Raw genomic sequence first — 894,765 nt, forward strand, 5'->3', positions numbered from 1 at the left:
TCCTCATTGCATAGATTATCGAATTCATGTAGCGTAAATTGGGCATGTATTTACATTTTACATGCAATCGAAGATTTATCTCTTTTCTGCTAGATCATTTAGCATTCACTGAAAAAAGCTGAGTACACTTCAAATGGTGGTTTTCGAATGTAAGGTGAACACTCGAAAAAAAAAAAGCTGATGTCATACAATTATGCAAGACTTGCAAGCGTAATTATTACGCGCGTAGATGTATGTGTCAACAAGAATACAGTGTACCGAAAATCATGCGTTGCAATATTTCTGTCTTTCTTCTTTCTTCAGTGTTATATGGTTTTATTGTAAAGGAGTCATTCCAGAGTAGTGTGCCTGCGAGAATGACGTGACACTTCAGGATGGGGCCGATCGGTAAACATATGGAGCGCTTTTAAGAAAATGTTCCATGCAAAATGGTTTTTTTATTTTTCATTTTTATTTTTTACAGCACGCACGAGCATTCCGGCATTTCTAAAGAAATGGGAACGCATAACTTTTCTGGGAGCGAAACAGTTACGGAATCCAGTTTTGTTTTATGCTTCTGCTAATCAGCAGGAATACACCTATTTGTTCTGGAAAGTTGTGTTTTTTTCTTTATATTAACTTCAGGCATCGTCGTCAAGTTTGCCAATCAAGTTGCCGCAACAGTTTTTCAAAAAATAAACCGGCATATCCTATAAACGTACCTTCATAATTGACGTTTTGCGATGCATGCTTAGGGAAGGTGACCATTTTGCAATTTTGATATTGCGACACGTCATGAAATGACGCTATATATATGTACAAATCTTGCGGGCATAGACACACGGTGAAGATGTTTGTATATTCAGTTGTTTTTGCACTTTCGCGATGATGTCAACAGGAAACATGAGAATTAGCAACACCAGAAGCGATAAGCTGATATGAAGCGCTTGTGCTCGCGAGAATGGTGTCCCTGAACACTCCTACATAGATCGACTTCAGCGCATGACACCTAACTAGAACTGACGTTAACCCAACGTCACGACTGTACCATAGCAGGGTATGTTATCATAATATAATTGTATAGCCAGCACGGCAACCAAAATAACGTTTCAGGAACATTCCTGTCTACTTGAAAAATAGTTCTGAGACCTGGCGTGGCTTTGTGGTAGAACGCTTGATCGCGATATATAATGCTTGGGTTTGATTCCTGCTGAGACCTTGACATTTATCCTTTGAATTCGTGAGATCAACGTTGCCGACGTCAAGTTTTTTATAACGCTCAGGTGTTAAGACTGCTTTTATTTCTTCTCGTCGTTTCTGGGTAGATTCCAAGTGTCGATCACCTGTGGCACATACCCGCATACCAGTGGAACATACCCGCCTGCAGATTTGGGGCACTCTCTAGTGGGAGGTGCTTGACAGCGTGCGTAACAAGATAATGAAAGCATTCATGTCTTGACTATCGCGTCCTATTTATGAAAGTACCTTATCCTCCTATACTAATTTTGGTTAACTTGATCACGAGAGCACCCAGAGGTAAGCAGCTGATAGATAGATAGATAGATAGATAGATAGATAGATAGATAGATAGATAAAATATAAATACCTACTGTGATAGACGCCAAAAAGTGCTTGCAGTACGCAAAAAAGTGCTTTACATCGAAAATGTTCGTCAGTGCTACAGTATGTGTATCAGCACTATTTCTTAAATGTGGCCATTCTCATGGCCGTCAAAGTCAACTTATTCTTTGTTGACCATACAAGCTTACTCCGAAATTCTCGGCAATTACAAGATTTGGGAGCGTCCACTGAAAATGCGGATGTAGAAATACGATCTGTGTGACAGTATTTCTGCGAATCAGTGTACCAGTTTTTTGAAATGGTGAAGGGACAAGAGGATGTACCAGAGTAGACTGTGAGCACTGAACCATTGGTACAAATGCCACAGTATTGGCCAGTTGTCAGCTCAGAACTGACAGTTCTTCACTGTATTTTGTGGTACTTTTGTATTTTGTCATGTGTGTGAAATCTTTGCAGTCTTTATATGCAAGGCAATAAAGAAAAAAAACATTGCGCTCGTTTGAAGCAGCATTACATACATAACATTCGCGTGGCTGTCAGCGGCCTTCTTTTCACAATTTCAAACAACACAGACATGTAAAAACTCAAAGGAAGGCGCAAAACACGAGCAGATGAAGCACGAAGGGATGCACATTACTAAAGACGCTGCGGGGAACACTGCTTCTGCGAAAGCATCACGAAGTTGCAATTTTCCGGCGCACCCAAACCATCTGCGCTTTAGCACCACCTGCTGACGTGGCGCGAATGAAAAGGATTTATTACTCAGCCCTCCTCCTTTCACGGTTGGTGTTTGTTACGTACGGTGACTTGACTTACCTTGTGAGGCAAACTAATAATCTTGGAGATATAATCCATACCTGTTTTACCCGTTTCATTAGGTTTAATTGCACCACATTCGGCGAACGTGTAAACTCACGTAAAACAACTTGATTTTCCATTTAATGGATGAAGCTACCACCAAAAAAAAAACGCTTGTGAGGTTTAAGATTTATTGAAAATATTTATTTTGAAGCACTGAGTGACCAAGTTAGTGAGCACAAATAGATACAAGACTTAATGTACATCTATTAATGTGCAATACTCGTTGGTAGGTAGCGTATAAAAGAAAAAAAGTGAGTTCCTACGAAACTGGTCAGTGGTTAAATCAGCTATAATAAATGCTGTCTCTAGGTTCCCTAATAAAGATAAAAAAATTCTCTTCATACATTATTAGAAAGGGGCCTGATGTTTCATTATGTAGAAGCTCAGAGTATCAGCTAGTATAGTTTCGTCGTGTCATCGGTAATGCATGACCAAGCACAGTTATAAACTGCCCCAATGACACAACCATAATTCATTTAGTTTTCACCAAAGCGCTAAGCGAATTTGTATGGAAAATAAGTTCAATGTAGTCAATATAGCCCCTAAATAATATGGTTCTCCTACGTAAATAAAAAGAGATATTCCTACACAAACCTTGATTATTTTGCCCATTTTCATTGGAACACCAAAGTACTAATTAGTATATGTCTGATATCTGTTCATATAAACCTTCAATGGCACTTCGTCTAAAAGCACAGAAAATTCTGTTCTGTAACTTTGAACAGTTTCACCAAACTCGCAGTGTAATGAAGGCTTGTACAGCGAAAACGCTTTTGTTGCCAGCACTACTTTCATTGCTACCAGGTAACGTTTCTAGCAAGGCATTAAAATGAAATGAACTTAAGAGAGGGAATAAGAAGCTTTCTGAAGTAGCCCAATTCAGTTTTCTTTGTAAAGCGCAGCGAGCCCAGTGCATCCGCAAACAATGCGTAAAAGACGGAGTGATTGCGACCGGAGTGGGACCACCACCTTAAAGCAGCGCCCCCTCTTTATAAATGCATTGTATGGGTGCAGATTCTAGGTACTGTAGTATGGAACAGACTTCGTGCACCGATATTTCGGGGACAAGGGGGGGTGCGTCCACCGTGTCCCCCTCGTGTGCATGCCTATGCTGACAGATGTACCTGTACTCCGTTACATACATCAGGTGCAACGCTGTGAAAGCTATGCAAGACGTTCGGCCAAAAACGTATGTAACATTGCGCGTGTCGCGCTTAACTTCATCTTTGAAAACGCTCATGCGAGACGAACACAAACGCGTCTGCAGAGCGTCATGAAAGGCTATAAGTAAAACATAAAGAAATAAGAACCAAGACAAGCCGTATAACTGGGCGTTTTTATCTCCGACGCACAAACCAGAAAGAAGAAAATAAGTCATGTCTCAGATGCAAAAATTGGCAGATCTCACACTGGAAAAATTGTTTTCACCCATAAGGGTGCATTTTTTGTCCCATGCGCAACACCCTTTTGGGATGTTTAGGAACAACCTAAACAATAGGGTGTTTAGAAACATCCTGAAAACCTAGGGTGTAAAAAACGTTACACCCTACTTTTGTAGGTGTTTATGAAACCCCTAAACTATGCGTGTTGGATGAAGCTACACCCGTGCGAGTGGATTGTAACACTAAAGACATCCTTTGGAACGATGGCAGTTACATGGATAAGCATACTTGATCAAATGAAGCACAATTAACGGGACAACAAAAGGAGAGACAGAGGAGGTGACGCTTCGTCTTGTGTGTTGAGAAGAGCCATTCATAGCACTCATTCCATAAAATAGGCGTCACGAGCTGGCCCAAGTCTCAACTGTTCTCAGGGAGAAGCACTTATGAACCTTCTCTGCAGCTGCCAAGGAAGAAGGGATATACTGGTGTCACCCAGTGCACTTATACCTGCATATATGCAGCTGATAAAATAAGATGCTGTGGTCTTGAATGAGCTGCATAACACCAGTGTATATATGTGTAGGTAGACTGGGACAAAAACGACAAAGCACACACACACACACACACACACACACACACACACACACACACACACACACACACACACACACACACACACACACACACACACACACACACACACACACACACACACACGCACGCACGCACGCACGCACGCACGCATCACACCACAGTAGCGCAAGCAGTAAGCTGTAGCGTAATGCTCAACCGAGCATAACGCAGAAGCAAAAAAAAAACAATTAAGGCCATTTGTTCACATATGCCTTTATTTATAGAAAAGCTGCAAGAAGTCTGACACGCAGGCAAATAAAAAGGTGCAGCTCCAAGTTGATAATGTGCCATTAGCTGCATGCATCGACAAAAATAATTGAATGTCGCGTTACATGCTTAAGTATGCATCAACACAGCTAAATGTGCAATTCTGCAGATCTACCATGGTACTCATTCGATTAGTTTATTAAAAGGAATGCAGTAAAACGCGATCTTATTAACGTCTCAATCATGTAAACTTTTAGAACACATAATCCTTGAAGCTTATTATGGGATTTCTTGAAAATAATTGCATTTTAAGTAATGCCCAGCATGGTTTTCGCCAAGGTTTTAGTACAAGAGCCCAGCTTGTAAAATTTTCTCACGATATTTTGAACGCTCTAGATTCTGGTTACCAAATTGATGCAATTTTCATCGATTTTGCAAAAGCATTCGACACTCTTACACATTCTAATCTTCTGCACAAACTTCATGCTGTTCTTAATAATTATACCTTAGTTGACTGGGTTCTTAGCTCTTTAAACAACCGCTCTCAGTTTGTTTCTTTTGATTCCTCAAACTCGTCTGTTGTGAATGTTTCATCCGGAGTGCCCCAGGGTTCAGTCCTGGACCACTATTGTTCTTATTGTACATAAATGATTTGCCCAATTATGTGTCTGCGAAACTCCGCCTTTACGCTGATGACTGTGTCCTATATAAGTAAATAATACCAATGATGACCACAGTTTACTTAATGATTGTTTTGCACAATTTCGCAGATGGTTTGAGACGTGGCAAATGAACATAAACTTTAGTAAAACAGTTGTTCTTTCCTTCTGTAAACGCAGCTCCGTTTCGTTGTTCGATTACTCCTTCACTGGCTCCTCTCTGTCACGTGTGTCCGAATATAAGTACCTATAGGCCTCATCTTCACACCCAATATGTCTTGGTGTAAACATATCGAAAACTCTTCCAATAAAGCTTTAAAGAAACTGGGCTACCTAAATAGTACATTAAAAGATGATCCACCCGAAACAAAGTTGCTAACGTATAAATCGCTCGTTCATCCCATCCTCGAATATGCCTGCTCCGTTTGGAACCCTCATAAAAAATCGGACATCAGCACACTAGAATCCATTCAGAAGAAAGCCGTCCGTTTTAATTTCCGCCGTTACGACTGGAATTTCTCACCCTCCTCTCAACTTGCTACGCTAGGTCTGCAAACCCTGTCCGAGCGACGCGAGCTCGAATGCCTAAAGTTGATGCATATTCTTGTTAATACCCCACGCTACGCATTAACTAACGAATATCTGTCTCCTTATAAACTGAAACCCACAAGAAATAGCCACAAACTCAACCGGACACCATTCCATCCACGTACTAACCTATTTAAATTCAGCTTTTTTCAGCACACTATAGAAAAATGGAATGTATTGCCTGGGTTAACTAGATCATTGCCTTTAGAAGATTTCTTGCATGAATGTATTGATTCGCGTTTTGCTATTAAGCGTTGTTATTTCTTGCATGAAATTATTGATTTGGAATTTGTTAAGAGTTGTATTCTAGTGTGTGCCGATGTATGGCTAACCCACTCCTGCGATAGCCCGATTCGGGCTTCAGTATGTAAAAATAAATTCATAAATAAGTAAATATTTTATCTATATTGCACAAAAACACAATGCCACTGAACATACATGACGGTATGCACCATGAGAAGGTATTCAGTGCAGGTAACTTGTAAAATTAGGTAGCGTGTAGTTAGGTGTTAAAATGTGAATGATACTAGTGGTATTCAACTAGCTCACACTGACACGATTATATAATGGAAGAAATGCCTATGGGGTCATTCCACGTTAGATGTTCCAGGCATTTTGGTGACCATCTCAGATATATTCAAAAAAAGTGGCGCTAATTTATTGCTCTGAAAAAGTTAAATGCTGGAATATTTCGAAGACAAATAATTTCTTGGTCAGGTGGCTGCCTCCTGAGCTTCCCTGAATCTCGTCTGGGTGTTTGTGAAAAAAATTATTTTAAAAGCACCTCTTCTTCCTCCCTGATAAATTTGGTCTACAAGTTAAATAAAGGGCTTGCGTGAAGTGTTTGAAGCTCAGTATTGTTATCACCATTTTTCGACCACATACGGCTCAAATAATTTAGCTAAAATGTGTTATATCTGCATTTTTTATATCAATTCTGCACTTTGCATGAATATTTGAGAAGAGAATATTTAATCCACATATGGTGTATTTTGAGAAAAAATAATTTAGACCTGTCAAGATGTCAAATTTTGTGACTAAAAATCACGAATTTCACGAAATGTCCATAATGTGGTGGAACCATGTGGTGGTTCGATTAAAATAACCTCTGTACCTAAATCGAAAGCAATTAAACAGTTCTTTTCATGTGCCAAATCTTGTCATAGCAATTTATGTTTTGATAAAAAGATCACTGCATATTCACGGAGTGAATTATGATGAGAGGGGCGAAGCGTCCGTCCATCCGGACGCACAAACGGATGGACAGACAGTCTGACGCAAATATGGACGGACAGAAAGACGGACGAACTCACACACAGACCATCACATGGAAGCCCGAACGGAAAGATGCATGGACGGACGGACGAAAGCACAAATGTACGGACGAACTATTTGCCCCACTAATCATGATTCTGTCCATGTATATGCCGTGAAAACTACTAACACCATCTATTGCGCAACTCATAGAGTGGCTAAATACTACTAGTACGACTAAAGAGGAGAGAACGACCCACGGCCTCAAGAGCTTTGCCCCTAAAGGATTTTTGAAGTTCCCTATTCGCCATTTGGTCATACGGCAGCCGACGCATTGAAGTTCCCCATCGCCGTTGACGGGAAAATTCAAAAATTATTTTATTTCTTAAAATAGAAATTGTAATGATGAAACTTGTCACTTACAAAGAACTGTTTATTTGCTTTATATTTAGCAAAAGGGGATTTTTATTTGGACCACCAGATGATGAAAATTGCGTCTCAATATGGACAAAAATGACAATTCTTTGAAATGAGTGATCTTTCCTCGTAGAGTTTAACAGCTTGAGATGTCTGAAAATAATTTTTCATCAAATATCTTTTTTGTGAAGTAAGTAGTCACAGCTCACATATTCATACCAAGTGCCATGTCGCAATGAGAAAATGCCGGCATAACATATTTTGGCCAAATTCCTGGAGACGTAAGTGGCCGAAAGTTTGAATTACATTACTGATTTTCAAACACCTTACAAAGTCCCTTTACCTAATATGTACCAAACTTGGTATTGAAAGAAGGAGCAGTACTTGTAAATTTTTTTTTCACAAACAACACTCTGACAACATTATGGGATGTATAAAAGGCAACCACGTGAGAAAAAAAACTTTTTTGAACTACCAACATGCCCAAGCACTGGCCGATTCGCTCTTTCGCACTTCACTTCCTGACGGCAGGTGTCCCGCCACGTATGGCACAGGTTGCGTGCTTAGAGGCCGTGACCACGGTGGAACAATAGCTAGGTGTCTAAACGGCTGTGCCGTTCTATTCGGCGACCGCAGCGAACGCTTGCTCGTGGTTCGCCACCGTGCCGTGAGATGGCGGCAGCAGTCAGGGGGTCACGCTGCCGTCAGCAAGCGCAGTCCGCTCACCGGCGCCGTGTGTTTCACGTTGTGGTCATCGCGAAGTGATTGTTACGAATGATGGTTGTTAGTGCTAACCTGTGATGGGGAGAAGCTGTTTTGTTCCCCGCTGCCGTGCGGGGTGCAAATCCTGCCATGAGAAGTTCTCGCTTTTCTCTGCACTGAAAGACGAGCAGCGACTAAACCTGTGGCAACGTGCGATCCCACGAAAGGACCGCCTTCTTCGGGCGACTGACTACGCTTGTGAAAGGCACTTTGAGCCTGAACTAGGCTCCAAATCTTGGACGGCGGAGTACAAAAGGAATGTACTCGTCAGCACGCCACGACGTGCGTCTCTGGCGAGCAATGCAGTGCCCACGAGGTTCCCTGACTGTCCACCCTACCTCTCGAAAACACCGAAAAGTAGGAAGCGGCCCGCAGAGAGACACTTTGCGCCTCCAGAAAAGAAGAGCAGGGTATCGGGTGGCGAGCGTCCCAAAGCCATTTCTTGTGTGCCTTCACCGTCAGCGACCGATGACAGCGACAACGGGACGAGTGTTCACGAATCAACCGATCCGGGGCCACTTACGACCACTCCCCCTGGTTTATTTGAGAGTTTATTCACCGACCCGTCCCTCGCATGCTTGCCCTCAAAGTCATGGGGGTTTCATAGGGTGGAAGTGAGTAACATAAGGACTGTCGTCTTCTCGCAGCTGACGCGCTCAAAAGAATTGGACAAATGTTCCGCCGAGTATGTAAATGCTCCGCAAGCGCGCAGACCCGCGGAACCGGGCGCTTTTGAAACACTGGCGTGCACCAGCACTACTACTACTGCTGCTGCCGTCTCGCTAGTTGTCACAAGGTTTGTGGAAATCGACGACGCACTGTTTTGCTGGGAAAGCCAGTCTCTATGGAAGAGCTGCAGCAAACAAACAGCTTGGAAACAGTTGAAGGTGTTGAAGGTTTTCTAAAGCGTGTGCACGAGCTGAAGCTTTGTTCCGGTGGACCTAGCACAGTAGAATACCCGCTAGCCGAGCCGAGGAGTGCGTTCATCGACCTTAATCGCAGATGGCGTCACAACAAATGTGAGTTCGTACTCAGTGCAGATGCATCAGTTTGCCGAAAATGTCTCAGTCTGTCAGACACACTGCGCATTCGCCAAAAAAGAGCAGTGATAAGACAAAGGAGCTCGAAGCCAGGTGGTGCCATTTACCATTGAGCAAAACAACAAGCGACAAACTTGCAGCTCTGCGGCGGGCGAATTATGCCTTGAAACGGTCAAAGTATCGTCTACTTACTCGTTTCAAGCTGCTTTCAACTCAGCTTAAAGAAGCTCGTGAACGCGCACAGATTTCTGAAGAAGAGCTCGACAGCAAGCTGTGCAACCTTGATCTCCCGGGCGCTCAACTAACTGCGATAAAAGAGTGCATAGCTGCAGCCAGGCTGGCCAACAAAAAGAGTCGTCGATACACAGAAGACTGGTTTCTCATGTGCCTTTTGTTGCACATAAGGAGTCCATCGGCGTACTCGTTCTTGCGAGATAACAATGTGCTTCCTATACCGTGTGTTACGACCGCGCGGAAATATTTAGGCATGATCAGAGTGAAGTGTGACTTCGACAGCAGGTTTTTTGCAGCTTAAAAAAAAAGATGACCACAAAAGATGAATTGCAACGCCAAGGAATTTTGGTCTTCGACGAAATAGTGGTGAGAAAAAAAACGAGAGTACATTCGAAGTCAATGACGTACGTTGGCTTCAGTGATTTTGGTGACGCAGCAACAGCCAGTGACGACCTTGCAGATCATGGACTCGTCTTCACATTCCGAGCATTTGGGGACAACTACTCTCAACCGATAGCTGTGTTTTCCAGCAAAGGTCCCACGAAAGGAGCAGTGCTTGCACAGCTTGTTTTGAAAGCAATTTTCATACTTGAAGAAGCTGGCGCTTTAGTAGATGCAGTGGTGTGCGATGGAGCTGCTACCAATTGCATAACGTGGAAAGAGTTTGGAGTCAGTGGCGCTATTTATCACACGAAGCACTTCTTTACACACCCTGTTGATGACAAGCGCAATGTTTATGTTTTTTCAGATGCGCCTCACCTAATGAAATGTGTGCGCAACCGCTTGCATGCACAGAAAGTGTTGCTGTTTCATGGTGGCCATGTCCGATTGGCACACTATGACAAACTGTTTGTTGTAGACTCGGCACAGCCTGGAAACTTACGTGTCTGCCACAAGCTGTCATCTGCTCATGTGAATCCCTCTAACACTGAATAGATGCTCGTAAGGCTTGCCACACAGTTGTTTAGCCGGAGTGTGGCGAATGGTTTGCAGTTTTTTTCTAAAAGAGGTACTTTGGGACTGGAGAATGCCGCCGGTACAGTTGAGTTTACTCTCAAATTCAATGACCTCTTTGATGCACTGAATAGAAATAATCCCAAAGAGGGAATCACTGTAGGAAGCCGGGACTTACTAGTTCTTGCTTCATTTTTACACTGGTTGAACAAGTGGGAGAGAGACGTTATGGCTGAAAAGATATCCCGCGACAACTTCTTGACCCAGCAAACTGCTGCTGGCCTTCGGGTCACAATTTTGTCTGCCTTAGAACTCACTAGGTACCTGCTAAATAAGTGCGAATTTAAGTATGTGTTAACTGGAAATTTTAACCAAGTCGTTTTGGAGCGCTTTTTTGGAATAATCCACCAGGCAGCTGGACAAAATGACCATCCATCCTTACCCACGTTTTTGCAGCTGTACAATACGCTGTCAGTATACAGTTTGATCAAACCGCCGAAATTAGGCAACTGTGAGGTAGAGCCTGTTCAAAATACCCATGTGCTTACCTTAACAGACTTGAAACTTGCGTTTCAAAGGAGTAGCAGTGAAGAAACGAAGCTTCAGATGCTGAAGCAGAAACTGGACGGTTTGGTTGTTGCAGAAGTTGAGTGCACCGAGACTTTTGCCAATGTGCACATGTGTACGGTACCTGAGACAGCTGACTGCATCATAAATTATCTAGCAGGTTTCATTTGCAGAAAGCTCCTCAAGTGCTCCACCTGCTCAACTTGTCGACACAGCCTAATAGAGGAGTGGGAAATCCATTCTCAACCAGAAAGTGGTTTAGTGAACTGCAAGACAAGAGGCGGGCTTCTGCATCCAAAGCGCAATGTTTTTTGCTTGCTTCGGGAGGCGGAAACAGAGCTTCAAAAGCATTCTACAGAAAGCAATGTGTACGAACAGACGCTTGAAGAATTGTTGAAAGAACATGTGTTTTCATTTCCGTGTAATGAACACAAAGAGGAAATCATGGCCCAATTATTGCGCAACTATGATGCCATGAGAATGACCCAGGTGTGCAAACAAAAGAAACGGGAGCTGAAAACCAAGACACAACATCTTCGTAAGCTTGCGAAGCTGGTGTGAGATGGTTAAAGTGACCAAGAAATTGCTGCTTTCGTGAAATTGGTTTTGTGAAGTTGTGAACCATTAAATAGTGTTTTTGAAAAGTGCTGTTTTTGTGACATATGGACATGTGTGTGAAAGAATAAAAGTGCATTTTTTCCGATGCTGTTTAATGTAAAGTTTTGGGGGCTATACTAGCAGACATTCGCCTAGGCATGCCTGTCTTAGCAAGCTTTTGACCTTGCCAATAATATAAATGCATGAGGAAAACGAAAGCTGGACTGTATCTCCGACAGTCGACGGTGACTTCGGGACTAATCATTGAAAAGACCCGTATATCTAGGATGTTTATTTCGAAGGTAGGTAAAACATTTATAATTCGGAGGAACTCCTTTAGGACTGGGTGGCGTGGTACGCGTAGAATAAGGTAAAAATTTCAAGGAAATATATAACTGGAAGATATAACCCCAACTTGCGAGGAACACGCAGCGAGCGACAGAAACAAAACGGCACGGCGCGCCTGACGTGTGTCTTTTCGAGCACGCGAGTATTTCCTGAAACATTTCAGAAAAGTTTATTACATAAAAGCAGTACAAACATAGTAGTATATGTTTATACTACAGCACAAAACCATGGAAGCCTGACAAACGCGGAATCAAAGACCGGAACCGCAACCCTTCTTTTGGCAGGAGCATGTGTGTGTATATCCGTATATTCATGCAAGGTTTGACTACTAACTAGTGCACTACATGAACCCACACTAACAAATCTGTCAGTAAAATAACAGAGTTCACGCCGGCGGTTATGTGGAAGTTAACGAGTCGAATGGCGCTTTCAACAAGCAACGTTTTTTACGACTTGGTACGCTTGTTCCAACGGTAACAACATCATTTAGCTTTCTCTTAAGTGAAGGAAGCTTCCGTCCGTCATAATAATTCATAAAAAAGGTACAATATTGGTATTTATTTGGATGTGTATGTGTTCATTCGTACGCTTCGCCTGCTGTGCGCAAGCCAGTATGACGATGGATGGATGGATATGGCTGTACCCTTTAGATCGGGCGGTGGCTAGCGCCACCAAGCCGTAATACCTAGTGAACCAAAAACTATATTTATTTTTTTCCTTAAAAAAGAGTGAGGATTCGTACTTTGCAATGAAGAGTTTAATTTTCACTCGTGACCCTCCAATGCTCTAGCGCCATCTACCAGAAGAGACGCGAAGCGCGAGCGCTCGCTTTGCCGCCGCGGCTGCCTCGTTCAGACACCTAGCTATTCCTCCACCGTGGCCGTGACACAGAAGTGCACTCGACGACGACGACATGACATGGGCTCTCTAAAACTTAAGATTGGCACATTATCAGGAGGTTGTTCAGACGTTCTCAACAAAAGTAGATGAATGCACCCTATCTTTATGTTGACAGCATGTCAATTGACTGGGACGTGAAACTCAATCAGCAGAAACGGTGAAAAAAGTAAGACCTACAAAGCGCTACTTCCCGTTCGCCTTCTCAATTACGTAAGGAAAACCACTACACGAGTATTCGCCACCCACAAACAGTGTTATTGCGTGAGGAAGGTACTCTATTTGGGTAGCTGACCAGCCTCTCGAGGGGGCACCAAAACCCATCGAATAAAGTCACGGATTAATGGTTAGCACGTGTGCTAGACACCCTGTGTGCATGATTATGTTAAGCGTACGTATTGTCGCACATATATACATACCACAGGTACAGAATCGCTACTTAACTGTAGAGTTGAGGAGCTGAGAGTCGTCTCTTGTGAAAGTAATCTGCAGGTCGATCTGCAGTGGAAAACGGAGAATACTCTGTATTTCAATGTTAATGGAGCAGCCAGCGTTTTCTTGAGAATGCCTTGGGTCCATGCTTTTGATTCCATGGTCCCACTGTGTCAACTTGTAAGATTTACAAACAAATGCAAAACAGCCATCGCAGCTTGCACTCTACGGCTGCGGACAAAATATTGTTCAAGATATGTACCTGGGATTGAGCTCGCCACGGCTTCGAGCGAACGCTGCCGTGCCTCGTTCGTCATTCCAGCGTGTAAAATATGTGTCTCGCTGGCGGCGAGCTTTGACCCGAGGGTGTCACATGCTAACAAGGAGTGTGAGTTTCTGTGAAGTGCGACGTAAGCGACCTCAGCACATGATTCATCATTCGCTACCCATTGTTATATGCAGGCTTCCGACAAAGTAAAAACATACGAAAGTAAGGTGTCGCGGTTAAAACTATCTATTCCGCTGACTTGAACACCCTTTTAGGTCTGTACGCTACTGCAGCGGTGCAGATATAGGTTGCGCATCAAAGATACATCACTTACTAAAAGGACTAGGCTGCGCAGAAAACATGGAGAGAAATAGCATGTGCCGGAAGGGCGGCTCGTACAATGACGGCGTTACTAAATTCGCGAAGTTATGAAGTTTTTTTTTGCCAAACTGCAGCCACCATGAGTATCTATCTATCTATCTATCTATCTATCTATCTATCTATCTATCTATCTATCTATCTATCTATCTATCTATCTATCTATCTATCTATCTATCTATCTATCTATCTATCTATCTATCTATCTATCTATCTATCTATCTATCTATCTATCTATCTATCTATCTATCTATCTATCTATCTATCTATCTGTCTGTCTGTCTGTCTGTCTGTCTGTCTGTCTGTCTGTCTGTCCGTCCCTCCGTCCGTCCGTCCGTCCGTCCGTCCGTCCGTCTATCTATCTATCTATCTATCTATCTATCTATCTATCTATCTATCTATCTATCTATCTATCTATCTATCTATCTATCTATCTATCTATCTATCTATCTATTTATCTATCTATCTATCATCTATCCATCCATCCATCCATCCATCCATCCATCCATCCATCCATCCATCCATCCATCCATCCATCTATCTATCTATCTATCTATCTATCTATCTATCTATCTATCTATCTATCTATCTATCTATCTATCTATCTATCTATCTATCTATCTATCTATCTATCTATCTATCTATCTATCTATCTATCTATCTATCTATCTATCTATCTATCTATCTATCTATCTATCTATCTAAGAAATTATGCCAGGGTGCTCCCGTCATCGTTTCTTTAACTTGGTGTGGAACAAAAATTAGCAACAGAGTAAGATAGTTTCAGGAATATGACTTCTGGCCACGGCATGAATACCTTGAAAATTGCGTCGCTTACGTCGTCTATTCCTTTCCTCCGTGCATGTGTGACACGTACCCGTATACCACAGGAAGTGGCTCGCGGATATGCGCCACAAGTGATTGACAATTTATACCGATTAATAGACGCCTTGAAAGACAGTGCTAACTTCACTGCGAGGGCAGTTAGAAAAATTAAGGTAGGCAGCGTTGACCCCACGAATACAAAGGAAAAAAAAAAAACTAGGATGTGAGCGGGGCGCTATGCAGGATGGCCTGAGTTAAGCAAAACTCGAGCCATGCTACCGAGCTTTTGCGACACTCTTTTGAATGAGCTAGCAATGTGAAAAACGAAATCTATCCCTCAGCGTGCTGAGATGCATTGGCTACGATGAAACGTGGCGTTCGGTCAAGAGCGGTTGACAAAATTGGGTCGTGTCTTGAAACCAGTATACTGAGTCCGAAAGTGCACCCATGCAAGAAAAGTTTGAGAAACATTTACTTACTATACTTTTTAATCTTACAGACCGTTTAATTATGTTCATCTTCAAGCATTCAAGGTCTGCAATAAGAAACATTTTGAATAATTAGCACAGTAAATGCCTTCCAACTCCGCAACCAGAGTTGCTTGCCGAGGCCACATCTATAATCCTCGTGATGAGCGTTGTACATTGTAGCGTTTCACTCTGAAAAAAAAACCGAGTAAAAAAGATGTCCATTCGTCCTGCAACAATATACATCATCCAGCTTTTTTGATTGATTGATATGTGGGGTTTAACGTCCCAAAACCACTATATCATTATGAGAGACGCCGTAGTGGAGGGCTCCGGAAATTTAGACCACCTGGGGTTCTTTAACGTGCACCCAAATCTGAGCACACGGGCCTACGACATCTCCGCCTCCATCGGAAATGCAGCCGCCGCAGCCGGGATTCGAACCCGCGCCCTGCGGGTCAGCAGCCGAGTACCTTAGCCACTAGACCACCGCGGCGGGGTATCATCCGGCTTTTTTGCGATTCCATTCTTGATAACTCGGCGCTGCCGTCTTCCTATCGAAAACGCTATGTCACGCTTGTAAGGCACCTGTCATTCGTAGCCTGAAAGCACCGGGAGCCCGGCGATAACGCAAGGAAAGTAACGCAAGATAGATGAATACTATTGTTGTAGGACAAAAAAAAAACGCACGCCTTTTTACATGATCGTTTCTTGGAGTCTTTTTATATTGGATGCACGCTCAACAATCACGCGTGACGTGCTTATTAGTTGATTGGCTAGGCAGTATATCTGCCTAATTCAGTCCGATCATGCTGTAACATAGCTAATTATTCCTTGTCAGCATTGGCCAAGCTACTTAAGTCATACCTAATAAAGACCATACTAATGAAGCTTTGCAAAGCTGAGATCAAGCTATTTAAGACTATGGAAAGTAATCTGACAATAAATAATAGTGTCAGTTATAACCAAGGTAATGTGGACAATGTTTATTAAGAGATGGCTAATCAGGAATGCTAATTACTGACAATAGGATATTGATAATTAAATGTGAAGAATGAGCGCCTTCGCCGGTGCCTCTCGACAGATGGCAGCACCCACAGCCACGCCTGGCATTCCTCCTCGACTCTCCAGTCTGCAATTCAATAAGTATGTTATTACAATGCCCGCGTGTCTTCAGCCTTTCGCCCCGAGTCTCACATTTGGCGCAGTAGACAACGAGCCTCTGCCACGTCCCTCGTGCATTTTGGCGTCTCGGAAAGTCCGCCTTCACCCGAGAATGACCGACTAGTCCAATTCTTCAACGTCATTGGTGAGTAAGCAAAGCCCCTTTCAAGCCATTTGACAACATCATGAATCGTCTGTGAAGCCTTTACACCGTTGGCTACGCTCGTAAAAGCTAAGCTTAGCTGAAAGGCCGCCCGAACATTTGCAATGCTGCTAAGCTTACACAGCCTTCAACATCGTTTGAAATTATCCAACAACACTTAGCTTACTCCAGTGCTTGCCTCTAATTAGCCGTCACCACAAGATTTTGCAATGCCTGGAATTCACTGGTATGAATTGGACAAGGTCACAATATCCCACCTGAGTGTCGAGCTTCTCCGAGAACTCCAGAGAAGCAACTTACAAACAGCCGGCACGAAAGACGTTATTGTTCAGCGCCTGCGCAACGACATCTAAACAAAGTGCGAGTCGAGTCCGACACCGGACCAAACACCGTCGGCCACAAACGTTTCACTGGATTCCGCTACTATTCAAATGTTCGCGGCGTCGATGCAGCATTTGCCCCGACCTTCAACCGTTATAACTACATTGCGTGAACTTTGAGCGCCGATCCCGCACTTTGACGAATCACCGAAACAAAATGTGAACGAATGGCTTGATGAAGCGTGTCGAGTGCAACAACTCGCCCCTTGAAATGACGCTACTACTCGCCTGATCGAGTCCAGCAAATTGAAGGAACAGCTCACAATTGGCGCTTGGCAGGCATTTGGCCCCCAGAATTAGATATGGCAGGAGTGGAGGAACGCACTCAAGAGCACATTCTAATCGCAGATTCAGTTGATCGAGGGCCAGGAACGCGTCCTCAAAATTCAACAGCACGCTGATGAGAATCTTCGTCAATGAGCCTTTGCCAACTTGAAATTAGTTGAAGAGTCCTGTCAAGCTGTCTGAGGGACATAATATTTACCACCTTTTTTAGGCATTGTGTGACCAGCATGTTGTCGCCGCTATCGGTCCCAGTCAACCGCCTACAGTCAGTGCTTTTATGACGACGTGCGTTAACCTCGACAAATGCGCCCAGCACGTCCAAATACAACCCAATTCCAGACCATTGCTTGCCAGCCCCCACCATGCGCCGCAGAATTGGTCAAGACTTACAGCACCCAACATTTCAGACCAGCCACCCCTGAACTCCGGGCAACAGACAAAAACTCGTACGCTTTTAAGCCCGTGACAGCGCATATCAGACTTGCCCATGCATGATCAGGAAGCTAAGTACGCTGCGATTTCCACTCAGTATTGTGCACCGGCCTACCGTAGTGGCCAAGACTTGAGCAGAGCAACATGCTTCAATTGCCGACAGTTAAGTCACCTGGCTACCTGGTGCCCTGCACCTCGACATGCACGTCATGGATAGATGGAGTGATCTATCTGGCTGTGCCCTTTAGATCGGGTGGTGGCGCATGCTGACTAACCATAAAGTTAAGTACTATCACTCTTCGTTTATGGATTGAATTTCACTAGCACCTTGATTGTAGCCACCAATCAGTTAGCCTCCTCCTGATTATTTCTACCCGTTTAAAGTCTATTGTGCCTTCACCATACCTAAACCCCTATACTTTGAAAAATTCCGCGTCATTATCTTGAACTAAAGTGTGGAGCCCTTTACAAAACATCTTTAAACGTTCATCCGTTTCCTCCTCTCCACACGCATTACATACCGTATCAGTGCCTTCGTATTAGACTCGGTACGTCTTCGTCCGCAATACTTCCGTTCTGGTCTCGAACAGCAGAGAACTACCCCGGAAATAATTGTAGATATTTTCTTTCACGATTTTGTGCTTGAAAGTGTGGTAGGTCTCCAGTGATGATTTCGCAAGCGTTCCAATATTCCACATGTCCCTCATTGTTTCCTTCACCTTATTCTTAACGGATGTTTCCTTTTGTCATGGTTCTGCTGCTGTCTAAATACTTGCTTGACAATGTTCGAGTTCGATTCCTTCATTTGGTATGAAGATCCTTGGTGTACAAAGAGCTGAAAACTTTCCTGGCCCAACGCTCTCCTCCCATTTTTTTTTCAATCGCTCCACAAATTCTACCTTTGTGCTAGCTTCCCTGCACTCAAACTATGTCCATCCCATGTCACCCTGTGCCGCCTGATTTAGCGTATTCCCGTGTGCTCCCATAGGAAGTCTACCTATGCCATGTTTTTTAATTTTCAGTCTTGCTCAAACCTCTGATTTCATGCAAAAGGCCACATTACCGAACATCAAACCCGGGACCATGACACCTTCTCAAATCCATCTCACAACGTCATACCTATTAAAGGTACACAGCGCCGTACTAATCATCTTCCGTGCTCCCTTAGGTACTGAGCCCCGTTATTTATCCGTACGCCCAAATATTTCTAATTGCCCACTATTTCTAGTGCGACTTTTTGTGTCTTATGCTCACTGGCTTTGTTATCAATAAAAATCATGATTGTGGTCTTTTCCCTGCTGAACTTCAAGTTTCACCTTTCCGCTCATTACCACAGATGTCTATGAATCTCTGCATATCTGCCTTGTTGTAGCCTTTTAACACTATATTATCTACATACATCAATGCTGGTAAGGACTGTAGACTGTGTTTTTCTTGCTTGGCAGAAAAGTAGGCTGAGGCCGAGTCGAGTCCCCTCTAATTTTGCTTCTTGTCCCTGTAGATACAGTATAAATAGCAATCGTAACAAGGGACCTACCTTTCGAAGCCCGCGATGCATCTCTATAGGTTCCGATACCTGCTATTTATATATTATAAATACCTTGTTACTTTTGTAGATATCTTTTAGAAGATTAGTTATTTCATCTTCCTCATCTATTGTGTCCAGCAGTGTTTTCTTGGTGTTGAAATGTTTCTGTCATCAATGTTTTTATATATTCTATTGCCTCATCCCCTTCTAGCTTAACCCCTCGAACTGTCGTTATAAACCTCTGTTCCACGCTTGTCTCATTACTTAGAGAATCGAGAGGGTTTCAAAGCTTTGTAGCTGCCTTTCTATCCTTTTTGTTTTACTTCCGCCATCTATTCCGCTCCCATTTTTCAAATATATTCACTAATAAGAGCGGGCACTTCCTTTCTGCAGCTCAAGAACTTATAACATTTCCTTTTGACATCATCTTCCGGTTCGCCCATTTGTTTAGCATACCTGTGTTCCCTGGAGGCTTCCTGACGTCTTACTATGGATCTCTTAACTTCCTCAACCCGCCAGCTTTTGGGTTTGTGTTTCCCTTAACCGGTTGATTTTACTCGTAGCTCAGCAAGCTCAAACTCAAACAATCGAATTAGATTTGTGTACGCCCACTCTGTTTTAGTATCAATGGTGATTATTTTTTCAGTGTCTTTAGTTGCTATTTCTATTTGCCTTCCTGAATGAATATTACCGTGCCGTTGCTCATAATGCCTCCTTTCACTTTTCATTTCTCTTTCAAGGCGCAGCTTGATACGTTTGGCATTACTAAGCATATTCATATATTTTGATCACCCTTAGCCTATCATGCATCCTATGTGACATCATTGTATAATCTATTGTCGACAGCAGCCTTGCCTCCTCCCATGTTATCTGCCCTTCATATTTCTCGGTGCTGTTGCAAATGATTAAATCATGCCTTTCACACATATTCTTTAGCATTGTGCCTGTTGGATCAGTATATTCATTCATATCTTCTATGTGCGCGTTCATATATCCTAACATAATTGCCTCGCACTCTTCTCCAAGTTTGTTAATGTCATTTTCTTTGCACTGCAACATTTCTCAATTTTCCTCCCGGGCCTTTGCCCCTGTCCACAAGTATACTAAACCCAAAAGCGTCCTCTTCCCTGCCAGTTTACCTTTTATCCATAAATGTTCCCTGCAGTTTTGCTTGACCCTTTTCAGTCTGTACTTTTATCGCTTTTTGCTGCCTTGTTCTCTATTACAATACTCCCATGTGTGGTCCGGATTGATAGGTGGTTGTTACATGTCTCTAAGACGTGTTTCTACAAACTCATATACCATCAGCTTCTCCTCCCTTAGTTAGTGGCTTCTCGACAGTGCCCATCCCCATACTGCGGCCATGTCTTGCATCGAGGGATCACTTATCCGGTGCGCCGTCGTAGAAAATCATGTAGCAGGTGTTGAAACTGTCGACGCCTCCCCAGGCAGTGGCTTTAAGATAACCGTATTGACTGAAGCCCTTCTCGCGCCATCTCCCTTCTCACCTTGAACAAAGTCACCTATCTAAATGGTGTGGGGGGTGGGGGGGCTTATAGTGACGACCTCAGGTACCACGACGACCTCCATTTCAGCTGTGCTTGTGGTTGGGACAGTGCTTCCCCGTAAACCGCTGCCTTTGGTCCCAGGAGAAGACTGGTGTAAAGATTCTCAGTGAGAGCTCATCATGAAGCCATCGAAGCCCATAAAATTTCACCAGCGAAGCACAAGCCCAGTTTTGTTTTCTTGTGAAAAAGTCTTCCCTTAAACGTCTGGAGCCGTATTTCTCCGCAGCCAGCCTTTCTTGACTTCAGCTCACTTCGCCACAAAAAGCTCACAGCTGGAACCCATTTCCGATACCAACCAACCACCATGGCTGTCACTGGCATGCCATAAAAATCTCCTAGAGAACAACAGTGACAAAGACAAGACAGTGGTGTCACACTATTGTTCAAGCAGCTCAACAGATGACCCATGTTTTATCCTGCATAAACCGTCACTCTGTAGACAACTCCCCAAAGAGGCCAAGCAAAAAAATAGCAGCATATCTTCGGAGTAAATGATGATGAGTGGGGCGAAGCGTTCATCCTTTCATTCGTGTGTCCAATCAACCGTACGTCTTAGGGGCAAAGTAGAAATTTTAGTTGGGGATGGGGGGGGGGAGAGGGTGACGCCGACTTGACTGGAGGGTGGGGCAGAAGCATCTGCTTTCCATTGTGATGCGACCATAGGCTGTAGTGTGCGCAGATTGTGCACATAAATATCAGTTAAGAGAACCTCCTTCCCTCCATCCCCATGCGTGTATGCTTGTGAACAGAGTAAATAAAAGTGAAGTAATAGTGGTAAAATACTGTAAACGACAGTGCAGTGGCTGTTCGGAGCGATGGCCTCTTGCGGCACCATTGAAAGGACTAGTCTTCAAAAACACATCATTGCGACAACTTGACCGATTGGAGAAGACATCGTTAATCGTTAATCTATTAAACGTATATAGCGTAGTCCACATCAGTGTGAAGTGCGTTTCTCAAGTCATAGAAGGCTCCGCTTACAACGTGGAATGAAAGTGACTGCATGCACAGGGGAATGATTTCGACGTTGAGTTCCACAATGTTAACCAGCCCTGAAGCAGTGATTACTGTTCGTCAACATGTTTATTTAATTTACTGTGTGCATCGACGTGGATGCTGGATGTTCCCAGTAAACTAAATAACCAATAAGTAATTTTTTCTAAGCTATGCTGCACGTTGGCAACACGATTTCACACACGCTATTTTTGAGTCAGACTTTCTCGTAGCCATGGTTCATATTGCAGTTGCACTGTGACCTGGGATCAATAAATTACTCCAATCGCAGAGGTTTTATCGTGCAATCTGCGAGGGCAAAATAATCATTGTTCATAAATGATCACTAGGTCTCAATATAAAATGCACCTGGGACCACACTATACCTATATACATTGAAATAGCTTGTTTACTGCGTATATACGCTTGAAAACGTAAGTACGTGCAAAAACGCGCCTCACCTTTATTTTTTTCTTTTCGTAGATTTCGTCACTCAGCTCTCCTAAACAAGAGCATTGCGGCAGGATGTCTTCCGTTGTTTGCAAGCGTGCCGCCATCATTTTTTACGTCAACAAATCCATAACTGTACAGAATATTTCACCGCGTAGCATCGATATGCCATGTATACGCTTTTCTAACTAGTACGTGCATTCATGTTAGCAGCGCTTACGTTGGCGCGAACGGAAGCAGCCTCTTACCACACAAAATTTCGAGTGATAGGTTCTCTAGTGATGGAAAAATGAACCACAGTCTAATTCAAAGCATAGTGCATCATAATCGATTTCTCAGAACAAGCGAATTTCGACGAGTTTACCTTCACTGTACTGTGTACCATCCATGCCTGGCGGTTGTCTGTTTTAGGAATTTTGATGCGAGTCCCTGGTATTTCACTACTGGCATCAACTCCTTTGCCATTATTTATTTATTTATTTATTTATTTATTTATTTATTTATTTATTTGGATGGATGGATGGATGGATGGATGAATATGGCTGTACCCTTTAGATCGGGCGGTGGCTAGCGCCACCAAGCCGTAATACTTAATGAACAAAAAACAGGATTTATTTTTTTTCTTTAAAAAGTGAGTTTGAGGATTCGTACTTTGCACTGAAGGGTTTAATTTTCACTTGTGCCTTGACTTTAGCCACCAATCAGATAACCTCCTTCTAGTTAAGTCTACCCGCTTAAAGTCTATTTCGCCCTCCCGGTCCCTAAGCCCCAGTGCTTTGAAAAACTCTGCGCCATCATCCTGAACTATAGGGTGAAGCGCTTTACAGAACATTATCAAGTGTTCGGCAATTTCTTCTTCCTCTCCACACGCACTGCATACTGTGTCTACCCCTTCGTATTTGGCCCGATATGTCTTGGTTCGCAGTACTCCCGTACTGGCCTCAAACCGTAGATAACTACCCCGAGTATTATCATAGATCCTTTCCTTGGCAAATTCCTGCTTAAAAGTTCGATAGATCTCTAGTGCGGACTTCTTAATCATGCCCATTCTCCACATGTCAGTCTCCGTTTCCTTCACTTTCTTCTTAACAGATAGTTCTTTTTGGTTTGGCCACCTGCTGTTTTCTAAGTATTTACCAGGCAATTTCCTGGTTCGCCTCCTCTATTTTGTATCGACATTCTTCAGGTACAAGTAGCTGAAAACCTTCCTAGCCAAACGCTCCTCCCCCATTTCTCTCAATCGCTTCTCAAATTTTATCTTGCTGCTTGCTTCCCTGCCCTCAAATGATGTCCATCTCATATCACCTTGTACTGCCTGATTTCGTGTTTTCCCGTGAGCTCCTAAAGCTAGCCTACCTATTCCACGTTGCTTAATTTCTAATCTTGCTTGAACTTCTGATCTCATGCACAAGACCGAATTGCCGAACGTCAGCCCAGGAACCATGACCCCTTTCCACATTCCTCTCACAACATCATACCTATTGTAATTCCACAGTGCCCTAATTTTCATCACTGCTGCATTCCTGTTACCTTTAGTCGTCACGTATATTTCGTGTTCTCTCAGGTACTCGGTCCCATTGCTTATCCATACGCCCAGATATTTGTATTTATCTGTTATCTCTAGCGTGACATCCTGTATTCTAAGCTCACTACCTTCGTCGTTATTGAAAATCATGACTGCTGATTTTTCCTTACTGAATCTAAAATATAACCTATCTCCCTCATTACCGCAGATGTCCATCAATCTCTGCAAATCTTCCTTGTTGTTGGCCATTAGCCCTATATCATCTGCGTACTTTAATGCTGGTAGTGCCTGATCAATAAGTTTTCCTTGTTTGACTAAAGAGAGGTTGAAGCCTAGTCCACTTCCCTCTAATTTGGCCTCTGATCCTTGTAGGTACGTCATGAATAATAAGGGTGACACCCTGCCTAAGCCCCCGTTTTACCTCTGTAGGCTTGGATACCTGTTTTTCCCGCTTTATAACTACCTTGTTACCTTTATAGATATCCTTTAAAAGATTAGTGACTACATGTTCCAGGCCTAGGGTGTCCAGTATTCCCCACAATTCCTCTTGAACCACGCTATCGTACGCTCCCTTGATATCTAAAAGTGCTAGCCACAGGTGCCTGTGTTTTTTTTCTGCTATTTCGATGCACTGTGTCAGTGAGAACAGATTGTCTACCAACCTCCTGTGTTTCCGAAACCCATTCTGCAGTTCCCCCAGCACCACCTCATCCTCTATCCATGCCTGCAGTCTTTCCTTTATAATCTGCATCGCCAGCCTGTAGACCACTGACGTCACTGTTATAGGACAGTAGTTGTTTATGTCAGCTTTGTCCCCCTTTCCTTTATAGATCATGCTCATCCTGCAAACTTTTCATCCATCGGGAATTTCACCATCGATTATTATTTTGCTCACTGCCTCTCTCAAAGCCTGCTTAGATTTCGGACCTTATGTCTTTGTCAGCATAATTGGAATGCCATCTGGGCCTAATGATGTACTACTGGAACCCTTTTCTCAGCCCTTTCCCACTCTCGTTATGAAAATGGAGCCATTGCATCAGCTGATTCGTCCTTGTCTATTGTGGTGCATAAAGTACTTCTTTGTTGAACTTTTTCTGTCACCCTTGTTCTTATATATTCAATAGCTTCGTCCCCTTCTAGCCTAGCACTTTGGGCTGTAGTTATAAAACTCTGCTCTAGGCTTGTCTCATTTCTTAGGGAGTTTAGATGGTTCCAAAATTTCGCAGCTGCCTTTCTATCTTTTTTTATGTACTTCTGCCAGCCACTGAGCTCCTTTTCTTCTAATCTTTTCATTGATCAGAAGGAATGCATCCCTTCTACAGCTTAGAAAGGTTTCCCATTTTTGTTTCAACATCATGTGTCGGTTCACCCTGCTGCTTAGCATGTCTGTGTTCCCTAGAGGCTTCCTGACGTTTTGCTATGGCTCTTTTAACTTCCTCGTTCCACCAACTTTTGGGTTCGTGTCTTCTTCTCCGGGGTGACTTGTCACGTGTCTTAGCAAGCTCTAGCTCAAAGAGTCTAATTAGATTAGTGTATGTCCACATTGTCTTACTATCCTCCGTGATTACTTTCTCAATTTGTTTAGTGGCTATTTCACTTTGCCTTTCTGGATAAAAATTTTTCTGTAGTTGCTCATCTTGTCTCCTTCCCACTTTCAGTGCTGTTCGAAAACTTAGCTTGATACGTTTGTGATCACTACCCAGACTTCTGGAGCCACCTTCATCTATGTGCATTCCCCTGAGCTTATCATACATTCTATGTGACATCAGTGCATAATCTATCGTCGACTGCAGCCTTCCTACCTCCCATGTTATTTGCCCTTCACACTTCTCGGTACAGTTGCAAATGATCAAATCATGCCTTTCACACATATCCATGATCATTTTGTCTGTCGGGTCGGTATACCCATCTAAATCTTCTATGTGCGCATTCATGTCTTCTAGTATAATTATCTCGCACTCTCTTCCTAAGTCCTTAATGTCCTTTGATATACACTCTACCATTGCCTGGTTTTCCTCTCTGGCCTTTGCTTCCGTCCACAAGTACACGAAACCAAGGAGTGTTATTTAACCTGCCACTTTCCCTTTTAGCCATAAATGTTCCTTGCACTCCTGCTTGATCCTTTGCCAGTCTGTACTTTTATGAATGAATGCCCCAATACCACCCCCCTTTCTGCTGCCTTCTGTTCTATTACAATATTCCCACGCGTAGTCCGGATTGTTCGGAGGTGTTTCCACTTCCATGAGACGTGTTTCTACAAAACCGTATACCATCGGCCTCTCTTCCCACTTCAGCCTGTTCCTACCACCCTGCATGTTAATATACCCTATGTCTGAATTGGCTCGGCGCTCGTGGCTACGTCTATTTATGCCCCGGACTCTACCTATCTTAGATATTGGTGCCACTTTGGAATCGTCTCTGTCCATACCACCTGTCGAAGAGTCTCCCGGGTTGTTTTCCTCGTTACTAGCTATCCTGCACCCCGAAGGGCTCGCTTGCCCCCCAAAAAAGCTACTGCGCGTCCTGCAAGTCGCCAACCCACCTCATGACCTAGCCGCCCATCGAAGTGAATTCTGTCTCGTTGAAAACCCCCCCACCTATGCACCTCTCTGTTTATTTCCACCACCTCAAAGCCTTTCTCTCGACTCATCCGCCATATCTCTTGGTGTGCGTTGACCACCGCTCTTTGCAGGTTGCTATCACGCACCGGTACCTCCGGTATCGTGCATATCACTACCTGTACCTTAGGAGAAGTGGCGCGCATGTCATCGACGCCTTTCGCCAGTGTGGCTGCTAGTCCTGCTGCATCTCTATTTAGGACATCGTTTAAACCGCCTGAAATTATCACTAGGTTTTGTCTATCAGCTGTCGTTTTGAGCTTTGCGCTCGCTTGCCTCATGACTGCTTCCAGCTTGCGTCCGGGGAACGCCCCTACTGCAACCCTCTTGTCACCTCTTACCCTCTCTTTGATGGCTTCTGTGCATCGATTTAAATTCAAGTCCCCAGAGATTATCACATGCTGCGACTTTTCAGCTGGAGCGTTCTGCGCCTGGGGGCTACTTGCACCTGTGACGTCGGCTGCTTTGTTCCCTCCCTGCCCCACCACTACCTCGCTGAAGCTGGGCCTTGCGACAGTTGAACCAGCTAAACCTGTTTTTTCCAAACTTGCCTGCTTTTCCTTCTCCACCGTTCTGGTTGCCGGTTCCCTACTGTTCTCTCGGTAGGTCGCTTTTTTGTTCAGCTTCGCTAGCGCTTCCTCGGCGGACTTCAGTCTTTCTCCCATTGCCCTCGTTTTCTCTTGCTCGGTCGCCAACTCAGTCTCGAGCTTGGCGATTCTCACCAGCAGTTCACTCTGGACAACCATCATTTTCTCCATTTTTTCCTCGACCTCACATTGCCTACACTTCGCGTCAGCCTCTTTTCCATCCGCTTCTACGCTTGGGTCCACTTTCAAACCCACTCCACATCCTGAACACTTTACAGTCTTTTTAACCATGCCTTTCTGACACCAATTGTCCCTATACTCGATAATTACTAAACTCGAACCCTGCACTACGAGAAAAAACAAAAAAAAGTCTAAGCTCTACTACGAAAATGTGTGTGTTCAATGTACGCGCACCTCCCGCACGGGGTGGCAAAAGAAAAAAAAAACAACAACAAAGAAATTCAAACACACACACCCGCACTAACTTATAAATACCTGGTGACTGGCCCCCGAAAAAGCCGTACCATAAAATAAGTGCTACGAAGATTTCAACCGCTGCCTTATAATTACAAAGACAAGCTCAAAACATGCAAAAACACTTATCTGCGCAGTCGATCCGGAGCGCTCAAAAAACACGTCCATCCACCTTGACAGCCCGAACTGAAGTCATTCATTATACTTATACCTACAGCGCCCTCTGGGGGCATTGTTGTAGTGGGGTTTACAAATTCAAAGTACTGTAACGAGGGCAGAAAATATAGAAAAGGAAGAAGACTTGCTGTGATCGCAGGCTTGCGTTCAGTTTGCCCTTGCGCTCAATAAAGCTTTCGTTCGCCGAGTCAACTCCTGCTGGTTCAACACCCCGTTTCAAGTGGTGGAGGTGCTGCGTCCATCTGGCCCTCACCCTGGAAATTCATAGCCGCACACTCCAACCACCTTCTGCGATGACTGATCCGGGACCGTCTCAGGCCGCCACTCCAGGTCTCGCACCCATACCTGTCTTCTGCGCTGGCGCTCTCCGGCAGAGCGACCCCCCATATTTGGTGGCACAGAGGACCATGATGTGGACAACTGGATTGCCGAGTATGAACTGGCGAGCGCGTACAATAAGTGGAACGCAGACGATAAGCTCACAAATGTGAATTTTTACCTGACCGACGTGGCGAAACTATGGTACAGGAATCATCAAAGTGATTTCAGTACCTGGTCGGAATTGGCAAAAACCCCCTCGAAAGTCTTTGGACGTCCTGCTGTCCGCCGCCTTCGTGCTGAACAGCGCTTGCGTGGCAGAGTGCAGAGAACAGATGAGACTTTCACGAGCTACATCGAAGATGTGCTCTTCCTCTGCCAGCTCGTCAACCCGACTCTGGATGAGGCAGGCAAGATAAAAAACATAATGAAAGGAATCGACGACGGTGAGTTCCAAATGCTTGCTGCGAAGTGTCCCCAGACGGTCGCCGACGTGATTCAGATCTGCCAAAGTTATGATGAGCTGCGTAGGCAACGTGCTTCCACACGTTGCGCTGCTCAAGACACCGCGGACCTCTCATCCCTCGACTATCGCCATGACACTGCCGACCACTCTGCTTTAATGCCACTCATAAAGCAATTCATACGCGAGGAGGTCGCCCGGCAGCTATCTGTAATCACCAGAACTACCAAGCCGATGGCACTCTTATCGCCTTCGCTTCACCAGGTCATTGAATCGCAAGTTGCCGAAGCGTTGCCGCCAGCTTAGGCTCCACTTCTGTTACCGCACCACTAACATATGCAGCCGCTGTTGCTCGGCCACGCGTTCCATCGTCTCCGGCTATCTACGAAGCAACTCGCCACGTTTATTCGTCGACGCCACCTGCCCGCCCGTTGACTGTCCCGTCTCCGGCTGTATACGAAACAACTCGGAACATTTATATGAAGCCGCCGCCTGCACGACCGTTTCAGGTACCTTATTCAGCGACAAGTGCCCCTACCGTCAGCCAATGTCGCACTCCGGATAATCGGCCAATATATTTTTCATGTGGCATCCCAGGCTACACAGCTCATCACTGCCGCCGTCGCAGCTTCCCTTCTCATGACACTGCAGGGGCCTCCACTACATGCCCACTCAGCCGCGATATCCCGTTCCTGCCGATCCACCTCTAGACGTACGTACCGGTCGCCGCCCATCCGGCTCAAGCCGTTCGCCTTCTCCTCGTCGCAGATCTATTTCTCCAATGTTACGTCGCAACAACCCACCGCGAGGGGAAAACTGACGGGCGCAGTTCCGGAGGCAAGAACTGCGTTGGCAGCGAAAATTTCAAGACCTAACTGCTGTTCCCCGAACGAAATCAAACTCTATATTGATGGCATTAAGGTGCACGGACTTGTTGACACTGGAGCTGCCGTATCTGTAATTAGCGAGAAACTGTGCCGAAACTTGAAGAAAGTGACCACGCAACTTACCAACCTATTTTTGCAGAAAGCTACGTCCCATCATATTCAGCCTTCAGCTTTGTGCACTGCACGAGTCGTCATTCAAGGTGCGATGTACGTCGTCGCATCTGTAGTTTTATTCCGTTCTTCGCATGACGCTATCCTTGGATGGGACTTTCTTTCGTCAAATTCTGCTTTGGTCGACTGTGCTCGTTCCGAACTCGCATTATCCTGGCCATGCTACGACCCCGACGATGGCGCTTCGTGTAGAGTGTTTGCTGCTTCTGACGTCGACATTGCGCCTTTTTCAGCTGTTGTTGTCTCGGTGTCGTGTGCCGCTCCCCCGAAATCGCCTGTGTTGTTTATGCCATCGGTCCCATCTGCGTGCCGTCGAAATATCATGCTTCCGTTTGCCGTAGTCGTTTTTCGCAATGGTCACGCTGCCATTTATGTGTGCAATCTCTCGGACAGCCCGTCATCCCTACTACGTGGACAATGCCTGGGAAGCTACGAACATTACGAGTGCATTCTTCCGGCTACCATACCCGATTCTACGGTTTCGCTCCCAATTAGTGCAGTCACTCCTACCAACACGCCTAATGATGTTCTCGACGTATTCTCGGATGCCATCGACTCTGAGCTCGCACCAACTCAGCGCGAAGAGATTATAAGTCTTCTACTCCGCTTTCGCTCTTCATTCGATCGTGACCAGTCAGGCTTAGGCTGAACCTCTGCGGTCGTTCACTGTATTGACACCGGTCAACAAGCCCCGCTAAGACAGCGTCTGTCTTAGCGGGGCTTATAATAAATTATAGGCCCGTTTTACTTTACTGTTAATATTACTCACTGCGTTCATTTACTTGTGTATATATGTAATGTTTTCCCACCTCCCTCTGAAATGCCCTTGACCTTGAGGTGTAAAATAAGTAAATAAAAAGTTGGCCCCGCATCCGCACGTTCATCTGAAAATGTCGAAAGACGATGGTCCAGCGTCTGGAGAGATTGAGCAAATCGTTTATTTGATGTTCTGCGCAAGACAATCGACGAATGGTATTCTGGAGGAGTGCCTCGAGCGTGCAGCAGCGGCAAACGAGCGCACCAAGTCACGTCGCACGTGATACATGAGCGCTATCTGGCAGTTATTTTGTAAAACAAAAAATGTGGCTGTGATACGGGCGTGCGCGTCCGTATCAGGGGTGACAAGGTGTAGAACTCAAGGTGATGCGTACGTGCTACCACCGTGTCGTCTTAGCAAAGCGTTGGCAACACTTCTGTAATGAAAAATATTCTTTATCGGTGCCAAGGTTCGTTAACGCTTGTTTTGCGTGTCGTGCGAGGAGAAATGGACTTTGAGACGACGTAGTAACAACACACACGACGTTTATGACAGAACACGGACACTAAACATAAAAAACACTGATGCAGAAAAAATACATACAATGGGACAGAGAGAACTAAGCTTGATTAACAGATGACCAATTAAAGTTCAAGTAAAAGCTTTCTAAATCCTGAGGGCCAGGTCGGCGGTACGACCGACGCCGATGAGGTGCAGGGCAGGAGGCGGTGGAAAGACGCTATGGAATGCGCTCACTTGCCGATGGGCGACGCTCTGGTGACGACGGCGTTTGACGGCGTGGTTGCGACTACGGAGCAGTCAACCCGCATCGAAGACGCGATGCTCTATGCGTGTAATGGGCCAGACGGTCCAGCGAACAGCTTGCGTCGAGACACGATGCTCGGCGCAACGGGGACCATTAGCCAGGCCACGTACGTCACTGTGCCGAACGTCTGACCACGGAGACGCCTCGCCGAGATCCGCGATGCCCTCGGCAAGGAAGAGAACAGCAGACCAGGCCGCGCCCCGAGATGCAGTACTCGTGCCGGCAATGCCACCTCAGCTGGTCGTTGGACGGCAGCAGCGTGGACGGCCGCGTTCCCTGGCCAGAACCTGGATCGCCTGCGTCCGACGCTTCGGCCCGCTGTCTTCCGTCTGCCGCTGCTTCGGCTCAACCCCAGCCACAAAGTTTACCGCCACGTAATGGTCACACGTGGCCCGATTGTGGCACGCCACCTATATAGGCCACCACAGGTGATCAGCTGATTGGCTGACACTCACGCGCACAGTTAGCTCGAAATCACACGCGCCTTGCCCCGCACTTCCGTCGTTGTCGTCGTTTTCTTCACTCATCACAACTTCCTTTTTTGTGCAAGCGTCACATGGTCAGCGCCACGTGATAAACGCTACACTGTGAAAACGGGCCGTCATTTCGACAACCATCTCTTAATACATTTTGACGAGTCGTCGGCGTCAAACGCAAAAGACGGGGGCTCCAGCGTCATTTAGCGAGCGGAGAAAAGCAGGGATGAGAGACAGAAAGGGAGAAAAGCTTCCATTGCACTTCAGTTGGCTACCCCACGTCATGTGACACCTCATTCTCTCTGGCGCCTCTTTAAGGTCACCCCTTCACGAGACACTGGAAAAGAGGCCGCCGCTTCTGGGCCAAAGAGAGAGAGAGGGACAGCCGAAGGAGCCAGTGCATGCATTGTGAACCTGTTCCTTCGTGTTTCTTCGACCTTTGTGTGAGCGCCTACACCGTGCTGCCGACGACAGAACCCTCCTGGAGCGACTTCGCAGCCAGCCGACGTCACGGATGGGTGGTCTCTGTGCACTCTACCACCAGATGGTCCCGGACCCGCCAGTCCCGGTGGCCCCTCCACCACCCCACCACCAGCCGCCTGAGGTCTACCTGTACCTGGACGGGGTAACCAAGCGCCGAACACCTGCTGCAGCACTGCAACAGGCCGCCGTCTTCAAGCTCCAGCAGCAACTGGCTGGGCGGCTCCAGGTCTTCACTGACGAATCCGTCATGCCAGACGGTTCAGCGGCGGCCGCCTGTGTCATCCCATCCCGGGGGCCGTCAGCAGGCAGTACCAACTACCCTTCCCGGCGAGCTCGACGGCTGAGGAGCTGGCAGGGCTACATCTGGTGGTGGACCTGCTGGCTGAGAACGTTCCGGCTCAACCGGTCGCAGTCCTGTGTGACAGCAAGGCAGCCCTGCAGACGCTGGCCAACCATCGCTGTGCCGGGCTCACGGGGAGTCTCCTGGCAACCAAGTACCGGGCCCTAGCAGCAGCCGGGACGTCCGTCTCCTTCCACTGGCTGCCCTCTCACGTGGGCATAGCTGGCAACGAGGAGGCGGACACGCTGGCCAAGGCAGCGCATCAGCTGGGAACACCCATCACCCAAGCCGTGGCGGTGAGAGATTACTCGCAGGCCCATATCAAGAGGCTCCTCACCTCAGTCCACCCGGACCAGAGGGTGGCCAATGGGCGGGGACCCAGGCATCTCCCTGAGGCAGGCCTCACCAGGAGAGAACGAGCCAATCTGCTGCGGCTGCGGACCGGATGCGTGTGGACCGCGGCCCGCCTCTACCTCAAGGAATGCTGCGCCTCCCCAGCCTGCAGCCGCTGCGGCGACCCTGAGACCCTCGAGCACCTCCTCTGTGCCTGCCCTGCCTTGGCCCAGGTACGCTGGAGGGTCACCGCAGCCTACGGGAGACATGGCCTTCCTGCCACCACCCTAGAGCACCTACTGTTTCCATCTCGTCTCCATCTACTAGCGCTCTGGAGCCTGGTAGAGTTCCTGGACGAGACGGGAATCGTGTCGTACCGCTGAGGGTGGGCCCCTTGCCACCCTACCCTTGCTTCTGGACTGCTGCTTCTGTTGATGGCGACCGTTTCACTGCTCATATAATCTTTTCTCTTTTTTCCACTTTTCTCCCTTTTCCCTTCCCCGCAGGCACTGCGCCGTGCTCCCGACCGGGTTGCAGAAATTAGGTGCCTTTTCTCATCTTCTAATCACTATCACCACCAACTTTGTGTGTTTTTTTTCGCGTCGAGAAGAAGCCTGCAGCTTGGTGCGCCATTTGGTCTTATTTCTTGCGTGGTGTACTGGAAAGACCGAGGGCCCGTGTAACGCGCGTTCTGCTCGAATCTCCTTCCTAAACCCAAGTGCAAGGTGAGTGTGTCTTTAAACTTCTTTCGTCTGTTTACATCTTTGGCTGTCCATGGTTTTAACACGTCGCCTAGTTTGCGAGTAGCGAGGAAGCAAGCGCTTGTTTTCGCGAATTGTGGAGTTGACTTCCTTCGCGCGTCTGTGTGAATTCTCTACTTGCAGTATGTATTCTGGCGACGTGCATGTACTGTTGGAGTTAGCCTGGCACCGCCGCTTTGGGAGGTGCTTTGGCGCCGAGGCTGAACCACGTGCAGCGATTTTCAGGCGTCAGCTTGTCTAAAAATAAAAAAAGTCCTCTCTCTGTGAAAAAAGAACAAAAAGGAAACATGAGCGTGCGAGGAGCATTAGCGCGTGTTTATTGCACTTATCACGCACTTTTGATCACGATTGAAAGTGGTTAATGGTGCAAAGATCGGAATTGATTGGTCGAGCGCGTGACCATCTTATGTACCGCTGAATACATTGAGAGTACCTGATGAAGATGTTTCGTAAGCACTTTTTGTTCTTCCTTTTCATCTGTTCATTATAATGATTGGGCATGGCGGCATCGCAGCGAACATGCAAATAATACTTTCGTCTTGTTGATCCAGGTGCTCGGCCTCCTGATTTTTTTTCGACCGCTTCGCGGACGGAATTTGGACGCCCCAGCGGACCGTGTCGTCGTTGACTGCTCTACCATGTGCCGAGTGTTTCAATGCAGCGATCGACGAACTAGGCAGTAGCGCCTTTGACGGACTGATGGGCCGACTGGACTACGCCCCCTTCAGAGGCGTGTGAGCCACCGCAACGCTATCGACATCGTACATCTATAAACAGCGCTCCGTGCCTGGCAACGTCATTTGGCATGGCGGCATCGCAGTGAACATGTCGAATAATCCTTTCGTCTTCTTGATCCAGGTGAGAAAACATTTTGACACATGTTACAAAAGTAACAAAATATGTCTTGTGGTGCTGCCATGCCCTGGCCAAGTGTATGCAACTTTGTGCCAATGTATAATATCCTTGAAGTACTTATTGATGCTTTCTGGGGATGTAGAAAGTAGAAGGGTTGACAGGCGGGCTGTTAGATTGTGAAATCTCGTTTCTGGACGACACCTGATCTTGGTGGAACCTTCTCCCCAGTTTTTTCTCTTTCTCATCTTTCTGGTATATAAGTTCTCTGAATAAACTGAGTTTCAGTCTGCGCTTGTTTGTCTCTTCTCTTGTGTCCCGTTGGTTTGCGCTTCCAATTATTTCATTATGAATGTAGAAAGTAACCCGGGCCCTTGGAATCAGGAAGTGTTGACAGAAATCCACAAGTTGGCTGCTGACATAAGTGCTTTAAAAATGACAAGGCCGTAAATGAATCTTTGGAGGCTATTCATGTAAAGTTAGATACTATGGCGAACCGTGAGGGCAGAATGGCTGGTATTGAGGATAAAATAGCGACGTTTGAGAGTACCATTACTAGTCTTCAAGTCAAGGTTGATGACCTCGAAAATAGAAGCAGATGATGCAATCTAAATATTTATGGCATTCCGGAAGAAAAAAAAAACGAGAAAGCTTATGACCTAGATCTACAAATCTCTGAAAAAACTCACTAAAACTACTCTAAGTGTCACGATCTTGGAAATTGAGAGAATGCACCGACTAGGCACTAAAACAGAAAACAAAACAAGACCTGTAATCATCAAGTTATTCCGGCTGCGGCGGCTGCATTTCCGATGGAGACGGAAATGTTGTAGGCCCGTGTGCTCAGATTTGGGTGCACGTTAAAAAACCCCAGGTGGTCAAAATTTCCGGAGCCCTCCACTACGGCGTCTCTCATAATCGTATGGTGGTTTTGGGACGTTAAACCCCACATATCAATTAATAAATCATCAAGTTAGAACGCTTCGACGATAAGGTGAAAATAATGGAAAACTGCTGTAAGCTTAAAAATTCCAGTGTGTCTGTGGGCGAAGATTTTTCACTCCGTGTGCGTAACATCCGGAAAAAAAACTTTGGGACAGCACCAAGAAGGACCAAGATAAGGGTGAAAAAGTCCCACTTGTGTACGACAAGATAAAGATGAACGGTTAACTGTATATCTGGGACGAACATAAAGAAGCGAGGGCTGTCGTAGGAAAGAAATCTGTTGTCCGGAAGGCAAAAAAACTGAGTTAAAATGAAACGCTTCTCAGCCAAGTGATAGTGAACCTAAACGCCAGAAGTGTTGTTAACAACAGTACCGAACTTGAAGCATTCATACTAGAACATCAGCCCGAAATTGTGACAATAACAGAAACATGGCGTTCTCCTAACATTTCAAGTAACAATATATTCCCTTCGAGTCAGCCCCGCCGCGGTGGTCTAGTGGCTAAGGTACTCGGCTACTGACCCGCAGGTGGCGGGTTCGGATTCCGGCTGCGGCGGCAGCATTTCCGATGGAGGCGGAAATGTTGTAGGCCCATGTGCTCAGATTTGGGTGCACGGTAAAGAACCCCAGGTGGTCGAAATTTCCGGAGCCCTCCACTACGGCGTCTCTCATAATCATATGGTGGTTTTGGGACGTTAAACCTCACATATCTATCTATCCCTTCGGGTTATACTGTCATACGTAAAGATAGGTGCTCACGAGAGGGTGGTATAGCAATTTTGATAAAATAAAATATCTACGTCACACCTATGCCTGAAGTTGCTGGTGTTGAAGCACTTTGGCGCAAATTAACGACAGATAAATACTTCCTCTATTTAGGCGCAATGTACCAGCCACCAAATGCTTCGCATGATATATTACATGTACTAGCAAAATATATGGAAGCTAACTTCACGCAGTCTACAAAGATGATCCTTACGGGGGATTTGCACTTCGCTGGTACAACATGGGATTCCCTTGATGATACTGCCGACACTAATAATCCAGATGAGCTGCTTCATTTTTGTTTTAACATTAGTCTTAGACAGCGTATTCGGAAACCAAAACAACAAAAAGCAGAAATATTGTTATTGGGCACACCGCTGCCTAAGCTTAAAGGGAGTACACAAATTTTCGACTGGGTGAATGCCGATGATGTGAGCCTTCTTGACTATTTAGATGAATCCTATTCCACCTTTAGCTCGTTGCCGCAGGATGATACAGTTTCAGTAGATGAATTATGGACAACCTTTGAAAGAATCGTTCAGCACTGCTTATCAAGATATGTTCCCACAAAGATCAAACCAGTCCGCAAGACAAACCCTTGAATAACAAGAAAATTTATACAATTAAAACGAAAGCTTGCCTGGTTAAGGAAAATGAGAAATAAACTATTGTTACCAGGCTGCACGGCTAAAATAAGTGAGCATTCTTGTGCAATAAAGTCTGCTGTAAAAATGGCAAAGAATGAATTTATGAATGTAACCTTAAGTAAATTTATCAAAGAATCCCCTTCTAAGTTTTGGTGATACCTAACTTCGAAGCCACATCAGATCAGTAACCCATCCCCTGCTGAAGCTACCGAAAAGGCTACACAGTTTAATGACTACTTTGTTTCAGTATATGCACGTGACAACGGTAAGAACCCCGACCTCAGTTATCTTCCATGTAACACTGCCAAACTAGACAACTTAATCCTAACTGAATCGGGAATTTTTCGCCTATTACTCCAAAATAGACCCGAAAGAATTCTGTGGCGCTGACAACATACCAAACGTATTTCTGAAAGGCTACACAGAATGGATGTCAAAGTTCTTACTGATGATATCTAACAAAACATTAAAAACTTGTGTAATCCCGGAGAAATGCAAAATAGTCAAGGTTATTCTTATCCACAAATCCGGTGACCTTACGAACACATCAAACTACCGACCAATTTCGCTCACTTGTACGACCAGAAAAATTCTTGAACATCTAATCCGGAAACACATTGTATAATTCGTAAAAAAAACAACTTAATTGTCACGAATCAGCATGGCTTTCGCAAATGACTGTCTAGAACTACTCAACTGGTTGAAACAATCAACGACCTAGCACTTACAATGGACAAGTACTGCCAAACAATTATAATTTTGTTAGATCTATCCAAAGCATTTGACCGCATTTCCCATCCTAAGTTGCTTCAGAAACCTACGCATTACCTGGGAGATAACATCACCAAGTGGATAAAAAGTTATCTTACAGGAAGACGCCAGTATGTTCACTACAAAGACCACTCTTCGGCAGAGGAAATGCAACATCAAAGAGTATAAGACACTAAAGTCTGTCTCTGAGGCCAGTTGTCCGCAAAAAGCGCAGCAAAGCTTTTAAAGCCTTCTGGGCTGAAGATGGGCTCGGCCTATGACCCAGAATCCTTTGTTCCAACAAAGGCCGATCGTCTAGTCTATCCAGAGCTGCAGTGAGGTCTTGTCTTTGCGCGTGGAAATGGGTGCACTGACACAGAAGGTGCGCGATGGTTTCTTCGCAGCTGCAGTAAGTGCATGTAGGAGAGCTGGCCATTCCATTTTTTTTTGTAATTTCTCTCTCTCTTCGCAACATTTCCTTTTAATATCTTTCATTCCTTTCACTCCTTTCCCCAGCACAGAGTAGCCAGCTTGTCTAAGAACTGGCTAATCTCTTGCTTGCTTGCTTGTTCCTTTCTTTTGGGGCTCTCACCCACTAAGGGGGATTGACCAAGAAGCCGGTGGTTGATGAAAGTCATTACCTATAGATTTTCTAGACTAGGGGAATATGATTACTGTGTTTTGACTGTAAAATTAATTTGGCGCAACGTAAAAAAAGAAAAAAAGAAAAAAGGGGGCGAAGAGAAATAATACAATTTGTTGAATACCTGAGGTGGAATCGTTATATGAAATTCTCCTGAAAGTTGAATCATTGCAGTGTATCAGCTAAATAATAAGTGGTAGTGTGGCTAGTAAAATTCGAGAGCTGATCGCTGACTCAGCAAGGTAATTTTTTTGTGTTATATATAAATTCGCAGGGAGCCCCGCCTATGTTGCTGTCGCTGTGTCCCAATGAAGTGGCCCCAAAAGACAAAATATTGGGAGTAATAAGTGATATTCCTAATTTTCTGAATAAAATTTTGAAGCAGTTTTTTCTTTGATTTCTGAAGCGGTGACATGGGATAAGAAAATGGTCAATATGTTCAGGTTCGTTACAGCTTGAGCACAGAGGGGATGGCACCAGACCAGACCTGTTTAAGTAGAAATTAAGAGGTGGTACACGGCAACGTAATTTTGTTATCAAGACTTCCAATTTACGCGTGGGACACCATTTATTATTCCATGTGAAGTGCAGGTGCGAGAAATCTGGATTCGGAAACACGATTTTTGATGAGTCTTCAAGAAGGGAAAGTTTTCTAAACCTCACTGCTGGCTAATCTCCCTGTCTTTCCATTTAAACTTTCTTCCTCCTCCTCCTCCACTCTTCGGATTACACCTATGTGCTCTCTGGTGTTCCATAAGGTGCCGTTCTAGCTCCTATGCTTTTTCTTCTTTTTATTAACGATTTGCACATCAATTGTAACGCAACAGCGAGAATGTTTGCAGATGACTGCATAATCTATAAGCAAATCACTTGCCACGAAGATCAGATGATTCTAAACATAGCCCTTGAACATATAACACAGTGGTGTCAGACGTGGCAGATGAATCCTAACACAGAAAAAAAACAGTTTGTATCACAGTGACAAATAAAAGAACGCCCATGAACTTCCACTATTGTTTAGAAGGACAGATGTTAAGAAAAGTAGAAGAATATAAATATTTAGGCGTCATAATTTTGTCAGGTCTCAAATGAGACAATCGATCGATATGTGGGGTTTAACGTCCCAAAACCACCATTTGATTATGAGAGACGCCGTAGCGGAGGGCTCAGGAAATTTCGACCACCTGGGGTTCTTTAACGTGCACCCAAATCTGAGCACACGGGCCTACAACATTTCCGCCTCCATCGGAAATGCAGCCGCCGCAGCCGGGGTTTGATCCCGCGACCTGCGGGTCAGCAGCCGAGTACCTTAGCCACTAGACCACCGCGGTGTGGCTCAAATGGGACAAGCAAGTAACATACGTTGTTAACGAAGTACTGACCATTTTGTACTCATTGAAACGTTCGCTTAGATGCGCATCCGTAGATACTAAACGCCAAGCGTACTTGACACTCGTTCGATCAACACTGGAATATGCAATAATAATGCCACGACGTCAAAACAGAGGTCTTGCCGCAGAGATTGTACACCAGAAGCAGGTCGATCTTTTTTTTTTTAGAACGCGCAAGCGAGTTCTTTTTCTTCGTCCATTTCGTAGTCCTTTGTGGCACATGTACAACTGCCATCGTCTTTCTTGAGCAAGCACGTGACATTTGCCTCCCTCCGAAAGAAACATGAGAGGTTGCTCGACAGGTGAGCGGAAGAAGACTGCGTTCGTGCCTGCGCCTGCGCTGCTTGTTCCATCCTCAGGGTCGCGGTCAAGTAGCCGGTGGTTACTTTTATTTTATTAGATCTACCTCTTGTTCCGCTACTGTTTTAGTGCATTGATAAATGTAGCTTCTTCTTATTTCATGTCTGTTTCTTCTCCGGGCCAGAGGCCTGCCCTCTGGTCAGCCTCTGTTCCCCCTCAAGATCTTCCCCTGGAGTTGTTTCTCCACAATGGAACCCGTAGCATTCCTGTCGCTTTGGTGCCGACCATCGGTGGGTGCATTCGCATGAAAAACTCCAAGACAATCCAAACGGAACTTCGTGCGATCACTTTCCACTCTCTACTGGTAACAGAGGTTCGTCAGTTTGGACGCGGGGGGATGCTATGGTGCTCACGAGACAAGGCTTGCATCCAAGACCTTTTGATGTGCACTACTTTTGTCTCACATCCGGTGAGCTCTTTTTTTCCACCTGATCTAGCTTGCTGCAAAAGATTGGTTCGGGGGGTAGACGCAAGTCTAAGCCCAGCAGAAGTCTTGGACATCTTTTCCTCCGCAGGTGTTATTTCTGTTTACCGCTGTACCAAACAGGAAAACAAACAGAAAGTTCCCACTGAAACTGTAATTGCCACATTCGCTGAACAGATCGCCCTTCGGAGATCAAGGCGTGGCCGCTTATCTATAAGATCGAAGCTTTGGCTCCCCGTCCGCTGCAATGTGCTAAATGTTGGCGCTTTGGGCACAGTACTAAAAGTTGTCGATCGCAGGCTCGATGCCGCATATGCGGGGCCATATACGGGGCAGGTCATAGTACTGCTGAGTGTCAATCAGACAATAAGACATGCTGTTTGTGCAAGGCAAATCACGCTGCAGACGATCCTAACTGCCCTGCAAGATCAAAAGAACATCAGGTGATTGAAATCATTGAAAGGAGACGATGCTCTCGTAGAGAAGCAATTGCAGAAATTCAAAGCAGGAATCAGGGTTATGCCGGCATAGCAGCTCGTCCACCTCTTTCTATGGATGCATCACTTTCTCAGTTCATTTCTGCTATGGTAAAAAAGGCCGTAGAAAAAGTATTAGAAAAATTTTTACTCAATCTGTCCGACTCACTCAATAATATTATGGATTCACAGATGTCGGGCGCATCTGATCGAATAACTTAGCGTATCCAACCTCCTAGTGCCTCAATTAATAAACCTGCCGAACATCAGTCAGATGTCTCTATCGCTAATGAGGCAATGCCTTCCAGATCTAACACAACTGAGCAGGAAGGTATATCTGATTCAGAATCAATAAGTAATCGGGATGTAGATATAGATGCTCGCCTTTTCAAACGCACCAGATCACCCACTAGCAAACTTAATAATTCTTCTCATCCAAAAACAAAAAAAGAGTGTGAAGGAACCTAGGACTAAAGCGGACTTCTTAAAAGACAGTATTAGATCAAGCAGTCGCTACTGCTTGCTTATCATCATAGGGTGCCTTAGAGTACTTCAGTGGAACTGCCGTTAAATTCTCTCTGCAACTACAGACTTATACCTAATTTCTCAACAATCTCCAGACGTCATAATTTTACAGGAAACTTGGCTGTCTGCTGATGAAAACTTCTATCTAAAAACTATCAGTGCTTTCGACTGGACCGAGACTCACGTGGTGGAGGATTAATGTTTTTCATTTCAACCAAAACTTGTCATAAAGCACACTTAGTTTACCAACAAATATCACACGATTATGAAGTATTGGTTCTGGAAATTCACTTTCCCGGATGCGCGCCACTATCTATAGTCAAGAACTACTTTCCGGCTGGAATACAAGATGAAAGAGCCCTTGACGTGACTGTGAGTTTTTGCCAAAACAGTATACTATTTGCGGGAGACTTCAATTCCCATCACGTTTCATAAGAATTCCGCACTGATTCATCAGGAAAACGGTTGCGGGACTGGACTAATCGGAATAACCTTATTTGTGGGAACTCCAGAGTTCCGACATTCGTTCGATGTAATTCGAGGTCCGTCTTATATTTGACATTTGCTAGCTCAAGTGTGACAATATCGTCTTGGACTACTCTTGATACCGCTACAAGTAGTGATCACTGCCCCCTGGTATTTGAAGTCAGCATTTCTTTAGTGATGGTAGATCGCCAGGTGCAAAGTTTTGTAAACTACTCTAAATTTAAAAAGAACTTACAGTCAACACTGTCTTCCTTGCCCTATATGGAAGCAAATATGAAAGCTATGAGCCTTTGTTCCACCCTAAAGTGTACAATTAAAAAATCACAGTTCACTATATCTTCAAAAAAGGGAAAATTCATATCTTCCTGGTGGAATGTGGATTGTGCTAGAGATTATAGACGCCGCAACGCTGCATGGAAAAAACTCCTTGCCAACCAATGTCCGACTGATTGGAGAAATTGTTTGTTTGCTAAAGCTAGCTTTAAGAGAACAGTTTCATTAGCGAAAGACAATTATGAAGAAAAACGGTACAGCTATCTATCCAAGAGCGGCAACAAAAAAGCTTTATTCAGATTTCTCCGTAATCGTAAAGCTATTACAGCACACGTAAATATTGACTCAGTTATTTTTTATCCAACTGAGTTGGAAGATACATTAACTGAAATTGCATTACGATCGGAGAAGAGATTTACATTACAAATCAAAATAAGGTGTGCAAAACCGTCATTCGGAAATAATTTTATTGAAGTTAGTAGGGATGAACTTGCGCACGTCATTCGTATTCTGCCAAACACAGGTCCTGGATCAGATGGCGTCACTTCAGAAATGTTAAAAATATTATTCGACATCTCTCCTGAAGACCTCCTTAACGTTGTCAACTATTTACTTGAAAATAGTTGGCTGGATACTTGCAAAATTAATACCGCTTCTTAAAAAACAGGGACTAGGAATGCAGACAGATAACGCTAGGCCAATCGCTTTAAAATCACACGTAGTTAAGTTAATAGAAAAAATACTTTACATTAGAGTTACGAAGTTCATAACAGATAATGCGATACTCAGTGCGTGCCAGATTGGATTTAGACCAGGTTACTCTATATGGTAGGCGCATGTCGATTTAGAGGCTTGTATAAAGCTTGCTCGGCACAGACGACAATATGCGGCCCTAGTAACCCTTGATTTACCCAAGGCGTATGACAGTGTTGAACACCCTATTCTTATCAATGCCCTAAAAGAGCTTACGTTTCCGCAGTACATAACAAATTGGATATAGAAACTTTTAAACGACAGAAAATTTTATTTCTTCCAACGAGGTGTTTCCACGCCGAAGTATAGCCAAACGAGAGGTGTTCCTCAAGGCTCTGTTTTATCGCCTGTGCTATTTAACATTTTGTTAAGTTCAATACCACTGAGTGATAAGGTACAAGTATATGTATATGCAGATGATATCGCGTTCTTTGCATCTGACAGCGATATTTATTTAATACATTCGACTTTACAGTATTATTTGGCAACATTGAAAACCTGGTTTCAGAAAATTCATATGAACCTGAACGTAACTAAAAGTGCTATAATAGTTTTTCCATTGGACGCACCAGTTACTATTTTTCTTCAGTACCATCAAGAAATAATTCCCCAGGTTAACTGTATTAAATATCTGGGTGTACTGCATGATCAAAAACTGAGCTGGCGTGACCACATTTAATATATTAAAATTAAGGCTACACGCGCTGTTGGAATGATAGGTAGGCTTGGCCGCCTCCGTTCCGGTCTTCGCTGAGATACGCTGATCATGATTTATCGCATGTACGTTCGTGCGATTCTTTAATTCGGATGTGTACAATTCTCTGGTGGACCAGCATACCAAATAAACCCCCTGATTATCTTAGAGCGGGAAGCTCTACGTAGTTGTTTAGGTGTGCCAAAATTCACAGCTAACAATGTTTTGTATCAAGAAGCTCGAATACCCACCCTTGCTTGCAGATTTCGTATTTTAACAGTAAAAACCTATTTAAAATTCTCTGAATTTACTTTAAGAAGACGACAGTTTGTATGCTTTGCCGAGCCTGGTGTCATTTTCAATGAGCATTGGTCCCGTGTATATAAACCCCAAGTGCTATTTGTTCAAACACTTCTAGATGCTTTAAATGTTAATATAATCGAGATCATACCATCTGTCAAACCAATCAGCCAAGTGCAAATAAAATTTGATGATATCTTCCCCATGAACGCTAAACACTTGCCCTCTAAATATTTGATTGGTTTATTAGAACAACACCGGTCTTAATTAGGTACTAATAAAGTCATTGCAACGGATGCATCTATGAGTGGCGAGAAGGCAGGTGTGGGTATTTTTTCTCTCTAATTATTTTGGTCATTTTCATTACGCCTCCCAGATTATACACCAATATTTGAAGCGGAATTAATGGACGTTATACTAGCTATTCGTAAACTTCCTGCGACTCATTCGACAGCTGTGATAGTGTCTGACTAGTATTCCATGTGTTCATTTTTATCATTGTCTTTGACATCAGCAGTACTAGAAACTTTTAAATCATTAATCCTAACAAACATTCGTCTTGTGCGAATTATATGGGTGCCAGGCCATCGTAGTATATTTATAAACGAGATGGCTGACACACTTGCGTGAACATCTCTTAATCTTCTGATTGTGCCAATCATGCCTCCTACAGCTTATGTAACAGCAGCGAGGTTTAGAAAACTTTCCCTTCTTGAAGACTCATAAAAAATCATGATACTGAATCCAGATTTCTCGCACCTGCACCTCACATGGAATAATAAATGGTGTCCCACGCGTAAACTGGAAGTCTTGATAACAAAATTACGTTGCCGTGTACCACCTCCTAATTTCTACTTAAACAGGTCTGGCCTGTTGCCATCCCCTCTGTGCTCAAGCTGTAATGAACCTGAACATATCAACCTTTTTCTTATCACATGTCACCGTTTCAAAAATCGAAGAAAAAACTGCTTCAAAATTTTATTCAGGTAACTAGGAATATCACTTATTACTCCCAATATTTTGTCTTTTGGGGCCACTTCAATGGGACACAGTGACAGGAACATCTGCGGGGCTCTCTGCGAATTCATATAGAATACAAAAAGATTACCTTGCTGAGTCAGCGATCAGCTCTCGAATTTTACTAGCCACACTACCACTTATTATTTAGTTGATACACTGCAATGATTCAACTTTCAGGAGAATTTCATATAACGATTCCACCTCAGATATTCAACAAATTCTATTATTTCTCTTCCCCCCTTTTTCTTTTTTTCCTTTTTTTTACGTTGCGCCAAATTAATTTCACAGTCAAAACACAGTAATCATATTCCCCTTGTCTAGAAAACCTAAAGGTATTGACTCGCATTAACCACCGGCTTCTTGGCCAATCCCCCTTAGTGGGTGAGAGCTACAAAAGAAAGGAACAAGCAAGCAAGCAAGCAAGCAAGCAAGCAAAAAGCATCGTCCCGATGCGCAACTTTGGTGGTCTACCAGGCGTATGAAGTGGTAGTACAAAAACGGTAACCAGGAGCTAATTAACTCGATAAATACGGTGTTATACGCACGTCGTGCACGACTTCGGGCAAACGCTTTTGGCGCTTAGAACTACAACCAGTGTCGGGAACAATTTCGTAGTTCACGTCGTTCAAGCGTCGCGTGACGTTGTATGGACCAAAGTACCGTCTTAGCAGTTTCTCAAACAGTCCACGTCGACGTATCCGAATCCAGACCCACACTCTGTCGCCTGGTGAGTAGCTAATAAACTTGTGTCGGGTGTCGTAGCGTTTGTGCATCTCGATGCTGCTGATGACAGATGCGCACGCGCGTGAGCTGTCTGGCTTCTTTGGCACGCTGAGTGAATTCTTCGGCGTCTACATGGATGTCGTCACACTAATGCGGCAACATGACGTCCAAGGTTGTCATGACTTCGTGACCATAGATCAGACGTAACGGTGTCATTCCAGTGGTTTCTTGTAGAGCGGTGTTATAAGCAAAGGTCACGTACGGCAATATCTGATCCCAGTTTTTATGTTCCGTGTCAACGAACATGCTGATCATGTCTGTGAGGGTCCTATTGAGGCTCTCCGTCAGTCCGTTTGTCTGCGGATGGTATGCAGTTGTTCTCCGGCGAGCTGTACCGCTGAGTCTGAGAACCGACTCCAAAAGCTCTGCGGCGAAGGCAGGTCCTATGTCTGTGATCACTGTTGTCGGAGTGCCATACCGAAGGACGATGTTTTCGATGAAGAACTGAGCGGCCTCTGCTGCTGTGCCGCGCTGCATAGCTTTAGTCTCTGCATAACGGACAGGTAATCAGTGACCAGAATAATCCATCTGTTCCCTGTGGTGGAAGTTGGAAAGGGACCCAAGAAATCCATTCCAATCTGGGTGAACGGCTTTTCTGGTGCTTCGACTGGATGTAAAAGACCTGATGGCTTGCTGGGAGGCGCTTTGCATCTTTGGCAGTCGGTGCAAGTTCGCACGTGATGGTTAACAGCAGCAGGTAACTTTGGCCAGTAGTAGTTGCATCGTAGTCGGCACAATGTTCGGGTGTAGCCTAGATGACCAGAAGTTGCTTCATCATGGCACGCTTCCATAATTTCTTTTCGAAGAGGCAGGCACGACAAGCAAGTGTGGGTTACCGGTTGGTGAGAAGTTTTTTTTATAGAGAACATCGTTTCGCAAGCAAAAAGATGGCAGTCCTCTAGCAAATAACCGCGGCAGGTCTTTACGTCGTCCTTCTAAATATTCAATGAGTGGTAACAGCTCAGGGTCACTGCGCTGCTCTCGTGCAATAGTGGCCGTGTTGACAACTCCCAAGAATGCCGCGTCGATGTTTCCGTCATCAGGAGCGACAGTTTCCACTGGCGACCGTGAGAGACAGTCGGCGTCGGTGTGCCTATTTCCAGATATATAGACGACGGTCACGTCAAACTCTTGAAGTCTTAGGCTACAGCGCACCAAACGACCAGATGGATCTTTAAGTTGGTGAGCCAGCACAAAGAGTGATAGTCGCTAACAACCTTGAAGGAGCGGCCGTACAAATACGGACGAAATTTGATGACTGCCCACACCACGGCGAGACACTCCTTCTCAGTGGTCGAGTAGTTCTCCTCCATGCGAGAGAGAGTTCTGCTGGCGTAGGCTATTACTCTTTCACAGCCGTCTTGCCACTGCACCAGAACGGCACGTAGACTTACATTGCTGGCGTTACTGTGAAGTACTGTAAGTGCGTCCTGGTCGAAGCGCGCAAGGACTGGATGTGTTTGCAGGCGTTGTCGTAGTTCATTGAATGTCATTTGCTCCTGTTCACACCAACAGAAGGGGACGTTCTCACGTGTGAGTCGTGTCAATGGCGCCGCAATAGACGAAAAGTCCTCGATAAATCACCGGTAAAAGGCGCACAACCCTAAGAAGCGTCTCACAGCCTTTTTGTCACGGGGTGCAGGAAGTTGCGCTACAGCGTCTATTTTGGCCGGGTCAGGTCGAACACCCTCTTGACTGACGACGTGGCCTAGGAAGCTGAGTTCGTTGAAACCAAAATGTCATTTTTCTGGTTTTAAAGTCAGGCCGGCCGAGCGTATGGCTTGGAGTACGGTGAATAGACGGCTGAGATGTTCCTCGAATGGTGCTGAGAATACAACAACATCGTCCAGATAGACCAAGCATGTTTGCCACTCCAAGCACGCTGCAGCACTTACTGCCGTGTGGTTCGGCAGGCGGTCAAAGTTTCGGTATCGTTGTCGCAGTGCGCGCTCGATGACAGTCGCCTTTCTTATGAATTCATCTACTGTTGCAGGTGGATTTCGTACGAGGCCCGCAAACACTGGTTCTTTGACACCCTGCATTAGGTGACGCACCTTCTTCGCCTCGGGCATGTCAGGGTCAGCTCGTCGAAACAGACGGATCATACCCTCTGCGTACATGGCGGCTGTTTCGTTGGGTTTTTGTACGCGAGCCTCAATCAGTTGCTGTGCGCGATCCCGTCGGTCTATGTTCGAAAATGTGGCGAGGAGCTTCCGACGGAAATTTTCCCAAGATTGGAAAGTAGCCTTGTGGTTCTCGTACCACGTGCGAGCACTATCTTCCAGGGCGAAATATGCACGGGCAAGTTTGTGCTGTTCGTTCCAGTGATTAGATACAGCGACCCGTTTGAACTGTTCGAGCCAGTCCTCGACATGCTCGTACTATTCCCCATGGAAAACTTCAGGAACGCGAGGATGTTCAAGAGTCACCTGGGAGGGAAAAGTGGTCTGCGATGGAAGAGTAGCCGTAGATGTGGTAGGAGCTGCCATGCTGGTTAGAGGCGGAACAGGTGCGGACTCCGGACTTAGGCCTAGTAGGCGCCGACTGAATCGGTGCACCGGAGTCGTGACGAGGGGTTGGGTCTCTGGACTAGGTGAACGGGTCCGAGCAAGACTGTCCTGCATTTGGTGGTAGGCTCCAGCACCTCCACCAGTGTCACGACGTCAAAACAGAGGTCTTGTCGCAGAGATTGAGACACCAGAAGCAGGTCGATCTTTTTTTAGAACGCGCAAGCGCGTTCTTCTTCTTCGTCCATTTCGTAGTCCTTCGTGGAACATGCACAACTGCCATCGTCTATTTTGAGCAAGCACGTGACAATATGTTGGTTTCCCTTCCGCAAACATCACATAGAAAAGATGGAGGGTGTACAGAGAGATGCACTTCGGTTTATCTTTAAATAACTATCGTCGCCACGACTCTCCGACTGAACTATTAAAGGAAGCCGCATTACCCACTATACAAGATTGAGCCAGACTGCTTCGCCGTAAGTTTATTTTCCTTCTTCTTAATGGCAGCATGAAGATCAATGTGAACAACTATTTACTACACTCGGATACAACTAGTTCCCGAATTAAACATACCAAGCACTTAGCTGAATACAGGTTTTACAACAACAGTTTCAGGTATTCTTTTTTCCCGCAAGCAATTCGAGATTGGAATGGCCTAACAAACGATGCTATCAAGTGTACATTACTCGAAGCTTGTATCTGCAAGATATCAGGCGATGCTTTATAGTTATCATCCCCAAGCAAGGTTTCTGTGTTACGCAATAATAATATGTTTCCCTTCTCAGTATCTTTTTTACTGCCGGGAAATTGCGCTACTCATGAATTATGCTGTACTTGTCGGGCCTTACACGGAGTGTGTTGAATGTCATATTTACTCCCGTTTCTTGATCGTTTCTCATATTTTGTAGTGAATGTATAATTTGTTGCCTAGTGCATATGTACTGTCTAGTCGAACCTAACTTCAGCTGATTAATTGTCCCTCTTATACAACCTAAACACACCAAGTCTGCCAGTACGAGATTTTCTTCTTATTTATATTCCATTGGTTCTAATAACTTCCCCTGTACATTCCTTGGCATTACTGTCTGTTATATCTCATAATTATTGTGTTAAAACACGGAAAAACGAGCCATTAGGTATACACTTATTTCCCTTATATATATATATATATATATATATATTTATATATATATATATATATATATATATATATATATATATATATATAATATATAGATATATATAAATATATATATATATATATATATATATATATTATTCGAAGGTCGCAGGTTTGGATCCTGCCCACGGCAGGTTATTTTTTCATGCACTTTTCTTCCTTCTCATATACATTACAATTGGCCTAATAACTTCCCCTATATCTTCCCTGGAATTATTGTCAGTTAGATCTCATTAATATTGTGTAAAACACGAAAAACGAGCCCTTAAGTATACACTTGTTTCCCTTATTCATTAACGAAGGTCTCGTACTGGTAGACTTGGTGCCTCTAGGTTGTACACGGTTGTCACAGGTCCCGTTAATTAGGGAGGTGATCGCCGGGCTAATTCCAAGGGCCGAAGTATCGGCCCCCCGAACCGCACCACGAAAGCGTGGACAATTTAGAAGTGGTCCTATTTGGCACGCCAGCGGACGCCGGCTTTAGCCCAAAGAACAAGTCATAGCCGAGAGTTATTAAACAAAACAAAATTATATTCTCAATAATGGCAGATCAATACGATACACAAATATGCACACTCGGCAATAGTTAACTATGATATGTCAACAATCAAACAACGTACTACACAGTACAATCAGCCACACTCGAAACAACGGACACAAACAACAATACGCTCTACAATGCAGTCACATGCATCGAACAACCAAGGCACTTAAAGACTAAAGAACTCAAAAACTTATTGAGTCCAAATTCCTTGGAACATAAGACTGAATGATACTCTTCCTAGAATCACTCACTCAAAGTCCAGCGTTGTTGTCGTTCCGCTGCCCCCGAAGTTATTCTTCTAGAAAACCTCGCGTCTTCAATTGGCCGTTCTCCAGGCTCCAAACTTCTTCGCCGGAAACACGTCGGCTTTACACACGCAGCTGTTGCCACGCGTCTTCGCTCGATAGCGGTAGACACACACTCCTGCCTGTAGCTCAAGTCTTCACCCCTCAGGTGGAAATCCTCTTCTTCTCCTCCTTTGTCACGGAAGACAAAAGGCTTCGCCCACAAGGCGGAACACCCTACGCACTCTGGCGCATACTTTCTTCTTCTCCTGCTTTGTCACTAAGGACAAAACCTTCACCGATAGACGAGGTGGAATAACCCCACGCACACTGGTGCTAACTTTCTTCTTCTCCTGACCTTCCCTTCTCCTCTTTTGTCACGACAGACAAAAGGCTTCGCCCACAAGGCGGAACACCCTACGCACTCTGGCGCATACTTTCTTCTTCTCCTGCTTTGTCACTAAAGACAAAACCTTCACCGACAGACGCGGCGGAATAACCCCACGCACACTGGTGCTAACTTCCTTCTTCTTCTGACCTCCCATCTCTGCTGCTCGATTAAATACCTTCCACGCGAGATTACAGAAAGTTCTCATCATTTCGTCGGCGCGATACGCAGCGAAGGCTGGGGAAAGCGCGAGACGGTACGAGGGCCGTCCGCGAAAGATGACGCAACCCTGCATCACCACGCCCCTTTCCATCTAGAACTTTCTAGGGCTTGCTCGGCCGCCGATGTGAGGAGGTTCGTCAGCGAACCTACGCTTCCGAGGGGAGAGGGACGCGTGCCCGGCGAGTCTTTGGATGCTTGTTTTCTTTCTTTGTTGTTGACCTCGGGGCATCTCTCCGGCGCTTCGTCGCGAGAATTTGGCGGCACGCCCATTTTGAGCACTCGTTTTGTGACACTGCCCCCCACTTTAGGAATATTATCTCATAGTATTCAAAACCACACAAACGAGTGCAAACAGTCCCCACACACTCAGAGACTGTAACGTAGTCCGTCGCTCATGACACGTCACACCCACATTAGATCACTCAATACAATTCTACATTGCAGTTCAATCTCACAGCACATAGAATATAGCCACAGGGGCATGAATACAACACTCTATCACATACTTCAAGCAATACAACTGTACAAAGGTCTGTCATTACAATAATTGTACAATACTATACATCACATCACCATAACATTTTTATTTGCTCGACATATAGTTGTGACACAGGATAACAAAACACAACACATTGAGGCTCAACACAGCCAAACGCATTCCGATTTGACCTCAGCCCCTATCCTGAGTACTTCGAGCTGCGCTTGCGTTCTTTCTTGCGGTGCTCTCTCGATCTGTTCTTATTGTTCTTGTTTCTGTTCTGATGAGCCCTTTCCAACGACGGTATCTGAGGCGGCGTCTCAGCCATCGTTGTCCCTTTCGACACCGTTAACGGGTCATAACGTTCAACCGATCCTGTCACCCGCTTGTTCACGTCACGACATTGGGCCTAGCTGGCCGACTCCGTCACCTTTACACTGTCGGTCGGTTGAGGTCGTACCGACGTAAGTCCAGCTACCCAGCACGTGAACTCATTCAATACGATCATGTTCTCATTCCCTGTCTCTTGCACTCAGGCTTCACCTTGGGCTCGAGTGAAATCTTTCACGGGATTGTTCTCCGCTGTATCTCGCGGTCCCTGTGTCGGTGGGGGCTCCATCTTCGGGTCTTTCCCCCAAACATTCTGGATCATTCGGCCCTTGCGCCCCGTCAATGTTTCAGATGACGAGGTCGTACAGGGGGGTTGTCATGCATAGAGGAGTAACCTTCTCGCTGAAGTACGCGGTTTCATCCTCAATTTCTGCTTCGGGAAGCATCCGAACCGCACTGTCAATTAGGCAAACTGGTTTTGTTTTGCCTGTCAACTCACTTTCCCGTACCGAATTTTGCCGCACGATAACCGTGGAGCTACCGGTGTCTCTTAACACCATGATCTTCTTGCCCGCAACTTTTCCAGGCAGCGTTGGCAGTCCCTTCGTAACACCGGTTGGCTGTTTGGATATTACAGCACCCACAAAGGAAGTTTCTCCCCATTTTCAACTCTACCAATCCGTCGGTGACGGCATCACCATCGGACTTTGGCTCTACTAGCACACAGGATACATGGTGAGTTTGACTAGCTCCGTTACGACATGCGTCTGCTTTGTGCCCAGTCTGACCACACTTGAAACATTTTACAACCGTAGGGCTCGTAAAGTTAGTACGAGAGTTGTTCGCGCGATGACCCACTCGGTTACACAGAAAACATCGCGGAACACTCTCCGGTGCACGCTTGTTTTGTTCGGGTGCCGAATTTTTTGAATATTCTGGACACTCCTTCTTGACTTTGGCCAAATTTGTGCCACCTTGTGATTCCAAGAATTGGTCAGCCAATTCTAGCATGCCTTCAAGCGACTCAGCCTTCCTCTCTTTCAAGTACAGCGACAGGCTTGGGTGGCAACTAGTAAGAAATTGCTCTCTAATAAGGAGCTCTCTAAGCTCATCGAACTCCTGCGCTGTCCCTGAAAGTTCAATCCATCTGTCAAAATAATGGCAAAGTCGGGCGGCGTACAGCGTAGCTGTCTCACCATCAGCTGGCTTTCCTTTCCGAAATCTGTCCCGGAATCCTTCCCCAGTAAATCTAAATCGCTTCAGCAAAGCAGCTTTCACCTTTGCATAGTTGGCTGCATCGGTCGGCGTCAGCCTATGATACACATTGAGCGCTTCACCACTCAAGCAAGTACTCAAAGCAGTTGCCCATTGATGTTCCGGCCAATTCTGGCTCCTCGCATTCGTTTCAAATTTGTGAAGGTACGCGTCAAGGGCGTCCTTCCTTTCATCAAACGCTACGAGCAGCTTGCTTGGGTTCAAGCGGAAGCCATGATCTTCCCGTTCGCTGCTTTGAACTCTAGCTTGGACGGGAGTTTCACTTCGCTGTTGCAAACGGAGCCGCTCGAGTTCCATCTCGTGCTGCTGCTGCCGTTCCCTTTCCTCTCTTTCTTCTTTCAGCTGTCGATCCTTTGCCTCTCTTTCTTCTTTCGCCCTCTACGCGGCATGCTTTTCTCTCTCCAGCTCCAACTTCAATTGCTGCTCTCTTTCTTCTTTCAGCTGTCGCTCCTTTGCCTCTCTTGCTTCTTTCGCCATTTCAGCGGCTAGTCTTTCTCTCTCCAGCTCAGCTGCTTTTTCCGCTTTGGCTCTTTCGACCGCCAACCTTTCTTTTTCCAGCTCAGCTGCCTTTTCTTCTTTGGCCCTCTATTTTCTTCTTTTTCCTTCTAGGTGACCCACTTCCGTAGTTCAGTGCCAGAGAGACCCATCTTCTCACCAAGAGCTACTAACTTTTCGAGATCCATTGTGTCTCGCAAATGAAGTTTTGCCGCGTGTAAAAATTATCTGCCTAAATCAGTCTATCGGAACACTCTCCTGCACTCGTTAACGAGAACACGGAGCAACACACAAAATCGTTCCGATAGCACTATCAACAACTCGAGGCTCTTTCTCACTACTTTGGACACACTGTGCACTAAAAGGTCCTTGTCGCGAACGCCAGATTAATTGTCACAGGTCCCGTTAATTAGGGAGGCGATCGCCGGGCTAAATCCAAGGGCCGAAGTATCGGCCCCTAGAACCGCACCACGAAAGCGTAGACAATTTAGAAGTGGTCCAATTTGGCGCGCCAGCGGACGCTGGCTGCGGCCCAAAAAACAAGTCAAAGCCGAGAGTTGACAAACAAAACAAAATTATGTTCTCAATAATGGCAGATCAATACGATACACAAATATGCACACTCGACAATAGTTGAATATTGTCACCAATCTTGTCTCACTCAAGGAAACCTTCCGCAGAACTGCTCGTCAAGCTAGGACAAAAAGAAAAACTGCTCCAACCCAACCTCTTCGTCCTCTTCCACACGAAAACCACGCGAATTCATGCGGCATTAAAAAGCGGCTCAATCCCAACCTCTTCGTCCTCTTCCACACGAAAACCACGCGAATTCATGCGGCATTAGTCCCCCCTTTTAAAAAGCATCGACTCGATGCTTCTAAATAAAAAGAAGAAGAAAAAAAAACCCATAATTAGAACACGCGTTGACGCAGAGAATGACAAAGTGAGTGCCAGGGAAAACGAAGAGGGCGCACAAGCACTTGGACCATGCGCGAACACAACAGCACCAGTGGAAGAGTCAAGAAAAAAAAAAACACCACATGAGATCACTGTCACGTTTGCGAAGTAACTCGCAAGCACAGAGACTATTGTGTGTAGTACGGCTTGAGTCGTACGACATGCACAGTTTCGGGCCGATGTTGTCGACGTGACGACACTGTGCCGTCCGGAAGTACTTCGTATGTAAGGTCACTCACACGTCGGATAACCTTGTATGGTCCGAAATAACGGCTCAGAAGCTTTTCAGACAAGCCTGGTCGTCGGACAGGAGTCCACACCCACACTCGTTCACCCGGGTGGTATGCGACGTTTCGACGGCGAAGGTTGTAACGTCGTGCATCTGCGTCTTGTTGGTGACCGATGTTCACGCGAGCCAGTTGACGAGCCTCTTCGGCGTACTGCGTGTATTGCTCGGCTTCTGGAGAAAGAGCATCGCTATTATCGTACGGCAGCATAGCGTCAAGCATCGTTTGTACGTTGCGTCCATAAACAAGGTGGAAAGGTGAAAATCGGGTTGTTTCCTGCATTGCCGTATTGTATGCGAACGTGACGTATGGGAGGATATCGTCCCAGGTTTTGTGCTGCACGTCCACGTACATTGACAGCATGTCCGCTATGGTCTTGTTGAGCCTTTCCGTCAGTCCATTACTTTGTGGGTGGTAAGCCGTTGTTTTTCGGTGACTCGTGCAGCTCAGTCTGAAAATGTCCTCTAGCATTTGTGCCGTAAATGATGTTCCTCTATCCGTAATCACACATGACGGCGCGCCGTGCCGGAGGACGATGTGCTGCACGAAGAACTTCGCCACTTCAGACGCCGTGCCGCGGGGTAATGCCTTTGTCTCAGCATACCGGGTCAAGTAATCGGTTGCCACTATAATCCATTTGTTACCAGTGGCCGACAAAGGGAAGGGTCCTAGAAGGTCCATTCCCACGAGGTCGAAAGGTGTCCGTGGTGGTGTAATAGGGTGGAGAAGGCCCGCAGGTTTCACGGGTGGCGTCTTGCGACGCTGGCACTCGCGGCAGCCTTGCACGTAGCGGTGTACACTGGTCGAAAGTCGTGGCCAATAGTACTGCTGGCGCACTCTGGCGAGAGTCCGCGAGTAGCCCAAGTGTCCCGACGTGGGCTCGTCATGGCACGCGAGGAGGATGTCATCCCGCATGTCGGCTGGTACAACGAGGAGGAAGGCTTTGTTGCTACCTCGAGCATTTTTCTTGTAAAGAATGCCCCTCCTTAGACAAAAGGATGACAATTCGCGAGCGATGCGCCGAGGAGTGTGAGAATTTCGGCCTTCTAAGGAATCAATAATAGGGCGCAATTCCTGATCGGCTCTCTGTCTAGACATAAAGTCAGAATCACTGAGGGCTCCGAGAAAACCATCAGCATATTCCGAGTCCATATCAGGATGTCCCACGGGTGCTCGAGAAAGTGCGTCGGCATCTTCGTGCTTGCGCCCAGACCTATACACAATCATGATGTCAAACTCTTGCAAGCGCAAACTCCACCGAGCGAGACGACCAGACGGGTCACGGAGATTGGCCAGCCAACACAGCGAATGGTGATCGGTCACCACCTTGAAGGGACGGCCGTAGAGGTAAGGTCGAAACTTTGCCGTTGCCCACACGACTGCGAGGCATTCCTTCTCTGAAGTGGAGTAGTTGGCCTCGGCTCGAGAGAGAGTACGACTGGCGTAAGCTATGACATGTTCTACGCCGTTGTGCCGTTGTACAAGGACAGCGCCAAGTCCGACGTTGCTTGCATCCGTGTGAACTTCGGTATCAGCGTCCTCATCAAAATGCGCAAGAACAGGTGCCTCTTGCATTCGCTGCCGTAACTCTGTGAAAGCTGCTTCTTGCTCTGTAGTCCAGGCAAACGGTACATCATCTCGGGTGAGTCGCGTGAGCGGTTCGGCTATCGTCGAGAAGTTGGTAATGAATCGGCGATAATAAGCACACAAGCCGAGAAAACGCCGTACCGCTTTTTTGTCTGACGGCACAGGAAAGGTGGCGACTGCTGCAGTTTTTTCTGGGTCAGGCCGCACTCCATCCGCACTCACAACATGTCCCAGAAATTTCAGCTCATCGTAGCCGAAATGGCACTTCTGGGGTTTTAGCGTGAGTTCGGCCGAACGAATAGCTTCCAGAACCATTCTTAGACGCTTCAGATGTTCTTCGAAACTCTCGGCAAAGATGACCACATCATCAAGGTATACAAGGCAGCTTTGCCACTTCAAGCCAGCGAGGACGGTATCCATCATTCGCTGGAATGTTGCGGGAGCCGAACAGAGGCCGAAAGGAAGAACTCTGAATTCATAAAGCCCATCGGGAGTTACAAACGCTGTCTTCTCTCTGTCTCGCTCATCGACCTCTATCTGCCAATAGCCGCTCTTCAAATCTATCGATGAAAAATACTTCGCGTGTCGTAGCCTGTCGAGAGAATCATCAACCCGTGGAAGCGGGTAGACGTCTTTTTTGGTGACGCTATTGAGTTTCCTGTAGTCAACACAGAATCGCAGCGTTCCGTCTTTCTTCTTTACTAGAACGACTGGCGAGGACCACGGGCTGCTCGACGGTTGTATCACCCCGTCGTCAAGCATCTCCTTTACCTGCGTCTGTATAGTCTCGCGTTCTTTAGCCGAAACACGGTAAGGTTGCTGGCGGATTGGGCGAACATCATCGTCGGTAATAATTCGGTGCTTTATGAGGGGTGTTTGACCGACTCTAGATGAAGAGGCGAAGCAAGATTTAAATTCCTTCAGCAGGGTATGCAGTGCGGCCTTCTTCTCGTCCGAAAGCTTCGAACTGACGTCGATGTGGTCCAGAAACTTATCTCCATCAACCATTTCCTCGGATGCGAAGCACTCGGTGACATCCGCTACACGGTCTCCGAAGGCCATGGTGGTGCCGCGGAAAAGATGTCGGTGCTCGAAGTTAAAATTTGTGACGAGTATCTGCGACCGTCCGTCACGCACACGCAGAATGCTTCGCACTGCACACACACCTTGAAGCAGTAAAAGGGATACGTTGCTCTCGGCGACCACGTCACCGTCTTGGAGGTCTTCACAGGTGACTTCTACGAAAGCAGTCGCTCGGGGAGGCAACGTCACGCTTTCGTCGGCAACACGCAGCGCAGGTCTACGACAGCTATCAGCGCCTCGATCGGTTGCAAGTTGCGTCGAGAAAGTCACCATTCGCTCGCGGAGATTTATGATCGCGCCATTCTCTCGAAGGAAGTCCATTCCAAGGATGAGCTGACGAGAACAGTCGCGTAGTACGAGGCAGGTTACCACAAACGTTGACTCGCGTATTTCCACTCTTGCGGTACAGCGACCCAATGGAGTAATAACGTGGCCTCCAGCAGTGCGAATACGCGTCCCATTCCAAGGTGTCATCACTTTCTTAAGACTGGTTGCCAATTTTCCGCTCATAATAGAATAATCTGCACCTGTGTCCACCAATGCGCTGACCTGAAGACCGTCTATCAGCACGGGAATGTCGAGTGAGACTCGGCCACTGGGTTCAGACGCACAATCCGGCATTTCTCTCGCACTGCACTCAGACGTCAATTCAATGTCTGCAGCGTTTTGTGGAAGCGTCGATAGGAGGTCTTCCGCACTTTTAGTCCCAGCGACCTCGCCCCCGAAGGTCGCTGCCTTCAGTTTTCCCGACGAGGGCTTGGGGAACGTCCCCGTGCCATCGTACTGAGACGTGGTCCAATAGCTGCGGGTCGTCGTGGAGATGGAGACCGCGATTGACGCCGTGGGAAAGGCAGACGTTGCTGCGCGAGGTAGTCCTCAATTTCTCTTGGCCTCTGACCAACTAGGGGACGAGGCGAATGAATAGAGAAACCGCGCAGTCCAAGTTGTCGGTATGGACATTCCCGGTAGATGTGACCGGCTTCACCGCAATGGAAGCAGAGGGGTCTTCTATCCGACGTACGCCAAATATCGGACTTCCGCGGAGGGGCACGGCGACCGTCGATGTCCAAACCAGCATGCGCAGATTGAATTGAAACTGGCGGCATCGTCTGGATTGGGACTGCAGGGCTTGAGACCGGCATGGAAGTGCGCAGAGCTTCGGCATATGTGCGGTTCCCAACATCAGTGGGCGCAGGAGGTGGTTCTAGATTTGTAACCGTTGGTTGAGGGCGACGGCTGTGAAGCACCTGCTGGACCTCGTCCCGAATAATATTGGTGATGCTGCTTACCTCCGGCTGTCTCGCCCCGTGTAGTTTCGCGATTTCCTCGCGGACGACGGAGCGGACGATTTCGCGAATCCACTCAATGCTGTTGCTCCCGAAGCTGGCGGAAAATTCAGTAGGTGATGCAGAATTCACTTGCCGGTTGAGTAGGGCTGACCGCTGATGAAGTACCCTCTCCATCGTAGTGGCTTCGGTCAGGAATTCTGCTACACTCTTCGGAGGACTCCGCACTAGACCAGCAAAAAGCTGCTCCTTCACGCCTCGCATCAGATAGCGTAGCTTTTTTTCTTCTGGCATTGCCGGATCCGCTCGCCTGAAAAGCTGCGTCATGTCCTCCACGTACATGGTGACGGTCTCATTAGGCATCTGGATGCGTGAATGCAATGCACGTTCAGCACGATCGCGGCGGTCGGGGCTCCGGTAGGTCTCCAAGAGGCGATGCTGGAACTCGCGCCAGGATGTCAAGACATCACTTCTGTTCATGAACCACGTTCGGGCGCCGTCTTTCAAACACGCGTAGACGTTGCGGAGTTTGGCGGCTTCGTCCCAGTAGTTGATCGCTGCGACGTGTTCGAACTCGCTCAGCCAGTCGTCCACATCCTCAAACAGCTCTCCGTGAAAGGGACTAGGCATCAGCGGGTTCTGGACAGTGCAATAAATTGGTGCCGACGACGTAGGAGTTTCCATGACGCCTTGAGGCGAAGTCATAGTCGCTCTATGGATAAGCTGTGCCGGTGTCTCTGGTGGTAGGCCTCGTTGGCGGCGGCTTGTTCTGTGAACTGGCGTGTCCACGGGCACAGGGCTTGTGTTCCGGCTCCTGGATGGGCTCTTGTGCATGGGGTGCGTCGTCAGTTGTCGTACCCAGCACCTCCACCAATCTTGTCACCAATCTTGTCTCACTCAAGGAAACCTTCCGCAGAACTGCTCGTCAAGCTAGGACAAAAAGAAAAACTGCTCCAACCCAACCTCTTCGTCCTCTTCCACACGAAAACCACGCGAATTCATGCGGCATTAAAAAGCGGCTCAATCCCAACCTCTTCGTCCTCTTCCACACGAAAACCACGCGAATTCATGCGGCAATATGATATGTCATCAATCAAACAACGTACTACTTAGTACAATCAGCCGCACTCGAAACAACGGACACAAACAACAATACGCTCTACAATGCAGTCACATGCATCGAACAACCAAGGCACTTAAAGACTAAAGAGTTCGAAAACTTATTGAGTCAAAAGTCCTTGAAACATTAGACTGAATGATACTCTTCCGAGAATCACTCACTCAAAGTCCAGCGTTGTTGTCGTTCCGCTGCCCCCGAAGTTTCTCTTCCAGGAAACCTCGCGTCTTCAATTGGCCGCTCTCCATGCTCCAAACTTCTTCGCTGGAAACACGTCGGCTTCACACACGCAGCTGTTGCCAATCGTCTTCGCTCGATAGCGGTAGACACACACTCTTGCCTGTAGCTCGAGTCTTCACCCCTCAGGTGGAAATCATCTTCTTCTCCTCCTTCGTCACGGAAGACAAAAGGCTTCGCCCACAAGGCGAAACACCCTACGCACTTTGGCGCATACTTTCTTTTTCTCCTGATTTGTCACTAAGAACAAAACCTTCACCGACAGACGCGGCGAAATAACCCCACGCACACTGGCGCTAGCTTCCTTCATCTCCTGACCTCCCATCTCTGCTGCTCGAATAAGTACCTTCCGCGCGAGATTCCAGAATGTTCTCATCATTTCGTCGGCGCGATACGCAGTGAAGGCTGGGGAAAGCGCGAAACAGTATGAGGGCCGTCCGCGAAAGATGACGCAACCCTGCATCACCACGCCCCTTTCCATCGAGAACTTTCTGGGCTTGCTCGGCCGCAGATGTGGGGAGGTTCGTTGGCGAACCTACGCTTCCGAGGGGAGAGGGACGCGCGCCCGGGGAGTCTTTGGATGCTTGTTTTCTCTTTTATCGTTGACCTCGAGGCACCTCTCCGGCGCTTCGTCGCGAGAATTCAGCTGCGCGCCCTTTTTGAGCGCTCGTTTTGTGACAACGGGGGACAATTGGTCAGCTGCCAGTTAGTAATAAGTTAACATGCTACGTGACGCCAAACAGGCTCATAAAGAGTGTACCACACTCGCCGCCATGACTACAAGTGGCGCTGGCTGACACCCCCACGTTTAAATTGACATAGATACCCAATAAAGTGGCTGGGGGATAGCTGTCGTGGTAGCTCAGCGGTAGAGCATTAAACGCGTTATTCGAAGGTCACAGGTTTGGATCCTGCCCATGGCAAGTTATCTTTTCACCCACTTTTCTTTCTTCTCATTTATAATACAATTTGCCTAATAACTTCCCCTATACCTTCCTTGGCATTATTGTCTGTTAGATCTCAATAATTTTGTGTAAAACACGAAAAACGAGCCCTTAAGTATACACTTGTTTCCCTATATATATATATATATATATATATATATATATATATATATATACATATATATATATATATATATATTGTCCCGACGTCAAGAGAGAGGTCGTACTAGAAGACGCTGAGAAAACAGCAGCGGGTCGGTCTTTTTGTTAACCGCGTGAGAGAGAGTTCCTCATCTTTGTCGTTGTTGCATTCTGCATAAAAGCGTGCAGATGCGCGTATGCGCTGTCGCCTTCGTCTTTTTCGCGGGACGCACGTGACATTTGCCTCCCTCCAAAAATGGCATCGTCCCGATGCGTAGCCAAGGCACTCTACTTATAAAAACGCACATATGCACCGGCACGCACAGGACAAACGAGAGTTAGCTGGACAAGTAGGGTTTCATCCGGATGACATGCACGATTTCGGGTGCGCAGTTTCGGCGACTGGAACTGCAATTGCCGTCAGGAATAACTTCGTAGTTGATGTCGTTCAATCGTCGGGTGACTCGATATGGGCCAAAGTATCGTTGTAATAGCTTTTCTGAAAGTCCGCGTCGACGTATTGGGATCTAGACCCATACCTTGTCGCCTGGTTTGTAGGTTACCAATTTATGTCGTAGGTCGTACCGTTTCGCATCTTTGTGTTGCTGGTGACAAATACGCACGCGGGCTAGCTGTCGGGCTTCTTCGGCACGCTGACCAAATTCTTCGGCGTCAGCGTGAGTGTCGTCACACTCGTGCGGCAGCATAGCGTCCAACGTTGTAGTGACTTCGCGCCCGTGTATTAAACTAAACGGCGTCATTCCGGTAGTTTCCTGCCGGGCAGTATTATAGGCGAAGGTCACATAAGGCAAGATTTCGTCCCAGTTCTTGTGTTCTGTGTCGACATACATGCAGAGCATGTCTGCGAGGGTCTTATTAAGCCGCTCTGTTAGTCCGTTTGTTTGTGGGTGGTACGCCGTTGTTCTCCGGTGAGCTGTACCACTGAGCCTGAGAACCGACTCCAAAAGTTCTGCCACGAACGCAGTTCCTCTATCCGTGATGAGAACTGTTGGAGCACCATGCCGAAGGACGACGTTTTCTATGAAGAAATGAGCCGCTTCTGCTGCTGTGGCCCTCGGCATGGCTTTAGTTTCTGCGTAGCGAGACAAGTAATCAGTGGCGACAATGATCCATCTGTTTCCTGTGGTAGAAGTTGGGAATGGGCCCAGGAAATCCATTCCGATTTGGGCGAATGGCTTTGCTGGTACTTGAACGGAATGTAATAAGCCTGCCGGCCTGCCGGGTGGTGCTTTGCGTCTTTGACAGTCGGCACATGTTTGGACGTGATGTTTTACAGCAGCAGGTAGGTTAGGCCAGTAGTAACTGTTTTGCAGACGGGACAATGTTCGAGTGTAACCGACATGACCAGAGGTGACTTCATCATGGCAGGCTTCCAGAATTTCTTTTCGCAGTGATGCAGGGACGACGAGCAAGTATGGGCTGCCGGTGGGAGAAAAGTTTTTCTTGTATAGGACGTCGTTCCTTAAACAAAAAGATGGCACTCCTCTCGCAAAAATTCGCGGCACGTCTTCCCGTCGTCCTTCTAAGAAATCAATAAGTGAAAGCAGGTCAGGGTCACGGCGCTGCTCTTGTGAGATAGTGGCCGCGTTGATGACTCCCAAGAATGCGGCGTCCATAGACTCGTCATTAATAGCGGCAGGCTCAACGGGTGACTGCGAGAGACAGTCTGCGTCGGTGTGCTTCTTCCCTGATTTATAAATAATGGTCATATCAAACTCCTGAAGCCGAAGGCTCCAGCGTGCTAAACGGCCGGATGGGTCTTTCAAGTTAGTGAGCCAGCAAAGCGAGTGGTGATCACTGACGACCTTGAATGAGCGGCCGTACAGATATGGTCGAAATTTGAGAACCACCCAAACCACGGCGAGGCACTCTTTCTCGGTAGTCGAGTAGTTCTCTTCCGTGCGAGAGAGAGCTCTGCTGGCATAAGCTATCACTTTCTCGGAGTTATCTTGCCATTGTATCAGTACGGCGCCCAGGCCTACATTGCTTGCGTCGGTGTGAAGTGCTGTTGGCGCTTCCTGGTCAAAGTGTGCCAGAACCGGAGGTGTTTGGAGGCGTTGGCGTAATTCGTTGAACGCTGTTTGTTCCTTTTCGCTCCAAAGAAAGGGGACATCCTCTCGTGTGAGCCGCGTCAGAGGCGCCGCAATAGACGAAAAGTTGGCGATGAATCGTCGGTAATAAGCGCAGAGGCCTAAGAAGCGTCTCACTGCTCTTTTGTCATGCGGTGCGGGAAACTTTGCGACAGCGTCGATTTTGTCCGGGTCAGGTCGAACACCTTCGTGGCTGACCACGTGGCCTAAGAAGCAAAGTTCGTTGAAACCGAAATGGCACTTCTCTGGCTTCAAAGTCAGGCCAGCCGAACGTATAGCTTGTAGAACTGCGAATAATCGACTTAGGTGTTCCTCGAATGTAGCTGAGAAGACGACAACGTCGTCTAGATAAACCAAGCATGTCTGCCACTTAAGTCCTAATAGCACAGTGTCCATTAAACGCTGAAAAGTGGCTGGCGCTGAGCATAACCCAAATGGAAGCACTTTAAATTCATAAAGACCGTCGGGCGTCACGAAAGCAGTTTTCTCACGGTCTCTCTCGTCGAACCTCTATTTGCCAATAGCCACTTCGCAGGTCCATCGATGAGAAATAGCGTGCATGCCGCAGCCGATCAAGAGAGTCATCTATACGTGGCAGTGGGTAGACGTCTTTCTTCGTTACTTGGTTTAACTTGCGGTAATCTATACAGAAACGCAAGCTGCCGTCTTTCTTTTTAACCAATACCACGGGGGATGCCCAAGGACTCTTGGAAGGCTGTATTACGTCATCTTGGAGCATCTTCTGAACTTGCTTTTGGATCTCCTCACGTTCTTTCGGAGCCACACGGTATGGGTTTTGACGGATCGGTCTCGTATTTTCTTCAATGATGATTCGGTGCCGTGTCAGTGGTGTTTGCTTGACTTTCGACGTGCACGAAAAACAATTTTTGAACTGGTGTATCAGCTCTAGTAGGCGCTGTTTTTCCGAGGCTGACAGGGTTGAGCAAATGTTGACAGACAAAGGTGTCGAGGCTGGGATGGTCGCCTCGTCCGGTTGCAAAGCGAAGCAATCTCTGGCTTGGTCCACGTCGTCGTAGTAGGCAATCGCGGTGCCCTTCTGGATGTGACGACGCTCGTTGCTGAAGTTGGTGATGAGGACTTCTGCCCGCCCATCAATTAGTGCCAGAATGCCTCTCGCTATGGAAACACCTTGCGTAAGCAATAGCGTGTCTATTCGCTCCGCTATCACCTCCTTACGGCACGGCCATTCACACAACACCGACACAAGGCAGCAAGATCTCGGCAGGAGCATCACATCATCGGCTACACGTAAACGTTGCAGTTGTTCTTCAGTGGTGGCGTCGACGTAAGGATGGGAGGAAAAGGTGACGATACGTTCTGGGATGTTGATGATAGCACCGTACTCTCGCAGAAAATCCATACCCAAAATAACTCTTTACAACAGTCCGGTAAAATTACAAATGTGGCGACGAAGTTCGAATCATCGATTACGAGCCGAGCGGTGCATTTACCGGTTGGCGTCATTAGCTGCCCACCAGCACTCCTTATGCTCGGCCCACTCCACGGCGTCTTAACCTTCTTAAGGCGGTCGGCGAGCTCTTGTCGCATAATAGAGAAGTCAGCACCAGTGTCAACCAGTGCTGTTACGTGGTGTCCGTCTATAATAACGCTGAGGTCGGCACGTACAAATTCATTGGCAGTAGTACTCGTGGTTGTTGTCGTCTTCGTCATCACCGTCGTCACGTCGTCTTTGTGTAGAGGCAAGGGGGTCTTTTTGGCGTCTCGGCAATTGGCAACCTTGCCCCCGGAGGTCGCGGCAGTTAGTTTCCCTGGCACGGGCTTGGGGAGCGGTTTCTGATGGCGTCCGCGTATCTTTGGCGATTCGAGGAATTCTGACCTCGTGCAGGTGAGGGAGACCGCCAGCGACGACTTGGTGAAGACGCTTGGTTGGTCGGTAGGTGATCAGCACCATGGTCACGAGGGTCTTCAGAGTAAAAAGAAGCGGGCCGAGAAAAGTTTCCAAACCGGGTTTCTCGATGACGGCAGTAGCGCGAGATGTGGCCTGGTTCGCCGCAGTTGAAACAAAGGGGTCGACGGTCGGCAGTGCGCCACAAGTCGGTCCGACGTACTGGTGGTCGCCGCACAGGTTCACGCTGCCACCACGGCAAGGTAACGGGCCGCGGCTGAAAGGGTGGTTCTTCTGGGGCAGGCGGATGATGGCGCACGGCATCAGCATAGGACAGTGGACGTGGTTCGGGTGGTGGCGCCGGTGATGGAAAGGCTTGCCGTAGTTCCTGGCGCACGATTTCTGCAACAGAAGCAACTGGGGGATCGGTAGACGGAAGGCCGAGGGCCCGCAGCTCTTCCCGCAGGATTTGTCGAATCATTTGCCGTAAAGAGTTTTCGGAAACGGCAGCGTTTTGAGCGGCGGCACCAACAGGCGTTTGGTCGGGCAGGCGGTCAAAGTGGCGGCATCGTTGCCGGAGCGCCCGCTCAATGACAGTCGCCTCTTTGATGAATTCATCCACTGTTGTTGGCGGATTTCGTACAAGGCCGGCGAAAAGCGGTTCCTTAACTCCCCGCATCAGATGACGAACTTTCCTTGCCTCGGGCATGTCAGGGTCAGCGCGGCGAAATAGGCGGACCATATCCTCAGCGAACATGGCCACGCTTTCGTTCGGCTTTTGCATGCGGGCTTCGATCATCTGTTGTGCGAGATCCCGTCGGTCCGCACTCAGGAACGTCTCGAGAAGCTTTTGGCGGAAATCGTCCCAGGTTTGGAAAGTAGGCTCCCTGTTCTCGTACCATGTGCGAGCGCTATTTTCCATTGCGAAGTAGGCACGGCCAAGTTTTTCTTGCACGCTCCAACGATTCACCACAGCGGTCCGCTCGAACTGGTCGAGCCAGTCCTCGACATCTTCATACGGTTCTCCACGGAAGACTTCGGGAACACGAGGAGTCTCAAAAGTTACCTGGTAAGGGTGAGTCGTTTGGGCCGGGGCCGGGGGAAGATTCGCAGACGCTGAAGGGGCCGCCATGTTGGTAACAGGAGATGCCGTCAAGAGTTCTGGGCTTAGGCCTAATAGGCGCCGGCTGAATCGGTGTACTGGAGTCGCAACAAGACGTTGAGGCTCCGGACTGGGTGTACGGTCCCGAACAACGCTTTCTTGCATCAGGTTGCAGGCCCCAGCACCTCCACCAGTGTCCCGACGTCAAGAGAGAGGTCGTACTAGAAGACGCTGAGAAAACAGCAGCGGGTCGGTCTTTTTGTTAACCGCGTGAGAGAGAGTTCCTCATCTTTGTCGTTGTTGCATTCTGCATAAAAGCGTGCAGATGCGCGTATGCGCTGTCGCCTTCGTCTTTTTCGCGGGACGCACGTGACAATATATATATATATATATATATATATATATATATATATATATATATATATATATATATATATATATATATATATATATATATATATATATATATATGTTTTTATATATATATATATACGAAGGGACAAAGAGCTTTCGGGTCCGGTTCAATATTATACGAAAAAGTCAAAACAGATGCCTGTGCGAAGCAGTTTTATTGACGTTTTGCTTGGGGTCCAAGCTTCATCAGAATAAAGTGTGTAGCAACATTTCCGTTAATATATACACGTCCATATCACGCAGAGTGAAAAAGCGTTGACCACCACAAATAAATCTACGTCATCGATGAAAATGTGAATGAACAGCTCTGGAAAATCACTGATGCAAATGATACAATGATGATTCTAAAAGTAGTACACGTTCAAAAAAAGTAAAATCGGAAAGCTAAAAGCACTAAAATACAAAAACACAAAAACTTCACATTTCAACGAACGATGTAAGTACACTTACCATCACTAAGTTGATTACAAAGGCAAACAAGCGAATTTGCAAGCGCATTCATTTAAACCAGATGTGGTGGTATCGAACTTGTGAATTAGGAAGAATTCCCGGGCTTCCCTGTCATAATTAGAGCTAAAGCCAGATTCAAGTAACGTAACCTCGAGGTTATTAAAAGAGTGACTGGGGAGATGCACATGTTTGGATATGGGCAAGTGCGGCAACGTGTTAGTGTGAGGCTTATGATTGTTAAATCATATTCGGAAAGGGCCCCATGTTTGTGCAATATACTGTTTGCCTCCTATTCTATATTCAGGCATAAATATTACATTTTTGTTGTCACAGTCAAAGTCACCTTTAATTTTTAAACGGAATGTTGAATCAGAGTATATATATATATATATATATATATATATATATATATTGTTAAGGCGTTTATTAGCCGGCAACGAGCGAGAATATACAATGGCGACAGTCACAGCCAAGCACGGGCTCTCAGCGCGAGCGGCGTCCTTGTTGGGTAGCCCCACTAGAAGGTACTCAAGAGTTCGACCCATTTCAGAGTTCGGAGGCTTCGCTACAATTACCCCGGGGTCGAAGAGGGAGCCGCCTGGCGACCTAACATCTTGTTATTATGAGCGGGACATAATAAGCCTTCAGGCGCTCCACGCTGACGATGTCTCGCCCACGGCGGCGCGTGTCCGAAGATTGTTCAACGGGTTCGATCAGATAGTTGACGGGTGAGGTGCGCTCGATGACACGGTAGGGGCCTTCGTATTTGGGACGTAGTTTGGAAGAGAGGCCAGCTGCAGAGGTCGGGATCGAGAGCCATACAAGCGCACCAGGAAGGAACGTGGGCTCAGAAGTGGTGGAGCCATCGCGAATACTCTTCTGCCGCTCTTGCTCTTGCGTCGTAAAAGTCTTGGCAAGCTCGCGACACTCTTCAGCAAGCCTGGCTGTCTCGGAAATAGGTGCACACTCAGATGGATCCGGCGTGTACGGGAGGATCGTGTCCATGGTGTGCGACGGGTGCCTTCCGTACAGCAAGTAGAAAGGTGAAAAACCAGTCGTGCTCTGAGGGGCGGTGTTGTAGGCGTAGGTGACGAAGGGCAGTATATTATCCCAATTAGTGTGGTTGGCAGCAACGTACATAGAAAGCATGTCGCCGAGGGTGCGGTTAAAGCGTTCGGTGAGGCCATTCGTCTGTGGGTGGTAAGCAGTAGTTTTGCGGTGGACAGAATGGCACTCCGTCAGAATGGCTTCGACGACTTCCGACAAGAAGGCACGGCCTCGATCGCTGAGAAGCTCTTGGGTTGGTCCGTGGCGCAGTATAAATCGATGCAGCAGGAAGGACGCAACATCGCGCGCATCAGCCGCAGGGAGAGCGGCGGTTTCGGCGTATCGCGTTAAATGGTCAACGGCAACGATGGCCCAGCGGTTACCAGCCGACGTCAGAGGAAGTGGTCCATACAAATCGATACCTACGCGCCCAAAGGGACGGTCAGGGCAAGGTAACGGTTGTAGACTGGCGTGCGACATGTGGGCTGACGGTTTACGGCATTGGCAAGTGAGGCAAGAGCGAACGAACTGCTGCACATAGCGGTACATCCCGCGCCAGAAGTAGCGTTGTCGAATGCGATAATAGGTTTTGAATACCCCAGAATGAGCGCATTGCGGATCAGAATGGAAGGATTCCCATATCTCTGACCGCAGACTGCGGGGTATCACGAGTAACCACTGCCGGCTGTCGGCGTCGTAATTGCGTTGGTGTAGGAGGCCGTCACGAATGGCGAAATGGCGAGCTTGACGACGCAAGGCACGCGTGGATGGCGTTGCGGATGGATCAGAGAGCATGTCGATGAGCGGGCAGATCCAATTATTCTTTCGCTGTTCGGTAGCGATGATGTCAACATCAATGGCAGAAACAGCAGCCGAGGATACTGAGCAGAGCACATCACCTTCAGGCAGAGGGGAGCGCGAGAGGGCGTCGGCGTCAGCATGCTGGCGCCCGTTGTGGTACAGCACGCGGATATTGTAGTCTTGTAATCGAAGAGCCCAACGGGCGAGACGGCCTGAGGGATCCTTCAATGATGAAAGCTAGCATAGTGCATGATGGTCGGTAACGACATCGAATGGGCGACCATACAAATAAGGTCGAAACTTTGTAAGAGCCCAGACGATCGCCAGGCACTCTTTCTCCGTGACGGTGTAGTTTTTCTCGGCTCTCGTGAGCGTACGGCTTGCATATGCTACGACATATTCAGGGAATCTGGGTTTTCGCTGCGCCAGGACAGCGCCGAGGCCTACTCCGCTGGCGTCCGTGTGCACCTCCGTTGGGGCTGTAGGGTCGTAGTGGCGTAGAATGGGAGGCGACGTCAACAAATGGCGGAGCTTCGCGAACGCGTCGTCGCACTCGGATGACCACGAATTGAAGGGCCCGTTGCTTCCAAGGACCTTCGTCAGCGGTGATATGATCGTGGCGAAATTTCGTATGAAGCGTCGGAAGTATGAGCACAGGCCCACAAAACTACGCAGTTCTTTGACAGATGCAGGTTTGGGGAATTCGGCCACGGCCTGAAGCTTGGCAGGATCAGGAAGAATGCCGTCTTTGGACACGAAGTACCCCAGTATGGTGAGTTGCCGTGCTGCAAAGCGGCACTTTTTCAGATTTAGTTGTAAGCCGGAATTGCTCACACGTGCGAAAACTTCTTTCAGACGTTGGAGATGCGTGGAGAAATGCGGAGCAAAGACAATGACATCGTCGAGGTAACACAAGCACGTGTACCATTTCAAGTTGCGCAGAACGGTGTCCATCATGCACTCAAAGGTCGCAGGTGCATTACATAGACCAAACGGCATGACGTTGAACTCGTACAAGCCGTCTGGCGTGACGAAGGCGGTCTTTGGTCGAGCGTCGTCAGCCATCGGTACTTGCCAGTACCCCGAGCGCAGATCGAGAGAAGAAAAAAAATCGGCTCCATGAAGGCTGTCAATCGCGTCATCGATGCGTGGCAGTGGATAAACATCCTTGCGAGTGATCTTATTGAGCCGTCTGTAGTCCACACAGAACCGCACAGAACCGTCTTTCTTCGCAACAAGAACAACAGGAGACGCCCATGGACTGTCCGAGGGCCGAATAACGTCGCATCGGAGCATATCGTCAACCTGATCAATAATTACTCGACGTTCAGCAGGCGACACGCGATATGGACGTTGCCGTAAAGGTGGATGGGCACCAGTGTCGATGCGATGCGTAACAACGGACGTGCGATCGAGAGAACTTCGCCCGACATCGAAAGAAGAACGATATTCTTGTAACAGGTCCAGAAGTTGGGAACGCTGTGCGGCCGTAAGGTTGTCAGCGATGGAGGGGCCAAATACATCAGCAGACGACGAATCAGAAGTGGAAACAGCATTGATGGTACACGACCTGAGAGCGCGCGTGCCATCGGGTACGTCCAGGACTTGTGCGTCGTCGACTGGTTCCACTCTGCCGAGACATTTCCCTCGAAGCAAGGTAACAGCGTACGGGGATGGGTTGGTTACAAAAATAGCAGTGTTGCCCTGGTTGACCTGCACGGTCGCGAAAGGTACTAGCAACCCTTTCCTGCTGCAAGCGCGGTCAGATGGCGAAACAAGTGCAATGGTGTTGGAGAGACCAGCGCAGCAGACAGACACAGCCGTCGTCGAGTTTGGAGGCACTGCTGTATCGTCTTTCGTTAGAATCTTCCTCAGTGTCGGGGGACTGTCTTCTGGCGTCAAATGCGAGAAGGGTGAGAGCTCAATTTCGGTGGCGGCACAATAGATGACGGCATCATGGCGGGAGAGAAAGTCCCATCCCAGGATGACGTCATGAGAGCATGCCTGAATGATGATGAACTGGGCGACATACAGAACGTCCTGGATGACAACGCGAGCTGTGCACCCTGCTGTAGGATGAATCCGGTGCAAACTTGCAGTACGGAGGGATTACCCAGAAAGTGGCGTCGTCACTTTTCGAAGTAAGCGGCAGAGTTTTTCGTCCATAACTGATACGGCAGCTCCAGTGTCAATAAGAGCCGATGCACAAACACCGTTTACAAGCACGTCAATGACATTCGAGGGGCTGCTCTGAGGGCTTTCACATTGCGATAGCGTCGCAGTCCTTGCCTCAGGGACTGCGACGACTAGTTTTCCCGCTCATGAGCTGCCGCACTTGGCCGCATGGGAGACAGGGAACGGCGTCGTGGAGACGGTGATCTTCGAGATGGACCTGGGCGAGATCGAGGTGGCATAGACGGTGGTTCTTCGCGATAAGTACGGCTGAGTTGGCCAGCAACAGGTGAAGAAATTGGAGCCGGCTGTACGCGATGGCAATAACGGGCCACGTGACCGGCGTAACCACAGGCAAAGTAGATGGGCCGGTTGTCGGGTGTGTGCCATCTGTTCTCCGGGGTAGGTCTCACCCATGTCACAAGGGCTGATGAACGGAACGGTGGCTGCATGGTGGACTGAAGCTGAGGCTGAGGGGTTACGTCAACATACGTAGCGGGCACACCCGCTGCAAACGACGGAGGTCGAGTGGCAGCTTCGGTGTAAGTCAGAGGGGCGGTTGCTGGAACGACTTGGGGTGGCCTGGCGACCACTTGCGCGTAACTCGGGGGCGCAGGAGCCGGAGGCTGTGGAGGGTGGTACGCAGAAATTACCTCCGCTATTTCCTGTTCAATCGCTCGGCGGATGGGAGGGAGAACGGTAGTAGCCGATTGTTGAACAGCAGGTTGGTGGGCAAAGGGCAGGAGCGAGAACTGACGCGCGATTTCCTCGCGGATAAAGGACTTCAGGTCTGCCATCAACGCCACTTGGTCACAACTGGCCTCCAAGCCAGCAAGCGTTGCAGCTCGTGGTGGGGAGCGTCGGGTCATCGAACGCTGCCGGCGGAGCTCCTCGTAGCTCTGGCACAGTGTGATGACCTCAGCCACCGTGCCGGGGTTTTTGGCGAGCAGCATCATGAAGGCATCATCGTCAATGCCTTTCATAATGTTCCGGATCTTGTCAGACTCGCACATGGTGTGATTGGATTTGTTACATAGGTCCAGGACATCTTCAATATAGCTGGTGAATGACTCACCAGCCTCCTGAGCATGTTCACGCAAACGCTGCTCGGCTTGCAGCTTGTGAACAGCAGGGCAGCCGAAGACGTTGACGATTGCGGTCTTGAAATCGGACCAGGTGGCAAAATGGGACGCGTGGTTGTTGTACCACAAACTGGTGACACCGGCAAGGTAAAACACTAAGTTGGTCAGCTTGCCGTCCTTGTCCCATTTGTTGGGGACGCTCACGCGCTCGTAAATTGCGAGCCAGTCTTCCACGTCAGTGTAATCAGCGCCAGTGAAGATGGGTGGATCGCGGATTCTGGGGACACCGGGACAAGGGGGTGGCATTGGAGGAGGCGTTTGCTGAGAAGCGTCGTGGTACATAGGAGACGACAGGATACGTGATCGTAGCTCCAAAGGCATAGACAGGGATCGCAGCACTCTCCACCAAATTGTTAAGGCGTTTATTAGCCGGCAACGAGCAAGAATATACAATGGCGACAGTCACAGCCAAGCACGGGCTCTCAGCGCGAGCGGCGTCCTTGTTGGGTAGCCCCACTAGAAGGTACTCAAGAGTTCAACCCATTTCAGAGCTCGGAGGCTTCGCTACAATATATATATATATTGTAATGACGAAAACCGAAACTGGAACTCTCTCTGGCACAGACTCGCATGCTAGGAAGGAAGAGACGGAAGACGACGAAGAGGAAGCAGAATAAGAACAGCCGGCCTGCAGCAAAGGCGTTGTGTCTTATTTCTCGTCGTTACAATGGCGCAGTCGGCGAAGAAAACGGCTTACGTCTCGGTTTCGTCATCCAGAACGCCCGCCGACGTGCAGCCGCGGTAAGCGTCGCTTGAGGACGGCGTCAAGCCCTCCTCGGCAGCTGTTTACTGACACCACCGTTCGGGGACGGCGTCAAGGCCTCCTCGCCGTCACGCTTCTTCGCTGATGGGACCCGCAAGGCGTCCGTCGCGGCCAGCATCGATCCCAGCACCGACGGATGGCGTCCAGGCCTCCGTTGTGGCTCCGGGAAACTTGTCCTGGGACGCGACACGTCGCGGCAACCATGCGCACGGGCCTCTCTCACCTAGGGATGGCGTACATGCCTCCTCCATACCTGGCAACCTGTCGGCGCTTCAAGCACCCACCGTGTACGGCGTCGAGGCCTACCCGGCGGCGCAAGACCGCTTCATCTACGCCACAGTACCAGGTCACAACTCATCACACGGGTTCCGCTTGCCTGGGAACGTCGTTGACGCTTCCAGCGCCCTGGAACCCATGTCCACGAATCCGACCACAGCTGGATTTCCAAGGGACGCCGTCCACGCGTCCTTGGTCAAGAATTGTACCACCTCGAATACCGCAGTCACTGTATCCTCCGCAGAGGCGGGCCTTGGCTCTTCGTGCGGATCACACGACAGCGCAGCGGAGCTGCAGCATACCATCGCGCAACTCCGTGTCACGACCAACGCCCTCATAGCGTCGAGTTCCAAGCTATGTCCTGCCATCTTGCCAACATTGTGCGCACTCAATGCCATGTTGGCTGCGGCCGCCGCACAAAACTTCGAGGTAAGCTCGCCCGAGAACCGTCGCAATCTCCGGCGTTCTCTCGCGGAGGTATCGGAGCAAGTGAACTGCTTGGCGGGGGCACATTTCGGAGTTCTGCCCGCCGTCCCGCCATCGCCGATTTCCTTCGCGCTACCGGAATTTCGCGGCTTCCAGGACGACGCCGAGGAATGGGTGGCAACCGTCAACGCTCTCGGAACGACTGAAGAGCAGAAGTGGGACATGGCCATAGATCGCCTGCGGGATGCTGCCGCAGCATGGCACAGGTACGAAGGCGTCAGGCAGCAGTCCTGGGCAGAATGGAGTGCAGCCCTGATTGCCGCTTTCGGACGGATTTCCTGTGACTCCAGCAAGTCCAGCTCGATCTTTCCCGAGGCCGAGGATGGAGCCCAGGCAGCGCCCCACCTCGAGGCTGCAATCGTTCGTTGCAGCTCGTCAACGGAATGCTGCCAGGAGTTCCCTGCTGCTGACCCTGACCGAAGTGGCTGGAATCCTACACTACAGGTCCCGGACTCTGCATCGGTATTCGACCTGAAAATACCGCCACCAGACCTTCGTCCGGAGATACGGCCCTCGCGCTCGTCGTCTGAGGACATCGAGGCACTCAATCCTATTGTATTAGACACAACTGAACCCTACCAGACCACGATCATGCTCAGCCACGCAGACACTCGGCTACCAAGGAACGTTTCCTTCGAGAAAGCCCAGATACCTAGCTACGCTGAGGCCACTGCCATCGAGAACTTGCCGAGGACCAGCCCTCCTGCTGTTTCCTCCCAGCATACGATGTTTGCACATGACAGTTCGCCAGAAGCCACCGGCTCGACTACGTCTGGGAGTTCTGCTGTGGTATTTATGCCCAACCATGAGCTGCGTCCCATCTCATTTCAAGAAATGGCCCAAACGTCATCATGGCTGCCTCGCAGGGCATCCCGCTGCAGTTCAGTCCACCAGCGACGGTGGGACAAACACCAGCGTTTCCAGGTTACTCTGCGACCTTGCCGGAACAGTCAGGGCCGTCCACCTGAACTGCATTCTACGAGTTGTCAGGAAACGTTGCATCATGGACGAGTTCGACCACGGCGACAAAGTCAAGCCCACCCACCAAAAACTTTACCGCCAGCTCCGCGCGCGCACAGGACCCAGTCTCCATCACGACACGGTGAACGACCCAGACGACATAGCCAGTGTCGGCCGCCGGAGCCAATTTCGACAAACTTCCAGCGTGGTCGAGACCGACCACGACGATGTAGCCAACCTCGCCCACCTGAAGCACTGTCAACTGCTGCAGCTAGCCTTACCTACCAGAACATTGTCGTTTGGCCCAACGACAATGCTAGCAGTCATGGCCGAGTGTAATGACGAAAACCGAAACTGGAACTCTCTCTGGCACAGACTCGCATGCTAGGAAGGAAGAGACGGAAGACGACGAAGAGGAAGCAGAATAAGAACAGCCGGCCTGCAGCAAAGGCGTTGTGTCTTATTTCTCGTCGTTACAATATATATATATATATATATATATATATATATATATATATATATATATATATATATATATATATATATATATATATATATATATATATTTAGTGGGAGTAATAATTCAATGGGCCAGTTAGTCTTCGTGAAGGTATGGGATATGGCACAACGGGAGCGTTGTCAACAAGGATAAATATATTTATTTCCCAACAGTTTCGGGAGGGGACCTCCCTTCATCAGGGGATGAGTTATACTGACATGAGCTTCCAAACTTCCTTGCTGCCGCGTCCCTCCCGCCTTGAAAGACGTTTGCGAGAGTGAGAGGAAACTGGAAGAAGGAAAAAAAAGAGAAAAAGGACGAAAAAAGAAAGAAAAGAAAGAAAGTAAAAAAGAGGAAGAACCACTGTCAACACTGAGAACGAAGCCAACTGTCCGTCTACATCCACCTACGGTTCATATCACGTGCTGTTCAGTTCTTGGCGTGTGTCGGGCCACCCAAGATTGTCGCCGCGGTGCCGGGAGGGTCCGGGACGGCGTGCCTAAAAAAAGGGGTTTCCCCGTAATTGGTCGTTCGGCGGGCGGCGGGCGGTGTGTGTTAAGGAAAGGTTTCTTGTTAATGGGTCGGTCGGCTATTTACCTTTAATCTTCGTCCGTTTCCTTTCAACGGTCATGAAGTGGTAGGCGAACGTAAACACTTTGTATGTGCATGTGAAAAATAAAATAAAAAAAGGGGGACTGTGTACACGTACGAGTCAGTCAGAAAAAAGCATGGTCTCCAGCTATCAATCTTTGTCACCAATTTTCTCCTGGCTTACTTCTCGGAGGCAGTTGAGTTTTCCGGGGTCCTCGTTGATACCGGCTACTAATGTACGAAATTTCAAATAAAAATATGCCTCACGCTGTTCGCGCTCGCTTCTGTTTGAGAAAGCGGACTGCAAAAGAGGTACGCTGATATATTCAAAACTGTGGTTTGGCAGGCGCAGATGTCTAGATAAAGGTAACTTTGGCAGTGAAGTGGCGTGGTACCGGTGATTATTGAACCGCAGACGAAATGGCGTGTCTGTTTGGCCGATATATCCTTGTCCGCAGATGTTGCAATGTAGCATGTATATTACGTTACGGGAGTCACAATTAAGGCTTTCAGTTATGCAGAATTTGAAATCCGAGAAGTTCGCTTTGAATTCACGTGTTCTGTCCATCTGTGGGCATACCTTGCATCAAGCTTTTCCGCAGAGATGGCACCCTGATTGAAATTTGGGGGTGTTTGTTTTTGCTCTGACAAGACTGTCCTTCAGATTTTTATCCCGGCGGTACACCACGTGAGGTGGCTTCGCGAAAATAAAAGTTAGTCGTTTGCTTCGCCTGATTAAGTTGAAATGGCGGGAAAGTATGTTGTTGATTCGGGGCGCTGATGAGGAGTAAGTTAGTACAAGGTTCGTTTGGGAAGTCATTTTCGGTACTCTGTTTGGTCCCTTAATTATATCATTCCTGTTCACGTTGCGATTACGTAGCATGGCATCGTCAATAATGTCTTCCGGAAATTTTTTTTTTCAATAAGGAATGCTTTAGGTGTTCCGCGTGTCTGTCAAATTCCCGCATATCGGTGCATATTCTTCGGTACCGGTAGGCCTGAGAAAATGGAATACCCGTTTCACAATGCTTTGGGTGGCTGCTGTAAAATGTAGGTACATTTGATGGTCTGTAGGCTTTTTGTAAAAGTTTGTTGACAAGCGGTCATTTTCGACGGCGACAGTGACGTCCAAAAAGTTAATGCTAGTTTTTGAAATTTTGTGCGTGAATTTTATTGACGGGTGGCACTTGTTAAAATCGTCTATGAAGCGGAAAAGACTTCTCTCATCATGGTTCCATATCATAAAAATATCGTCTAAGTATCTTCTCTAGTAGAAAGGTTTCAAGGTGCGTTCCTCAATGAATGGAATTTCAAGTGAAGCCTTAAAGGTGCTCGCGAAGTTTGGGGCCATTTTCGTGCCCATTGCAGTGCCACTGACCTGAAGGAAATGCTTGCCATTGAATCCAAAATGGTTATAATTTAGTACAAGTTCAAGAAGTGTAAACAGTACCTCGCCACTTACACTAGTTGATGAGTGAGATTTTACATATTCAGAAACCATAGCCGCTATGCCGTCATGGTGGGGTATGTTGGTGTACAATGAGCAGACGTCCATGGTCACCAGAAAACTGCCGCCTGGGATGTCGAGACTTGAAGTTTCGCAGATGAAGTGGTTTGTGTCCTTTAGGTAATAGGGAAAATTTGGGGGGATGTTTTTTATTAAGAAATTGATGAATTCTGATATATTTTCTGTTGATGTGCTGTTACTGGATACTATCGAACGTCCCGGATTACCTGCCTTGTGTATTTTGGGGAGCAAATAGAATCGACCGGGAACAGAATGGGCCGGTAACATTGCTTTTAACATTTTGCCGGTAACTTTCTCGTCCCGGCGGAGATTGTTTAGGGTTACTTTTATCTCCCTTTCAAATTCGGGAGTCGGGTCCGTTGGAAGTTCTTTGTAGAATTTTGTGTGGGATAGCTGTCGTTCCCCTTTCTTTAAGTAGTCCGACGTGTTTAGAATTACTATGCAGCCCCCTTTATCAGCCGGTTTGATAGTAATTCCAGTGTTTTTTCGTATATAGTTCATCGAGTGCCCTTCGTTCTGACTTTGATATGTTGTTTCGAAATGGCCGATTTTTTCATACGCTTTGATGCTATCTTTTTGAACTGTTGATATATACATATCGAGGTGTTTGTCCCTCTGCTCACTCAGACACCAAGATTTGTCACCACCAATCACTCTATTCTCGTCCGCACAGTCCTTGCGATCATGAAAGTATTCACGGAGGCGGAGATTACGCGCAAAGTTATCGAGGTCTTGGTACAGTTCAAATTCATCGAACTGGACAAAAGGTTAAGCCTCTCGACAAAAGTTGAAGCTGAGCGGGTGTGAGCGTTGTGTTGGACAGATTGGAAACATTTTTCTCATAATTTTTAGGCTACTCTTGGCTATCACGTGGTACGGGAGTGTCAGCGTCATATTCGAGAGTAAGGATGTTTTGATTAGGATTGCACTGTAGTTTCGAGTTCCCATTTTTCTCCTCAAAGTTAGGTTGTGGTATGGGACGTCCCTGGCGTTCTTGTACGGCCTCATTCATATTTTCCTGTTGCAGAGCAGTGGAGCTACTGCAGTCCCGCTTGAATTTTCTATCTTTTACTACTGAAATTTCGCCTCTCTTCTTTAGTTCATATCTTTCCAGTTCTCTTGTTTCATGCTCTCCGAGATTAGATACCAATTCTTGCGTGGCCTCCGTGACACTGCATTCGGCGGCCTTACGCTGACTATGGTCCGCAATGACGCTTCTAGTAATATTTTTTCTCACTTCCCCCTTTCTGCTATATATATATATATATATATATATATATATATATATATATATATATATATATATATATATATATATATATATATATATATATATATATATATATATATATATATATATATATATATTTATGTATATATATATATATCTAAGTGTGTAACTTCATCAACGCGTTGATGTCTTTTATGCATTAGGTCCCAACTTTGGCATTATTGTAATTGACGCTCAGAAAGAATTTAGTTTTAATTGTGAAGCAATCCTTTGAGAACCAAAGGTATGTAGAGTGTTTCTATCCACTTATTTACCTGTACGGCCAGCTACGTAGTGGCCTCGTCATCTTATTATAGACAAAAATCGGCAAAGAGGGCACAAGGGTATGGCGACATGTATCTGGTCCTGTAAAAATAATGTATACCACGGGCTACGGTACGCGGGTATGCGCTTTAAAATTTGTATCTTCCTAGTAGAGGCGACAACAGATATGTGTAATTTAAACACGACAACTTCTAAGAAAAGTCCGTCATCGGTGGCATTTATCCAAAGAATGCCAAGAATAAAGGTCTGTATCCCAGCAGGAATCAAACCCAAGCATTTCGTGTGGCGGTCATGTACTCTACCGTAGAACCACGCAAGGTCTGAATTTAGCTTTGGAAAAGGTCCTGTGCTGACGTCAATTCGGCGCAAAGTGATTACTTTTGCAATTCTGGCTATATGAATTCTTAACAAGGAGATAAACTTTGCATATGTACTCCTACTATGCAGACGCACGTCATGCCTGGTTAACAACAATTGTAGCTTCAGTGCCTGTTGCGATTTATTAAGTCCCATAAACATTCATATTCTATCCCTCTTTGCTTCCTTTCCATAGGGTATAGCTGTCTATGATTGGTCTAAACAATCTGGGTGATGCACACAGTCCCAACTCGTTACGCGAGGCAACAGATACGCAAAAATGATCTCTCACGTAATAACCCATTATGCACGATCGCGTAAAAAATAGGAGAATGAACAATTTTGACTGTGGCGTATTCTTTGCCATTGGTTATTCAGCATTTAAAATTTTTTGTGCAGTATGTGAAATTGAATCTGGGAAATGACGTGGCGCTTATTACTGTGTATGCACAATGAACAGCGCATTCACGTGCTCAGGAATACCTAAAACTTCTGTGGAATAGGTGGAAACCGTCTCCTTTTAAATGAAGGTCAAGCAGGCTAGCCGCCGATCACATTAGCAGTGCCTACTTGTAGCAGCTAGTGAGATGGATAAATAAGAGTATAATAACATACTTCATCTCCACCGTAACAGCGTCTCGCTGTTTGCGCTCGTGTGCGCACAACGGTAAGCTCATCCTTGCTGAGAGAGACAGGAAGGGGGAAAAATAAGCAGCGTTGCACGTGTGTGCTTCTTTGATGTCCCATTTGTATTTTGAACTCAAAAGACAATTCCAATTTAATGAGAATCAATTAGCCTGACTCCTAAATAGGCCTAAATAATGCTAAAAACCTATAGACCATTTCCCTGAAGGGAACCATGATTTGATTGGAAGCAGCAGTGGTGCGCACGCCATTGGCCTGGCTGAAATGGGCGGCGACACGGATGATAGAAGACTGGTTTGAGGCAAAACTTGGTGTAGCCTTTGCTCTAGTGTACGCGTATTCGAAACGCAAATACACGTAAGGGGGTGGGTTGGGTTTCGTGTAAGTTTTATCGCAGATAAACGAGCCGAAATAACGTTTCGAGTCAACGTGTGGTCGAGCATTGCGAGCAGAGGAGAGTGTGGAGCGAGAGAGAAGTGTGTTGTGAGTGAACGGAGAAGCAACACCACCTAGCTGCGTTGGGAGGAGCCGGCAGCTGCTGCGGATGAGTGAGAATGTGACGTCAACGTGCAGCTGCGACTTCACCTACTTGACATCGTTCCAAAAACTGTGGCGGGGGGAACATAGTACGGTGCGTTCACACGGAGACACGTACGGACAGCTTTACAAAGAGTTGCCTCGCATCTAAAACCACAGTCTTTCAACTTCTCTTTGGTCCGGTTAGTTAAGTTGCAGTGCAAGTTAAAAGCTGAGTTTTACGCTGAGCTCGAGTCCACTGATTTATACGTCACCACTTTGCAAGCTACAAATTGCATCACTACAAATTATGATACGCAAGGCGTATCAGGTTGATCGGAGACTACAGCAAAACTAACACATTTGAAAATCTTCTTTGCAATCATTATCTCACAGCAGCTCCGACAGAGCAGCCATGACGCTATCCCTTTTTGATGAAAGAGAATGATTTTACTGAAACACCAAAGTGGTTTTAACTATCCATAAAAAGTTTATTTGTTCTCATTCGTAACTGCATTGACCAGTCACAGCAGAATAAAAGCATGAGCAAGTGATGTATTGTTAGAGGGCCCTGTTCAGCGCTAGCCTGCTCTCAATTCCAGAGCACAAGGCAGAAAAGCGTCGCATAGGCGGACCGCGCCGCAGAGAGCCTTCAAAAAATTGTATTACCAGAAATGTTGGGAAAATTTCAGTTACTGTTACATTCCCTCGTAGTTTTTTAATTTCCTCGTAACAACATAATTCATTGATTAGTGTAGTGAACAAAACTTCGCCTTAGTTGTTCCGTTTCCTCAGCGTGCAGCGAACAGCGGGCACTGTCGGAATTGAGCCCCCTCCCCAATATTTCTAATGTGGGGGGGGGGGGGGGGGCTGGCAACCTCCTGAAATACGCTGCTTATACACAAGTACTGCTGGGTAGCTCGTGTTTTGTGTTAGCGCCCTTCTAAGACTCGATAGGCACACCAAAATGCCGTAAGCTAACGCTTGATGATTATTTCTCAAAAAGCGATGCTGCTCGCAGAGCACACTCCACGACTGAAGGAAAAGCTACAGCAGCCGAAGAAACGGTTCCAAGCTGTAGTTCTGCACCGCCTGAACACGACTCGTGTGCCAAAAAAAACCCCCAAAACCAATCGCAGCAAGATGCATGTACGGAAACAACAATTCGTTACAACGACATTGGCATTTACTGGTTTAAAGGCCCAAGACACCGAGTTGCAGCATGAAGAGACTAGACGGCGTTTGCTAATGACGACGTGAAAACCAGGCGCTAACAATAGCTTTCCTTCCGCTCGTAAACGCAATGACGTTTGCTATTGGGCTAGTTGGTGTGTAGCTGTGTAAAACATCGTTAGTGCGAACATGAAATAAGACGAAAGAAAAAAAAAACACGGAAAATGGCACACTCGAAACTGACTTGTTAAACCGAAGCTCATCTTACGAAAGCCTCACGCATTGGTACAACCACATGAAAAGCCTAAACAACTACAATAACAGCCTATCGGATAAAAAAGTAAGCTCTTTATCATACAATGACAGGTACGAGACGCTGATACATTGTTCGCAAAATTGCTTAATACAAATCGCCTCTGCCGACTCACGTGCCAGTTTTCCTTTGCTTCTTTGCAAGATTCTCGTGCTGTTCAGTAGCGGTTCACACGAGTACTCCTTACAATTATATTGCAAATGCGAACTCGTGCCGTTTCTCAAATAGAGCGCATGCTCCCTCAAGCGATTATTTATACAACGGCCTAACTGGCCAATGTACATCTTGCCACAACTAAGTAGGATCATGCAGACAACACCTACCAAACAATTGAAAAACTTTCTTTTGTGCTTCTTTACACAATCAGCACTTGTGACACATGAACGAGCACAAATACGCGAATGCCTCTGGGGTGTTGAGAACACGACAGGGACCTCAAAACGAGAGGGGACGTTTTTCAACGAATGAACCACTCTGTGTAAATAAGGAATGACAACAGGGCGTGTTTTTTTTTCTTTGTTTCTGAATAACTGGTGGCGTCACGTTGAAGTTTTCTCAATAAAGAATCACCTACTTACGTCAACATCAGTGAAGGAAAACCCGCACGTATGAGCCTGCATATTTGCACCCTGAAACTTTTCTCAAGAATGTGGTGGCGACACCTGGTAAGAGCCAACTGTAAGCTCGTACTGGCAGTGACCGTTTTCCCTATTTTAGAATGCGAGGAATGATACGTCGAAAAAGCTGTCTGACCACGAGGGTGATAAATCTAACGCACATCCCCGCAGGGGCTTCTGCGCATGCAGGCGTGAGTTTGGTGTGTGGCAACACCACGGACCTTAGCCACCGGGGGGGGGAGGGGGGGGGGGGGTTCAACTGCCTCTTACGCCTAGCCGTGCGTGGCTTTGCCGTGTCCGGGAGAAAGGTTATTCTGGGAGTTGAGCCGATGCCGGGTGATTAGACTTTCAGCCCCCCCCCCCCTCCCCTGCAGGGGCAACACACCCCTTTGGCTTCGGCTTCACATCTACAGCACCCCTGGGCTGACCCACCCAGGGGAAATCGGCAGTCGCCTTTTCCTATCTCTCTCTACATCTTCGTCTTTATTTCTCACTTTTTATCTATCCTATCATCCTCTCTTTTCGGTTTAGTTCAGAATTTCCTGGCGGCAAGTGTTAGCCCTGTGTATAGTTGCCCAACCTTGGGTAGTTATATTCGGTTATAGCGGCAATGCATGGCTCGCGTCTCCAAGTGTTTACTACTCAACCTTGTAGCGTTCCTTGTTGGGCTCGTTCGTGAGGGGCCATCATCACGCCAAACTTTAAACAATCAGTATAACGAACTTTTAGGGGCGAAGCTTCTTTTAGCGGCACCTGTTCGTCCCTTGTAGCCATTGTAGTAGTGTGTAACAAGTATAACATTTGACCTCCAAGGTGGTGCCAGGGAGAGATTTCTTCTGTGCGTTGTTCAACAATAAAAGATAGTGCTCAATGTACATGCCAATGGCTGCTAAGGGGGAATGACAGACAGGAGAATTCGGCTTCTAGTTAATGCACCCGCTGCGAATTTTTGATTGTTGAACAACGCACAGAATACAAGAAAGGGTTGCTACGTTATACTCGCTGGGCGTAACCTCCCAGATTTTAGAAAGGTTTAGCGAGCGTTGGGCCGCAGTTCCATGAATACAGTGAACTAGCATATACCATGAACTCGAGGTGGTTAAAGGTGGGAAGTCGACACGAAGCGCAAGCCATAAGAAAGTGTGCGTGTGCCTCCTCTCGTTCAGTTCTTGGAGTGTCCGCTGGATGGTGGTGCTTCTATATGAGGAATATATGATGAAAAGATGCGAGATGGTGGTACTTGGAGCGTTGAATAGGTGGACGAACGGACACACAGACAGATGCATGGACGAACGCACGGGTGACTGCACGGACGGATGGACGCATGGATGGACGCAGGAGCAGATGCATGGACGAAAGCAGGGACGGACGCACAGAGGAACGTGTGGACGCAAGAACAGACGCCTGCACGGACGGGCGGATGGACGCACGGGCGGCCACACAGACTCACGCATGGATGGATGGACGGAAGCCAGAACGAATGGACGGACGTATGCTTTGCCCCACTATCCATCATTCACTCCGTGGATATGCTGCCAATTTTTTTCTTTCCTCTCCCTGATCACTGCCCGAAAATGTCGCGCCGAAGAACCATTCGTTTTTTTTTTCAAAACCAAAGCAGCCTCTCTGCAAGTTTCATGTCGTGCATAGTCAAAAAGTATGTGAGTATTTTCAGTGAGCATTTGTCAGTGAGTATTTTCTTGCCGAGAAAATACTCACTGAAGCAATCGACCTAGCGTATCGTGGAACCAAGTTGGGAAGCGGCGGATTCCTTTTGGAGATTTGCGACAAGCTCTAATACGACAACTTATCTAAACGGGTAGCGTTTAGAGATGTCATAGCTTCCATAGGCCCCCAGAGATCTTTGCACACAGTTCGTGGTGTCATTTCTGATGGCGACCTTCTTGGTTTATCAGAGACCAAACTATTGAAAGGCTGGCAAGACCAACATGTAGTGAAGGTCCAAAGAATTAAGATACGACGAAACGAAAAAGAAACACCAATGAAACATATAATTATCACCTTTGGCACCAGTAACTTACCTGATTAGACCCGCTACTGCAAGCTTCATGTCAGACCCTACATAGCAAACCCTTGTAGGTGTTTCGAATGTCAGCGCTTTGGACATAAGTCACAGGGCTGCATAGGAAGTGTAACTTGCGCAAACTGTAGCTCCAACGAACACCCATCGAACAATTGTACTGCTGCAGCCACTTTGCGAATTGTGAAGGAGACCATCGCGCCTAATTGCGATCAAGCCCATCCTGAAAAAAAAAACATTTTGAACTCAAGGTTAAACTCAATTTGTCTTTTCAAGAGGCGCACCACCGCTTCTCTTTCCATAATAAGCACTCTCCTTCCTTTGCAGATGCGACGCGCTAAAACACCGCGGGACCCCTTCCCACGGCTGCGAGTGTCACATTAATTGTGCCCACGGTCACACCATCTGAGCCAAAGGCTGGAGTAGCCTGTGCTGCTCCGCCTCCTGCTAAACATGTTCAGCATTCTTTAGAGTCTGCTGGACCCCAGACCACTGAACTCGCAGTTAGGTCCAAAACGTCTGTGACCGTGCCTGCTCATCAGGCACCATTCGCTACCTCGCAGGAGGTGATGGATACAAGTACCACTCCTCCGGTGCCTCAGGCGCCGAAAGATAGGCGCAACTCTTTGGGGTGCGCCAAAGAAAAAAAACCCCGAATGACAGGGCCCCCAAAAGGCCCTGCAACCTAAGTCAACACTTTTCCACACACAGCACGACACAACAATATAATGACACAAATACTACAACGGAATGTCAGGGGACTGCTGCGGAACCTCGATGACATTCAAGAACTTTTACATAAATATTGTTGCGACGCGCGCCTCCGACGACGTTACGAAGGGCGCCTCGAATCTCACCGCTGAAACCACTGTTTCAAAAGACGGCGACGCCAACACGGTCCCGAAGGCGCCACTGCTTCGAACTCCGCTGGGAAGGTCACCAGCCGTTTGGTAGCGTAGGCTTTTCAGCTCGCGACTGCTTCTGCGCAGAGCTGATAGACAAGCCGACTAGAAGACGGTGAGTTAAACAAGGTTTATGTACAGTATATATACAAAGGCGTTACAAATTTGGCACTGGGGCCGACAGAGACGCGAAGAGCCGAGCTCTTCTCTCTAACACATGGCTCTACTCTCAAATGGGTCTGCTCTCAAAGGGGTCTCTTCTCTACCACACAGCTCAACTCTCTATCACATAGCTCTCTTCTCTACCACACATGTTGGCTCTCCAACAGGACTGCTAACACATAGCTCAACTCTGACACACAGCTCAACTGCGACACACATGTCTTCTCTCACATAGGAATGCTGCCCCAACAGGTCGGCTCTGACACACATGTCTGCTCTCACATAGGACTGCTCTCACATAGGACTGCTGCGACACACATGTATGCTGCTAACACATAGCACAACTGCGACACACATGTCTGCTCTCACATAGGACTGCTGCGACACACATGTCTGCTCTCCAACAGATCTGCTACTCGCGACGCGCCGCAGGGCTTCTTTTATATGCACCGGGTCCAACCCAAAATGTTCAACCAGAAGCGCCGCTGGTCGGGTGGTCGGAACCTTCCAATGGGGTCGCCGCTGGGCCGCGTCAGTCTTTCTCATCGAATCTGGAGAGGCTGCGCTGCAGGTGGCTGCATTCAAGGACGAGTGACGTCGCAAGCATTGCGTCAGACGCCAGACAGAAAGACGCCGGTTGTTTAGTCGACGGGCTCGCGGCTGAGATGACTCACTGCACGTGCGCGCCAGAAAGGCGCCGTGGTGTGATGACGCCATTGAGTTGTTGATCGCGTCAGGTGGCTCGCGGGCTGGCCTTGAAACAGATTGCCTTTTTCAGAGGCATGGACGTTCGCTGTGGACTCGCAGGCATAACAGCACCCTCGCCTCCAGACAATGCACCGGAAAGACGAGCTGCTTCCACGTGGCTCGGATGTCAGGCGCGCTCGTTCGCCAGGTCCCTCCACGTTCGCCTCCAGGGCCATGTAGAGAATGCAGCTCCAGACACTGTCCCGGGAACGCATCCCATTCTTGAGGACGGATCCAAGCTCCACTGGCTTGTCGCCACAACTTGTCGACCAGCTTCGCTCGCCTCTTCTGACGATCTTTGGTTTCAGCACTTGTCCATGGTTCTGCAACTTGTCAAGAACGGTTCGACAACAGACAACACACGACACAAGCAAGGGCTCTCGGTCACCCGACAGAACACCAGAGAAAGTATAGTACAACATATACCTAGATACGTGTTTATCGGAATTTCGTTCCCTCTACATCAAGAGGCACATGTGGGACACAAGACTCTTAAAATAAGAGCTCAATTTTTTTACACGTAAAACAACGTAACGAATTAGAAGAGAACATAAAGTTGGCTCTTTGAGCTCACTCTTGACGAGAGTTCTCAGCAAAGGTCGTTATGAGGTCAAAATTTTTACCAAGTTTACGCTTTCCATTAGCGCTTTAATCGAGAGGTCCTCACGCTGCTCTCGAATGAGCGTTTCTCGATCAACCCTCGACAGCTCACTCCAACTTTCCGCTACAGGCGAGAGCATTGCAACCCTCTCGCTCTGACTCAATGGTGCCATGTCGTCTCCCCCTACGCATACCGCGCCGGTTGCTTCGGCGACGGGCCGCTCGAGTGACTGCTCAAACGACGCACATGGATAATTTCGTGTTTGAGGTTCCGTCGACTCGCCACTACGATCACACAGATATGCTGCTTTTGAACTTGTTTTATCACACAGAACAAGATGAAGCTCCCGCGAAAGCTTCCATCGACTCGCCACTAGGATCACACAGATATGCTGCTTTTGAACTTGTTTTATCACACAGAACAAGATCAAGCTCCCGCGAAAGCTTCCGCGCTTGCGATCGCGTGAGGGCCATGTACGCTAAGTTGGAGAAGAACGATTTACCCTGCTCTTTGAGAAGCTGCTCCGAGTTGTTAGAAAAAAGATAAGGAAAACTATCGGGAAGCCCGGCGTGCTTTGATATTCTCCCAGGCCTTATCGACTTCCTCAGCCGACACTCCTTCATCCTTCATGATCTCAAGGATCGCCTGCTTTTGTTTCGCACGGCCCAAAGTAATGCCGAGTTCCTCACAAATTTCGATGAGTTCCTTCACTTCAAGGTTCTCCATCGTTCACACTAGCCTCTTGCTGTTTGCCCCTGTTAACAATTTACTTGCCTTACCAACTATAACTCAACTAGCAAGACGCGCGAGCAATTTTTCACACTCCCGTGTTTACCCCCTCCACATTAACTTTAGTTTCAAAGCACTTCGACTTTGCTTGAAACGATCAAAGCTCACTTCAATGCTTCACACAGCCCTTCTCTGAACTACTATAACCTGAGCTAGAGTAGTCTGGTGAACTGAGGGGAAAACATCAGGCACTCACCGCATCGATGTCGCTGACGCCGGCCGATCCCACCGCTACCACCACTGTTGCGACGCGCGCCTCCGACGAGGTTACGAAGGGCGCCTCGAATCTCACCGCTGCAACCACTGTTTCGAAAGACGGCGACGCCAACACGGTCCCGAAGGCGCCACTGCTTCGAACTCCGCTGGGAAGGTCACCGGCCGTTTGCGTATGTTTTTCAGCTCGCGACTGCTTCTGCGCAGAGCTGATAGACGAGCCGACTAGATGACGGTGAGTTAAACAAGGTTTATTTACGGCATATATACAAATGCGTTACAAATTCGGCACTGGGGCCGACAGAGACGCGAAGAGCCGAGCTATTCTTCCTAACACATGGCTCTACTCTCAAATGGGTCTGCTGTCAAAGGGGTCTCTTCTCTACCACACAGCTCAACTCTCTATCACATAGCTCTCTTCTCTACCACACATGTTGGCTCTCCAACAGGACTGCTAACACATAGCTCAACTCTGATACACAGCTCAACTGCGACGTACATGTCTGCTCTCACATAGGACTGCTGCCCCAACAGGTCGGCTCTGACACACATGTCTGCTCTCACATAGGACTGCTGCGACACACATGCCTGCTGCTAACACATAGCACAACTGCGACACACATGTCTGCTCTCACATAGGACTGCTGCGACGCACATGTCTGCTCTCCAACAGGTCTGCTACTCGCGACGCGCCGCAGGGCTTCTTTTATATGCACCGGGTCCAACCCAAAATGTCCAACCAGAAGCGCCGCTGGTCGGGAGGTTAGAATCCTCCAATGGGGTCGCCGCTGGGCCACGTCATTCTTTCTCATCGAATCTGGAGAGGCTGTGCTGCAGGTGGCTGCAACCAAGGACGAGTGACGTCGCAAGCATTGCGTCAGACGCCAGACAGAAAGACGCCGGTTGTTTACTCGACGGGCTCGCGGCTCAGATGACTCACTGCACGTGCGCGCTAGAAAGGCACCGTGGTGCGATGACGCCATTGAGTTGTTGATCGCGTCAGGCGGCTCGCGGGCTGGCCTTGACACAGATTGCCTTTTTCAGAGGCATGGACGTTCGCTGTGGACTCGCAGGCATAACAATATACACCAGAAGTGCTTTGTGTAGAAGAAACACACCTACAATCCAAAATCACCAGATTTCTACGCAATTACACTATTTTTCGAAAGGACCCGGATGATGTCACGACATCCAGCGGTGTTGCCAGAATAGGTGATAAAAAATGGCAGCATATCCACGAAGTGAATGATGGAGAATGGGGCGAAGCATCCGTCCGTTCATTCATTCTTGCTTTCGTCCATCCATGCGTGCAACTATGTGGCCACCCGTGCGTGCATTTGTTCATGCGTCCGCACGTCCATCTGTGCGCCGTCCCTGCGTCCGTCCATGTGTCCATCCGTCCGTGCAGCCATCCATGCATCCGTCCACGCATCTGTCTGAGTGTCCGTTCATCCACCTATTCAACGCTCCAAGTACCACCATCTCGCATCTTTTCATCATATATTCCTCATATAGAAGCACCACCATCCAGCGGACACTCCAAGAACTGAATGAGAGGAGGCACACGCACACTTTCTTATGGCTTGCGCTTCGTGTCTACTTCCCACCTTTAACCACCTCGAGTTCATGGTATATACTTGTTCACTGTATTCATGGCAGTGTGGCCCAACGCTCGCTAAACCTTTCTAAAACCAAGGAGGTTACGCCCAGCGAGTATAACGTAGCAACCCTTTCTTGTCAGATAGTGCTCAGTGTACATGCCAATGGTTGCTAAGGGGGAATGAGAGACAGGAGAATTTGGCTTTTAGTTGACGCGCACGCTGCGAATTTTTTATTGTTCAACAACGCACAGAAAAAATATCCCACCGGCAATAGCTTGGAGATCAAAATGTAAGACTGGTTACACACAACTACTACGACTACGAGAGACAAACAGGTGCCGCTATAAGGTGCTTCGCCCCTAAAAACTTCCTGTACATATTTACCGCTTCAGACACCGCTTGAGGCGGTACAGGGTCGCTAAAAGGCCCTGCAACCTAAGTCAACACTTTTTTACACACATCGACAGAACAATACAGTGTCACAAATACTAAAATGGAACGTCAGAGGACTGCTGCGGAACCTCGACGATATTCAAGAACTTTTACACAAATATACACCAAAAGTGCTGTGTGTATAGAAACACACCAAAAATTCAAACACACCAGCTTTCTACGCAGTTAAACTATTTTTCGAAAGGATCGGGATGATGCTGTTCAGTTCTCCGGTGGTGTTGCCATCATAGTTGACCAAGAAACTGCCTGTAGATATTTACCGCTTCAGACAACACTTGAGGTGGTGGCCGTCAGAGCTTTTTTCTTGAATAAATTGGTCACAATTCGCTCTTTATACATACCTCCACATCACCAACTCAATTTAAAACAGGATTCCAGTCATTCATATATTAACTACCTGAACCCTATGCTGAAGACAACATGAACAACAAGGGGGCTTTAATGAGCATAATAGCTTATGGGGCTACACTCGCTGCGGTGCGCGAGGCTGCCTGATTGAACAGTTTGTTTTTCCTTCCGGCGCGTGCCTCCGTAATCACAAAAAGTCAACATATTGTCGCGCATGCTTAAGAAGAAAACGAAGATGGGCGAACATGCTGACTCCCCAAGCTGGAGGAAGAAGGAAGATGACGACACTGGGATCATCAACCGGTTCGCCACTCCGGCGCTTGTCTCCGCGACCAAAATAAACGGCCCCTTCAGCCGTATACGTCCTCGTCCTCTTTGTGCGTAACAATTTAGCAATATCGTTAACAATACCTACTCGTCAATAGACCCCAACATAACATCTCCATCACTACTACCTCTATTTAAATGGTAATTCATCAATACTCAATACGGTAGTGACTATTTTGCTATAGTTCTCAGCAAATCAATAACAAATGCATGTCCTCCACAGGTTCCCAAATGGATCTTAGATAAAACCGGTTGGAAAGTTTCAAAAAATGACTCTCTTAACTTGGACTGACATGGGGCTGCTAAAAATAGTAGTTGTTGTGAGCTACTTGACAGCTTTTTTGATTGATGTTGCTACGAAGTGTATACCACAAACCTGCAGACCGTCAGACAAACGACGAGTCCCATGGTGGAATAATGAGTGCCGTAATACGCATAAAAACAAAATAAAGCATGGAAGTTGCTTAGAGACTCGCCGAGAACGGAAAATTTATGATTTAATCAAAGAAGATAAGTCGCTAGGCAGGAGGGTGCACCCAAAGGCGAGAAGAGAAAGTTGGCACAAATTTCTATTGGGATTCAATCCATACAGAGATGAGGCGAGTCTGGAACATGGTTGGTAAGGTGGCAGGACGACAAATACACTCCCTTCCTATAGTGAACACACAAAGAGAGAGCTTGGAAGACCTGGCGAACACTCTCAGAGCGCATTTTGAACAAGTCTCAAGCTCATCACTCTATAGTGGAGCGGTCCAACGATACAAAACCAAAATAGAAAAACGAAGATTAGAATGCAAACCCACAACAAGGAGGCATACAATGAACCTTATTGCTTGGCTCAACTACAAGCCTCACTTACCTGCTGCAATAAATTTACCCCAGGCCCGGACCATGTGGCATGTGAAATTTTAAAACACCTACCCACTGAAATCCAAAAAGCTCTCCTCTCCCTGTATAATTCGATATGGTTTTCCGGCCAGCTACCCTTAGCCTGGAAGGAAGCTATCACTATCCCGATTGAAATACAAGGCAAGTACCCATCCCCAGTTTCCAGATACAGGCCAACAGCGTTAACCAGCTGTCTTTGAAAGGTCTTTGAGAAAATGATAAACAGGCACCTGGTGCACTTCCCTGAAAATAACGGCCTACTTGACCCATGCTAGTGTGGGTATCGAGAGCCTCGGTCCACCACTGATCAATGTGTCCGTATCGAGGCACTAATTCACGATGCTTTGGTTCCTAAGCAATTTTTTCTTTCTGACTTCTTCGATATGAAAGAGGCATACGGTACTATATGGCGCTTTGGAATATTGCAAGACTTGTCACGTTTAGATGTGCGGGGTAGAATGCTGACAATAATCAAAAGCTATTTGTCCAACCGGAAATTCTGTGTCCGAATTGGTAGTGTCTTAACTCAAATCTTTGTGCCCAAAACAGGAGTGCCACGAGAAGGCGTATTGAGTTGCACACTTTTCATAGTCAAAATGAATTCCTTGCACCTGTCTCGCCCACGCGATATTTGTTACTGCATATATGCCGATGAAGTACAGGTTGGTTACAAATCGTGCAACATCTCAATGTGCCAACATCACGTTTAATTATTTTTCACTGTTTAGAAGTACTGAATATACTGACTGAGTATTTAGCACACCCAAAGGAAAATGTTCATTAACCAGAGAAAATGTGAATACTCCTGAATGTGTTATTTCTACTTCCAGTATTTCACTTTCTGTGGACATCACCTGAAAGCACACCCTTGCTCTATGGCAGAATTTTTCTCGAAGAAAAGTAAGTAAATTACCTTTTCTCGATAGACGATCTAACCGAAACGGTCAGTAATTACGCAGACTAAAGAATTTTGTAGAAGATAACCAAGTTTCTTGTAATATAATAACGTACGGATGCATCTGAGAAATTAATACGTTAAAGTCTGTAGAAACAGGAAATACAGATGAACAGTTCCACTGCAGCACTCTAATTTACCTCTCATCGACCAAAGCACCGTAGACGCTACTGCCTCTTTTAAAATATTAGCAGTTGGCTTGAGCTGTGGCAGAACTTTCTTCGATTAATAGCGAAGAAAGGTACCCATCTTCAGTAAAAAAACCCCTTCGTTTCTGCGCGCGCCGATCAACATCTATGCTTGGACATTCCTGTTAATCTGCATGGTAGGTTTACGAGTCTCAAGAGCTACCACTCTTTGCAGATATGCGGGAACTAGAGCCCTCATGCGAGGGCATCGTCTGACCACCGTCTACTTCTGACAACATTGCCACCCTGAAAATAAATAGGTAGACTGAATATGTTTTAGCTGAAGAACTGAAAGAAGACCGTGAATGAGCTCGAAATGTTGATTCTTTGCCATCAATAGTGAGTAAGGAGCCAATCATACAGCTCATAAAATCTTCACAAATTTCATCTCTGCACTATTTAGGTTTCCTCACTGCTGTGTTTTTTCACAGCTGGATTGTCACATAGCTTTCTGTCAGTCCTGGCACAGCTTTCATAGGATGTTGCAGACAGATTTTGTCAGCCGATTCTCTGCATTTTCTAGAGAAGTGTTCCCATTGAATTATTTTGTTTGCTTTATAAGCTACTAGTATGGGTCTAATCACTTCCTCTTCATAATGCAGGCCCTAATTGCCAACCGATTGCCTCGCATCATGGCTTGTTCCACGGTTGTCACAGCCATCACCCTGCAATTGCTGTTTGCCGACATTGTCGACAGTGTACCCCTCTTGGACGTACCCTGCCCTGGCAACTTCAACATACTGCTCAGTTTGCATATGTAAACTCCACTGCGCATGTGAACTGTTGTGGCGGTATGGCTGTCAGTTGCTTCTCTGATGGTGATGCAGGTTGGTGTCTATTTGTCATTCTACTCAAAAAGATGGCATTTCCTGTGCCTGCTGCTGTTCCTGTGCCCAGTAGTATGTTTGTATGTGCACCCTTAGTTAACATTTATGGTGTTTTATTTTTGTGAGAAATAGGGTACTCGGTCGTAATACTCGTTCTGAATACCTTTGAAAAATCAACTACCTTCCCAATGACTTCCGCAAACAAGTGAGATTACTTTGCCACTTTTCCAAAGATGCGCATACTTACTCGCTGCAAAGTATCAACTTATAAGCTGCATTCACTGCAAATCCAAAAAAGTTGAAATGTTAAAATTGGTGGCACATACAACACAAGAAATGTATAAATGAAAAATACTAGACAGTTATGCAGACTAGTACATAACAATTTAAAGATAACTTGAGCTCACCTCTAGATACAACTTATTAAAATCTGGACTGAATGAACAAGAATAATTTTGTCAAGGCAGTTTAGTCATCAAATGGACAAAAGGACAACAACTTAGCAATGAACTGAACAGAAAATAGTTGCGTGCTTTTTGTACTTATGTCGTGATCAATATTTCTCGCTTGGCTGTGGCTAGGAGGTCACTGTTTTGCGCGAATTACACTGAGCAGTTGCTCCACTGATCGCGTTTCACTTTTTCTGACCGGGTGTCGGCTACCTTAACTTTCAAAGACATATTTTTATTTAATCAACCGGCCTCAATTTATGAGCCGCTTTTCACTGAATGCGTGTCAGGCAGTAATCATTAAGTTCAGTTGCTTTCAAACTGATAAGCTTCTTTCGATGTGCAACATGTTTTGCTACACAGATATCGGCAGGTTTTTTAATTTTGGTAAAAACAAGTTCTTGTTTTGAACCTTTTAAGCTCCGCCAAAACAAGGTGTACCTGAGTAGGATGAGCCAGTTTTTCAATGCTTCTATATTGCCTCTGTTCATGAAATCATGATATAGACAGTAAATAGCAGTGGCAACCATCATTGTATACAATGCATTCATCACTGTTGGAAAATCAGCGACAAGGCAACGGCTGTCTATGGTATTCGTGTCCTCCTATGTATTTAACACACAGCAGTTTCGCCAGTGACTTCTTCCTTGCCGATTAACTTTCCCCCTGATATTGTAAATACTATTGATAAAAGCTTTATTCGTCGAACTTTTCCTAAGATTGTGTAAAGAAGTTGTGTTTTCATTTTGCACCTGTATTTGTATTTTACGACCTAACAGTTGACACAGTATGAAAGAAACTTGCAACGTGCCGTGTTCATATTTATTACTAAATGCTTCAAACGTGTTTTGTAACAACCCCATTCATGTCTAGCTCTGTGTCAATGACAAATAAAAAGAAATAAGTAATCTTCGTCAATAAATGCCTTCTTTTTTTCTTTCATATGGCAGTCAGGCACTTCGGCATGTTCTTTCCTGCCTAGGCTGTGTGAATGCATGTCCTCATGGTTGCTGCAATTCTGTACATACAAATACTGCACCCTCAACACATGTTCACTTATTGTAGTCATTGCTTACACAGAGCAAAACCACATCTTTCAATGCTCTAAAAATGTAGCATGTATATCACATGTTTGTAAAGCTTTGGGATTTGAAAAGTGTGTTTTGGTCTTACGGACATGCACAAGTGTGTTTTTAAAGTTTTATAGCTTGGCTGTTCCAACACCATTTGTTTATGCATGTACTAATACGTTGATAAAGAGCTGTTAGGAGACAGTTTTTGTGCATGGACAATAATGCAATTTTTCACACCATACCAGAGCTTTTGTCCTAGCTAGAAGCTTCAGGGCGGTTCGCGTAACAAGTCAATATGCCTTTTATTAATAACGCACACAAAGTAGTTTATATTTTCTATGCACGTCGCATGAAAGTCGACACGTCACACAGCAATGTTGACATCACGTTGCTGGTATGCTACAATCACGTCGCGCTGTTCTGTTGACATCACATTGCTGGTATGTTGCAAAAACATTGCCGTAATGTTGAAAATGTGATCCTTGACGTTGCCATATCGTCCTCAATGTTACAAGCAACGTTATCATGTGATCAAAAAAGAGGACGTTAAGCGCTTTAATGCGACGTTGCTGACTGACATCTGGGCGCTTTCATTCAATGTTGGCATAACATTCTGCGTTACATGGGATCGTGGGCACGTGCGGTCTTGTTCAGATCTGATCACCTTATAACGTTTTTACGACTCACATAATCGTTTGTGTAATTTGGAAATGCTTGGAAGGCAACATCGGCTTGTGAGGTAAACAACTCAACAATCTGCTTGCTATGCTCAGTTTGAAAAGGGTTGTTCAGCTTGGAGGAATTTAGCATCTGCTGCAGAAAAAGAGGAACATATTTCTTGCTCAATCGCTGTCGTGCAATAGTTATTGTGAATTCAATTCCTCCTTTGTGCGTTATTGCGCCAAAATAAATGTCAAGGTTCCGCTTGTCATTTCCTTAGCCAAACTGGGTAGTTAAGAATAGTTTCACAAGTGTCGTGAAAATGGCACCTCTAATATATTCCAATTTCACTGTGGAGAATCGCAACGTGCCGTAATTCTATTTTTTTCAGTTCCTGAAAATGAAAAAAACCTTGCCCATTCCCACTCCGGGAATGTCCAGGCAGGTCAATGCCATTCCTGCCATTCCTAAATGTAGAAAAAGTACATCTTGATAGCTTTAATGAGCTATAAATGATTGTAACAACGCATAACTGATGTCATCAGATGTATAAGAACTGAAAGGGCAGTTTTTACGCTACATATAGTATTTTCATGGTCAGCACAAGTTTAACAAAAGTTACGAAACAGTTAGCAACGCATGTACTTACTTGTCGCGAACATATTTCACTACCTTCACGGCATCTCCTTACTATATGCATATCTATCAGCTGGTTTTTCAATCCCTTATTCCTCAATTGAAGTGCAGGGTAGCGTACCGGATCCTAGCATCTGGTTGACCTCTCTGCCTTCCTTTTTTTCTCGTTCTCTCTCTCTCTCGCTGTTACTAACCAGGAATGCTTGCTTGGTCTTTTTAATACGGTAACCACAAAGCCACATACGTTGTCAGATATGCCGTAAACACCACGGTATATCCCCCAAAGAACTGCCACGGTGGTTTAGTGGCTAAGGCGTGGCTAAGGCACTCGGATGCTGACCTGCAGGAGACGGGATCAAATCCCGGTCACGGCGGCCGCATTTTAAAACAGAGGTGAAAGGGCTTGAGGTCCGTTTGCTTAGATTTAGGTGCACGTTAAGACCCTCCAGGTGGTCGAATGTTCCGGAGCCTTCCACTACGGCGTCCCTCATAATCATAGGGTTGTTTTGGCACGTTAAGCTTCAATATTTGTTATTAGTAGGAAATCTTGCAGTAATTGTGACACCAGTAAAAACTTAGACAAATCTTGAGTTTGTTAATTACTTTGGACAAACTTTCATGCTGAGTGATAACACAGCTACATAGAAGAGCAGACGATGATGTGTGCAAAACGTCCACAATTTTTCTAAATTTTATGGCTGCTGAGAAGAACACAGTGTGCTGTTCTAAAGAAGGAGCATAAATAGCCTTCAAATGACCGCTACAGCATACGATAGCGGCGAGGTCTTGGTATTCTATATGCGCGGTAGCGTGTATGTACTCATCTGTGTTTCTTGCTGTGATGCACACTTGCCATTTTAAATATATGAAATAATTAGAAGCCACTTATTTTTCTACGCGAACAATTGCACTTCGCTTATTATCTATATACGAGTATGCTCCTGTTACAGCATTAACTTCATGTGGCAATGCACATGCACATATAAACAAACGCCCATTAACTAAAAATTCAGCATTGTATCAATTATTCGAGTAAGCGCTATTCACGAACAACTTAGCGAACTAGAAAACTTCGCTAATCAGCATTTTACTACCTTCACTTACCAAGTAGTTAGTGCTTTTTCTGACAAGTAAACGGTTAGTACTTAGTCAGTGAGCGAGCATGCCTTTTTTCTCTAAGAGTACATGCTCAAACAAAATGATATTTCAATATTGTTTAGGTTAAAATGCGTTAATTCTAGAGTAACGAACTTAGCGAATCGTCGTGTAGGGATTCGGGGAGGCATCACTTTGGTTGCATGGAATCACCTGCTTTGGCTGGCCACACAAACCAGGGCTTTCAACAGTCTACTCCATCTCTATTGCTATAATTATCTTGTACATATTGTCCACACAGCACCCAGTTTATCGCGTACGAATGTGCTGCGCTGGTCTACAGACCTTTACGATAAAGTGTCATGCAAAGTGTCATGCAAAGTATCATGACAGTATTGCAAAAAAGGGGGCTGTAAACAAAAGCATCGCACTAGTTTCAATTTGCTTCACAATTTAGACAAGCTCTGTTTAGAATATCGTCCGAGTCACTGACGGCGACAAAAGGAAAAAAAAACAAAGTGAAGGATCGGGAGACAGCAAGCGGCGGAGGCGCCTTGGAGGGGCAAGCAAATCAGGTGTTCGTACACCGCCACCTTATAGTTCCGCAAGACGGATGCCATGGCATAGAGCTGTTGTTACGCCAACAATAGCGAAAAACTTCGGTGCAACATAGCCTATAAAACGGAATTGTAGTAGGTTTGTTGCTTATATATATGCTTGTAATCAGACAAGCCCTTTTACATTACTACTTTATTGTACATTCGAGGGTCTGACTTACTAATGTTTGAAGTTTGAAAGAAACACTATTTGAACAAAAATGTGCTCTATAGAAAAAGTCGTAATTTCATTCCCATTCACTTCCGTGGAAAATTACCATCGCATTTCACCAAGCTTTGTCGTCATTCCATTACTATTCCATTTCGGGGTCACGAAAGTATGGGATTATTGCGAATTCCTTTCGATTCACAAGTGGCAACTCCAGAACATTGGTCCCAACAGCAGAAAGTGACCCTTACTGCTTCAAATTAAGCACAGAGTTTATTGCATCTCAAAATAGTACGCAAGTGCAATTTTTCTGTTTTTTTTTGCTCACTTTATAGTGCTAAGGCTAAAAAGAAAAATAGTCAGTCTTGACGAAATGGGAACAATATTGAAAAGAAAAATGTTTTGAGCGTCAGAGAATTGTGAAAGGAGTTGATTTCACCACGCATAATTCATCGGTGAGAATCGCCTACACTAGACCAGAATACTAGTTCAGAGCACCCGCACTTTAATGATCAGCTGCGCTTTTTTTCGTTCTAAGAACTCACGTCGTTTAACTAGTTCCAGCCCAGCAAAGCACGGCGCGAAACGAAAGGGTTGCTCTAGCGCGTTGGACGTCTGGCAGAAAAGTATTAAGAGCAACTAACACATTGATGTGGCACGAATAGACGAGGCCGTGAGGGCTGTCGGACAGACATTTCTCGCCAATTGAGGCGGCGCGTTGTGCACGTCGAAGCCGTCACGCCGGACGCCCAATCAATTCTTTATGGTTCACTACTTCGGCGGCTTTAGCGCTGTCGCAAGAGCGCGACGCTCCATGAGATAGAGAAAAGAAGCTTTTGCATACGGACGTAGCGGTAGGTCTCTATAGGTCAGTCAATGCTCGTTGCCCACTACAAAGTGCGAGGAGCTTCATGTGAAAAGAAGCTAAAACGTCCCATTCGCATCTTAGTGGTGAATAGCGCCTCGTGGGAGTAACAGCTTGTTTGCTTTCTCGGTCATTGTAATCGGTAGTGTGAATAATACGTTATGACACTGTGTCTTTTTCTGGGGCCATCGTCATGGCGGGAAACTAGCCTGGACTATCTGCTGTTTCTCACATCGATTTTGTGCTTTCAGGTGAGTGGCCGGATAAAAATATAATTGGTAATGGCTTAGGTCATTAGCTATGTAGTCATCTTAAGCATTATTATAAGCCTTACTTGGATTCACGTGTATGCTCACGTATACTCAAAGGTATTACAAAGCAGTGTCGTTCATACAACATTTCAATATTTATTAAATAGAGACGTGAATTGCCCGGGGAAGGGGTGCCTTGAACTTTCCCCTGCAACTATTACAGAACATTTCTTGATGAATATTGTTTATGCTGTCATCTCTTTCAAGAAAATTGACCTTACTGGTTTGAAAGCACTCATAACTCGTTTTTGAAGATGCTGCGTCAATTGGCACCAAGAAGAGCACTGATTGCCTGAAATATTGGTGATAAAAAGCACTGACACCACTGGTGAAGAAGCTAATTCTAGGCGTCCGGATTCGTGAGTCGACTTACTAGGACTCACTCAGACTTAGATCGTGTTGTGAGTCTGAGTGAATTCCAGTGAGTAATGTTTTGGTGAGTTTAGTCCGAATGAGCTCACCTGAAGAAAATTTAAAATTTTCGTGAGTGTGAGTCTAAGTGAGTCTGGCTCAGAAAACTTTTCATGAGTCAGAGCCCGAGTGAGTTCAGGGCTCGAAATATGTTTCTTGAATGAGTTTGAGTGAGCTCCACAAGTATTGCCGACTTTCGTTGGTCACTACGCCTGCCACAGAACAGAGCATAAAACGGAAGGCGAGCGGAAGCACAATGCTCGGAAATACTTTTCCGCGGTATTGGGTCTTCCTTTCTTCGTTCGAACTTTCTGCGGCTCACAAGGGCAATATGTGGATTTTCCACGCAGAAATTTTTTCTTTGTGTTTGCGTCCACATGGTAGCTGATACTAGACAAATTCAGAAATAGGTAGATTATCAAGTTAGGATATCTTAATAATGACACGGCACCGGCTATATTGAAGACATTCGAAACTGCGCAGAACCTTGCTGTTTGGGCTAAGAAGAGCCCAAGAGGCATGCTCATGACAGAGTGGGTCTTAATTCTTTCACATTGGCCGACAAGACAACTACATAACTACAGACCAGTGTCTTTAACTAGTATTACATGCAAAGTAATGGAACATGTTATATAGTTGTATTACGTCGCATCTTCCTAACATACCGTTTTGAATGCAAACCGACACGGTTTTAGGCAAGGTTTTTCTTGTAGTACGCAGCTTGTAGAATTTACTCGCAATTTGGCTTCAGCAATAAATAAAAGGCAGGAAATTGATTGCATGTTTTTTGAATTTCGTAAAGCGTTCGATGTTGTAGCTCATGACATTTTCATTAGCAGGCCGCACGCCTACAAACAGAACTAGAATGCAACTACATGGAAATGCGAATACCTGTCGCACAGAGAACAGTCTGTGGTTCTCAATGCCTTCTCCACTGAAGTCGTTGTGATTACCTGTGGAGTACCCCAAAGCTGTCTTTGCGCTTTTATTATTATAATTATAAATAAATATTATCACTAGACAAATCATCTTTCAGGATGTTTGCAGACGACTGTGTGGCGTATCAAGTTACTGATTATGATTGTGACTTTTAGGACCTTCGGAGTGATTTAGATAAAATTTAAGCGTGGTGCTCGAAATGAAAAATGTCTCTTAATGTTTTCAAATGTTAAATCATCACCTTTACAAGGAAACGATCACATTGTGCATATACGTACAAATTAAAGAACGTTACGTTACGCAGGGATTGATATATATTTACTTAGCAGTTTTTTACTTCGGACTTAAGGTGAAGGAGGAATGTACAGAAAATAAGAAGGAAGGCAGCACGCAAACTGGGCCTCCTACGTCTAAATATAGCAAAAAGTTTTAGTAACATGAAAGGAAGGTTCTATTTCACTCACGTACCTTTGGTACTTGAGTACGCTTGTGTAAGCTGGGATCCTCATACTTGTCGGTCAGTCGACTTACTAGAAAAAAAATCCGAATAGGGTTATTTGGTTTGTTTTTGGAAATTATGACATAAACCTCAGTTTTTTTTGAGAATACGCTTGCGCTTCTATGGCAGGAATCGAAGATCAAACAGAAAGCTCTGAGACTCAAATTTTTTCATGGCATTTATTATTTAAAAATAGGCGTTGACAGAAACAAACACATCGCATTACCAATATATATCTCATGAAGAAGGGACTATTCTTTGAATGTTCCGGAATTTTTTAAAGTGACACTTTACGTCATTCATTCTTTTGTAGGAATGGTCTTCCGTCAAACATTGCAAAATTTCAATGTAATCATAACTTTTATTACGCTTTATGTGTAAAAATGGATGTCAATTGAGCTAGTAGTGTATATATTCCCAGCGGCAGGTAGTAAGCCGCAAAATCCACAAAACGTCGAAATCGGAAAAGGTGGAGCAGTAGAAACAGAGACGATGGGCAGAGACGCGGCACTAACGACTGACGTTCATTTCGGAACAACCTCCCTCCCAAGTCCGTACAATGCATGCGCAGATAACACACTAAAAACATCTGGCGAGCTAATCTAAGTGAATTACCTTTGTGCTAATAACAAATATTCTTTTTTAAAACAAACATTGTCGGAAGGTCTTGACCAACTTCGGAGGTCTGAAGCGTCAAGTGGTTCATAGGATAAGCTCTTGCGACCATTGGTGCGGTATTTTGGGGGAAATGACCTTCGGTTATTGCAAGCTTACAAAGAAGGGGGATTTGTTGTTCTTCCTTATGATACCTTCCACCAAAAAGCAAGAAAAGCACTGAGCAAGAACTTCACAGGGGTTGCCCTAAACCCTGTAAAAATCAAGAACGATGCTCTCGCAATAGCGGTGAGAGACTATTTTTATTATCTTTCTTTTGTTTGTGGCTCAATATGAGTGCACGTTCAGTTTATCAATATCACTTTAAGACAACTGTGTTTATATATTTGTGAACTTATAATTTTCTTTATTCCTGTAAACATTCTGGATGATTATGTACCAGTGTATTCTGTACAAAAAATGCTCGTTGGTGTGTCTATGCCCTTGCTGCAGGGTGGCACGACCTAATAAGGCGTTTATTTAGCCTTTAGTTGTGTCCCCCGAAACAAAGTGTAACGATTTTGCCCTGAAGAATCGAAATGAAATGAAATAAAATAAACTCATGGAACAGCTTACCTTCGAGGCCGTAGGGAAGTCAGCGAAAAAGAGCATAGGTGATTTGCTCTCTGTGCTTTTAACGCTTGAGGCGCATAAGCCGGAGCTCCCTATGAGAGCCATTGTTACTGAGGAAGTTTCTTGGCTGAAACTTGTTGGTAGGTTTCTGCAAGGCTCCCTAAAAGCTCTTGTTTCCGCTGATTCGTGTAGCATTGACAGTTCGAGTGTGCTGGTGAGGCTCTGAGGACGGAAGAGATGGTAGCGTACACAGCTTTATCTTTCGACATTGAAGAGCTGTATTATTCTGTACCCCATAACAAACTGTTTTCAGTTCTCTGCGAGGTCATTGGGGTACATGGCAAGACCTCTTTTCAAAGGACGTGCTGCCTTGCAACTGAGAACTTTATTGAACTTTCAAACTTTTTATTTGTCGGCACATTTTTGGTAAATTGTGTTTACAAAAAATAAAAAAATGGTATATTCATAGGGTCTTGTGTTGCTCTGGTGCTTTGCAGCACTTTTTGGCCAATTTCGACAGACGCTTGTGCCAAAGCCTCGATGATCACCGGGTGGTCTATATTTTTAGATATGTTGATTATTTTAATGTTGTTCTTAGCGTTGGGGGAGTGATTGTGTTCTACGTGCCTTTGGTAACATCATTTCAGTATTTCAAGCATGCTGTTCACATTTTAGTTTCACGCATAAAGTTCCACAGGAAAATTTTATTAGGTGTTTAGGCCTCACACTTACGTTTTATTCTCATGTTCACGTGTGCTGTAAGTGTAGTCTAAGAACTAAAAGAGTATTTTGCCCTATAATTCCTCTCACTCCAAGCTGGTGAAAAGAGGTATGGTCAATCTTTGCTTGACAAATATTGTTACGAATAGCTGTACTCATAAAATGGAAAATAGCATTACTTAGCAGTAAAATAAGCTTTTGTTGGAAGGCAACCCAAAGTCGCTAATAGCCTCTGTTGCTGAACATGAATTTAAGCGCCTCAATGTAAAACACAGAACTGATGCTGGTGTTGGAGAACACAGAAATGATGATGGTGTTCGAGAACAGGAGAAGTTTGTGGTTATGCCATACGTCCATGGCATATCGCACAGGTTGAAGAAGGTTGAGGCCCGGATCAATGTCCCACTGGTCTGTTCTGCACCCAGCAAACTCGCGGGTCTTCGCAAGAGAATTGCGCAGCTCGGCACAATAAGCAGTTTGTGTGACATAAAACTTTCGATTGATTGATTTGATTGATTTGAGGGGTTTAACGTCCCAAAACCACCATATGATTATGAGAGACGCTGTAGTGGAGAGCTCCGGAAATTTCGACCACCTGGGGTTCTTTAACGTGCACCCAAATCTGAGCACACGGGCCTACATTTCCGCCTCCATCGGAAATGCAGCCGCCACAGCTGGGATTTGAGCCCGCAACCTGCGGGTCAGCAGCCGCGTATCTTAGCCACTAGACCACCGCGGCGGGACCACGTCTCTACTCTCTGTCTCTGTTTCTACTGCTCCGCCTTTTCCGATTTCGACGTTTTGTGGCTTTTGTAGTTTAGTAAGGATGTATCAAGTTTCCCAACAAGCAACTCTTCTAATTTCTGCGGTAGTGCACGAAGAGGCGATGCAGCTGCTCAATAAATAAAGAAATGAAGGAAAAAGAAAGGACACGAAGAGTTCTCTGTGAAGTAGCGGCAAAAACAGATGACCAACATGGCGGAAGCAATGTTGGCCACCTTGAGTTCACGATGGGTGAGAGCATCAGCCGAGCACTAAAAAATATCCCGGGTCCTAGTCAGTGGGGGTGGGCTTTGTCCCCTGTGAAACAGCCTGGAGGGTGCTGGAGCCAGTCCTGTACTGCCACCTATGTTATTAACTTCAGTTTAGTTGATCTCGCATACAGAAATGATACAATCATGCTTAGAAAGGGCGCAAGAACACGAGACACAAACGAAGAAAACAAGAGGATGGGCACCTCGTGTTTCGTGTTCTTGCATTGTTCGTAACCATGAACCCACACCAACTTGCCCAAGTATTAGCGCTATTGGATGAAAGAACTTGTGAAGTACGCCACTATTAAAATTTAGCGCCCGGCAGACACATAGATAAATAGGTTTAATACGCACCCAAAGAGAGTAGGGTGTTACCCTGACTCCCTGTGGACCACTTCGACGTTGGAACAGGCAGGGAGTACTTGCCAGTGGCATCCTAGGCCCCTTGGATTGCCCGAAGCTGACGGTGACGATATGGGTTTTTGTGACGGAAGCGACTTGAGTTCATTGGGCATGGGACGGCAGTCCCTCATCATGTGTTCAATTGCACACACACACACACACACACACACACACACACACACACACACACACACACACACACACACACACACACACACACACACACACACACACACACACACACACACACACGCACGCACGCACGCACGCAAACAATGTCGAGCCATTCATTTCAGGTGATATATCCGCATAAACTGAAGTTTTAGCGGGGCAGGTGTAAACGACTTTCTAGAAGACTAAGCGTGATTTATTGTCCTTAAATAAGATGCGAATGTGGCGAAGAACGCAAACCATAGTGTGAAGTGGCTTCATTGTACGTAGGGAGGACGTCCCATGGCCCACGATCAGCCCCACCCCATCCAGACGATTGGCCCCGGGTGGGGTGGAGCGGTTCAATGAGCCATGGTCGGGAAGCCCCGCGCGCAAGGATTGATATTCCTCACGCCCGGGCGTAGGCCAATTCGTTAGAGTTGGTGATCTCGCCTTACACAGAGTCGACCCCGAGACACCACCCACATGCTCCCTTTGCAACCGTGCCTCTTGCAATTTCGAACACATGCTTTGGCTGTGCCCTACCCACAACGCAGCAGAACTAAATGCCCAAGAGGTTTGGTAAGAAGCCCTTCAGAGCAACGAATACAAGCAGCAACTACAGGTGGTCCAGAGGGCCCGGGACACCGCTACAAGCCTTCGGCTGCCAGTGCCATCATAGGCGAAGCCTCCAGGCTAAATTAAAGGTCGGAATGGCCCCTTCTCAGCCTCCTCAGGATATGTTTAATAAAGTCAACCTCACTCACTCTCACTGATTGGGGAGCCCATATCATCCGGGACTCAGACAATATCGTGTGGAGTAATGACCCTACCACTGAGAATAACAAGTGGAGAGACTCTGCCAAAAGCAAAGAATCTAGCCGCCAAACGTGAGTCGGAATGAATTATAACGTGAGGAGTCCAGAAACCCCAGTGCGATGAATGGATACCCGTTTATCTATTGTCGAGGAGGTGGCCTTGACAGAGTTTGTCAACATTATTGTACCTAGCTCAGTGACCGCAACAGCCACGTAACGGTTGTTATCCACACGCTCAGTTATGAAGGTGGCTGAACACGACAATGAGTGTACCTGTTCCTAAATTATCTTGGCTCTAGCACTTCTCACTCTGGTGTTGAACTGAGGGTGCATATTTCTAGGATTATGAGTGATCATGAGTACCTGTACAACAGAACAGTCAAGCAAGATTACCTGCTCTTCCTAGAGAAAGGTAGAAATTCTGGCACGAGCCAAAATAACGCATTCTGCCCGAGTGACCGATATGCGAGGGATCGTTGATGTGTGCTTAGCCTCTATAATTTCTTCATTGTATACTGCAAAAAACTCTGAGTGATAGTTTGGATTGAAAGGGCCAGTGCTCTTTTAACTGCTGTACGGACCAGTATATTGGACGTTTTCCTTTCTTTAGCGAGTCAATTCTACATTCACGCAATATAATAGATGTGACTCTGAGAAAGACATGAAAGAGGCAAAGATTGTTTTCCTTCCTTCATGCCTGCATTTCTGTTAGATAATTTAGCAATGAGGTGAAACGTAGTCACAGTATCCACGTAGTTTTCATTTTAAAGCCATTCGCTGTGATGAGCATACTTAATATCCTGATGCAGCTAACAGAGAATTCTGCCGCCGTATATAAGGGCACTTACGTCTACGTACTACTCGGTACGGGAGAATGGCATCGAGGACAGAAAGACCAAAAATTAGGAGAGCAGGAAAAAAATTATAATCGCGATGTATGCCTGTTCTCATACAATGGCGATGATCTGAGTGATATTGGTCAGTGTGAATGAGGTCAATGTCCTCCAGGAAACTGAACAGAGATCTTGAAATGTGATGTTTCTGAAAGTGAGAAAATGAAAAGTGTGTGTATGATCTGCGTTGTCTCCTTTGATGCTGATTTAATTGACATTTACTGACTCATGGTGCAATACAAAAAAAAGGAAAAAAGAAAAAGAAACATTTACTATTCTTCAAGGGTTGAAAATTTTTATCCCCACGCCTAGTGCAAAAGTTCAACAGGGTGAAAACATTTGCTCCCGTGAGTTTACGCAAAATCTCCGTCTATAGCAGGAAAGTAATATTTGTAGTCCCTCTTTTTGAAGTACCGTTAAGTCTTAAGAAGGAATGCACTCGAGGGCAAGTTTTTTACTCTCATCTCGGCTAAATTTCTTATACAATGTGGAGTGTTGATTTAGCCTCCGTAGAGGCCCGGTGTATGCCCCGATCTTCTAATAGCCGAAAAAAAACGCTATCAGCAAGTGGTAGAGTTTATCTTTGGGCTGTTACAGGTGATGAAGCTTTAGAAGCTTGCACAATTGTTGAGCTAGTACCATAGCCTCCGGTGTACGGGAGCTGACCCCCGTGGGTCTCTGCTTGCAGTCGCCATCACTGAAACTGCCAAATCACTCATCCACTCTATGCAGAGGTCTTGTGCTTTGCCGCTTCATTTCGAGTTTTTATAAAGCAGGATTGGTGAAAACGTTGTGCGACCACATTGTTTTTTATGACTAAAACATGAAGGTTAGCCTTCGTAGAAGCCCCAAAGCTCCCCACCCTTGGTTTGGTAGTGCTTAATTTTATTGGTTCTCGACACCCTGTCAAAGTCAGGAACCTTATTACGAGGTCGACTCCATAGCAAAAGCTCACGCGAAGAATGTCCATTTTCTTGTGGCTCTCAGAGGTGTAGCGGCTAGGGCTGCCTCACCTGTTGGGTACTGTTCAGGACCCGTGTTACGAGCTGTACACCTTTTCAGCTGCGTAGTTGGACTGCGGATAATGAAAGCTAGATGTGACATGAATAATGTCGTATGTTTTAGTGAACTTTGAATATTGATGGCTTGATAAAAACAGGTATGTTATACGGGCTAGCTTCTAATGGTAGACACCTTTCTTCAATACGCAACCTCCGCCTAACATGAACTCGCGGAATATTTTAACGCGTAGCTTCAAATAGTTCGTTGCGACAAAATTCTGGCATCGGCGTCGACGTCAGCGCTTTTAGTGATGAGAGAAATAATATCCTGTTCTTGACGAAAAAAATTGGGATAGATGCAAAAAAAAAAGAAATGAAAAAAAAAATGCAAAAAAAAGAAACTTTCGAGTTAAAGAGCGGATCGCAACTAGGCCGTTGGTGTGGCTTGCAGGCGTTCTTCCACAGAGTCACAATATTATTTTTTGACTGCCCACTTTCGCACTTGAAGTCACTGGTTAAATGATTTTCTGGCCAAAGTGTGGCCTATATACGATATACGTGGAGCCAGAGCCACAATATTTTTGTAAGTGCTTTGAAAAAATTTACAATGACGATATTGTTCAAGGAAAACAGCCTCAATGCACCATATTTTGCGTGGAAGAAACGTAGAATCACGCCTATCTTCAAGAAATGTGAAATGAGAAAAGAGTGGGTTGTTTTAAGGTCCAGCCATTACAAAGAATTCTGGCATATTTAATGGTCAGCAGCAATATCAACAGAAGGAAACAGCAGCGTAGGTTCAAGTGTTTAGTTACGTACTGCCACGTAGTAGGCCCTTCGCTGATTCATAAAAATTGACAGCATATCCAAACGTGGGAGCCACCCACTACAGGTAAGGACACTGGCGCGACCTATTGGATATTGATAAAGGTCTTCCACCCATTCATATATCATATCCACGGAGTGAATAATCATGAGTGTGGCGGAGCATCAGTGCATCTGTCTGTCAACTATACGAAAACCATTAACACCATCTAGTGGTAGTATTTCAAAGTACATAAACACACAATGCAATCTATTGAGTAATTCATAAACTAGAGGGGGGTATACATACTGCTACTACTGCTACTACTACTACAGAAGAGGGAACGACCTACACCCTACGAAGCTTCACCCCTGAAAGAATAATTGTGACGTAGTGGGCATGTTTGAACCTCTTAACGTTAAATGAACACTTGACAACTCAACGTGCAGTAGGCACTCAATGGTGCTTCGAAACGGCTAATCTTAGGCGCACAGTCGTTCAGTTCCTCACGGCACGATCGAGGCATGCTCTGAGAATTGAAGAAAGTTGCTAGTTAAGCTTTGGTATGCAGGATGCTTATAAGTGAAGACCTCGTCAACACTGTCTTAATATTGATTATACTATATAGCTAGGGCCTGATGAACAATAGACTGAAAAGATTTGCTTTGATTGATACGACTTGTGGTGCAATTATCAATGTCGTTATTAGTACCTAGCTATATAACGCGTTCCTGATTCGCACGATGATAATAATTATTATAGAGTAAATCTAATCAGCAATAATTTTGAGCGTGCTCGCAATTAACGTCCAGTTATTGAGCATGATTTAGGCAGTACACCAACTAGCATGCTTTAGTTAGCACGATCCCAGCTTTACATGGCTTCATAAGCGGGGTCTGATTAGGATGGGGCGTAATCACCTAGGTCTTGGCTTAATTACCTTTGTCATAGAATGTCCTGGCATGACTAGCGAAGTATACCGCCAGTGGAATAGCTAATTAATCTACCGCACGTGCTTGGGTGCTAGCAAACGATGAAGACGATGAAGAGAGCTCGCACCAGCCTAGGTAAGCGCTAAAACATGTGCGACTCGTCCGACTAGTTTGGGTACCAGGTCATAGAGGTTTAGCTCTGAACGAGCATGCAGATGCACTAGCTGTATCTTCCCTTGATTGTGCTGTTTTACCTATTTTGCCTACCTCAGAATATATCACAGCAGCACGCTTTCAAAAACGCACAACGGCTAATAACTTTGAAAAATCTCCTTTGTTTGTATCAGACTACCAACAGCTTAAGTTCCCTTGTAAGAACAAGTGGTGTTCATCAAGAAAGGAAGAAATAGTGATTACCTGGCCGCGTTGTCGAGTCCCTTCATTGAACTTTTACCTTTACAGGTTGGGTCTAGCACAGTCGCCTTTGTACCTTTATTGTAAGGAGAGGGAATCTCTGGAGCACTTCTTTTTGTCATGCCGAAAATTCGAAACTCAAAGGAAAAATCTACTAGAAGAATCCCATCGAAAGTTGGGCTTAAACTTGACACTTCTGGTGATTCTTTCATTTAGTGCAGTCGCATTTGGATTCAGCCACAGGAGCGTTTTTATCGCTGTTACGAATTTCTTACGAGAATCTAAAAGAATGGAATGCTAAAAATAAGTAACTTCAGTTGTTGTATGTATATTTTTTTCTTTTTTGTGTGTTTGTTATGTTTTCTTTTCAAGGTTTTTTGTTTAGAAAATTAACACCTTTATATTGTTATCTATGTTACCTAATTAATCCAGCCCTCTCTTTCAAGATGTGAATTCATTTGAAAAGCAAGGCACCGTCCCATTCATGGCCTATACCCCTAGGTGGGTTGCGCCAAGGTGTTGAGGAACCGACCGACCGACCGACCGACCGACCGACCGACCGACCGACCGACCGACCGACCGACCGACCGACCGACCGATTGACCGACCGACTGACCGACCGACCGACCGACCAACCAACCAACCAACCAACCAACCAACCAACCAACCAACCAACAAAACACCCAGGCCGACCATGATGACTAACACGAGAGCTCGAGTTTAGTTTGGGTGCACTCCAAGTGGAATAGAACTATAGTGGGGTATGCCAGTGCTCAATTAGGGGACTAAATAGGCCACCAAATCTTTTCAACCAGTTTTGGACTAACTGCGGGAGCAACTGCAACGGTTCAACTCTTTGCCCCTAACATGCACTTAATCCATTTGGTTTAAATGGTTCTTGCAAAATGCCCTAGTGGGAAAAACAGTTGAACCTGCTGGACGAATGAAAAGAAAATGACGACCCTGACCTTGCGGAGCGTATTTTGTGCTTATTCTAACTTACTCAGCACTGAATAACTCAGTATGTATGATTTGTAAAGGATATTAATGACTGAAGCATCGCTGTTACTGAAGAAGACGATGATGATCCGAGGCTTTGGCAGTAGCTCATACACGCACTCACCGGTAGCCAGACCTGCGTCATAAAGCACCTTTCACCAAGCTGCGTGTGAACCTTTCTCCACGTACAACAGTCCGAGCACGTTACCCTCAGCACTTCGTCGTCGTCATCCTCAGGCATCTACTTAGCCCGTGACATTACCCGCCGGCGGCAGAAGCACCGTCCCGGTGCGATCAATTCTCGGGGTGTGAGTAGTATGGTTTACGCCGTGAGACGTGCACTATATCGGTCGGGACTGAAGCTGGGTCTGACATGGTATGGAGTGTAGCTATCTCATAGGTCACGCTGGTGACCTTGCGTATGATGCGGTAGGGGCCAACGTAACGGGACATCAGTTTTTAGCAGAGACCAACACAACGATATAGTAACCACAGCAAGACGAGCGACCCCGGGGAGTACTGTAAGTTGTGGTGCCGGGGATCGTAAGCACTCTTTTGGTTAAGCCGCGAGGCACATAAACGATCCCGGGCGACTTGGTGGGCGATGTCAGCTCGGGCCAGGGCATCATGAGCTTATGCTCATGATGCCCTCGCCCGAGCTGACAGTCGATGAGAGGGCTTCAGATTGGAGCATAGTGCGCATGGGCTAAGGCGGGTCATAACCAAACAGTAGGTAAAAAGGTGCAAATCCCGCTGTATCATGACATGAACTGTTGTATGTGAAGGTAACGAAAGGTAAGTGGATGTCCCAATCTTTGTGATTCTTGGAGACGTACATCGCTAACATATTCGTCAGGGAACAGTTGAGGAGTTCCGTGAGGCCGTTGGTTTGTGGGTGGTACGCTGTAGGGAACTTGTGGTGGCTAGAGCAAGATCGCAGGAGCTCGTCTACTACTTTAGATAGAAAACAGCGGCCGTGGTCGGTGATCAACTTACGAGCAGCACCATGACGCAGAATGATGTCATGAAGAAGGAAATCGGCTACATCAGTAGCACAGCTGGTGGGGAGGGTGCGTGTAACGGCATACCGCGTTGCGTAGTCGGTAGCAATAGCAATCCACTTATTACCGCTGGCCAACACGAGAAAAGGTCCTACAAGATCGAGGCTGACTCGGAAAAATGGCTCATCTGGTACTTCAATGGGCTGGGGGCACCAGCACGTCCCAGAGCAGGTGTCTTGCGGCGCTGGCAGAGGTCGCATGCCACAACGTACTGTCGCACAGAACGGTAGAGGCCAGGCCAAAAGAATCGGCGGCGAACGTGGTCATACGTGCGTGACACTCCTAGGTGTCCAGCGGAGGGGGCATCATGGATCTGGGCCAAAACGTCTGAGCGAAGATGCACAGGAACAACGAGTAAAAGTTCAGCACCATCTGGGCGGGCGTTGTAGCGGAGCAAGATGTCGTTGTGAAGAACGAACAGTTGTTAGGAGTGGTCAGGGTGGGGAGACTGCAGACCATTCATAATAGCACGCAAAGAGGGGTCGCAGCATTGTGCAGCAGCTACGTCGATGAAGTCGATAATTGAAAGAACGAGGGCCTCTTGTCCATCTTCCATCATGTCAGGGGGATCGACTGGGTAATGGGACAAGCAGTCGACATACTTGGGAAGTTGTCCGGATTTATAGGATACGGAAAATGTGTACTCCTGTAAGCGCGGTTCCCAGTGACCAAGGCGTCCCGTAGGGTCCTTGAGTGAGGAGAGCCAGCAAAGCGCATGGTGGTTCGTAATGACTGAAATGGTCGGCCATACAGGTACGGTCGGAATTTCGCAATGGCCCAGATGAGAGCTAAGCACTCACGTTCAGTGATCGAATAATTTTTTCCGAGCGCGACAACAGTCGTCTTGCGTACGCGATGACGCGGTGCATTCCTTGTTGCCGCTGCGCCAGCACTGCGCCTATGCCATGGCCACTGGCGTCAGTACGAAGCTCCGTGGCGGCAGATGGGCCGATGTGTGCTAGGACTGGTGGATTGGTTAGAATGTCATCGAGCGACGAGAAGGCGTTTGCTTGATGTTGGTCCCAGGTGAATGCGACATCCGTTTTGAGGAGGCAGGTTAGAGGACGGGCTACTTCAGCAAACGTTTTGACAAAACGACGGAAATAGGAGCACAGTTCCAAAAAACTTCGGACGTCCTTGGCTGAGAGGGGTGTGGGGAAGTCGCGAACTGCTCGGACTTTCGCAGGGTCTGGTTGAACGCCCGCAGCGTCAACAAGATGGCCGAGTACGCAGACTTGGCGTTGCCCAAAGCGACATTTGGACGAGTTAAGTTGCAAGTTGGCACGTCGGAAAGCATCAAGCACTGTGGACAGATGGGTAAGATGGTCGTCGAAAGTAGTCGAAAAAACAATAACGTCGTCAAGATAGCAGAGGCAGGTGGTCCACTTCATGCCTCGAAGGAGAGAGTCCATCATGCGCTCAAAAGTCGCGGGGGCATTGCGTAATCCAAAAGGCATCATCTTGAACTGATAAAGTCCATCAGGAGTCACGAAGGCTGTCTTCTCTCTGTCTTTGTCGTCCACAGCGACCTGCCAGTAGCGTGAGCGAAGGTATATTGAAGAGAAATATTTGGCACCGTGTAAGCAATCGAGTGCATCATCTATGCGCGGTAGGGGATAGACATCTTCCTTGGTATTATGGTTGAGATGGTGGTAATCAACACAGAATCTCCAGCTATTGTCCTTCTTTTTAACAAGTACAACGAGTGAGGACCAAGGACTAGATGAGGGTTCGATTATGGCCTTATGAAGCATTTTATCGACTTCTCGCTGTATAATAGCATGCTCCGGGGCCGACACACGGTAGGGCCGTCGGCGAATGGGGCGAGCGTTACCGGTGTCGATGTGATGGGTTACCACGGATGTCTGGCCCAAATCACGGTCGCCGAAGTCAAAGACGTCCTGACAAGAAGCACGCACACGGCAGAGAGCAGACACTTGTTCATAGGTGAGCTTGTCAGGTAGCATTGGCTCGAAAAGGTCGGAACAGGAACGTGACGAGAGCGACGCTGATGAAAAATCGGGTGGCGAATCGGTGGTTAGGGTGGAAACTGTGTGGTCGACCAGTGGTGTCAGATGTGCAAGTGACATGCCGCGAGGAATAACTTGCGCTGAGAAGCCAAAATTGAGGACGGGAAATGAAGTTCGGTTGTCCTTAACGGTAACCACCGTGCTGGGGAGTGCAACATTACGTGTCATGGCCACGTCAGAAATCGGGGCAGCAACATAATCACCATCGGGTACTGGAGGATATCGCGAGAGTGACTTGGACTGCGGCTTGCGGCGGAAGTCTGAGGAAATCGACAGAGCATAGACGAGGTGGGCTGGTAGAGATGGTCTCAGAGAAGGATGGTAGTTCTAGCCGAAGAAGACCTTTGGAACAGTCAATGAGCGCAGCGTGTGAAGCCAGAAAGTCGAGTCCAAGGATGAGGTCATGAGGGCAAATTTCTAGTATAGCAAACAGAACTGAAGTTTGATGCTCAGAAATCGTTAATCGCGCAGTGCACATTCCAAGCACAGCAGGAGTACTCCCATCCGCTGTACGAACGGTAGGTGCAATCGCAGACGTCAAAAGTTTTTGAAGGCGGCGGCGGAGGTCTGAGCTCATCACAGATATTTGCGCACCGGTATCAATAAGAGCAGTTACAGGTAAACCATGAATGAGAATGGTAAGAAGGTTGCACCGCTGGTCGGGAGTAATCAGAAGATTTGCAGTCCGAGTCGTGTATGCAGCGTCACCTCCGGGGGCTGTACCGGCTAGTTTTTCGAGCGACTGTCATAGGGAGACCGAGAACGGCGGGGTTGGGGCGAGCGGGACTGACGACGCACGGGTGATGGCGAGCGGCTAGTCAGACGTTCTAGATTATGCTCTGCACCTGTCTGAGCATGGTAGGACGGGGCATAATGTGCACGTTCGGAGTGAGGTCCCCAATCATAGAAGCTCGGTCGAGGTGATGAGGTCCAACGGCTGCGGCAATGGCGAGCGATGTGTCCTATCCGATGGCACGTGAAACATATGAGCCGATCATTATGAGATCGCCATTCAGCTGGGTTTCATCATGGCGCGAACGCGCGGTTCGGAGTGACAGCCGCTACGACTGGAGCCGAGCTGGAAGTAGTAGGAGCAGTTTGATGAGGTGGCGAAATGCCCATATTCGCGATCTCTTGGCGAACCACGGCCTGTATCATTGAAACAGCATTGAGGTTGTGTCCTGGTGTGCTGATGCTAGAAATAACGGGTGCCATAGCCTCGAGTTACCGACGGACTATTCTGTTGACGTTTTCCGGCGCTGGTGGTTGATGTAGTGTGGGCAAATCTTCGCAAGAGGACGTAGCCGCCTTGTTGGGAAGGCGGTCAAATCGGTGAACTATGCACCTACTTTTCACCTGTTCGAAGCAACGACATGCTTCGATGACCGACTCCACCGTCGAGCAGCCCTTGCACAGCATGAAATTGAAGGCGTCATCGGCAATTCCTTTCAGGATGTGTCCGACTTTGTCCTCGTCGAGCATGTCCTTGTCGACCTTGCGGCACAAAGCCAACACGTCCTGGACGTACGCGATGTACGGCTCTGTGGATGTCTGGGCACGAGTCGCAAGCCCTTTCTTTGCGGCCACTTGGTGTCCGATGGGTTTCCCAAATAGATAGCGCAATTCCTGCTTACAGACGTCCCAGCTGGTCAACTATTTTTGATGTGTCTCGTACCAGAGTTCTGCCATGCCATGCATGTAGAAGATGATGTTCGCCAACATAAGCGTCGGATGCTAATGGTTGCTACGGCTGACGCGCTCATATAGAACCAACCAGTCATCGACGTCTATGTTTGCCACTTGTGCCGTTGAATGGGCCTGTGTCACGAGGTTGCACCACAATGATCAGTTGTGGGACTGGCGGATCTTGTTGGCATTGAGTAGGCTGGTCAGTCATCGTGGTAGCTGCAATGCGCCGTCCGCTGCGAAAATCCAGCTCCTGGGGCTGCATAGCGAGGTGTACCCAACACCTTCCACCAATGATGTTACGGGGAATAAAGTATACGCGATGGATATACAGGTGAGCAAATGGATCCAACGCTGCTGCAGTCTGAGCACGTTCCCCTCAGCACTTCGTCCATTCTCAGGCATCTACTTAGCCCGTGACAATATATATATATATATATATATATATATATATATATATATATATATTGTCACGGTGGTCTTGATTTTGTTTCCAGCGGTTTCGACAAGTGGACCGGTCTTTGTCAGGGTTGGTGAATAACTGACTAAATTATTCACAAACCCTCACGAAGACCAGTTCACTGTTCGAAACCGTTGGAAATAATACTAAGATAACCTGTCTCTGTATATATATATATATATATATATATATATATATATATATATATATATATATATATATATATATATATATATATATATATATATATATATATATTCACGTGCTACGTGACGCCTAACAGGCTCATAAAGAGTGCGCCACACTCGCCGCCATGGCTAGTAGTGGCGCTGACTGACACTCCCACGTTTGAATTCACATAGATACCTAATAATGTGGCTGGGGGGATAGCTGTCGTGGTAGGTAAGTGGCAGAGCATCGAACGCGTTATTCGAAGGTCGCAGGTTCGAATGCTGCCCACGGCAAGTTATCTTTTCACCCAATTTTCTTTCTTCTCATTTACATTACAATTGGCTTAATAACTTCCCCTATACTTTCCTTGGCATTATTATCTGTTAGATCTGATGAATATTGTGTAAAACACGAAAAACGAGCCCTTAAGTATACACTTGTTTCTACTTTCACTACTTTCATACTTCTAACCTTGCGGCAACCGAAGTTATTCTTCTGCATATAAGCCGCATGGTTAAAAGCATGAAAGTAGATACGCTTTTACATAGCAACTGCTTATGCAGCCGACGTTTCGACGGGAGCCGCGTCTTTTTCAGGGCATAATAATATTCACACATTTTTAGTGTCCTTTTATAGCTTCTCGAGACAGGAGGGAAGGGGATAGAAGAATGTGAAAAAAATTGGGAAGGAGACAAGTTAAAAAATAAAAATAAAAATAAAAAAATCTAGAAGAAGCAAGACACACACGACTGGATTAGAAAAGGACCGCATATGAAGAGCGTATGGCGAACGTAAACGAGCAATGACATCATTGTCAACAATACCTCTCACGAACCCACCCTTCCCCTGGTAATTGTGGAGAAGAAGCAAGACAGACACGACGAGATTAGGAAAAGACAGCATCTCAAGAGAGTGAGGCGAACGTAAACGAGCAATGCGATCATTGTCAACAATACCTCTCACGCACCCACCCTCCCCCGGTAATTGTGGAGAAGAAGCAAGACATACACGACGGGATTGGGAAGGGACAACATCTCAAGAGAGTGAGGCGAACGAAAACGAGCAATGCGATCATTGTCAACAATACCTCTCACGCACCCACCCTTCCCCCGGTAATTGTGGAGAAGAAGCAAGACAGACACGACGGGATTAGGAAAAGACAGTATCTCAGGAGAGTGAGGCGAATTAAACGAGCAATGCGATCATTGTCAACAATACCTCTCACGCACCCACCCTTCCCCCGGTAATTGTGGGGAAGAAGCAAGACAGACACGACGGGATTAGGAAGGGACAACATCTCAAGAGAGTGAGGCGAACGTAAACGAGCAATGCGATCAATGTCAACAATACCTCTCACGCACCCACCCTTTGGTGAGCGAAACACCCGCAGTTCACGGGGAAGCACTAAAACGAAGCACGAACACACGTTAATCGTTCTTGCAGAACGGCGCACCACGAACCGAAGTCGGAGCTCAAAGAGGTCACCGCAGTTGTCTCGTGTTGATGAAGCCCTACAAACTATTTTTTGATCACATTCATGCTCAAACAAATGCATATGGCACAAAAATGTTCAAAGTTCCTCTGACGGTTTGCAAAAAAATTGCCCGCAGCTTCCCTCGGGGGAACACTGAGGAGGATGCGGAGCATATAATTGGTTAACGGGGTGTTAAAGTGCGACTTACTTGGGTCGATGGCTAAATTGGTTAACGTGGTTGTGAAATGGGGTGTTAAATCGCGACTTACTTGGGTCGATGGCTAAATTGGTTAACGTGGTTGTAGGAGGGGGTGTTAAATGAGTGAACACGTACACACGTATGCGAAAGGGCGGCGCTGGTCGAAGGGACGTCGATCATTGTGTTTGTGGATTCATTGGAATTCATTTCACCGCGACCTTGGACGTCGACGCGCCGTACAAACCAACCGACGAGCGGCAACTGAGCGAGCGAGCGCCGACCTTGAGTATATATACAGCACGACGGCGCATGCACTGTCAGCTGTTGAATGTTCTCGAAGCGCGACGCCACATGCGCGTCCACTGGAGAATCAGGAGAATTGTAGATGTCGAACGCGGTGTGTAGAGGAGGAAGGGTGCACAGATGGTGGAGGAGTGAAGCGCGCGCGGTGTGTAGAGGAGGAAGGGATGCACAGATGGTGGAAGAGTGGGCGACGGCGCGACGGCGCATGCGCGCGCGTCAGCTGTCGAATGTTCGAGAAGCGGTGCGGACGGCGCGGACGGCGCACTACAAGGCGCGAGTATAAGATGCTTCCGCATCTAAAAGTCACTTGGTAGATATATACCCCGCAAAAAGTCTCGCCTTCACGCGGGGGCGTTGTGGTGCAATGCACTCTTTTGTCGGCACGCACGCGCGTCGGACGCAAGGATCATGTGCTATGTAGGAGCGGCGTTTGCGCCACATACTCGCCGAGGTAACAGGATGACCAAAGACCAAGACACAGGATACGAGATTATTTTGCCATCACTGCCCAAGGGAAGCGTCGCGCAAAACACTGTGTTTATACAAGGTGATGTGTGTGGCAGACCGTATCGAGTAGAAGATTTCCGAGACGCGCTCGGCCCTACAGGACTGCTGCCGGAGGTGTTGGCACTGGGGGCCTACCAAATAAATTTTGTCTCGGCAGTCACCATGAACAACGCGGACGCTATGAAGCGCTTGCTGGACGTGAAGGAGCTGAAATTCAAGGGGGCACGCTGCATAAGCATAGACCCCCGGGTCAACAGGTGCGGCTGCGTCTTCATTGGCTGCTGTATGGCGTCAACGATGAAGACGTGTTAACGGCGTTGACGGCTTTCGGGAAGGTCGTACAAGTCACCTGGGAGCATTAGCGCGTTTAAGGAGTCAGTAACAAGAGCTCAACCACACGGTCTGTGCTTCTTAAGCTCAAGAGTTGCGTGAAGGTTGAAGATATCCCGCATCAAATCAGGGTTGCTGGCGAACTGGCACTTGTGGTTGCACCTGGTTGGCCAATGGAGTGTCTGTGCTTCCAAGGTACCGGCCATGTCAGAAGAGAGTGTAAGGTACCACGATGATCACGTTGTCGGCGGTTAGGCCACAGCGAAGATGAGTGCATGCGTACGTACGCATCGGCTATCAAATCAGCTGAAGGTGAAGACACAGCAGAGTTGGTGATAGATACGAACGAGGCTTAAGACGCGGCGAAAGGGGCAGGTGACGTGGTGAACCCAGATGCTTCAACAGGCACAGCCACAACGACTGGGGGTGATAGACCAACAGTACAAGCACACATAGCATCTGGGGGGTTACTCAAGAGCCAGCCAGCAAAACCGAGGAAGGCTACACAAGCACCCCATCGAAGGAGCCTGAGCCGGTGGAATTAACCGAACTTCCAGTGTCGACCGAGAGTACCAGTGGTGGGGCGCCAAGCAAAAGACTCGACGAACAGTCTGCATGACGGCGTGTGGTGTCCAGTGAAAAGCGTGAAGAGAAGCCACCTGTGAAGGTGACTTCGTTCCGACGCAGCAGCACAAAGCCGTGTCCCAACCTGATATCGGACAAACACTGGCCACCTTTGTCCTCTATTGGTACAGATTCACCTGGAGGCTCCAAGAATGTCTAGCTCTATGCTAGACGCTGAAGGTAAGCATCATGCCTCGGGCTAGCTTGTTCACTGTGTAGACATGGCTTTTGCACCGAAACTTAGAGTAGCAACGTTAAATGTTCGAGGTCTTGCCGCCAAGCGGAAACAGAGTCAAGTCTATAGGCTACTTGTGGATCTTGATTTGAATGTACTAGCTGTACAAGAAACAAAAATAGATGGTAAGGAAGAGACCCGGGGCATGATGCTGAGTTTTATGGCGGGTTACTACGCAGTTGTAAGTCAAGCAATAGGCACGTCTGCATGCTGTGTTTTGTTCATTAGGAAGTTACCGGGTGTGGTAGTGCAAGATACCTTTTTTTGCCTGCCTGGTAGATTGGTTTCCTGTGATTTTGTATTTAATGAATGCCAGTGGCGTATTGTGTGTATTTGTGCACCAACCATTTGTGAGGAGCGATCACTTTTTTTCAAGTCTAAAACAGCACTTCACTTTGTAAAAGAAATCCGTATTACTTGGTGATTTTAACTGCGCCCAGAACGGGCGAGATCGATCAAACGGACGTGCCAATTACGATAAAAGCAGTATAACGCTAGCGGACATAGTTACTGAATTCGTGTTAGAAGACGTGGGCACCTGTATGGAGGGAACGCGGAAAGCGCGTTTCAGACATCTTCAGGGGGATAGCCATGCACGTCTTGATCACATTTACGTGTCACTTGAATTGATAGCCCACTGCAAGACATATGCTGCCTACCCCATACACTTCTGTGATCATTGTTCAGTTAAATTTGATATGGGAGAGAAAACAAAAGGTGGAACTTTTTCATGTGAGCTGAGGAAAATGAATTACACTTTAATCGCTGACGAATATTTCTTAGATCAGGCAATGAACTGCATCAATGAAATAAAAATGAATGATGAAGATAAACTTGCCGAACAATGGTAAGAGTTCAAGCAGCGAATAAAAATGAAACCTATGGATCGTTCTTGCGCATTGAGTTACGAAAAGAAAAAGAAAGCAAAAGAACTTCAAATGACCTTGGAAAGACTAATTGATTTGGAGTGCAAACTACCGAGAGAATATATAACTGACATACGCAATATTAAGCTGAAACTTGCACTGCATGACGAGGAACGCTGCCGTGGTGCACTCGTCCATGCTAGGGCTGAGGCTTCAGCTGCTGAAGAGACGCCAACCAAAAGAGCGTTAGGGGTGGAAAAAACAAACGCTCGACGGAATCATATAGAAAAAATAGAGAAGGATGGTCACGAAGCAACCGACACCTGCAGCATTTTATCCGTATTTTCAAGTCATTTTGAAAACCTTTTTGCGTGTATACAAGTAAACCTAGAAAGATATAAAGAAGAATAATTAGGACGCATGTCACAAGTCAGTTAGGAAGTGAAAAGCGCTTTGGAATGATCTATATCTGCATCTGAAATTGAACGGATGATCAATAAGGTAAATCCCGGGAAATCTCTAGTACCAGATGGTCTTTGTACCAAGTGGTACAAATGTTTTAAAAGTGAATAGCCTCCAATACTTGCAGGCGTTTTTAACGAGGCATATTAGGAAGAGAAATTACCACCGCCCTTTGGTGAATCATGGACCGTTCTGATTCCGTATACACACGAGGTTGAAAAGCTCAGGCACCTCATAGCGTACAGGCCAATCGCACTGACAAACGTAGAATACAAAATAATAATGAAAAATTTGGTGGTTAGAAATCAGTCAATAATAAAAGATATCGTCGGTCCACATCAAACGTGTGGAATCAACGGTCAGTTCATAGTAACAAATGTTCTTAAAATGCGGTCCGTACTCGTATGTGCTGACATCAGTCAAGCTCGTGTGGCCATACTCCAGCTAGTTCTGGAGGAAGCGTGTGATTACGCTGCCCACGCTCTTTTGTTTGCAGTATTGGAGCAATGTTGGCAAGATAATCATTGACGGTGTAGCAATTGCATATCGAAATGGTAGTATGAAACTAGTTATTAACAAGACATTGCTCCCCCCCCCATTAGAATTGAGCACTCAGAGCGTCAAGGTTGCCCTGTTAGTCCACTGTTGTTTTGCATCGATATTGAAACATTATGGCGGTAGATATTGCAGAATGACATCAATAATGGGTTTAGAGTACAATCCTAAGAAATCAAACTACTCGGATACGCTGATGATGTTGCGATTTGTAGCACGTCCTATGAAGGCATTCAAAATCAATCAGAGTTTGTAAATCTTTCGCCAAAGTTACAGGAAGCCACATAAATTTAAGTAAATGCCTCAGCATTTGGCATGGATGTTGGCCTTCGACCCTAGTATTTTTCTAGGTCATTAAATGGACAAGAACGCCAGGTAAATATCTCGGGGTATCGCTCGAGTCATAAAATATTACTGATGAATATTGGACACAGCAAACGAAATAAATTAATAAAGAAAGCGAATAGGTGGAATGCGACTTATCTGTCCATGTTTGCTAGGGCTACTGCATGCAACTGGTTTTCTGTGTCTAAGCTATGGTATGTGATTCAAGTGCTGTACTGTTCCTCGGTCAATGTGCAAGAATTTTATCGGGTGCTTGCAATATTTGTGTGGGGGTCTAACTGGGAAAGGTGCAGTCACACAAATTTGTTTAGACGGGTAAAGCGTGGAGGCCTTGGCCTAGGACATCTGTTTATCAAGCAGTTAGTAAATAGGTTTTTCTTTTTTTGCGAGACAAGAGATCCTTTCCTACTAACAGTGTGTCAAACAAGACTAAGCAGACTGTTGACCGAGTCTGTTGTGAGCCCTCAAGTTACCACAGGGGCTGTGCAAGGATACACGAAGGAAGTTGTCGCCAGCGTGCGGTTTTTGTGTGCTTGTTTTTCAGCTGACTACCTGTGGTTTGGTGAAAAGCAAAAAAAAACTGCACAAAGATTTATGTGACACTATGCTCCCCTTCCCACTGTACAGAACGCTAAACACAGCACGCAAGGGTCACAATGTACTTAAACGAGTTTAAAAAAAATGCCTGCCGCTCCAAGTGCAAAAATGTCCTTTTTTTAAATTACACACCGGAAAACTTCCTGTAAGAACCTTTTTAGAGGAGCGTGGGTTTTATATGCCTTGGGGATCTCACTGTCGAATCTGCAAGAAACCGGCAACTATTGACCATGTTTTTCTGCACTGTTCGGAAGGAGTTTACTTTTGGGACGTATTACAAAGGACAATCAAGAAAGAGTTCCCGTTAGACCCTCATGGGATTAGGTATTTGGTAATTGAGAATGAGGATGGATTACCTTTCGATTTTATCATGACGACTGCCTCGCACAGTATATGGCGCTCTGGAATGGCTGGATTTCACTGGGACCCTGACAGGAGACCAGCAAGAGAGTATGTTAAAGAAATTATCTCAAGATTTCTCAAGTCAGTCAGAACTGACGAATGTGTACCCGTCTGGGTAGAAAGGGTAGAAGCCCTCTGACCATAAAGGAATTCTAGGACGTGATGTGTTATAGTAATGCTTGGCGGCCTTAATTATTTTTATTTTTTGTGTTGATTCCTGTGTATTGTAATATATTTATCTTAGTAACCCGCTTGTGAAGTTTAACCGGAAATAAAGGAAAAAAGAGAAAAGGCGTTGTGGTGCAATGGGTAAGACATCTGCTTCACATGCATGAGGTCCCGAGTTCGACTCCAGTGCTGCGGTGCTCGGCAGGTGTAGGTGATGGTAATACTAATAGTTTCTATTTACCTGTGGTCATTATATCCACCACATCAGTGGCGACAAAGCACTCTCGAGCGCGAAAAGTTATGACTTTTTTCCGCATTGATAAACCATTGACGGCTTTCAATTGAAAGTCGTGGGCCAATTTTCAATGCTTCTCAACCATTGCCTTTCTGATATTTCAATTGATCCGCAACGTATTTTCCATCACCATTTGATTTTCTCTCAATGTTAAGTGTATGTCGAGTTCACTGATGGCTTTCAATTGGAAGACATGGGCTAATTTTCAATACTGGTCAACAATTTCTTCAACAATATTTCAATGGAACCATCATGTATTTTCTACCTCATCTGTTGTAATTGCTCAATCACTTTTCTTTGTTTTTTCAATAAAGATTTCTGTGTGTGTTAAGTGCCCTTACACATCGTCATGAGAGATATTTGTGTAGAGTGAACTAAAATCCAATGTTACGAGGAATGCACCATCTGGAACGTTTACGTCCGATATTTCTGAAGGGAATGGTTAGTGTCATGCAAGAAGGACTCATGCGGGGTTGGTATGTCTTTGATTAAAAAGTCAGTATAACTAGAAATAGGTTTCGTTAACGTTCCCGTGCCTGATATTGTGGGTCTGTTAGGGTTTCTCTTGCTATGAATCTTCGGCAGCATGTAAAATGACCGGGCGCCGAATGTACCGCAATAAGTGCCTTTTGAAGCTTTGAATCAATAGCACATTCACGTGTGAGATCCTCTAGGGTTGTTACAAGATCTTTTTGTGCTCGGCGGTAGGGTCCCAGTTGAGTTGTTTGTAGAATCGTTTGTCATTTAGTTGTCTCCTGCTTTCCTCAATGTAGTCAGATCTCTTTGAAACAACAATCGCGCCTCTTTTGTGTGTAGGTTTAATGACGAGATGTTAACGCGAGTAGTACGTCTCTTTCTTTTTTGGCATGTTATTTATTTTTGGTTTGTGCACCTTGTACATATGTATGACATCTTTCTGAACCACGTCTATGTAGAGATCCAGATGTCGATCACTGTTGGCGTCTGGGGTTTATTGCGTCCAATCAGCCCACAAAAACCTGGATTATCTTTTTGGGGTTTATCAAAAAAATATTCCTCCAATCGTAAATTTCTTGTGAAGTCATCTAGGTCTTTTAGAAGCCTGAATTCATCGTATTTTTCATTGCCAGGACAGAATGTAGGTCCGCGTGATAGTACACTGAGTTGTTTTTTGCTAAGTTCTTCATCTGAAAGGTTAATGACGTTTGGGTCTTCGGGTGTAGTGGCAAATCTGTTTTGAACGTGAAGTGGCTTGGTATTTTTCATGTAAGCAGCAATGGATATAGCTTGTGGTGAAACATTGTCACATGCTAATATCTTTCTCTTAAGTTTTTCTATTTCCTCCGTTTTATTGTGCTCAAATACGTCGAGCTCTTCAGCCTCCCACCCCGAGAGAGAAAAGAATTACTTACCGCTCCTCGTCTGTCAATGCGTTTAGAGTCTTTCTACAGTGTTCAATATTGACCTTAGTTAGCTCTTGTGTGGTGTCATCGCGAATTTCGTTCCACTGTTTCGTTTCCCCTTCGGCAAAATTATGCGTCGATAGTGTTAGCGACAAGCGCAGCCCCTTTGGAGCCGTGCTTTCTACTACAATATTCTTCGAGACTACGCACATGAAGTTCGTTTCACATTCGTTTGTCAGCAACTTTTCTAAGTTTAAGGAAATTTGGACCTGTTCTGTTCCCTAATTCATCTTAAACGGACGGTGTTTGCCCATTCACACAGCCAGCTCCGTCCCGTTGTGCCTCCCGTGACGAGCTGGCCTGTAGACGACTGCTGTTGGCTGCTGCTGGTTGCTGGTTGCTCTTGGCTAATATTGGCTGCTGATTTTTGCTGCTTGGGGATGGTTGATCCTCGCCACTGGTTGCTGTTGGTTATGGTACAGCTGGCTGTCGTTGTTGGCACGGATTAACCTTCGTAGCCTTTTTTGGGGTGTGTCTTGTAGGCAGCGTCGACAGCTGTAGCACGCGTGATGGCGGTCGCGCACGACGGGATGGGGGTCCTGCCGGGATCTGCTGACCTGTAGAAGGGGCAGTAGCTGTTTCTGCGGCTGCTTGGCTCTCTTTCGCCCCTTCTCCGCCTCGACAGGTGTCACCAGGAACGTCACTCTGGAGTGCCTGGGAGTAGAATGGCGTTTACCGAAGCTCGCATGCCTCCAGCTGTGGTGCGTGGTGCAACCAGTTGTTGATTTAGGGCCGCAGTCTGCCGAGGAGCAGGTTGTAAATGTTCCACGCAAGGAGAGAAAATTTGGCGAAGCTCGGGTGTACACCAACGGCCACGAGCAAAGTCCATGGCGGGAGCTTATCAATCCAATGGTTCGCATAAAATACTCCCCCTCTCTCTCTCATGACACAAATTCACCAGTTGCAAGTTAAACTCCCGAGCCTGAAAGTTGAACCTCCTCACTGCACGCCACTTACTTCAGTGAAGTCGTTCGTTGGGGGCTCGTGGGAGCAGTAGGGTGCCAAACACCATAGTGATGTGGGGTCTCTCAAGCCGGATCCTGTCAAGAAGGGCCACGTAGCAGTCGAATGCTGTAAGTGCATCCGTAGCAGCCAGGTCATTTGTTCCGGTGTGCAGAATAAGGTGAGAAATACCTTTAAGGACGAAGTCCAAATAGCTCACCGATGTCGCCGATGTATGCACCAGGCTGACAGATGGAGACAGGGGAATAGGGGCTGGCCGGATTAATGTGCTGATGAACGTACTTTAGTTGCGAGTCACCGATTATTGCGGTCGAGGCTCCATAGATCGGAAACCTCCGTGTCAGTTGTTCGCGAAAACTGTGGGCAGCAACCATTTGTAATAAGGCTTATTTGCATAGGATTAACTTCCGTTGCCGCAAGGTTTTAAGTACGAAAGTAGATGTGCTTTCACAAGACAACTGCTTATTCAGCCGACGTTTCGATGGGAGCCCCGTATTTTTCAAGGCATAATGATATCTACACATTTTTTGTGTCTTCTTATAGCTTAATGAGACAGGAGAAAAAGAGGATATAAGATCATTATGAAAAAATAGGGGAGATAAACGTTAAAAATAAAAAAATAAGAATATCCAGGAAAGAAACAAAACAGACACGACGGGATTGGGAACAGACAGCATCTCAAGAGGATAAGGTGAACGTAAACGAGCAATGCCATCACTGTAAAAGATATCTCCGACGCACCCACCCTTTCCCGAAGGGGACTGTGTGACGCCCGTTTTCGTATTCCGCCTTCCAATGGGACTCACACTGTTTACGAGTTTAAACGAGTTTAGAACAGTTGTCTATAAAACTATGAATGCTCTCTTCAATAATGAAGAGATCAGCTAAAACACATTTAAATATTTTATTCCACTGAGCGCAGTAGCTGGCAGGTTCTAGATTCTTCCCAAAGTTCAGAAAAAAAGTCATTCCGATAGACCAATCTTTTCTAGAATTGGAAGCGTGACTAACAAGGCTTCCCGTTATGGAGACAGCCATATCTGCACCATTTCATCCACAATTTACTCTTACACCAAGAATACGAATCATTTCTTAACAGATATTCTGGATTGTTCAGTGAACTAGGAGCGTGGGAGGAACACAAACAAGAAGCGAAGGGGAGGCACACAGCACTTCTTGTGTGTGTTTCTCCTACTAGCCCATATATTTATCTTGTTGCGAAATATTCTTGACTTGCAGGTTCGTCAAAATTTGTTTCTCGTTACGTTAGATGTTGCGTCACTATATACTATTATCGCTTGTTCAGATGGCATCAAGGCAGTCCTCTGCGCGTACATTGATTACGAAGCCGACAAACCAGTTTCCCCATCCACCTTAGCTACATTGCTTAAGCTCATCCTGTAACCTAAATATTTCGAGTTTGATGAGACACATTAGTTCAGATTAGCTGTGCATCCATGGGCACAAGAATTGGACCAAACTATGACAATATATTTATGAGACTTATTAAAAGCCAATCTATACCAAAAAAATAGAAGCCATTTTACTACAAGCGGTTCATCGACGGCATTTTTATATTCTGGCTTCCTAGTAAATCGCAACTTTTCTCTTTTATAGCAGCTTTCAACGACGCTCATTCGAGAATTTTTTTCTCGTATTTGCATTTGCCTGTCAACATAAACTTCTTTGATGTCAAGGTCACTGTACGTGATGGGAAGCTCATAACTAATCTCTAAAAGAAACCCATCGATCTACAGCAGTATCTTAATTTGAGTAGTAATCATGTTCAACTGAATATTTGTAGTATTGCCTACAGCCAAGAAGTCCGTTTTAGAAGGATATGCTCTGATAGACGTGAATTTTCCCGCAACTGTGAGCAACTTCGAAGCGCGTTTGAAAAACAGTTATCCGTCCTGTATAATCACATATGCTATCAAATGCGCAGAAGAGCTCGATTATTCAGATCTTCTGGGTGCTGACAAAAGATGGAAAGAGAGTTCACTAATAACCTAATTTTGACACAAGCGGCCTCAGCTCCAAACGCCAACCATATTTCAAAGAAACATTTAGACATTTTATTGCAGAGCGAGCGGTTGAAAGAAATCTTCACGGAAGAACCCCGCGTGGTCTACGGACGATCGCGGAACCTCCATGATTTACTTACTTTATGTACAACCCCACGTTCATGTCATGAAGGCTGTCATAACCACAAAAAGCCTATTGCAACAGGTGTGCGCACATGACCATATACAAAACAGTATCAAGTATTTATGCAAATTTTCACTAACAATCAGCGGTGACTACACTTGTGACAGTGGCAATGTTGTATATCTCCGAGAGAGTATAACAATTCAAGCTCAATGCATACGTCAAACAAAAACTAGTTTCAGAATTCGTTTTGATAATCATCGTGCACACGCCGTAAGCCTGCCAGGTCAACTGTCGTGCCAGAATAACAGTATGCCTGGCCATGGTATCGATAAAATTAGGGCTACCATTATCCAGTCCGGCTTTAAAACGAACCATTATAGATATTGCTTGTGGTATCAATAAAAACGTGAAAAAAATTTACCTTTCTTGAAACAAAATAACATGGCTATTTATAATATTACTTTATTTGCTCGGGATGGTGGTTCTATTTGCAGCGGGATTTTTCTTTTTTTTTTGAACATGTCATGCAATCCGCACCGTGCACCACGTTGTTGATACGTAAGGAACATTTCAAACGTGTATATTCACGTACCTATCAAGCTTGTCACCTTAACAGTCTTTTTAAACCGATATCAATTGCTATTTTATTGCCAATGTACTAACTGCTGTACGTATTGTTCGAGACGTGAGCCTATAAAAGCGGCTACATTGTAACAGACCTATGTACTTCGTGGAAGGTAATTTTGTGTCACGCCCGCAGGTGTGTTACGCGAACAGAATGGACACGAGACACCATATGAAAATACTCAAATAATGTCACAATTGCCAATACATCATGAATATGAATGCTTCATACAAATATCAGAATGCAAGTGACACCTTAAACAAAATAGACAACTCAATTCACCGAACACAACAATCGTCTCAATTGAAAGTATAAGACAGTGCATACAGAACAATAGCTCACAGATTATTGTCCATTATCCAACGCTATGCAGTGATAACCAATGTTCGTTGCTCGGTGGCTTTCCAGTGGTGGTTTGCAGCTCCAAATCAATGTTGACGACGGTTGCGACCGACAGAGTTGGTGATATCAACGCTTGGCCTCGCGCGAAGATACGGGCCGCTTCCTCCGTGCGTGCCTGTTAGCACCTGCCTGATCCGAATTTCAGCTTAAATCTCCTCCAAATCACGCTCTCTGCCCTGGGGTCATCCGACACCGGCCCAGGACGCGGCCATTTCTGGTTTCTCCCATCAAAAGCCAGACGCCCAGTGCCGGAGCACTTTTGTATAAGTCTATTGTTTGAATTCCGAGTGCCTGGGGATGGTCTTTGAATTGTGTCTTGTTGGACGATTGCGTCTAGCTGCTGCCTTATGGGCAAGCATCTTGTGTCTTCCAGGAAAGCATTCCAATCACTACATGCTTACTCTGACGAAGGCCGTACCACGGCTGAAACTTTAGTAAAAGCATTTCTTGTTTTATAGTGTGCTACCTTCAACTTCACTCCAGTACAAGACCTTTACGTCAGCCGAGAAGGCTTCAAATCCTTTACCAGAGTTGGCTTCTATGAATGTGGAAACGTCCTTAGAATCTTTTGTCATGACGGGATCATTTATCTCTAGCAGGTCTAGCTTGTCTAAAAGATAACTTGCAATAGCCTTCTGCCACGTGACCTTTTCCGATACAATTACTCTAAATGTAACGCATTTTTTCTGCGTCTTGGCACTAAAAATTACATCAAGGCTGATATTTCTACTTTTTCCGATTCCTTTGAATACGCTACTTAGCTTCATGTCACGGCACAACACGACAGCTCGGCTGTTCACTTTCCGACGAAGTTCCTTTGTGTTCCCAGAGCACAGCATTTACAGTATCGCTTGCTTTCTTCTCGTAGCTACTACAAGAAAAAACTGCGAATCCCCCTTTCTTATCTGCTGGTACAGAGCATTTATAGCAAGGTAATTTCGAATAGTGAGGATCACATTTCCTAAGAATCTCACTCCCTCAGAGTTCGTTCTTATGCCTTCCTCTTGTGGTAGACGCCTGGAAATCTGCCACACCAGCGAGAGTAGCCCAGTTTAGTCCTATTTGTTTCAGTGGTGAACTTGGGTCCTCGTTCCAAGACCTGATGCACTTTATCCGGCAAGGAAAAACATTCGGGAACGTGCACCGTATACCTTTGTCGTTCAACGAGTTGTTACCTCGGAGCTGCCACAGCTGTTGTTGCCACAGGTACTCCGTTATTTGATCGGCAAGGTTCAGGTACCTCTGGATTTGTACACTCGCCGTTCTTTGTTCATACGCACAGTGCAGCTGCGTGCCGAGGTGAGTCTTTAGTCGAGGTGAGTCAGGCGTGTCGCTGCCACTCAGCACGTGAGAATTCACGTATCTGCGCAAGCCTTCAGATTATATTTGCATGTGTATATATATGTGTACACATGCATTTATATTTGTTTTTGCTTTATTCACCGTGCTCACATTAGTGTCACTCGTGAGACAAGTGCATAAATGTTCCTGGTTTCCGAGAAGAAATTATATGTTGGAAGTTAGCACTCCGTCTGTATAGATGTGCCTTTGTTTATTGTTGTCCTTTACGTGGGCTACAGATAAACTTACTGAAAATGCGTTACTTAGTAGCCCGCATCACCTCTTTCGTGAAAAAACACAGCAACGGTGGTTACGCAGGAAAGCCGGAAAAGCAGTAAGGCACCCCGTGAATCCTAGACCATGTCGGCATGCTGACGGCTTCCCTATGCTTACGGAGGACCACTGACAATCACAACATGCGTTTCGTGTGGAATTTTCATCGTCATATTTTGAGACACAAATGAACAATATGTTAGGTGTCCACTGTTCGTGGTGTATTACGGAGCGATGTCGATATGTGTATACTTACAGCGACGATACCGCTCGCAGGCCACTCGCTGTGCGCCGCCGGCCGCACGATGATTCATACCCGCGCATGCCTTCACGCTTGATAGTTGACAACGACGGTCACATGAAGAGAGAGACAAACCTTTATCTGTGCGCTAATGCAAGAGATGCGATTTTCACCGAAAAAAATTACATGTGACGTTTCCTTCGCGTGTACCAGCAATGCACTCACATCGCCGGCCAGCTTGACGCCGATGTCGTACAAAGCCCACTTTTGTGGCCAGTGACTGTGCGGGTGCAAGACCGCTGATGAACACCTTGCGATTGTTGGCGCAACCAGGGTTCTTCATGGTTTTAATTCAGCATATTGAAGCGAGTTATCCACAGTTTCTGTGCTCTGAGGCTTTCACTAGTTTTCAGCCCATCCATGCCAGCAGGCCGGAAACGTGAGGGCACTTACTGAATGCACTGACGTGTGTTGAGCATGTTTTCATAATAGCTTTTTATTCGTTTAATATTGCTTCGCTTTCACTGTGGCGTACAGCTGCTATAAATTGTTTTCGTGATAGCCGACCAGGCCGAGCATTAAAGTGTAGCATCGGCAGAACGCAATCGGCGCGCAGTTACACTTCCAGTTGGTCCCTTCGTTGTTGGGTGTTTGTGCACGACGCGCTCCCTCACTCATTTAGTGCCTGTTGTACAAACTATTTGTTCGTTGATTCAACTACTGCAGTTAGTCCAACTTTGCATAATTGTGGCTTGTGTGTGGCCGTGATGTTATTAGGCCGAAAATAACCTCATAGGACACCATGCTGATTATTCTAAGGCAGGCTTAGTGCTGGCATTAAAAGCTTCAAAATGAATTTAAACAGCCCGTGCCTTAAGGTATCACCAGAAAAAGTTTCTGACGCATTTATTGGATGCACGGGCGCACTTATGCTCTCATTAGAATGACAAACAATTCAAAAGATTCCTCTGGTTTGAAAACATCAGCCAACTTTGTCGACCATCCCTGACGCGTTGCCAGGTTTCATCGTATAACCATGCAGCAAAACGCAGCGAGCTGAGGGGTGTATCTGACTTTTTCGTAGTAGTCGGCTCGTTCTAGAAGGCGTGTCACGAAAGGTCGGGGAGAACCCACGATTCGCCGAATTCGGGCCACCCTGCATAGCGATCCAGAAGTGAAATAACAAATATGCTTGGTAATGCTTTCTGACACTGACACTGATGACGCAATCTCTATAAATGTGTCCATAAATGTGTATAAAGAAAGATCCCAATCATGCAAAAAATAAACTGAATTTATCACGATGTTTCCAAAACAAACTTTTATCGGTGGTTGACTGATAACAATGCTGATACCCTACAATTGCGTATTTGCAGCATTCTTCGTACAGTGCAAGTTGTCACCTACAGCTTCAGGTATGTATGAACGTCCGTAGCCCTCTTGGTAGTGAAGGACGGGAAATGATATGTGTTTCGTGAAGAACAGGCAAATGTGCGAGGCCTACAGGGTAAAGCGCTTAACCATGTTTTCTGGTTTGTAGTTGTCAGCTTTATATCCTACAATATTGTAAACCGTCTCGCCAACCAAGCCATTTCACTAAACACTGTTTTGCACAGCCAAAAACGGGGAGTATATAGTCGTTATAACTGGACAATTCTGTTGATTGGTGAAGATAACAAATAAATATTTATTTTTACTTAAGAGCACTGTTATGACTATCAAAGGCTCAGCTCCCCATATATGAAAGGTGGCTATTTTCTGGCCTGAAATGGCCAACAATAGTTTTTTTTTTCACAGGCGGTCGTAAGTACTATCTCGCTGCAATAAAAAGTACTGCAACAACAAATTAGTTTCTATATCTCTCATTCGTTGTCCTAGCAATAGTAGAAAGTGACTCCAACACATAAGCAGTATGGTTCGCGCTAGACTGCTACATAGAAACATGCATTATTCTGGGCTCACAGCCTATATGAACAAAGTAATCTACTTGCTTCTTGTGGAGCTCAAACCGCAATAGAAGATGAAAATGAAATTTCAGCAAAATTATTTTGACAGTGCAGGCGTGACTTCCCACTTGCTCGAAGGACATAATCTCGAAGCTTTCAGCAGGTTCCATGCAGTAAAAAGGCTTTTATAATTTAGTGGTTGTCGGCATCCGGGTGTTTCTAAAATAGCCTGTGATATTTGATCATCATTGTAAGCACATTTGGAAGCAAACTTTTTACGTTATATACACTTAGGAAAAGGTGTTTGTATTTCATATTTCGTTTTTGTATGCTATCTATATTGCGAGACCCACACGAAGCAATCATTTTTCCACAAACGTCACTTCCGTTTGCGTTATAAAAATACACGTCTCCGAAAATGGCGTACTGAGCTCGCCATAGCGTTATCACACAAGTGATCTTCTGTTCGCCTTGAGGCGATTTCGTCCGACATACCATAATATCCGTTTCACATAGCTAATGGTTGCCCGTTTCAACGAAGTTGCAATGCGATCTTGAATGCAAGTGAACACCAACCAGATTTAAAAGCGAACATTTTTTGAGTGTGAGATCGAGACGGCTGCGGCTATAGCTTAGCGGGAATATTGGCTGAGTGAGTGCCGAGAAAATCCGCTGCCCACGAATTTGGTTGGAAAAGGTTACTCTGGCCTCACGTGTCAGTGTATGCACGGTTTTTCAATAATTGATGCTCCCTCCTTCTTATCTTTCTTGAGGATCAGCCGCTTTTAAATGGCAAAGGGTGCATTTTTTTAGATCATTTTTTTGTAATTTCACGGTACCACGTTACATTGGTGCCTTTCGCTGTTGTATTTATTTATTTTATGCACGACCGGATTTGTCGCCTGTGGCGGCTTTGGAGGCTTGCTTTGCAGAGTGGGTGCGTTTTTGAGCCGTGTAGGAGGTACAGGGTAGTGAGAGAGCAGTGTGCAACGGGAAAGAAAGAAATGAAGAGAATGAATAATTCAATGCAAAACTTTCATATTAGGTACAGCTCAGTGATCATCGAATTTTCGTTCTAAAGTTTGTAACGTTGTCATTTGGTAAGTTGTTTTACTCAAAAAACAAATAATATTTTATAAGACCACTGAAATATTGGCCAATCGCCCCCCCCCCCCCCCCCCCCCCAGTAGGTATGAGCTACAAGTGAAGGCCAAGAACAAAAACAAGCACGCAAGCACCGAGCTTCCCTTTCACTCTAGGGTGTTATCATGGGCGTCGAAGCAGTCGCAAATAATAGAAAGACGGACAATAGTGAAGAAAGAAAGAGAACGAATGGAACATAATGGTAATAAAAGAAAAATACACACTTGAGCTTTGCCTGCAAGAGTGCAACGCCGTGGCGTATTCGGGAGGGCGGTGGCGTGCATATTTATTTATTTATTTATTGTACCCTCAGGGCCAGAGGCATTGAAGAGGGGAGTGGGTTTACAAAAAATGGATTCAGAAGGTGAGTAAAGGGGAGTACAGGATTCAATGTTTACTGAATAATCAATTTTAGCTGATAACAAAGTTAGGACACAAAAGTAGAACAAAAGAGATCTAGTGTACATATTTTAAATAATCCTAGTATACAATTCTAGCTACAAAACACATCAGAACACGCAAGAACATAAAAAAACGAAAAAGGCACACGTAATAAGTAACCTCAGTTTACAATGTTTGTTAGTGTAGCGCGAAACAGCTGATAATCAGTAATCGCAGCAGTCGCTCCAGGAAGCTGGTTCCAGTCTTTGCTGGTGCGTGGGACAAAAGATTCTGAACACGTTCTTGTTTGGCATATAGGTATACCAACTTTGTGCGCATGATCGATGCGAGAGGACACGTAGGACGGTGAAAGAAAAAGATTAGCACGAAGGTGGGGGCTGTTATGGAAGATTTTATGAAAAAGGCACAGGCGAAAAAACTTACGACGAGAAGAAAGGGAAGTAAGCTGCAACGAGTTTTTCATAGCTGTAACGCTTGCTGTTCGATCGTAATCGTGTAGGATAAACCGGGCAGAGTTATTTTGGACCAGTTCGAGGGCTTTGATCAGATAAACCATGCTGGGATCCCAAACTGAAGCAGCATATTCTAATTTACTTCTAACCAAGTTCTTATACATCAGTACTTTTAGAGAGGCAGGTGAAGAAGAAAAATTGCGACGAAGATAGCCTAACATACGGTTTGCATTGTTAATAATGTTGCTTATGTGAACGGACCAGGTCAGGCAAGAAGTAATGTGCACACATAAGTACCGGTAGGATGAAACACAATCGAGTAGAACATTACTAAGATGGTACGAGGCGGGAGTGGTTGAAGTTCGACATACGCGTAAAACTTTACACTTTTTAATATTAAGGTTCATTAGGCAAAGACTGCACCAGTTTGAAATAGCGTTAAGGTCGTTTTGTATAATACTAACATCGCTTGTGTCGTTAATTTCACGAAATATCACACAATCGTCAGCGAACAGGTGTATGTTTGATGAAACGCAATCAGTGAGGTCATTGATGTAAATTAAAAATAAGAGGGGGCCCAGGACTGAGCCTTGGGGTACGCCCGAATTAACAGAACATTCTGGGGAATTATATGAGTTGGCTGCAACAAACTGTGTACGGCCACTCAAAAAGTGTTCAAGCCATTTGAACACATCACGATCAAGGTTAAGTTTCAGGAGCAGGGTTTGCTAAGTTTCAGGAGCAGGAGATTATCGGACACTTTCTCAAAGGCTTTTGCAAAATCTAAAAAAAATACAGTCCGCTTTGGAGCGACGGTCAAGAATGCGGTGAAGCTGGTGTGTAAAAGACAGTAATTGGGTTTCACATGAAAATCCCTTTCGAAAACCATGTTGTGCATCCGTGAAAAATGAATTGGATTCGAGAAACGTTACGATGCTTGTGTACAAGACATGCTTCAAGACTTTACAAGGAATGCATTCGTAAGGGATATAGGGCGGTAATTTAAAGGAGATTCTTTGCTACCTGATTTGTGAACGGCGACCACCTTACCAATTTTCCACTGGATGGGTAGGAACCCGCTGTCAATGGATTGTTGAAAAAGTTTGGTAAGAAGAATTGAAGAATACGAGGCCGTACCTTGAAGAAATTTAGAAGTTATATGATCGACACCTGGGCTTGAAGCGGGCTTAAGTGACTATTATTTTAGAAATTCCCCGAGTGTCAATAATAATTGAATTCATGAGTGGATAATCGTGCAGCTTTGGGGAAGGAATAGATGTACTGGAAGAAACCACAAAATTACTACAAAAAAACCTGTTCAGGAAAACCGGACACTCATTGTCGGGAATGGATTCGTCATTATGGTCTAGCAGTTTAATTGACTCAGTCGTGCTTGGATTAATTACACGCCAAAAGCTTTGAGGATTGTTTAGAAGCAGGCAAGGTAAGGTACTTTGGAAAAAGTTGGATTTTGCATTTTTGACAGCGGATACATAGGAATTGTTGGCTACTTTGTATGCAACCCACCGAGCGTTCGTGGGCAGCAGTTTCGCTTTACGGTAAAGGCGCTTCTTGCGGTTTGATAGACGTTTTAAGTAGGCATTGTACCATGGAGCTCTGGCATGCGAAGAGATTTTGCGAAGCGGGATGTATTTGTTGGTTAGCTCGTCGACTTTTCGCAGGAATAAGTTCCAGTTAGCTTCAACTGTACGATTGTCGAAATTGTCTAGAAAAATGTCAAGAAAAGTGGACAGTTCAGTGTTAATGGCATCGAAATTTGCTTTCTTATAATCACGAATTTGCTTAGTTGTCTTACGTGTTTCTAGAGCTGGTACTGAGATGTCGAAAGAAAGGATTAAATGATCAGATAAACCGGGTAAATATGTCATGCACGAGACAGAGTCGGGGCGTGAGGTAAGTACGAGGTCTAGTACCGTTGCTGTGCTGTCTGTTATTCTCGTCGGCTGGGTAACTAGTTGGGTAAGGGTGAAGGTTGAGCAAAGGTTCAGAAAGTCGCTAACTTGTGAGGAACTTGAATTAAACATGGGCGATTCGGAGGACCACATAATTTGAGGGAAATTAAAGTCACCTAATAAGAAATCGGGGTGCTTGGCAGGCGAGTTACTACGGTATTAAGAACATCGTGTAAGGAGGCAGTAAAAGTTGGCGGGGCGTTAGGGGGGCGATAACATGCCGCAAAAATGAATTTCTGGTGCGCCACCTCAACACACGATAAGATAATTTCAATATCGGTTTCAACAGCAACCTGGTAAGAATCGTGTGCATTCAAAACAGCAAGCATAACGCCACCGCCTTGGCGAAGGGTACGGTCACAACGGTAAATTGTGATGCGGGACGCATCGTAAAAAATTTCCGTGTTCCGAATGTTATTATTCAGCCAAGTTTCGGTTAACGCGATAACATTAGGTCTGCACGTGTCTACGATAGAGTTAAAAGAATCAAGTTTATTAAGCACACTCCTGACGTTCGCAAGAAGTACAGATAAGCGTGACGGGGGCGGCAATCGCCCACATCCCCTCGCGTTTTCCTATCGTGTCTCTAGGTTTGCTGCTTGCGTAGCGTCTAGGCCGTTGTTTTGCGATGCTTTGCGTTGATGCGTTTCAGGGTGGGGAAAGTTACTCGTTTCTGTTACAGTATCGGTTAAAGAGTCATATACGTAGCATTGTTGGTTGACATACAGTTTCGTGTAGCGCAATTTGTATTTCGGGGATCCAGGTAGACCTTTAGCGAATTCAGACAGTTTCTTTCGTGCCTCACGAGTCGCAGGCGAAAAGTCTTCGGATACCCAAATACTGGATTCTTTAAGTTTAGCGCGCGCTGATAATTCATTATCTCAGGTTTTAAAGGAACAAATTTCATTATAATGGGGCGGGGTTTGGATGCAGATAGCGTCCCTATACGGTGAGCTCTTTCGACGTCTGAGGGGGGTATTTCGACGCCAAGTGCGGAGTGTAACGCGGCAAGTGCTTTCTCCTCCGTATCGTTCCACGTTTCTTTCGAATCTGATATACCATGAATAACGACGTTATTTCGTCTGGAGCGATCCTCTAAGTCATCCAACCGCGTCTGTAACATCTCTTGTTGGGACGTCAGATAGGCGGTGGAGCTCCTAATTGACACGATATCTTCCTGAAGTGCATTTAGGGTTTTCGATTCATGGTCCAAGGTTTCAAGGCGGGTGAATATATCTGAGAGACTAGTTTTTATAGTCTCCTGGTTATTTTTTATTGCTTTAACATCCGTGGTTAGATTGGCTTGGCTCTCAGTTAGGTGAATTGTTCGTTCGTTGATACCTTTGAGTATTTCAAGTATGGCGGCACTACGTACAGGAGTTTGTTATTCATCTATGTCTGTGCTGGAACTGCGAAGAGTAGGGGGGCCAGGGTTAGTTTCTACGTCGCCAGAACAAAGCAACAGCAAACTCACATCTAAGCATTCTTTCAAGATAACACACAGCTCACGTGGGCATGGGAGCACGACTAAGAAACGATTGTCACTTTTTTTAGCATGCAGTGGAGTATATGTACACACCTGTGGGGCGAAGAAGATCAACATGTTAGCCATGCTTTCGCAGTGGCTGCTCCCATGCCCACTGAAAGCGGGGAAGGATTTCCGGAGCCTTAAGTAGTCTTTGGGTCCAGGGGTCGCTGTGGAGTCTGTGCCCTTGTGCGCAGAAGTGAAGGGCAATGACGATGCCTCGATGATTGCGCGCGCAGAATTGTCCGGGAAGGCTGGTACCGTATCGGTGTCGGCACCGAGAAACAGACACGAGGCAGGGCAGGGTGTTGCAATCAGCAGAGAAGCTGACAAGGTCAAAACAACCTGTGGGGCGAAGAAGATCAACATGTTAGCCATGCTTTCGCAGTGGCTGCTCCCATGCCCACTGAAAGCGGGTGTAGCGGCCGGAAATGTCGGCTGCCGGAGGCAGCGAGAAAGGAGACGTGAAGCAGGTTTGGAGTTGCAGGGCAAGACTGTTTATTTCCACTCCGTGCGAGTGACGGGAGCTCCCCTCGACGAGGGAGAGAATGAGGCACCCCCGCGTTCTTCTACAAGAAAGAGGAAAAGGGGGGGCCACCGAGCGAGCAGACGTAGCATGCAGCCGGTCTAATCCCCAGAGCCGGCCCCGACAACACGTTGTTCCCCGAACACGGAGGAGGAGGAGCTGGCGCCGCGAGTGGGCGCGCTGTCGACGGCCGGCTGCAGACGGGATAGAAAAGAATGCGGTGGTGCTTAGCAGCTTCCGCTACAAAGGCTCCCCCCCTAGATTGCGGAGCTTTTAAAGAAGGACAGCAGTTACGGGCTGAATAGTGAAAGGTCACAGTCCAATGGTTAGCACTGAAATCGTACGTGAGAGGCTGCTTGAATGGAAACTTCAATATGAGCAGGCTTGGCGCGGTCAACGGCGACGACTTCTCGTTTCCCCCGCACGTCGATTGCGATGGTTTTGTTAGTACGTCCCAAAACTTTGAATGGGCCATCGTACGGCGGAGTAAGGGGCGGCTTCGTTGCGTCGTGTCGCACGAACACATGGGTAGCAGAGTCCATGTCAGGAAAAGTGAAAACTTTCCTGTTGCGGGCGATGCGAGGTGCTGTTGGCCTGAGTTGCGCGAGCCATGCGCGCAGCTTCTCGATGTGATCGGAGGCTGTTGGGGCGGAAGGTGTCTGGTCGGAGAAGAATTCTCCCGGGAGGCGCACTGTTGAGCCGTAGACCATTTCCGCTGCGCTGAAGCCGAGGTCTTCCTTCACCGTTGAGCGTAGGCCAAGAAGAACGAGCGGGAGCTTCTGCACCCAGTGCTGGCGGTCGAGTTTCGCTGCCAGTGCGGCTTTGAGTTGCCGGTGGAAGCGCTCAACCATTCCGTTGCTGGTGGGGTGGTAGGCGGTTGTATGCTGCAGCTTCGTGCCCAGGAGCGTTGAAAGTGCGGAAAAGAGGTTGCTCTGGAATTGCCGTCCCCGGTCAGTTGTTATGCGGGCGGGGCAGCCAAAGCGGGACACCCATGTTTGAATGAAGGCCTGCGCGACGGTCTCAGCTGATATGTCCGCAATTGGTATAGCTTCGGGCCACCGGCTGTACCTGTCGATGCATGTGAGCAGGTACCTAAATCCTTGGCAGGGCGGTAGTGGTCCCACGAGGTCAAGGTGAACGTGGTCAAACCGCGACTCAGGAGTCCGAAATTCCTGTAGTGCAGCCCGATTGTGGCGAGTCACTTTCACTTGCTGACACGTTTCACATGTCCGAGCCCATCGTCGCACGTCCGCGTTGACTCCGGGCCAAACGAAGCGTTGCGTTATCAGCCGCTGGGTGGCACGGACACCTGGGTGGCTGATGGAGTGGAAAGTGGTGAATACCACTCGGCGAAAGTTCAGTGGGACAAAAGGTCGGGGTGCTGCCTGGGAGGTATCGCAGGTTATCGTGCTCTGGACGTAGGGAAGTGCAACCTCCGAGAGCACGAGTGAAGATCCCCCTCCCTTCAGTCTTGTCAACTCGGGGTCGTCCCGCTGAGCTGCGGCCATAGCTTCGAAGTCCAGGACTTCTGTGCTGGAAGCATTGACGCGAGACAAGGCGTCAGCTGCTTCGTTTTCGACCCCGGGAACGTGGCGGATGTCTGTAGAAAACTCGGAGATGAATGAGAGCTGACGGATCTCTCGTTCTGAGTAGGAGGAACTGTTGTTTTTGAATACGTAGGTGAGGGGCTTGTGGTCTGTCAAGATGTAGAACTCACGGCCTTCGAGGAAGTAGCGGAAATGCTTAATGGAACAATATATTGCGAGCATCTCCCTTCCAAAAGTGCTGTACCGTGCTTCTGCAGGCTTCAGACGTTTCGAAAAGAAGCCCAGTGGCTTCCACTGGGCGCCCTCCTGTTGCTGCAGCACTGCTCCGACCGATGTGGAGGAAGCGTCCACCATGAGGCGTGTAGGAGCTTCAGGCCGTGGATGAATGAGAAGGGTAGCCGCGGCTAGCTCGTCCTTAGCTTTCTGGAAAGCGTTCTGGTGTTCGTCAGACCAACAAAATTCTGGTGCCTTTTGGTCGTCTCGGCGCAGCAGGTCGGTCAATGGCTGGAGCACTCGAGCACAAGACGGAATGAAGCGCCGGTGGAAGTTTAAGAGCCCGAGGAACTCCCTCAGCTTGCGAAAAGATGTTGGAGCTGGAAACTTCTTGACGGATTCCACCCTCGATTCCAATGGCATAATGCCTTCAGCAGTGATGTGGTGGCCGAGGAAGTTGAGCGCCTCTACTCCAAACACGCACTTTTGAGGTTTCAACACCAGACCGTGCTCATCCAAACGCTGAAAGAGCTGGCGGAGGTGCTCTTCGTGCTCCGCAGGCGTTCTGCTGGCCACCAAAATGTCATCCAGGTAGACAAAGATGAAAGGAAGACCCCGGGTGACCTCATCCATGAACCTTTGAAAGGTCTGTGCGGCATTTTTCAAGCCGTAGGGCATGCGGACAAACTCAAACAGGCCGAACGGAGTTGTTATGGCTGTTTTTGGTATGTCCTGCGGTTCGACGGGGATTTGGTGGTATGCCGCTACAAGGTCGATCTTGCTGTATATTTTCGTACCTGCCAGCCGCGCGCTGAAATCGTGAATGTGTGGCAGAGGATACTGGTCCGGCGTTGTCGATGCGTTCAAGGCTCTGTAATCACCACACGGGCGCCAATCGTCGTCCTTAGGCACCATGTGTAGCGGCGATGAATGGTTGCTAGACGAAGGGCGAACAATTCCCAGCTGCAGCATATGCTCGAACTCCCTGCGTGCAGCTTGAAGCCTTTTGCTGGACAGCCGTCGTGGCCGGGCGGTGACTGGCGGCCCGGTGGTGACGATGTGGTGAGTCACGTTATGTTTCACCGGCTGTTCCGTGTTGCGGGGCTTGGTGAGCGAGGGGAATTCGGCCAGGACGTGGTGGTAGGCTGATACTGGCTGGAAGGCGCAGATGCCAGATGAGCAGATGTTTGACTCCAAACCACGTACTTTGAGGGATGTGTTGTTATCCTTGAGGCAACGGTCACGTACGCTCACATCCAGGTTGAAGTGGCTGAGAAAATCTGCTCCGAGTATGGAGAAATTAACATCCGCCACCACGAAGACCCAGCGAAACAGGCGCCTGAGTCCGACGTCTATTGTCAGCGAGCGGAAGCCGTACGTAGCGATGGCAGTGTTGTTCACTGCCTGCAGCGACGATGTGTTCTTGCTACGTCGGCGATCCTCGGGGGTTGCCGGGACAATAGAGATTTCGGCTCCCGTGTCGACTAGCAGGCGCGAGTTGCTTACGCGGTCGACTACGAAAAACAGGCGGCTGGGTGGAGGGCCGATGTCGTAAGCCGCCGTTAACGACTGGCCGGAGCGTTTCCCGGAAACGAGCAAGGTTGAGTGCAGCGGCTAGCACCCGTGCCGAAACGACGGTGGTACCAGCAAACTCCGTCCTGTGTATCTCGTGCATGGCTTCTCTGGGAAGAGCTTGGGTGTCTTGAAGGAGATCGGTTGCGTCGTTGCTCGTCCTGTTGGGGAGCGCCAGATAGCACAAGTTTCTGCATGGTCTCGGTAAGGTGTTGCAGTTTCTCCTCAAGGCGCGACAGTCGATCTGGTTGCTCATGTGTTCTTGCAGCAGCTATGGGCGCAAAGGTTGGAGTTGAGTATTCCGTGATGCGATCGGCAAGTTGCGCTAGTCGATCAAGGGACGTCTCATTTGAACCCGCGAGAACCACGCGCACCGACTGGGGGAGCCGTTGCAGGAAAAGTTCACGAAGAATTGGGAGCTGGCCGTCCTGACGCGCGTGCACACCGAGTAGTTGCCGCATACGGTGCAGCAGTTGGGAAGGTCGTTGGTCGCCCAGCTCTTCGCGACACAAGAGCTGCTGCAGTCTGCTTTCTTCAGGCGCCTCGAGGCGGTCCAGCACCGTCTTTTTGAGGGTGTCATATTCTTCTTGCGCGGGGGGTGAAACCAAAATGTCGTCGATAGCGTCGGCGATTTCGGGGGGCAGGGCTGCGACGACGTGAAGGTATTTTGTCGACTGCGAGGTGATGTGCCGGAGTTGAAAACGGGCCTCCACTTGGCTGAACCAAACTCTTGGATTTTTCGGCCAAAAATTTGGTAGCTGCAGTTCTGTGGCGATGACCGCAGGCGTGGAGGCAGCAGCGTTGTCGTCGGAGCTCATCGCGGCGTGTTCGTTGAAGCGTTCGGGTCACCAATTTTGTAGCGGCCGGAAATGTCGGCTGCCGGAGGCAGCGAGAAAGGAGACGTGAAGCAGGTTTGGAGTTGCAGGGCAAGACTGTTTATTTCCACTCCGTGCGAGTGACGGGAGCTCCCCTCGACGAGGGAGAGAATGAGGCACCCCCGCGTTCTTCTACAAGAAAGAGGAAAAGGGGGGGCCACCGAGCGAGCAGACGTAGCATGCAGCCGGTCTAATCCCCAGAGCCGGCCCCGACAACACGTTGTTCCCCGAACACGGAGGAGGAGGAGCTGGCGCCGCGAGTAGGCGCGCTGTCGACGGCCGGCTGCAGACGGGATAGAAAAGAATGCGGTGGTGCTTAGCAGCTTCCGCTACACGGGGAAGGATTTCCGGAGCCTTAAGTAGTCTTTGGGTCCAGGGGTTGCTGTGGAGTCTGTGCCCTTGTGCGCAGAAGTGAAGGGCAATGACGATGCCTCGATGATTGCGCGCGCAGAATTGTCCGGGAAGGCTGGTACCGTATCGGTGTCGGCACCGAGAAACAGACACGAGGCAGGGCAGGGTGTTGCAATCAGCAGAGAAGCTGACAAGGTCAAAACAACCTGTGGGGCGAAGAAGATCAACATGTTAGCCATGCTTTCGCAGTGGCTGCTCCCATGCCCACTGAAAGCGAAGAGTAGTCGCATATGACCCCCTCGTATCCCGGTCACACTGGCAAGCTTAGTTTCATTATGACTGAGAGAACTTACGCACGCAGTAGGTCACTTAGACGGCACGCTGCTACACAATAAAGAGTAGTGCATTTCGGAAGTGATGGTAATGGCAGTAGGTACTCAAAGGACCCCTGACAGTTAATGTTTTGTTTGCAACTTTTTAACGGCAGTTTCTAGTTTTTGTATGATAACCCTTGATGTCTGGGGAGGAGTACGCCAGCCACTGTTCTAGGGTCGCAGATATTAGGTTTGTAGGTCTTAAGTTTGTCGACCACCCACCGTGGTTGTCTAGTGGCTAAGGCGCTCGGCTGCTGACCCGTAGGTCGCAGGACTGAATCCCAGCTGTGGCGGCTGCATTTTAGATGGAGGCGAAAATTCTGTACACCAGAGCGCTCAGATTTGAGTGTACGTTAAAGAACCCCAGGTGGTCGGAATTTTCGGGGCTGTCCTTTACGGCGTCCCTCATATTCACATGACTTTAGGACGCTAACCACGAAAATAATTATTATAGGTTTGTAGGAATGTGCTTGAGGTTCTAGCCAATGGCTACACAACCAACCACACAGTCCGACAAAACGTGTGCGTCATCTAGCAAGTCACAGCAGGCCACGCAAGCAGAAGACCCGTCCTGGCCTTGTATGTAGTGCTGAATGTGGAGTGTCGTTAAAGAGAGAGTTTGGCCACTCCACACCAGGGCAGCCTCGCATCTCGTCATGGAGTGTGGAGGATCGGGACAAACCCTGCGATTGTTGCGCGTTTCATGTAATTGTTCGCGCGAGTCTAAACGTAAAAGTAGTTCCTTGCGCTTAAGTGAATCCGCCCTTCACGGGTGGAGGAGGCCCCGCGGGAAAGTTACGCGGGACATGGTGTGTGGCGCTTCATGCCCCTGATTCCCGAGTGACCAAATAAGTACACGTAACAAAAAATTGAATCGTGAATTCTCGAACGCATCATGTGATAATTTCTAGTGCCATTACCTAATTCAAGACGATTTTGTGTTAGTGCGAAAAGCCCTCCTAAACACCATAAGAAAGTAGCGTCCCACAGCGCAGGAGCGCCCGAGACTACGCGCGCTCAAGCTTCGGTGACGCTGAACGCATCGTTTTCAAATCAAGGACTCACGGGCGGTGAAGAATAAAACGATTAAACTTTGTATTGTGGCTCAACACAACAATAAAAAGCAAAGCCTACACAGATGTTTCGCTACTTATGCGGGTGGCACCCTCACTATGTGCTCGTACCAAACGAGGAAAGGTCACCTAGTTCACCTTCACTAATTTCTTGCGAGTGTATTATGCGAAGATCGGGACGAACGCGCCCCCACAGTCATCCCGTTGACGCCGCAGCGCCACTTTTTCATCGCAGGCAATGCGCGTGTCACCTAGAGGTATTAAGAAATTAGGCGCATCTTAGGGGCGAAACTCCTTATGGTCTATGGCAATCCCTCGTCCCTCCGACGTACCCAGTAGCGCCTCCATTTTATACAGTGAATGGCCCTGTCCCAGACAGACAGACAGACAGACAGACAGACAGACAGACAGACAGACAGACAGACAGACAGACAGACAGACAGACAGACAGACAGACAGACAGACAGACAGACAGACAGACAGACAGACAGACAGACAGACAGACAAACGAATGGACGGACGCATCGGCCCCTCATCACCATGCACTCTGTGACACGCTGTGATTATTCCCTTTTTCAAGAATCAAGCGTTCATCGTTCGGCGTATTGTTGTTGCAAGCGTTTGACAGCACGAGCTTACTCGGTGGTGTGGTTTGCAAGATCCATCCGCCACCGGCGCTTCCATTACTGTTCCCGATTTTGCGGGGCTTGGAAGGCTGCTGCATCATCGGTACGCAGTTGCTGCCAGCTCTCCGCCTCCCTTGCCTGTCTTTATGCCAGTACTGTATCATCGACCTGGCAAATGAGACCTCTTTTACCTTTCCACTGTTGGCGCTCTTCTGGAGTTGTCCGAAGCATACCCATGTGAAAGGTTTCCGGAGATATTGATGAGCGCGTGCTTGGCACCATGACTGTGACTATAGATGGACAACATTACAACGCAGCCAATGGCACGCGTGCTTGTGTACGACGTAACCGATAGGACAGCCAATGCAGACCGCTCGTGACACCGCTTCTGGGCAGTTTTTCATTTCTCCTATAGCGATATACAGCTCTACCTGTAAAAAAAAGCGTTCCTGGGGTAAACAGTCAAAACCATGCACCTCGAGAGCAGCCCGCCAAAAGAGCGAGAGGGGTGACGAACAATAGTCCTCGTCGTTTGGCAGCCATTATATTGTGTGCACTTCGTAAATGTTCGCTGACGTCTAGAAGGGCTACTATTAGTAGACTTACTAGCGGGAAGTTACACGACATTACTGTCTACGCCAAACCAGAGATGTCAATTGATGCTTATAACTCAGATCAGTACACACCTTTACTTCAAAACAAATTAACATATTTCCCAGACAACGCTCGTCACTAACAATTAGTCAGAAGTGCCCCCGGATGCAGGACTCTCTAGCAACAAAAGCATCTTGAAGTTCCAAATTTGCCGCCAGCGTCCTTTGTGTACCATATTATTTATTTTTTTGTGGTATGCTATTTAGGTATTATAGTGTTACTTTCATCGGCAGCCCTAAAAAACATCACGCACAAACACGGTGGCTGGGCTGCGGCCGTTACAGGTCATATGCTGGACTTGTTCGCTGTAGTGGTAGATGTAAAGTTCCCGAAAGACAAAATAGCAGAGTAGTTTTGGTGGTTCAGTTTGCCTAATTGTATTGGAATATTTCTACTAATAACATTGATTGCTTAAGATGTAACCTCCACTTTTAATGATACATCTATCAGTCTCGATCGAAATTATTGCTTTGTGTTTTCAAAAGTATTTGTTGTTTTTTGACTTCTTCAATTCTGGTGTATTATTTTATTTTGGTCATGTGAATGGCATTCACGTTTGGTTATGTTTTTCAAACTGCCTTTCATTTGTAACCCACAGAAACTACTAACATGTAATTGCCGAGAGAAATACGGTCACATTTTCGTCTTTTTATGAACGTGTGACTTGCATGTAGCAATATTCTCTTACATGCTTATGTCCTTGTTAAATGTTAACTTTACACTGAAGATTTTTTTCATTTTGGCGGGATTTCCAATTTATGGATGGCAGGCGCCTCGTCAGGCTTTTGTGCTTTTTGCCCATCCACTTGGCAAATTCCACTTTCTTATTTTATGCTCAAGTAACTTTCAATTCAAGTCAATTACTACCGAGGGGCAGACATTCCGCCCAGGCGAAAAGACTTTGTAGCGAGTGTCACTGCACGTTCCCGCATGACAGAGTGCGAATGACACTAGCGGCGCAATGCACACACTTTAATTGCACTTGAGTTACCCTTTGAGACCGCGGTATCGATTGTCAGCTTCACTTCAGCACATGTCTCGGCAAGGTTCTATTGGCGCTAAAGCCCCTAGAACTTCATAAACTAGTGACAATCTTCTCCTTCACTCGCGTTTATCCTCGGCCTCCTCTCCTTCGCACTCGCATTTCGAACGTGGCGCAACCTGCATTGCTCTTGCGTAGCAAACGCCCTCTTGCAAAGAGAGTGCTCGCTCGGCAGGCAGTGCGCTGAAAGCATTCGCGCCAGTCGTCTCAACTCATCCTAAAATTATCTTAACGAGTGTAGCGTGAGCTCATGTCAGCTCTATTTAGTGCCACGTGCAACGCGTACTTGTGATAAGACCTTGATCGAGTCACTCGGAATCAAAGTGACCGGATGTTAACTTCGTGCGCATAACCCTTTAGCAGGCTCTTAAACAAAAAAAAATGTGGTCGGTAGTGAGAACACCCGTTTTTTCTTGACCCATCGTTAAGCGCGTCTCTGAATAAGCTTTACACTGTAAATACCACCACTAGAACGTTCATTTGCGGCTGCTATGGCTAACCTTTCTGATACCTGGGGCAATAGCACCTGCACGGACAATGTGACTGTCTTTCTTTGCTCAGCGCATTGGTGGTGCAAGCTACACCGTATATGGGGTACACAATATGTGCAGAGAGCATTCACAGTGACTGTCATCCAACGAAACAACTCGAGTTGACGCTGCGACACGGGATGGCGATGTTGGCGATGGCCAATTTTAGTGCTTGATCAGGCATCTAAAACCCTAATAATGTGTGAGAAGGCGCACAGCTGATATATTCGAACAGCTGTGGTTGTTTTGTGAAGTGGTTAGACGCACCAATCATACTTAAGAACTGCGCCTTGTGGACGTATCTCACATATGGACTATATCGCCTAACGAATGAGCTAGCGTATCAATGAACTAGTGTGCCACCATACGCGCTCACTTTGCTAGAGCTCCACTCGCGGATATAAACCTTCACACGAAATAGCTAATAAACTATCACGCGAAATGACACGTATGTGTGAGGTCCCTAAACGATGCACGCACCCAATGACTTGAAGCCATGCACGCTTTGCATATCTGCTTGCCCTCGCATCGCGAGTCCCCCGGCTGATTGGTCAGCGCAAAAGAGCCACAGAGAGCAATTTGCTCTGAAATATTCGAGCACGCAACAAAATCCAACGAAGAGTGCCAATCTTAATTTGAGTTGCTGCCCTCCAGTTTTGTTCATTCAGAACAGTAATGCGAAATCTCTCATGTTCCTTAATCACAAATTCGAGTGTCTTCCCGCGCCCATTCTAAGTGCACAAACCAGTACCACGAACTTAAACCAGTCGGCGCTTAATGGCAAGCGGAACACCTAAACATGTATTGTAGACAAAAAAACAGCCCCCGCTAAAGGGTTAGTGAAACCTGAGTGAGAGATCAGGATGTCCTGCACAGTGAACTGTGACTTATAGCCCAAAGTGCAACAACCACTCATGGAAACGAACCGCCACTTCATTCTTGGTTGAAAAGCATTTCACAACACAGCGCGCACGGAAGGACAACTTTGTATGCGTCAAAACAGATGCGCTGCGCCCCAAGGAGTCCGCGCTTCCAGAGCAAAGATGGCAGTTGCGAGCGATTGTAAACAAACGAATACTGCGAGAGATTCCACGTGACGGCAACTGGCCAATACCGACGTGGCTCGGCCACGGAGAGGTGGGAGGAGGGTGAAAAGAGAGGAAAGCGCTTGGATAACCACGTACGTCGCTACTTTACGAAGCTTCAGGGGCTTTATTAAGCGTTGCATACCTCAGTTGCCAGACTTTGGGGTGCTTGTTGCCAAGCTGCTGCAAGATTTGGCAGAGAAAAATTCCCTGTAGCAGTGATTTCTCTGTGAGGATTTGGTGTCGTCCGTGGCGCATTTCGCGAGTGCGTTAGCGACGTTGGCCGTTTTTAATAACGGAATGAACTGCGCGTTGCAGAAGTGTGGGTGCGTTCTGCTGGTGTGTGCACAGCTGTGAAATGAAGAGATTGTGTCTCAGAGTTTGGGACAACGGGAAAACTGAATAGAGTCGCAGCAGGCGGTGCGCTTGCGTTTTTTTTGTACAGCTGATCGTGCCGCGTTGACCACGTGCCACACCTAGCTGTGTTAGCACAAGACATACCGTTTGGACTCGTGTACATATAAAAAATAAACGTGCCAAGGCTGGCTTATTGGGGTACGTTGCTATAAATACAGCTTAAAAACAATAAACACTCGTTATTTGGAATTTAGGTCATTAGTGCTTATTGTCGGTGGAGCCCTCCAGGCGACGGCGGCTCGTCGGGTGGAGTTCCATTTAGAGGCAAGCGCGATTCACGCTTAATGCACTCCAATTGCAGTGATAAAGCAGCCTTCCATGCATATATAGCTGTAGCATATTCGACGTTCCACATTTAGCCAGTCTTGGAACGTTTATTCTTCACATGCACACGATATGTCTTGTGCTGACACAGCTAGGGGAAGCGTACTGTCTTCGTCGTGGCACGTAGTCGGCGCGGCACAATCAGCTGGGCAAAAAATAACAGAAGCGCACCACCTGCTGCTACTCTATTCAGTTTCAAGGTCACCCGTAATACAGTCACGCGATCTCTTAATTGCAGAACAGCGAACAGAGCAAGAGCACGCGTTCCGATTTCTGCAACGCGCGTTTCACGTTTATTCGGTTACTTAAAACAGCCAAAGTCACCTACGCACTCGCGAAATGGGCCGCGGACGACACCAAACTCTCACGGACAAGTCACAACGACAGGAGCAAACTTGTTCGTTAAATCTGATGGCATTTGGCAACAACTACCCTAATGTCTGGCTGTTAAGATACGCAACGCCAAACAGAACCTTGCCCATGTCTCAACCATTCCGTAAGGAAACGAGTGACTATGTGCGTAAAGTTAGGCGTTTAAAACTATCCAAGAATGGCTTCTGCAAGTACAATTGTTCTTTTTTGCGAATCAGCGAATGAGCCACTTTGCGTCCGCAAGGCAGCTGGAGGACATATGTCGGAGTGCTTTGTAATCGGTGGGCATTCAAGATCGTACGCCTTATCCAAGGGTCACACGTTCGGTCTTTGCTAGCGGCAAGTTATCTTTTCCTCCATATTTATTGCGATAAGAATTATATAAACACTTTCGGCTGAATTTTATAGCCATCGCCGGTGTCAAGAACCCCGTCATTCATCACACACACACACACACACACACACACACACACACACACGCACACACACACACACACACACACACACACATATATATATATATATATATATATATATATATATATATATATATATTGTGATGAGCGAGACAGAGAACAAGAGACAACACCCGATCCTGGGCCAGCTGTTTTTATTCTGTACTTCGTCTTCCTCTACCTTACCTATAGCTGCCCATGCTCCCGAGCCCCAGCGTCTTTCTTCGTCTTGACACTCGGCCATGACTGCACGCACGCGGAGCTGGCGGCAAAATTTTCTGCTGGGTGGGCTTGGCTGCATCGGGGTGGTCGTCCCGAACCACAATGCAACATGAAGTGGCGGTCTGGGGCAAGCGTCTCTGGTGGACGACACTGGCTGCCTCGAGCCGGCTGGTCAACGCCATGGGGCGCCTCTGCTTGAAGATCTGTCAGTGTGTACTCAGGTAGACGGAAATGGCTTTGTCGCTACGGTTGAATTCGTCCATGGTACAATGTTTTCTGACAACTCGTGGAATACCGCTCAGACGGACGGCCCTGAGTGTTCCGGCAAGGTCGCAGGGTAACCTGAAAATGCTGGTGTTTGTCCCACCACTTTTGGTGGACTGAACTGCAGTGGGACGCTCTGTGAGGCAGCCGTGTGGACGTTTGTGCTATTTCTCAAAATGAGGTGCAACGCTGCTCATGGTTAGACATCAATACCACAGCAGAACTCTCTGAAGTTGTCCAGCTGGTGGCTTCTGGCGAACTGTCGCGTGCAGACTTGGTGTGCTGGGAGGGAACAGCACGAGGGCTGGTCCTCGACAAGTTCTCAGTGGCAGTGGCCTCAGCCTGGCTAGGTGTCTGGATTTTCTCAAAGGAAACATCCCTTGGGAGCCAAGTGTCTGCGCGGTTGAGCGTATGTGTGTCTTCGAAAATAAACGTATGAGTCGTCTGCAAACATGGCTGTGTCAGGTTACGGCTGATCTTGTTCGCATCCTCGGAAAGGCCTGCTTTGTGAAGTGGTAAGGAGTGCATTTTGTTTCCGACGATCATGGTCTGGTGGGGTTCAGTTGTGTCTGGTACCATAGATGTGAGCACCTCCATGTCCTCAAACGACAACGAGCGCGAGGACAGTATCTCTTGAGGAAGGTCTGGTAGTGGTATTCCCGTGTCTAATACCGATGTAAATTTCACGACCTGCAGAGGAAGACTGTGGTCACTTTGGTCAGAGTTAGCAGCAGAAAACTCCTCGATATACTTCATTTCTCGAGAGGCGTCTTTTTGCAAGGCGGAAATGCTCTCATGTTCAGCTACTGAACCATGTAAAGCGTGCAGACCCGCTTCCGTCTGGTCAAGGATGAGCATGGTGAAATCCACAGGCACGTGCGTTTGATGATGCGGTAGAATGTCCAGTAAGATGGAGGCTGGCGCCTCAGCGTCTACCGAATGGTCTGACGACTCTGGATGGCGTTTGTTGGGGCGTGTCGCAGGGCATTCTGCAAACCTCGCCGTGAGAGACCTACTGGACACAGGTGCACCATTGGGACGCTGCTCCATGACAGCAGAAATGCCTGTGCAAGGCAGAGTTACACGATCGTGATTGTTCCCTACATGTTGGTCACAGAGAGATGACAATATGGTAGGGGCTCAAACTGCATCCTCTAGGTCGGGCTTTTCCCGAGTTCCGTCTTGAGAGAAGGTCAAGTTGCATGGACAGGTGGCACAGGGAATCGGACCGAAAGCAGCTATGAGCTTGAAGCTCCGCTCCGCCCATGACTGCTGCTTCCAACCTTCATACCGGTGCCACGCCGCTGCACCTTCCCGAAGACGGTCTATAGCCACATACCATTTCTGATTTTCTGTCCAGGCCTCGCGCATTGCTATCGCGTTGACGGTTGCCACCCGTGGAATTCCCGTAGTTCGCAGACGGCTGGTGATTGTGAGGTGGCAGGTGGCAACGGAGAGATCACCGACGCGAAGCAGTCGAGCTGGTGTAAGAGCTCGATAAGAGGAGACCGTAGCTCCCGGCGTTGCTCCGGTGTGTTTGCCTCAAGGTCGTACGAGGCAGCTACATCCAACACTGCGTTAATGTCACACAATGCTGGCAACATTGTAGAAGCTTGCTCGGTGATCAACGCTGTCAGTTTGTTAGTCTCGGTGCGGAGCAGTGCCATGGTATGCCGCAGCTCCACGGCACTGTCGCACGAGGCTTCTGAACCGCCTTGGTTCGCGTCCGTGAAAAACGTGGTTCTTGTAGTACTCACGGTGGGGACACGCACGTCCAAGGAAGCATGCACAGCGTTTCTTGGCGACTTATGTGTTGGAAGAGTACCGGACAGGGAATGCAGGCCGTGGGAAGCTTGAACAGCATGCCCAAAGGACGGGAGCCCGTGCGTATTACGGCCGCGAAGTGGTAGCATAGTGTCCAATGGGTGATGCCCTGGTACCACAGAGGAGGCATGGACAGCGTCCACTGATGGCCCGATGGGCAGCTGAAGTGGCGGCCGGGTTGTTGACTCTATCGCCAAAGAAGCGTGAACGGCGTTCCTGGATGGAGAAGCCCGCACTGCCGACGAACCACGAAGACACGTACCGGTGGCTTCCCGCAGAGGGTTCACTTGTCGGCTTGCGCTGACGGCAGAACCCATAGCCAAGGACGCGTGGACGGGGTCCCTTGTGAAATGGAACCGGTAACGTGTACTGCAGCCGCCGAGGAGGCCTTGACGCCGTCCCCGAACGGTGGTGGCAGTGGCGGCAGGTGGACAACTGCCGAGGAGGTCTTGACGCCGTCCTCAAGCGGCGCTTATCGCGGCTGTCTTGGATGACGAAGCCGGGACGTAAGACTTCTTCTTCCTCGACTGCGTCATTGTGATGAGCCAGACAGAGAACAAGAGACAACACCCGATCCTGGGCCAGCTGTTCTTATTCTGTACTTCGTCTTCCTCTACCTTACCAGCGTCTTTCTTCGTCTTGACAATATATATATATATATATATATATATATTGTAGGCATTTAGTATGTGCACTCAGGCCTAATAAAAGGTAATCCAAACCAAGACTTGATACGTGGTGGAGCGTGCTGTTAGATACCCCGCCATCCTCTCGACCACTCTACCGCCTGGAGCTACGTTCAGGTCGCCGCATAAGCCAGGTGTCACGAAATGTGTCACACCAAGATGAGGCCGCTGCTGCAGCCGTCCCCACTCCACCACCATGTGCCGTGCCTTCTCACGTCATCAACAGCCTCCAGCGTGAGCCCCATCCCTTCGCTGGTATGCGCGGGGAAGATGTGGAGGAATGGCTGGACGATTTCGAACGTGTTGGCGCTGCTAACCGGTGGGATAACACCTACAAACTCGCTCACGTGTCATTCTACCTCACGGGTGTCGCGAAGACGTGGTTCCTCCACTACTTCATCGACATCCCCGACTGGTCAACCTTCAAAGATCAGCTTCGCCATGTCTTTGGCACACCGGCTGTTCGTTCGGCTCTCGCAAAGAAAGCTCTCGCGACTCGGAAACAGCACATCGGGGAGTCGTGTACATCCTACATCGAGGATGTTCTTTCACTTTGCCGCCGGGTTGACACACCAATGACAGAATCAGACAAGGTGCACCAGCTTCTTAAGGGAATTACACGCGTCGTATTCAATGCCCTTGCAATCCAGAATCCGGCTACCATTGCTGACGTTGCGACAACCTGTCAGCGCCTAGAAGAACTTGAGTCTATGCGCCTACAATCAGACAGTGACGCGGCCCGTATTACGACTGATCCAAACCTGTGAGACACGATAAAGACGATTATACGCGAAGAATTAGAATCAATCGGATTCACACTTCCTTCAGTGTGTCCCATTCAGAAGTCTTCTTCAACGTCATTGCGGGATGTCATCAGGGAAGAGCTCACCTCCACGGCGCACATGGCCGACCTGCCGCCCACTGTCTCGTACTCTCCCATCGTTCCCGCACACCGCCGCCCCGCCACCAGGCACCATCAGCTCGACATCCCCGCCACGAACGTATGCGTCGGTTGCTGCCACACCTCCCACAAGCTTTCCCACGAGCTTTTCATCACCACCGCCTGAGCTGTCATCTGTCCCTCTGACTGCTCTCTCTCCCGGTGCACAAGCTACTACCCTCCTTATCGATCGACTCGGCCTACGTGCTATTATTGCGGCTATCGTGGTAACATTTCACGCTTTTGCCGCATGCGCCAGCAAGACGAGTGCCGAGGGTATGACATACGCGAACGGGACTATACCGCCGGAGCCTTGTGCCAGGGCCGCCGTTACTCGTCACCGCCGCGTCGGTCTCCAACTCCGCCGCCATCGGGTGAACTGCGCCGTAGTCACCGATCAACCCGACCCCGTTCCCCGTCGCCTTACCGTCGCTCGTCTTCTCTTATTCAGCCTGCTTCCCTTACTTCTGATCGGTGTCCGGAAAACTAAGTGATGCAGTTTTTGGAGGACAAACTGCATTCCAACACAGGACTCCTATTCCTCCAGCGCGCCCCTACAATACGATTGCGGTCACAGTTGAAGGAGTGGACGTTGGTGCTTTAGTGGACACTGGGAAAGCGTTTTCTGTTATTTGTGCTGATTTGTGTGCCAGTCTTCGAAAAGTCACGACGCCTTATGATGGACCGACACTTGTTACAACCCAGGGAACAATGACTCGCCCTTCCACTCTCTGTGCTGCCCGTGTACTAATCGACGAAATTCTTCATCATATAGAATTTGCTGTGCTATCCCCGTGCTCCCATGAACTCATTTTTGGCTGGGACTTTCTTTCCTCTGCTTCTGCGGCTATTGCTGTGCACAACGTGTCGTCCATCTTACTGACACGGACCACTTGCTCAACGACGAAACCTACAGGCCACTTCGACTCATCACTGCTGTAGACATCGAGTTACCACCAAACCAACATCAATTAGTTGCAGGTTTGTCCAACGACGTCGACTCTGGTGACATTTTGGTCATTCCGTCACCGCGTTGCGTCAATAAAGGCATAGCTCTCGCATCAAGTGTGGCTCGCTTCAACAATGGATCAACTGTCCTCGCTGCTACCAACACACAAGATAAAATTTTACTGCCACGGGGCACTACTGCCGCCTGCGTAGCCGATCTGCAGCCTGTGTGCGTTGTGCCTCTTACCCCTGTCTCCTCTAAAGGCCATCCTGCAGATCATGCTGCTTCCTCGGCCTTTACAGCAGCCATCAACAAAGACTTGCCAAACTCATAGAAGCAGCAGCTGCTTGATTTGTTGGAAAAGCATGCAAACTCCTTTGACGTTCATTCATCCACCCTGGACCAGACAACCGCTACAGCACATCGTATTCAGACCGACGGAACATCCATTGTGCACCGCCGTCCGTACCACGTCTCTCTAGCCGAACGAAAATTCATTGAAGAAAACGTAAACGATATGCTCCAACGCGAGATAATCCGACCCTCAACCAGTCCTTGGTCGTCGCCCATCGTTCTGGTGCGTAAAAAAGATGGTTCCGTACAATTTTGTGTCGAATACCGAGCACTCAATAAGTTCATAGGAAGGACGTATACCCCATGCCACGCATCGACGACGCCCTAGATTCCTCACAAGGTGCTGAATACTTTTCGAGCCTCGACTTGCGTTCCGGCTATTGGCAAATCTTCATGCACGAAGATGATAAAGAAAAAACTGCGTTTGCAACCCCGGACAGCCTATACGAATCCAATGTTATGCCGTTCGGTCTATGCAATGCGCCCGCAACTTTGAGCACATGATTGACACCGTGCTGCGTGGCCTGAAATGGAAGACTTGCCTTTGTTACCTCGATGACATTGTTGTCTTTTCATCGACGTTTCCTCAACATCTGCAACGCTTAGATGAGGTCCTGACTTGTCTTGTGGGCGCTGGTCTTCAAATAACACCAAAAAGTGCCATTTCGCCAGCAGATCTATCAAGGTACTCGGTCATGTTGTGAGCAAAGACGGAATTCGTCCAGAGCTTGATAAAACTGCTGCAGTGCTTCGCTTCTCTCGCCCTGACAAACTGAAAGATTTGCGAAGTTTCCTTGGTCTCGCCTCTTACTTTCGGTGATTCATACAAAACTTTGCTTCCATAGCCGCACCACTTCATAAGCTACTTGCTTCCGCTATGCCCCTTCAGTGGTCTCAGGAATGTGAATCGGCTTTCGACAGGTTGAAGAGTGCCCTGACGACCGACCCTGTACTTTCTCATTTTCACGATGATGCACCGACCTTCCTGCACACAGACGCTAGCGGCCGTGGTTCAGGAGCCGTGCTCCTGCAACTCGACAACGCTTCGCGAGAGCGAGTCGTTGCATACGCCAGCCGCGTCGTCTCCACAGCCCAAAGGAACTACACGATCATCGAGCAGGAGTGCCTCGCCATCGTTTGGTCAGTACAGAAATTTCGTCTATATCTGCATGGCCGCCATTTCAACATTGTGACCGACCACCACGCTTTATTTTGGCTTTCGACACTCAAGAACTTGTCGGGACGCCTCGGACGCTGAATTCTACACCTCCAAAAATATGATTTTGAGATTTTATACAAGTGTGGCAGGAAGCATAGTGACGCCGACGCTCTTTCTAGCTGCCCACTACCAGCGACTCCACTCGGGGTTTCCGCAATCAATTTGCACAACACGCCCTTGGAGTCCACGTCTACGGTGGTTTCCTCTCTCGCCTCCAAGGACCAGTTGCCTTCGGACGACCTCCATGATTTTCCTTCTCAATCCAGAAGGAAATCCAAACCAAGGAAATCCAAACTTGACGTCGACAGTTGGCTGACCCTTACTGTCGACGTATTATAGGCTAACTCACTGGCAGTTCCCGTCAACCTAATGCAAGGCTCCGTCGCCAACTCTCGCAATTCAAGCTGGACAACTTGGTGCTGTACCGCAAAATTTACCATCCTGACGGTCAGCGCTGGGTTACCGTTCTACCCTGATCGCTTCGGTTCGACGTCCTCAGAGCGCTTCATGACCATCCGACTGCTGGTCACCTTGGTTACCATAAAACCTACGATCGCCTTCGAAGTCAGTTTTATTGGCCAGACATTACAACTAGTGTAGCTCGGTACGTCGGGTCCTGCACTACCTGCCAATGTAGAAAACTACCAACATGTGCTCCCGCCGGTACACTACAGCGTCTTCCGTGCCAGCTACACCATTAGAAGTTGTAGGCGCCGATCTTTATGGCCCCCTCCTAGTCAGTGCTGCTGGAAACCGGTGGATAGTAACAGCCGTTGACGATTTGAAGCGTTACGCCTAGATGTCATCAGTTACTACTGGTTCAGCTTCTGATATTGCCTATTTAATCCTCAGAGCGAATATACTGCGTCATGGTGCTCCACGTGTGTTGCTCATTGACCGTGGAAGGGCCTTCCTTTCACAACTAGTGAACGAACTTCTTCACGCCTCCGGCAAAACTCACAAGACTGCCTCTAGTTATCATCCCCAGACTAACGGCCTCACTGAGCGATTCCACCGCACTCTTGCTGACATGATCGCCGCCTATATTCAACAAGACCACAAAAACTGGGACGTAGTTCTACCATTCGTCACTTTCGCCTACAATACGGCCATTCAGCGGACAACCGGCCACTCACCCTTTTACCTAGTTCATGGACGCTCCCCTACTTCTTTCCTGGACATCTCTTTCTTTACCTGCCAAGCGAATTCATCTCCATCCTCTTCAGAGGAATACGTTTCACGACTCGTACAGTCCCACCAACGTGCTAGTATAAACACTGAAGCCCGACAGCACGACAGAAAGCTAGATTATGATGATTCGCATCATGCTGTATTCTTCCAACCTGGAGACGAAGTGCTCCTTTTTACGCCTGTTCGCACACCTGGTTTGTGTGACAAATTTCAGCCTTGGTTTATTGGGCCGTACACAGTTCTTGAAGAGACTTCACCAGTGAATTATCGCGTGACGCCACTTGTAGCCCCAGCAGACACCCATTATCGAACTACAGAGGTAGTCCATGTCTCCCGTATGAAGCCCTTCATGCGACGTTCTTTGTCCCCTTGACTTGCCACGGCCAGGCTGGCCGCTTTCATGTGGGGGGAATTGGTGTGGGCATTTGGTATACGCATTCTCTTCACCGGTACATTATCATCATTATCATGTGTGGCTCATGCATCCTCATCATTGTCGCGTAGAATCATCATCTTGGCGCATTCATCGTAGCTGTCGGCTGCCGGTTCCTCGGGCCTAATAAAATGTAATCCTAACCAAGACTTTATAATATATATATATATATATATATATATATATATATATATATATATATATATATATATATATATTGTAGCGAAGCCTCCGAACTATGAAATGGGTCGAACTCTTGCGTACCTTCTAGTGGGGCTACCCAACAAGGACGCCGCTCGCGCTGAGAGCCCGTGCTTTGCTGTGACTGTCGCCATTGCATATTCTCGCTCGTTGCCGGCTAATAAATGCCTTAACAATTTGGTGGAGAGTGCTGCGATCCCTGTCTATGCCTTTGGAGCTACGATCACGTACCCTGCCATCTACTATGTACCAAGACGCTTCTCAGCGAACGCCTCCTCCAATGCCACCCCCTTGTCCCGGTGTCCCCAGAATCCGCGATCCACCCATCTTCACTGGCGCTGATGGCACTGACGTGGAGGACTGGCTCGCCATTTACGACCGCGTGAGCGTCCCCAACAAATGGGACGAGGACGGCAAGCTGACAAACTTGGTGTTTTACCTTGCCGGTGTCGCCAGTTTGTGGTACAACAACCACGCGTCCGATTTTGCCACCTGGTCCGATTTCAAGACCGCAATCGTCAACGTCTTCGGCCGCCCTGCTGTTCGCAAGCTGCAAGCCGAGCAGCGCTTGCGTGAACGTGCTCAGGAGGCTGGTGAGTCATTCACCAGCTATATTGAAGATGTCCTGGACCTATGCAACAAATCCAATCACACCATGTCCCAGTCTGACAAGATCCGAAACATCATGAAAAGCATCGACGATGATGCCTTCACGATGCTGCTCGCCAAAAACCCCGGCACGGTGGCTGAGGTCATCACACTGTGCCAGAGCTACGAGGAGCTCCGCCGGCAGCGTTCGATGACCCGACGCTCCCCACCACGAGCTGCAACGCTTGCTGGCTTGGAGGCCAGTTGTGACCAAGTGGCGTTGATGGCAGAACTGAAGTCCTTTATCCGTGAGGAAATCGCGCGTCAGTTCTCCCTCCTGCCCTTTTCCCACCAACCTGCTGTTCAACAATCGGCTACTACCCTTCTCCCTCCCATCCGCCGAGCGATTGAACAGGAAATAGCGGAGGTAATGCCTGCTTACCACCCCCAACAGCCTCCGGCTCCTGCGTCCCTGAGTTACGCGCAAGTGGTCGCCAGGCCACCCCAAGTCGTTCAAGCACCCGCCCCTCTGACCTACGCTGAAGCTGCTGCACGACCTCCGTCCGTTGCAGCGGGTATGCCCGCTACGTATGTTGACGTAACCCCTACCCCTCAGCTTCAGTCCACCATGCAGCCACCGTTCCGTCCATCAGCCCTTGCGACATGGGTGAGACCTACCCCGGTGAACAGATGGCGCACACCCGACAACCGGCCCATCTCCTTTGCCTGCGGTTACGCCGGTCACGTGGCCCGTTATTGCCATCGCGTACAGCCGGCTCAAATTTCTTCACCTGTTGCTGGCCAACTCAGCCATGGCCAAGTGCGGCATCTCATGAGCGGGAAAACTAGTCGTCGCAGTCCCTGAGGAGAGGACTGCGACGCTATCGCAATGTGAAAGCCCTCAGAGCAGCCCCTCGAATGTCATTGACGTGCTTGTGGACGGTGTTTGTGCATCGGCTCTTATTGACACTGGAGCTGCCGTATCAGTTATGGACGAAAAACTCTGCCGCTTACTTCGAAAAGTGACGACGCCACTTTCTGGGTTATCCCTCCGTACTGCGAGTTTGCACCGGATTCATCCTACAGCAGGGTGCACAGCTCGCGTTGTCATCCAGGACGTTCTGTATGTCGCCCAGTTCATCGTCATTCAGGCATGCTCTCATGACGTCATCCTGGGATGGGACTTTCTCTCCCGCCATGACGCCGTCATCCATTGTGCCGCTGCCGAAATTGAGCTCTCACCCTTCTCGCATTTGACGCCAGAAGACAGTCCCCCGACACTGAGCAAGATTCTAACGAGAGACGATACAACAGTGCCTCCAAACTCGACGACGGCTGTGTCTGTCTACTGCGCTGGTCTCTCCGACACCATTGGACTTGTTTCGCCATCTGACCGCGCTTGCAGCAGGAAAGGGTTGCTAGTACCTTTCGCGACCGTGCAGGTCAACCAGGGCAACACTGCTATTTTTGTAAGCAACCCGTTCCCGTACGCTGTTACCTTGCTTCGAGGGGAATGTCTCGGCAGAGTGGAACCAGTCGACGACGCACAAGTCCTGGACGTACCCGATGACACGCGCGCTCCCAGGTCGTGTACCATCAATGCTGTTTCCACTTCTGATTCGTCGTCTGCTGATGTATTTGGCCCCTCCATCGCTGACAACCTTACGGCCGTACAGCGTTCCCAACTTCTGGACCTGTTACAAGAATATCGTTCTTCTTTCGATGTCGGGCGAAGTTCTCTCGGTCGCACGTCCGTTGTTACGCATCGCATCGACACTGGTAACCATCCACCTTTACGGCAACGTCCATATCGCGTGTCGCCTGCTGAACGTCGAGTAATTAATGATCAGGTTGACGATATGCTCCGACGCGACGTTATTCGGCCCTCCGACAGTCCATGGGCGTCTCCTGTTGTTCTTGTTGTGAAGAAAGACGGTTCTGTGCGGTTCTGTGTAGACTACAGACGGCTCAATAAGATCACTCGCAAGGATGTTTATTCACTGCCACGCATCGATGACGCGATTGACAGCCTTCATGGAGCCGATTTTTTTTCTTCTCTCGATCTGCGCTCGGAGTACTGGCAAGTACCCATGGCTGACGACGCTCGACCAAAGACCGCCTTCGTCACGCCAGACGGCTTGTACGAGTTTAACGTCATGCCGTTTGGTCTATGTAATGCACCTGCGACCTTTGAGCGCATGATGGACACCATTCTGCGCAACTTGAAATGGTACACGTGCTTGTGTTACCTCGACGATGTCATTGTCTTTGCTCCGGATTGCTCCACGCATCTCCAACGTCTGAAAGAAGTTTTCGCATGTGTGAGCAATGCCGGCTTACAACTAAATCTGAAAAAGTGCCGCTTTGCAGCACGGCAACTCACCATACTGGGGTACGTCGTGTCCAAAGACGGCATTCTTCCTGATCCAGCCAAGCTTCAGGCCGTGGCCGAATTCCCCAAACCTGCATCTGTCAAAGAACTGCGTAGTTTCGTGGGCCTGTGCTCATACTTCCGACGCTTCATACGAAATTTCGCCACGATCATATCACCGCTGACGAAGCTCCTTGGAAGCAACGGGCCCTTCAATTCGTGGTCATCCGAGTGCGACGACGCGTTCGCGAAGCTCCGCCATTTGTTGACGTCGCCTCCCATTCTACGCCACTACGACCCTACAGCCCCAACGGAGGTGCACACGGACGCCAGCGGAGTAGGCCTCGGCGCTGTCCTGGCGCAGCGAAAACCCGGATTCCCTGAATATGTCGTAGCATATGCAAGCCGTACGCTCACGAGAGCCGAGAAAAACTACACCGTCACGGAGAAAGAGTGCCTGGCGATCGTCTGGGCTCTTACAAAGTTTCGACCTTATTTGTATGGTCGCCCATTCGATGTCGTCACCGACCATCATGCACTATGCTGGCTTTCATCATTGAAGGATCCCTCAGGCCGTCTCGCCCGTTGGGCTCTTCGCTTACAAGACTACGATATCCGCGTGCTGTACCGCAACGGACGCCAGCATGCTGACGCCGACGCCCTCTCACGCTCCCCTCTGCCTGAAGGTGATGTGCTCTGCTCAGTATCCTCGGCTGCTGTTTCTGCCATTGATGTTGACATCATCGCTACCGAACAGCGAAATGATAATTGGATTGGCCCGCTCATCGACATGCTTTCTGACCCATCCGCAACGCCATCCACGCGTGCATTGCGTCGTCAAGCTCGCCATTTCGCCATTCGTGACGGCCTCCTACACCGACGCAATTACGACGCCGACGGCCGGCAGTGGTTACTCGTGATACCCCGCAGTCTGCGGTCAGAGATATGTGAATCATTCCATTCTGATCCGCAATGCGCGCACTCTGGGGTATTCAAAACCTACCATCGCATTCGACAACGCTACTTCTGGCGCGGGATGTACCGCTATGTGCAGCAGTTCGTTCGCTCTTGCCTCACTTGCCAACGCCGTAAACCGTCAGCCCACATGTCGCACGCCAGTCTACAACCGTTACCTTGCCCTGACCGTCCCTTTGGGCGCGTAGGTATCGATTTGTATGGACCACTTCCTCTGACGTCGGCTGGTAACCGCTGGGCCATCGTTGCCGTTGACCATTTAACGCGATACACCGAAACCGCCGCTCTCCCTGCGGCTGCTGCGCGCGATGTTGCGTCCTTCCTGCTGCATCGATTTATACTGCGCCACGGACCACCCCAAGAGCTTCTCAGCGATCGAGGCCGTGTCTTCTTGTCGGAAGTCGTCGAAGCCATTCTGACGGAGTGCCATTTTGTCCACCGCAAAACTACTGCTTACCACCCACAGACGAATGGCCTCACCGAACGCTTTAACCGCACCCTCGGCGACATGCTTTCTATGTACGTCGCTGCCAACCACACTAATTGGGATAATATACTGCCCTTCGTCACCTACGCCTACAACACCGCCCCTCAGAGCTCGACTGGTTTTTCACCTTTCTACTTGCTGTACGGAAGGCACCCGTCGCACACCATGGACACGATACTCCCGTACACGCCGGATCCATCTTAGTGTACACCTATTTCCGAGACAGCCAGGCTTGCTGAAGAGTGTCGCGAGCTTGCCAAGACTTTTACGACGCAAGATCAAGAGCGGCAGAAGAGTATCCATGATGGCTCCACCACTTCTGAGCCCATGTTCCTTCCTGGTGCGCTTGTATGGCTCTCGACCCCAACCTCTGCCGCTGGCCCCTCTTCCAAACTACGTCCCAAATACGAAGGCCCCTACCGTGTCATCGAGCGCACCTCACCCGTCAACTATCTGATCGAACCCGTTGAACAATCTTCGGACATGCGCCGCCGTGGGCGAGACATCGTCAACGTGGAGCGCCTGAAGGCTTATTATGACCCGCTAATAATAACAAGCTGTTAGGTCGCCAGGCGGCTCCCTCTTCGACCCCGGGGTAATTGTAGCGAAGCCTCCGAACTATGAAATGGGTCGAACTCTTGCGTACCTTCTAGTGGGGCTACCCAACAAGGACGCCGCTCGCGCTGAGAGCCCGTGCTTTGCTGTGACTGTCGCCATTGCATATACTCGCTCGTTGCCGGCTAATAAACGCCTTAACAATATATATATATATATATATATTGTAGCGAAGCCTCCGAACTATGAAATGGGTCGAACTCTTGAGTACCTTCTAGTGGGGCTACCCAACAAGGACGCCGCTCGCGCTGAGACCCCGTGCTTGGCCGTTACTGTCGCCATTGTGCTTGCTCGCTGTGGACCGGCTAATAAACGCCTTAACATTTTGGTGGAGAGTGCTGTGCCCTTCAAACATCTTCGGTTCACATTCGATGCCCTTGGAGCTTAGATCCCGTACTGTGCCTTCAACCATGCAACAAGACGCCGCCCAGCAAACGCTTCCTCCTGCGCCGACGCCATGTTCCGGTGTCCCCCGCATCCGCGACCCACCTGTCTTCACCGGCGCGGATGGCACCGACGTCGAGGACTGGCTCGTCATGTACGAACGCGTCAGCGTCCCCAATCATTGGGACGAGGCAGGTAAACTCGGCAACCTGGTTTTCTACCTCGCGGGTGTGGCCGGCATGTGGTATAACAACCACGCGTCTGATTTCGCAACCTGGTCCGATTTTAAGACCGCTATCACCAACGTTTTTGGCCGCCCTGCCGTTCGTAAGCTGCAAGCCGAGCAGCGCTTACGCGAACGTGCTCAGCAGGCCGGTGAATCATTCACCAGCTACATTGAAGACGTCCTGGACCTATGCAAGAAATCCAACGACAGCATGTCCGAATCAGACAAGATCCGGAGCGTCATGAAGGGCATTGCCGATGATGCCTTCACGATGCTGCTGGCCAAAAACCCAGGCACAGTAGCTGAGGTCATCACGCTGTGCCAGAGCTACGAGGAGCTCCGCCGGCAGCGTTCGATGACCCGTCGCTCCACTCCACGAGATGCAGGGCTTGCAGGCTTGGAGGCGAGCTGTGACCAGGTGGCACTGCTGGCAGACCTCAAGTCCTTCATACGTGAGGAAATCGCACGGCAGTTCTCTCTCCTGCCCTTCGCCCACCCACCGGCTGCTCAACAATCGGCCACTACCATTTTCCCCCCCATCCGCCGAGCGATTGAGCAGGAAATAGCGGAGGTTATGCCTGCGTACCACCCACAACAGCTTCCGGCTCCTGTACCCCCAAGTTACGCCCAAGTGGTCGCCAGGCCGCCTCCAGTCGTTCAAGCGCCCGCCCCACTGACTTACGCCGAAGCTGCCGCACGACCTCCATCCTTTGCAGCGGGTATGCCGGCTACGTATGTTGACGTGACCTCTCAGACTCAGCTCCAGCACCCCCTGCAGCCTTTCCAGCCACCGTTCCGTCCATCGGCTCTTGCGTCATGGACAAGACCTAATCCGACGAACCGATGGCGCACATCTGACAACCGGCCCATTTGCTTTGCCTGCGGTTACGCCGGCCACGTAGCACGTTATTGCACTCGCGTACAGACGCCCCATATCTCGTCGCCTGTTGCTGGCCAGATTAGGCGTACCTATCACGAGGAAACGCCGTCTATGCCACCGCCAACTCGCCTAGCTTCATCTTCTCGTAGGTCACCGTCTCCACGACGTCGTTCCACGTCCCCCATGCGGCCAAGTTCAGCTGCTCACGAGCGGGAAAACTAGTCGTCGCAGTCCCCGAGGCAAGGAGTGCGATGCTATCGCATTGTGAAAGCCCTCAGAGCCGCCCATCTAATGTCATTGACGTGCTTGTGGACGGTGTTCACGCATCTGCTTTTATTGACACAGGAGCTGCAATATCCGTTATGGACGAAAAATTTTGCCGCTTGCTTCGTAAAGTGACGACGCCAATTTCTGGATTGTCCCTTCGTACCGCTGGTTTGCATCGTATCCATCCTAGAGCAGGGTGCACAGCTCGCGTTGTCGTTCAGGACGTTCTGTATGTCGCCCAATTCATCATCATTCCCGCATGCTCTCATGACGTCATCCTGGGGTGGGACTTTCTCTCCCGCAACGACGCCGTCATCCATTGTGCCGCCGCCGAAATTGAACTCTCCCCCTTCTCGCATTTGACGCCGGAAGACAGTTCTTCGAAAGTGAGCAAGATTCTCGTGAAAGACGATACCATAGTGCCTCCAAGCTCCACGATGGGTGTATCTGTCTACTGCGCTGGACTCTCCGACACAATTGCACTCGTTTCGCCATCCGACCGTGCTTGCCGAAGGAAAGGGTTGCTAGTACCTTTCGCGACCGTGCAAATCACCCAGGGCAACGCCTCTATTTTCGTGACCAACCCATCCCCGTACACTGTTACCTTGGTTCGAGGGGAATGTCTCGGCAGAGTGGAACCAGTGGATAACGCACAAGTCCTGGACGTACCTGATGACTCGCGTTGTCCCAATTTGCGTACCATCAGTGCTGTTTCCACTTCTGATTCGTCATCTCCTGATGTATTTGGCCCTTGCATTGATGACAACCTCACGTCGGTACAGCGTTCCCAGCTTCTGAACCTGTTGCGAGAATATAGTTCTTGTTTCGATGTCGGGCGAAGTTCTCTCGGTCGTGCGTCCGCTGTTACGCATCGTATCGACACTGGTGCCCATCCACCATTACGGCAACGTCCCTACCGCGTGTCGCCTGCTGAACGTCGGGAAATTAACGAGCAGGTTGATGATATGCTCAGACGCGACGTTATTCGGCCCTCGGACAGTCCATGGGCGTCTCCTGTTGTTCTTGTTGCGAAGAAAGATGGTTCTGCGCGGTTTTGTGTAGACTACAGACGGCTCAATAAGATCACTCGCAAGGATGTTTACCCACTGCCGCGCATCGATGACGCAATTGACAGCCTTCACGGAGCCGAATTTTTTGCTTCTCTCGATCTGCGCTCGGGGTACTGGCAAGTACCCATGGCTGATGACGCTCGACCGAAGACTGCGTTCATCACACCCGACGGCTTGTACGAATTCAACGTCATGCCGTTTGGTCTATGTAATGCACCTGCGACCTTCGAGCGCATGATGGACACCGTTCTGCGCAACTTGAAATGGCACACGTTTCGCTACAATATATATATATATATATATATATATATATATATATATATATATATATATATATATATATATATATATATATATATATATATATATATATATATATATATATATATATATATATTGCCGCGAACCATGCATTGGGTTTGTTTATTTGTGTTTTGTTTTTTTCGGCCTGGCTGCGCCGGCCTGTGCTATCGCTGTTTTCACAGCGTTTCGAACAAACGCTATCGAACAACGCTTCCAGCGTTGTTCGATAGAAACAACGCTTCAAGCGTTGTTTGTTGGAGGCGCTGTTCGAACGAACAGCGTTTCTAACAAACGCTATCACGGCGTTCTCGATACAATTCGACTATTCAAGAAACGCTCGCGCCGAGGGATATAAATTCCCGCACAGCCGATGCCGCGTCATTCGATCGCCGACAGTCACTACCGTGCCCGTCGTTTTGCTGGCCGCTGCTTCGCCGCCTGTGTATTTTTTCAGTTGTTAGGGGAGCACAGGTTCGCTCCAATAAACTTGTTTTCCTCATAGACAACTGCGTCGTCCTTTGCTGCGTGACATCTGGTGGAGGTGCGGGGTACATGAACCTTAAGCCATTGCCAAGCCGACAAGCACGCACAACTCGTGTCAGCCGCCGACAGCAAGGCCTTCAGCCAGAGTTTGGACTGCTCCCGCGACGTAATTCTCGGAATGGACTTTTTGACGGACAATGGCGCAATAATTGATCTGCAGACCAGGTCGATAACGTTTTCTTCCGATCACTCCACGACGCCGCAGCCGCACCTCGGACACCGTGCTGCTGTAAGGATCGCCGACAATCACGTCACCCTGCCACCCCGCGCAAGCTTGATGATCGCCGTCTATTGTGAAGGTGCTGCTCCTGACGTCGACGCTATCGTGTAAACTGACCAAAGGTTGCTTCTAGACCGCGGTGTGTCTGTCGCAAGAGGCATTGCGCGGTTTAAGCTACGCAGATCCCACGTTTTGGTCACCAATTTCACCGAGGAGTACCAGCATCTAAACAAGGGCGCTGCAATTGCGTTCCTCGAAGAAACGCAAGAAGCGAGTCAAGTGATCGCGGTCGCCACCTTTGAACGCGCACGCGCAGATGCTTCCAGGCTGCCACATCCTTTCGACGTGAACCCGGCGCTGTCACAAGAAAATCAGGACAGATTACTGGAGTTGCTCCGTCGCTACAGCGAGTGTTTTTCCTCGAACTCGAAGTTACGTCAGACACCTTTGGCGAAGCACCAGATAATAACCGAATATGGAGCCCGACCTACCAGACAGTTACCGTACCGCGTTTCTTCACACGAGCGCGAAGCCATCCGGACTCAAGTTGATGACATGCTCAGCGACGACGTAATACAGCCAACAAAAAGTGCGTGGGCTGCGCCGGTTGTACTCGTGAAGAAAAAAGATGGCATTTTTACATTCTGCGTTGCCTACCGGAGACTAAACAAAATCACCAAAAAGGACGTGTACCTCCTGCCACGAATCGACGATGCCCTCGACCTCCTCTGCCACGCCAAGTACTTCTCATCCATGGATCTGAAGACCAGCTACTGGCAAGTTGAAGTGGACGAGAGAGACCGAGAGAAGACTGCATTTATAACCCCGGACGGTCTATACGAGTTCAAGGTGATACCGTTTGGGCTGTGCACGGCGCCCGCAACGTTTCAGAGAGTCATGGACACTGTGATAGCAGGCCTGAAGTGGCACACTTGCCTCGTATACCTCGATGACGTTGTCGTATTCGCCCGGACTTTCGACGAACACCTCACAAGGTTGGAATCTGTACTCTAGGCCATTCGTACGTCGGTGTTAACGCTGAAGCCTGAGAAGTGCCGTTTCGCGTATGAGGAACTCAAGTTCTTGGGTCACGTCGTGAACGCCGCGGGAGTCCTACCTGACCCGGCAAAAACATCAGCCATTGCGAACTTCCCAAGGCTGAAAGATAAGAAGGGTGTGCGAAGTTTTCTCGGACTGTGCGCATACTACCGGCGCTTCGTCGCAAACTTCGCACGCATTGCAGAGCCACTCACGCGCCTGACGAAAGAAAGCACCCCTTTCAGCTGGGAAAACGACCAAGAAAAGGCATTCTGCGAGCTGCAACAACGCCTGCAAAACCCGCCCGTGCTCGCTCATTTCGACGAAAACGCCGAAACGAAAATGCACACGGACGCCAGTGATATCGGTGCCGTCCTCGTCCAAAAGCAAAGCGGCTACGAAAAGGTAATCGCCTATGCAAGCCGTGGTCTGTCGAAGGAGGAGAGAAACTACTCTGCCTCCGAGAAAGAGTGCTGGCTATCATATGGGCCATTTCAAAATTTCGCCCATACGTCTATGGTAGACCGTTTAAGGTTGTGACAGACCATCATGCGCTGTGTTGGCTCGCCAATTTGAAGAAGAGTTTGACGTTACAATATTCTACAAATCCGGCAAGAAACACTCCGACGCCGACTGCCTGTCCCGCGCCCCCGTCGACCCACCACCACAGGACTCCGATGAAGACAGCGCGTTCTTCGGAGTCGTGACAGAGAGCGACCTAGCCGCCCAGCCGCGTGCTGACCCTGACCTCCGCGACATGATCGACTACCTCGAAGGACGCAACGTCGCCGTGCCTAGGGCGTTCAAGCGCAACTTACCAGCATTCAGCCTCAAAAACTCCATCCTAGTGAAGAAGAATTTCAACCCCGGAACGAGAACGAATTATCTACTTGTCATCCCCGCAGACCTTCGTGACAAAATTTTGGAAGCGTGCCACGACGACCCGTCTTCCGGACATCTCGGAACAGCTCGCACGATTACAAAAATCAAGGCGAAATACTTCTGGCCCCGCCTTACATCCGATGTCACCCACTACGTCCGGAGCTGCCGTGACTGCCAGCGACGAAAAAGACCACCGACGAGACCAGCCGGACTTCTGCAGCCGATCGCCGTCCCAACGAGGCCCTTCCAACAGATCGGAATGGACCTTCTGGGCCCGTTCCCTACATCCCAATCCGCGAAAAAACGGATTGTCGTAGCGACAGAATACATGACGCGCTACGCAGAGACCACTGCTCTTCCTAGGGGAACTGCACAAGAAGTTGCAAAGTTCTTCATTAACCAAATTGTGCTGCGACATGGAGCCCCTGAGGTCCTCCTAATCATGGATTGCGGAACGACCTTCACTGCGGAGCTCATGCAAGGAATCTTACGCTACAGCAACACAGATCACCGAAGAACGACGGCGTACCACCCCCAAACGAAAGGACTAACAGAACGGCTCAATAAAACAATCGCGGATATGCTGTCTATGTACGTCGACGTTGAACATAAGACGTGGGACGAAGTCCTCATGTACGTCACGTTTGCGTACAACACGGCTATTCAAGAAACCACGCAGATGACACCGTTCGAGCTCGTCTACGGAAGACGGCCGACTACGATGCTCGACGCCATGCTTTCGCATGTAGAAGACGACGACCTCAACGCCGACGTCCAAGGATACCTCCAACGTGCGGAGGAGGCCCACCAGCTCGCTCGAGCTCGTATAACGGACCAGCAACTGGTGGATGCCGGACGCTACAATCTCCGACGCCGAGACGCCGAGTATCATCCTGGAGATCGTGTGTGGGTTTGGACTCCCATTCGACGACGTGGACTCAGTGAGAAACTTCTACGACGCTATTTCGGACCCTACCAGATTCTACGACGTGTTGGCGAACTAACGTACGAGGTGATCCCCGATGGGGACTCCCGTACATCACGACGACGCACGCGGCCCGAAGTCGTCCATGTGGTTCGCTTAAAACCTTTCTACGGACGATGACGAACTTTTATTTTAATTTGTGTGGACTGTCCCTTATGTTAGCATCGGGCCGATGCACTCTTAGAGGGGGGGAATGCCGCGAACCATGCATTGGGTTTGTTTATTTGTGTTTCGTTTTTTTCGGCCTGGTTGCGCCGGCCTGTGCTATCGCTGTTTTCACAGCGTTTCGAACAAACGCTACCACAGCGTTTCGAACAAACGCTATCGAACAACGCTTCAAGCGTTGTTCGATAGAAACAACGTTCAAGCGTTGTTTGTTGGAGGCGCTGTTCGAAGGAACAGCGTTTCTAACAAACGCTATCACGGCGTTCTCGATACAATTCGACTATTCGAGAAACTCTCGCGCCGAGGGATATAAATTCCCGCACAGCCGATGCCGTGTCATTCGATCGCCGACGCTCACTAGCGTGCCCGTCGTTTTGCTGGCCGCTGCTTCGCCGCCTGTGTATTTTTTCAGTTGTTAGGGGAGCACAGGTTCGCTCCAATAAACTTGTTTTCCTCTTAGACAACTGCGTCGTCCTTTGCTGCGTGACAATATATATATATATATATATATATATATATATATATGAAAACGCAAGAAAGAAAAGTAATCCAGAAACAGTCCGGTGCTTGTGAGTGCGTGTCGTTAGCCACTCAGCCACGAAAGAGGAAGAGGACCTCTTTCAATGTTGAAATGTCAAGCTATTTATATCTACTACTTAGTGTTGGTGATGCCCATGTTAAAGAATTGTTGCGTTTTCAGGATTACCAGCGAGTCTGGCGGAATTAGAGCGAATATCCAAATCTATAGAACGTGGTGACGCGTGCTCATGCGTTATCTTCCACGCGTACTTTGCCCCGCGGAGGGTAGAGGGGGGAGGCGTAGACACTTACACATACGCGCACTTATCTCGCGGTGTGAAGGATAATACTCCTTGGGCTTTTACCGGAATGATTCTGTTGTAATTACCGGGCGCCCAAAGGTTACTGCACTCGCTGCACAGTCTCCGTTTGCGAAAAAGGAACGCTTTTCACACACTGTGAAGTAAAAGCTAGGAAACTTATTCGCGATCATGTGTCCCTGTGCGTACGTTTCGTGCATCAAATGTGCGTGAGGAACGCGGTGCACGTTTCGAGCTGCTAGCCATTCTTCGTGTGACGTTCGAATTTGTTGCTATCGCATGCATTGCGTCACCTTTGTGGCAAAGCTGTGACTTTTCTTTCTTTATAGTTGAATAACATCAGCTATAGTTTTTCTTGAATTATCGTCTCGTAGTTCTCCTTCATGCCTCTAAAAACAAAAACAAGTCCTCGAATTTCGGCCTCTTTTCTTCAAATGGTGTCACACTTTCAATCGCGATCAGGACTTATCTTGATTGATATGATCCAGCTGAACTATTGCTACACAGTTCCTTTTATTTGCGAGGACCAGGATCTATAGAAAGCAAGACCATCAAAATTTGTCTGCAAGATTGAAACTTGACGAACGACTGCACCAAATGCGCAATGCAAAATAGTTTGGACCACGCCGCAGCGGCCATTGCTTATCGTGATCAATAAATTCGTTCAGGACTGGCACGGAAAGCAATCAGAAGCACCTATGTGAGGGCTGTGAAGCAATTAGTTGCCGCAATGTAATGAACAAAGTAATGTCGGCAACAGAAGTGGAGGCACGCGCAACTAGCTGTTGTGCAGCTACTTGCTCCTTAACGAAGCCGATTTGTCTGCAGCGTGCCTGCCAGTGCGCAGCATGAAAACTCTCGTTAATGTGTGGCACAAAACATCATTCTTCAATGAGCACTGAGGTTCACAACCACACCTATTAAGAACCACAAACGTGAACAAAGTGTTAGTCGTATGCAGCAGCCGGAGCAATGAAACAACCAGCTGCTTCTCACCAACTGCGAGGAAACATAATAACAGGGAGGTTAATTTCCCGCAGTCGGTATTTGGGCATCTCTAGTTCCTCAAACTTAGCAAAACAGCACATGAAAATGTGCCAGCTTGCCGTTCCTGTAGCCGCCACACGTTCCTGCGTTCACAAGCAGGGCATGATCAGCCTTCAACACTACGGACGTGCACCTGGTGGCTACAAGATAACACCAGATTTTACATAAACGAACTAAAACATAACACTAAGCGAACACTGTTGAAAGCCTTGTTAAAAGTGTTTACATGGCAGGCTAGTATTGGAGAGTTGGTGAAAACGTAAAATTAACCAAATCTATTGTCACGTTTCTCAAGACAAGCTTGGTATAATGGGTTCGTTGAGTCGACTAGCCAAGCAGCAGCTCAGATAGATCGTCTTTGTCTTCTTTCACTCCTGGATCTCACCCAAGCATATCATGTGGTAATAGTCCCCCCTTTGTATTCAAAGAAAAGCGGCGCACAAAAAAGACGGAGACAAAGAAGAGAACCACACACAGCGCTGCACTCACAACTGAAAGTTTAATCCGAGCAACAAGAATTTAAAAAGTAATAGCCGCGCATGACAAGTGAGGTACAACGAGATTAAGTGATACGCTCATCAATAAAAGTGAACTCTTTTTTGTGCAATGTAATGGTTTAAAAGGACGTGCAGCTAGGAAAATCAATGGGGAAAAAATGAAGTTCGCAGTAATTTCTTATATGCATAAACTGGCACATGGGTTAAAAAATGTTGGTTCCCGCTACGGAGCTGATGTGGTTTTTAGGGCACCCAATAAATTGGGAAAGATATGTGCTTTGGTGTCCACTCAGCTAGACAAGAAGGACAAGCCAGATGTAAAGAAATGTGCCGTAAACCATAGATATAAGTAGGTGCCTTGTGCTGTGGGGGTGGTGTACCGCATTCTTTTATCTTGTGGCCTTCATTATGTGGGACAGACGGGCCGCTGTATCAATAAAAGGTTGCGGGAGCACTATCTCTTTTTGCATAACGGCACGCCTTCCCATTTAGCTTCGCATTGTGCCACGTGTGGGTGCACACCTCTTCTGTCTAACACTGTTATTATTTTTAAGCACCACGATCAATTCACCCGTGAGGTGTCTGAAGCCTATCATATTAACAAGTCACGTGATGCTTGCGTAAGCCAGACCTCGGTTACATTGCACAAAAAAGAGTTCACTTTTATTGATGAGCGTATCACCTAATCTCGTTGTACCTCACTTGTCATGCGCGGCTATTACTTTTGAAATTCTTGTTTCTCGGATTAAACTTTCAGTTGTGAGTGCAGCGCTGTGTGTGGTTCTCTTCTTTGTCTCCGTCTTTTTTGTGCGCCGCTTTTCTTTGAATATGAATACGCACCAACTCGCCCAACTTTCTATTCTGTCCCCCCTTTGAAAGCATCGACTCGATGCTCGTAAAGAAAAAAAATTAAGGCATACACACGCAGATATAGAGAACCAAAAGAAGGAGAGTGCCAGTACTTGCAGCGCAAATGAGAAAGTTTTGCCAATGCTTCCGCCAAGCGCCGAAAGAAAAGGCATAAAAACACAGGAGAACACAAACAGCAGCAGCAGCGCAATGTCACGGCATGTCGCAACACTTGAACCACAAGGGCTACTGTGTGAAGTGGGGCTTCAGCCGGACGACATGCACGATTTCGGGCCGAAGCTGTCGACGAGAAGACGCCATGCCGTCCGCAAATACTTCGTAGGTAAGATCTGTGACACGTCTAAGAACCTAGTACGGTCTAAAATAACGGCTTAGGAGTTTTTCGGGTAAGCCTGGTTGCCGGACAGGAATCCACACCCACAGTCGGTCTCCAGGGTGGTAGGTGACGTTTCGATGGCGGAGGTTGTAACGTTGTGCGTCTGCATCTTGTTGGTGACTGGTGTTTATGCGAGCTAGCTGACCAGCTTCTTTGGCGTATTGAGTGTATTGCTCAGCGTCTGGAGCGAGTTCTTAGCTTTGGTCGCACGGAAGCATTGCAGTGAGCATGGTTCGCGCGTTGCGTCCGTAAACAAGTCGGAAAGGTGGAAATCGCGTTGTTTCTTGCGTTGCCGTATTGTATGCAAACGTGATGTATGGAAGAATCTCGTCCCAAGTTTTGTGTTGCACGTTCACGTACATTGACAGCATGTCCACTATGATTTTGTTAAGCCTCTCTGTCAGTTCATTAGATTGCGGGTGATAAGCCGTCGTTTTTCGATGACTTGTGCAGCTCAATTTAAAAATGTCCTCCATCATTCGTGCTGTAAATGAGATCCCTCTGTCCATAATCACGCATGACGGGGCACCATGCCATAGGACGAACTGGTGCACGAAGATCTGCGCGACTTCAGAGGACGTGCCATGCGGCAACGCTTTTGTTTCAGCATAACGAGTAAGATCATCTGTCGCAACTATGATTCATTTCTTTCCAGAGGACGACAAAGTGAAGTGTCCGAGAAGGTTCATTCCCACGAGGTCAAACGGTGTCTGTGGTGGTGCGATCGGCTGGAGCAGGCCCACGGGTCTGACAGGCGGAGTCTTGCGACACTGGCACTCACGGCATCCTTTCACGTATCGATGTACAGTGGTTGATAGTCGCGGCCAGTAATACTGTTGGCGTACCTTGGCGAGAGTTCGCGAGTAGCCCAAATGTCCTGACGTGGGCTCGTCGTGGCACGCAAGGAGGATCTCGTCATGCATTTCGGTAGGAACAACGAGTAGGAAGGCTTTGTCGCTACCACGGGCGTTTTTCTTGTAAAGAATGCCTCTTCTTAGACAAAAAGAGGACAGTTCTCGAGCAATGCGTTGAGGGACCTGAGAGTTCCGGCCTTCCAGGGAATCAATAGCTGGGCGCAATTCGACGTCTGCCCACTGTTTTGACACAAATTCAGAATCGCTGACTGCGCCGAGAAAAGCATCTTCATCCTCGGAGCCCCTGACAGTGTGCCCCGCAGGCGCTCGAGAAAGCGTGTCGGCATCTTCGTGTTTGCGCCCTGACCTGTACAAAATCGTAATATCGAACTCCTGCAAACACAAACTCCACCGAGCGAGACGGGCGGATGGATCTCTTGGATTTGCCAGCCAGCAGAGCGAGTGGTGGTCAGTCCCCAATTTGAAGGGACAACCGTAGAGGTAAGGCCGAAATTTGGTCGTCGCCCACACGACTGCGAAGCATTCTTTTTCCGATGTAGAATAGTTGGTCTCGGCTCGAGAAAGAGTACGACTGGCGTAAGCTATTACTTGTTCAACGCCACGTGTCGTTGTACAAGGACAGTGCCAAGTCCGACGTTGCTAGCATCTGTATGAATTTCTGTAGCAGCGTCCTCATCAAAATGGGCAAGAACAGAGGCTGTTTGCGTTCTCTGTCGTAGCTCTGTGAACGCTGCACCTTGTTCGGCGCTCCAAGTAAAAGGCACGTCATCTCGGGTGAGTCGCGTAAGAGGTTCAGCTATCTTTGAGAAGTTGGCGATAAATCGGCGATAATACGCGCACAAGCCGAGGAAACGGCGTACTGCTCATTTATATGATGGAACAAGGAAGGCGGCGACAGCAGCAGTTTTGTCTGGATCAGGTCGCACTCCATCCGCACTAATGATATGTCCCAGAAGTTTCAGCTCTTCATAGCCGAAATGGCATTTTTGGGGTTTCAGCGTGAGTTTATCTGTGCGAATGGCTTCCAGAACCTTTCTCAGACGCTTCAGATGTTCTTCGAAGCTCTCGGAAAAGATGACCACATCATCGAGGTAGACAAGACAACTTGACCACTTCAAGCCAGCGAGAACTGTGTCCACCATCCTGTGAAAAGTGGCTGGGCAGAACAGAGGCCGAAAAGAAGAACTCGGAATTCGTAAAGTCTGTTTGGAGTCACAAACGCGGTTTTTTCTTGGTCTCGTCCATCCACTTCAATTTGCCTATAGCCATTCTTTAGGTCGATGGACAAAAAATACTTCACGCGTCGTAACCTGTCGAGAGAGTCGTCGACCCGTGGAAGCGGGTAAACGTCTTTTCTCGTGACGATATTAAGCTTCTTGTAGTCAATACAAAATCGCAGTGTTCCGTCTTTTTTCTTCACTAGAACGACGAGCGAGGACCAAGGGCTGCTGGATGGTTGAATAATCCCGTCATCGAGCATCTCTTTTACTTCTGTCTGAATAGCCGCACGTTCTATGGAAGAAACGCGATAAGGCTGCTGCTGGATGAGGCAGACGTCATCGTCGGTAATAATTCGATGCTTGGCAAAGTGTGTTTGACGGACTTTGGAAGAAGAGGCGAAACAAGACCGAAACTCCCTTAAAAGGTCATGAAGTGCAGCCTTTCTCTCGTCTGACAGCGTCGAATTAATGTCGATGTGGTCTAGAAATTCCTCATCCTCATGCGTTTCCTCGGACGCGAAGCACTCCGTGACGTCGGCAACAGGGTCTCCATAGGCTACGGTGGTTCCGCGGAAAAGATGCCGATGCTCGTAGTTGAAGTTCCTAACTAGTATTTATGACTGTCCGTTACGGGCACGCACAACACTTTGGGCGGCGCATACACCTTGGAGTAGCAGAAGTGATAGGTTGCTTTCAGCCACCACGTCACCGTCCCGGAGGTCTTCACAGGTGACTTTGATGGGAACAGTCGCTCGAGGCGGCAGCGTCACACTGTCGTCAGCAACACGCAGCGCAGGTCTACGGCAGTTATCAGCGTCTCGATGTGTTGCGCCTTGAGTCGAGAAGGTCACGATGCACTCACGGAGATTTGTGATGGCACCGTATTCCCGAAGGAAGTCCATGCCGATAGTCAGCTGACGTGAACAGTCGCGAAGAACGAGGCAGCTGAGCACAAATGTTGACGCACGATTTTTCACTCTTGCCGTACAGCGACCCAGCGGTGTTACAACGTGTCCTCCAGCAGTGCGAATTCGCGTTTGGTTCCACGGCGTAATCACTTTCCTGAGATCTTTTGCTAGCCTCCCGCTGATAAACGAATAGTCTGCAGCAGTGTCTACCAATGCATTGACCTGAAAACCGTCAATCAGCATAGGTATGTCAAGTGACACGCGGTCACTGGGTTCAGATGTGGATTTCGGCGTTTCTTCGGTACTGTGATAATTCTCTGATGAAATGTCTTCCGCGTTGCGTGCAAGCGTCGATGGGAGGTCTTCCGCACTTTGAGTCCCAGCGACCTTGCCCCCGAAGGCCGCTGCCTTCAGTTTTCCCAACGACGGCTCAGAGAGCGTTCCCGTGCCGTCCCCTCGAAACGTGACCCAGTGGCTGCGGGTCTCCTCGGAGATGGTGACCGCGATTGCTGTCGTGCAAAGGATGCACGCTGTTGCGCGAGATACTCTTCGATATCACTCGGCCTTTGACCGATTTGGGGACGAGGTGAATTGACGGAAAATCCACGCAGGCCAAGTTGCCGGTATGGGAATTCGCGGTAAATATGACCAGCCTCACCGCAATGATAGCAGAGGGGTCATCTGTCCGGCATACGCCAGAGATCAGACTTGCGCGTTGGTGCACGGTGACCATCGATGTTCAAACCAGCGTGCGTTGACTGAATCGCGACTGACGGCGTCATTGTCTGGATCAGGACGTATGGCATTGTCTGGATCGGGACGTGCGGCACTGTCTAGATCGGGACGTGTGGCGCTGTCTGGGTCAGGACTCCTTGACCAGAAAGAGGCGTGGCAGATCGCAAGGCTTCCGCGTACGTCCGACGGCGACTGTCAGTAGAGACAGGAGCCGTTTCCGGATCAACCGACATTGGCGGAAAACGATTGGCGTGCAGCACCTGCTGGACCTCGTCACGGATGACACTTGTGATATAACCAACATCAATTTGCCTTGTCCCGTACATCTTTTCGATTTCTTCCCGGACGACAGATCGGATGATCTCGCGAATCCATTCGGGGCTCTTGCTCCCAGGGGTGGCGAAAATTTCGGGAGTTGAGGCAGCATTCACTTGACGGTCAAACAGGGCAGACCGTTGTTGCAGTACTTGCTCCATTGTTGCCGCTTCAGTGACTCCCGGTGAATTCAAGTAACTTCCGGGGAACGAAGCGACCGTTGATGCTTTCATCGAATGAACATCCGTTGCAAGCCCGAGCCGGTGAGTAGAAACAACTTCAGTTTTTTAAGGACGGTTGCTTGCGGATCTAGTTGGTTCATTTCAACATTAGTAGTTTTTTTTTCAAATGACTGCGTAGGCGTCACACAGTGGCAGCGCATTGCAATACTAAATTTTGAAACGTTTTAACGTCTCAATCCGTCCCCGAAAAAACGTGCGTTACTTGCGGCGTGGCTTCACGTGTGAAGCAGTCAATGACTCGATAGCTCATTCTGAAGTTCTATCAACTGGTAACACCAACCAGGCCGTTGCCATGAAAGAAGGCAAATAAATCACTGTCACCTCGCATGTCTTTTTGTAGCTGGCCCATATATTCGTGCAAAAAATCTACTTGTTCATAGTGTTACACAAGGCGAGGTAAATTAATGTTACACAAGGCGAGCTAAATTAATGGGGGTTTTTAATGGGCCCTCAGTCCGCGATCACAGTCTAATGATGATGATCACCGCCATGGCTCGTACCCACTCAGGGGGATCGTAGTGGAGGCAACGTCGTCTTCCTTCTCTGCCCACGCTTCCCTTGTTTTTCCTGGTAGTGATACTTTGTATCATTCCTCCTCTCTCAGACGAAGCCCTCTGGGCGAGTCATTCTTGCATCCTTCGTGCAAACGGCTTCAGGCGGGCAACATGCGTCACCTCCGTCTTGCGTGAACGTCGGCCACTAGTGGTGAGCCGTGCAATTTCATAGTTGACCTCGCTGACACGCCGGAGTATAACAAAAGGACCGGCATAGTGTGCCAGTAGCTTTTGGCTCAAGCCACGTCTGCGTATTGGGGTCCACACCCACACTAGATCACCGGGGGCATAGGTTACATGCCTGTGTTGACTGTCGTAGCGAGTTTTGGATGACTCTTGCGCTGCCAGTGTACGTAAGCAGGCAAGTTGACGGGTCTCTTCCGCACGGCACAAGGTTTCAGCAATTGTTAAATCGTCATGGATGACAAAAGGAAAGATAGTGTCCAGCGTATGTCGAGGTGAGCGAGCGTAGAGCAGATAGAAAGGGCTATAGCCTGTCGTTTCGTGTTTCGACGTGTTGAAGGCGTACGTGACGAACGGTAATACTTCATCCCAGTTTTTGTGGTCAGAGGCGACGTACATTGACAACATGTTGATCAACGTTCGGTTTGTGCGCTCGGTGAGACCGTTAGTTTGCGGATGATACGCAGTTGAGTGTCGGAACTTGGAGGCACACAAACGAAGTAATGATTCGACAATATCAGCGGTAAATTGTCGACCACGGTCACTTATTATCATGCGAGGAGGTCCGTGTCGGAGGATGACTGAGTTCAACAGGAACTCCGAAACCTGGACTGCCGTGGCGGAGCATAAGGCAGCCGTCTTGCAGTACCGCGTCAGGTAGTCGGCGCATACAATTATCCACCGGTTACCTTTTGATGAGCGTGGAAATTGTCCCATCAGATCAATGCCGACCTTTTCAAAAGGGGAACCGGGAGGCTTTACAGGTTGCAGGTGACCAACTGGACCCGAGGAGGGCCGCTTGTGGCTCTGGCACTGCATACAGCTGGCCACGTAGTTCTGAATTGTTTTGCTCATTTTCGGCCAATAGAACCGCTCTTTCGTGCGACTAAGTGTTAGTGCGGTGCCTAGATGGCCAGAGGTGGGGTCATCATGCGTGAGACGCAGAACAGACGTTTGGAGGGACGCAGGAACAACCAGCAGAAAGCGGGCGCCCGTCGTGGACAAGTTTCTAAAGAAGACCATTTCGGACGCAGAATCGGCCTTCGCCTAATGAATTTTTCGCTCCAGGGAAGAGAGCTTTCAAGCTTGGGTCATTACGCTGCTCAGCGGCGAAAGTCACGGCATCAGGAAAGCCAGATGACAGCGAAGCGATAAGGTGGTCAAAGTTATCGCCTTCACAATCTGTCGATGGTAGCGGCATTCTGGAGAGGCAATCCGCATCAGCGTGTAGACGGCCAGTCTTGTATGAGATGGTGAAGACATGTTCTTGCAAACGAATGGCCCATCGTGCGAGGCGGCCGGATGGGTCACGAAGGTTGATCAGCCAGCACAGGGAATGGTGATCTGTGACGATAGTGAACGAGCGACCATAGATGTATGAGCGAAACCGTTGCACGGCAAAGACTACCGCTAGGCATTCCTGTTCGGTCACTGTGTAGTTGCGTTCAGGCTTGCTTAGAGAACGACTTGCGTACGCCACAACGTGTTCCTTCTTGCCAGAACGCTGAACGAGAACGGCACCGATACCGATGCCACTTGCATCTGTGTGAATTTCCGTGGGCGACGAAGGATTGAAGTGCCGAAGTATTGGCTGCGAAGTTAACAAACACTTCAGCTTGTGAAAAGCGGCATCACACTTGGAGGTCCACTGAAACAGGCTGTTCTTGCGTAGAAGGCTCGTCAGGGGGTGAACGACATCCACAAACTTGGGTACAAACCGGCGGAAATACGAGCAGAGCCCGATGAAGCTACGCAGTTGTTTCACAGATTTAGGACGCTCGAACGATTCAACGGCCGCGGTCTTTTGTGGGTCAGGTCTAATGCCATCTTTGTCGACGAGATGTCCTAACACCAATGTCTGTCGCTCGCCGAAGTGGCACTTTTTTGAATTCAATACAAGGCCAGCTTTTTCAATGCAGCTGAGCACGAGGTCTAGGCGAGTGTTGTGCTCCTCAAACGTACGGCCAAAAATTACGACATCATCAAGGTAACACATACATATATGCCATTTTAAACCACGCAATATAGAGTCCATAAATCTTTCGAATGTCGCAGGAGCATTACATAATTCGAATGGCATAACGTTGAACTCATAAAGGCCGTCGGTCGTAACAAATGCCGTCTTTTCTTTGTCAGCTGCGTGCATCGGAATTTGCCAGTAACCTGATCTCAGGTCAACAGATGAAAAGTAGGACGCGGAATGCAGGCAGTCTAGAGCGTCATCGATGCGCGGCAATGGATAGACGTCTTTCTTGGTAACAGAATTCAGTCGGCGGTAATCAACGCAAAATCTCCACGTACCATCCTTCTTCCTCACTAGAATGACAAGAGCAGACCACGGACTCGCCGATTCCTGTATTATACCCTTTTCCAGCATCTCTTGAACTTGCTCGTTGATGATCTTGCGCTCCAATGGTGCCACTCGGTAAGGTTTCTGCCTAATGGGATGCGCTGATTCGGTGTGGATCTGTTGACGTATCCGGGACGCTGGGATTAAGGGCCTTTGGCTGTATTTAGAAAAATCGAACACTTTCGAGTGCTTAGACAGAACGTCGAGCAGGATATGACGTTTGCTTTGGTCAAGTGACTTGCTGACCATTTGTAGCAATTGGGCATCTTCTGAACCTTCTAAGCCTAGATGTTCATTTTGGCTTGTAGCATCAACAAGCGCAACCAGCGTCGTACATGACTCGAGTCTAAATACTGCAAGTTTCATGCCGCCTGGCAGAATTGCAGGCTCCATGGAACTGTTCATTGTCCACACACCTGCCCGTCCATCAACGACTGACACTATACAATGGGGAATGAGAATGTTCTTTTTCAGGCATGCTGAGGGAATCGGTTCGAGCGTGGCGTCAAACGTGCCACAGTTGTTACTGGAACATGTCACAGGAACACACACAGCAGAAAATGCAGGAACGACTGTGTCCACGGAGACGAAAAAGATGCGTTCCTCCGGACAGGAATTTCCCAAGAGCGCCATTGGAAAAGTACCGTGTATAGAAAGATGCCTACTTCTGCAGTATACAGTTGCCCCACACTCACACAAGAAGTCAATACCCAAGATAACGTCATGTGCAGGCCGCGGAATAACCACAAACTCTGTGCAAAACACCTTGCCACACAGCGACACGTCCACAGTACAATATCCCACCGGACACAACACGTCACCACTTACACCACGAAACGTCACCCCACGGTTCAGGCAAAACATCATTTTTGGTCCTAGCAGGTTCTTAAAATTTACACTCATCACCGAAACTGTCGCGCCTGTATCCACAAGTGCCATAGTAGCCACTCCATCGACAACTACACGAACTTTGTTCTTCAACATGGACGCTGACGGGTGTATATCTGTAGATAGCACCTGTGATCTTGGGGCTTCACCCCCACTGGCCGCACCGACTAGTTTTCCGGCGGCGGTGTACGTGCGCGTCGTCGTGGCGACGGCGATCGTGGAGCACGGGGAGCTGGAGGTGGCGTCAAACTTCGATCAGAGGCCGGCGAGGGGTAGCGTGACCCGGTAGGTGCGCGTGGTTTCCTTGACGTGGAGTGCGGATAGTCGAAATGTTGGTGATACAAAGGCCAAGACTGTCGCTGATATGGGCGGTGGTCACAAAAACGTGCGATATGACCCGGGACACCACAGTTGTAGCATACCGGACTTGGTCGAGGGGCACGTTGTTGCTCAGAGTAACGACTCCTCTCGGAAGGCATGGGATAGTGGTACCGTCCTTCGGGAGCCCTGTAGGGAGGCGATGTTGGGTAAACAGGTGGGCGAAAACTTCGTTCGTAGTTGGGAGGTGGTTGACGGGGGAATCCAGCCTGCCGTGTGCCTTGATATTCATAAGCGTCTGTTGCGTTTATCGATGGTTGCCATGGTGGAAGAGAAGCAAGAGTTCGCACACGTTCTGGTTCGCTTACGTACCCATCCTGAAAATCGCTGGGGCGATGATAGCTCTGCTGACATCGAAGCAGCTCTTCTCTAACGATCTGCCGTATTGTCAAAGCAAGGTCGTTAGGCGGCACTGTTTCAACACTAGCCACAGTGGGGACGTTGGACAGGCGGCCGAATTTCGGAGAAATTCGTCGCATCTTGAGGGATTCAAAGGTACGACAGTGCTTCATCACGTCGGACACGGAGTTCAAGCAGTCTTTCCCAATTAAGAAATTGTACACGTCTTCGGCTATACCCTTGAGAACGTGTCCAACCTTGTCTTCTTCAGACATCCTCCCATTCACGATCTTGCACAGCTTCATTATTTCTTCAATGTATGTCGTACATGTTTCCGCTGGAAGCTGTGCCCTCTGAGACAATGTCTGCTCCGCGCGTTTCTTCTTTACGTCCGAATCGCCGAAGAACTTCTGCACTTCTTCAACAAAACGTTCCCAAGTCGTTAACATGTCCTCGTGGTTCTCGTACCACATAAGGGTGGTGTCAGTTAACGAGAACACGACATGATTGAGCTGTTCGTTCGAGTCCCAGCCATTGCTTCTGCTCACCCGCTTGTAGTTCTTGAGCCACACGTCGACGTCTTCTCCTGAGGTCCCGCCGAAGTTTGGTGGCACTCTGTAGTACGGCACGGAACCCATCGGAGTTGGCCTCGAAGCGTTGGGTGGCTGCTCTTGGGCCATTACGATCGGTGAAGGTGGAAGTCCGGCGAGGCGGCGGCTGCGACGAAGTCCTGGTAGTGAAGCTCCCGTCTTTGGGTTCGTCCTACCCAGCACCTTCCACCAAATTGTTACACAAGGCGAGGTAAATTAATGTTACACAAGGCGAGGTAAATTAATGGGGGTTTTTAATGAGCCCTGAGTCCGCGATCACAGTCTAATGATGATGATCACCGCCATGGCTCGTACCCACTCAGGGGGATCGTAGTGGAGGCAACGTCGTCTTCCTTCTCTGCCCACGCTTCCCTTGTTTTTCCTGGTAGTGATACTTTGTATCAATAGTTTACCGTAGCCATGTTTGAGAACCATTACATAATTATTAGTCTGGCTTTGCTTTAGTGTGACAAAGAAAGCGTCACATTATTGAGAAATACTTATTTTACTGCCACAGCCTACTGGCCCACCTGACATGGAAGCAGCTGTGTACAATAGGCAAGGAACCTGCTACATGACCTGCCTTGTGAAAAAGCAGCCGCGAGTGATACACGTGTTATGAGGTACCATGGCACTATATATAAAATACTGCTGTTTACTAGTTAACTGAGTTTATTTGTCTACTATGAAAAATTTCATGCATTGATTATGCATTGATTTCATTCATTGATATATAAAGATGTTACTTGCTTTTCCAAACTGCCATGCAGCGACAGGATGACTACCTCCGAATGTCCACTCTGCAGGCATGTTGAAACATCTGAATGTCCACTACAACAGCTGATCTCAAACCCCACACATGTAATGCTGTAATAGTTAATGGTTTACCGCACATCGTGAAGGGATGCTTTAGATTGACCACAAGCATTGGCTGTCTACCGTCGCATGAAATATACACTTTAATAATGCTGAAACTGTGACACTATTAGTTAGATTGGGCGGCACTGCTGAGCTCAACACACTGTTTGATCCGAGCAACAGTAGCCATATTTCAATGGGGGTGAAACGTTAAGACACTTGTGTGCTTAAGGGTTTGTTCGATTTGCCTGCACCACTTGATCCGTTTTACAAAGTGCTGCACATCGCCATTCATTTCAGTGGCACAGCAATGGCATCTTGTAAATCGTGCCATTGATTTCAAAAAGCGCTGGACAGGTACAGCACCAAAACTAGTTCATGACTTTCCTGTACCTTTTGCTCTGACGGCGCTAGTTTGGTGCAGCCCCACGCACAGCTTAACAAACAACATAGCATTAGACGTAGGTACTGTACCCACCTCTCCAAATTTGGCGTGTTTTGCCGAGATGCTTGCACCTCATTAAAATAAGCGAACAAAAATTACGATTCTACCTTGTGGGCACCTTGTCATTCACTTCTGATGACGCACTGCTGAACTCGCGCTGCACAAGTTCGGAACTTCTCGTGCAAAGCTGTGAACCAGTCCTAATTTGTACGGGTGAACTAAACTTACCCTTAAATATGGAAGCTTAAAAATAAAAAATCTGTTAACATAAAGTCCCAAAGAAAATGTTTCCACAAACATTCTTGTCTCCTGTGAGGCTAAAATGTCATTTGTTTGAACCCCTGGAAGCCAGAATCAGTCCAAATTTGCCCACTACTATACGACTCACGATCACTTCAAAGTTGGAATGGGAATCGCCAGAAATTGTTAATTGCAAAGCAAACACCCCCGCAGTGAGGGGCATTAACAGGCTTTCCGACATTTAGCTGTGCCTTGTGACAGTTTACGAAAAACACCCAGAACTGTTTAGTCTTAATTACCTGTGTTAAGCTCATACAAGGTTACAAAAAGGCGCGCCAAAGCTCAAAAGGCTGCAATGGATTGCTTTAGCTTTGCAGATATGTTCAATGGGCTTCTAAAATAATAAATCGTAAAGGTGATGGGCATTTGTAGCACAGCTTCCTCAATGACGTGAATGCTGTCGTGAAGATTGTGTTCTGTCGTGAAGATGAATGATTGTGTTCTGTCGTGAAGATTGTGTTCTGTCGTGAAGATGAATGCTGTCGTGAAGATGCTGTCGTGAAGATTGTGTTCATTGCATGTGGTACTGTTTTTTTTTCATATAGCAGAGAAACGTCCCAAATTTCTTTGAGCACATCTGCTTCTGCCTAAATTAACTTCTCACAACTGTAGTGCCCACCACTACGAAATGAAATTCTGTACATTACGGTCATCAACAAAATCTAGGAAATCGCGCAGGTAGTTCAAACATACATTATCTTGACTTATCCACAGCCACACTGCAAGATAGTATGTATTTCAAGCCCGAACCTCTAAATGTAGCAGGGAGAAAACTACTTCAGCTTTCAAGCACAAGTATACTGAAAAAGTAAACACAATAACAAGTGTGTAATAAATGTGATCTTTATTAATCTAGTATTCGGACTGATTTACATCATGTACCACCATTTGGTTTCAGGAGTGCTTGCTTGCAAGGGAGTGCTCAAGTTCTATCGGTATGTGTATGCAAAAAAGGGATTGTGCTCAGCGCTGAGCAGATAGTGTGCTGTAAGAGCACCAACAAAGATGTACAAACACAAAATTGTACAATGCATGTCTAAGGCTTATTTTTCTAGAATTGGGCCTTTTCGATATGTAAGCACACGCCTCATAAGCGTTCATTTAGTATACATGTTCGCTGCATACTCAGCAGACTGGTATCCGCGACGAGAAATTTTAGCTGTAGTAACTGCGTAGCTTGACACTAACAATAAATGTAGCAAGCCTGAAATATTTTTAGACCCATCAGCTGAATACATAGTACTTATGATATAGGCTCACGGCTGAGAAATAAAACTAGTGCCTACCCTGTCGACACGACGCGACATTGCACAATTGTGAAGTACTCAATGTAGCATTGCAGGGCAAAAGAGTTCAGAAGTGCCCGCATCCGCGACTGTTTATTTAACAAAGTTAGCAAAACTACATTGCTCTCACTGCGCGAGCTATCTATCAGCAATGTGCAAGTTTCCTTCCCGATTCCATATCACGCATTCACTTCAAGATCAACACTACAGGGCAAGCGCCGCATCTGACGGCCGAATCGGACCCTTGTCCTGAAGCCACGCTATAAACTCGAACGCCGCAACACAGTGATAGCGATGCTCATTTAGCGATCTCAATGTTCAGTTATATGCATATGCTTGTTAGCTTTCAAGAGTTTTTACACATGGGTTGAAAGCTGTCGGTATGCATGAGTGGCTTGTTTTGTTCGTACCCGACTGCATACATTGGTTGTACCGGCTTGGACACTCGCAATAAACGATGCAAACTTGATTGACACTGTTTTTGCCAGTAGAGGCCAGCTAGGCCACTTGGCGATGATTACAGACGCGAAACGTGATGTTGCAACAACAAAAACAAAAAAAAAAAAAAAACAGAGGAAGCGAGCAGCGCGATCCAGCCGCCCCCTCCTCCACCTGCTGCAGAAAAATGCGTGTGTTTATTGATGATGATAGTACTAGCAACGCCATCTCGCCTCGCGGTATTGCAGTTCAGTACGCCGCTGCTACGCATATTCATGTTGTTTTGATACAACAGCCAAAAGGTACAGCTTCCGTTCTCTAAACTAATAGGCGTTCTGAGGGCAAACCTCGTACACGTAGGCCTACGACAAGTGTGGCTTGGTGTGGCGCGACCACTTCAAGCACTGGGCACCACTGTTGGCTTGGCGTACGATACCGAAGCTAACACTTAAGTAAACATGCCTGCTGGGATGCCAAGGCCCCCAGGCAGGCAACAGTCTGGCGATTCCCAAAGGGACGAGGACGAAGGAAACACGTGCTTTGCGGGCACCGACCAACGGAGGAGAGACTTTTCAGCGCGCACGTGACTCGGCCTCCCGATTCTCGCAGCCCCCGAGAACACGTGCCGCGCTCACGTGTAGCGCCATCTATCGCCACGCACCGTAATCAGAGCACGGAAATGGAAAGGGAGCGGCCGTACGGCGGAATGTCCGCGAAATGGTCGCGGGCGTGCCTCAGATCCCCACAGGCTGTATCAAAGGAGTACATACATATGTAATGTATGTAAAATTAGATATGTAGCACTGCAACCACTACTGACGTGTCACGAAGATTAGGGTCTATCTGGAAGTTCTTCTGAGACCGGGCGTAGCTCTGTGGTAAAATACTTCATTGCCACACAGAATGTTTGGGTTCGATTCCAGCTGGGACTCTGACATTCATTCTTTTGCATTCGTCGGGCAGACGCTACCAATGTCGGGTATTTCTTAACCGTGCGTTAAAATTGCCCATGTGTGCTCTCGTCGTTCATGGGTAGATACTAAGTGTCCATCACCTGTGGCACATATCCACATACCAGCGGCACATACCCACCGGTTGATATGTGCTACCGTCTGCCGGGAACTGTTTGGCGACGAACACGACGGAAGTGTGACATTATTCATGTCTTGACCAGTGCGTCATATTCTTCGAACCTTCTTATCCTTGCAAGCTAATTTTGGTTCGCGCCATGTTAAGGGGTTTACCACGAGAGCACCCGAACGTAAGCGGCTATCTAGCTATCTATCTATCTATCGGCTTACGTTTGAGTGCTCTCGTGATAACCCCCTTAACTTGGCGCGAACCAAAATTAGTATGGCGATAGAGTTGCTCAAAGTCACCGAAGTTCGCTGAGAAATGCTTTGCATTTAAAAAGTAAGGCAATGCAAACGCGAACACGCCGTAATTCTTGCGTGCGTATTTGCACGTGTTGTCTGTTTAGAATGAGACAATGCAGTTTGCGTTTAGGGGAAGAAATACATAGCAAAGAGCTTTGCTTTTAGCGAAGAGCTGAGACAAAGGCGTTCTTTTCCTCGCTGCTATTCAAGCTTTACATGGTGCGAAGGGAAAAGGAGCTAGAAGGCAGCAACATTGGCTTTAATATGTCGCACAAGCAAGGCGGCGTGATAAATGTGAAATAGCTTCCAGGTTTATTTTATGCCGGAGATATTGTTTTAACTCAACTTGTTATTCGGCGAAATTGTCCTGTCCTCTCGTATTGTGAATTTGTGTTTTCCTTCTGCGCCCGAAATTTCTTTCGGTATTGTCCTATAAGCGAACAGTTGAGAATATATGCAGTGACTGAAGGAATGGGAGGTGAAGCTCTAGGAAGAGGATGTAGTGAAACAAAATGCGGATTGATGGTATTCAATAATCTCAATGATCACGTGGTGCCCAGTCAGGACCAAGAAATACCGAGAGTGAACCAGTACAAGTACGCCGGCGCAAAGGTAAATGAAGCTACGTGGAGGTACAGGAAATAGCCTTGGAAGCAAAGAGAAAGTTCAATGCTCCAATAACTAAGCAGATAGCGTAGTGGGGATAAAACAGATACGAGGTGCTTCGAGATTTGTAGAAAAGTGTAATGGTTCCGTGTCTTACTATAGGCAACTTAGTGGTGTGCATTAGTCAGAGGTGCAATCTCGATTGTAAATCAAAGGATTGTGGAACGCCCTACATTGGGAGCTAACGGGAAGACGACAAATTGGGCTGTAATCGTAGTTCTTCTTGGTTGGGGCAAAATGTTGAAAATATAATAAACGCAGTCGGCCTGTGAAGTCAAAGAAGAGGTAGACGACGTGAGATCATGGTGATGAGCTAACAAGCTTTAAATCTCCATAGATTTGTACTTTTTGTGCCCATAAATGACAGCACTTACAAACCACCAAGGAGTACGCTGTAGGCGTGTAAATCTCCTACGGATATGAATAATTCAGTTCATTAGCACACGACAAGGCTTGAACCATGCCTGCGAATACCTCAATACACGGTGAACGCTTTGTCAAACCCATTGTTTAGATTTCCATCAAGTCATTGCAAATGAGGTGAGATACTTCAGCTTTGCCCTGCTCGTACTGTGGACCCTCTAACAGCTCCATTTCGCCACCCCACTCCTGTAGCAACTCAAACAATGGCTAACGACATTGTGGAAGCTAAAATGTTAACTGGCGCGGAAGAACTCAGCCAGAAGCCATCATCGCCATTGTCGCACGTCGTCTACCTCTTTTTTGCCTTCACTGGCTGGCTGCATTTATTATATTTTCAATATCCTGCCCCGTCCCAGAAGAAGTACGAAGCAAGTCTAGTTCATACAGCCTGTACGGGCCTCTTGACTACAGCGCCGTTTTGCGTTTTGGTGGAGCAAGACCTTTCTATTTCACCATGAACAGGATGGCCAGCTTTACTCGATGCAGCGACCAAGAGCATCGGTTCTGGCAGTCGTGTTACACTGTAACGTCACAATCTACCATTCGACTTCGGTTCGAAGTTTGAAGATACCCATGTGGGCGCTACGGTACTTCAACACTCCCTTTTCCATCTCACCGAAGGCCGATGCAGTAGCTTCTGACGGTAGCATAGCTTCCCGAGAGAATCATTTCTGGTAGCCTGTGGCGAAGTCGATGTGGCTTATAAGCATCGTTCCGAATTAAATAGGACTGAATTCAAGACAAAGACGCACACAGGGTGTAGCGGAGGCGAACGGGTGGTCATCGAGAGGCTTGTCTTTCGTTTCTTGAGGTCTGCTCTAGTGTTGCCCGCGTTTGAACTTGAGTTATATGGTTCAAATTTATTGTCAAAAGGGTGGGCTCCTGGCCACAAGCCGTCGATAATAAAACTCTGCTTTGATGTTCAGGCAGCTACTCTGTCTTCTACGCTTACGCTGTTGAAATCATGGTGTATTACCCTTGAAGAAGGGAAATCCTTGTTGTTTATACGAACGGCACGCGTGTCGCTCGCTGTTCGATGATGTCATTACCTCAATTGTGTTCGTCTGTCCATGGTAGTACTACGATTTGTCGTCCGGCAGACTGCTTGGTTGTCTGCTTGCACTGTCGAAGGTTTCGGTCAAAGAGACATTCGCTGGAGTCAGTTGTGCTCATGGAGTGATGCTTCGAGAAAGACTGTGGGATCTCTATTGGAGATTCTTCCTGTGCAGTATCTACCCGCAAGAGGCTGATAACATGAGTTGCACAGAATAAAAGGTTCTGTTGGCAGACTGGGTCATCAAACCTTGAACGTCTGGGCATCGGATGACTTCACCGGTATTTACTTGCCAAAGATAGTCAGATCCAATAAGCTAGCCAATCTCTAAGTCAGGTGTGTCCTACGCTAAATAACTGTTTTTCAGCCGCTTGCCTTATTTTCTCTGTCACCAAATGCATTCTTTCTGAATTGGTGACACAGCTGCATCAAGATAAATAAGAGCTGCACAACTAGTGCTTCTAATTCGATCATAACGCTGCAGTACCGATTTAGAAGCTGTAGTTTCACTGCGTTGCACTTTTCCGGTGCAGAGGTTGAGGTCCTTCCGAATGTGTTCAGAGTGAGACAAGTCTTGCGCTTCACTTTCAGGTACCCTCCGGCTGATTTCGACGAGCATAGCTGAATATGTCAGTATCGACACGTTGAGAGCTCTAAGGCACCGAATATTCAGATGCGTGTCATAACACGGACTTTGAAAACCGTCAATATCATTGGCTGATGTGACGTTCAGTAGATGTCTCAGTGCCATGAGATGGTGCCTAATAATCACGGTTGTGTCACCAAGCCTTTCCTTGAACAAAGCTATGGCGCCGGTGTAAGAAGCTTCGGTTGTGGAAAAACCCGCAACTCCTGCATCAACATACAGGGGCGCTATACAAGATCGGCTTAGTTTCGTCCGAGTTTAGCGAAACGTGCGATGCTCACGAGCTCTGGCGACACCCTCTTATGAATTAGCCGACAGTTCGCAAAAACTCAAATACACTTTTTAGTGCGCTGCGCTTCATTGGTTACGATGGAACAAGTCATCGCGTCAAGGTCAGTTGACTAAGTTGGCAGTGTTTTCGAACAAGATTCATTTTTTATTCGTCGTTCCACTGGGTGCAGAAGTGCACCCATGCAACAAAAGTGTCAGAAACAATTAGTGTTAATATTTTTTTAAAAGCGTTGGGTGTGTAATTTTGTTTTCAAGCTTTTATTGCCTGCACTGAATCTGTTTCAGAATAATCACCATGGTGGTCTCTTAGTTCAGTACCGGCCGAGCGTCTTACAACATAGCGACTGCAGCTAAACACAACCCAATTAGAAAAACGTTCACCACAGGGATGGTGGATTCCACCATCCACCACCATCATCCACCATTTCGATGGATTATGGTGCGGGAAGCATTCGTGGCACATGGTGGATAATGGAGTGCCGAAAATGCTGGAGCGCCAAGCGGCGTGAGAACCACCGTGACAAGCTGCCACTAAAAATGTAACAAAGATAATTGTATAAAAAGAGTACAAAAAAAGTAAAAAACGTGACCACGAGATTTCGATCGTGCAACCTTCGGACTTTAAACTGAACACGCTAATCTCTGTGTCATGCCAACTTTTTTATTTATTTAATCGATGAAAAGAATTCAATCAAATGTTGTGATATATAGATATACAATTAATCGTTTCAAATATACGTTCACGTCCACGCATGCACAAGACCCGATTTCCTACAGCACAACAAACCTTCAAATCTTTGGTAAACAAACATACATGTACAGAAGTCCAAGCTACTCCGGAGCAGGGTCTAAAGTCTCTAAAACACTATGCACAGTGACTACCTCTGCTCGAAAAACGACTTGGTCGAGTGGGGTGGCTGGTCATCTATGTCAATCATCCGGCTCTTCCATGATGAAAAGGCCCAATAACCTAATTAAGTCGTATGGAGCATTTTTGATAGAGTTTTTTTTTGAATGGTAGGAACCTAACACCATGAGCTGAGAGAGAAAATTCTTATTTGGTGGCTCTCTAAAGAACGTCCCAGAATCGACACGTATTACAGCTATGAATAAAACAATGCTCAATTGTTTCAGGCTCATTGCAGTCTGCGAATTAGAGACTAGGGCACGTATATACCATTTTCATGAAGTCACATCTTCGCAACAAATGTGAAGGTGAGTAGCTTCAAGAAAAACGTTTTCATGGCTAGCGAGATACACATTTTATGGACATGGTAAAACATTTCATGACCAGTTCGAGATAAATGTGGCTGTCCGTAAACACGTTCCGGAAAAATGGCGCTGACAAGTGCAGCAGTGAGTGTCGTTCTCTCTACGTTTGTCTTTTCTTTCCGTCCCTGCTTTCGTCGCGCTAATGTTTGTTTAAGATGGAAGTGCACCAACTCGTCCAATTGTCCTTTCTGATACAATGTAAACAGCTATTCTAAAGTGAATCTGGCTTCAAAAACTATAGGGCCTCGACAATCTCTTTCAAAAAATCCTACAACTGCGAGTTTCCAGCCACTGTTGTCGTCACAAAAAGAAAAAAAGGAGCTGATAAGCAAGACAATTCCAGATAACAGCCAAAAGGAATGGGTGACACACATCCTTAAGGTAAATAAAAATCGCATCACCAGTTGTCGTACAAACAAATGCACAAGACTACGCCCCCCCCCCTTTCATGCACAAGAAAAAGGATTTCTATTTGCATGGCTTCCCATGAAGAATTCGAAATGAAGCAGGCAAATATCCGGTAAAGCAGCTGTATATGTACGCGATAGCAATGCAATGCTTGTAGGATGTAGACAAGCTTTGACGCAAGAATAATGTTACATGTGTAAAGAGGGTTTATTGAAGGAGCTGAGCAAGCAGGTGGTAGCTCGAAAGGAACGCAGGCGAAACCAGATGACGGTGCTCCATCGCCGATCTCGTGGCTTTTTCTTGTGGTGATGATAGTTGAGCCGATGGTATCAACGTATTTCTTCTTCCCTATGATTACCCCCGGCGAAAAAGATGAAGCCATCCTGGCAATCTAACACGCGGGGACAAGTGGGTCGAAGTAGGACTTGAGACGGTTTGCGTGAACAATATCACGTCCACGCCGGCGGCGGTCACTCGGTGGCGTAAGGGTTTCAATGGCGTAGTTCACGGGCGAGGTGCGCTCAATCACGCGGTAGGGACCTTGATAATTAGAGAGTAGCTTTGGTTATACACTAGGGGTGCAGGGCGGTACATGCAGCCATACAAGTGCTCCAGGAACGAACGTTGGTGCAGAATGATGGTCGTCGTCACGGGTCTCCTTCTGGCACTGTTGGTCGGCTGTAGTAAGCTGCTTGAATAGCTTGTGGCACTCTTCTACGCAACGAGCGGTTTCCGAGACAGGCGTGCATTCAGAGGGATATGGCGAGTATGGCAGCAAAGTGTCGATGGTTTGCGACGGTTGGCGACCGTACAGGAGAAAAAAATGGGGAAAACCCGGTAGTGACTTGCGTAGCGGTGTTATACGCGTCTGTCACAAATGGAAGAACGAGATCCCAGTTCATGCGTCGCGAGCATGTCCCCCAGAGTACGATTAAACCACTCAGTCAAAGCGTTCGTCTGTGGGTGATAGGCTGTACTCTTCCGGTGTACAATATGGCACTGCTGAAGAAGTGCTTGGATTACATCAAAGAGAAAAATACGCCCACGGTCACTGAGGAGTTCGCGAGGAGAACCATGATGCCCAAAACGAGTGAGTATGAAAGTTGCGACGTGTTATACTGCTGCTCTGTAGAGAGCAGCAGTTTCAGCTTACAAGGTAGGATTATCAACAGCCACGGTAGCCCATCGGTTGCCTGCCGTTGTCAATGGTAGTGGTCTGTGGAGGTCAATTTCTACGCGGTCGAAATGGCAGTCTGGGCATGGAAGTGGCTGCTATGAACCTGTTGCAGGATGTGGCGAGTTTTTTCGCGGCTGACATTCGTGGCAACCGCGCATGAACTGGCGGACAAAGGTAACCATTCTACGCCAGTAATACCTTTCTTGTAGGTGCTCGTAGGTCTTGAAAACACCGGCGTGAGCACATTGCGGGTCGGAATGAAACGACGCGCAGATAGTAGAGCATAGAATTCTGTGAATGACTGGCAGCCATTTCCTACCATCTGCTGAATAGTTGCGCCGGTACAAAAGGCCCTCCCGAATATTGATATGCGGAGCCTGGTGGCGCAGGGTTCGAGTGGTTCGAAGTGTCGGTGGTTCGAATAACGCGCCAAGAAGTGAAGCGATCTATGGGTCATTGCGTTGTACAGAAGAGATGATGTATTCGTCAAGAGCTGACAACGTGTTGTACAGATGCGATATCTGGGGATAGGGGAGATCGCAGACAGTGCATCAGCATCGGTATGCTTGGGACCGGAACAATATAAAACGCGGATGTCGTTTTGTTGAAGCCGAAGAGCCCAAGGGGCAAGACGACCCGATGGATCCTTGAGCGAAGACAACCAGCATAATGCGTGGTGCATGGTACGGTACTACATCAAGAGTACGGCCATTAAGGTATGGGCGGAACTTGACAAGCGCCCAAACAATCGCCAAGCATTCCTTCTAAGTGACGCTGTATTTAGATTCAGCCTTGGTGAGAGTTCTGCTGGCATAGGCGACGACACACTCGGCGAATTCAGGCTTGCGTTGCGCGAGAACCGCACCGAGGCCGACAGCACTGGCGTCGGTGTGGACCTCAGTTGCCGTTTAGGATCGTAGTGATGCCGTATTGGTGGTGAAGTGAGGAAACGGCGAAGGGTACAGAAGGCTTGGTCACACTCAGAAGACCATGGCGAAATATCAGTAGTGCTGCCTATAAGTACGGTCAAAGGTGCAATGATAGAGGCGAAGTTGCGCACGAACCAACGAAAGTAGGAGCCTAACCCCACAAAGCTCCGTAACTGCTTCATAGTCGTTGGTTTGATTTGGGAAGTCGTCGACAGCATGTAATTTAGCCGGGTCATGAAGATTACTGCCCTTTGATATGACATGACCAAGAATCGTAAGTTGCCGCGCAACGAAGTGGCACTTCTTAAGGTTGAGTTGGATCTCACCATTCTTGAGCCACGTGAGGACGTGTTTCAGGCGCTCTAGATGTGTTGCAAAGTCTGGCGCAAAGACGACAATATCTCCGACACAGTAGACATATTTGCCACTTCAAACCTCGAACAGCCGAGTCTATCATGAACTCGAAGGTGGAATGTGCATTTCAGAGGCCGAAGGGCATGACAATAAACTCATATAGACCGTCGGGTGTAATGAAGGCTGTTTTTGGTTGATGGGCATCTCGATGGGGAACCTGCCAGTACCCTGAACGGAAATTCAATGATGAAAAAGCTCGGCAGCTTGTAAAGTATCAAGTTCATCGTCAATCATGGATAAAGCGTACACGTATTTTCGAGTGATCTTATTTAGGCGCTGGTAATTCACGCAGAAGCGAATGGAACCACCCTTGTTTTTTAAGAAGCACTACAGGTGAGGCTCATGGGCTTTGTGGAGGTTTAATGACGCCGCGTTGCAGCGTATAGCCCTCCTGTTCGGTAATAACTTGGCGCTCTGCCGCAGAAACACGGTATGGTTGTTGCCGTAGTGGTTGGTGCACGAGAGCCGTTGTCTATGTAATGTAGAGTGGTAGAAGTGCGGCCAAGTGAAGGTTGAACAACATCGAAAGATTCGCGGTACTGGTACAGCAGTCGGATTAGTACAGATCATTCAGATGGTGACAGTCCGTCTGCGATCGCCGAATCGAACACTTTGGAAGCCTGTAGATCAGAGGGGTTAAGAGCACTGACGGCGGTGAGGTCAATTCGGGATGATTTTTGCTGCACGGTAAAAAAAATTGTCGTTTATCAATAGGTTGTAGGCACCCAAGAGATTCCCCATTGAACAGTTTGATGGTATGCAAAAAGGGAGTGGTAAGGCAAAGAGCACTAGTTCTATTAGAAATTGAAAGGGCTGAATAAGGGAGCAGAAGTGGTTTCGGACTTTGAAACAGGATTGATGGCTCAAAGAGTGCTACTTCATCATACATGCCGTCGGAGACCACAGAAAGCAGAACCTCTGTCGTCGGCGAAACGTCAGTGTCTTCTTTGACAACTAGATTGTGTGCGGCTTGATTCGTGTTGTCGTAGAGATGGTAGAACAACGGAAGCAGTTCAAGTTCAGCATGAGCACAATCTATAATGGCGTTATTACGCCGTAGGAAATCCCAACCAAGTATGACATAATGAGAGCAGGAGAAAATGGCAATAAAATCAACATTGTAGTGGTCCTTCGCAATTGTGAGTCGGGCAGTGCAGGTGGCTTTAGCTCGAACAAGTGCTCCATTCGCTGCTCGTAAGGACATCATATCACGCAGCGTGGTCACCTTTCGGAGCATGCGGCAAAGTTTGGCGTCTATAACAGACACAGCGGCACAGGTATCTACAAGAGCGTATGCATGGGCGCCATCTACAAAAACTTTGACGATATTTCACGTCAAAGTGCGAGGACTAGAAAGTTTTGATAGCGCAGTCCTTGCCTCCTGAACTGCGACGACTAGTTTCCCTCATTTTGAGAGGCTGGGGGTGGACGAATGGGTGACAAGGAGTGACGATTGGGTAAGGTGAGCGACGAGATGAAGTCGCCGGATAGTCACAGGAAGACGTGCTTGACTGATGATACGAACTTTTGTAACCATAAGGGGGTCGGTCCATGTAGTGGCTCCGTGATCAGGCGTCTGTATAGCCGGGCACGCGACGACGGCAGTATTGGGAGATATGACTAGGGCCACCGCATGCAAAACAGATTTGCCGCTTATGGCGCGTTCGCCAGGCATTTATACCGAGAGGCGCCGCTCACGCGGAATACGGCTGATTCGAGGCTGTGGTAGCGAGGGGAGGAGCCCATGCGGCGGAAGACTGACGAGGAGCGGGGACATGCAGCGGTCCATTGAACGGCGAGGGCTGGTGTGGCTGCTGCCTCTTTACTGCATCAGCATAAGTAAGAGGCGCAGCGAAAACTTGCTGCTGAAAGGGCACTATCATAGCCTCAGCAATCTGGTCCTGAAGCGCATGTCGGAGCATGGGAGCTAACGGGGTCGGTGGTCGCACTTGCTGCTGCTGCGGGAGCTCTTGGCGCTGAAAAAATGGCAGGAGGGAAAGCTTACATGTGATATCCTCACGGAAGAAACCTTTCATTTGTGCTAGAAGGCGGGAGTGGTCAGGTACGACTTCCAGTGCAGTGAGTGGTGTGTTAGGCTGAAATGAACGACGGGTGAGAGCTCGTTGCCATCGCGATTCGTCGTAGCTCTAGCACAGAGTTACTACTTCAGACACCGTGACAGGAGACTTCGCAAGGAGCATTTGAAATACGTCGTCATCGACACCTTTCATAATATGCTGAATCTTGGCACTTTCGCTCTTTGCGGCATCGACGACCCTGCAGAGATCGAGTATGTCTTCGATATAGGTGGTAAACGTTTCGCCTGGTTCTTGTGTCCGTGCACTCAAGCGCTGTTCGGCGCGAAACTTCCGCATGGCAGGGCTACTGAGAACCGAGGATATTGCCTGCTTGAAAGCGGCCCAGTTTTCGAACCCAAATTCGTGGTTTGCGTACCACAGCTTCGCCACATTAGCCAAGTAAAAGTTGACGGTGCTCAACTAAGTAGCGTCTTCCCACATGCTGGGTCCACTTACTTTTTTGTAGGATGAAAGCAAGTCCTCGACGTCCTGGTCTTCGGCACCCGAAAAGATCGGGGGGTCTCGCCGGTGAACCAGGCTGGGACAAGTAATGGCCGCGAGAGGTGCTGTCTGCTGGGCAACGTCAACCTGCATGATTGACGGCAGGGTGCGGGATCGAAGTTCCGGGGCGTAGGTGATGCAGATACAAAGCACGATCCACCAAATGTAAAGGGGGTTTATTGAAGGAGCTGAGCAAGCGGGTGGTAGCTTGAAAGGAACGCCAGCGGACCCAGATGATGGTGCCCAAAGGCCGACTTCGTGCCTTTTTCTTGTGTTGATGATAGTTGAGGCGATGATATCAACGTCTTTCTTCTTCACTACACATGCTTTAGTTCTCGAAAAGACTGAAAGATCTCGCCCTTGCCAAGTTAAAACCTTTCGACGGATGGTGGTTATAGCGGACGTCCAATGAGGGCCACTATTGCTGTGGTTATCAAGAGGCATATCGAGATAACGAACTCGAGCTCCATTCCAACGAATATTTGCAAAAACAGGGAAAGTTAGTGCCCAAGTGCTCTGCAAAAATCATCTGGTTTTATCAAAATTTATATTAGCTCCGAAAATTTCACAAAAACGCATAGTAGTGTTTACTGCTTCCTGAACTCTATGTTTATCCTCGCGGAAGAAGGCAATGTTATCTGCGTAGGCTAGGACTTTATTTTCCTCGGCTTCATATATTTATCCCCTTATACCTGAATTATGCAGTACACCTAAACAAAGTGATTCCAAGTATACAGCAAAAAGTAAATGCGAAAGCGGACACCTCTGATGCACTTATGAGTTTAACTCTATTATACCTGAAAGCGTGTGATTCACAATTAATACTGTTGTGCACTTTTATTAACATAGTGATGTGCCATTCTACAGTACATTTTCTAACTATAGATGTCTGAGCTGTCTGAACAAGAAGTCACGTCGCACCTGATAAAAAGCCTTAGGAAGGACAATTCGAAAAAGAGGTACCTGAATCATGCTATGATCAATGCATTGAAGGACTGATCGCTCTACAGAGATAATTGTCTGTATAGGGCGACCTTTTATTCCGAATGTTACATGGGCGCCTACACATTTAAAAATCACCGTTTGCAAACTCTTTGTGAGAATTTTCCCAAATATCTCGTAATCAACGTTTCATAAAGAAATATGTCTATATCCAGTTACTCTTTTTAAAACTTCATTGTCGGTACTTTTCGGGATCCATGTCGCGTGGCTCTCAAAAAGGAAGGAGGAATTTCCCAAGTTTATAGGCTTCTTTAAAAAGTGCATTGAGAAAAGGAATGAGAAGTTCTTGATATGCTATGTAAAATTCCGCGCTAAAGACATCTGGGCCTGGAGTTTCGTATCTTTGCAAAATTCTGATTGCAATCTTAGTTTTTTTTCCTTAGTTATGGGTCCATCAGTAGTGAACCATCATCTTCCTGTAAACATGGCATTAAAGCAAAGAATCGTTCAGTTTTTTCTTCATAGTAATCCGTAACCTCAACAGGCTTTTGTAATGATCGTCAAATTGGGCTGCTATTTGCTCTGTGTCCGTGGAAATGGAGTCGTTTGACTCAATTTGCAGTATCTTCTTGAAGAGCGCGTATCGCTTTTTATCCCCAAGTGCTCTTGTTGTAGGCTCATTTTCAGTGAAACGAATAACACGAAAACGAATCATTGCTCCTCTGCATGCTTCTGTCTCATATTTCTGTATATGGGCTTGAACTATAATTATTTACTCCCCATAGAGCAACGGCTCTTGCCTTTCAAAAGAATGAAGCCTACTAAGTAAATCGTAATGATCACGTTTTTCATCTTTCTCTCTTTGTGCTAGCTGACATGAGACGCTAATCGCTTCGTTCGTAAGTTGTTTTTTTTTTGAACATGTCCCATTGAGCAGAAATTGGCAGCTGTCGACAATGGGTTAAGCCATGGAGCAATCGTTTGACTATTTTAGCAAAACATTCCCCTTGGAAGAACTGCACGTTTAGTCTCCATAATCACCTATTTGGCAGAATCTTGCAAAACTTTCTAGGACTACGTGTAACTGACACTGAACAATGATCTGTGAAAAATACAGGCGTTACATTCTAGCTGTGAACGTGCGATCATAGGCTTATAGAGACATAAACACGATCGCGCCGAGCATTAGAGACGCTCTGAATGTGCAGAAACATCAATGAGGCAGGCGCGTGCTTTCCCACATCTATCATACTACGGTCATTCATTAACTGTTTCAATAAAGTGGCACTGGCATCGTAACGACTTCTTAAATATGAGCGATCCGTAGAGTCATAAACACAGTTCAAATCCCCTATCACAATCAAATGGCTGTCGGTTTTTATCAACAAAGGTAAGGACAGGAAGAAAGTGTTGCTTTCGATCACTTTTGAGGGAGCATAAACACAAACAAATCTCCAATTTGCAGAATTAAAAGAGATGTCACAGCAAATAAAATGGACTTCCCCATCAATATGCAGCGACACCGAAGAGTTACCCAGCTGCTTTCTAACTAATAAAAAGCACCAAGCGGAAGCACCACGTGCGTAGCTACAGTACGGATCGTAATCTGAAAAAGTTTATAGTGCAGAGCTGACATCCCGATTTGACAAAATCTTTGTTTCTTGCACGGCAACAGAATCAACGTCATGTTGCCTAAGCACGTGGTCTAACGGCCGCTGACGCCTTACATTTCTTAAGCCACGTACGTTAAGTGTCGCTACACTTAGGGGGAAGGTAAGCGAAGTAGTCATTTTGCTTAAAGCTTTGTTGATCCCCTTCTGCCACAGGTAAACTAGTGGCTTTACTTCCCTTGCACTTTATAGTGGCACTTTCTTGAGTACGCTGACACATGCGGCGCGTTTCTCCACCACTTCTCAAACACACAACACGTTGTCCACATGAACACGCGTGTTTTGCTGCATCCGACGCCATCATTATTGCTTCGTGACTTTCCGGCGCAGAGTGTTTCTTTGCTTGGCAGCCAGTCATTGCCTCTTCTGAGCTTCTTCATCAGGGGGCTTCTCCTGGGGTTTTCCAAGCCACGTTGAATGACAGCGTCTTCTTCCCGGGTGTCGTCCCTTGTGCTTTTGGCAGTGTCATTGTAATTGCTTGGCATGTTCTTTACAGCAAAGTGGTCATTTTCTTCGATGCCACCCACTGCTTCTCCGGACGCATCGATGACCTCTGTGACGTCCATTAGATGTTCGAGAAAAGGCTATCTTGTGCTAGAGTGCCCTGAACGCAGCTTGCTTGCGTAGGTTGACACGCAAGCAATGCTTGCGTGTCATTATATTATCATATTGGTTCAGTAAGCATACGAATGGACAAGGTAGTGTTCTCTCATAAATGCCAGAGAAGTACCGGCGAGTGCGACCGCCGGCTGTCGGTGACTGGAGGCGTAAGTTTGAAGGAAGAGCTGGCACCGCGTCGCATCGCTGTTTGCCGCTTCTTGCGCGGACATTGTACACTAAAAAATGCTTCATTGAGGTTAAATGATGCCACTGATGTGTTGTATTGTGGTTCATACTCGCCCAAATTGTGTAATATTAAACCCAAAAGCGCCGATAACACTTGTATGTCCTTGGTCAGTAAGCCTTAAGGGGAAATCATCGTGGTAGAACAGGAGGGTGAAAGTAAAACTCACTGGGACTCGTATCAACTTATGTAGAAGGTAGAAGCCTATGCATTTTAGCGTCGCACGCACTTTGTTAACATGAAAATACTGCTCAAGTAATTGGGTCTGCAAGAACTGCCAGATTTGCGTTTCAAGCATGGCGGCATCAAATAACCCCTGTATTCTGGTCTACGCTACCGTTGAAATGGGTCATCGCGAGCTGGAGCTCATTTATTTCTCGACAACTGCCCGCTATTGTAACACATCTAATTTCGCTGTACACTGCGACACCTCTAGTCTTCTAAACACCACAACGAATCACCACATCGCGCATGTCAGACTGATAAATGCGTGCATGGAAGGTAAACATTCACGGCCACATTCTACGCTTCACAGGAACTGTAGCGTTGTTGACAACAAAGCGAAAAAAAAACGTACCAGAAGCGTAATGAGCGGCGTTGGTTTCTTTCGGCCGTCAACATATTTCTCTGTGCATTCCAGAGTGAAACGCTACGAATAATTAAATTATTTTACATACTGCCATCTGTTTTTTCATCATGCCACCGTCAACCATCAAGCTTCCATCATGCCACCGTCATCCAGCTTGTAACCAAGCCATCCACGAAATACGTTTTGAATTTCCACCATCAGCCGGCATTTTCCACTGTCACTACCTTTGGCTCGCCATCATCACCACTGTCTGCCACCGTTTGTTTTACATTCGTCGTCATCCACCATTACGACCACAGCAGCTTCCACCATATTCACTATGCTTTCCACCACACCTAGTATTATTTCCCTCATATCCACTAACGATACCAGCATCTATCAACCCAGGATTGTTAATAGGGAAGACCACAATTTACTCATCATAGTCAGCCTGTTCAATCTCCCTTGCTGTTAGACCGCTGCGTGTCATATTTGTTGTCGTCGCCCGGTAGCGACCAAGCATGCGCAGCCATAGCTATTTGGTTGGATGGTATACTTGGCTAGTTAGGCCAGGACATGGTATGGCCAAGCTAGTTACGCCAAGTCGTGGCAATGCCGACGTAATTACGCCACATCTTGAAAAGAAAAGACCTGGCTGATAAAGCCATGTATATCTATAACCGGGGTAACTGAAGCATGCGAGTTGATGAGCTAGACTTTTCTAATTATTGCGACTTTAATCGTAAGTGTGCAAGGTAAACTGTTCTAATTAGCACTTACTAATATATTGTTAATTAGTATCATGCTAATCAGGATCACGTTTATTAGCTCCATACTACTCATGGCCTTGCAAGTTGTGCCAAGGATAATTGGCTTTTAATTGAAGCCTTTTCAATGGAAACAACATAGCTCTGTGTAATTGTTCGTAAGCCTCACTCAATTAGTGCAATAAAATTAGGACAGATTTGATGTGGTCTTCACTTCGAAGCCGAACACGCACATGAGTAGACGGCCAACTTTAAAAGCTGCAAGAAGCTATAGGTTATCACAAGCTCCTCTATGGCTCCAGCATTGCACTAATAGTGTAAGCTCCCCAAATTATTTGTCATGCAAAGAAGCTCCCAATTAGCATCACTGCATCAAACGCTTGACAGCCCCACCGGCACCATCACGGTCACGAGTTGGACTGGGACATTTTCAGAATCAACGAGCTTGTATCTGAGTTCACGCGTCCATCAGTTTGACTGACGCCCGCGACGAAGAATGGGTATGCCGAGCACGTTTGATTTTTCCGACGAGCAGTACTCACGTCGAGCGGCACAATTAATCTATCAGCTTCATCGCGCAGACTATACACACACGCACGGTGAAGTAAAAGTGATATCACCACGCGGCTATGATGTCTCGCATTCAATTTCACCGCACTCACGACGTATCCAATCACAGCCGTGTTGCCGCCATGATGGGAGCGCCCTTGATGACCACCTATTCGTATTTATCTGCAGTATTGTATAAAAGCGAAACGAGCAGCACGAGAGTGCTGCGCGTGCATCCTTGTTGCCTTCGAGAGTGGAGGAAGGAAGGAAAATATGAGAAAAAGAATGGCAGGAAGGTTAACCAGACCATAGGCAGCATGTTTACTACCCTGAATATAGGAGGGGGATGGTGGAGATGAAAGATAGAGAGGAGAGAGGGAAGATAGATAAACACAGCTCTTTAAGCAGCACACGCGCGCACACTCAGTCATAGTAAGAGTGGAAATTTCTATGCTGCATGTGGAACCTGCACGAAAGAGGACGAACGTTCACGAACACGCCTGGGAGACGCTCGTTATGAGTCGGCAAAAAGATTGTGCGATAATTACGATGACATCGGTGCACTAGTGAAATGCTGATAGAGTGGCGACGCTGACGCACTCACACGTGATATTTTATGATGACCGACGCAAAAGCCCCAGATTCTTTCCTAAAGGCTGTTTCACATGACACAAAAAGTAGCGACTTTCAGTGCGGGAATTCTCTCGCAGCAAAAAAAAAAAGAAAAAAGGCCAGTTCGCTCACGCCGCACCAGTTCCCGGCGAGCTTCCAACGCGTTGGAAATTTTCGCTCTGGTCGCAATGGTGGGAGCAATTTTTGGTCGGGACCCATCGAAACAGGGCCGGGCCGCTTATGCCGTCGAAATAGCGTCGACTTGTTTGTTTTAGTAACGGCCTATGCTGTGCAATTTAAGATAATTTACATTAGGAAGTGTTCTTAAACGTCGAAACACGCGGGCCCTTCGTTACAGTTTATAGAAACTTAATGATACAATAACGCACAAATCATTACATTACGTTCGAAAAATTCTGCGGTGTCTGCCAAAAAAAAAAAAGGGCGGCAAGATCTCACCACTGCATTTGCAGAGAGAAAATCACGGACCGTTTGTGGTCCATGTGAAACGAAACCGCCATTAGCAGCGGTTACGATCAGCGCAAATAGAGCGAACAAAACGATTTTTTCGCTACATTCGGGGCACGTGAAACAGCCTTAATGCTACACGCGTTCTTGTAGCCATTTTTATCAACGCTGCTAGAATGCGCACCGCACTGTCTTCATGCCATAGCAGCCGCAGAGCGAGCTAGGAGCAAACTCGTCTGCACGACAAGCTCGGGCCATCCTGTATAGAGCCCCAGAAAACTCTGGAGGTAGTAGAATCTAGTGGATGACGTCAGATCGTTGTTCGGATGAATAAGCTGTTCAAATTGTTCCCAAAAGCTTGTCCACTTTGCGATGTCACCTTTCAATATTGGGATCTGCAGCTGCGGCTACCGGGATGCCATTAAGCTTACGTGAGCCTCGTTCCTGAAAGCCGTGCTTGTTGTGCTTTCATTGCTGACAGCAAGCGCATGGCTGTTCTACTCTCGTTCCAACTGACTGATTCAGCAACGAAGCCTGGCAAGCCTGCTGACAGCTTCATCTCGATACTCCACTATAGCAGCATACTCCTCCTCGATATGTTCTGTCGGGATAGAATGCTCGTATTGCTCGTTCATCTGGGAGAGTTCATCGTTACTGGAGGAGATTCGCTGATGTACAGCTGTGAGCTTAGCGATGTCAATGCTAGCGGTTCGTGTGAAGCGAGATACGCGCTTCCTAAACTATCTTCGTGTTCTGCGCGCGTCGTGCAGATCGCTTGTCTTCCAGTCTATCCATGGGCAGAACAGCACTGCCGGCTGACGTTGCCAACGCCGATCCTCGCTTCCATGATCCATCGAATCCTCACCGCTTGTGCCGCGAAGCTAGAGCAGAGTTCTGTTCGTCACGCGTAGAAGAAAGGCTTGTGTGCACGTGGGTTTTCGGCACCAAAATATGTGGACGCTAAAATAATAGCTCAACGCTGAAGAACTTGTGCAGAAGGAAGGAAGAAACAACATGGAAACTGTGGCACACACCCACGCTGGTGAATCGGTCAATAACCGAGAAGTTTTAACGAAATACTGTTAATTTGTTAGCTCGCGTTTTTTAAACTAATGGGAAGACATCAAGGGCGACAATATATAAAAGAAATAGACAATAATAAATAACGAATATGGAAAATGAAGCTTCATCAATAACATGATGAAGTTTTATCAATAACAATAAATAAACGATTGAATACAACAATTTGGAAAAAAATTGTTTAGGAGTAATAATAAGTTCTACACCCTAGATCTCTTTGAAGCTTTAATAAACTCCTGCAAGGCATTGGCAACGAAACAGGCCACGTTAGTCTTCCTGCAAGAGAAGCACAACGGACGCCTTCACATTTACATGGATAGCTTGGCATCTTCAGTAAGCTCAGCAGGGGCGGTGGTTATTCCGGCGAGGCACATCACAATTAAATTCATGACATCGCATTTGACGTCGTCGACAGCTGCAGAACTCGCCGCCATACGTGCAGCTCTGGAGCTTATATATAGTTGAAGAATCTTCGGGGACTTGGTCTATCTTCTCGGACTCGAAGGCAGCTCTTCAATGTCTTATGTCACCCTTTCACCATGGACCTAATGAACAGTTAGTAGCTGAAACAAGACTTCTTCATCACCAATCAATCGAAAAACAGCACAGCATAGTGTATCAGTGGATACCAGGTCATTGCGGAATATATGGCAATGACCGCGCAGATGGGGCCGCTAAATCTGCACACGACGGTACCCAATACAAAGCCATCCTGTTCTCAAGAACCGACGCAGCTACAAGACTTCGTTCACTTGCACGTCACCTCACACTGGTACAGTGGAACTCAACAGACTTAACAAACGCGCGCCTGCATAACTTGGATCCCGATCTGCAGCTTCGTCCTCCCTCAAGGATATCTCGAGCTGAGGAGACTCTTCCATGCCACCTGTGGCTCGGAGTGACCTTCACAAACGCATACTCTTATCTCATTAGAGTGGCCAGCTCTTCTACATGCATTTGGTGCAGCTGCGAAGAAACCATCGCACACCTTCTATGTGAGTACACCCATTTCAACGCGCAAAGACAAGAGCTGGCTGCAGCTCTGGATAGACTGGATGATCGGCCTTTGTCGGAACAAAAGATTCTGGGTCATTGGCCGAGCCCATCCTCAGCCCAGAAGGCTTTGAAAGCTTTGCTGTGCTTTTTGCGGACAACTGGCCTCAGAGACAGACTTCAGTGTCTTATACTGTTTGATGTTGCCTTTCCTTTATCGCATTTTTTGTAATTTCTCTGTCTCTCTTCGCAACATTTCTTCTTAACATCTTTTATTCCCCTCACCCCTTTCCCCAGCACAGGGTAGCCAGCTGGTCTAAGAACTGGCTAACCTCCCTGCCTTCCCGCTTAAACTTCCTTCCTTCCTTCCTTCCTTCCTTCCTTTCTTCCTTCCTTCCTTCCTTCCTTCCCATCACCGAATCCTAGGGATAAAGCCCCCAAGGAAAGTACCTTTGGAGTGCTTCACTCCAATTTTACGAGACGGAAGACGGCGTCTAATGTGATTTAGCGCAGTGCAGCGTAAATTTAAAATATATCAGATAATGGCCTGTTGTCTCAGGGACTCCACAATATCAACAATTAAGGGAAGCAGCCAGATCTGATTTGTGTAAACAAATCAAAGCGATGTTACATACTCTACGAACTACTGTGCTCATGTGTTTATGAAATATTCCTTTTTGTTTGTATACCTTGGCCTGTCATTTACTTTGTATTCTGCTTGTATTGTTTCCTGCTTTATAATATTTGTGTTTTTTCATTTTATTGTATTTCGTTTTCACCCTGTCATTGCTGACGTAGGGTGGACGGTGCTTAGTCAAGCTTCAATAACTGCAGCTTTTTTGCCGTCTCCCCATTTTCGCCATTGTATCTGTTTTGGTGCAAACTAATAAAAAATATTAAAATAATAATAAATATTAATAATAAAGTGAGATAGGAAGTTTGACACAGCAGTTTGACATAAGCAGTTTGGCCTTGTGATTGCGATTACAACTGCACACGTATCACATATGTCACGGTTTCAACAATGATTTAGGTGTAGCAGTTCCAATGTGTTTATACGGACGGTAAAGAAAACCATTTAAAATCGATTTCTTCCTAAATCTATAACCCCTTTAACCAATTTGGCTGCTGGTAATATGTGAATAACCGGCCCATTTAATAATGACTTCGCTAACGCATCCGCCATTTCATTAAGAAAGAGTCCCCTATGCCCTGGCACTGAAACCAATTTAACCAGCTGCATATACAGTGGAACTAATGATTTAAAAGTACTCAGCAAGTGGGAGTTCTCATTTGCAGTGGGAGAAAAACACACCGACAGCGAATCCTTGAAAATGATGGCCAAACTATTTGATGCTGGTACTTTTCGGAAAGCCAAAATTATCGCTAAAAACTCTGCTGCAAAAAAGGCACAAAATCCAGAATGTGTAAAGAAAATGACCAATCTAGAGTGGGGACGAACATCTTAATTTCACATTTCCCTTCATTGTGCAAAGGACCCGTCGCAATGCCTGTCTGTATTGGTGAATGGACCTAATAATCACTCAGAATTGAATTGAAAACGTGATGCGACATTAGTTTTGCTTGATTTGGAAAAATGTTGTCAAACTATTTTGATAGAGCGGTTGCTATCACTGATCGGACATCAGTGATAGCAATATGGACACTTAACCTTTTGTTGGACACAACGAGGGAACAAAAGTTATCATGTTTAAAACATTTTTAGTGAGCTATTAATCACTTCTTGATCCCAAGAAAACAAATCTGAAAGTCAAGAAGTGTTTTATTGCAAAGAAAAAAGTGGGACCTATATGTCCCACTGTCCACTTAGGTCACTTCGATAAAGTGGGACTCATATGTCCCGCTGTCCACTTGAGGCGGTTCACACTTTCTTGTGAAATGGTGCGAAGCAAGTTGCACACAGCGGAACATTGCACACTTTGCACATATACCTCGTGCGGACTTCTCTTTTGCTGGTTGAGCACCAGCGGCACCGCCGTCGCGTGCCTGTGAAGCTTGGGTGGTGAGTGTTTCCGGAGAACCGACTCTCATCCGGAACACCAGTCATCGCACGACCGTTGCTCTTGCCTCGCTTATACTTGAAGGCAGTGATGGTCCTCCGAGGCTTGCGGAAGCTCCTTTGTGCGATGAGTTGTCTGCCAAGCTTGAGGCGGAAGTGAAGGTATCCAATATTCTCGATGGAGTTGGCTTGTATAAATGCGTTGACAATCGCCGCATCAAGAATGAAGTAGAAAATTCTACTCCACCATCGCTTAGACCGCCGGTCTGCAGGGTAGGCATTCCTCTTTTGATCGAACTTGTCGACGCCACCCATCCATGAATTATAATCTTTGACCACCTGAGGGCACTCCACTGATATTTTTTTGCCATTCGGCAGCGTCCTTTGAACATCGACGCGACATTCTGGTTCGTGGTAATTGGACATCAGGTGGACATTCTTTGTGTCCCTCCACTGGTAGGCAATGACGTCCCGCTTTCTTCGCCACAAGTATGAACCCCTGTCCATCTTGTTGTCAGTTTTCACCTCAGGCGGAAGGTCTTTCTTGTTTGTACGGAAAGTTCCGCAGGCAAAAATGCCTATGTCCCGCAATTCTTGCAAAAGTTTTGTTGATGAAAAAAAATTATCGAAAAACAACTGAGAACCAGTGGGCACGACACCATCTGCTAGTGAGAGAACAATATGCTCACCTAATGTGCGGTCAAGTGGTTTTTGAGCGTTTTTCCCCTCGTAGAGTTGAAACTGGAGCAGGTAGCCCGTTTCGGAGTCTGCGAGGGACCATACCTTGTAGCCCCTCTTTATCTTGGGCTTCATAGGCATGTATTGCTTCAAGCTTGAGCGTCCTTTGAACAAAATCATGCTTTCATCAACTGCAACATGTGTCGATGGGTTGTACTCCGTCTGAAACTTTTTGTTCATCATGTTGATCAAAGGACGCACTTTATATGCGCGATCAAAATGTTTGTCACCATAGCCTGGCATTTTGTCGTTGTCGTTCAGATGAAAACAATTGCATATCATCTGAAACCGCTTGTATGTCATCACTTTGGCAATTTCATTCACGTAGAAAAAGCTATCGGAAGACCAGTACATTTGAAGTTGATGCATGCGGTTGACGCTCATAAGGATCAGCATCCCAATGTAAGCTTCAAGCTCATCGCGTGTCAGCGGCACCCATCCCTTTCGCTGTGTCTGTTCAGCATAGAGATTTGGCTGTTCTAGAATATGGTCCAACACCTCATTATCGAAATACAAGGAGAACGCGTCAAGGGCAGTGATTGTCGGACTGAGTCTTTGGGAGATCGTGAAGCTGTGATTCGTAGGCGTAGGCATACAAACAGTCGACGTATCCCACTGAGGTCCTTCTGAATCATTTTCAGTGTCGGCTTTCGAAACAGCACTTTTCCTTTTTTTCTTTCTTTTGCCTGCATATGGTGGACGCCGTCTTTTCTTCAGCATGCTCGACGAAGCGGGGGGAGCGTTTTCAACATCACTCTCGTTCTCGCTGGACTCATCGGGTGGTAGATCCCAAACTTCATCTTCACTGCTTTCGAACTCTTCATCATCACTGTTGTTAGAGTTCTCTGGCAAGCTCCAGAATAATTCAAGTGCTTCTTCAGCAGTCAGACGTTTCTTGTTATCTTAATAAAAAAAGAAAAGAAGCAATCAGTATGGACCGAGCTGCCCCCACGCTATTGCTGCGCAACGCTAAGCCTAACGTGGAACAGGTGATTCCCACTACTATTCGTAAAACAGGTTCCGTTTATCTATGCACGGCTAAACATCACAAAATATACCTGCTAGTTGTTTGTAAGTGGTTACTGAAGTGCAAGAAAGACAAGATTTACTCACCAGACATTTTTTTCTTGCTTGAAAGAACCTCACAAAAACACCGAAAAACTGCAACGCGCAAGTGAAAAAACAAAAACTGCTTCTTGCCTTGTTGCGTGCTTCCACCTAGTGGAAACGCCACGAAATTGCATACAGAATGTTCTAGCATACTCAATAGATGACGCTAGTGGCTTGTATGTGATTGCATGAGCTCTCTCAAAGAGCTAGGGCGCCGAGAGCGTGGAATAATAAGTGGGACGTATATGTCCCGCTGTCCAACAAAGGGACACTAATATGCACACTTAAGTTGTCAAGAAGCCTTTGTATATGGAGAACTTTGAGGCGTGTGAAATAGCGGCCAATGTGCTTCAAAAACCAACTCGAGCTGGGAGATAAAAACTGTTTCGGAACGCTTTACAGGGGATCCATAAAGCTTCGAAAATGATTGTGCCGCCAACAATTTGAAACGCTAATCAATTGATGGGAGTGTAGCTTCAACATACAAGACTTTAATGTCTACAAATTTAGGAAGACCTAAACACAGACGCAAGGCTTGCTTCTCAAAGATTACAAAAGGGTGAAGCTTATAAGCAGGACAGGAGCGCCAGCATATAATATGCATCTAAATTCAAACACTGGACAAACGTACATGCAGTTTATTGATAATAGCGTTTGGCTTCACATGCCGAATCGAGTATTACTAATCTTGCGTAGCAAACTGACCACCCGATTACCCTTTGATGGTATGTGTTCTATGTGTGCCTTCCAAGCAGTGGAGCAATGATAAAACACACCAAGGCATTTGGTACGCTCTATTTGCGGAATATGCTCTAGATGATGACCTTGCGTAATATGAATGAGGTCTTTCAAAGGAAATGGCAGTACGGAGCGTTCTCGGACATTCAGATGCAAGTGTAATATATACGAAGCATTTCTTAGCGAACTTTGATGAGTTTGAGCGTATCTATCTATCTATCTATCTATCTATCTATCTATCTATCTATCTATCTATCTATCTATCTATCTATCTATCTATCTATCTATCTATCTATCTATCTATCTATCTATCTATCTATCTATCTATCTATCTATCTATCTATCTATCTATCTATCTAGCCGCTTACGTCTTAGTGCTGTCAGGGTCACCCCCTTAAATTGACGTGAACCGAAATTAGAATGGGAGGGTAAGATGGTGTGAGAGATATCACGCGCTGGTCAATACATAAATATTGTCACAATTCCACCCTCAAACACTTCCCGCAAAACAGTGCCACATACCCATGGGGCGGGTATGTGGTGCTGGTGTGTAGGTATGTGCCACAGGTGATTGAGACTTAGTATCTACCCAGGAACGACGAGAACACACATGGGCAGTTGTAACGCGTGAGCGTTAAGCAATACTCTACATCACTAGCGTCGACCAATGAAGGCATAGAATAAATGTCGCTGTTGAAAAAAAAAAAACGTGACATAGGCAGTGTTCACCCCCCGAGGACTGCTAATAATCAATTTCAGGGTCCCAGCAGGAATCGAACTCAAGCATTCTGCGTAGCAGTCAAGCATTCTACCACAGAGCCACGCCAGGTCTCGGACCAACATTTCAGATAAACTTTAATCTTAGGGAGACGTCAATAGTGCTTGCAGTGCTGTCTACCCAACTTTATAAACATTACATGTGTACTTCTTTGATACAGCCGTCACGTCGGGTTAACGTTGATTGTGGTTAGGTGCCATGCGTTAAGGTTGATTTATGTAGCAGTGTACAGGGCCAGCATCTTCATGAGTATCAGCGCTTCATATCAGCTTCTGGTGTTGCTAATACGCATGTTCCAGTTGACACCATTGCGCAAGTGCAAACAACTTGTTATATAAACATCTGAAACTCTTCAACATATGTCTCTGCGCGCAATATTTCTGCATATATTTAGCGTAATTTCATGACGTATCGCTCAGTAAAAAAATTGCAGCATGGTCACCTTTCCTCCGCATGCTTCGCATAACGTCGACTCACAGGTACTTAGGATCTGCCAAAGTTTTTCATTAAGTCACTCTTCCAAAGCCGATAAGTGTGACTGTAGTACCTGGTATAGATTATGTAGTACCTGGTATAGTTATGAAATCGCATTTTTCGCTACGGCCTTCTCGGCCGTAGCGAAAAATGCGATTTCATTAACATAAACATGTGTGTGTACATCCTGATGTCGCGGTATAGGACTCATTAGCATATTAAATGAAACGGGAGAAAGGACTGCCCCTTGCGAAACACGTCTTGTTTGCTCGAACGTAGATGAAGAAATGCTGCCTTGGGAACAATAGAATGTCCGATTTCACAATGATTTCTCAATCCATGCCATAATGTATTTTGGGATATTTTTTTATTAATTGTATGTAAGGAGAGGTTGGTGCCAATGCATGGTGCCGGCTACTCCTCTTGCAGAAAAGTCAACATCGCACATTTTGTAGCAAACACAAGGCTATACATATGTACATAGCACAACACTTACACAATTAGTTCACGTTTTTTCACATTGAGTGCCCACACCACACAGAAATGAGCCCACACTGCGTAGAACTGTGTCCGCACCACACTGAGTTTGTAAAAAACAAAAACAAAAAACCACACAAGTAATCACGCCAATTTAAGTTTTCACACAAAAAACCTGAAAGTTCAATAAAATGTCTAAGGTGATCTTGTCGCTTAAATACTGACATGTTTTCAGAAAGGTTTTCCCAAAAATATCGCAGTGAAACAGGAATTACTGTTTTGAAACGTACCGCGGTCAACATTTGTTTTTTGTTTAGTACTTTTGAGCTATTTCTGATTCCTTCAGAAAGTGGACGACTGCACGTGATGCAGTGGCTTGTTGCTTTTTTTCGGCCATGGACCCAAGATTTTTGCAATTGACGGAGGTCGCTTATCCAAAGAATTGAGTTTTTGAAAAAGGTTCTTTCGAGGTACGTCATGATTTTTACAATGCAGAAGAATATGCTCCACGTCTTCTTGAGCTTCTCCACATAAGCAGGTAGGACTGGCCACTTTCCTTATTCTCTGCAGAAAAGCCTTCGTGTAGGCTGTACCAAGTCGAAGCCTATGGATGACTGTTTCTACTGATCGGCTAACTTTTAACGGAATATTCAATTCTATACCGAGATCAACGTTATACAACAGAGTTTTGCGCACCATTTTCGAAGCAGGTTTTGTTAGACATTTGACAACTCAGCTTATTTATTAGACACCATGCATCGCTCATCGATAGAGGTAGCAGTGATATATTATTTTCTTGATGTGCTGCACGTGCAATATGATCAGTGATGTCGTTTCCTGGGATTCCACAGTGGCTTGACACCCACTGGAACATTATGGTGTGGTTTAAATCATTTGCTATAGCGTACGTCCTCTGTATTTCATATGCGAGCTCACTAGCTTTGTTTCCCCAGCTCATTTTTTAAAAGAAACTAATGAGGACTGTGCGTCACTGATAACTACCCATCGAAGTGGACCTGGCTGTAGACATATGAAGCGTAAAGCACAGAGTATTGCATAGAGCTCTGCCGTTGTGGATGTTGTGAAATGGCTGAGTTTAAAAGCTTTTCTCGCTTGGTATGCAGGTACAAAGAATGCCGACGTTCAGACATGATCCGTCGATGTACACGTGAATATAGTCTTATATAGTACACGCGAATATAGTACACGCGATGTACACGTCGATGTACACGAATTCAGACATGATCCGTCGATGTACACGTGAATATAATCTTCATAGTTAGTATAAAGGTGTGTTAAAGTTAATTGCTTTATTGCGATTATGGGCAGATCGTTCTTACAATTTATTCCCGGAATCGAAGTTGTAATATCTTGGATAGAGAGTCGCCATGGTGGGTGGGATGCACATGGAGGCCAGTATTCATGTTGTGCAACTGATTAACTAAAACTATGTACTCAACGCTGTCATTCGCTATTGCGATGTCCAACCTAACTGATGCGGCATACTGTCTTTCATGCCAAGCTGACTGAATACGACTCTCATGATCTATATGTGCGTGCCATATCAAGAACCCTGATCTGAAGCCAATTTCAGACGAACTTAGAATACTATTCTCGTTAATGAACTTCATTATACGAATGTTTAACACTCGTTCAATCAAATTCACAAAATATGAGGTTATCGCACTGGGCCTAATGTTGTCAAGTTCATACCCTTAATGTGGATATTCAAGCAGTGGTATCACCATAGCTATTTTCCAAGCCGGATGGAGCCATTTTCACCATGACCGCACGTCGTCTACTTCTTCTTTGCATTCACTGGCTGGCTCCGTTTACATATTTTCGACAGAACTGTCTTCGCAGTGGTCTGCTGCTTAATGTGAGAGGCTACCGGATGTTCTCGGCAACCAGTTAGGAAAGATGCGACACACAGGCGCACCGAGGTGATTTGATAAGCATTCCACTGTGAGTAGATTTTACTTGCTACCACCGATCACAGCGGATCTTTCTCACTTCGTTCTTTCACTTTGTAGGAGAGCAATTCCTAAGACAGTGCTTACCCGAAAGCCCCAGCATACACTGCAGTGAAGAGCGGGCACAGCAACGTCGGAGTAAGGCGTAATATGTGCGTTTTCATTAAACATCTAAAATAAAATGTCATGCAACAGTATTTACCACATACTAGATTTATTACTTTAAAAGAAATATTTCCCGACTATTCCTAATTGACGATTCTGTAAAACTGGATAAAGCACTCCGCTACAGTTACGGTGAAATACGAAGTTAGGATGGCGACACGAAACGAAGTGAACACTATTGAGGTTGTAGTGCGAACTTCATTTCGTGTCCCTTCCCAGGCTTCGTATTTCGCAGTAACTGTACGGCCAGTTTTGGAAGCGAAACAGCTTTTTGACTAGCCTGTGTAACACTGTTCCTCCGTACACCCCAACTGTGCTTGCTCGCGTCTTGTACCGACTTAAGAAGACACGCGCCCAAGTGTCATTCCCCTCTCACTCTCTGGCCTCGCATGGCCGACGCAAGCAGCGTCTCCTAGTAAATAAATTGACTGCTGCGCGCTGAACAACCAATCACTAACCACTACGTTTATGTAGGCACTGCATCGTGCGTTCGAAATTCAGTCAAATGCGTCTTTTCTTGGCTTTCGCTTGATGAGCGTTAGCGTCAACGTCACCATCACTGTAAACTTTAGTGCCAGCTGCTTTGCATCTACACATGGTTTCCTTTAGCGGGAGATGGTCCAAGTTCTTTAATCATAAAAAACCGAGTGGCCTGATACCACACTTTGCTCATGCTGTAAAATGCAAGAGCAAGTTTCGTAAAAAAATAGGACGCTAATTTTTCAAGCATGGCTTACGTTGTGTTATCTCTGTAACGTTTACGACAGCTATTTCGCACCCAGACAATGTAGGTAAGTAGGTGCGATTCCTACTTTGAGAACATGAGATTTCTAAGAAAATAGAAAAAAATTCAAGAGTTTGTGCGTTTCTTCTTGTTTAATGAATGAATATGTTGAATAAAGTAGGCTTTGTGTGTTACAAAAGCTAATGGGGTCCGTCGGCACAAAACAGATTACTGATCTTGTGCTTCCATTGCACCAAAAAGTTCGAACCTTTTTCTACGCCCTGCCACATGTCAGTTGTCAAACGATAACGAACAAATGTGCCAAGACACCTTACAGAAGGCCTCGTCAGAACTTCTGCGCATTACTGTCAATCATTACCGCTCATATTCAAAATATCTGGTGAATAATTAGGAAAAAATGTGTATTAAAATCGTGCTTAGTTCCCTGGAGGCCAACTAGCTGCACACAATTAAGAAAAAAAACGCAATGAAATATGTGCTGTGAAATGTAAAAAGATACTCAAGAATGGCGTGATATCTGATTGCACACCCGCGCATCTCCTTAAGAATATGAAGTACGGCGCCAGCGCGTTCCGAAATTACATCTCATTCAAATAAAGTCTCAAACGTTGTCAACACATCGAACTGTAGCCTGTCTAAAGATTAAAAGTCTTCATTGTCACGTGGTTTGATTTTTTGCCCCACAACGGGCCATTGCAATGAATTCCAGCTACACAAGGACTTTGACAATTTCGCTCGCAACCTGAGGTTGAGGGAGTTCTTTCATAACAAATATTAGTAGTCATGATTCCTGAGCCCTGCGGTCATCTAAACGTTGGACACCACCATCGCAACATGATAAATGCCTTGATCAATAATGGATGCTGTTCAGCACCACGGCATTCAATCACACTGGCAGCGAACTTCGCTCGGTCGAAATCTGTGCGACGAAGTACTGAAGGCTGTCGAAATATTAAGGAATTGCGATGACATCACTTATAAACCAGCCATAAGGCTGTTGCCATTGTGATTATGAAAACAGCAGACTATAATAAGGAGGCTCTTCGGCACCTTAATGACTGTTCACTTTACAAACGACTTGGTGCAGACCCCACAATATACTTCAAATGAATTCTATAAAAAATATATATGCACTCTGGCGAGATAAAAAAATGTGATAAGGCAGCCACAACACTAGTCCCGCTAAGTCCATCTGCTGACCGATTTGACACGCTTCCAATAATTCATAAGCCGAACAACCCAGGACCCCATTTAAACCGAGTAACAGAGGACCTGTCTTGTTATGTAGACTCGTTGATTCGTCACATTCCCACCGCGTACCAGTCATTCTTGAGGGACACGAACCACTTTTTGTCGCTAGTTATCGACATTACCGTGCCTAATGGTTCCTTTCTGGTAACGCTGGACGTATCGTCCCTCTACACAAACATCCCTCTCACGAATGGCATCTTGGCGCTTGTAGAAGCCCATGACAAATTTCCCGGTGATAAGCCTACCATTGCGGCACTACTTGAAATGATTCTCCAGACTAACTATTTTGTACTCGTTGATATTATGGTGACCTCGCTATTCACCATAGCGGATGATCATCGCGTGTTCGCGCTTAGTGAGCCACAGAGCCACGACTCCGTCACCTAGTCGCGTGTAGTGCCCCGCTCCATGCACGCTCAACTAACAAGGCGTTTAGCGCGGCGCGGCAAAACAGACAATGTTCGAATAGCACAAATACACCAACACTTTATTGCCTTTGGCGGCACCCCGAGCAACAAAACAACGTCGGCTCCCGTGACATAGAGAACAAAGGCTCCCGGAGGCAGACGTCCACGATAAGGGGAAACCGCGAGCCCGTCGCAGCTGGCAATGGCGAGATTTCACACGCCGGTCGGGAAAAGGTCCCTCGCAGCTATGCTGCTCACGATGGCCACTGGGCCTGGTCGCGAGTGTTGGTGCAAACCCCGTACGCGTAGGCCTGCGGCAAGTGCGGCTCGGTGTGGTACGACCACTTCAAGCACTAGGCACCGCTGTGGGCTTAGCGTACGGTACCGAAGCTAGCACTCAAGTAAACACGCCTGCCGAGGTGCCACAGGCCACCCCAGGCAGGCTACAGTCCGGCGATTCCCAAAGGGGACGCGGACGAAGGAAAACACGTGCTTACCCGGCGCCCACCACGGAGGAGAGAGTCAGCTCCCTCGGTGCGCACGTAACTCGTGCCACCCGCACGTGGCGCCATCTATCGCTGCGTGCCGTTAGCAGAGCAGAAAAGCAAAAGGGTGTGGCGGAATGCCCGCGAAATGGTCACCGGCACGCCTCAGATCTCTACAATGTGCACTGTGTACAAGTTAGTGGCACCTCCATGGGGACTAAGACTGGGCCAAACTATGCCAACATTTTTATGGGAAAGCTTGAAGAGCAATTTTTACGCAGTCGCCAAATGAAACCGCTATGCTATAAAAAATTCATTGACGATATTTTCTTCATTTGGCCTCATGGTGAATCTCATCTTTCCTCATTTATATCAGATTTCCATAACATTCAACCATTTGTTTCTTTCACACACGTCTAGTCGGCGGAAACTATAAACTTTTTGGACGTCTCTATTGGTTTAATAAACGGCAACTTAATCACCAAGCCTTATCAAAAGCTTACTTACCGACAACAATACCTGCATGTACAAAGTATTCACGCTAAACATTGTAAATCCAGCATACCTACAGCCAAGGTGTCCGTTTTAAACGCATTTGCTCCAAGCAAGCAGACTACAGCACTGGATGTGATAAACCTCGGGTTTCTCTTCTAAAGCGGGAGTACCCGGCACAGAATAACGATGGCGCAGTGGCACGCGCATATATGCTCGACCGTAAAAGGTTTATCATTGCAGAAAGACGTTCCCAAAGCCTCAATTGTCCTAACCTTGTACTCACGCATAGTGCTTACGCACCTAATGTAGCAGCCATTATTAAGAAACATCACAACATATCGACGCAAAAAGCCGTAGCATTTAAACGAAGTTTTTCCAGAGCCACCCCACGCCGCGCATCGTCACTATAAGAATTTGCAGGACAATCTCACGTCATCTAAATTACGTAATACTAATTACAATTCACACGCTGGTTGCCATCTATGCCGCAAACCACGATGCAAGGTATGCAATCAGATGACGACTACCGCTGTAGCTACAAGTTATTTTAGTTTAGAAATACGTGGGAATTTACTCTGTGACACCGATAATGTAGTTTATCGGCTTGAGAGATCCATTTGCCGTTTGCAGTATCTTGGTCACACTGAAAATGTATTTAGCTACCACTTTAATAATCACAAGGCGTGGTGCACACCATGCCTCATCTGCCGATTTCTAGACATGTCGCCACTGCTGGCCATACCTTCGAATTATTTAGGGCAACTGTTTTGGAGGCGGGATTCACGTCACATTATAGGCGCGAGATACACGAATAATTTCTGATTCGCAAGTTCGGAACGGCTTCTACAACGTGTCGGCATTTACACTTTCGCTATCTAGTATTCCAGCGTTATCGCTAGCGGTGACGTAAGTTTCCAAGTAATCTTTAATGTTCACGAAGTGAACATAACAGATTATTTACTTTTGTAGATTACTCACCGTTGTTAAAATCGATGAACGAACAAATGATGCGTGACATCGACTTGCGATACTGAGCAATTCAAGACAAACTGCAGAAATTTAAAGATAAATCACCGGAAGTTACAACTCTTGAATCTACTGCAGCTTCGCTTAAAGCTATGCTGTCACGACGGAGCTCCAAACTTACTGATCTTGAAGAACGAAGCCGTCGGGCAAACCTAATCATTCATGGTGTTCTCGAAAATACGAATGAAAATGACACTTCCGAAAAAAATTGGAGTACATAATTGAAAGTCGATTGCCCGCATTCTCCGCCTCCGCCGCCAAGATAGCTGTACGCCTGTCATTACCTATTTTCAAGATTGTCAAGAGAACCAGGAAGTTCCAAATAATTCAAATAAACTGAAGGGATCCAGTATTTATGTACAAAATGATATAGCCAGTGCACGCTGCGCAAGCGCTGCCTGCTTTGGGAAAGTGCAACAGAGGAACGTGACCGTAAGAAACGGGTGACTGTTATTCATGACAAGATTAAAATTGACTGCAAACTTTTGGCTAGAATAAAGCAAATAATGAGCGTGTAGCTCTTCACCCACAAGCCACAGACTCTGATTGACCTCCTCGGCAGCCTGCTTCCAAAAATTTGGGAGTACTGAATGTAAACGCTCAAAGCTTGTCCAATAAAATACGCAAGCTCGAGTACCTTCTGCTCTCGTACGACCCTCACCTTACAATAATCACAGAAACCTGGCTGCACGAAGGTATAAAGGATTAAGTACTAATTCCTTCTACATATCAAATTTTCAGACGTGACCGGCCAACAAGAGGTGGTTCTGTAGCAATAGTTCTCAAAGATGTCATTAGTGCTCAGCCCCTTCAGCAAATTCATGAGCACGAAAATTTATTCCTTTAAATTTGCTGCCGAGGCTATTACTTCACTGTGTGTACCGTCTACAGGCCACCCTCCTCAACACACGATTCGCTGACTAAAACCCCGCCGTGGTGGTCTAGTAGCTAAGGTACTCGGCTGCTGACCCGCAGGTCGCTGGATTGAATCCCGCCTGCGGCGGCTGCACTTCCAGTGGAGGCGGAAATGCTGTAGGCCCGCGTGCTCAGATTTGGGTGCACGTTAAAGAACCCCAGGTGGTCAAAAGTTTCGTAGCCATGCACTACAATGTATCTTGTAATCAAATGGTTGGTTTTGGGATGTTCAACCCCCCATATCTTTCTATCTATTATCTGACCAAGCTGTATGACAACACGTGCGCTTTAAAAAATGATCGTTTAATTTTTGCAGGTGATTTTAACATGCCAAATGTAGACTGGCACTCTCTCGACTATGGCTCTGATGTAACAACGTCGAACCCTCTCACTGACATTGCCCTAATGTGTGATCTTGCACAGATTTAACTGTTAAGGAGTGCTCCAGAGAGGCAGGAAACACTCGTTCTATACTCGACATAAATTTTCTGAGTTCCCATGTTTACAAATGCACAATCTCTACTGAAATGGCATCTCCAACCGCAAAGCATTATTTTTATCTTTTCGTATTGGCGAAAAAAAAGTACACCGACAGGAGACCAGACATCTCATTCGGAATTACTCGAAGGTGGACGAGATGCTAATTCGCATTATCTCTGGTTCTTATACGATAATCTTTCGGATAATGTGTCGACCACTTGGGATCGATTAAAAACAGCCATACACTACCACATTAATAACTTTGTGCCAAGCAAACTTGTTAGAAAAAAAAAACAGAAATCACCCATGAATCACAAGAGACGTCATACACTGGCACCGCAAGGTAGAAATTGCTAAATGAGAGAATAAAAATCACTGCAGATTCATCTCGCTGAAAGCCCGGCTTGTAACTCGGCTAAGCGAAGCTAGGGTGAAGTACTTTCACTACTCGCATCCTATCTTTAAAAAAAAAAAAACTAACCCGCACAGTTTCTGGCGGTGCTTGAGTGGTAGAAGAAATGGCCAACCGAGATATCAGTCAACGAGTGTATTTTAATGATCCAATCAATAATGCAAGCCAACTCAAGCATTATTTTCGCTCTGTATTCACTCAGGGAGATCATGCAGACACGATCATTAGTTCTCTTTTTACCATATCTGCCGATTTCATAATGGTCGGAGGTGTCCTTTCACTGTTACCGTCAAGACAAGATCGTCTTTCTGATTATCCAGATGGTGTACCAAACGTATTTCTGCACCGTTACGCTGAGCCTATCGCGCATGTTTTTATCTATCTTCTTGGCCTTTCGTTCCGTGATTCCATTCTTCCTGATGACTTGCATACGGCGTGTGTTACTCTTGTTTTTAAGAAAGGCGTTCACCTGAATTTTGAAAACTGCCGCCCCTTATTATAACCTTCCGACCCATGCAAACTTCTTGAACACATCACCACCCGTTACTTAATGTCATTTCTTGAAGGAAACAATAATTTGACGCCTTTTCCGCATGGATTTAGGAAAGAGCTCTCGACTACCACTCAACTCGTCACCACTATCCATGACTTCGCAATATCTTGTGGTAAGCGCGACCAAATAGACACCATATTCTTAGATTTTAGAAAAGCTTTCGACTGTTTCTGTCACAGTAAACGACTCATGAAACTTTCAAACATTGGCCTACCTATTAACATAATTTAGTGGATTCGCTCTTACCTCACCAGCTGGAAGCAGTTTGTTCAGGTAGAAGGCTGCAGCTCTGGCGTTTCGCCTGTAACCTCGGGAGTTCCCAAGGGAAGCGTCCTAGGCCCTGCCTTGTTTCTCATTGTTATCAATATTATCTTTTCATCAGTTGATACCTCTGCCATTAGCCTAAAACTTTTTTGCAGATGACTGCATTTGTTACAAACCAACTAAAAGTGAAGGGGACCAACAGTGCTCGTAGTACAACCTAAATTCTCTCTCCGATTGGTGCATTACTTGGTCCATGAAGTTAAACACTAGTAAATTGGTCTTTATGTGAATTTCAAATGAAATTAGTACTGTTACGCCGCAGTACACCTTAAATATTAATCTCCTGATGGAAGTGAACAATTTTATATACTTAAAAGTGATGATCACCAATTGGCTGTCGTGGAGCAACCATATTGACGACGCTTGTTCCTCTGCCTTCAGAAAACTATGGTTTATAAGACACAAACTAAAGAACGCACCATCACAAATAAAACTTCTTGCATGCGACCCCAACTAGAGTATGCATGCATGGCCTGGGACCCATATTAAAAAAAAAGACATTATTAAAACTGAATTGGTCCAGAGAAGGGTGGTAAGATTCACCTATAATGTCTATCACACTCTTCATTTACCTTCATTACTTATGGCTACAAACAACGTTCCACTTTTGAAACAGCGTAACGCTATCATCAGAGTCAATTTTTTTCCGGCTTCGAAATCGTCAGTTTAATATCGATCCTCATGAATACCTATCTCCGTCTTCTTCCAGGCGAACGAGATATAATCATAATCATGATCTGACATCATGCCTTGCACGTAGAAACATTTCAAACACTCATTCTTTCCTCTCGGAGTCTGCATGTGGCCTATATGAGGGGGCACCTGACCGCTAGTTCCCAATTGTTCAAGTTCCTGGCAGGAAAGACGTGGGGGATGTCAGTAGAAACAATGATGGAACTCTACACAGCCTTGTTTTTGGTTTTCCTGAGATATAGCTTGCCCATGCTGAGCAATAATTGCAAGACCAATATTCGTGCTCTACAGGCAGTAAAAGCCCAAGCACTGAGAGCGTGCCTTGGTCTGCCAAGATTTACGTCAACAGAGGCAACAATGCCGATTGGTGGTGACTATTCAATACAAACTTGCATTGCCATAGAAGTCCTCAGAACGCACATCAGACATTTAGCACGTGCTCCCTGTCATCAACCAGCACTGTTGCCTTCAGAGGGGCGCCAGGCCTTGTTCGTTAAAATGATTGTAAAGTACAACGTCAAACTTCCCTCAGGCTTGGCTCCTGAATCTAAACCATCGATACCCTCTAGGAGTGTTATTCGATTTACAGTGCGTTTTAGTGTACCAGGGATCCGGAGGAAATCTTAGATTTCCTCGCCCATGCTGAAACAACTGTTTCTGTTTCTTTCGCACGAAAAATATTCAGACAGTGTAAATAAATATACCGATCGCTCCATGAACCGCCAGTGTTCGTCCGGTGCTGTAGTTGTCCCAGCAAGAGTTGTTACCATCAGCTTTAGGAATGACCACTCCGAGGCGTCTATAGCCGTGAAGCTGGCTGCTTTGCACGCTGCACTTTGTGTGGTCAATCGGGAACCACCGCAACAATGGTCAGTTTTCAGTGACTCAAGGACTGCACTACAATCGGTGCTCTCAGCACTGTGCCACGGGCCGTACGAACAGCCTGTTTTCGAAATTCGACGCTTTCTCCACACTTCACACGAGAAAGGGCCCCATGTGACGTTTCAGTGGCTGCTAAGTCACTGCGGCGTCATAGAGAACGAACATGCCAATACTGCCGCACGGGCACCTTTTGAAGGTACACGAGAAGAAGCCTACTACTTTCGCGGACAGATGATGCCAGTAATCTTCGACGGCTTGCGCGGGGATTCACGCTTTCACTATGGTGCCCACTAAGCAACCAAACCACCCAGACGAATCGTCAGCACCACCTGTCCTCTTTGATGGCTCTCCGCATGCCCACTGTGCTCGACCGAATAGAAGCCCCCTTTCTTCATCGCTTATGGCTAGGGATGGCATTTACAAAATCCTATTTTTTTATCATAGGAACGGCCACAACGCTCTCTGCAATGCCTGTTGTTATGAAGAGACGCTACACCACGTCATGTGTGACCGTCCGTTGTATGACATCCAGAGACAGTCACTGGCGTCCGTTCTTGCTGCGCATCGACAACAGCCAACAGTCTGTGGACACTATTTCAAATGCCCGAGAAAAGACATTGCAACAGAGGGCGACAAAAGCACTGTTGAAATTCCTACGCGACAAGGACTTGAACAAGCGGCTGTAACAGCATTGCCACACACCACAAAAGACAAGACTAGACTATGACTGAGTGTGCGCACGTGTGCTGCTTATTGTGCCATGTTTACCTCTCTTACATCCCTCCTCTCTATCTCTCATCTCCCAATACCCCTCCCATGCGCAGGGTAGCAAACCGGCTGCCTATAGACTGGTTAACCTCTCTGACATTTTTTTTACTCCTATTTTTATTTCCTTCCTTCTTTCCTCGAACCATTACCAAATGAAATACATTGCTATACGTATGCTTTTCCTGAACATGGCATTCCTGACATTAAAAAATTCATGCATCTTTTTGCTTATTCAACATTGTTGATACCATGCTTTATAACGTTGGCTCACGAGTTCAGTTGTGCTGCGTTGCTTCTTTGCTTAAGACTGTTTCAAGCACTTTGTGCACTTTTTTTTCTTTCTAGTAGTGTGTAATTAACTCTACTTACTATGCACTTGTTTTTCAGTTATTGCGTAGGATAGTTCGAAAATTTTCTTGTACTAACGCATTCCCTTTGTTTCCTTTGTGTTCCCTTTCTTCACCCCTCCTGCTTGGTCTACGGACTGCAGTATGTACTAAATAACAATAAAAAGTGAGCATAATCCTAAGAAAACGATCTACTACAACCTTGAAGCTTCTCGAACAACGTAGGCGTGGTTTACGCTGAACGTATGGCCACTGCCCTAATGAAAAAGCGTCCACCATAGGAATGATGGGTTCCACCATACACCATTTTGGTGGATTATGGTGCTAGAAATGTTGGTGGCACGTGGTGTATGGTGGCGTATGGTGGAGCGGATGGTGGATAGCGTGCTCCAGCCAGCAATTCTAAAGCGCGAAGCAGCGTCAGAACCGCAGTGATGAGCTGCCACTAAAGAAATAATAAAAATAAGTGTATAAAAACGATGTAGAAAGCACGGGCAAAAAACTACCACAGCGTGGAATCGATCCTGCTACCTTCGGGTTTCCAAATGAGCACACTCACCTCTGCGCCACGCGGACTTTTCTTTTCATGGTATTGAATAAAGTATTTGCGCAATAAAGACAAATCTAGTGAACAAAAGTACAATCAAATCGCGAAAATAAGCGCTCAAGCGTTACTCATAAACACCCAATGGCTAACACAGCGTGAGTTTCTCACATGGAAAGCTCTTCACATCGTGTTATGCAAAAAAAGGGGGGTGAGGTCAAACAGGTTTCTAAGATTGAGTACCAGTCTGGTCTAAAGTCTAGCTCATCGTAAATGTTTTTGAGGTGGGCAGTAACTTGAATGCTTGAAGAGGTGGTCGGCTCTGCATTGTGGTATTGCATTCGTGTCTTCCACAAGCTGTGCATACACATGAGGATTCTTCTTTCTATGGCACTTTCTTGACTAGAGGTCAAGTTAATCTGACATTTACACATCACACGTGTTTCATGTGTGTTAACGCATCAAACAAAGATATTACATCTTCAACACAGTCGGTAGTCTTATACATATCTCTTATACATATCTTTGATAACAGCTTCTACGAAACACTCATGAACGAATAGAACTCTTACATCACACTGTCTGTACAATAGCATGCTACGCCAAACAGAATGAAGACCAAGTAAGAAAATAACGTCCAAATGTTATACACAACTATCACAAGGCAAAAAACATATTCTATGTGAAGTAAGAGGTATATCTTTTTTCAAAGTCCCCTGTGAAATGTCCCAAAAGAAAATGGCATTCTTACAATCAATAAGTACATCCTAAATAGTCTCAGGTTTGTTAAACAGGAGACACCTGCTTCCGCATGGTACATACATTCCTGTCTCTTCAAGCCACGCTTTCAGTGGCAAGGTTCCCGTTGGAAGTTTGAAAAAGAAAGTTTTAACATTGGGTGGTGACCACATGTTTTTCACTCACTTAAGTACGTCTTGTCCACATGACTTTTCATACTTTGAATGGTAAAGCGCCACAGGAAAAACATTCTGTGTTAAGTCTTTTCCTTAAGAAACCATATGAGAATACAACTGTGCGTGTGAATGGTGACAAGGTGTGTCGTTCTCCCCTGTCTGAAGATACAAAAAAGTCAGGCATGTGGTGCAATACCGTTGTTTGAAAGAAAAAAAAAACGTAAAAAAGCGTCTCTCTGGTCTATTATTAGCAGGAAACGGGAAATTACTTGGTTAAGAAAAAGATGGCACAAAGATGGCCCTCCTTGCTTAACACACCCAGACAAGTTCGTTCTAAATGTTCGCTCTCATGTAGCACTCCAGAAGAACGTTTCAATTACCCTGAGGATTTTATGAATCTTTTACGCATACAACTAAGCATGATAATATTGTATAAAAACGATGTAGAAAGCACGCGCAAAAAAAGTGATTTTCACCTTTGGTGAAAATCATGGTGGTAGAACAGAAGAGTGAATGTCAAATTCACTGGGAGTCGTCTCCATGCATGTCGAAAATGAGAGTTTATGCATATTCGCACGCACTTTATTAACTTAAAAGTACGGCTCAAGCAATAGAGTGTGCAAGAGTTGCCAGAGTGGCGTTGTAAATAGTACATAATTTTAGCAGCCAGACACACGTTATATACAGCTCACCGAGAGAAAACTGATGTCACGACCGCCCCTTCCTCAGCCTTTTCAAGCCAAAACGCTTCACTTTCTTGATACCTGTCCAATGGTAACCCTTGGTAACGCGTAGGTGTCGTGAGCCATGAATATTTCCGAAAAAACTGGGCGTGAGGTCCCAATTACCGTGCCATTAACCAATGCTTTTTTTTCTTTGTTCATAAAGCTTCCACTCGTGTCACAAAAGCTTTCACTGATTTCCGATAACGAAGTGACACTCTCTCTATCAACAGCAAAAAGGCAATATCGTCGGCGTATGTCAAAACCCGCACTTTATATGACTACAACCTTAAAACACTGCGCCACGCCGACAGATGGCAACTGCGGTGTTGAAGTAGTTAACTTACAAACTCACTGTTTAACTTCAGCTCTGTTTGTCACTTGCTCGAGATGGACGGGATGTGCACCTGCTAGTAAAATTTGCACATTTGATAAACAAGAACATCTGCTGCCTGAAACGATTGCCACTGCGATAATGGCAACAGCGCTATGTTTTTGTTACAATTTACAACTGCAAGAAAAAAAAAACAACTCAGTGGACTGAGAAGAAGATAGAATTTATCGGCGGCTGCTGCCAAGTTTATTATTCATTCTCGCTCCTTACAAAGGGTGATATCTGTTCAGGCTTTATGACGCTTTTATGGTTATTTGATGGGTACGCCCACACAATCGATTGTGACGTTTTTCACGCAACGCACAGTGCAATCGTGCCAGCGCACCGCTGTTGCTCCGTCATTTCTGATGGAGGTGGAATTGTTGTAAGCCCGTGTGCTCAGATTTGGGTGCACGTTAAAGAACCCCAGGTGGTCGAAATTTCCGGAGCCCTCCACCACAGCGTCTCTCATAATCAAATGGTGGTTTTGGGATGTTAAACCCAACATATCGATCAATCAAATCAAGCTGTTGTTCCGTAGTTAGAAATAATTACACAACAGCTTGGCCAAAACGAATGCAGTACGCCAGAAACATTATATGCCATCATATTGGTTCAGAAAGCATACAAATAGACGAGTCTTTGTTCCCGCATAAGAGCCAGTGCAGTGCCGGCGAGTGTGATCGGCGGCAATTGGTGAGGGGAGAGGTTGCAACGCGCTTGCAACCTCTCCCCTCACCAATTCGATGCAATAACGTCTCAAGGTGCCTCAGACGCCCGATAACCGGGCGTCTGAGGCACCTTGAGACGTCCGCTTTAATAAATTTGTATTCGCTGCCGCTTTTAGGAAAGAGCGCGTGAGCGCCTTCGTGTTCCGATCTCAACCCCTATACGTCCTGTTTGTAGTAGGAATGCATTGTTCGCGCTCAGGGTGCATGGGGCACGTGTCACTAAAGGAGCATTCGTGGCTCGACTCGTGATACAAGGCGTGTCAGTATTCACTTTCTTCCCGTTTGTTAGTGTTGGAGCAGCAGGTTGGAACTAATGATGGACGCAGAATCGTTAAATGTCAACGATGGCACTTATTGCACATGATGCTGCACACACGCCGACAAAACCGTGACATGTGGTTGCTTCTACCGCAGCGGTAGCAGCATCGAGCACCAAGCAAGCGAGCCGACTTTTTGTCCGCTGAGAGCTGGATACTGCACTCCGCGATGCACGACAAAAGGTATAGCGTAAGGGGCAAGCTACTTTCGTAACTGCAAAAAACTTGGCAGCGAGTGCGGACATCACTAGCACGTGTCCTACTTGCTCTGGATGTTGAACGACGTCTTCAGGTAGGAAACGTGAAAAAGCTGACGCTGTTTGTCCTGACCAGCCTTCCTTTTTGATCATAATGTGGGTGCTCAGGAAAGTATTTTTGCAACCTAGCGAGCTCTCTCCTGAGGGGTCGTGGCAGCAGACGCATCCAACGACACTTCATTCACCTTATGGCGGTACAGTATGGCGAGGACGACAGGCAGGCACTTCCTTAGCATGTTGTTGGTGGAAACATTGTACTGGTCAGATGAGACGTTCAAGCCACTCAATGCAGAGGCTTGAAAGTATCTTGCAGTAGAGCAGACAAAGCGTCTCCGCATCTGCCGAAGACTTGACAGGCGCTAAGGAGAGGAGATGGTCAAAGTGCTCGTTAATCAACTAAACGCCAACCAAGACACTCTTCCAATGTGCTGACAGCGTTGTCGTAGTCATCTTCTGTCAGTCGGATGTCTTCGATGGCTCTCTTCACTGCACTGCTCAAGTAAGACTGCAGGTACTTGAACTTCTCGATCTGCACAAGGTCTTCAATGAGGTGTATGGTGGCACTGATATTATCTCAGAAGGATTGCCAATCGCTAAGTGCGCCGGAAAACGTCAGAACCTGTAGTTTCGACAGGACCACTGTGCAATGACGTGGCATAGTTCCTTTACTGGGTGTTACATCAGCTGATCACAGTGAACAGTCACTAACCTCGCTCTGTGCTGAGATGGTGTGCCACCGGCAATCGGCATTTGGTGAGGTAGCCTTCGGCCTCGCAGCACTCGTTTCTGTAGCCTTGTTTGCCGTCTCTCGGAGGATGAACCACGCTCGGGACACGGCATATGAGACCCTTCGGTCGTACTTTTTCCTTGTTCCTTCTTCAGGCTGGCAAGCTCGGTGTTTATCTGCAGCAGCTATATAGGCAACGTGACAGTCTGCTTGAGCGGCATCGGAGTGGAGCCTGCAGCTCGTCGGTCAGAAGCGTGGCAGATTGCGTTACGCTGGCCCTGGCAACGCCTAGGTTCTTGAGCGGCGGCTCGACTGATGCCACAGAAGCAAGAAGTCTTGGAAGGGCTTGACCAAGGGATTTCGGTGCGAGAAATAATTCCACGTAATAATGAAGCAGAACCCTACGCCAAGAACTACATGGTTTTTGATGATGATGATGATGATGATGATTTTGATGATTATACTTGTTATTCTGACACTCACAAACAAAGAGGGATCGGACAAGAACCGAGCGGCAGGATCTTTAAGTTAAAGGCTTATGGTTTTACAAACACACAGTAATTTTGGATTGAAAATACATATATGTATATAGAAATGAAAGCCAAAAATCCTAAAAGGAGTACATCTGAGCAGGGATCGATGCAGGCTATCAGATATGATTTGAGATAGAGGTAATGGTGGGTCTAAAATGAATAATATATATATATTTATATATATATATATATATATATTGGGATATATATATATGTACTGGGATCGATACCCAGCACTTCCACCAGTGTCGTGGTGCAGCGCGAACCAAAGGCAGATGAACGTTGACACAGCGACTCTCAGCAGCCGAACAGCAAGATCGCCTTCTTTATCTTCAATCAGCCAGAGCTCCACTACCTGGTGTCCGCCAAATCCCCTTATTGTCGTTTTGGTCCACCAGTACACACGCGTCAATATATATATATATATATATGTATATATATATATATATATATATATAATGATATATATATAATGTCACACTGACGAAGGCTGACCCACCAGCTGAAACGTATGTGAATATTAAAAGTGTTTCGTCGTACGTTCTCTACGGAGCCAGTGCGCTTCCTTCCTCGCTACGTTACGTGTATATATATATATATATATATATATATATATATATATATATATATATATATATATATATATATATATATATTGAACTTGTAGGGAAGGCACGACAGGTCCGGGTATTTTCTATGTTGAATGAACTTGAAGATAGCACATTTGAAAAGGAAAACGTATTTACTAACGTTTCGGCCGTGCCATGGCCGAAACGTTAGTAAATACGTTTTCCTTTTCAAATGTGCTATCTTCAAGTTCATTAAATATATATATATATATATATATATATATATATATATATTTATATATATATACAGGGCATTTTAATATGGTAACATGGCAATCGCTTTGTATCAATTCTGTAGTCAAATACCGCAGAGCAGACGTCCCTGTGGCTATAACCAAATTTAATGCTGCCAAGCGATAAAATTACTGCAGTATTTATTTCTAATCCTAATTTTTCAAGTGAAGCTACCAGGTATCTTTTCGTCTGATAAGAAAATCGGTGACAGAATAAAATGAAATGATCCATCATTTCCATTTCTTCGAAAACCTGACATAAAGGCGATGCCTTTAGACCAACTTTATGCAAATAATATTTTAGTTGCAGAATTCTACAACGCAATTAGGTATAAGTAACTTCCAATTTCTACCACTCGCGTCAAACTTCCTTTTTCTCTTCCACCACCCTTTCATGTTGCTATCCATCCGCGATCATCGGCAACATTTATTTCTTGCTTGTTTACTTTTTCCTTATTCTACACGTGGTTTCGCCTGCGTTACGCTAAGCGCAACGGCATACGACAGCGCGGGCCACTAAAGTTTTGCGCACGTAATATTACTGGAAGAGGAGAAGGAATATCTCAGCTCGCTCTCATCATTTTAGATTACGATGCGGAATTACACACCAGAATTATTACTTACATAAAGCTGGACTTACAGAATCTCCGTTATGTCTCTTTAGCAAGGAATTATAATCAATAGATGATTTCTTTTTATTCTGTCACTGATATTCTTATCAAAGAAAAAGATACCTGGTCGAACAAACTTAGAAGCTAGGTTTAAAAATAAACGTGGAAGCAATTTTCTACTTCGGAGAGATTACATTAGGTTATAGTCACAGGGAGGTTTGCTTTGCTGTGTGTGCGTACACAATGGTCACAAAAAGATTACCTTGTTAGTCTTTTGTCATTATTATTTTCGGCTACGAGACTACCTGAATGCCTTGCTCATAACTAACTTACGTGATGATCCTGCCACCCGGTTCTCAGCCGATCTCCCTTTGTGGGTGAGTGCCAGCGAAGCTAAACGCTCATAATCATCATCATCAATTCAAATTTCTGTTTCCCCATTATATTATTCACCGAATTAATGGTGAATCCACCGTAACGGGCACGAGCCCAAACAGAGGTTCAAGCAAGCAAGCAAGCTCTGGGATGAACCTGTCAGCGCTGCAACCACTATAGTGTACCCATATCGAGCAAATGGTATACAGACTACAGTATAGCTGCTCGTCATTCCCGTTATTATAATCAAGGCACTTGAAGAACAGAAGAAGAAACACTGTCCCTAGCGCGCTCACTATGCTACCGCTGGCGGTGCTACTCATGGTTTTTCCTGGGTTACGCCAAACGATGACCGCATACAACCACTCGGATCCTTAAAGCCCCCCACACCTAAAAGCGTGCTCAGGCGAACACTACATTACATAAACTGTATTCATGCTTCCATGCTATTACCTGTTTGTTTGCTAGTTGGTCATGCGTACTGTGGTAAGAGTGCATGCCATAAGGTACGCAGAGTGCTAACATTTCTGAAGGTATCTCAACACATTTTTCGTTTACCTGGTTTCTCTCAGGTAGTAATATACTGGAGCAGGCAGAGAAGCCCTGAAACATGTTCGTATATTTTTGCCAAATTGAACACCATGTACTGAAAAGTAATCGTTCCTGTATTTGCATAGATAGTTATGTCAACATCCAGTGTCTGGGCTTTTTCTAAAATATATTTTCACTATGAGCGTGATCGATTGCGAAAGTATATCTTGCTTGCTTTTGCATACGTTTCACACACAGAATTTCTTGTAGTGTTCTTATGCGTGAATGCGTACACCAGCCAAGTTTCATACGCCTAAATCACGGGTGGACGCAAAGGTGCTATACTAAAACATCGGTAGATTGTATTCACAAGACGGTGCTCCCGCTCCTACCTACGTACACTACTTAATTTAAGCGCACCAAATTTTACTCGCGTGCACATTTATATAAGTTTATGGTACTGAGACAAGAAAACAAAAAAAAACGCTTCATCATTCTCAACAGGATTCAAAAAATGAACGATAAACGTTATTCGAACATCCCTGACACATTCTTAGGGTGGAAACTGCTTGATGCTAGAGACTTTCAACAGTGTTTTTTTTGGTGCAGTCGAGCTCTTTCAGAAAGGCTAAATATGTTTTATTGAAATCTTTATGAACATTGTCTTGTGTCCAGTTTGTTGGATGTAAAATTAAAGACTGAATTGTAGCTGTTTATCTTCTGGGGCTGTCGAAAATTACTTACGAGATTCTCTTTTTCAGCGGAATTTCACACTCAACGAATCTCCACCACTGGTAAGTAGTTTATTATACAGCTTCGCAACAGTGCATTCAACGTGTGGCTCTTCAAAGTAGTTCATCCTGCCCTGCTATAGGGCCGACATAAACGTCACTTTGATATGAAAGAAAATCGGATGCTACTTTATGTGCTCTGCGATAGCATGCTGGCTTTTACAACACTCAATTGCTCAACCCATGTGCTAATTCTACAAAACTTCACTATTTATAGACCAACCATCAAACATATTCACTACCGGGTGAAAAACATTTTGAGCAGAGTTCATTCGCACCAAGTAAATGCACGTTTTCAGCTCTTTCCTCCTTCTCCCCCCCCCTAAAAAATCTGATCAGAAACCTCATGAAAGGAATGTCATGGCATGTGTAAAAATTAGCAAATTTTTTCACCACGAGGGTGCTTTACGCCGGTGTCCCCCAAGACAGCAGTGATGTATTTCAGTAACAAAAATAACACCTAGAAAACTGCACTATCAGAAAGCAAAGTAAAAGCTCCGTTAGTGGGAGTCGAACGCAAGACCTTTCCGTTCACGACAAAAAACGCCAGGCACACTACCGCCTGCGCCACGGCCACTTACAAACGTGCCTTTTATATTGAACGCTATGCTACCACAGGGATATTAGTAAAATAAAGTAATGCATCATGACCATAACATTCACAATTATTTCTTCAACGTGTCGTTTCTACGCGTTTGTCCTATTCGGCGTGTTTTGATAGGATAGACGGGTGGATGAAAACATCCGTATATGCAGTGATGAATGACTGGAGTTCCTAGTCCAGGACCCCTTTGGCTGCACACCGGTCTTTGCTCGGGTCACCAGGGCCTCTTGAACAACATGGTCCGGATTAGACAGTGGCGCTCCTCAGCCATCTCTACTGAAATTCTTCAAAGGGCCACTCACCACGTTTAACAATTTTGTGCTGACAAGCGCAATGCGTAGACGGGGCGTTCACGGTGACATCTGTCAAAATTTGCAACGCTACGCACCGCGGAAATGGGTCAAATTTCAGGATGAACGCTGCTCCCTTTCCTTTCGCGGGCGCGCGCCCAGAGATAGAAGGCATGGCGTGCACCTATAAATTGCCCTACGTACCCCGCAGTGCAGTGACGTTTGTCCTCTGCGTAGACGACTGCGCTTTGACGTTGCCAACAGTGACACGTCACATTGCAAAATTTATTTGCCACGACATGCGTAGTCCATGTAATTTGTTGCTTGAGAAGATTATTAAAACTTGAGATAAATATTGAGACGCAGTAAGAGAATGTTGGCGTCTTTTTTTTCAATTTTTTTGTGTGAATTGCAACAAGCTGCGTAGCTAATGTGCCAGCGTTTCACGCGCGCTCGTGTCCCCGTGGTCATTACATCGAGCAGGCGACAGCCGAAGCGAAAGTAACACTCCCTCGAGTTCACTCATTGTTCGTATCTATTCTACCGCGTCTAAGCCAGCGTTTCCAAACCATCCCGCAGAAACAGGCTGTAGAGCACAAAATAACGCTGGTAATCAAAACTATGCCGTTCGCCTGCTCGGAGTTCGGGCTTGTTCGGGCACGTAATGCGCAAGTGACCTTTTGGTCGAACGCCGGTGAGGGTATTCGCCGCGAGATCAGGCTATAGGTGACAGCACTGCCGCGCGAAAGTGTGGATAGGCGGTCGGTGGCGCGTATACAAATACACGCAGTTGCGCTTCGTTCCGGGTGGTCTGAGCCGACTGTCGGCTGATACAATGCGTTGACTACTGTTTATGGTTAATATCTACGCTCTTCTCAACTGAATCGGTGCATGACTTTAATGCAACTTTAACATTACCCGTGAGTTAAGTGCTTCTGCCTTTCAAAGGGATGCTCGCCCTGGGTGACTCTATTCACGCTCTCGCACTAAATCGTGCCTTCGTTGTGTTGTTTGTACGTGGTTAGCTTGTGTTCTGCCGGCTACGCAGTGCTGTAACGTGACTGAACTAATTTACAGCTTTATCATAACATACTACAAAAAAGGGAGAAAGGAAGATCGTAGAAAGCCCGTATATCTGTGCGATTTGTTCGGTACCACCATTCGCACCTTATGCGCATATGATTTTTGTTTTCTCAATCTGTTCACCATGAAATCTGGGATGGTCGATAAATCTAATCACGAAAGCTTAGTGGCTCACGGCGCTTTGAGCTACACTGCGTTTACCACATGTACGCACATGTTCTTGCACTATTAAGAGAGAGATAGAGACAGAATAAAATGAGGGAAAGGAAGAGAGGTTAACCAGAAAGAGACGGATCCGGTTCGTTACCCTTCACTAAAGGAAGGAAGAATGGGGAATAAAGATGGAAAAGAAATTGTGCAAAAATCTTATATGAGAGTTTGGTAGAAAGCTTTCGTCGATTGATTTTGTGCATGAGGGTGCTACAACGAAGGCCTGAATAATTAGACAAGCATGTTTTTTTTTCCGACAAAAATTACCACTGCCTTCCGTCGGTCAATAACAATGCCACACAAACGCTTAAAAAAAGATGAATTTTTCCGTGAAATTATATAACATTTTATATAGGGCATGCCATCTCAACTAATTTTCAACGGAGGGCTCTTTAAAACGTTCTTAAATCTAAGCACACGGTCGCGCATAGTTACTCTGTTTTAAGTACAGTGTGAGTACCAAATTCTCACAGTTTATGTGAGAGTAGGGTGCACGGTAAAGAACCCCAGGTGGTCGAAATTCCCGGAACCCTTCACTACGGCGTCTCTCATAATCATATGGTGGTTTTGGGACGTTAAACCGCACAAATCAATCAGTTTATGTGAGAGTAATATTTCTATGTAGTCGTACCACGACGAGAAAAACAAAACTAAGCTTCCACGCATTATCGATAAGCTACAGTGCCATAGTTGTACACCTACCAACAGCGCGTAAGTGCATGACCAAGAGCCTTTTATTTTTTACAACCGAGTCGCTATAAAACGCTGCATTCTCCCAGAATTTAACAGTCCTCGTATTTGTAAGGATGACAAGAGTATTTGCGATGCGCTAGAAACAGAAACCAGCCCCCACTCTGAAACAAGGCTGGCGAATGAAGGGCACGACGACAATAAACAGCACTTTAGAAAGTTGCACTCGCCGATTTGATTTATAAGCATTAGCAGCCGAGAAAGGCCAAATGCTTTCATACGTCGTTTCAGGCATATGTAAAAACAGTTACACTCACGCTGACATGACCGGACAAACCACACTTTGAGAAAGTGCATGACGTACGCGCACATAGAAACACGGCCCCACCGCGGTTGTCCAGTGGCTAAGGTACTCGGCTGCTGACCCGCAGGTCACGGGCTCGAACCCCGGCTGCGGCGGCCGCATTTCTGATGGAGGTGGAAATGTTTTAGACCCGTGTGCTCAGATTTGGGTGCACGTTAAAGAACACCAGGTTGTCAATATTTCCGGAGCCCTCCACTATGGCGTCTCTCATAATCATATGGTGGTTTGGGGTGTTGCATAGCCTTTATGTAGGTGAGGGGTACTTCTCAGGGTCAGACCTTATCGTTTGTGAGCGGTGCCAAGTTACATGTGTGGCATTAATGAGTTGAGGATGTGGTGTAAGCATATTTTCTGTACAAAATCTCTTGGGTTTGAGAAATTTCAGGGTATGTGGCCAAGTGCGCTATTTAATCTGGAAGGACAGGTTTACCTGAACTGATTGATTGATTGATTGGTTAATTGATTGATTGATATATGGGGTTTAACGTTCCAAAACCACCATATGATTATAAGAGACGCCATAGTGGAGGGCTCCAGAAATTTTTACCACCTGGGGTTCTTTAATGTGCACCCAAATCTGAGCACACGGACCTACAACATTTCCGCCTCCATCGGTAATGCAGCCGCCGAAGCCGGAATTCAATTTCGAGACCTGCAGGTCAGCAGCCGTGTACCTTAGCCACTAGACAACTGCGGCGGGGCCATTCCTGAACTGAAGCTAAAGCCCCGGGGTAAGAGAGCTCGGGCGGAAACATAAGCCAGCTCTTTGCTTCTGAATTCACAGTGAATAGTGTGGGGATCTGAGGCGCGCCTGCGACCATTTCGCGGGCATTCCGCCGCAAGGCCACACCCTTTTGCTTTCCTGCTCTGTTAACACCACGTGGCGATAGATGGTGCCACGTGCGGTCACGGCATGTGGTATGCGCGCGCCGAGGGAGTGCTCTCTTCTCCCTGGTCGGCGCCGGGTAAGCACGTGTTTTCCTTCGTCCGCGTTTCCTTTGGGACTCGCGGACTGTAGCCTGCCTGGGGTGGCCTTGGGCACCTCGGCAGGCGTGTTTACTTGAGTGCTGGCTTCGGTAGCGTACGCTAAGCCCAGAGCGGTGCCTAGTGCTTGAAGTGGTCGTACCACAACGAGCCGCACTTGCCGTAGGCCTACGCGTACGAGGTTTGCCCTAACACTCGCGACCAGGCCCATTGGCCATCGTGAGAGTGCGCAGCATAGCCGCGAGGGACCTTTTCCCGACCGGTGTGTCAAAGCTCGCCATTGCCAGCTGCGACGTGCTCGCGGTTTTCCCCTTATTGTGAACGTCCGTGTGCGGGTGCCTTTGCTGCCCGCGTCCCGGGAGCGGACGTTGTAGTGTTGTTCGGGGTGCTGCCAGAGGCAATAAAGTGTTGTGTGCTTTTGAATTAGAACACTGTCTATTTGCCGCGCCGCGCTAAACGCCTTATTAGTAGAGCGCGCGCGGAGCGGTGCGATACACGCGAGTAAACGGAGTAGCGGCGCTGTGGCTCGCTAAGCGTGAACCCGCGGTGATCGTCCGCTGCAGTTAGTAGCGGGGTCACCCACACTGGCGCCCAACGCGGTATCAAATTCTCATTAAGCCTTTGGTTAGTCTTAGCGAGTCAGTTCACCTGCGCGATTCGGGCTCGTCGCAACATGTCAGCTTCATGGCATGCCGCGTTGCACAAAGAGGCCACCGCCTCTATTTACGGGCGCCCTTCGGCGCTCGCCTGTGTCGTCACCCCTTTTTGTGGTGAATACACTCCTACGTGGTAGCTGACGCGCGATCTCATGCCCCCTGTGGTCTGCCGAGAACCTGGATTTTGGTGCGACAGCCGCTCACGGTGCCTTAGCACATGCAAGCGTCGGGGGCGAAACAGCGGCGGAAGGGGGAGTCCCCTTGAGGACGACCTTAGCTGCTATCCAGGTAAGCGGCGAACTGCGTAGCGGCCGAGCGGGGGAACTTTCCGAAGGCCACCGTGCCGAGAGCGAACCCGTGACGCCGTGCACGCGGCGGTTGCTGCGGTCCTGAGTGGGCGCGATACCAGACTCCCCCATTTGGGAGAATGGGAGTTGCTTTCGGCAGCGAAGAGCTACTGAGGGCTCAGCAGAGTGATCCGTTTCGAGTCTCGGAGGGACGGAGCGCCGTATACGCTGCTTGCTTTGCGGCGGGCGTCGTCAAACCGTCTTGAGAGGCGCGGAGCGCCGTTACGCTGCTTGTTCTGCGGCGGGCGCGATTAGGGGGCTGAAACAGCGTGTGTCACTGAGTGCCCGGCAGATTCATTTTGCTGGACCATGATGGGCGCCTGCTGAACTATATAGCCACTGACGACGAGTCCATTGACCCGTTAAGGTGGTTATGCCCAAAAGTCTGAAAGCCGCACTGTTGCGAGCCTCTCACGACGAGCCCATTACCGGTCACCTGAGTGGCTCTAAAGTTTTTGCGAAACTGAGCAAGGTTGTGGCTTGGCATGAAGCGTGACATTTTTCGCTATTGCCGATCCTGCCACGTCTGTCAAACGGTGAAATCAAGGGGTGGCAAGCCGCCCGGCTTGATGAAACCAATTGTCAGTGAGCGTCCGTGGCAAGTAGCCACGTGCGATCTAATGGGGCCGTTCCCCAGAGAGTAAGCACGGGTTCATACATCTGATGGTAGTTGTTGACCATTTTTCCAAATGAGTGGAGCTGTTTCCGCTGCGGAAAGTGACAGCGCAAGTGGTTCTAGAGAGGCTACAGGAAGTGTTTTGTCGGTTCGGCTTTCCGGAGAGATTGATCACGGACAATGCGCCATATTTCACCGCTCGGGTGTTTGGTGATACGTGCCGTTTCCTAGGAATAGATCACTGCACCACTTCGCCCTACCATCCTGAGTCCAATTAGACGGAGTGAACAAATCGTACGCTCAAACCGATGTTGGCGGCCTTCGCCGAAAGTCAAAGGGACTGGGCAGACCATTTGAGTGAACTCGCGTTAGCAATCCGAACCTCCGAGAGTCGCCCTACTGGTTTCTCTCCCGCCTTCCTTAATTTCGGAAGGGAGTTAGCAAATTCGGTGACCAGTGTCATGCAATGCCAGTTCGGAGACGAGGAAGAACCGGCAGACTGTTCTGCTTACGCTTCCACACTTCGGGACAGGCTTTGTCGAGCTCTCAGTAGAACGAGGCAAAGTTTGGCATCAGCCAGGGCTGAGCAAAAGGCCCAGTACGACCGAAAACGTCGCCACCTTTCATTTAAGGTGGGTGACCTCGTCCTGGAGTGCAACAACGCTCTTAGCGACGCGAGAAAGGGTTTCTCAACTTCACTCGCTCCAAAATGGCTTGGTCCGTACCGAGTGGAAAAAGCTTGGACTCCACTCGCGTACTTGCTGAAAGACCCGCTTTCGGGAAAACTCAGCCATGCCCATATCGCAGACCTGAAAGCCTTTGCGTCGAGGTCTGACGAGCCAGCGCCCAGTGGCTCTTCGCGCAAGCAACGGCGCACACCCGGCGCGGCGGACTGCATTCGGACCACGCACAGGTATAATCTGAGGAAGCGGTCACCTTAGTGATTTCGCACCAGACGGCGGGCTTATTTCCGCAACCGAAGGCCCTCATTTTCACTGTCTAGTCTCAGTTAGCTAACTTCTTTACCGCCAGTGCTTGCAAAGAAGTCGGTTCTGCCCAGTTACTGCTGCTGATTGTCATTTTAGTGCTGTTGTTTACTTGATGTTTTTTCCCGTGTTTCCTTTTTATTTCTTCTCGCTGGAGGAGGGGATTGTGATTGGTGCTTTAGCGGGGGGGAGAGGGACAAAGGATACTCTGCGCTTCCTTTGCGCTGCGCGTTTGGAGAGACCCGACCATCGGAAGTGTGTGTGCGTGCGTGTGGCAACAACTTAAGAAGTCACCGACCCCTACACCACCTTGCACTCTGGAGGTGTTCGGAGACCTGCGGTCGTTAGGCAGCCTAGCTGCGCCCTGCTCCCGACCGTCGCTGATAAGCTCTGCTGGCCTTTCTATCACGGCTCCTGCACGAGGCCAGCTGTCGCAGACGCTGTGCACGACTCGACCGACGCTGCAGGACGCCTCGCAGCCAGTGGATTTGGCGACCTTGATTCCAGCAGAAGGGCCGGCTGTCACAGCGAGGTCGATCCGAACCACCACCGAGGCGGCGTTCGTCGGACTCGCAGGGCTGTCGTCAACATCGACGAGACGAAGGTGACCCGTTCCTCGCATGAAGGCCTCAACCAGAACCCTCCCCTTGAACTCTCGGATCCACGCAGTCACCCAAGTCAGGCATTACGTGACGCTGCCCCTCCGAGCCGTGGACGCGCTCTTGCGTGAGCATCATGAACTCCCGTTACCCCTCTTCCGCGGAGCCATTGTATTTCTCAAGAGTATTCTTGTGTTGTTTTTTTTCTTCAGCAGCAGTTGCAAAGCGAGGCTGAGGCTAGCTGTTGCCCATTGCATGACGTCTTTGTATGTATGGGCGACGACCGGCTGCCTTTGCAGACCGGTATATAGGGTGAATTAAGGAGAGGAGGATGTGGGGATCTGAGGCGCGCCTGCGACCATTTTGCGGGCATTCCGCCGCAGGGCCACACCCTTTTGCTTTCCTGCTCTGTTAACACCACGTGGCGATAGATGGTGCCACGTGCGGTCACGGCATGTGGTATGCGCGCGCCGAGGGAGTGCTCTCTTCTCCGTGGTCGGCGCCGGGTAAGCACGTGTTTTCCTTCGTCCGCGTTTCCTTTGGGACTCGCGGACTGTAGCCTGCCTGGGGTGGCCTTGGGCACCTCGGCAGGCGTGTTTACTTGAGTGCTGGCTTCGGTAGCATACGCTAAGCCCAGAGCGGTGCCTAGTGCTTGAAGTGGTCGTACCACAACGAGCCGCACTTGTCGTAGGCCTACGCGTACGAGGTTTGCCCTAACACTCGCGACCAGGCCCATTGGCCATCGTGAGAGTGCGCAGCATAGCCGCGAGGGACCTTTTCCCGACCGGTGTGTCAAAGCTCGCCATTGCCAGCTGCGACGTGCTCGCGGTTTTCCCCTTATTGTGAACGTCCGTGTGCGGGTGCCTTTGCTGCCCGTGTCCCGGGAGCGGACGTTGTAGTGTTGTTCGGGGTGCTGCCAGAGGCAATAAAGTGTTGTGTGCTTTTGCATTAGAACACTGTCTATTTGCCGCGCCGCGCTAAACGCCTTATTAGTTGAGCGCGCGCGGAGCGGTGCGATACACGCGAGTAAACGGAGTAGCGGCCCTGTGGCTCGCTAAGCGTGAACCCGCGGTGATCGTCCGCTGCAGTTAGTAGCGGGGTCACCACATTAGGTATCCATGCAACTTGTTTCCAGTCTCTCTCAGGACGGCCGTCTGCTGCTTGTGAAAGTATTCTGCGTAATAGAGGACAGATTTTGCCTTTAAGGTAGTAGCGAGCTTACGACAGGCCACCAGTGAGTCCATAAGAACGAAGTTTGACGTTGTGTTTCTGAGAGCGAGGGCGATAATGGCCTTATATACATTCTTGTGACATTATCCTGTACGGCAGATACGCAGTCGTCACATAGCCCCGGTTTGACTACTGCCACCATGCACTGTCCTGTGTGACCAGGTGGCGTCCACGAAAAAGGCAATCTTATCATGTGAATATTTATTACGGACCTTGGCTGTGTCTGTGTCTGTCTGCGTGGAATGTAGGCTTCATATTTTGAGGAAGAGGCTTGATAATAATACCTTTTTGCGATGCCTCCAGGAGCCTGAGTTTGTTCCTAACATACGTTGGTGGTGATGTTCAGTTTAGCAAGCACTGCCATGGCAGTTCTGGAGAGGGATAGTTTAATTTTTTCATTGCCGAGGTGGGCTTTGAATAGCCCTGCTGCACTGTTGTGAATCCCACATTGTTACATTCGTTCTATAGATGTCCATAAGAAGGCTCAGTGCCTTTTTGACTGTAACACGCAGTTTGGTGCCGATTTTTCGTTCTTATGTCCTGGATATTTGTAAGTAGGGATAGCTGTACATCACAAGACTGACTACAAAAGCTTGAAAAAAAGGCGCAGAGCATCATGTTCCTTCAGCCCTCTTTGTGCCTAATGGTAATCTTGTTTATGATATGTAGAATTTGGAGGCACCTGCTTGTTAGGTTTCTACCCTGAGATCGCGTTGTTTCCTTTATTGTTAAAGTTTGCTCTTCGGATTATGATGGCTCCGACTTCCTGGATTTACTTGTCTTGTATCTTGATTTTCAGAGGTGTGATTTTCGAATATCTGTGCCGTAAAACGAGCAACTCTCACTGAGAGGGTGAGCAATTAAATCCCGCTGCGTTATTGATCGACTGGACTGTCAAGGCTGCTTTTTTGGAGGCTGCTCTCAGTTGTAGTGAGCCCTTAGAATATGGTGGTCATATCTGCGTACAGTGTACGGTGGATTCTAGATATCTGTTGTGAGGAATGTAGTAGTTTGAGGAGGGGATTATTAATTAAGAGTGGAGATAATACTACGTTTTGCAGTGTGCTGTGGTTACCCATGGTGATAGGCTGTGAAGATAGGTCACCTATATATATTGTGGCCGTTCATCTTTCTGAAAAGAGATTTCATGTATGGATGTATACTTGGTCGACAGCCAAGTTCTATCAAGTTAGTGTTGATGATATGGTGTCTTACGTAATCGAAGGCCTTCTTAAGCTCTTGACTGCTTTGGACGAGCAGAGCTCACCCTGCCCAAACTGCAACCGAACTGCTTGGGACGAGTATAACTTGTCCTAGTGGAATAGGTACTCGCTTCTAGCGTTCAGGTGCAAAAGCGCGCATTTAAGGGTTATATTGCGCGTCATCCACTTGATGGCGGCATTCGCTCTAAAATTTAGTTTTCTCCTGCGGCAGGAGCACACTTGTTGTTGTTGTTCTTGTTCTCTTATTGTTAGTGGTGCATACCCACTGTGGGGGATTGGCCAAGAATCGAGTGATTTTAAAATTGACTGTTCAGATTTGGAATGATGGAGGCATAACAGAAAGATTGCCGATAGCCTAGGAAAGTGTGGTGCTTAATGTAATGCATAGCAATATATACATAAACGAATTTTTTCTTAGAATAGAGCAATAATCTGATTTTATACGTATATAATCATGTGGACACGTTAGGACAATGACACTAGTTAATTAGTCAACCTAGTAGTTTCATCAATATAGTCCCGGACGGCCGCGCATACTGTCGCATTAGAGAAACCAGAACTGGAAGCTCCAAAAGAGAAAATGACAGGCAGAGATAAGTCCATACCAATACCACGTAAAGGTATTTCTAATAGGGTTTTTCGTAATGTGTTAAACTGCCTGCAGGTCAAAAAGAAATGGTCTATTGTTTCCAGTTCATCACAGAATGCGCACAGTGGCGAAGGTGCCTTAGCAGACCTGTGTTTATAGAAATTTATATGTGGTACCCGGCAACGCAGCCTTGTGATAGCTACTTCTTGTTTTCGAGTGTGGCAAAAGTCTCTTCGCCAGAGATATAATAAATGGCGATATTCTGTTGTGTTTGTTAGCGCTGAACCGTTAAAGACTTGCAGAAGCGTACGTCTGCGGAATCGAGCAGCAGTCACATAAGCGAATGATGGACTGAGCGATAGAATTGGTTCGCTGATTGACGACTTAGCTAAGGAATCGGCTATTTCATTTAGAAACAAACCTGTGTGTCCAGGCACCCAAACTAATCGTACTTTTCTCAATTGCGCAGGTACTAGTGCACGGAACGCCTTTGTTACGTGATTATCAGCACCAACAGAAAGTGCCGCACAGAGATATAGGAAATCTGTTATTATGACAGATGATGTAATTGCTGTATCTAACTTGCGTAAGGCGAGCACTTCTGCGAGAAACTCAGCCACAAAAACGGGTATGAAGTCGGGTAGTCGAAGGGAATAAATCCAATTTAAAATCGGGCTGAAAATACCAACCCTTGACTTTTCGTCGTATTGCGATGCGTGTGTAGCAATAATAACGTTCGTTGTAATACGGCGCAGGTGATCTCTTAGTAAACCATCCAAAATAACATCGGGAAGTAATTTGGCATTATTAGGAAAAATGTCGTCGAACTGAATTTCCACCGTGGCTGAATTATCATGGTTCGGCATGATGTCGCATTTACGTACGTTTAGAGGCTCCAGTAAATTTTGCACAAATATAATTTGCGGCATGTGAAATCGCAGCCATCTAGCAGCAAAAAATGATTCCGTGGTGGAAATAAAGGCTGTTTCTGAATGTCGTAGTCGTGATTCATAAATTCTTAAGAATGTCTGAACAGTCAGAAGGCGAACTCTACAAGAAAGCGGAGGGACCCTCGATTCGAGATGCAACACACTGTTGGCAACTGTTTTGGGAAGGCCAAGGTATCAGCGCAAAGCTTCTCTTTCCAGAAGAATTAGAGGCCGCAACTTGTCAGCTGGAACTCCAGAGAAAACTACGCAACCAAACTCCAAAATGGGACGAATGTACATGCGATATATCATTACCAATGTGTCTCTTCTCATACCTATGTGGTAGTTGCTCAGCCTACGTAATATGCCAATGGCCCACACAACTTCTCCGGCGATATATTCGATATGAGGCCGCCAGTTAAGTGATGTGTGATAAATTACTCCAAGGTATTTAACAGATTTCACCTGTGGTATATCCTCATGATGGTAAGACAGAGAGATGTTCACGGGGTATTGCAGCGGGAAAACAAGGAGGGCACATTTACTTGGATTAAGTAAAAAGCTGTTGCCATCGAGCCAGCTCTCCAATATATTAAGGTAAGTCTGCAGCCGTTCATATAAGGTCTGAATGTTATCTGCCATTGCAAAAAATGCGATATCGTCTGCATAAACATAAGTTGTTATCTCCTGTTTACGTGGAATGGTGCACATTAGTAAATTAAATAGCACCGGGGAAAGCACCAAGCCTTGCGGTACTCTACTCTTTTGGGTATGAGTAGATGATGAAAACCCATCTTTAAAACAATAACATTTCGTGTCTGCAAGAAAATTGTGAACCCACGCTACTATGTATGATGGAAAATCAAGGTATTCTAATCGATCTATCAACATACAGTGCTCCATGATATCATATGCTTTAGCGATGTCTAAGGTAACTAAAGCTACATATTTTTTATGTAGCCGAGTTAATTGAAGCCGACTTTCTAAATCAACGTGGGCATCCCAAATTGAACAACCAGCCCTGAACCCAATTTGACAGGAACTTAGAATTGACCTCATGGTAATAAGTTCATTAATTCGTATATTGATGATTCTCTCAACCAATTTCACTAAGTTTGATGTCAGTGCGATCAGCCTTATGTTATCCAATGTGTATGCATCATTTTCATTTTTTAGCAACAATACAATTTTGGCAAGTTTCCATTCCGGAGATATCCATGCGTTCCCTAACGAATAATTAACTAGTTCTAGCAAAAGATTAGGCGATTACTGGAGTAAACATTTTGACATATAGTTCGTAATCCCATCTGGTCCGGGAGCCGTCTTTGGTAAGCATAATACTGTCTGACTCAATTCAGCTAAAGAAGCTTCTGGAAATTCATGCAAGTTTACCAGAACGGACTGAATAGCCGAAAAATTAGCAGTGAAGCGGCGTTCTAAACCTTGCGCTATGTCTTCTAGAGAGGTGTTCATTTCTTCAGCGTCAAGACACATGACTGCAACGTTAAAGGTGGTGGCAGTACTTTTCTTGTCCGAAGATAGGCGAACAAAGCACGCTTATTTTTTTATTTAGAAACAGAATCAAAATGTCTATTGTCGTATTCTTCTTTCGCGTGGTTCACTGTACGCTTAAATACGCCAGCAAGGAATTGATAGTCCTTCCAGTTTGTAGGACTCTGATTAAGAAGAAGTTTTTTCCAAGCGGCTTTTCGTCTTGTATAATCGCGCGTACACTCATCGTTCCACCAACGAGAGGATGATCGTTTATTGGATGGATTAGAAAATTCGGAATTTTTCTAGATCCCTCCAGCGTTGAACCAATCTTAGATGCAATCTCCTTAGTACTGGCATTTCCAAGCTTGGAAATGGCAGAACGGAGGCAGGCTTGCAATTCGCTATGGTTGATGTATGTGCGTTTCGGCTGATCGAAAGTTATTGTTGGACAAGTAATGTCAAAAACTACAGGAAAATGGTCGCTGTTAGTTGCCGAATCTAGAACAGCCCATGACGAAACCTTGATTGCATTGGAGCAAAACGTTAAATCCAATACTGAGCTAGTTTGACCTCGGACAAATGATACATGACCTTTATTCAGACAGGAGAGGTTGTGATCAATAGTCCATTCCCACAGTCGCCTACCACAAAAATATGTCCTTATACCCCAAGACAAATGATGTGAATTAAAGTCTCCTGTGAGTACAATTTCTTTTCTACATGCTACTAAAACGCTGTCAAGATAACGCGTGCTTTGCACACCGGAGGGGAAGTAACAATTTACATTTGAAAAACGGTGGTATCCGGGGAGACACAAGCCTAATGCTAATATTCCACAATCCAAGTCTAACATTCTGAAAGAAATTTTCGCCCTATGGCATAAATTACTCGATACAAGGATCATTAAACCACCACCACGTGATGGGCGATCTAATCGAAAAGAACGAAAACCTGCAAGATGGAAATTTTTATCTGGTGTGAGCCAAGTTTGTTGGAGAATTATAACATCAAGATTAAAATTATTGCAAAGGTAATGAAAGTCGGTTGAGGCTGAGAGTATAGAATGGCAATTCCACTGTAGTACCTTCAACTGACCTATGGTGTTGAGCGCACCGCAGAGGCGCATGTCGCGCCCTTGTTAGCATCTTCACGCGAAATAGCTGATTCATTCCGTTTAGATTTGGACTTGAGATCGGTGAAGATAGGAGTTCTGGTACGTTTATTAGTTCGTATATTGAGTTCCATATCTGTAGCAGTACTTGTGCTCGGCTGAGGCGAATGTCGGTCCAAGTGCACCTGTGTGCCTGAGTGCTTAGCATTGCCTGCAGATGCAGAAAGTTCGTCCAACACTACACTGCGTAGCTGTGTGGCATCGTTTGTAATGTCTAATACTCCAGGTTCTGTACTAGTCTGTACTGTTTGTCCAATCTGAATTGAAAGAATTTGCACCAAACAGTCGGAAAGGTTTGATATGAGTTTATCGATTGCCTTACTCACTGCCTTTTCCACAGCAGTTTCAATAGCCTGCGATAGGTTTGAGTCCATACTGGAAGTGCAGCGTGCCGTAATACCAGAGTATCCAAAAGCCCTGTCTCTAACTGTGTCAATGGCTTCCCTTCGAATACAGCGGCGGTCAATAACTTCTAGGATTTGAACCTCCCGGCAACGAGCGGAACAGTCAGAGTTGTCGGCGCAGTGACTGCCCCCACAGAGACAACACTTTTCCGCTGTTGCAGTACACTTGCTTGAAGGATGGCTTTCTCCGCAGGTGCTACAAAGAACGTTAGATTTACATCCTCCCGACTGTGGCCGAATCTACAGCAGTTCTTGCACTGAATCGGACGAGAAGCGAGGGGTTCTACTCGGAAGATCAGTAGCCATAATTTTATTTCTGACGGGCTTTTTGTGCCCACAAATGTTGCGATGACAGATTCGGTTGGTACCCTCTCTTTGTCGACTAGGCGATTACACCGGTAAATTGAAATTACACCTGCTCCAGAGAGCCTGTCTAGGGTCTCAGCTGGATTCAGCTTCGAGTCGACTCCGCGAACGAGGCCTTTGGTATATGCAAAAGCACTCACCGGGGTAGCAGCAAAGGAGGTGCATTTGAGAAGATCCTGCATGCAGGTCTGATCCGGTGACCTACCCACGATACCTCCTCGTCCAAATGGGCGCACATCTGTGATGGTCTGGAAATGGTTTGAAGTTGTCTTAAGTTCCTTTTGAACCGCCTGAGGGTTTGTAAGTCTGATGAAGCCTCCATTTTTAGGTACCAGTGCCACGGGAATGCTGTCGATACCACTGCAGAAAAAGGAGTCTAGCGCTAATTCTTTAGATGGAAGGGACGCTGACCAGGCGGATCGCACCTGGCCAGTAGAAGTAGTCGACATGAGCACTAGAGATATGGTTAAACTTAGAAACAGATAAACTATAGAATCGAACTCTAAGACAGAAAGTTAAAACCACTCAATCATCAGCCAAGAACACCCCAGCAGGTTGAGCACACTTTTTGAATACAAAGGCGGCGTGCGGTGACGGTGACCTATGCATAGCTGGCACGTGAACACGAAATACAAGCTATTTGTTTAGTCATCTTCTTCAAGTGATGACGATTCGAGTACAGATATTTATCTTGTGTCTGGACATGAAGACAGCTATTAGGGTGAATAAGCAGTTACTCTGTTAATGATGGAGACAGCTCGGACGCGAACATTGCTAGTGCCCGCCAGTGAAGCCACTTTGCGTTATTCGGCGTTTTGAAATTTTCCACACAGCTCTGATTCTTCTAGACTGAAATACCTAAATAGTGCTTAGCCTACACAAATGAAGAGAGATGTGGCCTCTTTAACTATTTCGTTTTTATGGATTCTTATTTTATTAGTGGCAGATTGGCTTTCCAATCTATTCATCAGAAATAAACTTTATTCCTTTGATTTGACTAAGTATGTGGTTAAAATATAATTTGAGCATCGACTAGCTACTTTTTGGTACAATCAGAGTCGAAATGAGCAATAAAAATAGGCACTTTTTGACCAGAATTATTTTCAAAATGAGCAGTTAAAAGATTAAAATCAATCGCTATGATGGCTCTATCCTGCCGTCGGACACTTGGAGTGGGTAAGCCAATTATCTCATCTTTGAGCTGCAGAAAAAAATCATGAGCATCATGAGACGAAAGCCAAACTTTCGTAATGAGAAGAAAGCCAAGCTTGGTGCCAGAAAGATGAGACGTTCCTTTAAGTAGTCCGTTAAGAGAAGCTGTATGGCTTTCTCCATGGCTGCTCGTTGCATAATATAATGTGTGGTGTAAATTGTTTATGTCAACAGGATTGCCTGGCTTGGGTAAGAAGACCAGCTGTGCTTTTTCATTTTTCCGGTAGGGTGCCTGTTCTCAGTGCTTACCGATTTGATCTGTACAGCTGGGTCGTGTCATTACTGAGATTTGGTTTGGAAAAACTTTATTGTGAAAGTCCGAAGGCATGCGCCCCATAACACGGCGGGCTGCTCCCACGATGGGACAGCAAGGCCGAGACCTAGCGCCACATCGTGGGCCCACTGGACAGCCCAAAGTTTTGATCATATGTATGGACTCTGGAGAGTGGAGTCCCACTTTCTGAATGATGCTCTATCAGTGCCGTGTACCAAAGGGTACTCCCAGAGCATGTGATGCAAGGTGGCTAACCACCACATTTTGTACACAAGTTGGTTAAATAAACCTCCGTGTAAAGCTTGTAGAGAAAGGCAGGGTTAGGGTGCGTTTCTGTTTGAAGTAATCGCAATGTAAGTGCCTGCGCTCTATTTAGCTTCCTATGTGGAGGTGCAAAGTATCTCCTATCCATAGTGAAATGTTGGGCGATTTCATTATATGTAGTTGGCGGATGCCTGTTTACGAAATCTCCAGTTCGACCAAAGGTCCTCCATGGCCACGGACAGCTAACCCTTGTGCCCTGCTGTGGGCCAACTCAATGAGATTGATAATCCCTCTGTTGATGTTTCCCATATGAGCCATAAGAGCCGGGAACCATGTGAGGGTATAAGTTGTAAGCGACTTCTCACCGAGTATGTTTTTGGTCTCTTCGTTCACAGCTCCAACATTAAAGGCACGGATGACAGCTCTAGGACCGCTAATTGTATGTGTTATGACACTGATCTAAAATAGCCAAGACAAAGGCAACCTGCTCCGCTGCATTGGCAGTTTTGGCCCATACCGACGCCGCATTACTTGTAACCACTTTGTGGTTCATTTATACTACCGTGAATCGGTCTCTCGTGTGATCATATTGTGCCGCGTCTACGAAACAGACACCTCAGTCGAGATCCACAACTTGGCGGAAAAGGGCCCGAGCGCGTGCTCTCCTTCTTCCAACATTTCGTTGGTGGTGGCGGTAAAAAACATTTTTAACAAAACAAACAACAAAAGAAACCAGGAGGTATGCATCGACCGCCTCATAAGAAAACGGCACCCACAAAAAGAAGGTGGGAATCCCTAGTACGGGACCCCATTGGCGTCGGCTGCTGCCTGGGTTGGTCGAATCAAGGCCTTTGGGTCTGAAGGTTAGAGCAGCCAAGCAGGGTCACGTCCCACTCCTCCCGGGTAGGGTTGGGTATAGGGGGTACAGCAAGGATGCACGGGCAGGCCCACACCATGTTGTAGATGTCTGAAGACGCCTCCCCACAGTGTGAGCAGCTGCTCGAACATGCGAGATGAAAATGTTTGAGGGCTGCTGGGCACAGCATAGTGTTCTTGAAGAGTCGGAGTAAAAGACGCTCTTCTGCTTTATTTAGGCATTTGCATGAGCGTTGATAAAGGCTTTGATCAAATTGTTAGTAGTCCACATTTTCGCGGAACTAATATACCGTATTGAATCGAAGGTCGTCCTGATGGGGGAGGTAAGTGGGAGGGCCCGGTGAGGAAGCGCGTGGGCGGCGGCATCGACCACCTCATTCCCTTCGAGTCCGCGTGAGCAGGAGTCCAGACTATACAGTGGGGTGCAGGGATTCCCTGATAGTCCGAACGTTGCATTAAACGGTAGGCCAGGTATGCGACACGGCCGTGCACTATGCTTCGACAGGCCCCTTAAAAGCCGGAAATAGGGTGAAAATCAGCCAATGCAATGGCGACTTCCGCATGAATTATGCCGCGGGCTTGAAACGTGAGCCCGTTAGCCGTTTGGTTCTTGTGTACGACAGCGGCTGTGTACCAGCCCCCAGGGTGTGGGCCAGAGGCGTCCACGTTGAACAGGCCGTGTTTCGATCTATAATAGCGGGCCAGGGCTTCCACCCGCGCCAGGCGCCAGCCATTATGGTTTTCTTTTGCCATCGAATCCATATTCGATTATTTTGTTGCGAATGCATGCTTCGCGGGGCAGGCGAAACCATGATGTTCTCCTTCTGATTCCTCGTCAACTCTTGGTACAGAGCCTTAGGCTGAGCTGTTTGAATACCCATATCCGAGAGAATCATCCTCCCCGCTTTTGAGCCAAACAGCCTAATCACCTGTGTTCTTTCTTGTGCTTCCGCGATTTCTTTCGGTGAATTATGAATTCCCAACTGCAGGAGACGATCGTTGTGGGTGTAGTCAGGGAGTCCAAGGGCGTTCTTTACCGCCCTCCTTATCATTGCATTAAGCTTATCTTTTTCCAGTCTCCTTCAAACATGCATTGCTGCCACATGAGCAAAATGACACAGCAGAAAAGCGTATATAAGCCTGACCAAGTTGTCTTCCGATAGTACTGCCTTTCGATTACCCACCCGCCTCATGAGCCTAATAACACTATCTGTCTTTTGCTAAGCTTTGAATTGTGATGTCATTGGTGCCTGCTGCTTCTAGCGTCATATCTAAGATCCGAATAGAAGCAACTTTGTGGATTAATCGTCCACGTTTGGTACGTAGGTGGATGTCTGTCTATAGGGCCAGCACCCAGCCTCGCGGTTGATGACCCTTCCTGACAGGGTTATAACGGAGAATCCCAGACTTTTACGGACAGCAGGAAATGCCCGCGCTCTCCAAAAAACTCTCAGTAGTGTCGATGGCCTCTTGCAGGGAAGCCTCCACAAAGCCATCACTACTTTTTCCACACCAAATTGTGATATCATTGACATAAATTGTGTGAATATCATCTGAAATTGCAGAAGGCTGCCTCGAGAGACCAGCCATGACGATGTTAAAAAGCGAACGTGATAGAACAGATACCTGCGGGGTACACCTATTTTCCAGCAATTGCAAATCCGATTATAGATCTCCAACATTAAGTATGGCTTTTCGACTACTCAGGAAGGATCTGATAAACGCATGAAATGAGGCACCTAGGTTGAGACTAGAGATCGTATTCAAAATTGAGTCATGACGGACATTATCAAATGCTTTTTTTACATTCAAGCTTATGATCGCCCTGGTGTCTCTGGTATGGTAATCTAAAATATGAGTCTCAAGTATTTTCATTCCATCCAGCGTAGATAGGCCTTGCCTGAAGCCAATTAGGTAATGAAGAAAGAGATCATTGTGCTCTATGTATTCCGCCATTTGGTTCTGGATAACTTGATCAGCCACCTTTGCCACGCATGACGTGAGAGAGACGGGGGCGCAGATTATCCAAACTTGGTGCTTTACCGGGTTTGGGAATGAGGATCACATTGGCAACTTCCATTGCTCCGGGATGTCACGTCCCTTCCTAATCTTATTATTCTCATCAGTAAGAAATTCAGCAGTCTTCTTCCCAGTTCCGAAGCGCTTTGTTGGTGACCCTATCCGGACCCGGCGCCGATCGGCCACTGAGTTCGTGCAGGGCACGTCACACATTACTGATGGCGCAGGGTTCACCAAATGGGCACAAGGTGTTTCCATATACCCCGAAAGGCTTGCATGTGGGAATTGACTGCTAGTGGTAGATACATCTTACAAAGCTGCCCCAACAGCTCCGCACACGAAGAGGATTTTCGAGCAAGATGGAGTATTCAAGCGTGGAACCCCCTCTGATTATATTTAGTGCCCGGCTCGTCAAGCAGGTGTTATAAAAAATTCCTTTACCTCTGGTTCGCATTTTTCCATCGACTGAAGTACAAATTTCTTCCCAATGCTGCTTCGAGAAGTTTTGGCCAAGTTCTTAAATTGGTGTATTTAACTCCGCAATCTTTTCCGGAGCTTACGATTAAGCCTCTAGCCCTTCCATCTCGCCAATAGCAACTGCTTTGCCTCCAGTAAATGTGTGAGCGGACCGTCCATTTTTTCTGTCTATACCCCTGTTTCAACGGTCCTGGTAACCACACTAACATCCTGCAGCAGCATCTTCGTCCATTGCTCCGGAGAGTCCGTAGTTTTCCCCTGTTCTACTCTAGCCCTAGGTGACTCCCGAAACTTATCCCAATCCACGTAAGTAAGCTTACTTTTACATTTCGCCCCCGTCTGCAATTTATAAACTGTAATACAATGATCACTTCCTAAATCCGTCAGAATATTTTCTCAACCTAACAAGACAGCATTTTTCACGGAAACTAGGTTAGGGGTGGACTCCTAGGTGGTGGATGTGCCGTGTCCGGAGGAAACGCCGGGTCTGTCATTAACCAGAGATCAGCATCTCCCGTCTGCTGCCAGAAGCTCCTACCTTTAACAGAATCATACGGGTAGTTCCACGCCCGGAAAGGTGCGTTAAAATCTCACGCCAGAGCCAGAGGGGAGAGCCCAGCCAATGTGGTTGCCTTAGCTATGATTGTCTTAAAATGCTGTCTATGAATACTAGGACTACTATATATGTTCAGTGTAAAAATATTGTAAAGGTTGGAAACTCGCAATGACCTCAACCAAGGCGAGCTCGGTTTTTTAGGCCTTACCCCTAGATCATGTGTTACAAAGGTGAACTTGTTGCTGACTAACGTGGCAATTCTTCTGCCTTCCCCTTTAAATGTATGTGCCTTGTACCCCGGGAGGGTAACACTATTGGACGGTGTCTCCTGCGGTAGGGTCACTTGCGGCTTATCACTGCGAGAGCGCACAAAGTGCTGCAGGGATCCCCTTTTGCTGAGGATGCCCTGCAGTTCCATTGCAATATTTGTAATTCAGCGTACGAGACCATCTTGATTATTGGAAGTGCTCCCTGACCCTACTGTCAGGTTCTGTACAGAAGCAGCTCTACTATTCGAACTGGGTATACGCCTGGAAATGGGCGTCAATAAAGGCGTTCCCTCTGGAAAGAAATCCGGGTGAATCCCAGTTGCTCCGCTGATATTGGAACTCTGCACCATAAGGCCGCCATTCTGTAATTGAGTCGCCACACATCGAATTTTGACATGTTGAATATCTATTTTCTGTTCCATATCTGTTAGACGATGATCTACCACCGAGAAACGCTCATTAAGTCTTTGAATCATAAATCAAATTTAATTTAAAGTCTACTTAATTCCACATTTAGCTTTACCCTGCACATTCTCTGCCGAAGTCGCAGCCTTACGCATGGCTTGGTTGCCCAAGGGGCCCACTTCCACGACCACGGGAACTTCCATGAGTGGAGGAGAGGGAGAACCTGCCAGCTGAGCAGCAGATGCCCGAGTAGCTTCAGATGTACTGGCACGTCTAAGCTCAGCCATGTCGGCTCTTAGCGACTCAATGACGCTGCGAATTTCAGCACTCTCCGCTCTGACCTGATTTAGATCACCTAGACCATGCTCTGGTGCAGTGCCCCGTTACCTTTCCACCTCCTCCGCTGCGCACCCAGTCAGCCCACGGGCTTTGGAAACGGACTGTTCCGGTCGGGTCCATCGACCGGCTACTCGAGTGCGCCGACGACGATCTATGGACCAGGACTTGGCTCGGCCTTTAGACGACGTTTCGTTTAGCTGGCCTCGGGAACGATTTCTGGACCGAGATCTGGATCTAGACCGGCTGCTTGCCCGTTGCGATCAGTCCCGGCTGTCCACCCTAGTCGCAGCAGAACTACTGTTTGAACTGCGGTGCGCAGGCAGGCTCACACCGTCGTCGGCGTTGGCAGGTACCGTTTGCTGACTGCGACACTCAGATTCCACGCAGCGCTCTCTTCGCCTTCACAGAATAAAAGGAAGCTAAAGCTTTGCTGGCAACTTTTATCAGTCGTGGCGTGTGGGCCACCACTGAATTCACAGGTCGGTGAACATTGATGGTTCTCATCAGGGTTGTTGATTCCACACCTCTTGCACACAGCTTCGTCCGGAATCGGACAGACGTCTACCCTGTGCCCAAGCCTGCCACAGGCGTAGCAGCAGCCATGCTGCCGATGGTAAAGGAAGCATCTGACCAGCGCCATGCAGAAATAAATGAAGTTGGGAACTTTGCAGCCATCAAAGACAATAACCACCGTTTCATTTCTCTTAATTCGTCTCACTCTCAGAGCCGAGGAGTTTCTTTCAGTGAGGATGCTTCTCTCCAGCTCCAAATGGCTCTCCGATGCGTCAGTTTCACGGATGACCCCCTTGCACGTTTCATGCGGGGCAGCCTCGTAAGTACTGATATTAAACTTCTTCATTCCCAATGTAAAGCACCTCATCCTTAGGAAGAAGTCAGCGTTCGCTCGGGACGCCGTGCTAATAAATATAATATTTTGCGACGCATTCAGGCAGATGATATCCTGACTGATGAGCGTGGGTGTAATTCCAGCCGCCTCTCTGATTGCCCGGCCAAGTCTAGCTTAACCCGCCTTCTCAACATCCAAGCCACCTCTTGGATGAACGATAATCTTCCAGTGCTCGCTCGGCAGTCGAGGCATTCTCGATGATTTGATAAATTTATTCTTCAAGTTTAGAGATTTTCTTGTAGCACTGAAATGGACCCTGTCGTTCCCGCTGCACGCACTGGCACGTTCTGTAGCACTGGCGTTCGTGCGCTCTGAGCTTTTCATCACAGCAGCGGAGCGCCAGCCGTGTTCTTTTCCAAGCTCTTCCGGAGGGAGGTCATCACCACCCGTAATAACAGCCGCGCCGTCCAGCATATTGGCTCAGAAGGTGGAACGAAGGGCGCTTCCAAGAAAGCGTGCGTCCTTCCCGGCAGACGCCAACTCGGCATCGTGGTTGTTCCAAGCACGCGAAGCGTTGTCGGTGGCGTAAAAGTCCCAATAATGCTCGAAAATGGACCTACCGTTGAAAGTCCGCTACTGGCGTGAACCTTGGCAGCTTATGCATCGACTCGTAGCAAGATTTTGAGGCACAGCACACGAAAAACCACAAAAATCTATCACTGAGGTGGGCGAGCAGATTTGATGACACTTGGTCAGCACTTGACACCGTGCTTTTCCACGTAGAGTTGATGGCTCTCTTGATTTTTTGAGTGAGAACTGTTCATGCAGGCTTGGGTTATTGGGACTGTGGTTAGCTGGCGTCGGCGTGAATGCCACCATTACTTTAGCGTTTTTAGATGCAAGGCCCTCAAGGAGGTCCTCATTTCTGCTTTGGAAGCTGTGTAATTCTCTCTTTAGAGCTCGGTGAGTAGCACCCCTAGCCGATACCGAGTCTATGAGGCGACGCAAGAAAGCGGGAAATGAGAAAAGAGGAAGACAGGGAGGTTAACCTGATGCTAGTATTTTGTATGCTACACTACACTACGGTTTGGGAATAGGGGGTCGAAAGAGAAAGAGAGCTACAAAAAATAAATGAGAGCGAAACACGGACATACACGCACAAAGAAAATCAATCCACTCAGAAGCGTTTCGACAGGCCAGTAGTTCGCAAGAAGCCCAGTAGCGCTTGCACGGCCTCATTCTGTGAAGATGAGTCACGACGATGACGCAGTATACTTTCTTCTGACAGTGCCTGATAATCTCACTTGTTTAGTGTATTAGAAAGGTATTTTATTTTTAAATTATAATCCGGGCAGTCACACAGGACGTGTCGAATTGCCTCTTTGTTACCGCAGTGTGCACAGGCGGTGGTGTCGGCAATCTCTATTCAAAACCCGTACGCACGGGCAAACGTGACACCCAACCATAGTCTGCACAGAATAGCAGCGTCAGCTCGTCGAAGTTTTGTTGGAATCCGTAGGCTTAACTTAGGATCAAAGGATCGTAATCTTGCATGCGTTAAAAAGGCTCATTCGAAAGTGACGTGGAGCATTGGCGAGCAAGCATGCGGAGCTTCCTAGCAGCATCCGTCGTAGAGAGAGGGATTGACTGGTCATTGGCTTCTCTACGGGCTTAACGAGCAGCTTGATGAGCTCATTCATTACCGATTGTTGCACAGTGATTTGGCAACTACTGAAATATACTTTGGTGCCCTTTCTCTGTTATACGGTGTAGTACTTCGGCTGTCTCAAATGCCAACTGCTCGTGCGGACCACGGCGCAGATTTGACAGAAGGGACTGCAGTGCCACCTTGCAGTCGCAGAAGATCGTCCACCGTTGCGCACTTTGGTAGTTAATAAAACGCAGCGCAGCGCAAAGCGCGGCAAGCTGTGCTGCCGTCGATGTAGTTGCATGAGCTGTCCTGCATTTGATGGTTGTGGCGTGCGCTGGAATAACGACTGCCGCTGTTGAGCTGTTTGGCAGGACGGAGCCGATGGTGTAGACGTGGGTGCAGTCTTGGTACTTCTTGTGCAGTTCTTGTACAGTTCTTGTACAGGCTTCAGTTTTAAGTAAGACGAGTTGCTTGAGGGCTTATATTCACAAATCTCGTTTTTTTCGGAATGCCTGATATTGTCATCTTGATGACTGGCTGTTTGAGGCACCATGGAGGAACTGAAGGTTTCACCGCGGGCATAAAACCAGTTGATAGAGAGTCACCATGTGCAGTTACTACTCGAAAAAAGGAAGTATGATGCCTATTCGCTGGTAGATAGGCTGGGTGGTGGCGGAGAGTCCATGACACATGCCTTATGTGTGTCCTCAGATCTTCAATTTGAATATAGGCCTGTAAACGGTGGTCTTTGGTGACAGCTATAGTAGCCACTGTTGAGGCACCCTGAGGCAGGCCTGGACAGATTCGAAGCGTCTGTGTTTGAACGCTTTGTATCATGCGTCGATCTGTTTTGCTGGCGTTGAATAATGCGGGCAGACTTTATCGTAGAGAGCCAAGGTGAAGCACCCTGTACATTTGTGACGTAGCATTGTGTTGCATTTTCCAAGTTTTTCCAGCGAGAAACTTAAAGAGCTGGCATATGCCCGTCAATCGCTTCTTCAGATACTACACATGAGGACTCCAATATATGTCTCTGACGATTACGACACCCAAAAATTTGTGAGATTGATAATATGATATACTTTCACCATTAATTCACACCCTGTAATTTATCATGGGTTTGCGCGTAAATGCCAAAAGAGCGCACTTTCCGGAAGACATTTACAAGCCTCGATGGCGGGGGTACAAAGCAGTTGCAGTAGCAGCTCTCTGGATCCTCGCTGGTAACTGCAGGCCAGTTACCACATATGTCCAGATGCAGATATCCAGATGCGGATGTCATATGCGTATGTTGATAGACAAATGTTGCTAGGTAAGAGCGTATGGAGAGCGATCAGTGTCAGATTGAAAAGCATAGGGCTCAGTACACCACCCTGAGCGACGCCACGACAACTGAAATGGGCAGAGGTGTTCCCGGCCTCCGTACTCACGAAAAAAGATCACATTTGGAGGTAGCTGAGCATCCACTTAAACATTTTTGTCCACCCACTCCAATCTCTTCTCGTACGGCATGGACGGCTTCATGAGTAACGTTATCATAGGTTCCTTTGACGTCAAGGAACTAAGAGGCGCAAAGACACTTGTGGCCTTTCTTATGTTGAATGTATGTGATGACGTGGACGAAGCTATCGATTGATGATCGACCGCGTCGAAACCACCCATAGCATTTGTGTAGATCTCATGCTACTCCAAGTACCTCTCCAGGCGGCCTAGGATCATTCTCTTTATCACTTTACCCACGTAACTAGCCAATGTGGTCGGGCGATGGCAAGAGTGTTTCAATGTCGACTTGCCAGGTTTTAGTAGCGGTACTAGACGACTAGTTTTCCAACATAAAGGGCCCGTAAATCACCTCCGATATGTTGCGATAATTTCAAGTAAACACGTGCATGGTGTGCAGAATGCCGTCGCAATGAACGATTCTGCATGTGGCAGCGCTACGAGCCGCCGGCATACCGCAAATTCTTGGAAACCATCCTTTCTCCGTTCCGGGCCTTTCGAGCCTCCGCGTGGTGTGACGTGCCACATCTTTGGCACCCCGCGGCAAATATGCCAAGTATGCTGTGACTGGTCGAGCAGGAGCCTACGACCTCCGGTCATTCTGAAAGCAGCTGTCCTGTAGAGTAATATAAAAGGTTAAGAGAGGGCACTTCCATAGGCCCCTGCGGCTGATTCGGTTCGCAGCGCACCAAACGGGTGTGGGGAACTTTGCAGCCTGAGTGATGGCAGACGGTAGAAAAGACTGTCTCGAAGGCCATTTTGTAGTTACTAAGAATATTATACAGCCTTCGAGATCACCTCCACACGCATATTCGTCTCAAAGGTCATACTTTAATTTTTTAACGCGTCGTTTGAATGCATCGATGAGCTTAGTGTAAACTGTACTGCTAGAGTGGCAAGCACACCATGCACATGTGCGTCTATGCACACATTTTAATTAAAACAGGAGAATAATTGGAGAAGCAAAAAGTTTTAGTTTCAAGGCATATTCTTGGTAAGCGCATGCCCACTGAGTTAATGGTTGTTAAATGCAAGCAGAAAGAGATGTTTATTGCACTGTCAGACGCTGCCATATCAAGCCACTGCCATATCATGGTTATATATTACACACAAGAAATACACATATAGGCTACAATATAAAAAGAACCGCAGCAGAGTAAAACCTAAATAAACGCACGCAACTACATATGCAGTGCACAACGCGACAAGACAGTGCACTTCACTGCGGCACGAACCAAAAAAAGAAAGAAAAAACTGGCAGCATATCCGCGGGTTAAATGATGGACAGTGGGGGGAAGCATCCGTCCATCCATTTGTTCCTGCTTCCGTCCGTCCATGCCTCCGTCTGTGTGACGATTCATGCGTCCATCCGCCCGGCCGTGCGTGCGTCTGTTTGTGCGTCCGCACGTCCTTCCGTTCATCCGTCCCTGCGTTCGTCCGTGCATCTGCCCCTGTGTCCGTCCATGCGTTTTTCCGTTCATGCAGTCACCCGTGCGTCCGTCCATGCATCTGTCTGTGTGTCCGTTCGTCCGTCTAGTCAACACTCCAAGTACCACCATCTCGCATCTTTTCATCATATATTCCGCATATAGAAGCACCGTCATCCAGCGGACATTCCAAGGACTAAACGAGAGGTGGCACACGCACACTTTCTCACGGCTTTTGCTTTGTGTCTATTTCCCACCTTTCATCACCTCGACTTCATGGTATATACTTGTTCATTGTATTCATGGCACTGCGGCCCGACGCTCGCTAAACCTTTCTAAAACCAAGGATGTTACGACCAGCGGGTATAACGTAGCAACCCTTTATTGTCAGATAGTGGTCAATGTACATGCCAATGGCTGCTAATGAAGAATGAGAGACAGGAGAATTCGGCTTTTCGTTAACGCGCACGCTGCGATTTTTTTATTGTTCAATAACGCACAAGAGAAGTCTCCCACCGGCACCACCTTGTAGGTCAAAACGTAGGACTGGTTATGCACTATGACTACGATGAGGGACGAACGAGTGCCACTTTAACGAGCTTCTCTCCTTAAAGCGGCACCCGTTTACATCGCTGTTTTACATCGCTGTTTCGCACATTTTACAGCACTGTTTTGCGAAAAACAACCCCGAGCAATTACCACAGCAAAAAAAGGAATTTTAGGTGTCATGCAAGCCGTTAACGAGGTAGGAGTGTTTGCTCAAAGAATACGTCCTAAGTTTAGCTAGCAAACACTTTTCTAGATTCGCCACTTCTCTCTTATTAAGCTCGTTAGATCTTCAAGCAATTGGCGAACGGCACAAATTGCGATACTGAGCATTGATGCACTTTTCACGAATTCTCACTCATGCAGTGAACTCGATTACATGTAGCGGCACCGAGAGAACCTAAAAATGCGAGCGGCGACACAATTTCTCAAGCCAATAAAGAATTTTTTCGCAGACGTGCTGTTAAGCATTCTAAACTGCTTTCTTTCGTGTGAAGCGATCCACAAAAATAGAATGCAAAGAGAAGAGCACAAAAAAGATCTCTGCGCCAAACAACACAATGCCAGAAATGTTGGGGCAAGGCTTTTATGACAAATGCAATACGTACTCAACAAAGTATTGATGGCGTTTGTACCTAGCAGCAGCTAGGCTGAGAGGCAGACAAAACAACCGAAGATCACGACGCAAGCCGGGGACGTTATCGCGCGTCTTGTATGGCATCTCCCTTCCGCTGCCCGTACTTCTTCATTGCAGTAAATGCTCATGAACACAGAGCGTGACAACGTTGCCGTCACGTCGACGATATGTGCACTTCTCTCGCATCAGATTCATGCCTGATCCCAGCCTGACGATATCGCACCGTACAATCGCAGAGGATAAAGACGGATTCAGGCCACTATCAGTAGTGCATTAGAAATATTACTGTAGTAAATAACTAGTACGTGTGTTTCCTTGAAGCAGTGAGCGATGTTTTGCCAACTTACGGCTGAGGTGAAGCTGCGTAGCTCCGTCGCTTTTTGACCCGAGTAACCACTCTTGTAATTTTTATGTAAATCTATGGCGGTCCACGCTGCTTCTTGTTCGTTGCATTGCCCACGTGCTTGTAACACGCGCGCAGCATGGCGTGTCCACGTACAGGTCCGTCGCGTTGTCAATCCTTTGAAGGCGTGCATGCGGCACAAGTTCCATGCCGACACGATTATGGCAGCAGTACACTCAAGCTATAGTTCTCCAACAAGCACGCAACCAACGGAGTCGATGGCTCAAGTCACGGCAACCGGAAGTAGACGGTGTTTCAAGCAGCGCGTCAACGATGACGTATGCCACGCGAGATAGGAAGGGGCATGGAAGGGGCATGGAAGGGGCGTTCAGCAAGAGGGCAAAGTGGCGTGGGAAAGGATACCAGTCGAGGGGAGCGCAGGAGAAAGTGAAATGTGTGGTCGTCACGGTTTCGATAATAATACGCGTCTAATTCCGCTATCGCTGCGCCGTTTCGAAAAATTCGCTAGGCTCCACGTTTGTCGTTCACTCGTGCACAATATCCCCACAACAACTGAATTTCGACTTAGAAGTGTGGCAGCTTGGGCTAGTTGGTATGGCACTTGTGTCTTTCGTGTCCTTCTTGTCTCTGTGTCGTCGTTGGGTTCTAGCGCTATAACTATCGTCATGAATTTCGACCTCTGGGTGGTTTACGGGCCCTTTAAAGGGACAGTGCCCTTTAGCCAACAGTTATTTTATAGCTGAAGCAGAGCTAATATTTCACGCTCACTCGGGTTGCAAAGGGCTCTGTAGGAGATTCCGTCAGGTCCTGGTACTGAGGTACGTTGCAGGAAGCGAGTGCTGGGTTAAGCTCTTGAATAGTGAACGGGAGGTCCATACAGGAATCGTGTGGTGGCGGAAAACTGCTCGAAAGGGTTGAGCTTTTCAAATGACACTAAAGTCAAGTGATAATTTACATCGGAGCGAAATTACAATGTATGGCAACATTTAAAACAGCAACATTATCAACAACAGTAGTCTACTTACCGAGAAAGCAAGGTAAATGCACAAGAACACACGCGCCACAGTAGGACATTTTCAAAATGATTCCGATGACATCAGACGGAGCGCCTACAATAGATCAGTAGTAATCGATCTAGATGCAGTAATTAAAGAACCTTCTGTGCATTAAGAGGCGCAATAAAATTCTGTTTGTCCGTTTCTGTTTGGTTCATGAAAAAAGGACCACCGGAGAATGGTGCGAGTGATTTAAAAATTCAAATTCAACCTGGTTACACGGAATACGTGGTGCTCCAAGAAACGTCTGCAATCTCGAAGCCAATGAAGAGGAATTGATCAACGGCCATTGTTGCTCCTGCTACTAACGCAGTAAAGCCGGGCAACATTGTGCACGGTAACAGTGACGTAAGTCGGTTCGTTCAGTCCGCTTCTCGAGGCGGGTAATTTGTAGTGCGCTAACCCAATGCGCACGACTAAAACCTGACTTTATTTTAAATTATGCCCTTTATTAGCACAAAAGTAACACTACGGGGTTTCTGGACCACTATTTCAACAATCAACGTCGACATAATAGTTGTTTTTATTGTCGCTTCAAGTGCTGTAGTGTGCCCTGGTAATCCGGCACAGAACTCTCCAGCAACGTCAACATCTGGTCGATTTTCGTAAAGGGCTAATGCCATGAATGGTGAACTCTGAATGGGGGATTACCACAAACCTCGTGTCGTTCTCCATACCTGCGGTGAAATCTTACCAGGAACGAGTGGCCCGCAGAAAGTGATCCAACGTTTAAATTCTAGCTTTTCCAATCGTTGCTTCATCTTCGTCTGCATACGTGTACCAGTTATTAAATCTTTTATGTCCTTCGTGCGCTGGTACCTTCTTTCAGCACGTCGTCGTAAGGCTTGAAGCCGCTCCAGCTCTATGTCAATGTCCGTGTCTCTTGCAGAGCATGAGATCGTAGACGCAGTCTCTTGTATAGTGCTCTTGATGAGCTCTTGGAAGTCTGGTATGCGTTCTTGGCATTGGTCTTCCATAAGAGACACAAGAGACTGAATTTTTCGCCAGTCCACTCTTTTAAGCATGTTGCAAACTTCAAGATGCGACAATTTTTCTGATCTGGATGTATGTTGGAATATGATCATTCTCATGCGTTTTTATATCCATAAACCATTCAGTACACTTCACTAGGCTCCGCGAAACAAAAGCCAAGTCGAGAGAACTGCGCTATGTGGACCAGGTAACAATGTAGGACTGTCATCGTTCAGTAACTAAAGTTTGTTGTTGGAGGCAAAAGACACCACATTTTTGCCATTCATGTTGGTCTTCTGGCTTCGCCATAATGCGTGATGAGCGTTAAAATCCCCGATGATAGCCTACGAGCCAAGAGTCAATTTCTCGTCATCGGAGTTTTTTGAGATTGAAGGTGGTGCAAAATGCCTCATGTGGCCTTCGTATCAAGTGTGCCCATCAGAAAGTCACACTCACTGAACCTACTTTCCTTGGCCAAGGGTGCAGCATGCTGCTCTGTTGTGTTTCGTACACTGGCAATGCAATTCATGAACTTACGGCTCAATTTTTGCCGCTCCTAACGCATAATTAGTTGCGGTTATGCTTCCCACAAATAAAGTGAAGGCTTGTTCACACTGAATGCGGCGCCGCAAAGCGGGGAAGCGAGCTTTTCGAAGCGGTCAGGCGGCCAGTGCGTGCAACTGTTCAAACAGCCCGTTTCCTATGGATCGCCGCGCGGCAGAGGATCGATTGAGTGATTCTAGAAAGCGGAGAAGAAGGCACCTAATTTCTGGCTCCCTCTTGGACGATACGGCGCAGCGCGTTATAGCGGAAGGGGGAAAGTAAATCAAAGAGGATAGGGGTGATAGAGGTGTGTATATTGCTACGAAGCTCTGTACGAAGCTCTACGAAGCTCTACGAAGACAGCAAAGAGAAAGACAACGCTCGCTGATATCCGCGTGGACTTGGCTCTGCCTTGTATGTCTGGCGTTACCTGTTTAGACATATCTTGTAAACTCGACGACGCATTTTTTCCTGTAACATTTTAGTGGAGAGTGCGGGCTCTCCCTTTCACCATCCCGACGATACTGCGTAGCGGACGTTCCTATGCTGCCTTTGCAATGTCTGCTCAAGAGGAATACGAGCGTGCATCGGAAACGTTTCAACCATGCCTCGTCCAGCCGGGCCTGCCGCATTGGAACAAACCGCCACTGACCGCACCGTCGTCTTTACCCCACCACGTGACCCGGGCATATTTTCCGGCACTGACAACAAAGATGTCGAGGATTGGCTTCAGCTATATGAACGGGTGAGCGCACTGTACAACTGGGACCCGATGCTCATGTTGGCCAATGTTCCATTTTTACCTTGAAGGCTTGGTCAAAGTTCGGTTTTCCAACCACGAAAAAGAGATCACCGGTTGGGACATATGCAAACGCAAACTCATCGACCTCTTCTGCAAGACAATGGACGTCGTCGTCCGGGGCAAAAAGAACTCGCGTGTCGACTGCAGTCCCGTACCAAGTCATACGTAACTTACATTCAAGATGTGCTCACCATCTGCCGCACGGTTGACAAAAGGATGCCGGATTCCAAAAAGGTCGCGCACATTCCTAAAGGAATCGCGAATGATGCTTTCACTCTCCTCGTGTTCCGCAACTCGTCGACAGACGACGACGTTATTAGCGAATGTCAGCGCTATGAGGAAGCGAAAAGTTATCGCATTGCCCCTAATTTTTCACGCCTTCCCAACACAGCGGCGACGTCTACTTGCGAAGATATCCATCCGCCACCTGCTCCTGCTGCAGGCGAGAGCATTGTACGCCTCGTCCGCCGCTAAATGGAAGCTGCAGCTCCAGTCCCCATGCAAAGTCATGGCCACGACGATTCTCACTCGACTTCTTTCATACAGACCGCCGTACGCCAGGAGCTCGCTGACGTCGGACTCCAGACGCTCTGCCCCGTGAACAGACCAGACTACCGTCCACCCTATCCTCCTTGTCTGCCCCGAAACTCGTACGCCCATCCTCGGTACCGCAACCCGGCGGAATGGCGAACTCCTGATAATAGGCCAATTTGCTGTTGTGTATGCTTTGGCCACATTTCCCGCCACTGCCGTAGTCTCTGGAACTCGCATTTCTGGTCCAGCTATTCCAACAATCGGTGTTCTTCTGTTAGTTCCCGACTGCCCACCCACGAAGATGATGCTGCTACACCATCGACGCCTCCCCGACTGCACCGCTCTCATTCGCCGTCAAGTAACCAGTCTTGCTCTCAGCGTCTTCGTTATCCTTCCCCATTCTCCTCGTGCCGCTCCTCGTAAAACTAACGCGCGCAGCTCCTAGAGGTGAGCCTGCCGTGAAGACGCGACCCCAAATTCCTCTGGTTACACTATCTAGACACAACAGCACCATCAAAGTAGATGTCGGCAGTGCACCTGTCATAGCACTAGTCAACACCAGCACTCACGTGTCAGTTACGAACTCGAACCTCCGTGCAAGACTACGGAAGGTTCTCACTCCAGCTCCAATCACTGTACTCCGCGTAGCCGATTGTGCGACTCCAGTTATCAGTGGGATGTATACTACTCGGGTCACCGTTGCCGGACGCCATACCTCTCTTTAGTTTTATGTATTGGAGCAATGCCCACATGAACTGATCTTAGGACTTGATTTTCTATCTTTTCTTTCACCTCTCATTGACTGTGCTACGGGTGTCGTCCTACTTGCCCTACCATATGCCGTTGAGCCTAGTGATACTGAACCAAGCACGCTACGTTCCGCCGATTACGTTCACGTCCCCTCCCTATCCGTTAACTATATTGTGGACTCTTCTGATCCACCCATGTCTCATGGTAATTACGTCATGTCACCCAACCCTGCCATCCTCTGCTTGCAAAACATCATGCTCCCGCACACGGTAATCAGTATAGAAGACAATACCAAATGTCTGCCTCTCGTCAATTTCGGACTATGCTCACAAGTTCTACCCCATAGTATCTCCCTTTCGTCCCTTGCCCCGGCCTGCGACTACCTCCTTTCCACCTTAACAGTGGATAAGTCATCACCCAAGAGTCCTGATTTGGGTCAAACTGCTTTTGTAATGATCACAAAAATGATCGCATCAGGCCTTCCGGCTGAACATGTGCACGCTCATCGTGTCCTTCTCGCTTCATACCAGCACGTATTTGACCCTAATGACAAACCACTTGGCCAGACAACCATTGTGAAGCATCACATCAACACCGGCGATGCCAACCCGATACTTCGGTGACCCTATCGTGTTTCTTCAACTGAGCGTCAAGTGATACAAAAGTCGACAAAGTGCTTGCCCGAGACATCATAGAACATTCTTCAAGTCCTTCGGCTTCCCCTGTCCTCCTTGTCAGAAAGAAGGACAATAGCTGGCGCTTTTGTGTCGATTACCGAAACCTCTACGAGGTAACAAAAAAGACGTGTACTTCCTACCACGCATAGATGATGCCCCAGACTGTCTCAGTGGTGCGAAATATTTCTCTTCTATAAACCTTCGTTCGGGGTACTAGCAGAATGCACTTGATGGCGCGGGCCGTGAAATGACAACATTTATTAGACCTGTAGTGACAAATACAGGCTCTAAAAACGACGACGGAGACGTTTGTTGTGGCGGAGGCTCGTGCTGCTGCAGCTGCTGCTTAAACCACTGGTTGCTGTTTCGGTGCTGTTAGGCCCAATAAACGGTTGCTCTACCCCGGCGTGCATCTAGCGGTATTCTTACATTTGGTGGAGAGTGCTGGTTGTCTGAAACTGGAACTCCGTTCCTGGACTCTACCTCAGCCCCTCGCCTCACCAATGCCTGACAACATGACCCAGCCCCCTGCTGTGATAATCCCATCTGTCACCTGTTCCGGAATGCCACGACAGTGAGATCCAGTGATTTTCAACGCGACCGACGACCAAGACGCCGAAGACTGGCTGTCGCAGTATGAAGCGGTAAGCGCCCACAATAAGTGGGATGACACAGACAAGCTCGCTTACCTCAATTTCTATTTCGCGGGTGTGACAGAACTGTGGTTTAACAACCACAAAGCCAAGATTACAATATTTGTGTAAGTTATTGGTCAGGCTGCAAGCACTCGGACGCCGACGCTCTTTCCGCTCGCCACTTCCCCACGATTATATTGTAGCGTCTGTTTGCAACTGCGAATGTTCTTCAGTTGAGCAGGCTGACATGTCCGCTGAGCAATGCCAGGATCTATGGATAGCGTCTCTCTCAGAGTACCTGTCTCAGACGTCTCCATGTACCGACAACCGTTTACTTCGACGAACTGCTCGCCATTTTACCATCCGTGACGGTCTTCTGTACCGGTGAAACTACCTATCTGATGGCCGCAAATGGTTGCTGGTAATACCTCGCCACCTGCGTTCCGACGTCTGTGCCTCCTTCCACGTGGATCCACGATGCGCCCACGCAGGTGTAGTGAAGACGTATGTTCGCCTACGAATTCGATATTACTGGCGCGGAATGTACCGCTTTGTTAAGCAGTACGTCCGTTCATGTTCCTTGTGCCAACGCCAGAAGAGCTCCCCTCGCACAACCACAGGGCCACTTCAGCCACTGCTTTGTCCTTCTCGGCCTTTCAGCCGCATCGATTCGAATTGTACGGATCCCACCATACAAACCAAATGGAAACCGCTGGGTCATCGTAGCCGTGGACCACCTTACGCGCTACGCCGAAACTTCGGCGCTTCCCGAGGCCACTGCGCGTGAAGTCGGTCTGTTCATTCTGCACAACCTCGTCTTTCAGCATGGTGCACCCCGCCAGCTTCTCAGTGGTAGTGGGCGTTCCTTCTTGTCAGAAGCTGTAGAAGCTCTCCTACGTGAATGCAACATCGTGCACTGAACAACGATCGCATACCATCTTCAAACCGAGGGGATGACCGAGTGATTCAATCGCACGCGTTGGGTGACTTGCTCTACATGTAAGTTTTTAATGACCATACGAACTGGGACCGCATACTGCCATTTGTTACTTACACTTACAATAGCGCAATTCAATCCACAACTGGATTCTCCTCGTTCTTCCTTCTTTATGGTCGGGAACCTTCATCGTTCTTGGACACTATCTTTCTGTACCGCCCAGACCCTTCAGAATCGACACATTCGGCCGAAGCCGCCACATATGCCGAAGAATGTCGGCATCTAGCACGTTCGCTAACTATGCACGATCAGGCTCGCCAGAAGCACTCGCATGACCGACGCTCATCCCCTTCGTCATACGCGCCTGGGGCACTCGTGTGGCTCCGCGTGCCATCGTCTGCCCGGGTTTTTGCTCAAAGTTCATACCCAAGTATGACGGTCCGAACCGGATCCTGCGCCAGACTTCACCAGTCAACTACATAGTTGAACCTATTCAGCCACCTACAGATCAACGGCGCCGTGGGTGCGAGACTGTGCACGTCGAGCTTCTAAAACCTCACTACGACCCACCAGTCCTGTCCGTGCCATAGGTCGCTAGGATGGCTCCTTTCGTACCGGGGATTCAATGTAGTGACAAATACGGGCTCTAAAAACAACGAAGAAAACGTTTGTTGTGGCGGAGCCTCGTGCTGCTGCAGCTGCTGCTTAAACCGCTGGTCGGTGCCTCGGTACTGTTAGGCCCAATAAACGGTTGCTCTACCCCGGCGTGCGTCTAGCAGTATTCTTACACACCTAACGACCTTTATTAGTTTATAGGGATGCCATTCAGGTTATGCAACACCCCAGTTACGTTCTAACGAATGATGGACGCTCTACTACATTGTTTCTGGTGGTTAATATGCTTATGCTACCATGATGACGTCGTTTTCTTTTCGCCGACTTTTGTGGCACACCTCGAGGGCCTCTCGACAATTCTTTCCGTTGTCCATAAGGCAGGCCTTCAGCTCAACTCGTCTAAGTGTAACCAGTGACACTGATGAGGTGCGAGTCAAGAACACCGATCACGTTCGAGAATACAGACTGCGTGCGGGTAACGCTGACGAGACGCGAGCCAAGGAAGCCGACCGCAAGCGTCTTCAACGCGCCGCGCCTCACGTGTATTTGCGTTTCACACAAACATTCACTCGAGTAAATGCTGCAGCGAGTTTCGCTTCAAACCATTCTTCCAGTACCCACGTCGACATCTGTTTCAATCGGGTTGATGCCGTGCGCACCACTGCGGCTTCGCATCCCATCATGTTTGTCTTCGGGAGATTGTTCATAGTTTTTTAGGGGCGAAGCTCCTTAAGCCATGGGACGCGCGTCCGCGATGTATGTTATAGTAGTTGTAGTGCATTGTAGTAGTGCGTTGTATTGGTTTTACATTATTTTACTAAATGAGTGTCATATTAAAGAATTGCCATATTAAACTCGCTGGGTGTAACACCTTGGTTTTAGCAAGGTTTTTCCAGGGTTGTGCCGCAGTGCCATGAAATAGCGGCGGTGAAAGGTGGGAACTAGACGCGAAACGCAGACCGTAAAAAAGTGCACGTGTTCTGCTCCTTTTGTCCAGCCGTGCCACTTCTCGTTTAGTCTTTGCAATGTCCACTGGATGGCGGTACTTCTAAATAATGAATAGATCATGAAAAAATGCGAGATGGGGGTACTTGGAGTGTTCACTAGATGTACGGACAGACGCACAGATGGAGAGGCAGAAAGATGCACGAATAGACGGTAAGATGAATGGGTGCATGAAAGGACGGATAGATGCGTGGATGAACGGATGGACGAACAGACGGACGAACGCACGAACGGACGAACGAACGGACGGATGCATGGACGGTTGCTCAAATGGACGCACGGACGGACGAAAGCAAGAGCGCACGGATGGACGGAAGCGTGGACGGACTGATGGATGCTTCGCCTCACTCATCATCATGCACTACGTGGATATGCTGTGATTTTTTGTTTTGCTAGGTGACAAGTGAATTTCGGTTCGATAGCATGGATGCCACGTTTGTTCTTGGTTTGTGTGGATCGGTCACTTATTGTTGTGGTTGGTGCCCAGAGTCTGGGATTGATCTTGGCCGCTACATTAGCTAGGTGCTTTTCTTCTGTGGTCGTGTTCCTGCACGTGTTGACGTTTTCAATAAACCTAGTTGTGTATTGCTTAAAGGTTGTAGTGCTGAGGGTTTTGTGAAGGAAGTGAATGGGGTCCTGGTTATGGCTTTGCGTTGGAGAGCTAGTTTATGAGATGGACTGCTTGCTCAACGTTGATTTGAGGTCAGGGTATTGGCAAAGTCCAATGCACGAGGAAGACAAAGAGAAAATGACAATTGTTACACCAGATGGACTTTTTAACTTCAATGTGACGCCATTCGGACTATGCAATGCGCCTGCAACTTTTGAGCGCTTCATGGACCACATTCTGCGTGGTTTGAAGTGGGAAGTATGTGTCGGAGCTAACACGGGAAAGATCCAGCCCTGACAGCATTCAGTTTTCGAACCGATTTTTTTTAATTATCGCCTGCAACAACCGCGCGGCCCAAATGCCAACTTCTTCTTCCTTGACGAGCAGCGCATTGAGGTGCTACAGGGATTCCCCCCGTAGAGCGAGAGCCGTAGGAATCACCAGAGAAGTCGCCCTGTGGACATGCTTGGATGTTGGCATCCAGACTTTATATTGAAACCCCGCGGCCACGAGAGCGGCGATATACGCAGGTTTCAGTCGATCAGCCGCCACGATATCTTCACGGCCATTCATGTCCAGCGTGAACGTCTTAAGTGTACGATGGAGTACGCGGAATGGGCCATCATAGGCTGGTGTTAGTGGTGGCCGTACTTGGTCACGCCGAACGAAGACGTGACTGCAGTCATGCAGATCCTGACTGAGGAAGACAGACTGGGGGTGTCGGTCGGTAGGAATCAAAGGAGCAAGGTCCCGAAACGTGGTGCGCAGCTCTCGAATGTACGTGGAGGAATCGTGAGTGGAAGGTGGCGACAATGGCTCAAAGAATTCTCCTCGAAGATGCAGGGAAACGCCATAGACTAGTTCGCTGATGAGCAGCCGAGATCCACTTTCAATGCTGATCGGATGCCGAGAAGTACGAGGGGGAGGTGGTCGAGCCAACGTTCCCTTGGCTGGTGAGCAGTGAGGGCAGCTTTCAGTTGTCGATGAAGCCCTTCGACCATGCCATTGGCGGAAGGATGGTAGGCACTTGTGTGGATGTGTCGAATGCCCAGGATATTGGCAAGTGCGGTGAAAAGAGCCGATTAAAACTTACGAGCGCGATCAGTGGTGACAACAGAAGGGCATTCAAAGAGCGAAACCCAGCCGTTTGTGAAAGCCTTGACAACTGTTGGTGCTGTAATGTCGGAAATGGGAAACGCTTCCGGCCATCTGGTGAAGCGATCCACACATGTACTTCAAACCACATACTAAAACGATGTGCTGATCATATAGCTCCATTTCTAGCTGCTTTGTATGAAGTATCGACAAGGTGTGGAAAATTGCCACGAGAGTGGAAGTTAGCCAATATCACGCCTTTGCACAAATCCGGCGTCCGTTATAATGTATTTAACTATAGACCGGTATCGCTAACCCCCGTTTGTTGCAAGACACTGGAACACATAATTTATTCTTGCCTTACAAAACACCTTCAAGATAATAATTTTTTCACTCCGTCTCAACATGGATTTCGCGCAGGCCTTTCGTGTGTTACACAGCTAACCGAATTCGTACATGACATCGCTTCATCATTCGACCAGGGCATTCAATTGGAGGCTGTATTTTTAGACTTCAAAAAAGCTTTTGATGTCGTCCCCCACAGTCTTTTGCTTCATAAGTTGTCGTTTCTTGGTATTCCTAAAAGCCTCATAGCCTGGTTTAAGGATTATCTCAGCGGCCTCAAGCAATGTGTTGTGATAAATGGTGTGTCTTCATCAACAGCTGATGTACTGTCCGGGGTGCCACAGGGGTCGGTCCCGGGGCCGCTTCTGTTTTTGATTTTTATCAATGATTTTCCTCTGGGTTTGAAATCAACAGTGAGGCTTTATGCTGATGATTGTGTTTTGTATTGCCCAGTCAAGTGTTTTAATGACACCACAGTACTTCAGTCTGACCTCGATAAGATTGTGTCTTGGTGTGCTCAGTGGCAAATGAGTTTGAACCTAACTAAATGTTTTCATGTGCAATTTAATAACAAAAAAGGTAGTATCCAGGTCTTATTACTTAAATTCCTGCGCAGTACAAAAGGTAGACCAAGTTAAGCATCTTGGCGTAACATTCACGGCAAACTAGAATGGACGAGTCACGCAGATCTAATTACAGCCAAGGCTTTGCGCTTAATTCATTTTTTCCAAAGAAATTTCAGCGACGCGCTGCAAACACTCAAGGAAACCCTGTATATTACAAATGTGCGCCCAATTATAGAGTATGCTTGTGTTTCTTGGGACCATTTCACGAATGTACTGAAAGAAAAGTTGGAGAGGGTGCAAAAAAGGGCTGCTAGGTTTGTTACAGGAAACTACGATTTTAGAATAAGGTCTTCTGGAATTCTTGAGGCCTTGGGATGGGAACCCCTTTGTGGACGACGGAAAGTTCAAAGACTTGAATTTCTCTATAATATATATCACGGTAAGACTGGGCTAAATAAAGAGCGGAATTTAAAGACGTCTAGTTATATGTCCGAATGGAAAGATCACTTATATAAAATTAGATAATATACCTGTCGATTGAATTTCCTTAAATACTCTTTCTTTCTAAATTCAATTAGTGACTGGAATGCGCTAAAAATACCAATATTCTCTGATTCTAATTTCCTAACAGCCATTGAAACAGCATTTGAGCTGCTGAAATAACCCATATATTTAAAGTTGGCTTTGTACTTCTCTTGGTTGTTGATTTTTTATATGTATAATTACTGCTTTTGTTGTATAATTCTGTGTTTTGTACTTTTGTTCTAATGCTGTACTACAAGTGTTGATTTCTCCTGTATACTGTAATGCACAATTTATTTGCTTTTAATTTTGCTGTTTTGTATTCTATTTTCTACTGTAACCCCCCTACAACAATGCCCAATGGGCGATGTAGGTACTTGTAATAAATAAATAAATAAATAAATAAATAAATAATTAAATGTCAGCAGGTAACAGGCTCTTTCCGATGACGGAAGAGGACCGACGATGTCGAGATGAACGTGAGGAAACCTTGCGTCTGGAGGCCGAAACGGGGATGTTGCCGTGACAGTGTGACGGTGAACTTTAACGCGCTGGCACTCAAGGCAGGTTCGCGCCCAGCGTCAGACATCAGCATTGATGCTTGGCCAAAGGAAACGAGATGTGACTAGCTTCTGGGTCGCACGAATACCAGGATGGCTCATGCTGTGCAATTGATCAAAAATTGCACGACGAAAAGCTGAAGGCACGAAGGGCCGAGGGACACCAGTAGACGTTTCGCCCATTATTAATGCGGTAGAAAATGGAAGCGGGCACTCCGTGAACGATAGAGACATGGATGAAGAGCGAAGACGATGCAGCTCAGGATTGTTGCTTTGGGCAGCTGCTAGCTCTTCCATGTCTAGTGGTGGCTGGGTCGACAAGGCATCTATGCGGGATAGTGCATCAGCAGCAGCATTTTCCGGCCCATGTACGTGTCTTGAGATCCACAGTGAACTCGGGAATAAAGCATAGTTGACGGATCTCCCGTGCAGTATAATTGCTGTGATTGCGATGGAAGGCAAACGTCAGGGGCTTGTGGTCTGTAACGACGTAAAAGTCCCGGCCCTCCAATAAATTACGAAAATGTTTGATGGCGAGGTATACCGCGAGGCGTTCTTGGGCAAATGTACTGTATTTTGCCTCTGGTGGCTTCAGTTTTTGCGAGAAAAATCCAAGAGGCTGCCAACCGGATACGTGCTGCTCGAGAACGGCGCTAACTGCCACGCTTGATGCATCGATGATGAGACGAATTGGGGCATCAGGGACGGGATGCATAGGCATGGTAGCGTCTGCGAGAGCCTTCTTGGCAGTGTCGAAGGCAGATGCAGCGTCCTTGGGCCACTTCAGTGGCGCAGCCGGGTTTTTCTTTTTAGCCAATAGGTTGGTCAAAGGCTTCAGGAATGTGGCGCACTTTGGAAGAAAGCGGCGATGGAAGTTTAGTAGGTCCAGAAATTCTCGGAGTCTCTTCAGTGAAGTCGGGGGTGGAAAGTCTTGAATAGCCTTCACTTTGATGGCGAGTGGTTCGATACTTTTTGGAGTGACAAGGTGGCCTAGGAACTCTATTGTAGCGACGCCGAAGAGGCACTTATTGGGATTAATTACGAGGCCGTAATCATCCAGGCGTTGGAACAGGGTGCGCAGGCGGGCTTCATGCTCAGGGCCGGATGAGCTTGCTACAAGGAGGTCATTAAGGTAGGCAAATACGAAATCAAGACCTCGCGTGACCTCGTTGATAGTGCGCTGAAAGGTCTGTGCAGAGTTGCGCAATCCAAAAGGCATCGTCACATATTCAATCAGACCGAATGGGGTGGTGATGGCCATCTTCGGTATGTCGGCGGGTTCTACAGGAATCTGATGGTAAGCCTTCACTAAGTCAATCTTAGAGAAGATTGTGCACCCAGCCAAATTTGATGTGAAATCCTGTATGTGAGGAAGTGGATAGCGGTCTGGTAAGGTGTGGGCATTGAGAGCGCGGTAATCCCCACATGGTCTCCAGTCGCCAGGATATTTCTTCGGTACCATGTGGAGTGGCGACGCCCAGTTGCTGGAGGAAGGCCGCACAATGCCAAGTTCAAGCATGTGCTCAAACTCACGGCGGGCGATGGCGAGGCGTTCTCCAGATAGTCGACAGGGTCGTGTAAAAACGGGAGGTCCAGTGGTCACAATGTGGTGAGTGATGGAATGCTTCACCGGTGACTCTCTGGTGTGCGGCTTTGTGATGCTGTGAAAGTCGTCGAGTATTTTTGCATACGGCGAAGCAGGTGTGAGAGCTCGCAGGCCCGTTGGCGAGGAAGTACAGAGTTTACCGTTGATGGAGAGGCGGGTGTTGAGATCAATGACGCGATGAGCATGCATGTCCACAGCAAGGTTGTAAAAACTGAGGAAGTCAGCTCTAAGAACAGCTTGCGAGACGTCAGCGAGGATAAAAATCCAGCAGAACGTACGGCGTACTCCAAGGTCAAGTGTAAGAGAGCGTTGGCCGCATGTGCGAATGGCGGAATTGTTGATCGCTTGGAGTGGGCAGGTCTGTTCGTTGCGACCATGATCTGCACACGAGGCCGGGATGACGCTAACCTGGGCTCCTGTGTCGACTAGGAAGCAAGCGCCAGTGATCTTATCAGAAACATAGAAAAGGCGGCATGACTTTCGACCAGTACCACTTGCAGCCGTCAGTGGCCGGTCGTCGTATTTCCCGACCAGGAGCACGGGCGAGTGCACTTGCGAGCAGAGGCACCGAATCGGCGGTGGTATCAGCACACGGTTGAGGATGAAACATCCCAAGGCGCGTTGGGTGGCCGAAGTTCCGGAGAACGTAGGGGCGTCGAGGAGCGACTGTGTATGTGGAACCTGGATGACGGTTGACGATGCGCAAGTACAAAGTCATCGAGGCGCCTGACAAGGGCGTCCAAACGATTCTCGATGCTCGCGAGCACCGGGTCTGCAGCGGTGGCCGGTGGCGGTGTGGTAACGGCGTTGAGGCTATGTGCCCGCGAGTAGTCCGCCACTCGGTCAGCCATTTCAGCGAGTGTGTCTACTGGGACATCTCCTGCAGCTACGAGGACCGGGACCATGCTCCGCGGTAAGAGCTGGAGGAACAACTCGCGTGACAGCTTCTCCTCTTGAGGGGCGGAGGGGCCGCCAAGGAGCTGGCGCATGCGTCGCAGGAGCTGTGATGGGCAACGGTCACCGAGCTCAGTAGCCGTGATGAGCTGTTGGAGTCTGCTGTGTTCGGACTCAGACTTGCGGGAAATGATAGCTGCCTTCAACGTGTCGTAGGGATGGCTCGGGTGCGGCGACGCTAAAATATTAGCTAAGTCGTCGGCTACGTCCGCAGGTAAGCAGGATACCAGATGCCAGTGCCTGGTCAGTTGGCTGGTGATTTGCCGTAGACGGAAGTGCGCGTCGACCTGCAGAAACCATGTGCTGGGGCTGTTGGGCCAAAATGGTGGCAGGTTCACATGTTGAATCGCAGCGACTGCAGCACCGCTAGGTCTGGCGTCTTCTTGGACGTCAGGACCGGTAGGATTGGTGGCAGAGCCTGCGGGATCCATGCGGGATGATCGGGGCTGTGTGCTCTTTATCGGGTCACTATTAACTATCGAAACTAACACGGGAAAGATCCAGCCCTGACAGCGTTCAGTTTTCGAACCAATTTTTTTATTATCGCCTCACCCGCCGCACGGCCCAAATGCCAACTTCTTCTTCCTTGACGAGTGGCGCATTGAGGCGCTACATATGCGTGTGTTATCTGGACGATGTTTTGATTTTTGGGCGCACTTTCTGTGAGCACAACACACGCCTCGACCTCGTGCTGAGCTGCCTAAGCAAAGCACGCTTAGTGCTCAACTCCAAGAAATGTAGTTTCAGAGAACGCCAAACACCCGTTCTTGGACACTCGGTGAACAAAGAAGGCATACGGCCAGATCCCGCAAAACCGGCTGCAGTGGAGGCGTTCAAGCAACCTCGCTCAGCGAAAGAACTACGCAGCTTTTTGGGCTTCTGCTCATACTTCCGTCGATTCATCCCTGGAATTGCCAATATCGCGCACCCACTCACGTGCCTGCTTCAAAAAGGCGCGCCATTTGACGGGACTCCGGAATGTGCATCCGCTTTTTCTGAGTTGAAGTTCCTTTTGACATCCCATCCGATTCTTCGACACTTCGATCCTCTGGCTCCCACAGAACTTCACACGGACGCTAGTGGTGTCGGTGTTGGGGCCGTGCTGGCTCAACGCTTGGATACTAAAGAAGATGTCGTTGCGTATGCAAGTCGCTCGCTAAGCAAGTCTGAGCGTAACTACACCATCACAGAGGAAGAATGCCTCGAAATAGTCTTCGCAGTGCAGCGCATCCGGTTCTACCTGTACGAACGCCCCTTTACCATCATGACAGATCATCAATCGCTCTGCTGGTTGGTCAATCTGCGTGACCCATCTGGTCTACTGGCGCGTTGGGCACTCCGTCTGAACAAATACGACTTTACGGTTTCCTATAAAAGTGGTCGTCGTCACGCTGATGCAGATCGTCTTTCGCGACTACCACTCCCATCGACGGACTGCGACGCGGGCAACTTGGACACCTACATCGCGCCATTGGACCTGCCATTTCTTGATACCAATGCCTTTAAGATTGAGCAGCAAAGGGACCGCACCATACAGGAGCTCCTTCCTACCGAGTCAAGACCATCGGCAACTCGCTTTTGCATGCGCGACGGGCTTGTGTACAAAAAGAACTATGCTACGACCGGCTTACGATATCTTCAAGTGGTTCCGAAGAGCCTTCGCGTTTCCATCTTGCAGGCCATGCATGATGAACCGACGTCCGGCCATCTAGGCACAGCGAAAACTCTTTGCCGGCTTCAAGAAAGATTTTACTGGCCGAAAACGTGCCAGACGACGGAACAGTACGTCTCTAGTTGCAACGAGTGCCAACGCCGCAAGCGCCCTACCAGTGCTCATCCAGGGCGACTACATCCTATCCCACCACCTAGAACTCTATTCTAGCAAGTTAGGATTGACCTTCTAGGTCCCTTTTCGAGGTCTTCTAGTGGTAATCGCTGGATAGTCGTATGTACCGACCACTTATCACGGTACTGCGAGACAGCTGCTATGCCATCGGCAACTGCAGCTGACGTGTGTTTATTCATGCTGCGTTTTGTGGTTCTACGACATGGACCTCCTAAAATTGTTATCAGTGATCGTGGGCGACAATTCACTGCAGACGTGGTGGAAGAGATGCTTCGCCTATGCGCTTCAAGCTTTCGGCACTCTACGCCGTATCATTCCCAAACAAATGGCCTGACGGAACGAACTAACAGGACTCTCACGAACATGCTTTCTATGTATGTCGCAGCCGATCACAAGAACTGGGATGGCGTACTACCTTTCATCACTTACGCATTTAACACCACACAGCATGAGACTACCAGCTACAGTCCGTTCTTTCTTCTGTATGCTCGGTCACCTCGTCATACCTTAGATACCGTCTTCCCGTTTTTGGACCACCATGATTCAGGTATATCCAAGATCGTCTGCCGAGCAGAAAAAGACCAATGTCTTGCTTACCTGCGCACTTTCGCTTCGCAAGATCGCTCAAAGACACGTTTTGATCGTCGACATCGACACGTGACGTATAATCGCGGAGACCTCGTGTTGCTGTGGACGCTGAATAGGAAACGTGGGTTGTGTGAAAAACTGCTTGCACACTTTGCGGGACCGTATGTTGTTCTAGAACGTATCAGCGATTTAAGTTACCGCATAGCACGTCTTCATTCAAATGGCCGACGGTCTGCAAAGACTGAACTTGCCCATATAGCCCGTTTGAAGCGCTATATTCGCAGAGAGACTCTTTAACTCGCCCGGTGCGCTTCGTCTGCGCGGAGGGAAATCTTACTGCATATGTGATTTGGGTATGAGCCTCTGGGTAGCGGAGAACAGGCAGATTAGGGAAGAGGACGTTCGGCTAGCGAGATAGGCCTCCGGTGCACGACCCCTTCAAGCCTCCCAGTACGCCACAGCGTAATAAACCCATTTATAAACGTAACAATATCTACAGTTTAATTACAGAAAAGCTCTTGCTTATGCTGCGTATTTGTAAGGGGTCGCGGATCCAGTCAGGCATATTAGAGGCTTCTGACCACAGTCTCTAATAACTTCGCGCTTTTCATCTTCTATGCTGCGCCCAATAACATGTACCCAGCTGATTAGCTAATCAGCTAGGCATTAGACCTAGTACATAAGTCAGTACATGCGATGCCCATCCTAATTAAACAACCCATGATAATTCAAGTTTTTTAGCCACGTCATACTATTTTTTTTTTCAAATTAGGAGTACATAATTAGGAGTGCGCTAATGAAGCTGTGTCATACGAAGTCCATGCTTATCACGATTGTTAAAAAATAAAAAATAATAAAAAAAGACACGCCGGCTTCTCGGTACCTGCTGCGCCACCCAGCTAGGCCAAACGCCAAGTGTACATCCGCCATGAGAGTCACGATATTCAGTGGATTCTAAGGGGCAAAGCTCCTTATAGCGGAATCCGTTCATCCCTCGTAGCCGTTGTAGTGTGTAACAAGTAAAACATTCTGACCTCCAAGGTGGTGCTGGTGAGAGATTGCTTCTGTGCGTTGTTGAACAATAAATGATAGTGCTCAATGTACATGACAATGGCTGCTGAGGGGGAATGCAAGACAGGAGCAATCGGCTTTTAGGTAACGCGCACGCTACGATCTTCATTAGCAGCCATTGGGATGTACATTGAGCACTATCTGATAAGAAAGGCTTGATACGATGTACTCGCTGGGTGTAACCGTCTTAGTTTTTGAAAGGTTTAGCGAGCATTGAGTCGCAGTGCCATGAATACAATTAATTACTATGTACCATGAACTCAAGGTGGTTAGAGGTGGGAAGTAGATGCGAAGCACAAGCCGTAAGAAAGTAACAGCCGAATTCTCCTGTCTCTCATTTCCCATTAGCACCCATTGGCATCTACATTGAGCCCTATCTGACAGAAAAAGGTTGCTACGTTATACCCGCTGGTCATAACATCCTTGGTTTTAGAAAGGTTTAGCGAGCGTCGGGCCGCGGTGCCATGAATACAGTGAACAAGTATATACCATGAAGTCGAGGTGGTTAAAGGTGGGAAGTAGACCCGAAGCACAAGCCAAAAGAAGGTGTGTGTGTGCCACCTCTCGTTTAGTCCTTGGAATGTCCGCTGGATGGCGGTGCTTCTATATGGGGAATATATGATGAAAAGATGCAAGATGGTGGTACTTGAAGTGTTGAATAGATGAACGAACGAACACACAGACAGATGCATGGATGGACGCATGAATGGACGCAGGGGCGGATGCATGGAAGAACGCAGGGATGGACGCACGAACAGACGCACGCGCGGACGGGTGGATGGATGTGTGGACGGTGACACAGACGGACGCATAGGTGGACGGAAGCAAAAACGAATGTACGGATGAATGCTTCACCTCATTCTGCATCATTCACTCCGTGGATATGCTACCATATTTAGTGTATGGGAGTTTGCTACGAGCCCTGAGCTGGACAAATTTGATGGCTTTGGCAGGGGTCTAGTCCTCGCAGTTGTGGCGAAAGAGTTACTCGAAGACGGAGTGAGTGAACGAAACATGCGAGCGTTCTCGAGCTTGAGTTGCATTTGCTTTTCCTATTAGAAGCAGTGTCATTTTTGTTCATTCATTAAGGACGCCAAGTGGCGACATTACCACTTCACTCAAACTCTCTCATAGCATCCATCCATACCAAATATGACTTTGCGTCGTCTGGTTGTAACTCCATGTTCTCTTGCTCTGACCGCAAAAATAGCGGCACGTACACACAATAGATACGAAGCGCTTTGCCTTTCTCACTAGTCGGAAAGTGGTGCTCACTAGACCAACATGCCGCGAGTAGTTGACCTTAGCACAAATTCGGCATTCATTTAGTGACAAGCCTCTTGTCTGTCACACCACTTTCTTCGATTGTGCTGTTCACATTAACTACTAAAGCTACCAGGATCATCTAGGACGATAGGAGTTTGCTTAATAATTGATAACAGTCAGAGCTAAATGCCGAGAACACGTGTGTACTAATCATCATAATAGACCTGTACATTCTAGCACTCATGCCGCTCTATCTTCGTGCTCTTCATCTTCTACACTGCGCTCGATAACGTGTACGCGCCTCATTAGCTAATTAGCTTGGCGTTAGACCTAGTACATAAGTCAGTACATGCGACGACCAACCTAATGAAACAACTCATGCTACTTCAAATTTTCCAGCCACGTCTTCCTAAAAATGTTGTCACAGGGGTGAGAGAATAAATGAAATGAATATATTTATAAAATATGCAGGGAGAGTCAGAGGCAGTTGCATCTAATATGGCGGTCCAACGGCAACAACAACACGAGCACGGCCGCTTTCATTGTCTTCGTCGTCTATGATGCTCTTTCGTTGTTGATGTCGTGTAACATATAACCCACTGCCACTGGCAGCGCCGTCTCGGCGCCTAAAGGAGAGTACGATCATATGCGGACATGTATGGTTTGAGGCGGGTCACGTGGACGACGTCCGTAGCGGGTGCGGACGATGACGACTAACTGTCCAACGAAGCAATCTCGTATGTGACCTCGGTAAGCCGGCGTAAAACCTTGTAAGGCCCCGAGTAGTGAGACAGGAGCTTCGAAGAGAGGCCAACGTGGCGGCTTGGTGTCCAGAGGAGGACCAATGAACCTGGAGAGTAGGAAACTACTCGGTGATGGTTATCGTAGCGGGCCTTTTGAGAGAGCTGCGAGCCAAGAAGACGTTGCCGTGTGATTTGGCGGGCCACTTGAGCCCGAGCAGTGACATCCCGGGCATACTCTGTAACCGTTTGCGTAGTTGATAGGAGAAGAGTCTCGAAGGGTAACGCTGGATGGCGGCCGAACAATAAATAGAAGGGGGAGAAGCCAGCGGTGCTGTGGCGTGACGAATTGTACGCGAATGTCACATAAGGCAAAGTACCATCCTAATCAAGGTGATCTTTGGAAACGTACATGGAGAGCATTGTTGTCAATGTTAAATTTAGGCGCTCGGTAAGACTATTTGTTTGTGGGTGATTGGCCGTACTGAGCTTGTGATGCGTCGAACACGAGCGAAGGCTGTTACTACTTTTGAAAGAAATGAGTGAGCACGATCAGTTAGCAGCTGTCGAGGAGCGTCATGATGAAGAATTACGTCATGGCGAAGTCCGCGACGTGAGTGGCACAGCTTGTCGGTAGCGCTCGTGTGATAGTGTATGTTGTGGCGTAATCAGTGGCTACGGCTATCCACTTGTTTCCAGTGACAGAAGTAGAAAATGGTTGAACGAGATCAAGACCAACGCGGTAGAAGAGAACGGTGGGTATGTCTATTGGCTGGAGCGGACCAGCTGTTGGCCAGGTAGAATGTTTGGAGCACTGGCAGGACTCACATGCAGCAACGTATCGGCGCACAGAACGGTGAAGGCCTGGTCAGAGGAATCGACGCCACACGCGATCGTACGTGCGCATGACCCCGAGATGTCCCGCGGTTGGGGCGTCGTGAAGCTGTTCAAGTTCAGCGGAACGGAGTGTCGCAGGAACTATGAGTAGTATCCCTGGTCCTTTGGCACTGGTGTTGCGTCGGTAAAGAATGCCATCGCGTAGAACGAACAAGTGTAGCGGCGGGTGTACGGGGTCTAACGTAGACTGTGCATGATAGACCGCAAGTGGACATTGCTGAGCTGTTCCTTGCGTATGTCGGTGAAAGCCGACATGGTGAAGACACAAGGGTCAGAATCACATGCTAAAATGTCAGGTGGGTCCACAGGGTAACGGGATAGACAGTCGGAATCCTGGAGCATTAGGCCAGATTTGTATGCCACGTCGAAGTTGTGTTCTTGTAGTTTCAATGCCCAACGGCCACGTCGACCAGTTGGATCTTTAAGGAACGACAGCCAGCACAAGGCATGGTGATCTGTAACTACCAAAAAGGTGCGGCCAAACAAGTATTGTCGAAATTTTCCGACTGCCCAGATTAGTGCGAGCACTCACACTCTGTAATGAAAAACTTGCTCTCCGAAGGAGAAAGGAGGCGACTGGCATAAGCAATGACGCGATCCTGTCCTCGTTGCCGCTGGGCGAGAACAGCACCAATTCCATGTCCGCTGGCATCGGTGCAAACTTCAGTATGGGATGACGGGTCGAAATGGGCCAAGATGGGTGGCGAAGTAATCTTGTAAGAGTGCCGAAGGCAGTTGCTTGGTCAGTACCCCAATAAAAAGGCTTGTCCTTCTTCAGTAGCTACGTAAGTGGTCGGGTAGTGTCAGCAAAATTCTTCACGAAACGTCGAAAGTAAGAACGAAGGCCGATAAAACTCCGTACATCTTTTGCGGAACGTGGTATGGGAAAATCTTTGACAACTCGAATTTTGTAAGGATCAGGTTGTGCGCCTCGAGCACTGACAAGGTGGCCCAGCACAGTGACTTACCGACGGCCAAAGCGAAATTTGGAAGAGTTGAGCTGAAGTCCTGCTGTCCTGAAAACTTCAAGAACAGCCGTTAGGGGCCTAAGGTGGCTTTCAAATTTAGGTGAAAATACGATGACGTCATCGAGATAGCACAGGCCCTTGGTCCATTTGTATCCACGCAGGAGAGAGTCCGTCATCCTTTTAAATGTAGCTGGCGCATTACACAATCCGAATGGTATAACCTTTAACTGGAAAAGTCCATCCGGTGTGATAAATGCGCTTTTCTCAAGGTCTCGATGATCGACAGAAATCTGCCAGTATCCTCATCGCAAGTCGATTGATGAAAAGTAGGCAGACCCATGTAGGCAGTCGAGAGCATTGTCAAGCCGCGGCAGTGGATACACGTCCTTACGTGTTACTTTGTTTAAGTGACGGTAGTCTACGCACAAGCGCCAGCTGCCAACCTTCTTTTTGACTAGCACGACCAGCGATGCCGATGGACAGCAGGAAGGTTCGATGACGTCTTTTGTGAGCATTTCTTCATTTTCGTGCTGGATAACTTGTCGCTCCGCATTAGACACGTGATAAGTACGTAGTTGAATGCGGCTGGCGTCTCCAGTGTTAATCCTATGAGTTACAAAGGATGTCTGACCCAAAGGGCGGTCATCAAAATCAAAGATGTCGCGGTAGGATTTCAGCAGGTACCAGATGTCAGCTGTCTGTGCTGGAAGAAGGTCCGGAGCAATGATCTTATTAATGGTGGCATCCGCTGCGCTCTTCGAGGATGAGAACGGAGCAGACGACGAAGAATATTCAGCAACGAACGCCGAAACGGCAGCACCTATAGAAGAAACTTTTGCCAAAGTCATACCATCTGGGATAACTTGAGTGCGCCAGCTGAAGTTTAGGATCGGTAGAGATGCTGTATTTCCCGTGACTTTCAAAAGAGTGTGAGACACGGCAACATTTTCGGCCAGCAGAACGTCAGCAATAGGTGTCAACATGTAGTCACCATCGGGAACAAGAGGGACAGATCTCAGGTTCACGTAAGTAATGGCTTGAGGTGCTAGGCGAATGTGATCTGCAGAACACCGACGGGGTTGAGCTGGTGTTGGGTCGTCATGGTAACACGGTAAATCAAGTTGAGGCATGTCGGTTCCACAATCAATAAAGGTAGAGTAGGCGGATAAAAAGTCCATGCCGAGGTTATAAGTACACGGGAACATTTCTCGAGCACAGCAAATAGCACAGCACAGCACACCCCCACACCTCCACTAAATGTAGGGGGTGAGAGAATGAATGAAATAAATATGTTTACAAAATATGCAGGGAGAGTCAGAAGCAGCTGCAGCCAATATGGAGGTCCAACGGCAACAACAACACGAGCACGGTCGCTTTCATCGTCTTTCATCGCTTTCATCGTAATGAAGCTGTGTAATACAAAGTCCGTGCTAATCACGACATCGCATGAATGAATACTATTCTTGCAATCTTGAAAAGCCTACAGGAACGTATAACACAGTCTTGAGCTAGCTTCTGACACATGGTCACTTGAAAATTTCCAGAAAAACATCGACGAGAAGATGAGCCCCAATAATACGAGACTGGACGATCTGGAAGCAAAAACAAAATGGTCGACGAATTGCGGCAGTCTACGTGCAGCATTCAAAACTCACTCGTGGTTGATTCTCGACTCGATGATATCGAGGATCGATCACGACGCTGCAACCTGTTGATACATAGAATACCTGTCACTAGAGAAACATGAGAACAATCCGAGGCCATAGTTAAGCGACGTCTGAGCACGGTGCTGCACGAGCTGCCCGAAAACTCAATCGAACGCGCGCCCCACCTTGGTGCTTACGCCACACACAAATGCCACCCCAAACGGTCATGTTTTTTATCCTTTGTACTAAAAATACAGTTGCTTCACCTCGTCAAAAAGTAAAACAGCAAAAAATTACAGCCAGCGAGGATTTTTCGCTTGCCACGCGGCAGGCTCGTAGAAAGCTTACTATCCTTCCTAAAATAAACCCGCTGAACTAAGCTATCAGTTACAATACAAAAAAACTTGTAATCAACAGAAAAAACAGTACGTACATGACCCCGCAATGCCTCCAGAGCTTCCCGCAAGACCTATGACTAATGCTTAGCCACACCATGAACACACACTCGCGTCACTCGCAGCCAACGGTAAGCAGTCAACCTCTGCATCACAAACTGCTACAAAGGGAAATCGGCGAGGGGATTAGGGTCCGCACAATGAAAAGTGCCCTTTCTTTTTTGCAACATTCGTAACATTGTTAACAAAGGTGAACTTTTATCATCCGCAAGGCACACATGTAATGCTGATATTGTTGCGTAAACAGAAACACGACTGCACTCCGATACTGAAGATGACGAAACATTTTCCGCGGCACGATACTTTTCAAAATATTGTTACGGGGAAGATTTATTCACCGAGAGCTGGTATTGCTAACGGCTTAAAGAGCGCACAGTCATGCAGGCCAACGGGAAAAACCCGAGAGTCCAACCCACTACAACCACGTTGTCGTCTTCTTCATTTGGGTGCCAATTCAGCTGTGTCGGGGCGACAGTTCCATACACGTATCATCACCCCGGCCCGTAAGGCACCGTCTCGGTGCCTGTTAAATGAGCGAGTCGGCGTTGTAGGGCTTGAGACGAGAAACGTGGACTACGTCCGTTTTGGATGCAGCAGCTGATGAGTTTGTGGTAGCGGCAATCTCGTAGGCCACAGGTGTGACCTGACGAATGACTCGGTAGGGCCCAGCGTATCGCGATAGTAGTTTCTCGCAGAGACCAACACGTCGAGATGGGAGCCACAGGAGAACAAGAGATCCCGCAGAAAAAACGGCATCTCTATGTCGACGGTCATAAAGAGACTTCTGTGCTGTCTGCGAGGACGATAACCGAGCATGCGCTACTGCACGTGCCATGAGGGCACGGGTGATTGCATCCTGAGCGTACGGGGTGGAGGATGGGTGGTCTGATGAAAGCAGTGTGTCGAAGGGCAGTAAGGGATGACGTCCGAAGAGTAGATAAAAAGGGGAGTAGCCCGCTGTTTCATGACGCGACGAGTTGTAGGCGAAGGTTACGAACGGAAGAGCTATGTCCCAATCAGTGTGGTCGGTAGATACGTACATGAAAAGCATGTCCATCAATGTGCGGTTTAGTCGCTCCGTAAGGCCGTTAGTCTGAGGGTGGTAAGATGTAGTGAAGTTGTGACGGGTAGCACACGATCGGAGTAGATCATCAGCCGCACGAGATAGAAAGTAGTGACCACGGTGTGTGAGCAGGTGAGTCGGAGCGCCATGCTGGAGAATAATGTCGCACAGCAGGAAGTCGGCAACGTCAGTTGCGCAGCTGGCTGGTAGCGCTCGAGTGATTGCATACCGAGTGGCATAGTCTGTGGCCACTGCAATTCATTTAATTCCAGTTGTAGAAGTAGGAAAGGGGCCTAGCAAGTCCAACCCCACTCGATAAAATGGCTCGGCTGGAACTTCAATAGGTTGAAGTAGACCGGCAGGGGGAGTCGTAGGCTTCTTTCGGTGCTGGCAGAGGTCACAAGATGCGACGTAACGGCGAACAGAGCGGTACAGACCCTTCCAGAATAGTCGTCGTTGAATGCGGTCGTAAGTTCTAGATACTCCTAATGTCCAGAAGTTGGAGCGTCGTGGAATTGTCGCAGAACATCCTTTCACAGGTGATGCGGTACGACAAGTAAAAGTTCCGCGCCGTCGGGGTGTAAGTTGCGGCGGTACAAAACGTTGTCTTGAAGCAGGTATCTGCTAAGAGAAGGGTCAAGATAACGTGATTGAAGGCGGTCAATGATGGTGAGCAGCGATGGATCTCGGCGCTGTTCGTCAGCCACGTTCAGAAAGTCAGTGATGGCTAAAACGCAGGCATCGGATTCCAAATCAGTGGAATCCGATGCCTAGGTGGATCAACAGGGTGCCGGGATAAGCAGTCAGCATCGCTGTGCAGCTTTCCAGATTTGTAAACGACCGAGAACGTTTACTCCTGTAATCGAAGTGCCCATCGGCCGAGTCAACGTCAAGTTTACGATCGTAGTAAACGTCAAGGCGGTGGTATGTTATAAACATACGTAACGATCGACTTTCTCATGCTATCAATGTAGCAAGGACTTCAAAGACCATCCTGGTGACAACAAAATAGCCTATTAAAAGTTGTTTTTGGTATTTTCTATCGTTTTACTAACCAAACAGAGGTTTATCAGTTAACGACGCGATGTGCTATATCCTGTCACTTTGAACCACGCCCATCTTCCCATTTTATTGCTCAACGATTTCAACATACCAAACCTAAGGTGGTCCTACGATCCTACGCTTATTCATTCATCTTGGCTAAAGGCTTTCTAGACTTTGATCCTTTTTCTCATAAACCCAGCTTGTTAGGCAACTCGAATAACAGAGTGAGTATCGAACCTTCTGGACCTCGTCCTAACAACTTATGCCAACCTTGGTTCCGACATTACGCACTTGCCTGATATTAGTGACCTTGCCCTACTTTTGATAGAAATGAAAACAGTTCGATGTACGCTTTCTAAACAAAAGAAAAGTACAAGGATTACAAAAACTGCTAACTACGATGCTATAAACGATGGGCTTGCTGTATTTCTTGATAACTTCGTGGTCGTATTTGAGAGTCGTAATGTTTAAGCCATTTGAAGCAGGTTTGTAGAAAAAATTAATGAATCAACAGCTATATATTTACCTGTTATCGCCATCACTACGAATTAAGATGCTCCGTGGTACAGCAAGCACTACAGCGTTTATCGAACAAAAAAGGCGTCTTTTCAAGCCCGCTAAGAATTCACCGAGTACTCATCGCTGGACAAATTACACGACAGCAGCAAACGAATGCATAAACGCAGTGAAGGAAGCAAAAGATAACTTTCTAAGGAACATCCTGCCATTGATGCTTTTAGGTGAACCAAAAAATCTGGCATTTGTATAAACCAAGCTAAAATTATTGCATCATCTTGACTGATAGTTCAGGGTACAGTATCTCTGACAACTGATACTGTAAAATTCTTAACGAAGTATCTTCAATTATTTCTCTTCCAGAAAAAACCCAGCAGTGCCAACGTCGCATGCTTACAACTGCACAACCATGCTTTCGATATGAATAAACTTCGACAGTGTGATAAAACTTATCAAGTCATTAAACTCATTTTCTGCACTCGAATCCAACCAAATTGAAGCAAAGTTTTTAAGAGCACAATGACCCATTCATCTACCTTCCTAACAATAACATTCAGACAAACTCTTCTTAATGGTTCTTTTGCATCAAACTAGATAACAGGGAATGTTTTTGCGTTCTACAAATCGGGTAACAGACATTCCCCTATTAACTACGGGTCCATCTTCCTTACTAGCATACCATGCAAAATTCTTGAACATATCTTGTTCTCACATACCATAAATTTCTTTCAATCCATCATCACAACACGCTTTCGCAAAACCTACTTTTGCGAAACACAACTAACGTCTTTTATGCACAAAATACATATAATATTCTAGACAACCTTTCAATTCAGGTTGCACTTCCTTCAACTTTTCGAAAGCATTCGACAAAGTTTGCCTTAAATTACTTCTATACAAGCTTAGTCTACCCTAAACCCTTAGTCTACCCCCATTCACCCTAAACTTTAGACCTGAGAGTGAATGTTTTCTTCTTGACATGTGGGGTTTAACGTCCCAAAACCACCATATGATTATGAGAGGCGCGAGTGTTTTCTTTTTAACCGGTCCCAATTCGTTCAGCAAAAAACCCTAGCTCAGGACCTAGCTCTGTAAAATACAATGCTCCACAGGTTTCTACGCTTTGGCCTCTTCTTGTTCTAATCCACATAAACAATTTACCCTCCTGCGTTTCGTTCAATATTCACTTTTCTCAGGCGATTGCGTAATCTTTTAGAAAATAACTTGTGACAGTGATATATCTCTTCTTCAATCTGACCTAAACACAGTCTCTTTATGGTGCAATGAGTGGAAAATGAAATGAAACATAACTGAGTGTAAATTTATGCGAAGTAACCCGATCGAAAACAGTTCAACCTGTTTACAAACTCAAGAGTGAACCAGAAGAACCTGTTTCATCATACAAAGATCTTGGTGGGCATATATTGTCGAATTTAACCTGGAATTATCATATCACACGCATTATGAATAAAGAAAATAGCATGCTCAGTTGTATTATCGAAATTTTTCAAGAACACCCCCTTCCTTAAAGCTTCTCTTATACAAAACGCTAACCAGATTTGAACTTAAATGCGCTGCGTAAGTATGAAATCCTTTTCAAGAAAATCTTTCACACGTACCCAAAATGATTCAGAACAACTCTATTTGTTTTCTTTGCTCTCAGTACAGTCGCACTGCAACCATAACACCAATGAGAAATGATCTTAATTTACCGGCCTTCGCATTTCGACGTAAAACACATCGTCCAGTTTTTTTTTCTAAGTTTTCCTATACCATCATCCACACTTGCATAATGAACTAATCAGTCCTTCGAAGTTTCCAATAGACCAGACAATGTACATAAAGTCGGAATTCCACCATATAGCATTCACACATTTTGAATTCTTTTATACCACGTACATCAAAAGACTGCGATGACCTTCCCTCAGTAACGGTAGACATTAGAGACCTTTATTTATTGAAACGCATTTTACCACTTACATAACAGTTTCTTTTTCCTCACTTAGTCTACATGTTGCATACGCTATGCGTCATTTTACATGACGTACGGCCGTATTTCACTTTTCACTGCTTTTTTGCGTTACTATAATTTCTTTTCTTGAGTGGCCTTCACCAACTGCCATTTTATGTCATTTTTGGGTTATTATTGTGTTATCTATCCTAAAAATTATTACATGCTATGCAGATTTATCTTATTATTGTATAACTGTAACACATCTTTTTAAATGCAACCGCTTTCCTCTATAATGTCTATTGACTCTAAGAGTAAATAAATAAACAAATAAATAAACTGTTAATAAAGAACCTGGTAATTGAAGGCGTGATAACTATGGGTATGCAAATATCATCACTCTAATGAGGACGTCGCTCTTCAAAAAATTCAATTAAGAGACGTGTATAAATAATATGTTGATTAGTAACTTGCTAGTTAAACCAGCACAAATAACACTAATAAAATTGATACCAAGCTGATGCAGTCTTCACTTCAAAGCATAAAAGGCCAACCATAAACACTGAGTTGAGGTTGAGCCACGTAAAAAGCGGGAAGAAGCTCCAAGTGAGCATCTTATGCATGAAAAAATTTACGGTCGCAGTAACACTATGACAGTTCCTAGTTCTATTGGGGCTTTTTCAGACTCAACAAGTTGAAAGCTTAGCTCGGGTGTCTGATTGATAGGCACCCAAGGCAAGGCTTTAGCCCACGCACCGTGTTTGTTCCCCAGGCACTGTGCTCATGCCGAAAGTGTTGCGCGCGGCGCAATTCATGTCTTAGCCATGACGTTAGCTTATATTGGGTCATTCCACGCCAAAATTCCTAACCAGTGCGCTTGCCGAAAATTAATTTATATCAAATGGATTCTGAAGGTTACACACATATAGGCATTACCTGTATTTTTCCAAGATATTTGGAGCATCAAAATTATTTGTGCATGTGACCACAATTGAAATTCGAAAAACGGTGGAAAACCAGATGTGAAAAAAATAGCTATAAATCGACCATTCCGCTGATTTTTTTAATACTTACTTTTTTGCGTTTTAAGAAGAACACGATTTCATTACAAAACAGTTGCTCATGATAGCTTGAAAATTTTCACATTTTAGAGCGTAGACAAAACTAAGTAAATTGTAGTGTTTTCGAGAGGTTCTCAACATAAATTTTATTCGCATTGTTGAATCTCTAGCACTGTTTATTATAACCTAATTATGTATTATACAAAAGAAAGTGACAACAACAAGGACTTTGAAGCATGCGTTGTAATTGCGCTGTCACTCTTTTTATCCACCTTATTCAGTTGGCTTGTATTGGCCCCATAATAAAACAAAGCGATTGTGGGACTTAACTTCAAAAGTGTTTTTCCCCACTAAACAAGAATGTGTTCGATTGATCTTTCTGTGAACATAGTCGCTACAATTTTAAGTCGTATGAGTTTTTTCCTGATTTTTCCTGGACCACCTTATGGTGCTAGAGACGTCTCAACTTAAACCAAAGTGGCGTTTTTGCCAAGTTCCGGATTTTATTTTAGAGCTTATGCACCACGCACCGGTAAAACGATTATATTTTCAAATAGTAGGCGACAGTTTGATAGAAGTAATTTATGGGTTTTATCGATAGTTGTGTTTCGAAGGAAAATTCTCAAACACATAAGAATTTTTACTTGGTTTTTCTATGCTATAGAGAGGGGAAGTTTTCAAGCTATCATGAACAACTGTGTTGTAACAAAAGTACGTTGATCTAAAAACGCTAAAAAAGCAAGCATTGAAAGTATACGCGAGACGGTCAATTCAGAGGAAATTTTCTTTTGTACCTGTTTTCTTACATTTCAGTCATTTGTAATGGTGGTTATAGGCGCAAAAAACGTTTCACTGCTCAAAATATCTCAGGAGAATACTTTTCAACTACTGCCTATATTTTTGTAATTATCTGAAACTATTTGATTGAAATTTTTTGTGGCGAGCACCTTGGTTGTGATGGTTGGCATGGAGTGATCTTATTATGCCACGTATAACATATTCTTCTACGTAGTATTTCCTTGATGTGTCGTAAAGTATGAGAACACTTCGCGTGCAGTCTAGATGCTCCAGAGAGTGGAAATTTCTAAGCTCACACCATTAGGGTAGAAACGCTGAAGGAATAAGGCTAGACCCACACCACGGTTATCACTTGGCACCACCAACACAAGTATACGGGAATTCCCCAACTCCTTTTAGCGCGTTTCAAATTTATATTCAAAGCTTGTGAGTAGGCAAGGACTTCGCCGCATACCGACTCTCAATTTTCGTCAGTCGTGCGATGGTTCATTATAGGCTTCATTATAGCCCTTGGTTTATTATAGCACTTGAACGGCCTTCTTCTGCGAAGATGAGTCTCAACGATGGCGTAGTACACTTTCCTCGGGCACAGGTTGATAACCTCCTGAATACAGTTGAAACAGATTGCCTTTGTGTGCTATATTTCAGGCAGTCGTACAGAAAGTGTCAAATCATCTCTTGATCTCAGCAGTTTACGAAAGGTCTCATAGTACTTTTCTTTGTGTTTCAGGTTCAAATGCCAGTCGTCGAACTGAACAGTCCAGGTAGTATCTGTTTTGTATTGACCATGTCTCAGAGTGCCAATAATGGCCAGGCATTTGTTTCTCTATCGAATTGTGACCGGCTTACGTTGCCTAGTGCATCGCGCATCTCATGTCTGAATGCATTCGATTGTTCTTAATTATTACAGACGAAAGTACTGAACTGATACACGGCGCGAAGATCTTTGCATAAGCTGGAGCTTTCACGATCAGCAGCCTTAGGGCCCGCAGATGCGGTGAAGCATGCATAAAGATCAACGCGCTTCAGACGTTATCCGGACCGTCGATCAAACTTCCTGCCAGGCCTGTAGACGGGGAGAAAGGTAACCTAGGTTTGCTGCCCCCCCCCCCCCCTCCGTATTCGGAGTGTAGGAGAAGTTTTACCTAGGGCAAATAACAAATATAGGAGTTTTTCAGGGTCTTAGGAAGTCCCCCTTTGCTCTTAAAGAAGGTTCCTGGGTGCTGGCCTGCTTCCCGCAACCACCACCTTATGAATACTTACTTTTCCTGAAATATCACCAGTAAAAAGATCGGTCTTTTGTAAACGCCTCACTACCACGTCCCTCATATACATATGTTGGTTTTGGGATGTTAAACACCACATATCGGTAGATTGGTTGATGCCTCCGATTCCGATTGTTTTACACATCCCAACAACTTGAAAACTAACGGAGACGCAACGTCATTCGTGTAAAAGAAATCCCTGAGTTATGCGAAAGCCTAGCCACGAAAAAGACAGCAATGCCAATATCTTATAGTTGGGCTAGGTACAAGCAACAAGGATTGCAGCTTCTGCGTGGATTACAGCTGCTATCGCTAAATAAATAGGCGCGAATAGAGACAAACAAATATAAAGGAGCATATTTAGCGCTTAGTGTTTTAGTGATCATGAATAGCCAGTAGTAGCCCTACAGACTTATCTGCTTTCAGCCGCTAAGCACACAAAAAGATCGAAATTTCGTGAAGGGTGTCTTGGCTTTCGCTTGATGTTGAATGCAACGTTTCTTCTTCACTGGATAAATAAGAGTAATGAAGAGGGAATAACGATTGAACATTCCCAAACCATACCCAGTTAGGCAACATACACGCGATACTCCTATCACTATGCCACTTATTTACTCGAGTTGTCATCGTGGAAAGATGCGTATGGCACTTTCTTGAAATCTACCTCGATTTGGAACACTTTTTGTTGCCAGAGTTTGTCATGCAGTCCCTATGTCTAGAATGGCTGGCTGCGCGTGCCCGCGCTTAGGGTGACGCCCGTTTTTGCGAGGACATAGGCAGCGTCCACGGTCTTGGCGACAGCGTGGCCTCCATTTTAACTCCTCTGCCCGGTCACTTGGTTTAAGTTTATGGCGCTCACTACTGTCACCATGGTCGGGCGTCGCCTACAGAAATATGCCAGGAAGGCCTGCTGTCTAGTTTTCCAAGAGCCCCGCAAAGAAGTCGTCTTTCAAAAGTAAAAGTTAGATGTGACAAGCGGCATCCGACAAACACGTCATCCGTAAGCAGCTGGTTTTCGAATGGACATGCAAGCAAAACTTGTGGCAGCACCAACTTTGTGTAAAACATGGACCCAATTATATCATCTGTACGATCAAACGATTTTGGTTCATGTGTGCACAAATGCCACATTACAATTCGTAAATATTCTTTACTGCAGTTGGTTTGTACTATATCTGCCTTTGATTATCGCTTTCGCTTTTTTGTGATGTGGAATGTACCATGAAATGTGTAATGCGTGTTTGTCTGCAGAGAATACCCTCTTTTTTCCTAATAATAATTATTTCAGAAAATTTTCATCGAAAAACCATAAAATTCTCACAGGGTCTTGACGCGGACAACAGGAGCAGGTGGTAGACCCAAGATGACACTACTTATTTGGCCGAACTTTTGGCCTGTGAACACAAAAAGTCAGGTTACAGCGATACACACGGGCACTGCTAGTGCTGAAAAGAGCACCGGCCCTCAATCAACTCACAAGTGCTGAAGCTCGTCGGCATTTATACATGTGCTGTCGAACATTCCAACGTTATCGCTAGCACCAACATATGTTCCAGAAAATACTAAGGGTCTGAAAATGAGTCACTGCACTTAGACGTGCTAGTAATTATGCTGCCTAAAATGACAGCTCTATCTTTTCTTTACACTTGTAAAATACTTGCGATTAAGGCAACAGGTGCTTTATTTTTCTTTCTATATGTTCACATGCAAATAATAAAAAAGAAAATGCTTATCGCCATCGTATGGTCATCTTCTTGATCTCGCGCTATTGCTGCGTGCGAGTTGCTTAAAATAAAAATACAATGTTTTTCAATCACGTGTAAAATTATGTAAATATGCTCTAGCCTCCTGAAATACCAAACGAGATTGGAATACGTTCATTCAAGACAAGCCCGTTCTTTATATAAATTGCGTATTATACACTTTTAGTCGACAATTCCCAGCAGGTCTGCTAACACAGCCTACAAGCCATATTCAAAACGGCAAGCTGTGTCCGCATAACTGTAGCAGACCCAAACTGAAACTGTCTAATAACGCGCCACACCAGAACGACCACAGCGCTAAGCGCTCACAAGCACATGCAGGAACTACGGTGGTAGTGCCGGTGCCACTAGAGAAAGTCGCAGCATCACCTCCTGGATGTTTCTGCGTTAAATGACACGCCCAAACCATGGCCTCCGAGACGGCGGGCACGCGCAGTGTTTCTCTCCGACCGTCCTAATTGCCCCACTCTCCAGTAAAACCAGCGAGTATCATCTCGCGGCCCAGCTACCGCGAAATAGCGCATTCACTGTGGAATCCGGTGGTGGCGGAAACCTCGGCAGACAGCAGAGAGCATGAGACTCCAGCCGGCACATGGTTCTTTTAAGTGTGAATACACTTTATGAGCGACCCCAAACCATCCACCGCTGTCGCCGGCGTCCGCAGTCTTCTCTCTATCTTTAAAAGAAAGAGGACTTGGCGGGCCGCAGCGCGACGTTCTACCGAATAAGCCACGGACGCGACGCTGATATCGGTGTCGCTCCTCCGCTCTCCTCGCTCGCTGCAGCTGCGCGCGCACCCCTCTCTCTCGCGCACCCGCCTTCTCTCTGCGTCTCCTGTCGAGAGCGGGTCGTGCGATGGATGTCCCGGAGGCAATGCTACCATCTGGATATAAGGCGCGTTACTGACACCGATATATATATATATATATATATATATATATATATATATATATATATATATATATATATATATATATATATATATATATATATATATATATATAGTCTAGTAGATCCTCCGTGAGCGGTCACAACGTGGTTTATTTCGACGTTTCGGCCTAGAGTCTGGCCTTCATCAGGAATAAAGATACAGTTTGTCGGTGCTCAGCTTTATACAATCTCAAATCAGAGGGCAAGGTAAGAGGGAAAAAAAAGAAAAGAAAAAAAAGAAAAAAGAGAAAAATAATATACGGTGACCGCCCCTCGGGTGCCCCCCTTCCACTTTTCCCTCCACTCCCCCCATCTCTCTCCCCCCTCTCCCCTTCACCTTTCTGATGTCAGCGGTCTGTGTATGTTTCCGTTCACTAGCGCATTCCTCCCGATCAGACGGTCCCTCCTGGCACTGGCGGTTCGGTGTGGGGCAAAAAAGAGCTTTTCAGGAAGTCCTAAGCCTTTAACTGCTCGGGGTCCCGTAAACAATTCGTCGTAGAAGGACGCGCATTGTGGCAGAGGCTGGTCAGCGGGCATTTTAGGAAGTTCTAAGCCTTTAACTACTCCGCGCCCTGTCAACATTTCGTCGTAAAAATAGGGGTGCCCCGTATTGCGGTAGGCTGTGCAAGCGCGTGCAATGCGAATTCCTGGCCCGCTTCTAAATTACGCGTGTCGTGGGGGCCTCCCGGCTGTGCACATGGTTGCTGTTGGGCATGTCGTGCATGGCACAATTGATTGGGTAGTAAAATAAAACAGAAAACAGACGACAGCTGCACTTAGGAAGAGTAGTTACACTTGGAATTGTTTTAGGTTGTCCAGTGCCCTTCGCAGCTGCAGTGCCGTGAACTCAGTTACTATTTTCATCGTTGCCGTTATTGTTTTCTAATGCTTTAATTGCTGCAAGTGTACCAGGATTCTCATTTATTCCTCTATCGAGGGTGTTAAATCGGTGGATAAGGTATGACTCTCGTTGTTCACGTTCTCGATTTGATTTAAATCCCGTCTCTAAGAGCGTTACTGATAGTTTGTCGAATGCATGGTCGGGAAGATTGAGACATCTCAATCTTCCCGACCATGCATTCGACAAACTATCAGTAACGCTCTTAGAGACGGGATTTAAATCAAATCGAGAACGTGAACAACGAGAGTCATACCTTATCCACCGATTTAACACCCTCGATAGAGGAATAAATGAGAATCCTGGTACACTTGCAGCAATTAAAGCATTAGAAAACAATAACGGCAACGATGAAAATAGTAACTGAGTTCACGGCACTGCAGCTGCGAAGGGCACTGGACAACCTAAAACAATTTCAAGTGTAACTACTTTTCCTAGGTGCAGCTGTCGTCTGTTTTCTGTTTTATTTTACTACCCAATCAATTGTGCCATGCACGACATGCCCAACAGCAACCATGTGCACAGCCGGGAGGCCCCCACGACACGCGTAATTTAGAAGCGGGCCAGGAATTCGCATTGCACGCGCTTGCACAGCCTACCGCAATACGGGGCACCCCTATTTTTACGACGAAATGTTGACAGGGCGCGGAGTAGTTAAAGGCTTAGAACTTCCTAAAATGCCCGCTGACCAGCCTCTGCCACAATACGCGGCCCCCGTCCTTCTACGACGAATTGTTTACGGGACCCCGAGCAGTTAAAGGCTTAGGACTTCCTGAAAAGCTCTTTTTTGCCCCACACCGAACCGCCAGTGCCAGGAGGGACCGTCTGATCGGGAGGAATGCGCTAGTGAACGGAAACATACACAGACCGCTGACATCAGAAAGGTGAAGGGGAGAGGGGGGAGAGAGATGGGGGGAGTGGAGGGAAAAGTGGAAGGGGGGCACCCGAGGGGCGGTCACCGTATATTATTTTTCTCTTTTTTCTTTTTTTTCTTTCCTTTTCTTCTCTTTTTTTTCTTTTCTTTTTTTTTCCCTCTTACCTTGCCCTCTGATTTGAGATTGTATAAAGCTGAGCACCGACAAACTGTATCTTTATTCCTGATGAAGGCCAGACTCTAGGCCGAAACGTCGAAATAAACCACGTTGTGACCGCTCACGGAGGATCTACTAGACTATATGCAACGCTACGGCCACTCAACCACCATGACTGCCTACACAAGACCGGCCACAGGCGCACCTCCAGTCGAGCAGGTCTCACGGAATTTCCCTAAACATGCACCAACTACAGCCATCATCGGAAACTCGCAAACAAGGTATTTACATCGGCATTTCAACCCACATGAGAAGACGACACCTGCAATCATTTCCATCCGCGGAGCCTCTACATTCGACATCGAGAAAGAGCTTGCTGGCATACCACGATCTGTGACCACGCTCGTTTTTCACGTCGGTACGAGTGAGCTGGCGTCGTACGGACTAGACGAATCGCTACGCCGCCTTCGCCGCCTAGTGAACAACACGCTTCGGACACGCCAGGAACTCGAAAGGCTCGTTGTTTCATGCGTGTTGCCCCGGTACCTCAACCTACACCTGCAACGATCGAACGAACAATTCGTGCACCGCTTCAACCGGGACGCTCGTCAATTCAACGAGACAGTCAAGGCCTACTGCCGGAGACCCAGCAAGGTGTCATACATCGACTACCAATTCGAGCAGTTGCCACCAAGACGCTTTCTTGCTGCGGATGGGCTTCATCCAAGTTTTATGGGTGTCGCTTTGATTGCCGAAACCCTCAAGAAAGCACTCGGTCGTGGAGATCTTGAATCTACAACAGGGTGGTCGACTCAACCAGCAGCTCCCGTGAATATACGTTCAACACAACAAGACACCCACGAGAAGACTTCTGCATATCAACATACACCAGGAGCCCCACACCCACCCAACACCACAGATGAGTTCCCGACGATCAACGAAACTGTGACTCCCGCGAGCCTCAAGCACCCCCTCACCATCATCAACAGCGCACCACTACTAGGGGGGAAGTCTGCATAACAGCCAACACGCGTCCCTCCATTGCGGATGTCGAGACCAGAAGCACTACACGACAGCACCACTACACCACTCCTCAAAGGGAAGCCTGCCGAACTACGGAACCGCGTCCCCCTATTACGGACCCCGGAACTGCCAACGAACACGTTCGCCGGGAGCCCAACGCCGAAATTCTCCCCACAACGACGAAGGCCTGCCGGACATAACTACAACCTGCGCACCTCATCAGTGCCATCCCCGCACCCAAAAGAAGATTGACTTCTGAAATGTAAGTCCAGCTCATCACTTCCCAGTTGCAGTGCCACTTTCCTTAAAGTACGAAAACTTGCTGACAAACGAATTAGACATGAAATGCATAAATCAACATTGCAAGTGTACCTTCGTGCTAGAATAGCCCCCAAGGGTATGACACTCTCCCTCACACCAGCCGCTACAAATCTAGATAAACACGACCAAATAACATGGAAAAACGTCCTCCTTGAGGCATCCCTTAAATTAACAGAAATTGCTCTTAATCATAGTGACAAGCAGGTAAAGAAACTGGTCGCTATGACCAACACCATTCTCCGCCACAACACTTTATCGAACGAAGAAATCACGCGATTAACAGAATTTGAGCAGAATAAATACCAAGCCATCAGGGCCACAAAACTTCATAAACTCGAAAGAGACCATGTGCCCAAACCCGCGTTCCCTGATACAGTGCCTTATCATTACAACACCACCACCCAGGAAAACACTAATGGTACAAACGAGCACCCATCTAGGAACACACCGTGTGACACTGTGGTTGTAAACTTATCGGACACGAGCTTGTCACCTGACGAAGTAAAACTGCTATCTAAGGGACTAAGCTTCTGCCCGACCACAAAATTTTTCGATGAATTCCACTTACTCCGAGACCTCGACAACTTCGCTCGAAGCCTAAGGTTGCGCGAATATTTCTTAGATAGGCCTTCTAACCACAAAACAATTCACCGTCGTAAATCAAATGATTGGACACCGAACAGTAATCGAGACAAGTGCTTGGACCTTTATATCACCGCAGTACAGAAAGATATAGTACACGAATACAACAGACAGAAAGGAAACCGAGAAAACTTGACCAAATCTGAAAAAATAAGCATGAAAAATTTGGCATCTAGGACAGACATAACAATAAAACCCGCTGACAAAGGAGGAGCAATTGTAGTCCTTAATACAACCAACTACCTACAAGAAGCATACCGCCAACTAGACGACTCAAGATTTTACGAACGCCTCCCAGGTGATCCGACAGACGAATACAAACGTATCGTATCAACAGAACTAAAGAAACTGTTGGACGCAGAAAAGATAACCAACACTGACCACAAACTGATGCAAGCAGCATACCCTCGTCCAGGTCGCTTCTACATCCTCCCAAAAATTCATAAACCCGGTAACCCAGGTCGACCAATCATATCAGGCATCGGTACAATAACTGAACCCATATCAGGGTACGTGGACAAACTAATAAGCCACATTCCATGCACCCTCGCGTCATACATAAAAGACACCACACATTTTCTTCGAGACATTGCGGGTATCTGTGTGCCGAAAAACTCGTACTTGGTTACCCTTGATGTCTCTTCATTATATACAAATATTCCTCACGATGACGGCATAGCTGCACTAAGAAACATGTACACAAACCATAGACAATCTAACACCCCAGATTTCTCTGCCATTGCAACATTGACGAGGATGGTCCTCGAATTAAATTCATTCGAGTTTAACCAAGAGTATTTTCGACAAATCAGCGGGACCGCTATGGGCACCAAAATGGCACCTAATTATGCCAACATATTTATGGGAAAGCTAGAATCTGAATTTCTTGCACAAAGTTCCTTGAAACCAATGTTATACAGAAGATACATAGACGACATCTTTCTTATTTGGACCCACAGCGAGGACGAACTTCTCAGCTTTATAGACACTTACAATACTGTACACCCGAACATACACTTCACACACACATACTCGCAAGTTACCGTAAATTTTCTTGATGTCACCATAACGATAGAAGAAGAGAAGCTCTCTACAACCCTATATCGCAAACCAACGGATCGACAACAATACCTTCATTACCAAAGCGATCACCCACGCCACTGTAAAAACAGTATTCCATACAGCCAGGCTCACCGGTTTAAGCGAATCTGCTCTAGAGACGCTGACTTTGACACGAGCTCACAGAGGCTAAAACTTATGCTCGAGCAACAAAAATACCCCCCACATGTAATTAATGACGCTGTTCAAAAAGCGAGAAAACTAAAGCGTGAAGACTTACTTATGAAGCGACCACCACGAGAAGACCCACAACGAACAAACCTCTGCTTGACTTACAGCACAAACTTCCCCAATGTAAACAAAATCCTTAAACGACATTACAACATTCTGGAACAAAGTGAACGTCTGAAACGCGCATTCCCATCCGCTCCAGGCGTCGTTTACCGACGACCACGTAACCTCAAAGACACCCTTGTCCACTCCCAAATTAACACATCACCCCCCAATAATTCATGCCGCCCTTGCTTAAAGCCACGATGTCTTGTATGTAAGGCGATGCGAGAAACAGACAAAGCAACCAGCACGCAATCCAAGTTTTCGATTAACATACGAGGAAACCTAACATGCGATTCTTCTAATGTGGTGTACCTACTCGAATGCAACGTGTGTGGTATGCAGTACATCGGACAAACATAAACACCATTTAGGATTCGCTTCAATAATCACAGAGCCCATGCGAAATCAGCCCCAAGTCTACCTCTATCAAAACATCTCAATCTTCCCGACCATGCATTCGACAAACTATCAGTAACGCTCTTAGAGACGGGATTTAAATCAAATCGAGAACGTGAACAACGAGAGTCATACCTTATCCACCGATTTAACACCCTCGATAGAGGAATAAATGAGAATCCTGGTACACTTGCAGCAATTAAAGCATTAGAAAACAATAACGGCAACGATGAAAATAGTAACTGAGTTCACGGCACTGCAGCTGCGAAGGGCACTGGACAACCTAAAACAATTTCAAGTGTAACTACTTTTCCTAGGTGCAGCTGTCGTCTGTTTTCTGTTTTATTTTACTACCCAATCAATTGTGCCATGCACGACATGCCCAACAGCAACCATGTGCACAGCCGGGAGGCCCCCACGACACGCGTAATTTAGAAGCGGGCCAGGAATTCGCATTGCACGCGCTTGCACAGCCTACCGCAATACGGGGCACCCCTATTTTTACGACGAAATGTTGACAGGGCGCGGAGTAGTTAAAGGCTTAGAACTTCCTAAAATGCCCGCTGACCAGCCTCTGCCACAATACGCGTCCTTCTACGACGAATTGTTTACGGGACCCCGAGCAGTTAAAGGCTTAGGACTTCCTGAAAAGCTCTTTTTTGCCCCACACCGAACCGCCAGTGCCAGGAGGGACCGTCTGATCGGGAGGAATGCGCTAGTGAACGGAAACATACTCAGACCGCTGACATCAGAAAGGTGAAGGGGAGAGGGGGGAGAGAGATGAGGGGGGGAGTGGAGGGAAAAGTGGAAGGGGGGCACCCAGGGGCGGTCACCGTATATTATTTTTCTCTTTTTTCTTTTTTTTCTTTCCTTTTCTTTTCTTTTTTTTTCTTTTCTTTTTTTTCCCTCTTACCTTGCCCTCTGATTTGAGATTGTATAAAGCTGAGCACCGACAAACTGTATCTTTATTCCTGATGAAGGCCAGACTCTAGGACGAAACGTCGAAATAAACCACGTTGTGACCGCTCACGGAGGATCTACTAGACTATATGCAACGCTACGGCCACTCAACCACCATGCCTGCCTATATATATATTACAGTTGGTAATTTTTTCATCCACTTTTCTTTCTTCTTATTTATATTCCATTGATTTTAATAACTTCCCCTGTACATTCCTTGGCATTACTGTCTGTTATATCTCATTAATATTGTGTTAAAAACACGCAAAAACGAGCCCTTAGGTATACGCTTCTTTCCCTTATTTCATTTGAACGAGGGTCTCGTACTGGCAGACTTGGTGTGTTTAGGTTGTATAAGAGGGACAATTAATCAGCTGCCCGCTCATAATAAGTTCACGTGCTACGTGACGCCAAACATGCGCATAAGAGTGTTTTCACACTCGTTGTTTGGCTTATAGATGGCGCTGACTGTCGCTCCTACTTCTAAATTCACAGATAAACCCAAAAAAGTGGATGGAGGGAGGGCCGCTGTGATAGCTCAGTGGTTAGAGCATCGAACGCGTAATTGGAAGGTCGTAGGTTCGTTTCCTGCTCACAGTTGGTAATTTTTTCATCCACTTTTCTTTCTTCTAATTTATATTCCATTGATTTTAATAACTTCCCCTGTACATTCCTTGGCATTACTGTCTGTTATATCTCATTAATATTGTGTTAAAAACACGCAAAAACGAGCCCTTAGGTATACGCTTCTTTCCCTTATATATATATATATATATATATATATATATATATATATATATATATATATATATATATATATATACATATATATATATAAATATATATATATGTATATATATATATATATATATATATATATAGAGAGAGAGAGAGAGAGAGAGAAGACTGCGGACGCTGCCGACGGACGATATATATATATATATATATATATATATATATATATATATATATATATATATATACTGGTTTTTTTTCCTCTGTACGAGCAAGAATAACCGCCAGAATCTTGTCGCTGCACTGAAGACAAGTATTTTTCTTATTACAATTGTTTTGGTTGAATTTACGAAAGAAAAGCATAGCAACTGCTGAAATTTGCTGATATTTGTCTCTGTATCAATTCGTCTGCGGCAGTATAACACTTTTTTCAGTAGGATCCCTTTTGTGTCGGTGCCAAATACTTTTATTTGAATAATATAGATGCATTAAATCACTTTTATTTCTATACACATGTATAGGTAAAATACTGGCTAATTATTGTCGTTAAATCATATTTTCCTCCTATCGTGACACATTGTTTTCGTATTTTATCGCGTATAGATATGATATTTATGAGTTGTACAACTGAAGCGCACCTACACTGAGTGCACTGGTTGGTCACTGAAGTAAAATCATAATTTTGCCGGGTTATTGTAAAAGGCTTTGAGTAGGCGAACCACATTTATCCCCACGCCATTTACACAAAAAGTGCCTAAGTAGTGATCATGTCCTTCTTCGTCATGTGGTCATGTTTTGATAGTGCAATGGGAATTTCAGTATCGTGTGCTCTTGACTGCATCCAAATAAAAGGATCGCACGTGCAGCAGAATGGCGTGTTTTTGAAGAAAACTAAGTATTCATCGAGACTGACTACTCAAAAAAGAAAAATCGCGAATAGTGACTACTATGTAACGCGCAGGAATTCATACAAGGTGCACCAAACTTTGAACACTTCTTCTGGACAAGCAATAGATTTTGACGTTCGTTTTTACATCGCACAACGTATCCACGTAATGCCGTAAAACTCAGAGTGCGAAAGGGTGACCACATGTTACCAAAATGCGCAATAAACTTGTGGTCGTCGCATAACGGGGGACGTTCAGTCTGGATGTAGTCTAGACATGTGCCGATTCGCCTGGTGCGCGACCAAAGGCGGCACTGCGAACGGCGCTTGTATGACGTCCCTATGCGGATTTGTGTGGTTTTGTTGTGAGGCTTGGCCGTGGGCCTGGCACAGTATTGAAACTACCACGCGTTGTAAAGCTTGACAAAGAAACTGTTCTGTTGGTTACCTGGTGTGTGGTGGCTACCGAGGCTGTTATAAAACCGTGGGTGTCCGCTTTTATTTCATTTTGAAAGCACAGCGTTTCGTTTTATACAACTGCGTGCGGCCGCTTGTTTCCGCTGCGAGTTCTGCGCAATGATGAGGTACTACTCTGTGCCTCAGTGCACTTCGTGCGCTAGTGAACAGGGTGTTAGCCTTCACAGCTATTTGATGGACCCGAAGCTAAAGAACAAGTGGATATTGAAGCTCAGAAGAGGAAAATGCCCCACGCCTCCATCGACAGTGTGCAGCAAGCACTTCGCTGACAGTGACTTTTGCTACCCACCGTACGCCCCGCTCTTTGGTAAGCTTGTAACCTTGTTTGAGCGCCTCCCATAAGCCATTTATTGCACGCAGACTACAGGATTAGAGGACTTACACCAGATGTGGTGCTGTCACAAAATCTACCGAGGCGGCCCCTAGATAAGGACCCGAAGACACGGCCTTCGAATCGCCTCACAGGTAAGTGCGCCTCGTGAACGCAGCTGAGCGGCGTAGAATGTCTGAAACTATGACTGTATTTGGATGATGCACTTACTGTATATATGTTATTTAGAAAGGGAAGCGCACGCCTGCTTTCAAATTCATAAGCTAAACCGGCTGCCGCTGTTCAGTGCACGTTCTCTAAACATTTTCACGTGAGTGCAGTTTCAAAAAGCGGAGCTCCTTGAGTTTTTCGTTATGCCACGTGCGTGAACAGAAACCAGCTTGCCTTTGCCACAGTGGAGCCTGAGCGTGGTATAAAAAATCAATAATAACTTTTTATGTTATCAGGTACACAACGACAGCTGTGTGTGGTATAATTTATTATGAAGTATTTTGTGATATCGTTCTCATTGAACCAAAACATTACTAGTACAAACTGCAGAAACATCTCCTAGAAAAACTAGGAGGCGTTAACTGCCGTCATAATTTGCATCGGTCACGGGGTGCAACGAAGCGGCTTTTACCTCCTCCCCCGGCCACACCAGCCCCTGCCCCAACCCCCCGCCCCTCCTGCTGCGATACAACACGGGCTTGTGTCTCAAAGACGAAACCCATGACTGCAATGAGCACAAATATCTTAAACTTGGTAATTTCATGCGACCTTGCATTTCTAGATGCCATTTATTAGCAATCAAAGCAGTAATATACAGCTGCCAAAGCAGCACGCTGTGTTCGGAGAAACTGAATTATCATTATTGATTATGTCAAATCTTTTTCAGCCCTGTCAGCCAGTAACAGTGAAGCGATGTCTACGAAAATGCTAGAAGAGAGCGAACCATGCAGTAAGTATGCAGTATAATTTTTTATCCTTGGCATGGCGTTGCAACAAGCTGTAGCTGCTGAACGCATCGAGTGGAACGTTCACATTACTGTAGCTATGACTTGCCAGAGAAGCATTACCCAAATGCATTTTAGAATGCCACAGTAAATATAAAAGGATGCAGAGATAACCTTTTGCCCATTTGCTTGTTTTGGGAAACAACTCATTTCCCAAGCTCCAGGCGCTCTTTTTGCAGCAGAGTAGTGTTTAGTTTTCAGGTTGTTCCTGATTTGGTTGCTAGTAGAAAGCAATTCTTGGCATGTGCAGCCACGACGTGTGACAACTGAGCTTGCTTGCTTTGAAGTCTTATTTATTTTCATACTAGCCTCTACAAGTGAACATCAAGCAAGCATGCCATTTGAAGTTCCTGACACAACGCACAATAATGAATCTGTTGAAGCGGGTAAGTTTCGTGCTTTCAAATATGCTCTGTGCCTTCATATGCAATTATTGTTTAGAAAAGCACTGTGTCTGCTTTATTTGTGTTTCTTCACAGGTGTTTCTACGGAGCTGCAGCACTTGAATGACGTACCAGTCCAGGTGAACACACTGGATCTTTGTATCACCGACAGGCAACAGTTAATCACGATTAGCAAAGTAGAAAATGAGAAGGCTCTCGCAGTGATGAGTGGAATAGGTTGCTTTGAGCTATCCTGCAACATCTGTGAAGTATTTACTACTGAAGCTCGTCTGTCACGAAACGCTAGACACTTCTGCATTTCTAATGAGGATGCTGTTCTCTTGTGCTTCATGCAACTCTCCCATGACACATCATTCAGCCTGCTAGCAGCGCTTGTAGCAGTTCACCGAATGACAGCGGCAAATATATTTCAGGAAGCTATTATGATATTGGCCGGTATTTTCTAACATGAGATATTTCTGTCAAGCAAAGATGCTGTCACAGCATGCATGTTCGTGTATTTTGAAGAATACCCCGACACAGGTATGGTGCTTGATTGCACGGAGATGCCGTGTGAAAGACCAAAGGATCTGAAGTCCAGAATTCTAACATACAGCCATTACAAGCGCAGATACACATTGAAATTGCTGGTGAGACCCCAGGTTGTTTTATCAGTTATGTCAGTGCAACGTATGGTGTCAAAGCTTCATATTCATTTATAACCAATGACACAGTACTACTTAATACTTGCATTCCAGCTATTGATGCAGTTATGGTTGCTAAGGGATTCCTTATTCAAGAACTCTGCAAAGAGAAAAACATCAAACTTATCAGGCCACCATTTCTGAAAAATCCTCAGCTGACTACAGAAGAAACAGTCACGAACCAGGCATTTGCAAGGGCCAGGGTCCATGTAAAGCGAGCAATACAGCGCATGAAGCTCTTCGAATTTCTTCCAAAGACACCTAGATCTGGACTTGTTGCCATATATTGATGGCATCGTCACAGTTAATGTGGGCACAGTTAATTTGTCAAAACCTATATTCAGTAAAAAACGATTTCTTCGAAATGACACGAATGCTCTGCAGTAACACCCAGTGGCAGTTGCTCAACTCCTCCCTTCTTCTGTTTCATTACCGAGGTCAGTTGTTTACTAGCACGGGACCAGCACACGCATGATTTAGAGCGGCTAGTGCCTTAGGTTCATTGCACAGACATGCCAAAATTTGTAACCGCATCTAGTAATACGCCATATGTGTCAGTAATGAAGTTACAGTAATAGGATGGTTTCTGTTATTGTAATACAATAATAAATAACATTTCTGGGCTGGTAATTCAGTAATATAATGAATTACTTCACGCAAGTAATGTCAAGAAAGCTATTCATAACTATTCACATTACTTTTGAATAAAATATAGCAGCTTTGTTCCTCTCAAGACATAAAAAATTTACCAGGGATGGGAAGGGAGAACAACAAAGGCAAGTTCATCTGAGTGCCAAGCGAGAGGATAGGGAAGACTAGCCACATAGCTCCTTAATAATAATAAATGTTGGGGCTTTACGTCTCAAAATTATGATGTAATTATGAAGGACACCACAGTGGAAAGCTCCGGAAATTTCGATTAAGGGGCTTTTTTTCAACGTGCTCCTGAATCTAAGTACATGAGCCTCTAGCACGTTTGCCTCCATCGAAAATGAGGCTGCCGCAGTCAGATGTGGCTATCGCTTCCATTGAAATGCAGCCGCTGTGGCAGGGATTTCATAGCATGACCTACAGGCATGCACCATAACCACTACACATCACCACGGTGGGGGAAACATGCAACTTTATTGGCTCTGAACGATGCGTCATGGTAGATTGCTAAAAAATTTTGATGTCATTAGTGTCAGGCAACTGTATTTTACCTTGGAACCAATTTAATTTTTCAAAATAATTTGCCATCTTTGTTAATGGTTTGTAGTAGCAAGTTGTCAGTTGTGGTGTCCCCTTGACCTATTATTCACTGTTATTAGCAGCTGAGATTGAATTAATAGACAAGCAGGAGAACAGCAAACCGAAGTCACTGCACATATGCATATATGGCAACCAAAATAAATTCCGGGATTTTAACGTGGGAGCATTAAGGCACTCATTTTGCTTGATAAAATAATGATCGGCATGGCAGGCACATTGTAGTGGCAGATTGTGAAGTAGCTTGGTCATTTGAACTCTTTACTATGCTTCCAAGCAATAGCACACAAGTGCTTGTACATTCACTGCCACTGTTTGTAGATGCCTGCTGAAGCTGGGATGATCACATAAGCGAAGCAGCAACATATAAACACTAAGCACAGTCAAGTCAATGATAGATAACAAGGCAAAGTCTGTGTGAAAGTGGAGGCAAAGTCTACATGTATATAGACAACAACACATTCTGAAGCTAGGTGAAAGCAGAATTGAAGCTAGGTGAAAGCAGAATTGAAAAAATGCAGAAAAGATACATTTTATGTAGAGTGATAGTTTGTAAAGAACTACATGTAGCTGTTTGATGTTGCGACACTAGTTAGTGTAAATTGTTTAGAGAGTCGGCGCAATGTTTTTTGGGCAAGGCAACAGGCCCTCACTATCTGTGTTTGTGAAGCGAGAAGTGAACAAATTGCTGTTGTACAAACCAATGAACACACATGTAATTTTTATTCCAATGACCTCTCATACATCATATAAAATGGTACACTTCATTTCTCAATGTCTGGAAGTTTCTGGCTCAGGAATGGGAGCCAGAAGCAGTTGGCTGTGCATTACAGTAGGGGTCAAGCACTCACGTCTGATCATATTGTAACGCGGACTGAAAGAGCGAGGAAGCAGAAGAGATCGGACGCTCTCGAGCGATGGTGATTCGGCAGTGACGGTAGAGCGCTGACATTTTTCAGTGTAAATAAACCCATCACATCCGTAACAGATTTGGTGGAGCGGTGCTGGGTAACTTGCCATTCTGGACTCACAGCAGAAGTTCTTCGAAGAAGCAGACGCTTAGCTGGCCTACCCCCGGGCAACATCAGCATGAACGAAGACACAGCAATTCCATTGACGCACTACGCTGCTGCATCCAGCAGTGCCACCGACACAGCACAAGGTAGCCGTCGACTTCGACAACCGGACTACTGGGCACCTCAGCCACGAATATTGTCAGTTAAAACTGACGAAGTAGCGCAATTTTCACGGGGACGAAGAGCACAAGAACACATGACACTCGCTACACTCGCAACTAATTTTATTTCAGAAGCAGCACATCATATATAACCCATAACCCTAGCGACACAGAAAAGAACTACGAACATTGAATCATTGCCAACAGAAGCTTTTGCGCAGACTCAAGCGATAGTACACGGCAGTTACGCTTACACTTTAAGATGACTTAACTAAAAACAGCCCTGGGTAACATCAAATAAAAAAAACAAAAAAATTTGCGGGAATTCACACGTGTTTGAAACAAAATTTTGAAACGACAAAAAAGGAGAGTATGACACATGCAAACACTGATCTCAATTAAGTCCTTCGAGGTAGCTGGCTTCTCGGTCACTTAACGAAACTGATGACTGACTAATGCATCCTTCTTTTCTTTTTTTAATGTGGAAGGCTTCGACAATTTCTCTGGTTAGTTGGTTTCCATGACGGAAGACTACGGTCGTGTCACTGAACAGTGGTGAGCAGCCACACTGGGAACAGTGTCTCTTTATGTGAGAATGAATGTCAGTTCTTAATGATCGCTTGTGTTCTAAAAGTCGGGTGTTCAAACATCGACCCGTCTGGCCGATGTATACCTTTCCACACGTTAGCGGCAAGCAATACACGACTGATAGGCTACACTTAACAAACTTTGTTGTGTGATTTACCGTACAACTACCAGCATTAGTGTTTACTGCTATGGAAACTTTACGGTCTAGTTTGGAACACATTTTACTAAGCTTGTTGGGTGCCGAAAAAAGTAGTTCTAGGCCATAGCGATTACCTACGTTTTTTAAATTATGGGCAATCTTGTGCGCATATGGAACTGACACTATGTTCTTCTTGTTTTCAATTCTTGTCATTTTTTATGAAAGTTGTTGCGTACGTGACTAATCAGCTTGTTAGCCGATCTACACAACACGTGTTTTTCGTACCCAGCATTTTTTAGCCTGATAATTTGTTGGTTGAAGCTTTCGCTAATCTTTTCTGGACATGACTTTGTTAAGGCTGCTCTCAAACATGAAAAGGCTATGCCACTCTTTACAACTTTAGAATGTGCCGATCGGTAGCTAAGCCTGTTTCGCTAGGGTTATGGGTTATATATGATGTGCTGCTTCTGAAATAAAATTAGTTGCGAGTGTAGCGAGTGTCGTGTGTTCTTGTCCTCTTCGTCCCCGTGAAAATTGCGCTACTACACCATATGGCTAAATGATGTCTCACCAACTAGCCCAGCTCTCAACCCTACAAAACTGACGAAGATTTGGACGCTTTGCTAAAACACTTCGATAGAGTGAGCCGCTACTACGAATGGGGCGCGCCGGCGAAGCTCGTGAATGAAGTATTCTTCCTTGCCGGGACAGCCTTGCTTTAGTTTGAGAACCATGAACATGTCCTCCCCACTTGCGATATATTTGTTGAGGAACTGAAAGCCTGCTTTGGGGACACGAGTTCTATGAAAAATAAAGTTGAGGAAACGCTGTCACGTAGGGCTCAGTTGCCTGACGAAACGTGCACAACCTACATTTAAGAAATATTGAAGCTTTGCGGGATTGTCAACGCAAATATGTCTGGCGAAGACAAAGTCGGTCATTTGTTAAAAGGCATCGCCGAGGACGTGTACAATTTTTTGATAACGAAAGAAAACTTGAACACTACTTCTATTTTCAGGCAGTAGTGTCGCGCATTCGAGGCATTGAAGACTCGGAGAATTTTACCCAAGTTCGGGCGCTTGGCCAATGCTCCCACTGTTGCAAGTATGGACGTTGCCACCTGCGAAGGCATTCCCTTCTTCGTACGTCGGGTAGTTCAAGAAAAGCTCATACGACTTCAAGCAGGTGACGTTCACCACTAATGCTCGTTCGCCGCGTGCCCCGAACCACCTCCCTACTGGATACGAGAGCGCCACGTCGAAAACCGACCATGCACAGGAACTGCAGATTTTACCCCGCGGCTTCCATTTTCCCCGACAGGGTCACGGCCACCACCGAATGTCATCATCTCGACGTGCCGCTGTGGACCTCCGACCGTCGTCAACCAGGCTTTTACCAGACGATTACTATGCGTCATCGCAAAATGTTCCTGCAAGGCACGACCCGTCTCCGCGTACTTCTGCCACCTCTGCTCCTGCTTATCTAAGGCGACAAGTCCCCGTTTGCTACACATGCGGTCTCCCAGGGCATATTTCGCGCTTCTGTCCCAGACGACCACCTGCACCGCCACGGTTTTCGACGTATCCGGCTCGTATGTACGAAACGCCTGTGCCGCCTAGTTTTTTGACGTACCCGCCTCGTATGCACGAAACCTGGACCTCTCACCCGGCCAACTACCGTCCCTTACAGCAATGGCCTAACGAATTTCGCACCGAGTCCCCCGCCTCCGAGCGAAGCCTGACGCCGCCTCCGACACGGTCCCGCCGCTCGCCGTCTCCGCGTCGTCGGTCACCTTCCCCACATCAACTGGGAAACTAACTGGTGCGACCGATGGAGGTGCGATCCCGGGACGGTCTGTTTCGTCAATTCCTCCTTCTGCTGTGATGTTGATGAACAAAGTGCGTGTGTGTATAGACGGTGTAGTTACTCTTGCTCTTGTAGACACTGGTGCTGCTGTTTCGGTTATGAGTCTTCGTTTCAAACATCGTTTCTTGGGTCACAAAGTTATGTTCGCGTGGAATCGTAAAGAAACTTTTCGTGGAGTTGGAGGCGAAGCGTTATGGCCTGTTGGTATTTGTTCAGTTGTGCCCACGATTGGTGGACTAAATTTCCGAGTTGAATTCGCTGTACTGGCTCACGCAACTCATAACGTTATTTTAGGGATGGACCTTCTTCATGAATGCGGTGCTACGCTTGACTGTGGACCTGGAGAGATTTTTCTACAAAGTACGTTGCCCGCTGCAATAGTTGACGATTTTCGGACTCTGCCCATCGATGCGCTTTCGTTGTCTGAAGATGTGACGATCTCTGGTTGGACTGCAGTCTTTGTACCCGTATGCTGTTCTCATGTCCGCTCAGGACCCTGCACTGGACTTGTGGAGCCTGATCATGCAAACGCCATCAAGGAAAATGTGCTGGTCCCACGGTCTGTCCTTACAGCCATCGGCGGACATGCTTGTTTGTGGGCACTTAACGCAGCCTCAGATCCTGTTGTTCTACCAGATGGATTCAAACTGGGAACGTTCGAGGAGCAGGCCACAATTGACGTCAGAATGGTCCCAGAGTCTCCAGCCATTAGTCAGACTGCACCCAACTACTCAGCCGAGATGAAACGTATGATAATTAAGTCGTTGCCTTTTTCTGAACAGAATGTCCTCTAGGAGCTGCTTACACGCTACGCAGGAGTCTTTGATTTCGCTCAAAACAAGCGTTGTTCCATGTTGACCGAATCCCGTATGCACCACCGCATCAACACGGGAGGTGCTACACCGATACGCCAGAAACCATATCGCTTATCCCCGTCAGAGAGGCATGTGATCGGCGATCAGGACAACGAGATGCTGCAGAAAGGTGTTATTCAAGAGTCAAGCAGTGCCTGGGCAGCTCCTGTTATATCGGTAAAAAAGAAAGACAACTCTGCGATTTTGTGTAGACTACCGCTGTCTCAACGCCGTCACAAATAAAGACGTGTATCCGCTACCACGCATCGGCGATGCTGTTGATTGTCTGAACTCGGCCGCATACTTTTCGTCCATCGACCTAAGGTCTGGATACTGGCAAATACCAATGCATCCGTATGAGAAAGAGAAGACTGCTTTTGTCATGCCTGATGGGTTATTTGAATTCAACGTTATGCTGTTTGGCTTATGCAATACCCCAGCTACCTTCGAGCGATTCATGGACTCCATCTTTCGCGGTCTCAAATGGGAGATACGTATGTGTTATCTTGATGATGTAATTATTTTTGGCAAGACATTCCGCGAGCACAACCATCGGCTTAGCGTTGTTCTAGATTGCTTCAAACAAGCTGGTCTTGTTTTAAACGCAAAAAAGTGTCATTTCGGTGAGCGTCAAGCCCTTGTGCTTGGATATCTAGTTGACAGGGACGGTATACGGCCAGACCCGCAAAAAATCAGTGCTGTCCGAGATTTCAAGCAACCCACGTCTGTGAAGGATCTCCGTAGCTTCGTGGGCCTGTGTTCTTATTTTCGTTGGTTTATCAAAGACTTCGCCCGGCTTGCTCATCCCCTGACAGAGTTGCTCCGCAAAAACGCCCCATTCCGATGGACCGTTGAGTGTGAGGCTGCTTTCGAGCAGCTGAAGTATTTGCTTACTGCCGGGCCCCTTTTGCGCCATTTCGACCCGGAGGCCCTCACGGAACTGCATACAGATGCTAGTGGTGTCGGTGTTGGTGCCGTGCTGGTTCAGTATCACAACAGCCACCAGCACGTCGTGGCGTATGCAAGTCGTACTTGACTAAGGCGGAGAGGAATTATACGGTTACCGAACTGGACTGTCTTGCAGTTGTTTTCGCCGTCCAAAAGTTCAGACCTTATTTGTACGGCCGGCAGTTTAAGATTGTCACAGATTATAATTCTCTTTGTTGGCTTGTCGGACTACGCGACCCAACTGGTCGGTTGGCTTGTTGGGCCTTACGGCTTCAAGAATATAACTTTTCTGTGACCTACAAGAGCGGTCATGTTACGCAGATGCCGACTGCTTATCTCGTCTTCCATCTCCAACTTTGCATGCTGATGATGATGATTTTGACAACTACCTGGCCGCAATCTCATCCAACTTCCCAAATTTGGACGTCTTCCGTCCCGAGCAACAGCGTGACCCTTCGCTGAAACCAATGATTGATGTGGCTCGTAGCTCTAAACGCGCCACGCCATTCGTGATTCATGACGCCCTACTATATCGCAAGAATTACTCCAGCCATGGTTCTACACTACTCCTCGTCGTGCCAGAATGCCTGCGTCTTGCGGTATTCCAAGCCATGCACGATGACATCACGTCTGGGCACCTTGGCTTTGCCCGAACGCTTCACCGTATCCGACAACGTTTTTACTGGCCTCGACTCTGGAAGACCACCAAGCACTACGTCGCAAGTTGTGATGTCTGCCAACGCTACAAACAACCTACCACACCATTGGCCGGCACACTGCAGCCGGTTAAGCCACCGACATCACCATTCGAAAAAGTTGACATAGATTTACTGGGCCCTTTCCCCAAGTCTACCACCGGCCACCGCTAGGTTATTGTGTGCGTAGATTACTTGACGCGGTATACTGAAACGATGGCGGTTGCTGCAGCGACATCATCTGATGTGCCATGCTTTCTTCTGCACTCGATCATACTCCGTCACGGGGCCCCTCGTATGGTGATAAGTGATCGCGGCCAGCGGTTTACCGTTGACGTTGTCGAAGAGTTGCTACGGCTTTGTGGGTGTCAGTATCGCCATTCCACGCCATACCACCCTCAGACCAACGGCCTCACTGAGCGCACCAACCGTACCATCATTAACATGCTTTCAATGTACGCCGCAGCAGAATACAAAACTGGGATACCGCATTAACCTTTTGTTACATACCCCTTTAATACCGCGAAACAGGAAGTCACAGGTTATACGCCTTTTTTTCTTCTCTATGCTCGTCATCCCCAAACTTTCCTTGACACCATACTTCCTTTTTCGGTGAACGAAAGCGCCAGTGTCGCGCCGAAGAAGCTCGTCGACTTGCTCGGCTCCGAACTATTTCCGCCCACGCTCGCGCGAAAGACCGTTACGACGCAAAACACTCGCCCGTGACTTCCGCTACAGGTGATTTGGTCTGGCTGTGGACGCCTATTCGAAAGAAGGGACTTTGGCAGAAGTTTGTTTCTAAGTACACAGGACCATTCGTCATTACTCAGTGCCTAAGCGACCTCACTTAGGCTGTTGCGAAAGTGACAGCTCAGAACCGGCGTTCGCGCAAGACGCAAATTGTGTACATTGCCCGATTGAAGCCTACAACAGCCGATCGCTTCTATTCGCTCGGTGAGCTTCGTCTGGCCCGGAGGAAAATGTAACGCGGACTGAAAGAGCTAGGAAAAAGAAGAGATCGGACGCTCTCGAGCGATGGTGATTTGGCAGTGACGGTAGAGCGCTGACATTATTCAGTGTAAATAAACCCATCACATCCGAAACAATATTAAACAAGGGAAAAACCATAAATGGGCATTTTGACTAGTTTGCATGATCATCTTCAAGAACTTTCCTCAACACAATACTAACAGAGCAGAACACGTTTACTGCTGCGATGCCGGCATCAAACATGGTTGCAGGTATTTCTTTGATGCCCTTTGATTGACATTTTTGCAGCTTGCACCACATACCTTCCCATTAGAAACATTGAAGTTTGGAACACATAATATGAACAATAAACATATTCTGATATGCTAAAAGTTCTCAAATACCAGGTGTCTGCGAACATGCATTGCACAATCAAGGGTGTTCTTAGTACTAGATACAAGTTACAGTTCCAGCATGAATTTCTACAATCAGAGATCGGCAAAAAAGTAGAGCTCACTCGGACTCGCTCATAAAATATATTTTGTGCATTGGACTCGCTCAGACTCGCCGAAGCTTTCGTAAGTTGAACGCACTTGAACTCACATTTTTGAAAATTTTCTTCTACCGAACTCACTTGGACTCAAACTCACCTAAACATTACTTACCAAGACTCGCTCCAACTCGGACTCGCGGCTCGGTCAGAGTCTGAGTGTGTCCGGGTGAGTTGACTCGTTCATTCACAGACCTATGCCTGCAATGGAAGATGTCCCTTGCTACATTATTAGAAGACACTGCCTATTAACTTTCTCTGAGCCTTAGTACACCACAGGTAAATATCACAGGCTACGATCATTACGTCCCTAATTTTACCTTTAGCGAATTCTGCTCTTACAACCCATCTGCTGAACCCAGAAAAGTACAAGGTGTAGCTGAGCCAAGTTATGGTGGCAACACAACAAGTATGTCCTCAGTTTTTAAACACACAGCATAAACATTTTCACTAGCAGCACCGGCGTTTACATGAAAGGGCTTTGCAAAAGTAATCAGTTGTCAGCGTTTGTTTACCTTGCAGCTACTTAAACATCATGTTGCATCATACTGCATGCAGTGCAAAAATATAGGCTATGCACCTATGCCCAGAAAGCTTTTGCTATTTTTTGTGCCTCATTGCATCTTGACCAGCATACCTGCTAGTAAAAAAAATAGCTTCAGCTCTGGCTGCTAGTGCATGTTTTAGTTCTTATCACAACTTGTGCCTCTCCATTGTACAATACTCTTACTGTAACAAATGTAGAATAGGTGGGAGAACATATTGCCTGAAAAAAAAGTACATCGTTCAACTACATCTTAAAAGTACAGCTGCGAGAAAGGTACATTAAAAGTTATGTTCTCTGTGTCATTAACACAAACAAATATGTCAGTTGCATTGAAGCTTGTAGCTCCCATCTAAATCTATGCTTGACAGAAGTAGGGGCTTGTGTGCTTCATGTGCCTGGTGCCACCCTCACAGCACGTTTCATATTTAAAAAATTTCTCCATGCTTTTGAGGCATTTCACCGCCGGAAATCTCGGAGGGCAACAAGCACATGTTACAACACCATCAGGGCTTGCACCAATGAAAGGCTTGTGCTGGAGCACAAGAAGACCACAATTATGAATACGGAGACTATCGTGTTGGCGATTTTGTTCCAAATAGCAGGTCTTGGTGGTTGGCTCAAGGTAGATGCCTCTCTGCATGTCTGCTGTCATTACACATTTTTTCCGCAATAATTGTTTAAACAGCGGGCGAACATCATGAGGCCCCATTTTTGCCCGAATAGTCTGCACTCTTGTGTAAACATTGTAGGCCTTAGATGCTGTTATCATTCCAATGCGGTGCTCAAGCCAGAAATTGTTGGTGCTCTGCCCTCTCTTATCACGTTCTATTTTTTCAATCTCATCAGAGCTACGCAGTTGACAAAGGCTGCAGAAAACATCTTCTAGCGACACCTCTGTAGCTTAGTTCGCAAGCTCCTTAATAGCTGCCCTTAATGTCCTTGAGCCAGTTGCATCATGTCGTTGTTTTTCTTCTTGGAGGACCTTTTTAGCTGCCAAATAAGAAAATATAGTGCATGAAAAATAATTTTGAAAAAAGCAGGTGATTTCTTCACTTCTCATCAACAATGTGCTAATGAAGTGAAAATGCAAATAAAGGCTTCTTTGTAGCTGCTTGTAATATTATCGCTGAAAATACATTATCACATGAGTTGACTGATGGACAATTTGAGGCATGGTAAGCAAATTTCCAAAGCTCAGATAACAGGCATACTTAATATCACATCTGAAAGCATATTTTCAAGTGACTAGTGACTTACATACCACTATAAATGATACCGTCCAAGTCCAAATAATCTGTAGATAATTTAATTACTCAAGTCGTGTTGTCATAATATCAATGGTGAAAAGGATGTTTCACTGACACTGCTATACCGTGAATACTGCTACACTGGCTGACACTTTCTGAATGAGTTCTTAAGCGCATAAATCTGTAGGTTGACCTGCTACTGATGACTGAATGCAGGAACAGCGCACTCTAGAAGTAGTTACTTCGTAACTACAGAAGCAAAAAAAAAACACAAGGGCAGAAAAGAGCGCTGCTCACTGGGAGGAACAAATGAACGAGAAAAGGAGCCCATCATACTAGAAAGGAAGTTATCAAGCGTGGAAACTTGGGAAAGTTGGTAGGACATAACTGAATGCAGTTATGGCTCGTTTCATTTTTATACACGTTCATTTGAGTTTTCTTTTATCATCCCTACACTTCAATAAAAAAAGACAATAATTTTCATTATGTTTTTAAAGCTTCATTATCGGCTGGCTTCATAAAATTGTGACTAACCGAAAATGAGCTAAGTAGCTCTTTTTCTAATTCATGGCTTTATTTCGTGCTCTTTCTGGTTTCAGAAAGTTCTGGACTTACAAAGTGGTGCATAAAAATGTGGCATATAAGAGCTTCACAATTCGAAATAGTTCATATTTCATATGATATATACAGGCGTGAGGTGGCCTCCATGTTGAACACAAAGATTCACGAGATTTTGTTTCCCTTACATTTGTTATATAGACATGCAGGCAGACACACACACACACAAACACACACACACACAAACATACACGTGCATCAATTCATTCCTGAGAGAGATAAAAGCATATCCTCGTAAAACTTTTTATAGTCAGCCCTAGACTGTAACTAACAAGGATACCTTGCACGTTTCAGATAGTCTTTCAGCTATTTCCCACACCTAAGCAACCTGTCATCGCGTTTTCCTCTTCAGCACTCTACTAATAATGTAAATCAGTTGCAAATTCAATCTACGTATGTCATACTTCACTGATGCAACTCTCAAGAAAGACGTTCATATGACTGCGTATGCCTTTCTGAGCTTCATGCCAGCATCTTTCATAATTGCTTTCGACTGCTCATAGATGCGCCGACCTTCATGGAATGTCTCCGCACCCACCAATAAATCGTCGACATAAAATGCCTTCTTTAATGTTGAAGCAAGCTCTTTGTCTTCACATGCGTTATCTAAGTGGTAGTGAATAGTTGCCATGAGCAAAAAAGGGCTTGACGTTGATGCAAACAGTACCCGTGTCATGCGCCATTCGACGAGCTTACGGTGTTGGCTTACGGAAATAGAGTCAAATCAGAAAAACCGGAACGCATCTCGGTCAGTCTTCTGTATCTCAATTTGTAAGAATGCCTTTTTTATGTCGGAATTGATGGCGACAGGGTACCACCAAAAGCGAAGAAGGACTTGCAGCAATTCTGGATTGAGGTTCACTCCTTTATCCAAGCAGTCGTTAAGGGATGGTACACCTTGTGTGAGTGACGATGCATCGAACACTACATGCAGTTTGGTAGTTAACGATTTCTCTCTTATTACTTCTCAATTTGGCATATAACATATGGTGTGATCTCAATCCGGAGGAGTATACTTAGGCACCACTTCCGCGTGACCCAGCTCCAGATATTGCCGGATTACTCTGTCATATTGCTGCAACATTCCTTCTATCGTTGATAGCCTCCGTGTTAATCTTTGTAGACGTGATAGCACGATTTCCTGGTTTTTCCCTAGAAGCGATTTCTTATCTTCCTTCCGAGGCAACGCCACAGTGTATCTGTCGCTTTTCTTGCTAATGGTTTCATGTAATCGTGCAACAGACTCATGGGAGGAAGGTTCCCTTGAATCTACGATGCCCATCGCTTCTAGTTGCCAAAAAGATTGCAAGATCTACGATGTTGATTCCTCATCAACAATTGCTTGCACTTTCAGAATGCAGATCATTAGGCTAGAGCTCTAGTCAAGAAAGGCTTTTTGGTGACTGGGTCCTTGCAGCGTCCATCCAAAAGCTGTATCTATTGCTACCAGTCCTGGAACTTCTGCACTTTTGACGATGCGTCCCGACATGATTTGCCAAAGGTGGTCAGCACCGATCAACAAGCTGAGGCTATTTTCCGTTTTCGCATCAAACTTGTTTTCGTCCGCAATGACCTTGCCTTCAAGACGCAGGTTCTGAACGAAATGGCTGTCAGCTTTCGAGGAAGCATTATCGTGGCAGATAACTGGAACAATGATTGCGCGCAACTTGCAGGTGTCAGTAACGTGTTGGATACGCAGAGGAACTTCCACCACTTGCGGTCTTTCCAAGTACTTGGTGATGAACAGCCAAACGTATTCAGCGCAATTTGAATTTCTTCCAGCACCTGTAGGTGTAATGTCTTGGTGAGATCTTCCGTGACGAAGGATCGCTGGCTCCCTCCATCGAGAATCACTCGGACATACCTTGTTTTGCCGTTTTTTTATGACGAAGGAGCGAAACGTTTGTAGATATACTTCACTGTGATTTGTTGTGCCCACGCTCAGTGAATCCTTCTCACACAGCATAACTTATTGTGACGACACCATTCCAACTGTGCTGCCGGAGGAGTCAACTGGACGAGAAGGTGTCGTTGTTTGTTTCGATATGTAGTGCGGGTCGAACATACTTGATGCGTGCCTCCCGTGGCAACTCGAGCAGGTGAGTTTGACGCAGCACGAACGTGCCTGATGCCCTCGGGACGTGCATCGACAGCAGCGGCTGTCTTTCGCAAGCATTCCTTTCTTCGAATCGATGGCAAGGTTCGCTTCAGAAGCGCGGAAGCCATGTTTCTTCGACTTGCAGAAAAAACACTCAACCCAGCTGCTCGATGTGCTGTGTAGTACGGAACCGGTGCTGGTGCTGCCGCTTCGAGTCCTCTGTGCACGGTCATCCAGCAGTCGGTCATTAAAGGACTTACACTGCTCCCGACGTTCCAGCTCTATACGTGTATAGGTGAGCAGTTCTTTTAACTCCGCATCAGATGTAGCAGCTGCCACGCTTGGCTCAAAGACATTGGCAGCAGACCCGTTTTCTATTAGTGCCTGACTGCGCTTTGCACGTGTGTAGGCCAAAATGATGTCGTACGGTAGGGCTTCCTGTAAAGTGTCCATCAGCATAGCGGAAAAGCTAAGCGTAGGAACATTTAGTGCAGTTAGACAACGAATATTCAGCTGCACATCATCGTAATGTCGCCTAAGGCCGCGGACGTCGCTTCCCGACTTGATGTGAGGTAGATTGCGAAGCGCTGATAGGTGGTGTTGCTCGATCCGTTTTCGATCTCTAAACCGTTCCTTGAATAATTCGATGGCGTCTGCATAACAGGATTCGGATGTAGGAAAACGACATATCGCAGCTGCCGGTTCAACCGCAAGATAATGACGTAGATAGAAGAACTTCGTCGTTGTTGACAAAGCGTTGTTCAGGTTAACAGTTTGCTCAAACCGCTCCCAGAAAGGCGACCATTCGTGTATGTCACATCTAAATGTTGGCTTGCCAAGGTTCGGCAGCCATGGGCCAATTGCGGGCGGCACGTCAGCAGGTTATGGATTTGTGTTCTGAGGAGCAGCCGCTGCTGTACTGTCTCCATGTCGCAAACCGTCTATTTTGCAGTGAATCTCAGCGAGCATGCTTAGAACTTTGTCGTTATACTCTGCTGCCGCGACATACTCCGCTTCGAGCTCCTCGTCCACTAGGTGCTCCTCGAGCGCATCATTGATCTTCGCGAGCTCGTTGTTGCTCGCTGACAAACGGTCATAAATACCTGTGAGCTTGGACTTGTCCGTGGTAGTGTCACTTAGCAGTGACCTTGCTTCTTGCAGGAGCTTTGTGTTCTAGGCTCGTCGAGCGGAGTGCTTGGTCTTGAGGTGATCGATCGGATCCGGTGCTGGAGTATAGTTCGGTCTACGCCGATCAGGAACGATCCGTTGCAGTCTTCGCCACCCGCAAAACGAAGCAGTCGAGTAGAAGTTCCCCTCGAGTCGTGTGATGAAGGAGACTTGTTCGCACGAGGGGTTTCGGCACCACGATGTAAAGAAAAACTACCGATCGGCGAAGAAACCATACCGAACGCCGTTTCTTGTTTTCAACTTTTTCTTCTTCTTTTCTTGCAGCACTAGCCTGCCCACGTTTATTTCTTTTCTTTTCCAACAGCTTCCATTCGTTTTTGTTCCCATTCAAACTTTATATTTAGGCATCCTGTGTGTGTTCAAAGTATTGTATGCAAAAGATATTTCAGCAAACGACCAGTTGCAAGTGAGAATATCACTAATTGGAATAAAAGAACACAAGCTAAGTTGACTGAGAAGGCAACAAAAAGCAAATCCAAGAGTCAAAATCACTCATTCACTTCGTAATAGTCACCACTTCAAATAATAAATATCATACCGTGCGTACAACTGCCCCATCAGTGGGTCAGTGAAAGGGAAAACAATGGTGCTATTTAGAGGCTAGTGCAGTTTTTTTTCTTTGCGTGGACAAAATACTCACTGTTCCAATAAATGTTACACAAATTTATATATATCAAAGGCACCAACAGAGTTGGCACTATTTCTTTTATATTTGGCTGTATGTACATGCGCTTCATGTTGTTACACAATTGAATGAACATGATAATAAGCACCAAACAGTTCGAGCTTATTTCTCTACTACCTAACATGAGCCACTATGAGTGCTCTTTTACATGCCATCGACTTCATGAGTGCTTCGAAATGTCTGCAGACAGTGTAAGGTCAGTTCAGAGCAAAGAAATATGCTTATAATAAGGATGATGAGCTATCCTGCAGAGTAAAAAAGTGATACTTTTTTTCTGTAACACAGTAAAATGGCATCTGTGTCTATTCATAAGAGATACATGGCATTCTTTTGACAATTTGCAATCTACATTGTAATCCCAACCTTACTACAACTATAATGTCATTATAAGTACGGTAGATCTTATGTTCCTCCTTTGCATACAACCAGAACTGCAGTTACACGTGGTAGATTTTCCAAGGTGCATTTGAGCAGGTAAAACCTAAGAAGACCTTGAAGTAGCCTGTTTAGGAGGTCACCCTGGGTTTCCGGAGGCTGCTTCATTTTCATCTGCAAGAGAATACTACATCAGTGATACTGCATAAACTTCTCAAGCCATGCCTGCTGCAATATTTCATCCATTTCACATTGCTAAACTTACATGCAGGTGACCAAATTACATGCGGATTTATTCAAATAAAAACAGATTACTGTAGCAACAACATGCAGTTTTCATGATACAGCGCTCATGCCTTGGCATGTTGTAAAGACATACATTTTGCAGCAATATGTTTCAGAGTCTATGGATGGTGCTGCAGCACCACAAGCAAATACTTCTACAAAGATACCTTAAGAACAGTAGTATCAAGGTATTAGATTTTTGCATTTTTACATAACATCAGCAAAACCATAGTGTTTACAACAATTAGTAAACGGGGGTGGTCGAAGCAGGTCATTTTTGCCCAAAGGATTTAGAACTGCAGTTTTTAAAATACATGCTTTTGAAAAAGTTCACTGAAGTTTATTAGAAAGTGAAGGCACTTCAACGTTACAAAATGGTATCCTAATCCAAGTAGTGTGGTGAAATAGTCAACAATGAATAGACATTGTAACGCCTAATAATGTTTTAGTAAAAGACACCTCGCCAAGCCCTGAAGTGTCGCCCAAGGTAGATGATTCTCTTTGTTGCTAAATGGGGTCCTTGAGTATGAGCACACCAAACACCCTTGAAAAAACCTTTTACACCAGCTTGTATTGCTTTGTGATTCATATCTTTCTTGTGACTGTGTACCAAAGATTGTCTGGGCCATTCCTAGGACTATGTGCAACCAATGTGCACCAAATTATGAACTTCAGTCATATTCATGGATATGACCCATGGGCATATGCGCACGAGCCATTGGGTATGTGCAACTTTTCAATAAACCTCTTTGCTAACAACATGGGCACCCAGCTTCAAGCCATAAACACAGCAGAGGGTGTGGCTGGCAGGCACATTTTGGCAGACTACTTTCTCTTATAGATGACTCTAGGGGTCAATAAATGTTTTTTCTTTTTCTGTTTTGCTGATGTCGTTAATAAATGAGAAGCGCTGCTTAGCGAACTTTTGAAACTTGAGCATATTTCTATCTAGTTGCCTACAACTTTGCACTTTCATGGTTGTTCTGTTCACGGAATATATACCAAAATGAATGTGGTATGACGTGACTGCATGACAAACACAACTGACAGGTCATAACGTGGAAATCACGGTATGCTTATCATGAACGACATGATATACATGCCACCTATAGGTGCTCTCATGGCTGTTTCGTTAACCTAAGGTACACTGAAATTCGTATGGCCTGACAAGACTACATAGCGAATATATCTTACTGATCGTGATGTGCAAACTAGGATATAGTGCATGCCATGCGCAGCATGATTTACAAGACGTCATGTCGGGGTGCCTGCAAATAAATGATATAATATAGTATAAGTGGTGCACTATGTCCTTTCTGTTTGACAAATATAAGCAACAGGTAGTAATGTATTAATCATAGCATGCATTTCATCTACGGCATGACTCACATGCCACACTGATGGTGAGCTCGCAGCTGCTTTGCTAGGCTGACATGATAAAGACACTGGAATGGTGCGACATGGGTACACGATCAACATAAATGACAGGTCATACACTGTATATGCCTGAATAAATACAACAGTTCTAATTTGGGTCTGTTGGTACATGTTCAGAAAACTGAGAAACAACGCAAAATGTCGTGGTCCCGTTCGTTCCACTTCTTATTTCCTTCAATAGAGTATATACCATGCTAAGGAAATTTATACATAAGTTTTCTTAGCATAGTATATACCATTAATTCAGCCACACGTTATTCATTGTGTCACAGTCCCGGGAATATGTTATACCATACCACATAATACATGCATGTATGCATGTCAAACATGCGATAGCGAACTACGCATCATGGCACGAACGCCTTAATTTTCTTAAAAGACAAATAATGTGATACATTCAGCCACTTGCAAAACTGCTTTGTATTACACTGATTCCTAGAGTGCGTAGGATCTGCCTCATTTTTGCCACTCAGTATTGGGCACTCTTCACTGGATTCGTTTGATGTCACCAACAACAGCATGCACTGTACTCCTGATCACTGCAGAATCAATTGCAGAATAAATGAACATGCACTAAAGAACGGCTATGATTCATAAGAACTACTCTCTACAAACCATGAAATCTTTCCATTATGCAGACCTAAGGTCATATTTTTTTTTCTTTTCCATGCATGTAATTTCAACTCGTTAGATTGTTCATGCAAGTTTTAGTCAAATGTACCTACAAAAATGAGAAGAACTCGCTTGCTACGTGTGAACAGGAATGTCTATAATAAAATATTTAAGGTTTACTTTCCCACTTGAGAGGGTCACTGAAGAAGAAGGCTCAAATGGTAATGTATGGCTACCTGTTCGAAGCACGGAAGATTAAGTATCTTTCTTGGCTCGTACTCTTGCTTCATTTTTTTGATAACTTTACCTCATTGCTGAGGTTCGTCAGTTCATGAGAGTTGCACAAGGGATTTTCGCGTATGCACGTAGAGCAGTACAGCCACCACGTGCTTACATTTGTAGTTCCTGCAAAGTAGAATGCATATAACAAATTGTTGAAAGGCACGTATTTACAATTTTAACTACTATAATGTAATTTATTGGCCTTTGTAGACTCATGCATAAAATATGAATTTATACTCCACCTCTCCAACCTGCAATCTTCTGTTGTAATGGAAATATAAATTTTAAAGCTGTAAAATATTTATGCTCAATTTTCGTTAGCAAGGATAATAGAAATTTGTGGCTCGTGCTTTATTATTTCAGTATTAAGTTAGGAATGAATGCAACAATAAATATTGAAACTTATTCGGAGTTGTAACTAGGTTATTAATTTAGCAACACTAACACAATGCAAAATGGGATATGAGCTCGACAGCAACTACAGACCAGCAATGAACATAACTTCTATGTTTGGTTGCACGAAGAAATTGCCTCAACTTACTTCGCACATGTTACATTGCACACGTAGGCATTGCCTCATCCTGCTTTGCACGAACAGCGAGCATTCTCCACTTCGCTGCAGTTGATTACTATGGAGACGTTGTGAGGTGGGTTTGCAAATCCACTAGTTTGCAGAACGAGAGCCGCGACGTTGATGCGGTTTCTGTCGACAGCCGCGACTGCGCATTCCATAACATGGCCTGCGTCGTACACCACCTCACCCTCAATCAGACACCACGACGTTTCACAAGCTTTATCTACGTACTTGTAGATGCTTGAGAAAGGCACTGAGATGCTTGAGAAAGGTACTGAAACACAAAAAAACATGCCTGAACAAATTAGCATCGTACGGCGGAAAGTGTGAATAACGAGAAAAAACAAGCATACATAATTTCGCGTTCTTATCGGGAATATGGTCAGTGGCTTCGGCGCTCTCGTCGGTCATCCGGGGGATTTTCTGACCCTGTAAATTGGGCCGCAAATAATACAAGATTGTTAATACAAGACTGTTGGGGGGACGCAGTTTCCGTCTGAAGCAGATGATCCGCGCACAGGAGCAGTGGCCACGGCAGCGTGGTTGAAAGTGGACTCCTCAAAATGGCGTCACACGCGAGAGGGCGCCACTCCAAGATCTCGAGGCGAATACCGTCACTCTGTTCTCTGTTTCTTTCTTCTGCGTAGCAAACACAGGCAGCCTAATACGGAAACTGAGGAAGCTCCACAGGCGAGAGCAAAGCGTGGCACACTATGTGACGAGCGCGGATTTTGCGCCGGCTTTAATTACATCGGTGCGTTCGAGAATTCCGGAAACGTTGTTACAATGAAGATCAGCGCTACTTTCGTGAAAGGAAACCAAAACAAATCCATTTATTCGAATATAACTCATGAGCGTAGAAGCGGAACTCTTCGCTTGTGGATCAGGCTGTAGTTTTTCTTCGCCAGTACTCCCCATAATATGGAGCCCGCAAACATCAAAGTATGGTTGGTTTCCAGCTCATACTAATCTCATGCAGAGGCATTGCATTTACGAGTGCTCTAATGTAAGCGATGCAAATCTACAGGGAAAAAAAGCCCAATTGAGAATATATACTCCCGAACGATCACATTGCCTCTTGAACACCTTGAATGTACATTTCCGACTGAGCGCGAGGTTATAAAAAAACGTCAAAGCAGTTCTTGTCACCAAATACAATGTGTGCCAACAGCACAGCAGCCTTTTCAATAGATGAATGTATGTATTCTGCTGTGCCCTTTAGATCAGGTGAGGCTCAACTCACCTAGCCATTAAGTTAAATACTGTCACTATGTGTTAAATGATTTCATTTCACTCGCACCTAGATTGTAGCTACCAGTCAGCTTTTTCTGGTTATTTCTATCCGTTTAAGTTGTATTGTGCCTTCACTGTCTCTAAACCCCAATGCTTTGAAAAATTCCGCGCCTTCATCTTGGACTATAGGGTGGAGCTCTTTGCAGAACATTATCAAATGTTCAGCCTTTTCCTCCTCCTCTCCACACGCACTACATATACAGTATACTGGACTTCATACCATTTCGCTCGGCATTTGGCTCATTTGGCTCGGCACGTCACCGTCCGCAATACTGCGGTTCTGACCTCGAACAGCAGAGAACTACCCCGACAATTACCATAGATCTTGTTCTTTTCAATTTTCTGTTGTCTCCAGTGATGATTTCGTAAGCATTTAAATCTCCAACATGTTCGTTTTGGCTTGGTATATTTCTGTTTTCTAAATACTCTCTTGACGAGTTTCGAGTTTGCTTCCTTCATTTAGTATCAACATTCTTCATGTACAAGTAACTTAAACCTTTCATAGCCCAACACTCCTCTCTCATTTGTTCCTATCGCTCCTTAAATGATATGTTGCTGCTAGCTTCCCTGCTCTCGAACGATGTCCATCCCATGTCTCCCTGTACCCCCTGATTCGGGGTATTCCCCTGTGCTACGAAAGCAAGTCTACCTATGATACGTTGTTTATTTTCCAATCTCGCTTGAACCTATGACTTCATGCACAAGACCACTAACAACTTTGTGGGAGCCAACACCTAAATGGGAGTGCCGTGGTGCTCAGGAAACAGTGGGCCACGCCCGCCTCTGAAAAATTGCTCTCTCCGTGTGATTGGGTCCCGGGGAAGAACGCGTCACGCGCTCGCCATCTCCGAGGCTATGCCCAAAGCCTCTCGTTCACCCCACTACGTAGTGGTGCAAACGAGGGGGTTTAGGATAATGTTGGTTCTAGTACAGCATTCGCCATGCCCACGGGCTATAGGTGCCGCACCGTGCAATCGGAGAAGATGCGAGTTCACAGTGTCAAACCATGAACTCGCATAGAAAAAGACATGACGCATGGACGTACGCCTACTATCTCGCTGCATCGAGGCAGCGATGGCCACACCGAAATAATCGCTTTAAGTAGCAATTGACACAGTGGAAGAATATCTCGAGGTAACGAGACGACGATGCTCGCCGAAAAAGTCCAAACTCCTGCTCCACCGCCCCACTTAGAGGGGCAAACTACTAGGAGCCAGAGTAATTGTGGTGAGTACAAGACGAGAATGCGAAGAGATCAGGCTACGCACGAACAACGGAGCAACGATCCTGATAGTAAAAAAAATCCTTCGTATCTGCGTGTTACTGCGAATGTCGTCGAAAGACGATATTCTTGCGTCTGGAGAGGGTGACCCAAACGTTTATTTGATGTTCTGCGCAAGAAAATCGGTGAGTGGTGTTCTGCAGGCGCTGCGTTAGAAGGCATCGAACGTGCAGCGGAGGTGAACGAGCGCATCAAGTCACGTCATACGTGAGACATGAGCGCTATCTGGAAGTTATCCTGAAGAACGAAGCACGTGGCGTGCGCGCCTGTCTCGAGGTGGTAAAGTGTAGAACGCAAAGTGATGGGTAGGTGCCACGACAATGCCGTCTTGGCAAAGCGCTGGAAGCACATGCCTTTTCGGGTCAGCACAGCGTGAGAAACGCTACGGTCCTTATAACTACTTAGGTATGCCTTTTCTAGTAAAAAATACACACACAATATTGCCGTGTTTTTATGGTGCCTCTATTATGCGCTGCATTTTTTTTAATGAACAATCGCACAAGTATGAACGCTGAACCTTAAGCAAAATTGGTGGGCGCAACGGATGGGTTCGGCCGTTTGGAGTATAATGAGTGTTCACTTTGATGCCGTTTAGGGTACCGTTAAGGGCGGATAAACAGAGAGACAAATACACAGACAGACCAAATTTTTTGCGTGGAAGGTCCCCAAGAAAGACTATCTTCTTTAAAAAAATAAGGGTCCTCAGCATGATATCGAGGCAAACAGGGCTAATGGTGAAACGATCACTAAACCTAAGCAGAAGGCTATTTACATCATGAGACTTCTCAAGAGGGTCGCTAGAAGAAGAAGCGGAATGAGAGAAGATTGTTTCATATGACTTATATACTGTTCCGTCATGTGTGACATTGTGTTCGTTGCGGCATTTCATAACCCGTACAAGGCAGAAGCCAAGGACAACATCCTCATCCGCCGAGAGTACAAGATTGTACTGGGTCTACCAGAGTCTACCAGCACGCCCCTGCTGCTTCAACTTGGATTTCACAACACGCTCAGCAAAATAGCCGAGGTGCAGTGCACTGCACAACTCGAAAGACTATTGGGCATGACGGCGGGACGCCAAACCATGGAAAGTTTTGCCATCCGTTACCGTGTTGTTCCAAAAGCGATCTGATAAACGGTAAGGGTTGACTTGATTTCACAGAGCATTCACCCGGAACACAACCGAGGCAGAAGAGTGGCCCAGGCACGAGCTGTCCAGTGAACTGACGCCGATTAAATGGGAATGCGGTTCGTTTACGCCGCTGAATAGGCAGACCGCTTGCGTTTCGCAATCCTCGTTGTCGATTGGAAAGGCGAAACAAGAATATCGGCAAGTATTCGATGTGAGCACGCACAGGAAGCGGAAGAAGGATCGGTGGCGTTTGGGCTCAGGGATTTGTCATGCACTACTGTCCTCTGTGACTCGACCCAAGTGGTCAGAAGCTTTGCCAAAAGATGGATCTCACAACCAGTGACCAAAGTCCCATGCAACAGAAAATTCCGCCAGGAAGTTTACCTTCAAACCATACTCATGTGGTTCCCGGGTCACATGAGAGAGGTATCGGAGATACACCGCAACTTAAACGAGACGGCACGCGCCAAAGCGCATGAACTCCTAAACCACACCAGCGACCATTTGGGTGAACGCCGAAGGCCGTTTGACGACCTATATTAAAATTACCAAGGCCTTCTATTTTGTCCGCCCAACCTTTCCACCACACAGCGAGAAACTGAACAGGTAACAGCTAGGCAGTTGCCTTACGATAGCTGCAGGTGCATACGTATTCCAACCTCTTACGTTTTAATTAACTCTGCTCTAATATATATCCGACGAATATATGCAAGATATGCCGTATTGTGCTTGCCACATTAACTCATATGCTCTGGCATTGTACCGAAAACACACAATGTGCTAAATTCTTAACCCTTCCGCCACAGTGGGCCACTGCCTTGCACAGCCCCTGCCTCAGCGACGAAATCTGGGCCGCCCAGCAGGCCCACGAGGTGGTGGTCAGGCAAGGTCTTGACGTCCCCACGCGGGAGATCTAAGGCCTTGTCGGCGAAATCTATGAGACCAAACACTTTTCTAAATGGTAGGAGCTGCTAAATTACCGCTACCTCAATTATTGCCGCAGTGCGAAGGGTGCTGGTGTTAGTTGATCGATCGTGCATAAATGATGCCTTCCGTAATCCTCTGCGCACTACAGAAAACTCCACGAACTAGAATATACGTATGAACTGAACAGCACTCTGAGATAATTTGGGCTGAGCCTGCCGCCGAAGTAGGCAACTAGAAAAGAGCGTGCGTCGCGGCTTCACGGGACCGAATGTAAAACGTAGCGATGGTTTGCAAAAATACTACGCTGTCATTATTACTTGCACTGTACGTACCACGGAGTTCTTCCTTCAACGGAACACGAGAACTTATTTCCCATTAAGTAGTGTCTTTGTCACAGACATAATCAGACTCCAACAGTGCGCGATTCGCTGTACCTGAATGTTGCACGTGCCATTAGCACGATCGCAGCAAGGATATCGAAACGAATACATGCATACGCTTTTCGCCACGTCAAAATTGTGAAAATTCGTCAAAGAGCGCCATTCAGTTGCTACCTGTAAAGAGCAGAAAAATTCAGCAGGAAGGGGTGGATTGTATTCGTAACTGCACATTTGATTGCTTTACCAATTTTGCTTCATTGGTCGAGCTCGATCGTGTTGGCGGAATGTGGCCACCTGTTATACTTACTGCAGTTGGGCTATACGGTATACATAAAAAAACTATGCTTTTATTTTGAGCTCTTTGAAAAATATTGCACAATATATGCAATCAAAGTGCCTTGCAAGTGTGAAAAAACGTTACCGCACGACGGGGCGTGAAGTGCAACTCGCTGCTTGTGAGTTAGCAGCTGAGCGTTCATCATCGCTGTCACTTTCGATGCGTTTCACGTCCAGTGAGAAACCCTCGACGTCAAGATGGTTTCTTCGAACATGACTGCTGTAATCTGAGGAATACTCTTCCCTAACGACTTCTGTAGCACCAACAACGCGTCACTCACGCTCTTGAAAAAGGCAGTGCTACTTACTAACCTTGAGGTAGTAAATTGTTGTCACAACATTAATGAACTACCTAAGTAGTAACAGCAGGCAGTATACCACAGACATTTACTGCCTTAGAAGCAACCAGAGGTAGTAAATGTCTGTAGTCTACTACACGCAGTTACTACCTGTGTTGTGAATGTTGTGACAATTTACTACCTCAAAATTAGTAAGTAGCACTGACTTTTCTGCACAATGCACGACAATATAAGGCATAACTCACCACGTCTACCCACGTCTGTCTAGGCGCAGATAACATTTCGCTCTTAATCAGACAAGAAGTAAATCACGGGAACTATGCTACCATCTCTTAACGAACGTGAAAAACTAGCAGCGCAACGTTGGCTAAGGTTGGTCAAGTAGCGCGAGCCTGTGCTACTTTTCGCGTGCAATTATAGATATGGGACTCATGCTCTGCAAATGCACTGACGAATGCTATACGAATGTAAGGCGAGGTGAATTTGAACTGAAAAGGTCAAACAATAGCATTCAACTAACTAACATGACTGCAGAAAATCTTGCAGAGCTGGTGTGCATAATCCACGGGCTATAGTCGAAAGCACGAGTTGCCATGTATCTCTACGAAAGCTTCGTGTCTCGCAAGAACAAATCAGATTTTGTCACGAACCGTTTGCTATATTCACTGATTCAGGAAACATACAGAGTGGTCTATGTTCGTTTCTTGAACGCGTTAACACTGAGGCTAGCACCGCCGAGCAAGAGAGCGTCTGCCTACTGATTATCCTCGAGAGGACGCTCCTGAATTCCTGAGGACGGCTCGACAGTCTATGAACATTGCGAGTACACTCAGCGGAACACACAGCCATCAAGACACCCTGTACTCCATTTCATACAACAGGTGCAAAGCTGTGGAGGATAGCGAGACCTATTGCAATAGACGCATCCGCATTGAGAAATAGTACGATATTTTTTTTCTTCTGATGTAAGCTTCTATATTTTCTTTGGTCTGAATAATAAATAAACATGCTATGGTAGTCGGAGGTAAAGTTGAGCCAAAGGTGTGCCGGTATATAAAGAGAGCAATCGCTCTGATTCTTCAAGCTATCGGCCCATATCTGTGTTAAGCATTATAAACACCATATTTGAAAAGATTCTTGGAAAACGAATGCGCCTATTCTTAGAAAAATATAATGCTTTTTGCCCGGAGCAGCATGGGTTTAGATCACACCATTCCACATCAACAGCTGTGTTATCGTTATCACAGAAGATTAACAAAGCACTGCACAACAACCTTCTTGTGGCAGTTGTCTTCATTGATTTAAAAAAGGCATTCGATACCGTCGACCATAATATTCTGCTTATGAAATTAAAACACTATGGATTCCGCGGCAAAGTTTTTAGCCTCTTTTCTAGCTACATTGATGGACGTCATCAAATGGTCAACATGCAAGATCTTACGTCGTCATTATTAAACATAAAGACAGGAGTACCTCAGGGGTCCGTCCTGGGGCCTCTATTATTCTCACTATACGTAAATAATCTGCCATACATACTTAAATCGGCCGAGTTGCTAATGTACGCTGATGACACAGCTTTAATAGTTACCGCCGATAACATAGCCGATCTAGAATGTAGAGCTAACGAAGAACTAGAAAATATTTTTAAGTGGTTTACAGTGAACAAATTAACACTCAATGCAAAGAAAACCAAATACACCATTTTTCACTCCCGTTACCGAAATGTAAACTGTGAGTCATTTCGACTTACAATGAACAACTACCAACTTGAGCATGTAAATTAATTTAAATATCTCGGTGTAGTGTTCGACAGCCAATTACACTGGAAAAAACAAATTAATTCTGTTTGTACTAAGCTAGCATCTAGCTGCAGTATGCTACTGGCTGCTAGAAATAATTTTAGCAGAAATATTCTCAGAGTCCTTTATTTTTCGTTTGTTCATAGTCATCTATCATACTGCTTAGACTCATGGGGATGAACCTTTAAAACTTACCTTGATCCTATGCGGATATTACAAAAGCGTGCACTTAGAATTATAGATTACGCGGCATATAATGAACCCAGTGAGTCTTTGTTTCACAAGTTGGATATTCTACCTTTTGATTACATACGGCAGCATGAAACCGCAGTCACCATCAACAATGTTATTGCACACAGTGTACCTTTCGATACATCTATCTTTTCTTCCTCATCCCGCGTCACTAGATGCATGACATTGCGGAATTTTAATCTTGCACCCACAAAAACGTATGGTGAACGCTTACTACAGTTCGTAGGAGCTAAAGTGTGGAATAACATACCACTTCAGATTAAAGATTCTAGGGTTTTCTCGAGCGCACTCAAAAAATATTTGCTACATGTAGATTAATAGTAATGACCATGTACTAAGCCTTACACAGAGTTTGATGTTTTGTCTATACTTGATTATTTCATTAATTATGAACAAAGTGCAACAATGTGTATCTTTTTGTATTTTTGTTCGTTTGTTGAAAAATCAACGTTTTTTGATGTTTTGGTTTTTTTCTTATATACAAATTGTATTCTGCTTGTATACTTTCTCCCGTTAGAACCCTTACTAGCCTATGGCTATGGGTCTAATCAGTGCTGTGCATTTCTTGAATTGTGGTCATAGCAACCTTAATAAAATGTAAAAATGTAAATGTAAAGACGCCCCGTTATACGGCCGTCTATAAGTTGTTCCAGATCACTTAGCATCTCTTTGTTCTTGCCTGCTATGTTTCATTTGTCGCCTTTTTGAGAGTTCACTCTTGTCTCACAAGAGTACCTGCAACAATGATAGCCAAGCACGAGACTTACGTAGTCATACACCTTGCTGACGGAACTTCTCGCATAGCCTCCATAGCAATGCATCTGGCGTAGGAAACGGAGTATACCTCTGTCTATTGTGACTTGTTGCGGGCGCCCCCTTTCAGAGTAGTGAAATTCTTTGAAAGGTGTGGCTAGTAGCCAAGGAGGAAGGATAAGAAAGGAGAAGCATTAGGTCACAGGAGTGAAGCCCACAATGTCACCCGAACACGTGATCAAAACGTCAGAGCACGCATTAGGCTTTGTACTCTTGGTAATGTTCCGTCTTTGAACCACTTGCGTGACCCGACTGGTCTGCGCCGAACCAGCGCGTTTCAATTAAAAGCTACCGGGCGCCGTGCTCCGAAGAATCAGCAAGTCTGATAGCTGACGTGAAGGCGCGCAGAACGTCACGTGTTGGCTCGACAATGCTGGCTTCAAAACGGCGTGCATGGCTTGCAAACATGGAGGAAGGAAATACAGAGGAGAGGCTCTGTCGTATCCCAATGCTTTCAAGAAGTGTGGCGGAAGGACGTCAAATTATTGTGGCAAACAAACTGGGCAAAGAAAATAGCAGACGCCCTGCAGCGTGCTTTCCGCGCTCGCAACGCTTCTCCTTCAATCAACAAATGAAGTGGGAAGATGCAGGCGGCTTACTTTTAAATGCGAAGCATTTCTTAACGAACTTCAGCGACTTTCAGCGTATCTATCTATCTATCTATCTGTCTATCTATCTATCTATCTATCTATCTATCTATCTATCTATCTATCTATCTATCTATCTATCTATCTATCTATCTATCTATCTATCTATCTATCTATCTATCTATCTATCTATCTATCTATCTATCTATCTAGCAATTTCCGTTCGGGCTCTCGTAGTCACCCCTTTAGCTTAGCGTCAATAAAAATTAGCGTGGGAGGCTCGATGGTTTGACGATTATGATGCATTGGTGAAGACATGAATATTGTCACCATTCCGTCGCGTTCGTCACTAAACACTTCCTGTCAGAGATTGAGGCATACCCACGGGCGGGTCTGTGCCACTGGGATTCGGGTATGTGCCACAGGTGATTGATATTTAGTATCTACTCAGGAGCGTTGAGAACACGCATGGGCAACCCAACGAATGCAAAGGATAAATGTCAGGGTCCCAGCAGGAATCAAACTCGAGCATTCTGCAAGGCAATATAGCATTTTACCAGAGAGCTATGCCAGGTCTGAGGACTACTTTTCAAATAGACGCTAATATTCGTAAAACGTCAATAGTAGTTGCAGTGCTACCTACCCAATTTTATACACATTACATATGTACTCTTTTGATACAGCCGTCACGTCAGGTTAATGCCAGTTTGTGGTTAGTTGCCATGCGCTGAAAATGATGTATGTAGCAGTGTCAAGGGCCGAAATCCTCGCGAGCATCAGTGCTTCATATCAGCTTCCGGTGTTGCTAATGAACCTAATAGACCTAATGGACCTAATGAACAGTTAGTAGCTGAAATAAGGCTTCTTCATCACGAAGCAACCGAAAAACAGCACAGCATAGTGTATCAGTGTATACCAGGTCATTGCGGTATATATGGCAATGACCGCGCAGATGAGGCCGCTAGATCTGCACACGATGGTACCCAATACACAGCCATCCCGTTCTCAAGAACCGACGCAGCTACAAGACTTCGTTCGCTTGCACGTGACCTCACACTGGTACAGTGGAACTCGACAGACTTCACAAACGCGCGCCTGCATAACTTGGATCCCGATCTGCAGCTTCGTCTTCCCCCAAGGATATCTCGAGCTGAGGAGACTCTTCTATGCCGCCTGTGGCTTGAAGTGGCCTTCACGAACGCATACTCTTATCTCATTGGGATGGCCAGCTCTCCTACATGCACTTACTGCAGTTGCGAAGAAACCATCGCGCACTTTCTGTGTGAGTGCACCTATTTCAACGTGCAAAGACAAGAACTCACTGCAGCTCTGGATAGACTAGACAATCGGCCTTTGTCGGAACAAAGGATTCTGGGTCATTGGCCAAGCCCATCCTCAGCCCAAAAGGCTTTGAAAGCTTTGCTGCGCTTTTTGCGGACAACTGGCCTCAGAGACAGACTTTAGTGTCTTATACTCTTTGATGTTGCCTTTCCTCAGTCGCATTTTTTTTTTGTAATTTCTCCCTCTCTTCGCAACATTTCTTTTTAACATCTATCATTCCTCTCACCCCTTTCCCCAGCACAGGGTAGCCAGCCGGTCTAAGAACTGGCTAACCTCCCTGTCTTTCCGCTTAAACTTTCTTCCTCCTCCTCCTCCTGGTGTTGCTAATACGCATGTTCCAGTTGGCATCGTTGCGCAAGTGCAAACTGCTGGTTATATAAACATCTCCCACTCTTTAACATATGTCTGTGCGTCCAACATTTATACATATATTGAGCGTCATTTCCTGACGTGTCGCTCAATAAAAAAAAAATTGCAACACGTTCACTTCCCCTCCACATGCGTCGCATAACGTTGATTCCCAGGTACGTGGGATCTGCCGAATGTTTTTCTTTTGTCTTCTGATTGTGCCTAATTTTTCATCGTTACTTCCGTGACAGACATTAATCCATGAAGTCTTGGTGGACTCCGGGCTAAAACAACTTTGTGTTTAAAAGGAAATGCAGTAGAGTACAGGCCTTATAGTCTGTCAGCTATTCGTTTAGTGTATGGGCCAGCGTCAGCAAAGACACGTAAATTTATATTATTGTCGTCTAAGGCAGTTTTTTCTTCTTTATAGGCTGTGGTGGGCACGCTACATTCAGTGAAACGAAAAGTGGCTCTCGTGCGTCAACACAATATTTGCCATGGATGGTAAGTCTTCAGAACCACTTTGCTTGATGGTGCGTTTTTAATGGGGATATACGGCACACCTTCCATCAGTTGCCACCTTGCTTATAAACAAACGCACGAGTTTCTGTCCCCAGAGAGCTTCATGGAACTTCTCGACTTCCGTGTCGCACTGGTAAACTTCATAGAGCGTGAGCGAGTGAACTTTGTCTGCAGGTTAGAATGGTCACCTGCTGACGCGTATGTAGAGGGCTCGCACACGGTCGCGACAGTCCCATTTCGATATAGGCGTAATGGTAGAAGCTTACGTACTATATATATATATATATATATATATATATATATATATATATATATATATATATATATATATATATATATATATATATATATATATATATATATATATATATATATATATAGAAAGAAAGGTGGGTGAAAAAATAACCAGCCCTGAGCAGGAATCGAGCCTATGACCTACGAATAACACGTTCGATGCTCTAACCACTTAGCTATCACAGCGGCCTTCCCCCAACCCACTTTTTGGGGTTTATATGTGAATTTCAATGCAGGGGTGTCAGTCAGCGTCATCTGTAGCCAAGCGGCGTGTGTGGAACACCATTTTATAAGCCTGTGTGGCATCGCGTAGCACGTGAACGTATCACGAGCGGGCAGCTGACTAATAGTCCCTCGTATACAAAGTAATTACACCAAGTCTGCAAGTACGAGATCCGCGTTAATGAATAAGGGGAAGAGGTGTAGACCTCTTTATTCCTCTTAGTGCTGCTCAAACCTGTGGGGAGAAGATATGAACCGCAAAAAGTACATTCATCTTCTCCAGGTTTGTAGGGTAGACGTGCTTTCTCGTCAAATTCCTGGCAAGCTTGATTGTTATCTTCTTCTGTTACTCGTAAAGCTCTTGTACGAAGATACCACTGATTCCACCTGAGCCATCCGTAAGCTGTCGCTCCAGGAACTGGTTGCGCACATTCTTCAGGACGTGGCAAGGATCGAAGCCGAGCCGAATAATGCGGCTGTCATCGTGTGGGTGCCTCACGACTATTTGCAGAGAGCCATTCCCCAAGTGTTTAAACAAGGTGACGTTGGCTGAGTAATGCGGGTCACAGCGAAGCCACACAAGTCCATTGCAGCGATCACCTCTTTTGTCCACGAGAACAGGTCCCTCCCACTCAGCTGTTTTGTGAGGTAATACGAACAGGGAATTTTGTACTTGCTTGACACGCCTTGCATTACAACGCACAAAACTCTGTTCATGAGCACTTCCTTCGAGCTGCTGGGCGTATCACCGCCGGGCTTGTCTTTAAGGCCAAACACAGCTATGGCCTTCCAGTCATAGATGCACTTGGGTCTGATGCTTGCTTCATCGATTATCAAGGAGACCATATGCTGCTTGCTGCTCAGCATCGACGCCTCGGACGAGCCTTTCCTTCATCGGGGTGCTCATTCCGAATGTCGTCGGGGATGGACCCATGTACCACTATGCAGACAAGGTTGGAAGGCCCGACATGCGAGTGCAGTCATATCCTTTGGGAAAAATGAAACGCCATATGACACACTCCCAAATAAACTCTTCAGGGTTACTGTCATGCTTTTTCCGCTACCTTTCGATATGATGTAGAAGAAAAACGGCCTGTTTTCCCCTCGCTCAGCATCTGCCACAATTTTCTCAAGTCCAGCCAAGTGCCTGTTTGCACGGTACGCCTCGCTTGCCTTTTGTTCAGCTCTCAGCAGAGACAGAGACTTCTGACTTTGAGAACGGTGATAGGCAACTTGAGAATGCAGTCTTCCATAGAAAGGTACCGACTTGCTCGCTGTGCATCATTGTTAGTGGTCTGGGTGTAAACATTTGCAGACGGCTTGTCGAAACTCTCCGAAGCATCCAAATGCGCAGGTAGTTCCTCTAGCTCTGCCTTCCGCTTAGTTGGTTTGCAAGGGGGCAAATATTGTCTTATGACGGGTTTTTTGGGGGGCTTCTTCGCACTTGGCGCCAAGTATGCGGGATGATCTTCAAGGACAGTTGGCACGGCTCCGGGAAGCAGCTTTCTTATGCTGCAGTCAGGAGCGTAATCGATCTGACGGAAGTGCCTGCTGCATACAATAGTCGATGGCGACTTGTCGTTTATTACGAGGTGCTGCCTTGAAATGTTCCGCTGCCATCTTGAGCACAGTTCTTGATCCACAAGGAACTGGTGGAACGAAACCCCCGGCGTTTTCCAGGCACGCGATTTGTAGTACGAGACACAACAGTGCACCATCACGGCACCGGTCGAAGCATATACAATGAATTCACTTTACTATGTCTAACAACATGCAGCACACTGCGATGAATTTCTGAAAACTATACCTTCAGCCTCCCTCATACCGAAGAAAAGTAAGACGATGTGATTGCTGTTAAATTACAGAAGCACAGACTCTGCGAAAACAGCCCGCACACGCGTTGAAAGCAGCCTGCAAATGCAAGCGCGCAAGTGCCAGGCAAGGGTTGGCTCGCGTAGCTCCCGTGCGGAGAGTGGCGGAACTGTACGTCGATACTCCTCCCCTTTGTTTTCGCCGCCGCTGCGGAGGCCGTATGAAAGCGCGCGCCACTCCCTCTCTAGCCCGGCCGTGGTTAGTTTCCCAGTCTACAGCCTACAAGAACCATTTTTTCAAAGGTAGAGGGGCTCAGCCCCCTTAACTTATCTCCATAGATGGGGAGGGGGGGGGGGGTAGCGCTTCATTTGCCCCTCTCCAGTAGATACGTCTATGCTAATGGTTCCCGACTATATAGGACGCTGGTACAATTTTGCTTCAGAAAGATTTTTCAAGCACTGGATTGGCTCTATGAATTCGCCATGTGAGCTCTCAAGAGTTGGTTGTTTTTCCGCATGTGATGCGAACTGTACTGTGGTGCACGTGGAAAAATTTGCTTGAACGTGGGGATTCATCACATCGAGGAGGAAAATAGGGGCCACACGGTGTCAATCATTCGACGGAGTTGTGTGACTGGACGCGTGTGTCCAACTACAGCGTCATGGTGCCGAAGTTGAAGCTACGGCCTCCACTTGTTCGATAACTTCCTGCACCTTCCGCAGCTTCGCAATCGCAAGTTTTAAGCTCTCACACTTAATCTTCAGGTGCCAGTGCGAACTTATTCGGTGCTTCTCTCGCACACACTCATGTCCTCGCTTCCGCACCATGCTTTAGCACTTTGCTTTGCTCAGCTCGTTCGAATGTCCAGTTGGTGAGCCAGTGTCAACGTAGAGCTCATGACTTTGTCCTTGGAAGAGAAGCTCCTTAGGCGATCACACCGCGATCGCCATCGAAGCTCCCCGAAACATCACCGTTCTTAATAGAGGCTGGCTCTCCTGAGCGGCGGGACGGGCAACGCTAGAACTAGTTGCACTGCGATTTCATCTTGTATCATGCCTCACGCGTTTGCAAATCACTCACGAATTTCGGAGAAAGCGTGCACGGAAGAACGTGCAACGCGTCGCAAACGCGTACTATTCGCGCGTCTCAACTCGCCGCGGCATGTGCGTCGCGGACACGTTCACGCTTCAGCCGTGTTTCCTGACTGGCGAACAGAGCTGCGGAACTGTACTGGTTCATGCCCACTCTACCGGTTTCATGAAAACCAGCAGCGAGGTCAGGGGCGTAGTTCTTTGCATCCAATTTTTGATGACCTTGGGTCAAGGATACTTCTGTACCCAAAACAACTTTTATTTCTTCAATTAGGAACTCTAATTGGTTAGATCTCCCTGTTTTGGTATTTGCACAGCTTGTCATTGTGTGGGTGTGTCTCAACACCTTGAGTAGCGTTTCTGAATCTACAAGCACCCTCGTCGGTTAGGTGGAACCATCTGCGTTCATGATCATAATGTAAAAACCCCTACACTACCACAGGTGGCCAGCCAGATAGTTAATATGCTATGTATCACGATTTCAATTCGCGTCGAACAGTGCTTCTTTTTGGTGCATGATAGTTGCGACATGGGGCGGATAACAATGCAACCAAAAAAGATGGACTGTTGTGAGCTCATAACGTTTACGCTGTGAATGGTATTCTGGATTCTTTTATGCCACAAGCTACAGAGCCAGTTTTTTTGTCTACAAAGGTGCTGCTGGTCACCAGGACCTTGTCGGGTGTTTACCGATACTGCAGTGGCACTATTATCACCGAAAGACACGTGTTGACTGCTGGCCACTGCACATTTTATACGTAAGTGTTGACTCCTCTGCACGAACGTTTTTCGAGGTCAATGTCTAAAAAGTTTCCTACCATGTGGGGACAATATGAAAGTCACCCTACGGAAGGAAGTCTTCAACTTTAGAAATTGACTGTTAGGGTTGCCAGCAGTGGTGCACCAACGCATTCGTGAAGGGGGGGGGGGGGTAACATGAGAGAGAGAACTCTAACGTGCTCGCACTTCGATATGAATATGCATACACAGAGGCGACGCGAGTTTTGATCACACTTTAACAGGCCGAAGAATGGCGTCCTTTGCCCAATTTAGGCGTCGAATAAGCGACACTCATCTTGCTATTACGCTTTTTTCTCTGATTATGCTTTGGCGGTTAACATCTTCAGATACCACGATACTTTGATTCATTTATCATGGATGTTACTCGTCGGGATGAAGATGTACCAAGCGTCAACAATGATATATCCACGTTGAACAGGGCTATAGCTGTCAAACACCAGAACATACATTCTGTGAACCCTATGTTATCAATGTACAGTAAACATTTATTCGCCCCTGTAAAGGCGAGTTTTACTTTCGTGTTAATGCCAATTCATCTGACGCAGGCATGCCCCGTGTTCTTCAAGGAATGATTTCTGTTATATTTTTATTAACTATTATACTTTCTTGCATATATTCAGAATGTGTGTAATTTAATTTGCTAATAGCCTGAATATTGTATCTGAAGCACGCAAATATTAATAATATTGCTAATTTTATTTTACTATAAGTGACTTATCATGAACTTCTTGACCCTTTTCTTTAAAACTGTATAACTTGTGGTGTTAGGGGCGCAGTAAATTGTTTATATTTGTTTTATTTGTATCAAAATTTCTTAATGGGCCTCCAGGTGCCTGCATAAATACACCAATACAAATGGTGTAAACAAAACGTCCCTTTGAAACAACATAGTGTGGACGATTATAACGCTAAACGATCCCTCGTTGCTGCCTTTCAAAATGATCGTTATCTGTATTTTGAGTTGAATTGAGTTCATTGCGTAACAAGGTTGCGAGAAGACCAGGCGAAAAAGCTGCGCTTAGCAGCTTGAGGGGAACCTTGGGGGAATATTGGTGTAAACAATCTTTGTCATGCACACCGCACCAGCGTGTTACGTGAGGCAACAAGTGACGCAAAAATGACACATGGTGTAATGACCACTTATGCACGACCACGTAAAAAACTACGCGAATGAACTATTTTCGATACTGCGTATTGTTTGTCATTGGTTCTTTGGCATTTAAAATTTTCTGTGTGTCACAAAATCGCCTGCTTGTTATATGAAGTCACGAGCTGGAGAACATCACATTTCAAATGTTATTCAATAAGGGCAGCTGCCAATCACATAATCAGTGGGTACATATAGCAGCTAGCGCGATGAATTATGAGTTTAATAAAATATTTCCACTTGCAGCTGTTACGCTTCATTTTACGCGAACCCCTTTGGGCCCAAATGCAAGACCACGGACAGCGTGCGAACGCTCCCGGGCCTGTAAACGTATCGGGGGTAGAGGCGCAGAAGTGTATGCCCAGACGCCGAGGAACCTGAGACGCTGCTGCCGCGAAGGTCGTCGTGTGCTGTGCGCGAGACCGCGGTGAGCTCATGGCTCATTCGCACCTGGCTCTTGAGTGTGGGAACGCCGGTGGTGTGATCCGTGGCGCGATCAGTCGCGTGATCGGTGGCGTGACCAGTGGCGTGGTAGGTGGTGCGAACACAAGGTGATCCATATTTGGTCATGTCTGGAGGCGCCTGACGTCACACAAGCGTCTAGAAGCCTTTAAAAACGCGCAGGGAGAGACTGGGTGAAGCAGTCTGGATTGAGACTCTGCCGGAACTCTGCTCCTCGGCTTCTTACCTTTGTAAACTTGAATGTCCACTTTGGTCTAACTATGTAGTATTAAACTCTTTTGATTTGCTGTTCTGCGCCGTCTCGCCGGTACTTCCCTTCTCGTTGGTCCTGATGCAAGTTACGAGCACAACCTGGTGACGGCGATGGTCGAGAGACACCCTTAACAACTGGTGGCAGCGGTGGGATGCTGCAGTCATTTCGACGACTCGAGGGCTGAGCTGCGACACGGATCCACGAGCCGTCTCGTCTGCCAGGCCGCAACCAGATGCAGTGTTTGCGAGGGTCTACGCGGAATTCTTGGCTGTTGAGTGGTGAGTGCGGGGCTTTGTCTGCTGAGTTTTGCCAGGCTTTTTCAGTGGGGAAGCGTAACTGGTAATTCGAACTATTGTTGTCGCCAAAGTGGGCTGCGGCAAGATAGTTGTGTACAGTAGGAAAGGTCGCACTGAACACAGCCATGAATTTGAAGTTGCTGCGTAAAGCGGAGTTATTACAGCTTGCAAAGGAGTTGCGTTTGAATGTTTCTGACGCACTCCGGAAACCAGAATTGATCGAGGCTATTAGTGCTCTGGAGGCTGAGGAAGATGAGCTGACGGAGTGCCTTGAGATAACTCGAGAAAGGGAAGCCGCAAAAAGACAGGCAGAGGAGCGTAGAGAACAGCAAGAGAAAGAGCGTGAGGAAAGGGAGCTCGAATTAAAACGACTCGAGTTTCAACGTTCGATAGAGCGCGAGGAACGCGATCACGCGCTCGAGTTAAAGCGACTCGAGGTTGAAATAGAGCGCGTGCGAACGGCAGGGCAGAGAAGCGAGGCAAACAGTGCAGGGGTGCACATATCGCTCAAAATGACAGAACTATTTCGCCCTTATAAACTCGGAGAGGACATTGGGTTGTTCTTGGTGAACTTTGAGCGAACGTGTGAGAAGCAGGGGTTCTCCCGTGAGTCATGGCCACAGCGCTTGCTCACACTCTTACCTGGCGAGGCAGCAGAAGTAATTGCTCGTTTATCCACTGAGGAGGTCGATGATTACGATAAAGTAAAATCCAGTTTGCTTAGGAAGTACAGGCTGTCCGCGGAGGCATTCCGGCGGAAATTCCGCGAATCGGAGAAAGGAAGGAGTGATTCATACACTGAATTTGCCTATAAACTGAAGTCAAACATGGTGGAATGGCTAAAGGAGGAGAAGGCCTACGGTGACCACGCAAAGGTTATTGAGTGTTTTTTACTAGAGCAATTCTACAACCGGTTACCAGAGAACATTAGGCATTGGGTGCAAGACAGGCCAGATGTTTGCTCTGTAGCCAGAGCCGCAGAGCTAGCAGAGGAATTCGTCACACGTCGGGCTCGCGAAGGCAGTGACAGTGGTCGAAAAGGGGGTCCCGATTTTAGGTTCAAGCCAAAGAGAGGGCCTGTGAAAACGAAGGAAGAGCCTGAAATTGGGAATGCCCGAACCGTAAATACGTCGGAGTCGGAACGGAACACCGAACCTGCGTTAGAACAGCAAAGGAAGCTAGAAGCGAGGAAACCGTTCCTTTGCTATAACTGCCATAAACCCGGTCACATTGCGGCGCACTGTAAGAAACCAAAAGTTGTGTTTCTATCCATCAGTGGTAGGGACGAGAATATCGAGCTTCTCGAACCTTACATTCGCGACCTTGAAGTGAACGGGAAGCCATGCCGCGTACTGCGCGATTCTGTGGCTACGATGGACGTAGTTCACAGCTCGTACGTTGAACCGCAAATGTTCACGGGTGAGTGTGCTTGGATCAAGCAGGCTGTAGAGTCGTGTAGTGCATGCCTTTTCGTCGCAAAGGTAACTATCAAAGGTCCTTTCGGCACGCTCGAGACGGAAGATGCCGTGTCGCCGGCACTCCCTCCGCAATACCCTTACCTGTTTTCGAATAGATCTGACAAGATGCTGCGTGAGAGAGGGCAGCTGTTTGGGGAGGCAAATGTGATGGCGCTAACGTGTTCGAAAGCACGGTAACTCGCTGCGAAGGCAGTTGCCCAGTCCCCTTTAGCTGAAATCGGCCTGACGCAGGACTCCCCAGCAGAGGTCGAACTTGCGCCAGCGTTACAACAGCAGGGGGTCTCATCCGTGGAGGATGAAGCTATGGCACGGGCACCATCAGAAATATTGGAAGAGCATTCCAGAGATTTACTTGTAGCGCCTACGTCGGAAAGCTTACAGCGACTGTTAATGGTAGACAGCATGGCCTTGAGGAATCAACAAGATAAAGACCCGAGCTTGCGAAACATCCAGAGCAGGGTAAATGAAAAGATAGCCCCGAAAAACATAAGTTATTATGAGAAGGATGGCATACTGTACAGGAAGTATGTTGACAAAAGGGGTGTAATGTTTGATCAGCTGGTCGTGCCTCAAGCTTATCGAGAGGATTTACTGCGCTTGTCGCATGGAAGTTCTTGGGCAGGTCATTTAGGCGTCAAGAAAACGAAGGGACGGTTGTTGCAGGAGTATTATTGGCCAGGCTGTTTCCGTGACGCAGAGCGATTTGTAAGGACATGCGACACGTGTCAGCGTGTAGGTAAGCCGGGTGACAAGTCGAGGGCGCCGATGAAGCTGGTGCCTATCATCACAGAGCCGTTTCGGTGGCTCGTAGTGGACACTGTAGGCCCACTGCCGGCGACATCGTCGGGGTACCGCCACGTGCTGACCGCGATATGCCCAGCGACCAAGTTCCCCGAAGCGGTTCCACTTAAAGAACTTAGCTCTGTGGAAATAGTTAACGCGCTCCTTTCCATATTCGCACGAGTTGGCTATCCCGCCAAAATACAGCCGGATCAACGCTCTGTGTTTACTAGTACTCTTACCACTACGTTTTTGGAAAGGTGCGGAGTAAAACTAATTCATAGTTTAGTCTACCACCCTCAGTCTAACTCCGTGGAGAAGCTCCACTCCGTTCTGAAGCGAGTGTTGAGGGCGTTATGCTACGAAAGGAAGACGGACTGGGAGCTATGTTTGCCGGCTACGATGTTCGCGTTAAGGACTGCCCCGCATGAAGCAACGGGGTTTTCACCAGCCGAGCTCGTGTACGGCAGCTCATTGCGATCTCCTCTTCGCTTGCTTCGAGAATCGTGGGAAGGCCGAGCCGAAGACCCAGTAGTGGTCGAGTACGTTTTGAAGCTACTGGAACGTTTAAGAAGCGCTCAACGGCTATCAGAGCAAGCCATGGCTAAAGGGCAACATAGGTCAAAGGTGTACTATGACCGCACAGCCAGAACCCGTCGATTCGATGTCGGGGACAAAGTAATGATACTGCGACCGTCGCAGAAAAACAAGTTAGAAGTGCAGTGGGAAGGTCCCACCAACGTAGTTGAAAAGCTTTCTGACACAAACTACGTGATACGCCTGCCCGGAAAGCGAAAAATACAGCAAGTGTATCATTGCAATCTGCTCAAGCCATACCGAGAACGGGAAGCAGTGGTATGCATGATGGTGAACATCCCCGAGGAGATTCCAGTTGAACTTCCAGGGCTTACATCAGTCATAAACGGTGAGGATGGTGAACCACTAATCAAAGAATAATATCGAAAGCGCAGTTAGAGCCGGAGCAAAAGATCGAGCTCCAGGATCTTCTGACAGAATTTCAGGACTTATTTGTAGATAGGCCTGGAAGAACCTCAGTTGTTACTCATGACATCGAGCTGACATCCTCAGAACCCGTGCGTAGCAAAGCTTACCGAGTGTCACCGCGCCAACGAGAGATTACGGATTCCGAGGTGAAGAAGATGTTGGAATTAGGCGTGATCGAGCCTTGTGAGAGCGATTACACTTCGCCCTTAATCTTAGTTGAGGTGCCGGGAAAAGATCCACGCCCTTGCGTGGATTATCGCAAGCTAAACTCGATCACCAAAGATCAGATTTACCCTATACCAAACATTGAAGAGCGCATTGAGAGGGTTAGTGGAGCTCGATATATTTCCACGCTGGATCTCGTTCGAGTCTACTGGCAGGTTCCTCTCACCGAAAGGGCTAGCAGATATGCAGCGTTCATATCGCCGTTGGGAACGTTCCGCCCTAAGGTATTAAGCTTCGGTTTGAAAAATGCACCATACTGTTTTTCAAGCCTTATGGACAAGGTGTTACGAGGACTAGGGGAATTCGCTTTACCCTACTTAGACGATGTGGCGATATATTCGTCCTCTTGGTCGGAACACATGCAACATCTGCGAGTGGTTCTAACGCGTTTGCGTGAAGCGGGATTAACTGTGAAGGCACCTAAATGCCAACTCGCTCAAGCTGAGGTGATCTACCTAGGTCACATAATCGGACAAGGACGCCTCCGACCTTCTGAGCTCAAGGTGGCTGCCATACGCGATTTGCCGCAACCACGCTCAAAGACAGATATCCGCTCATTTCTGGGGGTTGCAGGTTACTATCAACGTTACATCCCGAGATATTCGGAATTAGCTAGCGCTTTAACTGACGCGCTCCGGAAAACTGAGCCACAAACTGTCATCTGGGATGACCGTAAAGAGGAGGCTTTCAAAGCATTAAAAGCCGCCTTAACAAGTCACCCTGTGCTGAAATCACGTTATTATTCGAAAGAGTTCATAGTTCAGTGTGATGCTAGTGAGCGAGGCATGGGAGTAGTGTTGTGCCAACGAGGAGAGGACGGTGAACACCCAGTTCTTTATGCCAGTCGTAAGCTGACTGTGCGAGAACAAGCGTATAGCGCAACCGAGAAAGAATGTGCCTGTCTCGTATGGGCAGTGCAAAAGTTGTCGTGCTACCTTGCAGGTTCGAGGTTCATAATAGAGACAGACCACTATCCTCTCAGATGGCTGCAGTCCACTTCTTCCCAAAAATGGTCGCCTCCTGCGCTGGAGCCTCGTTTTGCAGCAGTATTCATACGAAATACGGTACAAAAAGGGGAGTCTCAATGGCAATGCCGATGGCTTAAGCCGAAGCCCCTAGGTCATGAATTGGCCTCGATTGTTTTTCTTCCTGACATAGGTTTTTGTGTTATTATTTCTTCCGTAGTTTTGGAAGACCTGTGCGTCGTTAGGTGGGCAACGAAATTAGGGGTGTGTTTAGTACTTTGTACGAGTAATAAGATTGAGACTTTTGTGTTCAAGGTAAGCCTGGCGGGGCTCAGTAGATACGTGTCTCGCGCTTGCTTCTTCAGTGGCTTTGTTATCCTGTGTTTTCCCGTGGATTGTTTGTTCAGTCGACCGGCTCTACCATGGCGAGGATCTTGCCCTCCCAGAGAGAGGACTTCGTTGTCATCTGGCATCTCTTCGGACACCACGTCGGTTCCAAACTCTTGGCAGGAACGCCGGAAGAACCCGTGGTTTCCCTTCTTGCTGGTGAAAGACCTGAAGTGGTGGGGTGTGATGATCTCACCACCCGGAGCTGCCTGGCGACCAGCCCCACCGACGAGCCCCTGCGGGGTCGCCCCGGAAAGGAGCTCATACCATTGTCTTTGGCTATTTTTGACTGTCGCCATTTGCTGGATTCCATTGTATGGTTCGCCTTCAGCCTCCGGCAAACCTCGAAAACATCAGGGAAATCTGGCGGAACTACCTTACGAGACGGAACAGGGCCTAGAGCCAGGTATCACGTACCGTGCTCCAGGTTAAGAAGGCTACGAGCTTCGACGACTGATCCCTGTTGACAGTGGATGCTGTCCCCTGCCATTCAGGATCTCCATCCGCGAGGGGGCAGTCTGTTACGCTTCATTTTACGCGAACCCCTTTGGGCCCAAATGCAAGACCACGGACAGCGTGCGAACGCTCCCGGGCCTGTAAACGTATCGGGGGTAGAGGCGCAGAAGTGTATGCCCAGACGCCGAGGAACCTGAGACGCTGCTGCCACGAAGGTCGTCATGTGCTGTGCGTGAGAACGCGGTGAGCTCATGGCTCATTCGCACCTGGCTCTTGAGTGTGGAAACGCCGGTGGTGTGATCCGTGGCGCGATCAGTCGAGTGATCGGTGGCGTGACCAGTGGCGTGGTAGGTGGTGCGAACACAAGGTGATCCATATTTGGTCATGTCTGGAGGTGCCGGAACTCTGCTCCTCGGCTTCTTACCTTTGTTTGTAAACTTGAATGTCCACTTTCGTCTAACTATGTAGTATTAAACTCTTTTGATTTGCTGTTCTGCGCCGTCTCGCCGGTACTTCCCTTCTCGTCGGTCCTGATGCAAGTTACGAGCACAACCTGCTGACGGTGGCGGTCGAGAGACACCCTTAACACAGCATAACAGTGTTTAGTATTTTGTGCGCGTATTTATGTTGTTAGCTCACACTTGCAGAGACTTTTTTACTTGTATTTTGCTGCTCCACATTGTTATTATAAGCGGGTACAGTTTCTGACTTGCAAATGAAACGCCTCGTCGGGAAAGGGGCTCATGGACAGCCTTAATGTGACAGGACTTGGAAAACACCTCGTATGCGCGCTCGACACTCTTCCCTGTCGGATATTCTATTCGAAAACTCTTAGCCCCTCGGAAGGACGACGACGAAGTGTTTTTCTACCGAATGCTGCCTATTTCGTTTGGTGTTTTTTGTGTGAATTCACGTTTTATCCGAGGATCATCGCTCTCCTGCGGGCAGCGATGGATCCAGGCCCCACCGTACGCAATCCGGACTTGGCGTCACCTTCGACGTCAACCTCAAGGAAGCGCAATAGCCGGGAGGACGACAGCACCAGTGACAGCACTGAACTGTACACGGCGAGTAGTGAAGACAGCGACGAAGATTTCATCCCTGCAGTGAAGCGTAAAGCTAAAAGAAGAATGGTCAGCGCGTCTTCGCCAGCTAGCGTCTCTACCGTGAAGGCGGCGTGCAGTTCTGAACGCCATACCATACTTTTTGTTCCTGTCGACTCTTCGATCAACCTGAAGAACATGAACAGGCAAGTGATATCAGCGCGTCTCGAAGCTATCGTGCCTAAGGAGATAAAGGATATTAGACTCAACCCACGGAAGAATATCCTAGCCATAGACGTTGAGCACCCGGCTGCGCTCCATACCCTGCGAACTGTCACTGAGCTTGGAGGCATCTATCTCAGAACTTACATTCCGCAGGATAGTGACACGACGACAGGCGTCATTTATGACATTGATGTTTCCATACCGAACGCAGACCTTCCTGTTCTGATAAAGCCAGCTACTGGGGCAACGGACATATTGCAAGTATGCCGGCTTGGCAAATCCCGTTGCATCAAGGTGACCTTCAAAGGTCATTGCATCCCATCACATGTAAAGGTTGGTCATTTTCGTCACGTTGTCCGACCATACATCCCAAGACCACTACAGTGCCACAACTGTCTAAAACTGGGTCATGTTAGTGCTGTGTGCAACAACAAGCAAGCATGCCCACGTTGTGCCGGACCCAACAAAGCAGAGGCTTGCCAAGCAACTCTCCTAAAATGCAGCAACTGCAACGGCAACTATGAGACCTCGTCCAAAGACTGCCCAGTACTGAAGAAAGAGAGGAGCATTCTGAGACAAATGGTTAAAGACGGATCCTCACGAAAGGAAGCGGTAACGGTTGTTCAACGACGGCGTTCCCGTCGACGGCGGTGCTCGAAGAAAAGAAAAAGCAGTCCTGTGCCGAAGGTGCCTTCACTAACGCCGCCACCGCCACCACCACCGCCGCCACGACCACAGAGACCTCTCCCGCCCCCGCCACCAGGTGGGGTACGTCCAGAGGTACCGGAAGACACTGTGGCGCTACAGAGAACATGCGGCTCTGACTGGCCCACTTTACCGCGGGTACACGTGTCTACAGAACCGCAATATCGACAGTCAACAACGAATATGCCCCCAGCAGGTGGTCTGTCCGCCCAAGAGGTACAAGTATTTTCTGTACTGAGGTCGTTCATGAGTGTTATTCGCACTCTATTGGATAGTCTACAGATCCCTGCCGCTAAATGCGTGCTGCAAATCTTGGACGAACTAGAACCATTTCTTGACGGACTTCAGTAACAAGATGGCGCACCATAGACCGCATCAGCCTTTCCGAGAAAAAGTCAAGCGTGCTTCCATAATTCAGTGGAACGCAAGAGGTCTACAGTCAAGAATGCCTGAGTTCCGACAATTCATTTTTGAAAATAAGTTTCCCATCATCATCATTTGTGAACCGCATTTTTCAAAAATACCTCGTCTTTCGGGCTATGAATCGTTCGTTTCTTCAACGTGCATTGAGCGAAGTCAAGTTGCTGTGTGCATCCGTAAAGAACTCACTTACGTTCTCCAAAGAGTAGATTCTCACAATGAAAATCACTACGTGTGTCTATATGTTAAAAAGAAGAAGTTGTCGTTTACACTGATAGGCGCATGTATAGCGCCGTCAGGTCGACTAGATCAACAAATCTTGAATGGTATATTTGCGACGACTCCAGCGCCTTGGATATTGATGGGTGACTTCAACGCCCATCATACATTGTGGGGAAGCATCAGGACAAATCGAAAAGGCACGGACCTAGTTAATCTCGCATCAGAGCACGGGCTTCAGGTGCTGAACGACGGCAGCCCTACTTATCTCCGAGGAGTAACTTACAGCAGTTGCCTGGACTTGACATTAGTGTCGCATAGCGTTGTCACGAAAGTCCAATGGTTCACAGATATTGAAACACGTGGCAGCGACCATATCCCCACGTACGTGACAGTCAGAGGTTTGGACGATTCTCCTTCCCCTTGACATTCAAGACTTATTGACTGGGAAGAGTTTCAGATATCAGTGGAGAGCAAGTGCATGCACGGACCACTTGAATCCATTGAAGAAGTGATTAGTTGTGCAATGGAGACTTCCACGAAGATATGTTCGAAAGAATCGAGACGCACGGCACTCGACCAAGAGTTGGAACAACTTAGAGCGGTCCGCGGACGTGCCGAAAGACGATACAGACGCACGAAATCTATCTCTGACCTCAGAGAATCCAGACGCATTCAGAAAAAAATCCAGCGTCGAATGCACAAACTTAATGAACAACGGTGGAAGAATTTTTGTGACTCGCTAGACCCTCGAAAGCCCTTGTCTCCCGTATGGAGGATTCTTCGAGGTATTTACTCACATCCGCAACAACGTCACCCCTTCGCCGCTCTGGCGCTACATCAACGTCGCTCACAGCTTGATGTTTCTGGGGAATTTTGTGCAAAGATCGCCAGCGACATCTCTATACCGATCGATCTAATGCCACAGGATGTTCCAGTCGCACGAGATCAGCAAATGGAAGTTGCTTTCACCATGGAAGAACTTCATGCGGCATTGAACACATGCAGACGCTCATCGTCCCCAGGTCCGGATGGAGTGACCTATACTGCCCTACGTCACCTAGGCCGAAAGGCACAGCGCTGTCTCCTGGACATTTTCAATAAGTCTTGGCATGATGGAATGGAGCCTGATGAGTGGAAGTGTAGTCGCCAGGTGCCTTTGCTGAAGCCCGGAAAGTCTCCATTCGATTTGGCATCATACCGGCCTATAGCACTAGCAAGCTGCGTTGGCAAGGTCATGGAGAGGATGCTGCTTACACGCATGGAATGGTACCTGGAACATTATAACATCTATCCTAATGCTATGGCTGGTTTTTGACGAGGTCGGTCCTCAGTTGATAGCGTTATTGACTTAGTGACCTCTGTTCAGCATCAGAAATCTCAGAAGCGGCTGTCGGTAGCTCTGTTCTTAGACGTGAAGGGTGCCTATGACAACGTGACCCACGAGGCTGTTCTCAATGCTCTTTAAGCAGCTGAACTTGGAGGTCGTGTCTTTCGATGGGTAAGAAGCTACCTCACAAAGAGATCTATGTTCGTTTTAACTGAAGATGGGTCTACGAATAAGTATTTCACAAGTCGTGGGGTGCCACAAGGCGGTGTTTTGAGTCCTACACTTTTCAATCTGGTTCTAGTGGGGCTCACGGAAATGCTGCCACAGACGGCTTATGTATCTCTCTACGCTGATGATATCTGCATTTGTGCGTCCGGCGTGACACGACCTCAAGTGCGCGCAAGAATACAGAAAGCGGCAACAATGACATCGACATACCTTCGCCAGCAAGGTTTGACTATCGCCACAGAAAAATGCGCAGCGGTGGCGTTTACACGCAAACCGATGTTCTTCTACTCATTGTGCATCGATGGCAGATCAATCCCATATAAGAGCACTCATAGATTCTTAGGCGTCATCGTAGATCGTGACCTAACCTGGAGCCCGCATGTCACATACCTGAAGAAAAAGCTCATTGGCATTGAGAATGTATTCAAGTTCGTCGCCGGAAAATTATGGGGCCCATCCGTGCACTCCATGTTGCAGCTTTATACAGCCCTCTTTCTCGGAACTCTCCGGTACAGCCTTCCGGTCCTGTCCAACACGTGCAAGACTAACATCCGTGCACTGCAAAGCGTACAAGCCCAAGCACTTCGGACATGCCTTGGCCTTCCAAGATGCTCATCAACAGTGTCAACTATTGTTATTGCACAAGAACAACCGGTCACAACGCACATCATTGTCGAGACGCTGAGAGCGCACATTCGGCATTTATCACGACTACTGTCACATCATTTAGCGTGTTTGACAGCTCGGAGGCCCCATTCTTCGTACTGCGGTATCGTGACAAAACACCAGGACATACTACCGCCTGGCTTCGAACTTGCCATGCATCCAGCAACTGCGCCATGGAGTCTTCGTCAACCTGACGTGCGCTTATCAGTTCCTGGAATCTTTAAGAAGGCACGCATGTCAACGCTAGCCCTGAAGCAACTGACTTTGCGTCTGTTGGACGAAAGGTACTTCGACCGCATACATGTTTACACCGATAGCTCCACTAATTCCAACAGCTCCACAGGAGCAGTGGTTGTTCCATCTGAAAATGTGTTGCTTCAGTACAAGTTTTCTCACACCACGACGTCGACAGCAGCAGAGCTCGCAGCACTTCAAGGTGCAGTAAAGTACATTCTTCACCAGGAACCTAACCAATGGGCCATCTTTTGCGACTCCAGGTCAGCCTTACAGTCACTACGGTTTGTTCTGCAGCACGGGCTACATGAACAATCAGTATATCAGATAAGGCACGACTACCACGAAGCGCTCGCGGAAGGTCACGATATTGTATTTCAGTGGTTGCTGAGTCATTGCGGAATCGTTGGCAATGACCGCGCAGATGAAGCTGTTCGATCGGCTCATGACCAAGACCAGCGCACGCCCATACCACTCTTGAGAACGGACGCTGCAAGGCTACTACAATCACTTGCTCGCCGTATATCTCTCCTACAATGGAATACACAGGGTTTCTCCAACACGCACCTGTATTCGATCGACCCAAACTTGCAACTTCGTTTTCCATCCGGGTTCCCACGATGCGCTGAAACTTTACTGTGTCGTATGAGGTTGGGCGTGGCATTTACGAATTCGTACTCTCGTCTCCTTGGAATGGCGAGCACTTCGGCAAGCAACATCTGCGCCTGCGAGGAAACGCTTGAGCACATTCTATGTCATTGCCCAGCATACCAGACCGAACGACGTATTATGGAAGCCAAGCTCAGTCAGCTGGATTCACGGCCGCTTACAGAAGAGAAGATCCTGGGACCTTGGCCGACGGCTTCCCATACGCGCAAAGCCACGAAAGCCCTCTTGTACTTTTTAAGGAACACCAAACTTCACGACCGCTTGTGAAAGAACTGTGCGAGGCCGTGCTGTGTAGTTTCGAGCTGACTATTTATGCTTCTCTTTCTTACTCCTCTTCTTTTCTGTCTCTTTTCGTTCTATTATTCCCCTTTTCCCCCACCCCAAGTGTAGGGTAGCCAACCGAGCCAAGCTTGGTTAACCTCCCTGCCTTTCCTCTTTATTTATCTCTCTCTCTCTCTCATACTTGAAGAGAGAAAAATGAATAGAGAAAAATAAGCAGCGCTTCACGTGGGTGCTTCTTTGCAGTCCAAGATGCATTTTGATTTGTAACAGACCTTGAACTTGAGTGAAACCAACTAGCCCGACTCCTAAGACTCCATAGCAGTAAAAAACCATGGTATTTAACCTTCTGTCTAGTACGGTGGGTAAAATTGTCGGGCAAGCTTAAAAGCTGAGCTTTCTACTGAGCTCGAGTCCACTGCTTTATTTGTGACCACTTTAAAAGCTGCCGTTATGGCTCCAAGTTACAATAAGCAAGGCTGATCAGGTCTATCGTACACAAAATCGGAAGCGATTTTTGGCATTTTGATACCCAAAAACCTAAACATCCAAAACAATTCGTCACACTTATCGATTCGCAACAGCTTCGAAAGAGCAGCGGTGTGATAAATCTTTTTCGAAGAAAATTATTTTCTGGAAGCGGCAAATGCTCTGACCGCTCCATAAACAGTTTGCTCGTTCCCATGTGTAAGCACATCAACAAGTCACAGCCGAATAAAATCATGAACAAGTAAGGTGATATCACAGGGCCCCTGTTCAGTACTTTCCCTGCTCTGCAATACTACAGCACAAGCTGCGAAAGCACCACACAGGTGAACCGCACTACAAACAGCCTACAAGAAAAAATATCACAGTGGAAATCTTGGTGAAATGTCACTCTGTTGTAACAATGCCTGGCAACATTTTTCTTCTCCCATAAGAACAAATTGAGTGATTACTTTTGTGACCGCAAATTTCGCCTTACCTGTTAGGTTTCCCAGCGTGCAGCCAAGAGTGACCATGGTGCACTGTAGAAAGTGGGGGGGTGGGGGGTGCTCAGCCTCCCTAATTTTCTCAGTGTGGGGGGGGGGCTAGCACCTCTTTTGCCCTCCTCCAGCTGATATGCCTATAGTTGCCAGGTTATTGACACCACGTGAGAAACAGCTCTCGTGATGAGAGTGGCGAAAAGATATTCTGAAGTTCTTTTCCCGGCTATTCCAATGACTCTTGTGCTAACTAATGCCGTATCATGTGATCAGTTTGATTAAAAGCTTGAACCAGTTTCATGTTTCTATTGTAGAGGCGAGACTATATACAGTGTTCCATATAATTGAGTAGCGTCTATCGCAAGTGTCTAAGCAAGGAGCACAAATTTTATTTATTTATTATTTACCCTCTGAAAATGTTTACACCCATAAGGGCGTATTTATTTGTCCCATGGGCAACACCCTTTTAGGGTGTCTAGGAACACCCTAAACAATAAGGTGTTTACAAACACCCTGAAACCGTAGGGTGTAAAGAAACGTTACACCCTACTTTATTAAGTGTTTATGAACACCCCTAAATTATGGGTGTTGGATGAAGCTACACCTATGCAAGTGGGGTGTAACATTAAAAACCCCCTTGAAACGATGGCAGTTATATGGATAAGCATACCTGATCAAATGAAGCGCAATTGATGGGACAACAAAAGCAGAGACACAGGAGGTGACGCTTAGTCTTGTGTGTTGAGGAGAGCCGTTCATAGCACCTCATTTCATCAAACATGCATCACCAACTGGCCCAAGCCTCAATCGCTAACAGGGAGAAGCATATATGAATTGCAGAAGCGTACGCATTTGGGCTGGTTGGTTCTTTTCTTGTCCCGTCTTTTTAGCGCTGTTTTTTAACTTCTGTGAACATATATGAATCTTCTCTGCAGCTGACAGGGAAGAAGAAAGATACTGGTGTCACCCACTGCACTTATACCTGCATGCATGCAGCTGATAAAATAGGGTGCCGTGGTCTTGAATGAGCTGCATAAAACCAGTGTATAAATGTGTAAGTTGACTGCGCCAAAAACGACAAAGTAGGACGCGGCAGGCACTTACACATACACACGCACACACACACACACACGCACCACACCACAGTAGCGCTAGGAGTAACCTGTAGCGTAAGATTCAACCGAACATAACGCCAAAGCAAAAAACAATTAGGCCCATATGTTCACATCTGCCTTTATTATAGAAAAACTGCGAGTCTGACAAACAGGACTCTCATGACATTCTGCAAAATTTTGAAATATCTTATATGAGCAAGTTTTTTCTCTCTATACTAGAAACTCATTGTTTTCAATGCAATATCCCCACAACTTTCAAAAACATTTGCGCTAGTCGGGCAAATGACTGAGAGGTGTGGCGTTGATTAACAGCTATAAAATAGAAAAAACACGTACAAAGAGTAAGCGAGTTTCTAGAGTCACGTTTAGAACCTATTGTATCTTGCAGTAGAAATTTTGGCATTAAAAATGAGAACATTCGGCAAGGTAGTGTAATTGGGATTGTATTATTGTAATGGCAGTGTTGGTATATTTTAACTGCAAAAGCACACCTCTTCACGGCTGCTTGCACAATCATCTTCAGCTGCTGAGATGACTGGTGCCTTCGAGAGGAGTGGGGCGAAGCTGTTCTTTCTGAACAGGGAATTCAATCCCGGAAATCTAAAATATATACACAAGGAACAATGACCGAAATTTCACAAAGAGTGCAACATACAATATGCACCCTGCACAACTAACTGCTTTCATATGTGTAAGTATAAATTGAGTGCATAGCAAGCATATTCAGTGGCATCGGGCTCTACTGCAGTAAGAAATGCTAGAAAAGGTAGGCTGAGCAATAAACTTCATAAAAAGCGCGCTGTGGCAGAATCAATATACATTTAGGGCCGTGGATATGAACCTTACTTTACACTTCCAGCTTGCTCGCGCAGGCAAATAAAAAGGTGCTGCTCCAAGTTGATAATGTTGCATAAGCTGCATGCATCGACCAATCTAACCGAAGGTCAAGTTCCATGAAGCATGCATCAACACAGCTGCATGTGTAGTTCTGCAGATCTACCATGGTACTCATTTGATTAGTTCATTATAAGGAATGAAGTACGACGCGCAAAAATGTATACATATTTTATCTGTATTGCACAAAAGCACTATGACACTGAGGATACATGACGGTATGCGCATTGAGAATGTACTCAGTGCAGGTAACTTGTAAAATTAAGTACTGTATAGTTACGTATTTAATGCGAATGATATAGTGTTCGTGAACTGGCTCACATTGACAGGATTATATAATTGAAGAATTGGCTTATGGGGCATTCCACGTCAGACGTTCCAGCCATTTTGGCGACCATCTCAAATGTATTCGAAAAAAATCGCGCTGATTTTATTGCATTAAATAAGTTAACTGCTACAATATTTTGCAGACAAATAACTTTTTGGTCACGTGGCTGCCTTCTGAACTCCACGGAATCTCGTCTGGGTGTTTGTGAAAAAAATTATTTCATAAGTACCTCTTCTTCTTCCGAGCCAAGTTTGGTCTACAAGTTAAGTGAAGGGCTTGCGTAAAGTTTTTGAAACTCAGCAGTATATTACCATTTTCGGACCACATACGCCTCAAATAATTCAGCCGAAATGTGTTATACCTGCATTTTTCTATATCAATACCGCACTTTTAATGAATCTGAGGAGGAAATACTTGATCAACATAAGGTACATTTTGAGAAAAAAATATTTTAGACCTCTCAAGCTTTCACTCTTTACAAGACAAAATCGCGAATTTCACAAAATTGTCGTTTTTCTATAATGAGAGGCAACTTGCTTTATGTGGTGGTTGAATTAAAATAGACTTTGTACCTAAATCGAAAACAAATAAACAGTTCTTTTCATGTGCCAAATTTCGTCATAGCAATTTATGTTTTGAGAAAAAAATCACAGCATATCTACTGAGTGAATGATGATGAGTATGACGTAACGTCCATCCGTCCGGACGCACAAACAAATGTACAGACAGTCTGACGCCAGTAGGAACGGACAGAAAGACGGACGGACTCACGGACAGCGCGACACACGGAAGCCCGGACGGATGGCTGCACAAACGAACGGACGAAAGTATAAATGTACGGACGAATGATTCGCCCCACGAATCATCATTTTGTCGGTGTATATGCTGTGAAAACCACTAACGCTATATCTATTGTGCAACTCATAAAGTGGCTACATAATACTAGTACGACTTCAGAGGAGGGAACGACCCACGGCCTCAAGAGCTTTGCCCCTAAATGATTTTTGAAGTACTAAGTTCCCCATTTGCCACTTGGTAAAACGGCAGCCGACGCCTCGAAGTTCCCTATTGCCGTTGATGAGAAAATTCAAAAATTATTTGATTCCTTGAAATGAAACTTGTGATGATGAAACTTGTCAAATACAAAGAACTGTTTATTTGCTTTCAGTTTAGGTAAAAGGTGATTTTAATTGGACCACCACATAGTGTAAATTGCGCCTCAATAAGGGCAAAAATGACAATTACGTGAAATGAGTGATCTTTTCTCCTAGAGGTTAACAGCTAAATATGTGTAAAAATATATTTTAATCGAAATATCTTTTTTGTGAAGTAAGTAGTCACAGCTCTGACATTCATACAAAGTGCAGCATCGCAATGAGAAAGTCCAAACATAACACATTTTGGCTGAATTCTTGCAGACGTATGTGGCCGAAAAATTGTATTTTTATTACTGAGTTTCAAACACCCTAGATAAGTTCTTTACGTAAATTGTAACAAACTTGCTATAAAAAAAGAAGTGGTACTTGTAAAATATTTTTTTTCACAATAAACACTCAAACAAGTTTCTGGGAAGTTTAAAAGGCAACCACGTGACCAAAAAATTTTTTTCTTTCCGAAATGTTCAAGCAATTCACTGTTTTCAGTGCATTAGACTAGCACGATTTTTTTCAAATACATTTGCCATGGCTGCTAAATTAGCTGGGAAATTTGGAATAAAGTGACTCGGTTATTTCACTGAGTGACCACTGCATACTGCTAAATTAGGGCCATTTGTCTCAACCATGCTGACAGGCTGCGAAAGCATAACTCCTTACCGATGCAGCGTAGGCTGTTCAATGGCTGTGCGTGTTGTGTTCCCAGAAAATATGCTGCCCAGTCTTACATTTTGGCTGCAACACATGCTTAGATACCGTGCAGTATGTATAACATGAAAGTATTATTTGTACAACAAAAAAAACTAATATTACGCTTCACATAGCGAAAATACCCTTAACATCTGAAGTACTTTGCGAAGTTAAACGCCAAAGCGAGGCGATGGCAATAAAACTATGAATTACGAGAATACTTTGTAAGTTACACATGATGGAAACAATCTGAATAAAATATGCTCGAATGTTAGCAGTTATGGTCAAACAAGCGTTAGAACTTTTCGAATCGGCAATTATTCCACACACACAGACGAAAGGTCTGTTCAAACAGAAGTGCAGCTTCGGTGCTCTATCTACTACACAGGCATGGCTGTCGGCAGTGTCTCGCTACGTTTCAGGTGAACGAAAATACCGGTGGAAACGAATTTAACGAAATTGAACGTATTAGCAAGTAGGCAAACTTCGCGATGCCCGCATAACGCGAAGCAATACGCTGTTTATTGTCACCCGACGCATCAAACCGCGTTATCGCAGTAGTATTAGCGAACAAAACAAAAAAATACCGAAAAGAACGACATGGACACCATGCCCTCGTGTTCCGCTCTTGGTCTTTTTGTGCAATAAAAAAAAGAGAGAGTAAATGCCAACATGCCCAAGTATATGCGTCTTAGACACGATTGATGCTTAGAGCTAAAAGGCGCCGTCCCCACACATCTAATAATTAGCAAACTATAATTGATGTGCATCACGAGCGGGCCCCGTTAAACATGTCTGCCAACAAAGGGCACCGCAAAAATCTGTTCAATTTCTTCGCTGAACCTGAGCGGCACACGCTCACTCTGCTTTGTATTCTAAACAAACTAAACAAACAAACAAAAATTCTTGCGCACAATCACACTTTGCCATTATCCCCGTGAAACAGTTCGGACAGATATTCTCGCTAAGTAAACAAATGCAGATTTGTCATCAACTAGTTGAAAGCAAAATTGTTTGAAGGCGTTGTTCTCGTGCTCAGGCAGTTAACAAAGCGCTGAACGGAACAAAGTGAGAGAGGTACCCGCTATTTCACTTCGAGTGCTCCACAATATGAATCCGTTGGTCCAGTCTTCAGGATGGTGCACCTTCGCAATAATCAACATCAACAGAACACACAGGTCGAGCACAGAGTGCAGGCCCATTTCAAACTAAACACCGACTAATACACTCTACTGACCTAGAAGCCACACGCACCACACGCACACACACGGGAGGGTTTTTCGCCAGCGCACGCACTGACATATAAAGTACCAACCACTGTCACGCGTATGCACGCGCCTACGTGTCAAAAGGGTCTAGTCGCGCCTGTGGAGGAAAAGGGCGCGCAACCACTGGCACACGTCGACCGCGTTGACGCCCACGCGTCCAAGGCCGATGCACAATGTTGCTTGATATTTTGGCTTAGAACTGTTCAAGTTCAGCACAGAACGGCAAGTTGTCAACTGGAGCGGGTTGGTATGTTTTAGAGGATATGAAAACACGTTAAAAAGTTGAAAGTGCTTCACCCACCACAGTTTAGACTATTTTAGAACTAACTGACATCCCAGTGCCCAAAGTAACTACAGCGGTATCCACCAGAAATCAACATCGGTGCGCGCCGCTCCCGCGAATGATCATTCGCGTCTAGTATACTATACGTCTATCATAGGCTTGTGCAGGATTCTCCTAAAGAGGGGGGGGGGGGCAAAAGTTCGTCGCAGTGCCCCATCCTTCTTCTTATAAAAGGGAGGGGCTGACTTAGCGCTCCCTCCCTACAATGTTAATATATGGAGTGGACATGAAGCCCCCCCCCCTTCCGTCCTCTCTCCTGGGATTGAGGTGGCGGCTGCCCTCCTAATCAGGTTTATGAAATACCGGGTTTCTATACCTGCACTACCATATTTATTATTAATATCATGAATGTGCTGGTGCCTTCAGTACATTTACACTTTATATTTTATGGTGGGCACAGCGGCACTCAGGCAATGCGGACGCTTAACCCCTTCGTCTTCATCGTGCAGATGCTGCAGCTCTTCCCGGACTTGCTGTTCTCTGTCAGCGGTGGAAACGCCATCTTGACCACGGACACGTGGACTGCGCAGGCATTCAACGCACCGACACTACACGCACCAGATATCCTGCTCTTCGTGGCAGTTGAATCTGTGTTGCGTCACTACAAGGCAACCAGTGCAATCGACCTACAAGCAGCGCCACCACGGATAACCACGACTACAAAAGCGCCCGCACCAAACAACGCAGGCTGTGGGCACAGCGGCACTCAGGCAATGCGGACGCTTAACCCCTTCGTCTTCTTCGTGCAGATGCTGCAGCTCTTCCCGGACTTGCTGTTCTCTGTCAGCGGTGGAAACGCCATCTTGACCACGGACACGTGGACTGCGCAGGCATTCAACGCACCGACACTACACGCACCAGATATCCTGCTCTTCGTGGCAGTTGAATCTGTGTTGCGTCACTACAAGGCAACCAGTGCAATCGACCTACAAGCAGCGCCACCACGGATAACCACGACTACAAAAGCGCCCGCACCAAACAACGCAGGCTGTGGGCACAGCGGCACTCAGGCAATGCGGACGCTTAACCCCTTCGTCTTCATCGTGCAGGTGAGAAGGGAACATGGAATTTGTATTCGATCAGACAACCGTTTCTTGCTTGTGCTGCTGTGCCCGCGGCAGTTTTGTGGAATTGTGTCAATATGTATAGACCTAGCGAAGAAATTATTGCTCCTTGGGGGCGATATTGAAACAAACCCTGGGCCTGAGCTAACCCAAATCGCAAGACAGATAAAGGAAATTGCTTCCGACATAAAAGAGATAAAAGAGAAGCGTCTGACCGATATTGATAAAAAGCTTGACGCAATAACGGAACTAGAAAAGAAAGTCGAAGCTTCTCACGGTGAAATATTAAACATGAAACAGGTAATTGAAACACTGCAAAAAAGAATAGATGACCTTGAAAATCGAAGCCGCCGGTCAAACCTTATTGTGTACGGCTTAGCTGAACAGGAGGGAGAAACAAGTGAAAGCTTAGAACAAGCCGTAAACGAAGGTATTATTAAAGAAAAACTGGAACTTGAACCAGTTGCAATCGAACGTATACACCGATTAGGGAATGCACAGACAAATAAAGTCAGACCAGTGATTTTCAAACTGCTGGATTCTAGACAAAAAAATGGAATACTCAAAAATGGGTACAAACTGAAAAACTCTGGCTTGTCCATTGGTGAAGACTTCTCGCGTAAAATACGGGAAGTCAGAAAGAGGCTTTGGGAGAGTGCAAAAGAAAATCGACAGAAACACGAGAAGGTGTCACTAGCCTTCGACAAACTCTATATTAATGGCCAAGCCTTCGTTTGGAATAACGAAAAAAATGACAAAGTTCTGCTTCGTCAAAAAAAGGACGACACGAAGGGGCGGCCTTACACTCGTCAAGGCACAAAATTAAAGAAATAACTGTACTGAATATAAATGCTAGAAGTATTCTAAACAAAATCGAAGCTCTTGAAAATCTGTTGCTTGAATATGAACCTGATGTTGTGGCTATTACTGAAACATGGCTCACCCCTGACGTGTACGACTCTGAAATTGCTCCCCCAAGTTATTCTGTAATCCGCAAGGACCGTCTGACGCGAGGGGGTGGTGTTGCTCTGCTGATAAAGAATCGCTTTTCCTTCCACGTTTTGGCGCACAATTTAGAAGCTGAAGCAATCTTTTGTAAACTCACGTGTGACTCAGGGACTGTGTTCATTGGGTGTGTTTACCGGAGCCCGTCATCGGGTCATGAAAGTATATCGGCCATTCAAGAATTCATGCATCAAAATGTGAGAAATTCGAAAGTACTGCTGATGGGTGATTTCAATCTTGCTGACATAGAATGGAATACTATGCATCACTCGTCAGCAGCCTCTGAAGCTCTCCTTGATATTATGCTTGCCTTTAACCTTCAACAAATCGTAACTGAGCCTACGCGCACACAAGGTGCCGTTAAAAACATCCTGGATCTTATCCTTCTCAGCCAACACTTCCCGATAAGTGCCGTTAAATCGAGTATTATTGAAGGCATTTCGGACCACGATATACCGCTATGCATTCTACCTATTAGCAATACCCAAATCAATCGTGACGAAGTGTCTGTGATTGCTGACTTTCAAAGAGCAGACGACAACAGCATACTAACACACTTAGACTACGAGTTTGCCAACTTTTCACAACTCGCGTCGGACGCATCATGTGACATAGACGCTCTATGGATTAAGTTCAAATCAATTATATTTTTTTGTATCGATAAGTATGTTCCCCAAAAAACTAGAAAACAGCAGAGGTCAAACCCATGGATCACGCGTGAAGTTATTCACTCAAAACGTCGCGTGAATCGTCTTCGTAAAACAGCAAAAAATAACCAAAGCCAGTCGATAACTTTAAAACTGCAGAACGCTAAGACTGATCTACGAGATAAAACCAAAGCGGCAAAAGATCATTACTTTAACGTAACTCTGCCGAGTTTCCTTGCAAATAACCCTCGCAGGTTCTGGAAACATTTCAGTGTAAAGGGGGCAGTGACACAACTATCTGCAAAAGAAAAACAAGATAAAGCTGAGTCATTTAACAACTTTTTTCAATCTGTATTCACAGCTGAAAATAAAAATGTACCCTCTATTAGTTCGCGCATTACCACGACCATCGATGACCTAATCATTACAGATGCCGGTGTCATGAATCTTTTATTGAAAATTGATCCCAGGAAATCTAGTGGTCCCGATAACATTCCGAACGAATTTCTTAAAAGGTACGCGGAATGGAGTAGTAAATATCTCGGAATAATTTTTAGGAAATCCTTGCAGCTCGCTAAATTACCGTCTGACTGGAAATTAGCTAAAGTCATACCAATACATAAATCCGGAGATAAAGTCCTGGTATCGAACTATAGACCTATATCTCTTACAAGTACATCGTGCAAACTACTAGAACATGTTATTTTTAAACACATCACATCTTTCCTTGAACAAATACATTTTTTTTCTCCCAACCAGCATGGATTTCGAAACGGTTTATCAACTATTACACAATTGACCGAAGTTGTACATGACCTTGCACATAGCCTCAATCGCCGCAGTCAAACAGATATGGTCCTATTAGATTTTTCAAAAGCATTTGACAGTGTCTGCCATAACAAATTAATTGCGAAATTGGAAGCCATCTTAGGTAACACCTCATTCGCCAGTTGGATTAAGGACTTTTTGCTCAATCGAAAACAATTCGTATTCTTTGAACAAGCTACATCGAAAACCGTTTCTGTATCATCAGGCGTACCACAAGGATCAGTTCTTGGACCATTGTTATTTTTAATCTATATCAACGACATTGCAACAAACATCGACTCTAACATAAAACTTTTTGCTGACGATTGTGTTATATATCAGGAAATCAATAGCCATACAGACCACCTTGCGCTGAGTGCCTCCCTAAACACAATATCCGAATGGTGTAAACAATGGCAGATGTCAATAAACGTAAAAAAATCCGCTGTGATCACAATAACTAAAAGAAAACAGCCCTCAATATTCAACTATGCAGTCGACGGCACCATGCTACCTAAAGTAAACCAACATAAATATTTAGGGGTGACGCTTACTTCGGACCTTAACTGGACCCAGCACATAGATAACGTTTCCGCAGCAGCACTACGCAAGTTATTTTTTCTTAAAAGAAGCCTAAAACTAGCTCCCACCCCAATAAAGCTGCTTGCCTATAAGACATTTATAAGACCGATTTTAGAATATGCCAACGTGGTTTGGTTCCCGCATACAAAGACTAACATAAGGAAACTGGAAGCAGTGCAAAGAAAAGCGATAAGATTTATTCACAACAGGTACAGGCGCACTGACTCCCCAACTTACCTTTTAAACGCATCCAATCTAAAAACGCTGCTAGAAAGGGCGAAAGAAGCCCGCTTAAAATTCCTGTTTCAGATAATTCACAACAGTTTCAAGATAAACGTGTCGAAGTACATTTCGTTTTCCGAAACCCGACCTACACGCCAACAGCATCCCAATATACTAACAGAATATTCATATAGTAATGAAACCTTCAAGCATTCTTTTTTTCCACTTGCCATTAGGGAATGGAATCAAGTACATCCATCGATCACAAACACCAAATCATTCTCGGAATTTGTTAATAAAATTGAAGGCACAAGCAACTAATCCTCGACACAGAGAGGATATAACTACAGGCCTGTCTCAATAGTGTGATAAATGTATTCATTGTATATATTTTGGTAAACGCTATTTGTTCTTGCCTTATATTTATTGTAACCTCTTTTTTTACATTTATTAGATATTTCATTGTTCCTGAAATGTTTTATGTTTTATATATTGCACTTTTTGTATTGCCCTCCTGCTACGCTCTCAGATGAGAGCAGCAGTATTGGAAATAAATAAATAAATAAATAAATAGCCCTCAGCTTAATAATCACGCCTGAAACTTCATGATCTGACAGATTCAAGCCATACGACTACAATTGAGGCCAGAGTAACAGGCTTTCAGTTGATGTGTGTGTTAGAAATATCCTCTAATGCAACAAAGCACACCTGTTTCTTATTGGTACGACAGATATTGGTCATAAAATAGGAACCAAATACTGTGTAGAATGCCTTCGGGCATTTTCGATGGTCAAAATGTGCTCTAATGCGACTAACTGGGCCTGACACTTCATGTGGCAGATATCGGTCATATTATTGCAACTGAACCCTGTATTAAAGACTTCTGGACGTTGTCTTTAAACAAAGTATTCTCTAAAGTGACAAACCGCACCCAACTGTTGATGAAGTCACAGATATCGGTGATAATATTGGAACAGAACCCTGTATGAAAGAGAACCTTGTATGGAAGACTTCTGGACATTGTCTTTAGTCAAAGTATTCTCTAAAGCGACAAATCACACACAACTGTTCATGAAGTCACAGATATCGGTCATAATATTGGAACTGAACCCTGTATGGAATACTTCTGGACGTTGCTTTAATCAAAGTATTCTCTGAAGCAAAAACCACAACCAACTGCTCATGAAGTCACAGGAATTGGTCATCATATTGGAACTGAACCCTGTATGGAATACTTCTGGATGTTGTCTTTAATAAAAACATTCTCTAAAGCGACAAACCGCAACAAACTGTTCATGAAGTCACAGATATCGGTCATAATATTGGAACTGAACCTTGTATAGAAGACTTCTGGACGGTGTTTTTATTCAAAGCCTTCTCTAAAGTGACAAATCACACCCAACTGTTCATGAAGTCACAGATATTTGTCATAATATTGGAACTGAACCCTGTATGGAAGACGTCTGAATGTTGCCTTTACTCAAAATATTCTCTAAAGAAACAAACCGCACTCAACTGTTCATAAAGTCACAGATATCGGTCGTAATGTTGGAACTGAACCCTGTGTAGAAGGCTTTTGAACGTTGTCTGCAACCGAAATGTTCTCCAATGCAACAACCCACACCCTACCATTCATTATGTGACGAATTTAGGTCATGAGGCTGTAATTGTGCACTGTGCGGAGGCCTTTCAAATTAAAAGCGTATTAGAAATATGCTCGAATGCAAGAAACTGCACCTGGCTTTTAATGATAGAACAGGTACTGGTCATAAGAATGGATCCAAGCAGTACGTAGAATGCCTTTGGGCATTTTTTTGTAGTCAAAGTATGCTCTAACATGACTAACTGTACTTGAAACTTTCATGATAAGACAGATGTTGGTCATAGGACTGCAGCTGAACCCTGAATGGAAGACTTCTGGACGTTGTCTGTAGGTGAAGTATTCTCTAAAGCGACAAACTGCACCCAACTCTTCATGAAGTCACAGATATCGGTCATAATTCGGGAACTGAACCCTGAATGGAAGGCAGCCAAAATGTTCTTTAATGCAATAAAACACACCTGACACTTCATGATGCAACAAATATTAGTGATCAGATTGGAACCGAGCACAGCGTGGAACACTTTCGGATGGTATATTTATTTATTTTCAAATACGGCAGCCCAATGTGAGGCTGCTGCATGAGTGGTGCACATACATACAAACTGAAAGCATTTAAACAGTAATATCACAATAAATGTGCCAATGTAAAAAAAATAATATCACTACCCCCTGAGTGCACCCTGGTAAGAAATGAGAGAAATAGAACATTATTATTAACGAGTGCCTCCAAAGAGTCAAACACACTGGCATCACGAACCAAACTAAGTAGATCATTCCAGTGTTTGATAACTTTATTTGAACGTGTTAGAGAGCACTACAAATGGCTTCTAAGCTAGATTGTTATTGCAGATCAGTGCTCTGTTAAATATTTCTGCACTTTGTTGCTAGTTTAAATATCCTTTAGGATCTACAAAATGCATTTGACACTTGTTGATGAGACAGACATTGGTTTTGAAATTGCAGCCAAGCACTGTGTAGAAGGCTTTCACATGTCATCAATAGTCGGGATACCCTATAGTGCAATAAAGCATGGCCAAAATTTCGAAGGGACCGATTATGGTCTTAGGATTGCATCAGAGCACCGTACAGAAGATTTGGCAAGTTTTCTAACACAGCTAAACTGAATATTTTGATATTTTGAATATGCTTAAGTGCATGTAAGATATAGTCCAAGTTAATGCGTATACTAAAAAACTGAACAGAAATGAAGCAGTCCTTGAAAACACATACAAAGATTCAATGTTCAAAATTACCTAACAATATCTTCAGCTCATTAGAGTCTGGAGGAACAAATAAATACATGCACAGTTCTGAAAGGTCTCATATGTCACATGAGGTACTTTTTGCATTTCTTCTATACAAAGTGTAGTACAGTACTAGTGCACCTTCATTCATTCTGTGCATACATGTAGTGACCTTCTCTTCCTACTATCGTGTCATCGTGCAGCTGATTTCAAATCAGGTGCTTCTCACAAGGTTTTCAGTAATCAGTCCAGCTGTAAACGAAACGCGTGTTATACTATAGTAAACTGTAAAATGACGAAGAAGGGCCATTGTATGCCTATAGCTATGAATATCAGAATTAACTATAAACTAAGAATGGGTGTGTTAGAATGCCTCCAAACAACGTATGTGCTACTGAGCGTGGCAGAGAAGCAAAACAAGCGAGAAGTGAAATAGCAGGCAATAGCAGCAGCACTCAATCATGCAACTTTCCTTTTCGATCACCACAGCAACGCACGCTTTAGTTTCTATCTTCTACATGAATGGACATGAGACCGCTGACAGCTGAATGGGTCAGCGTCGCTGGTACCTGAGACGAAATCACATCACACTGCTACCAACCACGCAGCGCACGCTTGTTATTAGCTTGGCGACACACGAAAACAATTTGCACAGAAGCCAACGAATGTTCCAGCGGCATACAATTCGCGAATACACCTATATAAGTACGTACGATTTGACATCACCGAAATGTGCTGGCTAGTGCGAGGTTCATTCACTTTCAGCGATGATGAAATACCGATGTTGAAAACAAACACAGTGCAGATAAAAACTCCTTCGTATGCACTAAGCGATGTCTCGGGCGTCGTATATGGTGTCTTGTTGCGACGGAAACTACCGTAGATTTTTTCAGCCGATGTTCCTCGCATGTGCTGATTCATATGAACTAGACGGTAGAGGCCTACGCTGGATGCAGATGACACTGCTCTGAATTGCTTCCACGGTAGGCGAGGGCTCACGCTCAAAGCTTCGAACCTCTGAAGTCTGTTTACACTCGTTTTTAGCACAGAAAATCACAGATCAAAGCGCAAGAGCACCGACATGCTCCAGTAATCTGTGCGATGTTTTCTCTCGGCCGACGATCGCACTCGGGACCGGCTCAAGCATAGCCGGCCGGCATTCGCTGGATGTGTCGGCGTCGCTCGAACTCGGCACGAAACCGCGTCACGCTGGTAGCACTCGCAGTCGTTCGTCGTTTCGTTGTCGTTCTAGATTACGAAGCGGTCATTCAGGAATGTTTGAAGTAGTTTCCGTGCTTGCTTCCAGCACTCGGCCGTGTCTTCGATGCGGCGGCCATTAGGCATAACATTCGGAGGCATCGTGGCCTCTGGTTTGTCAGCGCACGGCCCCTGGTTGGTTGGCGCCGCAGTACGCGTGGCGACGTAGCGTACGCGTGGCAAAAATATCAAGCCCGGCTTGATCCCTCGCGCCTCCTCGCGTATGCCCCTCCGGCGCCGATGCCGTGAGGCGCATTTGACGCTTTTGACGCGTAGACGCGAGCATAAGCGCGCCAGTGGTTGGCACTTAAAACGACGCCGGTCCCTTTCCCGCGCTCTGCGCCCGCGAGCGTAGCAATCCCGGCAGCCAAGGTTGTCTAAAGGACGAGACTTCATGGCGTTGGTGCGCTCTCAGCAGGCTAGATGCGGTTTAACGCTAGCTCCGGCCCTCTACTGATAGCGCGGCGCTGCTTTTCTTTTTTTTTTTTTTTTGCGGCAGTGATCTGTTGCGTTATACTCGTTCTTTAGTTGTGCATCTGAATTGCAGTAAACATTGTGACGGTGCAGTGTGGCCAGCACGAGCTACTACTCAAAACGCACATTTGTAATATTCAGGAGCAATATTTAGCGCACCTTCACCGACCTAATGTAGTGATTACTGGTCAAAAAGCTAAGCTGATGCTTTTTACTCACCTCTATGGGTCTTTAGGGACTACACATTCAGGGTCATGCAGGCGACATTTTATCAGCACTTTCATTTTGGTAAAGACATTGCAACATTGCATGCATCGGCCCTCACACTATTCGATGAGAACATATTACCACGTGCGTACTGCTAGGAAGACGAAGACGACAGCGCATACGCACATCTGCACGCTTTTGTGCAACAAGCAATAACAAGAAAGAAGTAGAATGCTCTGGCGCGCAGTAAATAGAAAATACTGACCGGCTGCTACTTTCTCAACCTCTTAATTACTACTTCTGTTTTCACGTTGCGATAATACATCTGTACTTAGTTTGCAGTCCTCGGCACAGATTTTGTGCCTTTTTTGCCAGCCTAATTTTTAGTAAGTTCTAGCTCTCCGCAAACTACCAGTATCAACTAGTTCTGTCTTGATTTAAACTGCTTCACTATATGTACGTTGTTCCCACACGGCAAATGAAAACTCACAAGCGCTTAATGTTTTCAACTAATTAGTTCCACTGCACAATTATTTCACTAAATTGGTTTGGGTACCGGAACGTGAAGGACTTTTTTAAATGAAATGGCGGAAGCGTTAGCTAAGTCATCGTAGAGTGGCATGGTTATTAACTTATTACTGGTATCTATTTTCCTTAGAGGAGTTAGGAGCTGGGGTTCAAAAATAAGCATAACTACAACAATTTTCTTTACTACTCATGACGACGACATTAAAATTTCATCCCCTAAATGGTCGTTGTTACACGCGTGCAATTAATACGCAATCACTAGGCTGAGGTGTCAACCTCCATATCTCTATTTTTATTTCCACAGAGCTGGTCTGGCTGCTTCTCTTAATTTTTGGTTTTGTGGAGTCCATGAGACAAAATAACATTATCTAATCTCTAGTGAAAGGTACTTCGCTTTGCGCTAAACTACAGTAAGTGCCGTCTTTTATCCCTACGTTTACAGTTAAATACACCAAATATACTTTCTTGGAAGTTTTGTCGCTATGATACAATGAAGGAAAGACTGACGATGCGTTGCACGAGTTTGATAAAGGTTCAAAAAGATTCAGGGTGTACAATGAATCATAAGTCTTCAACGTCTGACTTCTAAATAGCTTCGTTTTTTGTTCTATTATTCGCTTGATTTTCTATATACTTACTTTCTGTTAAAACTTCCCAGTTCCTTGCGTGAGTGTGCCACTCATTCAAGGATATACGTCTGCTTTTACTTTGCATATGGCTGCATTCTGGGTGCCGGGTAGCACGTCTTAAACAACACGCATGTGCACGTGAAATATTTTCGAGCTTACTATGCGCCCGCTGCGTGGTCTTGAGGGAATATGCGCATTAAAATGTGTGTCTTTTGTACTGAGTGGCCGGCTCCAAACCACAAAGGAATGATAATCACATGTTCTGAAGCTCCATGACTGATTGCTTTCGTAACACTCCATATTACAGCAATATTACATCTTCTATTGTGAAGCCTGTGCACAAGACACGTTTGACTGTTCGCTCTAAGAAAAAAAAATAGGGGACCTTGCGTGCTGATTGCGTGCTGGTTGCTTAACCAGCACGCAATCCAAGTTTTCGATTAACATACGAGGAAACCTAACATGCGTATCCTCTAATGTGGTGTACCTACTCGAATGCAACGTGTGTGGTATGCAGTACATCGGAGAAACAGAAACACCATTTAGGATTCGCTTCAATAATCATAGAGCCCATGCGAAATCAGCCCCAAGTCTACCTCTATCAAAACATCTCAATCTTCCCGACCATGCATTCGACAAACTATCAGTAACGCTCTTAGAGACGGGATTTAAATCAAATCGAGAACGTGAACAACGAGAGTCATACCTTATCCACCGATTTAAGACCCTCGATAGAGGAATAAATGAGAATCCTGGTACACTTGCAGCAATTAAAGCATTAGAAAGCAATAACGGCAACAATGAAAATAGTAACTGAGTTCACGGCACTGCAGCTGCGAAGGGCACTGGACAACCTAAAACAATTCCAAGTGTAACCACTCTTCCTAAGTGCAGCTGTCGTCTGTTTTCTGTTTTATTTTACTACCCAATCAATTGTGCCATGCACGACATGCCCAACAGCAACCATGTGCACAGCCGGGAGGCCCCCACGACACGCGTAATTTAGAAGCGGGCCAGGAATTCGCATTGCACGCGCTTGCACAGCCTACCGCAATACGGGGCACCCCTATTTTTACGACGAAATGTTGACAGGGCGCGGAGTAGTTAAAGGCTTAGAACTTCCTAAAATGCCCGCTGACCAGCCTCTGCCACAATACGCGTCCTTCTACGACGAATTGTTTACGGGACCCCGAGTAGTTAAAGGCTTAGGACTTCCTGAAAAGCTCTTTTTTGCCCCACACCGAACCGCCAGTGCCAGAAGGGGCCGTCTGATCGGGAGGAATGCGCTAGTGAACGGAAACATACACAGACCGCTGACATCAGAAAGGTGAAGGGGAGAGGGGGGAGAGAGATGAGGGGGGAAGTGGAGGGAAAAGTGGAAGGGGGGCACCCGAGGGGCGTCAACCGTATATTATTTTTCTCTTTCTTCCTTTTTTTCTTTCCTTTTCTTTTCTTTTTTCTTTCCTTTCTTTCCCTCTTTCCTTGCCCTCTGATTTGAGATTGTATAAAGCTGAGCACCGACAAACTGTATCTTTACTCCTGATGAAGGCCAGACTCTAGGCCGAAACGTCGAAATAAACCACGTTGTGACCGCTCACGGAGGATCTACTAGACTATATGCAACGCTACGGCCACTCAACCACCATGCCTGCATATATATATATATATATATATATATATATATATATATATATATATATATACGCGCTACATCAGGTCGTCGATGGGCGTCGATGAAGTATATATAAACATCCTGGAAGAAATGTACAGGGGATATATATATATATATATATATATATATATATATATATATATATATATATATATATATATATATATATATATATATATATATATATATATATATATATATTGTCACGGGGTCGTGACGAGGCCAAAGACAGAAAACTTCGTGTTGGGATATAACTGTTTATTTGGGCGAACCTGTGCCCCGTAAAGGGAAAGTCTAATTGCAGCAGCAGTCTTGCACAGATAGCAGTCTAGGACTGATAGCGGCGAACGCAGCGTCGGCCTTCGATCAACAACTGACAAGCGGCGAAGCGCGTCGGCATTTATACTCTTGCCGTCGAATGTTCTAGCGTTATCGCTGGCGGTGGTAGGTTCCAGAACAATCTGTACCGTTCGCACAGTGGGCGTGATCTTATCGAAATGATCTACTACAGTCCGGAACCCTCTAGAAACCTGCAGGCGCGGCTTGCGCCGAGAATCGTGCGGTGCTTCGGAACGATAACAAAAACTTGTGAAATGGAACGTGGCATTGTCCCCCTCTGAAAAAAGGCATCGTCCCGATGCTTTAACTAAAGATGAAGGTACAATAATAATGCAAGAAAGTACAATGAATAAAAACAATACAACAATAATACAAAAAAAACACTGTTTCAGTTTGTTAACGTTCATGAAACGGCTTGAGGCGCGCGACATGCACGACTTCAGGTCGCGATCGGCGTCGTTGAGAGTTCGTGATGCCGTCGGGGACAACCTCGTAATCAAGTGGGCCGAGACGTCAAACCACCTTGTACGGTCCGAAGTACCGTCGCAGAAGCTTTTCACTTAGTCCACGTCGGCGTATCGGCGTCCACACCCAAACACGTTCACCGGGCTGGTATTCCACGAAGCGTCGTCGAAGGTTGTAACGGTGGCTGTCGGTCGTCTGTTGATTCTTGATACGAAGACGCGCAAGTTGTCGGGCTTCTTCGGCACGTTGAAGGTACTCGCTCACATCGAGGTTTTCTTCGTCGGTGACGTTGGGTAACATGGCATCGAGCGTCGTTGCCGGGCTCCTTCCGTAGACCAATTTGTATGGAGATATCTGCGTCGTCTCCTGCACTGCCGTGTTGTATGCGAAGGTCACATACGGAAGGATGGTGTCCCACAACTTGTGTTCGACATCGACGTACATTGACAGCATGTCGGCGATCGTCTTGTTAAGGCGCTCGGTGAGGCCGTTGGTCTGTGGGTGGTACGCTGTCGTCCGGCGGTGGTTTGTTTGGCTGTATGCCAAGATCGCTTGAGTTAAGTCGGCAGTGAATGCTGTTCCTCTGTCGGTGATAAGGACCTCCGGGGCGCCGTGACGTAGGACGATATTTTCGACGAAAAACTTAGCTACCTCGGATGCACTGCCTTTTGGCAGGGCTTTTGTCTCGGCGTAGCGGGTGAGGTAGTCGGTAGCTACCACGATCCACTTGTTTCCGAAAGCCGACGTCGGGAACGGCCCCAGTAGGTCCATACCAATCTGCTGGAAAGGTCGGCAAGGTGGATCAATTGGCTGCAGAAGTCCCACTGACCTTGTCGGCGGTGTCTTGCGTCGCTGACAGTCCCGGCATGTCTTCACATAACGAGTGACGTCGGTGGTTAGACGTGGCCAGTAGTACCTTTCTTGTATCCTCGCGAGCGTGCGGGAAACACCGAGGTGCCCTGCCGTCGGATTGTCGTGCAGGGCCTGCAGGAGTTCTGGTCGCAGAGCTGAAGGCACCACAAGGAGGTACTTAGCTCGAAGCGCTGAAAAGTTTTTCTTTTGTAGAAGACCGTTTCGTAGAAAGAACGACGTAAGTGCGCGCTTGAATACCTTCGGGAATTCGGCGGTCCTGCCTTCGAGGTATTCTATTAGGGCTTTAAGTTCTGGGTCGGCCCGCTGTCGCTCAGCGAAGTCGTTGGTAGTTATCGTTCCCAAGAAGTAGTCGTCATCCGAGTCGTCGGGTAGCGGTTGGTCGACAGGCGCACGAGAGAGACAGTCAGCGTCGGAGTGTTTTTTGCCGGACTTGTAAATGACAGTAATGTCATATTCTTGAAGTCTCAGGCTCCATCGTGCGAGGCGACCTGAAGGGTCCTTCAAGGTGGCTAGCCAACACAAGGCGTGGTGGTCGCTCACAACTTTGAAGGGCCTGCCGTAGAGGTAGGGGCGAAATTTCGACGTAGCCCAGATGATGGCGAGGCACTCCTTTTCTGTTGTGGAATAATTTGCTTCTGCTTTGGATAGCGATCGGCTGGCGTAACTAATAACCCTTTCAAGTCCGTCAGCCTTCTGCACAAGAACGGCGCCAAGACCTACGCTGCTTGCGTCAGTATGTATTTCTGTTTCGGCGAATTCGTCGAAATGGGCAAGTAACGGAGGCGTCTGGAGGCGATGTTTAAGCTCCTGGAAAGCGTGTCCCTGTGGCGTTTCCCACTTGAACTCCGAGTCGACCTTGGTAAGGTTAGTGAGAGGATCGGCGATGCGGGCGAAGTTTTTCACGAACTGCCTATAATAGGCGCACAGGCCCAGAAATCGGCGCACGGCCTTCTTGTCAGTGGGCGGCGGGAAATCGGCGATGGCGGCTGTTTTCCGTGGATCGGGACGAACTCCAGACTTGCTGACAACGTGCCCAAGAAACAAGAGCTCCTCATACGCAAATCTGCACTTTTCTGGCTTCAGTGTGAGTCCGGACGTCTTGATGGCTTGAAGTACAGCTTCAAGGCGCCGAAGATGCTCGTCGAAACTCGAGGAAAACACGACGACGTCGTCCAAGTACACAAGGCAAGTCTGCCACTTCAATCCAGCCAGTACTGTATCCATAACGCGTTGAAAAGTTGCAGGCGCTGAGCAAAGGCCGAAGGGCATCACCTTAAACTCGAAGAGGCCGTCCGGTGTTATAAACGCCGTCTTCTCTCGGTCTCGTTCGTCGACTTCGATTTGCCAATAGCCAGTCTTGAGGTCCATTGACGAGAAGTACTTGGCGTTGTGGAGCCGATCAAGGGCGTCGTCTATTCGTGGGAGAGGATACACGTCCTTTCTTGTGATTTTGTTCAGGCGGCGATAATCGACGCAGAAACGTAGGGTCCCATCCTTTTTCTTCACTAACACCACGGGGGATGCCCACGGACTCTTGGACGGCTGGATAATGTCATCTCGCAGCATTTCATCAACTTGTCTCTTCATTGCCTCACGTTCTCGCGTCGAAACCCTGTACGGACTCTGGCGGAGTGGTCTGACATTTTCTTCGGTTATGATTCGATGTTTCGTGATTGGGGTCTGCCGAATTTTCGATGTCGACGAAAAGCAATCTTGGTATTGCAGGAGCAGGGCCTTGAGCTGTTCTTGCTTATCGTTCGGAAGTCTGGGATTGACGTCGAAAGCTATGGGAGGGGCTTGGTTCCTCTGAGCAGGTTCCGCAGAATCGGCGAGGGCGAAAGCACTGGTGGCTTCGACAATTTCTTCGATGTATGCGACCGTTGTTCCTTTGTTCACATGTTTGTGCTCATTGCTGAAATTTGTGAGCATAACCGTTGCTTTGCCTCTCCGCAGCTCTGCAATTCCTCTTGCGATGCAAATATTTCGGGTGACCAACAGATGCTGACTGCCTTCAACGACGCTTTCGAAGTCAGGTGATTTAGGAGCGCCGACTGAAATAATGACGCTTGAGCGAGGCGGAATGGTGACTTGTTCTTCCAGCACATTCAAGGCATGGTGTACTGACGGCATGCGCGGTGGTAGTGCTTCTTCTGTGGATAACGTTATCGACCTTGTTTTTAGATTGATGACAGCACCATGGAGGCATAAGAAGTCCATGCCAAGGATGACATCTCTCGAGCAACGCTGTAGGACTACGAAGTCTGTAGGATAAATACGGCCGTTAATGGTGACTCTCGCTGTGCAGATTCCTGCAGGCGTTACGAGATGACCTCCGGCTGTGCGGATTTCAGGGCCTTTCCAAGCTGTCCTAACTTTCTTTAACTTCGCGGCGAACGACCCACTGATGACAGAATAGTCAGCTCCAGTATTGACGAGAGCGGTCACACTGTGGCCGTCGATAAGAACATCGAGGTCGCTAGTTCGCCGTCTTGCATTACAGTTAGGGCGTGGCGTCGGGTCACGGCTGCGTCGGCTTGTTCCGTTGCTTCCATGTTGCGTCGTCAGGCCACCTTCGGTAAGTGAGCTTTCGCCGTCAGCGCTTTGCCTGGTTGGCGTTGTGTTCGGAAAGCTCCGTCGCGGCGTCGTCGTCGTCGGAGGATCTTCGGTAGTTCGTCGCACAGCAACCGCACCTCCACCGGTTGCTGCCCTTAGTTTCCCGGATACGGGCTAGGAGACCGGCCCCGCGTTGGGCCAGATTACTGCCGGTGGTGCGGTGACGTGCGGCGGCTGGGCGATGGCGAACGCGAAGGGCTTCGTGGTGTCCACCGAGTTCCTGTCAGGTAGTCGGCGATGTCACGTGGCCGTTCCTCTGGCTGCGGACGCGGTGCATCCACGGCGAAGCCACGCAGTCCCATCTGTCGGTACCGGCAACGGCGGTATGTGTGCCCGGCCTCGCCGCAGTGGTAGCAGAGCGGGCGGTTGTCAGGTGCACGCCAAACGTCCGTTTTTCTCGGTGCACTGCGCTGGCCTGCTGGGGAACGGTAGGACGTCGGTTGGGGTGGTGGCGGCGGTGGCGTCTGGCGACGGAAGTGTGACGGGGCGGCGTTTTGGCGTGGACGGGGAGGAGCGCTGTGGCGCACGGCAGCGGCGTAGCTCATAGTTTCTGGCTCGGGCGGCGGTGTTTCGGGAATTCGAAGCGATTGCCGGACTTCTTCTCGCACAATGTCGGCGATTGAATCCACTTGAGGCTGCGCCGAAGGCAACAGTTTGCGCAGCTCTTCCCGCACGATCGCTCGGATCGTTTCACGCAGGTCGTCGGAGTCACTGGCTTGAGCAGCAGCGCATTCTGGAGTCAGGCGACGATTATACTGTCTGGTGCGCATGTCCAGCGTTTTTTCGATGGTGGTCGCCTCGGATACAAATTCTTGGACGGTGTTCGGTGGGTTCCTCATTAGTCCCGCGAAGAGCTCCTGTTTGACCCCTCGCATGAGGAAACGAACTTTCTTTTCCTCAGGCATGTCTGGGTCAGCGTGGCGGAATAGGCGGGTCATCTCCTCTGTGAAAATCCCAACCTTTTCGTTTGGTAGCTGAACCCGGGTCTCGAGTAGAGCAGCGGCCCTCTCTTTGCGAGCGACGCTTGCGAACGTTTGAAGAAATGCGCCGCAGAAGACATCCCACGTTCGGAGCGTGGACTCCCGATTCTCTATCCAGGTCCTTGCGGTGTCTTCCAGGTAGAAGTACACACGACGGAGCTTTTCTTCGTTGTCCCAGTGGTTGAGGGCGGCCAAACGGTCGTATGTTTCTAGCCAGGTTTCCGGGTCTTCAAACGATGAGCCATGGAACGTTGGTGGTTTCCTGGGTTGATGAATGACGATCGCGGGCTGGGACGCTCCGGTTGTCATTGTCGCTGCCGTCGAGGTCATGGTCTTGGTCTTCCGCGGCTTGTCTTGTAGCAGGCCGTACTCCGGTGGGAGACCTTGCTGTCGGCGGCTCGTTCGCTGCTCTTGGTTGGCGTAGGTGTCTTCTCCGCGAAGGGGGCTGGGTTCACGGCTTGACGGGGGCGTCCGGTACATGAACGAAGCAGCACCTCCACCAGATGTCACGGGGTCGTGACGAGGCCAAAGACAGAAAACTTCGTGTTGGGATATAACTGTTTATTTGGGCGAACCTGTGCCCGGTAAAGGGAAAGTCTAATTGCAGCAGCAGTCTTGCACAGATAGCAGTCTCGGACTGATAGCGGCGAACGCAGCGTCGGCCTTCGATCAACAACTGACAGGCGGCGAAGCGCGTCGGCATTTATACTCTTGCCGTCGAATGTTCTAGCGTTATCGCTGGCGGTGGTAGGTTCCAGAACAATCTGTACCGTTCGCACAGTGGGCGTGATCTTATCGAAATGATCTACTACAGTCCGGAACCCTCTAGAAACCTGCAGGCGCGGCTTGCACCGAGAATCGTGCGGTGCTTCGGAACGATAACAAAAACTTGTGAAATGGAACGTGGCATTATATATATATATATATATATATATATATATATATATATATATATATATATATATATATATATATATATATATATATATATATATATATATATATATATATATCAAATAACCTACGTCTGGGTGCCCTCACGATCACCTCTTTAACTTAGAGTAAACGAAAATTAGTGTGGTCGGGTAAGATGGTTTGATGAATATGACTCGCTGGTCCTGACATGAATAATTTCACAATCCTGTCACGTACGTCATCAAAACCTTCTCTCCACACCTCCTTTTTTGACGCGTGAGCGCTAAGCTGGCATTGGCAACGTTGACCCTACGAATGCAAATAATAAACGTCTATGTCCCAGCAGAGGAATCGAAGCCAAGCAATCTGCGTGGAAATCAAGTGTTCCAGTACAGAGCCATGCCAGTTATTCCAAACAGTTTGCAAGAAGAGCCTAATGTTCGTGAAACCCCAATTCTGGTTCCAGTGTTGGCTATCCGATTTCTTTCATATATTTAGCGCTACTTCGTGATGTTTCACGTAATAAATAATTACAACAGAGTCACCTTCCAACCACATGCTTTGCACAGACTTGATTTCCAAGTTACGTGGGATTTGCCATTTTTATTTGTTTTTGGTGGGCGGTAGCGAATGGCGAATTGTATGTCACAAAATGATCTTCATTTGGTATTGCAAACGGTCAATAATGTGAAAGCAATCGAGTTATTTTTATACAACAAAGCATTTTGTGAAAACACTCCGAAAATACAGATCAAATAAAGTTGGCCTCTTACGGCTCGGCTGAAAGCTTCGTTGCGGAGCGCAAGAGTTGTAAGCAAGTGCACCCACTCGCACAGCAGCACACCATGCGGGTGCCGCCAGCAGTCATCAGCTGCGGGGCCATCTCCTAGACCACGCTTAGTACACTAGTCAGCATATTTCTAGACACTGTACTTCAAACACTTATTTTGTTTGCTTGTCCCTTTTATTCTGGCGCAACCCACCATGGGGGATCAGCCATGAAACGAATGGTGTCTTGCTATTTAAAAGCAAGTGTTGATAATTTCAAAATGTTACGTCTTTAATGAACATGCTTGATTTCGATAATTTTTAACAATGAACTTAGCAATCTATTCTTCTCGTCTCCCGAAGGAAATCGCAAACGGATTTGCAAATGCTCTTGTGGCTAAAACCCAGCCCGGAAGTCCCAAACGAAAGAAGAACCGGAAGGGATAAACTTAATCTCAACCTTCGAAGCTGTTCGTCTAGAAGTCTTTTCCTCTGATTGGTGAATAATATGCAAGTTAGAAAAGAATGTTCAAGAGATTCACACTCATTGCAGTGGAGGCAAAATGGTGACTGTACCATACCAGACCTGTGTAGGTAAACATTCAGTGGGGGACTCGGCATTGTATTTTGGTAACTGCGATCTCCGTTCTTCCGAATGAACACCATAGATTCTTCCAAAGATAATTGAGGTGAGGGAACTCAGAAATTGATAACGCAGGCTTTGCGAAGTTGTCCGATACGGCAAATGTTTCAAAACGTGGCACAGTTACAAACGCCAACGTCGGCAAAATGGACATTATCGGATAATTACATGATATAAGTGCAAGAGCATCTGCTTGTTCATTTAGAGGTAAACCTTTGTAACAAGGTACCCATACCAAGCGAATAATACGTATATGTCTTGGAATGAGGAAATGAAAAATTTTTAAAGAAATTGAAAATTTTGATTCAGTTAAAGAAGAATAGATGGATAGGCTGTCTGTCAGAATGACGGCTTTTGATAATGATAGGGATATCTTCCGCAGAGGTAATATAATGGCAAGTAATTCCTCATGATAAATAAGAGTAAAGTCAGGTAATCAAATTGAAAAAGACCAATCTGAATACAATGATGCAATTCCCACCCCTGTCTTTCCTTCACAAACTGAAGTGTCAGTTGCTATCACTGCAGCCGTTTCTAATCTAGATAAACGGTCCTCTGAAATACAATTTAGGTATCTACTGGGTAAAGGTTTGCAATTATTTGGAAATATGTCATCAAATTATATTCGACTTGTTTGCACAGATCTGCTTATGATTAGTATCTCGCGGAGCTGCACTTGTAATGTTTAAAATTCTGTCTGTGCGAAAATGACTTGGGCACGCCGTAAGCTTGGGCACTGATGGCCGCGAAATTCCATCAGATGTTCAAGATAAATATATTGTGACCTCCTCAATGGCGATGCATAGATCTTTGGAAATGTACGCATGAAACTTTTTTAAACTAGCTATGCACCCACTATGTGGCCCTAAAAGAATAGGCGAAGTAGTGAGTGTAACTTTCGTTGTGGGAGACCGGCTTTGAACCTGGAAGCGTGTTCTTACACCAAACGGTGGTCTAGTGGCTAAGGTACTCGGCTGCTGACCCGCAGGTCGCGGGTTCAAATCCCGGCTGCGGCGGCTGCATTTCCGATGGAGGCGGAAATGTTGTAGACCCGTGTGCTCAGATTTGGGTGCACGTTAAAGGACCCTAGGTGGTCGAAATTTCCGGAGCCCTCCACTACGGCGTCTCTCATAATCATATGGTGGTTTTGGGACGTTAAACCCCACATATCAATCATATCAATCATCAATCTTACACCAAATGGCAATGGGTGCTTGTACCATGCATTATTACTGGAACATTTCATTCTGCACTGTGAAGCATGTGTACAGGACGCATTTTTGTGAAACATGAAGGCTATTTTCTCTGCATTCCCAAGGACAGGAAGTTCTTTTCAATGTATTCGGAAGCAGACGCGTGGTCGCGCGGAAGAGAGAGAGAAAGACTCTTTATAAGGGAAAACAGAGATTTTTGCCGGCGTGTATATATCGCTGGCAGGCTACTCTGTATAAGGATGGGGAAGGGAACTGAAAGATATTAGTAGAGAGCAACGAAAGGTATGAAAAAAAATTGTGACCAAATGAACTTCATGAAACTATTTACTTTGGGGTATCATGTGGATCAATGCTTTCGTATGCGAGATGCCGTGTTATTATAGCCTTCACACAAGGTCAATATTGGATAGGTAATTTATCAATGGCAGCATAATCCGACGATGTTTTGAAGGTCTGCGCACAGGGCCTAGTATGTTGTGCAACGTTAATTGTTCATGGCACATCATCTCCGTATCTTGTCAGAGGAGTTCATCATTGCGGTGCGCGGGGCATTCTACTGTGTAATGTGTGCTGCACTGTCACTATGTAGCCACAGTTATCACAACATGGACTTGTAGTACGCCTTATGCGGTACATGTAACTGTTCGTGTATGCCACGTTCAGTCGAAGACGATGATATAACGTCTCTAGGTGGTGAGGGATTGAGTGGGAGAGCTCCACGCTCAGTTTTGGGTCAAACAACGGAGAAAGCTATTGTTGTTAAGTGGCGAATACCAGATGTAGCCTTATTTCTGGTAGGCATTTCTTTTCTCAATGTACCAAGCGTTGGCTTTTGTAAAAATATCCTTCTGAAATTTCTGAACTGTTATTCATTTCGGGCAGCTACATCAGCTCTTTCGATTCCTAAAGTACCAGGGTGACCAGGTGTCAATTGAAACGTAATGCTGTGTTACACAGCCTTAGTCTTGTGTTGGAGATAAGCGATATCAGATGTTACAGGTTGTTGAATCTCACTCTTGTGTCTGTTCTACAAACTTTGAAGAGCTGCTTTAGAATCTGTAAATACAGTCCATATTTCTCGCAGCTTTTGTCGTAGGATAACCGTTAGAGCCTCCCTGATTCCATAAAACTCCGCCGTAATCGAAGATGTCACTTTCCCTAGGCTATACGCAAAGGACTTTCTCGTAGAAGGCACAAAGGCTCCATACGTAAACCGACATTTCGTTGTAGAGCCGTCTGTGAATATGTGAATTCAGCAGAATATTTTTGTACATATACTTCAACGCTGTCTGATGGGTTGTTGTTTAGGGTATTTTTTTCGCACTGATGCCGGGGATATAGGGAACAACCTTTAGTGATGGGAGTATCCTCAGAATAATCGGTAATGCTTGAGCAGATATCGATGAACTTGCGCATACGACGGCTTTCCCGAAGCGAAGTGTAGAATAGGCTTGAAAAATATTTTTAAACAAGTGAGTCTGGAAATTAATAACATGCCTGAGGTGAATCTGAAGCGTCTCCTGCATGCGAAGAGGTCACTTCTAGAAGCAGGCACCTGGCTTCTGCTACAGTGTCCACTTGAGACGACCCCTTTGGACGACTAAGACAAATTCGAAAACTGTTGTTGCGTCCTATCTCGAGTTTTCTCCTGCTTATACGCGATGTATTATGTTGGATGCGTAGGTAATGCCGCGATGTTTCATCGACGTAAGCTTTATGGAGGAGCATAATCAATCGGCAGCTGCTGCCCCACTGAGATCCGGCTAAAAATTGGAATATGTGCGACGCCGACTAAATCTTCTTCCTCAGTTTACTCACTTGAGGAGACCATCTATGATTCCTATCGATCGTCACTCCAAAGAACCATTGTGTAATGGCGTATTGAAGGGTGTCATCGCCCAGCACTAATCGTTTTTTTTTTTCATGCCCGAGAAAGCCGGGTCATGGCAACGCTTTTGTCAAAGGACAGCTTAACACCTCTTGAATTCAGAACTACCGATATATTTGCCAGTGCTCTCTGGAGACCCTGTTGGGTGTTCCTCCGAGAACTTGTCGCACTTCAAATACAGATATCGTTACAGTACAGTGTGATGTTGACGCTTCGTGGCAAGTTTCTGGTAAGACAGATAACCACGAGAATTAATAACACCGGGCTTAGTACAGCTCCTTGCGGCACTCCTTTCTCGATGGCATAGAACGCTGAAAGTCCTCGGGAGCACACATTAAAAGCTGGCATCCTCGAAGATAGCCCGAAATCTATGCGGCAAGCCGTGCTCCAGGACCAAGTGTTTCCTAGGCATCGAGTATCGCTTTTTGATAGAGTCACACGCTGCCCTAATGTCCAAAAATAACGCAGTAGGTGGACATTAAGCCACATGGTAGAATACCCGTATGTTACGCAAACAGTGCGTGTTCCATCCCCACTCGTACAAAAACGACCCTGGTTCGTTCCGCACTCTGACCTAGAATTCATTTTTCTTTTGTAATAATTGCATCGCGCTCGGTTTTTTGATAACATATGACACTATAATTTTTCGCTCAGAACCAACGACGCTGACGCCGGAATTTCAGCAAAACGAGCTCTTTAACGCTATTGCGTTTGTATAGTGCTCACGTTGAACGAAATTACAAAACATTTCTATCTGTCAAGAAAGCTATTCCCCTTCTCACACCCTGCCTTGTGCAGGGCACAGGCAGTTACCCTGCGGTTGTTGAAAGCCTGTGCGTATTCTAACCCTGTGGTTCTTCATGCCATGTACCCAGAGCTATATTCCAGTGTGGACTGCCCTGCCTGGGTGCTATTTGAAACATTCACCATGTGTTGCGGCAATGCGAAGCCATCGGCTCCGTCTCCACCGAGGACAGGTGGGCAGCGCTCTTACGCCTGTCGGAGCTAACACGGGAAAGATCCAGCCCTGACAGCGTTCAGTTTTCGAATTGATTTTTTTTTATTATCGCGCTGCTGCCGCCGCACGGCCCAAATGCCAACTTCTTCTTCTTTGACGAGCGGCGCATTGAGGCGCTACAGGGCTCCCCCCCCCCCCCCCCGTAGAGCGAGAGCCGCAGGAATCACTAGAGGAGTCGCCCAGTGGACATGCTTGGATGTTGGCATTTGGACTTTAGATTGAAACCACGCGGCCGCGAGAGCGGCGATATACGCAGGTTTCAGTCGGTCAGCAGCCACGATGTCTTCACGGCCATTCATGTCCAGCGTGAACGTCTTAGGTGTACGATGGAGTACGCGGAATGGGCCATCATAGGCTGGTGTTAGTGGTGGCCGTATTTGGTCACGCCGAACGAAGACGTGACTGCAGTCATACAGATCCTGACTGAGGAAGACAGACTGGGGGTGTCGGTCGGTAGGAATCAAAGGAGCAAGGTCCCGAAACGTGGTGCGCAGCTCTCGAATGTACGTGGAAGGTGGCGACGATGGCTCGAAGAATTCTCCTGGAAGACGCAGGGAAACACCATAGACTAGTTCGGCTGATGAGCAGCCGAGATCCACTTTCAATGCTGATCGGATGCCGAGAAGTACGAGGGGGAGGTGGTCGAGCCAACGTTCCCTTGGCTGGTGAGCAGTGAGGGCAGCTTTCAGTTGTCGATGAAGCCCTTCGACCATGCCATTGGCGGAAAGATGGTAGGCACTTGTGTGGATGTGTCGAATGCCCAGGATATTGGCAAGTGCGGTGAAAAGAGCCGATTAAAACTTACGAGCGCGATCAGTGGTGACGACAGAAGGGCATCCAAAGAGCGACACCCAGCCGTTTGTGAAAGCCTTGACAACTGTTGGTGCTGTAATGTCGGAAATGGGAAACGCTTCCGGCCATCTGGTGAAGCGATCCACACATGTACTTCAAACCACATACTAAAACGATGTGCTGATCATATAGCTCCATTTCTAGCTGCTTTGTATGAAGTATCGACAAGGTGTGGAAAATTGCCACGAGAGTGGAAGTTAGCCAATATCACGCCTTTGCACAAATCCGGCGTCCGTTATAATGTATTTAACTATAGACCGGTATCGCTAACCCCCGTTTGTTGCAAGACACTGGAACACATAATTTATTCTTGCCTTACAAAACACCTTCAAGATAATAATTTTTTCACTCCGTCTCAACATGGCTTTCGCGCAGGCCTTTCGTGTGTTACACAGCTAACCGAATTCGTACATGACATCGCTTCATCATTCGACCAGGGCATTTAATTGGAGGCTGTATTTTTAGACTTCAAAAAAGCATTTGATGACGTCCCCCACAGTCTTTTGCTTCATAAGTTGTCATTTCTTGGTATTCCTAAAAGCCTCATAGACTGGTTTAAGGATTATCTCAGCGGCCGCAAGCAATGTGTTGTGATAAATGGTGTGTCTTCATCAACAGCTGATGTACTGTCCGGGGTGCCACAGGGGTCGGTCCTGGGGCCGCTTCTGTTTTTGATTTTTATCAATAATTTTCCTCTGGGTTTGAAATCAACAGTGAGGCTTTATGCTGATGATTGTGTTTTGTATTGCCCAGTCAAGTGTTTTGATGACACCACAGTACTTCAGTCTGACCTCGATAAGATTGTGTCTTGGTGTGCTCAGTGGCAAATGAGTTTGAACCTAACTAAATGTTTTCATGTGCAATTTAATAACAAAAAAGGTAGTATCCAGGTCTTATTACTTAAATTCCTGCGCAGTACAAAAGGTAGACCAAGTTAAGCATCTTGGCATAACATTCACGGCAAACTAGATTGGACGAGTCACGCAGATCTAATTACAGCCAAGGCTTTGCGCTTAATTCATTTTTTCCAAAGAAATTTCAGCGACGCGCCGCAAACACTCAAGGAAACACTGTATATTACAAATGTGCGCCCAATTATAGAGTATGCTTGTGTTTCTTGGGACCATTTCACGAATGTACTGAAAGAAAAGTTGGAGAGGGTGCAAAAAAGGGCTGCTAGGTTTGTTACAGGAAACTACAATTTTAGAATAAGGTCTTCTGGAATTCTTGAGGCCTTGGGATGGGAACCCCTTTGTGGACGACGGAAAGTTCAAAGACTTGAATTTCTCTATAATATATATCACGGTAAGACTGGGCTAAATAAAGAGCGGAATTTAAAGACGTCTAGTTATATGTCCGAACGGAAAGATCACTCATATAAAATTAGATAATATACCTGTCGATTGAATGTCCTTAAATACTCTTTCTTTCCAAATTCTATTAGTGACTGGAATGTGCTAAAAATACCAATATTCTCTGATTCTAATTTCCTAACAGCCAATGAAACAGCATTTGAGCTGCTGAAATAACCCATATATTTAACGTTGGCTTTGTACTTCTCTTGGTTGTTGATTTTTTATATGTATAATTACTGCTTTCGTTGTATAAGTCTGTGTTTTGTACTTTTGTTCTAATGCTGTACTACAAGTGTTGATTTCTCCTGTATACTGTAATGCACGATTTATTTGCTTTTAATTTTGCTGTTTTGTATTCTATTTTCTACTGTAACCCCCCTACAACAATGCCCAATGGGCGATGTAGGTACTTGTAATAAATAAATAAATTAATTAATAAATAAATAAATAAATAAACAAATGTCAGCAGGTAACAGGCTCTTTCCGATGACGGAAGAGGACCGACGATGTCGAGATGAACGTGAGGAAACCTTGCGTCTGCAGGCCGAAACGGGGATGTTGCCGTGACAGTGTGACGGTGAACGTTAACGCGCTGGCACTCAAGGCAGGTTCGCGCCCAGCGTCAGACATCAGCATTGATGCTTGGCCAAAGGAAACGAGATGTGACTAGCTTCTGGGTCGCACGAATACCAGGATGGCTCATGCTGTGCAATTGATCAAAAATTGCACGACGAAAAGCTGAAGGCACGAAGGGCCGAGGGACACCAGTAGAGGTTTCGCCCGTTATTAATGCGGTAGAAAATGGAAGCGGGCACTCCGTGAACGATAAAGACATGGATGAAGAGCGAAGACGATGCAGCTCAGGATTGTTCCTTTGGGCAGCTGCTAGCTCTTCCATGTCTAGTGGTGGCTGGGTCGACAAGGCATCTATGCGGGATAGTGCATAAGCAGCAGCATTTTCCGGCCGATGTACGTGTCTGAGATCCACAGTGAACTCGGAAATAAAGCATAGTTGACGGATCTCCCGTGCAGTATAATTGCTGTGATTGCGATGGAAGGCAAACGTCAGGGGCTTGTGGTCTGTAACGACGTAAAAGTCCCGGCCCTCCAATAAATTACGAAAATGTTTGATGGCGAGGTATACCGCGAGGAATTCTGGGGCAAATGTTTTGTATTTTGTCTCTGGTGGCTTCCGTTTTTGCGAGAAAAACCTAAGAGGCTGCCAACCGGATACGTGCTGCTCGTGAACGGCGCCAACTGCCACGCTTGATGCATCGGTGATGAGACGAATCGGGGCATCAGGGACGGGAGGTATGAGCATGATAGCGTCTGCCAGAGCCTTCTTGGCAGTGCCGAAGGCAGATGCAGCGTCTTTGGGCCACTCCAGTGGCGCAGCCGGGTCTTTCTTTTTAGCCTATAGGTCGGTCAAGGGCTTTAGGAATGTGGCGCACATTGGAAGAAAGCGGCGATGGAAGTTTAGTAGGCCCAGAAATTCTCGCAGTCTCTTCAGTGAAGTCGGGGGTGGAAAGTCTTGAATAGCCTTCACTTTGCTGGCGAGTGGTTGGATACTTTTTGGAGTGACAAGGTGGCCTAGGAACTCTATTGTAGCGACGCCGAAGAGGCACTTATTGGGATTAATTATGAGGCCGTAATCATCCAGGCAGTGAAACAGGGTGCGCAGGTGGGCTTCATGCTCAGGGCCGGATGAGCTTACTACAAGGAGGTCATCAAGGTAGGCAAATACGAAATCGAGACCTCGCGTGACCTCATTGAGAGTGCGCTGAAAGGTCTGTGCAGCGTTTCGCAACCCAAAAGGCATCCTCACATATTCAAACAGACCGAATGGGGTGGTGATGGCCGTCTTCGGAATGTCGGCGGGTTTTACAGTAATCTGATGGTAAGCCTTCACTAAGTCAATCTTAGAGAAGATTGTGCACCCAGCCAAATTTGATGTGAAATCATGTATGTGAGGAAGTGGATAGTGGTCTGGTAAGGTGTGGGCATTGAGAGCGCGGTAATCCCCACATGGTCTCCAATCGCCAGGATCTTTCTTCGGCACCATGTGGAGTGGCGACGCCCAGTTGCTGGAGGAAGGCCGCACAATGCCGAGTTCAAGCATGTGTTCAAACCCACGGTGGGCGATGGCGAGGCGTTCTCCAGATAGTCGACAGGGTCATGTAAAAACGGGACGTCCAGTGGTCACAATGTGGTGAGTGATAGAATGCTTCACTGGTGACTCTTTGGTGTGCGGCTTCGTGATGCTGGGAAAGTCGACGAGTATTTTTGCATACGGCGAAGTAGGTGTGAGAGGTCGCAGTCCCGTTGGCGAGGAAGTACAGAGTTTACCGTTGATGAAGAGGCGGGTGTTGAGATCAATGAGGCGATGAGCATGCATGTTCACAACAAGGTTGAAAAAACTGAGGAAGTCAGCTCTCTAAGAACAGCTTGCGAGACGTCAGCGAGGATGAAAATCCAGCGGAACGTACGGCGTAGTCCAAGGTTAAGTGTAAGAGAGTATTGGCCACATGTGCGAATGACGGAATTGTTGATCGCTTGGAGTGGGCAGGTCTGTTCGTTGCGACGGCGATCTGCACACGAGGCCGGAATGACGCTAACCTGGGCTCCTGTGTCGACTAGGAAGCAAGCGCCAGTGATCTTATCAGAAACATAGAAAAGGCGGCATGACTTTCGACCAGTACCGCTTGCCGCTGTCAGTGGCCGGTCGTCGCATTTCCGGACCAGGAGCACGGGCGAGTGCACTTGCGAGCAGAGGCACCGAATCGGCGGTGGTATCAGCACACGGTTGAGGAACGTACCGCGGCGCGTCGGGTGGCCGAAGTTCCGGAGAACGTGGGGGCGTCGAGGAGCGACTGTGTATCTGGAACCTGGATGACGGTTGACGATGCGCAAGTACAAAGTCATCGAGGCGCCTGACAAGGGCGTCCAAACGGTTCTCGATGCTCGCGCGCGCCGGGTCTGCAGCGGTGGCCGGTGGTGGTGTGGTAACGGCGTTGAGGCTATGTGCCCGTGAGTAGTCCGCCACTCGGTCAGCCATTTCAGCGAGTGTGTCTACTGGGACATCTCCTGCAGCTACGAGGACCGGGGTCATGCTCTGCGGTAAGCGCTGGAGGAACAACTCACGTAACAGCTTCTCCTCTTGAGGGGCGGAGGGGCCGCCAAGGAGCTGGCGCATGCGTCGCAGGAGCTGTGATGGGTGACGGTCACCGAGCTCTGTAGCAGTGATGAGCTGTTGGAGTATGCTGTGTTCGCAGTCAGACTTGCTGGAAATGATAGCTTCCTTCAACGTGCCGTAGGGATGGCTCGGGTGCGGCGACGCTAAAATATCAGCTAAGTCGTCGGCTGCGTCCGGAGGTAAGCAGGATACCAGATGCCAGTGCCTGGCCTGTTGGCCGGTGATTTGCCGTACATGGAAGTGCGCCTCGACCTGCAGAAACCATGTGCTGGGGCTGTTGGGCCAAAATGGTGGCAGGTTGACATGTTGAATTGCAGCGACTGCAGCACCGCTAGGTCTGGCCTTCTTCTTGGGCGTCAGTACCGGTAGGATTGGTGGCAGAGCCGGCAGGATCCATGCGGGATGATCGGGTCTGTGTGTTCTTTATCGGGTCACCATTAACTGTCGGAGCTAACACGGGAAAGATCCAGCCCTGACAGCGTTCAGTTTTCGAACTGATTTTTTTATTATCGCGCTGCTCCCGCCGCGCGGCCCAAATGCCAACTTCTTCCTTAACGAGCGGCGCATTGATGCGCTACACGCCGCACCGAACTAAACGATAAAAGCCTGGTTGTTCGCAGTTCCTGTGAATAGGACGCCAAGGTCGGCTTGGTGGTTCCTACACTCTAAAAAAATTACACTAAAAGGTGTAAAATGGGTGTGCGCAATAAAAGCACCCATATGAAGACCCTTTTTACAACCCTTTTTTAAAATGTGTGGTGTTCATAAATAAAACACCCCCAAAACACCCCATTTACACCTTTACAATCGGGGTGTTATGAACAAGGCTACAAATGATTGATTGATATGTGGGGTTTAACGCCCCAAAACCACCATATGATTATGAGAGACGCGGTAGTGGAGGGCGCCGGAATTTTCGACCACCTGGGGTTCCTTAACGTGCACCCAAATCTGAGCACACGTGCATAAAACGCTACAAATGCACGACATTTTCGAACAGTTTTGGTTACACTGTTAGTCAACATTAACCATCTTGATACCAGCAAGGCTTCTACTACTAGCTGCTTGCGAGTCTAGTAATGGATAGAAGCAGGAAGTAATCTGACCAAAACGCAGTTTTCATTGATAAAGCATGCAAACTACTATATGACGGAAGATACAATAGGAGCGCCACTTGTCCAATAGAGCAAGGGCCAATTCAGCTGTATCTGTTTCTTACATCTGTGCCGATTGGGTGATTAGTCAACACTCCCAAAGTGCACTGATTTGCCTGAACAAGGTAATGTTGTGCACATTGGTGAAGCCATGCATAGAACACTCCACCCCTCCCCCCATGCACCGTAAGATGGAAGCTTTTAAAGCTGGAGATAAAACGTCCGACACCTTAAAAAAAAACAACAACAGCACAGTTGTTTAGCCATAACCACTACGTCAGCAGGCCATCAGGTTCCTTAAAAACGAACATTGGCGTCATGTACTTTTAGCAGGCACGTTTTAATTATTACTGTAGCGAATGTTGCTCTTCATTCTTCGCAAAAGTGCGTCATGGAAATTAGGAAGAGGACTCCGATCATAAAGAAAAGGGCAGACTAAGGACATTTCGGTGACCTTGACGCAGCCTTACTCACAATGACAAGAGCCTCATTTACTAAATTGCGAACAAAGCTATCCTCAGGGGAGCAGAAACGCATTCTCTAGTTCTCTCTCTCTCTCCGTTTTTGTGGATCCCCTTCTTTTATTTTATATAACTTCCCCAGCAGAGGTGCTTCGGTCATAGCCATGACTTTGTAGGTAGTGAGAAAACAACATTGATTAAATAGTTTCAGCCGTGGTCTTGTTCCAAAGACTGCAAGCTAAGTACAAATGTATTGTCGCAACGTGAAGACAGAAGTAGTAATTAACAGGTTGAAAAAGTAGCAGCCGGTCAGTATTTTCTATTTACTGCGCGCCAGAGCATTCCACTTCTTTCTTGTTATTGCTTGTTGCACAAAAGCGTGCAGATGTGCGTATGCGCTGTCGTCTTCGTCTTCCAAGCGGTACGCAGGTGGTGATATGTTCTCATCAAATAGTGTGACGGCCGATGCATGCAATGTTGCAATGTCTTTACCGAAATGAAAGTGCTAATGAAATATCGCCTGCGTGACCCTGAATGTACAATCCCCGAAGACCCGTAGTGCTAAGCAAAAAGTATCAGCTTAGCTTTTTTACCAGTATTCACTACATTAGGTCGGTAAATGTACGCTAAGTATTGCTCCTGAATATTACAAATGCACGTTCTGACTAGTAGCTCGTGCTGGCCGAACTGCATCGTCACTATGTTCACTGCGATTCAGACGCACTGTTAAAGAACGAGTATAACGCAACAGATCACTGCCGCAAAAAAGAAAAAAAAGAAAAAAAAACAGCGCTCGCGCTATCAGTAGATGGCCGGAGCCAGCGTTAAACCGCATTTAGCCGGTCTACCGACGCCTTGAAGTCTCGTCGCCTAGACAACTTTGGCTGCCCCGTATCGATGCGCGCTCGGACGCAGAGCACGGGAAAAGGACTTGCATCGTCTTACTGCGTGCGCTGGCGAAAAACCCTCCCGTGTGTGTACGAGTGGTGCGCGTGTGGTGCACGTGGTGATCGGTAGAGTTTTATAGTCGGTGTTTAGTTTGAAATTTGCCTGCGCTCTGTGCTCTACGTGTGTGTTCTGTCAGTGCTGATTATTGGGAAGGTGCACCATCCTGAAGACTGGACCTGTGGATTCATATTGTGGAGCACTCGAAGAGAAATGGTGAGTACCACTCTCACGTTATTCTGTTCAGCGCTTTGATAACTGCGTAAGCACGATAATAACGCCTTCAAACAAGTTTGTTTTCAACTAATTGATGACAAATGAGCATTTGTTTACTTAGCGAGAAATTTTGTCTGAACAGTTTCACGGGGATTAAGGAGAAGTGTGATTGGGGGCAAGTATTTTTGTTTGTTTGTTTGGATTGTTTGAAGTACAAAGCAGAGTGAGCGTGTGCGGCTGTGGTTCAGCGAAGAATTTGAACAGATTTTTGCGGTGCCCTTTCTGGGCAGCCGTTTTCAACGGGGCCCGCTCGTGATGCACATCAATTTTTTAGTTTACTAATTAATACATGTGTGGGTACGCCGCCTATCAGCTCTGAGCATCAACCGTATCTAAGACGCATATGTTTGGGCATGTTGGTAGTTCATTTACTCTTTTTTTCTTATTCCAGAAAAAGACCGAGAACGGAAAACAAAAGCGTGGTGTCCATGTCGTTCTTTTTGGTCCCATTTCGTTTTGTGCGGTAACACTGCCGTGATAACTTGGGTTGATGCATCGGGTAACAACACAGCATATTGCTTCGCGTTAGGTACGCCTCGCGAAGCTTGCATAATTGCTAATACATTCAATTTCGTTAAATTCGTTTTCACCGGTATTTTCGTTCACCCGCAACGTAGCGTGCCATTGCCGGCAGCCGTGCCTGTGTAGCGGATCGAGCACTCAAGCTGAACTTTTGGTTACACAGACCTTTCGTCTGTGTGTGTGGCCTAATTGCCTACTTGAACAGTGCAAACGCTTACTTGAACATAACTGCTAACGTTCCAGCACATTTTATTCAGATTGTTTCCATCATGTGTAACTTTCAAAATATTTTTGTTATTCAGAGTTTTATTCCCATCGTCTCGCTCTGGCGTTTAACTTCGCTAAGTACTTCAGATTTTAAAGGTATTTGCGCTATGTGAAGCGTATTGTAAGTTTTTTTTTTTTGTTGCACAAACAAAACATTTATGTTATACGTTCTTTACGGTATCTCAGCATGTGTCGCAGCCAAAATGTAAGACAGGGCAGCATATTTATCTGGGACCACAACACGCCCAACCACTGAACAGCCTGCCCTGCCGCGTTGGTCTAGTGGCTAAGGTACTCGGCTGCTCACCCGCAGGTGACGGGATCGAATCCCGGCGGCGGCGGCTGCATTCTCGATTGAGACGGAAATGTTGTAGACCCGTGTGCTCAGATTTGGGTGCACGCTAAAGAACCACAGGTGGTCGAAATTGCCGGAGCCCTCCACTACGGCGTGTCTCATAATCGTATGGTGGTTTTGGGACGTTAAAACTCCACAAATGAATGAAATCACTGAAAAGCCTTCGCTGCATCGGGAAGGAGTTATGCTTTCTCAGCCTGCCAGCATAATTAAGACAAATGGCCCTAATTTAGCAGTATGCAATGGTCATTGAGTGAAATAACAGAGTCACTTTATTCCAAATTTTCCAGCCAATTTAGCAGCCATGGCAAATGTGTTTGAAAAAAATTGTGCTGATTTAATGCACTGAAAACTGTCAACTGTTTGAATATTTCGGAGAGAAAAATTTTTTTTGGTCACTTGGTTGCCTTTTGAACTTCCCAGATTGTTGTCTGAGTGTTATTTGTGAAAAAAGATTTACAAGTGCCGCTCTTTTTTTATATACCAAGTTTGGTAGATGTTAAGTAAAGCGGATTATGTAAGGTGTTTGAAACTCAATAATATAAATACAATTTTTCGGCCACATACGTCTGCAAGAATTCAGCAAAATGTGTTATGTTTGGACTTTCTCATTGCGATGCTGCACTTTGTATGAATGTCTGAGCTGTGACTACTTACTTCACAAAAAAGATATTTCGATTAAAATATAATTTTACACATCTTAAGCTGTTAACCTATACGAGAAAAGATCACTCATTTCACAGAATTGTCATTGTTGTCCATATTGAGACGCAATTTGCACCATGTGGTGGTGCAATTAAAAACCACCTTTTACCTAAATTGAAAGCAAATAAACAGTTCTTTGTATGTGACAAGTTTCGTCATTACAGTTTCCATTTGAAGGAATAAAATAAATTTTGAATTTTCCCATCAACAGCAATGGGGAACTTCGAGGCGTCGGCTGCCGTATGACCAAAGGACAAATTGGGAACTTGGACCTTCAAAAATCACTTAGGTGCAAAGCTCTTGAGGCCATGGGTCGTTCCCTCCTCTGTAGTCGTACTAGTATTGTGTAGCCACTTTATGAGCTGCACAATAGATAGCGCTAGTGGTTTTCACAACGTATACACCGACAAAATGATTATTCGTGGGGCGAATCGTTCATCCGTACATTTTCTGCAACCCATTTAGGTGCCTAGCAGAAGCCAATTAGGTGCCTTGCAGAAATTGGGGGCAGAAATTAGATGTCACACATCTGTGCTTTCGTCTGTGCAGCGGTTCGTCCGGGCTGCTATGTGCCCTTCTGTCTGTGAGTCCGTCCGTCTTTCTGTCCGTCCATACTTGCGTCAGACTGTCTGTCCATTCGTTTGTGCGTCCGGACGGACGCTATGTCCAACTCATTATCATTTACTCCGTAGACATGCTGTGATCTTTTTCTCAAAACATAAATTGCTAAGAACAAAACTTGGCACATGAAAAGAACTGTTTATATGCTCTCGATTTAGGTGCAAAATCTATTTTAATTCAACTACAACATTGTGCAAGTTGCGTCTCATTATAGACAAAACAACTGTTTTGTGAAATTCGCGATTTTTTCTCGTAAAGTTTGACAGTTTGAAAGGTCTATAGTATTTTTTCCTCCAAATTTACCTTATGTGGATTAAGTATTCACTCCTGAGATGTTCATTCAATGTGCAGTATTGATATATAAAAGTGCAGGTATAACACATTTCGGCTAAATTATTTGAGGCGTATGTGGTCGAAAAATGGTAATAATATTACTGAGCTTCAAACGCTTTACAAAAGCCCTTCTCTTAACTTGTAGACCGAATTTGGCACGGAAAGAGAAGAGGTACTTAGGAAAAATTTTTTTTCACAAACACCCAGACAAGATTGCGGGAAGTTCACAAGGCACCCACGTGACCAAAAAAGTATTTCTCTGTGAAATATTCTAGCCGTTACATTTTTAATGCAATAAAATCAACGCGAATTTTTTCGAATACATTTGAGATGGTCGCCAAAATGGCTGGGATGTCTGACGTGGAATGACCATATAGCCAATTCTCCCATTATATAATCGTGTCAATGTGAGGCAGTTCAAGGACACTAGTATCATTCGCATTTTATTACGTAACTATACAGTACTCAATTTTACAAGTTACCTGCACTGAATACCTTCTCAATGCGCATACTGCATGTACGCTCAGTGGCATTGTGCTTTTGTGCAATACAGATTAATTATGTATATGTTGTTGCGCGTCGTACTGCACTCCTTTTATTAAACTAATCGAATGAGTACCTTGGTAGATCTGCAGAAATACACATGCAGCTGTATTGATGCATACTTAAGCATGAAACTTGACATTCACTTACATTGGTGTCACCCACTCATCTCTATGCAGCTAATGGAACATTATCGACTTGGAGCAGCACCTTCTTATTTGCCTGCGCGAGCAAGCTGAAAGGGTAAAATAACGTTCATATCTACGGCACCAAAGGTATGATTCTGCTACAGCGCGCTTTTTATGGCGTTTATTGCTCAGCATACCTTTTCTAGCATTTATCACTGCAGTTGAGCCCGATGCCACTGAATATGCTTGCTATGCACTCAATTTATACTTCCACATAGGAAAAAAGTTAGTTATGCAGGGTGCATACTGTATGTTGCACTCTGTAAAATTTCGGTCATTGTGCCTTGTGTCATCATTTTAGGTTTCCGGGATTAAACTTCTTGCACAGAAAGAACAGCTTCACCCCACTTCTCTCGAATGCACCAGTCATCTCAGCAGCTGAAGATGATTGTACAAGCAGCAGTGACGAGCTGTGGTTTTGCAGTTAGAAGTATACCAGTATGTATACTGACATTACATTAATACAACTCCAATTTCTCTACCTTGTCGAATGTTCTCATTTTTAATGTCGAAATTTATACTGCGAGATATAATAGGTTGTAAATATGACTCCAGGAACTCGCTGACATGTTTTTTTTTCTGTTGTATAGGTGTCAATCAACGCTATACCTCTCAGTCATTTTCCCGACAGCGCAAAGACTTTTGGAAGTTGTAGGGATTTATTGTATTGAAAACATTGAATGTCTGGTATAGAGAGAAAAAACTTGGTTACGTGAGATATTTCAAAATTTTGCAGAATGCCATCAGAGTCCTGCTTGTCAGACGTGCAGTTTTTCTATAATAAAGGCAGATGTGAACATATGGGTCTAATTGTGTGTTGCGTCGGTGTTATGTTCGGTTGAACCTTACGCTACAGGTTACTGCTTGCGCTACCATGGTGTGGTGCGTGTGTGTGTGTGTGTGTGTGTGTGTGTGTGTGTGTGTGTGTGTGTGTGTGTGTGTGTGTGTGTGTGTGTGTGTGTGTGTGTGTGTGTGTGTGTGTGTGTGTGTTTACATATGTGTAAGTGTCTGCCGCGTCCTATTTGGTCGTTTTTGGCCCAGTATACTTACACATATATACGCTAGGCTTATACAGTTCATTCAAGACTACGGCACCTTATTTTGTCAGTTGCATGCATGCAGGTATAAGTACAGTCAGTGACAACTGTATCTTCCTTCTTCCCTGTCAGCCGCAGAGAAGCTTTATATATGCTTCTCCCTGAGAACAATTGAGGCTTGGGCCAGTTGGTGATGGATATTGCCACCCACACGTAGTGGGTCGACTGCAAGAGCGGCTCTACCATCTGGAGGAAAGAAAGAAGATTTGCGTGTCTCTTCTCGGCTCGAGAGCCAGCCACGACTAACGCATCGTCCTAGAGATAGCTACCCGGTCGTTCAATATATCCCCCAGTACTTGTCACTCATCGTGACAAACTGGTGACAAACTGGTGATAATGGAATGAAGTGCGATGAACGGCTCTCTTCAGCACACAAGACTAAGTGTCACCTCCTGTGTTTCGGCTTTTGTTGTCCCGTTAATTGCACTTCATTGTATCAAGTATGCTTATCCATATAACTGCCATTGTTTCAAGGGGGTTTTTAGTGCTATACCCCACTCGTATAGGCGTAGCTTCATCTAACACCCATATTTTAGGGGTGTTCGCAAACACATAACAAGGTAGGGTGTAACGTTTCTTTACACCCTACGGTTTCAGGGTGTTTCTAAACAACTTATTGTTTAGGGTGTTCCTAGACACCCTAAAAAGGTGTTGCCATTGGAACAAAAAATACACTCTTATAGGTGTAAAAACTTTTAGAGTGCAAGTGAATGGAGCACCCCATACGACTTTTGAAACTTAGACGACTATTGAACGACGAAAGTGGAAAGAGTCCAAACGTGCACTCTCGTTCCCAGTGGGCTCGAATCCCTGATAAGAAGAACAAAGCTGCACAATTGTGTTTTAAAGATAGCATATGTGGGCGTTATGAATTATTCATTAAAATGTCTTGTCACATTCACAGTTACGAGCAGTTCATATTCTTGACTGCACCAAATGCTGGCTCACCGCGCTCGTACACTGCCACACCATTTGCTGCAGCATCGTTCGTGCTCCACACGGTTTACAGTAGTCGGATGTGTAAATATCAGGGACTCGTTTCTTTTTTCAGTGTAGTTGCTGCTTTTGAGCATTTTGTGCAAAATGAATCGCGCATCACCAACAAAAAAGAAGAAAATGGCAGCATATCCACGGAGTGAGTGGTGGAAAGTGGGGCGAAGCATTCGTCCGTCTATTCGTTCTTGCTTCCATCCATCCATGCGTCCGTCTGTGTGACCGTTCATGCGTCCATCCGCCTGTCCATGCGTGCGTCTGTTGGTGCGTCCGTGCGTCTGTCTGTTGGTGCATCCTTGCGTCTGTCTGTATGTCCGTTCGTCCATCTATTCAACACTCCAAGTACCGCCTTCTCGCATCTTTTTGATCATATATTCGGGTGGATGGATGGATGGATGGATGGATGGATGGATGGATGGACGGATGGATGGATGGATGGATGGATGGATGGATGGATGGATGGATGGATGGATGGATGGATGGATGGATGGATGGATGGATGGATGGATGGATGGATGGATGGATATGGCTGTACCTTTTAGATCAGGTGGTGCCTAGCGCCACCAAGCCGTATTACTTAAAAACCAATAACTAGATTTCTTTTTTTCCTTAAATAGTGAGGTTGGGGATTTGTGCTTTGCAGTGAAGGGTTTAATTTTCACTAGCGCCTTGACTTTAGCCACCAATCAGATAACCTCCTTCTAGTTAATTCTATCCGCTTAAAGTGTATTTTGCCCTCACTGTCCCTAAACCCCAGTGCTTTGAAAAACTCTGCGCCATCATCCTGAACTATTAATGAAGCCCTTAACAGAACATTATCAAGTGTTGGGCAGTTTCTTCTTCCTCTACACACACACTGCATACCGTGTCTACCCCTTCGTATTTGGCCCGATATGTCTTGGTTCGCAGTACTCCCGTACTGGCCTCAAACAGTAGAGAACTACCCCGAGTATTATCATAGATCCTTTCCTTGGCGATTTCCTGCTTAAAAGTTCAATAGATCTCTAGTGCGGACTTCTTAATCATGCCAATTATGCACATATCGGTCTCAGCTTCCTTCGCCTTCTTCTTAACCGATAATTTTTTTTGGTTTGGCCCCCTTCCTTTTTCCAAATAGTTACCAGTCATTTTTTTTTGGTTCGCTTCCACCATTTTGTATCGACATTCTTCATGTACAAGTAGCTGAATACCTTCCTAGCCCAACGCTCCTCCCCCATTTCTCTCAATCGCTTTTCAAATTTTATCTTGCTGCTAGCTTCCCCACCCTCAAATGATGTCCATCCCATACCACCTTGTACTCCCTGATTTGATGTATTCCCGTGAGCTCCTAAGGAAAGCCTACCTATTCCACGTTGCTTAATTTCTAATCTTGCTTGAACTTTTGATCTCATGCACAAGACCGCATTGCCGAACGTCCGATCAGGAACCATGGCCCCTTTCGATATTCCTCTCACAACATCATACCTATTGTAATTCCACAGTGCCCTGTTTTTCATTATCGCTGCATTCCTGCTACCTTTAGTGGACACGTATATTTCGTGTTCCCTTAGGTACTCGGCCCCATTGCTTATCCATACGCCCAGATATTTGTATTTATCTGTTATCTCTAGCCTGACCTGTATTCTAAGCTCACTACCTTCGTTATCATTGAAAATCATGACTGCTGATTTTTTGTTACTAAATCTGAAATCTAACCTATTTCCCTCATTACCGCAGATGTCCACCAATCTCTGCAAATCTTCCTTGTTGTCGGCCATTAGCACTATATCATCTGCGTACATCAATGCTGGTAGTGCCTGTTCAATGAGTTTTCTTTGTTTGACGAAAAAGACGTTGAAGCTCAGTCCACTTCCCTCTAATTTGGCCTCTAATCCTTGTAGGTACATCATGAATAATAAGAGTGACAGGGGACACCCCTGCCTAAGCCCCCGTTTTACCTCTGTCCATATAGAAGCAACGCCATCCCGCGGACATTCCAAGGACTAAACGAGAGGTGGAACACGCACACTTTCTTACGGCTTGCGCTTCTGGTGTACTTCCCTCCTTTACCCACCTCGAGTTCATGGTATATACTAGTTCACTGTATTTATGGCACTGCAGCCCAGCGCTCGCTAAACCTTTCTAAAACCAAGTAGATTACGCCCAGCGAGTATAACGTAGCAACCTTTTCCTGTCAGATAGTGCTCAATGTACATGCCAGAGGCTGTTAATGGGAAATGAGAGACAAGAGAACCCGGCTTTTACTTTCTTACGGCTTGCGCTTCGTATCTCCTTCCCGCCTTTAACCACCTCGAGTTCATCCAAGGTATATACTAGTTCATTTTATTCATGGCACGGCGACTCAACGCTCGCTAAACCTTTCTAAAACTAAGGAAGTTAAACCCACCGAGTATAACGTATAGCAACCCTTTCTTGTCAAATATTGCTCAATGTACGTTCCAATAGTTGTTAATGGAGATCGCAGCGTGCGCGTTAACTAAAGGCCAAATGCTCCTGTCTCTCATTCCCCGTTAGCAGCCATTGGCATGCACTTTGAGGACTATTTTATTGTTTAACAACGCACAGAAGAAATCTCTCACAGGCACCACCTTGGAGGTCAAAATTTTATACTTGTTACATGTTACAACGGCTACGAGGGCCGAACATGTTGCCGCTATAAGGAGCTTCGCCCCTTAAAAAAGCAGCGCCAGCACCAAACCAGTTCTGGGTTGAGCAAAATACAGCGTTCCTCGTATACTTGAGGGAGGACCGCCTGGTATACACGGAACGCTCATTTGAAAAAATCGGCAGATCTCACGTACAATGGGAATGAATTACATGCGAAGCACTAATGAGGAAGGTAGATATGTCACTTTAAAACCTGGACGACATTACGAGGTGGACGTAAATTATGCCGTGCTTCACTTCTATGTCATGAGTATCGTGTTTGCGTCTTACATTTGTGTTCTTCGTCCATTCACGTCATGTAGTACCAAATTCGCTATATGTGAAGCTAGCGAAAAGGCTGTGAGTGCGCTATAAGCGTAGCATGTAATAATACTTCACATGACACGCATTTCATGATTACCATGTTTGGACATGTCATGTACCTTTGTCGTCCATTTACGTCACGTAATACTAAATTTTATATATGTGAACCTAGCGAAATGACTGCGAGCGCATCATGAGCTGATATGTAGTCATGTTCTTATAAGACACGCATGTCGCGATTATCATGTTTGCAGCAATCATATACCTTCGTCCCCTATTCTGGTCACCTAATACCAAAATTGGTATATGTGAAGCTAGCGAAACGACTGCGAGTGCACCATGAGCGTGGCGTGTATTCAATATTTACATGACATGCATGTCAAGATTTCCACGTTAGGGCCTCTCACTTCATTTCGCCATGCAGTCATGTTAAACCATACAAGTTCTGCAATATTTCATGGCAACGAAACCACCAAAAGAGCAGCAAGACCATGTGTGCAATTCATGACATTCATGACATACATATCATTATTTTCATGATATGACCGATCATTATCGAAACTCCCCAGAGCGCTATACATTTCGTAGGCGGCTAGATAAATAGATGCTGTCAAAGTCGCCAAAGTTCACTCAGAAATTCATCGCATACAATAACAGACCCATGTGCGCTTTCAAGTGTATTTATGTTTTTTCAATTAAAATAACATGAAATTGAAAATAAAGATTTGCAGTTCCACCCAAATTTTGCGACATATACATTAACCACTCAATGGCCGTTGAAAATCGTCGTGTGGCAGCGTGACAACTCTATCGAGTCGATGGAGCTGCGACATTTCGACGGCCTATCACAAATGTCCGTGCGGCATCGGTGTTAGAAAGAGCGGAATGACTTAACCCTTTCAGCCCTGGATTTTTATTTTGGTCGGATACACTTTTTGTGCGCGTTTTTCTCGTAGTTAGGCTCTCAGAAGACCACAAACAAAAAATTTAGCCACTGGCGCAAGCATTTTTTGATTAATTGACGTGGCATCAAATTAAGTGATTAGGGCTCAGTGGCAGGAAAATCAAAGAAATTGCTTTTTTCCTGCCAATGAATAGTGTAAACAAAATGGAAAACAACGTTTTACTTTTCAGCCTAATACTCACTGAAACATCTTCGGTACGTCGTCCCAAAAATGGCACTTACCCTCCTCAACTTATGAGCCTCGTCCTCACGGAAGACCTTGGTCGCGCTTCTTTTTTGTGGCTGCTATCTCCACAAACGTGCAGAAATATTGGTGTCAATTGCAGTGGGGATCATTGAAGAACTATGCCCTCGAGAATGAGTAGTATTGGTTACGTTTCCGAGATGCTAGGGGAAATGTTGTGCGGTGGTGTCACTTGACACCGTTAGGGCCAAAAGGGTTAATTGTGAAAGATCACGCTGCCTGTTTTGAGGGAGCCTTGCCGGTGACACTCCAACGTTGGTAAAATGACACGCACACTAGGCTGTCAAGCGACTGCTTAGCTATTTCAAGTTACTCAATTGACCCATGCATGCACGAAGATTGCTAAAAAGAGTGAAGTATTGAACTCCAATAATATTTGCCATTGTGGCCAGCGACTGCGAAGACAATAGTTATATTTTAGCTATATTTTAATAAAACGCGTAGAATAAACACACCATTTCCCGTGGAGTAATACGGGTAGTGAGGAAAAATGGTCCGTGAATTCCAATAAGGGAAATGAGGTATTCCACATTGGCATGCGTGTATGAGGATTGTGAACCAAAATGCGTAACTGTGATGTACATAGTGTCATGTCCTGGAAAATAAACTGCATGTATTAGCATCCTAATTTCGCAATATTTGCTTATAGTTATGAATAAAAAATTCGTGAGGGTTGAAGGAATCAAACTTGGGACTTACTAAGCGGCCGTTTCAGTTCAGCATGAGGAGCCATCATAAACGAAACGGGAAAAGAAGAGCGTGATATTTATTTTTTTATTTATTTCAGGTACCCTCATGGCCCAGAGGGCATTGTTGAGGGGAGTGGTACAGGATCAGGATGTTGAAAGGTGTTCGAATTGTACAAACATTGCAGACATATGGGCAAATGTACAAAAGCACTGAACAAACAAGTATCCAGCGGTGCGTAGAAGTATACAAAAGTTTAACACAAATCTACACAGGTATTGCCTCTAACATGACAAGATAACAAAACTAACATTGACAACTGCATGCATATGACACATTATAAGGTAAATAAACACTGTGAAAAAAAAGTTCAAGCTACACAGAAGTGAAGTAATCAGACACTTTTTTTCTAAACTGGTCAATATTGTTAGTAAGCACTAGGGATGGTGGCAGGCGATTCCACTATGATGTAGTTCTAGAAATAAACGAATTTGAATATGATACAGTGCGACATTTCGGGATACCAACTTTGCAAGAATGATCTATGCGCAATGAAACATGAGCAGGGGGTAAGATAAGAGCAGTTTTAAGGGTGGCGTTCAATTTATTTAGTTGGCTGAGTTTGTGAAGAAGCAGGCTGTGGGGAACTTTATCGAATGCCTTACAAAAGTCTATGAATATGCAATCAGCCGCGGAACCCTTATCAAGTACAGAATGAAGGTCGTTTGTGAAGGCTACCAACTGCGTTTCACACGAAAATAATTTTCTAAAGCCATGTTGCTCAGGTGAAAAAAAAATGAGAATGATTCAAGAAATTTTGCCAAGTGGGAAGCGATGACGTGTTCAAATATTTTACAAGAAATACTCGTTAACGAAATGTGATAGTTCGAAGCAGAATGTTTGTCACCAGATTTATGGAGTGAAATCACTTTACCTAATTCCAGTCATCTGGAATCTCCCCTGACTGAAGAGACTGATTAAATATTTTGGACAATATTATAGCATAATAAACTGAGGTGTTTTCGAGCACTTTTGTATTAATGTCATCGGGACGACAACTAGAAGACAATTTTAGGCTCTCAATAATGCGTACAATGCCATCAAAATCAAAACGAACAAGGTTCATGGGGAAATCATAATGAGTGTGACAGGCAGGGAGTGACGAGTTAGTACAACTGCAAAATGCTTTTGCAAACGTGTCATTCAGAGCGGCGGCGCAATCAGCGTTGCTAATTTTTTTTACTGCAAATCAACAAGAGAAATTGTCGAATCATCTGTATCCTTAATCAGACTCCAGAATTTTTTAGGGTTTGCAGAAAGAAGTTCAGGTAATGTAACATTCATAAACTTATGTTTTGCTTGCTTTAAAGCTTTCTTATATGTACATACGACATCCTTAAGTGCTGACCAGTGCTCCGATTTTCGAGACCGCTTTGCTCCGATGAAGAAACGCCTTTTTTTGTTAGCAAGGCGTTTTAATGCACGGCTGAACCATGGAAACTGACGGTTGGTGGTAATGACCTTTTGGGGAATATGATGTTTCATTAAATTGTGAATTGTACTTTTAAACAGGTGCCAGTTTTCAGTGACCGATCTCTCGTCCAAACCAACAAGAAACTCATCCAGAAAAATCTTCAGCCCATCATTAATGGCCGAAAAGTTAGCCTTTCCGTAATTGTAAATAACCTTAGGGTTATTATGGGACAAACGAGTTGGGACATTCAACATTACGTGTATTACGGAGTGATCGCTAATTTTCGGTAAATAGCTGATGTCGGTGACAAGATCGGGAGCTGTTGTTAACAATAGGTCAAGTGTGTTAGACGTGGAATCAGTTATACTTGTTGGCTCAGTGATAACCTGAGTCAAAAAAAAAAAACGTTGAACAGAGTGCCACAAAATTTGATGATTCGCATGTTTCTTCACTTGAGATAGCGGGTGACTGCCAGTTAACATCGGGAAAATTGAAGTCACCGAAAAGAAATATCTGCTGATTAGAAAACTTTGTGTGAATGGTGTTAAGAGCGTCGTAAAGATCATTACAAAAGCCTAGTGGCGTAGACGGCGGACAATAAGATACACAGAGTAGAAGCTTCGTGAACTTAACAGATATTTGGACGCAAGGGAACTCGAGATTTGTAGTGACATTGACTTGTGAGCATTCAAAATTGTGGTTAACAGCAACTAAGACACCACCGCCACGCTTTGAGGAGTGGTCGCATCGGAAACATTCGCAACAATATTGTAGCACTTTTGAGCAGAAAAACTTTCACTCTCCCGTACAGATTCGTTCAACCAAGTCTCAGTTAATACAATAATGTCATCGGCAGTAGTGTCAGCAGCACAAGAAATAGAATCGTGGTTACGGACTACACTTCGTATATTAGTGAAAAGAACAAATGTTACTTGGCGCCCGCGGCACGTTATGTGGACGGACCGTGAGCTATTCTGTGGATGCATGTGGAAAGAGAGTTGAATGCGGAGCTTTAGAGGCGCTAGGGTTTCTGCATTTTTCCTTTACTTTACCGCTTACCTCGCAATACTCGTAACACTGATTGTTTAAAGTGAGATTGTTATAGCGGAGTTTAAATTTTTCATCTGGCGCTGAGCGTTTCGCAAAGTCTACTAGAATTTTACGGGCATGTCGGGTAGCTGGCGAGAAGTCTTCACTAATTGTGATGTCTGATCCTCTAAGTTTGGTTTTTGCGCTGAGTACTCTTTCTTTTGTTTGGTAATTTGCAAACTTTACTATTATTGGTCGAGCTTTGTCGCGATGCAGTGTGCCAACTCTATGCGCACGCGCGATATCGCTATCGACAAGATTAATTGACATTTGGTCAAGTACAATCTTCTTGACCTCCTTTTCCAAGTCCGCCCATGTTTCCGAGGGGTTATCAGGCACATTAAAAAATAAAAGGTTGTTCCTTCTCGCTCTATCTTCCAGGTCTGACAAACGTACTTTTAACAAAGTATTGTCGTTTTGAAGTGTGCCAATAGATTCTTTTACTGTAGTTATGTCTTCAGCATGCTCTTCCAAAGCTTCAAACCTGTTTTCCATGGAGCTTATCCTTTCAGATATGTTTGTGACCGTCGCGTTCAGTTCAGCGTGTTTTGACGTTAAGCTTCCGATGGAATCGAGTATGCGCGCCTGACCATCCTCGATCAGCTTTGAACGGGCTGTGAGGTCCCTCAGCATTCTTATAACAACATCGGTCGTAGGCTCCGGTGGTACTTCGGACACCTGCGTGTCACCCTGTCGAGGTTTAGTAGGCCCCGGGTTAAGCTCCACATCCCCCGACAGTAACAGTTTCAACACATCAAAGCACTCATTTACATGTTGTAAGAGCACTTGTGGGCATGGGATACAACAAGAAAAGCGTTATTGAAGCGCTTAAAAGGAGCTTCACTAACCTGTAAAAGGCAGAGACGAAAAATATTCGTGAGCCGCATCGTAGCGTTGCTCCCATGCGCACTAAAGTGGCACGGCTGGCCCGATGCGCTTATATCAGGCGGCGTTGCTGACGTAATCGAAGATGTCCAGGTTGATCCCTAGGGAGCCACAGGGACTTGCGTCAGGGTGGTCTCCCACGGCATGTCGGAGCGTGCGTCATGTAGCGCTGGTTCGGAGACGATCAGCGTTGAACTATACGCGTCACCGGGAAGCCACTCGGGCGAACCGACAGCGCATGCGTCGACAACGAATGGCAGCTGTAACAGGCAGAAACGAAAAATATTCGTGAGCCGCATCGTAGCGTTGCTCCCATGCCCACTAAAGTGGCATGGCTGGCCCGATGCGCTTATATCAGGCGGCGTTGCTGACGTAATCGAAGATGTCCAGGTTGATCCAGGGGGAGCCACAGGGACTTGCGTCAGGGTGGTCTCCCACGGCATGTCGGAGCGCGCGTCATGTAGCGCTGGTTCGGAGACGATCAGCGTTGAACGATAAGCGTCACCGGGAAGCCACAACGATAAGCGTCACCGGGAAGCCACTCGGGCGAACCGACAGCGCATGCGTCGACAACGAATGGCAGCTGTAACAGGCAGAGACGAAAAATATTCGTGAGCCGCATCGTAGCGTTGCTCCCATGCCCACTAAAGTGGCACGGCTGGCCCGATGCGCTTATATCAGGCGGCGTTGCTGACGTAATCGAAGATGTCCAGGTTGATCCAGGGGGAGCCACAGGGACTTGCGTCAGGGTGGTCTCCCACGGCATGTCGGAGCGTGCGTCATGTGGCGCTGGTTCGGAGACGATCAGCGTTGAACGATAAGCGTCACCGGGAAGCCACTCGGGCAAACCGACAGCGCATGCGTCGACAACGAACGGCAGCTGTAACAGGCAGAGACGAAAAATATTCGTGAGCCGCATCGTAGCAATGCTCCCATGCCCACTAAAGTGGCACGGCTGGCCCGATGCACTTATATCAGGCGGCGTTGCTGACGTAATCGAAGATGTCCAGGTTGATCCAGGGGGAGCCACAGGGACTTGCGTCAGGGTGGTCTCCCACGGCATGTCAGAGCGTGCGTCATGTAGCGCTGGTTCGGAGACGATCAGCGTTGAACGATAAGCGTCACCGGGAAGCCACTCGGGCAAACCGACAGCGCATGCGTCGACAACGAACGGCAGCTGTAACAGGCAGAGACGAAAAATATTCGTGAGCCGCATCGTAGCAATGCTCCCATGCCCACTAAAGTGGCACGGCTGGCACGATGCGCTTATATGAGGCGGCGTTGCTGACGTAATCGAAGATGTCCAGGTTGATCCAGGGGGAGCCACAGGGACTTGAGTCAGGGTGGTCTTCCACGGCATGTCGGAGCGTGCGTCATGTAGCGCTGGTTCGGAGACGATCAGCGTTGAACGATAAGCGTCACTGAGAAGCCACTCGGGCAAACCGACATCGCATGCGCCGACAATGAACGGCAGCTGTAACAGGCAGAGACGAAAAATATTCGTGAGCCGCATCGTAGCGTTGCTCCCATGCCCACTAATGTGGCACGGCTGGCCCAATGCGCTTATATCAGGCAGCGTTGCTGACGTAATCGAAGATGTCCAGGTTGATCCAGGAGGAGCCACAAGGACTTGAGTCAGGGTGGTCTCCCACGGCATGTCGGAGCGTGCGTCATGTAGCGCTGGTTCGGAGACGATCAGCGTTGAACGATAAGCGTCACCGGGAAGCCACTCGGGCAAACCGACAGCGCATGCGTCGACAACGAACGGCAGCTGTAACAGGCAGAGACGAAAAACAAATTGCCCGCAGCTTCCCTCGGGGGAACACTCAGGAGGATGCGGAGCATATAATTGGTTAACGGGGTTAACGGGATCGGCCTCTCGTCGCCGACGCTTGCACTCGGCTTCCCATTTTCGAAAGTCCGGGTCCTCTTGTCGACGCTTACGTTTCAAAGCGGCCGAATCCGGTGCTGCTGCTCGACGCTGACGTCTCTCAGCGGCTTCACGTTCTCTAAGTTGAGAATCTTCCGCTCGACGCCGACGTTTACGTTCGGCGTCGCGAGCTCTTCTCCGCGCTGCCTTGTCTTCGGACGACGACTTGGTTGCGGTTCCGCCAACACTTTGGCCGGCGCTGGTCGAAGGGACGTCGATCATTGCGACCTCGGACGTCGACGCGCCGTACAAACCAACCGACGAGCGGCAACTGAGCGAGTGAGCACCGACCTTGAGTATATATACAGCGCGACGGCGCGTGCACTGTCAGCTGTCGAATGTTCGAGAAGGGGGAGAAGCGCAACGGCGCATGCGCGCGCGTCAGCTGCCGATGTTCTCGAAGCGCGACGGTGCATGCGCGCGCGTCAGCTGCCGATGTTCTCGAAGTGTGACGGCGCATGCGCGCTACATTGTACAGCTAGCGAATGTTCGTGAAGAGGAGAAGCGCACGCGGTGTGTAGAGGAGGAAGGGTGCACAGATGGTGGAGGAGTGAAGCGCGCGCGGTGTGTAGAGGAGGAAGGGATGCACAGATGGTGGAAGAAGGAGGAGGAAGCTTGCGGACGGCGCCGCACTACAAGCCTCGAGTATTAGATGCTCCGCATCTAAAATATTTGTGAACCGCATCGTAGCGTTGCTCCCATGCCCACTAAAGTGGCACGGCTTGCCCAATGCGCTTATATCAGGCGGCGTTGCTAACGTAATCGAAGATGTCCAGGTTGATCCAGGGGGAGCCACAGGGACTTGCGTCAGGGTGGTCTCCCACGGCATGTCGGAGCGTGCGTCATGTAGCGCTGGTTCGGAGACGATCAGCGTTGAACGATAAGCGTCACCGGGAAGCCACTCAGGCAAACCGACAGCGCATGCGTCGACAACGAACGGCAGCTGTAACAGGCAGAGACGAAAAATATTCGTGAGCCGCATCGTAGCGTTGCTCCCATGCCCACTCTTATGAGGATTGATATGTGGGGTTTAACGTCCCAAAACCACTCTATGATTATGAGAGACGCCGTAGTGAAGGGCTCCGGAAATTTAGACCACCTGAGGTTCTTTAACGTGCACCCAAATCTGAGCACACGGGCCTACAACATTTCCACCTCCATACTCTTATGAGGAGAAAGCAAAATCATAAAAAAATGCTTGAAAAACCTGCACAGCAAGTGATTTACATGAACTTATTGAAATCTCCCAACAACTAAAAAGGCAAGCAGACACAGTAAGGAACCTTGTTACCATGCAAAACACAACTTCCAAATTTTAGCTTTTGTAACGTGTCACTAGGTGACAAGTTTGCAGCACAAAACTATGTGAGCTTCTATAACACAGCAAAGGAAATCGTTATAGGCTCTTTTGCGTAGGCTTCACTTACCTCTTTTCGTACATCGTCTTGTCTAACCAAGAACGTAGGACCGACTGCTTCATTGACAGAGTGAACACCGCTGTTAATTTTTCCATCACTATTGCTCAGGCGTCAACTGGATTGAAGAGGCTGGAGAATCGATCCGAAATTTTGAGAACACACAAGCACACAAACACAAATTATATTCATTTCAATCATCCTTCCTTTCACAAACCGTTACTGTATACACGCCTCTCATACGAGGGTTAAGCTTTAAAGAATTTCGCAAAAAAACAACAAAATTTTCGCGTAAAAAAAGGCGAGAACATCGTTTCGCAATAGGCTCAGGCTATGCATGATTGAAAAACTTCTTTTTCAGACAAATCACTTCGCAGTTTGATTTCAGAATAAGCTTCCAAAATATTCTGAAAACCAAGCCTGTCTTCTGGCAGTCAGGGGCACGCCGTAAGTGGTTATTGACCACCGATTTCACAAACGTAAGGCATATCTTTAAATATTCAGCTAAACACATGGGAGTGCGAACGCCCGGATGACACCAATGCGCCAAGATGCCGTTGTGTCAACATCAGAAATGGCGTATGCTAAAATTATCTAACATATCTTCTACCGTCGCATATGCTCTTTTGATTCTGTTATAACGCCGAATGTACGTCATCGCAGATGTAAGCAAGCCCCGCCGCTATGGTCCAGTGGCTAAGGTACTCGGCTGCTGACCCGCAGGTCGCGGGATCGAATACCAGCTACGGCGGCTGCATTTCCGATGAAGGCAGAAGTGTTGTAGGCCCGTGTGCTCAGATTTGGGTGCACGTTAAAGAACCGCAGTTGGTCGAAATTTCCGGAGCCCTCCACTATGGCGTCTCTCATAATCATATTCTGCTTTTTGGATGTTAAACCCCACATATCATCATCAGATGTAAGCAAAGCCAAAAAACAAGAAACAGAATAGAGCGAAAATAGCCCACGGTGGTGGCCGAAACAACGCCCGCCATCGATTCAAGAACTATTCCTGTTACCGGCGAGGGTTACATTTTAGGTAACTATCGCGTGCGTGCTAGCCGAATCACGCTATATTTGACCCTTGAAGTATACAGTGTCTAGAAATATACTGCCTAGTGTGCTGAGAGCGCGCATTCCGTGATTGGGTGGCCGCGCATGTGATGACTGCACTCAGATGCCACAAGCGGCGCTGTGTGTCGAGAGGGTGCACGAACGCGCAAAATTCTTCTCGTCCTGTTGCTGCCGGAGCCTCGCCACGTTTAAAATCAGTGTGTGACAGCTGCCATCTGATTTACTGTAAAGTTCGACGGCGCCATATGCACACTGCAACACCCTGGGATGGTAAATGTTAAAAGCTAAGCGCCAATGCAAAGAAAGAACGTATATTGTGCCGCTGTGTCAAAGAAGTTATCGGTCGAGAAAGGAAAATGTGTCTTGTTCCCCGCACTAACGAATCCAGCACGGTTTACTGAATGAAAAAGTAGGATCAAGAAAGCAGACAGAAGGTTAAATTCGAAGGCTGTCATGTGAGAAAAGCGTTCTGAGAGTGACTCCACCGAACTATCTTTTCTAATTAGGGTGAATGGTGTCGAGAATAATATCGCCATTTAGGCGAAATTTAAATTATTAATACTTATCTAAAAAATCGAAAATACCCTTTCGAGTTTTATTCACACAGCTTTTCTTCCTTGTCAACGTCGGAATCCCTTTCCAACAACGTTTGGAGTATCATATGCGGCGAGTGTCAGATTATTCATTGGCATGTTATCATTCTTTGTTTTCTCTCGAATCCTATTGGAACGCAGGCTAAGAGGTAAAGGCTTAACGGTCTTCTGTGATAATTCTTGCTCTTAAGAACAAAGCACATTTTAAAAAATAACTGTGATGGTTATACTGTCCATGGTTTTTAAAATTATTTCTTTGCGTACTGCAACCACTTTGAGCATCTATCTATCTATCTATCTATCTATCTATCTATCTATCTATCTATCTATCTATCTATCTATCTATCTATCTATCTATCTATCTATCTATCCATCTATCTATCTATCCATCTATCTATCTATCTATCTATCTATCTATCTATCTATCTATCTATCTATCTATCTGTCTGTCTGTCTGTCTGTCTGTCTGTCTGTCTATCTGTCCGTCCGTCTGCCTGTCCGTCCATCCGTCTGTCTGTCTGTCCATCCGTCCGTCTGTCTGTCTGTCCATCCGTTCGTCCATTCGTCTGTCCGTCCGTCTATCCGTCCATTCGTCCGTCCGTACGTCTGTCTGTCTGTCTGTCTGTCTGTCTGTCTGTCCGTCCGTCCGCCCTTAACGACACCTCAAACAGCTGACCCAATCCGCAGCGCCCACCAATATTGCTCAAGGTTAAGCGTTCCTACTTGTGCGATTGTCAATTAAAAAGCAACCATTGCGCATATCTGAGGTACCGCAACAACTCGTCGATGTTTTGTATGTGTGACTTTATACTAGAGAAGGCACACACAAATAATTCGAAGGACCGTAGCGTTTATCACGCTGAGCTAACACTGCAACGCGATGCTCAAAAAGGCAAATGTTAGCAACGCTTTGCTAAAATTACACGATGGTGGCACCTGCCCGTCGTTTTACGTTCTACAGCATATCGCCTCCTAGAATGACGCCTATCTTTCTCCGCAAGCGTGCATGCCTTCCTTCGTTTCCGAATATAACTGAAAGATGGCGCTCGTGTATAACGTGCCTCGATGAACTCGTTCGCCTCCGCTGCACGCTCGAGGCACTCTAACGCAGCACCTCCAGAAAAGCATTCACTGATTTGCTTGTGCCGAACATCAAATCAAAGTTTTTTTAGGAACGAAACTCCTTAAGGCGTGGGTCTATCTATCCTTTGTATGTATGTAGTGGTACGGTGCCACCGGTTGCACGTACCCGCTCTAGAGCGGGTATGTGCCACAGGGGATGCGGGATGAGAGAGGGTGGTACTTGGAGTGTTCACCAGATGGATGCACGAACGAACGGACAGATAGACTAGCAGACGGACGGAAGGATGGATAGACAGGCGGACGTTCGGACAGATAAACGCACGGAGAGACAGACAGACAGATGAATGGACGGATAGACTCATGGACGGACAAACGGACAGACACATGGATGGACGCGCGGATGGTCGCGTGGACGGACGAAAGCAAGAACGAATGGATGGATGGAAGCACGAACGTGCTGACGGATGCTTCGCCCCAGTCATTGAATTGACTTGAATTTTTTATTTTTTCGGCAGCAAAGGCCCTAGCGCTATGGCAAAAGGTAACATTTAAAGTCGCCGGACTAGGCCCCTAGCCCCAGGCAGCAAAATCACACAAGCAGCAGTTTAATACAAAACGCAAATAGCTTAGAAACTGTAATTCAAAACCTTATAGAATTCTTTAATCAACTATTCAACAATATCAGACAAACCATACACAATTTGTATTAATTTCTGGAGCCTGCAGTCAAACTTTGTAAGCATAAATAAAAAAGAGCTCTTGTTACACCCCAAAAAAAGTGTTTTACAGTGATTCAACACAAAAGCATATTTACAAAAAACACAAAAAACACACTCGCACGCAATAACAGAGCTACAAAAGAGGAGACAAAAGAACATGACAATATTGCTCGAGTAGAAGCTGTTTAAATTTTTTCCGGAAGGATAGCAAAGAAGAGTAGCTGTACATCACATCAAGTAGAGAAGGGTAGATATTTAAAAGTTGGTGTCTGCCATTGGAGCAGTTGTATGCCGTATCCTGTCCTAGTCTGATTTTTTTAAGGCAGTGTGTCTGAGACTTTAATGCAGATGAGCATTAGTATATTTCATAAAAATATTTCTGGGTCTGATTTAAAGTTCAGGAAGGCTGTTTCAGCTAGGCGTTTATTATATTGACGCAAGGTAGGCTGGCAACTATAGTAGCCAGCATCTGAAGAGGACAACGAAGTAGATCTGTGTGCGCGTGCTCTGGTGTTCGCGTTTCTGGCCCTTGGGTTGCGAAAGTAAACGCCCTATTTTGTACCTGCGTGCCTGTGTCTTTGTTACAATATATATCCTTAATAGTCAATATGTAGCTATATTTAAGATAGGAAGAAACGTGTTCACTTGATAAGTTGTGAATGAATCGCAAACCACAATTTTGAATTAGATAAAGAACATAAATGTTTGTTTTTGACGTAGCGCCCCAAACTAGTATACCATACTGCAGCCTTATGTGAACAGCACGATGCAAAAGTGGTCATTTTATGTTGTCGCGTAACGACATACAAAGTTTGTTTAGGGCGCCAATTGTTTGGGCTACACTACGTTTTACATAGTTCACATAATACGTCTACCGAAGGAATTCGTGTAAGTAGACACCAAGAAACTTACATTCTGAAGCTTGTTGTAACACTTTTGATTCAAGCGAAATGGCATTTTGACGATGGACTGGTTTATTTATAGCAGAAAAGATAATATACTTAGTTTTATGTGTAGTTAAATGTAGCTGATTTGCACTTAACCACTGCGATAAATTTTGGAGGTAAATATTACCATCACGTGCGATGACTGTTAGAACTTTTGAAGAATGAAACACATTTGTGTCGTCAGCATATAACACAATTTCAGGTGTCTCAGGAATGTTGACAATATTATAAAGAAAAGCTAGTACTGGTCCTAATATAGACCCTTGTGGGACACCAAAAGCGAGGTATGCAGCATCTGATAATACGTTATTATTTACAACAAACTGTACTATATTCAAGAAATAACTCTGCAAAAGCTTCTATACCGTGCCACGTATTCCGTAATATGGGAGCTTTCTGAAAATAATATGATACTTGATTGAATCAAATACTTTTATAAGATCAACAAAAATACCTATTGTACAGAGGAAACATTTTGGAAACATTTTTTCTTTAATGTTACCTAAAGCAGATTCTGTTGATTTCCCCTTTGGAAACCCACATTGTTTTGGAGATAACAAATGATCACTCACTACATGGATATGCTGTGATTTTTTTTCACTCTCTCCAGACGCAAGAGTATCGCCTTTTGACGACATTTGCAGTGTAATATGACGATCCGGGGCTAATTTTTTATTCTGTTTTCACTTTCTGAATGTAGTCGAGTGACTACCGAAAAGAAATCGTCTGGATATATGACCCAAATTTTCACTTTTCTTTGGGTTCAGAAAAAAGAACACTTTCTTAGGTGCATTTTCAAACAGAGGGAGGTATTTTACCGTACTTCGAAGTTGAATCAAGAAGAATTCAACAATGGCCGGACAAGTAGCGCGTAGGTAGGATAACCGCTGGTAATACAGGGTAACTGGCTGGATTCACAGAGAAGACAAGCGGGTGAGGGAGAGACAGAAAGTTAGGTGCGCAGAAGAGAATAGGGTGTGTTGGTATAAAGTGGCAGCAGAAATCACAGGTTCGGGTTGAATGGCGTAACATGAGAGAGGCATTCGTCATGCAGTGGGCGTAGTCAGGATGCAGAGGATGACTATATAATGACGGGAATAAATAAAATCACATGAAACTGTTTGCAAATGAAACTGTTTGCAGATGACTGCTTAGTTCATTCCCCAGTAACTTGTGAAAGCGAGCAAATATATCTGAACAGGCACTTGCAGGCATTAGATGACTGGTGCAAAAAGTTGGACATGGAAATAAACTACGGCAAGACAACATTCACATATGTTCACTCAGGTGGGCGGGAACTGTCTTTCATGTATCATATCGAAAATCAACCTTTATGTAATAAATATCTACGAGTTAGTGTAATGCACACATTGCAGTGGTACTCTCATCTAGATAACATCTTTTCTAAGGCAAATAAAAAACTTTATTTCCTCAACAAAACCTGGAACATGCCAAACCGGACATGAAGCTAACTGCGTACAGAACACTCATAATACCAGTCTTAGAGTATGCTAGTATTGTCTGGTCACCTCACCAGAAGGTTTTGAAGACAAAATTAAGAGAATACGAAAATTAGCGGTCCGTGTTGTTTGTGGTTATTACCGACGCATACACTCCGTCGCGGCCTTGTTACAGTCCTGTGAGCTTGAGTTTTTAGAATACCGCAGGCGAAAACAATGCCTCCAGTTTCTTTTTAAGATTGGGCAAAGTGAGTGGGCAAACAAAATAAACAACAATTAATATCGTCAGCCACCTCAAAGGCGATGTGATCGTCTTAGTAATAGCAGAGCTATTAAGCCCTATTTCGCACGCAAGAGCGCTTTCCGCCACTCCTATTTTTCCAGACGCAATAGAAATGTGGAATAGTTCACTTCATTTGTTTGTGCAACAAATGACCCCAGTAAACTTTAAGATGCGTTAGACAGTTTTCTCTGCACTGATAATTGCTAACTTCTGTTGCCAGCATTTGTTTCTCGATTTTTATTTGGCATAGTCACTGCTGTTTGTTTCTTTGTTTTTTCTTTTCCTGATAATGTATATACACATATTATTCCTATGTGATATTGAATACTGTTTTATTGTTTGAATACTCTGCATTATGTGAAACCCTCCCTGTAATAACCCGAGCACAGGGTTGACAGTATCAAATGAATAAATGAATAAAAATGGCATTATTTGAATCAAGTTGTTTTTTTAAAGTCCGCTGCAGGACGTCGCAGAAGATCATTGCGTCTTTAGAACTGATGAAATGATGTTCTAGTGTTTTTAATGAAATTATAGTCAACATGTTCTTTTTATACGCACGCAGAGTTTATGGCAAGCTCACATGCTGGCTAGGCATTCGGATCCAATGGTGTCTTCGCGGACAAATTTCGTTCAAATGACTGTGCATCTGAAATAACTTTATGAACGACAGTTTCAGACGGACCTGATGAAGAGCTGGTGAAGTGCACTGCTCAAGTACCGTTTTAAAACTCAGTGTATGGAATTTGTTTTGTAATGCTCTGCATATTTGTTGAGGTAGCCTTAAGTATTTGTACAGCGTGTATATACGTACAACTCATTTGTGTTAAAAGCTACATAAAAACAAAAAGAACATGTGGATCTGTCGGAGAGCACCTGTTTTCCAGGCAAACGGCCTAGCTATGCATTCTCACTTGAACCCGGAAATGTTTAGTATTTATTTTATTTCCATCTTTCCATATTTTTCACTCACGCTCAAGGTGATAATTTTTCGCTCACAACAAAGACACCCACAGGAACAGCGAAACGAACACCAACGCGAATACTGACACCGATGCCGGAATTTCTGCGAAGCAGGCTTTCTAACGCTGTCGCGTAAAAGGAGCGACCTTGTGCAAGAACTGTTGAATGCATTGCCGCGCATACTCTGGTTGGGCATCCTAAAAAGAAGCTGTTAGTGTCGCTTTCAGAATAAAACACACCTACGTGTGTTTTATTGACTTCATGTGAATGACAAACATTAGGTATATTTATTTCTAGTAGATTCTAGTATGAAATACACTTATCTTTAAAACGGAAAATACGTTGCTGTGCATATCAGCATGTCAGTCCTTTAACAACGCCCCCCCCCCCTACCCTTCCAAGAGTTCTTTCTCATTTCGTTCTTCTTTCCGTAGCATACAGGCATTTGCGCTGTTGTCTTTCTTGCCGCAAACAGGTGTCAATATTTTGTTCGTGTTACTGCCTGCTATCCGGGAAAAACTTGAAGAACTCCCAGTTGTGCTTTCATAGTTCTTGTTCTCTGTTATATTTCGTGCCGTGTGTTTGAAAAATTACACTTCAAACAAATTATGCAATTTGTCAGCTTATTTCACACTTCTGAGATACTGTTCCTACTGTTCATGTGCAGAAAAGAAGATCCCGTTTCCAGTATCAAGGTGTACTACGGAATGAAGGGCTTAAAAGGGCCCTACAAACAAGCTGCCCGTTTTTTGAGGCATCCTAGATTTGACATTTCAAGTCTACGCAACGACATTGCAATCCTAATGGTAATATATTCAAGTATTTTTCCTTGTTTCGAAATCAGAAATGTTGCAACAAAGAGCAATATGATGTGTGTGTTAACACAGTGGAAGAACTATCATCACCATCAGCCTGACAACGTCCACTGCTGGACAAAGACCTCTCTCATGTTCCACCCGTCAACTTGGTCCTGTGCTTGCTGCTGCCATTTTATACCCGCAAACTTCTTAATATCATTTGCCTGCCTAACATTCTTCTCCCTGTAACCTACTCGCCTTCTCTAGGAATCCATTCAGTTCCCCTAATGCCCAGTGGTTATCATGTCTACGCACTACATGCCCAGCCCACGTCCATTTCTTCCTCTTCATTTCAACTATGATATCCTTAACCCCGGTTGGTTCCCTGATCCACTCCGCTCTCTTCTTGTCTCTTAAGGTTACACCTATCATTTTGCTTTCCACCGCTCGCAGTGTCGTCCTCAATTTAAGCTGAACCGTTTTGTAAGTCTCCACGTTTATACTCCACAGCTATGCGCCAGCAAGATTCAGCTGTATTTTTCCTTCCGCCTATGGGATAGTGGCAATCTACCAGTCACGATTTCAGAGTGCTTGACAAATGTGCTCCACCCAATTCTTATTCTTTTAGTGACTTCAATTTCGTGGTTCAGCTCCGCAGTTATTACCTGTCCTAATTAGACGTAATACTTTTACAACTTCAAGTGCACTGTTACCATCTCTAAGCGCTATTCTTTTCCGAGGTTGTTGTGCGTTGCTTTCGTTTTATGCAGGTTAATTTTAAGACCTACCTTTCTGTTCTCCTTGTCTAACTCCGTAATCATGAGTTGCGATTCTTCCCCTGAGTTACTCAGCAAAGTATTGTCATCGGCAAAGTGCAGGTTACCAAGCTACACTCCATTAGTTTTTATTCCTAGCACTGCCCACTCTAGGCCTCTGAAAACCTTCTCCACGCACGCAGTAAATAGCATTGGCGAGATTGTATCCTTTGCCTTACACCCCTTTTTATTGGTATTTTGTTTCTTTCTTTATGGATAAATATGGTGGCAGTTGAACCCGTGTATGTTTCTTCCAGAATTTTTATATATGCTTCGTCGACGCCCTGATTCCGCAGTGTCTGCATGACTGCTGGTATTTCTACTGAATAAAACACCTCGTAATGTATGAAGGTTATTTATACTAGTTGGTCGTATTCTGAGCATTTTTCTCTTACCTGATTGATAGTATGAATGTGATCGATTGTTCAGTAGCCTGTTCGAAATCCTGCTTGTTCCTTTGGTTGATTGAATTCTAATGTTGATTTATTTCTGTTAGCAATTACGTAAATAGCTTGTATACGACAGAGAGCAAGCTTATTGGCCTGAAATTCTTCAAGTCCTTGTGATCTGCTTTCTTGTGTATTGAGATGGTGTTAGCATTCTTGCAAGATTCTGGTACCCTTCCGGTCAGGAGGCACCTCGTAAACAGGGTGGCTAGTCTTCCTAACAAAATCAGTCCTTCATTTTTCAGCAGATCTGATGTTACCTGATCACCACCAGCAGCTTTGCTTCTTTGCATCCCCTCCAAGGCTTTTTTGACTTCTTCTATCATTGCTGTTGGGAAGTCACCTAGGTTACTGCTAGTTCTTATATTAAGGTCGTGGTTGTCCCGGCTACTATACAGATCTCTGTAAAACTCCTCCGCTATTTTAACTATCCTATCCATATAACTAGTTACTTTGCATTCCTTGTCCCTCGGTGCATACATCTGCTTTTTGCCTATCCCAAGTTTCCTCTTCACTGCTTCGACGCTTCCTCTGTTCTTCAGAGCGTGTTCCAGTTTCTCCATGTTATACCTCTTACATCGGATACCTTACGCTTATTATTCAACTTCGTAAGCTGTCCCAATTCTCATTTGTTTATTGTATTTCAGGGTTTCATGCTTTCATGTTTCTTATATGAGGTTCTTCGTCTCCTTAGACAGCTTACCCGTGTCCTGTCTAAGACCTGTACATCTGACTTCCACTGCACACTCCGTAATGATACTCGTCAGACTGTCATTCATTGCGTCAACGCGAAGCGGCGCTCTCCTCTATAAGAGCTAAGAACAAGTTCTGATATTTCAACTGAATATCAGAAAACTATCAGCAGAATATTAGCAGTCATGCAGACACAGCAGAATCAGGGTGCCGACGAAGCATATATTGCCGCGTGCATAGCTGCATTTAGCGGCGAGATAGCGACGACAACGAAGAACGCGGAATTCCTCGAGAGGTGCAGCGCAGGCGAGTTAAGAAGACGACAATCTTAGCGGCCTTCTCTGAGAGCGTCTCGACAACTTTCACTGTCCGTGTTTTAAATAGACCACCTGCATTTTATAAATAGCGACACTGGTGGAGGAGCTGGGTACTACCACCTCATGATCAGCCTTCCTGTGAGAAGCCCCGAGTTCAGCCCTACGAGACAGCCACGCGTGGAGACGCCTGTGCACCGCTCAAGCCGTCGCCTTCAAGGTCTTGAACTAGAATTTGGCCTTTTAGAGGGAGCAACACTTCCGACAGCCACCCCTACTCAAGAAATGGCAAGGAGTCCTGCACAGGTGATGGTCCAGAATATGCGCATTCCTGAACAATTTCATGGCCGGCCGAACGAAGATGCGCAAGACTGGCTTGAGCAGTTTGAACGGGTAGCTAAATCGAACTACTGGAGTCCCAATGGAAAGCTCTTCCACGTATACTTCGCGCTTGAAGACGGCACGAAGACGTAGTTTATAAACTGGGAGGCAACATTGGCGACATAGGAGGAGTTTCGCTATCGGTTTTTTGACACCTGCGGTAACGCGGACCGAAGCGAAAACGCACAACGCCTTCTTGAAGGACGCACCCAATAGCTGCATGAAAGCGTCGCCATGTTTGCTGAGGATATGGTGCGTCTGTGCCACCGCGCGGACCTCAACATGCCCGAGGCTCAAAAGCTAAGCCATCTCATGATGGGCGTCAAAGAGCAGCTATTTGTTGGTCTTGTGCACATTCCGCCAACAACAGTGGACGAGTTCACCAGGGAGGCCACCGAAATAGAGCGTGCGTTGCAGAAACGGTACCGACAGTCTGATCGCCCGGCCACCGGCGCAGCTGCAGGCGCCGCCGCACTTACCGCAAACGACGAGTTTTCTCTACGCCACCTGATTAGACAGATCGTGCGTGAGGCGATCGCGAATGAGAACGCAAAATACACAATGCAGTCACAGGCGCCCCCGCAGCAGGAGTCGCTGAAGTCGTTCCGTCGCTGAAGTCGTTCGCTATGAACTTCGACAAGCGTTTGCCTCTCCTCAGCAATATTCCACTCCACCGCACCGTCCAAACTCGGTTACCTACGCAGACGCTGTGCGTCGTCCATTGGCTCCAGAAGTATCCTACCAGTCGAGCGGATACATCTATGCAGACACTGTTCGTCGACCCACGCCCATGCCAGCGCCGCAGTACCTCGAACGGTATCTTATGGCAGCATGGGCTCAGCAGGATTGTGTCAGGCGACCCTATATGCGAAAGACCAACATATGGTGCACTGCGGATCGCCGACCACTCTGCTACAACTGTGGAGTGCCAGGGCACATTTACTGTTTTCGCCCACATGGCCGAACTGAATACCACGGTAGTGCACCTACAGCTACGCGCCGACAGTTCGACGAAAGCCGTGCCCCCAACGACGACGACCAGGCTGGCAGGCGGGAAGGCTCTTCTACCTTCCGGACGCGCTCACCATCCCCGGCTTGTTTTGGTTCACCAAGCCCCGTAGTTTTGCTGACGCCATCAGAGGTCGGTCTCCCAGCACACGGCGGAAAATTGAAAGCAGCGACCTCTGGGGGGGAAGGTTGCAAGCCGTCGAATTGCCGAAAATTCCCCACTGCTGCCGAAACACGTGAGAGACGACGATGAAGACTCAGCCGAGAAAACTGTGGCTGCCAACCTTGCTGTGACGAGGAAACTTGGGATAGGCAAAAAGCAGCTGTATGCACCAAGGGACAAGGAAGGCAAAGTAACTAGCCATATGGATAGGATAGTTAAAATAGCGGAGGAGTTTTACAGAGATCTGTATAGTAGCCGGGACAACCACGACCATAATATAAGAACTAGCAGTAACCTAGATGACTTCCCAACAGCTTACGATAATCGATGCAGAAACGCAACCATGTTACAAAGAAAGGCGTTTATCCATTACCACGAATCGATGTCTCTTTGGACAGGCTACGGCATGTGCGTTACTTTTCGTCAATAGACCTTAAACGTGGATACTGGCAAATAGAAGTAGATGAGCGTGACCAAGAAAAGACCACCTTCGTGACGCCAGACGGGCTTTATGAATTCAAAGTCCTCCCTTTCGGTCTATGCTCAACCCCAGCCACGTTTCAGAGACTAATGAATACCATTCTGTACGGCCTGAAATGGAAAACATGCCTTGTGTACCTCGACGACGTGATCGTTTTTTCGGTCACGTTTGAAGAGCATCTAAAGTGGCTACTGTCAGTCCTTCAAGCCATACGGTCCGCTGAACTCACACTCAAACCGGAAAAATTCCACTTCGGCTTCGAAGAACTCCTGTTCCTGGGACACGTGATCAGCCGCGAAGGTGTGAAGCCTGACCCTTATAAAACGGCAGCCGTCGCAAAGTTCGCAAGGCCTTTTGATAAGAAAGCGGTCAGGCGTTTTCTGGGTCTCTGCGCCTACTACCGGCGATATATAGCAGGCTTTGCACACATCGCCTCTTCACTCACCCGCCTTACAAGGGAAGACATTGCATTTGTATGGGGTGAAGAGCAAGAAGCTTCGTTCAACGACTGCGACAGCGTCTACAAACTTCACCTGTCCTCGCTCACTTCCACGAGAATGCACCAACAGCCATCCATACAGACGCCAGAAATGTGGGCCTAGGTGCTGTTCTTGTCCAATACCAAGATGGTGTGGAGAGAGTGGTTGCCTACGGTAGCAGAACGTTGACACGCGCCGAGTCCAACTACTCAACAACGGAGAAGGAGTGTCTGGCCGTCGTTTGGGCAGTTGCGAAGTTCCGCCCATACTTATATGGCCGTGCTTTCCAAGTCGTAAGCGTCCATCACTCTCTTTCTTGGTTGACCAACATGAAAGACCCATCAGGACGTTTAGCACAATGGAGCTTACGGCTCCAAGAGTACGACATGGCCGTAGTTAACAAGTCCGGAAGGCAACACTTAGACGCTGACTGTTTTTCAAGGTCACCGATTGAATCACCAGCTATGGAGAATGATGAATTCCCAGGTTTTTCAGGAGTTGTTGATGCAGCTATCATTTCCCGGCAACAACAAGATGATCGGAAGCTCAACTCGCTTATATATTCTTGAACGGACGAGCCACAAAGGCACCAAGAGTGTTTTCAAAGAACTTATCGCCATTCTGTTTACGGGACGGAATTCTGTACACAAGGAACTTTTCATCAACAGGTAGAAGCTATCTGCTGGTAGTTCCTGGAGCTCTCCACAGCGAAATTTTACAAGCCTGCCATGACGAAACCACTGCGGGCCACCTCGCTTTCACAAGAACACTGACACGCCCCAAAGAAAAATATTACTGGCCAAGAATCGCAGCAGAGGTGAAACATTACGTCTGAACATGTATTGACTGTGAGCGGCGCAAGGTACCACCTGTCAAACCCGCTGGGCTATTACATCCTGTGCCCGTGCCAGAAACCCCGTTTTTTCAAATCGGAATGGATCTGCTGGGCCAATTCCCAACATCGGACAGCGGCAACAAATGGGTTATAGTGGCGACGGACTACCTTACCCGATACGCGGACGCCAAGGCAATCGTGAGTGGCACTGCAGCTTAAGCGACCCAGTTCTTCATTGAGAACATTGTCCTGAGACATGGTGCTCCAGCTGTCGTCATAACAGACAAAGGTACCGCGTTTACAGCCGAGCTTTTGCGCACTGTGCTTCCGCTCAGTGGCACAGTGCATAGGAAGACGACAGTTTACCACCCACAAACGAATGGGCTTACAGAGCGCCTTAACAAGACAATCGCTGACATGCTTTGCATGTGCGTCGACGTGTAACACAAGAATTGGGTCCGAATAATGCCATACATCACATTCGCGTGTAATACGGCGCGCCAGGAAACAACAAAAATGAAGCCGTTCGCACTACTTCATGGCAGAGAAATTACGACAATGCTTGACACCATGCTGCCTTACGATTGCAATGATTCAGAGACAGACGCCGCAGACTTCACTGAGCGCGCCGAGGAAGCAAGGCAGCTTGCCCGCGTCAGAATAATGAGCCAGCAGCAACTTGATGCCCAACGGTACAACCTTCGCCATCGATTCGTCATTTATCAACCAGGAGATAGAGTGTGGGTTTGGTTTCCTGCACGACGACGAGGCCTCTCAGAGAAACTCCTATGCCGATACTTCGGACCCTACAAGGTTTCGCGTCGTCTTAGCGACGTGTTGTACGAAGTCGTGCCCGACGCCTCCTCCTGTTCGAAACGTCGCCAGCATCGGCCTGAGATAGTGCACGTGGTTCGCATGAAACTTTAGCACTCCCAGTGATGTAAACAACCGCTGGCCGCATCTCTACCTGTTGAGCATCGGGACGACGCTCACTCTGGCGGGAGGGTAATGCCGCGTGCATAGCTGCATTTAGCGGCGAGACAGCGACGACAACGAAGAATGCAGATTTTCTCGAGAGGCGCAGTGCAGGCGAGACAACAAGATGACAATCTTAGCGGCCTTCTCTAAGAGCGTCTCTACAAGTTCCACTGTCCGTGTTTTTTAAATAAAAGCCCTGTAATTTATAACTCGCGACAATATAAATATCGCGGAAGAAATCTACAGGGAATCAACTGTGACCTTAGTGCTTCATAAAGAAAGAAACAGAATACTTATTAACAAGGGTATAAGGCAAGGGGATACAATCGCACCAATGCTATTTACCGTGTGCTTACAGGTTTTCATAGGCCTGTAATGGGAAAAGTTAGGGATAGGAGTCAGTGGAGGGTACCTCAGTAATTTGCGCTTCGCCGATGACATATAATTGCTGAGTAACTCAGGGGAGGGATTGCAACTCATGATTACGGTGTTAGACAAGGAGAGCAGAAAGGTAGGTCTTAAAATTACCCTGCAGAAAATGAAAGTAATGTACAACAATCTCGGAAGAGAATAGCGCTTCGAGATAGGTAACAGTGCACTTGTAGTTGTAAAAGGCTACGTCTAATTAGGAGAGGTAATCACTGTGGTACTGAACCACGAGAATGAAGTAACTAGAGGAGTAGGAATGGGGTGGAGCCCATTTGGCAAGCACTCTCAAATCATTACTGCTAGATTGCCACTATCCCTCAGGAGGAAGAAATATTACAGCTGCATCTTGCTGGTAGCTGTGGAGCACAAATATGGAGACTTACAAAAAGGTTCAGCATAAATTGAGAATGACGCAGCGAGCGGTAGAAGGCAAATTGATAGGTGTAACCTTAAGAGAGAAGAAGAGAGCAGAGTGGATCAGGTAAGCAACCATGCGGTGTTAAGGATATCATAGTTGAAATTAAGAAGAGGAAATGAAGATGGGCTGGGCATGTAGCGCGTAGGCAGCATAACCGCTGGTCATTAGGGAACTGACTGGATTCCCAGAGAAGGCAAGTGGGTTAGGGGGAGACAGAATGTTAAGTGGGCAAATGGTATTCAGTAGTTAGCGGGTATAAAATGACAGCATTAAGGACAGGTCCGAGTTGACTAGTGGTACATTGGAGAGGCCTTGGTCCTGCGGTGGACGTAGACAGGCTGATGATGATGATGACCTGTTCTGAAGCGAGACCCTGAATTCCTGGACGTTCCCTCTCAGGGCAATGTCATTATTTGGCTTCTTGCGTATCAATTTCTGCCGTTCCTTCTTCAAGGTTAGGTGAATTCGAAACCGTACCAATCTATGGTCACTGCACCGTACCTCTTCAAGCAGTTCCACATCCTTCACGATGACTGGGTGTGCACTCAGTATAAAATTTATTTCGTTCTTATTTTCACCATTAGGGCTCTTTCATGTCTACCTATGGTTCCCTCGTTTTCAATAGCAGGTATTCAAGATCCGTATATTATTGCGTTGTGCGAATGCCACTAATACCTCCTTTCTGGCATTCCTAGTACCGATGCCATTATCTCCTGCTGCCTGGTCTCCCGCTTACTTTTTCCTACCTTGGCACTGAAGTCGCCCATCAGTATGGAATACTGAGATTTTACCTTATTCATTGTCAATTCCACGTTTTCATACACTCTAAGGCAAAAGGGTGTTAAAAGGTGTGTGGTTGGTCCTTTTGGGGACTAATGGGGCTCCCACAACCATTAATTCCAGTGGAATTAATGGAACAGTGGAAGAATGGAACCTTCTAAAAAACTCTGTATAAAGATTCACTTTGGTTGATTTACTGTGTGTAAACTGTGTGTTGGGTGTGTAAACCTGTATTTGTATGTTGAATTCTTTCCTTTTTCCTTTTCTATGTGACTTGAGTGCCTAACATGTACTTACTACTTGTACCGTGCCCACCTGCTTGAACCTGTGAAGGTCTGCAGTATGCATAAATAAAATAAATAAATAAAAAATAAATAAAATACATCCTTTTAAGGACTAACGGCACCGAGCCTAACAGTTAGTCCCCTCAAGGGACTAACATTTAGTCCACACATTTACACCTTAGTGAGTAACTATTAGTCCCACAGCTCACCCCAAAGGACCAACATTTAGTCCTCACATTTGCACCTTATAGAGCAAGTGTTAATCCTCACATTTACACCTTACCGGGCAGCCGTTAGTCCTCACAATTGCACCTTGCCGTACAAACAATTGATTCATTCAAATACTCCAATCGGATGAACTTTTTATCCCAAGTTCAAACATTGTTTTTGTTTGTTTCCATCAGGCCTAATACATTTCGCCTGTTTTTCTGCGCAGTGAGCAACAAATTCCGTGAAAAGAACTCGCGAAAAAGTAGTTAGCCACCTAAGTGTAACTGCTTTCACAATCACGGCAACAACGAAAGACAAAAGTGAGACATCGAAATCTTTCATTTTTCTACATACAGATGAAGTTTCCCCATTCTTTCAAGTGAATTCATGGTGAAGTGTACAAGTCCAGTCTCGTTGTTAAATCTTGTTCCCTCCTTGGGGAGCGTCTTTAACGGAAGCGATAGATGACAGGCATTGCAGACGCCAGCGCACGCAGCCACCTGCCTGTTGTGTTCCCACAGCTGCACGTACAATAATATCGTAAAAATTGTTAGGCACACGTTACCGAAGATGAAGATGCACGCATATGACAAGTACGTGCACGTTATTATATAAAAACAAGCGTTAAAATTTGACACACAAAAAACTTTACCTTCACATATTGCACTGTCCTTCTGAAGCTGCTCTGACAAAAGAGATGGATGACGGGCATCGCAGACGCCAGCGCGCTGTTTTCAGCACGGTGTGTGCCCACGGCTGCACAAAAAGTATGTAAAATAGTGAGTCACACGTGACAGAGGATGAGTACAAATGAATATGAGAAATACGTGCAAGGTGAAAAGAAAACATATGTGAGATATGACATGCTAATAGTTTCCCCGTTATGTCACACATCGTCCAAGACTCATTCGATCCCCGTAGCGCAACAGCTTAGGAGCGGCGGCCACAGTCGCAACTTTGCGAATCACCGTGCCGCTAACAAGTCGGCGAGTCCTAAGCGAGCGACGTCATTCAGCTCGAGCAAGCGAACGCGAGACCAAACACGGCACTGAACGTGGATTGTCTGCCGCCAGCGAACTTCGAACAGGCGAGTGAGCTTGGCCGCCTCCACGAACAGCGCCGAGATGGTTTGGAGCTAGCGCCGAAGAAATCGACGGTAATGCGGCTCTTTTCCACAAACTCGAGCGAGTGCAGCGCGCAAACGCGAGTCCGCCACTGTGGCCAGCGGACGGCTCCGAGCTGCTTGCAACCGACTGGCGGAAAGCCAACTGTAATGGCGACCAATTTTCAGTGAGTTCCGACGCTAGCGAAAGCCCCGACAGCCCGTGCTGGTACTTACAGCGCGCGACACACTACCACCAAGCTCTTTGCGAGAACCCACAACGTGTTTTCGACGACCCCCAACAAAGCGACGAGGTCTCAGCCGAATATCGTCAGCACGGAGGTCATCGTGGCGGCGAAGACAGGCGAGCACTCAATGAGCGAGCATACGGGTAGCCGACGGCAATGGCGGCCAATTTTCAGGTCGCCGCAAAGCACAGACGAACTGCCGACGCCGAAGCTTGCCTTCGTGATGCATTTCGTGCGTGCGATATACAACACGACCGAGCCCGTTGCCGCAAGCGCGATCCGTATCGCCCACGCGACAAGTATTGCAGAATAAAGAATGATAACCTTCTTGCCTTATAATCCAGCGCTGTTTTCTGCCCTGAGTTGGACAGAAGTATATATCCGATAGGCCTGTTGTTTCACGGCCGCCATATTAGCCTTCCCAACTGATGCTGCCGTGTGTTGGTCGTGACTATCTTGAAGCCAGAGATATACAGCGCGGCGTGGTGACCTGTCGAGGCTTGCTCCAGGCTTCATGGGTGCAGCGAAACGCTAAAGCAGCAGCTTACGCTCCTCCAGGTGTACACACAAGCACCACGTCGCAATTCTTAGATCGTCGAAACCAGGCGGCCTTGGTCGAGCACTCCAAGCGCGAAGCTTATACGCGACCGCCGCCGGCAAAATACGAGGAAAGACTGAGCCAGCAGAGGAGGAGAAAAACGGGTTCTGTGGAGAAGGCGGGATGGTCACTTTGGCAACGCTTTTTGCGCTGCCTGCAAGGCCGGGGCGCGAGTTTACACAGGCGAGCGGATAGACGCGCCCCCAAAGCATTGCGCCAGGCGCTCTTACAAGGCTCTCGGAAGCTGCGCGCTCATTCATTCATGCGTGATGTCGCCAGCAAACATGGCTGCGCCCAGGACGATGCTGCAGGGGCGTCGTGTGTCGGGCGGGGTCACAGCTGATGAAGACGCCGCGACGAAAGAGAGAACAAAGTTGACGCTTGCACGCGTACTGGCAAACCGCCTACGATGAATGGGGAGATGGCGCTATCAAGTAGTTGGTTCTACCAAGGTGCTGCAGAAACACTGTGTGCATGCCTGTGTCGACGCTGTTGCAAGACTCATCGCACCGCTTGGAACGATCGCCGAAAGCATCGAAGTCGGCGCAGATATGCTGTGAAAAATGGATGATGATGGTTTGAAGAGTTCATGTGCGGACTATATAACAATAGTTGTAACTCGATAAGCATTTGTTGCAGCTCAAAGAAACGGTTTCGGAGCACTTGAGTGCCTACGTCGCGCACGTCACTCGATCGCTCAGCTTGCACTCCCCATGGTATATCTTAGGCTACTCGTAGTGAATGCAACCACTACTGATTATGATAGCGATGCCAAATGAGAAGCACGAATATCTGTAGCAGCTTCTCGATAGACCTGCAAACGAATGTCTTCGTAGTGTCACTCTGTCAACACGCCAAGCAATTCTGTTCACATGAGGAGCAAGAGACCATGCTATATTAGAAGAGAAGGACGCGGGTGACAGCGTGTTACCTTTAGGCGAAATACACTTCGAAATCTACTGTAAGTTGTGCATGTAAAGAACCCGCCTCAAGCCAGCGTTTTTTTTTTTTTGCTCACTTCACCGCGATGCAAGCATGTAGAACGGTGAAGCGTTGACAGCATGAACACTGTTGTACCACAGACACACGCAAGCAAGTGGTTTGCAAGTAGTAAATTTCAAAAGCGAATTCAATATGAATACAATAATGGTATAACCAAAAATAAAGCTTAGGTTAACCTAATACTCGTCTGATAGTTTTCAAATAGAAAGGAAACCTTTTTAAAAATAATCCTAGAACTCCAAAACCGTTTATTTGAAATAAATATTCACGAGCCGTCACCAAATATTACTACAATTATGAAAACTGTGATAAGCTTGTATAGAGCAGCGACCAGAGCCTTCAAAATACTTTTCAACTGTACGTCAAAATGCCTCAGCAACTCCATTATTCAAGTTAAAACTGTATTGCCAGCTTTCAAGTAAAATTTCAGCGTAAAATTTAAACAATTTTGAACCGAACACCATGGATTCAGCTAAAAATTTATTGGAACAGGCAAAATTATTACAACGTATACCCTGACACAGAGAGCATGTAAAAATCAAGTGTGGAAAGCTGTATCTGTAAGAACAATTTACGTGAACAAGAAGAGACTTACTGGCATGTGTTTTTATTCGTGAAGCTAAATGCACCCATAGTCCCTAACTTGAATGATGAAAACTGGAAACGATTAATGTGATGCAGTTCCACCACAGTAAAAACAGAGTGGAAGTGCAGTTTGCGGCAAAAATGCTTCATCTTGTAAAGGTTATAGAATCAATAGTGCTGCCGATACTAGGGCTGCATTTATTGAGGTAGTTGAGCGATTACAAACAGAAAATAAACCTTCAGCTGATCACATGTTTAGCTGCTTCAGGGTTGTCCCGTTGTGGCTAATTATTTTTCAAATATTGGGTATTTTGTGTATGTACAAGTAAATTTGACTAGCGAATGATATATGGTCTGTTATTCAAATATTTGCTCACCCCTAGTACTGTTGTGTCTACCAATCTTTTTGTGTGAATATGATTGGGCATCTGTAAACATCACAAGTGCTGTTTGTTTTTTGTGCTGTATCTCATCTCTCATTGAACATACCCGTGCACATGCCTCAAGGTATGTAAATGGAAAAAAGAAAACGCACCTGGCTACAAGTGATGCCTATTCGTGACATGCAATGCAAGTAAAAACATAAGTGTAGTTGGTGAAAGTTGCTCTTAATCTTGCCGTCCATTAGCAAGAAGGATCAGTTTATTGCTTATCTTTTTTACTCTAAGCTTACATCAGTAATTAAGCATAAGCCTGTTCATAAGAACTTACTTGTTTATTGCTTCATTATTTGTGCAATAATGATAAGAACAAAAGATCAGACAGCACAAATAACTCTGCTGAGATAAGAATAAAGTTAACTGAGCAAAATTCAAAAAAAGTACATTTTAGTATTCAGCACATGCCAGACAGAAAATGCAGTGAGTACCAATACAATGGCGAAATTCTTATCAAAACCACAAGTGGCAACCTGGATAAATTATAACTGTTAATATTGATAAAATGTATTTTTTGAGAAGATTTGGAAGCATCCATTTTCTGGCTGAAGTAGAGTCAAATGCTTACATACTCTGAGTGCTTTGTTACAAAACAATAATAAAAACAAATGTAAAACCTAACATCAACATTTCAATGTTGTCCTGAAATAAAAAAAGAAAGTGCCATATGTTAATTGTTTTTGCCAGAGAATCCTGGATTTGAGAAGATTAATTAAGGCTGTCATAAGATGTGTTGGAAATTAAAAAATCACTTGCCAGTGCAAACTGCTTGGGGAATGTGAAGTTCACGTAAATTGTTAATACAGGTATGTGAATCGCTTTATATATTTCTCACAGCAATAACACATGCAGCACAGCACGCCATATTCAGATGTTTTTTTTTTGGCGTTTCGAGATAAAAATATCTTTTTACTCATGATAAATTTAGCAAATAATTGACAAGCCTGACGACTAAGTACATGCGTATTGCCACATGTGTTTTATTTCGATAAAGTCGGCTTTCACCCACAAAGATTCTAAGCAACACTCGGCGCAGCAGTTTTTCAGGAGCTCAGTGATAACTTGAGATCACACTGTTAAATTAGCGGACATGACGCGAATAGTCTAGTGCTTACGTAGCCACCAGCAATAACTCCAGAATTTTCAATAGCACTTGTACAAATGCAGATGCACTGTACTGCTTCTCAGAATATTGGTGGCCGACGCACTGTTTACCGCCGTTAGGGCAGACTATGTATTGGTTGTAGTTTGGCTTTCCATACTTTAGGCTAAATTTCACTAAAATAAAAAGTTTGGTCTCAACCCCACCGACTAATGCAGTCATCAACATCATGGCCACGTGACAATATTAGTTTTTATGTCTCTCCAAGAGGTGTTTACATCTATAAATCCAGAAAGTTGAAATTTAATTTTTTAGAAATGTGCAGATGTACAACTGCAAAATTATGAAGCCTACTACTAACAGCTACCTTTTTTATTTTAATGTGAATTCATTTGGTGAAGAAGAGCAGTACACAAGTGCCACTATTGATGGAGACTATGTGACAAAGCCCATTGATCCATAAAGCAGCTTTCATGTCAAGCTGTCTAGCATGGTGAACGAGTGAAGGTTTCTAAACAAATTTCCAAATGAGGCAATTGTTGTGGATGATTGAGACCGCGTGACAAGAAGCAAGAGAACCAAAGAGAAAGAAAAATGGTAGGGCACGAGCGGTAGAAATAAACATGGACGTTCTTGGTGTAGGGCTCTGATCTTGAATACCCCACAGCAATGACGTGCTGGTCACAATGGCCTGCTTGTGGTCCCCCATTTTCTCAGATTAGCAATGTTATGTAAAGAGCTCTTTTAATTGCACAGCTGAAGTTCATCGACACCATTATTATTAAAGAACTGGTGCACAGCTAATGGTTTAACAACTCACACAAATAAAACATAGTTCATTATCTTCCATTTGAGTCATAATGCTCTTTCACCTACCCCGGCTATTACTATCAAAAGCCACAGACATCTTTGTTCCACTAAGTTCACATTCTTGGGATTACTCCTAGATGCTCATCTAAAGTACTATCATCACATTTCACCTATAAGATAGCTCATGGTATCAGAACATTATTAAAGAATGACCATGCTTCAACCTTGCTTAAGCTACACTACGCTATTATCCTTAGTCATACTACCTACTGCATCACGTCAGGGGCAAACACCTATTCATCTCATATCTTCCCACTTCAATGTCTCCAAAACGAAGCCATTCGCATTCTAACATTCAATACTCTATTCACCAGCGTGCCCCCGCTTCTTCAACAACATAGTGTACTTACAGTGTGTGATTTATTCAAACATACACTGAGGATTCTTGAATTTAGGTGTTTTAACGCTTCTATAACAGCCAATGTCTTGCAAAAATTTCACTTGTTAAATGCTAATCCCACCAGGTTCACCTCTAACAACAATTTTTTACTACCACATACACGCACTAACTACGGCAAACATACTACCACCTTTGCTGCCATACATTTTCGGAATTCAATACCACTATGCACTATACAATCGTCATTCAATACTTTTAAGCAGATTTGAGATGCCTGGTTTATCATTATTGAAGTCCCTTTTTTCAATATTCTACTGCCATCTTTTTCATAGCCATGTATAATTACTGAAGATTGCTTTACTACCACTTCAGCTGGAATTCACATTACAAGTTTGCCTTGTCTTTATTTCTATCATAATAACTTGCCACTTTTTGGTTGCCATTTTTCTATAGTCATCAACATGTATGTTTTTCACAGGAGCATTGAGCCTTTAAGCCTTGTGCTATGGGACCTCCTTATGTATGTACTAACTCATATTCGTTTACGTATTTTGGAACACATACACATTGTTGACCGACTGACCTACATAGCCATAACACAGCAGACAAATTGACAGGACAGACCAAATTGCTTACCCTAAGGAATTTTAATAGAATAAAATATCACCAGCAAAAAGCATTTCAATTCAAGAATTCTGAACGTGCAAGAAATTGAAGTCATTGCGCAGTGGAAAGTACACCCAGCTCTTGAAAAGTTGAGGTGGGTTCGACTTTGCTTTCACCTCTAATGACAGACAGTACTGTGGTGTAACTGTGCTTGCAGATGACCTAACAGACCAGATTTTGCTTGTTTTAGGTCAAGTGAAGGCGAGAACATCCAGCACTACAAACTGTATTTGCAATTTTTTTATTCAAAGTAAATATGAAGTCTTCATGAGAGCAGGCTTGCTCTGACAATTCATGGTTTCATTTTACATTTTCAAATGTTAGCAAAGGTTTTGTTGCACTAAAGTTTCTTGTCAAGCAGAATGAGAAATTATGTGTACTAAACGCCTTCAGAAAAAGTCCACAAAGGCAGATGCTGTTCTTATTGCAGTACTTGTCCACACTGAGCCGAGTAGCAGTACGCGGCAGCATCCCAGCTCCGGTCACTGATTCACATTGATCCACATTGATCCACATTGTCTAGAAGTAGCAGAGGATAAAACAAAATGGTTTTAAATTTTGAGTTCAGCAACCTGCTGTCTAGCGACATTTATAGTTCTTTTTTTAGGACAGTTGCATGCGAAGAAGTCTGCACATTTAGGTGTGTCAAGATCACAGAGCAAGTCACACAGATGGCATAGCATCGAGTACAAAACCGACAGCTGCACAAGTGGCTAAATCAAAGACTGAACACAAGGAATGGAGGCAGAGAGAGTTTAGCATTGTTAAAAAGTTATGGGACACAATCCCGTATTTAGTCTACTAGACTGCTTTACCATTCAAGCTGAATACACATGAATAACAATAGTGAATAGGAGCGATACTCTGATAGCGAGATGAAAGACTGCCAAGTAGTTTCTAACTTTGTGTGATTGATTGCCGCAGCTACACGTTTAACAAAGCGAGAGTGAATTGTACGACAACAAAGAAAGAAGCACTGGCCATTCTAAAGGCACCCAGAAGCTTCCACGAAAGACGGTGGTGCAGTATCTGTATTGAGGATCCCACTAGCTGATGTGTAAAACAGTAAATGCTGTCAGGCTTTGAGAAGAAACTGAAGCTCCAAAACTGACACAAGCAGGATTGCTCACAGTGTCATCCATACTAATTAAAAAACATTCAATCTCTATCATAACTGCTGTCATTTGGGTGGTTATGTCGGCATTCAGTGGACATACATGAAGCTAACCAAGCAGTTCACATGATCTGACATAAAAGAAGAAACAACAAGATAATCATATCATGAGTGCCAGATTATTAAAGTAAAGTTTAGGCAGCTGACTCAACATATGGTACAATTACAACACTTTTCTGCACCGTTGGAGGTCACTCATATGGACTTAGGAGAGTTTTGTAAAAAAAATCCAAAGGTTATGGCTTGTAAAAGGTTGGTGGCAGCAAAAGCAGAAAAGGCCATACCAACAGTCTGATTTCCTTTCTAAACTAAAAGATGTCTAACAAAAAATCTGTATTAGTGAGACAGTGAACCATATTCACTGAGTCATCAACCCAATAAACGGGCAAACCAAGAGCGAGTTGCGCTCAAGTTTACTGCTCTATGTCATTCATCAGTTAATGGGCTGGTGAATCCAGCTAATTAAGACATATCGTAATACTTGAGCATATGTCCAGACTTCCCAGAAGAATGAAAGAGCTGCCTTTAAATGACGTAGGTCATCGTGCACAACCCTAAAAAGCATCTCTTGGGTGCACACTTCTTATGCATTTTTACATACTGCAGCCTCAATGAAGCTATTGCAGGAGGGGGGAAAAACAGGAACAAAAATAAACATTCATAAACGGACTTTTGACTGCTCCTGCAAAGCAACATATTTACCAGCTAATGTGGCTGTGAGTTGAAAAGATGATCAGCCTGACAGAAGAGAGAACTAAAGAGGGTGGAGCTAAGTACAGAAAGAGAGTGAAAAGGAACTTCGACAAAAAACAGAATACAGCTGTACCAAGAATTGAGGTTCGGGACTTGGTGCTAGCGATGAAAGAATTGCGAAACTCAGCAGTGAGTCACAGAGGCCCCATACGTTGCCCCATACGTTGGCCTCAATAGCTCCTTCGAATTAACTCCACAGCCAACATTCTAAAGGAGTACGACACCACTTTTCAAAGGTGAGTTTACCCTGTCATGCGAATTTTATGGATACAAATATCACTCTCAACAAGTGAGAAGCAAATAAAGTCATGATAAACTATATTATTTCTTATATTAAAGTCAGGTTTCTCGTGGTACATCAGGCTATTCTAGGGACTTTATGCTGCAATCTGGCTAGTTGTGATGACATCAGCTACCAAAACGGCCACTCAGCGTCACAAAATTTATCAATATGACTGCTTGTGCGTTGGAAATTGAGCCGCAGTGCGTAGCAGCCGAGCTAGTTTCACGATTTCTCGCACAAGCACGTGATGAGGAGTTCAGATTGTGTTACGATGTCAGGGCACTGTAGGTATGGAAACTAACTTTTAAAATGATACTGTTATTACTTTTGCGGAGTGCACTCGCACTTTGCAGTACATTTTCTAGATCCTTGAAGGTCAAGCTTTTTATTTCACGCAAGAAAATTTTAAAAATTGCAGTTAGTACCTCTTTATCATCCGGGGAGGTTAGAAAACAAGTTCTGCAGAAGTGAAGCAATCTTAAGCAGTTGAAGAAGACAAATCATTTCTTGCATAGGCAACTAGGAGGACTGAGGTATTAAATTAAAAAAGTTAGAAATTATGACAAGAAGAGAATGTGTCTCTGTAATATGTGCAGTCTTTTTACATACCACCTGTTAGCAAGTTGTAAGATAGGCCAAGGTTAGTCTGTATTGAAAGAAATATGTGAACTAACCTTTGCAAGATCACCAAAATTTCAGTATGTTTCTTTAAACAATGCATAACAAATATGTGTCAATAGCAAAGCATTCAGCCATTTTGTCACTTACACTATTAGGTATAAATATGGTAATAATGTTAGCATTATCTGTACAAACCAAACATTACCTGCCAACCTGATAACAAAAGTCAAAAATCAAATCATTTTATTTTCCCAGAAAGAAACAGGTTCTGGAGAGGTTCACTGGCTAAAAGCTGTTTATGGACAGCTTGACGAGGCCAGTTGATGTAATGATGTTTTCTTCTTTTTCTCATGGAGCCAAAACTAGCAGTGTTCCAAAGAGCCCAAGGAATTTCTCAGCGAGGTGCTGCAAACAGATTATAAACTGTTCATAAACTGATCATTCACAGCCCCACAGCTAGTGTAGCACTCCTTGTCAGGTGCACTCAGCAAACAATCATAGTTAATTTGCCTAACGCTAACATGCTTTCTCTGTAAAAGGGAATGCCAAGGAGGGTGCATTTTTTAAAACTACGCGCAACTTAGATGTAGCTGGGTATTCTCTTCCTTCATCGGACATTTGTCAATTAATTTACGTGTAAAGAATGCAAACTCAAACCGCTATCGATTCCCGATAGCAGTTTTGATGCACACAGTGCACTCTTTCCCACACTAACTGCAGTGATTTGCAACATGATGCTAACTCTGGGCACGCGATCGTAAAGATTCCTACATGCCTTCCCCAAAATACATATCAGCTCTGCGGTTAAGCCTCAAGTAACGCGTGCGTACTTTTTTATTATTGTATAGCTTTCGACAAACACTCAAATCTGTGGATTGCAGCTTAATTTTCTTTTTGTTGTGGTTTAATTCATTCCGCTGAAGTCTATGAGCACTAAATGCACTGTGAAACAGCATCAATAGCTGTGCTCACGCTGGGTAGCGTAGTAACCGAAGCTGCGCCTGCCCGAGCATCGTTTGCTAACTTGAGTGCACCGACGGTCTCGTAAGCAAGCATTTTATGGCTCTGTTCAGAACTACAAAACAGAACTTACCGAGACCACCATCTCGATGCCTTCTTAATCTTTACTGGATAGGACGGTTCACTTCTTGGTGTCTCCTGCAGTGGTTGAAAGCAGACCATGACTGCCGGCGGCAGTGAAGTGCAGCTGCGGTAGAGGCACGCTCACATCGTTTCTCGGCACACTTGAAGTTTCCACGCGTCCCTCGAATGTTCAGAAGGCATTTTTCTCAATCAAGATCGCCTCAGCAAACACAGCGTGCGCGAAGTCTTGCCTGGCAGCTGCCTGCAGCATCGTCATGGGCGTAGCCACGTTTGCTGACGGCATCACGCACGAACCAATGAGCGCGCAGCTTCCGAGAGCCTTGTAAGAGCGCCTGGCGCAGTGCATTGTGGCTGGGTCTATCCGCTCGCCGTTGTAAACTCGCTGCCCGGGCGGTTCATCCCAGTGGAGACTAAGTGGTTTCGCACCGCACGCTTCCCTCTGTGGTTTCTCCTCAACGGTCTATCCGTTCATCACGCGCGCCTAATGGGCTCCGTTACTCCTTTTTCGGGTAATTTTGCCTTAGAGTGTAGAAGCCTCAAACTGACGCGTCATCGTGACTGGATGTAGGCGCGTAGGCCTGTACCATTTTCATCTTGTGTCTCTTAGTGAGCGTAATTACGATGCCTACCTCCTTTTCATTTATGGTATAGTATTCCTGTGTTTCCAGCTATACTTCCGTGGATAAGGGACCCCACGCCCAGTTCTCTTCCGTCTGCCAGCCCACAATAGCGAAAAATATGACAATTTTGTTGCACTGTATAGTCCTCATCTGTCTTCCTAACCTCACTGAGCGATACTAAATCCTATTTAACATCCTCTAGCTTCTCGAGCAGTACAACTAAACTTCCCTCACCAGATAAGGTTCTAGAGTCAAACGTTGCCAAGTTCAGGCTCCAATGGACGCCTGTCCGGAACCAGAGATTCTTAGCACCCTCTGCTAGACTGCCGATCTGACCACCACCGTTGTCAGTTGCTTCGCAGCCGCTGGGGACTGAGGGTTCTGAATTAATTGACGTATGCACGTGGGAGGTAGTGGCCAGATACTGCACCAGGGTGGCTAATCCTTGTCCAATGAGGGAGTGCGTTACCGGCTGTGGTCACCGGTGAGGCCACACTCCAGGCCTCTTAATGCAGTTCCATCAACACGCGGATTTTTTCATCCAGTTGGGAACGACGCGGCACAGGGATTCCAACTACGGACCTCTTGCACGCGAAGCGGATGATATCAGAAAAATGTAGAAAAGTAGTAGAAAAAGAAAAATGCTCACCCTCAAAGAAGTGCAGCGATATTTTTCGAAGAGCCAGACACAGGCTTAGGAGTTAATGAGAGCCAGAAAGTGTTATAATCAAACAACCATCTGAGACAAAAAGAAACAAATTTGACATTTATGGGCACGCTGACTGGCTGTCACCGATTATACGACAGCTCCGCGTTGAAGAGTATCCGCGTGAAGACCTTCACTAAGTCTAGAACGGAAAAAACTTGGCAGCCGTGAATGTGATGGGCGAAGTCCTTTATCTGGTGGAAGGGTACTTGTCCGGGATAGTCTGTGCGTTTCGAGCACAAAAGTCACCACAGAGTCTCCAGCCCGCGGTCTTCTTCGAGACAAGGTGAAGGGGCACACTCTTAAAAGGTAGTAGACCACAGACATTTAGTACCTCTGGTTGCTTCTTAGGTAGGACACGTCTGTGGTATTCTACCTGCAGTATGATGCAGCCCGCTCAGCCAATGAAGGAACCCGTGTAGTCCCGATTCCTCTATTAAGGAATGATGCAGCAAAACAACTTTACCTGCTGGCTCGAGATCTCACACGCACGTTCTGGTCGTCTACCAGCTTCCAAAGGTGTGAATTTTATGAACTGGATCCTTCGCTCAAGCTAAAGCTACCATCACAACTTTCCCGCTCTAATGCGACACTGTTATGCCGCCTTTGGTTGGGGGTTGCATTTACAAAGTTGTACTTCTTTTGCATGGGTACGGCAGACACTCCTACTTGCGACTACTGCGGAGCTGAAGAGACCATCGAAGACGTCCTGTGCAGCTGCGCTTGCTACGACACACAGCGATGCCAGCTCCGGATGGTTTTGAATCAACTTGACCCCGGACCATTGTGTGTGCAGAAGATACTAGGACCTTGGGCATCTGCCTCAGTTGCGCAGAAAGCGACTAAAGCACTGCTACTTTACTTAAAGTCAGCAAACCTGAGCGACCGCCTGTAGACTGTGTGTGCTCCCCGAGTGTGCTCGTGATTGTGTGTACCTTCTCATCTCTCTGCAACCTCTTTTCTCCTCTTCATCCCTTCCCCAGTGCAGGTTAGCAAACTAGATGTGCATCTGGTTAACCTCCCTACCTTTCTTTGCATCTTTATCTCTCTCTCTCTCTACCTGCAGTAACTATTTAGGTAGTGAATGTTGTGACAACACTTTACTACCTCAAAGTTAGTAAGTAGCACTGCCTTTTTTTAAGAGTGCAAGGCGCATGGACTGTCGTAGTGGCAGGAGAAGCCTACGTGAAGGAGGCCTCGAACTTACATCAACTATGCGCATGCAGCCATGGCAAGGCGTTGGGCATGGCCTAAAACCGGGGCTGGTAGTAATCGGGATATAGTGAACGGTGGCGTGCGTGGCAGCCTGCTGGGGCGTGTCCAACTGCGGAATTAGGTAAGGGTGTTGTGGTACGGGGAGTGATTCTTCCCAGTGGGTGCCTTGATGCTTGGCTGCTGAAAGGTCGTGCACTGGTGAGGCGAAAAATGTCTCCTCGTTGCATTAATGAGACTGCCGCCGGGGCAGTCCGGAAGAATGTTGTAGTGTGCCAAAAATCTGAGCTGATGATTGGTGCAGTGAAGGTGCCATTGATTAAATTCCAATGAAGTCCACAGCATGGGTTTCTACACTGCACGCACAGGCGGAGCGACCCACTGTTCTTAAATGCGGACTGGTTCGCTGCATGTAGGTTTCTTACTGCCGTTTTGGGCGGAGGTGTCCGAGGTAGCGTTCACCCACGTGGAGACAGTTTTCGCAGGCACACATTCCCGTAGGCTATATCAGCTGCATCTTACCAGTTCTTACCTATGGAGCAAGAACCTGGGGTTTAGAAAGAGGGTTCATCTTAAATTGAGGACGACTCACCGAGTGATGGAAAAAAGAAAGTCATATGTTTGCATTAATCTTGGGCTAAAGTTTGATGTAGGAACAGAAGCAGCCGTTAGGAGCGCTCTAGCTACTTGTACATGAAGAATGTCGATACAAAATGGAGGAAGCAACCAGAAAATTGACTGGTAAATACTTAGAAAACAGCAGGGGGCCAAACCAAAAAGAAATATCGGTTAAGAACAATGTGAAGAAAGCTGAGACTGATATGTAGAGAATTGGCATGATTAAGAAGTTCACACTAGAGATCTATCGTACTTTTAAGCAGGAAATTGCCAAGGGAAGTATCTGTGATAATACTCGGGGTAGTTCTCGACTGTTTGAGGCCAGGACGGGAGTATTGCGAACCAGGACATATCGGGCCAAATACGAAGGGGTAGACATGGTCTGCCGTGCGTGTGGAGAGGAAGAAGAAACCGCCGAACACTTGATAATGTTCTGTAAAGGGCTTCACCCTATAGTTCAGGATGATGGCGCAGAGTTTTTTCAGAGCACTTGGGTTTACGGACAGGGAGGACCAAATAGACTTTAAGCGGGTAGAATTAACTAGAAGGGGATTATCTGATTGGTGGCTAAAGTCAAGGCACGAGTGAAAATTATACCCTTAACTGCGAAGTACGAGTCCTCAACCTCACTATTGAAAGGAAAAAAATCTAATTTTTGGTTCATTAATTACTACAGCTTGGTGGCGTGAGCCACCGCCCAATCTAAAGGATACAGCCATATCAATCAAATCCAATTTAAACCAATCCAAGTATGGGAGCGGCCACGACACTGCAACTGTACAGCACATGCCAGAATTGTGAAACGTGATTAACTGTGTGCGTGAAGGTTGATTACGTCTTCAGAGTGATGTTACTTTCGAGAAAATTCGGTGAAGCTCTCACACAATAAACTTCAGTGTCGAATGGGGCCTTGAAGCTAGAAATTAATGATATGCTGATTCCACTGTAAGAGATGTTACCGCCATAAAATCATGCTTCTTTTTTTCTGAAGCACCGAGTGAAACTTTTGGGACAAATAAGTGCTTTACAATAACTCCAGTGGTTTTTAGGTCGTCGCGGAAGTGCACTGGTTGCAACTTTTGACAACGCATATACAAATTTTCAGGCAATATATGCATTCGGTGGTGGTATACGAAGATACATATCTTAAGATAAACCCATACTTATCGAACCAACTGCTAGTTTGAATAAATCAGTGCTGTAAATTTTGCAAGTGATGAGGATCAAGCTATACTTCATACGGCTTTTGCTTGGTTTTTATTTCATTTCATTTATTCAACCTTAAGGGCCCGAAGGCATTACATAAGGGGGGGGGGGGCGTACATCCAGGTTGTAAGTTCCTAAGCAATGTAACAATATGAGGGTACACACTGATTCCAATGAATGAGTGAATAAAGAACACAAGCGGAAATAACACGCATAACAAAACATAAATATATGATAGGCAATAAATAAATTCTGGGAGTACAGTAAAACAACTACAAACGCAAGCGTGAATGTGCTGTTAGGACATCGTATTTGGATTTTGGAAAAGAGTTAGTTTTTCGCGAAATGTTTAGCGGTCCCTGCAAGAAACAGTGTTATCTGGCAGTACATTCCAGAGTGTTACGGCATGGGGAAAAATGAGCCGCTTTGCGTTGATTTACCACTGTTCTGCCGCAGCATGTTCTAATTTCAGTTGGCTGTGCAAAGTAGTTCCTTAGTTATTTAATCTGCAGTGTAGCTTACACAACACCATGTGGACAGTTCGTTATCACGACATAGAAACTACAGTAAGTGGCACAACTAAAGAGGGCACACGAGAAGGAAAAGACGAGTACAGGCGAACCATGATTCCAAGTAAGTTGCGAAAATTTGAGACTGAAGTAAATGAGAATAGCTCGCGAAACGTTTAAAGCATTTTTTATTGGGAGAGCAGGTGAGGCGTGTGTGAGCGACCCTGCCATTGCGCTGTAAATTGCTGAAATTCAATTTCTTGCGTGCCTTGTTTGAATTTTTTATAACTTGGTTGTTGCCCCGCCGTGGTGGTCTAGTGGCTAAGGTACTCGGCTGCTGACCCGCAGGTTGCGGGATAGAATCTCAGTTGCGGTGGCTGCATTTCCGGTGGAGTCGAAAATGTTGTAGGTCCGTGTGCTCAGATTTGGGTGCACGGTAAAGAACTCCAGGTGGTCAAAATTTTTGGAGCCCTCCACTACGGCTCCGTAGGCAAGGGGTATGTCATACACCGCGTGTTTAGGGCACTCTGTGATCAGGTTTCTATGTTTAACATTACAGCCTTCATCATTATTTAGAGGACGTGTTCGCTTTCACTCGCATAACTTATTTGGCGCAACATTGTTCCGAATGAGGCTGTAATGCTATCTTTAGTGACACTACTGTAATAGTGAAATTATCATGTGGGAAAAAAGGTTGATTATAGAACCTGCAGCCATTGCAGTAACAAAGGAGATTAGCGAACCTTCTATAACGCTATCCACAAAGAGTCATCATTCTTGCGGGAGTGAATTCTCTTGCACGCTTTTTTATATTGAATAAATAAGTACGTTTCTGAGATGGATCACCTGGACACACCACCCCAGATGAGTTGAGAAGATTCTTGCACCTCTATACCATAGCACGGCTTTATCATCGCGACAGTGTACATCTCACCAGGAACCTTGCGGACTGACGTCATGGACGCTTTGCTCCACAACTTCTCTTTTGTATGCCTACAGGATGCGCCAGCGATAGCCACTGCAAACTTCACAGTAATGTACTTCGATGTGAAAGACCAGTGGCTTGTCGCGTTTCGCGGTGCTGTACTTGAACTTCGCCTCCTCTCGGACGTCATGCAGTGAACTATTCACAGCACCTCTTTGGATACAGTGGTTACTGCATTTCTGTCACTTCATGCACAATCGGTCGCCGTCACTACATTTCGCATCATACCTAAATCACCTAGCCTTACTTCGTATAACAGCCCGATGTGTTGCTATCGCATTCATTGCTTCGGACTTGAACCGAAACGGACTTTTTTTGACATTGGACACAAGCAGAAGCGAGGAGATTGACGCGAAAGGCCAGAAATCATACTTTTCTTTTAGACGGACAAGTTGTGCCCACAAAGGCTGCAATGAGAGATTCGGTTGGTAATCGGTCGTTATTATTCAGGCAATTGCAACAGTAAATGAAAATTACGCCTGCTCAGATTAGCGTGTTTAGGGTCTCTTCTGGACTCAGATTAAAATCGACGCTCCTTATGAGATCTTCAGTACACGCAAAATGAGGCGGAATAAATGCACTCACCGGGGTGGACGCGAACGAAGAACACTTGAGCAGGTCCTGCGCACAGTTTTGGTCTTGTGACCAACGTACTATGCCACCTCTTCCAAAATGGTGCACGTCGGTGAAAGTCTGGAGGTGGTTTAATGTGGCTTTCAGTTCAATTCAGACCAATTCATTGACCAGGTAGATTGCCTGGCCAGATGATTGGTGGACATCAGCACAACATATCGGGGTGAATATAAAAACAGATAATTCACTAGAGAATAAAAAACAAAACCTCAAAGCTAAGATTAGCCAATACTTAGTCAGCCACTCCACAGCGGTGAAGGAACACGCCAGGAACACGAAGGGACAAGCACGCGCCCACTCTCTTTGACTCAACACCACACCAACATCGTTAACTTTCCGTCTAAAGGCCTAATCGCAAATAAAAGAGAAAGAAGAACCGTGGTCACCAGCATGAGCCACAGGCGCTAGCTCGGGCAATGAATCATTTGATCTTGGATGTAGACAGACGGTCAGTTCAGAGTTTTCTTTTTCGTTTCTCACACTTTGTTTTAGTGCAAAAAACTACCCGGTTATCTAGTCCTCAATTCTCGCCCATGAATCAGCTCATCACCAAGCGCCACTCCGTCCGAAAAGCCATAACACAACCCATCTTATCGCTCAATGCCCTGCTGGAAGACTCGTCCACTTGTATTAAGAAGCTCGAAGAGGTACTTGCCCTCATCACCACGAAGAACGTCAAACTTATGGGCTGAAAAAATACATTTAGCCTGCTCTTCGTTACGAAGAGTTGGTAGCGAAGCTGATCCCCGTCAACAAATACGAAGATCAGGTCATCTGTACTCAAGCAAGGGTTCGCCGCGCAACCGCACCACTGCCGCTGACCCCACCCGAATCCATCGCCATAATCACCATTTCACGCAGTTACGCTCCCACATGCACATTCCAGCCAGCCGCGAACTTGCCTTCGCCCGGCCTTCAGACTCCAACGACGGCTTCTCGCATTGCAGTGGCCGAGCTGCACATCCCAAGCTTCATCCGAAAACGGCGCCACAAGCAAGAATTTTGGCACCAGCTTCAAGCCAAAATCCACTACAAAAACTCGAACCAGAAAATTGATAAGTTTAATTACTTTTTAACACCTGACTGAGGCGGCGAAAGCAGTCCTTCAAAGTGATCGCCTGGCCGAAAGAACTATGACGACGTCATTCAAATCCTATCGGACCACTTCTGTCATTACTCCATGCTAGTTGATGACTACCTTGACAGTTGGCTGTCAGTCACACCAGTCCGAAGTTCCACCGACGTGACCAAGGTTAGCAATCTATAAGATGAAGCCACCTTCAACACCAACACTTTAGAAGGTCTTAGAGTACCTCCAGGAGAACATTGCATAGTGCGGCGGCACGTCCTCTTGAAGGCATTACCTCCAGACTTTAGCATCCTGTACCGTTAACGGAAAAACGAATCCATGCTAGCTGAGAACTCCCCGGCATTTCAAGAATCCCAGTCACAAGTCAACGGCCTCATGAGCATCATCAAAGTACAAGTAGAAATATGGTAGGAACGCAGTATCTTAGAGCAGATGTCGTCTACAAGCCAGAGGCCTCCGCAGCGAGGCTTTTGAACACCTCAGCCACCCTTGCGCTCCACTGTGGCTCGATCAGCAGATTCAATCTTTGTATTCGCACCCCTGCGTCCTGTGCACCTCTCCAGAACACACCTGCCAGGATTCCTCTGAACTTCTTCCTCTGGAACAGGCTTCGCACAGAAAGGTTATGCTTTCGGTGCGCCAGATCCAACCATTTCGCCAGTGATTCCCATCCCACGAAAATCATGCATCGCCACCAATGTGCCGGACGGCGTTTAACTTCGCTGTGTGACATGAACAACGTAACGAACTGTTCACAGCATATCAACAGCGCTTGGGTACGATAAGATCATGTACCAGCATCCACCACCACCCCCTCTCAGGCTGTGATGTCTCCTCCAACCGCGCACACGAATTCTCTCGCCTCGAAATCGCAAAAGGCCCCAATGTCGCCTTCGATCAACCTCTAGACTCCTCTCGCGTTGATGTCGGAGTGGGCCTAAACTTCGCTGTCGACCGGCTTCTTAATCCCTATTGCCATGACGTCACAACAGGATGCATTCCACCTTCGACCAGCCTCGTGACTCATCTGATATCCACGTTACAGCTTGCCACAACTTGGCCTTCAACAGGCCTCCCGACTCCAACGCCAACTAAAATTCCAACGAGTTTTGCGTACACGCTGAAAGACATGTCGCTTTCCATGCGACCCTCGGCGCTTCGTTACAAGGGCTCATCCGCAGGGTAAGCCATAACTGGATTCATGGCCAAAGAAAACCTTCGGTACAATTTGCTCATCGACCACAAGGACCATGTTTTCCACGGCGTGAAGTGCTGCTGACCGAAGCAGTCATATTTTCCAGAACCAGAGAATGAACACATGTACTATTCGTCATGCGGCACCATGCCCCTGCAGGAATTTTCTAAAAAAATATTACGTGGAGCCTTACTACTTACTGTACGTGTCCCTCCAGCCCGACTTTGGCGAAAGGGTCTCCAGTCCATCTTCCCTCAAGTCCAAGCAATACGACGCTCGGGAGTGTGAATGCTACAAGTCACACTCAGCCGAGTACACAAACCCCTTGAACGTCTACGACGCCGTCGATCATCACAAAAAGATGGCGCCTGACGCAAGGAATCTGCGCTGGATCTACCACAACGCCATGCGCATCACGCAGGGATTCAGTGCAAACGAGGGCTTTCCCCAAGCGGGACGCACCGTGATCGGTAAGCTGTCGGGAGACTCTCGCAGCGATGTCTTCAAAAACACTATCATGGTGTTGAGACTGATGTACCTAAAAAGGTCAGCTCGATGTGCGCTATCGTTCACCATGCCGGGACGGATACTGACTATCTGCGAAGGAGCACGCAGACAGATTTCCACTGCTTTCGAACACGGCAGAGATTGCCGATCTTAGCGAGGTCACGGGCCCATGAAACCAGGATCCTTTGGCATCATCATCCACATCTAGAAAGGAAGATGAAGAATCATCATCGACTGCGGAGTCTTTATGTAGATCGGAGGCTCCTGCGAGCTCCAATCGGATGCACCTGCGCAGTGGCAATAGATCCAAGGGCACCACCATGGCTAAGAATCTTGTAAACGAAGGCATCAGATCAGCGGACGTAATCATTCGCGACTCCCAGGCAGACTCCGACACCCTACTGCCGACACCAGTTTACGCGGATGAGTATCCGACGCCTTCCAAAGCGGCCGAGACGCTTCTGCATGGCGAGATCAGTGTACAACTGAAGCAGGATTCAGTTGCATAGAGCGGGGCAGAATCATCCTCGACCTCGCAGGCTTACAAGCACACGTGAAGGATTACCTGAACCTCCAAGTGAACAAGCAGGAACTGATCACGAAGCTCCTACTGCAGCTTCAGATGCAACGCGAGGAGCAGCTGACGAACATGACTTTGAAGAAGTACGCAAGTTGTTGCGAAACCTCGTGAGTCTACAAAATCAGACTAAAGCAGACTATTCCTACTATAAGCGATGTAAGAAGTGCGAAACTCCCCAGCATGACATGAAGGGGGCCAACAACTTCAGTACAAAGTATTGTAGTTATCATAGCAAGATTGAACGACTTCTCCCACAAGGCAAGCCACCGCCTCCTCAAAATCCTTCATTATCGCCATGTGACAACCACATCCTTTCTTTGGTTCGCATCTTCCTCGCAAATGCCCGCCTTAACTTCCGCCGCTGTGCGCTGGAACATTACCGTGAGTTTGCCGTCCACGGGAGTGTGTCGCGAATAGAGGGAAAAGGGGCGCGTGCACGAGCATGAGCCACGGGCACTGGCTGGGGCAGTTGTTCCAATGATCTTGAATGTGGCCAGACGATTGGATCCGGGTCTGCTCCTTCGTTTCTCACAGGCCTATCGCACCGAACTTCAACGGTCAGCAACGTGCATTTGGCTGCGTGGTCATTGAATGTGTCGTCATATTTTAAACTGTGGTTAGAGATAGCTAAGGCATCATATATATAATAATCATTCCTACTACCGTCTTTTTGCCGCAACCCCAAGTCGGTGCTCTCGCCGTCAGAGGGTAATGTCTCAAAACGGGGCTGAGTGTATAGGAAGGAACGAAATATGCGTAATAGCTAAGGGTAGTAGGCATACAGCTGTATTGAAAAATAGGGTCCTGTGGAACTGCAATATGTATGGCGTTGTGAGAGGGATTCGGAAAGGGGTCATGGTACAGGGTGACAAGGAATGAACATCGTTCGAGTGCAGGGAAGCTAGCAGCAAAATAGAATTTGAGGAGCGATTGAGAAAATTGGAAGAGGATCGTAGGGTTCGGAAAATTTTCAGCTACTTGTTCACGGAGAGTGTAGATACTAAAAGGAGGAAGCGAACTCGAAAATCGTCAAGCAAGTATTTAGACAACAACAGAATACCAAGACAAAACGAAACATTGGTTAAGAAGAAGATGAAGGAAACAGCGAGGGACGTGTGGTAGATTGGAATGCTTACGAAATCATCACTGGAAACCTAGCGAACTTTTAAGCAGAAAATTGCAAAAGAAAAGATCTACGATAATTAATCGGGTAGTTCTCTGCTGTTTGAGGCCATAACGGGAGTATTGTGAACCAAGAAGTACCGAGCCAAATACGAAGGCACAAACACGTTATGTAGTGCGTGTGGAGGGGAGGATGGAACGGCTGAATATTCGATAATGTTCTGCAAAGTGCTCCACCCCATAGTCTACGATAATGGTGTGAAATTTTTCAAAGCGTAGGGGTTTAGGGACAGTGAGGGCAAAATAGGCTTTAAACGGGTAAAAGTAACCCGGAGGAGGACAACTGATTGGTGACTACAATGAAGACGCAATTGAAATTCAATCCTTGAACACATAGTGATAGCACTACACTGTATGGCTAGGTGGCGTGAGCTGCCGCTGGATCTAAAGGGCACAGCCGGTTACATCCATCTATTCATCCTTACCGGGAGCGCGAAGAGTGAAGGAATAAGTACAAACCATTTTGAATGTGTTTATCGTGATTACTGTGACTGTATAAAGATTGTAAATACAACATTGTGCTATCGTGTCTTCCTGACACCATTCGCAGTAAAAAATAGCGCGAAAGAACAAGGACGAGAAAGACCAAAAGGGTTACCGTCAGTGCTGTTTCTGAGTTTTCGTCCCTGTTGTTTTGCGATGTTTTTTTTTACTGAGAAACATTAGGCGTCGCATCTGGTGCGTTGAAGACAGTGTTTCAAAGAAGCAACTGCGGATGAGGGCAAAAGCTAAGATCATAGAGATCACGCCAGACTTCAGAGCTACTTGTCATATTGACCATGAATTTCGTGAAACATCATTATTTGTTACAGTGCTGGCTATCCACTTGTAAAAATGCTACATATGTACTCATATGATGCAGCTGTTACGTCAGGGTAAAGTCAATTGTAGGTGGACGTCATCCGCACAAGTGATAATATGTAGCAGCGTCCAGGACTACCGTCTCCACGAGTACCAGTGCATTCATATCAACTTAACACCTCTAGTGTTGATCATATCTATGCTGCTGTTGGCATCGTTAAGCAACAGTAAGCAACTGGATGTATAAAGTATATGCGCCTATCGAACGCATGTTTGTGCGTGTGTTTGTACATACCTCTAGTGCCACTTCGTAAATGTTGCTGTACAAAAAAATTACAATCCTCTCACGCTCTATTCACATGTACCGCGTAACATCGATTCCCAAAGTGCGTGAGATCTGCCAAATAGTTTCTTCTTGAATAATATTTATTACAAAAGAGGATCACGTGCATAGATGGTGTACAAATTCTTAAAAGAACCTTGACAAATGCGATATAGGTATTAAAAAACAACTTTTATTCAACACTGTAAAAAAGGGCATTTGAGCAGTGTGCTAAATTGAACTTTGGATAACAGTCCGACTAGAGCTGCAGTGTTCGCGAGAAGTTTAAGCTGCATGGTCATTTGTATGAAACGTGATTATGAAGACACTATTGGCTCCATATGCCTGTGTTACATGCGAGTTCGCTATAAACTGTGCATGCCATAGAGTTTAATACTGTTATACCTGGAGGGGAATTTTGCGCTAGTGCCTACGCGGACTCTTCTAGCAGCACTTGTGCTTCAATGGGAATCATGGGAAATACAGGCTTCGGATCCGCTTCAGAAGGATTACGTTCTTGAAATTCACAACGCTTCTTTTCCGAGTAGAGAACAAAGTGATAGGAACTTAGATTTATTTGAAATTTCCTTCAAATATTTGTACTCAAGCTTGCAAAAACTTTTTGTGACCAGGCGCCAAAAGGGAAACCTGGGCAAATTCAGTCATCAAGGTATTCATCACTCTGCTATTGTGTTCTAGATTTGGCATCAATATATGATGAATTATTTGATATGACAGATCAACATAAACATGCTTGTTTTTCTTTCGAAAATATGTATTATGTATTAATGAAAATAACAGTACAGTACTAAGTGCACTTATCGTTTCGTCTTCTGTGACGCTAGGTGCGTCTGCCCCAGTGGTTCCGGTGGTCTGCGTCCAACGAATCTCTGGTGTTGTTGTGAAGTCGAATCAGTGGAGCGCGACGGTGCATCTAGTAGTCTTCATCATCGCTTAGAAGTCATTTTAAAACGAGTTCAGGCAAGACGCACTTGTGAAGAACTTGAACTCGAGGCAATACCCTGCACTGGCATGAGACACTACGTCTATGAGCAGCGATGAGTGCATGAAGCTGTGTTTAAATTGTCAAACACGACTCGTGAAGCTCCAATGCCGCAGAAAATCAGGAGAGTAAGTGGTCGTCAGCTTCTTCGAACAACAAAGCCACTGCTTCAGTCTCTTTCACCGCACCCCACTACCCACGTTTCGCGAAGAACGAAACTGAAGCTGTAGAAAAAAGTTTGTAGACAGTTAACTAGCTAGCCCTATCCAATCCAAAGCTTGTAATTCCCATAATTTCCATGGAGGTACACTATCACAGCGCCAGATTCCTTTCTAAGTATTATATTGTCACGACGTCGAAACAGGGGTCTTGCGGCAGAAACTGAGACGCCAGAAGCAAGTAGGTTCTTTTAATAGAACGCGCAAGAGAGTTCTTTTTCATCCATTTCGTTGTACTTCATGGCACATGCACAACTGTCATTGTCTTTTTTTTTCGAAAAGCACGTGACATTTGCCTCCCTCCGAAAGAGGCATCGTCCCGATGCGCAACCTAGGCCCTCTACCAGGCGTATGAAGTGGTCGCGTCAACTGGATAAATACGGTTTCATACGCACGACGTGTACGACTTCGGGTAAATGATTTCGGCGCTTAGAACTACAGTCAGTGTCGGGAACAACTTCGTAGTTCACGTCGTTCAAGCGTCGCGTGACGCTGTATGGGCCAAAGTATCGTCTTAGCAGTTTTTCCGACAGTCCACGTCGACGTATCGGAATTCAGACCCAGACCTTGTCGCCTGGTGTGTAGCTAATAAACTTGTGTCGGGGGTCGTACCGTTGTGCATCTTGATGCTGTTGATGACAGATGCGCACACGCGCGAGCTGTCTGGCTTCCTCGGCGCGCTGAGTGAACTCTTCGGCGTCCACATGGATGTCGTCACACTCATGCGGCAACATGGCGTCCAACGTTGTCGTGACTTCGCGACCATAGATCAGACTGAACGGCATCATTGCAGTGGTTTCTTGTCGAGCGGTATTATAGGCAAAGGTCACGTACGGCAATATCTGATCCCAGTTTTTATGTTCCGTGTCAACGTACATGCTTATCATGTCTGTGAGGGTCCTATTGAGGCGCTCTGTCAGTCCGTTTGTCTGCGGATGGTAAGCAGTTGTTCTCCGGTGAGCTGTACCGCTGAGTCTGAGAACCGACTCCAAAAGTTCTGCGGTGAAGGCAGGTCCTCTGTCTGTGATCACTGCTGTCGGAGCGTCATGCCGAAGGACGATGTTTTCGATGAAGAACTGAGCGGCCTCTGCTGCTGTGCCGCGCTGCATAGCTTTAGTCTCCGCATAACGGGAGAGGTAATCGGTGGCCACGATTATCCATCTGTTACCTGTTGTGGAAGTTGGAAAGGGGGCCAGGAAATCCATTCCAATCTGGATGAACGGCTTCGCTGGTGCTAGGACTGGATGTAAAAGACCGGCTGGCTTGCTAGGAGGTGCTTTGCGTCTTTGGCAGTCGGTGCAAGTTCGCACGTGATGGTTAACATCAGCGGGTAACTTTGGCCAGTAGTACTTGCATCGCAGTCGGCACAATGTTCGGGAGTAGCCTAGATGACCAGAAGTTGCTTCATCATGGCACGCTTCCATAATTTCTTTTCGAAGAGAGGCAGGCACGACGAGCAAGTGCGGGTTGCTGGTTGGTGAGAAGTTTTTCTTATAGAGAACATCGTTTCGCAAGCAAAAAGATGGCAGTCCTCTGGCAAATAACCGCGGCACGTCCTTACGTCGTTTTTTTAAATATTCAATGAGTGGTAACAGCTCGGGGTCACTGCGCTGCTCCTGTGCAATAGTGGCCGTGTTGACGACTCCCAAGAATGCCGCGTCGATGTTTTCGTCATCACGAGCGACAGTCTCAACTGGCGACCGTGAGAGACAGTCGGCGTCGGTGTGCCGCTTCCCAGATTTATAGACGATGGTCATGTCGAACTCTTGAAGTCTTAGGCTCCAGCGCGCCAAACGGCCAGATGGATCTTTAAGGTTGGTGAGCCAGCACAAAGAGTGATGGTCGCTAACAACCTTGAAGGAGCGGCCGTACAAATATGGATGAAATTTGATGACCGCCCACACCACGGCGAGACACTCCTTCTCGGTAGTCGAGTAGTTCTCCTCCGTGCGAGAGAGAGTTCTGCTGGCGTAGGCTATTACTCTTTCACAGCCGTCTTGCCACTGCACCAGAACGGCACCCAGACCTACATTGCTGGCGTCAGTGTGAAGTGCTGTAGGGGCTTCCTGGTCGAAGTGCGCGAGGACTGGAGTTGTTTGCAGGCGTTGTCGTAGTTCATTGAACGCCATTTGTTGTTGTTCACCCCAAAAGAAGGGGACGTCCTCACGTGTGAGTCGTGTCAATGGCGCCGCAATAGACGAAAAGTCCTCAATAAATAGCCGGTAATAGGCACACAACACTAAAAAGCGTCTCACGGCCTTTTTGTCACATGGTACAGGAAATTGCGCTACGGCGTCTATTTTGACCGGGTCAGGTCGAACACCCTCATGACTGACGACGTGGCCTAGGAAGCTGAGTTCGCTAAAACCAAAATGAGATTTTTCCGGTTTTAAAGTAAGGCCGGCCGAACGTATGGCTTGGAGGACGGTGAATAAACGGCTGAGATGTTCCTCGAATGTTGCTGAGAATACAATAACATCGTCCAGATAGACCAAGCATGTTTGCCACTTCAGGCCTGATAGTGCGGTGTCCGTCAGACGCTGAAAAGTGGCTGGCGCCGAGCGCAACCCAAAAAGATGCACCTTAAATTCGTATAGACCATCGGGCGTCACAAAGGCCGTTTTTTCACGATCTCTCTCGTCGACTTCTATCTGCCAGTAGCCGCTTCGGAGGTCCATTGAAGAGAAATAGCGCGCATGACGCAGCCGATCGAGTGAATCGTCTATGCGGGGCAGTGGATAGACGTCTTTCTTCGTGACTTGGTTCAACTTTCAATAATCAATACAGAAGCGCAAGCTGCCGTCTTTTTTTCTTGACCAAAACCACGGGGGACGCCCAAGGACTTTTCGAAGGTTGTATGACGTCATCCGCGAGCATCTTGTGTACTTGCTTCTGAATCTCCTCGCGCTCTTTCGGAGACACACGGTAGGGGTTTTGCCGAATCGGTCGCGTGTTGTCTTCAGTAATGATGCGGTGCTTGGTCAATGATGTTTGCTGTACCTTTGACGTACGCGAAAAGCAGTCTTCGAATTGGTGTATAAGTTCAAGCAGGCGCTTCCTATCAAAGGGCGGTAGCGTAGAGCAGATGTCCATCGACAAAGTTGTCGAGGCGGGGACAGCTGCGTCATCTGGTTGCAAAGTAAAACAATCCCCGGCTTGGTCTACATCGCCGTAGTAGGCAATTGCGGTACCCTTCTGGATTTGACGGCGCTCGTTGCTGAAGTTTGTGAGGAGCACTTCTGCCTGTCCACCAGTAAGCGCCAGGACGCCCCTCGCGATGAAAATGCCTTGCGTGGACAAAAGAGTGACCATGTGCTCCGCTATCACATCTTTATAGCAAAGACACCCACTGGACACCGACACAAGGCAGCAGGATCTCGGTGGGAGTGTCACATCGTCGGCTATTCGCAAACAGCCGCGCGGTTCTTCACTGCTGTTGTCGGCATAAGGATGAGCGCAAAACGTCACCATACGTTGAGGGATGTTGATACCAGCGCCATGATCTTGAAGAAAATTCATGCCCAAAATTAACTCTTTACAGCAATCTGGCAACAGGACGAAAGTGGCCAAGAAGCTAGAATCTCCGAGGCGAAGTCAAGTGGGGCATTTACCCGTAGGTGTCATCAGCTGACCACCAGCACTCCTTATGTGCGGCCCTGTCCACGGTGTCTTGACCTTTCTGACGCGGTCGGCGAGCTCTTGTCGCATGATTGAGAAGTCGGCGCCAGTGTCGACCAGTGCTGTAACGTGAATTCCGTCAATGAGAACGCTCAGATCGGCACGTACAACTTCATCAGCATTATTATTCGTCGTCGTATTCATCGTCGTTGTCGTCATACCTTCTTGCGATGATTGGGGGAACTTTTCAGTGTGTCGACGATTGGCAACCTTGCCCCCCGAGGTCGCATCAGTTAGTTTCCCCGGCGCGGTCTAGGCGAACGGCCGCTGGTGACGTCCGCGTAGCTCTGAGGGAAGTCATGGTGACGCGCAGGTGATGGAAATCGCCAGTGACGCGGTGGGGTTGCTTGAGCAGGCGATAGTTGATCGGCATCGTGGGCACGACGGTCTTCGGAGCGGAAAGAAGCCGGACGAGAAAAGTTCCCAAACCCAGAATCGCCGTGACGGTAATAGCGGGCAATGTGACCAGGTTCTCCGCAGCGGTAGCAAATATGTCGACGTTCGGCCATGCGCCACAAGTCAGTTCGGCGAACTGGTGGTCGTCTCGTAGAATCTCGTTGCCACCAAGGTACGGCAGTGGGTCGTGGCTGGAAGGGCGTCGCCACAAATGTCGGTGGAGGACGACGGACCACATCAGCGTAGCTCGCTGGATGTGGCTCGGGATTTGGCGCGGGTGGTGTAATGGCTTGCCTCAACTCCTGGCGGACGATTTCGGCAACAGATGCGACTGGAGGTTGGGCAGGGGGAACGCAGAGGGCCCGAAGTTCCTCACGCAGTATTTCCCTAATCAATTGTCGCAGGGAACTTTCGCATACGGCAGTGTTCTGAGCTGCAGCACTTACTGCCGTGTGGTTCTGCAGGCGGTCAAAGTGTCGGCGTCGTTGTTGCAGTGGGCGCTCGATGACTGTCGCCTCTCTTATGAATTCATCTAAAGTTGTAGGTGGATTTCGTACGAGGCCCGCAAACACTTGTTCCTTAACACCCTGCATTAGGTGATGCACCTTCTTCGACTCGGGCATGTCAGGGTCAGCTCGTCGAAACAGACGGATCATACCCTCTGCGTACATGGCGGCTGTTTCATTGGGTTTTTGCACACGTGCCTCAATCACTTGCTGTGCGCGATCCCGTCGGTCCGAGTTCAAAAATGTAGCGAGGAGCTTTCGACGGAAGTCTTCCCAAGATTGGAATGTAGCCTCGCGGTTCTCATACCACGTGCGAGCGCTATCTTCCAGTGCGAAATATGCACGGCCAAGTTTGTGCTGTTCGCTCCAGTGGTTGGATACAGCGACCCGTTCAAACTGTTCGAGCCAGTCCTCGACATCCTCGTACTCTTCCCCACGGAAAACTTCAGGAACGCGAGGATGTTCAAGAGTTACCTGCGAGGGAAGAGTGGTCTGCGATGGCGGGATAACCGTGAATGTCGTAGGAGCTGCCATGCTGGAAAGAGGCGGAACAGGTGCGGACTCTGGACTTAGGCCTAGTAGGCGCCGACTGAATCGGTGCACTGGAGCCGTGACGAGGGGCTGAGTCTCTGGACTAGGTGAACGGGTCCGAGCAAGACTGTCCTGCCTCAGGTTGTAGGCTCCAGCACCTCCACCAGTGTCACGACGTCGAAACAGAGGTCTTGCGGCAGAAACTGAGACGCTAGAAGCAGGTAGGTTCTTTTATTAGAACGCGCAAGAGAGTTCTTTTTCATCCGTTTTGTTGTACTTCATGGCACATGCACAACTGTCATTGTCTTTCTTTACGAAAAGCACGTGACAATATTAGGAAACTCTATGGTGCATGCCCAATAACAAGAGCGTGTCAACTTACATAATATAGCGTTTGGGGGTAGAAGACAAATTATGCTATGACAATTTAAATAAAGTTTTTATTAAAAGCCACCTGAAAAACGTCCCAAACAGAGGATGGCGTTTTTACAAATAATGAAACAAGGTGCTATTTTGTCTGCAGCTTCACAGGGGTGGCAAATAATTGAAAAAACAAAGGAACCAATGGTGCCTAACTAGGTTTTGCGAGGTATTTCTTCTGAAAGAACTTTGTAGAAAAGTACTTTGGTTATTGGAGAAATGTGCAGTTTCATCTAACGTACTAGCACGTCGTAACTAGAGAATTCAATGTATAGTGAGTGGTGAAGTGGAGCTAGAAGTATCATATCCACTACATCACGGTAATCAGAATTTTTTTAGCTAAAGAACAAATATTGATTTGAGTATCTGGCAGTCGAAAACGGTCTGTTTATTATACTGCATGCATGAATTCTCACTAAAATGGAGGCTTGGCGACATTTGTAGATACCACTAAACTGGGCAAAACTTGGTCAATAATGCTCAATGCAGTGGCTGAGGATAGTTTCGCAAATGCAAAAAAAAATTGTGACAATAGTTGTGCAATAAAGAGGTGAAACAACCAAAGACCACCTGCGAAAATTGGGGGACCCTTAAAGTTCGCCTTTAAGAGTGTAACGCGATAGCAAAATCCGGCCCCTAGTGCGCCTTTCGGCCGCTGAGTGCATACTCAATAATATGTTGTGTTACATACACACATACGCACGCACACACACAAGCACACAGTAGATCTTACCAGCGCGCGCGCGCGAATGGTACATACAGGTTTTTGATCTAAAGCAAGAGTCGCATGGCCTCCAAAATACACGCTGCGTGATCGCCGTCTCAAAGGCCATAAACAGAGGGAGAGAGAATAGAATGAGGGAAAGGCGAGAAGGTTAACCAGAAAATGGATCATCCGGTTAGCTACCCTGCACTAGGGGAAGGGGGAATGGGGAAGAAAAATGGGAAATAAAGCGAAGAGGGAGATAGACACGCGAGAAAAAAAAGGGAGGCTAGGGCTCTATAATCTATAGAATAGGCCACTGCCACGCAAAAAGTTCAGTAAGCCTTCACTGATTTTCTGTGAGCACACAAACCATGTTGCCTTTCAAGCACTGATTGTTCAGACAAAGGTCTGTCGTCAAGGCGAGCTAACGCAGCAGCTAGTTGCCGTCTTTGCACGCTGCAACGAGGGCAGTGACAGAGAACGTGCTCTATAGTTTCATCGCTGCCGCAATGACCACAAGCAGCACTGTCTTCCATGCCGATTCGGAAGGCAAAAGCTTTGGTGAAGGCGACACCAAGCCATAGTCGGCAAAGCACCATTGTCTCGAGTCGAGAGAGTCTAGACGGAGCCCGGAGTCGACGAGACGTCTCTACTCTATGCAGTCGCGTGTGCCGTAAGCACTCGGCGTTCCACAGGGATTTTAATTCTGCATTAGCGATTTTTCGGATTGTCATTGCAGCATCAGTCCTTGAAAATGGTATAGATTCTTCTTACCCATCTTTGTGTGCTGATCGAGCTGCTGCATCGGCATGTTCGTTGCCCATTATGCCGCAGTGACTTGGAAGCCACTGAAACGTGATTCTGTGTCCCTCGTCGAAGAGGTGGTGAAGCAGCTCTCTAATTTCTAGCACTGGTTGTTCATAAGGTCCCCGGCGTAAGGCGAATATCAAACACTGTAGTGCTGCCTTAGAGTCCATGAACACGCTCCATTTCTTGGCTTCTAGGTGTTTAATGACTTTAACTGCACTACGCAGAGCAGCAAGATCCGCGGCTGTCGATGATGTCTGGTGGGATAACCGGAACTTCACCAAAACCGTCACTGTTGCTGGAAAGATCACCGACCCTGCAAACCCATCCACTTTAGTTGAAGCGTCAGTATATAGATGAGTATGCTCACTGTACTTCTCATATAACAAGAGAAGAGAAAGTTGCTTTAGCGCAGGAGACGAGAGCCGTGCTTTTGACCCTATGCCTGGAACCGTGAGTTCAACATGTCCATAAGTCATACTCTATGAATGAGTTGAAATTCTGGATGAAGTTGTATATCCCGTAGGAATGCGTGTGCGATGTGACAAGACTGTCTGGCGAAATGAGGCACGAGGTCGGTCTTCGGGCAGTGAAGCTATATGATGGGCATGGGTGCGAGTAAGATGCCTCACGTGAGCTCTGAGCACTTCCATTATGATATTTGTCTTGAGGGGGTAGTCATTAGCAATCTGGATTGTCTCAGCTGTTTATGAACATCGTGGTAGCTCCGGACAAACTCGCAGAGCCATAGCCTGGATGCTTTCAAGAGTCCGAATGCTGGTTCTACAGGTATTGGTCAACATAGGCAAACTGTAGCGCAAAGAGCCAAGAAAAAGTGTCTTGTGCAATTACATCATTGTATGTACTGAAGTCCCCCAGGTTTTTCCTCCAAGATACTTGAATAAGTCAGCAATTTTTGTGAGCCTCATCTTCAAGTGCACCACATATGGGCCCCAGCAGAGGTCTCTACTAATGAATACGCCTAGAAATTTGTGCGTTCTGACATATGATATGACTTGGCCATCGATATATATAGCGTATGGTCTCATTGGCTTTCGACTAAAAGCAATCAATGCGCATTTCGCTGGCGAGATTTTCAGGCCCTGTTCCTTGAGGTACACTCATACCAACGTCACAGCTTTCTGAAGTCTTGCGCGTACTTGAGGTCTTGTCACGCCAGATGCCCAGACGCAGATGTCATCAGCGTACATGTATAACTTGACCACACTTGGTAATCGTTCTACAAGACCAATGAGAACGAGGCTGAAGAGGGTTGGACTCAAGACCTTGTACCTTGTGGAACTCCACGATGCATTGGGTGTTGGGAGGTTGCACCATCTGCAGTGTTCACAAATAAGGTCCGCCCTAGTAAATAACTGCGTGTCCAACAATACAGTTGTCTGCCTAGGCCCACTGACTCAATGGCTTCGATGATGGCATCATAAAGAACGATGTCGTATGCTCCTTTTACGTCAAGGAACATGGCAGCATATAGTCATTTACATGCCTTTTGATGCTGGACATACGTGACGAGATCTATAACATTGTCGATCGAACATCGGTGACGGCGAAAACAAGCCTCGGCGTTCGGATATATATCATAGTATTCCAGGTACCATTCAAGCCTGGCTAAGATCTTTCTCTCCATTACCTTTCCTACGCAACTTGAAAGTGCGATCACTCGGTAAGAGGTAATGTCCAGGGGATATTTGCCAGGATTAAGAATCAGTACCAAGTGGCTAATCTTCCAATCTTGCGGAACGACGCCAGCTTGCCAGGAATCGTTGAAGATGTTAAGGAGTGCTTCTCGTGCCCGTTTACCAATGTTGCACAGCATCCTGTATGAAATATCATCCGGGCCAGTCGACGACGACTTGTTACATAAAATGAGTGCTGCATCGAGCTCCTGTGATGTAAACGGTAGATCGATGCGCGGGTACCGTGAGTGAGGAACATGATTCACGGTATGTAGGATTGTGTACGTTTTCTGGCCCACGGTCATAGCGCAGAAATCTTCTGCTACCTCAATTTTGTGCCGGTGATGAAAAAGTGCAAGCGCTTTGAAGGGAAAGCGCTGCTCTGAAACAGAATGTAGGCCTGGCGAAATTCTCCATATCTGAGATAGTGGTTTATGAGAATCTAGCCACGCACAAAATTTCCTCCATCGTTGGGTGCCTAATTTGTCGAGGCACCGTTGTATCTTCTTTTGGAGGTGCCGGGCTGTTCGTAGATCGTCTGTGGAATTAGTACGTCAGTATAGTCTTTCGACACGACGGCGGATCGCACGAAGTCGCTCCAGCACGAGGTCGAATTCAGAGTACTTCGAAGAGCATATTATTGTGCGCATAGCCACATGTGCAGTTTCTTTAACAGCTCGCTGAAGACCATTGGACAGGCCTTCTTCACAAGCACCCTCAAGTTGAGTTTTGAACACAGCCCAATCTATTCGTCGTGTTGTGGTAGAGGAGTACGTGTTCGAAATACCTTTAATCTTCAGGTAAGTGGGGATGTGGTCGCTTCCGTGTGTTTCAGTGTCCAAAAACCACTTTACCCGTGTAGAAAACTGGCGTGAAACAAAGGACAAATCAAGGCAGCTGCTATATGTAATGCCTCACAAAAACGTAGAACTGGCATCATTCAGAAGGACGAGACCATGGCTGGAAACCAATGATGCTAGACGTCATCCCATTGAATTAAGCCTTGAGCTTCCTCAGAGGCGATGATGCGCATTGAAGTCCCCGGTGATAACCCACGGACCCGGATGTGCCTTTAAAATGCCGTCTAGTTTGTTGGCGTCGAATTGACTTGATGGGGATATATACACAGCCAGAAGTACGAATGTCACCTTTCCTTTTTTAACAGACAAGCACACATACTGATTGCCGTCGTGAGGTTGCACTGCCTGGACGACGTAAGTAAGCTCCCGGCGAATGAATACAAGCTTGCTACTTTCAATGTCACTTGAGGAGAAAAATGACTCGTAGCCAGATAGTCTGATTGGGTGCGATAATTTCAGTTCACATATAATGATGATGGGAAATCGGTACAGATGAACGAACTGGCAAAAAACAGATATGCGAGATCCCAGACTTTTTGCGTTCTACTGAAAAATCGACGATTCTCTGACCTCCTGTCGGAACGACTTGTGATTGTCGGCCATGGCTTTACTGGAGGCTTGCAATGACCAGGCTCAACGCGTCAAGCACCTGTAGGCCGCTCCTAGCAGTTAGCGTATCGATGCTTGTCAGAAGACTTCTGATGACACTCAAAATAGATCGCAGCATAGGAATAATTTTGCGATCTCCTGTTGGAGCCTTGTCAACAGCAGCATTGGCTTTCACTGGGAGCAGAGAGCGGGAAGGCTGCTTGGAAGGCCGTGCGTTCGCAAGCACCGGCCAGTCTTGAGGGGACAGAGGCTTCGCCGGTGGAGGTATTTTTGTACTCTCTGGCTTTCTACTAGATGTTGATGGTGGTGTAGACTTAAGTGGTGCATGAATATCACCATGACTGGAGCGCTTCCGTCGGTGGCGACGTCGACGCCGGATTTTCTGTGATGCTTCTCTGTGGCTGGAGTTATCCCTGACCATTTTTTCAGGAATTTTGGGAATTCCTTAGACGTGGCTTCATGCGTACCTCGACAATTGCCGCACCTATAGGTTGTTGCACAACAGGTGTCTACCGTGTGCGACTCCACGCACCGGGGGCATACGGTAGAGTTCGCACAGACGCCCTTGACATGGCCGATCTTGAAACACTTGTGGCACTGAAGCGGCTTTGAGACAAAATGCGTAGCACATGCCGGAAATGTCCCACCTTGACGTGCATAGGGATTGAGTCGCCCTTAAAGACTATCTTAACGCAGCGGCTGTTCCCGAGGCGGCTTATATGCTTAATGACCACTCCTTCGTACGCCGATTTTTTTCAGAATGGGTAGATCCGTGTTTGGGATTGCCAAGTCAATGTCGTAAATTACACCTGCAGTGCAGGTCCCAGTCATCGGTACGACCGCTCGTACTTTCACATCTCCGAACTCTATCATCATTCGAAGCTTTTCCAGCGTGTCTGCCTGTGTTGTGTCATCAGCTAAAACGTCCTTGCACGTGTTTAGCCGGACCTCTTCGATTTCATTCTGTGCTAATCCCCCAAGAACAGTGGAGATAGCTTGCCTGTTCAATTTGCGAAGGCTGACGGAAGGATCCACGGGCATGAAGAGAATGGTATGCGGCCAGCGTTCACTCCTTGCCTTCGCGGTTGACGTGCTTGCTGGTGATGACGTCTTGATGACCCTTCTTTTGGCCTTCCGACTCCTCACTGACACGAAGCGGCCATATCTGATGAGTCGTCGCCGTCGACTGAGTAGATGTCTGTTTCGTCACTGGAGCTGCACCAAGAGCCTTGTTTCCTTGCAGAGCTTACGAGTGTTGAGCTGTAGCCAGACGGGCGAGCAGTTGGCTCTTCGTCCATGGACACGAGAGCAGGAGCATTTCTTGAGCCGTCGCTGGTGTTGGACCATGAGCCTTGAGCCACAGAAGAGCTTGAGGGCGCCGACATTTGATCACGTGGGCCTGTAGAAGTCGCCGCTGCCATTGCCACAAGGCGGGACGCAAAGATGGTCGGAGGTATTGTGGAAAATATAACGAAAAACAGCTAGTTAGGCCATAAAGAGTCTCACAATGCCTTACATATAGCAGCACATTATCTAGCGTTTGCTGTTTGCTAGATCAACGCTTCTGGAAAGGCATGATATGTTTCCCGCTAGAGGGACATAGTTGTCCATCTTTAGAGCTGTTAGGAAGTTCCTGTGTGTTTTTTAGTGGCGATGGCTGAATATCCCGGCCTTTTTCGACGTAGTTTGAGGCTTCCCCAATGCGCCTACAAATCTCCGAATGGACTCGTTTTTGTCGTGACACCCGTTTAACGAAATGCGCTAAAGGGGCCCTGAAACACTTTTTCAAGTAACCATGAAATTAATTCACTAGAAGAGCTTATTGCCTCACAGATTCAATGCCGCAAAACTTTCAGGCATCCGCCCAGTGTGAGGGGAGTTACAAAGGTTTGTCGCATGCTGCGATTGCATTATCTCTTCTCTCGTCCCGACGAAAGTGCTGGAAGCTAAGCAGGGGCGGGTGACACGGGCAAGGAAACTACCGCGCCTCGTGACCTTGAACACTTTTTTTTGTTCGAATGCGCAGCTTTCTAGTGTGATTGCGCGCGCGTGCGTGGACAAGTAGCGGCCTTCCGCGGCAATCTTGGTAACTTGATTCTTCGGTCACAGACGCACAGACGATTTTTCGCTCACAAATAATGGGGCCGACACCAACGGCGGGATTTCTGTGACACGAGCTCTCTAACGCTCTCGCGTTAAAACTGGTCTGAATACGTTATCTCGCCTTATTGATTCATAGGTTGATGACCAAATAAAGGAAGGAAATATGCGGTGAAGTTTCTGAATGTAAAAGCGGGAATAATCAACTATTTGCTGCACGCAAAATACTTTTTTTACCAGAAACAGGTTGCATGATTGAGCCCGAACAGTCCCAAGTTTTTAGCAAAGTTCATTCGTGCACCCGAAGTTTTTTTGGAATTCCCCGGTCATTGACAGTATAGTTTTTTTACTAAAAAAGTCTGCAGCGAGAGGCAGAGTGACCTGAGAAGACGTGAAGAATCTCACTACACACAGGGCCGAAGCGGAGTGGCAGCGGCTGCCAGTGTCCGAACCACCAGGGGCATGAACTAGTTCTGTTTTGGCACGCACCTCTAGCTGTCAGCACGAGCTGCGGAAGAAACACGGCCTTGTTTTAAAAGGGATCATCATGATGAATGGTGATGAAGATCACGCTGCAGATAGAAATTAACCCAGAATGAAAACTATGTACGCGTATATATAGTAGACTGTTGATGTGAAACGAAAGAGTCCGTGGGCAGTCCAACTCATCAACGGGAAGGGACCATCAGGAAGCAGCAGTTTCTGACAGGTTGCTCTCGGAACGGCGCAACGGGTGAGGGTTCGCATGAGGGGACGCTTATGTGGATAGCGAGTACAACCACGAAGGCGGAATTAGGTTGTGGGTAGAGAACACACGCGGGCTGTTGCGGCGCGGTTGGTTTTCGTGCACATTCGGCCACTGGTGTCGTGGTCTGAAAGTTTGATTACAGCGTAGGTGTAATATGGCCAGTCTATTGGGTTTAGACGCCTGTTGATCTCCCGCGTGGCGATAACGTCGGTGGTGAATGTGGTCGGCAACGCTGACAGTTAGACGCGGTGCTTGTACCATCGTTTGCAGCGACACATGACCAGCTACGACTGCTACGTAGCTGCCATGTAAGGTACAGGTGAGTACAAAATCAGGCCTTGTGAATAGACGTAATGTGACATGGCTTCCCGTGGTGACAAGCCGTCACAGAAGATGCCGATAGATGGCTTTCTCGGGAATTTGACAACGTGTGATGCGTCGATATGCACCAATCACTCCACGAAGTGGTCGAGTGAGAGCTGATGTCTTGCAACACGCGATCCAGCGGTGGGCCTGTGGTGTCGCAGTCGTCACGAGGGGGCGGTGGCGTTGAGATTTTCGAGCGCGTGTGTGAGGCGAGATGCGGTTGCTGTGCTTGTGTGTCCGGCAAGGTGTGTGCGGTCTGCTGTGCTCGTGGTGAGACAGTTCAGTAGTATTCGAGAGTTTTGGTCATAGTTTCAGCATCCCGCACGTTCGGACGTGCCTGATGAAGGGCACGAGCATCTGCTGCTGGATACACTGATTAGTGGCTGCTCGCAGAACTTACAGAGCGCTGAAGTCGATATAAAGTCACACTGGCACATCGTTGACGGCGACGCTCCTCCACGTTCGCTGTGTGTGTTGGGGGGGGGGGGGGGGGGTACTGCAGGTGTGACAATGACTGGGATCACAGCAGACTCCAGGGCGTGTGGCGATGCCGCCGTCGAGGAGCCTGGCATGTCAGGTAATGGGCTGTGGAGGTCAGAGAAGACGTACGGGTGGTCAGCATGCCTGAAAAATCATCAGCCCAGAACGTTGAAGAAATGCACCTCGTGGCGGAGTAGAGGAACTTCATGAACATCGTCGGGTGAGTTGTTGGGCACTAGAATCACTGTGCTAGTTGCAGGGTGAAAGGTGGAAGGAGACGTAGCCGGGAAGCAAAGTCTTGTTCGAAAGAGGGCTGCGGGCTAGTCGGAACCACTCGCTGCGACTGAGAGGAAGCTTGACTGCCGCATGTCTCACGAAGCCGGGGGTTGGTTTGGCCGTAGCAAGTGGGAACCACAGAACACAGTCATCGTAGGGCCGCGGGCTGGAGCTTGATGCGGTAGCGAGATGGCGCAGCTCTACAGGGAGGGCGATTGATAGAATGACGAGCATTTTCGGTTGTGCCGTAACGTCATTCAGCCCGAAACTTGCGTCGAGCTGCATGAAAAGTACCCGGGAGTCGGTAGGGGCTATAAGCTTCACTGGCGGCCACAGTCGCGAAAGCATGGTAGCGAATTCCTCGGCGAAGAGCGTGCTCTTGGGGTCACTGCTGTAGCGGGAGGCGGAGCGAGGTGAGAAGATGTGAAAGATCTAATCATTTTATCTCCAAGGCGGAAACAGAGGAGCAGCGACTTCAAGCGTCTGAAATGCCAGGCGCATGAGCTCGCTATTTCTAGCACGCGCCCTTCACCTCTCAACATGAGCTGCATTAGAGGCGCTGCGCTGGGGCTAAAAAGGGTCGATGATGATGAATAGTGATGAAGATGACGCTACATGTCCGGACAAAAGAACGCTAGGTTACTCATATGAGTCCTTACCTTTCTCGCATTCCCATAAATACTGAAGTGTGGGCGTTGCAAGATTGATCAGTGCGTCCTCTATTTTTATAAAATAGGGGAGATGCTGGATTGATATATTCTTAAGCGCATTGGCTCAAAGTAAAAAGCAAAAAAACTTGGGCTACATCAGTAGTCCTGTTTCACAAACGAGGTAAAGGACGCAAGTTTTGACAGGAAGCTATTAACAATTAAATGGGTGAACTATGAATGTAGCATAGATTTTTACTTTTACGTATAGTCACGCCAGCATTGGCATGTTTGAGGAGAGAAGAAAAAAAAGATTGACACACCCGATGAAAGGTCTTCATTAAATTCATTTATAGCGTTGCCAGTTGTCGATGCAGGTGTAATTAATGTTCCAATACTGTGCAAGTAACATTTATGTTAGACTGTATTGAGCGACCTTTGAAGCCACGAGGCTCATGAACACTAATCATCAATTTGCAAGTGACTTTGCAAATTTATGGCTACTTGAAAGCACTTTTGCAATAACTTCACTGTCGACGTTGCAGAATGCAATCGGTCTGTATTTGTCAATGTTATGAAGTTTTTTAACGCGATAGCGTTAGAGAGCTCGTGTGGCAGGAATTCGGCCGTCAGTGTCGGCATTGTTTGTTATGAGCGAAATATCGTCCGAAAGCGAAAAATTGAAAAATAAGCAAATAAATTGAAGAATAAACCTTACGGCGTCATTGAGAATCGAACCCGGGCCATTCGCGTGACAAGCAGGTGTCTAACCAGAAAGCTACCACCTTACTTACAGCGGCTTTAGAAAAAAAAACACTACATAAATGCCACGTAGAGGAAGGAGTCTCCTCAACGCATTTTGTTCTACAGGCATCACAACGAAAACAAGCCCTTTCGGCGATTTGCAGGCGCATTTCGGAGGCCATCAAACTACATCGACAAAGAACGGGATAGTGCAGCCATCGCCGCTAAAAACACACGGGAACTTTGAAACAGCTCAGAAAATGAACAACGATGTCCATATAGGGGAAAACAAATCATGCATTTCCAGAGGCGTTGATCAAGCCACGGCTTCCTGGATCGGGCGCGCGTGGCGGCTGTTCCGTTCGGTGTGCACCCCATTGAAAAAAATGTGATTGTAGAAATTCCGCCGCGCGCTGCGACGCGGCGCTCTTCTCCTACTCCCCTGCAGACAACGCCGTGGGTGCCCCGCCGTAGACAGCCTTGGAGAAATTTACCTTGAACGTCGTTCACGTGGTGACTGGAACAAAGGAACGCTAATATGTAATCTTAACCGGGCTTGGCACAGGGAGTGTTGATCTCTATAGCAAGCTATGATCGAGCCACAGCTAAGCAGCGTGAGGCGATTGCGTGTGGCGCAGCTTATTCGCAAATTTCGCCTCCATGAAGCATGTATAAAGCTGACTGACTACGCGATCTGCCGCGCTTTTCATTCTTTGTTTTAGTGATCATTTTTCCCACTGCCACCTGAATGGGTGCATGTAACATTAGGCGGCCTTGTTCTGCACGGAATGCATTTCGTCGTTTTCGCCCTGCATACCACTATGTTACGCAGTCCAGCTTTGTCGTCGCAGCATAACATTGCTGGAAAACTAAAACGTAGTGCTGGCAATGCTAAAGTCGTTTTGCCCTGCATGATAATCGACAAAATTTTGTTGTGGACACGACACTTAGAATCTATATGTTCCAACCATACGACAGTATTGCAAATTTCTCATCTAAACGCAGGCCGCATGTAGGTGACTATGAACGTTGAAATGGTGAGTGATACTAGTCACCTGCGAATTTTAGGGTGCCAGCGATCAGTCACCCCATTACCAAATTACTTTCGTTCGCTAGGTGAATCTTGTTGTTTTAAAGCGTAACATCGTTTGAAGAGCTTGTTTCGCAGATATTATCGCAGATATTATGTCGTCGGCATCAGTGTGTGAACGGAAAAGCTGCGTTGGCCATGAGTGAAAATTCGAGGTAGATGCAATGAAGATGGTCTCTGTATTTCGGCCTTCCGTAAGGTAAAGAGTAGTTGTCGGCCTAGAAGTGAGGGCTTCGTGCTAGTGAATGGGGAGGCGATTGTGTGTGTTCTTCCGTGCGTGAGTGCGTATATGTATGTGAGTGCGTGTGTGCACACGCGCTTCTGTGTGTGGTCTAGTGCGCGCGCGCCGAGTGTGTGCGCCGTGTGGGTGTGTTCTTCCATGCATGAGTGTGCGCGAATGTTTGTGTGTATGTGAGAGTACGCACTTGTCTGCCTGTGCAGGTGCACTTGTGTGTGTAGTCTAGTGTGCACGTGTGTGTGTGCGTGCGTGCGCGCGCGCGCGCGCGCGCGCGTGTGTGTGTGTGTGTGTGTGTGTGTGTGTGTGTGTGTGTGTGTGTGTGTGTGCGAATGTGCGTGGCTGTGCGTGCACGCTCGTATAGTCTGTGTGCGTGCGCTGGTGTGTGTGGGCGATTGCACGCGTTCGCAGGTGTGTGTTCTTTTGTGCGTGCGATTGTGTGTTTTTACGCACTCTTTCGTGAGTGAGTGTGTGAAAATGTGTGTGCATGTTATGCGTTCATCTGCCTGTGTGCATGTGTAATCGTTTGCGCGTGTTTTATGCGTTTTTTCATGCGTGAAAAAAAAACCGCCTTCTACGTGTACCTCAAACGCTAAGCGTCGTCTGTGTCTGTATGCAAATTAATGGTGGTTGCGCTCAGTCATCACTTTTCAGAGTTAATGTGCCAAACAGGACTGCTTCACGTAAGAGCACATTTGCAGGAAGCTTTACTCCCATAGCTTTCCCTTCATTGCCGAAAAATGTTGTCTGCGAGTAAAACAGGTAAGCTTGCACACTGAAGGCATTCAGTACCTCAAGGTATCTCTGCAACATCTACGATGCATTCTCCTCAGCTATCCTTCGGATCGTTTCCCTCTTCTTGAAGCAGTCAACAATAAATTTTTAATGAATCAGTCGGGTGGCTTCACTCTCCTGTGCACTTTCTAATCATGCGCTGCACATGTGGGCACCAAATCTTTCTTGAAAACTGGCTTACGGATGCGTTCGCTTCGCTCACTATCATCATGACAGCAGCTAGGGCACGAAGAAAAAATGGCCCTGTACTTACGTGTTATCTGCAAATGTCGTCGAAAGACAATAGTCTTGCGTGTGGAGAGAGTGAACAAAACACGTATTTGATGTTCTGCGCAAGAAATTCGGTGAATGGAATGCTGGAGGCGCTGCGTTAGAGTACCTCTAGCGTGCAGCGGAGGTGAACGAGTGCATCAATTCACGTAGCACGTGAGACATGAGTGCCATCTGGCAGTTTTTTTTTTTAAGAAACAAAGTGCGTGGCTCTGAGACGGGTGTGCGCTCCTGTCTCAGAAGTGATAAGGCGTAGAACGCAATGCGATGGGTAGGTGCCACCACTGTCTAGTCTTAGCAGAGCGTTGGAAACACTCGCCTTTTCGTGCAAGCGTGGCATGGTCAGCGCAGCGTGATGAGCGCTACGGTCCTTAAAATTACTTATGTATGCCTCTTCTAGTAAAACAGGCACATGCAAAATATATACGTGTTGTTATAATGCCCTAGACAAGCACAATATTGCCACGTTCCATTTCACAAGTTTTGTTATCGTTCCGAAACACCACACGATTCTCGGCGCAAACCGCGCCTGCAGGTTTCGAGAAGGTTCCGGACTGTAGTAGATCATTTCGATAAGATCACGCCCACTGTGCGAACGGTACAGATTGTTCTGGAACCTACGCTACCGCCAGCGATAACGCTAGAACATTCGACGGTAAGGGTATAAATGCCAACGCGCTTCGCCGCTTGTCAGTTGTTGATCAAAGGCCGACGCTGCGTTCGCCGCTATCAGTCCGAGACTGCTATCTGTGCAAGACTACTGCTGTAATTAGACTTTCACTTTACCGGGCACAGGTTCGCCCAAATAAACAGTTAAATCCCAACACGAAGTTTTCTGTCTTTGGCCACGTCACGACCCCGTGACATCTGGTGGAGGTGCTGCTTCGTTCATGTACCGGACGCCCCCGTCAAGCCGTGAACCCAGCCCCCTTCGCGGAGAAGACACCGACGCCAACCAAGAGCAGCGAACGAGCCGCCAACAGCAAGGTCTCCCACCGGAGTACGGCCTGCTACAAGACAAGGCGCGGAAGACCAAGACCATGACCTCGACTGCAGCGACAATGACAACCGGAGCGTCCCAGCCCGCGATCGTCATTCATCATCCCAGGGAACCACCAACGTTTCATGGGTCATCGTTTGAAGACCCGGAAACCTGGCTAGAAACATACGACCGTGTGGCCGCCCTCAACCACTGGGACAACGAAGAAAAGCTCCGTCGTGTGTACTTCTACCTGGAAGACACCGCAAGGACCTGGCTAGAGAATCGGGAGTCCGCGCTCCGAACGTGGGATGTCTTCTGCGGCGCATTCCTGCAAACGTTCGCGAGCGTCGCTCGCAAAGAGAGGGCCGCTGCTCAACTAGAGACCCGGGTTCAGCTACCAAATGAGAAAGTTGGAATTTTCACAGAGAAGATGACCCGCCTATTTTGTCACGCTGACCCAGACATGCCTGAGGAGAAGAAAGTTCGTTTCCTCATGCGAGGGGTCAAACAGGGGCTCTTCGCGGGACTAATGAGGAATCCACCGAACACCGTCCAAGAATTTGTATCCGAGGCGACCACCATCGAAAAAACGCTGGACATGCGCACCAGACAGTATAATCGTCGCCTGACTCCAGAATGCGCTGCTGCTCAAGCCAGTGACTTCGGCGACCTGCGTGAAACGATCCGAGCGATCGCGCGGGAAGAGCTGCGCAAACTGTTGCCTTCGGCGCAGCCTCAAGTGAATTCTATCACCGACATTGTGCGAGAAGAAGTCTGGCAATCGCTTCGAATTCCCGAAACACCGCCGCCCGAGCCAGAAACTATGAGCTACGCCGCTGCAGTGCGCCACAACGCTCCTCCCCGTCCACGCCAAAACGCCGCCCCGTCACACTTCCGTCGCCAGACGCCACCGCCGCCATTACCCCAACCGACGTCCTACCGTTGCCCAGCGGGCCAGCGCAATGCACCGAGGAAAATGGACGTTTGGCGTGCACCTGACAACCGCCCGCTCTGCTACCACTGCGGCGAGGCCGGGCACACATACCGCCGTTGCCAGTACCGACAGATGGGACTGCGTGGCTTCGCCGTCAATGCACCGCGTCCGCAGCCAGGAGATCGGCCACGTGACATCGCCGACTACCTGGCAGGAAATCAATGGACACCACGAAGTCCTTCCCGTTCGCCGTCGCCCAGCCGCCGCATGTCACCGCACCCCCGGCAGTACTCTGGCCCAACGCGGGGCTGGTCTCCTAGCCCGTATCCGGGAAACTAAGGGCAGCAACCGATGGAGGTGCGGTTGCTGTGCGACGAACTACCGAAGATCCTCCGACGACGACGCCGACGCGACGGAGCTTTCCGAACACAACGCCAACCAGGCAAAGCCCTGACGGCGAAAGCTCACTTACCGAAGGTGGCCTGACGACGCAACATGAAAGCAGCGGAACAAGCCGACGCAGCCGTGACCCGACGCCACGCCCTAACTGTAATGCGAGACGGCGAACTAGCGACCTCGACGTTCTTATCGACGGCCACAGTGTGACCGCTCTCGTCGATACTGGAGCCGACTATTCTGTCATCAGTGGGTCGTTCGCCGCGAAGTTAAAGAAAGTTTGGACAGCTTGGAAAGGCCCTGAAATCCGCACAGCCGGAGGTCATCTCGTAGCGCCTGCAGGAATCTGCACAGCGAGAGTCACCATTAACGGCCGTATTTATCCTACAGACTTCGTAGTCCTACAGCGTTGCTCAAGAGATGTCATCCTTGGCATGGACTTTTTATGCCTCCATGGTGCTGTCATAAACCTAAAAACAAAGTCTATAACGTTATCCACAGAAGCAGCCCTACCACCGCGCACGCCATCAGGACACCATGCCTTGAATGTGCTGGAAGAACAAGTCACCATCCCGCCTCGCTCAAGCGTCAGTATTTCAGTCGGTGCTCCTAAATCACCTGACTTCGAAAGCGTCGTTGAAGGCAGTCAGCATCTGTTGGTTACCCGAAATATTTGCGTCGCAAGAGGAATTGCAGAGCTGCGGGGAGGCAAAGCAACGGTTATGCTCCCGAATTTCAGCAATGAGTACAAACATGTGAACAAAGGAACAACGGTCAAATACATCAAAGAATTTGTCGAAGCCACCAGTGCTTTCGCCCTCGCCGATTCTGCGGAACCTGCTCAGAGGAACCAAGCCCCTCCCATAGCTTTCGACGTCAATCCCAGACTTCCGAACGATAAGCAAGAACAGCTAAAGGTCCTGCTCCTGCAATACGAAGATTGCTTTTCGTCGTCATCGAAAATTCGGCAGACCCCAATCACGAAACATGGAATCATAACCGAAGAAAATGCCAGACCACTCCGTCAGAGTCCGTACAGGGTTTCGACGCGAGAACGTGAGGCAATGAAAAGACAAGTTGATGAAATGCTGCGAGATGACATTATCCAGCCGTCCAAGAGTCCGTGGGCATCCCCCGTGGTGTTAGTGAAGAAAAAGGATGGGACCCTACGTTTCTGCGTCGATTATCGCCGCCTGAACAAAATCACAAGAAAGGACGTGTATCCTCTCCCACGAATAGACGACGCCCTTGATCGGCTTCATAACGCCAAGTACTTCTTGTCAATGGACCTCAAGACTGGATATTGGCAAATCGAAGTCGACGAAAGAGACCGAGAGAAGACGGCGTTTATAACACCGGACGGCCTCTTCGAGTTTAAGGTGATGCCCTTCGGCCTTTGCTCAGCGCCTGCAACTTTTCAACGCGTTATGGATACAGTACTGGCAGGATTGAAGTGGTAGACTTGCCTTGTGTACTTGGACAACGTCGTCGTGCCTTGACAACGTCGTCGTGCCTTCGGCGCCTTGAAGCTGTACTTCAAGCCATCAAGACGTCCGAACTCACACTGAAGCCAGAAAAGTGCAGATTTGCGTATGAGGAGCTCTTGTTTCTGGGGCACGTTATCAGCAAGTCTGGAGTTTGTCCTGATCCACGGAAAACAGCCGCCATCGCCGATTTCCCGCCGCCCACTGACAAGAAGGCCGTGCGCCGATTTATGGGCCTGTGCGCCTATTATAGGCGCTTCGTGAAAAACTTCGCCCGCATCGCCGATCCTCTCACTAACCTTACCAAGGCCGACTCGGAGTTCAAGTGGGAAACGCCACAGGAACACGCTTTCCAGGAGCCTAAACATCGCCTCCAGACGCCTCCGTTACTTGTCCATTTCGACGAGTTCGCCGAGACAGAAATACACACTGACGCAAGCAGCATAGGTCTTGGCACCGTTCGCGTGCAGAGGGCTGACGGACTTGAAAGGGTTATTAGTTACTCCAGCCGATCGCTATCCAAAGCACAAGCCAAATATTTCACAACAGAAAAAGAGTGCCTCGCCAGCACCTAGCCAACGTCGAAATTTCGCCCCTACCTCTACGGCAGGCCCTCCAAAGTTGTGAGCGACCACCACGGACTTGAAACACCGGACGGCCTCTTCGAGTTTAAGGTGATGCCCTTCGGCCTTTGCTCAGCGCCTGCAACTTTTCAACGCGTTATGGATACAGTACTGGCAGGACCACCACGCCTTGTGTTGGCTAGCCACCTTGAAGGACCCTTCAGGTCGCCTCGCACGATGGAGCCTGAGACTTCAAGAATATGACATTACTGTCATTTACAAGTCCGGCAAAAAACACTCCGACGCTGACTGTCTCTCTCGTGCGCCTGTCGACCAACCGCTACCCGACGACTCGGATGACGACTACTTCTTGGGAACGATAACTACCGACGACTTCGCTGAACGACAGCGGGCCGACCCGGAACTTAAAGCCCTAATAGAAAACCTCGAAGGCAGGACCGCCGAAGTCCCGAAGGTATTCAAGCGCGCACTTGCGTCGTTCTTTCTACGAAACGGTCTTCTACAAAAGAAAAACTTTTCACCGCTTCGAGCTAAGTACCTCCTTGTGGTGCCTTCAGCTCTGCGACCAGAACTCCTGCAGGCCCTGCACGACGATCCGACGGCAGGGCACCTCGGTGTTTCCCGCACGCTCGCGAGAAAACAAAAACGGTACTACTGACCACGTCTTACCACCGACGTCACTCGTTATGTGAGGACATGCCGAGACTGTCAGCGACGCAAGACACCGCCGACAAGGCCAGCGGGACTTCTGCAGCCAATTGATCCACCTTGCCGACCTTTCCAGCAGATTGGTATGGACCTAATGGGGCCATTCCCGACGTCGGCCTTCGGAAACAAGTGGATCGTGGTAGCTACCGACTACCTCACCCGCTACGCCGAGACAAAAGCCCTGCCAAAAGGCAGTGCATCCGAGGTAGCTAAGTTCTTCGTCGGAAATATCGTCCTACGTCACGGCGCCCCGGAGGTCCTTATCACCGACAGAGGAACGGCATTTACTGCCGACTTAACTCAAGCGATCTTGGCATACAGCCAAACAAACCACCGCCGGACGACAGCGTACCACCCACAGACCAACGGTCTCACCGAGCGGCTTAACAAGACGATCGCCGACATGCTGTCAATGTACGTCGATGTCGAACACAAGACGTGGGACGCCATTCTTCCGTATGTGACCTTCGCATACAACACGGCGGTGCAGGAGACGACGCAGATATCTCCATACAAATTGGTCTACGGAAGGAGCCCGGCAACGACGCTCGATGCCATGTTACCCAACGTCACCGACGAAGAAAACCTCTATGTGAGCGAGTACCTTCAACGCGCCAAAGAAGCCCGACAACTTGCGCGTCTTCGTATCAAGAATCAACAGACGACCGACAGCCACCGTTACAACCTTCGACGACGCTTCGTGGAATACCAGCCTGGTGAACGTGTTTGGGTGTGGACGCCGATACGCCGACGTGGACTAAGTGAAAAGCTTCTACGACGGTACTTCGGACCGTACAAGGTGGTTCGACGTTTCGGCCCACTTGATTACGAGGTTGTCTCCGACGGCATCACGAACTCTCAACGACGCCGAGCGCGACCTGAAGTCGTCCATGTCGCGCGCCTCAAGCCGTTTCATGCACGTTAACAAACTGGAACAGTGTTTTTTGTATTATTGTTGTATTGTAATTTATTCATTGTACTTTCTTGCATTATTATTGTACCTTCATCTTTAGTTAAAGCATCGGGACGATGCCTTTTTTCAGAGGGGGGCAATGCCACGTTCCATTTCACAAGTTTTGTTATCGTTCCGAAACACCACACGATTCTTGGCGCAAACCGCGCCTGCAGGTTTCGAGAAGGTTCCGGACTGTAGTAGATCATTTCGATAAGATCACGCCCACTGTGCGAACGGTACAGATTGTTCTGGAACCTACGCCACCGCCAGCGATAACGCTAGAACATTCGACGGCAAGGGTATAAATGCCAACGCGCTTCGCCGCTTGTCAGTTGTTGATCAAGGGCGACGCTGCGTTCGCCGCTATCAGTCCGAGACTGCTATCTGTGCAAGACTACTGCTGTAATTAGACTTTCACTTTACCGGGCACAGGTTCGCCCAAATAAACAGTTAAATCCCAACACGAAGTTTTCTGTCTTTGGCCACGTCACGACCCCGTGACAATATTTGCTTTTTAATTGAAAATTGCACAAGTATGAACGCTAAACCTTGAGCAACAATGATGGGCGCTGCGGATGGGGTCGGCCGTTTCAAGTACCCAGTGTTGGTTAGAGTGGACAAACAGACAAATGTAAAACCAGACAGACAGACCAAAACTTTTGCTTCGAAGGTCGCGAAGAAAGATTATCGTCTTTAAAAGAAAGATTATAGCGCCAGCCACCCTCAATTCTTCTGTTTGTTTTATTTCAAGTGGTTGGGGGGGGGGGCAAGGAAAAATAAGGTGCAGAGCTAACCCGCAGTCTGCGGTTTCTATAAAGCGAGATCTTCAAGCACCGCAAACCATCCCGCATAGACAGCAAAGGAAAGAAGGGGTAAGGGCCGTTACACGCGCTAGCCGCACACCCGCTTCGCACACCCGCGCCTCACAAATGGACGAGAGCGGTCTTCTCTGTGACGTCAAGTAGAGCGGCTCTCTACTTTTGCAAGCCGCAAGTCGGCTCGCATGGCTCGCCTCTCATTGGCTATTACGAAAAACGGCCTCGACGGCCGCCCCGTCGGCTCGCTTGGCAAACATGGCGCTTGCTGAAGCGGGCGCTCCAGCGACATGGAAAAAAGACAAAAGAACAGCTGATTTTAGCGTTGTGACCATCGTAAGCGCTGTGAGACTCCCAGGAAGATATCGTTAGCCAGTCATTGTTCACTCCCCCGTCGGCATGTATGATCGAAAGCGGAAACGAAGAAACGAGCACAGTGTAGAAAGTGTGTTTGCGGATGCGAGTGTCGCCGTTTCACGTGTTTCCTGGGTTGTACCGTCCATCTTTCAAGTGTAATCACAAGGAACTCCGAAGATTTCCGGGATATAATCATCCACCTTTCTAAAGCAGGGTATGCGTTTAGTGCGCGCCGAAGGGAAAAGTTTGTAATCATCGCAACAAGTGTTAGTGTCGGGTGAGTTCTGTGTGAGCCGTTCGTCGTAGTAAATAGTATGCGTAAATTGTTAACGCTTGCGAGCGTTAGCTTCTGCTACGGGATTGGCAAGTTTTATTGCCCGTCATTGTTGTCATTCGTAATACGCAACGCCGTACGAGTGCTGTTGTGTGTAGCGCTGTGGTGAAGTTCTGTGGACAGTGTCACATTTGAGCGATTCTGTCCAGTGTTGTGAAGTGTGTTCATGAAATGGAAACCATGAAATATTTAGCAGTGTACAGCTCAGTATCCGATTTGTGTAGTTGCGTGCACGTGCTTTGAAGAGGAGCTTGCATACAAGACATTTTTTTGTGCATGTAGCCCCCCTCTCCCATTATTTAAGGTACGCATTATGATCGATTGTCTATGAATGCGTGAAATAAGTTATTATAGACCAAGTTTAAAGCAAGTGTAAGTATTGTCAGATGTTTGACAGTAGCTGCTAATACAATATCAATAATTTTGTCCAGATTGCAGGCAGTCATGCTACATTACTTGAACATTATGACAACTGATATATTATGCGATGGTTATCTGCTTATATCAAGCATTTGAAGAATAGTTGAACAATATTTTCAATATCCTGCCGAAATGCCCATGTCTGTCTTTTTAAATATGCCTCTGTTATCATCGAGTGTGTAGCAAAATATTTCAAGCACATGTCAGATCAAGAAAACTTTAAACAACAAAAATACTTACTATCGTTAGCTCAGTGTTGGATGTCTGTTCCTTCGCAATAGTGCACAGAAACTGAAAAGCATATGCCTAGTCTCCAAAGAAGGATGCCGTCTCTAAGTAAGCTAAAATATTTTATCAATGAATTACAAGAATACGATGATAATTCATTATTCTTGTCGGTAGTAGTTATTTTGCAATTGGAACAAAGTAGCGAAGAAACTTGTCGGCAATCCTGTTCACTGATCACCTGTCATTGGCAGTTGTTGAGTCCTTTTGGGTAAATGAAATTCGCAAAATCTTTCAAATAGGCTCTCATGCCTAAAGCCAGACATATGTGAATGCTTTTGTGGGGGAATCGTTGCAAAGATTTCTCGAAAAAGCTGGAGCTATTCCTCTCTGTGAAGGTGGGTGACTAGCCAAGCTGTGTCACACAAATATTCTGTTTCCTTACTTTTTACATTTATACATTTGTTAAGACTTATTTATTGAAATTATAGCATATGCTTTTTAAAGCAGTTCCGCCTTCCTTTATTTGGCCTAGAAGTGCAACATGCAGCTTATATATTTATTTATGAATTTATTTCTTTGCTAATTATTTTTTCATTCACCTTTTTTCTGTCTAAATTTTTATGCGCCTTATTTTTCTGTCTAATTTTTTATTCTATGAGTGGTCATGTTTGCCCCATTTCTGTGGTGCATACCCACGAGGAGCTTTCTGTAGAGGTATGTGTTTGTGGATTCGCTGTACAGCCATACTTATTACTCTCTTGGTTGCACGGACGTCAGTCAATTTTCCTAGTGCGTAAGCTCCCATTTGAACTGAGTCTGGATGCACACTGTCTCTTGATTCCAAACTTCATTCTAGAGACAGTTGACGACCATAATTTTCCGTTGAATATGCAAGGTCGTGGAGTTGTGTAGACCTATACAGTAGAACCTCACTGATATATTCTCGCTTATTTCAATTTCCCAGCTAATGGATATGTGTGGTTTAACATCACAAAAACGCGATATGATTAAGAGAGACGCCGTAGAGGAGGGATCTTGAAATTTAGACCACCTACTGTTCTTAAACGTGCACGTATATCTGAGCACACGGGCCTGTAGCTTTTTCACCTCCGCTAAATATGCAGTCGCCGCAGCCCGGATTCGATCCCCTGACCTGCGGGTCAGCAGCCGAGTACGTTAGCCACTAGACCACTGTGACAGGGCAATGATTTCCAGGCTGCTATGCTCGCAATCATGAAAACAAAGTAAACCAATCAATTATTGTGGCTACAAATATACGCGCATCATTATAGACGTTTCGAAGATTGCACAGCATATCTTCTAGAGATCAAGCACAGTGACCTGTGACACTTGCTTTCGGCGGCGTCACTACAGACAGCGCCTAGGTACTACTAATTATAGTTAGTTCAGTAACCTTGGTACAAGCGAAACCAGGGGGAAAAATGACCACAGTTGTGAACTGTGGTACTCAGTGCCTAGGCTGTACTTGCTGGCTTCAGAGGCGGGAGCAGTCTTATAAATATTCTTCTTGTGATTTCTACAAGCCTTATTTAATATATAAAAAAATAGCCACTGAATGCAGCTCAAATAATCCCACACCTAGCAAGTGAGCTTTAAGTGTATTTATTGTCCTCTATGTATTGGTGCTTTGTATTGTCCATATTTTACGTGCAACCGCAAAACCGATTTTAATACCGTATTCAGACACCTGCAGAATATGCTTGGAGTGCACGTCAAAGTGAAATCACTCAATCGTTGGAACTATTGTATTGGCATTCGATGTGTTTTGCATGTGCTAGCCATTGTGTACAAGTGCAAATAGCGTGTAGATTTTGTTAACGCTATTCGATCCCAAGCTTCAGCAACAATATTACACATAAATTGAGGCTGAGGCAGAGGCTTGCACTTGTCGAGCTTGGGGCAGTGGGTCTGGGTATCTGCCTTGCACACGATAATGCAAGGTTATGACTTGGCTGTACCGGAATGAGCTCACACTGGGTCAACCCCTGGCCCAGACCAACTGCAAGGATCCACCTTTTTTTCACTAAAAAGGATATTTTGTATTCTTCACGTGTGCTTATCAACATACTTGTGCAATTGCACGAGATATGAAAGCTATTGTGCGATTGTTGACCTGCCTAATGTCCCAGGGGCCTGGTGGCAAGAACAGTGCAAATCAAGATTGTACATTCTTCTCTCCCTCATTGCCTGTTGCATGCTGCAACAATCACCCCTAAGGTGAAATGTACACCTTTAACTTCTCTCAGTTCTGAGCCCCTCCTTCGTCGCAATTGAAGTGTATTCTTCGTGGGCATTTATCTCCGCAGCCGGTTACAGAATTACTTGGGAAAATATGTTACAGCTGGTGCTAGGCACTGCTTCATTTAAACAGCTTCTCCGGACGGGTGTGATCGCTGCTTAAGGAACAGCAAAACAGTGTGTGAAGCTTGCGTGATACCACCTTCTTCTAGAAAGTGTATTCTGGGACATGGAACTGCTGTAGTTCTTGGTTGTGGCTCGCGTGATAACCTGCAAATAGGCATTGACTGTACACTTTAAACGTTCGTGGCTAACAGCCTTGACTGATCAGATGCCCAGCGCTGTCTGTAGCCTCTTATTACACTAAGGAAGGCTGTCAGCTGGCCTGCTCGTTAACAACTACAAACGATCCTTCGTCGTGACAGCAAAGTTTCCTACACACACTGGACAGACTTTTAGTCTGGCTGATGCACCACTGGCCTTCTTTTTAAACTCCTCACCAGATACTGCATTCCCCACCACATCAACGAGACACGTCTCCAGTCAACCAGGTCTTGGAAACTGTTACTTGACGGAAGATGTCGTAGATTTGACACTGCATGTCCGAAGCCTCTAACTTTGACAACCTAACGGTCCTCCTGTCCCCTTGCATTGTCAGAATGCATCCTCTTTCTCCAGGGACATTTGCATTTACATACAAATGCCTCAGCAGGGATACTCTATGGGCACATACCATTCTCATTTTCTCACTTGTGAAGACATGCCCACGTCATTAGATTGTGCCAGTCTTAGCAAATGCTCAGTTTAGACAGGCGAATTCTAGAATGAAAGTCGACCGAATTTCATTACAATTGTTTCAGGCATTTACTGAGAGAAATTTTTTGGGAGCGATGATTAGGGGTGTTAAAAATATTGACCACAGAATTTGATTGGAAAGCAATACAATAAGATAGTCTATTTTCTGATAGCAACAGGAGTGGACACCACATGTGACATGGCAGCAGCATTAGGTCAATCACACTGAAGTTAATTAAAAGAAAAAAGTACAGTGCTATATCAATGCATGTGCTTGCACGAAACAAAGTTCTTACTCAGTTTGTTTCAAACGAGTGAACGCATCCATGATGCACTGTTCCTTGAGTGCACACTGAGTTTAAGATATCCTGCACTTCTTTCGGGTAAAGCTACCTACCTCTGTAATGCGTCTTTGTCATTAGCAATTTTTCTTGCATAAGAACTAGACGCCTCACACTCTAATTCGGAGAAGCTTTTAATGTTTTGCATTAGCATATTTTGCTCCAATTTTCTGTAAAAGCCCCGGATGCGATTAGTAAGGTATCGCCCAAACTTATTGTTTGAAAATTGCCAAGAGGCCGACAAAACCGACAAATGCCTCCTCAGTGGTACAAGAGCGCGAGCAGTAAACGCTTGCTCGCTCACAATCAAGCAGTTAAGCTTCTTTAGTGGCCACTGTGATCTGAAAGGAGGTCAAATGCTGCGACCCATCTACCTACAAGAATGCAGAGGTCTGAGGGGGAAATAGGTCCTTTTTTGTATGGCACGCTACAAGAAACAAGAGGGGTGCTGAAGAGTAAATACGATTAAGCCGCTTATGCTTACTGCCGTGTGCATCTGTATACGAGATCATGCTATTTCATTTGTTTATATCAACTAGTCTCCGTATTTTCAAATATGAGTGAGAGCACGTCAGCATCCTTATTACTGCGGGTAAGCCCAGCACGATTAGATGAACTACACACACAGTTAAAATCGCCCATAAGCATAACATTGTGGTCACGATCTAACAAATTAGCCAGACTTTCACAGAAATCAGCGCGCCGAGCTAAATCACTGAAGACATACACATTCATTAGACACCCTGGCAAACCGTACAAAATAAAATCAGATTGTATCAGCCGACCCTATTCGTCAACACTCTATGCAAAACAAACATACGGTAAACTGTTCCTGAGTAAGCGAAGGCAGCCGCCGAAAGGCCTATATCGTGTGACACAAATACATCAAATACAAAAAGATTTTGCCTTCCACATCTGTATCTACCTCACTCTCGATCTTAGTTTCTTCAATGCGACGAAAACAAGATGTCGGCTGAAAACAATATGCGAGATGTGACTGTTAGAGCTGCAGGTTGGTTTTGCATGAATGGAAGCCTACATACGTTGACTTTTGCACAAGTGGCTTTCTGGGACAGTGCCTTGGCGCAAAAACCTTTTTCCAGAGTTGCATACTCCAGGTTGGTGGAGAAGGAGTGCTTTAGTGCTTCTCGTCACCAATGCCCCGCCTCCTTATCTTGAGCGTTCGTACTTTCATGCAGGCTTGATGCCTTGCAACAACGCGACTGGCTGGGCAGACTTAGCATACCACCGAGTCCACCAAGAAAAGCGAGAAAAGTGACGCAGCAGAGTGCCGAGTCGTTTTTCTCGCTCGTCTAGGGCTTTGATGATGCCGGGCGTTTATTCATGGAAGCGTCAGTAGATCTTCGAACATCGTTAGTAGTCATCTTAAAATGTGGTACGTGTACATCAGCACGACGTGCAGCGCTCTCTTTCCGAGTGTCTGCAGACCCAGCTGCAGCAACCACCTTCTTCTCACCGCCGTCTGTCACGCGAAAATTTCCTGATGCTTGTTCAGATTTCTTCGCAAGGCCACAGTCTACTGAGTCACTTTCCTCGCTTTTCTTGGCTGACTCAGTGGTATGCCAAGCCTGCCCAGCCAGTCGCGTCGTCGCAGGGCAGTAAGCCTTCCGGAAAGTGCGCAAGCTCAAGATAAGGAGGCCGAGAACTGGTGAGATGACCATGTCTTTCTGTCTTTCTTTCCTTGTGTCGTTGTGCTGCCCTTTTCGAAATAGTGGGGGACCCTTAAGCTTCACCTTTAAGAGTTGAATGCGATAGCGAAATCTACCCCTAGTGTGCCCTTCAACCGCTGAGAGTATACATATCATTATCTTTTGTTATACACGCACACGCACACGCACACGCATCATAGATTCTACCGGCGCGCATGCACGAATGGTACCTACAGGTTTCTTATCTAAACGAAGAGTAGCAAGGCCTCCTAGATTCTCATGCCTAACTGGCTTGTGCACTTTTTTCAGCATCTTGTTTATTTTTCATCGGTTCACGATATATATATATATATATATATATATATATATATATATATATATATATATATATATATATATATATATATATATATATATATATATATATATATATGTTTCTCTCGTCATGACAGGGTGACGTAACAAGACGACAGAAATATACAAGTAGTGGTTCTCTTATCCCTCTAAATATATGAAAATTTGACTCTAGAGGAATATTTAGGTGCCCATGAAGTGGCCGGCTATAAAACCCGCTGGCAACCGTCTTTTGACCGTCGCCTGTGTGATGTAATGTGCTGCATGAAGCGGAGCTGTCGTCTTCTGCCCAATACTTAGCTGTTGTGAATAGCTCAATTTCAGTGTGAAGCTGATGACGTCTACAAATGCAATGATTTCAATCACAGAAGGTCATGGAAGAATATCATTCACCGAAATGCAGACGCTAACACAGCAAGCTGCAAGTAAGCTCAAGGCCACTGGGTGCACCAGTGTTGCCTTACTCTCGTCAAATCAAATTGCATCAACCTTTATTATTTGTCATTATATTGTACAAGAAGGATATACAGAAAGAGGTCCTGTAGTATGCTTTCAATAAAACCTTCTATGTAAGGTCAACATAAGTATATCGTTGGCAACAACAGTGGCAAAAATAATAGATTACAGGGTTACAAAGACAGACAGATGCAATATATGACGATGCTAGCATCAATTATACGTCAATAAAAATGTAAGCTGCAATATATATATATATATATATATATATATATATATATATATATATATATATATATATATATATATATATATATATTATTTCGATAAATCTGTTTGCCTTCGAATTTCTAACAAGAAAAATCCCCTTCAGTTTTCCTATTCCTCCAAAAGCCAACCCTTAAAAGAAGCCAGTCAATACAAACACCTAGGTATAACGATAACGAATAAGTTGTCCTGGAATGCACACATTGCCGATGTTTCGTCATCGGCTTTCCGTAAACTGTGTATTTTAAGGCACAAGCTCAGAGACGCCCCGTCGCAAGTGAAACTATTAGCTTATAACACTTTAATACGTCCAAAGCTTGAATACGCTTGTATTGTAAGGGATTCGCATACTAAGTTTAACATATATTCCCTCGAAAAGATTAAAAGACGAGCAGTGCGTTTTATTTACTCGAAATATGGTCGTGGTACATCAGTTACTGAACTAATGCGAGATAACGAATTCCAGACGCTACAATCGCGGCGCCAGCTTGTCCGTCTAAAATTCTTGGACTCACTAACTAACAATAAACTTGGGCTAGACCCATCACGTTACGTTACCCCAGTTTCGACCAGGCAAACTCGTCATTCTCATGTCCGATCTTTAACTCCGTATTTTGCGCGGACAGATTTATTTAGGTTTTCCTTTTTTTCCGAGAACTCTAACAGAATGGAATAACTTGCCTTCTGATTTCCTCCAAACCTTCGATCTTGATGAACCCAATGTTTAATTCTGTTAATCTTGACCCCCCCGCCCCTCCCAATATCGCTTGATTTTTTTTGATGTTTCTCTTCTACTCGCTCTTCTCCTACACAGATGTATTTTAGTCAAGCTGTGTTACTCATGTACTGATCGCGTGCTTTCTTTGTTTTGATGTTTTTCTTCTACTCGCTCTCCTCTTACACAGATGTATTTTAGTGAAGCTGTGTCACTCATGTACTGATATTGTGGTTGTGTTTGTGCCTCTCCTGCTTGGGCCTTTTTGGCCTGCAGTATTCCACAAATAAGTAAAATAATATATATATATATATATATATATATATATATATATATATATATATATATATATATATATATATATATATATATATATATATATATATATATATATAAATATATACATATTCCATACCTACATATCACATACCTACATATATATATATATATAAGGCAAAGAAGTGTATACCTGAGGGCTCGTTTTTCTGTGCTTTGACACAATCTTAACGAGATCTAACAGACAATAATACCAAGAAATGAATTGGGGGAAGTTATTGGAACCATTATAATGTATATATAAGAAATAAAACTAGGTGAAAAAATTACTTACCGTGAGCACGAATCGAACCGGAGGTGGTAGGTTCGATTCCTGTTCACGGCAAGTGAACTTTTCACACACTTTTCTTTCTTCTTATTTATTATTTACATTACAATGGTTCTAATAACTTCCCATACACATTCCTTGGCATTATTATCTGTTAGATCTCATATATATATATATATATATATATATATATATATATATATATATATATATATATATATATATATATATATATTGCCGCTTACATTTCTCATTACGTATAATTGATGCTAGCATCGTCATATATTGCATCTGCCTCTCTTTGTAACCTTGTAATCTATTATTTTTGCCACTGTTGTTGCCAATGATATACTTATGTTGGCCTTGCATAGAACGTTTTATTGAAAGTATACTACGGGACCTCTTTCTGTATATCCTTCTTGTACAATGTAATAATAAATAATAAAGCTTGATGCAATTTTATTTGACGAGAGTAAGGCAACACTGGTGCGCCCACTGACCCAGACCTTACTTGCAGCTTGCTGTGTTAGCGTCTGCATTTCGGTGAATGATATTCTTTCATAACCATCTGTGGTTGAAATCATTGCATTTTTAGTCGCCATCAGCGTCACACTGAAATTGAGCTATTCACAACAGCTAAGTATTGGGCAGAAGACGACAGATCCGCTTCATGCAGCACATTACATCACACAGGCGACGGTCAAAAGATGGTTGCCAGCGGGTTTTATAGCCGGCCACTTCACGGGCACCTGAATATTCCTCCTGAGTCAACTTTTATTATATTTATAGACATAACAGAACCACTAGTATATTTCTCTCGACATGTTATGTCACCGTGGCATGACGTTTCTTAAGAACACCTCGAAGAAGCACAGAGGAGGAGGAATAACCTTTATTATAAGAAACCAGTGTGTTTAAATGGCCGGGCCTAGGTCTCCCATGAGCACACTTAAGCTACATAACTTTTTTCACGCAGGTAGACACTGTTCCCATTTTCGCCAAGGAAATTCAAATATCGCGATGTATTTTATATTGTCGAGAGCTTTACGAACATATACTAAAAGTGATCACAGGTATATTGCAGGCTGCATTGGGTATCCATGTTTTGCGAAACCCTGACATGCATGACCGAAAATTAATGAGAAATATTCTTCATCCTGGAAAATTTTCAGGCAAAACTCTTTCACGGTACCAACTATTAATCATATCTCCCTTTTTGAATGTTCTTACAGGTTGACAAGTGCTTTGCGCTTGAAAAGAATACGGCAAGCGTTTGCCTTCCAGTGAATCATGTGGATATGGAGCGAAAGCAGTTCTCAGAAGTCTACTGGCAAGTGGAAGAGAACGGTAGGAAATGATAGGTTGTACCACATTACATTGTCACCGTTTCTCAGCAGTATCGGCTCTTTCAGGGTTGATTTAAGGATAAATAACGTTCCCCATCTTAAAATACTTTTCTCACATGAAAACGCATAACTTAAGCTGAAGTTGTTCAACATGAATCCAAATTGTCATGTTTCCCTTAAACGTCCTGTTATGCTTCTGAAATGACGGATTTATTTATTTTTCTTTGGGAAAGTAAACAAGCACAAATTAAGTGATTCAGCCTGAATTCCGGCACACCGTTGTTCACACCTCCCCATCTAGCCACCTTATCCGAAGACTGCGGTTGCCACAGGAGTCATCGGATTCTCCTGGCCAACGCCAGGCGACAAGACCCGTGGGTTCGGCCAGCGTCAGACGCTTGAAGAATGTCGGGTTCACGGCAGGTGGGAGACTGCAGCGGCTAGTGGCTGCCACGTCCCGCGCCCTAGCGACCTTCTTCAGACCACCACGTCTGGACCGCGTCTGTCGTTCTTCAACCACGCTTATGGCTTCCCGTGGAGAATCCTCTTTGGATAAGCATCCACTTGCTCACATGTGCTGCTGCCGCGTGCCATCGTCGTCGCCTTCTTCGACTTGCGTTGCTTTATAGCGCACTCTTGAAACGTGCACTTCACTGATCACAGACGCCCCCGAACCTGTCAGTGCCAGGCAGATGAGACGCACTCCTGTTTCATACGTGCCTACAAATAAGAAAAACATCTTCACGTGCATTTCGTAGCTAAGACATTGAAGTCAGCCACGCGCTTTTGCGAAAGTTTAGGACATTCCTTGTGAGTGAAAAGGGCAACTACTGAACAAATGCTTTCCTAGTGTTGTGTATAAAATTCCTTGTGTGGATCGTGAAAACGTTTATATAGGAGATTCTGGTAACTTCAGACAGCGTGTGCGCCAACGTAAGAATGATGTCGAACAGAAAAAAATGGCACCTAATGCAAAGCCTGAGTTTGCAGGTATGACTACTAGCAGAATTGACTGGATAGGCGCGAATACTATCTAGTGAAATTTTAACGCCGGTGCCTGCACAAGCGTTAGGAGCACAACCAGCAAAATGACGAGCAGAGGAAATATCTGATGTAGAAATTAAATAAAAAATAGAGACCCCTAAAAATAAAGTCGAGAGTAGAGTCGAAAAACTATCCAAGGCAATCCAAAGTCAATTCGTGGAAATATAGTTGCAGCTTGGTGAATTAAAAAATAGATCGCACACAAAATCAACAAACGATGTTGGAAAACACGCAAAAAATTTGAGGTATGTAGAAGCTGGCCTGGTTACAATTCGATGTAGAGCAGCGCAAACACACAAATGAACTCAAAGGAAAAGTCAACTTCTCGTCTCTTCTTCGGTGTCTGTCTGTATGTTCGCACTGATTTTCCATCTAAGCATGAACCACCAACTGGCCCAACTTTCAATCCTTCCAGTTAGAACTTCTTTTCAACCCTACAAACGGCCGACTACGACCGAAGTATTCAAAATCAGACGAGAAGGGCTCGTTCCCAATCCCGGCTCTACGTAATCCGTATACAACGTGGCAGTGGAGCTGTCTTGGGTATACAGAATGTTCATAGACTGTCGCGCCGCCTAGCCGAATTCAGGAGCGTCCGCTTGAGGATGATCAGTAGGCAGACACTCCCTTGTTCGGTGGTGCTAGCCTCAGTATTATTGCGTTAACAAGAAACGAACACAAACCTCTTTGTATGCTTCGTGCATAATTGAATATACAGAAACACCCGTGACACAATAAATCTCTTTCCTTCTTTCGAGACGTGTAATTTTCGCGAAAATGCGTGGCAACTCTATAGGCGCATCAGCCGGTGGTGGGGGGCGAGGGGAGCGTGAGCCTCCCCCCTCTCAAAATGGTTAGAGGGCCTGAGCCCCCTTCCCCACTTTCGGCAGTGGTCATCAAGGCTGCACGTTGGAGAAATCACAACTAAGGCGTACTTTTTCATCACAAAAATTGTCGCGTATATTCCTACTACATGCATGACACGCATATATGTGTTGCTCCAGTAAAAGCTCCTTAAAACTGAGTGTTTCTTATTTATGCTATTATCAAGTGCTCTATCTAAAAAAATTCATATGAAATTGCGAGCACGCCGATAAACCTATCAATATATATATATATATATATATATATATATATATATATATATATATATATATATATATATATATATATATATATATATATATAATAAGATCTAACAGACAGTTGTGTTAATAATAACACAATAATATTCTCATTAATATTGTGTTAAAACACGGAAAAACGAGCCCTTAGGTATATATATATATATATATATTTATTTATTTATTTATTTATTTATTTATTTATTTATTTATTTATATATATATATATATATGTATATATATATATATATATTCATTATATAAAAAGTGTTTACTTAAGGGCTCATTTTTTCCGTGCTTTACACAATATTATTAAGATCTAACAGACAATATAGGCAAGGAAAGTATAGGGGAAGATATTAGACCACATTTTCGGTGGTCTAATATCTTCCTCTATACTTTCCTTGGCATTATTGTCTGATAGATCTCATATATATATATATATATATATATATATATATATATATATATATATATATATATATATATATATATATATATATTGCCACGTTTCATTTCCCAATTTGTGTTATCGTCCCAAAACACTACACAATTCTCAGCGCTAACCGCGTCTGCAGTTTTCGAGAAGCTTACGGACTGTAGTAGATAATTTCGATAAGATCACGCCCACTCTGTGAACGGTACAGATTATTTTAGAACCTTCGCCACCACCAGCGATAACGCTAGAACATTCGACGGCAAGAGTATAAATGTCGATGCACTTCGCCGCTTGTCAGCAGATGATCGACTACTGACGCTCCGTTCACCACTATCAGTCCAAGATTGCTACTGTAATCGGACTTTCCGTTTACCGGGCACAGGTTCGCTGAAATAAACAGTTAAATTCCAACGCAAAGCTTCCTGTCTTCGGCCACGTCCCGACCCCGTGACATCTGGTGGAGGTGCAGCTTTTTTGATGTTCCGGACGCCCCCTTCAAGCCGCGACCCCAGCCCAAGCGGCAAAGAAGACACGGACGCTAACCCTGAACAGCGAACAAGCCGCAGGCAGAGGGGTTTACAACCAGAGTACGGGCCCCTTCCTGAAGCAGCCAGGCAGACCCGGATCCCGACATCAACCACTGGAACCATGACCACCCCCGTGCAGCCTGCACCACGCCTGCTACGGCAACCCAAAGAACCGCCAACTTTCCGCGGTTCGCCACTGGAAGACCCGGAAAGCTGGATCGAAAGGTTCGACCGCGTCACCGCCTTCAATGACTGGACAGACGATGACAAGCTCCAGCATGCGTATTTCGCCTTAGAAGATGCTGCTCGAACCTGGTTCGAGAATCAAGAGCGAAGCCTTGCAACGTGGGACGTCTTTTGTGCCTGGTTCCTCACTACTTCCACAAGTGTGGTGCGCAAGAAGAAGGCCGCAGCTCTTCTCGAAACCCGCATGCAGATGCCAAACGAAAACGTGGCGCTATTCACGGAAGGTAAGATTAAACTTTTCCTACACGCTGACTCCGACATGTCCGATGAGAAGAAGGTCCGTCTGCTCATCCGAGGAGTAAAGCAGGAAGTCTTCGCCGGGCTGATCAGAAACCCGCCAAAATCGGTCGCCAAATTCATTTCAGAAGCACCTACGATAAAGAAGACACTCGAGGTGCGCACGTGGCAATATAACCGTAGCTTCTCGTCTACAAGCTACGCCAGCATTCAAGGGCTTGGAACCACTGACTTGCGTGAGACGATCCGAGTGGTCGTGCAAGAAGAGCTGCGCAAATTACTTCCTTTAGCGCAGCCTCACGTGGAATTCATCGCGGACGTCGTACGCCAGGAGATCCAGCAGTCGCTGGGCGTTCCTCAGCCTCAAGAGCCTCAGCTGCAAGCCATGAGGTATGCTGCTGCAGCCCGCCGCCACGCCCCTCCTTCACGCACACGCCATAACACTGCCCCATTGATGTTCCGTCGCCAGACGCCACCACCGCCACCACCCGCACCGACGTTCTACCGTTCGCCAGCGGCCCAGCGCAGTGCGCCGAGGAAGACTGACGTCTAGCGCACCCATGACCACCGCCCGCTCTGCTACCACTGCGGCGAGGCCGGACACACATACCGCCGTTGCCAGTACCGACAGATGGGACTGCGTGGCTTCGCCGTCAACGCACCACGTCCACAGCCAGGAGAACGGCCACGTGACATCACCGACTATTTGACAGGAACTCAGTTGACACTACGAAGCCCTTCACGTTCGCCGTCGCCCCGCCGCCACAAGTCACCGCCTCCCCGGCAGTACTCTGGCCCAACGCGGGGCCGGTCTCTTAGCCCGTATCCGGGAAACTAAGGGCAGCAACTGATGGAGGTGTGGCTGCTGTGCGACGAACTACCGAAGATTCTTCTCCGACGACGACGCCGCGACGGAGCTTTCCAAACACAATGCCAATTGAGCAAAGCCCTGACGGCGAAACCTCACTTACCGAAGGTGACCTGACGACGCAACATGGAAGCAGCGGAACAAGCTGATGCAGCCGTGACCCGACGCCACGCCCTAACTGTAATGCGAGACGGCGAACTAGCAACCTCGCCGTTCTTATCGACGGCCACAGTGTGACCACTTTCATCGATACTGAAGCCGACTACTCCGCCATCAGTGGGTCGTTCGCCGCGAAGTCGAAGAAGGTTAGGACAGCTTGCGAAGGCCCCTAGATCCGCACAGCCGGAGGTCATCTCGTAATGCCTGCAGAAATCTGCACAGTGAGAGTCACCAATAACGGCCGTATTTATCCTACAGACTTCGTAGTCCTACAGCGTAGCTCGAGAGATGTCATCCTTGGCATGGACTTACGCCTCCGTGGTGCTGTCATCAACCTAACAGCAAAGTCGATAACGTTATCCACAGAAGAAACACTACCGCCGTGCACGCCGTCAGGAAACCATGCCTTGAATGTTCTGGAAGAACAAGTCACCATTGCGCCTCGCTCAAGCGTCATTATTTCAGTCGCCGCTTCTAAATCACCTGACTTGGAAGGTGCGTTGAAGGCAGTCATTATCTGTTGGTCACCCGAAACATTTGCGTCGCAAGAGGAATTGCAGAGCTGCGGGGAGGCAAAGCAACGGTTATGCTCACGAATTTCAGCAATGAGTACAAACATGTGAACAAAGGAACAACGGTCGCATACATCGAAGAAATTGTCGAAGCCACCAGTGATTTTGCCCTTGCCGATTCTGCGGAACCTGCTCAGAGGAACACAGCCTCTCCGATAGTTTTCAATGTCAATCCCAGACTTCTGAACCATAAGCAAGAACAGCTCAAGGCCATGCTTCTGAAAATGCGAAGATTGCTTTTTGTCGTCATCGAAAATTCGGCAGACCCCAATCACGAAACATCGCATCATAACCAAAGAAAATGCCAGACCACTCCGTCAGAGTCCGTACAGGGTTTTGACGCGAGAACGTGAGGCTATGAAGAGACAAGTTGATGAAATGCTGAGGGATGACATTATCCAGCAGTCTAAGAGTTCATGGGCATAACCCGTGGTGTTAGTGAAGAAAAAGGGTGGGACCCTACGTTTCTGCATCGATTATCGCCGCCTGAACAAAATCACAAGAAAGGACATGTATCCTCTCCCACGAATGGACGACGCACTTGATTGGCTCCATAAAGCCAAGTACTTTTCGTCAATGAACCGCAAGACTGGCTATTGGCGAATCGAAGTCGAGGAAAGAGACCGAGAGAAGACGGCGTTTATAACACCGGATGGCCTCTTCGAGTTTAAGGTGATGCCCTTCGGTCCTTGCTCAGCGCCTGCAACTTTTCAACGCGTTATGGATACAGTACTGGCAGGATCGAAGTCGCAGACTTGCCTTGTGTACTTGGACCTTGTCGTCGTGTTTTCATCAAGTTTCGACGAGCATCTTCGGCGCCTTGAAGCTTTACTTCAAGCTATCAAGAGGTCCGGACTCGCACTGAAGCCTGAAAAGTGTAGATTAGCGTACGAGGACCTCTTGTTTCTGAGGCACGTGATTACCAATTCAGGACTTCGTCCCGATCCACGAAAAACAGACGCCATCACTGACTTCGCGACGCCCACTGACAAGAAGGCAGTGCGCCGATTTCTGGGCCGCTGCGCCTATTATATGCGGTTCGTGAAAAACTTCGCCCGCAGCGCCGATCCTCTCACTAACCTTAACAAGGCCGACGTGGAGTTCAAGTGGGAAACGCCACAGGAACACGCTTTCCAGGAGCCTAAACATCGCCTCCAGACGCCTCCGTTACTTGCCCATTTCGACGAGTTCGCCGAGACAGAAATACACACTGACGCAAGCAGAATAGGTCTTGGCGCCGTTCGCGTGCAGAGGGCTGACGGACTTGAAAGGGTTATTAGTTACTCCAGCCGATCGCTATCGGAAGCACAAGCCAAATATTTCACAACAGAAAAAGAGTACCTCGCCAACACCTAGGCTACGTCGAAATTTCGCCCCTACCTCTACGGCAGGCCCTCCAAAGTTGTGAGCGACCACCGCGCCTTGTGTTGGCTAGCCACCTTGAAGGACCCTGCAGGTCGCCTCGCAAGATGGAGCCTGAGACTTCAAGAATATGACGTTAATGTCATTTACAAGTCCGGCGAAAACTACTCCGACGCCGACTGTCTCTCTCGTGCGCTTGTCGACCAACCACCACCCGACTACCCGGATGACGACTTCTTGGTAACGATAACTACCGACGACTTTGCTGAACGACAGCGGGTAGACCCGGAAATTAACGCCCTAATAGAATACCTCGAAGGCAGGACAGCCGAAGTCCCGAAGGTATTCGAGCGCGCACTTGCGTCGTGCTTCTTGCGAAACGGTCTTCTACAAAAAAAAACTTTTCTCCGCTTCGAGCCAAGTACCTCCTTGTGGTGCCTTCAGCTCTGCGACCAGAACTCCTGCAGACCCTGCACGACGATCCGACGGCAGGGCACCTCGGTGTTTCTTGCACGCTCGCGAGGATACATGAAAGGTACTACTGGCCACGTCTTACCACCGACGTCATTCGTTATGTGAGGACATGCCGGGACTGTCATCGACGCAAGACACCGTTGACAAGGCCAGCGAGACTTCTTCAGCCAATTGAATCATTTTGCCGACCTTTCCAGCAGATTGGTATGGACCTACTGGGGCTGTTCCCGACGTCGGCTTTCGGAAACAAACGGATCTCGGCAGCTACCGACTACCTCACCCGCTACGCCGAGACAAAAGCCCTTCGCAAAGGCAGTGCATCCGAGGTAGCTAAGTTCTTCGTTGAAAATATCGTCCGACGTCATGGCGCCCCGGAAGTCCTTATCACCTACCGAGGAACGGCATTTACTGCCAACTTAACTCAAGCGATCTTGGCATACAAACCACCGCCGGACGACAGCTTACCACCCACAGACCAACGGCCTCACCGAGCGGCTTAACAAGACGATCGCCGACATGCTGGGAATGTACGTCGATGTCGAACACAAGACGTGGGAAGCCATTCTTTCGTACGGGACCTTCGCATACAACACGGCGTTGCAGGAGACGACGCAGATATTTCGATACAAATTGGTCTACGGAAGGAGTTCGGCAACGACGCTCGATGCCATGTTACCTAACTTCACCGACAAAGAAAACCTCGCTGTGAGTGAGTACCTACAACGCGCCGAAGAAGCCCGACAACTCGCGTGTCTCCGTATCAAGAATCAGCAGCAGACCGACAGCCGCCGTTACAATCTCCGATGACGCTTCGTGGAATACCAGCTCGGTGAACGTGTTTGGGTATGGACGCCGATACGCCGACGTGGACTAAGTGAATAGATTCTGTGACAGTACTTCGGACCGTACAGGGTGGTTCGACGTCTCGGCCCACTTGATTACGAGGTTGTCCCCGACGGCATTACGAACACTCAATGATGCCGATCGCAACCTGAAGTCGTCCAGGTTGCCTGCCTCAAGCCGTTTCATGCGCGTCATCGAAGTGAAGCAGTGTTTTAGATGCGGAAGCATCTTATACTCGCGCCTTGTAGTGCGCCGTCCGCACCGCTTCTCGAACATTCGACAGCTGACGCGCGCGCATGCGCCGTCGCGCCGTCGCTCACTCTTCCACCATCTGTGCATCCCTTCCTCCTCTACACACCGCGCGCGCTTCACTCCTCCACCATCGGTGCACCCTTCCTCCTCTACACACCGCGTTCGACATCTACAATTCTCCTGATTCTCCAGTGGACGCGCATGTGGCGTCGCGCTTCGAGAACATTCAACAGCTGACAGTGCATGCGCCGTCGTGCTGTATATATACTCAAGGTCGGCGCTCGCTCGCTTAGTTGCCGCTCGTCGGTTGGTTTGTACGGCGCGTCGACGTCCAAGGTCGCGGTGAAATGAATTACAACGAATCCACAAACACAATGATCGACGTCCCTTCGACCAGCGCCGCCCTTTCGCATACGTGTGTACGTGTTCACTCATTTAACACGCCCTCCTACAACCACGTTAACCAATTTAGCCATCGACCCAAGTAAGTCGCACTTTAACACCCCGTTAACCAATTATATGGTCCGCATCCTCCTCAGTGTTCCCCCGAGGGAAGCTGCGGGCAATTTTTTTTGTATTATTATCGTATTGCAATTTATTCATTGTGTACCTTCATCTTTAGTTAAAGCATCGAGATGATGCCTTTGCCCCGCCGTGGTGGTCTAGTGGCTAAGGTACTCGGCTACTGACCCGCTGGTCGCGGGTTCGAATCCCGGTGTGCGTGTGTGTGCGTGTGTGTGCGTGCGTGTGCGTGTGTGCGCGTGTGTGCGTGCGTGTGCGTGCGTGTGCGTGCGTGCGTGTGCGTGTGTGCGCGTGTGCGCGTGTGTGCGTGTGTGCGTGTGTGCGTGTGCGCGTGTGCGCGTGTGCGCGTGTGTGCGTGTGCGCGTGTGTGCGTGTGCGTGTGTGCGTGTGTGCGTGCGCGTGTGCGCGTGTGCGTGTGCGCGTGTGCGTGTGCGCGTGTGCGCGTGTGTGCGTGTGCGTGTGCGCGTGTGCGCGTGTGTGCGTGTGCGCGTGTGTGTGTGCGTGTGTGCGCGTGTGTGTGTGTGTGCGTGTGTGTGTGTGTGTGTTGGCATACCACGATTCAGCTCACGCTTTATTCAAACAACGGCAAGATGACACCGATGGCGAAGAGGCACGACGCGCAAACTGCTGATGGTTATTTACAGATGAGGACGATGAAGTCAAATGAAATCGGTTAGTTCCAGATCAGTATTTTCATTTAAACTTTACAGATCATTGCGCTTAGGTCGATTGTCAAGAGAGGTGGGTTACTTGCTTCAGTCTCTAGCAGATTTTGCCACAAGGCAAAAATAACACTTCAGCTTCTGTCGCTGTAGTACGAAATTTGAGTAATTTCTTTGAATCTTCTTTATGTAAAACATTTCACATAACAAATGTACATTATCCGTAAGGGGTTTATGACACAAACCCTTTGGATAGTGTAATTTCAATTAGCGGTAATAATGTTCTATTGGTGGGAGGCTTCAACTCCCATCACATAACTTGGGGCTCAAGGACAAAATCGCGCGGAATTCGATTATGGGATTGGTCTCAGTGTGACAGTTTCACTTGTCATAACTCAGGTATCCTCACTTTTATCAGAGGAATGTCATCCTTATCTTTAGACTTGACTTTTTCAAGATCAAGCCTTGGTATCTTATCTTGGTCGACTGTTGACACTGCGGCTAATAGCGATCAAATTCTAGTTACATTTGACATCGTATGCCCACAAATATGTGTTCCTTCTAGAATACTCACGTCCATAAGTTACAGTACTTTGAAAGGGAGCCTGTGAGGCTTCATGGAGTCTCTGTCTGAAGCAACGGTAAAGCAAAAAGCATTGAGCATTTGTTCATTTATACAATAGTAGCGTAGCAAAGCAGAATTGGAGGTTAAATCAGTTGAACGAAAACCTGTGTCGTGACGGTGGAATGATAACTGTAGTCAGGATTTCAGGCATAAAAATCTGACTGGAAGAAGTTATTACCCCCGAATGCAGAGATGTTACTTGACTCGTACTTGACTCGTTCTTGACTCAAGACAGTCTTGCCGGTCACCATAAATCGTTCTCGAACTTGCGGATGACTTGAAGGCGACTTGGCTCGGTCGAAGTCAGGACAAGTTTCAAGTCAGCTGCGGGGCTAGCTTGAAAGCGACTTCACGCGTTATTCCAACATGGCCACATCTCGAATGGACGTCGCGTGAAAGGTGGCCGCTTTTGAGTTTGCTTGCCTCGCCATAAGCGTAGCATTTTTTGAGGCGCACTGCCTGCCGAAGATTCTTGGAACCGCTTTACGTGACCAAGGAAATCCGATGGAGTTGTACGACGAGCAACAATTCCACGCTAGGTACAGATTCACGAAGAACGCCGTGGGGCAGCTGCTCGTTATGTTGCCGCTCCGTGAAAGTGGGGACAACTGAAGACAGCCCGTGCATTCAGTGTTACAGCTACTGATGGCTCTCAGGTTTTACAGCGCTGGCACATTCCAACCAGTCACCGGAAATTTTGTCCCCATTCCGTAGTCGACAGTGTGCCTTGCAGTCGGAAAAGTTACGCTACTCATCGCAAAGCACCTGTAGGCGATGCTGGTGCGCTTTCCGCAGCCGACGGACTGTTATGAAGTGGCTGAGTTCCCTTGCGTTACAGGTTTTGTCGACTACACACACGTGCGTATTAATACACACGTGCGTATTAATACACACGTGCGTATTATTACAACGCCGAAGTGTTCCGTAACTGCAAAGGCTATTTCTGTTTTTCTATAACACGACAACATTTTCCGTCTCTTCCGGTAAAAAAAAATTGACTCGGTGCTGTGTCCGTGTGCCTCGTCTATTCTTTCGTCCCGTCTAGGGCGCTGTTTCTCGCTCAGAAAGGCATCGCTTGTAGCACAACGCTACGTAAAATTACACACACATAAAAAAGAGGTGCCCCTATCACGGGTTTTTTTATCCGCGTCACCATCATGCAGCGATACATTGCTGCACCCCGCGAGACAGAATTCTGCTGAGGGCAATGTCCTGACGCCCCCTTTTTCTCTTGTTTACCAAGCTCAACAAAAGGATACGAATCACACTTGTTCGCAGAACTTTTTTTTTCATAATAACTGCGACCTAGCCCATTACAGGCATGCACACAGGCGAACAGAAAGGCAAATACCGTGAAAATCGCGTCACCTCGTGAGCCAGGTCAGCACAAATACATGCCATGGCGTTCGATTGAGAAAAAAAACGACAAAAGAACCCAACGCGATGCTTGTTTCGCCTTCAAACAAGCAACCGTGGAGAAACGCACCGCATTTGGGTGGCCACTAAAACCAGCGGGCAACGAACGCGTTACAGTAGCAACATGGCGCATCGCTTTGATGGCAGCCACTGGCAGGCACCACGTGCCGCTCGTTAGCCGTAAAATGGCAAGAATATGCTTATGGCCCTTCGTTTTTATAGTTATTTTAAAACGTACGGTCTTTTTTTGGTGTAACGCATGCCTTACGCGAACAACTTCATTATTACCCTCGTTAGCAGGCGAGCAGCGTGTTTCTGCTTTGAAGCTCGTTCTTGACTTGACCAAGCAAGACAGCCTGAGCATCTATGAAACGCGAAGGCTGACTTGGGCGTTTTGAAGTCCGCTGCTTGCTTCGCGCCGACTTGCTCAAGTTAAGTTGAAGTCGCAAGCCAAGTAACATCTCTGCATTCGGGGGTTACAGAATCAGTGTCCAAAAAACTGGTCAGATTATAAATTCAGTGCAGGTACTTTTAGAAGTATGGTAATTAAAGCAAAGGCAGAGCCTTATGGAAAGCATTTTGGATTTCTTTCGAAATCACATAACAAAAAACCTCTATTTGGATATCTGAGACATAAGAAACTAATTCCTAAAGCAGTAAATCCTGAATCTACAGTTTTATCGCCTCAAGAATTGAAACAAATTGGAAAGCATATCTCGAGGTTTGGAAAAGCGATTTTCAACTAATGTTATTCCCTCTTCAGTAATCTCACGATCAGGACCAAAATATCAATAGAGGAAGTGGCAGAGGTTATGAGAAAACTTCCGATGGCTGCAATGGGCCCGGATGAAGTCACTTCAGCAATGCCTAAACTTTTGTTCCATGAGTCACGGAAGGATGTACTTAATTTAATACATTATTTGATAAGAGAAGCCTATATTCCATCTTAATGGAAAATTGCGAAAATCATGCCTGTTCTAAAGCAACATGGTGAAGATACGTTTTAGACAATATCAGGCCAATTGCACTAACGTCGAGTTTTGTTAAAATAACAGAGAGTAGTGCATGTTCGCATGGTGAAATTTGTCAATAGAGAAAGGCTTCTTTGCCCATGTCAAAGTGGATTCAGGCAGAAATGTTCTATATGACAATTGAATATTGACCTGCAGAGTCGCATCCATCTGGCGCGGCGTCAAGGGCAGTACGAGGCTCTATAGTTACCCTGGACATAACAAAAGCATTTGATAGCGTTGAGCATTGTGTACTAGCCAGTCATTTGAGAGAAATGAATTTTCTGGATTATATTGAAGTGTGAATAACGAAACCATTAGTAAATACAACATTTACCTGTTCGCATGATGGTGTTTCGTCAAGTACTTACCAACAGAAAAAAGAAGTACCGCAGGGCGCTGTTCTATCTCCGGTACTATTCTATATTGTATTAAGCTCAACCCAATGCAATGAGAATGTTCAGACGTATGTATATGCTGATGCAATCGCGTTGTTTTCGTCAGCTTATGACATTCACGCTGTCTATCAAAACCTCCAAATGTGCTTCTCTGAAATAGAGCCCTGGCTCGACGTTATTCATCTATCTCTCAACGTGAACAAGTGTGCATTATTCGTATTTCTGATAAAAGACCCTGTACGCATATCTCTCTCATACAAAAGTCATACTATTCCACAAGTGCATATCATCACATATCCAGAAGTGATATGCGACAGCTCTCTAGTATGGCGAAACCACATCGAATATATTGCTGCAAACGTGTTCGGGCAGTCTGCTTATTACGTAGGATAAGCAACAGGAGATCAGGAGTGCGCAGAGTCACGTTATTATCCATATACCGCATGTATGTGAGGCCGGTTCTAGAATTTGAGTGCGTCTTATACTCCGGGGCACCTGCCTAGAGGCTACGTCCTCTTGTTCTTCTGGAGGAGCAGGCACTGCGCATGCAGTTATGCTCCTCCAGAAGAACAAGAGGACGTAGCCTCCTAAATTTATACCTAAATTTATAGCGAATAACTTTTTATATTTAAAAGCTAGATTTTCCTCATTCTTCACCAGATTCAGAATATTGGCTGTACAAACCCACCTAAGGGCATTTATATCCCCTTTGAGGCGTAAGGAAACAGTTTTAATTGCGCAACCTGGTTTGTTTTTTTCTATTGTCATTGGCCTATATTTCACACCCCTCAAGTAAAGTTGATTTTGCCAATTTGTAGCTCGGTAAGTTCTCTCCAAATATACTTTGATGACATTTTCTCTAATAATGCTAAACACCTGCCGAGTAATTTGTTAAAAGCTACTTTACAGGACTAACTGCTAGGAATGCAAGCACATGACATCATTGCGACAAACGCTTCACAGAGAGATGAAGCGTGGCATCGGTACATTCTGCCCTGTTCTAGACTGGTCCTTTTCCCTTGGAATTCCAGATTTTACTCCTATCTTTATTGCAGAATTTTTAGGCCCCTCGAAAACTGCCAACATCAATGAATTCCGTCGTAATAATAACATACCCCTTGTCGGTCTGCAGCGCGCTCACGGCATCCGGTTATTCGAAATCATTAGGCGAATTCAACTCCCTAGTAACGAATTACTTAACCCAGGTGCAATTATTATACGGGCCGGGGTGTATAGGCATAACTCTAAACGAAACAACTGATGCACTAACCAAAGCGGCGTTAGATGGACCAGCTATTAATAATACCCCTACAACAGCCTTTATAGTATACTATAGCTTCTAGATTTCGGAGGCAAATGATGATGCGAAAATTTTCTACACCTACTTTAAAGAATTCTCTGCATTTCAACCATCTAAGGACACCCTGGAAAACTTCATCATGTCATAACCGATGCCTCGAAGTTTTAATCACTCGATTGTGCTGTCGTATTCCTCCATTAAATGTTTATTTGTTTAGAGCAGGCTTGAATCCCATTCCACATAGTTCTTTTTGTGGAAAGGAGGAAACTGTGGAGCACTTGTTGATATCTTGTAGAAAGTTTTCAACATTAAGAAAGGTATTACTAGAAATACTATTACGAATCCTTGGCTTAGTTTTGGCAACTGGTGCAAACGAATGGTGAAGAGTTGACGGGGCCAGAAAAAAAGAAAAAGAAATGTTGAGTGGTGACGCGGGTTGGCGTCCTAGCTTATAATAGAACAAATGGAGAATAGACTATGGTTCGTTAAACTGACGTATTATATTGCCACGTTCCATTTCTCAAGTTTTGTTATCACCCCAAAACACAACACAATTCCCAGCGCAAGCCGCGCCTGCAGTTTTCGAGAAGCTTCCGGACTTTAGTAGATCATTTCGATAAGATCACGCCCACTCTGCGAACTGTACAGATTATTCTGAAACCTACGCCACCACCAGCGATAACGCTAGAACATTCGATGGCAAGAGTATAAATGCCGGCGCACTTCGCCGCTTGTCAGTAGTTGATCGACGGCCGACGCTACTTCGCCGCTTACCTGGTGCCGGGATTCCCGCGACCAGGCGCGCTGCCAGTCGTCGACCCTATCTCATCGAGCATTGAGTGAACCCCTGAACAACCCCCCAACTCTAACCAGGCCTTCATCGTGAGCCAACGCCCGGGCACCACAGGGCAAGCCGTGGGAGCCAGGGCCAGGACGGAAGTGTGATGGCTTTCGCAGCGCCACCGCCGAAAGCTCATTGTTTTAACTTCAGCGCTCCAGAGGAAAGCACCGTCGACGGCATCATAGATGCCCTCGAAGCAGTAACCGGCCCAGCAGGTATCAAGTCCCTCCAGCACATGGGAGGTGCATAGTTCGGTGCCGCAGCCACAAACGTCCATGCAGCCACCAAGCTGAAGAGCCGGGGCGCCATTCTCTTGAACGGCGAATCAGTTCCACTAGTCAGCGTAGGTCCGGAAGTAGTCCACGTCACAGTCTTCCAGGTACAGCTGTGGGTAGGCGACGCATCCCTTGCGACTGCCCTCTTCGCCTACGGCAACATGCAACATATCCACGAGCCAGTGTTCAAGGGCCGCCCTGGGGTTGGCACAGGTGTCCGTGTGGCGCGAGTGGAAATGAAAAGCCAAATACCGAACTTTCTGACAGTTCAAGGCTACAATGTCATGTGTGACTACCGGGGTGTCAAGAAAGTGTGCTCTAAGTGCAGGAATGCTGGCCACATCGCCAAAGATTGTGTCACGCCCCGTTGCACGCGCTGCAACGTGTTTGGACATGCCACAGAGGGTTGGGCACAACACTGCCGAAAGTGCTCGGGCAGCCATGCAACAGCTGACTGCGCCTGAAGTCTTTCGCAGCGGCTGCAGCAGCGGCAACGAAGAACAAGCGTGCACTGACCTCACGCCCTCATTGCAAGATGATTATTCGGCGCTCGAGCCTGCGAGCGACACTGACACAAGCGACACTGAGGCCCATGCTGAACCACAAGACGCAGGAGACCTGCCCCCCTGTCTGAGAAAGCCTCGTCAGCCCTTCACACCCCGTCCCAGACCAGCGACTTCTCACCGGACGCCTATGAACTTAACGCTGACCCTCCGAGAAAAGGCCAATATTGTAAAAACTGCCATGTGTGCCTTCGCGTTCTTCGCGAGTAGAGTGGCAGTGATGCCGGCGGCAACCGCAAGTAAGCTGAACAGCATCATCACAGGCTTGCTGTGGGGAGGAAAGCCGGCACCGGTAAAAAGAAGCCTCCTACAGTTGCCCGCGAAGGAAAGGGGCCTAGCACTGGCATTTATGCTAACTACCAGCAAAGTGGTCACCTTAAAAACGGCACGCTCGCTGCACCAGATGGGAGACTACATGGGGAAAAATCTCCTTCTGTACTGGTTCAGTACCAATAATGGCTTTCTAGGAGCCGACAGGCACCTAGGTCCGTTGGCGGAAAACCCCTCCCCCTTCTACAAGGCTGCGGCAAACACCAAGGGGATGCTCGACAAGGAGGTCGCGGAGTGCGACGTCGACAAAGAACCACCGGTTCGTATAGTGGAGGAGGTGACGAGATGCCAGATGTCGGAGGAGGAGAGAAGCAAAGTACGGAAATGGCGAAGAAAACAGGCGAAGCTTGGGGGCGGCCTACCAAAGATATCCAAGATTTTGTTTAGAAGAGGAATTGGGGAGTTTTCCCAACAAGGGACAGACTCCATCGGTTTGGGGTAGTCCCATCCGCACGCTGCCCTAACTGCCGTGCTGACGAGTCAGCGGAGCACACACTCCTCGAATGCCCTGCGGCCAGGCCTCTCTGGCAAAAGGTGACAAGGGATTTCCGCATACGGCCACCGCCAGCTCTTGACCGTAACAAAGGCGAATTCGCTAGGTTGGTGGTCGCTTGCACGCTTTACGTAATATGGCAAAGGCGATGCCTGGCGGAAGCCAAGCACAGGATTATTAGAGCGGCCTACCCAGCGGTATCCCGCATTATACTTTTCGTGTGGCAGCACCTCACAAGAGAGCTTGAGACCAGCGGTGAGGAGAAGTTCCTCCGCCGCTGGCATACCAGGTTTTTCTTTTTAAAGAACGGCAGACTGTTGAGCCCAGTCGCGCCTTATTAACCCCTTTCCACCCGGCTTTTCTTTTTCTTTCCTTTTTTTTTGGGGGGGGGGGGGCAAAGAGTTGCAAACCCACCTTTTACTATGTCTAAATGAGTTAGCCATAAGGTAGTGCATGAGTGTACTCTGCGGGGTGAACACTTACGGCTTAGCATGCTTGCATGCTAAGCCGTTATATGCATGTTCGCCATTGTATAATGACACACTCCAATATCTGGTATCAGTACGAATCGCCAGTACCCATCCGCTATATTGTACCATGTCCACAATCACAATACATGCCCTGTTCATTTTCGCAACAAAGTACGGTCACAACGCCCCTGTCAATATTCCTGATAAGCTTAAAAAAATCATTTATGTGCAATGTTATGAGAAGTGTATGTGTATATTTACTACATGTTATTCGTTGAATGAAAATTCCCTTTGTGCTATCTGTGCAAGACTGCTACTGTAATCGGACTTTCTTTCCATTTACCGGGCACAGGTTCGCCCAAATAAACAGTTAAATCTCAACACAAAGTATTCTGTCTTCAGCCACGTCACGACCCCGTCACAATATACTTACGTGACAAAGGGAAGAATAGCATCCCGTCAAACTTACCATCCCTAGGTGCACATACCCTAGGGCACAGCAACGAGAGAGTCTGCGCGGCCGAGCAAGATTTTATTATACAGTCTAAGAGATTGACCTAGTAACCTCAATACCAAAATGTTCTCAGTTAAACTAGGTAGGCTATGAAAAAATTTTCTTTCATATCAATCATTTATTGCTCATTCAGGAGAAACTACTTCATACATTTTTTCTCAAGAATAATCTACAAAGAATCAATATTTAAGTTAATTTTTTAACCAGTATTTAAATATTTGCATTCGCTTTTATTTGTTAAGCTACCAAATTCTTGGCCGATTCCCCACGCTGGGTGTAAGCCACAAGCTTAGGATATGCAACTACGTCTACAAATTGCCCCGTCGACGGAAGCGGCCAGCCTGGCCACGAATGACGCTGTGGAACGCATATGATAGGGCTTTAGAAATGAAATGTGCACAATCTCTGTGCCTCGCCAGCGTTGGTTAGGGGGGGCATGAACAGGTGTGACACGGTAGTTCATCGGTGAGGTCTGTTCGACAACTTTGTAGGGGCCAAGATAGCGTGAATCAAGATTCTCGCATTAGCCAGGAGTTCTTGCAGGAGTCCACAGAAGTACATCGTCACAAGGTCGGTAGAGAACGACGCGGTGAGTTGCATCGTAACGATGTAAACGATCTCCTTGGTTAGCTTCGGTGTTTACACAAGCAAGACGACGACATTGAGCAACACAGGACAGAAACTGGTGCAAACGAATGGTGAAGAGTTGACGGGGCCAGAAAAAAAGAAAAAGAAATGTTGAGTGGTGACGCGGGTTGGCGTCCTAGCTTATAATAGAACAAATGGAGAATAGACTATGGTTCGTTAAACTGATGTATTATATTGCCACGTTCCATTTCTCAAGTTTTGTTATCACCCCAAAACACAACACAATTCCCAGCGCAAGCCGCGCCTGCAGTTTTCGAGAAGCTTCCGGACTTTAGTAGATCATTTCGATAAGATCACGCCCACTCTGCGAACTGTACAGATTATTCTGAAACCTACGCCACCACCAGCGATAACGCTAGAACATTCGATGGCAAGAGTATAAATGCCGGCGCACTTCGCCGCTTGTCAGTAGTTGATCGACGGCCGACGCTACTTCGCCGCTTACCTGGTGCCGGGATTCCCGCGACCAGGCGCGCTGCCAGTCGTCGACCCTATCTCATCGAGCATTGAGTGAACCCCTGAACAACCCCCCAACTCTAACCAGGCCTTCATCGTGAGCCAACGCCCGGGCACCACAGGGCAAGCCGTGGGAGCCAGGGCCAGGACGGAAGTGTGATGGCTTTCGCAGCGCCACCGCCGAAAGCTCAATGTTTTAACTTCAGCGCTCCAGAGGAAAGCACCGTCGACGGCATCATAGATGCCCTCGAAGCAGTAACCGGCCCAGCAGGTATCAAGTCCCTCCAGCACATGGGAGGTGCATAGTTCGGTGCCGCAGCCACAAACGTCCATGCAGCCACCAAGCTGAAGAGCCGGGGCGCCATTCTCTTGAACGGCGAATCAGTTCCACTAGTCAGCGTAGGTCCGGAAGTAGTCCACGTCACAGTCTTCCAGGTACAGCTGTGGGTAGGCGACGCATCCCTTGCGACTGCCCTCTTCGCCTACGGCAACATGCAACATATCCACGAGCCAGTGTTCAAGGGCCGCCCTGGGGTTGGCACAGGTGTCCGTGTGGCGCGAGTGGAAATGAAAAGCCAAATACCGAACTTTCTGACAGTTCAAGGCTACAATGTCATGTGTGACTACCGGGGTGTCAAGAAAGTGTGCTCTAAGTGCAGGAATGCTGGCCACATCGCCAAAGATTGTGCCACGCCCCGTTGCACGCGCTGCAACGTGTTTGGACATGCCACAGAGGGTTGGGCACAACACTGCCGAAAGTGCTCGGGCAGCCATGCAACAGCTGACTGCGCCCGAAGTCTTTCGCAGCGGCTGCAGCAGCGGCAACGAAGAGCAAGCGTGCACTGACCTCACGCCCTCATTGCAAGATGATTATTCGGCGCTCGAGCCTGCGAGCGACACTGACACAAGCGACACTGAGGCCCATGCTGAACCACAAGACGCAGGAGACCTGCCTCCCCTGTCTGAGAAAGCCTCGTCAGCCCTTCACACCCCGTCCCAGACCAGCGACTTCTCACCGGACGCCTATGAAGAACACAGCTAATCAAAGGCGAAGCCCGAGTGCCCGTACTTTGCAGAGACCACGAGAGCTACAGCTCTGACACAGTTGGCACCACCAGTAGCTCCAAGGCGCTGAGAGCTTCGATGGGACGCGGAAACCGAACAACGGGACGTGCTGACGCTCCGGTCATCGGCCCAGACAAGACCACAACGGTGATTATGCCACTGACAACGACGAGCGCCAGCAAGTACTCGGCTCAGACCCACAAACTGAGCCTGTCAAACCCCATTCACCATCAGACTACAGGTGCGGCCGCTGGTGCGAGTGTCGCTGCCAGCGCTATGGAAATAGACCGTCCAGCCACCAAACGTGCCCACCCACCGACCACGGACTCTGAGGGCCCTACGGACAGTAGTAAGCCCCAAAAATTCGCTAACGCTCTGACGACGTCAGAGCATTTCTCTCTTTAGTCATGTTCACTCGTTGAGCGCTCGCCCCACCCTCTGCAAGGGGTTTTTTTGAAGTTTGCGCACACTCTTCCTTCTTCAAAATGGCTACGGTGCATTTTCTCTTCTTAAACGTCAGTGCTTTCCGACGCCAAGATAAGCAGAGAGAAGTCATTTCGCAAGGTTACGTCATGTCGACATCCTCTTCTTACCGGAATGTAATTTTAGAACCCCTTTTGATGTGCAATCCTTTTGTTCACATTTTGGAGTCGAAGCCTTTTTTTTCGCTGTCTGATTCAAAGATGTGCGGAGTCGGAGTTGTTTTCTTGACACCAGCGTTACGTCGAAGAGCACACTGTGTTTATGGTTCTGACGGCCGCACACTAGCAGTAGAGTTTGACCTCCACAACAGACGAGTAAGGGCGCTCGTAATATATGCCCCAGCTCAACGTGTGGGCACGCTCGATTTTTTCAATTCACTCGACTCATTTATGTTTGACAGCTACCCTACTTTCTTAGTAGGGGATTTCAACTGTGTTGAGGACACCGACAGAGGCGCGCGGACGCAGAGAAAGCAGACAATATAGCGGAGTTAGCGCAATGCGACAACTCATCCGCGATTTCAAGCTCAGGGATGCGTGGGTCGACACTCGCGGGAACGACTTCGTTGCAATCTGGCAACGGGCTCTCAACATGACCCGGCTAGACCGCTACTATTTTCCATAAGTGATAGCCACACATATCCTTAGTTGCGAGGTCCTACATTTCCCACCGGATGTTCCATGCATTACAGACCACTTTCCAGTGTCTGTAAAACTTTTCTTTGAACAATGCACTACATTTAGAAACCATTGGAAAATGAACACCACACTCATGCACGACCCGGAAAGCGTAGCATTATTGCGCAATGCACTAGAGCAAGCATGCAAAAGGCCACCTGAACCCCGTAACCGGGACGCATTGAAACACAGTTGGCGCGCCGAGCTTATCAAAGCGGGGCGCGAAAGGAAAGTGCACCTGACGACAGAGATAAACGACACGCTACGAAAAGTGCGCATTGTACGCAGAGGAGAGACGCTGACGTTCGCAATGCACGACTATCCCGATCAGTTAAAGGCGCGGTACGAACGTTTGCTACGTCTTAGTTCGCGCACGGCTGCGCAGTCTCTTATCAACGGACGACCGGTTTCAGATCCAGCCGTTCTTCGAAGTGTTCGCGACGGCTCCTTGGGTGAACAAATGCATGTCCCTTTCGTACAGTTGCCGAACGGCGAACAGTCTACACGAGCAGAAGACATAATGAGGGTCTTTGAAACACATTTTTCGAATTTTTTCAGGGTGGAGAACGCAAACGACGTGAACTGTACCACCATAGTTAATGAGGTTTGCGAGAGAATTTCCCGCGTACCGGAGGAGCTCTGCGATTGCCTGTGCAGCCCAGTGACGCTGGATGAATTACGCATCGTGCTTCAGTGCATGAACACAACCGCCGCCACTGGCCCTAACGGGATACTTTTGAGTTTCTACAAAACCTTCCTTGAAACAATACAAGACCACCTTTTGACAATGCTAAATTGGCTTCTTGCTGACAGAATCGGAGTACGTTTTATGAGAGCAGAGCTCCTCTTGCTTAAAAGCGAGGGAGTGCCGTCCGATCCAAGGGCGTGGAGGCCCATTTCCCTACTTAACTCGGATTACAAGATATTGACAGCCATCCTTGCAAACCGCATAACTACCATCCTACCGAAAATAGTAAGCGACATACAAACATGCTGTGTCCGAAATCGTACGATCTATTCCTTGCTTGCGCTGACCGGCGACTTGTTCACGTATGCTACAAGAACAAAAACATCATGAATTTTTGTTTCCTTGGATCAGGAAAAAGCTTTTGGTCGCGTAGAATGGAACTATCTCTTCGCTGTTACTGAGTGCTATGGTTTCCCAGCACATTTAACCGACGTCGTTAGGGATGAATGGATATACATCTGAACCTATTGAAGTCAGCAGGGGCATTCGACAAGGCTGTCCCTTCTCCACAATTCTTTTTGTATTATGCATAGATTCATTATTGAAACAAACTCAGAAATGCATTTGGACACACGGTTTTCCTCTCCCAGGCTTGGGCGAAGTGAAAGTATATAGCGGCATACGCCGATGACATCTCGTTGTTTATTCGGAACATAGATAGCTACAGAGCCTTCTTGCGAATATTTCACACGTATAGTTACCTGTCGGAAGCACGTCTTAATCCGAGAAAAAGCAAGGCATTGTTCTTCGGGATGCACATTGAAGTGTTCCCTGACGGTGTCAAAATCGTCCAAGGAGTTATATCTTAGGCGTAACTTTCCTTTCGACTAGCGAGGTAGCCCACATCACATGGAAAGAAATCCAACACAAAGTGGACAGATGCATTGAAGTCGCCAAAACCTTTCAACTTCATTTTATTGAAACGGCTTATCTAATTAAATTCAGCATAACAGCGCCACTGTTTATGTAGCCAGAATTGCCCGACCACCTCGTCGGATTGTGCTGAGAGTGGCTACTGCGTGCGGCTCCTTTTTTTGGGATGGCCACGCCGAAGCTGTTCCCAGAGCCTTGGTCCGCCTACCAGTAAAATGGGGAGGGCTCAGTGTACCCAACCTTGATGTAATGTGCCGCATGTTGGCTCTCAAAAACACCTGGGCACTTTTAGAGAACTCATTGTATCGAGGCAGGCAACTTGTAGTGTATCTGCTAGGAACCTCTAGAAGACTTTTTGGTTTAGCAAACGACACGGGGCCAGCTGCTGAGCAGCCAGCAGCGTATTACACACATGTTATAAAATATCTGCAACAATGGCGAAACGATTTTTCAGTTCAAGAACTTATGGAAATGTCCCCCACCGACATGAGCGAATTAATAGCATTTAAAAGCCTATCTGAAGAACAACGCCGGAAATGTCGGGCGAAAAGACGCTGGACTCTTACAAACACGTCTCTCCTCTCCGAGGTCCGTGACCTAAACTGGCTCAGGGAATGGGGGGCTTTACCAACGGCCGACCGCCTTGCGGCGTGGGGCGTGGCGGCGTGGCGCCCTCCGCCACATGCCCGCAATGCGGGCGCGTCGAAACACTGAACCATGTCTTCCATGAATGTATAGTAGCGCGCACCTTTGGTGCATGGTTACCAAGATGTTCCAAACAAGTATGCAGTGGAAGTCTAGTTACAGGGATAACTTAGTCGTACTTTTAATGGCTATCGGAGCCTTCGTCTTATGGAAACAAAGGGGACTGTCCTGTCTGAGGGGACGCCCCCAGAGAGCCATGTTTCCCCTGCTACATCGGCTAAGAAACATTATGCTTATGCATCTTAACACAGAACTACTCATGCTGGGAGAGGAGGCTTTCCTCCGACGGTGGTCTACACGATTTATTATCGTAAAAAACAACATAGTGTCCATGCCTTTCCTCCCCTATTGAGGAGGTGGGCTAGAGCTTGTACCACTGTGACATTAAAGTGTGTATTTTTCTTTTCTTCTTTAGAAACATGTCCTTTTGGGCAATATTGTTCTTGAGCGCTAGAGCAAATTGTCCTCACAGGTGAATGCAAAATATCACGCTACACTGTGAATGACCTCCCCTTATTTGTTCTTATAGCCTTACTGTTTATTTAGGTTAATCATCTCGATGTCATTATTGTCCTGTATTTGTCGTACAATTTTTGCATTGTACGTCACTGCATACGCTATAAGTTGTTTCGCTGTATATAACAGCTGGCATTGTACATACGCAATTTCACCCTTGTCCATTTTTATGTGTGCACATAAGCTGTGTAAGATATATCCGGAAATAAAATTCTCTTAAACGCTTACGCATCTTAACGGCTCCGAGCTAGCCTTTTTTCGTTCGGCCCGGGGGTCCCGTCACGCCGACGCTGACCTCCGGGAGCGTAATCAAGAGGAAGAAGAAGTGCCTGCTTCAGCGCATTCCCGCGCGAAGCGCCGAAGGAGGCGGTCCCCGATTATCCAGCCGGTGACCCTCCCCTCTACAGCAGCATGGAGCAGAGGATGAGTCTGGGAGTGACTCTCTCTCATGGATTCACCTCGCCGCTACCCCAGCTGCAGCTACCGGCCACGCCCACCTGATCAAGGCCAAGAGCCCTGTCCACGAGTGCGCAGCAACAGCTGCGCGTCACCAGTTCTACCAGACAAGCCCCCGGCGCTGCTGCCGGCGCGACGGAAAGATTACGCCCACCATAATGGCGTCTGTTTTTGCACCCCCAGTGAGGGAAAACTGTTTCTTATTCAACGCTCCGGATGGAGACGTTTCCGTAGATGAGCTTATAGATGCTATAGAATTCGCGGCAGGTGATGATAACGTGCTGGTCCTACAGCACATGGGAGGCTCCAGATTTTTTATTTGTACGCGGAACGCTAGCCAGGCAACCAGACTGATGGTAGCAGAGAGCTTCACCATTAATGGCACGAAGGTGCGAGGAGAAGCAGTAGGGCCACCTGTCACATACGTAAACGTCTACCGCTTGCCGGCGTATGTACCGGATGAAGCAATATCCTCGATTATGCAACAAGTTGGTAAAATTAAGAGCGTGACGTTCGCCACGGTACCGACCCGGCACACTAAACTGAATGGAGTTCAGGTGGTGAAGATAGAAATGAGCAAGCCGGCTCCTAACTTCACCTAGATTCAGTGCCATAAAGTAATGCTGGAATACTGCGGCATGCGACGCGTGTGCGCTACGTTGCCAGGGTGAGGGTCACATGGCCACCGCATGCACCGCTCCTAATTGTAAGCGGTGCGTCGCTCTTGGTCATAGCACGGAAGGGTGCGAAGAAGCGTGCAAGCGATGCGGCAGGCGACACGGCACGCGCGAGTGCTTTCGGTGCCGCTCGTACGTGGCTGCCGCGCGGTTTCCCCCAGTCCATGATGAACCAGCAAACGACGAGCAGAACGGTCACCCTGTGACCTCGCACAGCGCGGAACAGGCGATGGGACTCGAGGTCCTTAAACCCAGATCTCCGGCGCCTACCACCAGCAGAACACCCAACTACTAGGACAACGCCGCAGAACGCGAGCGGGTCGATGAGCACGCCACGCTACCAGAACCCGAGCCCCTGATGGATGCCAGGGAAAACGGCAGTCAGTCGAGCCATGATGGCACTGATACGAAGCAGGCGGCGAGCAGTAGCCCTGAAACCAGCTCTGCCGAGACCTCGAGGGGGTCATGGGGGGGTCTCGTTGTCGGATGGCGAAGAGCAAAAAGTACCAGACCACGCGAATGGTGAGGAGTTGGCGGAACTGCTCGTCGACGAGGCACACTTCCCGCCTTTGGACGCCGGCAACGGCCCACCGTGTGATACCGGCATTACGCCAAGAGTTGGTAGTGACCATGCCAGGACACCTAACCCGTTGCAGCCGGTAGTTAACCCCAGCCCGGCAGACACGACACCGCCAGCAGGCTCCGCTAACGAGGCCGACAAAGGCTTTCCTACGAACATGACGCAGCCCGCTCGCGGGCGCAGGGACCGCTCGCGCTCATGCTTGGGCGCGGAACAGGCCAGAGGATTCGGTACAGGTTATACCTCAGGGCTCCGACAATATACATCGCCGAAAGACCCCTATGGTATCGAGTAGCGACAGCGATGCCCCTCCCCGAGCAAAGTCCCAAAGACTAGCTAGAACCCCACATGGGAGAGGAAAATCGCCTGGCAGAGAGGCCGGCGATAGACCGTGACGCGTCACGAAGTCTAATGCGCACCTTAGCGCAAGCGCGCTTGAGGTGCCCCCTCCCCACCTTCCCTCGAAGCAGGGGCACGAGATTATTTTTGTGCGCAACTTAGCGCAGGTTAACCCTAGACGCACCCCCCCCTCTCCCCGAGGCACCGGTTTGAAACGAAGCGATATGACGCTCCGAGTTGCTACATGAAACGTCCGCGGGTTCCGTTATAAGATAAAGCAGCGCAAGCTTCTGGTGGTCTCCCAAGCACTTGAGATTGACATCCTCTTTATTCAGGAGACAAACTTCAGGTCCTCACTCGATGTCGCTGTCTTCAAAAAAGAATGCCGCGTCAAAGCTTTTTTTTTCCTGACGAGTGCCAGGTCATGTGGTGTTGGCGCCATCTTTATCTCGGGAAGATTCCGTTGCAAGGCCCACTGTATCTTTAGGGAGGATGGGCGCTCCCTGATGCTCGACGTCTACATCGACTGCAGGAGGGTCCGATTCATGTCTATTTACGCACCAGTCACGCGAACGGACACGAATGTCTTCTTCAGAGGGCTGCACGACAACCTGCTGGAACCACTACCCCACGTTCTGTTTGGCAATTTTAACTGCGTGGTGGACTCGACACGGGACATCAGAGGCCCGGGCAGTGGGAAGTCTACTTTCAATGCTAAGGAATTAGTCAGAATCCTGCGTCATCTCAGGCTCACGGATGCTTGGGTACATCTTCATGGCAATCTTTTTGTACCGACCCGTGTATCCAGGACCGCCGTGCGCAGGATCGACAGGATTTATGTTTCATACTTCCTGCTACCTTCAGTGGTGTCATGCGAAACAACAACCCTATCCTCCAGGGTAGAAAGAATGACGGATCATGCCCCGGTCGTGTTGACAGTCAAAGGGACAGCCGGACCTCGTCACGCTACTCAGCATGGCAACTTGACCCCACTCTGTTACAGGACAAAACCAGCCTGCAAAATATCAGGTCCTTCCTGGAAAAGTCAGCGCAGAAAGCCCCTACTATAACACCAGATGTCTGGGAGAGCTTGAAGAAAGAGTAAAAGGGGTTCCTGCTGAGCGAAGGAAGGAACAGAAAGCGCTGCCTGACGGCACAAATGGCCGAAGTGTTACGCAGAATGCGAATCGTTAAAGGCGCAGAGACCGTTACCTCCTGCACAAGGGACTACTTGACATCCCTGGAAGTCGAATACAAACGACTCCTACAAGAGAAGATGCGTAAGACGTCAGGAACGCATGGATCGTTGGGCGAAACGGACGTGATGGCTGACTTGCGCGAGGTTTGCGGTAACGGAAGCTCTAGAATAACACAGGCCATGCGTCCGGACGGGTCGACTACGGATGATCAAGCGGAAATTGCTGCCATTTTCCGAAGCTATTTCAAGTCCCTCTTTCAGGAAGTCGCCCCTGAAGATAGCTACTCACTCTCTCAACCAAATGCAGATCTCTGCCGGAACCTCCGCAGACTTGGCGAAGGCGCTCACGAGACCCTGTGCGGCGAAGCGTCAATTGAGGAGGTGCGATACGCAGTCGCCCACATGTCCCCGAACTCGGCCCCGGGAACGGATGGCATTACGGCCGGATTTTACCAGGCCTTTCTTGACCTCTCAGGGGAACCGCTTGTAGCACTTGTGAACGAGGTGCTAAAACAGCACCGGAAACCAGCCTCGTTCGGTGTAGGTCGAATTTCGCTGCTGCTGAAGAACGGGGCCCCCCGGGCCCTACCATCATCTTGGCGCCCCATAACCCTCCTCAATATCGACTACAAGGTCGTGGCTACAGTTATTAACAATCGTGTGAAATGGTTCCTACCAGAAATCATGTCTCCAAGCCAGACTTGCGCTGTCCCAGGAAGATCCATGTTCGCAAACCTGACAGTAACTACAGATGCCTTTGAGTATGCGGTCAGCAAGAGACTCTCGGGTGCCTTCCTGTCACTCGACCAGGTAAAGCCATTCGACAGAGTCGGGCACGAATACCTGTTTGAGGTCTTGCGAGAATTTTGCCTACCAGAGGACTTCATCCACGTTATCAAGTTGCTGTATAGTGACCTGACATGCTGCATGACCGTCAATAGCATAGCAGCGGCAAGCTTTGCCTACCGTTGTTGCTGACGAGCCTATAAGGTGATGCGCACTTCAGGGGACTACCACTGACTGGAAATGAGGAGTTGAAGGTATTGGCCTATGCCGACGATGTCTTCTTGTTTGTTAGGGACAAAAGCAGCCTTGAGCGGTTTCGACACACCTACAGCCGCTTTGGTGGTTTCGACACACCTACAGCGCAGAAAAAGCAAGGCTTTGACTTTCGGTTCGTTTCCATCGAATGCAATGGGTAACATGGAAGTGGTCGCTACAGTAAAGGTCCTAGGTGTCTATTTCTCAAGGGAAGGCGTAGCACCCACAACGTGGTAGAAAGCCCTGGAGAGAGCTCAAAGAGTTGCCGAAAGAGCCAACCACTTAACGCTGACCCTCCGAGAAAAGGCCAATATTGTAAAAACTGCCATGTGTGCCTTCGCGTTCTTCGCGAGTAGAGTGGCAGTGATGCCGGCGGCAACCGCAAGTAAGCTGAACAGCATCATCACAGGCTTGCTGTGGGGAGGAAAGCCGGCACCGGTAAAAAGAAGCCTCCTACAGTTGCCCGCGAAGGAAAGGGGCCTAGCACTGGCATTTATGCTAACTACCAGCAAAGTGGTCACCTTAAAAACGGCACGCTCGCTGCACCAGATGGGAGACTACATGGGGAAAAATCTCCTTCTGTACTGGTTCAGTACCAATAATGGCTTTCTAGGAGCCGACAGGCACCTAGGTCCGTTGGCGGAAAACCCCTCCCCCTTCTACAAGGCTGCGGCAAACACCAAGGGGATGCTCGACAAGGAGGTCGCGGAGTGCGACGTCGACAAAGAACCACCGGTTCGTATAGTGGAGGAGGTGACGAGATGCCAGATGTCGGAGGAGGAGAGAAGCAAAGTACGGAAATGGCGAAGAAAACAGGCGAAGCTTGGGGGCGGCCTACCAAAGATATCCAAGATTTTGTTTAGAAGAGGAATTGGGGAGTTTTCCCAACAAGGGACAGACTCCATCGGTTTGGGGTAGTCCCATCCGCACGCTGCCCTAACTGCCGTGCTGACGAGTCAGCGGAGCACACACTCCTCGAATGCCCTGCGGCCAGGCCTCTCTGGCAAAAGGTGACAAGGGATTTCCGCATACGGCCACCGCCAGCTCTTGACCGTAACAAAGGCGAATTCGCTAGGTTGGTGGTCGCTTGCACGCTTTACGTAATATGGCAAAGGCGATGCCTGGCGGAAGCCAAGCACAGGATTATTAGAGCGGCCTACCCAGCGGTATCCCGCATTATACTTTTCGTGTGGCAGCACCTCACAAGAGAGCTTGAGACCAGCGGTGAGGAGAAGTTCCTCCGCCGCTGGCATACCAGGTTTTTCTTTTTGAAGAACGGCAGACTGTTGAGCCCAGTCGCGCCTTATTAACCCCTTTCCACCCGGCTTTTCTTTTTCTTTCCTTTTTTTTGGGGGGGGGGCAAAGAGTTGCAAACCCACCTTTTACTATGTCTAAATGAGTTAGCCATAAGGTAGTGCATGAGTGTACTCTGCGGGGTGAACACTTACGGCTTAGCATGCTTGCATGCTAAGCCGTTATATGCATGTTCGCCATTGTATAATGACACACTCCAATATCTGGTATCAGTACGAATCGCCAGTACCCATCCGCTATATTGTACCATGTCCACAATCACAATACATGCCCTGTTCATTTTCGCAACAAAGTACGGTCACAACGCCCCTGTCAATATTCCTGATAAGCTTAAAAAAATCATTTATGTGCAATGTTATGAGAAGTGTATGTGTATATTTACTACGTTATTCGTTGAATGAAAATTCCCTTTGTGCTATCTGTGCAAGACTGCTACTGTAATCGGACTTTCTTTCCATTTACCGGGCACAGGTTCGCCCAAATAAACAGTTAAATCTCAACACAAAGTATTCTGTCTTCAGCCACGTCACGACCCCGTCACAATATACTTACGTGACAAAGGGAAGAATAGCATCCCAGTTGCTATGGTCAGGTCGGATATATATGGACAGTATGTCACACAGGGTGCAATAAAATCTGTCTAATAAGCCCTTGGTTTGTGGGTGATGGCTATACGTTGTTTTATGAACTGTTTTTGATGATTGAAGAACTTCACTGAACGTGCTTGAAAGAAATGGCTTGCCTCAGTCGTTCAAAAGAACACGAGCGGCCCCGTGACGTAGGTACATAGCATTTAAGAAGAAAGCTGCTACTTCAGAAGCAGTTGCTGAAGTGATCGAGGCCATCTCAGCGTTCCGGGTCAAGTGATAAACCACGGCGGCGATCTATTTCTGGCTGTCTCAGATAGTTGGGAGGAGCCCGCAGAGGTCAATTCCGACGACGGTGAACGGCTCTGCTGGGCAAGGAAGTGGTTGTAGGGTCCCAGCTGGAGCAGCAGTTCGCCGCTTGTGGTGTTGGCAAAAGGCGCACGAGGCAATATACTTAGCTACCGTCGTAAAAAGACCTGGCCAGAAGAATTGACTGCAGATGCGCTCGTAGGTTTTCGTATATATATATATATATATATATATATATATATATATATATATATATATATATATATATATATATATATATATATATATATATATATATATATATATATATATATATATGGAAAGAAGTGTATACTTAAGGGCTCGTTTTTCCGTGTTTTTACACACAATAATAATGAGATATAACAGACAATAATGCCAAGGAAAGTATAAGCGATGATATTAGACCAAATTGTCATGTAAATATGAAGAAATGGGGGTGAAAAGATAACTTGCCGTGGGCAGGATCCGAATCTACGATCTTCGAATGACGCGTTCGATGCTCTACCACTGAGCCACCACGACATCTATCCCCCCAGCCACTCTATAGGGTTTATATGTGAATTAAACGTGGGAGTGTCAGTCAGCGCCACTAGTAGCCATGGCGGCGAGTGTGGTACACTCTTTATGAGCCTGTTTGGCGTCACGCAGCACGTGAACTTATTGCTGACTGGCAGCTGACCAATAGTCCCTCGTATACATCCTAAAGGCTCCAAGTCTGCCCGTACGAGACCCTCGTTAATGAATAAGAGAAACAAGTGTATACTTAAGGGCTCATTTTTCATGTTTACAAAAGATTAATGAGATAAACAGACAATAATGCCAAGGAAGGTATAGGGGAAGTTATTGTATATATATATATATAATACCGAAAAAGTGATGCTGGGTCCAGAAAGACGCACGTGCGAAGTGATTTTATTGATGTTTCTGCCGCGGGTCCAGCTTTCATCAGCCTTCATGTCCACACCCAGGCATCGTGCCTGGGTGTGGACATGTGCTTGGCATGGGTGTGGAAGTGCTTGGCAAGGTACAATGCAGTGGCCATAAAATGATACGGTCTTGAATTCGAATGGAATCGAAGAAGGAAAGACAGAAACTGATACGCAAAAAGCCAATCAATAATTCATTGAGCTAGCGCTGACAGGGAAAGTACACGAATTCAGAATCTCACTTCAGAACAGGAACTCGGCTCTTATCAAGGAAACCAACCTTAGCGTTGACGCAATGATAACCTGACGGGTATCATTATGGAGTGTGCAGTGGACGTTGTAGGTACGGCACTTAGACAGGGCACTGGCAAGTGGGCCCAGTAAATGACGAACATCATTAGGAAGCGTCAAATCACGAAAGCCTCAAGTACAACAGACTAATTAGTGTTGGCTGGGCTATCGAAGTTGATTCATAAGCGTAAGGAATCCGATATAAGAAGGTATAACACGAAGGGAATAGAACGCACTTTGAAGAACGAAGGAATCGTGAAAGCAGTGAAGAGTAAGCTTGGGATAGGCAAAAATCAGATGTATCCACAAAGGGTCAACAAAGACAAAATAACTACCAATATGGATGGGATAGTTAAAATAGCGAAGGAGTTTCAAAGCGATCTATGTTGTAGCTGGGACAACCAAGACCTTACTATAAGAACCAGCAGTAACCCAGATGGCACACCACCAGTAATAACAAAAGAAGTCAGAAAAGCCTTAGAGAGCATGCAATGAGGGAAAGCTGCTGGTGGTGATCAGGTAACATCAGATCTGCTGAAAAATGGAGGACAGATTTTGTTAGGAAGACTAGCCACACTGTTTACGAGGTGCCTCCTGACGGGAAGGGTACCAGAATGGTACAAGAATGATAACACCATCTCAATACACAAGAAAGCAGATCATAAGGACTTGAAGAATTGCAGGCCAATCAGCTTGCTCTCTGTTGTACACAAGCTATTCACAAAGGTAATTGCTAACAGAATTAAATCAACATTAGAATTCAATCAACCAAAGGAACAAGCAGAATTTCTAACACGCTACTCAAAAATCGACCACATTCATACTATCAATCAGGTAATAGAAAAATACTCTGAATATAGCCAGCCATTATACATAGCCTTCATAAATTACGAGAGCGTGTTTGATTCAGTAGAAATATCAGCAGTCATACAGACACTGCGGAATCCGACCGTCGACGAAGCATATATAAACATCCTGGAAGAAATCTACAAGGGATCAATTGCTACTATAGTGCTTCACAAAGAAAATAACATAATAACAGTGAAGAAGGATGTAAGACAGGAGGATACAATCGCCCCACTGCTATTCAACGCGTGCTTACAGGAAGTTTTTAGAGGGCTACAATGGGAAGAGTTAGGAATAAGAGGTAATGGAGAGTACTTCAGTAGCCTGTGCTTCGCCGATGACATTGCATTACTGAGTAACTCAGGCGATGAATAACAACTCAAGATTACGGAGTTAGACAAGGAGAGCAGAAAGGTTAATCTTCAAATTATTCTGCATAAAACGAAAGTAACCTACAACAATGGCGGAAGAGAGCAGCGCTTCGAGATAGGTAATAGTCCGCTTCAAGTTGTAAAAGACTATGTCTAGTTAGAGCAGGTTATAACCGCGGAGCCGAACCACGAGATTGAAGTAACTAGAAGAATAAGAATGGGGTGGAGCACATTCGGCAAGCACTCTCAAATCATGACAGGTAGATTGCCACGATCCCTCAAGAGGAAGGTCTGTATCTTGCCGGTACTTAGCTACGGAGCAGAAAGCTGGAGACTTACAAAGAGGGTTCAGCTTAAATTGAGGACGACGCAGCGAGCAATGGAAAGAAAAATGGTAGGTGTACCTTTAAGAGACAAGAAGAGAGCAGAGTGGATTAGGGAACAAACTGGAGTTAAGGATATCATAGTTAAATCAAGAAAGGAAATGGGCATGGTGCCGGGCATGTAGCACGTAGACAAGATAACCGCTGGGCAATAAGAGTAACTAACTGCTGGATTCTCAAAGAAGGCAAATGGGTTAGGGGGCGACAGAAATTAAGGCGGGCAAATAAGATTAAGAAGTTTGCAGGTATGAAATGGCAGCAGCAAGCATTGGATCGAGTTGACTGGGGGAACATGGGAGAGGCCTATATATATATATATATATATATATATATATATATATATATATATATATATATATATATATATATATATATATATATATATATATATACATGACGCTAGGTGTAGGAGACGTGGCCTGGCTCATACGCCATGTTTATTCCAAAGCACTTCTTTCTCATCTACTTCTCCTAACCATCCTTCCCTTCTTATGTCACGGGATTACCCCTTCCCTTGAAAGAAGTCACATCAGACGAACAGAAACGAAAACTGGACATGCATGGCTTAGAAGTGAACACTGTCAAAAAAGGAAGATTGTTCCATGTCCCAGGAAGTTTCCGTAAACACACTATAGCTTCACAGGAGAGTGCAGCAGTCCGTTAAGTGCTGGAGTTCTGGTGGGTGAGGCTGACTGTTGCGTACTGGAAAACACAGGTAGACCATCAACGTGGAAACTGTAGATGATGAAACTGCTTGTATTCTTGCGAGAAATGAATGTGGTGTGAAAGCTTTGGAGCACCAGCAGCATGATTTGCATAGGCATCGTACTCTTTACCTTGATTGGTACACATGCAGTGCCACCCGTCGGCGTGTTTGTTGACCAAGACTGATGCGGTAATTTCTGCGTCCTTCCGGAATGCAGGGTGTGGTTTTCGTCACGTTGTGTCCTGTTGTCTCAAAAGCTTTGATTGTAGACGGAGTCTTGATCTCTTCTGAAGAAAACTTGTGCGATGTTTCTTTTTGTTTGTCTTAAGCGAGACATATTAACTTTGTTGTCGATTCACTTGACCCGCTTATAAACGCCTTTTTTTAATCCTTGAGTGTTCTTCCATAGATCTTTCCGTTCGTCGTCGTCCTTGTTTGTGTATTCCTTGGAGACTCTGTTGTTCTGGGCTTGATTTAACTGGCATTGATGGTGTTGCTGCAGAAAGAGCTGAGGTGAAAGCTGTTTTTGACCATGGCACTGATTTTCCGGGCAACTTAATGTAGTGTCCAGTAGGTGGATGGTAGTCTGTGGACTGTTATGCTGCATTTTAGGTAATGAAGGTTGTGCGCTAAAATTTACTGGAGGATCTTCATAGGCTTTTGTGACGCCGTTCCTAATGGACGCTTCTGGCTCTCGGCAACGTGTGCAATTTGATGCTTCTGAGCCTCCTGTGTTAATAAGACTCTCGGGTGTCCGTGCACTGAATGGTGACACCGCATCAGACGTGGTTTGGTCAGATTTCAGTAGGAAATGTTTGTTTTTTTTGTGTAACTAACGAGTTATGCTGTTCTGACTCATACATCCACACAGAAGGGCCAGAGTCTGGCTGAATATCTTCCTAGTCCCTCACCTCTATATCAACCGTAGTAAGCATGTGAGATGTGAGGTAAGCGTTGTGAGCAACTGACGAGCCAAGCGACGGAAACGCAGGAGGCGGTCGAAGTGCCCGAGACGGAGAGTACAGTGCACAGGGTGGCTTCTTAACGTGAGTGCTGCGGTGCAGGGTTGACGTAAAGGTTGGTTTTTGATCAGGTAGTTGCAAAACGCGGTGTGGTGGAGGGTACACCCTTCCTGCAAACAGATCTGGCTACCTTTCAGGGAGAAGGTGCTTTGATTGGTCTTGTTTCAAGGGCCAATTCATTCTTCGGGTCCCAATGCGTGAGCAGTGCTTTTGACTGTGGCGACCGAGTGAGATTGTTTCCTGATGGTTGTCAATAAGAAAGTCTTCATCATAGTTGCGAAAACGGGCGATCATCTCTTCTTTGATCTTTTGCCACGATTCCTCGTTTTCGAGTATATGGGTCAAGTAAAACTTGAAAGCCTCACCGCAGATTTAGTCAGTGAAATTGGCGATCATTTCCCATTCTGACTATGATGCAGGACTTCGGACATGTGGAACCAGTCCTGCACAGGCCCATCGCCCGCTGCTCCAGTGTACTTGGGAATGTCTAGGTCGGCCGATGGTTGTGTCATGGTGCTGGTCGTTGTTTCCTGTTCAAGATTATTCGGTAGTTAATGTATGGTGAGGGCGTCTTGTGGGGAACTGCGTCGATGGTGAGCGACTAATGAAGGAGCAGGCAGGTCTCCATCCTGTCGACTCATGCGACGCTAGATGTGGGAGACGTGGCCTTGCTCATATGTTGTGTTTAATCCAAAGCACTTCTTCCTCATCCACTTCTAGCTATCCCTGCCTTCTTTGGTCACACACACACGCACGCACACACACACACACAAATATATATATATATATATATATATATATATATATATATATATATATATATATATATATATATATATATATTGTAACAGCGAGCTGTGATAAGATGGTTTTATTTACAGGAGGTGAACGATGGTCGTTTGCGGCAGCACACTGCGATCGTACCAAGACTCTTCGTCTTCCTCTGCTTCTCTCCTCTACCCTTTTCTAGTATGTTACATTCCCCCGCAAGCAGACGAAGCCCGTAGGGCGAGTTATGATGCACAAGGAAGGTGGAAAAGTTTCAGGCGAGCCACGTGAGTGAGCTGCGTTTTGCTCGATCGTCGACCATTGGACAAAAGACGAGCTATTACGTAAGTGAGCTGGCTTAGACGCTCCAAAACTACAAATGGGCCTGAATATCGTGACAGAAGCTTTTGACACAATCCACGCTTGCGTTGCGGTGTCTAAAGTAACACCAAGTCACCTTTTTCGAATAAAACCGGTTCGTGACGGTTGTAGTATCAATCCTTCGAACGACGTTGAGAGGCCAGAGTACGAAGACGAGCGATTCGACGGGCTTCTTCCGCGAGGCACAGGGTGTTTGATACAGAGTCGTCATTGTGTAGAATGAAGGGTAAGAAAGTGTCTAGAGGGCTTAGTGGCAACCTTGCATACAACAGATAAAATGGGCTGAAGTTCGTTGTTTCATGTTTCGCCGTGTTGTACGCGTACGTGATAAAAGGCAACACTTCATCCCAGTTCTTATGATTGGATAAAACGTACATGGCAAGCATGTTGGTCAGCGTTCTGTTTGTCCGTTCAACGAGGCCATTCGTCTGTGGGTGATACGGTGTGGAATGACGGAAGTGTGTCGTGTACATGCGTAGTAATTCTTCAACGACATCGGCAGTGAACTGGCGGCCACGGTCGCTGATAATAACACGCGGTGGGCCATGGCGAAGGCCCACGGAGTGAAGCAAGAAGTCTGCCACGGATGCAGCGGTAGAAGAGGGAATAGCTGCGGTTTCGGCATACCGCGTAAGATGATCTACGCAGACGATTATCCAACGCTTCTTATTGTTAGGTAACGGAAATGGACTCATAATGTCAATTCCTACTTGTTCAAAAGGTGTGCTGGGTGGTGTTAATGGCTGAAGGGGACCTGGTGTAGCGGTGGCCGGGCGCTTGTGACGTTGGCACGTCTCGCAGCTAGCGACGTAACGCTTCGTCGTTTCGTACATCTTGGGCCAGTAAAAGCGTTCCTGAGTGCGGTTCAGCGTTCTAATGAAGCCGAAGTGACCGGACGTCGCATCGTCATGCATGGCACGTAGAACTTCGGAGCAAAAGCTCTCGGGGACAACTAGAAGAAAACGTGCTCCAGGTCTAGAGTAGTTAGTTTTATAGAGCAACTTGTCTCGGACCGTAAAGCGACCGCTGTGTTGGGAGGCACGTGCGGCGGCAAAAAGAGGATCCAAGTTGAGATCGTTGCGTTGTTCTCTCTGGAAATCAGCCGCGTTGGGGAACGTGCTTGTAACAGCAGCAAGGCAGTCGTCGAAATTCTCAGCATCGCAGTCAGTAGTCGCAAGAGGAATCCGGGAGAGGCAGTCTGCGTCAGCGTGACGACGGCCACTCTTGTACGACACCGTAAAGTCGTATTCCTGAAGTCGCAGCGCCCAACGTGTGAGACGGCCAGAGGGGTCACGCAAACCGACCAGCCAGCATAACGAATGGTGATCGGTAATTATCTTAAATGGCCTCCCGTAAAGATAACAACGAAACTTCTGTACAGCGAAAACAGCTGCCAGACATTCTTGTTCCGTAACTGTGTAATTGCGTTCTGATTTGCTCAGGCAACGGCTGGCATATGCCACGACATGCTCTGCGCCATTGTGACGTTGTACAAGCACCGCGCCTACACCGATACCCCTAGCGTCCGTGTGGACCTCAGTCGGGCAAGATGGATCGAAGTGACGCAACAGTGGTGCTGACGTTAGTACAAACTTAAGGTGTGAGAATGCGGCGTCACACTCTGGTGTCCAGTTGAAGGTTGCATCCTGTCGCAAGACGTTTGTCAGCGGATGCACGATCTCCGCAAATCGTGGAACAAAACGACGAAAATATGAGCATAGGCCGACGAATGAGCGAAGTTCTCGTGCGGACTGCGGTGATTTAAAAGAGCTCACTGCTTCTATCTTGCGAGGATCGGGTCTGACGCCACCATTGTCGACCAAGTGCCCCAGCACGAGAGTTTGACGTTCGCCAAAGCGACATTTTTTAGAATTCAGAACCAGCCCGGCTTTTTCAATGCTGTCGAGAACAAGACTGAGATTGTTGTTATGTTCCTCAAACGTACGGCCAAAGATCACAACATCGTCAAAGTAGCACATGCATATCTCCCATTTTAGACCACGTAATACTGTGTCCATAAATCTTTCAAAGGTGGCTGGAGCATTACAAAGGCCAAAAGGCATGACATTAAATTCAAATAAGCCATCTGGAGTTATCAAAGCAGTCTTTTCTTTGTCGCCGGGTTCCATAGGTATTTGCCAATAACCTGACCGCAAATCAAGCGTTGAAAAATAGGAAGCGGCATGCAAGCAATCTATGACGTCATCAATCCTTGGTAAGGGATATACATCTTTCTTCGTCACAGTGTTTAGACGCCTGTAATCTACGCAGAATCTCCAGGAACCATCCTTTTTCCTGACAAGAATTACTGGGGCTGCCCACGGGCTGGACGACTCTTGCACGACCCCTTTGTTCAGCATGTCCTTTACTTGTTCGGCGATAACTTTGCGCTCAGAGGATGACACTCGGTAGGGCTTTTGGCGGATGGGGTGTGCAGAGCCAGTGTCTATTCTGTGACGAGTGCGTGACGAGGGTAACTGAAGGGGTGCATCTCTATGTTTGAAGTCGAAAGCAGCAACATGCCGGGAAAGGACCTGCACCAGCGCTTGCCGTTCCGTCGTACTGAGAGTCTTGCTGATCATAGCAAGCATTAGATCTACATTATGGCGAATATCACAAGCAGAGGAAGAGGTGGAGAGGTCCGTAGCTATTGCTGCTATCGAGTTGCATGAGGCTTCATCAAAGAGAGCTATCTTCATCCCGCGAGGAAGCACAACCGGCGTGGCAGAACAGTTCAGCGCCCACAATGTTGCTACTCCTTTCGTCATGCACACAACAGAACAAGGCACAAGTATGTCCTTCTTAAAACAATTCTTGCGCAGAGACCCTACTACGAGGTCAACACAAGCATCATCAACCGCTGTGGAAGAGACTTGAACGGGTGTCAGGCACCAAGATGGTGCTATCACTTCATCAATCACACTAAGTGTGTTCCTGTCTTCGCCACGGTAGTCTTCTTCGGAAAGCGACGGTGGAAACAAATTGTTTAGTGATATTTCCCCGCTACCACAGTCAACGGAAGCACCGCATCGCTCTAGGAAATCGATACCAAGAATGACATCGTGCGAACAACGAGATAGAACCAGAAATTCCGATACAAATACTTTTCCAGCCAATGAAACACTGACAGCACATACACCAAGAGGATTAAGCCACTCGCCGCCTACACCACGAAAGGTGATTGTATCGTCCCATGAAAACATAACTTTGCGACCTAAGCGGTTTCTGAAGGCGAGGCTCATCACAGACACAGTCGCCCCAGTGTCAACTAACGCCATCGTCGGTATTCCATCAATCAACACATTCATTTTGTTTTTGATCATAACAATAGGCAGAGGTATATCTTGAAAAGACCGTCCAGCGACCTCACCTCCATTGGCCGCGGATGCTAGTTTCCCGGCGGCGGAGAAGAACAACGCAGAGGAGACGGCGAGCGACGAGAACGGTTGGATGGTGGTGTCAAACTCCGCTCGGATGCTGGCGAATCACTGCGTCTGGTCTCGCGCAAAAAACGGTCTCTTGGAAACAAGTCGGTTGTCCGCAGGTCATATGAAGCACAGGGTCTTGGTGGCGAAGACATGGCTGGTGTCCTTCGTGATTGGCGCCTTTGTTGGCGGCAATACCGAGCAATATGCCCAGTGAAACCACAGTTGTAGCACACGGGAGGGTCACGGTTTATACTATATTGAATGGAACGAATCCTGGGCCGCTGCTGTCGGTGAGGAAGTTCGTTATCACGCAAAGAACGGGTTTCTGCCACTCTCTGGAATTCATTGTATTTGTCGTAAGTCACATCTTGGTAGTAGGGTTGGTACTGTCCTTGCCGCAGCGGGACGTAGTCCGGCTGAGAACCCTGAGTATAAGAATGTGGCTGTGCTCGTCGTGATCGTGCGTCATAGGCAGGGCTTCTATCGTATAGACGTGGCTGATACTGAGGTGTGGCATCAGAATCCTCAAAGCCCTCCGCCACTCGGTGCGAGGAGAATGAAGCAACGTTTCGCTCGAACTCTGGTGGCTGATAGGGAGGATGAGTGCTTGGGCGGTTTGCCACTTGCGCGTACAGGCCGAGTTCTTCACGTACGATCTGCCGGATTGTTGTTGCAAGATCAAGTGCCTGGTTGCTGTCTATGCTCGCAATGGTCGTCACATTGGGCAGCCTGCCGAACCTTGGCGTGATGCGCCTCGTCTTTAGTTGCTCAAAATTGCGGCAATGACGAATGACATCGGTGACAGATGTCAAGGTGTCTTTCGCGATGAGGAAACTGTAAACATCCTCGGCCATTCCTTTTAGAATGTGCCGGACTTTGTCTTCCTCAGACATTCTGGAGTCAATGGTCTTACATAGCTTTATGACTTCCTCAATGTAGGTCGTGCAAGTTTCACTTGAGCGCGTTGCATTAGCGTCTGTTCTGCTTTTCTCTTTATCGTTGTTGGGTCGCCGAAACGCTCTTTGATTTCAGAAACAAATCTGTCCCACGTCGTTAGCGTTTCCTCCCGATTCTCGTACCACATTAATGCAGTATCGGTCAGAAAGAACACGACGTACAAAAGCTGAGAAACGTCATCCCATTTGTTAGCGGCGCTCACCCGTTTGTAATGGATGAGCCAAGCCTCGACGTCTTCATCTGGTCTGCCAGCAAAGGGACGAGCATCTCTCAGTTGTGGAGCCGAACTGGTCGGCGCAGAAGTCGAGAGGGGTCGGTGTTCATTTGCGTTGTGGGACATGTCCAGCCCAGATGGATTCGGTGGAAGTCCAGCAATGCGACGGCTCCGTCGAAGAACTTGCGGTTCACCTTCCGTCTTCGGGTGTCGATTACCCAGCACGTCCACCACAACTGTAACAGCGAGCTGTGATAAGATGGTTTTATTTACAGGAGGTGAACGATGGTCGTTTGCGGCAGCACACTGCGATCGTGTCAAGACTCTTCGTCTTCCTCTGCTTCTCTCCTCTACCCTTTTCTAGTCTGTTACAATATATATATATATATATATATATATATATATATATATATATATATATATATATAGGTATGGGATATGGCACAACGGGAGCGTTGTCAACAAGGATAAATATATTTATTTCCCAACAGTTTCGGGGGGGGACCTCCCTTCATCAGGGGATGAGTTATACTGACATGAACTTCCTTGCTGCCACGTCCCTCTCTCCTTGAAAGACGTTTGCGAGAGTGAGAGGGAACTGGAAGAAGGAAAAAAAAGAGAGAAAAAAGACGAAAAAAGAAAGAAAAGAAAGAAAGTAAAAAACAGGAAGAACCACTGTCAACACTGAAAACGAAGCCAACTGTCCGTCTACATCCACCTACGGTTCATATCACGTGCTGTTCAGTTCTTGGCGTGTGTCGGGCCACCCAAGATTGTCGCCGCGGTGCCGGGAGGGTCCGGGACGGCGTGCCTAAAGAAAGGGGTTTCCCCGTAATTGGTCGTTTGGTCGTTCGGCGGGCGGCGGGCGGTGTGTGTAAAGGAAAGGTTTCTCGTTAATGGGTCGGTCGGCTATTTACCTTTAATCTTCGTCCGTTTCCCTTCAACGGTCATGAAGTGGTAGGCGAACGTAAACACTTTGTATGTGCATGTGAAAAAAAAAAGAAGAGGACAGTGTACACGTACGAGTCAGTCAGCGATCGGCGGCAATCGCTTGCACGGACAACTCCAGTGCCAAGCCCCCTCAACAACAAGAAGCCGAGCGACACACAGAGCCATCCAGGGCACCAGCAGTGACGATGTCTCCACTACCACCAGCGAGGCCAGCGAGCCAGCGGGTCCCACCAGTGAGTCAGAGATCGGCGGCAACGGCTTGCACGGCAAACTCCAGTGCCAAACCCACTCAACAACAGGGAGCCGAGGGACACAAAGAGCCATCCAGGGTCCCAGCAGTGACGACGTCGCCACTCCCACCAGCGAGGCCTTACAACACCAGGCGGACGAATGCGGCGAAGACCAAGGCGGCGGCTTCCAAATGACACGGGGAAACAAAAGGTACGGGCAGTCTTAAACACGCATGGTCCCACTCATTTCTATCGATTAGGAAAATCATTGAAAAGCGGGTGCAATACGAAAAACACGCAGAACAACTAAACAAATATCTATCTCACGAAATTGCACCTAAGGGTCTCCGCCTAGCCTGCAACCCCTCAATGTCTACACTAAGTGAAGCAGAAAGGGGGAAGTGGGAAAAAATATTACTAGAAGCGTCCTTGCAACTGACTCGGGTCATTGCGGACCATTGTGAGCGTAAGGCCGCCGAACACAGTGTCACGGAGGCCACGCAGAAATTGGTATCTAATCTCGGAGAGCATGAGGCAAGAGAACTGGAAAGATATGAACTAAAGAAGAGAGGCGAAATTTCAGTAGTAAAAGATAGAAAATTCAAGCGGGATTGCAGTAGCTCCACTGCTCTGCAACAGGAAAATAGGAATGAGGCCGTACAAGAACACCAGGGATCACCCGTACCTCAACCTAACTTTGAGGAGAAAAATGGGAACTCAGAACCACAGTGCAATCCTAATCAAAACATCCTTACTCTCGAATATGACGCTGACACTCCCGTGCCACGTGATAGCCAAGAGCAGCCGAAAACTTATGAGGAAAATGTACTCAATCTGTCAAACACAACACTCACACCCGCTCAGCTTCAACTTTTGTCGAGAGGCTTGACCTTTTGTCCATCATCCGGTAAATTTAATGAATTTGAACTGTACCAAGACCTCGATAACTTTGCGCGTAATCTCCGCCTCCGTGAATACTTTCATGATCGCAAGGACTGTACGAACGAGAATAGAGTGATTGGTGGTGACGGATCATGGTGTCCGGGTGAGCAGAGGGACAAACACCTCGATATGTATATATCAGCAGTTCAAAAAGATATCATCAGAGCGTATGGAAAAAATCGGCCATTTCGAAACAACATATCAAAGTCAGAACGAAGGGCACTCGATGAACTACGAAAAAACACTGGAATTACTATCAAACCGGCTGATAAAGGAGGCTGCATAGTAATTCTAAATACGTCGGACTACTTAAAGGAAGGGGAACAACAGCCATCAGACACAAAATTCTACAAAGAACTTCCAACGGACCCGACTCCCGAATTTGAAAGGGAGATAAAAGTAACCCTAAACAATCTCCGCCGGGACGAGAAAATTACCGGCAAAATGTTAAAAGCAATGTTACCGGCCCACTCTGTTCCCGGTCGATTCTATTTACTCCCCAAAATACACAAGGCAGGTAATCCGGGACGTCCGATAGTATCCAGTAACAGCACATCAACAGAAAATATATCAGAATTCATCAATTCCTTAATAAAAAACATCCCCCCAAATTTTCCCTATTACCTAAAGGACACAAACCACTTCATCTGCGAAACTTCAAGTCTCGACATCCCAGGCGGCAGTTTTCTGGTGACCATGGACGTCTGCTCACTGTACACCAACATACCCCACCATGACAGAATAGCGGCTATGGTTTCTGAATATGTAAAATCTGACTCATCAACTAGTGTAAGTGGCGAGGTACTGTTTACACTTCTTGAACTTGTACTAAATTATAACCATTTTGAGTTCAACGGCAAGCATTTCCTTCAGGTCAGTGGCACTGCAATGGGCACGAAAATGGCCCCAAACTTCGCGAGCACCTTTATGGCTTCACTTGAAATCCCATTCATTGAGGGACGCACCTTGAAACCTTTCTACTACAGAAGATACTTAGACGATATTTTTATGATATGGAACCATGATGAGGGAAGTCTTTTCCGCTTCATAGAGGATTTTAACAAATGCCACCCGTCAATAAAATTCACGCACAAAATTTCCAAAACTAGCATTAACTTTTTGGACATTACTGTCACGGTCGAAAATGACCGCTTGTCAACAAACCTTTACAAAAAGCCTACAGACCGTCAAATGTACCTACATTTCAACAGCAGCCACCCAAAGCATTGCAAAACGGGTATTCCATATTCTCAGGCCTACCGGTACCGAAGAATATGCACCGATATGCGGGAATTTGACAGACACGCGGAACACCTAAAGCATTCCTTATTGAAACAAAATTATCCGGAAGACATTATTGACGATGCCATACTACGTGCTCGCAACGTGAACAGGAATGATATAATTAAGGGACCAAACAAAGTACCTAAAACGACTTCCCAAACGAACCTTGTACTAACTTACTCCTCATCAGCGCCACGAATCAACAACATACTTTCCCGCCATTTCAACATAATCAGGCAAAGCGAACGACTAACTTCTATTTTCGCGAAGCCACCTCACGTGGTGTACCGCCGGGATAAAAATCTGAAGGACATTCTTGTCAGGGCAAAAACAAACACCCCCAAAATTCAATCAGGGTGCCATCCCTGCGGAAAATCTCGATGCAAGGTATGCCCACAGATGCTCACAACACGTGAATCCAAAGCGAACTTCTCGGATTTCAAATTCTGCATAACTGAAAGCCTTAATTGTGACTCCAGTAACGTAATATACATGCTACATTGCAACATCTGCGGACAAGAATATATCGGCCAAACAGACACGCCATTTCGGCTGCGGTTCAATAATCACCGGTACCACGCCACTTCACTGCCGAAGCTACCTTTATCTAGACATCTGCGCCTGCCAAACCACAGTTTTAAAAATACTAGCGTAACTCTTTTGCAGTCCGGTTTTTCAAACAGACGCGAGCGCGAACAGCGTGAGGCATATTTTATTTTCAAATTTCGTACATTAGTAGCCGGTATCAATGAGGACCCCGGAAAACTCAACTGCCTCCGAGAAGTAAGCCAGGAGAAAATTGGTGACAAAGATTGATAGCTGGAGACCATGCTTTTTTCTGACTGACTCGTACGTGTACACTGTCCTCTTCTTTTTTTTTTTTTCACATGCACATACAAAGTGTTTACGTTCGCCTACCACTTCATGACCGTTGAAGGGAAACGGACGAAGATTAAAGGTAAATAGCCGACCGACCCATTAACGAGAAACCTTTCCTTTACACACACCGCCCGCCGCCCGCCGAACGACCAAACGACCAATTACGGGGAAACCCCTTTCTTTAGGCACGCCGTCCCGGACCCTCCCGGCACCGCGGCGACAATCTTGGGTGGCCCGACACACGCCAAGAACTGAACAGCACGTGATATGAACCGTAGGTGGATGTAGACGGACAGTTGGCTTCGTTTTCAGTGTTGACAGTGGTTCTTCCTGTTTTTTACTTTCTTTCTTTTCTTTCTTTTTTCGTCTTTTTTCTCTCTTTTTTTTCCTTCTTCCAGTTCCCTCTCACTCTCGCAAACGTCTTTCAAGGAGAGAGGGACGCGGCAGCAAGGAAGTTCATGTCAGTATAACTCATCCCCTGATGAAGGGAGGTCCCCTCCCGAAAGTGTTGGGAAATAAATATATTTATCCTTGTTGACAACGCTCCCGTTGTGCCATATCCCATACCTTCACGAAGACTAACTGGCCCATTGAATTATTACTCCCACTATATATATATATATATATATATATATATATATATATATATATATATATATATATATATATATATATATATATATATTTATATATATATATATATATATATATATATATATATATATATATATATATATATATATTTATTTATTTATTTATTTAAGGGAACATCATCAACGCGCTCGCATCGACGCTCTCGAGAGAAAACTTCATGGGGACGTAATAGCAAGATGAGCGTTGCATTATGTGAGAGTCACAATAAGCGCCTTTCATTTAGCTATTACGGCTCTTTCTGTGATCATGCGTTGGCGGTTGACATCTACAAATACCCGAATAGTTTGTTTTAATAACTTTATCATGGATGTCTGTCGTCGGGATGAAGATGTACCAAGCGTCAGCGAAGATACGTGTCGACGTTCCATGGCGCCAGAGCTGCCACACACCGAAATGTACATTCGGCCAGCCCACCTTTATCAATTTACAGTGAGCGTTTAATTACCCCTGTAAAGGCACGTTTTACTTTCATGTTATATGTGGGCTCCTATGAAGAAGGCATCAACCACTTTTTTTAAAAGAATGATTGCTGTTATATTGTTTCATATTAAGTATTTAGATTTCTTCCATATATTCAGGCTTGTGTGTATTATAGTTTGCCTTGTTTGCTAAAATTCTGAACACTGCTTCTGGAGCGTGCAAGTATTTATATTATTGATATTGTTATATAACTGTAAATAACTAATTAAAAACTTCTCAATTCTTTTCATTGAAGAATGTATAATTCGTTGTGTTAGGGGCGTAGTACATTCTTTACACTCATTGTACGCTTATTAACGTGTCTTTAGGGGCCCAAGGCACCTGCATCAATACGCCAATAAAACGGTGTAAACAAAATTTTTCTTTGAAAAAACAAGATGTGGGTGACTATATCGCTAAACTATCCCTCATTGCTTCCTTTCAAATTGATCATTAGTTGCATATGATTGGTATAAACAGTCTTTTTTCATGCACACAGCGCCACCTTGTTACGAGAGGCTACAAATTACGTTTAATTATCCACCGCATAATGACCACCTATGGAGAATCCAGGTAAAATAAGAGGATGCACTACTTTCAATAGAAAATATTGTTTGCCATTGGTTCTTAGGCATTTAAAATTTTTGGTGTGTCATAAAATCACCTGCTTATTGCATCATGTGACGAAGCCGGAGAGCACCTCCTTCTAAATGTAATAGATGACCAGTGAAAGAGCAAGGAATTGTGGGATGCTCTGAAGCCGGCTTCCAGTTCGAGCAGAGGAAACGACGGGGAACCACACCGCCATAAGCCTCAGATTGTTCGGGAGTCGTGAGCGTGGTCGCCAGTTTATCTTCATCCTGCTTAAACATGGTCGTTTGTTTAGCCATTGGCTGTTCAAACTGGAGCGTGAATAGCAAACGCATGTATCGATTCCTTGAAACGGATAAAGAAAAATTAGGTCTGCACATGTGTACTGATACCCTCTATTTGATATGATATGTGGGGTTTAACGTCCCAAAACCACTATATGATTATGAGAGACGCCGTAGTGGAGGGCTCCGGAAATTTAGACCACCTGGGGTTCTTTAACGTGCACCCAAATCTGAGTACACGGGCCTACAACATTTCCGCCTCCATCGGAAATGCAGCCGCCGCAGCCGGGATTCGAACCCGCGCCCTGCGGGTCAGCAGCCGAGTACCTTAGCCACTAGACCACCGCGGCGGGGCTACCCTCTATTTGCAGGAAGTACTTCGCATTATTTGCGTTGCTGTGAATACCTCGAATATAAAATGAATAATTCGATCAAAATTGAATAAAAGTTCAGGACTACCACTTCCATAGCAGCAGAAAAAAAAACACTTATTAGAGGCCAAAGAGAAAAAAAAACGAAAAGTAGCTTCGCCTTTAAGGAGCCGACATGATACTCTATGTAGTCTTTCAAGGCCAGTGTTGCCTTTGCGTCGTTTGACCAAACCTTCTGTTAGTACTTGCCTTCAGATATTATGGGAACGCGCGGGCGCAATCTACCTGGCATACGAGATGAGTGCCTTCCATTATACCAATATATATGACAAAATGCGTGAAAGCTTCACTTAAGAGTAAGATTACACGAAGCGCTGGACGAGTCAGTTTGAGTTTATCTTGATAGCATTGTGCGCCAGGAGGGCACACACAAGAAGAAGTGCGTTAAATAAGCGCAGTGTTTCGATTCTTCGGCGCCATCTATGTCTGACTGCTTTGTTTATGAGCCGCCGTGCCACGCAGCTTGACCAAGGTCAGCGTTCAGATGAGCACCTTGCTTTGACGAAGAAATGTATCTTATAGTGTGCTGAAAGCTAGAAAAATAAAATATATCTCAACGCACTCAGAAAGTGCTGCGCTTCATGCCAATCGACCGATGAAGTATAGGCTGAAGCAGCGATCCCGAAATAAACTATTAGCGCACTTCTCAAGTCCTCCCCATCTCCCGAGATCTTTAAAATGGTGAATTTGTATCTGCAGTTACGTATCATACAATGAAAACTCTCTTCTGTATCGACTGATCGGCTAGCCAAACTGGCAGTACCCCGAGCAACATAAAAGCACCGCAGATAATTTTGGTGCGAGAAAAAAAGTTGTCTTACCGTTCATGGCTTTCGTACCTTCTCATCGTCGCAGTCACGGTCAGCAGAAACAAAAAAAAACAACTTCTAAAGCACTGATATTGCACGGAGAGGTGCATGTTTTAAATGAGTGGTACAACAATCAATCGTGCCGCAGCAAACCTGCGTTGTGCGGTGAACCGGAGGCCATCGTATCCCACAGATCCCTGCGGTTGCCTATATTACCAGTCCCCTATTCAAGTACGCTAGCTGTGAATCGCACCAGGAGCGGCTTTTTATAAAAGCTGTTGAGATGAATTATAAGTACGATGAAATATTTCCCTTTGCAACATAACGCTGTTTTGTAGTTTGTGCGCGTATACATCTCTGTGAGCTCATACTTGCTGAAAGAAAAAAGGATCGAGAGAAGTAAGCAGCGTTGCACATTTGTGCACCTTGGGTGCTCGAGATGTATTTTGGGCTGTAAAAGACAATTCAGTTTGAGTTAAAACCAAGTAGCCTGACTCTTAACTAAGCCTTAATAGTGTTAAAAACCACGGTCTTTCAACTTCTCTTTAGTCCGGTGGGTCACGTTGTTGGGCAACCTTAAAAGCTGGGCTTCCCTCTGAGCTCGAGTTCACTGCTTTATTCGTGGCCACTTCGCAAGCTGCCGCTATGGCTCCAAGTTACCATAAGCAAGGCTGACCCGGTTTATCAGATACTAAAGCGTAAATAATTTTTGGTGCTTCAGCACGGAAAAACTTGACATCAAAAACAATTCGTCACACTCATCGGCTCACAACAGCTTCGACAAAGCAGGAGTGATGTTATATTTTTTTGAAAAAAAGAAAATTATTTGCCGGAACAAACGAATGTTTTGACCAGCCAATAATAAGTTCACTCACTCCCATCCATAACTGCATCAGCAATAAAATACAAGTATGTACAAGTGATGTAATGATATAAGGCCACTGTTCAGCGCTTGTCTTCTCTGCAATACCACAGCACAAGCCGCGAAAGCGCAAGGAGCCTACAATAAAAATCACCCAGCGGAAAAGTTGGCAAAATTTCACGGCGTCGCAGCATTGCCTCGTAACATTTTCATTCTCCCGCAAGAACGTAATTCAATGATGAGTTTCAAAGGCACTTTGACTTGGGCAAGTTGGTACATAATTGGATAGGCTTTAGCGCAATTTAGACGAAGACAAGTGGAGATACACAGAACACCGGCACTAAATTGAGCTGAAGCCTACCCAACTATTCAATGATAAGTGTTGTGACGGAAAACGTCGCCTTAGTTGTTCGTTTTCCCAACGTGCCGCCAATAGTGAGCACTGTCGAAAGCGGTGGGGGGGGGGGGGGGGGGCTTAGTTTTTTTAACATTTCTCATTGGGGAAGGGGGGGAGCTCGCGCCCTCTTTGCTTGATTGATTTGTGGGGTTTAACGTCCCAAAACCACCATATGATTATGAGAGACGCCGTAGTGGAGGGCTCCGGAAATTTTGACCACCTGGGGTTCTTTAACGTGCGCCCAAATCTGAGCACACGGGCCTACAACATTTCCGCCTCCACCGGAAATGCAGCCGCCGCAGCCGGGAATCGAACCCGCGACCTGCGGGTCAGCAGCCGAGTACCTTAGCCACTAGACCACCGCGGCGGGGCCGCCCTCTTTGCTCCCCTGGCTGATACGCCTATGGCAGCTGGCTAATTAGCCAATTTGCATGACGGCATACTTGGCTAATTAGGCCAAGTCTTGCTATGACCAAGCTTATTATCCAGAGTCATGGTAAGGCTGCGGCAGAGCCATAGCCAGGAGATAGAATACCGGGTCCACCGCCCCCCCCCCCGAATGTTTTTCGCCAAGGCATAGAGGGCGAACAAAGACCATTTCAAGGAGGTGCCCTCCCGAAATAAAGCAGGTGACCTCCCCCCCCCCCCTCGAAAAAGAAAACGCCAGGCCTGCCGGGAAGGTGCAGCACAGTCACAGCGAAAGCTAGAGGAGCAGCCTTTCAGAGCCTTTTCTAAACACTCATTGGGTAACTGCTGCAAGCACACTTGCTAGGTACCCACTACGGCAATAATAATAATAATAATAATAATAATAATAATAATAATAATAATAATAATAATAATAATAATAATAATATAATAATAATAATAATAATAATAATAATAATAATAATAATAATAATAATAATAATAATAATAATAATAATAATAATAATAATAATAATAATGATTTCTGGATAGTAGACCAGCATTCGTCATGCTATTATTTGTCATTCTTCTGAGAAACACTTGCAAGGAAGTTTGTGCCAATCGCTCATGCAGTGGCTCATGACGATGAGAGATTATGACTGAAGTGGGTATGCGCCACAGTTTAAAAGGGATCGAAAACAAGCTTTTGCCATGGCCCGGAGCATTGGACGACCCATTCGAGGCATTGAGTTACGCCTCGTTGTACGTTTGCTGTTCTAAAACGCTTTAATACTCATGTAACGCGATTCCTTTCCCGACATCAAGCCGGCCCTAGGCATGTTTGCGAACAAGTCCCAAGCCCTAGCATGATTCAGTGGTAGAATACTGGGCTGGCACGCAGCAGAACCTCATTCAAGTCCCATTGTGTCCTTGGGACTAATTTTTTTTTCTTATTTTGCGATAGTGGTTGTAACGGGCATGTGCTATTCATCATCAGCCGATACGGCTCGCTCATGCGCAGTGTACTTTAACAATTATATAGATACGACGCATCTAATAAAATGTTATCTTTTCTTTTTATGCATCCCGCTGCTACCTCCGTTATTTTTAAGCGCGATACATGGTGTCAGAAGTGGTGCCCGGGCCACCCGAGAAAAAGCAGTGATGGAACTGAGACCCCCCGAATTTCGGCAGCTGACCTGTAACGTGGCTTTAAACTGGAAGCGCTTTAGGCGAAAATTTGATTTGTTTCTTCATGCGACTGCGTCGAAAGAACATCCCAGGACTGAATCGTTGAAAACCGCCCTCCTGCGGAGCTTGGCTGGAGACGACACCTTTGACGCGTTCAACACCTTTCAGTACGTGGACGGAGAAAACCGGGAAGACTAAGGCACCGTCCTGCGGTAGTTTGATGCCTACTGCTCTGCGGTAGAAAATGAAGTTCATGAATGATACCTGTTTCGCTTGAGGAACCAGGCTGAGGAAAAGCAGTTCAAAAAATTCCTTCGTGACCTAAAAAAGCAGGTGCAGCAGTACAACTTAGCGATTCAAAAGAATGAATGGTGAAAGACCAGATAGTGTTCGGCACTAACGATATGAAATTACGTGAGAAACTGCGTCAGGAAATGAACCTAACGCTGCAGAAGGCAGTATAAATGTGCAAAGTTGCAGAAGTGTTTGCTCAAAGGAAAATGGTCTGGCGCGGAAGAAACCATACGGTAGACGCTATCTCAAAGCGGACAGCAACGACAGCAACAGACCAGCAGCGTCAAAGTCGCGATTATCGGTGGAAGAAGTGTAACCGCCAGCACAAACCACGCCAATGTTTTGCTTATGGCAAATGATGCAACTTTGGCAATAGGTTTCATCATTTTGCAGTTTGCTGCCTGACAAATATCGTCAAAGACGAAGTCAGGAAACTTGCATAGAAAGGGGTTGAGGCTACAGACGATACTTTCAAAATCCTCGAAGTTGGCAATGAATGCAGGAGAGAGAAGTATTGGAAAGTGACCGCGCATGTCGCGAATCTAGTAGTGCAGTTCAATGTTGACACTGGCTCCCAAGCTAACTTCCTACCTTTTGCAGTTCACCGAAAGATAGTGACAGGATGTCATTTGAAGCCCTCAAATGCAGTACTTCAAGCATACAACCAAGGAGTGATTAAAAATTTTGGCAGACGTCACAAACCATCTCTGTAAGAGGCACAACTAAAGATATCCCATTCTTCGTTGTCAAGCATGATCATGCCCTACTTGGCTTGGTTGCTAGTGAAAGCTTGGGTCTTTTTCAACGCACTGTCAGCCCAGTTAACGCTTCACATGGGCATGAGGTACTAAAGGACTCTAACCACGTCTTTCACGGTCGGGGATGCCTAAAGCAGCCTTACAGCATGGGGCTGAAACCAAGAACAGTGCCAGTTGTCCAGCCAGTACGCCGGGTGCCACTCACGTTACGTGAGCCACTTCGCGAGGAACCGGAATGAATGGAGCGTGCTAGGATTATCAAGAAGCAAACCGCCCAAACAGACTGGGTGAGTCCTTTAGTTTTAGAGCAGAATAAATACCGCAGTTTAAGGGTATGCGTCGATCCGAGGCGCATCAATAAACATATCAAGAGGAAACATTATCAGCTTCCAAAACGGGAAGGTATCAAACCGGAACTCGCTGGTGCTGCCTACTTTAGCAGATTGGACGTGGATTCCCGGTTCCACCAAATTCCGCTTGGCGAACGACCCTCAAAGAGATGTACTTTTGCCACCCCGCTTGGCAGATACCGATATCTTCGACGGTTTTGGGCATTTCGTCTGCACCGGAGGTGTTTCAACAGACACTGAGCCAGGTTTTTGGCGGCTTGTGAGGCGTTCGCATTTACATCAATGACATCCTAGTTTGGGACAAAATCAAAAGGAAGCACGATGACCGATTGACGGCAGTCTTGAAGGCGGCCGAAAAAGCAGGCTTGACGCTCAATGCACAAACATGAGAATTTGGGTTGACAGAAATAGAGTTCTTGGGTGATGGTGATCAGTCCGAAAAGCAGGTCACCTAAGCCGAAGTTTATTGAAAGTTTGATAGGTGTGCCACCACCAGAATCGAAGGCTGATGTTGAGCGCATGCTCGCGTACTAAACTATTTTGGAAAGTACGTGTCTCGCCTGTTTGAAAGGACCACGTTACTGCGTGATCATATGAAGTCTAAGAACGCTTTTAAGTGGGCTGAAAACCACGCAAATGAATGGAAAGCGGTAGGACACATCGTAACTTCAGTGCCAGTGCTCACCATCTTTAACCCTAGAAAAATAATCAAGGTGACATGTGATGCTCCGAAAAGTGGTGTAAGTGCGGCGCTTCTGCAATGTCAGGCTGACAACAGCTGGCGACCAGGTGCCCACGCTTCCCGCGTATAGACGGAAGCCAAACAACGCTATGCACAAATTGAGAAATAGGCGCTAGGTATTGTTTTCGGGTGCAAAAATGCTATCAATTTGTGTGTGGTCCAAACATTGTGACCGAAACTGATCACAAGCCACTAATTTCGATGGTATTCAAGGAAATTTTAGAAATACCACCGCGCTTGCTGAGATTTTTTTCTGAAGCTTATGAAAAACGATTATTTTTGCAGTTCGTCTAAGGAAAAAGGCTTGTCCTAGCTGATATGCTTTCGCGAGTGTCCATAAAGACTGGAAGTGACTACGCCGGGGCAACGCGAGACGTCAACGTTCATGCTGTACAACTCATGGGCGCACTGGTCACCGAAAAAACGTACCGGAAACCAGCCGACGCATCTGCGAATTACCACTAACTAAAGGCGGTGATGGGCAAGGTAACCGCTGGCGAAGAAGTACAAGGCGAGTTAAAACCATTTTCCACGGAGTTGACAGTCGTGAATGAAGTATTATTGAAGGGCAAGAGAGTCCTAGTACCGCGAAGCATGCGGCGTGAAATCTTTAATGGGGTTCACGCCAAAGATCTCGGCTTGCGCAAGTGTAAAGAAAGAGCCAGACGCCAAATTTTTTGTCCAGGACTTATGAGTAAAATAACTCGGCTTATTCAGAGCTGCCCCACTTGCGAGAAATACGCCTACAAGCAACCGCCAGAGCCTCTTCTTTTGCGCGAAACTCCAGCATGGCCATGGTATCGGGTTGGTACGCCGGACGATCGTATACGTTGTAGTGCTTGATGTCCTCTCAAATTGGCCAGAGGTAGAGCAACTGCGTTACACGACGCCAAGAACCACAGTGGAGGCTCTCAGTGCTATCTTCGCCCGCCAAAGAGTTGCCGTTGAAGTCTGCATGGACAACGGGCCACGATTCACCAGCCATGAGTTCACGCTCTTCGTGAAGTAGTACGATTTTGTACATGTCACATAAAGCCCTGGCTACCCCCAATCAAATCATCGCCCCTAGAAGACAGACGGTCACAGGCTGAGCTGCTGCAAGGCAAGCGTCTTAGAAGTAACACTCCTGATTTTAACAATGTTGCCAGAACGAAGGTGAGAAAGCATTCGCAACAGAATAAAAAACAATCAATGTCATCTCTAATGCGTGGGGCCGTAGTTAGAATACGTGACAATGTGTGGTGTAAGGGTAGGGTCGTTAACGCAGCTGGCCCAAGTTCTTACAGTCTGCAAACAGGGCCCCACCACGTGCTGAGCCGCAACCGACGTCACCTACTTTAAACAAGCGAGAAATACAGTCCCGAGTCAAGTGAAAACGAATATAGCACGCCTTCTACGCTCCCTCGTCCACATGCCTGCAGAGGAGATATTGACTCGTCAGACTGCAGTGATGAGGCAGCCTCCAGTGGCTCTTCAGGTTCGGCACAGCAGCCCTTCATGCTACTCCGCCCGGACCACTCTACAGTCATTCCGGCTGAAGTCCCAAATACTTCAATTGCAACACATGCTTGCGCATCGTACACACTTCCTAGAAGGTGTTAAACCCCACATATCAATCTTCCTAGAAGGTCAACATGCTCCGTCAAGCAACCTCAGTGCCTCGCGTACAATGCAAACTTTATAACAAGCTTGTGGCGTGAAAAAAGCACGAGAGAAGGACAAGCGCTGTTACGCAGGTGCATGGACAGAACGTGGTGTTGGTGAGAGAGCGAAGTAAACGTTCATTTTGAAACAGTGCCCTGAGCGATGCCCGGTGTCACCCTGAGGTGAGGGGGCTCTTTAGTCCAGGAACCCTCTGGCTTCTGCTGCCCTTTTGGCCCTGGCGACGAGTCGTTGTTGGTCTTCTAGGTTTTCGGGGGCGAGCTTCGCTCCCACGTTTCGGTTAGATCTTCATTCGTCCGTGCTGCTTCATTATCAGTCGTGTGTTGTTTCAAATTACGTCCGGCGATACACTGGCATGCAAGAAGCAAGTGTGCCAGGGTGTCCGGTACGTTGCAAAGCGGGCACATGGAGCTATATCTCGTTGGGTCGAGACGGTGCATTAGGGCCCCATGTGTGTATGTGCTGCTTTGCAGGCGTCTCAGTATTACGCTTTCCTCGTTTGTCGATTTTGGGTGTGGTGCAGGGTATACTCGTCGCTCCGGCCTGTAACGCTGGAGTAACGACGACTAGGTGTTTTGAACAGCTTCCGCCTCTTCAACAACGGGTCGAATGTCCTGTGGGCAGGGGGAAGCCCGGCTGACGTACTGGCGGGCAGCGGCGTGGGCCGCTTCTTTTCCCTGCAGACCCTCGTATCCTGGCACCCATAATATACAAGTGTATGGGAGTGGAGTGCTTCGCCGTTTCAAAATATTGATGGCATTGTCTGAGATACGGCCCTTAGCAAAATTCTTGCAGGCGGCTTGTGAGTCGGTGAAAGTTACCGCGGCGTCTTTACATGTTGTGGTTGCTAAAAACATTTACTTACAAAAGAGAGGGGTGGGGCCTCTTAGTGGTCCCCTGCAGACTAGGTGCAGTCGCTATATCTGTTTCAGTCACGAATTCAGATGCGCTGTCAGACCCGCGTTAAATTTGCGTGGCGTAATTCCAAGTCACTCAGTATTACATTTCAAGTAAGGACATGTGGAAAAACGATGTTTCGTGTCAGTTCTGGTAATGAAATTTAATGAGTGTGTAGCTAACTAATTATTCTGTCACCAGTCAGCTTCAGTTCTTGCATAAAACGACTCTGCTATTAGCCAAAAACGCACGAACAGTTTGTTTTTTGGTTGGATTTCTTTTAGGCGAGCAAAAAAGATACTTTTCACGTTAATTTTGAAATTCGTCAAGTCGTACATGGGAGTGCATCCAGCAAAGTGACCCACTTCAGCAACCCGCAGCATAATGAAATAAATAATCACCAGTTGTCCACTTAGGAGGCCTGCACAGATGTGCACATTCAGTGTCAAGCCATTTCATGAAACATGCAGTGCGTGACATGTCATTGAAGTTGGCGTCTCCACTTGTGCACACCATGACTGAAATGTATATTGGCACCCCACTGGTTAAAACTACTGCACTGGCTCTTCGGACCAAGGCCCGCTGGACGAGAAGCGTAGGTACGGTCAACGCCAGATGGTTGAAGAAGATCGGGTACGCGGCCAGGTGAGAGCCGTAGCGTCAGTGCGGTGCTCTGCCGGCCACCACTCCCGCACCCTGGACACTTTCTTTACACCGCCACATCCCGATAACGCTGGTCGTTCTCTCGTTCTGCAACCGCGTTAACGGCTTCGAAAAGCCCGCGAAGGATCTTCATTGTATAAGAATTCCCACGCTCACACGTGCTGCTGTCGTGTGCCATCGTCTTCACCATCTTCGACTTGTGTTGATTTAGTAGCGTACTTTAGAATGCGCACTTCCCTGATAACAGTCCCCTCTGAGCTTGCCACTGTTTGTTGCGCTACTTTTACGCCACTAAAGATCTATACATACTCACCCCTCTATCTGTTTTGCTTCCGCCAATGTCAGACAGAAGAACGCACTCCTGTGTCATACATCACCGAGATAAGGGAGACATTATCAGGGGAATTGGTTAGCTACGGTATGGACATCGCCCACGTGCTTGTAGGCAATTTAAGGCCATCACTTGTGAGTGGAAAGGACAAGCTACCGAACGAAGCCTTTCCTGGTGTTGTGTATAACATCCCTTGTGCAAATAGCAAAAACGTGTATATTGGGGACATCGGCGACTTTGGGCAGCGAATGCGTCAGCCTCTAAATGATGTCGAAAAGAAGAAAGTGGCGTTTATTGTACTGATCGAGCCCCGTAATAAAAAAATTGTCCCCGTATCTGCATGTCTCACTGCAAATGTCGGCGAAAGAAGATAGTCTTGCGTGTGGAGAGACAATACGTTTACTTGATCTTCTGCGCGGGAAAATTGGGGAATTGTATTCTGGAAGCGCTGCGTTAGAGAATCTCGATCTGTGCATTGAAGGCGAACGAGCGCATCGAGGCACGTTGGACACGAGCCTTAACTGGCAGTTATTTTCGATTTTTTATTTTTTATTTATTTATTCATACTGTCAGCCCAAGGGCCAAGACAGGAGTTGGGGTTACATATCTGGCATGTACAAAGAACATATGTGGAAATAAGTTTCACACTGTACGCTCAAGACGCACACTATATGGAAATAACAAAACAAAAACGCAAAACTATATCAGAATACATCCCGCATAGGTCACGGATGAAAGAAACATGTTCGAATACATCTTGTACACGTCACCAAAAAAAGAGAAAAGATTTGAAGTGAGATAGTACATGTTGAACATACTGATATAGTACATTGAACATGTTCAACCAACAAGGAACAAGCAATTTGGTTACAAATAATCTGGCAAAGGCTTTTCGAACCTTTGTAAATCACAATGTTCGACTATGTATTGAGGTAATTCATTCCAGTCATCGACACTCCGAACCCAAAAATGAATACTTGAATAAATTTGTTCTGTAGCTAAGTGGTGTGATATGTCTCGAGTGTTTTGTTCTGGATGTGGTAAATGGCTGTAGTGCGATGTGTTCCCTTAGGTGAATCTTGTAGTCTCCATTGAGTATGTGAAAAAAGAATATCAGTCGATTATGTTGCATTTTTCGTTTCACCGTCATTAAACCGGCTCTGTCTCTAAGCTCACTAATATACTGAGTTCTGGAATAGGAGTTTAAGATTAACCGTAAGGCTTTGTTTTGTATACGCTCACATTTTAGTGCATTTTTTTGTTGTATGGTTTCCATAGATGACTTTCGTAGGTCAGTACTGGAAGAATAGTCATATTATACGCCATTGTTTCAGCTTCCGGGGTGGCATCATTAAGTTTTCGTCGTAACGACCAAAGTTTACGCATGGCTTTATTGCAAACACTGTCAACATGCATGAACCAGTTCAAGTCATGTGTAAGATGGACACCTAGATACTTAACATTCTTTACTTCAATCAGCACTGTGCCTTTAATGCTGTAAAAAAAGGATAACGGGTCTTTTTTTACGTGTCACACGCATGAAGAGAGTTTTTGATGAATTAAGTTCCATTTGCCATTTGTCGCACCAAAGACTAATTCTTTGTAAATGGTTGTCAAGCTCTAGCTGATTGTCAGTGGAGCTTATCTTCGCATACACAATGGTGTCATCTGCATAATGCTTTATAGCTATTTGCTGAGAAAAATTGGCACCCATGTCACTGATATATATAGAGAAAAGTAAAGGGCCTATTACGGACCCTTGCGGCACGCCTGATCTGTCTGGTTTATTGGTGATGGAGACATTATTTAATTCAACACATTGTTGTCTATTTAACAAATATGCCTCTATCCATTTTAATAGCTGACTGTCCCCAGTCAAACAAGACAACTTTTCAAGCAACTTTCTGTGAGATATTTTATCGAATGCTTTTCAGAAATCAATAAATATGATATCTACTTGACCTCTTCCATCTAAACACTGGTCAATTTCATGCGTAACCTCAGTAAGAATTGAAATTGTGGAATACCCTTTGCGAAACCCATGCTGATTATTACCTAAAATACCATTTTTTCTACAAACATCATTAGGTGAGTAGTCAAAATGTGCTCTAGTGTTTTACAACAAGTACTTGTCAAGGAAATCGGTCGAAAATTCGTGACGTCATATTTGGAACCCTGTTTATGGATCGGTATTACCTTGGCACGCCTCCAATCTATCGGAACGTCACCGCATTGAAGCGATTTTGTGAAAATGTTCAGCAGAAAAAATGAACACCACTCGGCATAACGCCTAAAATGGCGTTGAAAATTTGATCAGGTCCAGGGCATTTTTTCACATCTACATTAAGTAAGAGACCCAGAATGCCTTCTTGTGTTATAGTTAGGTCAGGTAGACATTGCTCATTATAAATTCGCACTTGAGGAGTTGAACCATCGTTCCTAATGAAAACCGATTCAAAATATTCATTAAATTGGCAAGCCATTGTGTAATTATTCATGATAGTTACATTATCGTTCTTCAAAAATTGGATGCCAAGTTTTGGTCCTGAAAGGTACCTCCAAAATTTTCCCTGTGATGTTTTAATGAAATCCATAAGAGTTTCATTCATGTACCTGTGTTTCGCTTGAATAATTTTCATCTTGAGTTCTTGAGGAAGGAAACCGACGTAATTGATTTCATTGATTGATTTGTGGGGTTTAACGTCCCAAAACCACCATATGATTATGAGAGACGCCGTAATGGAGGGCTCCGGAAATTTCGACCACCTGGGGTTCTTTAACGTGCGCCCAAATCTGAGCACACGGGCCTACAACATTTGCGCCTCCATCGGAAATGCAGCCGCCGCAGCCGGAATTCGATCTCACGACCTGCGGGTCAGCAGCCGAGTACCTTAGCCACTAGACCACCGCGGCGGGGCGGGAACTGACGTAATGACGTGTTTTTGTTGACAATGGTTTTTTAGCCCCCGTTCTTTGCAATAGTCGTTTTTTCTTAATTATATTTTTTCGCGTAATCCATAGGTTTCTTCTGTTAACTTTCTTGGTGCTTTTTCCAACAAATAGTTCTATTCCTTTCAAAACAATGCATTTAAACATGTTCCATGCATCATTTACTGATGTAGTATTCAGAGAGATATATTGAGTGAAAGCATCATTTCCCTGCTCTGAATGATCTATTGCACCAGTATCATCTGCTTTAGAAAAATCGAGAGCTGTCGTAGTTTTATTCTTTTTTACCCGAGTGCGTGCGGTATTTATATGCGTGATCACCATTTTGTGATCAGATATCCCTTCTAATACTTCACATTGATATTTGGATTGCGTGGCAGATCTGCTCAAGAAGACCAAGTGGAGCAGTGATTTTCCTGATTCATGGATTCGCGTCGGTGAAGTTACAATTTGTGTTAGGTCAAGGGAGAAAGGCAGATCCAAAAGAACTCGAGACACAGCTTGTTCATTTTGACCTCCCTGATAATTCACCCAATCGATATGCGGTAAATTGAAGTCTCCAGCCAGTATGATCTTATGATTAGAATGGCTAAACTTATCAGTTAAGAAATTATTAAGAAGTATCATATATTCTTCAGGGGTACCAGGTGGGCGATACACTGCGATAACTACAAAATACTGCCCATTCATTTGTATCGTGCACGCAACGCATTCTAATTCCGGTAGGGTGAAAATTCCAGTGCAATGAATTGAAGTTTTGTGATCCATGGCAACACCTCCTCCCCTGGATTCTCGGTCTTTGCGACAGGCAGTATAATTGGGAGGCAGGAACTCAGTATTTTCAACTGATTCGCTTAACCAGGTTTCTGTAATGATTACAACATCCGGTTCTTGTTCAAAGAGCGCAGCCTCAAAGAGTGATGACTTGTTACAGATACTTTATGCATTAACATTCATAACTGTTAACTAGTCAGGAAAAATTTCCACTGCCGTCCAAGCTGGTTTCTTTCTCGTAATGGCGAGCGTTTCGGCACTCTTTACGCGAATCAGTGGAATCGTCCCAGTAATGCGCTTTGCCGTCTACGTAGAGCTTATCGTAAGCTAGGCGCACCCGCTTTCCACTCAACTTCTCGTCTTTAGCGCTTTCTCAAAGACACTTTTTGCTGTGTAGCACGCGTTTTGAAAAGTGATCACTGATTGAGACGTGCGAACCCTTTAGCTTGTAACAGTTACGCATGATTTCCTGCTTTTCCTTCAAGTCCTATAGTCGGAGGATAACAGGTCGCGCTTTTGTCTGTCTTTTTCCAATGCGGCTGATACGCTCCACGCTTTTAGGCGATAAACCGATGACAGATTTTATTTTGTCCTGTACCACTTTCGTCAGGTCTTCCTGTGTTTCCCTGTCCTGCTCATGCAGGCCGAAAATAACAAGATTATTGCAGCACTGGCGATTTTCAATGTCATCAACCATCCTAGATAACACTTCGACTACTTCGTTCAGTCGGGTTGCTGTTTGTTGTGCTTCATCCAGTTTAGACAGAGAGGACTCAAGTTTAGCTAGGCGGTCTTCAATGTTTTTTATGGCAGTACCATTTTCTTTTACATCCTTTTAGACTGCTCTCTGATCCCGTTTAATGTCGGCTAATGTTTTTGACTGCTCCTTCAATTTTGCGAAATCTGCTCAAGTTTGTCATCTGAGTTTGAGCTCGGGCCCAGATTCAACTCGACGTCACCACTTGTGACAAGCTTAAGAAATATAGACCAAAAATCGCACACTATCAACGCCAGTTTTCGGGGGCACGGCACGACTATTAGTGACAAATGATTGCTTTTCAATGATGAAGTGTCGTGCCTCACCTGCAAACAAGCAAATACGAACACGTTGGACACCATGCTTGCATTCGTGCCGTATCCGCAACTGAGTAGGTGGGCGTCCGGTGGGCTAGTTAAGTCGGCAGCAGTCCATGGCGTGAATGTCGTTGATTGGTAGATGCTTCCGATACAGGCGTCTTTGCTGCACGTGGATAGAAGCGGCATCGGTGACAAATCCAGATAGCTTGAGAACGGTGGCTCGTGCTCCGTCTTGGTGAATGCGGCAGTTGCACTTGAATTCGCAGCGGTGACGAAAAGCGGAACCTGCAAACTAGCAAATACGAACACTTTGAACACCATGCTCGCATTCGTGCCGTATCCGCAACTGAGTAGGTGGGCGTCCGGTGGGCTAGTTAAGTCGGCAGCAGTCCACGGCGTGAATGTCGTTGATTGGTAGATGCTTCCGATACAGGCGTCTTTGCTGCACGTGGATAGAAGCGGCATCGGTGAGAAATCCAGATAGCTTGAGAACGGTGGCTCGTGCTCCGTCTTGGTGAATGTGGCAGTTGCACTTGAATTCGCAGCGGTGATGAAAAGCGGAACCTGCAAACTAGCAAATACGAACACGTTGAACACCATGCTTGCATTCGTGCCGTGCCCGCAAAATGAAGGTGCGCGCCTGTCTCGCAGGCGATAAGGTGTAGAACGCAAAGCGACCGGCAGGTCCCACCACCATGTTGTCTTAGCAAAACGTTCGAAACACTTGCCTTTTTGAGCGTCGCGTTGCACTGTCAGTGCAGCATGATGAACGCTACAGTTCTTAAAATTACTTATGTGTGCCTTCTCTAGTGAAAGTCACATATTCAAAATATTATCGTGTTGTTATGGTGCCTCAGATATGCGCACTTATTTCTTTTTAATCCACAATCACACAAGTATGAATCCAGAAACTTGAGCAATATTGGTTGGCGCTGCGAATGGGGTTGACCGTTTGGGGTATCACTTCGTGTCGTTTGAAGAATGGTACGGCAGACAAACAGACAAGCGTACAGACAGACAGATCAAAATTTTTGCGTCGAAGTACCCTACGAAAGACTATGGTCTTTAAAAAACGAGCTTGCTGTGCTTGCTTTGTTCGTTTTGCGCATGCACGTGCTCGTTCACCAATGTTTTTATAAAGTGTCGTTCCTGTACCTGCAACAGCAACTATGACCGACCCCACACCCCTAAGTGACCAAACCCGAGTGTCAACGCAGAAGAAAAATAAGTCACGCCTGTGTCTAAATGTCTTGAGACAGAGGCGTCATAGAACCGTCGTCAGCGTCATGGCCCTGTGACAATGATAGCCAGACACCGAATCGCAATTATGGGAACCTTCTCTCGTCCTACGCATGGTGCGTGCGTCGGGTGCTGAAACCTACACTGTAAACAAAAATATACCCAGCTGCGAGGATTCGGGGGATGACGCTTCCGCTCTGTTCCGGTGACCCCACTCAAACCGGAATGTACCGGAGCACACGCATTGGTTTTCCACCACTTTCCCCCGGTGAGTGACGGAGAAAGGAAACGAGAAGAAAACGGGGCCAATTCCTTGACAATGCTATGGTGGTTAAAGCGCAACTGCTCCGGTGGATGTTTCGTAATTGCTCCAGCACATTGCTATGCGGCTTTCATTGCCTGTTGGAAGAGGGACGTAGGCAGCCTCGCCGGATGGCAGCCGTCATTCCCCACAAACAAACATGACGCAGACCAAGCCAGTGGAGTGAGGATTGTGCGAAGCGTTCGGCCACATTCGGGAAAAGGAAATCGTTCTGTGCACTTTCTGGATATCCCAGGCGACTAAAAGCGGCAACGAAGGTTGTCAACGACAGAAGGGTGTTCTGGGAACCTCAATCGTGTGGAAGTTCCGGGCAGCGAACGACACTTTGGTATCTCGCGACTGTTGAGCAGCCTGGACGTCTCTGGTGCGGTGCAAAACTGGTGAGTGACCTCTTTTTGAATTATCTGTGTTATTCTTGTCAGGTAGTGCTAGGATTGGGTATTTTCGGGTTGATAGATCAGACATGTGATAAAAATTAGGCTAGTTTTATAAGATGTCAGAAAAAAAAGTAAGCGGAATTCTAATAATGCGTTCTTTGGACTACATGTTTTTTTAATATAACTTGGGTAAATGAATCAAGTTACTGTAATATTTGAAATGCTGATTAGATATGCAACATTACAAATTATCATAGTTTTGGGTTGATTCTTTAGACCTTTATTAATTGCTATAGGTAAATCCAAATGATTGAAAGATCTTTTTGTTCTTGTATGTACACGTGTAACATTTTCCTCTTTCTATATCAATAAACGCCAGGTCAAGCTCTGCCACTGCGTAAGAATTATTTTGATATATTATGTAAGCCTAAATAATAAAAAATTACTAACTGTAATCATCGTTAATTCCTTATAAATGTAGTAAATTGAGGTAGGTCGTTGTGTTTAACACACGTTTTTGTAACGCATACACGCGCTGGTAACGGTGAAAAAGTTATTTTGATTGGATAAGTGGTATCTGAGATATTAAGCTATAGAAGCATACTGTACTCCTTGAGGAACGTGGCGCTTTCGGGACAAGAAAGAGAGGGGTGAAGGAAAAAAAGAAAGAGAGAAGTTGCTTGTCAGGGTGAGTTGTGAAGCACTCGACGTTTCTGTGAAAGGGGGAGTGTGGTAATGAAGCTAGCCCATAAGGTAGCCCGACTTAACTTTCAAAGATGGACGGGACCTGGTAGTGAAAAAAAAGAGAAAGGAGAAGGCGCTTTTTCGAGAAGCAAGGCGTGTTTTCTGTGTTGATAATGGGAGAGAGTACAATCCTGCTGCTGAATTTTTTTTCTCGTTTCAGTCCTGCTACGATGGCTGTGACTGCAGTTCTTTTGGCGGAAGAGGAAAGTACAAACAGTGCTGAGACGTAATTTTGATCTGAAAAAAGCAACAACGCGGGCCTTTGAACGGAACATGGCAAAAGAATATTTCTGGAATCCTGGTAGGCATGCCGTGACACCTCCACGCGCATCACCTTACGGTGGCCTCCGAACGTTTTCACGGACCTGTAAGTTGAGAAAAGTGGTCGGTCTTCCCTTATTTCTGTTAGTATGTGTAAAATGCAGTTGGATTAGAGAGCGTAATGTTTGTACCTTTTGTTTTGCTACATTGTTGTGAACGTTTCTTTATTTTGAGCTTGAGGTTGTTCGTCCTGAAGAAATATATGCTCACGCAAGAACTACTTTAAAAGTGTTCGCTAGAAGTATCAAAACAAAGCGGGCAGTGCAAAATTTAAAAAAAACAAAAACAATGGTAACCTCCCTGGAAAAGTATTTTGCAAAAAAGATAGAGCTATGCTTTTCCTAAATACAGGCGGCAACCATGCAAACTGTAAGGGCCTACTTTGCTAGAAGAATGAAGATGAGCGCGTAATAAAATGGGACTATATTATTTAGCATTATTATTTGATTAACTTAGGAAATCATCAGGAGGGGCATTCCTGATGCTGTCTGCCAGAGCATTGAAATTAAATTACTTTATTCGAAAAATTGCCTTTGATTGAAAATAGAACAATCGATTAAGAAATATATATAAAACTTTGACGAGTTTTGAACTTTGTTCGTCTAACTAAAGTGTGTTCTTACCATGTAGCGGCTCCCTGACACTGGAGTACAGAGGTTGTGCTTTTTGATATTGAACGTTCATCAAGCCTGTTTTTTTTTCGTCTGTGTGTGTGGTCCATTTTAGATATTGGTTCTTAGACTCACAGGCTGTATAGGCTTTATTGAGTGTCCGTGACTTCAGTGTTCTCTGTTTTTGTGCTTCCCACATGATTTGCAGTTCTCATGTAGAATCATTTTTAGGCAAAATATGCAGGAAGCAATGAGCTGAATTCTTGCATCATCGATAAATCTGATGAATGGTCTTCCGGGGATTGCGATGAGTTGTTCCTTGTGGCCACGATTTTATTTTTGTCGTGGATTCTTTCGCAGCATTATAGACTTTATTTTAAAGCAGTGCGCGTAAAATTTGTGTGCTGTTGATTTCATGTTATCTGTGTTGTGTTTCGTTTTTGTGGTTTTCTTGCATGTTTGTTGTCTTTCTTTTCCCACAGAATGGGTCATCAATAAGAAACTGCACCTTATTTCGAATAAATCAAGCAATAAGAACTCAAGTCTGTTTTTAATTTCATCTTCTAGAACTCTGTGAAAAAAACACAGTAACTCTGCAATACTTGCATGAAAATTGAGACTTCTTTCACCTAAACGATGCGTTAAACGATCAACATACAATAAATAAACAACTGCTTAAAAATACTGATCAACTTCACAGAAATTCTGTCCGGACGAAGTAAGTATACATTCGTAAAATACTTCGGAGGTGCCACACCAAAGCTTCGGATAGCCAAAGTGAAAACCCGCGAAATTTCTCCGGAGGCGTCACACAAAAGCTCCAGATAGACGGAGTGAAAACCCCGGAAAAAATGCTCCGGAGGTTTCACGTAATCACTCCGGTCAGCCGGAAGGAAAGGTAAAAAAAAGTACTCCTGCTGCGCCACGCAATTTCTCCTGTCGGTCGGAGTGAAATGTTTGTTAAAAGTACTACGGGTGCATCAAGCTATTCCTCTGGCCAGCCGAAGAAAAAGCTCTGCTCCGGAGGTCCGGAGAAAAATTTGCTCTGAATAGGGGGACGCTAGAGGGCGAGCGTTTTACTCTGACCTTAAAGTAATTTTACAGTGCATATAGGAGACATTATTATTTTTTGGTTCTCATTGTGAAGAAGTTTTCCGTGTGGAGGCTGAAACTTCAATTTTTTAAGCTTTTTTGTAGTGGGAATACTAGTTCTTGCACAACGATTTGCTTACGTCAGAGTGGAAGGCCTGGTGTAGTAGCCACAGCATCAAAGTCGCCGATTAATGGCGGTTACAGGTGCTCGTGCCACATGGGTTCAGCGCACGCTTTAGTCGGCAAACAAGCCATCAAAGAAGTGTGCGCATTCCATTCCCACAAACATTACTTTCTATGTTTTGTATTGGTTGCCCTGTGTATTTTGTATCTTCGAGTTGTGCTAAATAAGTAACCTCCTCCAATTAGAGCTCTCCAATATCACTGTGTTGACTCGTCATCACCTTCCTGTGGGGAGTTCTTCTAAGACTTTTTCATCCTCCTAGTCTTCCGAAGCGCTTAGCTTTGCACAACCATGACGTTTGGCTACAGAGTGGGTGAGGTTGTTAGATTCCGAAATTCATGCTCCTAAACTAGTATCCCAAAAAAAGTGCCACGAAACTTATTCAGAGTGCTCTAATATACCTAAACCATCTGTTTTATTCTTCGCTATGTTTAACAGCCAAGCAAGACCTTTCGCCTAGGTAATAGTCTTAAAAGTCACAGCTTTGCCATAAAGACGAAGCAATGAACGCGATAGCTACAAAGTGGAAGGTCACGTGCAGAATGGTAAGCATATCAAAACGTGCATTGCGTTTCTAACGCACAAATAACGCATGAAACGTACTCACGGGCATAGATAAACGCCAATAAGCGTCTAAGTTGTTACTTCGCTGTGTCTGAAAAGCACGCTCTTTTCGAAAAAGAGGCTGTGCAACAATTGCAGTGACCTTTGTGCGCCCGGTAACTACCACAGAATTGTACCAGTTAAAGCCACAGGCCAGCCAAGATGTACAATCTTACCCACCGTGAGATATGCGTGCGCGAGCAAGAGTCCACCTATTCCTCTGTGCGGAGCCAAGTATACGTGGTAGATGAAAGCACGTGCCGCCACGCGCTTTACGCGCCATCTTGCTGGTAATGCTGAAAACACGATAGTTCCCCCTCGAGATTCTCATCACCAGAAGCTAGAGGTGAGTGAATGAGTGTGAATTTTATTGTGGTTCTGAAAAGAAAGAAAGCGGTGCCGAAAGCCCCGCCTGTCAATCCGGCCGCTCCACCCAGGTCGAAACCGGTAGACAGAGTCTGTCGGTGACGGCCCGGGCACCCTTGACCGCCTTGAGCTGAGCGATGAGCTTTTTGTTTGGAGTGGCGGAGTCCCAGGAGGACTGGTCAGAAAATTTTGTACTCATGTTGGCAGGGCACAGCTAAAGCATGTGGTCGAAACTTTTATATTCGTTGCCACAGTGTGGATATACATTGTAGAAGTCAGGCTAAGGTCCGTAGGTTTCAGTTATGTACGAGTCTGCAACAGTCTGTGAGTGATTGATTCTGCTGTTTACAGATTTGTGTGAGGAGGAGGAAAAGTTCAATGTTTTGTTCTATGATGAGAGGTGAGTTTGCGATATGATACTAGCGGGTCTTTGTGATCAAGGTTCCTGCAGGCTCCATCGATGCGAGGGGGCGGACCACAGACGTGGAAAGTGAGTTTGCGCGCTGTTGGTATGCCCGCTTGCTTGGGTTGCATGGCGAAAGCTGCCAGACTTTGGGTTGCAGCCAGAAAAGCCGGGATTGTTTCCCATGTGAGCCGGGAACCATGTGATGTGTGAGGGCAGGAAATTTTCCTTCTTCGTTTCGTGGTTGAAAAGCCTGTTAACAACCGTAGCTGCCTTCGAAAAGACTAGGGCCGCCGAAAAAGTTCTCATAGCTGTTCTAGAGTCCGAGTAAATGACCGAGGCTCCCCGTGCAGCTTCGAAGGGCGATGGCGATTTCCCCTGCTTTGTGGGTGAAGTTGGTAGCAACTGTGGCTGCGTTGACGAGCGAGCCCTGGGCATCCACCACGAAGACTGCGTAGGCACATCAATTCCACTACTTTGCCGCATCAATGAAAAGGACCTGCGTATCATTGCGCATGATCTCAGCGAGTATGGCGTTGGCTCTTGCTTTTGTTTGTCCTTCATTGTGGATCGGGTGAACTGTTGTCGCTTTCATGGCATGTGTGCAAAGTTGAGACTTCTCTGGTGGCATGAAGAGGGGCTGAAGGCCGGCTTCTAACACGATCTCGTTGCCCATCCTTGAAAGTGAGAGCCGACTAGTCTGGGCATGCCGCTTGTGCCTCAAAGAGTTCAGTAGCTGTATTGTGCAGGCCCAATTGCAGGAGTCGTTCTGTACTGAAGTTGCGAAGAAGGCTCAGGACCCTTTTCAGTCCTGTTTTATTTACTGTATCCGTTTTGTTGAGCTCTGTCTTCTTCCATTTGAGGAAAGGGGTGGCATACGTCACGTGACTGACGCGAAAGGCGTGGAATTCTTTCATGAGGTTCCCCTGTTTCAGAGCAGCCCCTCTAATGGAGACGCTTGATAATGCCCTGGCGAAGTTGAGGACACTCTTCTCTGTACGTTTGAGGGCCTCCACGTTGTCACCGCTGTGAGCACCAACGACCATGCCCAGGACCTTGATTGTGTTACATCTTGGATTAATACATCCGTCCTTGGTGTGTAGGTGAGGGGGGAGGACCTAAGGAGCTGTGTCTTCCTGGGGCCGTGTTTACACAGAAGGAGCTCTGATTTCTTGGAAGATAGCTTCAGCCCCGTATTTTGAAGGAAAGCTTGTGTGGTGTCCAGCGCAGGTTGCAGGTTCTTCTCCAGGGTGCCTGATGGACCGCTTGCAAACCAGATGGTAACGTCATCCGCGTGAATCACGTGTCCTACCCCATGGACTTTCGAGAGTTGGTTCGACAGATCATGCATTGCGTTGTTGAAAAGTAATGGTGAAAGCACTGAACTTTGGGGGAGTGCCAATATGCTCTAGCTTCTTCTTTCGGCTTCTCTTGTATGCGATATCTATGGTGGACGTCCGGTCAGCTAAAAATAATCTCACATGGTTGTGGAATTTTACTCCGAGATTTGAAGTGAAGATTTCGTTGAGGATGTCCTCGTGCCTGACCGTGTCAAAGATCTTGGTTAGGTCAAGCGCTAGGATGCCTTTTACGTACCTTGATTTCTTGTCTATGACGGCGCTCCTCGGGACGAGCTTGGCGTCTTGTGTTGACAATGATGTTCGGAAGTCTATAAGTTTGTGGTGAAAAAGGCTGTTTTCTTCAATGTGCTCTATAATTTAATTAATATGGCATGTTCCGCAACCTTACCGAGGCAGGAAGTAAAACAATGTGTCTCAAGTTCTCGGCATGGAGCGGTTTTTCGGGCTCAAAGATGAGAATTATATTGGCAGTTCAATATTCATTCGGTACATGGCCAGCAGCCCAGACATCGTTCATTTGTTTGTTCTTAGTGATTTTGATGGCTTGGTTATCTAAATTTCTGAGCAGTTTGTCAGTCCATCTGGACCAGGCGCTGAGTGGCCGTTTGGGCTATGAAGGGCGTGCACAATCTCTGAGACCTCGAATGAACGATCCAGTGAGTGATCATTGAAGTGTCCTCTTGTACTCACGTGTCGAGTCATCCCAGGGGACTGATTTGCTTTCTGTCGGCAGGTATATGTCTGTGAGGGTGTCAGCAAAGTACTGGGACTAGTGACTTCATTCATGTGTAGATTGAAGAATCTATCGAGCATCATCTGGGTATTGCTTTTAGTCGGTGTGTTATTGTGGGCCTATAGGTTCTTGAAAAGACTCCACTTGCTTCCCCGTCTCATTTTATCATCCGCCTCATTACAAAACTCCTCCCATTGTTGTGCATTCAGCTTTTTGGAATGTTATTCGATCTTTTTTTTTATTTATTGTAATTCAGATGGCAGCCTTCTGTTTAGCTTCCGCTTTTCCACTATTCTCTCAGCGCATTCTTCTCCTCCAGCAGGAGTGCGAGTCTGGAGTCCATGGCTGGCACCTCCAGGTCCAAGGTTAATTTAAAGACGATAGTCTTTCTTGGGGACCTTCGACGGAAAAAATTTGGTCTGTCTGTCTGTCTGTCTGTCTGTCTGTCTGTCTGTCTGTCTGTCTGTCTGTCTGTCTGTCTGTCTGTCTGTCTGTTGGTCTGTCTGTCTGTAGATTTGTCTGTTTGTCCGCCCTATTGATACCTCAAACGGCACCAAACGGCCAACCCCATCCGCAGCGCCAACCAATATTGCTCAAGGTTTAGCGTTGATAGTTGTGCGATTGTCAATTAAAAAGCAATTATTGCGCATATCTGAGGCACCACAACAACGCTTCGATGTTTTCTATGTCTGCCTTTATACTAGAAGAGGCACACACAAGTAACTCTAAGGAATGTAGCGTTTAATCGCGCTAACAGTGCAACGCGACGCTCATAAAGGTGTTTCCAACGCTTTGCTACGACGCCACGATGGTCACCTGCCCGTCACCTGCCCGTTGCTTTGCGTTGTACACCTTGTCAACTCCGAGACTGGCGCACATCTTTCTCCGCGGGCTGCACGCCTTCGTTTTCGAAGATAACTGCCAGATGGCACTTGTGTCTAACGTGCCTAGATGCGCTTGTTTGCCTCTACCGCACACTCGAGGTACTCTAACGCGGCGCCTGCAGAATACTATTCCCCAATTTTATTGCGCAGAACATCAAATAAACGTTTTGTTCACTCTCTCCAGACGCAAAACTATAATCTTTCTACGACATTTACAGTGTAACATGTAGATTCGGGGGGGGGGGGGGCAATTTTTATAGTGGCTTTTGCCACCGTACTTTTCTCATTTTTCAGAAGCTCTTCGAAGGTTTCTCTTTGTCTGTCCTCGCTACACCCTATTATTTAGAAAAGGTCCCAGTCGACGTACTTGTACATCTTCGGTGGAGCTTGTGTGATGTGGACGTTGATTTCTAGGATGGAACAGTGACTGCCAAGGTCCTCGTGCAGATTGTCCCACAACCCTTCCGCGTTTCCCAGGAACGTCAGGTCGGGGGTGGTCTCGCTGAACAAAATTGCCTTTGCGTTTCGGGAACCTTGAGTTCGTGAATAACATAACCCCAGATGGTCAAAATTTCCGGAGCCCTCCACTACGGCGTCTCTCATAATCATATGGTGGTTTTGGGACGTTAAACACCACATATCAGTCAATCAATCGTGATTAACATCAAGCTGAGGTTGTCCACACAATCCCCAAATGCAATACCTCCTCTGTCGTTGGTAGCGTAGCCACAGACGTTGTTGTGCGCATTGAAGTCACCGGCAATGATCAACGGTCTGTCCTTGGCTTGCGACGTGGCCCATGTTAGGAGTTCGGTAAATTTCCCGAGTCAGTAGATATAAATAGCTTGCCGTTTGAACTTTCAAGGACGTGCTTTTTCGTGGCTCAGTCGTTAACGCTTCGTATTGACTACTCAGAGGTTCCACGTTCGATAAAGCGCGCTGGAGCCTTCTTGAGGGTTTTCTTCCTTCTTGCGATTTGATATACATAGACACGCATACATATACGGTGAGTGACGGTGATGCCCACATCGACGTCGATGACGACGATAGTGAAATCCGGCCGAGAGTGCCCATATAATTGCTACCACAATAAAACATCACTTACAATTCCGTCGCTTAGTCGACATCGCTCATTTGCAACTTCAGAAAACATCCCATTGCCGTCGAAAGCCGCCAAGCAGTAATGTGGGATATTTATGACAGAAAATAATCAGTAAGGCAACTTATAAGCACTTTGAGTTTGGATATTATGGATCAAATAATCATCGCCAACCCAGAGAACTGCCCTTTATTGTTCCAAACATTGCAGCTAATAAATTAGGGAGCTTTGATGAGCCGTGCAGGGTGGCCCGGCCGAGTGGCGCTAACAGTAATCAAGTGGTCTGCATTTGTGTATTCAAAATATATCACGCCTGGTGATGGAAAGACACCCACGCAGCAATACTACAGCCTCCACCTACCAGTGTCGCGACTTGCCCCGCAGCCGAAGCGTGCTGCCCACGGGAGGCTGCTGGCAGCGAGAGAGACTGCTGATCGCTTTGCTACTTGGCCAGATGAAAAGCACCAAATACGAAATGCGTCTCTTTCCAAAGCCTTGGCCAACGAGAACTTCTCGTGTTGAAGACCAGCATCACCGTTGCCAAAATTGCTGTGCATTGCTAGCATAGCTCAACAGCACTGGCAACGTTACTGAGTGGGCATAAACTGTCATGTGGATCCCCTTGACAATCAGAACAGGGAGCATAACCCTTCGTGAAACAAGAACGAGTTGGTGTACTGAGCAGGCCCAGCAGTGTCGAAAAGTCAGCTTCTCGCAGTTCCCTGCAAGATCCATGGCACATGTAACAAGACGTGAGTGATTATGCTTAGTAGTGTTAACTGAGAAATGAATGCTCTCGTCAAATAGGTAAATTGATGATGTACGGATGCATGAGTCGGTGGGCTTGCTGATGAAAAGCGCTTCTACAATCTTTCTTTTATTTTTCGTTTCCGCTTTCTTTGGAAACTTTGGCTCGTGTAATAGACAACTTCAATTGCATTCCTTGCAATGCGAAGCCATATGGCTAGCATGACCATACTTTATAATGTCTCACTCGGTCAGTAAAGCAATGCCCTGTTTGCCCTACATATATTTTTCCACAGGTCAAAGCTATTTTATTGGCATTCACTTGACATGGGCTCAAGACATTGTTACAAACTTTACTAGTCTTGCTGTTTAGGAGATAACTTTATCAACGTTTGTGGAGGTGGAAAGCAAAACATATCATAGCTGGTTGCTGTATTTCTGTAAAGTGTTACACACCTCGTGTTTTGAACCTGTGAGCGTGAGCATCGAGTGTACAGTCAATAAGCGGCGTTTAACAGCGGCTAAATTATTCAGAATACGTGCATACACGCCAGGAACAGTCTCGTGAAGCTATCTTCTGCTAGGCTGTTCCAGCAACCAAGCGCCAGGACAAACGAAACGGGTATTTTTAGTTTGGGTGGTGAAAGCTCCTTCATTCACGTTAACAAAAATGTGGTTTATCCCTTAGAAATAGCAATTGGTATAATGCACGAAAGTGAAGCACGTCTTTAAAGATGTATATCAATGTATAATACTCATTTATATGTATATTGTCCATTGGCGTTTAGTGGCTACAGCGCCCTTAGTTGTTAATGTACTCCCGTTGACATCTGGTGGCCTCCAACGTGACAACCACTGACTCGCAACCGGTAGACACCCTCAGGAGACACTGCATACACCGGAGTACCGCGAAAATCACGTTTGAACTACAAGCGATACTGAAAATGTTTTAACCTAATCGTTTTTCAACTTACTATCTGCTGCAGTGAAGGAGCGTGACTAGCAAATCAGCGACCATCCTATGAATATGCTCTTAGCATGCAGCGCACAACTGATAGACTGCTTTGGTGAAGATACTGAGGGCATTTATTTTACCCATCTTCTTCTTCTTCTGCACATTATCATAATCGCATCTTGATCATGGACGTCAGCTCCTCACTGATGACATCGCACAAGGCCGTTGCAGAAGGCTGATTGGGCTCACAGAAGGTAGTGAGTATTCTAGTGATTGTAATTCTTCGCGTATGATTGCTGTTACTACGCAACGTAGGTCTGCGTCCGCGGTAGAACGTGTTGCGTCATTGTCTGCAGGTAAACTGACGCGAGTTCGTGGAGGCGTTGACAGGTTGTGCAACGTCAGCAATGGGAGCCGTATTCTTCATGGCAGGATCATTGAATGCGATAGGTTCAATCTCCTTAAGAAGGTGGTGTACCTTGTCCTACTCTGGCGTTTGATGAATCTACCCGGTGGCAAACTTCAAGAACATCCTCGATGTAGGATGTATAGGACTCATCGATGTGCAGTTTCCGAGCTGCGAGACTTTTCTGTGCGAGAGCTGAACGAACAGTTGGTGTGCCAAACACTTGGCGAAGCTCGTCTTTGAAGGCAGCCCACTCGGGCATGCTGATCAGGTGGTTGAGGAACCACGTCTTTGCGAGAGCAGTAAGGTAAAACGAGACCTCGGCGAGTTTCTAGGTGTTATCTCACTGATTAGCAGAGCAGACACGTATGAAATCCTCCAGTCAGTCGTCCACTACTTCCCCGCGCATACCAGCGAAACGATGGGGCACAGGCTCGTGGCTGTTACCGACGTGAGGAGGCGTGGCATGTGGTAGGGGACTGGGAACAGCTGCAGCACCAACTTAACCTTGCTTTGACATATTTCCGGATACCTGGCCCAAGCGCCCACCTCAACGTAGCTCTGGGAAGTGTAGTTGTCGGGAGGATGACGGGGGATTGAAGAGCAATCTCCACCACGTATTAGGTTTTGGTTTGGATGACCTTTTATTAGGCCCGGAGACCCAGCAGCCGAAAGGAAGAAAAGTAGTCTAGAATCTGCTGCACACACCACGCTGGAAGATCGGCCAAGAACCGGATAGTTCTAATGAAATGCTGTTCGTAGCTCATCGTTTAAACTGATGAGAGAATCAAGACAAAAATAAATATTGCTAATTGATAGTTAGAAATAAGAGATATGAAAAATGATGCAAATAATTTCAGAAACAACAATAAGTACGTTAAGAAATGAAGCGATTTGGAAACAAGTAGTTTAGAAGTAATAACGTGTCATTTTGTCTGAATCGTTTTGAAGCTTCATTAAACTCCTGCCAGGCATCGCCAACTATCCCGTTACAGAATCTTAGGGACAAAGCCTCCACAGAAAGCACATTTGGAGTGCTTAACTCCAATCATACGAGACGAAAGACGGAATCTAAAGTAATTTTGTGCATTGTGTCGTATCTTTTAGAATATGTTAGACAAGGGTTCGCTGAATCAAAGACTCCACAAAACTAACAAATAGGGCAAGCTCTCTGTAAATAAAAATATTGCAAGGAGTTTGACACTGCATCCTTCTGATTGCGACTGCAACTGAACGCGTGTGACATATTTTACTATTCCAACGATAATTTAGGTGTTGAAAGTCCACTGTGTTCAAAATATAAAACAAAGAAAATTCTTCTGACATCATTTTCCTCCTAAATTTTGCCCCTCTAATAAATTTAGATGATGGTAATAAGCGAACAACCATGCCACTTAACTGACACTTAGCTAACGCATCCACCACTTCTCTGAGAAAAGGTTCTTTATGGCTCGCACCATGCCACCACCCCCATACTCCATGTACATAGGTACAATAAAGTTTTTCTCTCTCTCCCCGGTACCCACACAAATTTAATCCTCATATGGTGAAACTAATGGTTGGAAAGCACTCAGCATTTGAGAGTTCTCACTTGCAGTGAGAGAAAAACACACCGACAGTGAATTAGTTATTGTTACGGCCAAACTAGTGGATGCTGTTAATTTGTAGAGAGCTAACAGTATCGCGAAAATTCTGCTACGAAAATTGGTACAAAACCTGAAAGGCGCAGAAAAAATGAACAATTTAGATTAGGAGCAATGATCTCTATTCCACATTTTTTGTCGTTTTGAGAGGCATTTATCGCAATGACTGTCTATATGGGTGAATGAACGAGATATTCACTCAAACTGGATTTTAAAAGGTGGCGCGACCTTAGTTTTGCTTGTTTTGAAAAAAATTTCGTCAGACTGTATTTTGATAGAGCTGTTGCTTTCACTGATAGGAAATGCGTCACCAATATGGACAGTTGAGTTGTCAAGAAGGTTCTGTATATAGAGAACTTGAGGCGTGTGAAATCTTGGCCAGTTAGCTTCAAAGAACAACTCGACCTGGAGATAAAAAGTTAGCAGATTCCACGCACAGTGGGAATTGAAGATATGTGAAGCACGAATAAGGAAAGTTGATATGTCACTTTAAAATCAGCACAACGTTACGAGGTGTGGGTAAATTATGTCGTACATGACTTTCGTGTCTTAATTATCATGTTTGGATTTGTCGTTTGCCTTCGTCATCTATTCACAATACGTGATACCCAATTTAGTATATGGGAAGTTTGCGCAACGGCCGTGAGCATGCTATGAGCGTGGTATGCTGTAATGTTTTTACATGACATGCGTGTTTAGATTATCAAGCTTGCACCAGTCATATACCTTCGTCATTAATTGACATCACGTAACACTAAATTCGGTATATGTCGAGCTAGCGAAACGACTATGAGCGCGTCGTGAAGGGCTCACTGTACTCCAACGGAAGGTTGACGCACGCGCACGCTAGGCACAGCGACGGACGCCAGGCGTGACCGGAGGAGCCAGCGTCCGTCGGCGCGGCCCGTCGGCAACCGGCGCGAAATGCGACATGCTGAATTTCGAGCCGATGTGTTTGTTACCCAGACAACACTGCGTCTGCCTCTTTTCGTGACGGAGGGATGCCGGACGCGCTGAAACGCGCAGTTTATGGCAGGACCGGCGCCTGGCGTGGAAACGCTGGCGTGACGCGACGAGACGAATACCGGCGCGCACGTGCGCCGGGTCATGCCGAGATGTATTGGCGCTTTGACTTTGGCATGTAGTCATGTTCTCACATGACACGCATCTCATGATTAAAATGCTTGCACCAGTATCATGACTTCGTCAACCAATCACGCCCCATAATCACAAATTTAGTATAAGTGAAGCTAGCGAAAAGGCCGCCAGCGCATCATGAGCGTGGCATGTAGTCATGTTGTTACATGACACGCATCTCATGATTATCATGTTTGCACCAGTCACATACCTTCATCATCCATTAACGTACTGTAATTCTAAATTTGGTATAAGTGAAGCTAGCGAAACGGCCGCGAGCGCATCATGAGCGTCGAATGTAGTCATGTTGTTACATGACACGCATGTCATGATTTTCATGTTATGGTCTGTCCCTTGTGTTTGCCATGCAATCATGCCCCTTTTGCAACATGCTATGTGAACGAAACCACCAGAAAAGCCGGAAGACCATGAAATTTAAATCATGACATTCATGACATACATATCATGATTCTCATGTTATGACTAGTCAAATACGTTCTTTATGCAGTCATGTTATGCCATACAAAGTTTGTTATCGATACCATTATCGAAACGGCCAGGAGAGTTAAAAGCCGTAGGTGGCTAGATAGATAGATAGATAGATAGATAGATAGATAGATAGATAGATAGATAGATAGATAGATAGATAGATAGATAGATAGATAGATAGATAGATAGATAGATAGATAGATAGATAGATAGATAGATAGATAGATAGATAGATAGATAGATAGATAGATAGATAGATAGATAGATAGATAGATAGATAGATAGATAGATAGATAGATAGATAGATAGATAGATAGATAGATAGATAGATAGATAGATAGATAGATAGATAGATAGATAGATAGATATGCTCAATGTCGCGGAAATTCGCTATGAAATGCCTCGCATTTGAAACACCAATGACACAATAGGATTTGAATCCGGGTACGCTGCATGCCATCCCAGTATTCTACTACTGAGCCAGGCCAGTTAATTTTTTTAATGGAATTTTTTTCTAAACTGGCCTTAGGCAGGCTTCATGTTGGGTAAATAATTGCTGCAATATGAGTAATAAAGCGTTTTAGAACATCAAAGCCGTAGCCAGGCGTCACACAATGCGAATTGAGTAACTACTGCGTCGCCAATGCACAAAGTCATAAAAAAACGTGTTCTTTATCACCGTAAACTATGCCGCATACCCATTTCATGCATATTTCTTCATCAGCAGCAGCAACAGCACTAAAGAGTTGCACAAAATTTCGTGGCGGATACCGCATGCGCTTCTCCAAATAATGTCGAAAGATAGCATGATTTCTGGCCTACTGCACAAAATTGATCATTATTTATGGTGCTGTGGGTATCCAGCAGTGCGCTTGTAGCATCCCAAAGAATGTTTAGAAAAGGCTCTGAAAGGCCGCTCTTCTAGCCTTCGCTGCGGCTGTGCTGCGCGTTCCGCGCAGGCCTGGCGTTTTCTCAACGCGCTAAATTGTTAAGTTAAAAAAAAATTAAAGCATATGTGAATTAAAGTCCCTCCCACTTTCTCTTATTTTCTAAGAATAATAGACTAGTGCTTTATTAGCTCTAACAAAACGCACGGCTGCGAGCGCCCAGAGCAGTACGGCGCTACAAGGCAGGCGCCGCCTACTTTTCTATGAGCAATATGGCCGCCGCGGCTTCACTTCGATAGATGGGCTGGTATGCGGGACCGCGACTCCAGAAGTTTTAGTATAACCTCTTAGTTCCCAATTTCCGTGCTTCCCAGCAGAACCAATGAGTATCGCCTCGCGCGCCCGGCTACCACGAGAGGGCGCATTGAGTGAGGGTTCCAGCGGCTAAAGTTGCACGGCGGGCTTGTCGGTTATTCATGTTGTTCGAGGTATAGCGCATCTCGGACAGGACAGAGAAGAAGACACAGAACACATACATGGTGCGGCGGTTGAGAGCATGGCATGCAACAGAGTGCACGTGAATCCAACGTGCGCATGGTTTGTTTTTTCACCTACGAGCAAAATTCACCGCCAGGATCTTTTGGCTGAACTGAAGGAAAGTATTTTTTTCTCATTCTGCATTTATTTTGGTCCAATTTGTGAACAAAAGAATGCTGACTGTCGAATTTTTCTGATAGTTCATTTTAACGAGGTATCAATTCGTCTATGGCAGTATTATTTTTTTATTGTGGCTTGTTTTGTCTCAGTGCTGAACACCTTGATTTGAGAAATATAGAGACAGTCTATCATTCTTCTGTTTTTCTGGAGACTTGCATGGGGGAAAACTCAACTAATTATAGTCGTCGAATCATATTGCTCTCTTGCCCTGGCTCATAACTCTACTATTATATCGCTTACGGATATTTATGAGGTGGTCTACCAAAGTACAGTTACGTTCTAGATAACAGGATGTCCCAGTAACGTTATCAAAATAAGGTGCTTGTGAAGTAATTTTGCCGTACTATAGTATAGAGCTTCGATTAACCGACGTATACTTTCACTCCCCACGTCTTTCACAGTGAAAGTGCCCAAGTTGTCCTGGTTTCTTTCAACACCGTTTGAGTTTTGATTTGGTAGCACAATAGCAATGCCATTGTCATTACACTCTCGACTGCGTCCAAATAAAAGAATCGCACATGTGAAATAACGGCGTCTTTCTAGGGAAAACTGAGTATTAGCCGAGGTAGGCTACTAAAAACAAAGAAAAGTGCGCAAACTTTCACTGCTATATAATACGGCAGTGTTTTATACCAGATACACCTAACTCAGAGTGCGTGTTGCGTACTTGTTGAACAACCAAAACATTTTGAAGTTCGTTCTTACATTGGCCAACCTATCCACTTAACACCGTAAAAATCACAGTGGGAAAAAGCGACCACAAGTGACCAAAACGTGCCTCTAACCAGCCAGTGGTCGTCACACATTCAGCGACGTTCAGTCTAGACACAGCGTAGACGCTTGGCGACCACCTGCACCCTCCTCCCTGTATCCTGCTTCTGCGGCTCGACGGGAGGATTCTTGAAACAGCGTTACAATGAAAAGCAGCACTAGTTGCATCAAAGGAAAAAAGAAACAACGATTTCATTTGAGCGCGTTCCGTGAGCGTAGAACACGGCACTCCTCTGACTTTTCTTGTTGATCGGGCTGTTATTTTTTTTTCTTCGCCAGTGCCCTTCATGCTATACAGCCTGCAAACTTCGATGTACTGTAAGTTTCCAGCCCATGCGGATCTCTTGCAGAGGCATTGCAAATATAGGTGCTCAAAATATGGGCGGCGCAAATATACATAAAAAATCAGGGAGGCACAACACCGACTTCATTGGCGGAACATGGGAAAGGCATATCTCCTGCAGTTGGTGTACACAGGCTGATAGTAATGATGATACACCGACACGATCAATCTGCCATGCTCGCATTGTGGCTAAATAGCTATACTCTTTTGCACTTTCTCGGCCTGCAGGGAAGATTACCCCTCTTCTGACCTCTTGGCCAATCGCTCGCCGGAGGGGTGGGAGATGCTTTTGACCTCTACCAGTCTCGCACTTCAGCTCCAGGCCACGCGAACGGCAGAGGAGGTGGCCATCAAGTTCAGACTCGTGGATTGGCTACCTCTTTAAATCTAACGGCAATAAAGCTTCGTTCTCTCTCTCCTTCTCTAAATCATATCAAGCTTTTTTATTAGGCCTGTAACATAGCGTAGTCATTGTCATTATAATGCCTACGTGAGGTGGTCTTCCCGCAATAATGTATCTAAAAGATAAACATTGAAAACTTCTGTATATCTTGAAAACTACTATTTACGACATCAGAAAAGTTATATTCTATCTTTGAAAATTTGTCCACTTTTAGCTGTGAAATTTAAGCCTTTGTTGCTATTTTTTTGCTTTGATAATTACTTCATTTCTATCAATTGCGATACTGCTTATTCTATTATTTTAACTACCTTCCAAAATGAGTTGTCTGTACAAGAAGGCGAACTAAAAGTGCTGATGCCATTGGCGTATTGCCTTTTCTTCGTAATCGCATAATAAAACCATTTTGCCAAATCAGCTCCATTTCAGTTGGCAGTGAACGATGCGATGTGACAAATTAGGTTTAACCTTCACTTTATTTCTTCTGAAGCTGACACTCTACATGACCAATATTTTGACAGTGCAGGTGCGGCTACCATATTCGCAGACATCCTGAGCGTCTACAAAGCATCTTCCTGCCGGCTGCACCTTGGTGACACTACTTTCGAAAGCAGAGCCTCGTTCTGTGGCACAGGAGCGGCCACATGTAGGGAAAACCAACTCGTACGTTAAACCTCAGTACTTGCCTGCAAGAAAAACGATTGACGAAGAAAGTGACTACGCAGCCCAAAACTAAAAAAAAAACATTCCTGAAACAAAGAGTTTTGGCTCCCGCCCGACAGCTTTGTCCCGACACGTCACAGTATCAATTCAGAGGCGCTACATTTTCTCACATTTGTTGTTCGCTGACCAAAAAAGATGCCATCCAATTCATAAACTTAGTAAAGTTCCTAGGTTCTACAGCAAAAGCTCATTAGTTTAGAATACATGGGACCAAAAATATTCGAATTGACTGACTTCTTGATTACCAAAAGCATCTAGAAAGCATTTAACAAACTTCTATAACGTCCATACTGTTTAATTTTCTTGATGAATAATTAAATACTGTGCATGCTTTGCGTAAAAGCAGCCATTTTCGCCCCTCACATTTTTGTTCACAATGTTCCCAAGGCTCAAGACCTCCCTGTTGTAACTGATACTTATCGTCTCCACCCGCTACCTTGTTATCGGTGGCCGTACAGGTCGCGGTATTACAATGGAGATGCGGACTGCGCCGCGTTAGTTCACTTGTCAGCGTACACCATTTTTACTCTTTTGCGTTGTACATTTCTCTAAGGATTGTCCAAATTAGTCGGGTTTTGACCAACTATGGCAAAATTGACGAAAGTTTAACGTCATCGAACAGTGGGCATACTGCCTGGAGCCAGAGAAAGCGTTCGAATTATCCGCTTTCCTAAATTAACGGGTGTCGAATAAACAAAAAACTTGCTTTTCTTGGAACTGATTAGGTACTCAAGTAAGAACGTACTGCGCCAAATTGAAAGAAACATTACAGGCTTCAACAACCGCCTTTCTTTCTTTTTTTGTATTTTTGGCAAAAAAAGTTTCAGCAGAGAGTTGCCTCTGGTGGATTATTGCTTTATCGACAAAGCTTTTCGTAATCGATATTAGGATGAGCCGGTGAAACGTGTCTCTTCTTACCGCGCACCTTTTAAACTCTATCTGGTCGAAAATGTTTGCGCCGTTATTACTCTTGGGGAAAAAATCACCAGATCGCACGTGAGTTGACAATCAATGTTATGCGAATCAGGCAAACGAAAGGTGACTGTTGTAATTCCTATATGCCTGCAAACGTTCCGAAGTGCCGCTAATAAAACTGCTACGAAGCGTACTCACAAGTGGAAACCGGTAGAAGCTGAACCAGAAGAGTAGAATGACGACGCTGCTTCTGCAATGATTTCAGTATTTATGCCTTCGCTGTCATAAAAGTGCCCCTTCAAACCTTTCTTTTGAGTGTAACAGATTCATGGAAGGTGCGGGGTACGACAAACCTGGCGACGGAAGCACTACTAACCGGACTTCACCACAGCCGCCGCCTTGCCGTTCTCTCACCGTTGCCTATAGAGATGTCCCAGATCCAGCGCTCCGTTACTTCGAGGATGACACCGACGGGTTCCTTGCCATAATGCCAGGTTCCGTCAAACTTTTCCGGAATGCCTTGAGAGGAGCGTGGTGGTTTGGGCTAGTTGGTATGACATGATGATTGTTATAGCGCGAGATAAGAACGACGAAAAGGGGCAAGAAAAAAAACAAGTGCTCGTCTTCTTGTTCCTTTGTCGTCGTTCTGATCTCGTGCTATAACATTCGTCGTATCTTGAGAGGATGCGGGTGACTGGCTAAAGAAATATAAGAAGGTGAGCGAGAGAACCGCCCAGCAATGTTGTGTTTTCATTGAAACAGCTCTCGTGTGGTAAAATAATCCCGTATACATTTTTGAATTTTGAGATTGTTCTGTCAAACAAGTAAAAAAAAATGTGTTTCGGAGATTACAAGGCGAATAAGAGTGGTGCGGAGCAGATATTTCATGAAATGGCATATCTTTCAGGAGAAACGTGCATCTCTCGCATTTAGAAAATATGGAAGCTGTGTGACACTATGAATGCAGAAATGCCTGAAAAGGATGAAGTTAGAGGCATTTTGAACGACATGGCGGAATATGCGTACATTTTCGTGATTGGAAAAGAGAGCCTGGCCTCTGTGTCCTAAAGGGATGAAGCATTGCTACTCACGTGAAGCACTGATGAGGCGACGGCTGGCGTCACGATTTCGTCACCTCTTTAACATCTCGATGGTGGCTATAGTGTCAGCACCAGATTTCGGGGGAAGAATCCCTTCAATATTAGTGAATCCCCCACGTGTCTCGGGGCCCCAGCGACTTTCATGACGGCTACGTACGAGAGGCACAACCCGCATAAACTGCGGCTTCTCTATCTACATGGTAATCATCAATTCATTCAGCAGATCCCAACGAATTCTACAAAGGCACACGGCAACGCTGGAGAAGCACACGTGACGAAAGATGCTTTGATTGATTGATATGTGGGGTTTAACGTCCCAAAACCACTATATGATTATGAGAGACGCCGTAGTGGAGGGCTCCGGAAATTTAGACCACCTGGGGTTCTTTAACGTGCACCCAAATCTGAGCACACGGGCTTACAACATTTCCGCCTCCATCGGAAATGCAGCCGCCGCAGCCGGGATACGAACCCGCGCCCTGCGGGTCAGCAGCCGAGTACCTTAGCCACTAGACCACCGCGGCGGGGCACGAAAGATGCTTGCGTCCACATCATTTTCCTCAGCGACTGCCGGCTGGCTACGGCGCACGCGAAGAGTGCTACTACCATCCTAAGCCTACTCAGAGGAATGATTATTCTGAGTGCCACGAGCGCCGACCACTCCCCATGTGCTACAGCTGTGGGGCCGAGGGTTATATATCACGTTTCATAACTAACGTGTTTCATACGAGCGAGATCCTTTGCCCTTGGCTACGCAGTTTTTGACCAGAGGTACTCTATACCAGCACAATCACGCACACCTGTGGGTTAACGGTACCCGTTACTGGCCTCCGATAGAAGCTTCACTCTGCCACCAGCTCCACGTGTTCCTTAATCTTCATCGCCAAGGCATCGTATGCACTCACCACCGCCGAAAACTGGTCGGTGTGGCCAATGAGGGTGAGGCCGTAGGATCCCAGGCACTATTAACAAATATTCCTCCACCAGTGTGTGTATAAAAAAACCAAGTTCACGTGATTGTTGACGGCGTGCTTACCATACTTGTAGATACAGGGGCGACTACGTGTGTGATTAGTCTGAATTTCAAGAACACTCGGGCCTATGCTGATGTTTTGCTTGGGACATGGTGTGACATACCGTGGTGTGAGTGTTGACGCATTGTGTCTTGTGGGAGTTTCTACTGCCAATGTGTCAGTGTTTGGAGACGCGTCTACCACAAAATTTCCTGTCTTTGCGCAATCAACGCATGATGTTATTTTGGGAATCGACTTAATGTCACCTAATGTCGTTATAACTCGCTAGTCGCTCTTGCTCCACACTTAGTGTGGACCAACAGTTGACTGCAGAAGTGGACACCTATTCGTGCATTGCGCTCTTCGAGAATTCATCCCGTGATCACTGCGCGTTTCTTGTCTCCGTGGACATGGTCGTTCTGGTCTTCTCTGTCAAGCGCGTTTCACTCACTTGCTCTTGTAACGACCTTGCCATGTTCGACGCCCCGCTACAAGCAATTCATTCAGTCTATGTGAAAAAGAACATTTTAGTTTCTCATTGTGTGGTGAAGGTAGTTAAGTCTTTGGGCAATCAACATTTAAATAGAGCCTGCAGTGCTGCCTGGTAGCGTGAAACTTTGCAGGCAGCACATAGGGCCGATATTGCTTTTACGGCGGCTATGTGAGGCCCAGTCTCGGTACATTGTTGCCGGAAGTGAGCCACTATTCCCTGAGTCGATAACAGTGGCCGGCAATAATGGGCCGGTTTTAGCACTCTTCATCTGATATTTTACTCTAACCGACAACATTGAACCTCGTTTGCCGCTGTCTCGCCCACATCTGCTCAGCCGATGCACCCTATGTCGACTGAGCCGTTGACTTTCACCGGCTAATATGAGGCCACTTAAGCCACTTTTCAGCAGACGTTCTCGCTACCCCTGACATAAGGCGGCTAATATTGGTCTCTCGTGGCATCCTAGGGCCAGTGTTGAGCTTAGCGATATTTTGCGGCAGTATTCGCCCACAGCTTACCCGTTGTCTGTGCTCAACTGGATAATTAGGATACGTTCGATACGAGAAATTTTGAAGTTCTATTCTTATATATACGTGTACGTCCTAGGCCGAGAATCATACGTGAGGGTCTAATTGTCCGAACATTCGCGGGGGTGTTTCTTGTAGATTTCTCAGCCGTTATGACTGTTCATACGATATAGTGTTTGACCGTTGATAGGTACGCCATGGGATCAAATCGCCGCCATGGCAGCTGAACTGTCGATGTAGAAGAAAGTGTTTGAGGCCCATGTACTTTTAATTAGGAGCAAGTTAAAAAACCCCGCGTGGTAGAAATATCCGGCGCCCTCCCCTATACGTCGTGTGCAATGATGATATTGTTGTTTTGGGACGCTAAACTCAAATAATCGTTAGGAGAAGTTTGACCATGAACATTTTTTTATATTATAGCACTGGCGTACAGGAATATAGGATACACTCTATTAGCAACCAGATAAAGCGAGCATTGTGCACTTGAATGCTCGTCGGCTAAGCTTTCGAAACTGACTACACGGATTAGTGCACTCGTAAAAAGGAGGAATCGCACGTATTGCATTGTGCTACCAACGACGCGCGTAAAATTTGGGCCATGAAATGTCACCGACTTAATAGCTTGCAGTCTCTTGTTAGTTTCTACTATGAAAACGGCTAACCTTTTTCAATAGCACAGGACCAATTCTATCCAGAAAGCCAAATTTCAGGAGTATTACTGACTCTCATTCGATGATCACTTCGCTCATCAGCTTTTCAACGATATCAATATCTTGACACTTTATAATACATACCATTAACTTCACGAGCACAATTCTAAGTACCTCTGTTTCGTATATGTTTGGTCCATTGGTCAGTCACTTTCACTAATATTTCCCGCGTCTGCTCTCATGCCATTCTTCCCGTGCTAATATTTTAGTGCAAGAGGTTTTACGCAAATACTAACTCTAGTGCATAAACAAAACGTCCCATTAGATATATGGCGCTACATCCATTGCATCCTTTTCAAGGGCGGATTGTGTGACGCTAAAGCCGCTCGGTTTTTCACACAACGAAGCGAGAAATCTAAGGAAGTCATATGGTGCGAGTATCCCTCTATATATGTGCAAGCATTCACACATACGCTTGTTGTGATCATGCGTAAGGATTGCGTCTGCTTTGGGCACTTAGCATAACTTTACCCTATGAAAGTAGTAAAAAGGTCCGCATGATGTGCTGCTGAGATAGTTGGTTCATTACCTGAGAAAACTAGGTATGATGTAAAAAAGACCAAGACGAAGTCAGGACCCGCTTTTTTCTTAGAGTACTTCAATAATTGCTAGGCCACAAACAATGTTTAACGAAAATGGCCGTAGGTTCTTTAGCAACAAACACGTTTTCACCACGTTTCCACCAGCTCGGGTTATGACTTCGTCACCGTCCTTTTCCTCCCGAACGTATCTTGCTCAAGTGAAAATATCGTTTGTATTGTTTCGTGCGTTATGCGCGTGTTCGAAGCATTGACGAGACTGACATGCTGACAGGCGAATAGACCCCCGGGTCGTTTATTGCACTTGCTTATATATTCACACCAACGACAAAAAAGAAAGGACACGGCTCATGTCGAGTAGACATGCTGACGTAAGTTGTGCTATCACATCACGATACATCCCTCTTCATTTGAAGCAGCGTATATTAGAACAACGGCTAGTGTCATGCACGTATTAACAGCACTTATACAGTTCAAAGCAACTGTATGAAATCGCAGTCGTATTGTAGGCGTCGCGGTGGCCTGAACTGTCGGCTGGATCTTCGCACTGATGTAGTGGGGTCTGACGTCACGACTGGTGGTGCACTAAACAGGTCAGGCAGGTCCGCGTACCAAGTGTAGTTTGCTGAATTTTGTATTTCACTTGCTCTGAGCCCCAGTAGTACCCGTCTTCCTTTCTTGGAGACGTAGAAGATAAAATGCTGGCGTCTGTCACCGATTACTACTTCTTGGCTGATGACACCTAAGTCTCCGATGATGGTATCATCGTATGAACGCAGAGTGACGGTGCTGTGCTTCATAGGTGGGATTGGCCGAAGCTTCCTGTAGACGGAATACGTGACGAGATTTGCTTGGGAATCCGGGTCGACTTCCTTGCTGCCCAGGCTCGCTGTCACCATCCTATCTCGTTCATTCTGTGTGCTGCTGATGCACGCATATAGAATCTCGAAGTCGTCGCCATCGCCGTCATCCTGTAGCTCATCAACATGCGCCGCTTTTGGCAGCATACAACAAAGTGATTCCTTTTCCTGCAGATCCTGCACGTTTTGCCTTGAGCTGGACAGTCGCGATGCCTGCGTTCTTTACTGCAGCGAGAGCACTTGAAGGTTTTGGCATGTTTTGTTGTAGCCCGGGCTACATTGTCCTGTCCCACTTGTTTTCTGCTATCTGCCCATGCTCCGCATTGCTGAGCAGCTGCCTTTGCTGCTTTCCACATTTTTTTCGGCTTTGGCCACTGTGAGCTCATTGTCTCGCAAAAGTTTAGCTCGCAGGCCGTCACTGCTGATGCCGATAACAACTTGGTCACGTATCATAGAATCTTTCATTTGTCCGAATTGCAGGATGGGGCCTGCATCCTAACATCTCGAGGGAACTGTGCAAAACCTTTCCCCGCAGTCTGCATTCCCTTGCGAAACAGATACCGCTCGTATACTTCGTCTGTTTGAGCAGACCAGTACGCGTCAAACGTAGTAACGATGGCCTCGTAGTCTTTCTTACTTTCACCTTCGTTGAATGAGAAGTTGATAAAAACTTCCAGAACTTTGTCACCCGCTAAGCTCAAGAGTATTGCTGTTTTTGCTTCCTTGCTCAAAAGCTCGCCACCCGGCTTCGTTACCATGAAGTGTAGCTCTAGCTTTGCTTAAATCGTTGTTCATTCTTGCCCATATCACCTGTCATGACCAGTGGTCTGGGAGGCTGGAGCGCATCTATGTTTCTTTTCAGGTTTGTTTGAGGTTCTGCTCCTTCTTGAAGGTGTTGCACCGGGGGGCCACTTCAGACACCATGTATCGTTCCATGCGTTATGCGAGTGTGCGAAGCATTGACGAGACTGACATGCTGACAGGCAAAAGACCCCCGGGTCCTTATTGCGCTTCCTTACGTAGCCACACCAATGACAAAAGAGAAACGGAAGAGTAAGGACACGGCTTATGTCAAGTAGGCTTGATGACGTAAGTTGCGTTGTCACATCACGATACATTGTTCAACGGTGGCTTCCCAAGTGCTTGTATAAACAGTCGCATTTCAGAGTTTTACTATTGGACGGGAAACGCAATTAAAATGCGGTCCCAATGCTGTATACGCAAAACATTCACTGAAAATTGTACGAACGCTTTTCTAACGGCATGCCCGTAAACGACTTTTTCTGGGGGGGGGGGGGGGGGGAGAGGGGGCAGAGAGGCTGAGCCGTGCTGCCAAGAAGCGTGAGTTAGCAATTTTTTTCGTAAAAATAGCGTAGGGACAAAGTACAAGAAAGACAACAGGACTTGGCCATGCTGTCCTTTTTGTCCCGTGTGTCCGCCTTGTTTTTTACGATAAGGCCATGGCAACAAACTCTAGATTTTATCCTTTTGAACTAGCATTGTTTCGCGATCATTGAACTTTACGCACCCTACATCACTGCCCTCTCGTTCAGCTCCATTTTTGCGAAACTTAATACACAGGTATTAGTTTGAAGAACCGTAAGATTTGAGCTGACCATTGGTGAATACTTTGGCATTCATAACAATGGTTCGATGCGCACAGTCCACTCAGAAACATCCTCTTACCCTACAGAGCTTCAATCAATTGGTGCACTGATTCACAAAAAAGAAACACAGTAAATCAACGAGGTGTATAATGACGAGTGAAACAAAGCCCGGACAGATGGATGGATGCACGGATGCTGTGCCTCACACACCGTCATTCACTCCGTGGATATGTTGTGACACCGTTTTTATTGACATGAAATGCGATGCTCTTGGCACGGACGGGCGAACTGGTGGACGCATGAACGGATGGATAGACAGACGCACGGACGGGCATATGAATGGGCCCACGAAAGCACGGATGGACGTATGGACGATTTGCCTCACTCATCATTATTCACACCGTGCATTTGCTGTGACACTGTTTTTATTGAAATGCAATCCAATGCAACAGGCTACTACGACAGCTACGAGGACACGGGACATAGGACACACGGCGGGAGGAGCTTCGCCCCTAAAATATTGTTGCACACTATCGCACAGCTCAATCCGCATTTTCAAGGGAACATCGGGTTCGCCGTATACTGTACAGACCTTGACAAATAATTAGGTTATAATTTAGGTCATAAAGACCCCCGTCTTTAACACAAAGAAAGCGGATCCCGTGTAGACCTAAAAATAATTAGGTCTACACGGTCTACAAAATAAAAATAATAAGAAAAACACCCCGCTCCAGAAATCTATAAATACATATTCAATTGTTTCCACTTTATTGCTTTAAGTAATGAGGTGTGCCCCATAGTTCGAATAATGTGCTCTCCTCCAATCATGTTTTAACTGGTACGGCGCCAGTGTGTAGTGCGAAAAAAGAAGTATTGAACCCTGTCGCTAAAAGTGACGATTAGATTCACGACGCTAAATTTGCGTGGGCTTTCTAGCAATCGGCGGCAAAACCAGCTTTACCACCTGATTATAGTACAAGATTTAGACATCGTCGCTGTCATCATCATCATCATCATCATCATCATCATCATCAGCCCGACTACGTCCACTGCAGGACAAAGGCCTTTCCCATGTTCCGCCAGTTAACGCGCTCTTGTGCTCGCTGCTGCCAATTTATACCCACAAACTCTTTAATCTCATCTGCCCACCTAACCTTCTGTCTCCCACTAACCCACTTGGCTTCACTGGGAATCCAGTCAATTACCCTTAATGACCAGCGGTTATCCTGTGTATGCGCTACATGCCCAGCCCATGTTGATTTCCTCTTTTTGATTTCAGTTATGATATCCTTAACCCCCGTTTGTTCCCTAATCTACTCTGCTTTCTTCTTGTCTATTGAGGTTACACCTACCATTTTTCTTTCCATTGTTCGCTGTGTCGTCCTCAATTTAAGCTGAACCCTCTTTGTAAGTCTCTAGTTTTCTTCTCCGCAGCTAAGTAGCGGCAAGATACAGCTGTTTGTTGTATACCTCTATCTTGAGGGATAGTGGCAATCTGCCTGTCATAATTTGAGAGTGCTTGCCAAATGTGCTCCACCCCATTCTTATTCTTCTAGTTACTTCAATCTCGTGGTTCGGCTCCGCGGTTATTACCTGCCCTAAGTAGACATAGTCATTTACAACTTGAAGTGCAATATGACCTATCTCGAAGCGCTGCTCTTTTCTGAGGTTGTTGTACATTACTTTCGCTTTCTGCCGATTAATTTTAAGACCCACCTTTCTGCTCTCCTTGTCTAACTCCGTAATCATGAGTTGCAGTTCGTCTCCTGAGTTACTCAGCAATGCGATGTCATCAGCGAAGCGCGGGTTACTAAGGTACTCTCCATTAACTCTTATCCCTAACTGTTCCCATTCTAGGCTTCTGAAAACCTCCTGTAAGCACGTGGTAAATAGCATTGGGGAGATTGTGTCCCCCTGCCTTACACCCTTCTTGATTGGTATTCTGTTGCTTTCTTTATGAAGCACTATGGTAGCAGCTGATCCTCTGTAGATTTCTTCCAGGATGTTTATATATACTTCATCGACGCCCTGATTCCGCAGTGTCACCCTGACTGCTGATATTTCTACCGATATTGGTAAAAATATCGTCGCTGTACAGGGCATTAAAGTGAAGAGTGAAGAGCACGCAGAGCGAATGGCGTGGCCTTTTCACGTGGGCGGTGCGTCTGCAGGGTGCCTCTTGCTGAATCGGCAGAGCCTTGGTACGAAAGTGGAGTCTGCACCTACCTGCCAAGCGGGTCATTGTTTTGAATGCGATCTCTCCTTACTAAGAAAAAACTACAAAACTACGGTTGTCAGGTTGTCATCACTTGTACAACCATTCACGGCGCACCCTATATATATATACGTATATATATATATATATATATATATATATATATATATATATATATATATATATATATATATAATTATATATATATATATATATATATATATATATATATATATATATATATATATATATATATATATAAATATATATATATATATATATATTTGTTTATTGATGATTTATTTGTTTGTTTATGTATATATAATAAAAATTTGCAGCGTGCGCGTCAACTAAAAGCGGACTTCAGTTTGATCTCAGGCAGCGTCCGCTAGCAAGTGTTGGGGTTTTAATAACTGACTGCCCGCGCTAAACAACCATTTACTGGCCACCCAAAAGATATGGGCTGTGCATCTTGACCTCCAAGTTAGTGCCAGTGCGATATTTCTTCTGTGCCTTATTGAACGATAAATATTCTCAGCATGCCGGTTAACTGAAAGCAGACTGCGGGTCTTCACTCGGAGCCTTCTCTCTTTGCCCATTAGCAGCGATAGGCATGTTCTAATAGGAAACAACAATTCATCACTGTGGGCTTAACGCCTCTTCAGGTTTCTCTCCTTCCAAACGCCGCGATGCGCGCCCGCGTCAACGGCGCCGCCAGTGTAAGCGTTATCGGCCGCTGCTTCGCCTCTACACATGTTGCCCTTTAGCGGAAGATGGTGTATTTTTTAACGTTAAGAACGTTTGTTGCTAAAACAAGAGCTGTAATCCAAAACAGCTCATTTATTATCAGGCTCGAGTGAGTCAAAGCATTAGCCCACTGGTGACACATGACGCGAGGAGCTTCCAGGCTTTTACGAAGTTCCTTTAGGCGGTGTTGCCCTGAGTCTCAGCAGCCGTGAAAACCTCGACCGGCCGAACTGTGTTGTGAAACACGTTCACTGCATGTTCGCCGGACGTCGAGGTGCTGAATTGAACTACTCGACCTGGTCAGTAAGAATAATTAACTATTTAAATATGACCAGCACCCTAAGTTTATTTGTTTAAACGTTGAAGAACGACGTAATCATTTAAACAAACCGGGGCTACAGCGTAGTTCCCCCGGATCATTGCTTCTTTTTTTACAAGAAACAAATATTTTTAATATCGGCCACTCATGCATTCAAACGCGCATTCAACATGGACTGCAGTTTTTTGCCGGACACCTCCCTTCAGTGGGGTTGGAATCGTTATTTTTAATGAAGCTGCTCTTACGATTTTTATGACACCATGTTTTTTTACGATACGCTAGAGCCGGTATTTTCGACTGCTTCGTATGCAGGTTAGGCATTTTGTGTACTTATGCGAGAGCCCAAGCAGCCGATTCTAATAATTTTTTCCGAGACCTGGACGCGTATTTTCTTGGCAGTCCGCATGTTATACTCACCGGAGGTTTTAATTGTGTATTAGAAATGCAAGCTGGTGTGCAGGACTCGGAAGGCGTTGACCTGACTGAAACGCACGCTAGGTGCTTTGCCTTGTCCAGCAATTCTGTTTAATGTGTGCATAGAGACAAGTAGAATGATCACAATATGACTGGACTTGGCGGTGTGGCTCATCGTCAAAAAGGTTTCATTGCTTCTAGGTGCCCAGTGCTCCAGCTTCTTACGTGTCATGATGCTATTACGTGTTACCGTAACCATCTATCCCTGTTCATGTGTCCGGCCATCCCTCAGTTGCACTCAAATCTTGTTGTTCCATTTCTTGGTCAGTAAGACCATGGTATCTTGATATTCGCCCTCAGCATGACGCACGTTCGCGCTCCGCTTCATCTTGTGTCACGTGCGCCTTCCTTTTCCAATATAGTCCAGAATCGTGGGACGCGCTCAAGATACAATGGTGTTTACACAGCTCAGTTGAAGGACGTGCTTTGAGACGACGCATGTCAGAAGACAATTCGGCGCAACGCTACGCATTTCTCTTCGAGTCGATAGATTAACTCCGTTAATGCATGCATAGAAGCGAAATCTATGGAGGCGTTTCCAGCGCTTTATCGTGTTCATCATTGTTATCAGCGCCTGCTTGGCATTGCAGACGTGATACATATGCTCACCCAAACTTCTGCGCTTTGTAAGAAGCACACTTCTCAGACGGTCCAGTTCATTCGTGACCCAAGCCACCAGCGCCCTTTTCGTGGTGTCAACACATGCGCATGATCGGTCACTCTTGTTAACCCCTTACACAGACGTGATTCGTACGATTTCTTCAACGTATAATGGTACCATTGGGACATTCACAGTAATTAGCGGTCTGCCTTAGGCTCCACAAGAAATAGCGGCACAAATTTGCACAATACCAATTGCTGAGGAGGTGAAAGAGGTATTGTCTTTGCTGGCCCGCTGAGCTGGCCCGTTGAGTTTTGTATAACCATCCGGGGTGACGTTCGTCCAACTTTCACCTCTGTTATTTGTGATTGCTTTGAGAACTTTCATTTCCCGAATAGCTATCACGATGGTCGTGTTGTGTTAATGCCTGAGCCTGACACATAACCAGATCACCCAGAATAATGGAGATTAACTACGCTTCTCCGCATCAATTACAAAACCCTTGCAGAAGTTGTCACTTGATTCTTGAAAAGCCTGATGCCTCTTATTAGGGCATCAAATATTCCTGAAAATCAATTTATCACTTCTGCTTTGTTACTCGTGACATCACTGCGTACACGATAGTGAGATCAGCATGCGTGCTTTTAGTTATCCTTGATCTAGAAAAGGCATTCGATCGCTTTGAACACAGCTGCATATCTCACGCAATGGCGGCGTTTCGCCTTCCCCAAAACTTCGTTGGACTTCTCAAAAACGCATGCAGAAGTATACACAGGTCACTTTTTCTTGGTGGCTATAAAACTGCTCTATTTCCTGTTACCCGCGGAGTGCACCTAGGGTGCCCTCTAACTCTTACGCTTTGTGTGCTTAGTCTGGAACTGTTCCTGCGTGCACTACCTAATGATCCACACGTTCGAAGCGTCCCCTTTTTTTGAAATGGTACGCTGAAGGCGACGGCTTTAAGTGAAGACATCACAGTGTATTTGACGAACAAGCATAGCCTGTTCCGTAGCCCATGTTTTTTTGCTGACTATGGGAACATTTCAGGTGCTGCGTTAAAATTTCAAAATGTCAATATTTGCTCAATGAATTTGTTCCCCAGCCCACCAGCTTACGTTTTATCTTTCGTCTTCAAATAAAGCGACTTTATGCGCAATTTGGGGCATCAATACATTTACTATAGGATATGCAATACTTAAAGAAATAAAACGACGCGTCCAGAAATCGCTCGTTTACAATTTACCTCTGTTCAAAAAACAGCACTTGCACGGACTCTACTTTGTGACCGTATCTGACTCGTTTTTTTTTCTATGTCGTGCAGCCCCCATCGCGACTAACTAGGTTAATTTTATTTCTTCCTGGCCCGTTTTTGTTGTCGATTAGAACTGAGCTGCTTTGTCATGATGCGCTGGCTCAACCACGCAACATCGGCGGATTGTAGTTTCCATCCCTGTCTGTTCCCTGCCGGCTGCTTGCTTCACGATTCCTGCTCTGCTTGCTACGCGGGTGATCAATAGCCTGCGGGTGATATTGCCTGCTGCTTCTTTGACGCTAGGTTACGTTATTTTTTAGCGGAAGCACGACCTGATGCCGCGCCGCAAGTAACACACCTGCATTTTACTGCATGGCGGCACCCACGCACAGCAGGTTTTCCCGATGTAGACATAGTAGAAAAGCATTTTGCATACATACCAATGGCCCTGTAGTTCTCTCTGGTTCAACCGGATTATCTAGCACGTTCTAGCCGTGTCTCATAGAGTGCTATTCGCAGCGACATCGGGCTATTGGCCACGTGTTCGAGCAGAGTCACCGCCTGGCGGCAACTAGCCGAAACGGTCAAGTGTGGATTGTTCCTCGTGTCGTCTGCTAACCACGTCACGTATTAATGTGCGCGTATGTCATGCACGTTCTCCTAGTGCGGTTTGTTCGGTCATGTCAGCGCAAGTTTAACTGTTTCTACATATGCCTGAAACGACGTACGAAAGCATTTGGTCTTGCTCGGCTGCTAATGCATTGTAATAGGATCGGCGAGTGCAACTTTCTAGGGTGTTGTTTATTGTCATCGTATGCTTAATTCACCAGCATGATTTCAGAGTGGGTGCCGCTTTCTGTTTCAAGCACATCGCAAAATGCTCTTGGCATCCCCCAAACATGAACATTAATAAATACTGTGTGTATGTAACGTTTTATAGTGATTCGGTTGTAAAAAAAAAACAGGCTCTAGGCCATGCACTTGCGCGCTGTTGGTAGGTGTACAACTAAGGCACTCTTACTCGGCTGCTGACCCGCAGGTCGCGGGTTCAAATCCCTGCTGCAGCGGCTGCATTTCCGATGGAGGCGGAAATGTTGTAGGTCCATGCACTCAGATTTGGGTGCACGTTAAAGAACCCCAGGTGGTCGAAATTTTCGGAGCCCTCCACTATAGCGTCTCTCATAATCATATGGTGGTTTTGGGACGTTGAACCCCACAAATCAATCAAATCAATCAACCAATCAACTAAGGCACTCTAGCTTATCGGTCATGCGAGGAGCCTTAGTTTTGTTTATCTGGCCATGGTACCACTACATATAAATATTACCATCACATAAACTGTGAGACTTTGGTACTGAGCCACTTGTCGGCAATTAAAATGTGTTGACTACGGAATACTGTTAATATCGTGAGCACAGTCACTGACTCTTTGTGATTTGGACGTGTCACTATCATTTGTAGAATGCCATCATCTTTAGATACCGTCATCAGTATGTGCCAGCTCGAGCTCATCTCGAATAAAGCTTTTCCTCATAAGCGGTGGACGGTGCTTCTCGATCCCAGAGTCCCCTCGCACTTACCACTGGAGCTCTGCTCGGGTCGTCATCTACTACCACCTGCCCTAACAGTGCAAGACAATCCTGCTTCATCCAGCACCACCGGCCCAGTGCAGCATCCGCCGTCGACTCTGGCAATCCACAGCCACCAATGTGATCCACCAGTGTTCACGAGTCTCAAAGGCGATGATGTTGAAGAATGGCTATACACCTACGACCTCGTCAGCGAGTTGAACAGGTGGAATACTCTACACAAATTACATACGGTCCTTTTCTACAGGACCGATGTTGACAAATCCTGGTTTTGGAACCACCTCCAAGATCTTCCTGACTGGGACAGGTTCGCACGGCAGCTTCGTCAGATTTTTAGTGAACCCCGTGTTCGCGCTGAGGCAGCGACGAAGAAGTCTTTGTAACGCATTCAACTGGCAGGTAAATCACACACCTCGTACATTGAGAATGTTTTTTGTCTTGTACAAGCGTGTAAACTCATCTATGCCTCAAAGCTACCAAATACGCCATATTATCAAAGGCATAAATACCATCGCATTCAACGCCCTTGTGTCGCAAAATCCTACAATGACTCAAGCTGCCATCACCATTTGCCAGAGACTAGACGTACTTCAGTGTCTTCGTCTCTCCTACGATGCCTCGAACATTCGTCTTCCTGAGGGCCTCGACATCCGTGCCCTGGTCCGCGACATCGTTCGTGAGGAGCTTCATGGGCGCTGCTCTTCCTGCGCCCCACCGTCTACTTTAGCCTCAGCTCCAACCAACTTGCGGGACATCATCAGGCAAGAGATTGCGTCTGCGTTACATCTACCTTGTTCCGTCGAATCTAGACTTCGTCAGGTACGCTGAAGTTGCGGCGCTCTCAGCACCCACCGCTATCCCAGCGGCTACATCAGGTGGCCACGTACCTGTGGCGTCAGTGTCACCACCGATGCGTCCACAGCCTATTACAACCTGCCACTTTCTCCTCGCCCGATATATTATTATTGCAGCTATAGGGGTCACATATTTCGTTTTTGCCGAAGGCACCAACAGGACGAGCGACGTGGTTACGCTCCAGAGGAACGCAGACGCTTCAGTCCACTCATTAACTACCAGCGCACGCCTTACCGGTCTTCCTTTCAGCGTTCGCCTTCTCCCCCTTCCAGTATGGGCATGCCTGTGAACTCCCGTGAGTCTCGCCGCCACTCACTATCACGAATTTGCCGTTCCGCGTCGCCTCTGCGACCTGCGCCCAATGTTCTGAATGTCCACTCTAAAACTCCCCAACGCAGTTTAAGGAGGGGAAACTGCATCCACCGGACAGCCAGCAATTCCTCCAGACAGACCATCGAACTTTTTAATAGTGTTAGTAGAAGGTATACCCGTCGAAGCTCCAGTGGGTACTGGCGCTGCTATTTCAATGATTCGTTCTGACCTTTGCTCCCGTCTCCGCAAAGGGACCACACCTTACTCGAACCCGTCTCTCCGTGCTGCGATGAACGCGATTACCCGCCCCCTCGCCCAGTGTACAGTTCGTGTTTTCATAGATGATATTCATCATCATATTCCATTGCTGTTTTCCGTGAGTGCATCGACGAACTCATTTTGGGGTGGGATTTTCTGTCGTCTGCATGGGCTTCTATATCCTGTCGTCTGCGCCTCATCCACATTCATCTCACTGACTCTTCTTTATCGGAACACGAAGGGCGCGTTCGCCTCGTCACCATTTCAGATTATGTTCTTTGGCCATACCGAGAAGAAGTAATTAGTGTTATGTGTATCAACAATGTGAATGGCGATGTTCTTCTATTACCTTATGGCCACATGGTACATCGGAGCATTCTGATCATTCCAGGCCTTGTCTGTTGTTCTGGATGGTCCACTTTTATTACTGCTTTTAATCAGACAACAGAGCCATTATTGTTGCCCTGTGGATCAACAGTCACTTGCGCTATTGACCCGAATTCTGTCGCAGTTGTTGCCGTTTTGAGTCCAGAAGATCCACCAGAGCCAAGCTCGCCGCCACTCAACTCTCCCACTCCTTTATTGGGGATGATAAGCCTTGATCTGACAGCAGACCAGAATCAAGAATTGCTGAATTTATTAAACCGGCATCTCTCTTTTTTCGATGTTCATTCTGCTGTCTTTGATATGACAACTTCCACGACTCAACGAATTCAAGCTGACGGCACCCAAACTCTTCACCGGCGCCCATACCGTGTGTCCCTTGCACAACACAAGATAATTTAGGGAAAACCTCGCTGACATGCTTCGACGGAATATCATACTTCTTTCCTCAAGTCTATGGTCCTCTCCAGTTGTTTTTGCGCGAAAAAAAGACGGTACAGTGCGTTTTTGCGTTGATTAGCGGACACTGAACAAAGTAACGCGCAAAGATGTTTACCCTCTCCCATTGATCGACGACGCCCTAGATTCGTTGCATGGCGCAGAGTATTTTTCCACTCTTGATCTGTGATCGGGCTACTAGCAAATACCAGTGTTTGAATATGACAAAGATAACACCGCTTTTTTCCACCCCAGATGGGCTGTATGAATTTAAGGTAATGCCTTTCGGACTTTGCCACATGCCCACTAACTTCGAACGGATGATCGATAGCGTACTGCGTGGCCTGAAGTGGACAACCTTCTTATGCTACCTCGATGACATCTTAGTGTTTTTGTCTACCTTTTTGCAACATTTACAACGTCTCGAAGAAGTTCTAGGTTGCCTTGCAAAAGCTCGTTTACAGCTGAATACGAAAAAATGCACCTTCGCAAGCACGATGATCAAGCTTCTAGGGCACTTAGCCGGCAAAGACAGTATTCAACCGATTTCTCAAAAGCTTGCCGCCGTCCTCATGTTTTCCTATCAGTTGCGTAAAAAAGACCTGCGCAGTTTTCTCGGCTTGGCATCCTACTTTCGGCGCTTCATACGCGACTTCGCAAAGCTTTCATCTCCACTCCATCAACTGTTCGCAAGTAACATGGGATTCGTCTGATCCGAAGGCTGCGAAAGGCTTTCCTGGCGTTGAAGCACGCCCTGACATCCGACCCGGTACTCTGTCACTTCGATCCAGGCCCACCCATCATCCTTCACACGGATGCTTGTGGTCTTGGTCTCGTTGCCGTTCTACTACGGGGTGACAACACAGCACACGAACGTATCATCGCTTACGCCAGTCATGTTCTCACTGCTGCCGAAAAAATTACACAATAACCGAACAATAGTATCTCGCTGTTGTATGGGCGGTACGAAAAATTCGCCCATTCCTCCACAGCCACCACTTCACAGTCGTCACCAACCACACTGAATTGGGCTGGCTTTTGTCGCTAAAGAACTTACCGGGTCGCCTTGGTCGTGGGGTGCTTCGTTTACAAGAGCACAACTTTGATGTCGTCTACAGGTCTGGTAAGACGCACCAAGATGCTGATGCTCTCTCTCGCTGCCCTCTACACAACCGTGATTGCCCACCGTCACCGATTTCCAGCACGGCATTACCCATCGCGAGTATCAGTTGGCTAAGACCAGCCACCCATCTACCCTTGTGTCGCATCAACGCCTTGGCCCTTACTGCCGCTCCATGATATAGCACTCTTGGAAGGTGCATCCGCTCTTCCGAACGCGCGACTTTGTCGACAACTTCAACAATACAAACATCACAATGGTGTTTCGCTATATTTGCCACGTTGAAGGAAAGAAATGGGTCCCCGTTATATCACGTTGTCTACAACGTCAGGTTCTTGAGACATTTTACGATGAACCAGCTGCTTGGCATCTCGGCTATCACAAAACGTACGACGAAAAACGCAGTTGGTTCACCTGGCCTGGCCTCTCATCCGCCATTGCCAAATATGTTTCTTTGTGTGATTTATGTCAACGGCAGAAACGACCTAACACTGCTCTTTTTCGCTTTCTACCTCTTCCTTGTCCCGCTTTGCCATTTGAACTCATCGGGATAAACTTGTACGATCCCTTCGCGCGACCTACAATGAAAATTGTTGGATTGTGACGGGTATTGACCACCTCACTCGCTATGCGTAAACAGCCTCGCTGCACACTGAAACATCCGCTGAAGTAGCCAGTTTTTTCTGCGCATTATATTTTTATCATGGAGTTCCACATGTTCTGCTCAGCGACCATGGCAAGGCCTTTCTTTCCTCTGTTGTTCTGAGGTGCAACGTACCACCAACACTATCCACAAGACCACTTCTACTTATCATCCACAAACAAATGACTTGACAGAACGCTTTCATCGTGCCTTCTCGGACATGATTGCCGTGTACGTCATTCCTGACCACACGAACTTGGACGCCATTTCCCCATTCATAACGTTCACCCACAATACGTCTACGGAATGCACCACCGGCTTTTCTTCCTATTTTCTGGTCCACGGCCACTCTCCAAGTGTAACTCTGAACGTCTCTTTCCTTTCCGTTCCTGCTACCTCAGCAGGCTCTTTATCCACACGTTTTTTGGTTCGCCTCGAGCACTGCCGTCATCTGGCCCGAATTAACACCGGCATCTTCCAGGAAGCTCGCAAGTCTCGCTACGACTGAACTCAGTGTGCTGTCACCTTTCCTTCAAAAAAAGAAGTTCTCTGAACTCCCGTGCGTGTGCCCGGTTTATGAAAAAAAATTCCTCAGTCGTTTTATAGAACCTCATATGATCATTGAACAAACGTTCCTTGTTCATTACCGAATTTCGCCACTTAAGGCTGCCTCCGACCACCACTGCCGTAGGTCGACTGAAGCTGTATACCCTACTCAATTCTTAATTTTGTCTATCGCGCAGCCAGGAGGCCGCTTCCAGGGTGACGGGGAATCAGTGTGAGCACAGCCACTGACTCATCTTTATCAATTGGACGTGCCATCATCATTTGTATAATTTCCTCATCTGTATATTCCATCGTCAGCGGGGGCTATCTCGAACTCGTCTCGAAAAAGGTCTTCCTCATATTATCTACGCTCCTCTTTGCTGAATTTATGCTCCAAGCCTATTCAGCGTTACTATTAAGAGCAAGTAAAGCGCATGGTGCCGTTAAAGGGATGCTCTACCTGGCTGGCTGACGGCGTGCTTTCGCAATAAATCACGCTTTTTCTGTGTTTTAGATGCCAAGCACCTCTTTAACAGGCCTGTGTAACGACGCCCGTCCCTGTCTCCATGCCAACTTGCCGCTCCGTGTTCCCCTCACCGCAGTCATTGGAACGATGGCGAGTACGTCAAGTTGATTGATTGATTGATATGTGGGGTTTAGCGTCCCAAAACCACTATATGATTATGAGAGACGCCGTAGTGGAGGGCTCCGGAAATTTAGACCACCTGGGGTTCTTTAACGTGCACCCAAATCTGAGCACACGGGCCTACAACATTTCCGCCTCCATTGGAAATGCAGCCGCCGCAGCCGGGATTCGAACCCGCGCCCTGCGGGTCAGCAGCCGAGTACCTTAGCCACTAGACCACCGCGGCGGGGCGTACGTCAAGTCGCAGCTGCGCGTTGGCATCACATCTTTCTAACCAGCAGCAGCTGCTGGCTCCTCCTAACACACTTGGTGGTGTTGCTCCTCCAGCTGCTAGCAACACACTTCTCTCTCACTTTATTATCTCTTGTTTGTGTTCTGCCTGGCGCTCACACTCTCTACTACCCGCAATGCTCGACCACACGTCGAGTGCAAACACTCTTTCGGCTCGTTTATCTGCGTATAAACTTACACGAAGCCAAACTGGCCTCCCGTGTCTTTACATATGAAACAAACGTTTACTCGAGTGAATGCTACCCCAAGTTTCGCTTCAAACTGTTCCCATAACACCCACGTTGACGCCGGGTCAACAGCGTGCATACCGTTGCTCCTTCGCATTTCAACATGGTTCCCTCCGGGGAGTAGGTCCAGGTCAGAGTAGGATCTCTGACCTGGACAAGCACTTTCAAGAAGCGAATCAAACAAAAGGAGTAAAGGTCATTAGTCAAGCTTAGGATATGGGGCAGATGACGGAAGATGAGGATGCTCGAGTCACTGTGAAATCCATTTTTCGGGTCCTCCGTGATAATACCGTGTACGATGTATGCCTCGAGGTAAGTCTAATTCTGCTGACATGAAGTCACGCACTCTACAGATGTGCTGTGTTGACGTTTATGGAAACCATGTAATTGCTGTTCTAATGTGGTATCTAGCAGTAGCCGCCGTGTACTGTCATGTCCAAACGTTTGCGGCGTGCTAAAAAATAAATAAAAACTACTGTTATACGATCATGGCATTAAAATGTCCGAGATGTTTTGAAGTCATGTCCTCCGTGCCGTGCATGACCCGCTGACGTCGCTACGAAGCAGCAAGCAAAGTTTAACCGCAGCGAGTCAAGTTGAAGTGCTCGCCTTTTTTGACTCTCGTGTCATGCTTGCTCTATCTTTCGCAAACGCGGCTGTGTTCGCCGGCTGTGACTTAATGGGAAACTAATAGAGCTTTACATGTGGAGAGCTTTACACTTGGTGTTTTCTGCATTGTTGTGACAGCCCACAACACCATACTTCGGACCTCACCGGCGCTTCCGTGGGGCTGCTTCTTCCATCGTGGAAAGGCAACTTCGCGAGCGAGCGCCTCATTTTAGCGTGTCAAGCTGACGGCACGGTGCCGAAGTTCCCCGCACCGACTGCAGAACGCGTTGCGCGCTTGTCGCACGCACTCCCGTTTGAGCGAAACACACTCACTCGCCTGCGACCTCTCCCATGTCTCTCCTCAAGTGTTTGGGAGATCACTGCCAGGGCCAGGTGTGGCGTTGTCATCGCTCCGCAAACTCGAGCTTCGGTTCACTATATGCACACGTTCTTGCACCAGTAGAATTATGAATACCTTAAAAGCGTTCAGCTGAAAGCTTTCAGGGATATATTACGTGACTTACCGTGCTACAACAAAGGTCTGGTTATTTTATGAGACACGAATTTTTTTTCAGACAAAAAATTACCGCTGCCTTCCGCCCGTTAATAACACTGCCACACAAATGCTGAAGGCTGCAAAAAAAGATAAAATTTCCACTGAAATTGTGCAGCAATAAACGCAAGGCTTGTCGTCCGAATTATTTCGAACTTTTGGGCTTTTTAAGGCGCTCTAAATCTCAGCACACGGTTGTTCACGGCAACTTCAATTTAGGTACAATGTAAGTGCCGGAATGTCGCAGTTAATGTGATAGTAATATTTCCATGTAGTGATACCGAGTTCAGATAAACTTGACCAACGCTCCTCGCACAATCGATAAACTATGGTGCCGTGGTTGTACACCAACCAACTGCTTGCAAGGGCGTGGCTTACAGCCTCGGTTTCGTTTACAGCCGAGTCGCTAAAACGCTGCGTTCACGCACCATTTGATAGTCCTCGTGTTCGGAAGGATGCGAAGAGGCAGAAAGCACCCCATTCCAAATAAGTTTGGTGAATTCAAGTTATTGATTGATTGATTGGTTGATTGATTGATTGATTGATTGATTGATTGATATGTAGAGTTTAACGTCCCGAAACCGCCATACGATTATGAGAGACGCCGTAGAGGAGGGTTCCAGAAATTTCGGCCACCTGGGGTTCTTTAACGTGCAACCAAATATGAGCACACGGGCCTGCAGCATTTCCGCCTCTATAGGAAATGCAGCCACCGCAGCCGTGATTCAATCCCGCGACCTGCGGGTCAGCCGCCGAGTACCTTAGCCACTAGACCACCGTGGCGGGGTGAATTCAAGGTACGACGACAATAAACAGCTCTCTAAAAAGTTGCACTCGCTGATCTCATTACAATGCATTAACAGCCTAGCAAGACTAAATGCCTTCGTACGTCGTTTCAGGCATACGTACAAACAGTTATACTCGCGCTACTAAAACCGCACGAACCACCCTTTGAGAACGTCCATTGACGTACGCGCAAATATAAGCACGACGTGTCTAGCGGACGGCGCATGAAGCAATGCACACTTTCGCCGTTCTACCATTTGTCGCCAGGCGGTAGCTCCGCTGAATCTCGCGGTCAGTAACGGCATCTTTACTACCTGGTGATCTCTTCGGTTTTGTTTTGCGACTGATATGGCAAGTACTCCCAACCTGAGGCAGGCTGTAGAGGTGGGGTATGGTCCCGTCTTTTACCTGCCCTTATTTTCCACTAACAAATCAAACTAGCTTGTGCTACAGCGATGTATTATTGCAATTTTATTTAAGAGAACTGTGAACGGAGGTTTCCGTACCTAGAAGTCAACCGTTTCATCACTTCTGGTCATTGCTCTCGCAGTCATTTTGTGCGCCTTTTAATTGCAACGGGGACTTTCTGTTTGTGGCGTAGCAGATGTGAGACCACTGCACCGGGTTACCATCGCCGTGCTCTGTGTCCAATTCTACAACGATGGTACTCAGAACTTTTATCCTTCCAGCCGATAGAAGTCTTCTTCGGGGAAGAGGAATTTCTACGGCAGTAGTCATGCCGTTGCTTGTCCGTTGTCGATGGTCGGGTGTGGCTGGTTTTTCACCTGGCCTGGTTCTTGTAGCCAAGTCACCAGATAGTGGTTGCCACTTGTACACAATATAATGTATTTAATTTCCTGTTTGTGCATTTCCCGGTATTCGGGGGTTTTCGCATAAGAGCTATGAAACCATCACTATGCAATTCGGTAATAGCCTGCGCCATAACATGCGTGCTCATGAAGTTATATACACATAGCACATACCCCGTCGTGTACTTCAGTATAGTGTGATAGGTGTGTGTTTTTGTGTCTTAGTTCATACTATAGTACGTCTCACGGAGCTCTAAGGAATGGGTCATTTCCGTGTTAACGTTTCATGTACATTGCACATGGTACTTTGTGCGTGTTCATTAGTGTCCTTATTGTATGGTCACTATTTCCTATTATTCGCTGCGTACCACGATGAAATAAATTTATTCTAGACACAGATAAACGACATAGAAAAGAGGGATACAGAGAGAAAAATATAGAAAGGGAGTGAGAGCCTTGAAAAGCTCTATCATTACCACGCTGCTGATCGTCTCTGCAATCACAGAAACCGACAGACAACGTGGCAACTCTTACATGTAGGCAGCAGGGCCATCCCTTGTATCCTGTTTTCTTACTTTGAGCCGGGCAGGGTCCGCTCGCTGCCCTTCAAATAGCGTCGAGATGGGTGGCCTTTTCATGGAAGTGCGACCTCGCGTGTGCAGCGGCTTCCGGTGCGATCCGTGCACATGTTTTCTACCATGAAATTCAGATTACCTCCCTTCCCTATTAATTTCGTGTATGCACCTCACTTTTTGCACAATAGTCTGTCTTTGTTTACTGATATAAAGTACAGTAAAACGTCTTTAATTTCAACTCCGTTCATTCAAACTTTTAATCAATTCGAACTGACGCCCTGCTGGCCCCGGCACCTCCCTGTACATTTATGTGCGGGTGAACTACCGATAGCTCTTACGCGTAGGTATCCACAACGAATGATTGGAACGCATTGTGTTGTCGTGACTCTCATGTCCCTGTATGTTAGCGCTCAATATGTCGCAGACTACCGTTTACCAACACGCCCAAAAATGGCATTGCTAAGATTGTAATTAAGGGGCCCTAGTATCAGAAGTTGGAGCCCAGGGATCAAAAAGCTGCAAAACTAAACAAAACGAAGCTTGCTATACATCTTAAACAACTAAACAGCAAAATTTCACAACAGATTGAAATTTGGAGGCTTCCCTGGAGCTGGAAATGATGCTCATGGAGTCCCAGCACAAGAAACGCAAGCAAATGGAAATCAATAGTTACTCTTCATTACAACTGCGTTTTACGCCACTCTCTGAATGAACGCGTTTTCAAGCATAACAAGCGTAATAAATTTAGGCGATTACCCTCGCTACTCACATTATTGCATGTCGGAGCTTGCCTGTGGCGTATCAGTGCCTGAATAATTAAGGGTGTTCGCTGTTGGAGCTTCATGAACTTAATTTAGGGAATCACCCGCACAAACGTCTACATTAGCGCCTCATGACAATAACGAGTCTAGAGTTAAGTTTTTTTTTTAGCATCTCCCGCGCAGTTTTCTTTCGCGCGAGGTACGTTGGGCCCACGACTAATTCAAACTCGGTTTAAATTAAACAAACTTATGGTCTCCTTCATACTCTAAATAGGAAGGTTTTCCTGTATGAGGTAAAAATACTACATATGCAATAAGTTAATGCATAGTACGTCGTGTAATCTGGAGGGGGGGGCGGACCGCCGTTCCCCTATGGTCACCCGTTAGGTGCCAAATCTGTCACAAATTAAAGACTTCGTGGAGGGCAGGGTTCCTGCGATGAACCTCCCTTCCCCCTGACAGGGAAGCTTGCCCACGCCTATTGGTTAATGCGCTCGCGGCAGATCTGGAAGACAATCATGAAACCCTGGGGATGTTGATGAGCATTACCTTTTTATTCCGTCCAATACAAAAGTTTTTCGTCCATTGCAGCACTATGGCTGCAGTACTCTTAAAATCATTCACCAAGCAACCGTTCTCCTCTTGCAGGGAAACTAGCCTACCACAAACTAAGTAACAAACGTGTACGTTGTTGCAACTTACAGGATGACTCCGCCGGACCGGTGTTCACTCGAGGTACAAATGGCAGAACTCTACAAGTCGGCATCCTGTCCTATTCTGCAGATTGCGCCTCAAGATCGGCAACAAAAGTTTTTACACGTCTTGACGTCTACGTACCGTGGATCCAGCAGAATATAGCAATGCACGAAAAATATGAGCCACTTCTTCTGGCGGTCCTGTAATAATATTTACGAAATAAAACGAAAAAAGAACCTGACCTGCAACACCTGCAAATGTCTTTAACCAGATGTGGCGGCGGGGTTCAAAATGAAGTATCGTACAACACTGTATAACAACGCTTTAGGCTATATTGTTTATTCATCTTTTAGGTGATTGGCTTAAGCACGTATCGACAGCATATCGCAGCCCCAGCAACCACACGCCAATCTTAAAAACGTGGTGATTCGGGCTATTTCACATGACATGGCGATCATTATTGCGCTCGTTTTCGTCTTGTCCCTGTGCCGGCGTTCTGAGCTCGCGCTATAACAAACGTCATACCAATACTAGAACTCATCCCCTTCTACGTGGTGAGAATTCTTAAAGAAGATAGCAACCACCTACTTCGTGGCATAAGATTCTGAGGGAAATATAAAGATCACGGTGACGAATCAAACATTCGTTTTTTGTTTTCGGTAGCGTTCTTACTCTTCATTATGCTTCCATGTTGTATGTATCACGAGCATTCAATGTTACTGTTTTATAGCTCTCTGCAACTTGGGCATAGGTCAGTTATTTCTTAATAATAATATCTATGATTTTACGGGCCACAACAACAACATGTGTATGAGGCACGCCATGGTAGAGGTCTCTGGAAACTTCGACCACTTCAAGATCTGTACGGACCCCTAAACTTGCTTCATAATAATGGAATTTTAAATATTGGACAACTTACAAACATTGCTGTCTCTCTGGCAGCTCGGGAAGTGGCAAAAAGTGATTACTGCAAGAAAAATGTTATACATGGTGTTTTTGTTTTAAATCAAGGGTCTTTCACTACGTATAAAAATGCTGCGACTGTCAGGCACCTGTCGGATTTGCAAACGAAAACTACGCCAAGGCGGATAGTCAATTAGCCGAATTTAAAACTACATTCGAAGGAGAGATTGACAAAAAGTCGTGAACAAAACTCAGAACCACAATGCTGATATGAGGAAGTTGTATGAAGAGAGTACTTATGGCATGCTTATGTTTCATGAAAATACCGAAAAGCAGGCATCGTTCAAGATAGTCGTTAAGATTCAACACACGGTGGAATGTCGCCAACTGTCAAAAAGGCAGGTTGCAGCAAAAAGAAAAAACTTGTCATGAACAGCGGCAATACAATTCAGATTTTGTTTTTCCAGTTTATTCTATTGCATTAAAGCTACATAAGTAGTTTGACGAGACCTAACGACCAGACTACACAAACTATACAGAGTAGTAACGACAAACAGTTCCGTGCAATGCCGAGCAAACCAGCAAGTGAAGCATTCTATATAAGGTATCATAAGTACATATACATCGGGCTAAATATCTTTCCAGCACGACAACTGCTCGAGGAAAAAAAAGGAAAATAAATCATTACACCTGCGTAAAAAGGTGCAAAAATTTTACATACAATAAAATACCGCATGGCATAAGCAATAAACAGAAATGATAATAATAAACAATAAAAACACCGTATTACTGTAGCAATACTAGCTTAGAGCACCAACTAAACACCAGACATATAACGCATAACGTCACAAGAAATTCATTTAATCATAATAACTACGTTAAGAATAACATAATTGACACACAATTCAATTGCACCGAATATCACAGTATGTGATGTTATATGTGAACGAACTAAAAACGCGTCTTCTTTAGTAAGCATGTGAATATTTTCGTATTTATTTAAACTAAATGGCAGAGTATATACCAACGATTGGTGTTTTTAATGTGTCCTGAAATATGGAACTGACCATGTTTCAGGGTTCCTGGTGTTAACAATAATTGTACGACATTCTAAAGAGGCCAACTGTTTTATGTAATTCTTGAGAGGTTCAGAAGAATATCGCGGAGTGTGTAATAAACGGAAGGTTTAAAAGCTGTCGATGATAATAACATTGTATTTAGTAAACGCTTCTCCAGTGCAATAATATTAGTCTTTGATGCCAATATTGCGAGTACTCTTCTTCTGTAGCATCAGAACTCTACGTATGTTTGTCATAGTATTTGTGCTCCATACTGAAGCGCAATAATGCAATTGGGTATGAAATAAAGCATTGTAGACGTATAATTTGGCTTTTGTAGAGAGGAAACTACGGCATCGTGATGAGATACCTTTCGCCGAGGAGAGATTTTCACATAGGTAATTCATATGCCTGTCCCAAGTGAGCTGGGAAGAAAAGTGAACCCCAAGCATTTTGTGGCTGTCAAAAATTTTGATTTTTGGCCTTCAAAACCAATTGTACAACCCAATGGAAATAATTTATTTTGGGAGCGCAAAATATTTACCTTAGTTTTCTTCGCGTTGATCCTGGGTGTATTTAGCCACGACCAGATAGGTGAATTTCTTAGCAATTCATTATATTCAGTTGTCAAGATACGCACGTCGTTCCCAGATATTATGCCAGTACTGTCATTAACGTATATAATAAATTCTACCTCAGTGGTATCGATATTTACAATGTTAATAATGTTGATAATAAATAAAGCCATCTTTAAATCTCAACCCTAAGGAACGCCAAACTTGTTTATAAGAAAAGACAACATGTGACTGTTGACGTAGACACAGTGGCATCTGCCATTTAGGCCATAAGCCGCTACCACACACTCGATGGCATTCTAGTTTGTGTAATAAAACGTTATGACTTAGGCTGTAGAATGCCTTAATAAAATCCATGAATAACGCCAGAGTTAATGCTTTCCTTTCTGTGTTCCCTATTATCGTTTCATTGATTGACGGAAGGGCTGATTTTGTTGACCTGCGTTTCCTATATCCGCGTTGCGCGTAAGTTATGACATAATGTTTATCCAAAAACTTGACCATACGAGAGTGTATAATTTTTCTAGCTCCTTAGACAACACAGGTAACATCGATATTGGTCGGTATTTAGTTGGGATCATTAAGGCTACTTGATTTCCATATTGCCGAAACTCTAGCATATTTCATCTCTTATGCAAATACACCCGATTGAAATGGTAAATATGTGAGCAAGCGCAGGGGAAATACAAGCTATGCAACGCATAAAGGGACCAAGCTGTAGCTAGTCGATGTCTAACACTTTAGTATTTTTTCAAAATTGAAATGTAGCACGAACGTCGTACTCGTCGATAGGTGGTAAATAAATGGTACCCGCAATAGGACTGAAGTTTGCTTTTTCCGCGTTGCAGCGCAGGTGGAGTACACATAAGTAATGGTAGAGTTAATGAAATGTTGGTTAAAATCATTATCAAAGACCTCACCTTTTAGTTTAGTACCGTCATCAAGTATACTGTTTGTAAAGCTTTGTTTGGTACGATGACCAAGAACACCGTTTATTATTTTTCATGTCTTATCAGGGCATTACCGTAAGGTAGAAGGAAAAAGTTGCTCGTAGTAAGTTCGTCTGGCCCACCGTAGGTCTATATTTATTTGTTTCAAAAAGATTTCATTATTTAATTTCTTGCGATAATAGTTAAGTGTTCTTTCGTTACCCAAGCTTTTCTCGGTGTTTTCGGGGGTTTTACTTGTTTCATCGGCGAATAGATTATGTATAATTTTAAACTTTTTACGACAAACTCATTGTACGCCTCATTGGCGCACGTTAATGCCAACACAGTAGACCAGTCTTGGGCCATTATTTCAGTTGTAATGGCAGGCAGTCTACTTTCTGTTATTCTCCGAAAATTGAATGTTTTTACTTCACAATTTTAAAGTCCTCTTTGGTTTTCATACAGCACAATAACAGAGAGGTTAGCACTAACGTCTGAAACACCAGGGCCGGTAGTGTAAGTCTTTAGCTCTGCATTTATTATTAAAAGGTCAAGGCATGACAATGTGTGGTACGTAACGCGAGTTGGAGTAATGGTTACATTGTTTAACCACTCCAAGGCAGAAAAAAACCTCTAGAAGCGGTGCTGTCACCAAGCATACTAAAGTTGAAGCCACCACCACACGTAATGTGAAAGTTAATTTTGCAAATAAAATCTACAAAACTTACATAAAATTGTAGAAAAAGTCTAATATTTCCACTCGGTGAACAATAGCGAATATGTCATTTCTATCCCAGACGGTGAGTATTTAGTAATCTTCTGTAGACACACAGTATTCATGAACAAAAGGGCATTTTTTCTCTGCGGTCACACAAAGCGCAACAGCCCCTCCACGGTTATCTAATCGATTGCAAACGAAACTGTCATATCCAGGCAGTTTTAACTTGCTGCTGCTATTCGTATACCAGGTTTCAGAAAGCACAAGAACACCCACTTTGAAGTAGAGTTGCTCTACTTCCTCTTTAATCACTGCACAGCGAGTGTAATTATGCAAAACTCATTGGCAAGGCGGGTAACAAATTTAATAGCAAATGGTGACGCTAAGGTTACGTATGCGCAGTTGTTATCCAATTTTCGATGATTAGGTTCAGTGCTCAGTCTTGCCTGTCACCTGCGTCTGATATTACAATCCGGAGAAAACGTTATCAATATGCTCATTCGGAACTTGCGCGGTGGTTTATCATCAGATTGCTTCGTGTAGACTTTTCGTTAAATAACCACACGTCTTTTCTCTTTTATTCATACTTCTTCTTCACAGCTAGAGTTAGAAGTTTCGTCGCGGCTAGGCAAACATGCTCATTTACATAGAAGCTATTTTCAATGGTTGAACCAACACTTTTGTTCGTAATTAGAGCTCGTTTTGCTTTCTTTAGAACGCTCTTTCGGTTTGCAGGAGACTTATATTGAACGATGATGTTACTTCTGCCGCTTTTTCGAGTCGGCACCCGATGACAGACCTTATTATCACCTGCAGTTATTTGTTAATTTATAGCACTGACAATTTTAGAGACAATGTTATAGACAGATTGATTCTCTTGTTTCAGTACACTATGTATTTATAGGTTCCCTTTCATCGAGTACTGCTCTGAAAAAAACAAACATACCAGAAGGTAGCTACTAGCAAAATTCGCAAAACTCATTTTTTCCGGATATTGAATACCTTCTATTGAAAACGAAGGAACCGTTAGTGGACATGGAGGAGCCCTAATGGCAAAAATCAGAACGAAATAGACTTTATACTGAGTGAAAACCCAGGCATCGTGCAGGATGTGGAAGTGCTTGGCAAGGTACAATGCAGTGACCATAGAGTTGTACGGTCTTGAATTCGACTAGATTTGAAGAAGGAAAAACAAAAACTGATACGCAAAAAGCCAATCAAATATTCATTGAGCTAGCACTGAGAGGGAAAGTACGGGAATTAAGAGTCTCGCTTCTGAACAGGTACTCGGCTCTTATCGAGGAAACCAACCTTAGCGTTGACGCAACGAATAATAATCTGACGAGTATCATTACGGAGTGTGCAGTGGAAGTTAGAGGTGCAGCACTTGAACAGGACACTGGCAAGCTGTCTCAGGGAACGAAGTATCTCATTAAGAAGCGTCAAAGCATGCAAGCCTCAAGTACAACAGACAAAATATAGTTGGTAGAGTTTCGAAGTTCATTAATAGGCACAATTTATTCGATGTAAGAAGGTATAACTGAAAAGAATTGAACACGCTTGGAAGAACGGAAGAAGCGTCAAAGCAGTGAAGAATAAACTTGAGATAGATGAAAATCAGATGTCCCCACTAAGGAACAAGAAAGGCAAAATAACTACCAATATAGACAGGATAGTTAAAATAGCGGAGGAGTTTTACAGAGATCTGTACAGTAGCCAAGACAACCATGACCTTAATATAAGAACTAGCAGTAACCAAGATGACAGCCCACCAATAATGACAGAAAAGGTCAGAAAAGCCTAGAAGAGCATCGAAAAAGTCAAAGCTGCTGGTGAGGTTCAGGCAACATCAGACCTGCTGAAGGATGGAGAACAGATTGCGTTAGAAAAAGAAGCCATCATGTTTACGAGGTGTCTCCTGACGGGAAGAGTACTAGAATCTTGAAAGAATGCTAACATCATCTTAATACACAAGAAAGGAGATGACAAGAGCTTGAAGAATGACAGGCCGATCAGCTTGCTCTCCATAGTATACAAGCTATTTACAAAAGTAATTGCTAACAGAATTAAGACAACGTTACAATTCAATCAACCAAAAGAACGAGCAGGATTTCGAACAGGCTACAAAACAATCGGCCACATTCATACTATCAATCAGATAATAGAGCAATGCTCATAATATAATTTATTGATATGTGGGGTTTAACGTCCCAAAACCACCATACGATTATGAGAGACGCCGTAGTGGAGGGCTCTGAAAATTTCGACCCCCTGGGGTTTTTTAACGTGCATCCGAATCTGAGCTTACGGGCTTACAACATTTCCGCCTCCATCGGAAATGCAGCCGCCGCAGCAGGGATTCGATCCCGCGACCTGCGGGTCCGCAGCCGAGTACCTTAGCCACTAGACCACCGCGGCGTAGTCATGCTCATAATAAAGCCAACCACTATACATAGCCTTCATAGATTACGAGAAGGGGTTCGATGCAGTAAAAATATCAGCCGTCATGCAGACACTGCGGAGTCAGGGCGTCCATAAAGTATATGTAAACATCGTAGAATAAATCTACAAGGGATCAACTGCTACCATATTACTTCCTAAAGAAAGCAACAGAATACCAATCAAGAAGGGTGTAAGGCAAGGAAAACAATTTCTCCAATGCTATTTATCGCGTGCTTACAAGAGGTTTTCGGCGGCCTAAAATTTGAGCAGTTAGAAATAAGAGCTGATCTAGAGTACCTCAGTAACCTGCGCTTCGCCAACGACATTGCAGTTCTGTGTAACTCAGGCGACAAATTGCAACTCATCATTACTGAGTTAGACAAGGAGAGCGGAAAGTTTGACCTCAAAATTATTCAGCAGAAAACGAAAGTAATGTACAACAATCTCGGAAGAGAACAGCGCTTCGAGATAGGCAATATTGCACCAGAAGTTGTAAAAGACTATGTCTACTTCAGACAGGTAGTAACCGTGGAGCCGAACCGCGAGTGTGAAGTAGCTAGAATAATAGGAATGGGATGGAGCACATTTCGCAAGCACTCTCAAATCATGACAGGTAGATTGCCACTATCACTTCAAGAGGAAGGTATATAACAGATGCATCTTGCCGGTAATTAGTTACGGAGCAGAAACCTGCAGACTTACAAAGATGATTTAGCTTAAATTGAGGATGGCGCAGCAAACAATGGAACGAAAAATGGTAGGTGTAACCTTAAGAGACAAGAAGAGAACAGAGTGTATTAGGGAACAAATTCGGGTTAAGGATACCATTGTTGAAATCAAGAGGAAATGGACATGGCCGGGCATGTAGCGTGTAGACTGGTTAACTGCTGGTCATTAAAGGTAACTAACTGGATTCCCGGAGAAGGCAAGTGGGCTAGGGGGAGACAGAACGTTAGGTGGGCAGATGAGATCAAGACGTTTGCGGGCATAAATTTGCAGCCGCAAGCATAGGGCCGAGTTGACTGGCGGAGCATGGGAGATGCTATTGTCCTGCAGAGGACGTAGTCGGGCTGATGATCATGATGATGATGATGATTTTTCGCTCACAAATTTCATTCCATAAATTCCTTTCAAGTGAATCACGAAAAATCTCTGGTTTTCTGTTTCCTTTTATTTTAACTGCACTGCCTTCATTTCTTCCTTGAGTTCAGCAATGGTAAGTAGGTAGGTATTCCACTTTAATAAGAAACCAACAAGGAATTACTGGTCTGGCCTAGGGCTCCAGGAGCCATCGTCCGCAGAGCATTGTGCGATGTCCTCGGCGATAGCCCTGGCTCACTTGACAGCCCAGATTTTGTCTACTGCATGTGGCCTCAGAAGGGCGGCTCGCCAACGCTATGCCAGTCGTCCTGGGCTACACTCACGCTCGTCCGAGTAGTGGCGGCGAACACCACACTCGCACTCCCAAAGTATATGCGTGATGTCGGCTGTCTCATGCCCGCACTACGGGCAGCCGGGTGACGGGTGGAGCGAGGGACACACTCTATACAGGTGTCGAGGAATCTCAAATGTGTCGGTCTGTAGACGACTCAGATCACACGCGTGAGACCTCTCTAGGTGCATGTGGAGTGGTGGGTGACGTTGTCGCGTTTTTCTATATTGGTTGAGGATCTCGTGGAAAGTAACGATGATGTCCTTGCAGTCCTGTAAGGCCTCATGGTCTGCTATCGTCGTCGACGAGGTCTTGCAAGTCTGGCGCGATTGCTGCCAAGTCTCTCAAGTGGTTCCCCGCACACGTGTGAGAGCTTGGCAGCGGCCAAAGATCTGACCTACCGGCGAACCATAATGAGCGCGCACACTTCGTCTCAAGACTGCTAACGTGCCGTGACGCTCACGAAAGGGCTGCCGATGTGTGACTCATGGAGTTTAGCAATGTTTTTTTTGCCATTTTCCAACACCCACGCAAAAATACAAGACAACACAAGAACGAAAAATTCTCAATTCACTGTTTGCAGCTGTGACGAAGTGGATCCAAATACCCAGTTCGACATCTTATTCTTTGCATCATTAAAAAAAATCATTACACCCTAAAGCTTCACCGTCAGCAGTTCAACGCGATAGTGACAACCTGTTCCTTGTGCATAGTTCAGACACTTGGTGCATGAAACCTTTCGAAATTTGCTATGCACCCTCTACGTGGCTTTCAGCGAATGGGCCCGGTAGCGTGTGTGACTTTTTAGTGGGGTACCTGCTTTCAACCAGGGAGTCATTAAAATAAACATATACTCACGGCCGTTGTGAATGGACGCTTGTACCACGCATTATTACTGCAATATTTATTGTATCATTGTAAAGCATGTATACAGTACGCGTGTGTTTGAGAAGCATGAATCCTACTTTCTTAGAAGTTTCGAGGAGAGGAAGTTCTTTTCACTGTTTTCGCAAGCAGAGGCGTTGCCGTGTGGTAGAACATCTGCAAACTACGCCAATCACCCGCGTTCGATTCCCACTTGGACTCCAAAAACCTTGGTTTGATCCCCACGCTAGTCCAGGATTTTTTATCATTCATTTATTTTGTTTGCTTCGTTCTCAATTTTCGGTCAGGCATAAGATGATGATTTTTCGCTCACACCAACGACGCCGACACCAGCGCTGACATGAACTCTAACACCGAAACTTCTGCGAAACCAGCGCTTCGACGCTATCACGTGAAAAGGTGCTACACAAAGGAGACATGGAAAAGGATGTGAACGAGGGTGAGTACGACTGACTCCCCAACAACAAGCATTATTCTCATGGTTCACGGTTGGCGCTTATCTATTACATTGGCGGTGTATGCAAACAAACCACAATTGCCGCTCGTTCTTTCACTTTACAGTGTAAAACTTCATGGGAGCCACTGCGGCGCTTTCTATAGCTTACATGCGACGGCGTTCTTAGCACTTGTACAGAGTTCAGCAAATAATGATAAGCATTGCACACTGAACGCAAAGAATAAGTGGTCCAGTTGTGTATTTGAGATGACCATCTGTTTTTTCTTCACTATTATGGGCTGGGGCGCGCCTTCGGAGTGCTTTGAGGGGTGCCGCTTGCCATTCATTCATACATCTCATGTGGCGTGATTACACTCGCACTAAAGTGTTTGACACAGATGATAGCAACTCTAGGAGTGCTTCAAACCAGATTAAAACAAATAATCACGGTCTGGAATCATATAATTACAATACATACCCAAGAAAGATAAGCAAAAGATATCTGGAAATTGCTGAAAAGCTAATGTACTTCTCATTGTGGTGCTGCGTTCTCTGATGAGTCTAACAACTTGACAAAACTCGCTGCAGACAAGTTTCTCAAGTGGCCCAGCAAGCAGGAAGTCAATATAACTCAGCACATTGTGCACGCCCAGTTTGTGAAACCCTCCAAAGTGATTCCACTCGTACGGGGAAACCTTACATGCAAACGTCAAACATCGCTGTCACCAACACTTTGATAGAAGTAGCCGTGGTGATTGCGGGGTGCCTATGCTGCGCACTTCGTGAGGTTTCACACAATATGACCATCATAAGTTTTCTTCTCGAAAGTCGGTCACGTGTAGTTCTATCGTGATGTAAAGCAGTTGCCGCATGTCCTGTGCGCCTGAAGAACTCAGTTTTGATATTGGGGGGATCTAATACGCGCGTATCTTCGGATATTTTTACAAATGGTTATGTCGCAAGTTCACACGTCGTACCGGCTTCTAACTGAAAACTTCCTCAAATAATAGGTTACGTTGTTAATAAAGAAGTCACGTTAGTATACTAATTTGAACTATGTTGCTGTGCAGCATAGCTATTCCGCCTGTGCGTGCAGCTTGTTTGCGAGGGTGACAAGGGCCCTACTGTTACAGTATTTTGACAAATGAATCTGTACTTCTTTCAAAAAAGGAAGTGCGCAACAAGCGGGTCGTTGAATTCTCGCAAACCAATATAAAGAGCTCAGCCATAAATTTTTATCGTGATCAGCCACAGCCACGATGGAAGAATACTTAGGTGAGCGAACGACGCCGCCAGTTCTGCCATAGCAACGCTCTGCTTTCAAAATGCGCCACCGGTGGCGCGCCGAACTGTGGCCCTCAGCGCTGCGGCTGCTCCGGTGTCGCGCCTGAGCGCGGAAGGCGGGTGAACGAGTTTCCGCGCTGGCTCTTGTGCTGATATTTTTCGATATCTTTTTGCTGCGTTGCTATCACGCCGCGTCTAGTTGCGTGGCTAGAGGTAGCCAGAACACGGCAGACTCCTCATAACCTGACACATTTCAGGCGACTGGATTACTGATCGCTGGCTACCTTCAAAATTCTGAGCGCGATAGCTCGTAGCTACACTAAGCGCTTCCGTTTAATTTATGTTAACCGTGGTGTGGCGACGAATACCCTAAAATGCTTTGTAATATTTGTGTCCGTCCTAATGAAAACAATCGAAAGCATCCCCGAGTCTCCACCCATTTTAACAAGGCGTTTCCACCGCCCTTACTTTCACTATGCCCACCTAATGAAGTTCCTTGCGAGTATGGCGGCAAGCAGTTTAGTGACCACATGCCGAATGATAACGAAAATGATGCGCCAGCTGTTTTGCATAACCACCAAGACGGTATGCACAGTCTTGGGCAAAACATCTTCACTAGAAAGTTTTCCGCGTCTGAAGTTAAGTACAAGGCTGCAATTCTTTAATTGACCGTGCATTGTCCATCAACACGCTCAAAACATTCAATAGAAAGCGACTCATTTGACTCAATGAATTACAAAGCAGTCGTTCACACAAGTTTCCAGTAAAAATACAATGTGAATACAAGAAAAATACAATGCTAAAATTGTTCACAATTACTTCCAGAGGTACGAAATGAAACAAGCTTTGACAGTTTTCGCAAATCCTAGCTTTTCTTCTCGTTCTTGGCCCTTAACTGCTTGCAGTATTGGTGCATGTGCAAACAAACGTAGTAATGAAGAAACTTGGCCTATATATGTGCCTTGTGGAAATCGCAGGGGAAAATAAACTCAAAATGTCCTAGTACAGCATCTGTCGTCTTATTATACACATCCCTCTGGTCTGCACGTTTTGCAAACTCATCCTCAATCTTTCTAAAAAGCTGGAAAAGGTGTGCGTTGGGATGCGTCAGTCTTCCTCTTGTCTTTCAGTTCAGAAGTTCCACTTGAGCTGCTTTTGAGAAGCCTCGGTGTCTTTCGAGTGCTTCCTTACAAACGAAACATGATGTCTTATTGGCCAGCTTCCTCGTCACAAATCCGGTGACATAATAAATACTGCAGTCGACCACAGCTGCATCAGAATAATCGTGATCGAACACATCTTCACATTCCCAGTTTCCTTGGCTGATCAGGCCATTCAGATTATGTCTGAGCTCTTCAAATTGTTTATACCGTTCTGCAGCTGAACTCTTGTAAATGCCTCTCATGTCGGCCAAAGTCACAAAAGCAGACTGGCTGCTTTCAGCGGCTGTACAGTTACCAAACGGGGGGGGGGGGGGGGGTCTCAGCAAAGAATACAGAGACAGCATCCGATAGAGCTGCAAGAAAGTTGGAAATGTAGGATGCTTGTTCTAGCCTCCTACCTGCCTTATGATACCAAAAAAAGCATTATAAGAGGTCTTGGTTTATTTTAGAGGTAATGACATACATAAAATTGCAATCCGTCAACAGGTAACGGGACAGCTCTAGAACGGATTTCAATGTAACTCGCAGTCCCTCTGCAGTTGTAGGGGTCAGAAAAAAGTCCTTCGGAATGCCCCCATTAACAACTTCTTGATCCCACTCGTCGAGCCACTTGGAGGCCCTCTCGATGACTAAGAAGTCCTTGCATTAAAGAGTGATACCTTCTCGTGGGAAGCGGGGGTTGAGGGCATCAAATAGCTAATTAAGAAAAAGGGTAAACTCCACCGTTGCCTCTGCATTACAAAGCCGAGTTTCACCTCTGCGTGCATAGAACTGTATTCCTTTTGCGACAGAATGGTTGAAACGTTGGATGGCAAGCTTCACTCTCATTTTCAGCAGATTTGATGGGTTAACACGGTTGTACGTGAACTTTGCGCATACTCTGATGTCGGCGGCATGTTTCGTATCTGCCACATACAAGGCGTCGTATCATGATAACTTTATAAACCAGCCTTGTATCTTCAAATTTTTTTTTCTTGTAAATGCGATTCCGAATGCACTTAAACAGGTGAGGAACATCTGACAGGACATGCACTTTTCTAGACACGTCAAATGAATGCTCAAATGCATTAACAACATTCCCCAATGTACCACTTATCCCGAGCTGTTTCCACATAGCCCGGTTGGTTGAAGCACCGTCGCACATTATTCCATCAACAAAAATGCCTGCATGCTCTAAGTGCACAGAGCACTGAAGGCATAGCTGTGCAAAAAGAGTGCTTTTTGTTGGTCATTTCGAAGCAAAAACAGCTACTGGCTGTACGTAGCTCCCACCAAAAGGAGAAAAGGCAAGTACGAGACCATGATCAGCAAGCTCATTGCTTTGAACACCCTGCTCTTTGTTATCAACAAGGCCAGCATAGGTCGTCGTTTGAGACCAGACAGTCATCTCTTTTCTGGCAAGTATCGCGTCAAAAATGAGTTTTCCCCTATTTTGAAAAGACGTTTTCTTAGAGACTTTCTCCTTAAAAGCTTTTTAAAAAAATCTCATCAAATCCAAACTTTAGGCCAACCATACTAATGTACTTTCTAATTGTGGATACACAAGGAAGGGGTAATACGTTATTGCCTCGCAAGAAGGAATATGTAGCGGGGCTTCGTACATTTAGAAGAAGGCACAGTAGAAGCCAATCGTCTGTGTATGTTCTGTTTGTTTTTGCCGTGCACTTAGCAGCAGAACTACATTCCTTTAGAATAAGTAGCTGAGCTGGTGGCATATCAAGAGCTTGCAACTTCTCTGCGACATCTTCATATTGTATTTTCATCATTTCCTTCCTGCTCTCCTCAAGCTGTTTCGTCAAAAGCCTCGCTCGAGCGTTGCAGTGCAGCTCTGGAAAAGCGCAAGGCATCGAGTCTTTCATGCTGCGCAGGCAATGTAATTCTGCGGAGTGGTGGCAATCGTATGCGTTTCAAAGGGCGCTTATGTTTAATCCTCATAGCTTGTCGCTCAGCATGTATCTTTAGAATGTCTGAGAGACCACTGCATGGCCTGCATATACCACCTCCAGTTGTCACTAATAAGCACTTATTGTGCCTCCATTTTCCTGGAAATCGACAGAGGCACACTCCGGAAGCACGGTAGGAAAGCTGTCTAAACTAGGCTCTCTACAACGAACACTCACGTTATCAACAGCAGTTAACACTGCATCCATTTCAAAAACTGAACTGGCAAATCAATTGATCCCAACAGTGCAGCATTCAACTGGCTCACCCAAAACATATGCTTGAACATACATGTCATGTTTTACGTGCAGTGTCTTCTTGGTAAACACGGCCCTGGACGCACCACTGTGCCGAATGCAAGCGTCATTGAATAGAACGTCCTTGATTCCCTCGTTGTCGATTCGGTGAGCTGTCCACGATGGTCCAGAAAGGCACATGCTAGGAGCAGAGTTGAATAAAATCTCGAACGGGGTCTTGCTTGGGTCAGCGACCGTATTCTCCGCTTCACAGCCGCAACCGTCGACAACACTTGTTGCAGTGCGATCAGTCGTTGGTGCTCCGTCAGCACCGCCAGAACTCACTGATTCACCTTCGCAGGAGCTCCTAGGCTTCGAAACAGTACAACGGGGAGCAACAGCACGAGGCTGTCGCCGTACCAGCTTCCGAGGGCTCTTTACTTTTTTCGACAAGTAATTTGGCAACCCTTCAAAAATAGTTGGCACCACACCTTTCGCGAGACCCCCCCTTCTCGTACCCGACATGAGAACAAGGCCGTCATTTACAGCACTCCAAGTCCTGAGAAAGAAATGTCGTGCAAAATGTCGCTCGCACACTTGTCATTCTTCTGGAGCACTCTGTCTTTTCGCGGTATCACCCACCCCCACGCTTCCAGTCCTGCTTCATTATTCGGAGGTTTCAAAAGGGAATACTTCATGTCACACGACTTGTAGCCGCTGTTGGAGAGAGGCACAAAGCACTTCACCATCTAGCCATGGCATAAAGCTTTGGGCTGACCGCAATACACTTAAACAAAGCAAATATCAAGGCACTTCTCCACGAAAGAGTCAGCAGCTAAAACGCGCGCGCGGTGAACAGGCAGCGAAGGTTGGATGGATGGATGGATGGATGAATGGATGGATGGATGGATGGATGGATGGATGGATGGATGGATGGATGGATGGATGGATGGATGGATGGATGGATGGATGGATGGATGGATGGATGGATGGATGGATGGATGGATGGATGGATGGATGGATGGATGGATGGATGGATGGATGAGTGGATGGATGGATGGATGGATGGATGGATGGATGGATGGATGGATGGATGGATGGATGGATGGATGGATGGATGGATGGATGGATGGATGGATGGATGGATGGATGGATGGATGGATGGATGGATGGATGGATATGGCTGTACCCTTTAGATCAGGCGGTGGCTAGCGCCACCAAGCCGTAATACTTAATGAACCAAAAACTAGATTTTTTTTCCTTAAATAGTGAGGTTGAGGATTCGTACTTTGCAGAAAAGGGTTCAATTTTCACTCGTGCCTTGACTTTAGCCACCAATCAAATAACCTCCTTCTAGTTAATTCTACCCGCTTAAAGTCTATTTTGCCCTCACTGTCCCTACCGCAGTGCTTTGAAAAACTCTGCGCCATAAACCTGCACTACAGGGTGAAACCCTTTACAGAACATTATCAAGTGTTCGGCAGTTTCTTCTTCCTCCCCACACGCACATACCGTGTCAACCCCTTCGTATTTGGCCGATATGTCTTTGTTCGCAATACTCCCTTCCTGGCCTCAAACAGTAGAGAACTACCCCGAGTATTATCATAGATCCTTTCCTTGGCTATTTCCTGCTTAAAAGTTCAATAGATCTCTAGTGCGGACTTCTTAATCATGCCCATTCTCCACATGTCGTCCACAATCTCGCACGCCCTCTCTCGTCGCGCAAATTTACTAGAACGCTGTTCGTTCATCGAGTCAGAGTCCAGAAAGTGCGCCGTCCTGTCACCTAAGCAATATTCTTTCATCGTGGCCACAGCGCAAACAAGTGCGCATATTACTTTAAGCCTCTTCACACCGAAGGCGGCGCGGCGAGGCGGTGAAGGCAGATTTCCGAAGCGGCGAGGCGGCGAGTGCATGAACCTGCTCAGACCTCATGCCTCCTTCGTCTGGCCGCGCGGCAGAAGAGGCGGGCATCTCGCGATTTCGTGCACATGCCGCTATGACGTGTCAGTGCTACTCCCAAACGTACACCCACGCCACCACCGCGCCTCCACTGCGTGGTGTTCAGATTGGCGGCGGCAAAGCGGCGAGCCTCGGCAGGCGGCGAAAATTGCTCCGAGAGAAATCAGCCTTGCCGCCTGGTTTTTCTCCCACTTTCGCCACCTGGAGAGGAGGTTTTTCCCCCTTCCCACGTTGCCGCCTCACCGTTTTGGCCGCCCCGTCTTCGCTGTGAACGAGCCTTTACAGTTTTGTAGTGGCACGAAGCTTACACCACAAAACTACAATTATTTTAATGTGGAGCATTTCTTAGTGAACTTCAGTGACTTTGAGTGTATCTATCTAGCCGTTTACGTTCGGGTGCTCTCGTGGTCGCGCCTTAACCTGGCTTAAACCGAAGTTAGCATGGAAGGGTCGGATGATTTATTGATATGTGGGGTTTAACGTCCCAAAACCACCATATGAAAGACGCCATAGTGGAAGGCTACGGAAATTTCGACCACCTGGGGTTCTTTAACTTACACCCAAATCTGAGCAAACGGGCTTATAACATTTCCGCCTCCATCGGAAATGCAGCCGCCGCAGCCGGGATTTGATCCCGCGACCTGCGTGTCAGCAGCCGAGTACCTTAGCCACTAGACCACCACGGCGGGGCATTGAATGGTAAGAGGTTTTGACGAATATGACACTCTGGTCAAGGCATGAATAATGTCAGAATCCCGTCATGTAAATCTTCAAACACTTCCCGCCACACAGTGGCACATACCCACGGGCGGGTATGCGCCTCATGTGATTCACTGTTAGTGAAGCCCAGAAACGACGAGAACACACATGGGCAATTTAGCGCGTGAGCATTTTGCAATACCTGACATCGGTAGCGTCGACCCAACGAAGGCATAGAATGCATGTAAGTGTTATGAAAACCCTGACAGAGGCAGCGTTGACCCCCCGATGAATGCAAATTATAAACTTCATGGTCCCAGAAGTAATCGAACCCAAGCATTCAGCGTGGAAGTCAAGCATTCTACCCCCGATCTACGCCAGGTTTCAGAACTAATTTTCAAATAGACGCTAATCTTCGTGCAACGTAAAAAGTGGTTGCAGTGCTGCCTACCCAATTTTATAAACAATACATATGCACTCCTTTGATACAGCCGTCACGTCGGGCTAACGTAAATTGTGGTAAGGTGTCATGTGCTGAAGTATATTTATGTAGCGGTGTCCAGGGCCAGCATCAGCGCTTCATATCAGCTTCTGGTTTTGCTGATACGCTTGTTCCAGTTGGCATCTTTGCGCAAGTGCAAACAATTGGTTATATAAACATTTGCAATTCTTCAGCATATGTCTGTGCGTGAAACATTTCGTCGTTTTTTCATGACGTATCGCTCGGCAAAAAATGCAACATGGTTACCTTTCCTCCGCATGCTTCTAATAACGTTGATTCCCGGGTACGTTCAATCTGCCAAATGTTTTGCAATGGGAGTGCTTTGCTACCTTTTAAAAAGTAGAATAATTTATCGCTGCGCTCTTCGTCGTGTGGGCGGGTGTTACAAGCGAGTGTTCCAGAATGCGCGCACCTCGGAACTCTGACGACGGTGACAATAGCAGGCGTCGTTCGGACTCGCCAGAAACAAGCGCAAAAGAAGACAACAAGCATTAAAGGTCTTCTCGGGTGCGCCGCCTCAGCCCCCAGAAAAGCATCATCGCTACACTCACCAAGAGCGTTACGAAGACCTATCAGAACAGAAAAAACGCCATCTATGTTGATGCTCCTACATATATGAACGGGAAAGACGCTGTGGTGATGGTGATTGACGGTCGATGAAAGAGGAATGTCAGAGCATCGCTCAAGAATCACACCGTGTTAGACACTGAGGAGGCCGCCGTCACTGCCGGAGACAACAGATCAGAGAAGTCGCTCTCAGGCCACCTGCCAGGGATACACTAATGATAGGGTAGGCCGGAAAGCCGCCGGAATCCTAAGCACTGGTTACATGAGCAACTCTAAACACCAAATAATTTGGGACCCTGGGCATGAGGGTGTTTCCGGGAGTGTCCAGGCGAATTTCGTATCTCGAAGGCACACTAGCCGAGAGAGATCAGTGGCCGGGAGCGCCGTGGCTGTACCCTGAACTTACAGGGAAATCTGCAGTATTTCAAAGAAACAAGAAGGCGATTTCCCCCACCCCACAAAAAACTGGAGAGGGAGCAGTCGGCATCCTTGCGGAAGCTACAAACAAATTCATACCCATGCTTACACATTAACAATAAATTACACCCAACACAATACAGAGACACGGGTCCCTTGAAGTGACGACAAACCCACAGTATACCACACAACATGGGGATGCCAAAGTATAACTGCAGTACACGTCATACACAACACCACGCCGGAGCAGTGGGAGGCTGCGCTGTCCAGCCGGGAAGTGGACGACGAGATCTGGCTGGTTGAACAAGCCAGACGGACAGCAAAGACCGCAGGAGTCTTGAACTGAGGGTCCACCCACAAGTGTTCTGCAGAACAGCGCTCGGGAGAACAGCTACAGAGCCAAATGAAGTTTATTCTTTCTCTGTCTCGGGTGCAATCTTCGATAGAGTGGTCTGTCGTTCCACATTTAGGACAAATAAGCTGCCTTCGGCAGATCTGGTACGCGTGACCAAACCTCTGGCACTTAAAACCGTGCCACGGGCTTGAAATGCATGTCCTTACTGCTAGTTTCACGTAGCCAGTTCATATGGTTTCAGGTAGTGTGTTGCTAGATTGATTTTGTGGGGTTTAACGTCCCAAAACCACTATATTGCCGCGTTCCATTTCCCAAGTTTTTGTTATCGTCCCAAAACACCACACGATTCTCAGCGCAAACCGCGCCTGCAGTTTTCGAGAAGGTTCCGGACTGTAGTAGATCATTTCTATAAGATCACGCCCACTGTGCCAACGGTACAGATTGTTCTGGAACCTACGCCACCGCCAGCGATAACGCTAGAACATTCGACGGCAAGAGTATAAATGCCGACGCGCTTCGCCGCTTGTCAGTTGTTGATCAAAGGCCGACGCTTCATTCGCCGCTATCAGTCCGAGACTGATATATGTGCGAGACTGCTGCTGTAATTGGACTTTCCATTTACCGGGCACAGGTTCGCCCAAATAAACAGTTAAATCCCAACACGAAGTCTCCTGTCTTCGGCCACGTCACGACCCCGTGACATCTGGTGGAGGTGCTGCTTCGTTCATGTACCAGACGCCCACGTCAAGCCCTGAACCCAGCCCACGTCGCGGAGAAGACACCGACGCCAACAAAGAGCAGCGAACAAGCCGCCGACAGCAAGGTCTCCCACCGGAGTACGGGCTTCTACAAGACAAGGCGCGGAAGGCCAAGGCCATGACCTCTACTGCAGCGACAATGACAACCAGAGCGTCCCAGCCCGCGATCGTCATTCATCAACCCAGGGAACCACCAACGTTTCATGGGTCATCGTTTGAAGACCCGGAAACCTGGCTAGAAACATACGACCGTGTGGCCACCCTCAACCACTGGGACAACGAAGAAAAGCTCCGTCGTGTGTATTTCTATCTGTAAGACACCGCAAGGACCTGGCTAGAGAATCGTGAGTCCACGCTCCGAACGTGGGATGTCTTCTGCGGCGCATTCCTGCAAACGTTCGCGAGCGTCGCTCGCAAAGAGAGGGCCGCTGCTCAACTAGAGACCCGGGTTCAGCTACCAAATGAGAAAGTTGGAATTTTCACAGAGAAGATGACCCGCCTATTTTGTCACGCTGACCCAGACATGCCTGAGGAAAAGAAAGTTCATTTTTTCATGCGAGAGGTCAAACAGGAGCTCTTCGCGGGACTAATGAGGAATCCACCGAGCACCGTCCAAGAATTTGTATCCGAGGCGACCACCATCGAAAAAACCCTTGACATGCGCACCAGACAGTATAATCGTCGCCTGACTCCAGAATGCGCTGCTGCTCAAACCAGTGACTCCGAAAACCTGCGTGAAACGATCCGAGCGATCGTGCGGGAAGAGCTGCGCCAACTGTTGCCTTCGGCACACCCTCAAGTGGATTCGATCACCGACATTGTGCGAGAAGAAGTTCGGCAATCACTTCGAATTCCCCATACACCGCTGCCCGAGCCAGAAACTATGAGCTACGCCGCTGTAGTGCGCCACAACGCTCCTCCCCGTCCACGCCAAAACGCCGCCCCGTCGCACTTCCGTCGCCAGACACCACCGCCGCCACCACCCCCACCGACGACCTACCGTTCACCAGCGGGCCAGCGCAGTGCGCCGAGGAAAACCGACGTTTGGCGCACCCCTGACCACCACCCAATGTGCTACCACTGCGGTGAGGCCGGGCACACTTACCGCTGCTGCCAGTACCGACAGATGGGACTGCGTGGCTTCGCCGTCGATGCACCACGTCCGCAGCCAGAGGAACGGCCACGTGACATCGCCGACTACCTGACAGGAACTCGGTGGACACCACGAAGCCCTTCGCGTTCGCCATCGCCCAGCCGCCGCACGTCACCGCACCACCGGCAGTAATCTGGCCCAACGCGGGGCCGGTCTCCTAGCCCGTATCCGGGAAACTAAGGGCAGCAACCGGTGGAGGTGCGGTTGCTGTGCGACGAACTACCGAAGATCCTCCGACGACGACGACGCCGCGACGGAGCTTTCCGAACACAACGCCAACCAGGCAAAGCGCTGACGGCGAAAGCTCACTTACCGAAGGTGGCCTGACGACGCAACATGGAAGCAACGGAACAAGCCGACGCAGCCGTGACCCGACGCCACGCCCTAACTGTAATGCAAGACGGCGAACTAGCGACCTCGATGTTCTTATCGACGGCCACAGTGTGACCGCTCTCGTCAATACTGGAGCTGACTATTCTGTCATCAGTGGGTCGTTCGCCGCGAAGTTAAAGAAAGTTAGGACAGCTTGGAAAGGCCCTGAGATCCGCACAGATGGAGGTCATCTCGTAACGCCTGCAGGAATATGCACAGCGAGAGTCACCATTAACGGCTGTATTTATCCTACAGACTTCGTAGTCCTTACGCGTTGCTCGAGAGATGTCAGCCTTGGCATGGACTTCTTATGCCTCCATGGTGCTGTCATCAACCTAAAAACAAAGTCGATAACGTTATCCACAGAAGAAGCACTGCCGCCGCGCACGCCGTCAGGACACCATGCCTTGAATGTGTTGGAAGAACAAGTCACCATTCCGCCTCGCTCAAGCGCCATTATTTCAGTCGGCGCTCCTAAATCACCTGACTTGGAAGGCGTCGTTGAAGGCAGTCAGCATCTGTTGGTCACCCGAAATATTTGCGTCGCAAGAGGAATTGCAGAGCTGCGGGGAGGCAAAGCAACGGTTATGCTCATGAACTTCAGCAATGAGTACAAACATGTGAACAAAGGAACAACGGTCACATACATCGAAGAAATTGTCAAAGCCACCAGTGCTTTCGCCCTCGCCGATTCTGCGGCACCTGCTCAGAGGAACCAAGCCCCTCCCATAGCTTTCGACGTCAATCCCAGACTTCCGAACTATAAGCAAGAACAGCTCAAGGCCCTGCTCCTGCAATACGAAGATTGCTTTTCGTCGTCATCGAAAATTCGGCAGACCCTAATCACGAAACATCGCATCATAACCGAAGAAAATGCCAGACCACTCCGTCAGAGTCCGTACAGGGTTTCGACGCGAGAACGTGAGGCCATGAAGAGACAAGTTGGTGAAATGCTGCGGGATGACATTATCCAGCCGTCCAAGAGCCCATGGGCATCCCCCGTGGTGTTAGTGAAGAAAAAGGATGGGACCCTACGTTTCTGCGTCGATTATCGCCGCCTGTACAAAATCACAACAAAGGACGTGTATCCTCTCCCACGAATAGACGACGCACTTGATCGGCTCCATAACGCCGAGTACTTTTTGTCAATGGACCTCAAGACTGGCTATTGGCAAATCGAAGTAGACGAAAGAGACCGAGAGAAGACGGCGTTTATAACACCGGACGGCCTCTTCGAGTTTAGGGCCCTTCGGCCTTTGCTCAGCGCCTGCAACTTTTCAACGCGTTATGGATACAGTACTGGCAGGATTGAAGTGGCAGACTTGCCTTGTGTACTTGGACGACGTCGTCGTGTTTTCCTCGAGTTTCGACGAGCATCTTCGGCGCCTTGAAGCTGTACTTCAAGCCATCAAGACTTCCGGACTCACACTGAAGCCAGAGAAGTGCAGATTTGCGTATGAGGAGCTCTTGTTTCTGGGGCACGTTATCAGCAAGTCTGGAGTTCGTCCCGATCCACGGAAAACAGCCGCCATCGCCGACTTCCCTCCGCCCACTGAGAAGAAAGCCATGCGCCGATTTCTGGGCCTGTGCGCCTATTATAGGCGGTTCGTGAAAACCTTCGCCCGAATCGCCGATCCTCTCACTAACCTTACCAAGGCCGACGTGGAGTTCAAATGGGAAACACCACAGGAACACGCTTTCCAGGAGCTTAAACATCGCCTCCAGACGCCTCCATTACTTGCCCATTTCGACGAATTCGCCGAGACAGAAATACGCACTGACGCAAGCAGCGTAGGTCTTGGCACCGTTCTTGTGCAGCGGGCTGACGGACTTGAAAGGGTTATTGGCTACGCCAGCCGATCGCTATCCAAAGCAGAAGCAAATTATTCCACAACAGAAAAGGAGTGCCTCGCCATCATCTGGGCTACGTCGAAATTTCGCCCCTACCTCTACGGCAGGCCCTTCAAAGTTGTGAACGACCACCACGCCTTGTGTTGGCTAGCAACCTTGAAGGACCCTTCAGGTCGCCTCGCACGATGGAGCCTAAGACTTCAAGAATATGACATTACTGTCATTTACAAGTCCGGCAAAAAAACACTCCGATGCCGACTGTCTCTCTCGTGCGCCTGTCGACCAACCACTACCCGACGACCCGGATGACGACTACTTCTTGGGAACGATAACTACCGACGACTTCGCTGAACGACTGCGGGCCGACCCAGAAATTAGGGCCCTAATGGAATACCTCGAAGGCAGGACCGCCGAAATCCCGAAGGTATTCAAGCGCGCACTTGCGTCGTTCTTTCTACGAAGCGGTCTTCTACAAGAGAAAAACTTTTCACCGCTTCGAGCTAAGTACCTCCTTGTGGTGCCTTCAGCTCTGCGACCAGAATTCCTGCAGGCCCTGCACGACGATCCGACGGCAGGGCACCTCGGTGTTTTTCGCACGCTCGCGAAGATACAAGAAAGGTACTACTGGCCACGTCTTACCACCGACGTCACTCGTTATGTGAGGACATGCTGGGACTGTCAGCGACGCAAACCACCGCCGACAAGGCCAGTGGGACTTCTGCAGCCAATTGATCCACCTTGCCGACCTTTCCAGCAGATTGCTATGGACCTACTGGGGCCGTTCCCGACGTCGGCTTTCGGAAACAAGTGGATCGTGGTAGCTACCGACTACCTCACCCGCTACGCCGAGACAAAAGCCCAGCCAAAAGGCACTGCATCCGAGGTAGCTAAGTTCTTCGTCGAAAATATCGTCCTACGTCACGGCGCCCCGGAGGTCTTTATCACCGACAGAGGAACGGCATTCACTGCCGACTTAACTCAAGCGATCTCGGCACACAGCCAAACAAACCACCGCCGGACGACAGCGTACCACCCACAGACCAACGGCCTCACCGAGCGGCTTAACAAGACGATCGCCGACATGCTGTCAATGTACGTCGATGTCGAACACAAGACGTGGGACGCCATTCTTCCGTATGTGACCTTCGCATACAACACGGCGGTGCAGGAGACGACGCAGATATCTCCATACAAATTGGTCTACGGAAGGAGCCCGGCAACGACGCTCGATGCCATGTTACCCAACGTCACCGACGAAGAAAACCTCGATGTGAGCGAGTACCTTCAACGCGCCGAAAAAGCCCGACAACTTGCGCGTCTCCGTATCAAGAATCAACAGACTACCGACAGCCACCGTTACAACCTTCGACGACGCTTCGTGGAATACCAGCCCGGTGAACGTGTTTGGGTGTGGACGCCGATACGCCGACGTGGACTAAGCGAAAAGCTTCTGCGACGGTACTTCGGACCGTACAGGGTGGTTCGACGTTTCGGCCCACTTGATTACGAGATTGTCCCCGACGGCATTACGAACTCTCAACGACGCCGATCGCGACCTGAAGTCGTCCATGTCGCGCGCCTCAAGCCGTTTCATGCGCGTTAACAAACTGAAACAGTGTTTTTTGTATTATTGTTGTATCGTAATTTATTCATTGTACTTTCTTGCATTATTATTGTACCTTCATCTTTAGTTAAAGCATCGGGACGATGCCTTTTTTCAGAGGGGGGCAATGCCACGTTCCATTTCCCAAGTTTTTGTTATCGTCCCAAAACACCACATGAGTCTCAGCGCAAACCGCGCCTGCAGTTTTCGAGAAGGTTCCGGACTGTAGTAGATCATTTCGATAAGATCACGCCCACTGTGCTAACGGTAATGATTTTTCTGGAACCTATGCCACCTCCAGCGATAACGCTAGAACATTCGACGGCAAGAGTATAAATGCCGACGCGCTTCGCCGCTTGTCAGTTGTTGATCGAAGGCCGACGCTTCATTCGCCGCTATCAGTCCGAGACTGATATCTCTGTGAGACTGCTGCTGTAATTGGGCTTTCCATTTACCAGGCACAGGTTCGCCCAAATAAACAGTTAAATCCCAACACGAAGTCTCCTGTCTTCGGCCACGCCACGACCCCGTGACAATATGATTATGAGAGACGCCGTAGTGGAGGGCTCCGGAAATCTCGACCACCTGGGGTTCTTTAACGTGCACCCAAATCTGAGCACACGGGCCTACAACATTTCCGCCTCCATCGGAAATGCAGCCGCCGCAGCCGGGATTCGAACCCGTGACCTGCGGTTCAGCAGCCAAGTACCTTAGCCACTAGACCACCGTGGCGGGGCATGGGGTAGTGTGTTGCAGGTGAAGGTAAGTATTAGATGGTTAGTCGGTATTTCTTTGTTTTCAGGCCTCATCTTGATGTGCTGAATGCGAGTAACATTGAATTCTGCCCATCTTTCCAGCAGTTCGTCATCGCTGAGGCCTATGAGGTCCTCATTGGATACTGCGCCTTTGACGGTAATAATGCTATAGTATATTGCCACGCTCCTTTTGACAAATTTTGTTATCGCCCCAACACACTACACAAATCTCAGCGCAAACTGCGCCTGCAGTTTTTGAGAAACCTCAGGACTGTAGTTGATCATTTCGATAAGATCACGCCAACTCCGCAAACTGTACAGATTATTCTGGAACCTACGTCCCCGCTAGCGGAAACGCTAGAACACTCCATGGCAAGTGTACAAATGCAGACGTGCTACGCCGCTTGTCAGTATATCGACGGCTGACGCTGCATGCACCGCTATCAGTGCAAGTGTGCTACGGTAACACGACTTTCCATTTAGCGGGCACAGGTTCGCCCAAATAAACAGTTTGATCTAACCATTCCGCCTTCTGCCTTCAACCACATCACGACCCCGTGTCAATGTATATGGTGGGAAGTTACAGAGAAAAGGAAATTTTCTAAAGCTACCAGGTGGGCCTGTTTGTCGTATTCCTGTTTGTTTCGTACTTCTAGGAGTAAGCACCACTTGCCGGTTTTGTGACTTTGTATTCAGTTCCAACGGTATCTCTGAAGAGTTTCACTACGGGGAATGGTCACATCCCTCGCGCTGACTTAGCTTCATGCTCACTCAGTATGATGTGGTGTTTCGGGAAAGACTGTTTTTGTTGCGTAGAGAAAATATAGCTTTCTTCATGTCGCCTTTTCAAAGGACAATCATTGAGAGAGTAGGAAGGTTTTCCTACGTGGTAACGAAAGTTTTGGCGGCGATGGTGGCCACCCACTACAGAGCCCAACAAGAGCACACTACAAGGTTGAATAAAAGCTCTTAAAGTCACCATCCATTCATCGCCGCTATAACCAAATATAACTGCCATAGGTTGAGTAACTTTAAAAGGTTAACATTTGCCGCCAGAAAAATTATATGTAAATGAAAAGAGAAGAAGACAGGAAAATGTAAAAGAGAGTGAAGGACAAAGATGTAGAGATAGAACGACACAAAAGGGCGACTGCCAATTTCCTTTAGGTGTGTCAGCCCAGTGCTGCCGTCTACATGAAGCCGGGGTCAAAAGGGTGTGTTGCCTCTACCAGGGGGCCTTAAAGGTCCAAAACAACGTAATACAGAAATTTCACCTCTGGCAAAATAGGTAAAGTAACCAATAAATAATTGAGCTGATAGCCTGTTTACGTGAAAATCTAATGAATATTTAGTTTTAATTTTGCCGAACTTTGTTCATTCTTTTCAAATTTGGTCCACGAAAAATTCGAAGCATGAAATATCTTATGCAAATTCAAAACTGTACTGGAACCAGTATGGCGTGGCTTACCAACGATGCGTACTTACAGACCAGAAAAATTAAATTGAAGCAATTCTTTATTAACATGTATTGTCTGCGTACTTTAGTAACCTGCGCTTCACCGATGACATTGCATTGCTGAGTAACACAGGGGACGAATTGCAACTCATGATTACGCAGTTAGACAAGGAGAGCAGAAAGGCGTGTCTTAAAATAATCTGCAGCAAACGAAAGTAATGTACAACAAACTCGGAAGAGAGCAGCGCTTCGAGATAGGTAATAGTGCACTTCAAGTTGTAAAAAACTATGTCAACTTAGGGCAGGTAATAGCCGTGGAGCCGAACCACGAGATTGGAGTCACTAGAAGAATAAGAATGGTGTGGAGAACATTATGCAAGCACTCTCAATATATTACAAGTAGGTTGTCACTATCCCTCAAGAGGAAGGTATATTACAGCTGTATCTTGCCGGTACTTACCTATGGAGCAGAAACCTGGAGACTTACTAAGAGGCTTCAGCTTAAATTGGGAACGACGCACCGAGCAATGGAAAGAAAAATGGAAGGTGTAACCTTAAGAGGCGAGAACAGAGCAGAGTGTATTAGGGAACAAACGGGGGTTAAGGATATTATAGTTGAAACTAAGAAGAGGAAATGGACATGGGCCGGGCATGTAGCGCGCAGAAAGGATAACCACTGGTCATTAAGGGTAACTGACTGGATTCCCAGAGAAGGCAAGGAGGTTAGGGGGAGACAGAAGGTTAGGTGGGCAGATGAAATTAAGAAGTTTGCGGTTATAAATTGGCAGCAGCAAGCACAGGACCGAGTTAACTGGCGGAACATGGGAGAGGCTTTTGTCCTGCAGGAGACGTAGTCAGGCAGATGATGATGATGTTTATTGTCTGCGTAATACACAAGAATATACGCTTCATTAATTTAAGCAGCCTGAGGTTGGGTGAGGTGGCATGACAGAAAGGCAATAAATAACTTTACTGAAGTTTTTCGTGATAAAAGTCTATCTGTCATGCAGTTTTACTTCTGTGATGAGTGAAGAAAACGACAACGACGGAAGTGCGGGGCAAGGCGCGTGTAATGTGCGCGTGAGTGTCTGCGAATCAGCTGATGACCTGTGGTGGCCCATAGAGGTGGCGTGCCACGATTGGGCCACGGGCGACCATTACGTGGCAGTAGGCTGTGTGGCTGGGGACGAGCCGGAGCAGCGGCAGACGGAAGACAGCGGGCCGAAGCGTCAGACGCAGGCGATGCAGGTTCCGGCCAGGGAACGCGGCCGTCCACGCTGCTGCCGTCCAACCACCAGCTGGGACGGCACTGCCGGCATGAGTACTGCATCTCGGGGCGCGGCCTGGCCTGCTGTTCTCTTCCTTGCTGATGGCATCGCGGATCTCGGCGAGGCGTCTCCATGGTCAGCCGTTCGACACAGCGATGAACGTGGCCTGGCTAATGGTCACGGTTGCGTCGAGCATCGCGTCTCGGCGCACGCTCTTCGCTGGACGGGCTGGCCATTCCCCGCATGGATCATCGCGTCTCCGATGCGGGTTGACTGCTCAGTAGTCGCACCCATGCTATCAAGCGCCGGTGTCACCAGAGTGTCGCACATCGGCAAGGGACGAGCGAGACGTTCTGCCGGGCGAGACGCGGGCGTGTGTACGGAGGACGACGGAGCCGGGCGAGGTTCAGGGTGGCCGAGGATCCAGGTGCCAGGGAAGTTGCTGGCTGAATCTAGGATCGCCGAGCGGTGCCGAGTGATGCGCCAGACTCGACGTGGGCCACGAGCTCATGAGCTGCAGGGTGCACCCGAGGGTACCTGGCGGTGCCCTGGCCAAGAAGGAACGTGCGGAAAACAGAGCTCCAGGGTAGAGGCCACGAAGGCAGAGGAAGCGGTGCGCCGCTCGAGAGGACGAGTTCCTGGCAGCGTTCCTGAGCCGGACGTGAGATCCGTACGTGTCGGCCAGGTCGAGCTCCGGTGTGTCGGTTCGAGGTCGAGTCCGTCGGCCTCTACAAGGTCCAAGGACGGGGCCTGCTGAACGGCTCCTCCGTGGGTGCAGTGGCCGCGAGCAGGTTCGTGGGCGAGGCCCACCGGGTGTGGTCCTCGTGAGCCGTGGCCTGATCCTGGACCTCCGGAGTTGCGACCCTGACTGCTGGGTTGGCCGTGACGTCCGACTCAACGGCGCTGCACACGGTAGCGTATCCGTGCGCCGTCAGCCGTTCCACCCATGCCATGAAATGAAAAGTTCATGTTAATCCTTTCTCGTCCGCTATCAACAAACATAGTGACGAACGTCCGTTGACCATCACACTTCACAATGTCCATAATATTAAATAAAGGTAAACAACAAAATTATTCAGCTGACAATGAAGCCCATTTTTTTGTACAGTGGCTTACCACTGACTCCATGTTTGCCTTATCTGACAAATACTTGTCAAATGCTGTAGGTTCATCTAACGAGCTGAGAAGGAGGGCTGGTCAGTCTTTTGGCAGCTGCATCACGGCATTGTTCGCGCAGCAATTCTTGTGAATGCTTTTCACATTTGAAGTATGTCACTTCGGTCGGTTGGTCGGTTGGTCGGTCGGCCTGTCGGTCGGTCGGCCTGTCGGTCGGTCGGTCGGTCGGTCGGTCGGTCGGTCGGTCGGTCGGTCGGTCGGTCGGTCGGTCGGTCGATCGGTCGCCGAGGCTGAGGCTGCAGAGCGCAGTGCCGACCACGTTGGGAAGGGGGGGGGGTCCCAATTTGGCACCTTTCAAATTTGCGGCACCATCCCCGAGCATGTGATTTATATTGGCAACCTCAAAATGGCATATCTTGCAGTCTGAGGTGTCACAATGAATTTTTCATTTTCTGAACTTTCGGTTCGTTTTCTTTTGTCTGGATCAGATTTTCTAAAGTCTGATATACCGGCTTATTCGATCCGCCTATCTGAAACTTCCTTCAGAGTATCTTCGAAAAATAGCATGCAATGGAAAAACGTGTTTGTACGAGAAGATATAGTGAAGTAAAGCGAAATAGTTAAGTGAATTTAAATAGTAAAGGGAACATCGCAGTCTTCTTTCTTTATTTGGTATAGTGAACTAGAATAAAACTCTATAGCGAAGTAGAATACAGTTCTAGTTGACTATAGTTTCGGGCAAAAGGCCAAGATGGCTCCCCTACATCTCAGCCTCCACGCCGCGCGCAACATGACCCTCGACCACCTCGCGGGGGCTACGAAGCTGCCAAAAGGCTGCGTACGCGCCTTAGACTTAGGCCAGCAGCGAGCTCCGAGCTCTTTGAAACATTCTTCTGCACAGTCGCCGCCTGCCTTTTACTTCCGTTGTGAATCACCACTTGGCAAATTTCACTCAGTGTCGGGCTCGGAACTCAACTTCCCTCGTGTGCGGTAAACGTAGACATTATCGGGCTGTTTGCAACTCTGTTTTACTTCAAGATACAATCGCTTCGCTGACTTCGTGTAAAAGCCAAGCAAATACAGTCACTGTTTTAAATGTGGCTGGTCGCCACACAACGTCTGAGCCTACCGTTGTCGCTACAGTGGGCAACGTTCTCCTGACTTTTATGGCGGACACTGGTACATCCGTCTCGTAATTTGGTGCCTATGACTATTATAGAAATTTTTCAAAGATTAGGCTTTCTTCTTCGAACGTTGTTGTGCATACGTGTTCCAAAGAAACAGTTGATAAATTGGGATCTTTCACAGCACAAGTTAGGTGTTGCAGTCGTACTGCTTCTGTCACTTTCTACGTAACTGCAAACGGCAGCTCTTTACTGGGTCGTGACGCTGTACAGGCATTATCCATAAACATTCTCGGCGTTTCTATGAATTGTGCCCAAGTCGACGTGCAACCTCATATGATGTTAACTGTTTCACCTCAAAAGTCCTCTTCTCTTGGGAACGAAATGTCTGAACATGTAGGCCACATGCAATAATATAACGATTACTACGAAAGGGTGGAAGGGTGTTGGCCAGGAGTTTGAGGCGTTGCAGCCGAATCTGTATGAGAAATGACGATACAAGAGGAGTTCCATATGTTACCATCACTCAACCGAGAGGAAGTTGGGCTAACCTGTTTTAAGACTTAGTACCTGTCTGGTGAACGCCGAACATTGGTCAATGTACTTTCGAAGCACGTCTCTGCATTCGACTTTGCGCAGAAAGTCAAAGCGCCCCTAATCCCTGCTTCTCGGACATGTCACACTATCAACACGGGTTTGGCCAATCCGATTAGACAAAAGCCATACCGTGTTTCGCCATCCGAGCGGCGGATTATTAATGAGCAGGTGAACGAAATGATTGAAAACGGTATCATTAAAGAGTCGGTAAGTCCATGGGCAGCTCCAGTAATTCTCGTTAAAAAGAAAGACGGATCCTGGAGATTTTGCGCCGATTATCGCCGATTGAATGCTGTAACAAAAAAAAGACGTGTACCCACTTCCACGTATTGATGATGCCATAGACTGTCTGCATTCGGCCTCTTACTTTTCCTCTGTAGACTTAAGATCGGGCTACTGGCAAATTCCCATGCATCCTGAAGATAAAGAAAAGACAGCCTTTGTCACACCTGACGGCCTTTTTGAATTCAACGTGATGCCATTTGGACTGTGCAACGCGCCGGCGACGTTCGAGCAATTTATGGACACTGTTCTTCGTGGCTTGAAGTGGAGCATTTGCATGTGCTATCTCGACGACGTCGTCATCTTTGGCCGCACCTTCAGCGAACCCAATTCACGTCTGGATACTGTACTGACTTGCATAAAAAACGCTGGCCTTGTTCTTAACTCAAAGAAGTGACACTTCGGAGACCGACAAACCCTTGTTCTCGGGCACCTAGTCGATCAGGAGGGCATCCGTCCAGATCCCCAGAAGACAGCAGCCGTTGAAGCATTCAATGTGCCGCGCTCTGTGAAGGAGCTCCACAGTTTTTGGGGGCTTTGCTCCTATTTTCGCCGCTTTATACCTAAATTTGCCGATGTCGCGTATCCGCTGACATGTTTGCTACGGAAGAATACTCCCTTCGAGTGGACTCCGGAGTGCGACTCCTCTTTTCGCCAACTGAAGTTCCTCCTGACGTCGCGGCCTATTCTTCAACACTTCAACCCATCAGCTCCAACCGAACTGCATACAGATGCCAGCGGCATAGGAATTGGTGCCGTCCTAGTTCAACGCTATGGTAACCGCGAGCACGTGATTGCATACGCAAGTCGCTCCTTGAGTAGGCCCGAGCAGAATTACACTGTCACAGAACAAGAATGCCTCGCGGTAGTATTTGCGATTCAGCGGTTTCGGTCTTACTTATACGGACGCCCTTTTACAGTCGTCACCGACCACCACTCATTGTGTTGGCTCGTCAACCTTCGGGATCCTTGCGGCCGTCTAGCGCGCTGGGCATTTCGGCTCCAAGAGTATAACTTCATAGTCTCGTACAAAAGTGGTCGACGGCACGCCGACGCAGATTGCCTTTCGCGCATGCCAGTGAGCACTACAGAGTGTGACGCCGATGACCTCTATCACCTCGTAGCTTCTGTGTCACCAAAGTTTCCCGACCTCAGTACTTTCAAAGAAGAACAGCGAAAGGACACCAGACTATCATCGCCTTGCACAGCTCCTACGGCATGCCATTTCTGTGTACGCAACGGACTCCTATATAAGAAGAACTTTTCTAGCACTGGCACACGTTTCCTCCTGGTAGTGCCAGAAACCCTTCGGACAGCGATTTTAGGTGTGATGCACGACGATCCTACGTCCGGACATTTAGGTTCTGCGCGGACGCTTTACCGTGCTAAGGAACGCTTTTATTGGCCAGGAATGCGACAGTCAGTCGAGGCGTATGTGGCCAGCTGCACACAGTGTCAACGCCACAAACGCCCGTCTACTGCTCCGGCTGGTCTTCTACAGCCCTTGCCAGCTCCAAGCACACCTTTCCAACAGGTGGGAATTGACCTCATGGGCCCTTTTCGAAAGTCGGCTAAGGGCAATCGCTGGATAATTGTATGTGTCGGTTACCTCACGCGCTACTGCGAGACGGCGGCCATACCAACCGCAACTGCCAGCGACGTCTCTGTGTTCCTGCTGCAGCACGTTATCCTCCGACATGGCCTACCTCAGGTGATCATCAGTGATCGTGGGCGACAATTTACGGCAGACATAGAAGAAGAGCTGCTTCGATTGAGTGAGTCCCGCCTTCGTCACTCGTCGCCATACCATCCGCAAACAAATGGGCTCACGGAGCGCACCAACCGAACAATTGTGAACATGATCTCTATGTACGTGGCATCCGACCACAAGAACTGGGATGACGTGCTACCATTTATAACGTACGCGTTCAACACCGCTAAGCACGAGACAACAGGCTATAGCCCCTTTTTCTCTATGTACGCACGACCGCCACGGCACACACTCGACACAGTTTTGCCATTCTCGGCGCACGAGAACCTCTCAGTCACCGAAATCCTCTGCCTTGCAGAAGAAGCGCGTCGTATCGCTCGTCTACGCACTTTGGCATCACAGGAAAAATCGAAGGTACGCTATGACGTCCGCCACCGGCCTGTAACTTACCACCCAGGCGACTTAGTGTGGCTGTGGACTCCGGTACGAAGACGCGGGTTATGCCAAAAGTTCTTGGCCACATACGACGGACCGTTTGTCGTTCTCGACAAAATCACGGAAGTCACATACACAATATCTCGCCTCACGAGAAGTGGTAGAAGAGCCGCTAAAACCCAAGCAGTCCATGTCGCTCGACTAAAGTTGTACACACCAAGGTGAATCGGTTACCTCGCCCGGCAGGCTTCGTCTGCGAGGGGAGTAATGTTACGCATGCCTTGGAAGAAAACGAAGATGGGTGAACATGCTGGCTGCCCCAAGCTGGGGAAAGAAAGAAGACGACGAGACTGCGATCATCAACCTGTGGGCCGCTCCGGCGCTTCTCTTTGCGACCAAAATAAACGGCCCCCTTCAGCCGTTTACGTCCTGGTCCTCCTTGTGCGTAACAATATTTGGGACGCTTGCCTGGGACACGAACTTTGACTGAGGCACCTATTCAAACTTTTGGAGGCTTAGAAGCACGACGATTGGTCACATAAAGCTTTATTGCTCGTGGACAAGAAAAGACTCTGGTGCGAAGTTGCTGACTCGAAGGAAGTGAAGTGTTGCGGTGTAAAGAAACTGTCGAGATCAACTCGAGGCTGCCCACCATGAAGAAGTTGAGCAGGAGACACTCCTGTAGTGCCCTGCAGTGACAACCTATAAGAAGCCAAGCATTCAGTCAAGACTTGCTTGAGGGGTCGCTGTTTCAATTGTGCAATCTGAATGTGTTCCTTCAGAACGCAATTGATTCTATCGATTTGGTCATTTGACTGTGGGTAGAAGACAGATGCATTCAAATGCTCCTTGTCACGTTGCAAAAGAAAACTCTCGAACTCGAGAGACTCAAACTGAGGACCATTGTCTGTGACCATTGCATGAGGGAAACCTCCTTTGCTGAAAATGGAAGACAGAAACTCAATGATAACTTTAGAACATACATTGTGCATGTAACAGAATTCAGGCAACTTGGAGTGATATTCAATGAGAAAAATAATGAACAGAGCATCTTCCAGTCAACGCGCTCTCAGGATTCAGTGAGCTGAACTGAGTTGTGTGGGCGGCTTTGTGCATAAAGTGATGCGCCGACCTGATGTGTGTCCGGCTTGTGCGAAGCCTCAATGCCTTCCTCTTCTGCTCCTTGAGCAAGTTTATGCGGGACCGTCCCGTCTTCAAGCCAGTGAAATCATCGAGTCTGTGTCCGCTTTCGACTGGGCGTCTCCACGCATCATTGTAAAGAAAACATTGGCAGCATATCCACGGAGTGAATAATGAAGAGTGGCGCGAAGCATTCGTCCATCCATTCGTTCTTGCTTCCGTCCGTCCATGCGTCCGTCGGTGTGACCGTCCATGCGTCCATCCGCCCATCCGTGCGTGCGTCTGTTTATCCGTCCGTGCCTGCGTTCGTCCATGCATCCGCCCCTGCGTCCGTTCATGTGTCTATCCATGCATCTGTCTGTGTGTCCGTTCGTCCATCTATTCAAAACTCCAAGTACCACCATCTCGCATCTTTTCATCATATATTCCCCATATGGAAGCACCGCCATCCAGCGGACATTCTAAGGACTAAACGAGAGGTGGCACATGCACATTTTATTATGGCTTGCGCTACGGGCCGGCTTCCCACCTTTAAGCACCTCGAGTTCATGGTACATACAAGTTTACTGTATTCATGGCACTGCGGCCCAACGCTTGCTAAACTTTTCTAAAACCAAGGAGGTTATGCCCCGCGACTATAACGTAGCACCTTTTTCCTGTCAGATAGTGCTCAATGTACATGCTGTTTCAGAAGGACCAGAGAGACCGCAGAACCAACACGTCTTCCGTTTATTGTTGAGAGAACGAGAATAAAAAAATATGCAGAGCGTGCCCCTGGCCACTTCTTCGCCTCTGAGCTCCACCTTCAATGTGTTTTCTACATCTTCCCGCCGGCCAGATAAAACCGAAGCAACCTTTGAGCGAATACAACAGTTGAATCGGTCTCTTGACTAGTTTTCCTTCAGGTGTACGAAGCAAGCAAGAGTTCTGAAAAGTGACTATCTCTTGGTAAAGAAATAGGATGCTTCTCATCAAAGCTCAAATTACTCCTCTGAATTCTCCCTTTTACTCTTAGGACACCTTGATCATCTTCAAAGATGTTCGTGCCATACAGATTCCTAATGTCATATATTCGGGTCACTGCATTTTTTAACGTTTTCTGCTCCTGCTTTGTCAGAACAAACTCTGCCTTGTCCAATTCTTCTCCTGTGAGCGAACCTGTTTTTCTTTCTTTTCGTTGGTTTCCTATATAACGCATTACCCACGCGGTAATTCGTAACGCTTTCTTGATTAATTTGTAGGGTTTAACGTCCCAAAACCACATTATGATTATGAGAGACGCCGTAGTGGAGGACTCCGGAAACTTTGGCCACCTTGGGTTCTTTAACGTGCACCGAAATCTGAGTACACGGGCCTACAACATTTTCGCCTCCATCGGAAATGCCGCCGCGTAACGCTTTCTTGTATGATCCAAACCTGTTCACATCGATTATCTTTTCTTGACTTGTGGTGGTAGTTAAGCTTGCCACGGTCTTTTCGTCATCTTTGTTATCATCACTGTCGGCTTCTTGCGGAATGTCATAATCAGGCCTTTGTTTTTCATTCTTGATACACGTGAGGCCTTTTCACTATAATTCACTGCTCATCAAACGTTTCATCTTCATTCCCCTTGTCACACAATTCGCGGTATTTTTATCACCTTTAACATAGCCCCATTGACTCTCGTTGGACTTGCTCTTGATTTCTGCTGCGCGGTTGCGAACAAACAGATTTTTCGTCTTGTTTTAATTTATACAGCGTAATACAATATGAAAGTCAAACCAAAATTTCGCACTCCTTAGTTGTTGGATAAAAATCTCAGTTATTTGATTGGCCAATCTGACTCATATTGTGGCAGCCGTCAACTCTAATCTTGCTAGTGCAATCTTTTTAATTGGAGCGGCTCTACCTTTTGCAATGATTAAACTGGCTGCATTACTTCCATCGGAGTATTCTGTTACATTGTATGCTGCTGCTTCATACGTCATTGCACTTGCATCGGAGAACCCGTGTAGAGTCGATACTTTCACTTCAGCTTGCCTGTGTTCATAACATCTGTTAACGATGAAGTCGTCTAAGTGCTGAAGCTCCTCCGACCAGTCCTTCCAAGCTGATCGGTGCTGGATTGGTAACGGGTCGTCCCATTTCAGTTTTTCCATCCAAATTTTTTTGAGCAATATTTTTGCTCTAACTGAAGATGGTGTCAAAAAGCTAGAGATTCATATAGCCTTGCCGTGGCTTGCAAAACCTGTCTTTTTGAGTGTTGTCTCATGTCCTTGTCATTTCGCCATGTAGTGTCGGGAAAGCTCAACACGTCGTTTACGAAATTTCATTTGAGTCCCAAAATCTTGATTTGTCCCTCTTTTCTTATCCCTCAATCCAGGCCATCTCCTTCTTCATCAAACAGTTTTCTTAGTTCGGCATCATTTGAAGTCCATTTTCTTGAATTCATTCCCTCATTACGAAAAACGTCTGGTGCTTGTTTGTATATCTTTGTCGATGTCGAGTATACGTCGGCTCCTAGTAAAACGCCATCGACGTAGATTTCTTTCCGGAGTAGCGCCACAACTTCAGGATATTTCACTTCGAATTTATCCAAATCTACATGAATTGTGGCTGCTAGAAGGAAGCTACTCAGTGTAGTTCCGAAAGTAACCCTCGTCAGCCTCCACGTCTTCATCTTCGAGCTTGGCATATCTTCGCTGGGTATTCTTTCCCACCACATAAATCGCAGTGCATCTCAGTCATTTTCATGTATCTTGATCTGAAAAAATGTTTTTCCACGTCGGCTGACACAGCAATCTTGTGATGCCTAAAGTTCATCAGCAAGCTTGTGATGTGGTTTAGGTTTGGCCCATTTTTTAAGTTGTCATTCAAGGATTCGCCTGGATTCTGGCTTGACGATGCGTCAAAGACGACCCGTATTTTTGTCGTTGTTCGGTCCTTCCTAATTACTGCTTGATGTGGCATGTAGTATACAAATATGTTCTGTAAATTTGACCCGGCATCTTCTTCAACGTTTTCTGCTATTTCTTGCTCGAAGTACTCTCGCATAGCTTTGTCATAGGCTAGCAGCTCATCTTTATTCGTGTATAAATTTTTGTCACCTGAATAAGCCTCTTCCCTGCAATGATGTTGTTGTCGCCCAATGTTACGTTTTCCTTCCATAGTAGCCGCACTTGGTATCTTCCTGCCTTGAACTCCATCGTTTGTTAGACGTACTCTAGCACATGTTCATCGCTCATCTTTGTTGCTGGTTTCTCCTTGATGCCCATGTTTTCCAAGTCCCAGAATCGCTGCCGTTCGTCAACAGTCGTGTCCGACTTGGCACTGACCTTGAGTACCATAACAGTCGATGATTTCATTGGCACACAATGAAGTCTTACAGGATCTTGAACTGCTCATCCCAACATCGTTTTCATTGCCATTACTTTTTGGTGAATCTCGCGAATGCGACCAGTGACTACGGTCCAGTAATAATCTGCTCCAATTAATATCGAAGTTTCCATATGTTTTTTTTTCTTTCTTTGTCCGGCTTCCCTTGCATGTTTCGCAGCGTACGTTAGCGCGGCATATTTTCGCCATGTGGTGAGGTCTGGTGCATCTGAAGCATCTTCACTCCCGTTGCAAGGCTTCTGTCTTCTGTTGCATAGAAATGTTTCTTCTGCAATCTTCCGTGTAGTGTACAGTCCTCTCACAAAAGATGCATTCTTTAATGAAAGTGCTTTGAAGCGTAGATGTTCTAGTCCGCCTCATACTGTGCGATGAATGGGTCACGTCGTATTTTTCCTCTCGAGTTTCTTCTCTGCTGCGTATATATATCTTTAAAAACTTCATATTTTCTTTCAAACTGCTCGTGCTGTCTCTTGGCGCTGAGTCCGATTACATAGTTACTGGTCTGTTATCACCTTTCTCCATCTCCTTCATTTTCATCTCAATCTGCATATCCACTGGTAGCACAGATTTTACAACAGGAGCTATCAATGTGGCGTAACTATCCATTTCTATTCCTAACAGCAGTACTGCTCGTGGGTTCACTTGCAACTTTTGGAAGTGTTTATTTAACCCATTTACATCTTTAGGACTCTTCAGTGCTTCCAGGTTTACTAGTGTAGAGAGGAAGAGGATTATGTGCCGCAGTGGGTCACGCCTTTACCAAGAGGAGCCAAGTGCTAGCTGTTCCCCCGAGCATTGTGAGCATGCGCATCTTCAAGCGCACTGTAAAGCCTGCGGATGTGTGCCATTGTTTGAAAGGACGGTGATTCTTGGTAGGAACAAAAAACAAACAGCAAGAAAGTTCTTGGAAGCCTACTACAACAAAAAGTAAGGGCCCCATTGTATCAGTGATACATATATTGTGTTGTACGCAACAGAAATGCATTTTTTCGATAACTTAGTGCCTTGTTCATGACGCTGTGCGATGTTTGTTGGTTGTGCACGCATGCGCGGTTTTGTCCACTTTCCCTGCGTTTTCTAGATGGTCATTAAACAGTTGGTAGTTGGCGCTGTTCTGCCTTCTCTCCTGCTCTTCCTGCTTCAGGTTATGTTTTTTGTGCCTCAGTCTTCTGCACCAAGTATGCACCAACTAGCCCAAAAACAAGTCCTTTTGTAAGATTCAACACATCCTCAGAGCGATAAATGGCGGCACATTTCAGATGCTCCTGGCCCGTGATCCTGCCACCATTGCGGAACTTGTCACTTTACATCAAAGTTTTGACAAGTTGAGGAAGTAGCACCTCCTGACTCGGCCATTTTCCTCACACGCTGACTCGCTCTCCAGTCTTACTTCTGTTCCCGATCACTCACCGACCCTGCAAGAAATTAAACACTTAGTGCTTTAAGAAGTAGGTCGGCAACTGTCGTTGATTTCCTTCACGCAGCAGCAGCCACCGTCCTCTCGTCTGCCCTCATCGCTCCGTGACGTTATTGCCGAATAGGTAGCTCAGGCTGTTCCCGTCGCTGCCCACCAGCAGCCTGTGGTCATGCCTGATCCCCATAAACCAGCTATGCAGCCCGTAGCCGCGCCTCTTACCTATGCCCAGGTGGTACGCAGCAGACCCCGCGAGCCGCATTTGCCACCCATGTCTTCACTTGCTCCCCACTCCGCCCCTCCTTCGACACCTTGGGTCGCACCGCGAGTCAGCAATTCCTAGCGGACTCCTGACAATCGACCGATCTGCTATGCCTGCCGAACTCCAGGACACGTGGCACGATATCATCACCGTCGCTTCCAACCACTCCATGACGCTACTCGGTCGTTCCCATAATACCCACAGCCCATGCACCTACCTGCCGCTATCCCTCACCGCAGTATGATTACACTGACCTTCCCGAGTCTCAGTCACCCCAGCCTCCATCTCAGACTAACTCTCCCCGCTCCCCGTCTCCTCACAGGCGATCACTGTCCTCAATGCGTCCCCAACCCGCTTCCTCCAACCGGGAAAACTGAACGCCGCAGTTCCAGAGGCAAGAACTGTGCCGTCGTCGAAATGCTCAAGTCCGCGCACTTCACCTGCTAACGTCGTCGCCATATGTGTCGATGGTGTTTCTACCTTTGCCCTCGTCGACACAGGGGCTGCCGTTTCTGTTATAGCCGCCCAGCTCTGCCGCTCCCTACGCAAAGTGACCCCGCCGCTCTCTAGACTATCGCTCCGTACAGGTAGCGCACAACCAGTTCAACCTCTCGGCACCTGTACGGCTCGCATATTCATCCAAGGCTCTACGTACGTTGTCGAGTTCATCGTTCTTTTGGTGTGCTCGCATGACATTATCCTCGGGTGGGACTTTTTGTCACATCATCGTGCCGTCACCAACTGCGCACGCGCTGAAGTTCAATTTTCGCACCTGTGTGACGAACCTTTGCACGAAACTTTTGAGCAGTCGCCAAAACTCTTCGTGCGTGAGGACACTGAAATTCCACCAGCCTCTCTTGCCATTTTCCCTGTTTGCTGCCGTGACCTGAATGATGGTACGGTAATGATTACACCTTTCGGCATTTTCATGAACCGCACAGCCATTTCCTTGCCTTTCGCTACACTAGACGTCACTGCTGCCCAAAGCAATATTTTCGTTCCCAACCCCTTTCTGCACAGCTTACGCTACTTGCCAGCGAATGTCTCGGTCGAGTGGAGTACCTTGATTCTTCTCTCTTCCTTAACATGCCAGATGAATCGTGCAGTAACACCTCGACCAAACTTTATGCCCTTTCCCCAATCGAATGCTCATCGAGTGACATCTTTCGAGTTCCATCGCCGACACCCTAAATCGCCGACACACTTCTCAGCCGCAATTGGGTCACCCTCCCGCAGTGCACCACTACATTGACATCGCTTCGCACCAGCCATTGCGTCAAAGACCGTACCGTGTCTCTGCTGCAGAACGTCTCGTCATCAACGACTAGATGGAAAAGATGCTTTGCCGTCGCGTTATTCAACCATCGCACAGTCCTTATGCATCTCCTGCCGTTCTAGTTCAAAAGAAGGATGGATCGATTCGATTTTGCATCGACTACTGGCGATTAAACAAGGTGACGCGGAAAGACGTCTATCCACTACCGCGCATCGGCGACGCCCTTGACAGCCTCCAAAAAGACGAACTCTTCTCCTTAGACTTACGATCTGAATACTGGCAGGTTCCTATGGCAGAAGCTAATCGCCACAAAACTGCGTTCATTACACTAGATGGCCTGTACGAATTTAACGTAATGCCTTTCGGGCTTAGTGACGCTCCTGCCACGTTTGAACGACTCGTGGACAACACACTGCGTGGATTGAAGTGGTCTTTGTGTCTATGCTACCTCAACGACAATGCCTTTGTTTCTCCCGATTTTTTTACACATCTGCTTCGGCTGCAACTGGTTTTGACGTGTTTAACCAACGCTGGGCCACAGCTGAACCTTAAAAAGTGCCGCCTCACCGCATGTGAGATGTGCATCTTAGGGAACATCGTGTCCAAGCATGGTGTTCTACCCAACCCTGCAAAACTTCGAGCAGACGCCGAGTTCCCAAAACCTACTACACTGAAATATTTACGCAGTTCCGTCTGACTATGCTCGTGCTTTCGGCACTTCGTTCAAAATTTCGCGTCGATCATGTCACCACTGACGAACCCCCTACGCGGTGACGCAGATCTTTCATCTTGGTCTCATGACTGCGACGTCGCGTTTGCTACGTTCCGTAGTCTTGTAAACTCTCCTCCCCTTTTGTGGCATTTCGACCCAACAGCTGCAATGGAAGTTCGCACAGACGCTAGCGGTGTTGGTCTTTGCGCTGTCCTCGCCCAACGCAAGCCGGGCTACTCCGAATACGACGTTGCTTATGTGATTCGCACGCTCACTAAAGCTGAGGCCAATTACAGCGTCACTGAAAAGGACTGCTTAGAGCTAGTGAGGGCGCATCGCAAGTTCCGCCCTAATTGGTACGGTCGCCCATTTGACCTGGTAACGGACCACCATGCACTTTGTTGGCTCGCCACATTGAAAGATCCTTCTGGCTGTCTACTCGGTGGGCACTGCAAATCCAGGAGTACGACATTCACGTCATCTATCGCAGCGTACGCAAGCATTTTGACACCAGCGGGTGGGCTCGGTGACTGCACCAGGTGGGCTCGGTGACTGCACCACAATGCAGCCATCTAATCCACTTACCTTTGCAATGCAGACGACCATACTTGTGTTTGCCAGCCTGCAGCTGTCGAACATGATAGGCCTATCCTCGGGGGCGTCATCTATGTTGGTGCTGCCGGGCTCCGAAAGCGAGCCAGGCTCCTGCCGCCTACTACGCACCAACTGCTCGTCCCCACCGGATATTACGTCGGAGGAACTACTATCACCGGAAATCACCGTGCTATGGAAGGCCGCATCGTCATCAACCACAGCATCATCAAGTATAAAGGAACATCACCCGCTGACGCCACTTCATGGGCTCGGTGACTGCACCACAATGCAGCCATCTAATCCACTTACCTTTGCAATGCAGACGACCATACTTGTGTTTGCCAGCCTGCAGCTGTCGAACATGATAGGCCTATCCTCGGGGGCGTCATCTATGTTGGTGCTGCCGGGCTCCGAAAGCGAGCCAGGCTCCTGCCGCCTACTACGCACCAACTGCTCGTCCCCACCGGATATTACGTCGGAGGAACTACTATCACCGGAAATCACCGTGCTATGGAAGGCCGCATCGTCATCAACCACAGCATCATCAAGTATAAAGGAACATCACCCGCTGACGCCACTTCGTGGGCTCGGTGACTGCACCACAATGCAGCCATCTAATCCACTTACCTTTGCAATGCAGGTTAGTAAATCGTATGTCCTCTTCGCTAAAAAGTCGAGTAATTACTTCCTGGTGCAGTTCCCGAGCCCCCACTGCTGTATTGCTATTGCTGTTGAGTGTGCTCATATGATTCACTCGTTGCTGATCTTATCGGGTGACGTCGAAACTAATCCTGGCCCTAACGGAAACGCTGCTATTCTTACTGAGCTACAAAAGCTAAGTGCCGGCCAGGCCCAGCTGATTGCCGAAGTTCAGAGTTTGAAATCTCAACTAAGCACAACGGATAAAAGAATAACAGACTTAAACAAACGAATGGGCGATCTCGAAACACATTACCAAACTCTTCTTCCCCTCAGAAATGATATCGAAAAAACACAGGCTAACGTAATCAACATGACTAAAAAAATTCAAGAGCTAGAAACTTCCCTGGATGACGCTGAAAACAGGTCGCGCCGGAATAACCTTCTATTCTACGGCATCCCTGACCCCACTAGGAATGAAACGTGGGCTGAATCTGAAAAAATGATAATCGATATCTGCAACAATAACCTTGGACTAACAGTGCAGCCTAACGACATAGAACGCGCACATCGTCTCGGTATTCATTCACTAAACCGAAATCGTCCCATAATTGTGAAATTTTTATCATACAAAACCAGAGATGCACTTTTATCAAACGGCAGGAAACTGAAGAACACTAACTACAGCATCGGGGAGGACTTTTCCCGCCCCGTTCAATATGCGCGCAAGCAATTACTTGCATTTGCAAAAGCACGTTCGGACAAGTTCTCCTTGCGGTTCAAAACACTGCACGTCGGGTCGAAGCGCTATATATTTGACGCATCATCACACATGGTTAAGGAAATTGCATAGCGGTTACCCCGCCAACAAAGAGCAATAAAACGCCAAACGGCTTCCCCATGTCATGTTCTCTCGTTTTCCGTAATATTCACTAACATACGTAGCCTTCTTCCAAAACGTGAACTCATATCCAACATTATCTCGTCATCAAAAAGCAACATACTCGTATTAACAGAAACGTGGCTTACCAGCGATATAACGGATGCGGAAATATTAACTGACTTACAGGACTTCCACGTGTACCAAAATGACCGAAATGGCTCACGGGGGGGCGGAGAACTTATCGCAGTTCATCGGGGCATATCTTGCTCCGTTGTTAACGTCGATTCCGATACCGAATCCCTGTGGCTAATTTGTCGTACTAACACCGTAACTGTCCTACTTGGCGTCTGCTACAGGCCCCCGCAAACGGATCCAAATTTTCCATGTCATCTGAACAATTCCATTCAAAAACTTACTTCCGCTTACCCAAAGGCTCGCATTCTTCTGTTCGGTGATTTTAACTACCCTAATATTGACTGGCAAAACATAGTTACTTCTACATTATCATGTCACGCAGAGGCGAAAAACTTCCTCGATGTATGTCTCAACTTTAACCTTACACAATTAGTCGCCCAACCAACCCGTGTCACACGAGGATCAGCAAATATTCTCGACCTGATATTAACCAATAGCCCCGAGAACCTATTATCTATTACTTACCTTCCTGAGATCAGCGACCACAAGGTCATACATGCTTTATTTTCATTTACCTCGACCAAAAAACAGACGACTAATAAAACAATTGTTCTTTATGATAAGGGTAACTATAGTGCAATATCTGAAGATCTCAGTAACTCTTTTAATCAGTATGAATCTACATTTCACACGCGCTCAGTTCATGACAACTGGTTGATCTTTAAGGACAAAGTAAATCACCTCTCTGATATGTTTATCCCGAAGATTACTTTTCAAACTAACCGCAATAAACCATGGTTTTCTCGGCATTTAAAAAAACTTGAAAACAAAAAGAAACGACTTTTTCGTACCGCCAAACGCAACGGCAAGCCTACTGCATGGCAAAAATACATCGAAGCTGAAAAATCATATTTGCTATCTGTTCGTAAAGCTAAATACTCGTTTTACCATATAGACTTACCTAATCTCTTAATCAGGAACCCCAAGCAATTCTGGCAAGTTCTAAACCCCACACATCCTTCCGATATTAAACTAACGAATGATTCACACGAGACAGTGACTGACCATGATTGCGCAGAAATATTCAACGAAGCATTTGCATCTGTCTTCACTACTGAACTTGACATGCCCTCACAGTCGCCATCATTTAGCGTAGAAACTTTCATGCCTGCTGTCACCTTCTTCGAAGAAGGCATTTCATCTATAATCCACAAATTAAAACTTTCTTCATCAGCTGGTATGGATTCCATCAACTCGAAACTCCTCAAGAATGTGAAATCGACTTGCGCAGCATACTTATGTCTTATCTTCTCACAGTCACTCACCTCAGGAATCATGCCGGATGATTGGAAAACGGGCAAGGTCGTTCCAGTCTACAAATCAGGGAACAGAATCTCACCCTTGAACTACCGCCCCATTTCATTAACCAGCGTGCCTTGTAAGATCATGGAACACGTCATCTACTCACAAATCTTCAATTTTTTGGACTCCAACGAATTTTTTCATCCTTCACAGCACGGATTTCGAAAGGGCCTTTCTTGCGAAACCCAATTAGCACAATTCGTTCATGACCTACAGACTAATCTCGACTGTAATATCCAAACCGACTCGATATTCCTTGATTTTGCAAAAGCTTTCGACAAGGTTCCTCACCAGCGTCTGTTACTGAAACTTTCAAAACTAAACTTGCATCCTAACATCTTCAGGTGGCTTGAGGAGTTTCTAACTAACCGCTCGCAATCTGTCTATCTTAACGGCCACCTGTCTAAACCACTCCCAGTCACCTCAGGCGTCCCACAAGGGTCTGTTCTCGGTCCTCTCCTATTCCTAATATATATCAATGACTTATCATTGCATGTTTCCTGTAACATTCGCATGTTCGCTGACGATTGCGTAATCTATCATACTATTACTAATTGTCATGACCATCACATCCTTCAGAGCAACCTTAACAATATAATAAACTGGTGTAATATTTGGCTAATGACTCTCAACCCCACTAAATGCAAACTCTTGTCCTTCTCTCGTCGTCACAATCCCTCTCGCTTTCAGTATTCTATTTCTAAATCATGTATCGAATTAGTAGAATCGTATAAATATCTAGGAGTCACCCTTTGTTCTAATTTATCATGGCGCGCCCATATTACAAACATCATTTCAGCATCGAACAAAACACTGGGTTTTCTTAAACGCCACCTTCGCCTTTCCCCACCATATGTTAGATTACTCGCGTATAAATCGCTTATAAGACCAAAATTAGAATACGCATCTGCCATCTGGAGCCCCCATCAAGCATACCTAATCACTGCCTTGGAAGGTGTTCAAAATCGGGCCACCCGTTTCATCCATTCCTCATATTCATATGACATCAGCATTTCACCATTGAAACATGAATCTGGCCTATCACTCCTTTCTTATCGTCGCCGCATTGCTAGCCTAACTCTTTATCATAAGTTTTTTTATTCTTCACTCAATCAAGCTCCTTATATAACAGCCGCCTCACGCATTTCCCACCGCACCAGTCATTCACTTCAAGTTGCCCGCCCGCCATCACGCACCACTACGTTTGCTGCATCGTTTTTCCTCAGAGCAGCTTCAGACTGGAACGGCCTGCCCTACGACATTGTCACAATTGCCTCATCATCTACCTTCCTGGAACGCCTCACCGATCATCTGCCATGTTAATTCAATTTTTTGTTTGCAATGTTAATTGAATCTCCGCTGTTTTGAATTGTAATCCCACCCCTTATGTAACACCCCCTGAATGGGGGCCTTTAAGGAAATAAAACTGAACTGAACTGAACTGAACAGCGCCCTGTCCCGTTCGCCTTTACCTCCCGACTCAGCCTGTGGAACCACTGGTACCAACTCCGTCGCATTTCTTGACCTTGACTCCTTTGCCAGAGAACAACACAAGGACGCATGGATCACTTCCCTTTTTGACTTTCTCTCTGAATCGTCGACCACTGTGGTATCACTATCTCTTCGGTGTCAAGCAGCTCATTTGGCCATTCGTGGTCGGCTACTACACCAACGCAACTACGCCTCTGAAGGTCGTAAGTGGCTCTTGGTTGTCCCTCGCAGCTTGCGATCACAAATATGCGCCTCCTTTTACGACGATCCCCAATGTGGCCATGCCAAAGTATTCAAAACTTACGAACGCGTTCGCCATCGCTTCTACTGGCACGAAATGTATAATTTTGTTCGAAGATTTGTTATGGGCTGCCCTTCTGTCAGCGCCGCAAATCACCGCCTTTCCACTCGTCCGGTGCGCTTCAGCCGCGTCCATGCCCTGCCAAACCTTTCAATCGGATCGGAATTTATCTCTATGGCCCTCTAGCGATAACATCAGATGCAAATTGGCGCATCATAGTCGCTGTGGACCATTTAACACGCTACGCTGAGACCGCCGCCCTTCCAAGTGCCACTGCGCGGTACGTAGCGTCCTTCGTCCTCTATCGCTTCATACTACGACATGGTGCACCTCGAGAACTACTAAGTGACCGAGGTCGAGCCTTCCTGTCAGAAGTGGTCATGGCTCTGCTTTCGGAATAACGTGTTGTTCATCACAAGACCACTGCATACCACCCGCAGACTAACGGGCTCATGGAGAGATTTAGCCGCACACTCGGCGATATGCTCACGATGTATGTGGCATCTTATCATACTAACTGGGATCGCATTCTACCATTCATCACATTCGCATACAACACCACGGCACACTCTACCACTGGATTTTCACCTTTCTTTCTTTTTATGGACGCGAACCTTCCCACACCATCGACACTCCACTTCCATACCATCCTGACGCATCCGAAGGCCCATGTGCATCCGAAGCTGCCCGAAAAGCGGAAGAGTGCCGTGAACTCGCACGCACCTTTACCTCACAAGAAGAGCAGCGCCAGAAAGAAAACAACGCCGACTCTTCACGAAGCCACAGCTGTTCCCCGGGATCACTTGTATGGCTGGCTGTTCCTTACCATACAACTTGCCTTTCCTCAAAACCCGTCCCAAAGTACGAGGGCCCTTACCACGTTTTGGAGCAAACCTTGCCAGTGAATTTTCTCATTGAGCCACTTTCACCATCTTACGACATGCGCCGGCGTGGACGTGACATCGTTCACGTCGCCCGTCTTAAGCCATATCGTAGCCTTCTGCCTCCAGACTCTTAGGCCACCAGGATGGCTCTTTTCTGACGGGGTAAAATTGTGAAGAAGAAAACGCATTGTTGGCAAGCAACATCGCCCCTGCTTGGGTACTGGGTTCTGGGCTCTTCTCGCTCGCCTCGTGCTGATCGTCGCCGGCATCTGCTTTCTTAACCGTTTCTCTGTCCGAATAATGTTTTCATCGCAGAGCCACCGTCGCAACACACGCCAATAAACCCCTTTTCATCTATAATACTTAAAGGGCCATTCACCAGTCCCCCTAACAAATTCTAGTTCAACCGTGGAAGTTGTTGGGTGTCCTATGAGGAGTATTATGCCCCAAAATATTTTTCCATTGGTTCAGTACGAGCTGAACAAACTCTTTTAGGGGTGAAGCTCCGTAAAGCGGCACCCGTTCGTCCCTCGTCGTAGTACGTAACATGTCTAACGCTTTGACCTGCGAGGTGGTGCCGGTGGGAGATTTCTCCTGTGCGTTGTTGAACAATAAAAAATTCGTAGCGTGCGCTGTAACTAAAAGCCGACTTCTCCTGTCCCTCTTTCCCCCTTAGCAGCCATTGGCATGTATATGCCAACAAGAAAGGGTTGCTACGTTATACTCGCTGGGTGTAACCTCCTTGGTTTCAGAAAAGTTTGACGAGCGTTGGGCCACAGTGCCATGAAAACAGTGAACTAGTATATACCATGAAATTGAGGTTGTTAAAGGTGGGAAGTAGACACGAAGCGCAAACCGTGAGAAAGTGTGTGTGTGTGCCACCTCTCGTTTGGTCCTTGGAATGTCCGCTGGGTGGCGACGCTCCTATATATGAGTATATGATGAAAAAATATGAGGTTTTGGTACTTGGAGTGTTGACTAGATGGACGAACGGGCACATAGACATATGCACGGACGAACGCACGCATGGCTGCGTGAATGGATTGACGCATGAACAGGCGCAGAAGCGGAAGCATGGACGAACGCAGCGACGGACGCACGGATGAATGCACGGACACACGCATGGACGGGCGGATGCACGCACAGACGGTCACATGGACGGATGCATGGTCGGACCGAAGCAAAAACGAATGGATGAACGGATGCTTCGCCCCACTCTCCATCATTCACCCCGTGAATATGGTGCCATTTTTTAAGCGGCGGAAAACGAGGATTAGAGATGGCGAGCTCGAAACCTTTGCCGCTCGCCTGCGAAGCGTTTGCAATCCAAATTTCTTCTCTACCCTCTCCGGCATCCGACCAAGAAGTCACGTGCGCATGACTGGACCGAACAAGCCCGATCCCCAAGCATGCGAGTGGCGTTTTTTTTTCTTTTTTTTTTGACCAGCGGTATTTTGCGGTTTACTGCCTGTTTCTGCAGGATGGTTTGGAAACGCAGACTTAGACGCAGTAAAATAGATTAGCACAATGAGTGCGTGAGCATGTAGGAGCGTTACTTTCGCTTCCATGGCTGTCGTCTGCTCGCCGCGCTGACCGCGGGGACATGAGTGCATGCAAAACGCTGGCCCATCAGCCCCGCATTTCGCTGCAATTCACGGGAAAAAATGGGAAAAAAGACGCATACATTCCCTTATTGCGTCTCATTTTTTATTTCACGTTTAATTAGTCTTTTCAAGCAACTAAATACATAAACTACGCATGTCGTGTTATATAATTTTCGCCATGTCTCGTGCCACTGTTGGCAACTTCAGAGCACAGTCGTCGACGTGGAGGACCAACGTCGCTGCCATGCCGTGTACGTAGAGCCATTTATACGCGCACGTCATGTTTCCAAACTCTGGGCGCACGCCCGCGAACGGAAGTGGGAGCAGCGTTTCTCTTGACATTTGACTCATTTGCACGGCGCGTAGCGTTGAAAGTTTTGGCAGACGAGATCGCGAACACTCCGTCTACGCATTGCGCTTGTCAGCTCAGATTTGTCAAACTTGGTGAGTGGTCCTTTAAGGGTTGCAAAGGTGCCCTGTGCTACTTAGACGACATATTGGTATGGGGTCGAAATCACAAAGAACACGATGCAAACTTGCATGCAGTTCTTTCCCGCATCAGCGAATGAAGTATGAAACTTAACAAATGTAATTTGCCTGTAAGCGAGTTGCAATTTTTGGTCCAAAAGTTCCGTTTCCACGGCTCAACACTTGCTTATTCAAAAGTTCAAGCCAATGTGAATGCACCACGTTTTACTAATGCCGAATCATAGCAGTCATTTTTAGGGGCGAAGCTCCCAAAGATGCGAGTCTGTCTATCCCTTGTGTGTATGTGCGTTACCACCTATAGTTTCACCTTTGAAAACTGCCCACTACTTCGTCCTTGCAAACATTCCACTATAAGCTTCATAACTAATCCACCACTTTACCGACTATTAAGCAATTAGTGTTGAAAAGTAGCCAATATAAAATGCAAAATGGTCGTTTACTTGTATCCAGGTGCGCGTTAAAGAACCATAGATTGTCCCTCTGTGTCCGTCTCTTATTCGTACGTGACCGCCTATAGTTCCACATTTGCAAACTGCCCACTACTTCATCCTTGCAAGCAACCCACTACGCCCCATCACCGATCGTCCACTTCACTCACCATAAAGCCGTTATAATGAAGGGGGAACAGAGGCGACGTATAGCTGCTACTTACACATAATAAAATATATACAGTGTCACGTATTTGATGATTTAGTGGGCGATGTTCACGGATGCCTCACGGTTTAGCGATGAAATCCTCCAGCGATCCACCCTACTCATACTCCTTCACTCCGTGGATATGCAGTGATTTTTCTCTTGTTGGTTACTATGCGAAGTTTGGGTCACATTAGGCGAATGTGGTTGAATCACTGTGCATCCTACTTCGGCAGGGATAGCCTTTTACCTGGCCATCTGAAGCTGAACAGAGCTTCATTGGAATCAAGTCAATCCTGGACTCGAAGCCACTTGTCAGACTCTTCAAGAAGCTGCCTATTGTAATCACAACGAATGTGTCCGATGTTGGACTAGGAGCAGTGTTCAAAAAACAGTTAGGGGATCCGCTGATCACCATTGCGTTTGCTTCTCGCACATTGTGTCCTGCCGAGCGCTGGTATTGCACTGGAGAGCGTGAAGCTCTTCCATGTCTTTTTGCTGGTGAGAAATGGCATGTTTATCAGTGGCGTTGGCACTTCACTTTGCACTCGGATCATCAAGCTCTTGTCGCACTTCTTTCTCCCGGCTCCGAAGGCCGCCGCCTCCCTTAGCATTTCTAGGTGGTGGTCTAAACTCATGCACTACAACTTACGTGTGAAGTATTTTAAGGGTGCCAATAATGTAAATGCAGATGCCTTGTCACAGCTCTCTTTTGAGCTACAGGTTACTGAAGAGCGGGAGGAAGAAATTCTTTTCTTGGTTACTTTTTGTATAACCAAAGCTGAGTTTCAGGCTGCCACTGCTACTGATCCGACATTGTTTCGCGTTCTTGCATATGTGCATGATGAATGGCCCTCCAAAAGTGCTCTTTTAGGTGAGCTTTTCCCTTATTTCAGTGTGAGATAAGAATTGTCTTGTGTCGAGGACTTGCTTTTTGGTGATCAGCGGGTGATTTCCCCGAATTCTTTCCGGTACAAGCTTATTAGCTTGCTCACTAATCACATCTAGGCATTGTTCGCACCAAACAGAGCCTGTGCTGCAGGTAGTGGTGGCCCGCCTTAGACAAGCAGGTCGAACAGGCAGTCTACAACTGCCACATATATGTCAGGTGGCTGACAAGTCGTCCAAACCTTCATCGGAGTTCATGACTTCTAATGATACAGCCGATGTCACCAACACAGAACACCTATATACTAACACCGACACAAGAAAATAGAGAACGTTGATTTGACGTTCAGGACGGGGAGATCTGCGAGTGCGGCGTGACACGTGGCGCTATCTGACAGTAATGTGAAGAAAAGAAAGTTTTTAGAAAGGGGGGCTACTGGTAAGCAGCAGCACCATGTCGTTTTAGCGAATCGTAGGAAAAAAAATCCCCTTCTTTGTTCACAGCGTCGCATGGTCAGCTCAGTGTAATACACACTGCGTTGTTTATAGTTACGTATCTATGCATTTTCTAAATAAATAAAAACACTGCTTAATGTTTACGTATTATATTGGGTCTCAAATATGCGTGATATTTGCTTTTTTATTTAGATTGTTCACAAGTATGAACATATTCACCGGAACAAGATGAGCGGGATTTGAGCACCAGCTTAAACTTTCGCCAGGTCAGCTAGACCAACAGACAAAGACCCAAAAGTTTCTGCATTTATTTATTCTTAGAAAGACTGTAGTTTTTGAAAACGTTACGTATGCGCTTTGCTTTGACGCATGCGCCACAAACTATTCTTACACGCGAAATCCTCATGTCCACAGTATTGTGGTCATTATAAAAAAATTTTGCCGCCCCTCAAAATTCTCTGCAGTAATGCGAAGATTCCTATTTTCTCTATCGGCCAAAATGACCGTCGAAAATTCCCTGAAATAGGAGAAATTCCCTGTACGAAACATCACTGGGCATGAGAGGCATACCACAAGGAGCGGTCCTTTCACCGCTACTTTTTAACATCGCCTTTATGTACCTTCCGAGAGAGCTGGCTCGGATATCAGACATCCAACATGCGTTGTATGCCAATGATATTTCAATATAGAGCACACAGTGAAATTTGCGAAAAATTGAGGCCAGTCTCCCACAGGCTACCTCCGCTGTCGACTCATATGCGTCAGCATGCGGGCTCTAGTGCGCCCCAGCTAAGTCTGAATTCATCCATATTCAAGCCAACCTAAAAAACAACAACACGCATCTGCCTGTCCCTCTCAGGGGCACCCCTTCGTGAGGCAGCAGAAATTAGAATCCTCGGCTTGTACATTCACAGGCGCCTCAAAGTCGAGACAACCATCGCCAAACTCAAAGAGACCGGTGAACTAGTGGGGCGGATGATTCACCGCGTCTCAAATTAGCGCGGAGGACTGCGAGATGGAGATGCGCTTCGGCTCTCCTAGGCCTTCGTCACCAGCATAGTCCTGTACTCTATTCCCTATCTCCGGTTTACGAAACACGAAACCGAGTGCATAGACGCAATAATACGGATGGTCACCAAACGGGCTCTGGGTCTTCCAATCACCACATTGAGTGCGCGTTTCACCACACTTGGTGTGATCAAATCGGTACAGGAACTCATCAAAGCCCATCTAGTAAGCCAATACACTCTACTCGCGCAAACGCCTTCAGGGCGTCGTCTTCTCACTCGTCTTTACATACAACACGGCTTCAAACATAGGACACGCTCAGGTACCGGAGCTTTGGAGGCACAAACTTTTTGTACAGCCTCTGCCAAAAGAACATGGACTCGGAGCTACGCCAGTGAAGACGGGAAGCGCGCGTTCGGGCGCTGGAAACACGATATGGCAGTAACACAGGGGTTTACTACGTGGACGTTGCCGGACCTGGACTGAGGGGTTTATATACGGCAGCAGTATTCCACAGGAAACGCAGGTGGATGGCCTTTCTTTTAAGGCTTGCGGCTGAACGCAGGCGGAGGAGGTCACTATAGCATTCGGTGTCTCGCACCGCGCTTTTAACATAGTCGTTACCGATTCTCGAAAAGCTTGCATTCGCTTTTGGCAGGAGAAATTTTACACCTTGCCTACGAAATTGTGCGCGAGAGCACGAGTTTCACCAAACCAACCGCAAAACGCGTGGTATCGACCCCAGGTCATCAAGAACTTCAATACAAATAGGCCGCAGACGCGGCTGCCCCAGCGCTCATTCCCCGAGTACCTCAATCGAGCCTTAGGAACTGGACCCCCGCACCACCGCTGCTCACGTACGAGGAAATTTTGCAATACTATCGCTCCCAGCATCGCCGGTATCCACCCCCTTCCAAGGGTCTGGATAAGGCGGGAGAAAGAATTTTACACCCGCTCCAAACAAGCATGTTGCTATGCCCAGCTATATTACAATATTTTGACCCCACAGTCACTGTTAGGTGCAAGCACTGTGGGCCGACAGCCGATGTCTACCACATGGTGTGGGCCTGTCAGCTGAACACACACTATAGCAAAAATTCTGATAAAAAGACTGATAGGCTATCAGTTTGTTGACAGTTGTATCAGTTTATAGTTGTATCATTCTATAATGTGCCAGTCTATGAATGTATCAGTCTATGAGTGTACCAGTTTACGAATGTATCAGTCTATGAGTGTACCAGTATGGGTGTACCAGCTTTTAAGTGTAGCATTCTACTCTGTATCAGCCCACAAGCGAATTGGTGCTAAGCCGACTGGCAAGCGCATATCAAGGCAAGCAGGACACAAATATGAGCAAGAAAAATAAACAAAATATTTTATTTGATGTGCCATTTTCTCGTTCATCTTTCGATTTTATCAATGCATTAGCTTTATTTGCCAATGCTTTATCGGGGAGCTCATTCTTTTGCTCAACCTCTCCAATCAGAACGGTGTGCTTCAAAAAATGGTTGTAACAATCTGCGTGATCAAAAACAAAGCAAATTATGAGCACTTGTTTGGTGACAATTACATTCGCTCTAAGTACAGAAGGTAATATGAAGGAAAATAAATGGAGTGCTACCAGTTTGTCTTTCTCTTATTTTCTAAGTTAGTTTGTTGATTCTCGCATAAAACTGCCCAGCTTTAGCAGGCAAAAACTATACTTGAAGCTTTAGTAAGTAATTATAACACAAGTTGTCAGTGAAATCTCGGCTCATTATGTGCGAAAATGGAGTCAACCACTTCCATGAATTTTGGTCAGATTGGGAAATCTTACTTACCGGAAGGCATAGCATTTATTTTTTGTCCATGGGAGGTTTCGCTTCCCCTTTGTCTGATTAGAGGCTGCACCAGTAACACTTCGCCCGACTAGGCCTGCAGTAGAGAAAATGGCAACGCCCGTCCAAGGAATGAAACGGGTCTCACTTTTTAAGCCCATGAGGCGACTGTACAGCCCCCCAGCCCCCCCCCCCCCCCCCCAGGAACGGTGATTCTTTTGCCCAGATGTAACAGTGGTCAAAGATGGTGTGCATACATCAGTATGTCAATGCACAATTTCTCATTAAATCAAAACAATATACCTTTAAGACAAAGCATACTGAAGTTTTACAATACCGCTCCTTCAGCGGGGATGACGACGAAGTGATTCTCTCAAAGCCTACGTGAACAGGTACTCAAAAAAACAGGTGGAAAAGCAATTTTCAAATCTGGATAAATCCGTGACATAACAAATTAGTCGGGTTCGGCAAAACCAGCTGTCTTGTCGGCTTCCGAAATCAAGGTATAGCTATTAGTGTTTACTGTCTTGTTGATTTTTTTCCCACTATTTGAATCTTTGGTTTCTTTCTTTTTTTAATATACTGTCTTCACTCTACAACTCCCCCCCCCCTTTTTTTGTTGCAAGCAATACTGCAGTTATCGTTCAAATGAGACTATATGTTCTCTTGGCCAATCCCCCAGAGTGGGTATGAGCCATGGATTCTAGGCTACAAACAAACAAAACAAACAAACAGAACGCTTGTGCCCGTGTCTCAGTATTTTCAATTTGTTTTCCTGCAAATCCTGGGAGCTGTCGCTCCCTCCTTTGCGGTGATGCTTCAAGACACACCTGAGAATGTTCCAGGCGTGCCACAGTCACGCCGGGCTTCGTCGCCCAGCAAGCGTGGCGGCGCGTCGAGTGACACGGACAGCGAGGCAACCGATTTGTACTCGGATGGCTTTGAGTCATCGGATGATGACTTCATGGTCGTCATGAATCGAACTACAAAACGAAGACTGCTGCGGACAGCATCGTCGGCAAGTGTTTCAACCATTAAGACTGCAACACAGCGATGGCCGCACACCAGGCTGTTCATGCCCGAAGACCCTGCATCTAACTTGCGACTCCTCAACGGGCAAGTTCTATCTGTGCTTCTCGAGGAAACCGCGCCAAATGAGATCAAAGACGTGAGGATCAATTCACGGAAGAATGACCTTGCTGCAGACGTTATGCACCGTAGCGTGCTGCAAAGCCTTCGGCACATAACAGAAATCGGCAACGTGAAAGTTCGGCGCATGGTCGCTACAGGTTGTAATGGCACTGTGGGCGTAATTTATGATGTGACTCTTTCCATCCCAGCTAATGACCTGCCAATACTAATAAAGCCAGCGACAGAAGGCATCCGCATCACGCACATTAGCAGACTCGGCAACTCACGATGCTTGAGGCTTGTGTTCCAGGGAGACAGCTTTCCCTCGTAAGTCAAAGTTGGCCATGTCCACCACTCAGTGCGTCTATGCGTACCGAAGCCACTGCAATGCTACAAGTGTTTCAATATGGGACACGTAAAAAGTGTCTTTGAGAACAAAGTTGTGTGTCCGCGGTGCGCTGAATCTCACTCAAAAGACGCCTGCGGTGCCACCATGTTATGATGCCCAAACTGTCACGGCGCTCATGAGGTCTCATCCGAAGATTACCCGCGGGTGCATAATGAGCACGCGGTACTCGGGCGTATGTTGCGAGACAATTCAACGCACAGAGAAGCTGCCGCTACACTACGCCGACGACGGGGTCGTGGGTGAAGACCGTCACGGAAAGACTGCTTTACAAATAGAGAGATGCCATCTTCTATCAAAGTGGCTGACCCACAAACACCGAGCTCACAGAAGACGGATACTGCCAAACAGAAGATAGGGACAGCAGTCACACCTTCCGAACAGTGGCCCTCGCTTCCACGAAGTCAGCCTACTTCGGAGTTGCGTCAAATCCCGCCGCCCTCGACGACCCCTCAAACCAGTGATGCGATGAATGAAGAACAAGTGATAAGCTTTCTGCAATCGCTGATGAGTACCATGTGTGTCCTACTGAGTAATATGAAGACTTCAGCTGCGCAGACCACACTGCAAGTGCTGGACACCCTGGGCTCAGTGCTTGCAGCTCTAAGGTAAAACCATGGCCAGCGACGCACCGTCGTTTCGAGTGCAAGTCAAAAATGCATCTTCCTTTCAGTGGAACGCAAGAGCACTTCAGTCGCGCGTCTGTCTTTAGACAGTTTGTATTTGTGAACTGCTTCCCCATTATCGTGATTTGGGAACCCAACCTTTCTGCTCCAATCAAACTGTCAGGATATGAGTGCTTTGTGTCCTCCACTCACAGTTATTGTATTCATGCGCCAAGACTTCACTTACGTTCCACACAGAGTCTCGCCTGATGAGAGGAATCAATATGTGTGCCTCACTGTGAAGAAGGATTAAAATGCTTTCACAATTATCGGAGTTTACTTATCTCCATCAAGCCGCATTGACTGCGAACACTTACGTGGTATTCTGACATCGACTCGAAGGCCATGGGGGATCACTGGCGACTTTAATTCCAACCATTTCCTATGGGGAAGCTCCAGGGTCAACTTTAAAGGAAGAGAATTGGTGTCCTTAGCCTCGGAGTACAAACTCTGCATTTGTAATGATGGAAGCCCTACATATTTACACGGATCAGCCTATATATAGCAGCTGCCTGGAACTTACATTCGTTTCTCGCTCACTTACCTGCAAAGTGCACTGGTTTTCGGATCTGGAAATGCGGGGCAGTGACCATATGACAACTTACCCTTGGATAGAAGGTTTCACCAGCTCCAAGTCCTCAAGAGGCCTCAAATACACGGATTGGCCGAAATTCAAAATGTTAATGGAAAACTGCTATACCGATGGCCCATCATAAAACCTAGAGGACTCGTAAAGGATGTCCTGCAGAATACCACAGATTCACTTTTGACTAGTCACAAGCACACCGATTTCGACATCGAGCTTGAGAAACTTCGCGCAATACGCCATCGTGCAGAACGATGGTACCGACAGAGAAAGTGCATGGATGATTGGAGGCTGGCTATACGCATTCAAAAGAAAATGCAGTGGCACATGAATAAAGTGGCTTTCCGACGTTGGACATCCTTCTGCGACTCGTTGGATCCGCGAAAGCTCCTATCACTGATATGGCAAACTGTCCGGGGTCTAAGCACAACCTTGGGTCAGCGACACCTGTTTACATCTCTGGCCCTTCACCTACAATGCAGAGAGATTGACATCGCAGAATTCTTCTGTAAAATGATTGCCGGTGATTTCAATTGCATGGTGTAAAGAATGGGAACACTTAACCACCGCCCTCACGTGATCCCCGTATGGAATGCCAGGTTTCTATGGATGAGCTAGAGGTGGCACTGGCACTGTGCAGACGTTTTTCAGCACCCACACCTTACGGCATGACCTATTGTGCCCTTTGTAATCTTGGAGACAAAGCTCGGAAGCCACTCTTGCGCCTATACAACGACTCCTGGCAGACTGGTACGGTTCCCCAGGCATGGAAGTCAAGTCGCCTCATTCCACTTCTAAAGGCTCGAAAGTCCCCTTTGAATATTGCCTAACACCGTCCTATCGCGCTCGCCAGTTGTGTGGGAAAACAACAGAACAAATGATTCTAACACGAATGGAGTGGTCTTTAGAGCACTACAAAACCTATCCAGTATTCATGACCAGATTCAGGCACGGCCATTCGTCATTCGGCAACGTTGTTAATTTCCTGGCATTTGCTCAACACCGAAAGCCTGTGAGAGACTGCGCGCCCCTTTGCTTCTAGATTTTAAGGGGGCTTACGACAATGTCACCCATAAAGCCATCCTTAGTGCTTTAGAAACAGTAGGTCTTGGTGGCAAGATACATATATGAGTGTACAGCTACTTACAGCTGAAATTATTTTACGTGATGACAGCGAATGGCCCCACACCTGATTATTACAGCAGCCGAGGAGTTTCTCAGGGAGGAGTACTAAGCCCTATACTTTTCAATCTAACTCTCAACGGACTAGTCGAGCAGTTACCTAGCACTGTAGAACTTTCTGTCTACGCTGATAACATCTGCATTTGGTCATCAGGTGTGAGAAGGCCTAATCTTTGCGCCCGCCTTCAGAAGGCTGCTACAACGACGTCATGCTACCTTCGTAAACAAGACTTCCAGATGCCCTGCAGAAAATGTGCAGTGGTAGCGTTCACAAGGAAACCAATGTCTGCTTACAGCATATCGATTAATGAAGAATACATATCACTCAGCAGAAGCCACAGGTTCTTGGGAGTCATAATGGACAGAAACCTGTCATGGACTCCACACGTGAACTATGTGAAGAAGCGGCTGATCGCAACATGCCGCATGTTCAATTCCTTGCAGGAAAGACTTGGGGAGCGCCGATACCATCCATGCTACAACTGTACAGAGTGCTGTTTATTGGATTCTTTCGGTACAGCTTACTTGAAATATCTAACACCGGCAAGACCGACCTGTGCGCATTCAGAGCATTCAAGCCCAAGCACTTAAGATATGCCTTGGTTTACCCCGCAGTGCTTCAGGGGCTGAAACCATTGCCATCGCTCAAGATCACTCGATAAAGACGCATATTATTACCGAGACAATGCGCATGCACCTCAGGCATTATGCCAGGACCCCTTCTCACCACCTGGCGAGCTTAGCTGCTGAAAGGCCCCGCACGACATACGGTGCTACCGTCTACAAGCATCGTTCATGGTTTAATGAGGCGTACGCACCTACATCAAAGCCACTGCTTCCTCCTTGGAGCTTGAGCCGGCTACGAGTTCACTTAATGATTCCAGGAATGAGGAGAAAATCAGAATTACCGACACATGCCCTGAAACAACGGAGTCTATTCCTACTGGAACAAAACTACAGTAACCACGAGCACATTTACACGGATGGCTCGACTACACCATCTAGTTCAGGTGGAGCAGTGGTTATACCATCACAGGGGGTAACTCGGTGTTTTAAGACTTCGCATGTGACAAGGTGAACGACGGCAGAACTCGAGGCTCTGCGCAGTGCACTGGAACTCATCAATTCGGAAGAAATATCAGATAAATGGGCCGTGTTTTCTGACTCAAAACCAGCGTTACAGTGCCTGCTATCAGTTCTTTGACGCGGATGCTACGACAAGTTGGCCTACCAAACCGTGAATTTTTCCCACCTTTTAATACAAAAAGGCCACGACATCGTCTTTCAGTGGTTACCTGGGCATTGTGGTATAGGCAGCAATAATTCTGCAGATCATGCTGCTCGCACGTCACATGAAGAAGCGAACACTGTTCCGATTCCTCTTTCAAGAGCGGATGCGGCGAGGCAGATTCGTCAACTGGCCCGCAGTCTCACACTGACTGAGTGGAACACACCAAGCATATGACGTACAAGACTGCACGAGCTCGACCCTTCACTACAACTCCGGCCTCCACCCGGCCTACATCGACGTGAAGCTTCACTTCTCTGTCGCCTTTGCCTGGAAGTTGCTTTCACGAAAGCTTATACTACGTTAATTGGAATTACTGACAGTGCGGCGTGCGATGTTTGCGGCACCGACGAAAATATCGAACACCTGCTATGCCACCGTATTCAATTTGCCTCAGATAAACAAGTACTTGCTAACGCAATGCGGTGACTGAATGATCGGCCTCTTTCTGTGCAGGTGCTATTACAGCAACGTCCACATGTCTCGACAGCCCACAAGGCACTGAAAGCTCTGTTGTGTTTCCTGAGAAAGAATGGCTTGTGTGAAGGCCTCTGACATGCGGTAGAGTTCTACACGCTGCAGTGAAGTTACTGTCAGTCTCTCCCCTTTTTTCTTTTCCCTCTCTTCTCTCTTTCTCATCATTTGTCTTTCTGGTTAACCTCCCTGCTTTCTCCATTTTGTTGCTTCTTCCCCTTCCCCTTCTTCTTCCTCTCCGTCAGTGGGCACAATCAATAAGCGGTGCAGCCTTCCTCACACTTCAGCGGGCTACTTCAGGGCTGTCCGTCGTCGCTGTGGTAGTGCGTGGTGGCTCGACCATGACAGCACATGGTGATAGCAAAGGTGAAAGTCGTTTCTGTTCTTTAGGCTTGCGGCTGCAACACTCGCAAAGGACGAGGTTCTTTTCTGCAATAAAAAAACAGAGTACGCAGAAAGAGAGCATATTGCAACATTAGGTGTGAATGGCAAATTAACATATATGATAAACAGAGCATGCAGTTCAGATATGCATTGAAAGTATAACAAAATAGGTAGGGTGTCACGTTTCAAAAGCATGATGTGATGGGGGCGCCGTAGTGGAAGGCTCAAGAAATATTGACCGTCTGATGTTCTTCTTAATATTTTCTTCGTTTCCCAAGTTTTTGTTATCGTCCCAAAACACCACACGATTCTCAGTGCAAACCACGCCTGCAGTTTTCGAGAAGGTTCCGGACTGTAGTAGATCATTTCGATAAGATCACGCCCACTGTGCGAACGGTACAGCTTGTTCTGGAACCTACGCCACCGCCAGCGATAACGCTAGAACATTCGACGGCAAGAGTATAAATGCCGACGCGCTTCGCCGCTTGTCAGTAGTTGATCGAAGGCCGACGCTCCGTTCGCCGGTCTAGCTGTCTCTTCTCAAGTTCTCAAGCGAGACCTGAGGTCACGTCACGCGGACGTCGACCCCAGGGGTTCAAGTCGGCAAAAGAAGTCTACGCGGCACCGGCGTCTTGTACGCGCGACCGCCGCCCCTGGGTCTCGGGCCTTGCTGCCTGGAGCCCGCCTACCCCATGCCAGGAGGAGGTGCAAGGTCCCCGGTTCACGCCCGCCGTTCCGGAGTCCCCCTGCGGTCCACCTGGTACCACCAAGACCTGCGCGGCACCCGCCTCAGCTGAGCCGCTTCCTACCAGAGTGCAGCTCGACTGCACGTTACAAGTCACCCACGAGCCACGCCCAACCGGCGGCTTGCGGGGTCCACCCACCAGAATGGCCACGCCATTTGAACTCCCGGTGAGGGAGAATTGTTTCATGTTTTCCGCACCCGAGGGTGATATCTCCGTCGATGAGCTAATTGACGCAACTGAAGAGACAGCTGGTGACGACAGCATATTAGTATTGCAACATATGGGGGCGCAAAATTTCTTGTATGCACCCGCAATGCTGGCCAGGCGACGAAGCTAATGGTTGCGAAAGGATTTGAAGTGAACGGGGCGAGGGTGCCAGTAGAGGCCGTAGGGCCGACGGTTACATAAGTGACCGTTTACCGTTACCCCGCTTTTCTATCGGACGAGGCCCTTAGCAACGCCTTAGCCCAGTTTGGTAAAGTGAAGGGCATTTCGTTCGCCACCCTAGCCCCTCGCCAGACCAAGTTAAACGGGGTACGTGTGGTTAAAATTGAGATGTGCCGCCCAGTCCCCAACTTCATCACTATTGCGGGGCACAAAGTCATGTGCGAGTACAGAGGCATGCACCGGGTGTGCGCGCGTTGAGGTTAAGTCGGGCATATGGCGACTGCGTGCACCACGGCGTACTGTAAGCGGTGCGGCACCTTTGGCCACAATACTGAGGGCTGCTCGGCAGACTGTAAACGTTGTGGGGGTCACCACGGAACACGCGAGTGCTTTCGTAAGCGCTCATACGCTTCGGACGCGCGGGGCTTCGCCTCGCTATCTGAATCCGCTTTGTCGCACTCTCAGTCAAGCGGCCCCGCCTCTGTCCGAGCAACTAACTCGCCGCGTATGCAGGTCCTTACGTCCAGGTTCGCATCCCGCACAACCGAGAGGGGATCCTCTTCCAGGGACCGCGACTTAGACTCCGATCTGACTTCAGGCAGTGGCATGGGCGATACGTCCGCCAGTGAGGGGGAGATGCCCGGGAGTTTTGACGAGGCTACAACCAGGTTGACCGAAACAGAGTCGAGCGATATCGAGACGGGTTCAGCGCAATCGTCCCTCCCTAAGCCACCTCCACCCTCGGCGAGCCGGGATGACTGCGGGAATTCGCTGGCCGCGGCTGAAGCGACCCCCCGAGTCCAACGAGCAGGGAGAGGCCCTCCTCGCTTATCCCACACACCCGTCAATGTCCGGGCCCCAGTGACCAGCCTGGCCTTGGAGGCCGGCACCCAAGACCCAGCCGGTGACGACGCCCCCATAAAAAGTAAAGGGTATTACTTTCTACCCGGCGACAGCGAATGCGACCATGCTGCACCGACTTCCTCCCATTCGGCACGCCCAAGCCGGAAATCGGACGCGAAAACCGGACAGATGGCCACTGGGTACAGCAGAGAGCTTGCTCGCGCTCATGAAGACGCCCTGATGACATAAGCGGTATCTGGGTGAGAGGGCAGCCAGCAAGGAGGCCCGGAAGCGTAGACCCGGGCCAGCAGGCCAAAGCAGTGATAGTGACGCTCCACCACACGCGAAGGCTCAGAAGCTCGAGAAAGACGGTGTAGCCAAAGGGGAACCACCCCCCAAGCCCCGAGACGCAATTCACTGAAGCGGCGCGCCTGCCTTTTTCCCTTCCTCTCGTTTGCTCTGGCCGCACTATGTCCCACTTGCCTTCCCTTCTCCTTCTGGCGCAGCACCCTCCTCGCCCCTTTCTGCCGGCACGTGGCTGTCGCCTATCTTGCTCGGTGCATTCGCTCACCCTTCTTTCCTTCTCCCCTCCAGCGCTTGGCATCGCGCCCAATCGGCGGATGACGGCCACGCTGCTTGCTAACCTCGATGCTTCTCGCGTTTTGTTTTCTTATTTTTAAGGTTTTTGATGGCATTTTTGAAATTGGCTACGTAGAATATCCGAGGGTATAGAGATAGGGCGAAACAAGCAGCCATCCTAGGTTTCGCTAGGAACCAGGACATAGATCTCCTCTTTATTCAAGCGGCGAATTTATTCAAGAGGCGAATTTCAATCAAAATCCTATTGTATTTTCGGGGCGAATGGTCGGTACATAATGATTAACATTTTCATCGAAGGCAAAAAGATACGCATTGTGAACGTCTATGCCCCCGTAACAAGAAAAGATACGAATAAGTTCTTTCAAGAGATGCACCAACTCCTCCTAGAGCCCATTCCCCACGTACTGGTCGGTTATTTTAATTGCGTGGTAGATTCTAACCGGGACGTGAGGGGGCCAAGCCAAGGAAGATCAACCTACAATGCAAAAGAGTTGGTGAAAACCCTTCGGCACCTAAACCTCTCGGACATATGGGTACACCTTTATAAAGACTGCTTCGTAGCAACCCGTACCTCAGGATCAGCAGGAAGTAGAATAGACCGGATGTACTTTCCGGACCTCCTCCTCCCTTTGGTAGAAGGATGCGAAGTACTCGCACTCCCGGCCAACCTGAAAGAGAAGACGGATCATGCCCCACTCGTCACGATGGTAAAGGGATCCCCCGGCCCGCACTCTTATAACAATAGCGGGAGAATAGACGCTGATCTGCTGAGAGATGAGACTTGCGTAGAAAACTTGAAAGCTGCCATCAGCGCATCAGTAGAAAATGCCGGACATATTACCCCCCCTCTGTGGGATAAACTTGAGGAAGAATGGAAGGCCCTGTTACAAAAAGAAGGCAAAGACAGAAACAGACGTCATACACAAAAGATGAAAGAACTTCTTCGCCGGATGCAGATCATCAAGGCAGCCGACACGTTGACCTAATGTACAACAGAGTACCTGACCTCGCTCGAGGAGCAATACAACCAACTCCTCAGAGATACCATGAGGCGACCTAGACGTGAGCACGGACTGTTGGGCACGGCGACTGGAGTTGATGTGAGGGAAGTACGTGGAAATGGCTGTTTGTGAATTACGGAGGCAAAGTGCTTAGGCGGTTCTGTAACCGACAACCCAGAAGAAATTGGGAACATCTTGAGAGAGTACTTCAGCATACAGTTCCAAGACACCGAACCAATAGACATTAATCGAAGACCCGACCATGTCAAAGAACTTTGCAAAGATCTGCAGCGAATTAAGGAGGAGGAGGAGCCAGCAACCCTTAGCGCTGAAGTCTCCCCTGCAGAGCTTCGTGAAGCCATAAGAAGCATGACCCCCAATTCTGCCCCAGGCGCTGATGGTCTGACTGCAGCCTTCTATGTGACTTTTCTCGAAGTTCTCGAAGAATCCTTGCTCGCGATGGTGAATGCGATCTTCCGGTCCTTTAAGAAACCCGACTCCTTCGGTGTGGGTAAAATTGTCCTACTACAGAAAGAGGGTAGAAAGAGGGTGCACCACCAAACGAGCCCACGGCGTGGCGTCCAATGACGCTTTTCAACACCGATTACAAGCTGGTAGCCACTATACTGAACAACAGGCTCAAGCTCCTGTTACCGGACATCATTAGCCCGAACCAAACGTGCGCGATTCCAGGAAGGTTGCTTTTTGCGAACCTCACAGTGATCCGTGACTCTTTCGAATCCGCGACGACAAGAGGTTTCAATGGTGTTTTTATTTCCCTAGACCAAGCTGAAGCTTTTGACAGGGTACGACACCATTACCTCTTCGACGTGATGCAGGAGTTTGGCTTACCGGCAAGTTTTATAAAACTGGCAAAAACTTTGCACGAGGACCTAACCTGCACCGTTGTGATAAACGGAGTCACAACGCCGGCATTCAAGTATAGCAGAGGCATAAGGCAAGGGTGCCCATTGGGCCCGACCTATTTTGTCATGTCGTGCAAGCCGCTGATCACAAGTGTTATTGCGCATGAAGGCATTCGGGGCTTCCCACTGACGGGCCAGGAGCAGGTGAAAGTGCTGGCATACGCGGACGACGTTTCCCTGTTTGTTCGAGATGAAAGCAGCCTCCAAGCCTTCAGTGCGACGTTCACTATATACGCGCAGGCATCCGGAGCGGCGATAAATGCGGACAAGAGCAAGGCGATGCTATTTGGAACTTTCCCCAGAGAAGCCCTAGGAAACATCGAAGTGTCCATCGTTAAAGTACTGGGAGTCTACTTCTCCAGTGAAGGGGTGGCACCAGCCACGTGGCAGAGAGCCCTCGAGAGGGCAAAGCAGGCAGCCGACCGCATTCGCCTCCTAAACCTCACGGTACGTGAAAGAGCGCTGGCAGCAAGGACCACCGTTTGCGCGTTTGCGTTCTACGCCAGTAGGGTAGCGGTGATTCCTAGGAAAACCGCGAGCCAACTGAACCCCGTGATCGCCGATTTGCTATGGGAAGGGAAACTGGCACCAGTCAAGCGACACCTCCTTCAACTACCCGAGGACAAAGGTGGCCTCGGCCTCCCACACGTACAAATGACCAATCAGATGCTGGCCCTCAAGATTACCCGCACGCTTTATTACGCAGCGAGTTACGTAGGGAAGAACCTAATCAACTACTGGACAAGCACCATCACGCACTATCTGTAAAACCACAAACACACTGGCCCGCGCGCGAAAGCGCCCTCTCACTTTTACAGGATGGCGGCAACTACGACAAAGATCATAGGAAAAGAAGCCCCGAACTGCGACATTGACAAGGACCCACCCGCCCGAATCGTCGAAGCGATAACAGAAAACCAGTTGTCCGAAGAAGAAAAGGAGCAGATCAAAAGCCTAGGACTGTGCAAACAAAAAAGCAATAAGTACCGACCGCGCGAAGTACATGACTTCGAGTGGAAGCGCAAGTGGCGAATTTAGAAGTGTGGCAGCTTGGGCTAGTTGGTATGGCATGACGATAATTATAGCGCAAGAACAAAACGACGACACAGAGACAAGAAGGACACGAAAGACACGAGCGCTAACTTCCAACTGAGTTTATTGCGCAGAGCACGAAAATAATAGAGGAGACAGTGACCATATGATAAAAACCATATGGCACACGAGCAGAACACGAGTAAGAAAAACAAAAAACAAAAACAAAGGCACTGAAAAACAGCAAAGAAAAAAGAAAAACCTAGAAGAAAACGAAACAGAAAGGTAAAGATAAAATAACTACCTGCCCGCACCGAAACCTTCGAGGAACCTGCGTTCCTTCTCGGACAAAGCCACGGAGGGCTTGCTAATACAAGGCACCTGTTCGCGTGCCATCTGCACGGCCTCAACAATGACCCGTGTGCTTTCATCTCTGTGTTTGTACAGCGTCGCTGTGTCCTTGAAGAGGGGAACACAATTGCACTCAGTGCAGTGCTGGGCAAGAAAACCATCTTTCCCGTTTCTGACATTGTTCGCGTGCTCTCTCAGCCGATCGTTCAGACACCTTCCGGTCGTTCCGACATAACAAGCACCACATGAAAGGGGGGTCCTATAGACGACTTCCCGGGAGCAGGCCGCATACCTGTTTCGATGTGGAACTCTGCATTCTGTTGATGATTTCGTTTTCAGGGGGTTGGTAGATTTGGTGAGGCTGATTAATTTGAACGGTGCCGAGAACAGGACACGAACTCCAACACGTTTTCTTATTTTTTGAGCCTATGTGATACCTGGTGTATGTATGGAATCACGGCTATCCTTTCACGATCTGTATCCGTGTTGCTCAGATTCTGTCGCTTCCTCTGCTCTGCCTTATTAGTCCGCAGGACCGTCTCAGCAACAGACGCGATAAACGCCTCGGGAAAACCTGAAGCCTTAAGGCGGAAAACTTGAGCTTTGAAGCTCGCAGAGATATTGTGGGCGCAGGACCTATTTAAAGCATTCTCAAGGCAGGTTCGTGCTATGCCTCGCTTAACTATCTTACTGTGCGCAGAAGAAAAGGGAAGTAGAGGTTTCTGCGCACGTGGTTCATAACACCAACAGATGTGCTGTGAGCTAAAAACCAGATTTAAATCCAAAAAGCGTAATTTGTCATTATCGGGCATTTCATGTGTCAACACAAGAGGCTTCAAACAATTTTTGAACACACCTATAGTTTGAATGGCCAACTAGTGAAACTTAGATGAATTACAATTTAGAAGAACCAAGAAATCATCCACGTATCTCAATATTTTGACGACATGCGAGCCTACTATCTTTTTCTGCAGTTTTTTGCCCATTTATGCCAATAGAAGATCACTGAGTAGAGGTGCTATGCATGAACCAATTGAAACACCCTTTCTCTGCAGATAAATGCAATCATTCCATTGAACGAAAGTAGACGTAAGATACAGCAAAACCATGTCAAGAAAATCTCGCGAACTAATGCCAGTTTTTAATTGGAAGTTCAATTTCCCGAAAATTTCTATGTTATCCCTTATACATTCTAGTACCTCATCGTGAGGCAGAGAGTAGTATAGGTCTTTTATGTCAATTGAAAAACCGAAAAGATTAGATTGATTTGACTGTTTGAAAAATTCTATCAGAGCCTGCAAGTTTTTGATCACAAATGGGTCGTCAATTTTTAAACACTTAAGATGGGTCTGAATGAACAAGCCGAGTTGCTTTTGCCACGTACCACTTTCTGTCACAATGACATGGAAGGGCATGTCAACCTTATGTGTTTTGGCAGAAAAAAAAAACATGCTGAGCCCATTTTGTCACTTTTGCTAATGCGCTGCGCTAACTGTTTTAACTCTAGTTTACGACACATTTCCCTGGCCTGCGTTTTTATTCTATCCAGACGAATGTCGGTACAACATTTGAAAACAGATTCGATAGCTGTGACTGCCTTTTTCAGGTACAAGCAATCAGGAAGAACAGCGAAACCACCCTCCTTATCTGACGGCACCACACTAAGTTCATTGTCTCTAAGAAACTTGGTCGTCTTCCGCACCGGAAGGCTGTTGCTGGTAGGCTTACCCCGTAGGAGCACGTCGACGCCTTCTGAAATGCACCTGTCTGAATCCTCAGGTGAAGCACGGCCAGCCACAGAGCGCACTATTGAAAGAAGCTCGGGTGCGGACCTCCCTCGGTCAACGGCGAACTTCGGACCTAGAGCGAGGGTGTTGTGGACGTAGTCTGTGAGGATGACGTCACTGCATGAGTGGACGACACCTGATTGCCGAGGCTTAGTTGAGCGCTGCGCACGAAGGCTGGCGAGCTCACGTGACCACAGGCGGTTTCCAGTGTGCTCGATTCGGTCGCAGTACTCTCGCCATCTTCTTTTCTTCTCTCCCGGTGTTAGATCTCTCGGTTGAAGCTTGACATGCAGGGCGTCCCGATGCGTGCGCTCTTGTCGGTGCCATTCAGACCGAAGAATTTCGCACACCCGTATGCCATGGTCGATAGAGGGGTGGTAACCTCCAAACAAGGCTTTAACGTCCACATGGAGTTGCTTGGTGTGAATGCAAAAGGAAAAGGTGCGAGCACAGCAAATGGAGACTGCGATGAGGGTTACGAGGACTGAATGATGAAGAGACACACACAAAAAAGAGGCCGAATAACTAGAAATGTAACTTAGAAGTGTGGCAGCTTGGACTAGTTGGTATGGCATGACGATAGTTATAGCGCGAGAGTAAAACGACGACACAGAGACAAGAAGGACACGAAAGACACGAGCGCTAACTTCCAACTGAGTTTATTGCGCAGAGCACGAAAATATATAGAGGAGACAGTGACCATATGATAAAAACCATATGGCACACGAGCAGAACACGAGTTAGAAAAACAAAAAACAAAAACAAAGGCACTGAAAAACAGCAAAGAAAAAAGAAAAACCTAGAAGAAAACGAAACAGAAAGGTAAAGATAAAATAACTACCTGCCCGCACCGAAACCTTCGAGGAACCTGCGTTCCTTCTCGGACAAAGCCACGGAGGGCTTGCTAATACAAGGCACCTGTTCGCGTGCCATCGGCACGGCCTCAACAATGCCTCGCTTAACCATCTTACTCTACTTCCCTTTTCTTCTGCTCACAGTAAGATAGTTAAGCGAGGCATAGCACGAACCTGCCTTGAGAATGCTTTAAATAGGTCGTGCGCCCACAATATCTCTGCGAGCTTCAAAGCTCAAGTTTCCCGCCTTAAGGCTTCAAGTTTCCCCGAGGCATTTATCACGTCTGTTGCTGAGACGATCCTGTGGACTAATAAGGCAGAGCAGAGGAAGCGACAGAATCTGAGCAACACTGATACAGAACGTGAAAGGATAGCCGTGATTCCATACATACACCAGGTATCACATAGGCTAAAAAAAAATCGGAAAACGTGTTGGAGTTCGTGTCCTGTTCTCGGCACCATTCAAATTAATCAGCCTCGCCAAATCTACCAACCCCCTGAAAACGAAATCATCAACAGAATGCAGAGTTCAACATCGAAACAGGTATGCGGCTTGCTCCCGGGAAGTCGTATATAGGACCCCCCTTTCATGTGGTGCTTGTTATGTCGGAACGACCGGAAGGTGTCTGAACGATCGGCTGATAGAGCACGCGAACCATGTCGGAAACGGGAAAGATGGTTTTCTTGCCCAGCACTGCACTGAGTGCAATTGTGTTCCCCTCTTCAAGGACACAGCGACGCTGTACAAACACAGAGATGAAAGCACCCGGGTCATTGTCGAGGCCGCGCAGATGGCACGCGAACAGGTGCCTTGTATTAGCAAGCCCTCCGTGGCTTTGTCCGAGAAGGAACGCAGGTTCCTCGAAGGTTTCGGTGCGGGCAGGTAGTTATTTTATCTTTACCTTTCTGTTTCGTTTTCTTCTAGGTTTTTCTTTTTTCTTTGCTGTTTTTCAGTGCCTTTGTTTTTATTTTTTGTTTTTCTTACTCGCGTTCTGCTCGTGTGACATATGGTTTTTATCATATGGTCACTGTCTCCTCTATATATTTTCGTGCTCTGCGCAATAAACTCAGTTGGAAGTTAGCGCTCGTGTCTTTCGTGTCCTTCTTGTCTCTGTGTCGTCGTTTTGTTCTCGCGCTATAACTATCGTCACGCAAGTGGCAAGTTTTGCCCACGAGACATCGCTTGAGAGGTTCTTTAATGAGAAAAGTGAAGAGAAATGCGCGGAGCTGTTACTGTCTTTCAATACAAAGTCACCGACACGGCTCCGCGCGGAGGGAATGGGACGTAAAGATTGAGGAGGAAAGGCTAGGAGGAGAAGGACACAGAGGACTGTCTCGGACGCAGCCCGCGCTGCCCCCGGGTAAGGGAAAGCAGTCAGGCGAGCCAGGATGGGGAGGGCACAGGAGCACCACGCGGAGAAAGTGAGAGGAGGTGGGCGCGGCCCGCAGTGTAAACAAACACAGACACGTGGATGCGGGGCGCGCGATGAGAGCGAAGCCACAGAGGAGGTGAGCGTGGCCCGATACGTAAACAAACACGGTCACGTGCGTGCGGGCCGCGCTAGAGGCGCGCGATGAGAGCGGCGTCGCCGAAGAACTCGAGTAGGGCCTCGAAGGCCCGCATCAGCCTCGAGCGGTGGGCCTGGGGAAACCGGAGGTGGTCGAGGCTCACGTGTGGAAGTCCTAGACGACCGTAGGCGTCGAAGAGCCGCCGGCGTTGTTCAGTGTAGCCGGGGCAGTGAAGCAGGATGTGCTTGGTGGTCTCCTCTGCCGGGCATTCGGCACACGAAGGGCTCCCGCTGTTGGTGAAGCGAAACCGCCTTGCAGCGGTGCGGGAACAGTCGGTGCGAAGCCGAAGCCGGAAGGCCCGGGCACGCCTGCTGATACCGGTCCTCGGCAGCGGTCGTGGGGGGTATCATGTAGCCACACGTGAGTCCGGGTGTAAAGCGCGCACATGGCGCGCAATACGAAGGTGCGCAAGATCGCTCGCGCAGATGAACGACGAAATGGGTGTGCTGGGGTGGTGAGCTTCCTTGGCGAGTGCGTCCGCTGTCTCGTTTCCGAGTAGTCCAACATGAGACGGCACCCACTGGAACACAACATCACAACCATTCCGCACGATCACCGCCAACTTCCGCGCGAGGCGTTGCGCAACGGGGGCGCCGCGCTCTCCGCGAGCAAGTGTGAGGAGGGCGGCGCGAGAGTCACACACCACTGCTGCCGACTGGGGCAGGAAGTCAATGAGTTGATCTACCGCGAGATCAAGCGCGGCAAGTTCAGCAGCAGTGGAGGAGGCACTCAGGGGAAGGCGGCACTTCACGCGGATGCCGAGGGATGGGGCGGAACAAGCGGCTGCCGCCGAACCGTCCGCTGTGACAGCCGTCAGTGTACAGTAGAACTCGGCCGGCAAGCCGCTGCTCTATTGTCGCGACAGCCTCCTGGTGGAGGGCAGACCAGGGCGTGTGCTTTTCAGATCTGATGCCAGGGATGATGGTCTTGATCTCGAGACCGGGATCCTGGTGTGGCGGGATAGGGATGAAGCCGCAGTAAGGCGGGTCGGGCACGAGCGCAGCGTACTCCAAGGCGCGCTGACCCACGCACGAGCGGGGACGAACAAGGAGTCGTCCAGCCAGGCGTCGTCCCTCGGACGTGAGGTACATGCGGTGTATGTGGCGCAACGCACTGGCTCTCGCCCGAAGTGAGAGGGACGTCTCGCCAGCCTCCGCCAGGGTGGGACCGATCGGCGACGAGCGCGGCAGGCCATACAGGCGGCGTACACCACCACGGTGGAGAGTGTCCAGCGCGTGCGTCCCACTGTGCGGATCGTAGCGCGACAAGCGGCACGGCATAGAGAATTCTGGCCGACGCTACCGCGTTGAAGAAACGCAGCGCGATGTCCGGGGAGCAGCCCCTGCCTTTGGCAAGGATGCGGGAGGCCATGCCACCAATCCTCCGTGTGTCGCTGCAGATGGACGCCAGTGCGGGCCTCCCGCTAAGCTGGTGGTCGATTGTGAGACCAAGATAGCGCACTTTGCGCTCACGGCAGCCGGTGGCCGCGAAGGACGAGCTGCGCACCGACGAAGACCCCCGTGCGCTCCGGGTGGACGTGCATCGCCTTTGTCTTGGCGGCTGAGAGCTGGAGACCGATGCCTGTGACGAAGCCGTCCACTGCGTCAACGGCAGCTTGGAGTCCCTCGCGGACTTGTTGACCACAATGGGTGGGGCCACTGGAGAAGAGCGCGATGTCGTCAGCGTAAACCGCAGCGCGCACTTCGTAAGCAGTGGCTCGCGGGATGTGGTCGATGAGGCGTGCGAGAGCTGTATTGAACAGAAAAGGGCTCAACACACTGCCCTGCGGCACACCCGCTGACACCACCCGAGGACTGCTGAGTTCGCCGGCGACGCGTACACGAAAAGGCCGGCCACTGAGGAAAGCCTCGACGTATTGGAGCATGTTCCCGCATACACGCATCTCACGAAGGGCGTCGAGGATGGTGTTGTGTGGGAGTGAGTCAAACGCACTCTTGACATCGAAAATCACGAGGTATCCCGCCTTCCCACGGTGCTTGGCTTCCTCAAGAAGGCTCACGACGTCCGAGATCGAGTCCGCTGTCGCTCAATGTGCTCTGAAACCGGACTGTTCAGCCGCGAGGAAATCAAGAGCAGAAGCGATCCATTGAAGGCGCCGGAGCGCCATAGCTTCGAATGTTTTCCCCACGGCCGAAGTGAGCGAAACCGGTCGGTAGGAAGAAGGCTCGGACTCCGGCTTCCCCTTCTTGTGGATGGGAATTACTAAGGCCTCTCCCCACGAGGCCGGTAGCGCCCCCGTGCGCCAGATGACGTTGTAAGAATCAAGCAGATTCCAAATCTGGCTGGCATCCAAGTTTCGGAGCATCTGATACGTGACGCCATCACCCCCCGGCGCCAAGCGGCGCCCCCGAGAGTCGAGGACATCGCGAAGCTCCTGGATGCTGAAGTCGGCTGTGCACAGCTCGCCTATCGCTTCCACGATAGCTGGTGTCGGGAAGAAGCGAAAGGGCGCAAAGAGTTCGGGCCGTGCATGTGGCGGCAGCACGGGCACGGTAGCAGCTGCACTGGCAGTGGGCACACTCGCGAAAGTGTCAACCAGCAATTCGGCAAGTTGCGCGGTGCCGATTCCAAGTGTGACCACGATGGAGAGCTCCGGATGCCGAGGCACACGGAGGCGGAGGAGGGCTCGGAACACGCGCCAGGCACGCCGTTGGTAGCGCGGGTCGTCGAAAGTGCGGCAGAGGCTGGACCAGCTGCGATCCCGTTGTTTATGGGCGTGGCGTCGACAGACCGCGTCGATGCGGTTGTAAACAGTCCTGTCCTCTGCCTTGTCCGAACGTTCCGCTTTGCGCGCTGCGCCCGGCGGTGAGCTGCGCGTAGGTTGAGGAGCTTAATGTCGGGCACGGGCGTGCCCGTCGGCACTCGGCACACCGTCGTGGCGGCACTCGCGCACTGCACAATGTGTTGGAGAAAGTCGCCCGCGACTGGCACTTCAGCACACAGTTCGCGGAAACGGGGCCAGTTCACAACACTGTACACATTGGTGCGCGGGGCGCCGGTATAAAAGGGCTCCAAGAGGATCGGATAGTGATCCGAGCCCTCAGTGTCTGGCGCGTGACGCCACGAATAGTAGCAGCTGTCCGTGACGAGGGTGACGTCAAGCGCACTGCGCTTAGCACCGGGACGCTCGAATGTGTGGCTGCCATCGTTGAGGATGTGTAGGCCAGCGCGCAGGGCGGCATCCATTAAAGTGCGGCCACTGGCGTTTACACTCGCGTACCCCCACGCCGTGTGATGGAAGTTGAAATCCCCACACAACACAGCAGCACTTCCGAGGCGATCGGCGAGCCGAACAATGAAGTCGGCGTCCCACTCGGTCGACGAGTGAACATAGACGCTCGCGACACATGTGTCTGTCGTGCCAACACGCACCCTCACTGCCACACACTCGACGCCCGCACCGACGATGTCCGATACGTCGAGATGCACTTGGGGAAGGCGCGCGCGCACGTAGAGAGAAGCCCTTGCCAGGCCCTGTGGGTGCGCCGGGTTGTTGCAATGCGTGCATAGGCACGGGCTGTTCCTGCAGCTCGTGGCCCCGTGGTAAGCCACATACCCTGGTAGGTTGAGGGCCCCATCACGGACCCGCGTCTCTTGCAGTGCTAGGGCGTCGAGGTCGCGCTGGGGCAGTGAGCGGGCGAGCTCAGGGATACGGCGGCGGAGGGAACGAACGTTCCACTGGAAAATCCGCGGCCGCAGCTTCTTCGACGCACTATCCATGGTGTGTCAGATCGTGATGTGCGCGCAAAGCTGCGAGGCAATAGTCGCGCGTCGTCGTGCTGCACACCGTAGTCTCCAGGAGTGCGCGAAGAGCCGCGGCCAGTGCCATCATCACTGTATCCCTTGCGTCCTTTTGGGGAAGGGGGGGGACGTGTAGGCTGTGTGGCCGCTGGTGCCGGTGCTGTGGTGGCATTGCCCTTCAGGGCATCGCGGAAAGATCAGCCAGAGTGCGTGGCTGCCGTTGTTGTCGCTGAAGCCTCGCGTTGAAGCGAAGCTTTTGCTTGCTGGATGGCTTCGCGGCGCGTCAGTTTTCCGCCAGAGGAGGCGGAGAGAAAGGCGGCCTTTCGCTGCAGCTGCCATGACTCGCACCGAGGTTCGTTTGCGGGGTGGGATCCCTTGCAGTTTATGCAGCAGGGTCTTTCTGAGGAGCAGGGACCCTCTGCGTGGTTCCCGCCGCAGCGGAGGCAGCGCCTGTCGCGCGAGCACGTTGCTGTGGCGTGTCCAAACACACCGCAACGCACACACTGCAGTGGACGCGGGAGGCGCGCCCGAACCGGCCTCCGTTGTTTAAAGAGCGAGAGCTCAGCTGGCACCACAGTTCCCTCAAAAGTAATAACCAGCGTGGAGCCGCGCCACGCACACGAAAGGGTCTTTACCGCTGAGGAAGTGTTCGCGGCAATGATGTCCAGGGGAATGTTTTCATCCACGAGACATCGCCTGCACCCTTTTGGCATCACGCCGAATAGCCAGTGTCCTAATTGCCGCGCTGAGGAAATGATCTCCCACGCGTTGTTAGAATGCGGGGCGGCCAAGTCGGTATGGCGCCTGGTTGCGAGGTGCTTCAGCATCCGCCCTCCTCCGGCCCTCGAAAGGAATAGAGGCTGCTTCGCAAGGCTGGTGATTACCATCACACTCTTTGTGATTTGGAAACACCGCTGCCTTGCTGAGGTAAAGAACACCCCAGTGAGAGTGGCCTACCCAGCACTAGCCGTGATCAGGCAGAAAATAGTGCAGTACTTGGCCAAGCAACTGGAAGCTGGCGGGGAGGACCAGTTCCTTCGCCGCTGGCACACAAAGTTTTTTTTCGTCAGAGGTGCGAAACTCCGTACCCCCATAATCCCTTATTAACCCCTTCTCCCCAAAACATTGTGTTACAAGTGTATGTATAGCTCCAGTCGAAGTATTGTAATTATGCCTACCCATGTTCACAATCTGTTATAAATATATGTATATATGATTGTAAATATATATTTGTGATTTTCTTACGAAAGTATGTGTAGTTTAGCACAAACTTGTGTATATATGTATATATATATATATATATATATATATATATATATATAGAGAGAGAGAGAGAGAGAGAGAGAGAGGGAGTAATAATTCAATGGGCCAGTTAGTCTTCGTGAAGGTATGGAATATGGCACAACGGGAGCGTTGTCAACAAGGATAAATATATTTATTTCCCAACAGTTTCGGGAGGGGACCTCCCTTCATCAGGGGATGAGTTATATATATATATATGTGTGTGTGTGTGTGTGTGTGTGTGTGTGTGTGTGTGTGTGTGTGTGTGTGTGTGTGTGTGTGTGTGTGTGTGTGTGTGTGTGTGTGTGTGTGTGTGTGTGTGTGTGTGTGTGTGTGTGTGTGTGTGTGTGTGTGTGTGTGTGTGTGTGTGTGTGTGTGTGTGTGTGTGTGTGTGTGTGTGTGTGTGTGTGTGTGTGTGTGTGTGTATAGATATCTCTGTATGTGCCGCTAGTTTCCTCTTTGGATAATGGAGTTCGTATGCCCCATAGTGCACAAGCGGGGTGTCCAAACGAGCACTGTATGTATAAAATGATGTAAAGAGTTTCTTTTTTTGAAAGTTTGAAGTAAAGAGTTTGAAGTTAATAAACTTCTCTTTGTATTAGTCTGAGACTGCTATCTGTGCAAGACTGCTGCTGTAATTGGACTTTCCGTTTACCGGGCACAGGTTTGCCCAAATAAACAGTTAAATCCCAACACGAAGTCTCCTGTCTTCGGCCACGTCATGATTCCATGACAATATACATACATGCTGTGAAAGTTGGAAAAGCACACTTACAAGAGATTAGAAAAACATGCACGCATCACTGCCATATATGCCCTTACATTTAATTCTGCTTTTCAGCGTAATTGCTTGCTATGAAAATGGCCCAACTGGCTTATGTGTACAACCCTAGCAGCAGTGCTTTACAACGGCTTATAAGGAAATAATAATCAAACCTGTCTGGAAAATTTTTCTGCAAAGGGCATTTTCCAGTACAGGCTCATTCTTTCCAAGCACTATGTATTTTGAGCCCTCAGCATATTCGCTTCTTTCAGAAGCTCTTTCTGTTTCTTTTTTTTAGCATCGTCAAACAGCAGCTTGATGACGTGTTTCTTACAAGCGCATACAGTGGCGTACCAACTCTTTCGCGAGTGCGGGGGCTAATAACCTACCTCACTCGTCACGCGGGATATATATATATATATATATATATATATATATATATATATATATATATATATATATATATATATATATATATATATATATATATATATATATATATATATATATATATATATATATATATATATATAGGGAAGACGACGCACGTACGAAGTGATTTTATTGACGTTTCGGCCGTGGGTCCGGCCTTCATCGGAAATTTTGATGAAGGCCAGACCCACGGCCGAAACGTCAATAAAATCACTTCGTACGTGCGTCTTTTTTCCTATACGGATAATCTTTCCCGGACCCAGCATCATTTTTGTTTTTGGTATATATATATATATATATATATATATATATATATATATATATATATATATATATATATATATATATATATATATATATAGTGCCACAAGGCAGTAGTGGGATTGGGGCATAAAGCGGTAGAGGGTCCCTGGCTGAAAGAAAAGACTACGAAGTGGATAGAGACTGGTTCCAGCCCGCCAGTGCGCCAGGCATTGTCATCGCGTGTAATCGTTGTAAATATCTGTAAATATACGTTTTCTTGTAAGATTATTGGTGGAGGTGCTGGGTACGCCTGTCTGGCTTTTCCGGCAAACCAACACGGAACTTCGGAGTGGTCGCCACCTTCATTTTCCTGCAATGGCTCAACAGGCCCACCCACAAAAGCAACAACAGCCGCAGCTGCAGCAGCACCAGCACCAGCACCAGCACCAGCAGCACCAGCACCAGCAGCACCAGCAGCACCAGCACCAGCTGCCTCCCCTGATTCTCCTGCCTCCACGAGACCCCGGAACCTTCTCGGGCACAGGCAAGGACAAGGTGAATGTTGAAGATTGGGTCGCTTTGTACGAGCGCGTGAGCGAATACTATAGGTGGGACCCTACGTTGATGCTGGCCAACGTTGTATTTTACTTGCGGGATACGGCGCTCACCTGGTATGAGACGCATGAGTCGGTGTTGACCAGCTGGGACGTTTGCAAATTGAAGCTTCTCGAGTTATTCAGCAGGCCATTTGGGCGACAGCAGGCCGCGAGGAAAGACCTGGAATGTCGCGTGCAGACATCGACAGAATCATATGTATCCTACATACAGGACGTATTGGGCCTCTGTCGAAAGGTGGACGAGAACATGAGCGAAACTGACAAAATCGCTCACATATTGAAGGGAATTGCTGATGACGCATTCAATTTGTTGATTGTTAAAGATTGCGCCACCGTCGACGCGGTTGTGAAGGAGTGTCAGCGCTTCGAGCACGCCAAGAATCGTCGCATAACCCGCCAGTTTGCGCGTCTGCCTAATACTGCAGCCACTTCGACCTGTGAAGACAGCCCCAAGTTCACGCAAGCTACATCGTCCGAAAATGTCACCCGAATCGTTCGTCGTGAACTCGAAGCAATGGCTCCTGCAGCCATCGCCTCTGACGGTCCTCAAGACAACGCATCCACCGTCTCCCTCATCCAAGCCGTCGTTCGCCAAGAAATAGCAAATCTCGGCATCACACCTGTTTGCGCCGTTCGCACCACCGAGAGCTCGGCTTCTGTTAACCAGATTCCGGTGTACCCTTCACGCTACCCTTCACGCTACCGGAACCCTGCTGAATGGAGAACGTCGGATGATAGACCGATCTGCTTTCACTGCTCTCGCGCCGGCCACATTGCACGCTACTGTCGCAATCGTTGGTCATCCAATTCATCTTGGAACACTGGGACATGGCGTCGCTTTGAAGGCAGTTCTCGCCGCTTTTCTACTCCGTACGATCCACAGCCTGCTCCTACTAACGTTCAGGGCCGAAGGTTCAGCCGGTCACCATCACCCCAAGGCCGCCGATCTCTCTCGCCGATGATTTCTCGATCCAGGTCCCCTGCAAGACCTGGGCCCTCAACCTCGGGAAACTAGACCATGCAGCTCCCGGAGGTGACGCTGCATTAACGACCCATTCTGCAAATCCTCTGTTGACGATTCCTACACGCCGCAATATTTTGGACCTTTTGGTGGATGACGTTACCGTTACAGCCCTCATAGACACTGGTGCACAAATTTCAGTCATGAGCGCTGCTCTCTGTATTAAACTGCGAAAAGTGATCACGCCTCCTATTAAGTGTGCAGTAATGCTTGCCGATGGGAGCACATCTGCCGTTCTCGGCATGTGTACGTCTCGCGTGTGTATTGCTGGGCGCCAGACCGTCGTATTGTTCACTGTGCTTGAGCAGTGCCCACATGACGTGATTCTTGGCCTCGACTTTCTCTCTGCGCACTCCGCCCTTATCGACTGCTCGACGGGTCTTCTTCAGTTGGAACTGCCTTTTGACGCAGCTGTTGCCCATGACGCTCAAGACAAAATAAGACAAAAGCGCAACCTTTTTTTGGGGTGCTTCTGGTACGGCAGAACTAAATCATTCAAAAAGATTCATCACAATCATCAGCTCACAGCAGCTTCGACAAAGCAGTGATTACGCCATTCATTTTTGGTCAAAGAAAACTTCTTTGAAGCGGCATACGCTCCGACTGGTCCTTAAAACGATTGCTCGTTCCCATTAAGAACAAAGCAGGTACAAGACGCTTTCGCATCTTGTACTGTAACCCGCTTTGCAATGCTATAACAGCAGAAGGCGCGAAAGAGTCGCATAGGCGGCCCGCACCGAAAGGAACATTCAAGGACAATCGTCACAGCAGAAATTTAGGAAAAATTTACTGTATGAAAACAACTGCTGGTAACATTTTCGTTTCCTCGTAACAACATAATACAGTGACTACTGTGGCGATGAAAAACTTCGCTTTATATATTGTTTTTCCCGGCGTGCAGCTGACAGTGATCAATATCAAAAGGGGGGGGGGGGGACTCAGCACCCGCAACTTTTCTCAATGGGCGGCTCGCGCCCCCCTTGCCCCTCATGCCCCCCCAACTGGTACGCCTATGAGCGCGGATATCCCAGCACACAAATTTCACAGCTAGTTCGCAAGCACAAACAGGGTGTATATCCGCACAAGCAAAAATAATTCTAAACCAGTCAGTTGTTCAAAAAAGTTACTAAGCTGCACTCATACTACAATATAATAAAATAAAAATAGCTCTTCAGCGTACTGCAACTTTTTAAAGTTCCAGTATGCTGAAGAGCTCCTTGAATACGACCACACCGGCGCCTGTGCAGTATATGAGCCGCGACGCTCTTATATATTGATTATAGTGGGGGGGGGGGGGGGTATATCATAGTATTGGTGCTCCGTGTGTGACACGGCACCACGTGAAGAGCGAAACTGACTGTCGGTAATAATTACGCTGCAGTAGCACATCAAGCGCAGTGTCAACGACAGCCAAACTTGGCTGTCGGTAATAATTATGCTGCAAAGTAGCAAATCAGCTGCAGTGTGAACAATTGCAACTTACTTCTTCAAATGACCCATCGTCCACTTCATTTGAGCTGCAAATATCGGAGGAGTCACTATCAGGTCTCTGTGGTATGGATATTCGCTTTTCTGTTGCATTCCTTGCATCGTCCTAGGTACCTAAGAAAATATGACCAGTGGATAACTTCAAAATGACTGCTTCCCCCTTGTTTTGGTTTTTGTTTTGGGAAAACAGGAGGCGCGGACTTCCCGCAAAGCCTAATCACTTGAACATGCTAGTGGCCGCAGTGTGTGTTTTTCTTCCAGAACACCCGGCACCACTTGCGAGGATTCAAATTGCCTGTATCTTTCGGATTGAGGTGCCTACATGCACTTACCGGGATTATTCGTTTTTAATTATCATTGCGGCAACAAAACTGTCGGAGAAATGCGTGTAAACAGGCGCGATACTGAGTAATTAAGACACACAGCAAGAGTTCACATGCACCATACACGCACCAACGCTGTTATTAACATGCCGCTGATGACGATGTCAGAGCCATCAGTGGATCTCCCGAGTAGTTTACGCCACCCAAGGAGGTTCTAGAGAACCTCTGAACTAGCAGTCCCAGCAGCCACCAACGGGAGCAAGTGAAGCCGCCGGCGGTCATATTGCTAGAGGAAAAACAGAGTGGAACCACCATAATCCGCAATGGAATATGCGCGTTGTGCGCGTTGGTTTGCAGTTCTACGACAAAAAAAAAATGAGATGGAAACCACCTTTAGGTTACACGAACTAATAAATGCATCTTCTTGTTTATGAAACAAATTATTTCATGCACCCATTGTCAGCTGCACGCTTTCCGATCCATCTTTTGTCGAGGGATGATTCACATATCGAGCTTGCTGGCGCACTATTGCAGTACAAAAGGGTCGTAGTATATATAGGTGTTTTAGAAAATGTGCCTGCAGACACTCAAGATCGAAGGGAACGTGACATTTGCTCCCCTCTTTCTTATATGTGCTTGTGTGTGTGTGTGTTGGCAGATTACTAGTGAATATATATGAGGAAGTTGAAGTTATTAAAGCTAAAGTTAGAAAAGAGGGGTAATTAAATAAAGTGGGAGCCACCTGTAATTTTTCTAGAGTTATCAAATTCTAACGAATTTACAGGTGGAAGAAAAACCGAAGCACCGATGTCGCGTGCAACCGACAGACTCCAAGAGACGCACCCCGAATGAACCGTTTATGAGAACGATTGCGGTGGCGTTAGTTATGCATAATATTTATCAACTTCCGTTGGCAGCGGGGTTGTCAAGGCAAGCGTAGCCTTCATAGCTTATCAATGACGTAGCTCGGTGTTTGATATAACACCACTCGCGCATTTTGGCAACTTCGTCTATGGGTGTTTTGATTTCAGTTTCGTCGGCAAGATAGAACGAATTTCCAAGGTGTGTCATGTTGTTTGCTTATTTTCGCAATTGCTTATTTTCACGACTGAAATCTATTGAAGCTACGTCATGGTGGTAAAAACTAACAGGTTTTTGCAGATGCGCTCGGAAAGCAGGAAAAATCGGAGGTGCATTGCCAGGCTGCAGTCTGGTTGTCTGCTCCGTTCTGTCGAAGCAGCATTCTTCGAAGTGAATAGAACGGAAGGGGTCACCATCCATAGCCATCTACCATTTCTTCAAACAGCACGTTCCCGGGCAGAACGCAGCGCACTGTCTTTCGTAAACCTGTAACACGGATAATCACGGCACGGAATTGCCCTCTACATTTGCGAATTCATCAGAAAACATGCAGAGAATTCGATATTCACTCGCCAAAAAATTTGCATGCACGCCGTCAGTCTTGCCTTGTAAGACAACACGAGAAAATTGGAATTCAAAGGGAATTCAGACGTCCTACTCGTTCCAATGTTTTATACGTGCAGCCACAGACCGCAAGTCCTTCGTCCATAAACTTAGAGCTCAGAGACAACGTCGTGTCAACGAGCATTTAAAGCTTCAAGTTACCTTCCATACAGCAATACGCATTTAATACACGCATGCGCACCTTTGATATTGCTTCTAATTTAACAAAATACACGGGAAAACAGGCGATAATCAGCGAACAAAGCGAGAATACTTACCCGTGAAAAGCGACTCCAGGTGTCTTCTTGATGCAATTTGTGCAGCTATAACTGACGCACGAAGTCACCATGGCCTTGTAAAATTTTTAACTGCTTTACAAAAGCATGTCACTGTCTCCAAAGGCGACTGCGAGGGCGGAGCTACGAAGCGCACTTTGTCGTCTGCTTCCGAGTCTTTCCTTTTCTAATATGGCGGCGACAGGTGTCACTTATCAGTGCACGCCTCCACTCCAGAAGACATAGTATAGAACCTCCTTGATGCAGCCACGACCTCCTCCTCAACATAATGTAATTTAGTTTTTGAAAACAGAAATATTTTTGCAGAAAATTCACTTCATGTTTTTAATAGTTGATAGGGTAGTTGTTTAAAGCTCAAGGCAAATAATATATAAACATTTAACGCTGGTACTGTAATGTAGTGTCGCTCGGTCGCCATACTCACGTTGGTCACATCATCATCGCTACAATCATGTGGCAATAATCACGTAGGAAGGGAAAACTGAGCAGAGGCCTTATTCTATCCCATTGCAATGCGAGAAGTGTGGCGGAAGTGACATCAACTTTATGAGGCAAACAGACCGGTATGGGGCAAACAAAACAGCAGACGCTCCGCGGCGTGCTCTCAGCGCTGGTTCGCTTCTGCGCGGACTTATAGCCCCGGCGTAAACTTAACGCGTACTGTACTATTTGCAAGCAGTAAAATGTTGCGAGCGCACCTTTCCGAGACTGTTTGTGCGTGTCAGCCCCGAGTGCGGCGTGCTGAAGTACTTCGTAGAGTGTTTTTGTGCAACAGCACAGAAAGCACCAATACCTGTCATAATCAAAATCATTTAGCCCCTGCATCATCGTATTTGAACTCACCTGGCAGTGACTTAAGCGTTCTGCTCGCCGTAAGGCCTCTTTTTTTTCTTAGCCAGATTTCCCGATCTACGGGCCAATTAGCAGTTCTGTGCTCGTGCGACAATGCGCGATTATGAGAGCTTGCTTCGTAGCTAATCCGTGCAACGCCAGCCTAGCACTTGACGTACTTCACGTCGGTAAGAAGGTATCACTGTATTGTATACGCTATCGTGCCCGTAAAGTGAGTAATTCCAGTGCGCAAACAACTAACACGTAGCGAACGTACACCGAACAATACATACACATTTATTCCGATAACTAGAAAAATGTATTGTCCTTCCGTATGAACGACACAACTTTTAAAAACGGGACATGATGCCTACAACACTAAAAACGAGAGTTCGCGAGTGTTACTAGTTGACACAATAAGAACCAACGGAGCGTACAGCTGAGAGCTCCGCATGCAAATACCATGCATTATTGATCAACTGTGAACCGAACATACGTGAAAAGTGCCACCAGATACATCCGATGGTACACGCGATTTGCACCGGGTATTCACTACAGCTGGGCATCGCAAATCTATCCTAAAACACTCAAAAGAAGCAGCACTCGTGCATTGACTCGCTGCCGGCAGAAACACCTACCACACCGCCGGCGGCGCTTCGAAGGCCGCTGCAGCGGCTGCTCACCAGAAATCGCGAAGTGTTTATCTGCTTTTCCGCTAGGAGGTAGTGCGGTCGTTTGAGATGCGGGTGCTTCACGGATATGACGTCATGGCCTCTCCTATACAGAGTTATTCCATCATATGAGGGGTGAAGCTGCGTTTCGAAACCTGTACACGCCATTGGCCGACCTAGCGGGAGTGAGCAGATCATCGCGCCCTCTGGCAGCGACAATACAAAACACTGCATCGCCACTTGTGCGTACGCTTCTTTTTAGGCTGGTCAACGCCGCGTGCAACACAGGCATCGTAGTGTCAATAAATTACCTTCGCTTGCACGGCGCCCGCCGCAGCTGTCAGCTGTTTTCGCTCTGCAAAGGCGTAATCAAAGCCGGGTCAAATCGTCAAGTTTTATTTCGTCGACCTCGTTTGCTCGTTTGAAAATGTGCGATTGAGATCAATTGCTCATGGGAAGTTAGACGAATCCTTTTAAATGTGCCACTCTACGGTTCACGATGTGTCTCACTAACACGACGTGAGTGATGCTCGCACAAACAAGACACAATTACGGTAGAGTGCAAACCAAAGCACAACAGTACCATCAGTACTTACCGCGAATTGGCCGCTTTTTCTTGCAAGAAGCGATCAAATTTCACTAATAGTGAAATCAATGAGACACTGGATGGGATACCATATAATTATGAAAGCCCGATGACAAGAAACTAGGAACATTGAACATTGCTATTTACTTGCAACTAGCACTGCAAGAGCTCTTTTCAGGTGCGATGTTCATGGAGTCTTTCCAATGGCTACGGCGTTTGCTGCTCGCGCAACGTCGTCTGCTGCCGTTGACAGACTTCCAGGTTGGATCCACGTGGATCAACGCTGCATCCCGCTTGTATCACGCCTTACCGCTCACTATTTTGCCGAAATGTTAACATCGTGGGCTCTTCACAGGAATCTGATAAACTACCGATTTTGCTGCACCGTCCTTTTACGATGTGCTAGCTGTGTACCACACGAACACGCCGCTTATAGCCACGTTACCTCTAGCGCAATGCGGAAAACAAGAAAAAGGGCAGGGCATTAAGAGAACAAGCAGCTCCTTCGTTCTTTATGACGTCTCCACCACTGCGACAAAATATTGCATTTTCTAGTTAGCTTTGTTGTCTAGAGAAGGCTCTACAATCTACTCACTTCCACCATTTTGGCCGATGCCGTGTTCGGATTTTGATACATGGAGCCTATAGGGAGTTTCGCAACTCGTATGATTGAATAACTCTGCTCCTATATTTTTCCTTTCTCCATGGCAATCATGGCAGTCAGTGACCACAAAACACCATAAGCACGCGGGTCACTACCCAGCACCGTGGTTTCGCGCCACGTTTTATAGTATTCGGCACTTTGCTCGCCGCTCGCACAATCTCCAAGGCACGGCAAGAAGGTGGTGAACGTGAAACCTCGGTCAATGTAACTGATCTTTACCCGACCGCTTTTGTTCAGTCCCGCAGCTTCATTTTGCATGGACACCATGAAGCGCGCTATTTGAAGTTCACGTCACGTCCGACGAGGGATGGATTCAACTCAACGCCAGCCTCAGTCAAAAAAAAAAAAAAGAGGCAGCGCTATTTGGACCCTGGATCGCAATATGTAGTGCCTCGGACGGCGAGCCTATATCATAAAGTGGTGGAGGCACAGTCGGTCAACCAGCTACACTCGGCAGGAGCACTCCTGAGTCTTTAGCAGGTAATGAATGTCCTGGAGTAGCGGCGTTCGACACGCGAAGTCTGAGTGATGCACACAGTCGCACCTATGCAAATAGTGATCCCGATGACAGCTACGCTTCGAGGAGAGCTCGCTGTTGAGCGATTGCGATCAATTTGCTGATGCGGCTCGCAACAATGCAAGCACGAGCGACACTTTTTAAATAGAAGAATGGCATGTATTTTACACTGCTGCATGTCTATAAACTGCCAGACTCTGTGTGTGTGCTCATGTTTGAGAGGCTTACATTTCAGCTATACAAGAACACATCTCATATTTGTTTTTGCACAGAAACAGAGGAAAAAGTTGTTTTTCTATCGGAGGACGTAGACAATGTGGGCATGCACATGAAAGTTGGACGTGTTTGCTATACGTTGCTGATGTACAATACTTGTTAGAAAGAGACTGATTACAGGGTGTCAGTGACACATATGGCCAGTCTCATATGAGTTTAGCAAGGTAGAACAACGAAACCATGACTTTTCTTTATCTTTTTCATTGTTGTTCTCTTCGCAACTGAACTTTTTTCGTGGAAGGCAGTTTCTTGTGTTCTTTTTTTTTTGCAGTCAAATGCTCTGGTCTTCATTGGTACATGCTTTTTTATTTGTAAATGTTTTGTAGATTACAGGCAAGTATGTCTGTGCCACCGCTTGGGATTAGTGAAAAAGGCACTTGTGGATAACAGATGCTGCTATAAACATAACAGTCAAATATTGCAGCTGTGCACGGCAAGGAGAATTTAAAAGCAAAGTAAGAAGTTGCAAATTTCTCAAGCGACCTCTTCTATATAGACGACTGTGCCCACTTCAAATTTTCGGAAGCGTGTATGTAGTGTAAAACAGCTGAGAGCATGCTATTGCCCTATAACCAACATAAATCAAGAGCAGCGTTTCAATCGAATGTGCTTCTTGCCACAGAAGCTGCCACATCCTGGCACTTATGTCCAAAATCTAGTAACATTGCATAGTAACACTCACACAAAGCTACCATGTGTCTTCAGACACGCGCTAGCTCATAATGTGTCCTGACATAATGCATTTCTTTGGTGCCATTCCTCTCTATAGTTTTCAGCGCACATTGTTCGAACAAACTAGAAAAAAAAAGAAGGCGGTTGAAGTGCTCAATAAATCCCTCAACTCGCTTTGAAATTTTTGTGGCAGTGCATTTTCGAGGCAATGAATTTTGACGTTGAGGTCCTTTATAGATTTGTTGGAGAAGCGTTTCATTGCCCTTTTAAAGGATCTTATCCAGTATGGATTATGGCAATAATGTAGTGGTTCGTCATTCAAGGCAATACACTACGTGGTAGAAACAGCTGGGGATGCCTTGGGTTGTGAAAGAGAGAGATTGCAGCACCACGTGGACACTGAGGCTTTCCACTCCACGCCGTTTCAAAAAATAATTGTATCGGCATGCTTCTTTTACAGTAGTGCACTCATCATGAAACTCTATGTCTTGGAATGTTTATTGGCATTAAGCTAAAGATTTAGAAATTATGTTAGTATTCCTACGTGATGTATTGATGTATTTATTTGTATTGTTTCAGGTTGAGTTTGTACTGCCATCTGATAAGTTTTGTGTACTAGTATCTTGAAGTTTATAAATGTCGTCTATGATTTTCAGCATAAACTCTGTTGCTATCTGTCACCTGCAACCTCATTTGTACAAAAAGTGAGGCGTTCATCTACGCTGAAATCTGGTTTACACTATTAAAGCTCAGTTTGTCAATTATTCACCACCATGAAGCATTGTACATTTTAATCTACGCATCCAGATGCTGTCGGTCGCCCTTTTTGAGTGATCGTAATATTTCACATTTTGGTCGCCAAATTTTCAATAAAAACACTGATACACTATTATACATGCAGAAAGACCAATCATATACATGTGCAGAGCGTGTTAAAAATAACTGCCGTTAAAATGAGAGTAACGCGTTTTATGAAGATCTCATAAACAAAAAAAGACTAAAAACCTATAGACTAATCTGCACCATATAAATGACCAATTAAACTGATTCAAAAGCTAGTAGCACTCGTAAGACTGTGTATCAGTTTGAAACGAGACTGGTAGCTCTGTTAAGAAACTGTATCAGACAGATACGGATGTCTATAAGAATTGATAAGACTTTGTATCAGTCTGATGCAACAATGCTACAACTGATAATCAGACTGATTCAGACCGCTATAAGAATGTTTTGATAGGGCAGCCATTTTTGCCCTCCCCAACTTTATGTGAGAGGACTGGGAGGCGAGACTGCTCAGCTGCTCCGACCTTGGGGCCCAGCAGGCCCTTATTGCCAGAGCAAGAGCAGCGGTATTGTCCAATGACGTCCCGGACTGAGGAGGTCACCCTGTCTGTAAGGCCCTTTCGGGGCCTCATATGCTCTTTATTATAATAAAGTTCTTCACCACCACCACCTCAAACTTCTGGCCATCACCCTTCCCCCCTTTCGCAGTACTCGTTAGATTATTGCATGTGGCCTCCATGTTCACACATCTTGTTTTCAAGTGTGGAGGACCTTACAGGTGTAGCTCCAGGTGAAACAGTTCGCATTGAACCCTCACCACCATCAGAATTCGTCGAACCAGAAATTGCTTCAGAAAGTCTCGCAGAAGCAGCTATTTCACGTAAGTAGCCAAGGACCAAAAGGGATGAGTCCGGCCTAGCACCTTCTCCACCTCTTGACCGTGCAGTGCAATCACCAAGCCGGTCACAAAAGCGCCGCGTTCGTAGGAAGCGGACTAGACCACGCTACTTCGCAGACTATGTTCTAGACTGATGTGGAAGTTCTTGTTATCTTGTTCTTGTATAAAGTGTACTAAGTGTTCGTGTACTGAGTGCTTGTTCTTATATTTTCTGTGTATTTTTCGATGTTCTGCCTTCGGTATACTGTTCGGTTGGATTTTCTTAAGAGTGTTTGTTTTCAAGGGGAGGAGGGGGGTTGTTGTTCTGTTGTGTTGTTTTGTTTGGTTTCGTTTCCAGTTACGATTGTTATGTGGCGGCTCGTGCGGCGCTGATATGTACCATTGTACCATATGTATATATGTGTCAATAAATCAGTTGGTGACGATTTGTTGTGCGAGACGGACATATTCTCTCGGCACTCCGCGCCCAAGTCGTGGGTGGCTACGCCGGCAGCGTGGCTTTGCTGCGGTGCTTCGTTCTTCCTCGGCATAACGGCCAGCCAACCCCGACACAACACATTGGCCAATGACAACCCAAGCAACAATTTGTCCTCGGCAAGAGGTCGGCGAGAGATCTGTGACTCATTGCGAAGTAGTTGGCCCGACCTTGGCAAGCAACGTTGGGCTGGTCTTGGGGATTGACATTGGACTCACGCCGGCGGGCGTCGGCACACAACGTAGTCCCGACCGCGTTGGCCGACGAGCCAGAGTGCGTTCCGCACGCGGGTTGACCATGGTCTGTCCTTACATAAGCATCGATTTACCAACGGCTGCAGATTGGTTGTCCAACGTTCCTTGCTCTGCTTTTCTTTTTGAATGCGAAGCGTTTCTTAGCGAACTTCGATGACTTTGAGCGTATCTATCTATCATTCTATCTATCTATCTATCTATCTATCTATCTATCTATCTATCTATCTATCTATCTATCTATCCATCCATCCATCTATCTATCTATCTAGCCGGCTATGACTTTTAGCTGTCCTGGCCATTTCGATAATTCTATTGATACCAAACTTCGCATGGCATAACGTGACTGTATAAAGAACATATTTGACTTATCATAACATGAAAGTTATGACATGTATGTTATGAATGTCATGATTTGCATTTCATGGTCGTGCAGCTCTTGCGGTGGTTTCGTTCACATGTCATGTTGCAAAATCGCTTTGGTATGGCATGATTGCATGGCGAACGCTAGCGACCAACCCTAACACGAAAATCATGACATGCGTGTCATATAACAACATGACTACACGCCACGCTCATGATGCGCTCGCGGCCGTTTCGCTAGCGTCACATGTGCCAAATTTGTTATTACGTGACGCCAATGGATGACGAAGCTATGTGACTGGTGCAAACATGATAATCATGAGATGCGTGTCATGTGAGAACAAGATTACATGCTACAGTCAAGGCGCCAATACATTTAGACTTGACGCGGTGTGCGTGCTCACCGGCGTTCATTTTGTCGCGTCACGCCGGCATTGCCACACCATGCGCCGGTCCTACCATATACTCGCAGGCACGCGCCGCGATTCGTTGTTTTGACGCACGTTTCGGCGCGTCCAGTGTCCCTCTGTCACAAAAAGAGGGAGACGCAGTGTGGTGTGGGTAACACATGAGCGCAAAATGCAGCATGTGGCATCTCGCGCCAGTTGCCTTTGGGCCGCGTCGACAGACGCTGGTCGCGCCTGGCGTCATACTATAAAAGTGCTCGCGTTTCGCAAACGTAGCGTCGCTGTGCTCAGCGTGCGCGTGCGTCAACGCTACATTGAAGTATATTGGGTCTTTCGTGATGCGCTAGCGGCCGTATTGCTAGCTCCACATATACCAATTTTGGTGTCTTTAGACGTCAATGGAAGACGAAATATATGACTGGTGCAAGCATGATATTCCTGACAGCGCATCATGTAAGAACATGACAACATAACACACTCATGGTGCGGCCATTTCGCTAGCTCCACATATCCTAAATTTGGTACCACATGATGTGAATAGATGACGAAGATAAACTACACATCCAAACATGATGATGATGACATGGGAGATATGTACGGCATCACTTACCTCCGCCTCGTAACGTTGAGCTGATTTTAAAGTGACACATCAACATTTCTCATTCGTGCGTCACATATCATCGACTTCCACTGTATGTGGGATCTGCCAATTTTTTACCCGTAAACGATCAGCGACGACTGATACAGCATCCGTCCACCTGAACCTCTTTTATCTGTCAGCTAGAAGATACTGCCGGATCGACGCATCAGTTACGCAGATCAATGTGAATTTTTCTAAGAGACAAAACTGGCAATGTGTTAGGAAACATTGCCACTTAAGGGTACGCATGAAATCCTCGGCAGCGGGATGCGGCTGCCTCTAGGAACACAGGAAAGGAAATTCTGCTCAATACATGCGACTTTTTATGGTGGCGCTTCAGCAACTCGTTGGCGCTCCGAGCGTCGTCTCCTTCCCAATGCCGCGACCTAAAAAAAGTAGGGTAAAAAAGAGAAAGGCTTTCGTCTCTTTCGCGCCCCTTTGTCGTCGTTCTTCTCTCGCGCTACAACTGTCGCCCAAGGCACGCTTCGCCCCCATCGGCGCACAACCCCTATCCTTTCCTCCTTTCAGGTCTTCTTTGTCTGAGAGAGACGTGACGTGTGGTGTCACGGCAGCTGGAAAAAAACGCTTTTTCAAACAGCGGCGCTCTCTCCCCAAAGATGAACCGCAGGACCCCAACTCCTCACCTTTTTACCCACTTTGGAGAATCGGTAAGGCGCTTTAATCTTTTTCCAACCCCTGCCACCAGCACTTTGGCTTGTCTGTACTTTCCCGCACATTTAGCTTATGAATGGCATAAATGCATTGTTTGAGTCAAATTTGCCTAAACAGGCAATTTAATATTTACGTAATCAAATATTTCAGGCAGAAACGCATTTCTTCAGCCGCTTTTCTTATAAGAATACGCCATTGTATTGAAGAAAAACAACAGCGTAGTTACACGCACGAACGCACGCGCACACACACACACACACACACTCGCACACACGCACACACACACACACACACACACACACATTGTCACAGCGTCGTGACGTTGATGAATGGAGCAGACTTCAGGTCGAAAACGAAACTGTTTACTCGCGCTGAACTTGTGGCCACGCAAAAGGAAAGTCACATCACAGCAGGACACTGGCACTGATAGTGGCTAAAACAGCGTCGGCAGTAGATCAACTGACAAGCGGCGAAGGGTGTAGGCATTCATAACCTTGCCATCGAATATTCTAGCGTTATCGCTAGCGGCGACGTAGGTTCCAGAAAAATCTGTAATGTGCACAAAGTGGGCGTAACCTTAAAACGATCTACTACAGCCTCGAATCCTTTCGAACATTGTAGGCATGCGCTGAACTTACTGCAACGAGGTGATAACAAAGCTTGAGAAAGGTGCGTGGCAATATATATATATATATATATATATATATATATATATATATATATATATATATATATATATATATATATATATATATATATATATATGAGATATGGCACAACGGGAGCGTTGTCAACAAGGATAAATATATTTATTTCCCAACAGTTTCGGGAGGGGTCCTCCCTTCATCAGGGGATGAGTTATACTGACATGAGCTTCCAAACTCCGTTGCTGCCACGCCCCTCTCGCCTTTAAAGACGTTTGCGAGAGTGAGAGAGAACTAGAAAAAGCAAAAAAAAACAAAAAGGGGAGAAAAAAGCCGAAAAAGAAAAAGAAAGAAAAGAAAGAAAGTAAAAAAGAGGAAGAACCACTGTCAACACTGAGAACGAAGCCAACTGTCCGTCTACATCCACATACGGTTCATATCACGTGCTGTTCAGTTCTTGACGTGTGTCGGGCAACCCAAGATTGTCGCCGCGGTGCCGGGAGGGTCCGTGACGGCGTGCGTAAAGAAAGGGGTTTCCCCGTAATGGGTCGTTCGGCGGGCGGCGGGCGGCGTGCGCAAAGGAAAGGTTTCTCGTTAATGGGGCGGTCGGCTATTTACCTTTAATCTTCGTCCGTTTCCCTTCAATGGTCATGAAGTGGTAGGCGAACGTCAACACTTTGTATGTGCATGTTGAAAAAAAACACAAGAAAGGACAGTGTACACGTACTAGTCAGCCAGAAAAAAGCATGGTCTCCAGCTATCAATCTTTGTCACCAATTTTCTCCTGGCTTACTTCTCGGAGGCAGTTGAGTTTTCCAGGGTCGCCCCGCCGCGGTGGTCTAGTGGCTAAGGTACTCGGCTGCTGACTCGCAGGGCGCGGGTTCGAATCCCGGCTGCGGCGGCTGCATTTCCGATGGAGGCGGACATGTTGTAGGCCCGTGTGCTCAGATTTGGGTGCACGTTAAAGAACCCCAGGTGGTCGAAATTTCCGGAGCCCTCCACTACGGCGTCTCTCATAATCATATAGTGGTTTTGGGACGTTAAACCCCACATATCAATCAGTTTTCCAGGGTCCTCGTTGATGCCGGCTACTAATGTACGAAATTTGAAAATAAAATATGCCTCACGCTGTTCGCGCTCGTGTCTGTTTGAGAAAGCGGACGGCAAAGGAGTTACGCTGATATTTTCAAAACTGTGGTTTGGCAAGCGCAGATGTCTAGATAAAGGTAGCTTCGGCAGTGAAGTGGCGTGGTACCGGTGATTATTGAACCGCAGCCGAAATGGTATGCCCACAGATGGTCACAACACGTGAATCCAAAGCGAACTTCTCGGATTTCAAATTCTGCATAACTGAAAGCCTTAATTGTGACTCCAGTAACGTAATATACATGCTACATTGCAACATCCGCGGACAAGAATATATCGGCCAAACAGACACGCCATTTCGGCTGCGGTTCAATAATCACCGGTACCACGCCACTTCACTGCCGAAGCTACCTTTATCTAGACATCTGCGCCTGCCAAACCACAGTTTTGAAAATATCAGCGTAACTCTTTTGCAGTCCGGTTTCTCAAACAGACGCGAGCGCGAACAGCGTGAGGCATATTTTATTTCCAAATTTCGTACATTAGTAGCCGGCATCAACGAGGACCCCGGAAAACTCAACTGCCTCCGAGAAGTAAGCCAGGAGAAAATTGGTGACAAAGATTGATAGCTGGAGACCATGCTTTTTTCTGACTGACTAGTACGTGTACACTGTCCTTTCTTGTATTTTTTTTTCAACATGCACATACAAAGTGTTGACGTTCGCCTACCACTTCATGACCATTGAAGGGAAACGGACGAAGACTAAAGGTAAATAGCCGACCGACCCATTAACGAGAACCCTTTCCTATTATATATTTTAACTCTACTATATATTTTATGGCGGCATAAATAAATGCACGTTGTTTTACTACGCTCCCTCGGCAGTCAAGCCCAGATCGATGTGTTGCCGACTGCTCAGGCCAACGAGTGTTTGGCACGATCGGCGTTCACTCGGCCGCCGACGTAGGCCCGAACCACGCCACCGACCAAGTGCCAACGTAACCAGCAGCGCACCTCGGGCCGACCCTTTTCGAATGTCTGGGGCCAGTGAAGTCGGCTGCCAACTACATGCCAGCCATCCGCCAATGGTCTGCAGTCGGCCAAGGTTGCTTGGGAACAGAAGCCGATAGGAATCCAATGTGTGTCGAATCATAGGCCAGTGGCCCCTGCTTGTAGGGGTGTTGGCAGTATAGCCGGATTATAAGAAGGATTGGTGCTAGTACATAGACGATTTCTCGGCCGTGACGACGCAAGTCGTCAGATGGTGTCAAGCGCTCGACCTCGTAATTGACGGGACAAGTCTGAGCAAAAATGTGGTAGGGGCCGTGATAGTGGGCGAATAACTTGAACTCAAGACAAGAAGTATGCGGTGAGACCCAGATCCAAAAAAGGGCACCCTTTTGAAAAGTAGCATGAGGTTGGCCATCGTCAAGCATAAGCTGACTACCTTTGTCCTCACTCGTACAAAGGAAACGGGCCAACTGTCGATAATCTTCTGCGTACTTGGCAATATCGAAAATCGGACCGTACTCGCCGGCATCCAGTGTGTAAGGAGGCGTGGTGTCTCACATGCATGATGACTCATGTTCGTATAAAAAAAACTGTGAGAATCCCGTGGTCGCTTGCATCGCAGTGTTGTACGCATATGTGACGATAGGAAGGACGGCGTCCCAGTTTTCCTGGTTGGATGTGGTGTACATCGTCAGCATATCACCATGAGTGGGGTTTACTCGCTCGGTTAGGACTTTGGTTTGGAGGTGACATGCAGTCGCCTTGTGGTGAACGATGTTACACTGAACAAAAAGTGCTCCGACGGCTTCGGAGAAAAAAATAACTCCTAGGTCGCTTAAAAGTTCGTAGGGTGCGCCGTGGCACATGACGATGTTGCGTAGGATGAAAAACACAACTTTTCTGGTTGTTGCTGTGGCCAATGCTGCTGTTTCTGCATAACGTGTAAGGTGGTCTACGCCGACGATGATCCATCTATTCCCAGAAGTGGTCGAGAGAAGCGGGCCGTACAAATCAATGCCAACGTGGTCAAATGAACGCGCCGGACAAGGGAGAGGTTGAAGTGTACCGGCGGCTTGTTGATGAGAAGCCTTTCGTCGCTGACAGGCAGTACAAGCGCAGCTAGATTTACACACATATGGATACATTCATGTCCAATAGTACCTCTGACACTCCGCCGCGCTGGTCTAGCGGCTAAGGTACTCGGCTGCTAACCCGCATGTCGCGGGATTGAATAACGGCTGTGGCGGCTGCATTTTCAATGGAGGCGAAAATTTTGTAGGCCCGTGTGCTCAGATTTGGGTGCACGTCAAAGAACCCCAGGTGGTCAAAATTTCTGAAGCCCTCCACTATGGCATTTCTCATAATTATATGGTGGTTTTGGGACGTTATACCCCACATATCAATCAATAGTACCTCTGACGCAAGCAGTGCTGGTCTTGAGAACGCCAGCGTGAGTGCTTTGCGAGTCGGCGTGGAAATCACCATACATTTGCTTCGTATGTGGCCAGGTATCACTAGGAGCCACCTCCGGCCATCCGATGAGTTATTCCGCCGAGAGAGGAAACCACCTCGAGTGGCGAAAGGGGGCGTTTCACGACGTAGAGCTCTGGAAGCGGGGTATCCGGTGGATCCGCCAGAAAGTCAAGAAAGTGACAACACCACGTATCCTTGTGTTGCTCCACTGACATGTCGGTCACGTCGACTGGCTACAAGTGAACGGACGGTGAAGCCGTGGATGATGCTAGAGGTGAACGGGAAAGAGCGTCCGCGTCCGAGTGCCCTACGGCCTGAGAGGTACACAACACAAACGTAGTATTCTTTCAGCCTGAGCGTCAAGCGACCAAGTCGTGCCGACAGATCTTCAGCAACAAGAGCCAACACAGAGCGTGGTGATCCATGAAGATGTCGGAAGGGCAGCCATACTCGTACGGACAGAACTTAGCCAAAGTCCAAAATATGGTAAGGCATTCCTTTCCGTTGACAGTATAAATCCCCTCGGCTTCCTTCAGAGTTCAATTCGTGTAAGCGAAGACGTATTCTTGGCACGCCGGCTTTGTTTTAGCCAACACGGCACCAAAGCTGACACCGCTGGAATCAGTATAAATTTCCGTGGGCGCATCCGGGTCAAAGTGTCGGAGTATGAGAGGCGATGTTAGTAAGCGCTGTAGCGTCTCGAAAGATGTGTCGCACTCTTGTGACCAAGCATACAGGCCGTTAGGGGCTGTTCGAAGGTTGATATGGGGGTGATGATGGAAGTGAAGTCATGCACGAATCGGCGAAAGTAAGAACACGGCCAAATGAAACTTCAGAGTATTTTTATGCAAGTGAGCTCAGGCAATGCGGCCACGGCACGGGGTTTCACTGGGTCTGGCACAACTCCTTCTTTGCAAACGACGTAACTCAGTATCGTCAATTGGCGTGCCGCAAAATGGCACTACTTTATGTGGAGTTGGAGACCAGCTGAGCTGAGGCACGTAAAAATCTTCCGAAGGCGGACAAGGTGAGCTGGTAAATCCTAAGAGATGACTACGTTGTCGTCCAGGTAGCAAAAGCAGGTGTTCCACTAGTAGCCACAAAGGACGCTGTCCATCATCCATTCGAATGCACCTGGGGCATTGCACAATCTGCATAGAATGACGTTAAACTGGTAGAGTTAATCAGGTGTGACGAAAGTGGTCTACAAACGATCAGTGTCAGCCATCGGTACTTGCCAATACCCCGAGAGTAAATCTAGGGACGAGAAATATTTTGTTCATTGTAAGCAGCCGAGAGTATCATCGATGCGCGGGAGCGCGTACTCATCCTTCTGGGTTATCTTATTAAGGTGGCGATAGTCGACATAGAATCTTAGGGTTCCATTCTTCTTGCGCACAAGCATGACAGGAGAGGACTAGGGCCTGTGGGATGGCCGATTCATTTGGCGTCTACTTGTTCGTCAATAACCTTGCGCTCCGCCGCGGAAACTCGATAGGGTTGTTGGCGTAACAGAGCATGGGAACCGGTGTCGAGGTGGTGAGTGACGCTCTTTGTGCGGCACACAGTTGGCCGGGTGCAATCAGTCTGTAAGTCAGTTTATTTTCCTTTAAGGCCCCAGTGGGGGTAATACATAGGCGGGGGAATTAACACGTTCACATCACAAATAAAGTAAGTATAACGGGTTACAGTTTTGTACTATTCAACGTATTTTAACAAAACATAAATACAATTTGGAAACTTCATTGTAAACACAAATATACTCAGAGACTATTTGGTAAAAGTTGGTCAATTACGTGCTGTACAAATAAAGATGGACATGTTATGTCGACAATGGCAGGAGGGAGGTCGTTCCAGTCTTTCGCTGTGTGGAGAAAAATAATGCTGAAAATGTTGATGTTTGAGCACGCATTAGTGCAACGTGCATGTGTAGCTTGTTCTGAGTGATATGCGCGCTGCGGGTTTGATGTAACGTGTTTCATACAGATGGCGACTGAAATAATTTACAGTAAAGACTAAGTAAATAATTGTGCCGACGCACAGCGAGTGGAGATAAATTGGATGACGATTTCGGTGACGCAACACTCATTTCGTATGCATAAGAAAAATGAATGAATCGATCTTCACGGATCCTAACTGTTTAAATGGCGTTGAAGAGATATGCTCCGTGCGGATCCCAGATAGCAGACGCATATTCTAACTTAGGTCGTACAAGTGACGTGTAGGCAAGTAATCTTGATTGATATGTTAGGGTTTAACGTTCCAAAACCACCATATGATTATGACAGACGCCGTAGTGGAGTGCTTCGGATATTTCGACCACCTGGGCTTCTTGAAAGTGCACCCAAATCTGAGCACATGAACCTACAGTATTTCTACCTCCATCAGAAATGCAGCTGCCGCTGCTGGGATTCGATCCCGCGACCTGCGGGTCAACAGCCTAGTACATTAACCACTTAACCACCACGGCGGGGCGTAGGTAAGTAATTTTACGTGCTTCAGAGTGCTCTGGAGGTGACCTTTTAAAAAGTCTAAAGAGTTATTGAAAGACGAAATGGTGTTTTGAATATACGTACGCCAGAGCAAGTCGCTGGTTACAGAGACACCGAGGTATGTATAAGACTCAGTCGATTCCAGGTGCTGGATGTTAATTTTGTATGGAAACTGGAGCCGAATAATGCTGTGTGTCAATCATATAGTTTTGCATTCAGTTGCATTCAATGTCATCAACCTTGTACTACACTGTTCTTAAGTGTTTGCATGATCTTTCTGTAAAGCTATCTGGTCAGAATAGGTTAGTACACTCTAAGGCAAAATTACCTGAAAAGGGAGTAACGGAGCCCAATAGGCGCACGCTATGAACGGATAGACCATTGACGAGCAACCACAGAGGGAAGCGTGCCGGGTGCTTCGTTTGGTTTCTAAACCCGCTCCGAAGAGATCAACCGCCCGGGAATAGCGGGCAGTGCGAAAATCGTTACAGATGTCACTAGCCGTCCTCCTCCTCTCCAGGCTCAGTCTTCTCTTGTTTTTTGCTGGCGATGGTTCGCGTTGCGTCGCGATCACAGTGCTCGACCGCAGCCGCTTGGATTCGACGATCTAGGAATTATGACGTGATGCTTATGTGTACGCTTGGATGAGCGTGGGCTGCTGCTTTAGCGTTTCGCTGCACCCATGCAGTCTGGAGCAAGTCTCGACACGTCACAACGCCGCGCTGTATATCTCTGGCTTCAAGATAGTCACGACCAACACACGACAGCAACAGTTGGGAAGGCACATATGGTGGCCGTGAAACAACAGGCCTATTTATTTATTTACTTATTTATTTATTTACTCATACTGCAATCTCTATTATAGAGATTTTAGCAGGGTGGCTACACATATAATTTTCACAATGTTGGCATATAAGAATGCCCAAACCAAACAAACAAACAAAAAATAGAACGGCATGATGTGAACAATCAGGTCAAATTTGCTGCAAACAACTTTAAGGACGGCTTCATCACTTGGTTATTAGTTAGTCCATTCCACTGAGTTACTGTACGAGGGAAAAAGGAATATTTGAAGCAGTAATTTCGGGACCAAAAAGGGGTTATTGTAAGTTGATGCCTTTGGCGGGTGGCGTACCCAGAAGAAAAGGAAATGATATTGGAAACATCAAGCTTGTAATGCCCTTTAATTATTTGGTAAAGAAATTGTAGTCGTATTAAACGATTTCTTTCGGTAACTGAAGTCTCATGGGCACGATGTAGGAGTTCAGTTATAAAGGTGCGTCCAAAGCTATTGAAGATAAAGCGGACTGCCTTTTTTTGCACGTTTTCAAATTTAATTATGTTAGCTTTAGTGAAGGGGTCCCAAATAATCACTCCATATTCTAACACTGGGCGAATGATAGTCCTGTACGCTAGAGTACGCACCATGGAATTAGAATGTTTTAGAGCTCTTCGAAGGAAGAATAGTTCTCGGTTAGCGTTTGTAATTACGGAGTCGATATGTTTAGTCCAGCTAAGGTTATTGGTAATACAAAGGCCAAGATACTTAATGTTAGTTACCTCAGAAAGGGTGAAACTTGTGGTGGAATAATTAAATAGTAGGGGTTTTTTCTTGTTGGTTATTCGTATAAACACTGTTTAATCGAAGTTAATTGACATCTACCATAAATCACATCACTTCACAATGTTATAAAAGGCACTATTCAGAATGATTTAATCGGTTACATTGGATATTTCAGAATGTATGACAAAATCATCTGCATACAACTTGATTTTTACAGGAATTTCATTCACAATATTATTGATAAAAATTAAAAACAAAAGGGGTCCAAGAACCGTACCCTGTGGGACGCCAGAGTCAACGGTTGCCTCTTCTGAACACACTTCATTAAAAAACACCAAATTGTTTACGGTTTATAAGGTAGTCTGCTATCCATTTTATTAGGCGCGGCTTTTAAGTGTTTCCTCTAATTTGAAAAGTAATTTCTTGTGTGATATTTTGTCAAACGCTTTTGAAAAGTCCATAAAGATGGCGTCAGTTTGTGTCCCATTGTTAATTGAAGTTGCGGAATCGTGAATTGTTTCGACAAGTTGAGTACAGGTTGAATAGCCTTTTCTGAATCCGTGCTGGTGTTTTGTTAAGATGCTATGCTTACTAAGAAACTCTCAGATATGCGTATGTATTATGTGTTCTATAAGCTTAGAGGTAGTGGACGTTAATGAAATAGAACGGTAATTCGAGATAAGTTGCTTTTTACCCGACTTATAAAGAGGCTTGACTCTGGCGGCCCTCCAATCATCTAGTACTCGACCTTTGTGTAGCGATTTTGAAAATAAAACATGCAGATATTTGGCGATCCACTTGGCATAACGCTTTGAAAATGCGTTTGTAAAGCTATTCAGTCCGGGTGTCTTTTTAACATTGAATTTAAGTAGCATATTTAGAATGCCGTGCTCACTGATAACAACGTCAGGTATAGGTGGATAATCTGCATCAAATGAGGGAAGAACATTATTGTCAATGGTGAAAACTGATTTGAATTGTTGATTAAAGGCATTCGAAATAACCTTGCTATCATCCACATCAACTCCATCAACTACAAAAACATTACATTCAGTAGATGTAGGCTTAATGCTCCACCAAAATCTCTCAGGACACGTTTTAATGAAGTTTGGTAATGGTTCCCCATAATACAGCTGTTTGTCAATATGGATTTGGTGTTTTAGTTTAGTTGCAATTTCTGAAATCTCTTCGTTTATACCAGCGATATTCCCAAGACTACGACGCTTTTTTAATCGTTTTAACTTCCTTTTGAGATGCAACGTGTCCCGAGAAATCTTTTAAGAACACATAGAACGAAGCGATCAGAACATTCATTCACCGAATCTTTAAATGAGTCCCAGTGGCCTTGCACATCAGCAGTACTGTTTAAAAACGAGTCGAAGTTGAGGGAGAAGAGATCTATAATTGATGTATCGTCAGCTGGCAAAAAATTTCGAAAACATGACGTTTTTTTGTTTCCGTGCCATAGAGCCATTTGCCAGGGTCAACAGTACAGCACTGTGGTCAGAAATACCAGGAACCACTTCACAGGTGGCCGAAGACTTAATACATCCACTAACAAAAAAGAGATCAAGTACTGACTTCGAACTTCCCTGCACCCTAGTGAAATCGTGAACAACTTGTAACAAATCAAAAGTAAAAGCAACCTCGAGCATTGCTTCTCCTATGATATCGTTATGCTTAGTAGTTGAAAGAGAGGTCCAATCTATATCTGGTAGGTTGAAATCTCCTGATAAAATTAACCGAGCTCCTGACTTTGCATGAGTGCACAGATATTTTTTTAATTCATTGATGACTTCAATGGACGAGGTCGGGGGTCTGTGTATGGAAGCTACAATATATTGAATATTATTGTGGTACATTTTGCAGAATAAGCATTCCACTTCAGGAATATCTGGCATCCTAATTACTTTGAGACATTTCTTAAATACAACTGCAACGCCTCCTCCCTTACTTTCGCGATCTTTTCTTAGCATACTATAACCAGGTGGAATTATTTCACTATCAAATATTGTACTATGCAACCATGTTTCTGTAAGTGTTATTAAGTCTGGATCATGAGTAAGAAGCAATAATTCCAGTAATTCTAATTCAGTTGCTTTGTTTACCACACTTCGGCAATTTACATTTAGGATTGTTAATGGTTCAGATACAGGATCACGACGTCAGTTTCCCTTCTTCTTTTGAAGTTTAAAGCGCGATTTTTCGGTTTCATTCCAACCATACAGGGTGTCATCAATGCTCAATTTGTCGTATAGTAGTTTAACCTTTGCGCCATTTCTCTTTTCTTCAGCCGCGCTCTTCCACAAATTTCTTCGTACTTCCCGTACCCTGCTAGAGAAGTCCTCAGAAATAGACATCGTAGTTCCCTTTAGCTTAAATGCGTTCGTTAATACAGAAGTCTTTTCCCGATAATCTAGAAATTTCATGATTACTGGACGTGGCTTATTTCCAACCTTACGGCCAAGCCGAATTTTTCTGAAAAAATTCAGTTACTTCATTCAGTAGTTCCTCGTTAGATTCGCTAGCAGGTTCTTCTATTCCATATATAATTAAGTTATTTCTGCAGGATCTGTTTTCGAGATCGTCAGCTTTGAATTCAAGCATACAAATCTGTTCATCTCGTTTTGACATAGCAATCTCGATACCTTGTACTTTACTTGTCAGGGTAGCTAAATCAGATAACTGTGCTTCAACCCCTTCTATGTGCTGGGTTAAATCAGAAATTTTTTTATCGATTCCATGTTGAGAGCACTTTATGGCGTCAAGTGAGGCAGTAATTTGTGCCTGACCATTTAACAGTTTGGACATCTGCTCTGTAGGACCTGGGTTTGCCTCTACATCCCTGCATCTCAACAGATCTAGCGGCACAGAACAAACAGCAGAAATTAAACCGCTTAAACGTAGTGGGCAGGGCAGCAGCACCAGAAATGGGTCATCACTACGAAAACACTGAACGCATGAATAATTACAAACCTGCAGCACGAAGCGAAAAGGGTTGAGCGTCATGCCAGGAATGCTGCCACCAAGCCCTCTGGTGAAGTCCCGTTCTGCTGGCGCTCTTATAGCCGGCGATTCTCCCACGTGAGGTGACGTCACCGAAGATAGCAACCATGTTGAGTCATTGGAGTGCAGCAGACTCGATCCATCCAGGGCTAAGTTATCACCCTCCGAAGATGACACGCAGCCAAAGGCCACGAGTCTGTGCACATGCGTCGTCTGCGAAGCGTAGTAGTGCGGCCACGAAGAGGCTCCCAGCAGAACGGTGGCAGCCTGCAGCACGAAGCGAAAAGGGTTGAGCATCATGCCAGGAATGCTGCTGCCAAGCCCACTGGTGAAGTCCCGTCCCGCTGGCGCTCTTATAGGCGGCGATTCTCCCACGTGAGGTGACGTCACCGAAGATAGCAACCATGTTGAGTCATTGGAGTGCAGCAGACTCGATCCATCCAGGGCTAAGTTATCACCCTCCGAAGATGACACGCAGCCAAAGGCCACGAGTCTGTGCACATGCGTCGTCTGCGAAGCGTAGTAGTGCGGTCACGAAGAGGCTCCCAGCAGAACGGTGACAGCCTGCAGCACGAAGCGAAAAGGGTTGAGCATCATGCCAGGAATGCTGCCGCCAAGCCCACTCTCGGATATATACTTCACTCCACATCGGATATCGGATATATACTTCAAATCGGATATATACTTCACTCCGACTCAGGGCAGAAAACAGCGCTGGATTCTAAGGCAGGTAGGTTATCATTCTTTATTCTACTCTGCTTGTCGCGTGGGCGATACGGATCGAGCTTGCCGGCAACGGGCTTGGTCGTGTTGTACATCGCACGCACCAAATGCGCCGTGAAGGTCAGCTTGGGCGTCTGCAGTTCACCTGTGCTTTGCGACCGCCTGGAAATTGGCCGCCATTGCCGTCGGCCTCCCGTACGCTCGCTCATCGAGTGCTTGCCTGTCTTCGCCGCCGCAATGAGCTCCAGGCTGACGATATTAGGCTGAGACCTCGTCGCTCTGTTGGGAGTCGTCGAAAACACGTTGCGGGTTCTCGTAACGAACTTGGTTGTAGTATGTCTCGCGTTGAAAGTGCACCAGCACGAGCTGGCGGGGCTTTCGCTAGCGTCGGAACTCAGTTAAAGTTGGTCGCCATTACAGTTGGCTTCCCCGTCAATCGGTCGCAAGCAGCTCGGCGCCGTCCCTTGGCCGCCGCGGCGGACTCACGTTTGCGCGCTGCACTCGCTTGAGTTTGTGGAAAAGGGCCACATTGCCGTCAAATTCTTCCACGCTAGCTCCAAACCAGCTCAGCACTGTTCGTGGCGGCGGCCAAGCGTACGCTCGCTCTCCTGCGCGAAGTTCACTGGCGGCAGACAGTCCGCGTGCAACGCCGTGTTTGGTCTCGCGTTCGCTTGCTCGAGCTGAACAACGTCGCTCGCTTAGAACTCGCTGACATGTTGGCATCACGGTGGTTCGCGGAGTTATGGCTGCTGTCACCGCTCCTAAGCTGTTGCGCTACGGGGATCGAAATGAGTCTGACGATTTGTGACATCACAGTGAAAATATCAGCATGTCATATTGCATGTATGTTTTTATTTTACCTTGCACGTATTCCTCATATGCATTCGTATTCATCCTCTGTCACGAGTGACTCACTATTCAACATACTTATTGTGGAGCCGTGGACACACACCGTGCTGAAGGCTGTGTGCGCTGGACTCTGCAATGCCTGTCATCCATCTCTTGCGTCAGAGCAGCTTCAAAAGGACTGTGCGAGATGATAAGGTAAAGTTATTTGTGTGTCATATTTTACATGCTTGTTTTTATAATAACTTGCACGTACTTGTAATATGAGCGCATCTTCATCTTCTGTCACGTATGTCTATATACTTTTACTATCTCATTGTACGTACAGCCGTGGGAACACAACAGGCTTGCGCTGGCGTCTACAATGCCTGTCATCTATCACTTCCGTCGGAGGAGCTCCACAAGAAGTGAACAAGATTTGACAACGAGACTGGACCTGTACACTTCACCTTGAATTAATTTAAAAGAATGGAGAAACTTCTTGTGTATGTAGAAAATAGAAGATTTTGATGTCTCACTTTTGTGTTTCGTTGTTGTCGTGACTGCGAAAGCAGATACACATAGGTGGCTAACTACTTTTTAGCCTGTTCTTTTCTGCGCAATTTGTTGCTCACTGCACAGAAAAAGAGGTGAAAGAAGTACTAGACCTGGCAGAAAATAAACAAAAAAACGTTTGAACTGGGGACAAAAAGTTAATCCGATTGGAGTATTTGAGTAGATCAACCGTTCGTCCGGCAAGGGCAACTGTGAGGACTAATGGTTGCCCGGCAAGGTGTAAATGTGGGGATTAACAGTTGCTCTTTAAAGTGCAAATGTGAGGACTAAATCTTACTCCTTTGAGGTGAATTGTGGGACTTGAGGCGAGTTGTGGAACGGTTACTCACTAAAGTGTAAATGTGAGGACTAAATGTTAGCCCCTTAAGCTTGTCCGTGGGGACTAACTGTCACACCCGGTGCCATTAGTTCTTACAGAGATCAGTGGTTGTGGCAGCCCCATTAGTCCTCAAAAGGACGAACAACACACCCTTTTAACACTTTTTTGCCTCTTAATTTATTTATTTATTTATTCATTTATTTATTTATTTATTTATTTATTTATTTATTTAGGTACCCTAAGGGCCCAAATGGGCATTACATAGGAAGGGAATGGGTTGAAAGCCGACACAACGTACAATATTGTAAAAAGAAAGAATCAACACAACAAAAGTGACATTACTATATCATCAAGGCAGCAAAAGTACACAATTGCAAAGTACAGCGTGAAACATATAAAAAAGTGTAAAAGTGACAAAAAATCTGGTATTTGGAAGTCAGGAACACAAATTTACAGCCTAGAAAAGATGAGCATGATGAAGACCAGTTACAGGGTATTTTAAATAACTAGAAAAGCGAGGAGTGCGGTTTGAAAAGAAGAGGTGTCTGTTTGGTCCCCTGGGCTACTAGGTAAAGAATTCCATTCATTGATTGCCAGAACAAGGGGTGAGTTCTGATATTTGTTTGTTCGGGCAAAAATTGGGCCAACTTTGTGAGCGTGGTCAGCGCGTGCGGACGTATAGGGTGCCGAGAGTATAAATTTGCGAGCGAATGGTGTTGGATAATGGTACAGAGTGTGAAAAAAAGTTAATCTTGACAACTGCCTGCGTTGGGTGAGAGGGGGGAGATTAAGTTCGTCCTTCAAGGCAGATACACTCTGGTATCTTGAGTACGATGACAGAATGAAGCGCGCGGCCTTGTTCTGTACGGATTCAAGCGTGTTAGTCAAACACATCTGATGTGGATGCCAGATGGTTTGCGCGTATTCTAGTGAAGAGCGGATAAGAGCAATATACGCGTGAAGTCGTGTCTCTGAATTAGCTAAATAAAGGTGACACTTGAGCAGGCCGAGCTTTTTACACGCCTTCGATGTGATTTTTTTCTATATGGGGGGTCCAGCTTAAATCGGAGGTGAATGTAACTCCCAGATATTTGAAAGATGAAACTGATTCTATTTTGGCATTATCTATTAGGTAATTATAAGTTTCGGATCTTGTCGTAGAAGAAAATTGCACATGCTTAGTTTTTTCTACGTTGATTTTCATCAGCCATTTTTCGCACCATTAAGTTAGAGTAAATAAATCATGCTGGAGTGTAGAAACATCGTCGGAAGTTACTATTTTTCTATATATCACACAGTCGTCGGCAAAGAGATGAATTGACGAGGAGATGTTACATGCGAGGTCGTTTATATAAATCAGAAACAGTAAAGGGCCAAGTACTGACCCCTGGGGGACTCCTGATGAGACACCCACTGGGTCAGAAACGTGGTCACTTAATTTTACAGATTGCAAACGGTCTGTTAAAAAACTACGAATCCAGTGGGTTGTTTTGTCATCTAGATTAAGGTTACAAATTTTAGCCATTAGAGGCTGATGTGGAACCCGATCGAACGCCTTCGACAAATCGACAAAAATGGCATCGGTACAAAGCAACCTGTGCTGCGAAACGTGGAGGTCAGTGACCAGCTCAAAAATTTTTGTCTGACATGAGAAATGTTTCCTAAATCCGTGTTGATTGCTAATGAAGAAGTTATTCTGATTAAGGTGGGTTACAACATGCGTGAAAAGAATATGTTCCAGCAACTTGCAGCTGATTGAAGTAAGTGAAATAGGCCTATAGTTAAGGGGATCAGACCGGTCGCCAGATTTGAAAAATGGTAGGGTATGGGCAAATTTCCAATCGTCCGGCAAGCAACCTGAATCTAGGGATTGCTGAAATAACAACGAAAGCAGGTAAGCTGAGTAAGGAGAAGTTATTTTCAAGAGCTTCGATGTTATACCGTCAGGCCCGGGGCTAGTCTTGGAAGCTAGGTGGTCGATAGCGCATGCCACGCCATGGGCTGTAATTACAATGGGCGTAAAACTGGAATCTATGTTTGGTTGCGACGGATCAAAGGAGTCATTTAAAGGTAACTCGGTAGTGAAAACTTTGGCAAAGGTTTTGTTAAAATGTTCGGCACATTCTTGCAAGGATAACTTAACCCCGGTTGCATTGGTTAGGACGGGTACCGTGTTTTTGTTCTTGGGGTTTATAATACTCCAGAATTTGCTTGAGTCGGTTTTCATAATACTTGGGAGCGTAATATTAAAATACTTATGTTTTGCCTCACGTATTGTTTGTTCAGTTAAAGTAGTAATCTGTTTGTAGTTCTTCCAGTCATCAGTATCGTTGGTTCGAGTTGACTTTCTGTAGGCCCTTTTTTCCCTGTTTAAAAGCCGTTTGACGTCACGGGTAAACCATGGGTCGTTCGTCCTAGAGCTTATTGCCGTTTTTGGAATACAAGATGCCTGAATTTCTTTGAGCTTGTCGCGAAATAGACACCAGTTTTCATTCATTGTACGATCCTGCAACCCAGTTTCAAGATTAACAGTTAAGGTTTCCAGCATATCGTTCATTTTTTGTAAGTCAGTGCGTCCGTAGTTGAAGATTTGTTTTTCTGTTTCAGTTTTGATAGCGCGTGCCACTGATAGTGTGCAGTGTATGGCCTTATGGTCACTTATTTCGTCAATGACGTGTGTGTTAGTAATTTCGGGTTGATTTGTGAGAATGAGGTCAAGCAAATGGGCGCTCCGCGTTGGTTCGCATACTATTTGCGTAAGTTGGTGGTAATCAATACATTCAATGAAGCTAAGGCATTCGAGGCGATTATTTTGCGCAGTGACGGAGTTTGTTGGCCAGTTGATACCCGAGTAGTTAAAATCACCACCTATATCTAATAATCTACTTGGAAATTCGTGCAAGATGGTGCCAATTGTATCGTTTAAACTGTCGACGAAATCTGCGCGACCATCGGGGGGACGGTAACAAGCGCCTAAGACACAAGGTGTATGGCCAATGTGAACGCTGACCCAGATAATTTCTAATGGTGAATCGATGTCTATTTGTGATGGGCGATACTCTTCTTTAACTGCGATCATTACGCCGCCCCCGCGAGAGCCGCACCGGTCCTTGCGAAAAATTTCGAAGTTTGAAGGAAGGGTAAGATGTTTATTTGATATTTCGTCGGAAAGTCATGTTTCTGTGCCGATAATGATATCGTTCGGCCTTAAAGTGTATGGTTCGGTAGATAACGCAGTCATCTGCGAACATACCTATTTTACTAGTTACATGCAAGGGTAAATTGTTTATATAGATTAAAAATAGTAGCGAGCCCAGAACGGACCCTTGTTGTATGCCTATATTACTGGAACAGGAGTAGATATGTGGTTATTTACAACGATGCTTCGTGACCGATTAGTAAGGAACTCGGTTATTCATTTTAGGATGGTAGGATGTAAATTTTGTCGGGCAAGTTTTGCAAGCAATCGTTGGTGAGGCACCTTATGGAACGCTTTAGCGTAATCAAGAAAAAGAATATCAGTCTGCATGTTAGCACCGAGGTTTGTATGAATGTCACGTAAGAAATCTGCCTGCTGCGTTTCACACGACAACCTCATGCGGAAGCCGTGTTGTGAAGGACGCATGGAGTGATTGCTGTCAAATAAGAAATTAAATTTATTACGTGGAAGTAAACGACATGCTCTATTATTTCGCAGGGGACACTTGTTAGTGAGATGAGGCGGTGAGTTTTTATCACCTGATTTGTAGACCGGAATGACCTTCGCTATCTTCCAGCCACGTGGAATGTTTCACTAAGAAAATGACTGTGAAAATATTAAGGCAACAAAAAGTGAGGCGCTTTCTATTACTTTTTTTATATTTTGATTCATTTATGCCAGCAGAAGATTACAGTTTTGATCTTCTATTACGGCCATGATTTTTTTCGCAAAAAATTGATTGCTGGCATCTCATGATTATGATTAAAGTGAAGCGAAGGTGGGCGGGAATGTATGTTTGGTTCTTCAGTAAAAACAGTAGCAAAGGTAGTATTGAACACATTCGCACAATCCTTGTCAGTGACCGCTTAACCAGAATCATTGGTTAGTACAGGTCTACGCAGTGTGTCAGCACTGAGCCCTTTGCAAAACTGGGTTTGTTTGCAATAGCCTGGATAAATTTGTACTTTAAAATGAGTTTTTGCTTGATGCAGGCCTAATAAATAACCGCGGTCAGGCCCATAATACCTTTCCCATGCATCTGGTTGTCTTGTTGGTTTGGCAGATCGGAATACAAGTTTCTTTTCATTTTCAAGGCATTTTAAATTAATCGTAAACAATGGTTTATGGCAAGTGGTTGTGAAGCTAGCTTTTGGAATAAATTTATCGGTTATAGCTCTGTCAGCTTACTGTTAAAGCGTCTCCAATTTGAATCCACTATATGTTGATGCAAAGTTTCTTGAAATGTGGGGAACGATTCGGTGAGACCTTTGTTGACTGCGTCATAATCACCTTTGTCATACAGATCTTGCAGGTTTCTTGTTTGAGTGGTTGAAAACAAAAACTGGCATGAATTGTCTTCTGGCCACTGATTTCTTGTAAGTAGTGAATGTGTGACAGGCTTTTGGTATTGTTGGTTAGTACCAGATCCAGGACATTGGCTGTATCTTGCGAAACACGTGTTGGTTTCATAACAAGTTGGGTCATGTTGAAGTTTAAGCAGATATCAAGGAAAGCATTAGCTTCGCCTACACCTATCGATGAATGCGAATTGTTAGTACGCCAGTCTATTTGTGGGAAATTTAAGTCGCCCAATAAAAGTGTGCGCGGTTTTATGAGTGAACGTGAGCTGGCACATGACCTGATTAGGTTGGTTGCAAAACTACAAGTAGCGCAGGGTGGTCGGTAACAAACGCCTAGTAATAAGGACTGAGGACGTGCCTGAATAAGTACCCATAGCATTTCTTGTTGCGTCTTGGTACTTATGCCTGAGCAAGATAATTACTCGTGAATATCAATTAGTACACCACCACCGCGAGTGGATACGCGGTTATTTCGATACAAGCGAAGGTGTGGCAATTCTCGCAGACTTTCATCATCACTGATGTTATCAATCAGCCATGTTTCGGTTAGTATTAATACATTACTTTTAGAGGATAACATAGTAGTTGACATAGATTTCCGCTTGGAAAGAAAACTACGAATAAAAGTGTAAACAGTTGAAAGTAAAAGAGTGTTGCTAGAAATAACAGGTGTCGCGATTTCCCGCCACCGCCTTGACTGCTACGATAGTTCCTTGATAGTGTTTGATTTATCATCGAAGATAGCGTTTCTGGTTTATGGGCAGCCTATAAAGTAGGCAGAAAATGACCTGTTCTTGCTTATCACAAACGCAATTAGTTGTTTTCGAGCACTTTGGACAGAGCGCAAGAAGTCTTCACCTAAGCCGCAACCTGTCTCCTTGAGCTTGCAACCATTTGATTGTATTGCAGTTTACGTTTTATGCAGAGCAATCTTCGCGATTATAAGCTGGCCGCGGCCAACTGAATGCCAGCTGAGACAATGCGCGCGTTCAATGTCTTTTAGTTCCAGGTGTGCCTGTAAGTTGTCGCGGCAAATACTTACTACCAGGTGCTCCGACTCCGTGAATGTTTCAGATGCGAATGGGTCCGGAATGCCGTAGAAGATTAAGTTGTTTCACCTCGAAAGATATTCTGTGCCATCAATGCAGCCCTCTAACACAGCCATTCTGCAGGCCGTCTGATCCGTGCCAGTACGAATGGTCTCTACATCCTTTCGAAGTGGTACGAGAGATTAATAATGAGTTTCGAGATCAGTTGGTCTTTTGTTGAGCTTTCCAATTGTTTTATCAGTGTTACGGAGCTGAGCCTTCAAGCCCTGGACTTCTGCAATTAGTTGTGTTTGACCGGCTGAATGTTTATGTAACTCGGCGAAAACGCTCTCAGAAATACTTGAAGGACCAGGGTTAGTTTCAATATCTCAAGTCAGAATTAGTAATGCGCAGATTACGTGGACACACTCTGCAATAATCACCATACAGCACTGCGGACTGAGCAGCTGTACCAGAAAGTAGTCACCAGATCTTTACGAAAACTTAGTGTGGGGCTCACCAACCTGCATAGCGAGAATGAACAGATTTGTGATCCGGGCAGTGGCTGCAGTTACCAAGCCCACAGCGCTCCGCTGAAGTTGCTTCCTCTTTTATAAATGATGGGCTTGTTGTCGACGAGAAGAGAAGGAGGCGCCCGGCAGGAGCAGTCGCTCATCGCGTCGGCTCCGTGTTTTCTGTATGCTTTTCGGCAGAAATCACCATATCCAACAAATTTCTCTTTACGAATTGACGCCACAAGCCATCGCCACCATCCTGACAAAAAATCATGTGGGGGGACTTACATTTGATGCCTGTTTTGGTGTTCGCTGCGCCGGCAGAAGAGCCACCTGCATAGCGTTCCCCGTAGACACCACCACCACCACTGCGGCGCAGCTAGGCGTCGCAAGGAACCACGAAGAACACGGTGCCCGCTTGGTGTTGGCCCACTTGGCCTGCACGCTTGGCGTTTCCAGTTTTTTTACCACATGTAATTGACCATAGAGGGTGAAAGCATTTCGAAAGAACTTTTTGAGGATAATACCGGATGGTGACTGGTGGGGCAGCGAAAAATCAACGAGCAAATGTTAGACAAACCAAGCGAGCAGCATTCGACAGGGCAGAAGGACAAGAAACTGAGAAAACAACGACTTCGCCAAATCACTAGAGGTCGCAGAGTGCCGCCCCTTCCTAGAGAAGACTACAAGATAATTGTTCGACCTCATCGAGGACTTTATGTCAGCGACCACGGTGCCGCCCGCATTGGCAACTGCGTGTACGAAGCTGCCAATATACCAAGGGAAGTCCGAGAGCAAGACACAATTTGCCTCAACAACCAACAAAACGTCGTTGTGGTCAGCAGTCCTGTCGAAGAACATTCCAACAGATACCAGCGAATTGGCTGCATCAAAAGAGGCACGCAAGCTTTTGAAGCCAGCGCTCATGAAGCAGCCTTAGAAAACACCTCCAAAGGAGTAATTTGAAAAATACCGCTTGAAGACACTGCCCGAGATATAACTGAAAACGTCGTAAGCCCCAGAAACCCAGCTGTGCTCGTGGCGAAGCGAATGGGCAATACCACTAATGTGATTGTACCACTCGACCGCTACCATGTGCCAAGCTACGTGAACACGGCGGGACATTGCTACGATGTTGGTTGTACAGAAAACAACTGGACGTGTGCTAACACTGTGGACGCTTGGGGCATAGGGCGGATGCTTGCCCCAACCCTAAAGATAAGATCTGCCGAAGCTGCAGGATGCCAGATCCTCCCGAAAGCGACGAGCGCCTGGTCAGGTGCCAGCTGTGCGACGAAGACCACCCCACAGCAAACCGAACCTGCAAAGCAAGGTATAAGACACCATTCCTAGTGCGGAGACGCCACTGGGAAAGAGCCAGACAAGAACAAGAGAACGCACCCTTCACCGCATAAGACAGGTCATCTCACGCAAACGCAGCAAAGGACAACATATAGGATTCCTCCCCCAGTTTGCCGCATGAGAGGAAAAGCCGCTCAAGGTCAAAAAACCGTTCCAGGTCAATGTCACGCTCCCAGTCAAGGGCCAAGGAACCCAAAACCGCGGCGCCGATACATCGTTCAAGGTGAGCTGGGCAGACAAGGGTAAGGGCACGTGCGCGAAGGCAGAGGCGGCTTCTGACCAGAAATTCGCCGAACTAGAGGCGCAGTTAGCACAACTGAAACAAATAATTATGCAAAACAATCACATAATTTCCACCATGAGGGAGGAGAATAAAAATAAGCGATGAAATTCGTAACTACAGAACAGGCATGGTACAATGCAATGACACGATGATTATAACACAGGAAAGTGTTACCAGTATGGAGGAGAGCACTAATTCCCCTCTCCCAAAACGTAGGGTCTTAGAGAAAAGCGACGATGGTACTAGCAAGCACGAGAAAACTGAGACCGCGAACATGTTGCACACAGATCAAAAGGAATCTGAAGAATGCGCATATTTACGATTGAGCAAAGTTGAAGAAGCTGTGGATGTTCAAATTGAGGCAATAAATGACATTAAGGAAACAATGGGAGCGCAAATCAAAAAGTGGGGAACGACTATTATGCAGCAAATTAACACAGCCGTACAAAAATAGCAGGTTCACTAGCACCAACTAGATAGCTTATCTACTAGGGTAAGAGAACTTGAAAAATGCCCCTCTGTAACAGGCCTACAAGCCAGTGGAGTAGCGCCCATTAAAAAATCATCAAACCTCTACTACTAAAGCCGGCTATTATGAACCCTGCGCCTCCTCAGCAATAGTTGCCACCAAGGACAGACTCAACAAATGCTTATTATGGCAATGTAATTGTAGAAGTTACAGAAACAAGAAAATCATCCTACACCAGTACCTTAAGGATAAAGAAAAACCACATATTATCATCTTACAGGAGACGCATGGCCTCGCTAAGTTGTCTGGCTACCGCGATATCGGCAGTGCCGAGGGGGAGACTAAAGCCCTTACAATTTTAGTGGGGAGGGACCACACGGCAGTGCAACACAGCACACAGGTTACTGATAATGAAAATGTACTAATTGAAATCATACCCTTAAGAAAAGCACGTGACAGTGTGCTTATCCTAAACGTGTACAGTAGCCCGAAATTCACGCGGAACAAATTTTTAACTTTCTTTATGGTGCATTCAGGCGACGGACCGAATCCGGATTTGTCGTGGACGCGGACGGCTAATCCGCGGATGATCCGCCTGCAGGCGCATCCACACGACGGACGGTGTGCTAGGAGAAAACAGCCAAATCACCCTCGACAGCAGATTCGGCGCTCACCTGCTCCGGCTGGCAGCAGACCGGTTAGAGAGTATTCAACATGGATGCCCACAAGAAGCGACGCTTGGCTGCGATGTCTGTCGCATTGTGACAAATGAACGAGGAGTGTTATTCTTTCAGGAGAAAAGAGAGTTGCTGGCAGAATGTTCTTTCGGCTACATTGTTCCCCCTTGTAGAATTTCTGAACGTGTCTCGCATCCTTTTTTAGAAGCGGCACGTCGCTGGTTGCAGAAGTTAGAATATTTCACCATCATGACGGCTAAGAATCTCGTGTGTCAAACGATGGCGGCGACATTTCCCGAAACACCAAAAGTGATTTCTCCGTATTTAATCTCCTGCGAACAAAGCCCTCGGAAACTAAGAAAACCATGCTCAAGCGTAGATGATGCCGACCAGTCATGTAGCTGTCCAGGAGCCATGAAAAACATGCCGCGAGCAGACGAAAAGTGTACTGGTTGCCAGAAACCCCGCGCTAATCCGCTGAAGTATCGGCTTTCTCCCGCCAGAATCCCGATGTGAGAAACAGGTTGGGGTCATCCGTCCGCATGGCTTGCGGACGAGTCGCGGACGAGTCGCGGACAGGGGGAATCACTGATGTGAGGTCACGTGACGCGCCGTCCGTCCCACCACATCCGGATTCAGTCCGTCATCTGAATGCACCAGTAGGCGCACGCTTACCATAGCGATCGACCGAGTTGTAATAATCGGAGGGGGCTTTGATGCCCCTTATTCTACATGGCGTTATGAACACATCCACCCCAAAGGCAGGAATTTCTGACTGAACTCGCAGCAGGAAGACCTAGCACTCATCACTGTCCCTACAATACCCACAAAGCAAGGAAATAGTCTCTGTGCCGATACCGCGCCCAACCTTATTTTTATAAAGAACACGCAATCTGCGCGATGGCTGAATACACAGACAGACTTTGGAAGCGATCATTCTATCATTGAGATCCAGCTTATTGGTGGGCCCACCAAACACATGGGCAAACAGCTTAGGCTAGTTGATTGGTTTATTCAGGAATATACGAGAGAGTATCACAGAAAGCATTACAAACATTGACCAATGAACCGCTAATCTAAAGAAGAATATTTCAGATGCAATGAAAATAGTCCCACCGGAAGCTAAGCTTGAAATTCTGGACAGTAGGGTATTACGTATGTGGGAAGCTAAACAAGAACTCTTATTTATTTTTTAACTCTCCCTTTCTCTTTCAACCCCCTATTCCCCAACCCCAATGTAGGGTAGCATACCGGATAATAGCATCTGGTTAACCTCCCTGCCTTCCTTTTTTCTCGTTTCTCTCTCTAAACAAGAACTGCAAAAACGCTGGAAAACGCAGAAACATAACAGAACACTAAGAAAAAAATTGGCAGCATATCCATCGAGTGAATGATAGAGAGTGGGGCGAGGCATTCGTCCGTCCATGCGTCCGTGTGTGTGACCTTCCATGCGTCCATCCGCCCATCCGTGCGTGCGTCTGTTCGTGTGTCCGTCCCTGCGTCCGTTCAAGTGTCCATCCATGCATCTGTCTGTGTGTCCATTCGTCCATCTATTCAACACTCCAAGTACCACCATCTCGCATCTTTTCATCATATATTCCCCATATATAAGCACCGCCATCCAGCGGACATTCCAAGGGCTAAACGAGAGGTGGCACACGCACACTTTCTTTTCATGAATACAGTTTACTGTATTCATGACACTGCGGCCCAACGCTTCCTAAATCTTTCTAGAACCAAGGAGGGTACGCCCAGCGAGTATAACGTAGCAACCTTTTCCTGACAGATAGGGCTCAATGTAGATGCCAATGGCTCCTAGTGGGAAATGAAAGACAGGAGAATTCGGCTGTTACTTTCTTACGGCTTGTACATCGTATCTACTTCCCACCTCTAACCACCTTGAGTTCATGGTACATAGTAGTTAATTGTATTCATGGCACTGTGGCTCAACGCTCGCTAAACCTTTCTAAAACTACAAAGGTTACACCCAGCGAGTATAGCGTATCAACCCTTTTTTATCAGATAGTGCTCAATGTACATGCCAATGGCTGCTAATGTGGATCGCAGCGTGCGCGGTAACTAAAAGCCGAATGCTCCTGTCTCTCATTCCCCATTAGCAGCCATTGGCATGTACATCGACCAGTATTTTATGTTGTTCAACAACTCACAGAAGAAATCTCTCACAGGCACCACCTTGGAGGTCAAAATAATATACTTGTTACACACTACAACGGCTACGAGGAATGAACCGGTGCCGCTATAAAGAGCTTCGCCCCTAAATTAGCGGAGGGCGGCGGCCATCGGCAGCATGAAGCCAAAAGCGAAAACTTCCGGTAGGTGCACTGGTGCGCTCATCCCGAGAAGACCATGCCGGTTGCGAGCACCTGCCCCTTGCACTTCTGCGTGCTGTTATGATGGGTCAGCGTGTGTTTTGTTGTTGTTGTTGTTGTTGTTGTTGTTGTTGTTGTTGTTGTTGTTGTTGTTGTTGTTGTTGTTGTTGTTGTTGTTGTTGTTGTTGTTGTTGTTGTTGTTGTTGTTGTTGTTGTTGTTGTTGTTGTTGTTGTTGTTGTTGTTGTTGTTGTTGTTGTTGTTGTTGTTGTTGTTGTTGTTGTTGGTGGTGGTGGTGGTGGTGGTGGTGGTGGTGGTGGTGGTGGTGGTGGTGGTGGTGGTGGTAAATTCATGATTTTTTGTGGGTTATGTAATGTGCTAAGGTCGCTTTTAGGGTAATAGAAAAGAAGAAGAAAAAAACAGACACGCATTGCTATGCACCCGGATGCAAGAGCTGGTATCCTAGTTTTCGAGAATCAAATTGGGTGCACCACTGGAGGAAAACGGTGGAAAATGAGCGTATTCGCTTTGGTACAATCCGGTTTGAGTGAGTCCACAGGAGCAGAGCAGGCGCATTATTCCCCATTTCTTCCCAGCTGGACATAATTTCGTTTACAGTGGAGTGCCTAATGACAACGAACGGCAGACGCAATGGGACAGACCTCTTCACAGCAAGGATAAGACACTTTCCGATACTTCAGGTGTGTGCGATGGCACCTTGAGGAGAAGTTTTATATTGCGCAGCCATGTGCATGTCGTAAACGGTCAGGAAATAATGATTCCTTGGGGTAAGCCGGCGCTTACCAACGATGTGTTCCCTACTCTACTACCCAATTCGCCAGCCTGCCTCGCAAAGGAGACACGTCAGCGAAGACCCGAGAGAAAACGTGTTGCTGTGTGCCCAGCTACATGCACGAAGAAGCTGCGCTTGTCTCGGCGGGATGTTTCTGCTACATCCTCCCCATATGTGAGTGCGGTTGGCGACGGCAGCCAAGGGTGATACAATGCGCCCGCATAATCTTCGTTCGATTGTCAACACCGTGAGTGTTGCGCGCTTGTGGGCATGACTTGATGCTCCGGATTTTGATGGTATTGTATTCGCCACTATAAGTGTAAAAAAGAGCCATTTGCTCTTCTTAACGAAAGAGTGCTGATGTTAGCAAGGGACTTTACAGGCACAGTTACCGCCCACCTATTTAAAAAAGTATGTCGAATGTTATTGCATAATTTCTTCTGCGGAACTCTTCACCTGAAGTATGTTTCGTGAATATGGCTTTCTCTACCATTGATAATGTGATTTCAATAAATGTCTGCAGGAGGACCATGTTCTGAAATACTCGTTTATTGCAGCATTCATTAGGCAGATAAATATTTTTTTGTTTTCAACAGGACTTTATTTAGCACAGCAAAATCAACAAAGTGAAATTTTGATGCATTCTGCTGCAGCAGCACCAAGTGCATGCTTCTTGATCAAATATTGCTGCAGGTAAGCGCCCTGTTCCACCATCGCATGTAACAGATCGTATGGTTGCTTCCATAACGCCTTGCTGACGTATTTGGCACCATGAGAAATGATGATAAAGATTCTAAAGCTTTTTGACGATTCACTCACTCGTGGTGGCCAGCCAGGAGAAGGACAAATTGGAGAGCTTTCGAATAGGCCCCCTAAATAAATAGCCTCGACGCCACTGCGTATGCGAAAAACCCAAACCGCGCTTGTGTTTTGGGTCGGTGAATGTGTGGACTTGGTGAAGTGGGAGCCGCAAGGCCCGCCACAAAAGGTTTGAGTCAGGCAAATGTGACAGAACGCACTGAAGTGACGGCTCTGGGCCAAGATTATAGTGACTCAGAAAAGGGGGAGTGTCCAAAGTACGGCAGATCTTATTGGAAAGCTCCTGCTTGACCTAAAGCGTCCGTACCCAAAAGGCTTTGGGACCCCAAACTTTTGGGGCTCCCATTCGAAAACTCTCTGTTATCTATTAAAACACTCTCAGCTGAGTGCCGCTTACGCTTAGCTGAGCGCTATAGCTCCTCGAGACGGCGTGTAACGAGAAGGGTGGTTCGTCCCGTTTTCCCATGCGTGGTGAGCAAAATGAACGATACGAGATGACGCAGGAGTAGTTCTCCAAGAACATTTATAACAAGAAGTTACGCGATCAACTATCACGAAGACAACGACAGAAATACACGCTTAAACTACCTGAAGTCCAATCGGCTGCTGTTAAATCTACATGGCAACACGATCTCTAATGATTTGCTGAACCAGCGTCTCAAGGAGGCGAAAGTCCACGCACAGCGACGACCCCTGCCCGTAGCGAGCTCAGGCGCGCAGGGGACACGTCCCGCGTGCGGTCTTAGCAGAAACCAAAGCTTCCGTCAGGCCTCACGTTTGTAGACGTCTTTGAACCATCTCAGGTGGCGGCGGCGATGCGGAACCCGTCGTCCCTGTCGCGCACGCCGACATAGCAGGAGCCGCACCAGGTGTCAGCAGCCCCGGGCAGGTACATCTGCTTCCTGATCTCGATACCCAGAGAACGGGCAGGAGGAGCTCCACGGACAGCGCCCTGGTCCGGTGTGTCCCAGCTGGAGCCACCGTCGAGACAACCAGGCGATCACTAGGCCCTCTACTAGCACGGGTACGAAATTCTCCAAGGACAGCGTTCTGGTCAGGCGTGTCCTTCGGCTAGGTCTTGTTCGGCTCTCTGCACGCTCCCCACGCGCCTGTAGTCTTTCTCTTCTTTTTTGCCTCTTGTACTACCACTGTACGAGCCACGTGTTCCCACCTGTCGCCGGCTCAGCTTCTTGTCATCGTCGTTCTCTTCCTCAGACGCCCGCAAAAACATATTCAAATTCCATTAAAGTTCCCACGCGCACGCATTTACGCTACACAAAGTTCGTTCATGCATTACAATTATTCCCCCCCCCCTCAAAAAAGATATTTGGCACAACTTTTCCTCAGTCCTGAATACCAACAACACATAACACTAGTTACAATGTGTTCTTCACAAGTTAACGACTGATCAGAGCAAACGGAATAAACGTGCATTCTAAGAAACCCTATCAGTGACGTGATTCGGTTTCCGTCCTCTCATGTATTTTGAGGATGCTGGCATGGAACAACCTAACTCGCGAATTACTAGATAATTATTGTCATTCCCCTTTTCTATGATGCTGAAGGAGCCTTTCCAAGTGAGTATGGGCTTACTCTTGTCCGACGGACGGAGTTGCAACGCTTCGTCACCCGCTGACAGCTGTGTGTGTTTTCGTTTCCTGTCACAGCAGTGTTTCATCCCTAAAGCGCTTTCCTTCTTCAGCGTTTCGTGAGCTATCTTACAGGAGTTCTGTAATCTCGTTTTCATCTTGGCTACAATCACATGCATAGTGTTTATATCATCATCCAGCTAGTTCATTGATTGAAAACAAGCATCCAGTTTCGTATTTTTTCTCTGCGATTCCCGCGATTCTTTCATACTGATGTCCAACGGTTTGACTCTTTCTTCCTTTCTTTCTTCCTTTCTTTCTTTCTTTCTTTCTCTTTATTTCCTAGAATAAAACAAAAACATTACATTCTGGATGGTCGCCTAGGCTAAAAGCTATAATAAAAGAGCTTGACTAAAGCCTAGAAGACCAATTACATGGCAACGAGTGACAACTGAAAATTCTTGCACCAAAAATTTACAAGTCATAATCACACATGGCAGAAAAAATATTTACAAAAAGAAAGCATATAACAATACCTGTACAAACGTAACAGGGAATTGTTTTGAATGAACACATTTTTAATAACAAACAATCAATAACCTGACACTCAAGTTTATATACAGACAAAAAATGTAATACTGAAAGTGCAAGAAAAAATACAGCAATAGTACACTTGTAATTTTAGCAGTAAGGTACACGAAACAATATTATCCCCACAATATAAGAAAAAAAAGCATGGTAGCTAACCATACATAAAGGTATACGGTGTAATGTAGTACAGCCTGAATAAATAATTGAAGCGTATGAATGCATTAGTAATTCAAAGTTATTCACGTAATGTCGTTATCGAGGTTTATGTAACTGTTTATGCTTGTTAAGAATATAAGGGAGATTATATTTCAACGACTGAACTTTATAGTCGGTGCGAAAGCGCGGTATAAGCCAGTTTCCAACACTCCGGAGACTGATAGCGTGACTGTTACGTTGAAGTGCAGCTGTGGACTCGATAGATTGTTTACATGAAGAAGTACATTTGCGAAATGATCGCTGGATGCAGAACTCGTACATATATTGGATTTTAATTATACTGTACTAGCGAAAATATGTCGATGTTGGTGATAAAGAACCAGTGTTGGCAATGTGACGGATAGCTTTCTTCCGCAAAAGCAATATTCTATTGATGTTTCGTTGAGTTGTAGTAAGCCAAACCAGACTGCAATAATGCATGTTTGATTGAAAGGGTGCAGAATATATGCTGAGTTTTATTTGTGAAGGGTGAATTTCATGACATCGTGACAGAGTAAAAGTGACGACATCGTGACATTGTAAAAGAACGTTTCTTGCATAATTGACTTATTTGAGAGTCCCAACCTAATGAGATAAATATGTTACACCGAGAATTTTATGTTCTTCTACAATATCTATTTTTCGGTCTGCACAAATAATATCTTGTTTATTGTCCTGAATCTGAAGGTTGGTGCACACCGGAGACTAGCAGCGGTCCCGCGACCATTTGCGACTGGCGACCAAAAAGCGACTGATGTTCACACCGGCAGAGGCTGCATGCGAGCGACCGGAAGTCGCAATACCGGAGAGTCATGTCCGGATTTTGTTATCAGCGAAAACTCTGGAGACCGGCGCCAATCATCTGATCGCCGCCAGCTGAGTGAGCGAAGCAAACCGAGCGCGCCGCATTTCTTGTTTTTATTCGTTATCGTCAATGCAATTAAAAAAAAACAAAAAACAAAAATTGAGTATCGCTGATTGGTTTCAGCAGCTTTGCGACCACAGTCGCGCGACTGAAAAATCGGTCAGGAAGCGACTAGCCAAGGCAGTCGCTTTGCGACCGTTTGCCACCGTTTGCAACCGTTCGCGACTATTTGTGACCAGTCGCAAATGATGGCGCAACTCCTGCTAGTTGCCGGTGTGCACCAGCCTTTATTCCTAGCTCTAAATATTATTACCTTCGTTTTCTTCGGGTTAATTTAGGATTATTCGATAGTGACCACGATGTAAAAGTACAAAAAATGAGTACAACTTTCTACCAACGTATCTGTATCTGCATGGGAAAACAAGACCGTGGCATCATTAGCATATATTTTAAATTTTACCGACTTGTTGATATTTACAATAGCATTGATAAAAACATTAAAAAAGGGGCCCTAATACACTTCTTTGCGGGGCACCTCTACTAACAGACAATGAGTTGAGTGATGGTTAACTATTGATTGATTGATATGTGGGGTGTTACGTCCCAAAACCACCATATGATTATGAGAGACGCCGTAGTGGAGGGCTCCGGAAATTTCGACCACCTGGGGTTCTTTAACGTGCGCCCAAATCTGAGCACACGGGCCTACAACATTTCAGCCTCCATCGAAAATGCAGCCGCCGCAGCCAGGATTCAATCACGCGTCCTGCTGCTCAGCGGCCGAGTACCTTAGCCACTAGACCACCACGGAAGGGCAGTGATGGTTGCCTATACACACATATTATGATCGCTCTGCTAAGTATGATTTTAATAAAGCCAGGGGAGAGCCTCGAACGCCATAGATTTCTAACTTATAAGGTAGCGTGCTATGGTCATTGGAATCAAAAGCCTTAGGGAAATCAATGAACAAACCTAACGTATATAGCTTGTTCTCTATGTTCTCTAAAATAATTCTTTAGCCTTAACAAAGCTAACTCCGTAGACTTTTCTTTGCGGAAAGCAAACTGAGCGTGGCTTTTAATGCCATCTTTAGTTAAAAAAAAAGCTGGATAATCGGGTGTGTAGCATTTTTTCGAAACCCTTAGCAAACACCAGAGTAATCGATGTTGGGTGATAGTTTCCCAGCAAGTTTTGGTCGCCACCTTTAAACAGAACAGAAACACGAGAGCACGTCATATCACGGGGAAATTCGCCGGACTCTACCGCTATATTCAATAGATACACAAGAACTGAGACTAAATGCTCCAAAAGAAATTTTATGGGACCGATCTGAAAATTGCCAATATCTAATGCACTACTATCTTTAAGATTCATAAATGTTCTGAAAACTTCTGGTTCGTCTGCCGCGTTGAGAAATAGTCTTTCAACATTTCTAGTAATTGAGCTATTTATTTGCAAGGTCTTATTAATTGGTGGCATACCAGGAGTGAAATGCCTATTGAAAGAATCAGCGAGCATTGCACCAATTAATACATGAATGTTTAACGTGATTTCGTGCGGCATAAAGTCTACCTTGTGGCACCCTATAACACTATTTTTTTCCCATAATGCATCGGGGTGCCTTGTACAGATACCAGAAAACGATTTTTCATAATACGCTATCTTTGCCTTTCGAAGAGCTCTGTTTAGTTTATTTCTGAAAGCTTTATACTGCTGTAGTAATTCTTCCTCTCACAATTTCAGGAATGCATGAAAAAGTTTTTTTTTTCGGTTTATTAAAGGCCTAATAGCAAGTGTGACCCAAGGTTTTTTTTTTTGTTTCCTTTGATGGTTTCAATGTTTAAAAGAAAAATGAGTGAGGTTGATGTTTGCAAACGATTCTATAAATTTTAGGTACGCTTCATGAACATCTCTAATCATATAAACGAAAGACCAGTCATGCATGCTAACAGCATGCTTGAAAGACTGCAGTGATTCATCAGTGATATTTTGTATTTGGACAGTCTGATGTTGACGTTTCTTTACTGTTTTTAAGTAACTGAATTGCATGAACACTGGACAGTGATCACTTATGTCTGATGAAATGGTACCGGCGATAGAAACAAGTGTGTCAGCATTCGTAATCATCATGTCGAACAATGATGAAGCGGTTACTGTGATACGAGTTGGCGTTGATATTAGATTTTTAAATCCAGATGAATGAAGGCACGATGTGAACTCGCACGTGTTTTGAGTGTCTTCCAAAAGGTTTATATTGAAATCACCACCACACACAATTCAATATTTATTTGAGTTGATAAAGTCTAAGGAAGACTAAAAAAAATGAGAAAATTGACGATGTTGCCATTTGGCGGATGGTGAATAGCAGCAACAATTTCCGAGTCAGCTTTAACTGTTAAAAACTCAAAATCTTCCGTAATCACACAAAAATTGGAAACCAGCTTATGGGTCCGACAAAAATGCAAACGCCCCTCCTCGATGATGCAGGCGATCAATAGAAAAGCGAGAGTAACCGTCCAAGCTAAGCATATCACAGCCCTTGTAATGCAATGTCTCAGTCATCATGATTATGTCAAACTTACACGAGAACTGATTAATAAAGACTGCGATGTCGTCTTTTTTCGCAACTGCGGAACGTGCATTACAATGTAAAGCAGCGTTCTGCAATCGACAATGCAGCGAAATATATTGTGGTACACCAAGGTTACAGTACACTCTAAGACAAAAGGGTGTTAAAAATGTGTGGTTTGCCCTTTTGAGGACAAATGGAGTGGCCACAATCATTACTCTCTTTAAGGACTAACGGCACCGGGTGTAACAGTTAGTACCCGAAGACGAGCTCAAGAGACTAACACTTAGTCCTTACATTTACACCTTAGTGAGTAACCTTTCGTCCCACAATTCACCTCGAAGGAGTAACATTTAGTCCTCACATTTGCACTTTAAAGAGCAACTGTTAATCCCCACATTTACACCTTACCGGGCAACCGTTAGTCCTCACAGTTGCACCTTGCCGGACAAACAGGTAATCTGCTCAAATACTCCAATCAGATTACCTTTTTGTCCCCAGTTCAAACATTCTTTTTTGTTTATTTTCTGCCAGGTCTAGTACTTCTTTCACCTCTTTTTCTGTGCAGTGAGCAACAAATTGCGCAGAAAAGAACAGGCTAAAAAGTAGTTAGCCACCTATGTGTAACTGCTTTCGCAGTCACGGCAACAATGAAACACAAAAGTGAGACATCGAAATCTTTTATTTCGATGTCTCAACTGCAAACTCCGAAGCTGACCTTAGCGATGCATTTCATGCGTGCGATATACAACAGGACCGAGCCCATTGCCGGTAAGCGCGATCCGTATCGCACACGTGACAAGTAGGGTAGAATGAAGAATGATAACCTACTTACCTTAGAATCCACTGCAGTTTTCTGCCCTGAGTCGGACTGAAGTATATATCCGATAGGCCTGTTGTCTTGCCAGCCGCCATATTGGCTTTCCCAACTGTTGCTGTCGTGTTTTGGTCGTGACTATCTTGAAGCGAGAGGTATACAGCACGGCGTGGTGATGAGTCGAGACTTGCTCAAGACTTCATGGGTGCAGCGAAACGCAAAAGCAGGAGCCCACGCTCATCCAAGCGTACACACAAGCACCACGTCGTACTTCTTAGATCGTCGAATCCAGGCGGCCGTGGTCGAGAACTCCGAGCGCGACGCAGCCCAACCCGTCGCCGGCAAAATACGGGGAAAGACTGAGCCAGCAGAGGAGGGGAGAGAGGCCTGGTCACCTTCGCAACGCTTTTCGCGCTGCCTGCAATGCCCGGGCGGTTCGTCCCTTTGGAGCGTGTTTGGAGACTAAGTGGTTTCGCGCGGCACGCTTCCCTCTGTGGTGTCTCCTCAACGGTCTATCCGTTCATCGCGCGCGCCTACTGGGCTCTGTTACTCCTTTTTCGGGTAATTTTGCCTTAGAGTAGTTCATTCTGACTTTTTTTCTCTTTTGTAACTTTGCAAGACGTGATACTCCTAGTTTATTTTTTCAAGATAAGCTTCGCAAGATGTCTGTATGGCATCAGAATCATTAGAATTTCGCGCGAAAATTTTACCACTGAAAAACCAGGCAGACTTCCAGTGCTTTTCATGTCTGCGTTTTACTGCCATGCCAGAGCAGGACAGAGATGCTCGTTAATGTAGATCTGCGCAGAGTCTGAAATTGCGATGTCATTGTTGCGCATTTTCTTTCCTTTTCTTAGTACAAGATCTCGCTTTGTCTTAGACCTAAACTGAACTATAATGTTACTCCAGTCTGTATTTCAGGTAGGCACCCGATGACAGGTTTCTATGTCAGATTCCTGAACAGGCTCATCAATAGCCTCACCAATTTTTGAAAGGACACTCAGAATATCCTCATTTTTTTCTTTTCGCACACCCTCAATTTCCATGTTTGAGTTCCTGGAATGCTGCTCTAGGTGAATCAGCCGTCGCTCTATGTCCCCTGTATAGGTCTCAAAAGTCTGGCATTTCGCCTGCAATTCCTCGTTTCACGTGGTCAACTTAGCATTTTTTACTACTGCGGCAGCCAGCTGGCTTTTCAAATCCTCAATAGTTGAATGAGAAAACTCAATGCTCTGAGCATAGTTGCCTTGCTCAGTTTAAAATCACACATTTCATTTCTGAGTTCCCTCTCAAATGACTCCGGCGATATCTTCATTTCCTGTTTAAACTCATATCTTAGTTTCGAGAGATTGTTCTCGACCTCTTCCTTAATCTTTGCGATATCTTTCGACATGAACATGACAAAAAGGAAATAAAGGTAGCAGAATATCCCCAAAACAAACGAGAAAAATATAACAGAAATAACGCAGCTTGGCAGCACTAACAATGTCTCTTTAAAACTATAAACGGAAACAGTAAAAGTCTTTGTACCAACCTGCTGGAAGTAATGCAGAAAAATGCCTTAGATGATGTGAACGCAGTTTGCCACTGCTGCCAAATGAAGTCGTCGATACTTGAAACGTGCTTTTATAGCAGTCGCACTCGTGCATAAACTCTGATGCAGCCGCTGTCAATGCCCCCTTGTGCTCGTGATGCGCGCATTTTGCTTCGCTCTTTTTCTATCTTTCCTTTAACAGCCGTCTGTTTTGACTTCCTGCGCTTTCTCGCTGCTTTTTTTTCTCTTTCTCCTTTTTTAAGTCCGTTTGCTTGGCGTTGAGGTTGGCGATGAGAGCAGAACCTTCGATGTTGCCAGAGATAACACCTTACAGAGGGTTGTCCATGCAAACCATGACCGCAACTCCCTTGAAGAATCTGGTATCCATGAACACTTTGGCTTCTGGCAAACACTGTTCAAACCGATCTAGTAGGTGTACAAAACGGCGATTACCAGTAAGCTTTGTGTCGGGAACGAGGGGCCGTTTCGCTACAGCCGTATTGTAGCCGTAATCGCGGAAAACGGTCCGCATTTGTTGGTCCCCTCCACAGAACGTTGTACAGCTCTGGGCGACGTCGATCATACCATGCCCGTTACAGGCACTGTGATGGGCAGGCTTCGGCTTCTGGTCACTCTGTAGCTAGTCACGTCTAAGAAGAGTACATGAAGCTTTATGCCTGCCAGAGCTAGTAAGACACATGTCCGTACTGTGGCCACTGCGCTTACATATTCAGCATGGTGATTGATTGAGTGCTGTAAATTTGTTCCAACAGCCGGAAGCTTTATGTCCTGGCTTCCTGCGACAAAAGCATAGAGGTATTTCTTTGCTTCATGTCATCGCAGCGGCTTTATAACGGCCAGGCAGCCATCTCTTCTCTTCTTTTGCTTCCTTGCCTTTGGCTAGATTACGAATCCTTTGGGCATCCAAGTATTGGTCGGCTGCCATTACCGGTGTGTCTAAGTTATGACATTCTTTTTCCTTGAGAAAGATTGCCAGATTTTTCTCACAGCTACGTAGAAACTGCGCCAACACGATCTTGTCTCGCAGCGCTTCATAGGTCTTCGGTGTCTTAGCTAGTTCTTGCCAATGCTCAAAGTAGCCAAGAAGATGACCGGTAAACTGTCGTGCTGTTTCGGCGTTTTCAGGCTTGGCATCCCGAAACTTTACACGGTAGCTTTCCTCCGTGTAGCGGAACCACTGCAGCAGAGTCTGCTTTAGCTTAGTGTAGATGGTAGCGTCTTCCGCGGACACGCGACTTACTGCTGTCAGTGCTTCGCCCATGAAACAAAGACTCAATGACAAGGCCCGCTTGTCTTGTGGCCAACCTAGACTAGACGCTACTCTTTCAAACCTTTGAATGTAAGCATCTAGCTCGTCCCTATCCTCGTTAAACGGAGGAATCATCTTGTGGGGGTTGCGGAAACTCTGACCACCACCGGTCTCACTACATGTGTGTTTTTTTGGACTCCTATGTTCTGCCTATAACACACGACTTCGCGCTTCCAAGAGCACCCGCTCTGCCTTCATGCGTGCAAATTCTCTCGCGTGTTCCTCCTGTGCTGCTACCTTCTCTTCTTCGCGCTCTTTAGCTCACTGATCTCTCATGTCATTCTGCTCGGCGCTAACCCATGCTAGCAATGCCCCCGCAGGATTGCCTGCGCGAGTAGGCGTTTTTGTGTGTAGCGACACCACGGACCCGAGCTAACGGGAGAGTTTTTACTTTCTCCCACGCCTAGCCGTGCGTGGCTTTGCCGTGTCTGGGGAAAACAGGATCCTGGGGGTTGAGCCGACGCTGGGTGATTGGAGCTTTAACGCCCCCCGGCAGAAGCAACACAACCTTTCGCCCCGGCTTCACGTAGACGGCACCCCTGGGCTGACTCACCCAGGAGAATCGGCAGTCGTCTTTTCCTATCTCTCTCCCCAACAACTTCGTCTTTTTCTCTCAGTTTTAGTCTGTCCTGTCTACTTCTCTCTTCTGTTTACTTCCAATTTTCCTGGCGGCAAGGGTTAACACTGTACAAATAGCCTACCTTGGCCTAGGCGCATTGGATTATAGTTGCGTTGTACGGCTGGCGTCTGCATGTTTCATCATCCACAAACTTGTAGCGTCCCTTTATTGGGCTTCGTGGTGGTTGGCCGCCAACGCTTCTGAAGAGTATAAAACAGGCATGCATAGAGCTTTTCCTCTGTTAAATGGTCGTACCGCCTTAAAGCAAGTACGCACCGATGAAAAATTTTTTTCAACCAGCCAACAGAAAGATTTCCCCACTTCCACGTCATTCACTGTCAGAAAACTGGAAAGCAAGCCAGGACCGTATCTCCTTTCGTAGTTGCCAGGTGTCTTACCAAAACTCTCGGAACTGAATACAAGGTAACCAAAATGGCAAGCGGAGACCTCCTCCTTGAAATTCGGGACAAAGAACAATTTGAAAAGCTAGACGGCCTCTCATTTTCGGTGACGTACCGATCGCCATAATACCAAACAGATCAATGAACATAACTCGCGGAGTAGTATCTGATGCATACTTACTTGACCTGACTGAAACTGAACTTTTGGAGGGGTGGAAAAGCCAAAATGTGACTAATGTACAGAGAATTATCATCAGAAGTGATAACAAAGAACACCAACGAAACACCTCATACGTTTGCTTGCAGTAAACTCACGTTTGCTTCCAGGCTCTAAAAGCTGTCGTAGACGCCAGAATTGTGCACAATGTGGAGTCCTGGGCCATGTGTCTTTGATTAATTGATATGTGGGGTTTAACATCCGAAAACCACTATATGATTATGAGAGACGCCGTAGTGGAGGGCTCCGGAAATTTAGACCACATGGGGTTCTTTAACGTGCACCTAAATCTGAGCACACAAGCCTACAACATTTTCGCCTCCATCGGAAATGCGGCCGCCGCAGCCGGGATTCGAACCCGCGCCCTGCGGGTCAGCAGCCGAGTACCTTAGCCACTAGACCACCGCGGCGGGGCGTGGGCCACGTGTCTGAGAACTGCAAACAACCACCACACTGTGTAAACTGTGAAGAAAACCATGCGCAATATTCCTGCTCCTGCACATACTGGAAGAAAGAAAAAGAGATAATTACTTTGAAGGTGAAGGAGAACATTTTATTTAAGAAGCAATAAAAAGGGTCTCACCATTTTATGGCCCAACATATGCTGACGCGTCGCGTCAGGGGGCACCGCTGCACCAGCCCCCGTCACTCCTTCGGCCCGCGCATAGCGAGCCGGTGGTTGTGGCCCCTGCCCCCAAGGCGGTTGTAGTCCAGACTACACCACCTACTCTCGAACAGAGACCGGAGACCCCAGAGTCCTCAGGTCTCAAAGCCTCACCTCACCAGGCGAGGCCCAAAATTTGAACTACCAGCTCGCACGTGCGGGCATTCAGTGCCTCTGAGGAGGCAATGGATACATCGGTACCCTAGGTGCCGAAAGAGCGGCGCGGCTTCTTAGAGCGAGCCAAGAAAACAAAAAGCAGATAACAGCGCCTCACGACTGCCCTGTTATGTGAACTCAAACTTCCCGCTTATACAGCCACTCGCTTTTCGTACACATAGCTCTACTTTACATTCACCATGAGCACTCAAATTATACAAAGGAACGTCAGGGGTCTTATCAGAAACCTTGACGACATCCAAGAACTTTTACACGAACACTCACCAAGGGTGCTGTGTGTACAAAACACACCCTAATTGAAAACACGCCAACTTTATTCGTAAATACGTAATTTTCCGAAAGGACCATGATGATGTCATGACATCATCTGGAGGTGTTGCCATTATAGTGAATCAAGGGATTACATGCACACACAACTCCAAACATCCGTTGAGGCAGTGGCTGTTCGAGCTGTTCTTTTTGATAAACTGATCACAATTTACACTATTTACATTCTTCCTAGCTATCAGCTGGAAAAACGTGATTTACACTATTTAAGTGATGAACTTCCGGAGCCTTATGTTCTGCTTGGAGACTTTAATGCACATAGCAGGCTATGGGGTGACTCTCGTTGCGACCTCCGAGGTCGTCTGATTGAACAATTCCTTCTATCTTCCAGCGCGTGTCTCCTGAATCCAAAAGAACCAATGAACCTAATATAAGCTCGCCAACAATACCTATCCCTCCATAGACCTAGGCATAGTATCTCCAGCGCTTGTGCCTCCACTTCACTGGAAAGTCATCACTAATCGCTACAATAGTGACCATTTTCCCGCAGTTTTGAGCGCACCTACATAAACTGAATGCCCGCCACAGGTTCCCAAATGGCTATTAGGCAAAGCCAACTGGGAACAGTTTTATACCATCACTCATATAAGTTGGCGCGACATATGTACTTTAAGCATTGATGCTGCTGTCAACTACTTCACAGCGTTTTTGATTGATGCTGCAACAAAATGCATCCCACAAACAAATGGACACCCTGGAAAACGGCGTGTGCCATGGTGGAACTCTAAATGCCGAAATGCGCACAAACAGCAAAACAGAGCATGGAGGTTGCTTTGGAACTTACCAACAGCCGAAAATCTTGACACCTTCAAGAAACTAAAGAAGCAAGGCAGGAGAACACTTCGGCAGGCCAGAAGAGAAAGCTGGCAGAAGTTTTTATTCGGGATCAATTTATACACCCACTAGGCTAAAGTCTGGAACATGGTTGGTAGGATAAGATAGCAAGTACACGCACTTCCACTCGTAAACACACAGGGTTATACCTTGGAAAATCAGGTGAACTTCCTCGGTGCACACTTCGAATGGGTGTCCAGCTCGTCACACTATACTGACGCTTTGCAAAAATACAGAACAAGAATAGAAAAGCAGAAACTCGAACACAAATGCACTAGATACGAGGCATATAACCAAGCTTTCAGTTTAGCTGAGCTTCAAACACCTCTTAACTCCTGCAGTGCTTCGGCCCCAGGCTCTGACCATGTGGTGTATGAAATGTTGAAAAACCCACCAATCTAAACACAAAAAACTTTACTTTGTTTGTACACTGCTATCTGGTTTTCTGGCGCTATCCCTACTTCCTGAAAAGCGGCTATTACTATTCCCATTTTGAAAGAGGGCAAGGACCCTTCTTCAGCTTCGAGCTAAAGGCCTATTGCACTTACAAGCCACTTATGCAAAGTCTTCGAAAAGTGATAAACTGCCAACCTGTACATTTGCTTGAAACAAATAATTTACTCGACTCATTGCAGTTCGAGTTTTGATAGGGTAGATCCACCACAGACCACCTTGTTCGTATCGAGGCACAGATCAGAGACGCTTTCCTCCATAAACAATATTTTCTCTCTGTGTTCCTCAATATTGAAAAGGCTTACGATACAACATGGCGCTTTGGATTATTAAGACACCTGTCCCATCTTGGCGTGCGCGGAAAAATGTTTAACATAATCGAAAGTTACTTGTCAAATCAAACATTCCGAGTTCAAGTAGGCAGCATTCTTTCCCAAACATTTGTCACAGATACAGGCGTGCCGCAAGGTGGTGTACTTAGTTATACACTTTTTTATTATCAAAATGAATTCTTTGTGCTTGTATACCCCTCGAAACATCTTTTACTCCACATATGTATCTGACGTGCAGTTCGGTTTTAAGTCTTCTAATCTGGCCATGTGTGAGCGGCAGGTTCAGCTTGGTTTGAACAAAGTCTCCAATTGAGCTGAAGAAAACGGGTTCCGGTTGAATGCACAGAAAAGCACGTGTGTCTTGTTCTTCGGGTAGAGGTATTCATCCCTAACTTGATATTCAACTGCATGGGCAACGTCTTTCCGTTAATACCGAACATGAATTCTTAGGCCTAATCTTGGACACCAAGCTAACCTTCATACCACATATCAAATATTTAAAGAACAAGTGCATAAAAGCTATCAACGTTTAAAAGTGATGACTCTCACTACGTGTGGAAGCAACAAGAAGTGTTTAATGAATTTGTATAAAAGCCTCGTACGTACCCGCCTAAACTTAGGGGCAACAGCATATCAGTCTGCTACACCTACTTCCCTTAAAATGCTTGATACTGTTCATCATCTAAGCATTCGCCTTTCTACGGGTGCTTTTCGCACTAGCCCCGTGGAAAGCCTGTACGTGGAATCGAACGAATTGTTGCTCCACCTACAGAGATGTTACACGTCTTTTAAATATTATCTTAATGTAAACGCAGACAAGAATCACCCATCGCATTTCACAATCAATGACGTGTCAAGCCTTGCTGTGTTTAAAAACGGCCTTCTATGAGACAGCCCTACTCACTCCGTGTGAGGGGTCTAGCGAAGGAAACCGGTGTGCCACTCGAACACCGCTTGATGGCTCCCGCAGTATGCCTGCCATCATGGCAGTGGCAGGCGATAGATTGTGATGTCTCTTTCTTAGAAGTTACGAAGCACGCGCCAATTGCACATATTCATACATACTTCTTAGAACTACAACATAAATACACATGTCCGGAGTTCTTTACGTATGCTTCAAAGTCCGACGCTTCTGTCTCGTACGCAGCCGTCGGTCCATCTTTTCGTAAGCTGCCGTCCTGCACTCTCATACAAGCATTTTCACCGGCGAAGCTTTTGCGATACTTGCGGCTGTTAAACACATTAAACAAATAAAACTACAGAAGGCAATAATGTATACAGATTCCATAAGCGCAGTAAAATCTCTGCAAACACCTAAAAAGCACAAAAACCCTGTCCTTCTATCGCTTTATTCCCTCTTACGCACAGTGTACTCATCCAAGCAGCATGCTGGGTGCCTGGACACCGCGAAATACAGGGCAACGTTCTGGTGGGCCAGCTAGGTGGATCTGCCAACAAAACGGCTAGCAATACATCGATGCCAGTTCCTGCACTCGACTTGAAAGCCTTTCTAAAAGGAAAGCTCAGGCAGAGAACATGGGACAAAAACACAGGAAATAAATTGCATGTCATCAAGCCACAACTTGGTCATTGGACGCCAGTATCAAAATCACGCTACACAGAAGTAATACTCACAAGGTTAAGAACTGAACATGCATACACTACACATTCATTTCTTTTGTCTGGTGGTGATCAACCTTTGTGTGCAAGATGTGGAGAAGCGCTCACCATACTTCACATTCTTATCCAGTGCAAAAAATTAGACATGCTAAGAAGACAACACTTTCCATTTACCGACAGTAGATACCCCTTCACCCTGCAATGTTCGTCGGTAGGGAACCACTTTTTACACATGAATCATTGTTAGCGTTTTTAAGATAGGTTCACACTTTTCATATTGTATACCCGGGCATTCCGTAGCACTACCTCTCCCGAGAGGTCTCCCCTGCGGTGGCTACACTCAATAAAGCACTTACCTCACGGCCCTTGGACGCAAGGGTGTGAATTATGGAGGCACTTGTGCTAATGCCATACATGTCCGTCATCGTTTTTATTATCATAAACTTTTGTCATCCATTAACACCACACACTTTTCATGGCATCGTCATGTTTTATTACTTCTATGTTTTTACCCGCCTTAGAGCGAGGAATTTTATGGCCCATATACAGCCGCTTATCACAATAATTGTCCATATCTCTTGCAACATCAACTGGCGCTTTTTGGCCATGAATTGGTCCTTACGCCACAAAACATTTAACATCATTATCAGGCTAGCAATACCTCTCCACGGAGTCTCATCTCCTTTCCTAGCTCAACGAGCGTTCTCTTCTCTTTCATCGTCGTTCACCACACACAAGCAATGTGAGGCTTAAAGATGTATGGGAAAGCTTAGTCCTGTCTCGCAGATGCCAGAAAGTATAGTAACGACAGGGATGGTTTGTCACGTTTGCCCGTGCATGGTCAACGAAACGTACGATACGAGATGACGCACGAGTAGTTCTCGAACAACATTTATAAAAATAAGGAACTCGATCAACTATCATGAATACAACCACAGAAATACACACGTAAAATACCTAAAGTCCAAGCGGCTACTGTTCAATCTACATGGCTACACGATCACTAATGATTTGCTGAACCAGCGTCTCAAGGAGGCGAAAGTCCACGCACAGTGACGACCCTTGCCTGTAGTGAGCTCAGGCACGCAGGTGACACGTCCCGCTTGCGGTCTTAGCAGGGGCCAAGGCTCCCGTCAGGCCTAACGTTTGTAGACGGCTTTCAACCATCTCAGGTGACGGCGGCGACTCGGAACCCGTCGTTCCTATCGCGCACGCCGACGTAGCAGGAGCCGCACCAGGTGACAGTAGCCCCAGGCTGGTACATCTGCTCCCTGATCTCGATACCCAGGGAATAGGCAAAAGGAGCTCCACGGACAGTGCCCTGGTCGGGCGTGTCCCAGCTGGAGCCACCATTGGGACCACCATGCGAGCACCAGGCCCTCTGTTATCACGGCCACGAAAACCTCCAACGACAGCGCCCTAGTTGTTGTTGTTGTTGTTGCCCCTTCGCACTGGCACATACCCACTATGGGGGATTGGCCATGAAATCTAGAAGTATCCTAAATGATATATATTAAAAGGTTTATCCTTAATCAAAAAACTAATGATGTAATAGAAAATAATAATTAACTAAAAAGGAATATTAAACTAAACAAATAATTAAAGATTGAATCAAGAAGAGAAAAGGTGAGGTAATACTACAGTGGAAGACAGAAATTTTGAGTAGACCAGACAATCGAGCTTATCTCACCCGGTCACAATCAAATGAATATGCAAATTTCATTCAAAATTAGACAAGTGTCGTCAGAAATATATTTAAGCAGGCATTATTATGACATGCGCTTTGATTCTCGAATGAAATTGCATACAGCATCGAATACGCTCCTGTGGCAATGTCCCAAGCTAAAGGCACCGAAACTTAGAACATTATCTGCAGTTAAATTTAAACCTACTGCTTGAAAAGGAACAATTAAAAGTCTTTTCCTAATTAATGAATAGTTTTTACATGTTATAAAGTAATGCTCTATTGTTTCCGTTTCTTCACAGAATGGACACAGGGGGGATATCGCCAGACCAGCTCTGTGCAAGTAAAAGTTTAATGGAGGGACACGGCATCGAAATTTGGTTAAAATAACTTCTAACTTTTTAGATTGACTCCACTGAGGTTTCCAGGGGTATGTTAGGTGCTGATAGTCCGTATGTTTAGTAATATTTTCCATAATATCCGTATAAATAGCCCATTTTCTATATCTGATCGACACTATGTGTTCCGATTCTGGTAGTACCGAGATCACAGGGCCATCAAGTGTGGCTCGAGATAGTGAATCGGCTATTTCATTCAACCGTATGCCACAGTGTCCCGGGACCCAGACTAACTTCAGGAACTTCACATGAGGTGGAACTAATGTTTGTAATGTCGCTAGAGCTCTTGATTGTTCTGAAGCTGTGAGAGTAGTACACAGCGAAAGAGAATCAGTAATTATCATTGCACTCTCTTCGTTTGAAGGAAGTTTTCGTAGCGCTAAAATAATAGCCAGGAGCTCAGCTTCGAAAACCGGAGTGAAGTCTGGTAGTCTTACCGAGAATGACCAACCGAGGTAATCTGAGACGATTCCTACTGCTGCCTTTTCTTTATTCACAGAAGCGTCTGTGGCTATTATGTTCTTTATTTCCGCATGAGCTATGTAGTCTTCTAACCTGTCATTTAAGTAACTCGAAGATTGAAACTTAGATAGTGGGGGAAAAATTTCATCACATTCTATCGTAATATTGTGATTTAATGCTTTGGTTCCAATTACCGATCTGATATCCACCTTTATGCTTTCAAGTTTCTTTTGTACAAAAATAATCTGGGGAGTACGAAAGCGTGGCCAGTGAGCGAGGAAGAAGGCGTCGGGGTCACTAATAAAGGCATATGCAGACCGTCTCGCTGATAAGCCATAAAATTTCAAGTATGTTTGTACTGTTAAGATACGGAATCGGCAAAGAATAGTTGGTATGCGAGCTTCCTGATATAGTACATTAATAGCGACATACCTGGGGAGTCGCAAACACAACCGTAACGCTTCTCGCTCTAATAGAACTAACGGTTTAATTTTGTACGTAGGGCCACCCGAAAATAATATACACCCAAATTCGAGTATTGGGCGCATGTACATTTTATATATCATTAATAAGGTGTGTCTACGTAACCCATATTTTCTGTTGCTCAACCTTCGCAATAAACCTGAAGCTCGTTGTGCCTTTGCCACGATATAGTCTATGTGAGGGCTCCAGTTAAGTTTCTCGTTATAAATAATGCCCAAATATTTGATAGACTCTACTTGTGGAATCGGTTCCTGATTATAAAGTACTGAAATTTGAATAGAATCTGCTATAGGGAACACCAGGAGCGCACTTTTACTGATGTTTAGAGACAATGAAATTGAATGCAGCCAAATTTCAAGAGAATACATGTACTTTTGCAATTTTTGATGCAAAGAATAAATGTCACTGTCTGCAACGAAAAATGCAATGTCGTCTGCATAAATGTAGACAGTGATATCTCGTTCAATGGGAATTGAGCTCATCAACACATTGAATAACAGCGGAGATAGGACCGCCCCTTGAGGTACTCCACGTTGCTGTTTGAATCTAGATGAGTGACATCCATCCTTTGCACAATAAAATTCTCTCGATTTTAGAAACTCTGCTACCCAATCAACAATATATCGCGGAAAGTCACATTCGTGTAAAGAATTCAATAAAATCAATAAAATCAATAAAGTCTGGCGTGTTCTTCGTTTTTTTTTTGTTTTTGTTTTCCTGGGATGATGGCTCTTACCCACTTAGGGGGATTGGCCAAGAAAGTGTAGTGCAGTTTTTCTGTGATCATTTTAACTATGTTTAATGAATTGGTATTACAATAAGACTTATGTAAAAAAACATAAAAAGAGCAAACGAGAAAAAATCAAGTTGAGCAATTTTGAGATTTGAGGTCTTATGATTACCACTCAGCTGCGTTTACTTCACTCTGCCCTGGGGAGAAATAAATAATTTTTTTTATTGAAGATCACAAAGGTATACGCTTGGTTGCCTGAATATAATCGCAAACGGCATTGAAAGCATCCCTGTGGCAATGTCCCAAAACTGAGGCACCAAAGCTTAGCGCCGTTTCCGCCGTCAATCTAACGCCTATTTTCAGAAATGGCATAAATAGTAACCTTTTTCTAAGTATATCGTAGCGGCGACAATACAAAAAATAATGATCTAGTGATTCCATTTCTCCGCATAATGCGCAGAGGGGTGATGTCTGACCAGCTCTGTGTAGATACAGGTTTAGGGGGGGGGGGGGGGGACACGACATCGAATTTTAGTAATTAAGACTTCGAGCTTTCTGGACTGACTCTAGTGGGGTTGCCATGGAAAAATGAGGTGGTTATAGTCTGTCCATGTAGTTACTTTTTCTATCGTATCAGTTGAGATTGCTGACTTTCGATATCTTATTGCCGTGATATATTCAACATCTGGCAGTATGGACAAAACTGGCCCATCAAGTGCGGCTCGTACTAAGGAATCGGCCAATTCATTTAATCTTAATCCACAGTGTCCCGGAACCCATAGTAATCTCAGGAGTCTCAACTGTGGGGGTACTAATGTTTTGAATGTGCTTAGAATTCGAGAGTTCTCTGAAGCTGTCAAAGCTGCACAAACTGAAAGAGAATTCGTCATTACGACTGCGTTGTTTTGATTTGATTGAAGTTTTCGAAGAGCTAAAATAATCGCCAAGAGCTCCGCTTGAAAAACTGGAGTAAAATCAGGCAGTCTCACTGAAAAGGACCAGTCAAGCGAATCAGAGGCAATGCCTACACCTGCCTTTTGATTATTTACGGAAGCATCTGTGGCTATTATATTTTTAGTTTCTGCATGCTCCAAGTAATCTAATAATATGTTATTTAAAAATTTGAGAGATTGTAATTTGGCGTTTTGAGGGAATATATCATCATACTCAATAATAACATGACAATTCAAGTCATTAGTCTCAATTACATTTCTAATGTTCACATTTATACTTTGTAGATTTTTTTGTACAAACATTATCTGAGGTGTGTGAAACCGTGGCCAATGAGCAAGAAAGAAGGTGTCTGGGTTTGGGATAAAAACATATTGAGATCTTCTCGCCGGTAAGCTATAAGATTTTAAAAATGCTTGTATGGTCAAAATTCGAAATCGACAAAGTAGTGTAGGCAGGCGCGCTTCCTGGTACAGTACGTTGATAGCCACAAATCTAGGAAGTCCCAGACACATTCGCAGTGCTTCTCGTTCCAAGACAACTAGAGGTTTCGTTTTATAAGCAGGGCCACCCGAGAATAATATGCAGCCGAATTCCATGATGGGGCGCATATAAATCTTGTACAACGTTATCAAGGTGTGCCTCCGTAACCCATATTTGCGGTTACTTAGCTTGTGTAGTAAGCCTGAAGCCCGCTGTGCTTTGGTAGTTATATACTCTATGTGTGGACTCCAGTTAAGTTTGTCATTATAAATGATTTCCAAATATTTTATAGAGTCTACTTGCTGGATGGGTTCCAGTTTATATAGAATTGATATTGAAATTGGTTCTGCAAGCGGAAACGCCATGAGCGCACTTTTGTTGACATTTAACGATATCGAAATCGATTGCAACCAAATTTCTAACATGTTAATATATATTTGTAATTTAAGTCGTAGTGAGTAAATACCACAGTCAGCAGCGAAAAGTGCGATGTCATCAGCATAAATGTAGACAGTAACTTCTTGATCTGTTGGAATTGTGCTCATTAAAGCATTAAATAATATTGGAGATAAGACTGCTGCTTGGGAAACTCCACGCGTTTGTTTAAATCTAGATGAGGAACATCCATCCTTGACGAAGTAGAATTCTCTTGATTTTAAGAATTCTGCCACCCACTCAATAAAATATTGTGGGAAGTTCAATCTCTCTAGCGTATTTAACAATATGAAGTGCTCCACACTGTCATATGCCTTGGCTATGTCAAGCGTTACTAAAGCAGCGTATTGCCTTCTTTTACGCACGAGCTGTATTCGGCTCTCTAAATCAGCATGGGCACACCAAATAGAGAAATCACTACGAAAGCCGATTTGGTTCAGTTTTATTACTAAATTGTCTGCCATCCAGATACTTACTCGGCTATGTAGGACCCTCTCTACTGGTTTGACCATGTTAGATGTTAGAGAGATTGGCCTGATATTATCGACTGTTAATCCTACACCCGGATTTTTTAGTATAGGAATCACCTTTGCTATCCTCCAATCCTGCGGCACCCATGAGTATTTTAAGGAGTAGTTAATAACATTGGCGACGTCTCCAGGCGATAAATTGAACAGAATTTTAATCATGGGTACTGTGATTCTATCTGGGCCAGGAGATGCACAGGGTAAATGTCTAATCACGTTGGATACTTCAGTCTGTGTCACTTCTTCAAAGTCAGACTTTGTCGTAGACCTGTGCCAGTTGTTCGGCACTACTGAAGTGAATCTGCTTTCCAGACCTTTACCGATTGCCTCTAAGGTAGTGGTCATTTCTTGTGCCGACAGATTATCACAAGGTACATTAACTGGTGATGGCAAGATTTTCCGAGCTCTCATATATCGGAACAGTGCTTTCATATGTTTAGGCTTCGACAGGTATTCATAATGTCTTCTGTCATATTCTTGTTTAGCTTGAGCTACCGTTCTTTTAAAGCCGCAGCAATGAATTTATAATCGGCCCAGTTTTGTGGGGATTGATTATGTAAGAGCTGCTTCCAAGCTGCCTGACGTCGCCGGTGCTCTCTTGTACATTCATCATTCCACCAACGGCTATATACTCTTTTTGTGGATTCAACAGTAAATTCGGCTCTTTTGTAGGATCGTTTAATGACTGCGTTTATTATCAGTGCTTTTTTATCATCGCTCTCTTCCGAGTGAAAAGCCAGTGCTGACTTCAGGTCATTCCTAAATTTGGTGTAATTTACAAATACTCTTACATTTGAACAAGATGGAATTATCGGACAAGAAATTTCAAAACTTATCGGTAAGTGGTCACTGTTGGTGCCACAGTCCAGCGCTTTCCAAGAAGAAGTACTAATGGCTGAACTGACAAAACTTAAATCTAAGGCCGACCTGGAGTGATTACGAATAAATGTGGGGGTTCTGACGTTGAGGCACGTCAGGTCATTGGCCATTGTCCACTCCCACAAGCGTTTCCCACTCAGATTAGTTCTAAAACCCCAACTCGTGTGGTGGGAATTAAAGTCTCCAACTAAAACTTTGTCTTTGCACCACGATTTTGTAGCTAGATACAAACTTCGTGTGTCTTGAACTCCATCCGGAAAATACATATTAACTAAAGTGAAAGGAGTGCAGTTGGGCAGTGTAATGTCTACTGCCAAAATTTCGCATTCTGGCGACATATATTTGTATGAGCATTTGACTTTCATACTAATTCTATTATTAATAAAGAGAGCTAGACCCCCACCTCTCGACGGACGGTCTAGTCGAAAAGATCGGAAGTTATTTAAATGGAACAAATTATGTACAGATAGCCATGTCTCTTGTAATGCTATAATATCAGGAGCGAATTTAGAAGCCAAGTATACCAAATCCGTAGATGCAGAATGGATTGATCGGCGATTCCAATGGAGAATCTTAAGTGACCCTATGATTTTGAAAGAGCTGCTTCCGCTATAGCTTTCTCTAGAATGCTTTCTTTCAAGAAATCTCTCTTTGAAAGGCTCTCCTTTTCTTTCAGATACTTTTTGTTCTTTGTTTGTTTCGGTGAGTTAGTTTTCCTTGACACAGGAGATCTAGATCTCTTTAGGGACCTAGGGTCCAAATCCATGTCATCGGAATCTATTGTATATGCAGCTTTGTCCTCACTTACACTCTGTATATCTACTGCAGAGGGTGCTGTAGACGGAGAATACGATGGTGCGGTTTCAGATTCCTCATTTTGGCTGTGGACGCCTATTGCAGTGGCTCCTGCGGGCGGATAATACGATGGCGCAGTTTCAGATTCACCGTCAGCTATTGGTCGTGAACTCTCAACATGTTGGGATACCAGGCCTGACTCTCCCGTTGTACCAAATATGCGAGTCATCTGGTTAGCCAAAATTTGAGATAGAGAATCGCAAAGGTTAGAAGTCAGTCGTTCCACGGGTTTTTCTAGAGCCTTTTCTATGGCCTCCGCTATATTCAGGGAAATCGACCCATTTATTTCTGAGAGATGTCGTGCTGCAACACTGGCATACCCCTGAGTTCTAGTCTGTATTTCCGCTAGGGCTTCTCGTCGATAACAGCACCTACGCCCTATAATTTCAAGAATTTGCATTTCTCGAGCCTTTGCTGAGCAATCAGTATTATCTGCACAGTGTTGTTCGTTGCAGAGACAACATTTCTCTTCTTTAGCTTTGCAGTAACTTGTCTCGTGGTTGTCACCACACACTCGGCATCTAAGTTCTGACCTGCATCCTTTAATAGTGTGACCATATCGCCAGCACTTCGTACACTGGAGTGGTCGCGGTGATAGCGGTCCCACTCTGTATATTAGTGGCCATGCCTTGATTTCGCTTGGGAGATTCGCTCCAGCAAAGGTTACAATTACCGACTCAGTCGGCGTCTTCTGCTTCTCTACTAGTCGTGCACACCTATAAACGGAAATAGCACCAGTCACGGCAAAAATCTCTAATACCTCAGACGGGGTCAAGTTAACATCGACACCGCGAACAATACCTTTCACACATGCCAGATGCGGGGGAATAAAGGCGCTCACCGGATTGGTCGTGAAACTCGAGCACTTTAATAGGTCTTGGACACAGAGCTGATCAGATGAAAACCGTAGAATACCACCTCTGCCGAACTGGTGGACCTCTGTGACGCTGTGAAAGTGAGACGTCGCAACTCTGAGCTCCGCCTGGACGACTTTCGGATTCTTCATCCGAATGAAGCCGTCATTGCTAGGGACGAGGGCCACAGGAACTGCGGGAATGCCGTTGCGCAGAAACTGATCCACTGGTATTTCCTGTGGTAGAAGTGAAGCAGACCAGAGGCAAGCCCCTGGTCCAGGTGAAGAAAACGGCATCTAAGTGCTCTTTCTAGCGCTAAAAGCGCTTACTTAGCTGTAAAAGCACTATGGGAACACCTAATAAAGACATGTAATATGGTGGGGAAATTTAAGAAAAACGGAAAAGAAAAAGGCCCCAGCCCGTGCCACACCTAATAAAGACAAAGAAACCACAGCCAGTACACAAACTTAGGCCAAAACCCTAGAGCAAGCACGACCAGCTACTTGCGTGTTCGAGCGTTCCAGCCCGCCGTCCTCTTCCTCTTCTTCGTCTTCGTGTCTTCGTCTAGGTCTTCTTCTTCTTCTTCTTCTTCTTCTTCTTCTTCTTCTTCTTCTTCTTCTTCTTCTTCTTCTTCTTCTTCTTCTTCTTCTTCTTCTCCTCATCTCATGGGTCTTACCCATTGCAGTGATGGGCCAAGTGTTAGGTGAGTTTGTTTTTTTTGTGTCTTCGCAATACTACTCGTATATGTTAAGGATAGGTTTGAAAACAAATAAATACTGAATAATAATATTGTCACGAGGTTGTGATACACGCAGCACTTGAGAGGAAGCACGCAGGAGTCAGGGCGGTGTCAGGCGAACTGTTTATTGGGCGAACTTGTGCCCAGCAAAACAGGGCCAAACACAACTCACAGCAACAGCGGCGTGAACAGTCGTCGGCCGACGGAAAAAAAAAAAGACCCCCAGTGGCGCACTGCGCCGGCTTTTTATACACGCGTCGTAACGCGTTCTAAAGTGGCATACAAGATAAACGCGGCCTGCGTTGCGCTTAACAGAAAGTGATAGCGTCTTCCTTCGTAAACCAAAAGAACCGCACGTGTCAGTCTTTTATACACGCGCCATAACGCGTTCCAGAGTGGCATACAAGATAAACGTGGCCTGCGTTGCGCTTAACAGAAAGTGATAGCGTCTTCCTTCGCAAACGAAAAGAACCGCACGTGTCAGTTTTTTATACACGCGTCGTAACGCGTTCCAGAGTGGCATACAAGATAAACGCGGCCTGCGTTGCGCTTAACAGAAAGTGATAGCGTCTTCCTTCGTAAACCAAAAGAACCGCACGTGTCACTACCCCCCTCTGAAAAAGCATCGTCCCGATGCTAAAGACAGAACATAAGAGAGAGTACATGCAATAAATTACATTAACAATGCGTCACAGCTAATCCGCGCGCGTAATAAGGTTTAAGTCGCACCACGTGTACGACTTCGGGTCGTGCACGGCGTCGTTGGGATGACGTTAAGCCATCGGGCACGACCTCATAGTCCAGTTCACCACGACGTCGGACTACCTTGTAGGGTCCAAAGTAGCGTCGCAGGAGCTTCTCAGACAATCCCCGTCGTCGTATCGGCGTCCAGACCCAGACAAGGTCGCCGGGTTGGTATTCGGTGTGGTGTCGTCGAAGGTTGTAGTGGCGCCTGTCGACCGTCTGTTGGCTCTCGATACGCAGGCGGGCTAGCTGTCGAGCTTCTTCAGCGCGATCCAGGTAGCTGGCGACATCGAGGTCTTCTTCGTCGGTGCCGACCGGTAGCATGGCGTCAAGCGTCGTTGTTGGGCTCCGTCCGTAGACGAGCTTGTATGGAGCAAACTGCGTCGTTTCCTGCACGGCCGTGTTGTACGCGAAGGTTACATACGGGAGTATGGCGTCCCACGTCTTGTGCTCGACGTCCACGTACATGGCCAGCATGTCGGCGATGGTCTTATTTAGACGCTCAGTGAGGCCATTCGTCTGTGTGTGATACGCGGTGGTTCGGCGGTGGCTTGTCTGACTGTACCTCAAGATCGCTTGCGTTAGGTCAGCCGTAAAGGCCGTACCTCTGTCGGTGATGAGGACCTCGGGGGCTCCATGGCGGAGGACGATGTTCTCAATGAAGAACTTGGCGACCTCGGCGGCAGTGCCCTTGGGCAAGGCCCTTGTTTCGGCATAGTGGGTGAGGTAGTCAGTCGCTACGACAATCCATTTGTTGCCAGAAGTTGACGTCGAGAACGGCCCCAGTAAGTCCATGCCGATTTGTTGGAATAGCCGTTGAGGTGGTTCGACGGGTTGCAGAAGTCCGGCTGGCCTAGTTGTCGGCCAGCCACAGTCGCCTTTGTGCCTTTATTGTAATGAGAGGGAATCTTTGGAGCACTTCTTTTTGTCATGACGAAAATTCAGAACTCAAAGGAAAAATCTACTAGAAGAACCCCTACGAAAGTTGGGCTTGTATCTTGTATGCCACTCTGGAACGCGTTCCAGAGTGGCATACAAGATAAACGCGGCCTGCGTTGCGCTTAACAGAAAGTGATAGCGTCTTCCTTCGTAAACCAAAAGAACCGCACGTGTCAATATTTAAACGGTTAAAGAATGAAGAATTTAGCTTATATTCTTTTAGTCTGACTGATAAATTCCTCTATTACGTAGTAAACATCCCTGTGACTGTAGCCCAGAGTAGAGGCACCGAATGATAGAACAACTGATTCGGATATTTCCAGACCCAAGTTTCTAAGAGGTGGTACTATGAATTTTCTTCTCAATGACGTATAGCGGCGACAGAATAGAAAGTAATGACTGATTGTTTCCTCCTCCTTACAGAGGATACACAGAGGAGACAACGCTTGACATGCTCTATGCAGGTAAAATTGGTTAGTTGGTTCCTCAACACCTTGGCACAACCCACCTAGGGGGATAGGCCATGAATGGGACGGTGCCTTGCTTCTTAAAATAATTCACTTCTTGAAAGAGATAGTTGGATTAATTAGGTAATATAGGTAATAATAAAAAGTTGTTAAATTTCTAAACAAAAAAACCTTGAAAAGAAAACATAATAAACACAAAAAAGAAAGAAAACTATACATAAAACAACTGAAATTACTTATTTTTCGCATTCTATTCTTTTAGATTTTCGTAAGAAATTTGTAACAGCTCTTAAACGCTCCTGTGGCTGAATCCAAATGCGACTGCGCCAAATGAAAGAATCATTAGAAGGGTCAAGTTTAAGCCCAACTTTCGTAGGGGTTCTTCTAGTAGATTTTTCCTTTGAGTTCTGAATTTTCGTCATGACAAAAAGAAGTGCTCCAAAGATTCCCTATCATTACAATAAAGGCACAAAGGCGACTGTGGCCCCGCCGCGGTGGTCTAGTGGCTAAGGTACTCGGCTGCTGACCCGCAGGGCGCGGGTTCGTATCCCGGCTGCGGCGGCTGCATTTCCGATGGAGGCGGAAATGTTGTAGGCCTGTGTACTCAGATTTGGGTGCACGTTAAAGAACCCCAGGTGGTCTAAATTTCCGGTGCCCTCCACTACGGCGTCTCTCATAATCACATAGTGGTTTTGGGACGTTAAACCCCACATATCAATCAAAGGCGACTGTGCCAGACCCGACCTGTAAAGGTAAAATTTCTATGAGGGGACTCGACAATGAAGCCTCGTAATCACTATTTCTTCCTTACTTGATTAACACCACTTGTTCTTCCAAGGAAACTATAGCTGTGGGTAGTCTGATACAAAGGAGATTTTTCAAAGTTATTAGCCGTTGTGCGTTTTTCAAAGCGTGCTGCTGTGATATATTCCGAAGTAGGCAAAATAGGTAAAACAGAACAATCAAGGAAAGATGCAGCTAGTGCATCTGCAAGCTCATTCAGAGCTCAAACTCTATGGCCTGGTACCCAAACTAGTCGGACGAGTCGCACATGTGTAGGAATGAGCGAGTAGAAAGTTTCTAAGGTATGCGAAAAGTTGGTGAGCTTAAGGCAGTACAGACCAAGAGCTTAAGGCAGTACAGACCAACAATCACCGCTGATGGATCTTGCGGCACTTTACGCAATGCTAGGACTATAGCCAGTAGTTCAGCTTGGTAAATAGGTGTACAGTCGGGTAATCGAATTGAGAAAGCCCAATCTAAAGAGGATGATACGATTTCTACGCCAGCCTTCTCTTCATAAACAGAAGCGTCAGTCGCTATCACAATGGATGTTTCTAGATTGACCAAATGATCTTCCAAAATGCCATTTATATACTGATGTGGTAAACTTTTGGCATTCTAGGGATATATATTGTCAAATTCAATCCTAATTGCATCTACAGTGTTGAACACAAGTGTTTCCCAAAGGTTAACTCTTAAGGGCTCCAAAAGTTTCTGAATAAATATTACTTGAGGGCACCGTAATTTAGGCCATTGGTGGTTGAATAATGAGGTCTGCTGGTTAATGAACACATACAGTGACCTCCGATGAGGTGATGCATAGATTTTAAGGAATGTACGTACTGTTAGAATATGAAATCTTTTGATAAGAGAAGGCAGGCGGGATTCTTCGTATAGGATATTTTTGGCAACATATTTAGGTAGCCCTAGGCACAAGCGTAAAGATTCGCGTTCTAGCAGACCCAGTGGTCGAACTTTGTAGGCCGGAGGGCCAGAAAACAAAGCACAGCCGAATTCTAATATCGGTCGAATGTACATGCATTATATCATAACGAGCACGTCTCTACGGAAACCAGCACAATAATACTGAGCCTGCGCAGCATCCCTACGGCACGTGCTGCTTTAGCGCCATGTTTTCATTGTGGGGACTCCAGTTAAGTGTTTCGTTGTAGGTTACCCCCAAGTACCTAACTGACTTGACCTGGGGTATGGCGTTTTGTCGGCACATTAGTGAAATTCGCACTGGGGCATTTTGTGCGAAAACCATGATTGTACTTTTGTTTGTATTGAGGCATAGGTTGATATCCTCTAGCCACGTTTCCAGTCTATTCATGTATGTCTGCAGAATCAGGTACAGTGTGTGAATGTCCGCCGACGCAGCAAAAAATTCAATATCCTCGGCATACACATAGACCTGTACATCTTACTGTATGAGAATGGTACATAGTAGTGCATAAAATAATAAGGGCGATAGTACTGACCCGTGCGGTATACCTCTCGTTTGTCTGTATATTGAAGAGTTGACACCAGATTTCGAGCAGTAAAATTCTCTATCACCTAAGAAACCATGGAGCCAGGCCTCAAAGTATTGAGGCAGTCCTAAATCCTGAAGTGAATGTAGCAGTTTTACATGCCCCACGCTATCATGGGCTTTTGATATCTAAGGTTACCAAAGCGGAGTATTGTTTCTGATATCGAGCAAGTTGAATTCTGCTTTCTAGATCTACGTGCGCACACGAAATGGAGCAACCACGATTGAATCCAATTTGACATGGGCTCAGTGTCAGTTTTTCTGATATCCATCGATCTATACGTCTATAAAAAATTCTTTCAACGAGTTTTACTAGGTTCGATGTAAGTGCAACGGGCCTGATATTATCTAAGGTAAACCCAGCGCCTTGATTTTTTAATAATAGAATCACTTTTGTCATTCTCCAATCAGGTGGCATCCAAGAGCTCATAAGTGAGTGATTAAAAATTTCGAGTAGGCCAAGTCGGTATATTTTATGTAGTGATTTTATCAACGACGTCGTCATGTCATCAAAACCAGCAGCAAAATGGGGTAGTGTTCTGACTACGTTTGCTAATTCTGCAGGTGTAACATCTTCAAAATCCTCAGCTCTATGGGGGGACTGGGCTTGGTATGAGAGAAGTGTCGTAAAGCGACTTTCTAGGCTCTGAGCTATATCTTCTAGAAGGACCTTTAGTTCAACTGGTGATGATACTACAGATTCTATATTTCTTTGTACCGGAAGAACTTTCTTAATTATCAGAAAGCGAAAAAGTGCTTTTCTATTGACCGGCTTTGACAGGAACTCACATCCGTCGTTGTTAAATTTGTCGTTTGAATTAGCGATAGTTCTCTTAAAAATAGCGGCCGCATAATCACTCCAGTTCCTGGGACACTGGTTGAAAATTAATTTTTTCCATGCAGCTTTTTTTAGTCTATAAGCCCGCGAGTAGTCTGCATTCCACCAAGGGTTGGTAGACGGTTTAGAGCTTTCAATGGTGAATTTTGATTTATTTAGCGACTCTTTTAAAATGTCGCTGATTCTGATGGCGTCTACTTCTGCGTCATTCGTTTGGTTAGATAAAGTGCCTTGTAATGATTTCTCGAAAGTACAAAGTTTACATGTGTTACGGAAGATCTCTTCTTGGAGGTTATTGGACATACCACCTCGAACAAATTGGCATATGGTCACTACTTGTTCCCGAGTTAATCGCAGACCATGATAACATGGATAAGTTAGAGTTAAAAAAGTTAGATCGAGTATCGATGAGGACTGATTACACATAAAAGTAGGAGTTTTTGTGTTTATGCATATAAGGTTATTCTTGTTCACCCTATCCTATAAACGTTTGCCATTCAGATCAGTTTTAAAACCCCACGAAATATGGTGAGAATTGAAGTCACCTACTAATACAGTATCTTTTTGGCAATAGTGAACTGCAGTATCTATAACGCAAGATTTATAACACCCGCAGGAAAATAAGCATTAATAAATTAGAATGGGAGGGACCCAGGAATAGTAATGCTTAATGCTAAAATCTCGCTTTCTGAAGTATCATTTCCTAACCCAGTGCTCCTCTCTCATTTTTCTGAATCGTTCTTCAAATTCTATCTTCCTACTGGCTTTTCTGCACTCAAACGATGTCCTCCCATATCACCCTGTATGCCCTGATTTGGGGTATTCCCGTGTGCTCCCAAAGCAAGTCTGCCTCTACCACGTTGTTTAATTTTCAATCTTGCCTAAACCTCGGATTTCACGCACAAGACCGCATTGCCGAACGTCAAACCCGGGACCGGGACATCTTTCCGAATCCCTCTCACAACGTTATACCTATTGTAGTTCCACAAAACCCTATTTTTCATTACAGCTGCATTCCTGTAACCCTTATTCACTACGGATCTTTGATGCTCCCTTAGGTACTCAGCCCCGTTATTTATCCATATGTCCAAATATCTGTATTTATCCACTATTTCTAGCTTGACTTTCTGTATCTTGTGCTCACTACTTTGTTATCATTAAAACTCATGATTGCCGATTTTTCCCTGTGAACTTCAAACTTAACCCGTCTCCCTCATTACCACTGATGTCTATCAATCTCTGCAGATCTTCCTTGTTGTCGACTATTATTATTATGTTATCTGCATACATCAATGCTGGTATTGATTGTTCAATGTGTTTTCCCTTGGCAAAAGAAAGACTGAAGCCAACTCCCCACCAATTTAGTCCCTGTAGATACGGCATAAATAACAAAGCTGCCAAGGGACATCCCTGTTGAAGCCCGCGTTGTATCTTTATAGGTTCAGACACCTCTTCTTCCCATTTGATAACTACCTTGTTACTTTTATAGATATCCTTTAAAAGATTAGTTATTCCATCTTGCACATCTAGTGTTTCCCGTATTCCCCACAAGTCGTCTTGAATCTTACTATCGTAAACTCCCTTGATATCTAAAAGTGCCATCCACAGGGGCCTGTGTTCTTTTTCTGCTATTTCAATACATTGTATCAATGGAAACAGATTGTCCTCCAACCTCCTTCGTTTGCGGAACCCAATTTGTAGTTCTCCCAGCACCCTCTCTCTCCTCCTATGTCTGTAGTATTTTCTTTACTATCTGCATCACGAGCCTGTAAACTACTGATGTCACTGTTACAGGACGGTAGTTGTATATACTAGCTTTGTCCCTCTTTCCTTCATAAATCATGCTCATCCTGCTTAGTTTCCACCCATTTTGGGGGCTTTACATGCTCGAGAAACGGGCTTGCATGCCATCGGGCGACCTTCTATGCACGACGAATCGCGCATAGACCACCGCTCTGGCCACTTCCCAATACTTCTAGAACACTGTAGCGGCGCGGCAGAATTGGTGGTCGGTGTTGAGGGGGGGGGGGGGGGGTTGGCATCCTAGGGCTGGCATAGGGGTAAGGCTGCTGAGGGGGCCAAGCGGCGACGGAAGCAAAAGTGGCGCAGAAATGGGAAGGTTGCTGGGACATAGAAGGTGCTGCTTCCACGATTTGGTTGCGAATTACTTGGTCAATGCCAGTGGCCAAGGTCTTCGTGAGAGGGAGCAATAAGAGCTGACGCGCAACCTCCTCACAGATGAAGTCCTTGGTGGTGGGTATCAGTGGCTGCTGATCGGCATGTTGAGCTGTAAGGTGCAAGCTGAATATTGTGGCATTAGTTGTGAGCACTGCGCGTGCGATCGAGTGCTGCTGACGCAACTCGTCAAAACGTCCGGTAATAAAACGGAGACAGCTCTACCCCATACCTTTGCTACAGTGCTCTGCCCCTCTCCACCACAGCGCCCTTCAGCGTGAACAATGTGCAATAAACAAGGTTTAATTCATTCATTCATTCGTCAAAACTCTGACACAAGGTCATCAGTGTTTCGATGGTGGTGGAGTTCCTTGCAATGAACATCTGAAAAACGTCGTCCTCGATTCCCTTAAGAATTTCCTCCTCTTCGGTAATGGTCGAGTTAACATGGTGGCAGAGGTTTAGCACATATTCAATGCAGCCTGTGAAGTTCTCATCGGGGAGCTGCGCCCGTAGACGCAAGCTCTGCTCTGCCCGAAACTTGCAGGACGATGGCCGACCGAAGACGTCTGTAACAGAAGTCGTGAAGGCCGGCCAAGTAAGAAGGTCACTTTCGTGGTTGCTGCACCTCAAATGAGCGATGTCCATAAGATAAAACTGGGTGTAACCAGCTTTATTTGGTCGTCCTACTTGTTACTGGCACTGGTACACTCGTACTTCGATAGCCAATCAATCCACATCCCAGTCCCCGGAGCCGGTGAGGATGGGCGGCTCTCGCTGGCGATACATGGCTCCGCACGTGACGTGGACGGCTAAGGGTCCAGGCTTAAAAAGGGTCTTGTTGACCATGATGGTAATCGAGTCACGAAGCGAGGGGAGCTTCCGGGAGCGAAGGTCCAGGTTGGTACAGAGAATCCACACACCCTCAACTAATGCGACATGGTTTATTGACGCCAAACGTCTGGGAAGCTCGACAAACGTTCAACGTGGAGCGTCGAAAAGCAGCGGGCGTCAAGCAGCCAAAATCAGGGCAAGCGCGAGCGTTAATCTCGTGATGCTTGCTTGATCCTTACTTTTGTGGCTCTCCGCCACTAAGGGGGATTGGCCGAGAAGCCGGTGGTTAATGCAAGTCAATACCTTTAGGTTATCCAGGCTAGGGGAATAGGATTAGTTTTTTTTTGACTGTGCGATTAATTTGGCACAATGCGGCAAAAAGGGAATGAAGAATAATAATAGAAATTATTGCATATTTGAGGTGTAATCGTTATATGAAATTCTTCTGAAGGTTGTGGGAATTGAGGCTAGCCCGCTGCCTTTGCGCGGGCTTTGCCGCCTTTTCTGCCGTTCTCATGTCCCGACATGTCTGCCCTCCTTTGCTGTCTGCCGCGCTGAGAGAGCGGAGTGACATTTAACTCCCTCACCCGGAAGCGGATGTTGACTGTGGCGCCGCGCGCGGGGGCTCGCGAGAGGTTTTCGCGCGCTGCGTCGGGAGCAGTCAGATACTCTCCGAGACAGCAAACGGTGAGCCACGCAATGTTTTCCGTCCGTCGACTCCCGTCGCTCGGGGGCTCGTCGGACTTCACCGACGGCGCCTCGCGCCCGAGGCGAACGCTCACCTTTTGTTGCCCCGCTGCGTACGCACGGCCGAGGGGCGGTACGGTGTCCTAGTGCGTGGCCTAGCTACGCCGACCCGTCTCCCTCCGAAGCCAACGCGAGCGCCTTTGCCCTCGCTCGAGCAACCGGGCCTTTGTTCCGGTGTCTCCGTGGATCACCTTTACCGCGGAGACGTGCTCGTGGCACCCTGTGTAGTACTTTGTGCCCGTGGCGTGGATAAGCCTACTTGCTTTCCCGCCGCGCCTTTTTGCAACGGGCTGTACTGTGTTTGGTGTTGCCACAATAAAGGGTTGCGACTTGAGCAGTATCGTGTTTCCCGCCACGGCGACGGTTAACGCGTGCCCTGCGGCTCGCTAAGACCGGACCCACGCTGGTGGCCGTACTCCTTCGGGTTACGTGTACACCACACTGGCGCCCAACGTGGTATCAAAAGCTCTAGCTTTTGACTGCTCTTAGCGAGTCAGTTCGCCTGCGCGATTCGGGCTCGTCGCAACATGTCTGCTTCGTGGCATGCCGCGTTGCACCAAGAGGCCACCGCCTCTATCGACAGGTGCCCTTCGGCGCTCACCTGTGTCGTCACCCCTTTTTGTGGTGAATACACTCCTACGTGGTAGCTGACGCGCTATCTCGTGCCCCCTGTTGTCTGCCGAGAACCTGGATTTCGGTGCGACGGCCGCTCGCGGTGCCTTAGCACATGCAAGTGTCGGGGGCGAAACAGGGGCGGAAAGGGGGAGTCCCCATGAGGACGACCTTGGCTGCTATCCAGGTAAGCGGCGCACTGCGTAGCGGCCGAGCGGGGGAACTTTCCGAAGGCCACCATGCCGAGAGCGAACCCGTGACGCCGTGCACGCGGCGGTTGCTGCGGTCCTGAGTGGGCGCGATACCAGACTCCCCCATTTGGGAGAATGGGAATTGCTTTCGGCAGCGAAGAGCTACTGAAGGCTCAGCAGAGTCATCCGTTTCGAGTCTCGCAGGGACGGAGCGCCGTATACGCTGCTTGCTTTGCGGCGGGCGCCGTTAAACCGTCTTAAGAGGCGCGGAGCGCCGTTACGCTGCTTGTTCTGCGGCGGGCGCGATTAGGGGGCTGAAACAGCGTGTGTCGCTGAGTCCCCGGCGGATTCATTTTGCTGGACCATGACGGGCTCCTGCTGAACTATATAGCCACTGACGACGAGTCCAGCGACCCGTTTAAGGTGATTATGCCCAAAAGTCTGAGAGCCGCACTGTTGCGATCCTCTTACGACGAATCCATGGCCGGTCACCTGAGTGGCTCGAAAGTTTTTGCAAACTGAGCAATGTTGTGACCTGGCCCGGCACGAAGCGTGGCTTTTATCGCTATTCCGCGCCTGCCACGTCTGACAAACGGTTGAGCAAGGGTTGGAAAGCCACCCGGTCTTATGAACCGATTGTCAGTGAGCGTCCGTGGCACGTACTAGCTGAAAGATCCCCTTTGAGAAAACTCAGCCGTGCCCACATCGCAGACCTGAAGCCCTTTGTCACGGTCTGACGAGCTCGCGCCAGTGCCCTGCGGCACTTCGCGCAAGCAACGGGCACACCCGGAGCGACGGACCGCATTCGGACCCCGCACCGGTATGATCTGAGGAAGCGGTCACCTTTGTGATTTCGCGCCGGACGGCGGACTTCTCCGCAACCGAAGGCCCTCAGTTTACTGTCTAGCCTCAGTATAGGTTAGCTTCTTTACGGCCTTTTCTCGTAAAGAAGTTGACCCCGCCGTGTCTGCTGCCAGTGTTTCTTTTTTTTTTCAAGTGCTCATGTGTATTTTATGTTTCTTTTGTCTAATATTAAGTGTTATCTGTGTTTTGTGTTTTTTTTGCCAGATATTGAGTGTCATTTTGCTCTGTTTTTACTTTTTTCCCGTGTTCGTTTCGTCTACCGCGAAGGGAGCTGTGTGTGACCTTGAGTGTCGGTGCTTGCCGGGAGAGAGAGAGACGAAGGACGCTTTGCGCCTACGCTCGCGCAGCTGTCGGCGGTGTGCGTGCGTGCGTGCTGCGTGTGTAAGTGCGTGACGCTTCAGTGCGAGCCCGCGAAGTGCGTCGGCTTCCCCCCCATCGATGCGGACACTGGAGGTGCTGCGGGGGGGGGGGGGCATTGACCCATTTACATGAGACCGTCTGGCTGTGCTCTGCTCTCGGCCGCCGTCGAAGAAGCCCTGCTGCCGTTCCCACCATGGCTCCTGCGCGGGGCCAGCTGAAAGCAGCTATATGCTGCTGGCCAACGCCAGGGCGCCTCGCAGCCCATTCGGGTTCGGCCTCCCTGACCACTGGAGAGGCCCGGCTTCCGCAACGTCCAGCTCCGTCATCGAGACAGAAATGCGGGGCGGCCCCGAACAACCGAAGCGGCTTTCGTCGGACTCGCGGCTTATCAAGAGCAGGAACAACCCATCAGTCAGCCCCCTTTCCGTACCTCTGACCTCGCACTCGGGCATCGCACCCAGCGGATACTGTCACGCCTTTCCGCCCCTCCGCGCAGTGGACGCTATCCCCCTTCAGCACCACGAACACTAGTGCTACGTTGCTGTGCTCCCTTCCGCAGTTATTTGTATAGTGTCATGTGTTTATTTTGTTATTTATGTTTTTGTTCCTCATTTGTAATCTTTTTTTTAGCAGCAGTAACAGGGCTGGACTGAGGTTAGCTGTCGCTCATAGCAGTGTCATTTTAACTGCATGGGTGACGTCCGGCTGCCTTTTGCAGACCGGTAAAGGGCAAATTTAGGGGAGGGGGATGTGGGAATTGAGGCTAGCCCGCTGCCTTTGCGCGGGCTTTGCCGCCTTTTCTGCCGTTCTCATGTCCCGACATGTCTGCCCTCCTTTGCTGTCTGCCGCGCTGAGAGAGCGGAGTGACGTTTAACTCCCTCACCCGGAAGCGGATGTTGACTGTGGCGCCGCGCGCGAGGACTCGCGAGAGGTTTTCGCGCGCTGCGCCGGGAGCGGTCAGATACTCTCCGGGACAGCAAACGGTGAGCCACGCAATGTTTTCCGTCCGTCGACTCCCGTCGCTCGGGGGCTCGCCGGACTTCGCCGACGGCGCCTCGCGCCCGAGGCGAACGCTCACCTTTTGTTGCCCCGCTGCGTACGCACGGCCGAGGGGCGGTACGGTGTCCTAGTGCATGGCCTAGCTACGCCGACCCGTCTCCCTCCGAAGCCAACGCGAGCGCCTTTGCCCTCGCTCGAGCAACCGGGCCTTTGTTCCGGTGTCTCCGTGGATCACCTTTACCGCGGAGACGCGCTCGTGGCACCCTGTGTAGTACTTTGTGCCCGTGGCGTGGATAAGCCTACTTGCTTTCCCGCCGCGCCTTTTTGCAACGGGCTGTACTGCGTTTGGTGTTGCCACAATAAAGTGTTGCGACTTGAGCAGTATCGTGTTTCCCGCCACGGCGATGGTTAACGCGTGCCCTGCGGCTCGCTAAGACCGGACCCATGCTGGTGGCCGTACTCCTTCGGGTTACGTGTACACCACAAGGTTAAATCATTACAGTGTAGCATCTCGAATAAAGCTTAGCCAGCAATCTTTAGAACAGCAAAGACGGAACGGAATGTCGGATTATTGGCTCTGTTAGCGCGTGCAGTTGAATATTACCACGTGAGGTTAGGTTAGGTTAGGTTAGGCTAAATAATAAATGTTAGATTGGCTAGTAAAAATCGACAGCTGATCACTGGCTCAGCAAGGTAATCTTCTTGTGTTAGATAGAAATTCGCCGAGAGCCCGCAGATGTTCCTGTCGCTTCCTAGTGAAGCAGCCCCAAAAGACAAAATATCAGGAGTAGTAAGCGATATTCCTAGTTTTTTTAATAAAGTGCAAAACAATCTTTTTCTTTGATTTTTGAAACGGTGACATGTGAGAAGAAAATGGTCAACATGTTCGGGTTCATTACAGCTTGAGCCCAGAGGGGATGGCACCAGACCAGGCCTGTTCAAGTAGAAATTAAGAGGTGGTACACGGCAACGTAATTTTGTTATAAATACTTTCAATTTACGCCTGGGGCGTCATTTATTATTCCATGCGAAGAGCAGGTGCCAAAAATCTCGATTCGTTATCGTAATTTTTTATCAGTCTTCAAGAAGAGAAAGTTTTCTGAACCTCGCTGCTGATACAGAAGCTGTAATAGGCATGATTGACACAATCGAAAGATCAAGGAATGATCGCGCGAGTGTGTCAGCCATCTCGTTCATCAATATACTACGATGGCCTGGCACCCATATCATTCGCACTAGACGAATGTTTGCTGGGATTAATGATTTTAAAGTTTCTAGTACTGCTGGTGCCGACGACGATGATAAAAATGAACGCACGGAATACGAGGCAGTCACTATCACAGCTGTCGAATGAGTCGCAGGAACATTACGAAGAGCTAGTATAATGGTCATTAATTCCGCTTCCAATATTGGTGTATAATCTGGGAGGCGTAATGAAAATGACCAGAATAATGATAGCGATAAAATACCTACACCTGCCTTCTCACCACTTATAGATGCATTGGTTGCAATTACTATATTAGTACCTAATTTAGACAAGTGTTCTTCTATTAAGCCAATCAAATATTTATAGCGCAAGCGTTTAGCATTCATTGGGAATATATCGTCAATTTCTATTTGCGCTTGGCCGATCGGTTTGTCAGATGGTGTGATCTCGAATATATTAGCATTTAAACCATCTAGAAGTGTTTGAACAATTAGCACTTAGGGTTTATATACACGGGACCATTGCTCATTGAAAAAAATACCAGGCTCGGCAAAGAATACAAACTGTTGCCTTCTTAATGTGCATTAAGAAAATTTTAAATAGGTTTTATCTGTTGATATACGGAATCTGCAAGCAAGAGTGGGTATCCGAACTTCTTGATACTAAACATTGTTAGCTGTGAATTTTGGCACACCTAAACAACTTCGAAGAGCTTGCTGCTCTAAGATAATGCTTCTGACGCTGATGGTGATGATGATGATGATCATGATGATGATCCTTCTAATACTGGCGCACACCCACAAATGGGGTTCGGCCAAAAACGAGGCAGCAGGATCTTTACCCAAGTAACCATGGATATCCGCTGGCTGTTCTATATGAATACAAATGTCTGGCCACATGGATATCCAATTCGTATAACCAATGAACGTACTGTGAAAATCCATGTCCCGTGTGGCTGTTTTCTGGACGTCTGAACTGGATGTCCGATCGTACAATATGGTGGTGGTGGGGCAGCAGGCGGGGTTAGCCTGGCCTGCATGGCCGGCAATTGTTCCGCCTGAGCATCTCCTGAATTTGGAAAATGTCACCACGTGTCAGACAGCCTAGTGTCTCGCAGGAAGACCAAAAAAATTCGTTGCACGTTCCTCCTAGTTACCGCGGGTCCTTCAGGAAAGATGACGTCACCAACTGTCCGGTGCCTATGACAGCCTTTTTGCAAGGTGCGGATCATCGCTGCTCTTTGCACATCAAACTGTGGGCAAAGCCAAATGAAATGTTCAATATCCCCGATGTCACCACAGAAGGCACAGATCGGGGAAGCGTATGTCCCAGTCTTGAATGACCAGGCCGGGGTGTATGCGGAGCCGGTTCTTATGCGATACAACAGCGTCGCTTCTTCACGAGAAACTCCATGAATTGCACATGCCTGGTGTGGAAACTTGTAGATCACTTTGAAATGATTGCGTATCACATTTTTGTTGTTCTGGTAAGTCTTGGGAGTTCTTACTTTTGGAAACGATGTGCGTGCAAGGGCATCAGCCTTTTCATTGCCCTCAATGCCAACGTGTTATGAGATCTACTGGAACTTTATATTAAAACTCTTGCCATTTAGGTGTTTGATTAGTGCCAGAGATAGCCTGTTGAGCTTTTCTTGAGGTAGGCCGTGATGCAGTCTTTGTAGCGCCGATTTGGAGTCCGTCAGCACTACAACATCTCGTGCAGAAATGGATCGCAATTTTCGCAAAGCCGCCGTGATTGCAGCGCTTTCTACCGTTGTGGACGAAACCACGCGATCCAGGCGGCCCGACCATGACACGCCAAGGCAGGGTATGCAGAAAGCCGCTGCGCAGCTATCCATTTGTGTGCACACTGATCCGTCGGTGTACACTTGTAGGTGGCTGCAGTACATGGTGCTCAAGTGGTCCAGCGCAAGAAATTTTGCTTCCGCGGCTGGAGTGGTGCGCTTCGCTGGTAGATTGGGTACGCTGAAGTCACACGCAACATCCACAAAAGACTATGGCGGGTCCATAGTGCGCCGTTTAGGCAGTTTCAAGCCTAAATATCGAAATGTATTTAGTGCCGCGTTGAAATGTGAGCCAGTTCTTGCTCTTAGCCGCCGGAGAAGCACCATGCCTGCGAAGAACTCGCCCAGTCTTGACAGCTGCGTCATAAAGGCCTGAGACGCCAAAAGGCGGAGCGGAAGAGACTCGGCTTCATTGGTAACCTTCGTTGTTGAAGCCGCCTGAGGGACTGCCATTGCCAAGCGAAGACCCTTTCTGTGCACTGCCTCTAGGCGTTCGAACTGGCTTGGTGATGGTGATATCAGGAGCAGCTGATAAAGAATGCGGCTTGTTATAAGCGCATCATTCAGTTTAAGCATGGACATAGGATTCTTGCCCCAACGAACCCCTGCCATGCGACGAAGAGCGTTGATCCTTTGCACTGATGCAGTGACTATACCATCAACCGCACGTCTCCATAATAGCTTGTTGTCAATGGTAATGCCCAGGAAACGGACACTTGTTGCACAACAAATTGAGTGGCCTCGACTTTTCAGCGACAGACGTGTTGACTTCCGTCGCGCTCCCGGGAAGAGCATGAAGGCCAATTTTTCCGCTGATAAAGATAGGCCTAGTGTCAACAAGTGACGCTCAATGATTGAAATAGCGCTCTGTGCTATCCGGGCCAAACGTTTGTGCTGGTACCCTGAGATCCAAATACAGATGTCATCGGCGTAGATGGACATTTTAACTGCTTTCAGAGCTAAGTGGAGAGTGTCGGGAAGACTGGCCATGGCAGCGCTAAAAAGCAAGGGAGATAGAACACTTCTTTGTGGGACACCGAGGGAAATGCGTCTCTCTTCGCTCGTTACATTTCCAAGCTTAACACGGACACAGCGGTCTCTGAGAAATTAATGTACGAACCGAAGAGCATTTCCCGACACACCCATGGCTTGGAGCCCGTTCACGATGCCTGTCTGAAGCACACAATCATATGCCTTGGCAACGTCCATGAAGACGGCGAGTGTCGAGAGTCCGCTGACGTGATGGTGCTCTATGTGGCTTAATAGGTCCAAAACACTGTCCTGGGCACTCAGTCGCGGGCGAAATCCGGTCATACACGATGGCCATTGTCCTCCTTGTTCAAGGTACCAAGTTAATCTTGTACATATTAATCTTTCCATCAACTTAGATACGCATGATGTAAGAGATACCGGTCGATATGACGCGAGGCTCGCAGGATCCTTTCCGGACTTTAGGACTGGCACCACCCATGCTGTCTTCCAAACAAATGGGATCTCTCCTGTGCTCCAGACATGATTAAATATGTCCAAAGGCCTTTTTTTGCTCATATGGTAGATTTGTCAGCATTTGATTGCTGATCAAATCAGGACCCACGGCACATCGTCTACTTAGTTTGCCAAGTGCCATATCCAGCTCTCGAAAGGTGAATGGTGTATCCATCGTGTGAAAAAACTTCGGTGACAGAGGAATCGCCGCTCCTGCTGATCTACTAGATGTGTGCACGTCTGCGAAATCCTCTGCAAGGGTTTGCAAATCTATCCCTTGTTTCAAAGCGAGTGATTCGAATGGCCTGTGTGTTCGGATCTTCCCAGAAAGACTATTTATTACTGCCCACATCTTTGTCAAGGGCGTAAACGTTGATAAACTCTCACAGAAAGCGGCCCATTGATTTCATCCTAATTTTTTGTATGGCGACGAATCGCAGCGTTTACCCTGTTATATTCGGTTTTCGCAGACAGATTTCCTTTTGTTCTCATTATTTTCCGCTCCGCCCGTTTACGTGCTGCGCAGAGGTTCATCAGTTTTAGATCAGGAGCAGGAAAGTGTTCAGGCAGTTTTAGCAACGAAGTTGCTGCTCGCTAGTTTTGCAACATATCTGCGAACAGCTCACTAGTGGTTTTGTCCAACGCTTCTCTGTAGGTGTCCCAGCGTGTTACATTGCAAAATTGTCGACCTGCAGTTCGAAATCCCACGATATTGGTGAAGATGGGGAAATGGTCGCTGCCGATCTTGTCTGGAGCCGTGGTCGATGATACCAGAAGGTCCGTGGAGTGAAGTACAAGGTATACTGCACTCCATGAATCTGGTGACCTAAAAAATGTATGTTTGCCATCGTTCGCCACACATAGGTTGGCAGCATCCGCAGCTGCTAGAAGTTCCTTGCCTCGAAAATCTACACTCTTATCTCCCCAGAGTGAATGGTGCGCTTTAACATTACCACAGATTATTCGGGGAGCGGGACATCGAGTGCAAAAGTCCTTTAGGAAAGTCTCCATGGAGACCTTTTTTCGTGGGCTTATGTACACCGATACCACACTCAGTATTTGGTTTCCCAGGCACACTTGCACAGCAGCGACTTCCAGTGAGTTGGAACAGAGGTCTTGCACTGGTAAGGTGACGTGAGGCATTTCCCGCTTTATGTATATCATTGCGCTTCCATTTGAAAACGACGTTATGCTCGGCTTGCCGTGTCGGGTGTACCCTGGGAGCGTCCTTGCATTCGGTAGACCGGCTTCAGAGAGGGCTATATTCGGTATTGAAATGTCGCGCAGGAAAAGGTTGAGTTCACAGAGACGTTTTAGAAGACTGGCGCCGTTCCATTGCATTATTATGAGAACTTTTGAAGGACGAAATAGACCAGGTGGACGAGACATTGCTATTATTCTACTGTGTGTTTGTGGAAGCAGAGCAAAGTAACACTGACTCTAGAGCCAGGACTGCTTCCAACATATCCTTCGTTGAACTCGCAGGCATCTTAGCGACGTGTGAACGTAGTGCAGTGAACAGAGCGCGAATAACGTGCTCGAGGTTTTCTTGCTGTTTGCTTCCAGGTGGTACTTGAGGTGGGCTCAGTGCATCAGCGTAGGTGCGCTTGGCGGACTCTTTCGTGATACATTTCTCACCAGCGTTGAGCAATTGCGTAGACTCAGTACCAGCTCTTGTCGGATTTAGGCGCGGAAAATTTCCTGCGTACTCCTTATCCAAACCACCATGTTTTGGCGCGCCGGACGTCTTCTTTGTGAGCGATGGTTCGTTCACAGTTTTCGGGCCGAGGACAAACGTCTTATTTCTTCGCTGCGCAGCTGTTCGTGCTGGACATCGGCCGTAGCTAGCTGGGTGGTCGCCGCCACAGTTTGCACACACAAGTTTTTCTTTACTTGTACACGCCTTAAAGTCATGAGGCCCCCCACAGCGCTTACACCTTTGTTCCCCACGACAGTGCTTAGCAACATGTCCAAAACGTTGGCATTTAAAACAGCGTGGTGGCGTCTCCACGTAGTCTACCAGCTCGTGTCTGGTGAAGCCAAGGTTGATCTTTTCTGGACGTTCCGAATTGGGAGCGAATGTGAGAACCACAGAGTCAGTGCGCCTTGATTACCACTTGGAGGATGAGATTTGGACCCGTCGTATGATTCTTCTTGCGTGGTATACTCCCTGAGGTCTCAGGTAGGTTAACAGCTCTTCATCCGAGTACCATCTTGGGACCCCTTTTATAATGCATGTATTTTTTATGTAGCTGTGCGGTACACGGGCAGATATGGCAAGGCCGCAGATAGTGTTGGTCTCTAGAAGCATATTAGCTTGGTGTTCTGTCTGTATATCCAAGAGCAGGGCTCCCTGTGCTGTGAAATGGCTCTTAACTGGGGCTCCACCGAGAATCGTTTCAATTTCCGAGTAAAGGTGAATAGGATTCACTTCCCTCAAGTTAGCTCCTTCGGATGTTGGAGCAATTAACACAGGAATGCCCACCGTCCTTTCTTTGCGATGTCGCACAAGGCGGAAACCACCCTCGTCCATGTCTAGATCTGCGAGGTTCGCCCCGTTGTGGTCCCCGACGACACATGATTCGTCCTCTGATTCAACGCTGTGTTGTCGCTTGCAGTCAGATATGCTTGCGCAAACCAGCTGGTGCTTCTGACCTGGTGTCACACCTTGAGAGATCATGGCGGCGCTCTCCCTGATGCTTGTTTCGTTTCTTCTAGCACCTTTCGACACGGCGGGCTGCGCAGCACCCGTCGGTCGCCGATACGGCAGGTACGTTTTCGATCGTCCGACATCTTGAGCAGTGCTGAGCCGTAATATAAACAAAAATAAACTATAAATGCAGACAGAGCTACTTAGCCAAGCAGCAACAGCTTCGTCGTCTTCTTCCTCCGATCGTACATTAAGTTTTCCTCCGATCGTACATTAGGTTTTGAACGTTGACTGGCTTTTCATATAAACACACGCCAAGGATATGTGTATTTGCTCATCAATCATTGTAAAATTATAATGTAGTGAAAATAGATTTGCTGAATCCTGGGTGACAGTTTTGTTAAATTTATTTAAAATGTTTCTACAAAATTCATTCCAACTTCGGCACAGGCATTTGATCCTAGGATGCCAAATACCTTCACTTCTTGCGGCAAAACAATCTGGTTGATTCAATATGTGTATCGTAAGTCATAAGAAACAATGTAATTAGTGTTATTATATCACATGTGAACTGACGAAAATGCGGATCGAGCGCGTCACACCATTCATTATGTAGGCAATTCTTCATGCGCCAGCCTCAACACTTCTAAACTAGCGGGGCACCGCAGACCGCAGTTGCTCACATTCCTCGAACACACACGTAATGTTAGCCGTGCCCCACTGGATGTGTTGGGAGAAAACACGTGCCATTGTCCCTATTGTCTCAAAACCTGCTTGACCAGCGGCGCGTAGAGGGAGGAAGCACGGGAAAAGAGGGTGTTCGTGTCGCGTCACACGTATGTATGCTGAGCTGGTCTCCGAGCCTCCGAGCAGCACAAGGCAAGATTTTTAAATGCGAAGCATTTCTTAGCAAACTATCTAGCTATAATATATCTATCTATCTGTCTATCTATCTATCTATCCATCTATCTGTCTAGACGCTTACGTTTGAGTGCTCTCGTGGTCACCTCCTCTACTTGGCGTGAACCAAAATTAGTATGCGAGGGTAAGATGGTTTGACGATTACGAAGCGCTGGACAAGACATAAGTACTGTCGTAATCTACCGTCACGTACGTCGTCAAACACATCCCACCCGACAGTGGCCCATACCCAGGGGTGGATATGTGCCGCTGGTATGCGGGCATGTTCCGCAGGTGATTGACTCTTTGTATCTCCCCAGGGACGACGTGAACACACGTGGGCAAGTTTAATGCGCGAGCGTTAAGGAATACTTGACATCGGTAGCGTGGACCTAACGAACGCAAAGAATAAATGTCAGGGTCCCAGCTAGAATCGAACCCAAGCATTTTGCGTGGCAATGAAGTAATAAATGCGAAGCATTTTTAGCGAACTTCGGTAACTTTGAGCCTATCTATCTATCTAGCCGCTTACGCTTGGGGCTCTCGTGGTCACTCCCTTAAGTTGGCGTAAATTAAAGCCAGCATGGGAGGGTAAGGTGGTTTTACGAATATTACGCGATGCTCAAGACCTGAATATTATCACATTCCCGTCACGTACGTCGTCAAACACGTCCTACCAGACAGTGGCACGTACCCACGGGCGGGTATGTGCCGCTGGTATGTGGGTATGTGCCACAGGTGATCGACACTTAGTATCTATCCAGGAACGACGGGAACACACATGGGCAATTTTAACGTGCGAGCATTAAGGAAAAACCGAAATCGGTAGCGGCAACCCGTTGAATGCAAAGAATAAATGTCAGTGTCCCAGCTGCAATCGAACCCAAGCATTCCGCGTGGCAATGGAGCATTTTACCACGGAACTACGCCAGGTCTCGGAACTACTTCTCAAATAGGCGCTAATTTTCGTGAAACGTCAATAATGGTTGCAGTGCTGCCTAGTCAATTTTATAAACATTACATATGCACTTCTTTGATACAGCCGTCACATCAGGTTAACGTCAGTTGTGGTTAGTTTTCATGTGCTGAAGTTTATTTATGCACCAGTGTCCAGGGCCAGCATCCTCGCGAGCATCAGCGCTTCATATCAGCTTCTAAGGTTGCAAATACGCATGTTCCAGTTGGCATCGTTGTGCAAGTGCAAACAACTGGCTATACAAGCATCTGCAACTCTTCAACGTATGACTGTGCGTGCAGCATTTGTTCAGTAAAAAATTGGCAGATCCCACGTGCAGTGGGAATTGATGATATGCGAAGCCCGAATGAGGAAGGTTGATAAGTCACTTCAAAATCAGCTCAATGTTACAAGGTGAGGATAAATTACGTCGTACATGACTTCCATATCATGATTATCATGTTCGGACGTTTCGTTTACACTCGTCATCTATTCGCGTCACGTGATACTAAAATTGGTATATGTGGAGCTAGCGAAAGGGCCGTGCACGCATCGTGAGCATGGTATGTTGTCATGTTCTTACATGACACGCGTGTCATGGTTATCATGTTTGCACCAGTCATATACCGTGGTCATTCATTGACGTCTCGTAACACCAAAATTGGTATATGGGAAGCTAGCGAAACGGCGGCAAGCGCATCTTGAATGGCCAATATACGACGTAACGTTGACGCACGCGCATGCTGGGCGCAACGACGCCACGCTAATGAATGAATGAAACCATGTTTATTCCACTTTGTTCGCGCCGAAGGCGCTGCGGTGGACAGTCAGGGCACTATAGCAGGGGGGGGGGGGGTAGAGCTGCCTCCGTTTTATTACCGGACGTCATGGAGGCAGCTAAGTGGGGGCCGCTTGAATGGCTTGAATCTTGTGGCTGTCGCGGAGCCGGTCGCCAACCGGTGGCGCGGCCGGGTCCTGGAGGAACATGATGAGTGCTCGCCAGAACTCGATGGCGCGATCAGGGGGCGAAGGCTCCGGGCAGGCCCATGTCCGGAGAGAAGAAGGCCAGGGTCCCCGTTTTATGGTGGCCAGGGCACGGAGCCTAGGCGGGTTGTACACAGGGCACTCCCAGCACAAGTGGTTGAGATCAGCCCGGCAGTTGCACGTGGAGCAGAGACCTGTCACGGGTGGTGGCGTGTCACCCCTGTGGAAACGGTTCAGCAAGAAAGGGGTAAGGAGTGTTCCTGCCTGAATTCTCCGAAGCAGGACAGACTCTCTCCGTGTGAATACCTTCGAAGGAAGCAATGGTATCGAGAGTGGATTACCCACTGCTGTGAGGTAGGCGGCGCGACGTTGTTTGGTAATGTGCTTATCTGCTATCGGATCTGCTAGCTCGGGTGGGGTAGCCAGAAAAGTGGAAGGAGTATCGGAAGCTCTGGCTAGCGCGGTGAGGAGATGAGCGCGCGCTAATCTGTGAGCCTTCTCGTTTCCGGGGATACCGCAATGCCCGGGGACCCAGTGGATGGTAACGTCATGACCACATTCGCGGAGCAGGCGCGTCTGGTGTCGGATCTTCTGGAGTACAGGATCTGTGTAAAGAACATTAGCGCATGCCCGATGGGCAGCCTGGGAATCAGTGTACACACGATGGTGAACAGGGTCAGTTTGAGGTGACATTTCGAGGGCCCACTCCAAATAATCTAAGATGCCCACTAGCTCTGCTCGAGTGCTATACATCGCATCTGCTGAAGCATGATAACGTCGGCTCTGATTTCTGTTTGTCTGGTCGTACCACGCAGTGGCATAACAAGTGTTACTGGTACCGTCTGCAGGAAGTGCAGCGTCAGTGTATACGACGCGTTCAGTCATGGGGAGTGAACTCGTGGCCCTAGCATGTCTCTTGGCGTAGTTAAGGCGCCGTGCTCGCTGATTAGGGTCCATATTCAACGGAAGTGGCTTGCCGTCGGTGAGTACCGTGATTTCCCAAGGCGGCGTTTTGTTAGGCAGCATGGGCAGTGTGTTGATGTCATACCCGAGAAGCATAAGCGTGTATCGCCCGGCATTTGTTGCGCGAAGCCTCGTTTCCTGTGTGTGGATGTGCATGTCGATGAGCTCGGTCAGATTATTGAGCTTGCTGCAGCTCTTGAGCGCATCCAGGCGTGTGTACCTTGGTAGTCCGGTAACCATGCGTTTGGCCTCGTTAAGCAGCCGGTCGAGTTTGATTATCTGCGTACGGTTGACCGGATGATACGGCAGTCCATACATGATACGTGAGACGAGAAAAGCTTGAACAAACTGCCGCATTTCGCGTTCGTTTACTCCACGAGTGCGATTAGAGATTCTGCGTAAAGCATGAAGGATTTGTTTGCTAGTCTTCGTAACGCGTTGGAACCAAGTGCTCGCTGTGCAATTCTCGTCTAAGTGCATTCCTAATATTCGGATAGTGGATTTCCTCATTATAGGTTGATTGCCAATGTGAAGTTTATAACACTTCTTTTCTTCCTGCTTGGCAAACGTGGTTCGGCCACCATGAATGACGACAAACTCTGTTTTGTCTGGAGCGGTGTGTAAACCTGCTTCCATTGCGTAGTCGTGAATAATGTTGAGGGCTCGTTGTAAGACATCCTCCTGCTCACCGACGGATCCTTGATGCGTCCACACGGTTACATCATCTGCATACACCGCGTGTTTCAGGCCCGGTACGTTCGCAAGGCGTCTTGGTAGCTGGTACATGGCTATGTTAAAGAGGGTGGGTGAAATCACCGAGCCCTGGGGAACACCTACGTGGTTGGTTCGTACGGTACTGGCGTCTTGGCCGATTTCGACTTGGTAGCTTCGCCCTTCGAGGAAGCCCGCTATGAAGTTATACATTTTCCCTTTAATCCCAAGGGCACGTGCTTTCGTCATGATGGTACTGTGTGGTACGCCATCGAATGCTTTGCGTATGTCCACTGCTACAACAGCCCGTGGGTGCACCGAGTTAGAGTCGAGGACGTCTTCTTTTAGGCGAAGGAGTACATCTTGAGTTGATAGGCCCGCGCGGAATCCGTACATTGTAGGGGCCAAAAGGTCGCGATCTTCAAGGTACCACATCAAGCGTGTGTTAACCATGCTCTCCATGACTTTGCAGACACACGAGGTTAAAGAGATCGGGCGGAGGTTGGATAAGGTATGGGGTGGTTTACCAGGCTTCGGTATGGGCTTGACTACCGAAAACTTCCATGTGGAGGGCAGTATTCCGGTATCCCAGACTGTATTAAACTCTTTGAGGAGAGCGTGTTTGTACTCAAGAGGCATATTGCGTAAATGAGCAACGCATACTCCATCGGCTCCTGGAGCACTACGTGTGTTAGCATGTTGCAAGGCATACTCCAGCTCGAGCATGGTGAAAGGGCTATTAAATGGCTCAGTGTCTTCAGAGCTTGCATCCTTCCGGTACGTATTGGCTGTGGGGCGAGATGTCTGCGGGAAAAACACTTCAGCAGCTTGTTCGGCGAGCTCCTGTGTGCTGATGCCCTCCCGGAGGGCCACACGAGCCGCGCCATTGTAGGTCTTGCGTTGGCCGAGGAGAGAGCGCAGGATGGTCCAGACCTTTGACGTGTGGGTCTGCCCATTCATGGTTTCACAAATTGCCATCCAGCGGTCTGACGCTAACGTGGTCGTATATGTCTCAATAGAACGCTGTATTTTGCGCAACCGTGCTTTGTGATGCGCAGCGTGGCGAGACCGCCTGTACTGGGCCAGAATACGTAGCCTTCTATTCCACAGAGTGAGAAGATGCCTATCAGGTTCTGGGTGGTCAAAAGGAACCCGTAGGTTCTTGGTGGCTTGCCGTTTCGCTGCGCATAGCTGAGAAAGCAGATGGTCAATATTCTTGGCTGGAGGCTGTTGCTGTAGTAAATCGCGATATTTGTCCCAGTGTGTGATGTGGCTTAGCCGTGTGCTGGCGCGTGACTTCGTCTTCGTAATGGCGTCACCTGTGCGAAATCGTATAAGTATGGGGAAGTGGTCGCTTCCCATGCAATCATCCAGCACCTCCCACTGAAATAGCTGTGGGCGGGTGCTCCAGGTAAGGTCTGGGGATGTGTCTGCTTGGTGAACTGTCTGTCCCAGCCTCGTGTGTGTTTGGGGCGTATTGAGAAGCGTCAGCCCGTACGCCGAGGCATCCTGCATGATGCGCCTGCCACGCGGGCTGCATTTGTTGTATCCCCAGGCGACATGCTGAGAGTTGAAGTCTCCGCACAACAATATGACATCTTGTGGATAAATCTTCCTGAAGTGCGGTATGAAGCTGAGATCAACCGGCGCCTTATTGGCTTTGTTCCTGGTGCTTTCAGGAACCACGTAAACGCAGAAGACAAGAATTGTACGCTGAGGTGAGACTTCCAGCCGGCAACCGACAACACTAAGAGTAGTGCTGCACCACGGTTGCGTATCTAGCTGCACGTGCGTAATTCCTCGTCGCACGTATAATGCTGTCTTCGTGGATGAATCTTGTTCTTCAGTCGGGGCGTAGCCATCATAGCCCATTATTTTCAGCACAGGGCCGTTGACTTCTTGAAGGGCAATGACCAATGGACTGGTATCGTCTGTCTTGCTGGAGAGCCAAGTGGTCATTTCAGCCCTCTTGCGACGAAGCGAACGGCAATTCCACTGCAGGACAGTTGTCCATGGCGATGATTTTGATAAGCTAGCCATGGTAAGGCTTTGTTGCATGAGGAGCGATAGAGTTTGACGGTACCAGAGGTGTACGCATCACAAGTGCTCCTGCGGTTGTCGTCGAAGTTGTGCCAAGAGGGAGCATGCCGGAAAGCATGATGCGCTCCATGGTGGTCTGGACGCATTTTTCAATGGCCCGAGTGATAAGCTGTTCAACTCTTTCATGAATGGATTTCTCTATTTGAGCCATACGGTGTTCTAGTCGCCGCTCGAGTTCTTGGAAAGTCGTTGGGGCGGGAGGACGTGAATGGTCACTGGTAAGCGGAAGCCCCGTTGACTGAGCTACGCCCCTTCGAGGATGCTTCGTCCCTCCACCCGAGGCGGGCTGCGGCGCGCAGGACCCCAGTGTTGAGTTTGATGGATGTGGTATACCATTACTAGAAGCAGTTAGCGGCACGTTCGCTGGTCGAACTACATCCGCGAAGGTGGTGCCCCCGGCGCCTTCTGACTGTGCAGCAGGTGGTGCTGGCGGCCCGGTGTAAAAACCCTGGCGTGTTGGTTTGAGCATGGGTCTTTGTAGGCCTTGTGTCGCGGAAGGGCGGCGCTGTTGCTCCTGCGTATTCACTCGCTTGCGTTGCCTTTTGGCAGCCGGCTTGCGTTTTTGTTCAATTTTCTTCTTTACTTCTCGTCTTTTTGGACAGTTCGTGGCTGTGGCCAGGTGAGACCCACCACAGCTGCGGCACTTTTGTTCTGTGTTCGGGCATTGCGTACCCTCTTCGTGTTGCCGCAGACCGCATGTCGAGCATCTAGCTGCCGAAATATTGGGGCATTGCTCCTTGCGATGCCCTATCTTGTGGCATATGTCACAAACGGTCACTCGTGCACGATACGGAAAAACACGGATCGTAAATGACCGCAGGCCAACCTTATAGGGTAAGCTGTTACCTTCAAATGTGACCATGGCAGTGCCTTTGTCACCAAGTGGGCGTGCCTGCAGGATTTTGCACTTGCGGCAATGTAATGAGTTCATTAGTTCCTCAGAGGTCATGTCTCCAGCATTGCGAATGATGCCTCTGATTTGATCGCGATTAACCGCTTCATATGCTTGAAAAGGTACTTCCTTTCCTCCGATTGGCAGAGACGCTATCGCGAGAAGGGCGTTGCACACCTCCGGTTCAGCCGCGTCGACTGCGAGCTGGTTGCTATAGCCTAAATAGCGAACCCGGAACTCTGGAAGTGGGTCTTCCTCAGGGATGTTGAGATGAGCCGAAATGCGGCGAGTTATTACTCTATCTAGTCGTATGAATTGCTCATCCATGATGCGGCATGGTTGCTTAGGCCGAAGAATGACGGTGTGCTGATAAGCGCGCGGGGCACCTGAGCTCGGCGTCACCGCGACCGCCGCATGGTTCTGCTGCTTTCGGCGATAGCTGACTGGTATCCAACCATCCTCTTCGTTTTGGTAACTAGCGGAAGCAAGGAGCGTGTGACGTGCACTTCTCATGTGGGAGTGATCCCTGGGTATGCTAGTGTGCTGTCGTTCGGGCGTCGGTATGAGCGAGCCTCGCGCACGTTTCTCTCCATTCGGTGCGGTAGAAATTATGCGAGCTTGATGAAAAGTATTTTCAGACTTGCCTTCAATGCTGTTCTGTTCCTCGAGCTCCCGGAGTGGGGCGAATGGGTTGGTGTCCGGCAGGAGCAGCACCCGTGAAGGCATGGTATCGGCAGCCGAATTGTTCGTTGAAGTCGGCGATGTCACCGAGGCAGTCAGGTCGTCTGAAGTCTGTAGGTCCATATCCTCAGGCAGCGGCACGTCGGCTGGGAGCACGCAGGACTCTGGAGAGGCCATGAAAGCTCGAAACCCGGCGGGTGATACTAGCGGCAATGGCCGCCGGCAGCTAGCCGGGCGGCGGTGCCGCCGACGAGCTCAGAAGGCAGCCTCCCAGTATCAGCTGCAGCCGGTAGATAACGAGCGAGCAAGCAGCTAGCGCAGCAACAGCTGCGGCGATGGCTTGGCAGCGAAGCGCCGGCCAAGTGTCGATATCGTCGGAGCGCGCTCGAAACACGTCCGTTCACATCGGACGCTCCCGAAGCAATCCGACGCCACGCTAGCGAAATCTATGCGCGGCCACGCGACCAGCGTCTGTCGGCGCGGCCCGGTGGCAACCGGCACGAATGCGACATGTGGCATTTCGCGCCGACGACGTTACCCAGACAAAACCGCGTCTGCCTCTCTCCTGGACGGAGGCCCTTGAACAGAGGGACGCAGGACCTGCTCAAACACGCATGCGTCAAAGCAATGCAGCGTGGGTCTCGCCTTCGAGTCTATGGCAGGCCAGCGGCGCCTGGCGTCGCATTGACAGCGTGAAGCGACCAAACGAACGCCAGCGCGCACGTGTGCCGGGTCACGTCGAAGTGTATTGGCGCCTTAAGTGTGGCATGTAGTCATGTTTTTACATGACACGCAACTCATGATTATCATGCTTGCACCAGTCACATACTTTCGTCATCCATTCGCGTGACGTAATAGCGAATTTGCATATGTTAAAGTAGCGAAACGGCCGCGAGCGCATTATGAACGTAGCATGTAGTCATGTTCTTACATGACGCGCATCTCATGTTTATCATGTTTGCACGAATATAATACCTTCGTCATATATTCACGTACTGTTATACCAAATTTGGTATAAGTGAAGCTAGCGAAACGGCCACCAGCGCATCGTGACCGTGGCATGTAGTCAGGGTGTTACATGACACGCATGTCAGGATTCTCATATTAGGATCTGTCGCTTGTGTTCGCCATGCAATCATGCCATACCATTCCAGTTTTGAAACATGTCATGTGAACGAAACCACCGCAAGAGCATCAAGGTCCTGAAATATAAATCATAACATGCATGACACACATGACATGCTTTTCATGTTATGTCTAGTCACTTATGCTCGTCATACAGTCGTGTTATGCATACCAGCTTTGGTATTGATACCATTATCGATATGGCCAGGGCCAGGTGAGCTTAATAGATAGATAGATAGATAGATAGATAGATAGATAGATAGATAGATAGATAGATAGATAGATAGATAGATAGATAGATAGATAGATAGATAGATAGATAGATAGATAGATAGATAGATAGATAGATAGATAGATAGATAGATAGATAGATAGGTAGATAGATAGATAGATAGATAGATAGATAGATAGATAGATAGATAGATAGATAGATAGATAGATAGATAGATAGATAGATAGATAGATAGATAGATAGATAGATAGATAGATAGATAGATAGATAGATAGATAGATAGATAGATAGATACGCACAATGTCGCTGAAGTTCGCAAAGAAATGCTTCCCATTTAAAGATTATAACACGGTCCCCTTCTTTCGCATGCTTCGCATAATGTCGATTCTCATGTACGTGGGATCCGCCTTTTTTTTTTCAAGTGCGCCCTTTGAACATCAACAACAATATGGGAAGTCACGAAGGATTACTCTTCTACAAGAAACACCGAAACGTGGTACGAGCCCACCACTATTTTCGGCAGAGATTACCACGAGAAGCAGCAGCAACCCCGCTCACTCGCACTTGACAAATAAGGCCATGGGCTACATGAGTGAGTGAGTCAGTGAGAACAACTTTATTATGGTCATATCTTTTCTTTACGTCTCGTGATGATGATATTCGATGTTTTGTGACACAAGGGTCATTTCATGGCCAAAAAGTGCCAGTTCATCTTACTAGATATATGGACAATGATTGTGATAAGCAGCTGGATAAGGGCCATAAAATTCCTCGCGCTAAGGTGGGTAAAAACATAGAAGTAATAAAATCATGACCATGCCATGAAAAGTGTGTGGTGGTAATGGATGACAAAAGTTTATGATAATAAAAACGATGGTGTACATGTATGGCATTAGCACATGTGCCTCAATCGTTCACACCCTCGCGTCCAAGGGCCGTGAGGCAAGTGCTTCTTTTCAGTGTAGCCACCGAAGCGAAGACTCTTTACGTCCTATATCGGGCACTTATATATTCTTATCAGGCGTTAACTATCGCCCATAATTTGTATAAACACTGCTAATATGTGGCATGTTTTGAGTTCTTCATTTGCTCACATATTACTTGCTGTTAACTGATTTAGGACCAGCACATGGTCAGTGCCTTTGCACCTTCTTTAGAAACGTGTGCTACACCCAATAGTTTTTCTCCTGCGCTTGTCCGTATGTACAGTGGTGAGCACTATTAGGGTGAACACGCGAGCGCGTGGCCGACGGCACTATCAGCGCCATCGTTGGAAACATTGCACATGCGCATCATGTGCTTTGCGAAACACTCTTTCCACCGCGCGCATCACGTCATCGATACGCTTGTTCGTCGTCTGCTAGCCGCATTTTTCGTTCGCCGAGCTGATACCTTCTGCATTTCAAGGTCCATCTTGATTGAAGATTGGCGCGTGAAGGAAAAAAGAGAGTGTAAGAGGGATATTTATTAAACTTTTTATTCAAAAAGATTGCGCTTTTGCAATGCAAGTTAAACAAGTCCTTGAGAACAAATATAAAAAAATTAGCAAATCTAATAGCGAGTCATGTGACCACTTACAGCAACGACTGCAGCTATTCTGGACGGTAACGAGTCGTAAAGTGATCGAACATATTCCCGATCGGCTTTCAACCTTTCCCACTCGTTGCCGACTTGCGCCCACAACTGGTCCGAAGTCGCGGAATAAAGGGGCTTTCTTGCCAAAGAAGCTTTCAGATGGTCCCACACGTTTTCTATCCCGTTCAGGTCCGCCCCTTTCGGAGGCCATTCCAGTAGCTGCATGTGCTGCTCCGCCTGGAACTTCTTGGCAGCCCGCGCCGTGTGTAACGGTGACCGGTCCTGTTGGAACAGGTAATCACCGTCTGGGAATAAACTGCTCGCGTAAGGCAACAGCACATTGTTCAAAATGTTGCAGTATTGTTCCGACGATAAGTGTCCACGTATACGTTGCAGGGGCCCTAAACCATATCTTCAAACAGCACCCCACACGCTCACACTCGATCTTCCACTGGCAGAAACACCTTGCACGTTGTCTGGGTCGTTCCTGCGTGGCATTTTGACGTTAACTAAAACTATTGCTTTTCAAAGCAGGAAGTTTGCCTCACCGTGTGCTTGGTATAGTCTCCAAACACGCAATCTTTGGTCTTGTCTCGTCGAAAACGTCGACTCATCCGCAAAAATGACGCGACCTCACTCTTCGGATGTCCATGCTTCGTGAAACTCAGCGAACTGCCGTCGTGCTTCCTTGTGTGCCACCGTTAGTAGCGGCTTGTGCGCTGCGACGCGACTGCGAAGGCCCACAGTACGCAGGCGACGTCGAAACGTGTCTGAAACGTCCAAATCCAAGTTCTCGCGTATTGCTGGGGCTGGCAAGAAAGGGTTACGAACAGCAGCTGCAACTATGAGGGCGTCTTTATCGTCTGTGGTAACTTTAGGGCGAGGCGCGTGGGGTGCATCCTGGATGCGACCTTCATACTTGTAGGCTTGAATTATCCTGTTCACAGTCTTCAGGGGCCTATTAACTAAAGCGCCAATATACCTCAGGGAATAACCTTTCCGGGAAAGATCGACAATTGAACGCTGTTCATCACCAGGAACCCCAGCCATAATACAATCTGGCGACAGAATGAACGGCTGCAAAAGATGTTTGGTTGTTTTATATACGGCGTTGCATGCACAACAACTTTGAAGGGAACGAATAGACACGCCTCCATAGATATACAAGTTTTTTTGTCTTGTTCTGTTCAAGCACAGATGTTTAAAAAATCTTAAAATGCAGGATGCATGGGCTCAGAAAACAAAAATGCGGCTAGCAGACGACGAACAAGTGCATTCATGACGTAATGCGCCCGGTGGAACAATTATTTCGCGGAAGGCGTGATGCGCATGCGCAATCTTTCCAGAGATGACCGTAATGGGGCGCTGACAGTGCCGTCGTCCACGTGCTCGCGTGTTCACCCTAACAGTGCTCACCGCTGTACACATTGCGGTCACTAGAATAACATTGCCATAAACACACGCGAATAGGGTTTATTGATAATTTATTCAATCCGCAAAGAAGCAATTGCTGCTGCCTAAGAAGTCATCGCAAGTGAAGGTGGAAGGGCATTGAACCCTGAAATCTACGTACACACTTTCACAATCGCAGCTGTGGACTGTGAGTTATGTGCTCCTTAACCTTTATATATATTGATAATAGGTTATGTATCATGTGTGGGTGGCAGTAAGACGATACACGAGGTGACTGAGCCAAAGCACACAGCGCGCCGCTTTATTGGTCTTCATTATATAGCTGCATGTGAAGCCAAGGAAGGGAGAGAGTGTGACAATGGGGCTAGTTATCGGCTTGCGCACCGCGATAGCCCAGAACGATACATCTTTTTTTTTCGCCAAAACAAAGAAGCAAACGAAAAAATCACAAGGAAGTCAAGGCATCAGACGGAAACGTTTGTCGTGGCGCCGCCTTTTTGGTTCACTGCGGTGACGGGTTGACCTGCGGGGCTCTGTTAACTGCTACGCTTCCGTTGTGGTTCCAGGTGTTGCAGCGGTCGCCTGCATTTCATTTTGCAACTCAGGCACTCCAGGCTCCTTGGCTTGCAGGCTCCGAGTGGCGAGGCAGTGCTGATTCGGACCTTGCACTTGAGTGTCCTGGCTCATGACTTGTGCGTTGTCGCCCTCGGCGTCGTGGCTCTTCCTGTCGACAGGCATGGCGCAGAAGTCTTCCAGGGTTACAAGCAGGTGCTGTCTGTTGCGCCTCAGCAGCCATCTATCCTCAGTTTCAACGATGTGGGATCGAGGAGCAACTTCCTTGAGTACTCTCGCATTGCGTGACCAATCGTGGTCCCGTATGCGCACCGTGTCTCCTTGTTGCAGTAGTAGCAGTGGCTTGCATTTTTCCAGCTGCTTGTGCTTTGCTACTGGGCTTCCGAGTTCAGCTCTTCATTCCGGGACGTTGGTGCGCAGTTGCGTCCCTGTTATTGTTGTGCGGGTGAGTGGCCATCTTCTAACGCAGATATCCGATGCGACAACAGATCTAGCCAAAAATCATCATGCGACTCAGTAGTTTTCTTCATAATGCGCTTGACGGCCTGCACCCCTATTTCCCCTAATCCATTGGACCGAGGGAATCGCGGGCTTGAAGTGATGTGCTCAAAGTCATATCGCTTTCCAAAGTCGGCAAATTCTTTCTACACAAACTGAGGACCATTGTGTGTGTATACTTGCCAAAGACCCCATAGCGTGTGAAGGTAGCGGACGTTTTCTCTACTACATCACGTGCTGTCATGGTAGCTAGCTTTTCCTCCTCAGGAAAGTTTCAGTGCGCGTCGTACACTACCAAGTATGCGTCACCATCAAACGAAAAGATATCGATGCCTACTCTGTACCACGGCACGCTGGGTGTTGGCCGAAGAAGAAGTGGCTCGGTCTGCTGCTTGTACGCATATTTCTGGCATGCGCTGCATGAATGAATTATCGATTCTATTCTGCCATCAAGGCCAAGCCAGAAAACTAATCCACGCGCTCTTGCTTTGCACTTGTTCATTCCGAGATGCCCGGCGAGTATTTTCTTTAGAATTTCAGCTCTCGTGGGCAAGGGGGGGTATGACAACTTTGCATCCTTTAAGTAATATTCCTTCGATGACAGATAGCTCAGCAGCAAACGGGCGTAATTCCCCTTCAATGGGTGGACATTCAGTAAGCTGCTGTGTCACCAAACTGAGATAAGAATCTGCCATAGTTTCAACTTGAAGACGTCGCTTGGCTGGTGTGCTTACTATTCCGGAGACGACCTGGTTTGCGTGGACTTCGACGTTTTCGGTTGTTGTCGGGTCCGACGCGCAGGCAGGTGCGCGGGAGAGCATGTCAGCCAGGAGCAGGTCCTTGCCACGAACAAACCGCAAATCGTAGTTCTACTTGAGTAAGCGCACAAGGAAACGCTGTAGCCTTGGTGGCATCTCGCTGATATATATATATATTTTTTTGCAATCTCAAGCAATGACCGGTGGTCGGTCTCGATAAGAATCTTGCGGCCGTATGTAAACTGGTGGAATTTTTTGCACGTGGCATAGCTCTGGTGCTTTTCATAAAGTCGGGGCTGGGGAGCACACCATCTGCGTTGATCACGTCACCCTAACATGCTATTTCGTTTGCACCAAAGACACTTTTCTGGATTAGAGGTCAGCCCTGCTTTCTCTGCCCTTTTTAAAGCAGTGCGCAGACGTTCATCGTGTTGAGCTTTGTCAGCCCCCGACACCAGGACGTCATCGACGTACACACGTATTCCAGGTACACCTTCAAAGATTTCGGACAGCGTTTTCTGAAATACTTCGCTGGCAGACGAAATTCCGAACGGTAACCTTAAAAGGCGATAACGCCTGAACGGCGATGCAAACGTGCAGATCCGCGATGTAGCTTCATCAAGTGGTATTTGATGAAACCCGGAATTCGCATCTAGAGGCGAAAAGACTTGGGCCCGTGACAACTCACTTTCGATGTCTTCGCGGAATAAAGAAAGAAAAAAAGAAAAAAAACGAAAAGTAAAAAGAAAAAAGAAAAAAAGAAAGAAAGCAAAAAAGAGGAAGAACCACTGTCAACACTGAGAACGAAACCAAATGAACGCTGTAAACGAAACCAAATGTCCGGGGACGTACGCCGGCATTTGGTTTCGTTCTTAGTGTTGAGGGTGGTTCTTCCTCTTTTTTACTTTCTTCCTCTTTTCTTTTTTTTCTTTTCGTCTTTTTCCTCTCTTTTTTTTCTTTCTTTTTTTAGTTCTCTCTCACTCTCGCAAACATCTTTCAAGGCGAGAGGGACGCGGCAGCAACGAAGTTTGGAAGTTCATGTTGGTATAACTCATCCCCTGGTGAAGGGAGGACCCCTCCCGAAACTGTTGGGAAATAAATATATTTATCATTGTTGACAACGCTCCCGTTGTGCCGTATCCCATACCTTCACGAAGAATAACTGCCCCTTTGAATTATTACTTCCATGTATATATATATATATATATATATATATATATATATATATATATATATATATATATATATATATATATATATATATATATATATATATATATATATATATATATATACACGTTGGAAAAAGAGGTCGACAAACGTGCGAAAGAACACTAGTTTTACTAACGTTTCGGCATGTGGGCCTGCCTTCGTCGGAGTGACACTCCGACGAAGTCAGGCCCACCTGCCGAAACGTTAGTAAAACTAGTGTTTTTTCGCACGTTTTTCGACCTCCTTTTCTGCCGCATTTTTCACCGGATCCATTGAATTTCACCCCACCATATATATATATATATATATATATATATATATATATATATATATATATATATATATATATATATATATATATATATATATATATATTTATATATATATATATATATATATATATATATATATATATTCATATAAGTATATATATATCAGAAAGCTAGAATCTAGTTTCTTGCACAAAGGTCCTTGAAACCACTGCTGTACAGAAGATACATAGACGACATCTTTCTTATTTGGACCCACAGCGAGGATGAACTTCTCAGCTTTATCAACACTTACAATGCTGCACATCACACACACCTACTCACAAGCAACCGTAAATTTTCTTGGTGTTACCATAACGATAGAAGAAGACAAGCTTTCTACAACCCTATATCGCAAACCGACGAATCGACAACAATGCCTCTATTACCAAAGCGATCACCCGCGCCACTGTAAAAACAGTATTCCATACAGACAGGCTCACAGGTTTAAGCAAATCTGCTCAAGAGATGCTGATTTTGACACGAGCTCACAAAGGCTAAAACTTATCCTCGATAAACAAAAATACCCCCCCCCCCCCATGTAAATGATGACGCCGTTCAAAAAGCGAGAAAACTGAAGCGTGAAGACTTACTTATGAAGCGACCCCCGCAAGAAGACCCAGAACGAACAAACCTCTGTTTGACTTACAGCACAAACTTCCCCAATGTAAACAAAATTCTTAAACGACATTACAGCATTCTGGAACAAAGTGAACGTCTGAAACGCGCATTCCCATCCGCTCCAGGCGTCGTTTACCGACGACCACGCAACCTCAAAGACATACTTGTCCACTCTCAAATCAATACCTCACCCCCTAATGATTCATGCCGACGTTGTTCAAAATCAAGACGTCTTGTATGTAAAGCGATGCGAGAAACGCACAAAGCCTCCAGCACACAATCCAAGTTTTCGATTAACATACGAGGAAACCTAACATGGAATTCCTCTAATGTGGTATACCTACTCGACCTACTCGAATGCAACGTGTGCAGTATGCAGTACATCGGACAAACAGAAACACCATTTAGGATTCGCTTTAATAATCACAGAGCCCATGCAAAATCAGTCTTAAATCTACCCCTATCAAAACATCTCCATCTTCCTGACCATGCATTCGACGAACTATCAGTAACGCTCTTAGATACGGGATTTAAATCACACCGAGAACGTAAACAACGAGAGTCATACCTTATCCACCGATTTAACACCCTCGATAGAGGAATAAATGAGAATCCGGGTACACTTGCAGCAATTAAAACATTAGAAAACTATAACGGCAAGTATGAAAAAAATAACTGACTGCACGGCACTGCGGCTGCGAAGGGCACTGGACAACTCAAAACAATTCCAAGTGTAACTACTCTTCCTAAGTACAGCTGTCGTCTGTTTCTGTTTTTACCTCACTTGCCAATCAATTGTGGCAAACATGACATGCCCAACAGCAACCCTGTGCACAGTCGGGAGGCCCCTACTGCACGCGTAATACAAAAGCGGGCAAGAATTGTCATTGCACCCGCTTGTCAGTCTCTGCGGCAATACGCAGCTTCCCTCTTTCTACGACGAGATGTCAACGGGGCGCTGAGTAGTAAAGGGTTAAACTTTTATAATAAGCTCTTTTTCCCCCACACCAAACCGCCAGAGCCAGGAGGCGCTGTCTGGTCGGGAACAATGCGTTGGTGAAGAGAAGGATACACAGAGCGCAGACATCCTAAAGGTGAAAAGGAGAAAAGGGAGAGAGATGGAGGGGGAAGGGCAAAGAAGAGTGAAAGGGGGTGCCTGGGGGAGTTCACCTTATAATCTCCTTTTTTTCTTATTTTCTTTCTTTTTTTTTCTTTTCTTCCTTTTTCGTTAGTTTTGTCTCTTTCTCTCTCTTCCTATCTGGTTTAAGATTGTATGAAGCTGAGCACCAAACTGTACCCTCAATCCTGATGAAGGTCAAACCCTCACCATCAGAAACGTCGAAATAAACCACGTTGTGACCGCTCACGAAGGATCTACTTGACTCTCTCTCTCTCTCTCTCTCTCTCTCTCTATATATATATATATATATATATATATATATATATATATATATATATATATATATATATATATATATATATATATATATATATATATATATATATATATTCGATATGCTATCAATGTCCCTGTGTGATGTTTTAGCGGGTTGTAAAGCGAACTTACAAATTTGTTACCTTTATACACCTGATGTACGTCCATCGTACGTACAGTCTACATCCATGAACGTCTAATGAATGTCCGGAATATCCTAAATGTACGTACCGTCGTATGTGTGCCCCGCCGCGGTGGGCTAGTGGCTAAGGTACTCGGCTGCTGTCCCGCAGGTCGCAGGTTCGAATGCCAGCTGCGGCGGCTGCATTTCCGATGGAGGCGAAAATGTTGTAGGCCCGTGCACTCAGATTTGGGTGCACGTTAAAGAACCCCAGGTGGTCGAAATTTCCGGAATCCTCCACTACGGCGTCTCTCATAATCATCAGTGGTTTTGGGACGTTAAACCCCACATATCAATCAATCAATCGTACCGTCGTATGCCTACCGGATATCAGTGGGTACTTTAGTAAGTTAAATGCTTATGGCTTTACAAACACAAAGTAGCTTAGGACTGAATAATATATATATATATATATATATATATATATATATATATATATATATATATATATATATATATATATATATATATATATATACATGAAGGTATGGGATATGGCACAACGGGAGCGTTGTCAACAAGGATAAATATATTTATTTCCCAGCAGTTTCGGGAGGGGTCCTCCCTTCATCAGGGGATGAGTTATACTGACATGAATTTCCAAACTTCGTAGCTGCCGCGTCCCTCTCGCCTTGAAACATGTTTTCGAGACTGAGAGAGAACTGAAAAAAAGGGGGGGGGAGAAAAAAAGAAAAAGAAAGAAAAGAAAGAAAGTAAAAAAGAGGAAGAACCGCTGTCAACACTGAGAACGAAACCGTCCGTGTACGTACACATACGTTTCTTATCACGTGCTGTTCAGTTCTTGACGTGTGTCGGGCCACCCAAGATTGTCGCCGCGGTGCCGGGAGGGTCCGTGACGGCATGCGTAATGAAAGGGTTTCCCCGTAATGTGTCGGTCGGCATGGGGCGTGCGTAAAGGAAGGGTCTCCCGTTAATGGGTCGGTCGGCTCTTTTTACCTTTAATCTTCGTCTGTTTCCCTTCAATGGTCATCAAGTGGCAGGCGAACGAAAACACTTTGTATGTGCATGTGGAGAAAAGAAAAAAAGGAAGAAAAAAAATGAAGAAAAAAAGAAAAACAAAAAACAAGAAAGGACAGTGTACACGTACGAGTCAGTCAAAAAAAAGCATGGTCCTTAGCGATCAATCTTTGTCACCAATTTCCTCCTGGCTTACTTCCCGGAGGCAGTTGAGTTTTCCGGGGTCCTCGTTGATGCCGGCTACTAATGTTCGAAATTTGAAAATAAAATATGCCTCACGCTGTTGGCGCTCGCGTCTGCTTGAGAAACCGGACTGCAAAAGAGTTACGCTGATATTTTCAAAACTGTGGTTTGGCAGGGGCAGATGTCTAGATAAAGGTAGCTTCGGCAGTGAAGTGGCGTGGTACCGGTGATTATTGGACCGCAGGCGAAATGGCGTGTCTGTTTGGCCGATATATTCTTGTCCGCAGATGTTGCAATGTAGCATGTATATTACGTTACTGGAGTCACAATTAAGGCTTTCAGTTATGCAGAATTTGAAATTCGAGAAGTTCGCTTTGGATTCACGTGTTGTGAGCATCTGTGGGCATACCTTGCATCAAGATTTTCCGCAGGGATGGCACCCTGATTGAATATTGGGGGTGGTTGTTTTTGCTCTGACAAGAATGTCCTTCAGATCTGTATCCCGGCGGTACACCACGTGAGGTGGCTTCGCGAAGATAGAAGTTAGTCGTTTGCTTTGCCTGATTATGTTGAAATGGCGGGACAGTATGTTGTTGATTCGTGGCGCTGATGAGGAGTAGGTTAGTACAAGGTTCGTTTGGGAAGTTGTTTTAGATACTCTGTTTGGTCCCTTAATAATATCATTCCTGTTCACGTTGCGAGCACGTAGTATGGCATCGTCAATAATGTCTTCCGGATAATTTTGTTTCAATAAAGAATGCTTTAGGTGTTCCGCGTGTCTGTCAAATTCCCGCATATAGGTGCATATTCTTCGGTACCGGTAGGCCTGAGAATATGGAATACCCGTTGTGCGATGCTTTGGGTGGCTGCTGTTGAAATGTAGGTACATTTGACGGTCTGTAGGCTTTTTGTAAAGGTTTGTTGACAAGCGGTCATTTTCGACCGTGACAGTGACGTCCAGAAAGTTAATGCTAGTTTTGGAAATTTTGTGCGTGAATTTTATTGACGGGTGGCACTTGTTAAAATCCTCTATGAAGCGGAAAAGACTTTCCTCATCATGGTTCCATATCATAAAAATATCGTCTAAGTATCTCCTGTAGTAGAAAGGTTTCAAGGTGCGTTCCTCAATGAATGGGATTTCAAGTGAAGCCATAAAGGTGCTCGCGAAGTTTGGGGCCATTTTCGTGCCCATTGCAGTGCCACTGACCTGAAGGGAATGCTTGCCATTGAACTCAAAATGGTTATAATTTAGTACAAGTTCAAGAAGTGTAAACAGTACCTCGCCACTTACACTAGTAGATATATATATATATATATATATATATATATATATATATATATATATATATATATATATATATATATATATATATATATATATATATATATATATATTGTGGCAAAGCCTTAGAACAGTGGGTCGTCCTCTCGAGTGCCTTCTAGTGGGTCGCCCTTTTCATAAGAAGAAGAGCAGCTCGTGCAGAGAGTCGGTCCCCGCATTGACTGTCGCTGTCGTGATTCATCAACGAGTGTCCGCCAATAAACGCCTTAACAATTTGGTGGAGGTGCTGTCCCCTTCAAACATCTTTGGTTCGCATTCGATGCCCTTGGAGCTTCGATCCCGTACCGTGCCTTCTACCATGCACCAGGACGCCGCTCAGCAAACGCTCCCTCCTACACCGACGCCATGTCCCGGTGTCCCCCGCATCCGCGACCCTCCTGTCTTCACCGGCGCGGATGGCACCGACGTCGAGGACTGGCTTGCCATGTACGAACGTGTGAGCGTCCCCAATCATTGGGATGAGGCAGCTAAACTCGGTAACCTGTTCTTCTACCTTGCGGGTGTGGCCGGAATGTGGTACAATAACCACGCATCTGACTTCCCGACTTGGTCCGCTTTTAAAACCGCTGTCGTTGACGTGTTCGGCCGCCCTGCCGTTCGTAAACTGCAAGCCGAACAGCGTTTACGTGAACGAGCACAGCAGACTGGCTGCTGTGCTCGTTCACGTAAACACATATACACACACACATATATATATATACACACACACACACACATATATATATATATTCGTACACACACATATATATATATATATATATATATATATATATATGTGTGTGTGTGTGTGTGTGTGTGTGTGTGTGTGTGTGTGTGTGTGTGTGTGTGTGTGTGTGTGTGTGTGTGTGTGTGTGTTGTAACAATGTTGAAGGACTCGGAAATGTAATGTAATAAAACGTATTTCTTAAAGGGCGAACTTGTGCCCACAACTCAAAGGGACTATGGTCGTAGAACGTTACAGCCAAATACCAAGGATGTCCGCCTTTTTCTTCTTCTTCAAGAGAAGTTCAGAGCGCGTGGTGCACATCAACCGGGTCCAGCTAGGTGCTTGTGCTATCATCATTGTCTCTGCGCAACACTAGACGGCGCGCATGTATGTCCCTGTGTGCGCGGTGATGGGCGCGTTGTCTGAATGCAGGCAAGATGTCGCTGTATAATCCCCCTCTTCATACGCATTATCCCGATGCGTCCGGCAATGAGTAGATTCGTGGTAGGCGCCACTGGTTTTCCTATGATCTTTCATAGTAAGGCTTCATCTGGACTACATGTACAACCTCTGTAGGGTTGTGGTGTTTTGAGCTCCCGGGTATAGCGGATCTGACTGGGTACGTTACATCGCTTACACGATGAAGTACTTCGTAAGGTCCGAAGTATCGGCTAAGAAGTTTTTCAGAAAGTTCACGGCGACGCACTGGGGTTCATATCCATACTTTGTCACCTGGTTGAAAATGCGCTTCGGTACGACGCTGATTGTACCGGTAGGAGTCGATACGCTGTTCGCGGCGCATACTGCATCTCGCCATCTGTCGTGCTTCCTCGGCTCCTTGCAAGAAGTCATCTAGGTCAGGTGGATTGCTGCTTTCATCATTCAGTGGCATGGCATCCAGTGGAATAGTGACTGTTCAGCCGAATGCAAGTTCAAATGGTATCACTCGCGTTGTTTCTTGAACGGCTGTATTACATGCGAACGTGATGTAGGGCAATATTTCATCCCACAGTTTACGTTTGACGTCGCCATACATTGAAAGCATATTAGTCAGAGTTCTGTTTAGGCGCTCCGTTAGACCATTTCTTTGAGGATGGTATGCTGTAGTTCGTCTCTGGTCTGTATGGGTCATTCGCATCAGACATTTCATTCTGTCTGCAGTAAAAGCTGTGCTATGATCTGTAATTACGACGCTGGGTGCACCATGTCTGAGGACTAGGTTGTTCATAAAGAACTTGGCAACTTCAAGAGCTGTTGCACTGTACAGCGAGTCAGTCTCAGTGTAACAAGTGAGGTAGTCCGTGGCTACGACTATCCACTTCTTGCGTGCAGTCGATGTCGGAAATGGCCCTAGGAGATCCATACCGACTTGATGTAATAGGGCATGCGGTGGTTCTATTGGCTGGAGGAGGCCTGCAGGTTTCAAGGATGGAGTTTTGCGCGTTTGACACTCACGGCAAATTTTCACATAGTGCTGAACTGATGCTAACAGTTTTGGCCAGTAGTATTTTAGATGAATTCTGGTGAATGTACGGCTGACACCCATACGTCCAGGTGTTTGCTCATCCTGACATGCGTGCAGAACCTCGTTTCGTGAAGGTGCACGTACAACGAGTAAAAACTTGTCGCCATAGGGTTTCAAGTTCCTCTTTAAAAGACCCCTTCTCGAAGACTGAACGAAGGGAGGCCTCTGGATAAAGTGCATGGGACTTTAACGTTGAGTCCTTGGAGACGCTGTATAAGCGGCAGCAAATCAGGGTCATTTTGTTGTTGTTGAGCGATTTCTGATGCCTGGACGATGCCTAGAAACGGGAAGTCTTCTTACTCCGGCTCACTTGTCTCCACTGGTGCGCGTGACAGGCAGTCGGCACCGCTGTGCTTTTTCCCAGATTTGTATACCACAGTAATATCGTACTCTTGTAGCCTAAAGCTCCATGTTGCTAGTCGGCCAGAGGGATCCTTAAGATTCGCCAGCCAACCCAGACAATGGTAGTCAGTGACTGCTCGGAATGGTCTACCATAGAGGTATGGCCGAAGTTTACTTATGGCCCATATTACCACTAGACACTCTTTTTCGATTGCAGAGTAATTTGTCTCAGCTTTCGAAAGCTTGCGGCTGGCATACGCTAGCAATTTTTCTTGGCCGTTTCGCCGCTGGACTAGAATGGCTCAAGAGACAGTGGGATTGGGCGTGTTGGTATAACATCATAAAGGGTGCTTACCAGCGCAAACGACCGGGCAGGAGGGGACAGGAGAAGAGAGAATGGCTCCGAGGCCGATGTTACTCGCATCAATGTAAACTTCAGTTTCGGCAGTGTGGTCGAATTGGGCGAGGATCGGGGAGGCTTGCAGGCGTGTTCTTAACTCCTCAAATGCTTCCTGTTACTCACTTTCCCACATAAAGGGCACGTCGTGTTTTGTTAGATTAGTAAGTGGTTCAGCAATGTTCAAAAAATTTTCCACAAATCTTCGATAGTACGCGCATAAACCCAGGAAGCGACGTACTGACTTCTTGTCTTTGGGTGTAGGGAACATCGTGATGGCAGCTGTCTTTTCGGGATCTGGCCGAACGCCTTCGGAGCTGACGACGCGTCCGAGGAATCGAAGCTCTTCAAAACCGAAGTGGCATTTCTCTGGCTTGATGGTCAATTCTGCTGAACGAATGGCTTCTAATACTGTGCGGAGTCGCTCTAGATTTTGGTCAAATGTAGCGGAAAATACAACAACGTTATCCAAGTACACCAAGCAGGACTGCCATATCAGTCCCGCGAGGACAGCGTCCATCATTCTCTGAAACGCCACTGGCGCTGTGCACAGGCCCAATAGGAGCGCTTTCAATTCATAGAAGCCGTCTGGGGTTATGAATGCCGCCTTTTCACGGTCGCGCTCATCCACCTCAATTCGCCAATATCCGCTCTTGAGATCAAGGGAGAAGAAGTATATTGCACTCCGTAGTCAATCGAGTGTATCATCGATACGCGGCAGAGGGTATTACCCCGCTTCGTTACGCTGTTCAGTTTCCAATAGTCAAGGTAGAATCAAAAGCTGTTATCTTTCTTTCTAACAAGCATTACGGGAGACGCCCATGGACTGCTGGAAGGCTGGATCACCTCATCTGAAAGCATCTCCTCCACTTGTTTCTTGATGACGTCTCTTTTCTTTTGTGATACTCGATATTGGTGCTGGTAAATCGGTCTCGTGGCTTCTTCTGTTATAATTCTGTTTTTGCAATAGCCGTGCGTCGCACCTTAGAGGACGTTGAAAAGCAGTCTGAAAATTCTTTTATAAGGGCAAACAATCGTTTCTTTTGGTATTCTGGGAGCCTATGATTGACGTTAACTGATGCGTCGACGTTGTAGGTCTCTTGTGGAGTGGTTGGCATTGTCGCTAAACTGCGTAGTTTGGTTGCCATGCAGAACTCATGGAAATATATGATAGCCATACCTTGCGCGATGTGCTGACATTCATTCCCAAAATTCGTAAGGAGGACAACTGAGCGGCCATTTCATAAGTGAACAGCACACCTCGCAACGCAAATTCCTTTGTTTAAAAAGAGCCCTACATTTCCATCCGCTATTCCTTCGTGGTCACAAAATACCTTATTTTCGAAAAGCAACATTACACTACAGCGTGGTGGCACTATGACGTCATCATCAACAACGCGCAGAGTAGTAATAAGACTTCGCTTTTGCGACTCCTCCACCGACATAGCTTGTTCGGTCAAAAACGTTACACTGGATCTGCGCAGATTGATTATGGTTCCATTGGCTTGCAGAAAATCTAATCCTAGTATAAGCTCTTTTGAACAGTCCGGCAGTACGATGAAGTCGGCAACGTAGGTAAAGCCTCTTATTTCGAGCCTTGAGGTGCATCTGCCAAGTGGCGTAATAGTGTGGCCACCTTCCGTGCTTATCTGTGACCCAATCTATTTCGTCACAACCTTTTTCAGTTTCTTTGCCAATTTGCGACTCATTACCAAATAATAAGCTCCGGTTTCAACTAAAGCATTCAGCTCGTATCCGTCTTTTTTCAACCGCAAATCTAAAGTAATCTTCGCACTGCTGTGCTTATACTCTGTAAACATAGCATCATCACCTTGAAACCGGGATGGAGGATCTTCGCAACTGTAGTTATCAGCGGCCTCACCTCCACAGGTTGCTTGCTTCTGTTTTTCGGGTGTGAGCTTGTAGAACGGTGCCCAGGCCGTGCGGAAGAAGCACGTGGGCTGGGTGATCAGTAACGGTGATCTTGGCTGATGTTGGCGTGGAGTGAGTGGACTCTGGCACGTGGACAGGTACTCTTCGATCTCCGCTGGCCGTTCACCGTTTCGAGGGCATGGTGCGTACAACGGAAAGCCTCTTAATCCTGCCTGTCGGTAAGGGCATAACCTGTACAGGTGACCTGCTTCCTCGCAATGGAAACACAAAGGCCTGCGATCATGGTCACGCCAGATGTCACTTTTCCGGGGCCTTTGATCCACGCAGCGAGCTACACTACGGGCTCGTGGCAGGTAGGTAGCCATCGGTTCCAGTGGACGAGGTGCGCTGCGTACTGTCTGTGGGTAAGGAGCGGCCATCGCAACTGCTGCATTGGTGTGCTCCACGGGTTGTCTGAGTATTTTAGAGTATGTTGGGATGCGTTTGATCGGCTGTGGCTCACGCTCCGGCTCACGTATTATCTACCTCAGTTCATCTCGTACTACGTCGACGACAGACGGTGTTGCTGTAGCGTTAGGTGCTTGCAACTTGCTGAGCTCTTTCCTGATCACCGACCTGATGAGTTCTCGCAGGGCGTCCATGTCACTTCGCTGGCCTCCAGAGAAGACATTGGCAGGTACTAGTTTATGACCCGATTGTACTGTCGAGCCCGCTGTTCTAGCGTTTTCTCGATAGCTGTCGCTTCCGTATGAAACTCCGCAACTGTTCGTGGTGGGATGTGGACAAGAGCAGCGAATAGCTCTTGCTTCACCCCACGCATGAGGTGGCGTAGCTTCGTATCTTCAGTCATATGATAATCTGCGCGATTGAACAGGCAGATCATGTCCTCGATGTACATTGCAACACTTTCGTTGGTGAGTTGGTTTCTAAATTCAAGCGCAGCTTGCACCTATTTTCGTGATCTGTGCAGGCATAAGTAGCCAGAGCTTGTCGCCGAAGTTCATCCCAGGTAGTAAAGGAGGTTTCATGGTTCTCGTACCACGTCTTTGCGAAGTCCTTCAAAGCTAACTATACGCGGCGGGGTTTCCCTCTCTCGTCCCAACAATTCAAACTTGCCGCTCTCTCAAAGAGGTTCAGCCAATCTTCTACGTCTTCATACGAGTCGCCATGAAATACTGGTGGCTGGTGAGGCTTATTGATCAACACGTGTGCCGGTGTTACGTGGCTTGTCCTGGTGGTGGCGTCTATTGACTGAGTTCCCATCGGCGTGAAATGAAGTGGACTGAATTCTGGTGAATCCCCTCGAAGACGGTGACTAGTCCTCAGACTCCCAGGTGTCAGCGCCACAGGATCAACTCGCTGGTGGTCGGGGCTACGCTGTCCTGCGTTCGTAAGGTTTTGATTCATTACCCAGCACGTCCACCAGAAATTTAACGATGTTGAGGGACTCGGGGTGTAATAAAACGTAGTTATGAAAGGGCGAACCTGTGCCCACAACTCATAGGGACTATGGTCGTAGAACGGTACAGCCGAACACCAAAGATGTCTGCCTTGTTCTTCCTCTTCAAGAGAAGTGCCGAGCACGTGGCGCACAACAGCCGGGTCCTTTGCGCAACACTCGCGTTGTTTGAATACAGGCAAGACTTCACGGCAATATATATATATATGTATATATATATATATATATATATATATATATATATATATATTTATATATATATATATATATATATATATATATATATTCATATATATATATACATATATATATAGAGAGAGGGGGGGGAGAGAGGGGGAGAGATGGAGAGAGAGAAAGCCAATAACCGAAAATCTAAAATCTGAGCAAGGATACAGGCGGTCAAGTATGATTTGAGACAGAGGTAAGGATGGTCCAAAACGAGTGATATGAGTGGAGAAATTCACACTAACATGGCAATCGCTTTGTTTCAATTATGTAGCCAAATGCCACAGAGCAGACGTCTCTTTGACTAAAATCTAATTTATTGCTACCGAACGAGAAAATTACTGCCACATTTATTTCTAATCCTAATTTAACAAGTGAAGCTACCAGGTATCTTTTCCACTGATAAGAATATCGGTGACAGGATAAAAGGAAATACTCTATTGTTTTCATTGCTTCGCAAATCTTACATAACGGTGACGCCTTTAGACCAACTTCATGAAAATAATAATTTAGTTGTGGAATTCTACAACGCTATCTGGTATAAGTAACTTACGATTGTCGTGTTGCGCACCATTATCTATTCCAGCAGCATCTTAGACGTGTGAAATCTCGCAATTTATCCAATGAGAAAGAGTTCATTTCATTATGCAAACAAAGATTACTAAACCTTATTGCTGTCACGTGAGCTGTATCAGGCAAAATTAGGATGAAGTGACCGCTAAAAGATACCGTGACTAGTGCATCCGTTATCTCAATGAGATATATCCGACGACGACCTGGTACCAGTAACAACTGAAGTTTCTGAAAAGCGTCGGTATGAGTTGTCGAAACATAGGCGTAAGTGTTAAGTTGGCTCCCGAAGACAGTGCAGCACATACTGAAAAGAATCTGTAATTCCAAGTGCTCCAAATTCGCTTAAAGGAAGTTTCAGCAGTGCCGGTACAATAGAAAATAATTCTGCTATAAATATCAGTGTGTAATCTGGAAGCCTAACCGAAAAAGACTTGTCAAGGGAACGCGAGAAGATACCTACACCAGCCTTTTCTTTGATACGGATGCATCAGTCACAATTATGTTGTTCATGTTCACGTGTGCCAACTAATCTTGTAGCTAGCCGATCATGTAAATATTTAAATGGCATTTGCTTCGCGTTATATGGGTAAATATTCTCCAATTCTATTTGAAGATCTAAGTTAATGTTACTTGTTGAGGAAACATTAAGAAACAATACCTGGGAGACAATGAGAGACAATATATATGTGGTCTTAAACTCGATTACTTTCACTGGCAGAGAGTACTTGTCTGACAATACGAATACATTATTGACTAACAAAAGTATTAATTATTTATTTCGTACATGGCTTTACCAGGTGAGCGTGTACATTTTGAGAAGTTTTGCAGCACCATCATTTGCCAAGAGGGCAATGACGTTAAGACCTTGAAATTAATTACACCTCAGTATACATACTGCAACTGATTAACTGTATGTAGGCTCCAATTTTGCAGTACTCACCCATGGAATTAAATCTTATGGTACCGAGCATCTAATATTTACGTCATCAAATATTTGAGGCGGAAATTCATCGTTTTTTTTATCTTGTGCCCAGTACTCCTGCCGGAAAGTGCGCATTAACAAAAGAAAAGGGGGAGCAGCCTGCCACAGTGATGTCTAATATCATAATGCTACGGTATGAGCTGGGCTGTAGTATGCGCCGGGGAGGTAGAAGAGGAAGATGACGTTGTCTGGTGCGGCCTGAGAACTCCATCTTTACCGCGACTGCCGAACTTCATCCTCACCCTGTAAATAAATCCACCTATCCTTTAATTCAACCGTAACAGTTTTCTGGTGGAGGTGCTGGGTAATTAACCAAGCAACACGACGCTTCAAGCGCCTGATCTACGATGAAGCCGCCGCCTTGCTGGACTGCCCCCGTTACCACTGGCAGCTGAGATGTCTCACGGCGAAGAAGGAAACCGGATCCCCGCAGCTGCAGCCCTTATACCAGTCCCAGCAGCACCGCTAGTACCAGGTTCGCGTGTGGCTGGTTCCTGCTTGCATCAGAATCTGATAGTGCCTCGCACATTCGGTGGCGAATCTGGCGAGGACGTGGATGCACGGCTGACACACTACAAATGGGTGAGCAAATACTACCAGAGGAATGCGGCGGCCCAGCTGACCAATGTAGTATTTTTCTTAACGGACGCAGCACTCGTGCGGTATGAGAACCACGAAGATGCCCTCACGTCATGGGATCGCTTCGTTTTCGAAATAAGAGCGTGCTTCGGAGACTCCGTAGCTAACAGAAAGCAGGCGGAACAAACGTTACTGCAGAGAGCTCAGATCCCAGGAGAGACGTGCACGACCTATGTCGAAAAAATCTTGAAGCTCTGCAAGATTGTCCACCCTTCTATGTCAGAGGAAGACAAAGTTGGCCACCTGTTGAAGGGCATTTCCGAGGATGTTTATCAGTTCCTCATCAGCAAAGACAGCCTTGCTACGGTAACCGACGTCGTAAGCCACTGTCACACATTCGAGACCCTGAAGATGCGACGTATCACCCCCAAGTTCGGTCGCCTACCGAATGTAACCACCGTGGCAAGTGTTGACAAATACACGCCGCTTGATCTCGCGTCGACAATACGCCAGATCGTTCGAGAAGAGCTCATTCGACACGCTCGCCCGACGCCGTACAAAGCTACACCCGCACCGCCTCCCTCTCACCCTCCCGTGTCAATTGCGGCAGCAGGCATCGATGACTGCAACTACAGGCCACCCTCACCACCGAGGTCACAGCGCAATAACTACCCGCTGCGGAGGTACGAATACCGCTTCAGGTTCCCCCATCAGCCAGCCAACACCTATTACGACCCGAAGGAAGATGCACCTGTACCACCACCACATCAGCGCAATGCCTTCCAGGATTACAATGCATACCGCCAAGCCCCTGTGTGCTACCGTTGCGGTATTGCCGGGCATATAGCTCGGTTCTGTCGTCGACAGAGAGGGCCGACATCCCGATATCATTCCCCATCAGAGTTTCCGCCAGCGGGCACTGGTCACAACAACGGTCATTGGCCCGCGTATTCCAGGAGTACCTCACGGCGGGGAAATCGCCGTGGCAGTTCTCCCGCTTCTGACCGTAGTTTGATGCCTCCATCAGGCCGACTGAATCGTTACCCTTCGCCGGGACGACGCCTGTCATCACCGCCGCCGCCGGGAAGCTAACCAGCGCGACCGATGGAGGTGAGGTCGCACAACAGGATATGCCTCAGATGCCTCCGCCAGTTATATTGTCCAAGAACAAGATACCTGTGGAAATAGATGGTTTTTGTACAAGTGCTTTGGTGGACACTGATGCTACGATACCAGTCGCATTGGCCGCAAAGTTATGTTTTCTTGGGGCGAATCAACAAGGTTTCGTGGTGTTGGTGGGGAAGTACTTCATCCTGTCGGAGTTTATGCCGTCAATGTCCTATTGGTAGGAAAGGTGTTCCCAACAGAGTTTCTTGTGCTGCAACGTTGTACCCACGATGTGATTCTCGGTCTTGACTTTCTCCAAGGTTGTGGCGCTTTCGTCGACTGTAGAAGCGGTGAACTTTCCGTCAGTGGTGACATTGTTCCTGCCCTCGTCGATGAGGCGCCGGAGGCCGCGAAGGTTGCTCGGATTGTTTACGATGAGCTGACAGTGCCGCCATGGTCAATGAGGCTGGTTGCGGTGTTCGCCCCAAAATCTGCCACATCTTTTGACGCCATCGTTGAACCTGCCATCGTTCAATGTGCTAAGAAAGGCATACTCGTCCCTCGCTGTTTGGTATCTGTTGATGAAGGAGCAACCTTTCTGTGGGCACTGAACTGTTCGCCAATGCCGGTTGTGCTCCCTCGTGGAATGAAGCTTGGCGTCTTCTATGATTCCACTGAAGCTTCTGTAGCGGTCGTTAACAACGATGAAAGCGAGAAAGGTACAGTCTCTGGCAAGCGCAGTTACTCTTATGAGTCGCAGATCCTAGGCATGATTAGCGCCACTTTGCGGTCACACGAGCAGCAGATGTTACGCCATCTGTTGAGGCGACATGCTTCTGTGTTTGACTTTTGCCAAGAGGAGAATCCACTACCTTTACCATGTTCTCGCGCTCACCATAGGACTGACACCAGCACTGCCCATCCGATCCGACAAAAGCCTTACCGAGTGTCGTCATCACAACGAAAAGTTATTGCCGACCAGGTTCAGGAAATGCTGAAGAATGGTGTTATTGAAGAGTCGTGTAGCCTGTGGGCAGCACCGGTCATCTTGGTTAAGAAGAAAGATGGTGCCTGGCGGTTCTGCGTTGATTACAGAAGACTCAACGCCGTGACCAAAAAAGATGTATATCCGCTGCCTAGGATTGACGATGTTATTGACTGCTTACACTCGGCTTCGTACTTTTCTTCAATAGACCTGAAATCAGGATATTGGCAGATACCTATGCACCCTTCGGACAAGGAGAAGACCGCATTCGTGACGCCTGATGGACTGTACCAATTCAATGTGATGCCGTTTGGGCTTTGCAACACCACGCCACTTTTGAAAGGTTTATGGACTCTGTCCTTCGTGGTCTTCAATGGGAGGTGTGCTTATGCTACCTGGATGACGTCGCCATTTCTGGGCGTACCTTCGAAGAGCACAACGTTCGTTTAAGCCTTGTTTTAGACTGTGTCGGAAAGGCTGGCTTGATTTTGAACTCTAAGAAGTGCCGGTTTGGTGAACGACAAGCTTTAGTCCTCGGTCACCTAGTTGACAAAGATGGTGTCAGGCCGGATCCCCGCAAAATCGAAGCAGTCGGCACATTCAAACCACCCCAGACACTTAAGGAACTTCGCAGCTTCTTGGGCCTATGTTCCTACTTTCGCCGCTTTGTGCCCCGATTCGCGGACGTAGTACACCCACTGACGAGCTTGTAGCGAAAATACAGCCCATTCGAATGGACACCTGATTGTGAGGCTGCATTTTCTGAACTGAAATTTCTACTAACATCTGAGCCTATTCTTCGTCATTTTGATCCTTCTGCTCCTAGAGAAGTGCACAATGACGCAAGTGGAATTGGCATCGGAGGTGTGCTTGTTCAGCACCATGACAATGCAGAGCACGTTGTTGCTTATACGAGTCGATCTCTAAGCAAGGCTGAAATGAATTATACGGTGACAGAGCAAGAATGTTTAGCGGCTGCATTCGCCATTCAGAAGTTTCGATGTTACCTCTACGGTCGTCCTTTCACAATTGTGACAGACCATCATTCATTATGTTGGCTTGTTACCCTCCGAGACCCTTCTGGCGGCCTTGCTCGATGGGCTTTACGCCTTCAAGAATTTGACTCCAGCATTTCGTACAGGAGTGGACGACGTCATTCGGGCGCTGATTGCCTTTCTCGCCTACCTATGACCACGACGGAGGACAGTGCAGATACCCTTGACATCTGTTTTGCTGCGGTCTCTCACACGTTGCCTGACACCAATATCTTCAAACGAGAACAATTGAATGATTTATCTTTAGACCCTTTGTTCGTTGACGCTCGGAATCTCAAAGGCAGTGGTCGATTTCGCATTCATGGTGGACTGTTGTGCAAAGCGAATTACTCAGCAACCAGCGCACGTTATTTACTGGTTGTACCTCAAAGTCTTCGATGCAACGTTCTCCATACTATGCACGATAATCCAACGTCAGGACACCTTGGGTTCATTCGCACCCTGCATCGAGTGCAGGAGCGTTTTTACTGGCCCCGAATGCGAGATTTTACTAAACAAGACGTCTCAAGCTTCGAGAATTGCCAGCGCCACAAACTACCTACCAGTGCACCGCACGGCCTTCTTCATCCCGTAGAATCACCTACTACGCCTTTCGAGCAAGTGGGCATTGACCTATTGGGCCCGTTTCCGCGATCTTCGAACAACTACCGCTGGATAATAGTGTGCGTCGACCACCTTACCAGATACGCCGAAACCGCTGCGATACCATCTTCTACAGCTGATGGCGTCACTGCCTTCTTGTTACGCTCCGTTGTTCTTCGCCATGGTCCACCTCAAGTAATCATCAGTGACCGTGGTCACCAATTAATCGCGGACGCTGTGGAAGAATTGCTTCGCCTCTGCACTTCTCAGTTAGACATCTGACCCCATACCATCCCCAGACGAATGGTCTTGTAGAACGTACCAATCGAACTCTTACTAACATGCTCACAATGTACGTTGCGTCGAATCACAAAAACTGGGATGAGATCTTACCATTTATTACTTATGCATACAATACAGCGAAGCACGAGACCACGGACTTCACGCCCTTCTACCTGCTCTACGCTCGATCACTGCGCAGCTTCCTTGATACAATCCTCCCATTTAAGCTCCATACCGATGAGTCCGTGGCCGAAACATTGTGCTGGGCTGGAGAAGCCCGCCAAATTGCTCGCTTGCGAACACTGTGAACACAAGATCGCTCCAAGCAACGATACGATCAACGCCGTGATGTCATTTCATTCTGCAAAGGTGAATTCATGTGGCTGTGGACCCCCCAACGAAAACCTGGTTTACGTCAGAAGTTTTTACCGCAGTACACAGGCCCCTACGTCATTGTAGGTTGCTTGACTGACTTGACGTACGTTGTGGCGCGCTTGACGACACCTTCTCGTCGGTCAAATCGAACGCAGTTGGTGCACGTGGCTCGCCTCAAGAAGTTTCATCCCTCCAGTGACATGAACTCGCCCAGCGGGCTTCGTCTGTGAACCGGAGATTGCTACTGTATGAGCCGGGCTGTAGTATGTGCCGGGGAGGTAGAAGAGGAAGACGACGTTGTCTGGTGCGGCCTGAGGACTCCATCTCAAGGGACTATAGACGCAGAAAGGCAGCATGGAAAAAGCTTTTGTACAATCAGTGCCCTCAAAATTGGAAAGACTACCAGTTCTTTGCAGGTGTTTTTAAACGTACAGTTGTCAAGTCAAAAGAAGATTACAAAAGGCGGAAGTTCGATTATCTTTCTAGATCCAAGAATAAAAAAGCGTTTTTTAACATCCTACGTAGAAAGAAAATGATTCCGCAATCAACAAATACAGACTCTATTATTTTGTTGGCTGAAGAAACAAAAGCTTCGTTAGAAGTGATTGGTAAGAAATTAGAGCAACGTTTTTCCAGCCAACTATATCAAATATATTCTGGGTGATTATCTGGTTCATTCACTGATAAAGACAGTCATTGAGATGGATGCTTCGCAAAATAAAGAAAAAAGTAACATTTTGACTTTCCCTCGTCATCTCGATTGGTCATTTTTTTTCTTTGTTTTCAAGATTTTGTTCCCACTATCGTAGCAGAATTTTCACGATAAGTTTAGCTCTTTGCAAATGAACAGCATCGACTGGTTCGGCTGTAATTTTAACTGATTCGCTATCAGTGTATTCTTCCATCACTGCAAATGAGAACACCCACGTGCTGAGTACTTTCAAATCATAGTTCCACCGTAAATACAGTTGGTTAAATTGGTTTGGTTACCAGGGCATAAGGGACTCTTTTTCAATGAATTACTTACCTGGTATCGGATTTCTGGTGATCATTGAGGTCAGGCTCCCGTGCGGAGGCTTCTCCAATGCACTGAGGTGGGCTGAAGCATGCCACTACGCCAAACAGGGGCAGATGGGGCATGTCCCTGCGTTCCTTTTTTTCGTTTCTTTCTCTTTTCTCAATGAAATGGCTGATGCATTAGTTAAGTCGTCATTAAATGACCCGGCTATTCCCATATTACTAGCATCCAAATTCAATAGAGGGGCTCGCATATAGGAGAATAAATATATGCTAGAAATTTTTTTTACCATTCAAAATAAACACATTGGAATTTCAATACCTAAATTATCCTTGGAATAGCATAATATGTCACACGCTTGTAAATGAAGTCGCAATCACTAGGCTAAGGGGTCAAATTCCGTATCTTAATTTTTATTTACACAGAGCTGGTCTGGCTGCTGTTGGTTTTGTACAGTCCCTGAGACAATAGACCTTTACCTAACTTATTGTAAAGGATCCGCTGCATTGCGCAAAATTACATTAATTGACGTCTTCCGTCACGTAAGACTGAAGTTACACATTCCCAAATGTACTTTTTTGGGGGGCTTTGTCCCTTGAATTCAGGGACGGGAAAGTTGCCCATGCCGTGCAGGAGTTTATCAAAGCTTCAAAAAGATTCAGACTGTGAAACATATGACTCTCTAATCACTTTTTTAATTGCTTTATTCATTCATTTAATTATTGATGTTGCTGAAATTATATCTCCTTCATTTTCTATATGCATTATTTCTAATTGCCAATTTTCTCACACTTAATTGTTTTTCTTTTTATCTCTCTCATTAGTGTAAAAGACATGAGCTAACAAATTGACAGTATTTCGTTAAAACTACCCGACTATTGGCCAATTCTTGAGAGTGGGTGTGTGCCACAGATTGAAGGCTCTTTACTCCTTTCTTCCAGTCGTGACCGTAGACGGAGTGCACATAGGAGTGAAATGCAACAACAGTTTAATAAACTATGCGTTGTGAACACGCAGGCACGCGCGGCTAGATGATCTCTACGACGCGGAGTCTAGTCCCTCGCACATAGTCCCGCCGATTGCTCTCTTCGTGACCACGTGACGTCGTACACTTGGCGCCGTCTCGTAGCACCCACGACACATCCTCTTGTCTGAAATAACCCTCCTGCTCGTCACAGGTCGAGCCTACTTAGTGCTTTAACCATTCGCCCACTTCTTGTCGTCACCACTGTTTGTAGAGGCTGCAGATGCTTGCTAATACGTCTCGTGAGACCTCCACCAGCTGTGCTCACGATGTATGAGCGAGGCATGTGAGCCGGCCCGATGACAACCTCTGTTGTTGGAGTACCTGACAGAATGCCTACAGCCGTATGCGTTTGAATGGGATCTCTTGCCCAGGCCCTGTGCCTTGCCGTGATCTGTGCCCAGGTACTGTTGGCCCTGTTTGGCTTTGAAGGCTTTGTTTAGTTTTCTAAATTCTAACGTGCTCCACCGTGGGTTCAGCCTGTGTGATGCCACGGGCAGATCGGTTCGTAGACGCCTTTTCATGAGGGGTTCCGCTGGTGTAAATCCTTCTTTCTATGGAGTGTCTCTGTGCGCGAGCAGAGCCTTGTAGAAGTTTGGCGATTTCATGATCAGCTGTTTAGCAGTCTGAACTATCCTTTCTGCTGTGTCATTACCTTGAGGGAACTAGGAGCTACTGGTTATGTGGCTTGTTATTCACTGAGTAACGAACGCCTTGAACTGTTCCGGAGCAAACTGAGGGCCATTGTCTGATCGTATGATTGCTGGTTCCCCAAACCACGTGAATATCTGGCACAGTGCTTGTGTTATGTTTGTTGTGGTGGTATGCTTTAACTTCTACAATTCAAAGAAGCCACAGTAATAGTCCACTACTACGTGCTAGTTGACTCCATTCATACAGAAGAGATCGATTCCTACCGCTTTTCAGAGGTGTTTGGGAAATGAGTAGTGCATCATGGACTCGACGTGTGGTTTGCGGAGTTGTTGGCAGACAGGACATCTTAACAGATAACTTTGGGTGGGCTGGTTGATCTCTGGCCACCTCACCGATTGAGAGCGCTCGAGCCCCACATCTCCCAATGCCCTGATGGCGAGCATGCAAGTGTTCTAGCACATCACTTTGCATGCTTGGTGGAATGAAAATGCGGCTGCCCTTGAGTAAAAGGCAATCTACTTTATGGGCGAATTGCGAATACCTTTGAACGTCCGGAGGTAGTGCCGCTTCTTTGGGCCATGACGTCGTACAGTACCCACACAACAATTTGTCCTCGGCAAGAGGTCAGCGAGAGGTCTGTGACTGACTGCGAAGTGGTTGGCCCGGCCATGGCAAGCAACGTAAGGCCAATCTTGGGGATTGACATTGGACTCACGCCAGCCGGCGTCGGCACACAACGTAGGTGAAACCGCGTCGGCCAACGAGCCCGAGTGCGTGTTGAACGCGGGTTGACCGTGGCCCGACCTTACATAACCATTGATTTACCGATGGCTGCAAATCGTTGGCCAACGTTCCTTGCTCTGCTTACCTTTTTTTGCATTTTGTGCACATGACATTGGCTCAGTGCACACGTAAGACGAAATTAAATGCCTCTGAAGTCTGCACTTGTTAGAATGTAAGTACGTAACACGCAATATAAGAAAGGCGAACGTAAGCTTCCTCGCTTTGTATGTTTATTTTGCAGTTGTGTAAATGCACTTTCATGCAACATTGTTCTTTCTTCTTTCTTCTTATTTATATTCCATTGGTTCTAATAACTTCCCCTGCACATTCCTTGGCGTTACTGTCTGTTAGATCTCATCAATATTGTGTTAAAACACGGAAAAAACGAGCCCTTAGGTATATACCTCTTTCCCTTATTTCATTGAACGAGCGTCTCGTACCGGCAGACTTGGTGTGTTTAGGTTGTATAAAAGGGACAATTATTCAGCTGCCCTCTCATAATAAGTTCACGTGCTACGTGACGCCAAAACATGCGCATAATAGTGTTTTCACACTCGCCGTTTGGCTTATAGCTGGCGCTGACTGTCACTCCTACTTCTAAATTCACATATAAACCCAAAAAAGTGGATGGAGGGAAGGCCGCTGTGATAGCTCAGTGGTTAGAGCATCGAACGCGCTTTTCGAAGGTCGTAGGTTCGATTCCTGCTCACGGCTGGTAATTTTTTCATCCACTTTTCTTTCTTCTTTCTCCTTATTTATATTCCATTGGTTATAATAACTTCCCCTGTACATTCCTTGGCATTACTGTCTGTTAGATCTCATTAATATTGTGTTAAAACACGGAAAAAACGAGCCCTTAAGTATACATCTCTTTCCCTTATTTCATTGAACGAGGGTCTCGTACTGGCAGACTTGGTGTGTTTAGGTTGTATAAAAGGGACAATTATTCAGCTGCCCGCTCATAATAAGTTCACGTGCTACGTGACGCCAAACATGCGAATAAGAGTGTTTTCACACTCGTCGCTCGGCTTATAGATGGCGCTGTCACTGCTACTTCTAAATTCACATATAAACCCAAAAAAAGGGGATGGAGGGAAGGCCGCTGTGATAGCTCAGTGGTTAGAGCATCGAACGCGTTATTCGAAGGTCGTAGGTTCGATTCCTGCTCACGGCTGGTAATTTTTTCATCCACTTTTCTTTCTTCTTTCTTCTTATATTCCATTGGTTCTAATAACTTCCCCTGTACATTCCTTAGCATTACTGTCTGTTAGATCTCATTAATATTGTACACGGAAAAAACGAGCCCTTAGGTATACACCTCTTTCCCATATATATATATATATATATATATATATATATATATATATATACGTGTGTGTGTTTACTGTTCACATATACAAGTTATATTTCTTAAAACAAAATGCAGCAACGCCTCCCTACACTTTTGACACTTAATAAAAGAACTATACCTATAATACTAAACATCGTCATAAATTTTCTCCCTTGCAGCGGTGTCACGCCAATATAATATTAGGAAAGCAGTACAATTTAAGCTGACGATACAAAATGATAACTGGTTGCAGTGAACTTACGCAGAGTAACAGACGGGCTATGTATACTATTCAACTGGCATTAATATGTTTGAGATAACCCCTTTCACATAGAGTTACTGACTAGGAGGTACAGGCGTTCTTTCAGCCCCGCTCCCTGGCTCAGCCTCCTGGAGCTTGCATAAAAAAAGTAAAGTGAGCGCCAAAGCACCCGGTTCAAACAAGAAAGCCTTTCAAAAAGCATTAAATATTATCTTCCATAAAACTGGGATGATAAAACTAACTCGGTACCGATATAAATGTTGCGACAACATTACTTATAATCGGGTTTTTAATGAAATAATCGAGCGCAAGTTGACTTATATGATGAACAGTGCTCTGGATATAGAAACTGCCGACAAAACGAGTGCATGATTTATTCGCGGTTTGGATACTTCCCTCTTTGTAGCTCGCAAGTAGCAGCTTATGATGTAGCGCCGCTTAAAGCGCTGCTTAAGTGAAAAAGCTAGAGTTGCTGTATATGCTACCTTTAGGTAGCAGAGTTGCGCCACTGTTTTCCGGGCGCCACTCGCTCTGTCTACAGCAGTTCAGCGCCCCTATTCGCCGAGCGCCATCACGTGGTCATCGGTGGTTCATTTGCACTGCGGAGAAGCCAACGCTACGCAGATTCCGGGCAGATCAAGCGGGGTTGACAACGGCTGTTGTAATTCTCGCCGCGCTTCTTCGGTAATGTAGCTGTGCTGCCTGTTGGTCACGAGAAACGCGGCAGCAAATGCATTCTGTGTTGAATTGTACTACGTAGAACCTATGCGATGAGACGGGGGTGTTGCTATAGAAAGATTAGTGTTCAGTCGGAAGGAAGTAACGCTTGGCCATATTGTCGTCGGCAGGATTTTGTCTTGGGCGTGCAAATCATTGTTGCATTGCGGCTTATGGAGATCAAAAGCACTGGTCTAGCTTGGGTGAGGGCAAGTGCTGTTGTGGCTTGAGGGGGGCAAGGGCCCCTTTTTCACTTCTCTGCTGATGCCCATGCGCTTGGTTTTTTTTTTTTAATCTGTCCATGGCAGTGCGAAACTTGCTCTATTTGTATTGGCTACGAATGCAGTAGTGAATACGTTATACATGCAGAGTTGGGCGGCATGTGTCAGCTGCATACGTCCAAGTTAGGCTGGCGGTTAAAACGCTAAAAATAAAGGGAGAATTCAGCGACGCGCTGAACCATGAAGGGCCTGCGCAGGAGTGGCAGGCCTGGTGGCGCAGGCAGGTGCACGAGGCCAGCCTTGACGCCGCCGCCATCAGAGAGGCGCAAACGTGGGGCTCTTTGATTTTTCCACTTTTGGCTACCAGCGGGCTGCCAGAGCCAGCCAGAGCGTGCTCGTATTTCTCGGGCTGCTCCCCCCCCCCCCCCCGCGGCGCAATTCTGGTTGGCGTTCGTTTTTCTCGGGATGGACGGTTCTGGCGACCCGCGGGGAGCCAGACGCTTCCAGGACAATTTAGTCGTGGAAGCTTTCTGGAAGGTTCGGGGCAGGTTTCGGGCTAGCAGACGCCGAACAGGTACGATGCGTGCTCGGTGCCATCTTTGTGAGGACTCGATGGATTGCAATGTGGGCACTTGAGGACTGCGCCTTCGCTTGTCATTACGTGTGGCGTTATCTTCTAAAGCCTGTCCCGCCTTGCGAGATGAGGCGATTACGAGTGGCGGTGGGTGTTTCAAGCTATTGTTCATCGCTTTTGTTATTTGTTTCACGTGAAGCTTCCTTCTGTGAACAATGTGGTGAACTGTTGCCTGTTGACTGCGTCGTGCACATGCCTTAAAAGTTATGTACGTACTACACGTTCGTGCGCACGCATGAAGACAACTTTGGAGTTGATTTTTTTGTCGTAGTAGTCGTTTGTGGAGCTGTGCCTACTTTCTGTGCACTTAACGAATATGATTGTGATCGAACTAGCTCGCTCCGCCGTATGTTTGCGTATGTGAACCTTTTACTACTCGATTGATCTTTGATGGTGATAAAAGGCCCTAGATCGCGACTGTTGGTGCTGCTCGCTTGTCGCGAATGGCGTGCGAACCCATTTCTATCTATGAATCAGCATATGTGGTGTGATATTACACAATACGGCGTGAGAAAAAAAGAACGGGGAATGGATTCAGAAATGTACACATCCTTTCGTGGCCCATTTCATCGTTGGCTTTGTCATTTATCACCTCTTCTTAATAATGCCGCGCAGTATCTTCTATGACCTAGTTGGTCAAATCAAAGCTGATATACGTGACATTCGTTAAGTGCCACTTAGGACTGGAAAACAGGCCAAGGCAAGATCTAAAATGGGTAAAGAAGGTGTAATGCAAATGTTTATTTTATATACGACGCGCACTCGTGGTACCGATACCTGCGCATATCATAAACTTTAGACAAGAACGTAAGTTGGTCAACGTGTTATTGCGACGTATAATACGCGATAGCTGAGCAGGTATATATGCTCGAGCTCTTTTGGGGACACGATCACTTTCGCGTGACTTCGCGTCGTATTTTTCAGTGACTGTTGCATGTACTAAACAGACGTGGGCTTGTTAAGCCGTCAGCGTCGCAGCAGCTCACCTTGCATCGTTCTGGAGGGAGCGTGCGCCAGCTGGCTGTTTCGTTCGCGGACGTGGCGAGTGATCGTGCAAGCGTACGAAGTCGTACCCCAAATGCGTACTCTCCAGGATATTATTTACGCTTTTGGCGAGCTTAGCTACGTATTCCCGAGCGGGCAATGCAGAAAAAAAAATCAACATACACGCGGCGCATTGTTTCGTTTGCTGTCATGATGGTAGGCTCTGTTTACGTTACGCTGGCTGTCCCAGCGTTCGATTTTGCGATCATCGAGTTGTCTCGTTCTCCGACACACGTGATCACGACGCTGTTTCCTGTCCAGATCTGAACTAGCTAATTAACCATCTGGCTACCTCTGGCTAGCTCTGGCTGCCAGAGAGCTGCCAGAGGCTTGAAAATCGAAGAGCTTCCGTGAGTGACCGTCGAATGGCGCGGGCCATTTGTTCTTTGACACGGTGTATATTTTCAGGGGCACTGGAGGGGGTTGGCTGCCTGGCTTCCACGGCCGAGTTCTACAGTTGACTGGGATGGCACGCCTCAGTGGCGTCTCTGGCCTCAACTATCAACAGGTAAGCACTCTGCCGCCGCAGTATCACGGCTTCCTGGGCGGTGCCATGACAGAGTTTGATATCTGAAGGGGTGCCTTTAGCGGAACCTTGTTAAATGGGAAAATAGCGCAGGATAAAAAATTCAAAAGCGGGTAGGTTTATCAACTAAAATCTCAGTTTGCAGCCCTTGCAGTACAAGGGGTATTTATTTATCATGACAGACAGGCCATGCTTGCGGGCAAGTGCATGCACTGAAATTGTAATACGCGTTATCATTGACCACTGAATAGCTGCAGAACATTTCCGCAGATGTTTAGTACGTAAGGTTGTAAAATAGCCAGAGTAACGAATACCCACTTTCTGAAGGATCGTGCTTACGACACTTTCCAGAAGGCGGATGTTCCAACTGCTGCGATGGAAATGGAGGTGGAGACCACTGAAGCGGCTGCAGATGGCAGTGACACAGTAACACGCAAGCATCTGAGAACTTAGTGCTTTATTGAGCGCAGAACCAGAGCCTTGAGCAGGGCGACAAGGTGCTCAAGGTGAGTAGACCCTTTGTATTTGAGGGGCGTAAACATTCTTCATGCTCTATTATGATGACTGAAAGCAACTTGGGCAGTAAATAAGAACCATGCATCGTATTGAGGGCACGGTATCGGATATATGCAATGATAAACTGCCGGGAAAAAGGTTGGTTAGCCTTGAAAAGGGCTGTTTGATGGTGAGAGATGCATTTGAGGACATGAATAAACAGTAGTTCCATCAAATGTTTGTTGGTCCGCACAAGGAGGGCATAGCTTGTACACGAAGCTTCACACTTTCAAAGGATGCCATCAGGCCAGTGGATATCTTCAACTGAGGGGAAATCGTTGTGCCCATTGCAATTCTTGGCAGCAGCAGCTTCTAGCCACGATATGATTAAGGGTTTACCGGTAGCTCACTTAAACATTTCCACCATGATCATTCATCGCAGGTACTGCAGGGGATGAAAACATCAACTACCCGCATCGCTTCTGCAGCATGGCATATGGCAGCAGCACAGGAGAAGGCGGCAGCGGCGCAGGAGGGCGTCCTGCAGGAGGTCCATTCCTTGGCATGGGCCATGGCTGAGGGCCTTCTGCGAGAAAGGGATACGCAGTTTAGTTTAATTTTTCGTCATGTATTGAATGTTTTTACTCGTCATCATTCATTAATGATTTGTCGGTTTTATTATGTTTAGGTGTTGCTATTCATGTTCAATTTTACACGCTTCGGGAGACATACACATAGTTTAGTTTGTTTTTCGCCATGTTTTCAATGTTTTAACTTTTTATCATTCATTATTGGTTTAGTGGTTTTGATATGTTTACGTGTTGCTGTTCATGTTCTATTTTATGTGTTATTTGTTTGCAGTCGGGACACCACATTTCAAAGGTGTCTAGACATTCACACAGAAACCGCGAGCGTGTAGTTGACATTTTCTGTAAAATGTGACTGGCACTCTGATAATTGTATTGCGCCACTATGTTTTCTAGCTCACTGCGCTTTTTATGCAGCATTACCGCATAGTGTAGGAATGTGATGTCTTTTTGCCTCGCACTGTTTTGCAGCTCACTGTGATATTTTCATTTCAGCACAATGAAGCTAAGGTACAACAACTACATTCTGAGTCTTTTTTTAGAGCACTAAGCTAGTAAGTGGTCATGCCGCACAGTTTCACAAATTAAAATCGTCATCATCACAACAACATGCCAGTGATTGATTTCATCTAGTTTTCATTGTAAACGACTCATTGCGGGAATAAATTTTGAATGTGGTATGGTTTGGGAGCCGCGAGTTTGGTCAGCCAATTATTCATGCTGTATGTTATCAAAACAACTCACCTGTTGTTTGCTGTCTTGATTTACGTATTTTTTTAGGATTGCAGCATGACTGCAGTCCAGAATTCAAATCAAAATTTATTTCAACAATAACACGATGTTTGGGAAAATGAACGAAAAACCAGCACACCTTGACGAGCACACTTGCTCGTCAAGCCTGGCGTGCACAATTCAATGCGTGTAGTGAGTGGCTATGAGAAGAGACGGACTTATGTATCATGTGATCATGTGTTCATGCAAGATGTTACTAATTGAATCACAATTTTTTATGCGTTCTGGTGAAAGAAATTGTGTGACGTCGCTGCATTGTTCGCACGATTTTTTGATGGCAACATTCAGCACAGAGTGCCGCTCATATATGCTTGCTCCAATCTAGTCTCTTGTGACTGTGATCACTGATATGAAAAACGGTGTTTTTGTTGCATATTTCATGTGACATTTAAAGAAAATGCAGCAGTCTCACAATGGCACCTTGCTTTATATTGAAGCACGGGTAAGTACTTTGTGTATTCAAATGTGGTAAACACAGCCCTGTCATACCTAGGTGCACTGGAATCAGTATAAATAAATTATGTGTGTGATATCAAAACATGAAAACTTACTCTTCCTGTGTACTTAAAAAAAGGCCCACGACAGCCCTGTGCTGCTGCTGTCCTCTGAGCAGCACAGTGCGCGGTGTGAGCATATGGTTCTCCTCTGGCTCCTTATCCTCAGCTGGTGGCATGTCCACAACATACTTGTCCAATGTCTGGTCGCCCGCATGCAACGCAATGTTGTGGAGAGCAACGGAAGCATAGATGATTTGCGCTGCCCGATCGGGGTTGTAGAGCATCGTTCGAAAGTGCTGCAAGCAGCGGAACTTGCTCTTCAACACTCCGATACATCTTTCCACAACATTGTGCATGAATGCGTGCTCCTTGTTGTATCAGCCTTCGGAGGTGTTGCGCGGTTGACTGCCAGGGACTGGAATTAGGAGCTATGGCTCAAGGGGATACCCTGCGTCTCCTGCAATAGAAACATAAAAGCTGAGTGCTCTGCCCCAGTTAGTACACATTAATGCTTACCAAGCAGATATTCGCCGGGCTGCAGATGTGCAGCTAGGCGTGCACGCAGCGGGTTGTGTTCCCACACCCAGGAGTCATGGCACGAACCTGGGAATCATGAGCCCATGACAAGATTGTGCAGCCACGCGTTGCACACCTGCGATTAGGAGCGATATAAAATAGTACTGCATTTATGCTCCGAATCAATCCCTTTTTCTCTACGCTTATGCAGGAAACAATGTTTACTAGTACAGTCATTTGTACAACAAGCTTCACTTACCCCGCCGCAGTGGTCTATAGTGGCTAAGGTACTCAGCTGCTGACCCACAGGTCGCGGGTTCAAATCCCGGCTGCGGTGGCTGCATTCCCGATGGAGGCGGGAATGTCATAGGCCCGTGTGCTCAGATTTGGGAGCACGTTAAAGAACCCCAGGTGGTCGAAATTTCCGGAGCCCTCCACTACGGCGTCTCTCATAATCATATGGTGGTTTTGGGACGTTAAACCCCACAAATTAACAAGCTTCACGCAGGGTGTAGCAACTGAGGAGGGCGAGGGGGCAATGATCCCTCCTCTGCTGTACACATGGCTACGACTTCCATTGAATGATCGATAAGTGAAAACCTACGCCTTACTCTTGAGAAAGAACACTCGCAAATGCCAAAACCAGCTCATGCAATTGTGATTGTAAGCATTTTCGTGTTTGAAATACTTCCCTGTCGCGTATAAATTTCTGCTACGTCCGTGGCCCATATTACTGATTACCTCCAAAATGCTCAACTCAATTGCGCATGCACGCCAGTACAAAAACGGCAACTTGCTCACGCACAAAACACTTGCTATTTATGATAACCGAGGCCATGGGAGCCACCAACTGGCTCACACCCAGTTCCCCGCAAGTTCTCTTTTATTCGTTGAATTATTACTTTTTTCGGCTTGGGCGTCAAACTGAACAATTGCTCCAATGGGCGAGTAAGAAAGGATCCTAACGGTACTTACGATCATGACGTGCAGGCCATAATAGCCCTTTCTGGACATGAAGCTCGCCGTGCTGACCAGTCTGAATCCTTCTGTCTTGCGAATGGTTACCAACGTGCCATCAACACACGCCAGCACCCCTGGGATGCAACCGCGCAGCGCAAACTCCGCCTTTGCCGCATACTTAGCAGCTGTTGTCAGTGGGAAGTCCGCCAGCTTTTTCCTAACAGCCACGGTGATGATGGCATCCGTCACCTCGTGGATAGTGTTGCTCATGGCCGGCTGAGACTTGCTAATGTGCTCCTCGCGACCAACGCTCCTTTAGAAGCAACCGGCGGCGAAAAATCGCAGCGCTCACAACAATTTCCTCTCTGTGGAAAGGCCACTGGCTCGCTGGCAACCGATTATAGGGACAAGTTCGTCGCACAAGCTACGCACTGTTAGTTCGGACAGACGAGAACATTTCCTGGACTCTTGTTTTGTGAACTTTTCAAATGCATCTTTAACCTCGCTTCGCCGTCTTTGCTCGGATGCAGCTGCCACACAGGCGAGACGAAAAACCATGGCAGTGGGAAACGCCATGTTGTCGAAGTGCCCGGATGCTGAAAAGTCGCGAAGCCCTTACATTTCAATCCAATCCATGTCACCTTACAGCCGTTTCAATCCATCCGGTTTCTTTCGGACGGTCTCTCCGACCATAGAGTTTCCTAATATACACTAGAGGGAACTACGGCGCTTGTGTCTATGGGAGCTGCAACGCACAGCGCTTCAGCGAGCATGGGAATGATGGGTAGTACACACATTTGTCTAAACTTCGTACTTCTGGCCTGCTTTTGGCTCCGTGTGTGTTCGTGTGGCTTGAAGCTGTTTCTCACGAAAAAAAATGAGCAAATGTTCAGCGGTTGCGCTTCACCACCCTATTCTTTTAGGCTTAGCTTTCCAAATTGGGTCACGAAGTTCAAAAGGGTTGCCCCGCCGCGGTGGTCTAGTGGCTAAGGTACTCGGCTGCTGACCCACAGGTCGCGGGTTCGAATCCCGGCTGTGGCGGCTCTATTTCCGATGGAGGCGGGAATGTTGTAGGCCCGTGTGCTCAGATTTGGGTGCACGTTAAAGAAACCCAGGTGGTCGAAATTTCCGGAGCCCTCTACTACGGTGTCTCTCATAATCACGTAGTGGCTTTGGTATGTTAAACCCCACATATCTACCAAGTTCAAATAGGTGGAATATTTCTTTCAAAACAAAACTGAAACAGAGCAATAAACGAAGCTGCAAGTACGAAGATTAGCCAAATGTGTGTACTACCCATCATTCCCATGGTCGCTGAACGATCGCAGGGCCAGAGTCCCCTCTAGTTAACTTTAGGAAACTCTGTCTCCGACCGGTTCTTCGCCCAACGTTACTTAGATCCTGCCAGTTCTCAAACTGCAGAGCTCCGCCTGACGCCATTCCGTTGCGCTCCACGTGGGGGTTTTGCCCGTCGTGCTCGCTTGTACATCACGCGCGCTACTTGTACATGAATGTCGATACAAAATGGAGGAAGCTCAATTGACTGGTAAATACTAAGAAAACAGCGGGGGGGCCAAACCAAAAAGAATTATCGGTTAAGAAGAAGGTGAAGGATGGTGAAAGCGATATGTGGAGAATTGGCATGATTAAGAGGTCCGCACTAGATATCTATCAAATTTTTAAGCAGGAAATTGCCAAGGAAAAGATCTATGATAATACTCAGAGTAGTTCTCTACTGTTTGAGGCAAGGACGGGAGTATTGCGAACCAAGACATATCGGGCCAAATAGCCAAATACGAAGAGGTAGACACGATTTGCCGTGCATGTGGAGAGCAGGAGGAAACTGCCGAACACTTGATAATTTTTCTGTAAAGGGCTTTACCCTGTAGTTCAAGATGTTGGCGCAGAGTTTTTCAACGCACTGGGGTTTAGGGACAAGAAGGCCAAAATAGATTTTAAGAAGGTAGAAATAACTAGAAGGAGGTTATCTGATTGGTGGCTAAAGTCAAGGCATGAGTGAAAATTAAACCCTTCACTGCAAAGTACCAGTCGTCAACCCCACTATTTGAAGGAAAAAAATAAATCTAGTTTTTGGTTCCATAAGTATGACGGCTTTGTGGCGTTAGCCACCGCCCGATCTAAAGGGTGCAGCCATAAAAATTCATCTATCTATTCAACCCGGTAAGTTTCGGAAAGCCGCACCAGACACGGACGGCCGGACGACCATTGTGAACAGCCCGCTGCAAAGTGCTTGGTTACGTTTGCGCGAGTACCCGAAGTCGGCTGTGGACATGCTGAAAAGTGTATATAGTCTGGAAAATGTAGTCTGGAGAATATAGTCTGGAAAATGTACGATAGTCTTGCGTGTAGAGAGAGTGAACAAAACATTTATTTGATGTTCTGCACAAAAAAAATGGTGAATGGTATGCCGGAGGCACTACGTTAGAGTGCCTCGAGCGTGCAGTGGAGGCGAACGAGCGCATCAAGCCACGTCACAGGTTAAAGTCCCTCAATAAATTTTGGAGGGACCTTATTACAGGTGAGACATGAGCGCCATCTCGCAGTTTTTTTTTTTTTTTTGAAAACGAAGCGCGTGTCCCTGAGCGCACGCCCATCTCAGAAGTGATAAGGTGTAGAACGCAAGGCGACAGGAGGTGCTACCACCGTGTCGTCCTAGCAAAGCGTTGGAAAATCGCTTCTTCGTGCAAGCGTTGCATGTTCAGTGCAGCGTGATAAATGCTACGGTCCTTAGAATTACTTATGTATGTATTTAATAGTAAAAGAAGCACATGCAGAATATATACGTGTTGTTATGGTGCCTGAGATATGCGCGACACTTGCTTTTTAATTGACAATCGCACAAGTATGAACGCTGAACCTTGAGCAACATTGGTGGGCGCTGCGGATGTAGTCGGCCGTTCAGGGTATCGGCTGGTGCTGTTTAGAGTGCCCGGTTCGCGGTAAGGGTGGACAAACAGACAAATGTACAGACAGACCAAAGTTCTTGCGTCGAAGTTCCTCATGAAAGACTATCGTCTTTAAAATGCTGCTGAATGCATGCCGTCTTTGACTTTGCATGGTTGGTCTCCAGCAAGTCCTTGGCGCTCCGAGCGTTGTCTCCTTCCTGACGCCGTGACCGAAAAAAAAAGTGGGGGAAAAAGCGAAAGGTACAGTTCGCCCCCATTGGCGCTCATTCGCATTCCTTTCCTCCTTTCCGGTATTTTCATTCTTTCTGTGAGAGAGACGTGACGTGTTGTGTATGCGTTCTCTGCCCAAAGACAAAGCACAGGACCCCAACTTTTCAATTTTTTCTTTTTTTCGAATAAACGCACTGCTCTGTGTGGTGAGAACACAAGTACCATCAAAAAGAGTGATGGTTCCCTTTTCCCACCGGGAGCTGGTGTGGCCACCGTAGCACGAGTGGCCGGTGCAGTAGAACCAGTAATTAAAGTTCTCTTACTGTATGTCTGTTTGCCCATTTTCCGTGTTTCTCTGCACGTGATTCCTGAGTTGACTTTGGCTTGCAGGCGCTGCACCGTCTTTCAACCGGACTCCTGAAATTAGTTTGTTTCTTTCCTTCGATAAATGTTTCGTACCCACTTTGGGGGAATGGTTAGGTGACTTCTTCCAACCACTACCACCAACACCTTGGCATGCCTGCACTTTTACCACGCTTGTAGCCTATAAATGACATAAATGCATTGTTTGGGTCGTATTCCTGAAGGCGTAAAGCCCAACGAGCTAGGCGGCCAGTAGAGTCTTTCATGGACGCTAGCCAGTATAAGGCATGGTAATCATTGACAACATCAAACTGGCGTCCGTAAAGGTAAGTGCGAAATTTTCCTGTAGCCCAAATGATAGCCAAGCACTCCTTTTCGGTGACGGAATAGTTGGACTCTGCCTTCGTTAGGGTACGGCTGGCATAGGCGACAACATACTCGTCGCAGTCATCCTTGCGTTGAGCGATAATGGCACCAAGTCCGACACCACTAGCATCCGTGTGAATTTCAGTGGGTGCATTGAGATCGAAGTGGTGGAGAACTGGCGGAGACATGAGTAGCCGGCGCAGCACCGTGAATGCGTCATCTCAGTGGGCATTCCAGCCCGAGAGGTCCGCACTACTGGAAAGAAGCTGAGTCAGGGGGGCAATTATAGAGGCGAAATTGCGAATGAAACGCCGAAAATACGAGCAGAAGCCTACGAAACTACGGAATCTCTTTAGGGTAGTAGGCTTGGGGTACTCGGCAACGGCACGCAGTTTGGCAGGGTCAGGCGACATTCCATCTTTTGAGACGACGTGGCCTATAATTGCGAGTTTGCGGGTGCCGAAATGACATTTCTTGAAGTTCAGTTGCAACCCAGCTGCCGTAAAGCACTGGAGAACTTGTTCCAGGCGGGAAAGATGAGTTTCTAACTTTGCAGAAAATACAACTCTGTCATCTAAATAGCAAAGACAGATGTGCTGTTTAAGTCCCCTGAGGACACTGTCCATCATCCTTTCAAAAGTCGCAGGCGCATTGCCAATACTGAAGGGCTTTACAATAAATTCATATAAGCCTTCGGGGGTCACAAACGCCGTTTTCGGATGGTCTTATTCGGCCATTGGCACTTGCCAATATCCAGAGCACAGATCCAGTGAAGAGAAAAACTCCGCACCTTGAAGGCAATCCAAGACGTCATCAATGCTTGGCAGGGGATAAACATCCTTGCGTGTGATCTTGTTTAATCGACGATAATCCTCGCAAAACCTGATGGAGCCATCCTTTTTTCGCACGAGGACCACTGGCGAAGCCTAAGGACTGTGGGAGTGTTGAATAAAACCACGTTGCAGCATCTCGTCGACGTTTTGAGTGATGACGTCACGCTCAATATGTTAGACGTGGTAGGGGCACTGACGAAGTGGATTATGATGACCAGTGTCGATATGGTGAGCAACAACTGACGTGCGTCCCAAAGGAGGTTGTCCGTGGTCGAAAGAGGCGCGGAAACGGTCAAGTAGTTGAACGAGCTGATTGCGCTGGTCTTGCGTAAGCCTGTTGTCCACGCTGCGCAACAGAATGTCTTCGTCAGGTAGTGAGGGCCCGGTGGCAGCTGTGACAGCATCCACAGATATTGGCGTCGTATCAGAACGGGCATCCAAAGGAAAGATGTCATCATAAATGTCAACACTCCCAATACATTCGCCATGCAATAAGGCAGCGGGACTAGGGAACGAACGAATTGCACACGTACACGGCACAGGAGCCATCGGCAAGTCTTATGACGGCAAATGGGACAACAATGTTCCGGCGACGAGGGCATTTTTGTGACGTTACAAAGAAGGCAGTTGAATAAGGGACAGAGTTGCACAAAATAAACACCACGGCGACTGAAAAAGCAGAGATGTTGACGTCAGGGGCGGCGATCACAATTTCGGGTGAGCAAGAGAGATCGATGAATGTCGTGCTGAACGGAAACAAAACGAGTTGTGCGCGAGCGCTGTCGACAACCACATGGTTAGCAGAAAGAAAGTTCCATCCCAGGATAATTTCATGTTCATCAGACGTATGTTGAAGGGCGGCAAACTCAACAATGTAAAGCGCTTCTTTGAATCACAACACGGACAGTGCATGTGGCAGAAGGCCGGACGTGCTGCGAAATCGCTGTGCGTAAAGAAATGTCAACAAGTAGAGTCGTCACTTTGTTCAGTTTGCGGCATAACACTTCACTGAATACACAAATAGCAACACCTGTGCCGACAAGAGCAATTGTGGCCAAACTGTGCTCAAACAAGCAATCTCGTTAGGGGGCGAAAGATGAGGCCTTGGAAATTTCGTCGGTGGCGCAGCTCTTGCCTCAGGAACTGCGACTGTTAGTTTTCCTCCTGGGCGTGGTTGGAACGGCGAAGCATGGTGGAAGGAGACCGAAGACGGGGTGAAGGAGATCGACGTGGGCTGAAGTCTGGTCGACGTGAGCGGGGGTCAGGTGCATCAGGTGTCACACGCGATTCTTATTGCCGAGGAATGTTGCCTCAATGTTGAGCATCATTTAAAATAGAATGCATGGCGACGACAGTAGCGCGCGACTTGTCCTGGAATACCACAGTTGTAGCAGACGGGCCGGTTATTCAGAGTACACCAAGAGTTTGCAGGTGCTCGAAGTGGTAGGAAGGGCCGATTTACCGGATAAATCGAAACTGGTGACCTGTAGTAGCTGGTGGCTGGGCTGTATGAAGGGAGCTGCGGTTGTGCAGGAAGTCGGCGGATGGCTTTTGCACAAGTCAGCGGTGCAGTAACTGATATTGGGGATGCGGGCGAAGGGAGAGCCTCGGCACCTTGCGTCTGAATAGCACGGCGAAGTGAGTGGTCCAGTGCTGTGGGGTTTTCGTTAATGGTTGCCACAAAAGAGAGCTGTCGAGCAACTTCCTCCCGGATGTACTGCTGAATTCGAGACATCAACACGCTGTAGTCGGGGTCACTGCTTTTGCACTCCTAAGACGAAATATCCCGCGGTTTGCGTATTAGCGCTACGTTTAAAAATTCGCTGCTTGCGACGCTCATCAAAACTTTGACATAGCTGAATCATGGCCGTGAAGGTATGCGGGTCTTTTGCAACAAGCATATAAAAAGCGTCGTCATAAATGCCTTTCAATATATGCTTTATTCTGTCAGCCATCATCCTCGCATCGATTCGCCTTGATCACATCATCAATGTAGCTCGTGAAGCTCTCACCATTTCGCCGAAATCATCCCCGTAGGCCAAGTTCAGCGCGAAGCTTGCGCATGGCTAGACGACTGAAAAACGAGGTCACGGCCTCTCTGAAAACCGACCAAGTGGGGATGTTGGCTTGGTCGTTGGTGAACCATAGGTTGGCCAATTCTGTCGGGTAAAAGATGACGTGAGCCAGCTTCGCAAGGTCATCCCACTTGTTTATAGCGCTGGCATGTTCGTACTCTGCCAGCCAGTCCTCGACACCACGATTTTCAGTGCCATTGTAGACTGGTGGGTCACGACGACGAAGTACACCAGGGCACATGACAGGCGGTGGCATGGGGGATCGACGCGCCGGTCATCGCGGAATCAGATGGTAGCTTACGGCTGCGGAGCTCCAGGACGTTACCCAGCACGTTTCCACTAAATATATATATATATATATATATATATATATATATATATATATATATATATATATATATATATATATATATATATAATACGAACAGGTAAGTGACGGTGGTGTGAAAGAGGAAGAAGACGTTGTCTGTCTGGTGCGGTCTGAGGACTTCATCTTCAATTTTGATTGCCCAATCTCATTCTCACCCAGCAAATAAGCCCAGACATTTTTTATTCAACTGTAACAACAGATTTATTTCCCTCTTGGTGAATGATGGTGCTGCACAATTTCTCTAAGTGGATACGCTCACCTGACAAAACAATGCACAAATTATATTACTAATAATATTCGTTATTTAGTCAGGAATATAATCGAATTGTTGCACGAGTACTCTCCGCCATTTAAAGTAATCAAGCTTAAGACCTCAGGTATATTGTCTCTCACTGTCTTCCAGGTAATGTTTAGAAATGTTAAAGAAAGTGCACTGGTGTTTATATTGATACGTATAGAATATTAGCTAAAATCACGGAACAATATATTTTACGCCAGCCTAAATTTTACTATGCTCATTCGGCAACCAAGGCTGGCCAGATGTGTTGCCGACAACTCACCCAGACGAGAGCTTGGCACGCTCGGCGTGCACTCAGCCACCGACGGTGGCTCGAACCATGAAGCCGACGTGCGTTTGGCGCGTTCGGCATTCACTCGTCCACCGACGCTGGCCCGAACCACGCTGCCGACCAAGTTCCGATGTAGCTGGCAGCGCACCTCTGGCCGACCCTTTTCGAATGTCTTAGGGCCAGTGAAGTCGGCTGCCGACTACGTGCCAGCCATGTGCCAATTTGGTCCGCAGTCAGCCAAGGTTGCTGGGTAGGCTCTTGCTAGAACGGTACCGTGCTCTTGAGCAGCCTTTAGTTTCCAAAACATACCGTGGGAAGCAGGCAGAAGTTTCATAATCATAATTTCGTGTTCCCCGACGGCCTTGCTGAGGCTCCTTGGGCGGCTGTTGTCGGTTTTCTCCTGTGGTTTCCTTGAGAGCGCGTCGGCTGTATGCATTTTCTTGTCTGGGATCTTGTGGGCAATGGTGTAATCGAATTCGAGCAGTCTTATACAAAACCATTGCAAGCGAGGACTTAGTTCGTCCAGGCGTCTTGGTGGGCATTGCCACCAGTGCTTTGTGATCAGTTTCTACATGAAACTTGAGACCAAGCAGATAGGAGCGGCAATGCTCTCGGGCCCATGTTACTGGCAGTGCTTCTTTATCTATCTGCACATATCGCGTCTCCGCATTGGAGAGGGACCTTGAGGCATAGGCAACTGGAAGTCTCCGCCCATCTGTCTCTTGAAGAACTTGAATCCGAGACCGTACGACGATGCGTCCACCGACACAGTGGGATGACGACAGGGGTCATAGTGAGTGAGCACTGAAGTTATAGTCAAAGCTTTCGTGACAGCGTTGAACTTACTTGCTGAGGCTTGTCTCAGCGTCATTCAGCCTTGCTGTGAAGGAGGTCACGTAACGGTTTTGTGAGCTGTGAGAGCCCCGGGAGAAACTTGGCCAAGCAGTTGGCCGTTTCCAAGAAGGACCTCACTTCTGTTACATCTGTCAGCTCTGCTATCTGTCAGCTCTGCTAGGTGACGCACGGCGTTGACCTTTTCAGGGTCGGCACTGATACCATTAGCTGGCACGATGTGTCCCAGAAACCTCACTTACTGCTGGTGTAGCACACACTTTTTTTGCATTCAAGGTGATGCCACCGTCTTGCAGGCGCTGCAGTATTTTATGCAATCTTGCGTCATGTTCTTCCCTTGAGAAGCCAAACACTATAATGTCGTCCTGTAGACACGCTTGGCCCTCGAGGCCTTCTAGATCTCTTAACATTTCTTTCTGAAAAAACACAGGTGCTGTCAAAATACCGAAGGGCAATCGGAGAAACTAAAACTGGCCGAATGGCGTCAGAAAAGTAGTGTACTTCTGGGATTCTGGTGCTATAATCAGCTATTGCATCAAGCTTGCTGAACGAAGTAGCTCCGGACAGTGTGGCCAAACATTCGTCGATGGTGGGCATTATGAGTCGTTCCCGCATGATGTTCTTGTTCAACCCTCCAAAGTCGACGCAGATTTGAAGCTCACCTCCTCTCTTTTTGGCGACTACCATAGGTGCGCATCACTCTGTGGCCTCGCCGACCTTTCTGTAAGTTTCTCCATTCTCTCCAACTAACGCTTGACGCTGGGCAGCGTGGGCAGGGGTACTCGCCGTGGATACGTAATACCACTGGGCTTTGCATCGGTGAGTAATGTTATCCTGTATGCTGTCTTGAGAAGGCCCAGGCCTGTTGTCAAGTTGGGATATTGGCAGAAAATGTTAGCTGGATCACTGACCTTGCCTGTTGGCACTGTGACTTCAAAGAGGCTTGGAAGAATATCCAGTGTTTTGATTCGATATTGACCACTTTCATTTCGGTAGGGGCACTCCCTTAAAATGAGCTTTTTTTGCTCTCTATGGCATGGCGAAAGAAATGTTTTTGAGAGGGGGGGGGGGGCACATGCCCGGTGTGCCTACTGGCTACGCCCTTGCGTGCTCTCTATGTACGCCCCCATCGATTACACTAATTGAAATGCCACAGCTGCCGCTTCTCACTTACGCCTGTAATACCACCCCTCAAAGCACTACTGGTTTTCACAGTTCTTCTTATTAAGGGCCTGTATCTTGTTGTCGTTGCAGTGGTTTATCGCTTGTATTTTTTCTTTCCTTATTTTTGTACTTTCATCATTTGTTAAACCATCGGGATGATGCCTTTTTCAGAGGGGGGCAATATGCCACATTCCCTCCTCAGGTTTTGTAATCGCCCCATTTCAATGTCAGTAATTCTCAGCGCAAACCGCACCTGCAGTGTTTCAGAAGCTTTGGAACTGTAGTAGATCAATTCGTTAAGATTACGCCGACTTCGCGAACATTACAAATTATTCTGGAACCTATGTGGCCACTAGCGATAACGCTAGAATATTCGACGGCACGTGTATGAATGCCGACGCGCTTCACCGCTTCTCAGTTAATCGACGGCTGACGTTCTGTTCGCCGCTATAGATGTCAGTGTGCATCGCTGTAATCTTACTTTTCGTTTGTCGGCCACAAGTTCGACCCAAATAAACAGTTTCATCTTCTATCTACAGTCTGATTCCTCTATCCACGTCACGATCCCTAGCAAACCATGTAATGTCTAGTATACTTCAAATAAATATCAATCATATGATATTTTTAGCTTCGATAAATGTCCACAAAAGTTCATTTAAAAAGACCCTGAAATGGTTTTGGCAATTTTTTACTAACACATTGGGCCGGTAGGCCAAGTTCCAAGGGTAATTTAGAGACCGATTTGAGTTTTCGGCGTAAACTGTGTAATTTATTACAAAGCTCTAAAGTTACGAATCGCCCGAGATCGCTGCGACTCGGCCAAACGCTTTTTCAACCGCCCATACACCAAGCGACGCGATCTGCCCTATTGACGTCATCGTTTTCAGCTGATCTGCTTGACTGCGGAACACGCAGCACAGGTATTTATTTTGTAATAAACAGAAAGCAAATGTTGTTCGTAATTTGTAAAGCCCTTTATAATTCATTTTGATTAAAATTTTTTACAAAGAAAAAGAAGACGATCGCAGTTTACAACTAGGCTTTGGAACTTCCGGCGTGATATCTTCCCAACTCACGCTAAACTATGACCTACAGGCATTTTAAATGGTTTATCGCAGGACCATTTAAGTACTCTGCCAACAAATGTCATAATAGCAATGGACGCATCTCAATCACATGAAAAATCAGGCGTTGGAATATATTGCCCCATATTTGATTGGTCATTTTCTCTTCGCTTACCAGATTTTCTTCCTGTCTTTCAGGCTGAATTCATGGCAATAAGGTTAGCTTTGCGAAAGGTAAATATTTCCATTCCAGTCGTAGCAGTCATAACTGATTCATTATCAGTGTGCTCTTCTCTGTCCGCATCTGGTCGCTCACCCATACTGAAACTTTTTAAATCATTGGTTCCCTGTCATCTTCGAAGTACTGATTTAATATGGACGCCAGTGCACAAAGGTTTGTTGTTAAACGAAATAGCTGATTCTCTTGCGAAGACATCGCTTTCGACACCAATCATTCTTATTTTCCCTCATACAGTATACATTACGGTGGCGCGATTTCGCACACTTAAAATCAGGCAAAATTTATTATTGATATATTTGTGGGGTTTAACGTCCCAAAACCACAATTTGATTATGAGAGACGCCGTAGTGAAGGGCTCCGGAAATTTTGACCACCTGGGGTGGCAAAATTTATCAGACCCTGCACTGACGGCTTTTCCAGAGTACAACCACTTGCTATTTCCCTGGTGCAGTGAACTGTCTAATTCAAGGATGATGGAAGTTGTCATCACAAAATTTTGTTGCCGCGATACCTCCCTCAATTTTTACTTGCATAGATCAGGTATATTGAATTCCCCTGTGTGCATTTACTGTGATCGAGAGGAAACAATCAGTCATTTTTTATTACATTGTCGCCGTTTCGATTTATTCAGGCAAAGCATACTAGCACCACCTCTTCAAAGACTGGGCTTGCAATTATCACAACCTAATCTTCTTTCATTTGGAGCCTCTACATTGGGTTTCAGCCACAGGGATGTTTTATTCGCCGGTCAGGAATGCATCACTGTGACTAAACAATTTTCTTGCTAAATTACGGTCCCACTATTTTTCTTTATTTTTTTCTGCAAACTTGATATCGGCATTTCAAATCAAAATTAAGTTACAGAAGTTTTGTAGGAATGACGCAATGATGAAAGTATAGGACAAATTCACCTTATAATCGGCCAATCCCCTCCTTTGAGTAGGAGTCATTTGCACAGGAAAAAAACAACAACAACAACAACTTTCGGCACACGGTGAACGTTGTCTGCTTGGATCCCACACGCTGCATGTTGACGTGAGCTGCGCAACGAGTGGGCATCACGAGGTTGTTGCGACACCACAGAACACCTATACACTGTGACACCATCAATCACCCTTGTCTCGTTGTGGGCTGCAAGTCCGTTGATTGGCGACAAGGGAAGATACGACACCGTGCGCCTGCGAAAAAAACAGCAGGCGCACCGAGGGGCTGCAGCGCATCGAATTTCCCGTATCAGATCAGCGGAGGGATTCACGCGTATGCGGTCGCCACTTTAAGCTGGAAGACTACGAACGCATTCCGTGCTTGTGCGGCGCGATGTGAAGAGGCATCCCCTCAAATCCGGCACACTTCCATCTTTGTTCCTCTTCCTGGTGAAAAAGTAAGTTCACGGTCGATCCGTATCGTGCTACACGCACTGAAAACGCGATTCGCACGTGTGTGTTCAGAAAATACTATGTAACTTCGTTAATTTTAACTATCACGACTTTGTCTTTTCAGTGCAATGTGGTCCACTTCGCAATAATTATATACACGTTGAAAGACTTGAGCTGGTTCACTATTTCCAGAACCAATTATAAGATGGCAGGCTGCCTTTTTGCACAAGTGTATACGTTGTAGGGCCAGCTGTAAAATGCAGGTTCGAATGTACGGCATGCATGTTACACATGATGAGCTCAAAGAAAGCCCCGCAATAGTGCAACACGCGTTCGACGGCGTCGATAGGCTACGGTCCGATTGCTCGTGCTGTATTCATGCCGATTAGCAATTGCACGGCGCGCTAGAAAATCGTCTCACAGTGCCGGCGTCCAAAGTGCGTTTAAGCTTATGCTTCAACTGTAGCGCATATGCTTTATTTGTTCATTGATTTGCCGGTGTGAATGCACATATATGTATGTGTAAAGGCAGCCTTGCAAGAAAAAGCGTGCCGATTGATGGGTAGTTTAATTCATCGACTGTGCTTGGGGAAATTCTTGCAAAAAGCTTATGGCTGCTTACGGGGCCGATTATAAGCATGCAGCTTTACGTTGTGGCACGTTATGCAGGAAAACAAAGAAGCCGAGAAATATTTGCACCACTGTGTTTCTTAATTATTAAATTAATTGTATAACTGCAATACTCCATTTGTTTACGCCATAATGCATGATCACCAAATCACAGCAGCGCAATGAAGTGCTGGCTTCACATCTAACAAGTACTTGGCTGCTCATCAAAAAAAGAACTAATTAGTAGAACTACATGCTGAGTTAATGTGTTTATTCCATCCGAGAAGTGGAAAAAAATGAAACTGCTGAAGTAGTTATATACTAATACAATAAACTCTCCAGCCTTTTTGAGTACTATACGAGATTTCTTGGAAGCATGTTTTTAGTACACGCACATAAAACAAATCATGCAGTGTATACAGAATTATTGCACATAAAATGTGTGAATGGAAATGCAAAGACAACACTTAAAACAATTGTCATTCATTGTGCCTGTGGTAAAAGAAATTGCTGCTTTTTTCAGCATCACACACTGCCCCAGAAAAGTCTTGGTACCTTCTGCTAGCCAGGTTAGTCCTGCTCTGTTTGTGTACATTGGCACCGCACAAAAGTTAGAGTGGAATGTATATGTGTTGCTTAGCATTGCTGCATATTATGGAAAATAACACAGTAACACCTTTCTTATGCAGCCACACACTGTACAACTAGCTGATGCCGGATAAGGCAGCTCAATTTCCACAGCTCTCAGCTGCCAGATGAGAAAATATTTTGAGTTCTTTGAAACCTAACTTGGCACCAGGGAAGTTAAGTTATCATAAAAACTAAAAGCATTTTATTATTCCTAAGCGTGTTGATGTTGTTTAAAACAAACACAAGCTATTTTATATAAAGTGATTTAATACCACATGGCCACAAAGACAGTGTGATGTATAAAATATAGTTTATCAAAAGTGCAGGTGTAACATAATATGTTTATTATCACCACCTCATATCCAGGCAGCCACACAAAGAACTGTGCACAAGGCAACCATGAGTACAGTGGCAACTCGCAAGACAATGGAATGCCACTCTATTGATAAGTTGACCGAAAGGTTGAAAAATGCACGTATGAGATATAAAATGTACAGTAGCTGTTCAGTTACAGGATTCACACCTAAGCTCCTAAACAAAGAAAACTAGCAGGAAATAATGCATGATGATGAACGATCGGACATGAAACCATTCGAAGAAGTTTTGTTTATTTGAGTGTTTCATAACCATCTCAGCTACGCAGGTGAACATGACCCTGAAGGTGCTTGTTTCGGCCAATACACAGAAAGCAGCTGCCTTCACCACAGAATCCGCAGTGCAGACACAGTGTGGTGCTTCATCACATGAGCAGCAGTAGCAGCTTCAGCCGATGTTACACTTCTAGTGTAACGTGAGATAGGGTGAACCCCACGCCCTGCGCGGCCGGAGGGAATCCCGCATGCTGGAACCCAATAAAGTTTATTCTCTCTCTCTCAGCCGATGTTGTTTCAGTGCCACAGCTCCCAGAGGTTTCAGGCCTCTCGGTGGCTCAACACCTGTCCGAATAGATAAATCTTCTCCCACTAAAAAAAGCCAGCTGCTGAAACATCTGTACAAATGGACGGATCTTTCCCTGCTGAGGCAGAAAAGTTAGCTGCTCAAGTTAATGTCACTTGCCTTCATTCAGCGAGAGCTTCTGCAGGTATTACAAGCATTCAGTGATCTTTAACATGTGATGAACATGTAGTCACAAACTAGTTCGCATACTGAAACCACCACGTCAGACAGGTATTCTCTGGGGTTGTGTGTGCCCTTTCATGTTTGCAACAAAGGAATTTAAGCCCCTTAGTTCCCAGAAGCATTTCACCTCAGAGTAGTTGTGAGAATTTATTAGAAGACAGAGAGGTGAGCCTGAGCTAGTTCGCTGTAGAGTAGTTCATGACAGTTCATGTATCTTTGCCAGAACACAAATGGTCCATTCTGCAGTGCATGCTCATTTTTCCAACTTGTGCGTTTCAAAACTATACGAATGTGACGAGGCTGTTCCATTCCTGTGAAAAGTCTGCCGAGACACTTTCATGCATTATGGGGCAACCTGCAGATTTTATAATGATACACATAGGAGCTTGTACAATTAAGTGCAGGCCCATTGCCAGAAAATTTTTAGGAGTGGCCCACCTTCTGAGGGCATTTAAAAACACGTAATTTCAATATTCATGCTGGGTAGAACACACCCCTCCATGCAAACTTCAAGGAGGGTAGGGCAGGCCCCTAGGGCATCCTTAATTCTGGCGATGGGCCTCGTTGAGCACCTGTATAAGAGACATGCACTTGAAAACAATTGAAGAATCATGCGAATTTTCTTATCAACCTTATTTCAAAGTAGGCACACTGGTTTCTCTTATGCCACTTTGTCTCTTATATGAGTGTATTTTATATATGAGTTAGACTACATAAGCAGCATTTATAAAGCTTCTTTATTGACATTAGCTAGACAAGAGGATTTCTATGACAATAGCAACGAAGAATGTTGGTATTCATTTGCAATTCATGATGCTCTATAATACAGCAGTGTTTTAGATGTTGCTACAACCTCTAACGAGATAACGAAGAGCATGGGAGACCACGTTCCCCGCAGCGAGTACGCTTAGGCCCCGCGGTAAGATTAGCACAGCGCTTATGCTGATACCTATGCTTGACTAGAACACAGCCTGGCCGGAAGCATAAGACTTATTTCACACGAAAGCACGCTGTGGCTCATGAACACTTTCTTTTATTACTAGCATGTGTTTGCAGATGTTCACCAAATAAGAAGGGGCACACTGACACATGTGTACAACTACATTTTTCGCAGCATCTACAACGGGCTGCCACTTACCAAGGCAGTTTCACAGTGGACACAAAGAAACAGCAAAATGATTTAATGTGACACTATTTACACATTATTTATGTGCTAATGCACCAACTTCTTTTGTATAATACATTGCCAGTTACATTATATAAGACTTCCAAACAATGCTACACTTAGCTCATGGAGTGACTGTTTTGTGATAGAATACTTGTGCCGCGTTTCCGGCTATTATTAAAATGGAGGGTGCCAATTAGGTTTTCTTGGTAGTGAAGAGATGCACCTAAAGAGTCCCTGCGATGGTTAACTGAAGCTGCGTTAGCATTTCTGCTACAGCACAATGTAATAATAAGCACCGTAAATTCAGGTATTCATCTTGTATCATGACTGCTAAAAGCTACAAGATTTTAGCAGTGCTTTTCCTCCTGATCCTATCAAGAATGCAACTGTCACTAGTGCACGATTGAGCTGTAGCTATTTGTCAACATTATACTTGAATCTTTCACTACAACGACACTACCTATATCAGCCACTTAGTTTTTCTCCAGTGCACTTATAATCAGTAAACACTAAAAAGTACATAGAGAAATTAAGTTGATCGAGACCTTAAGCAATAAAAATTGTAGTAGTATCTTTGGAGGTGAAGTGATGGCTTCAGGTGAGTGGATGCTGACACCTATTAGATATCCCAGTGCTCACTCTACTGATTGACCTCGGGAACTCCTCTCGAAGGCTGCCTGGCATTAGCACTGATCACTAGATTTGTTGCAAGGTGAAATGCAAGAAAAACAGACCATGTGGTTCAAGGACACTGAAAAGTCTTATTTTATTCGTGTCAGTCTAAAAAGAATAGGAGTCTATCTCGTATTTAGGAAATGGGTGTCAAAGGAAGGCTTGCTTTGGTGTGTCTGGCTTTTATATACTTTCTGTCGCATTGTGCAATGCTCCCACATGCTAAGCACCCACATACTAAGCAACACAACACATGCTACAGGCAACATAATGATTGCGACTAAAACCTCCTTTACAGTTACATTACAATTACCATAATAACATCCCCTATACTTTCCTTGGCATAATTGCCAGTCAGTTCTCATTATATTGTCTAACAAAAAAACACGCTTTTAAATAAACCTCAATTTTTTCATTCATAGCGAGCCTCTCGTTCTGGCAGACTTAATGCCATCGGGTAGTATGCCAAGGAATATTAGTCACCTACCAGCCGTAAGAACATCACCTGTTGTACGATGCCTATAGGCAAAAAGTGAGTGTCCCACACTCGCTGCAATGGCAACAGGCAGCGCTGACTGACACTACCATATTTAAATGCACATACATATCCCATAAAGTGGACGGGGGGACGGCCGGCATGGTAGCTCAGTTGGTAGAGTGTCGGATGCATTATTCGAAGGTGGCAGGTTCAGTCCCTGCCCACGCCGAGTTACTTTTTCGTCCACTTTTCTTCACAGTTACAATAAAATTACTTTATAATAATATCTATATTTTTTGGCATAATTTTCTGTCAGTTACCACTAACCTAACCAAGCCATATTAATGAGAACTAACGAACAATAGGGCAAAATAAAGTATAGGGGACGTTATTAGTTGTGAATGTAATGTAAGTATGAAAAATTAAAAGTGTATGAAAAGATTGCTTTTCGTGAGCTGGGACTCATCCTGTGACCGTCACATAACACGTCCGATGCTCTGCCACTGAGCTATCGCAGCGGCCATTCCCTCGTCCACTTTATGGAGGATATATGTGCACTTAAACGCGAGTGCGTCAGTCAGCGCCATCACGTGCTACGTGACACCAACAGGCTAAAGAAGTGTTTCACACTCACCGTTATTGTTTCTAGTAGCGCTGACTCACGCTGGCACTTGTATATGCATATATATACAGGATAAAGAAGGCGTGGGAATGGCCGCCGTCTTCGCTTATTTGGTAGAGCATCGGATGCGTTATGTGACAGTCACAGGATTAGTCCCAGCTCCTGGCAAGCAATTTTTTCGTCCACCTTAATTTCTTTTCATTTACACAATATTTACTATACTTAGCGTCCTCTATACATTTTATGGCATTATGGTAGGTTAGTTCTCATTAATGTTAAGTCTAGCAAAGAAAAATCAAGCCTTAAAATATTTATTTCTTTCTTTCAACCAAACCATGTGGCTTGTCCATTGGGCAATTTAGTAACACACAAGCACTAACATGTCTTGTCGGGTCATTCATGTGCAGTAACCATCAAGACAACAGTACTGGTATTCCAACAATGAAAGAGACTCTCCACAGGGAATAAAATTTATTGTGTTTGAGAGCTCCCTTCATGAACTGCTCCATATGTGGCCAAGTAGTTGGCAACCTGAACTTCAGCATCATGGGAACTCTGGTCGCTGTAGAGGGAGTGTGCGAGCAACTGCACAAGCTCCAGTGGAGAAGCCAGCCACTTGTTCGAGGTAAGGAAACTGGAGCCAGCAACTTTTTCCTGGCCGCTGGCATGCTCTACAAGGGCTGCGTGGTGGCTGCAACCATCCAATGCATTGGTGCTCAAGTCATCACGGAGTGCGCCTTCTACAACTACTAGAGGGCCTACTTGCTCCCTACAGTAAAACAGGTGCACTTATTGATCAACATCTAAATATAACTATAGCAAGAGTTGTAGACATAATACGCAACATGAACACAAATGCTTATACTTCTCTTGCATTAAAGTGAATCTTACTTTTTTAGCATAACTTTACCAAAGACTTACACATTGCAAAGCATTTGCTTCCACTGTATATCTTTGTCAATGTTATCTAAATGCAGAACATGAAATCATTTTGTATAAAACTTATACAAAACTAGCCCATCCGATTTTTTGGTTACAATGCGAAAGAGTGAGTGAGTGAGCAAACTTTATTTAACCAGCGAATTGAGGCGTGGGCCTAAGCCGCGCCAGGGGTGGTGGAGAGATCCTGTCTCTCAGCCGTCTCCCGTGCTCGCTGGATGGCCCATATTTGATCTGTCTGATCTGAGCTGATCAGCGCGGCTCTCCACCGCGCCGCAAGCTGTTCTGGGGAGACTGAATTGGTGTCCTGTATCTTTGTGCATTCCCATAACATATGCTTTAGGGTGGTGCATCTCATGCTACATAGTTTACACGAGTCATCTGGGTATAGTTCGGGGTAGATGCGATTTAGGTGCTTCGGGTTAAGAAATGTTCTAGTTTGAAGTCGCCTCCAGTCAACTTCCTGAGATCTGTCAAATGTGGAGCTAGGTGGTGGAAATCTGCGCCTCAACTTTTGGTAGAATTGAATAATGTCGCAGAACCTAAACATTCTGTCCCTCTCCCACCACTCATCTCCTCTCAGTACCTCATGTGAAGCTCCATTGCGAGTGCGGTAAGTGAGACCTCGCGCTACGCGGTGAGCCTCCTCGTTGAGGTTGGGAATGAGGGACGCACACGGGGTGTGGGCTGGGAACCATATAACATACCTTTCTTCGAATTTCTCTGATGATATCAGATTTGCCTTGCGGATGAGTATGTTGGCTGCCTCGGGAGATATTCTTCCTCGTGCATAGTTACGGATTGCCGACTGCGAGTCGCTGATGATATACCTACACTTTGGGGAAATTATGGCCTGTGCAATAGCCACCTCTTCCGCGATTTCTACATTATCCGAGCGTATGGAGCACGCGTTTACGCATTTTCGGTCGGTGTTTATTACTGCCGCAACGTAGGATTTGTGACTAGGATGCTCCGCTGCGTCTACGAACAACGCCTCCTTGTCTCCGCCGTAGGCCTTAAGTAGAGTTCTAACGCGACTTTCTCTTCTGCCCTGATTAAATTCGGAGTGCACGTTTTTTGGCAAATTGGGGACCTGGATCTTTTCTCTGGTCACCTTTAGAACCGACACTTTACTTCCTTGTTGCCTATGGTAATTTATCCCCAACTTGTCAAGGACACACCGTCCTGTGCGCGTGCTAGCTAGTCTCTCCAACTGTGCAATCTGTTGCGCTTCTATCAGCTCCTCTAAAGTGTTATGTAAGCCCAGTTGAAACAGTTTTTCGTTGCTGGTGCTATCTGGAAGGCCCAAAGCTTGTTTGTACGCCTTTCGTATGAGTGCGTAGATTTTGAGTTTTTCGGCTGTATACCAGTTTAGATATGCCGCTACGTATATAATGTGACTTAAGGCGAATGAATAAATAAGCCTGATGACGTTAGCCTCTTTCATGCCTTGGTGTTTGTTGGTGACTCTTGATTAGCCGTATTGCGTTGATGACTTTGGTTACTAACCTCTTGACGGTTTCACGGTTTGTACCCTTAGACTCGATGATGAGTCCAAGGACTCTGATTTGTTGCACTATAGGAATAGTACTGCCGTTTTTGGTGTGTATTTGGATCTCTTCGTAAGCATGGTCCCGGTTGTATCCCTTGGGTGGTCTGCCTTTAAGCGTGGCGCCATAGAGGAGGAGTTCGGATTTATCTGGCGAGCACTCGAGGCCAGTACCTTCAAGATACTCCTAAATAGTGGTGACAGCCTCCTGTAGTCTCTGCTCAATTTCTCCGTCACTACCTTCACAAGCCCAGATGGTGATATCATCTGCATATAGGAATGATGTATTCCGTATATTGAGCTCAGCCGTGCCGGGAGTCCTATCGTTATGAGATTAAAAAGCATTGGCGCTATGACCGAACCCTGCGTGGTACCAGCACTGCCCATAAGCCTTTCCTCACATCTCAGTTCTCCCATTACGATGGATGCCATTCTGTCTGTTAGAAAGTCCTTGACATAGTTATACGCTCTTGATCCTAAGCCTAATTGGCAGATCTGATGTAAGATAGCCATATGCGATGCTTTGTCGAAGGCTTTTTTAAGGTCTAATCCTAAGATCGCCCGGGTAGCTCTTGTTCTGTTGTCTAGAATCTGCTGCTTAATTTGCAGCATGGCGTCTTGCGTGGAGAGCCGTGTGCGGAACCCCAACATGGAATATGGGTAGATTTCGTTCTCCTCAAGATAAGTGTTGATTCTGTCTAGAAAAGCGTGTTCCATCAGCTTCCCAGTACAAGACGTTAGTGATATGGGGCGTAAATTCGATAGATCGGGGGGTTTCCCGGGCTTGGGGATGAGGATTACTTTAGCTTTTTTCCAGTGTTTTGGTATAGCGCCCTCGGTCCAGCACTCCTTAATATATTGCGTGATGTTCTCTATGGCTTGGTCGTCAAGGTTTCATGGTGTTCTGTTAGTGATCCCGTCTGGTCCCGGTGCAGATTTAGTGTTTAGCTTCTGTAGTGCAGCCCTGCTTTCAGCCACAGTAAAATCCTCATCTAAGAGCTTGTTCGGGCCTCTGGAATATGGTCCGTGCTCTATGACAGGCATGGCGGGAATGTACGTGTTGCTAGCCTCAGCGATAAAGTCCTCCTCACTGCCGTTATACCGGTGCACCAGTTTACGCAAGGTTTGCTTGTGTGCTGATATTGTCACGGGGTCGTGACGTGGCCAAAGACAGGAAACTTCCTGTTGGGATTTAACTGTTTATTTGGGCGAACCTGTGCCCGGTAAAGGGAAAGTCTAATTACAGCAGCAGTCTTGCACAGACTCGGACTGATAGCGGCGAACGCAGCGTCGGCCTTTGATCAACAACTGACAAGCGGCGAAGCGCGTCGGCATTTATACCCTTGCCGTCGAATGTTCTAGCGTTATCGCTGGCGGTGGCGTAGGTTCCAGAACAATCTGTACCGTTCGCACAGTGGGCGTGATCTTATCGAAATGATCTACTACAGTCCGGAACCTTCTCGAAACCTGCAGGCGTGGTTTGCGCCGAGAATCGTGTGGTGTTTCGGAACGATAACAAAAACTTGTGAAATGGAACGTGGCATTGCCCCCCTCTGAAAAAAGGCATCGTCCCGATGCTTTAACTAAAGACGAAGGTACAATAATAATGCAAGAAAGTACAATGAATAAATTACAATACAACAATAATACAAAAAACACTGTTTCATTTTGTTAACGTGCATGAAACGGCTTGATGCGCGCGACATGGACGACTTCAGGTCGCGATCGGCGTCGTTGAGAGTTCGTGATGCCGTCGGGGACAACCTCGTAATCAAGTGGTCCGAGACGTCTAACCACCTTGTACGGTCCGAAGTACCGTCGCAGAAGCTTTTCACTTAGTCCACGTCGGCGTATCGGCGTCCACACCCAAACACGTTCAACGGGCTGGTATTCCGCGAAGCGTCGTCGAAGGTTGTAACGGTGGCTGTCGGTCGTCTGTTGATTCTTGATACGGAGACGCGCAAGTTGTCGGGCTTCTTCGGCGCGTTGAAGGTACTCGCTCACATCGAGGTTTTCTTCATCGGTGACGTTGGGTAACATGGCATCGAGCGTCGTTGCCGGGCTCCTTCCGTACACCAATTTGTATGGAGATATCTGCGTCGTCTCCTGCACCGCCGTGTTGTATGCGAAGGTCACATACGGAAGAATTGCGACCCATGTCTTGTGTTCGACATCAACGTACATTGACAGCATGTCGGCGATCGTCTTGTTAAGCCGCTCGGTGAGGCCGTTGGTCTGTGGGTGGTACGCTGTCATCCGGCGGTGGTTTGTTTGGCTGTATGAGAAGATCGCTTGAGTTAAGTCGGCAGTGAATGCCGTTCCTCTGTCGGTGATAAGGACCTCCGGGGCGCCGTGACGATATTTTCGACGAAGAACTTAGCTACCTTGGATGCACTGCCTTTTGGCAGGGCTTTTGTCTCGGCGTAGCGGGTGAGGTAGTCGGTAGCTACCACGATCCACTTCTTTCCGAAAGCCGACGTCGGGAACGGCCCCAGTAGGTCCATACCAATCTGCTGGAAAGGTCGGCAAGGTGGATCAATTGGCTGCAGAAGTCCCGCTGGCCTTGTCGGCGGTGTCTTGCGTCGCTGACAGTCCCGGCATGTCCTCACATAACGAGTGACGTCGGTGGTAAGACGTGGCCAGTAGTACCTTTCTTGTATCCTCGCGAGCGTGCGGGAAACACCGAGGTGCCCTGCCGTCAGATCGTCGTGCAGGGCCTGCAGGAGTTCTGGTCGCAGAGCTGAAGGCACCACAAGGAGGTACTTAGCTCGAAGCGGTGAGAAGTTTTTCTTTTGTAGAAGACCGTTTCGTAGAAAGAACGACGCAAGTGCGCGCTTGAATACCTTCGGGACTTCGGCGGTCCTGCCTTCGAGGTATTCTATTAGGGCTTTAAGTTCCGGGTCGGCCCGCTGTCGTTCAGCGAAGTCGTTGGTAGTTATCGTTCCCAAGAAGTAGTCGTCATCCGAGTCGTCGGGTAGCGGTTGGTCTACAGGCGCACGAGAGAGACAGTCAGCGTCGGAGTGTTTTTTGCCGGACTTGTAAATGACAGTAATGTCATATTCTTGAAGTCTCAGGCTTCATCGTGCGAGGCGACCTGAAGGGTCCTTCAAGGTGGCTAGCCAACACAAGGCGTGGTGGTCGCTCACAACTTTGAAGGGCCTGCCGTAGAGGTAGGGGCGAAATTTCGACATAGCCCAGATGATGGCGAGGCACTCCTTTTCTGTTGTGGAATAATTTGCTTCTGCTTTGGATAGCGATCGGCTGGCGTAACTAATAACCCTTTCAAGTCCGTCAGCCCTCTGCACAAGAACGGTGCCAAGACCTACGCTGCTTGCGTCAGTATGTATTTCTGTCTCGGCGAATTCGTCGAAATGGGCAAGTAACGGAGGCGTCTGGAGGCGATGTTTAAGCTCCTGGAAAGCGTGTTCCTGTGGCGTTTCCCACTTGAACTCCGAGTCGGCCTTGGTAAGGTTAGTGAGAGTATCGGCGATGCGGGCGAAGTTTTTCACGAACCGCCTATAATAGGCGCACAGGCCCAAAATCGGCGCACGGCCTTCTTGTCAGTGGGCGGCGGGAAGTCGGCGATGGCGGCTGTTTTCCGTGGATCGGGACGAACTCCAGACTTGCTGATAACGTGCCCCAGAAACAAGAGCTCCTCATACGCAAATCTGCACTTTTCTGGCTTCCGTGTGAGTCCGGGCGTCTTGATGGCTTGAAGTACAGCTTCAAGGCGCCGAAGATGCTCGTCGAAACTCGAGGAAAACACGACGACGTCGTCCAAGTACACAGGGCAAGTCTGCCACTTCAATCCTGCCAGTACTGTATCCATAACGCGTTGAAAAGTTGCAGGCGCTGAGCAAAGGCCGAAGGGCATCACCTTAAACTCGAAGAGGCCGTCCGGTGTTATAAACGCCGTCTTCTCTCGGTCTCTTTCGTCGACTTCGATTTGCCAATAGCCAGTCTTGAGGTCCATTGACGAGAAGTACTTGGCGTTATGGAGTCGATCAAGTGCGTCGTCTATTCGTGGGAGAGGATACACGTCATTTCTTGTGATTTTGTTCAGGCGGCGATCATCGACGCAGAAACGTAGGGCCCCATCCTTTTTCTTCACTAACACCACGGGGGATGCCCACGGACTCTTGGACGGCTGTATAATGTCATCTCGTAGCATTTCATCAACTTGTCTCTTCATTGCCTCACGTTCTCGCGTCGAAACCCTGTACGGACTCTGACGAAGTGGTGTGGCATTTTCTTCGGTTATGATTTGATGTTTCGTGATTGGGGTCTGCCGAATTTTCGATGACGACGAAAAGCAATCTTCGTATTGCAGGAGCAGGGCCTTGAGCTGTTCTTGCTTATTGCTCGGAAGTCTGGGATTGACGTCGAAAGCTATGGGAGGGGCTTGGTTCCTCTGAGCAGGTTCCGCAGAATCGGCGAGGGCGAAAGCACTGGTGGCTTCGACAATTTCTTCGATGTATGCGACCGTTGTTCTTTTGTTCACATGTTTGTACTCATTGCTGAAATTCGTGAGCATAACCGTTGCTTTGCCTCCCAGCAGCTCTGCAATTCCTCTTGCGACGCAAATATTTCGGGTGACCAACAGATGCTGACTGCCTTCAACGACGCCTTCCAAGTCAGGTGATTTAGGAGCGCCGACTGAAATAATGACGCTTGGGCGAGGCGGAATGGTGACTTGTTCTTCCAGCACATTCAAGGCTTGGTGTCCTGACGGCGTGCGCGGCGGTAGTCCTTCTTCTGTGGATAACGTTATCGATCTTGTTTTTAGGTTGATGACAGCACCATGGAGGCATAAGAAGTCCATGCCAAGGATGACATCTCTCGAGCAACGCTGTAGGACTACGAAGTCTGTAGGATAAATACGGCCGTTAATGGTGACTCTCGCTGTGCAGATTCCTGCAGGCGTTACGAGATGACCTCCGGCTGTGCGGATTTCAGGGCCTTTCCAAGCTGTCCTAACTTTCTTTAACTTCGCGGCGAACGACCCACTGATGACAGAATAGTCGGCTCCAGTATCGACGAGAGCAGTCACACTGTGGCCGTCGATAAGAACGTCGAGGTCGCTAGTTCGCCGTCTCGCATTACAGTTAGGGCGTGGCGTCGGGTCACGGCTGCGTCGGCTTGTTCCGCTGCTTCCATGTTGCGTCGTCCGGCCACCTTCGGTAAGTGAGCTTTTGCCTTCAGGGCTTTGCCTGGTTGGTGTTGTGTTCAAAAAGCTCCGTCGCGTCGGCGTCGTCGTCGGAGGATCTTCGGTAGTTCGTCGCACAGCAACCGCACCTCCATCGGTTGCTGCCCTTAGTTTCCCGGATACGGGGTAGGAGACCGGCCCCGCGTTGGGCCAGAGTACTGCCGGGGGTGCTGTGACATGCGGCAGCTGGGCGACGGCGAACGGGAAGGACTTCGTGGTGTCCATTGAGTTCCTGCCAGGTAGTCGGCGATGTCACGTGGCCGATCTCCTGGCTGCGGACGCGGTGCATTGACGGCGAAGCCACGCAGTCCCATCTGTCGGTACTGGCAACGGCGGTATGTGTGCCCGGCCTCGCCGCAATGGTAGCAGAGCGGGCGGTTGTCAGGTGCACGCCAAACGTCCGTTTTCCTCGGTGCGCTGCGCTGGCCCGCTGGGGAATGGTAGGACGTCGGGTGGGGTGGTGGCGGTGGTGGCGTCTGGCGACGGAAGTGTGACGGGGCGGCGTTTTGGCGTGGACGGGGAGGAGCGTTGTGGCGCACTGCAGCGGCGTAGCTCATAGTTTCTGGCTCGGGCGGCGGTGTTTCGGGAATTCGAAGCGATTGCCGGACTTCTTCTCGCACAATGTCAGCGATCGAATCCACTTGAGGCTGCGCCGAAGGCAACAGTTTGCGCAGCTCTTCCCGCACGATCGCTCGGATCGTTTCACGCAGGTCGTCGGAGTTATTGGCTTGAGCAGCAGCGCATTCTGGAGTCAGGCGACGATTATACTGTCTGGTGCGCATGTCCAGCGTTTTTTCGATGGTGGTCGCCTCGGATACAAATTCTTGGACGGTGTTCGGTGGATTCCTCATTAGTCCCGCGAAGAGCTCCTGTTTGACCCCTTGCATGAAGAAACGAACTTTCTTTTCCTCAGGCATGTCTGGGTAAGCGTGACGGAATAGGTGGGTCATCTCCTCTGTGAAAATTCCAACCTTTTCGTTTGGTAGCTGAACCCGGGTCTCGAGTAGAGCAGCGGCCCTCTCTTTGCGAGCGACGCTTGCGAACGTTTGCAGAAATGCACCGCAGAAGACATCCCACGTTCGGAGCGTGCACTCCCGATTCTCTAGCCAGGTCCTTGCGGTGTCTTCCAGGTAGAAGTACACACGACGGAGCTTTTCTTCGTTGTCCCAGTGGTTGAGGGCAGCCACACGGTCGTATGTTTCTAGCCAGGTTTCCGGGTCTTCAAATGATGAGCCATGGAACGTTGGTGGTTCCGTGGGTGTATGAATGACGATCGCGGGCTGGGACGCTCCGGTTGTCATTGTCGCTGCAGTCGAGGTCATGGTCTTGGTCTTCCGCACCTTGTCTTGTAGAAGGCCGTACTCCGGTGGGAGACCTTGCTGTCGGCGGCTCGTTCGCTGCTCTTGGTTGGCGTCGGTGTCTTCTCCGCGACGGGGGCTGGGTTCACGGCTTGACGGGGGCGTCCGGTACATGAACGAAGCAGCACCTCCACCAGATGTCACGGGGTCGTGACGTGGCCAAATACAGGAAACTTCCTGTTGGGATTTAACTGTTTATTTGGGCGAACCTGTGCCCGGTAAAGGGAAAGTCTAATTACAGGAGCAGTCTTGCACAGATAGCAGTCTCGGACTAATAGCGGCGAACGCAGCGTCGGCCTTCGATCAACAACTGACAAGCGGCGAAGCGCGTCGTTATTTATACCCTTGCGTCGAATGTTCTAGCGTTATCGCTGGCGGTGGCGTAGGTTCCAGAACAATCTGTACCGTTCGCACAGTGGGCGTGATCTTATCGAAATGATCTACTACAGTCCGGAACCTTCTCGAAACCTGCAGGCGCGGTTTGCGCCGAGAATCGTGTGGTGTTTCGGAACGATAACAAAAACTTGTGAAATGGAACGTGGCAATATGGTGTTATCTGGATCTAGCAGGTGTTTGAGCATGCGCCATGTCTGACCAGCATTCATTTGGCCATTGAGTCTATTACAAACTTGGTCCCATTGCTGTTTGCTTAGCTGCTTACAATGTTCTTCGATCTGTTTGTTCAGCTTGGCTATGCGCTTGTGCAAGGGCCTGTTGTGCCTCTGTCCCGCCATCTATTTTGCAGTGATTGCTTGGCCTCCCACATGTGTGCGAGATGGTTATCAATCTGCTCTAGGGGTGGACTTGAAGTGATACTTCTAGTTGCCTCGCTGACGTCGTTATTGACATCTTTGATCCAATCTTCTATATTGCTGATAGGGTCTTGTTTTTTCGCGTTTCTGACTTTCCGAAACTTATTCCAGTCAGTCCATCTAATCTGTCTCTGAATTTTCGCGGCAGCCATGGTTTCTATCCTGATTTCTAATATTCGTTGATCACTCCCCAGATCATCGAATGTGTTTTTCCATTTAGCGGTCCCCGCGTTACGAACTAACGTTAAGTCTGGAGTGGTGTCTCTTGCAAGCCCAGTTCCCATACGCGTAGGGGAGTCGGGGTCAGTGATGAGAGTTAAGCCTGTTTCTTGAATATCCTGCCATAGCGTTTTTCCTTTGGCTCTTGTGTATACGTATTCCCAAGCACTGTGTGGAGCGTTAAAGTCTCCACCTATGACGAGTTGATTGGGTCCCGCTATATCTACGGCCTTCTTAAAGAGAAGAAAGACGCGTTGTCGTATGCGTGTGGGATTGCTGTACAAATTCAGAATAAATATGCTCGGAGATTTTTTTCTTGTAGGGGCAAGTTGTACGAGTATATGCTCAATTTTTGTGATGCGGGTGTCGTGGCAGATTGCTACAAGTCCCTTCCTTACTAGAGAGGTTAGTGTTCTAATATCCCCTGTTGAGGGGCCGATCGCCTGATATCCCGGTAGCTTAGCTAAACCATGGGTTTCCTGCAAAATTAGAACATCCGGTTTGGTCCTGTCTCTAAGGTGTTGTTGCAAGACTGCTCTTTTCCTCTCATAGCTCCTGCAATTCCACTGCCAAATAATTAAGTCCCTTTTTCTGGGCTTCCCTATTTTGAGTTGGCTATCGAAGAGGGAGGAGGGTGAAAGGAGGCAGGCCTCATGAAATCAGTTGATATAGCCACTGATGTGGTGCCCTGAGATAAGTGTGAATTGCCTTCAGTGCTCATCGAATGGTTGGTAGCTGGAAGTACTGGAGGTGTCCTGGGGTTGATATTAACTACGTTAGCTTCGAGTTTATCTAGTCTATTCATGATCATGGATATTGCAAGCGAGAGGTTGTTGGTTGCCTCTGCCTGTTCCTTAACTGCTTTCTGTATTTCGGACAGTGTTTGATTAATGTTTGAGGTTTGCGCCGTAGTTTTGTCATTCGACACCTGAACTTTTCTTTTAAGAGGTGGCGGGCTACTGTCCTCGTCCATTCGGTTATCTGGCATTTCTTCGAGGCGCTCTTGGGCCGCGGAACGCATTTGACTAGAAGTTCTAATTGTGCAGTTTTCAAGACTTTGAATTTCCCGAGTAAGTTGTGATATCAATTCTATAAGCTCAGCGTTTTCTTTTTTCAGCTCCGCTATATCACTGACATTATGCGCAGTCTCCCCCGAAGGCTCAGGACGCGTCCCTTTAGCCACGTCTGACCAGCTCACCGTGAATGCCGGGTTCTCTTGATGGCCATTGCCACCCTTTGGCTTAGACCGGGATCTGGAACGGGATGTAGTGCGCCTTCTCGGTCCCGGAGACTGGGCGGTGTGGCCGCGGGGCGTTGCGCAGGACCAGGACCTTGATCTGGACCCAGGCATTGCCCTCGTCCGGAATTTGGACCTCCCGCGTTCGGTTGGCTTGGTGGTAGAGGGGTAGTTCTCCTCTAGCGTCTCTTGAAGTTGTCGGAACCACTGGTGTTGTTTAACGATGTAGGTTGTCTTGAACTTGGCCTTGCAGAGTTTGTCAGCCGTGGGATCATCCTTGCCGCACAGCTGACATCGTGGCTGACAGTGGTGGTCCTCGCTCGGATCAGGCGTTCCACAGCCCACACATAGCTTGTCGTTTGGCCTCCAACACACGTCACTCCTGTGCCCAAGTCTGTTGCATTGTTTGCAAAAGTCAACTTGTTTCCTGTATAGTGAACATCGTGTGAGCACTCCTCTGTACATAACGTGCGTCGGTACACTGCTGCTGTCAAAAAGGACTATCACTGTCGTGGTGTTGCCAAGACGTTTGGCTGCGATCGTCGTAGGATTTCGGGCTGTAATAATAGCTGCGGTAATGTCCCGTGGGGTTTCGTTCAAAGGAACTCCTTTGATTACACCTTTGGCAGTGAGTTCCGGGGCCATCTCGTATGTTCCCACCTCATACAACTTGTCGTTGGCTTTGATGTGCTTGATGCCTTGGTACTTGTCTGCATGGTCTTGGTTTGGGGTGCTAACGACCAAGATGTTCTGAAAATTATTCGGACAAATCGTGTCCGTCTCTATTTCTTCATAAGGGATCTCGGCCGCTTCATACACAGCTTTGTCTAGCTCCGTTAAGCTGAGCTTGGATAGCTGCAGTCCTCCTCTTGGCCTTATAACTATCTTGAAGTCGCCTGTCGGCAGTCTTGGCATTTTGCTGGCTCTGGTTATCCGGGATATCAGATTTGCACCACGCGTTCTAGGCGTTCGGGTAGGGCTAGGGCTACCACGGCGTTCCTGGCTACCTTTCTTCGCACGTTTTCTGTTTCGAACTTCTGTCCACCCGTTGCCTGTGTCATCTTCCTGTTGGGTGACGTCTTCGTCTTCCCGTTGGGTGGCATCTTCATTCTGCTGCGATACCTCCATTATTAATGATTACGGCCTGTATGGCGCGAACGCCGAGGCCTAGCTATCGTGAGCCCGCCCCAGTCGACGCGTAGCGCCGGTCGTAAGAATAATAGACGCTGCTTGGTGGGGGCTGGTTTTCGGTCGTAAAATCTCGAAAAATGATCACCCACCTTAGAATATGGTCTCTTCTGATTCTCGGTGACGAGAATAATCGGATGGTATATAAATCCGAGCGGTGCCTGGCTGTATTTGCTGCGAAATCATTCTATGAGAACGGAGCCGACGTGAAGAGCGTCCATTCGCCTCAGTGACCGCAGCGCCCTCCCAATGCGAAAGAGAAGCCTAATATTTTTGCATGCTAATATTGAAATGTAGAAGCCAGTCATCTGGAAAAATCATAGTTTTACAAACAGTTTTAGCATACTTCCTTATTTATCTTACTGTGTAATATGAATACTCATGATAGAACTGAGTTTGAGATGATGAACTTGTACTGAGGTAAAATTGTAGCAGTGGTGGAATACTCGTGGGCATGTCGGTATGAAACAGCATTGCTATTATACCAGGCCCCTAAAACTCGGTGCTAGTTTCAGTTTCAAAGAATATGCACGCTCATAGAAGTTGCTGGGCATGCTAAGATCCGGTTGAAGGCAGTCAGGTTGATGTGAATGTTCGCATTTATTGGCCATCACAAGTTTATACAAAAAAAGTCTACGTCCCGTAAAGAGCTTCTCTTTTGTTTGTATGTTTTTTCTTATTCCTTATTTCTTGAATTTTAAATCAGGTGAAGTGCAAAGGGGGGATAAACAACGAGAGGGAAGGTAGGGAGGTTAACCAGGCACATGCCCGGTTTGCTACCCTACGCTGGGGGAATAGGAAGGGGGCACAAAGATGAGAGAGAGAGCAAAGAGAAGAGAAGGAGAGAAAGAAAAAACAAAAAAGGAGGATTGTCAGTCAATCGGCTGGCGCGTATGCAGCGGTGGCACTACACAAAAGTTAAAGGTGGTCACGTAGGCCTGTAGTCCTCAAAAAGCAAAAGACAGCTTTGACTGCTCTTTGAGCCGACGAAAGGCGATGACGGTGTTCCAGTAGCATCTGCACAGAGAGTGGCCGATCGTCCAATTGTCGCAATGCGTCCGAAAGCTTCTGTCTTTCAGAAGCAAATCGAGGGCAATGGCATATCAGATGGTCGATGTCTTTTTTGGTGCAGCAGACGTCGCATTCTGCATTGTCGGTCAATCCGATGAGGGTTCTATATGCTTTTGTGACGGCAACCCCCAACCAAAGGCGACAAAGAAGTGAAGCTTCACGTCGACGAAGTCCGGATGGAGGTCGAAGTTCCAGTCGAGGGTTTATTTGGTATAGTCCCGTATGTCTTATGCTTGGGGTGTTCCCTCTCCTGCAGACTCAGACTACGTGCCAGGTGACAAAGTTGCTTTGCAGCGTCAGTCCTTGACAAAGGAATCGGAAGGGTGTGTTCTTCTTGGTGCGATGTGCGAGCCGCGTTGTCTGCGGAATCATTGCCACAGATCCCGCAATTGCCAGGAATCCACTGAAACTTGACCTCGTGGCCTGTTTCTGTGACGTAGTGAACAAGCTTGACAACCTCGTAAGTTAATTGTTCATGGCAACCTCGTCGAAGGACTGTCTGCATGCTCTGTAGGGCTAACTTTGAGTCGGAAAACACAGCCCATTTACTCGGTCTTTGGGATTTGATGTACTCTAGGGCGTCACGCAAAGCCGCAAGTTCTGCCGCCGTAGACGTAGTGACATGTGACAGTTTGATTCGCTGATTCCTCTAGCTGGAATCACCACCGCACCACCACAACCACACGCTGTGGTTGAACCATCGGTGCATATGTGCACGTGGTTGTTGTACATTTCGTGCAGATAGCTCAAGCTCAATTGTTTTAGGGCTGATGAAGGCAAATTTGATTTTTTTTGTATTCCTGGAATTAAAACACGTACTTGTGGAAGTGTCAGGCACCACTGAGGATAAACCAGTTTCTCAGCAGGCGTAAAACACGTAAACGACGCATGATGAGCACAGACAATAGCACTAAATTTCGTGCAGGGCCTCTCAGTAGCGAGGGTTGCCAAGTGGAGGGAAGGATTCTTAGCATGTTGCCTGAGGTACGTACGCATCGTTTCAATAGTGATGTGCGTCATGATCAAGTAGTCCTGTGCAATGGCAATTGTTTCAGCTGTCGATGCGCAGCGGGGTAAACCAAGGCATATCCTAAGCGCTTGGGCTTGAATATTTTGGATTGTGCACAGGTTCGTTTTGCACGTGTTAGATATAACAGGTAGGCTATACCGCAGGAATCCAGCAAATAATACCTTGTACAGCTGTAACATAGACTCGACAGACATTCCCCAACTTTTCCCAGCAAGAAACCTGAATAAGTGACAAATGGCAGTCAGCCGCTTTTTCACGTAGTTTATGTGGTGTGTCCAAGACAGGTTTCGGTCGATTACGACTCCCAAGAACCTGTGACTCCGGCTGCATGACACCAACTGCCCGTTAATTGATATGCCGTAAGCGGACATTGGTTTTCTGGTGAAAGCCACGACTGCACACTTCTCACTTGCGATTTCGAGCCCTTGTTTGCGTAAGTGGTACGATGTCACTGATGCTGCCTTCTGAAGTCGAGTGCCAAGTTGAAGTCGAGTCACACCTGATGTCCACACACAGATGTCATCAGCATAAATGGAAAGTCGTACACTGCTTGGTTGCTTGCCAACTAGTTCAATGAGTGTTAGGTTGAACAGCGTCGGGCTTAACACTCCGCCTTGAGGGACTCCTCGGCTGCAGTAATATTTTGGTGTCGGGTCATTCTCTGTCTGCACGTGAAATGATCTATTCTGTAGGTAGCTCTGAACCCACGTATATATCCTGGCACCGATTCCCACTCCTTCTAGTGCGCTGAGAATGGCTTCGTGGGTGACATTGTCGTATGCCCCTTTAACGTCAAGAAACAGAGCAGCAGATAACCGTTTGCAGGCCTTCTGGTGTTCTACATATGTCACCAAGTCAACTACATTGTCAATTCACGAGTGGCCTCGTCTGAACCCGGACATGGCATCTGTATATATTTGGTAGAACTCTAAGTACCATTCCAGACGCGTTAAAATCATCTTTTCCATAACTTTTCCCACACAGCTCGCAAGGGCAATCGGGCGGTAAGAAGAAATGTCCAAGGGTGACTTGCCGGCTTGGAGAAGTGGAATCAGGCGACTTGACTTCCATTCCTATGGAACCATGCCAGTTTGCCAGGAGTCGTTGTACAGCTGCAAGAGTGCCTTCCGAGCTTGATCTCCTAGGTGACACAGAGCGCGGTAAGTGATGCCGTCAGGTCCTAGCGCTGAAGAACGTCTACACAAAGCAAGCGCAGTCTTTAGTTCGTCCATTGAAAACGAAATCTCCATTCGGGGATCACGTGAGGATACAGAATAGTCGGGCGTCTTTGTCCCAGTTGAATTTGAGCCACTGGCAATCCTTCGACAGAAAGAATCTGCGACATCAATCTCTTCTCAGCGTAAGTGTAGTGCCAGAGATTTTAATGGGTAGCGCTGAGCAATGGCTGTACGAAGACCCCGGACGGTTCTCTAGATTAGTGACAGGGGCTTTCTGGAATCCAAAGACTCGCAAAAAGATACCCATCGTTGCTTGTCCAACTTGTCCATGTGACGCTGTATTTTCTTTTGTGTGCGTCTGGCCACTCTCAGATCGTCAAGTGACCTCGTGCGTCTATAACGTCGTTCTACACGACGACTAATCGTTCGGAGTTTTTCGAGATCATTGTCCCTATCAGTGCGAGATGAGTTCACCGGAAGCGAACGCGTCGTTGACTGTAGGGCACTCTTTATTGCGTCCTCTAGATTGAAAGGTGAGGCGCCAACATAGTCTTCCATGATTAACTTGTATTTTTGCCAATCGGTGCACTGGACGGCTCTGGAGGACTTGAGACTTGGAAAGCCATCAATCTTCAGGTATGTTGGGATGTGGTCACTACCCCTTGTTTCCAAATCCGAAAACCAGTGCACTCTGCATGTGAACGAGCGTCAGACGAAAGTGAGGTCCAGGCAACTGCTATAGGCCGATCCGCGCAGATAAGTAGGGCTGCCGTCATTCACGAGGATAAGTTCACATTCAAAAGCGAAAGACACTAACTGTCTACCTCTAGTGTTGACCCTGGAGCTTCCCCATAAGTAGTGGTGGGCATTGAAGTCACCAGTTATCACCCATGGCTGGAGAGTTGAATTCCAAATTCCGCGCAAGCGCTCACTGTCTAGACGACTTGATGGATGTAAGTAGGCTCCGATGATGGTGAATGTAGTCTTCTTGTTTTTTACTGTTAGGCAAACGTGCTGGTTTTCTTCGTCAGAGGGTACAGGGTGATGATCACAAGTTAAGTCGCGCCGTATGAACACAACAACCTTGCTGCGCTCTCCGTGGGTAGAAGACATAAAGTACTCATATCCAGACAGTCTCATCTGAGCTGACAGGTTTGGTTCACAAACCACAATTATGGAGAACTTGTTCGTGAATACATATTGCCGGAACTCGGACATACGCGCCCTAAGTCCTCTGGCAATCCACTGAAGGACAGATGCGTTCTTGACCTCCTCTCGAAAGGATAACATGTTGCGGGCCATCGTTTTACCTTAGACCTGCAAGCACCGGACTCAAAGTGTCAAGCACTTGGAGTGCGCTCGGCGCTGATGGTGTGTTCATGTTGCTTAGGAGCATGCGCATTGCGCTCATTAGGGTCTGCAACATGTTGGTGACCTGGCGATACTCAGTTGTCTTTTCATCAGTAGTTCGTGATGGCATCGAGGTTGGCGGGGATCGATGCACCTCTGAGACAGGCTGTGTTCGTGGAAGTGATGGCCACTCTTCACGAGGTGGGAGTATTGACTCTGATTCTGTTTTCGGTGTATCCGTCTTCGCAGAGCTTGACGATGGGGGGCCAGTTCTTCTTGCTTGAGATGACGGGTCTATATCGGCAGATGTCACGTTGCGTGATGATCTTCTGTGGTGACGCCAACGTCGCCTGACAGTAGCAGCGGCTTCCCTGTGCGTTGAATTGTCGCGCACCATGCATTTCAGCACCGCGCGTTCATTTCTCACTCGTGGGCAATCTTTAGACGACGCTTTATGAGCGCCATGGCAATTGGAGCATTTGAACGCAGTTGCGTGGCAGGTGTCTTCTGAATGAGGTTCGGCACACCGCGGGCACACAACATTGCTGGTACATACTCCTTTGACATGTCCCATCTTGAAGCATCTGAAGCATTGTAGGGGCTTCGGTATGTATGGACGGACCTGGTGGCGAACGTGACCAACTTTGACGTGTGGGGGAAGACTGTCTCCCTCAAAAACAATCTTCAGACATCGTGACTGACCAAGCCTTGCAATGTGCTTGATGAGGATGTCGTCTGTAGTTGGCTTTATTAAGATCAAGTGCAAAGAGTGATTGACTTGCGTATGTGGCGCTTGCCTCCGCTCTTTCTTGCCTCTTGCTCAGCGATATTAGAAGCTGCAGCTCGCTCATTTATATCGGTCGGTTACCGTGTCAACTACAAGAAAGATAAAGACGGCAACTTGTGGCGGGCAGAGAATGATTCACGGTGAGCTATGCCGAACAATTAAACCATGCATTCATCGAAGATGGCTTATTCGTGCAACACATGTTTTTTTTCGCGGCTGGGTGTGCTAACCCAGGGATTTGTAGTTCCCCGAAGGTTTTTCAGCGTTTCCTAAAAGCAACGGGTGAGCACATGAACTTGGACCAATTATTGGAGCAAGTATTGATTTTGCATGAGTACATACGAGCAAACCCAGTTCTCCGCAAGGCAAAACTGGACTGAGAGAAGTGCAGTGTCGCTTGACTAATTGGTGAAGACAGCAGCCAAGCTCCTGTCGAAAAAAATGGGTTTATTGCAAGGCTTGAATTTGAGTTGGCTCGGCTACATTGTTTTAGCTACTTTTACTTTTGGCAACTAGTTCAAATGATGTCAAATTATTATAGGCCACTTCCTGCTTATGAAATTCTTGTAGCCCTGGTTTCAAATTTTGCGAGTCTTTACTTCTAATAATGTCACTAGAATACACGTGATGGACTAAATGCTTCTAAATATTATTACAGAGAATGTGAATGGAGGCAGCGTTTTGACAAGTGAACCTTTCTTCATCAAGGCAACGCTGTTGCTCTCATGAGGACAAGTGAACTTGCCGAAACACTGTTTCCAGCAACGTTCTTTCTCGAAGAACTTCTGATCGCTTCAAGCCTTTTCCTGCCTCTGAACTTCGCTCTCGTTTGGTACTCAATTTGTACGCGCGTTGTCATAACAAGCGTGATGGAGTCAAATTTGTGTCCTATTCGCGATTGTTGATGATTTTAACATTGGTTCGGATATTCTGTTCAACGTTTTCTCGTTATGTTCATCTGTCATTTGTAAATTGAAGCTGCATCTAAGATTGACACTTTCACATCACGTGTATGTACCTGTTTTTTTATGCAAAACATGCAATAAAAAATCATTTAATTCGTGTCGATTGAGTTTCGTCTTACTGTGAAATCAGTCAGCTTAACTTTTGCCTCTTCAGAAACACGTACAATCTTTTAAAAAAATTACCGAAATTTTATGGCCGCATTGCCCGAGTGGCCCGCGGACCTGCATGAAGGCACAAGTGCATTCCGCTTGCATGCTAAGTGGGCAAGGAGGGCCTCAGCGGCAAGCCTCCTTCTCTCAATTTTCGTCCTCTCCCTCTATTTGGCGACTTAACCAGCGACGTCATTAAAGAAATTTTTTGTTCGTGATTTATTTCTTGTAGGATGCCCGGCAACAGCCAGTGGTAAAAACAGCGCTTCTGCTGCTGAGAGCGAATACATGGGAGGTACAGGGAGTTTCTGCTCCCTGAATATACTGTGGAATACTAAAAGAACCTATGCATTGTGCCACCTGTCTTTTCAGCTCTTCCTCAAAAAACAAGCAGCCATGGTGTATGCACGTGATGGGCGATGCGACTCTCCTGGCTACAGCGCCAAGTATTTCACGTACAGTGTGCTTTCCATGCAGAATGGCTGTATTTTACGCACTGAGCTGGTGCAAGTTGGAGAGTTAAACTTGCAGTGCTACTAGTATACTTTTCAAGTGCTAACAAGAGGCCTCTTGCTACATTTTTGTTCACCGTCACCCGAAATCCTCTACAATGTCTCCATGGAAAAGCAAGGACTTGCTAAGTGCCTGACTGCTGTTGAGAATCTAGGCATTCACATACGCTCATTGACAACAAGTACCATATGTTTGTGCAAAATTTGCAAGTGAATCTAAGAAACATTAAGTTTATAAATGTATATCTTTATGTGAAATCGTTAAATTACTGTTTCAAGAAGGAATGTTGGATGCAAGGGGAGGGGGATGGGAGTTTTATCACTCTTGTAGAAAGCACTGTTGTAGCACTCTTGTAGCACTCTTGCAGAAAGCACCCATGACAGCAGGTCCAAGGGACTTATTAGGCATAATTTTTCCCAGATCGACATCCTAGTGTCAGGCTATACTGCCGCAAGCACAAGGCAAACATGCCACACTGGTATGATGTTTGGCACGTTGGTAAAGGTAAGCATGTACACTGTTTATAAAGCTACTGTGGCACATGTACAGTACTTTGGCCCACTCTGATAAATTACCTAAAAAGGCTGATATTTACACGAGTAACATCTTGAAAACTAGCTTTTTAACTCGTTATCATGGTAGATGCACTTGTAACTTAAAAGTTTCCTCTTGCATGCATGATCTAATTACAATATTGAAAACAACCAGCAATAACATACTAGCTTATAAGAAATCGTGGGACTAGTGTAACTTTGAAGAAACTTGTACCGGAAATTTGCTGAAACATTTGTATTTCATTCTTCATAATTGTAGCGAGAAAAAAACATGTGCAGACACAATCAATAAACTCATACACAGTACGAGCACTGGTCCTACGTATGTGTTCCTTATGTCTGCATCTTTTTTTTTACGAATATGAACACAAATGACTCAATACAACTAGCCCCCATCACCACTTTGGCTGCTCAAACATGTTTTGACAATAAAAGCAAGTGCATCCCCAAATACTTTCAGTAGCGACATTGCTCTCGGAAAAACTTATCTATTTTACAGTTCACTGTGACAAACGGAGCTGACACCGAATTTTTTGTAATCTGAGCTCTGTTATGCTATCACATTAAAAGCAAGTCCCTGTACGGTACATGAAAATTCGGTACCTGGAAGTGTAATTTAAATAATGTAAATGATTGGGCATGTAGTCCGAGGGTTGTATGTTTGGTTACTGCAGGTACAAGGCTGTTTTCTTTTTCACACTTATGTCAAAATTACTGCACCCGTACCAATAAAAAAGCACAATTAACATACTTTATATAATCATTGGTTTTTGTATCAGCTAGTTTTCAATAATTTCATATAAGGAGGCTTGAGGGTGACCCTCTACTTTTTGTAATGTTACCACTGCTGAAGAGCTTTCAGCTGGTGCGGCTAGTAATTACAGTTCAAAAGAGGGGTGTGCATCTGGTAAGGAGTGTTGACTGTTTATTGAACAGATGCGCTTCTAACAAACTGTGGCACTTCAGATGACAAGCAATGACAAGGTAATAGTTAAACAAAAATTCTTCTGAACAAACGTGCAATAAATATATGCTAAAAGCAGAGCCTGAAGGGAAATATAAGATTGTAACCATGCCACAGCTTGTGTGATTCTCATGTTCGTGGTAGTCACCAGCTGCACCAGATAATTTTTTTATTGTCACACGAACCCCTCCCCCACCCCCAAAATGTGGATTTATATCACCCATGAGGTAGGTTGACCTACCATCAAGTAAATGTAATTACTTTTATCTTGTAATGTGTCCTTGCATGATAGTGACTTTGTCTCTCTTCACCATGCAGGCTATGTTAAGGACTGCTGGAACATGCCATGGACCTCCGTGAACTCTCATCATATAAGGAGAGCTTTACAAGTAATGAGGCAGCAAAGCCATGGCATATATTCCTCACCTATGAATGGATGAATGGCCATCTAAGGAGGAGCTCATTTCTCAGAGGCACACACGCTTTCCAACATCATCGACCTTGAATCAGTGACATGCATTCATTCTGATGATATTGGTTTGGGTTCAATGCCCCAAAATAGTGATGCAATAATAATGAGGTATGCTATATTGAAGGGTGCCGAGAATTTCGGTCACACGATGTTCTTCAACATGCACCTAAATCTAAGTATAAGGCCTCAACCATTTTCGCCTCCACTGAAAGTGCAGCTGCCTCGGCTGAGATTTGATACAGCATCCTTCGAGTTATCAGTTGAGTACCACGACAACTAGACCACCATGGCGGGTAGTCACCAATACTTAGCACAGCATCAAAAGCTTACCATGAGTAATAAGGTGGCTGTGATCCCATACTTGCATGAAATATCATACAATTTAAAAAATATTGGTCAAAGGATGGGGATCTCAGTGGTATTTTCTGTACCGAATAGGTTGCCGTCGTTATGTGCAAGAACTAATCCTGCAAGAAGGCCTCTTAATGAGTGTAAAATTAAGCACCGGGATAAATTTCTTCAATGTCTGAAGAAGGCAGTATATGAAATACCCTGCACCTGGGGTCTAAGTTATGTCGGACAGTCAGGCAGATGCCTCAATGTGCGATTACTTGAACATAACCAGCAAGTAAAAAAGGGATCTGATGGTTTCCTGGCAACTCACTGCGCAGACTGCAAGTGCAAGCCGGTGACTGATAAAACAACTGTGTTGGCTACTCACTCTAACGAGAGTGCAAGGTTCATCATTGAGGCAGCGGCGATAGCAAATCGAAGCTGCATCAGCAAGCCATGATCCATCGCACCAACAAAAAAAGAACTAGATTACTTGAACTCACCGGCACAAGATTTTTGTTTGTAAATTGACTGCTGCTTAGCATTTTTCTTTATCTTTGAGCATTGATTGATTTCATTGTGATGTCATGTGACCGGTATATATTCTTGCTGCTTTGCAATGAAATTTTAGTTAGAAGTTAGCACTTGTCCTTTTGTTTCTTTAGACCATTGCTACCTTTTAGTGCTTCAGCTCTTTAAGACAAGAATACCAACTAGCGCACTCCCACCCTTTGCTTTAATTTAGGCCGGACATATCGCCCGCGCTGCTGAAGGCTTGGTCAAAGCTTTTGCCAGCTGGACATTTCTATCAGGTTTGACGCAAGGCCAGCAGCATGTACCGTCGTCAAACCACGACACTGGTACAACTTCTGCTTCCTTCGCGTCAAAGAAGTCGACGACCACAAATAACATCTACAAAAAAACATGGTGGTCAAACAATTTTACGACTGACTGATGCAATGCTTCACTGATTAATCTATAGCTGCGTATAGTAATTATTCTCTGATTGAAACCACATTTTATATTTTCTTGGAGAGAAGGTCACGCCTAACCCTCGCAAGTGGAAAGTGGCCTGTGATACGACAACCAAATTCGTTCTTTGATTGTTTGATACACGAGTGTTTTTTTTACTCATGATCACCCGGATCAAAGAGCGAGCCCATGAGCTTATCATGATCAAATAAAGGAACGATAAAAGCAGGAGGGCCCTTTGTAGACATGCGCCCGGTTGAATCACGAATATATTGCAGCCACACCACGAGACTGCGAGCCTTATGCTGGATTAGTTTTTTTTTCGGGTGAAAATTTCAAAGGCGAAAAGGGTAGAGTACCAACCTTTTACAACTTTAGCAGCAAGATAAATCCAAAGACGATATTTAAGCACGCCGCGCACAAAGCACCTGCAGGCTGCACGTTGCGCAGCCCACCAGCGAATAGTGTTGACTGAAGCTTGTCTCGAGTTGCCATGGCAGTTAAAATATTTACACGTGGTTTACATGAAGACCTTCACACTTTTAAGAGTGCTCTCACAGCGTATTCCGTGTTATAAAAACAGTTATATTTTTGTAAGTTAGTTATTATAAAATGCACTGTGTAGCAAATTGTATGATTTTGCCATTAGCCAAGAAAGCTTGTTCAGCCATAGCCTCGTAGATTTCCCTTGCCTGCTGCATTATCGGCGGTCACTTGAAAAACGGCCGTCGTCGGAACTATGATGGTGGCACCATTTAGGTAGGAGCGTTTTCAAATAAGTTTTTACGTTTTTTGGAGTTTATATGCAACAAAAATAAAGTAAAAAGTTTAAAAAGGCGTAAACGTAATTTTAATTAACCCTACTTTAGTGACACCGTCTTTTAACAGGCAACTTCTTTATTACAAGGCCAAACCTTTGAAGTTAGTAACAAACGCTAAAATTGCTAATCTCAAAGGCCAAGTACAAAGACCCTCATTCCTACGTAGGCAGCGCCATAGAGTTTTTTTAATATACACTAGAGGGAACTCTGTCGCTAGTGTCTATGGGAGCTGCAACACCCCGTTACACACGGCTCTTCAGCTATGGTGGCTAGAAGGGGGAGGTGGGAGCATCGCGCGCTGCGGAGGTTGGCGGAGAGGGTGTCAGTTGTTCATGCCGACGAGCGGTGGCGCGCGTGTCGTTTTTTAGATGCCCCTCTGGGCCGAAGCGGAGCACGTGCGTTTCCGCGGCTTGCGTTCGTACTGTTCGCACGATGCTCGGAGTTTTGAAGCCTCTTCACACCGCATATCGTGATGGCTAAACCAGTGAAGTGCCAGACTCACTGCTTCGCGCCCGGATGCTCTACCGGGTACGTTTCAGCCCGAAAGGCAGGTGTAAAAAGGTCTGTTTTTACCGTACCGAACGGTGAGGACCAGCTGAAAGAATGGCAGCGGTACGTTCCACGTGGTGACAAACTGCTCGACCGAACTGCAGTCCTGTGCGAGTTACACTTCGAGCAACGGTTTATTGTGAGAGATTACACCCACATCGTGAATGGTGAAGTTGTGAATATTCCTCGCGGCCGCCCATGCCTTACCGACGATGCAATTTTGTCGATCTTCCCAAACACGCCGAGTTATGTCTCTAAAAAGCTTCCTCAGAAGCGCAGCTCCCAGACATCGAGAGGAGAAGTGCTCGGCAAAAAAAAAAAGAAAAGTGAACGATGAAAACGAACTTCCTTCGATGGAGCACGATTCTTCCTTAGATGTGACAACGAACGGTGAACGTGTTCCCGGCGCGTCGTGTACAGTGGAAAAACTGGAGCATATGAAAGGTGAGAAGCTTCCAAGCAAATACTGGTCGATGTGCCTACTTGCGGATGCCCCGAACGCTGTTGCGTTTACTGTTTGTGCTCAAGATGGTGATAGTGTGTGCTTCAAGAAACTGGTGTTGTGTTCTGCTGAGGATACTTGCTATCATTGTGTAGTGTTTGTGCAAGGGAAAGTTGTAAAAAAAGTGGACGTGTTTGATGTGAATGCTGTGGAAAGCCTCCTCCACTCCATCAACGAGATGGTTGTGTGCTCCGGTTTTGAGCAAGGTGCTATTCCACTGGAGCGGCTTAACAGTTCCAATCAATCAAAATACAGAACGCATGGAAACAAGTTGTACAGCAAAAGTTCCTCAGGCATGTCTCAAGATCAAAGGCCTTGTATACACTGCAGGTATCTAAAGAAACTGCTTTTGAACCAAGCATCCTATAAGAAGAGAAAAGCTAGAGTGGCTACTGGTTACCGTGCTTCGAAGAAACTAATTATGCGGGGAAGACAGTTGAGGCGAGAAAAGGCAAAAGTCAGTGAACTGAAGCAAATGCTTGCGAAAATGAAGAGAAGTAATTCTGCCCTCTCTGAATCAAACCTTCAGGAGAGTCTGTCTAAGCTGCCTGAGAAACAGCGGCAGCAGGTACAAACATGCTTTGAAGCAGCACAAAGGAAAGGAACACAGGGGATGAAGTACAGCGATGAATGGCTTCTGGACTGCATTATAATGCGCATGAAAAGCTCAAAGCTGTATGAGCATATTCGAAAGCATAAAATAATGGTCTTGCCCAGCAAGAGTTGTTTGAACAAGTACGTGAGAAATTATAAGAGCAACTTTGGGTTCAATGATAATGTTTTTGCTCCCATCGAAGAAAATACCAAAAGTATAGATGAGTTTCACAGGCACGGAGGTCTCTTAATTGACGAGCTGAAGCTCTCGGAGAGCCTCAAAGTGACAAGCAGTGGACTCATCGAAGGTTTCGTTGACTTGGGCAAATACACTTCTCTAGATCAAAGCACACAAACGTGTGATCATGGTCTATTAGTATTGTACCCGCCATTTTCAGGCAACTTTCAGCAAATCTTAGGGGTTTTCGGCTCCCATGGAAATGTCAAGGCAGATGTGCTTGCAAAAATCATTGTCGATGCAATACTAACTGCCGAGAAGTCTGGGCTTTTTGTGGATTTTGTGACCACAGATGGTGCATCCTGGAACAGGAGTATGTGGCGACAATTTGGCATCAAGGGTTCTTCAAAGTCAGTTGTTTGCAAATTGAAGCACCCTGCAGATCACAGCAGAAGTCTGCACTTCTTATCAGACTTTCCGCATCTTGTGAAGTGCGCCCGCAACAGCATTGTGTCGACGGGTCTCCAGGTGCCCAAAGGAAGGGTCAGGATAGATGTTGTGAAAGAGGCATGGAAGTGTGACAATAGGGACATTGTGCGGCTTAAAGCAATGTCTCGTGTCATAAGAGTCGTCATAGATCCGAACGAATTTTGAAAAAATGAAAGTGAACTATGCCTTCCCTTTTTTCAGTGATGAGATGGTCACGGGTTTGTATGCATATGAGGAAGAGATCGAGAGAGTATGGGGCGTTGGCTCTGGTGATGCAACAGTGTCATTTATCAGAAGAATGGCTAGGCTGATTGCAGCCATGACTTCCCGCTGCAGCCGCGGTGCCATGCGTCCCAACTCGCCAGTCCTGGCTGAAGTGGAGGAATTTATTGCATATCTAGATGCGTGGGAAGGAAACGTTGGAAAGCTGGGCTTCTTCAGCCAGGGTACTGCAGAAGGGCTTCGCGTTACTCTGAAAAGCACCATGTCGATTTTCGAATATTTCACAAAAGAGCTTGGCTACAAGTACTTGCTGACATCAAGACTAAGCCAGGATCCTCTGGAGAATGTGTGCGGAATCTTGCGGCAAATGTCGGGAAGCAACGACCACCCGACGCCAACCCAGTTTCTGCTTTCGGCAAATTGTCTGTCGTTCTGCAGTTTGGCGAAGGCACCTGCTAACAGAAATGTGTCACCGTCAGTGCTGAAGAGCCTCATACATGGCAGCCACAAAGACCGGAGAGAGTTCCAGACGAAGCTTGACGAGCTCATGGACATAGGGTGTCTCAATGAAGTACATGAAATCCTTGAATCGTCTGGCATCCCAACAGATCACTGCGCAATGGTTTCGGTAAAAAGCGACTCCCGAGTTATGCATTACGTTGCTGGATATGTCGCCCGAAGGATGCTGAGCCAAACCAAGTGCCCTGAATGTGCGAAAGCCCTTATCCAACCACGCGATTCTGATATGCCCGCAGATGCCTGCCTTAATCAGAGAAGTAGACCAGGGTGGGCTGCTCTACCCATCTAATGAACTGCAGGCTTTTATCGAAAACATGGAAGACTCATTCGCGTGCTGCTTTAGCTTCAGCAAGCTTAAAGCAAATAGCATAATGGACTTCATTTCTGCGTTGACAAGAAACCGGCTAACTCATCTTGGCTGCGAAAAACATTCCATAGATGTTACTAACAGGCTCGTCAAGTTTTATACAATGACAAGGCTGCACTTCATTGTAAAAGCGGAAAACAAGGCACGGGAGGGCAAGCGACGGCAGCGAATGGACTATTTGAAGCTTCGTCGCGTAACGGGAATATGTGCGGAGTTCCGCTTTCATGTGATTGTAATTTAGATCTGCTTGCTGTATGAGATTGGCAATGTACAAAAATAAAGATGCAGGCTGTTAATTCCCTGAACGTTGCGCATGTATACAATCTTTATTAAAATCTTCTTGATTGAATATACATCACTCGGTGTGTAGAAAATTCACCAGACATGAAACTCATCGAAAAAGTGAACAGCTGCGAAAACTACAATATAATAAAATCGTTAAAAGTTACGCATTGAAATGTAAAGGGAGGTACCGAACGTTGCGATTGTGAGCATATGATCGTTTTACACCGACATTTCAAATGGTATTCGAACTTATACGCACGGTCTTATCGTGGAGTACGCCGCCTTGCCTTTTGGGTGCTACCACGTATGTTTGCATGCCATTAGAGGTAGTTCGTTGCCTTAATCTCGGTATACATTCCGTGCTTAAATTTTCGTTTAAAACACCCCATTGCTAGTGCACATAGCTGCATTCCAGTTATTACATGGAGGTCGCAAGCTCTGCAAAGTGCGCATACCTTCTCGTGCAGCGCCTGGCCTGTTTGGCCGTCAAGGACCCTCGCCCCCCCCCCCCCGACCGATCTAAAAAGCTACAGCAGCGCCGCCGCTGCCGCCATGATCTGTTGCTACACTCCGCAGCTGGTGATGCTCCCACCTCCCTCTTCCAGCCACCATACTTCAGCGAGCATGGGAAGGCAGTGACTGCTACGACCCGGTAAAAATAGCGCTAACGCTATTTTCGCCAACTTGGCTTGGATCCGTACAAAGCTATGGCTTTTGGAAAACGGTGGTCAGGCAACCTGAGGTTCCGTTCCCTGCAGCACTCACGGAGGAAGGAGAGGTAAGGAGAGGCCCTGACGTCACTCGTTGTGAAGCCGGGATGAAGCCGGAAATCAGCCATATTGACTAGGCAAATTCTCCTCCCTTGTTTACATCCGAATGTAAAGCGGAAGGCACGACTCTCTCTCCGGCTCGGAAAGCACGTGGGCTGCGCAGCGCATGTGTCATGACGATCCGAAACTAATGGAACGGGGCTCATCACTCTGAGCCAGCGGGACACCTTCAGCGAAATCGCTTCGTCCGAGTAATAACAGAGAGTAACAGCTCGCCGACAACGAAGCAACTACGAGAGAACGCGCGCTAGATGCACTGACAACGGCGAGTGCTTTCACGTCATTAATTCAGCAACTGTACAGACAACACGATCGGTCGTGCGCCTTCTACGGTTGCATTCCGCCACGCGGCCGACGCAGCGTCCTACCACTGTGTCCGTGTTCCACGTCAAACTCACCGGCGTCAGCATTCTGCGACCATGGTGACATTGAGCACGGCGCTAGTGACATGCAGTCGAACGCGGTTGCTGTTACGTTGAGATTACGTGCAATGCTGGTGGAGAGTGTACCAAGTGGAACAGAAAAGGTGTTTTATTACGCACATGCAAGTTGTTACTGTACACACACAACACGAAACTACATATGTGCACATGGTCCTCATGGCGTCTTGCTGGGCTCAACAGCGTCGTCCGTTGTCACAAGCAGGAGCACTGCTCAACCGTCACTGACCTGCAAGGCGTTCGTCTTCATTCAGCTTCGTCATGGTGCCCAACGCAATTTCGCTGAACACTAACAGCTTCATCCGCGTCATCCGCCGCACGACATATGGATATCCACTTGTTCTGCGCACTGTTGAAACCCCGTGATGAACAAAGAGATTTGTAAACGTTGCTAAGAGTAATGTAACTGCCAGGAGCACACTGTGTAACCAATAACGCGGCGCAGAGCACCGTCACGGCTCAGCACGAGACCTGGGGAGGCACACATTCCGCCGCCAGCCGCGGCCCGCTCACTGCTAGACCAGCTCCACTGCGCAACACGTAACCATAGCAACGCCGCCATTGTGCCTAGTGAATATGGCCGCCATGATGTCATTTCCGCCGCACTTTTCACGCCCCGCGCCGGCTGGGCATGCCCTCTCCTTACCTTTCCTTCCTGCGTTAAATCTGGTACAGTGTACTAGAAGAGGGAAGTGGGCTTACTCCACAGCTACTCTGACGCTTTTGGCGTCACATAAGAGAAATGGCGCCACAGGCATCTTCAATGGAAGCTTCACCTGCAGAATCTGCTCGCCTATGGCCGCTCGTAAAAGTTGGAACGTGCATTTATTCGACATTTGTAATAAACTTGCATGCTTTGACTGCCCTCTGATTATATTAAGAGCTTCTGGTGCTCTCGCTTCACAGTGTTTTCCTTTTCTTTTGCGGTACAGCTTCCCGAAAATTAGTCCGATGGCAGCCGGTGCAGTCTGTGCATTCTCCATTCTAATGCGACGCAGCTAACGCCTTTTTTTTTTTTTGGGGGGGGTGGTTCGGAGGGTGCGTGCTTGAGTTAGTAGAGTATTCCTGATAAGCACTATATTTATTCAGGCCACATCGTGTTTCCTCGAATATAACACCTCGTCGCAAAGGATGATGTATCCCACAAATTATATATGTTTTGATACAATGACCAAACGTAGGGTTCATGCTGTGCAGACCGAACCTAAAAAGAATTCGCAACAAGATTAAGCCCGCCCTTTCACGACATAATTTGAAAACATTGCACGTTAACTACCTAGAAAAGCTTTAACGTGCAGGCGTACTGGCTGGGTCTGCGCCTTTATTATAAAGTGAAATCGTAGTGCTTAAATAACTTTTGTTCTGCTTCAGTTGTAGACCATGGCACAACAGTTTTCTGGGGGTTATTAATAATTGATTGATATGTGGGGTTTAACGTCCCAAAACCACTATATGATTATGAGAGACGCCGTAGTGGAGGGCTCCGGAAATTTAGACCACCTGGGGTTCTTTAACGTGGGTTATTAATAATCATAATTACTCAGATACACGTATGTTAGGCATATGTAGAGCGACATAGTGGAAAACTAAATAAATATACACACGAAGCTTCTGCTCTTGACATGAAGCTCTTATTTGCAAGAACTGAAGTACACCATCTAGCCACTGATTTACGCACCTTATTCACTTCATGTGTGTTGGCTCATCTTCAGCTGTTTGGCCCTCTGCCGCTTCCCTGCCTAATTGTCAGTGTTCAGTCCTTTCAAATTGAATGAAGACGTGTGACAACGTAAAAAGTAATTACTTTCGCTTTGAGGGTAGCTGCGTGCACACTGCAACCAACTTCAATCGAGAGTCTGCGCTGAACAATTGCCAGTATGTCCATAATGCTGTCAGAGTGCAGCTTACTCTGGCAAAAACATTCTGTGAAAATATCCTCAAGCTTTTTCATGAAGCTGTACAGCTGACTTGAGGGATGAAGGAGGCCTCCTCGGTCACAAAAGTTGGTCAGCCGAACAAGTTGAAAACAGCCTCGGCGTGGATAATGGGTGAGGTATGCGCACTTTTTTTCATCGATAATATGCACAGACGCGGTTGCAAGTGGAGTTCGCAAACTGCGTCGGTGTCTTCCAGAAGCTTGTCCGCTCTGTGCTGGTTCTTCTCGCATTCCTTCGGCCTGTTTTAATCCTTCAGGACGCTAAACAATGACAGGTCCTGCTTACTCTTCACGAACACGTTGCCTGTTAGACACCCAAGCGCCTAACAGTGGTTTTGCCGTTGTCGCGGCATGGTTACAGTATGCACTGTAAAGCATACTGTCATCGTGAGTGGCACGTAACGCTCAAAGCTGATGGCGAAAACTCGGCGCAACAATGTCCACAGCCACACAACGTGACTCAAACTCTGTTGCTCTACGGGACTTGACCAGCTCACAACCGGCTCAGCTGCAACGTCCCTCCCAAAATTCTTCCATTGATGGCGATGTCAGCGCCGCCGCTCGTGCGACCAGAGAACCACAAACGTGCGACGTTTATGGAGCCACCCCTCTGCACACATAGTTAGTATTGTGGGAAACTCTATGCCTCTTCACACCTTCCGCCGAAGAGTGAGCCCACTGCCCCCTTCTAGTACACTGTAAACACGGAGGAAGGAAAGGTAAGGAGAGGGCATGCCCAGCCGGCGCAGGGCGTAAAAAATGTGGCGAAAATGACAACATGGCGGCCATATTCACTAGGCACAATGGCGGCGTTGCTATGGTTACGTGTTGCGCAGTGGAGCTGGTCTAGCAGTGAGCGGCCGCGGCTGGCAGCGGAATGTGTGCCTTCCCAGGTCTCGTGCTGAGCCGTGGCGGACAATAATATCTGTGCTCTGCGCCGCCGCGTTATTGGTTACGCAGTGTTCTCCTGGCTGTTACATTACTCTTAGCAACGTTTACAAATCCCTTTGTCCATCACGGGGTTTCGACAGTGCGTAGAACAAGTGCATATGCATGTGTCGTGCTGCGGATGACGCGGATGAAGCAGTTAGTTCAGCGAAATTGCGTTGGGCACCATGACGAAGCTGAATGACGAAGAACGTTTTGGAGGTCAGTGACGGTTGAGCAGTGCTCCTGCTTGTGACAACGGACGACGCTGTTGAGCCCAGCAAGACGCCGTGAGGACCATGTGCACATACGTAGTTTCGTGTTGTGTGTGTACAGTAACAACTTGCATGTGCGTATTAAAACACCTTTTCTGTTCCGCTTGGTACACTCTCCACCAGCGTTGCATGTAATCTCAACGTAACAGCAACCACGTTCAACTGTCCCTAGCACCGTGCTCAAAATCACATGGTCGCAGAATGCTGACGCCGGTGAGTTTCACGCGGAACACGGACACAGTGGCAGGACGCTGCGTCGGCCGCGTGGCGGAATGCAACCATAGAAGGCGCACGACCGATCGTGTTGTCTGTACATTTGCTGAATTGAAGACGTAAAAGCACTCACCGTTGTCAGTGCATCTAGCGCGTTCTCTCGTAGTTGCTTCGTTGTCGGCGAGCTGTTACTCCCTGTTATTACTCGGACGAAGCGATTTCGCTGAAGGTGTCCCGCTGGCTCTGAGTGATGAGCCCAGTTCCATTAGTTTCGGATCGTCACGACACACGCGCTGCGCAGCCCACGTGCTTTCCGAGCCGGAGAGGGAGTCGCGCCTTCTGCTTCGCATTCATATGTAAACAAGAGATGAGAATTTGCCTAGTCAATATGGCCGACTTCCGGCTTCATCGCGGCTTCACAACGAGTGACGTCAGGGCCTCTCCTTACCTTTCCTTCCTCCGTGACTGTAAACAACGCCTTCTCTAGAAAGATGCCTGAGGAATGGCTCGCGCTCCCAGCAAAGTTGGCCTGCCATCAGTTTTAAAAAAGCTCCGCGCGGTAGCGCTCCCGACCAACACTGACAGGGGGCTTAGGCAGGGGTGCCCCCTGTCACCCTTATTATTCATGATGTACCTACAAGGATTAGAGGCAAAATTAGAGGGAAGTGGACTGGGCTTCAACCTCTCTTTAGTCAAACAAGGAAAACTTATTGATCAGGCACTACCAGCATTAATGTACGCAGATGATATAGTGCTAATGGCCAACAACAAGGAAGATTTGCAGAGATTGATGGTCATCTGCGGTAATGAGGGAGATAGGTTGGATTTTAGATTCAGTAGGGAAAAATCAGCAGTCATGATTTTCAATGACAACGAAGGTAGTGAGCTTAGAATACAGGAGGTCACGCTAGAGATAACAGATAAATACAAATATCTGGGCGTATGGATAAGCAATGGGACCGAGTATCTGAGGGAACACGAAATATACGTGACGACTAAAGGTAACAGGAATGCAGCAGTCATGAAAAATAGGGCACTGTGGAATTACAATAGGTATGATGTGGTGAGAGGAATATGGAAAGGGGTCATGGTTCCTGGGCTGACGTTCAGCAATGCGGTCTTGTGCATGAGATCAGAAGTTCAAGCAAGATTAGAAATTAAGCAACGTGGAATAGGTAAGCTTGCTTTAGGAGCTCACGGGAATACACCAAATCAGGGAGTACAAGGTGATATGGGATGGACATCATTTGAGGGCAGGGAAGCTAGCAGCAAGATAAAATTTGAGAAGCGATTGAGAGAAATGGGGGAAGAGCGTTGGGCTAGGAAGGTTTTCAGCTACTTGTACATGAAGAATGTCGATACAAAATGGAGGAAGCGAACCAGGAAGTTGACTGGTAAATACTTAGAAAACAGCAGGTGGCCAAACCAAAAAGAACTATCGGTTAAGAAAAAAGTGAAGGAAACGGAGACTGACATGTGGAGAATGGGCATGATTAAGAAGTCCGCACTAGATATCTATCGAACTTTTAAGCAGGAAATTGCCAAGGAAAGGATCTATGATAATACTCGGGGCTGTCTCTATTGTTTGAGGCCAGGACGGGAGTACTGCGAACCAAGACATATCGGGCCAAATACGAAGGGGTCGACACAGTATGCAGTGCGTGTGGAGAGGAAGAAGAAACTGCCGAACACTTGATAATGTTCTGTAAAGGGCTTCACCCTATAGTTCAGGATGATGGCGCAGAGTTTTTCAAAGCACTGGGATTTAGGGACAGCGAGGGCAAAATAGACTTTAAGCGGGTAGACTTAACTAGAAGGAGGTTATCTGATTGGTGGCTAAAGTCAAGGCACGAGTGAAAGTTAAACCCTTCACTGCGAAGTACGAATCCTCAACTTCATTATTTAAAGGAAAAAAAAGATAAATGTAATGGTTAGTTCACTAAGTATTACGGCTAGGTGGCGTTAGCCGGCGCCCGATCTAAAGGGTACAGCCACATCCATCCATCCATCCATCCATCATCACTGCGACGGGCGGTACCACCAAAGTGTTTTTCCTCTGCAGCCCATAGGGGCGCGTCAGTCGGGAATTATTCGAGACCTGCAATTGGGCATCACTGTTTCGGAGGCTATGCAAAGTGTTGTGGTGTTGCACCGTCCGCCACAGGTGACGCTAGCGACCGAGAACATTTTTAAATTGAAGGAGGAAAAGAGTGTGGTAGCAGTTTTTTTCTCATGTGGCAGGCATCTTCCTAGAGGAAGCGTTGCTGTAAATCTGGTTAGTATACTCTAGTAAAGGAGGATTTAAAAAATTGCTAGAGTGGAAATCGTCGCCTATGAGTGAAGTCGTGCCTCTGGCAAGATGGCGGCTGCAACGGCCACCTTACTAGGAGCATCATAAAGTATCACCGTTCAGCGATTAAGAACGGACCGTTTCACTTGCACGCCCAACGAGTGTAATGTGGAAACTTTTTTGGGTCAGATAGTGGTCCAAGTGCGTCTTAGAGTTACTAGTTTTTCTTAGTGAGCCTCCGATCGGAGGCAAAGCCCTTTGAATATTCTGTCACTCATACTCGTTTTTGTGTGTTATCTCGTCGGGAACAACTGTCTTTTAATATAAAACTAACGTAGAATTAACACTAACATATCAAAGCCACTTGATTTCTAAGTGGGCACTATCAGAAAAGAGCATGTTTCCGCCATCTTGGCAGTGGCAAAAGATGGCTTCACTTCTACTGCAAGGCATTGCGGAAGCTTCCACTCCGGCAATTTTTTTCAATTCTCCTTGACTGTAATCTAGTTCTCTGGACATATTTTTCTTGCGTGTGGCGTGCTGTGCCTTTTGAGTAACAGGGGGTCTGGCCAATGGTAGTGTATAGGTGTTCTGTGGTCAGGCAACCTCAGGTTCTCTCGGCCAACGCCTCCTCTAGGAAGACGCCTGCCGCATGAGAAAAAAAAACAGCTGCCACACTCTTTTTCTCTTTCATTTGAATATGTTCCCGGTCGCTAGCGTCACTTGTGGCGGACGGTGCAACACCGCAACACTTTGCATAGCCTCCGAAACAGTAATGCACAGTTGCAGGTCTCGAACAACTTTCGACTGACGCGCTCCTAGGGGCCGCAGATGAAAAACGCCCAGCTGGTACGCCCGCCGCCGTGATAATAGTGTCGGTCGCGAGTGCCACCGCGCGGAGCTTCTTTAAAACTGAAGGCAGGCCAACTCCGCTGGGAGCGCGAGCCATTCCTCAGGCATCTTTCTAGAGGAGGCGTTGTCTCGGCGTGTGGCGTGTGCAACGTTACTAGATCCTGCCGCGATCGCGAGCTGTACACATTTGTGTTGTGCTGGACGTGTGCTGATTGCAGCGTCCTTACACGAGCACTACGATTGTGCTTGACCAACGCCTCCTCTAAACAATGCCTGGGGAATGGCTCGCGCTCCCAGCGGAGTTGGCCTGCCTTCAGTTTTGAGCAAGCGTCGCACAATGGCGCTCGCGACCGAGACTAGACTTAGGGTATATTAACATGCAGGAGGGTAGGAACAGGCATAAGTGGGAAGAGATAAAAGAACAGCTAAGAGAAGAGAGGCCGATGGTATACGGTTTTGTAGAAACACGTCTCAGGAACATGGAACAACCTCCGAACAATCCGGACTACGCGTTGGAATATTGTAATAGAACAGAAGGCAGCAGAAAGGGGGGGGGGGGTATTGGGGCATTCATTCATAAAAGTACAGACTGGCAAAGGGTCAAGCAGGAGCGCAAGGAACATTTATGGCTAAAAGAGAAAGTGGCAGGTCAAATGACACTCCTTGGTTTCGTGTACTTGTGGACGGGAGCAAAGGCCAGAGAGGAAAACCAGGCAATGGTAGAGTGTATATCAAAGGACATTCAGGAGTTAGGAAGAGAGTGCGAGATAATTATACTAGGAGACATGAATGCGCACATAGAAGATATAGATGGTTATACCGACCCGACAGGCAAAATGATCATGGATATGTGTGAAAGGCTTGATTTGAACATTTGCAACAGTACCGAGAAGAATGAAGGGCAAATAACATGGGAGGTAGGAAGGCAGCAGTCCACGATAGATTATGCACTGATGTCACATAGGATGTATGATAAGCTCAGGGGAATGCATATAGATGAAGGTGGCTCCAGAAGTCTGGGTAGTGATCACAAACGTATCAAGCTAAGTTTTTGAAGAGCAGTGAAAGTGGGAAGGAGACAAGATGAGCAACTACAGGAAAATTTTTATGCAGAAAGGCAAATTGAAATAGCCACTAAACAAATTGAGAAAGTAATCACGGAGGATAATAAGACAGTGCGGACATACACGAATCTAATTAGACTCTTTGAGCTAGAGCTTGCTAAGACGCGTGACATGTCACCCCGGAAAAGGAGATACAAACCCAAAACTTGGTGGGATGACGAAGTTAAGAGAGCCATAGCAAAACGTCAGGAAGCCTCTAGGGAACACAGACATGCTAAGCAGCGGGGTGAACCGACAGATGATGTTGAAAGAAAATGGGAAACCTTTATAAGCTGTAAGGGATGCATCCCTTCTGATCAATGAAAAAATTAGGAGAAAGGGAGCTCAGTGGCTGGCAGAAATACATAAAAAAGATAGAAAGACAGCTGCGAAATATAGGAACCATCTAAACTTCCTAAGAAATGGAACGAGCTTAGAGCAGAGTTTTATAACTGCAGCCCAAAGTGCTAGGCTAGAAGGGAACGAAGCTATAGAAAATATAAGAACAAGGGTGACAGAAAAATTTCAACAAATAAGTACTTTATGCACCACAACAGACAAGGACGAATCAAGTGGTGCAATGGCTCAATTTTCACAACGAGAGTGGGAAAGGGCTGAGAAAAGGGTTCCTAGTAGTACATCAACAGGCCCAGATGGCATTCCATTTATGCTGATAAAGACATTAGGTCCGAAGTCTAAGCAGGCTTTGAGAGAGGCAGTGAGCAAAATATAATAATCGATGGTGAAGTTCCCCATGGATGGAATTTTAGCAAGATGAGCATGATCTATTAAGGAAAGGGGGACAAAGCTGACATAAACAACTACCGTTCTATAGCCGTGACATCAGTGGTCTACAGACTGGCGATGCAGATTATAAAGGAAAAATTGCAGGCGTGGATAGAAGATCAGGGGGTGCTGGGGGAACTGCAGAATGGGTTTCGGAAACACAGGAGGTTGGAAGACAATCTGTTCTCACTGACGCAGTGCATCGAAATAGCAGAAAAGGAACACAGGCCCCTGTGGCTAGCATTTTTGGATATCAAGGGAGCGTACGATAGCGTGGTTCAATAGGAATTGTGGGGAATACTGGACACACTAGGCGTGGAACATATAGTCACTAATCTTTTAAAGGGTATCTATAAAGGTAACAAGATAGTTATAAAGTGGGAAAAACAGATATCCAAGCCTGCAGAGGTAAAACGGGGGCTTAGGCAGGGGTGCCCCCTGTCACCCTTATTATTCATGATGTACCTACAAGGATTAGAGGCAAAATTAGAGGGAAGTGGACTTGGCTTCAACCTCTCTTTAGTCAAACAAGGAAAACTTATTGACCAGGCACTACCAGCATTAATGTACGCAGATGATATAGTGCTAATGGCCAACAACAAGGAAGATTTGCAGATATTGATGGACATCTGCGGTAATGAGAGAGATAGGTTAGATTTTAGATTCAGTAAGGAAAAATCAGCAGTCATGATTTTCAATGACAACGAAGGTAGTGAGCTTAGGATACAGGAGGTCACGCTAGAGATAACAGATAAATACAAATATCTGGGCATATGGATAAGCAATGGGTCCGAGTACCTGAGGGAACACGAAATATACGTGACGACTAAAGGTAACAGGAATGCAGCAGTGATGAAAAATAGGGCACTGTGGAATTACAATAGGTATGATGTTGTGAGAGGAATATGGAAAGGGGTCATGGTTCTTGGGCTGACGTTCGGCAATGCGGTCTTGTGCATGAGATCAGAAGTTCAAGCAAGATTAGAAATTAAGCAACGTGGAATAGGTAGGCTTGCTTTAGGAGCTCACGGGAATACACCAAATCAGGGAGTACAAGGTGATATGGGATGGACATCATTTGGGGGCAGGGAAGCTAGCAGCAAGATAAAATTTGAGAAGCGATTGAAAGAAATGAAGGAGGAGCGTTGGGCTAGGAAGGTTTTCAGCTACTTGTGCATGAAGAATGTCGATACAAAATGGAGGAAGCGAAGCAGGAAGTTGACTGGTAAATACTTAGAAAACAGCAGGTGGCAAAACCGAAAAAGAACTATCGGTTAAGAAGAAAGTGAAGGGAACGGAGACTGACATGTGGAAAATGGGCATGATTAAGAAGTCCGCACTAGAGATCTATCGAACTTTTAAGCAGGAAATTGCCAAGGAAAGGATCTATGTGAAAACTCGGGGTAGTTATCTGCTGTTTGAGGCAAGGACGGGAGTACTGTGAACCAAGGCATATCGGGCCAAATACGAAGGGGTAGACACAGTATGCAGTGCGTGTGGAGACGAAGAAGAAACTGCCGACCACTTGATAATGTTCTGTAAAGGGCTTCACCCTATAGTTCAGGATGATGGCGCAGAGTTTTTCAAAGCACTGGGGTTTAGGGACCGGGAGGGCAAAATAGACTTTAAGCGGGTAGACTTAACTAGAAGGAGGTTATCTGATTGGTGGCTAAACTCAAGGCACGAGTGAAAATTAAACCCTTCACTGCAAAGTACGAATCCTCCAACTCACTTTATAAAGAAAACAAATAAATCTAGTTTTCGGTTCATTAAATATTGCGGCTTGGTGACGCTAGCCACCGCCCGATCTAAAGGGTACAGCCATATTCATCTAATCATTCATCCATTATCACGGCAGCGGGCGCCGGGCGGCATAGAGTTTCTCAAAATTAACTAGAGGGCACTCTGGCACTGCGATCGTTCAGCGACCATGGGAATGATTGGTAGTTATAGTGAACTAGAAGTACTCTAGTGGTGCGACCGGCCAGGCTCTGGCGCCAGCCTTTCACACGGATGGCGCGAGGTGGCGCCACTGCTCCATTTCCTAGGAGCTTCGGCTGCGTTGACCGGCCGTCGCTGGCTCCTTCTGAGTTGCAGCTATGGTCAATTCTAACGCGCGTGTTTGCTTCCTGGCTCATGCAAACGTAAAATTGCTAGGTTAGTTATTGCGTGGCTCAGCGGTTTGTATATACATAGTTTGGCCAAGAATATATATATATATATATATATATATATATATATATATATATATATATATATATATATATATATATATATATATATATATATATATATATATATATATATATATATATATATATATATATATATATATATATATATATATATATATATATATATATATATATATATATATATATATATATATATATATATATATATATATATATATATATATATTCATATTTACCACACGCGCTAATAACATTCGCTACAAAGCGATTGCTCATCACCATCACAAGCTTACGGCGCGCTTCCACTATAGTTTTTGTGCTGGCTTATTACATAGAAGGTCATGGTAAGGACACAGTGCTCAGCATCGAAAATGAAAACAGGAACATCTTTTTATTTATTGTGATGGTTGGAAGAGTACAAAAAAATACAAAATAACAAAATAAATTTCACTAGTTTAACAGCTTTTCAAAACTATTACGAGGATTCGCAAAAAAGAATACACGTGAGATGGACATGTGCAGAACTTAACATCTACTGAGCTTTAGGTGCTTGGCTGATTCTCGTTTTTTAGCACTATTCTGGTTCACGCTTTTAGTTAGGAAATGCAGACGAGTAGTGATGTAAAAAACGATGACCTCACCTGCAATGCCTTCAGAATGGTCACGACAACCAAGCCCATTTTTTTGCTTTGCCTTAACTTCGCTTAAAATGTCGAGTATGCTATCAGCGTGCAGCTCCAGCAAACTGAAACACGTTGTGAAGGCTTTTTCTAAATCATGAAGAAACTTAAACAACAGGCTAGACGGATAAAGCAGGCCACCTCTGTCTTTCATGTGTGTCAATTGCGCAAGGTGTTTGAGACTTTCAGCAGACTCCTTTTGCGTTAGAAGAAGTTTACGGCACTCTTCGCAGCCAGACTTCAGTAGGCGTTTTCTAGCTACATATCCTGCTATATAAAATGTTAGCCGGTTGTCACTGGCAGATATAATGCATGACGCATGGTCTGGCGCACTCTGTGGGACACCAGTAGTTTGCAGAAACTTCAAGTGTGCGAATAGCTTCAATTGAAAGTCGCGCACTAGTGGCAGTATTAAAGTCCATGCCTTCCATTTCACCGCCGTCGCACACTTCGTCAGGTGCATCAGGCCTGCGCCGTTTTCTGCTTGCGCCTTCAGGGGGTTTGGCTGCTTTCCTTCTCTCGGGTCTTTGCTTGGGCGCAGCGACGGAAAGGTACGCTGGACAACCTGGCAAAAGCGTTGGCATGGCATCAGGCACCAATGACGGTTTTCCTCGGGGAGTGCGCACTTCACAGCCATTTATCACGTGCACATATTCGCGCAGAATATATCTTGGCTCGAAGTGATGTTCGCACACCGCTGATGTTTCGGTCAGAGGCTTGTCATCCCTCCGGAGGTTACGCTCCCACTTTCTGCGGAGATCGTCTTCTCTAGGAGCTGCAAACAACGATGCCTTCGGGGCGCCCGGGTAGCCGCTTCGGCAACCCGGAGCAAAACAGTGTGAATCCGTCCTCCTCTTCGACATGTCACGAGCTACATGTTTGTTGGTACGGAATACCTGAACAGGTAAAGACAGCTGCTCCACAACGGTCCGTGCGAGAAAAAGCAGAGCAAAGTATACCGGTACACGTGCAGTACAGTAGCTGCAGACAAAGCGATGCGCAGGATACCGGCAGACGTGCTGAACTAACGCGCTGAATCACCAAGTGACCGCGCCTCGCCTAGGATGGATGGATGGATGGATGCTATGAGCGTCCCCTTTATAACGGGGTGGTGACAAGTATGCCACCAGGCTCGACAAAAAAAAACCTTTTTTTCTTTTTTTATGTTGGCCTAATGCCTCTACTTCGATAAATTCTATCTTAATGGAAAAAAGGTAAATTTTCAGCTTAAGTTCTCTGCCATTTACGGCACACTGTCCATATTTTATTTTTCCAATATTTATTTTTGTCCTTTCTCTCTAATTTTCTGCCACCAATACTCTAACCGTCTCTTACTTATTTCAATCGCGGGTGTGTTCAGCTTTCCATTGTTGTCCCTAAAACCCAAGGCTTCCTGTAGGCTCGTGCCCAATCGTACACCTGGGTGGATATCTCCACATTCAATCAGAACATGCTCCGCCGTTTCCTTATCTTTCCCGCAGCATGTGCATTGTTCTTCTTCTTTACTGAATCTTGCTTTATAACTACGCGTTCTAAGGCAACCCGATCTCGCTTCAAACAGTAAAGCGCTTCCCCTTGAATTATCGTAAAATGCCTCCCTCCTTATTTCATTTTTGCCCTTTCGGTAGTTACTCAAAGCCGGTTTTTTCTCCATAGCTGCCATCCAGTAAATCCTCTCCGCCTCCCTGACTTTTCCCTTAACGCTCTTTGTTGACATATGGCTTACAATACCAGCCGTATACTTACTAGTGAGTCTTCTAGTTCTTTTTCTCCACTGTGTGTCCACGCTCTTCCTATACAAATAACGGAACACCTTCTCTGCCCATCTACTCTCCTTCATATTTCTTAGCCTTTCTTCGAACCTTATTTTGCTCTGCGCTTCCCTCGCCTCAAAACCTGCCCACCCCATATCGCCCTTTACAGCCTCGTTTGTCGTCTTCCCGTGAGCACCCAACGCGAGGCGTCCCACAGTCCGTTGATTTACATCCATTCCCGATTGCACCTCTGCCCTCATGCACACCACTGAGTTCCCAAAAGTAAGCCCTGGAACCATTACACCCTTCCACAGACCTCGAAGCACCTCATACCTATTGTATCCCCACAACGCTCTGTGCTTCATTATTGCCGCATTCCTCTTTCCTTTTGCTGCCGAGGCTTTTTCCTGTACCTCCATGTATCTATCACTCTCATTTACCCATACTCCAAGGTACTTGTATTCACTTACCCTCGGTATTTCTTGGCCTTGTATGGACACCGTCTGATCACAGGGATCATCACAGGGAGCTAGGGTTTCTCGTGGCGCTACTGCGCCTAGGAAAAGGCGCAGTAGCGCCACGAGAAACCCTAGCGGCGGTCCGTGGTATTTCCGACCGCCAAGAGAGGCGGCGTGGCCTGGCGGTCGTGCCACTAGAGTACTTCTAGTTCACTATACTGGTAGTTAGAGGTGTGCGCCGACTGGTCGGCGCGCCGCCGCCAATAGTTTTCGCCGCGCCGCCGCCGCCGACGCGAACTGATCGGCGCGCCGCCGCCGCCGCCGCCGCCGCCGACGTATTTCATCGGCGCAATCGGTGCGCCATTTATGCGCCAGTACTGACTTTTCACAGATTTGTCTTCTTTTTCATCGTGATTTATAGCTTCGTTTCACATTTTATGTAGCCAGTAAACACCAGGCTTCTTAGTTATCTTCATCCAGCTTCAGAGACCGAGAGTACCACTATGAACAGCGGAACGAGTTCGGCGGCCGCTGCATAAAATGACATATTGGACAAATTGACAAAAATAAATGTAACAGTTACAGTAAAGCATAGACACTGCCATCTTAGGCTTAGAAGCAATTTATCTGTTTTTTGTGTCGCAATTAGCTATAATTATGGTGATACGACGTTGAATGTAATGGCCCAGCGTTTTGATGCGTGCGACTTCGCCATAGCACAATTCGAATATTCATACGGATGGAAAACGGCATCATTATCAGTCCAAGATGGCAGCCTATATAGTGTCCGAAACAGGGCGTACATAAAGAAGAAATGAAGTGGTAGCAGTGCAGCACGACTGCAGCGCGTTAGATGAAGGGAGGAGGAGGAATAAATGAGGAAGGACATGGAGGTTAGGCGTTAGATGAAGAACTACACAAAACCCCGAAGGATGAAATCGAAAGGGAGAAGTTTAATGAAGATTAAAAGCGTCGAGGCATAATACATGCTCGAACCTACTCAGGGTATATCAGCACTTGTCCGCGGTGTTAAAGTTGATAATTTTCGAGGATGACCACTTATATGCAGCGTCTGAACATGCTGCAGAAAATATTCACCATCTGTTTTATTTTTTAACTTGTCTGTTTGTACCGGCCTTTTAAGACATTGGATACCCGGGATGAAGATGCCAAGGCAGTAAGATGGCAAGAGAGAGAAAGGAAGGCTGGGGGATTAACCATATCTTGGCATCCGGTTTGCTGCCTAGCACTGAGGGTTGAGAAATAGGGGCAAGAAAGGGCGTGTAGAGAGACAGAAAAGAAAACGCATGTGCACTCAGGAGTAAGATGGCAAAATTAACAGAGTATTTATTACATTCTGTACAGACAGGGCGAGAGGTCTCTTGCGAATGAGCTGGGTGGCTCACTATAAAGTGTACGTTTTGACTTAATCAGGGAATCGGTCCAGAATGCGCTGTTGAATCACGAGACACACACACTATTTCTGACGGTGCCGCTCACACTCGCTCAAGTCAAGGTCTTTGATTAGGGCGTGGCCACCACACTGCACCTGTGACACCAAGAAACCATTGTGGTCGTCTCGTCGAACGTCTTATGGTGTCGGAATGCCACCTCACTTCCCGGCTAAGATGGACAGTACACGGCGGACAGCAGGCTGGCAGCCCTTCGGTGACTTGTTTGATGAACAAAAAACGCGGCCCTCCCCCGTCGGCCCAGGCGCTGCGCGTAACAACGGCTATCCAGTGGTGAGGAGAGGCGTAATAAGCTTGTCTGAGACCACCAGTTTTAAAAAGAACAAAACAAAATTTAAAAAAACTTGCCAGTAGACAATTTACAAAAGACGGCTGGATTCATCAAAAATGCAGAGACCGACATTTGAGCGACATGTCATATATGACATAGTTCAGCAAACTGGTTTTCATCACGTAACTTGAACGGACCTACTGGCACTGTGAGAGCTTAAGAATGATTGTCGCTGACAGATGTACTTCTGTTGCGAAGGTAATGCTCAGAGTCAACCAAATAAAACTTAACATTATATTCAAGTCTTGATAAAAAATAAGTCAAGTTAGAAAGCTCCTCAGGTGGCCAAATAATAAATTACTTCACCATACTTTATGAAGAAGTAATTTGCAAATAAATAATGCAACCGCTGTTTAAATGACATTCAATGACGTGACCGCAATCAACGGTGTGTCGTCGCTATAAAACGGGAAAGTTATATGTGGACACGATCGGGCGAATGCGGCGGAAAACGAATATGTCACGTAATAAAAGCGATGTGATGTTGCACATTTTCACCTTTACAACTCCGTGCCCTTTTGCTTGCTCGTGATGTGTTCGAAGGAGCTAGCCAATTAAGTCTCAGGTAGAAGTCAAGCAGAGTAGCCGGGCTGATAAGAGCAACGTTTATGTTCACTATTTACACACTAAAGGTAGCATCATGGAAGCTTGATGAGAGCTTCTGAGAGCTGGTTCAGAGCGTCTCGGTGCTCGCGTTTTAAGCCGTGATCTTCCTAAAATTCTCTGCAGGAGAAAACAATAGTCTGCAAGGCAGCTTTTCTGTAAGGTTAGTTTTCCAACCATAAACTCTCGTTTACAGACTGCTTTTCTCGCTCATTTTGTTTTTGCCATTCACCTTTTTGAGATCTTGTGCTCGCGTGCCTTTGCTGGAATTTGGAGAGGTGACATTTTGTTGTACTCGCGTGCATTCGCTGGAATTCGAAGAGGTAAAGACGCAATCAGGGAAAAAAGCAGTCTGCGAACGATAGTTTTTGGCTAGAAAATAAACCTTACAGGAAAGCCGCCTTGCAGATCACTGTAAATGGACAGACTGCATGTCCATTCAGTCCAGGGCACTCTTGTCTTTTCTCCTAGGAGATCTTGGCTCATCAGGGCAGTCCAAATAAATTGTCGTCTTCATCTCCGTCCCCCAAATGGGGGGGGGGGTAGTGGTTAGAAGAAGGCGCCTAATTTCTGCAGCCCAGCAGGGAGCACGGCGCAGCGAATAAAGTTGAAAAAAAACGAGAATGAGAAAGAGAGAAAAAGTCAAACACTACCTTCTTTTCTACCCAGGAAATAGAAAGGATGCACGTTCAGTTCGTCACGCGGCGAGAGAGAAACACAACGTAGGTCATAATGCAATAACACGCACAACACAGCACAGTGCGATAACGTTGCATCGCACGTGCAGAATAGGGCCTGCAGCGCTAGGCAGGCTAGGGCGTGGGGGAGTGAAAGACTTGAAAGCACCATAGAGTGTGGGAAACATACCTGACGACGAATCTCAACTTCTCGGCTAATTATTCAGCGCGTCTCGTGGCACGTCGAACAAATCAAGCTGCCTCGATTTCCGACAGCTCTTCCTAGGCCGTCAGTCAGTCAGGCGTGTCCAAAGAGTTTTTGACGAGGGGAGCCAACAGCCCTGAAGAATTCGAAGTATGACTTTCGTGTTGTCGCCTCTTTTGGCGCACCTCGAGAGCGTTGACCCGGAACAAATCAGGGTAGGTGAGGTGACTTTCCGCGAACCTTACCTGCTTTCCTAACCCGTTACTGCATGCAAGCTTCCCCTGAATGGATGAATGTGTGGTTGAAGAAAAAGAAATAGACACTATCTTTCCTTGCGAGACCACGGCTCAGTCCCTTGAAGGGAAAGGGGAGAGTGGAGAAAATAGTTTAGAAGTAGGTAAGAGGAGAAGGTTTGGAAGAACGTGACGGTCATAGCTGCTAGAGCAGAAAGAGAATAGGGGCCGTCGGCAGGGCAGTCCGAGTCGTACAACTTGGAAATGTGGAGCTGCAACCATGTACGCAGATACCTATGGTCATTCCCACGAAAAAAAAAATCTGGGTCACCTTTCTTGGGCAAGAATACAGAAAACTAGCTAAACGAGAAAGCTAAAATAAGTAAAGAAATAACCGATAATCTAACCCCCAATTGTCACCACAGCTACGGAAGGAAAGAAGCAAAAACGTAATCCGCGACCTCGGCACCAGCGGCTACACAGAGGCATTTCTTCGTAGAACACTGTGTATAAGAAAAGACACGGGAAACACAACACCAATGGCACCGCAACGACGCCACGTGTCGACCAAACTTGAGCTCACGGAACAGGGAACGAAGCACAATGGCAGAACACTGCGAGACCACTCGCAACATATTTGCGTCATGCATACCAGTCCCGACGGCACGGTGTACAGCTCGTTAGGTTGTATTGTAGTCTTTCTGAATTCCTTGAAGTGCACAAAGAGCGCGAAAGGTTGGGTACAAGGAACTTGAACACAGAAAACGACTTTGCCATCAAGCCTTTTGCAGTGTGTACTGGACGAACGCAGTGACGGGTGACGAACGACAGGAATTCAGTTTTTATGCGCTTCAAAAATGACTATGAATGGAAAAGTTTTTGAATGGGAATGAAAAAATCATCAAAAACATGGGTGTTGCTATGTCGGTGCAACAGAACTCCAAGCCTGTTGGAAAAAGATGGCAACAATATCTCATAAAGAGACTGCAGAAATTAAAGCCTTTTTGATTGCCGAGAAGTAACAGAATTCTTCAATCACGTTACAGCTTGAATAAATTGATTTCCACGAGTGATGAAGGATCACGTATGGCATGAACGGTGCGTTTCCGCCTCCTTCCTTCTTGAAATATGGCCGCGACAATTTTCATGGTAACCTAAATTACGCAGCCACTGCTTAATTGGTAGCAAATGACTTGACAAAACCCATGATCTGTCATCGCTACATTTTAACAAAACTTGAAATCCTGCCAAATGGCGCATTGCTATCGGGAAATTTCGAGCGCTAACTAATGCCTCCACGCGACGTTCACAAGCACCCGTCCTGTCTCTCTCATTCTTGTTAGCGCCTTGTTTGGCGCTCACAACTTTCCAGATCGCCACATTTATTCAAAAAGAAATTGAAGTGGCATCTCAGGGCACAAGCAGTTCAACGAAATAGAGAGAGAGAACGGGCGCTCGATTGCTCGCGAATTGTGCTGTTTTCTCGTCTTTGAAGCCACATTAATAATGAATCCGGAGCTTAGCTCTTATTCTCCGTTGATTAGGTACATAATCATAGATCATGATTCGATGTCATGTAATAAAGGTGACCTGGAGTGGCACATGTGTCACAACATGCTGCAGAACCCAATTCCATGCCTTCGTACCGTCATGCTCGTTTAATACGAACGTTTGTAGATTGGACTACAGAAACAACATGAAAATACCGAGAAGTATTTAATTCTTCCGTTCGTTAGTAATGTACTTCGTTATGCGTTTTCCTGTTCTCTGGGAGCATATCACGAGAGTTGTGTAGCATGAATGAACATAAATTGCTGTTTCTATTTCACCACAGTCGTTGAACGGTGTTCTCTATAAACGCATCATCTACAATAAACTTCGTGCCAGCACAATGCATAAAATGCTCAATTACATCGCCAAAAAAAAAAACGCGGATTTCACCGAAAGAAACTCGTAAACCTCGTTAGATATTCAAACGTCAAATTTAGAAATAGCACTGCCATGAACGAGATTAACTCCATGGCCAAATTTCACTGCAAAAAGCGCTCGAATAACTGCACCTTGCAGGTATGCAATATACATTGCATAAGGTTTTAGAAGTGTGGTGACATTATTAGTTAAGGTTACATTGTTTTAGCGTTGAATTAGCTTTTGTGACGTTTACTGTGCTTTTAAAGTTAATATTTCACCTCATCGGTAATTTAGTGACGTCATTTCATTTCCACATCTTTAAATGAGAGTTATGAATAGTTGATATCCAAGCATTTCTTTAAAGATATGTGACTGGTGTTAATCAAAGGACCAACCCTAGAACGAGTGCCGGGGAGGGAAGGGGGGGGAAGATATGAACAGTTTATAATTTGAAAAATAAAATTTTCGGCTTTACAAGCCAGAACGTCAATACGACACCAAGGCACGCCATAGTCGGAGGTTTTAAATATTCGAAACCATAGGTCGGCAAAATAAATAGAGCCTATACATAGACTCTCTCAGTAAATAGGCTTTTATCTTAGGACTCAATATAGGGCCCAGCCTATTGCCGGAATTTCGGTCACATATAGCTGACCGAAAACATTTTTCTCTCGAAAGAATTTTCGCGATAGACTGATTTCAACGGGGTAAATCAGCCCGACTTTTTTTTTCGAATACACCTGAGATAGTCGACAAAACGTTTAGGACGTTTGGCGGGGAACGACCGATCAAACATTACGTCGATACCTATCACTTTTCGTCTCCACTGTCTCTTTCTAAGTTCATGTTCTTCCTTTCTTGACATTCAACTTCACAGTATTTTAACAAATCCGCATCATATTGGTTCTATAGAAGACAATAGCTTGTGGTATACGCATCTTAAACAAAACTTGGCCATGCACTTACGCCCCATCTCCCTGTTTTGTATCAATCATTTCAGCGTTCTCATTTCACTTACGGTATTGCCGCGTGGTTGCGACGTCAAAGAAGATGGTACGTGGGTTGCTCAATACGACACTTTTTATTGAGTGAACATGTGCATAGGAAAGTGCAAAGTGCTCGAAATTCGTGCTTTACACAGATAGCGGTAATCAGAGCATTGGTCGTTGGTAATATGATCTGCGCGAAGGTACGTCACCATTTATACACGTAGCATCCATATCGTAGGTGTCTAAGGCTTATCAGAAAATTCTAAAATAATCTAGAGTGTTCACAGACAGCCAAGCGTCCTTTGCGCAAGGCAACTGATTAATATGTGGTGTTTAACGTTTAAAAACCACCACGTGATTATGAGAGATGCCGTAGTGGAGGACTCCGGAAATTTTGACAACCTGGGGTTCTTTAACATGCACCCAAATCACAGCACATGGACCTACAGCATTTTCGCCTCTATCGAAAATAAAGCAGCCGCTGGTGGGACTTGATCCCGCGACCTGCGGGTCAGCAGCCGAGTACCTTAGCTACTGAACCACTACGGCAGTGCCTTTGCGCAAGACTGTGACATAAAAATACAAGCGAGCGTGGCAGTATAATAATGTTGTGATAAAATTTCAGCAGATGCAACATGTTTCACTGTGGATGCCAGTTTCATACAGAACCGTCATCGGGTAGCCACGCGTTGCACGGTGGATCGACGTCTTTGGGTATTTTGAGTAGGCTAAGTTTCTACCTAAAACATACCACGTGACGACCGCACTGACGTTGACTGTAAACTTTAGCGAAACGAAGTGCACGCTTCGGTGGGATGATATGCATAATATTAAGAAACTGTTGTGTATTCCTCAAAGGTCTAGATCCTCAATGGTGGAGCAACCCTTCTGGATGAAAGGAATATATCCATGTAATGTTTACAGCCAGCCTGTAGACCGCAACAACTAACGGTGTGGGCCGACATCACTCCTGTAAGTCTATATAATGATGTATCCGTTACAATAAAAAGTAACTAAATACCTCACTAGTTACTCAAATAAGAAAAAGGGGAACGTTTCACGGCTCCACGTTATATAGATACATAAAAAAGGTAACGCATTACCGTTACCGTAACCGAAAAAAAAACAGAACGAATGTTACCTCTGCCGTAGCTCCGGAGTCATCAGTTTTAATCAATGTGTATTTGCTGCAGAAACCCACAATGATAATTTTAAATCTCAAATTTATGTTTCACACATACTAACCCAAGCAAGGATTATACTCAAAATGTTCAATTAACGAGAATTATTTGTACAAATGTACTGAACCTTAGCAATGTCATATAGAAGCTTAATGATGCCTGCACATGTGATGGCTTCTGACTCTGCAGTGACACAGGATGAAACCATTTTTTTTCATTGGAGCATTATACACAAAGTGAGGTCCAATAATTCACGGTATTCATGAAGAAACCATCACTGAACTCTCAAGAAATTTACAAATATCGGCCTTTTCTTGATCCTTCAGCACCTCCAATAAAGCAAGTCGAAATCGCCACTGTTGGATCTAGCCACCGGAATGGCCCGCCGCGCGCCAGTAGGCAATCACGGAGGCCTACGGAGGCCTACATTGGTACCTTTTTATTAGAGGGGGGGAATCGGGAGATGTCGTAAGGAAAAGGGGGGGACACTTACAAGTTTGTGACACCAGATGTGCCTTGCAAAGACTTCAGTCTAGAAAAATCACGTCTTGCAACACACATCTTGAAATAGCAGCCTTTTTTTAATATGTTGCAGGTTTCATTTTCGTTTACATAAGAATTTAAATCATGCCTAGAAATCAAATATACAAACGAACATAGGTTCCCAGCACTCGTAATTGCATTCTTCTATTGAGTCTTTTCCGGAACAAGTCGAGAGTGGCAGTTGCTATTTCGATTGTCTCACACATCTGATGGGTATCGAGCACGTGTACACGCTATAAAAAAAGCATCGAAAAGTTGAATGTTTTATACATACTTATCAAGCATTCTTATTTGTGACGTTTTTAAGAGAAATTTTAATGGGGCCCACTTGCAAGGGGTGTCCCCCTCCCCTCACCGAGCATAAAGGGGTCGGGGAGTCAACGTTCTCTGCAGGCGTGGTCAACGGACGCCCAGCTCGTGACCGGTATGGGCTGTGTATCTGAGCAAATATTGTATTTGCTCTCATCTGAACATATGACCATCGACAGGTTTTTGTCTTGGGGAGATGCAAACCCTTCTTTCAACTTGCATCAAGACTGAGGGAGCGGGTCGTGTTGGTGTCGCTAGAGTGGGTAGCAAGTGCTGTGGGAGCTTGAAGGGTTCAAGTGTCCGTGTTGCACCACCCGCCTCGCCCACGCCCATGTCTACACTTCATTTATTGAACACCGCGCTGAGAACTAGTTGAATAAATGCGCAGATTTGTCTCCTTCCGCATCCTATACCGCTGCATAAAAGATTCTCACACTGTGAAAAGAAGGTATTTTGATTCGTTTGAAGGAAAGTTACATTCAAAGCATGACAGATACTCAAAAAAGCGGTTTCATGCAATCGTAATAAGAAAACTCGAAGCAGAGGTGCTTCTTCTTTTGTGCAGCGTACAATGTAAAAGTAAGATCAGATCCGGAAAAAGCGAAATGAGTGACGTGCGTCACTGCTTGCTCATTGTTCAATGAAAAAAGGTTTCATGAAGTATGACGTTGCCAACAACAACAACAACAAACTGATGCATCCTAAATTAAAAAAAAAAGCAAAGTGCTGCACATTTACCGTAGAACATGGACATAGATTGAAATACGCGTTATTTTTTCATGAAAGCGAAATAAAAACGATTTTACAAAACGCTTTGCATTCATCGGGATGTCGACACATCTGTGTAGTGTCATTTATGCTATTTGGATTAAAATTCCTGAATTTCAACTAATTCAGTAACCTGTGGCGGAAGAGCCTTTTGAATTTTCAGTTTCGGTTTCTGCGCCGCCGACGCCGCCGCCGCCGACGAAAATTGGCCGCACGCCGCCGCCGATGAAAAAACCGGCGTGCGCCGACAACGCCGCCGCTGCCGACTCTGGATGACCCCCACGCCGCCGCCGGTCAAAATCGCCTCGGCGCACACCTCTATTGGTAGTACACACATTTGCCTAGTCTTCGTACTTGTGGGCGGCGAATCGTACTTGCGGCTTCGTTTATTGCTGTGTTTCGATATTGTTTTGAAAGAAATATTCAACCTTTTTAAACTTCATGACCCATTTGCAAAGGTAAAAAAAAATAGAATGGTGATGCGCAATCGCTGAACATTTGCCAATTTTTGTTTCATGAGAAAACAGCTTCAAGCCACATGAACACACACGGAGTCAAAAGCAGGCCAGAAGTACGAAGTTTAGACAAAAGTGTGTACTACCCATCATTCCCATGCTCGGTGAAGCGCTGTGTGTTGCAGCTCCCATAGACATTAGCGCCAGAGTTCCCTCTAGTAAGTATTGTGAGAAACTCTATGGCGAGCGGTACCAGCTAAGCGTTCTTCATCTGCGGCCCATAGGGGCGCGGCAGTCGAGTTATTCGAGACCTGCAACTGTACATTATTACTTCGGAGGCTATGCAAAGTTTTGCGTTGTTGCACCGTTCGCCACAGGTGACGCTAGCGACCGAGAACATGAATGCGCACATAGAAGATATAGTTGGGTATACCGACCCGTCAGGCAAAATGATCATGGATATGTGTGAAAGGCTTGATTTGATCATTTGCAACAGTACCGAGAAGTGTGAAGGGCAAATAACATGGGAGGTAGGAAGGCTGCAGTCGACGATAGATTATGCACTGATGTCACATTGGATGTATGATAAGCTCAGGGGAATGCACATAGATGAAGGTGGCTCCATAAGTCTGGTTAGTGATCACAAACGTATCAAGCTAAGTTTTGGAAGAGCAGTGAAAGTGGGAAGGAAACAAGATGAGCAACTACAGGAAAATTTTTATTCAGAAAGGCAAATTGAAATAGCCACTAAACAAATTGAGAAAGTAATCACGGAGGATAATAAGACAGAGTAGACATACGCAAATCTAATTAGACTCTTTGAGCTAGAGCTTGCTAAGACGCGTAACAAGTCACCCATGAAAAAAAGACACAAACCCAAAAGTTGGTGGGATGAGGAAGTTAGGAGAGCCATAGCAAAACGTCAGGAAGCCTCTAGGGAACACAGACATGCTAAGCAGCGGGGTGAACCGACAGATGAGGTTGGAAGAAAATGGGAAACCTTTCTAAGCTGTAGAAGGGCTGCATCCCTTCTGATCAATGAAAAGATTAGAAGAAAGGGAGCTCAGTGGCTGGCAGAAGTACATAAAAAAGATAGAAAGGCAGCTGCGAAATTTCGGAACCACCTAAACTCCCTAAGAAATGAGACGAGCCTAGAGCAGAGTTTTATAACTACAGCCCAATGTGCTAAGCTAGAAGGGGACGAAGCTATTGAATATATAAGAACAAGGGTGACACAAAAATTTCAACAAAGAAGTACTTTATGCACCACAATAGACAAGGATGAATTAAGTGGTGCAATGGCTCCATTTTCACAACGAGAATGGGAAAGGCCCGAAAAAAGGGTTCCTAGTAGTACCTCAACAGGCCCAGATGGCATTCCAATTAGGCTGATAAAGACATTAGGTCCGAAGTCTAAGCAGACTTTGAAAGAGGCAGTGAGCAAAATAATAATCGATGGTGAAGTTCCCGATGGACGGAAACTTAGCACGATGAGCATGATCTATAAAGGAAAGGGGGACAAAGCTGACATAAACAACTACCGTTCTATAGCCGTGACATCAGCTTGGTCTACAGACTGGCGATGCAGATTATAAAGGAAAGAGTGCAGGCGTGGATAGAAGATCAGGGGGTGCTGGGGGAACTGCAGAATGGGTTTCGGAAACACAGGAGGTTGGAAAACAATCTATTCTCACTGACGCAGTGCATCGAAATAGCAGAAAAGGAACACAGGCCCCTGTGGCTAGCATTTTTGGATATCAAGGGAGCGTACGATAGCGTGGTTCAAGAGGAATTGTGGGGAATACCGGACACACTAGGCGTGGAACATATAGTCACTAATCTTTTAAAGGGTATCTATAAAGGTAACAAGGTAATTATAAAGTGGGAAAAACAGATATCCAAGCCTGCAGAGGTAAAACGGGGGCTTAGGCAGGGGTGCCCCCTGTCACCCTTATTATTCATGATACCTACAAGGATTAGAGGCAAAATTAGAGGGAAGTGGACTTGGCTTCAACCTCTCTTTAGTCAAACAAGGAAAACTTATTGACCAGGCACTACCAGCATTAATGTACGCAGATGATATAGTGCTAATGGCCAACAACAAGGAAGATTTGCAGAGATTGATGGACATCTGCGGTAATGAGGGAGATAGGTTATATTTTAGATTCAGTAAGGAAAAATCAGCAGTCATGATTTTCAATGACAACGAAGGTAGTGAGCTTAGGATACAGGAGGTCAGGCTAGAGATAACAGATAAATACAAATATCTGGGCATATGGATAAGCAATGGGTCCGAGTACCTGAGGGAACACGAAATATACGTGACGACTAAAGGTAGCAGGAATGCAGCAGTGATGAAAAATAGGGCACTGTGGAATTACAATAGGTATGATGTTGTGAGAGGAATATGGAAAGGGGTCATGGTTCTTGGGCTGACGTTCGGCAATGCGGTCTTGTGCATGAGATCAGAAGTTCAAGCAAGATTGGAAATTAAGCAACGTGGAATAGCTAGGCTTGCTTTAGGAGCTCACGGGAATACACTAAATCAGGGAGTACAAGGTGATATGGGATGGACATCATTTGGGGGCAGGGAAGCTAGCAGCAAGATAAAATTTGAGAAGCGATTGAAAGAAATGAAGGAGGAGCGTTGGGCTAGGAAGGTTTTCAGCTACTTGTACATAAAGAATGTCGATACAAAATGGAGGAAGCGAAGCAGGAAGTTGACTGGTAAATACTTAGAAAACAGCAGGCTGCAAAACCGAAAAAGAACTATCGGTTAAGAAGAAAGTGAAGGGAACGGAGACTGACATGTGGAAAATGGGCATGATTAAGAAGTCCGCACTAGAGATCTATCGAACTTTTAAGCAGGAAATTGCCAAGGAAAGGATCTATGTGAAAACTCGGGGTAGTTATCTACTGTTTGAGGCAAGGACGGGAGTACTGCGAACCAAGGCATATCGGGCCAAATACGAAGGGGTAGACACAGTATGCAGTGCGTGTGGAGACGAAGAAGAAACTGCCGACCACTTGATAATGTTCTGTAAAGGGCTTCACCCTATAGTTCAGGATGATGGCGCAGAGTTTTTCAAAGCACTGGGGTTTAGGGACCGGGAGGGCAAAATAGACTTTAAGCGGGTAGACTTAACTAGAAGGAGGTTATCTGATTGGTGGCTAAACTCAAGGCACGAGTGAAAATTAAACCCTTCACTGCAAAGTACGAATCCTCAAACTCAATTTATAAAGAAAACAAATAAATCTAGTTTTCGGTTCATTAAGTATTACGGCTTGGTGGCGCTAGCCACCGCCCAATCTAAAGGGTACAGCCATATTCATCCATCTATTCACCCATTCTAAAATAAAGGAGAGAAAGGGTGTGGCAGCCGTTTTTCATCTCATGCGGCAGACATCTTCTGGAGGAGGCGTTGGCTTGACGAACGCGGATGGTGTTTGCAGCGCTTGAACTTGCACTATAGTCCCTTGCACAAGAGACCTTACTTGCACTGTCACTGCGTGCTTCAGCGTTATTTTTGTGATTGCTAATATTTGATTTTGTGTGTGTGTGTGAGGTGGCAGCGTTTGTTGTACACATTTCTACTGAGCGTGAAAATATGTTCTTCAGTGTGCTTGATCGGCAACTTGCTTTGACTGTTTTGCCGCTTGCTCATTGAATGTATCAGTTAATGAGTGACATTACTGCAGTTTTATCGGTCAGCGAGGCCGATTTTCTCTGTCGGTTAAGCCATGCAAGCGTTACTCTATGTAATTTGCACGATCGTGCACAAATGCAGAAGTGAGTCGTTCATAGTTTAGAAACACGAATCAAATTGAAAGAGCCTGTATGGCCCTATTCAAGCCCCATACAGCTGCACGATCGATAGTTGTACATAAACAAATGTTCGACGCCTGGGTATGTAGTACGTGTGGTTTGCACCCCGTAGGTTTTCCTGCCCACGCGTGCCTCATTTTCCGGCGTGAAATGGCACCCTTGTAAGCAAATAACAAACTAGTATCAATCCCTTTCGAAGATAAAAAAAAAGATAGCCACCTGTGTTCTTTTTTTCTGTAATTGGAAAGTTAGTGAACTTCTAGGGGGAAAAAGAAAAAGCTTCATCCATGTAGGAGAACCGCAAAAAAAAAAAAAAAGCACTGAAAAGTGGTGACTGCTTTTAATGTATAAAAATGTTGTACCATAACATAATCATTGAACTATCATTGAAGGAAGATGACTGTGGTGTATTTAGCAAAACCGACAAATGTTGTATGCACAGATGTATGTTGAACAGTCACATATGTTTTATATAACCAGTTTACATTTGCACAATGATGCCAGCAGCAACATGAGTGCAAGCAATATCAGACATGGTGAGCTGATATGTAGCGCTTGTGTTCTCAAGGATTGTGGCCCCGAACACTGCTACATAAATCTACCAAAGCGTATGGCGCTTAACTACAATTGACGTGAACTGGTCGGGGCGGCTGCATCATAGGAGTGCATCTGTAATTTTTATAAATTTCTATAGTTAGCATGCAATTGACATTGTGTCTGAGTGGTGTCTATTTCCACAGCAGTGTTGAGACCTGGTGTGGCTGTGTGGTAAAATACTTGATTGCCACGCAGAATGTTTGGTTTTCATTCCTGCTGGGGCCCTGATATATATTCATTACATTTATAACGTTTTTTCCTGGATGTTGTCGTGTTAAAATTACCAATATTATTTCTTGCCATTCTTGAGTAGACAAACTGTCTGGGGCATATAACCGCATACCTGCCAGATGTGTGCCACTCATCTGGAAGAAAGGGTTTGACAACATATGCAATGGGATTGTGGCATTATTCATGACCTGAGGGGCAATCGTATTCGTCAAACGTTCTTACCCTCCCATACTAATTTGGTTTACCCAAAGCTAAGGGTGTGATCACGAGAGCGACCAGACGTAGGCGGCTAGATAGATAGACCATCGAAGTCAACTTCTCCTTCCTAGTAAATTGAACGCTGCACGGTGGAAAATTTTTGTTATGAGCGTGATGTAGCTAAACACTCAATTTCTCATTTTCTTCAATGAAGTTATTTTTTTCAGCATTGTATGAGCAGGCCAAGTTGTATGTGCAGACTCCTATCTTAGAACAACTAAAGCATTTTGTGAAAATAGTCCAGTTGTCTGCATCCACTGTTGTTCACGATCCCATTTCCCCCTCCCCTCCCCGCCTACACATTCTAGATACCAGACATACAACTGGCAGATGACTGTTTTTTTCAGCAGCAGCTTGCTACAACAACAGTGCTAAGAAAAAATACATACACTCCAGTGTTTTCGGTTTTACAACTTAAAGTGGTATACTACAGCAGAATGCCCACCAAGTCTTAGTGTTGCATGCTCAGTTCATTTCTACTTCTCATGAGAATACTGAATATATGAAATTAATGTATAATAACCATTCACTTCTGAAAGCTGTGTTCTCACATGCATTGACCTATAAGTGAAGGATGTGCTTTAATTTCATTGTGCTTTACATACCTGCAGATAGCTGCAGAAGGTGCACTGTCGTTCACTGAAAGGCTGATGCATCTTTTCTCAAATAGATTTATTGTTGTCCTCTCCTTGAAGAGTTCCCAGTGCACCTGAATAGCACTGGGCTTGGTGGACCACAATCATGTCTAGCTGTTTCCAATCCTGCCCTTCCTTTACAGCTTGAAAAACTAAGAGCAAGACCATAAATTGTGCTCCACTCATTACCTTATTGCTTTGCCGCTTCACTCTTTTAGTTTATTAAATACAAAGCATTTCTTAGCAAACTTCGGCGACTTTGACCGTATCTATCTATTTAGCCACCTAGGATTCTTAGCTCTCTTGGGCGTTTCGATAATGGTATCAATACCAAAATTGGTACGGTGTAACATGACTGTATGAAGAGCATAAGTGACTAGTTTTAACCTGAAAATCATTACATGTATGTCATCAATGTCTTGATTTACATTCCATGGTCTTGCTGCTCTTGCACTGGTTTCGTTCACATGACATATTGCAAAACTGGTATGGTATGATATGACTGCACGGCGAACATAAGCTACTGACCTTAACGACGAAATCAAGGCACGTATGCCATGTAAACCACGACTACATGCTACGCTCATAGTGCTTTTTGGTTGTTTTGCTAGCTTCATATACACCAAATTTGGTGTTAAAAGACATCAATAGATCATGAAGGTATATGACTGGTGCAAACATGATGAACATGACATCATACCGTGCTCCTGACGCAATTGTGGCCGTTTCGCTAACTTCACATATAACAAATTTGGTAATTATGTGTCGTGACTGGACAATGAAAGTAAATGACACATGCAAACATGCTAATCATGATATGCATGTCATGTAAAACACCTCTTTATGCTATGCTCATAGCTCGCTCGCGGCCGTTTCTCTAGCTCCACATATACCAAATTTGGTATCACAGGACGTGAATAGACGATGAAGGTAAATGACATGTCCTAACATAATAATTGTGACATGGAAGTCGTGTTCGATATAATTTACGTCCACTTTGTAACGTTTTTCTGAATTTAAGCAACATATCAACCTTCCTCATTCGTGCTTTGCACATCATCGATTCCCACTGTACGTGGGATCTGCCAATTTGTTTACATTAACAGACTCAGCCTATTTCTCATTTTCTGCATTCACACTTTAACATCTTAAACCCTCGGTGCATTCTCTGGAATTGCACATGTGTGGCTAGAAGCCACATACAATGTGGGTTTTAATAGGCCTGGCCTACTTTCGATGCGTCTTTATCCACTATTTCTTTACTAGGCTTCCAAATTACAGATGCACCTTCACTTTTTTGCTTTCTCGCTAAATGAGCTCGTATAAAAATTAACTTTTGTATTTCATTCACATTATGTACTAAAAATGTTTGTATCCTCCATTTCATACTTGTCACCTTTATAATAGGATGTTACAGTATTGTGTGCCCTACAATAAAGTGAAATTCATACCCTGGTTTCCTCTATGGCTCCATTGATGCCAGCGATGCATGCATAGTCCCTGTGCAGCTCTAGCCATGCAGTACGAAACACACATAGAAACACCCCTCCAAGGTTGAGGTACGTGTAGGAGGGAGTAGAGATTAAGTGACAAATCGCTAATGGGGTTTTTAAGGTGGGGCCACCTCGCTGAGCCTCTATTCCCATCCAGCCTCTGCCACTTTTGAACTACAAATAAGTTCTTACTAACTCGAGAAAGCAGAGTTATGTGTTTGTGTCAGCATGAGAGCATATAAAAGCAGCAGAGACCAAGATAATAAGCAATATTGCACCTCCATCATCCTCAATATAGTTATTTCTTTTTGTGACTGATTTCTCCAGTCATTATTCAGCATGTGGCTATGTCAGGCAATCTTTTAATGAAAAACAGTGCCAAAATGTTCTAAGTCAAGTTAGGGCTGTGCTTTCCAGAGCACAGTAATTTCGCTCGTGTGTAGGCTGCATGTGCATTGGACGGGATTAAGTTGTGTATTGCTTGATGGGGGAAAAATTTATCAGCGCCGTAAAGGAAAGGTGGGTGAAAATGACAGAAACAACATATGTGTCTTTTGCCTTCTCTAAAATTTATGTACAGCGCTGTTTGATACCCTCCTAAGAAAACCATACTCAGTAGTACGCCTGCAGTGTGGGCTGCCATGCACAGTTTGAACAAGTGCTCCGAAAAATCTGGAGCAGTCATTCATTTAACAGTACGGGAGTAGAGGCACCACGTCTAACATGTATGGGTCACATAATTGAAAAAGAAGATGAGTATACTACACTTGCGAGAAAGTTGAAAGAATGTCAGCAATACTAAAGTTGGAGAGAAAGGACAAAGGTTTCCAGTGCTATATATATTGGTGAGAAACATCAAACACATTTTTTTGAGAGAAACGGATTCTCGGGAACTCCTGGGCTTAGGCACTTTTTAATTTGTACTGCGAATGATCTGAAAGTATGGTATGTCGCATATCCCGGTTTACATATTGTGCGTGCACATCTGGACTTCACAGCAAAAGTTGTTGCAAAATGAATTCAGCCAACAAAGTTTTCTGTAAATATTTGTTACAGCTACAGAAACACGGCTCGCCGCGGGTTTTCTCTTTGAACATTGTGTAGATTCCCACTGCAAGAGAAACAAGTTGTGCAAAGTAATTAACGGCGTTTATGTTAATGCGCAAACGAAGTCTGAACAACTATAGCTTCAAGGCATACATGCGATAATTCACTGCATAATATAATATGAATTGCTGTAGAGTTCACGTGAACGCCACAATTGTAGTTTATAACCTAGTTCATTGTATAATTTTTATTATTGTTTTTGCTGCAAGTGCTGAGCACGCTCATTTTTGGCCTTCGACCGTCATGACCTTACTATAATCTTTGAAAAACTTCTACTAAATTGTTTTAGACTATTTGCACCCACTGCACGAGTAGTTTAAGCGCAAGCGTCCGTGACAACGACGCGTATTCTAAGGAGTCCCAATCAGTCAACTCGGTGCATCGTGACTGGACGCGTTGACGGGCTAGTTTTTATCATACTTATATGCGCAATAGCTCGAGGTAACCACATCACATCACCACGAATTTGGTCTCTCAAGATAACGCTGATTCTGATCTACAGGCTGGAGTCAAAATTACACTGATTTGACCCGAGGTGAAAACGGTTGAAACGAAAGTATGTGCGTTACTTAGCCCTAAATTGCCCTGTTTCAATTCAGACGGAGTGCTGTACAACTATACCCGTATAAAAGCGCATAAAAATATCACTTTGATGCGCACGAGGGGATAATTCTTATTGACATGCTTGTCAAGAGCCACATCACAGAGGTTCGACAATGATATATTGTCATATGTAGTTAACTTTAACTTTTGACAAGCACACCTTCGTATAACAATGCTCATGCATCCAGCTGGTTAAGAATATCGCTTCAGCCGCAGTCGCAATCTAATTCGCGATTCCTTAGGTTATCTTCCACTACATCCTTAATTTCCAAGATCTAAAATGAAAGATATTCGCCTAAGTTGTTTTAAACTGAGTGCTAGCATGCAGTCGTTCATATTTGCATTAACTTTTACGTAACCTGATCAAGCAACGCGTCATTTACATGCAGCATTCGCGCGAAAATCATTTTCTCTTGCACTTATTCAGGAATTCACGTGCCGCAATATTTAACAATGAATTTTTAATGCACCTGTGCTGGCGCAGATTCACATGATTATTCGTCATTGTGCATAATTTTTGTTAACTAGTGCAGTGGTGTATGTACTTATTATTTTAATTATTCGGTATATATGAACTATATCATTTTAAAATATGAGTATATCAGTTCGATTTATCAGAGTATTCTTTTATTTCCACATAGACTCATCAAGCTTTTTTTTTTTTTTGCATATATGCGCGCGCTTTTTTTCCCTGCACATGAATATTACCCGTTATGCTCTAATTAGTTTTTAATAACGTTATCTACTCACTGTCTAGCCGACCAATAAGCCCTGCTCGCTTATAGATGTACATGTATAATAATAAAACGGCAGTCAGTATTTAAGCGCTGGATGTACACGCAACGCATGCACAATATCTCTGAATTCAAATTCAAAATAAGCCTCCCTTATCGAGGTAGGAAACGGGGCTGGAGCTACAGATACAGTCGCAATCATAGAATACGACCGTGGTCTTTAAACACATACATATCTACACATGGGGAAGGGCCGATCGCATGTGCGCCTCAAAACAACGAGCAATTGTTTGGCTTCACTGCAGAACAAAAATGTCACACGGTGAAGCATATTTGCTTAGCAGTAGAGCATGTTCGCTGTGAGCATATCGAGAGCGGCACTCCCTGATGTATACAACTTGTAAGAGCTTCGTGCGCAAGCTCCCACTAAGTTTGAACAGCGCGATTGAATGCGGATAGAGGAGAACACGCACATACATGTGCACCCTCACCGAATAAACATCCTTGGTGCACGATCATTGATCGAAGGTGTGCCTGCCAAAAATCTAGCTTTATATGCAACGGAAGCTATTGGGCATCTTGGGTTGCTCATGGCAAGCAGACTAATATGAATTAACACATCTTGCGTATCAAATTAGTATCTCCATGCGCTTTTACAGGCGTGAATGCACACACAAATGCACGGATTGTAACATGACAATTGAGGGCCAAGTAACGCACATGTTTTCGTTTCCACTGCTGTCAACTCTGGTCACAACGGCGCAAGTTTTACTTGAACAAGTAGATCATTGTCAACATTATCTCTAGAGACCAGATTCGTGACGACATGACGTGGTTATGTCAAGCTATCACGCATACAAGTATGATAAACAAAGTAGCTAGCCTTCCAACGCCCTTCAGCTTACGCGCTCTGCGTCCAGTATGTATAGTTCGATGTACTACATCATTCGTCAGGCATTCAGAACCGCTTCTCGTCTGACAATCTAAGTCGTGCAGTACTATTGTCATGTGTGCTTATGACGGCATGACGTTCGGCCATTAGCTAGCTGTTTATAGAAGAAACTCTTAAATCGAGTTGACTTGTGCCCGGAAAACCAAGTTCACTCGATCACACGTACACTCGCAGTAGTTCACGGCCATCAATAATCTAGCTGCCGGTGGAACGAGCGTTATCGCGGAGGCTCGCGTTGGGAGCACAGTAATAAAAAATGTCTTAGTAACCCATAGTACGTGTCATACACGTAAATAGTCTAAAACATTCTAGAAGTTTCGCAAACATTGTGGCGCTCCTGCGCCGATCAATTTTTCTTGGGACCAACAAGATCATAAAAAAAAAAAAAAATGAGCCAGCGCGGAATATCACCGCTATGCTGTACACAACAAAAGCTCTTTCAATGACTCACTCACAACTTTTCTGCACCCGCCGAAAAAATCAACCATAAAAATTAAGTCGTACATTAAACTCGGCTGTTATAACTATACAGTTGTGATAGTCACGTTGGTTTCACAACATGCTGTTAATTATCGCCTGTACATATTTCTCGCACGACTTGTTTCATTTGCAGTACAAGTATCTCTTGCAACAATCATACATGTCAGGGTGCAAAGTGTATCTTGGAACCCAAGATGAACTAAGCAGTTTATGTAGCTGCAATTAATACAAAAAACCCTGATTCATAAACTGCAATGAGTTTTTTCTTGTGCAGTGATGATGCACATGTATGTGAACGTACACCCTTTAAAAGATATGTGACCATATCATCTGCAGTACTAACTAAACAGTACTGACCCTGCAGTTCCTTGTAAATCTGATTCTTTCAGAAAGCTATATTCAAAGTTTTTTGCCAATGAAATACCTAGCATTTGAATGACATTTCCTTTCTGTCCAGCTTTAGAATTGCTGGCATATGCTTTTATAAGTTTTTGGCAAAAGTGGCATAGTTATTACATACCAGATGTAATTGGATCTGAAAGGAATGGCTCACACAGTTTTTGTGAAGCATTCGTTTGGGATGTGCTTTGTGGCACATGTGCTTAGTGGCGCATGCACAGTGTATGCAGGTGTAGTATTGAATACTTTTTAGGAGGGAATAGCAGCACTCTCGATGAAATAAAGAGAAGGGAATGGACACACATGCTGTGTCTGTATATTTCACCCCACCTTTTCTTTATATATAGTGCTGAACAATGTCGTCCTCATAAATTTATGGCTAAATCAAGTATATGCAAATACAGCCTAATTTTTGAGACACTTGATTAGTGTGACCCAGCAAACATTGCCCTAACTTGATGCAGCATGTTCTGGCTCTATTATGAGTCATAAGATTGCTTGGCATAGACACATAATAAAAAATGATTGGTATATAAATCACGACAAAGGGAAATTCATGACAAAAAATCATGACATTGAGGATAGCATAGGTGCAACATCGCTTGTAACCTTGGTCTCAGGTTTTATCTCTTTCCCTGTTCAAACAACCACATATACTCTGTTAATTTTTTGTTCAAAATAGCCCAATTGGTAATTAGTTACCATATCCCTACTCGTTCCTGGGACGTACTTATACTGTATAGAAGAAAATGTTTTTCTTTCATGTTTTTTATAGATGGCCACAGGGACAATGCATACATCCCTGGCATCAACAAAGCCATAGCGGAAATCAGGGTCTGAATATGGCTTTATTTTAAATGCACTAGATTGTGATATCCTATTACATACGAGTGCTAGGTCTTCGGAATCCTTTGTCCTTTCTTCTTCAGCTTTAGAACTGCTGGCATGCTTTTAACTTTCTGCAAGAGCGGTATACTCATTTTCTGTTTTTTTTGTTATAGAACATATGCATACCAACGTGAAGTTTCTGCTCCTATACTGAACTCTTAAATGAACGACTCCCTCTCCCTCATTTATTGTGTGGAGCACTTTTTCACAATGTGCTTAGTAGCATGCACTGAAGGTGTACTACTGAATACATCTATTTTAGGGGAGAATCAGGCAGCGCTGTAGATAAATTAGAGACAAGGCAACAAACACAACATGGGTCTGCCATTTTCACCTTATCTTTTAATTATGGTGTAGTTTGATTTCTTTCTCATAAAAATACTGCATGGCGAAAATTCAGTCTTGGCAAATGCAGCACAGTCCCATCTTTAAGCAGGCTACTGTACAAAATTTTTGTAGAGCAGGCAGGCCTGTGAATAAAAAAAGAGCTTGATTGAAGCTGCAGATGCAGGTTGTTTTTGCCCCAGTGTGTATCAGAAGATGCTCAGCACAGACACATAATAAATATTACTGGAGAAATTAGTCATACCCATAGGAAATAATTATACTCAGCAGAGCAATAATGCAGTATTGTGTGTTACCTTGGAAAAGGTTTTTGTTTGTTTCTTTGTTGATGCAACCATATAATTTTGTATAACATAGAAACATCTCCGCTAGCAATTTGTCACCTGAGTTGTAATCCCCACAGGGCTTGCTTCATCGTACATTCAACGTGCAACAGAAAGTTTCTTTTTATTTGCTGCATTGCATAAAACATTGCTAGAACTGTACATGGACTGCACTTGCATGTGTCGCATCAACAAACCCACACAAGAAACAGAGTTATGAATATCAGTTTATTTTAAGGCACACAAGAATGTCACATTCTACTTTGATGCTGACAGGTAAGAAATCGAGAAAACTAAATTTTTTCATACATACTGTGAACAAATCTGAAATTCTTCGTTGTTGCAAAATCGTTCAGCAGGAAGGCAAAAGCCAGGAATTTGTGCATAGTCATATGAAATAAGACACACTAATTACGGGCTCGTTACAAGCTACTTTATGGATGTTTCCCAGGAACACATGCTATCTTAGCCCCTTTGCCATAGCAAGCATGCAGTTCTAAACAAGGCACCCAACATGGGAGGCTTTAAATGTATGAGTGTTTTTTGGGTGCATTGAAGACCACAGAGGACAATAAATCTATCTGTGATAAAATACAGTGTACACCATGGTGTAAATGACAATGCATTTCTCTTGCACCCTGCAACAAGGTGAAGCATGATAAAAATAAGGCACATCTTTCTTTTAAAGTTGAATACATGTGGTAATCAAGCTTTCAGAATTAAGACGTTGTAAGGCACTGATTTCATATATAAACAAATAGTATGTACCGGCGCAAAGTGGCGCCAGCTATGTGCCAGCGTGAAAGAATATGACATTCGTGTTGCTCGTGCTTGCTGGGTTTCTGCCTGAACGAGCTTGTGGCCAATGCTTCGTCAATAATAATAACAACTGTTTGAGTCATTCTCGCTGGTTGCATTATGAGGTGTTGTAAAGAGGTAACTGTCGTGGCTGGGATCAAACTCCCGAACTTCGGGTCGGCAGGTGAGCATCTTAGCCCCTGATCCAGTGGTCGACGCAACTTTAAGCAGTCGTACAATTCTGGGGTAGAAAAATTGACTGCTTCACAGAATGCCTGGGTTTACTTTTGGCTTTAATTGTGATTTTTATTTTTTATGGTCTATAAATATTTTACTCACCAGCATTGTCACTGAAACGGGCAGTGGATTTTTTCTTTTTTTTGACGCAAGCTGCTTAAAGTTATTATGGTGAGATTTCCAATGTTGTTTTAGCCATAATTGGGAAGGCAAAGCCTTTCTGTGGGCTCATAACCTGTGGGACATGCCCGCATTTCATGGGTATGCACCAGATGTGTATGGGAAAGGATTTCATGATTTACGTGACAGGTAGTTCATGTCATTCAAGTCCTGATGCGTCAGTCATGTTTGTCATACACTCATATTTTTATATGCCAGTTTTGGTATGTACTAGTAAAAGAGGTGGTGAAGCGAGCATCCAGACGTAGGCAGCTAGCCAGATGGATAGGTAAAAACGGTAAAATACTTTTCTTTCGCTAAAAAATGCTTTGATGCTTAGATGGTGCACACACTTATCAAGACCAAATTGGAAGATCACTTGGAACATAGTAAAAGATTGTGCATGTGACAACCTTTTTCATATTTTAAGAGTAGAGCTGTTTAAGCAGAGCGTTGGTTTGCGATGGGAGAACAGAAATAACTATCATCATGAACGGGCATATGCTCTCTTTGGCCTCTTGTTCATCTTTGTCCTGCTGTGCTTCACTCCCAGCTCACATGCGCCGATACGTCCAGCATGGGATGAGTTAACACTGATGGACTAGAGAATGAGTACAAAAAAAACACACGAAATGTTGGAAAAAAAAACTCTCAACGAGATGGCTTTCGAATCTATGTACTGACAATCTAAAAAAAACCACTCGGCTACACGGGCACGCTAGCAGAATTTATCATAGCTTTTTACAGTATAGTGTGCAAGGGGGTTGGAAAGATAAGCAAGAGTAAGGAACTAGAAAAAAAGGTGAGGAAAGAGCAAGGTGTCGCATAGAAAGAATGATGAAGAAACAAAATAAAAAAGTGAGAGAAAAAGGTGAAAAAAGAAAATAGAATGTAATATAAATAGACAATAAAATAAATTGTAAAAAAAGGACAGGAATAACCGATAAAAAATAGGAGCAAGAAATAAACTAATAACACAAAACAATGAGGGTTGTTCAGTATCACTTCTTTGAGGCTTGGCATCGCTATTGCAAATCTGCCTCAAATTTTTTTGTCCCATTGTTATCACGTGAGAACAACATTCTGATTCTGATTGTTTATTTCAGCATTCATTTACAACAAATGCTAGGACAGGAGCAAAAAGCCGCTATCATAGCGGCTTGATGAAGGTCCCTGCCCCTACAGAATTTGGCAGGAAACAACACACAAACTCAAAAACTGAAATGCATCATTATACAGATTATCTTTCGAGAAAAAAATAATAATCAAACTAATAAAACACTGAAATGTGTGTTGCAAATTGACAGCACAACAAAAAGTTTCCTTTTTTCCTCACACAGAAGACACTTTTTTTTTTAGTGTGCAGTTCACAACATTTACAAACACAGTCGTAGAAAATATGCATCATGATGAAACCACACAGATTTTCAAGTACATAAGAGCATGTAGGAAGGCTTTCACACACTACAAAAGTAAAAAATATACCATACCTAAGAAACAAGAAAGGAAAAGCAAGCACATATGTGGCATAAAGTTACTCACATAAAGCCACACGACTACAAAAATACTGCTTTAACATTCGACGTGAAGTAGTATTTAAAATAATGTTTTCCCCCTCAAGATCGTTAAGCAGTAATGATATACGGTACAGTAGCCGGTCTCTTCCATGATTGGTTCGCGAAAAGGGGACAGCCCAAGTTTCACGCTCTCTGATGTCATAATTGAGTTGATGTGGTTTGTTTAACTTACAAAGATGAATAAATGCACCATGGCCTCATTTAATGCTTTCTTTATACTTCATGGCAAGGTTAAGCTCATAAAGGTAACGAAATGATAGAACATTAAACTGAGCAAATAATGGACTTGTATGGCTGTCATAAGGAACACACGCAACATGCCGTAATGCTTTTTTTTTGTAGCATAAATAATGTCCTGCAATTCTTCTTTGATGTAGTTCCCCATACTAAATTACAATAATTAGCATGAGAGATATATATTGTATTATACAATATTTATCTGCACTGCACTGGTTACAGATTAAATCGGATGCCTGAAACACGTGTCCTGCCGACCTTTCTTATTGACCAAGCCTGCACAAAAGACTCTGAAGCGAATACATTTACCCGAATTAAAGTGAGTTTTCTAGTTGAGGCTGACTGATGAGGCCCTGCGATCGACCATGAGAATCGTCTCTGTAGAAGAATTAATACGGAAATTTTTTCTTTTGTCGCTGCTAAATTTCGCAAGGCATCAAGCGAGTATGTTCAGAACTTCAGCAGCTGTTTTGTAGTTTACAAGAAAGAAAGTTGTGTCACTGCTAAATGACGCTCGCAATTATTTCTTGCCTCTTGCCCTTGATAACGTGTTCAGGTAAATTACACGGATGTAACTGGTCTCAAGCTTGTGTTCCACAAGCACCATGTGCAGCCAGAACAGAACAAAGTAAATGTTTTTTATTTCATAATGAACACACATAATTCAGCTATTCTGAATGTCTGTATCATCCTCTTTCTCAAATTTTGATGACAAATTTCTTTTAAAAACGTCCCATATATAAGATGCATTGAAAAGGCCTTTTAAACTTCATTATTTGACGTTTGTCATCTCCTCTTCCACTTCAAATTTCTGCACCGTGCTAGCCATCCGGGACTAAACTATGTGATTGTCCTCCACTAGATCAGGGGAGTTTGATACCTTTGGTGTTCATCTAATGGTGTGCTTTCCTATAAAGATAGTTGCGTGACGCAGTGGTGTGTATTTGTTCTAGCGTCCTAGTTTTTTCGCTGTGTTGATTTCAACATGCATACAATGCATTTGCGCAGAGATTTGAAAATAGTCAGCTCAACAGATAAAGCAACACCAGTTACACAAGGGCAAGCACAGGCTTGCAACTGAAATTTTATACAACATAGAATATATAGCCCCCACCCAAAATAATAACATGTGCATGATAGGAAAAAACAAATTAAGTGAAGGGTCACTGAAACGAACTGTAAAAAAAAAGCTAAGGCAAAATAGTGCATGATGATGAATACAGGTAAGCCAGTTCTTTAACAGATAGTAACATAGAAGGTTTAATGTCACCAGCTTCCTTTAGCTGTTCATGCATGTTCATGCAGCCTCAATAATAATCCTGGTGCTATCATAAAGGTGAGTTGCAAGAGCTTGTGTTTTTTCGAACAGAGGCTGGCAACCACATTCTCAACAATCAGAAGCCAAAGAACCATCTCCATGGTTTTTACTTTTTGACAATGTTCTTGCAACCCTATATTTAGGCGCCCGTCTCTTTGACTCACATAACTGTTTGCACAGAACCAAGGTATGGTGTAATCGATGCCTACTGCCAGCCAACAAAGTTTTGCAGTGCACAGCTTGGCTATGATTCAAAGGTTTCTCAACAACACTAGTTCAAGGACATAACTGAGATTGCTTATTCAGTGCGTTGGTCAAACAGGAAAGTTTCTAATCGAATGGTTACAGAAAAATTTGCAAAAATTAAAATACACAGGTAGAAACGTTTGTTTGGCTTGTCATAATTAGAAAACGATTGCCAGCACCTGTCTGAGAAAACACAAGTTCTTACCACTCATTCTCATAATGGCACCTGTGCCCCGTTGCAGTGGTCTAGTGGCTAAAGTATTCGGCTGCTAACCCGCAGGTCGCCAAATTGAATCCTGGCTGCTGCGGCTGCATTTTCGATGGAGACGGGAATGTTGTAGGCCCGTGTTCTCAGATTTCGGTGCACGTTAAAGAACCCCAGGTGGTCAAAATTTTCGGAGCCCTCTACTATGGTGTCTCTCATAATCACATGGTGGTTTTGGGACGTTAAACCCCACAAATCAATCAATCATCATGATGGCACCCAGAACCTTCAATACTTCTGACTGACTGGCTTACCTGGATTCATTGGCTAATTCTATGTCGCCGTTTTTCGTTTTTTGTGCGTGTGGTCTCTGTGATTTTATGCTTCACTTAGTTTTTTTTGTTGTTTTCAGCATAAGCATGTTGTTTTAATCTCGGGTGTAGGACAACACATTTGGGAATTGTGAGAAATTTCAATTGGATGTCGACGCTAATCCACGTCTCAATTGTGTTGCTGCGTTTAGCGCTGAGCAGTTTGAAGTATAGAATACCAACTAGTCCGCTGTCGCATGTTGCGCAGCAACCGTGGGGTGATAGCCGCACGCTCACAGTCGAATGTTTTTTTTTATCGCTCGTGCAGTCATGGAAGCGAATAACGAGGCTTGATTGGGCATGCGGGTGTCAAATGAGCACTTTCTATCGAAAGAGAATTGCTGGACCCTGATTGACTCATCTCCGCATCTAACGCAATAAAGAAACTTGGACTGATTGGCCATCGGAATTACATCGTGTGATGCTTGTACTTTGAAAACAAGGTGGTTGGCAGCTTTTCTGAATGATGTAGTGGTTGAAGTACTGCGCATTTCACAGCTCAACAAATACTAGTTCGATGCTACTACGCCTGTAAAATGAAGTATTTGAGGAACAAGCGCAAGAACCAGAGCAGGTTGCCGAACAGCCGAGCAAACCGCACCACTACAAGCGCCCCCAGCAAAACTAGCAACACGTACGGACTAATACAACGTCACCACCGCACACACAACAGAAATAAATATTACGGATGTCAAAGAGCCCTGAAACAGGTTGACGAGTCCTAGACATCGTGGCCACAGAACACCTATACACTGCCCTTTGTCTTGGCTTTCACGCAAGCTCAGGCGAACCACAAAAATCAGCGGTTCCTAACGCAAACACAATCTAACTATTCACGTTCACAAAGCACATTGCAGCGACAAACATAATCACAGTGTGCGCCAAAAACGTGAACACCGAGCTGATCACAAACACGCAAAAAAAATACGCCTGATGTACCTTCATTACAGTGTACCAGTACACTCTACAAACTGGTAGGTGTTCTGTGACTCTACCTTCATCATAAGAAAAGCTTCCATAGGTTGCCTGAACCGGCATTGTAATCTTTGACGAAAAGCCGCAATGTTCCACAAATCCTAAATGTGTAGCAGCTTGGGCTAGTTGGTATGGCATGACGATAGTTATAGCGAGACTTTCGTGTCCTTCTTGTCTCTGTGTCGTCATTTTGTTCTCGTGCTATAAATATCGTCCACAAATCCGCCTAGATCCAAGTCAAGTTGGGTGAAAATAGTGTTTTCATAGAAGAGTGGCAGCTTGGGCTAGTTGGTATGGCATGGCATGACGATAGTTATAGCACGAGAACAAAACGACGACACAGAGACAAGAAGGACACGAAAGACACGAGCACTTGTGTCTTCCGTGTCCTTCTTGTCTCTGTGTCGTCGTTTTGTTCTCGCGCTATAACTATCGTTTTCATAGAGTTTCCTACAATATTTACTAGAGTAAACTCTGGCGCTAGTGTCTATGGGAGCTGCAATGCACGACGCTTCAGCGAGCATGGGAATGATGGATATTACACACATTTGTCTAATATTCGTACTTCTGGCCTGCTTTTGGCTCCGTGTGTGTTCGCGTGGCTTGGAGCTGTTTCCTTACGAAACAAGTATTAGCAAATGTTCAGCGGTTGCGCTTCACCATTTTATTTTTTTTAGGACTTACTTTCCAAATTGGCTCACGAAGTTCAAAAGGGTTCAATCTTTCTTTCAAAACAAAACCGAAACACAGCAATAAACGAAGCCGCAAGTACGATTCGCCACCCGCAAGTACGAAGACTAGGCAAATGTGTGTACTACCCATCATTCCCATGGTCGCTGAACGATCCCAGTGCCAGAGTGCCCTCTAGTTAATTTTGAGAAACTCTATGAGCGTCTTCGTTATTTTGACCGGGTGAATATAGCGTTCCAGCTATTCTCACCAGGTCGCAGCAGCAGCGGCCGCATAGGAATGATGGGTAGTACACACATTTGTCTAATATTTGTACTTCTGGCCTGCTTCTGGCTCCATGTGTGTTCATGTGGCTTGGAGCTGTTTTTTTACGAAAACATAAATTAGCGAATGTTCACCGTTTGCGCTTCACAACCTTATTCTTTTAGGCTTACCTTTTTGAATCGTCACTAAGTTCGAAAGGGTTCGTTCTTTCTTTCAAAACAAAACCGTAACTATCAATAAACGAAGCCGCAAGTACGATTCGCCGCCTGCAAGTTTGAAGACTAGGCAAATGTGTGTACTACGCATCATTCCCACGGTCGCTGAACGGTCGCAGTGCCAGAGAGCCCTCTAGTTAATTCTGGGAAACTCTATGGGCAGCGCTGCCATAGATGAAGGGCGTTTCACGCTCATCCGGCAGGCAAGGGAAATCTAGGAGGCTATGGTTCAGCGGATGCGGCTAGACCTAGACTGTGTGGCTTGAGGCCTAGACGATGCAATACACAACATGGCTGTCGTACAGGTGGGGTGGCACGGCCATAGAGTTGTGAGTGCGGTAATGTAAAATAATCCCCTGTAGCTGTTTGAAAGAGGGCATAGCATTGGCTGTGGTGTATTTATCGAGCCCTGAACGAGCCATCACATCCTGTGAGTGGCCCAAGCGCGTTCAGCTCAGTGCAGCAGAATCGTTTTTCTGATTTTTTTACTCGAGATATCAGCAACCTGGTGTAGGCTGCATTTTACGAGTGACTTTCCACAGCGATCAAGTTTTACAGCATATTCTGGTTGTGCTGTAACATGTATAATGTAAAAGTTGTTATTGAAATCAGTCTCTTTTTGAAATTAATTTTTAGGGATGCATACATACAACCATAACGTTCATTACAGCTGCTAATCTGAAATTTTATTACACTACTTGCATGCAATCCAACAATGTTGCAGTGGCTGAAGTGTGGGTGAATACAAAAGCATGCATGCACATGCAAACTACCCAGCAAACCATCAATATTTAGAGGATGTCCACAAATGGTCTGAATATCCAATGTTATTTGTGGATATTCAGTGGATATTAAGTGGACACCTCTGTTTATATATTAAAAGTGGATATTTATAAATTATTCGTGAACATTGTTTTACTTAAACATATGCCTAAGGGAGTTCAACCCGAAGGTCTCGGAAGCAAATCCCGGCCGTGGCCGCAGCATTTTTGATCAAGGCGGAAATGCATTAGGCTCAAGGACTTTAACTTAGGTGCATTTTAAAGGACCCCAGGCGGCGAAATTTCCAGAGTCCTTCACTACGGCGTCGTTTTGGGACGTTAAACCCCAACAATTATTAGCATCAAGAAGTCACATATTTTATGAATAAAGATAACAGTAATGTGTAGCTTTTCTGTTTATGTGCATTCAGCAATGTGATGCTTTCTTTTTAAATAGACATTTTTAGAAAATAACCTGATCTTTTCACAGACAATAGATCGACCCTTTCACATCTCATGGAGGTGCTGCTTCTTTCATGTACCCGACGCCCCGTCAAGTCGTGAACCCAGCTCACGTCGCGGAGCCCGACGCCAGCCATGAGCAGCGAGTTAGCCACAGATGACCAAGCCTTCAACCAGAGTACAGGGTTCTACCCGATAAGCTGTCGAGGATCAAGACGTTGACATTGACCATGGCGACAATGACAGCGCCTGAGCTACCTACAGTGCTCCTGCTCCAGCAATCCAAGGAGCCGCCAAGTTGCTGCAGTTTGCCACTCGAAGACCCAGAAAGCTGGCTTGGAAAGAAGTCACCGCGTCTGTAACGACTGGACCGACGATGTCAAGCTTCGACATGTCTATTTCGCTTTAGAAGACGCTGTTCGGACCTGGTTCGAGAATCAAGAGCAAAACATCACAACGTGGGACGTTTTTTAGGACAGATTTCTTGTCACTTTTTTAGTTGTGATCCAAAAGAAAAAAAGCTGACACTCTCCTAGAAACTCTCAGGTAATTGAAAACGCGGCACTCTTCATGGAAGAGATAACGAAACTCTTCCGTCACACTGTCTCCGAAATGCCTGAGGACATGAAAGCCCGTCTCCTCATGCGAGGAGTTAAGCAGGAGCTTTTTGCGGGACTGATGCGGAACCCTCTGAACAGCGTCCAAGAATTTGTCTCAAAAGCGACTTAGAAGTGTGGCGGTTTGGGCTAGTAGGTATAACATGACGGCAGGCCCCGCCGCGGTGGTCTAGTGGCTAAGGTACTCGGCTGCTGACCCGCAGGGCGCGGGTTTGAATCCCGGCTGCGGCGGCTGCATTTCCGATGGAGGCGGAAATGTTGTAGGCCCGTGTGCTCAGAGCCCGTGTGCTCAGATTTGGGTGCACGTTAAAGAACCCCAGGGGGTCTAAATTTCCGGAGCCCTCCACTACGGCGTCTCTCATAATCATAGAGTGGTTTTGGGACGTTAAACCCCACATATCAATCAACATGATGGCAGATATAGCGCGAGAACAGAACGACGACAAAGGCTCGTTTCCTAGCTTGTCCCTTTGTCGTCATTCTGTTCTCGCGCTGTATCTACCATCAGAAAGGATGACTACAGAAAGGACCCTTGAAATACGTACCCGACAATTCAACCACTGCTAGACACCACGCTTTGCAGAGATCCAGCCACTCTGCTTCGACGATATGCGTGAAACCATAAGAGCCGTAGTGCACGAAGAATTTCGCTGAATGTTCTCCATGCCAGCCTCAAGTTTCGTCAACCACAGACATCGTCAGAGAAGAAATTCAGCAATCGCCAGGCATCCTTGAGTCAGCGCAGCAGGAACCCCAAGCCATGAGCTACGCTGCTGCTGCCCAACGCTACCCTCCATCCCCACGTCTACGTCAAGAGGCCGCGCCGTCGAATTTTCGTCGCCAGACACCGCCGCTACCAACGTTTATAGATACTTTCTATAAATGTTGGCCGCTCTCACCACCTCCATCTCACCTACCTGCCTCCCATCGCTACATACCAAGGAAGACCGACGTTTGGCGCACTCCTGACAAGCGCCCACTCTGTTACCGCTGAGGAGAACTTGGCCACACATACCGCCGCTGTCAGTACCACCAAATGGGCCTACACGGCTTCGCCGTCAGTGCCCCGCCGTCACAGCACGACGAGCGACCACTTCAAAACGGGCACCTTAGCGTTCCTTCCGTTCGCCATCCCCTGGACCTTACAGGTCCCCTCATCGACGACAGCAGTACAGCAGCCCCTACAGGGATCGTTCCGTGAGCTCATATTCGGAAAACTATAGGCATCAACTGATGGAGGTGCAGTTGCTGTACCGCGAAATTCGCGTTGCCAGAGGAATAGCCGGGCTGCAGGGAGGTAACGCTAGAGTGATGCTCACAAACTTCAGTAACGAGTGCAAGCACTAGAGCAAAGGTAGGACCGTTGCCTACGTCAAAGAAATACCGGAAGCCAGCAACGCTTTCGCCGTCACCGATGCTGCCGAATGCACTCTGACGACTCAAGGCCTTCAGCCAGCTTTCGACGTAAATCCGAGCCTTCCGACGCATGAACAAGAACAACTTGGAAATCTACTCCTTAAATAAAAGAAGTGCTTTCCGTCATTGTCAAGAATTCGACAGACCCCCGTTGCAAAACATTGAATTGTAAGAGACGAAAATGCCAAGCCACTCCGTCGGAGCCTGTACAGAGTTTCACAGCGAGACGGCGAAGACGTAAAGAAACAAGTCGACGAAATGCTACGCCACGACATTATCCAGCCTTCAAAGAGTCCATGGGCGTCACCGGTGGTGTTAGTGAATAAGAAGAACGGAACTATACGGTTCTGCGTCGGCTATCCACCTGAAGAAAATCACAAAGAAGGACGTGTACCCAGTCCCACGGATAGACGATGCTTCAGATTGACTTCACAATGAGAAGCCTTTTTTTTCGGTAGTCCTCAAGACCGGATATTGGCAAACTGAAGTCGACGAGAAAGACCGAGAAAAGACTGCCTTCATAACACTAGACAGCCTGTTCGAGTTCACGGTCATGCCCGTAGGTTTTTCCTCGGCACTTGCGACTTTCCAATGAGTCATAGATACAGACCTGGCTGGCTTGAAGTGGCAGACTTGCCTAGCTTACTTGGATGACATCCCTGTGTTTTTGTCGAGCTTCAACAAACACCTTAAGTGCCCTGAATCCATACTTCAAGCAATCAGGAGCTCTGCACTCACCCTAAAACCAGAGAAATGTCACTTGGTGTACAAGGAGCTCCTGTTTTTGGTCACGTGATCAGGAAGACTGGCATGCGTCCAAATATGCAGAAAAGAGCTGTCTTTGCCGCCTTCTCGCCACCCTCCGACAAGAAGGCCATGCGTCAATTTCTCGGCTTGTGCGCCCATTACAGACACTTCGTCAAGGACTTTTCACAGATCGCCAAGCCAATAACGCAACTGACGAAGAACAA

General features: G+C 46.6%; 2 protein-coding genes, 3 long non-coding RNA genes, 1 other non-coding gene and 1 pseudogene across 6 annotated transcripts; 6 read left to right on the forward strand and 1 right to left on the reverse strand.

The window, feature by feature from the left end:
• The first annotated feature begins 98,894 nt into the window (after positions 1–98,894).
• LOC119167686 (chymotrypsinogen B) lies at positions 98,895–594,002 on the forward strand. The gene is made up of 10 exons (XM_037419206.2): positions 98,895–99,143; positions 132,032–132,070; positions 233,190–233,222; positions 293,141–293,174; positions 337,747–337,820; positions 341,912–342,015; positions 419,249–419,387; positions 487,216–487,330; positions 568,111–568,247; positions 593,786–594,002. Exons 1-10 carry the CDS (start codon positions 99,054–99,056, stop codon positions 593,981–593,983), a joined length of 963 nt encoding a protein of 320 aa, XP_037275103.2. The 5' UTR covers positions 98,895–99,053; the 3' UTR covers positions 593,984–594,002.
• LOC142765118 (uncharacterized) lies at positions 307,192–307,932 on the forward strand (annotated as a pseudogene).
• On the reverse strand, positions 428,414–430,089 carry LOC142764748 (uncharacterized). The gene is made up of 3 exons (XR_012883857.1): positions 429,775–430,089; positions 428,745–428,848; positions 428,414–428,613 (listed from the first exon to the last, which is right to left on the reverse strand). It is a non-coding gene; the product is annotated as an uncharacterized LOC142764748 (long non-coding RNA).
• A 41,805-nt stretch (positions 594,003–635,807) lies between the features above and the next one.
• On the forward strand, positions 635,808–637,246 carry LOC142765227 (uncharacterized). Its single transcript, XM_075865900.1, has one exon. The coding sequence runs from the start codon at positions 635,822–635,824 to the stop codon at positions 637,025–637,027; it is 1,206 nt and encodes a 401-aa protein (XP_075722015.1). The 5' UTR covers positions 635,808–635,821; the 3' UTR covers positions 637,028–637,246.
• A 155,692-nt stretch (positions 637,247–792,938) lies between these two features.
• Positions 792,939–793,011, forward strand: TRNAA-CGC (transfer RNA alanine (anticodon CGC)). Its single transcript has one exon. It is a non-coding gene; the product is annotated as a tRNA-Ala (tRNA).
• A 20,084-nt stretch (positions 793,012–813,095) lies between these two features.
• Positions 813,096–815,402, forward strand: LOC119168364 (uncharacterized). The gene is made up of 3 exons (XR_005109449.2): positions 813,096–813,293; positions 814,421–814,466; positions 815,163–815,402. It is a non-coding gene; the product is annotated as an uncharacterized LOC119168364 (long non-coding RNA).
• A 22,889-nt stretch (positions 815,403–838,291) lies between these two features.
• LOC142764749 (uncharacterized) lies at positions 838,292–840,246 on the forward strand. Its single transcript, XR_012883858.1, has 2 exons — positions 838,292–838,642; positions 839,975–840,246. It is a non-coding gene; the product is annotated as an uncharacterized LOC142764749 (long non-coding RNA).
• The last annotated feature ends 54,519 nt before the right edge of the window (positions 840,247–894,765 follow it).

Source organism: Rhipicephalus microplus, chromosome 6, assembly GCF_043290135.1.
Source record: "Rhipicephalus microplus isolate Deutch F79 chromosome 6, USDA_Rmic, whole genome shotgun sequence".
NCBI lineage: Eukaryota > Metazoa > Arthropoda > Arachnida > Ixodida > Ixodidae > Rhipicephalus > Rhipicephalus microplus.

Excerpts from the sequence above, each read along its gene's own strand:
- LOC119167686 (XM_037419206.2), top strand. The coding sequence starts at position 99,054 with ATGACACTGTGTCTTTTTCTGGGGCCATCGTCATGGCGGGAAACTAGC. Across the intron at positions 99,144-132,031 it reads CATCGATTTTGTGCTTTCAG|CATTCTTCGTACAGTGCAAG; the intron begins GTGAGTGGCCGG and ends GCGTATTTGCAG. Across the intron at positions 487,331-568,110 it reads CTGGCAAGTGGAAGAGAACG|GTGCGGCTACCATATTCGCA; the intron begins GTAGGAAATGAT and ends TTGACAGTGCAG.
- LOC142765227 (XM_075865900.1), top strand. The coding sequence starts at position 635,822 with ATGCAGCCATCTAATCCACTTACCTTTGCAATGCAGACGACCATACTT.